We start from the raw sequence: 1,052,555 nt of genomic DNA on the forward strand, positions 1-1,052,555 counted from the left end.
ACCAGGAGCCGCCAGCACCCCTGCTGGTTGTGACCAGAACTGCACCCACAGGTGAGTGCCTGCAGCCAAGAGAAGGCTGGGGCTGGGTTTGTGCTTTCTTTGTTTTTGCTGCCATTGTTTGTTTGCTGACGAGGTCTCTGGTGTTGAGATGACACCAAGATGTTAGTAAGTCTTTTTTTCCCAGCCCCAAGACAGAAGAAGAAGAGGGGATTCCTTGGCTCTCATTCTCAAGGTTGTTTATTTGCTCTTATCTAATACATTGTCTTTCTGACCTGCTGAGGTCTGTCTGGCAGGTCGGGTTGAGGCACACTGACTGGCACACTGACAGGGTGGTGTTATCTTTTTATGCTAAAAACTATGTGTACTTTATTTACAATAATTTTCCAATACCTATCACCTATATTAGATAGTTTGTCTCTACTCTAAATCAATCCAAAAGTGCCACCATCACAGCAGAAGATGGAGGCTAAGAAGAAGAAGACAGAATACTCCCAGATTCCTCCATCTTGCTCTTGAACCTCCATTCTAAAAACCCCAAAATTCTACATTTCCACCCTGTGCTAAATTCACTATCATTCTATTCAAACCCTTGTGGCTTGTAACTCTTCACACAAATTTGGTAATTGTTTCCATGGGCTAAGATTGAAGGCACAGATGTTTTTGACTCTGTGCCAAGGTCTCTGAGACCCCTGCCAGGGTCTCAAGTCCTCCAGGGCAGTCAGAACAATGTCCTGGGTTCCTTTAGTTTTCCATGTATAGATACTAGTAAAGGACTGTTATTCGTTTTTCCATAGTCTTTTCTGGAAAACCTCCTAATTTTAAAGTTATAATGATGTGGAGGGAGGGGGGTGACATGTCGATTCCAAGGGAGATTCACACCTTCCTTGACAGACCTCTGTCCTTCAAATCAAGACATATATACAGGCTTTTGTTTTTTTTTTGAGAAATATATAGAATCCAAGCCATTACAACATGTAGATATATTGTTTACAGTAGATTATAAGTCCACTAGTAGCTTGCTATTCTAATTTTCACAAAGTATTGTTCCCATTTCAGTCACATTTTACTACATGACTAATTTTCCCTCTTTGGTACTTAAAATAATTACTTCAGAGAGAAAATACCAGAAGGAGGTGGTTGTAAAAAGCTAGATGAAAACACAACAATACTTTATCACCTCTGTTCTTAAAAAAAAATTCAGAGACAGGATCTTCAGAGTTAGACTGAAGATTGAAAGTAAGTATTCTAAGCCTCTTCAGGCCTGTGATAGCATTCAGTAACTGAGAAATATCAATATTTTGCTTACAATACTCCATTGTGCCTCACAGTTTTGGTAGGCAGGTGAGGTACTTAGGTAAAGAACTGGAGCCTTAAGAAAAGTAGTCAGGATTTTAAATGAAATACAACTGTACAAATATCAATTCCATTGATAATTTTGCTTTGAAATGATACCTGAATAATTTGTTCTTATGTATATTTCAAACTTAAACAATAAAAACTCTGCATAAGGTGCCTGAAATTTTCCTTCTGAGAAATATGCAGACTCATAAATTAATCATTATTTCTCTTTTTTCTTGACTTACATAGTCTAATCATTGAAACATGAAAATAGTGGAAATAGAACATCTCTCAGCTGTTACAATAGAGAATAGCTAATCAGAACTTAATATGTTGTTGTTAGCAAAGAGATGGAAAAAAATGTAAATATTTGTTCAGTAAATCACTGCACTTGACATAATGAGACATTCAAGACATTGCAGCAGAGATAATTGTGCAAAAGCTGTTATTTTTTAAATGTTTTGTCTAGTCTGCACTTCCTCTCCCTAAAAAAGTGTCTGTTTCCTTTTCTAGTACTGTCACAAAAAGTTGTAAAGTACCTCAGGACAAAATTCTTAAGATCTCATGCATGAGTTTCTTCACGAAAATGTAGTATTTCTATCTTAGTTACTACTGCATACCCAAATGTTCTCAATAGTAAAACAAATTATTTCCTGAGAGCTGGGTTTGATATAATGCAAGTCAGTAATGGAGTACATTATCAGAAGTACATGATCAAAAGAATATTCATATTGCAGTAAATTATTTACTTGATATAAGACATGACTGTTTCTTACTATTCATAACTGACAGAGTTCTTTACTTTCATCATCATTCTTGAAGCATAAGGCCCTACAAAAGCTCTGTTCACACATTTTTTTCAAAAAAAAGCAGGTAAAAGCATTCTATGTAAACTAAGGTTTGTATATAGTAAATAGAGTAGTGAAGAATAAATTCAGCTGATGTAAAACTATAAGGAGCTTGTGGAGACTAATATTATGAGTGCATCTTGAAGAAAACCATAATATTTTTACCCAGCACAGATATTGTAGTTTGTTTTTATTACATCTTACTGTTACTAAAACTAAAATTTGCAGGTTTTAAATATTTATATTAAATATTCAATGCATTCATCTTAGATGAATACTCCCCCTAAAACTCTGTCTCTTTTTCCATTATTGAGACTAAAAATCTTCACAAATCACACAATTTATCAAATAGGCAAATCCTTTCCTAATGTCAAATCTTCAAAGTTCTTCCTTTTAAGAATAATGTTGTTTGTAATTTACATCAACTAAACCTCTGAAATGTAACATTTATCCAAGAAAGGAAATGGGATTAGAATCTCACAGATTGGAAGGGAATTCCTGTTGTCCAAGACATTGCTAAAAGTCAGACCAGTCAGAGCATGTGGTTCAGGGCTATGTTCAGTGGAATTTTAAAGATCTCACAACCTCCTGAGGTACTTGTTCCAGTGTTTGAAAACATCCTCATGGTAAAAAGTGCCTTACATCAAGCAGGTATAGCTTCTTTCTGCAACATGTATTTTTGGTATCTCGTCCTTCTACTGTGAAAATCCACAGAAAATCTGACCCTGTATTCAACATGGTCTCTCAACAAAGAGAGTTGGAGAGTTGTAGTTAGATTTAAAATTTCCTCCTCACTTTCACTTCTTTAAATTGGACAAATCCATTTTTCTTAGTCTCCAATTTCATGTCATACTACAGCCCACTACCATATTTGTGGCCCTCTTCTTGACCAGCCCCAGAACATCGCTGTATTTCTTGCACTGAGAAGTCCAAATCAAACAGATGAGAAATGCTGAACTCCTCATGGCCATCCTTTTCAGACTGTTCTGTGAGCAGGACTCCAGAAAGAGCAGGGCCAGAGCCTGCCTCTGAAGTGTAGTGTCAGAACTGCAGGCTTCAGAATTATTCAAATATCAGTCATTCAGCATGGAAGATTGCCAGGACAAGATACCAAGACATGAGACACTGATGTAATTAACTTCTACGAGGAACACCAGGTGAAAGATGTCCATCCTGTGTTTAATTTCAGTAAACCTGGACACTGCCTGCCTCTACCTTCTTTCTTTCCTGTTTCAAAATTCTTCTTAACCAAAATTTCACCCTATAAATTCTGTATGCATTCAAAAAATTAGCTATCACTTTTGGTCTGAGTTTCAAAAATTCACTGTTTAGCATTGACTTTGAATAAGCATTTTATCCTCCATGCATGGAGTATCTAAAAGGACCTTATCAGAGGGTATGAGACTCCTACACTGCCTCTCACTTCAATTTGTGGCTATCTGCCAGGTGCAGTGCTGTACCACTCTAATGGTAAGTTATTCACAGGAGGAGCAGTATGTGCATCATAAAGCTCTAACTGGTCACAGACTGTTGCCAATGCCTTTTCCTGCTTCTGGTGTTGACTTTCATGAGCTTTAGCTAATGATTTCGTTGCAGAGGTGGGTGCTGGGGATCTGGTTTTGGTAACTTCTGTTAGAGGGCTGCAAGAGTGAGGTTGCATTTCAAAGAATCACAAGGCAGGAGCCAACTCTGACAGCACAGGCAATACCCTCCCTGCCAGGGCATCATCTTGCAGCCCTTGAGAAGGATAAGTAATGTCAGGTGGCAAAAACAACAGGTTCCAACAACAGTCCTGTGATCTTCAACCAAAGGCAAGCTCAACAATTCAGGACTGAGGTTAATCCATTAAAGTTCAGTGACTCCTCAGGGAGAGCTTGAGACAGGATAAGACCATGGCACAACTAGAGTGTAATTCAGGCCATGCCTGATTACTCTGACCTCAACTGAGATGGAGTCTTTTAATGGATTATTTTTTTTTAAAGAGACCAGGAATCCATCCTCTTAAAGCCTGATCCTTATCCCTGAGCAGAAATCAAATGGATGGAGGAATAGGCTTTGCATGATATGAATAGTTATGATAACATCTTTATTTGTATTGATGCTTTCTGGTAATAAATTGTTCATATTACTTTTATTTTCATTTTAGGTTATGTTGTCTTTTAACAGACTTGTGGATGTTTGTAAACACATTCTGTAAATCCATACTATGGCACAAGCTAAGTCCACCACAGAAGATAGAAACAACTAACCATTGCATAACATGGGGAATAAGATGCTGGAAAGTAGTGCTGTGGAAAGGGACCTGGGGGTCCTGGTCAACACAAAGTTGAACATGGGTTAGCATTTCCCTGGCAGCCCGGAATGCCAGCCCTGTCCTGGGGGGCATCAGGCACAGCATGGCCAGCCAGGCAAGGGAGGGGATTGTCCTGCTCTGCTCTGCACTGGGGCAGCCTCAGCTCCAGTGCTGGGGGCAGTTCTGGGTGACACAGTATAAGAAAGGCATTGAGCTGTTAGAGAATGTCAAAAGGAGGGCAACAAAGATGGTGAAGAGTGTAGAAGGGAAGCTGTATGGGGAGCAGCTGAGGTCACTTGGTCTGTTCAACCTGGAGAAGAGAAGACTGAGGGGAGATCTTTCTGCACTCAATAATTTCCTTATGAGGGGGAGAGGAGGGCAGACTCTGAACTCCTCTCTATGTTGACCAGGACCTGAAGGAATGGCCTGAAGTTGTTCCAGGGAAGGTTTAGGTTGGATATTAAGAAGTTCTTCACCCCAGAGGGTGGTTGGGCACCGGAACCGGCTGTCTAGGGAAGTGGTCACAGCACCAAACCTGGCAGAGCTCAAGGAGCATTTGGACAATGCTATCAGGCACATGATGTTATATTTGGGTTGCCTTGTAAAGGTCCAGAAGTTGGACTCAATGATCCTTGCAAGTCTCTTGCAAGCCAGCATATTCTGTGATTCTGTAATAGAGCTGCCCATCTCCCAAACAGGTAATTTCTTGTCATAGTAAGGCACATTATATTTGACCTTACTGTCCTTGGCATTTCTTACAACATGACTCCACCAACAAATTAAACTGTAACACAGTTTTTAGATATAATTAGTGACAGAATATTGAATTCATATCTAAGAGGACTTGAAATCAGCTAATAGCAGTAAGAGCATCTCTGTGAAGGGTACTGAATGGAGCCTCTCCTTGACCTGAGATTTCAGTTCTATAAAACATTTTTATAAAGACAGATTCTCAGTATTGCACAAAGTCCCTCTAAAACAGATGAGACTCAGCCCTCCAATCCATGCAGAACTCAAGTCTTTTCCTTTTGCCAGAGGGAACAAAAGCAGTCACACAAGACTGAGAAATTGTACACTGATAGTGTGAGTAAATACAAAAGGTATAATTGTTTTTTATTTATAGATGTTAAACCTTTCATTTTCACATCTCTTTTTAATCAAACTTTTTTATATTTTTTCCCTTTTTTCCTTTTTTTTTGTTGAAGAGAAATGGATGAAGAGGAAAATGTTTTCCTGTTAACAGCCAAAAGTCAAACTCAGCTTGAAAAACCATACCTGCTGCTCTACTAAAGAAAATAAATTTTCAGCTCACAGAGAACAAATATCAACAGACAATACAGCATCCTATTAGGGAGCAAGCAATACAAGACAAGACATGAAAGTGAAATACACAGCACCTACAAAAGTTTAGGTTTAGTAATAAACTTAGAACAAGTTGGAGCTTCATAACTGAGCCAACCCACCAAAAAATCATGACAGAGCTTGTGGAACTAGGTTCATCACTTATAACTGAAAAAAACCCCAAACTTTTAAAAATGTACATCTCCATTCTTATCAGACAGAAAAAAATAATGGAATTGAAAATTACCCTGCTGTGACCTCATTTGCTACATCATATCTTTTATCCTCACAGACCACTGGATTTCCTGAATATTCTCCTTTCTTTTCATAGCCTGACTATGCCAAGATCCTACTCTTCAGAGCAAACTCTCTCCCACAACAAGTTACATTGTGGGCTATTCATCAGATCTTCCAGCCCTCTCTGCACAAAACCTATGCACAGTTAAAGTAGTCTGTCCTCATCAACTCACCCAACAGCAGAATAGTCTTTGCTCATATCTGCAAGCAGAACTTAAATATTAGGCAATAACATTATGGAGAAGGAAGAGGGAGAAATCTCAGCCACAGACTTTTAGCAGAATATAATATTGTAAGCTATAAGGCATGTTGTCTCTGCTCTCTTAGCAACAAGTTAAAAGAAACATTTTTGGTTGGCTTTTTTTAGCTAAAAAATAAATTTATAATTTGAAGTTACTTTTAATAGGAAATGCAGGCTAAGTCTACAGCTAATAAGTTTCTTTGCAGTTTTTCCTTCAAATAAGTAATTTTTAATATTAGTTATATTATTCTGGATTATCTCTAAAGAAAAACATGAAACAATAGTGTCCTTAAGCATTAGGCAGTCTAAGCAGGCATGTTCATTCTTTTAACACATGTTTTATAGAAACTGAGTAAGCCTATTTTACAGGAGTGAAAGTCATTTCAACTCAAAGTAGAACTTACTCTATCTAAGGAATTAATTTCCTAGCGTATTTATAATAAGTATGATTAAAAAAATAGATTTTGTAGTTACAATAATTGAGCAGTAACAATAGCAATTAACATGTACGTGTGATAGTCAACCATCACAGAACAATGAGTGAATTAAACAAAAAAATTGCCAGGAAGAAGCTACTGTCTCCCTGATGTATTTAACAGCCATTAAAGATACAGGTTCACATCAGGAAATTTTACATATTTTTATATCTATCCCTTACTCTCAGAAATTTTATAAATATATAATATATATATCTTATTTCAGAATATCTGTTGAACAACATTTTTTCAAAATAAATAAGCAATTCTGTAGATCAATAGAATGCAATAGAAGAAAAACCATGAAAATCTAAGTAGGAGGGTTAGATGTTGGTTAATAGAACTGCTACCTTGGACTTCAAGAGGGCAAACTGTTTAGGAGAAAATGCCCATTGAGAAGCATTCCTGAAGAGCAAAGGAGTCAAGAAAAGCTGAATATCCTTCATGGAGGAAATCTTAATGTCACAGGAGCAGGTATTCTCCCTGTGCTGAGAAACAAGCTGGCAGGGAAGAAAACCATCCTGGATCCACAAAGAGTTTTGGCTGGAACGTCACAATTGAAGACAGTTTACCACCTTTGGAATAAGGGGCAAGCAAAGACTACAAAGACAGCAAGGATTTTATGAAAGGATCCTTCTGACTTGCCTCACATAGTTCAGTTTAGGGGATTACTTTACTTTTTCTTATTTTGCCCTGTGGTTTCCACAAACCACTTCTAAGATAACCAGCCTCAGTAATCACTTATATTGTTCTTAATTTCTAATTTCTGAGAAAGATCATTCCATTCCTTTCATGAACTATAACATAATGAAGAGCATAAAAAAATTATTAATTTAGAATATATGATACAAGTTTAGCTGAAATGAATTTAGTGAGAATTTGTCTTATCACAAACTGGCACCAGTATACTTTACCACACGCACACACACACACACACACACATACATAGACAAAGTTTTCAGGATATTATAAATATATAGATTGCGATACTAAGATTAACAGGGAACACAGAAAAGAAAAACTAAACCCCAGTTAGATGTCATTGAACACAATAACTTTCAAATCAGCTTTTAAAATAAATGATTGTTTCATTATTAGAATACATTTGAAACAAAACTTAAATTTTCACTCCCACATAACATGACAGAAATGTTTTACACAGAAATTACAATGCATCTTTTTGCCTAATTTTGATTCAGACAAGAATATAACATTTTCTCCCACCACCTATTGTAAGACATAGTGTCAGACTGCAAAGAGGAAAGTAAAAAAAAAAAAGTGGAAGATTGATGCTTTGCTAAATTTATCTGTATTTCACACTATCCTCCTGTATATTTGCTGCACAGGAACATGCTCAAGGACATGACCACTTAGAATCTCCTTTTAAGCACTGAAATGATACATTTTGTGAACAGTCTGAATACTTCAAAAACACTAAGAAGACTTTCCTCTCTCAGGACTAAGGAAGATGCCAAAGAAGGTATCTGGAATAACTACTGTGAATAAAAAGAGGGCAAGGGTAAATTGATGAAAAGGTCTTAGGCTACATCAGAGCACATCACTGGGAAAAAGAAGTTAGTGCTGGGAGCTGGATTGGACTGGCTGTACAAAAAACCTGGGTATTAAGACATGCAGAAAGCAAAAAAAAATATTTGTTTGATGAGACCAGAATAAGGAGGATAGAAACTATATCAATTAACAATTACATGAGAAATTTAAAGGAAAGTTTACATGGATTATGGGAGAAGGAAAATATGTCAAATATGCTCAAACTAGCCTATGTGAGTAAAAAAAAACAGACAAGAAGTTGGAGGAAGCAAAATGAGATATCCAGTCTGAAAATTACTGAGGCAAGGAGTATGACCCTGAGGTAAGAACTATAGCTGAAAAGAGACCAGATGGAAACCATCTGGAAAAGGAGCATATCAAGGTAACATAGGAGGAATCTTACATTCATCGGCACACATTTTCTTTCCCACGCTTTAAGTAAAAAACAAAAAAACAAACCAACAAACAAAAAACCACAAAAAACAAACAAACAAACCCACAAAAGCCAAAAACTCAACAAACTAAAAGTCTCTGTGACTTCATGAATACAAATTGCAGCATTTTGCAGAGTTAATCCCCTATTTCAGCAGTAGGGTTCCACATGATGAAGTTTTCAGGTAAGATAAAGGGAAGGACATTAGGAGAAAGGGAAAACTGGAAACCAAATGCTTTCTAAAGACTTTATTATAAATGAAAATATAGAATTATAGCCTTATTTCATTACTTTTTAAATACCATCTATATTTATAACCACAAATACAGACCTCTGTGTCATGTTTTAAACCCAGCTAGCAATCAAGCTTCTCATTCACTTCCCCTCCACTGGTTCAATGTAGAAGGGAATTGGAGAAGAAAAAGTGGAAAAACTCGTGGATTGAGATTAAGATAGTTTAATAGGGAAAAAAAAGCCATGCACACAAATAAAGTAAAACAAGGGATTCATTCCCTACTTCCCACTGGCAGGCAGGTATTCAGCCATCACCCAAGGACTCGGTCACAAGTAACAGTTACTTGAGAAGACAAATGCCATCATGCCAAATAATTCCCTATTGCTCTTTCTTCCCTCAGGCTTACATGCAGAGTATGATTCCATATGGTGTGGAATATCCTTTTGATCCTTTGGAGCCAGCTGTACCAGCTGTGTCCTCTTCCATCTTTCTATGCTCCACCAGCCTCTACACTGGGAGGGCAACACAAGAAGCAAAAGGCTGTGGCTCTATGTAAGCCATGTTCAGCAGTAACAAAAACATCTCTGTATTATACATGGTTTTCCAGTACAATTTCACAACATAGTCTAATATTAGTTTCCATGAAGAATATTAAGTCTACCACAACACTATCATGTTTTGTCTTGATTTACTGTGAAAGGCATACCAGAAAGTAAAATAATTCACCTTGGCTTTCAGATCTCTAGACTAAAGAATTTAGTCTTATCATTTTTTCATCCATTTCTAGGTATATAGTCTAAACATTTTCCATCTTTCTTTCTGATTTACTGTCACAGTTATTTTGGAGGTAAGTGTATTAGTTCAGAAACACATAATCACAAAAATGATTATATGTCGGTGCTTTTATTAAGAGCTCTGGGTGTCAGGGGTATTCAACCCAAATCTGACTCCAACCATACATCCGAGATGAACATGTTTTTATATTCTATCGTTATATAACTTTCATGTTAATTATTAAACTTATATTGTTCTATTGTATACATAGATTCCAGCCAAGCATGGCTCCTTGTGGCTCCCCCTTAAATTTCTAACATAGTTTCTCATGATTCTTCTTATGATTATACAATAATTATATTTAATTACTGAACAATCATCACATCTAACAATTATATCATTTATCATACTGCTTACGCAGGTGCAATGATCTGGCAAAACACAAAGCCTAACATTTTCAGAGTCTATCTTTTTCCAGGGCCCCACTATCAAGTGGATGAGTTCATCTGTGCCATTTTTCCCTTCCAACTGCTCCTCTCAATGTTCTCATTAAACTTGATGCTTAGTCAGCTGCTCACTATCTTCAGATGACTCTTCTTTGCATTCATTCTCTTCACCCGGCAAGGTGGCAAAACATGGCACAAGTACAGCTGATGTACAAACTGCTGATAGAGGCAGCTCCCTTCCTGAACATCCTAACTGTGAACATATGGTTCACAGTTTATGGTTTAACATTACTATCTTGCTACCAAAGTGATTGGAGATAAAAATGATTACAGCTTAATTAGACTATATTTAAATTTTTGTCCTGGAGAATGAACAGAAGCTATATCTTGATTTCTCCTAGTAACAGTAACAGAAGTTGCAGCTTCTTCTATTTTTACAGCCAAAGAAACTATTATGATAATTTAATAGGATATTCCACATAACACAGAAAATGTTCAGCTAGTAATAGTCGAACTATTGCAACTTCTAATTAAGATAGGATATATTGTTTATATAAAAACTACTGACAGTTTAAAGGAGATGTCAGCTTAATTATGTTCATTCATGTTTTAATTAGCATCTATGGATGCCTGCTCTGTGTGAACTAGAACTTCGATCCATGCTGTAAAAACTAGTCCTCCTAACTGAGAAGTTGAATAGGACCATGCAGAGACTATCTGTATTAAAAAGATCTTTACAACTGGAACAGTGGGGCTTCTTTGCCTTTTATCAATGTTTAATCTCAGAAATCTATTAGGGGCTAGCTGGGTAAAATATAATGCTTCTGATACACTATGAAAACAGGTTAATGATTTTTCTCAGCTTTAAAATTTGTTTCCTCAGACAATAACTCAGTGTTTCCTGAAGAGCACCCTATACGCTCCAGTTTAAATCTCACAGTCATTAGTGCACTGTGGATCAAGGGGATGATTCAAAAAGAAAAATGCCTCAAACACTCACAGGCACTCACCTGGGGACAAACCTTCCCTGAAGGGGAAGGATGATTTTGCAAGTTTCTTTGGAGAGATGATAGCATAGTAGGCATGTAGGATAGAGGTGGCAACTTCATACAGGCCTGAGCTGGTGCACTCAGAGAAGGTTAATGGCCTTGACAGGATGCAGATTTCTCAGATGTATCTAAGTCCATAGAGTTTTTTTAAGGTTTTATTTGGACTACTGTTGTTAACAATATCTTCAGAAAGCTATTTTTCCCCATTCTAATGTAAATTTATAATTACTCTTCAGTGCTCAAAAACTTCATGTTTGTATTACAAAAAAAACCCCATCAGAACAGTTTATGACTTTGTGACTGTGTGACTCCAACCTGCTGTCAAAAACCAAAAAAATAAAAACCATTAACAAAGCAAAACAAACCAAAAAACAAACCAACCAACCAACCAACCAAACAGACAAAAGAAACCCACACCACTGAAAACCAAAAGACCAAACATAATTTTTTGTTGAAAAACTCAACATTTTCATCCAAAATAGCCATATGAAATTAATATGGAATTAACTTCAAAACTACTCTATTTTTGTGGAGTCCTGAGAAATAGAATGCCGAAAAATTTGGAAAGGAAATCATCTTGTGACATCAGTGGAGCATATGAAAAAAACACGTCATAAAACAAGAAAAGATCAAACCATATATGGCAAAGCTTTAGTCTTACCATTTAATGCATTGTATAAAATGACTCAAAGGTTATAGCAGTGAAAACGGGATAAGACTATGTCTGGACCAAAAGTAAGAATTAAAAATATATGCTTCTGTCTTGTTTGAAACAATCAGATGTTTGAAAAAATCAGCAGAGCTACTTTGGCTTCACAGTACCTAACTTCAAAAGACACAGTTTTTTTTTCCTGTGTAACTTTTGGGTTCACAACCATGGAAAATAAAGAAAGGATTTAGCTATAATTAGTTTCACTGAGTAATAAATATGGATTCTTGTGCCATTTTATGAGAGTTTGAGTCACCATTTTTTATCTCCTATGAGGAAAGAAAAAAATATATACTGCATTTTCATAGCTGGTGTATTGCTTTGCAGAAATATTTTTATTTCAATTACTGTATATTTATTTGAAGGGATTTTATTCTCAGAACTGACCATTATCTGTTCAGTTTGGTTTTGAGATCGGTTTGCATTCCTAGCTACACTGGGTTTTCCTCTGGATGCCATTTAGTATAAGCTCCCTCCAGTTCCAATCCAAGAAAAGATTTTAATATTTGTCTCCTAGGACAGGCTTTGCATTCAACTTCTTTTAACAAGTTGCATTAATGCAGAAAACAGTAGTAAGGTGAAAAGTAAATATTTATGACTGAAATTCTACAATTTTTTCTCCCCCAAAATTTTGAAAAAAGTACATAAAAGCATAAAAGAAGCAATACCTGTTTCCAGTCCTGTAGAAGAGAATAACATGGAGTGGGATGGAATGGAATGGAATGGAATGGAATGGAATGGAATGGAATGGAATGGAATATAATAGAAAAGGATAGGATAGGATAGTTTCATTTGGAAGGAACCTAAAATGATCATTTAGTCCAATTTCCTGACCATTTTAGGGCTGACCAAAATCTAGAGCATGTTATAAAGGGCATTATCCAAATGCCAGTTCAACACTGACACGTCTGGGGCATTGACCACCACCACGTCTGGGGCATTACCCTCTTAGTAAAAAAATGCTTTCTAAGGTTCAGTCAAAACCATGCCTGGTGCACCTTTGAACCATTTCTATTTCCACACATCCTGTCTCTGGATATGAGGGAGAAGAGATCAGAGCCTCCATCTCTACATCCCATCCTCAGTAAGATGCAATAAGGTGATGCCTGAGCCTCCTTTTCTCCAAACTGAGTGAATCCAAAGTCCTCAACTGCTTCCTGCAGGACATTCTGTTCAGCCCTATCACCAGCTTTGCTGCTCTTTGTTCCAAACCTTTACATCTGCCTGAAATGCTGGAGCCCAGAACTATATACAGTACTCTAGATGTCTCCTCCCATGTTTCCACACAACCCCAGCCTCCTCACCAGTGTGGCAGCATGGGAAAGAAAAAGGGACTTGCTATTGTGCAAGCACTGTTAAGCAGTATCTAAAACATCCTTGAATTATCATGACTGTTCCCAGCAAAAATCCAAAACATGGCCCCATACCAGCTACTCTGAAGAAAATGAGCTCTAGTGTCAAAACCAGCACACAATGTCATGAATTTCATCTGTGTTTTGGCTTTGCCCAACATGTTTTTTAAGAGTAATTTGCCTCCTTTCCTTCAGTGTTTCAGAAAAACAAAATCAATGTAAGCAAAAGTAGAAAAAAAAAACAACAAAAGAAACCCCCTGATGAATAGCATTTCTTTTCCCCAGTTTTCACCATGGCATTTAATTGCCTCCCCAACCTGCATTTCTTTTTTCATTTTAACCCCATCATAAAAAATAAAATAAAGAAAAAAACCAGAAAACATAGAACCTAGAAACAAAGCAAAACTGTGATTAAAAGATTCTATAAAGAAAGGAACCATCTGTTACACATGCAGTTCACTCTGATCATTAGAACATATCTTGCCTCCCAAGACTTGAATGACCTTATCAAGCATTTACATCCTCCATGGAGTGATAAGAAAATAAGAATTCTATGCCTCAGAGAGATCTTATAAAAAGCACAATCACAGACTAAACAAATAAACAAGGAAAAAGCTTATTTTCCCAATCTACTGCCCATTGGTAAAAGAGATTTTGATTTTGGCATTGGTTTCTATTTTTTATTCCCTTCAACTCATATATAAATATATAACTGACATATAGATTCTGCTCCACTGAATGATATCCATATGAAAAGAGATATACAAGCAAATAAAATTATTTTACACATGGGGATGGATAGACTTCAAATGCATTGCAACTTTCAACAGAAGCAATACATTCTGTTGCTAAAAATATTTGGGCATGTTATTTTCTTTAAAAAATTATCACCTCTATTGTGACTACAATTCACTGCAAAATGCCTACAGCTACTGGGGAATATACTGTTATCTAAATGTTGCATTACAGTGAAGTTTCTTTCAAATTCTGGTGCTCTTGGGTTTCACACTAGCCAGAAGGCAATTTCAGTGCAGAGCAGCAGATCACAAAATGTGATTCTACTTCTATCTTATATCACCTGGTAATAAAAGCCCACACCATACAGTTTCTTTACAAGATTCTTAACTGAAAGATACTAAACCTTCTCATACAGCAAAATGATCCATGGAATGTAGTTTGTATGACTATTTGATCCAATGTCAAGCTAGTAAAATTGATAAAATTTTCTGTTATTTCCAAAGGCCAGTCTATTTAATGTAAATGTAGATGGTCTAGGTTTCCCTAATGGAAACTTTTATGTGAAAACGAACGTATTAAATGCAACCCTTAAATTCTAAATTAGGGGTACCAGCTCTGACAAAAAACACCTCTCTGTGGCCTTAGCAGGCAATTATTACCACATTTAATGGTAAAGTCCTTCTGAGGTTTAGTATCAGTGTCAAAAGTGGCAGTGTTAACTTATAAGGAAACCACATTGCTAAAATATAAGGTAGTCTGAGCGCAGTAAAATAATTATAGCTTACTCTATAAGGGAATGTGGCAAGTTTCATGCATCTGTTATTTCTCAAAGTGATAATGTGGAAGAGGACCTTGTTATATATGTTCTTTCTTCCATGCCTCTGCTTATTTCACTCTCTGTGAACTGGCAAAGCAAATGATGAGGAATGATATTGCTCTGCATACTGGCATATAAAACCTCTGACCCCTATCCTTTGCTCATGCCTACCCTATCCTTCATTCTTCAGCTATCAAACGGGTATTATTTTTCCATGTTTACTGTCACTTTCTGACAGATTCAAAGATACAGCTTTTACTACAACCAGGACAATTGCTTTATTAGGGAGTGGTAATAACTTTTAAGAACAGTAAAATGACAGTGATGTGTTATCCAGGAAAAACAATGCAGGCAGAGTGATTGGCCAAAACTAAAGACCTATTTCTTGCAGCAGTTATCAATAAGTAGTAAAACAATGTTTTGGAATATATGATGTCTTCATGGATTATTCTAGGGAAAAAACCTAACAAAGTGAGTACAAAAGCATACTGAAGCTAGAGGGAAGTCATTAAAGAACACGTCATTTTTTAATTTTGAGCTTTGTTCTCTGAACTGGTATGGCTTTCTTAATACACAACATATTTAAAGCTTTTATTATTTATTCATGCTATAGGATGATCCTTCAGAGTCTTCCTAGGATTCACAAAAGCCTGCTTGTTAAACAAGAAGCAATAACCTACTGATCTCTAAAGAGGGAGAGGATACACAGACTGTCATTAAACACATCAAAAAGAAACTAAATCCACAAGCTAATTAAATAAGTGTCTACAAATAAACAGAGGCAGACTAAACTAGGTTTCAGAAGAAAATCTCTATGTAGTGCATTCATTACTTCAACACATTTGTTACGTGAATAAATACAACATTCTTCAGACTCCATTCATCTTCTGTCTGACTAATGAAATTGCATGCTACAAACTGAGTTAATTACCCTTGCTCCATACTAACCCTGGGAACAGCCCCAGGAAAGTAACTGAGGTTTTCATTCAGTACCATAGAACCACAAAAAAAAGAGGATTGGTAGAATAGCTGGTTTTGGGTTGCTGTCAGAAATACTTTGACAAATCAAAGCATTAATCCTGCTTATTGCTTTTCACTTTTGGGCACCACATTTCACCTCTGGATGAAGATTTGATCCATAGGTTTTTAAAAATCCATTAATTCAAACTTATTTAATGTGCAGTCAAAGTTTTTCTGTCTGACCGTTTGTTCTTTTAGTAGAAACTTTTTCTATTAGAGAAAGTCTGGAACACAAGGTTGCCATTGCATCAAAGGCTTCGGGTCATGACTCTGTCTGCTAGCAAAAAGATATTTAGATTGTATTTTTCCTCAGAAAAGATAAAACTTACACATACTTAAAGGAGTCCAAAAGCTAAACCTTCAAAGAAAATATAGTGCATCTTTGAAGGAGTGGTGGTAATGTTACAAAAATCTTCAGATTTAATATGAAAATACTTCAAGAAGAGTTACTGTGATTTACTTTCAGCACACTTCCTAATTTTTTTCAGAGAAACAGGCACTTCAAAAGAGAAGGAAAAATCCTATACATGCCAGTAGCTCTTTTTTGTTGGTGTTGGTATTTCTTTTTTTGGTTTTTTGCTTGTTTTTTTGTTTTTCTTCTTCATCACTTATTGACCATTTCCTTTAAGACCACTTATTCCCATTTGTGAAAACTCCAAAACAGCATTCAGAGATAAATTCAAATTTGTCAATTCTCCATTCCATGGCATAAATTCATAAACCTGATATTTATCAGGAATACAAATATTTTCATTTATACTGAATACAGCTTCAGTACATTTGAAGGTAAACAGAAGGCATGGAATGACTAAAAATGTAGCCTATATTCAGACATGAACAAGGCTAACAAAGCATTTATAGATTTGAAGAAGCTGAAGGAAAGTGTAGCCTATATTCAGAGATGAGCAAGGCTAACAAAATATTTATAGATTCGAAGAAGCTTAAGGAAAAAAGCTTTGAAATAAAAAGTAAAGAAGCACTCTTAAACAACTATATAAATTATACTGTATTTGACAAAAAAATTGATCTTTAAAGCTAAGAACAGTAGAATAGAAGAGCAACCCAGTAACAAATAGGGTATGAAAGCTAAAGCGGTGTTGCCAGGTTTGGAAATTGCTGCGATTTAATGACATTCCAGCAGAACCTCAATAGATCTAGGGAAGCCTGCTCTGCTGAGGTGTACCAGCAGAAGAAATAGAAACTCTATGCATGTTTTGCAGTAGTTAGGCAATATATTCCCAAGAACCTGCTCTGAATATTACTCTGACTGAAATGTAATTCTTCATCCCATATTACTGTGGGTTTCATCCAGCTTCTTCTTAACTATTGATATGTTGTTGGTTCCGTAGTGGGCATTTTGAAAGGTTAATCACTGATTGCTCTGTACATATTACAGCAGAAAATGAAGGCTGGGTAGCACATATATTTGTATATCAACCCTCTATTTTTTTCCCTAGTTATGTTAATATACTGATGTGTACTTTGGTGAATAAACTTTATGAATTACTAATACAGTGTTTCTTCAGTCACATATCCTACTGCTTTTCACTTAAATTAATAGTGCTATCTAAAATTACTCCAGTTTACTGTTTTATAATACCAACTGTACTATTTTCCCATTTGTCTCTATTGTGTTGAAATGTCTCTGTTGTCTTTCCAGGCTGATAATCATTCATACAGTTGTATTGAGAAAACAAGAAAGTCAACAGACATCCACACTTCTATAATCATGATGTGCTGATGACACAGAGAAGCCATGCAATGAAAGCAACTCAGTTAATTCAGCAAACTAGAGACTGTAAAAAGTATATAGTAAAAGATTTTAGTCAAGTAAATTAGGAAAGTACTCATAAAGTACATGAAAATACCTGATATTGGAATAAAATTATGGTTATTTCATCACTGGAAGAGCATGAAAAGTATCATAATTTACACAGGAATGTTTTTCAGTGAATAATACCATTACCTAATCAACACACAAGAAAGAAAATAAAAGCAAAAATGTTTAGCATGTTGTATCAAAACCTGGAAAGAGAAATTCTAATCCCTCTCCCCAGATGGTTAAAATAAATTGCCTTAAATAAAATTCATTTTTATTGAAAAAATATGTCAAAATGGGATATCATAAATTGCATTGACTGCAAAATTCACACTCTCAGCCCATCAAGACTTCTAAAAAATTCTCACTGTTGATATAGTTGGGATGAAATCTCTCCTACAAAAAGCAGCACAGGAAGGACAGAAAAAGAACCCAAATGCAATTTTGTTGAAATATATGAGAAATCCTTCCTTATTCACTTTGATAAGTCCATGATTAAGGACAACATTCTGTCAGACCCAAAGGGGAAAAAATATCTGTAATACTGCTGTGATAAAGTATACTGCCACTGTTTCCCCATTAAATATGTTGCAAACATAACTCTTCCTCTGTGATATGAAGTTGAAAATTAGCTTTCATGTCAGTGGTACTAAATCAGAGTAGATTTGTAGCAAGCATAGAATGTCCAAAAACTTAATTAGTTCACTCACTATTAATTGAAAATACCAAAGGAAATGGGTTTCCAGTGACAGAACTCTAAATTTCCAAAGTCTCTGCAGTTCTACTGTATCAACAAGTTCTGCCGAGTTCTGCAGTGCCCCCAGTTCAAAAAGCTCAAGATAGAGAGTTTGTTAATGGGCATTTTGGAAGATTTGTCACTGCTTTGTACATATTACAACAGAAAATGAAGGCACATGGAAAACAAGGAAGTGACTGAGGACAGTCAGTGTGGCTTCAGCAAGGAAAAGTCACACCTGATAAATTTGGTGGCTTTCTACAATGGGACTGGAACACTGGTGGATGAGAAAAGAGAAATTGACCTAATTTATCTGGTCTCAAGCAAAGCATTTGATGCTGTCCTGCTTGCCATCCTTGTCCCTAAAGTGAAGACACATGGATTTGACAGATGGGACACACGGTAGATAAGAAATTGGTTGCCTCAAAGATTTGCAGTCAATGGCTTGATATCCAAGTAGAGACCAACAATAAGTGACATTCCTTGGGCATTGATATTAGGATCAGCACCATTTAACATCTTTGTCAGTGACATATACAGTGGGATCGAGTTCATTCTCAGCAAATTTACTGATGACACCAAGTTGTGTGGTGCAGTCCACACAGTGGAATGAAGGGACGCAAAATCCAGAGGGACCTTAACAGGTTTGAGAGGCTAACCTGTGAAAATCTCACAAAGTTCAATGAGGTCAAGTGTAAGGCCATGATCCTGGGTCAGGACAACCCCAAGCACAGATCCTTCCTGGGCAGAAAGTGGATGGGGAGCAGCCCTGAGGAGAAGGACTTTGGAATGTTCATGGATGAGAAGCTCAACATGACATAGCAATGTGCACCTGCAGCCCATAGAGCCAACTGCATCCTGGGCTGCATCAAGAGCAGAGTGCCCAGCAGGGCAAGGGGGGGGAATGGCCCCTCTACTCTGCAGTTGTGAGACCCTACCTGGAGTGCTGCATCCAGCTCTGGGGTCCCCAACAGGGGAGGGACATAGATCTGTTTGACTGACTCCAGAAGAGTGTGGCAAAGATGACCAACAGGCTGGACCACCTCTCCTTTGAGGAGAGGCAGAGAGAATTGAAGTTATTCAGCCTGGAGAATAGAAGGTTCTGGGGAAACCTCATATCACCTTCCAGTAACTGAAGAGACATTACAAAACAAGATGGAAACTTCGCAAAGGTGTCCTATAGCAATAGGACAAAGGGTAGATTCAAAAGAGGGTAGATTCACATGGTGTGGTGGTTTGACAGGAAATATGTTTTCTGGGATGCTGGAGTTAGGCCAATGGATGTTCAGATTTTAACATTGGCACCTAATGTGGCCATTGAGACATTGGCTCCGCCTCTGAGCACACGGGGTTAAAGCAGGGCTCTCCCCTGGGAGGCTCTCTTGGGTTCCAGTCAGGGAAAGGCTCAGAGCTCCCCTGCCCGGCTGCGGGCTGGGCAGGGCAGGGGCAGCCATGGGGCCGGGTGAGGTAGGCCCAGGGGCAGCCATGGGGCCGGGTGAGGTAGGCCGGGGCCTGGACAGAAGGGAGGGGAAGGCCCCTGCAGGATGGAAGGGTGGAGGAGGAGCACTGAGAGGCATCGGGCAGCCACCCCCCACCCAGGAGAGACAGAGAGAGAGCCTGTGCCTGTGCTTGGCCGCCGAGAAGGAGAAGGGGGGGTGCGAGAAGGTGCCAGGCTGGGCAGCCGTGGGAGTTCGGGACAGACAGAGCCTCAGATTTTTAACCCTTTTCTTGGATGATGGAAACCTTACAAATGCTAATCCTCCTGGAGCTGAATGAGAAGAGAGATATAGAGGAGATAAGAGGGAATGGGCCACGAGAGAAATAGAGAAGAACTCAGGTGGAAGAGATGATGGAGTAGCTTATGCTGGACTCTTTGTGTAGCCATGGACAGAGCCATGTTTCCTTGTGATACAGGGACTGCATTCTAGGGGGAGGCAATGCCTCAGAACCAAGAGGGTTCAGTGTGGGTACCCCTCGGCCCCAGGGGGTGAAAAATATGGGGGGGGACAGATGTGCCAAAGGAGAGACTGTGCCTTTTTAGAGTGGGACAAAGAATCCTTAAAAGTCAACCCTAGAATCAGCTCTGGTCCGTGTTCAGTGGTGAGAGCACTGGACATGAAAGGAAGAGGAGGTCACCATTGGCACAAGAAGGACTCCTTCTCCTCTTGATGAACTGAGGATTGAGTATTCTGAAGGGTGGTGCCGGACCGAGAGTCGATGATTTGGGGGATGCATTGTATTGGGAATTTGGTGGGGAGGAGGAGGAGATTTTCATTTTCCTTGTGTGTTTCTTTTTTTTTTTTTCCTTTCCCTTGTAGTTTAGTTACTAATTTTTTTTTTTCTTTCCAAAGTGGGAGCCTGCTTGCTTATTCCTGGTCACATCTCACAGCAGAAACCAGGGAGAGAGTATTCTCATGGGGGCACTGGCATTGTCCAGCGTCAAACCATGACACATGGGATATCAGGAAGAAATTCTTCACTTGGATGGTGAAGCAGAAGTTGCCTAGAAAAGCTGTGGATGCCCCATCCATGGAAGCATTAAAGGACAGGTTAGATGGAGCTTTGAGCAAACAGGTCTAATGGGAGGAGTCCCTGCCCATAGCAGGGATGTTGAAACTAAACAATCTTTATAGTCTCTTTCAAACCAAAACATTAAATGATTCTGTGATAGAGGACCTTCTTCAGGAGGAAACATAAAAATATGACAAACATTGGCTATTTAAGCATAGGAAGGTTACTGACAATTATGTGAGGTCCTTTAACAAAAATGAGAATTGAGAAAATGGAAAAGATTCAGAGAAAGTTGAAAATATGTTTAAAAGAGACAAAGTAGGAAATTTCTTCACTTGTTTACAGCACAGCAATTCATAAGGAGAATGCTTATTTTCCTGAAGCAGCTACCAGTTTGCTGGTAATAATTCCCAGGTGAGTAGGAAGCAGACTGATTTCTACATTAAGAGAAAGCAGTGATGCCATGGTGAAATGGTTTCTACACAAGAACAGTATTCACATGAGATAATAAAGCACTGTGTGATCAAAATAGAGCTGAATGCATTTAAACCTGGTTAAGCCATAATTAGTGTGTATTAAGACAATTTGTATTCTTTTTGAATGTCAGTCTTTCTGTATTATAAATTCAAACTGAATGGAAGCAATAAAACCAGGTTTTTTCAGATGATAGATATTGACACATAATTTAAAATTAAACAAGAAATTTTAATAGTGTTTCAGAACACTATTAGGAATGCCCCTTCCCCATGCTGTACCCTCCTCAGCATGCTGTAAATTTTAAGATTCTTATTTAAGTCTTTTAATTCTTATAAAAAAATCTGGAGAGGCCTTTAATATTTATCTGTTCTAACAGATATATATATAGTTCTAACAGACTAAATGTGAACCTTAATTATATATCATAGAATCATAGAATCATAGAATGTCCTGCATTGGAAGAGACCAAGGCAGGACAAAAATCATCTAGTTCCAAAATCTAGCAACCAAAAATCATCTAGTTCCAAATCCCCTGCCACAGACAGAAAGCCTTCCATTAGACCACATTACTGAGAACCCCATCCAGCCTGGTCTTGAATGCCTCCAGGGATGAGGAGTCCACAACTTCCCTGGTAATCTGTTTCAGTGCATCATCACCCTTACAGTAAAAAAATAATTAATAATATCTAATCTCAAACTATCTTCCTTCATCTTAAAGTCATTGCCTCCTGTTCTATGACTACATGCCCTTGTGAAAAATTCCCTCTACACATTTCTTGGAGGGCTGCTATAAAGTCACTCTGAAGCCTTTGAAGCCTCTTTTCCTGAACAACCCCAATGTTTTCAGCCTGTCTTTAGAGGAGGGGTGCTTGCACCCCTAGGATCAACTTGGTGGGCCTCCTCTGGACTCATTCCAATAGGTACAAGTCTTGTGTTGACCCTACTGGATAATTTAATTTAATCTCACACTTGTTATTAATCTTCCAGTATCTGCTTAAATCACTCTGTAGATCAAGGAGATGCAACAAGTGCTTTTAGATAAACATAACGTAAACAATACGGACTTCGATGGGATATCAGACATATGAATTAGGTTCTGAGACAGGAAGAAAAGATGTCATGTGATGCTTAAAACAACTAAGGCAGCTAAAAGGCCAAATTAAAAATACAAGTGTGAGGCTTATTTTCAATGATCAATTCTTTATAAGACATTTATATTTGCTCTGGAATTATACAATATATGGACCCAGATTAAAGTATCATAATTATGTATCATTCAAAGGCAGCTTATAAAAAAGTATCATACATGAAAGTGTCATTCACAGGTAGTTTATAAAAAAGCATTCATCTCAGCATATTCACTGACTAGTACTTGAGCACCATTTCCCACATACACTATTCAAGTGCACTATTATGTGTTTCGTAGTATTTTCACAGCATTGTTGCATTCCTTCCAAAGAGAAAACTGTTTTAGAATTCCAGCTATGTAGCACTAACATGTATTCAGTTTATTTTGAAAAAGCATGAAGTTATCCATCCTTATTATTACAATCTATTATGTTCCATCAGGTCATCACACAGGTATTTTATTTTTATGAACCATGAATATGAACCAGGAATTGTATTACTCAGAAATGTTTTCAGCACCATATATTCTATTTTATCAATTTAACAATGATCACACTTTTGGAAATAAAGTGTATTGTTTGTTTCATGTAAAGCTTAACATCTCAAGTCAGCAATGCTCTAAGAGCTACAGCACCAATTCAATGGCAACAAATGAGAAACTCTCATTTGGGAATATGTAGGGATAAGCAAAGTCCAATTAAACTATAAAAGGGAGTAATCATATTTAAAATGAAAGTTTGAAACAAAAAAAAACCAGAAAATAAAACAATCCTTAATAACAAAATCAGATTATTATTATTTACATTTTTAGGCAAATATACATTTTGACTTACAGGGACTTTTAGCACAAGACAGTCAAAAAGAATGCAATTATTTTTATGATTGTTTATTTCATAAAGTTGAGCCGTAGCTCTAAGGAATGCTTAGCACTTGGCTGTTAACTTGGCTGTTATGTCTGAAGGGCAGTTTGGGCCACCTTGGATTATATTATGATTCTGAACCTCTTATTTTGGTTTGCAACTCTTTCCCTTGCTGCAAGGCTGGGAAACTTACATACTAAAAAGATCTTTAGCTTGGTAGAAATTATGAAAGTACTTTTGCAAATGTATTGAACATAACACCCACAAGCAATTCACTTTCAATATTTTCAGTGCCTTAATTGAACTGAAGAATCTCCTAGAATTTTAAAATTCTACCAGCCATGTTATATATGGTGAAAGTAATTTGCCTTCTTCCACTAATTCTCCATGTTAATCTCATTTTCAGTAGTGTTAATCTAATTAATTTTCGGTAGTATTCATCTTCTTACTGGTTTTGTAAGACTAGGTGCTTTGAGGGGTTTCCCATACAGTTTATATTTAACATGGAATCACACAGGTGTTTAGCTTCTACTTCAGGTATTATACAGCTTGAATGCAAACAAGAAAAGCACAGTTGGAGCCAGCAAGAGCAGTCAAGTAGTTCCGATTCACACAAATTACTCAAGATGAAACAGCCCTGAGGTGATGTTGTTTGAATTCTTTATGGGGGTCTCAAAAGTGGCAGATGCCTGCAGGCCTACAAATTAGAAAACCTGGATCTGCTTCTACAAAAATCACAATTTGTGCCTTCTTGTAGTCTAGTCTCAAGAAAAAAATAATGCATTCAGCTACTCAGATGGAAGGTTGTAGGTCTTTGAAAGGACCAAATCACTGGCTGCAGTGACCACCACGTTTCTTAAAGCTTCTCCACTCTATAATGACCTCTTATGTTTGCTATTCTCTTTTTCTGGTCATTCTATATATTGAATTAGGTGAAACAGGTAAAATTCCAAAACCGCTTTCTTTGAATTTGAACTATGCTTAAATAAGACTGATGTGTACACCTGGTGTATGCAATGTTTTACCTTATAGGAGATATGCATGGAAATATATTAAAGTGATTCTACTTTAGTGTTTTTAAGACTGTATGAGGCATAGTATCCCGCTGCAGTTTCTGAAAGTTTGCTTAGACCAAGTACAAGGAACTCTTATTTGTCCTAGCTGTAAGACTAAATCACCAGATTTGTGTCTGTAAGACACAGAATATCAATAGATGATACTTAAACTTCATTTTTGAATGCTGCAACAAAAAGTGGCTTTGGCCCTGCCCCAGCCACACCAGCCAAAATGTCTCCTACTGGTTTAAGTCAGCATCAACCTGCTTGAAGCCTCACCTGGACATCCCTATTCCACAGGATTCTAAAAGCTTTTAACTTCCATGCCCCCATGTTTGTTTTTTTTTTATCCTGAGAAAAAGTACTTTAGCACATCTTTCTTAACTTTATTTGTGTTTGATGGGTAAACCTAATGGGCAGCTCAGTAATAATAGAATTTTAGCACCTGTTGCCACAGTTTAGCAATTCTAGATAGCTTCATATAAATGTAGATAAAAAGCCCCTCATAATAAAATATCATTAAAGTAGAGTTCTTCTACAGTAAGCCAAAAGTCCTAACACATTTAGTAATGTTTTACACCCTTTTTTTGTTGTTGTTTGTGAGCAAATTGGAGCAAATGAGTGTGCCTACCCTTGCTCAAAAGTCAACATCTTCAGAAGAAATTTTGTCTGAAAAATTGAGAAAAAGTGCTTTAACTATCTCATATAAGCTAATATTGAATGTTGGTCAATAAAAATATTTTTTTGAATGAAAGGGCAAGTCTATTCTTCTAAGCTAAGCATAACATGGAAATAACATGGAAACAATTCTGGGCATAAATATTTCAAAACTTCTATGTGTATGGAAGGAATTTCCAAATTGTCATTTCAAAAGCTGAAATACTAGCATGAATTAAAAATCTAAAAGGAAAAGAAAGAAGAGGATCTATGGGATACACACTCTTTGGAACTAATTCAATAATTCTAAAGTAATTAGAATGTCTCCTCTACTGGAAAGCAAAGCATGGTAAGCTACCTTGGCACTCTATTAGTGATGAGCAGATAATCAGGTACAATAAAACTGAAAAAAACTTTATTAAGAATTCCAAATATGAAATATTGAAATAGACTGGAGTGTAATTTGCAGGGATGTACCAAAAAAAAGTCTGCTTCTTCTACTACAGACATTTTCATCATGATTAAATATTTCTTTTCTTAATTGAAAATTTCCAAGGAATCTTTCCTGTCTTTCTTCAATATGGTGGAAAATACCTAGTTTGATTTTTGTTAGTGTTTCAAAACACGTTAGTGGGACTTTTCTGTTCTGACCATATGGAATAAGTATGAACATTTCTAAATTCTTTTTACAACTGAATTCCCATAAGTTGAATAGATGGGTACAAGACTAGTAATCTTTTTTTTTTTAAACAAAGGTCAATGCTAGCCTTTTATTTGTCTTTCTTTCCTTTTACATCTGTAAAATAGTTTCAGCTTCTCAGAAAACATGGGTATTTAAGGAAGCATTTTTTGCTTGACTTAATTATGAAGCTGCTGTGACTACAAAAAAAAGTTACAAAACTGCCAAACACAAAAGAGAGCATGTGGTAAAGATCATGGTGAGGAGGGCTGTCCCATGCAGGTTAATGGTGGAGCAGGTATCCAGCTGCAGCCCCTGGAGGAACCCATGTTGGAGCAGGTAGATGAATGAAGGAAGCCATGGGAAGTCCATGATGGAGCAGATTCCTGACAGGACCTGTGGCCCGGTGGAGAGATAGAATCTCAAACTGGAGCAAGTTTGCTGTCAGGAGTTGTGACCCTGTGGGAACCCACACTGGATCAGTTTGTGAAGAACTGCAGCCAGTGGGAAGGATCCCCATTAGGGAAGCTCAGGTAGAAACGTGTCCCACGAGAGGGACCTCATGCTGGAGCATGGAGAGAGTATGCAGAAGGGGGAGTGCATTAGAGAGCATGTAATGAACTGACCACAACCTCAATTTCCCATGCACATGTGCCACTTGGGGGATAATGGTGGAGAAGTCAGACATGAAGCTGAGCCCAGGAAGAAGGGAAGGGTGGGAGGAAAGCGTTTTAAGATTTGATTTTACTCCTTATTTTTCTGCTTTGATTTGCTTGATAATAAACTAAATTAATTTCCTTGAGTTTGTTTTGCCCATGACAGTAATTGCTGAGTGATCTCTCCTTGTCCTTATCTCAACCACTGAGCTTTTAATTGTATTTTCTCTTCCCTGTGGAATTTAGAGTATACTTTAGAGTGGCTTTGGTGGGCACATGATGTCCAACCAGATCAAACCATGACACTTTTTAGAAGATTTCTGTAGGGTAATGGTGGCTTAATTAGATCCCATAACAATTTGTGGTGTTTGAGAGATGTAAATTATTACTGTAGGTTGGTGAACAGTTAATCTTGTTTCTACAGATGAAAAGTCTTTTAAAATAAATATTTTACCACTAGAGGATTGTGTGCAACCATTCAAGGTGTTCCTCAAAGTATGTTTGTAAACTATTGATAAATATTTGTGTAACAGCCTGTGTCTATCTATATACAGTTTGCATATAGAGAATATACCAATGTACGGATAAATAATCAGTAGGCAGTTTTTTTTTTCAGAGATCAGTGTAAAGAAGTGACATCAAGCAGGGAACAAGGACAAATTTTAAGGAAGCTGAGAACAAACCTTAATTTCTTGTCAAATATATTTATTTTTCCACTTTTTTGTTTGTTTGTTTGGTTGGTTTGGTTTTATTTTGGGGGTTTTTTTAAATTATTTTTATTTTTTAAGAATGTAGAGACAGTTATTTTCTGGGGTTTTTTTTTGTCACTGCTGTTTGGCTGTAGGCTTCAATTTAGCACTGCGCCACTACTTCATATTAGCCCTCCAGCAGACCTAGCTGAACAGAAATACCAATCTCAACAAATCTAGCTGAAACAGTAGAGAAAAAGAAGAGAGAAACTTCCAGACCAATGTGATCCCTGTCTCCAAGACTATAAACAACAAGCTAGCTCAACAAGCTAGCTTCAAGAGCCAAAGAAGAGTAACAAGAAGGAAATAAAAGGCAAATGAGGACCAAAATACTGTATTGCACCCAGTATGATACCTTTTCAACAAGGTTGCCCATGGACTATGGCAGATTGGGAAATACTGCTTATTCTACTGCGAGAAGTAAGGGACATAAAACTTGTTCAGTATCTTATTATTTACCAGGTGTTATGATAGCTCACGAGGATCACAAGAAACTTGAAAGTTGTTGTAAATGTAAATGTCATAATTTACATTTAAGGGAACAGCTTGAAGATAGTTTATTCAGCTTATTCATTCAGCTCCTTCCTAATACCCTCATATATATCACCTGCTACTCCTCTGTAGCAAAGGTGAGAGCTTCTCTGTTATATCCTCCTTGATGCTGGAACTGAAATACATGGATAACAAGATGTCCAGTATTTTGGTGGTGACAAGCCTTGCTACCTTCCATTCAAAAGGCAGATGTTCTCTAAGAATATTTTACTTTTGAAACAGTTCTTTTTCCATGTGCATATCAGTCAGCAAAAGCCATGGTATTGCTGCATTCAAACATGTCCTCATGTTGAAGCTTTCAATTCACCTGAAGAATTAGGCAACTAACACTAATATTCCATAACAATAACAATTTTTAAGAATCTACAAGTCAGTGGTGTGAATAAAACAAAATTGTTTTCCCACACCTCTTTCCCCAGTACATTATAAATAATTTCTTAGTTTAAAGCACTAAAACAGAAAGAAGAAAGAATTATCCTGTAATTACAAGAAAATTACTAGTTTAAATTAGCAAATTTAATTGTTTAAACTTTATTGTATTCCATTCTTACCCTCACATATTTCATCTCAGAAAGGACAGAGACCCTGTTCAAGCCTCAGAAACACAGATATGAATTGTAATAATTCTTTGTATATTGATGATGCACAGGTTTGTGTTCCATTTGGGTTAGCCTGTCTGTCACTGTTTTCCTGATATTAATATCCAGTTAGCATTTCTTCTTGTATACTGCAACCATAAACTCTCTGACAGACAGAAATAGTGGTATATAGTATATATAGTGGTATACTGGGGGAAAAGAAAGATAAAAAAAGCTCAGCTGACACTGAGAAAACCTCTATGTATTGGTGCAGCTTTTATCATAACAGATTACCTCTGGAAGCATTTTCCAAACCCTTTAATTCTGTGAGCTATGATTTCATACTTCTGTTTTAGAATATTTCAAAATTGACTCACATTCTTTCAAAGGCTTAAGAATACTGGAAAAGGAAGGAAAATTGAAAAGGTAAAGATACTATTCAGGTTTGGTTATAGGCAAATTATATGAATTAGTCACAACTGCATGTTTTAGTCCTCAGCATTAAATTTGTCACAATTTCTTTCCCTGGAGTTCCTTGGATCTTATAGTGAGTGCACCACAGAAATATCAAACATCCAAAAAAACCTGCAAAAATATTTCTCTTTCTTTCTTCTATTCACTGAGTGAGCACTTGATGAGATGGAGACAAAAGGGCCAAATATAAATCTGTGATGATGGAAAAGATAAAAGCTCATTACGGACATAATGCCCTGAAATAAGGTTTCCAATAATATTTCCACAGCAAGTGATGTACCTTACACACATATAACAAAAGAAAATATTTTATCTTTAGTACTCTTTCCACTCACTTTCTCCTTTGTCAGCAAGCTCTTGCTTTTTGTCTGTTTGCTGCTGGGTTTTGACAGTGAATTAATCACCAGCTGTGACGCAGTCATCTGCAGTCTGTGGTGCAGACTCAGATGGCCTAATTTCCACTTGGGGATTTTTCCAGCAGTCTTCTACTCGTTTAGTACTTCTAAAAGTCTGGAGCAAGTCAATAGAAGGGCATTGCAGCTGGAGTGGAATCTGGACCTCAGTGCACTTCTGCTTAGAGATTTAATATCTATTTGATTTCCTTGAAAGCTGTGTTAACATCATTGCACCCACAGTTCCTATGAAGCAATTTCAAGAAACCTGAGCTCACCAGAAGCAGCTCCTTCTCTAAAGGATGTTTTCAGAGGGTATTTTCAAGGCCAAATTCTCTCCAATATGCAGCAGAGTCTGTCTTCTACTTTTACTAGAGGCAATTAAAACAGACATAAAGATGCCTTTTTTTTTCATTTTATCCCATTCCTCTTTGTCTGCAATAAGACAGAAGGTGTATTTAATCATATCTAAGAAGCAAGTTTGTCTTAGGTAAAAATTCCAATTTTTTCCAAAGCTTTCAGCATTTGATTTCTACTAGTTGAACTGGATCCCTTACATTTCTCTCGACTCCAGAGTTTATTGAATTGGTACTTCTTTTTGTGCAACATTTGTAAAGATGAAAAAAAAGAAAGAAAAAAAGAAAGAAAAAATAACAACCGAACACCAGAAAACTACAAAACTCCACAAACCAACCCCAAAAAATTGCAGAACAGAATTATTGTACTATGTATACTTCACTGTTTGCAGAATTCCATAACTAAATCCAGTTTCTGAATTCCCAGGGTCTAAACACCAGAGCACAAAATATAGAGAGACATTTGGTGAGGCTGCGACTCATATTCCTTCCTCAGTTACTAGAGGATATATTTGAATTACCATACCCAAAAGTTTTCTGAGAACCTTGGAATCCAGGTGCTTGGTCCCCTTTCTGTAACAGACATGACACAGCTATTTTTTTTGCTTCAGGCTTAAAAAGTAAACCTGAATACACAAAACAGATGCAGGCTGTTACATGCGTTAATTTCATTTGGCTTCCAGTTATGATTTCCAAGAATTTCCTGGCAATATGATTACAGCCATACCATAATCTAATGCCTTGAGTGGTTTCTCAGCTACTTCTTTACATAAGGAAGAAAATACATTTTTCTCCTTGTTCTTTGTCTTCCTTGCCTATGTGAACCCATATCTTGTAAGTGCAAATATGTCTGATTGCAATGACACCAAGTGCAAAATGAGAAGAGCAATGGCACCACACAGACACTTGCAGCTAATCTCCCACATGAGTGTTTCTGGGATGTAGGTCTTAGACTGTAAACAGTTCAAGGCAAGAATGCTCTCTTGATAAGGTGCACATTTGCCTAAGGTAGAGGATTTAATTCAGACTAAACGTCACTACTACCAGTCTCTAGTAACAATGAATCTTATATTTATAATTACATGGAATTCAAAACTGTGCACCTGTGTTTGGAAAAATCTAATTTATTTGATAATCATCTCTGCTGATATTATTAAGAGTTTTTTGTAAAGGTCAGGCAGGACATAAACTCATTTAAAACCCCTATTCACTTTAGTTTCTTTTATTTCCCCAGAGGCATGAATGAATTGCTTACAATTTTTGGCTTTTCATTTTGCCTGAGTAATAGAGAGAACACATGACAGAATGTTTTATTGCTTTTAGACATGAGTCTTACATTCTTGCTAATTTTTTTTTCAAACATATAAAGTTCTATTAAAGTAAAATGCATGTTTTCATTCTTTGATGTGTGGACTGTATCAGCTAATTACTACTTTGTAGTCAAAGTAAATTTCTAAGAATGTCATAGGTTATACTTCATTCATCTGTAACCTTGGAACTCATTTTCTGCTGAAACAGAGAACAAGTGAGGCCTTTTTTTGCCATCACAGTCATTGTTCTGTTGGTTAAATTGTGTGCGTGAAGCAAAGTAATGTTCCTTGTTTCAAAATTCCTGCAAAAGTCAGATTTTAGTAGGTGTTCTATGTACTACATTGTTCCACATTTTAAGCTCTTTTTCTTTCTATACAGAAGATAATTATTTCTCTTTTTTGTCAAAACACATATTTTGGAAATCTTTTTAATTAACTTTCACTTTTCTCTTTGACTAAATTACAATGATGTTTTTCACGTTTATATAGAATTTTATCTGTTAAAATTAAATAAAACTTCCTTAAAACCTATGAAAACCAGCAGATTTACAGTGAATGTAAAGCAGTTGAATTTATGAGTTTGATCAATATTTTAAAGACAGGAATATATCTTCTCCCTCAGGCTACATCAACTCTGTACCCTTTGCACTTACTTTCTTTTACATACTATTATCAAAACAAAGTAGGGTTATCAGTGGTCAGAGAAATTACTCCTGTTGTTTTCTTACAGTCTTCTGATTTCACATGCTTTAATCATTAATTGATATACACTATTTTGTTAACCTTCCAGCAGTCTTAGTAACTGGATCTTTTTTCTATTGTCTGAGTCACTTTAATGCTTCTTTTCTGAGTTTCTATTTTCACACCTCTTCTGCCATTACCTTTTGTGTTTGCTTTTGTTCAAGCCCTGAGTTGTAACAGTTTGACAGACACTTTATCATTTTTGCCCCATCTGTGATGAATGGAGCCCCGATAAACATATCAATTTATTGATATAGAACAATATAGGCTTTCATTTTAAACCAGTGGTGCATTTTATAGTTGACATGTACTCTCTGTGGAAGCACTACCCCTGTCAGTTGTCTTCAGTTTCCCTTAGTAGTGCAGATAAAACAGGTTTCAACGTAAAGTGCTTTGAAAAGCAGTGGACTGCTGCTTTGACCTATGGATGCCCTGCAGTCCCTAGATACTGGAAGACACAAAGACCTACAAAAGGTTTGTTTCAGTTTATAATAGTAGCAGAGAGCACTCACTTTGTTTAGGCTTGATAGTCCATCATCCCTGCTTATATTTTTTCATTGTTGTCAGTTTAGGTCTCCAACTTCATACTCAACAGAGCTTAAGTAAAGCTCAAGGTTTAGAAGATTGTATGCTATGAGGAAGCATTTTCCCTGTGTAGGTTAATGTGCCCTTAAACCCTTCCATGAAGAACTCTGATTTGCATTTCTGCAGGAGAAGGAAAGGCAGAAAAATATAGGTGCAGCTTTCCCTTTGGGTTTCAGCTATGTCCCCTGATTCAAAAAACAAAGCCTGCATCTACAGACTCTCAGCCAGTTCCAAGGGATGGTTCTTACTTTCTGAGTCCATTAGTCTTCATTACATCTGTCCCTCTATGATGCCTCCACAGCTCTGCACCACTTTTCCAAGTTAACCTACAGTTTTCTCTGTTTCTCTATTGTTGGAAGGAAAGGGTTAAAACCAGAAAATTTCTGGGGGGAGGGAGGGGGGATGAATACTTTTAGCTCATAGTGACCTTGCAGCTGGCAATGCTAATAATATTGGTGTGGGAAAATTCTATTTATTATGCCCAATGTTGCTCATCCTCTGCCTATTTTGAGAGGTAGAATTCTTCTGTAGAGACAACACACTCTCTCAGACATGTGTGAGCCTTCTGCTGGGAGAGAGGAATCACAAAAGCACAGCCTTGTGTTTAGCTGCAGATGCCTTTTGTTGTATTGGGGCAGGCAGTGGACTTTCCTGCCCCAGACTTTAGGATGAACTAAACCTAATGGAGCCTGTGACCCCACGTGTCTCTGATGCCCAGTGTTGCTGGCAAGGTAATGAAATAAATCTGCTCTTTGCAGCTGTGGCTTGGTGGTTGTCCTGGCTACCTGAATGTGTCAATTCACACACCTACTCATTATATCTAGGCTGCAGATATTTCAGAACAGGTGTTTCCCATTACAAAATGGGAAATACTCAGCTCCTTCATTGATATAATTGAAATCAACTTGGATCTGCTCATTCATTTTGTTTGGGTAACACTTATTTTCCCTGTACCTGTCCATCATACCCATTTGTTTTTGGTTGTTTTCTTTTTCCAAATAGAATAAAAAATTTCCCAAAATACTGAGTAAAAAAAATCAGGAAATTACATATATATTACCTAAATATTCAGGTATTTTAATATCTGTTTTGACCATTATGCAGGATTGAAAGACAAATACTGTCATTTTATACCAGGTAAAAGAAGTGAATTTACACGTTTGTAAGGAAAAATTATGATATTAGCTATGCCAACAACTTGAAATTGGGATGTCCACTTTAAACTACCAGGTTACTTTCAGATTATATTTAAAGTTGTAAATTTGAAATTAAATATCTAGTTCAAACCAGAAACTTCTTAGAAGACCTGTGATCAACAGAAGCATAACCTCAGAATATCCCATAGAAAAGTGTAGTGTTTTAGTACAGAGGATGAAAGAAACTGTAATAAAATTGCAAAATTTGGGAAGAATAATATTTTGGTGCATTTTTCTGATCATCAAGACATTTCTTCAGCAATGTCATGGCTTCTATATGAACAAAACTGGACTGTGTAAAGCATGCTGTGTTTATTCTTGTATGAACACTGTTGAACTCATGTATTAGTAGGGAATTCACAGAAATTCAAGGTACCCAACACAATTAGACCAGGATTTCATGATAATGAATAGGAAGAATTTACTTTACAGGCAAATGGCACCAAAATCCCCAAAGAACTTTGCAAACCCCATATGACATGGCAATTTCTTTTTTACAGACCTATTTAGGAAACTTATATATGTGATGATTATGTAACTAAAGAATGAAAATGTAAAGAAATATTATGCAAATCTATGGAATGATGATTCTTTCAAAGGGAAAAAGAATAGGCAGATTATTTATCAAACTAGAAATATTACCAGATTTAAGATTCTAATTTTCAAGAATTTGGGATTCTGCAAATGGAAACATTTTCATTAGCAGAAAGCATGGAAGGTTATTGGACATCAGGTTTCAATTTAAATTTTTTATGAAAATTCACAGTATCTACTGTTCTCAGGCCTGTCAAAGAATCAGGATTGAATCATATACCTATAAATCCATCTGTTACCTTTGAAAATTTGAGAAATACCAACCATTCTAGTAACTAAGTAAACTGCTAAAAAAATCTTATTCAGCCCTAAATAAAACAAAAATCAGTTAACAACAACAGGATTACAGAAATATGCTCTGGCAAACAGCTTGCAGAATTCTCGTTCTACTTGGACTGATTCAACAAAAAACAAAACCAAATGAAAACAAATCAAAACATAAAAGAAACACTGCAAAATACTAAAAAGCAGTTGTATTTCTTATACTTGTATATCTTTAGAAAAAAAAAATTCTAGACAGAATGTCTTCTACATCAAGCCTGCAGCCAAATTCCACCTAAAATATTGTTATTAGACACCGTACTTGCAGAATCTACATGATTACCCAAGCCTGCTACCTTCTGAAAAGTTGTTGAAGATCTCTGTGTTTCTCAAAATTTGCTAGCAGCTACAGGATTATATTAAGTGAGTCACTGGAAACACTTTGAGACCTGTATCTCAACAGGTATATGGAGACATACCTGATGACATGAAGAAATCCAAGCTGAAAGTGAAAATGGAAAAAAAGAAAAAACACCAAAAGGATGGAAGATAATCCACCTAGATTTCTGCATGTTACAGCAAACTTCATTATCAGATTGCCAGTGGTAGGGATCAAGGGTAAAATTTGATAATGTGGAAGACAGTCATAGAAGGGTCTGAATCCACATTAAGCAGGACCATTCTTCAAAAATGTGTCCCAGAGGTAATGAAGGTGAAGAAATGTGTCATTTCAGTGTATCTAGTACTCAGGTTGGTGATATAGTTGGTAGTAATATGGTATTTCAAACTCTTATGGAAATAAGATGCAGTGATTAGAAAAAAAAGGAAATAAAATTTCTGAATGCTAAAACCAGGATCTTGGGTCAATAAAACAGTTAGAGTTACTGATGAAGTGTATCAGTAAATAAAAAATCACCAATCATTCACCAGATCAAATAATAAAATCATAATTGAATCATAAATATAAAATAAAATATTGACTTTCAGAAGGAAAAAAAACAAACAACAACGTTATGTTTTTAAGTTAGAATTGGGCCATGAATTTAAAAGGCAACCATAGTAAAACGATATGTTGATCCTCAATAAGACTGAAAACAATGTAATTTTCTAAATCTCTATAAACTCAGATGAATATATGGGAAGAAATACTTATAATAACAATAGGGTCAAATATTAAACATGATTACCTACATTACTTGACCAGACAATAAAATTCAACAATATTGATGCTATTTTATTTATGGTTGTTTTGGTAAGCCATGAAAGTTCAAGAAATTAAGGCCATGGAATACAGGAGCCTTGAGTAAATGGAGCTGATTTGGAGTGAACTAAAATTAATATTAATTGACTTATACATAAGGTGTTTTTATTAATCTCATATCAAATGGAAGACTGTGAAACTAAGGTAAACTCATAGGCTCACCAGCCCTAGGACAAAATATCTCTCTGTCTCAAATAAGATAAGTTTTCATACTGCTATCAAAGGAGAAGAAAATCCAGGGACAAGGCTCCCAATTAACTATAATCAGATTGCACAAATGTAGCAGGAAAAGATCAGAGGCAAAACCTGTATTTAAAGGGTTAATCTATCATCACAACAGAGTAGTCTCATGATGAGTTAATGGCCACAGAGACAGGCAACCTTTCTCTCTTGTACTCGGAAAGTGCCTTCTTTTGTTTTTTGAAAGAACAAGTTTATTTTAGGAACCATTTAGCTGTACTACTTCTTACATCCAAATTAGTGCATTTAGAACTAGATTACACATCTTAGCTGGTACTAGCCAGATATTCTTGACATTTCTGTCTCTACAGTACCACCAATACATTATTTTTTTCTGAAAAAATCCCACAGGAAATAGGTTTTTAACCTCTGAAAACTGGACTTATCCTAAGATCTGCAGAGCCCTTTGGTAACCCATACTGGTCAGAATCATTCTGGGGAAGTCCAAGGGCCCACTCATCTTCCACAAGCAGTTAGGTTCCCTCAAAAGTTGTGTTACTATTAGATAACACAGAGCACTGGAATGTCTTTGTTGGAATCATCCACACAGGTGCAATCACAAAAGAACACTAAAACAAAAAAACACCAACCAAACAAAAAACCCACAACATTTTGCTTCAACCAACAGCTTTTTGTAATGATACTAGAATTATCTTCACCAAAATCGAAAAGGAACAAACATGAAATTGATGCTGTCCATACTAACTCTACCATGTAGTTCATGCAAACCTCAAAACAGAAAGTGCATTTCTTATCTGGAAGTAAAAGAATCATGTGTAGTACTGCTTCACAGTCTCCCACCTTTTGTACTGTGCAGATTTCAATTTAACTTTGAAATGACAACACTTTACACACTGTCTTTCAGAAGATGAATTAACCCAATTATTTCACTTCTAAATAAGAAATCATCCACTTAGTAAACAAAATATATTTAGGTATTGTTCCTAGCTGTATATGTCATAAATGGTCATTTCTGTTAAGGAAATGCTGGGTCATGTGGTATCCCTGAAAGGAGAGGAAAATCATCATTCCCTGCTTTGAAATTTATCTATTTCAAGCAAAGAAATTTCTAGGAGTCCTAAGGTCTGCTAGTTAAAGGAAGGGAGTCAGATGCCTCAAGTTCAGTCAAATGCACTTGGCCAGAAATCTGGTAAAAAGACGAAAGTCTCAGAAGATCTGAGAGTTTCCATACAAGCACAATCTTCTGCAGGCACAGTCTTCTGAGGGCAGCAGATGGCCAGGCTTGGCTAACATTCCTCCTAGCCACCAGAGAAGCTTCTACAGGTTTAGATGGAATTTAGGAAGCCATTGAATTGACTGAAGAAAAACCTGGAAATAAAGGACCACCCCACAAAGAATCCTACATTAAATCCCTTAACTCCCCTATAATCCATCAAATTTTGGTGAATCATCATCATATGAGAGGAGTAAGAATCAATCTTAGCAACAGTGAACATCTTCCTATACTGCACAAGGAACCATTTTGAAAGGTTTAAAATAATACATTTAAAACATTCTTCTTAAAAGTTTTGTATTTCATGTAGATGAAACTTGTCTGTAAGAGAGCAAGGCTTTCATTTTTGTGTGGACACTGTCCAAGGCATTGCATGTATTTCTAAGATGTTGAAGGAAAAAAAGAAAACAATGTATGTTTGATTTGCACCAAAAGGAATTTGATTTCAGAAGTTGCATCAACAATATACAGTTAGGCAAAAGTTACATATTTAGAAAAAATATTTAAATGATGAAATGTTCAGGAGTTCTATGCTAATTCATTGATTTGTTACTGTGTGAACTTAGACAAATCATTTAAGCTATATCTTCATCAATCCAAAGATAGTGAAATGCTTCTGACCTTGTACGTTCAACTGAAATTCTTGTCTGCAGAATGCCTCTGTACAGGGTTAAAAATCTATATAGCCACTTATGTAATTTGTCAGAATATAATGTCTTTCTTCATTCTGAGATCTATGAAAAACTCTCTTTTTATATTTACAATGAAAATCTGTTTCTTGCCAGAGAGTGTCTTTTGCCCCAATTATAAACATCTGAAACAGGGAGAATTTAATTTGATTTATTTTATGCCATTACAAAAAATAATTATCATTTCTTTTTATGCTTATACTTGTGTATGTTATGAAGGGAGGAAATTTTCCATTAATTATTTATCCTTTAAAGTATATTTTGTCATCATGCTACTTTTATAGCCAAATATTTATAGCCAAGTAGATAAAAAGTAAAATATAATTTTTCCTTTCCTAGCAAGGCTTTCATTTATATAGATTCAGAAAAGGCAGAATTGAACATCTGTAATTTTCCCTTAAGCTGGTGAAAGTAAATATTCTTTCTGAAAACAATTTGTTACAAATATCTTTGAAATACTCAGCATTTGAGAAGATATTTGACTTGTAGTTTCTTCTACTGGGGGAAGCGCAGGGTCTTAGTAGTAAATTATTTGCCACTTGAGAGGAAGCCAGATGTTCAGAAATATTCTCTGCTGCTGGAGTTTTTAAGAAATATTTTATCTATGTAACAGAATTAGCAATTAGTATTCAGTAAGCTAGTCTTCAAACACCAGTGGTATAAACCTATTTGCTTTAAAAATTATTCATATATGAGAGAGGTGGAAAAAATCATAAAATCCCTAGTGTTATGGGAAAAAACCTTAGTTAGACTTTAATTAGTGCTTAGCAGTCATTTAATGAATGTGTCCTCAAAGCCTAATCCATCAAACTGTAACTAGCATCATGACTGGATTAAAAACTATGTATTAACAAAAAGTTTTACACAAATTGTGCAGAAGAGCACCAGGGAACTGTGGCACTATGAATTCCAAGTCTGTGAACCAGGTCTGATTCCCTTTGGGAATCAAATTCTGTGAATTTGGCTGGAGTCTGACTTATTGTAAGCAAGCTGGGGACTGGTCTAGTGCTTTTGATTCTTAGAAGTGTAAGATGATATCACAAGATTATCACAAATAGATTATGACAGTAAAATTAACTACCTGCTGAAGTTTATAGAATAATTATGAAAATTACCTGTTAATTTTTAAAAATATTCCAATAATTGATAATTGGCACTCAGAGCCTTAGTAAAATCATAACACTGAAATCCAAGTACTGGAGTCACTGCTGCTTTTGAGAGCAACTGCAATTAAAGCATAAAACCATGAAAAACATACATATATATATATATATATATATATATATATATATATATAAGCTGGATTTTGCAGAGGAAAATCCATGTTTTTCTGAACTTATTAGGATCATTAGAAAAGTCTTTAAAGAGAAGCATTACAGAAAAATCTATACTGATCAGAATTTTAGGAAAAGAATTAGTGTATTTGCAAGAGAGGACAGAGATAATGTGTGTAAATTGTAGAGAATGCATTGATCTGTTGTACCCATGAAATAGAAACTTACTAAGCATAATGTAATTAATATTACCTTGCCTTGGACATGAGCAATCAAAGTGTGGCTGCGTCTCAGAAGGCTAATTGAATCCTGAACTGCATCACACAAAGAAGTGTGACCAACAGGTGGGGGAGGTTATTCTGCCCTTCTGCCCTAAGGAAGCCCCAGGTGGAGTGCTGTATCCAGGACTGCAGCCCTCAACATAACTGCAGGAACCTGCTGGAGGGAGCTCAGAGGAGGACCATGGAGATGATCAGAGTGCTGGAGGACCTTTCCTATGAGGAAAAGCTGAGAGAGTCAGGATATTTTACCCTAGAGAAGAGAATGCTCTGGGGAGACATTATAGCTTCCTTTCAGTTCCTGAATGGGGCCTACAAGAAAGAGAGGAACTCTTCGAAAGGACATGTATTTCTAAAACAAGTGGTAATGTCTTTAAGCTGAAAGATGGTAGGTTTAGATTGGTTGTTAGGAAGGAATTTTTTACTGTGAGGGTGGTGAGGCACAGGAACATGATGTCCTAGAGAAGCTGTGGATGCCTGATCCCCAAGTGTTCAAGGCGAGGCTGGATGGAGCTCTGAGCAACCTGGTGTAGTGAAAAGCATCCCTTTCTATGTCATTTCCAAACCAAACCATTCTATGATTCCATGATTAAATAGTTAACTCCCAAAACAATTAACATAACCAAAACTGTCGTAATTATCTGAAACATAGTAAAGATAACGTAGGAAGAATTCATCTCTTTTTTTATGACTAAAATTATCTCTTTTTTTATGACTAAATTAGTAATAGTCTACAGAGTTATTTGGGTTTAGCGGAATTTTTTTGTACATAATACAGGCAAGGCCCTTGGAAAGATTCTGAAAGGCTAATACTAGAATCCTTCAAGGGCTGAGGAATGTGCTTGCCAGCCTGCATTAAGTCTTCCCTTCATACCTTTCTCCTGTGGTATTTTAGCTTCACTGTACAGCCAAACATTATGACTTCAGAAGGCTTTGTATTATTCTATGGGTTTAGCTGTTATGTTACCAGCAAGATGTGGCATGTATTATAACAAGATTTGAGGCCATGTAAGTAACTATTTTCAAGAAAGTGATTCATTGTATATCAAGCTCAAGAAATAAGCCTCCAGCTTAGATCTTATTGATAAATGTTGATACAGTGCTTGCTCCTGATAGTTATCTTTTGTTATTTTCCTGGGCCTATGAATGTAATGTCTTTTTTGTCCTACACTCTTTCTTCTATTTCTTTGCAAATCCAAAATATAATAACAATAAAAATATCCACAAATGAGCACTATTTATGTTTGTTGTGCTTTTGGTGCATGCTGGTAAAGTTCCACTATGGCTGATAGAATACTTAGGTTCAAGACATTTCAATTATTAACTGTATCATTCTGTCCGTAATTTTCTTTTCATATAATAATGGATTTTGTTTTGTCAAAACAAAATCCATTATGACACACAAATCCATGAAGACCAACAGATAAGTGTAGTGTTTGAACTGGAAGTGCTGAGAACTGACATGTGGAATAGTTGTAATGTAAAAGATTATATATACCTCATTGTGCATTATTTGTTATGTCAATCATCCTCAAACAGAACCACAACACCTAAAAGCATAAAGCAAGAAAACAAAGGATGCCTGCACAGGTATTTGTCTCTGAGAAATCACTGGGAGTGTATTGTGTTTTTTAGATTTTTTAGAAAAAATTAAGTGATAAATGTTTTCACATTGCCAGTTTGTGCTGAGATATGTTTGAGATATACTATGTTACCTCTGAAAATTCATTGCCTGCATATATTTGTCCACATAGTTCAGCAAATTGAGAATCACTCTTCTGTCCATGGCAAAATCTCCAGGAAGTGCTGCATAACATTGCTTTATAGGAAATATCATAATTAGATTTTTTTTTATAAGAAACTTCATAGGAGTACTCCTAGCTGTCCAGTAAAATCTACCACTCTGTTAATCATGCATATGTGACTCCCATATTTATTAACTAGAATTTAAGCATATGAACCAGATTAGGCTTAAAGTATGGTATCTTTTCAATGCAGGCTGCTCATGTTCAGTAGCAACAGACTGCATTTCAGATGTTAAGTATTGCACTTCTAACAACACCACTGCCACTTCAAGTTTCAGGTTACAACCCTTATACATAATACCGTAATGGGTTGACATTATATGAAATGGAATTTTAGAATGGAATTTAGGATGATGGAGGGGGGGAAACAAAACAAAACCAAAGAAGCCCAACACTTCAGATGTCAACTTAGATTGGAGTTGGCCATAAAGAAGTAGCAAATATGATTTAACATTTGTTAGCAGACTGTTAAGGAAAACATGATGAAGCCAAAATATTATTCCCCTGGAAACTCTTCTCTAACTTACAACACTGCATTCAGGCGCAGATTTCTGTAAAACTGAAAACAAACTACTGCTGATTGCAAGTCTGGTAGAATTAAAATGAATCTATTGTACACAGAGTAACTGGGATGATGACACACTTAGTAGATAGTGACTTCTCCTGTGACTGTCATTTTCTCCAAATTCTTATTAAGCAGATGGAAACTTTATACTTGTGAACTAAGAAAAGTCTATCTCAGAGTTTTTGATCAAAGCTAATTGAAAATGAAACAATTTGTTGCACATGTGTGGCAGCTTTCTTCCTTTATAGCTGCTGACACAACAGATTGCTATTTGAAAAAGCTTGCTTCTCCATGAATTACAAGCAGAAAAGCAATATTATCTAGGGGAGAAATTATGGTTGCAAAACCAGTTAAATTTGCTGTCAATTAATTCCTTCTTTGTGCCTAGGTCAAATCAAAACTTGATTGATCACAGAATGGCATGAATTGGAAGGGACTTTAATGATTATATACTTCCACCACCTCTGCCATGGACAGGGACACCTTTCACTACACCAGGTTGTTCAGAGGTCATCCAACCTGGCCTTGAAAACTTCCATTGTAGAGCATCCACAGTTTCACTGGGCAACACCTTCCAGTGCCTCATCACCCTCACAGTGAAGAATTTCTTCCTAATATATAATCTAAATTGACCATCTTTCAGTTTAAAGCAATTTCCCCTTATCAGAAGACCACATGCTTTTGTAAATAGTCTGTCTCCAGCTTTCTTGTAGGCCCCCTTCAGGAAACTGAAAGCTGCTACAAAGGTCTCCTTGAAGCTTTCTCTTCTCCAGGATGAAAAACCCCAACTGTCTCAGCCTGTCCTTATAATAGAGGTGCTTCAGCCTTTTGATCATCTTTGTGGTCCTCCTCTGCATGCACTCCAAAAGGTCCACATCCTTCTTTTGTTGGGACCACCAGACATCAATGCTGTATTCCAGGTGGGATTTCATGAGAGAATAGTAGATGGGGAGAATCACCTCACTCGACCTCCTGGTGACACTTCTTTTGTGCAGTCCAGCATGCAGTTGGTTATTTTACATATGTCTGAGCATAATTTATGGGAGGGTCTGCTCCATTACCTTGCCAGGAAGAGATGAGACTTACAGACCTGTAGTTCCATGGGTCTTTCTCCTTTCCCTTTTAAAAAACTGGGTTATGTTTTCCTTTTCCACAGGATGGGAACTTCACTCAACTGCCACAGCTTCTCAAATATGATGAATAGTAGCTTAGCCAGTTTCTCCAGTAGTTCCCTCAGGACCTGTGGGTACATCTCATGAGGTTCCGTGGACTTGCACACCTTCTGTTTCCTTAGAGGGTCCCAAAACTGGTCTCCTACAGCAGGTGCTTCTTCATTCTCTCAGTCCCTGCCTTTGCCTTCTTGGGCTTGGGTGGCGTGGCTGGAGCCATGGAAGACAGAGACAAAGAAGTTCTTGATTGCCTCAAGTAATCAAGTTTTCTGTTTCCATCAGGAGAGGGGTCACATTTCCCTGGTCTTCTTGTTATCACCAATGTATCTATAGTTGTTTATCCTTTATGTCCTTGAACAAATCTAATTCTAGCAGGGCTTCAGCTTTTCTAACAAGGTCCTGGCTGTTCATTTTCCTGCCAGCCTACCTGTCCTTGCTTCTACCCCTATAGGCTTTCCTCTTGAGGGTTTGTCTAGGAGCTCCTTACATATCCGTGCAGGCCTCCTGGATATGACTTCTTCATCATGAGCTTGGAGGAGGTGACCGTTAAATATTAAATGCCTTTAGTGCACTCTTCTTCCCTCCAGGGTTCTATCCCATGGCACTCTGGCAAGCAGAGACCTGAAGAGGCCACAGTCTACACTCCCAAGTCCAGCATAATGAGTTTACAGTGAACCCTCCTTGTTGCCCTAAGGATATTAGTGCCATTCCATGGTCACTGCAGCCCTTGAGCTGTCCTTGAGCTTTGCATTCTTCACCAGTCTCTTCTTGTGTTCCAGCACCTCTCCTCATTGGTTTCTTTATCATCTGGAGAAGGAATTTATCCTCAATGCATTCCAGGAACGTTCTGGATTGCTTAAGCCCTGCTGTATTGCACCTCCAACAGATAATTTGGGTAGTGCAAGTCCCCCATGTGGACTAGAAGGACCATGTGAACACAAGGCTGTTCTTATCACTCGATAGAGGGCCCATCCACTTAGCCATCCTGACAGGGAGCCTGTAGTTCTCCCCCACCATAATGTCACCTGTCCCTGTTCTTGCTTTAATCCTGACCCATAAGATCTAGGCTGGCTCCTTATCTACATCCAAGCAAAGCTCCATGCATTTCAGCTGGTCATTGATAGAGAGGGCAACGCAACCTCCTCATCTTCCCTGCCTGTCCTTTCTGAAAAGCTGGTGTTCTTCCATTCCAGCATTCCAGTAACAGGAGCCACCCAACCATGTCCCTGTGATGCCAGTAAGATCACAACCCTGTAGGTGTGTGCACATCTCTAACTGGTTTTACTTGTACCTTATGCTGCATGCTTTTGCATAGAGGCCTTGAGTTGTGGCCCCAGTGAAGTGACTTTACTGGATGAAACAAAAGGAATTCCTTTGTGTTACAGACAAACACCAAGTGTTGGCCACTTGCTGTGAGAAATCAGTGGTTGCAGGTAAATTTAAGGAAGGTTCCATATCAACCTTGACATGCTTGTGCTGTCTGTAGGCTTTAAATTCTATGAACAGAGCTGGTCAGGACAGCTGACAAATAAGGTGTAGCACAGTCATGAGAGAAACTTCACAATACACCATTGCATACTGTAATGCTGCCTAGAATATTACTAATTCAACTCATAAATCACAAAGACTGGTCTTTGCAGGCATGATTAAATCAGAACTTCAGAAGAAAAGAAAAAGATAAAAATTGAAATGTACAGACCAATATGTAATTATTCATTCCATAATGTACAACAGAAAAATTTACTTAGAATTGTTTAAAAAATATTTAAATACTTTTGCCCAGCAGCAAAATCTTCATGCCGCAGGAAGAACAGCTACTTCTGCTCCACTACCGGCTCTGCCTAATCACCACAAATCACTGGCTGCTACTTGTGGTTACTTTTGGGTTTTAGTAACAGTAAACAGAATAGAAAACATTGTTGCCCGTCATGTTTTGGGGTTTTTTTTAAATTGTCTTTTTTAATGGCTCATCTCCTCTGCCCTCAAAATCATAGAATCAATGGCTTTGCCTCCTTTTTATACTAATTCCTATGATTTGGGTACCTTTCAGGTCAGACATGCTTAGATATATTTTCCCCAGTTTTGTGTACTGTCTGAGCTAGATATTGTTCTGTACTTTATGGCAGAACTACTTTTTAAATATAAATTTATGATGCATAATTACAAATGTCCAGTGTTAATTGAGCAGGTTTAAGGTCTATACTCTTGTTCACTTCTTTATTTCTCAGCCAGGTTTGAAAAACATTCCTTCTTAGCAGTCAAGGGATTAATTTTTAAAGACTCCACCACCAGGCTTATTAATACCAAGCAAATATGCACTGTGAGTTTGCAGTGAGCATTCAAGTCAATGCTGCTAATTGTCTTGTGGTTATGGAGAACATGAAGCTGCTAATCAGATCTGAAGTATATTTAGGTCCCTAGCCAGCTTTGATTCTTTGAAGGGAAAAAAAAAAGAAATGAAAAAACAAAACCCACTGCCAAAAAAAATCCCAAACCAGACCAAAAAAAAAAAAAAACCAGCAAAAAAACCCCTACCAAAACCAATAAAAACCACCAAAAACAAAACAAAACAAAACAAAACAAAACAAACCAAAAACAAACAAAAAAACCCCAAAAAAACCAAAAAAACCACACAAAACCAAAAAAACCCAAAAAATACCAAGTGAAGATTTGGCTGTTTGTTTAGTAGAGAAAACTTTTGGAAGTCTTCATTTCTTTGCATCTTGTGTCCTCTTTTGCTCCATATCACTGTGACTTATTTCTTAAAATTGTACAGATTTTGAGAATTGTTTCATAAATGCTGCAAATAAATTGAAGTGCAATGAAATGAGAGCAGTATAAATATCTTAAAGGATTAGAGACTAGTACAAACTCATTAATGAATCTTCTGCTTAAACTAGTAGCGCCTTGGTTTGTAGCCCATTAATGCCACACCTTTAAGAAATAAAATAATAGTGTATGTCTTAAAAATCAATGTCAAGTTACCAGAAGAAAGTAGTAGTGCCTTGAAATACTGCAGGGCAATCCTATTATGTAAAAGATTGGCTTTGACAGTTCTGTGGGTTCAGGAACAGAACCTTAAACAGTCTTCCTCTGCTAAACGTCTTTAGCATTCGGCACTATATGCATGAGTGTGCAAAGCTGAATTATGTGTCATGCTATATTTTCTCTAAAAAATTCAACCAGAGGAAGTGGATTTAGATATCTTGTAAGCAGTTCTCTCTAACAAAATCATTATTAAACTAGAGAAAATATATCTATTTACTGAAATACTTTTGAAATATTTTTCTGTTGTTTAAATAATTTGAATGCTAAAAATCTCGAGACAACTTGTCTAAGAAAAATGCATGATAAAACTAGAAAATCATGTACTACAGCAGAGCTTACCTTAAACAGTATTTTGTATAATTCCAGTCTGAATGCAAGCAGGGCAGTTCAGGCCTATGTCCGATTTCACATATCAAGAACAATCTTCTGCGTATACCCTTCTACTAGTTTTGTTGCTCTTTCTATTTTTTTCTCTCTTTTACCATGAACAAAACCCCAGAGTTTATCTTCACCCATTGCTGTAGTTTCACCACTTTCTCAAGAATTTGACTTGGACTTCCAGAATATCCATGTTGACCAAAAAAAAAGAAAAAAAAGTCTGATTGAATCAAGAAAACTTTTGGGGAAGGTTTTAAGACAGATTAAATTTCTCATGATAAAGCTGAAATGTATTCTGAAAATGTGAAAAAGGAACAATATGTTAGTATTTCAATTTTTTTGGTATTAATTTAAAGCATGTTAGCTCTATCTTAAATATATATATTACTCTCTTTAAAATTACTATGACTGCTTTATTTTTATTATATGCACAGTGAGGAGGGAGACAGAAAGGCCACAAGGAATCAAGGACATATTGTGTTGCTACAAAAAACCCAAAGAAAACAAAGAATTTCTAATTTAAAAAAAAATACTGATTACATTTTTATCAGGAAATGCAAGAAAAATCTATAAATATAAACTCTTTTCAGCTATTCCAGTTAGGCTATATTTACCCTGTGAAATAATGCAAGACACTGGCAACAGCCACAATGCACAAAGTAAAAGCAAAGACTGTGAGAAAGTAGCATTAAGAGATTTTGAAAATGGCAGCTGTCTGTCCGAAGAAGAACACAATGTATGAATGTCCATTTATCATTTATAGAAACTGAAACACCTGGGAAATGAAATCCTACTTGAGATGTGTACAAATAGTTGCAACGAAAATTATTTCTCAAAGTAACACAGTACAATGATTATCTTAAAGACTACAAAATTAACAGTATGCCAAAAATGATGAAGGTAAATTTGAGGAGCAATAGCTATTGGAAGCTGATGACAAATACAAGATTTATGTATATGCAAACCTTATTTTGGAAGGTTATGTTATATGCCGGAATGTCAAAAATGACAAAACACAGATCTGAATTTGCTGAGAGCCTGCCATTTAATTTTAGGGAGTAAGATGATGGGGTATGGTGTTTCAACACTGTGGATCTATAGGGATTAATCTTAAAATCTGGTTTTGCATGGTTTTCCTTCTGTAATGCCATTATCAGAATGCTGGGAAAAAAAAGCAGATTCATTTTTCTTTTTAGTAAAACATAAAGCTTTGAGGAACAAACATTTCCTTTTGCAACTTCTCTGCAGTGTGATGAGCATTTTAAATAAGCATCAAAAAGCAAACAGGGAAAAACATCCAGACACATCTGAAATTAAACCTTGCATGAGGCTTAATTTCAGACATCATTATTTACTGTGAGAAAAAGAAAAAGATGAAATAAGAATCAAGCCTAGAATATGAAACATGCACCAATTGTTATTTCTGTTTATCAAAATCCAAGCTTTCTATAAATATAATTTTGCTAACTAATACCATTAAGAAAGATATGTTCATGTGCTTTTGGGATCCTTAATTGAACTAAGAATATAGTTTTGAAATTTAATGAAAAAAATTGTTGTACCAATAAAAGTTAATGTAGGCACATTTCCTGTCTTCATTACAAAGGGACTTTGAATGATGACTTTTGGCTTAGTCAAAAGAAATGAGTATTACGTTAGCAATCTTTTTAGAAAGAAAAGAAGCACAGAATAATAATTAAAGCATCATTCTAGTTTCGATTCTCTTGAAGAACTTTGAAAATCTAAAGGAAAAAATTTGTGTCAGTAGTTACAGATAAAATTTTCTCTTGTTTTTGGATAGCAATGACCCTGCTCATATATTGAAGCAAAAGTCGTCAATAAAAATGCATTAGAACATACATAGATGAAGAAATTTACTGTCTTAACATTTCAGGAAAATCAGAACCAATTCTAGAGGAAACACAATTGTTAAAAGAATGATATTTACTTATGAATGTGCTGACTTCAACGGAAGTTGATTTGAAACAGAAATTAACATTCTGAGTACAAGGAAGATAAGCAGGAGGTAGATGAAAATGCAATAAATTATCCAAATCAGGAAATGAATTAGAAAATGAGACATTAATGATTTCCCATCTAGTAGATAATCAGTTGTTGCAGTGACACCTGCAAAAATAAAGTCTGATGGGAACTAGATGTAGCAAACGTATTCCACATAGTCCTAATATTTCACTTTTGGTTTGAGAAACATAGTGGTTATTTAATGCTTATGTGCATTTTTACTTAGTTCTACAGAAAATATGTATTTTTACATCAGCAGCAAGGAGAACCTGTAATTAAACCTGTAATTAAAAATATTAAGCTTAAATATCAAAAAGTACAGAGCAGGAAAGTGATGTCAACTACTTTCAGTTTTTGTCCTTTGTTCTTGACTCCTCTTAGAGGACAAGTGAAAAAAAAAAAAAAAAGAAAAAAAAAGAGGACAAATCCCTCCTTGCACTGTACATACCTCTGAGAAAATTGGTATCACTTGATATTATTTAGAATGCATTTCCCTTTTATTTTAAATTTTCTCAATGTTTCTTTTGCTTTTAATTTTACTTTGGTATTTAATTAAGTTTTCTGTGTTCATGGTGTTTCAACATATCATCACAGAATATAAAACAGTTGCCTCATAAAGCACAGCTGAATGTAAACTTCTTATTTATTTATTTAGACATTGTACCAAAGAAAAACACACAGCCTTTCATTTTAATAGTTGACATTTAACGTGTACTTTATCAGGCTGCAGTTACTAGTGAGTACCCAAGAGTAACCGCAGAATCAATTTTTTTTGATTGTTTAACTTTTAAAAAATATTGTGTATAACATATCCATGTAAAGAAAGATAAAGAAATTTCATAGATTTTGAGGCTGAATGCTCCTCCCTTTAATGACTCAAGGCCGACTGTAGAGCCACTGTTCTGCAGGACTGCAAAGCTGAAGGTTCTCCCATATATCTTTACCTCAATAATATGTGGTGTCATTGAAATTTTTCCCCTATATTTTCTTGCTGCTGGAAACATTGATATCAGCTGAATATTGTAGAATACAAATAATCTGATAAGTTCCAATAAAACCAGGAATATTTGTAAAGTATTGTGTAAACCATTATTGTTTTGAATACTTTATTTTGACCTGAAATAAGGTTATTAAATGCCATAAGCATGCATTTAAAATTCAATAGCACACTGTATCTCCTACTATAGGAATTTTACTTGGGAATAGAATTTAGGAGATTGCAGTACTCTTTGGAAACAGATGAAGTCATGAGTAATGCTCAGGACAACAAAGGATAATGCAGTGGCCTTTCACAAGACATATACTTCTGCAACATATTGGAGAAATCGTGCCATCTTTTAAATTGTAGAGGCATTTGACATAGATTTTAATGCAGTTAGGATTTCAACGCAGCTGTCAGACTCCTAATCAGTTGATGCTCTTAAAACATGAAAAAAGACCACGTGTTCTTGAACTCAAAAGTCAGTATAAAAGACAAAGAATCAGAGGGTATGAAAACAGTTTTTATCCTGCCAATATTCAGTGTAAGGTAATTGGCTTTCCCCCATGAAAAACTGAATGGTAGGTAGAAAGAAAGAGATCTGTAGAGAGAAGAAGGAAATAAATTTAATGAGGTGTGCAACTAAAGAGAAGGTATTTTAATCCACTAAGAGAAACATGACTTCCAAATAGCAGGCATAAAAAAGGAGCTGAAAACAAAGAACACTTGGACATACTTATCCTCCAAAACAAACCATGAGAAAGTGTGAGCATCATTTAATGGAACTTGTAAACACTTTTTAGTCACTATTCTGCTGCATTAAGAACAGACTAACCCCTGTTCAAGAGGAAGAGAAACTAAAAGAGAAAACAAATGTTTATATAATAAGTAATTATACTAAATTTTATACTAAATTTGCTGATGATACTATATTTCTAAAAACTCCCTTGAGGGTGGAGAGATTGTGTAGAGGGACCTGGACAAACTAGAGGGCTGAGCAATCATCAACTATAGGAAGTTCAATAAAAACAAGTACTGGATTCTGAACCTGGGATGGTGCAACTCTGGATGTACGTACTGACTGGGGAATGAGAAGCTGGGGAAATCAGTGCCATGGAAAGGGACCTGGGGGTCCTGGTCCATGGAAAGTTGAATATGAGTCAGCAGGGCCCTGGCAGCCAGGAGGGCCAACCCTGTTCTGGGGGGCATTAGGCACAGAATGACCAGCTGGGCAAGAGACAGGATTGTCCTGCTCTGCTCTGCACTGGGGCAGAGTGCTGGGGGCAGTTTTGGGTTGCACAATATGAAAATGACATTAAAGTATTAGCGAGTGTCCAAAGGAAGACAATGAGAAAGGTGAGAGGCCTTGAGGAGAAGTTGTATGAGGAGCAACTGAGGTCACTTGGTCTGTTGAGCCTGGAGAAGAGGAGACTGAGGGCAGACCCCATTGAAGTTACAATTTCCTTGTGAAGGGAAGAGGAAAGGCAGCTACAAAGGTACAAATCTCTTCTCTGTGGTTACCAAGGGAAGGGCCTGACATTGTATCAGGGGAGGTTTAGGTCAGATATCAGGAAAAGGTTTTTCACCCAGAGAGTGACAGGGAGCTGGAACATGCTTCCCAGGGAAGTGTCACAGCACCAGCCTTGGCAGATACTCCTCCAGAAGTTTCTCAGCACACTGCTGGCTGCCTTCAGCATGGGGACAAAAATTTCTTAGTTTGCTGGCAAGCAGAGAACCTGAGTTTTGTAATTATCATGTGTTCAAGACTTTTTTTCATGATGATAGTTGATAACAACAACAAAAATTTCTAATTCATCTACAATGAAATAACTCTGCGAACTTGAACACAGAGCATGATGCTACACTACATGACCAGATTTTTTAATCTGTTGTTGGTGAAATTGATGTCTTATAAATGTTTTCCACAAATGAATAAGATGGCCTTGCCCATCTCCCCTTTTAAATTTAGACAGTAATTTAATCCATTGCAATTTTTGTAGAAAAGGCTATTGACCAAATTTCAAAATATAGTCCTCAAATCTGAAAGCATATTTTTAACATTTTAGGGCGTCTTCCTCTGTCTAAAAAATTACTATAGATTTTCAGATTGTAACTAGAAAATGGATGATGGCTGGTATTTTTTTCTCTCAGTTGAAAAAATGACTCATTTCCAATCCTATGATGCTCATCTTGTCTGATAAAAAGTAAATTTAAAAAAAAAGTTTTATATTTATTACTATTTTTTTCCAATAAAACCTCCTATATTTTATAGTCATAACTTTGGAAGTACTCTTAAGTTTGGTGATTTCTTTAAAATCTACTTAAAAGTTGTTTTTATTAATCACTCTGGTTATTGTGTTGATATTCTGATGTTCGTTAAAATTCAAAAATGTTCATTCAATTACCAGAAACAGAGAAAAACAGAGAGAAATTCAGATTGAATTTATGCTATCATTCTGACATATGCTCACTGTTAAGCAGAAAAAGTTTACATTGAGAAAGATATTAAGAGTATTGAAGGATTCTAGTCTGAACTGAAAGTCTAAGAAAAGTAAATAATATACTTAGGTTTGCATCACTATAAAAAATACTAGACTCAGATTTTTCAGGTTGTGAATGTGGCAATTTTTTGGTCCCTTTTCCTCTTCAGGCCATGTCTTTTGCCATCATACCATATTGGCAAGTAGATCATCAACAATATTTAAACTCAGTTCTGTCAAGAACATGGAAAGAATAATCAGGAGTCATATCTATGCAACTAAATACCTTTTCTATTATTCCTAAAAGTCTTTAAGTTATCTGGATATATCTGGTATAGAGATGCCAAATTGCTGCAAGTTTTTCTGATTAAAATGAAGAATTATGACTAACTTTAAAAATTTTTCACGTTTTAATAAAACCCTCAAAAACAATTACATAAAACCCCCTTTAAAATCTATTAGTATGAGTAATTTAGTCTTTTGGAAGGCCTACTGCTGTACAAATTAATTGCTGTTTCAAAGACATTTCCTTTAAAGTGCATACTACTCTGATTTGTGGGGTGTAGCAACTTGAAATCCAGACAGATAGAGAGGGAAGTAGTAAAAAATTAAAGTACTATTAACATACAGAAATTTTAATTTTCTATTTTTCTATTCTGGTCTTGTAAAAAAACTCTGATAAATAGCAAACTAAATTTGCACCAATACTACAAGGTAACATAAAAAGGAATTAATAATTATTTGAGAAAAAAACCCAAGTGTGTCTTTTTAATTGATGTCTTCTTGAAAATGTGTCTTTCCACTGTTCTATCAGAAATTTTTATCACGCAACAGATGAAGAGACTACACACACTCACTCAGTGGATTTTTTTTTTTATCAGGAAAAAGGGGTTCCAGGGCCATTCTTTCATTCCAGTGTTTGGGAATCCAGACAAAAGCAAATAGTAAAAAATGCTAAATAGTACTAATGACTTAGTATACAAATATGAAAATAACACTTGTAATCAAAGTCAATGTTTTTCATTTGACAGGAAAAGAGCTTTTAGTTGTCTCAATGGGTTCTGATCATATTTTGTCTCAGGAGGATGTACTAATTATGCATTTTACCACCATTCATTTGAGCTAGAAAAGAATTTATCTAAATTGCTGTATTTCCATCTCTGGCCTTCCAAATAACTTGCAAAGGCATGTGATGTTGCTAGACATTCCTCTTTTGAACAGCTTCAAGGCAAAGGTTATATCTGCCACATAAAATTTGCTGTCATCTTTAGAGCACTCATCGGTTTAGGCTTCACATGTGTTTATTTTTACAGGCTCTGCAGTTGCTGCACTCCTCTCTGCAGTGCAGCAGCTGTACCCAGGGGTTCAGCCAGCATTATACTGCAGAACCTCTGCCTGGCTCCTTTCAAGGACAAATATGTTATGAATGCTTAAAACTTGTATTGCCTCCATTTTCTACTTCATATACCTTTCCTGAAACACTTGAACAAAGAATGTGAGAAACTGTTCCAGCGTCTGTTTATGAAAATAGGTCAACTGCTTCTCTCTTCAGCTCCACTGTTCTATCAATCAACATCAAAATATTTTTATCAATACATTCTTGTGTCAGTGCTGTCCCATCAAAGAACTGTGAGAAGTCTAATCCAATTGAAATGAGCCAAAAAATGATACAGTGTATCTAGAAAGTACGCAATATATTTAAAAGGCTTTGAAAATCCCTCCTCTTTGCCAAGCTCCTGAAGCAAGTTCTACGAGAGAGTATGAAGTGAAAGATGTTTCCTGTGTTCAGAGCCACTAAAAGAATTAATTTAAAAGTAAAAAGGTTCAAACACAACTGTAATTCAGAGAGAGATGGTCAGTTCCAGTGTCACATTAAAGCAATTTATACTGCATAGTTCACATAAGCCTGCATTTAATATTACCCTCAGAACAGGTTACACAGTGTTAATCCAATTTCTAAGTCAGATTTTTATTGGATGGGCTTTGCTGCACAACCTGTAACAAACCCACTTCTATAACTGAGTTACTTTTTGCTTGCTGAAAAAAACACGATGAAGTAATGACTCTTGAATTTGTGCAGTCCGAGATTTCCACAGTTCAGTTACCTGGAGTGGAACTATGTATAAGAGGGTGCCTAAGAGATCAATCATGAAAGTGTGTTTTGTTTCTAACAGTTAGTATTTAAGCTAATGGTCAAGAAGAACTGGACAATAAAAACTCATTCCAATGAAGAGGTGATAGTTCAGGAAATGAAAGTGTAATATGCTCCAGAATAGATAAATTAAATAAACCCACCCTGTTAGGTGACTAAGAATTTATCTCACATTTTTCTGGGGAGTTATGACATTTGATTTTTTTATATGTTTCTGAGGGAGAGTTTGAATTTAGCATAGAATCCAGAATCACCAGAAACACAGAGTGACCATATGGCAACAAAATAGTAAATGTGTTTATATGGTAATTCTTGCAAACATTCACTTTGAACTGAAAATTTGTACTTTTATCCTTTACTCTTTTTTTCTTTTTTTTTTTTTTTTTTTCTCTTGGAAGAATGAAGGGTGATTTCTCTATTCTCCTTGATACAGAAGAATGCTCTTTTCAAATATCAAGTGCCTCTTCCTTTTCAGACTGGAAGACATCAGCATTGCTCTAGTGTTCATCATTCTCTCAGAGAAGCCATTAGGAAAACTTCAACATGCTGAAGTTTTTCTTAAACAAGAACAATCACAACAAAAACCATTCTCGTTCTTTTTCTTATAAACCTGTGAACACTTCTAATTCTCCAGTTGTTGATCCTGATGGTGCTGTTACTTTTGAGGATATGTACAATTTCTACAGTGTCTGGTCCTTTGACAATTTACTCCAGTGAGGAATGTCAGCAGCACTCTGCCCTCTATGTCTATTATTTTCAGAGCAAATTCTTGATATCCTCAAGGTCTTTTCATTACAGACTCTCTGCTGCTCCCTCTTCCTGCAGTAGATAGTGCAAAAAATTGCCTGATAAAAACATGTGAACTATGACCATCCAATAACTCCTCAAGAAACTTAAAAAAACCTTAGAAATTCTCGCTATCCTAACCACACCTTAGGGAGATTCTGCAAAATTTTTTTCAATTCTCAGAGTGTCTTTCACTGCTGTTCTTTTCCACCTTTCTTTCTTTCCTCATACCACTCATGTAGACACATTTTTTCAAGAGTCCTTGTCAATATTCCACGTCACACATTTTTCAGAAAATAAAAAGGATAGATTCCTATCACTACTTCCGTGCCATTTGCCAGAGAAACACATTAAAATGCATTAACCTTTTTTTCTATAAGAATAGAATTCTGCAGTTGCGTTTGTGCATTGCTGCTGTCTCATCTCCATCTCCTCTGAAAACTGGGACAATATTATTGCCTTATGTGTAAAGAACTTAGTAAACATTTAACAGGGCTCAGGTCTAAGACTGCTATTCTGATCCAATTTTAAGATGAACTCTCTACAGATTTATTTTTTTTCCTGAGAATACAGGAAATATTAAGTAATTTCAAAGACACACAGTCACAGAAATAGTTCAAATATCCTTACAAGTATGTTATTATTTCTATCCTTCCCAACCTGAACAACATGTGGTTCTTTCACATGGTACTAGAAGCACCATCTGCCTAACCATAATCAAATTATTGTAAACTATCATTAATGTAATACTATACAAAATTCTCATAATCTCAATAGCAGAAACTTTTACTTTCTTTCTGATTATTTTTCCCATTCATTGTATAAATTAAAGACAGAGAATTCTTTTCTTGTTCTTAAATTAACTGCTCTCTCCCTCCCTCTTCCTCACTTAGTCTCTTGTTCCAGTAAAGAACTGGTATCTTCCTAATGTGTGAAGGTTATTTTAGATTTAAAAAAAATCTAATCTTTATTTCTAACAGGTTTTGATATTTTCAATAATCCTTGAAAGACAGTGTTCAAAGATAAAGTATTCTTGATTTTTCTAAGCAAAAACTAAATCACAGTTTTTTCTCATCTCTTCTAATACATTTTGGCACTTTATACTTTTGTTGCTTTCTTTGATTTCAGAAATAGGATTTTTTTAAACTGTAGATTGGAGAATATAAATTTTCTTATATGAAGTGTTTGCATATATTTGCGAAATACAGATGGCAGTGACAACACATGGAAAGATCCCGCAAAAAAGCCTCCTGTTTATTCTTTAAAATACACTGTTCAGCAATTAAAACACAATGGTAAGGCAGAGTAATGTTCACGAATGCAATGTAATAAATAAAGAAAGAAACAACATTTGGGATGTTGTTATATGCATGCTTTATGTTGTCAGCAATATGACATGACTCTAAAGTAAATGACCCAAAGGGGAAAGCAATTATTGCAGTAAAGAACAATAAGGAAGACAAGTTTTGACTAGCCTAAACTGAACTGAGAAAATGCTGATCTAATGATACCAGCATAAAAATAGTTGTATGAACACTGGAGCATGAAAGCCAGTGAAGGATTTTCAATAGTACTGTGGTGCTATTTTTGTCAAATGTATAGAGAGAGAGTACCATAATTTGTAAATATACAGTAAATTCTTGTTTCCTCTTCATTTATGGTAAACAGCAACAGAATCCTTTCTCTAACAATCTTGTTTAAATACATTTAAATAGTGGAAAGACTTTGAGAAATTGTCTTGAAAGATGCAGCTCTCTTTTAAGACATACACTCAAGAGAAATAGTAGTGTAGATTTTACAATATTGGAGTTTTCACAGGTTCTCAAGTAAATAGGCATTTTCCTTAAGAGATGAAAATATTGCCATTTTTCCAATAATTCTCAGGATTCTGGAGGTTACTTTGAAAGTTAGAACGCGTGCATATTGCATCCAATACTTAGACAAGAAGCAGCTGCTGGTAGAATTTCTTTATCTAAAGTGTATCCTTAAGAAAAACCAAAAAACAAAAAAAAAAAAAACAAAACCCCAAAAAGCCAAAACCAAGATGCCAAAATTACTTAAATATAAAAAAGGTGAAATTCATACATCTTTCTCACCCAAACCCCAAGATGTAGCCTTGGTGGAAGATCGTGTCAGGGAATATTTAGGCAAATTTCATATACATAAGTCCATGTACCCTGATGGGGTGCAGTTATGAGTGCTGAGGAAGCTGGCTGGTGACATTGCAAGACCACTGTCACTCACCTGTGATGTCCACCAGCTTTCTCTGCAGTCGTGTATGCATCCCCTCAAGGCCTATGAACTTGTGGCTGTCAACTTTGTCTATGTGTTTGTTTTGGGGTGATTTATGATGTTTAGTCTATTACCTGGTCCTCTGCTTTATGCCTGAAAATGACTGCTGTATCTTTTAGGTGTGGCTGGGGGAGAGGGGAGATTTAAGCTCTTTGGCGGCTTTCCCAAAACCTCACTTGCCAGTCTTCAGGGATGTGGTGCGGTCTGGATTTTCCTTGGTTTTGTTAGCCCAGGCAAGAAGCTTTATTCCTTTCCTGTTTTTTTGGTTTTTTGGTTTTTTTTTTCCCTTTCCAGCAGTAATTCTTCTGCAATTTTTTGAGGTAAGAGCTTGTTAGTCCAGAGAAAACAGGACCTGCAGGTGAGGAGTCAGTCAGGATCAGCAGGAGAGGGACCACTCCATTCCACCCCCAAACCTCAGGAAAGACAAGCCAGGGAGCAAAAGCACACCCAGAGGTTCTAGCCCATCTGCTTCATCTGCTGTGGAGAAGAGGTTGATGCCAGAGACCCACCAGATTTTCATCTGTTGCCCGAACTGCTGCGTGAAACTCCTGTTTGGCTTTTTTTTCCTGAAAGAGACACTGGTGCCATCTTCCACCACATGGCATGAGCCAGTCTTAATCCCTGGAATTCTGGGGTTTTGTTCCGGTGTGCATGGCTATTAGGTTTAATATCTGACAGTTTAATATCTAGCATTTAATTACTTTTTCGCCCCTTGCCTTGTGGGCGTTCTGTTAATAAACTATTTTGGGTGGGGTTTTTTTTTCACTTTCACTATTAGTATTCATTTCCTATTGGTGGAAAGGGATTGTGGAACCCTTTTAGAGGACACAACTCCTTCCAGAGTGTCTTCTCCTAAATGTGTTTCTAAACTGAGACAGTGTTCTCTAATTTTGAGGTTCAGTATTAAATGACCTGATACAACACAGGGAAACATTTGATAGAAATGGTACAAGGAACTCCAGGACACAATCAGAGAACAATACAGTGTAGCCATCAGGCATACTGTGTCTGATAATTCTTTCACAGTGCAGACCTATTGCCAATTTTTGTATGTCACAACTGTATCTGCATTAAACCATAATAGTCATTGCAGAGTATCACCACTTTAGCTAAAAGAAGAAACCAATTAGTTTTGAAGTGTCATGTTTACTTTCTTTTGGCAATGCTTCATATTTTATTAAAATATTATGAAGAAACATGTCCCTTACAAAACAAAAATGTACTGTCATGGACCTCACATAGGAGACATTTTGTGTATCATCTTGAAAAAGTAGAGAGCTAGGAGAAGGGCAAGAAATGTGTTGTTTGTTTCCTACAGTAAGACAAGAAAAAGGGAAATCATTAAGTTGCCTTTGGCAATAAAGAAAAGGGACTATTCTGTGAGACTGAGCATATATCAGATAAAGATGTGTCCTTTCCTTCCCTAACAGACCAGGTTATCAGTCAGAGTGACTTAACAGCCCTTTTCTATGCAGTCCTGCAGAACCACAATTTAGAAAAGGAGATGTTCTTGCAAGTGAACCTCAAGCATTCTTTCCCCCATTCCCCCTGAAGCTTGCTAAGCCTTTTTTAATGTTAAGGCACTGACTTTTTATCTCCAAACTCCAGGCAAAGTAGTAAATTAATGTTTTGCACTATATCCTTCTCAATGAATTCCAAATAACTACTACATTGCTTCTTGCCCAGGGATCAACTGCTTCACCCTAGGATAAAATGCATTTCAGCACTGTCAAATACCCCTCTCCTATAAGTACCATCTCCATCAGAGGAGACACGAAAAATAAACACAAGACACAATTGGCAGGCCAAGATTTTACCTTCACAATCATATAAACAATATGTCTATGTTTACAAACAAGGGGGTCTCAACAAGACACAAATGTAAAAATTAAGCATATATGGAGGCAGGGACGTGAGTTAGGATAAATATAAAGACATTTTCAAAGCTTGCAGGGATTAGGTTAGAAGAGACAGTGTGGCTCAGGGACTAATAAAGGGGACAATAAGTTAAAGATCTTTATTCATGACCTGGGTGATGATCAAGTCTATGGATGATTCAAAACTTTAGGGAGCTCTTCATGCACCATGGTTGTGCTGCCATTCAGGCGGGCAATTCAGACCCTGAAGCAGTACGTGCTGGAAGACAATAGGCTGGAAATCAGCCTTGAGAAAATAACATCGGGATCCAGGAAGATGATAAATTTAACATGTTCCAGTGATGTTTCCAGTAGCAAGAAGGTCAACAGCATTTGGAACTGTACTACAGGAGTACTGTCAGCTGGTCAAGGGGAGGTGACTGTTCCAGTTTACTGATAAGGTCACACCTAGAGTTCTGGGTCCATTCCTGGACTTCACAGCATGAAAGAAAATATGGACACACTGGAGTGTGTCTGGTAAGGGACCATAAAAATTGTTAAAGGGCTGCATGAGAGGCTGAAAGAGATGGGACAACTCTGCCTGCAGAGGATGAGCCTTGGAGAGCTGGAGAGGGAGAAGAATGAAATAAAGAGATGATAAGGCTATTACAGTAATTTTATTCCTTGCTTTTCTGCTTTTCTCATTTTGGGAGCAAAACCTAAAACCCTAACGCAACAAACCAAAGTAACAAACCAAAATAAACCTCACCAAGGATGGAACCTTAATACCTTTAAATGACCTTGACTAGGAGAACAGAAAAAACCTTTTACCAGTCTCCATGAAGAAAAAGAAATAAAAAATCAGATAGCAAACAACACGCCCTTTGTAACTGTAAGGAAAGTTGAAAATAAAAAAAATAAATTTGGGGAAAAAAAGAAAGAAACTTAAAAATAATCTTAAACAGAGTATTTGTTTGCTACTGTCTCCAGTGAAAAGATGGGGTAACATACTGCCAGGTCCAGAAGTGCACTTTCCCCTTCAGCAAGATTACCTTGCTGGACTCAGGGTCAGCTTGATTATTAAAGTTATTGCAAAAAGCCAGAACAAACCTCAATTGAGGCTCAGCTCTGCTGTTTTTAGGCTGATGTCTTTGCTCCTGTCTCCCACCTGAACTATCTGTCACAGAGCAATAGGAAGGGACTGATCTTCAAAGCAATGTGAGCCAGGCACAGAGAACCCTCTCACAACCAGCAGGACAGTGACCACACCAACAGTCCACAGTCCACAGTGCCCAAGCAAGGAAAATGATTCTGAGACAATATGCAGGATTAGCAATCACTCAGTAAGATCAAAGTAAGAAGAAGAGCTCAAGATTTAAAAGTAAATCAAGCCTTCAGAATAGGATCAGGGAGGCATAAAAGCATCTGAAGCAGAGAAGGCACAGTGCAGCTTACAGGAGATCTTGCAGCAGGTCCCAGGCAAAGGTGGTGGAAGGGAACATCTGCTGAGGCTTCTTCCAGAGCTCCACAGCAGCTCTTTCTACATGTCAGCCCGGCAGTCAGCTAAATTCCTAGAAGGAGGGAAGTGAACTCCAGATCCTGACACATAACATAGGAATTCCCATTAAGGTAATGATTCTTCAGTCAAGGAGAGAACTCTCCAAGAAAACATATTCTAACCTTCTGAGAGCAAAATGTAGACAGCTGAGCAGAATTTGATGAGACAGACTCAAAACCAAATACAAGCAAGTTTAGTTGTTTTCTTTGTCTCCAAGGAAGAAATAGAGAACTTGACATATTTTACGCTGCTCTTCCATTTTTATTTATTTCCTATTACTCATTTGGGTTAATTGCTAGTCTGCCCCTCACTGCACAAGAAGAAGCATTTGTATCTCTCTTTATATCAAAATCTAAATCCATCATAACTGAGTAGGGTTAAGATCCTGGAGAGACATCCAGGCAGCCCAGAAACTCTACCAAACTTCAATCAACTTTCTTGATGGGCAGTTGTTAATCTTGTGCTGAATATTCCTGATTATGTAAAAATAGGTATTTTTGACAATAAATATACATGATGACTAATTAAGATTGAAAATTATTCTGTTAATCAAAATCCTGTTAACCTTGTTCTCACTACTCTTAATTGTATTTCAGGTTCAATGACAGCAATCACTGGATGTGGTTTAGATGTATTTGCAACCTTACATTTGTAAGCTTCTCTGTATTAAGTACATTAAAATAAGTATTTGCAAATATATTGAAATATATTATCATGGGACCTCTTTGCTAGGTAATTTCTACTCTATTTGGCAGGCAGTTCTATTTTAAAGATGACTGGCATGCTATGGTTTTTTGGAGTTTTTCCTGTTTTTTTAATTTGTTTTGGTTATGTTTTTTTATTTGCTTTAGTTTTGGTGTTTTTTTGCCTATGAACTTCTGAGGAAAACTTAAACTGCCTTAAATCTGAAAGATTATGAATATGACTCCAAGAAGTAAAAAAATCAGTGAGTACTTGCAATGAAGCATGACAGAGGATAAGTTTCTCTTGTGCCATTTAGAGCCTTCTCTGCTAAACAGGACACATAATTTTCTGCACTAGGAAATACACTGAGACTCGGTGCACATTATCTTTTTTCTTCACTACTAGTGTGGCATTCACATGTTGAACCCTGACTTCAACAGTAAGCAATTCAGGGTAATGTTTCCCTGGGCTTTCTCTGTGCAAGCAAGAGAAATAAACTCAAAATCTGTTTTAAAGAATTAAATTGGTTTATAGTTTCTATTTAGCTCCTCTAAATTTTATTTGACATACACTGGAAAAATAATATATCCTATTCAAATTGATGACATAATACGGAGCTCAGTTCTGAGTATTAGCTGTGTTTTATCAGCTTCTCTTGCTCTTTGTGCCTGGAGCATTTTCTATTGTCTGCATTGTTCAATAGATAAATATTTGGATATTGTGAGTTTAAATATTGGATGACAGGAATATCACAGGCTAAAGTTAAATCTTTTTGATAGGCCTGTTTGCCAGAATTTGAAAGTGCAACAAAAAAAAACTTTTAGGGCATCTGTTTTTTTGATGTACATAGGCAACATTCTGTGGGCCTAATTCAATGACAAATTGTAATAAATACTTCACAGAAGCATAGGGAGAGATATTATTTGTGCTATAACACTAATTACATTTTGGTCCTCCTTGTGCAGTAAGTACATTTTCAACTTAAAATCATCATTTAGACTGTTCTATGCATTGTACAGTGCATAGCATTTTGACTACCATTACTGCAGAGCCACTAATGATAATAAAAGATAAGGAAATTTAAATAATTTTCCTCCATAGAGATTTTCTTCTGAAATTTAATGTCTATACATTACCAAGAAGAAACTATGATATACTTTTTAAAAACATAAAAAGTTGAACACTGACAGCCGCGCAGTCTATAAACACATTGCTTTTAAGAATTTGTTGTGAAAAGGTATGAAAATGTACATAATACACTACTCAAAACAAAATAATAGTTCTTATCAAGCTCCAAATAACAAGAATTTAATAATTAAAAATACATAAATCTTCTTTGACAACACAGCCCATAATAGGGGAGAATTGAGTGTGTGCAGGCAAACGTCGTCAATGACTCAAGACGACATAGGACACAGTCCAATAGTGAATACTACTGCAGGAAAAGTAGTATACTTCAGTATCAAGAACAATAAAACTACAGAATATGGGTTGTGAGAAAAATTATGTAATTGGCAGTCCCATCATATACTATGGCTATTGCTAGAGGCAGGTCTCAGATTTTATATCAACCTGTTCTCCTCAGAACTTAGGTTTGTGTGACTTTGAACCTCAGCTTTGTTTTAATTAGGTTAACTACTGCAGAATTTTTTCCTTCCCCAGATAACTCCTTTGACTTACCTTTTTATAGGGCAAGCTTAGTTTTATAGGCACAGTAGCCTCAAATAGTTATTTTGTTTAGACTTAGGTATTTTTGATCAAGTCAGGATGATGCAAGATAGCTCAAGAGAGCCTAGAGAAGTGGACACCTAGGAGGCTCCAAAATATGGGCATGGGACACCAAGAGATGGGATAAAGACTGACGTGAAGAGAGAGCATTTAATTCTTGCCCTTTAACAACATTCTGAACTTGAAAAAAAAGCAACAAACAAAAATCAATTGTCATGCTGAAAACTTCAGTCAGTGGCTGAAGATTGTGCTGGGAGATTTAATGTATCCTAGTAATTTATAAAGGTCACTCTCTCTATATATAAGTCACTTTCCGACTTCACTATTATCAGTGTTTTAGGGAACAGAAACAACTTCCAATGAGAATTAGGTCTCCATGCAAATATTTAATTTCTGAAGCTACAGGCCCTACAGCAACTGTAAATTTTCATGAAGATCCGTTTATTTTTAAATACAGTAATTATTTTTTCTGTGTTTTACTGTAAAGCTCAGAGAAATTTAATTCTATTGTGCTGGGACTCAGGAGTTTTTACATAGGTGAATTCAACAATTGCCTGTATTTTAAATGTCTAAGAAAGTCTTGACCTAGGCTAACTCTTCCAAACAATGCTTATGCAACATTCAGAAATTATTACAAACATTCCAAGAAGTAGATTAGATATGGACATGATGTTCAGAGGAAGAAAAAAATTTAGATGTTTGCTGAGGAAGAAAAACCCCTAGGTGTTTGGTTATGGGCTTTTCCATTTCATCAGGCTTTGAGAATAGCACAGCCCATTTCATTCACTAACATCAGTGAGGCCCTTTGAAGATTCTGAATTCTGTGAAAAAGATCAATTTCTGTTGTCTTAAATAGATCATAGAGAGACATCAATTTAAAGTAGGTCTGGTAAATTCCCAGAGAAGTGTTCAAAAATATGGAGTGGATGACCTTTACACAGAGAAGGCAAATATAGTCCTAGAAATGTTACATACTTAGTTTTGCATCATATTTTAGTGAATTATTTGTCTGACCAAGAAAACAATGATATTATAAATATTAACAGTGATGACTACAAAAAATTTCATTTAAATTGGTTTGCACTTTTATAACAATGCTCACCCTGAAGTTCACTAAAGCATTCAGATAGAAAATAAGGTATATTGTGATTTATGGACATGCATTACATTATATCATGTTGATATACATAACTTTCATGGCTGAAGTAAAAGTCTTTAATAAATGGATATTTACCTTCTCTAATTCACCAGCACATTTACCAAAACCGAATTGAGTATCTCTAAAACTTAAATACTAGCTTCTATATCTTAAAATAGAAAAAAATACTCTAATTAAATTGTAACAGTTTCCTATTCTATGAAGAAAAGGACCACAGTAGGTCATCTGGTCCAACCTCCCTGCTCAGGCAAGGTTGTCCTAGAGCACATGGCACAGGATTGTGTCCGGAGAGTTCTTGAATATCTCTACTTTGAGAGAGTCTACAACCTCTCAGGGCAACCTGTTCCAGTGCTCGATCACTCTCACAATAAAGTTTTCCTCATATTCAGGTTTCATTAGTTTCTGCCCATTGTCTCTTGTCCTATTGCTTGGCATCACTGAGGAATAATGACAAATACTATAAAGAACACAAAGAATCATTATCTCATTTGTCTTTCAGCACTTGTACCTTTACATTTGAGAATTTGAAACAAGTATTTTTTCCCTCTACTGTCAGAAAAAGACTTTTCTTAAGCATCAGTAAAAATGAATAATACTTTAGGTTTCTACATTGAATAGCTGAATATGCAGTGCCTAATTTCCAGCCTGTGAGTAGCCTGAGAACTTTAAGAATGTGTTAAAGCTTGGCAGAACTTGAAACCTGAATGCTGCACTCAGCAATAGAATCAATAGAATCAGTGTTTATGTGCAATCTAGGAAGCCCGTTTAATTCTTTCCTGTGAAAGGTGCAAAATATTGAATCCTGACTTTTTATTTTCTTTGAGGGAATTTATCAAAGGCATCTCTATTTATAGGTAAATCTGCTACTTGTTATTAGATGTTCACAAGAGGCAGTCTCGTGAAGCTGCATATTCAATATTCTGACTCTCCTTTGATCATTGGATAGAGAAGAACTACCTTGATTATTTTTGGAGTCATTCTGTAGGAACCACATTTATTTCCTCTTGCTAGTTGAATCTGAAATAGTGAAAAAACAATTTCTCATACAGAATTATACTTGATAAGATGGTGATTGCAAATAGAAGTGTTCTATGACATAATTGCTTCTTACTTTTCCCCAGAACAAGCAAAATAAAATGAAAACCAGATGGATGCCCAGAGCTTCTTAATAAAGTTTATAAAGTGTGCCTTTTTTTCTAGGCTACTTTGACATTATTTAGCTCAATGTTTCACACGCTTCTCAACATGAATTCCTTCAGTATTAAACATATATTAACTAGATAACCACCATTTCTTTTATCCACTGAAAATAAATAAGTGCAGTTCTAGAATTATCATGATGTGATATGTTGAATCAATTCATTCTTGAAACAATTTATCATACTTCACAACATACATGAAGGCCAAAGAGGTATTTCCACATACATTTAGTATAAATGAAAGTTCCACAGAGCTATGTAGAATCTAAAGCTACCTTTGGACAACTCTGTGATAACATTTGTATTCTTAAAATGCAATTATTATTTCAGTAAATAGTTTTTAAATCATTAATTTATAATTTATATAAAAGTCCAGTTGCTGAGATTCCCAGTCATCCTCTAAAAATGTGACCCTGACAATCCTGCCTTTGCCTGAAAACAAAAACCAGACACTAAAATATCAAACTGCACAATGCACAATTTTGCAGTAGTACCTAGCTCACGTATAATTCTGTTTGGTTTGCATGCAGTAGATTTGATTAGCTGCAGAAAGGAGTCAGAAAGAATATCAGCTCACTTGGAAAGTGAGCTCCTACTCCAATACATGCAACAGTGCTCCTCCCATCTGTATTGGGAGCCCTGTGGATAACACTGCATTGTACACAGTGGCTCTGGATAATCCATGCCTGCTCTGTTGGGCCCCAGGCTCAGAGCTTGAGCAGCCCTAATGCTAATGTGAGCAGCTGTTTTAAGGGATTGTCCCCTGTTGGCATCTCCCCCACCAGTTTTTGCTGTGCAGGTGAGTGTTAGGACAGACAGAGATATCACTACAAAATATCAGGAGATGGTATGTGGCTGTCTTTGTTATGCAAAATAAAGGGTTCTCCAACATGGAAGGGAAAAAAGGACCTCTCAATGAATGGAATTGGCACATGGTGCTGTAGGAAAGTCTGCCCTTGGTCTGTGCTGTATGAAGGAAGGGTTGTCAGGACTCAAGGAATGCAAGGATCTATAGTCTTCTTCATAATCTCCTATTTAAACAGCTATTTCATTACACCATGTGTTATTGGACCTTTTTCTCTGAGACCCACAAAAAACTAAGTCCTGTCCTACACCTCCCTGTTCCCACCCTCCCTTCAAGGGCAGAACACCCTATTTGTCCCTTTTCCATCCTGCAGGCCTGTACAGACTCTCACACTTCCACCACCACATCTACATTCATACAATTCTATTGATCTTCATTTTATTTTCTCATGTCAATCTTTTTCTCTATCCATGAAAATCACTTAGCTGATCCAGAGCACTCAAAACACTTGAGACATCTGTTAAATGTGTTTTGTAGGCTGCAATTAATGAGGTATTCCATATGCATCTGGGAAATCAGAGATTGTTAGTTGATACTGTGATATTTCACATGAAGAATAGATGAGTTGAACTTGCTGTGAATAATACGACTTCATTGGTTGTTTCCTTTTTTTTTTTTTTTTTTTGGTATGTGCTTTGAAAGAGATTCAAGTGCATAAATGTATTGATATTTTCTGTCATCACATTACCCTACACACACTCTTGTGTAAACACTCAGAATAAATGGAATTTTTTCCTGGTAGCTCCATTTCTCTGAATGGGCTTAGAGATACCTCTTATTGTTTATAAGCACCATATATTCCCTTCATGTATTGCAAACTCCAGTTTAATAGCTGGTCTCCTTCTTGCTGTTTTTCCTCTTCAGTCTTTGACTAGTAATTCAAGACACTTACAGAAAATTGATGACTTAATAGCACCAGTTTTTGTTTATCAAAGAAGTCTGGATAGTCTGCTAGGTAGGTTATATAAGGCAGAAACTACCTGATATGAGTTTAGTAAGAGATTTTTTGATAAAGGGACTGGAAAGGAGAAACCCTTTTTGACCGTTCCTGAAAGATTGTACAAGAAATCCCATGAGTTAAGTGGAAATGACTATCAACAAGGTTGTCACAAGAAAATCTTATTTAATTATGAGTACATTTACCTCCTTATGCTTATGCCAGACTCTGATGTTAGGCTACAGTGTTCATACTTCGGTAAAAGGTTTGACGTATGCTAGCTCTCTAAGGAGGCAATTTTAGCCACGGAATAAACATCAGGATTGCAAGTTTCTGTTCTCAGGACAGGACCAGAGTGACAAAGTCCTAATGCAATAAAACTATTGAGAGATCCTAAGACTGATGGATAATCCAAACACTGAAAAGTTAGAAAATCAAAGCTGTCATTTTGTTTCCACATTCAGATGAATTTCTGCAAGAATCATATATGAGGGAACCAGCAAAGATGGGACAGTATGTTCTCTGGAAAATCACTGAATGCATTGAATTCATGTTTTTGTGACACAATAGTGTCAATGTTCTGCCATGCAGAAACACCTGTGACTGATGTAACCTACCTTCTGGACTTCAGAGGATGGTTGGTACTCTCCCACAGTTTGCTTGAGCATGAGATTTGGTTCATAATATTCACCTGCAACCTGAGTGAGTGGGCCTTAAATCAAGTCCTGATGATTTAGTGTCCCTGAATTATGAAATAAAATTAAATTTTGAAAAATGGAAAAAGCATGCAAGTCTATTGCATAAAAATACTTACTTTGCACAATATCCTTCCTGAATTATTTTGATAGTATACTTCTTGCATATGTAGGGAGTAAAATGCAGAGTAAGATAAGGCGTGCTTGTAGCATACTGCAGATATTTGCTGCTATCAGTTAACTCTGACCACTATTCTAGCAGTCCCATGTGAATCTGCTGAATAGATACTGTATCTTCACCTCCTGTATCTGAATTTATGATGTTTCCATACAAATTCTTAAAAAAAAGACCCCAAACAACAACAAACCTCCAAGCAAACAAAGAAATAAACAAAACCCCCAAACAAACAAAGAACAAAACCCACATAACCTCCTACAAGACACACAAGGTGAAACACAGATAGTGTAGGGATGAAGTTAGTTCAAGCTGACAGGGGTTAGGAACACAGTCTGTGAAGCCCAATTCTCCTGATTCTTAGTTTATGTTAAATTTCCACAATTGCCATAAACAATTCCAGTTACAAAACACACAACTGGGTTTTTCAGACCACAAAGCCTGAGGCTCGGCATGCAGATTCATTTCTAGACTGCACCGTGGGGGGAGTGTGTGTTTATTTTCTTTCTTTTTAAATATGCATTCTAAAACATGTAAAATGGGTAAAAATTTTAAAGTGTTCAGAATGCTACTGCATGCAATGTGCATGTTTATATAACTATCATGAAAAACACAGAGAAAGATAGCTTTGGATCTGGGCTCTCCTAAACAATTTTTCTTTAACAGAGATAAAATAAAGAAAAAATACTTAGTTAAACTGCTGGCCAAACTCTTATTGTTTGTACTGCTCCTGGTAAAGACCCTGGGGAGCAGCAGCGGAATCTGTGCTATTGATTGGCTGGTTAAAGAGAGGCCTATTAGATTGAGACAGGCTAGATTGATTATACAGCAGCAGAAGGAGCTCAGATTCAGAGCTGAGTGAACGTCAGGGTGAGAGAGAGGGAGAGCAAGCGAGAGAAAGCGTGCAATAGAGGGAGACCGTACCCACTGTAGCATCAGCGTGTGACAGCTGGTGCCTGATAACACTGATATTGAGCTCCTTCAGTGGAGAACTTGCTGAGCTACCCTTTTTTCATTTGCAAGAGGATGCCAGCTCTAAGCCAGTGCAACTGATGACAGACTGGATCTTGGAATAGTTCGTTTCACTTACAATTACATCTCTCATGTTCTGCTTCTCTGAAGAAAGGCTTATTACGGAAGACAAAAATTCATTCTCTCCCCTTACCTCACATATTATTGATGATATACAGAGTTTGATCTTCCAGGTAAGGATAATATCATTTGCTTTTCTGAGCAGATAAGAAAGGAATTATTCTTTTTGTATCTTGCATGTTAAATACAAGCTTTGGCATTTATTCTCAGAATGCATTTTTGCACTTGTATTTCTTTCACTTGCAGACTGTATGTAACAATTGTTATGTACCCCTAAAGACAATTCACAGGACATGGTTTGTGCATTGCATTTATCGTGCTTAACCCTTAAGGTGAATGGAATGAAACAGAAAAGATCATTTCTAACTACTTGGATGATGTTTTAATGTAACTTGTCCCACACATGCTTAACAGTCTGGAGTAATAATGGCACACAAGCTCTCCCATATTATTGATCCATTAGTGTACATATTGTGATGCCAGGTAGAAAGAATTTACCTGAAGGATTTCTCAGTGCTTGTCAGCAGTTTGAAATAGTATCTGTCTTTTCACTGCAAACATGCCACTGCTGAGCAAATATGGTCAGCCTTAAATAATTTATCATTAGACTGCCATTTTTTATCTATATAGTACTCATTGCTATCATTCTGCCTGCAAAGCAAAGATCAAGGCTTATGACTTGAAATATGAAACCTAGGATGTTCTGTTACACTGTACTGTATGTTTGAAGCAGCCATCCCATGGACTGATTGCCTGTTTTGCTATGACATTGACTCTACTGTCTCCTAACTGCAGAGCTCCACATAAAGTTTCTATTTATTTCCTTCAGCTGTGTTTTAAGTGGTTTTGCTGTCATAGGTGATAGGTTCTGATAGATTGCTGTGATTTTAAAGGTGATAGACTATATCTGAAATAACCCAGCTTTTGGATTTGAAGTATGTCAGGAAGTTGATTGACTGGGTGTTTACAGGCCACAGGAGCATAACGCTAAGACAGCTCCTTCATTAGCAGCACATTGCTTCCAGCTGTGACAACGTGCACCACCTTCCTCATCAGTTTGTGCACTCTGCTCCTTGTTCCATACTGCAGAGATTTTCATATGCCACATATTGTGATTATTCCCTCTGGGTGAAGTAGAGGCATCAATCTATTTATGCAAGCATTTAAGTAAACTTTGACCCAGCCAAGTACAGTGTTCCAATGCTTTGGCCAGTTAGGAAACTGCCTATAGCAAGGTCTTGCTGCTAGGAGGTGGACCTACATGTAATCCAATTTATCCAATGACTAAAGAATCACAACTACACAAAAACACTTTCTTCACTTCCTTTACCAAGAAATTTTTAATAAATTTCCATAAAACACCATACTGAAATAATTAATGTCTTCTCAAAAACCCAAATGAGAAGTGGAATTGTCAAAATGATTATTTATCATTCTTAAAAGATATATAAGAATTGAGGACCTTCGGTATGTAAAGATTTTTTACAAACTAAAAATTATTTCAAGGGGTATCTAAGTGACCACAAGGATAAAAATACACAATGCTTAAGAGAAAGTTTTGTCTGCTATAATGTATCATATGAATAAGCATTGGCAAAACAGGAACTAAACTGATGACCCCAAACTAAAGGCTTACTTAAACTATAGCACTGGTGCTATTTTAATACCTTGTATCATCTATAATGAATAGGGTTTATGTTATTTCTTATATACACAAATGTCAGCAATTTTGATGTTTCCTTCTGAAACTCTTTCCAGGTAGCCAGACATTCTCTTGGGGGCACATTTTGCCACCATAGCTTTATTGTGTGGTATTTTACTCCATAAAATACTGACAAAGGTGAGCACTCCCTACATTGACTATGGAGTCAGAGTGCAGAATCTGACCATAAATAATGGAAGGAAACCCTTTATATTTTAATTATCTGACTGCAAATCGTAACACTGAGACAAAGACATGGGTATTGAAAGCTAGATTTACCAAGCATAGACAGTATTTTATAAAGAGCTAAGATAATTGAATGTCTAATTCACTTTGTATTCTTACAAAGCTCAAGGCCTGCCTCGGTATATTTCATGTGCAGTTTTACTAGCAAAAGAAGTCCTTTATGCTCAAAAGCTTTCCTACAGCTCTTATAATATCTCTCTTTTCTCTCTGAAAAGTTTTGTTCACTATACTGTTCTCTTTAAATATACCTTAGAATTTTCTGATTAGAAAAAAAAATCATGGTAATTCTGTGATTTCCAAGACAGCAATTTTTTTCCCTCAAGATTAATGTCTGTTATTATTCAGGTTACATCTAAGCCATGAAACTCCAAATAACACTAAAAAGTCAGGTTTTTTTGCAACGGTAATGGTAATATTTCATTTGAACCTTAAATTTATTTATTTAAAGCTCAAAAGAGAATCAGAAACCAAAACAATTAGTTAAGCTTACCTTCATATTTTTCTTCTCACAAGATACGTTATTCATTTCCACATTAAATATTTTAATCATCTTCTTTTGTCAGATCCAGAAAAACTACATGAAAAATACACAAATGAGAAGGAGTTAAGAGTTTGTATATTACAAACTGTGCATTTTCTTTCAGGTCTTTGATGTTGTTAGTGTTAATCTGGACTTTTTGCAACACTTTAAACTGATTCAGTTATGTCACCTTTTTCTCAAAAGATTAATTTGACCTTTTGGAAATTAATGTTGTATTCCTTTCCAGCTTGAAGTCACAGAATGCAAAATTTGTTTTTCCTAGCTAACTTAAAGCCATTAGGGGGCTCTTTCCTCCTATGCTATCACACAGCAAGCTGCAACACAAAGATACTAGCTAGTTCCTAGATTTTTTTACCAAAAGAAATTATTCTTGAAATAATTTATTTTGAGTGTAGATTATTTTAATAATACAGAGCAACTAACAATCTCTCTAGTTTTTTGTTCATTTGTTAGAGAGTGTTCTGTTTGTTTTGTGTATTTTTATTGCACATAATTGAAAACTTTTACTATCAATTAATGGTTATGTGTAGAAGTTACTTTATGTCCCATAAAGGAGAAGCAGGAAACACATTCAGCAAAAATTTTGAAGTAATCCCTGGGATTACTAATATGAATATGAATCATCGCTTATGTCCAAGAAGCCAAAGTCTATTTATCCAAATAACTGTGAATAATGGTGCAAGTAGCTTAAAAAAAAATAAAATTCAGTTGGGCGCTGTTATATTGGACCAAAAAGAACCTAGAGTACATAGATTCTTATAAATATATAGAGTATCTAGAAGTGACAAAATCTTCCCTTACACAGCTTGTTTTGTGACCAGTGTTTTTGAATCACTCTTTATTTCGCAAAGTGAAAAAGTTTCCAATTCTGAAAACATTTACTCATATGAGCAACTACACTGAAGTTACTGTGGGCCAAATTCGACATCTTTGTTCTGCCTATTACCCTTCAGTTTCTGTAAATTCATTGCATCACTGGACATGAAACCAGTGGAGAAGTTTGTACTATTTCTTGTGGGTTGTAAACTTTGTACAATTACTTGTGAAACTTGGGGTTCTTCAGAAAGGACCACAGAATAGTCTACTGCAGGCTAAGGAAAATAATTTAATTTGTTCTAAAGTACAGAAAGGTAGTTTCTGTACTAAAGACATTTACATTTAAAAAGACATTTACACTGCAATGTCATGCTGAGGTGAGGCCAGGAGAAACATGAATGTTAAAAGGCAAGCAAAATAATTGTCCCCCTGTTCCAGTTTTGGAGAATTTTCTTACTCCTGCCATTCTTGAATGAAAAAAATCCCACATTGGTAAATTTTTTTACCACCCTAAACCAACTTGCTACTTTAAATTGTTTAGCTTAGGGAGATTCCAATACTACCAACTCCATTCAAGAAAAAAATAAAATAAAATAAAAAGGACTGACACACTTTGTGATGTTTGATATTCACAATGAAGAAGTATGATCCAGCCAAGTTGAAATGAAAAAAAAGTTATTTCTGGGTTTTACCTAGTTTTGCATCCTCTTATAGCAACTATCTTATGACATATCAATGAAGAACTTTGTTCTACTAAACAGCATTTAGAAATTCCAACCAGAACCTCAAGATACTTTGTTTATTGCTGTACTGTGGTGGTTTGACAGGAAATATGTTTTCTGGGATGCTGTGGTTAGGCCAATGGATGCTCAGATTTCAATATTGGCACCTAATGTGGCCATTGGGACATTGGCTCCGCCTCTGAGCACACAGGGCTAAAGCAGGGCTCTCGCCTGGGAGGCTCTCTTGGGTTCTGGTCAGGGAAAGGGTCAGAGCTCCCCTGCCCGGCTGCGGGCTGGGCGGGGCAGGGGCAGCCATGGGGCCGGGTGAGGTAGGCCGGGCCCTGGACAGAAGGGAGGGGAAGGCCCCTGCAGGATGGAAGGGTGGAGAAGGAGCACTGAGAGGCATCGGGCAGCCACCCCCCACCCAGGAGAGACAGAGAGAGAGCCTGTGCCTGTGCTTGGCCGGCCGAGAAGGAGAAGGGGGGGTGCGAGAAGGTGCCAGGCTGGGCAGCCGTGGGAGTTCGGGACAGACAGAGCCTCAGATTTTTAACCCTTTTCTTGGATGATGGAAACCTTGCAAATGCTAATCCTCCTGGAGTTGAATGAGAAGAGAGATATAGAGGAGATAAGAGGAAATGGGCCACAAGAGAAATAGAGAAGAACTCTATCTTTTCTTTTTGATGGCGTAGCTTGTGCTGGACTCTTTTTGTGTAGCCATGGACAGAGCCATGTTTCCTTGTGATACAGGGACTGCATTCTAGGGGGAGGCAATGCCTCAGGACCAAGAGGGTTCAGTGTGGGTACCCCTCGGCCCCAGGGGGTGAAAAATATGGGGGGGACAGATGTTCCAAAGGAGAGACTGTGCCTTTTTGGAGTGGGACGAAGCATCTTTAAAAGTCGACCCTAGAAGCAGCTCTGGTCCATGTTCAGTGGTGAGAGCACTGGACATGAAAGGAAGAGGTCACCATTGGCACAAGAAGGACTCCTCCTCCTCTTGATGAACTGAGGATTGAGTATTCTGAAGGGTGGTGCCGGACCAAGAGTTGATGATTTGGGGGATGCATTGTATTGGGAATTTGATAGGGAGGAGGAGGAGATGTATTTGTGAAGTTTTCATTTTCCTTGCGTGTTTTTTTTTTTCCTCTCCTTTTCCTTGTAGTTTAGTTAATAAATTCTTTTTTTTTTCCCTAAGTGGGAGCCTGCTTTGCTTATTCCTGGTCACATCTCACAGCAGAAACCAGGGAGAGGGTATTCTCATGGAGGCCCTGGCATTGTGACATGTACATAAACAGGAGTTCATCCAATATAATGAAATTGCTAACAATATGGAATAAATCAAGCATTATTTCTTAGATAGATAATTGATGCTTCAAACTCTAAGATGATCTTCATTAGATATATTATTAGCACATTGCAAATTCAGCATCGTACAAATTATATTTCTGTTTGTAGAAGAGGGCTTATTCATTACTAAAAGGTGGCTAAAGTTAACTATGATTTGCTTGCATTTCAAGTAATTAATTATGTACACATGAACAGTCATCAAAGCTGAGATGGCATTATTATTAATAGTAATTCCTCAGGCACAACATTGCCAGTCAGTCAAAGGAGGTGATTGTTCCACTCTATTCTGCACTGGGGTGGTCTTACCTGGAGTATTGTGTGCATTTTTGGGTACCATAATGTAAAAAAAGTTATAAAGTCACTAGGGAGCATCCAAAGGAGAGCCACAAAGATGGTGAAAGGTGGATGGGTGGGGAGGGCACACAAAGAGTGGCTAAGGTCACTTGGTCTGTTCAGCCTGGAGAAGAGGAGACTGAGGGGACACCTTACTGAAGATGGAACTTGTGAGAGGAGGAGGAGAGGCAGACTCTGAACTCTTCTTTGTGGTCACCAGTGACAGGACTTGAGGGAATGACATGAAGTCTTCTCAAGGGAGGTTTAGGTTGGATATTAGGAAAAAGTTTTTGACCTAGAGGGTGGTTGGAGACCAGAACAGGCTCCCCAGGGAAGTGGTCACAGCACCAAGCCTGACAGAGCTCAAGAAGCATTTGGGCAATGCTCTCAGGCACATGGTGTGATTCTTAAGTTGTCCTGTGCAGGACCAGGAGTTGAACTTTGATGATTCTTCTGGTTCTCTTCCAACTCAAGCCATTCTATGATCATGTGACATTTTAAAGGCTCAAATGATACCTAACAAATTGCTGGAGGAATGACAGGATGTGTATAGCAGAAGCAAGGAGCAGAGACCACTTCTTGGCTGGAGCCAAGCACCCTAGTAGCAAGACTCTTTTCTCCTCTATAAAACACAGTTTAATTTAATTGTATGCTTTGCTTCCTTGAAATCAGTGAAATTTTATGTAAAAGATAAAAAATTAAACCCATGTAAGAGTCTTGCACAAAGTTTCTGCAGAGCTTCACTACAGAGGTAACTCTAATTTACTGGTTGGTTAATTTATCCCTTATATAAACACACTAAGCAAAGCAGTTTGAAATACTTTTGAATGAAAACTGTTATATAAATGTAAAGTATTATCATGGCAAACAGAAGTTACTCAAAGTTGACAGAAGTCACCTCAGCTAATGAAAACTGCAAGAGTCTGGTGTGCTTTATTAAGCATGAACAAATAATTAATCTCTGATGAAAGTTTAAAGACAGAAACAACAGTTCTTCAGACATGTAGTCAAATAAGAAATACTTAGGTGTTTTTCCTATTTTATGTTTTCTATAATATATGAAGCAGTAATTCAAATTACTAGATTTTAGAAGTAGAGAAGTTTGCAAAAACAATTATTACATGTACTGTCAAAATATTTCAAAGAGAAGCAATAACAATGTAATTTAAAATACACTTCATAATACAATGAAAAGCAGAATCTTTTGTTTGTTTTTAATTTTTTTACTGGAAAAAAAAATGACAGAGCAAATGAAATTGCACTGAAACAGCACCTGCAGCTTCCTCAAATTTATATACAATCCTATATACATATATTTATTTATATATAGATGATGGCATCCCTGCCTATGGCAGGGGTGCTGGAACTAGATGATCTTTAGGGTCACTTCCAACCTAAGTCATTAAATTAAATGAGTCTATTATATATTTGCATACATGTGTGCATGTACCTGTATTTAATCCTATCTTTTACTGTCTGTATTCCACACAGAAATATATAGTTTATATAAGTATGTACAGAAGTATATAGTTTCCCTGTTAGAGAAAATTTGTAATTTTTAGGAATACAGTCATGTAAAACCCAAACATATTCCTTTAGTACCATAAAAGAAAAGGGTTTGTTGGTTGGGAAGCCACTTGAAAGTAGAAGTTATAAGACAGGTGTCACCAAGAAATGCAGATCATCAGATACCAGGATCCTAACAAAATACTGTTTTCCCTGATATTGAAAACACTTTGTTTCACATAATCTGCTTGAATGCTGTGATGTGATAACAGAATGGCTTTGCTGAGCAGCATGCAACAAACTATCATTAAAACACATGGTACAGTTTTGACAAAAACTCTAAATTTTTTGGTTTGTTTGAATTTCAAAATATTTTGAAGTGAACAAAAAATGTTGTTGCTTTGCAAAACACTGATTACGTTTGGCTCTGGAAAAAGACATGAATAAATCCTGGTCTGATCAGTGACTATTAACAATGGTCTGTGGATCATCAAGTGAGTGAACAAAGTTCTGCAGAGCAGCTGATAGAGAGAAGTAATTCATTGTCCTCTGGTGGATCTGTAACACTGAGAATTATTGTGCTTACAGCATATTACAGCAGAGACAAAGCTATGGTAACACCTTGATATTTATACACCTTTTTTACCCTCAGAACGTTTTGTGACTGATTTAGATGTACAACTGAAGGTTTTGTTCCTTCCCTCCAATTATCAGATATTAAACAGAAAAACAAACCAAACCAAACAAACAAACAAACTAAACAACCACAACAAAAAAACACCAAAAAATATCCCATATCAAAACCCCTGTCAAATTCACTTTTGGACAAGCTGTTAGGGTAAACAAAATGAACTGTCAAAAATTAGTATATGATAATATTTTATTTTTTTTTGTTGAACATAGTGAAACAATAGTTTTGTTCTTAATACTATGTAATGATCAGAAGGTAGAAACTCTTTGTGTCCCAGAATACTTAACAATGATAGTATAAATATTTTGCAGCATATGGAAATTATCTATACCAGAAAGTAAAAATATATAATATTCTTTAAATTCTGTAAATTTCAGTTCTAGAAGTCTACTTCATAGGGGTACATGGACTTCTCCAACTTCTAAAAACTTCTGAAAATAAATTGTAGTGTTTAGCTCTTCCAAGCTTCTTAAGATGCATTAATAATTCCTAATTCTATGCATCAGAGCTCTACTGATGTGTAAGGGCAGTTCTGAAATTAATGTGTAAATAAGAACAAGCTCATCTGAAAAATCCTGCTGCTGATGCATTTTATTGAACTGGATTAAATAATATAAACACATTGGGGCTTTTTAAAATTAACCTATAACAGACTATAACATTTTAATACTGTGTGTCAAACCAGAATTTGAACCTATCTTCTTAAATAAAATCATGAGTAACTTCTGAAGGGGAAACATACTTTCAAGTTCCCTGCCCTATTTGGAGACACAGGAAATATGAGGCAGCTTCAGGTGAGCTTGGATGATATTCAAGGGACTGAGTCTTGGATGTTTGCCCATTAATTCTAGGCACTGTCATACATCTGTCTATATGTACAGAATCTAACCAGCAAAATTACAGCAATGTCATCAGTACGTGCTCTTTATTACCTTATGCCAATAAAACAAATATCAATGCCTGGGATTACAGCTATTATGAGGTGGTTTATTACCAGCAAAGCTGGAGCAAAGTATGAAAGCTCTACAGTGTCCATCAAAAATGGAAAATTGTCCCTGAATTGCATGATCAGGAGCATGATCAAGCAGATGTGTTAGACATCTGACATTATTCTGAAGATCAGGGAGAACAATTTGGGAAAAGATGTTTCTTTTGCACTCTGTATCCATATACTGTTTGGCTGCCACAATATCTTTAAGACCTTGGTAAAAAGCTTACAGATCTTTGGGATGGATGGGATCAGGAAGACAACATTATTGAATTGATACAGATATACAATTATACAATAGTTCCTGTCACAATTTTTGTACTGTTTAGGAAAATTGTTCAAAATGGAGTTGTACCTTACTCTGAAATCACACACTTTAGTGGGTTTCTTTCCAGGGGACCAACTAAATAATTATACATCCCTGCCTCCAATGTGAGGTTCAATCTCAACCTCACTCTAGCTCATCTTTTCAATAACTTGCCCAAGTGCAGCAAATGCAGCATGCCTGGGACATATCAAACTTCTTAGTAACTTTAAAGAATGAAATGAAATTATACTACACAGAGAAAAAAACATGCATAAAACCTGTCCAACAATATTACATATCAATCTAAACCAAAATCCTGTCTGATGATTCTATAATTCTCTTAGGCATCTAGATTTCTACTTTTTTTTGTTGTTGTACATGTATATATATATATATATATACATGTATCTGAAACTCATTAACTTCTTCACCTGTTTTTATAACTAAGTATTCCTGCCTAAAAGTTTTATAGAAGCCTACTGCAAGAACTGCTGTCACTTTGTGTGGTTGATCTACACTAGAGTGTTGGAGGAATGAATGTCAAGATTTACAGGACGTCAAGATTAACTCATCCACAAGCTTTTATCATGCAAAACAGTTCAAATTCTTTTCATCAAGGAGAGGTATCTTTCATTACTTTGAATAAATCTTGGCATAAGAGAATGCCAATAGATATTTACTAAGAAATAAATTATATACTGTGAATCTCCATTCTGGCTTACCATCATGTATTTTCTTTGACTCTGTCATAGATTAACATTCTCAAGAGGAACCAAAATTACTTTAGCCATGAACATTTTTCAGACAGTGATTCGTGGACCAATCTTTCTATCTATGCATATATCAGGAATATCAGTTTTTCCAACTTCTATAACTATTCATCATCTTCACTTCCATAAGATAGCTGCAGATGTTTTAGATTTATGCTAAAATCCAGAGAGAAATTCTGTACAGTATGTGAAAGTATTCCCTGTAGAAAATGGGAATGTAAAGTAAAAAAACCCCTACCTGACACTGACAGCACCAACTCTTTCAGCCTGACCTCTTCTAACCCAGCTGCAGCAGGATGCGGTGCTGGGTCCATATAGGAGGGATGTGCCAGCACTGCACCTTTGTATTTGGAGAGGTTATGGGTCCCTAATACTTTTGCCATTGATTTTACACAATTTTGCAAGTGGAGAACTTGTGCTAAAAAGAATTGGCATTTTCTTGGATGGCACTTTCAAATGTTCCGTGCCAAAGATGCCTATTGTAAAACTAAAACTTCTTTGCAAGTCTCCTGTATCCAGGACTAGAAAGCTGTATAACATTCCCTTCCCTTCCCTTCCCTTCCCTTCCCTTCCCTTCCCTTCCCTTCCCTTCCCTTCCCTTCCCTTCCCTTCCCTTCCCTTCCCTTCCCTTCCCTTCCCTTCCCTTCCCTTCCCTTCCCTTCCCTTCCCTTCCCTTCCCTTCCCTAACTTCCTTCCCTGAACTTCCCTTCCCTGAACTTCCCTGAACTTCCCTTCCCTGAACTTCCCTTCCCTGAACTTCCCTGAACTTCCCTGAACTTCCCTGAACTTCCCTGAACTTCCCTGAACTTCCCTTCCCGTCCCTTCCCATCCCTTCCCTGGGAAATTTGTTTATCAAAGTCTGCATCACTTTTCTCTAGTTTTTCCAGTTTTCCCCTCTTTTGAGAGGATTTTTTTTTCCTTTCTCTTTTTGGGGGAACAAGGTGGGCCAAAGTGGGCAGGGCAGGAAACACTATCTTTTATTAGGAAAAGTACATAAGGTCAGCCATTGCAGTCTGTAGCTATTTGGAATTTCTAATTTTGGGAGGATAAGAATGTTGAAAGAATATGAGGGGTTTGGTTATATTTGTTTGTGGTGGGTTTTTTTTTTTTGTTTTTTTTTTTAATTGCTTTTTTAGCTGATGAGTCTCTAGTCACTAAAATGATAGGTGCTCTACACTTAGGTAAATATTTCATGAGGGCAGAATATGCTGTTCTGCCTTTTGAATAAGCTTTATTTTATTAATGAGTTTGTTTAATTTCCACACCCTTCAATAAATTATCAACTTGGGTATAAAATGAAATATAATTAGGTCACCCTGTAGCATGCTTTTATTGTAGATGATGTGCGAACCACTCTGGATCGAGCTGCACTTTTGTGCTTTCTCATTATGTGTCAGCAATGAAAATTCAACATGACCAATGCGCTCTACTCTCAGTAATGATAACATTTGGAAATACAGTATGTGAAGTCTTAAAAACATTAAGGTATAATCTTTTGGGAATAAAAAAACACAACTATGTTCAAAACTATAGCTAGTGGATGAACTGGGACACTATAATGTCTACTTAAAAAATTAAAATTAAGTTACCTTTTAATAAAGACAATAGTAAGCAAAATTATAACACATTTCACAAATAATGTCTTGGTAGTATTATCTTGAACCTAAATAAGATATAGAGCTGTTTTATATGACATTTTTAAAATCTCTCTTTTTATTTTAGATGCATATGTTTGCACGGAGTCACTACAAAATTTTCTTTTGAGATGTCAAACAATCATTAGATCCACCACTCTTAGTTTTATTTCAGATAAAATGCAGAGTACACTGGAAATTTCATCCATATCCTCCAAAAATTAGCATGAATAATCAAAGTAATTGATTAAATTACCTAAATAAGTCCCTAATTCTCAGAGACAATCTACTTCTCTTGAAATCAGATCCTAAAAATCATTTGTTTAAGTGTTCCAAGAATCAGAATGGTTGATTCCTCTGAGCTAGGAAAACATTTCTGGCATAAAGTGGCATAGAAATTTTGGCTAGTGTACTATATGTCAGATGATATTTTGTCATAATAATTTCCATGACTTTTAATTATTCTAAGTTCATAATATTTTAAAGTATTGAAGCCAGCAATAATTTAATTTTGTGATTTTGTACCACACTGAGGTGTTTGCACTGTCTTTTTATAATCATGAGCACAAGTGCTGTACCTTGTGCCTAATACTGTGCACTATTCACACTATTAGATATAAAAAGATATATATTTTTAACAATTTTGTACACAGTTTTAAGAAATAATTTTAAAAAATATCTCTCTATAAAGCTCCTTGTTTAGGAAATGGAAAGGAAGATGTAAAGAAGGCCCTAGTTTTTATTGTTGTTTGACCTTACAATTGTTTCTCAAACAATAAATCAATTCTTTAATACATAGGATTGTTAATCTTGACAAGGACCACAGAAATAATGCCACCATCCCTATTACATTTTCTTACAAGTCTGCATGCTATCCTTTTGTATTAATGGACATTTCTACTCTCTTTCTCCCATTCTCTTCTCTGGTAGAAAACAGTGCTAGAGGTATTATGCTTTTAGAGAATAGATGTAAATATAATTCTTCTAGATACAACTCATGAAATTCAGGAAGCCCCTGTTAAAAAATGTTCTGTTCTGTTCTAAAAAAGCCCACTCTTAAAAATGTTCTACAACAGCATAAAACTTTCAGGATGTGAAATAATATTTAATGTCTCCATGTCATCAGAGATGTAAGATTTTTGCCATACTACAAAGTATGGAGTAAATCAACCAACAAAAAATTCAAGGCCTAAATTTGAGCTTTGGAATGCTCCTTTTTTATCATACAGCGTTGGTTTCTCAAGATAGTGACATACATTAAAAATTACTTAGAGCAAAACCTAAAGACTCATTTTAAATTTCCTTTGAATGTTGGTGATTTTGCCAATTACAGAATGAATGATTCAGGGATAGTTTTAAAATTACCTAGGTAATACTGCCCTTAATGTATTGAAAAAATAAAATCTTAATCAAATTCCATTAAGTTTTTTAGATGCCTCAATTTAAACTTTGCCTATTTTCCTATGTATTGTCTAGCCTGAAAATTGCATTTGACATGCAAAGATATAACTTCCGTGGGAATTACAGCTACAATTTATTTACAAGTAATCACACAAGTGTATATAGATGTCTACAGTTGTAGATGTCAGAAGACAGAACCATGTCTCAGAAGCTTCTGTTTGAAAATTGAAAAGTCCCAATGCCCCAGGACTCTAAAAATTAAAATTTATCCACCAAGAAAACTGAAATGGAAACAAACTCTGCATTTGGATAAAACAGTTTGCCTGTCCAGCAGTAACATTTTGCTGCAAATGACCCCCTTACCTCATTTAGCATGTTGATTACTCAGACCACTGAAGCACACAGGGTGCTGTGCAGAGCCATCAGTCAATAAGGTAATTTATAAAGATGACCCTTCTGGGCAAACCAGGGGAGGAACTAGTCTATACTGTTTTCTTCTAGCTGAGGAAATCTGTTCCCCTGTTGGTAAATATTCACCAAAGAGAAAATCCACCAGTCTCTCTAACATTTTCTATTCACAGAGAAGTGAGAGGCTGTAGTTGAAACTGATTTTGCTTGAATAGAGCTTAATAACTAGAAGCATCTCTTTTTAACCTACGAGACTCTGATAGATGTGTTCATCAATAACATAATTGGTTTAATGATACAAGAAGCTGCTGGTAGGATGGCTTCCAGTTAGGGAAAACTACTTCCCTTAAATGTGTTGGAAGCAATGCACAAACTGAGGGCCAGCATTCTACTGAAGCAGAGAGCAAAATACAGCTTTGTCTCCCATGCTTATCTCATCTCACTGACTGTAGCTGAACGTCCCCTGCAGGTGTGCAAAGGGTTGCTTTGTTTCAGCCTTCTGCGAAGGCTCTCTGTGGGGAGAGTAACACCCTGACATGGCTGAGGGACAGAGGTCGAGGCTGGGGCTGCCTCTAGAACCTTCTGGAACATTGCTGCTGGTGTGGGAAGGAGCTACTCATGCCATGCACAGGGCAGCTGAGCAGGGGCCAGGGTGATGGAGGGCAGTCTTGTGCCACAGCATGGCTGTGGGAGCAATCTCCTGTCCTGTGAGGGAAAGGAGTGGCAAAGAGGGGGCTGTGAGGAGGTGGGGAGAGCCCTGTGAGTCGCCTGTTTTGCTTTCCAGTCTCTTGTGGGGCCCTCCCTTGAGAGGACTGTGCTGTGGCCATGTACCTTGCTGTTTGTATCCCCTGCCCTGGCGCCGGGGTGGGGGTCTTGGTTTGCTGATGGGTTTTCTGTAGGAAGAGTATTTTGGTGGTCCTGGCTGCACTTGCTGAGGGGACATCCAGCCTTGGATGGGCAAAGAGTGAGGTTTTTGCAGTTTCTCAGGGAAACTTTCCTGAGAAACTGCAACCATCACCTGTTTGTGGTGGATGAGATGCCAGTCACTAAGGTTAACTTATTTTAGATAAGAACTAATTTAGGAGAAAAGGGGAAGAGGTAGGGGCAGACCCTGGAGGTGGTGAATGCAGGAGTGCTAGAGGACCAGACTTGTAGCATAAGAGTTGCAAGTACCAATACTATTTGCTAAATAAGGCCATGTTGTGCATTCTTGGCTTGAGGCCTGTGCTGTATCTTGGACACTTCTGGGTGATGATAAGGAAGTAAAAAGTATCCAGCTCTGAAGGCTGGAGTTGTGGTGATTCTGTTCCATTTCCCTTTCCTCTTTTTACCAAAATACTAAATCACGTTGAATGGCACTCCTATGCTGCTGGTAAACCTGTCTAATCTGAGTGTTTCAGGCTTGGAGTGCTATTTGTTCAGTGTGCAAATCCAAAGGAAACAACATCAAGAGAGCCTCCGAGAGATGTGCAGCTGATGTATGTTTCACAGACTCATGTGCTGAGTTAATTCAGCAAGGCTTCTGGCAGATGTAGGGAGTCTCTGGCCTTTGCCTTACTTAATCTTGCCATCCCGTTGACAGTGGCCAGAGTAGCCTTGGACAAGCTGTCATTCCTCATTGCTGCCAGACCTGGTGCCAGCAATTCCCATTGCACTTTGGTAACTATCCATGACCTCCTTGTTTCAGAAGTCTTTGGTTTTCCAAAATTGTTTGTATTTTTTATTCAAGCTGTCAGTCTCTTACAAAAATGTAGAAAAATGATGGGCAATTCATGAAATGACAATGACTTTATGGCATAGGCGCACATTCAGAGATTAATTTTGCCCCATCTCTCAAGCACAATATGTCATATTGATTGAAAAAAAGGTTATCCTATACTAGAGAAAGAGCTTTCCTGCAATTCCCAGGTTCAGGGGGAAGGATCCAGGAAAGTTGATAATGAATTAATGGACTCAACTGATGCCATTTGAACTGTTTTGAAAATACTGTTTACAAAATTGTATAATGGGAGTGAAAACATTATTCTTTGTTCTCCCTCCCTAAATCTAGTGCCTAAGACTCACATTTAAGTGATTAATTAAATTCTGTGTTTTGTTCAAATGATTGTTTAGTAATACTGAGTGACATCAGCTGTGATAACTGGAAAAAAAAAGAACAAACCTATATTAGACATAAGCTTTACACATGGTACAAACTTACCCTCTTCTTTATTGAATATTAAACTGAAAAAAAGAAATAGCCAGGGTTAAATCTCAGTGGATTATTTAGGATTATTTGATTGGGAAAATACAGTTTTGTCATGTTTTCCTCTAACTGGAGATTTGTGGACAGGCGATGAAACCACTTAAAAGGCACTCAAAATATATGCTGGTTCTCCTTGATTTCTGTCTTTATTGAGTCACCTACAAATATATATAAGACTTTAAATCCCTAAATATTTTTCTGGTTCACTAAAGTACTCAATTTTTTTTTCAACAGAGCCTTATAAAGCAATCTGTAAAAAAAAATATTATCTGTGGTGGGACAGTGAAACAAGATTTCTAGAAAAAAAAACTCAATCTCTTTGCTCTGCTGCCATTAAAATGTATGTTTTGTATGTTTCTTCAAGTATACATGCAAATGGATAACTTTCTATAATTGTTGTATCACAGATGGACTCAATATTAGTAGAAAGCACCTGATTTAGGTAAATCAAAGAAGATAAATTCCTTTCTTTGTTCTAAAGACAAAAAATCCAAACCTAATCGAAGAAACAATACCCCACACCAAAAACCAACTGAAATTTCAGACTTTGTGTCATCTCTTACCTTGGGCCAAATGAAAAGTCAGCTATCTGAAGATCAACTTCTTCAGTTTTTCATATTTCTTCATTTCAACTTCATATAGCAAAGGGTCCATAACTTAAATATAAATTGTGACTCTTAGGTTTTTATTTGACAAGTGAGAGCAGAGCTTTTACTTCATTGTGGTGTTGTTTACAGGCTGTCAAAATATTTATATGGATTTGGATTTTTTTTTCACTAACAAGTGCTATTATTCACTGAATTCAAAAAGCCAGCAGTCTAGGAGGTTTTTGTGAGCTAAATGATAAAGGACTTTATTCTTAAGAGCATTTAATTTTCCTACTGGATTTTAATATAATTACCAAGCACTCAAATGATAATTTTTTAAATTACCTTGTGAATTATTTCCAAATGCTGGTGGAATAAATAGAGCTCTGCCATCAAAATGGCAAGTGGGCCATGGTCAGTGTAGGAGCTGTTACTTACCCATATTATGTCTTATTTTATACAGCTGCCTGTTGTTATAATTTTCTTCTGGACTGAAGTCTTGCCCATATATTTGTGTTGTTGTAGAATACTTTTTTCTTTCCAGCTAAATCTCTGCATATTTTGGTAACAGTGCAACCCAGGTGTTGTTTTCCAGTCTGGGATACACGTGGCAGCCTACAAGAGAGAATCCTGAATTGTATGCATAGCAAAATTTATGGATTATGAACAAAGGGTTTCTTTGCAAGTTAGTAGGACATATGAATGCGTATAAGGAAGAGCAGTTGCTATTAGAAAAATTCCCACAGTGAATCTGACTTTTTTTTTTTTACATGCTCTTAAAACTTTCTGTCTGTGCCTGGGAATATTCTATTGGACATGCATAAGATAATAGCCTACAATTTCCTACAACTAGTGGAGTTATTCTGATATAGTACAAACTCCAAAATGGTGTAGACCTAGTATTTAAATTCTAATCTATATCAGAGTGTAATATAATTTATGAATTATGCTACATGAATGAGGGGATCTTGAGGAGATGCTGGTTTTTAATTATTTTGATATGTTAAGCTTTTAACATTTGCCAGTTTGCATTGCCAAATTTCCCTTTATCAGGAGGATTGAAAATTTGACAAAGTAACAGCAGATTCTGAGGCAAAACTGCACTATTGTATCACTGGTATCAGCATTAGTGACATTACAGTCACATTAATCCTTAGGCTCAAACCTTGTCTGAGTTATGTGTAGAATACAAATATGGAAGCAAGTACTGATACTGAAATTATAACACTAATTACAATTAGTTAAAATTAAGTCACTTTTCTATGGTGAAGGATTATTCATCACATGGCAATTTTATATAAAGACTGAGTACCTTTCGAGTTTAATATTACAGTTTATATAAATATTGGGAGATATGTGCAGAAATAATAGATTAAATTCTCTGATTTTTTTGTTTGGTTCTTTGGTTGGTTTGGGATTTTTGGTTCTATGCTATGCAAGAGGATCAGTCAAGTTAATCATGATGATCTTCTCTGTCTTACTCTTAACTCACAAATTTTTTTACTAAAATATAGTTACTCTCATGTCTTCATAGATCAGATCCTGTGATTTTTTAATATTTTTTTATGCTCAGCCCTGTGTCAGTCAGGAGTTTTTTTAAAAGCATCATTGGATCAGATAAAAAATTTCACTGTTATTTTGCTACTGTTCAGCTGCTTGTATCAGTGCTTTATGGCAAAACAAGATATATTATCAGCAAATGAAGTGCATATTTCAAAATCAGGAAGCTGGAGTGGGGACTCTGAATTGGTAGCTCAGAGTCTCTGTCAAATGTTGATTTTTCTTTATCATGTCTGCTTTTCTGTGTGAGGAAAATAAACATAAGTCTACACTGTGCCTTTAACACTCCAAAATGTTGGGGTATGGGGTATGAAGATAAATATTCTAGCTTATTAAAGCCTTAAAATACTTTCCTAGAATAGACTGTGGACAGTAAAAACACAACTGTTATTCAGTTTCCCATGAGTTCTGTTTTCATAGAAGGTAGGTAATGCAATGTACTTGCAATATTATTATGTCATACCATTTTCTTGAAGGTGGAAGGCAATTGAAGACATGTGCAAAAGTACCTTCACAGAATCACAGAATATTCTGATTTGGAAGGGTATCACAAGGAACATTGAGTCCTTTCTGAAGGCAGACTTCTTTGTATTTTAAATGAATTCTTTAATCTGATTTGCAAAATTTTTATTCAGATTTTCTTCTAAATAATGAGAATATTTGAGAAATACTGTCTCCTGGTGTTTGAAGGACTTCTTGTGAAAATTGTAATCTAAAAAGATACTTTTATGGAGTTTAACATCATCAGACATCAAGTATTTGACAGGAAAAGAAATGCATAATTTACCAGGGGGAAAAAAGTGTTTTACCCAGAAAAAAATATATTGAGCTGCTTTGTCTTTCAGGAGTTTTTCAAATCTAGACAAATTCTGAGAGTGCACCATAAAATAACTATTTTTCTCTTTGACATGTACCATTGAAGAAACTGGTTTATATATGTTTTCAATGAGAAAATATGGGGGTTTTCAGCTATTAAACTAGACGTGAATTTTACTGGTGGCAAATTTAAGGTGATCATTAAGAGGCAGGCAAAAAAATATTTATAATCATATAGAAGGAACACAGGATGATGTCCTATATTAATTTTTAGGGCGAAGGAGAACCTCAGTTGTAACAGATGCCCTTGGTAGACTCAACAGGCTTTCTTTGAAGTACTTTTCACTTTCAGGCCTGTTTATGCCACCAGAAATGACAACACATGGAGGAAAACTTGCAAGATGCATTCGAGTGCAGCAGCCCAATAAATGTGATATTGTGCGTTTCATGCCTGATATTTTTTATGGTTGTGAACACTTGCACCATCAGAAGTAATTAAGAGCAAACAGAAGAGCTGTGCACAAAGAAACAAAAGCTTAAAATTATCTGTTTGGCTTTGTGCTGTAACTACTGTAAGAGTATAACCAAGCATTTTTATATCTTAGGAATGTAACAGGTATGCTACAGCAACTGCTGCAAGGAAAAAGGTTTCTTTTCAGGTTATGTTGTCAGTTCTCAACAAAATGAATCATGCACGGTGGGTGAGTAAAGCTGTCCCTGTGTTTATGATCCCTGACTCATTCCACAGGTTTTATTTGCTTCCATTTCAAAGACATTTTACTACTTTTGTACAGCAAATTGTGTCTACACCATAAAGTAACAGTTGCAGCTTTTACAAGTCTGGGATTACATATTCCCTGGACAGTTTTCTTTTCATAGGGACAAATCTTGAGATATCAAAATTCTGGAAATGTACAAAATTGTTAGAGGAAAGCTGGCCCCAGTTGACAAAAGGAAATTGGAAGACAAAAGAAGAAATAGAAAATAAATAGAGTCCTATTGCTGCAGAGGGCCAGCTGCAATAGTTGTTTCTCTACCCCCATGTGTTTGTGAATCTTGACCTCTCTTGTTTAAGGTGGAATTTTTACTAGAAATGGCTTGATAAATGCTTCATGCACATGTACATGTATATAAAGATGACTTGTGGTGTCAGGGCAACATCTAGCATGGCTAGGAGATGAGAATTACAGGGAGGGGGTATGAAAAGTGCTGCGTACCTGTACCTTATAGCCTACTTTTTCAGCTTTCACTTGCAGACCCTGTGCAGTTGCTTCCTCTCATTCTACATATTAAGGAAAGCAGAAGATGGACAGTAAAATAAGAACTGTAATTTCCTGAAACTGAATACAATTTCCTATTTGTGTTTAATTAAAATGTTTGCTGAAACTAATTTCATTGTTGCAAAATCAGTATTAAGGTGGAAGGGTTTCATTTTTCAGAGCAAGTCATTCTGAACCCCATGGATGGTGCCTGAAGTGTTGAAAGTGGCTAATGTGAATATCAATTAATTGTGTTCTAGTGACAAGGAGCTTTGCAATAATTTATTGTTTACACTTCTGCCTTAATAAGTAGATAAACATGAAAAATTACAAGGCATTGTTTCAGTTTTTCTCAAAAAATGTATCACTTAGAGCTTGACATAGATCCAACATAGAAGGATAGAGAAGACAGAAAACTGGGAGATCCTCAGATGGCTTGTTTCCTTGTTATGAACTAGTCCTCTGGAGCTTCTGATCACATCTTAGCTGTCATATGGACCTTGCTGTCTCATCCTGTCCTGTGGTACCACAAGCAAGAAGGCAAGAGATGCTCAATCTAACAGAGTTTACGAATGATCCAAGAATACTTTGGAATCCTCTGCAGCAAATTAGAAGTCAAAAGAGAGATACTGTAAAAGGCAGCTGTTGTACTTTGCAGCAGAGCTCAAACATAGCATGTGCCTGTCTTGGGTGAAAATCTTCAATAACTGCAGGAAATTTGTGGTACAGAAGAAAACTAAAAATGCTTATAACATGCTGTTAGATTTTGGGAGATTATTTCTTCCTAATGATAAATCTGATGACAAGTCTAATCATAAACATTTATCTTTTTATGCATAAACTTAGATAGCAGTTTAATATTTCTTTGGCAATTGCGTGCTCTTACATTGTCCTCATCTGGTCTCTAGTTACTGTAATCTGGAAAATGTTGGGAAATGGTTTGGAAAAGCATTTAGTGCCCAAATTATTGATGTGTTGTGCATTGGACCCACATCTATGCCCTACCTTTCCAAATGTCCAGTGGTACTGTGTAGGTTTAAGATAATTTCAAAGAAACAGAAAGTCTGGTCAATTTTGAATCTTTTGAGAAAGAATATGATTAATAATCACGATATTGTTTTCGGGAATTGCTTTGTAACACACGCAGTTAGTGAAAAGTCCTAAGAAACCCATTGCAGAATTCTTTTTTTTTTTTTTTGCAGGTTCTGTGATATCTTGATGTCACTTTTAAATTTGAAATAAAGTGCAAAAAAATTCTTTTAAGCTCGTGTTTACCTGTTGCTCAGTAGAATGTTCAACTGACAAATATTTCCATGTGGGAAACTTAAATATGCATTTTTAAATAATATAAAATTTCCTATTTCTGATAAAGTCCTTCACAATTGGAAACAGATATCATTGACATCTCAAACAGCCTGCATTTCATCTTCCTTTAATCATGTATGTCCTTTTTTATCCTCTGTATATGCTTTACACATTAATTAGACTAAGATTTCAGTGATGTAGCAGGAATTCCAAATTTTTTATTTGTTTTTCTTTCCCCCACATATCTTCCTTTCTCCACTCCCCAGCTGAGACTGAAACAGTCTCAAAATGGAGCAGCATAACTCAGCATTGAGGAAAAGATGTTAAATATTTTTTAAAGTTTACGAAGGAAAAAAAAATTAGAAATTTAAATAACCATTAAGGAACTGGAGGAAACAGTTTAAAATCATCTGATTTTTATTCTGAGTATTTAGTGAAAAATTAGCCACAGGAGTAACATGTTTTCAAAATTGTAATCTCTCTTCAAACCTCACATAAACATTGAAAAAAACTAAATATATCGAAGATGTCATAATTAATGCATGACTTTTGATACTAAGAGGTGTAAATCTTTATTGATTTATATGATGGCTCCAACTTCATAGAAACTATAGATCTGAGAAGTGTTTTGTCCTTCCTCTGTTTATAGTTGACCTTTAAGAAAGGTCTAACAAAGAGAGGAGGGCTGCAGTCATCTTAGTATTGCAGTATATTGAACCAATTCATGAATGACCATTATGTACTGGGAGAAGAAAAGTGCTGTCTAGTGCCAAAAGTCTGTTAAACCATATTAAAGAAGTAGTAATGAGTGCCTGCAGTTTACTTTCCTAAAAGGCAAAAGCTTTAGGTCCACTTTCGAACATCTAAACAAAGGAGTTTTTTCTTCCTAGCTAGTTATCAACAGAAGAACCAGTGCTTAAATTCACCTTGAAAAATTATTTTGAATCCTCCTTCAGCTATTGTCTTAAGGATGCTGCTAAGTAAGAAAACAATAGTCAGACCAAGTTGATCTACTAAGAAAGTGTGCCGTAACTTTAGGAACATAGAGACAGAGGGCTTTATCAAGACAAGTGGAATTTGGGAGTGAAATATTTGTGACACTTTGAGATGAAGAAAAGTGATCTAATTGGTACTGCAGTATCTCATTCTTCGCTTAAAAAGATCAGTGCTGCTGATTCCTAGGCTTGGCCTGAAATTCATTTATTTATCTGAAACACAGGCACACTGGTGGACTGAGGACATGCTTCTTGGCAAAGCCATTACCAAGCATATTTTCTTAGCTTATAAAATGTATCTAGATGGTTATTTGGTTATTTGTCTCTCTGCATTGTCTGGGAAAACCCCCCCACAAACCCAACAATTAACACACCACATAATCCCTGCACGCACACACCCACAGCCCTTTTCTGAAGGTGTTCACAGCCCATCTGAAGCTTGCAGCTACCACCATTCATGCAATGCAATTAACAATCCTAGTTATTTGTAAAAGAAAATAAATCTCCCCTTCTGTTTTATAACTGCGTGCTGCACAAAATAGAAACTTTTAAAGTTTAAATTAAAAGGGAACATATTTTTAAAACTGCATAGTCATTACAATATTGCATTATCTTTTTTTAATTAGTTATGCAAAGACAGCTCTTATTACTACTTAGAATTATGCATATTTTTCTTTTTTTCCAAGTAAATTTTTGGTTTAAGAGGTTATTGGCAGAGATGAGAAATTGCAAATTTGGGTTGGGTTTTTTTTTTCCATGCAAAGATAGCATGCAGTTGATTCCTTTCGTTATTCAGAAAACAGGATAGCAAGATTAATGACAATTTAGTGTCTCTGTACAGTCAGTTCACCTCTGTCAAGGAGAATGTTGAGGCTTCCATTTTTATTCTTCCTTGTCCTCTGCTGCTGATTGTAAGAATACTAAGCAAGTTAAAGGATGTGTTTGTCAACTAGAACATCTTTCTGTTATGACCTGGATATTCATCACCAGTCTTACTTTAGAAGTGTGGAATAATGATAAATTTGGTGCTAGCTGGTCTAATCTGACTGTCAACCAGCAACCTTGAGTTGAGATGCTCTTTTATCTTGTGAAACAGATTTGTGAGACATTCACTCTTTAAGAAAAATCAACTATTTAGCTTTTCTTCCCCCATCACCAGCAAGGTGTGATGGTATTTTGAATTTAATTTATGCAGTAAACAAACAATGAAATCTGTTTCTGTCAGCACTTCCATCTTGGAAGACAGAAAACAAAAAAGAATGTGGTACAGTGATTAATGATTGTGATTAACTGTCTAGAGGTTATGGCTTCATGCCCCAATGATTCTTCTGTCATTACTCTGGATAAGATGCTACATTAAGCACATATGCCTTCATCCATATGGCTTGCTAAAAACCTAGAGGTTGACCTTTAGCTTTTTATTTTTTCACAAATGCACTTCAAATGCCGAATGTGTAACTTGTGCGTCCTGGGCTGAAGTAAGAGGAGTACTGTCCCTGGATTAAAGGAGGTGATCTTTCCCCTCTACTCAGCACTGGGGGGACTGCACCTGGAGTTCTTTGTTCACTTCAGTGCTCCCGAGAACAGCAAGGACATGAACTAATTGGAAAGGTTCACAAGGTTGATGAAAGGACTGGAGCATCTTGCCTACAAAGAAAGGTTGAGAGGGCTGAGATTGTTGAGGATGAAGAAGAGAAAACTCCATGAGACCTCATCAATGTGCATAAAACACCTGAAGTGAGGCTACAAAGGCAGCAGAGGCCAGTTCCCTCTTCAGTGTTGACCAGAGGCAATGTTCAAAATATACAACACAGAAGGTTTCTTCTGAACATCAGGAAACACTTTTCACTGTGAGGATGAGTGAGCACAGGTTTCCCAGGGAGGCTGTGTGGCATCGACCACTGGACATTTTCAATGCTGCCTGGACATTATCCTGAGCAACCAGCAATGTGTGTCCCTGTCTGAGAAGAGTAGGGCTGTACCAAATGATCTCAGGAGGTCCCTTCCAGCTTCAGTCATCCAGGTTTTTCCCAATCCTTGTTGGGGAAAATGAGAGAAGGAGGACAAAATGTGGTTTAGTTTTTGTTTTGTTTCTCAGCATTCTGCTTTATTTTTAGTTGCTAGTAAATTAAATTATTTTCCCTCAAGTTTCCTTGATTTTGGGTGTTATGGTGATTTTTTTTGTTTTTATTGTGAACCACAAGATTTTTTTTATTTTTTCCCCTCCTCTGCTGAAGTGGAAGAATAAGAGAGTAGTTGGGTTGGGCCTAGTGGTCTGCCAAAGTCAATCCACCACAGACATAAATAGAAATAAAACCTTTTAGCTTGATTATAGTTTATTACATTTCTAATTTTTAAAAATCAATTAGTGTATATTGACAGGGAAAACAGAACTGTGATTCACATACCAATTGCCACAGAATATGTCTAGAAAAATGATTATGATTTTTTTAAATTAATCATGTTTTAAGACTAAAGAAGGAAAAAAATCTTGAAAGTTATGAAGTCCTGTGTGTAACCCTATATATGTTACAAATTTCCTTGATGCTTCCTTAATAGGGAACTCATTAAAAGACTATCTGTTTAAGTTACTCTGTTGAAGAAAGCTCATTTTTCATATTCTTTCAGTCTTTAGCTGTGAAAATCAAATAAATCACTTCTTTAGTACAAGAAGTCATAGTATGGTTGAATGATTTGAGTGAGAACGGACCTGTAAAGTTCCAACTCCCTGCCATGGGCAAGGACACTTTCTGCTAGACCAGTTTGCTCAAAGCCCCATCCACCCTGGTCTTGAACACAGTTTCTCTGCGCATCCCTCCATAGGTTACCAGCACCTTTATCCTAAAAGATTTTCTTCCTCATGTTCAATATAAATGGATTAAAACTGTTTCTTTTTGTACTGTCACTAAAGTCTTTGATAAAATGTGTCTGTGCCTTTATCATAAGCCCAACTTATATGTACTGAAAGGTCACAATAAGGTTTCCCTGAGGCCTTCTCTTTTCTGAACTGACTTTTTCCACTTCTCTCAGCCTTTCTTCATAGGAGAGTTGCCCCAACCAACAACAAAATACCTTGGTTTCTTTGGCAGAGCATTTTTCTTCCTGCAAGTACATTTTATATGCTAATTTAATTTACTTACACAATCAAATTATGGGGAAAATTTATTCTTGCCCTTCTCTGCGATGTTATTACAATTATTACATTATTTTATTTTATTAATACACTGGTTATTTTTGCAGCTTTTATTACAAAACAAAGTGTGCTTTTAATTATACAAATAATAACCATTTAAATACCTGGATACATTTTTGGAAATAAACAATTTGCAATTCCATTAAAAATGTATTGTCTATTACAGATACTGCTTCACAAAATTTGGGTTTATGCTGATACAGACTCTTTCCTTGAAAAACAAACATTGATTTCTGCACTTGAAAAAGATGATTTCACCTTACTTTTAATAAGGTTACCAATATCTTCCTTGAACCTTAAGGATACATTGAATTATCCTTATTTCCAACATATTGCTGCCACCATTTTTCAGGAGCAAATGGGGTTTAGGAGAGGTAATGTTTTGCTACAGCCTTGTCTCTTATCCTGAAGACAATACTTTTTAATTTATTTTTTTTCTTCATATAGTATTGATCAAGACTTTTAATATTTAAATGAATTGCATAAAGATATTATCCAACTGTATAATTATTATTATAATTCCTACTTTTTTAATACATGCACTTTCAGAAGACATTTTATAAAAACTATTATAACAGTGAATGCAGATTTAATCCTCCAGAAGAAATTTGTTTTTGAAATATGTCCTTAGAGCATCAGAGCTTCCTTTAATCAGCATTATTGTATGTAGCATGCTTCAGAGAAACTTAAATTAATTTTTATAAAGAAAACTTTTTTTATTGTATTGACTTTTGTTATTGTTTCCTTTTTCTCTGTAGTATAACGGAAACCTTTTTTCTCCTACTACCTCCCCCAGTTATTTTATGTTAGTAAATTCTACCACATCTTGCTAATATTTTGAAAATATTTTTTGAGCAATTCTGAATCCCCTTTCTTTCTTCTTGGAAGTTAGAAACACCATTCAGTGTTTGCAGAGCCTTATGTGTCAGAAAATTATTCCGGCTTTGTTACCCAGAAGGAAAATGAGGTTGTTGCCAATGCTGGCATCCTTAGTAAAAGATCTGGGAGCACAGATAAACTTTTGAAAAGATAAAGTCTATTTCTAAAATTCCATTTCTTTTCATTACCTGATGACCTGCAAACTTGAGTAGGCCCAACATGATGTTGCATGCAAATGAGGATGTTTCAAAGCAACATTCCAAAAGTTAACATTCAAGTTCAATTGTTTAAAGAAGCTATCTGATTGCACAAGTCATCATCTTCTAGGGACTCTCAATAAAAATTAGATCACTTAGTTTCCTAAAACACAAGCCTGTAGATATATATCCATCCAAGTGAATTTAGTTAAGTAGCGCCACTTACAGGGAACATCACTTAATTTGCTATACAAGATTGACCTTTTTGACAATAATTTGTTAACATGCATTTGGCACAGGATTAGACAATCAATGCAACTTGATGTGTGACATAACTTATGCATGTTTCACATTGCTGTGATGATTAGGATATAATATGAACTCTATTGAACCCTGCCTGGTTCTATTAAATGCACTTGGTGGTTACAATATAACATGGTAGTGCCCATGGAGTTCATCTGGATTACCTGTGTCAATGAAGACTGGGACAATTTACAGTAAATGCTATGGCTCTGGAAATAGTAAAATCAAATTAATTACTTTCTGAGGGAATAGTCTAGATATATCACAACTTGGTCACTAGCTAATTTGGAGAAATCTTACTTATCTGCAATATATAGCAAGTTGATAAAATGATAGGTGCTTTGAAAATGTTGCCATGTACCTTGTGAATGATGCTTAGGAAGGATGCCTCTAGTGACAATAAATGAAAAAGTTAATGCACACAAACTCTATATGAAGGTTTATATATGCAACATTCACTTGCAAGTTCAATAAATTTTATCCATAGCTCAATAAATTAGGTTTTGAGAATGTGGTGACATTCTTTATTATGCATTGTGGACAATTTCATGAACATAAACTGGATATAAGTTTATTCTAGTCTATTCTAGTCACAGATACTTTTAAAAACTTGCAGTGATTACTTGCAGAAATTCTTTTAGCTTTCTGAAGAAAGTATGGTTAAATATATATATATATATATTTGATTGATATTATGCCAGAGAATGTTGTGGAAAAGTTGACTTTGAAGGCTGAAAATTTGTAATTACAATTTCGATATTATTCAGTCAATAGATATATGACATGAGGAAGTTCAGACAAAATTGGATGAAATATGGAAGTGATTGTCCTAGATTTTCTTGCCCCTACAGCTGAAGGTAGTTGTAGGAAGTAACATATTCTGGAAATATGTTCTGGGAACTTCCCACATTCATCAATTTCAGTGTTTCTAGAAGTTGATATGTTAGTCATGATAATGACTTCATTTATGAAATCATCCTTTTGGTTGTTGGCTCTATTTTATAAGTGCATTAAAAAGTCTATACTATTTCTATTAATATTGCAATCCATATCAAATATTTCTTTTTGTCTCTCACATTTAAATGATATAATAATCTAGAAAGTGGATTGAAGGCAACATTATAATCCTGATATCTGAAGGATGTGACTTTGAGAAAGTAATTTTAGTTCTAGCCAATTGTTATGCTATCATTTAGTAGATATTTTTGACCTGTGTGTAGAGTGTTATTTGTCCCATGCTTGAATCTTAGTTTATTTTAGCAATTTGATGTTACTATTTTATTCAACTTTGATTAAAACAAAAAATAATCAGTTGAATCAAGTCCTTATAGCTCACCAAAGAAACCTTCATCAAAGAAATTGTAGTCATAGGAATATTTAGAAAACAACTCTGTTGGTCTGTTTGTTTTAATTGCTGGGGATTTTTTTTCTTTGTAGTCTTGCATCACTAAGCTTAAGTTAGATAGTTCTTTTACTCAATAGCACTTCTCATGTAATAATAACCTGGAGATGAGGTTAGAAAGGACTTGTGAAGGTCAAAGAAGTCTGTTTTATTTAAGATTTATGTGCATTAGACTTATGAGGAAAGAAGTCTCCAAGTGAGAGTTATAAGGTTTGCTTGCTCCTTGCAGTCAAGTACCCTGCGAATGGTCTTTAGTGATCCTGTAAAAGGGATAGTAACAGAAGCTCTTAACCTTGACAGAAATGTGAGAAATGTCACTGGGAAGCTTGTGTTCGATGCTAAAAATATTGGAAGGACAACCTTTTTCATCTCTGACTTAGTAAGATTCCTGTGCAGTACACATACTCTAGATTTTTAATGTTTTGGGGGCTTAATTTTTATTTTCTTTTCCTTGAAAGAAAGGGTATATGCAGAACAATGTTTTACAACTCAGTTTTAGCTAGCAGCGGTATCCTTGCAAAGCATCCTAAGGCGAACTTTGGAATTTCTTGATGCTTCTTGAAATAACAGGATGCTCTCTTTAAAGGAGCAGATTTTTGTCTGAAATACCTTAATCAAAATGCTAGAAAGTAGGCATAGCCACCCAATCTTTCTCAGCTTATTTTTATGGGCACTGGACAAAAAATGAGGAATGAGCTCTGCAGAAATAATGCAAAATATTGCCAAGCTGATCAAGATAGGTGTTAATGGAATTAATAAGTCATGGTGTTTAAGTTTGAATTGGTCTTACTTAACCTTTGCAGTCCAGCCTAACTTGAGTCTTAAGAAAGGAGAGCAAGTCCTCAAAATTAATGTAGTGTGTTTCTTTGTTTTAGTAGTTGTAGAATTTTGAATTTCTTCCTGTGCCATTTAAATAGGACTTCAAACTTTTAATTCAATTGGGTATTTTTACTGGTATATGGGATCCCTCAGAATGCTGTGTGTTAATAGCTAGAAATGTTTTGATGAATGGCACTGTTTTGGCTTCTGTTGAGTAGTCTGGCACAGCACCAGCACTGTTTCTTCACCAGTCAGTTCAGATAGTGGACAAGATTTTGGGAAAGGACACAGCCAGGTCAGCTGACCCAGTCAGACCAGAGAGGATATTCCACATTACATGATGTCAGCTCAAATACAAAAGTTAAGAAAAAGGAGGCAGAAGTGGGGCATTCAATACTTACAATATTTTCCTTCCAGACCAACTGCTACACATCCTGAAGCTGTGCTTGCCAGCAAAAAGACAAGCATTCCTTGCTGGTGGGAAATGGAGATTTATTTTTTTATTTTCTTGCATACATGTAACCATTGCTTTTGTTTAGTAAACTGTCTTTATCTTAATCCACAAGAGGTTTTCTCTTAAAAGAGGAAAAGTTGGGGAATTCTTCTAAAATTCTCAGGTTTTTCCAGTTCAAGATCTTTGGTGTTACTTTGATGAAGGCAAAAAATTAACTTGGAAGATTGGCTGCAGGAGTGTTACAGATACTAATAAGCATGTATGAAAATTTGAAATGTTTTGGAGAAAAAATTTTCTTGGTTTGGGGTTTCTAGTGTGAAACATGAATGTAACTCCCACGTAAAGAGTGAGTGTAACATGTAAAAATTATTCTTAACAGTTTTCTAAGAGAGATTTTTGCATGGTTATGGAAGCTTATCTGTGCTAGAAAGGAAAATTTTCACACTGCCAAAGGTAGTGATTTTTCCTCTGTATGATATGCCTGTATTTAGAAAAAAGTTACTAAGTGACTGGGCACTACAGTGGGTGAATTTCAAGAATTTTCTCCTTTAACATTTAACAATTCCCAGAGGAAACAATTTGCTATGGGTTTGTTTGTGGTTTGGTTTGTTTTTGTTTTGTTTTTTTTTTTAATTGCTAAAAAAGCCCCATTAAACTGTCAGAAAGTAGGGCCTATATTGAAACATACCTTGTGATAGCTTTTGGATTAAGAATAGAGATTGGAATTGAATATAGTTGATTCCAAAAACTGAATTTCGAGACTAAGTAACTGTTTGGTTTTTTTACCACATCATTAAATAGCTGTTCTAAGCATTAGGAGGGAGGGAGTTATTTGTGTGTCTGAGTCAATGCTGAAACAGTAGGAGTACCTTTATGTTCAGAATTAACCACAGATTTGAAATTATTCAGTGAACATGAGATTCTCTGTGGATTTTGACTAATAATTATTTCTAAAAAGCATAGGTACTTCAACTTTCTGAACCACCTGTCAGCTAGATTAATGGCATCTTGGCAGCTGATTACAACCACCGTTATGTAGAGGCTACCAGACGAGCATTAATTTAGTTTTACATTAAGCATGCAAAGCAAGTAGAGAAAATATAATCATTTATTATTATAATAGTTCTAAGTTATAACCAGCTGCATGATTTATGCTTCAATTAAACTATGCAGCTTGTACAAAGTCCTCTTCCTGTATTAATCATGCGAACTGGCTCATTATTTATGACTAAAAAAAGCAGATGAGCCAGGGTTTTCAGTGATGATTGGGAAAGGTTTCATTTTTGCAACACCCCACATATTAAGCATGGCAGAAATGATAAAGTATTTAATATGAACTAAAAATTGGGTAGTGTAGAATTTTCCAGTTTTGAATTGTAATACTAGCAATCTGCTGTTCCTCTGGAAAATGAAGTTAAATGATACTATCATTTATACCCCTCAAAGCCTGTAGACTGCTCAAAGTCAATGTCTACCAGTGAAAGTAGTTTGATTTTTTCTTTTTTTTCCCAAATTTGGTTGTGTTTGATAAACTATTCACTAAGAAAAGCGTAGTGAATGTCAGCAGACATGACAAAGCAAAGAGAGCTAGGGATAAAGATATGGCTTTACTTTCCAAGTCCATTTGCATCTCTTAGGTGTACTTGATTGAGTTGGTCTTGAGGAATAAAAACATTTCAAGACTGAGAATTTTTCTTCCACTTTACAGAAGTGCCATGAATTTCCAGATATTGTGTAAACTATTAGGATGGTACAACTTCTCATGTTTTTCAAGGAGGAAAGGTAAACTGTTGGATTACTGGACTTTGTTGGCTCAAAATTATTAATTGGCACCTGTCCTAATTTTGGCTTGAGACAACACCAGTTCTATCAACTGTGTCAATACCCTGGGTGCTTGGTGAGTGGCTGTTTGCTGAAATATTTATTTCTCCTGCTTTGTTCCTCTTGAATTTATGCTAACTATAGCAAAACTTTCCCTGAAACATTCATGTTGTGCCAAAAAACCCAAACCAAAACAAATAAAACAAAACAAACATAAAACAAACAAAGCAAACAAACAAGCAAACAAAACCCCCCAAAAACATAAATCAACCAAATTTGAGGTTCACATTGGGTTACTTTACATGTAATAGATGGAGCAAATTGATCCAACCTATATATTTTTATAAAATATATAACTAAAAGTTTAAAAGGTAAAGATATGAATGAATATCAGAAATGAGCATAGCCGTATTTCTTCTTCCCCCCACACTGTTTTTATTCCTTCCTCTTCCTGATCCTAATTTTTTTCTTCTTTGCCCACGTTCAACTTTCATTTTCTCTATCTCCCAGTCTTCTGTCTGTCTGGGCCATGTTAAGCCCAATCTATTGATTTCTATGATAGTAAGAAAAGGTTGTGAAATTGACTAAAAAGAACAAATTTCATGTCACCAAGCTGTAGTAATTTATTATTAAAGAAATGTAACATGTGCTCAGAGTTATGGTGACACAAAATGCCTAATTTAAAAGTCTAAATCTTTGTTACTGCATTGCACAAACTCCACAACTGAAAGTTCTGAAGCTTTTTTTTGTTCGGTAAAAAGAGATTGTTTTCCTTATTACAAGTAATTGAATAAATATAATTAGGAATGCAAAATTTTTAGTAAAAGACAGTCATCTTTTGTTTTTCCAACATGTAGATATCAATAACTACCACATTTGGTGTCAAATGTTATAGGCACTGATATTAAAACTAAACTGAAGTTTAACTTGATTCTATTACAAAAGATCTTTCTAGGGGAGTTAAAAGAAGGAGTACTGTGGAAACAGTGGATTACTTGTCTAGAACATTAAGCACTGCAACATTTACACTGTAAAATTTTACTGTAGGAGTCTGGGTTAATTTCTGTTTTATCCAACACCAAATTTACTTAGACAAGAAATACCAAAACTTATAGGTCACCTACACTCCTAGCATAATGTAAGGGAGCAGGTTTTTCTATTGCTGAAAAGAGAAACACCAAACCCAGGAATGCCAGCCTGCACCTTATAAAGGTGTCTAGAAAGCAAATAAGGAATCAAAGTCTATGGTGTTTGAACATGTAGTTTTGGAGTGACATGGAGTAGAGGAAATACCATGCCCTGTACTCAGAAGAAAATGTGATGCCAACTAAGGTGTTTTATATATATATATGTGTGTGTGTGTGTGTGTACATATATATATATATGTGTGTGTGTGTGTGTGTGTGTATATATGTGTGTGTGTATATATATATATATATATATATATATATGTGATTGTTTCACTGACTTCTGAAGCCTGTTATGAGATGAAAACATGAAAGTTATAAAGTCTAAATAATTGTATGTTAGTGTTGGTGAAAATCAGTTGCCTTAGTCAATATGAGTAGAACTGTGAACTCAAATTGTTTTATAAGAGATTCACTTAGGTAGACTTCTATGTAAGAATATATTCTTAACTCATGTACAAATTAGGATTTTTCATGTTTCAGGTCTGTGAAATAAAAGGTGCAGTGCTTCAATACAAAAGGTCCAATGAATCTCAAATAAATAGTTTAAATTCTTTTAGTATTAAGTTGAATATGGGAAATATTAGAACAGGTATTTTCACCAGTAGCATCTGAAATACAGCTGCTGTAACTGCTGTGCATTATGTCTCAGAAAGAAGTAGCCTAAAGTTTCCTTTAGGAAACAGTAAAAGATACTACACAAAAGAAAATACTGCCTTTCACAAGATTGCATGCATTTTGTAAACACTTGAACCATACCTGGACCTTACCTAGATCATGAATAGCAATCTGTTTCTTTGAGCTCATTCCTAATCAAGAAGTTGGGAAAGAAAAAGCTCAGAAGTCACTCAGGTAGGTAGAGGTAATAGCAAAAGAGTTTTTGATAAAATATTTAGGAAATTGTGTGAAGATGTTGACTCTGACCATACCTAGAAATAAGTTGCTGTTTTCAAAAATGGCAGCAGTGCATATTTCTGGGTTTAAAGCATATACAATCCAAAGAGACCTTTTTGATAGTGTGTGTGTGCATGTCTGTGTGTCTGTGAGTGTGTATGCATACATATGTGTACGTCTCTGATAAAATAATCTGTTGTCTCAAAGTATAGGTACAAATAGATTAAACAATTGTTTGGATTAATTAATTGCAAGTTCCTCATATAAAACCTGATGCGTTTTAGGATAGGGTATGTGAAAAATAGGATCCTTGCAATACTGGCATTAAAAAAAGTAACATACATGATCTTGGTTTCTCTGTCTTTCCATTTCAAGTAGATTAAAGAAAACTTGTAAAGAACAACAATTCTTAAGAGAAACTATTAAGGATTACTATTTTATAATGTAGTGTTAAATCTTTTTTCTTCCTGTATAGCCATATGTTTTATTCATTAAATTTAACCATTAACAGAAATAATGAATTGCAATACTCTCAGGTGATAAAGGTATTAAATCATAGTTCAAGTTAAAACAAGCAAAAAACCTGACAAAATAGCACCAAAAAGGAAAGACAGCCCAAAACCCAAGCAAACAGGAATTTTCTTTTGTCTTTTCTACGTTTCTTATAGTTTTCAGGGGTTTTTGATAGAATTTTGTTTTCTGGTTTGTTCCTGTTCATGTTTTTAATGTGTTTTCTTTAATAGTCATTATTTGGCTAATGAAGTCAGCTAAATGTATTTGGAGTTAGAAATGAGTCTTTCCAAAGGTCTTTTTTTAAAAATTCTGAAATCTATCAAAATGATCAAAGAGCTGGAGGAAACAGAACACTGGTTCTTTCTGATGCATTTTCTTAGCACAGTATGCAGTTTCTGTTATCCTGTGATCAAAGACCACATGCGAATGCCATAGTTATATGACCACCCCTGAGGTGAAAAAATAAAAAAAAGAGTGCTCATAAATTCTGATTTTCATTGTAGCTTTAGATTACAGAAATTTTTGGTATTAAAACAGAGTAAAATTTGCCTAAGTGTTTCCTGAATTGTGAAGGAATCTCTTCGGGAAAGAAGTCTTCCATGTTAAGAGCCTATGACTTTGTTTAACAAGCAACTTCAGGGACATCATTGTATCTATTAAGATCATGTCAAATTACTTACATAAATTGCATACCATGATCAATTTTTCTTTTTTGTGTTTCAAATCTTAAAGGAAAAGGATGAAATGTGAAAACAATGAATCTAAACAACTCTCTATGAGGCACTAGGAGAGTATTCTTTCTGCTGCAGACATGGAAGCTCTTGGCTAGTCATAGATTGGGAAATGACAGCACCTTTTCACAAGATTAAGGACTGTAAGAAGAATGTATCCTCAAAAATGTATCAACTCTGTCTTGCTGTCTGCATCTGGAATACCTGATGTGTTTTTAGACAAGACAAGCTATTCTGAGCAAAATAGCAAGTCACTTGTAGTTAGAAACAAGATTAATACCGGTCGGGTTTTTTCCATTTTTTGGCAGCTTATACTACATTTGAAGCTTATCTGCCATTTAATACAAGTTTTTTGTACATAATCAAGACATAAATATCTGCAATTGCATGAAAATCTATTAAACATATTTATAATGTAGTTAATGCTTATTTTACTTCTAAATATTAAGATATTTATTATGCTTTTCAGTAGTCTTAAAGTTATTAGGCATAATTATTACATGTTGCTCAAACCCCTTCCAAATTTTTGCAGAGGACGTATGGATGTGTATAAGTAATGAAGAAGAAAGACACCTAACATTTCTATTGAGTGAGAGGCTATCCCATAGAAACTGGGTAGAAGGCTGACTGGCCACTAAAAGATAAGGTGGTTGAAAAGAGATCTCTGGCGAGTGTTTTGATAGTTTTGATGTCCCTGGAAAGTTTTAGTCTTGGCCTCTCAGAGCAGAAGTCCTCTGCTTCTTCCATGATGGTGATTCTGAATTTGAAACTCCTGTAGAAAATATTTGCTGCTTATTTTCAGTACCAGTTAACATTTGAAGTTAAGACCTTGGGAAGTCCATTCAGCTTATCTTTGTGGTGAGATGTTCCAATTCCTTTGTCATCTGTGAACCTTAATTTGATTCTTTCCAGTTTGTCCAAGTCCTTGCTGCACTGGGAGACCCTGGAGGTCCCTTGTAACCCAGAACATTCTATGATTCTATTAAATGGACAGAGTACTCCAGGCGCATCCTCATCAGTGCAGAGTAGAAGTGAAGCATCAACTTCCTTAACCTAGGAACAACATTCGTCCTGATGCAGCCCAGGATACTACTGGCCTGCTTAGCTAAAAGAACATACTGCTAGCTCTTGTTCGTTTTGTATGTCTGAAAACATTTTCAGGTCCTTCCTTCCAAGCTACTTTCCAGTTTGATGTCCCTCAGCTTGGGCTGGTCTTCTCCAGATGAATGTCTTCTTGAACTTTCTTTTGTTGAACTCCATTTGGTTCCTGTCAGCCCAGTTCTCTAGCCTGTCCAAGTCCCTTAGGATAGCGACACAACCTCTGGTCTATCAGTCACACCTCTCTGTTTTGGGTGATTACCAGCCATCTGGAAATTCATGTGACAGTGGGTCTTCATTTGTATGTTGGAAATGATGTTAAGAAAATTAGAGACATTATTGTGAGTAGATTATAAACATTGCTTAAATAAAAAGCCTGGTTACAATTGAATTGACAGAGTAGTTGTAATATGCCAGATTCGGGTCTCAAAATTTGTAATGCTCACTTTCTTAATCTATTTTCTGGTTGGTCATCTTGAGCAGATTTTGATGTGTCAATTTTAAGAGCAGGGTTTTAAAATAACTTATAAAATGTCAGAATTTTAAACTCTGTGCTTACCAAATGGTTTTCTGTGCAACTTCAGTTTATTATCTTTCCCAAGAATACCCATAATCTAATTGTGTATGTAAATGGTTAGTTACTAACTAACATTCTAAGTAAATGTATTAAAGCAGACAATGCCATCAGAAGAGTCAGCCATGTCTCACCCCTTGTGTCTCCATTTTCTTATTTTCTTTCTAAACCAAATTATGCCATCCAGCTGAGATGCCACCCTGAGCTACCATGGCAGTGGCGTTGGAACAAGACAATCTTTAAGATCCCTTCCAACCCAAGACTTTCTATGATTCTACAATACTGTGAAACCTGCAAATGTATTCAGTTATGGTTAGTTCCTTTTACTTTTGAATTTGTGTTGTGGAGATGGGACATGATGCTCACAATGTGTGTTCTCATAAGTATTACACCTTTTTTTCAAACTGTATAACAGATCGATGTGTTAAAATTCACCAATATCTTCTAGTATATCCTCCATCTCCATGATGAAATCAGCAGCTAAAAAGGGTGCTTATATCATTTTGGTTTTAACATACTTCGAATGGTGTAACTGATTTAGGAAGGGGGAGAAGAGTGCTTGCCCCTCCAGAACTACATGAAATCATTTGTTCCTCATTATACTATGTATTATCACCTTGCTCAGAACCACTTGGAAAGATGTCTTTTCATAGAAAATTGCAGATCAATTTTGCCTGTGTAGTGCGACACTTCTGTAAACTACCAAATAATGGTTACAAAATGAAGTTTCTCTTTCTTTTGCTTCCAATTATAAATCATTCAGGCAGAGAAAATATTATGCTTATTCTACTCTTTCATGTAATTGAATTGTTAGAGGACATGCTGTTTAATCATTAGCTTTCTTATGTTTACATGATATAATAGGCTGATGTGTGGCACTGCTTCCCTGGGCTTGATGCACTCAGGGATGCATGCTTCAGGGGAAAATGAGTGGTGAGAGCATAAAGAAAGGCTGTAACTTCACTCTTTTTATGGTTGGCTGTAACTGGTTGCTTCGGTCAAGAATCCTTTGTGGGAAAATATTTAGTCAAAAAAATGCATTTGAAAGTATAATTTTGTGGAGATGTGTTTTCATGTCGACATTTTTGTGATGATATTTATGATGAAATAATGACTAAGCTATTCTTTCAAGTGTTAATTCTGTTTCATTCGTACTCGGTTCTTCAATGCTAAGTAGGAGCTCAGTAATAGAAATGATGAAGGACAAGTCACTCCAAGTGATATCTTCCTGAAATATTCTTTTTCCTTTTGGAGCCTGCTTGATGTCAGTTTTCAAAGCGGTCTGATTTTTAGTGGACTATGCTGTGTATTCTTTGGATGCTCAAATTATATACTGGGGAACTGAACAATAGTTTATGTTCCGCTGGCCCAGTTGCCAAGGATTTTCACTCTGGGAGAGAAAAATATTAAATCAGGAATCATTTGGAGCTAACATCCTCATCCTGCTGTATTAAAGATGAAATTAATGTATTTACTTAAAAGCAGAAATGAAGGAGTTACATAAATATAAAACATTTTAGAATTCCTTTTGCAGTTTACTATAAATGTAAGTTTTGATAACATGAGGACAATTTTTCCATATATTTTCATTAGCTGGACTATCTTTGCTCAGTAAGAAGGGTAAGAGGGTAAGAGGATAAAATTAAACTTCAGTGTTGTCATAAAATAGAATTCAACAATCTGGTTTATGTTTTAGTTGCTGTGATTGGACACCATATGATAGCATGTGGGAAGGGAAGTAAATATCCTTTATTTGTTTCCATCTACCTAATGAATATTTTTTTAAATAAATGCCTTAATTAGCACATCCCTGACCTCAGACACCTTTTCCGCTACAACCTTGTTAAAGATTCAGTACGTAGTTTTGCATTTATATGTTGCTTTAACCGGATTATACCACACTCCCTCATTTATCTTTTCGTTAGCACATAGATTCTTTCCTGAAAAATGCCAGAAAAATGGCCAGTGCATATTCACTTTAATGTAGTTCTGCAAGCATGTTGTGAGCCCAAACTGCTGGGACCAAGAAAGGTTGCACATGCAGAAAATGTATCATCCGATATTTCATTTTTTGTGACTTGACAGTGTTGGGAAATCTGTGAATATTGCATTTATTTCCTTTTGTAGGCTTCTCTCAGATTAACAAACAAAACCAAACAGAATGGACAGGATGGAGGAAACACAGAAGTCCTGTTCTGAAAGTTTTTTGCTTGTTTATGTCTTTCCATTCCTTGGATATGGGGAGATGCATCAGGTCATGATTGCATTATCATTTTCTCATCCATATAAATGAATACATAGCAAGACCTAAGAGAAATTTCCAAACCAGTAAATTAGTTTTGAATCATAGAACCGTAGATTTGTTGAGGTGGAAAAGACCTCTATGATTATTAAGTCCAACCATTAGCCCAGAACAGTCTTGTTAACCAATAAACCATATCCCCAAGTGCCATGTACACACATTTTTTGAATGGTCTTAGGGATGGTGATTCCAGAACGGGGCATGTTTTCTACTTTTTTGTCTGTTTATCAAAGATAAAGTTCATGGTGACATGACTGTATATGCCAACATGTACATTTTGCCAATGCTCCCAAGGGAATTTTTATATTCTGCTGCTTCTGAAGCATACAATCTTGTGGTGAAGTGAATCACAATTAATCTATAAGAAAACTTAGTTTTCTAGAGTAGGGTAAATTATACTTTCATTAGGGGCTGTCTGAATGCATGGAGTGAAGTGTAAAGAGCCAGTCTGAACAAGAAACATCAATGGCAACATGGAAGTAGGTGAACACTGGGGAGTAGGAAAAAGAAAACAAAGATAGTGTATTATATATTTTGTTGTGTAAGTAGACATTATTTTACAGGCAGCTACAGGGCCTTATTTATTGAGAAGAGCCTTCTCCTGGGGTAATTACTGTTCTAAGAGGGAGGTTTGATTCTAGTATTAATTCTGTAAATAAGGTGAAATTGCTGTATGCAGGAGCGAATGTTCTCATTTAGTATTCCTTTAAAGACTAGCATTCTTTCATCAATGATTCAGTTTTACAAATCATTATTATGCTGTAAATTATTAAGTTGCATAAATTATTCTTTGTATGTAATGTGTAAGTTTGAAGACAAATAGAATTTTATACTTTTCTCTAGATGACAAAATCCATTCTGCTCTTGTTATTCATTCATTTGGAAAGACTGCTGTTCTTATTTTTTTAATTTGCTTTACATAACTGAATTAAGCTTTGACCTCAGAGTCATTTTACAATGTGGAACTTACATCAATGAGTAGCAGAACTTCTCAAAGAAGCAATTTTCTGCATATTGGAGGGAAAAATATATAGGTCATTAAATATGTATATGTCCTTAAATATACATGTAAATAGTAAAAAAACCTGTTGTGCTAGTAATGGTACTTGATAATCACCACCGCCAGCACCCTCTCCCCCCCTCCAACCAAAAACCCTTTATGCCCAACTGAAAACCCTTTAAAAATAAAACAGAATCCCACAACAAAGAAAATTGAACCCTTGGGCTGAGTTTACCCCTATACAGATAAATCACAGGTGGTACTGTTAATTGGGTTGGAGGCAGGAAGCATACAAATACAGTTGACATTTTTACAAGAACCAAGGAGATTTTTTGGCTGTTGAAGCTTGTCAGCAAATATCTAAAGGACAATTTGTCAATGTTAGAGTCTTTCTCACTGTTATCTCTATTTTCTTACAATTTCTTAAATTCAGCTAATTTAATGCTTAATTGTAAGACCGTCTTTGGTTTCTAATGTATCTGTGAGGTGGTTTTCTGTGACTTAGCTGGCCAATGCTATCTTGGGGAGCAAAGCAAGCAATCCATTTATTTTTTTCATTGTTATATTTTTAAGAGCATATTAATGCATATGCCAAAATAGAAAAAATAATCTCCTGACCAATCATTCTGCTCAAAGATGCTATTTTTGTCTTACAACATTTTACAAATAGTTAGTTGCCTATTTTCAAAATTATTGTGAAGTATTTTCCAATGATATGAAACTAGCAACCTAGCAGTCTTCTGAGGTAAAGCATGTCTGTCATCTTTGTAATTTATGAAAACTAATTTCTCCATTTATTTCATCAAATTTTTAAACTTCTGCATGGTTCATTCCTCTGCATCTCATTTTCCATAGTGAGTTCATTAACTTGAACAAAGGAAAAGTTGTAAAAAAACTTGACTTGTAAAAAAGTGATTGCAGTTGTTTGTGCATCCTGAAGTTTCCAGACACCATTTCATTATAGTTATTTTCATTGTAAGCAGCAGCAATAGAATGAAAGAAGAGATGAGAGAAATGTGGACCATATCACACTGGAAGAATTCACTGTTTTTTGTTATTATACCTAGGAAGAAAAGCAACAAAATGGTAATTCTATCAATTTTCACATTTGAAATAAGACAAAATTATTTATCCAGATTATTTTCCAGGAATGTGAATACTTTGAAGACCCTGCCTTATATAATTGCACACTGAGCAATGAGTTTACCATGTGAGGTGGGGCACAGCTCCAAAATTAAGATACCATTACTGGGAGTTGGATTTTAGTTTAAGTTTTGCTGGCAATAAGGCCAAAAAGCTGTAATAACAGTTCAGCACAAAACTGATGTCCCTTTCCAAGGGTTTAATTCTAGGAAGAAAGAAAAGTCTTCAAAGATGTTTTGTTCTAATTAGAGGTAGTCAAAAAACATGAAGTTCACCCCTGGTTTGTACTTGTTTGTCTCTGAGTGATTTGCCTTCTTCCAACCCTTTTTCCCCATTGGTCACCTTCCTGTCTCTTCAGAGGCAGGAAAATAGAAGACCCAGTATAAATTTATTTTGCCCATTAAAGATCAAATACTATTCCTGTATAGAGCTGTTTTGGAAGCCCTAGCAATCTCCTGCTAGTGAATAAGAACTTCTTCTGCATATGTTGTTCTCTTTCGGAACTCCCTGGTAAATTGTGTACATCCTGTTAATACAGCTTATTAAATCAAAGAAATGCTGAGGTATTTGGTATCCATTGTGGTCTCTAGGTAGTGCATTGCTTTGTTTATCTATTCTTTATTTTTGGAGCATAATATATTACAAAATGCTTTTAATAATGAAAATATCCATTATGCAAATATTAGGAAGTAGATTTTGTTAGTTGTTTGATATTGGATATATATTTGTTGACATTAACTGAATTATGATGGCTTAGAGACTTTGACAAATGACAATAGATATCTTTGACATAGATCCAGCTGCTACATAACCTGTTACCAGTTCTTAATATTGTACATGACAGTAACCCATATGTCATGATCTTTCAGAATTCTGAGAGTGTTGTACAAAAAGCTGTTTCTTCCAGTTCACATGGAATTTGAAACCCTTTTTTTTCCTAAACTTTCCTGCTTTATGAATAGATTGTGTAGTCGAACAATGATGTTTCAATGTCCAACATTGAAACATCCATTTCAATGATTTGAAATGATAATTTCAAATGTTTTTGGAACTCTTGAAAAATAAAGATTTTTTAATGAAATGTCAATTCAAAAGAAATTACTTATACAATTGATATGCAGTGCAATTTTCTGCATAATAAAAAATATTCTCTACTTCTTGTGGGCACTTCCTAAATCACTACACCAGAAGGCAGAAATATGACTCCTTGCATATGTAGATGTGTGCTTTAAGAATATCTGTATTTTTAATGACCATAAAGGATAAATTCTCAAGTTCACTATAAAAGGATTTTTGTAATGGTCTAATAATGTGAAAAAGAAAAAAAATCTGTAAAATTTGAAGGAATACAAATAAAGGTTTGATGTATTAGGACAGAAAAGGTCAAGCGCAACATTACCCAGTGAAAACAACTTAGGGAAGGCTTACTTCAGCCCCTGCTGCATTAAAATATCATCATGTCCTCTAATGTGTTTGGAAACCATTAACAGCCACCATTAACTCAGCCCAAGGATTGGGGTTTGCTTGTTTGTGTTGAGAGGTTTCACTAATGCTGTCAAGTATCAATTCTCTGAATAGAGAAAAAAGTTTAGACGTATCAAGTCATCATTGCGTGACTTTTTTTCCCTAAATGTTTTCAAGTGAAATCTGCTTAAAAAGAAACAGATGAAGTATATAAATCTATTTAAGCCTGGAAGATTTAGCTGAAGGGTGGAAATATTTACTTTAATTCTATCAATTCTAAGGGCATAATTGAATATTTATATTTACTGTTATGTGATAACCACTGTGACTGTTTGTAAAAGTGAAGTTTTAAGAGCAAATAATATAGTCCAGAGTTCAAAGGAATAATCTTCAGTATAGACTGTAAAAGGTTGGCAGTATTTTAGATGGAATGGACAATTACTATACTATATTTATGAAATAAGGATATGGAAACCTGTTTTCTAAATAAAAATATGTGTTATGCTTTGCAGTCTAAAGCTGGAGCAGCCTTTTCTTCCTCCTATCCCTTACATTGTCTCCGTACAGAATTTTAAAAATTAGACAAAAAGATTCAAGGAAATGAGAAATAAGAAATCAGCTTAACTGTTTTAAATTATTGACTATGAAGACGTATTATACTCTTGATCTTCTGCCACCACAGTGTGCCATTAGACCTGTCAGTATAATATTACATCTTTGAGTAATTTAAACTAACAAGCTTTCGTTTTTTTTTTATTTTCTTTTTTTTTAAACCAACAATAAAATGTATATTTTTATATTTGAAGGGTTGTTTTTTTTTCTTTTGAATAGCTGTGGTGTAATTAGATAAAAAGTAGTTTTGCTTTTGTTTGAGAAAAAAGTTGGAAAAACACTTGAAACTTAAATTTATGGGTTAAAACCCAGAAATGTAAGAAATGTAAAAAAGAAATTTCTTTTCCACTTATGTTTTCTTTATGTTTTAAATATTTATTTATTTTTGAAATTAATTTTTTTTGTTACTTGATGTATAAAGAATGTGAGAAACTATGTAAAGAATAACTGATTTTAAAGAAGAATGTCTTTTGATTAACTTCCACAAATGGTTGTCAGGGTTTCTGGGTTCTCTCCCATCACTCAGATGATGGATTTTGAATGCATCAGGTGGATGGGAATAACTAAATTCTCTGTTTCACGTGGGCATCAGTAATGAGGGCCTTGGATGAAAGATGCTGGATGGTTGTCACATGCTAATGTGTTTGATGTATCTCCAGAGGGGCTTGTTTCTGAACGTATTGGTGTTTTTGTAACCAAAAAGAGTTAAGAAAGATCTTTATTAAGATGAAGGATGAAGTACATTATGGTATGTTCCATTATTTTACTGCAGAAAACCTCTCCTTATTTATATTGTAGGTCTGTGCATAGTTCCCAAAAGGATACAGTAGTTTTCACCACATTATGATAAAGAACAATGCAGTTTATCATTATGTTGTTTTCTGTTAAAAGAGTCTGATTAATCAAAAAATTTGTATCTTTTTGTTGATTTGTTCCTTTGTTTTTGAGGTTTCTTTGGGTTTTTTTTTTTTGTTTCGTTGGCTTTTTTTTTAAGTTAGTTGAGGCTTCCCTGGGCAAGAAAAGGCCTATTTTTGCGCAGAGCTACAAATGTACAAGAAAGGTTAGCTACAAAAGTGTGAGGTCATAGCTATCAGATTCAATGGATTTAGATTTCCTATTCTCAAATTTTATATGTGTTAAATTTTACATGTGACTTTCAGGGGAAAAACAGCCCTGTTCAACTCAAGGTAAATATTGCACTGAGACCTTTAATAAATAATGAAGCAATTGATCAGTTATCATGATTTAACCCCAGACAGCAACTAAGCACCACTCAGCTGCTTGCTTACTCCCCCATGAGCAGGATCAGGGAGAGAATCAGAACAGTAACTCAACCCACAGGTTTTTCCACTTCTAAAGCCAGTTTAATAAATAAGTGAAAAGCCATGGGCTACCATTTCCATGGGCAGGCAAGTGTTCAGCCACTTCCAGGGGATCAGGGCCCTGTCACAGGTAGAAGCTACTTGGCAAGACAGCATCATGCTAAATGTCCCCCTTCCTCCTTCTTTTCTCCAGCTTTTCATACTCAGCATGACACCCGTGTACTCAGAAATATCCCTTTTGTCATTTGGGGTCAGCTGTCCACGCTGTGTCCCTCTCCCAAGTTCTTGTGGTCCCCCAGTCTCCCTGATGGTGGAATGGTGTGAGGGGCAGAAAAGCTTTGTGTAAGCTCAGCTCAGAAATAACAAAAACACCTCTGTAATATCAACCCTGTGTTCAGTACAATGGGACCCCATACAAGCTACTGTGAAGAAAATTAACCTCAGCAAAAAAAAAAAGCACATCAGGAGCTTTTCTAAGTTTAATTGGTTTTGGGTTTGTTTTTTTTTTTTTTGTCTTTGCTTCTTTTATAAACTGCTGGGAGTTTTTGTTTGGTCAGGTTTTTTTAATATCCAAATGACAAGTTTGTTTTCAGGAAGACTGAAATTTGATGTTGTAATACTGAAACTCCTTTAGCAAGTGTGTTCACCTTCCAGCATGCTTGCTGCTGCCTAAAGCAGATAAAAACGGCCTCCCAATTTAACTTCCAAATGTTTGTCAATCATTCAGTCATTCATTGCTGATTTTGGAAGTCATATCTCTAGTGACTTTTAAGTCACTTACGTAGAAGTAAAAAGGGCTTCTTAAGGACAATTTTACTTAAGATAAACTCCAAATAAGAACTAAAATTCATAGAAAGCTTTTGTATTCTTGAAGTATAATGTCTTGCATTATTTTTGAGTTTATCAGAGATAAATAATTAAACAGGAAAATCTAAATTCTTGTTAAAATATTTCAGACCTTTTACAATAATGTAATAATTGAAGTCTTTACAAGAGCTGTCAGTGGTGATACAGGAGGAGTAGGACACTCTAAATAGCTTGAAATAAACCATGGGGGAAGAAAAGGATAAAGAGTTGTAAAGAAGATGTGAGAGAAATGTGTAAGAGGAGACAACAGCAGGAGGGCAGAATAAATCATAACAAGAACAGAAGCACATTTTTTACCATCTTATAAAAAATTAATTACATCAGAATTCTCTGATATTTTTGCAAAACTGCTGGAACCTGATGCCTTTTTTTTAGCTATGAAGTGTGCCATTTGTTTTGTTTCTTTCTTGAATATATAATGTCAGCCATTGTAGTACATTTAAAATATGATTACATACATAATCTCTAAGAATACATAATTTCTAAATATCATTTGAAAATTTATTAGTTAATTTTGTTTCACTGGATAAATTAAGCTAGTTCTTCAGGTGGGAGGTGACTATGCAGTTGAGACCATGGTACTATTTGACCTGTGTTGTTGGCTTTCAGGTCACCTACACAGCTGAGGGAAGAAATCTTTTTTTCTGGAAACAGGAGATACGGAAGATTATTTCTTTATTTGTGAGTGGAAATATGTGTACAGCTCCTATAAAACCATTTGATCTATGGAGACTTGTAAATTCTGTGCAGGATTCTGCATAACGAAACTGAACACTTTGTTACAATTATCACAGTTCACGTCTAGATCCATCTGCTTGTTCTGGGAATAAAAGATCTTCCAGGAAGTGTTTTTTTTTCAGATTTCCCCTCTTTCTGGACAGTAGAGATAGGATATTGTGGTTGAGGAAAGCAGATATAGTAACAGAGAGGTACAGTTAGCCAGTATTACAATGAGATGGAGAGTGTGCACAGATTTCAGAGGCAGAAGGGGCCTGTGAAGCTAACCAGCCCTAGGCCAATGTTATGGCCTATATTTTGGTAGCTCATGCAGGGTTTTGCTGAACTAAAATCAGATGAATTAAAATTGAGAAGTTGAAGGTATTAAAGTTTACTTCAGATTAAGTTTCTGTCTGTGAGCATGCCTGTCGAGTCTGATACAGTTCTGAGGGCTGAGAGTCGGGGTAAATGAAAGCTGTCATAGTCTGTTCTGCTTGAAATCTTCCACAGTGGCCCATGATCATAGCAGGATTTTCTGTGGATCTGGCACTTTTAGACAAACATACTCTTCCTTTGGAGAAGAAGCTAAGGATAAATAAAAAAATTCTTTGTGTCTGCTTCCTTCACTCTGTCCTGCAGAAGAATATATGGAGCAGTGATTTAAGGGAGCAAAGGATATTTACTCTCTATTGTGTGATAATGATGATGCTATAGAAACTCTAGTGTGAGGATGAACATTTTTGAAAGACAGGAATAAAACCTGCAAATTCTGGCCAATGCCTATTGTCTCAGCTACAAATACTAGATATATTTACTCTGACTTTCCTAAACTTTGAAGTCATTGTACTGTTTCTCAAATAGTTGGAAACACATGCAAAATTGTTCTTATTGATGTCTTGCTAGTGGGCAGCTTTTGCAGAGTCTCTGCAATTATGATGTGCTTTATATGTGGAAATTCTTGAAGGAATGTAAATTTAAAAGGTTGAAAAGGAGCATCTTGAAATTATGATACCTTAAGATAAACTGCTGCATTGGTGATTACCTAATTAGATAACTGGTTTCTAACTCTTGGAACCATATATACATTGGAGGAATAGTTCAGTAGGACACTTTCACTTGCACAGATATGTATTTTTTTTGGCCTTTGCATCACTATTTAATTATTGAAGATAGAGGCCTTCAGAAGGCACTCTGAAATGGATTCAGTTTTCAATTTGTTTGAATTTTATCCATACAGACCAAAACATGTAGAAAAAGGAAACCTGTAGAAACCTGTAGTTGGCGTTTAAGTTAATTATTTACAGTTGAAGTCTCACAATAAAAGCAGTGATCAATTGGACCATAAACTGAGATGTTAGTTTTGTATTAGTGAATGTTTTACTTGTCAAAGGTAATTCCTAAAGTTTTGACACAAAGTTTGAGATTAGCAGGGACACCTTCTTGTTTTAGTGAACAGCCAACACTGAATGCATAATAATTTTTGAGTGGCTTTTTTTTTTCCCATTTAAAGCTGTGAACATCACTTTCCTAAGCAGCATTTTAAAAATAATTAGGGCATACATAACCAAATGCATTTACAGTCATAAAAGAACATAATCTTTTACTAGTTCTTTTATAGAAATTATCCCATAAGCAGTGACTACAGAATCACTCTTACTGTTGTTTGCTTCAGAAAATGACAGGGAAAATACTGTATCTTGGGTGTCAGTACACAACTATTGTTGGAACAATTTTTCATGTTCTAGCATGTTTTTTATTAATAAAAAATGATGTAGCAGACTAAGGATATAGTAATTCATCAAAAAAAAAAGAATGTATTCAAGGACATTAGGAGGCTATTCTTCCATGTTTATTTAAGCTACTTTTTACAAGAAATTACCCTTATTTTTTTAATACTCAGTATTCAGTCTCACAGTGATAGGAATGGACAATTTTGTACCATAATTTTCAGTCTTCCACATTGGAGAAACAAGTGAGGCTTTTCTACTCTGAAACCAGCTTTTTCTTAACACTTACCTGACAAATGGCCAGAGTGCTTTGGTGTGAGGGAGTGTATTGGGAAGAGGATAGTGAGGATAATTGAGCCATTATCCTGGGAGACCCTTCTGTCCCCCTTGTATGTGTAAAAGGTGAATCTTTGGACTTAATCTTTTGCTGATTGCAGACGGGTTTTCAGAGCCTTGGCATCTGGTGAGTCATTCTCTGATGGGTGAGAAGTTTCAATGACATTTGAAACTGCATTTGATTGAGCTGGGGCAGTCCCTGTATATTGCAGGGATTAGCAACAAATCCAATATTTGAACTTGTGATAGAGTGTTCTGTCCTATCAGTCACCTCCACAGAAGATGGGAGATCTTATTTCTTTGCTTCAGCATTTATGCCCCTTTAGAAACTAGGACAGGCAAGACTCAACTTTTTTTTTAAAAATTTGCTTTGAATCATTGCTTGTGTAAAAATGGTTGTCTCTGGATTATGCTTTAATTTACAGCAAATGAATATTATATAATATTTATATATTATTTATATAAAATAAATAATTTTGTGCAACTGAATACTAGCAATACTGTAAGACCTCTGTTTAGAGAGTACTACTCAAAAAATTCTACCTCTGTCACATAGAAATGAAGCAGGAGTAAAAAGAATTCTCACCATAGCAAATATCATACTCCCTTAGATATGGGGGTAGAATATCTACTTGGTTAAAATCTCTTTGAAGAATGGATCCAAATCCAGAATTTTTACCATTTGAATAAGCATCTGAACCTCTGTGTGACAGCTTCTGAATGAATTTTAAAATATCTTTTTAAAATGGAGGATTTAAGTCTTTGTTTGGAGGCAACAAGATTCTGAAGATGAGACTTTTAGGACTCACATGTTTTCTTCATGCTTTTCATGCTTTACTAGTTATGTGAAAGTAGGATCCCCCTTTTTTTTGTTTGTTTGTTTTTTGGATTGGTCTTCTGAGGAATTTAGTTATTTTCACACCAAGAAGGTAATCAATCAAAATTAGCCATTTTTTTGTCAATTTTTAAAAAGTATGCTGCATTTTTGGTATAAATGATTTGTATTAGATTTTTTCATTGAGGTGGCTTAACTAGAGACTGTCTGGGAATTTTTTCCTTATCTCTGAGAAACATCATCAAAGACTTATAATGTAAAGTGGCTTCTAACATCAAACATCACATGAACTTAAGAGAAGCAGCAAGCATCTAAGGTATCCTGGGAGTGCAGGGACGATAAAACATGTCAAATTGGTAAATATTAGTAATGTTTGATGTTCTGAGCTCAACTATACTGTTTTGGGGAGTTAAAGTCCCATTAGAAGTGGAGGGATAGATTGGAAAAAGTAAATAAGCATTTTATGCATCTAATGTGTAATGCTGAAGTGTTGAAAAATAAAATTGTTGAGAAGAACTACGAATAGCCGCAGTGTTTTTGTTATCCAAGTTTGTATTCATGCTACATATTGCAGTCTATTCATTCAAGAAATTTAAAGCCCTGATAAAACTATAATCATATCCTCACACATATTTATGTTTTTGTCTGAAAGACCAAGGGAGACTTTAGGCCTCAGTAGCAGAAGTAGTTTTAGAATTATGTAAGAATGGAAATAGCAATTAATGAAACTTTAGAAATACTTCCAGACAAAGGCATGTTTTTTTTCATGCACAATCATTATTGCAATTGGATGCGGCCTGAATTTGCTAAGAAAATCATAAATTCTGAGCTGTATGAATGAATGGTGTACATTGTCAAGATTATGCACACGGGTGTGTACAGGAAGGTGTATGCTGACCAAAGATCTCTGTTTTGGCATGCTAAGATAATATTATGTTTGGAGCTCAACCTTTCTGTTCAAGCAGTCACAGGCACAGCAGTTCACAACCACAGAATATGTGACAAGCTGGCTATTGCATATGTGGGTCTCATGGATCTCAGAGAGTAAGCATATATTCTATTTTTGCAATGCCACTTTTAATAACTTTCTGCAAAGTATTTAGTAATATTATGCAAAGAAAACCAAGAAAGATTGTTGGCTTTCTTCCAATTGTGCAAGAATGACACTGTATAGGGCAGTATAGAACATTTCAGTTCATAGAATCTTATGTATTAAACAACAGAAAATATCTTTTCTTTCCCCACAGAAAAGCAAAGAAGGAATGGCATGTGGGTTTTTTTACTTCAGAATGTTGGTGGCACATTTTCTATTCATAGTACTCTGTGTCTAGCATTAGTATCCATGAGGCAGACACTTGAAAATTGAACAGAATTTTTGTGTGCTGTAAATTTCCTTATTTTTGTGACCTTGCAATATGATGATGTGGTAGCAGAATTCTTCAATAATAAGCACGTGTTGTTGTGCAGTGGAAATGATGCCTCAGCACTGCAGCAGAATTTAAAATGGGAGCATCTTGTGGTTTCCATGGTGACCAGGGAGTGCCAGGCTGTTTGCACTGTGGAAGGCAGTGGGTAGCATGCACTTCAACACATGCCAGTATTTATTAAGACTGTTACGACTGCAATTTCTGCCTACTGCATTGCAATTTATGCCTAATTTAAAGATTCAGTCTTTTGCAGTGTCAGCTGCTTTCAACTCCCATTCCCTCTAGTGGAAATGAAGATAATTGGCAATGGTTAACAATGTGTCCTAACACCAGCAGCTCCGAGTGCATCCATTATTCTGAGAGGATGCATGATGCATACAGGGAAGGCAAAAAAAGCTATCTGTTCTGCTGAGGCTACAGTGGCTTTCTTTTTTGTTTGTGTTTTGGCTTTCATTTTTTGTTTGCTTATTTGGGATTGTGATTTTTAATAGTTTGGTTTATGGTTTGTTTTTTTTTAGGTAATAGGAGTGTTATGTAAGTAACTTTTGACACTTCAGAAAGAAACACAGTTAAAACCTATACAGTTTACCCAACATACCCAGAGGTTGCTCTCTGTAGGAATTCCAATTTAATGAGCTGCAGAAGACCTGCTTACATGGTGAAAAGTTCAACAGATTTGTGTTTAGCTATTAGGAGATCATGAAGTTTCCTTCTGTGTAGGGCAAGCTTGCCTTTGGTGGTGAGGAATTTTCACATTATAATCAAATCAGTTTTCAAAATCCCAGTCTGCCACACAGTTTGCAATAAAGAATTTGTACTGGCTTAGGAAAGGGATACATAATGAGATATCAGCTACATCACAGTCTATTCATATATACTTGGAATTTGAGCCCACTGGCTTAACAGAAGCAGCTATCATGTTTGCTTAGATTTATCTGATGTGAAAGATTACTGGAGCTATGCCACTGTGCTTGTAAGAGAAACTGTATTTTCTGTGTCTTGATGTCTCAGTAGCTTTGTGTACATCTTTTTTAGAGGAGGATTGGCTGGTGTCCTTCCTGCTAGTTTGGAATGTGAGCAGAGAAAAATATACTTATCTTCCTAAGAGTCTGAGAAGACAGCTCTGCAGCCCTCCTGAAGGGTCTCAAAGGGATGCTGGTTTTTCTTTGTTGTTTTCTTACTCAGTGGTCACTCAGATTTCATTCACTAAACTGAGACAAGTCTAGAGCTTCTTTGGCTCTTTGAACCACTTCTACATCTCTAGAAAATCATGTCTCAGCTGTTTATATAACTATTTTTAAAAATTTACATACATAAAGATCTTAGCAAAGTGATTTTTTTCTGCTGTTTAATTATCTTCATCAAAATGTTTCACTTTAATTTTGCTAAGTGAATTGAAACCTTATATATTTAGTCAGATATTATGAGATATCTGTATTTTGAGGTTTAAAGTGATAAAAAAAAGATTTAAAAGACTCACCTTTCTTTGACATCAATGGGCTTTGAATCTGGCCCCTAGTGTCAGTTATTTTACATTGATTCTAGAGCAACCTTACTTTTCATTAAAGACTATACTATTTTCTTGAGTGACTTTTAAAATATCTGTCCATCTTTTAGAATTCCTGAAATGTAAATAAAAATGTAAATTATGTTGTAGTGAAGTGCTGAGTGTGAAAAGTCAGCAAATAAGTGAGATTGTGGCAGAAGTCCTAAGCTGATTTTTAGAAGGTAGATTTATTCAGGAAATGTACTGAAAAAAAGTTGCACTTAAGAGTGAATTCCTTATGGGCCAAACAAGGATTTCCATAATAGTAATCTCTCTGTTTCCGTGTGTTTTGAACCAGTCCTGCTTCTTTGTGTATAGATTATTTTTTTTCATATCTTTATTTTATTTCAGTATCAGTGCACAGCAAGCCATTAGGATCAATTCCTTGGTTCCATATTTTGGTCATTGTTTTTCTGACCGAGTAGCCTGTATTTTTAGTGCTCATCTAATATAATGTATTAAATTAAAAGCATTTGTATTAATTTAGAGTTGGATGAAAAACTCTATAGGCTTAGATCAGATCAGTTTATTCCAAAGGTTTTGATTCTGCATGTAGATAGTAATGTGAAAACTTTTTACTTCACTTGATTTTCCAAATTCCTAGAAACCGAACATGCACATTTTAAATATAGGTCAATTTTCTCCCCCAGCACATTATGTACATATCAGTATATCCTCCTTTTCAGTAATGCATTTAACTGTCAGTTCTTATGCGGAATTGTACAAAGTATCAACATTTTATAAATCATTATAATAGTTTCACCTATTGTAATATTGATTTATTCTACTCTCTTTCTCTAGGGAAAAAAAAATTTACTTTCCTCTCCATACATGTCCATCAAGTAAAAAATAACCTCTCTGTTATCTTAAGGTACCCTCTAGAAAAAAAAAAGTGTCTTTATGATAAAATTCAGTATGAGATACTCATTAGTTGCCATCTTAGCAGACATTTTCAGGCAAGAAAACAAGCATGAAATTAATATGGGAATTGGATTTCATTGTCTTGATTTTGCTGAATCTGAAGTTCAACACCAGATTGGTCATATGGAATTGATAGGGTTATTTTATTTTGATTGCCATTCTCATGCCAAGAAAGAAGCAGATATTATCTGATGGAGTCAAAATGCAGAAGAATACTTTTGCCTTGTTTTTAGAAATGTAATAGCAGTGTAATGTGCAGGGTGATAGAGGGTTTTCTGATTTGTTTTTTTTGCTTTTGTTTGGTTTTGCAGGTTTTGTTTCTTTGCTTCTGTTTTTAACTTGTTGAAGCCCATCAATGAAAAAAGAAGGTGGTGTTGGTTGTGAGAAGCCATACCTGAATTCTATTAGGACTGTATGTCCTACAAAGCTGACAAAAAAGCCAAACCCTCTAGATGTCAGAAAGGTGCTGACTATGGCTTCTCTATTGCTTTATTGAAGTACTTGTTATATTTTGTACTAACTGTCTTCTTGGAAATAGCAGCTGCCACTGCTTTTCAGTTGGACAAGCCAGAAGATCTTTTTCTGTCTACTTTTTTTATTCCATGCAACTTCATTTATACATGCCTGGTGTTTGTATAAATCCCAGTAATGATAATCAGCAGCTTTTCTTGAAAGCTTTTGAGTGACAGTTTTAATGGTTCACACAATTGTCAAAGGAAAGTACAGAAGAATCAAGAGTTGTGGTTTTATTATATATGTTGTTGTATTTAAAACCATTCCCTTTGTTTCTATTAAGAAATAATCCCAGTGGAATAGAATAAAATTTTGTTCCAAAGTGAGTTTTAATTATATTTTTTAAAATATTTTTTCTTCTATTGGGATTTGCAGTCCTGACTCTAGGTTTCATAATACAGAGCAAAATAGATCATTGTGAAGTACATCTGGTTGCTCATTTCTCATGTCTCCTTTTTTTTTGTTGTGAACCACTCCCATGGCACATAAGATGTTACTGCTTGTGCATTTAGAAGAACTATTAAGAAAAATGGTTATTTTTGAAACTATATAAAGAAAAAGTACTAATCCTTCTGAATTCTATCATCATTTACATTCAGCTTTTATAACACTAAAAATTCTTGCTTTATCTATACATATATTTAGTGGATGACCTGCTCATATGATGACAATGTGAGCTTGCCAGTCTTCTCTTCCTGTATTCTATTAGTGTGTGTCTAGAGCAATTTATACAACAATTTTGGAACTTCTTTTTGACATTAAATTGACTCTATTGACTGTGTGATTTTTCTAGATACCAAGCTGTCATTTTGTGAATAAGCTATGATTTGATAAGAAGTAACTTAGTATGAATACTGCCGCTGTGCATGTGGACAGCTGAGAGACCTATTAGCATTTTCCAGAGGCAATATTGTGACTGGTAGCATGGGTAGTGATTTGGGGGCTTGTTTTCTTTTATGATTCTTTACTTGGAGATACTTCAATTTACCTTCCTTTTCCTAAACAAATTGAAAAGAAGGCCAGGAACTCAAGCAGGATATATGTATGGAGCCTGTGTTGATCCATGTGTGCCTCTGCTCTGTGCATTCAGAGATTACTAACTTGTGGTAATCTCTCTAAAACAATATTTAGAGTGGCATCTCATTACAGAGGTGTTTTAGCTGAAAAATTAGCAGCTCTAGATGTTTGGAAGTTAAGCTATTACAGGCAAGTATACCTTTTCACAATGGTAATAGGGAAATGAAGAAATGAAAATATAGTATGTTAATATGATGATTATATGATATGGAATAATAACAAACTTTTATTTGTGTCAAAGCTAATTGAGATTTCCCCACATTCTGAATTTGGTAAATTAATCTTTTCAAACTTCTGCTTTTCAACAGAAAGATACTTTCAAGTGGAATTTTATCATGGGTATCCACACTGTCAGTTGATTTTCAGTTTCTCTTGAATTAAGTAATACTGGAATTTTTAAAATCTGTGGTGGGAGAAAGAGAACAGAAATTACTAGCAACGTGATGGCAAGTATAAGCAAAGGCTAAACTCAGCTTTTCTGTTTGTTTACTGGAAGCACCACAGATGTTCCTTTCTGGGAAGTGTTTGCTACAAAATCTGCTGATAGGAAGTTCACTTCAGAGCATTTGCACCACCAGATTTGAGACACTTCCTAGAAATGTTTGAATTTAGGGAGCAGCAAATACTTAAAAGATCCTTTGTCCTCATTTGTTTGGTTGGTTTGTTGGTTGGGTTTTTTTTGTTTTGGGGGGTGTTGTGGGGTTTTTGGGTTTTTTAAGATCTAGTGCCATTAACATTTCATTCTTTACAAAACTTTTAAGAGAATGTAAATGCGCTACTCCACTAGACAAAATTGTATGTAATTTCTAGAATACTGATACACATTTTATATGGTATCAGGCTACCAAAATTTTCTCATTTTGATAGATTGCATATTCTTATTGGTTCTGTGAAAAAGCAACTACAGGTGTTGAGTAACAATGGGAATCATATAGTGAGTGGTGTAGAAGTCATAGAATAATATTTCAGCTTACTTTCCAGTAATTACCTGTGGACTTTCAAATTATCACTTTGCTTTTAGATGTTCATTAGTCACTGGAAGCGAAAATGGCAAGGAAACCAATAGTGCATCATCTGGAACATTTTGAATGTTTATGGATTTCTTAGCATGGTTAGAAAATGTAAGTGGTATTACTCTTTCAGATCAGTAAAGGCACATATTAATTACTACAATAATTGTCTTCCTGAGGACAATGATTTAACACAGTTGGAAATGATGCTGAGACTACTGATTTCTTATGTCTCCATTAGTGTAAGATGAAAACTGTAGGTTAAAAAGAACAAAAACCAAGCCTTTTATTAAGCTACTCTTGACAAGGTAATTGTAAATTTAATAGAGTTTTTGAATGATATTTCATGATGTTACTTTGAGTTTTCAACTGTCCCTGAACTTCAGTTATTGTCATGTCACTAGTAGTGAAAAATATCAAATAAGAGCAGTACATAAAACATCTTTGATAGAAGTCCTTTCCCTCTAAAACTGAAATTTCATAAATAAATGTTGGTTCACTCTGCCTGAGTAAACATACCATGTCCTTGGCTTGACATATCAATCTGCAGAAATGCATTAAAATGCAAATTCATGTATTTCAGCCCTTGAACTGTTTCATTCCATCCCTAAAATAAATAATAATAATAATCATAATCAAATCTTAATAGTCTACCAGATATGAAAACTGTTCCTCCATCATCTAAGAATAATCTGATTATCTTGCTTGATTTTCAAGTTTAACAGTGCTTAAAATGTAATTCTTTTAATGTATATTTCAGAGATTAAACCATGATTTTATTTAAGTAAATGTAATGGGAAAAATAATTTAATTGTGGGCTTAACTTCAATTTTTAATAGGACAGGTCTTTCATCTTTTATTTTTAATTTTATCTTTTTGTGCATGCACTTTTAAAATACAAGTAGACTACTGCAAATGTACTGACACAAAAATAAGGTGAGGCTGCTAGATGAGGATAAACTGCTAGGATCTTTCTGTTTCATTTACCAAGGGTATTAAAGGTGCAAGGCTATAGATAATGTAGGTTCCAGAAATGTCCATCAGAATAAAACAAATGACATTTGTGTTCTCACAAGCTTAATATTAGATATCCTTTTATGAGATTGCAAACAAAAAGAGAGTAGGCTAAGGGGGAAGAAGTCATAACTTTCAAAAAAGTACACTGATTTCACTAAATTTGGAAAAGATTAAGGGAAAAGATGATCCAGGAAAGAGAACAAGCTGGTGATGGTAGTGTACATGATTGACAGTAGTATGCAGTTTGCTCCAGAAAAAATAATTTCAGTTAATTATATTTGTATTTAAATTGTTACTTAAATTTAATTGCAGTAATTCTGCAAAAGAGCTGTATGTCAAAGCAGACAGTTCATTAATTAATAAATACTGAAGACAACATTTTGGAAAGCAGTTGTGAAAGTAAATGTCATGGAGCTGATTACAGGACTTCACCTTGAATATCATGTTAATGTTGAAACCCATTTTGAGATATAAAATGAGTGCACTTTGTAACAGAGATAAGTTATAAGACATGAAAAAGATCATTATGTGAAAGAATAAAATGCACACAGGCACTCACTGCAATGTTTAGCTTGGAAAAGAAAGACCAAAGTACATTTCCAGCTTGGCACAATTCTTCATGGAGTTCTGTGATATTGACGTTGTTGAGCCAAAACATTAGGAAAGGAGCAAGTGAAGACATTTCACATCTGCATGTGCACTATCTAGATTTGCCACATTGGTTTGATTTCAACAGATCTTGGAAATGAAACAATTTTGGATCTGTCTAGCAGAGTACTGGGAGACCACCTGTAAATCCCAGGTAACTGACAAACAAGCCAAGAACCATAACGTGGGAGGGAATACCAAAAGCAAAGGAGGTAAAAGGCTCCACTGGGCTTTGTTGTCACTCCTGAGCTGACAGAAAGGTAGGATGGAGTGTGCTGGTTCATATGGATAGAGAGTGTGCCCTGCTGTCGTACCCAGTACCGCCGTGGTCCCCACCCAGGGGTGGGGAATTCCCGTATGGTTACTCTTAGGAGCAATTGTGCTTCTCTGCCATCGTCCAGCTTTACCATGGAAGGAGAAAAAGTAGGTAGAAAAGAAGGCATGCTAGTTCTTTTTTGTTTGAATTTTCCATGCATGTATGATTAATGATAAAGATTACTTGAACATTTTTTATGGAGTTTTAATCTGTTAAAAAAAAAAGCATGGAACACTGAGATTTACCATTTTAGATCCTGTGTTGTGTACCTTTTAAATACAACTCCAGAAGAACCCCATGATTTGTTATAGACTGCGGTTATGTAATAGAAAACTGAATCCAAAATAACATTTAAATTAATATAAACCATCAGAAAAAATTAATAATCAGTAAGTATTTAGATGTGATTCACTCAGAAGGAATTCAGCCATCTCTTTTAACTTGATCTGTTTATGTATTACAAATATAAACCAATGTGAGTGAAAGACCTGCATACTGCTAAAATAAGAATTCCAATATCTGGACTACTCTATTCCACACCCTCTGAGGTTATTCCTATTTCTTCTTAAAATAAAACCAATTTTTTTCTCTTAAGATAAAATTTCAGATAAAGTTTCTGACATATTACCTCAAACTTTTAATTGGATTCCAAGTCTTATGACTAAACCTTCAAGTTGTGTGAATATTCATTTCTTTTCAGTGGCCAACATTTAATGCTTTGAATATTCTTCACGTGAGGATTTTGTTTTCACATAAGTCAGTATACCTGCTATGTTCTTGTAAAACACGACTGCTTCTGCTAGAACAGATGTCACCTGCATTGTATAATAACAGTGTTTTATGGGAAGCTTTTATGCAAAACCGCCATAATTTAGTTTGCCTAATGTCAGACATGAGCCCACACTACAACAGAAGTGCTCTAAATGTCAAAACAAATCAATTTTGCAAATGTCAGACCGACATTAACGAAAGCTCAGCTCTTTCACTAAGAATACTCTTCTAATTCATAATAAATACTACAATTTATACCATGGTCATTTTTAACAGAAGCTGTTCATACAGTTACCAGAACTCTTATGGATTTCCTTTCAGAGTTTGGATGTATACTTTAAAGCCCTGTGCATTATAATGACAGAAATTTCTAATCACAGAATAATCTAGGTAGGAAGGAACCTCAAAAGGCTAGCTAGCTTGCTCAACTTTTTTCTTTACACTATACCAGAACTCAGTGTTCTGGTATAGTGTCCTGAGGGATGCGAGGAATATGGATCTTTGAACACTGGGCTAAAGAAAGCATTGAGTACCTCAGCCTCATGTGGTTACCCTCCTCCAGTAGTAACAGGGTCACCTTTTTGGGATCTTCCTTCTTCTCATGTCAGTATAATATATATAAAAAAATGCACAATCATACATTTTATATTGCATCAAAAGCTGGATATTTAGCAGTTAACAACTTGACTACTTTAAGCAAATGAGTCTTGTCATTGAAGTGAAAACTCTAAGTGCCTTGATGAATTAGGAAAGAGAACCAGTACCATGTGACTCAGTAAACCAAATGCAGCTAAATACCACAGCTGCTGTTTAAAATAACTGTGGCTAATCTTTCAAAAAGATTGTACTTGAAGAACTTTGAGATAGTGAAAAATTTCAGACTACCAATAAAAATTCTCCAACATAGATATTAAAAAGTCATGTTTTTTTGCTGTTTAATCACTCATCTGCAATAAACTATATGGAACAAATGCCTGTTATATGGTTAGACAAGGAGTACCCCTGTCACTTGTTAATGAAAGATGATTATACTCCTTGCAAGAAGAATGCACAGTTGTGCTTAGGCACTGTCTATGTACATTCCCTCTTGGCCCATTGTCTGATACTGAATGAAAGATAAGTAGTTAGAGAAAGTGTGCTCTGTACTCTGTATACACATGATATTCATACGATTTGGAGACCTCAGCAAAATCATAAGGACCAGATTTGCTTCATCCAAGCCCTTAGTAAAATATTATCAACACAACAATAAAAAAAAATAATGACAGGTTTAGGTATGGTGTTTGGTGATTACACTTCTTTCCTATAAATATATAATGAATACCTCACTAACCTTACAGTTACCTCATGAAAATGACACCTATTTTTTAGATAAGTTTGTAGAAAAAGGCAACATGATGGTTTTCCAGAAGTCATTAGCAGCTTTCTGTGTTGCAGTCTCAGACTGTTTCTGTATCTGGACTCAGACTGGGGAGTACACTCCAGCTGCCAAGTTTGACTTTGTCGCAGCACATTGGGAAAAGAGCTGAAAAGCATTCACATCCTGCCCCTGTTCCCCACCATCTGTGTTTGGAAAAATTGTGAGCATGAAAACTGGAGAGCATCATGAAGAGCATCAAGACCTCACTGCAGAGTCTACAGGATACGTGTGTTCTCAAGGACATCTAAAGCAGTATGTTTACTTGGTCTTCTCTGCTACATCCGCCACATTCATGCAGGTTGTCACCCATATTGAAGAATAAATAATGCAAAGGTGAAGCGGTCCAGCTGGAGAAAGATTGTCCTTCTCGGACATCCCAGCCAGCTATCCAGCACCACTAGCAGTAGTGGGGCACTATCCCGATCTCTGTGGTTCGGGACAGCCCCTAAGGCAAACGCTCTGTGCTGTGACAGCAGCGTGACCTTGTGGTAGGACGTGGCTTGGCTTATGGCTACAGTCAGCAGAAATAAGAGAGCGCTCTCCAGCTGTGGTGAATCCAGGTTTATTGGGCCCCAGGGGAAACGACAGCCAAAGAGAGAGATCAGAGAGGTTGCAACAGCTTATAAGGAGGGAGGGAGACAGGGGAGGAGTCAGTCCTTGGACGAATAGAGTTTTAGAGGGGAGTGGGGTACAAAAGATTGACTTAGGGAGAACACCAATGGGGGTAACTTGAGGGTGGGGCCCTGGCCCCTGAGCCAATCACTCGATGCTCTAGCTGGAAGTTTCTAGAGAGTTCTAGAGAGAAGGGTGGGAGCACTGAGTGACAGACAGGGCACTGGGGAGGGATTTGAGAAAGGATATATTAGTCTCCTAGCCAACTAGGAGGAGTTGGGATAACTGGCAGCACAAGGGAGGGAGAAGATAACCAGGGCAGAACCATGACATGATACGGAGAACAGAACAGTCTGACTTGTACAGACACAACACAAAGGCTCAAGAAATGAAGCAAGTTTTTAGGGAATATTAATTCATCTTTCATACTAATTTACAAATGAGAGCGAACAGCAGGAAGTAGAGCTTCTGCAATTTTGACTAAAACTAATTTGGCTGTTAGTCTGGATGAGAATGTTGTTCAATTTATGCTTAATTGAATGAAATTATTTCCAAGGAAGGATGATGCAACATTCAGCAAAACTTAAACAGGATAATGATTGGTAGAAACCTCTAGTTCTGACTGAGCAAGATGTTCTCTCAAGTGAAAAGTTTCAAAAGGACTATTTTGGACCAGGTGAGGACTATTCAGTGAGCTTCCTTAAAGGCAGTTCAAAGTCTAACAGGGATTTACCTCACTAATCTGTGCTTGGGCCCCTCCACCCCACTTCTGACTTCTCCAGTTTTTAGTGAACACTTTAAAAAATATCTGTGAAACAGGAAAAGAGACATTTCACAATATTTTATATTTTAAGAAGTACTTAGCCTTGAGAGTTGGAGAACTCTTCTGAAAATTAGCAATCATTTCTGGAGGAGACTCATCTTTCATAATGTGTTTATCAGCATGAATAGCTGCCATATCTCAGTAATAGTAAGGGAAAAATCCTGCCTTGCAAAACAGAGGAATTTGCTCAAACATGATCCAACTGGTAAAAAATTACATGACATAATGTTTTAATTTTATCTTGTTGATCTATTTCAAAGTTATTACATCTTTAAAATGCAAAGGATGCAAATTATCAAAATGTTTAGTCCTGGAGCAACCTCAGCTCACCACTAGAAGGCTTTAAATCATTGTTGGTGTTACCGTTTCAACATCTCATGCACTCATGCCACTGTAATGACTTCAGAGTAATTTTAACTGAAATAATTTGTTCCTAACATTTTATTTTACCTCTGCCACCCAAAATTGCATCCATAAGCAAGAAGTACCTGAAATATATATATTCTTCCAAAATAATATATTTATTTCCAAACTTTTAATATGTATTGTATTATTAAGTGGCAATCTAAAATATCCCCCCTGACCTAGTGATAATGCTTTTGTTTCCTTGTCATTCACAAGGATTGGGAAGGAGTTTAAAAATCTACTGAAATTATTTATAATGATTTCTTCCAAGCAGGAATTTCACCCAAAGTGAAGTCTGGCAGTACAATTTTACAGCTCTGGGATTTACCTCTTGCAAGATATTGCAAAGGACATATTTCATCCTACTGGGCACAAAACAAGGGTATCACTCACTTTTAGTGTGCTTATACTACTCCTAGTAAGGCGTGCATGTTGTAGGCAGTGTAATACATGTTCTGCTCAGAATTGCTAGTATGTCTAGCAATGTTTGTCTCATTTTTATGCCCCTTATTTCACTGGTCCTAGAGTACAAAGAGGATTAATTTGGTCAGAAAACACCAGAACTTTAAAATGGATATATTATTCCTACCTAATAAGTAGAATGCATGACAGTAATTTTAACATTATTATTGAATTGACTTCCCTTTCTTATTCAGTGACAGAGCTGTATGTGGCAACATGGGCAAAATAAATTTTGTACTGAATGCCAGAAGGTTTTCCTTTGTTATTCTAATCCATTTCTGGTTCCACACTGGTGGTATCTTGAGCATCAGGGCTCACTTGGTATTCAGTCCATGCAGTCTGCAAAAATCACACTGCTGTGGGGAACTAACATGATTACAGCAGAATGGTCTCTGCTCTCTCTTTGACATAATTGTCTCTGTGTAGCCAGAAAGGTATCCACACTTGAGACAGAATTGCTAGCTGAATTTTACTGGCCTTGAAATAAATGCTTTTATATTACATAAAACACTGTTTTTTCAATTTTGATTAAATGATAATCAGTACACCCTTTGGGTTATTGCTGGGTTTTCATTGTTTGTTTGTTTTTATGTGTGGAGGAATTGTTTTGTTTTTTTTTTCTGGAAATCTCAAGCAAAGTTTGTACCCTTACTGTTACACAAAAATCATGGAATATCCTTGAGCTTTTATTGGTGACTACTTAGAAAATTGAGTGTGACACCAAGGAGGTAGCTTTTCCTGGGTTAAAAAGAAATTCTGACCATAAAATCCTGGCTGTAGGATTTTTCCCTTAGACTTTAGTGAGTGTTAGGGAAATTTTCCTGTCTGACCATCCAGGAGCCCCTCTGGCAGACACACTCACACCAGCTGAGTTGGGACTGAGGTCCCTTCACAGCTGCACAGCCCACACTCAGTGGCACACCAGGTCTCCTCACTGGCTCAGCCCCACGTGTCCAAGAGCAGAGTCTCAGACATCCAGATCCTTCAGATGATTTAATCTTGGTCCAAACACTAAATAACAAAATAGCAAATAACAGCTTGATCTGGTGTCTCTGAGGAAGGACCTAGAACAAAGGATCTCCTGGGCTTTTCTACCCTTATACTTCAAGGGTAGAAAATTCTTTGGGGTCTTCAGCTCCTGATATCTCTCAGTGTCCAGTGCCCTGGCTGGGCCAAGGGTCCCCAGGCCCAGGGTCAGCCCTTCTCTGCTTCTTGCCTGGGGCTCCCACCCAGAGCTCAGCTTGCTGCTCCCACTGCAGCTGTACTCCAAGCTATCTGCACTGAAGGTGCAGAGGTCATGCGTGCTCCTCACAGAATTTTCTCTCTGTATAAAACATATATAGATTTCCTTTGGCTGACTAATTTCTTCTGGTTTTGGTAGCTGCACAGTTAGGTAAATTCAATGGTTCTGCCAACTTACTGCAACGTTTTCATATTTTTACAAATGAGAAAATTTGTTTTGTTTTTTATTAAATTAATATTTAAAGGCAGTTTAAATATCTGAACTTTCAGATTTTTAATGCATTTACAATATATTACGAGTATAATTTTTTTAATACACACATACTATAATTAATAACAGATAACTTTTTACCTTTTTTTTAATAGCTGATACAAAGAGGAATCAAGAGCAGAAACTATTTGAATGAATCCTGCAGATCTTTTATAGAACTTGAAAGTGTTTATGCATGTGCCCTTTTGGGTTTTGTTGCTTTTTTGTTTTGCTTTGTTTTGTTTTTTTAAAATTTTCCTTTGCATGTGGTGTATTTATCAGTTTTCTAAATACAGAAGTACTGACAGATATGTTTAAAAATTTTTGTAGTGCTTTAAAAAACTGCATAGCTGGATAGCTGGATTTTTAAATTTTAAGTAGTATGGATATGAGTTATAGTACATATTATGCAAAAGAACTTCAAAACCACTGGAGAAGATGACTGTAAAACAGAGAGTGAAATATAATATAAAGAATGTAATTTACTTTCTGTAATACCAGTTAAAGATGGGGAGGGCCACAAAACACAGAACATTCAATGAAGACATTGGCACCAGGAGTATAGCAATATGTTTTAGATACAGTAGGCTCTCAATAGCAAGAGAAATTTACTCATAGGTTTTTATTTTCTAAATATTTAGGGTTTATTCCAAACTAGCCTAGATCTCCAAACACAATTCTGACTATTCAATTTGATCAGTTGGAACATTTCTATCTGCACATTTGCACATATGGTAATTCAATCTCATGTATTTTAATCAACAAAATATTAAATAATTAGACAGAAGGAGTTATCTTTCTTAGTTTTAATAGGTGTTTGGAGAGAGACAAAATGAGAGAAAAATCTCCCTCTCTCCATATTTATCCTGTGTAAGTTATGTCATTTATATGTTTTTGTCAAAGTGTGTGAAACAGTAAGCTGTGTCTTGAAATTAAGCAAGGTTCTCTTACAAATGTGATAGAAACATCAGAAATGAGTCTTCTTTACAGAGCATGGTCTGCTGCTTACTGTACTCATTTGAGCATAACATACCACCCACCATTTGACAGGGTGCCTTGCTCGTGCTCTTCCGTGTGCCACATATCTTTTCCTCCTTGCTGAGCTCAGTCGTGTGCTATCGTGCTGAAATTTCACCTTGACATTTGCCAAAATGCTCTGTTTCAGGTCACTATGCAGCTGTTCTCTTCCTCATGCACAGACATCCTCCCTTGCTGCCTGCAGCACCCACATATGGCCTGAGCTGCTAATCTCCCCTTGCTGCTACAGGATCTGATTTTCAATATATCCCTGCTGTGTTTTTAAGGAGGTCTTCTCAGTCTGCTCTGGGGGTGGTGTGCCCAAGACATGGTGTTCAGGCTTGAAGTTGCTTTACAATTTTAGCTTGAGTTATGCTGCTTCTGTCCCTCTCTGTGAACTGTAATGGATTTCTTTGGTACTGCCTAGTAATTGTTTTGTTTTCTGTCTGCGCTACAACATCCATCAAAATAACACAGTGCAACAGGCAGTCCTAAGCCTGTATACAGGTAACTGGCAAGATCAGTCCAACCTCATGTAAGTCTCTTTCACTTAGAAAAATACAGGAAATAGAAGATGACACTTTTTTTTCTCCTGGGAAAGATGAAAAGAAGAACTAAGTTGCTGTACTACCCCATGAATTATTATACTGGCAACAGGTCCTATTCTTTAGTTGAGTGTTCATTGAACAATTTTGGTTACAAAGAGGTTCCAAGGGACTGAGACTGGACAAAAAGCAATGTGCAAATGGAACTCCTTTGAAATTGAATGTCAATGAAGAATGTTTTCTTGCAAAATCTAGGACTTCCTTCAACTTAAAAATATAGCAGTTTTAGGACATTACCAAATGTTAATATTTTCAGAACATGGTCATTTGATTTGATGAAAGGCATCACTTACAAATTGCTGGCTGTGTGAGGATGATTTTTTGCCTTCTGTTCTGAGCTTTAATGTAACCTGCAGCTTTGACTGAAACTTTTCTATATTCCCTGGTTAACTTTTCTCTTTAATGCTTCAAATTTCTAAGCAACATTATTTTTCTTCTATTGTGCACTTTCATTTCATCTTTCTGCCCATACAGCATCTGTGATTAATTACAATATAGCATAATAGGGGTAAGTTTGTGTCAATAAATAGAACAGATACCACTGTCTTGTTGTGTGCCCTGATGTAGCTTCTGCTTTGGGTGAATTGGCACTATGAGTACTAAGGGCTTGTCTGGAAAAGGCCAGCTAGGGAGATATAATATGTAGGACATAATGTGGATCATGTCTCAGGCCTCTTGAGAGAGAGCTTAACATGGTGAGAGAAATGCCACAAAACTACAAATTGCATTGCTATAATTGTGTGCTATAAATCCACGCAGAACAAAGTAACTTATGAGGTGATTTGGATTTCCCGTAGGTCTGTTAGACTCAGTGCCACAACAGCTGAAAACACTTAACATCTATCACCTAATAAATTTCAGAGGAATAATTCACAATTTCTTTTTATTTCTGTACTGAATTATATTTCAGTATATGTGTACTTCATAAAACACAGCAAAATGCTTCAAAGTCTTATTCCCAAAATATACAAGCCGTACCAAAGAACTCTCACTAGCTAGAAGAGGATGCCTTATTAGGTACCTTAAGATCTTGCAAAACATGATCAACAGAACCTCTTCAAATGCTGCTTAAACCAGCACTTTTTAAAACCACAATTTGGTATAATACAGCTTCAGGACATGTAACTGCAGAACTGTAATAAATTGTACTATTTCAAATGTCTTTGTTTTCCTGAATAATTCTGTGTGGGGCCATATTTTACCCTAGAGTGTCTCAACTTGGTGTACTTAGAGAAAATACACTGATTTGTTTCTTTACAGCAAACTTTGTGCTTAAGCTTCTACATTTCATTATAAATTGGCAGTTTAAACAGGAAAAGGAAATTTGCTGAAGAGATCTAGATCTCATTTCATCATTGTAACCAAAAGAGACAGGGCATGCACTCAAGCAAATATTACATATTCTAATCCTGATTTTCCTGAATAAACCAAGTGCTGTACTGTGAAATGTGTTGTTGGGTTTTTTAAAACCTAGATCATATCAGATAATGAATTTTATACTTCATGACAGCAAGCCCTTTTTTCTTTTTCCAGGTGATAAAAGGAAAATTAAAGTTTGATTTCTTTAGTGTTTAGACATTCCAGACAATGCATTTTTTATTGTGCCAGCTACATAAGTGAATTTTTTGTGTCACCTTGTCTATATCTCAGTACAAATACAGAGAAGAAACAACTGTATTTGTAATGGTGAGAAGTAATTTTATTTTCCTCTACCCTTTCTGTAGCTGAAGGCAAAGAGGCAATAATGCTACAACAGAAAAAGGCCTTTGTAGATCTACACAGATGGGTTATATGGTTGAATTGGTCTCAGAATGTTGGAGGCTGAGTAATAATGAAGTTGATGGAAATGGATCTTATGTTGTCTTTTATTAATTTGTCGTGGATAATCTACTCAATAACTTACACTGAGTGATTTAACCACTTACAAACAAATTCCATCCTACTTCCCAAGCTAAAACAAACAAACCCTCGAGATAAATGTGCAAAGGAAGAAGTATTTTGGGGGGTTTTATTTTTTATTTTCCTTTGTGGTTTGGTTTATTGAGGTTTTTTGGTTGGGATTTTTTTTTGTTTTGATTTTGTGCTGGTTTTTGTGGGTTTTGGGGTTTTTTTCCTTGTATGTTTTTTTTGTTGTTGTTGTTTGTTTGTTTGTTTGCTTTTTGTTTGGCCTTTTCTCAGTATGATTGTTAACTATAAATGAATTCCATGATCTCCAAAGTTAGTGGAACTTCTTTGGGTATAAATTGGCTTCCTTTTACCTCTATCCTTTGCTGTATCAACTCCAAAATCGCCCATGTGTCTTTTGATGTTCTCACAAGGGAAAAGATACAAGCTGAGACTTCTGGGGAGCTAAGGTATTTTATGACAGGTTGACTGTTAGCCACAGGTTAACTCAATAGCCAGATACTAAGAGTATTAAACAGTTGTGGTTTTCCTACCTTTCCTCAGTAAGGACAGTGATTTGTATCTCTCTTCAATATGTAACTACTAAGCAGTTTTTCAAACAAATTCTGGGATTTGAATTATCTACCCACCCTTAAAGTTGACTGATAATAACCTGAAGGATCAAAAACTATTGATTAACTTAAAAATCCTGTATATTCAATTTATTTGCGAATCTAGACTAAGAGCAAGATAACATTCTGCCTTCTCACACAGCTGCACAATAGAAATAACAGATTTTTTTTCATCTTTCATTACACCTGTCCTGGCACTGACAATGATTTATCATATCAGTAAAGCAAGGTTTGACAAAGCAGTAGACTGCACCTTTCATTTGCATGTTTGGTGTAAAGCAGAAGTATTCTGTTTTACTCTCATAAGTGAAACTTAATTGATTCCCACAGATTTGGACTTTATTGATATGTATATCACTACCATTTTTTTGTCAGAAAAACTTTGTAATACATAATCTTGTAGTGATATTTATAGTGCAAGTCTGACTCCATGAAGATGAATAACTTAGTCTGTTGAAGATAACATAAGGATATGGGATTTATCAGTACATAGTTGATAGCTCATCAGTGTAAGAGGCAAGGACAAGAGACAGAATAAGTAATAAATAAGATACCCAGACAGGTAAGCCAAAAGGGAGATGAGATAACAGAGAAAGTAACAAAGATCATATCTCTGGTCACTGATCAAGGGAAAACTGAAGAAACCTCTTAGGCCTTTGAAGAAGTTCAATCAGAACTTTGTAGTTGAGAAGTAACTAGGGAAACAAGATAATTATTGGGGAAGAGTTTGTTTTAATTGGAATTTTGAGGATGTTTGAGGGATTTTATAAAACTTCTATAGATATTCTGAGGGCATTGTGTACATGTGGAGAACTATTACAGGATCTTTAGGAGAAGGTAAAGGGAAAAGGCAGGGAAAGGTAGAAACTGAGTTGGATCAGAGAGGAATGAGCAAAAAAGAGGTGATGAGAGAAAAAGTTGCAGCTGCATATAAGCTGCTGATCAGTCTGCTTGTGAGGCCAAGTCTTGTGCCTGACTACTGTAGTCTGTCCTCCCTTCTTACTAATTTTTTTCCTGTCTATGTTCTATGTGCCCTTGTTCTCCATTCTGTATCTAGCACAGATAGGACCTGCTAACAAATTTCAGGCCAGGCTAGCTAGAGAGGAAGAGGGCATCTTCAAAGACCCAAGATCTGAACTGGTGAATGGATACAGCATGTAGGATCCTGACAAGAATATTTGATTAACTTAGGCCATTCCAATATTCAGTGGTTGTATGAATATCAGTATGCTTGTGAGGTGAAAAATATGCGTCCTGCTAAATAGCCTTTGTGCACATATTTACATTCATCTTGAATTTAAATATATTTGGAAGAATTAATTTTTATTCAGGTATTTCAATTCTTGAATAAAAATAATAATTTACTTGATGGTTTTGTACTTGCCATTGCCTTGTTTGCAAATGTGTGCTGGGTTTTGTAAAAGAGAAAACACATGTAAATAGTTTTCCAAAACTGATGATAAAACTTTGTCAGCTTTATGAAATACCAGAAAATTATAAATTATAATTTATAATATTTTTTAGCAATATAATAGCTAATAAATCCCTTGGAACACTAATATCGACAACACACATTGAAGTCTTGTTGATAACACTTTCTTAGCAGACATTCATGTTGGGTTTTGGGGTTGTTTTGCATTTTAATCCTAATTTTCCATTCAGTCTATGAACTGTAGTATCTGAGACTTATGAATAACATTATATCAGAGGTCATTGGTGTTAGTCACTAAAAATCAATTCTGAACAGCCGGGTTACCTGGTGAAAGCCTGGGGGCAATGAGGTCTGCTCTCAGGGCTGCCTGTAATAGCCTTATGTCACACTGCATAGCGGAGAAAGGAGCAGTGGTCATTCCAGCCCCTGGGAAAGGCACTTGGATTAGGCTTTCTGTTGAAAAATGGTAATGAGGAATCAGCTATTGGAGGGAAGAGGGAGTTTGTGTGACATAAACAGCAATAGGAATTTTGCTGACAAATTCAATCTCATATATCAAAGTTCGGAGGAGGAGATGTTTGTTGGTGCATTTTCCCCCTGTTGCTGCTGTTATTAAAGAATCTGAAACTGCAATCATATTTGTCTTCACTGTCCCATCCTTAGTGATCATTAATTTCATGGTAACATGTGATTTCTTCCTTTTTTTTAAGCCTCATTATACTGTTAGTATGACTGTATCTTTTATCATTCTGACTTCTCTCATGTGACTTTTTCCCAGATGCCTCCAAAAATAGAAACAACCTGGCCCATACATGAAGCTGTCATACTTAGAGTTTTCTTGTTCTAAATGAAGAGAAAGAATAAAAAGGACTCTTAGCCCTTCTTTTCCCTCCTTCATACCATGTCTAGTACCATTAGCACACAGACATTTGATGAGATCTCCCTCTCTGGAGACATTGAAAACCCACCTGGATGCTTCTCTCTGTAACCTGCTGTTAGTGACCCTGCCTTGGCAAAGGGATTGAACTAGATAATCTCGAGAGATCATCCAAGTGAGAAAGACATTCAGACTCTGTAAAGTATTGCTAAAATGCCATTTATTAGAGATAAAACTATAAAGACAGAATAGTATCAATAACATTACATTCCTTCTGATGCTGGTAACCCTAATGTGTACTGCCTTGAAAGGGCTTCCCTTCTGGAAATGGGATCACTGGTACTAACAAGGAGCTAAAGTTTATATTGTGCCCATGAGATATCACCTCAATGCCAGGCTGTGCATGTGGCACAGAATGAGCCAGGGATGACTCAAATGGTATCTTGATCATGACTCCTTGGTGCACAACAGTCTTCCAGCCATGGTCACTGTGCTACTCAAAAAGAAAGATGCTCAGGATGACTGCAGCATTCCCACTTACCTAGAAGCTGTTGTCCTGGGGGAGCATTTACGCACTATTAATGTAATAAATAACAAAATGAGCTTTCTTCTCCACAACCCTATCTAAATAAATATAATTAAAACAAATTAAATATAAGATATTCTTTTTATAAGAGAACCCAATAGTGGTTACTTGAGTGATAATCCAAATTATCTATTTTAGGCAGTTTTTAAAATTAGGAGGAGAATCTAAATTAATAATGAAGTAGACTTGAGACAGTGGGTTCTGACTTCATATCAAAATTTCAAAAGATACTTATGCTTGTTGACAGATAAAAATATTTGTTCTTACAGTTCACTGTTGCCATATAGTAGTGCTCCAGCAAAAAATGATAACTCTCACTCTGACCTCACATTCCTGAGAATTGTGCTTGTTCAGAGGTTATCTGCTTTCTTTTTTTTTCTTCATTCCTTACTTTCTCTGGAGACCCAACTAAGTCCATGCTGAGAGCTGAGGGTCACAGCTTGTTAATTATTACAATTAACCAACTTCTGCTGACTCAGTTCAAGAAGTCTATTACAAAAGAGATGAATTCAGCAGGATTCCAAAGTTAAACTTTCATTGTATTAACATTGTACTGACAATGTCCAGGTATCTTATAAGTAATACTGATTTGTGAGCAACATGCAATGGGGATTCTCAAAGTTGCAAATACTTTTGAATGAAAGAGAAAAGTCAAAATTTTTTAAATACTTATGCAAATATTTATGGTCATTCAGCATATATGATTTTTTTTAAATGGTTAAGACTGCGATAAAACTGCTCTCTGCAAAATATCAATCATAAAATTAAACAGTTATCTTAAAAGAGAAAGATTTTTTGCTTGTTTTGGGTTTTGGTGTGTTTGTTGGTTTTTTTTTGTTTTGTTTTTTTGTTTGTTTTGGCTTTTTAGTTTTTTGCTTGTTGGAAGAAGTGGAAAATATAATAGAGGACTTTTTTCCCCAAAAGTCAAATTTTAAAGTCAGTAACACCTCTATACAGGGGAAATCCCAATTCTTATAATTCAAAAATAAGTCTGCAAAAGATAAAGTAGAAATAGTAAAGCTTATATTTCTCAAAATGGTTGGACTTTTCATGTGAATATTTAGGAAGAACAGAAAGGATGTTATGATGTTTTACAAAGGGTTGAAATGCAGCTGATTTTTAATCTGTGCTCCTTTAAGCATCATTGATCCTAAAGGTTAGCAAATACTTTCTAAAAATGTTTCACTAGTTACAAGGATGAAAATTACAAAAAGCAGCACATCCCTCCATAGTGAATTCAATGTCACAAGACAAAACCATGCCCAGTGTTATTGATACTGAACCTGGATGAAATGTTTGGCTTTAAAAGGGTAAGTCTACAAGATTTTCCATGATAACAGAAAAGAACCCTTCATTAGGAAAGAAATATATAGCATACAGTGCTGTAGTAAATACCAGTTTGATATCATTACTTGCAATGGAGGAGAATGCAAGGAATAGGCATTCATTCAATTTTCATTCTGATAGAACATTTAAAATCTAAGTCTAAGAGCACTTGTGATTTTGAGCAGAAATAAAGAAGATTTCTGTTGGAAATTCAGATTAGTTTATTCTCCCTCAGGTGATATTACAGAATACTTAACTGGTCCAGTTTTATGGACAGGAGAGTAAAAAAAACTAAAACAGAAGACAAAGCATTATTCTTTTTGCCTTCTATTCAAGTGTATACCAGGCGTAAATTTAGTACTTGACATAAAATCCAAGCAGAGCCTGAAAAGCTAATTGTATTTCTTCTGTCACAGTAACAGACTGGTAGATGGTTCTGCTCTGAACTGCCTGAAGGGAGAAATCTCTTCTCCTCTATGTTCTTTTCTATCTGATTTCCTTTTACTATGAAAAAGTTAACATTGATTTTTCTTGTTGAAGATAAATTGTGGCCATTCCCATCAAAAAGTAAATATCATATCCAGTGTTAATATTGAGATGGGCAAAAAATCCAAACTTCCAAAAAGTCTGGAAGCTGTAATAATGTTTTTAGGGTGTTGTTTGTTCCTTGGGATAAAATGAGCATTTTTTTCTGTTGCGGGATAATTTAGTTTAGTTTTGATTTTTGTATTTTCTAAGTAAATTACCATAATGTACAGCTATATCCGGAATGCAAACTATGTCAAAGAAGTATTTTCCCATGTGTGTGCAAAAACTGACATCTGGAAAAAGTTCTGATGAGACTGGGTAAGATTGGAAGGGACTCCTCTGGGTCATCTGATCCAACCTCCCTGCTCAAGCAGGTTCATCCTAGAGCACATGGCACAGGACTGTGTCCAGACGGCTCTTGAATATCTCCAGTGAGAGAGACTCCACAACCTCTCTGGGCAATCTGCTCCAGCACACAGGTACCTGCACAGTAACGAAGATCTTTTTCTTATTCCAGTAGAATCTCCTCCTCATCAGTTTCTGCCTGTTGATTCTCATGCTATTGCTTGTCTGCACCAAGAAGAGGCTGGCTTCATCCTCTTGACACTGTCTCTTCAGATTCTTATAGTAATTTATAAGCTCTTCTCTCTATTGTGGCTCCTCAGGGCTGAACAGGCTCCCTCAACCTTTCATTATACCAGAGATGTTGCAATCTCTCAAATGTCTTTGTCACCCTACACTGGACCTGTTAGAGGAGTTCCATGTCTCTCTTGTATTGAGCTCATTGGGACACATCCTTTTGAGTCTGGAGGAAGTCATCCTTGAATATCAACCAACTTTCTTGGATCCCTCTTCCCCGCAGGGCCTGTTACCATGGGATTCTTCCAAGAAGAGCCTTGAAGGGCTTAAATTTAGCTCTGCTGAAACCCAGACATGTTATGGGCGTACAAGATATTATATTGCTGCTCCTAAGAACCTCACAGATTTTTTTCCTCCACGGAAATGTCTGCCACATAAAATTAAGTAGTTCTAGTAGCTGCAGTTAAGTGAATCTAGTATTTCTTCTAAGAAGACAGAAATATGCCTATGAGAAATTTCTGTGCTGTATAAAATGAAGGCACATTGAAATGTATTATAGTCTTTGTTATGCCTTCATATCTTCACCCTGAAAGACATCACACACTTTGAGGACAGATAAAATGCAACAAAAAATTATTGATTCTGGAGTGGAATAAAGAGGAAAATGCATAGAACAAGAATGAAAGGTCACACTAATCTAGAAAATCTCCTAAATTCTTAGACAGGTGTTAACTTCTGTCATTTTTTCCTATTTTCAGGAAAATGTTAGCAAGGTATTGTCTCTTTCCACTCTTTCAAATTACAAGAGAAACTGAGGAATAGGCTTGCATCTTTGAAACATGTAAGATGGTAATTTTTCAAAAAAACTATGATAATTGCATTATTTTAAGGACTGTACAACTGTAGTTTCCACAGATCTGACTCAAGAAATCCTTGCAAACCAACCAACTGACAAACCAACCAAAAAATCCCTAAAACATATCTAATCTAGCCAAGGTGGAAAGAATCATGTGTGATAAGAACACTAAATAGTTGTGTGCATGGGATTCAAAAAGTAGAATATCCTGATTTGAAGTTTACCTGTAAAATGTCAGTGTTAGATTTGAAATAAATGGAATGGAAGCCAGTCAAGGGATCAATTGAGAAGACTGAAACATGAACACTTTTGCTCCCACTGCACTTTAATGAGGTAGCTGCTCATACACAGTGTCAAAGTATCTTGACTTAAAACCAATCAGGGAGTCTTCAGGTGAAACAGGAAAAATATTTTAAAGGAATTACGTGATTATTTAGTTGAATTGAAAAAATATATTCCTAGTATTATATTATATTTTACTTCACCACTTAATTTGCTTTGCAGTGTATCTTTGTACATGAATTGTTAGTCTGAAACTAAGAAATTACATGTTAAGTAGCTGTTCTTTGTGGCTTTTTCTAAGCTGACAGTAAAAGTATTGATTATTTTTACGTGAATCAGGCTTTTTATGTGTTAACAGTGAAACCAAAATTGAGAAATTATCTTTCTATAAAAAGGGGAAAAATATTCCATTTTTCCCTAAGATTTATTTAGTTATTTATTTTAACCAAACAGTAGTGTATAGTTCAGAAATTAGAAAAATGCTGTGAATCCAAGCCAAAGGCTTGGAATCCGCAAGAGTATTTCTATTGACCTCAGCTGGATTTCACTGTAACTTAAATGGACTAATAGATATTTTAAAATTTAGTCTTCTTGTAAGAATATTCCTAACCTAGAGTGTTTGCCAATTCTGTCTCTCTCAATCCAAATCAAATCTTTTTTAATTCCTACTATGTAATGCAGCTCCTTCTCAGAGCTATCAGGAAAAAAAATACATCATTTCCATGCTTTTGTATGAAGTTGAGTCTGAGGATTATAAAGCAGAGACACTTCAGTAGGGTAACAGGGACCCTAAAACACTTGAGAATGTGGTTTAATATACTGAGAATTTGTAGTAGGATGATAGGGGCAGAATAGGTCCATGGAAAATATCTCCCTAGCTTTTTCGCTGTTTCCCAGTACCTGGAGAAGACTTCAAAGCAGGCATAGCTTCATTGCTCTTAAAAAAAAAAAATACAGGATGAATTTGTTAAATATTTGTTAAACATTTTTGGCCAGTGTTGAAATTTACTGACATGCAACGATGACACACTATCTATCTTCTGAATAATGAAGCCAAGACTGATGTTTTAACAGTGATTCTCAAGTAATCTCTTGTATCCCAGGGTCCTACTGGAGGTACCCTCACGTAGGGTGAATTTGTGTATTAGAATCTATTGGTTCATGATCAGAAAGCTTTATCATCTCTTTCTCAAAAGTCCTTGAAATGTTGCTTTCTTTTTTGTTCTCTATGTGCTTCTGATTTATGGGACTTTTTTTTGCACAGTACAAATAAATTGCTGCTGAAGACTCTGGTTTTGATCTGGCTTTGCTTTCACTGAAGTCAAGAAGAAATTGTCACTAGATTTAAACAATAAATGTGAATCAGTTCCGTGTGTCTTTCCTGTGTATATACTTCATAGTTGAATGTTAGACTGCTTCATATTAAGTGTTTCTAACTCTGTCTTTCTACCAGTGCCTCTGGAATATTTTAAATTTGCTTTCTCAAAGTGATGTTGAATTGCTGTCAAAAATAATTTTTGAGAATGATGCCCTTGTCACTATAGATAGTTCTAGTGAAAATACTTTTATATTAGTTGAAGAGAATGTAATTACCTGCAAGTCATTTTGCATAAAAGATAAATGGAAAGTGTCTCTGACATGCTTGATGGAGGTTAGAAGCCCTTTCAGATCTAATGAAATGTTTTGGATATTTTCATTCTTGATGGAATTTTCTTTACTTCTAATTAGAAGGAAACAGATGTTTAAATGAAGGTAGTACAGTTAAATTGGCTGTGGATGGAACACACGTGCCATTGTTCCATGCTTGGAGGCTTGCTCTGTGTATGCTTGGTGGAAGTATAGAGATGTGTCTAACCTGTATGCCAGCTGGAATGAAAGGAAATAAGATTTGGGTTTTCTCAGGGGATTGTGACTGTGTTAAGGCCTTTTCAAGTACATGAAGCATAGGATCAGATTGATAGTGACTACAGGTCATTGACACTTTAGACTAGCTTTTAAATATTTATTCACTTAGAGGTGTGTCTCTAGCAATATACAGAGGATGGGTGACCTACTGATCAGCCTGTTATGTGGCATTTAGAGGTCAGCTCTCCTTTCTGCCTGCATAGAGTCTGTAGGAATTTGCATAAACCACAATTTTCAAATTGTGAAACACAGTTACTAGTACTGCCACATTTATATCACTTTTGTGCATGCTTAATTATTGCTATGAGGTGCTCAAGTACCAAAGAATTGGTCATGTAAATGGCTAAAATACATAAAACCAGATAATCCTGTTTAAAGGGCAGAAATAAACTGGACAACAGAGATTTGATCCTATTCAGTCTCTAGTTTATCCCTTAATACAGGGAATGAGTATCTTCCTTTGGCTTATTTTTTGGAACATATTGCTTCTATTAATTTTATTTAGCCTGTGGCTAACTGGAAAATTTAGCAAAGCTACTAGTTTTGTCTTCTCCCTGCTTCCCTTTTGCCCTGTCCTCCACCTCTCACTCTGTGCCATGAGTGAGACAATTCAACAAGGGATCCTGAACCCAGAATGAGGTAACCAATGGGACACATATATAGACTAGGGAATGAGCGGTTGGAGAGCAGTACTGCAGAAAGGGACCTGAGGGTCCTGGTCAATCACAAGTTAAATGTGTGTCACCATGCCCTGGCAACCAGGAGGGCCAACTCTGTCCTGAGGCTCATCAGGCACAGCATCACAGCCAGGCAAGGCAGGGGATTGTCCTGCTCTGCTCTGAGCTGGGGCAGCCTCATCTCAAGTGCTGGCGGCAGTTTTGGGTCCCACAATGTAAGAAAAACATTAAACTATTAGAGACTGTACCAAGGAAGGCAATAAGGATGGTGAAGGGCATTGACAGGAAGCCATAAGGGGAGCAGTGAGGTCACTTGATCTGTTCAGCCTGGAGAAGAGGAGACTGAGGGGCAACCTCAATACAGTCAACAATTTTCTTATGAGGGGAAGGGGATGAGCAGACATTGATTTCTTCTCTGTAGTGGCTGGTGACAGGACCCAAGGGAGTGACCTGAAGTTGTGTCACAGGAGGTTTAGGCTGTATATTAGGAAAGGGTTCTTTACCCAGAGGGTGGTTGGGCACCAGAGCAAGCTCCCCAGGGTCAGGGCACCAGAACAAACTCCTTGGTCAGAGCACCAAGCCTGGCAGAGCTCAAGAAGCATTTGGACAATGCTCTCAGCACTTGAGGTGAGGCTGCCCCAGTGCAGAGCAGAGCAGGACAATCCCCTCCCTTGCCTGGCTGGCCATGTAGTGCCTGATGCACCCCAGGACAGGGTTGACCCTCCTGGCTGCCAGGGCACTGCTGACCCACATTCAGCTTGTGATTAACCAGGACCCTCAGCTCCCTTCCTGCAGTACTGCTGTCCAGCCACTACCCTGCAGAATTTATCAGTCATTGGCTAACTACCTTTCCAGAATATATTTCCAGAAAGGCTTTTCCATCCAAATATCTAGGAACCTATTCATAGGACATTCACACCAATGATGCCTTTTGGCATCACCACTGCTCATCCTTATCAAAGTTCATTTTACATTTTTTTCCCTTTACTTGACCACTAGGGCTTGATTAGATCTGTAATTATTACATTAACTCATAAGTTTTTACGCTACACTTTGATTATCATGAATAATAAAGCACTACATGCAAATGTAATTAAACATAGTGAAAAGTACACTAAGAGGGGTAAATAAAATTCCCTGTTGGGTTCCATTCCTTAAAAGCACAAAGCTGATATCTCCCCATGAAATACTATTAATGGTAATATATTTTCAAGCCTTTATGCAAGTGTTCTTTTATCCAGTATGTTCTCTTTTCTCTATTAATTTGCAGAATATTAATACATGCACAATAGGTATCCAGTTCTTTTATACAAGTACGGATATTAAATAACACGGTATCATTGTCCTGTAACTTAGTTCATGGAAATTACTGGCCATTACTGACCATTATATCATACATATGACAATGTTTACCAAAGCATCCTCATGCCAGTCTCATTTTTCAGTACTGATGACTTGATCTGACTGAAATGTCTCAGCTAAGCAAAACTGTTTTCAAAGTTATATCTGCTTTAAATACCTTTCAGGAAACATTACCAGGTCATTTTGTACCAAGCTCCAGGAACCAACACATTTGCCAACAAAAGAATAACAGTTTTTTGTTTTTTAAAGTAACACATTTTCAAATTAAACTGTATTTTGCAAGAATTGCATACTATATTCAATTACTGTAGCTGTTTTGTATATTACACAATGACCTAAACCAAACATTTTCCTTCAGAGGAAAAAGACTTGTCCTCTATGGAAACAGATAGGGTCATACCCATCTCCTCTATCCTAAGGCTGGCGGTGGCTAAATTTTTCAGTCACTGGTGCCAAAATTACATAAGGAACACTGTAATTTAATGCTTTTTGTGCCAGTCTAAATCTATGTCAATGCCAAAGCCAGTGCTACTATGGAGGAATCACCATTGCTACTACAGTAATTTATGAGGTGCTTGACTCAGAATTCTAACTACCCTATATGCATAGCAGTAGTTTCTTCCTTCCTGTGTTGTTTTCAGGAGATTGACTACCTTTGACTGTATAAAGACCTCACTTTATTTAGTATGAAAACAATTATTTAAAAAATCATATGGAAACATCTCCAATTTGTTTACACATGTGCTCTTAAAAATTGAAAATAAGATTTTTTTTCCCTGTGATTGCATGATCAAATAACTTCTTGGTGAAAATATTCTATTGTATTACTTTACACAGCATAAGCCAATTTTAACTCTAATTATGAAGAATAGTTTAGCTGGTATTACCTCAAGGCAATGCTTTTCATTTTTCATGAGTATTGTCCTGAGGTAGGAAATGTATTTTGTATGAGTTTGGTTAGTAGCTAATGAAGCTGAAAATTTAATGTGTAGGTAGCACTATCATGCAAACACCTGACAAAACAATTCTGAGAAAATTCAACAGTACAGGAAAAAACAAAAAGAATGTGTCTGGCTTTTTTTTCTTTCCTGGCAAAGGAGAAGACAAGGATATCAACAATTAATCAATCAACAGTTCCAGCAAGGGGTCCCTCCCACAGAAGGCAGTCCTCTATTTACTTCTCCAGCATGAGTCCTTCCCGTGAGCTGCAGTTCCTCCCAAACTGCTCCAGCATTTGTCTCTTCCACAGGGTGCAGTCCTTCAGGAAGAGACTGCTTCTGCATGGGAATCCATGGAGAAATATTGCCAGCAAAGCTTCTTCAGTGTGGGCTCCTTTTTCCATTGGTCTGCAGCTCCTGCCAGGAGCCTGCTCTAACACTGGCTGCTCACAGGATCACAGCTGCCTTTGGGCATCCATCTGTGCCAGTGTGGGCTCCTCCAGGGTCTGTAGGATCTCTGCTCTACTGTGGACCTCCGTGGGCTGCAGGAGCACAGCGGATCCCACCACAGTCTTCACTACAAGATTCACGGAAATCTGCTCCAACACATGGAGAGCCTTCTCCCCCTCATTCCCCCCTGACCCTGGTGTCTGCAGAGGTCCTTCTCCCAAATGTTCTCACTCCACTCTTTGGCTGGAACTGCTTCTGCCCAGTAACTTCCTTCCCTTTCTTAAATATGTTTTGCCAGTACCACTGTCACTGATGAGCTCAGCCTTGGCCAGTGGCAGACCCATCTTGGAGCTGGCTGGCACTGGCCCTTCCGGACGTGGGAGAAGGTCCCACCTATCAGGTGTTGGCTGTGGGGCAGAGGTATGCTCCCATCACAAAAGCACATTAATTCCTCCCTCATTCATGGATCCCATCTACTAGTGTTCACCTGCTTTTCCCTTATTAGATTAATTCAATGTGTTAGCTGTTCGTTAGCAAAGGATATTTTGTAGCATCATTTCAACTGTAGTTTTAATGGGCTATATAGATATGGGTGATTCACGAAGTTCAGTGTGAACTTGAACTGTATTTTTAGAGCAACATACAATGCAGGGATGAAAAATATATGTTAAAAAAATCTAGTCTCTGTGCAGAGAGTTGATGGGCAGAAAAATAGGAATTTTTCCAAGAGTCTTGAGGTTGTTTTTTTTTTTGTTTTGTTTTGTTTTCTTTTCTTTTTTTTTGTTTGTTTGTTTTGTTTTGTTTTTTTTTTTTTTTGTACTGCTTTAGATTTGTAGCATTCACAGTATAGGGCTGAAGTACCTTAATAAATTATTGACTGTTTGCATCCAACTGAATTTTTTCCCAAGGTATTCTGAAGCTGTAGACTTTAGGAAGTTGTTTTCATTAGGAAAAGCTAAAGAAACAAAATAAGACACAGTGTATGTTCCAGACACATGCTCTAAAAATTAGAATGTGCTATGCACATTAACTTATTTTGGGTGTCCTTTTTTGTTTGTTTTGGATTTTTGGTTTTGTTTTATTTGGGTTGTTTTTAAACACAGTGAATAAAGAAAAGTAATTCAATGTTTTCTCACAAATTATCTTCTCATTCTCAATTGGAGTAGTCACGCTGGGATTGCAATTCTCAGAGCTACTGTGATTCAGTCAGAGAACAGACCTCCCATGTGGACTTCTATCCAGACAAAAACCCCTTGAATTAAAGTCAGTGTTCCAAATGAGTTTTAGTCACGGAATTATTGCAGAGAGAAGTCACTAACAAAAATTATGGCTGTAGATAATTTTTAGCAGATAAAAAGAAAGATTTGTTCCATAACATATAATTAATAAATTTTAGCCTTCTGTATTAACACAAGCTTAATTTTACTTTGCTCAATATGAGTAATAACTAAGGTCTATTTAAAGAATCAAATAAGTTTCAACTCAGTGCAGGCCAGTTACTCTTCTTTGCCATGTCTGCTGAATTGAAGGAAAAGCAAGCTGAACTAATTTTTTCCATTCCTAATTTAAGAGTTTTATTGAAAGGAAACAGGGTGAAGAGTTATGTTTGTATACTACCTGTGAGAATGGGAAGGAAGGAGTTTTGGTTTGTTGTTTTGGTTGGTTGGGGTTTTTTTCCTATTGTCGCTTTTTATTTAATTTTCAGATTTAGAATCTTAGTAAGTAGTGAAAACTAGTTTATTTTTTGTCCCTAATAGGCTTTAAATCCACACCCAACTCATCAAATCTGAGATGCTGTAACTGCTTGTTCTGTCCTGGTCCCTTAGGAAGGACCAAGAAAAGGGGTTGGACTCAGCCCTGCACCTCACTGCCACTGGTCTCTAGAATCTAACATTCGGTCATCTCTCTCTCTCTGTATATGGCATTGCACACAATCTGAGCTACAAAATGGTATTTCTTGTAGCCTGTATTTATTTTTTTGCATCTCTAGACACATAAATATCTCTATACTCTTCCTTTATGGTATACAAAGATATAATGCCAAACAGGAAGAGCTTCTATATGAAATCTTTTAATCTGATGACCCTGAAATTACTTGTAATAAATTGATTAGAGAATGCTAGTCTGAGATGTAAATTTGGTTCCCTTTAAGAAAATAAGGAAGCCTATCTCATTTATTACTATTTGTCACAACTCACTGGTAGAGGATGTGATGTTTGTTATGGATTCTTCTCAGGCTGAACAAAGACACCAGACATGTGTCAGTCTTTTAGTGTACAGTCTCCATAACCCCATCAGCCAGCCCACTGCTGTAGACTCACAGAGTATTGGCTAATGAGCCCTTAAATGTATACAGTACACTTAAATAAGTTCTTAACTCTCACAACACACAACCATAAGTTCTCACAAGCCACAAACACTTCAAAACAGAGTATGGAGTAGAATGTAGTATCTATTTCTTTTTTGTTTTTCTTTTTGTCCATTCATTTTTTAAAATTTTCTCTTAAACTAGCTTGTATCACAAAAGAAACCAAAACCAACCCCCAAAACCAACCCCCAAATCTAAACCAAAAACCCCACAACATTAGGGTCTTCTGGAAAAGGTTTTGAGGCTAGAAAGCCTCAAAAATTCTTTATCTTTACCAAACCTCTCAGAATGACCCCAAAATTAACTGTGTTTAAGCTAAACACACTAAAATTAGTAATTAAGCTTGAATACTTTCTATATTAAGAACCTGAATCTTTGAAGTTCTGTAAAAATGTAAGTGCTGAAGTGCACAATTTCTCAGTGTGGTTAGTAATGAAAATACAATGCACAGTCTCATAACTGTTACAGAGGTTGAATTCCTTCCAAGTCATTGAAGACCTGGGATGCTCTTGATTTGGAACTTCAAAAAGCAGACTAAGTGTGCTAACTGGTCTTTTTCTGGGATGCCTGTAAGGCTGCCTGATATTATCCCCCACTTTCTGTGCTTCTATGGTATTGTGCTCCCACACATGTAAAACGAGAATGGGCAGCAAGTATTATTGTGAAACAACATTTGAGTGAACCAGACCAGGAATTTTGCAAAGTGCCTGGATGATGGATTCAGGCATTGTCTTGGCTCACCAGCATCTTCAGTGTCAAAAAAAAATGTAGGAATGGCTGACACAAGGAGAGAACTAGCACCTGACTGCATTCACACTTGTCTGCTATCATTTATGATTTATTGAGACAGTGATCAGTACATTTACAACACACCTACTGCATTTAGTATGCCCACAGGATGAGTGAATATAATGAAATTCATATGAGAGTTTGCTAGAGGTTGGAATATATGACTGCTAAAATGGCAATGGGTGATATTTATGCAAAGGTATGGAATTTACTGTGACCTGTTTAAATTGTAATAGGTGAGAACGCATTATCTTGAAGTTATGTATGTTAAACAGTAAAGTCTTATGCTGTTTTATAGGAATTACAAGTGTCTCACTCCTGTCTGAAGAGATACTGTATCTGTTCTACAGGGTCTGAGGAATAAAAGGGAAGACCAGATAGTTGGGAAGATGGGCAACAATTCTTTTTATATATAAATAGGTAGTAATTTATTTTTTTTATGTGCATAATGGGGTGTTTCCTGTGCCTTTTCAATATAGGATTTTAATTTCTTCAGCCCATCATTAACAATGTTTTCTCCTTATTGTCACTTATTGGAGTAGGTTTATGGTATGTACCTACTTGCCGGTATTTATAAAACTAAAATTATGTTGATTCCTGTAGGTTCATATATGGGGGACACAGCACAACTTCATGACATTTAAGATCATCATTGAAAAAAGTATACATAAATGTCACCAATTATGTCTGTAGCCAGGAAACAGATGCATACATACATTATTTTTCCACTTAATTCCCATCTTTATATTTTAAACTCACTGTGAACATAGAGGCTTTTCAATACATCATATGGGTAACATAAATTGAACAGTCCCCAGAGAACAAGGCAGTTTAAATAAGGATGCATATGAAGAGTAGTTTTATGTTGTGTTTTGCAGCTGAGGCTGAGTAAACAGCTATAAACTGAAATAGGGACTTAAAGTACCTTTGATAGCTGTGGTATGATAGTTCTAGTTCCTAATTTGAAAATGAAAAGTAGACCCTTTTGTAGTTGAATAATAATACATTTTAGGAAAACTCACACAGTATCTACAAAGTAACTACAGTGAAAATCTATCCCTATATCCATTCAAGCACAATGATTTTTATTTTTGTGTATTTTTGTACATTTATCCTAAACTTTCTACTTCACTCAACTTCCTGTTTAAATCATCAAAGACTTGCATTTACTTCAGAGGAGCTGGATCAGGACCACAGTTAATTACTAACAGCACTTGATATACTGTAATTTGACCTTAATGTAATAATATAGATATGCAGATATACACATAAAGCTATTAGTACTAGTTCTAGTTTAAATGGGCTGTGATACCTCAGGGGCAATGCACAAATTTGCTAAAGAATAAAGAATTATTTTATTCGGGACCTAAATCTTGAATTAATGTTTAATGAGAAATTTAACCTTGTTCTTCCCTATTAGGGATCAGCTCTTAAGAGAACTTGTAATACAGCAGGAAACTAGGGAAAAAAATTTATATTTCTTATTCTTTGAAAAGCTAGAACTCAGTTCAGTACATGGATTACAGCTCTATGTCTGGTAATTGATATGTCCTCATTAAAAATAGAAACTTTAGAAAAAATTCTTACACATGAAGCATGAATGAAAATTCATTTTCTTCTTAAAATGGGAGACATGGTTGTTTTTATGTGTAAGAAAAACGCCAAATCCTGCAAAACAAGCTCTGAAATTCACTGCTACCAGTAAAAGATAAATTTCCTACATCCTCATAGACTAGAGGAACACTGGATTTAGATGACTAAATTTAAAAACTAGTTTGACACTGACTAACTTGAAAACTGCATTTTCCCTTGCATGTAAATGGTGTCCTCATAGCGGTGTTGCAAAGAGTTCCTTTATCTCTGCAGCTATTTGACAGCCCTAAATATATGTACTCATTTATACTGGTCGTATGGCAACATTTCCCTCTACTCTGGAAAAGTAAATGTAACAATGACATTTTGTTCTTATTATTATCAAAAATTAAATTAAGTATTTGTGCATTAGACATCAAAAAAAGAGAAGGTGTTGAGAAGACAGCTGCAGTCATTCAGTCTATGGAGTATATTTATGAATTAAAATAACATGCTGGTTTAAAGATTCTGGATTAGCTGTGTGGCAGTACATTGCATACACAGCTTTCTGTGTGACACAGTGAAAGCAGAAGAGAAAATGCCACCCTGAGGTTAAGTTATTAAATACCAAAAAATGTATGTCTGTATGTTCTGATTCCTGATGAAGACAATCTGAACACATGCTCACACTGTCTTTGATGTTAAAGATGGAAAGGTGAGAAAGAAATGCTTCATGTATGACTTAATTAGAATTATTTATATAAGTTGGGACTCATACATCTGTAAGCAACCTTTATTCATTTACATTTAAAGGTTAAAGCCCACACTTGATTTTCAGGGTTTTTGGATGCTGAGGTAAAACTGATGAAGACCAATAACCATTACTGAACAGTATTCTTTCCATGCATGGTGGTAGGATAGTTAAGCAAAGTATGGGTAGGTTAATCTAGTCCTGGCAAAGTCCTCTGCATGAAATCATAACTTTACTGAAGAGATGTCCTTCCATTTTGTCTGGTTTCTGCTTCACATAGCCGTGCATTTCTGGTTATTTCTGGAATCATGAGCTGAAATCCTCCACTTCTATGTTACAGATTAGGCTGGAGATGAGACAGTGGGCTCTTAGGTCTGTACAGCTACTCATGGCAAAAGCAATTTTGATGATTTTAGTACAAAATATCCAACTTAAACTCATCTCTAACTCAGCACAGTGAGCTGTTTGCCATTCAGTACAGACAAAAAGTAGAAGCTGTCCTTGTACACCAGCATGTCAGTGTTAATCTCTAACCTTTCTTCACTTAGTAGTGTGCAACAGTCATATTACTTGGTGAGAAATTCTAAGAGAAATATTGTTAGGGTTAGTAGTGTTTTTAACCACTCTGGAAAGTTATACCAAAACATACCTGACTTTGCCATGAAGTCAACCCACCCCAAAATAAAAATGCCTTACACACTTAGATTTATGTGGCAGCTGCATGTTTTCTTGTAGTTTGGAGAAATATGAAACAATTTTTACACAAATATTTGAAAAGAAAACATTTTTTCCACTGTTAAAAATGGTTTTAAGTCCTCAACCCAAAATGTGTGTTTTCCTCCTAAGATACTCTGGAATGTCAAAATTGGAGAGCAGCCTAATTCTCAATATTTTTAGTGAGATATATGAATTTTTTTTTCCTGTTTTCTATGTAGCTTCAATCTTATCACCAAAAATTATGCTCATTTTTAACTTTTAGGTAGGAAAAACATATTCAGTCATTTGTGTTCTATTGAGTGCTAGTTCAAGGGACATTTTCTTGTTTTGCAGAATCTGATCTAAAGGTAATGCATTTTCTTTGTAACCACATTGGATGTGTACCTCACCTAGGAACTGGTCCTTTACTCATGTGTCAATGCCTCTTTTTATAGGCTTTGCCCTGCTTTTCGTTGGCAATCCAAGACAGAATTTCTGCCCAAGTATCTCAGCATGTATTTAAATGCCTTCATAACTGTCAGCGCAATGTGCTCTGTTTGCACAAGCATGTTCTGTATAATGATTCACCTGATGTGAATTTTGCTTCAATCATAAGAACCCTGTCTTTTCTGTTTGCTTATACTGGATGTTTGTTGGAGGTTTAAGCTTTGAATGCATATCTAAATTTCAATTCAGTAAGTTCTTTTTTGTCAGAATGATTTTTTAAAGATCTTGAAAACTCAGGCTTTGCCTTAGCTTTGTGCTAATGTATTCAGAAAGATCATGAAAATGTGCAGCACTTCTGACATCTCCAAGTCTATTTTGCTTCTAGAAATCAAGTAGAAAAAATGTATTGCAGCCTTCCAGTTCCACCACTCTATATTAATAAGTGAAATCATTCAAAAAATTCAAAGCAACTTTCCATGAAGAAAAACATTCTTAAATGAATGTCATTACTGACTTGTCACCTTGTTTTTCTGTAGGCATCAGTCTTCAGGGTGTTTCAGAATCTCCCCAAGAAAGGGAGAACCAAATGTGGCTTGTTTGTTTTCACTGGTGGGTTATTCTAAATAGAGAAGGTAACATTTGCTCAGGATGGGTTCAAAGCAGCTAAACAGCTGGGCTAAGACCTTAACTGTGGGCTAGGTATGGTACACAGATATTGAAAATGTGGAGCTCAATTTCAATTTAAGAATGCATGAATCAAAACATGTCTCATGTTACAGCCCAACTGAGTAGCAGAGACTATCTGGAACACAGCCACACAACTAAAGTGATCAATAATGGCAATTAACAACAAGCGGTTTATGACAATTTGAAATGTTGCTTCACTTTGTGGAAATGAAATTAAATGAAATTGATCTTGCTCTGCCTTTTACTTCACCTTGCTTAGTTTTAAATTTCTTGTAAAGGGTTCACAGCAAGAGGGAATTATCTCTAAGCTAGATTGTCCTCTGAAAAAGTTTATTGCCTTATTTATTTTAGTGTTCGAACTGTTCCAGTGTTTCATAAACTGTCTGTTATTTTCTACTCTATTTGGTGCCCCTTATTTATCCAGAGATTTACATAATGCTTCTTCTTTGGTCCCCACATATAATCTGATGGTTCAATTTTTTGTGTTCACTATGCCTGCAATTAAATGTGCCTTTCTTGTACCTTATGTCTTATTTCAAATCTCTACAAGAATTATTATGTCAGGTTTATCTACATCCTACAGAATAAAAGAAAATAAATTGGAAAAAAGATAGTGATTTAGACTAATTCATACCTCCAAGAAGAAACATAATTAAGGTCTTTGCAATGAAAATGGCCTGCAATATTTCAAACTTGACACTTCAGATTATGAACTCTTTAGCTCATCTCAATGCCAAGATCAGTAAAGGAAATAGTCTTTCAGGCAGGTACAAGGCTTTCCTAACAGCTCTCCTTGGCTCAAAGGCAGACCAGGAGAGCAGGCTGAAGTAAAAAGAAAGAAGACTGTTCACACTCTCAATCTGTCACAGATTCTATTGTTTGTTGTGTTGTAAAACCAGGCGTTTTTAGGTTTCTGTAGAAGGCTCTTATAGCATGCTTCTGGTAGTATACAGGTAAATGGGGAGATAGGTACAAGAACTACAACTGTTTTTCAGTTCAGCTGTTAATAAATTTATCTGACACAGTTGCTTTTTGGTTTTCCAAACTCAATGAATTGAGTCGTGGGTACATCTCTGAGATTTGTTTCATTTCATATTGTCTTCAGAGAATACCTATCCTTAGGATATACCTCCAGTTTGTTCCCAAAATCATTTCTCATTATCTTGGTTATGGATTTCATGACAAGTTAGTTGTAGCTGACAAGTCACAGATTCAAAAGATGAATTGATTATATCCTGTGATATTTGGTTTTGTTGATGGGGAATTTATTCAGATTTGGGAGCACTAGGAATCGCTGTGAAATTTAGTCTCTTTTCAGAGGTCTGTGCAACATACAATCTGTAACAGCAGAAGAATTTTTCATTCTCTTTCCTTCTGCATATGGAAGATGTCTCATTGTGTAAGACGATCCAAACTTAGCTGAGCTTTGTGTGTATGTTTGTTCTTCACAAAGAAAGGGTGACTGGGCATTGGAATGGGTTGCTTGGGGAGGTGGTAGAGTCGCTGTCCCTGGAGCTATTTAAGAAAAGACTTGATGCAGCCAGTGCCATGGTCTATTTGACAAAGTGGTGTTAGTTCATGGGTGGAATTCAATTATCTCAAAGGTATTTTCCAACCTATTCAGTTTTGTGATTCTGTGAAAGAATAGGCTCTTCACTTTGTCTGATGTAACTAGAATCAGTCTTCTGTAACTATCAAGTTTAATAGGAAAGTAGATTTATTTGATTAGGGAAGTTGTGCTGTGTTCTTTCCTGACATTTATGTGTTGCTTTTGTGTAGGTGTTTAGGTTTGGGTTGGGTTTTTTGTTAGGTTTGGTTTGGTTTATTTTAGTAATAACTCATCAACAGTCTGTCAGGTCAAAGAGATTGCACAGATTTGTTATGTTGGCAAAATTGGAAAGGTCTCCAGTAAGTGCTTGAAATATTTTACTTCATGTTTGCTAGCTGATGCAGCTTAACACTCTCTGGCTGTTAGTATATTATCATACATCAGTATCACACAACAAGATTTTTATAACAATTAGGACTTCATTGCTCAAGTTCCAAGTTTTTAATTTTTTTTTTAATTTTTTTTTAATTTTAAATTTTTTTGTGATGATTTAATTTCAATTTAGTGCAGTCTTTAATGTGCTTAGCTTCAAAGTATGTTATCAACAGACTTCTACAGGTATTTTTACTCTACATGTATGATTTTATTTCATGAACTAAATGCAGTCTTCTTCATATTTTCCTGTATACATGTTCAAAGTATAATTAAAATTCATTTTTATAACCACTAATTGTCTCTTTTAATTTGTGCCAGGGCTTAGTATTCTCCTTTCTGTACTAATATTTTACCTAAACATTAAAAGTTTTGAAGGCCTGTAAATTTTTCCTTTTTTATTTTTAAATTAAGTCAGGTTTTATACTATTAATTCTGGAAATCGACCTGGCAATTCAACTCATTTTCCATTCTCACATTTTCAGGGAAAAATTGGGATAAACTTGTTCATTTGTAATCTTTGAAATTTTCCATTGTATATACAAGTCTAAATTGTTGTTGTGATAGCATTATTCCAGTCTGCATTTTACCCAGTGATGATACCTTGTTGCAGTTGAGACGGATAAGACACCTTTCCTTCATGCAACGATAGCCCATCTTTCTTGTTCACAGCTCATATTTATCTGTTTTCTAAATGTGTTATGTTTCATTCTAATTAGTTCCTTGTTGCTACTGAGTTCATTGGGTAGCTGTTGCTAGAATACATGCTCACCAAAAACTTTTTTCCCTTAAGATGTTTGCATTATTTTTGCATGGGTAAAGAATGATTCCCACAGGTACAAATTCCTTTTCTCCTAGGTACTTGTCAGGCCAGCTGTTAGCTGTTCTTAGCCAAAGTAGCAGGCCTGACCCACGATTTTAAAGACCTTTTTCTGTAAGGTTTTACAAAACCTTTTTTTGTAAGGTTTTACATATTTGCAACAATACCATGAGACGTTCCTGTTCTTTAATCTCTTCTGATGATTTCTTTATTTCTTCTCTGTTTTGTGAGCCAATCTACTCATTCACATTACTGCTCAATGAACTAAATTGGAATTAACATAGGAGTTAAGATAAACTGTTTTTTTCCCTTCACTTAATAGGAAGATTAGAGAAAACATTTCCATATCAATTTTAAAACAAATTTTGTCTAAAACCTGCCCAATCTGATTTATCATGTGTATTACACACGCTTCCATTACTTTAGCTTAAATGATAGAGCACCATAGGCAGCACTCTAAAATCCAGATTGAGACAGGAAAAAGAAAGGCAGTCATACTGCCTGATCTAAACATCAGTTTAAACTAATCAAATACTTGTGATAAAGTACATTTCAATAAAGTATTTTCCTGATACTGCAGGTCTCTAGGTAGTACCTTTCATAACAATGGATCCCAAAACTGTCACATAAAGGTGTTACTTTATGTGCTTCCTCTAATATAAGGCAGAAAAGCAGATGGAAAATAAAATGATGTAGTTTGTTAGAACACTAAGTAATGTATAATAATAAATAATAATTCAGGAGCTGATTATGATTTTCATGTCTAATTAAAAGTTTAGTCATTTTATTCCAGAGATATTTTGAGTCCAAACACTAATATTCGTATTGAGTATCTTACTGTAAGGTGGCATGATGGTTACTTGAAAGAGAAGTGAACAGGCAATGACTTCACAGCCCCTTATATAATAAGGAATTGCAGAGTTTAGACATAAACCTTTTACTATCCAGTTTAGAAACAGGCACTGCATCTAGACTTAGACTTTGCTGTCACATTGGTATGACACTTGTAGAGACCACAGATGGTAAATACATAGGTTATTCTCAGCAGAAGATTGCCAGTATGGATTTTTAGCTGAGCTCTATAAGAATCCCAGGCAAGAATGACAAAGGTGGTTTTGAGGAGGAAGAGAAGTCTAAAGGATGCTGGGTGGTGGATGAGAGTTTCACATATTGGAAAGAAATCAGGCATCATAAAGACTTTACCTGCTGCAAAGAGGTAAAGAATGAGAATTATTTTGTAAGTGGTTTCTTTATATTTATTAATGGAAAAGAAAATTATTAAATGTAGTATATGCATTCACTTTGTTTGTTTAACTGAATGAAAATTAAGGGGTTAATACTGGGAAATGATGGCTTACATGTGAGCATCCTGGCATTTGGGAAGGTTTCCAGTGCAGCTTAGTTCACTTGGCTTCCTGTCCCAGACCTGAACCTCCCATTAGCAGTGGTTATTTGGAATACCATATATAACATATGGCCTCCTTAGGCAAGTAAGAGCCATGCAGTGAAAAAACCTGAGGATACAGATGTGTTTCCTGGTGTGATATAATAGGTAGGAAATGCAGCCAGCATGTACACTAAAACCTATCCCCTATATGTATGTGTGTCAATAAATTGCTTCTGTTTTCTTTTTCCTTTTTTGATTTGGAAAATACATTTGATAAACTTGTTATCAAGGCATAGGCACTCAAGATACCTCATATTTTAAAGTTAATGTTGATGCAGGGAGGAGAATAAATGGTGCAATTTCAGGAGGATTGCTAGCAGGATGCAAGCCTTGTTATCAGCAGATTATGGCCTCAGCAGTCAAAAGGCTTCTTTACAGCTGTGTAGCAGAAAGGCCCAGGAGGTTTTCCATTCTGATCACCGTAATGGAAAGAAGAAGCCAAGACAGTCTGAAAACACTCTGTGGGTGACATAGAGTTTGGTGCGAACAGCATTCTCCCTAGGCTCTAAAATAGAACATGCCACACATTAGACCAGGTGAAGACCTCTGGGGACCTTGTGTGTGCTGATGAAGCTGCTGCCTCAGCAGCTGTGAAGCAGCTGCAGCTCTATATAAGGAAAGATCAGGCAGTAGATGTGCAGTAGATGTGCATGCTTACAGCACGAACACGATCTTCCAGATGGCTCTGCAGTTGTTGTAGAGATGCGTTAGCATTTTTCTCTGTGAAAGTGCAACACATATTTTCTGAAGTATTTTAAAATTTGTAGTATTAAAATTGAGGCCACGTTTAAATTTAATTTGTCTAATTGCACATGGAACTCAATGATGGTAGCTCCCACTGAAGTCAGCTTGAGTCACACCCCCCTTCTAACATGAGGAGAGTATCAGTACTGCGAGACAATCTTCTTAATCAAATTTTCAAATAATTTTCATAGTTACAGTTTAGTTGTTTAATTCTTTTGCTTATAATACTCTATGCTGATAGATTTGACTGCTTGCTACACAAAGGGACTGTTTTCTGTGTAGCAGTGAATTGATCATTTGCAAAGTAAGATAATGAAACATTACCAATTAGATAAAGAAATATATAAATTACAAAGGATGTTACAGGTTAACATACAATTTTAACAAATCCAGTAAAACTGTAAATTTACCTGAAACTCCTTAAGATAATTGTCATAGCCAGCATGGGAACAAATGAGGAAAAGCAAGATCTCGCATTACTGTCAGTGCAGTTTAAATGAAATATTTTGTTATTAAATGATAATTTGTAAAAATCTAGTTAACTACACAGTTTTGATTTTACATAAAGTGTTTCTCTTAAAAACGTGCATGGTTTTATCATGTATTCTTATAAAGATAGCACTGGCGCACAAAAAATGCAATTGCTTTTGTTTTCTGCTAAACCTGAGTCTTCAAAAGCAGAGAAGATAGTCTAGGTATGACGTGCTTGCTTTTCTTCTTATCAACACTTTTGTTTTGTGCAAAAGAAAGGTAATGAGACCCTTCTCCGGGGCACCAAGGAGGTGATAACTTGGAAAAGAATGGTGGGGTATCTTCTCTTTGCATTTTATGTAAATTCAGTGTAGAATTACTTAGGTCACTTTTTGCTCTGTGAGTTTTTAAATAAAATTTAGTGTCATTTTGTTTTACTGAGTCTTTATATCTAAACAGTACTATTTTTGATTTACCTAAACAGGTTTGTGTCATGTGACATAACAATTATATGCATTCTCATTTAAGAAGTGAACCCTTGTCCATATTCTTTCAGGATTACTCATGTATGCATGCTTCAGACAATAGGACTGTAATCTTTCAGCTACACTTACTAACTATGTGTAATATAATAATACTAAAGCAGCATTGCAAGTACCCTTTTGTCTGGGAAAGGTTAGTTCACCAAGGGTTACAGGACTTTTTTTTTTTTTCCAGTTAATAATATTTTATGAAAGTTTAATAAATGATAAATAAACTTTCTCATTAAAAGTATTTGATAGTGCAGTAATAACAGTGTGGAAAACTACTGATTTGATTTGTTTTTTCATCTCTGTGGTATGGAAAAATATAGTACATACCAAACAATATGATTCCTGAACGTACAGCATTCTCTTTTGGCATGCTTGTAGCACTGAAATCAGTGTTAAGAATCTCGTTAAACTGAAAGAAAGGAGACCTTACTGAAGAACTCAGTTTTCAACCCATACTGCCAAAATGAAGCTTTTTCCATTCTTCATTTGAGCCATTACACTGCAATAACACCTCTTCATGTTTTGGTTTTGCTGGGTTTTCTTCTGTATACCATTCTAATGAGTTGTTCTACCTAGTGTTTTGATTAATCCATGACAATTCTTTTTGGTGCTCCAAAGAATTTGTAAGAGCTATAAAGTAAATGGTTGCACCTAGGGAACTGAAAATGAAGCCATATTTTTATGGCCATGAAGCCCTATTACAGTGCAAACTTGAAATTTCCTTGACACTCAGCAAGGATATATACTGGTAATTTAATTTCAAAGATATTTTTTCTTTTTCTTTTGGAACAATTGGTAATTGCTTAGTCAGAAAATACTACTTGATATGTTAAAATATGGAGGGCAGCCAGTTTCTGTTTTTCAATTCACAGGCACAAAACTATTTTCCTTGCGTGGTAAATCAAAGGAAAGATCATACTCTTTCCAGTAGAAAGGACTCTCTAATCTTCCATAGTCTTCAGCAGTTTAGGTGACTTCAGCTTCACTATATTATTACATAAGTGAATTACGTAAGTAATTTATTCACAAGGCACTCAAGCATACTCATTTGCCTAATTTCTTATAAGGCCTGCTGGCATTATGATTAAAATGAGCATTGTCTGAACAAGGAGTCTCCACTCAGATTCTCATTACTACAATTTACTCCTTACAAAAAAGTATTATAGTTTATCCACCTGCCTATTAGAAACAGCAGCTTCTCCTGAGTACTTGTACAAAGCAGAATTTTCTGGTAATTGTATCAACTCACTTTCTATTCTTTCTTGTTTTTGCATAGAAATATACAGTGATCACAACACCAAGAAAGAAGGAGAAACAGAGATAGGGAGAAAGAGAAAACCAATCTCTTGGCACTCTTCTGTAAATAAGCTGGTGTTTCATATAGGAATCAATATTAATGCTTTGTTTCTATAAAATAACAGCTTGGAAAGCACTTACTCTCTCATATGTTACTATATAGTCATTGCAGCAAACAACAATCTAGTTATACAATGAAAAATGTTCTTGGAGAACAGTGCTTTTGTTTTTAAATAACACAAAGCCTCATCACATTTTTAACTATTCCTTTCCTTCTGTATACAGTCCAAATAATGAGATTCCTGTCTTTTGCTCTTAAGAGCTTTTCATGGGGAAGAGGTTAGGTTAAATGACCAAAGAAATAAAATACTGTGTTGTTCAGATACTCTGGGGTGGATGTTTGGTTTTGTTTTGGTTTTTTTGTCTGTTGTTTGTTCAATAAGGAGGCTAAATCTTTGATCGTTCAGGACACAATTCTTCTTGGTACTTTCTAAAACCTAAATATTTCCATGCACATAGAAATACATAGATTTAGATGATGTAGGCCTACATAAATATATTTTTCATCTTAAATTATGACCTTTTGTTGGCTACTGAAAGTCTTTATATAACAGTGTGAGCCCTTATTACCAAAATTTGTAAAAACTCCAAATTGTATTAGATTTTTAAGAAGGCTCTCCTGTACTTGTTCAGAGGATGTGTTTGCCTGTAAGATATATTGATGCTGCTTTCTGATACAAATTGAGTCTGAATCATGTTAAAAGAAATAAGTTTGATTTGCCTCATTTGTCCTTGAGCAACTGCTGCAGGTGTTTATTGCTTTTCCTTTCTAGTTGAGATGAATATTGATTTTAGATATAAAATTAGGTACAATTTTTTGCAGCATACAGCTAAATAATATGGTAATGAAAATTAATCATAAACCGGCTTTGCCATTACTCATAACTAAAAATTTTAGCAGGAACATTTCATTGCCATATTAAAATAAAAGCATCATGACTGACCAAATGTTTGGTTTCCCCAAGTAATTTAAACCTGCAATTGGTGCCGTTTGTTTTTTGCCTCTTTTTCCTTTTATATGTTCTCTGTATCATTCACACATATATTTGTAGCTCTGTAGCGTTTTGTATAAGTGCCTAGTTTTCCCAGTAATTTTCCATGGCCTTTCCCTAAGCAGAAAGAGAAAATTTCCAGAGCTCCAAGCCCCAGAGGGTACAAGGCCCGAGCGCTATCTTTGTTCTTCCTGGGAACCAAGGCCAAGAACAACTCTTCGAGACACATTTCATGGACAAAGTACAGCTAGTGCTGAGGGGGGGCTCCAGAGAAGGAGCTTGATCTGGGAGGGAATTGCATCACTGCTTGTCCTCCTAATTGGTGCTTTTTATCAATTATGATAATTTCCTAAAACCGATAAGAATGTACTCACCCTTGTAGGGGTGGCCTTTTGTGGACATCTTTTCATAACTGCCCCTGAAGGCCTTCAAATAAAGATCTGCTCTTGTATTATTACCTCTTTGCTAAAATTGTCTCGAGTTTCATTTCCAGGCTGGCAAAAAGGCAACACAATGGCAGAAGATTTTGCATAGAAGAGTGATGTCATGTTTTTATATTATCCCTTTTGAAGAGTTTTGCTCAAGTTTGTTTAGTGTAGCAACAGCAGTGAAATGAAGAGAAAAATGCCATTGACAGGTCTCCCCAAGAAAACATACCTGAAATATTAACTATCTATTAACTATTAACAAACCTCTGCAGTTTGTGTAGTTTTGTGGATAAAGTGTCATAACTCTCAAGTCATTTAATTGCTGGACAAAACCCAGCACAGTTCTGGCATATAGATACTACAAAATGCAAATAACCTCTGGGGGATATATGCCAGAAATGGAGATAGGATTTGTAGACACATTGTAAGGCAGTTCTTCAGATTTTTCTCTGTTCTGAAGCAGGAATGTAAAACTGCATCAGAACAAATAAAAACTGTAAATAAAATATAAGTGTAACTGTAAAAACAAATATAAACTGTTGTAAAACAATGAAAGAAACTAGAAAGTCTGTAGAAGAAAGAAGGCAAATGTCTTTTTCAGGATGAAAAATATCTTTTTAAATTGTAAAATTCTCCAGTTATGATATTCCAGTCATCTGACAGTAAATCCTAAATATGTTGCTTGCACTTTTCTTTAAACTGCATTTTATTCAAAAATCCTGATTTTTCAGGCAAGGTTAATGAAAAAGACAAGTCCCATTAGAAGCCCTTTAGGTAGCAGAGTAGGAATTCTTCTCTAACCTTAATTTTAACCACTAACCTAATATTCTCTGTTTACCATCTTCTTAGTATTCTTTCACTGATACACATATTCTTAGATTTAGGTAGCAACTCCTAACAACATTTTATCACTCTAATCACCAAAATCTAGATAGGTGAGACCAATTGTATTTTTTCCAATTAAAAAATCAATTGCCTTATCAAAGGAAACTATTGAGATAAAATAATCGAGTCTAATTTGGGTTTATTAATATAGTATTTCTTTCAGAATTCTGAAACGAGAAAAGGAGAACCTTGATAATTTTAGTACTCATTTCATCTTGCAAAGTTTCTGCTGCTTCCTGCTACTTATAGTAGTCTGCTTCATTAATTGCATTCAAACAGACCAGGTGCAATCTAGTTTTCAGAACACATAGATGGCTTTTAATTGGTACTCCACTGTCATTATAGATGACGCTCAAGTTTTTGCTCTGAATCTTTTTGCCTTTATTTCAGCTGCAAAATTTATCGCTGGTTTTGAAAGTGCTTTCATTAGACCTATGGTTTCTGATGCCAGAGATGATTTTTATTTTCAATTTTGATATACAGTTAAGCTGTAGTTCATTCAGTCTCTCTCTCTCTGTTGCTTGAGATCACAAAATCACAGAATCATTAGTGTTGGAAGGTACCTAATGTTGGAAGTCATCTAGTCCAAACCATCTAGTCCAAAGCATATGCCAAGGCAGGTTCACTTTGAGCAGGTGACACAGGAATGGGTAACCTGGCAGGTTTGGAATATCTCAGGAGAGGGAGACTCCTCAACCTCTCTGGGCTACCTGGCAGTACTTTGCCACCCCTCAATGTAATGTTCCTCCTTGTGTTTAGGGGGAACTATTTGTGGTTTAGTTTATGGTCATTACTCCTTTTCCTGTCACTGGGCACCACTGAAAATGTCTGGAACCATCCTTCTGACACATACTCTTGATGGATATTTTATATGTTGATGAGATGTAAGGATGTTTGACTTGACACTGAGACTATGTCCTTGACAACATCCTTCACAGTGCAAGTCCCTTCAAGCTTTCAAGGCAGCTGTGGAAGTATTTTCTATAATCAAGTCTTCCTTAGTGTCCTCTTCAAAACCATTTATGAAAAAATTTCCTACTGATTCAGTGATTTACAGGTAAATAAAATGTTAGCTGGTGTTTTCAGAGTTGAAGGAACTTTGTGATGTATTTCAAGAAATTCCATTTCCTGGGAAAGGTTAGTGTCAACTTACTGGAAAAATTTCAACTGTGTTGATTTTCAGAGTAACCATTTAAGCTGCAATAAAGTCTAAAGCCATCCTTGTGAGCTAATGAGTGCTGGGTCCAATGCTTGAGCCCTGCTTGCTTTGGCAAGATGACTTTGTGCAGTTGTCTCAGCCTCCAGAGTGTGTGGGGCTGCATCTCTGTGGAGTTACACTGCTTCCTACACAATGCAGGAGGAAGGCATGGGGAGAACACTCAGTCATCCAAAGCAAAAGTGTGACAGGGAAGGTTTCAACAATACAGCTGTCGGTAAAACCCTGTGTTTTCCTTCTGAAGTTACTTTGATTCACTTGATTCTTCTGTCCATATGAACTGTTCTGAATTTCATAATCCATATTTTGACATGATCTCTTCTTATTTTATAGTAATTATTTATATTTGGTTTTCATTTTTTAAAGTTATTTATTATTCAATAACAATTCTCTAGTAACATTGCCATTGCACCATGGTTTTTTATATTCTTGCTTTCTTTCCTTCTTTCCTTCTTTTCTGGCCCTTTGTGTGTTTGTTTTGCACTAATATTTAAAGTGTTTATGTTACATTGTCTAGGTTTCTGGTATAAACAACTCTTGACATTATGTGCTATTTTTCTTGACAATATCTTTTTTCTTAGAGAGATCACTTCAATGTTTTCCCTAAGTGTACCAGTGGCCTAAATCCCTCTTTCTGTAATACTAATTTGCTCTTCACTGCTGGCAGTTAATCCAGTTCTAGATCCATTTATTTTCTCATTAAGCTTCCTAAACTCCCCTTCTCCTTCTAGTGATTAAAATTTGATGTTGATATAATTTTAGACTCCAGAAAAATTTTTACCTCTATTTGTTGATTTAATATTTTTACTACTCATACCTGTTTCAATCTTTGCTAGAATCTGTCTGGAAAAGTACCCTTTTTGTGATAACTTTCTGTTTTTGTGATGAATTTTAGATATTCTCCTATAGATGACATTTTGCTTCTTTATTATATAGTGTGCCTCATGTTTCTAGAAAGTACTAGAATGCCATCAAAGTTCACTTTTATTTCTTTAGCTCTTTCTTTAGGTAGATAAATTGATTTTTGATTTCAGTGTTGTACAGAATCATTAAGGCTGGAAAGGCATGCCAAGATCATCAAATCCAACCTTTGGCTGATCTGCAGTTTGTCAACTAGACCAAAGTACTATGTGCTGTGTCCAATCATTTCTTTAACACTCCCAGGGTGGTGACTCCACCACCTCCCTCCTGGGCAGTCCATTCCAATGCTTAACAACCCATTCCAAGCAGAAATTCCTCCTAATTCCTAAACTGTACCTCCCCTCCCAGAGCAACTTGCATGAATGCCCTCTCATCCTGTCATTAGTTCTGTGGGAGAAAAGGCCAATCCCCACCTTGCCAGACAGCAGTAAGGTCTCTTGTGACCCTCCTTTTTTCCAGGATAAACAACCCCAACTCCCTTAGCTTCTCCTCCTAATTTGTGTAAGTAATTGTTAGTAAGTTACTCTCTACACAAATTAGTCACTTAAGCAAAATGCTTGCCCATTCTGTGGTTGTGCTATCACAGTGTTGAAACATATAAACACGCTGTTGTTTGTATTGTTCAACTATGTCTATATTCCAGTTTACAGCAGTTTTTTTTGCTTGTTTAATACACTTACAATTAAAAGGACAATTTAAAGGACAATTTAAAGGACAATTTAAAGCTGCTAGACTTTTTTTCCCCACACATTCCTAGTAGATCAAGTGCCCTTCTGCTCTCTGGATTTACTCTGCAGATTGTCCAATTGCGACCTTTTAAACAGGACTTACTTTTTTTGGAACTGCTGGGAATCTGTCAACATCACCTTTCTGAATCTGTGTAAATGATTGTAAGTGATGTTCTTTTACACTATTCTGGTCCTGTGTTGGAGCCATTTTTTCCCAGCCTTTTTTGAGATAAGTTCTTCCTTTCTTCTCCTCAGTTCTCAGACCCCTATCTGAAATAACACCATGAAAAAGCTGTTATAATCATATCCAGTATGTAAGCTCAGGTTTAATTCCATTCCTAAAAAATATTCATCAGGTTTCTACTGAAGGAGAATTGTATGTATTGTAGACATATAGAAAGCCTGTTCTAACTTTTGCCATTGCCTCCATTTTAGGGCCATTTTTTCTGTCAATCAGTCTTTTTTCTCTGTTCTGATAAGACATCTCGAACAATACTAAAAACAAACAAAACAACAACAACACATTCAGATATTTCAGCGGGCTTTCTGAGCACTACTGTTTTGACCTGTTTTGATTGTTGAGTTGTCAAATGCTCTCCACTGCACCATTTCTTCAATGTTCCATTTCTTCTGTCAAGCAGACAGTAGTTCCCACACAAAAGAAGAGTTAAAATGTAATGTGTATAAAAATCCATTACGGTTTTTATTTTAGGAAACCTTTAGCACTGAAGATTTGTAAGATGTCAGTAGATGCTTTGTAAGAAATGTTAATGCTAAAGACATACTAAGAATTCCTTCTGATGCCCTGCAGATAGAGCAGCTTATACTGCCCTGTTCAGATTTCGAGTCTTAAAGAAAGGCAGATACAAATGAGATCTGAGTTCTAATGTTGACTTAATAGATGACTCACTTTTGAGACAGTAGAAACAAAAGCTTAAGCAAAGAAATACTAGATACAGCTGTCAATAACTTCTCTTTTTTTGTCTGCACTGACTTTTTCATAGTTTCACATTAAATAGAATTGAAATCAGAAGCATTTGAAATCTTTTGTTGTATTAGTCAGAAGGTGACGCCTCTGCTTTCTATCAGATCTCCTAATATGAACTTTATTTAAACATAAAACTTCTGAATCATCTGCTGTTGAATCCAAGTTCATCCCAAAGCTAATGCTGAGCATGTTAACACCCTCTCTTGTATTAGGCATCCACACAGAATCATAGAGTTATTAAGGTTGGAAAATACCCTTAGGATCTGGCACTACTTTGTGCACCATTAAACCATCTCCCCAAATGCCACAGCCACACATCATTTGAACACTTCCTGGGATGGTGATTCTACCTTCCTGGGTAGCCTATTCCTGCCAGGCCTTGTCCTGACCAATCTTTCAGAGAATAATTTTTTCCTAATATCTAATCTAAACCTCCCCTGGTGCAACTTGAGGCCATTTTCTCCAGATCCATCTACAAAGCTTTCCTACCCTCAAGCAGATCAACATTCCTGTCCAACTTGTTGTCATCTGCATACTGAGGGTGCACTCAATCTCCTTGTTCAGATCATCAATAAAGGTATTAAACAGAACTGGTCTGAGTACAGAGCCCTTGTGATCAACTACCAGCTGGATGCAACTCCATTCACCACCTCTCTCTGCTCCCAGTCATTCAGCCAGCTTTTTACCCAGGGATGAGTGCCTCTGTCAGAGCCACAAGTATCCAGTTTTTCAGAAGCACAAAATGAGACAGGTTGGAAGAGACCACAGTGGGTCCTATGGGATACAACCTCCCTGCTCAAGCAGTGTGATCCTAGAGCACATTGCACAAGGTTGCATCCAGACTGTTCTTGAGAATCTCCAGTGAGGGAGACTCCACCACCTCTCTAGGCCATCTGCTCCTGTGCAGTCATCTGTACAATAAAGAAGTTTTTCCTCTTATTCCAGTGGAACTTCCTGTGCATCTATTTCTGCCTCTTTCCCTATTGCTTGGCCCCACAGAGCAGAGCCTGGCTTCATTCTCTCAGCACCCTCCCTTCAGATACTTACAGACATGTATACGGTCCCATCTGTTTTTTCTTCTTGAGGCTGAACTGGCCTGATACCCTCAGCCTTTCCTCACAATAGAGATATTCCCATCTCTTACTCATCTTCATAGCCTTCTGCTGGACCTGCTCCAGGAGCCCCATGTCTCACTGGTACTGGGCAGCTCAGAATAGGGCACAGCACTCCAGAGGTGGCTTCACCAGGGCTGAGTAGAGATTCAGGATCATCTCCCTTGACCCATAATGCTATTCCTAATGCACCCCAGGATACCATTGGCCTTCTTGGCCATAAAGACACACTGCTGGCTCATGGACAGTTTGTTATTTATCAGCAATCAGGTCCTTCTCCAGAGAGCTGCTTTCCAGCAGGTCAGGTCCCAGCCTGTCCTGGTCCACGTGTCCTCCAAGTGAGGGACCCTGCAATTTTTGTTGAACTTCAGATAGTTCTTCTCTGCCCATGTCTCCAACTTGCAAGCTACGTCTGAAAAGCTCCACAGGACTCTGGAGTATTGGCCATTCCTCACAGATTTGTATTGAAGGGGAATGTTGTGGGAGATAATTTTAAAGGCCTTACTAAAGTTCAGGTACGCAGCGTGCTTCAGTTTAGGCATGCCTGTACATGCCTTAGTGCATATGGAAACATTTGCTTCAAATCACAGTGGCAATCACATGAACTTATATGATCAAAACCTAAAAATCCTGATTTCAACTTGTGCTTTGTCTAATGCAAACAGGATAAAAATTCTTCACATGAAATTCACTGGGAATTTGCCCATCCAGTTTCATGGAATTCAGAATTCAGCCAAAAAAATTCATAAAACAAGGAAAAGGAAAATATTTACCACTTCATTATTATCATCCCTTATAAGGAAATATAGACAGAGAGACAATATATGGCCTGGTGTGCGTGTACATTTTATTTGTATTAATATCAATGAAATTTGGAGGTCATGTAGACCAATGGGTTTCTCAAATCACTTGGTTGACAGCAGATGGCTGAGCCCCTCAAAAAAAACAGGGTTTTGAAAAATTCTAGGGATGGAGATTGCACAGGCTCTGTGGAGAGGTAATGGCTTGTTATTTGCTTAGTGGCAATGACAGCACTGCATTACAGGGCCATGTACTTAGACGTGAAATTCACTGAGTGTAAATAAACTTTATAGACTGAAGTGTGCAACTGAAATTTACTACATAATTTTTTGTTACCTTAGTTAATTAACAATTTTGAGCATATCATATGGTGTTGCTTGATGAGGAATTTCACAAAACAATGAGGATTGCTTTGCTTCTGAGAGGTAAGAGTTGAGGTAATTTTTCTTTGAAAGTCTGGTAGGTGTTTTGCAGAACTAAAAAAAAACCTATTGTGTGTTCCTTAGTATTAATCTCACTTACTTTGAGAATAATGTTGAATAATCCTGGAATATGAATTCTCTGTAATTAAGCTGTCTTCTCTAGATAAGTACCCCCTTTAATATTAAGAACTCTAGAAGAAAAAGTATCTTCAAATATATAGCACTTCAAAGCAAATGAAGAGGGAGGAGTTACAAAGTCTATGGTTGTATACATCCTCTCAGGTCACCAGTTGTTTTGTGTATGCTGCCAAACTCTGACATATCTAAGATTATCTTTTTGTATCCCATGCTCTAAAGGGCAGGAACATCTCACCCTGAAGCTGGAGATTTGCATTCTTCACCAGGTTTGGGCGGCAGAGTGCAGAGCTAGCAGTAGGGCTCAGCATATTATTCAGTTGAGTAATCAAGGGAAAATTAGTCTGGGAAAGCACGCTTGCTGTGTTAATAATGTCCCTTAGTTGTTTTTTGGTGGTGGTGGTTTGGTTTTGGTTTTTTTTGAGTTTTGGGGTTATTTATTCCTGTTTTTTCTTTTTTTTTTTTTCTATTGTCTCAAAATCACAAGCATTTCACTGCCAGTTTTTAATCTCCTCTTGAGAATCTGTGACACTCCACCTCCTGGAGTTGTCCTCTAAAAGGGACAGATATTTTTTCTAGTGATTTCATTTCACTGCTGTTGGCATACTCAGGACTCATCTCAAATCTGGTTTCAAAACATCACGGCATAGCTGAGTGGGATTTAGCTGCCTTAATGTCATGTTAGATGTCTTGTGATATTTAGTCATGGCCAGATGACCACCTCAAAAGGTCAGCTAGTAGAATCCACTTTTATATCTGACTGTCCCATTTGGATATCATTAGGCATCCATATTTAGCCAGTCTCACCTATAATGTGTTCTCACTCTGAATGTTTGTCTAAAAGACGTTGGTAGCTGACCACTAATGTCCACTTGCCCTTTGAACCAAAACTTTGTCATTTCCAATATACCAAGAGCTTTTTTTTTTCCCTATTGTGATACATTTCAGTATTTATAATGCATATTAGGCTTATTTATTATGCCATTGAGCAGAACATTTGCAAACCCAGAAAAAAAAAAATAGAATTTTGCATATCATTACCAGTCTAATACCAGATAGTTAATTACACGTCACATCAAAAGGAAAAAAAATTGGTTGTGAATTCCCAGAAATAGTGTAGAGCAGGAAGAAAAACTCTTGGAAAAATTTGGGATCTTAAGAAAGCACACTAATAGAAGTAAAAAAATAAATACATCACAATGGCTTAATGTATTGGGTTCCAGTCACTGTGAATACTGTAGCTTAGAGGAAAAAAGCTCTAAAACTAATTAATAATGACAACAGCAATTGATGATTAGTATTGACAATAAAATTAATGTTAATAATATTAATATTAATAATAACTACAATGTATTATTTGCTTGAAATCACAATGGCAATCACATGAACTTAATATATCATTAATAATGATATGATGAATTATACATATCCCAGTGTTTCAACAGAACCTTAATAGTCATAGGAAACACATCAGGATCAAAGAACAACTCAGCGGTCATTCTTAATAGAATTATAATTCATAAAGATATCGATAACAGTTCCTGTAAGATTAACCCTAGCCAGAGATCAATTATCCCAGTGAAATATTGAAAGAAATATTAAGGGAGAGATCAGTGGAAGTAAGGCAGAAAACGACAGCAAAGGTTAAAAACGAATTTAGCAATGAACGAATTTACAAATTCTGAAGAGAATATGGAAAAAACCCAGATAGGACTGCAAATTTTATAATACTTTAAAAGGAAAAACTATTCCAAACTGATACTTTTTCTCTTGTATCAAAGAATTACAGGGTCTCGTGCAATTAAGCCATGTCACTGGTAACACATTTCAGTTATAACCAAGTATCAGCAGTCTTTTTCTGGGACAGTTGGCACTTTATCTATAAATGGTTTACACTGTGCAATGTAAGTGCTGCTGGTTTTCTAGCTGTTACGATTCGTAGTTTCTCTGGGGTAACTACAGATTTCTGATACTTACCAGTTATATTACAAGGAGGCAAATGAGAGGCAGTAAAAGTGACATTATTGTGGAGTCATTTTTGCAATTTCTGATGATACCTTGACCTGAACATTTGTTCACAGACTTTAGGGTATATTTGAAAACTTGTTTGTCAGTAGCAAGGTTTCTTGACTTGAAAAATGATACCTTGTTGGGGGGCAAAACAAAACACCTGCATATGAAACCAAGGGTTAGGCTTGCCTGTAGTTTTCCTATTTCTTATGAATGATTCATGAGAATTTTAAAGCAAGCACTGCATTTTAATAAAGCTAACAAAGCTTCCTGGTAAAGGAAGTTCACATATTTTACTGGTAGAATTGACAGTACAGTGAGTAATTCTCTGTCTCACATGCTTTTTTAAAACTGACTTGTCCTCCATGTGAAGCAGATTGTTTCAGTGTCATACATCCATAGACACTAAAGCTTATCAAGTGAAAAAAAAAAAAGGTAAGTTTATTTCAGTTCTTATATTGTATAACTAGATTCCAGTTATGGATTCACATTAACTAGGAATGTACATACATATCATTGGATATTCTGATAGGGTCCTTACAGAAACAATGCCAAATAATTTCTTGGTGATTTAATAGATCTTTATTTATCTTTTTCTTGGATGATGTATTCATTATTATTCGCATAATGTACTGTGAGATTAGTTAAGTGACAATAACTAAGAAAAATGTTTAATGAGATTACATTGATATAGGGCATATTCGAGGAGGCCTGGTAAGCAACATATATAAATGAAGAAAAAGAATCTCTATAACAGATTTAGTTCTAAATTTTTCCAAAATCAGGACTAGATTATTTTTATTGTTTGAGTACTTTTAGTGGTTTCTGAAGTTTCAGAAGCAATTCCTCTTTATTTCTCTAAGACAGTAATTAATTTGATGTATTCAAAAGGTTTTCAAATTAACTCATTTTCTGTTATTTGGCATGAAATATGAATTTGTGTATTACTCTCAAGCTACTTACAAACCTTGAAAATACCGTTGCTGTACATTTAATTATTTCAATTAGAGTTCCAGTTTTGAACACCTGCTTAAGAATAAAAATCCATGCATTACTGTAATTCAGACTCTATGGGTTTACCAGGATAAACATCTTAACATCTATATGTTCTTCTGCAAAGGAAAGTCCAATGTCTATATTGTTTTCTGTTTGCTACAGTATCATGCCAAGAAAAACAATATTTTCTGACCATGTTTAAAACTTTGTTGTTCTGTTTCAGTGAAAGCTCCTGAATTATCAGGATTTTAGTGTCTTCAGTGGAGGCTTGCAAGACTGTTCGGTGGAAAACATATTTCTAAGGTCTTGGTTAGTCATCAAGTAAGTATCTTGTATTTTCCTATATGTATTTTGTTCATTCAGGTCCAATGAAGTGTTTGTGCTGTCTTAGGTAAATAACAAAAATTATTTCACCATAATTTTGACTTTCTTTTCTATAAAAACCATTTTTCTCTAATGCCTGATGCTCCTTTGCAGTCCATAACCATTTAAGTCAGTGTTTATAAGTATTTTAGCAAAAAAAACCAAAACCCAAAGGAACATTTTCTTGGTATTCTTTTCAGTATCTCTCAGAATGCTATTCAGTGATCTGTATTACTCCAGACTATGAAGCATAAGGAGAACTAAGAATTGGTTGGATTATCTAAATATGTTGTGCTATTAGCCTGGTAAAAGTGCTCAAGAATGGTGTCTGGCAATCAATTACTAAAGTAGATAAAGCCAGTTAAATGGTATTCAAACAGTCAGGTTTTATTATTATCATCCACCTGACTGACTTTTTGATTGTCTCATTATTCTTACTATATTACATACTTTGTTCTTCATACATATAGTCTTAAGTATTTTTAATTCAATTAGATGAAGAGTAAGAGACTCAGTTAAAGCAGATCCTCTTACATCTTCTTATTCCTGTTGTCTGGCATAATGGTTTTTCATATCTATTCTTTCACTTCATTTCTAAACCAAAAGAAAAAAATTGAGTTGGTGGGAAAGCATTTTAAATAGGAAAGCTATAATAAAAACCACAAACTGTAAAACTGCAAAATAGGGGGAAGCTAAGTGTAACATTTAAATTATACTTTCATATTGTACTCAGATTACAGACTTAACATTTTAAAAATTATACTGATGGAGATTAGAGAATTAATGTACTCTTTATGTCACTTCTCACCAGAATGTAGTGATTTTGATTTTGATTTTTCTCAAAGAATGCATAAATGTTATTTTAATTTTCAGTTAAAAATTGCTTCAGTCTGAGTGGCAATGCTTGAACTTGTCTCAAAATTATGCATTTGAATCCATTTACAAAATATTCTGCGCTTTAAAAAAAATCATAGTCTATGAAAACCAGCAATGCTTCTTTATTTATTTGCTCTTTGATGAAACAGAAAATTAAATTTTTGTGATGGAAATAATTTCCAATTAGTCAGTCCAAAAACATAATCTTATTTTACCACTTGGCTGTATCAAAAATAAAGAAGTATTCCTCTATAAGGAACAAGTACCAAGTTTATTTATTTTAGAATTTGATAGCTCTGACTGACTGTGTCATTCATTGCTGCCTAACTTATAAAATACAAGAGTGAGAATTATGTCCTCATTTTAATGCTCTTTTATGAATTTAACCTAACAAAAATAGATGTTGATTGAACTGGTTGAATTATGAGGAAGGATGATGAAACTCAGATGTTTAATTTGGTTAGCACTCATTGAAGGCAGTATCTAACCTAAAGTTGGAAGCAAAATTTACCTTAAACTCAGTGAAAAAATAAAACGGGATTCAAGTACTAGAAACCACAGAAATAGAATTTAAGTTTTTTAACCAGCTGACCTATCTAGAAAATTTTGCACAGCTAGTCTTGCCCTGGATTAATTTGGGATTCTTGGGATTTTTTATGCCTCTAAGGCTTTAAATGCAGTCTGAATGTATAGATTTAAAAGTTACATATTTTTTCTTGCTTTGTAACAAGTTAAATCAAGTTTACAAGTTCAGAATTATTATATTAGAGTGCACATCTGTGTCATTCAAAAGGTTGCACAAAATGCTTACATATGCCCCATCTTCAAACGTACAAAAAAAGGAACACATTCAGTCACACACCTGCTTATAGACTGAGAAATCTAATATAGATAATATTAATTTTTTCTTACTATATCCCATTATTTTGTTTATACTGTGTCTAAATAGTGGCAGTGTTCATTGTGTCAGTTATGTATAGCCAAATTAGAGAAGACTGTTTTAAGGATCTGAATGTTACAGGTGTCTTTTTCAATGTCATTGAATGTCAAGAAGTTTTTTTATACTCTTTTAAATGTTGAATAATTTTCGTTTACTTTTGTATTTTCTTTTATCACATTAACATAAAAGTGAAAAATCTCTTATAGGGAACAAAGCCAGTTGGTTTTTTTTCTGGTGTGCTAAAAAACAAGAGTGATTGATGTCAGTGACTCATGGTTAAAGATGTTGCTGCTTGAGTGGTGTGACACTGGCATGATCTCTTTGAGTAGGTTAAAGTGTAACACAGAGAGGTGGAATAAAGCATTCAGATATGAGGGACTCATCAGATGACACATTCCCAAATTCACGATCTCTTTGACTACTATTACAATGCTGTACATCTTCAAAACCTTTGAAGAGCTTTAGCTGGGCAGTTCCCTTTCATGTCAGCAGGAGACAAGCTTTGCTTAATAAGATTTAGCTGGCTTCCTTTCACATACTTTTTTTACTGAGCAAAACAGACCCTGATCACTTTTATTATGATGTGCTATGTATTCTGAAAGTATGTTTAGGCAAGTAGTAGATTAATTAAGTAATGAAGCATGTAATAAGTAATCAGTATAAGCTTTCATATTGTCTTGGCAGTCTCATTTTCATCTATAAATTTCTTTCTCCATTTGAGTCCCTGAACACTTAATAAAAGTTTTCAATATATCTTTGATACTACTTTGTCTGTGGTCCATATTTTCTGTTCCTTTTACTTAGAAGAAAATAAGAAAATTTGGATTTGTGACCTTGAATTACTAGTTGCAAAAGCAAAAAAAAAAAAACAACTTCCATCTGAGTTAGTACTAAAATTTCTATTGATTTTATTAATTTTAGTACATAATTTTACAGATATGATACTCAGTGAACCAAAAATTGGTTGTAAATGCTCGGTAAATACCTGTGATAGTGTTTTTAGGAAAGAAATAAATAATCCATCTCTCACAAATATTTGCTTTTTTAGTAAAAACGTTCTTACATTTAAATAAAAGATTATACTAAAATATGAGAAAATAAAGCATTAGCTGCACTACCGTAGTACTTTAAATTCCTGAACTTAAAGGAAAAGTAGTTGTTGGCCACCATTCACTCATTTTAGTTTGAAGGCAAATGGGCCATGAATGAAATGAAGACAACTTTTTATGGTGTAGGTTTCTCGTACCTTCAGAAGAATTGTTATGGTTATAAAAAATGTTATATCACCTCTGTTTGAAGGACCTTTGGCCAGGAAGGTTGAGTTAGTCTGTGGACAGCTATTTTGGCTTTTTGGTATTGATTCAGATAATTTGAGATTCTTTAGGACATCTTGCCATGAACTGGTGTGTAGCTCAGCTGCTCTGATGCATCCTGAAGAAATGTGAATGGTCTAAAAAGCAAGATGCATTTAAAAAATGCAATGGGTGAATTTTGAATGCATGGAAGCACTTTTAATATGTGTTTTCAATTCAATTGAATTGTCACAGGAGTGTCATAGGATGCTACATTAGGAACTAGTACCTTGTTGTATATGAAAGCAAATGAGGCGAAGAATCTTATGTCTAGAAATAAATATGTCTTTAAAGACATAGAAGTTCCACAGAAACATAGTGAATACTTAATTGAATGATATATGTAACAGAGACAGAAGACAATTGTTCCTATCCAGACTGCATCACCAGTTTGCATTAAAGGAATGCAGGCAGAGATTTTCTAATTTCCTTCTTTCTGATGATGAACTGCAAGAGCCAGGAACAGTCCAAAACTCTTCAGTTGACTTTACAAAGTATATTCAGCAAATGAACTTATGAAGAAAAGTAGTTAGTAGAAATGTATTTAAGCTTTGAAGAAATATACCCATTAACCTCTTTTTCAGTTGGTTAAAAAAATAAGAAGACTTAACATAGTTTCTGATCAACATTAGGACCCTATGCTCTACATTTTGGATATAATCTCCTCCACAGAAATAATGGATAGCAACTCTCATGCTTGGCATCCATGAAACTTTTCCACTTTCTTAGGAGTCATAATGAGAAATAATTTTGTACAATTTTGGATTTTGTCCATAAGCATTTATAAAGCAACTGACTAGGATGCTAAATATTATCATTTGCAAACGTCTAGGCATAAAAAATGACAGAGTGAATTTTTCTTCTCACTAATCCTAAGATACAACAAGCAGGAGATGCCTCTGCTCAAATTAAGGTGCAAACGAGACCATATGCCAAAATCAACCATATGGAGTTTTTTTAACAATAAATGTGAGATAGAGAGTCAGAAAGAACTAGAAAAGGGAGAGGGAGAGGCAGAAGACCTGGCAGGGTGTGGGGGAGGGAGAGAGAGCAGAGGGAGAGCTGGAGATGAGGCACAGAAATGGGGAAAAGAGGGATGGGGAGAGAGAGGTGAGTGGTGTTCTCCATTCCTTTGGGGTTCTTGGTGGTGAGACAAGGGACTCAGCTCAGTCTTCTGCTGGTACGTTCTCTGCAGAAAGAGGTGCTGAGTCCACAGAATCCACCACTATCAAATCTTTTTACTATTTATAAATTTTAGCAAACAGAGAAAGTAATGTTTGTTGGCTACATGTTACACAGTTTCCTTATTAACTAGTATTCTATCTTCTATTGGTTAAATTATTCCCTCATTCCTTATGTAATTAATCTGCATGCTCAGTCTTGCTCTTCTTTTGAGTCAGTGGGTTTCTTGGGTCGGTGGTCCCTGACTCAGCGGTTGCAATCTTCCCCTGCTGGAATTACCTTTTACCCAGCTGGAATTGATTTCAGCACAGTTGCTGAGATGGTTTTATTAGTTTCTTTCTTATCTTGGGAGTTATGCCAAATATCCTTGTGATCCTTCAATTTTGCATTCTCTGTACCCATTATCAGTCACGTATCCCTCTTTCCAAGCTTTGTTAACCTCTCCCTGGGTCTGAGATAATTTAATTTTTCTTCTGAGCCCTTGGACAACAGTACCACCTTTATACAGCCCAAGTTCCATGTATCCACAGAGGCCAGTCTGGGGGTCTGTTGTGGTCATTGGTGGTCACAGATGCCATCTCTCCCATAATTCGGGGGACCTTTGTTTGACCAATGACATGCATATGAGCAGTCGCTTCTTCTCACAGTCTGTCAATGGGGGAATTTTGTCTGATTTCCTTGAACAGGATGAGCTAGCCAGGTCTCTGCCAAGCTTCTGCCAGGCCTGGAATTGGTACTTTCCTATCATAAATTCCTCCCTTCTGTGGCCTTAACAGTGTTTGAGACAGGCAACTCTACCTTTTAGCGCCTAAGAATTATCAGTTAATAATTTTTTAAAAAGTAAATAACATTGTATTTCTCCACCATAAGGTGCACTCTTCAGAAATTGCAATCTTTTTTGACCACTAAGGATGTGTTGTTTAGATTAGGGGTTGGCTTGTTCAGGGTTAGCTTTTTTGGCTTGAACAGAAAAAAATAAAAGTCTGTATTTAGGAAAACACTTTTATGCTTCGAGTTTACACATTCTGTAATACTGTAATGTACAAGGACTGTTAGAATTGTAAACTGCAATAATATGTACAATAGTATTCTCTTTGACAGCATCATTCCTTCTTCCTTTAGAATGTATTGTGTTTAAGCTTAAACTCAAGGGCAGCCTCACCTTGAATAATACATGCAGTTTATATTGAACTATTAGAGAATGTCCAATGGAGGGCAACAAGGATGTTGAAAGGCCTTTAGAGGAAGCCCTCTGAGGGGTAGCTGAGGTCACTTGGTCTGTTCAACTGGAAATGAGGAGACTGAGGGGAGACCTCATTGCAGTCTGCAATTTTCTTTTGAGGGGAAGTTAAAGAGAAGTCTTCACTCTAGTGACCAGTGATAGTACCCAAGGGAATGGCCTGAACTTTGTGTCAGGGGAGGTTCCCGTTGGATATTAGAAGAGGTTTCTTCACCCCAGAGGGGGTTTGGGCACTGGAACAGGCTGCCCAGGGAAGTGGTCACAGCACCAGCCTGGCAGAGCTCAAGAAGCATTTGGACAATTCTCTCAGGAACATGGTGTGACTCTTGGGGCTGCTGCTGTGCAGGGCCAGGAGATGAACTCACCTGGGGGTTCCTTCCAACCTAGCTTACTCTGTCATTCTGTGATATATGATTCTTTATATATGGAAAAGGAAAGGGATTTGAGGTACACATGTATAAGAACTAGAGAAGATTTTGGGTGCAATATGAAGACAAACTGTGTGAGTGATTAATATTCAGTGAGGGCAATGAAAATTTAATTCAACTAATTTAGGTAACAGAGCATCTCATTTTCTTTTACACTCCCAGTATAAATGCTATTTTCATCTATATGGTGGTTCATATCAGCTAATTCCTGCATAACTATGGTTGCTGACAGTGAGTAAAACATTGTCTTTGCTCTTACAAGAACTCTTTGAAGCCTACAGAGCGACACTGGCACAGATTGTTAGTAATAATTGAAATTACTTTTCTGAAAATAACTTATCTCTTCCTAACACACCTTATATTTCTGTCTGCTGTAATTTTCAGTCGTGTGTCCCTTTCTGGATGCACAAAGAAAGCCATAGTGAATAAGTATAGAGTACAGGATTCATTAAAGATTGTTTGAACACTGTGCAGAGGATGTGCTGGGAAAAACACACAGAATGAATATTGATTTGCAATGTGTGTTGGGAGTGGGAAAATAATGCATTTCAGAAGAAGCTTAGTTTTGATTATTTAAAACATTCCCTCTGTCTTTACTGACAAAAAATCTGTCTGAGCTATGTATTCCTACAGGAATGTGAAGAATACTCTATATTTTTAAACAATTGTTAGAAATGGATTAGTGGGAATCTGTGTGCTTCTTAAAGCATGATAACTCTATTGGCTTTTCAGCTAGAGTTACAGAAAGCAAATTTCTAGGGTTTTTGGGGGAGTTGTTTTGTTTGGTTTTTAAATGAGGTTAAAAATGGAATGTTCTTGTTAGAATGTATAATCAGGAGAGGAGGAATAACAGCAGTTAGAAAAAATAGAGGAGCAAAGTAAGCGAATATGATAGAAAGTCAGGTCCTGTAGTTTTTGTGTTTCTAAGGAATATCTGCCTCTTTTGATCTTACTTTTTCTAATGCCATGAGAAACATTAAAAAAAATCACAGAAGGATAAAATTCAATTTATTACCCCAAATTTAAGTCAGGATATTTTTCATGTCATTTTTGCTCTTTCATGCTTTTTCTGGCCTTGTGAGTCTTTGTATTCCAGGCAGAGTTTAACAGAATTTCAGGCAAAGAAGGGCCACTGTTTTCCCTCCTAGCACTGATCCTGGCTCAGTCTTTTGGACAATCAGGAAGAGTCCAATGAGAGGAATGGAAGTGAGCTAGGGTACTCTACCTGCCTGCTATTGAAAGAGGGCTATCCATTTCCACTATCATATCATCATGGATTTTTTTTCAATGTTTATTGCTTCTGAAGGAGTACTTAACACAAGATATCATTGTAAAATTCTGTTATTTCCTCAGGCTCTTCACACAATCTTTATGTAGATGATACAGATGATTTGCACAGTACTGATTAATGGGAGACAGCTGACTATTTGCAGATTTTGTTTGTTATTAATCATGCACAGTCTTTATGATTAGATAATTATTTCAGACCAATTAAGTATCCCTTGATGGACTCCTGAGTTGAATCTAGTTATGATAATTGCTGAAAATATTCTTGTGAGATTGTTACAGCTCACTGTGATATGTGCTTAGCCTTGTCTAAACATTGTGACAAGAAAATAATTAATCCTTAGTCATATAAATATACATAAGTTCCAGTTTAGGACAAATTTGGAAGGAAACCTCCAAAGGGGTCCCTCTAGAAAGCAGATTCAAGCAGCCCATCCTCCAGTTGGTTCAGGAAAATATTTCCTTGGAGAAAAAGTGGAAAAAACCTGTTTATTTAACAAGCAAAGTACTCACAAGAATAAAAAATGAATCGTATTAAACAATAAAACCTCTTGCTGTTCTGCAGAGATGGCAAACTCAGAAAGTCCTTTTAATGGGGTGTAGCTCAGCTCACCCAATCTCTTATCAGTTCCTACTGTGCTGGAAAATGCCGTGTCCCAGGCCCCAGTGGGCCACAGCCATGAGCTCACGGTGATTTTTTTGGGTTTGGGTGCAGAACAGGACTGACCAGTTCCAAGCAAAAAGAAAAGCCACAGTCCAGAGAACTTCTCTGCCTCATCTAGCTGAAAAAAATAACTAAAAGCAAAGGAGAGCTCTTTCCTGCTGTCCATGCTGCAGGCAACACAGACTGTAAGAAGGAAAGCTAAAGCTCTTATTTTTATGTTTTTGAATACAGCCGCCTCAGACAATCCACTGCTTCTCCTTCTCTCTCCCTTCACGCTCAGATCTAGTTTTAAAGGTGCAAAACTTATTTCTGGGCTAAACAGATGAATGGGGATACAATTCAGCATCTTAAAGTCACCCCAGGACAACATAATAAAGATATTATGCTTCCAAAAGGTAAATTGGTACCATCCAACATCTAGATACTGGATGAAGATTTGAATAAATAATCTAACTTTTCTCTGTGGAAAATAATTGCAACATATATCGGATGAAATCACTTTTCTGATTTAGAATAAGAAGCATTCTGGTTCTTGAAAAGTTCTGTGACAGAGAAAAAAGGGACAGAAGTTCCAGAATTATTTCATTATGTTGGTATGCTTTTGCTTAGAGATGTATACCTTATGCAAAATGTTTTTTAAATGAGATGAGATTTACTGAGAGAGACTCACTCCAGGCTGCATGCACAAGCCTATGTGTATGAACAGTTCCTAAGCAGAGCCTTCTTGAAAAAGTCATTGGATATATATTTTTCTATAGAGCCCTGTTTCTCGGCAGAGACTGCCTTTTGAACACAACATTAAGGCTGTGACCTAATTTCAAACATATTTTCATTAGCCTTCTATATTTGGTTTCTCCCAAATGCATGTTAAAATGGTTTTTTTTTCTGTGTTTTCAGTAGTATGCTTTAAGAGATACTGTATGGTAATGAGCAGCAGGCAGTGGAGCATTTCAGCCAGTAGGGGAAGGGAGAACCCAAGACTTGCAGATGTCCATAGTCAAAAAGCAATGGCAAAAGTCAGAGGGTCCACAAATACTTAAAAAATTTTATTAAAACATATACACACAATATGGAAATTGGTATAAACCAGTCCCTTTTCTTATAGTATCAACCCAAAGCAGTGGAATCTAAAAAAGGGGTAGGGTGAAAGAAAGAGGAGAGGGAGGGAGGGAGGGAGGGAGGAAGGAAGGAAGGAAGGAAGGAAGGAAGGAAGGAAGGAAGGAAGGAAGGAAGGAAGGAAGGAAGGAAGGAAGGAAGGAAGGAAGGAAGGAAGGAAGGAAGGAAGGAAGGAAGGAAGGAAGGAAGGAAGGAAGGAAGGAAGGAAGGAAGGAAGGAAGGAAGGGAAATTATAGCATTTTGTTTTCCATTTGCATGGTTGCATTTCATAAGGTGCTGTGTGGGGTAGTTCATTTTGGAAATGTAGAACTTCCCAAAACCTGTGAGCCCATTCTGACTCCCAGAAGCAGAAATTGATTTAAATAATCTGTCACAGTATTAACATTAGTAATGCTTTCTTCTTCAGTGCTCTGAGAATAAGTTGCTTGGCTTTTGAATATAAAATGCAATAAAGTAGAACAGTGTTGAAGGCAGTATGTATTCTTAGGCAATGAAAATGTTATGGCATCAAATCATGGTTGGAGAACCAATTCCCACAACACCATTTTAGAAGATTTATTCATGTTTTTTTCCTAGCCATCACTGCTTTTATAATTTGGTTTTGCCTCAGTTGTGTATTCCTTCATTATCAAAAGGTAATTTAACTTCTTTTTGTTCTTTACAAAAAAAGAAGATTCAGTTTTGCCCCCTTAAGTTAATCACAGTTACACTAATTCACATCATTCTCTGTTTTGCCTGGAAGATATCAAGACAAAAGCTGTGGAAATAGTTTAGAAGATTTGTCATCATCACCCTCTTACAGAATCAAATAGTTCACAGCAAAGAAAATTTTATATGTGAGGAAGAAAGGTACATGGCTCTCCCATAAGCTCCTTTTTTTACCATATACTCACTGAAACTTCAACTTTCCTCCTTGTAACTTCACTGGTGAATTCAGACCTATTGGTTTGTTAGCACTGTAACCAAAATCTTCACAAGCAGATCCCTGCTCATTTTGTTTTCCATAGTTTTATTTTACTCAGCTTAGTTTGAGACCCTGCATTCAAAGGTGTTTGGGAATCTATTTGCTGGTCTAATTACACAGTATCTAATTACACTGATGTCTAATTACACAGATATGAAGTTCAGAATAGCAAATTCATTTATGGAAACACTGGTACTCATAGAGTGTTTCCATAAATGAAGAATGTCCCTTATCTCTAGAAGAACGTCCCTTATCTCTAGAATAAAGCTTATTTTCCAATGATTTCCTGCCATAGAATTTTATTTGTGAAGAATGTCCTATCATATTGATACTTTCTTATTTATATCTTTTCTCACCATAACTGGTTATTGTTATTCCCTACAGTGGAATTGCAACAAAACCTTCTGGTAGCAGGACTTTTGGTTCTCATTACATGCTTTTCTACTTTTCAGAAATTGTTTTCTGAGACATACTTTCTCAGTCTGCTGAGGCCTTTATGACAGTGGTTTATAAACAGGAAAAAAAGTGATTCTGGTAGAAGGGGAAAGCCTTGGCTTATTATTCCTGTTTCTTGCCATGAATACTCCAAGGAAAATTTCCAATTCACTTGTGAATGGGAACAGTGCCCATCTAGCAGATGGCTATGAGTGAAAGCATAGAGAAGACCATGACCACACATTAAATACATTTACTGAGGGCAGACTTCCCAGGCTAAAATTTCATGTATATGCAACTCTTGTGCCAGGGATTGAGAGGATATGCTACTGTTAGTCATTTCCTAAAGAAGTCTAACTTGGAGAAATTACAACATTTTTCTGCATAAAGATCTGCATAAGAAGTCTTCCATGAAGACAAAGGAAACATTTTATTTTTCATATGGGATTAACAACAATTTTAAAATTTTCTTTTTAAAACTGTATGTGAAAATTTTAAATAAAATCAAAGACAATTAAATGTATATTGTTGAACAGAAGATGAATTATTAAATAAAATTAACACAGCTGTTTATCCCAAATTATCATAGCATTAATAGCTTAGAGTGAGATACATTGGTTCCCCAGATTTTTAAATTTTTTTCTGTTGAAAAACTATTTTATTATCAGATTCTACAAAGCTTATCTGTATCATTATATTACTGTAGAGGAACTTCCTCACATAGATACAATTGTTGAATGTCACCACTGATTTTCTTCTTAAACTTTATTCATCTGTTGCTTCTTATGGGACACACTTATCGTTGTCATTTATTTCATAATACCGCTGTGTCTATTGATAAAATCAGCAAACAACTCCAGGGAAATCTCTTCTAGATACTTGTCCTTGAATCACATTTTTTGTACCAGCTACACATGATTGTATGATTCAGAATAAATACAGATAAAAAATCTACTTATGATCCTGGTGAAGTGAAATAATCAATAGGTAGTCTTAAACAACTTCAGTATAAGAAAAATGATGGAAAATGTCTATAATGTTTGAATGAGTACAGGATATTGCTTTTCGGGTTTGGGGCTTTTTCTCTTTTTTTAATGAGTAGACCCATTACACTTTAAACTACATGGTAAGTACAGCTAGGATGATTAACTGAAATTTAATATCAGGTTATTACTGCAGTCAAGGATACACACTATTTGACTAGCTGCATTATTGAAAGCATTATTAACATATTTTTAGTATTAGCACACACAATAGAAATAAATATTTCTTAACAATTTGATTTCTGTTAATCACCTGTTCTGTGTTTCAGGGCTATTTCATCTTGGATTGTGGCAATTTTTAAATGTATACTTAAATATATTTAATATTGTTATTCAAAAGATTAGATATTGAAGGCTGCAAGCCTCTGTTTGATCGGTTATAGTCTAAAGAAAAAATGAAAATATGATGCTCATTTATTCCTTTGGGAAGAGGAGGCAGTGTCAGCTACTTTCTTATATACTATTATCCATCTTCACTCTTCTTTATACAGGTGTGAATGTAATCTTTTGGGGAAATGGGAGTTTCATTGCTTCTTTAAGTCTTATATTCTTGCAAAAGACTCGAGTAGTAATATGGACAGTCAAAAAAAGCTTGGTATCTTCCAGGAGATTACTCTATTGTATAAATAATGATAATCTGTGGGAGGCATTTTTTGAAAACCCCATTCAAATCACAGACCGATTTTATTTTGAATTACAGAAAGATCTGCAAATGTTCCATCAAGCAAAACATTTAATTAAAGCTGGGGTTTGGGTCTGTTAAAACAACAGCAGAAATTGGGAGACTTCAGAAGCCAGGTATCTGGGCATAAGGTACTGCCATCTGAGTAAATATAGTAAAATCCAAAGCTTAGATAACTTAAACTACCTTAAGAAATGAATTATTTTCTTCAAGATAGGGTTTTCCATAACCTTAATTAAGCTTTGATAGTAAAAAACATCCTCATTGTTTGAATTTTGCAGAAAAGTCCATGGCATCTTGAAGGGTAGGAGGGGTATGACTTCAGATATGTAGAAATTCCATTTTAGGCAGGATACAGAACCCCTGACTTAATTTTCAAATTTCTTCCCTTCTTCTGCTTGCAATAACTGGTTCCATCCTCCTCTCCCCTACAGAAACTATTTGTTTTAAAAGGATTTTGCCAGTTACTTTTTTTGTTGTTTTTAGCATCACTAAAAACACTAATCACTAGCATCTAATTATATTATACAATGTGTGGTCTGGACTACAAAAGAATTATTTCACTTCAAGTAGGACTTTAGCAGTTTAGCAAGCCATGTATATTATTTGTCCAATAAATTAGCTGTATCTTCTTGTTTACTTTATTATATTTACTCACAAATCTTTGTCTAGGCAGTGAATTATTGCTGTTTAGATGTTAACAGTGTTCAACATTAATAAAATGAACAATGCTTAGTACAATTAATATAGCCTAAAGTAATTTGAATAATGGAATACCACTTTGTCTAGAGCAAACCCTTCGTAGCAGCACTTGTTTTTTCAAATGAAAGCAGAGTGAAAACTCCAAATGTTATGTTGATAAATGTTTTGTAAAACCTGCTGATCCCATTGCATATGTGTGAATAAGACACCTCGACACTGATATTCTCTTAGTATTATTTATAGCTGCAGCAAAAAGCAAATGGTAAGTGCACTCAAGTGCACAGAATGTTAAGTGTATAAAATGGCAGCTTAAAAAGAGATCTATGTACTCAGAGGAGAAATAGCCTTTAGGGTGTTCACAGCAGGAAGAACCTGAGAGAGCAGATGAAAGCAGGTGTGGAAATGACAGAGCATTCCTTCTTTCCACTGAAGATGTTGAGAATTTAGCTCAAGGGATTACAGTTTCAATCTACTAATTTTTCAGCTTTCTTTCTTTGACCTTTCTGTGATTAGAAAAGATTATGATAAAATATTTAGTTTAAAGAAGATGCAGATTCGGTAACCTGCCATAGTGATCTTGAAGGTCTGATGAAAACTTCAGAAGAAAATACTCAACAGAGGGGGGAAAAAAGAGAGCCAAGTATAAACTGGGGGGTAAGGGGAATTCAAACCAGACAGAAACCTAGAGTGTCTCTTAAAATAGCACATTTAAACTAGGACATGACACTTTAATGAAAGGTTAGTAAAATGTTAAAAATAGATGGAAAAACCCCCATTTGTATACCATGCTTACTGTTTTATACAATGACAAACAATAGCTATCACAATTATTTGCCTGTAGAAAACCAAGCTGAATGACCCCAAGCTGAGTGGGGAATATTAGATACCTGAAGAAAGGGCTATCCAGAGGGGACTGGACAAGCCTGAGAAGTGGGAAATCTCATAATATTCAAGAAGGCCAAGTACAAGGCGCTGCACCCAGGTCAGGGCAAACTGCACAACTGATGCAGGCTGGGGATGAACAGATTGAGAGCAGCCCTGCAGACACAGGCTTGGAGTGGTTGGTGGGTGAGAAGCTGAACATGAGCTGGCCATGTGCACTCTCAGCCCAGAGAGCCAACAGCATCCTGGGCTGTAGAGAACAAAGTGTGACCAGCAGGTCTAGGGAGGAGATTGTTCCTGTCTACTTTGCCCTCATAAGATTCCACATGGACTACTGCATCCAGCTGTGGGGCCCCCAGCAAGAGGAAGATATGCACCTGTTGGAGTGGGGCCAGAGGAGGGCCACAAAAATGATCACAGAGAATGAAGCACCTCTGCTGTGAGGATAGGCTGAGAGATCTGAGTTTGTTCAGCCTTGAGAAAACTTCAGACAGAATTTGTTGCAGCCTTTCTGTACCTAAAGGGATCTTATAAGGAAGACAGAGATTAACTTTTCAGCAGAGCTGGTTGTGAAAGAACAAGGGTTAATTGTTTTAAATTAAATAATACTAGATTCAGACTAGATGTAAGGAAGACATTTTTTTATGATGAGGGTGGTGAAGGACGTGAACAGGCTATCCAGAAACACGGTAGAGTCTTCATCCGAGCAAACATTCAAGGTCAACCTCATCTAATTGCAGATGTCCCTGACCATGGTAGGAGGGTTGGCCTAGACAACTTTTAAAGCTCTCTTTCAGCCCAAACCATTCCATGATTTTATTCTATGATAAAAGTAATCTCACATACTCAATCAGCTTCTTTAACCATCTCACTTTAATCACCATGTGGCTTAGAAGTTGAACTTTATCTAATCTACCACTTCAGCTGCTTGGATGCGTTATGCTAGTTGTAGTAAATTCTAGCTACTGTCACAAGACTTACATCAGAACTACTTTAGGGGAATAAAGAGAAGAAAACTTCTCAGAATGGTTCTGTTCTAAATGTTTAAATGTATTCAAAGTAAAATTAGACCATTTAAGTGAATTTTTCCAGGGGACATGTAAATTTTAGCATGATAATTGAAATGCCAGTATTTACAGTAGTGTGCCAACAGAAATTCTCCTAGGCATTTTCAGAGATGCTTAAACATCATCATATCCCTTGTCTCGCCTTAGTCTTCATTTCAAAAAATATGTGTTTAGATAATATTATGCACATATTTATTTACTAATTTCACTACTAAATGGAAAAAACACATGCATAAGAGAGATGGTTTTCATGTGAGAGGAAAGATTGATGTTATGAAAAGAACACTTAAAGTTATTTTAATTATTTTCTTCTACTGACTAATGAAAAATTTGTGGAGAATAATCTGATCTTGCTGCTGCATTATCATTTCAGAGGTGTTAATGCAAACATGTAATACTGCTTTGTATCTGTTGTAAAGAAAGAGATAAGTTATTGTCCAGTGAATGAATTGTTCTTCCAATAGAGTGTAATAATCACATTATTTGAAGTGTCCCAGAGTCCCATTCGATCTCCTCATGTGTGTTTACTGTAAATTGGAAATTTTGTTATAGTTGGCATCTCAGATTTCCTATAGCAATCTGTTCCACAGTGGCTAAATCCCATTTCTGTCTGTTTTCAACCACACTAACAAATTTAATATAAACTCTATTGAAAAAGAGCTTGCATTTCCTATGATTTCCCTCAATGTTTCTCTACATCATACATTGTAATAGCACACAGAGAGTAATCACCCACACTGCAGGGATCATGCAACTTAGCAGCAGCAGGAGGAGGATATAATTTACTGTAAGGCAAGGAACAAAGTTACCTGACAATTACTACGGTTATATCTTACAAGTACAAAAAGAAGAAAGGACTGTGGTTTGGTTTTGTTTTGGTTTGTTTTTTTAATATAATTTTATATAATGAAGAAGAGCAGGCTACTGTAAGACTAGGTTGGTAATGTTAACAATTAGACTAAATCTTAAGGGTCTTTTTCAACGTAAATGATTCTATAATTCTAATCAATTGCTAAAAATATAATTTTGTCCTAGAGCTTAATAAAGGAAGTAAAGCTCTAATGTTAAGCTTTGGATCTCTCTGCTTACAAAGGTGATCAGATCTTGGTGTTCTATTTAGTATGCACCCAGAGAAGAAGACTGATCAGTAAAAGAATCCTCAGACAAGCTAGTGGAGAAAGTTGTCTCTATTTGCCATACAACTGCTGCAAGGTCTTAAAAGGCAGCATGCATGCTGTAACAATTTCTTGGATGCTTTATTTATTATTATTATCTTTACTATTATAATTATTATTATTTCACTGTCAAAACATTGGAGGTTATGCATATGAAGATTAGTGCAGTAAATTCTGAACTGCAGGTGTCAGACCTTTGCCCTTGAGGAAATAGCAGCAAGTCTTCTCCCTCCAGAAGTAACTCTGATCATGCTCAGCTTGGTTATAGCTTAAAGTTCAGGCACTGTTTTACAGGGAATCTGTGTTATATGTACATAGACAGAGCATTATTGCTGAAGGCATGAGAAATATGTGCTGATCTTGTTTACCACTGCCAGTGGGAAGAGTCAGGGCAAAAGCCTTAAAAATATAAGAAGTAACAGCTCTCAAGTCCAAGTAATAAAGGAGGACATTTGCATTTTAGACTGCAAAAAAGGAAGGGCAAGAAGAAGAAAGAGAGGGAGACTACTTACTACTTTAAAAGACAGAATGTAGGAAAATATGTTAGTGGTTATTGACTGGAAACAATGAATTAAATGTGAAAATCTCTAAAAACTGCATTGTTCCTTAAATTTGCTCAACAACCTATGTAGAAGAGCAGAACTTGGGAGGGAAGGAATAAAAGAACAATGACAGTGGTAAGATAAATGGAAACAGAGCAACAACAAGTATGTAGCAACAGAACAGACAGGTGAGCTTCTGGCAAATGACAGAAGTAGAACACAGGACTAAAATATTCATACCTGAATAGGTAAATGTATGGAGTTATGTAACAGAAGGTTTTGTTTTTGGTTTCTTTTTTCTGAACATGAATGGTAGCAGAGCATAGTCAGAAAACTGCATGAGTTGCTTTTGAGAAAGAGGATATGGAACCAGGTTGTTTCCTTCATTTCAGGTGTTTTGGATAATAGAAAAACATGCCTCCACATTACCATGACATATATTTGTGTCTGTGTCTGTGTACATTTATGCATATATGTGTACATACACATATATGCACATTTTTGCATGCATATGAAGAGTTGGAGATTGGTCCAACTCTGCTGTAAATTTTCATTCTTTAGATATATATTTTGGCACTTTTAAATTGAACACATTTGTTAATTGGCCATGATTTTATTTCATTCATTTACTTCTCTTCTCTGTGTCCTTACTTTGATTAAGCTTTTAGAATAATGAGGGACACAAAACCTGGTTGTTTACAGTGAAGATCAAATCATTCTTTTGTGGAAATTATGTGATGTAATGCTGAAACAAATAGAAGTGCATCCTGGAAGATCTTTTTTCTATCTCAGATGTTTCTTCAATTCCAAAATAAGACTCTCCTGCTTCCTACAGCCTTGTTTCCAACATTAAACTGGCAGAAACTTAGGCAAATTTTTGCCCTGCTTTCTTTAAGAAAATTAACCAACATCTCTGGGAATACACATGTAGTTTGTGTGAGTTAATAGCTCTGAGATTTATAAACTATGCCTGATTGTGAATCTTTTACAGATAGACAGTTTTACAAATTAATAATAAGTCTAATGTCAAAAACCGTGCAGCTACTGCTTGATGGAGTTCTGTTGTGTGGAAGATATCTCCACATGTCTGTGGAACTCAAATAAAGATCTTGTATACTTTATCCATATAGCAGTGGTGACATTTCTAAATTGGTCAAGTTTTAGCTCTTCAGACAAAAAAGTTGTGTTGGGAGATTTTCTTTTGTTTTGTATCCTAAGGTGAATCATAAAGGGAGCACAATGACCTTCATTCATATTCATTAACAAATTATGTCAGAAAAGATGGATTTTTGGGACTAGTGTAATAATTGTAATCGTTTTCTGCCTCTTGGTTCCTTATTGTAGGTTGCTGAGAAATAACAAATAACTCATATATGCAGATGTGTGTCATAGCTTTCAACATTATTTGTTTTAGGTTACTTGTCTGTTGAATATGTTGCCTTTTCAGAACTTCATACTATCTGCCCAGTCTATGTAAGGTAATAGTCTTCTTCTACCTTTGCTGTTACCTTAACTGTCTTACCACTGCTATGCTTTGTTCTTGTCTTGATTTTCTTGACTTTTTTTTTGCCTCTGTTTTTGAAGAATTCAGGGGGGACTGATAACATTTTAATACAGATTTAACAACAACCTTTACCACTATGTTGTTAGAACATAATTCAGTGGTTTGTTTTTTGTTTTTTGGGGTTTTTTCTGCAGAATGACTTTCAAATCTTGCATATAAAACACTACTTTTTCCCGGTGAAAGAATTTATAGGGAATATATGGTCTGCATAAAATGCTGTTTTGTCCACAAGAAAATTACTTTTGTGTCCTGTAGAGCAGTCAGGATGATTTCTGGCAACGTTTTGTTTCTCCTTTGTGACTTCTTGCTGACTAGCTGCATTCCGCCATAAATGCATTCTCCTCAGAGTCTGTTTATGCATAGCAGTGTTGGAAGTAATAAGCACTTGGGTTTTCTAGCATATGAGTCAGTAAATACATAAACAGGTACAGATTTATGACTCTGCACTTCAGAGTATCACAGTGCTTGATGTATAGTGCAGTCAACTTTATCTGAATGTCACAGAGGATAGTGAATAAATCTTTAATACCAAGGTCATTCTTGATGTAATTAATGAGTTGGGATTTCTTTTGTAACACAGTTTCAAATAAGTTAATTTCTCCTAATCAGTGTTATTGGCTATGGAATGAGTGTCCTTGAAATATGTAAATTATCCTGTAAAATACAGGCATACAGATATTAAGTGTAGGCTAATGGTATTTTACCAGTGTGAATATTTTAGTGGATAGCAATTCTTTTGGAGATATATTCACTCTTTAACAGGTAACACCCATTTCAAAGTGTTTATTTGCATTATGAGCCTTAGTAAAGCCTTCTTTGGTGCAGTTAATGGAGGGACTGCTCTTAGTGGATTAAATATTTCAGCCTGTAAAACTACCTGCTCTCACTGTTCACAAGGTAACTATATTTTATCTCACCTTCACCACTCTTCATCTTACAGTTCTGCTGAGCATACATGAGGTACACATCATTATTTTGCAGTGCTTTGTTTTGTGCTGAAGAAATACACCATGACTGTAACAGCTACAGTAGAAGACCAACATTTTTTCTTCCTTTGCAAATGGGAGTGATAAACTTAAATCATATTCCAAGAGCCTTATCTACATATCTACATTGTTTTAAATGTAAAAGCAATCTTCTCAAAAGTTATGTCTTACTTCTAGAATTAGAAAAAAAAGTGACTTAATAGTGTTTCTGATCAGTAAGCAAACCTTTTTCTGTTGCATATGTCTAGCTAAGACATTGGAAGAGAGGCCTTTAATAACCAAGAATTATTTTTAGTATTCAATTTAAGCTGGCAGGAAACCTAAATAGCAACTGTGGCTATATAACAAATGTGGAAGAGAAGACAAGATCCATCCTGGGACAGTGTGTTCTACATTCTGCACGATTCTATTAGACGCATAGGAAAAGCTTGATAACAGCCCTTGCTCTCCAGAATTTTACTTAGTGCTACTCTTTGTGATAAGTCTTTAGCTGCTTATGTGTCAAATGAGTTCTTGCAAGTTATTTTAGTTATGAACTCTTACTGTTCAATGTTTGGATATGTTGTGGTAGTCTGAGCTTGATTTGGAAATTTCAACAGAAATAAATCTTACTCAAGAGAATATTATTTCTTTTAAACCTTAAGTAAACCTTGGATTGTGTATAGTTAATTAGATTTCATTATTGTTGAATACACACAAGGGAAGCTTTAGTGAATAACATAAGTGTAGATTATCATCTCCTCTGGCCATCATGCTTATATCTCCTGGGGGAAATTCCTTAATGATAGGTAATTTGCAAATTGTTTAACTTCCAGTGTCTTTTTCTTTTTTCTTTTATAGCAAATAATTCAAATTAATCTATGAAAATATATTACCATATCATTATTTTTCTATTCACTGGGGATTCTATCTGAACACAAGGAAAAGCTTATTTATTGTGAAGGTGACCAAGTACTGGCAAATGTTGACCAGAGACATTGTAGATTCTCCATCCTTGGAAACAACCAAAAACTGACTGGACACAATGCCAAGCAATCTTCTCCAAGTGTGTCAAATTGAGAAGAGAGTTGGATCAGATGACCTCCAGAGGTTCCTTCCAACCTAAACCATTCTCTGATTCCATAATACTGGAACTGTATAAGAAAGGGAATTGATTATCATGTTTGCATTACTTCAATTTCTCAGTGGAAAATGGTTATGTTTTCATCATCACTACACAAGAAATTTCATGATTTAGCTTTTGAAGTCGCTAGTAGAACTGCTTTTCAAGAGCTTTGCATAACTTAACTATATTAGCAAGTGATTTGGCTACAAATTAATAGAAGAAATTATGTATGGTGGCAGAGTTTGAACTGTCTAATAACAAAGTCTTTTCTGAAAGAATTTTTCATTATATATTCTTTTGTTTTCTACATTTTAAATAGTAAACAGCTGTCTTAGCAGAGACTGTCCTCTTCCAGCAGCCTGCTTGTTTGCAAACCACACATATTTAACAGCTTTGTTTCCATTCTCTCTCCCACTCTTAAGCTGTAATGCAGACTAGAATTTAGTAAGGGGATTTGTGCTCATTGTTATTCCCACTGGCACAGGAATAGTGTGAGTGGGCCTGTAACTCCTGGTTAGGAGGGTGCAGAAGTGTAGCAGAAACAACAAATCCCTGTCTATAGCAGGCAGTTTGGGTTACAAGCAACTATGGAAACATCCATTCTTATACTTTGACTTCCCTCAGATTATCTATGGATCATACCCAGCAAGAGGGAATATTGTGGCTGCTGGTCAGTCTTAACAGAGGAAGCACATAGAAAGAAGGATGTCACTGTGTAAATTTGTTAGCAATATAGGGTGGCTCCAGGTGGGTGCTGCAGCATGAGTGAGCTATCTTCTGTGGAGACACAAAAGGCACTGAAGAACATGTAATTTCTTGCCCCTTTGCCAGAGAGCCTGAACACTGGTGCTGTATCTGAAGTAATGAGATGCAGCAGAAATACTGTGAGGGCTTAGATTAGTTCCATTCTCCTTTTGATTGAAAAGACTTCTTGAATTTTGGACATGGTGTTAAGAAGAGCTGGAAGACAAATAATCCTTGATTAAATTGAAAGGCTCCACAGTCAATAGTTGTAATGTGTACCACAAATCATGATTTCACAGACAGATTTGTATTTAAATAAATTATTATGAATGAGACACTTAACTTACATAAGGCTGCAAGTTCTCTGGCTTATTACAGAAGTAGTGTCTAGTGCTTGCTTCCTCATTGGAGTATAAGACAGCCAATCAACTGCTGTAAGAATGTATCACTAGAATTAAACTTACTTGGGGGCAGAAAAATCACAAGGTTGAATATTAGGATATGTTGTTATTAGTTTGGACCACTTATTACTACACTGACAGTTCCTGAGAACAGCTGTGACCGTGAAGTTGTAGATTAGACAAACCCAAAGATTGACACATTATAGGTACTAGCATCACTTTTAACAGCAACCAGAGATTATGGCATGGATCAGATTAAGGGGAATTAAATGTTCTGAAAATCTTGTGTAGGAAAATTGCAGCATCTCACTTTTGTCTCCACTTTTTCTTCTGCTACCTCCTTTCACTCTTTTTTCCTCATGCAATGGAGCAAAATGGGCGTCTTTTTTTTTTGCAATGACATCTGTTTTCTCTCACTTAGTTTTCTGACTTTATTGTTTACCATTAAGATTCTTCAAAGTTGTTTTCTTGTGTATGCTGGCATTATATTGTATGTGAATTGTTTTCATATTTTCATTATTTTGATTTATTTCTTTATTTTATTTATAATGAGTAACTAAAGTTAAGACCTTCTGAAAGTGGGTGTAGATACAGAAAAGACCAAACTATACAACCACTTGAAAATTTTCAAGATGGGTCTGACTAGTGACGTAAAAACTAGGAAAAAACTAGTTGAGAATGCAAAGATAAAATTAGGACAGTATATTACCAAACTTAAAATAAACAAAGTAAATTGAATCAAAATTACATAGATTAGTAACAGCATTAGGCTGCACTTGAATAAATTCCAGTAGACCAGATAATCAAATTTTAAGGGCTGAATTGCATATGGAGATTTTGCTAAATAACTTCATACATCATGGTTTTTATTCCCAAAATAGGAACGTTCTTTTTTTCAATCTTGATGCCATTGGACATTCTACCTTTATGTCATCTGTATAAAGAATGATCCAGACAGAGCTAAAAAACTACTGTAAAAAGAGAATAATTCAGGTAGCTTTCTGTTGATTGTAATCACAATTAAGTGAATCATCCAGGTAAATGAAAAATGTAAATTAGAACTGGTGGTACATATTAAAATAGTTTGAGTGAATAATTTAGCATTTGATATCAGTCATAACTTAATATAGAGCATATTTGGAATTTCAGAGTTATAACAAAAATATTCAGAAAAAAAAAACCTAATTTTTTTAATTGTAGATTTTATTAAGGCTTTCTGGAAAGATTTTACTATATACACAACAATTACAGAAGAGATTGTATCTTTTTAGGATATGAAAGTGCATAATACTCTTGTGTACGAACACTTTGTTATAGTAATTAAGGCAAAGCAAATATACATACATATGAAAAAGTGAAAAAATTCAAGCCATCCAATAAGTAAATTTCTCATGAGTTGAACCTAAATGTTTTTTTTTCATTGAGTTGAGAGACCTTGAGAAGAGAAGGTTCTTATCTTTCATCTATATACCAATTGCTACTTAATTTATCAGGCTTTTTTTAAATTAATCTCTTTCCAAAGGGGAAAAAAATCAGTGTCTCTTCATATAAGCATTTTACATTTTGGTAGGGGCACATTCCTGGTTTTTTATATTAATTTCCATTTTCTATGCACATTGGTTGCAGAACAAGCAAGACATTAGGCAGTCACTCTCCAAATCACTGAAGTCAATAGAAGTCAATATTCTTGGACCATATTTCACTGTTTTGTTTTAGTTTTTCCAACATAAAAAGTATTATTTTGCTTCACACCTTTAATGGCTTTTGATTAAATGCAAGTAAGATTTAATGCACATACGTATGTTGAAAAGGAAGTAAATAAAATTCATCATCTGTCAATTCAATCTTATCTATACAGCAATCATGCTAAAATTATTTAATGAGGATGCTTTTTGTGGCATTATATTTACTCAATTTAGGTCAGTTATTTCTTTTTAGAAATTCAGTAAACAATTTCAGGTAAAGGACAGCCACCTGGAATTTGTTGTAATTTTTTTGTTTATTTTATTCTCCTAATATTTTTCTTCTTTCCTCAATGAAGGACCTGTTTGGTATAGTTATTTCAGGATCTATAAGATTTCATTTGGGTATATTTTTCTCCAAGAATACACAGCAAGGATTTCTAGTAACCTTTGTCTCCTCACATGACTTCCTGTGTTCAAGTAGTTGGGTTCTGGTGATCCCATGTTTCAGTGCTGGGAACAGTCTCAAAAATAAAGGAGAATGTGGAAGAATTCTTTTTCATTAAGTAGCAGAGAATATTGCCTTGAAATTTTATTATTCTCATTTTGTAAATGGATTTTTTTTTATTGTAAATGGAAAATAACATGAAGGTCTTTTTCTTTTCTTTAGTTAATTCTCTCCACTTTGTTTTCTTGATAGGTGGGCTATTTCTCTTTGATAACAAAGTAGTACTCAATTAAATCAAAGAATTCTAACCAAAGGCTTGGTTTAATTTAAATTTTTGGATTTCTAAGATTAATTACTCTGCATTCCTACAAAAGAACACCACATTCACTCAAAAGTTTCTGTTGGCATAGCCGCTTCATTTGTAACCTGTGGGGATCATTAGTGTGATGCTGGTTGGATTGCTGAGAATGGTGATTTTTTAGATAAAATGTCCAGAAGCATATTGCATGATTTGTCACTTTTAAACACTTTGACTAAAAAAATTCTTGTAACACTTGAATGACTCCTCAAAGAGTAATAACGAATGAAAGCCTTAATTATTGTACCATTTTAACAAACAGTGCATGCAGTGCTACCTATAACTTTAAAAGCCTCCTACTAATTTTTGTTACTGGATGAGGAAGAAGGCAGGATTCTTAAAGTGCGATGAACCATTAGTTCGGGTATTGTGAATAACTCAGATATAGATTTTTTTTTTTTAGCAGATTTGACATGAGCTTGATACTCTGGCTCTAGTTTACACAATATATTTTGATCATGATATTTCTAGTAATTCTGGAATTCATCCATGAAGTATTTTTCGCTGAGACAGATATGTTGATAGATCTATCTAGATAGATAGGTAGATACTGATTCTTCTCAACATTAAATGTTGTTCATGGACAGTTCTGCACAGTTACAGAGTCAAGTCACTTGCAGTAATGAATGAAAACAGGTTTTTTTGCAGATCTCTTAAGAACAGTTATATGTATAGCTGTGACTACAATAAATCTGATCTCAAAATTAATCCCATATATATAAATAAATGAAAAAAAAATGCATTGTGGCAGTATACCTGTAATCACCTGGGTGGTGTGGGGTTTTTCTTCATCTGATTGATTGTTTTTAAACCTATATTTAATAATAGTAGATTTGAGAATCCTGAGAGGTTATTTATTTTCTTTACTTCCTATTGGAATACCTGGTGATAAGGAGTTGGCACAGAGAATAGAGGTGTTAGATATGTATTCTATGAGTGTGAGCAACTTTGTAATACTTTAAATTTTTTTCCCCTGAAAATTAGGAACGGAGAATAATACCGCCTTTCCCTTGTAAAACTGTGCATTGTCTTTCTTTATTCTTCACAGAACGAAAGGTGTCTCTTTCTAGGCTCAGTTACTTTCCAAAACTGGAAAGTAACTTTTACTTGTAGCTCCAACAGTACATAAAGTGTCAATGCCATAGAAAATTGTGGAGTACTTTATCAAGGCTAGCACTGCAGCATTACCACTCTAGCTGATCTTGTACTGTTGTTGACCCAGAGCATGACATGCTTCTCCCAGAAAAATGTCAAAAAAAGTACTTTACTTGAGATTTAGGGCTTTCAGATTTGAATTTTGAGATTGACTGGGAGCCTCACAGTTCATGGAGAGGCTAGCGTTCCTCACATTCCATCTTTTATAGTCTTTCAAGCATTTTCTGGTTTTATTCTGCCTCCATTGTGTCTTGACTAGGTCCACTGATCAAGATCCAAAGAAAAAGACAACTCTGCTTTCTCCACTCTCATTTCAGAAGATCAGTCTTTGCAACTGTACTCTCAAGCCTTGTCCTGTCACTACATGCCTGTGTTAGAAGTCCATTTCCAGCTTTCTTGTAGGCTCTCTTCAGGTACTGTAGGGCTGCAATTAGGTAACCCCAAAGTCTTCTCTTTTCCAGACAGAACAATCCCAGTTCTTTCAGCCTTTCATTGTAGGAGAGGTTCTCCATCCCTCTTACCATCTTGGTGTCCCTCTTCAGGACTTGCTCGGACAGGTTGATGCCTTCCTGTGCTGGGACCCCAGAGCTGGATGCAGCACTGCAGTGGGGTCTCACCAGAGCAGAACAGAGGGGCAGAGTCCCCTCCCTGGCCCTGCTGCCCACGCTGCTTTGGATGCAGCCCAGGACTTGTTTGGCTTTCTGGGCTAAGGGAGTACCCATGGCTGGGTCATGTCGAGCCTCTCACCCACCAGCACCCCAAAGTCCTTCTCAGTAGAACTGGTCTCCAGCTGCTCATCTCCCAGTCTGGACTGATACTGGGAGGTTGCCCCAAGCCATGTTAATCACCTCACACTTAGTCTTGCTAAACTTCATGAGATTCCCATGTTCTCAGTGAACATGAGCTTGTTCAGCTCCCTCTGGATGCCATCTTGTCCTTCAGGTGGGTCAACTGCACCACTCAGCTTGGTGTCATCTGCCAATTTGCTGAGGGTGCACCTGATGCCATTGGTTTGTCATTGATTAGGCTATTAAATTACACTGGTCCCACTATGGGCCCCTGTGTTGTCACTGGTGGCAGCTGGGACTCTGAGCCATTGACGACTACCCTCTGGATGTGACTGTCCTACAAATTCCTTATCCACCAAACAAAACGTATCCACCCATCAAACCCATTTCTTTCCAAGTTAGAGAGAAGGATATTATTGACTTTACAGAAGTCCAGGTAAATGACATCTGTAAACTGTTCCTTGTCCACTGAGGTAGTCAACTCCATCACAGATGGCCACTGGGTTGGTCAGGCAAGACTTGCCCTGGATGAAGACATGCTGGCTGTCCTGAATCACCTCTCTGTTCTCCATGTGTCATAGCAAAGCTCCTAGGAGGATCTGTTCCATGATCTTCCCAGGCACAGTGGTGGTGCTGCTGGCTTCCCAGGGTTCTCCTTTCTACTCTTTTTAAAGATGGGTGCAAATCTTCCCTTTTTCCAGTCCCCTGGGACTCCACCTGACTGCCATGACTTTTCAAATATCATGGAGAGTGGCTTGGCAGCTACATCAACCAATTTCATCAGGACTCTGAGAGGCATCTCATCATAGACTTATGTATGTTCAGGTTCCTCAGGTGGTCATAAACCTGATCATTGCTTACAGTGGGATCACTTTGCTCTCTTTGGGACTAACACAATTTTCCTTGAATGAGTCTACTTTTCCTCTTAATAAACAAGTCAATTAGTAAGATTTCTAATTAGAATTCTGGATACAAATTTATTTTAACTTTAAATTCAATAGTAATATTTTAAGACTGTTTGAAAATTAAGGATGGGTGATTAAAATGTGGTACCTGCTTCTTCAGCCCTACCATCTACTATAAAATCTGTCCCTAAAGAGCAGTCTGCAAGAGTAGCTTTTGTTATTCTTAGTATGATACATACTTGCTTTTACCCCTCCTTTGACAGTGAAAGAATTAACAAGGTTAATGATATTGACATTTTAAGTATCATAATTAAAATCTGATTTAGTGTCCATTAACAAGAATGAGTCCTATTACCTGAAGTTATTCAGTCATTTACTTTGCAAACCTAGATAAATTACCATAGTTATAAACTAAGCATGTTTAGTTTTTTGCTATTTGTTTAAAATCCTAATTTATATAGATTATGTGAGAATCAGACGCTAAAAATGATGTGTGAATATTTCAGATGCCCACATTAGCATCCCTCCCAATAAAGGTTTTTTTAACACATATGCAATGATTCATACACTTAATGAAAATTAGTGGTACAACACTTACCATTCTGCTTTCATAGGTATATTTTGTAATTTTTGGGGGGTTTTGGTGTACTTGAGTCTCATTTTACCTCAGTTTTCTAAAAATACTTATGAAATCGCAGTAATACTGATTTTCAAACTTTTCTCCCCACTCTTGTACCTTCCAGAATGAACTCAAAACCCCAGTATGACAGACGAATGTAATGAAGCCAGGGCCTGCAGTCAAGGAATTCTTATGTAGAGGAATGGCTAATGGAGAAAGAACAGTCTGAAGGGAGTCTGAAAACCAGTTGATCTTGGAAATGTAAGGGACTGTGGAGATGTAGAACACACATTTATAGATAATAGGTCAGAAAACCAGTTGATCTTGGAAATTTAAGGGACTGTGGAGATGTAGAACACACATTTATAGATAATTAAGCTTTATTAATTCATAAAATAACGTCTGTTTTCTTCTGAAGTACTTTGTTATATAATGTTCTGAGTTAATTAAAACCTCAGGTGTCTGATTTAGTTTGAAACAGTTATAAAGTGAGAGGTCTCACAAGAGAAAAGTCTATGTACTGAAATGGGTTTTCAATAGATTAAAATTCAGGTAAATTAGTTTTTGTTTGTCCCTCTTGCATGAACTACAGCTGCCAAGGATCCACATTTTCCTCTTGTTTAAAAATGAAGGCTGAGATACCTATTCAGAATTTCAGACTAAACATATTTATGTAGCAAAAATGTATTTGCCTGTGAAAACCAGCAAAATGTTTCTCTGTGGCAAGTAGAGTTTTGCATGTAAATGGCTGTTGGTTTCAAATAAAAATTTATGCTTATCATACAAACCAGGAAATCAGTGTTGTTTTAAACAAATATATATACTATATCTCTCATAACTTACTCTGACTTCTCTTTTATTAAAAACTCTGAATGCTCATCCATTGTTAAATTTTAGACTTTCTTGGAAAGAAGTTTGCAAGAAAAAAAGAGGAGCAGCAATAAAATGCTTTCATCTAATACTATGCAATATTAAGAAATGAAAAGGAAAGACTATTGCTTTGCACAGAATAGATTTGAATATTAAGAATGCAAAAATGTTTCTATATTTCATTTCATTTCATCTAACTGCCATATTGCATTCTAGTTTCTCTGTAAAATATGAAGTAATTATATTTCATGAGCACTTCAACTCTTAAGTGTAGGGGGTTTTTGGAAAAAAAAGAAAAAGGTATTATCGTAATCTTATTTATGAAAAAGATTACAATGAATACGGTTCAGAACATGCCTCTTTGCAAAAAGATATAATGAAAATCTTTAATGAAAATGACTTAACATATTCACTGAGACAGAGGAAGAGCCAGACCAATATTGTTCAATCATCATCTTCTGCTAATGGAAACCCAAATAAAGAAATTTTGTGCCAGTCAGATAATGGCTCATGTTATATAATGCATTAACACAGAGTGAAAAAAAAATAGGAATGCATAACAGGCTTTAGAAAGTTTTATTTTAATGATTTTGAACTGTGTGATTCAGACCTTTGATTTTCATTCTCCATCTTCCAAGCACTGACTCATGGGATAAAAGCTATGAAGATCAGGTAAAATGTTATCAAGGAACTGCCATTATATGCTCCTAGAATCTCTCTTGCAGCTGTGCTAAGCCAGGTGGGGAGAGTGTGACTGTGCGCACGTATCCCACAGTGTGAGTGAGTACATGTGTCCCACAGTGTATGTGAGTGTGTGTACACGTGTCCCACAGTGTGTGTGAGTGTGTACATGTATCCCACAGAGTGTGTGAGTGTGCACATGTGTCCCACAGGGTGTACATGTATCCCACAGTGTGTATGAGTGTGCATGTGTCCCACAGTGTGCACACGTATCTCACAATGTATGTGAGTGTGCACATGCATCCCACAGAGTGTGTGAGTGTGTACATGTATCCCACAGAGCGTGTGTGAGTGTGTATGTGTCCCACAGTGTGTGTGAGTGTGTACAGGTATCCCACAGTGTGTGTGTGTGTACATGTATCCCACAGAGTGTGTGAGTGTGCACATGCATCCCACAGGGTGAGTGTGTATGTGTCCCACAGTGTGTGTGAGTGTGTACATGCATGCCACATTGTGTCTGTGAGTGTGTACATGCATTCCAGGGAAAAGCGAAGGAGTCCTGTTAAGTACAACCATCTCAGTAACAGCTTAATGCTGTATCCTTTTCCTGCCAGATAGGAGTGATTGGTGGAGGTGCATCAAATGGAACTACCAGACATGTCATGGTGAGAGTAATAGACTGTGACAGGAACCATTATGCTGAAAATGTGGTTCTTTCTGGGGAACACCTGTAAGTCTCTGCAAAAGAAAAAAAGTGGCTGTGATTTGCAAACAAGTATGAAGAAAATAATTTTCCCTGATTACACACAGTGGAACATTTCTAAAAATATCATCAGTGCTTGTGCCTCAGTAACACAGGTATTGTTCTAATTGCAATATTAATATTCTAATTATAAATTAATATTATCATATTTTTTGTTTGTTTTACAGTCATTCTTAAAAGACTTCTACTCCACCTTATGCATCGACCAGAGCCTCCATTTGCACCATAGCACTTTCTTTGCATGTAGTATTATTTTCCAACCCAAGCTACAATATCTATGATCTTTTATACTTTAAATTTCCTTAGAGTCAATTTGTTTCCCTCATGTGTACTATATATCACATACAAGACAATATTTTAAAAAGAGGAGGTTTAGCTACAGTTTCCTAACCATGACTCATCAGCCATTCCTATGAAAAGAATTAGTTCTATTTGTTTTTCAGTTATGGGATGCATGGAAAAGTCTTGTTTGGGAAAATTTGTGGGGAGAGAGTTTGTAGCTGATAGAATAGCTCATGAAGTTGTACACTTGAATTACATTGGGTAGATTCTAATCTATAATTAAAGACATTAATGAAATTAAAATCTCTTCTGTCAATATAGATACATTTAAAGTTAGCATGATTATTAAGGGATGTGTGTTTTTGATAGCTTCTTTTGGGCTTTTTTTTTGTTTTGTTCTAAAGGAAATAAAAAAGAGGCCTAGTATGTTTTGTGTAGGGCCTGTTAGACTTTTAAATATATTACTGTGTCCTTGACAGTGTTAATAATTTTTATAGTAAAGGATACCATATGTTTTCAAGGCCATTGTGATATATGTAGAGTCACTAAAAGTGGCTGAATATTATCTGTTGAAAAATATAGTAAATGAATAGGGCTAAGTGCCTGATGTTAACTTTTACTCGAGTATTCTTTCTTCAGAAATTTTTCCTTGAACAGTTCAAATTGCTTCCATGTTAGAAGTGTATATTACACTGTGTATGTTATATAAAATTATGACTATGAAGTATTCAATGTAATCTAACTATGGCACCATGATGAAAGTGTAAGCTGACTTTTTAGGCTGGGTGCCATCTATGAAAAGATACATAATTCCAGTGGCAACCAATTTTTCATCTAATCCACTTTCTCCTATTGAGAAACTTTTGATTTTACTCTAGATTGGTTTGTTTTGGTTTTATTACCTCTTATATATTATTGAATTAAAAACATCAAGCCTTATTTTTTCAAAGTGACTAGATCCAAGTATAAATGATGGAAGTCTGTACTTTTACAAAAATGGCCTGGAATAAGTTTCTATAGCAGAGAACCACAAAACCTCTTATCTTAGTTAGCAAATATTAAGAAATGTTAGGTATGTCTATGAGGGTCTATTTTTAATAGCATAAAGGCTTTTCATATTCTGACCAAAGTACTGTGCAAAAAGTTAAGAAAGAAATGAGACTGGGCAAATATTAATTTTATATTTATTTTCAGTATTTATGTGACTTTCAATTGATCATGTTAGTCTATAGTATCTTACAACAATTTAATTATGTATTGCAAAGTATTTATCCAACCACGTAGGTAATAGCTTGAGAAAGGTCAGGACAAAAATTCCTGGCTATTTATAATGATTAACAACTCATTCTACAAAGTTAAAATGCTCTGTGGAAATATATTGACTGCATCAATGTATTTCTGTTGTATCTTGGCTTAAGACCAGAAAATCTGGTACTTGATAACATAAAACAAAAACTAGGCTGAGAAATCAGTAATTTCTCACATGTAGTAAGTTAAGACTTTGCAGAACATCATCGTTCTTGATGTCTGAGAATTTTTGCAGAGCTAATGAATAAAAATGCTTTGATACAGTGAAATTTAGAGTCAATTTAAGGTTTTACAGCAGACACCTGTTTTCCTGACATTTCTTATTAATACCTTGTGGTTTTTTATCTGATTTCATTTTCTATTCAAATAATTTAAGAAAGTTATTACAATTACTGAGGAGAAAACAATGATTACCAACTTTTTCATATAACTTCTGAACTAAGTAGACCCAAAGCAGAATATATTTTTTCCAACGCTGGCCTTGGCCACATAGTCAAAGAAGGTAATAATTGTAAGTATGTTTAGAGTTCAGCAGATGCTATTTTTTTCAACATGAAAAAAAAAATTCTTGTAGTTTTTACTTCTGACAACACCTCAAAGTTCCAAGAGCTCAATGTTCTGTGTCTAAAACTGCCTGTAAACAAATGTGTAAGGAGGGAATACGTAAATATTTGGCCTATATTAATTTTTTCTATTATTATCTCATCATTAAGATGTTATCAGTTACTAGACGTGGTATCTAGGTACCTTGTTACCATCAGTGTAAGTCTCTGCTATTTCCTCTATTGAATCCATGTAAATTTTATGTATCTAGAGCAATTTTTTTACTTTTTTTTTAAAGTCAACTCCGTGTAGCATCTACTTTTATATTTTTGGAGTATGGTCCTTAAAAGCCTCATTTCATAAACCTTCATTCCTGAAAGACTGCGTAATCAGTCATTTTCTATCCCCTAAAAGCCATACATTTATTACATAGTGTGACATATCTGTCTAAACTAATTCTTTCTGTATAAAGTTTTATATAATTTGATAATCTTTTTCATTTTTCTCTCTTGTTATACTACATTCTTTTAAGATAGGGACCACAACTGAACAGCATAGTTTTACGAAATCCACAATTCCCATGCATGAAGGAATCATATTATTCTTGTTTTTTTTTTTTCTTTTTTCCCTCTCCTATAACATCCTTGTATTTCTTGATATTTGAGTAGAATTGTGAATTATTGTTAAAAAGAAAACTTTTTCCTGGGAAGTTTTCTATTAAAAACTCATGAACTTGGTATTAAATTTTTAATGAGTAACTCAGCATAGATTATTTTATTTGTGAAGCTGGGATTGATTTTTTTTTTAAACTTACATTTTAAATTTATCTTCATTCACTTTTGGTTCTATGATAATCATGTGGATTTTTACAGTCTTTCTGCACTTCTCTGCAGTCAATTTTAGTCCTAATTATGTGGGTAACAGTGTCAACAGCAGACTTTCACACTTTGTGTATTTTCTTTTCTGTCTCATTTACCAGTTCATGTAATTTAGTGATACAGTTTATATTTTCATTATTATAAAACAATACATTTTGGATATTTTTCTTTAAACATTGATTGAAGAACAAGTGCTTAGTGTTCTTTTTAAGGTAAAATACATTCTGAACAGACCTTGCATTCCCAAATTCATTACTAAAATTACTGGCAATTACACATGACAAATTCTAAGTGAAAAAAAGTACATCCTTCTGCAATGAATAAGCCTTTTCCCCCCATGCTTTTCTCTATTAAATCTATAGTAGCAGGATCTGAACACTGTAGTATTGAATACTTTAAAAAGTGTTGTTGAGCACAGATGTAAAACAGTTAAGATATTAAAATTACTTTTATTATTGCAAGTGGCTATTCCCTGTTCCAGCCAAGGAAGACTGGTGGAAGAGACTGTGATTCTGGTTATGTACCATGCAACGTGTAATTACTTTTCAGTTGTCAGTCACTGATTTTATAGCATGTGAAAACATTTCTTTGTTACATTATTTGTCTTCAATTGACACGTTTTCCCTCACATTCCTGTTGCAACTGTTGCACTGGGAAAGCAAACAAAAAAAAATTTTGAGAGAGTACACCAGTCCTATGGGAAAATATTTGACTTTTACAAGCCTGCCATATGCAGCTTCATCAGACTTTTCTTTATTGCATTTAAAATTGAATGACAGATTAATTAATCATGCATTAATATTTATTATTTAGAAGCATGACTTTTAGCCATGTAACTCTTGTAGATTTTCTTGATTTTCTCACAAACATGCAATTTATATGAAATGTTGGACAAGTCTTACTAGTTCTAGGTTTCCATGGGAAGGAAAATAATTTTTTTGCCCTCTTCTGTGCCATATGTGCAATGTCAGTGAACTTGGTAACAATTGCTACAGAGATACTCATATTTTTATGCAATTAATTTTAAAGCACTTTGATTCTTCAGAGTTACATGTGCATGGGGATTTTTTTGTTTTGTTTTTATCATAAGGTGTTACATAAAACTGCAAAACAGTTTTGGTTTGTTTGGGTATTTCTGTTCATTGCAAAGTAAATACACATCTTAGTACTGCAGTTTTGATCTTCCATTCAACTTTCAAGAGTAATCATGAGTCCCTCAACATGACATTTTTAAATTTCAGATCCTAGGCCCATTTTACTTATATCTAAGATAAAAGGTCTTAGATTCTGGCTGACTGAAAATATGAACTAATACTAGTTAATAAAAAACAGAGTTCAAGAGAAATTAGGTGCCTTTGTCTAAAATCTTATATTTTAACTTAAAGCTGTCCTGTATTTCTGGAACCTCATAGCTGTCAATATTGAATGCTGAATAAAATTATGACTGCAATTAAAAAATAGCAAAAATAGTAATAGGTTATTTGCAAGAAATACTTTCTTTTTGCTACAAAATCATGCTAGTTTTATGAAATCAATGTATCTGCTGAGGAACTTCAAAATGGATCATATATGTCCTGTAAAGATAGCTTCTAAAATCACTTTGAATCTTTCTGAAGTGTTTGCCATTAATCAAGCAAAATCAATTAAGCATTTCAGTCTAAAATTTTTTAAAATTATTTTCTCTGATAACTCTTTGGCAAACTTCTGCATCACTCCAAAGGTTTCCCATCCTGACATTTACAAGACAATTGTTTAAATAATAGCAATGAGCAATCAATAATGACATCCTGGATACAGCAGAATTTGGACTCCCTTTTAACTGCCTAAAAATAAATCATTTTCTGTAAGTTTCTATGTCTAGTTTAAATTTTAAGATAAACATAACCTAGAGGGATATTCCCTGCTCTCAACTGCTATTCTGCCTCCTTCCTGACCAGCACTACTGCCACTGTACAGCTGAATGAGAGGGGCTGCCATTCCCAAAAACTGATCCTTTATTTTGATAGTGGTTGAAGAAGGAGGTGGAGGAGAGACTGGCTGAATAACATCCTGAACTTAACATAGCTCAGAGAAATAGTGGCCTTTCAAAAGTTGTTCTTTTCTAAAACATCAGCATGTGAATAGCCAGCTGACAGTAAGTGCCCTAATTCTTGTTCCAGATGTCCAGGGACTTGGTTTCAGAACCTGATGTAATTATTATACTTCCCAAGGTTTCTGATTTAAAATTGATGAGTGCAAAATTGGCTTCTCTATATCAAATACATGAAAAGAAATGTGAATGGTGGAGTAACTGTGTGCTTCAGATCTTTATAACACTGTGCATTATGGTCTTCCCTAGCAAATAGATTTTTGTGGTGCAGTAGAAATTTTTAAGAATCAAAATTCTTTCAAGTAGGTTTTCATTGTTGATGTTTATTTGATTTGAACTTTTATATATATTTTTTTTTATTCAGAAAAGGTTTTTTTTTGGTTCTGCTGCCACAGTGTCCTCTGCATTAGGGACAGTTAAGAACTAACAAAGTAAAGGGCAGAACTCCTCATTCTTTTGATTCCCAGAAAAATGTAAGACTGATTGTGAAACTGTGCATTCATGTCCCTGTGGTATTCATTATATTGGAAGCCAGGAACAACCAGCCTTCGGCAGCCATTTCAATTTTCTTTTGTGTTTAAGGAAATATTCTTATTTTATTTAATTTTTATGGCTAGTTTTCTCCAAGCATCTTAGTTGTGCAAGAATAATTACTGCAGGATTGTCACATGGCTTAATGGACAATACTAGGCATTCCTCTTAGTCTTTGGAAATTATTAAACTGTTTAGTGGACCTTTTTTTGCTTGCACTTTCCTGAATACTCACACCACTAAAGGGTCACTTATAAAAGAAAAATGACATATTTTCTGAGTCAGTTATTGTTTTCTATATTGCAACAACCTTACCTAGCATAGAACCACCACTCTATTGTAATAGTGTTTCTGAAGTTGCAAATAGTTTGCTAAAGAAAAAAACCTTTATGCTTCTTAATTTATATTTTTAAATGCCTCTTTGACCTTTGTCTTCCAAGTAATGATTCCAGTCAGACAATAGATTATAGTAACTGCTGCTATGATCCTCATTATTGTCTACAGTAGAAAATATAACATCTTCCTTTGGGCAATCCAATTCCTTGTTTTAAATTGTTTTCCAATACACTGACAGTTGGATTGAAAGAACTATGACATGTTATATTGTAAGGAATAAAACAGCTATGATTAAGTGTGGGGGTATAGAATGTAAGAAAATAAAGATAATGCAGAAGGCAATCTCACCCCTGAAGAGTTGCTGCTGTACTAATCACCAAAGATTAGGAACAGGTCTGCCTTTAACAGGCCTCAGCTATGTCCAATGAGGATGAGAGCTATAAAAGAGTGGGTTAGGCAGTTTATAAGGGAGTTGGAATTTGTTACTGTGAGGAAGAAGGAGTTGGTGCTGCAAGGAGGTGCCAATGAGAAATCGCCAAGAAGGTATGGGAGCTTTGCAATAAGATGACAACAATTAAAGATCTACATAAGTATATTTTGACTTGGGTTTATTTTGTTTGGTTTCTTTTAAGGTGAGAGGATTATGCATAATGATTCTAATAGTGTTTTGGAATGTTCTCTCAGCTATTATTCTGAAAATATTAAAGAAAACTCTATAAAAGTTATTTAAAGGAAGATGTGAAAGTGGAGATGAAGTATCAAGTCCTTTTAGTACAATTTTGTCAGTCTCAAAAAGCCACCTGGGATTAATTCAGATATGTCTTTCTATACCTAAATAAGACTGTTTAACCTCATAAGTGTCTTAATTTATTTGCTGCTTTAAATGCTGGTTACTTCAAATGCTTATTATAATTTTAAAGAAGACCTATACCCTGAGAAAAGTCAAAATAAGTGCTATCTTTACCTCTCTTATGCATTGTAAAAAGTCAAAACTTAGGGTCTGAAAAAGCACAAACTGCAAATGGAAGCAGTTTAGAGTTTTGCCTGACAAACCCACAGGGGCATGTTGATCTGCTGTGAAAGCAGATGACAGTGTAGGGTTGTGAAGTGTGTATCTACGAGCTTGTGTGTGATGCTGTAGTGTGTTCTCTCTGCACTCAAGAGAACTCACCTAACTTCTCATGATGACATAAAGAGCACTCTCTTCCAAAGCCTCATGACAGAGGGATGCAGGATTTTAATCAAGAGAGAAACAGTCACCAGCTTCAGTGTGCTGCCTACTCCTCTTTGGTAACTTGCATACCAGGTACAATTCCAGCAGAGTGGCAGACTGCAACCAGGGGCATAAATGTGGTCAGGGGTCCCAAAGGCTTGTACAGTGATGTGCTCGCTATTCATGTGTTCATTTATGAGAATTCATTGGAGGGAACTTTGAATTATAATATAGTTTCATTACTGATTCATGATCAGTTAATACTGTTGATTGTATGACACAAAGATGCATGTATATATATATAAACCCTTTTCTTAATTTTACATCTGAAACACTTTCTACAGTTGTAATGATGCTTTTGAAAAAAAAAAGAATGTGATTTCATTATTATTTTCAAGTTTCTGTTGTAAAAAACTACAGGGTGTGAAGGGAGCACAGAGAAATAATGTCTGAACTTTCACCTCAGGATTTGGGTCTTTCTACACTGCCATAATATTTTAGTGCCTTGCATCGTATAATAGCCTACATTGAAGATGTGATGTTAGTACTGGTTTGAATCATGTTTGGAATTATAGGTGTGTAAATTGTCTTACAGAATAAAAGTATCAGCCTCTGTGGCCTTCTAAAATTAGGTTTTGACTCTTTGCTAAGATAAACCTGCCCAGAATATTCTACTAAAGGCAGATTTATTTTAATTTTTTAGTTGTTTTAAAATTAATCATCTCAATTTTTATTGTGCAGTTGAGTTTTGTGTTGACAATTTTTAACTTGTTTGTAGGAACTGCAGAGAAAGGGAAAATTAAAAGCTGGCAAATATAGAGTTTTAGTATCCAGTGAAGTCTAAAGAATGAAAGCTCCATAGAAATGGGTATATTTATGTTCAAATCAGTACCAATTAGTACATTCAAGAATTAAAATAATAAATAAATACAAAACAAATATTAGGATGCATGGAATAGACCACTGGTGACATCATTCTAGGCCATCTGCAGAATGAAATAACTGGCTATCCAGAATTTCCTTCTATTTCCTAGCATGGCTTTTAAAATATGCCTGAAAAATAATATTTCTGGTGTCTGGTTTCTGCACAGAAGAGGTGATGCTCCAGTAAATGGAGTGTTAGTGGTTGTTTTGTTCAGGATTGTTTGATTCATTGATTGTTTTTTGGGGGGTTTTAGGTTGTTATTTTTTGTTTGGTGTTTTGTTTGTTTTGTTTGTTTGTTACTTTTTTTGTTTTGGGTGGGTTTTTTGTTTTTAAACATGGCTTCAACCTTGTCTATATGGATCAAGGAGGAGCTAAGTTTCTCAAAGGTTTGGGGCTGCTGTAATTCTGAATATGCCCACAAATTTTGTTGTGTTGAGCAGAAAGCAAGTTTCCATTCTAAAATATGTGCACAGATGTGTGCATGCAGCTCCTTCCCTCAACAAAAAAGATGGGAATAACAGAGATAAAAAGTTGTTGTTCTTTTATCTAGAAGGTCTCTGGTTGTATTTAAAAATGAAGATTTTTGTCAGACCCTTTTCCTTTAAAAAAAAATTAAAGATTCAAATTTTGGCTATTGCAAGGTTAAATGTGAGGGGAAACAGTTCAGAGAATACTGACAGTAGCTTTAAAAATATTTGGGTTTAAAAATAAAACACATTTAAAGCTACTGATGTCAGGAGCATCTATGTTACTGCATCATACTGTGGTGAAAAATACATACACGTTTATGGAGTAATTAAATACATGGGGGTTTTTTGGTTTCTTTTACCTCAGGGCAGAAAGAAAGGAATTAATGGGATCTCACCTTCTATAAATTATTAAAGTCACCATATTTTCTCCATATGGGAAATGACAGATGAACATTTACTTTCATCCCAGTAGCAACATGAAAATTTAAGTATTTTTGGTTAAATCTATAGGAAACAAAGGAAAGTATATACTTTCAGAATTTAAATGCTGTAATTTACCACCACAAAAATAAAGATAAAATATATGTAAGACTAGTAATGATTATGATTTATTAGGGTTGTTATGTAGAAAATAACACTTTGGCCAAAACTGCTTTTACTAGATTTTTATGAATACTTTGAAGTACTTAGTAGAGAGAAAATACATCTAGAATATTATCCTTAATCAAGTAGAAATGAAGGAAACAAAATCTGGGACATCATCAAGGAAGATAACAGAAGCATGAGGTAGGAGCATGTCTGGGAGCAAGGCAACGTCATTTCACATCTATTTCAGATTTTGGCAGTTTAAAGCTATAACTATTGTGTGCTGTTCTGGTCTGTGTCTGAAAATCAAGTGGAGTAGATAGAGCACTATAAAATGTTACAGCAGAACCTGCACCAGAGCCAGAGTGGGGATGAGGGTGAAGGAAGAGAGAGGAGAAAGAGCATCAGAGACCCATTGTCCTACCTGAAAGAAAGATGAACATCTTTTACTTTCTGGAGATGAAGGAAAATGTGATGGGCAGAGGAGATGAGGAGGAAAGGGGAAAAGTTCATACTCTTTACAAACTTGAAGAAAGAGAGAATAATCTCTTTGCTGGAATAGGAAGTATCTCCCAGGTGTGAAAGAGTAAGTTCTTTAAGGCTAAAAACCTATAATACAGTGCAAATGCTTCTTCTGCATGTTGTGATACTAGAATAGTCATAGTGGGTAGGTTAACATGGAATTTCTTTTTTTGATTAGTTCACACAACCATAGCTCTTCATGGCTAAATGGTATAATTCACTATTCATGATTATATACTGTGGATTCATAGTTACACATGACAGCATTTTGTGAGTATTTATAATCAGCTGGTTCTTAGCAGAGATATTTGGAATTAATAGTGTTTCATTCATATGAGAAACACAAAAAATATTAAGAAATTTTATATATTGGTACTCCAGAATCTTACAGTCTTCTTCAGTTTGCCATTCAAAGTAAAACCTTTTTTTATATATTTTTCACAGTATCCATAATTTATGACTTTTCTTAAAATTATGAAGGTTGAGCAGTTTTCTGTTGAGAAAACTGAGAAGCATGTTGTCAAATATAATCTCAGATATAAATGAAAAAATACCCTTCTCTATCCTTTTTGTTCTGCACCTAATCTAAAGAAGTGAGAATTTCTACCAGTTTTTATATCATTTGTCTCATTTTGCTATTCCATTATTAATACTATTTGAGGGAAGAAACACATTTGATCTACAAATATCCACAATCTGAATGGATTTGTATGGCTACAAATGTCCAATATTTAGTAAAGGATGAAATTAAGGGCTCTTCATTTCTTGTGGTGCTTTTTAAATTATCTGTACTGGGATTGTTTTTGGGAACTGTGAATGTAACACAATCACAATGTGGGTATGTCTAGCTGAGCATAACTAACATAAGATAATGTTGAGCTCTATGGTCTATGACAAGCTTAATACACTCAAGAGTCTTAATGTTTTTCTACTTTGTAGTTGGCCTTTAAGATTTATTACTGTGTGATATTTAAGTAGCAAACACTACTGAACATGCAGAATCAAACAGGAGTATTGAAGGAATTTAATAAAGTAAATAATTACCAAAATTAATGAAGTGCTTAGAGTAAAATATAACTTCATTTGGATATTTAATTCAGGAGGAAAAAGTAAATCTTCTTGTAATGTTTTGCTAAGTAAAGTAATTACATTATTGTATCACAAATGTACTACATTCATCATTTTGTTTTTCCTGAATGTTTTGTCCCTGTTGAAAACAATTATTATTTCCAGTGAAACACATGCTGCAATTCAGTTATTTTTCTGAGAAGGTTATGCTGTCTGTTCCATAACAGTAAACAATTTTAATTAACATGCTTAGTACTTAATTGATAATTAGAAGAATTAATAAAGAGGACAATGAATGATCCACTGGTAGTCAGTTTACGTACAGAATATCAGTCAAGTATTGTAGCAGAAAAAAATGAAAATCACACAGCTCTAATAAAATAATTTATCTTCTCTACAGGTGAATGTTCATTGGAAATGTAATATGGTTTCCTTAAACCACTTATTTTGTTTTAATTGTCACATACAACACAGAAGTGTAGCTCATATTAATGTTTTGCTGAGTATTTTCTTTATGACTGCCCATTGAGATGATGAATTGTGTGCATTGCTTTAGGACTTTTATTCCTTTGAAAAAAAACTCTTACTAGATAACCAAGAATTGTGGGGGGGCCATAAAGATGACAAGAAAATGCTTCTCTCTGCCAGATTTTTAACAGTTTACTTTTAAATAAAGGACATATAAATGCTAACTAAATTTGCTATTGATGTCTGTGCTGTCTTCCAACACTTACTGATCATGGGAAAAATTTTTACACACTCTGTGATTTCAATTTCATCGTTGTGATAAAAGTTTACTGGTATCAAGTGATGAAAAGTCACACATAGCTCCGTTCTTCCTGGTCCTGCTTTCCAAAAGCACTTCATCCCCCATGTATCTGAGCCCATTTGGCTCTGAGTAACACAACATGTAAAGTGTCAAAGGCCTTGGGACTTGCATCGCACCCCAGGATTTTTGTGAATCCCCAAAGTCTCCATTGCTTAGGGAAGGATGACTCTTCTTCCTTTTGGTAATTAGTCAGTAGACTGTCTTTTCCCTGCTGTGTCAACTAGTCTGTGATTATTCATAAAATATATTTTTCTTCAAGGTGTTTTGTTTTGGTTTTATTTGGATAAAAATAACACTTTACCCATTGCTTTCCTTTAAATGAGTAGTTTTCCTTTTATCTTCTAAACATGCTTTTGAATTCAAACTATGTTTATGTAGAGAGCAGCCATGTTGGATTTTTTAGCCCCTTTAGGTATATGCCTCTCAAAGAGGAGTACCAAGCAGCACTAGTTTTTAAACTTCAACTTATATTTCAGGTTATTACAGTTAGGTTATTATAGCTCAGTCCTGTGTGTTTTAACAGTGAAAAATCTGTTAATTCCATACAGTTTATGAGGCAGATTTGAACCCATAATGCTCCATTGTTTAAAAAACAATTAAACATTAAATTTATGTTTACTTAGTAATAATATAAGTAAAATTTACTTGACATAAAGCAATATGATTTTTAATATATGCAGTTACCTGGAACTTCTGCCAAAAATGATCATAGAATTGTAGAGTTGGAAAGGACCCATCAGGATTGAGTCCAACTCCTGGTCCAACACAGAACACCCCCAAGAGTCACACCATGTGACTGAGAGAGTTGTTCAAACACTAGATAGAGCTAGGTACAGATAGAGCTCTGTCAGGCTTGGTGCTGGGACCACTTCCCTGGGGAGCCTGATCTACCACCCTCTGCAGGACAAACTTTTTCCTGGTATCCAGCTTAAACCTGCCCTGACTCATTCTCATGCCATGATGAAGGAATAGCAGCTCTCAGGAAGATGCTAGAAAAAAAAAGCATCTGACTACATGCAAAATGCAGCTGTAGAGAGGACAGAAGTTAGCCTGAGGATGCAGGTTATCCATTACCTAGCTCGGCTCTACTGGTTATTAATAATTTAATGGTTTGTTAATGGTTGGACTTGATGATTTTAGTGGTCTTTTCCAACCTTAATGACTCTCTGATTCTATAATTTGGCAGTATTGGGTAAAACCTAGGGTAAAATCTAATAAAGGCATTGTAGATCTTTTACCCTTTTTCTTGTACATAAAGGTAGCAAACACTTTTTACTAATGCAAATATTTACAGGTTATTTTTATTTGTTTGCCACTCTTTATTTGCCAAGTGTCCAAATTTTTTTTTACTTGGTTTTTTGGTTTCTTTTTCTCCATATTGCCCTGAGTCTGGACTTTGTGCAGCATTTATAGCTTCTTTAAAGCAATATGAATTTTAGTAGCATAAACAGATATAAATTTTAAAAGTGCATAGATAATTCTGAAATAATTCTTAATAATATTTTCAATAAACTTAAAATCTGGCACTAGATTTTCCTATGGTAGCTGGCTTCTATTTATATGTGTTATTTGTTTAGTTTTTTTATTTCATTATTTATTTAAGGACAGCATTTAAATAAGCATAAATTATGTTTGTGTTAAGTAATTTGGGCTTAAAATGTAAAAATAAGGCCAGAAGTATCTGTAAATAATATGAGAAACTTAATAACTGAATGGCCTTTTAAGTCCAATCTTCAGCAGACACACATTAAGGGTTTAACTCAGCAAAGTTACTAGGTCACTTGAACACCATCCACAGAACATAAAATACACTCTAATGATAGCACTATGGAATTTTGTTAGCCACATAAGACCTGTAATAAAACAACAAAAGTCATGGGTATTTTGTGGTACAGAAAGAAAGCAGCAAGGGCTGAAGAGATCATGAATGGACCTGAATGCACAAACATCATGCACTGCTAGATTTGTTAAATGTAAGACAAAGTAAAAGTCATCCACACATTTTTACAAATTGCATCTGCAAGATAAATACTTTTCTAACATCCAGTTGTCAGAGTTGATGTTTAACTTTAGGAGGAAAGAAATGTGGGAACAAAACACTATTTATTTGTTGTTAACAGTACCGTTAGGAGCTAAATTGACTCATTAGAGAGTAAAATTCATTCTAGATTAAAAGATAGAGTGATAGAAGCTTGGCATTTTTCTTTAATACAGAATATTTTTTACAACATTAAATTCAACAATTGGACAATTTTTTCCCCCTTAAGTTTTTGGTAGGTGAATAATACAATTTGAACCTCATTAAGATAGTGTTCACCTGTTTATTTTCATTCTAATGATCAGATACAATTTACCTGAAATTCACATCTACGTTTATTTAGGCATATTGGTGAAGATAAAAAAATAAGCAAACAAATTTCAGGTGGGGTTTTATATGCTTTTGGCAGGGGAGGGCAACTGCTTGTGACTTTTTTTTTCCACAATGGTGAGAATCCCTAGTTAAAAGATCTCTCAATGATAATCCTAAAAGTACTCGGTGAGAAATTCTATCCTTATTGAAAGTTATACCCGCATTTTTGGCATATTTTTTGCATGAGAAGATTGTTGTAGCCAGTGTGTGATGCACTTTTTTCTAGCATATATATTACTTAAACCTAATGTCGTTCCTTTCTAAAGGTGAGACTTCTCCTTTATGAGTTATGAATTCTAGGGAGGAGTAATTTACATCATTGTGGGTTAAAAACTCTCAGATTGACAGTGAGTGTCACTCATTAGTGATTCTCTTCTTTAATACAATGTGATAGTTATTTCATATACCTAAGTGATGATCATTTGACTTTTCTTATTTCTAATAATATTTTATGTGGAGTGTTATGAAGACAGCAGGGATTACTCTTGCTAATAGTTGGATTACAGCCTTTTATGTTCAGTCTGCAAGGTCTCTAGGCTAGGAATTGCAGGCTTGCTTTGCCTAGACTTGCTGTAGGCTTGCCTGAATATTGGTTTACTATGTTAGATATTGTCTAATAGTCAGGAAACTGTACTAATTTTTTCACTTTTAACTAAGCCCTAAATGATCATATGGTGTAAAATGTACTGCTAATAATGTAGTATGTACTGTAAATAAAGTAGTTAGATTTCTATAGTTGATAGGTAATAGTAACAAAAGTTACTTCATGACAAAGATTTTTTCTATAACCTGTGAATAAAAATTCAGGATAAGGGAATATAGATATGAAATTGAGTGTCCAAAGCTATGAAACACTCACCCGTGGGCCATTAAGGACCATTTAAGAAATGTAGCCTTGGAAAAAACAGGTTTGGAAACCAGAAATGTAATGTGGGGAAGTAATGAGTGTATGTAAAATATGCTTTAAAGTGTACATTTGGATGTCATAGAGAAATGTGGATCAGTGAATAAATCAAGGTGTATAGAATTAGGAGTTATACAGAAATAATCCCTAGAGAGTCCTACAGTGGGGAGGAAGAAGCCATTTTCATAATTTCAAAAGGGCCAGAGGAAGAATGATCTTAATGTCAAAGACTAAGGGATAGAATGCAAGGCAGTATCTGCATATGAAGTTTCACTGTGTCACTATTTCATTATTTAGGGGTCTTTTTATGTAACACCAGTCTTTTCTGCATAATAATAAAATCTGGGGTAATCATAGTTACTTGGTCAGTCTTAAGGTTTAAGTTCATCCGCTATTAAATTCTTCCTTTCACAGGAAGTGGATTTCTTTGGCCCACATACACTGCAAAATTCAGTGTAATAAATCTGCAGAAAGCAGGAAAGTTAGACCATAAAATTTATATAAAACAAAACATCGTACTTTAAAGAGCTGGAAGCAATTTAGACATTATACACCTGAACACAGTGAGAAAGTTTTTAAATACCAATCAGTTGATAAGAAAAAGTTGGATGACCTGCATTTGTTCAATGTAAAGCAAAAAAGCCTTTAAAACTGAACATAGTAGGGATGTTTAGAAATGTAGGTATGAAATTAATATTTCCACTGTTGGTGTTTCTGGTAGTCACAGCATGTTGGTGCACAGCAACCTACTGAGAACTGCTGGTACAAAAAAATTAATTATCAGTAATCTACATATTTACTGATAACAGAACAAGAGAAAATGAACTAAAATTTCAAGGGAAAAAATTATTTTTCAGTGTGATAATAATGAACATTCACTCACATTATCTAGAAGCTGGCTTTCCAGCTCCTCTTTGCTGGAGATCAAAATCTACCCAGTAGGTCGTCTTGTCCTAAGTAGCATGGCAGCTGCTTAAATTCACTTCTGATAATGTTTTTTAAGTTTAATGGATGCATCTCTTTTGTATCAGTTTCATTAAATTTTATAGTTGATTACAAGTAATGTTAGGGCTATATATGGGCACTTTGCTTTTAAAAAGTATTTTAAATATTAGACTTGTTTTTTGTTGTTATTCAAGATGTTGCTTTTACAGACAGTATCTAGGTCTTCTTGGGAAAGAAATTTAAAACTCAAATCAGATGAGCATTTAGGTAACCAGTAAAAATGTTTCTTTTTCTTTTTATTATTTGATTATTAATTTTTGGTGTGTACTAGTTTGAAAGCAAACAAGTGGGAGATCTCAAATCAGAAATACAATTTAATAGGGAAATTAAAATAAGTGCAGTAATGCAGAAACACTGACAGGGTCAGAATACACCCTGATACCCTGTTGGTCAGGGTCAGTAGCAGTCTGACTAAATGGTGGCTGAAGCCCTCCTGGAGTTACAGATGTGGTTCTGTTGAAACAGTGAGCCTGTAGAAGGTTTTGATCTTCCTCTGAAGATCCAGTGGTGGTTATAGAGCTCTTGTCCTCTACGAATTCAGTGGATAAGGTTGCTTGTGGTGTTCTAAACCTCAGACTATATCCAGGTAGGAAGTCTTTGTTCCTCCCCTGAGTAGCACATCTCACAATGGGATGATGTAATTTTGGAGTCATGCAGTGAGGCTTCATTAAGAGCCCATTAACAGAAGATACTCTTTTGGAGTGAGTTATGAGTGATGGGTCATAGAAGAGACAAAGAACACTGCACCACCTGGTTTTAAGAGCCAGTGGGATGATACATACTTTTGGTTGCATCTTACATTGTAACCCAAGAGATGGTGGCAGATGTTCATATGCTTTAACTTGTAATTTGCAGACCTGTAGAACCTCAAAAAATAAAATTTATCTTTCCCCTATAACCTTGTCTTTCAATAAGTCAACTTATAAACACAGATAATACTGCCTGAGGCAGTAATATTTTCAAAACAGTCCACTGTTGAGCTCTGCTTACCTGAGAAAAAAAGGAAGGAAAATCATTATTTTTTCTACCGTCTTCAATGTGATTCGAAGTCAAGCTAGTTAATTCTGTTCATGAATTCAGAGCTTTCAGACTGTTCTATAATCCACTCCTGAAGTCTGTTCAAGAATTTCCTGTTGGTACATAAGTTTTCAAAAGAGCTTATTACACAACTACATGGAACATTATGCAATTCAATATCTATCAGGTGAAAAACTTCAGAATCATGTGAAATACTGCCATATATATGCATGTTTGAGGATTTGGGCTTCACTTTCCCCACTAATATGCCTCCAAAGAACTTTTGTTGTCTTCTTAGGCAGTTTTTTCCTTTTTCTATATTTGCCAGAATTATTTATTTCTGCTGACAGAAGTTCAACTTAACTTTTTCTTAATGTAGATGATGTTTTTTTAATTTCTATTGAAAACCAAAGGTACTATGCAGCATAAGTAGTCTGTTATGTTCTGATCTGTTTAAACACAGTAGTTTTTAAAATGTAAGCAAAAAGAAATACAACATCAGAACATGAAAAATTTACCAGTGGCGTCCAGTGGTCTCATTCAATGACACAATAAAATTACAGTGGCAAAATTCACATGGACAGAGTTGAGTTGTTCTGATGCTTTAAAAGGTTTTCTTATTTTGGGATTTGTTTTGGGGTTTTTTTTGGTGGGATTTTTTGTTTGTTTGTTTTGGTTTTTTTTTCATAAAAATGGGGAGTGACTCATAGTATTCATACTATCAGAGAGGTTTGTGCAGTTACAAGACAAATTACAGAGAAATACACATCATAAGTAGAATAGGTTAGTTCAAGTGTGGGAGAATGAAGTGGTCACTGTCTAACTCTTTTATACATATGATTATATTGTGTGTCAGTAAACCTAGTTTATGCTTTGCTTCCTTTCTTGCTGTGTATGTGGTTTGAATAATTTATGCATATTTGAATAAAATTTTGAACTAAAAGTTATCACCCATTCTTTTACAAAAAGTAAAAATATTTCTTTCACAGCTTTGGCTTCTCACATAGCTGTCTGTGGCAGACAGACCTACATAGAGTTTGCACCAGAGGCATGCATCAACTCCCACACAGTAGTTTTTTAGACTTGCTTGTGTTGCTTTTTAAAAAAAAAAAACCTGCTACATAGAAATGTCAGAATTCATGTCACGTTGAATTGTCACTTTTTTATTAAGATTGTGTTCTGAGACAGGGAGAAAACTGTGTGCAATATATATATATAAAAACATTTCTCTTTTTAGTCCCTAAAAGTTCCCTCTTTTAATTATTTATCTGAACTTTTGTTCCCCTTCATAAGTATTAATGTTGTTCCTGATAGTGTTACCTCTTGAGACATGCTGTGGTGGATCCAGATTCTTTGATACTGTGAAGTCTTCCATGTGTGTTTCTGAAATGGCTGAAAACCTTCCTGTGAGATGTGGGTGGGGGGAGACTTTATCCAAAATAAAAGCTGATTATTCCCAGCACTTAGGGTCCAACTGTGATATATACCAAGGATCTATTTCTACAAATGAAAGCACCAAGTTCAAATAAACTTTGTTGGGTAAAAAATGAGAAATTTATGCATAGGGATAAATATATATAGAGGATATGAATGAATGTTTAAATTATATGTTGTTTTTATGCTTGTTCTTGAACAAATTATAAAGAGGCTGTTTCTTCAGAAACTCTGTAAGATTCCAGTAAAAAAGTATTCCAGTAACTAATCATTGATTGATCTCTGATTGATACATATGGACAATGTATCTTGCCCAGAAAGAAATACATTTTGTTGAAAACAAAATTAAACCCACATAAACTGACACTATCACCATCCTTGAAAATCAACCACACCATTAATTCAAAATTTTCTCATTTTGTTTAAATTAAAACTGTAGTCTAAATTCATATTTTGTTGCGTGTTTTTACCAATATGCTATGGGGAGATGGTAGATGAGAATCAGATCAACAGAATAGATAAATTCCTTATTAACTAAATCTAGGAAAAATATAAATGGGTGTGTATTATAGAATTACAGAGTAATTTTTTTAAGGATGGCTGATTTTTTTTTAATATAAAGTTATTTCTGTAAAAATTATTATGAGATATATGAAGAATTTAAAAATAAAATATGCTTTTGGTACATCTCTCCTTTCAGGGATTCTTACCCCCTTTAGTTTTGTATTCTGTGGCGATAGAACATTGCCAGATATGGTTATTATTTACGTCAGAAGCGTATCTTTCAATCCAATTCTGAAATGTCAGGCAGATCAAAAAAAAACCCTAAGTATTCTTTGGGGTCTCCATTTATATGCATGCATTCATTAATATTAAATTTGTAGTGGTTGCAGGTGTATAACAAAAAAAAAGTGACTTTGTCTTTAAGAAAACTTTAAGAAAAAGATTAATGATACTCCTTTTTAATCTGTAAACATGCGCCCAACAATATCAATTGGCCTTTTCTGAGTATTGAGACTGGTGTGTAATCATAAGAAAATAAGGAGTGAAAATGATGCTGTTCCCATAGTGAGTAGGATGGCAATATGACTGGAAAGAGTCAATTCCACACATTTCATTTCAATGTGCGATTGCAACATACAGAAGAAAGTTGGTTGCAGTGGGTCAGTGACTGTATAAAAGCTGTAAAATTGTTAAAACTGTCTGGTCTTTAAAATCAAGTGCAGACACAACTACACTTTTTTCAAACGGATAAGAATATCTGTGGTTATATAGAAGCAGTAGTAGATCCTACAAATAGGAGAAAGTGAAGTGATTGGGACCACTAATTTATTAAAAATACATTGGGAGTACTAAAGACAGATTTTCATGACCACACGAAATAAATACTAATAAATACCACAAGCAACAAGACCATTTTGCAATCACTGCAGTCTTCATGACTCCAGGCATTATTTGACAACAGACATTCAGATCCCATTTAGGGGTAATTCAGATAATGTGCCTGGTTTCTGGAATGCTGCCTTGATATACCAGGTCCATGATAGGAAAAAAAGTTTATTTACAGTCTCTCCTGTAGTTAAATCTCTCTGTCATGAAGATCATATTTTGCAAATACTACAGGAAGTCAGTAACAGCAGATGAACTTTCTTGCATTATTACAGTTTCCATTGCTTCAGACTGTGGAATTCCTGTTCACTGAAGTTTTTTTTTTTTCCCTTGTTTCATTTATATGGACAAATTTGTAATTAATTACTGGAAAGGTAATTTATTATCATAAAGACATCAGTACATACTTTCAAGATGTATCCACTCAATATTGATGAATTTTATATTTTGTTTTATTTGAGTCAAGTATTTATCTTCACTTATTCAAAATTCATGGGTTTTATGCTGTTTTACAGTGATTTGTAGCTCTAGATAGTAATAACAGTTGCACTTGAATTATATACATGGAATTAATTTTGTTCTAGCTTTTATACCATTTTACTGTTTGGTCTTTCCCTTGGAAGACAAAGATTAGCTATACTCCTCTACTGTTGCTAGAAGTAATTGAATATTTTTTCAAGTCTTAGATGGAGTTTGCCTTGGCAAAATTGAGAGAAAATTACATCTTGTTCTGATTTTAAAGACCTCCAACACTGTCAGGTGCTGAATGAATGCTTCTTTTCTGAATGGTCATTAGTTAGCAGGGGTTTGATTGTTAGTTTTAATGTTGAGTCTATTTTTCTTTTGAAATATTTATAATGCTGATCTTAGATCTTGTGTATCAGTTCTGTCAATGCTACATTCTCTGAATGGCAATAGTTTGTCTGCTGGATCTGGTATTTTCTGATAATTTCTTTGCTTTTTTGATTTTTCAAGTGCTTCTGAGACAATGGGGTGAAATCAAGCAAAAATATCTCACTACATCAACTCATTGTATTTATTTCAGCATACATTGTCAAAGATATCAATTACAAAACTCAAAGTGCTGTTTGAAGTATTTTACCAATTATCTTTTGGTAAGTTGATCATTTTAGACCTTTTTGCTCTGGACACTTTGTTAGGCCATTTCACAACTTATTGTAGAAATTTTGGTTATTTGTTTGAATGTTTTGACTTAAAAATAAATGAGTAAGCCATTCCTCTGCAAGGAAGTGAGATTTTGTTTTCTTTTTTTCTGATTTATAGACCTATGATTATTTTGTCAGCTTCTCTGATGATGGTGGGATCACTGTCAAAAAAGGTATCATCTACTTACCTGTTCCTTCATCATTTTGTTTCTTTGGTTGGATTTTTTAAAGAAAGCAATAACTTAATTAGTATTGACTCAGAATTATGCCAAAGCTTATTCAAACCTTTTCTCAGAATTGAGAAAAATTAGCCAAATTCATTCATAATTTAAAAGTAACTATTTTTTAATGCAAATTAGTTTTTGTTTTGAAATAAATATTTCGCTCTAATTCTAGTACAAGATTATTTTAACGCTGTCTATTCCAGAAAATCCCATCAAAACAAAACATATTTTTGCTGTTCAGTAATGTCTGTAAAGGATAACAAGAATGAAAAACAAAAGCAGCTGAAGACAACACTTTGATCCATCAGCTTACATTTGCTTACTTTCATCTTCGAGTTTAAGTGATGTTGGTTTTGAACTCAATGGTTTTGCTATCAGCTGTGGACATTCTAAGGGAAACCAAATGGATACATAATCCTGCAAATTACCTATTACTTCTTCAGACTCTTTCTGAGCAACTTGTGTCTGTGCCAAGTTTTAATGCAATTCCCAACTGATATCTAATAATCGCTATTGGACAGTCCTTAGTCAAGCCCAAATATGCTTTTATGTGACACAGACAAAGTTAACTTACAGATCTAAATTTATGCTCTTAAACATTTTACCTCTAAGTTGGACTCGAATTTGATACTTTCATTTGCAAAACAATCACGCTCATTAAGAGAAAAAAAAATTAAGGCCTTGTTAGACCAAATAATGAAAGAACTGAATGCAATTTTAGCTCTTGTCATGAAATTTATTACTATAAATGTCAGATTCTCAATATGAAAACATTTTAATTTCTATTTAGTAGTCCACTGTCCTTCTGTGACAAAATTTAAAAGGTAATGGGAAGAAAATATTATTTTCCAACTGTTCACAAAGACGTGCTTCATAAAGTTAAAAATTTTCACATTTCCCTAAATATTAATATACTCTGAAACATCAGATATAACTGGGAGCAATAAAATGAACTATTGGTTGGCAAGTTGGCATAAATCCTATTTCAGGTTAAATGCAGCAAGGATTTACATTATGTTGACTTCTTTTCTGATACCTAAAAGGAAATTCTAGAGATTTATGTCTCTACGTCAGCAATGCACTTGATACAATGTACTGTGGGAAACAATTAGTAGGAAAAAAAATCATAATGTTATAAAATAGATAGAAGTGGATAACAGTGAGGCAAAATGCTTTAAGAATAACTACTCTGGAATGAAGTTAATAGTACTGTTCCTTTTTAGGAGATCATTAATATTTAATGACTGCCTCCAAAACAAGAAGTGTGAACAAATGTTTGTAAAGTATTTTCAGATATTTTGCCTATAAGTGTGGCCTGGGATATAATTTGAAAAGTGATAGCCCAGCCCTGGAGTTTGAAACAACTCCAGTGTAATGAATAGGAGAAAAAAAGTTCTGCTTTTTATAAGCAGAAACAATCACATTTTTAAAAAGTCAGCCATATCAGCAGAAAAGGTAGAGAAAGATGATGCTTACCTTCCTGTCCAAGTTAGGTGTTACTACCTGTATATTCCATTGTAAAATGATTGTCAGATTAATTGAACTTCTGTCTTTCCATTTGAGTCTTATATTATTCAGCATAGAAAAATGATGGCAAAGGGTCAAAATATTTGCTCTCCTTTGATACCTTGAGTGTAACCAACTATTTCTCATGTTTATTTTTTCTCCCTGTTCTGTTGAGCAGGGGGAGTGAGAGAGTGACTGGGTGAGTGTCTGGTAGCTAGCCAAGGCCAATCTATCACAGGCCATCAAGCTAGAAAAATACTGATTTTGATTGCAACTTTGGCAATACATTCAAATACGATTAAATTCAGTAATATATATATTGCATAAATCTAAGTATTCAGGAGAAAGTTAAATACTTGGCACTGTGATATCTTTAATGAACACCAAAGTTAGAATTTGTTCCTCTTTGTTAAATTGAAGGAAGCACAACAGTTGTTTTAGTTGTTTCTCCCAGCTACCTTTTTCTCTGAAACTCAGCCTCTTAAATCTTTATCTATACTAATGATGACAGAGTATATTAAATCTTCCTGCCTTTTACAACATATTTGTCTGTGAATAGCACATAACTTCAGAAGTTACCCTTTCTAAAGAAAGTAGAGTGAATAACTAGGGTTGATTGTGAACCCCTGGAAAGTCTGCTGAGTGAAGCAGTGCTGCACAGCTGTCTATGTGACAACTGCCAGTTTGTAATATCTGCTGGTTTTTCTAATTTATCTGAATGGTCTATTGTAACTTTGCAACCAAGGAGAAAAGTATGTGGGAATCTGCTAATTAGAAATGGCGTTTATACATAAATAACAAAAGACTACATAAGTTCACATAAGAGGGAACAAGCAACAGTTATGACCTCTGATATGTCCTAGGTAATTCTCTTTGAGTAGAAATGAATTCAGACTAACTTTTACAGAGGACGGAAGCTAATCCTGAAGATGACAAGTTTATGAGCTGTGACAAATGAGAATAGAGATACTATTCTTTGCTTTAAGTAAGCCGTACTCATGACTTGCTATGTGATTTTACTCCTGTTTTATGAAAATGCTTTAGTCAAAGGCTGAAAGAACTTTGCAAGCAATATGTCCACATTGATTGAGATGTATCATAACCTACTGTTACACAAGAAGGGCATGGACCTATTGGAGTGAGTGCAGAGGGGGGCCATGAAGATAAGCAGAGGACTGGAGCACCCCTCCTATGAGGACAGGCTGAGAGAGCTGGGCTTGTACAGCCTGGAGAAGAGAAGGCTCCAAGGAAACCTTACAGCACCCTTCCAGTACTTATAGGAACTCTGCAGGAGAGCTGAGGAGGGACTTTTGACAATGGTGTGTATGCTAGGACAAAGGACAATGTCTTTAAACTGAAACAGGATAGATTTAAATTAAATATCAGAAATAGATTCTTTCATGTGAAAGTGGTGAGGCACTGGAACAGGTTACACTGGAGAAGCTGTGGATCCCCCACCCCTGGAAGTGTTCAATGCCAGCTTGGATGGGTCTCTGAGTGACCTGGTCTAGTGGAAGGTGTCCCTGTCTGTGGTAGGGCCATTGGATGGAACTAGATAATCTTTAAGGTTCCTTCCAGTCCAAACCATTGCCTAATTCTATGATTGCTTTAATTACTATTTAATGAATATTTTAACACATAAATTCCCTTTTTATTCAAAAAGAGTTACTTTGCATACCAAATCCTATAGCAGACTTGCCCTGTAAACACCCAACGCACTACATCTCTACAAGCATATCCTTACAAGGATAGTGTAACAAAACTGGTTTTGGGGCATTTTTCACTTTAAAATAATGTAAACACTTTTTAAAAAGTCCACATTTTCCTTTTCTATTCATATTTCTTTGTATTGTAGCAAGCAGCAAAAAAATATCTCTTGCCATAATTTCAACTCTGAAAGAGTTACATTTTATTTAGCTGTCAGCTCTAATTGTTGAGGAGAAAGAATATTCTGAAAGAATCTGGTCAAATCCCAATTCACACAAAAGAATACAAAATCAATAAAAGAAAATATGGGCATAAATAAGACATGCCATAGTGAGGTGAGAATATCTGGCCTGTTGGCTTTTGGAAAAGAAGAAATAATTTATATTGGACAAGACTGTCATCAGAAAAGGAGTTGCATCTGATGTATTTGGGAAATGATACAGAACTCTAAATGCCATCAATAAGTTGGGTGAACTGGGAAGAAGAAAAACTGAGAACTTAAGTATATTTTTGTAAATGAGAACACCAGTGTAAGGCTTTATACATGAGAAGACAGAAAAAAATGAAGAGCTGAGTAATTTTTTTTGTTTTCTTCTATTAGTGAACTGAGGAACACGTTCTTATATTTTCCTTTTATGCCAGATCTAAGATCTGCTGAAAGAATACTTTTTTTTTCTGGTATCTGGGATGGGTGCTAAATTCTTCAGTTCTGTTAGGCATCTTTCATTTTAGAAAAAAAACTTACTTCATCCATTTCAAAAATAAGGGAAAGCTGTATTGATTATCAAATCTTTGAAGAGTGACAGTGAACACTGTAATTGTTGACTGAAAAAGGTTTTCTGCATGTAATTATGTCTGAAGTAACTGCTTTTTAACAAAACATACAATTCACAAAGTGCAAAGAGGGAAAAAAAGGGAGAGAATGTTCTCATTTAATATTCCCAAAACCAAATAATTTTTATATTGCAAATAAAATTGTGGCAGTGGCTTCATGTTTTATTCTTTGTCTCTTAATATGTGTTTTCCTCTGAGTACCTTATTTTGCTTGAGAAGCACGTGGCATGTCAAAAAAATTCTTTTTTAAAATTAATTAATTTGTAATCAATTAATACTTTTCTACATAAGGACACTAAGCTAAGTGAATAGAGTGCTCATGAGTGGAATTTTTAATGTGGGTAGCAACTCAACTTTTCATAGCAGACCCTGGAATTTTCCAGGTGAAGGTCTTATCAGAGTTCTTTGTGAAATTTCTTTCAGGTTCAGCAGAATATCAATGCAGAAGGATGTTACTCTGTATCACTCTTACGTGATCTGAATGTTTTCTGGGTTCTTTACGTAGGAGGGGGTTAAAGCCACAGAGTAGAACTGGGAAAATAAGTTACCTTGCTTTCAGCTTAAGAATTGCTTAAAACATGAAAGAATGAGTTGAAGGACGCTCTCAAAGACTGGTAGAGATTGATTCATGCTCTAAATAGGACACATTGCTTGTAAACTGAAAAAAGCTATATTGTGATGTAAAGAAATAGGAATACTGAAGAAAAATGCTGCAATTTTTTACCACTTCTGGAGGACTTTTGAATAAATGAGTATGAGACACTTTGCTCTTTTCCAAGAACTTCTTGCTGATGTTTAGATCACCTTCTGTCTTAGACCTCAAACAGTGATTACAAAGTAGTTTTAAAACCAAAAATTCCTTTGTATCATCAGAAACTTCAAGAGGAAGTGTTTTCAATCTTTAAATGAAATGAAAAATTAATTTGAAGTGAATTTTCCAGTAAATTTATTCCATCTAGAAGAATAGTAATTAGCATTGCTTTTTATGATCAGGCTTTTTATTTTATACTGCATGTTTTTCACAGATAAGTATTTGTGTGGTGGAATGCAAACAAATAAAATGCTTTGTATTATCCTCCTACATGAAAGATGTTTAGTGCTGTGATCCTAAGCTGAAGTTGAGACTAAAATTTATTCATTTTTAGTTGGTTAAGTTGCATTTCCACGTGAAACATTTCACCCTCATCTTCCTTTCCACCTGTTTTCCCACTCTTTCATCTACTTCTATCGCCTAAAATGTAGCAATGGGAAACTTTCTTTTAAAAAAAGGAAAAAAATCCCAAAACTGAACCATAAAAAAAATGGAAAAGTAGATCAGTTAAGAAAACAATAGTTTCTTTAAGGCTTTTTTCTGTGCTTTGTCCTGAAGAAGTCAACATTTTGGACTCTAAGATGGCATTACGTAATAAAAATAATTCTGGTGTATCTTTAAAATTGAACAATGGTAAAAGCTACAGTTGTTTCAAAGAAATGTGAAAATGAAGAAAATGTGTCTTCTGCAGACACAATTAAACCATACAACAGTGTGATCCATGGTCACAGAGCCACACAAGTTGTTTGATTAAGGTGGAAAGACAACTAGGTTTTTTTGCTGATATTTACCTATGAAAAATGGTCGTGCTGGTTGTGAAAGAAATGGCTTTGTGTATTACCAACAGAATCTTAGCACCTCTTTTAGTGACAAAAAAGTATGACAGATCTGACTGAAAAAGGGCATAATTTTGTTTCATGTCACTGATGTTTCCTAAAAACCTATCAAAATGTTAGAGACTGTTTTATGTTGAAATACAGGTTAAAAATTTCAAACCAGCAATGAGAACATAGAGAGAATATGAATAAGATTTGTGATAATAGCCTAAAACTGATATGTTTGACTTTCCGAGAAATTACTCCATATATAAATTACCAGAGAACTATAATGAATATTTGCTTACAGTTAATTGCTCAATTTCTATAATACACAATAGAGGGAAGTACAAGAGATTCATCATTTGATCTTGAAGGTTGTGTAATCAAAGTTTTCAATCATTTTTCCCCTCCTGATTAAACAGTTACAAACTTACAGGAGATATTTCATTTTGAAAGCATTGAATGCCACAAAATAATGAGACATGCCCCTACACGATGGTTGTACTTTAGAGATGAAGATATCTTAAACTATAACTCATGTAATAGAAGTTGTATTCTTTCATGGAAAGGTACTTGCACATAAACTCTTTTGGCAATTAAATACTTTTCTTCTTTTTATTTTCTTTATTTTCCTGACTTTTAAAATTAGGAAAATTTTACTTTTGCAGTTATTACTGAAATATTAAATACTGTGGGTTTCATACAGAGGTTATAGTCATGTTTCAAAAGGTCACTTGTTACCAAAAACACCCTCCACAAAGCAAGCCCTCTTTTTATGCTTTATTGGCAGGCTACTTTCCAAGAAATATATTTCAAGTAAATGAAAGTGTTTAATTAGGCAGCATATAAACTGGTCCATGTGGGTGGGTCACTGTCACAGGTGATAACACCTAGTAGATTTCTAAGTAGATATGAGGACCTTTGTGAGTGAAATCAAAAAAAAAGCTCTGCTAGTCTTTGTGTGGAGAGTGATAAATTTGTGCATCACTGATAGCTGGAAGAGATTACAGCCGTAGAACTATGTGTGGTTGTCGAATGCATTATGGGCTCCTTCCTGGAATTACCTTCTGAAACTATTCTGTATTATTAATTTTTTCAGTACTATATGCATTATTGATTTTTCCCATATTGCACGTCTCACATCCCAGCTTTTATGGAAATTATGGAAATAAGTTTTAGGATTGGTGTAACTACTGACTGAGTTAGATGATATCATATATGAAATGGGTTGTTGCTCTGTTGGTTTATTAATAGATTGATATTCTTATAAATAGAACAGAAAATGCCTCCTAAACCAGACTTTGCACATCTGATGCTCGTTTTTCCTTGCCCTATTGTTCCTCAGATGTAAAACATAATGATATTTTTTAGAGGATTATCTAATTTTTGCTTTGTAACTGATAATTTGATGGTCACAACAGAAAATTTAAGAATGAGAGTTCAACACAATATGATACATAAAATATTGGAGTATATATTTTGTATTTTAAGAATTCTATATCATATTTTCATCTTTTTCCTTGTTTTGAAGTTTGTCAGATACAGAAACTCAAAAAGATGCAGAATTTACTTCATCCCATATGGTTGTAAATTACCAAAATGGATGACTTTTTCAATATTGGATTGATATTTAGTGAATTTGAGGTCTACACTTGATTAAAAGAGATATATTTACCAAATAGGTCTGTATAGTTAATTTGTTTTGGAAAGATTTGCTCCCTGCCTATCATTAATTTATCTAACTGAAAGATGTATAGGACACCTGATTAGTTGATTTCATTTAATGGTTGAGGTTGCACTGGAGAGGACATAAATAGTTTGTTAGATAAAATTTTGCACTCTCCAGCTTTTGAGGCATCCTTTTTTTTTTTTTTTGGTCTGCAGCTATGTGAAATGTAGGGACTATCTGGCAGTACTGAGTACAAAAGGCTTGATTGCAGTTCTCCTTATAGCTCCTATAGGAAGTAGGATTCTCAAATCTCCTCTGAATATTCATAGACTAGAGATTGTGAGACATTACCAGTTTATGGATAAAAATGTGGTCTGCTTCAATCCTATTACTATTTCAGTTGAAAATTTGTGAAAAGTCTTGTTTCTTCTAGATTCAACACTATGATGTATAGCTTGATTTTCATGTCTGTGGTCCTTCTCTTTCATTCAGTAATAGAGTGGTAGACAAATAAAAAAAACTCTTAAAAAATGGAAGAAAGTTAATCTCTAGGTGTTTATCGTGGAAGTTCAGTGTGTACCTGACTGTCTTCTGGTGAAACAGCTCTCCCAACAGTTCAGTTTTCACTGCTGTGGGATTTGTCTGCTCTTCCAGAGCAGACAAATGTTGGCCTTATGATGTCTCTAGATGAACATTTCCATTTGCTGTTGCCCTCATTCTCCAGCACTGCCTGCCCGCCTGTCTGCAGCTGGACATGGTTTTCCTCACTTATGCAGTTAGCTGCTCTCACTTTACAAAGAGTACTGTCTCTATGGACCATGACCTGATTGCACCATACATGCCATTTGGCCAAGGAAAAATTTTTATGGATATGAACATTTGGAAATATTATCGTTACTAATTTTTCGGAGATCTTTGAGAGTGTGCTATGTTCTGAATTAATTTTTGAAACATAAACTGAGTAATGAATGTATTTCTCAATATCACAATGCAATATTATTCCAACATATTCTTTTCATAACTGCATTTTATTACATTTAACAAAAAAAAGTTAAATTTTCACTTATTTTGCTTAATAAAAGTAATACCAAAATTTTCACTTATTTTGCTTAATAAAAGTAATACCAAAATTAATACCAGAATAGTAATACCAGAAGTTTATTTTATTAGACTTCAAAGGACTTTGCTCAGAGCTTCAAATACTTATAATTTAAAATATGAATGTAAGACTTTAAAACAATTTGTGATGTTAGTATTTTTTATTATGAAATTATGAAATCATTTTGTTCGCCATTATTATAGAGTAGTAATAAAGAGAGCACTTCACAGTGAGCATGTCAAGCCTGAAAGTCATCGTGAAGCTTTTGATAGACAGAAAAGCAATTTCTTTTTTTTAATTAGAGGGTTGGTATTGGTGTCATAACTGTATATTGTTCTGTCTGATTATTAACATTTTTACAGCCTTGTTTAAAATGATAATAATAGTGTTAAAAGGAAAACCTCTCAAGTGATTGTGTGGAGGGCCGGGACAAAGCCACCTTTAAAACAGAAGTACTGAAACACAAGTTCAGTTGACTTACCCTTCAGCTAAAATAAGAAAGTAGCTCTAGATTTGATATTAAGTCCTGTGTAAAATACATGATAAAACTTAATATAGAGACAGAATTCTTATTTACATAATCTGTGTTCATGTTCCTTTTTCTTTCCTATATACCAATAGAAAGAGAATGTAATATAGTCAAAATTTTTTTCTATATTACTATTTCTGCAGTATAGATATTACCTTTCAATTCAGTGTAATGTTTAAAGTCATTTGAAACTTGGTTGATTGGGTGGGGTTTTAAAATTTTTTAGATGAACAATTAGATATTTAGAATTATAACCTGTATCTTATTGCAAGAATTCTTCTTTAAAATTTGTCTTTAAAAAAACCTAAAAGTATTTTGTTTTACATTATTCCTAACATTGTGGGTTTGACATTTGTATCTTTGTTTGTTTGTTTTTGTTTTCTTTTTCCTTTTCTCCTTTCTTCAGTAGGAAAATTTTGGGGGGGGGGAAAGGCAGATAAAATAAATAGATGTAAAAAGATATTTAAAAGTATGAAAAAGCAGAGAGATAAAAATGGTTTTGTTGGGCATAACCTTTCAGGTTGCAGATGGAAGGCACAGAGACACAAAACCAGTCAGTAATCAAGGCAGGAATCTGAGAGAGAGTCTCAAGTTCTGTACTGAGTCAGTGAGAATGAGGATCAGAACCCGAGTTTTTTTCAACTTCTTATCAATTTTGGTTTTCATAGTCTTGTTTTCATACAAGACTATGTGTGCTCTTTCCATCAAAGTTGTTCTTGCTTCTGGTCTTTTCATTTTGTTATGCATTATAATAATTATACTGAGCAATAGTCAGGAAAAAGACACAACTTTATGTTCCAGTGATTAAGAAATTCCCAAAGTAATCAAGATGCCTACTGAATTTGGCATACCAAAAGAGGCAAGCAACTGTTTGAAATCAGAGTCCTTTGCAGGACACTTGACTGCCTCAACCCCTGCCAGTTTCTGGAATTGCTTCACTTTTGTACTTATTGCAAATATAAAATTCAGAAGTTTCTTGGGTTTTTTGTTTGTTTTGTGTTTTATTTCCCCTTTTTTGAAAAAAAAAAAAGTTTGAATTTTAGAGCTACCTCAGGACATGGCCAACAATTGGATGTACTAGTTGCTTGCTGTGGTCATAAGCTTTATGTTACAACATATTGTACTTTAAACAGAAAAAAAGCACCAAACCCTGTATGTCTATTTTGAGTCGTCTTCCTGTCTAGCAAAAATTGCTCTTGCTACATGGAAGGTTTTCTGTATTATAATGGAAATATGTCTAAAACTGTAATCTGAGTCACTAGGAACCCTTCCTTCCCAATATTTTTATCTTCTCATACTTTTCTTTAAAAGAACTTCTTCTCTGACTTGCACAATATACTTGACAAAGACTGTGAAAACAAAACCATTGTAGGAGCAATCACAGCTTCCATGTGGTTCTGCTGTAACTTGACAGTTGTGCCACGCTTACCACCTATATGTTTCTAACTACTGAATTATTTTATTCATCCCTAAAGAGCAAAGAACAATAAATTAGCTACTTTACTAATCATGACTATGACCTGTGAATGAGGCCTCAGTGAAATAAGTCTCTGCTAATAATCAGCTCATCTCAAGGTTTTAGACATTTCCTTTTTTTTATTATGACCCTTCAATAATGAGAACAACAAATATTAGAATTTTTTTACCTTAATCCTCATTAAGTTACATCATTGTGCCTGCCCTCCAGTGAAGTAAGAAAACAAGCATATGAGGAACATGAAAACCAGCTTCCAGCACAACAGACACTGAAAAGAGAATGGTTTACACTGCCAGGGGGAATTGTTTGGATTGCTTGGTTCTTCACTGTGAAGAGCTGGGGATTTTTTGCTTGAGTTTTGTTTTGTTTTGCTTTTACGGAAAGTACTTGTGCTTGAGAATGAACAAATTGTATGACTATAGAACCTGCTGGCAAGCTGACAATGGGTAGTAGCTCTACAGGCAGAGCTCAGATAAGTAGAAAAAAATTCAATAAGGCTTTCTATTGAGATGTTTATGTTTTCTTGGAATTCTGTGCATGTCTGGCTTTGTTTCAGTTTCCAGGAGGCTTATTTTATGTAACAGAACTTCTGCCTGAGGATTCAAAGATCATAGAGTAATGAAACTTATAGATCATTTGTGATAGGAAGAAAAATCACTGAGTTCAGAGTCTCAAATTGCCTTGTTTTCCAAGCTGTGGGTGGAAAACAATAGGCATTTCTACTCTTTCTTTATCAGTAAAATGAAGAGATGAAAATCAGCTTCTGCCAACATTGGGAAAAGCCAATTTAGTGTTTCATCTCTCCAGTTCCTGTAGGGTGTTTCATTTTGCTGTTCCTGTAAAGCCCCAGTCTTTCTGTAAAATCATAAATGGTTTTGTAGTTGTTGATTTTAAGCTACTGAATTAATTTTTTTTTAATTTTTACTTTCTGCAATGCTTGATCTGCTACTAAAACTAATATAAAACCATTTTATGTCATTGTCTTGCATCCTGCCTCATCTGCACTGCTCTTTGCTTTTTTTAATTCAAATAGCTCAAAGTAGCTTTTAAGTGTTCGTTTTGTACCTGTTCACTCAGAGCAGCAAAACATTTAATCTCTAAATGGAATTTACTATCAGAACAGAGATCAAAGATTGGGATGGTTGAAATCATCATCATCATCATTAATATGCAGAACTAGCTGGGCACACTGAGGGGATCTCTGCTCTGAGTGGAACATGTCAGTAACATGGAGGGCTGTGATAGCAAATAACTCTGCAAGGAAATTGAGATGTTTCCTGTAAGCTGCTCCAGTGCAGCCTCCTGAGGGTGGGTTCCTGCTGCATGAAATGAGGGCAGATTTTGCACAATTCTGGGGCTGAGTGATCAGTCAGGGTCACCAGGGTACGTGTTGTAGAGCTGAAAGAAGATAGCTGCTTGTATAACTAATTTCAGCTTCCTGTTCGTAGTAATGGAATTAAAAGCCAATGAAGGCCATTCAGGAGGCTGTTGTAGAGTGATGGTGTGTTGTAGCAGTATGCAGGATTACTTCTATAAAGGGAAGTATTGTGAAATTCAGGGCTTCATGAAAATAATAGTATCATGTTTAAACATATCAGTGTTCCCTTGAGTTAGCGTTGACGCAGTTTGCTAGCTATTAGAAACACTCAAGCTCACATAAGTAGACTTTCAAAGCAACACAGATCCCTGAAATGCTGAAAGAATCCATATATAAACCAGGCAGAAGATACTCTCTATAGTGCACTTGGATTTAGAACAAAAGCTTGTACATTCTCTGAAATTTAATGAAAAATACCGAGAGTGTTCACCGTTCCTTGTCCAAAAAAAAAAAGAAAAAAAGGTATATATGTATTTAATGGATTTGTTTTGCTGGATTTTTGCTGTCGTCTATGTTTTCTACACCAGCCAAGGTAACTAAAGAAAAGAAGTGGGGAGGGGAAAAAAGGCAATGTTTTTGACATAAATGTTGTTTTTATCCATGTTTGGAAAAAGCATTTACACTTTTTAGGAACCACTGAAATAGTAATACTGGAGGTTTTTCCTTCAGAAGAAAAACTTTCCATTCAGTTTTGCAATCTCCTTTTCTTCCAGTAGACTGCCAATACCTTTCATGACCTTTGCTTAGAAAACAAAGCTGGTTTTTAGACAGAGCTAATTAATTTCATTTGATTATGTTGTCTCCTGGCCCTTTCTCATGATATAATACTGGATCTTGACACATAACTTCTTTAGCTTGAACTGTAGATATTTAGTGTTTTGTGACAATGACTGACTTATTCCCAGTGATCATTTGTGGAGTAAGTGGTAGTAAAAACAGACACAGTATTCTGAAAGTTTGCCGAAGCAAATCTTACTCGTGTTCCTCATATGATTCAGCTTGTACTTTATGTTCTTTTCTTGAGGAAACAAAAGGGAAACAAAAAGAATGTGTTATGAGATACAGGTATTTTTTTAGACATTGCATTACACTTTTAAGTTACCACACTTCTGGGAGTTTGTACTGACTAACAATGAGGTGGCAACAACTTTTGTTATGCCTTTATAATTAATGCAATATGTATTTTTGTAATGTATCAATACATTGCTCCAGAGTTCTTGTTCCATTTTTCTGAATCATATGTCTCTTAAAAGAACTTTTCTCTTAGGAAATGCTCTTTCTCCAAAAGGGTGATTGTCCTTGCCAATCTTTGAGGTTTTACTGTCTACAATAAGGGTTGTTTGGCATATAATCAAGCTTTGGTATTTCCATACTGCAATGAGAGAGTTTTAGATGTAGATGGTCAACCTTTGTGTGTAGCTCTTCACAATATTAAGCACTGAATGTGTATAACTGTTAATTAAGTTTTTGTTCTTTAAAAAAATTGACAGTAATCTAGACATTTTCCTCCCCCTGCTCTATCAGTAACATGACACAGTTATTGCAGTGTATATTAAGCAAAAGCCACAGCATTTAAACAGCACAGTGAAAATGCTTCATCTGAGCAAACAATATGTTCATGATGCTAATACATTGTTTTCTGTGTTTCAGACTGTTAATTACATTAATTACCCAAAATGAGTTTGCAGTTGAAATCCTGATTGTCAAATCTAATTTGATTTTAATTGCTAACTGCTCTGACAGGATAGACTAGAAACTTCAAATAATATTGTTATTTTCTCTCTGTAATGGGAAGTTTTAGAAGCTTCTTTAGATATCCATTTTAAAGTATATGGATTGAGTATTTCAGAAGTAATATTAACTTTTCTGTTCTGCTGACAAAATCTGTGGCTTTATTCCAGAAACTTTAGTTACTTTAATAATGAGGACACCTACTGATCACAAAACATCTAAGGCTGACAATTTTTATAGACTGAAAATCCTATTTTTATAGTTTGATTATGATTAACTTTTCAATATTGTTGATGAGTACTGAAGAGGGTTTTTCAGGGAAAAAACATGTATTTCTTGATTGAATCATAGTCTGACTCCCTGTAAATGTGTCCTTCTGCAAAGTTAAAATATGATTTTGGCATGTCCATCCTGAGCTTCCTTTGAAGAGCTCTGAAATGCTGGTGATACACAAACTTACTAACCTGGGGAGGAGCTAAACTGGTTTATATTGAAATGTGGCTGTGTTGGTCTCCCATTTGAAAAGTTAAAAGTGTGTGAGGCTGTGATTTTGCTGAATAACATTTGTAAGAAAGTGACATGACATGAGCACAGGAGTAGAAATGCAGCTTACTATTTGTCAGACACTGTCAAACTAATACTACATGTGAGCAGCTATCATATCTCTGGCAGCGACAAGTTCCTAGTGATTATGGAATATAAGAAAAGAACATGGATTAAGGGATCTTCCTCATATATTCTTCTACTAATTAGCTTCTACTAACTTCTTTAGTTCATACATTCTTAGGCTTAGGCTTGTATGAAAAAGATCTACCCCTTTAGGATAATCTTGTCCTTATGAAGCTGCACACATCTGTGCTTTTGACCTCCTAAATATCTTGTGGCAATGATAACCTATATTAGCAATCTCAGATTTAATCTGTTTCTTCTGGAGCTGCTTCGTTGTTTCAGTGCCTTCTGTTGCAGCTTGATAACTAGAATAAACCCAGTATGAGATTGTCAAATATATTTGGTAAATTCCAGGATTTGACATGTATGTTTTAGAATATGGGTTATAAAATATCACAATAATTTGGGATGATTTCATACTTAATGAAACAGAGGCATAAAATAAATAAATATTCTGAGGTTGAAAAATCATTAAAACAACAAGGGAATAGTTTTCAAACAGTTGTAGGACTTAGGATTTTAGATTCTCATAAAGTGCTGCTTCTAGTTCTTGACATAAATATGTGTTCTATGAGCACCTTACATAATTTGTATATACTTTCAGTTTTAGATAAATAGTTCTAAGGAATGAAGATTTAATGAGCATGAAAAAAAAAAGGGAGGAAAATTGGTAGAGTATTGCATAACTTCCATGCTGTATGACTGGAAAGGTGTTACTGAATGAAAACAAATCGGAGGAAAAGAATGTCTTACATCTTAAAGTAAATATTGGTTAAAAGAGAGACAAGAAATCTAGATGAATTTAGATGAATCCATCTAAATTCTTTCATTCAAGCTTTCATACTGAAAAGAAAAAAAATATTTTTCATTGTCTTTTAATTAAGAATTTGTAAAATTGCATTGCTTTTGTCATACAGCAACTGTATGCTGTATACGTGCCCTTGCAGGGAGTAAATAAATCCAGAATATGTGGACACATCCTTAAGGGTCTGGCACATGTATTTTAGGTTAAATTGACTCTCTTGATTATGTGGTTAGTTTTATTTCACAGTGAGTTTAATGGGACAGCAGGGCACCTACCCCAATTTTTGAGTTATCTGCTTTCATTGTGAACAGAAGAAATGCAGTTCAGCTTGTCAAATGTGTACCTGGCTCTGCACAAGGGAACATTTTCATAAAACATCAATGTGTATGTGTGTAACACTATCTTACTCTGAATTTCAAACAAAGCATATAAAATACATCAGCTCTAGTACTTGGTCTTTCTCTTATAATTAGTGTGTTTTCTACCAAACACCTTTCTTGGATATTGAATCATAATAGATGAATAAAGAAAGTGTTTAGAGAGCTTCTTACGGACTCATACAATGAAAGCATAAAACTTCATCTGTCAGTTCAGGGAGGAATTTACCAAAAAAGTGTTTAGGACCTCATGCTCATGCCTATGTTCATTTACTCCTCCCTGAGTGTTTCACAGATCAGTGCTGTGTTTTGTGTTCCTGGAATGTATCACCATAGTTTTTATTACACTTAGATTGTGATTATAGTTAGAGCTTGCAACAAGAGAAGAATTGGAACAATTCCTGATTTTATTGCTTTTAGGACAGATTATCAGACTTTTAAATGGAAAGCCATTTAAATGAGTGAGTGGTTCAAAGAGAGACAAAATATTAATTTCAACACAGAATGGGTGTTTTTTTGTTTTCCCAGTAAAGACAAGATCTTTTAAAATTAGTATTTAACTTTAAATAGCTTTCAAAATACATGTAAAATATTCTGTCATATAAAGGACATGATTGCTGTCATAGAAAAAATATTTTGTCCACCTCTCATCAGGCTCTTTGGTATCCTATCAATTTAGACTGAAAACCATCTTGGCACAGGCTCAAAAGAATACTTAAGCTCAGTGAAATGTGAGTTTTGATTTCATGTCTTATGTACTGTCTTATTTCATGTCTTACTGTACTTATGTACTGGCACTGCATATTGGATAGGAATTCTTGTGGAGCGTGAGTCAGTGTGTAGGAAAACAAAACAAGCACAGCAGAAGCACAATTGAGCTGTGCTTCACTTTCCATTTTTTTAAACATCATATATAAGCCATTAAATGGCTGCAATGCCACTCTGTGGATGCTATTTTCAACAATTAGGGATTTTTTTTTTCTGCATTTTATGTGTTCTTTATCTTTTACTTTTTACTCTTGCTTTTACTCTTACTTTTTACATACTTTTAATGTGGAGAGTTGTTGATTGAATACTTTCCTATCAAAAAACCCAATAAAATTCTAATACTAAATTATCCTAAAATGAAACCACTATAAAGAAAAGAACTTTCATCTGAACTAGCTCATATCACAGAATGGCTCTTCTCTGGAGCAGAGAAAATGTAATAAGCACTATTGTTTTCCAGTACAGAAAACAACCCAAAGACTATTTCAATGGAACCATAAATGGAGAACAATGGGAATATCGTTAACCATAAAAGTACCTATTACTGATGACACTTCGAGCAGGATAGGCCATTTTAAAGATTAATTCCCAAAACTGCATGCATTCCTTTTTAACTAACTCCATTAGGGCATTCAAACATATTCCTGAGAGTTTGGAACAAGGAATAAAACTAAAATAGTTATGGCATGTTGCAAAAAAAAAATACTGAAAAGTTTTTTAAGGAATTTTACTGAAAACAACCTCTCTAAATAAATAAGGTTTGCAATTATTTTCTAAAAGCTAAATTTAATTGTAGAAGCAATTGTTTTATACTAAACATGTAGGTTTTAAAGTACTTATTTTAAATGTATCTACACATAATTTACTGGAAATCGGGTTTTTAAAAAAAATAATATTTTTATTGCTAAATTTATTTTTGTTTTTTCCTACAAATTGTGAACTTCTGTGCCGAAAACTTATTTGTTCTCTTTATAAGAGTTATGGAGCAAATCTGACTTTATAATTGTAATGAAAATATTAATACATTAAAAAGGCAAAATAAACTGCCATCTGTTTTGATCAATAATACAATCTCCCTTTATATCATGTATACTTCAAAAGTAAAAAAAACAAAAAGAAACTTTGGATTTGAGCACACTCAATTTAGCTTTGTACGTTTCACACACACAGTCAAGGAAGAGTCAAAATCTAAACTTTAGAACCCAATTATTTAAATCTGTTAAAGGAATTTCACAGGGCAGAAGTACATCCCTGAAGAAAAGAAATCACACAACGCTTAAATGAGAAACATATTTCTATTGGGATAGGGGAAAACCAACATTGCAATCCAAACTTCTTCTAAATATTATGCCTACATGTGCATATAATAAAATATTATTGCCTTGTTCAACAGATGTGTCACAGTTCTTCAGAGGCACTGATCATTTCTTTAGTTGCAGATTTATTGAAGTTTCTGATGAGAGGCCAATCTTAAGTGGAAAAAGAAGCATTATGGTGTACTAGTTTTGAAGATGCTTAGACATATAAGGTTTCATTGAGTAGAATATGTAAGAAAATATTAGTTGTTTTTCACGTTGGGGTTTTTTAGGGTTGTTTTCAATCCATAACAGGAAACCAGCAAATTTTATTCCACTATGAAAAAGTCTGATTTTCTGAGTTCACAGCAGCCAAACTCCTTATCATGTTATTATTTCAAGGGGCTGCAGCATTTGCTGCCAAAGAAGCAGGTTGCACAATCTTCATTGTGTCCCTGTTCATACAGAGTGCAACCATTACAAATTCTATTTGAAGATAACCTTTAATACTGCCTTGCAAACCTAAAACTCAGTGTTGCCTTGGTGCGATGGTTTTCTGTTGCTTAAATAGTTTTCCTTTTAAATTTTAAAAGTAGTTTTAGAGGATTTGAGATAAACACCTGGTTAACATCTGGGTCTTTCAACATAGAGATAGGGACTAAGGGTGGAAAACCTATATCCTCAGTAGAGTCTCTCAATAACTGCTGGTAGTGAAGGATTAACTACTGACATGACACGTCCATTGGCTTCAACTGCCTTTGTTAGTGATCTCAGAGGGGTACCTTTCTGTAATTTGAACAGCCCAGTTCTCACATTAAAGTTCCTTACTTTGCAGCACTGAATTAACCTCTTGTGTTTTAGTAAAGAGGAGCTATTTCTAAAAGTTAATCATGTCTTCAGGCTGTGAAATTTTATGAACTTTTATCCCTTGACACTGAAATTTGCCTGAATTATTCATGAGCATTTCCATAATTTCATTTGAAACAATGTGTTTGGTGTTTTTGCTGTTAGATATTGCTAAGTTAGTTTGGGGTTTTTTAATTAGTATGAAGATACAGGAATCTCCCCCAGTGAAAAATTATGACATTTATTGAGAAAAAATTGTCTCTTTACAGTAGTCTTATTGTTTCTGAATATAAAAAAAACAAAGAGAGATTTTTTGCTTATATGGAGTTATGAGGTAAATGAAACAAGATATACCAGATGCCAGATAAAAAGTTCAATCTCAGTGAACTCTCATTCTTGACTTTTTAAAATATAATAACAACAGATGAAAAGAAAGTTGACTATATATGTAGTATATATGTGTTCATCCTTACAGTATTTGAACTTTGGCCACATCATCTTTCTTCCCAAGTTTTTGCTTTGTGTGTGTTTGTTTTCTAGTTTTGGGGTTTGATTTCTTTGTTTTGGTGGGGGGCTTTTTTTGAGGTTTTTTGAATTTTTTTTTTTGTTCTGACAATGACTGGAAAGTGGTTGTGTGTGATTTTATTCCTTTCCACAATGGAAAATTGTTCAGTCATTGTGACCATGAAAAATTTGAAGTGTTGCTTCCACAAAGTTCCTGAAAATGCAGTCACCTCACTAAGAATTTCTTGCATCTGTCAGGAAGTGGTCCTTGGCAGCACATTGCCCCGATGATTTCTGAATACAGAAATGTTTGGATGCCTCTACCCCATTTTCAAGCTTTTGCTTCAATTTCTATCATTCAGCTTATTAGTGGTATCCTTCCCCTATGAGAACGAGTTTTGAAATGGAACCCTGACTTTCTCCACCTCCCAGCATAACCAGATATTTAGTTCCCTAAGCGATTGGAGCAGCATAGGAACAAATATGCAGGAGTGACTGTATGATAAGACAGTTAGTAATGATCAACATTTTAGAAGTATTTAAATTAATTGCTTATTTCAAGCTATTACAAATCAACTATGTCCTTAGCTTATCAGTAGGAAAGTGTCTTCATTAGAATAGCATTGATATAGGGCAGTAATGTAAGACAAAAAGAGAAGTTATCAGATATAGATAAAGCATTTCAGTATCATCATGTTATTACTTAGTTTAATTATTTTTTTATCTCTGTAAGAAGACAATTGAGTGGGAAGTGAAAATGATGAGTATAAAATTGTTGCCAATCCAAGCTTCAATTTCCATCAATTGGAGACAGTATTGTTGAGTATTATAATTTTTAATCTAACAATAATATTATTATTATTCCAGTTATGAAAATGCTAAAACTTGTGGTTCAGTATATTCTGTTAAAATGAGATACATACAAAATTTGCAAGAATATATCCCTTTTTCTGATGTTCTCATTGTCCTTGCCCTGCCCTTTGGTGTCCCAAGGCTCACTCTGCAGGGCTGAAGAAGGACTGCAGATCAAGAGGACACCCTTTGTGATTTCTCCCAGGCATGAGATTGGGGTTCATGAACTCATAGTTTTCAAGGATTGTTCTTTTTGACATTTTTTGAACATGATTGCAAGACCTATCTCTCTTTTGTCTTTTCTGCTGATCTGTGTCCAGGGCTCTTGTGGGCAGCCTTGGAGAGGCTTAAGGCCTTGCCTTAAGCACACTGGGTGGATTCCACAGTTATCCCAGTGCACTTCATGCACGGCAAGGCAGGGCAGGTGTTTGATTGTGGGGCTGGAGGCAGCACACAGCAATCTTTGTATGCCAAGGCCGGTGGGAAAAGAAGGAAGAGAGAGCAGAAATGCCAAGGAAAAGTGTTTTTCATTATTGTACAGACATGGGCAAGTTGCCAATGGGTGAGCAACACACAGTGAGAACTGTGAAGTCAATACTCAAGTCTGAACTAGATGTGGCTTCAGGTGGATATGGGAATATATCAGTTTAATCAAGAACACTAATAAGTTGTCTGTAGGTGTCCAAGGAGTTTACCTAGTCAGTGGATTACTGGAGGTGTATTTTAATGGTGGCATCCCTAGCATTATGGACTATGGCTGCTGGCCAGAAATGGAAGATCCTGTTTGTGAGAGATTGGGAGTTTTAAAATCTATATTTAAAGTTAACTTTAACTATCTTTAATTTCTTTTACTTTGAGTAATTTTCTGCTGTCCCAAATCTGTAACATTTAACAAATTTCTGGAGAGCAATAAGGCAATTCTGGAGAGCAATCAAGGCCTCTTGGCCTTGATTTTGTTAAGTTCTTTTAGTTTTCTTCTATGAAAATTCCCTGCAATTCCATCAATATGTTACTAGTTTTTCTAGGCTTTTCCTTGAGTTCAAATGCATTGGACAGCTAGACCAACATTTTATAGGTTATTCTAGACAAAACACTGGTGAAAGATCAACAGTGTTTTGCATAGAGAAAAAAGAATTTTCACCCTTTTTTCTTTTTGCTGGTATGCTTTGTTCTTTCTTTAAGGAAAAGTATCTTTGAATAAAATAAAGCAAATTTCTTCTAAAAAAAGCTGTACATAAGATGAGAACTGATCATGAGCCCAGTAGAATGATATTGCAAACTGACTAGTGAGAGTACTGTCAGATTATGCTCAAGTAGAATAATATGTTATTCCTTTATACACAGTGAAAATGATACATTTTTGCTTTTCTTCCAAATCATTACTAAAATATGTCTTGAAATAATTCTAGATATTCAGTGGTGTTTTTTCATTTATATCAGTAAAGAATGACCTTCACTGGAATAGCTGGTTTTGGCTTAATTTTCTGTCTCTCTGCTTTTGTGTATCCAGCTCATTTCTGCAGAACTTCAGCTTATTCATCAGGGCAAGCAATGTGATTTCTGATTTGATGCTCTGCTGATACACAGCTCTGTGTTGTCATTACAACAGCTTTGCATATGTGAATCTCAAATGAGTAGATTTCAAGAGACAGTTTGTTGTGAATCAAAATAATGTGTATCAGCTTGAGAGAAGATTAATCATTTCAGCAAAGGATTTGTTTTCTACAGTCAGACCACTAGGTTACTTTATACATACACTTAAATATTCAGAAGTGTTTGAATAATTATGTCTGAAAGTCTGCATATAGAAGGAAGTGGAAAGCTTTAAGCTCTATTTTCATGATTTTTGCTCTTTTCTCAGAAATTTCTAGACTACTTTGTCTGACTGTATATGAACTGCAAAAACCTCTGTATTTGGTTAAGGAGAGTCATGCAAGTCAATTTTTTTTTTTCTGTCTAAATAACAGACCTATAAATTTATTCAAAGTCTTGGTCCTGGCTCTGTTATGTAACCTTTTGTTTCAATTTGGCAGTTTTGTGGAGTTTTTGAACAAAATAGAGACCCTTCCTTCTCTTTCAATAGTGGCATTTCTTTTAAGAAAAGAAATCTGGATCCTTTGAAATCCATGCCAATCTGTTCTATGAACCTTGTAAAGTTTAACTGTAGCTCCTCTCTTTCTGTTAATAGTTGCTTACTTGTAATGTGACAGGAAAAAATGGAGGAGGAGGAATGCTTGTCCCACCAGAAACTTGTGTGGTACAACACTGTAGATTTAAAAGAACTTCAGTGTCACTGCCTTCAGAAAATGAAGCAGCTGCAATAAGCAAACAGCTATTTGAAGAGAAATGGGAACTAATGAGTTGAACAGATTGCTTAGGGCATCTTCAAAAAGTCTACAGGTGGTAAATTTAGAATTAATTAAAGTATGAACTAATATCTAAAGAAATTATTTGGATTTTTTTTCTAATCAAATGATAACTAATCTAATTCTGTTCTGGTTCACAAGTTACTTTTACCAGCTTTAAAATTTTGGTCCCTAAAATACTTAGAAAAAGACCTTTAGGTGTAATTAACTGTCAAGTGAGAGTAACTCGAAGATTGGGAGGAGATGTCATGTTTATTTTGGCTATAGTAATAATTTTTTTCACACTCATGTTGTCTTCAAATATCTATGAATGTGTAAAATGGATATTTTACTAATTTACTTGGCAGGGAATTAATTTAGGTTCATGAAATGGGTCGTATTATAGTTTTTTCTTAGTTTTATCTTTCTTTACATTTTAAAATTATTGTCTAGGTTATTTCAAAGATTGTTTACCAGCCATGTAAATTAACCCGTAATTTAAAATGCATTAGGTTTGGGGTTCATAAAGTCACAAAGCCTACAGATCCAGGGATGCTAGGGCAAAAGCCTTCAGCCCTGGAGTCCCTGGAGCTGTAGAGTTGGTGGATTCTTAACTGCAATGGCAGCTTGGATGCAAGATTGAGGTGCGTTTGAGGCCGAGTTCCTGTGGGTGGCCCAGATGAGAAAGGTTTGGAGAGAGCAATGTTGGTACAGTGGCACGCTCCCCTTGGCCTGCCTTCCACAGCCCCAGTGTCCTGTGATAGCAAAACAAGCTGCTACAGCATCCCCTCCCTTTCATCCCACACAGAAAGCATCAAAAAGTGCAGTTCAGGAGTGTTTCTTGTTTTGGAGATGCCCTGGCTTCTGGGAGAATTCTGTGTTTGCTTTCTGCTTGCTGGATGGGGTTAAGGATATTTATTAAAATAACTGTTGGTATCTATGACGAGCAGGAAAAAATATACTGTCTTCAAATTAGCCTGGACAGGTAGACTCCCAGTATCTTTGAATTTGTGTAAGAAATTTTGATATTAAACACAGGCTGTTCTATAATGCCAAGTTTGAGGGTATACAATTTTATAACTAGAGAAAAATTAATGACAAAAAAGATATGAATTTGAGACCACATAACAGTGTCAAGCACATGTTGTTTCTTCAAACCTTGAGATTTTAGCTGGAGAGGTAAGAATTTTCTTAGGTAAGTAGAATGTTAAGCTAAGCTTCAGTTAGAAAACAGCTATTAAGAAATTGAAGTCATAGCTCCAAAAACAGGTTTAGGATTATATGTTTTTTAAAAATCCATCTTGGGTATAAAGGATTTCAGTAAGCTACATGGGATTGTTTGTTTATTTCTTAGTTTTCTAAGAGGACAAATAAATTAGTAAAAATTAAAATTATAAATTAATTTAACTGTGCAATAGCCAGTATTTTTTACATAAGATTATATGAAGAATTTTTACCCATCTAAGTCTTGCGTCTGAGGAGCTTTTGAGTGACAATAATCAGCTGTGTGTACAAACTAGTTCTATGTTTAGTCAAGTAGCTAAAACCTGCCAGTGAAACCTGTTAATTGGAAGTTAAGAATAGAAATACTCACCAAAACATGGCATTTGGGGTTTTCCCCCCTTGTCTCAAAACTGGGAATAAAATACAAGAATAAGTATAAATTACTAATTCTCAAAAAATATTCTTCAGTGATATGTCACTAAATTTAAAAGTGATCAAAACTGAGCAGAGCAACAGCAAGAAATGCAAAAGCAATTTTTGCTGTTATTGAGGAAAAAGGGAGAGTTTGATGCTATTCCATTTAATTTCTTAAGAAGTTTTTGGGTTTTCTTTGTTTTATATATTTTTTTTAATTGTGTTTTCTAATGAAGAACATGTTTTATAAAAAAGTATCTTGTCTGGCACACTACCTTTTTACCAAGTAATGATCCATGGAAAGTAATCCATTAGTACTGCTCTGACTCAGCCTTATATTTAACAGATAAACCATAGGTATTGATGAGAATGTTTTTCTTTTTCAAAGGCCATGATGTTATTTGAGTTCCAATCATTCACTAACTACAATCATTAATGTTTCCTTCATGAGACTACGAATGTAGAATGCAAGCTATTGATGTTAATGCCCTGGCTTCATTCACTTAATTATTGTTGTATTTTATGCTGATAAATTTCAGCCAAGCATACAGGAACACGTACTCTTAACTAAAAACTTTAGAAACTGAGATTTAGGTGGTATTACAAAATAAGGAATCTAACTGTGCAGCTGGTTAGACTATCAGTATGATTCATTTGGAAGATAAAATAAAATCATCATCTGTACCAGTTTGGTTGCAGCTGTTACTAATCCTATTGCCAGCTGTGTATCGTTTGTAGCATAATTGAGGGTGTGCTTTCCACACCTTGAATGAAGTTATTTACCTAAGCCATAGATTTGAAGTTCAGTCTAGACTTGAATTGACACGTGTATCACATCTTAGAAAATGGAGTATTTGCCTGGAAAATGAATTGGTTTAAATTGTATTCATTATCCTATTCATAGTTTGTCTCTGGGGAAAGCACTACTCAGTTTTCTGGATTGGTTTCAAGACACAAGTGAGTTTTCTTTGTGTGTTTGTGTTTGGTGGGGTTGCTTTGATCTTCTCTCATTCTTAATGGCTGTGCTCCTTCTTTTACTTAATTTTCCCTTCACCACTGTGAATTGCTTATTTATTTTAAGGTTGTGAGATAATGGTGTATGAAGTACTCCTCCCAACAGAAAAGGTAATTATCTTTGACCAAGAAGCACCTGAAGTTTGAAGGATGCTGCAGTAGTGATGTCTAACAAGTTGATATAAGTGTGTTTGGAAATGGAAGAGAAAATCTGCTTAGCTTATAAAGTCAAGAATATCAAGACTGGCAAACTGTATTTTTCTTCTTATAGCATCAGAAGGCTACCTAGGATGTTTTGTTTGTTTCAATGAATTGATTAATCAGTTTAGAAAGGTAAACAGCTATCTTTCAGAAGCGCTGTAAACTCAAAGAAGAAGAAAATAAGTCAGTATTTCACCTTTGGTCTAATGACAAGATGTTGGAGACAGTTTGGAGAAATTTCCTCTTACAAGAAGAGATCAAGAAGAAGCAAATGCAGAGCTGCCTTATTTTTCCAGAGTAGGACTGCTGCCATCATACAGAAATGCAATCTATGTTCTTAGTGTTTGCTGAAACAAGCTGATTACTCAGTGGTTTTGAAGAGTAATTTTCATTATCTGTTATAAATTTTTTATTTATATAAACTCTTTAAGGAAAGAAACCAGTATATTTTTAATTGCATATAGTTTTTAATATATTTTGCTAGGATGTTCCCACAGTCTGCAAATGATATTGACAATTAATTGGAATTTATTTGATTGCTATAAATTGATATATTTGTATTGATCTCAAAAGTAGTATTTTTTAATTCATAAATATATTAAAAAAGCATGTTGTTTTAAAGTTTCTAATACATGTTAGAAATGTATTTTTGCATTTATACATCTTATACTCTGGTATGCTGTTCAAGATATTTCTTCCTATATTTCTATTTTTTTTCAGTGAGTCAGTTCTTTAATTTCAGTGTTATTATTGTAAGCTTGTGATGATAATTATCTTCTCTGAATAAATTAGCATATTATCAAATATTATTAGCATATTTTTGTTTATTAATTTTTAATTAAAAGCTCAACTTCCAACTCCATTATTTAGATTTTGCCCAGTTTTTTGCAAGGATGGGTCAAATATATAAAAAACTTTTTTATTGCTAGAAAAAAAAAGTGATATATATTAATTATTGAAGAATTCAGAACAGGTATACCTGCAATCAGTTAAAAATGTGCACTTCATATTGGCTTCAATAGGAAAATAATTTGTAAACTCTTCAAGTGAAAGAAAATCATTTCAGTTACTAATTGATATACTTTTATTACCTTGGACATTAAATTATAAAATGAGAATGCTGATCTAAAAAATTCATCTTAGATTATTTGAAATAACTTATTTTGCCTTAAATGTTTATGACAGAATAAAATTCAGCTTCAGTTGGTGGTGGGAAAAAATAAATTTTACAGAGATGATCTAAGAAGAATTGTAATGAGTTCTTAAGTAGAAAAGTGAAGTTTTTTTCATTTAAACTTTTGTGATTTATTAGATTTTCTTTGAGCAATGCTGAGATCTGTAGTTGTTGGTTTTTTTTAGTTTTTTTCTCTGTTACTTAAGACACACTGTATTGATTTTTTTGTGTTACTCATATGCCATTTCATTAAAAAGACACTGAATGATAAAAATTAAAGTGAGACATTATTAAGCTTATTTTTTTTAAACTTATGTCAGAGTTCTGGGAAAAATTTTGAATTACCTATTGCATTCACCCCCTATAAATTCTATAGTTGTGGCCATATGGTCATACGGATGCAATCGTAGGCTTTGAATTTTCATTCTGTTTTCAAGTGTGCTAAAATTGTACTGACACCTCATATAGCTTATTTAAGCAAAAGGCATGCACATATGGCAAGCATAGTGTGAAGAACAATTTTGTAACTGTTTCTCATGCACAGTGCTGTGCTGGGCTCAGTCAATCAACACCATCTCGGCAAAGTGGCAGAACAGGATCTGCATAGCGATTATACGCCATCAGTGTGCATTGTCCTACAGTTTGTGACGACTATTTTACAACTTCTGTAGAAAATGAATTCTTCATCCACACTTCCACTGCATGCTTTGTTCGCTCCTGGCCTGTTTTCCTTCCCTAATGTGGCTTAGTAAGGCTGCCTGCTTCTGCCTGCCAGTCCCTGGTGAATTGATTTGCCAGTATGTAGTGAAGGTCAAAGTAAGGAAGTCTCGAGGGTCATTAGGTTTGTACATGGTTTGTGGGGAAACTCATTAATGGGTTGAATGTGGGAGTAGTTTTGCTGTTCCCTTGAGGGGAGGACAGACAGGACAGGACCTGAGCATCACACTTTGTATTTGTAGCAGCTAATCAACCGGTCACTGTAGTTTTTCTAACTACCCTTTCAGTGCACAAATAGCTGCAGGCACAGCATATGCAATCTTTTGTTTAGAAGGGATGTAGTAGGGATGTTGGGGAGCTGATGGCATTGTCGTAAAAATTAGAACAAATACAAATCTGAAGGGAGAATAATTTAGATGTTTTTCTCTGTGAAACAACTTGTTCATGCTGTGTTTTTAGTGATGACTGCTAATGTACAGGTATCAAAAAGCTCTTCTGCTTTCACTGGATGGACCACATAATTTTTAAAGAAAACAGACCTACTGAATTGGCATGCTATAACAAATTTTTATTTCTATCCTAAATAATGGGCAGGTGACCTAAATTTTCTTCTGAAAGATCTTTTAAGTCTGCATGCAGAGTTTTAGAATGAGATGTGTTTTGTAAAAAACCCGAAAATGTACATAACACAATATAATTCTAGGGAAAGAAAAATTAAAAATAGGGGAATCACTACCTAGTGAAAACCTCTATAAATATGTGTCATTCAGAGGCAGGGAAAGATATGTGATATTAGGGGAGGAATTTGTCTATGTATGGTTTGCCTTCCAAGACTGAATTCAGCTGCAGTAAAGCACATTTGAGAGAATATGCCTCAGCTATTCAGTTCTGGAACCTTTCCACCTGTTGTGAGGCAATACAGAATATCAGAACTGTAGGGGTAACATTCTTCTGAAATTCCTGGGAGGCAGAGCTAGAACTTCAGCTTCACAAGTTAAAAAGGTGCTCAGGGTCCACTATGAGGATGTTTAGAATGTTTACCTAAAAACCATTTTTGCTGGAGAGGCTGAGCTTTTATATTTGATGGAAAGATGTAAACAGTTTTTCTGACCTGTTAGAGATATCTGTTTCCCTCTGCTGAACATAAAGGGGGGGGTCTAAATGACTAGCTGCTTAAGGCATTTTAAAGATCTAAATTTTGTCAGATTAATCCATCTTTAATCTATTCAGCTACTTCAGGGAGACTGAAAGAGTGTGTGTAAACATAACCCTTATCAGATTCTATTTTCCATATTTTCCAAACCCTTTTTGAGTGTGCTAGTAATTATAAGAATGTTATGAGTAAATGCAGGTACTTAGTAAGGTTATATTTAAGAAGTGCCTTACCAAGATTAACACAGTACAAAATGTAGGAGCTATAATGGCAAGAAAATCAATCACTAGAAAAATTCACTCTAATTTTTTTGTTAAGATTTGTATAGATATTTTTCATTGTTTCAGTGCCAGTGAGAATTTTGAGACGTTGACTCTAATAAATCTTTATGGTGCTGAGTTATGTGAACAGGGGATACTGTAATGTAGCCTGGGAGTTCTACACCCTTAGTAAAACCAGAATGAATTTAGACTTTGATCTTGCTTTTTTTTAACAGAAACACAATATTTTTTGAGTTCTCATGTACTTTTTGTTTGCATTCTCCTTTGATAGTTCTCACATTCTCTTTTGATAGTTTTCAGTGTCATGGGGTAAGAGAAGGACTTATGTTACTGGTTTTCATATGGTGTTCACTATCTTGACAGTCCTTAAGATGAAAAGCATCCCATTTACCATGCAGATGAAAGTTATACTGCATGGCTGTATTTTTCTCAATAAGTTCTTACTCCATTATAAAAAAACCCAGCAAAACAGTAGCAAGTTCTTGGCCTACAATTTTTGCATTCTTCCATAGAAAATTAAGAAGTTTTCAGCAAGAATATTGTGCTTAATAACTAACCTAATCTTTATTCCTACTTGCTAGGGGTATTCCAGAAGCACAAGTGTAGAAATACAGGAGATATCCTAAATAGCAGTTCTTACAATAACTCAGACTGCTAATTAAAAAAAAACAACAAAAAAAACCTAAATATATTCTCTCTCTACAGTCATCATACCTGCAGAATTATTTGGAATCATTGTGCTTGGAATTTGTAAGATCTTAGAAAAGATAAGACCAGCTTCCAGAGTGCATAAGGATTTTAGGGAGACTTTGCAAAAATGGCCTTTGGGATGTTTATATGCTATACAAATAGCATATAAATTTGGAACTAGATAGAAAAGTTGTAATATTCATTTAAATGTCTGTTTGAAGGCATCATTTTTTAAGTGGGAGAGTTCAATGCAGCAGGTGATGGTGATGAATTTTTTTGCCATGCTTTTTCCCAAGCTTAAATGATTTTTATTTTATAAAATATTTTTAATGAAAATGGATGCCAGACCCATGCTACCTACAGAAATGAAAAGATGCTAAGAACATAACTGTTTCATTCAAAATTATCAGCATGCTGTCTATGTAGTGTGGGAGTATATGTTTTAAAATGTGTGTGGATGCAAACAGAAAACAGTTTGTTTGGATTTTTCATGTTTGTAATGTGATTTCAAGAGAGGAAATAGTAAAATGAGAAAAGTTTCCTCTGTCAGAAAACAATCACTGGCACTATTCTGTGCCCCTCTTGTACACATCTTTCACAAATCAGACTAAGTACTCTGGCTGGGGTAATAATTCATTGCTCTACTGCTATATTGAATATCCCTGACGAGGGGGTCACAAACTCTGCTCACAACTGAATAATATTATGGGTAACTGCAGTTGTTGCAAAACTTATTACATAATCAAAAATACTACATGAGTACTGAAGCTTTGGTGGTTTATTTCTTCCTTACATTGTTCAGTTCTCACAGTTTTGAAAAATATGAGTAAAATGTCACAGTAATTGAAAAGTGTCAGAAGCTTGCTGGGTACAGAAAAAGTTTTTTATGCTTTGAAGTTCCCTGAGTGCTGGTGCAGCACTTTGAAAAATTCCTTAATGACTGAGTAGTAGTTCTTGAACTAGTGATTTGGGAGTCCCCTGCAAGCACACTAATGATTCAGACAGCAGCATTAAATCACTTGCTTTAGTTTAAGTACTTCTTGAATGTACATAAAGTCTCACTTTATCGGGAATTGAAGTAACTACCTGCAGTCTGAAAAGCAATAAGTTGTGCTCTTAAGCAAAGGTGAATTACTAATAAGAGAGTTTTTTCAGTATGTGTTTTTTGAAAGCTCTTAGCTGTTTGGGTAGAAGGATTGTACAGCAGTTGTGGAAGCTTCAAAATTTGGACTCTACCAGTCCTTGGAGAGATCTTTTTAAGAATTTTCAGGAAAAAAAGTGACAGAGAAATACCATGATAAAGGTGTTTGGAAGACACAAGAGGAAACACTTCAATAGTATTTCACAGAACATTAAATTTCCCTAATCTCTTCAGCAGCTGCACTCCTTTTTTAAAATTTTTTTTTATTTTGTTTTTTTGCTCTGACAGTGACTTGAGAATAAAATTAAGATGGTGCTACTGGTAGAGTCTACCTTCTGCCTATGTTGATTTCCTGCATGTTTTACTTAAATAATATTAAAAGGTGTCTGCATAGTTTTGTGAATTTATCACCTATGGGTTACACTGCTGAGTGTAACCCATAGGTGATAAATGCTTTATCTGTTTTAGATTTCATTGTTCTCACTCCAGACCTAAATCAGAAGGTCAGCCAGAAATATCAGCAACAGTTCATAAATGAGCTAGGATCTCCTGAGCAAACTCAAACACAAAAAGAAGCATACAGAAGGTAGAAGCAGGGGCAGATGATCTGGGAAGAGTATAGAGGCAACATTTGAGCAGAAATGCAGTTAGGAGGGACAAAGCCTGGACTGAACAGAATCTGGTCAGGGATATCAAAAGACAATAAGAAGGATTGCAATGTGCACATAGGTGATGAAATGAAGAATAGGGAATATGTGGGCCCACTGCTGAATGAACCTGCTGACACAGGACATAGAAAAGGCTGAGGTTCTGAATTCCTCTTAATTTTAACTGGCAAAATCATTCTCCAGAAATCTTAATTACTGAAGTCAAGGAAAACCCTGGTGCAAGGAAAATGTACTCATGGAAGATGATCAGGTCAGGGAATGATTAAGCAAATGGACATACATAAGTCCATGGGCTGTGATGGGAGGTCCTGTTTGACCAAACTGATAACCTTACATGAGAAAATGAGCGTAGAGCACTGGTGGTCATTAAGGCTACCTAGGTGTCAACAAGGTTTTTTACACTCTTTCCTGTAAGATCCTCATAGGGAAGCTGACAAAGAATGGATTGGATGAACAGACATTGAGATGGACTGTAAACTGGCTAAAGGCCCAGACTGTAGTGGCCAGTGGTATTAAGTCTAGCTGGGGGTCAGTAGCTGGCAGTGGACCCCAGAGGTCAACACTGGTTTCAGCTGTTCTTACAGTTTTCATTAAAGATCTGGATGATGGGGCAAAGTGCAACCTCAGCTGGTTTGTTGATGTCACAACACAGGGAGCAGTGGATGACCAGAGGCAGTGATGACTCCCGGAGGAACCTGGAGAAACGGCCTGACAGGAACCTCATTAAGTTCAACAAGGGAAAATGTGAGGTCATGCACAGGGGAAGGAATAAACCAAGGCAGTTTAGTGAGGAAGACTATGTGAGGGGGCTGATTAGCTGGAAAGCAGGTTGGAAGGAACTACAGGTGGATATAAAGTGAAACACAAAGGCCGAAGGTGCCCTGGGCTGTTTTAGGAGGGTTGTTATAGATAAATGGTGTAACCTGCTCAGCAGAGTTGGACAACCCAAATAAACAGATCAATAAAAAGAACTGTGTGCAAATAGATAAAAAGCAATACAAAGCCAACAGATGAAAGGATTCAGAGCTAACAGATAGAACCTATCTCGGAGAAAGGAGCACACAGAAGATTCCACTGGTGACAGAAGCATAGAATAATGGAATGTTTCATTAGGAGTAAATACAAAACTGTCTTAAATATAAAATTAAGAATTCTTTCTCTTAAAAGTATTTAATAGTTTGGGAGTGTTTTTTTTTTTTTACATTGATTTAAGTGACTTTGTTTTAATAGTTTACTTGTATAGACATACCTTTTTCTATTGGTATAAAACTAGTAGTCTCCTAAACATTAAATCTTTCTTCTTATATTTCTGACTGCTCTAAAATGTTCATAGTGGTATTGAGAGCACTCTCTTGACAATCAATGTAATTTTTTTTTGACAAGAACTCAGGACAAAGTCTGATTTTGTGTGTATAGATACTTATATGTACTGTCCCAAACTAAAAAGAGAAATAATAGGCTAGAACATGCAGAGCTTTAGTATCTTTTCCATTTTCTTGGTCAGTTGGAGAAATAACAACGTTCAATAATATTATCATAAAATGGAGAAATCTTTCTTCTCAGGTGTGTGTTCTTCAGTGAGAAAGTTCCAGGTTTATTGAAGGATGCATTTGTAAACTTTAGAAATCAGAAACAATCCAAGACCGTTCAGATTTTCTGAATAGTGTATGTCTCATTTGCTGTAGAGGAGAGAAAATTCCAAGCAAAATAAGTGAAGCGAGTTTGTACTTTCTTAGAGGATATTTTGTCTTTCATCTGATTTTTTTTTTTTCCAAATAAGACAAGAGCACTTCCCAATATAGGTGGGATGGCATGCTTATTATATAATACAAGAATCTCTGTGTCTGATTCTATTTCTCACATTTTTAGGCATTATGCGATGTCTCTAATGGAACAATGTCTTGCCTCAGGCTTGCAGTTCTTTTCTTCTTTGAATATGTCAGATTGAAGGAGAACATTACTTTTAACCAATTTTCATATTTGACTTAATAAACATTTAAGCCTTGAGTACAGTCTTTTTATCTGCCACAATAAGCAATCATCTTTTGTTTGTTACATTTCTGACTGTGGTATGCTGAAATCCCAAGGACAGTCTTTTAGTGTCATCCTATGCAAGCCCCAGCAAGAGTCTGAGCACCTCATGAGCCAAAAAAAGGGAATACAAGACAAGGGAAAAAGAAATTTCTATTCACATGTGATAGGTTAGAAAACTGAAGCAAAGTCTACCAAAACTACTAATGATCATACAGCAGTAAATTATTAATAGGCTACTCATCCTTGAGTTTTCTCACCTCAAAATTTTGTTCCAGCTGACAGAGAAGTCTAGATTTTTTCTTTACAGTTTTAATTTTTGCTCTACTATATTTTTGAAATTTAAAAAACCTGCCTGAGGAAAACAAAACTTTTTTTTAATGTTCTCCTAGTACAAGGATTGCTGTATTTGAATCTTTTTGCTTTTGCTCCTAAGACAGGCACAGGCTGCTATGCTCTCCTGATATGCAGACAACTACAGTCAGCACCATACACTAAATAAAGTCTTCAGCTGTTTCAAGTTCAAAGTTCAAAGCTGTTTCCTTTCCTTCAAGTCACAGATTGTTTTCAGCCTCAAGTCAATTTGAGGGAAATCAAAAATTGTTTTTTAACCTCACTGAACAGACCAAGACCCAATTACACTTTATGAAAATGAAATGTATGTCAGTGTGTAATTTAAAATATGCTGTGAGACCTCCTGTGAGCTCAGAAATTATCTTCTAAGTCATGGCTTAAAAAAAGTGTTTTCTTCCTTTATCTTGGGATGTTTCTTTCTATGCAATGAACATTATCAGACTTCAAGCAGTGTGAAGGAAAGAAGAGCTTTTGCCTCTATATATCCAAGGGAAATTATATGCTATAAGTCTTGATTGTTTGACACGAATATAAGCCCATACCAGTTTTTGCTTTCATTACCATTATCTGAAGAAAATTTATGGTGCTGATATGGTGAACCTAAAGCTGCTCCTTTGCTTTCTATTTTGTTGTATTTCTGCATAATACAAGTATATTCCACTTTCTTGTGTATTTGACTTTTAGTAAGTCTGGTTTTCTGTTCACGCTAGATATTTAGTTGTATCCTTTTGGTACTGTAAATTAAAATGTCACTGCAGACAGAAGTCTTAGACTGAACTGGGAGTAAGCAAATCTTGAATTTTAACAACAGAGTATATTTGTTTGTGCATTTGAGAAAATGTAATTTTCTGTATGTAAGCTTCACTGAATTTGATCAAATTTTGTTTTGGGAAGCTGTTCAATGTTCTGATAATAGCACTATTGAATGTTTTTACTTTGATCTGATTTTGTTATAAAGGACTTAAGGTATGTAAAAATGATGGTGGTTATCTGTACATGTGTGAGTGAAATTAGATTTAAATTAGTAAAATCTGTTTTCTTTTTTCTCTTTTCCATCTCATTAAGGGAAGAATTTTTTTTAAATGAATTGAGATCACTAGTTGAGTTGTACTGAATATTTGAGAACACTTTCCATTTACAATGAGCTGGAAACAAAATTGTTCAAAATCACTTGGGGTTTTGTACATTGAAAGGTTAATTGGTAAGACACAGCTATGATCTATTTCAGCCAGAGATTTAGATAACTAATTTAGTATGGCTTCCTTGTAAATTAGATGTAAAGCTTTAGTAAGTGAAGGGTCACATTTTCCAATGGAATTCTAATGTGATCTCTAAATGCTGTTTTTCAGTTTATATATATGAGTAAGTACTAGTGAAAATGACCTTGTTCTAGTAAATTTTGTCATCGTTACAGACACCAGAACCCTGGTGTCTATGCCCACATTATGCTTCTAGTTTTTCACTTCCAGGGCATGTTTGCATAGACCATGAGGAGTTGTTTTTGATAGTATGGACTTCAATGGTTAATTGCTTTTCTAAGCAAAGTGTTTAAGTGAAAATTGGATATTTCATTAAGGTCTTGAAATCATATCAAATGATGAACAAAGCATAATACAGATGTATTTAAATCTGTAGGTGGCATTTTACATTCAATGTTGAGAATTAATGTGTAAACAGTAAAATGCTACTAAGCACTAAAAATTTAAGCAGATGTTTGCTTAGAAGGAAAAACATTGTAACAGTCATGTTTAATTTCTATCTTCATAGAGTAATAGAATCATTAGGAGAATCAAATGCACCTCTGAGTATCATATCTACATATCCCTGAGTATCATATCTACACATCTCTTAAATATCTCCAGGGACGGTGACTCAACAATTCATTTGCAATTACTGCCTTCACCTTTCAATTCCTTTCTCCTTTGCACACCTCTGAATATAAATTTGAGTTTATGCATGGGAACAAAATAGAAAAATCAATGCTGCTGTCCTCCCCACAGTGGTGGCAGAGAGAGAATTCTGGCAGGAATCTGTTCTCCTTTTACTAAATAACTGAATTGCTCTTTAGTCAAGGAAGATTTTCTGATGCTACACTGGTTCCAAATAAGTGAGATCATATATTAATACAATATGAAGAGAAATAATTATATCAAAAATTTGAGAAAAAGCAAGGCTATGTTCTTGACAAGAAAAGATCTGGGTTCTAAAAATTTAGCTGAAAAGAACACCTTAGTATTGTAGCACTTCTCTAATTTCTGTGAATCAATATGTACGGCTGTAGAGCCTTAAACTCAATACATTAAAATTAATACTTTTAATACTTTCAGGATCTAATTTCTACTCAAAATGCTTTTATTTTATTGGTCCACTTGACTTCCACACAGCTTTTCTCTTGAACTGCTCTACACATGATTTTCAAGAACCTCTTATGCTCACATATCCATTTCAGTGATACAGTTGCATTTATATCTATCAACATTTTGTCCCTGATCTCATATAGTAAAACTTAATTGGTGAAATGGTAGAGTTAATTTCCATATTTTATGAGTATTTCTATGGATCTTTAGAGAAGTAGACATATGAGAAAAAATTTTCAAGAATGCTTTTTCAGAAGTGAATACAAAGATTAGATACCGTAAAACAAGAGTACTCCTTTGCTTCATTTGTTTTTCTTAATGATGAGAAGCCTGCTAAATGTTCAATGATTGATTAGAAGTTCTAAGTAAAAATTCTGAATGCCTCATTCCTTTTCAGTAAAGAAATAAAATTAATGTCAGTATTCCGTTGTAGATGCTTCCATACCCACACAGATGTTAATGCCTTATGGATATCAAATGATAGACAGGTAGGATTTTCCCTATTAAATGCATGTCCTTAATTATAAAATCTAAATAACATGTTATTAATAGAAAGGAAGTTTATATTTATAACATAAACATTATATTGTCAATTATATAATAGTTATAATATTTTTTTAATAATTTCTATTTAATAAAATTTTCTAAAATAAGAGGGAAATTTAAAAAAAATACATCATAGGTTATTTAACTTGCAGCAAGAGAGGAACTTTCATCAGGAAAGATAAGTATAAAATAAGCTTATGTTTTATAGTTAGTAATGCTCTGTGGAACTAGCATTGTAAGAACTAATTGTAAATGTGTTCTTAGATCAAAAGAAGTGATTAGTTCATTGTATTCAGCATTGGTGCAGTCTCCCCTTGAGTAATGCGTGCAGTTCTGGGCCCCACAATTTAGGAAATTTTTGAAGGGCCTTGAATGTATTCAGAAGAATGCAAAAAAGCTGGTGAAGGGGATGGAAGAAAGGAACTGCTGAGGACTTTGGACTTGTCCAGTTTGGAGAAAAGAAGGCTGAGTGGCTCTTTCCAGCTTCCTGAGGTGGGAAATAGAAGAAGGAAGTGCTGATCTCTTCTCCCTGGGACTCATGGGAAGGTCAGGGTAGGTTTGCTCTGGACATTGGGAAACATTTCTTTACTTAGATGGTGGTCAACCACAGGAACAGGCTTCATAGAAAAGTGGTTGATACCCCAAGACTGTCAGTGATGAAGAAATGTTTGGGCAATGCCCTTGTTAATATGCTTTAACATTTGGCCAGCTATAAAGTGGTCAGGTAGTTGGACTTGATCATTGCTGGTCCCTTCCAACTCAAATACTCTATACTGTGTTCTGTTGTTTTGGTTTTTTTTTCTAAATTTGTGTTCATTAGTTCTTTTATTGTCAAGCAGATTAGTAAAATAAAGTTTAAAATCTGGCAAGTTTTTATCTTAGGTATGTTTAGATGTTTCATTATAGTGGGAATTAAACTGAACATACCTGCTGAAAAGTGGCAAGCAAAGCTCAGAACTCACTGTTCAGGATCTCAGGTACCTGCCACCTCATTGTGCATTTGAGTGTAAAAAAGTGTTCATTAGGTTGGCTGAAAATATGCATCTAGAGTGAAAATTGAAATATTCTTGAAGTCCTTCTAACAGCATCAAATTACTCTTTGCAATAAGTGGAAACAAATGGAAAGAATCAGTTGCACCTCCCTGAACTTTGGAAAATGAAGGATTTTAAGTTGCTTCACACTCATTTGTATCTAATTCAGCTCTGCATTTAGTGAAAAGCAAATTATAAGGGAAAATAAGAGAAGGAAAATTATGCTGATAGCAGTAAAAATATAGGTATGAAGAACCTTTATCCTCATTTTCACAGGGAACATTTTCATATGAACTTTGCTTTCTCTGGCATTAATAAAAGAATTTAAGAGTTCAACTAGAAATCTATCTATTTAACAGATGTAAAGGAAAAATAATGTCAGAAACTAAGAAAAACCCCATATACATAGTCAACCATTGCATATTTCACATCACTTCAGCTTAAAATCCTTTACAGATCTGTGAGGGTACTGTTTTGAACATAGGCTATAGTTCAGGAGATTATCCTGTAAATGCATTTAGATTGATAAAGTGTGCAAACTATCTCTACCTGTCATTGTCTTGGTTAGCACATGTTACTGATCAAGAGTTATTTGAAGGGATTTTCATTCTTTTTTTTTATTATTTTGCCTTTAATGACATCAAACTGTTTTTTTAAGATATTTGCCCTTTTTTTGGTTAGTTTAGTTTTGTTTTGTTATATAGACATCTAAGTGATGTCAATGCCACCATGTAAACATAGTTCTTCTGTGTTGGTGCTTAAGGTCTTCTTCTCTTTCCTTTGCCAGGTGATAATAAACCAAATATTTGGCAGAAAAATTATTTAGCTTCTTGCCTCAAGAAAGTGAATTTTCTTGTGGTTTTAATTGTACCTTGAATTGTTTGAGAAGAAGTAATTGATTATTGATTTTAGTTTATAGATAAGCAATAGCTGAAGACTTTAGTTATTGTCTCTGTTATTTCCAAGTTTGCTTTTTTCTGTAGGTAAAGATATGCCAAGATATTTATGACTTTTGATCTCTTTAGGAGATCAAGATAAAAATGAGATTTTAAAGCTGTCTTTCCTAGTTTTTGTTGGCTTGAGGATATCCTTTTCATCTGTGTACTGCAATGCTACACATTCACAGTGGTTAAACAACCTGAGCTTTAATGAAAGGGTGGATGACACTACTAGCTAGTAAGATCTCACAATCTGGACAATAAAAGAAATAGTAAATTGTACTCCCATAGTCTGATTAACATTGTTACCTTCTGGCTGGTTTTTTTGGAGGGTTTTTTTTTTTTGCTTTGTAGACATAAATTCATTGTGAGTTTAATCAGTCTGTTTTTACTCACAGTGTTTTTTCTAACTTAGAAGCCATAACTTGACATTTCACATGATTCAAGACATTGGAGAATTTGTAAAGGAAAGTATTTCATTTTTCTTTTTACTGAAACCAATAAATGATGTTTTCCAAGAACATAGTACCACAATGATGCTTGAAATTATGTTTCTGTACTTCATAACACAACTGACCCAGTTCTGTATTTTTGTTAGTTTTTTCCTTTTTTTTCCTTTTTTTTTTTTTTTAATCATTTCACTTAGTTTTCTAAATGTTAGGGTACAAATTGATCAGTAATTCTTTATTTTAACCTTGCACACAATTGTGCATTACAACAATAAAATGACTAGAGAAAGGAAACCAAAAGCTTTTGTAAGGGTAAAACCTTTCTGACAATAAATATGGATCTTCAAATGTCAAGAGTGACTAGATTAAATCCATGGGTTTCTTCATGGGTTTCTTAAAATCTAATATCATTAATAATTACTTTATATTTTTCTTTAAATGTTTGGCTAATACAGATGCATGTAGTACTGAAGTTGTATCTCTGAAAGCACAGCAGGTACAAAATATCAGCTTTTAAAATTTTGACCGAATGCAGTGATTTGACACTGGCCAAATGCCAGGCACCCACGAAAGCTAGTCATTCACCCTCCCCTTCCACAGCTGGACAGAGGAGAAAAAAAGTTTCATGAAGGGTTCATGAGTTAAGGACTAGGAGCAAACACTTCAAGGGTAAAACAGTGTAATAGTTGCCTCCTCGAGCCAGGTCTCATAAGCTCTTGGAGGTCTATAACACACTCAAGATAGCTCAGCTACCCTTGGAGGCATAAAAATCAGCAGGATGGCTTCTGTTGCAGTGTTAGAAACAAAAGGGTTTAATAAAAGGCAAAGTAACAAACAGGAAAACTGAGCCAGGTGCAAGAGGTTCTTGCTCCTGGTAACACCTCAGAAAAGCAATTAGTTTCTTTGTTCTCTTCTTTTTCTAGTAAATTGCCCAGGTGAGACTTTTTGGCTCCTTTCCAATTAGCTATCCTTAAGTTTGAGGTGAAGGCCCTATGGGATGTCGTCTCACCTAATTGAGGAGGGAAACTTCTGGGCTTCTTTCCTTTTTGAGGGGACAAAGGATAGTTTTGTCACTCTGTCAACAGAGGGCACATTTCCTATAAAACAGGCTTAACTTAAAGGTACAAAGTGAATTTATTACTAACAGAATCAGAGGATGAAAATGAGAAGTGAAATAAGTCCTTAAAACCCATGTTTTTTCCCCAAACCTTCCCTCCTTCCTGCCAGGGAGACAGAGCTTGGGGGCTTTTGTCAGTTCATTACCTGAGGTTTTCTTTCACTGCCCAGGAAGAGGAGTCCGTCCCCTGTGAGACCGTGGTGTCCCTCTCATGGGAGATGGTTCTTCTTCTCCCACATGGCTCCAACCTCATGAGCAGCAGTACTGCCAAAATTGCTGTAATGTGAGTCCCTCCCACAGGCACAGAGTCTTCCCAAAGCTGCTGTGGTGTGGGTCACTCTTCCACAGAGTGCAGTCCTCCAAGGATGTGCTGCTCCAGCCTGGAAGCAGGGCCCCCTCTCTCCACTGGGTCTCCCACTGGATCACAGCCTCCTCCAGACATCCACCCGCTCTGGCATGGACAACTCCCCCACGGGCTGTGGGTGGATCTCTGCATCCCCCATGGATCCCCAGGGGCTGTGGGTGGATCTCTGCATCCCCCATGGATCCCTGCGGGCTGTGGGTGGATCTCTGCATCCCCCATGGATCCCCACAGGCTGTGGGTGGATCTCTGCATCCCCCATGGATCCCCAGGGGGTGCAGGGGCACAGCTGCTTCACCATGGTCTCACCACAGCCTGCAGAGAAATCTCAGCTCTGGTGCCTGGAACACCTCCACCCTCTCATTCTTCACTGACCTTGGTGTCTCCATGTGGTTTCCCTCATATGCTCTCACCTCCTCCTCCTCTTCTCTGACTAATAGAACAAAAACTGTATGCATTTGGTTTGATTTTCTTCTTAAATATGTATTCACAGAGGCATTACAAACATCAAATCTCAGCAAACACCATAAAACATATAAATCTGATGAAAATGCTCCAACTACTGTAACAATACAAAGATAGAAGGATTTTTATGAGACTAGAAACTGCTTTAAAATAGGTGCTCTTGTTCCATGAAACAACTCTTTTGAATCCTTTTAGTATTTAAAAAATAAAGATATAAGTATGAAGAGATCTGCTTTGTTGACATTTTTCACCTAAATATTGATTAAAAGCAATATTCAGGCAATATTCGTCCTTCAAGCAAGCATTATTTTTCCCACTGTCCCTCCATTATCTTGTTTTCAATGTATCATAGAAATGTTCTAGCACTCAGATGAAAATAGACTTTGATTGAAGAGACATCAGTTAATCTTGAAAGTTGCAAAATTCAAAAATTGTCATCAAAGGAGGAATAAGAAAAAATGTATGAGACCCCATTATATTACCACTGAAAAAGTAATACAAAAACCCTCAAGTCATGGCCACTCTGACAAAAAATATTTATAAATCAAGATTTGCTTTAATGGTAACAGTGTGATTATTTAATTTTGAAAACTATAAGTACATAGTTCCTAGCCCTTAGAGAATCTTGAATTACAGCATAATATACACTATTTCTATTATTGTGAATGCTGGATACCTTGTTTTACCTTCTGTATCATGCACTGGCTTTCATGCATTCAAATGAATGTGTGACTACATATTTTGTTCTTAAGAAATACTGAAGTAAAAGACTTTGAAGCAGCTATTGACAGAAAATAGTTTCCTGACTTCTTTCTGCCTAACTTCATTGCTGGCTTGTGGGTACAAATGAAAGCCTTATTAACCCTTTTTAGTTGTTTTTCATTTCTGTCTTGGCTTTTGTTTTATCTTTTATTACTTTCATTTAAATACTTTCTTCATTCGTTTCTTCCACATATACCACAATCAACCTCCACAGCTGAGTTCACTTAGATTTGTTATATACACATTTCCTTCAAGCAAGCTGTGTTCTGTGTTGTTTTTATTTAACATAACTTGTTTGTATTAGTACAGATAAATGAAATCATTTGAAGAAAGGAGTAACTCTCAGGATGATCAAGATAAGAGCAGTATTTTAAAGTGAAACTGAGAAGTTCAATACAAATTAAGCTAAAAATGCAAATGGCAATTTTATTTTATTAATGTCTGTTGTTTTCTTTTAACTTAGTAATAAAGCAATCACAAACTGGTTTCTTCTTAATGAAAAATTTATTTTGTAATGGTATTGATGTTTTTTCTTAGGACTACGATAACCCATGATTTCTATTTCTGACTTAAATATATCAAAAATACCTTAAAATTGGTAATTTTTTTCTGAGAATACTTAAAACTTTCTAACAATGACAATGACTTCAGTAGTTTGATTTCTCTTGATAGTGTCTGCTGCTTCTTTGCTGCTTATATACTCCATGTGCATTTCTAAAAATGTGTAATGAGTATTAAGATGCACCTAGTGGCTACGCTTCCTGAATTTTACATGGCTCTTGAAATAAAGTAAAAACATAACAACCCTGCTTGTTATTTGAGTTTTTTATAATTCTCCTCAGTAAATCAGAAATTATAATTGTGTGCAGGAGTGGGAAGTGTGACAGTTAAATAGCTGTTCTTGCTATGTTTTGCATAGAATCATAGATTGTTAAAGGGTTGGGAGGCGCCTTAAAGATCATCAAGTCCCAATAACTCCCACTACACCAGGCTGCTCCAGGCCTTGTCCAACCTGACTTTGAATGTTGCCAGTGTTGGGATATCCACAACCTCCCTGGGCAACATGTTCCAGTGTCTCACCAGCCTCACAGTAAAAAATTTCTTCCTAATATCTAATCTAAATTTCACCTCTTTCATTTTGTACCTATTACCCCTTATCCCATCACTACAGTTCCTGATGAAGAGTCCCTCTCCAGCTTCACTGTAAGGGAAGATATTGGAATGTTGCTATGAGGTTTCCACATAATTTTCTGTTCTCCAGGCTGAACAGCCCCAGCTTTCTCATCCTAGCATCATAGAGGAGGTTCTCCAGTCCTCTTGGTGGCCCTCCTCTAGACTGGATCCAACAGTTGCATGTCCTTCCTAATTTGGGAACACCAGAACTGTACACATGGTGTCCCAAGAAATGTCCCAAGAGCAGAGATGGGGGTGAGAATCACCTGCTTCGGTCCACTGGCAACACTCCCTTTGATGCAGTCAAAGATTCCATTGGGTTTGTGGGCTGTAAGCACAAATCTGACTGCCACTTTTTTTCAGAAATAATGGATAATGGCTTAGCAGCTTTGTCTGCCAGCTCCCTCAGGACCTGAAAATTAATCTCATTGTATCTCATGGACTTGTGAACATTGAGGTCCCTTGGTCTTGAATCTGATCCTCTTCTACAGTGGGTTTAGGATTTTCATTCTCCCAGTCAGTCCCTGCATTTACCATTCTTGACATGGGTGGAGCGGCAAGAGCACTTGCAGTTGAAGATACATAAAGAACATATCTTTATGATATTGTTCTTTCTCTAGAATCTAAATGAGTACATTTTTTTTAGCCTCTTGAATGTTTGTGGTAAACGATGTCGACACATTTTATTTTAGGAATTTGTGAAATCATAGTTACATACACATCTGTTGAAAATCTGCTAAGGATTGCCTGATATGAGTATTTTTATATAGTGGCCTATTTATGAGCTTCCTTGCTGATTGCATTTTAAAAGAATGTCTCCCTGCACAGATGACATTCAGTTTTCTAATTTGCTTTTAAAAAGGTAATCCTTTTTAGAGATTTATTTGCTTAAGATAATGAGGTAGGATTACAGCAGAATTAACTGCAATGCTATTAAGTGTTGTTTTTTTTTTCCTTGGGTCTAGCCTTATGCTTTCAGTTTGAAAATAAGCTGAGATTTTTTTTTTCTAGGCTACAAAACAAATTCAAGGCAAGAAGACAAAAAGGCAGCTGAGGTAGTAATTCTCCTGAAGAATTAAGACACTGGTGTCTTTGAGGTATGTTTATTTTGGAAAAGTTGCTAATTATTTATTAATCTTGACTCTATGTATGAGAATAATGGTGAGTGCTTTTGAACATTAGTGACTATTTCACATCTTCCAATGTAGTTCATTTGAAAGGAAACTCCAAAATACATAAATATATATATATATATATATATAGTTTTTTTAAATAAGTATGGGAAATTAGTTGTAAATGTGCTTCTGTTTTACCTGACACTATCTTTCTGTCGTGAAAATTAGATATACCTACCTGCAAAGTTAAAAATCTAGAAGCTTTCTACGTTCTTTCTGACTTAACAATTGCTGCTTTCTTTATGTGCCATAGGTATTGAAAAAAATTTCCAAATAAGAATGTTCAGGAAAAAGTTGTAAAAATTTTATATGCAAAACATATTACTCTGTTTTAAATAGCTACAATAAACATTTCCATCAGTTAGATGTTAAAGAGATTGTAGAGAAAGAAATTATGAGTAACTCTATAAGGGAGGCAATAGACAGTCATCCGTAAGTGGACAGATTAATGGAAGATAAACTGAAGAAATTCATCACTGCCTTTTCACAAGTTTAAAAATAGCCTATTTAACACTGTTTTTCAGTTGCAAAATGTTTGAACTCAGTAAATTGGATTCCAGTTTTGTAAATGTACCAGCAAAGCTTGCAGGGAACTAAGGAAATGGAGCTGATGCTAATTTCATTTTAGGTTTAGTTATCACTTAGCATGTTCAGGAGCTTAAACAGAGAAAATTGCAGTCTTCATACATTCAGAAAGTACTAGGGCCTGGAAAGCATTACTTCTATTACATTTGGGAAATATTCTTTTGTAGTTTATTTTTTTGGACTGCCTTCCATCCCTAGTTTTCTCTTTCATTCAATATATTACATTTTAAAGGATTTTTTTTTTGTCCAAGAGGGGTATTTTCTCATAACAGTAAAACCACAATTCCTCTAACTTTTGTTACTTCAATCCTCATCTGAAGCTTCTTTGTTTTGCAGGAGATATATTTCACCAGCATAGACTCTTGTCTCTTCTACATTCCCACCAGATCTGTGTAATTTTGTTCACATTCGACCTCTTAGAAGGAGCATGTAGAAGTTTGGCTAGTGAGACAAACATCTCATGGTTGTTAAGTTCTGCAAGCCTATAGTGTGATGCACAGATTTTGTACAAAAATAATTTTCTACTAAAGAAAACCCAAAAGAAAACCCAAAAAAACAAACACGAACTCAGTTTCCTCTTCCCTCAAAGACAATATTTATTTCAGCTCCCTTTAAAACCACATGCCTGCTGGAATATTGACCTCTAGGATTATTTTCTTTTTCTTTGCTTTAGATGTTTAGATGTTCAATAACAGGTTTGAAGCCTTTGGAATTGAGAAGTTGAGTTCTGTACACTATCTTTCTGTAACATCATTCACAGTGAATAGATTCCGTTTTTTTTGCCTCCTAGCATTTGTAACCACAAATACCTCACTTTTATTGTCAGGTTTTTTTCCTGGAGAAACAATATTTGAAGTACAGTAATATACGGCAGGAGGGAAATCAGCAAATATTCACGTATTTTACCCTACTATTCTTTTATCTCTCAGCACACCTAAATTGTGTATTGGAGAAAGAAATTTAAAACTGTTGTTAAAATTTGATGAGACTCTACACATGTGCCAGTGACATCTAAGAAAAGTGTTTTTTAATAAATGAAAAATCTCCTTGGCCTTTTCCTGACTCCCATTGAGATACATACTTGTTCCTCAGGGCAAAATTTGTCTTGCAGATAGTATTTGATTTGTAGTCTAAGGATAGGAGCTCATCATATCTGTGTTAAATACTTGTAGCTTTCAGAAGCATGGTAAGGCAATATTTTTGTATTGAGTCATGAGGAAAAATGTGTAAAAAAAAATTGATCTCACTTCACTAGGTCTGTCTGAAACAAGATACCAAGAAAAATATTTAATAATTTTTAATCAGTCTACTTTAGCTTCAGATCTATTTGTGATATTTATGTTTTTGTCTAGTCTGATCCCTGAGTGTTCCCATGCATACAGTGTTTGTTATCATATGTTTGTTAAGCCTTTATAGAATCTTCACTTTCTCTCAGTTATAGAGAAATAATTGTAAAACAACAGACAAAAAATAGTACAGTATGAGCGAAAACAAAAGAAGCAAATCATGTCTGCCCTTTCTCATTCCATCTGCCAGATTATTTAATCTTACTCAGTTTAGTATTTCTGTCATTTTAGATATTATGTGATGGACAGGTTACCATCTGATTTCAAATGGATTTTGAGTGGATTATTTAATCTGCAGTTCAATATTTCTGACTCTTTATAGAAGCGTAAACATTATCCTCAGTGGCAGAGAAGTCTCTGACTTTCCCATATGAGAGTCTTTCTGTGTATAATATTCAGAATAAAGGAGAGGTAGTTTTAGTAGCAAACAATTGGTGTACATATGTGTGTGTGTATATATATATGTAAGTATATATATAAAATCTTTCTCTGAGACACCATGTTAGAGTTTAAAAAATGAGTTTATGGTTATCTGAAGCTATAATTTCAAATCTTCTCCTGGTGATACAGGCCTTGAACAAGAAGTGTAAGGAACTGGTAACAAAGTTCATACTGGAGCTTTTGGAAGTGTCAGCCTTACTGATTTAATAAACCTTAATGATCTCAGTAAATAGAAACTTGCAAATGCCACAGAGGCTCTCTACCAGGCGACTGATATTTCTGTTTGTAGCTTATACATATCAGTTATGTTGCTCCATGCCTAATAGTCCAACTTAGATTTGTCTTTTCCAAACCCAGATATCTAATTTTACTTCTCTGATTTAGAACGAAGTTACCTGATCTTCCCATTGCTCTTATGCATATGTTGCCTTTTTATATGGTTATAAACACATGTACAATTTTGCTAAAGTACTGAATGCCTACTGTATTCTTTTGATATATTTACCTTTCAAAATTACTACATGAAAGTAGTTTATACATGGAGCAGCCTATATTTTCATGTCTGTTTAAAAGCCTGACTTGATAAATGCAAACGAAAGTTTCAGAGCTACCTTGTGACAGATGTGTAATTATGATGGGGCTAAAGGAACTCAGCCTTCTTGCAGGTGTTGCTAGATGTTTGCCTTCCTTTTCAAGATATAAATGAAGAAATTAATTGCCTAGAGTAATGTACTTTGCGTCAACCTTGGATTTTAGCTTACTGCAAGACTGATTGGTATATTACTTCCCAGAAAATTCATAAATATTGCAAAATGTTTTGAGTCTTTTGTGAAATGCAGTTGAAAAATATTTTAAATAAGAAGTTTACTGAAAAAACTGCCAACCTCAATTTTGACTATATGAGCTTTTCAAGGTTTTCCACTCTGAAAGTAATTTAAAAACTGAAATTGTGTTGCAAAAAAATTTCTGTCTCTCTTCAAAATCTTCTTTTTGGCTTCAAAATCAGTATAAATTGATCCATATTATTCTCAGGTTTAAAAGGACTTGATTTCATTTGAGATAATAATGTAAAAGGCAGAGGAATTATTAAAAAACATTTCACGGTGTATGTCTTGAGAAAAGAAAAAATATTTTGAGACCATTTCATATTGCTTATGTGTGTCAGAAAATATTATTAATTTGGTTGTGTAACAACCACAATATGCAAGTGCTCTTGAAAAATCATTAAAATAGTAGATATTCAACTATCTCATCCAAATATGTGAGAAGGATTTCAAGGCAAATTTCTAAACACTAGATCACAACTTAGTGAAAAGTCAGTCATTACTATGACTGGTCTGAACAAGAAGCTGGATTATTTGGAACCTGTCTGCAGTTTTCTTTTTTGCAACCATTCTTGTTTAAAAGTAGAAAAGCTAGGTATTTTGTGAAATCAGTCACAGCTCAAAGTTGCCTGTGTGCTCCCTTTTGGAGTCATAAAGAAAATCATTATATACTCATCAGATAGCTTTCCTCTGTAAATGTAGTGCCAGGTACTTCCACTCTAGGACTAAAGAAGCAGAAGTGCAGGTGAGAATTGCGCGTGAAGTGTTAACAGCAGGAGGAATCAGGAAGAAGAGGAAGAATTAATTGTATTATTTCTTCAGTTAATGTAAGTAGCATATGATTCCCACCTGAAATGGCCAGGATGTCAACCTGCCTATGTAGAAGAGGTGTATCTTCCAGCAGAGGCAGAGGGTGCAGCTCCACCACACTGGGGCTGAAGTAGCTGCCAAGGGCAGCCAGTGGTGATCCAGGGTCCCATCCTGGCCCTTGGTAATGGCTTTGGCTGGGCTCTGCTGCAGAAGCTGTACCCTTGGGAGCAGCTTGAGACTGAAAGGCAGGCTTGTTTCTCACCTGCAAAGTGTGCACTGGGTGTGATCTGATCTGATCAGCAGGGGTCAGTTTGTATACAGGAGTTTGATTCTAATTGGCTACCACTGCCACATGCTGATCTGCTGTCTGTGCTTTCACAGTCTTTGGTTTAAAGAATTTATTTAAAATCTATTTTTTTATTAATTTAATTTATTTAAAATTTATTTAAACAAATCCAAAAAGACACAGACATTCAGATTTCTATTACCAGTTTTTTCTTGACCTATATAACTCAAAGTGTTTATTGGTTTTCAGCTGCTCCAGGGAAATTGCAGGGAGAGAAAAAACTGCAGATATGGGATTTTTTTCTTTCAGAATATATAAGAGCTGCTTAGCAAGTGCCACTAACAGCACTTGAATTCTAGTATATACAAAACCACAAACATCCATTTTTACCCAAAATTTTTATTACTTCTGTGTTCTAGTTTTATGGATTTACTAGCAATATGATTTTTTCCCCAGCAAATAATTGCTTGTGGTTTTTGATGCTTTCTTCTTACAGTTATGGTTGGGGTTTCTTACACTATTTTCTTACAAAACAGCTAAATAGTGTAGTATAACTCTATCAAAATCTGAAATTCTTTTAGAAAGAATGTCTCTTCTGATGGAAAGAGTAGTTTGTCCTTCTCTTACAGTGAAGCGAATTTAATTCTTAAAGACATTCAAGTTCAAACAAAACTGTTTAAATTAAGTTGTAAGGTTGCCTGAAAAGAAATATGGACTAGCTTTATTTTTTTCTAATACTCTAAAATCATGGCCCATGCTCTGGGGAATTTTTTCTATTTATTTTTAATGGATCAATTTTGAATGCTGAAGCTGATCAGTCCCTGCTCTTGAGATTATGTTCCAGCCATCTATAGATAGCACACAATTAACTTGAGGCAAAAGAGGGAAAACCAGAAAGGAAATATATACTAGACACAGAGCATCTCTTTATGTTCTGTATTCTATGTCAGTTTTAATGGGTCTGTAATTAGGTCACAGGACTGATTGATATCAGAACTTAGCTTCCTAGGTTACATCACCCTCAGCTTCATTACTTAATGGAGATTAAGATGTTGACACATAGAAAATTCTGCTTCCTGGACTGGGAAAAGTAACTAATTAAACAAGCTGTAGACTTGACACTGTCTGAATTATTTACCAATATACCCACATAAATATATCTCCAACTGGAGACTAATAGGAAGGAAGAACAGAGAGCACATAAGGAAACAGACATGCTTGCAGTCCATGTGTCTAATTTAAAGAAACTATTTTAGAAATAGTCTGGAACAGGACCCGTTGTGAGTAAAATGATGGTGCATTTAAAATTTTTAGGCAGAAAAACTAAGTCTAAATACTGACAAGATGCTTTGAGATTAAGCAAGAAGAGAGATGTTATAATGCATGGTCAAATGGACAGAGATCTTGGCATGATCCTAAGAGCATGTGATTCAAAGACATCAACAGAAAGAAATAATGAGATAAGTTCCTTATATATCTATACATAGAAAGCTCAAAAATCCAGCAAAGGACACAGCTTAGAATGGTCCTTTATTTAAAAATATCTGCTGTGATTTAAACTGAACATACAAGGCTACCTCTGTGTAACACTGCAAAACGCAGCAAGAACCTTTCACTCATCCTTATAAAATCTATTATGATTGAGGTGCTGTATGTTGCAGCTGAAAGAGATTGATGCAATCATTAATGATTTTTATTATTTTGTTGCTAGGGAGTCTCTTCCTTTTTTTTTTATTTCCTTTTACTTTTTGGAGACAGTAATTACTCAAAATTGATTTAAATTTAAATGATGAAACATTTAAAACATGACTTTTGAGATTTAAGGAATTTTGTTGTTAAGAATGAAAAAACAAGGAAGTATACTTTTCTTAGCATTATGTCTTAAGATATATTTGTGTTTGAGAGAGACCGCTGAGTGATATAAGATTACCTTTACTCTTGAGAGGACTACAAGGAGTAAGGTTAAACAAGGCTGTAAGAACTCATACCTGATCATAGCAGCAGGCTGCAGCATGAAAATAAATACCTAGGTGTGAGAATAGAATAAAGATTTGTAAAATTTTTTGGTGATACTTATGAATGAGATTAATCCCAGAGATTTATATTACAATTGTGAGTAAGAACTTAGTTCATGTGTGCCACATATAAAAATTTGCTTATCCTTTTGATATCCTGCAAGAGTCCTCAGACATACATATGCAAGAAGTAAAAATTGACTGTTATATATATATACACACACATATATATAAATACACACATACATACACATATATATATATATTTGCTTTCAAATAAATTAGGAAACACTGTGTAAATAACATTTTGATGCTGTTCCATACATAGAGGTTTTCATCTCCTATTTGCCATTTGTAAGTTCTGAGTATCATAAAATGCACTGACAAATTAATGCCTGTGTAAGTTTTGAAGTTGTTTCTGTTGAGAGGTCTTAGTGTCATGTTTGATGACATGTAAAAAATAGTAGGGATGCCCTATGGAATTCTGCTACAGTATTGCTCCTGACAAAAAGAAAATCAAATACACTGATTTAGAAGCACTAAGAATAGGCTTAATCCAAGTCTAAAAGCTCTAATCCAAAATTATACAGAAGCTGTAATGAGCAAGATGAATGGCTTACTGGCACCGGATCTGACAGGGGAAGAAGCAGAAATTAGATACAATGCATGTCTCAAAGTTTTGGGGTTTCTTTTAATACCTGCATCCATTTGATTTTTAAGGCTAGAATGATTGGAATATTTTTTTTTTCCTAAGTGCCTTCTTTTGTGCTCAACTCTAATGTAAGACTGAATTCTTTGTTAGTTTGTGGCTCAGTTATAGATCTGAATTAATCAAATCTCGTGAGCTGCCATTTTCATCAAGTAGAGGGAGAGAAAGAAGAAATTAATTTAGGTAAACACCCATGCTTCAAAAAATAGTCTCTTCTAAAATTGCTTGTGTTTCTTTGCAACTTGTGTCTCTAGAAATGAGTTGTAATTTAAAAAAGAAAACTACTGTATGCTAACAACCCTTCAAAGATTATCTGAATAGTCATTAGCCAGGGGTTTTATCTCATTTTCTTCCAGAGTTAAAATTGTGAGCAAAAATTGAGAGGTGAGTGAAAACACAGCTGCTGTCCAAAATTTCCAGCCATACATTAGTTTGAATGGATAAAAGAGAGATAAGCTTGATACTTCATGCAGTGTAATGAGATGAATATAAATATTTGGACGTTTCTATTTTATGCTGTGAAGACATATTCACATGAGAGCTAGATAAGTCTATGTCATCATTAGTTCTGTTCCTGTGGCTTTCAGAAGTATGTAGGATCACCTTAACAAAAATAAAAAAAAACCCCAACCAACTAACCAACAATAAAAAAAAATCTAAGAACAAAACCACCTCACCACCTTCAAAAACAAAACAAAACAAATAAAAAAAAGAAATTTCCATGGTTTTCCTCAATTTTTTAAACATGTGGACAGGAGATTTCTCACTCTCCTTTCTCACCTTACTCCACTCCTGAAGCACATGTGTCAGCTAAGAGAAAATCATTGGTCTTTGAAAATTACCAATAAATTTCTGCTGGTCATCTACTGCAAGCTTTTATTTGTCTATTTAAAACCTTTTATTCAGGACAACTTGTACCAACATTTCAGAAATAAATTAAGCAGTTACTTTTAGGTTTGCTGCAGTCTCATATAGGTGGGTCTTTGTCTGTATAGGCTTGATATTTTTAAACCCACTTTCTATAGCAGTGCGTAAAGTTTTGTTAAAGGGATCCCAATATCTTTTCATCACTAACTTTGGCTGGTATCAGTACAGCTCTCCAAAGAGCAAGTCCCAGGAGAGTTTTATTTTCTTAGAAATCTTTAGCTTTTCTAGACTATCCTTGACTGGCAGACTGCTTTGCAATGGTTGTGACTATTTCTTCATGCTGGTTTTGTTTTCTTTTTTTTTACTTGTAAGGGTTTATCTTGAAATAATTACGTGACTCCTCAGGACTTGTTTCTATTGAGTTTCTGCTATAGGTTAATCCATTTCTCCTTGATGCAATGAAGAATTTTAAGTTGAAAAAATTACATGCCAAACTTTTCACTGAATATTTTAGTAATTTTTCTAATTGAATTAAACCAGTGATCTATTCATGAACAGTTTGGTTTACATTTTGTGCACATAGTTGCAGTAATGAGCTTTTTATTTTCATTTATATCAAACTTTTTCAGAATATATGGAGGATTTTAGTTCTCCATGATTTAGATCCCAAAATTCCTCATGGTGTCTGAATTAAGAGGCTTTGTGCATCCCTGCAATGTGCTATATTACACTAGTGAAATAATTATTGATACCTGGAAAATAGAACAGAACTGCATAGATTTTAGCCCCTCTTAGTCCCACTGAATTCAACTGGTGCTCATGTTTCAATATACACAAATAAGTGGATACACAGAAGTAACTTTTTCAAAAGCAGGCTTATACATCATCCAAATTTGAAAAGAAATGCATTATACATTAAGGGTTTAATAATTGATAGATATGAATAATCCCTAGTAAAAAAAATTATACTGAACATCGGCAGTGGATATGATCCTTTAGTGTAAATTGCTAAGTTTCTGAATTGCCAAATTTCACAATACATAATTATTCTTAGGATCTTTCCTAATGTGATGCAATTTTTTTTTACACTGAATGTTTGCAGTAAATTAAAAAAATAAAATTAATGCAATTTATTAATGAGTAAAGCAGATGTGTTTTATTTATTGTCCAAGGTGGTTCACATATCATCTTACAATTGTAACCATTGTGGGACAAAGGTTGAGTGACTATTTTTGGTGAGACTGGCTAATCTTAATTTTAAAAGGTAATAAAGGAGTAAGTTTCTAAAATAAAAAGTACCGATAATAGCAACGCTTTACTAGAGGTTTGAAAAATAGACAGACAGGAATTGAGAAAGAGAAGGTCACTGGTGCAGATGAGGGTAGAATGTAAACATTTTCAGACAAGCACCCACTCAAGGCTCTGTATGCCCATGACTTTGCTATTGAAATATACCTAAACTCTTTCTGCAATCAAGCTAGCTTATGTTTTTAATAATATATAATTGACAGAGGACTGAACGTTGTAGCTAAAGCATGTAAAGGGGGGAAAACCCATCCATCCCAGAAATCTTTCACTAATATATTAATTCCTGTTTCCAACCAACATTGAACTAACTCTTTTAAAGTGACAATATATTATAGGTAAGTTTCCTTCCAGTGAGTGATGGTTGAGAAGAGAGGGTCATTTATATCTCCATTGGCTTTTGTTGGTTTTTTGGTTTTTCTTGGTTTTTTTTTTTTCCTTTAGTTTGAGAACGTGTGGTTTGGTAATATTCCAGGCATGACACAAAGTCCTTCCTAGTCCCATTTCCCCAAAAATTGCAGAATGATATTTCATTTAGAAAGGATCAGAATTTGAAGGAAACATGTTGCCATATGTTTTTCTATATTAAATTGGAAGTGTGTGGAATGTTATGTGTATAAATAACTTCTACTTGAGAAATACAACAGATATATTGTACTGAAACCTTTTTGTTAGTGTTTGTGTATTTCAGGAAGTTTTTCTTTAAAAGGTCATTTGGTTTAGAATTTGACAGTGAGTATGATGTTTCATTGAATGAGATTTGACTTTTTTTTGTGTAACAAGTCAGGGGTGTCTGATTTGATCTTTGCTTTTTTTTTGTTTGTGGCTTTTTGTTTTTTGTTTGTTTTTTTTTTGTTTGTTTGTTTTGTTTGAAGACTGGAATGCCTATAAATTGCAATCAGAACATGATACAGAACTAAATAAATATCTTAAAGAAGATAAAACAAATCAAATAATGAAAACCCTGGTATTGAGCAGCATTGTTTCATTCTGCCTTTTCTGGGATACATTGAATTTCTTAAATTCTGTCTTTTGCTATATTTACTGCTAAGGCAAGTAAAAGAGGAAATGCATGTGTACTAAGGACAGCCTCTGAAGGTTAAATCAACTTAGTGAAATCACATCTTAAAAATTCTGTGTTATTCTCTTGATGGAGAGTTTTCTAATTAGCATATAATGTCCAGGCTTCCATTTCATGGATCAAATTAAAATTATCCTTCCACAAGGTCTTCCTCAGGTGATCTGAAAATTCTCTGATGTGATACTTCTCAATTGCCTCTATAATTTACACTTTGTTACATTACATGATCAATGATCTATGGAACAAGAAGTAACTTGGTCATAGCTGCATAGTCTGCCAAATCCTCACAGTCTAATTGTGTTTCTTCTTGATAGAGTGACTCTAGCAGTTACAGAGGAAGAAGGTTTAAGCTTTGAACACTTATTATTCATCTTTGACATCTATGGTTTTCAAGTGGTGTTAAGGTTAAATGAGAGTTCATTTATCCTCTATTTCAATTAGTAAGTGTTCTCATAATTAAATGCAGATCCATGTAATTTAGTGATAGAAAGAGGAATTCATTAAGGTTCCTGAGTAAGAAAAAGTGTTAACAGAACTGCAAAGGTTATAGGAATTTGGCCTCTGCTTAAGGTAAATTAAGCACAAACCACATTCCTGTAACATGAATCAGATTGCTTTAACTGTAACTGACAAGAAAATTCAAAATTCATTTTCATCATCTGTGCACACCAATAGCAAAAGAAAGATTTAATAAATCAATACAGTTTATATAACTTTCATGCATTTTGTTAAGTATTTTCTTTTATTTGGTATAACAGTTAATATTATTTCAAACACTTATGAAACTGTCATGGACTTTGATTCAAATTTTATTTTTTGAAGGAAAATTCTAAAAGTGAACTAAATTTAAAGATAATTGCTCAGTATTTCAGGAAAAAATGGTGGCCTTTTATTACTTCTAGTGCCAAATTTTGCATTTCATCCAAACTGTCACTTTCAAAAAGTTTTAAAAATCAAAGGGCCAGTAAGCTTTGCCCTCAACTTCAGTAGACATGAAATTCAACAAAAGTGTTAGTAATATTTGGGTAATATAATGATATTATAATAAGGAAACATGGAAGTTCTGTTTTCTTCCATAAAATTAAAAATATTTTTATTTTTGTTTATATATTTACTTAGATGCATCTCTGCATGAGAGAAACATGTTTTTCACCTAACCCTTGAAAGTATTTTCTTACTATTCCCATAACATTTTTGTCATTAAGGCATTCAAACACATATTGACAAGAATTAATTCCTAAAATATCTGATGTAAGTGAAAAAGTATGTTGAAAATCTGTAATAGAATTCCTCTTGGAGTGCTATAAACTTTCTTAGTTCAATAATCCCAGTTTAAATCTAGGATACTTTTTTTATGCTCTTCATACATCTCAATTATCTATCAATTCAATTACTGTTTTTCCTTGGTCATTTTCACATTGGTTCAAAAAAAACCCCAAAAAACCCCATTGAGTTAAAATTTTATTTCTGCTCTTGATTTTTCAAATTTCTCCCAGAAAATGGAAAATATTCCAAATCAACAAGATATTTTCCTTTGCAGCATTCCACACTCTCCTGTGTTGCTTGGTCCATAAGGTACCTTCCATTTTGGAGCTGTTAATCTCATTAGCATGGTCTTTATACTTTTTTTTTCACATTGTTAATGAGGAATTTAATTAAAACATGACCTAGCACTCATCCCAGCAGCACTCAACAGACACATCCTTTTGACATGATACATTATTGTTTTCACAGATCCAGGAAGAAAGTTCTACCTTTCTTTGAGCCATAGCCTTTGTAACAAACCTTAGTAACTCGGGTTCAAAACAATGACATTTGACTTTTTGTATTAAGGACAAAAAGAAGAATAAAGGCAATTATTAAGTGACAAGCACTTTTCATATTTTTCAAAGAATTTTGTCAGCAGGTCTAAATGTAAAGCTCTTCAATCTGAAGGACATTATGTGGTAGCAGTGTTGGAAGATTTGTGCAGAAGTGCTAAAGTATTTTTTCACTAGTTTGACCAGGTCCTTTGGTAATGTAACTACACTGGCTAATGTTAACCTACTGCTTCAGGCGTTGTTATTATGCAAGGAATTTCCTCCCTATAATTTTTTTTATATTTACTGGTGCCCAAATCTCTTGAGATATTTGGATTTCTATAAAGAATAGATAGAATAAGGAGGAGAAAAAAGTCTAGTAGAAAGTGTAGAGCTGGATTACCTAAGTCAGGTTTTTCTGGGGCTATGTCTACTCAGGTCCTGAATATCTCCAAGGATATTGATATTTTCAGAATCTGTAACAGTGTTTAATAACCTCCATAGGGAAAAGTTTTGTTATTTCTTAGATTTAAATATATTTTTTTGCAATTTAATTTGTGCCCATTATCTGCTGGCCTGTCACTGGGCAACACAGAGATGAGCAGGCTTCTTCACTGCCCTCTTCACCAATATTTAAGTGCATTGGCCCCTTGGGACTCCATTCAGCTACTGATATGTGTTGTTCAGGGCACCCTTGATTGTCCACCTCCACAAAGGGGAGGAAGATACCAAGAACCCCAAGGTTCAGTGTGTGATTGTGCCTCTGTTGGTACAGCTGCTGTAAGACACACTGCATAGTTCAAATGGTGATAAAGCCTGTGTTTTCAAAATTTAACTAATCCTGAAATACTGGTATGAAAGATTCCATTAAATATTCAGAAATTTAGTTCATAAAATTGATCAGTGTGCTTATACTCTGATTATTACACCTAAACATATATGTATAGTAAAGGATGAGTTACATCAGAACATGTCTGAGGAGTTTATTTTTTAATCTTCTGGAGAAGCCGTCTTCATCATATTTGGTGGATTTTGTATTCTGTTACATAGTGAGAGACTTCAGGGAATTTTAAAATTGACTTTCAGGGATCCTAATGAATGGGTGACCTGTTTTATCATGTCTCATTAAAGCTCTACCTACTATGTGTTTCCAGTGACAGCCGTCAATTGTCTTAAGCATGAATGATATAAATAGGGATGATTTTAGGCATTTATATTCGGATAACAGACTGTTAACAAACACGAATTTGAATAAAAGATGTAACATTCAGGACTCCTGAAATGATAAATTGTCATTAACTACTGAGGCACACTGCAGAAATAGGAGACACAAAGCTAAATACCAAGAAATACTTCCCCAAAGCAGGGGTTGCTATAGTGTGTAAGATAATTGAAGCCCTTTTACTTGGGAAGTAGAACAGTTGGACCGATAATTTGTTTTATGGCACATTTGAAGCTCTTCAATATGTTTTTAGAACTTGAATTTTATGGTATATTAAAAGCCTATATTATTAACATTATCCACTAAAATACACAGGAAAAAAATCCTATGTGAAGATGATAAAGTGAGATGAACAAGACATTGGAACCTTTACAAAAATGGGAATGATAACACTGCATGAATCCCATTTTAGAGGTGCACTTGAACATCAGCTAGAGCTCCAATTTGCTTTCCTTTAGTGAATAAAATTGTATAATAGGAGAGTAGTTTAAATACATCACTGGGAAGAACATTTAGCTCTTTACATCTTTTGTTACAGTCTATAGTTTGGAGCTTCCAGTCTCTTTTATTCTAATGTAAAATTTGAATCACTTCGCCCCCCCCCTTAATACCTTGCTTAAGGTTTTGTCGTTCACATTTCTGTCTTTCCATTAAAAAATACCTTTTGAGAAGATACTCCTCTGGTACTGTTCTTCAAGAAATGTGCTGTGATGAGTGATGAGGCTAGAATTAAGTTTGAATTCTCTGCTTGTAGAGAAACAAATTTCATGAGATTAGAGAAACTGGATCAGTTTCATAATTGCACAAGATATAGCTTAGGCAGTAAGAGTAGAAATTCTTTGGGTTTAGTTCAGTTATATTTATATGAGACAAAAAAAAATTGTGTTCACAAATGTATTTAGAGATGCTATGGTTTCTCCCTCTTCATCCTGTTTCTAAAATAAGTAGGTCATTATCTTAATTCTAAGATCTAAACAGCAATTTCCTTATGAAATACAAAATTAATGATAGTAACTATGATATACTGTTTCTATATATATTCAGTGACATAACACACAAGTCTGGGTTGAAGATATTTCAAGTCAACAGCAATGCTGGTCTTAGTGTTTATGTTTTCTATTTCCTGTGCCATGAATATTTTAAATATTTAATTGCCTAGAGTTTTATTTCTTTTTTTTTTCCAGATGTTCTTCCAATAATCAGCATATTTGTCCTAATTGTATGTGTTTGTTATGAGAACTAATTTGATCTCAAGTATTTCACTTATGTGTGTAGTGCTGTGCAATCTTAGCACATGATATGTAGTGAATGGTAGATGAGGAGATTGGAAATACAGGCTCAGTTATGTTTATCATCTGCAGTGTCTAAGCTTTATTGCATCTCATTAGAATCTCCTTAAAATGCCAGATCAAACGCACCATAGCAATGGCTGATAATTGTGTTATCAAAACACAGATAAAAAGAGAAAATTAGGTTGACATACATATTCTTCAGCATTTTGAAAGATATTTATGTGGAAAACTCGCTAATAGATATAAGAGGAGTTTGACATTATCGTAAACTCAGTGTTGTCCTCTTCACCAAACTGTAGTGGACTACTTGAGGTGAGTGCTCTTTAGGAAGGCTGTGAAGGTCCAGTCGTGTCCCTGCACCAGCAAAGCTCTGCAAGTGCTACCAGTCTTTCCCTCTTGCCCTCCAGAAATCACAATGATTGATCATTCTTCAAGTGGGGCTTCCCGGTATTTAGGTGTCGTGTTCACTTGGCTTTCACACATTTAGTCTTCATTGACAAGTAACATAGTGAGAACAGACAGCTTATTGCATATTTTACTTTGATAAAAAAATGTTTATGCTGGTTTATACTGGAGTTGTGACAACAATTTGATCATTATTCCTGAGGGAAAATATTAAATGAAAGAGCACAAAATCTGAGGGCTGAACTTTCATTCGAACCAGAATATCTCTGTTTGGTTTCTTAGAATTTTGTTTTCTTTGGAATGTATGTTTGTTTGTTTGTTTGTTTTGGGTACTTCTGTAGGTGAATTATTACTGTCCTGTACAATTTTTCCCAACTCAAGCAGAGTTCTTAGGAACCATTTCTGAGAAGAGAACTACCTAATACTGGTCCCTCTCTGCTCTGCTCTGCACTGGAGCAGCCTCACATTGAGTTCTGTGCGCAGTTTTGGGTGCCACAATACAAAATGACATTAAGCTGCTAAGGAGCTTCCAAAGGAGGGCAGTGAGGATAGTGAAGAGCTTGCAGGGGAAGATGTACAAGGAGTGGCTGAGGACACTTGGTCTGTTCAGCCTGGAGAAGAGGAGACTGAGGGGAGACCTCACTCTGGTCTTCAACAGCCTGACTGAGGGAAGAAGAGGAGCAGGTACTGATCTTTTCACTCTTGTGACCTGTGACAGAACTCGAAGAAACACCATGAAACTGAGTTGAAGGAGGTTTAGGTTTGATGTCAGGGAAAAGTTTTTCACCTAGAGATGGCTGGGTACTGGAACAGGCCCCTAGGGAAGTGGTCGCAGCACCAAGCCTCACAGAATTCAAGCAGTATTTGGACGGTGCTCTCAGGTGTGATTTTTGGGGTGTCCTGTGCAGAGCCAGGAGTTGGACTTGGTGATCCTTGTGGATCCCTTCCAACTCATCTGATTCTGTTATTAATTAAAAAACAAAACACATTAATTCTGAATGATGAGCTAAATTTAAAGGTGTTATGGTCTGATTTTTTGTGAGATGGTGACACATTTTAAGGTTGGGTAATGAAATGGGGGAAAATGATATAATCTGGTGCAGCAGCATCATTACTGAGTCAACAGTATTAGTTCACATAAGGTTCTCATGCAAGAGTTTAATTCTTTCTTGCTGCTTTATGATACGTAAGGGGGGAAAAAGGTAAATATTGAAGAAACATATATGAGAAGCTAGATTCCAGTTCTATTGCCATTTTAGAAGTCCTCTCAATGGTTATTTTATCTGACAAAATATTGAAATAATAAATGAGCATATTCATTAGATGTGCATTATTTATTACAAGTATGTGAGTTGCTCTCATTTTACATGCTACAAAATAGTTTTAAGACATGGTTTATACACAATATTGGTAAATAATATAATTAGAAAAGTTATTAGTAAATAATTAACCAAATCTACAAGTTAAAGCTGAAGCTTACTAATCAGTCACACTAGGATATGACCCACTTCTTTATCTACTGGCAGGTGAGATTACAGGCAATATCTCCCTCCTCTAAATCTAATGGGTTTCAATGTTATTATGCCTTTTCCTCTGAAGTGTGTGGCTCATTGACAGCCTGCACTGAAATCTGTTTTCACAAAATCTGCAGTATTATTTTGTTAACCAAGCTCTTACCTGCTGTGACTGAAAGACTACATTTCCATTACATGGAAAAATTATTTTACCATTCCCTCTTAAAAGCCTCCTGCCCAAACCTGACTTTTAAAAAATTTGTTTTTACTGGAGATTAGACTTAGAAAATGTGTGAAAGAGCATCTGTCTGCCTTAGGCAATGAACACAGTGGAGGTATGTAGATAGTAAATTAGTTGGAAGTAAAGAATTTCTCCTGATAGTTCTCATACTTAAACTGTATTTTTCCAATAATTTACTACTCAAGAAAAAGGATATAATCTATTAGCTGATAAAGCCTCATTTGCTTCTCTATTGCCACAATCTTACCTTAGTATCATAGAATCATGGAATTGTTTAGATTGGAAAAGATCTCTAAGATCAAGTCCAGCCATTAACCCAGCACTACCAAGTTCATCACTAAACCAAGTCCTGAGTGCCACATCTACACTGTTTTTAAATACTTCCAGGGACAGTGACTCCACCACTTCCCTGGGTGGCCTGTTCCAGTGCTTGAAAACATTTTTGGGAAGAATTTTTTCCTAACGTCCAGTCCAAACCACCCTTGGTGCAATCTAAGACCATTTCCTCTTGTCTTATAATTTTTTACTTTTGAAAAGAGACAGATGTCCTTGTTATTACAAGTTATTTGCAAGTTGCCTGAATTTTCAGGCCATAGATGTAAAAAGAAGTAAAATAAAGCTAAAGAAAAGTAAAGAAATAATCAGCAATGTTTTGAAAACTCTTTGAAAATCAACTCTATCTTCTTAGACAAAATTGATTTTTTGTGACTAGTAGGCAGATATGTGAATGATTTACCTAGGAATTTTTAATAAGTCATCCTTGGTAATGCAAGAATATACAAATTCCTCTAACTGCAAAATTAATTTATACGGTCAGAAATCTTTACTATATGAGACACAAACATAAAAGGAAAATAATATAATTATAAAGGTAAAACCAGCTCTTGAGCTTCCTAATAGTCCCTGTACATCCATTTTAAAAATTTTACTTAAGAGGTTGCCTGTCACTGCAAATATCCCAGGTACACAACCACTAGGCTGAATATGATTTATGCAAATATTAGAATTTCGTGTTTTGAGGTTGTAGTAACACTTTCATGCTTCTTAAAGCTTAAAATATAGTTTACTGCTTATTATCGTGATGGGTTCTTATTTGGTAGCTGATGCAGAAAACATGGTGTGTTATAATAATAACATGGAGCTCTCACTTTCTCGTGAGCTTGATTGAAATCTGAATGCAGTCACTATATGCTTATGGAGTTACACCTATTTTCTTTCTAAAGTATGCCTGTTGTGTGTCATGTTAGTCATCACAGATAATCAGATAATTGAATTACTCTTATTTCTGCAACTTCCAAACAGTAATATGCAAACTACACAAGATATTTTAATAATATATTTTAAATGCAATTTAATATTGAACGTATATACATGACCAAAATGGTTTTTAATGCTGAGTGACTGTAAAGTTTAGGGTTTGTTGTTTTTTTTTTATTCTATGCAAAGAAGCTAGAGTATATCAGCATGTAGCGACCTCTAGTACATGCAGTACAGCTAGAAAAATCTATATTGTTTACCTATATTATAGTTGACTTTTGATCCTTAAAGATCTATTTTTGTATTTCAACAACAAAATGACCTGTGTGGAAATTACTGGAATGTGATTTAAAAGCAAAATCAAACTTATAGGTGTGCTTTGGCTTTCTTTTAATGGATACTTTTTTTAGTGACCACTTTTTGATTTGGTCTAGTGATATCCTAAGTAACTTAAAACTGCATCTTTTTAAATCATAAACTTTATATGGACTTGTAAGCCTATTTCTACTTTTGAAAAATAGAGGCACTGGTAGGACAGGGGTGTGGTAAAGTACTGAACAAGTTGATCAAAATACTTTGGACCCTAAGATCTGTGGCTCTCTGCCTAAATGGATTACCTCTGCTTGAAAAAGAAAAGTCTTTAACTTGTAACATTTTTACATTATGACCTAATATGCATACACAGAAGACACACATATATGTATGTGTGTGCGTGTACATGCATTTGCATATGTAGAAATATATAGTGGGTATGTCAATTGTAGTGATAAAAATTTAGCAAAAATGAGAACTAAGCCCATGGGTCTAGAGTTTTCACCTAGAGACACTTGCTTTCATCATCACCTCCATGCAGAGCAATTTTATTCACCTACAGCAAGCACTCTCCCCTGTTAACTGCAACTGCTGCTCATTTCAGTGTTACTCTACTTCAGTACCTTTTACCCCTTGTGTCAAGCTATGCCCAGAGAAGATTAAGTTAGTTGGTGTAATACTTGAAATCTCATCTCTGTGTCAGGGCTCTTCTGCAGTTCTGGGGCTTGGAACTCCCATCACCAGGATTGCTTCTAGGAGCTCAGTGACATATTTAATATTTGGAAATGTGTTAATATCAGTTTGAACCTTTTGAGAGCTTACTTTCCTTAGTGAGATGCTAGATTTCTTTTCTGAAAATTTTAGAATATCTTAAGGGTTGTGATTTGCAAGTAAAGTGTGAACAGAAAATGAGTCTTGATTACCTTAGTTTCATTGGTTTGGAAATGTGTCTATTATGCAGTGCATGGGAAACAGAGAGAAGACATAAAGGTTTCTATTCTTTTATTTAATCTCAGTAAACTCCTTGATATGCAATGTGTCAAATTATATTTGGTCTTTGAACATAAATTTTTCTAGAGTTACATTTCTAGCAGTTTCAGCACAGCAAGTTAGAAGTGTGACATGGAGTACTCCAGAGATTGTGCCTGTGATAGACAGTTTTTATTTCCTAATCTAAACATGATTCAGTTCATAATTACCTTTAGGGTACATTTCAACTCATGACATTCAATCTTTCCATTTGCCTATTGTTTTATTCCCCGGAAATCTTCCTTTCAGACAATAATTGTTTTTATTTGAAGTATGGATAATGCAGTGTGTTTGTCTGTGATTACAAAACTGTTTATGTTTTGAAAGTTTTCTAATATTTGTTTCAATTTACAAGATGTTTAGGAAATACTGAAATTTAAAAAAAGCATTGAATTGTCAACTGTTAAGACTACCCAAATTATAGACAGTACATGTCACCACAAAAATTAAAAATTATGAAAGCATTCCTCAAGAGCTGCTCTAGAATTATTTAATATTCTGAATCCATATTAATATTTTTAAACAGAGTTTTCTTAATGGGCTTGTTTGTGAGGTTCAGGTTTTTTTTTACATTCAAAGGAATGCAAATGTGAAACATTAATTAAAATTATTACTTGCCCATTTTTATATGATATATGAATGTTATAATATTTCCAGTTATATACAACAATAAGAGTTTAGGATAGTACCCATAAACTGAAAATAAGATTTTTTTTTTTGGCTAGCTTTGTCATTTAAATGATCGCCAGGAATACTTTCAAAATTGCATGATAAGGAGTTACATAGGTACTTAGGGACATCAAATAAATGGAGATACATCTGATATAAATTAAAGTTAAAAGTTGTTAATTAAAAGTGAATCTCAACTATTATGCAGGGAGACTGCAGTCTAAGAAAATTGCATGTTTAAAATATGTTTGTGAAGAATTGAATCTAACTTCCATGTGGTGTTTCATTTGAAAACTGGTTTTCATTTTACTTGCTTCAATGGAAGATATTTTAATATGGCTTGCTGAACAACTCGAACTATTATTTTCATAAGTAAACTTCAAAATTTATCTACGGGACTTGGTATCATTCTCAGGGGAAAATAAAAAAATATATGAATGTCCCTTGGGAAAAATATTTATTTGACAAGCAAAAAAGTCCACAATACACAAGATGGCACTGTTTCACTTGTGAAAATGCCTATTTTTCACAAATAACTGCAAAAAACCTGATATAAGTGCAGTAGGTTTTATATTTTTGTATAATTGCAGTGAAAACAAATTTGCATAGTTGGATAGTTTTGGGGGTTTTTTTTAATTATTGACCAGCTAAGATATACAGATGCAAGACTGCATAAATTTGTGACAAGTGAAAATGCCTCTGAAATTACTGTAGACAAAACTGAGTGATTCAGGAACTAGAAACCAGATATGAGCTGAAATTCTCTGTGACTTATTCTTCTCCTAAGAATTCTGGAGAATTTGGAATTTAGCTTTCAAATGGTTGTGTTCCCCTGGATCTTCTTTGGACTCCTCTGACATGCATAATAAGCATATCATCTCAGTTTCTAGATTCTTCTTTTAAGGTTAGCTCATAAAGAGCAAAAGGTATGTGCTAAAGTAAATGAGAATTTCCTGTTGTGTAGGGGACTTAATTTTTTAATTGAGTATTGAATTCTAATGTAGTTTTAAACTTTTCATCAAAAAAAAAAAAAAACAAACCAAAACAAAACATAAAATTATATAGAATAGTTTCAATTTTTTTTTCCTATTGTAGACATTTTTGATCTTAGGTCACATTCAAATTATCAGTTTTTGTGAAAACCCAGATACATCTCTTAATGTACCTAAGCACAATACAGGAAGATAATTCTTAATATTTCATAATCTTTCTCTAGGATTTATTAAATAAATTGACAGCTTTTACTTCTTATGTTATTATTCTCAGCGTAGACTAGAAAATCTGCAAACCTTCCACCCGGTTAGATGCAGTAGTTGAAATAACATTTCATCATTTCACTGTCAGATGTCTAAATTTAAGTACATATATACTGATAGGTTGGTAATCCTTGATCTGCTCTAGAGAGGAAGTCTTTTGTTCTTAAGTAAATATCAGAACTCAGTTGTCTAATTTTAGATAAATTTTTCAATGTAGACATCAGTTTACATTTCAAAAATTTGAGCTCTATTTAAAGACATTCAGAATTTAGTCAATGAAGGTGATATTCTTACCCACCTATACCTTTTTACAAGGGTTCAAGAAGTTCTGAAATTTAAGAGGTTTGCATACATATATTTACATTCAAATTTAACAATTTGAAATTTAACCTGTTGTTTATTTGCAAAATATCTGTGGGAGTATGTTTCAAGCAGGTTTGTCTTTAACAACTGTCACTTTTTGTTTAGCATCACCTGAGCACTTTCAACATTATTCCATTTTAGAGAAGAATAAACTGAAAGGTGTTCCCTGGAAGCACCTGGCCCCATATTTTGTGGCTGTTTTGTGGTGCTTCATCACAGGATGAAATCAGAAGCAGATGCCATGAAAAATGTACATTGTGGTTATAGAGTCCACAACACTAATAGCTTCTCTTTGTAATCTGTTTCTACTACACTTCCTAATGTAGCCAGTATCTGTAGTTCTTGCTAGTGTGCCATGCAAGCAGGAGGGCTTAGAACTTAAGAACACAGTATGCAGTCTGTAAATAAAGCTGCAAACTCTCAAAAGCTGGCTATTTCCTTCTCATAACACTTGTGGATTTTCATTGGCCTCAACATTCACATTGTTTCCTTGCCATAGCCACCTTATCTCCAAATTGCTGTAGAAAACTATTCGGATTTATAGACCTCAAAGTGCTCTATAATCACAATGTATGTGCAGTTTGAGATAGTTTTATTCCTGTTTCCTGGATACAGGAATTTGAGCATGATAAGACATTGAGCTTCAAGCAACAAGATAGTAATGTTGTTTTGTAAAAGGACCACTTGTGGTAACTACATTTTTTAGACCTTGACCATCTCCTAATGACAAGGGGCATTGTGCAAGTGCATCATAGTAAATTGGTCCAGACCAAATTTCTCTGGATTTGCTTATTTATTTAACATTTCATACAAAAATCTAAAAGGCTTGTGTACTTCTTCACGTAAATATCTTTGGAGTGATTAATTTTATTTTGATACTTCTTCCCTATCAAAAATTAGTTGTGATCCTCAGCTAGAGATGCTTATGTCTGTGCTACAGTAAAAGTGACCCTCTGCTACGTAATTACTTGAGGAATATTTTTATCAAGAATATTTACAAGTAGATCTGGTTAGTCTTCTGCATTAAATAGCAAAAAGATCTTCAACCATTTTTATGTTGAAACATTGTCTAGAGACTAACTTCAAACTAAAGTGACATGTTCTATTAATTTTAATTTGCTTGCAAATATTGTTTGTCTGTTTTTCTCTTCAAAGCATAATTTTTATATTAATTTGCACCCATGAAGTTTATACTGTAAGTGATAATTTTTCATTTGCTGGAGACTAATAATGTATTTTAAATTTTATATTTTGAATTTCTCCTGTTGCTAACACACAATTAAATTTTCAAAGTGCTCTTGGGTGAGGTTTTTTTGTTGGTTGTGGTTGGGGATCTTACCTCTTATTTTCTCAAATAATGTTTGGGCCACCAGGAATGGTCAATATTCCAATTTTACTCTGTTGTTGCATGCAGTTGGGATTGGATATATTTTCAAGAAACAAATCTGTGGAAAAAAAATCTGTGTCCTGATTATACTGAGGAATGCAAATAGTGCTTGATGAAAGTTTGCAATCTTAAATATTTTTCTAAAAAACCTTATTTTTTTTCCCTGAACTTCTTCAATATTTTGCATTAAAAAATGGAATTTTAATTTACTTTTGATACTGTTTTAAGGTGCATTATCAAGTAACAGAAGGCAATTCTTCAGTAAGTGAAATGAGATTGGAGGGATACCAGCAAGGGAACCAGTGTCTTACCCCTTGCCATGTTTCAGAAATCTAATGAATGATGAAGAAATATGAACATAATGAAGAAACTGAAGCACCAGCTCCCTCAAAACCTCCAATTAAGACTGGAGTGTCCTTTAAATGTCCCCAGGTCCTTTTCCACTGGGCTGTTTTTCAGCTACTCTGCACCCAGCCTGCAGTGCTGCCTGGAGGTGTGCCCCAAGTGCAGCACTTGGCCTTGTTGAAGCCTCAACCCATCAATCCAGCCTGTGTAAAGCCTTCCTATTCTCCAACACATCGACACTCCAGCCCAGCTTGGTGTCATCTGCAAATTGATTTGGGATGAACTCAATTCCTTCATCCAGATCATTGGTAGAGATATTAAAACTGCCTATCCCCTTACCTGAACCCCGAGGAAAAATAATTTTGACCAGCTGCCAATTGGACTTAATTACAGTCACCACCACACTTTAGGCCCGGCCATTCAGTATTTTTTTTTCCCAGTGAAGTGTAATGAGCCATGAGAACCCAGTTTCTCCAGAACATTGCAGGAAACAGTGTCAGAAGTTTTGCTTAAATTCAGGTAAAGAACATCCACTAATCCATTCACTTTGTCACAGAAAGAGATCAGGTTGGTCAAGCACAACCTGCTTTTCATAAATCCATGCTGGCTAGGCCTTGTTCCCTGGTTGTCCGGTGCATGCTATGCTGATGACATTCTAGATGATGCTCGTAATCTTTCCCGGCACTGAGGTCAGGCTGAAAGGCCTGTAGCTCTCCAGATCCTGTTTTTGACCCTTCTTATGGATGGGCATCACACTGGCAAGTCTCAAGTCCACTGGAATGTCCCCATTTAGACAAGAGGGAGGATAAATTATTGCAAGTGTCCCTGTGAGCAGTTCCACCATCTTCCTGAGTACCTTTGGGTGAATTCCACCCAGCCCTTTAGACTTATTTGTGTCTGAGTGGTGTAGCTGATCATTTCCCCTTGGATTATGGAGGCTTCATTTTGCTCCCTGTTCCTGTCTTTCAGTTTAGGGGACTGGGTACTCCAAGAACAACTATTTTATATTTAAAGACTGAGGGAAAGAAGGTGGCCTTTTCCTCATTCTTTGTCATTATGGTTCGCTCTGCATCCATTAAAGAACGAAGATTGTCCTTAACTCTCCTTTTTGTTGCTGATGTATTTACAGAATTTACAGATTTTTTTTTTTAATTTTATTTAGGGCCTCTAGGTATTTATGTATTTAGTTTTATCCCTACATGTTTTGTCCCCTTCATGACATCCCTGTAGTTCTCATTTTCCTACTCTTTCTTTCAAAGCTCAGCAACTCTTTTTTTTTGACCTGAGTTCCAGTAAAAACTCTCTATTCAAAGGTTCAGTTACCTTTTGTGTCTTCATGCAGAATTACGGTTTGATGTTTTTTAAGCATGAAAATATGGCATGACCTGAGAAAGGATAATCTGTTTACTCAGGCACTTTTGACCATCTCATTTTCTCTCATTTTTAGTTGAGATTCCAAACAAATTATTATTGAAATTCTGATTGAAGAGCAATAAAGCTACTAGAATGTGATAGGATGGTAATAGATATCACTTTGAATTTTTTAGCCTAGCATGGTGATGTTCTTTTTTTAGTTTCCTAGCATACTCCTCATATCTACAAAGGCAATAAATAGGAACTAGGTACCTAGTTGCTGTCTATGCTTTCAGAGATGTTCCTTACCATTACTGTAAAATTTGGTTCAAATAACTCTCTGGTTGTTTTTAAATGCTAATTAAATCTTATCAGATTTTTACAACTCCTGGCATTCTAAGCAAGCATGTTTATAAAAAAAGCCTTAAGGTATTTAGAACATCTGTGAAAACATAAGTAGACCATAAACCATCATATTTTCCTACAGTCTTAAATGTATTCCTTCATTAGTTGATAAAAATAGGGAATATGCTTCACTCCCATCCTCCCAAGAAATGTAAGCATCAAAGGGCATTCATATTTTATATGATCTTTCTTTTGCCTACTCAGCCCAAGCTCTTTTTTCTACAGATATGAAAACTTTACAGATATTGTCTGTCTGTCCCTAATCACAGTGGGAAGTTTACTGTGATTCTGATTGCATTGAGAAACTGCCCTGTGAAGACAGCATCATCTAAAGATTGTTCCTAGCTTTCTGCTTTCAATAAAAGTACCCAGACAACCATAGAGTGGTTTTAGGAGTATTTGTACAGAGTACAATGACATCAGTCTTCAGCAATTTTATCTGTATTTTCCCTTCTCCTTCAGTTTCTGGTAAACTGTATACAATTAGTGGGTTTTCTTAAAAGTTAAATTTGATTCATTCTGAATCTTTACATGGACTGTATTGTCTTTCTAAGTTTTGGAAGGTAACATTAAATACTTGCAATAACGGAAAGTAGGACATGAACAGTTTTCAAGTCTAGCAAATATTAATAGCATTTTCTTTCTTTCCCTAGAACTCTATTAATGAAAAGATTCATTTGGAAGGTAGACTATAGATGTTCCTAAGCTATCCATAAACATGCCCACATAAAAAAAAAGTTCCAAGATTATATATTTCTTTGTAATATCTATGCCAATTGCATGAAAATCTTTTAATGCAGATTTGCACAAGGTCACTAATGACTTACAATACCTTTTCATTTTGGATTTATGTAAAAATAACTTAAAATATCTTTTGCAATTTCAAAGGACTTAAATATGATATTTTTTTGTCATATAATGTCATCAGTATTTTATATAAAGTGAGGATAAAAAGCATATTTTAACAAATTAAAGACTTTGAAAATTATATATATTTTCCTTTCTTTTCCTCAATTTTTTTTTTTTTTTTACATGTAAAGGTGAATAAGGATCTGAAAATCAAGAAAGATCACATTCACAATGAGATGGGTGATAAGACTATATTTACTGGAGGAACAGCCCTCTTCATGTTGCTCCAAAATGGGTTTTGAGACTGGTCCACAAGACTGGGGAATCCAGGAGTGAATCCCCTCTGGTGGACAGGCAAGACCATCTAGCAGTCAGCAATCCAAAAAGGCTGAGTTAGCAAGTCAGGCCTGAAGCCAGCCTGGAAAATCCTAATGAGAGTGAAGGAACAAGCAGGAGCAGGACTGTGAAAAGGTGTACCTCTGAGAAGTGCACCTGGCTCAGTTCTGGTCTAGATGCCCCAGACCCATGTGCATGGATGCATTAATGAGGGTCCCTGCTGAAATGGGTCCGGGCAATTAAGGCCTGTTGGTGCCTGCAGGTATCTGCGCTGGTTGCAATGAAATATTTCAATCCTCTGATGGAGAATGCCACTCCATAGAGACCCCCATGGCAAGAGGATGATGGGGAAATGTAAACCAATCAGACAGATCATTCAGCCCTAGATTTACAGGTGAAATTTAAGCACAGGATGTGAACCAAAAGAGCTTTGTGAATTGGAAGGTGGCAATGAAGGCATGGATTGCTCCTGGCATCAAACTGCTTTACATTCAAGCATGCAGGATACTGTTTTCTGTGATATTCATATAATTTCATGGGAGAAAGACTGTCATTGCAGCAGATTGCATTTTAGCAATCATCTCTTAGAAATCAGTTTTGTGATTTGGGCAGGAGAAGTGGAAGAAAATGGACAGTAATGGACACCTCAGTCCTTTCAGATGGTATTAGATTTATGCTTATTGCTTTGTGTAGGATATTTTTTTGTGAAAGACAGCTGGTGTGATCATATCCCCAAGGATATATTAATCCTGTTACATCAATACAAGTTTAAAGAAATGCCACTGACAGTAGTTTTTCTGATCTCCTTTAGCGTGGTTTAAATTTCTTTGGTAGTCAGAATCCCTGTATTGATGGAAATCAAATACTTGCCTTTAGAGCTCAGCAAAAACAGACTTTGGTTGGTACATCAGAAGTCAGTGCTCCTAGTTTTATTGAAAGATTTAGAAAAATGTTATAAAATTTTGAACACATTTATTTTTATGCCATTAACTGTGTCAGATTACTAGCATGTATCTAGTTAGTTATTTAGAAGGAACCAGAAGTCTGCAGGGGTTTGAGGCAATTTTGTTGGTATTTTGTTAATAAAAAGCTCTTTTTTATTTTGATGTTAATATCTAAATCTTTTTGGACATCTTTAAGCATAGTTATTAAAGAGTGAGAGTGGTGGTAATTAAACCTGTTTTCTGTAATTTCTTTAAACATGTGGGATTATAATTGAGTATCTTTTGGCAATTTTATTTTTTAATCTTGTTTAAAACCAGTGCAGTCAAATCAGTGCATCTGCTCTATAGTCAGTCATGTTGCTGAGCTTGCTAGTAAATTTTTGTTTCATTTTTTTTTCTTTATATTGTTCTGTGTTGTGTGTTGCTCCCTCCTTTCCCTCTCCATTTCCTCCTTTCCCTTCCCACCATCCCCCTCTCCTGGAGGTGCAAGACAGATACGAATGCCTCCATTTCTACTATACAGCTATTGATGTTGTTGTTGTTGTTGTCATGGGACATAGGGCAAGGGGGACATTTTTTTCTATATGGGATAACCTTATGTAGAAGAATATAGTCTGCTTCAATTATATTTTCTAAACTTTATCTTTGGGCTTCATGGTTTCCCAGCTTATCTTCTTGAGTACTACAATTCACTGCAGAACAAAGACGGGGGAAAAGAAAATATGTACAGAAAGCAAGTTCAAATGTTCAGCTATCATTTATGGTGATGACATCCATCTCATGAGTTCTATTTATGACACAGTTTGTCAGAGTTTCTATGGTTTCATAGAAATTTGCATGCTGCAATTCATGCAAGTGTACTCTCTAAAACAGTGTCAAGAATTAACTACAGAAATAATTCTTAACCTATGGCAGAGTCCTTGAGTCATGCAGATTTGGAAATAGATAGTCCTTAGAAATACCACTGGGAAATAAGGAAGGGGAAAAACACAGCTTTCAGTGGTCATATTGTATAGAAACTTCAGAAAGCACAGAAACTATATTCTTGTAGTTCCTCCTCTTCTACTGGATTTCCTCCTCTTCTGGTTAGTTTGTCTAGTCTATATTCCTATTGCTGAGCCAAATACTCCTTATGAAATTGCATTAAAGATTTCAATTATTTTCAAAGGAGTCAATTGTGGCACAAAAATGCAATCATTCTATTGTTGTGATGAATGTAAATCGTATTTCAGAATATTTACTTTTGTAATATATCTTAAATTGAAAAGTATGCAGACAATCGATGTGCAGTACTCCTTTTAGGAAACAAAAATTCACCCATGTTCTCCTGGGCCAGATATTTTAGGCTCTGGGGCTTAGAGGAAAGCATGATTAAAAAAACTCTTTCACCTTTGCTTGTCTTTTTTTGTCAGAATTAAACACATTTATCGGTGCGACTTCTGCAGAACAGCACCCTGTTTCAATCACTATGGTCAGCTCCTGCAGTTGCTAAGAATTTCATAGATAAAATAAGTGGAACAATTATATTAGAATCATTCTAAGAAGATTTCCAAGTGCTTTTTTGTAGCACTTTAAATTTTCCATATTCTGTTTAGCTTTGACAAGTACCTGTCTTTAAAAAATAAAATCAATTTAACTGAGAAAAAAAATAAACATGCCTATAGAAAACAGTGTTCACTTTTCTGAGTATTTGTGGGAGACCAGAAAAGTATCCTATGGAAAGAAGATTTGACACCTCCACGTTTGTAGATGGAAGGAATTTGGAAGAATATGTTTGGATCAGAATGGGATCTTACACATTATCTTTGTATGCTTATTGAATCACTCCTAGGACAAAAATTAGAAGGAGAAAATACCTCCTTTTTAAAAACTAGAATTACCTACCAATTCGTCCAGGAGTTTTACCAAACCAATTCCTTCAAAGGCAATTCAGATTTTAAATTTAGTAGTGAACAGGTATCTGTAACTTTAAAGTACCCCACTCTGGAATGTAACAGCCTATGCTGTCCCACAAAAAAAATGCAGCTAATTTTCCATTAAAAAGTGCCACATATATAAATAAGCAGATAATTCTGTAAACGTGGAAATATTTTACATCGTATCATGGTCTAAGAGAAAACCACTAGTGAATGAATAGTACTGTACAAGAATATGTATCAACTTTGAAAAATAAGCAAATTATATCTGTCTGAAAACAGTAAAGGTATTCTAGGTTTGCATTTTAGAAGGAGCTATCTTATCTAAAAGCAGTGGAAAAGAATATCGGTTTGGGGCATGGCACTGCAGTGAAAAACACAAAGGTATAACAGTCCATAATTTATCAGTCTGTATGATTGTCTTACCAATGAATGAAAGCAAAAAACCATTTAAATTAATGCAAATAGGAAACATGTCATGCAGATGTGTTCTTAACTTCACAATGAAAAGTTTAGATTTTCTCTTCTACTTAAAAATAATTGAAGCAATCTTTGCCTTTCCTCTGTCACATCTAAAAAATTCAAGTATTATGAAAAACTAACAATTAAAGAGTAATTCAGTGCTGTGGCAAGCACTGCAGAACAAGATGAGAAGGCAGGATTTCTGGGATTTGTCTGAGCAGTGCTCTTTTCATTCAGAGCTTTGTCTTCTGAGGATGGGACCGTGACAAGCTGGAAGTGCCTAAATGTTCTCCTGCATTTGCATCACTGCTCTTCTAGTGGTCGTAAGAGAAGATATTTGAAAGGGAAGAGGGGGAAAGCAGGTGACTTTGGCCATCTCTTGTGGACCAGTCCCCTCTCAGTGTTAACACTTTTTGACTTCCTGTGCCGGTTCTGTCAGATCTGCTTTTGAGCATGCCAATACAGCTCTCTCTCAGAGCCTTCCACAGCTCCACATTTCAGCCATTCTGTGTTTGCTGTGTAGAGTGGCACATTCTTCCCTTTCTTTATGCAATCTCCAAACAGTTTGTCAGGCACCATGTACTTTGGTTTTGTCAGGATAGGATAAGTAAGAGCTGCATGTTCTTCGTACCACTGTAAGAGTTAGTAAACCCTGGTTGTGCCCCTCTCAAGTCCCTGCAAGCTGAACAGTCATAGCTTGTTAACTCTTTTCTTACAAGGCAGTTTCTTCATCTTATTTACCATGAAATTTTTCTTCTTTGTATGTCATATCAATCAATTAGTAGGGAAAATGAAGTATTGACATATCTAGTTTCATATAAAGCTCTGTAATACAAGATCTTCAAGCCAGTTATACTTGTGTCTTGGTACTCAGAGTATTTAAAATTTACTTAGCATGAAGTAATTAAACAGTAATATAGATAATTTTATGGTTTTAATACTGTGATTATTTAAAATTAAATTACCAATGCAAAGATATGGCATTCTGGTGATTAAAATTTAAAGAAATATGCAACATAATATGGCAAAATGAAATACTGAGAGCAAGGGAATTAAGATGAAAGAGTTCTTCACACTTACTCTTTATGTGCCTCTTGGTACTTGAACATTCTCTGGTGTACTTTTACAGTACAACTGAGAGCGAAATGTGGGATGTTGCTGAAAAAGCGTGGTTTATTATTCTCCTTGTCTCACTCTTGCGTTCCTTTCCTCATTGCTGGCATTGGTAGTGGCACCACAATGGGATAGTTTAAAAAGCTGAACAGAAAACAGATGAAAACCTATCACCCATCCCTCACCCTTCCCCACACCCTTTTATTCTTTCTTCCTTGATATTTTCTGTTAACTAGGTCAAAATACTTCATGTAGTGGCTGTTGGGTGTTATACAAAAATAGAGAGAGAACTGGATAGTAGGAACCACCCAACAGCAGCAGAAACAGCCCAAAGATAAGAATTTCCTTGCCAGCAAAAAAAATTCCCCTGTGTGATTATGGACTGCCAGGAAAGGACTTTACTAAATCTTGACCATTTATGTTAAGCTGACAAATGGCATCTTAGAGTAATAATCAGTATATTTTAGCTCAATTACAAAATTGCTGCTTTGAATTTATTTCAGTATTTTCTTAGATTGGAGCAGGCATTTAGTTTTCTGAGTTGAAAATTGATAGACCGTGGTGCTGCTTTAGAGCTCTAAGCAATGAAATGGCTCAACTCCTATTTGAAGTTCAAATTTTGCTGGGCACAGCTTCATAGTGTGATATCTCTGAAGAACATTCCATAGGTTTTATATGTGGAAATTTAAAAGCATATTTCATGTCTACTGCTTAATTTTTTAGTTGTGGCACTGCATCCAGAATACAGAATGCTGCTGTTTATTGAATCAATGTCTATGAAAATTCATGCCAATATCATTGCTTTATTTGATACTGGAAATTATTGCTGTATCTTAAAGGGCATACACTGTTTTTTAACATTTTTTATTATTATTCAATTTTTACACATCAAAAATGTTTTATTGGGTTAAATAAACATACAAGCAAGAAAAATGTAATGGACAATTAATTAATTGATTGTGTAATATCTTCATTATCCACTACAGAATTCATATTGCACAGAAGATAATCACTCCACACTCTAAAAATAGATATTTTGCAAAATTGTGCTTTTGAAATACATAATTGCCTGGATTTGGTTGTTTCTTGTTTCTTGTAATTCTTTCTGACTCTTTTTATAGAAACACTGACTTATGGTCAAAATCTCATTAATTTATTTAAATATGTTTAAAATAGCTAAACTGATCCACTGGACGGGGATTCAGTTACACTGTAATTTTATCATGTAACATGCCAACTTTTTCATCTTCATTTAATATGATTTTTCAGGTTGTCAGTGTATATCTAATGCTAATACCACAGAAGGTTCAGGGAATCATTTGTATTATATTAATTGTTTTTGTTAATAATTCCTTCACTTCCAATTGCTGATGGCTAATTTTCAGATTTTCTGCTATTTGACAATTGAGAGGAATTAAACTTTTTAATCCATTGTACAAATTGTGTGGTAAAGCACTATTTCTTTTTTGGAGGGCTTCTTGAGCAGATTTCTTAGGATAATGCTTGCTATTACAGATTTCATTTTCTACTGATGTCTGACATGAGTAATGCTAAATTTTGTTTTCTATGTTGTAGACACACCTTTCCTAGGTAAAGAGTTATAGCTGTCACAGTAATGCAGTACAAATGAATAGCAAAGGTAGTGCTGCGGATGGGGAGGGAGCTAGCAATAATTAACTCTTTCTACTAAGCTTAAAATATTTAAAAATTTAAAAAGTCAAAGGCAACTGCCATGATGTTGTTTTTCTCAGGGGTTTCAGTAGCACTGCACTGGGGGTTTGATTTATCACAAGCAAGTGATAGGAATTATCACTAAACTTGGGTTTTTACAATGGGCAGTGCAGGGCTCTGTATCTAGAGTGGAGAGGGCAGGCAATGTGTGGCCCACGTGGCAACTGATGGACTGGTGGTATGTGTATTCATACATTCACAATTACTAAAGAATCAGTAAATGCAGTTGAATTATTTTGTACTGTATTGGGTTATATAATGGACCTCATATCAGAGCATGGTGTGGTGTGCTGGAGACAATCCCATTGAAGTAGTAGTATTCAGACTGAGGATAGCTGCTAGAAGTGAAATTAAGCAAGACAACCATGCTCTCCTCTGAAATGGAGAAGAAAATCAGCAAGCATGATTTGCTTAATTAAACTGGTAGATAGGGTTCATTTTTAACTTGATATTCTCATTAATCTTGGAAGTAGACTGCTGATATCTAAACCCTATTGTGAATCAATATTGCTTTTTCAAACTGAAAAACACCTGTAAAGTTACTCATGTTCAGCAAGACACTCTTAGTAGCAATGAATAATAGCATTTGCATTTCTATAATGATATCAGAAGAGTATAATAGTAATGCTATTTGTGAAAAGATTGTTAACCTTGCCTGAAAAAAGCACAATTGTCTTGGTGTTTTAGAAACCTACAGGACTGCAGGGGGTAGAAGGAAGGAACTTTGGATTAGAATAAATGAGCAATAGAGACATGCAAAGATGTTGATTCCTGCTGCAGTCAGCTTCTCACAAACAAAAATTCAGAATATGGGTAATCAGAAGCTTCATTAACAGCTACAGTGTCTGGATGAAAATTTCATGGACTACTGTAGCCTCTAGCTCTAACAGTAATTGTACTTTTGGATACTCCATCACTTTACAGCTGCAGTTCTAATTAAGCACAGTGACACCGTTTGCCTGCATCTGGAGCATAAATGTGAAAATGGTGGTAGAGATGTGTGCCTAATGACATAAAAGTGCTCATCACAAAAAAAAAATAAATAAAAGGAAGCATATTTTTCACTCTTATTGAGATAAGACTAGATCCTGTGTAAATATTACAATTTGTATGCCTATTTTTAGGAGCTATTACATATACTTTGTTGGTCAAGTGTTATTTATTTGTCTGTTGAAAATAAATTTCTTCAATTTGATCTACAGGATCGGAAAATGTGATGCTGTCCTCTGTAGAGGAATTAAACAGGGTATAAATAATTACAATTTGCCTAAATGAAAAATCACTTCATATCAATATTTTTTTTTATTTACTATTTGTGCACACATACTACATGTTAGCCAATTAAATATAACCTCGTGATATTGTTTTACTCCTATAAAATTGGCAAGCTGTCATAAAGCTGAGATGCTTTCATCTTCAAGTGTGAAGGTTGTTGGGTTTTTCCAAAGCTCTATATATTTCTGGTTTATCAACATGAAAAGAAATCCCACAATTCTGCTTTCCTCCTACCCTCAGAAGAAACAAAATCTCCCTCCCAGCAAAATGCCAGATAATGTCTTGGTGTTTATAAGGGGGCAGAAGTGTGGGAGAAGAGTGTTGCATCTCTTTGGGTAAAAAAATTAAAAAGAGGAAATTCTAATTCTTTTGCCACCTCTTAACAATTAATTCTAGTAGAGATTTCTTTGATTCCAATAACAATATGCTAAGAAATTTCAAATTTTATTCTCATCATATTAAGAGGAACAAAACATTAAAGCTAGGGTTCTTGCAATGGGAGCAAAATATGTGGCTCTTCTAAATGGCAAAGCAAGATAATGTGGCTTCAGTCATAAAAACTTCATGTCTTCAAGAAAAATTTCTTCATCCGTGAAGTAGGGGCTGGGGGTTGGCCTTAGAGAGATTTGTAGAGCTTCAGAGGAGCAGGTAGGTTACAAGGTACATTTTTTACCCACTCTGAAGAACTGGCTCTGTCCCATTAATAAGGATGTTTAGAAGTGCTGCAGATGATGGAAGAAAGCCATGTAGAAGCCCAAAAAAAGAAAGAAAGACAAAACCTCTGAAGGCACATTCGTCAGGCCCTGGTCTTCCTTCCTCTGCTCTTTTTTCTTTCAGCCTTTAAGGCCTTTTCTTTAAAATGTGCTGAGGAAAACAGAGCTGTGTAATCTGTCAACTTTACACTGAATATTAAGTTCACATTTATGCTCTTCACATACATTTTTCATATATAGAATAACTTTATCTTGAAATTTGTATGGGAAGAATGTATGGGTGTATGCATACCCTTTAAAGCTGGAACTTGCTCTTAGGAATCTCAAAACTTAATTTCAAACTGGCTGCCTTTTTTCACCATCTGCATTAAACATCAAAAATCAATTTATTTCTTAAAGACATTAGAAAACAGGTGAATGATCTGAGGTCATAATTTTGCTTTCCAACAGATGAGGTGGCAAAAGACCAACAGGAGAAAAATAGATTTCAGCAAAGGAAGGCAGTGTCAGTCCTCCTGGGTGCCCCCACTAATTGAATTAGTGGGCTTCCCTTCTTTCTTTTTCTCTTCCCAGCTGATCCCAGCATGTCAACTCTGCAGGGACAGGGAGTTCTCTCTGGAAAAACAAGTCTACTTACATGACAGCAAGACAAAAGTAATCTCAGAGAAGTTAAAACCAGCAATAAACATTTATGTTAATTTTCTTACTAACAGCAAGAACAGTACTTATCTCATGGAGGGGTTTTTACATCAAAACAATTTGTGGCTTAGTGCATTGTGCCAGCCTCACATTTTCTTGAATGTTGTCACTGTCAGAGTTAATAGTATTTAGTGTGAAACCTATAGCTTTGCAGGAGTTGTTCCCCTGAAGTTTCTTTTTTTGTCTTGGAGTAGGACTATCATTTGATTTTGAGAATTGGATAGAATAAGGATTTGGGATAAATGCTGAACCTCATCCTTCAGCACATAACCATTTATCAATGAGACAATCAATACATGATGCCCACAAAGTGTTTGGGAGCTCTTTTCTCAAGTGTCTATAAGGTAGGACTTGCAAAACCTGGATCTTGTTGGAATAAACACACTAGTTTCCACTCATAAAAGAGCAGTTGAAGGATGTCTGTAAAAATTATCCTGTGGACAGCATTGAACAGAAAAAGGAAGAAAATAATTAAAATTATCCTCTCCTTATAATATAATGATGGCAAACTGAATCTATTTAAATTCTGGCAGATTTCAGTGCTCAGAGAGACCATTTAATAAATTATGCATTTAATTCACTTAACACTGACAGTGACCCAGTCACACAGGAAGAAAAAGATCATTGCTTCTGGTTTGATTCAGACAGTTTGCATCTTAAAATGTATTTGATGTTCACCTTAAAAAAACTAAAGTAGTCCTCTCCAGTACTTGGCACAGGTTAAATTTCAGCTCTCTCTAGAGATAGCAGGAACAGGCTTAGTCCAGTAAAGAAGTTTCTGTGCAAGCAGAGACATCACATCTTGCACATACCATTCTTTATTATTTGATACAAATCTTCTGGCAGTGGTAATTCTAAGTGTTAGTTGTACCCAAGTGTACTGAGTGTGAACTTCACAATGAATACATCAAGTGGGTTGTTTCTACCAACTTCAGGACTACAAAAATAGCAAGAAAATAGCAAGAAGATGGAAAAACATTCTTGTAATTTTTCAGATTAAGATTCTTAGAAATTTCTATTAATTTTTTTGAAATCTTACAAAAATCACTTTATTCAGGCATTGTTTATGGCTTTCATTCACTTTAAGAAAAAAAAATGTGGGAAAGGAACAGGGATTTAAGTTGTACGTGATAGGTTTGCTGAAGTCTGCTACTCTTTTGGGAAAGGATATGGCAGTTGTCTGGTGTTGATCCCAGGAGTGTTTAGGAGCAAACCTAGGTAATATGATATTAATTTAGTCTTCATTTTCTCATGTTTGATCTTGTATGCAGATGTACCTTTACTGGACAAGGTAATTTAGGAAGGAGTTATAGGGATTTAACCTCCTGCTTCTACCTCTGAGCTATATATTATCAGCCCATTTATTCCCAACACAGTTCAGCTGCCTTCTTTAAATTCCTCAATCCCAAACGTCATATTCAGCCTGTCTCAGCTGCACCATAACTGTATCAAGGCATAGGGACTGCATCTTCCTCACGTGAACGGGTGAATTTTGTGCTCGACATTGACATCACTGAGTGGCACAGATCAGCATCCACTGATATTTCATTTACTGAATGTGCTGTACATATGGCAACTTGTCATCCTTGTATTTTAATACAATAAAACCATTAGGATTGAAAGTCGCATCCTAACTTAGTGGTATGAAATAATCTACATAACTATCAATCACTCAATCACATTTGATTTGGGTAGTTTTTTGGGGGTTTTTTTTGGATTTTGGTTTTTTTTTTTTTTTTACTTCTCAAGAAAAAATCAAAAGTTATCATTCAGACGGAGCAAGGGAGGCTTAAGGTTAAATCGATTCTGGATAGTAGCAGAGGAACACTAAAGCCCTGGCTTTTCTTCAGGAGGGGAAAAACATTTGCTTGCAGAATTCTGTTCTTTAACAGGAGCCTGCTTTTTTTGAAACATGGAGGACATTTACCAAACTTAACAGAAAGTTAGTGCTTGGGATGATTATACTGTGAAGGAATAACATTTCTGCAGCCATCTGCCTTAGGAGGTGCCAAACAGTCTCAGCTCAAAACTGGACAGCTGGTGACTCGTGGGCTTGCTGGGGGATTGATAGAACAGTATCTCCTTAGGTTTCATTTTTGACCTTTGGGCTTTGCTTTCCTTCGCTCCTCTGCCATCTAGTTCCCTCCAAACCAAATTGAACAGGCAAAGCTTTGTAGGCTGAAGGAGTCTTGTACAAATGGGGTACACAGAGTACTCTAAGGATAGTAGATAGCACATGGAAATAGGGATCATGTGCAGGTCAGTGTGTTTGACGTGAGTGGGTACCTGACGCATCTGGAAATCTAATTGTAGTGAATCAGTTATGGTAGTAGTGATCGCCAGGAATGGAATTTCAGTTCCACCGGAGTCTGTGTCAGAAAAAGCATCAATTCAAATAACACTATAATTTTGGCTGTAATTTGTTGTCACCCTCTTGCTTTCCTAAACTCTCTCATTTCCTGACCTCTTCAAATTCCTAATTTCCCAATTGTTAGGAATCTGTAGGAAGAAAATTGGGTTTTTCTGTTTAGTCCAGAACATAAGACTGGACTAGTCAGACATGACCATAGAGGAGTTTACGAACTTGAGTCATTACATCAGAATTTGATCCTCTTTACGAGGCATGCATTCCAGAGTCAAACGCAATTTCCTTCACTGAGCCTTGGCAAAAAAGCAGGAGAGGCTGTTAACAAGTTTGGACTCTGTGTTTGGGATCAGGGAATTTATAGGCCTTCTAGCAGACTTCTCTAATTATCTAAAGTTTTCTTATTATGTCTTTTCAGATGTCTGGATAATTGGGGTAATATGCAGGATTGTTTTATTTAATTGTGAACTAGTGCTGTTTAGCTGAGCTTTAGTGCTTGGTTTAATTTTTATTTTTTGACGCCTCTACCAGTGCAGTGTCTCTTTAGCCAGAACTTAAGGAAATCGTACAGTTGCTCTGCCTATAAGTAGTACAAACATTGTTTTTTGATTAAATGAATGTCTAAAAGAATTTTCTGTTTGGATTCATTTCTAAACTCCTATTCACTTTGGATGTGCTTTGATTTTGACTGTTTCCAAGGGAGTATCTGCTGAGATTTTGGAAATTAGAAAAATCTTGCTTATAATAAAAAAGTGGGAGTAACAATTGTAATGTGCTATTAAAATCCTTTTCAAACAAAACACTTCCTTTGTCATTTTAGTAATTAACTGATCAAAACCAAAGAACCTATTCATTTTTCAGCAGGTTTTTGACAGAGAATAAAATCCAAATCAATCCAGAGTAGTATAATCAAAAACAGCAGATGCCAGTCAGTCTTCTTCCAAATTACCATGTGTTTGCTGCTGTTATATTAGCAGCAATTCTTGCTTTGAGACTACATGTTATACTCTTTCCTCACTTCTTGCTACATTTTCAAGATAATAGAAGGAAGAGCATCCAGGAATTTGGAAGAAAAAGAGAAGAAATAAACTTATATTAAGAATGTTAGTAAGCCTGTTCCTTTGTAGTATAGAGATTCATGTGTGAGATATGATGAACATCCATTGGTATTATGACAACTCTGCAATATGTGCAATATTTCATTGTTTGGATCCTTATCCTTTTACAATATATTTCTCTTTGGCAAGTTACAAAAAATGCAAAAGTGGTAACAGCCATATTTTTAAATGCAGAGTGTAGAATTGGGAAGACTGTGTTATGTTGGTAAGAATTTAACCTTTCCCTGTCTCTGTCTCTTTCTTCTTTTTTTTTTCTTTTTCTGTTTTTTTCTTTTTATTCTTAATCCTGATGTCATTATCCAGAAAGATATCCCTATCTCCTTCTGCTTGGGTCAGAACAGTTTAGTAAAAAGCATTCTGCAGATCTTATGGACATTTCATCATATCTTTTCCCTTTTCTGCCTAAATGGGAAAGTTGGAATCGTAGTGTTATTTCTTGTCTGAAGGTAGACAGTGCAGTGATAGACAGTCCTTGTGCTGCCTAGTGAACCAGTCCTGCTAATAACTTCTCACTTGGCTACAAACATAAATGTCATCTACCATCTGGTGCTTAACAATACATAACAACCACCCTTACCTGTGCTGAGAGGTAATTAGCCTGCCCTCTATTGCTTTTCCACATTAATAATAATAATAAACATTCAGCCACTAGATTGGTACAATGAAAAAGTACAGGGTTTAAAGAGCTCTAAAAAGTCATCTAGTAAAGCTGTGTTTTCTGTTCTTCACTAGAAATAAAAATGCTGGCACCCAAGAGGCATTAAAGGTAAAGACAATTCAGATCATACAAATCAAAGCTGAATCTACCAAAAGAAATCTCACAAGCTACTGGAGAGTTAGTATTAGGAACTGACACCCTTCTTCCAGTTAATGGTACACCTTACCAAGTGGAATAAAACAAATTAGCCTGAAAGTACCTATTCCTTACAACACAGAGAATATCAAAATTATTGTGAAGGTAAAATATAAGGTAAGATATTATCAAGAAAATAAATTATGGGAAGAGACTAATAGGTCTTAAGAATTGCTGTAATAAAATAGATCTGTAGCTAAAATCCAAGTTCATACTTTTTTTTTTTTTTTAAGTCTAATTTTCTATAAGAACTGAGTCTGTACTTAGGAATATGTAAGCCAGCATTCTTTTTGAGATCTCTGCCATGTGTCACTATTTGAATTTGGTTGCTTTATATTTTGCAGGCAGAAATTGGCCTAATGGGGGTTGAATAGGGAGAAGACCAACTCTGAGAGTTTGATCTGTCACATTCAATTTTTGTAGTATTTCTGTAGCTATAGGACGAATATCAATACTTCATTTCTTTCAAAATTGGTGCATACAGTCTTTATTAGGTGGAACTTAATTATAATTTTTAAATTACTGCATAGCCTGCCTTTAAACATAATTTGATTGACTGAAGACTGAATTGAATTCTCCTTCAAAAAATGACAGAACTCTTCATATTAAAAATATTTTGTTTTCTGTTATTGGCATGGGGGAAGACTTTTGACATCAGTAAATTTTATTTCAGTTTCTTACATCTTGTGCATTACTTCCGGCACCTATGAAAGAAACACTTTATACAGTGAATTCTGGATTGAAGTATATTTTTCCTAAATGTAAATTTTTATACATATGGGTAATTCAATTTTGTAATTTGTACGTGCAAAGTGTCAACATATTTTGAAAACAAATGCAACATTCATAAAATTTATCCTAAATGTGTATGCTAATTACATTATTTTCTTGCCTACCTAAATTTGTAAAAAACTGTTCTCAATTTCATATGATGACTCTTCTTAAAATTTATGCCATATATTCTTGGAACAGAAATATATTTGACTAGGATATTTTTATAGCAGCCTTCTTCAGGCAGAAGAGGAACTGATTCCCGCTTAGAAATGCTTATTCCATCTCTGTACTGACAGCTGGTCTTCTTCCTTGCCTTAAGGCCAGAATTAATTTTTGCTTTACTACACTGATACTGGACAGACCTAGGGAAACCCAGAGTCTGTTCTGGTTTTGCAATTCTTTTGCAGATTCTGTAGTCAGATGTAGACTACTCCCCAGATGTAGACTACTCCCCAGATGTAGACTACTTTTAGGCAGAAACCCCTGTAAACAGAAGAACAGATGCCCTCTTTCTCAAGTGACTGAAGAGTTTCATCTGTAGTAAAGGAGGACATAACATCAGCTGAAATTAAAGGTATTCAAACAGGAACCCTTGAGAAACTTGAGGTGACATCTTTCAAGAGTGTTTTGAATTATTTTAAACTGCTACTATTACTTTTTAAAGAAGTTTAATTCTTAGAAGATGGGATAGTATAGAAAAAGATAAAGCTTTGGGATCTGTATAGACTAGTAACTCTGATGTAGATCCCCGGAAATCATTTAAGTGTCATAATAGAGTTTAGGAAGTACTGTCTGTCATCAACGTGAACCCACCTTAGTTGCATAAATTATGTGTTTATAAACAAGATATTCTGGTATCTGTGTCAAACATCGAATTGATACATGTGTTTGAGTTCATACAGCCTACTCAAATTCCCTAAATTATCTGCTTTATCAGCAGTACTTTGATTCAAGAAAACTTGTTTTATGTATCATCTCATATTAGGCAGATTCAAAAATGAAATTTTTAAATTGTTCATTAAACTTCAGGATTACCTGAGGGAAAAGAAAAATATCTACCTAGGAATTGAGGCAACTTTTTCATGTTTAGTAGAAGTCTGAGTAATTAAGATTTGTCCATAATCTTGTATTGGTAAATTGCAGGTCAAATAAATACTGGGAGATCATGCAGGTGAAAATATATATTGGTTATATAGTAAATTATGAGTAAGGCAAGACACAGCTAGTAGAATGATCCTCTAATTTATCTCCTAATGAAAGTAGAGCAATTCAACAGAAGGAAATTTAATACTCCAAAATTAAGTTCTTTCATGATCCAGTATTCTCTTATGATGGCACACTTTTTTCTGAAAATTGCTCTCTCTGGAAACTGCTAATGAACCATCACATAAAATTGCCTCAAAAATAAGTTTCAATACCCTAATATGACAAAGGAAAAAAACCTGAATTGGCCCTTGAATGTGAAGGAATGGGACCAAAAAAAAGAAAGGAAAAAGTGATATTATTTCTGTGCATACATAGAAAGGCCACTATTAAAATATAATGTATATCTCAGGTCAACTTATTGCCAAAAACAATGTGAAGAGAGCTATGCAACACTTCTAAAAAGAACGTAAAAGAATTATCCAAGATGAGAAAAATAAGTCCCTTGAAATGAGAGTTGAAGAGTTCAATTTAGTCCAGCATGATCTTTAGATATAGGAACAGTGTCAATAGACAAGATAGCTCAAAATTACAGGTTTTACCAGCCTTAGTGTCAATGTGCGTGATTGAAAGTTGTCCAAAATTACCATTTTACTTCTATGCACATTCTAGCTGTCAGGATAATTAATAAAACGGAATTAATAAAGGCAAGGAAAATAGAAAGCATATCACTATTGTAAAGATGAAGTAGATTTCAAAAAGAGAATTTTAAATCCTTTTTTTGGTGTGTTTTTTAGTTTGGGGCATTGGGGGAGAGTTCTAGGTGTTTTTTTGTTTGTTGGTATCTTGTATTTTTCCTTTTTTTCCCTTAAAATACTTATCTCATTAGCTTTGTTCTACACTCACAGGCCTGTAGTTTACAGCAGAGAATCAGATCTAATGATTCCTGCTGGACTTTGTTAATGCAAATCTACAGAGCAGCCATAGCATGCTCAGAGCCTGCATATCTATGTGCACTTTCCTGTCTGCACCAGTCATCACTTGTTTATTTTTTTCCCACTGTATTTATTTTTTTCCTTTACTGCCTTGAGCCCATGGGTTGCAGCTTTTGCACTTTATAGTCACTACATCAGCATTGCTAAAATACAGAATACTGGTGACTTCTGTAGTGATGAAAATACTGTGTTCTTTTAAATTTTCTGTGCTTTCTCTGCACTAAGGGCTTTTTGATTGGTAAAGTATCTGCTAGAAGACAGGGTAGCTTTCCTAAAGATCCAGTGCTATCTTTCAGGTTACCTTTCAGATTGTGTGAACTTCCACAACATGTGAATTGTTCAAGAACTGGATGAGAGGGAATGTTTGCAACTGAATATTTGTTGACTAAACAATCCCTTTTAAATCTTTTGTCCTAAATCTTGTTTATTTTTGGTATAGTATATTTGTTCTATCATAGTGTAGAACATATAGAACTATATTTAAAATACCTGAAATTTCAAAAATTGGATGGATAAAGTATGAAAAAGGTCATGGATTATATTTAAATATGGAAAGATAATTGACAGCTTCAATTGTCTGTAGCAATCCTGAGAGTCTGGGAAATGTCTGCTCCTTGAAACAAATTTAAACTTTAAGAACACATCTCTTTCTCAGAAACTTTTACCAGAGTTTCTTAACATCAGGTCAGTAGGACAGAATATGGGGAAAAAGCTCACAGTTAGGGTTTCACCTCTAACATTTGGGTTCAAACTTTTGCTTGACTTACTCAGACTTAAAATGAAGAGCCTTGTTTTTTTGTGCCCTCCTTGCCCCAGTGCAGTAACTAGTGCACTAGTTGATAGATTCCCCCTGTAAAATAACTTCTGTATTGGCATTTCACTTACAGTATGGGAACAGATACATGGACTTGATTTAATTTCTGGTTTTCCTCTTATTTTTAAATGACTTGAGAAGAGGCATTTTACAGGGAAACTGATGGGTAATTACTGATGGAAATTTAACAAGGAAAAAAAGGAAAATAATAAATACTGAAAAAAGAGCAGTGGTGTACAAACATAGTGATTGGAATGACAGGAAGTAGTAGCAGTTACCAATTTCTAGTGGAATACTTTCTGAAGGTTTGCCTCACACTTTGGGGAGGGAGATAATATCAGAACAAGGAGGGGAATCAGGCACACACCACACACCACAGAGGCTGCAACTGTCCAAGATGAGGATAGCTTTTTACGTGCTAATGGCTGAAATCTGATAAAATGATATAACATGAAAACTGATTAGATGTGACACACAGAAACAACTTTAAATCAAAGCAACAGAATCACAGAATCCTAGGAGAGCTCAAGCTTGCTGAGACCTCTGAAGGTCACCCAATCCAAAACCCATGTTCAAGCAGGAACACCTAGACCCTGTTCTCCAAGACCATGTCCAGACAACTTTTGCGTATTAGCAGGGATGGCTACTTCACATCTCTCTGGCAAAACTTTGCCACTGTTTGGCCATTCTCAAAGTGGGAGCTTGTCCTGGAGGGGACGGGCTGGAGACTGGCCATACAGCCACACCACAGCTGACCAACAGCAAGCCTCAAGAAATAAGAAGCCTCAACCAATGACATCCAGGCAACTTATAGTGAGGAGCAAAGGACTCACAAATGACTCTGTGACCATTTGGGGGTGGCCATGAAGATCAATAGCCTGTGGTTGGCCAGAAGGCTTCTAGAACTTTCTGTGAGAGACTGTGTATATATATCTATCTATATCTATCTATATCTATATCATCTATATCTATATCTATATCTACATCTATATCTATATCTATATCTATCTGTATATACATATATATATATATATGTATTTATATGTGTGTGTGTGTCAGCTCCACTTCAGGGTCTTCTGAAGCAGCCTCTTTATGTTTTGTTTTGCACCCACATTTGTACTCTTTTTATTTATTTAATAAGTACCTTCACTTTTGGCACTTCAGCTGTACCCATCCCTTCCTTGTGGCTGTGCCACACAACCACACCACCGCTGTGTTCCCAAGACCAGAGGGTTTCCCTGTGTGCCCCACAGATCCCTTGGGGCGTTGTTGCCAGCCCATCTCTGGCCACTCTGCTGCTAGCTGTGTCACAGAGATCACCGGTGGTTGGACATGCACTGCAGCACTCACAGCTGACAAACTGTTTCCTGATATTCAGAGGGAACCTTCTGCATTTCAGTTTGTGACCATTGCCTCTGATCCTGCCACCAGGCACCACCGGGCTCCCTCCCCTTTGCACCCTCCCTTCAAGACTGTATATGTATATTAGTGAGACAACCTTGTGCTCCAGTGCTTTGGAAGCATAGAAAATGGGATCTACTTACAAAAGTACAACTGTATCATCATCACTGTATAATTTTGCTGTTTCATCAGCTCCTATTGTGTCCAACTAGTTGGGAATTAACACTCATATTTATGAAGGAGCTTCTGGTAAATTACTTTTCCTTACCTGCTTTTTTCCCCCCTTAGGTTTATTTTTTAAAAAGAAGATATGCATTTTCATCAAACAATTTAAAGAAATATTTAAATCCCCTTTTTTTTCAAGGAATGAGCTTTAGTATTAAATACGGGGATAAGAGATAATAAATATCCCAAACATCTGATTTGCATCATTTCATCTGAAGAACATGGTATATCACAGTATCACAAGTCAAATTTCTCAGTTATTCAATTTAAATTAGAATGATTTGTTATATTGTAAGCTTTTTATCCTTTTTGTTGTACCTCTGCAAATTGGGCAACAGATAGTCAAGTCTGAGGGGTCAGTCAGGCTCAGTAAAAATGGATGCACTAAAAAAGTATTTGAGGAGGCTGAGATCTTTGTTTCTCTAGTTTTTTTTAGAGAATGTTTCATATGAGATGACTTCATCTGTTTCTGTCTCTTCAGATCATCCTAAACAAACTTTCTTTCCTTCTTGCGAGACAAAGAAATTCCATTCTTGCCTCATCAGTCAGTCATTTCCCTAGAGAATTTTTATTTAATGTGTTTTGAATTCATGGAAATTTTCTATGCCTTCCTGCTAGGTCATTTCCCAAAGACCAGTCACCCTAAGCCAATTTCAGAAGCATTTATGTTGGCATTAGCCTTCACTTATGCCAAAAAGAGCACTCATTCTTGCTGTTTTGTCACTCATTATCTTGCAACCATTTGTGTGACGTACTACTTTGTGTAGAATTGCACAAGTAAATTTAGGTTTGTATTTATATCAGAGAAGATGGGGCTGAAGCTGCTTTCATTTGAAGTGCAATGTAATGAAAGCAGTAGCTCACTTTATGGTCCCCATCAATTCTCAAGAAAGCTCTGTAGAGACCACAAAGAACTTGCTGTACTTTGGCAATAGAATGGGCCATTGTGTTTGGGGATTAAAGTTGTCAATCACATTCTCCTCCTCTTCAGTACAGCCAACTTTAAAGAATCTTGGTATTCAGCAACAATTGTTTGAAGTGACAATTACAAAGAGGGAAAAGGGATGGAACTTTTTTCTTTTAACTTTTTAATCTAACCATTCCTTTGAAAACAAAGAGCAAAGGTAAGGAGCCCAAAATATGAATTTTATTCCAACACAGCTTTTATTGCTAAAAGAGGTCTTTTCTTGGTCTTCAAGGAATAAAATAACGCTGTAGCAACCTAAATCAGCCAGAAAAAAAAAAAAGGTGCCAGTAGTACAAATGCATGTAGGAAGTTGTGTAAATTTCAAAATCTTAGAGCAAATGAAAGAAATATCCACAGGAAAAAAAAAAAACAACAAAACAACAAAACCCAGTAAATATTTTCAAGTTTGCATTTCCTATACTGAGAACAAAGGGAAAAAATGCAAAGAGGGAAGAATGAAAAACAGTGATTGAGAAGAATTTTTACATTGATACTAAAAATAGGCAAAGAGGATATAGTATGAATAACAATAATATCTGAAAGTTCTGAACCTAACTTTATTTAACACCTATTAAAAATATCAATACTGAAAGATAAAGATGAAATTCTAATATTAAGTGCACATGGAGTTCACTGAAATTGTGCAAGAGCTGGTGGCAGACAAAAAGGCTTAACAATAAGGTTTTACTATTTCTGTCAAAAAGTAGCCTGTATAGGAAAGACTAGGAAATTGAATGGGATAATTTTTCAAGGGAATAAAATAAAAATACATCTCTGTTTCAACCCTAGCAATAAGACAGAAATAATGAAATAAACCTTAAATACTTTTTATTGCGTAAGATCCTTTGGCAGATATAGAGAGAAGTTACCTTAAATCATTTCAGTGAGTCACTTTTTTGAGTGCATCTCAGTATCTTCATTTTATCATGATGTGATCCCAAGTATTTTTTTCTTGATTTGGCCATCAGATGTATACACATGTATCCATGTAGAGCAACATTGTCTGACAGTTGTTTGCTTCTAGAACACTGTAATACTTTTCACATACAGAAAATAAGTCCCCACAGTATGACTATTTTATCTCTAATTTGTATGCTGAAGATATAAGTGTTATTTTGTCTCTCTTTAATCTGCTGACACATTTCCATCTTTCTATAGTCACCCAACTGCTAGATGGACATCAATGATAATGTAAATTTTTAAATGGCATGTGGAAACAACAGTGAAATTTGTTAACAGTAGCAGAATTTAATTCCCAATTCCCATTCCATTAATCTCTGTATTTTTAAGAGGTCCCACTAATGAGTTCTTTCTGTAATTAATCATGTTGACACACTTCAAAGTAGATGATTTAAATCTTAGCTGAGAAGTAAAGAGTCGGCAAACTCTCACTTATTGTAGATTCAGTGACGTTAATAGTGAATTGAATGTGCTATGGGGTTTCTCAGTGTAATACCATACTAGACTTGATCTTGAATTTGTAAAATATTTAACATAAATTATTTTAGTGTATCTCTACTGTTCACTACAAAATGATCTCCAGTTTGTTTCTGGGGATTTTTCTTTTAGCATAGTTGGAAATACACAGATTCCAACAAAAAGGTTATTTGTCACAAGTGATTCCTGCAAAATATGAAAACATTATTTTACCTAATTAGGAAATAGTGATATATGTCTGAAAGTTGAAGTTTTTGATAACATTTGTAAAATGTAAACTATATAAATGTTCTAAAAGTGTACTATTGCAAGCAGATCAGCAGAAACCTTTTAGAGGTCCTGCAAGCACATGGAAAGTCACTGCAGTCATAGAAGCTGCTCACTCAAATAATTAGGTCATCTACATGAAAGTTTTTAGAATCCAGGGGCTAATCTGGTATAATGATGACAAAAACTAAAACTGTATAAAGCACCAGTGTCTCTTTTGTGGCTTATGATAGCCCTGAAATCAGTGGATTTTAAATAAAAAAAATTTAAAATTTCACAAAGTGATAAAAATAATGACCACATGTTCCATTGAAAAAATTGATATTGAAGCTCTCATTTGCTATTAGCAATGGAATACAGGAGATACCAAAGATACTCTGAAAAGGGATTTCCTCAAACCTTCTGTGTTGATAAAGACAGTCAGCATCCCAAGAAAGCCTAGATCCTGTGCCCAACCAGTCTGTCAGCACGCAGTTGTGGGGACCCTTCACTGAACAGTCTTCTGGATCAGGGAGTGATTGGACTGATTTGATCAGGGTCACAAGCCAACAGAGAGACCCCCTCCCAGGTCTCCACATCTTTATTTGAGTATGTTAACTGCTGACATTGACTGCCAGCACCCATGAAGCACCCTCACCAACAGTTTACAGAACACTCTTTATTAATGAGATTGTGACAAGTTAAGGCTCGCGAGTTGCCATTGGTAGTGTCTGACTGAAAAATGTATTCAAAGTAATATAATGAGAAGCTCTAATCCCTAACACAAGCTGGCTTGACATAATAATTCAGCACACATAAGAGTACAGTTCTTACGTGATAGAAGGGGAAGAAGACAGGTTCAGCCCATCAACTGATTCCAAAAATTACAATGGAGTCTTCCCTAATTTTGTCCCATTCTTAACTTACTTTTATACTATTTTTTTAAGTCTTGGTGGAGCTGGAGTAACTCCAGTAGTACATATGTTTGTCACTGATTGGTGTAAAATTCTAAGATATAGTCAATAAAATATAGAATGCTTCTCTGTGAGGGGTGGTGGTAACCTTGGAGACAGGTAGCTTTGGTATAGAAGTGTGCATCAGTATGACATCTGTGATCTCACCATGGTTGCTGGTTCAACAGCAAGGCATCTTTTTTCTCCCTTGATTAACACCTCATAGTGTTATTAACAGTATCCTTGACTAACATATCCTCATACAGGGATTATCAGCTACAAGGTGCTACCAAGATCCCTCCCTTGAAAGGATTTTAACAAAGTCTGGCTGCATTGTATCCTCTCTACTCCACCCTCCATTTCATTTCCCTTATCATGATTTGTGGGGGTAAGTCAGGCATGATGACTGCGTCCCATCCAGGAGTGCAACTGCATTTCACCTGAAAATTTCTACACTAACTCCTGTTAGAGTGTGAATATAACTTCTCAGTTTTCTCTGAACCCCCCAGCCATTTTCCCACATTCTGATACTCAGAAAACAAATGGTGGGAAAAGGCAAAACAAGGAGAGGGTCATAATGAAGCTAAAGATTCTATAGAAATAAGAATTTCATAATTGGAGGCTTTACAGTCTGTTTTGACTGCTTCTTAAATCAGAGGAAAGAAATAAACTGATTTCAGAATTTGTCTGAAGACAATCTCAATAGGAAGAAGCAAAAGTGTATTGTTGATGATCATGCATCTTTCATCTGGCAGCTATGAAACGTGGGGGAGAGTGTCTAGAGAGTCTTCAATTTTCAGGATGTCATCATTGACACTGACTAAACTTTATTATACTGGCAGTAATATCCAACTTATCAGGCAAGCCAGGAGTATAATCTCTGAAATCATCAACAAAATTTTGTTCTTTAAGAGATTGTGAATGAAGAGCATTTTATTCATTTTTTCTCTAGAGCCTCTCACTCAAAACATCGGTTCAACATGCTAGTCTTCAAGAAAATGTGATAGCTGAAAAGACAGACCAGTGCTTAAAGCATATTGATACCTTCCATGTTATAAAGACACTTTATCTACTTTAAGGTACGACAGAAATGTCTTCAGGAAATGTTTTATGTTTACCTGAGAAGTGCATGGGAAGAAACTTCCATGTGCACAAAAATGGTGGTATCTCTGAGCCACTAATAAGATTTGAATCTCTAAAAATAATCAGTCATGACTGGTTCTTGGTATTTCCTTGACATTATGAAATAGTATCTGTTTTACAAGTCAATTAACATTTTTTAGTCACAGTAGACTGACATGAGTCACCAATTTAACAGTCCTAAGTTTTGGCATATTATGCATCAATAGACATCATTTCTTGCTCATTCTTTTCATAGCTAGGTTTATTAGATTTTTTTTTGAAAACTCACAAAATCACATCAGCAATGAAGACATGGGATCCTATTTTGATAAACCATATAACATAGGAGACATTCCAAACTAGAACCAATTTCAGTATACAGATGATTGACTTTCTTTCCATTGCAGAATACAACCAAGATTTGTCTTAGGTATAGCTAAGAAGAAAACCTGGTTTTCAGGAATTACTGTGAATTTTTGTTGAAAAACAAGTAATTTTTTAAAACTATTCAGTGGCGGTTTTTATTTTCACATTTTCCTGTATGTGTGTGATTATTATACAGTTATTACTTTGTTTTAGTTGCATTTGTTTAAAATGCAAAAATGATGGCAGCTTTATAAATAAAATGGTTCTCTTACCTGTATCAGGCACTAGTGTTTGGTTTTATCTAACAAGTTTTTGCATTATATATCATTGGTTTTGTTTGGGGGAAGAGTATAGTGAAAGAAATGCGACTTTTTTGAGAAAAAAAATTTCCCTTTTCCTAGCTCTTGTCAAAGTTCTACCAAGGCTTTTTAAGTTGACTGTATACTTTTTAAATTCATGCATTTATATGAATGCTTCTCCCTGCTATCAGCAGTTTAAAGCTATCACATCTATCAGTTCTGGAGCTGGCTTTTGCTGGCCTGAAAGCCAGATGGTTTTGTCTTCTGATGTGTTCTCCTTTCCAGATCTTTCCCCAGTGCTTGCTCACCCTTTAAAGAAGCTAAGGGCAGTGTGTTTCCCTGTTCTGTTGTACTGCTGAACTCACTGCTCAGCAGGAGGTTTTAAGAGTTGTTTTCCACTGTAGAAACAAGGAGCAAACCCTACTCATGGGAAGTAGAAGGGTGGCCAGGTTAAAAAAAAAAGAGAGAAAAAGTAGAAGAAAATTTCTGTGTATCAATTACTGTCTTGCAAGTAAAAGCCCTTGACATGGTCTATAGGTATTCAAGCACCTTTCCCCCGTGTGCCTACCCCTGGGTTGGCTTGTGGTGGTTGGTGTAATGCATGCAGTGCCAGCAGTTTTTGTGATTGCTGCATGCCTTGCTGCCCTCAGGTGTGCAGCTCCCCTCAGGATCACATCAGTGCAGATGGCTGGTGCACTTTGTACATCATCTGGCTTCCCCCTCTAGGCATGGGAAAGGTTTTGGACAACCTTGAAGGGCAGATGCTCTCAAGGAGTGTTTCTGCTTCTGGATCTTTCTTCTTTCCCCTTAGTAATATGAGGACTTCAGAAAAGTTTAACACTTTCCAGGCAGAAAACTCTGAGTTATCCCCTGACTAGTTTTGAAAATGTATGTTCTGTAACAGGTTCTTTGAATGTAGGTTTCCATAAAATTAACAAAGGCACATTAATAACTAGCATTAGATAAAGAGTGGTTTATCTCCCAACTTTGGTGATACTTAAGAGTCTTTTTACAGTAGATGGGCTTAAAAAAAACTACAGCAGAAACAAAGAAATTAGAAAACACATTATTAATTAAAAGGCATATTAAAGGACTTAGGTCTTGAACATGGAAGTAAAACTTTAAATTTAATAATGTCTGTGTTGGAATTTAATAATGTCTGCTTATTAATACTGATATTGCATTGGGACAAAAAAGAATAGTGCTGGAGATCGATTTTTCCTACTCATTTAGGTGCTTATGGTGATGTACTGATTCCATTAAATGCCACTGATGAAAATATTTTTAGATGTGGTACAACATCAAAAAAATTTTGTGGTCAAATAAAGGTCAAAATCAAATTATTATTAAATGAAATTAATATTACCTAGTATAAGCTTAAAACATCTGAATATACAATAGTCCACATACAGTAAGTGTTAAAACACAGGCAGTAAAATGTTATATGCATAAATTTATGCATAGGGTACACTGAGTTTTCATTTACAGCAATAAAGCTCCACTTCTATTGAGTCATTCAGAAGAATTAGAAAGGATCAGGGATCTATAGCCCTATATTATAAAGGGCTAGAAAGAGAGAATAAATAAACTTTAAGCTTTGAAAAATGTGTTAAGTATTTTTATCTTAAAAATTCTTTAAGGAACAACTAGTTAACTCTTCCTTGCCAATCATGATTTTAAATAGTGTTATGGGATTAGATCATGCTTTTCTGTTGCACTAAAAATGAATATTGTAAACCCAGTAGTTTTCTTATTGCATAGTCTGTTATTTGCATCCATACAGATAAGTCTAGCCCTTTTAGTAATACATAAAAATTTCTGCTTTTTTTTCTCATTGCAGATCCTATAAATATAAGAATTTGACTTGATGGTCTTTAGCACAGCCGACTGAGACAATAATTTCTTACCACGCTGAGAAATAAGACTGGCTGGTTCATTGGGTGACTGGCATGCAAAGCTATTATAGGTGACTAATGTACAAAATACTTTTGCTATTGTCAATATAGGAAAGGAAAAAGGAACTACTGGTCTGTTTTTAAAATATGTAGCTTAGTTTTGCAGTTTCAAAGAAACTTCCAATACAGGTTCATCTGTCAGCTTGCATACTATCCTATTGCTCATGTTGTTGACAAAGGTGCTAAATAGTGTCTAGACCAATCTTGACTCTTGATCCATGTGATTCTGAGAGTCTTGCAGTCCAGCCAGACTTTCACTACCTTATGTTCTATGCAACCAATAAAGTCCTTAGTATGACTATGGGGATATTGGGAGAGAATGTGTCAAAAGATTGACTCGGGTTGAAGGAAAGTATTTGGCCTGCTGTCTACATCCACTTGTTTCATCAGACAGGACAAGTTTATCAGGCAAGATTTCCTCTTGGTAAATCCATACTTGCCAGTCCAAGTCAGGCTGCTGTCCTGAAAAGCTTTTTGGGGACTTGCTTTATAAATTATATAGGGATGCAAGTAACGTTGACCAGCCTTGTGGTTCTGTGGATATTCCTTCATACTGTTTTTGGAAATGAAGATGATCAAAGGGCTGAAACACCTCCCCTGTGAAGATTGGCTGAGAGAGTTTTGGTTGTTCAGCCAGGAGAGGAGTCTCTGGAGAGACTTTACTGCAATCTTCCAGTATGTAAAGATGCCTGCAGATTATGGCAAGGGCGTGTAGTACTAAGACAAGGGACAGTGCCTTTAAGAGAAAAGAGGGTAGGTTTAAATTGGATTTTTCTTTACTGGGAGGGTGGTGAGGCACTGGCATAAGTTCCTCAGAGAAGTTGAGGATGCTCACTTCTGGGATTGTTCAAGTCTATCTTGGATGGTGCTTTGAGGAGCATGATCTAGCAGAAAGTGTGCCTGCCCATGGCAGGAGGGTTTAAACTAGATGACCTTTAAAGGTCTCTTCCAAACCAAACCTTTCAGTTATTCTGTAGCAGGGAGTATCTCCCCAATGACAACAGTCACTCCATTCAACACTGCTGGATGTATCCTGTCCCATTTTGCATTTCTCCCATTTACCTCCACACCTCTAAAATGATTGAAAGAATGAGGCATTTTATCAGCAGATGGAACATATTTTCTTAAAAACTCCTGAAGCCAGTAAATTGAGTTACCAAATACAGGAGCTGTTAACCATTAGAATTAGAAAAGAAGAATACCAAGAGAAGTGGCTGATAATTCAGTTCTTCAGTTTCTTAAAGCAAAATTAGAACCTTCCTGCACTATATGCATCAATCAAACCTCAGTTGTTAGGCTTACTACCAGAGAAAGTGAGTGGAGTCTTTTGTCTTGTCTTGCATGTGACTGCCTACTTAATGGTTCCTTCTTGGCTAGAATCTATAGAATTGCCATTGCAATCATTTCCTCAAGGGGAGCCACTCTCCATGAGCTTTGATTTAATGGTAGGAAGAATCAGAAGAATAAAACAATGACAACAGCTTATCTAATGTTATATCAAAACAGAATTGACGAATTCTACTTTTTCAAAAACTTTTTTTCATTTTGGAAGATATGGGATCAAAACCAAAGTATTTTAGTAAGCCTTTTTATGGGAATAACACTTTATATGATGTGCCTTTCCTACACCTTTAGTGAACAGATGGGTAGTAATCGGTTATGAGTGCAGTTGGAGCACTAAAGAAAATGTTGTCATTTTTTCTCCTGCTAGCCATTTATCTATTTAATTCTTTGACAGAATGGAGGAAATGTAACTAAATGTTCTGTTTTAATTAAAATGAAAGTAAATCTATTAGTCAGGGAAACTCTGTGTTCTGTTTATGCTTGGGGAATAGAAAAAACATATGTCTCTGCTTCATTGTTTGTCACCATCTAACACGAGGTTATTTCTTGTTGCTTATTTAGCCTATTAAACAGATCATACTATTCATAAACTTGATTTTTCTTAATTCTAACTAATTACAGTGGGCACTAATAAGTAAATGGCAAAAGAAAAGCACATCCTGAGAAGCATTCCAGTAGATGGTGGTTCTATTAAATAAATGGCAGCCATGACATTACCTACATGGAAGCAAGTAGTTGGCTTGTGGAACTGCAGTATTTCTTTACATAAAAATAAGGAGAGTCAGAATCAAATTGCTTCTTGACTCTCATTTCCATTTCTTCAGTTGTCATACTGCCTGGCTAGGGAAATGAAATGGAGGGGCAGCAGGGAGGGGCTTTTACTTTGGTGATACTAGAGACTTAACCCCACTGGACTTTTTAAACCTTCAATAAAATCTTATGATCTACCACTTGTACTAAGCACACTGGAGAGGGATAGACACACAAGGCTAGGCACTGCAAAAGAGGAAGGATGCTGTACCTACACATTAGCCTTTATGGGGAAGAATCTCCATCAGACACAGTGCTGAAGGGTGCTGATGTGGACAGCATTATATGGCTTTTAATCTTATTTTCTCATTTGACACTTCTAAATAAAAATGTTGTCAACCCAAGCTTTCAGAATTTGGAAGTGACCAAGAAGTTTATCCTTTGTTTCACTTCCACTGCTTCTTCCTCTTTCAGAAACACAGATGAATCTTTTTTCCTACTCTAATTGGAAATTAGTTTAATCCAGTTAAGAGAACCACTGGGATTAGACATTAATTGACTCTACAGCCCTGCACTAAACACTGTTGTTCCACAAATTATAGGTGATTCAACAACTAGGAGCTCTGCTACAAAGCTCAGCAAATTTCAAAATTCAACTTTGTCCTATGTTAGTGTTCAGTATAATTACAAAACATGGCTACTAAAATATAGTGCAAATTTTTCCCCTTGTGATAAAGAAGGCCAACAGAATCCTGAGCTGTACTAGAAAAGCATTACCAGCAGCTTAAGGGGAGTTGTCCATTGCCCTGGTGCTGGTGAGACCATTTGGAGTGCTGAGTCCCATTCTTAACCCCTCAGTACCCAACTCATGATCATGTACTAGAGCAAGTGCAGCAAACAGTCATGTACCTTATTCATGGATCAGAATATCCACCATATCAGGTGAAGCAGAGAGGTAGTGCTGTTTGGCCAGGAGACAAGAAGGCTCTGGGGAGGTATTACCAAAATGTAAAAAATACCTGATGAAGCAGGGGAGGTAAGGAAGAGGAAACCAGACTCCTCTCAGTGGCGCCCACTGACTGGGCATGAAACTATTAGCATATATTGCTATATTTAAGCATGTTGTTGGTCATGCACCTTTTTGGAAGGAGCAAAACGACATCTGTACACATCTTCATACTGGAAGAAGTGCTAAAAAAGAATGACTGGAAAAACATACAGCTATTGTACAGGAAAATAGAGTACAGTACAGAAGGACTGCTAAGTTTCAGTGAAGATTCTATATCAAAAATTACCCAATTTTTCTTTCACATATCTTCAGCATCATTCAGCATTATGGTTTCAATGGAAAGGATATTCCAACTTCAGTAGAAGTCGCATCATCATCTTGTAACATATTCCATTTCCCCTTTTTTTGATCTGCCTTTAGCATACTGTGTGCTGAGTCTAAGAGAAGCAATTTCTCTATCTTAATAAAGATAAAAAATACATAATATGCCCCAGAAATAATGTCCTTTTGGATTATATTATGAAAATCTGTCTTTATATTGTCGCAGAAACCTTTGCTTGTTAGTATTTTCCTACCACTAAGCAATACTTTATTAAAGCTATCGTTACAGTGGGAAAGAAGGTTGTATCACACTACCAGCTGTAAAAGCCAAACTCCACCAAATATAATGTTCATAATTTGAAATAGGGCATATTTGTATCTGATGTTTTGTAAAGAGTACCTGAATAACCATTCACAAGAATTCAGAGGGAATCTTGACTTGAGAGGATTTAATACTGGTCTGTGTATGAAAAAGGTTTATTTTTGACTACATTAATTTCAAAGCCATCAAGATAATTTCATTGACAGATTTAAACTTACAAAAATGTCACCCATTACACATGAACATTATACAGTTACCAAGACGTATCCCATTTTACACTGGTCAGTGCATGATCCACAATTACACAATTGTATTAGTTTCCCAGGAAACAGCCCAATTAAGCAAGTTTCTTGATTGAATAATGTCTATTATAAACATTAGTGAGAAATTCCACAGGATGGGCAGAAAGGTCTACTAATGTCTAAGTTAAGTACTTCACTGCCTTCAGCTGAGCCTTCTTTCTTGTCTGTTTCCATGCAGACACTGAGAGATTGACACACTATGCTCTTCTTTTGTGGCCCTTTATTTTGTTTTCCATCTTTCCTGCATTCAGAAAGGGACTGATTAGCTCAGAGTTTTATGGTAACAGGTAGCAAAATGCCAGGCATTATGTTGTTTTCTCCAAGTCCTGTCAGTATATTTTGCCTGCTGTTTCATGGAATACTAAAGGCAAGTGACTATATTATCACAAGTTTTTGTGACTGGCAACTGTTATTGGCATCATATATCTAGGAACAGCTGTTGTTGTTTTATTAGAAAATACTCCAGTGATGCTTAGTGTAGAAAGGAGCCAAGGCAGTATCAGCAGTGTCATTCCCTCTGCAATTAGTATAGTGTAGAATTTGCTAACCTGTATTAAAAATTTACTTTTTCTAATCAACTATTTAAATTTTCTAGAGGAAATGCATGCCTTACAGAATATTCAGAGACCATATGCAAAATAAATTGTCTTAATCCTATTTCCTCTGAATATTGTGCACATTACCAAATTAAAACTAAAAATATGGAGGCATGATATGAGAAACCTCCAGAGAGTCTTCATTAGGAGCATGAAGATAGCTCATTTGTATGTTCATTTACTAGACAAGTTAAAAATTTCTGTCCCACTGTTATGTATCATAATATGAAAATTTTTACTGCCATGATGTATTTTGGTATGATTTTCTGTTAGCTATCTAGAGATGGGAATGTAACAATATTGTAACAATGTAACAATTTGATATCAAAATTATTTTTGCATTTTTCTATTGTACTACATTTAAGTCCTCTTCGAAATTGAAATAGCAGTAGTGTGGTGAGTCAATTATGTCTCATTGTGATTCATCATCAAACTCTATACATTATATTTATATTCAACTTGACATATGACATATTAACGCTTTTTAACTTGAGGCCCCATATTAATTCCACTTGGTGATATATTTTTGGATGACCATTTCTAAAGAACTGTCATTAGTAAACCACACACAAATTTTAAGAAAATTCATTTCTGCATAAATTAGTAGCTGTAAGAATATTTATTAATAAAAACAAATTAAAATGTTCATCTACTAAGACAAGAAACAGATATTGCTGGAGAGTGTCAAATATGTTCTTAGACGTATGTTTGGGACCAGCTCTAATGTGCTGCAGCTGAGAAGAGAAATAATGATTAGTGAATGTGAAATTTGTGGCAGGAAATGGTAGAATCCTTTGTTTTCACTCTTTCAAAATTAGGAAAAAGGGAAGGGGTTTGTAATTTTGTGCAGACTGAGAAGACGCTGCTGGAAGTAAGGGTTACTATGTTATTCCCTGATGCTTTTGAACAAGAATATGAAAATTCCCAGAGCAATTGCTCTCAGTGTGTGAGCAGAGGTACCTGGCAGCAACTGAGCAAATTTCCTTCAGCTGCAGCTATTAGAGTACACAAGTTTAAGAAAGAGTTGGACTTAAACTTGGCAACATCATTATCCCAATGTGATCTTAGCCATTCCTCATCTATCTGTCTTGTGTACAGAAACTTTGTAATCTATAAATGAGCTGGAATTTTCATTACTTTTTGTATAAATGAACCACTTAGTGTTTTTCTAATTGGTTGACTGTTAGCTGGATGATTAGTTCTCTAGCAGTTACCTGCAAGACAATCAATTCATGTTTAGCATATTAAACACCCCCAAAGAGAGACTGATTTTATGAGCATATTCTATTACTTATTAACTGGAGCTGCAAAACAATATTTTTTTTAATCTGCAGAAACTAGTTTTCTTTTGGTACAGCTGTATATTTCCTTCATAACTAGTCTATGTCCTTTTCAGTACTGCTTTTAAATATAGCAAGTCCCGAAGTTAGAAGGGACAAAAAGAGCCTCTTCTTCTCTTCTACACCTGCAATCGTTGTCAGGAGCTCTTCAGTCTGGGAAGGGAACTTATTTCACGTGATTGATGAAGTTCTGTATTTTGATATATTGGTAGAATTGTGTAAGTTTGCTGGATTCCTTAGGCAAGACCCATGCATACAAGAACTTCCAGGGTTATATCCAATTTTCCCTGGGATCCCTTTGGGAATAGTGCTGGAGTCCCAGACAGTAACTTCATTTTGAGGTTCTTTTCATCAGACTTTTTTTCCCCATGATAAATTCAAAATCTTTTAGCATTGAAACTGATGAAAGGATTGACCTAACATCAGTAACACCAAATCTCAGTATTTAGTCTTAAAATGTAGGCTTAAAAGAAATGTCAGAGTACATTGAGGCTAGTTTTTTCAAACTGTCAGCTTTTTCCTTGAAATGGCATAATTTTGAATTCTTAAGAAAACTTTGATCATTGTCTATCATTGCAATTAGCCTGCAACAGTGGATATAATCCCTTTAAACAGATATTCTTTACTCCTGCCTCTGAGAAGTCTCTAAAATATGTCAATACAAGTGCGTGTGCATGTATTTATTTTATATGTATATATGAAGAAAGAATTGCAGATTTTCACCTTCTAAATGCTTTTCGAAGCATCAAGACTTCCCTCTGCTTGTCAAACATCTTATTGCAGAAACAAATTATTTGATGACACATGTTCTGAGTATCTGGTGAATATTCATAATTTTGTCTTATTCACTGGAAATTACCTTTAAATAAAATGTTTTGCTTCTAGCCATATCCCTGGGTTGTTACACCTAAGCAGTGTGTCATCTAAGGGTAGGTAGGCTGAAAGGTAACCCTGTATTTTATCCCTTTCAGTTTATGCACTGAGGTGGGAATCTTTGGAGGGTGGTTTGACATGAATTCGTTTTCATGTTATATTGTCTGGAGTTTAAGAGAATGAAAGGAAATGTGTCTTTTCACTCCTTTTTTGACTCCTTTTTTCCCCTCCTTGTTACTAATACAACTACTTCCCTGGCAAAGAGATTAAAAATTTGCTTCTGCCATAGTGCAGTAAAATAGTGAAAGCATCTGGGTAGAAGCAGCCCATCCCCCAGATCATGAGATCTGTCTGAATCTGGAGCTATGCACAACCTAACAGAAGTTGCATGAGAGAGAACACTCTGAAGACTGTGTATTAAAGCATTGATTCATATGTGCTGCAGCTGCAAGCCAGAGGAGATATAAATTGCAAATTGAAACAGCTTCCATTTCATTCCCTCCAAGAGCTTACATCCCCCAAATTCAAACAACTAGCTGCTTCTTGCCTTCAATTCCCTATCCTGCTAGCAAAATCATTTTTAATGTATGTCACTGAGCAGCTCAGAGCGATTTTGTTTGAAAAGTTCTCAAAATCCAGCAGCCCAAGTGATCTCAGTGAGCAGTGTTGTTCTTTCCATCTAATCTGGTGTAACAGCTTTCCTTCTGGTTATGTTAAATTGTAGAATTACTCTTTTCAGCTCTGCTTTTCAAATCTAGATCATTTTTACATGGGGTACCTCTCATTTATACTTCAGATGCTGCTTCTGACTGTAAAACATTAAAAAAAAAAAAAAAAAGGCAGTAGCTTTCTTTTCTTTCATCCTGTCATTTCCTGCTGGAGCTTTGGGACTCAGGCACACTGGTTTCATGGCTCACTCCAGGATACATGTCCTGCTGGCTGGAAGCAAAGCTCCTTTGCACCAGCAGGGAATGTGCCATGGCTTTCACTTATATGTTAATTACATTTTTAATATGCTGCTTTAGCGGGTTGAGTAAGCAGAGTATGACACGGTTGCCCCGTTCCTGAAACCCTGAATCAGGAGAATGCCATTAATCTTAATTCCGAATAAGGTGTGTTTGGAGTAAAGATGTTATACAAGGTCCAGATTTTTGAATTACTTTTGCACCAACCAGCCTGCCTTGATCCAGACCAGCCTGAAAGGGCACAAATTATCCACCAGCTTACAGTCACTGGTGTAGTGATATGAATATAGGCATGTCAGAGGGCAGGAAATCTTTAAAGGAGTGGGACTGATCTGGTAGGGGACGGGTTGCTAACGTGGCACCTCCTGTGCCCCACCAGTATTGGAAGGAGGCATTAAAGGGAATCATTCAGTCTGAATCTTACAGCCGGACCGTGTGGACGGCTGATGAACGAGCCAGCAGTGGAATGTTTAGCAGGCTGTGACGACTTTGCACAGAAATAGGAAAATTTATCGCCGGTTTGCCACAGCAGTACCGTACTGCCCGCTTTCGGTGGTGCGCCCTTTCTGTGCACTCCCGCCCCGCTCGGCAGCCCAACCCTCCCGGCTCCCGGCCCCCCTTCCCGGCACCGAATTTAGGGGCTCGCTGTCACCAAGCTGGAGCCGTCCTTCTTCTGCACCTCAAGCACGAACAGGGGGGTTTCGCAGCCGCCGCGCAGTTACCGGACAAAGATATCCCTGTGCCCGAACACACCGGTTATATCGGTACGGGAGGACGGACGGACGGACGGACGGACGGATGGATGGATGGATGGATGGATGGATGCATGCATGGATGGATGGATGCATGCATGCATGGATCGGTATGTAGATGGCTGAATCGCGCATCTGCCCGAGAGCCGGGGCTAGCCCGGCTCTGCCATTGCGCGCAGGAGGCTGCTTGCATCCCCAAAGAGCTGGGAAGGGAGAAAACAAGGCGGGGAGGGGAGAAGAGCGGGGGCGGGCAGGGAGGGGAGGCGGGCGGGCGGGCGCGGAGCGGGGCGGGGGCGGGCGGGCGGCGCGGCCAATCGCCCGGGCTGCCGGCGCTGCAGGAGCGGCGGCGCGGGGCTCGGGGCTCCGAGGGATGCGGAGCCGGGGCCCGGTACCTCTCTGAGGACGGCGAGCAGCTGTGCCGCCAGCACTGCGAAAAGTCCCCATTTGCTTCTTATAAATTAAAGTGCCTTGTCACCAGTTAGGGCAAGTCAGCCAAGGTAAGGCTTAAATAAAATGACACTTTAATATGTGGCAACATGGATATTTCTGTACAGCGGTGCCGCTAACACAGACTTCTAAGTAGCGCAAAATATTTTGTGCAATAATGCTGTCGTAGTGGGTGCACAACCTGTAATTTGTCTGTGTTAAAGTTGCCGCTGGTACGTAAGCCTTACCCTTGTGGTGCTGTAGGAACGTGTTTGCTTATCCGAGGCAGTTGCAAAGGGACCTGCAAAATACAGGCGTAGAAAGGTAGCGGCGCTCTGTGTATGTGTTTGTGTGTGACCGTGTTCGTAATACCTACAGTTCTGCTCCTTAACTTATGGGGATAATGTGCAGATGCATTTTAATGGTGACGGCAGACAGATTATTCTTTGGCTCAACTCACATATGTGAGCCTTTTTATACAATAAAACCGCATGCCATGTTGAACTATATGTGAAGAACATTAGGCTTGGTATTTGAAGAGCAATTTCAGGGGTTTGGGTTCCCCCTCCTTCCCCCCGCCCCCCCCATGTTTGTAACATTATGTGTGATAACTGAGGATTGAAATTGCAGCAAAAGAAGACCTCCTGCGGATTTGCCTTTAGCTGCTTGTTAAAGCTTAAGCAGTCACCTAACTTTACTTTGGGTAAAGGGCACTGTAAATAATGCACAGGCAGAAATAAATCCTCTCTTCATCTCCTCCTAGCACACCCCAATAGTACCTCACCTAATGAACCAAAACTACCATGTACCTTTAGTTCACACCACATTTTGACTGATGGAACTGTCAGTGGTCTGGAACTGAGTGTTTTGGCAAGCAAGGAGTTCCCTAGGATGACTTTGCTAATGTGTATCTCTGAAAACAGCATAGTCCTGAACCTGTGTGTGTGTGTGTATGCGTCTGTGTGTGCCTGTGAGTCTGTTTTGTGTACATGAGTGACAAGATACAAGGAGGACAGGGTACAGAAGCCAATGAAATGTGGCAAACGCAGATGCCTGCATGTATTTCTCTGACCAGATCTCTGTAAAACAGTATGAGCATTTCTTATATTTCAATGTAGTTTATCATTCAGATTAGGGGTTGGGATAAATTCAATTTCATGTGCATTAATGCCCCATTTGTTTTTCACAATCAAAGGAAATACAATGGAAAACACAGGTAAAATTATGACTTCAGTTAGTACAGGTGATAAAATCACTTCCTATATTCAAGGTACAGAATGTATTTTTCATTCCGAGACACTAGGCATAGCTCCTTCCTTTCCAAATCTTTACTTCTGTGCTGCAGTCAACCATACACAGTTGTGTGAAAACACTGAAGCCTTCCTTCTGCATAAATTGTCCTTCTACTGAATAATAGTAAATGTTAGTTTTCAGGGCAAATATAAAATTAATTTAAAAGTTTGCCATGTTTGGCATTTTACCTAACTGTAAAAGTAAGAAGATTTAGAGAAATAACCAAAAGACTTCTTTAACCTACTTCAACTGCCTTTGACAGAATATTTCATTTTATTTCATTTCATATTTTTCTGAAGAAGACATAGTATGGTACAGTTACCTAATGCAAATTATGGTATGACTCTTTTTTGTTATGTATACCTATGGAAACAATGTAATATTTTACTTTTGTAGTTAAAGTTACTAATCATCCTACTTAAGAACTACAATAAATAACTTTTTTCATTTCTGCTTAGAAAATGTCAATCAAACAGAAAGCAAATAATCCAATAAAAAACCTACAAAATGAATCAAGAAAACAACCAAACCAACACATTCACATTTACCTGCTTTTTTCTAAAAATTGACTGGAGAAATAGTGTGTCAGACAGCACTTTCCTTTAAATAGGAGCAAATTCAGTGCACAAGCATGTCTTAGGGGGCACTGTGCTGCTGACTGAACCATTTACAGATGAGATCCAAAACTAAATGCCTTCAACTTGCAGGTACTGAAGATCCTGAAAGACTTTCTAGGATAGCATTGTTGACTCTGCTATTAGGACGAAATGCCAGTCAAAATTTTTTATACTTTGCCTAGTTTAATTCCTCAAGTAGCTTAATTTGAGAGCATTGTTCTTTACTACCTACATTAAAAAATGTTGTTTAGTGTTTTTGTCCTGCAATGCAGAGACTGTAACTCAGCCACTTTGTTGGTGCATGCTTTGCTAATTCATGGTAGTAGCTCTGGTGAACATATGCAAAGTTATAAAACAACTGGGGATAAATGTCTTCAACATCCAAAATTAGTGTATGAGGGTGCATGTGTGCACGCCAGAGAGGCACAGTTGTTACTGCACCAGAGCTGACATTCCTGTGGTGCGTAAAATTTACATAATACCCTTCAGGGAATAATCTGTACTTAAAAGTGACTTTAATTTTTTTCTTTTTGTAATTTTGTCTCTGAACTCTTAAGCTCTATGAGCTCTAAACATTAAAAATACGAGCAATTGAATTACTAGTTCTCAATATGGTCATATGGAAGATTTCAACCTTTATCTCTGGCTGATAAATGAAACTTGAAAGGTATGAAAAATTCTGTTAACTATAGCTCCTGCTCCTGGTTAAGAGCTGCATTTCTGTTAATACAATTAGTGCTAAAAATTATCAGTCTTATCAGATTGAATAAAACCAGCTAAATACCAGTGAGTCATCTGTTCCATGCAGATGAACTGAGTTCCTGTTTGGACAGCTAAGAGCTAGTTAGCCCTGGCAGACCTGTCCTTCAAAGGGGCCTAAATCAGCCATCATGGCACCATGGAGCACAGTTTCATTGCTGATAGGCAAAGCAAAATAAAGGTGGCAGCTGATAGGGCAGGAAGCAGACAAAGTACGTAGCAAAACCCCCCCAACAACATAAAGTGATTGCATTCATAGAAGAGATTCTATGCATCTTCTCTTAGAAGATGATAATACATGTGCAAAGGTCATGAGAAGAAACTCCATGTGAAAACCCCAGCATAACCTGCACAGGTCTATGTAAGCCAGCACATATATCTCACTAGCATAATTATGGTGGAAAACTTATTTTCCATTATCAGTAGAGCTGCAGTTTAAATAGTATGTGTATAATCTGGTGATAAATCAGGGCAAAGTGCTTAAACTTCATCATATACTTGATTGGCAGACTTGGACAAGTCCCTAAAGCACTCTATAACTTCATGTATGACATGAGCATTGCATAATAACTGTAGAATGAACAATGAATATTACATGATCCTGTTTAAAAAAAAAAATTGCAGAACCTAATACTGCGTGTATTGTCTCCATTACTCTGTTCCTTCTGTTTTGAATTATACACAATTTTGCCATCCATTTCCAGCAAATGAAGCTACATGGAATTTGGAAAGTCAAAGAAAGGAAGTGGAATTTTTAAGAAACTTCTAAATTGAGGGCTAAACAAATCATGTATCATATAAGGGACAACAAAGATTGGCATGATAAGATTTTTTTTTTTCCCTTCAAAACCAGGTTTTATCCAGAAAACAGTTAATGCTGAAATGTTTTAAAAGATGGTTTTAATAATGTACCATTACTTTTTTTTTTGACTGGTTTTAAGAATCAACAGAATTTAAAATAAAAAATTTTGAGGTTGAAAGGAGTGAATAAGGCTGATCTCCTGTTTAGGGGTTGTGCTTATGTGGAGGAAGTTGTTGTTTCAGGGGTTTCTTTTGGGGACTGGGGTTTTTTTTTAAGTAATGTCTTTGTGGATTGAACACAATTGGAATAACATAATCATGAAGCTTTATAAGTAATCGACAGGCAACTTGGTAGCATTTGCACATCTGCAGTCCTTATATAATGAAAATACATTCAGCAGTTTCTTGAGGCCTGTAAGAAATACAGTTTTGCTTGATGGCAATTGTCATTTATATTTTTATGGAATTTATTCAAACCTGAGTAGAGGTAAAGCTGGGTTTGTTATCATAGAAAAGACAAAGCATTACTTTACTCCCTACTCCTAGTGAAATTGTTTGCTTCTTTTAAGCAGATCTTCTTGCAAAAGGTAGTATATTTAGGTCACAGACAAATTATTCCATTCTCACTTCACCTTACCTAGGTTTCAGTACAATTTATCCAGTGCTTACAAGGCCAAATTTTCAAGGCTGCTTGTGAAGTGGGGTGTAAAAATACACAAGCTAGCTGAGGCACCAGCTGCATTTCTACGCTAGGACTGTAGCAAGGATCTGTGAGATTTTTTGTTCTTTTCTCCTTGTATGGTAGTACTGCACAGTCTACTGTAATATTGAACCCTGAAAGTACTTTACAAGAGGGATCAGCCACATTGTCTTGACTTAGCAGATGGGATGAGTGATGTGGTAGGACCAGCAGGCTTTTCCTTATCAGATATCTTCAAGGTTTTCATGTACATCAATTGCTTTGAACCATTCTTTGGAGAAATCTGCCTCTCCCTGCTAGTTATATAGAAGTACATGCTTCAGTATAGGTGGTCTAAATGCTTCCTAGCACATCTTCTCCCTGTGCAGTATTCCTGTTGAAAACAACCAACTCTATTTGATTGACTCCTCATTTTGGTATTTCCAGGTGTATCATAGAATCATGATATGGTTTGGGTTGCAAGAGACCTTTGAAGAACATCTAGTCCAACCTGCTCTGCCCTGCCATGGGTTTAGCCATCTTTCACTAGACCAGGTTACTCAAAGCCTTGAACATTGCAAGGGGTGGGACATTGACACCTTCCTTGGGCAGCCTGTTCCAGTGTCTCCATCATGCACTGTGTTGTTTAGTAATTAATTGCCATTAAGCTCTTACAGCACAATTATGGGTGTATATATGGTAAGTGTATACACATATTCTTTGAGAAGGTACAAAGAAATGAATATCAACTTTAAAAAAGTACAATGTTTGATACTCAAAAGGCATGTAAAAATTATGAGTAACATTGTGTGGCACTAGACTGAGCAATCTTTTGGCGCAAGATGTCTTATGGTCACAGATAGGAATGTGCATTTTCATTATTATATGAAATGATTTATTTGAATTCTATGATTAGTCAACATAACCAAATCAGTAATATATTGTCCTACAAAAGTCATACATTTGGATTTGAATTCTGTTTATTTTACATCTTGTTCTTGCTGAGTGGTATGAAAGCTGTAAAGGAAAACCTTTTGGTTCAAGACACTATGGTTGCTTTCATTTTCAGTAATTATACTTTGCCTGGAGAAAATAATCTTGTTTTGTCTTTGACTTGTAAACTTTTATGTATTGGGCAGCTCTTTGAAGGAGATTTAAGATGATGCTTCATGTTGGGGTGAATTAAATACTGAAGCCCATATCTCAAGCTTCAATATTCAAACTTTCTGCTTTGTTGAATTCAAAAGTCCTGCTTTGCTGTTGATGATATGACAAGTGATAGAACAAATAATTTTGAAAAATAGCAACATGAATACAATCTCTATAATTGCAGGGCAAGTATTTGAGATATTCAGAGGCAAGTTTCAGACTGTCTCTGTGAGTCCTGTTCTAGGTGTAAAATACAAGTGTTCTTTCAGAAGAGAATCTTCCTATTATTAGTGAAAAATTCGGTAGGTTAGCGATGGTGTCAGGCCAATAATACTGCTATTATTTTTTGGGGTGTTGGAGTGCATATGCATGTGTTTGTGCATATTTGAAGAAAACAGTAGTTCCTATAAGGGAGGTAGCTCCTTTAGCTCATTCAGTGGTGAGAAAGATTTAATTTGACTGTAAAAAGGTATTTTTAACACTGATGTATTGTATTAGCACCTGGGAAGTGCTGACTGCTCTAAAAGTAAAATCTTGGCTTTCAGGAGAGGTGAAATAAAACTAGGGCATATGAACACTGTAGCATGTTAGCCATTAACTGCTCATGGCAACTGCCAATATATAAAAATACTGGAAAAGTCATTGATGCCTGAACTACAGTCTTCAATCACTATTTCTTGTATCCTTTACATTTTGTCTTTCTATAAATAATAAGCTTTCTTACTGGAGTAATAAAATCAAGAAAAAAGCTACGCATCATTTATTACACACAATTTCCACACACTTTGCTGATGAAGAAAATTTGTTATATATTTGCTGTTCATTAAAGCATGAATTCTTGCATTCATATTAGTGAATTTGAGCTCAGAGTTATTATCTTGACTATTCAGGCTAGAGAGATCTTAAATATTTTTCTATTTGCAGGTGGGAAGGTGTAAAATAATCAGTCCATTTATCATTGCATGTTTAGTTGGTTTTTTGTATTTTTTTTTACGTTATGAATAATCTAAGAAATTTCTTCTAGAAAACTTGTGGAAAAGTATAATGTTTGTTCTTATATTCATTCATTTTCAATGAATGTGTAACTAACACTTTTAAATCCTGTGTAGCTTTGTACTAGAAACCCTTCTAAGCGATTTTGGAAAATGTCAAGACAACCAGCAAGCTAACATGTTTTCAAATGGAACTCAACATTTCTAGCTGGTTGGGCTTCTTCCAGTGTTATGTTGTGTACTCTCAGGACAGCTATCCAGGCATACAATTCCCTGTGCATTGACAGAGTGGGTGCACCAGAATTGTGCCAAGAGGCAGCAGAGTGGGAAGCTGGCTGCTGATCCTGGCACAGGTGATGTGACCTGCTGCCATAAGTCCCTTCAAGCAGCAGCTACCTTTTCCCAGGTGTTTAGCAGGCCCATTATGGGCATGCAGACTGTGCACAGCTTTTAGATAGGGAGTGGGTTCCACAGTGGCCAAGTGCTGTGGTTCAGTCCCCAATTTTCTGCTGGGACTGCAGAAATGCATTGGCTTGACAGTGCATGCCATTTGTGTGCTATAAATTGGACATTAGGTTTAGAGGACTTAGGGGGAGTGATCATGTTACATGAATATTTTCCTGGAGGAGGTCTTTATATTTCTGAGATCCCACTCAATCAACAGAATCGTTCTAATACCATGCTTTTAACTATTAGGGAAAAACCTAATGTTGGATACCTCTTGCTCTATTAAGGAGGAGTTAGTAGATGGATATGTGTTACCAGAGAATTGATCCTCAGAGAGCATAAAGGAGCTTACGGAGAATGTATGCAAAATTATTCAGCAAACAAGCTGCTGTTTTTCCCTAGTATTTTTTTCTTTCCTGAGTTAATTTTCTGCTAGATTAGAGAGCTATGTCATTTTATAGGAAGGTTTGTCACGTTCTGGATCTAAAGCAGAGAAAGCTAGGGGAACAACAGCCTGGATGCAGGGAAAGAAAAATAGGGCACCATTATTTTGATAATCTTTCTTTAGCCATGAGGCAGAATGGAAAAGATGACCAGAGGGATGTTCCTTTGTAAGAACCTTTGAAAAGTAGCCTCCTAGATGAAAACCTTTTCAGGAGGTTTATCAATACCTCACAAGGAAAGCCAGCAGGAAGACAACTGACTATGTAGCCTTGCATTGTGACCTGAAGGCTAATGAACTTGAGCTCTTTCAGACTATATAGGTCAGGTGATGACTGATTTCCTAAAGCTATTAATACCTACTGTGCTACTGAAGCCAGTTGGATTATATTGTTACGCTATTGTAGTGTGTTTGCTATGCTATGTCATGGCTATACCTGTAAGTTTTCTAGTCTGAACTGAGACAGAAGATGTCCCCAATTGTGATTGTTTGGATTTTTCTTTGTTTGATTGTTTGGGGTTTTTTTTGTTTTTTAAATTTTTTTAAATTAAAAAGAGGTATAACATTCTTGAAATGCAGTGAGTTTCCTCCACAGGACCATTGTGTGATAATTTGCTCATTATATTATAATGAGCACTTGCTCTATTTATTGTGGAGCTTAATATATTTTAATGACTGTTATGACTCCCCCACAAAGCAAAACTCGAAGAGTGTCCCCATGCACATGGTTCATTTAAGTGGATTTGTCAAAAGTTTTGGGACTTGTGAGCACATACTTTTTTGCAACATACAGCTATAATTTTGCTTTTAAAAACAGAACATTACTTTCCTTAACTTTGGAGAAGTCCCAAAATATAGGTGCTTATATATTTAGCATTCACATTTTATATCAGGTGAAAGATGAGTGTTTTCATTAAAACATTTTGTATTAAATTGCAGCTTGTAAACTTGGTAAATTTTTAGATTCAGGCTTATGTTTTTTGGAAAATATTAGTTAATATTTAAGTAGGTTTATGGCATCTGCAAACTAATTAGAGGCACATCAATGTAGAATTGTTTTTTGTGTTCTGAAGATTGTCAACATTGTGTTTAGGAAAATAAGAACTGGAAAAAGAATGTCATACAAATTGACTTGTAGACAAGTCAATTAGCCTGTCAGTCTGTCTAGTCAATCTTTGTAGATTGCTGGTGATCTTGTTGTGGCAGCAAAACTTTTTATAATGACATTTCTGTAATATCTATATGCAGTGTTAGCCCTAAAGGAAACACTTTGCTCTTCTCTATGCTTTTGTGACGTTGCCACAAAAGACAGATTCAAAATGAGGTGGCTGTTTGAAAAATATTGTTTTATCAACATTGAGACTTAAAAATATCAACTGATTTTCTGAATCGGCAAAGTTGTTTATCTTTTGCAAACCTGAAGGCCAACTTCATTTTCTTATTCTAAAAACTGCAGTGTTAGTAAATTCAAACTGATAGATAAATCTTTAATCAAACCATTCTTTTCTTTTCTATACTCTTTCTCTACTGTGACACGTTTATTTGAACAACTCTTATCATCCCCAAAGACTTGCAAGCAGAAATTTACTAAATTTATGAGTACACAGCAATTATTTATTTTCTGATAGAAACATTAGATAGGTAAGCTACTCCCAGGTAGTATGGGAGTAGCTTATAATGCCTGTTATAATGCCTGATTACTTCTGAGTGAGGTCCTGCTGAGTCCCTGAACACCAGACAGCTACCACTTAGTAAGGTAATGGTGAACCTCCATGGCATCTGAGGATGGGGCATTTGTTATTCCTGCTGAGTTCTTATCGTCCCCCTTCCCCACTTTTTCCATTATGTGTTTACACTTTTTAATGACTTTTTCATTACTGCCCACTCTATGTTTTTACTTCTGCCTTTATTTTAGCTGTAGCTACATTAAAGGTACAAGTTCTTATGCTCCTTTTTTGTAGAATCTGGACATTAGAGAACATTATATTTGGAACAAAGATGGACTTTGAATAATTGCAGAAAAAAGGAACTTCAAATGGATAGTTTAAATCAAATTTGGCCTCATTCCTGCTATAACTGTGAACATACATTGTCTGCAGGAAATGATAGCTTCTGGACTGCACATAATGACTGGCCTTTTCAGCTCCGGTCTCCCATGTATCTCATGCCAATAAAAGGAAGTGTTGTGTACCTGATGTGTAATTCTGCTGACCAATTTTAGCAATTGATTAAAAAAAGTAAAGGATAAAAGAGATGAAATAAAGAATTCAATAAGGAAGTAAAGTATGTCATTAAAGAAAGAGATTGAAGCCTTTTTTTGGCATATGATACAAAAAAAGAAGGGCATGACTAAACCTGTTTTTTGCTCTTCTTGAAGTATTGTTCCAGATTATTGTAGGAAAGGTGTCAATTAGAGTCAGCTCCTTTATGCCTTCTTATCTCTTCTTTTTCCACAAGAAGATGTAGTTAGTTTTACAGTTTGCCTCATAAAGGAGTTCATTTTTTTCCCCCTCAAGAAGGTATTTATGCAGTAGATATCTTACTCCTAAAGAGGATTACAGGCTTAGACCAAATAATCAGGGTTTGTAAATACTTTTTTATGATATTATAAGCAATATACTAGATATTGAAAATTATACCTATCTTCTGCCTAATTTTGGTTCACCCACCAGGGCAAAATATATTTGCATACTGAGCTGAATCTTAACCTTGAGATGTACTGAGATCCTCAGCCAAGGGCTTCAGCTTTTTATTGATACTTCTGCTTAACAGCACAGAAAGAAATTCTGCAATGGAGATGGACTCTGTTGGTATTAACCTTCCCATCACAGAGACCGAAGGGCTTCTGCACAGCTGCCACCATTCTTGTAGCCTGAGTAAACTGCACCAAAAATTTGTCTTCAGGAAGGAAGGTCTTTGCAACAAGGCCGACTGGAGGACTTACTCAAAAAGCCTTCTTCAGACATATATATATATGTATCTACAACTCCATATCATCTGTAACAGTAGTGCTGTATAAAAATTTACAGATTTAGGAAACTGTTCCTCATCCAGTTGCTAGTGTCTGCTTTATTTATGATAAGGAAATTTCTTCTTGCTATAAGGACTAAATGAATTCTGCATGTCAAATCTTTACATAAACTGGGGGAAAGAGCCCTACTAACCAGACCAACTTTTCAACACTTGAAATAGATTAATGTTTTTCCATGTAGTATTTCTTATAGCCTAGCCCAGTTGAAAGGTACCAGTTTGGTGTGGGTTTTTTTTGGGTGGTTTGTGTTTTTTTTCCTTGCCTGTTTGTTTTGCCTTCTTTCTTTAAAACTTACCTTAAAATGATGGGTCTTTTTATATGTGTTACATGTTCCCATGCAGATATTTCCTTTGTCTTTGACTCTATTCCTTGTTGCATACACATCCTTTCATTTTTATTTGGTTACTCTGCAAGTTGTATATAACTACAACAAATACACCATTCCTGTGTGTGACATCTCAAAAATATTGTTATTGCATAGATTCCCAAAGGCCCTGTGAGACTGGTATCTTAACATTTATTCAGTCTGATCCTCTACAGTTTGCACTTTTTCAGCTCAAAAGACCACATAATTCTGTACTGCCTAAAGGCATGAGAGATTGGTTTTTCTCACAAGCAAAATGAATAGGTATTTTCAGCTCTCTCCATTTTGTTTAAAGTTTGTCTTTGAAAGCTTAGGATGATGAATTTGAGATTTCCTTTCAGGCACATGCTTATTTCTTTCCATCACTTATATTTTAAGGTCATACTTTTCACTCCTCATTGTTCAAGTGCAGTAGAGGCTTATTGAACTCTTCCTTGACAGATAGTACAGACACACTGCAGTACTACTTTTCCTTTGAAGACCTTTTTGTACCTCAAGTGCCTTGTGGTATCTTTGATGTTGCCTAATTGGAATCTCAGAAGTGAAAAAAATAAATAGCTGAATGAAGACATGAGTGGCAGGCCTAAGGTTGTACATAATCTTATTTTGCTTTCAATCTTTCTTTTATTCTTATGCCTTACAGTCAGGTAGCCCTCTAATATTATTGCTTTATTTATTTCTATCACCCATTTTTGCATTTGAGTTTCTCAGTTATCTGTCTCCCACACTTTGAACAGAAGATCGTGAATTTTCATTTGTCTTCATGGTCCCTCAGAATCCATCTCAGAACTTTTAACCGGCCTTCTTTTTAATGAGTAGTCTTTCTTGAACAGGTAATTTTTATCCTGTCTCACCTAGTTTAGGCTTAAGTTTCTTAGGACAGGAATATTTCCTTAAAACTGTATAAATATGCTTCACAAAGACAGCTCAGCAGAAGTTCTGCATCTAATTTGGGATTTCCCTGTGCAGTGGTAGAGCCTAGCTGCCAATAGTTACATGGAAAGAGGCACGGGAATCTGGTGGGATATGGGTTACAGGTGGAAAGTGCCCTTACACCAAGGAAGGGCAGGCGCAGCAGTAGAGTTGAGGCACAGAATTCTCCTCTTCTATTGCATTGGAGCAACTGTGCCAAATTTGTAGGGCTCCAAAAGAAGAAGAAGGTCAAGAAAATACAGTGATGAGTGGGAGGCCTTGAGTTTCTGGAGGTTATATTGCCAGGAGACAAGAGAAAGGGCACTGCAGGGGGCTAGTTGCAGCAGTAGAGGAGTCAGAGCCAGGCTCCTCTGGCAGGTGCACAGCAATAGGGCAGAGGACAGTGGGCACAAGTATCAATGAAGGAGATTCCTGTTGAATTTGAAGAGGTAACTTTTCGCAGGGAGCAAGGTTAAGCTCTGGGACAAGTTGCTCAGAGAGAGACCTTCAGACTTGGAGGTTTTTAAAATTCATCTTGACATGGCCCAAAAGCAACCCAATCAAACTTAGAAGGTAGCCATGCCTTGGGGAGGAATCTGGACTTTTTGATCTCCAAAAGTCCTTTCTACCTACATTTTTACTCTTATTGCTCACTCTGCAGTCTTATTTGCAGTAAGTGTTGACTTTATCATTTGCTATTTTTTAGAAATAGCAATCTTTAGAGGTCTGTGGAGCTATTGGTGATTTCACAGGGATAAATTCAGTTCTAAGTCTTCAGGACTATATTTGCCTGACTTGGAAATGTATTGAATCTATTAAGTACTCATTTCTAGTCACTTTGGATGTGAACCTCCACTTCAAACTTCAGTAATTGGAGAAACCAGGTTAGAGAAATAGACCCATTTTTTAAAGGATATTTTTTTATGTGCACTGATTATTAAATCAAGTACCCCTCTTCCAAAAAAATATAGTTTTGAGAAAGGCAAGAGTATTTGTAGAGAGGCAAGAGCATAAGTGAATGGAAGAATTCAAGACTTGGAGCAAAAGAAGGGTAAGTATCTTGTTTGTCATAATGGCAAGAGTAGAATTGATTTATAGAGTTTTACATCATTAAGGCTAAAGGAAAAGATGAACCTGTGAAGGTGAAACAAAATATTTATATCATCTTGGGGTAAGATACAGAAAAAAAAAGTGATGACCAGGACAATCAAAGACTTGTTTGACACTGGAGTATTATCTGAAGGAATGAAGTTTAAGCTCTTAAAACAAAATTGCTCAGATGGACACCAGATCATTCTAGAAAATAATGATGACAGGAACATTCTTTGTGTGCTTAAAATATTTCCTTATCTAAGATAACCCTCTTGCTTAGTAGAGCAGAATTAAAGTCCTTCTTCTGATTTCTCTGAGTTTAGAATTAGTTTTCCCCCTCGAGCACCATGCCAGTACAATTAAGAGAGTTAATTTACAGCATGGCCTGGCAGAAAATACTAATCTGTAGTGCTTTTTTTAGTGGGTTGGGGCCTAGCTGGCATTAAGCATAAGGAAGCATCAACTGCCCTAAAGGACCAACTCTAGTGCTCCATTTCTTTATACATTTAATAATTTCCTAATTTTCACTGTAGCTTTTGATAATCCTAAATAAATGTTACATGTGTACTACATTGTGCAAACTTTGGAGAAATCTCAAACAACCTTATTATTATATCTTCCCAGCATATGCTAAATAGTGTAGAGAAAATAGGTCTCACAGATGGACACAGAAAACAATCCAGACATTACATTAATATAATCTTTTTAACTACTTGTGACCTTTTACAAAAAGAATGATAGTATGTTATATGTTTTTCTGCTTTAAGTTCTGCAGGAGTGTGTTTTTGAAACAAAGGACTTTTAAATAATTCTGCTAAGTTGATTTTATCCTTTAGTTTTAATGCATTAGATTTTTTTAATCTGGAATGTTTGACCTATTCATGGACAAGGTGCCGCTCAGTGTCAGCTTAGTGAGAGGCCTTTCCATTCTGATTTGTGTGGACTACTATATTTCATCTTCTCTCAAATAATATTGAATGTATTAGCTGGCACCTGATAGAATCATAATTGAGTTCAACTGCCAGCTCTGGCCAGCTACTTCAAAATAATAAAATGTTTCTATTTCTTGGAAGGACCACATACCTTCAGGAGTATATAATTTTTGGTGTTGTGCCTCTAAGTGCCTCTTAGAGACACCTTTCTTCTTTTCTACTTTTTTGAGTGAGAATGGTAATTTAGAGTTTTGTTTTCTTCCCAGCATAAAAATCAGAGGGTATTCAATCCAGACAGAAATTATAAAAGTAAAAGCTTCACTCTTGCCTTTTTCTTTCTTTTCCATGGAAGCAGTGTGTTTTATTTTTGAACATATTACAGACTGCAGACCATGGAGAAAGGAAACATGGTATTTCTCTGGTGTTAATTAATGACAGCCTGTCTTTTATCTAACTTGAAGGGTTAAAACTAGTGAGCTAACATTTGCAAGTGCCTTTGATATTCCCATCTGAAATTTATGATCTCTTGTACAGAACTAGGACTACAAACAACTCCTAATCCAGTTTCTGGAAAGTGACTATGTTAAATGAATATTTCCAGTGCTATCTCAGTAAGATCTTTTTTATTTTTAGGTGTTGTGAAATTATCAGAGAATAAATTTTATTTGAAGTAAGCAGAGAGGAAGCACATAGTTTTGGCTAAACCATGGGTCTGGAGCCCAAGAAGAAAGTGAATTTGCTGTTTCCTTACTTGCAAGAGAGAGATTTTTAGCTTGTGTTGTAGTCAACATTTGCTTGTGTTTAATGATTGGTCTTTGTTAGATAAATGTCCAAAGGGGCTGAACCACTGCCTAACTTTTACCCAGGGTCTGTGGGACTTTGCCACACCTGGGTTCCCAGAGACAGGGTTTGTGTTACCCAACGCATAAGCTCTGGAGCTGGCTTTTGTAACCATAAGATGACCAAGGGAAGGGAAGAATTGCAAAGTGAATTTTATATGCTCTTGGGTCCAGTAAATGCTTCACATCAGCTACTTCCTGTAGCATTGTATTATTGTAGCCAGTCCTGGAAAAAATCTTATCTTGTAAGGATATAGGTTTTACATGCTGCTACATGCCTTGTGAGAATTCTCATGGTTCCATATTTTTACTGGTTTTGATTATTCCATAAATGCAAGCTCACATAGAAAACTGAGGATTTTTGTTCTCATTTTTTAGTTTCATAAGACAGAGATTTTTCTTAAGTCATAGCCAATCTCTAAAAGGGTTTAGGGTTCTGTCTGTGATAATCTGCCACTTCTTCCTCTCATCTGTCTTCAAAACTTTGAGGTTGTGGTCTGAAATGCTGACTTGGTTGCTACTGAGGTTGGTGGAAAGATTACAGCTCTGAGCATACCTCAGCTGCTCTTCACTACATCCTGCCAGAAATTATTATAGCCACCTGTCTGACAGTAGAATTGTATTTGTAGCCTCTCTTACTGTGTTTCTGTCAAATATCTTGAACTGAAAAGCCAAGTTTAATTTGACACTAAACATTTTGATCAGTACCAGCTCTGACTGTGCATGAAGTTAAGCTAGTAGACCTGAGGGTCCATGAGAAGAGAGATGCTAATGAGCAACTGGGGCATGTTGTGAATGGTAACTTTTTGCTTTTTGACTTTGTCAGCCAAAAAAGAAAGCTAGCAACAACTGTGTAGTTCTAGAAGTGTGAAAAGATGGGTGGAAAATGAGCAAAATATGTCATAGATTTGATGATAAAAATATTTCTTTCTAGATTTTCTTTTTTGCTTTTTGTCTTGCTGTGATTGGATCCAAATGAAAGTTTTCTTCCTTGTAACATTATATTTTTACCCTGTGAGCAAGTGAGCAGTGATGCCTCAATAGAAGATTAGGTTTTATTTTAAATAAATTTAGAGAACTAAGGAAAGAACCCTGCTTAATGAACAGGTCTCCCAAAAATTAACTCTGAAGATAATGAGCCAGAAATTTTGCTGATTAATTCCTGATGCAACATCAGTGAGGTCAAAACAGTTGCATAGAATGTAACTTGGAAATTGCTTGAAAACATGGCCAGAAATCTCTCTTCAGATTTTTTTTAAATTACTTTTGGGTACTTCCTGGTGTTACCTGAAATTCTGCATAATTGTTTTCAAAAGTCATTGTTGAATCTGTAGGTCACAGGGCAGTTGAAATAATTTTGAGTCTGAAGATTTATTTTTTTTTTCTCCTCAAAAAATATTTAGTCAGATATTACCCTAGAAGTTATTGAGGCACTGGTCATGGTTTGCTTCCACTGATGTTGTGGTGGCAATATAGTTAAATGTTCATTGGCATGTCTTCCAGAAATGCATGCTTACTGAAGATAAAAGAGGGTATAAACCTTGGTGGACAAATGCTTGTATGTGCTCATATGAAGGCTGACTTTCTGATAAACTCTCACAAAAAAAATACATGGAAAGACACAGGTGCTGTGTGTCTTTATCTCACCAAATGATTGTTTTTTTTAAATAAATACAACAATCCTTTAAATTAAATTCACTAAATCTGTATGTATAGTTTCCATGTTCTAATGGGTCTAGAGCTGACCCATTAAATAATGAAAAAGTTTTTGTAGCTACATGTACCAGTCTAGTTATTAAAGGAAAGGAAAAAAAAGGTTATAGCTCAAAAAAGTACACTTTTGCGAGACTGTAACATTTTCATTTATTTTAACAGTAGATACAGGTAACTGGTTGAAGCTGATAAAATCATAAGAGATTTCTTTCCTGGCTCCGATCTGTTTTATGCCTTAGTTAGATACAGCAATGTTTATGTTTGCACTCAGGTCACAGTTTTTCAGAACACAAATGTTTGACAATCCCTGTAATCACAGAAAGTTTACCATACAGATCAAGTTTAGTTTCGTACCAGAGTTCTGAAAGATTCCCTTTGTAAAAGTGATTACTGATCATACTTGATAAGTGTTATAGACTTACTGAAAATCATAAAGAGAGAAAGATCTAGGCATTGATCTCTACTTTCACGGATTCTTAACTTTATGTAGTGTGTCTAATTGTGTTCCAGTGGTGGAATAAGTCAGTCTCTAGTGCTGGACATCCAGACAAACCTGCAGAGAATCAGAACTGGGTAACCTGCTGGCAAGTAGGTGACAAAGGCTAAAAGAGCATCTAAGACTCAATGTTGTAGCTTCTTTCCTTACAATATATGTGACACAGCTGACATGAAATGGAAAGGTTCAGTTGTTAGATCTATAAAAATACCTACAAAGCATGACCAAGATAAAAGGCACAGAGTGGAAGGTCATATTTTCTTCTCAAATGGATGGTTCCTTGACTATAGGTGGTTTAGCAACTAAAACTTGTGAAAGAAGTATTTATTTTTTAAATCTTGCTTTTTTTTTCTTCCATGGAAGATCTTTTTGTTGTTATATCTTTTAGAAGAAAGGCTTTTCTTTTTCCTTTTTTATTATCACAAATCCCGAAGTAGCTGATTATTGTTGTAGGATAACCTTGTCAAACAAAGTCACATCTGAAGAGGTGAAACAATGATAAAGGAATGCCAAAGAGTGAAAAATGTCAAAATGTCAAGCATGTCTTCTGGATAGGTTAGAAGCTATTTTCAAGAGTACATATTGAAAGGAAAAGAAATTGAGTTCTTTGGACCTAAGTCCAAAGTACAGTTTGGCTGTGAAAACCAGCAGTGCTTATACAGTGACAAGGTTTTGTCTGAGAAAAACAACCAGCAATGTAAGAAGAGCCTAAAGCAAGTCAGCTGTAGTTCAGATTTAACCTTGCCATAAAGAGGTTAAGCATTTTTTCTTTTACAAGTACAGTTTTATAATTAGATTTATTGTTACTGGTTTCTTGGTTTTGTTGTCTTTAAGTTTTATTTAAAAAAGTAAAACCAAAAAAGAAGAAACTGGATTTATTGAGTGTGTTGTCCTGGCTCAGGATTGCAGATTACCACAAGAAGAGATCTCTCTACAGCTTTCAAAGGTAAAAAACTTCACGTAGACTGCTTTCAGAACTTGTATGAAAACCTCACCAGCAGAAAAGAGTCTTGCAGTGATTGTTAAGTCTACCTAAATATGTGCAAATCATGCAACAACCTGTGTGAGTATTCAGGATATAGGAAAAAGTTCAAATGTTTAAACAACTATCCACTTCCATTGTCTTAATTTTTGGTCAAAGTGGTCAAGAAAAAGGAATGTGACTCACTACATTAGCACATAGGTTGTGTCAGGGACACTTTACTTGTTTTGTGATATAGGATATTTTGAAGGAAAACAAATGTCTTGATTAAGGTTAACACTGAAGGAAATTCAAACTACCCGAATTCTTGAAACTTAATATTGTGTAAGGAGCAAAAAAGGAGAAGTATGTCTCAAAATCTGAAAGTAACTAATAATGTAGAACATTTTTCTTGGTTAGGTCATTAATATAGTATGTATTAGACTGTGTCAGTAAGAGCAGCAAAGTAATCAAAAAAGAGAAAGGGAGAAAAATGAACCTTGTTGTATTCTCTCACTGCTGCAAAAAAGCAATTTAATACATGGAACAATATTTTTCGTAGTATTTTAAAATCAGTAATTATTTCAGGGTTTGGCTGCAGTATATTTCTGATTTATTTTTGTTTTATCATAAATACCCTATGTCAGAGGGATTAAAATTTTGGTATGAAATTGTAGTATTTTAGTTGCAGTCTTAGAGTAGGCCTTAGGACCTGCTGTGCAAGGCACTTCCAGGGGAAATACCAATGAATGATATGTTTTCTTGTAACTCTGTGAAGGACTTCTTGTGTTTAACAAAAGTAAAACCACAAAACAATCCCTCAAATAACTCTGAATTATTATTTTTTTAAAGTAATTAATATTTTATACTAATGATAAATGAAATTATTACACATTGGACTATTACAAGGATAATTCTTCATTGAAATATCTCTTCCTTTATTGTGCTGGTCAATCAGACCATTGCACTGTTTGAAATGTGTTAGAAAGGATCTAGAACTGGGAGACTTAGCCTAATCATTTGATTATTTTTTTCAAAAGTCTTCATAGTATATTTTTGAGTAACTAGCAGCCACCATTGTTTAAAAAAATAATAAATTTAACATTTCTCATTAGGATAATAAAGAAGGATAATTTAATACTAAATTTGTTAGATACATCTAAATAAGTGACTGCACCTTTTATGATTGATTGCAACATTTTGGTTTTCAAATCAGAGGTGCATTTTGTGTCACAGATATATTGTCAGCAGATCTTAAATTTGGGGTTAATAATGACTGATTATGAATTATCTTGGCTGTGGAAATTCTTGCAGATTTTTAAATTTTGTGTAGATTTTTTCCATTGCATAAAAGGACGGGTAAAGCTGATGGAGATATGTTTTTCAGATAAGCCTGAGATACAGGAGGCAAGCTCCTAGCTTAACACTCTCAGGTGTTGGTGTCATGTAGCTGTGATGCAATTCAGTAGCATATGTCAATGCTTCTGTAAACTTGTCTAGTGTTCACCTATTGCAGGGATTTACTCTATCAAATAAATGAACAGAATATTGAAAGAAAGGCAGTCAGCATTTATGTAATGAAGTTAATAAGATGTTCGACACATACTACTGTGAATTGTGATGATTTATGGTGTTTTTCACCTCTCTACTTGAATGTAGGTCATAAATACAGTTCTTTTGAATTACATGCTGTACAGCCAAAGACAGACATTTCAAAAGTGCACCTTGCTCTCATTTTCTGAGTGAGAAAAAATATTATATCCTGATGTGATTTACTAGTTGGCATTTGGAAAGGATGTCTATCTAAATTCAATTTGTTTCCTTTTAACCAATTATGTGGTTTGTTAATACATTCTTACCTAACTTGTAGAACACATTAACAGCTTCACAATTGACTATGTCTTCTCAAAAGTGCAATGATGTGCTCATATATCAGAAACCTGCATTTTGTTCCTTTTTTTCAAGTTGAAAAAAGTATGTTTCCTGAGTTTAGATAAACACTAAGATAAAAACAAAGTTGTATTCTAATGTACAAACTGAGATTAGATTTGTACAAACTTTGCTTTAAGGCCAGTTTGTGCAAAATGATTCAGTCTATACCAAATGTTCAAAGTCATCTCTACTAATCACTCTACTTTTGTTTACATGTTTTGGCTTTTGAAGTACATTTTATTATGCCTTAAAATTTTTAATTTTTTTAATACATCTTGCATTCTTCTCATTCCCTAATATCTTATATGTTGTCAGCAAGATCTTTTACTTACTACTGATTAGGATAGCAAGCACATGTAAAGTGAATAATTTTCTTAGCCCCATTGATTGCTGGTGCTGAAGAGCAATCTAGTCTGTGTATATGTGATATATTTTCCATATCTATAAAAGCATATCTTTTTTTGGTAAATACCATATGGAAAGGTGTCAACACTTCATGTCATCCTTTATCTGTTTTTGTCACAAAATGGTGTCTGAGATGTAGTGTTTGTGTACACATCAAAAGCCTGAAAATAAGTACATAACTTGCTCTACTCTGATAATTCAGTAAGTGGCCTTTTTGCAAGTGTGCATAGAAGTGGTAACCTAAGTAAGTTGTCTGTTTTACTTAATTCTCTTTCCCCACCAAAGAGGAAAACCTGCTAATGTTTGAAGTGGCTTTATAATAAAACTGCATAAACATACAGCTTTAATTATAGATTCACAAGATTGAAAGTGTAGTTATGGCAATTATGTGGATTTTTTTATCCCTCTTGTCTAGTAAAACTGTAATTGAAAAACAATGGGTATGTTCATGATCAGAAATGTCTGAGATGATTAGATTTATCCCGTTCAAGAGTAAAATATTTGCATAGAATCTTGAGTCAGCTTCTGAATCTCTTGTCTTTTTTGATTGGTATGACAAAAAGGGTGTTAAATTATGTCAACGACTGCATGGAATTTCATATACGGAAATGTCAATGTACATATATACAAATGAGATATATTTATGCTGAAAAAGTTTGTTTAGTCACAAAAGATCACAGACATATCGAGACCAACTCTAAACATCTTCACTGTTCACCCACTTTATTTTGAATGTTATTCTCTTTTGTTTTATCACTTACTGCTAAAACTATATATCAGATTTTATAGTCACCTGATCAAAATGAAATCTAGGTCTTCCTCTAGAGATATAGGAGTAGAGCTGCAAATGTGAGCCTGAAATCTAGCAGATTATACTGGGAGAATTTTATGTCTAACTCTCAAATGTACAGATTCTTTGGGGCTGCAGGCTTTATTTTACCTCAGGAATGTTTTTTGTCTGAAAAGTCAGGTTTATCAGAATGATTATTCCTGTTCTGTTAGGCAGGGATAGAATGCATTAGTCTTAGTGCAACTGCTCTATAATGTCTATCAGCCTAATTATACCAAAGGCACAATCTAATTAATTGCCTGGATCTCACAGTAAGGAGCTGTTGTTGATGTTTTATCTGTGGTACAGTTAAGTATTGTGCAGAAGTATATACTTCTAAACCGTGTTTGCATGGCTTGAAAGACTGCTGGCACATGCCAACCAAGCTTAGAGAAATTTCACCTGGATTCTGATAATACTGAAGAAATTTAAAGACTTTTTTCTTTCACTATACTACATGCTCGTAATCATTGGATCATTATTGCTAGAGTTTTATAGAGATATTCTTAAAAAATTAGAAAACTCAAACAATGTAAAAACTTACATTCACACACTTTTGCCTCTATACATGCACAGACAGATGGTAAGCTGACCAAGATTTTTTTTTTTTTTTTAATATTTCACCTTTTGGCCATTAACATTTTCTTTTATACATTGTTTGCATTATGATACCACCTACAGGCCCTTGTTAGTACAATACAAGGAGAGGGGTAATGTACTGCTGAAATTGAAATTAAAAGCCTTTGTTTGCTGCATCTCATACTTCTTTAGAGCATTTTTTATTTAAATATAATTCTTAGTGTGGTGCTGTGTGCATGGGTACCTGGAAATACCTTTAAGAGAAGACCTTTTAAATTTAGGGAGTCAAAGAATCATGTGGGTTGGAAAGGACCTCTTGAGATCAGCTAGTCTGCTCCCCCAGCTCAACCATGGTCAGCTACAGTATCTTGCCCAGAACATGTCCAGTTGGATGGTGAATATTTCCACAGAAGAAGATTTTTTACCTCACTGCACAGCCTGCCTTATTGTGATGAAGATGTGTTTTCTCATGTTCATTTGGAATTTCCTGTTTTCCAGTTTGTGCCTGTTGCCTCTTGCCCTGTCACCAGGCAGCACTCAGAATAGTGTTTCCCTCTTATTCATTCTTTTCCTTCAGATATTTATACTCCTTGGTAGGATCCAATCTGAGCATTTTCTTCTCTAAGCTGGCCTGTGCTGGTTCTCTCATCTTTTTCTTGTAGGAGAGATGCTCGAGTCCCTTCACAATCTTCTTGGTCATTTGTTGAACTCTCTCTATGTCTCTCAATATGTTGAACTCTCTCCAATATGTCCAGGTCTCTCTTGTACTGGGGAGCCCAGAATTGGACCCAGAAGTCCAGGTGTGGTCACTCCAGTTCTGTAGAGAGAAACGATCACCTTGTTCAACATTACTGGCAACACAACGACATTGTTGTAATAGGGATATGATATTGCAGGATTTTGTCTTTCCTTTTGCAGAGCCACTTTAAATATTATCAAGCTGGAAATGTCTGCCAACAGATGTCACCATGTTTTCAAAGTCAAGAGAAATCAATAGTTAGTAATTTTAACTCAATCAGTTAAATTTTTCATGCTGTGGAGTCAATAACTCAGTAAATATGTTTCAATGGAGTCAAGAAAGAAGATAATTTCTTTTATAAAGCTGTGAGAGACACCATTTAGAATTAATTCATACAAAATTCTTAGCAAAATTTTGCAGTCTAAGTAAGTTTATAGGTAATATGATCCCACACCCTCCTAGTTCTGAGACTAATGAACGGCTTATAATGTCAATATTCATAAACAGCCACATTACTGCTAATAAGAACTCTGAAACTTTCCAACATATCCTTTATTAAATGACTAATGGAAAGCCATATAGTGGCTTCTTGATAATTTAATTTCTGTGTGCCACATTGCATCATTTGCTAGTTTTCCTTTTGCTAGAAAGATAAAATGCTATTGGAAACTTAAAATTCCATTCATTTCCTCTTGCTAGTGCTTTCATTTGGACATGGTATTATTGTCATAATTACAGCACAGTGTTAAAATGAATCAAAACTCTAATTTTTCTGAGTTTGAAAGAAAATTTATGAGTGAGACCAAATCACCTGCATAGTTGGTGTGGAAAACAAATGTTTGTCAATAGAATCAGGAGTAACAGAAAATTGAATGTATTTGTCAGCATGATGCCTTAAGGTGCCACTCTTAGTAGCATGGAAATAATATGAAAATTTCAGTGAAAGGAAAGGAACAGGCTGCCTTTTACTGATCTAGGGATAGAAATGTCTCTGGAAGGGTTGGCCTTGGTCAGACAGACCTTAAAGAATTTTGTAATATGTGAATGGGAGAATTAGTTGAGAAGATTGTGGGAAAATGTTTTGGTTTAGTTTTTCTTTGTATTTAATAGAAAATATTTCTTCATTGTGTTGCCTCTGGTCACAGATGGTACATGTGTAACTTCTTAGAGAAAGGCTTGAGAGGTCAAAGTGTCATTTATGTTGGGAAAGACCTTCAAGATCATTGACTCAAAACATTACCCTGACACTGCCAGGGATGATGGGCAGACTGTTACAATGTCTGACTACCCTTTCAGTGAAAAACTTCTTCCCACTATCCAGTCTAAACCACCCCAGGTGCAACCTGAGCCCATTTCCTCTTGATCCATTGTTGGTTACCTTCAAAAAGAGACTGGTGAGTTTTGAAAAGACACTGAGTGAATGATATGCAGAATCTATGCTACTATTTAGTCCTGTGCTACTTCTGATAAGCAGATCTTAATGAAAACACTTAATTTGCACCTTTTCAAAGTTGCTATTCTCCATTTGCTGTGTCCCCTATGCTTGGGAAAAGGGTTTTGTGTTGTGTCCTGTGAGTCATCAGATCCAGGAAGGAAGTAATTTGCAGTTTTTTCACAAGAAATATCCTGCTATTTGTCACACAGACTGGAGTTTGGTTTTCGGTTTTTTTTTGGTTTTTTGTTTGTTTGTTTGTTTGTTTGTTTGTTTTTTGCCTGAAAAGCTTGTGATTGTGACAAATGCTGCTATATGAAAAGAGTTGGACCACAAGCTCCCTGGCAGAAAAAGTTTGCAAATTATGTCAGTTTTCAGAGGTGGAAAGTGAAAGTGTAAACTTAAAAATCATTTACAGGAACATCCAATTTATTAACTTAGCTCTGCTGTAGTTGCTATTTCTGCAAATTTCTTCTCTATGACCCTGTACAGTGTTTATTTCAAAGAATATTTTCTCACTGATAGTAGATAGAAAATATTGTTGAAATGGCACTTTAGAGGGAAATTTAATGCATTTTCCAGACACTAGTTAAAGTCAGTGTTCCTGACCTCTACAGAATCTTGGGACTCAACATATCTTTGTATGGAGAAATTTTGAAGGCTAGGCATATCCTGACACTTTTTAAAAACCTATTTTCTTTTATAACACTGCTTTTCCTTTTCCACAGCTCATAAAAAGTTTATTAGACTAAAGTTCTGTGTGTAAATCTGTATTGGGGTTATGCACCTGAGCTGTTGGACTAACCATACAGCATGGATTGTCTCTCTTCCTCTTTTTCTTGCTCTCTTGGTGCTAACTTCTGTTAGCATCTTCTTCAAGTCATTCAGTAGTACATCTTTATACAGACTTGAATTATGAGGAGCACCTTACATACTTAACCCTCCTTATTCCTTAATAACTTTTAAATTTTTCCATTTATACATTTTTGATATCTTTCTTAGGAAAAAAAAAAAAAAGAGGTACTGTCAGTAATATGGTGTCCCATATATACAACGTGTTTCTGTACGTTACTTCCAAGAAACAGAAAAATAATAATCGCCTTATACTTTGTTCTTACGTTTTGTCCTGGACATTAAAGAACAATAGAGTTTGTCTGAATGTATTTTGATGAAATTTTGTGAATCCTCACTATGAAAGAGAGCCAATATTATTCAACCAATTAAATTGGCTGGAACAGAGAAACTTTTAATATCTAGTGGGTAATTAGAACTTGAGATAGTGTGTACTGATTGCTCAAACAACTGTGTAAAATTTATGAGGTTTGTACTGGCTAATGAACAAAGTGAGGCAGATAGTATTACCATTTGTTTGACTATATTGCAGTATTGAAATACGATTTCAGGTGATATTTCTTCTACCAGCAGAACCTGTTTCTTGGCAAGGACCTGAATATATATTTCCTAGTTAATCCCACTTCCAAATGTCACTTACTAGAAGCAGCTTGTGCATAATAAAGATCATAATTACGTCCTTTACTGGATAGGGAACAGACTGCTTTGGGTACCAGATATCCTTGGTGCTCATTGAGTATTGCAGTTCTTAGCAATACTCTGATTATTTTGCAGTTGTAATGATCAGACAGTAGTTAGTTGCACACAGGAGCGTGTTTTATCAGTAAAGGGAATGCATCCAAAAGACCTAAACCTAATTTTGATTCAGCCAATGTGACTGCATGCTCCATATGTTTGGTTGATACCTGAGTTAATCTAATACAATTCAATTTCTTTTATGGATTTTATTTTGAGCTTCTTCTGTAAGGAGGGGAACCACACATACAATGACACTCAGATGCAAGAGATGCAAGCTGTATTTTAGTTAAAATTACATTTATTGGCATATGGAGATGATTTCTAACAGACATGGAAAATTCTCAAGTAATAAAACCATTGCTAACACCCATAGTCTAATTCAGGTATGGTCTAACACCTAATCTAATAATACATACTGTCTGTATGTCTATCTGTTATCCTGCCCTCCTCCACTGCTAACAACTTTTTAAACCATTGGCCAGTTCTTGCCAAGTTTCACAGATGGCTAGAAGGCTCAAAGATGTAAAATATCCTATCCAGTTTACAAAAATAAGTACTACTTCTAGGAGAAAAGATTGCTGTGTGATAACACCTTCTACTAAATATCTCACAATCGGGAAAAAACTTGAGTTATTTTGGTTTAGCTATATATTATGATATAGCTATGTAGTTCTGATTTTTCCAGGGCTGCTGTGAAAAAAGGTGTTAATTGCATCACAAAGAGACAGTCTTCAAAGTTAAGATGGTTGGGAATTAAAAAGGACTTCAAATGATGCATTTTTGCTATTCCTCCTGTAAAAGTATGATTTTATAAATATCTTCTATATCTGGGGTTGGTTTTTTTTTGTTTCTTTTTTTGGGGGGTTTTGGGGGTTTTTTTGTGGTTTTTTTTTGTTTGTTTGTTTTTTGGTTTTGGTTTTCTTTTCTTTTGTTGTTGTTGTTGTTGTTGTTGTTATTTTTAATTTGCCAGTGAAAAATTGTAAAAGGAATTTTCTTTCTTATTCATTCCTGGACTAGAAGCCATTCAATGTTATACCAGAGTGCTTCCACAAAATGGTAAAGTTATTCCTCAATTATGCTAGTACATATGGAAGGAGATTTTGTTATTGCCTTTATTGGACTTTGTTGAAACTTCTGGAGTATTATTGTGATTATTTTCTTCTTCTCTTACAGTATGTTTATACATTAGAAGTAGCGGAAAAGCTATGTAGCAAATTTTAGAATTGTAATTTGAATGAATTAGAATTTATCATCCAGAAGCTGAAGTAAAATATAATTCTGAATGGAATACTGATAACTGAAATCAAATTCTAGATATGGAAAGTGTTTAGAACCTTCTGATATGAGAACACAGTAAGAAAATGTGCTTTAAATACAGAAAACAAACCTCAAAATTGAGCAAAAGTAGAAAAGCTTTATTCTTTGACACCAGAGAATAGGGTGAAGGGAGTGAATGTGGACATAAGAGAAGGTATCTGCCAGAGGTATGAGAATTTATGGACTGTTAAAAAAAGAATTTTAATATCTTATGGAAAATGTTAGGGAAACATTATTTATATCATGTGAAACACAATTTTGCAGTCAAATACCTATTTAAACATATTATTTACAGAGGTATTGCTTAAAAATATTTTTTTCTTGGATACAAACAAAAGGTTCTGTTCAAGACAATGAATTATAAATATTCTGTCTTAACATAGGCAAGAGTTACTTAACAATGTCTTGATAGCATGCAAAACATACTAATGGAAAACTTTATCTGATAGCATTATGGCTGTTAGGGATTATTGTGTATGTGTGATTCCCCAGTCTTTCAGAATGATATCCAGCTATCATTAACCAAATTACACTTGCATTTAAATCTACTTATGAAATACTTTCTGGATCCTACAGTGTTGAGCTTAATGCCTCACAAAGTTTAAGCTCCTGTCATTGAGACTGTTGACACGGGTACCCTGCAAATTTGCAATGGACTGCAAGGTGTTACAGGAAAGGAGTTTAAGCAAGTGTTTCCCTTGCTCAAAAAATTGTTTCTGTATCTGCAGCTACAGTAGATCTTATGAGACTCTTCCTTGTTCTTCAGAAAGCAAGGTAATTTTTGTAAATCTTGGACTATTTCTTTCTCCTCATCATTTCAAAGTATTATAAAGCCCTCAGTTTCCTCTCCTTGCCATTATTAAAGAACTTATAGTTCTACTTGACCAGACTGAGTAGTATCATTGACTCCTTTTCAGGAAGTGAGAAATGGATGTTGGATTTGTACTTGCACAGTTAAAGATATGTTAAAGATAGATTGGTGAAAGCTACTGTGAAGTCTTAATAGGTAAGTAAAAGGGGATAAGGAGAACTTCTGATTTAGCAAGTGAGTATGATCAGAGGATATGTGTGAGAATAAGTCATGTTGGATATCACTTTCTAGAACACGACAATAATTATTATTCGGACAAATTAGTTTAAGAATAGTCCTGGATTTGCTGGGTTTTTTGGCCGGCATAACTAAATGGACATATTGGAACAAGGAAATAGGCAAATTCTATGTCAGCCAGAAGTTGTCACCACACAAAGAAAAAAAATAGCTTGCAGAGAGCGATTGTGATTTATGGCCAATTTTCCTATTAAGAAGAAAAAACAAAGAAGCAAACAATCAGAAAGGACTATGTAATAAGCCTGCCACTTAATTTTCATAGCAACCAATAAAAACAAGTGTTTACCTGCAGTATGTCTTACGTAATTGCAAATCATGAGTTTAACTTGTAAGGTCAAATTCAATATTTTCATTTAGTAAAAAAAATAAAGGTAAGAGAAATCCTCATATCCTAAATACTTACTATGAACATGGTTTTCTATAAAATGCACACATATAAAAAATGTATTTTTCTGTGTTTCAAAGCAGATTCATTTCCTGAGTGCTCTTTGTAATACTATCAGGATTGTAGAAAGAGAAAACTATTCCTACTTCTATGAGTTATTGTCCTTGATACTGAAAGTGAGAGAAGAGGATATTCTAGAGACAGGTCATGGTGCTAGTCCTGTATTACATGAAGTGTAATAGAAACAAACATAGAAAAATGAGGAGAATTAAGTACAAGGAGTGTTTCAGCTACATTTCTGAGATCCAATACTCTGCCTTTACTTGTAACACTTCAACCAAATTTTGAAAAGCCCCTGTCATCAATTTACTGTTCTTCTACTGAATAACAGGGTAGCCAAGCTAACACTAAGTCAAAAATGTAGTCTGCATGGTGTATCTTGTAGTGGCAATGGAAACTTTTAAGACAAGGATGGATATCGACAAGGGGATATTCTTCTTTGTGGATTTTTTTTTAATATTATATATCACATCTTTTCAGGAACATGAGGGGCTAACTTGTAGTTATCACTTCTACAACATTCTCTCAGGCTTTCATAAAGACTTCTCACCCACAACGTCTGCAGAGAGTAGCCAACATATCATGTGTGCCAAAATATCCAGTGGTTTACTTGCCTCATTTTCTACCTTTGTTTTGTTTTGGTTTGTTTTTGTTGTTTTGTTGTTGTTTTTATTTTGGTTTTTAAAATATATATGTATTTCTAAAGCCTTATGTTATCTCTGAGTCTTCTCAAGTTTAAACTAGGTTATAGTTTGGGCTATGCATTTAGTACTGTAAGTGAACTCTTCATTGTGTAACTCAATTTTATCCATAGCTGAGTTGATTAATTACTATGACTGTTAGTATATCATAGGAAATGCATGGTTCTCTACAGGTATGTTTCCTTCCAAAGCAAAATGGGGGAGCAGAAACAGGCATAATGCCTTTATAAAATTATTATTTGAGAAATTGTGAATTATTTCACAGCAGTAAAATTGATCTGCCTCCTCAATAAAGATAATAAATAATAAATAATAAATAATAAATAATAAATAATAAATAATAAATAATAAATAATAAATAATAAATAATAAATAATAAATAATAAATAATCTGTTCTGTTTTGGACAGTGGAAATTTTTCTGCAATTACCTATTTTCTACAAATGTCTTGTTCTGTTCTGCATCCTATGCATTAAATAACTCATAGTGACACTGACACACTTTATCTTCAGAACCATCACAGAATGTAGTAGTTCCATTCCTACAACATTGTGAAAGTTGATGCATTCATTTAAGCAAAGCTAAAGCTGTACCTTCTGCCAGATCATACATTTCACAATGTCAGCCAAGAAGATAATTTAGTAGGATGATTTTTGCATACTAAGAATCAGTCTGAGAACATTTTCACTCCTTTAAGTATTCAATTTATTCCTTGTCACTAATCATGAAGATAGAAATCAGATACCTTAAACTCTGGGCACTAATCCAGCCTGGGCCATTCGTTCTGGAGCATGGAGCACTGTGGGTTGTGGTAGGGTGCTCTGATCACCATCAAAATCCCAAGCTGCAGTAGAGGGACCTAACATCAGTGGAGTCACTTATGGAAAAAATAGGTGTTTTCCTGTAGCCTGACAGAAAACTACAGCAGCATTATTTTCATATGGAAGCCAATTTTCTCTCTTATCAGAACATCAATATAATTAGAACATTTCTTATAATGTTACATTCCTATTTTAGCACTCAATAGGAAAAATATTTGAACATAATTTCTTTTTCTAAGTTTATATATGTCCATAAAATATTTGCTTCGAATACAAACAACAAAGGAAGTAGATAGTATTTTTTTCTTTGATCATTCATCTCCTAATAATAGAGTTTTGTTTTGCAGGATTAGCTATTTCTACAATGGAGTACATTTTTCCCACCTTGTATTATTATGTTGCCTTTTTCTCTGACTTCCAATGGTCTAATAGAATACAACTATTTATTTTGAAAATTATTGCTCTTTCTCGTGCATTACTGAATAAATAAATATAACCTTGCTGCTAGTCTGTGACAAAAGAACTACTTGGTAATATAAGACTTCAATGAGGAAGGGCTTTCCAAGCACAAGAGATTTGAAATGTTATACAGAAGTAGATATTTCTTTTGTGGTTATTTAAAGTTTCTGATTTTACTTTTTATTATCAATTCCCAAATCTATACTCTGAGTTTCCATGTCTGGTACTAGACATGGTTTCTAGTCTGGTATTAGAAACATTGGATTTTTATTTTTTTTCTGTTTTTGGTGATCAAAATGGGAAAATGTTGGTTTTGAATGAAATGAAAACTGAAAAATGTAGCTTCTAGTAATTGAAACAATCAGATTATTGATTTTTGCTTAAAAATATATTTTCAAATATTTTGGAAAAAAAATTGAAAATAAGAAGGTAAAATTCTAATGTAGCAGCAATTTTCTACAGAATTCAATCATTCCACAGCAAAAACATTCTCACCTGGTGCAGTTGGTGGCTATGTGAGTGGAAAACAGAAAGACCTGGGACCCATTGTGACCAGGGACCCATTTTCTGTAGTAATTTTCTTTTGAAGATGGTGGATTTATCTTTATCCTTGGCAAAATACAGTGTTCTGATCATGAATTTACTTTGGCTATGACCCTTCATGGTTATTTAAGCTGTTGCTCCTCAATATCTTAAATTATAAAATGGAACAACATTTATTTAATTACTAGTAAAAAAACCTTAGAAATTAGAAGCTTATTTAAAAACTATTAAGGTTGATGGTATCCCCATGCAAATGCTTAGTTAAAAAAAACCAAAACAACACCAAAAACATTAAGGTGAAAAAATTGGGAATTCAGGCCAAATGAAGAGGAAACTAAAATCCTTTAATTTTATAATTTCACAGGCATAGAAGTAAATTTTTTTTTCAGACTCCACTTAATACAATTCTTTTTTTTTTAATATTAGAGAATATTACGGGGATCAATGGATAATGGAATGATAAAACTGCTACTGATATAAACACGTGCATTCCTAATTTTGGTTTTTTTTCCACTCTTTCTAAAAGACCATATTCTTTAATTTTAGAATAGGGTTAGTGTGTTAGTGAGAAATAAGGCAATTGTAAGGATGAATAGAAGTTTGAAATGAAACAGCTTTTTGTCTTGGAAGCTAGGTACTTTTTGCTGTTTTATGTAGTAATGCTTTGAGCTTCTCTTCTGGATTTTGTGTCCCTATAAACCAGATTGAATCAGAAATATTTCAAGGCAGATAAGAGTAAAAGAGAATGTACAATACAATTAAAAAGTAATGAATCATTGCTATATAATGTCTGTTAATGTGTGTGTGCAAAAATTCTATGCATGCTGCAGACTTGTGTTTTAAGGTACCTTCTTTGCAATTCAAGGAATCCCAAGATTAAATATTGTAGACTTACATTTGAAGAACACAGGATCATTGAATTGAAATGTTGTCTTCAGCCAGGAGCTGAAATTCCATCTGCTCAGCTCAGTTCTATGCAAGTTCTCTGAGCTCATTAAAGTAGGCTTCATTGAACATTTCCTCTTTTCTCTGAAATGACACACTGTGTGACAAAGCAGTTGCAGGACCTGTTACAGAAGAAAACATCTAAGCAGGTTGCCTTCTTAGTTAATATGAACAGAAATTTGGCTATAGTGGGGCTTGAGTTTTGCTCCTTCTTATCTGTCAGCCAAGAGTAATTTCCAAAATTCCTGGGACCAATGGATATTGAGCCAAGATTCCTGGCATCACAGGAACAGTTTCCTTTAACCTAGAACTCTGAAGAACCTTATAATACGTGGGGTTTTCTCAGATTTTACTCTTTTTCTTCCCTCCCATTCCTATACCCACATCACTCTACCTGGAAGTGTGAGCATGACTGAAAGACAAAGTGGAGATTTTACCTGTGCAAAATCTCAAAAATATTTCCTTTTATACCCATGAAATGTTTAGGACTTCACTGGCTATTTGCACTTATACTATATTTTCTGAGTTTCACATTAAATTTCTTTCACAGTCACTAGCACAAAGTAAGGGGTCCTCCTCATCTGCATGGCTTCTTTTTTTTCTTCAAGGAATCAAGGATTTTATTAACCAAGTAACCTATTTTGCTCTGATGTGTCTTTTGTCGTCCATTTTTTAAAAAGCTGTGAGCTATTTCTTCAGAATTTGTTTGAGGGAGGAAGACAACAAAACCTGCAAGAAACAGGGATGTTAAGTTAATGTTACAGAAGTCAATCATACCAATAAAACTGATTACAACATGACAAGCATTTACTCCTGGTTTTCTCCACCAGCTCATAAAATTCAAATTAATAGATTTTTTCTCTTTTTACAGCATGTTTATTATAATATTCATAGAAAAATTTCTCAAGTTCTTTGGAGTTACAGGCTATATAGAAAAAAGATGAAAGAAGATGCTTCCTAAATTATACCAATCACAATGATTAGGCATACAAATACCCTGTAAACTAATTGGCCCAAAACAACCTTTTTCCCCCTGTATTATAGGCATCAAAACCACAGCTGTCACCTCAGACTGTCTGTGATTGCTGTTCCCCTTCATTAAAGAAATGCTTTTCTCTTTTGGCAGCCCCATCACTGGAATTCTATTTACCCTATATTGACTTAATTGATTGTTCAGAGTTTGCAGTTCCATAATTCCATCCAAGAAACTATGGAAGTTATGGAGATATTCAAGAACTGTCTGAACACAATCCTGTGCCATGTGCTCTAGGATGACCGTGCTTGAGCAGTGGGGTTGCACCAGATGACCACTGTGGTACCTTCCAACCCAACCCACTCTGTGATTCTCTGACATTGAGGCATTAAGAGGCTTATTGATGTTGTGTAGAAATGTGATTCTCACAGACCCTTATTTATTACCATTTTCCATTCTTCTCTCTGCTACTTTTTACGTGTCTAACACACGTAAAAAGACAAACTGCAATGTATATTTGTAAACATGGCAAGCTGAAGGATTAGTTGCTGCCTGTGTGATTATCTCATTGTATTTTAGATTTGATACTTAAAGAAGCAAAAATCAAAAAACCCTAAACCTTCACCCCACAAAATCATCAAAGATGTTTTTATAGAATGTGATTTATATTGATCCTTTTTTCATAAGGACAGTGTCAGATACTTACTGATCCTATGTTTGAATTTGTTGATTCCATTTGCATTTCACACATGAAGAGTTTGCTTCAGTGGCCTGAGGAGAAGAAAGACCTTTTTCTACTGGACCTTGATGCATACATGTATAAAAGGGGTTCTAATTTTTTAATTCCCTGAAAATATTGTCACAGAAGGAAAAAAAAGAAAAAAAGGTAAAGTTGCAGTAATAATAAACTATTTCAAAGGCCATTCAGTTTTTAAGCCAGTGTGAAAACAGCTGGCTTTGTTTTCAGAGAGAAAAGAACATTGGAAAAGTCTTCTCTGCACTAAAGAGATCTGTGCTTCAGTCTGCTCACACTCTGCGGCCTTTGTAGTAGTGACTCCCACACCCTCATGGAAAGGGTCACTGCTGAAGCAGGCTAAGGATCTGTGTTGCTCATTCAGCTTCCTGAAATGACTAACAATGGACAGGTTTTAAATGACCTGAGGTGGATCTCAGTGGAAGGAACCCCTTTTGATCCATGATTCTGATTTTAAGACCCAACTCCCTGAGGAAGCAGGATGAACCCTGTCCTGAACTTTCTGTTGCCAAAAGTGCAGCAGGGTTCACTATGGATTAAATGCACTGCTTCAGTCCCAACTGAATCACTTTATCAGAATTAAGTGTAAAAAGTGTATCTTTAATTCAATTACATATTCCCGTAACTGAGCCCTCCAATTCAAATGCAGAGTGCCCCTATATTTTTTGCTCTATTTGAATGGAAGAAATGGGAGAGAGACCACTGAGAATAGTACTCTAAGGTACAGAAAAGCTATTTATATTCAGGAATATAAATACAGTCTGAAGGCAAAACCTGAATAAAATTGATGTAGAATATATAATGGATACCCATAGATGAATAGAAACTTGTGCATATTCAGATATAAATAAGTGGCTTATTAAAAAATGTACACTATTTCCTTCTCTTGTGACCTTTTCCCATTTCCTTGTTTTCCACTAATATGTGTGTGGACAACAAAGAGACAGGTGCTGTTGTACATAGAGAGATTCCAATTTTAGTTTGATTCAGTATTCTCTGTTCTGTACAGCCAAATCTGAAGGACTCTTTCAGCCTATTTAAGTTATTAACATTAATCCAAACAAATAGTTATTTATATCTATGTTTTGTAACTTTGATGAATTAGTATTACACACACAAGATACTTTGCTTTGTCCAAATAAGCAAAATACCACTCTGTTTTCTCTCAGCAAGTAGCATCACTTCTGAGAATATTTCTCTAATAACCTCATTTCACAGCAGCTGTCACCCAAATTAAAGTCATATATGATGAATGCACATAAGAAAAGCTGCAGAGAGGGGATGGATTCTCTGATGGAGGGTATTTTTGTCTTGAACTCGTTTTGTGAGCTAGATTTAATACATGAACAGAATCTTGTGTGCTGTTGTATTTTCAGGTGTTGTCCTGCAACATGACTATTTACTTTGCTGTTATGCAGACTTAGATGTTAAAGAGATATTATGATGACAAAACAAATATTTATTTCTGTTACAGGATACAATCTAGGGAAAATCTAAAGTTAAAGCAAAGAAAAATATCATTTATCTCTTGAAGGATTTTTTTTTTTTTTACATATACCTTGTTTCTGGAATTATGGCAGCAGCAGATTATGAAATTTGTCCTTAAAGAAAGACAAATGAACACTGTTGTTTCTAAAATTTGCCTTAATGGTGAGCCTTAAGAACAAGAGAAAATTTTCTTACTCGTATGGATGTGATTATGCCCAAGTCACTGTGGATCTTTTCTAAGTAGGGAAAACATGGTTAGCATTACCCTTTACTTATTGTGGAGTGTTCAAGTGAGTATATCAAAGACCTAAAAATAACACTGCTTTTTTTTTAAATTTTATTTTGATGCCTTTGTTAATATTTTATAAACGTTTTCAAAATAAAGCAAACCACAAGAAGTGTGTGCTAGCTTAGCTGAATGAGAACTTGTATTCCTGTATAGGTACAATAAATTATTAATTTTTATTTCTGTAATTTAGAGTGAGTCCAAAGAAGCAAACACACAGAAGGCTAAGCCTACATAATTTGACCTCTCTGCATGGTTGCTACACTTTGCATCTCACATTTGATGAGCTTTCTTATTATTTGAAAAAGTCAATGTATTTCATCAAGTAATGTATATGCAAGATAATTTTATTTTCTTCTGTGAGCTTATTATTGTGCACTGCTTTCTACTGAACATTTAAAGCCATGCAAGTTATGTTCATTATAAATAAGACTATCAAAAGACTAGTGGACTCAAAAGTGACTGTGAGGTGATTTGCTTATGGCTATGTCTTTGGCAGATACAGTAAAAAAGTGCACTGAAGAGCATGCAAAATAATTTTTCTTTCATCCTTGGTTACAGTTCTAGCTTTATTTGAGCTAACTTGTAATGATCCTTCTCTCCCTAGTTAACATTTTTGAGCTGAATCAATCCAGCTTCCTCAAATGTGATCTTCATGCTTCTTATCCACTAACCATGCCTCTGAAGATGCTGCAGAACCCCAGGGAGGATCTTAATGGGGTTCACCAATTCTGGATTTAGAGTTCAGAGTAGACTTGTCTGTTCTAAACATGTATTTTGGGTGCAGTTAAAACTGTGGCCATGGTCACTATCTCTTTAGTCCAGCTGCAAAGTCCAGTCCACAGACCAAATATTTATATGGCAGCAAGCTGCAGATCCATATGCAGGGGGTCTTGGTCATCCAAGAAAGAATGAAAGCAAACAGCAAAGACTGAGACTATGTGTTCCGGGCTGCACAGGTGAATGAACAGCAAGTTAAATATGGGGCAACCCTGAGAATAAAAGAGGAACTAATGTGTTTATACATTTTTTATAAACATTTTTTCACTTTTGTGGCCTTTTTCCATTTTGTCACTCTGTTCCTCTTATTTTTTATTTTAAAATATAATTTCTGGAAGAATCAGTTGGCCTATAGGCTAGTCAGCTCCTGAAAGCGTGAGAGAAAAACATTCCATCAATGCTTCCTTCCCCTGTTATGTGTGCTTTCTTAAGCTCCAGTTTCTGGCAACAAAAAATTTATTTTAGAATTCTAGCTTAAATTTAAAAATAACAGCTAGAGGATATTTCCTTTAGCATGCAAGAAAGATCTAAAACATTATTTCATTGTACTTTCCAGACTCGGAAACCAAAATAAAATATTCGTCTTTTTTTTTTTTTTTTTTTTGCTCCCAAAGCTGACCTCTGATAATTTAGTGCTCTGGGTTAGCTTAGCTTCTGTAAGAGTTACAAAAACATTCAGGCATCCAAAGTAACCATCTTGATAATCCATATTTCTATTCAAAAGGCATCAGTATTTTTAAATTACTGTGCAAAAGGGAATGAAAGAGAAGCTGGAAAAAAGTATCTATGTGCACTTCTCATGGGAGAATATCTGCACATGCAGTGTATGAGACAGTATAAAGATACAGAGGGGCATTTATTTATTGCCATTTACGTTGCCTTTTATTTATTCCCGTGTGTTATACAAATCCAAATTTTTCATCCCAATTATATTTATACTGAAAAATATTTTATTTGAAAAAAAAGAAAACCACCAAAACTAAACCTCCATCATCCTTTTTATTTCTCTAGCTGCCCATCTGCCTGCCACTTGAGGGGGTTGAGTGAATAAAATAAAATAAAGGGGTATAACAAATTTTAAAAAGACAGATGGTTTAGGTAAGTGATGTACCTGGTAGGATTTAACAAACCAGTTTAGATTAAATGAATGGTTCTGTATCTTTTAGTCATACATAGAAGCAGATACAAATGTCACTTGTGTTTAATCATATGACACTTCTGAGTAAAATTTTACCTGTCATATTCTATGTGAAATAGGTTTAAAAGTTTTGATGTTTTTAACCACTGAGAGACAAGAAAAAGATCTATGTGAATTCATGGTATTTAAGCTGTGGATCAAAAAGAAAGAAAAAACTCAGCACCTGAGGTTTCTATTCCCATAGAGTTGTAGAATTAAAATGAATTGTTTCAATTGCAGAAGTGTTTGGAAGCTAGAACAGTCTTTGAGGTTCAGGGAAGTTAATTAGTGCAGGAATAGTTCCTTTCATAACGAATGAGCACTGTGACATTTTATGTTAGCAGTAGCAGTAATATCTGTGCTAAGGAGTGGCTTGATTGCACAGAGCTTCATCTTGGTGCAGTCACAAGCCAGCAAAGAGCTGTGCCATGGCATCGGTAATGGTCATGGGACAGACCAGCCTTGGTTACGTAGTGGAAGGCATCTGCTACAAACCACATGCCCAAAAGGAGAGAGTAGATAAATTCTCTGACCAGCTTAAGGAACTCCCGTGACTAGGAAAATAATGGAAAATCTTACCAAATTTGGTATCTGCTAGAAGGGAAACATAGCATGACAGAGTGCAAGCCATTTAAAGATAGGAAGGGTCCTTAATTGCAGTGACCACAAGATTTCAAAGTTTAAAATTCTAAAAAAAACAAAATTACCAAGGCAAATAGAATTACATGGACATGGGGAGAAACACCTTTGGCTTGTTCAGGAATCTTCTTGGCAGGATCCTGTAAGAGTCTGAACTGGAGAACAGAAGCACCATGGGGAGCTGATTGACCTTTTAAAGACAATGTCATCAGTTAGAGTGGTCTATGCCAGCATGCAGAAAGAAGTCACACAGGTATTGCAGAAGACCTATAGGGGTGAACAGCAGAATCTTGACTGAAGATGAGCAAAACTAGAATGTACACAGAAGGTAGAATCTGGGATGGGCTTCCTGGTTATTTCCAACAGATGCGTTACCCAAGTGTATAGAGGTGAGTTTAGGAAAGCAGTAGCTAAGCTGGATCAAGAACTATAAAAGAAACAAGACTGACTTTTGTGACTACATTGGCAGCAAAAGGCATCCTAGAAAAATTGGGCCCATTGCTCAGTGGGGCAGAGGATTTAATGACGAAGGACATGAAAAAGGTCAAGCTGGCAAAAAGTTCATGAATTTCAACAAAGGTGAATGCTGAGTCTTGGATCTGGGTTGGAATAATCTGCCATGCAGCAGTATGGGCTCAGTGCCAGCAGGGCAGAAAACATCTTTGCAGAGAAGGTCATGGGCAGGTCTTGGTAAAGAAAGCCAAGAAAAGAAGACAATTGCATTCTGCAGAATATTAGTAAGAAAGAAGCCAGTAGGCTGAGGGGAGTAAACCTCTACCTCCATTAAGCACTTGTGGGACTGCATCTGGAGTACTGTGTGTGGTTTGAGCACCCCATTTACATAAAATACATTGATGTCTTGGAGCAAACTGAAGAAGCTACTGAGATGGTGGGGGTGACTGGAGTACAGAATGAATGAGAAGAGGTTAAGAGAGCTGGGTTTGTACAGTCCTAAGAAGATAAGCTGCAGGGAGGGTCTTATTGCTCTCTTCAGATACTAAATTACAGAGAAGTGTACAAAGATGGAGATAGATTCTTAATGGTGCATGACAAAATAGCAAAATACAATGGGTACAGCTGGTGCATGAGAAATTTTGGTCAGAAAAAACATAAATATAATGAGAACAGTCAAATAGTGGAATGGGATTCCTAGTGTGGTATAATCTCCACATTAAAGATATGCTAAACTTGACTGGACAAGTACCTGAATAACCTGATCTCCTTGTCCTTACTTTGAAAAGAGGTCCCATGAGACTACATAACTCTACTGCTCTTTGGACACTGCTTAAAATAAGATTGACTGTAAAAAAAACACAACCCAAAGCAAAGTGTCATGAATATAAAATAAATATTTAAACTACCTAACTTTTAATCTTAAAGTTTGCTTTATTGTTTGAATGTGAAACTGTACTGTATTTCTGAGAAACCAGATAGAAACTGAAGTGCAGCACTGCCACTTTGTTTTTAACAGAAGATGTATGGAAAAGCTCTTGTTAGGAGCTCCTGACTTTTACCTTCTCTTTTTCAGAAAAATGCTGTATGCAGAACTATCAAGATAAACACTGAAGATGCTTCTGACTTTATCTGAATTGCACTCTACTGTCAAAAAAATTCAATATTTGCTAATTATTTATGATGGGTCCACAAATTAATGGAATGAAAACTAATCATACAGTGCTCGGGTTTTGACCATATTTCGATTTTTCACAGTTGCTAAAAGATCAATACAGCATTTTGTATGACAAATATTTTTGTTACATCAGAACATCATTAAGTGAAAACCATTTCCTCCATTCTTATTAAAAAAAATTATGACTTTATTGGAAGTAGACCCAGGACTTTAATATCATTTTGTCATTTCACTGCACAATTTAAACAGAAAGAAATAACAAAAATATTTCTGGTTAACTTGAAAATGAATTTCCAGTAAGCATTCTTAGTCACTAATTTTTCTAGCAGTAAATTTTCTTTCTAGTAAAATATCTGAATATCTGAGGATATAAATAAATAAACTCCCAGTAGTAATTAAGGCTGACATGGATTTTAACAGAGGCATTAAGGTTTTTTTGTTGGTTTGGTTTGTTGTGGTTTTTTTTTTAATCCAGTGAACTGAATAATATACTCTTATCTGGACAAAATATTCCAGTGCTGCTAATTTGCCAGGAATTCTGGGCTCTAAGGAAATACATAAATAATAGCCAGAGGTTTATTTCTCTATGAAGAACAAAACAGTTTTTGTTTCTCTTTAACTCTACTGATTGTACTGTACTTAGTGTCCAGCCTTTAACAATTTTGTAGATAAAACTTAATTTCTTTCAATGTGCGTGAAGTACATGTATGTATTTATATTATGTCAGTAAAGGAGTATAAGCATTATTTATGCCAATTAAAAGAAAGAAGTATTTATAGAAATTTATTGATAATTCTTGATACTGAAGTAGAGGAGATACCAATTTTTATGTGTTGTTAACTGCAACTTCAACAGCATCTTGATAAACCTTAGAGGCTTGACTGTCAAAATTATAGCCAGGGACACATTAATGGCTGTGGTGTTGTTGTTTTCTACCTTGAGATGGACTGAGGGAGGTGACCTTACTGTGAGATTTATTGTAAGACTTTGTGCAGGACAGAGGATCAGACTGTAGCTATAATTTTACTTCCCATTAGCTGTCAGTTAAAAAATCTGCTGGGAAGATGTCCTATTTACAGATTTCTTTATAGTACAGCCTAAAATTACATATTTGAGCATATCCAGCTGACAGTTACATGAAAGTAATGATAGAGTTGGGAGGAAATAAATACTGTGAAGCCAATGAAATTTAGTTCCATAAGTGAATGGAAATTTTCTAAGAACATGCCCTCCGTGGAATGAATATAATTTAAAGATAGATGAAACAAGAAATAGTCTTAAAATTATACATATTGAAGGGCTATTCTAACATCAAGAAGCATGTGATAATTATTTTTTTACAGTTTTATTATGTATTCTGCAATTTTCAGTTTGCACTATTTTGCTCAAAACATTGCGGGCTAATGACTTTCAGACATGATAGTCAGGGTGTGGTGTACCTGAGAATCCTCTAATAACTTCTTACAAAATGGTAAACTTGATTGATTGACTCAACTACTTTGCAGTAATCATTGAGGGTGGAGTGAGGAGTTAGTTGATGGTTGGGAAGATTTTGAAATTGGCAGACGATTTTCTCATTGAGCTCAAGTCAGCTTCATGCTGTGTGAACGAGCAGCCTCTCTGGCTTTTGCAAAAGAATGTCAAAATCTTTTCCTGAACAATTTCAGTCACAGATGCAAAAACTTGGCTGTACAATTCAAGGGCATTTATCTTTGAGTTATACTGAGAGATGGGAATGTCCGGCTCTGACAAGGATGTAAGCTGAGGGCAAGGAATGGTTTTCTGGATCAGAGAGAATTAAATTTTTGGTAGATACAGGGAATGCCTTTAGAATCTGCCCTATGAGGGAAATTAAGATTGAAATTTTTTTCCTGTGTTGAGCTATAAGGCTCTGGGACCTGACATTAGAATATATGATGATTTTCAGTGATGGAGAATCACTTTATGGAGAGACCCAAACAGCAAGAGAAGCTGGAGCAAGCTTTGTGTGTTTTATTTTTTTCAGGCTTGGGGGTAAATTGTTGATGGAGTTAAAATACTCAAGAGAGGAATGGCAGTCCCTGTCTGTTACTTAAAAATCAACTAAACAATTGTGAATTGGTACATAATACAGAGGTAAATGAATATATTTTGCAGGGTAGTGTTTTGTTGGGTTTTTTTTTTTGTTTGTTTGTTTGGTTTGGTTTGGTTTTGGTTATTTGGGGTACCTATGCAGATATCTCTCTTCTAAGCACCACAGAAGTTGTATTGAAAAAAGGAACTATTTTCTTTTTTCTCTTTTTTTTTCCCCAGCATATTTTGTTACTGGCTATTCAAGTCTTTCGTCAACATTTTGTCCCTTCTTTTTGATCATAAATTATGGACATAATGTCTAAAGTTCCTTATTTGTGAAACTGTTTGAGCAAAAGCATTTGCTTTTTTTGAGGGCTATCTCTGTGTTAGAATATACACTAGGAGGGAGGGTAGGTTAACTTCCAAGGTGTGCATTCAAACCAATATCTTGTTTGCATCCCAACTGCAACTCTGTGTTCAGCTGAAAAGAAAACTCATTACCAGGTTCCTCCATCTGACTTGCACACTGTTTAAATAGGAACAGGTTGTGTCATAACTGTAGCAAAGAAAAGGGAAGCAATACAGTGAATATACAAGGAAACTCATCTGTTGTTTGAAATGGCAGTTTCCTAACACAAAAACAAGAGCTATTTCCACATCCTCAAGATTAGGATGGTGACTGCCATTGAAGAGCACCATGTCAAGTCACTGAATTATCTTCCTTGCAGATCTTTATTTTTCATGTGATTTTAGGACTGCATGGAAAACACTGGAAAATTAATGAAGATTACTGTTTGGTGGAAAAATGTGCAACAATATAAAATAATAAGGAAAAATAAGAAAGCAGGACTAAGAGAACTTAACCTCTTTAATGAATAATTGTGTTTAGTTAACTATCCCAGTTAGCCACCCTTGTGAGTTAATTATCCTTGCAGATGGTCTTTTCTAGCAACAGGAAAGCATTTTTTAGCTCTACCTTATATAATGTTATTTAGTTATTATCTAAGCGATCTTTATTAAAATAATCTTGAATTATTTTAGAGCCTGTCCCCTAATTATTCAAGCCTGAATTGATATGAGTAGTCCTTTCTTTCTGCATCACAGCACTTGTAAAAGTAGGATTTAAGAACTTTGAGATTGTAAGTATATGGTTTGCGGATTTACACAAAGATCTTTGAAAACTTTACACCACTGAAGAACATTTTTAAAAGATTTTTTTCCTGCTCTATACACAAAATTATAATATTTAATTTTTGTGTATCAGATTGACATTTTTTGTAGAAATGCTTCTGTCAACAGAACAATTGTGCATTTGAGATTGAAATTAGTTTAGAAAGCCAGCTTTGACTATGTTCATTAATAAGTTTTTGCTTACCTTTTTCTGAATTCTTTGAAGTAAATCCTGTTTTAGGGAAAGTAGAGATTAGTGTAAAAGAATAATATTTGCAGCCGATTTGAACCTTTACTGCCATTTATAATTCCATTATTTGCTCTAAAGCATCTAGATGTCAAACCTCAATGTAAAATCTATTACAGTAATACTTCTATAAAGGTAGAGGCTGAAGTGTTTACCAGAAAATCTTACTGTGTCCCAGAGATTCCTCAAGGTCAAGAGCAGTCACCAGGAGATGCTTCTGTTTCCATTGGGCCTGTAGTATCAACCTTCCTTACCCATCCTCCTCACTGCAGCCCCAGAGAAGGAGGAAGAAATCTGTGTCTGGAGTTCTTGTTAGGCTGTTCCAGGACCCAGTTCATAGACTTTAGACACATTGAAGCTACTGTTACTCGGTTGCCACTCATCAAACCCAACTAAAGCAAACTTAAGGTTAAATTCAAGTGCTTGCATCTGTCTATAGCATTCAAAACAGTCTAGACCACATAGTTTATTAGGCTAAGTTGAGAGGCATTGCAGTTATCCTGGCTGCACAAGCCTTGCCTCAAATTGTTTGTTCCTCACTCCTTGAGCTGAATTATATATATGATGTCAAAATGGCAGGCAATCTTACACTATTTCTGCTTGTATTAAACATCAAATTACACTTGCTCAAAAGGTTTTGTAAGGTAATTTACAAAGCACACTTGGTGGCCTCTTACATTTCTTTGCATATAAGTTAACACTGTATAATCTGTACTTTAAAACTGTGTGTTGCAAAGATCTCTGTAGAATAACTGAATGATAATATTTAATTGGGATCAGATGTATTATGTGCTGAGATCATCTCTATCTACATATAATGTGAATGTAAACTAACAGGAGCACAAGAAACAGCAGCAAATGTTCATGATATATGAAAATGTGCAAAAAAGTTGATAAAGAAATTACCAGTTTTGCTTATTTATTGGAAATACTGCTGAAAACGCCTGCCTGAACCGTGCTAGGTGTCTAATTCTGAAGAACTTACACAGAGAAACTGAAGCATTTTGATTGAATTACTGTCTAACTGTACTCTTAATATCAGAACTGTTCACCAATCCCTTTCTTGGTACAATATTTTCTTGAAGGTTTAAAATCTATGATATAGAGAAATCATTCAGTTCAGCCATATAGTCTATTTTTCACTAAGGCTTTGCATCATCAGAGCTATATAGAAGATTTTACCTGTGGATAAGTCCCTGGCATTCCCTGCAAGGCTGCACATTTAGTTTACAATTTCTGTATCAGGAGAATGCATATGTTTGGTCTGTAGATAGAGCAGCACTGGCTCTTGAAGGGTAAAGCTAAGTCATGTCATTACATGAATCATTATATTCATTAGCATTCATTTCCAGAGGGATTTTGGTCACTTGAAAGCTTTCGATATGTGACAAAAAAACCCTCATAGAACAGCAGAAACCAAGATTACTTTCCTGTGTTTGAATTCAAGCATAACAGTTGACTGTACAAGAGATGATCTAGCATATTTATAGCATATACCATACTTCTATACACAGACCTAAGGGAATTGGGCATTAAATATTTTTTTCTGTGAATGATCTGTCATTTGTGTGAACATATTCCTCCCCAGTTGCAGGACTTGGTGTTTTTTTCTTGCTGAAATTCCTGGCATTGCTCTCTATCAATTTCTCCTGCCTGTTGACATCCTACTGAGTGGCAGTACAACCATCTGGTTCATCTCGGCTCCCCACACCCACCACTGGTTTTATATCATCTGCAATCTCCAGAAGAGTGGACTATGTCCCATTTTTCAGGTCTTTTATGAAGATCTAAATAGTGCTGTGGCACCTGGGGTACAGCACTGGCTTCCAGCTGGACTTTGTGCTGCTCACCACAACCCTCTCTGCCTGGCCCATCAGCCAGGTTTCAATCCACCTCACTGCACTTACATAACCCATACTTCATCTGCTTGTCTGTGAAGATGTTACAGCAGTGTCAAAAGCCTCCCTGATGAGGATGAAGTAATCAACACCCACTGCTCCCCCCTCAGCCACCAAGCTGGTCTCCTCATTTATTGAAGGGAATCAGGATGGTTAACCACAATTTCCACTTCATAAATCCAGCTGACTGCTCCAGATAATTTTTTTGTCTTTCATGTTTCTGGAAATATTTTCCAGTATTAGATGCTCCGTCCCAGTGGTGGAAGTGAGGTTGATCAGCCTGTGGATTCCTGGATCTCTCCCCTCGTCCCTCTTGAATTTTGGAGTGACATTTGCTTACTTTCAGTCTTCAAGAACCTCTTTGGGTTGCTACACAATAACATCAGCCAGTTCCCACCATAGTTGTGGGTGCTTTCTATCAGACTTCATGGGCTTATGTATGTTCAGATTATTTAAAATTTCCCTAATATGGTTCTCTTCCACCAATGTCTTCCTTACTCCAGACTTTACCATTGGAAAAAGAGGCCTATGATTCCTGAAGACTAGTTTTCCAAAAAAGACAGAGCTGCAGAAGTCATATTTGCCTCAAGGCAAAATACTTAATCAGAAATATGTTTGGTTTGAGTCATTTCATAGAAAGTTTTTGTAGACCATTGCCTGAATTTCTATTAGAGTGTTGTAAATCACAGGTTTTCCAGGCCATGTGGGTGTTATATCCATGGAGTTAGAAGTCTGCCTATGCCATGTGTTCATGTCTCAGTGTCATAGCATAAGGCACCAAAGTGCCATTGGGTTTAAAGATTCCTGTGCATGGAATGCAAAAACAGCCTGGAGGTTTCAGAGGTTACTTTACATCAATGTACTTTGGTTTTTTCCCTTGCTCTGAGAATTTAAAAATACTGATGTCAGATGGTAGCTAATTTTATTTGTTCTGTTCTCACAGTGACTAAACTACACTGAAAAGAGAGTTAAGTGACTTACTTAGCTTGTAAGTGACTTGCTTATTTCCTGTACTTGAAATTTAATGGTTTTATGTGTTGAAAGCGTATAGTTAATGTTGATTATATGTAACCCTTAGATAATGGCTTTCTAAAACCTGCTGCACATTTGCATGGTAAATATATTCCCTGAAATGATTTATAGTTATTCTTTTATACTTCAAATCTTTTCTCCTTTCTCCCAGCCAGTGGAGGGAGAAAAGTTGTCACACTAAAAGCCTGACTTTGTTCCGCACTTGCACATGCAATCCATTTGCTCAGTGGGATTCCAGCTAAGTATAGAAACAAGAATATCACACTGGGGGATGTAAGCACCTAACAGAGACCTGAAAGCTTCCAACCTTAAGCTTTGCTAAAGGAAAATGATCTTAGTGATCTTACTCTGCTGTATCTCAGGCAAGAATTAGAGAAAAATGAGAAACCTTGTCTTGCTCACTTCAAACTTACTTGATAATATATGTCATATTATTTTAAATTGTTATCTGTATCTTGTATTGTCTTCAAGACACAGAAGGTAGTGTTGAACTTTACTTCTTTTCTTAATCTGCCAGGAGCTTTTTTTTTTTGGCACAACTGGAATATGAGTTAAATATAACTCCTTGCTCTGCTCAGGGGTGTGTAGCAGACCACAAAATTTAGTGCTGTGTGTTTTGCTCTGTACAATGAGCTTTAGCCTGTTTCTCCAGTAAGCCCGCTGCAATTACTGAAGCCACTCAAGGAATGAAGCCTCTCACAGTTCAAGTCAAGGCTTTGATTGCACCCTATTTTATCCAGCACTTGGTCAAAAGCTGTACTGAATTGTTTCAGACACTTGTTTTTTTCTTTAATCATAAGTGAAAGGAATAAGCGCATACAGTGTTTGTTTCTCCCTAGTAACAATAACTTCTGTATTTCTTTAGTCATGTTATGGGAGACATGACTTAAGAAATAATCTAAATAACCTTTTCAGAAACAACATTTCAGCAGTTAAATTTGGTCCCCAGAAGTTGTTTCCTAAAAGTTACTTTTGTCAGTCACTAGCAGGACTGATGAATATATAACCAGTCTTTCCTCAGCAAGCACTGAAAATATATGTTAGTTAAACTGTTTTCCTTTCTCCTGTGCCCAAATTTTATAAACATTTTAGACTTCCAGAGGATCATTTTGGATCATTCTGTCAGCAGAGATTATAATTAGGGGTATTGTAACTGGATTTGTGATGCTACACTGTAATTTTCAACAGAACAATTGAGAAAATATTAATAACGATACAAAGCAGATGGACAGTTCATACTAACTATATTCTTCATTAAGAATTACACAAATTGCAAGATTATGAAAGACATCTGTAGGAGTACAGAGCATTCAGCATCTTTTAAGAGATGTGACACATGGATGTTTTCAAATAAAGTAATTGGTATCTGAAATAATTTAATAAGATTTTTATTTCTGCCCAAGAATAAAATATACACTGGTAAAGCTAAGCCATTTCTGGAAGGCAAGTGTCTAGTCTTGATTAGTAAGTATATCAGTAACATCAGTAAACTCTTACACAAAAAAGAAAGGAGGCAGGATGAGGAAGGCAAGCTGGAGACCAGAGAGAAATAAGCAAAGTTAGTGGATTGTTCTAAAAACTAGACAGATGATGCTTGATGCTGCAATAGTGTCTCGTAGAAATTGTGGAGCCCATTCTCATTTTAGAACAAACAGATAAATCACTGACCTGAACCCAAAAAACCTGCAGGAATTACCCTACTGTTTGTAAACAAAGTTATAAACTCATACCTCTTGCTGTCACTGTGAGAAGGTGAATGTTTCTCTGTTTGATTGAAATAAGCATAGTTACATTAACTGATGGAATGGGCATGCTTTTTTTTTACTAGTCCCATCCAACCTGACCTTGAATCTTTCCAGAGGTAGGGCGTCCACAACCTCTCTGAACAACCTGTTCCAGTGTTTCACCACATCAATGTAAAAAGCTTCTTCCTTGCATCCAGTCTAAATTTACCTTCTTTTAGTTTAAAATCACCATCCCGTTTTTGATATCAACAGGCCCTAGTAAAAGATTTGTCACCACCTTTCTTTTAATCACCCAATGTTATCTACAGTAGAAGACAGGAGTCTTGCAGCATATCTCACTTGTGCTTTTCCCTGTGATCTAATGGCAAAACTGGTCAGTAACCCCATGGCCTTACTTTGCCTCTTCTGTTTTTCTGTTGGTGATTTGCAAATTCCTTTGCCTTTTTCTCTTTAGGGGTTCTGATAAAAAAGATACAAAAGTATTTCACCCTTTCTATTCCTTGACTTTTTTTTTCCAGGCCTCTTCTAAAATATTGTAGCAATAATATTTTATTTTCCCTGGATTAGCCTTGGGAATCAGAGCATGGAACAACTCCAATAATATCCTGGTTTGTGCCCCTCCATTTTGTCCCGACTCCAACTCTGTTTTCATTTTGCAGGAGCACACACAGAAATGCCAAGTAAAACACCTGTACTGGCAGGTGTCATTCTGGAGATGAGAATTATGACATTAAATTGAAATAGGTGAGGAAGGCAAATTAATTAAGCACTTGATTAAGTACTCTATCTTCAGAAAAGAGGCTTTTTTTTTTTTTTTACAGGATCTCTCATCTCTAAATTCAGGTTTCCTGCAGTGCAAGAATACAAATGTGAATAACAGAAAGTTGAAAAAAGTATTACTGTCAATAAAAAATAAATCAAAAATTATTTTCTTGATAAAAATTTAATTGTAGCTTTGCAAGGATATGAAGTTGATAGCAGCTCATCTGTGTTTCTGTCCTGTGCAAAGTTACTCAAGCAGAGTGAGTAGAGGTTCAGATCTCATTTTATCTGACTGCTGCTTGCATTTAGATTTTATCCCATGAAACTGGGCATTTTATCCCATGAAACTGGCCTCATTTTTTCTGCTTATAATATGGAAATAATAGCCATTTTCATGCAGGGCAGGTTTCTGTTCAAAAATACATATTTTAATACATTTTTAATACATTTCCACCTATGCAGTACAGAGGTTGTCTCTTTGCAGTGTGTAAGGAGTGATTGTGCAGTGCAACACATGAAGGGGTCTTCATGTTGTCTGTCAGTATTGCCACCAGCTGCTGTGAATAGAAAAACATTTTGTAGCTGGTGTGGTCTTGACAAGAGTGTGAGAATGATACTGACTTTTAGAAAGCAAATTGTTCCTATTTCATGTTTTAGTCATGATGCATTTTACATACCTCGTGAAACAGAATTGTGCTCAACGCAGTGGCATGTCTAATATATATTATGTTTGAAATGACTCTTTAAACTTTAATTTTTTAAGATGCTATCTGGTGTTTTGTAAATGAGGCTTACTGTAAATTGTAGGTCCTGCATCACACTAGTGTTATAGGAATAATACCAGCACAATTTATTTGTTCTAGAATCACAGCTATTAATAACTCTGTTGAATAGCCAATGTTTGCACTGCATTGCTTACTCAGACCTCTGGGGAATGCTAAGCAATCAGCAGCTTTCAGGTACTTCAGAAAATATGTTTCTTACAATTGCGTTTTTTTTTATTTGAATTTTCTCCAGTGGAAATTTTCAGGTTTTATATTAAAAAAAATAAAGCAAAAGTGTTTTCAAAGAAGCTTTATTTTGTATCCAGATGTAAACATTTGCATTTGCAAATAAAAAAAAAGATACTGATATGGTTGATGGTTGTAGACAAACCTTGGCTAATCCTTTAATACAGTTGACCAGTGGAGAATGCATTAGAAAAATATAATTAATTGTTGAGTTATTGATAGTTCACAGTTTGGTAAAAAGACAAACAATTAAGCTAGTTTTATGCTTCTTTTTTTATATTTTTAATACCATTTTTTGGTATTTTTTTGTTCTTTTTGCCTAAAAATGTTGACTGTGTCCCACCACAGCTCTCCTGAGAAAGGATCTTTTGTCCACATTCTTGTTAGCTGTTATGAGAAAAAGTTGGTGTTAATACCACTGTTACACTGCTCTTTCCTTTCCCTAAGAGATTTTTTTAGTAAAATGCCCTCTCCCTCAGTTCCTTGAATTCTGACGTGTGTGTGGGTTTTTTGTTTTTGTTTCCCAGCAGCTAAGGAGGCAGTAGGTTTGATTTGGCAAACCATTTGGAAAAGGAGGAGTGGAGAAGTGCCCTGTAACCATTGAACAGTAAGTGCCAGTTTTACCTGCTATTTTAGCCACAGAAGGAAACAGGATATGCAGATGGATTGGCATGAAACTTATAATACTGAGAGGCATACAAAAATGTGCACACCTATAAGTGTAACTACTCTGAAATACTTCAAAAAGAAGGCCAAGAGATCTGCTTGGATGTAATTATGGATCAGGTCATGAGCAGTGTTGAGGTATACAATGTAAATTATTGAAAGCCAAAACTGAAAAGTACCTTAAGTGGCATTCTGTTAAATTGATTTGGATACTAAGTAGTTTGAAATATTCAATATACAAAGCCTCTAAAATTAGAAAACGCAGTTTGGATGTGTGCACACTACTCTGCCCTTGGAAACTAGGAACTAATTGAATAAAGACATGCCTGTCAACAGTATTTGCATGCTATTAAAAACGCTGCTCTGCTATATACTAAAAATGACTGTCAGCTTTGTTTGCAGCATGCTTGTCTGTTAATTTTAATGCTTTTTTGATTCATGTCAAATTAAAATTTCAATTTCAAAATGCAGGTGTTAACTGCTTTCAGTTTCTCCACAGCAGAAACTATCTCTGTAGCAAAAAGCACTATATAATAATGAATATTACAGGATAGATTTGGATGTGAGAAGCTGAGCTATCCTAATGAACTCTAATCGGTGAGGCTCGGCCTTAGAAGCATTTAAACATATTTGTGAGTGTATTCTGCACTTAAACTGTTGTTTGAGGATAGTAACACGAGAAAAATATTTAAACCTTACACTTAGTCTAGAATACATTAAAAATTTGATTATTGAACAAATTAGTTTAAAATTAAATTCTTGCTTTTCTTGCAATTGAAAATATTACAGCAGCTGAGGCAGAAGTTCATAGCACTAGGTTGTACTTCTGTTAGCTGAGGAAATATGAACATGGCTTTAATATACTCTGGTGTATTTTGTTTATACACAAGTGCAGGGAAGGAGAATGCCATAAGACCTCCCTGACAGTGGAACAAACTGCTCCCTGAATATTTTTGAATACACAAAATATTTATCCTTGTACAGCAGCAAGCAGCATGTAGGAAATTAAAAGAACAGTGTCATGTTTTAGTGGAATAGGACTAGCTGGAAAGAGCATAGAGTATTTTCTTTTTTTTAATGTCGATGTACCTTGGATGCAGATTAGATCCAGTCAAATCAATCTTCTTGTTCACTGTTAGTATATTTATGGCTCTCATCTATGTTTCTCTCTCATTTTTGTACCATGTCTGGCGCTCATTTATTTCCTTGGGAAGTCATATGCAGCACAATAGCCAGAGAAATACTGATTCAGCTAAAAGACATGAAGGGTATTCTGTCCATTAAGTGAACTAGATTGAATTGAGATGGCAGGAAATGAGAGGAAAACCAGAGGAAGTGGACTACAAATTTGACCATTTCGGAGTGTTGAAAGAAATCCTCTGTCTTGTCTAGCTGCAAATTTTTTCCATCCACAAAATTTAGTTTCAATACTTCTGCCTTTGAGGGATTGCACACCTTCCTCTGCTGTCTCCTTGGGTTTTGGATGGAAGCTAACTTCAGCTCCTGAGTAATGAATACTGGTTTGCTAGAGAGGAAGGGCGGAACTGAAAAAGTGAGAAAATTGATAAATCACACAAGCTAGAAGGGTTGTGGGATTTTAATGGAACAATACGTGGCGTGTTTTGCCTTTTTTTTTTTTTAATAAATATTGCATATTTTAGGAATTACTGTGATATTATAGGACATCTCCTGTGGTTGGTAGAAATATGGCTTATAGAAATTATCTGAAAGCAAGTTGCCATGGGGATGTAGCTGCAATACTGTATTAGTAATCAATGTCAAGGCTGTGTTGTACACAGCAGTCAGTCACTGAATTGCAAGTATAGTAGAAGTGAAACCAAAAGATTTCAGTAAGATATTGGAGAGAATGATGACGATTGCAAGGCTTATAATCCCTTTACCAGAATTTTGTGAGCAGTAAATAGCTGATTTTCAGAAACAAAATTCTGATGCTAGGTTACTTGTAAAAATCTTGCCCTGCCTAGCAGGATCAGAGGAGTTGCTATCTAAGGGTTTTCCTACGCACTTGGCACTAATTATGCTTTTATTAAAGAATTTAATTGAAGAGATGCTACAAAGTACTTGTGTTATAGGCCTGTAGAATATTTTCTCCTGTATTTCCCTAAAGACTATTTTTCAGGACACAACACGTATGATGAGTTTGTGTCAGGGATAAAGACTGATTACTTTGACATTAGCTGTTTGAGGCCTTGTCTGTGCATATGAGGAGGTTCATGATTACTGAGAGTGTTCAGTCAGTGATGAACAGTTGTTCTGATGGTCTGTAATTGTGCAGAGTGGGAGTATATTGACATCAGTAGCACATAGTTGTTGCTGTGTTTATTTAAGAAATACTGATAAACTAAAATGAGCTGGATTTTTTGTGTGTTGATGTTATTCTGGTGATTCATGATATTTTGACATGTAAATTTTTGATGCATTGGATTTTATGATCGAATGTTAAAATAGATAGAAGTAGAGCCGTACCATAAATTGTTTGCTTTCAGTCATTTATTTTTTGTACATATCAAACGATCCGCATCTTGTAGGTTGTGTCTTACCACTAGCACGTGTAGTCAGCTTCCCTGGAGTCTCATTTCCTTTCTCCCTGGTGAAAATGCAGTAAAAAATGGATTAGAAAAAAGTATGGTCTCTAGTGTCTTACTTTCATAACACCATTGCTAAAAGCAGCTGTAGTAGATGAGATGGAACCCTTCCTGTCTATAACTTTATTCTAAAATATTGCTTATGAAGTGGAGGTGTTGTTTTGGTTTTTTTCTTTGCTATCAAGAGAAAATAGATGTGCATCAGAAAGTGAATTCTAGAAATGCAGAGAGATTTTTCCCTGTACTTAGAATGCCTGTATTTAGAATAAGATAGTGTATGTATATAACCAGATTGCATAAAAAATATTTTGATTTATTACAGTCCATATAATAAAAACAGTGAAGGGTAGAAGATGAAAGGGAGGAAAAAAACCTCACTACAATCCACAAGATGTTTAGCTATATAATTGAGTTTTTGGTAAAATTTAGTTACTGACAGTAGAAAATTTGTTTTCTTTCATGTATATATAAGGCAAAAGACTTGGAGGGTATGGTAAAAATTAATAGAATATTTACTAGAAGAAGTTGTGGCTAGGTAGTGTTCAGGACCAAATATTATTGACATATATGAGTACTTTGCATTTGTTTTTATCTGTTAGCTAAAATAAGTTAATTATTTCTTTCAGTAGTCTATGAACATGGCATATTTGAATGATTTTCTATCCAAGGTATGTTAAGGGCATCTTACAGTCTATATATAGCATATACTTATCCTTCAATAATCTCTTTTAAATGGGAAAACTACATACCAAATGTCCTTGTTCATGCAGTAAACTCTTGTTTCCTCATAGCAGGCTGTATTTCTCAGACATTTGTTTGAACACATGCTGAAATGAACAGGGTTGAACTCTGCCTCTTGATAATATATTGGTCTGTTCTTGACCTTTTTTTACAGAGGGAGATGTCCCTGACTGATAAAATCCCTGGTATAGTGCAAATACACTGGGATGAGTTCTTAGAAAATTGGCTTACACATGTATGAGCGTACATGTGGTGTCTGAGCACAATGCAGGCAGCACTGGCCTTTAACCCAAATGCCTGGTCATATTGTGGAGCTCAAGCTCTGTCCTTTGCTGTCAGAGCTGGAGAGAAGCTGTTCACAAAAAGAATTGCTCTGGTACATATTTCCCGTTTACAGACAGAATAACTGGAAATGTAAACGTCAAGAAGTGATGTTGGACGTATTTTGAATCCTGATTACATTTTTCCTGTTTATTTTTTGCCCTTTTTCTTTTAAATTATATATACATTATGTAATTCAACTGGGCTTTGTATGTTTCTAAAGAAAATAAGCTCAGATTTTGAAATACAAAATCTAAAAAAAACCCACACAACACACTTTTTATTAATTTAAAATTTGGAGTCCAAACTGATCAATATAATTGATTATGAAAACATTTGTAGAAGACAAGACTGCAGTTTAATGAATTTCAATCCTTTCCCCAGTGTTTTCTAAGAGTAATGTTTGTAGTGCAGTATAACATTGAACTCCTTTTTACTATTTTCTCTCTATTTATATAACTAATATAAATATAACTATATAACTATATAACTAATATAAATATAACTATATAACTAATGGAAGTCAAGAATATCTGTTTTCATGAAATGTAGTAGAAAGTGTTAAGTAAATTACTACAAAAACTAATGTAATCTAAAAAACTTAGAACTCACTCTTTTATAAATTTCATACCTTATAGAAATAGGTTCTCTAGATTACAAAGCCAGAATATTTAATTCTTTGGAATGGTAAAACAGATGACTTCCTTTTTTGCTTTCTGTTATTTAGGGGAAATACTACAAAATGTTATTACTCTAATAATTCATCAGTGTCAATTCAGAATTGTTTTAATTCTTCAGTATTATTTATTTTCATTGCCTTTGGATTAAGCACTGAATAGTCTTTACTGTAATATTCTTTACTGGATATTTTGTTCAGTGTGTATCTTTTCATGTGTCTCTTTTCCTTCTCATGTGTAAATCTGCATTATTGCAATAATCCTATAAGAGCCCTTCATTTTCATGCAAGGGGCAGGCACAAGTGCTTAACACCTGTCAGTGTTGCTTAAATCTGACACAGGTATCTTTTACAAACTGTTAAATATCAAGATGTGTACAAACCCAATAATGTCAGCACCTCACAATTCAGAGTTTTAGAAACAAAACTTATATTCAAGTTTTAAATTTACAGCAAGCTGCATGATGATGATGGTGAGGATGGTGTGTAGGAGGTGATTTCATAACTATGAAAAAAAATGCAGCTTTGTTCTGCTCCTTGAAAAGTGATGTTGCCGCAGAAAACAAACAAACAAAATATTTCATGGCTGTTTTTCCTGTATAGGATGGGGTTTGGGATGGAAGATAGTTGCTATTCAGGGTCTTATTCCATCAGCCATCACCTGGGGTTAAAGATCAGCTGGAGTTAAAGAGTGACCCCTTAGTCTCCTATTTGCTAAGTTGCCTTAGCCTCCTGTGCAAACAATTTCTCTATGAAGAAGAAAGAGGTTTAAAGCTTCCTTAATGCTATTCAATCTGCATCAGATCAGGATTATGAACTTTTATTAGCTTTTTAAGCTTTTCTAATCACTCTGGGTAGTTTTTGGTTTGCTTGGTTTTGGCTTTTTTTTTTTTTTATAATGATCTGTCTTCTGCTGAAGATTATTGCTTGTTGATAACTGAATCCTTTTTATTCTTAAAGGCTGGTAAGTTTTTGCTACTACTCTCACAAACAGCCCAATCCATATGTAGCAACAGTAGCTCTATGTTAGAATATGTGAAATTCATGTACTCTTAATAATGAAATATTTATTACCTTTAATCAAAAGTAGCAGGTTATAGATGAAATTATAGGTGCACAATTTTAGTTATTATTTGTCTTGATTGTTTTCATTCTATATATTCCAAGCCTAATTAAAAACAAAAAAAAAAAACCAACAAAAGACAAAAAATCAAAATCAAACCTGGAAGCTGTTTCACATTAAAATTTCTTTTTCATTGTCCTATCTCTCTTTAAATTATTCTCTCTCTAGTAACTCAGCTGAATGACTACTTTCATAAGTAGGATATAACTAATTACAACTTGCTCAAAGATAGTTTTCATGTTTATTTAGGTATCTTAGTCTACGATTTTCAGGACTTGCTTGAATAGAGTTCTATGAACACAGCATAAGAACTGGAAATGAGATACAAGTCCTTGCTCACATATGGATCCTTGCTGTGAAATGCTTTCCATCTTTAAGTGAGAGTGCAATTTTGCTAGTCCTTCAGTTCTTTTTCTGGTGCTCACTTAGTGATGCTCAACATTACTAAACCCTCATCCTGCTCACTTGCAGAAACAAAGCTAACTCCAGAAAACATGCAAGCTACAGTTTGAGGGTCTCTCTGAAAGCAAATTATTTCTTGAAAGTCTTCAATTCACAGTAGAAAGTCTTGTATAACATATCATGCCTTTATGAACAATTTCAAAATGATCTTACAAGGTTTCATTTGTTTTACTATTGTGACAATGGAAGACAAACATATTTTGAAATTTGAATTCTGCATTTTTAAGTTTTCCTGCTGAATTTATGCATATAGTCTTATGTTTATAAAAGCTGTTCTTCTAGCACCATAAAACACCAATAACGTGATTTTTAAAATGTTCCGTTTTAAGCTAAGTTTTAGTCAGACAAGCCAATTAATGTGAATGAGCTTTTCTTTAATAGGCCTAGATGTAAGTAACTCTTTTTTTGTTTACTCAATCAGAACCTAAGACATGATCCTACTGATTAACCTAGATTCTCCTTCCCCTTCTGTTTCTGAGGATTTGCTGGTGTTGTGGCTTGAACATTAAATCTCTATCTACCTGTTTATACATTCCTGTGAAGCAGTCAGGACAAGAATGAAAGCTAAAATTTTCACAAGCATGAAATAAAGTTGCATATACAAAGTATGTGGCCATCAGTGGGATTAGTATATTTAACACAGTTTGCTATTTAAGTCTTAAACTAGTTTGTGAAAATTGTCCACTGTGTGAAACTCAAATGAATCTTAAGACCATTAGTAAGGTCTGATTTTGTTTAAATTAAAAATAACTTTTCTAGAATAACAAAGAACTTTTTAAGGAAGAACTGAGGTGACGTATATCTAGAAAAAAAAAAGGAGAATCACAAAAGTTATAAAAGCCTACCTTGCTGGAATGAAGAACAGGCTCTCTGCCTCAGAAAAGAAGCTTAGGAAAAACAGTAAAAAACAATCTGAAATAAAAAAAAGTCTTTCTGCTCTGAAAAGATGAGGGAGAATGAACATGATTTTGTGTGTTTTAGTATTAGCACAAAGCTAATTTCTTAAAGATTACTATAACAGCATTCATTATTTAATATAATGAAATAGTACGTGTTCATAGACACTGTTACATTAATAAAAATTGAGAGTTGAATTTTTTGTTGTTGTTTTGATGTCATCTTGCTTTCCTGAGAATAAAAGTTGCGATGATATCCTTAGATGTTAGAAAAAACAAGGTATCAAATAGTCAGACAAACACAAGAAAATGTCACTGTCTTCCTCATGTCAATATTGACTTCCACTGATAACTGAACATTGTTATTTAACAAGTACACTGTCATTTTTATAGTTATTTTTACCTATTTTACAAATACCATGTTGTCTAATGCACAGTTTCTTAAGACAGAAAAGACATTCCATTCATCCTGCTTACGGATCCCCTCCACTTAAAGAAAAAAAATATGCATATATGTTTACAATGCAAACCAGCATGCATACAAGACAATTTTCACTTTCTGATAGAAAAAATGCAAGATTAAAGAACCACAGACTGGGCCAGGTTGGAATGAAGCACAGTGGGTCATCTGGTCCAGCCTCCCAGCTCAAGCAAGGTCATCCTGGAGAACATTGCACAGGATTTTCTCCAGATGGTTCTTGAATATCTCCAGGGAGGGAGAGTACACAGGCTCCTCAGCAATTCATTCCAGTGCTTGGTCACCCTCACAATAAAGAAGTTCTTCTTGATAGTGCCTATAAACAGTTTTTATGATTGAGGTTTTTGGTTGTGGAGTTTTCTTTTTTCTCTTTTTTCTTTTTTTTTCTATTTTTTTTTTTTCCTGTCCATAGCTTTGGGTACTGGAAATGGAAAACTGGACAAAAATTAATTAATCAGGGAAGATTTATTTCTAAAGTTAAACAGACCAGTGTGACTACTGAAAGATGGGAGCTTGTAGGAATTTTGTTCACATAGGTACAATATGCATATCTAGTGGAGACATCAGAGTAGTGAAGTTGTGTGGTTAACTCTAATTCTAGTATGTTTGGCCGAAGAAATTTCACAGGAGCAATCACAGACTTAAGGACATCTGAGTTAAAGTGTTATGTGATAATCAGGGCCTATAATTACCTTTTCCTTATTTGCCTTAGTTTTTCTACAAGTACACTGAAGCTCAGTATCTCTGGTAGCATCACCTAGGTAGTCTCAGCTTTAAAGAGTTGTACTCGGATAGTCATCTGGGCGGTGTGGACTTTGCAAGTCTTCACTGTCCAAAAGAGACCCCATATGCTTCTGGGATGATCTGTGGAATTCATCTGCTTCTCTCACAGGTCTCTGTGAAATTGAGCCATTCCTCTTGGCTCTGTCTTTAACTTCTCTGTTGCCTCTTGTTTTGCCATATTTGCCATTTTCTGAACATTTATTCAATTAGCCTAACCCAGACAACAAATTTCTCTGCAGTTAAACAGTTGTGTGCAGCCTAGAAAACCCTCCAAAAATACTGTATGTTATGTATTATTAAGATTTCTGTAACAAGATTATTATTAATAGTGTACATGATTTTAAGTTTAAAGTGCAGTGCCGAACTGCTAGCAAAGAACAAGAGGTAAATGCCTTTAACTGCTTCTGAAGCCTGAAACATCTGCATTAGATCTCTCTTCCATTTATTTTTTGCTAGTCAATGGGATGCTACCATGATCCTCAGAGGAGCTCTTGCTATTCATTTTTGAGAAATAATTTGTTAGGACAAACAGTACATGTGGACTATACACAAGTGGGTTATTGCAAGTTCTTTCTATTTAAACTAAGTAATTGCTCATCAGTGTCTCTTGTATTTGCTTTGTTCCCTGATTGGTGACCTGACCTTAATATATGGGAGGAATGAGTCAAGAAATCAGTGAGATCTTTTTCTGCTAGCAAGTTCCTTGGGAAGAGAAATAGCACAGAAGAAAAGCCTCTGCTGCTTTGGGAATATAAAGGGACCTTTGCACTACCTTGCATCCCTATATTACCCTTGACTAGTACATGGACCTTAGATATAAATGTAGAAAGTTTCCTCTCTGGTTGAGGAACAGAGAGAGACATGAGTCAGATTAATGAATCATCTCTCTGTGTTTCACAGTTGTTCCTTTCACAGCAGGTAATGGCTAGCATGACTGTGTGTGCAATTATATTTACAGAAACAGTGGTTGGATTTTATCTGACTAATTGTGTTGTTACTGTGTTGTGCTTCTGACAGTCACTCTCAGTGCAAATCACTTGGGTAGAGTTGCAAAAATATTTCTTCAGTCATTTGTTATGCCATTTCACTTCTTTTATCCTGTAGTTTCCATATCCCTGCTTATGATAGGCAAAATAGTTTTTTATGTCAGGTGAGGATGGCACTGAATGCCTTAATATTGTTTTAATGTCATGTTTAGATTATCTGTTCATTGTAGCCTGTGTACATGCAGTGCTCATTATCTGCCTGTGTACATGCAGTGCTGTTTGCAGATTAAGAACTTTTACAGTCTTGTTTGCAAACTTTTCAAATCCCTTTTTGTTCAAGAAAGATGTTTCATAACTCATTAACTCTCGTAAAATGTCTTTGGTCATCAAGGTACCAAATCCATTGATTTTTAGTACTGTTTAATAATTTCCTGTACCTATTTATGAATATAAGAATGCTTTCTAATAGCCATCTTCAATATTTTTTTTCAAAAATAAAGGAGTCTTAAATAATCTCTAGAGTTAACCATTCACATTTAGTGTAAAAGACAGCATAGCAGAACACAGCTCATCTCGCTCCAAAGCAAGTCATCATTGAACCAAAACATCAATTAGATAAACTTTTAAAAATCCTGCTGTGACAATACAACTTTGATTGCATAGTGGTTCTGATATATTTTCAGCAGGTGAGGATCTTACGTGACCCATCTATTTGGGTCTGGCAATGATAAACCCGCTTCTAATGAAAATTTCAAGGACTGATAGTGTTTTGTTATGGAGCATTGATTATTTGTATAAAAAATTAATATTTTTGTATACAAAAAACACTAGAACCCCCCCTCCCCGCAACTTTTAAAAAAATTTTATTACTGTTGTTGAATAAAACAAAACCATTTTTATTTGAATAACATTTTTTGAAATATTTAGAGGGTTTTGTGGTTTTTGTTTGTTGTTTTGTTTTGGTTTTTAATTTTTGTATTATATTGGGAGTCTGTGTGCCTAGTATCCTTTATTTGGACTATTTAGAATGAATCTCCTTGGCCATGTAAGGTGCTGGATTAGTCACCTAGTGTAATGTGGCTGGTTTTCCTTTTTGTGAGTGGTGCTTCAATTAATGCTACCCATTAAGAAATCCATTAAAGCTTATGTTTAGTGATAAGCTATGCACAGTCCCAGAAGAAAGTACCCTGATCATGACTCCACATTTATTGTTACAAATTCAGTGAACTCCTATTAAATCTGTTATTTTAAGACATTGGTAACAACAGTCTTGACTGTCTTATTTTTCAAAAAAACGAATGATAAATCAGATGCTAGCCCAGTAAATATTCAGGAGTTTCTTTTCCCAACATAAAAACCTTCCAAATATGGTTGGTTTTTTTTTTTGGTGACTATTTATCTTCTAAGCCTCTTTTGGCTTTTCACACTTCGTTCATCTTCATGATGAACTAGGTAGGTAGGATTCCAGTGGGTTTTCTTTCCCAGTGAAGCCCAACTAGATAAAACACATGACTAATCTCCTTTAATCCAGGTGGGAAGTGGTTTGGCCAGAACTGCTTGCACTGGCTCAGCATTTCTGTGCTCTTTTAATTGCAGGTGCTGCTAGGCTGTCCTTAAAATTCTCTTCATAACAAAATTGGAACTACAGTTCATGCCTCCTTCTGTAAGGAATGTGATACTTCTTCTACTAATAATTGTAGAATCATGGAGTATCTCGAGTTTGAGGGGACCGAAAAGGACCATCAAACTCCAACTCCTGGCACTGCACAGGACATCCCCAGGTGTCACACCATGTGCCTGAGAGCATGGTCCAAATATTTTTGGAACTCTGACAGGCTTGATGCTGTGACCACTTCTCTGGGGAGGCTGTTCCAGTGCCCAACCATCCCTCAAGTGAGTGCGACCTTCCTTGACACAAGCACACGTCATTTTCTCAGGTCACTGATCAGCAGAGAGAAGAGATCAGTGTCTGCCCCTCTGCTTCCTCTTGTGAGGAAGTTGTAGACAGTAATGAAGTTGCAAAAGCTCTTATTCATATGATGTCTATTTTCTTTTGTGACCCCAGCTTTAATTGGTGCAACCTGTTCCAGCCAACCAGGTAAGTTTTTAATGCTTACTAAGTTAACAGGCAGTCTAGACTCTGAATAGTGTAATTATTTCTTATACTTGAGATAAAAAAAAAAGAAAAAGAAAATTAACTTTTATCTAGGACTTGAATCAAACCAATGCTGATTGGTTGCTAGGGCTGCAGCTAGGATTTTAAAGTAAAGTTTGAAATTTTCTATTTCATCTTGATGAAGTAGAACTTAAAAAAAAATCCAACAAAAACACCCTAGAAAATTCAGGGTGTTAATGCTGAATGGAAAGTCATGTCTGGTCTTATCTTCTACATTTTTCAGTCTCAAGATATTATTAACACAATATAATATTTTTACAAAGGAAAACATCTGACTAACCTTATGTGCTAGAAATAAAGAAGAATCCGTACTTGTGCTGGGTTAAAGGTACAAGCTGTCTAAAACCAAACATATAGCGCAAATATGAACAAATCCACTATCTTTCAATTAAGCCTCTGAAAACTATTGAAATAATTAAAAGCTAATCACTTATTCAGCAGTTTCAGCAGTTGTTAATCCAAAAAGATGGCTAAGATTTATTTTCTGTGGTCTTTATAGAATAGTAATATATCAGTTTCTGTTACTTCAAAGGTACTGGAGCTGAGTCACTAAACAAGAAATATTAATTTAGAAAAAATTGTCAATAAACCTTATGTAATATGTAACTGAAGGTAAAATGAATAGTTGAAAACAGTATATGCCTCAAATGGAAGAAAAATTGGAAAGAGAAAAAGAGAAAGGCTTTACACTTTAAAAAATAGCCTGGATTGTGAACACTTTTGGAAGAAATCCTAGGTGCTACAACCTGTAGAATTAATGGAGTCTTCTGACATTGTCTCCTTGGAGCTCCAAGGCAGTAAGAGGAATGGAGTCTCACAAGTGTGGATAATTTGATGTGTGTATGTCAATCAGGATGGTGTTGAAAAATCCATCACACTTTGCTATCTGAAATAATTTAAAACAACTTAATGATAACTCTGCAGCTAAATGCTGCTGTTACCTTTGAAAAATCCCATGGGATTTTTACCTTTGCAATGACTATTTTTACCTTTGCAATGACTATTTTTTGGTATCTAATTACAACATTAGGGCATGTAAAACCCACATCTGTAATGCCAAATTGTCTTTCTGTTATGTAAACTTCTTTTCAGAGGACCAGTTAGCTTGCTTACCCATGAGAAAGATTTCTCTGTTGTTTTGTTTTTGCCGTTTTAGAATGCCCAAAAATATGTGATTTCCCTTTAACAGTATTCCAGAATACGTCTGCTGATTTTTGTTTCTTCCTGAGCTTTTGGTATAACTGTTTCTTTCCTTGTAGGTAGATAGGAGATAATGGGTAAGAAAATAAAAAAAAGAGGAGGGCATTTCTTTTCCTCTTCTTGATTTTCATTTGGGCAATGTCAGCAAGAGTGATGTACTCATCTAAGTAATTAATTTTGTATAATGTGTTTCTCTGATTGTAAATTGAATCTAAGAATATCCCAGCTTTTTTTCACATACTGCATAACAATTTGTAGTCATTAATTCTTATACTGTTTCATTTCTTTATATGGTATATATTTTTTAATTTTTTGATATCAAACGTGTTAGCAGTTGCCTTGATCTGTGAATTATATGTGAAAATGTGGAAGTTAAAGGAGCTTTTTGGGTATGCAATGTAAAAATGCTAGGGAAAAATATATTAGCTTTGTACTTCCCTTGCCATATTCAGCATACCAATTCCCAGAAATCCACATTCCTTTTGGAATTTTGTTCCATGATTTTTGTTCCCAATTCATATTTCCTTTATTCAACTGTCTTTCTCTTGAACTGCATTAAATATATTTCTTACATTTCATAAACATTGTACTGCTGGATTTTTTACATCTTCACTAACAGCTTCAGCTGTTTGCACTTGAACTTTCCAATCTGCTTCTCTGCCTTGATTTGTTTTCCAGTGATTTCTCAGTGTCTCTTTTATAGCTTAATTTTTCTCATGCTGTTTTCTTTTTTTTATAATGTCAGATTCTTTGTTGTTTTTTTTTTTTTTTATTCCCCTATCCACTCTTTTGTTCACACAAGAGAATTTGTGTTGGCATATATGAAAGAACAGTCTTTATTTTTCATGGAGGTGCCTTTATTTTTTTTTATTGTAGTTGTTGTTTTTATTTATTTTGTAAAGGGGAGTTTATGTAGAATAATTTAATAGGTAAATTAATAGTTGGTATTAGATTACTACAGACACTTTTTGGGTTTTTGCTAATAGATATACTCTTTATCAAATGCTGTGTATAAATGTGAAAGAGTGGTACAAGAAATAACCCCCCTTGACACCGTACAGCCATCAGCTAGATTTGCTGGCCTAAAGAGGTGAGGAGAGAGGCATTCAATGCTTTTTTCTCTATGCTTCTTTAGGAAACTGATCAATTTCCAGAGTGATAAAGTCTATGTTTTAGAATAGTGATATACCTACAAATAAATTTAGCAATAATTTAGGAGTTTGATATCTCATGCAATTATCTTACCAATTAATGGAAATTTCCTCATGCTATTGAAGTAAAAAAGGAGTCCAGTTTCCCATTTCTAGAAGGTCTGCCAATATAGAACTATAGTTAAAACATTTTTGGTTACTGGAATCACTATTTAACTATTTCAAGAGCATTTTCTTAATGCTTAATTAAGAGTTTTTTAATTCGAGTTTTTTAATTCTTAATTAGAGTTTTCTTAGTTTTCAATCTCATACACATAGGTACAACTAAAACAACAAAAAGGCAACATAGTCACATGCAATACAGTTTTAAATGTGTTCCAAGACAGTTTTGTCACTACTTCTGTCAGACTGACTAGCATGTGCAGAAGACAGACAATTATGGGTTGTCTCTCTATTACCTAGGCTGAGAAGAACTTGGTGCTTCCATTTATCGTGTAACTTCCCATAGCTCAGCTCTACCAGCCTTGGGAATAGAGAAGGAAGATCAACTACAGATGAACAACTTTCCTTCATCTACCTAGAAATGTCACTATTTTTTCTGCCAGTTACCTGAGATCTTCAGGAATACTGGATGCTCTCTTGGCAATCTGTCAAACTCTTATTCAAGGGATGTAACAAAAAATCACATTCAATTTTCCTTTCTGACCCTAGTGCATTATTCTGCCTTTGGTCTCCAGGTGAATACACAGTTTTTTCTTCCCTGCTGAAGAATATAATATTGGCAATAAACAATAAACAGAGGTAATCCAGGACGTAAGATTTTTTCAGGTGTTCATATATATAAATAAAAATGATAGTGATTTGAAACTGTTCAGATTTTGATTTTTTTTTTCTGATAGGAGGAGATTTACAGGGCAGAGGGCATAGAGAGAAGTCAGAAAGCATATAAACAATTTTAATTATTACAAGCTCCATAGCTAATTGTCACTCTGTCACCATGGAACTTAAAAGGGAGGTATAAAAGATATGTGGAATTGTGCTAAATGTGCATCTGCAAAACTCGATCGTTCAGAAGAATTCAAATGGGATTCAATTTGATGGAAGACAGAGGACACTGAGATTCAGGGCAAGATCCATTACAAAAGATGCATCTCCTCATGGTGGTGAAACATACACATTTTGCATCACTATGCTCCTGTTAGTTTCCTGGGAATTCATTATAGGCTCTTACACTAAGCAGTAACTACCGTGCTGTAATGATTTCCAGCAATGTTAGTGGAACTTTCCCACCTCACCTTATTTAATTATTTATTTTAATTTTAACTCACTCTGACAGTCTCTTTAGCTACACAACTCATTTTCATGAGGGCTCCCAGGAGAAGGCTATAACAGAAGTCTACTCTGCAGCTGCATGAGTCTTTATAACAAAAGCCATAAATCAAGACACTGACTCTGAAGCTGCAGACAAGAGCAATGAGCAGGCAGCATCTCAGTATGTTAGCTTCAATTCAAAGGATTTCAGAAAGTTCATTTCTGGTTTTTTTCTCCTCTGTTTTTCTTCTGTTTCTTGCCTAGTCTTTGTTTTACTGTCTCCTCTGTGTTAACTGTGTGAGCTGTTTCCATCTGAACTTTCCCCTGCAGACACACACTGCTGTCTTCAAGGTAGATTTGAGGTTTCTTTTGGTGGGGGTGCCAGGTCTTTATTAAATGTTTATTCTAGACCTTTAGTAGGAGAGTGCTGAATAAGGACCTTTGTACTGAGTATTAATTAGGCTTTGGCTTTAAAGATGTTTTCCAGAGGTGTAACACTTCAAAGAATCGACACTTACACCCCCTCCTCTTTTGATTGCTGAATTTTTCTTTTTGGAAATGATTCTTTAGGCTTCATGTACGATTCAGGAAGTCTTGAAGGCATCAACTTCTAAGTATAACAAGAAGTAGATATTGCAATGTTTTTTCCTGCTACTGTTATTGTTATTGTTATTATTGTTATTGTTATTGTTGCTGTTGTTGTTATTATTATTAAGTATATTTGTTCAGAATAAATTATTTTAAAACTTTAATTTTGGGTTCAGATGCTTAAAATTAAATCTCTTAATTAAATTTAATAAAATAGTGGTTTTACTAAATAAAAATGTATTGCCTCCTTGTTAATGTTAATGCTAAGATGACCAGACATCTTTTAGTCAAAAGATGAAAAAAGCCCTTCATATTTTGCAGTAGGATTTTATCTTATTTTTCCAATATATTTGAATAATATCTTTTATATTATAATACATAAATATATATTATTTACAATATATATTATACACATATACACATATATCTATATCTATATATCTATTAATATAATATGTCCTTAATATTTGTTCTGGCTCATATATGACTGTGGCATAACAGTTTGGAGGCTCCATCTTGATTGTTTTGGTTTGTTTGTTTTATTTTTTTCCTAAGGATGACTTCTGAGAGGGAAGAGAAACAAAGTTCTGTTTAGTAAATCTTGATTTGCTGGTAGCTTCTGTATTCATACACACAATTTATGAGGCAAGAATTTTCCATCTCAACTATTCCCACAGATTCTTGTAAAAGAAATTTTAGTAGTAATAATCTAAAATATATTTTAAATGTTCTATTTTGAGAAATCTCAATGCACTTTACATATCAATTGTAAGTTATTACCTGCTGCTTCTGGTCTTATGAATGGCTCCCAGGCATTTCTCAGGATGGAAACAAAGGGAAGAAAAATAATACTTGAATGGATAAAGCTAAAGAGTTAATATTTTGTGAGACACTTCTTAATTTTAATGTACATCTTAAGTATAATGATGGCTAATCTATTTAAATAGATCATCTGTATATATATAAATCTATACAAGCAAACTGCATGCCTCAAGGTAAAAAATTATTTCTAACATGAATCAGCAAAGAATGCAGAAAGGCAAGGAAACTAAGAAATATACCCAGAAACAAATGTGAGACCCAGAAAGGCTGGATTTTATCCCTGATCTAATTTAGACATCATACAACATTTAAGTGTAAAAAAAATCCTATTAAATCACATTTGAACTTACGAGAGATAATAATTATTCATGTTTCATAAACCTTTTCAGAGATGGAATGACAGAATTTTAAGGGAATGGTGTCTTGGACTTCATAAGGATTGAGGGGAGACTAAAGTGCTTTGGAAACAAGTAGGAGAATGCTAGATGTCTAAAAACTTATTTCTTCAGTTGAAAATGATGTATAGAGTTTCGAGTTCCTGCACAACCACAAGAGACTGAAATTCTTTCTTCACTTCAGCAATACCCACTATCCTGAACTGAGTACTAGCAATGGAAAATATGTCCTTTCTGTCTATTTCTAATGTACAGTGGTCTTGAAGTATTCTTCCATTGTTCTGATGAGGAATTGTTTTCAGCTAAGAGGTTTGGGATTCCATTATTATTATTATGGACTTGAGAGAAACAGAAGTTAAAAAAAAAATTGCAGCCAAAAGACACCTAATACATTTTCTTCCACTGCAGTATTTTTTCTGTCTGATTTCTAAATTCTTTTTTGGTTCTTCTTTAGGGATTTTGAATTTATTCTGCTGAGTTCCTGTGAAACCAAGAAAGAAAATTAGTTTAATTTTGTTTCTGTTTATGTAGTTTATGTTTGTGTTTATGTAGCTTTATGATACTCAAAGAAGACCAATATAGGAAGAGTCCAATTTTTGTAGTTTCAATTGCATGCTTTCAGACTCCTGATGGACTGACTGATATGGAGATAATCTTTGATATCATCAGATAACTGAACAAATGGTTAGTTTAATGTAACTGTTTCTCTAAGGTTGAAGATAAATTTTACTTTCAAGGTACTTGGCTTTAAGCATACATCAACTTCCACATATATTCACATTTTATTATTGTAATAAAATAGGTTACATTTTCCTTTTTGAGGCTGAGAAAATATTGCCAATATACTGAAAATACTGATATCAAAACAACACGAAATTCCAGTCAGTATGACATAATTTTATGATGTCCTAGATGATATTGGTTTGAATTTATATAGAGCACAAGGTGTGCTTTATATAAAATGTGTAAAAATGCACATTTTGACTGAAGCTTCCTGTCAGTATGCTCTAGCATTACTCAGAATTTTAAAAGCCCATTTTGGTGGCATTCTTTCAAAACCCATTATAGACTAGATATTTTTCATCAAGCTGGATATCTGTGTGGTGTATAGAACATGTGAAATATGAAATGTGAAACTCATGTGAAATGATTTAGCGATCACTATTTAATGACACTGTAGCAGTGATTTTGTTCTACTGCCAGACCAGGTCAATGATTTGTAGGTAAAAGCTAAAGGAACTGTTCTGAATCATCCAGGTTTTAATTATGAGTGTTTTCACAGCTTGTGGGAGCCATGCTGTCTTACTGTATTTTAACAAAAACAATCAGGAAATGCTTTTACAGGAAGCATTGAAATGAAATTTTAGTTCCAATGTCAGTCTTTGACTGAGTGCTTAGTACAACTTTGAGTGTAATCTAAGGTCAGAAACTGAAAATTGCTGGTTTTAGTGATGAGTAAGTGTCTTTCTTTCCTTTTCATATTAGATAGAAAATGGTCGGCCGTGGAACTCTATTGTGAAGACCTCAGAAGAAATATCAATTTTTCCAGTCAGCTTTTCATAATGTAAATATAATTTGAGCTTTCCCAAATGGGCAGCTAAACCATGAACAAGCAGAAAAACCTAATTTGGACTGTATTTCTGAAGCAGACTTCACCTTCTCTCTCGGGAACTTATTGAAGGATTACAGCTGAAAAGGACAAGAGAAAGAAAACCTTGAACAGGAATCCTATCCTACAATGAGAATTACAAGTACATCTTGTATCTGCCCAGTCCTAGTTTGTCTCTGTTTTGTACAGAGGTGTTATGGAGCTGCTCACCATGGCTCCATCAAGGTGACCAGAAACCAAACCAAACACATAGAAGGCGAAACAGAAGTGCATCATCGTCCAAAGCGTGGATGGGTGTGGAATCAGTTCTTTGTTTTAGAAGAACACATGGGACCAGATCCTCAGTATGTAGGAAAGGTAAGGTGGTTGTTCTCTTTTGGCTTTGGTTTGTTTTTTTCCATTCCTAGAAATGTGGCACCGATAAGAGGCAGATCATTTATGTCCTTAGATGGCACCTCTTCTTTTAAGGGAAGACAGCTCTTGGATTGCTACATAGATTTACAGTGAACTTGCCAGTTGCCTGTGAATACTTTGTTTATTATCAAAAGGATAAATAAAAGTATATAGGATGAAGAATCTAAAATATGATAAAATAGTTTTTATTCTGAGCTTAGCTAAACAGAGTGTGTGCAGTTGATCCTGTTACATCAATTTCCAGAATCCTAAATGCATGGGGTCACTGCTAATGGCTTTTCCAGACTATTTCAGAAGTATTTTCAGTTATGCTTCAGGGAACATGGCAAATGCAGTCTAAGCTCCAGAAGGTATTCATTCCACTCTGAGTGTAGGGTGGAAAAGGTCTCCAAAAAGAAATCCCCTGTGGCTTTTTTCATACTAGGAGATACAAGGTGTGTCACTTCTTAGAGTTCCTCAAAAGTCTGTAAGAACAAGCTCTGCATTTATATTCTGATATATAGAGTGAGCTTCAGACATAATGTTCGGACTATGTAATTCAATGTAATTGAACTGAAGCCTGAGCAGCTGAAGTCTGATTCATCAAATGTAATGTTGTCTGTAGAGCTTGGGTTTTAACTTGCATTAAATAACACACAACTCTCTATATGACTTTAACCCATGATATATGACAGAGGAAGTTTTGCTCTCCTTGAAGACTGTCTTGCTGCATTATGATAGAATTTTTTTATTAGACAATCTACATGAGTCTTAATGAAATCAGTGAAATACATAGAATATGAGGGGTAAAATAAGATGGTTAATGGGGAAGAGGGCATGGAAAAAAAAATTCATTTTAGTTTCCCTTGAAATTAGAATTCTGAAACTTATATTGTAGAAAGTGATGCAAGGGAACCAGTAGCCTCTGAAATCACACATGTCTGGTAGTGAGGGCTTCCAAATTTGAACAGTATCTTCTGAACTAAAAATAGGAAGTGGAACAACTTTATTTAAGAGACTGTTAACTCAAAGGCTGAAAAAAATGTTCTGTTATACCAAACTTTGTAAAATATTAAGTATTTCAGAATGCCAAAAATTATTGAGCTATGTGAAGAAAATGTAAACTGAGAAAGGACCTTTCTAAATGGAGATAATTATTTGCATTGAAAAAGAAGCTTTTAAAAGGGGTAAGGGGATGAGGAGATATGCCTTCAGACAGCTTTACACTGATTAACACTTTCATAAATTATTTTGGAATAGAAAAAAAATTTGCAAAAATATTGTTGATGCAAAGCTTTGCAGAAGAATGAAAACATTGTCTGGAAAGAGCTAGATATTATGAATATGGTTTGGATATAGAAATAAAGAGTAAAGCTTGGGAATAGAGAACAACATAATGAATTTCTGTTATACACTAATGATTTACTGTAATTGAGAGAGGAAGAGAAAGAGCTGGTGAATGAGAAAGAGAAGGTGAATGTAATATTAAGCTGCAAAAACTGATATATAGGAAAAAAGGGATAAAGGGCACTGAAGACATTGTGGAAAATAATGTTGACCTATTTGCTATTCTGGTTACTTTTAGCCAAGAAAAATGATTTATATGTGAAGCTGTACAGAAAAAATTGAACATTATGGCTGGGATAGTAATGGAGAACAAAATATGTTTGTTTAATTATTTCCATAAATAATAGAAGTGGGCACATGATAGTCTATAAATATGCCTCCGAATAAACCACAATGAAAAATGAAAGCTATTTAGGTTGATTACAATTTTACTTGAAAAAATAAGGTTTTGGTGGCTGTGAGTTAATTTAGAATTCACGTTTAGTAAATTTAGAATGAAAACAAGAATAGTCAGATTCTGAAAGAGGTTACTAACAGGAAAAGAAAAAAAATAAAAGCTGAAGGTGTTTCAAAGTACAGCATATTTGTCTTTATGAAAGCATTTATAGACATGATTGCATGCCAGAACAGAAGCCTGGATTCAGTGAGCTAAAGCATGGTCCCTTTCAATTTTTGTTCTTATGAAGCTATTATATATTTCCTTTCATCCGCTGACCACTCCATTAATGCCACATTTACAGAGATCAATGAGTAGAATTTCTTTCAATCCTTTGTGGTCAAAATGTGACTGCATGCCTTGTTTGAGAACATTTCTCCCTCTATACTTACCAGTTTTTCTCCCATTTTCCTCAAATAATTCCCTCTGGTGCTCATAATTTTCTACTGTGAGTACTTCACAACATTAGTAATTTTTTTGTCTTTGCAAAAGCTTTGTGGAACTTGAAAGCAACTGTACTCTATTTTTCATTTGGTTTGATTATTCTGATGATCTGATATGAAGAAAAGATCAATTATATTAGCTCAGGCATATACTTTCAATTAAAAAGAAAAAAAAAAAAAAAAGAAAAAGGGGGGGGTGTGAAAGCCTGAACTGAGACTGCCATAATATCAATAGTTACCAAAATTTCAGTAGTGGTCATTTAACACAAAAAACCAGACATTTTAGAAAAATATATTTTTTACTAATTTTGCATTAAATTGTACACACCTCATCAAGGTCTCATTTTACATGCCTTTAATTTGACAAGTAATTTTCACACAAAGCCCCTCAGTTATAAAGGAAGTCAGTGCTCCTCAATTCCAGATTTCTGTTGGGTGGTAGCATGCTGTCAATTCTGTCAATTATTAATTCTGTAGACTACTCCGCTTCACCGGTGACAGTTCTTCCATTTCAGATCTGTCCTTTCACATATTTCACACCCAATTTGGGAGTAACATCACAGAAAGCAGAGTCATTATGTACAATGGTGTTATAATGCTCACAGTCATTGTCATGGAAATGCACAGTGAGAACAAGAATAAGGTAGGCCAGCAGCAATGAAAATGGTAAGATTTCTCATTCTTACTGTGAAATGACTGTCAAGAGGATGGATTAATTCACTGCCATCATCATAAAAACAGTGTTAGGACAACAAATTATCATGATACTTTAATATCAAACATCCCCCCATTCCTCAGTCATTTTTCCTTTTCTCCGAGAAAATGTTATTTGGAGAATTCTGTATAGAATTAATCCCTATTAACCATACTCACCAGGTTTTTCTAGCAACATGGTGAGACACAGGTCCTGGTAAGATTAGCTTATTGTAGAAATGGAAAATGGTCCTTCTGTAGATACTGTCTGAGGTTCTCAGATTATTGAGCTGGTTCCCTGCTGTTGCACATGGGGTAAGTCTGCAGTGTTTCAAAGTATGTTCACTGATGAAAGAACCAAAAAAAAATAGTTTTGTATTTAAAAAGGTATCTTTAAAGTGTTTAAAACCACAGTGACTTCTTTTACCAAAATTTTTAATTATTTGTGGATGGTTTCTGGAAAACTTCTGAATGATCATGGTATCTGGAAGTGTTAGTTCAGAGAGACTATTCACCTGCAGGTGAAAGTGTGTGTGTGTGTGTGGGTGGGTGTGTTTGCAATGCAGAATCTGTGGAAATTTGAGTAAGGAAGATAAAATATCATTGCCTCGGATAAGTAACTTGAATGCACAGGCTGAGCTTTCAGTTATATGAGACTTCTTGTCTTTTGTGTGTCACTGATGTAAATTTCAAATGAAATTATAGCCATGAGTGCAGAAAGGGGCAAGGTTAGTGAATGCACTGGGGTCTGATGATGAGTCAGGTACCTACTGCACCAGATCAGAGGAATGAAGATTTTCCTGGAGAAATCTAGAAAAATTTATAGTACTGCAAGCTTTTACATCTCTCATTTGTCTTAGCTGATATAGTTTACATTTCTCTTGCATTTTCTGCATGTTTCTAGGTTAGATAACTCATGTCTCAACATTTGGAAAAAATAGTAAAAAAATAATTTTAGGAAATAAATGAAGAAGACTATGTGTTTCTGTCCATAACATTCTTCATTTTGAACCTTCACACCTCTGTCTCCAGAGGGTCTGCTCCTTCTTAAAAGGATATCTCTAAAAATCAGTTGTACTGGATGCAAGTCATAACCACACATTTGCTGTGCTTTTTCTTTGGAGAGGGAAGTAAATAAGCAGTGATAAAATGAAGGTCACTGTGGATTTGGAGCTGAGTGAGTCATGCTATTAGGACTGAATAGCAGAGGAATATGATGCACAAGACTGAAAATTTATCTGTGAACCCTCTGGATCTCTGAAATACCAAACCACCACCTCTTAATCCACTTCAGATGACTTCTGAAGAGTAAATAAGAATGACTGTTCAGGAATTCACATCTGCATTGGTTTTCAAGTGTTTTTTTCTTCCCTAGTTTGGGGGATGACACTTCACTTAGTTCTTACATGTTTACCTGTAATGCAAAAACAGTTTCAGATTAATATTGATAGAAAGAAGTATGGAACAGTTGGAAATGAGTGTGAATATAGGAAAGGGGAGAAGAAAATAACAATTTTTAATGTGTCTTGAAATGTTTCTACTGAAAGTTAGATTAGGAAAGGAATTCCAGGTGTTATATTGGATTTACAAGATAGCAATTCTTTTAATTAATCATTTTATTCTTGAAAACATAAATTCAGCATAACAGACTTGTCATTCAAAATTATTTTTTCAAAGTAATATGTGATGTGTTATTGCAATAAGTTGGTTCTGATACAAGACAGTGAATCTAATCTTCCCTGACTAGATCAAGAGATTTTCCCATCTCTGATTTAATGACAGTAAGGGGGCATCATGTATGTTTTAGAATAAGTGCCAAGAAAAAAATAAAATTGGAGTTTAACAATTAAAACATTTTTATTCCATTTTAAAGGTTTACATAAAAGAAATATATCAGACGCTTCAACATTTTTAGCACAAGCACATAGTTCCAAAATTTATTTTGATAAAAAGGACATTTATTTTATAGTAGAGAAAAATTGAAAGGTTATTTTGGATGACATAGTCTAAATATATGCACATGATTTTTTAGCCATTTTCATGCCTCTGTAAGGCAGACAAGTGTCATCAGCAACAAAAACAACTTCTCAAATAACATGCATCTCACTTTCTACCTTTTGGGTTGCTAGTTTCACAAATAATGTATTTATATAAAATAATTTTCCTCTATACCTAGGGAAAATGTAGTAGCAAGGACAACATGAATAAGAAATCTAATGTCAGTATAGCACAACATTATATGGCTTTACATCACATTAGCCATCTCCTTTTTTATTGTAATTTTTACAAAAAAGCTAACTTAATATTCTTTCCTAACCCAAAGCTTTCCCTAATAAAAAGGCATGAGTATGTACTTGTTTTGTCCTGAGTTCTGTTTGCACAGGCAACTTTGCTGCCTCCTACTTTCATTTGAGAAATCTAATTAGGTTTCACATTTAAAAGTTGAAGGCATACTACTTGAATTCTACAAGTCACAAAATGCTGTGGACCTTTACATTTTTGGGTTTGGGCTTTTTTTAAGTGGCATCTCTAAATATTTAAAGGTCATCTGGGGGAAAATCACATCCAAGAGAACAGACACATTTCATCAGCCAGATCAGTCTGACTTTCTTCCAGTGTGCCCAGCTATATCTGAGGTTTCCTGAAGCATGGCACTGACAGGGGCCTTTTGACTTGACAGACCAACCAAAGAAACAGAAAAGCATGAAAATATTGAAGTTCAGTCCTAGTCCAAAGACATAGGATAAAGTGTTTACCTTGTTTAACTTCATTTAAGTCAACATGAAATTGCACCAAAAAGAAACTGGCTCTTTTAAGTCAAAACAGCTACATTAAGTCTAATATGTCAAAGTAATAACTGTTTTTGCAAGAAAGCTTTATAGAGTCTGTCAGTTCTATATTGCAAAACATCAGCTCTCAATGTGAAGACTGTTATTTAAATTAATGGTTCAAAATAAATTTGTCAAGGTGATCTAATCTTCCCTGAAGTTATTATGGACTGAAGAACTTTTTTTTTTTTTTTCTTTTTTACTTCCTATTCTTTCATGAATTTGCCACACCAGCAGCCAATCTTTACACTGAACAACGGTGCTGATGAAACCAACATACTTTTTGTGGAACTGCCACTTCTCACTTAAACGGTTTAGCAGTAATTTTTTTGAGAGAAAATCCGGCCTTGTTCCCGCCTTTCTTTTTTTCCCTTACTTTGGTCATGAATTGGTTGAACATTTCGAAGCGCTGGCAGCGCCGGGTCTGTGCCGGGGCTGCCCGGGCCGGCCCCAGGCGGTGCCAGCGGCTGCAGCGGCCCCAGCGCAGGGCACGGCTGAGCCCCTCAGCCCCGGGGAAAGCCTGGGCAAGGGAGGGCAAAACGCTGCCCGGCAGCCAGGGCTGAGCCAGGGGAAGCGAGCGAGAAACAGCCCTGCGAGCCCTGAGGGGACAGCGGGAGCAGGGCCGGGGGCAGCAGAGACCCGGCAGGGACGGCCCTGCGGCCTGGGAGAGAGCCCGGCCGGAATGGGCTGGCCCTGCGGCCCCTGGGAATGGACTCAACGTTGGAACAGGGGTAATGTGAGGAGAGGGGATGCAGAGGGGAGCTGCTGTGAGCTGACCCCCATTCCCCAACTTCCTGTGCCCCCAGGGGAGATAGAGAGAGACCAGTCAGGACTGAACATAAACTTGGGAAGAAGTCGGGTGTGGGGGGAAGTTGTTTCAATTTTTTTGCATTTTTTTTCCTCAACATGCAACTCTATTTTAATTGCCGGGAAATTTAATTCAATTTTCCCGTGTTAAACGTGTTATAGGAACTAGTCAGTGATCTCTCAGTTTTTTTCCCCAGCCTATGAACTTTGCTACATCTCATTTTCTCCCTCTGTGATATTAAGAAAGAGGTCTGAGAGAGCAGCAGGGCTGGTGATTAGGAGTCAGCCAAGACTGACTCACCATGAAGTTGATGTGGTACAACATGCCTGCTCTGTAATTGCATCTTTAACTCATGCCATACTCTGAATGCATAGCCTCTTAACCTCTGACAGTCTTTATTTGAAAACTATGTAAAATAGCCATATAATTGGTGTCTGTTAAAAAAAACCAAAAAAACCAAAAAACAAACCAAATCCCAGAAACAGAAATACAAACAAATAAACAGAAACTTTAAAAAGAGGTTTTACACCAATTGGATCTATCAGATGTAGCAAGGATTTTTATATTAATTGTAGCAAGCAATTTTTATATTAATTATGATCTTAGTAACTTTGTTTTTAAAGGATATTTACCATCTAATTGTAAGTCAATAGATAATGAAGCTGAAAGTATGCTGATAAACTCCAGTGTTCATTAGCATGCCAGTTACTTCTCAAGTATCTTCTTGACCTTATTTTAAGAGAGGTGGTCATTCATGTTCATTGTCTGTGTAACTTTCAACACCCACATGCCTTGTTGTCTTTTAAAAAATTCTGCTACATCAATTTGCTATTCAATATAGTTTATCAACTCATTCAGGATATATTTGTAAAATTATATATTATATTATATCTTATATATTATACATATTATCTGGATGTGACTTGTTTAAACACTGACAGGAGTACTTCTGTTGAATGATTCAAACTGTAGTTTAAATAATTTCGTTTACTGTACAACAAGCTAAAAAAGTTTAAAAAGATGAAGTAAATTGAACATCAAAATTAGGTCTTTTTTCATCTAGACCTATGTGACAAATGAAACCATGCAGAACGTGCTTTTCTGGTCCTCTTTTCTAAGATGAAGATGCTGTAACAGGATAAGAATTTCAGGTCTAGTAGTTTATTACTTACTCTCAAAATGTCTGAGAAGCAGACAATTATGAGACTGCAATATTCCTAGACTCAGCGGAGGTAGCCAAGGGTGATTTGTATGCCATATTCTGTACAGCTGTAAAGATAATTACTCAGTTTTGTTGATTTTGAATGTGGTGCCTTCTCAGCAATTGCTTCTTTGCCTTAGAAGTTACACTGGCTAGATGTTATCCTTCAATTCTCATAGAAAATTTGTATCTAATGCCAAATTGTAATTTCTTTTGTTCTACAACACATGCACATTTTTTAATGGCAATAAAAATGTGTGAGACAATAACAAGTAAAGCAGGAGAACTAAGGTTTAAATCTAAAAGTTCTCTGTCATTTCTAATCATATAACACACAGTCTATGGAACTATGAACTAAAATCACAGTGACGAATATTGAGATCAAATGTTTTTGTAAATGTTTAGTTTCTAAAATACTCTAGGTTTTTATCTTTATTGTAGTGGAAAACTCCAGCCTGTAAAAAAATGAAAGCACTATTTCAGAGTGGTTTTTTTAAATTTTTTTTTGCCTAGCTGGATTAGCTCTGGTTGGTCCTTGGAAAGCAGTTGGTTCTCATTTAAATAGTTATTCCCTCAAGTTTATCATCTGCAATTTAAATATACTTTAAATAACAATAAGAAGAACTCAAGCCTCTTTGTTTGGAAAGAAAGTGCAGAGATGAGGTCTGCATTCAGATTATGCACAATGGTTTACAGTCAAGAACCTGAGCAGTGATAAATCTTTACATCTGAGATTAGAACAGAATAATTTTAAAGTCATCTTTGTATTCTCATGATCTTGGTACCATTTGCTAAAAAGTCTGTTCTCCAGAATTTTGTTGAGGTTTCTAAAAGATATGTTGCCTGTATGGAGCTATTCAAGACAGGAGATAGAACTGTTACAGAAATATCTTTGTATCAGGTCTTCATTTTAGCTCTTCTAATATTTTTTAATTTTTCATCAGATTACAAGCAAAAAAAATTCCAATCATCAGAGTTAATAGTTTGTATTCGTAAACTTACACTTTGGATTTAAGTCAGGCTTAGTGTACAATTAATTTGTGTGGCATGAGATCATTGCATGTCCTTGACTGTTTTGTTGTCAGATATGTGTAACCTTAACTGTTGCCAAAGTGTGGGGTTTTTTATTGTCTTCCTGTGAATTTTAATAATAGATACTTAAGCTATCAGTATAAAAAAGGAGAGCTTTTCAAGGTTTCATATGAAAGACATACTAGTAACTACAGTTCTACTGAAGAGATCTTTTCATAATATGCAAAGGTCCCGCTTGAGACATTCTTGTGATACTGATAAAAGAGGTGCTATCCAACAAACAAACACCCTCCTTTACATTAAGAAAGCCTGTTCAGGAAAGGGTTTCTGTGTACGGTTGCAAAGCAAATAGAAATGTTTATAACTAATATAAATTTCCATTAAATATAAATGCCCATAATAAAAATCCATTTTGAAATGTATGGTCGATTTTTACCTTTTTTTTAGTAAGCTTTTTTAATAAGTGTTTATATATATATTTTTAATATATTTTTATATATATATATATATATAGTATTAACTATAAATCTTTAGTATTAGTATTATATATAGTATTAACTATAAATCTATTAGTATTAACTATAAATCCTAATTGTAAAAGTCAATAGTGGCTTAAAGAAGTATAATTCTGAATTTGGAAATATTACAGAAGCAATGTTTGCACACTCTAGATATATGAACACTTTCTATCTGAATACCTTGGATGGAAATCACGGCAACATAACTGTCAACAAATTAAACAGCACCTGACATCTGTATGGTTGTTTCAGATGTTGTATTAAAACTGTGAGAACATCATCATTATCCTGCTGACTGAAATAACAAAGTTGCTGATGATGTGTTGAGTGTTCAGATAGATTCTAAGACAGGAAAATTGCAGCAATGATGGGAGACTTACTCCCTGGAACACAGGTTGAATTTTTCATTGAGCTTGAACCCTAATATCAAAAGGCTGTAGGCATAAAAAATATCTGCCTCAGAAATTATCAATCTAAAAAAGAGGAACTAAATCAAAATTTAAGCAATACATGAAGCTGATGCAAAATACCCATGACACAAAGACATGAAGGGCTAAAGGAGGTTGGGATGACCAAATCATACAGTAGTGAGGGCAAATAAAGGTGTAGCCTTTAAAAAAATCTGTTTCCAAATGAGAGAATTAGAAAGGATTGAGAAATGTTACATGTTAATTGTGAAGCAAAAAAATGCATTAAAGTGAGTTTGAGGAAAAACTGGCAATAAAAAAATTCTTCTTTAGAAATATGAGGATCTGGAAGTCTACCAGAGGCTACTGTAACAGAAGACACTTCTGAGACATAAAAAACCTAAAGAAAACAAAACAAGACTGTTGCAGAATAGCTAAAAGAATGCTTTTTAATCTCTTTAGGAGACCTTGAACAATTATTTTATGAGGAATGTATCAAAGGTGAAGTCTCAAACTGAGGCATTGTGGGAGAGACTCTGGAGAAAATCAACAAATGAACAGTAATTATCACACATACCTGCTGCAGTAACCCAAGAAGAAATACCTAACCAAATAATTTTGGAATATAGATATGTAAAATTACTTTGGTGCCTGAGGACCAAAGTGCGCAGTTATAGCAACACAGTAAACAAACAAAACAATCTCAAAATAATCCCCAAAACTTTCATGTGAGTAAAAGCAATACCACTTAACATTTTAAACTATTTGTGGGAAGCAGGTAGGTGACAAATAGCTAGGTGACAAATTTTATTAATTATTTGAAGCTGAGAAGAAAAAGGGAAAGACCAACCATAATGAAGTCTAGCAGAAAGACCTTCCAAGAATGACTGAAATTCAGTACAGATAAAGATAGAAGGAGGCACATGAGCAGCAACTGAGTTGAGTAGTTTTAACTGCATTAACAGTTACCACTCATTAAAAGGACTGTGAGGTTCTATGATCTCTCAGATAAAACTCCATCAGCTAAGTGCTTGGAAACAATCCAATGAACAAACTGAATATTAGAAATCATTGGGAAGGGAAAAATCCCCCACCAGTAACTCTTTAAAACCACAGTGCACCTGTACCCCAAATGCAAATCGTGGTTTTCATATTCTTATCTCTTTCCACAGCAAAAGAAATATTTCAGAGAAGAGATACCAGGCTGATGTAAAGTATAGAACAGTCTCTGTATGAGAAGAGACTAATTAAATTATTAGGCACATTATTTGATCAAATCCATATTTTCAATTAACAGCTTCCTTTCTGGAATTTTTATATTCTTTTATAGCTGTTGTTTTTCTGGGTACAGGATTTTTTATGGGAAATTATGGCTTTGGAAGTAGTATAATAAACACCTGAAGAAGGGAGAACTCTTCTGGCTGAAATAAAATGAAGTGGGTTGGGTAGTGACCTAGACAGTTTTAAGTAATATAGTAATATATGAATCAGGAATGGTTTTTTACTTTCTTTCCCTTCTCTCCAACAAGCAGTAGGAGTCGTACTAAGCTGCCAAAATCATAAAACCCAAAAAACAACACCAAAAAAGACCAACTAAAAAAAAGAAAGGTTGACAGCCTAAAAATAAAAGAAACAATGCAGTTGTTCATTAATGAAATTGGTGAAACTGCTTAGTATAGCATTATTTGATATTTAATGCCACATCAGTGCTCCTAATTAGTCTCTCAATAATGAATTGAGGCAATTCATCACGTAAAAATTATGGCACATTGACAGAAAGGCCATGCATTCAATAAATCAGAGCAGTATGTCCACAAATACAGATAGCTCAGATAAATGTTAACAAAAAGCACTTTTGCCTGTCACACACCTGTATCACAAGGGTTTGTTGTGATACTAAATATTATTCCAAGCTTGACTGTGTCAGAGAATATCAGTGATGAATTCAGAATTTCCAGTCCATCCTCCTTTCTTAGAAAACCTTTCCTCTACATGTCTAAAAGACTGCTAGCAAGTCTTGTTTTACATTTTACTTGGAAGAAATAGTTTCTCGATTTTCTATCTACATTGCATGAAAACATAGTCACATGATTCTTTCCAAGAACAAAGAATAGTTCTCATAGTTGAAGAAAACTGACAATTTACTCACTCAAAGTTTATTTAAATCATTAATCATAAAGATCATGTAAAATTTTAATGTAGGTTACAGGTAAAAGCTGAAATATGTGCAATATATGGTAGTCTTTCTTTAAATATTGGCAACAGGGTGTGGGGAAAAAAAAGTCCAATCCAAACCAAAAAAACTCTTCTGTCTCACAAGTGCTAGTGATACTCAGTAGCTCCAGTTTAGTGAATTGTTTAGGAATTAAATCATATTGTTATCTTGTTTGATTTGTTTCTTTCCAGTTTTGACTTTAGGGTATCGGTACTGTCAGAAAATCAGATGCCACTGAGAAGCCTCTGTATATGAACCTAAACCAGTGACACCCAGAGTCCACTTCCTTCTATATATTTATTCAAAATAAAAACACTTTTAGGAGAAAAATCTGTAATTTGTTCTTCGCTTTGGCTACCTTCTTACTTATAGAGCTATTAACTTTTACCTTAGACTATACTGTCTTTCATCTATTATGTATTACTTTTCTCTTGGTGAATCAACTGCAGAAAGTGATAGTTTTTATTAAAGTGACACCTCTGCATCCCTCAAGTATACTTCTCTAACTTCAGTAGGGATATTGATAATTATTACAGTGGTTAATAAAATCACAGAATCACAGAATATGCTGAGTTGGAAGGGACCCACTACGATCATCCAAGTCCAACTCCTGGTCCTGCACAGCAACATCCCAAGAGTCACACCATGTACCTGAGAGCATTGTTCAGACATTTCTTGAACTCTGTCAGGGTTGGTGCTGTGACCACTTCCCTGGGGAACAATTCCAGTGCCCAAACACCCTCTGAGTGAAGAACCTTTTCCTAATATCCAGCCTACACCTCCCCTGACACAATTTCAGGCCATTCCCTCAGGTCCTGATACTGATCACCACAGAGAAGAGATCACTCTCGGTCCCTCCTCTTCCCCTCAAGGAAGTTGTAACTGCAAAGAGGTCTCCCCTCAGTCTCCTGTTCTCCAGGCTGAACAGACCAGGTGATCTCAGCTGCTCCTCATACGGCTCCCCCTCAAGGCCCTTCACCATCTTTGTAAATTCCTTTGGACACTCTCTAACAGTTCAATGTTTTTCTTGCATTGCAGCACCCAAAACTGCCCCCAGCACTTGAGATGAGGTTGCCCCAGCTCAGAGCAGAGCAGGACAATCCCCTCCCTTGCCCAGCTGGCCATGCTGTGCCTGATGCCTCCCAGGACAGGGTTGGCCCTCCTGGCTGCCAGGACACTGCTGGCTCATGTCCGACTTGCCATCGACCAGGACCCCCAGGTCTCTTTCTGCAGCACTGATTTCCAGAATTTCATTCCCTAGTCTGTCTAAACATCCAGGGTTTCCCCGTTCCAGGTGCAGAAGGTATGCATAAGACCTAATTAGGCAGCATATACAAGTGTACTTGAGTGGAAATCAGATGGTTAGAGTAATGTTTCTGATTCCTTCACAAAAAAAAGTTATTAAGTGGAAATATTTTTCTCTGTCAGCCGTTTGTTGCAAACCATGATTTAAAAAGCCCTAGGTAGAATTGTGATGCAAGTATCAAGCCACACAGGCAACCCAGAGGGAATGTAGAAGTTTCCCTTCTGGCCCAGTAGGTAATGAGTAAGTTAAATTTCTTGAAAATTGATAGACCCATTTCTGATATCTATAATAAATATCCTTCCCATCCTCCTCCCCTCCTTCCCACCCCTGCAAAAAAAAAAGGAAACCAAAACCAAAACCAACAAAACACACCAAAAAAACTCCAGAACAAACCAAACCAAACAAAACAAAACAAAACAAAACACAACCAACAACCTGACAATTTACAACTATAATAAGACAATACTCTTATTCCAAAAAATTTATCTGTAATATTCCAGTTCTTGAATACCAAGTGCAGAAAAGGAATCTTCTCTGTGTGGGAGAGTGTTCCAGTTTTTCAGCCCTCCTGATTTACCTTGAATAAACTTCTTTTGAAATGCTTCTAATTTCTCATGGTATTCCCCTCTGTTGAATTGTTGCCAGTTACTTTATTTTCTAACACCTGCATACCTCCGCCATTGTCAGTACTATCAAGAAAGTGGAGGCAAAATTAAAAGTCTGTTCATAATCTGCAGAAATGCTTTGTCCTCAGCCTTCATTGTTCAGCTGGATTCCATTCACTTAAAACTTCTCCCATTGCAGTTTCCATTTTCCAGTTTCCTTCTTCTTATCTTTCTTTGCCTTGTTTCATGTGTAACTCCAAAAGATCACCTTGCTCTAACTTGGGGGCCCTTTGGAGGCTAAGAGGATTCAATCTTCACATTACTGCAGCTCCTGTGGCACTTTATGGAAGATTATATAAATATGTGAGCATTATGTATGTGGGCACTAGAAGCTGAAGGAAAGCTATTCAATGCACCTTTCTTCAAATCTTTTTCATTCTGAACAGTACTGAATAGGAAGATAATGTATGTTTCAAGACTATATATTGCATTAATATATTAAAGCTACATGTACTGCTAAAGGGGAGCAGGAATGGCTAAAGGAATAGGTAAAGGAATGATTTTGGTTTGTATTGCCTACAGTCTTGCATCCAAAGATTCATGGGAGATATCAATTAATTCACCTTCACAGCATTTTTCTGAAACTTAATTTTAAGATAAGTTCATCTATATCAAGAAACCCCTTCTCCCCATTTCAGCATCTATTAATTAAAAGGAAAAAAAATAAAAAAAATGTGTACATATGAAGTGGCTTCAGTTTTCCTGGATTTTGTCACCACAGCAGACAAATGTATTTTACATCAGACAGATGCAGACTTGCTACCTGTGTCTATTCTAATATATCTGAAGGCATAAACCAAGAACACAAAACAAGGGACTTTAACAAGCAGAGTTTTACCCTGAAGTGTTCATCACTCCACTGAAGCCTATAATTAATAGGTAGTCATGCAGTATAAAAGGGAGCTCTGCACCTCCCATTTCCTTGTTTTCTTCTTCTTTGTGAAGATTTTGTGCAGAGAGAAAGATGTATCTCTATTGTCTTGTTAAGAGAACATAAGCACTAAAGTATTGGAGATCTGCAGCTTTCTAGAGAGTAGGTGTAGCATCCCTTATGATAATTAATAACACCTAATGTAGCATTAACATATTATAGAATTTTATGCAGTTACACTGAGCTTCTGAGAACACTCTAGCAATCTACCCTAATGTGACAATAATCTGAATTTCACAGACTGGCTTCTCAGCTGATGTAAATCGTTGGATTTTTTTCGCTAAAGTGCATTGTATGATTTTGACATTGGAGCCAATGTAAATCATTGGATTTTTTTCACTAAATTGCATTGTATGATTTTGACACATTTGTAGGGAAATGTATACAATGTAATTGTATGTTGAAATTCCTCTCCTAACTGGTGTTTGTTTCATGCACCCTCTGAAGAATTTTTGACAGAAACCAGTTGTTAATTAAGTGTGTGAAGCTCTCCCAGAGCTGAAAACATGACTTAGCTTTGTATAGTAAGATGTCTTATGGAAGCATATGTGGTTATAAGGTGACATGTAGAGTTTGGTTTCTCTTCTGCTAGCCATTGAATAATATCACATGTGGAGCAAAAGTGCATTGGAAATACAGAACAGAGCTTACAGGAGTAAGACAAAGTGCAAGTGTAGAAAGACCCAAGGAGTCACTATGGAGTGTCTGTAGAGTGTAATCTCAGATCAGCCAGATTTCAGGCATGAAATGACAGTGAATTTGTTTGGTTAAGATATTCCATCACTTTTTTTGAATGCCTTCTGCTTTGGGTCAGTGCTTTAAGTTCTGTCTCTTTTGCCAGAAGATGTCTTTAGGCTTTGTATTAGTTATAGGAGATGTTTGAATTTTGAAACAGATTAAAATGTTTACCTATGAGAATAAAATGGATGGCCTGTATTTAACATCTCTGGAGAACAATTTTTGTAATTCTTTTGAAGTTCCCATATCTGTAGATCACTAAGATTTATTTTTTCCTTGTTTCTTTTCAAGTTAAAACAAAAGAATTGCAAATCTGAGATAATAGAGTTCTGAAATAATAAAATTTAAATATTAAAGTTTTGGGCTTCATCGTAATCAGTATTTCTGAGAATTTCACAGAACCCTGACTAACTTCAGAAAATTTCCTAAGCATCGAATCAATGCTTTATGGTTTTTGTTAACATTCAGCTGACAGTCAAAAGCTAAATTTGGAATTGACTTTTGTTCGATAGGTCTTTGTTATGTGGCAGTAGCAGGATCTGGATGAGGTAATGGATAAAAGAATCTGTGTTATTCATACACTTGGAATTTCAGAGTGTAAAGGAACAATTCTCACCCATTCTGCAGAGGTGGGATGCCCAGCAGATGACATGCTGAGAAGCTGTGTGGCTGGATTAATTGTGCATGTGATACATACAACAAATAGAACTTGATTAATTAATTAACTATCACGTTTGTTGATTAGGAGAGTTGCAAATGTCTTGATTTATGGCCTTTAATGGTGAATTTTGTTTCCTGACAAGGAGGTAAATTGAGAACCAAGGACATTTGTTCATACATGTTTATGAATCTCTACATGAGGGAGGAGAAATAAACCCTCATTCTACTCTGTATTTAATTATATGACTGCAAAATTAAATGCATATTTTAGGAGGAGAGTTTTTCTTTTCCTGCTGAAACTAAACAGACATGTATGACAAGAAGGCCAGTTTCACATTCTACATAGGTTTCACTGTTCCTTTTTGTTTCTCATTGTATCAAAGGTGTGAAGAATATTTTTATGGGTCAGATTCTGACATGACATTTTTACACTGGATTATCTTCTGTAGAGCTACTTTATTTTGTTGTTCAGTGTCTTTAAATTTTGGATGCTTACTATTATTGTTTCCTCCTTTGTTTTCACAAATGCTCATCGTGTTGAAATAAGTTAAACTACCTGTTAATACTTTTCCTCTTCCTCTGCCTTGAGGATTTGTACAGTATTCTGAGTACAGGGTGGCAGTGGAGGGGGGCAGAAACTGGAGTCAGAAGGTGGAACAGCAGATTGCACTGCTAAAGGGAACTGCTAAGTCTCTAAGCAGACTCCATGAGGAGCAGTGCAAAAGTGCATTCTCTCATAGCTCAGGGCAGCCAGAGCAACACCACACTGATCAATAGCGAGTCATTGCACAAGACAGGTAGAGAGAACAAGGAACAATTATGTGCAAAATAACTTGGCAAGTCGGAAATAAAAGCCAGAACTGGAAGCGTGAGGACTGTGAAAGGAGAGTAAGGCTTCAAGTCAATTTTAGCTTCACTATTTATTTACCATTAACTTACCCACTGCAATTTTGAACTATTATTTAACCATAATTGAACCATAATTTAAATTACACTGTCAGGCCTCTGAGATCTTTGGATTTCCAGAACAATGGAAAAGATTATTAATTAATTAAGTCTCGGTACTGTTACATCTTCAATTGTATCTATTAGTTGAGTAGTTCTACTGACTGGCATTACCTTTCACAGTTTTAATATTGTCTTTATTAAAAAATATTTGCCTATATTAAAAAAATATAAAATACTGGGCTTAGGGTATTAAGCAGTGTACAAAGATCCAAGAGCTTTAGATTTTTTCCTTTCTGTTCTGCTTTGTAGCTCTAAAGGGGAAAGAAGCTTTTGTTATGATTTGCTTAAAAATGAGAAAATATGAAACTCCTCAAAATGGGAGGATCCCCAAGCATTTAGGAAAGTTTCCCCACTTTGTTGAAATGATGATAAAATTACACATATAACAAGTATGTAACTCAATGAGTTCAAAATATACTATTTTATTTAAAAGTTCCTCCATAACTGTCACCTCAGTAAAAAATTTTTTTGTCTTTTCCACAAGTGATGAATTTCTTCTGATGACCTTGTATTGTGTGTTTGCAGACTACAGCAGAATATTGCCTGTTATATGTGTATGTATCTATATATATATGATTCAGAAAGACAAATAATTAACATGATAAATTCTCTAACTGAGAACTAACACATGATAATTCTCTAATATTAGTGGTATGATCACACATTATTTTTGTATTTAAGTCCTTTATTCATATGGGGCTAATCCTAAACTTAAATATTCTATTTATAAAAAAGCTGTTTCAACAACTATAAGAAAATGAGTAAGTCTGTTACTTTTCAAGCCTTACACATCTTTAGAAATTTGAAGTAGAAACTATCTGCCTTGTTTCTATGCTTGGGGTTTTTTTTGTTGGTTTGTGGTTTTTTTTGTTTTTTTTTTGCAGATTTTGTTTGATTCACAAAAATATGTTGTGGTAGTATTTCAGCACTGCTGTCTGCAAGATAAATTAAGTGTTGCTGATGTGTAATGAAATAATGATTCCCTGAAAAAAATAGACCCCTTTTCTACCCTTTATAAATGCTACCTTTAAAAGTTAGAGTCTAATTTATTCATAGAATTGAACCTTTACCTTTCCCTAATCAAGGAAGGATAACAGATTGAAAGGAGATGATTTATACATACAATAGCCAAAATGCTTTTTTAAAAATTAGAAAGCAACAGAAGTTTAGGTCAGGAAAAAACATCAAAAGACCATTCATTCCATAATGATAGCCTGTTATGGGACCAGCTAAGACCAAACCTTTCCTAACAGAGTTTTGTCTCATTTAATAAGTAATCTTTTCCATCATCTTGTTCATTTCTTTATTCATTTTTTCATTCATTTTTCTCTCATGTTTTCATTTTTGTGTGTGTTTTTGTGGGGATTTTTTTGGGGGGTGTGAGGTTCTACTGGGGTTTTTCTGCTTTTTCTTCTATTTTGGGGTCATTGTTTGGTGATTTTTTTTCTTCTTTTGGGTGGTTGTTTGGGTTTGGTTTTTTTGTTATTTATTTTTTGGTTGTCTTTTTTTGGTTTTTTACATCTGAGGCAATTGTCCATAAGCCAGAGTCACTTGTATATTAACTACTGAAACTATGTTATTAATTTGGGGATCTATTAGGGGAATAAGTAGAATATTTAGTAGAAACTAAAATGAAATCATATTCATAACTAATCAGATTGAAACTTTTGTCTATCTTAGCATGATTTTTAGGTGTGTAGTTATTATTAGGCCATCAGAAAATGTCACAAGATTCCCTGGTGTGGTAACATTAATGCTGGACATTCCAGGGCCCACTTGATTTTTTTTCTGGAGCCCCTGTGCCAATGCATCTTTTGCACAGAGAGGTGCCTCTTCCATGCAGAGGCTTCTTGGAGAAGTCCTTTATAAGAGTGTCCAAAAATAGTTCTTTTAAATACTTGGTTAGTAGGGAGTATTTCTGATAATCTAGCCTGGATACCTCACCAGCCAAGGTTTTGAAATATCACCTTTCTCCTTCTTTTGCTTGAGTCAGGGGAACAGAGCTGTGAAAAAAATTATTCCTCTACCATAAAGAATAGTATTTTTATTGTCAATATTGTCATTATTATTGGAGAGATTGTCCAGAATTGGTATTTTTCATGATCAGACTAGTCTGGAAAAAATCTTTTATTGCTTATTAAATACATACTGGAACTGACATTGAAGGCCAGCTGAGAAATCTTTTGTTAGATGCATTCATATACAGTAAGCTATGCTTGAAGTAGGTCAGGAGAAAGTGGGAAAAATTCACATTTACTAGAAAGAAATTTACTGATTTAATATCAGGTAGAATTGTGTTCCTATTTCACAGGCCTTCAATTTTCCCTGGAAAAAGTTTTAAGATCAAATGGAACTTGAAAAATAATTATTTGCATGAGAAGGAAAAGAATTTTAAAACTCACAAAACAAAGCATGAGTTTCGTGTAGTGTAAGAGGTAAAGCTACATAGACAGAAGTAGAGCAACAGCATTACTGCTGTAAGATATAAATGGAATTAATCAGAAACTAGGTGTACTAATCCCAACTGTGGGTTGTGAAACCACTTTCTGGATTGTTATCGTTAATTAAATTATGCTTTCACAAGACTTCACTTGTCCTTGAGCATTTTCAGAATTTGGCAAGCAACTATTCCCCTCACATGTTAATTTGAATAACAGCATGATACTGAAAGAACCGCTTCCAGAGAGAAAATAAATGGCAGGCAAACTCATGCCCTACTGAATGTGTCCTTGGTGTTTTTCTGCAGAGCTGTTATCACAGCCATATCAAATGCTTTAGGATGACTGCTGGAATCTGTCTTCTTTCTATTAGGAATTTATGTAGAATTGTGGAAAATGTCTTAATTCCCCTTTCAAAAAAAACCCCACAAAATGGGAGAGAATTATTCTAAAATGCTTGGATATCTAAGCTGTCTTTCTCAACTTCACAGAGATTGTATGTGTGCTGTATATATAAATATGCGTACACCTGTCTTCACAGATCTAAATGTGGATATTCTGGTGGGAGGGGGCAGGTTGTGTTTTTAAACTGAAAATGCATTTTTTGCCTGCCTGTGGAGCCTTTGGATTTGTTTAGGAAAGGCTGAAACCCAGATGATCCTGAAACAGAGGTCTCCCTAACTTTGAATTACTTACTCTAATGAAAATTCCACATTGGCTGCCCTAATTCTTAAACAAACAGCTTTAGTTTTGGACTTTTTTCTATTTGAAAACTTATGTATGTTTTATAACTCTCTATTCGCTGCAGAGTTTTGCACCCAATGATCCTTCCGAAATTCTCCATATCATTCAGCAAAAAATTTAAATGCCAAAATCTTATGTTTAAATTTTCATATGTCCTTGACACGACAGTCTATCAGTGCATTCAGTGTAAATGCTGCAGGAGGTGGGATTGTAGGAACTGCAGTGCACGTGGAGCATGCAAACAAGGGTGTTACAGGTTAGGATTCACAAAAGAACACAGCATAAAAAGGGAAAGTGAAGAGGCATGGTGGAACTTTTTAAAAAATAGAGGGGTGCAAGATAGCCTGAGGAAAAGAGCTTGATCAGATAAGGATGTGATATTCTGGGCTGAGGAGTGGCATTTCTCTTTTTGGAGTAAAGGTTCAATAAAAAAATCCACCTCCAGTTTATAAAATTAAAAAAAAAAAAACCCAAAAAGTAAATCTGGTCTGAAAAATTGGAAGTCTTCAAAAAGCTTCTCCCTTTGATGTCCTGTACCACTGAGTAATGTGCAGCTTGCCTGAGTGCTCACTGCTCCTGCCCTGACCTTACACAGACAGCTGAGCCTGAGTGAGCAATTCATTAAATAATAACCATTTTGAAAACCATCTTACCCTGCCATTCATGACCTGGTGTGAATTAGAACTTCGGAGACTTGTACTAGGTATGGCCTAAGTAGTATTTTAACTATGTAATGTCTGCAAATGTCATTGGAAGCTGAAGGAGTATCATTGGTTGGCTCAATAGGCCTCATCTTCAGAATAGAGTGTATTATCTCTTTTTGTTTATATTCACACAATTTGAATCTAAACTTGGGTCTAAAGAAGAAACAACTCTTCTCCTGTATGTAAGCCAAAAGGACCTTTGTAATTCAGACTACAGGATATTTGTATGAATAAGTTTTTAGTATGATTTTTTAGGTGCATCTTTTTGATGATTATATAGACAAAATATTTAAAACACATCATTTTTTTCTGATTTTATGTATTGTAAAAAAGTCAGGCATTAACTAATGAAAAAAATGTAGTTTTGAAGCCAATCTCCTGCCCATTATGACAAGCCATAGAAGACATATGCAGTATTTTTAGTATAATTTCTTTTGGAATTAGTTGTGAGCCAGATAGATGAAAAAGTTACTCCCAAGTAAAACCACTGCAGTGCTAGTATTACTAATCTCTAAGGGAAATGACAAGTGTCTGCTCTTCAGAATGAAGATTTTTTTTTCTCTCTACAAGTTAGATCAAGTCAGGAATTTATCCTTCTTAGGAAAGAAAAAGAATACTTCATTGGTGTTTACAGAGGAACTGTTTTGATACAATCTTTCTTGTTTTACTCCTACTGTCAGTATTGTTGTGATGTTGAATACTTATTCTGTAGTTTGCTCCTCTCACACATATGTGAAATTCTCCAAGATGTGAATTTATGTCTGAACAAAAATTTTATTTATATTAACAGAAGAGGTGGGAAGCAGGAGTCATTCCTGGTTTTACCCAGAGTTTTCTTGAGCATGCCTTCAGAGAAAGTGATATTTACTATGTTTCCAACATTTGTCTGGGTTTTCTTTAGTTCTAAGAGCACAACATTGTTTGGGTCAGAAGGAACATATTTCCAGTTGATTGTGTAATTTGAAAATTATATTTTGAGGGGGGGAAAAAAGTTGTACTCTTGTCAAAATAAGATTTTTATTTCTGCTGCCTAAATAGTAGTCATCTTTGTTGCCCTGAATTCTTACGTTAGGACTATATAGCACCACTGAACATAGCAACCTGCTAGATTATTCCTTACATGGAACACATAGGATTTTAGCAATATGAGTAATATTTACTCACTTTAGAATGACTAAGGGAAAACTTGTATTCAGTGGGTGTTTGAAATATCAAGCAATATGGTTTTATTATTTTCATTTTTTCCTGAAAAAGAATAAATATTTTTGGACCTCACAGTATTAGGTTAGGAAAAAAAAAGACACTGGAACATCACAATCATAGCCCTGGATCTTCTGCTGGGACATATGGGCACTTCCTCCTGAGGCACTTAAATGTAAAGAAAACAGTCTGTTATGGAAAATGTGTTAGTGAATAAACCATACATCCAAAGAAGACTATATGTGCTCTGAATTGGCACTCTCTTGTACTGGCAGCAAGAATGTGTAGTAATTGAATATGTAGTAAAAAATGTGTGGTGACATCTATAAATGGTCATTTTAATGGCCTCACAGAATGAACTATTTTTATATTACTTTCCCTGTCATTTTACATATTGTTTCAAAGAATCATTTGTACCTAAGAGTTGTTGGCAGCCAATAGCTTTAGGGATTGTAATCCTATTCTGCCTGAGCAGTTTTCTGAGAAGGGAGAAGGTGTCAGAGCATCTCTGAAAAGAGAAATCATCAAAATGTTCATGATAAATTACATCTATATTGATGTACCAGCATACCCATAAGAAACACTAAGGAGAGGAATATATTGCCTTGAAGTGTGAATAGTATGGTTCTGGCTTTTAATACAGTTTGAATACTGGTCCTGGAGAAAAATCAAATTTTAACAGATGTCTTTTCATTTCTTACTTTAGTAAGTGATAGCGGTGAATGAAACATCATGTCTGGGATTCTTTACATGTACAGAAAGAGAACATTGGTGCTACCTATTGGAATTAGATGATAGTGAGCATAGTTTAGTTCTTTCTTAATCAGAAACATGGATTTTGTGTTAAAAGTAATATGCAGATAGATTATATTGCTGTTCATTTTAGTAAAACAATAAACCTCTAACTTACTTTGTTGAAATGCTGTTAAACACTGTCAAAGGGTAACTGGAAGAAAGTAGTTCTCAACTAGATTTTTCTTGTGTTAAATTCAAGACAATTCCATGGTCCAGATATATCTGTCCTACAGAAAAAGGAAAACAAGTTCAAGCATGAAACATATGTGACTTTACAATAGACAGCAGAGAACATAAGTATTTTTTAGTGAGAAAAGTAGAACTTTGAGGAGAAGGTATTATTTCATTTTTAAATATCCATTTATCTAAAGCTATGTAAGATAAATTCTTCTGCACACTTTTCATGTTTTTTAACATATGGGACAATGTTAATGTAAATGTTATTGCTTTTACTAGAGCAATACTAGGATACCAAATGTTACACAATTTTACATCATGATGTCATCTGCAGATACTTCTTATACATTCCATTATAGAAAAATATACTACAGCTGTTTTTAAAAACATATATTTCATGGATTAAACACAGGACGAATTAAGTATATTCCAAATTAAACAGTGATTCTCTAGAAATTTGGGTGGCTTGGTCTCTTCGATTGCTATTTCAAAAGTCTAGCATATTTTCTTATTCTCATTGTTAAACTGTGTGTTGTCAGTCACAATGAAGAATGGCTGCTGTCCATGAAAAGATGGAAATTGTCCATACTGTGCTGAAAAAATTTTGTGCAGAACTTGCAAGTGTATTGTCAGGTGCAAAATGCAGCAAAACTTTACACATCATGCCACTCCTACACGAGTGCTGTTTCAAAATATTAGTCAGCCAATAATTGTAATATAAAACTGTTTTAAAACTTTTTAAGAACTTGTGTTTTACTAGTCTGAAAGTTGTACTGAAGTAAATGTGAAAATGAGGGGTTTGTTATATCTTAAAATCAAAAACTTGCATTAGTGGCAGTTTGAGTTTTTATGGACTGTGGTGGGTCATGGTAAATTTAGAAAGACAAAAGAAGCAGTAACACTTTGGAAAAATGTGCTAAAGTAAGAATTACCTGATTAAAAAAACATGAGCTCAGAAATTGTATTTATTCTTGGGAATGCTTGTGTGAAGTAGGGAAATACACAGAAAAGATTCTTAAATTTCCCCAGTTTACATACATATGGGATCCAAGAAGTTTTTGTAACAGCCCACAAAAAGCCTCGTAAAATTAAGGAAAGTTTTTTACATCCCCGTTCGCTGGCATTGATATGTTTCTTTTTTTTTTTATTCCTACTGGTGAAATTATAATCATCTTTGTAACAGTCAGGATCACTTTGTCACTTTGTTATTGCAGTCATTACATGACATATCTGTGGAGAGGGCTGGTGATAAGCTTCTGCTCTGATCATGAACCCTCTGACTTACACAACAAAGATATTCAAAGTAGCAGTGCTGGGATTTTTCATTATCAATGGGTTTTGAGGCACAGGTGATCTTTTAAATTTATGGAAACGTTGCATCAACATGATGTTTGGGATCTTTTTTTTTACTGTGTCATGTAGTACTTTTTGTTTCTAGCAAACAGGAAGTGTTCTACATTAGAGGAAGAAGAAAAGTGTCTGTAAACGGAAAAAAAAAAAAAAGCCTCTTCTAAGAGAGATGCAGAAGAGTGATCAGATATGAGAGTTGTAATGGAAACTCTAGACAGAAGCAGTTTATTTACAAATATAAATTTCACCCAACAAGAAGAAAAGCTGTAGACCACATGAAAGAGATGTGGTCTCTTTCATATTATGATTTTAAGGGTTTGATACTGCATGATTTTAAGGGTTTTAAGGGTTTGATTTTAAGGGTTTGATACTGCATAAGCAGTGAAATAAGTTAATATTCTGATACTACTTCCTAATAGTTCAACAGTATATAACAAAGAAGTCTTAACAAATAAAGTGATCAAAAGAAAAAAAAAATCTCAATAATAAAAACATGTATGTATTTTACCTGGAAATGCATTATTATGCTTTGATAGGGAGTTCACAAAACTGCCTATGGAGATTAATATGGAGATTAAATCCTTCTTAAACAGTGATATATGCAGTCCTTGATGACACATGGTAGTGCATTCTTTTCAGTTTCTTCACCTGAAATAGAAGCCATTGGACAGTAGCTAACCTGTTTTCTTTACACAATCTTAAAAATTTCTCAGCAAATTAGCTTCAAAGACATCAAACTCAAAAATGTGTGAACGTTTTGTGGAAGAATGGGATAAAAGGAAGCTGGTAAATTAATTATCTCTCCTTGATCTTTTCCACATAATATTTTTTTCCTAATCAAACTCTGTAATTGAGCAAGTAATCAGGTCCCTGGTAAAAAAATTTCTTCTAGCTGATTTTACATGGCTCACAAATACTACATCAGAAAATCACACATTTATTTTTTTTTCTCTTCTTATTAGTATTTCTTAGGAGGAGCAAAGTAAAAAGAAGTAATTTAGAATATCACATGAGTACACAGCAGAGTTGTTTTCCCACAGCTTAAAAATTAATGTGCTGTCTTCAGATCTTTCATAGAGTAAACAGTATTAGCTGTAGCACTGTCAAACAAACAAGCCAACAAATAAATGGTACTTTCAAAAAGAGTTTGAGTACTATTATACTTACACCTATGTGCTGCAGGGAGCTATTTCTGTCACTCTCAATATCAGGAGAATCTCTATGCAGGGAGATCACACACAGTACAAAATTCATTGATCAGGGTTTTAGAGAACTAATAGCTTTCTCACATATTGAAAAATCCTAAATAATCCTTAGGTTGGCATTCCTGTTCAGTAAAAGATATACATCTTTTCTTTTTGGAAGACCCTATTACAAGGCATTTTTTTCCCTTTTTGCCTTCTGTATTGGAAATAGAAAGAAAAATAAGAGTTTGATTTTCTTTACACATGAAAAAAAAAAGTGCGATGAGAGTAACTTGACAAAAGCACCAGAAATGAAGGTCAAAATCACCTAAAGAAAGTCTGCAGAAAGAGTGTGTGGAAGCACACTGCTTTTATACATGCATTTACTCCATTATTGTCACAAATGTACAATGTTTTTCAGTGAAGAATAGCTTTTCACTGCATCAGTGACATTCCAAGCCCCGAACTTGCATCTCTTGGGATTTTACAGTTTGTTGTTTGTTTTGTTTTTTTTTTTTTTTTTTTTTATGTACTTACTGTTTTTCTGACCTTGACCTCTTCAATGTCTTAGGCAAACATCCTTTCATGTGAAAGCAGGCTGACTTGAGCAGGTAATGCAAGTTATGAAATTGGTACCTAGGACTGCTTTTGGTATCTTTGAGGTTAAATGCATCTGTGACTGTGTAGATGAATGCTGAGGCACTTACAGACAAAGAGCTTCAGTGGTCTAAGTAAGTGAGAGGTTTGCAGGACCTGTGCCCAAGAGTACTTCCATGTACTGAAAAGCTTCTATTTCCCATTACTGCTTGTGCCCATCTGTAGGGATGGTGAGATTTTTAGAAGTGCTTTATGCTGGCCTATCATCACCTTATTATGATTTAGTAACACAAACAGAAGCTAAACATTCTTCTTACAATGATGATGATGATGTGTGGTCAAGGCCTATTTGAGTAGCAATGTATCATCAAGGCACTTGGATTCAAGCTGTCACATTTATGGTCCTCCTGAATGGATCTAGGAATCTAAGTTATCACCATGATTACAGATTTATTGATTTTAAAGTGAGATTTAGTGACAGTGATTGTGAAGGAGCACTGAAAAGTGAAGACCAAATATGATTTTTTTTTCTTATTTTTTGGTTATTTGCTTCTGTTCAAATCTTTGAAACTCTTAAAAAACTCTAAAATCCATATACTATGTAAATCATATTTCCTGGGGAAAAATAAATAGATTCTATGCCCATCACAGCATTTGCCTAAGTAAAAGATGTCTGAAATGAAAGCTTACTGCTGTGAAGAGAGCTCAGATAAAAACTTCACCAGAGTGTAATTATTTTTCTTCCATATGGAAGTTGCATAGTATGGACACATAGTACACTAAAAGAACAATTTGGGATTCTATTTTTCTTAAAAATATCTAGTGTTCTTTGAAAACAAAATGACAGGCTTTTTATATATAAAAAATTATTGTGTTGTTTTAGAATTACTTTTTTTTTCCTTTTTCATTCCCTGGAATTCTTTTGTTTAGAGAGAAAATAGAAGCTAATGTTGACCACTTGTGTCTGCTTTAGTATGCCTGATGTTGTTTCAGATGTGATTGCTTATGCACCTGCATACTTCTGCCATTGCAGTCTCCCTAATGGCTGCAGCAGAGGAGCAGACTTCAGAGAAGCCGCTTGCAAACAGAAACATCTTGAAATAACAGATGTTTGTGTGCTATAGTGTTATATTGTGAAGTTAATATTGTTTCAGTTGTGTTTTTCTTGGATGATTGCAATCCAATTATTTTTCTTCTATCTCAGAAAACTCATTCAGCAGATGGGGGAAATTGCGGTTTTCTATTTTCTTCCTCTGTTTGACAAGGGTTTGGAATAACTTTTTGTCAATTTTTGGACACTGCTACGGATAGTACACTTATCTCCTTGGCTAATGATTCCCTCTGAAAATTCCATCAAAATGTGTGACATTGCCCAGAGCAGTGTCTTTCATTAAAATATATATTATAGCTCATACCAAGGGAAGCAAGTCAGCAGCAAATCTGACAATGTTTTTACTGCATAGACACAATGAACATTTCAGTAGTATCAGCTAGACTCTGTTTTTGTATTGTGTACCATCAAGAAAAATTTTAAATGAAGTTTTTACTACTAATAAGTTACTGTAACATTTAAATTAAAAGTTTTGTCTATATAAACGTCAAAGGAAGTCAGTATGATTGTAGCTCTTATTAGAGGGAAGAATAAAATATTTTACTCAGTGTGTTAGTGCTCTGCCATTAATTCTTTATATATCTCTCTACATTTTGATGTTTAGTGAGGCAATAAACTGTTCTATGTAACAAAAGCAAAGTAACTTGATACAATCCTCTATGTTTTGTTAAAGCTCATACCTCATGTTGAGCTAATTTTGTCATTCCTCTGGGCTGGGCACTCACTGGTAGACATTACTGCAGTAGTGTTGTGCTGGATCCCTCTTGTCAAGTTAAACTATTGACAGGGACAATAAAATTAAGAAGGGGACATTCTGCTGCTTTCCTTGAAAGAATGTGGTGCTCTCTGAACAGAACACAATATTTATTCAAGGCATAATGGTAGTTATGGGAGTTACTACCATAACTCAGGCTTTGCTTTTGGAATCCTGTATAAATTATTTTATTTTTTGTTATTTTGCAACAATAATTTCAATTATCTGCAGTTGTTTCAAAATACTTTAAGTGTTTATGTAGATAACCACTTTTGCTCTGATTAAATTCATTACATTAGCGCAAGTTCTTGATTTTTTCAAATCAGCCTTGGATTTTAATTTAGTTCATATAAGGCAATCTCTTGATAATATTTTTTGCTTGTGGAACAAGATATATCCAGATCATATATCAGGAATTTATTGGTAGTCCAATTAAAGGCACTGTAAAAGTCATAAGCAGTCCACTTAAAATGCCACCCACATTACACTCCAAGAATGCACATTTTCAACTAAGCAAACAGGAGGAAGCAGTCATGCAGTTAAATCACTAAAAGACAACTTCTGCTTTACAATTGCCCCTCTTATCCAGGCTTTTTTTCTCTTCTGGTCATGCATGGTTTCCTGGTTGCAGCTTGTTTTCCTGAGGCAAGTGCAGGGGAGCATGGTGGTCACTGTGAATTGTTAACATTCCGCATTCCCAGGGGAAGTGGGATGTTGGCTTTCTCCTCAATTTTTGGATTGAGTTTTGGTTTTGTAGTACCTATTGGTGTGGTTTTTTCCCATCAGACCTCTTTCGTATTGTCCAATAGTTTCTGCCTATGTGTGGTCTGTTGCTTGACAAGTTTAAATATTTGGATGTATGAAATGGCTAAGCATCAGCCAATACAATGCAGATGTATGAATTGGATTGGTAGTGAATAAGGCCAGTGACTAAGCAGCAGTCACCTGACATTTGTGGTTGTGATTAGGCTTTAGCCACTTGATCATTTTTCAGTTACAAACAGTAACAACACTTTACTAGGTGGGTAATTAGCCTTCAATCTGTGAATTCATTTTACAGCAGTAAATATGCTAGTGCATCAAAAAAAGTATTTAACGATTCATAGTGTCAAAATTAATAGACGAATATAAAGAATATACTTATTAACTGAAATATTTGCATCTATCTGCAAATCATGAATTTGATTAATATAGCTCTTCTGCAGTTTCTGCAGGAATTCAAAAAGAAAATGAGCTTTTAAATGGACTGATGGAAGAAAAATGTTAAAGTCTTAGCAAAACAGGAACACCTTGGTTACTGTTCTGCAAAATCAGTCATACACTGCTGATATGGGATAGTTAAAGACCGAGGAACCATCATAAATCTTCCTGGAAGCAACTTGCTACTAAATATGTCACGAAGCGTAGGCCACCAGGTTGACAAAGGGGATATTTCAGATATGTCCATTTGCTCTCATTTTCAGCTTCTTCTTTCCCTAAAAAAAATCAGAGAAATAAAGACAGGAATAATGACTGAAGGGGATGAAAGTTGAATACTTTCTGGCAGCTTCTGGTTGTGGACAGATTCAGAATATTAAACAGATATATTCTTGTTGGAAGCATAACCAAATCAGTGCTAATATTTGCAGAATGTTTCCAGCCCATCACTTAGACTAGAGTTCACATTTCCACGGGGAATTCAGAATTCTGCACTGACTGCAGTTTGGAGAATTGGGGACATTGCTGTCAGAGATCAGCAGAGTCAGGAAGCTCCCTGGCACTGGGACACTGGAGACTCCCCCAGTGGTTCATAACTGGGCCACACCCTTTCTAGGGATCTGGTTTGAGAAGAATTCCCCAGGTCACACAAGTTAGGTCTGAACAAAACATGGGTTGGCTTGCATTTGTATTGCTTAGTGACATTCTCCTCTGTGCCAAATTAATCTGAAAGAGAAATAGCTATTGCAGTTCCAAGCAGAGAGAAAGGCCACTATTGTTCAGCTGGATTTTGCCCCCTCAATGTCTTTTAGAAACTATTATGGGCAGCACTGCAGAAATACACTCTCCCAAACCATGTATTTGTAACCTAAGAGGTGAATAACATTTCTTCTAATTGGAAATGTTTTTGTGGAGTAAACCTCTCGTTGTAGAGATGATTTCATAATACAGAAAGAAAAGAGAGAAGTGCACCATGCTCAGGGACATAAATCTCTAGTTAATCTAGTGAACATTGTCTGAAGCAGAGATTCCCAGGGGCTCTCTCAGCACAACACATATTGCAAATAAGCATTTGAGAGAAGTCTTGATATTTTTCCACTTGGACCAATTTGTACTAAGATGGAAGAATTAAAGAAGACAAACAGTTCTTTAATCTTTAATTTGCAGGAAAACTGAAATATAAACAACTGACAAAGAAAATACCATTTTGCTATGCAAAATCCTCCTTTGTGAGTTTAAAATTCAGCATTAAAAGTTAAAAGGCATAAATCAAAGTGTTATATTTCAAACAATATAAGACATATCTGGAAGTAAGGAAGCAGGAACTTCTTTTTGGCTTTTTTCCTTTTCAGTTGTTGCCTTACAACTGCAGTTTAAAATACCTAGTTGTAAATGGAAGGCTTTCAGTGATTATTAATATGCAGATAGTTTTCTTCTGATGAGACTCTTGCCTATATTTTTCAGTTGAAGTTTATTGAGTAACACAATGTTTGGCAGGATTAACATATAAATTGTTGACCATGAAAGCAGCTGAATATCTTTTGTGTTTCCTAACTTTTCTTTTAGATGCAAAAACCTTCTGACTCAAAATAAATCTGTATTTTCTTCACTGATGACAGGAGTTATTTCTTCACAATAAAAAAATAGCTAATGTTATTAATTTTTTAAATAGTCCATGCATTTTGTGCCATCATAATGAATTTTTGAATGTGCCTTTCTGCATATGGGATTGGAATGGCATGCCTATGTTCATATTTAGTGTTTTGAAGAACCTACTTTTTATATTGTACAGCAATTCCTTATTCTGTGTATTTCTTACCTAGCAATTTTTTAATTGATTCATGTGTTCATAATTCCAGTTATAGATGCAGTGATTTTTTCTGGGATCTATTTGGTATACCTGAATATACTTTTACATATATCCCTATAGAGGTAAAAGGAAAGAAGTATGATGGAAAACCTTCAGATCTTTTTCAGTTTGGATTAGTTTTGGGCTCCTTATAAACTTATCAAATTTGTCATTTTACTGTTGGCATTTGCAATCACTAGCATTGAGGGCTCATTTTATCCCAAAAGAATCCTACAATGCTAATTGTTTTTGAGAAATTAAAGTATCAGTAAAGCTATTCTAGAATACTAGAATACCCACTACTCTTGCTTTTAGAAATAAATCACTTCAAATAACATTTATACTGTAGGAAGTTTGGATTCTTGGTATTTTATATAGAGTGAATTATTCCTTTGTTAATGCAGCGTTATTATTCTAAAGCTAGGAAAAAATTAGTTTTGACAATGACTACAGTAAATGAAATGTGTAAGACTGTTCTGCTGCCCTACAAAAGCATGCCAAACAAATAGACCCTTTTTCTACTTCTTTCTTTTTTTGATTAAGAAAAGAATAAAAAGGGTCCACAGTCGTGACCCAGTTTTGTGTTGGTTATTCAGTCAGATCTTCATGTGACTCAGATAAGTATATAGTGCATTGACTGAAGTTGTGCTGAAATTTTTATGAGTTGAAAACCTTCAATTAATTAAATTTCCCTTTTCCAAGCCCCCTCCCATAAAATATATAAATTATATGCAACACAATAATTTCATGAATTTATTAGAAAATATTAAAAGTCTCATCAAGGACCTTATGCTTACTCCTTTTACAAAAGACAAGGAAGGTAGTTTCAAAGGCAAGACGAAGACTCAGAAAAAAGATACACCTTGTGTGTGAGAAAATACCATCACTTCTGTATCATGTGTTTTAAATTTAGAAAAAAAGATGTTTTCTACCAGAGAAATCTTATTTTCTTTCTATTCAACCCTCTATGGTTTTTGAACTGAGAATGAAAACAGGAAAGTAACACCTTGCATCTTGTGAATTAAAAATATCTGTTATTTTCTTTCTATTTTGCTCAAGTTCTATATCAAAATTTTGTAATGACACACTTCAGATATTAAAAAATATTCAGGGCAGTAGGATAAGAATAAAAATATCTTACTAAAATAAGAAAGTTTCCCTTCTGATTTCCCATCACAGTATAACTGCACAATACCTGAGGCTGTTCATTTCTGCATTATCACTTTGTTCTTATAATGCTCCTCAATAAATACATTATGTTCTTAAAGTTGTTTCCAAGGAAAAAAAAAACAAATTTGCAAAACTCAGTTTATGCAAAAATCACCTTTCTTATCAAAGAACACATGTTCATTTGGTTATAAACAGGAAATTCTTTAAAGTCAGGTTAGGAGCAGTGAGGCAGTGGGAAGCCATTTCACGTTATCTTTTAACATACCAATCTACTTATTGGGTTTTCCTTCCACCCACCCTCCATTCCCCCAACGAAATAAAACTTTACTATACCAAAAGAAGAGTATAATATATTTAATTTATATTTCATAGCACAAGGTGTTATGAACAACAAAAATGCTGAAAGTCCCTGTCAAACATCATCATTTAACAGTAATAATTTAAATACAAGCAAGTTAGATAACTTTCTAGCTAAAAATAAACAAAATCCAAAGAAAATACCAATATTTTCTTGTGGAATAGAGTAATTCTGGACTGACATCTGCCACTGGCACAGTGTGCAGTTTCCTTTCACAGTAAATTATGTTGTCCTTGGGGCCACAGAGGAAAATGTAGGTGGGACTGAATTACCATCATTGCAGTAGGCAATTCTCAGTGGAAATGCATCTGGTTTAGTGGTTAGGACAGGATTTCAAGCAATGAGTGCTGTAAAATAATGATCAGAAGGACTAAAACCAAATAAAACAAATCACAATTACTAGAATATTCTTGACTTAGGGAAGTTTTCTAGATTGGATACATAACCAAGAAATCCCAGTTTAAGAAATTAACTATGCTGGGTGGAAAATTACCCTCAACAAAGTGACTGTGTTGCCAGAAAGATCATAGGGAATTTATGGAAGAATTGGGAAAGGTAAAAACAAAATAGAAGTGTTCTGACTGTAATATTATCATTTTTATATCTTCTGAAATATTTAATTAATTTTATATGGTTTTATGTGTTTTTACTCTACAGCTGCATTCCAATTCTGACAAAGGTGATGGATCAGTCAAATACATTCTTACTGGAGAAGGGGCAGGGACTATATTTATTATTGATGACACAACTGGAGACATCCATTCAACCAAAAGCCTAGATCGAGAGCAGAAGACACACTACGTGCTTCATGCCCAAGCTATTGACAGACGGACAAACAAGCCACTCGAGCCCGAATCTGAGTTCATTATCAAAGTGCAGGATATCAACGACAATGCACCAAAATTTACAGATGGACCATACATTGTTACTGTGCCAGAGATGTCTGAAATGGGTAAGGAAAACAAACTGTACTATTCAACAGTCTTTTAACAAGTGCAAATGCCACGTACTGTTTGTCAAAGTTATCATCACATCATTGAGTGTATGTTAAATACATTGGAGTTAAGAGATGAGAAGAAGAGATGATAAGAAAACATGAAATACAACCCATATGTTACTTGTGACATTCACAGTAAGGAAACAGTATGCACACACACATGCTGGTTGTAAGAGAAGAGTCACTATTAATCTTGAATGTTTTAACATATATGTTTTAATGTATGTTTTAACATAAATTCTTTGGCAAATTGTAATTTCTATTCTAGAAAAAAGATGTATTCATATATCCTCATTCAACTGCAAACTTTAGGGCATTCTCTTAGGTTTACATAAGCATCTATATAATTCACAGGATTAAACACAAAGGAACAGTAGTTCCCTAGATTATTTTAGACATATGTTTACTTATCAAGTTTCTTATAAAGCGAACTGAAGTTCAAAAAGATACCAATCTTTGGTTTTCTCTGTTACATCATTCAGATATTCTTATTCTATGATATGCTGCCTTATGCAATCAGTTTTCTTTATTTAAGACTTCTCTGGTGTTGAAGTTAGTATAAAACTTTCCTCTAATAGAAGAATTGCCAACAGTATTTTTTACAAGGACAAAAGTGCAGCATTTCTGTGAGTAATATCATAAATCCAGGACAATGCAAACAATAAATGTTTGTGTGAATTACCACAGTGAATGCATAGAGCTTCCAGTAAGAATATTCTGGCTCTGTACAAAACCTCTTCAACTGTCTTTGATAATTCACTGTGGCACAAAGTTCACTGCTAGAGTTGCAGTTCATTTCAGTATCATCTAAGCTTTTATCTCAGTTATCTCCCATTACACCACAAGCTTTCTTAATGAGGAATTCATTTCCTTTACCAACTGTTTCCAAAAATGTGTAACTCCGTCTTTCTATTTCTTTGGTTTTCTTTGTCTTTAATGGAAACCATTTTAATTGATTATTTTCTTCACCTTTAGAGGCATTTTATTTTCTGAATTGGAGGAAAGATAATGGAAGAGAGATCAATATTATCTTCAAAATCAAAAGTAGCTGATGTAATAATTTTTTATTTGCATTATATTCATGAAAGTTTTATTTTTCTTTCATCTTCTCAATATTGAGAATTTTTCCATAAATGTAAGTCTTAATTCTGCAGTAATCAGAATTTAGTATTACTATTCAACTACATCATACATGGTACTGTTTTCCAAAGAATGATTTTAATTATCTGGGATGGTATTTTATGGTGTAAAACAGAGTGGATTATGGTAAACCAATGAAGTTTTACTAGTAAAATAGAAAATTGATGCTTCTGTTTTGCATAAAAGATTTTGATGTTGATGCTGAAAACCTCCACACTCATTAGTACATTAACCAGGAAACCTCAAAATTAATAAAATTTTAAATTAGCAAAGCAAAACCACTACAATGTTTTGTAAATAAAATACTTTACTGGTTGTACCTGAGGCAAATCATTAAAATATCTATTCCACAAGGCTTTTGTGTTGTGTGAATAAACCTGAATTTTCATATCCTAGCATACAGGCATTCTGTTCTAGGTATACAATATATTTTCATTGCGGATTTATTATATCAATTTTCTTTTTTCTCCTCTCTTAAAGCATTTTTATTGTCTGCAATTTCAGGAAGACTAATTCTATTACTACTTCCACAGGATACAGTCTTTGTGTCAAATGATGGAGATACCTCTGTCACTTTTATTCTTTCTATAATTAGCATACTTTTTGACATTTAGCTGTGGAGTCTATACATAACTGAACTTGTTGATGTTATTCTGTGAATTTCTAAGGAGGTCTCACTCTGAATATTTCTTCTGATTTTTATATTATCATTTAAAGAGACTGTCTCTCTGCAACAGTTCTCACGCTAAGTGGCATTATTTTTGATCTCCATTATTTTGCTTAGTTTCAGCAGCAGGTTCTTGTTTGTCTCCTCAGGATCCTAGCTGGTATTTTCCCCACAAATTGAACTGAATCTAGTTGTAAAAGCTGTAGGACCTTTATGGCTTTTCTTTTTCAAGTCATGGACAAGTGAGTAGAGAAAAGTTTTGTTAATTTTTTTGGCAAACATTAGACCACAGTTTTCACTGTGACACAAAATAAACATACTATTTGTGCTTTATGTGCAATTCTGGGAGAGATGAAAGAAAATGTCTATTCCTTTCCTTCAATGAATCTTTTCCGTAAAATTTGGCTCAAGAACCAAAATTTATATCTGAAATTATTTCTTCTATAGTATGAAAAACTCAGTTACACTGAGATCCCTGTAGTCTGCTTTAAGGTTTATGAAAGTCATCTTTATGTAAATTAAAAGAAAATAGGAATATTTTTCAGTCAGTAAAAGACTTGCAGATGTGCTAATTGTCAGCTGCAAAATGAGTGAAAATCTCCATGCAAAATTTTTAGTGCTGAGATAGTTTAGAAGTGAGACTAGATGACTTCCTCATGACCCTTCCAACCCTAACAATTCTGTGATTCTCTGATAAGAAGAGTATTCCAAATAAATTCTGCTTAAGAAATTAATAGGCACAGTAGACATTTCCAAACTTCTTTTGAGAGTATTCCAATGTGGTGTAGTCATAATTTCAGATAATCTGGAAGACAATGTTGTTCATAAATATGATTTTTATTAGAAGTGCCTATTTGACTTCCTGTATTACGAAAATAAATCACGTTTTGTTGACTTGTTAGTGTTTTGAGACATTACTAAGAATTCATTTAGTTAGGCAGACTATCCCTGCATTTATTAAAATTCATCTTTTTATAATTTCTTTTAATTTTTTTGTTAAATATTGATCCATTTGAGATTCAATAGTATAGACAACTATGAAAAGTAATGCATGAATATTTACATTCTCAACAGATGTATTTTATGGAACTGCCTCAATAAAAATTAAAAATTTGTCTTCAGAGAGAGCAATTGCAATATTCTCTTTCAGCTTTTCTTTGAGATATAGCTTCACAAATTTTTTCTTGCAAATTATATATATTAAAAAAAAAAAGAGAAAAACCAAATGGAGATATTTTGAAATAAAATACAATTTTGTTCCCCAATTGAATAATTTTTTTTTTTTTTAATACTAGGAAAAAAAAATGACAAAACATACAAAGTGATGTTCAAAGCATACAGACATCTTTTACAGCTCTTTATAAAGCATTAACTAAGAAAACAGAATGCTCAAAATGTAAGCTCTGAAATGTAGCTGGAGAGCATATGAAATGCTAGTTGTACTCTGAATAAGCAGACTCCAGTTGGGGGAATAATGCCATTTTTATTTCCTAACTGGAGTGACAAAATTCTTTCATAGCCAAACTTTCTTGACAGGAACTTTTTCAGTAAGTTAGTAAAGGAAGAATAGAAGGTATGGGTCTGATGTTCATATCTCTCCTGTGGCGTCCAGAGAAATTAGATCCTTATCATTTGTAGCTGATAACTTTTTTTTTTTTTTTTTTTTTTTTACTTTTTAACATTTAAAATAGCAAGAGAGCACTACTGTATAATTCTCTATCTAAATCCTTAATGACACTTAGCTCGACAACAAAAAATTATGCTGCATCTAAATGATACAAATGTATCCAGAATTGTGATATGAGAGTTTGAGAGATAGACTGGGGGGTTGAGTTCAAATTTGAGATTCTAATGGTTATTTTAGGTAGAAAGAGAACACTTTGCCACTATTTGATACTAAATTGCTATTATCAGGTGTTTCATGGGAGAGAAATACAGCTGTAGTAAAAAATCACCGTGGCAAATTTTTGGATACAATGGCATTCCATTCATGCTAAAAAGACCAGTCGGCTGCTTATGTGAGATGCTGCCTTTCACTTGTTTTGTTTCTTTTCTCTCACATCAATGAGTTATACAAGCACTAAGATTCTTTTAAAATAAGGAGAGAGAAGAAAGTCTTCAAAGAAGGAGAGAATTATGAAAACACAAGATTTCTGATTTTTTTTCTTCTGAAATAGCCAAAATACTTTTATCAAGTTCAAGACCTATCTTGATTTCCTAGAATTCTGGGGAAATCGCTAATGGAAACTCACACTGTTGGTAACTGTTTTCCTGGAAAAGGAAAAACTATAGACAAAAAGGTGCAGAAGTTGCCCAGCATTCTGGATAGTAAACTTTGGTAGGTGATTGACTATTCAAGTTGAATGGATATGCTTTTGTTTTACACGACTGCAAAATAAAATCGTTCTGCACCCATAACCTATTAATCTTCAGTGATTCCACAAGGTTGAACCATAGAAGTTCCTCTCAAGCTAGAAATTATTTGCAAACTGGGCTACAGAAATATATCATTACAGCATTCCAATGTAATGGACTAGCAGGGGGAAATATCTGTTCCTAGAAGTGACCTCTTCTTCTGTGTTTAGATAGCAAATAAATAGGCCTGAACTGATTTCTAGAACATTTTAAGAAAAAATACATGAACTTTCATTCAAATTTGTTTACCTTTCCACATGAACACAAACACAGTAGTTTAGTTACCTGTAACATTAACATCTGGATAATTGTGAACATACAACTAACTCCAGCTTGATTTTCTTACAATATTCCACTTCAAAGTCATCCAAGGATCCTTATACTTGGTTTTTTTGATACATTAATCTGTGAGACTGTATACACTTGGGCTTTTCAGAGACTAGAAGACACTGTATTTAAGTATGCAGAGCATATACATACAGTTTTACTAGGTCTGCAGTAGAGATACAAACAGCAGCTCTTGGTATTCACTTTTAACATGGTAAAAGTGAATTAAGAGTTTCTCAAAGAGGGTAGAAACCAAATCTGTGAAGGTTTGCATGGTTAGTTTGCTGCACCGGAAGTGAGACTCCATGACTTTACATCCTTCTAAGTAAAGAGCATACTGAGGGTGTGCACATTAACAAATGTTTCTGTGCAATGGAAATTGATCTAAGAGGCTGAACAACTGGAACAGAGAAACTGATGTCCATGCCACATATATTTGTGAAATCTTGTTTTAAATTAGCTCTTGCCTGGTCTCTGAGATTATGTGCCTTTTAGCAGTCAGAATAAATCAGATATGCTGCTGAAGCACATCTCCTGGTTTAGTTGCATCTGAAGAAATCTAGGTAGCATGCTCTGAAACAGTTCTATAAGGAAAATGAAAGTGCAACAAATGAAGGAGATCAAGGGTTTCAATTCAGAAACACACTTCTCCTCTCCACTAAATATGAAATTGAACACCTTAGAGTTTATGTGATACCTCAGTGGTTAATTTAGATGAGAATCTGCTTTCAGATGCAGAGTTATGTGAGAGCAGCCTGTTCTGTTATTATTACAGTATTTTAATGCTGGACCAAGGAGCCTGTATAAAGCTGTGTCTGCATAAAGATAAACAAATAGAATGAAGTCTGAGCTTTTATTAACTCACAATCTTACACTCACTGATTTCTTATGGGAAGTGTTTGGCAGTGATAGCAAAGATTCATCATTACATGCCTTGAAAAGTACACTAAAATGAAAAAAATCACTTGTCTCCATTCTATCTGTGCAGTATTTATGCATTTCATTTTCTCAAAAGGGTTACTCTTAACTTATCCCACCTAGTGATATGCTAGAAACTGTGATTTTATTCTTCTAGTGGTTTTTATTACTAGCATAAAAAATAATTGTCTTTTGAACTCATCTTTCTAATTTGCATCCCCAAATAGGTTCTAGAAGTTATTTCATTTTCAGATCTTTGATGCCTTCCAATAGCTAGATTTTTATATTCATTTAGCAACTTTTATTCATTTGGGAGCATTTATACAAGTTACTTTTCATACTTCAATGTTATTTGTATTGTGGATAAAGATAATCCTGAAGTCCATTAATCTGTGTTTTTTAGAAGTCAATATCCAAGTTTGGGATCTATGTGTACAGAACATATTTAAATATGCATGCTATGTACTTACTATTTATATTTACATCTCTGTAATTTCTGTTTAAGTTTGTATGTGTGTAAACAATTTACACATACACATATAAAGACAATTATTTTTCAAATTAGTGTAACTATTTTTCCTTAAAAATTATATTATGATAGCATGATATTAATCTCTCATTTTTTAGAATGTGAGGATTTTAGAGCTTTTTAAAATGTATTTGAAAATATTTGTTGTAAAATTTTATTTATTGCAAGTTAATGTTTATTTTCCTATATATACAGGTACATCTGTTCTACAGGTGACAGCCACAGATGCAGATGACCCCACATATGGAAACAGTGCCAGAGTAGTGTACAGTATTCTTCAGGGACAGCCATATTTCTCTGTTGACCCCAAAACAGGTGGGTATTTTATATTTCTGTTGAAATGATTTAGCTATTATGTTGCAGTTAATTAAGTCTGGTAGGTGAAATGCAATGTACACAATGGTGATATGTGGACTTTTTTTCTCAGTGTTTTTGTAGGCTGCTTCTTACTTTAGCACTATGAAATTTATAAGTTGCTATGTTTTGCTGAGTACTAAAATGAGCCTGCTGTGTACAGAATTAATTCTGCATCATGTCATGATGTGAACCATTCAGCCAAACTGCAATAGCACTCTTTCATCTTTTCAAGCCTCTGTTTAGGAAGTGACTCAAGTATGCCTAACACATAATTTTCAATGCTTTGTTTTGTCTGTAGGATAGGCTTGGGAGGATTATTGGATGTATGTTTCAACACATGTGCCAATATAAATTGTTACAATTTGTGTTTTTTATAAAACCTCAGGACTGCCATTTAACTGAAAATTCATTCTATGACTTGAGAAGTAGAATGAACTGAAATATTTATGCTTAAACTCTATGCATCACCCTTTTTTTTTTCTTTCCCACAAAGTGTAAGTCATGTATAACGTATCCAAACTGTTGTATTTAAAGAGAGGAAAAATCTCTTTTGGGGATGGGAATTGTTATTAGTTTGTGATTTTTTGAAGAGCATCATTATGATAATGATAATAACATGGTTATACATTTTAAGTGTGTATTTAATGTCCTCAATAGTTGATAAATAGAATTTAAGAGAGTATACTTTTATTTAAATTTTTTACCGTTTTTCCCTGTCTATATCAAAGCTTTAATACTGAAGGGAAAAAATAGAGCACACAGAACAGTGTAGTTTTCCCTAGTTAACTGTAGGGAATAATAAAGAGTGCTGGAGTGAATTAACTATAGTGTAAATGGTTTCCATTTTACTGTTTTCGTACTTAAGTTTCTTGGCTTGTGTACACTGGTCTCTGTGGTACCTGGAAATGTACCCTGGTTTTACTACAAGAGAAGTGTATCTGTGCCATCTCAGAGAGCTTTGAGGTTAGTGCTGCTTTGATCAGGAGACCAAACTCCATGATCCTCAGAGGAAGGTTTGTCTCAGCCTAAAATTTTCAATAAGTTTGGGGGGTCATGTAAGAAAGGCCTGGAATAGAAAATCTATGGTACAGTCCTCACGTTCTCCTTGCCCTTAGAAATATAACTAGTTCATATTTCTAAAACTGTTCAGGCACTCTGAAGCAATAGCCTGCATTTTTTATTTTTATAATGGTGTAGAACTTGTAGTCTGGAGCTGCTATTCAGTCAGTGAAGAATCATAATGGAAATTCTCTGTATCAAGTCTATATCACACAAGAAATAGTATTGTTGTATGTATAATGAAACAACAGATGGTAGTGTATTTTCACTCCTCAAGCCTTAGGCTTTGACAGGGATTTAATAACACTTTATGAAGTTAAAGTCTTTTTGATATTTGTGTAGAATATGAAAATTATTCTGAAACCATAGTCTATGAAAAAGTGAAAATGAGATAAATAGTGTGACAGTGAAAAAACAGGAGGAAGCTTTTTGATTTTATATGTTGCCTTTTTATAATTGCAGAACAGCAGTTAATTTAATTTGGCATGATGAAATGGGAAGAAGAATATTGGAAAAGATGGGAAAGTCTTGATGAATATCATTTTTCACTATAAAATTTCACTTTGAATTTTTGGGGTTTAAGACTCAGTTTTTAAAGCATCACTCTTCTGAATTTGCTAGCATTTCTTTGACTTTTTTCCTAACACCTCAATTGTTCAATTCCAGCTTAACTATACTTTATCTGGAAGTCTTCTGAATCTACATTTACATGCACAAACTTCCTTTAAAACAAAGGAGGTCCAAAAGTGGCAAAGAGAAAGGTCCCAACATTCATGACTGAATGTTTTTTATGCAGCCTAAGGATCTGGCATCATGATCAGTAAAGTTTCTTGAAGCTATCAGAAATAGATATCAAGCTCTAGTGTGAATACTCATCTTAAAAAGTCTGATACTTCTAGCTTAGTACTGCCTATACTTGGTTTTAAACAACTTAATATCTGAAGACTTTAAAGATATGGATTTTTAGAAGCTTAGGTTAGAATAGTTTAAATAGTTTAAATTTTTTTAATAGTTTAAATAGTTTAAATTTTTAAAATAGTTTAAATAGTTTAAATTTTATAGAATAAGGCTATAAAATTCCTACATTTAAAGTATAATAAGGCAACAGCACCAAATTACAAACTCTGAAGCAGGAAAAAAGTGTGTTCGTGGCAGAAGAACTTTGTCAACTTACCTGATAAAAGGCTCTTCACACAAAGTGGGGCAGAGGAGCAGTGCAGGGAGAGTAAAACCCCCTGCTCTAAATAGACTGGAGCCTGAGCTCCTCCTAGGGTTGACCCAGGACAGCCTCAGCCCTATGGGCCAGGGTTGAAACCCATCATGACAAATCAAAAGGCACTGCCCTGATCACCCTTTCAATTGAGAAAGCTACTGCTTACAGGGCTATGGGACACATTATGAGTTGCAGATAATGGGAATCATGCAGACTTACTCCTGGATATTTGGAGGAAGGACCATAGACAGGGAAAGGGATGATTGAGATGGAGTGGGGAGAGAAAAGCAAGAGAAAATGGAGAGGTAAGAGGATAAAAGGGACCAGCCATATGCAATATGGCTTTGCTCAGCACTATTATCTGGCCATGCCCTGCCCTGGATCAGCAGCCTGTTCTGTGTTTTCTTATGCTCCATTTCCAGCTCCATTTCCTGAGTAAAAGGTCTCTCTCTCGCATGCATGTGTGAGTGGAGATTTAATTGCTAGCAGCTGGAGCAGGACGAGTTAAAGGGGTCTGGTGTGTGTCTGGTGTCAGGAAACTGGAAAATGCAGACCATAAGTAAATTACACAGGTGTCTATGCCAGCATGGTATTACTACAGGGTCAGCAGTCTGGATGAGTGGTTTGGGTGATGGATATCCATTTGGTCCAATGTCCAGACCAGAAAGCTCAGGAGTCAGCTGTTGGAGAAGCCACAACCAGCCTAGAGTGACTGTGTGGTATGTGGTTTGGTAGTCCAGTTTGTAGTTGTGTATCTCTGTGCATGAGGCAAGGGGAGACCAGGGAGCCAGGAGCCAGCTGGATGGCATTGGGAAGTGAGGGCCCAAGGGGTCCAGGCACTGCTACTGGATGTACTCAGTGTGTAAGGCTGTGGGGGATCAATAAGTGTACTGGGCTGAGTGGAGATGTCGGACTATACCGAGGATAAAAAGGGAATCTGTACCTGGAGCTGGAGGGCAGTTGAAGGCCCCAGAGTTTTATGTCCAGATGGTGCCGAGTGCAAAGGTTACTGGATAGACCAAATATGACAAGTTACAGGAGCTATCCATGCTGAGTTGTGAGTATATTTCCAATCATAAATCATCCTTCCTTCTGGTCAGCTGGAGAAGAATGAGGCTGTTTGTGCTGTTTGTGTTTGAGTGCTGAGCCATCCCATTTGCGTGTCACCCGTTGCGTGTTGCATCTGTGAATGTGCCTTGTGGGAACAGCGCTTGACCTCACATTGCTTCTAATCATGGATTAAAAATAGGAAGGTGCAGCAACCTCATCTCCATCAGGCTGCCAACAATCTAGTTTATCAGTTGATTTGCTCTAAGACCTGTGTTTTGTTTTGTTTTCCTCTGGGGAAAAAATTGTGAATTCTCTGCATAGAAATTTGCTGCAACTATGTAATTTTGGCTGTGAATGTCAAAACTACTTTCCATGCATAACCTAAAGACTTTTAAGACTTTCAAAATCCTTTGATATTGAATGGCTTTCTATTAACTGCTCTGTATTTGTGTTTATTAATTACTTTTGGTAATTAGCTGTGGAGTGTAATAGTGACTAGTTATGTAATTAATAATTACCTGCAATAGCCTCTAGTGTTTACTATTTGTTTTCCTCCCCATCTGCAGCAAAAGCACTCCACTGAAATTTTATAACTAAGAATGTTCTAATAATTATGGCAAAAGAGAGGGAAGGAGTTAATGTCTAGATCTTATGTATATTTGCAAAGATTATACATATAGGATTGTATCTATTCTTAAATCAAAATATTTAGGGAACCCTGGAAGACATTAAATGCTTATACTTTTAGAGTATCATTAACTTCTCTGTAAATAAAAAATAAAAAGCAAAGTTTTTAGTTAACAGGGGAGCAAATAATTTATTCAGGTATTTAGTGTTTTAATATGGTTCTCCCTTCTCCTACTCCCACCTTTTCACATATGCAGCCCCTCCACTACCTGCCTTCAAACTTTGAGCATCTTTTGAAAAGCCGAAATACACATGAAGTCTTTTCTGGGGAGTTCGAACTGCAAATTCAATATTCAACCTTTCCCAAATCATGAGGTCTTTCTATCCATAAACTTGATCTAGGATCGATCCTTGCTTGTTCTTTGCTCATGTGAAGTGTGGCTCATCAAACAGCAGCAGCCAACATTTGACTGGTAACCCAGCCCCAGGAGCTCCTTTGTTTTCTGAGGAAACCTCAAGTTAGACTATGTGCTTTTAGTTGCAGCAATAGCAGCACACTTTCTATTGCTACATGCTTTGGGAATGAAAGAGAAACCTGTAGTCTAATTTGACTGCTTAAATGGTAAATCCTATTTGGAGTATGTTAGTTCCACCCAGCTCTTTGCAGGTACATGTGTCTTTCTGAACCACATATACAGAGTGAAGCAATGTGTAGGGCAGATGTCTTTTCAAATCAGCAGTTCTGCTGCAACTGTTATAAAATAAGGGATAAAACCGTCATTCATTGCAGTTTTGAATTTAAGTGTAGACATTGGCAGGACAGATAACTCATTTGTCATTGAATTGAATATGGAAAAAACCTCAGATATTTGTATTTATAATGTTCTGCTGTTGCATCAACAATATTACAAAGATCTTAGTCATGTATAAGATTGTTTGCCTGGTTTTTTGTTTTACTTTAAGATGTTAAATAGTAAAGAAATATGTATTTCTATTTATCAAAGAATGTCACTGCAAATTAGTCTGGGGTAATCATGAAGTGTGAGATGTCAATCTCCTTCTGCTTTCTGTCTTCACAAGATATGAACAATAGCTTCAAGGATCCCTACAAGAAATTACCTATTCACTGATTATCTAGTTTGGTTCCTGACTGAGAGCACAATACAAATGCAAATAAACACAGTCAATGGCTGAATAGATGCTATCAAACATAGAGATGAGCCTCATAAACACCAATTACTCATCCTGGAATTTCAAGATTTTTGTTCACATCTGTAACTATTCTTTTACATTTTTTTTAAAGGTCTTGGTCAAGGTTCATACGGGAATGGCAGGTTTTATGGCATTATAATAATTAGAGTGTAATTTTAAAGTTGCATGTTCACTCCTCTGAAAAACAAGAAAAATATATTGTTTATCAACTTATTCTCAAGCTCAATACTGCTAAATAAGCATGAATACTTAAAAATATAATTAATTATTCTATTGAAATAAATTTCTTTTAGTGGTGAGATATCAATAATTAATTTAATGAATTAAGGTCCACTGCATCTCCTTATAATAGACAAGATAATTTATATAAAGACAAATTGAATAAACTTTCCAGTTCAAAAAAGAAGAGCACTCTTTTTATGCTTTAGTAGAACAGCCTGTCATGGTATTCCAGATAAGAATCTACTGTCCTAATTGAAATAATGATATTTCATGACCCTATGTCCCTGCATACATAGAAAATCATAGCACAAGAAAATACTATAAAAAAATCAATTTCTGCCACATTCTTGAACAACCATCCCTATTTTTCTTGTGAAGAATTCTTATTTTTTTAGTTGAAATATCTTAGTGACATCTCTTTAATGAACATGTTTACTGGAGTTAGTGATTCCCTGCTGAAATGCAGGTTAGTTCATATTGGACTGCTAAGTGAATGTGAAAATGAATTTTGTTTAGCAATCTCATTGCTTTCAGCTCAGAGGCTCCAATAATTTTTAAATGACCTTACAGTGCTATAGCATTATCTTACATAAATTCAATGCTTCTGCTCTGAAGGAATATCTTATGACAACGCCCAAAATCCATGCCTAAGGCACCGCAGCCACTTCCCAGGCTCCTGTAGACATCTTATAGGGTACTCTGCCTCATCTAACAACAGTTTTTGCAGATGGGCTTTTAAACTGTAATTGGACACCATGTGTGTAAAGGACAATAAAGCAGGTGAAGGACCTGGAGCACAACTCTTGTGAGGAGTGGTTGATGGAGATTATGTTGTCCTGTCTGGAGAAAAGGAGAATCAAAAGAAATTTGATTGCTCTCTGCAACTGCCCAAAAGGAGGCAGAATGTACCATGGTGGAAGTCTGTCTCTCCTCACAAGTAACAAGTCATAGGACAAGAAAAAAGGCCACAAAGTGACCAGGCAAGGTTTAGGTTAGATATTAGGAAAAAATTCTTCACCACAAAGGTTGTCAAGCATAAAATTTTCTAATGACACATTCTGCTTGAGCTAGATAAAGAAATGCCTCTGATGAAATTTCTGAATTTTACATGTGCTTGCATTGCAGAACGCTTATTTATAGCTATTGATGAAAACTCTGTTATATGTGATTGGTTTCTACTCATATCAAGGGGAGGTCACAGTCAAGAATCAGTTTGAAAGTTTAGTTATTGTAATGAATTATACATTTTTCTAAAAGTGTGTAGGATTAAAATAACATGATTTTGTGCATAGGTACTGAAGTTTTTTTCTTGAAGTTCTAATAACTGTATTTCATATTCAGGTTTTCATAGGTTTGATTTCCCTCAAGGAATTTCTGAAATGTTCTAACAGAAATTACAACTCTAGTGTAGACCTTTTCCAATGTCTGCACTTTACTGACAAGAGGATCACTAGGAATTCAAACTCAGAATTTGAAAGAGTCTTACCTTGTTTTTCTAATTCCACCAGGTACTGTACAGTGCACTCCTCCATTCCTGAACGAACAGAAATATGTGCATCATCTAAAAATATTGTCATGAACACTTGTTTGAGAGTGTCATCTGTCAGCTCTCAGTTAAGAGTAAATATTTTAATGTCTTTTGCTTTCAGTTTAAAGTAAATATTGGATTTTCTACACCTACCGTTTTGACACTTTAAAAAAAACTTCTCTGAACAATGGACTTAATTCTCAGTTTTCTTTTATGTTCAAAATATTGATATACTCTTACTGTTTTTCCAAGAGTCATTTGGAGAATAACTCAGGCCATCAGACAGCAGAACGATCTACTGCTTCTTTTAGGTTTCTGGGGACAACATTTTGGTACAGTTGGAGACTTTGTGAGGGCATTGGTATGACTAAAAACCTTGTTGCTTAGACCTTGTTTTCCATTATCATGAAAACAATGCAGAAAGTCCTTTGCTAATCAAAGGTGTACAAAGAGGAGAGGCAGAATGTTCTGTTCAGTCTAGCTCAGTTTCTCTTAGGATTACTGATATTTGGTGGTATATCATCCCTCTTATATATCCTTATGCAATTTTTGGCATCCACCTCCAGAAAACTTTGTGCAGCAGGCTTTGCAGGGCACAAGATGGATCGGTCACTCATCAGGAGCAGTTTTCTGGCACTGTATTTTCTTTGTTTGATATCTACCAATACTTTCTCTCCCAGCATTCATCATATAGTTTAAAAGGATAGGCATAAGAGGCAGAAAACTGGGAAAAAAGATTGCCTGATGTTCTAACCTTGTTTTTCTTCTCCTGTGAGATGAACCATGTGTTTTGGAGATTGAGTTCGACTACTGTACTGTGGTAGTTGGTAGTTTTGTTGGTAGACATGCTTTTATTTACATGTGTATATATTTTTAATCTTTCATCTGTAAATACACAAACATATTTTTCCACTTAAAATATAATGATATCTTCATCTGGGCTAAGCCTAGTAGACAGCTCAGCCGCACATAGCCTCTTACTCTCTCCCCACACAATGCAATGGGAGAGAGAAAAGAAGTGATGTAACTGAGATAAAGACATTTTAATAGGGAAGGTAAAAGTAATGTACACAAGCAAAGGAAAGCAAGAAGTTGATTCACCACTTCCCATGGGCAGGCAGTAGTTCAGCTCTCTCCAGGAAAGCAGAGCTCTTTACATAACCACACATTACAGTGGCCAGGGACTACAAATGCCACAACTCTGAGTGCCCTTTCTTTCTCCTTCTTCTCCCCATTTTTCTTGCTGATTGTGATTTCATGTGATATGGGATGTCCCTTGGGTCAGCCCTTCCAGCTGTATTCCTTCTGAGCTCCTTGTGCACCCTGAGCCTTGTCAATGGTGGAATGGTGTGAGAAGCAGAAAAGTCCACGTTGCTGTAAGCACTCCTTAACAAGGCTAAAACATCCCTGTGTCATCAGCACTGTTTGTGTCACAAATCCAAAACAGCACCATATGACCTGCTATGGAGAAAATTATCTATCCCAATCAAGATCATCACACAGGTGAAGCACTGTTTTTATTTGTGTTACCAGACTGCAAGTCCGGAACTGAAAGCAGTGAGACATCCATAATCATGTAGGATAGATTCTGTTACCACATCTTTTACGGTCTTTCTCTTAGATATAAAATTGCTCTTTGTTCGCCATTTAAAATCTTGGCTTTTACTTTCTATTAGACATTGGAAAAGCTTCCTAATCTTAATGTTTGTTAGGCTTGGCTTTTCATACTTCCAGGCATTCACATATTTTCAGAGGCATTGAGGGATGTAAGGAGTTTGCTCTATTTTATAGGTCTAAAATACCATGCTGCATCTATTAGAAAAAGTTAAAGATATTGATATGAGGAAAACATTACATTTCAAGTGCCTGTAAAATGTCTGTTTTTCTAGAGTAGAGCTATTTTTATAAACATATGTTTAGCTCTGTGTCTTTGAACTTCACACACAGGAGATATTAGCCAATAATTTAAGTTCTCTGTTTTTAAACATAGAAAGCTTATTCATCCAAACAAAGTATGAAAATTACATGTGTGATAAAATGTGTTTAACTTTAGGGAAAGGGAATGAATAAAATTTCACCCTAAAGCAAATATACATTACTGTAATTTTTAGCTCAACTGGGATGAGAATCAGGACACTGACTGAGAAGATTAATGCAGTAGATTGTTAAAAGGTTCTGCCCCAGTCCACATGTTGACAATGCTTTCACAGATCAATCTTTTGTTGTGAAAAAAAGGCGGTGACTTTATTGTCTTTAATTCAGGTAACAGCTGTCCTTTTTCTAGACAAGGGGTTATTATTTACATATGTAGCTCTAGAAGAAAGAATCACCAAGGCATTGAAAAAAATTCTCCCCACACACACCCTTGAAATTTTGGCTAGGGAGATGAAATGAAGATATAGAACCAGGTATTAAGTTGAACTTCACACAGGCATCCTAATTCATACTTATCTCTCCTTCTTGATCCACATTTCCCTTTTCCAGCTTAGTTTTCCCTTTTGTAAACTGTTACAGATATTGCTATAGTTGAGGATAACAATTTCAGAAATGCAGTTAAAGGTGTCAATGGAACTTTGCAGTGGCAGTGAAAATGAGACAAAGTGTCATTGAGGTTCAATTGCAGGGGCTGTTATCTACTGATTTAGTAATGTCAAAATGTCTGCTTATGGTTGGTGATACACTGGTTAAATATATTTTTAAAGGACCTAATTTCTTGAAGTTCTGATTTATGTTGTTTTAGTTTTTTGGCTTATTAGTTGGGGTTTTTTCAGATATATTGTGTTAATAATGTTATTGTTTTAATAATAAGCTTCAGTGAGGTCACATTTTTGCTATTCATATTTGATATTTTATACTAATTCACATTAGAGTGGACAAGACCAGTGGTGGTAGACATGTGAAAAGGAAATTATAAATATATAACTGATTGAGGATATTGTTTTCTTGTATATAATTTTTATTAATAAGTTTATTTTATTTTTTAATTCTTACAAATCCTGTGATTTAAAAACATAATTACTCTCAGAATTCATGAATAATCTACATTAGGTCAATAAATATATATGCATCTGGTTTCCCATCAGTCTCATCTCTTAGAACAATGCATACATTTTCAGTGACAATTTGAATAAATGTGTTTGATAATACTTTGTCTTGTAATAAACCATACAGAACAAAAAACTAGTATGATAACAATGATTTGCCAAAGAATGTGTATAAAGAAAATGCTCCTCAAGAAATCTTAAACAGAAAAAAATAATCCCTCTGCAGTTGAGATGCCTCTCAAGAAAAACTGCACAAAAACTTGATAAAATTAACAAAACCTCCATATCTATTGGCCATATACATGAACAAAGAAGTACAATATGTATATAAACCAATTTTACACCAGTTTTACAGTGATAACCACCAAGATGACATTTAGGGACTGTTATAATTCAGTTCATATCTGACAAGTAAGGGAAAAAGAAATTACTTTCAGAAAACACCAAGAAACTTGTGATCTATCCAGGAAATTCAACATTTGCCAGTTGTGTCTTCTCTATTTGCATATTTTTCTCTTGAATATTCAACTTTGCTGCCTTCCCACCATCAGTGCCTGTTCAAGTGGGGAACGTGAAGTCTTGCAATAAATTTAGTCTGTTTCCCTTGGTGGTGTCCATCTTTTCTGAATGTGCTCTGAAGTGTGCTTTCATTCCCTTGCCAACTATGTCAAGCCCAGGAGCAGCAGCAGAAGTAGTAAAAATAGGCTTTCCCTGGTCTCTAAGACTGAAGATAGGCTCTGATCAAACTCAGTAACCAGCAAATTCACTCCTTTGTAACTGCCTTTATGAGTTGCCATCATATTTCTAAAATTAAAATTTAGGAGAGACTATAACCAGACTTCCTGTGACTCTGGGACTGTATTTCCAGTAGAGGATTCTGTTTATTTATTATTTTTTTAATTTTTTTTAACTTATCTTTGCTTACACCTACATACTGTAACTTGATTTGTAAATGATAGTAACAGTTAGTTGTTTGGTTTGGTTTTTTATAAGAATTAGATTAGTCATAATGTATCAGCCTGGCTGCGGTGGTCTGTGCCTGTCCCCAGGTCCTTGCCTCCAAGGAGGTGCCAAGGCCTGGGACTGGGGCTGCTCCAGTGCCCCTGTTTGGGCGTGGAACAGGCTGTGGCTGCCAGACCCTGCCACCACCATCCTAGGACCCTCTTGTCACCTGGCCCCTAGAAGCTGCCAGCCCCTCTGGTGCCCTGACAGTGTTGCAAGTGCTGCTTGTCAACAAACTTTTGTAAGGACAAACCTTTGTAAGGTAGATGTTTTTCTTCGCATTTTAAAAATAATTTTTAAAATCCATCCCTCAGTCAAAAAAGAAACCAAAAAAAAAAAAGACCCCAAAGCTTTTCAAATTTGCAGTCAGGACATTCCTTATGAAATATTTTAAGCATTAGGTAAAGCCCCTGAAAATTCTCATGCTAGAAGAGGCAGAAGCAGATCTGTGTTCACTACCCATTGCAGAGGAGTAAAGCTCTGTCTGCAGTCTATAATTTAGGTCCCTGAGGATGTATTTTTTTTCTTTTCACATAGTTTTGTCTTGTTTTTCTCTTGGTACACTCTTCAGGATTAAAGCATGAAATTTTTTATTATATTTATGACCATGATTCAATGTTAAAGTATTCTAAAGTTGCTGATCCGCTTTCTATTTCCTTAGCAGGCCCTTATTTCCTTCCTATTTCCTTTTCTAAGTCTCAATATTTCTGTTACATAGAATTTTCAAAACATGCTTATGATGTTTTCAAGGAAAGGTTCTCTATCTGCAACACTAGGAAAGGTGCAAGAGTAAAAACCTGTCTGGAATTTGGTGAAGCACTTGCAGTCCCAGAAGCAGATATAGCTATCATGGGAGCAATCCTAAGGGAAACGAGTAGATTAAATGAGATTTTATTCTCTTCCAAACTCTTCTTCCAAGAAATACATTTTAGATCAATAGATTGCATCTAAGTGTCCAAACAGAAAATGCAACAATTCCCTGTATATCTAACTACTATGTCAGTTAGACTTCACTTTACTTGAATTGAAGATGAAAATACAGTGAGGGACTTCAGAAGGTTAGGCTGTTTCTTCCTCAGAAATCTCTCTTATGATGAGGTTTTCTTTTTCTCTATTTTCTTTGTCTTCAACTTGAAATGGCAACAGCGGGTATCACAGCGTAGAACCTTTCACTTCAATGGATGTCCCAAGTCAATGCTTTAATCCAATTAATATCAGTGCTGATTAAAAGTTACTTTCATAGCAAAATGGATCTGTAAAAATCATCTATAAAAATAACTACATCAGTGAAATACATATAAGTGTGTTTATTTGTGTAATCCTTCACATTTGCTAAAATATTCTGTGCTTTAAAGAGGAATCCTTTATTTTCAAAGGGGACACCGTTATGGTAAATTTCTGGTTTACTTTGCCCTTTTGAAGAGAATACAAAAAAGAATACTGCTTTAAATTAGGCAAATTAAACAAAGTTTTAAGTTTTTCAACAGCACTTTGCACTCCTATATAATCATGCTTCTGGATTTTTCCTTATAATCCTCTCTTCTAGTAAATAGATTAGATTTGTTTCAGATCTGATACTGTCTCCAAGAGATTCTCAATAATCCTGATAATATATATTAACTATTGCATTTTCTGATTCTGAAAAAAAAATGATGTATTTTACATCAATTTTTTTTTAAAGTATTCAATTTTTTTCTTCTAACCTCATATTTATGTATTGCAGTCCATTGTCCAAGAGTTTCAAATGCTCCGGTAAACAGCAGTTACAATGTATGCTGAGCTATTAGAAATAATACAATTCATTAAAAAATGTAATAACACATATCACACCATCTTCTTGTTCAGCTAATATCCCATTAATTCAGGAAACTAAGAGTGAGTAAAATGTAATATGAAGCACTTGTAGTACAAATTAATTTGACTTGTGTAACAGTTTTTAAAATTCTTTTTCTTTACATAGGTTTTGGATAGTTATCATTCTTTTAAATTCTGTATTTCTGCTTTTCTTGAGGTAGAACCTTCTTTTTTGCTGATAGTTTTTCCATGCTAAAGGTCTTGCAAATGAATTTTTTATTTGGAGTGCTGAAAAAACATTAAGCAAATATACCTAAAATCAGCATCTGTTAATTTTAATAAATTTTGAAACATCCATTTCTGGTGTTGCTTCTTTTCAGAGAAGAGCAGATATAAAATAAGTTAAAAAAAAAAAAAAAAAGAAAATTTAAATATAGTTGCTTAGTCTGTGACTTTTTGCTACAGGGTGAAAAGAGGGTGATACATATTTACCATCCATGTGTTTATCTTAGGATGCATTGTTCTTTAAAGATATGAAGAGTTACAAATTCTGGCTTCTCATAGGAATGTCCTCCTGGTGTAGGAACTTGTTTGGGTTTATATGTTCCCTTGTTTGGGAACTTGGTAGTGTTTATATATCAGATACACGTTACCACCAAAACAAACACTGAGATACATGGAACTGACTATTTTTCTTGACCAGCTAACCACACAAGAGGTGAAATGCCCACAAATATATTTCATTTGAAAGTGGATTATTCTGGCTTCACAGGAATTTTGTCCACCTGGCAAGACTTTAGGAATGCCCTAACCTCCACAAACCTTTTTTTGTGGGTTATCTACTGTATTCATCAAGTACTGCATTAGGTTGCCTGTAAAATCTAGTAAGATTTTTTTCTTCTTGATTCATTTTCAATTAATAATACAACTAACAGATGATGCCAAATGACAGCCACAATGCTGTGGTATTTTAAATTTTTTCTTCTTTTCATTCTGAAGATCCTTTCTGATGGGAATCCTCAGGGTGAATTTCAAGGCCTTGAAATTAAAAATGATTCATGTAGCTGCTGACACATATTCCTAGGTAGAAGCAGAATAACAAATCAAAACGAAATGTCCTTTACATTTTCTCCTAAGTCAGCCATTTTACTTAAAAGATTCTAAATTATAACTAAAAATTTCATTTTCGACAGGGCTGTACTACATGGTAAGAACATAAAAATAGGTTAAGAAGTAGCAGTAGTTTTAAATTCATGTTAGGTTTAAGATTTTTTAATCTACCTTACATTTTCTCTGCATTACTATCTATCTTTTATCGATTGCTAGGAATCTTGTACCATTCATTTTATGACAAATAACGTCTCCTTGAAGAGCATGAGTTGAAATACTCATTGGTGCAAATATAGAGAGGAAAATATTTTTTTATTACAGGATGTAAGACTTGGAAGAATATCCAGACACATGCCTTTTGCAGTACTTGCAACTTTTGTGGTACTTTTAAAACCCAGCCAATGATGTTGGCTGTGCTGCAAGGTGCCTGTGGCTCAAAAGAATATCAGAGTACCTGTCTCCAAGGGTGCCATAGTTATCTTAATTCACTGTATAGCTGGGACTTTCTTTAGGGCTCACTTAATTTACATATGCATAAGGACAGTCCAGCACATGCTAACCAGTCAATGTCCCCTAACCACATCTGTACTTCCTGTCCTCAGGAGCAAGCAGGATCTGGGGGCAGAGGCTTGTGAAAGGACCAACCAGCCTTTGAACTGGTGTTCCCTGCAGCAGTTGCCTTTTGTGGACATTCTCTGCTTGCAGAACCCTGCCTGGTATAGTCAACAGAAGATCAGAAAAAGGCTTTGATGGCATTTTTCTTTTTGACCAGTCAAAGTGGAAAGAAGCAGGTCATGTTCAGATCATCAGTCTTAAAAGTCTTAAGATCATTAATCTTAAAGGTCTCCCAGCCTACATGATTCTTGCACTCCATGTTAGCACTTGTTTGTGCTGGCCAGTTTCATATAACATGGATACTGAAGCTTTCAGCATACATCTGCCTTTCAGCATACATCAAATGGCAAGGGAGTCTGTCTGAGGATCACTGGCCCTCATATCCATGGTAAAAAGGGTCTTCTCCCCAGTGATAATCATCACAGTGCCTGTGCAACACTGCAATGTCATCTGGTTCCATAGCAAGGTCTTCTGATTTCCAGCCCAAATCAGTTTCATATAGATTTAATTTCACAGCAATAGATAGATAGATAGATAGATAGATAATGATACTATTCTGACAGAATGGCTTAGCAAACTGTGGTGTAATCCAAAATATAATATGATGGCATTGCTACTTTTTCCTTGCCCATTGATGGCCTACTTCAATGACTTAACTGTAACAGAAGTCAGTGGTAGAAAATCTGATTAAACTCTGTTCATTTCAAAGGGATTTTCTTTTACTATTCAGTGAAATTTGTATTAAGCTCCTCAAATCTAACCTTTCAGTACCGAAGCAGAAATTTTTAAGACAAAAATGCAGGATCTAACTGTACTTTATTGTCTTTATGTGTAGTTTGGTTTGTTACAGTGTCTCCTTTCTGTCATTAGAAATACCAACAGATAGAAAAAAAAGTCTATTTGAAGAAGAAATATTTTTAAAAACCTTCCTTTTTTTCAATCTCTTTATAAATATCACATGATAACATATTTTAAGAAATATTATGGAGTGTTTTTTTTATCCCTATAATTTTAGCTGAAGATAACTGTTTATTGCTGAGGATAATTTGAATAGCTATCTTACAAGAAGTGTTAAAAAAAGATTTTTTTCTGAATCAAAATGGAATTGTTAGTGATGTGCTTAGTAGGGATAAATTTTCACTTATGAAATAATTAAATAAAATTTGTCTGATCCAACATCAAAACTCTGATTTGCACTAATTTCTGTTGAGATTGGCAGTCGCTATTTTTTAGATAGTTTAGTGTAAGGTGTTAAGTGGAAGGGATTCCTGTCTAGCAGAAAAGTGAGAAGGAAGTTTTTCTGCTCAACCACCTGCTTTCCTGCCCTAGAAAAAGCAGAAAAGCATCCTTGTGTATTAGAAGGTGCATTTATCTTTGAAAAATAATTTCTACAGAAAACCTTCAGATAACTCATAATTTGTCTTTTGAATATATTTCTTATGTTATTGGCCATTCTCATATATATTTTTAGTTTATGTTCCATGATTCAGTAACTGTTGATGAAGTAATACGTAATGATCTAATTTCGCTATTCTGCTTGTTGGAAATGTGGGTGTAATGCTGAGAACATAACATAAAAAGTAAGATGTTTAAAGTTAGAAATTGCTAGTGGCAGGTGGTAGGTTAGACTGCTGTTAACTCTGAATTAATTATGTAAGGTACAAATTCTCCTGACTGGAAAAAAGGATCAGCTTTCAGATGTTTGGGGTTTTTGTACTGTATTCTGAAAAGAGCTTATAACAATACCTATGACTGAGGTTAAGTAACAGTTCCACTATGAGGCATATAGCCTTTGATTTTGTTATTTAAGCTGAAATGGTCTATTATATAGCTGTTATGTCTGGTGATTGTGTTATTTCAGCAAAAGCTCTATAGGCTTACTATTAAGATCTATAAAAATCTATCCATGACTCAGAAACTGCAGTAGGTCAGCTCTAGAAATCAGAGATGAATCTGAAAAATTGACAAAATCCACCCAGTACAAACTTGCTCAAGTTGTAGAATGCTCAAAATAACTCTTCTGCCACTGTTAAAGAAAAAAAACAAACCAAAAAACAAAACTAAAACCAAAATCCAAATGGGAAAGACACTAGTATATGATTATAGAATTATTTAGAATCCTTTGGAATACATTTCTTTAAGTTGAAGAAGATCTATAAGAACATCTAGTCCAGCCATTAACATAACACCGCCAAGTCCACCACTAAACCATGACCTAAGTGACACATCTACACTTATTTTGGTGACTCAGCCATTTTCTTTAGCAGCCTGTTCTCAAGACTGAAAACCCTTTCCACAAAGAAATTTCCTAATATCTGACTTAAACCCCCCATGATGCATGGGCCATTTTCTTGAGGCCATTTATTCTTGTTTGTCACTGGTTTCCTGGGAGAAGAGACCAAAACCCACCTGGCTACAACCTCCTTTCAGATAGATGTAGAGATTGATAAGGTCTCCCCTCAGCCAACTTTTTTCCAGGCTAAAGAACCCCAGTTCCCTCAACTGTTCCATATATTACCTCCAGACTTTTGACCAACTTTATTGTCTTCTGGATATGCTCCAGCACCTCAGTGTCTTTCTTGTAGTGAGGGGGCCAGAACTGAACACAAGATTCAAAGTGCCAAGTACAGAGAAAAATCGCTGCCCTGGTCCTGCTGGCTACTATTGCTGATACAAGCCAGGATGCCATTGGCCTTCCTGGCCACCTGGGCACATGGTGGCTCATGTTCAGCTTGCTGGTCATTCTTGCAACCATGGTCATTCAGCTCAAGACACAGAAATGCTCTTGGTTGTCTTGGATCTGTGTTGAAGACAGGCAAAGAATGCCTTAGACACCTCTGCCCTGTCTATGTCCCTATTTGTGAGATATCCATCCTCATCCTGTAATGGGCAGATGTTATTTCTACACTGCCTTTCAGCCTTAATATATATGAAAAATTCTTCTTATTGTCCCTCACATTTGTGGCCAGCTTAATGTCCTATTTGAGCTCTGGCTGCATAAATTTTCTCCTTACAGTGACAAGCAGTATCTCTGTATTCTTCCCACACTTGACCTCGTTTTCACTGGACATACATCTTCCTTTTCTATCTAAATTACAAGAGAAGATTCCTGCTCAGCCAAGCCAGCCTTCTGCCTTGCCTGCTTGACTTCTGACATTTGGAAATAGCCTGATCCTGTGCCCCTAGAAGGAGATGTTTAAAAATTAACCACTGTTGATGAACCCTAGCAATTCCAGAAACATTATCCCAGGGACTTTACTCACTAGTTCCCTGATCAGCCTGAAGTTGGTTCTCCTCATGTCCAGAGCTGAACTTTTTCTGGCACTTTATCTCCATTCACCAAGGATTTTAAACTCGTTCACTTAATGGTCCTTGTGGCCAAGATGGCTGCTGACCACCATTTCACTCACAAAAGCCTCTCTGTTGACAAGCAGCAGATTGAGAAGGACATCTTTCCAAACTGGCTCCTTTAGGACCTTCTCCAAAAAAGCTGTAATCTAAGTTCTTTAAGCATTTTCTGGCCTGGGTTGCACCAGCCAGTGTGATGCTCCCAGTTGATGTCAAGTCACAGAATCACAGAATCACAGTATCACAGAATCACAGAATTTCTAGGTTGGAAGAGACCCTTAAGATCATCGAGTACAACCCATATTCTAACACCTCAACTAGATCATGGCACCAACTGCCACATCCAGTCTTTTTTTAAACACATCGAGGGATGGTGACTCCACCACCTCCCTGGGTAGATGATTCCAGTATTTGACCACTCTTTCTGTGAAAAACTTTGTCCTTAATTCTAGCCTGTTTCTCCCTTGGCGCAGTTTGAGACTGTGTCCTCTTGTTCTGTCTGTTCTTGCCCGGAGAAAGAGACCGACCCCCAGCTAACCAGAGTCACCCTTCAGGAAGCTAAAGAGCATGATAAGGTCACCTCTGAGTCTCCTTTTCTCCAGGCTGAACAACCCCAGCTCCCTTAGTTGCTCTTCATATGGCTTGTGTTCCAAGCCCCTCACCAGCCTCGTTGCTCTCCTCTGGACACGCTCAAACATCTCAACGTCCCTCCTAAATTGAGGGGCCCAGAACTGGACGCAATACTCAAGGTGTGGCCTCACCAGTGCCAAGTACAGGGGAAGAATGACCTCCTTGCTCCTGCTGGCCACACTATTCCTGATACAGGCCAGGAAGCCATTGGCCTTCTTGGCCACCTGGGCACACTGCTGGCTCATGTTCAGCCGACTGTCAACAACACACCCAGGTCCCTTTCCCCCTGAGCACTGTCCAGCCACACTGTCCCCAGCCTATAACGTTGCAGGGCGTTATTGTGGCCAAAGTGCAGGACTCAGCACTTGGACTTATTGAACTTCATCCCATTAGATTCTGCCCATCCATCCAACTGTTCCAAGTCCCTCTGCAAAGCCCTCCGTCCCTCTAACAGATTGACACACGCTCCCAGCTTAGTGTCATCTGCAAATTTGCTAATGAAAGACTCTAAACCCAAAGTCCAGCATAAGGACAAGGGTGGTTGACTTGGAAGTGTCCCTTAGTTCCTCAAAGGTTAATTTTTCAGTGTCATTGTTCTGGCTAGGAATTCTGTAGTAGGCTCCCACAAAGACATCCAAATTACTGGTTGTTTGTCCCTTGATTCTTACCTAGAGGCTCTCAACTGCGCCATTGCCAACTGTGAGCTCCCTATACTCTAACCCTTCTACCATACAATGCCACCCCTCCAGCTCTTCTGCCCTATCTCTCCTAAAGTGCCTGTAACCATCCAACAGGGAAATCTAGTCACTGGACTCATAAGTGAAAACCCACATGTTTCACTTATATCAGTGACATCAAATCTCAAGGACTGGGCCAAAGCTCTGAGCTCATCTTGTTTGTTCTTCATACTGTGTGCATTAGTGTAGAAACATTTCAGGTATGGTACTTTGTAGACAGCACCTTGTGCAGTGCTCATTTCCTCGGGATTTGGCACATCATCCTTTTCTTCACCACTAGCAAGCCTGGTATTTTCCCTTTCCCCCTCCCAAGCTCTGTCAATGAGCTCTGCCACTCTTGTGCTAGAACTCCTTTCCTCCTCTGAGAAAGCCACATGATGTCAGTGGACCGGTACTGAATAGATCATCCCATGGTCAAAAACCCCCAAATTTTTCTGCCTACATCAGCCTCAGAGCCACACATTGACCTGATGGATTTGCCTATTCCTATCAATATTATTCCTTGTTAAAGGATATCTGTGCTCCTGTTTCTTCAACCAATTGTCTCAGAGCCCTGAATTCTCTTTTGATTTCCTTCAGACTACTCTGTTATTTTGATGCTGCTGGCTTGAACAGCCAATAACAGATAGTAATCAGAGGGCCTTACTAGAGACTGTGCAATACAATATAATGTGATTATAATACCTACTATGAAATCTCTAGAACTACTCTCTCAAATGAGATTGTGTGTTTACATTTATACTCAGCATGATAGAATAAATCAACAAATATAATAAAAAATATCTCTGATTATCAGTGGTAAACAATCATAGTTCATGACTTTCATAATTCAGACCTATTTGAACTGGTAAATGTAGATTGTTTTTGTGCTGTTATTCCTTGTGTGTATTAATTTCTGCAAGTCCAAGATAAAACTGATCTTGTAAACAGTAGTATGCGTGCTTAGCTTTAATACTAACCTGTGTTTACATTGGCTAATGTCCTAATGTATATGAAATGGATTAAGATAATGCAAGTGGATTTTTTAACTGTTTCAATCTGTGGTCTTATATGTGTGAACCCCTACACTTCATGAAGTCTTGATGTCCTTCAAGTGAAAGATGATTTTTTTTTCATTAGACTTAGAAATTTCTTCCTTCTAAGCTATTAATAGGAGATAAACACTATGCATGGTTTTATAAAAAAAAGAAACCATGAGGTACAAAAGCATGCAAAAGCTCTTTCAAAAGGGTGGAATATCAGATATTGCCAGTAACAAGATGACTGTATTTAAGAACAAAATGGTGTTTGGCAAATACGAAAATAGGAAAAAACATCTAATACTTTTTGAGAAAGTTAGAAAGCTTTTATTTTCAGGATTGCAAGAGCTGAAACTATCTTTAATGAGATATTGAAGAAAAATAAGAATAATCTTGGGGGTAGATATGAACTGTGTGTCTTTCAAGAGTCTGCATTAAAAAAATGGGAATTTGCAAAAACCATTAGAGAAATTACTGTATTAGTCTAGGCAAGACAAAATGAAATAATGGGTGACAGTTGTTATCGGAAGTAGAATTGTAGTATTTCATTATAATGTCTATGATTTTTACATCTGTGAGTACTTTAGGACTGTATTTATATAAGCAATACATTTCTTTGAAATTAATATTCTCTGTTTTTGAAACCATGTGTCCTCACAAAATCTTTTCCTATCAGAACTGGTACAAAAGAAATATCTCACTGGCACGAAAAATGTTCTTGTTCCTGCTTCTGGGTGTCCTTATAGGGACATAAAGTGGATCATACTAAATGTTCTGGTATCTTATTTCCTGACATATTCTTATTCTCTGATGATAGGAAGTGTATTTAACACATAGCAAAAATCCAGATACCCCATTTTCATTCTTACTATGTGAGCAGACACTGTTATGTTGGCTGTGTAACATGGGAAGGCCCATGCAAGCATCCATTATTTTATTGCAGACATTTACCTTATGAGTTGCTGTTGACAATCCCAGCACATTTTTTGTTAAACGCGTTATAGAAATGTTCCCCTTTTCTGTTATTAATCATTCAAATGTCATTTCTTCAGAAATGATCTTAGTTGGAAAAGACATTCTTCTCTGTGGTAATGAGCAATTGCATACTCTTTTGCATCTTAGCGGGTCAGGAAAAATTTTAGTATGATTGGAACATACAGTATACCAATTATACCCAGGTAGTGATTTTGTCTGACATTTTAAGGAATCACTTATTGTTGATTTCTTAGAAAATGTGTTAGAACATCATCATTCTCATTCACCACCTTCTGTGGGTCTTTTTTTGTGTCAAGTACAAAATGGTCTAATTATTTTTGCATTAAAAAAAGTTGAATTATTTCCATTTTCACATGGACAAATAAGAAAAAAGCTCACAATACTAATAAAGCCAATAGTCATGCTAGTATATCCCAGGCATGATCTCACTACTCGGATTTCACAATATTTGCTCTTAATTCATAGTACATATGCTTCAGTAAAACCTTATGACAGCCATCATCTTTAACATTCATATTTTATGTTAATAGTAGGTGATTCCATCTTGTGACTCTTATTAACCAGACAGGTGAATGACTGGTAATTTTAATGAGACCATTGAAAAACAATAGCTTGGATTCTTTGTCAGGAGCTGTAGTGATAGGAACAAGGGGTAATGGGTACAAACTGAAAGAGGGAAAATTTAGCTTAGATATTAGGAAGGAAATTTGTTACTGTAAGGGTGGTGAGGCACTGGAACAGGCTCGCCAGGAAGGTTATGGCTGCCCCTTTTCTGGCAGTGTTAAAAGTCAGGTTGGAAAAGGGCTTGAGCAACCTGGACTAGTGAGAGGTGTCTCTGCCCAGGGCAGGGGGTTGGGACTGGATAATATTTAAGGCCCTTTCCAACACCTTAACACCCTATGATTCTATGATTCAGGGGCTTTTGTAGCTCAATATGAAGATACATACACCTTTAGCTTGCCACTTTGTTGATTCTTATTTCACTGATATAAAGATAATAAATGTTGTAGTGTTTGCACATTTGCCAAATTATCTAATAGAGAACAAATTTGGAATTGATACCACTAACATAATGAAAACCTTCTGCTCTGCTATGGAGCAGTGGTTTTGGCTGCTATCACTGTATGTTGATGAAGAAATCTCTTTATTTTGGGATGTGCATCCCAGGCAGTAGGAGTGGGATGTCATACTGATAAAACTCTAGCTTATGTGTTAAATGGTAAGTATTACAGCAATGCAAGTTGGAGCTGAATCAAACCTTTTTTCTCAGCTATGAAGTCATGACTTTGTGCTGTTATAGTTGTTGTCTTGACTTCTTTGTTAATACCAATATTGTATTATTTTCTTTCTTTCCTTTAGCTACACATTTGCTTAATTTTGAAAAAAATCTTGTGCAATTAGTTCTAAAAGAACATATTGAATACTTCTTACACTTGCATAGATCATGTGTCTTTGTTTAGCTTCTCCAAATTATATCAGCAGTGAGTGTAGCCAACACAGCAGGACATTGCAGTGAGCCTGAAAAAAGATTGGTCCTTCCAATGTTGATAATTTAACATTAAGGGAGTTATTTGTTTATTTTGTTTGATTGCAGAATTAGTTGGGAAAAGGATGGAAGAAATTAATGTAATACTGATTTTTTTTCAACGCCATTCTTCAGTGGAAATAAACCATCAAATATTTTTCTTCAGTCATTGGTTCAGAGCCTGTGACACCAAATATACAATTACTTTTAGTTCATTCATGATAAAGTTGAGAAATTTATGACTGGAATTACAATAGAGCCAATAGAAAGATGGTGATTTCATTGTCCATTCTATCTAGTAGGATTTAGGTAGGAGATGGAGTTTCATATTTTCCTTTGCTTAGGGTGTTTGAGCCTATGCTTTGCATACAAAGAATATCATTAAAAAGACCAGACTGTTATTGTTTAGCTGCACTTTCAGGTAAAAAATTGGAAGTGACAATGATTGTTTTTGCCCAAAATGAAGGAAAATATTCTACAGTGCAATTTTATTGTTTTGATACCTTTAGAAAGAAAATTTTTAACTACATTTTGAAATTAGTTTATCTAAAAGTTTGTTTAATAAAATATACCCATGTGATGGAAGTCCCAACTCAGATTCCCATTCCAATCTCTGTTCATGAAATATTTTATATTGAAAGGCAAATATGGGGTTGTTTTGTCCTCTCTGAAAAGCTCTTCTCTGAAAAGGACATTTGTGGCATTTATAAGAACCTGTCCTGATTCTAGAACCTTTTGTTATTATTGCGGTAGGTTTGTGCCATATTTTCTATATTCAGAAAGAGTGCCAAATATCTAATATTAATTAAATTGTTAATATTTACATTTAAAATTAACTGTTTAATGAAAATGTTTTAAATTATTGAAACAGCACTGAAACGAGTGGTGAGTTATTAATGATTTATTGGACACAACCACAATCAGACAGCAAATTGGAATTATTTTTTTTAATGCAATTAAAAAAAAATATTATGACAAGGGAGTGCAATTTTTTTATCATTTTAAAGCCCTCCCTCAGCCAAAGATCTGGTCTTCATTTAGTATGTTTGCTTTGTATCCTTAATGGAATTGTTTTCCAATGAGTAACACCTTTAACATTTCAAAGTACAGCTCCTTGAAAATATATCTCCAAAGAAAACATTTCCTCTGAAAAGTAGTACTCCTCAGATATTTGTGGAAGTGTGGTCACGAAAGGAAAAGAAAAGGAAAAATAGACTGGGCAGTCAAAGGAAGAATAGAGGGGCCCAAACAAGTGTGGGAACAGTGACTGTTCATTTGTGGACGCTGAAATTGTAAGGGATCAGCTGCATCAAATGAATGTTGACAAGTCCACGTGTCCATAGTAAGGCTTTTTATACTGTCCTTTACAGCATCCTTCTGGAGAAGTTCCCCAGCTGTGGGATGAGCAAGTTCACAGTTTGAGGAGGGAAGAACAGGCTGAAGGGCCAGAGCTCAAAGGGTTGCAGTAAATGGGGTTTCAGATGGCTGGTGATTCATTAATGGTCACCAATGATGTTTCTCAGGTGCAATTCTAGGGCCAATCTTATTTGATCTGTTTATCAATCATTTCCAATAAATGCACCTTTAGCAAGTTTGCTGATGATGCCCAAGTGAGAGGTGCTGCTTACTCTCTTGAGGGACAGGAAGGTTTACAGTGTCATCTAGATTGGTGCTTTTGGCTGTGGTTAATGGGATGAAATTTGACAAGTTCAAGTATCAGATTCTGCATCTAGGATGGAGTAATGTTGGACACGGGTACAAACTGGGAGAGTGTTTTCTAGAACAGTCCTGTAGGAAGAGACCTGAGGGTGCTGGTCAGCAGCAGCTCAATACGAGTCAGCAGTGTGTGCCCTGGCAGTCCAGAGGTGACTGATCCTGCATCCTGGGGTGCATCAGAAAGGGCATCTCCAGCCAGTAAAAGCAATGATTATCCCACCTTATTCAGTGTTGGTGTGGCCTCACCTTGAGTATGGTGTAAACTTCTGGGCCCCACCATTTAAGAAGGACGTGAAGGTCATTCAAGGTGCCCAGAGGTGGGAAACAAAGTTGGTGATAGAGCTGGAAGGGATGCCCTGTGAGGAGCGGCAGAGGAGTTTGATTCTATCTTGTTTGCAGAGAAGGAGGGTGAGTAGTGACCCCATTGCTCTCTACTGCTTCCTGAGGAGTTGAAAGAGAGAGGTAGGTGCTGAGCTCTTCTCCTTGGTAATCAGTGACAGGATGTGTGGGAATGGTTCAAAACTGGCCAAGGAAAGCTTTAGATTGGGAGAGGTGGTTGATGCCCCAAGCTTGTCAGTATTGAAGACACATTTAGATGATGACCTTAATAACATGTTTCAATTTAGTTGACCCTGAGCTGGTCAGGCAGTTAGACTGGATGACCATTAGAAGTCCCTTGCAACTGAAATAGTCCATTTTATTCTCTTGTATCCTCTATTCCTTCTGAATTTGTGAAAATGTTAAACTCCCATGGCTATGTGCTTATCTTACTGCTAAAAGTCTTGCTAAAATATGTGTTCCCACCCTTCTTCTAGGCCTCCTTCAAGAAAGGCCACAGTAAGGCCACAGTAAGGCTGAACAATCTCAATACTAGAAGCCTGCCCTCACAGGAGAGGTGCTTCAACCCTCTTGTAGTTTTTATGGTCTTCTTTTAGACCCACTCCAAAAGTTCCATGGCTTGTACTGAGATCTCCACCGCTGGGTGCAGTACTCCAGAAAAAAGTGATAATCATCATAATTTAGTAATTTACTGTAAAATAAATAATTATAAACTAATCCTTATTCTTTATAATACATTCAAAAACTGATAAATTTTCAGTATTTCTTAGCTTTTGTCATTAACTAATTTTCTGAACTGTAGAATATAAGAAATTCTAAGATTTTGTTTCATGATAGATGTACTGCTTCAAGTTATGAATTCAGTGGTCCCTAGGATCAAAATATTTTTTAGAAAACAAGGTCTTGAAATTTCAATTCCCAATAATAGGATTGTACTGCACTAAATCATGTAAATAGAAAAATGTAGGGAAAAGGAGAGAGTACAATTCATTTATATTTTGAATTCAATATCCTTTCACACTCTGATTTTCACCTCCAGCCAAATTAATTTCTTTCTGATTAAACTGGTGATGTCTTTTGCATTGATTATTGACTGACTGAAGACTTAAATACATGTGAACTAAACAAGCAAATCCATTCAACAAAATTAATAACTGCTTTCTGTGTTTAAGTCCTATATAATAACTCTGCCATGTTTACTGTAATTTTGTGCTGCATTTTTATTCTCAACTGCCTCTCTACCAGCTTCTGCTGCTTCTGGAAAACAAAGTTCCTGGGTTATCATTTCACACATAGTAGCTACCCAAGGGAAAGAGTTAGATAAAGTCTTCTTTCAGATTGTCCTCTGTTTCTATTATTCTAGTGTTCTTTATTTGCCCACTCGTGACATTTAAACCTTCAGTTATCGTCTCTTTGTGTGTATGTGTGCATTCCTTTATCTTGTATTGTGTTAGTATTTTTTAGATTACTATAAAACATCACAGAGTTTTTGATTCATGAGTGAGTGGAATTGAAAATCTATGTAAGTCTTGCCTTTGGCAGAAGTTGCCATAATCTCTTAGAACTGAACTTACCTCTCAGACCTAAGCCTGTACTTTATTAGATATATTTGATTTTATTTTGCTTGAACCATGAATGCATGAATAATTCAGTCTTGACTGAGAAGATGTAAAATAGAAAATCCTATTGAACAAAGCCATCTTAAATAATCAAGATATTATAAAAGCTTTCTGGGTTTGTGGTCCATCTAGCACAATATCCTGCCACTGACAGTAGGGATGACAGTGTCAGTGAGGTAACTTGGGCACCTTTTTCTCCTATAATACTTTCCCAGCATCCATAGCTGTTGCATTAGGGTTATAAGGGTTTGTCACATTGCCCTAGTCTTTACAATATCTTTTTATGAATTTATTGTCTGTAACTTTAGCATTTTCTAAACTTGCTACTACTCTTCTGTGGTAACAAGTTCCAAAAGTTCACTACCTGCATTTTAAAGAAGTAATTTCTACCTCTTTCAAACCAGCCTCTCTCAGGAGTTTCATTTGCTGTTTTCAATTATAATGTTGTTGAATTTGCTGAACAACAGTTCAGTGTTTATTTTCTTACATTTTATTACCCAGCAGAACTTAGTGCTGTCTTCTGACTTTGAGATTTCACTCCTTTGTCTTTGATGGAAATACTGAAAAATAGTACAGTAAAAAAAGCAAAAAAAATGATATAACAATCCTAGTTTTTTGCAGCAAAATGCATTACCTTTCCCATTCTTAAACCTTGAGTGTAGCTTCCTGCAATTCTCAGTCAATAGATCAAAGAAAAAAAGCCTCTCTAGTTCCTCCTTGTAAAGTACTTACACTGAACAATCAACCTACTGCTTCATTTCTGTTCCTGACTTTCCTTGGACTGTAAGATGTGTGTTTTTGTACTTGAAGGCCAGAACTTCTTCAGTACTTAAAATATGGATACATTAAGATGTAATGAGTGGCACAATGTCATCCTCTCTTCTATTTGCAATACATATCCAAATGTGTTGAAAATTTAATTCTTTTTCAGCTGCCATTATTCCTGTGATCTAAACCCACCAACATTAACTAACACCTTTGCTTTCCTCAGTTTTAACCACAAGTATACATAGGCAAAGTTTAGGTAATTTTTCTGTAGTTTATTACTGTACCTTTCTCTGCAGTAAAGCTCATCTTTCACCTTTCTGCCCAGGTTTTTATAAGTTTTTATAAAACTTCTTGCAGGAGTTGGTGTTCTGTGATCTTTTTAGTTTCCAGCTCCAGCAGCTTGGCTCCATTACTATTAAAGTATAGACACGGATGGTTTTCTTTAGGTTTCTCTTGTCTCAAAACGTTCCCTGCTTCCAGTTTGAAAAATTCTTCATATCTACACTACACTATCATCCACATAGAGAGATCATAAATCCTTACCTGCATCTCAGGTTTTGTACATCACCCTGGCAGTTTTCCATGGAGACCCAGGGCTTGAGTTTCCTTGCTGTGAAGCCATGAGCAATCTGCCAGAGCATCCCTTTTGCATTTTTCTACATCCCTGATAACAACATGAAGTACGCCTACTGAGTCCGCCCTTTCACCTCCCAGCTTTCTTGACATATTAGCAGACCAGTGTAACATTTACACCTAGCAGACTATTGCTGCTGTAGAATGCTCTTGCAAACCTCAGCTATTGACCTTTCAGATTTTCTTAGCTGTTTCTGGGAGGTACAATAGCAGCAGATGTTGTCGACTAGGTTTGAAAATGTGGTGTTGGATCTTGTTCAGGTGTTAGATCTTTATATGTATGATCCTTTTGCAGTAAATTAGCAAAAATTTATCGGTAGGTCGAATAAATTGAATATTGCTTAATACTAACAAACAGAGTGGGAAATGACAGAGAGAATGGACCCTGACAGAGTGATCTGGAGCAGCTGAGAAATTGCCATATGCTAAAATACCACAGAATGTAAATACTGTTCAAGTTCACCTTTCTTTGTCTGAGCTAGTCAGTCTCAAATCCTTTTATGTTTTGGAAAAATGGGAATTTTTGTGAGTTTTCATTTCATCAAAACATCTAAAGAATCCTATCTAGTTCTTTTAGTTTGATAGAAAATCTAAACAAACTAGCTCAAGCTTAACTATTGAAGGTATTTAAAGTTAAATCAGATGAGTACACAAATGCCCAGTGAACATGGAGAGGAGAATTACATTAGGCTTTAGCATGTACTGGTCCTAACCTAGTTTGGGTGACAGGTGTATTTTCACTTGAATGACTGAAGTATAATGTTTTTCACTTCAAAATTTGCTGCAGAAATTCAAACCCTATTTATAAAAAATACCTTGGAGATATCCAACAGCCCACAGTCTTTATCCTTTAACAGTCTTTAATGAGTTATTAAAAAAATTATTACTTCCTTATAGATTACAATTTACTGGAGCTCAAGGAATGAATGAGTAACAGTGATCTCCAGCCTGCTCTTGGTTAGCAAATCAAACTCATAGTTTCACTTTTTCCATGGCTTTTCTAGAACTTTACAGCTTAGCTTTCTACACTTTAAGAAATTTTAATATGACCTAGATGATAAACAAATTAAATTATTTAATTTAATAATTTAACTAGGAGAACTGCTTGCCTTTTCCATATTTACTTGTTATACTAGAAGAATGTACTATTTTGAAAGGCTTTAGAAAATTCCCATTAGAGATACCAAAGGAAAAAATATTTAAAAGCTTAAAATTGTTCTCTTTCATGCCCAAGTTGATGAATCTGGGGAACATTAAAATCCTCAAAAACATAAGCCTTTCAGCATAGCTTACCTTTTTTACTCTGATTCCATTTTTCCTTCTCCTATAGAAAGATTTTCTTCTGAAATTGTTATTTGTATATGTTCATCTAGTTAAATATGTCCTTCTGCATCTTTGTTACTCGGTCGTGACTTCCTTTATGGTTCTTTGAAGGAAATGGGTACTTCTGTCACTTTTTGTCCCATTGAAAAGTCTACAGCATCCCAGAGGCAAGGTTTCACTGAATCAGTTGAAAAGATATTTAATTGCTTAGAAGATAGCATGATTGCATATCTGAATGAGAGTGTAAAAGTTACCTCTCATCATACCTGTATAAATATCTTCCAAGATGCTATATTCTAGTTGAAATTTCCTGTTTGAAAAAAAAAATGTAATCAGTACTGTGTATAATACAGATGTTACAAAATATTAACTTAGTAGAAACTTAGAATATAGTGTTGACTGAAAGATGTGCGGGGCACTGTTTTAAGTGTTACATAGTAACACTCCCCTTAACAAAAGCTTTCATTAAATGACTAGAAGACCCATTATAATAATCTTTCAACTTTGTTTGACCTTGATGTATCCTCAGCTTGAGTCTTGCACAAAGTTCTTGCTACTCAAAAAATGATGGAGGCTAAAAGGGTCCAGTAAAGCTAACAAGCATGATAAAGATTTCAGGGAACATTTCCTGAAAAGACATATTGAGAGCCTTGTCCCTGTTTTCGCAGAAGGAAGTGACTGGAAAAATAAATCATAAGAGTCCTCAAATGTCCAAAAAAAGACTATAGTAAAAGGAAAATTGCTTTCTGTGTCTGTTGCGTATGGAAATGTTAGTTAATGTGGATGTCCAGATTCCATAAAATGTCATCTTTTGTTTAGATTGGCTATAAGAAAGTCTTTTTTATTGTGGGAGGTTTTTTGGGTTTTTTCTTTTTTTTCTTTTTTTTTCTTTTTTTTTTTATTGTTGTTGTTTTTTAGTTTTTGATTTTTTTTGCAGTGAAGTTGGTAGAACATTAACACAGTTTGCACAGAAGGGTGCTGGATGTCCCATCCCTGGAAACATTCAAGGTCAGGTTGGACAGTATCTGGATGAAGATGCCCCTGCTCATTGTGTAGGGTTTGGACTAGATGGCTTGCAAAAGTTCTCTTCCAACCCAAGCTGTTCTATGGCTCCATGAGTTTGAAAGAGGCAAAACCAACAAATAAACAAACAAAAACCAAAACGTGCAAGAAAAACAAAACAAAACTCAAATAAGCAAAAATCCAAAACCAACTGCTGCAACAACTTGGGTTTTACAGGGAAAAGAAAATCCTCTCAGCCAAACAGTATCCAAGTTATCCATGTTATTCAAAAGGGTTTGGAACCCAGATAAAAGCAGCACACAAGCTCAAAGTGATGCTAGTGGGGGAACTGCAGAGCAAGCTACCTTGCTGGAGTTGTTTATCCTGGAGAAAAGGAAGCTGATGGGTGACCTTGTCACTCAACAACTACCGGAAAGAAGGTTGTAGAAGGTGTGAGTCAGACTCTAACAAAAAAATAGAACAAAAGCACATGGCCTCAAGTTGCACAAGAGGAGGTTTAGATTGGACATTAGGAAAAATCTCCTCACTGAATAGAACACATCTCTTGATGTATTTTAGAAACATGTAGATATGGTACTTAGGAACATGATTTATTAGTGGACTTGGCAGTGCTGGCTTCATGGTTGAACATTATGTTCTTAGAGGTCTTCTCCAACCAAAATGATTCTATGATTTTAGTACTTGTAGAGTAAAGTATTAGCTAAGAGGCATTCTGCTACAAATGTTAAAAACCCCCACAGTTGCAATGGGGAAACAATGAAGGACTTTATATATATATATATGTGTATATATATGTAAATATATATATGCCTTGTTCCGAAAGTGGCATGCTCTTTACAGAAATATTTTAAACTGACATTTAGATAAACTTTTTAAAATTTATATTTAATATGACAATAATATCAGCATTGAGAGGAAAAACAGACTAACAACAACATTCATGAACAAATTTGAGAATGAGATATTAGAATTCTAAAAAAAGTTACAGAATATAGAATAGAAAGATTAGTAAATTAAATTAATTCAACAACTACATGATTTGTTTTATGCAGTTTACATAGCTTGTTAGTAGGGGTGCTTTTTGCAATTATCAGGCAACACATGAAATGACAGCATTAGAAATGAGAAGCAGGCTATTCACATGTAATGCCACAGTTGCTCCTGGTTTATCTGAGCTGTCATAAACAATACAGAAAAAGTTTACTTGGAATAAGTATTTAAACTTCTCACAGTATGAGTGATGTCTCTATACTGAGAGTTTTCTTGCAGAAGCCCAGTTCTGCTGCTGCACAGAAGCCTACAGTGTTACACACCTTACCCTATGCCAATAAAGGCAGGAGAGGAAGGGAAATTAAAAATATTTTATGTCTCTATCAAGCATATCTTTATTTCAGTTCTATGGTATGGCCTCATAAATATTTGAATAGATAGCTTTTAAGAAAAAAATGGTGTATTCTGTCAATAGGCATTTTAAAAATAGTTCATAAATCAATGTTTGTTTCTGTTTTCTCAGTGATGTTTTATGTTCACAGTAATAAGATACCATTTCCATCAGCATGGTGGAAAATGAAAGATCCATCAAGTAGTTTTACACCATGAGATTGTCAATTTGTTGATTGTTTACTAGAGACCAGACTTTCACTGGCAAAAAGAATAGGACCAGTAAGCTGCACTGTTCTCTTTAGCTAATCTATCCAAGATGTATGCATTTACCAGTAATAAAAAACACAAAAGTAAATACTTTACTTTTAATGTTTTAATACTGAGTTTTTACTTTCCCTTTATATCAAGGGAGAGCATTCAGATTTATTGCCTGTTTTTTCTAGTGTACATCCCTTGAGTAAAGAATTCATTCCTGGCTATGAATGTAACCAGTTTTTAAAAAGATGGAGCCTCATCTGACAAGGAAAAGTGTTTTCTTAAGATCAAGATTCCCACTGTGTCACTTCATATCTTATCACAGCATAAAAAATTAAAGGAAAAGAAATAAACAAATGGAAACAGCAACAACAAAAATCAAACAACTAACAACAAGCAAATTTTGGGGCATTAGGTCTGGGTAAACAAGATCAGCTCAGCACAGTGTTTGTCTACACAGGAAACAGCCCAACATAAATGTGACTTGCAAGCTATTTGTACTAAGAATAAATTGCCAACTGTTGATGTGGGTGGCATCCACTTCACAGTTAAGCAATCAATCACATAGACTTTTCATATCCCTTGTTTTTGCATTCCTGCAAATGTTCACATAGAAAACACAAAGATGTAAGGATTTTAATCCTAATATAGTTTTTCACAGTTACCATTTCACACTTCCATACTTATATAAAAGTTTATAGAGGGTACTTCTTAAAAGTATAAAAAGGAAGGAAAAGAAGTGTGTTGAGACTTGTGTCTAAATATGTATGTATGTATGTAAAGAATAGATACAATGGCTCAAAATAGGATGGAATGTAATTACAGGATTTTCATGCAGGAGTGATTGGGACTAAAATGAATGAACAGAGCTTGTGTATAAATTGAAATGCATTACTTGTTTGAGTGATTCATTCAGATTAGTGAACATCATTTTTGACATAATATAAAAAATCTTCAAAAACAAAAAAATGCATAGCAGTATTTCCCTCCTTGTTCAACTGCAGCAAATCCCCTTTGAACATTCACTACTGTGGAAAAATTGAATCTATCCTTGGAGCTTGGGAATATTCTTTTCTGGCAGATACCTGAAGTTATGTCAAAGCTCTTTTATCTAGGACGGTGGTCACAGTAATATGGGGCCTCTGGGATAGAAGAAAGGAGAATGAAGGAGGAATTACAGAGCTCCATAAACCATTGCTTATTTTTGAAGTAAGCAAAAAATTTCACTTTTACACTTCCTTTGGATAGGGTCTTCTTTTTTTCTCCCCTGTGACATTTTTCAAGACTATCTAATGTTGTCAGAATTTTTAAGTTGTTTTGACTCTGCTTATATTCCATTCCTGGGATAGTAATGTACTGTCTACACAAGGGGAAACTACACCAAATGCACAAATAACATATTCAAAATTTTTATGCAAAGGTTTCTGAAATCTACTGTCTTTTTTGTGTTTTTCTGTCTGCTAAATTTGTACTTATTTGGATGTATTTTTCATCTGTATCAGGATATTTAACATATTTATTATATTAGAAATAATTTTACTGTTCTTAGTTTAGATAATCCAAGTGAGGTAGCTGTCCCTTTAAAACTAATCAAAGGTGGACTGGTGTATTTCCTTATTTAGCAATGAATTTAGACATATACAATGTTAGTGGATCATATATTTAAGCTATCCCCAAAAGTGGCACTTAAGAAATGAATCCATATTCTGTTCCTTGCCCTGCCTACCAAGATAAGGTATGGAGCCGTGGTATTTTATTTCTCTTTATTTAAGAGAGAATGAACACTGAAGAACATCATGAAACCTGTCAATGGCGATCTCATCAGTGGTATTATACAGAAATGACTGCAAGAAAATGGGATCTGGCAAGAAGTAAAATTGTAGGGCCTGTTTAGAAGAAAGGAATGCAAAGAAGTCTGTGCTCAAATATTTTCTCTTTTGTACAACAGAATATTGGTCTTCACAGTGCCAATTAGATATCACTGTCTTAGATAAGTTAACACACAAGGTAAGTTTATTTCAAGTGGCTTTGCAGCACTTTATATGCATCAGCAAAACTACATTTGGTTTGTGTAGCTTTCAGTCAAGATCTCCTACTGAAAATTACCAGTTTTTAACTTCATATGTTTATTCAAGTCAGAAAATTCAGCAAACTAAAATGTTAAATAAAAACAGGTATTCTTTAGATAGTCTGTACCTTTGCTGTGAGGAGTTACAGCTAAAAATTATCTGCTTGAGTTCCATTTAGAAACAAGTGAAAAACAAAAAACCTTCCAACAATATTCAAAGTAAAATAGAAGTACAGTCATGTTCAAAATTTGCAGCTAAGTATCTAGGTGTCTAGCATAAGCCCCTCTGGGAGTCCAATAAAATTCTTTTCCTGGCTTTTAGACCATTTTTTTAAAAGACATAATAACAATCTGCTTCTGTTTACTCTAAAAACAACTATATTTACAAATCAATAGAGGAAAGGGACAAGGGATAATCCATACAATGTGTTTTGCACTGTGAAGCTTAGAGTCACTTTCAGGTAAATTTTGGCAAAGTGGTATGGAAAAGGAATCAGACATCTAATTGATACTAATATGATTGCTCATATCTGCAAAGCCAAAGCAGAAAAAACCCAGAGATACTTAATATGGTAATGAAATAACTGTGAAGATTTGTTTACTTGAAAAGACACTATGTGGGTGACTTTTTCTTTCAATCTGTTTACATGCGTGGTCAGTTCTACTGTTTCAAGTATATGTATTTCAATTATATTATATTTCCCTAATGCATCTAGGGAAAGCTACTTTACATAGAAATTACACCTCAGTTAAAAATTCCTTTGTGTGTTCCTGAATCAGAATTCCAATTATACCTTGGTTTCTCCTAGCATGCCATTTAAAAACCTTTTTGAAAGGCTTGCAGAAGAAAACTGACCTGTTTCCTTATGCTGTGAACATGTAGAGAATGGGTCAATTTACTTACATTCTAATCCTAAATGGAAGAAATTACTTCCATTGAAATCTAGTATAATTTGTTGCAGGCTTCCTGTTAGATAGCACTTTCTGAAGATGATAGAATACATTAATTGATTTTGTAGTTCAGTGACACTAGGTTAAGTGATTTTCTCAATCACACAGCTTGGCTTTGAGACTTGTTTCCATTTTTCTTCTTCTTCATTTGAAAGGTTTTTGTCAAATATGTGGGAGGCACTTGATGGGAGAAACATAGCATGCAAAACATAATTAGTATGATGAATGTATCTGCCAGTGCCTGCCTTTGGTTAACTTACTGGATTTTAGGGCAAAGACATTAGTGGCTTAGGAGAATAAGTAGAGGATAGATGAAAGAGAATAAAAAGAGTAAATAAAAATTATCTTCAGTACTAAGTGTTAGTTGGAAACTATCACTACAGTATTAAAAAATGAATGCCATTTCTTTCTAAGCAAATTCACTGTCAGCATTGTTTAGCAACCAGTGGCTGATATTGCATATTATCCAAATGATGCTTATGTAAGATCCAAGACCTGTTTAAGATGCTATGTTTTCTGTAAACAAATACCAAATTTTTCTTGTTCAAAAACTCGGTTCCAGTATCTTGTTGTCTAGTGGAGAATGAGTAAATTCATCCATCCCTCATCAATCCCTTTTCATTTCTCCTTTTCTCTGACAAACATACAATAGCTACACTGTACAGAGCAGAGTTCTGTGAACTGATCTTGCTAGTTTAAAAAATCATCTTCTCTTGCTGTGTATTTGACAGTTATCCAATACCTATGGTTTCTTCATCCCTGCCCTTATAATGGATGAAAAAGAAAACATAATCTGCAGATGCAGTTCTCATAGGTGGGGGTGGTGAGGGAGGGAAGAAGGATGGGGTGGAGGGCAACACATTCATTTTCTTGTTAGCATACCTCCAGATTCTAATAAATAACATGGGAGCATTGCTAATAACAGAAAAAGACAAAAAAACTTGATGGTTTTGACTAAGTACACATATATCACCAAGGAAAGTTAAAATGAAGCCAAATGTTGCTGAAATTAGACTTATATAATGGAATAAACAAGATTAAATGGCTTTGCAAGTCTGTACTCCCACTTGAAGCCTGTACATGGTTTAATTTCTACAGACTGTATTTAGGCTGATCAGAGAAGAGTCTTTTCTTTTGCATTTGTAAAGCACTTCATGTCCAGTTCTGCAGTGAGCAGTAAACTTATGCAGACCTTGAGTTTCCATTTGTTTATTTTTTTCCAGACTTATATAGCTGTACATCTATGAACTTATGCTGAAGTTATTCCTGATAGAATCACTTTGAAGGCTATTGCACCAGCTTGGTTCTAACTGTGTCTTGGACCTCTGGCTTTGAAGTGTATTGTTATCAAGGACAATAATAGGACCTAGCTGCAAAGCTAAGCTCTGGTTATAAATTTATATTTCTCCGATATTGCATGTTCCAGGGCAACTTCTATTATGTCTCACCTCTAGAAAAAAAAATATTTTGTACTGACAATGTATTCCTAACTGGGGGTGCTGGTGGATGAGCTGGCAGCATGCCCTTGCAGCCCAAAAAGCCAACCCTCCTTGTCCAGCAGGTGAAAGGAGGTGACAGTGCTCCTCTGCTCTGCTCTGGTGAGATTCCAGCTGCTGTATTGCATCCAGCTCTGGCATACCCAGCACAGGAAGGACATGGGCGTGTTAAGATGAGTCCAAAGGAGGACCATCAGGATGATCAGAGGACTGGGGCAACTCTCCTATAAAGGAAGACTTAGATAGGGCTGTTTAGGCTGGAAAGGAGAAGACTCTAAGACAACCTTACAGCAACCTTCCAGTATATAAACAAGGCTGATAAGAAAGAGAGAGAGAAACTTCTAAGCAGAAACTCTTTCAATCCAACAAGTGGCAATGATTTTAAATTGAAAGAGGGTACATATGGGCTGGATATAAGGGAGAAATTTTGTACAGTGAGAGTGCGGAAACACTGGAAAATGTTGCCCAGAGAGGTGGTGAGTGCTCTGCCTTTGGAAACATTTACGGTTAGTTTGGGCAGGACTCTGAACAGACTGATCTGTTTTAAAATCTCCAGCTCATTGCAGAGAGATTGGACTATATGATTTATAAATATCACTTCCAACCCAAATGTGTCAATGATTCTACTGTTTTAACAAACCGTTTAAAAGCTAAGCAAAACTCGCAATCAGCACACTTGAGTGTCAGAAATGGCTTATTAAAAAATACTATGGTTGGTAACAAAAATTATTATAATTATAAGATGGGGAAGGGTGAGTAGAAGTGGAAGTGATAGGAATGACAAATCTAAGCAAATGTGTCAGCACAGATAAAATCACCTGTTGTTATGCAGTAGGAGATTTAGCTGTGATCTGTAGAGAGCAAGTTTATATAAGCAGCTCCTGCTCAGGACACCACTCAAGAAGGAAGTATGACAGATTGCTAGGGGCTATGCTATCAAAGGCTTTTAACAAAAAATAACTTGAACAATATAAAGTTATTCTACCACATTCTAGGCAGTCAGCCTGAAAGACAGGCATGACAATTGAACAGTTTTTCAAGGCTGCATGCTATATTCTGTACTAGATATAAAAAAAACTGTACACTTTCCAACAGTCACCTCTGGCACAATATTGCAATAGTCAAGCATTTTAGTTACACTGACACTTCTTTTTTTTTTCCCCACAAAGTCATCAAGATGTAAAAATAAGAATTTTGTGAAAGAAAAAATCCCTTTCAAGCTTTTGGGTATATACAATTTTCCATCACAGTTGACAATGATTAGGTTAGAAGATATGTTTTTGGTTTTTTAATCCTGGATAACTGAAATCAAAACATTTCATACAGTTACAGAATCACAGAATCACAGAATTAACTATGTTTGAAAAAAACTTTGAGATGATTGAGTCCAGCCAATGACCTAACACTACCTTGTCCACTAGACCATGGCACCAAGTGCCATGTCTAGGCTTTTGGCACTAAGTGCCATGTCTAATCTTTTCTTAAACACCTCCAGAAGCAATGACTCCACCACCTCCCTGGGCAGCCCACTCCAATGTCCAATCACTCTTTCTGTGAATAATTTGGTTTATTTTTTAAATTTTTTTAAGGTCTTTGTAATATTTCATTTTTATGTTCGTAAGTGGGAATCCAATTTAATTTTTAAAAAGGACTTAATAGGAACATCTTCAATATTAGTCATCTTTGTTTTTTTTTTTTTCTTCTCATAAAGATTCATGGAGCTGTTTTATTTTTCATTCTGACTGTAAATGGGGAAATATTTTGCTGTTTCAAACTTTGACAGACATTGAAAAATATTTTTAAAATATACTTGATATATATCAGACAGGACATCAAGAATCTTAGCCAGACACTTTTTTTCCTATGTTTCTTCAATGTCCACAAAGGATCAGTTGTCAGTAACTGAAGTATGCATTACTGATGTTTTTGCAAATTCTGACATATCTACCTAATGGCTTCATGCAAACATATTTGCATAGCTGAGAAGTAATATAAAGGTTTTACAAGAAAGGAGGACTGAAAGTCCTCCGAATCTGGGAACAAACTTTTTTTTCCTACTGAGCAGAAAATAATGAAATTGAATAGAAGGCAGCTTCATTTGTAATTATGGTTTAAGGAAGAACCTGCTTTCAGGTAGTTGTAGATAGAGATGAGGGCTCCCCTTAGACTCCTTTTCTCCAGGCTGAACAAGCCCAGATGCCTCAGCTGCTCCTCCTATGACTCACACTCCAGACCCTTCACCAGCTCCATTGCCCTTCTCTGGATATGCTGCAACACTACAATGTCCTTCTTGCCGTGAGGGGCCCAGAGCTGGACAGAGGATTTGATGTGTGTATTCCCCAGTGATGAGTACAGAGGGACAATCACTGCCCTGGTGCTGCTGGCCATACTACTGCTTATACAGAGAAGGATGTCATTGGCCCTCTTGGCCACCTGGGCACACACTGGCTTATGTTCAGCTGGCTATCAACCAGCACCCCTGGTTCTTTTCCTACAGGCAGCAGAAACCATATTATGAAAAAAGGGAGTAAAGGCTACAGTCATTAAAAACCTTTTTTTTTTCATTCTTTAACTTTTAACAAATTGCTTTAGAAGGCATGAATTAAGATTTCTGCCTAAAATTTTGAGTGTTTCATCTGCTGTGATATCCCTTGCAAAATAATAATTAGGATGTTTTGCACATGATTTATTGGATCCTCAGAAATTTGGAGGAATCTGTAAATCCCCTAGTGTTAAAGAAGCTTAAGTAATTGTTGTCTCTGGGAAAGCTTCAGAGGAATCATGCCTTTGGGGATTTCTTACTACTTATTATTTTGGACATACACAAAGTTGAGTGCTACCGCTTTGTTTCTTCATAAGTGTATATGTCAAGATATTTCACTTCCATTTCATGTTTTAAATCACTGCAGAGATGAATGGAGATAATGGCACAAAGCCATAATTGTGCATGAAACAAATGATTTTCATTTCTAGTTGACTTTCTTATTCATTTATTCATACAAAATAGATTATGGTTTATACCTCTTGCATTAAGGGTCTAGAAATGTAGCAGAAAATAAAACCTTTGCATTTCAGCTGGTTCTCAGGGATGAGAGAGGCTGTATGAAGCTGCACTTAGTTTCTGATTACACCCAATCTCGTACTGTAAGTCTCCTGGAGATCAGTCAGAGCTTTCACAACCACGGATTCACAAATACCACAATTTTGTCACTATAGGTGTGGTTGTATACAATAGGAACTCGTGTATATAGGAACTTGTGCAATAACAGATTCACAAATAATGTAGTTTGCCAATCTGATGCCAAAGGTCTGTCCAGGTTCAATGAAAACTTACAGAATCCAGGTTCACAAATGCTGCAGTTTATTGAAGTAACAGAATGGCAGGTCGAGGATTGCTGGTGATGAATGCAGTAACTACAGAGTGTTATATGTTTTGAGACAAAATATAGTAACAGATCTATTAGCACTATACATATATATTTATATATATATATATGTATGTAACAACTATTCCTGTGTCTGTTCCAATGCAGTTGGAGGCATAAAGCTCACCTAAAGTTGTCATTTTAGAAAATGGGGAGAGATGGAGTTCATCAATTCATACTGATCCAGCAGAAATATTATTTTTCCCCTTCTCTGTCTTTTTACCCCAAATTCCTTCTTTTATATTATAATTTTTGGCCTTTCCCAATGGGATGGAATGATCGCATGCTGTAGGTGGGGTTTTGGTGACTGTGACTTATACATGTAAGGCATGTTCTCTTTTCTCTTCATTTGCATTCTTAGGAGTGTGAAAGTTAATTTCTAAATAGGGTTTAATGAGGGTCTTTATTACTTGCTTATTTACTTTCAGTCAGAATTTTCAGTTCATACAAAGGTAAAACAAACACACTGGTCCTCCTCCACCTGCTGAAGCAGCAGTAAAGGCTCTCTGACCTTCTCCAGCGTGTCTCTGTGAGCATCCTAATCTCCTTGAAGGACCAGATTTAGAAGTTTTCCTGTGCCCCATGAGGGGCAGTGAGGCTGATGGCTAGCACAGGTATGTGGGTGCTCTGCTGTGCCTCACTGAGAGGCTTTTAGGCCTCTTCTTCACCCCAGATATCCTTCCAACATTAGGCATGGCCCGAGCCTAGTGTAAGACCACCAAGGGGCCCAGCTCATGTTTTTTCCTGCAAAGACTCATCAGTTCTTCACTAACTTAAAGCAATTCCATAGCAACTCTGACAACTTTCCACAAAACCAGAGAAAACATATCATTTAGACTTGAAACATGTGATGACGCCTCCTTCGCTTCCCTTCAAAATTCCTTCTGAAGTCAGTTTATTTAACCAGAATCTGATTGCATTCTTTAGGCTTTGCAAATACTCTGTTGTTGTCAAGCAATATTATGTCAGCTGATCAGGAAATACATACACTAAACACAAACACTGCATTGAAGTAGAGGAATATAAGTGATGGCTGAAAACTCATTTTCCTTCCGGTGTTTTGCCATTTGACAGGTTTGCAGCTGTGTGTACTTGTTTGAATTATTTCTGCATTACTATAAGCATCTCAGTCTTTTAAGTGGGGAATGCACCTAATGGTCTGGAAAATTATTTCAATGTTGCTCAAAAGCTGTATGTGACACCGTAGTTAGTGTATGGTGCAGTAATTTCTTGGCAGCTAACACCACCATGAATGGGGTGAAATATAGTTATAGATAGTAAATTGTAAAAAAACATATAAAAATAGCTTTTCTTCTCATTAAATAACTTTTTAAAAAGAGGGTAATACTATCTAATGATAGTATGCTTATATATCGATTTTTTTAGCAAGGTATTTATCTTAAACTTAATTATCTTTCTGAATCTCACTTTAATAAAATTGAAAATAAAAAATTCAAAAAACATCACAAAAAATATATCTATAGTCAGTGATGTGTGTTTTAACCCATCTATATCTCACTGAATTTCAGTTTCAAGGAAAATAGAACAAGAGACAATGAACTTGTACTGTAACTTGTACTAGACATGTTAAGGCTAGTCATTAGGAAAAATTATAATGGGATTTTTAAAGCACTGGAATGCATTGGCTGTTAAGAAATGCCAATTTTCTTAAAAGATGTCTTTAAAACATGTTAGATCAACATGTGCCAATAATAGTTCAAACACAGCTGATCCTTCCTTAGGAGAGGAAGTCCTGTTTCTCTGTGATTGTTTTACTTTATATTTGGGCAGATACACTTATAGAAGTAAGATTTAATACTTCAAACTGGTATCCTTGTAGAGTGCATTCCTGTAGAAATTAAAGATTAATTCAGGCTGGTAATTATATTGGAGAGGGAATGTTATAGACTATAATAATTTCATTGCTTCCACAGTGATTTTCACAGTAAAATGATTATTTCTCATCTCAGAGGAAAAGTGAAACTTATTTTGTTTGGGGTTTCTTTTCTGGGAAAATGTAACTGTTTCATTAAAAATGTGAAATTCAAACTTTTCTTTTTTTTTTAAGTCTATAAAATATCAGAAGAAAATCAACCAAGAACAATTAAGGAGACTAATGAATATTCTCTCAAGATGCAAGAATTAGCCTAGCCTGGAAAGAAGCTACTTGCTCCTGAGCTATTATTAACGAATGGGCTGAATAGATTTCTGGAAAAAGCAGTTAAAGAACAAAACACAGATATACTAGGAGGCAGTAAACACAGATCTCACTCATTGGAGGGAGGAGTCTCCTGTTTCTATCTCGTACTTTCAGAAGTATATATTCATCTGTATTAGACACCTATGTGTATACAAACTGCAGTTGCTCTGTGCATTGTCAGTAAATTCTTCACTTTCAGGATGCACCAAACCGTGGAGCATCTAAAGACTTAATTTACAGTGGAAGATCTCTTTACTCCCTGGGTGTAGACACTGGCTGTGTAGGTGCTTATTACCTATTTATTACCTCAACAGTAAATCTAAACTGGAATATATTTTACTGAGACCATCAGCTAGTTAGATTTTCTGTGTATAGGAAAAATGCACAGAATTCTTAAAGCCTGTCAGGATAAAGTTTTGGACAGGTTATACAGAATGTACCTTGGAAAAAAAACCCAGGATGGATAAAAACACTGGTTAGAAATTGGCTTTTTTTTTGGTCTAAGTTTTAGTATAGTTTTACAACATTGTTTACAGTGTAAGATTCTAATTTATGTAAATCTGAACATTAGAGGCTAGGTTGTCACATGATAAATGTATTCTTTTCATAACCTTAGTTTCCCCAGTTCAAAAGGAGGGAGGAAAGGATTGAACACTACGCAGGTACACACACATGCATATACAGCATGAAAGGAGCATGAAATATCCTTCTTTTGTTTTCTTTCTTTCTTCCTTTTTATTTGAGTCCTTGTTGGATACGTCATTGACAACTCTTGCATTTCTATGCTATAGCCAATATTCTCTTTGATCATAAAAGCTTATTGTATTAAACTCATTTTATTGTCCATAAACAGAGAAGTGGGGCAGAGAAGTGGGGACATCACCACACTGCAAACTAAGGTAGCCACAGGGGAAAAAAAAAAAAACAAAAACAAAAAAATCCCCCCCCCCAAAAAAAAAACTAAAACAGAAAAAACAGAAAAACAGTCCTTTTAACAATACAGAAATACTCACAGCTGATGGTGAAGTGCAGTGTTTAAACTTTAATAAGAGTTCTTATGTGAAAAAGATCTAAACTAAAATGTTTAGAATATTTCAGGAGATTTATTGAAATGTGATGTGTTCCTAAACAAGCTCACTTCAATTGACAATCAAGAATTGTTCAGTGTAAAGCTGAAGGACACTGAAAATTTTTGGAAATTCATGTGCATTTTCATAAGCACCTTTAGAACATCAGGCATCATCATTTGGTTTGAATTGCTCATTAAAATATCTGTATAGTATATTATATTTGTTTGTTTTCCATTTTGCACGACGAAAAAGAGACCATATTTCCTCCAGAGAAAGTGTAGCCTTAATAATGCTACAATACAAAAAAGGCACAAATACAAAAAAGCATTGTGTAGCTTTCAGACTTCATAATTGCAGGGCTGGCATTTAAAAAAAAAATTAAACACATTTTAAAGTATGAGAAAAGGTTAAGTTCTTCATATATTTTCTCACTGTTTGCTCAATATGTCCCTTCGAATATAGTGTTCACTAAATTCAGTAAACAGATATATAATTATCAAGATATCCTTTGTGCCATTATTAAGTATGAATTTAATTCATACATCCTTGGTGTGACAAGTCAGTCTTTTCATATGCCTGTATAATAACTATAGTCTTAGAAAAGAAAAGAAAAAATTCCATTTTGACAGATTTATGAGAATTTATAGTGTTTATGCAGGACTGTCATACACAGACATATCTTCAGTCCTTTGCTAGAAATAGCTTTCAAAAATGTATTTAAAAAAACTTATGCGGAACTGAAATGACTTCAAAAAATGTTCCCTATGTGCTGGATTTGTAAAGCTCAAATAAATAGTGAGAACTTGTAAAAGGCACAGAGCTGCAACCATAGAGAGTGCAAGGGAATATATTGTGTGCCTCTGGACACTCAAGTACAGCATTTTTCCTGAAATCAAAATGGAACGGTAATCTGTGTTTGAATTATATACATACAATATGCAGTAGTCATAGTCTGAGCAGCACCTTTCTAAAACTTGAAAATATGAAGGGAATATTGCTACAGGTCAAAGATGCTGCTCTGGAGCCAGCTGGCCTGGACTGTTTGTTAGTCATCCTGAAATATTTGCTATGCATCATGATATGTATTGCACATAAAAATTGGAAGTGTGTGCCTAAGTAGTCAGTTCATTTACTGGTCTGTGAAGCACTGGGTTTGTTGTGGACATGCATTTATTTCCCTGGACATGGGAGTTCCTGGTTTTGATTGTCACCTGGCACTGATAGGGAAGATGAACTGACTGACAAATTGTAGACCAACATTGGACTGCTGGAACTTTGGCCTTAAATGTTCTGCTATTTGGTCAATATCACTTTGGCAGTCATAAATTTTCAGTAGTTTATAAGCAGCAGTATTAGACAGGACATAATCAATGATCAAACCTCTCTTTCTCCCTAACCTAATTGCTGTCCCCTTCTTTACAGAAAGACTGAATCTTTTTTATTCTTCTGCAAATCAGTTTTATAGATACAAGAAATTAAAGATGAAGAAAATTATTTGAAATTTCATTGTCCAGGGTTAGGGCTGATTTTTCAGAGACAAGTGGGCACACTTAATTGCAGGCCATGTTTTCAAATAACCATTTAAGGCATTTACAGCTGAAAATTGCACCTTTTATCTATATTATCTTGCTATTGTGTAAAAAAAATTATCTTGCTAAAGCTTTACTTTTTTCAGAATTAGAACAAAAATAGTAGATGTAATGCTCTGAGAAAACATTTAGAAACCTCAAATATCTTGTCCTGAAAAAAAAAGAATTTGTTACAGGCAGAGAAATATAGTAATGTCTTTTCCAAACTATGCATATATAGGGCATTAAATTATTTTAAGATCCTGAGGATATGTGTGTCATTTCCTTTGACAAATGAAATCTTTAGAAAAGGGTACTAAAAGTCTGTTCTTCAATCTTTCTGTAAATGACTTCTGTAACACATTTCACAAAAAACCCTGTGTGATATTGTATGACTGTTATGGATCACCATAAGAAAGTTTTCTGCATGCCAAAATATAATTTTAAATATAATTTTAAGGTTTACTTTTTTGTCTCCTGAAAATCAGAATGTGACTTTTTGTTATGTCTTTGGAAGTATTTAAAATAATTTGTTAGGATAGTATATCCTCTGGGGTCAAGCTTTTTTTTTTGTGACAAACATTCTCCCATATACAGGAGAATGTTTGTCACAAAAAAAAAAAAAAAAAAAAAAAAAAAAAAAAAAAAATATATATATATATATATATATATATATATATATATAAGCAAGAGTTTCTAAACAAAATTAAGGAATAATCGTTGACACAAATGCGCAATGACTACTTATGCTAAAACAGCTACCGTGTACCATTTTCACATAATGGACAATTATATATTAGAAGTTTTCTTACAGAAACAGTAGAGCTACTTAAATATAGCAGAAAAATATCTACAACATTTGTACAAATGTGAAATTCCTTAAAGTACTCATGCTCCATTGTAATTTTCAGTTTCCTGAGTTGCCACAACTAATTTTTGCAAATAACTGTCCTAGATTCAGGAAATACATGGTTCTCTGTAGTTGTCTCTTGACTTAGATTTATTTAATTTTCAATATTTGATTGAATTTAAAATAGCTGAGTTTCAGGAAGTCAGAATTTTATTTCACACTCACACTGTTTGTTTACTTAAATATTTTCTCAAAAGATACAGTTCTAAATTTTTCCATTTGTTCAATTTCATTGGTAGAAGTACACAAGTCACAAAGCTTCTTTCTGTAATTATTGCATGCTGTATTGGAGCATCACTGTGACCCTGTCCCAGTTCATGTGCTTCACTTGCATGCTGAACTTTCTCCAGTAAGACAAGATGGTAAAAGACTCTGGAGAGTCTAACGTAAGATGAAAAGTAAAGGTAGAGAGATTTTAATTTAATTGCCTGCTCCTAAGAGGAAGCAAATAGCCCAAATACTGCTGTCTCTGTATCCTGTTCTTGATCTCAAAACATTGATTCAAATAGGTATTTTGTTCTTTACCTGTGATTTTATTAATATTATGATAGAAATAACACATCATTATTATGCAGATTCTCTGGAACTGTAAGAGCAACCTTGCTCATAGAAGACACTCTTCCCTAATATGAGCTTCCATCACCAGTAACACCTGTAGAGCAAAAACTCATCAACTAGATTACTGGATTTACAGCTTAGTCCCAATCATATTAAGAAGCTTTTTTTGCCTAAAAATAACAGATAAGATTCTTTACTGGTGTCAATCAGCATAACTTCATTACCTTGTTATGAAGTATCTGGATTTATCAAAACTGACAATATGAGGTCCTGCTCACCCTCATTGGGTATGTACTTTAAGAAGGTCTTAAGGATGGACAGGAAAAGTATTTGGCAGTTCCAAACATGGCAGGTGCAATATCTGCAGTTGAAAACCTCCTGCCCACTCTGTTTGGGGCTCCCCATTCATCCTGGTACCCTGGATATTTACTTTTTATTCTAATACATGAAATAAATTTTTTTCAATTACATATCAGATATGTAGGTATCTTATGCTTATCTATGTAGATTTCTTATGCTGTTTTATATTATTTCAGGTTATTCTAGAGATTTAGGAAATAGAGCAACACCTACAGAGAAATGCTTATTATAGTAGATTCAGTTTAGAGGATAGACATACAGACATATATAAAGAAAACGCTGGGTAAAAATGTCCCTGTGTTTCACTCAATTAAATAAGAATGCTGGAAAGAATTCAGAATGAAAATTTGTATACTGCTCTGAATTGCTGTTTCATTTTGTCATAGAATTAGAAACAGGGTATTTTTATATATCCTCTGGAGTGGTGTTAAGAACAATTAGGCCAGGAATAATAATTTAGCTTGACAATAGGTAGTTAAAAACAGAGAGTGATTTGATATTAAATAAACAGCCTTCTTCAAGAACTTTAAAAAATAATCTTACTCCTCATAAATGTTAGTATGGGAATCAGGGTTTTTTTATTATTTTTCATTTATATTTAAAAAGAGTAATATATTAATTTAAGGTCAGCCACGCTAAGGAATATGGCTTTGCTTTTTGTAATTGAAAGTTTATTTCTTAATGAGTAGTTTACAAGTACATTTGAATAAGCTTCAATGAATCTTCATGCCATTATTTGGAACATGCACTTAGAGTAATCATTGACCTTTTGTACCAAACTGTAAATCAAGGTAGGCCTACTATCTGTGTTGTCCTACTCTGAATTTTTTATATGAAATGGAGAAATTGAAAATCATTTAATAAAGTTTTATTTGCTTTGGAAAGGACAGACTGAGGCTATTGAGGTCCACTTTTAAAAATTATTCCAGGTCCTCAGAAGGCAAGAAATTTCACAACATAGAACCCTAAGGGAGGAAGAAACCTGTCTGACACTGCTACTGATCTGTTTTCTTGCACTTTGTTTATTAAGCTTATTGATGACTGAGCAAGTAAGTTGAGTCTTAAGTTGGTAGGTTTTGTTCTTTTCTCATAGAGAAAATTAAACCTGAAGGTACAAAACAAAGACTGGTGTATTTTTTAGAAAATTTAAATGAGAATGGTAAGTAGGAACAAGAAAAGGAAAGAAGATTTTTTTTTTCCTTGCCTATTTTTTACAGAACCCAGCCTGGAAGTTTGCAATATATGGTGCTTGAAATTATGTTACTTGGAATTGGATTCATGAAATTGTATAACTTCTCTGTCTGGGTGACAAAGTCATGACTTTTCCAGGACAAATAAAAAAATATATGCAGAGTTATCCGTAAGTCTTGCTCCAGTAAGAGTTTCTCAGTCAGAGCTACTATTTACAATTTTTTTTTTATTTTTCTAAATTCAGAATAATTTGAAATGCAGACAATGCTTGTTTCAAGAGGTGTTCAATACTAATATGTACAGCAGAAGTTGAGCACTTTGTTGAATAATTAATTGACTCAAATTAGAAAGAGAAACAGCTGTATAAAACTGATTTGTGTCATATTTTATGTTCTGTGTGACCTTATTGTGAAATTTTTTAACTTATTGTGTGACAGTACCTCTTTTCGACGAGTTACACCAGTAATTCAGTAATCCAGTAATCATTTTCTTGATAGCAGTGTACTGTAACAAATGAACAACAAAGACTGCTGTTTTCAGCCAATTGTAAGATTTATTGTACTTCCAGGTAGAGATTTATCTTTTCTCTGACTAGATCGATCTGACTTCAGGTCAATAATTCCTGATTGAATCTCTACAGAAGTCAATAGCTACCTATTATGTCACCTAATACACAAAGATTTTGTGGATGTCAGGTCTGTGGAAGAAAATAACATTTGTGAACATGTTTCACATCCTTTATGAGATTCCTTTAAATTTTATTTATATATCACAATTACTTTTTATCCATAAGCAAATTCTGAAAATTGTGGTTCACCTAAGGCTACCACAGACACATTTTCAGCATTCAAAAATATCTGTGTGTTATCTGCCATGGTTCCTTGGTCAGCCTTCTGTTTATCCAGAGTACAGTTCTTAGATATTTTTTCTCTTATGCAGAGTTTGAACTAATATTTTTATTGCGTGAATAGATAAGGATTTTTATACAAGTATGGAAGCTTCAAATAATTTCTAAATTTTTTTGGTCGTTAATTTTGCTTTTCAAGAGAATATTATGACAATATTTTTTTCATAGATATAGAAAAAAAAATAGAATTTTTCTTTCAAGGACCTCTAAGGAAACCAATTACTCATATTTTAAGGCAGATATTGTATCATATATACATATTTACGCTCTGATGCACTAAATCTAGCACTTCCCACAATTAAGAATTGGTTTTTTATTAATGGAATTCTGCTGGTTATTGAATTTATTAAAGTTTTTCTTTGAAAAGGTATTAGCTTGCATGGCCACTGTCATAGGACATTAGCTGCAGGGTTTTCCTTGTATTCCAGGTACCTGGGGTAGATGGAAAAATTATTCACATTCGTGTATTGACACCAGTCTCAATGTAATTCATTCACACTCTGCAGATAAGCATGCTGAAGTGCTCAGTAAGGTTGCACCCTAAGTGACTTACAAAAATTATATGTTATGCCATACTGCTCTATTGCTGTCCTCAATATATTATGCAAAGGTCAGTGAAGCACTGCAGCTCAGTAGAATGCTCCGTGGGTATGTGAGGAGAGAGCATCACAGGGAGAAAAGAACACAACCTGTGTAAATGCTTGGTGTGTTGGCTAAGCAGGTTTCCTTACTAATAGATAATCTGAATTGTATGTCTTGACCTCATAGTCAGTTGTAATCAAATTATTCAACAGAAAAAAAATCCAGATGTGGAATCTTTTCAGGACTGTATGTTGAATTCAGGTTTTTTTTTTTATTAGCTGGACACTATTTTGAACCTCTTAGAAAGGGGGGATTTATGCTTATAGTCATTGTCTCTCTTCTTGACCTCTTATCAAGGTGATCTACTTTGAAAAAAAGCCAAAATATAATTTGAAATCATGGGCAATTATGTTAATGATCTCCAATTATTTAGATATATTATTATGTACTTATTAAAGACAAAAAATTTAATTTGCATTAAAGCAAATTAATTTACTAATGGTAGATGGGAAATATGAAGTAAAGTCTGTGGCTTCATCTTTATTTTGTTTCATTATGAAGGAAGTAATAAGGAGTTTTGGATTATTACTGGAATATTAGCAGCTTTAATCTTCATCTGCATCTTCCTTTGTAATTTTCATTCAAGCTGTAGATTAAATATATGTTTGTGTAAGCCAGAAGATGTGTGACATTACAGAAGAAATGCTCAATATTAGCAGTCTAACAGTCTATTCTATGTCAAGAGAGCAGGATTTCCATGTTTGTGAATATAAGTAGTTAGTTTTCTGGTTCTTTTAAGCTCTTTCTTGTCAAATGTGATTTCCTTTGAGAAGACTCATGTACTAATTCCAATCTGCTATGTTCAGAGGTTACAGAATGCATCCCCTTTTTACCTAATTGCTTTGTTCGTCACGTGTCATTAGGTTGTTCCTTCTCACAAAGGATTAAATATACCTATAAGAAGTTTATATCTGAGGAAATTGCACTGAATGAGTAATTTAATCTCTTCCAGCATTCTTTGCCCTTGCCTTCACAGTGATATCATTTGCTTGGTTCCTCTGCTTGCATATCTGAGAAGTAAACTGTTGTGGAGAATGCCTCGATATCTAAATGGAATTAAGATAAATGTTAATCATGTATATCTGTACCTAGGTAGGTTCCACAGCTATCTTGGCCTAACATTTCATTCTGTTATACAATCAACCATCACTTGTTACCATCTTTGAGCAAACAATTATTCTGTTCCCTGTCCCTTGAGGTTCAGGTTCTTCTTTGCTATTTTAAGTACATTCTTAATTTAATTCTCAAAAAAACCCATTTTCAACAGAGAAGTAGTATCATACTTTATGCAGGCTTTGTTTCAGACACATGCCTACTACATTAGCAGGAACACATCAGAGTTTGAGCATCATATTGGTTAAGGTGGAGGATCTGACCATTTGTCCCTTTTGGCTCCCAGCCACATTTCTTCAGAACTACAGAAATGCCAATAATTTGGGTTCTAATTCCAAAGAACTCATGAGTCTGTGCAAAATCACCAAGATGTTTCCTATGAAAATATAATTATTAAATCATGCACAATTATGCAGAGAATTAATATATAGTGTCAGGTTACCAAGACACATGAATGTTTTTATTCTAAGTCTGTCTTTAGGCTTTCTTCTGCTTCTCCATACCACATCTTCAGCAATTTTGTTGGAAAAAATGTCTGTTCAAAAATAGAAAAACAATTTTAAAAGAGGTCAAAACCACTCAGGTAGGAGATTTGCTTGAAAGAATGCTTAACTGTATTTTTGTATCTGAAAAATCATAGGAAATTATGTGCAATTTGTACTTCAAAAGAAACTACTTGCAAATTTTCAGGACTTAGCATATTGATAAATAGTTTCTGAGGAAATAAATATTTTTGGAGTCTTTTCAGAATCTGCACATGAAAAAACATGGCAGAATTTCCACTTTTCTTGACTCTGAATTGTTGACATTTTTAGGAACAGAATTAGATTAATGGGGGAACTATAATTGTTTTCCAGTTCAAAATCTAGAAAGGGAAGGAGATTCTCCCAGAGTAAAGTAAATAAACAATTTTCCAGAATTTAAATGTGTGTCAGTTTTCTGAAAGGCCAAGCAAAACCAATTTGCAATTTGAGGCTGGCAAATTTAGGCAAAGAGAAAAAAAAGAAAAACAGGTTAGAAGAATTTAGCCAGTTAAAAGGATTGGAATAGCAATAATGTCTTTCCATGTGTTTTTCTGGAAAATAGGCCATGCTAAACAAACCTTATTTCTTTGTTTTGTGAAATGACGGGTTATATTGAAAAGGTAATTGCCATGCCACACTCAATTCTATTTAAATAGATAGCAATTAGTAGTAGCAACAAGGCACATATTAAATGGCTATGAATTGGCTACCTGGGAGGTAGGAAAAAAGTTATCACCAAGACAGAATTGTCAGAATTGTCATTAAAGGAAGAGAGTCCTCCAGGACTCTACATTGTAAGATTCTTTCTGTGTGGACTAGAAGTAAACAAAAGACAAGCATTGGCAAAAATTTCGGATGACTATTTCTGTAATAGATATCCCTTTGATTACAGCACTTGCATATTGCACATCAGAGTTTATTGTCTTCTTTCTGGAGGTGTTGTGGCAGCAAATTTCAATTTAATTAATGTGATTATTCCATTATGAAAACTGAGAGGTGCTGTGATTACATTTGGTATCCATGCAATTGCCACATAAATTGGCGTATTTTTCACTCAGTTAGAGAAAATTTCTTCAGATTCCTTAATTTAGGAGGCATCAGCAAAATACTTTTTTTCATTTTTTAATTTCTGTCTGTTACTCATAAAGATGTTAGAGAAGGTTATTTTTACTAACAGTTATATAAAAAGATTTTTTTTCTTTTTGGGGGTATTCACTGTAGTACAATCAGTGTGGTCAACCCAATCCTTCTTTTAATACCAAATCAATGCTATTCTAGCCTATTTCTTTAAAATGTTTACTATTTTCCTTTTAAAGTATTCTTATTTTTTCAGTACTATTTTTTTTAGCAGTTGTCCTTAAATGTTGGATTCATGTATTTCATTTCAATGTTAATTTTCTTTAAGGAAGGATATGCCATCTTTCAGTACTATAGTCATGACCAGAGAAGAAAATTAGCCACTAATTGTCATTTCTATAGTGGTGTGACTCTCGTCCATTAAGTGTGTAGGTACGTCTTTGTAAAGGAACAAAGTGTTAGTTATATAAAGCAGTTTTGATTCAAAGGGCTTGATTAAAAAACGTCTTTGTTAAAGAAGAATTCAGAATGTGGAGTTGAACCATAAACTTTATATTGCAGATTTCTGTTTACAGTTATATTTTGAAGTAAATCACAAATTCAAGTCAATGTCTATTGAGAGTTCTAAATTTTAATTTTATTTTGAAATTTTAAGTAAAAAAATGTATTTTCTGACTTTTTCAATATCTGTCTTAAAATGGAAAAAATTGGTTTATCTTTCAAGGTAGAATAATATTAGAATTTGAAATGTGTTTTAATACATACAAGATGTTCAGAATATTAAGTTGCAATAAAATAGGCTAAATTCATACCCTAGAAAAAGCAGTGATAAAAATAGTGCTTTTATTCCAAAAGAAAGAATAATATTAGTAAAATTACCATCTGCAATACTTCAAATCTCTCAGTAAATTGTAAACTCCCACATTTAGTTGGCTGTTAAATAGATATTTAGAATTGCATTTGAATCATAATTGTCTATGATCATGACAAGACAGATATATAAGAAACTAGAAAATGGGGAATCAAATGTGACTTACTGGCTCTTCATCAAATATCTAGTGACCATGCTCATGTTTCAACAACAGAATGAAAATTTTCCAATCAAAAAAATACTTACTTCCCCATGACAAAACAGTTTGCCATTAAAGTGGAGTTGTGTGACTGTTTTCTTTTTGTTTTGCCCACTAGATAGAAAACCTCTAAGCTCAAAATATTAAAATAGACCATGTTTTATCTGGGGCAATTCAGACATCATGAAGAAGTAGGCTGTAAAATAAAGATGACTAAAATTCTGAGGTGGTTACTGAATGTAAATGACTTCTTATTTTGTGTAGGTAATAAGATAAATTCTTTAAAGTGTACCAGACTAATGGGTAAGAACATATTAAAATACTTTAGTGAAAGCATAGCTATGCAGCTGCCTGTGGCAGATATTTTCTTAGTATTTGTCTGCACTTGAATTAAAAAAGTCTTGATTTTTGCAGTCTCAGTTACAGATCCTTCTGTTGTAGCTTTTCTTTTATGTAAGTTAAATGGTTCTTCACAGAATGCTAAAAAAGACAACATAACACATTGTCAGATGCTGCAGAGCATATAAGTATCTTTAAGAAAATTTCGTATAAAAGAAAAGGCATTTACTGCAATTCAGTAATAAGAATAAATTCAGAGAGCCTGAGATGGAAGTAAAACTTGCCAAAAATGAAGTAATTTTCAGGGCTTTCTGAAATCCAGAGGTGTTGGGGAAAAGGAAAGAAAAGGAGCTGTCCACAATAGCTAGATAGTAGATATATCAATATTTCATCTCAGAGTTCTTTTTTCTCAGTTTTATCTGATACTTTGAGGATAAATACAGGACCATCATGAAGAAATTTCTTAACTACAATAGGTTGTGAAGAACTTTCAGCACTGAGAAGGAGGCTTATGTGGTTATGGGCAAGAGGAAGAAAAGCATAATCAAGTTTAAGAGCATTTGATAGTAAAAGTACTTACAAGACATATTGCTTCATTTTAGTTATTCCTGTGAGTAACAAGGGGTAGGACTTGATCCTTATTGGTCCTATTCACATTAAGAGATTCTATGGTTCTACAGTAATTCTGATCTCATTCATTTGGAAATGTCACTGGGGAAAAATACCATAGGTTTATTAGTCAATTAAAGATCAATCATCAATGTAATGTATTTCATATAAAAAATAAAAATGTTGCAATTAAAAAAGATAGTATTAAAATCTTAATTGGAAAGTAAGTAGGTTTCTCATCATACATGGTCAAGAAATATAAATTCAAATTGGAAAAAGTGCTTTCTAAAACTATTGAAATTGTCACACACAAGCAAAAAAAGAAAAGATTAAAATAAAAAACCCTAGCAAAACTGGTGTGCTTTAGAGGCAAAAAAGCTTATAAAGGAAGTTAGAAGAAAATGTGGTTTTTTGGGAGAGCCTTTCATGTGGGAAAAAAACCCATCTCTCATAATTTTAAGATGGAAATAGGTATGAGTATTTGTGAGGGCAGAAGTCCAAACCTGTGTGTTCTTCCCAGCTCCATTCCAATAGATTGACCCTTCCATATGTTGTATTTGATTTTTGACATAGCAGTTAAACTTTTGTAGAAATTCTTTACTTAATACCAGAAATAGTATGGAGTGTACCTGTAATGACGTCTACATTTTGGTTTTTTTAATTTTTTTTTTCCTTTCCTACCAAAGATGGATAAATACTGAAGGCATAGCTGAGAAGTACTTAACAGGGTCACAGTGCTGCCTAAAAAATATGAGGCAAAATTAGGGTTGTGTTTAAATTTAAAAAACCTGTGACAGCTTTCTTTTTCAGTTTCTTTGGTAAATGTTTTAGTCAGGAAAATATCTTAAGATTAACTTCCTGTCGTCTTGTGGGATGTACACCAACCCCTGCCAAGCATACAGAAGATAGGAGCAATTCCTGCTTTAAAGAAACTGCTGGATCATTTAATTTTATCTTAGTGGAAAAGGCAACTAAGTTCTCCTTACACATTTTTGGATCAATAGTGAAACTTGAGATTATGCATGATTTTAGTGCTGCACTGCCAGAAGTGTTGGAGCTGCTAGTGACAAGGACAGAGCATTAGAGTCCTCACATTAGTTACATACCTCATACTGATGATATGATTTCAGGATGTATAAATGGATCTGAAACCCAGGAAAAAGAGGAAACTAAATCTTCTCTCACCCCCTGCCTTCAGCCCATCAAAACTTTAGTTTTCTTACTCTGAACTTTGCATACAAGGTTTTGAAACTAAAAGCCAGCCCAATTTAATTTTCTCAGTTTTCAGAGAAGAGGAATCTTCTGCAAGTGACAGAGATGAAATGATTAGTCATGATTAGTCATCCACAAATCCTAATTAGCCATCTCCAAGCCTTGATTAAGTGTCATACCCCTTGAAGCAAACAACGAAAAGTAACCATAAATCAGGGTAATTTTTGTTTGTTTAAATTAAGTGGCTAGTACTAGGGAGGATAGTGTAGAAGGCATGTTCTACTATGTTACATTTGGTCTGTTACAAGTTGAAATGGAAGGTTCTTTTAAAAAGTCCCATATTTCTTACATGCATATGCGTAAGCATGATACGTTTGGTTGCAATGTAAAAAACCAAAACAATTCATTTGAAAAGTCAAAGCAGGGCATTCTCAGTTCTAAGACATTCCCATATTCCTATTTATCAGCAAAATATATTTTCAGAACAGTAGTACCAGATTTTGTAAACCATATTTATTTTTATGAAAATGCATATTTAAATTATAGCAGTTCCTTTTATCTAAATGACTCTGTAAATTTCCTTTTCTAAATTTATAATGTGTATAAGTTGTGGTTATTTTCAATATATCATGTTGCAATTTCTGAAAAAAATATCTGTTTCAAACAGTTTCATTTTGAGGAAAAAAACACTGATGTACTAAACCAGGCTTGTCTACTATTTTTAGCCAGCTTGTCCCAATCTATATTTCTGATGGAAAGAAACTTACAGTGCAAAACTGTGTTAAAATAATTTTAAAACTTTGTGGATGCTTAAAAAAATTCTTTGTGCACAGATCTCCTTGTTTTTGTATGATTTGCTTTCAGAAATGAATGGAAACAATGGTATAAACTACATTAAGTTTTCCATTTTGTATGTAGTAATGTTTAAGTGGTTTTATTGAAGAAATGCAAAGAATGTAATTTTAAAATACAAGAAAGATAATGCTCTGGAAAATACTTTTTTACATGATCTGAAACTTTGGGAGTCAAAAAAGCTTGAGAATTGTGCTGTACATAAAGTTGTCCTGAAGAGTAAGGCTCTACTTAAGATTCTTTGCATTAGCAATTATTATATGATTAAAATTTACCCAGAAGCAACATCTGATGGTGCTATGCTATGTACTCATTGGTGGCAAGACCTCACTTTCAGAGTTCAATAGAAGTTATGCTAAAATTTTAGCTCTTTAAAAATGTAATGTTAATAAATTGGGCATTTTACATATTTATTTATTTATTTCTATGAAACTCACTCCAGTCTATTACTATCTTTTATGTACTGGTGTGCTCAGAACTGCACCCAGCACTCCAGATTTGATGAGCAGAGGGGAAGGATCCCCTCCTTTGACTGGCTGACAATGCATTTCAAGATGCAGCCTGGGAAGATGCTGGCCTTGTTTGCTGCAAGGACGCATCACTGGCTCATTCAACTTGAGGACCACACCAGATTCTTTTATGAAAAGCTTCTTCCCAGCTGGTCTGTCCACAGAGTGTAGTAGTTCCCTACCACTGCACTTGACATTTCTCTTTACTGAATTCCATGACTTTTCTGTCAGTCTGTGATCAAAGAAATTAGCTGGGTTTAATTTACAGGTATCATCACAGGTGGAAAATGTCTCCTAATTGAAGCTGTGCCCATCAAGTTGTCTCTCCCTACTTTTATTTTAATCTTTGCTTCTACATGTATGGGAAACTAAATGTGAAAAGCAATTCTTATGATAATGGATAAAAAATAATACAATTTTAGGATCATTCCATTTTGGTTTTCTCTCTAACATAGTAATAACAATAAAAATCTTATCTTTTACTTTACAATTATTAATTAAGTCAAACATAAAAAAATCTACATGATTGTCATGTACCAAAACAAAAAAAAAATACTTCTTTTTGAAATTTGTCAAATAGGAAAATATAGCTTTTGGATAGTTTAAGAGATACGTGATATATTAATTAAGAAATTACCTTTGGTTAGAAAACACTCTTATTTTGCTAATGTAACTTTGGATCAGGAAAGTTATAAGTTATATTAATTATTTAATAATATAATAATTGATTTAGTAAATACTGTTTCAATTTTATCATATTATGCAGCAAGTTTATTGTCTAGAAGCATCTGGAGTTGTGTTTTATAAATGTATATATATGACACAAACAACTAACCACTTATCTCCACCTTTCCTTTAAAGAAAGGTTATGCCCAGCCTTTGCTCTTGCTTGAACAAGCTAATTCTGATCTTTTGTTTGTTTGTTTGTTTTCTTTCCCTCACAGGAGTCATCAGGACTGCCTTGCACAATATGGACAGGGAAGCCAGAGAGCATTATTCCGTTGTCATTCAAGCCAAAGATATGGCTGGGCAGGTCGGAGGGCTGTCAGGGTCAACAACTGTAAATATCACACTCACAGATGTCAACGACAATCCACCCAGGTTTCCTCAGAGTATGTACAATTTCAACATATAACTGATTTGAAAATCATGTTGATTTTCAGTGAAGTAAGAAGCTATTAGTGAAGTCCAGTTAGTAGTCAAATTCATGGCAAAAAGGCAGCTTGGAAAGCATTTGGATTCACCAATATTTTTTAATTTTCCAGCATTTCCGGATAAAACACAGAGATGGCATAGCTAAAATACTGAAACTAGTAAAGATTTCTTTCAGTCTAACCGCTGAATAATATTGAGATGGGTTACAAAGGTATACTGTTCTCATATGTGGGTTATTCTCCAGCCCTTGTTAAATGCATATTTCAATAATTGTGTGATTTTGATCTCATGAGGTAATTGTGATGTTCCTATGGTAGATAACAGTAAAAGGCAATTCATTAAAATATTTAACCCAACATGCCTTTGGCTGCTTCCATATGTATCCATCAAATTTTTTCTTCTGCTTTCTCTATACCAAACTAAACTTTTAAGGTCATTTATTACATTTCAGATGGTCAAAATCTAAGATATTTCTCACTATAGTTGAGCAATGGTGGAGCCTGACTTTATCATAGTTAAATGAATTGCTGATACTGATTTCAAACAATATTGTCACATGAATATATGAAGAGAAAATACCAGAATAGAATATCTTAATGTGACCACTAATAGGAAGTTAATTTCTATTCAGCTCATTGGATGCACATTGATCTGGCACAGTAGCTGGGATCTTGTAGGAATTCTGAATTCAGTGGACAATTTATGTAAAAATCTTCTGGAACATAAATGCATTTTCTCTGCATATTGGCTCAAGGCCAACAAGAATGTTGTAATCTGGTCTCAGACATTGCATGAGCTGTTGTAGAACATAATGGGCTAGTAGGTAAGGTACATCCACAAGGAAGTGCTTTAAGCTGTTTGAATTGAAAGATTTATAAACAATAGTAGAGATCTCAAGGTTCCAAGGAAAAACAAAGCTCCCTGGCAATACACATTGTGTAAAATCTGGCCAAACAGCAAGCAGGATTATTAGGAGTGTTGCAGAAATGAGTATCTTCTCTGTGCCTCACAAAGACTTGAAAACATAAAGCTTTTGAAATATACCCTTAAGTAAAATATTTTTGATATGTGTTCCACAAATTCTTCATTGCATCCATCATTATATTTAAAACTTCCTAACTATTGGAAAGGCAAAAGGAAAAGCTTATCTTTGAACAAGAACTAAATTAAAAAGAAAGAATGTCCTAAGTTTTCTGCAAACTCAATGGATGCAGGAATGGATCCCTATCTATTATGTTTCAAGAACTGGCCTCTTTTATTTTGAATGGAAGGACTTAGATGGCAAATTGATTGGCAGGCAGAAATGTACATTGCCATATCTATTTATCTGTATTATTATTTTTTCAGAAATCATAGAAATACAAAATGTTCATGTTACAATTTATACATTCTAAAGGATTCTAATATCATTGAAAATGACAAAACATTTCAGATTTAAAGAAAATTTATTAAGACAGAATAAAATTGCATTTTAATATTTATTCTTTTTAACATAAAATATTATTTCTAAGACTTTCTTTTCTCACAGAAGATTCCTATAAACAGCTATGAGTGACATTATTTCTTTACCTCTTTTCAAGAACACCCCTTGCAATGAGCAGTAGCTACATGTTAATAATAAAGAATGAAAATGCAGTTGATCTTAAAAAGGTCGTTTTATCATTGTGAACTATATACGAGTCTTACCCTAAAAGGAATAACTTCTTTGTTTATTTTTCCTCTGTTTCCTTTGTGTGCCATGATTTTCAGTTAAATTTCTCTTCAATTTCCTTATTAGACGGAATGCTAAATGAGACTTACTGAGGCTTGTCACATTCAGAATTGAATTCAAGGGAAGTGCTAACCAAAACTGCCTATATCGAGTGTAAAACCCTTGGGACAGGCTGAGCCTCAGCTAAACCACAGACTTTCTTTTGGTTAGTTTCCTTTTCTCCGTTACCATACTTGTGAGTTTTGAATCTGATTCTAACTGTATGAGTACCTTACTTGAGAACGTGCTGGGAAGTAAATCTGATTGATGCTGTTATTATTTGTTTTATTTATAAATATACTTTGTTGTATATATTTAAAAGATATACCTTTCTGACTTTGGTAGATCAGGGTTCATTAGACATACAAAATGCAGTAATATATGCAGGAATTGTCCCCTAAAGAAACACTTTAAATCCCTACTTAAAACTTAGAAATAAAGGTTATAAATATATCTGCTTGAAAGGGTTTGTTGTGGTTTTCTCTGCATTCATTTTAAAAGTCCTGACTTTCTTTCAAAGAAAGTCCTAACAGAAGAGCAACAGTTTTCCAATTTATGAAAAAAATCTTGCAGGAATAATATGAAACAGGACTGGATAATTTTATCAGTCTGACTGATTTCTGGTATAGGAAACACAGCTGAAAAATTCTGATTGCAAAACAGTACTATGTCTCCAAAATAGGAAGGGGGTTGTGAATTCAGCAGAATAGTTGGAAACCTCACATATTTTTTGTTTATCAATTACTTCCTGTGCCTCTTGTATAATACTGATTTGTTTTTCCTACATTATCATAAATTTCCTTTCTTTTGAGAGACAAGTAATAAATGAACTATCTATTCAATGTAAGCTGACAGTGCTCTGCATAGGAAGATTTTTGCATCTCTCAGTTCTTGTTAGTTTCATCACTGATGGATCCGTGTGGTTGATTACTGAGGGCCCTAATTTCATAGTCATAAATTTATTTCCTAATTTGGTAGAAGATATTCCATCTTCTAATGGCACTGTTATCAGCCTTGAGCTACATCAGAATATTCTGTATATTTTCTTTCATAAATTCTCTCTGGTGTTGCTTAAGATGAATAAATTATCGGTGTTTTGTTTAATATGAAGAGATTGTGATAGCATCAAGACCATCACACTAAGCAAAGGCTTCTATTGACATGCTTTGTACATCAAGGGCTAATGATTACATTCTGGCCAGTGTGTAGAAGATCTAGAGTTGCTGTGCCTACACTCTAATTTGTAGGTTTTGGTTTTTGATACAAATAGCTCAGTTCCTTAGGATAAAGCAGAATTTAAATGAAATTCATGACTTAAAACAATTTTTACAAAGCTTGATTTTTGAAGCTTGATAGTTTCATGGCAATAGTAAACATAACGTGAAATTATGTATATGCATAATTAGTTTGGCCTCTCTTTTTACAATATCATTGTATGAAAAGGGCACAGCCATGTTTAAGTAGGAATGTGATATGAAGACGCTCCTGTTAGTTCTGAAAAAGTAAACTCACATCCTAGAAGGAGACATCAACTCTGTTCAGTGCTATTGAGGTATCCACTATCTGGCCTTGTTAATATAACTCATTAGTTAACTTAGTGTAAAAGTATCTGCTAATCATTTTCTTTTGAAAGTCATACTCCAGTGTGGTCCCTTCTGTGTGTCCAGTTCCATGTAATACATCTAGTCCTCATTATTTCCTGTCATGAGAACTGTCATGATTTCCTGTCATGAAAAGTCAGCATCCTCTCACTCTTCACTGCCATGTGCTGCAGCCTGTCCTGTCCTACCTGGTGATGGGTCCATGGCTATCTGCCTTCTCTTTTACAACTTGGCTCCTGCCCAATGTACTGAGGAAAGAAAAATTTCTCTGATTATTTTTAGCAGGTCTTTCTCCTTTTTTCAGCCAGTAGCTGCTAAGAGGCTTTTAGAATCAAAATGAGTTTTAGGTCTCTGTCCTACTAGATTTGCCTGATATTGGACAAGGGTTAAAAATTACTGAAGAGTATTGAGTTAAAAGGATTGCAAAAGTTTTGTTTCCCCAGGAACTCAGATATTAAATAAAATAAGGACACGATAACTGGTTTCTCGTAAGATGGTTGACATCTGATCAACTGTACCTTTTTAAATTATATTTTTTGCATATCCAGTATAATCTAGATCCTGTTCATTGTTCCATTTATGGGCTTGAGAAGTGGCAACATATGAACCTAATGCAGCTCAAGAAGTCCAAGTACAAGGTCTCCACCTGGGTCAGGGCGATCCCAGGCATGAAAACAGAGTAGAAGAGCTCAGTGAGAGCACTCCTGAGGGGAAGAACTTGGAGATTCCGGTGGGTGAAAAGTTGGGCATGAACAGTCAATGTGCACTTGTAGCCCAGAAAGCCAGCTGCATCCTGGGCTACATCAAAAGACTTGCACCCAGCAGATCAAGGGAGGTGATTGCCCCCATCCACTCTGCCCTTGTGAAGCCCCACTTGAAGTGCTGTGTCCAGATCTGGAATCCTCAGTACAAGAAGGATGTGGACCTGCTAGAATGGGTCCAGAGGAGGGCCATGAAGGTGAAGAGAGGTCTGGAACACCTCACTGGTGAAGACAATCTGAAAGAGCTCAGATTGTCGGCCTGGAAAAGAGAAGGCTCCAGAGAGACCTCATTGCAGCCATCCAGTACATAGGAAGGACTTATAAAAAAGATGGAGAACAACTTTTTACATAGGCAGGTAATGATATCAGAAGGGAGGACAATTTAGTAAGTTTAGACTAGATATCAGAAGGCACTGGACCAGGTTGCCCAGAAAAGCTTTGGATGTCCCATACCTGGAAGTGTTCAAGGCCAGCTTGGATGGGGCTCTGAGCACCCAGGTGTCCCTGTCCATTGTGGAGGAGTTAAACACAGATTGTCTTTAAGCTGCCTTCCAACCAAAGCCATTGTATGAGTCTATGATTCTGTATGTGGATGAGTCCAGCAATGATCCAGTATCCAGTGATTATTAGGAAGAATTTCAGCCCAGAAATTATTCTACTTTTAAACGTTGCTTATATATTAAGATTTTTTCATTATAATTAGACTGATATATTTTCCTTATTTCATGCTCATCACTTCTTATTTGTGTGACTATTACATTTTGATGCACAACGTAATTGTGATGCTGAAAAGTATTTTTCTTCTTACATCTTTTTAAAGGTAGATATATGTTGAATTGATTGATGTTTCAAAGTCCATGCTCAGGTTTCAAAGTGGATGCCTAGTGAGTGACACTTCCTTTGTGAGTACAGTTGGTGCTCAGTATACTGATTTTCTGACTTTACAGGGAATTATCCCAAGGCCCCTGACTTTTTTTTTTTTTAGTAGCTAATGTGTTACATTAGAAACAGAATGAGGTGCAGGTATCAGGTTTTTATTTCTGTCAGTTTTCAGAAGCTTCCTCCTGACTGAGACAGCCAAGAGCAAAGGTAACAGGGGAAAGCTGCCATTGTGTGCCTATATTACCTGGTGAATGTGTTAATTTTAAACAGACAAGTATGTTTGGGCTTGATTTTCTAGAAGTATTTAAAATCACTTGCTTAGCAAGACTGCTGCACAATGACAACAAGTTGTTTTAGGGAGTGGTAAAAGAGACAAGCCTGGCTGAGTGATTTTTTAAAATTTTTCTCTTTGTAAGAGATACTGTATCTCTGTAATGTGCTAGAATCAATCATTCATCTATGGGATGCCTTGGAAATATGAGAAATACATTACTTGAGATGAGTTCATTAGGTTCAAAAGGGAGTTAGGGAGTTAAGACATATAAAATAAAAGTATATGTACACATATGAGTGTATGCTTCCATAGACTGGAAAATGTTATCTAAAGTGATTTGTTTAATTGTCTTTTTTTTTTTTTTTTTTTTTTTTTTTTTTTTTTTGTGAGAAGAATGGTATGCTCTGGTATTTGCACAATATTTGAAGTTAAAGCTACCAAATTATTTCATATGTCACTGAAATCTGACATGAGGTATGTAATGGCATTTGATCACATAGGAAATCTCGTGATGTTCCCTTTCCTGAGCAGAATAAGTCTGATTTCCGTAATCAGTTTTTACTATAAAATGTAATTAACTAAATATAATACTTTTCAAGAGTATTGAATACCTTGTAGTAAAAGTCTCCTTTAATGAAAATTAATGACAATGATATTTGGCTACAGAAATGTTTATGGAATTTCAATATTACAGGAAGTTTGATGGGGGAAAAATATATTTATGTCAAAGTCAGATTAAATACTTGTAATAAATATGTGGTCTACATACTAAGTTTTAGCACCACCTAGGTGCATCAACTTTATTCATAACAGTACCATGGAGTGTTATTTCATTTTATTGAATATTGTCCATAAGAATTTCTGTGTATCATATCCATTATTAATTGCATATATCATATATATAAAAATAATTTCAAAACACTCTAGACAGAAAAAAAAAGTGCAAGTTTTGTTGGTTTGTTTGTTTGTTTTTCTATGGGTTTTTTAATAAGACTGTAATGGTTTTGGGAATGAGGGAATATTGTTTGTTTTTCTCTCAGAGTAGAGAACTGGTAGCAGGACCACTCAATTTTGAGGAGTATTCTTTGGAAAGCCTTAATTTTCATGTCCTTTATGAAGTTAAACCACAGTGTGATCACGATCCTTGCTATGCTAGTGCCAGGGAAAAGCAAGCATACAAACAACAAAACAAACACAGACCAAATGGAGTTTAACCCTTTTACAGGTATTGCTATTGCTCTCTGCTTTTCCAAGCTGCCTGATGCAGTCATGGTTCCCCTTTAAATAGCATAAAATATGCTGAACAGAGCACAGCCTCTAGAGACTGCTACAGATCACACCCAACAATTAAGTTCCTCATTAGTGATTATTATGGAGTACATATGTTGCTTTTCCCATGTCATTTGCATAGAAAATATGTATTTGGGGATTCAATACCTAAAGGCAAGTAGTAAATCTGAAAATCCAGCAGAAACTCAGTTTTCTTTATGTTTCTGCTTTTAGCTATAAGCAGCATAAACATTACAATTTTTATAAGAAGACAGAATACTTTTGTTCTCCAAGATTGAAAGTTCAGTATTCTGAAGTCAGAAAGTTATCAAGAACTTTCACTTATTGTCTCTAAAGGCAAAGTGTCATGGAACATAAACTCATCACTGATTAAAACCTTAATCACAATCATAACTTCTGTTTTATACTGAGATGTAAAAATCAGAGACATTGAGATGTACAAGTCTTGTTTCAGCCAAAGAAGTCTCTTGCATCAAAGAAGAATGTTTGGGTTTTTTTTCCTAAACTGACCCAAGGTTTCTATGTTCTTCAGACTTTCAAGGCAAGCAAAAGTTTGAAGGGTTTGAGTTTTGAAGTTTTTTGATTGTCATATTTGCAAATAAGAAGTAATGTCACTTATCATTCAAATACATTTAGAAAGTGCAATAGCATTGGGGATTTTGGCAGGGAAGAAGAGTAAGCCAAACATACCTCTTGAAAATTTCTTAGTTTAGTTTCATTAAAGAGAAGTTGTCACCAAAAAGAATATTCAGACCAAAATTAGTAGATATAAAATTGACTGAACTTCTGCAATCATAAAGGTTTCTGTACTTCTAATGATGATGGATTAAAATTGGATTTATTACATTAAAAATAAGTATAGTAAAAGAACATGTGACATATGCCCAAGATATACTGTGACAAATAGGCTTCTAAAAAGACTGCAGTTGCTAAAGAGAAATCCAGAATAAACTATTATATGTAATGAAAACAAGCAGCTCTGTGAATGAAGAATAGCTTTCTCAAAGATAGCTACCAAGGAGGATTGAGCATAGTCCACATTTGAATCTCTGCTTTAGTTTTATCAAAGATGGCAGGCAGTGAAACATGAGATATACCTTTGTAAACGACAGGATCATAGGTTCACGTGAGACTTGAAAAATTACCTAAAGCCCAGCTTAACGCAGGTTCAGTTAGATCAAGTCACTTAGAGTCTTGTCTAGTAAAGCCTTGAAAGGTCCTTTTTAGATCCCTTTCTGCAAAACTACTTTACAACTGGCTGGCCCCAGCATGTACTGGTGAATGGCACTACTCCTCCCCTGGTGCCGTTTCTGAATGTCATGAGGTTTGTTTTGGCACATTTCTCCAACATGTCCAGGTCCTTCTGAGAAGCAGCCCTGCCCTCCAGTGTGATAAAGGTTTTTTTTCCCAAGTTGGTGTTCCGTAAGGTCTTTTCTCCCTCCCATTGTTAAATATGGTAATGTCTGCTGTTCAAGAAGACATGGTAATCTATAAAAATAAATCAAAATTATCAAGAGAATAGAATAGATTAACAAATACAATAATTTCAATAGTATAGTAATTGATTTTGATTACATACTGTTACACTTCTTTTTTGAGAGGTTCAGACAGAGAGAACTCCCTTTTCTGAGAGTAAGATACAGCATTGGAGGTTGCCTGTAGGCTGAAATTAAAGTATATTGTTCTAAAGATAAATAAACTATTTCTCTAGTGTAATGACGGATAAGCCATAAAGTTTATTGAAAGATGAAGATCATATACTTGAATTTGGAAAATGTTTCAATTAGCATAGATTAAAGTCCTGCAAAGTGGTATCCTATACAGTACATTACCTGGAAAAGAGTATTAAAATCCTCATATCATGATCAAAGGGAAAGCATGTGAGTGAATGTGATAAAAGCTGAGAACTGAATCAGCCGAGATTCTTGATCTGTAAGAAACAGGCTAGCTCCTCTAGAAAAATTAGACCATCCCCAAAAGATTTCTGCTTCACAACAGCTCCTGGAAGTCTGCAATGCTGGAAGAATAAGAAAAATCTGTTCAACATGGTCAGATTTGGTGGAAAAGTTTTGCTATAAACTAATAATAGCTGATTCACAGGGCTCCTATCTTCCCAATCAATTGTTTTAGAGGGTTGAGACAGACTCATAGTTTGCAATACAGAACTGTAAATTCACAGTATACACATCCCATATTTTACAGTGTCCTATCAAATTTTCTTTATCCAATGCTCAAGGAAAACTACACAGAATCAGAATCACAGATTATGCTGAGTTTAAAAGGACACATGTGAGTCATTAAGTCCCAATGGAGAGCATCCAAGGAGTTACAATGTGTGCCAGAGAGCATTGTCCAAATCCATCTTGGACTCAGACAAGCTTGGTGCTGTGATCTTTTCTCTGGGAAGTCTGTTCCAGTGTTTGATTGAGCCTTTTGTCAGTTCCTCTTGCTAGCAATAGCTTACAACTAAATAACTAAATAATGTTATTTAGTGTTTAACATTTCCAGTTTCATTGATAGTGGGGACCTGGGAAAATGTTAAAATAGACTCTGAAATGTTAGGCTTTGTGTTGCACCTGCGTAAGCAGTATGATAAATGATATAATTGTTAGATGTGATGATTGTTTAGTAACTAAATATAATTATTGTATAATCATAAGTATAATCATGAGAAACTATGTTAGAAATTTAAGGGGGAACCATGAAAAGCCATGCTTGACTGAAATCTATGTATACAATAGAACAATATAAGTTTAATAATTAACATGAAAGTTATATAATGATAGAATATAAAAACATGTTCATCTCAGATGTATATTTGGAGTCAGATTTGAGTTGAATACCCCTGACACCCAGAGCTCTTAATAAAAGCACTGACATATAATCATTTTTGTGGTTATATGTTTGGTTTTTTTAGATAGTATTTTTTGTATTTATCTATTTGGGTCATGTCTGTATGAGATATTGTCAGCCTGTCTCTATGAAGCAGTGGTTAAATACCTGTTGGGAGGTATTTCTGACCTAAGAGTTTTTTATTTTTTCAACAATTTTCTTTTAATTCTATCTATATTTTTTTAAATTTCAGTTCTACAAAAACTGACATAATTCATGAGTCATTTCAAATATTTGTTTTGCTTGAAGTTTTTAGTATTTCAGAATCTTTGAGCAGGTATCAGTAAAAAAATTTCTGAAGCAGATGGCTAACACTTGGGGTGTGATTATAAAGCAGAGCATAGTGTCATGTAGATAAATATATTTGAACAAGCTCAACTCTTTGAAAGTCTCAAGTAGTTCACCCTATAATTTGAATTATAGTACATTCAGTTCCTGATGTGGCTTGATTATGTAACATTCTTAATATTCTTAATATTCTTAATATTCTTATATTCCGAACCTTTTCCTTTTTGGAAGAGTAAAAGTGTTAAAAAACCATATTTTGCATTTATTTTAACACTAAGTAAATTTTGAAATTAATCTCGTCCCATTATTATAATTTTATGTATGAAATAAAGCAACCAGCAATCCAAAAGTGTCAGGTGACATCATCTGTAAGCACTAAATTTTGCAGGGCATTTATTTGGAAATTTGTATAGGTGGCTTTTACATGCATGTCAAAGAATTGCATCAAAGTAATAACTATGAGTTTTTATTGAATTAAGTAATTGTCCTGTTACATCAGTGTTGATATTTTTATTTTTTACATGTTAAGTTCTAATTTTTCCCTTGTTCTGTTGGACATTTCTTATTTTCCTTCAGATTTCCAAATGAATAATGACTAATTTTTTTTTCCTATGAAATCTCCTTTCCATTAGATTAATATAAATAAGTGCACTTGTCACACCACTAGATGTTTACTAGTACTATAGGCTAGTATGAAAAAATTAATTCAAAACAACAAATACATTTAGGAACCGTTGTGCAAGAAATTATATAAATGTGTAATTGATCTTCAGTTTTCTAGCAGGTGATGATAAAGGCAGTTATATTTTAGTGATGATATCTATTCCCTTTCCAATTGCAGCTTCTGTAGGTTGATAGTTTCTTCAATCCATCCAACCGGTAGTGGGTTTCTGCCACACCTCAGGTTTAATCTCTGAATTCAATTTAAATTTTGCCTTTCTTTTTATACATGCTTAACAAGGGCACCTCTGCAGTCATGCTACCTGGATTCAACCCAGAAAAACATAACAATATGTTAACTTTTACATGTCCCCTTTCAAATCTGCTGATCCACTGTCCTGACACTCAGTTTTGCATTATTGCACAGACTGCCACAGAATACCTTCAAAGAACATAAAAGGAACCTGGTAGAGTTTCAGAAGATCTGTAATGACAGAAGTTTTTTTTCTTTTTTTACTATGTTGGTGGTTGTGCTGTGATGTAAACTCTGCAGACTGTTAGGGAGGCATTTGGACTGGGTTTTTTTAGATGGGAAATTAGCATGTTGTTGGTATGTGCATGTCTTCTATTGGATGTGAATTATTCTTTTCAGTTCTGGTAGATTTCATCATCCCTGCTGTATTATAAGGGTAGCACTATTGGAGAAATCTTCTTGAAGCTGTTTTTCTGGCCTAGTTGCAGATGGAGATTGAGGTTTACGTAATTACATTATGTTTCTTGGCTGCTTTTATTTTCATGTGGCAGCTTCTTGTCCACCAGAAAACTTTGTACCTTTTAGAAAATTTCACAAAAAAGCATAGAGACAGTTAAAAAATTGTTTTTCAAAAAATATTTCACTAACTAGTTATTAACCTAACAGGTTACAAATACACTGAAAGGAGGCCAGAGTTGTAAAGAAAAATTTTTCTGGGCACAAATGTGTAGTACTTCTTTGTACCCATTGTGTTTATTTTTATTTACTGTGGATGGCAGTGGACATTTTTGTGCAAATGATAAAACATTAAGATTTATTACATTTTTCTTTACTAAAAATCATGTGTTGAAAATTTTGATGCAATCTTGCAAAAATGTTTGGATTTTGGGAAAAAATGCAACATATTTTTCAATTCAAAAGTACTCACTTGACCATGCATTTAATTGTAACTTGGTGAAATAAATATATTTTGGTTATGGAGAATATAAACTTCTAAAATGCTATTATGAAGTGATTTCTGTATTATGCAATGTACAGCAATAGCTGTGAAAACTAAAATCCAACATTAGGTAATTTGAATCTTGAGTAGGGAATGAAGGCATCCCAAGTAAAATATAATTCAGTTTTGAACTCTTCCAGGGTTCTAAATAAATGCATAGGTTTAGTTGTCACTTTATGAAATACATAAATACTCTTCCAGAGTCAGACATCTATCAAGTAGGTAATGGTTCTCTAATTTAGTTTGACTAGAAAATGTCCAAGCTATTATGTTGCCTTTTTTTCCCCCTCAGAACATTATCAACTGTATGTTCCTGAGTCGGCTCAAGTTGGATCAGCAGTTGGCAAAATCAAAGCAAATGATGCAGACACTGGTTCAAATGCAGACATGAAGTACACGATTATAAATGGTGATGGCGCTGGGGTATTCTCCATATCTACTGACAAAGAAACCAGGGAAGGAATTCTCTCTCTGAAGAAGGTAAGCCATAGAAGATGTAAAATTTGGGTGAAAATTCTACTTTTGTCCCCAGCCTGATTAAATCTTGCCATAGAAATTTTATCTGTGGCAATGAATGTGTAATTCAGTTCTCATAGATTGTTATTCTTTGATTTACTTTCCAGTTGGTATCTAAATGATCCAGTATTCTGCTAAAGACTTAACATGTTACTTGGCAAGCTATTGCAGGGTTATCATTTATATGTAGTTCCTATATTTGTCCCAGTCAGCTGAGAGTTCTTATGTGGGTTTGTTGTTATTGAGTCTTGTAGATATAAATTATATGTAACCATACACCCTAAAAATTAAAAGTGAGTATATGTTCAAAATTACTAATATGAATTCTGGTCTTGATTAATGGTTGGATAAATGAAATCCTGAGAAAATATGAAAGAAAAGAATAAATAAAAAACTATCTAAACCATGATTTTTTTTTTTTGCTTCCACATAGATTTATATGTATTTAAGATATCAAAAATAGTTTCTAACTCAAGGAAATATTATTTTTATAATTCATAAATATTTAAAAGATCTCTTTCAGTATCTTAAAAAGCTTTAACTCAGTGTCTTTTGTAAAGATTATGTAATACCCACCTTTTTCAACCACATAAATGTAAACTGTCATTTTTATACCACTGAATTTATTTCATGATGGCCTTGTTATAGCTAAAAACATAATCTGGTATTTCTTCTTTAAATGAGCATTATACCCTCACCATGGCTGCTGTTCATTAACTACAACATTTATTAATACACAAAACATGAAGCAGAAAGGAAGAATTTCCAACAAAATAAAAGACATAGAAAACTTTGTTAAATCACATTTCTTACTGGTTTTGGCAAAGTAGCTTCAAAAAATTTTTCATTATTATTTAGAATATGACAATAGCATGCGTTGCCTGTTCTTTTATGTACACATGACAATAATTTAGGTCATTTTTACATCAAGACAAGAGGAGGTAAGTTTTGCTTAAGAAATGTTATATTCCAGTTGAGCAGAACTTTGACACTTGAAAGTTAAGTAAATTTGTGTACAATACCTCCATTATTTCCTTGTATACCTTATCCCTTTCTACAGTATTAAAAAAAGATCTTGTTTTTTTTTACTTTTATTTTCTTATTTTTTACTCAGATCTTTTATGCAGTTAAATAAGTATATTATATGCTGTGTGCTGTAATTGCTTTTAATTTAGATTGGGTTTCAAGCTGAATTTTTTGAGACCCCACCCAAAATAAATAACCTAAACTGAGGACAGAAGTGTTTTGGTTTTGCATATCAGATACCAGTGCCTTCTAAAACAGTAAAATAGAATGACTTATCTTCTGGTACTTCTCCAGAAGAATTTACAGTAGGCACATCAGAAAAGCCAGAAGTAAATATATTATTGTGTCTAATGACCTGAAATCCTCATCCAAATATTAAAGATTTCCTTACCTAAGATTCTGATGGATAAATAAAATTTTTCAGTGCCTCTATTTGTATGCAAAGGCTAGGAGTGTTACAATCTTTTTTAGTCTCATTCTGGGCTGACCCAAAACATCCAGTACTTTCATTATCTTTCTTATTGACAAACCTGTGGAGCCATTTTTCAGTCTCAAAGATCCTTCCACAAAGGGTTGATTACAAACTGTCATGAAGTATTTCCACTTTACCTCATGCATTTCCTCATTTGAGTAAGAAACTGGAGGAAACCCAAACAAATAGCCCAGTAAAAGCTACTATTCTCTGTATCCTTCAAAAAAAGAATGGTCATCATGCGCCCCCTTTGTCATGATTTTCAGAAAAATGTGTTAGAACTTTCCTGACCTCAAGTCAGCAAGTATCATTCAAGTTTCCCAGAAAAAGTGTCTAACAGCCCATGTCTCATCAATTTTGCATAATGAAACTGGAAATGTTCAAGAAACAGATAGTTATTTCCCATAAAATTCTGTAACTCTTTTTGGGAGTTGCAGTTACCCTAATATGAGATTCCTTTTGGGAGTCTCATATTAGAAACTCAAACTGCAGTATAGTGCAGTGCAGCATTTTCCAGTTAACCCTATAACTGGTCACTTGAGCTACATTTGGCATTTTCAGTTTGGCATGAAAATCATAATAGCCAATGACTACATGCTGAAGTTATGTTGGTAATTGTAATGAAAGGATATTATTAATTGGGAAAATAGAAAATATGAACAAAAATTCTGTTTAATTCATCTAAAATATAAATGTTTTGCTTTCTTTCTGGGGAAGACAATGATCTTCAGACAATGATAATTTTAAGTAAATACAGAATTTTTTTCCATATTTAGAGACACAAGACAAGTCTGTCTCCCATCTTATATCTACTAACTATCTACTAATCATCTAATGATTGAGATGTTATAGGAAGAAAAAAAAACAAATGAAAGCAAAAAACTACTCTGACTATATTTAAATGTCAGCTTTTTCCGATTATCTGCATAGATTTTTCCCTTTAAAAAGTGTTTGATTATTGTCTAATCAAAGAACTAGATAAAAGAGTTTGTGTAACTACAAGACTTTGTGTCATTCCTTACATATTTTCTGAGAGAAATGAGTCTTCCTGTACAAGTTAATTCAGTCATTGTCAATATAAACTGAGTTTTCCAAAAAGACATCAAAGATAAAAGTTGCAATCCTATTTTAAACCTGTTTATTCTTAGAATATGCATGCTGCAGAGAAATGAAAATCACTAGTCAATACTTGGCTGCTCATAACAAAAAAAAAATTAATGGACATCTGAGTTAGAATTTATTAAATGCATATTTCTTTTTGAATTGACTTGAGTAGCATACTTAGCTGTTTTTTCTTGTGTAGTAATAGATTTACCAGGCTATGGTAAATTTCCATGCCTTTAGAACTTTTTATTTTTACGTTTAGGAAAGGGAAACAGAGAATATGAGGGTCACAAAAGACTTATACTATTAGAGTTCAGAGAATGAATTAATTGTCCTTAAGTATACAAAGGAGAAATCAAACAAATATATAAAGTGTATATAAATTCTGACCATTTTTTCTTATACACCATTAGTCAAATTTTTTGTAGATTTCATCTACAAAATGCACACTGACACTGAAAAGCCATAAATATTGAGTTCCTTGTATGTCTTGCCTAACATATTACTTTGCCACTCCTTGGAGTGACAGGAAATACCATTTTAAACTTGGATGAAGAGTTTTTGATAGATAGACTATCATGTCCTCACAGAATGATACTGGTATCAGTGGAATTCTGCCATGCCATAAATGAAATAAAAATTATTGTTCTAAAAATAAATATGCGCATATGCAACTTCTTTCAATGATATGACTATGTTTTTAAACTGTTGGAAATAGACAGTCTACATCTGCTCTCTTACATTGAGTGAGTGTTTTCCTGTGAGAAGTTGCTTTTATTCATTTGAGGATAAAAGAGATGCCCAAAAGAATTTTAATGTCCCTGTCGCTATCTATGACACTTTTTTATTTAAGATGTGAAGTTATTTTAATTCAGGATACATCAGTCTCTACCTTTTTCAGGACTTAGAATTTACTGATTAAAACCAAAAGGTGACAAAATTCAGACACTACATTATCAGAAAAATAGAATCTGAGGCTCATTCCAAACCATGGGCTATTTCCAAAACTAGTATCTTTTTCAATATTCTGTTGCAGAGAAAAATTGAAACCATCCTGCTTTATTTATATCCTTCTATATACAAGCTATGACAGTGGCTGCCAGAATATCAGAGAATATCATCCCTTTCCAGTGACATGAAGAAATGTTTAATTTAAACAGAAAAGATGTTGTTAAATTGCTAGCAGGCTAACCTGGAGAACAGAATGTCTCTGAGAAATGTTTTTTTCTTCCAACAGCCACTCAACTATGAAAAAAAGAAATCATATACACTTAATATAGAAGGAGCAAATACTCACCTGGATTTTCGTTTTTCGCACTTGGGACCATTCAAAGATGTAACGATGCTGAAGGTCATCGTTGGTGATGTGGATGAACCCCCGCTCTTCACTATGCCTTCCTATGTCATGGAAGTTTATGAAAATGCAAAGATTGGGACTCCTGTTGGCACAGTAACAGCACATGATCCTGATGCTGCAAACAGTTTAGTGAGGTATAGTAAATCCAAATTATAGGGATTAATTATTCAATTGTGACATTGAATTTCACAAGCTTAATGGTTAATGAGATCTGGAATGTAGGGACATGGTTTATTTTCGTACATAATGGGAAACATAGGTCAGAACAGTGTCATGATTAGGCTGTATAGATTAAATTTAGTAACATAACCTTCATCCTTTATTTGGTTGGCACTATAATTCCCATGATTGGTCTGAGCAAAGGCCTGATTTTCCAATGGTGTCCTACTGTAAATTTTTAAAATATCATAGCATGGTTTTCCCCCTGCTGTCAAAATTGCACTGGCCCTCTGCACACTTATTTCACTGTAGTTGTCCCAGATGCTTGTGCAAGACAGCAATAGGTTTAGATACGTCTTCCTTTTAGAGACAAGTAGGATCATTTTTGTAAAAGTTGGTTAAGGATGAGCCCAATATTTTGTTACATGCTTCAGCTTCAGTAGAGCATCAAAAGAATCAAATATGTGCAATAATGAATTTTGTGGAACAATATATGAACTTTATGTGTCAAAGGTGGCAGTAGATCTAAAAAGTTTCCAAAAAATATCTGCAAAAACATTTTTGATGCTTTTCCTTTCCAAGACATAATAATATAGCCTTTGTAAAAATCATTTTATTATATCTTTGGAAAGCAGTTTTTCTTCAGGTAGTTAAGAAGATTTAGTCTCCTGACTGAGTTGAAGTCTGCTGGGTATGTGTAATAGTCTTATTAAGGTGAAACAATCTTTTCAGAGCAATGAAGACATCAGATTTTATGGTTCTTTTGTGATAATAGTCTAAGATTCAAAATGTTTTGTGTCAGATAATCAATATATGCAATTTCTTAGTGGCAAGTTATTGCCCTTGAAAAATTTCCACTATGGTATTTGTGCCTAAATTGTAACATACATAATAAAATTTTGCTAAAATAGCTGCCAAATTCCTGTAGCTCTAATACTATGATTCTGAAGCTATTAACAGAGTCAGACCAATTATTGTCATGGAAATTTGGAGTAAGAAGGGTAAGTGCATATTTGACTAACTGGTCCATAATTCATCTATCTGTTGCCCATAACAATTTTGTCTAGAAGGAGATAAATCTGGCAAAAGGGAAAAAGCAGCAGTTTGTACAAAGCCTGGGAAGGCGAGAAGTAGATTTTCTGGGTGAAACAGGCAGTTATTTGGAGACAGAGGGATCAGAAGGAAAAATATTTTCAAATATTAAACTTTTTGTATTTGCCCTTTTGTTTTCCAAACTTGTATTTGTAACCAGTGATTGAGGACAGAATATTAAGTATCCATATTATTAATATAATTGAGAGAAAAAATTGTTCTTACTTTTGTCAATCATGTTTTTACCTCAATTGACATATATTTTGAGTTGTTTCTTCCATATCTTTATGTCTCAGAGGAGAAAAATTTATAGTGCTAACGTAACATACCAAACCATGAAGACCCGAAGGGAGCCAGTTCTCACTTAGTTACATGTTGGTGGGGTTTGGCAAGGGCTTTTCATAGAAAGCAGAGACCACAATCTCCAGGGAAGATAGATAGAGATAGGACTTGACCTGCTGATCTCTGTGTAGCAGGGGAGTAACAGAACAGCACTTCTTATCCAAATGGCTCTGATACATCTCCAAATACTGTGAGGCTACAGGGCAAGATACAGAGCAGTGATTTGCTTATCAGCCTTTCCTAATCCACTTGTGCATCCTTTCCACTTTATGAGGACACTCGCTGCCGTGTATGAGATTGATGAAGCATTTAGGCACACACTGTAGAAACCATCTCACTTTGCTATTCAGCTGCTGAAAGAGATACAGTGCTCTGATTTGTTCACTGCCTAATTAAGTAACAGTCTAATTTGATGGCAGGAACAATTCTTGTGTACAGAATAATGGTTGAAGTATAGTTGAGGTAATTAATAGTGCTGAAATCTTTTTAGGTTATTTGAACTGAACACAAAAATAAATAGCATCATCTACTGCTATCAGTAGAGGGAGACAAAGTGGGTTTTGTCCTTATTTCCTCACTGCAATTTCATCACAGTGATTTAATCTTGTTCCTGAGCTGAGCAGTCTTCAGAAGGCACTGACTTTTTGCCAGGGCTTGTACTAGTGTTTTAGTCTTTAAACCCCAGCAGAACTGTAATAACAAATGTAGCTAATAGCAGTGGGGTCTTTTTATTCAGTACTTTTCTGACTGGCCATTTGGACTGTTCAAAAGGATTTTTCTTTTCAAACTGATTGATGGTTTTTTTTCTTTAAAAATATAGAAATGTATTTTCAGGGAAACTTTTTAAAATGCTCTGTTTTAGAATAAGATTATTATTCTACTGAAATATGAAAAGCAAGATATAATAGAAAGCATAAGAAATAAATATAGTAAAACTTCATAATGTATTAATTTTAAATATAAAGGGGTTTTGAGTAGTTTGAAAATCACTTTAAAATTTACCTAAAATTTATTGTCTAAATCAACAGAAAACATCTTTATTTGTCATTCATTCACAGGTATTACAGCTCTGTTGGAACATTTATGAGAAACTAATCCGCTTTCATTGCTTTGTGTCAAGTATTCTGCCTCCATACTCATATCTTTTGTTGCTTGAAAAGGTCAGCGTTAAGTCACATCTTATAATAATATCTGATGTGCAAGTGGATCTTGAAAAGTATCTTCCCACACAATGCGGAAGAAAGCATGACTATTAAATGCTCTAATTACAATATTTTCTTAGTCCATTATTCATTTTAAATCCCTGTATATCTACTTAGAAATTTTCTTTCTTTCTTTCTGTAATCATACATAGAAAACCTGTGTGGTGATTAGGGGTGCAAACAGCTTTTAATTGGCAAGGCACCTGTCTGTTAGTGCTGCCTCAGGGCAGGGCAGCGCCTCCTGAAACCCTGACATCCTCCTGTAGGTGGTGATCCTTGGGTGCTGAGTCCGCCCAGGCACAGCTCATACTCCACATGATCCTTGGAGCTTTCCAACTGCCTCTGGTCTGCTGCCAGTGGAATGTTTTTTGGGAACGTGATGCTGTAGCTGTTCCCCAAGCCACCTCCAAGGCAGTGATTCAGAAAAGAGCTCAGATGTAGTTTTAAGACCATAACACTTTCTGCAGCTCTGATGTAATAGTGAAAGTAGTTCCATGATATAGACCAGCTCCCCCAGAATAACTTCCGGGCTTGATAACGTACTATGAAGAACTGAAAGCCTTTGCTTTTGCTAACTTTATACACTTAAGAGTAGTGTTTGAGAAATAAGACATCCCATTATAGAAATACAGTAACATCAGACCACTCCTTTGAGTGCTACTTTGTCATGCAGTGATACAGGAGGTAAATCACTGTTTTGAGCATTAACGATAAGACCTCTGCACCCTCCAGTAGTAATTTTTTTACACCCACTTATTATGTTTAACTTAGGTTGCTTGCATTTCTGGGAAGAATTTTTCTTTTCCTGGTATCTAACAGAAAACTTCTGGTGAATAGATCCTGATCAGGACTCTGCCTGTGACAGCAGTGTCAAACAATAAGAAAGATAAACATCTTCCCTTTTCAGAAGGTCTACAATTGCTTGGCTAAAACCAGCTTTATATTTTTTTTTTTTTTGTCCCTGGAAGACTGATTTGTTATATTAATATTTTGGAATTCAAGTAAATTTTCTGTTGGACCCTAATCAGGTTGTAATATGTCTTGCTATAATGCATTTTATTCACAAAGATTGATCAGCTATAGGAAACAGAAATCAGAAAATAAATAAACCTGTTGCTTTGGTTTTGGTTTTGGTTTTATTTTTTTTCTTTTTTAAATTTTGTACTAAAAATTAATTTTAATATATATAATTTTTTTGTCCTAAAAATTGACTTTTAATTTTGTGCTAGTTTGGTGAAGAATAAGAGTACAATCTCAGCTAGGATCCTGCTTCCCACTTTTCTAACGGTCTTATGTTGTTTCCTTAAAATGGATGATATATCATAATGGTTATAATACATGCATATACTAATGAGTGCAAAAACTTTCCAACACCACACCTGGTGTGTAGAGGCTCCAATAAATTCATAGTTCCCTTCTACTACTTTGATTTAAATTGACAAACTTCTCTTTCCTTCTTTCAGTAAGAATACTAAAAAATTAATGAATTACTGGTGCATATGATTATAACAATTAATGTGGCGTAGGAATTTTGTCTTCAATTCCTGTATTCAGTAGAGAAACTTATTTCAACTTTTGCTGTAGTGATTGTAAAACATAGTCATCTTTTAGATTCATCTGAAGGTGAATATTTTAGAAAGTAATCTTAATTTTCAGTAAACAGTATTTTAAGAGGCATGCTTATATGTAGATGAAAGAAAAAAACCAATAAGTTTTATGCTTTCCCATTATTATTTCTCAAAGTCTTAAAGATATAAAGTATTGGGAAAAAATCTTTTCTAATGTAAAGTTTAAATTTGCTAGAGGTAGAGTAAAACCTCAACTTGTGATTCAAATTGAAGGGATGTGCAAGACAACTTCATGAAAGGATCTAAGGGAGGGGCTGAAAATTAAATTATATTTTTAAGGTTCCCTCCTACCTCCCCCTTCTCTGAGATCAATTCAGTCTCTATGCTCTCAGCAGAGAGAAGGGATAAGGCTGCTCCCCTTCTGAAAAATACAGAAGTCCCTTCTCCTAGGTTTTTTAATTTGCCTTACTTGCTCTTTGAATGTCATATAAGAGGAATAAAATCAGTTTGTTTCCTGCTGTCTTGTGCACAGCCAGCATGGCTTCCCTAAGGACAAGTCCTGCTTGACTGGTCTAGTGGCCCTGATGGAGTGACTGTACCAGTGGACAAGGGAAGGGTTACAGATGTCATTTATTTGGACTTCTGTAAAGCCTTTGACACAGTCCCCCACAACATAATTTTCTCTAAACTGGGATGAGATGAATGGAATGGGTGGACTGTTAGACTGCTTGGGGTGACATAATTGCATCTTCCCAATACCTGAAGGGAGCCTACACGAAAGATAGGGAGGGACTATTTACAAAAGCATGTAGTGACAGAACAAGAGGGAATGGCTTCAAACTGAAAGAGCTTAGATATTAGCAAAAAATTCTGCACTGTGAGAGTAGTAAGACATTGAAAAAGGTTTCCCAGAAAGTTGTGGATGCCACATACCTGGAAATGTATAAGGTCTGGTTGGATGGGGCTCTGAGCAATCTGGTCTAGGAGAAGGTCTCACTGCCCATGTCAGAGAGGTCGGAACTGGATGACATCCAAGATCCCTTCCCACCCAGGCTATGATTAAATGAGTCTATGACTCTCTCTTGGCTGTACTTAGGGCAGCTTGCTGAGATCAGTGCCATCATGTAGAGTGATAATCTCTCCTTCATATGCCTGGGGGAGAATATATGAGATTTTCCAGATTCTGCCAGGCCTGTGCTGGTAAAGACAAAGGAAGAAATCTGCCCTCCTCAAAGGAGACCTCAAAGCACAACACCATCATGATCTTCCAGTGTTCTCTCTAAAATTGTCATTAAACTGAGACAGAAGAAGAGCACCCTATTTTGAATGGCTGGAGAGAGATGGGAATTTTTCTTCAATTTCTTCACTAATGCTTCACCTGATTACAGAGTGAGAAAACATTATAAAACCTTTCTTTGCAGTGTTGAGGTGCGAGCTGTCTTGCTATTTTGTCCCCTGAGGCCTCAAATTAGTTTTGATTCTTGTCAAATTATGTGTCTTAGGTCTCCCAGTAACAAGCATGTTCATGTCCTCAAGCAGGAACTGGTAAAATGTTCTGACAGCTCTTCTGACTAGGAAAATCCAGCTTAGGATAGTGGTCAGAATCCCACATCAACCAGAGCCACCTCCATCCTTCCCTGAGAGCTGAGAGTAGAAACGCCATCAGATCAACTTTTTGACAATGAGAACCAGATTTTTCATACCAGAACATCATCTTTATGTTTCTAGAATTTTTACTGACTTCAGAATGTCTCAGACATTTAGTCTTTTATGGTTTTAGAGTCAGCCTTCATATGTCTCTAGAGTATAGTCATTTTGATAAGGTCATGCCTACGCCTAAATAGGCATAAATCTATCAGTCTTGGTTTTATTTGGTTTAGTGTATAATATGTAGAGGGAAAAAAAAGATAGTATGTAAGTAGAATACCATTTTTTAGCTGGTAGGTAAAAAAATAGGCATAGGTTTAAAGAAGTAGCTGTAGCTATGGCTTGCTTGTAGGGGAAAATAAAAGTGTTTCTCATGTAACACTGCACCTTTTTGCTTATCAGCATCTGAATGTTAATTTTGAATAAAAAGCAACTCAGATATTCTAAAATATAGTTCTGCCATCAACACATTTACCTGAAATTATTTTGGACAGTAATAATCCTATGAAGAAATTCATAAAGTCATGAAAAGAAGACAAACCTTTATTTTGCTTTGAATGCTGAATTATGTCTTGAAGGGTGTGGCCTGTTCTTAGCCTACTCTGACTGGCACGATTAGCTGGAAAAATGATCACTGATTAACACATGCAGATAGAAACTGCTAGCTAGAAATGATGAGTGTCTAGAAATAACTAGACATTTATTTCCTTCAAATGAACAGTGTTTCAAATTTCCTGTGTTCAAGGTGAGCTAGAGGATAGGAATAAGAACTGGAGCAGGAAGCTGACTTCTGCATAAAATTCAAACCAGCAGTGGCTGCCTCTCAGGGACTTTCCTAGGAGACAGTGTTTCACTGCTGTGAATTCCCCTGTGTCCCCTGGGATCCTGCAACTCACATCTCTAGGACCAGGACATGGAACACTGCCACTCTGGCTGAGCTGAGATTTCAGCATGAGAGCCAGGAGTCCTGTATGGAAACAACAAGGTACTGCTGATCAGCTGGTGGATGTCAGCTGGCAGCCAGCACCAGAGAGAACTCAGCAGGAACAGCATATTGAATCAGCTTCCTTTAAATGCTGTGAGAGGAACAGTATCTTTCTCAAAGTTACGCTACATCTGTTTGAAAAGAAAGCAAAGGAATAGTAAACAGAGGGGATACCTTCTCCAAGCTATCTTCAAATGTATTCAATTTTCACACCTGGCAAGCACAGCTGAAGGCTGTAATTCTCAGTAGCAGTCTTCTGCCAAGGAGGTCTGGAACATCTAATGTCTCCGTAATGTACCAGACATGCTGCAGGGAGAAAATTGGTTACCTGCTGATTGGCATGACTTCTGACTCATACTTCACAATTGCTTTTCTCTCCTGGCTGAATTTGTTTGAACTATGGGGAAATAAATTGGCCCCGGAATGGATCTACTGTAGTGCAAGACAGTCATGGCAACAGAATGTCTCCCCACCACCTCATTTGGCTTCAAGGCTTTGCTGCTGGTTCCCAGGCTCATGTGTGCTTCTCTCAGGAGGCAGAGAGAAGATAAAAGGCACACACTCAAGTTATGTCCCAGCATGGGCCATTTCTTGTTGTTCACCAGCTGGTCAAAGACAGAGTGTCAGCTGGTTGGTTCTCTCAGTCTTTGTCATGGTATACCTCCTTCTCTCACTCTATGGAGTTGCTTACTCTTCCTTTTCTAAGACATTTTATAAAATGAAATAAAAATTTCTGTACTTTATCTCTTTCTGGTAAAGTTTCTTGCTGAAATCTTTAACTGAACAGGTTTCCATACAGTGGCACTTGACTTTTAACTGATAAGTCTTTAAAGATATAATTGGTTGTACAAGGTTCTGTTCCATTCCCATGGACTTTTTCAGTAATTCTTTGTAAGCAGCTTCACTTGTTATTTGAGATCTGACTATTTTCTTATATCTCCAAAGTCCAAGGAAGTACTGTGATCTTTGAAATCTGGCTAAAATTTGTCTTTGGAAGTTTATTATCAATATGAGATTGGCAACCAAGGTATAAATATATAACAGAGTTCATTTTTGCAGTTGATAAATAGGGTAATAAATTAAAAATAACATAAAAAAAAGATAAGTACGTTAAAGATTTGATTAAAAAAAGAAAGAAACAGCTTAAAATCTCAAAACTATTTTAAAAGGTTCATCCTTAGATGAAGGTTCATCCTTAAAAACACAGTAACTAGAGAGAGCCATACTAGAACAGTAACAACCTGTTACTGTTGTCTATCCAGTGATAGACCGGTGTTAATAATAAGACAATCATTTAGGTAGAGAGATTCTGAAAATGCTTATGCCTTTTAGCTTCAGAAGCCCTCCTAAAAGGTTTGGAGATCATTAATATTTCTATACTACTTTAGGACCCTTGAAATTCTCCATTTTAAACAGTCTTTGCATTATTGGAGTCTGACAGGTTGAATACTGAAAGCAGATTTGTATGTTCCATAGTGACCTTCTGCCAAAGGGTCATCATTCATATATATTTCTCTTTATACCCTAATTGATGCAAATGCTTTTAGTTTTCAGCAAAAATGGGAGAATATCTGTCATCACTGACTCACTGCTTCACTAAAAGGCAGGAGGTGAGGAACGAAGCCAGAAGAGTCAGTGGCTTGCTTTGGTCAGAAGGATATGGATGGAGCTGGGAATGCACTTCCATTCACTGAGATTGCCTAATAAAAACATGGCATATGTTGCATTTCCCAGTGTTAGCAGGATTCAGTTTTGGTATTTAATTTCTTTCAGATTATCTTCAGATAGTGTGACTATTAAGTTTTATATATTCATGATTGTTTTTAATTAAGTTTATTTTAGATTGGTTTCTGTTGCTGCTTTGCATGTAAACAGTTTTTGGAGAACTGTCTATCTAGGCATGTCTCTTCATTAAGTCTCTTTATTAACATGTGCCATGCAGCTCTGATGTGCAGATTTAATGTGCAGTGGTTATAAACATGCTATGACATGGCATTGTCATGAGCAAATGTCTATAAATAAATATCTCAAATGGATATTTTAAATTAATTTTTGAATTAATGCATTCTAAGTGAGCAGAAGCTATCAACTGACTTAAGGTGGAAAATCTCTCTTGAAATCACTCTTTGAAATTCAAAACTTGCACTATATCTTCTTGTGGTCTAGAAAAAGCATCGAAAAGCAGATCAGTAGATGTGGAGGGAAGGGTAGGAGCAGAAGGGAATGACTGTCTGTTGCCACTATGATCCAGATGAAAGTAATTTTTTTAAATCAGATGAAGTAAATTCAGAAGCTTAAGTTAAGCATCCTTGGCTCAAGAATGTGCTCTATTTATGTATATATCCGGTCTTTATTCTCAACATGTAGATAAATGAGTGACTAATATTTATAAAGGACTAAATTGTTCATCACTTTGTAAAAGCATTGAAACTTGTTCTAAATGTCCTCTTACAGGACAAAAATGAGTTGCCCTACCAAGAGAGTTCTTGTACAAAATATTTTTAAAGCTGTTGGAAGCAGAACTAGCATTTCTAGGTTTTCTACTGTGTGGGAATATCTTCTGTAACTTGTTTTACTGACATGTTAATGAAAGTTGGGGAACAGAAGTGCAAATAGCTACTTTAGATGTGATGCACAAAACAGTTTTAAGGAGTGGAGTGGAGAAGAGTGGAATCTGGAGTGGAGGAGAAGAGCTGAATATTTTAATCATGGGAAAACCTAAGAAAGTACACCCCCTTATTCATTAATGATGAAGAAAATAATTGTTAATCTGTGAATATTTCAAACTGTATGTAAAAGTTAGCGCATGAAAGGGAAGTGCTACTTCCCTTTCATGGAAAAATTAAAAAAAAAATTCATTATTTTAGCAAAATTTGAAGTAAGAGTGTTAGTAAAATGAGTTACTACAGGTATATTTTGTTCTCATTAATGACACAGAAAATAAAATTGAAGTTATTAATTCAATCCTAAATTCTTTAAATGGGGATTTGAGTTTCTGTGGAACACACTTAAATAACTGATATAGGAAAAAGATGTTCCTATTAAAAAAAAGGAAAAAATACCATCTTTTACAATATGTCTATGAAAATGAATTGTTAGATGATCACAATTTATCAGAAAATCAAGCATAAATTTTCTACACAAGTTTAATTTTTGGGACAGATTTTTTTTTTCTGTACTTTGCTCAGAGGAAGAGGTAACATTTTTTCATAAGTTGTATACACACAACAGCAGCTGGACATTCATATAGATTTAAGTTTCTTTCTCATTGAAGTCCAATATGAAATTCTGTCTATTTTTAAGCAACTGTCTACAAAAAATACATAGCCTTATTTTTATGGCCCTGTGGTCAGCACAGTAATGACTAACAAAATAGTCACTGTAGTCACTGCCTGATGTTGATAATAAACAAAGAGTGTCCAGAGTAATTAATGTCTGCAGGATGAGACTCTTGCATTATAAGATTTGGATTTGCAGTACATATTCCATAAGAACAGGTCAGGAAAGAATATTTGATTTCTTTTTTTCAGCAAATAATCCTTGTTGTTATCAGGAGGCTCCTAGAGTCAAGAAAAACAAAGCTATACTAAGAGAGAAGTAATTAAATTTTATATTTGCATAACTGATTGTACACTCTACCAGTAAAAGGTCTCCAAGAAAACTGAAGGACAGTTATGCTTCCCACACTTTCTCTTTTAACCTTCTAGTTCATCATGTACAAGATGCTTGTGTATCTGTGTATCTATACTGACCAACACAACCAAACATTCATTATTTCTGTGTTAATAGTAGAATGATCAAAACATTCCAACTATTTTTCCTAGTTCAGTTTTCCTATGCTGCCAAGCATGAGGTGTAAGGCATGGGGGCATTTCTCTTCCTTAAGCATGTATCTTCTGGACAAAGTTCAGATGTCAACATGACTCTGTAGCAAATATGGCAGCTTTGTGGATTTTTAGAGGTTGATACCACTCTGTCTTGAAGTTTTTATAAATAGTTAAAGGCAATGCTATCTGTGGACATGGGAGATACAAGTTTTCCACTGAGACTGGCACAGTCTTAAAGAGGTGATTATAGCTTGCACAAATAGGACCACATACAATAATGCTAAGAGGATAATTGTGTGGTTAATTTTAGTTCTTTTTTTTTGATGTGTCCTCAGAGGATTCCAATATTCCTCAAAGTAAAATCAATTTCTTTGGATGTCTGCACCATCTAGCATTTCATGATCAGTGACTGATGAATTTTCATCAGGAGTTTTCTTTTAATTCCTCTCCTGAGTTTACCAAACATGGAGAGCCACACCAACTTTCAGAAGTGTGTCTGCAATGACCTGTGTTTAAATTCACTAGCTTTTTTGGTTTTTTTTCTGGCAACATCACTGTTTTGGTTTTTGCTTTTCTCCCATTCAGTTAGCGATACAGTGAATAATGTCCTTTGAAAAAATTTTCCTGACTTAAACTCTTAAAAAAAAACTCCATCACCTACATAATCATGATCTTCTTAGTCCACTTGTTTGAAGCAACTTGAGCTGCCATCTTGCATATCCAAAGTGTCTTATTGGGTACTTCTGGTAAATTTTGGAATGAGGTATTCTCAAATGTTGGTAATAATGAACTGCAAAATAGTTTCTGACTTAGCTTATGGGAAACAGCAAGGACAATCCTTGCTCCAGAAAAACGTAAAATGGGTAGGAACTGAGGTCTGCTGTCTTTCCAACAACTCCAGCAGGTATTCAGCAGGGCTTTCACTCCTCATGTTGTTGAAAGGAAAGATGGAGAACAGGCGAAAAGAAAGATATTCTATCCTAGGTTTGTATACTTTGATTTCTAGTGACTGATCTGTGGTTCTTCAGCTGCTGAAAATACTTGAGACATGGCAAGAAAATCGGGAGTTCCAAAAGGCAAGTCAGCACTTTGTAAGGCAGATGTAAATACTTCTTGCAAGTAGGAGAGGGGGATTCAGGTTCTCTCCAGTAAGGAAGATCTACCCTAAGTCACCAAATCCTATCTGGCTTTTCCACTGAGTCTCCAATCCTTTGACCAGTTAAGGTGACTCACTCAGACTTCTGCTTTCCCTAAGTGCTTTCTTTCTTTTACTTTTTCACATCACTTCTGCCTTTAACATATCATTCAATTAAGTACTTGTTTGTTTGCTTGCTTTTTGTTTACACAACTGGTATAAATAAGTACATTGAGAGAAAAATAAAACTTATTTTTGATTGTTTTGTGCTTCGCAAATTTTATGCGTGCCACTCTTTTTATTAGCTAGGAATTACATTCTGGTAATGTAAAATAAGAGCAATTGGATGGGACAAATAAATCATTTTGACCTTTATATGCCTTCCATATATTAGATATATATGGAATTTCACAGAATGAAAAGAGGAATGAAAAATTATCAGGAAAAGTAGTTATGGTATATAAAATAATATTTTTCCTTTTTTAAAGGAAATTATTTTTTCTGGAGTTAGTCAAGAAGGCTTGGAAGGGTTGAGTAATTGTTTCATTCGTTAAAAGCCATTGTAAATAATTCCAGCTTTGAGAAAAGTCTTGTCAATCTTTTCTTTTGTGTTCTTTCCCTCTCCTTCCATTACCCACTTCAAGGTTTTTAGCTTCCCTGCTAGGCAAAGTGCCCAGAAGCCAAGGGAGCAATGCAGGGGAGTTTAGTTTTGCTTCTAGGGTAGTGTCAATGGCTGCTCTGGGAACCAGATGTTTCTGATTCTCTGTAAGGGTGATGTTCCAAATGGCTTATGTGTCACCTTGTCATCAAGTTAATGTCAGCGAGGCATGCTTTGAAACAGGAACCAAGGCTGATCACACTGCTTTGCAGTGACAGGCAAATAAGCTGAATAATAATATCCTAGTTTCTGCTTTCTTCTCTGCTTTTCCATTTCATGATTTTTAGTCAAAATACATGTGTATCTTACCTTTGACAGGGTTGTATACTACTGTGCAAAATACCACCTGTTAGCAATTTATATCTTTGTCACTCAAGGTGGAAATATTGTTATATATCAAAAGAAATAAAAGATTATGAAAGAACTTAAATACAGTATTACTTTGGGTTTCTCCAAATTATAGATTTTTTTCAGGTTGTTTTTTTAAATGTCTGTGATTTTAAAAGCTTGAAAGTAATATTCTTATATAGCTTTCTGTTACTTTGGATTATATATACTAAAACAAATATATATTTATTGTTGTATTTCTTCATAGATATTTCATTGATCATAACACAGAAGAAGATAGGTATTTCACCATTGATGCTAGTACTGGAACCATTAAGACTGCCAAGATCTTTGACAGAGAGGAGACACCTTGGTACAACATCACAGTGGCTGCTTCTGAGATAGGTAAATAATTTATTTGGCACATGGTATGAAAAATAAAAATTAGAAAGGAAAATAATCACTCTCAGATTTTGAGAAAGACTACATTAATATATTATGTTCTTTTTAACAGCAATGGGTTTTTAGCTAGTCCAGATAAAGGAGAGTTTTCTGTGTATTTGTGAATACTCTAACTCCAGAGAACAATTAAACAAAATCACATGCCTATGTGAGTCCACCTGTGTAAATTTACCAGATTTCTCTGCATGGGACAGAAGGCTGCCAACTTACCCAGCAACATTTCTAAGCATTCATTCTCCTAAAATCAACAGTTTGTGCCATTTATGTTTCACAATTCATATGTCTTAGAAGTTAACACTATTTAGTACTTCTGAGAAATTAATCTTTCCTTCTTGTATCTGCCATCTACTATTTTAGCAAATTGCATGCCAATTGTATGCCCATGTTAATTTATATTTCACAGATGCCTAGTAGTTTCTGATTATGTTTCTGGCCTTTTAATAGGCAAATTACCAAGATATAATAAATACTTACTGTGCATTTGAAAGTCCTCTAACTTTGGTGAATCTCCATTGCCTCAGACAAGCCCCGCAATGATCAAAAGCCATTTGGCTGAGGAGTATGAGACAAATATTTATTTCTTCTTGAGGCAAGGAGAGTTTAAAGAACTTTTCATTTTAGCTTTTTTATTGCAGGGTCTTTATTTTTCCATGGTCAAAGTTTTAAATCTAAAAAATTCAACAAGGCAAATGAAGAAAAAAAAAGTCCCATTCTGGATTGATAGATTCAATCCTCCTAAGCAGTGTTCATGATACCAACTTTCAGTGGCAGTGATTTTGATCAAAACTGTGAAATGCTTTCATGTATATTCATTTTCTTCTTTTTTTTTTTTTTTTTTTTTTTGTTTTAATAATGATAAAACACAGGTTTTACCTCTAACAGGTCCGACTGACATTATTTAGCCTGGTCTGCTTTCATCTGTTTCCTCTCTTGGTTAAAATTTAATCTCTTCTGCCACTACAGCACTTGCACATGCTACACAATAAACAGCATGAATTTATTTCATAAAGACAACAAATTGTTTCCTATTATTGTACCAACATTCACAAATAAATTGACATTTTGGGCTAAGTACTTCCCTATAGTAAATAATGGGATCTAGAATTTTATGATTAGCTCCTTGAAAAAGCAAACACTAACACTCCTGTGTGCTTGACAGTGTTGACATATATAGAATGTCATTTCAGTTCAGCATAAAACTGAATTCAGCATGAAATAAAATATAATTAAAGCTTAATCATAACCAGGTGCATACTGTTAATTAAAAAAAAAAAACCCAACAAAATTTAAAAGCTACACAGGGACACTGAAAAAAAGAGTATTCATGAGTCCCTTTTTTGGAAACCATTGAAATATAATTTTCCAGAAAGAAATCTCAATAGCATAAAACTTAAACATAGCTTTCTCCACATTATTTCGTTCACATAATCAAAAGAGTGCTGGTACATGTATCATACTGAGAATAGTATGAAGAAGGAGGATTATGTTTATAACTAAAACAGAATGGAATAAATTTTAAGAATTATACTTTTTTTCTTTTTTTTTTCTCTTTTTATTGTTAATTTTAGGTGCTCTGCTTAGAAGTCTCTGTTTCAGGTGCAAATTTTGACAGGAAGACACAAATCTGATTTTTTTGTCCCTTGCACTGCCTTTGTTACAGTTAAAGTTGGGGTTGAAAAAATAAGTAAATCTATGGAGTCAGTTGGAAAAACAATTCATTTATGAAAAAAAGGAAGATATAGTAGTGAGGAAGAGATGGATAACAGACAGACTGACAGGCAGCCTAAATGACAGACAGCCTTTCCTTGTGTCTACTTCCTCAAACATTTTGGTTTTTTGCAGTATTTTGGAAATTAAAACACTGTTCTCTTCCAAATCCATTGTGAACTTAGTAATGAATTTATGGTGGAGCAAGGAGCATATGTTGTGTATGGCCAAAACTCTTCCTTTAAGTGCTATCTGTCCCATATCTGGTCTTATGGTTTTTGCTTTTAAGCTCGAGCACAAGGTATTGCAAAACTAAGACTAAAGCTGAAATATCAGTCAAAGGCTATGACAAAAATGTTATTTAGCTGTGGGGCTGGTATTCCTCAAATTTATCTGACACAGCAGAAGGCATTTGCAGTTTCTGATATCATGTGCTTGGCCAAGAACACAGCAGAACCTCCAAGGCCCATAAAGATTATATTCCTTCAACAACAAGAGGTGCTCTGTGGGTATAAAGTGTTGATTTTAGTTAGTTTCTTGAAGTGTTTTCCTCTCTGCACTTTGTGCTACATATCAGTGATGGAATTCAGTTTCCACCTATCATCCTTTTGGCCACTATTTGTAACCGGGTTTATTTTACATAAATGAAATTTAGAATCGACATTATATTTCTACCCCCAATTGTGTGATATCTTCATGCTTCAATCTTATTCTTTCTCAACCTTTCATAAGATATTTAATTTCACTTTTCCTCTCTGTATGTGATATATACTGGCTACATTGGTCAAGTGTCCTCTGAAATCTGAGGAAGTCCTACCACTTTGCTCTGTAGGAGTAATGCTGATGTAATAATCCACAGGCTTTTTTCTGTTTGTGCTCTTATTTCTTAAAGCACACCATTACTATAAAAATTAATGGGCAATCCTTTTCTTTCTTTAACATGCATTGTTCTTAAACAGCAGCATTTTTGTGTCCAGAAGCATTTGCTTTGATTGTCTCAATAGTGGTGCTTCCTGAAATCTCTTTGTAGTGTTAGGGAAATAAGGTGAAAAAGTAGTACTATAGTTTATGTTGAAGGATCTAGAGACTAAATCTGAGGCAGGGGGAAGGAGCAGTCATACTAACAGTAGTACTAATACTTTAAAATACAGATTCACATAGAATTATTACCATTTAATTGACTTAGAATTCTTTGAAAAAAGATTAGAAAAGTCTATTTGAAAGAGGGAGAAGATATAGTTTGATTGATTCTAGTAAAGGTTTTTAAAGAAGTCTTTGACAGGAGCAATGAGAATAGAAAAGTACAGAGCAAATGCACAATGTTTTATAACACATGAAAGACTGATTTAGAGGAAAGAAATACAGTCATAGCATAGTAATACCAAGAACACAGTCTGTCCCTCTGGAAGTAGAAAAACTTAAGGCTGAGCTATTTTAAGGACTAACAGAATCTGTCAATTAGAATTCATTATAATGATAGCACTCAATGATAGGAGTGATTCAAATTCCAAAATTACCTCCCTAGCTGTAAAGAATTAAGGAAGATTGAGAGAAATTCATGTAAGAACAAGACACATAGAAGAATGAGCTAGATAACTGAAGGGTGAAGTGGATGGAAAACTGCCTGAAATGGCAGGTTCAAAGGGCTGCAACCAGCAGCCCAGATAGCAGATGGGGTCCAATCACTAGGAAGTATTCCTGGTGGCTTACGCAGGATACAACAGCCTCTTCATTAATTACGTGATATGTGGAATAGAGTGCTTTCTCAACCACTCTCACTCTCTTTGCAAATGACACAAAACTGGAATAAAAGCTGGTACATCAGACTGTCATGTTGACAACCAGAAAGCTCTCAACAGGCTAGAGAAATGGCTGAACAGGAAATGAAGAGAGATTGATGAGAGGAAAATTAAATCTTGAAGAGATATTTAATAACAGGAAATGCAAAGTTGAGCACTTGGAGAGGAATAATCCAATGCACCAGTTCACATGCACAGCCAACTGGCAGGTAAGCAGCTTTTGAAAGAAGGTTATTGTGGAGGTCCCAGTGGATGAAATCTGGATGTGAGCCAGTGATGAGATCTTGTGGCCAATGGAGGCCAATGCCATTCTGCACTGGTTGAGAAAACCTGCTGTCAGCAGGCTGAGAGAAGTGATCCTTCCCCTCCATACAGCCCTGGTGAGGCTGCACGAGGATCTGAGCTCCTCAATACAAAAAAGACATGGACCTACTGGGCTAAGTCCAGTGCAGGAGCATGAAATCATGAAGACTGGAGTATCTCATATGAGGAGAGGCTGAAAAAGCTCAGATTGCTCAGCCTGGAGATGTGAAGGCTCAACAGGAGCTTATCAATGTGTTTAAATAATTGTTGGGGGAGTCTAAGAGGTGACTAAAGAGGATCAACATCAGGAAAGACTCATCTGAGTAGTATCTGGTAAAATGACAGGAGGCAATGTCATAAATTGAAGCACAGAAAATTCCATTTAAACCAAATAAGAAAAATTGTTTTACTGTGAGATTGATCAAAAATTGGAACAGGTCACATTGAGAGGTTGTGGATTCTCTGTCTTAGAGACATTCAGAACCCACTGGACATGGCCAAGAGCAATGTACACTCTGGACCCAGCTTTGAGAAAAGGAGTTGGACTTGCAGATCTATGGAGGCACCTTCAAAATCAATGATTCTGTGATTTTTTGATACTGGGAACTGCGTTTTTAATATGGAGAAGAAAATAAAAGAAGAAAATTGAGCAAACCAGCTTCTTGATGTTTTTCAGGTGATGTTAACATCAAAAGGTTATTGGAGTTCATAAAATACTGACATGTAAATGGATAATAATTGTGCTTCTAATTAGAAATGTGATTTTTTAAAAGCAAGATAAGTGCTTATATTTTAAAGATTTTAAAGGTACCTTTTAACTGGGAAGTTGTCACATATTTCTCTTATGCAGCTGGTTATTTTATCAGTGTGTAGAATGTATTTCTGGATTTATTAGATCATCAGCAGTTTGGGGATCAAGTTGTGGTGCTGTTGAATGTCTCCAAAATGCTTTGAAGTGGCTGAAAATAGAAAATGAGACAATTTTCCTCTATTTGCTTAAAGGACCAACTTTGAATGCAATGGGTGCAAAAACTTGTGATTGAAGGGACAATAAAGAGTTCCTAATTTGTAAAGCTGTGGAGAGGCTGTATAGAAGAGGAGAACTGAAATAATGATGTTTCAAGCCAGGTTCTGTCAGATCCCCCAGACTTGATGAAATCCAATCAAGAGTCAGCAAAAAATTACCACGTTAAAGGATCCTATATATATATATATATATAGCTTTGACACCATAATGGATTAGAAATCAAAATACTGAAGAGACATCATTATGCAGTCAATTTTACAGAAAAAAAAAAAAGCCCATAAATCTCCAAGGTGTTAAAAAATTCAGATATTGGAAAAAAAAACAACCCAACCAAACAAATATATTTGTCTTTGTTAATACATCTTCTGTATTTACTTTGCCATGCATATTCCTTATGAACTTCAGGGGAAAATGTGCCAAGGTGTTGAGTTAGGGCAGTACTTAATTGACAAACTATGCAATACCCTATGTGCTATGGAAAGGATATCAGGAAAAAGTAATTGCAAAAAACTACTCAAAGAAATAACTTTTAAATGCACTTAAATAGAGTGCCAACAAACCCTGCTCACAATTTAAATATGTGAAAAGTTGGGATAATTCACCAGAATAAAAGTTTGGAGCAGTCATTTTACAAGACTTAAAGTAACAAAACATTAAATTGTCTTTTCTAATTGTAACATAAGTAGGTTTTTTTTAATAAGTGTTGGTAAAAACAATAACAGAAACACACAGTTACATAATTCAGAGGAAAACGGGATCCACAGAGACAACTAATAATATGTAGCAGTGAAATATAAACCCCCTTGAGTTGCTGAATAATGCAAGTCCTATAATTGCAAAAAATAAACAGATAAAGTGTATTCTTATAGTGAGGTGTGGTTATATCTGTTCTTTAGAATCACAGGGCTATTGCTACCCATATTACCATCATTAAGTAGCAAAGTTATGAGAATAATTTGACAGTTCTTTTTCACATTTTATATTTGCAGAAAAGAAATTACTAAGATTTGGGTAGGGTATTAAAATATATTACTGCTGGTAGCTCTACATGAGGCTGTCATATGGAGAAGGATAACTGAAGCTAGAGGGGAGACATAAAGTATGTACTTCTGTTAATACTATTATGAGGCAAGCGGATTTATTTTACAAAAAGTGAAATCAAAAGACAAAAATACACAATTATTTTTTGCTTATTTTGAAACACATGAAAGAAACATATGCATTGCCTGAAGGAAATAAGTCTTTGGAGGGATACCTTCCTGGCATACAACACTAAAAATAAAAGAACAAGAATTTATGTCACTTTGTTTTCTCATTTTTAATTTTCCCACATAACCAAGAATGACTCTAATAGCTTGTGTCAAATAATCAGTTTTTAGAAAATGTTTCCTTTACAATATCTTTAAGAAAGTCATCTAAATCAGAACAAAATGCTGTTGCAGTTTTATAAACTCCAAAACATTTGTCTGGTGGACAGCAGGATGATTTTTTAATACCAGTGAGTTTGTTGCTAGATTCCTACCTCAGTTTTTCTTTGAAATGAATTTTTTTTTACAATAAATATAAAATGACCTCATAGTGATTTTGGTCTCAGTTTTTTTTTTTTTTTTTCCAAAACTAGTAAATTTTAGTAGCAATAGAGAGTGGACTTAAAGAATGAAATTCACTATTTTTATTTTTTTTTAGTATCATTAGAGGGAAATACTGTGTTTTGTATTGTTTTTTTATATATATGATTATCTCTATAGTACCATATAGAAACAGAAAAAAATTTTTACCATAAACCCTGACTTCACCAAAGGAAAAAAAAATCACATTCATTCTTTATCTTTGACCTCACTTGTATTCTGCCTTCTAGTTTAGTTTCAGAAAGAGTTTTGGTATTGGCAACTTTTTTTTTTTTCCAGAAAATAGAATCTGCTACAAAAGTCTTTCCCTCAATCTGTAAGAGGTTAAAGTAGATTTTAAAAACAAAACTATGGGGTTTTGAGACTGTATTGGTCATGGTGTAGTGACAATGACCTGGATATCTGCTACTTTTTTACTGGTGAGAGCTGGACACAGTACAGGTACCCAGTCCAAACTTAGCAATGATACACAGTTTACTTGCAGGCTTGGCAAGCTGCCTACTAATGCATCACAGCAATATGAACTTATAGTATCATAAAACCATTAAGGGTGGAAATGACTTCTAGGATCATTGAATCCAACCATTTAGCCAGGAGAAGAGAAGGCTTGGGGAAAATGCTATTGCTTTCTACCACTGCCTGAGAGGAGGTTCCAGCGAGGTGGGGGTTGGCTTCTTCTACCAAGTAACCAGTGAGAGGACAAGAGGAAATGGTTTAAAGTTGTACCAGGGAAGATTCCATCTTGATACTAGGAAAAATTTCTTCATTGACAGAGTGGCCAGGCACTGGAACAAGCTGCCCAGAGAAGCGGTGGAATAACAATTTCTGGATGTTTTCAAAAATCATGTGGATGTAGCAGCATCTGCTGTTTTTTTTCAAATGTGCTTACCAATGCAATACAGAAAGCCTACCAAAAAGCTATTTTAAAAATCTAACAGTTGTTGAAAGGCAGTTAGTTCTCTAGCCTGCTCAAGGAATTATGCTTCTAATTCCAATTTCAATGCTTATTCCCTGTTTATATTGGCTTAGTCATTGGCTTCTAGGCATGCTAGAGTTTCTTCTCCTGTTTCTTTGGGAAAAGCAACAATGAAGATATTCCTATGTTATCATCTGAAAGTGGGATAGGGCATGGCTCTTCTTAGCTACCAAGGTGAGGCTCTAGAGAAGGGATAGAGTTTGGAATCATATGGCATTTATTTCCCTTTGAAGCTTTGTGACAGAAATGTCAAAAAGGACATTTCTGGCCACAGAACCAGTATGTTTTGTGGTGCCCTGTTCTAATCAGGCAGTCAACACCAACATCGTCTGAGAATTTGGCTTGAATTACAGCAATTGAGGGTTTCCAGCTTGAAAACTCTAAATGTTTTTGATCTACTGCAGCGCTATGATTATCATTATTTCTTCTGTAGTTGCTGCTGCTATCACTACTGCTGTGATAGAAGAGAAGTGAGCAGTGTCTTCAGCTTTATATTTATTAGTAAAAAGTTAAATTTTGCTACAAGAAAAAAATAAAAGCATTTGCTATCCATCTTCAGGTAACACTATTTGGAAGTACTCACTTCCTTAAAATGAAGACTGGAACATTAAACTTATTCTTAGATATAATTTTCTCCTTGCCAGGATATTAAGTTTATCACATATACATCATCCTGAATTAAACCCTGTATTTTATTGGTATTGCCATTCCTACTTGTGTGTTGGACATTCTTCCATCACTTAGGCTTTTTTGTGGTAGTATATTTTATCTTTCCTAGATCTATGTTTATTGTTCTCATGTTTTAAAACTAACTACCTTTATTAGAGGAATGTGATGAATCTTTTGTACTTCTCTTTAAGAAATAATGGTATAGAGAGCTAGCTGAATTTCCTAAGTATTGGTTTGCATTGTATGGTCTTGAAAATATGTCAAATAGGCTTATATAGTAAACACTATGAACACAATGAAGTCTACAGTTAGCTAACTTACTAAAAAAAAAATAAAATTCAAAACCAAGAAAACAAAACAAGCAAAAAGCAAATAAACAAACCCACAAAATATTGTTAATGTCAGGACTTCTATTCTGAAAATTATTCAGGTAGAATATTTTTTTATGAAGTCTCTTGGAATTTTGTTAGTGTGAAAAGAAACTCTCAGTCATAAGTAACTATATTAAAAATCTTGCTTCCTAAATAGGGATTTAAAAGTTTGCCCACAGAAACTAATAGAAGATTCAAGGCTTCACATTGGCTGTTAATTGGGTCTTCTGTGTGTTTAGAGTGGACTTGCCAATGGAGGATCTGAATATGAGAATCTGGACAATGAAATTTATTTACTTTACAGATGTTTAGTATTCTGGAAGAAGAACTATTTATTCTGGGAAAAGTCTCGAGTATAAGAAAATAAGTCTCTAGCATAGGTGAATCAGAGCAGTGTTTCTGCTTCAGTTGCCCCTTAAAACAGAGAGCATTCATTTCCAAAAATATACTCTTGAGGCAAATGCTAATAGGACACAGAATATTTTGTGATGCACAGGCCTGAAATGTATGTCAGCAATGATTATCTTAAAACTGGAAATCTGCCATATTTCTGCAAGAAATTTGTCTTATTAAGAAAAATTTACTATTAAAAGTGCCAGTTATTAGATTGGTTTGGAGATTGCAGGTAAATTGTATTCTTGAAAAAGACTGGAGTATATGTTGATTCCCAAAATCAAAACTTAAATAAAGAAAGAGAAAAAAAAACTTATTTCCTTCAATTCCTTCTCATTCTCTTCCCCTATTATAAATTGTTCTGTCGCCTTGCATGCAAATTTAGGCATGCACACTGTTCAAGACTGTTTTGGTAAGTAGTGTTAATCCTGTACCATTAGCATTTTGTAGTGAGTATCCTGTCAGTATGGAAATTTGCCTACAAATGTCAGTGATTCCATGAGGTACTGGCTTCCAGGGAGTTACTAATATTACCTTGTGCATAAAGAGTTCTTTTAAACTGATGAGGTATTTATAAATTCTTCATACTCTAAAACAGCTGCAAAAGAAATAAACTTTCTGAATCTCCATAAAACATCTCTGCAAAACTACTCAAATCTAACTGACTGAGTAAGATTGCTCTGGGTAGTAGTGACAGGCATACAAGAGGACACTTTCAAGGTGAGGCAAAGAGGTCTGCAGCACTGTACTGAAACAAAACTATTTAACTCTTTTTATCATGCACTGGACTAAAAAGTTTGATTTTTTCTTCCCCAGTAACTATATGCCAGGCCTACAGAGCAGTCCTTTATCTGTGGTACCCACTACTCTGTGCCCTCTCTAATTTTTTCTGCATCCTCTTGAATGTTTTTTGCCCCCTCATACCTTTGAAGATGGTCCTGCTTTGAGCTGGAAACTGGACCAGTGACTTCCAGAAATCCCCTTCAACTAAGATTTTTCAGTAATCCTATGATTATCTGATGAGCACAACTTCTGTTGCCTTCTTGCTAAAACTCTTCCAGATTTCCTGTAGTATTAAAATGTTCAAATTCTTCATTATAGTTTATGAATCTTGTCTCTTTGTGTGTATTGTGTCCTTCCTTCATGTATACCACTTTATAGTTCATATACCTTACAAATTATGTTCAAGAACCTCCCCAACAAAGTCTCAAAACCAAATTTTCTTTCCGCCATGGATATCATATTCTGTCATTGTAATTACAGGATTTTTTACTTTCATTGTCTGATTACATTAACAGAGGGCATTGCCTAAATGAGTTGCAAGCTAAATTTAAGTGAGCAGTAAGTAATGTTAAATCTGTACTGCCTGTGCTCTTCTGCACAATCTTTTGATCTACCTTCAATAAAGGAACAAACATCTTTTTGTATTACTATTCATACTGTGAATGTTCTCCTGGAGAGAAGATTGCTTCCTTCAGAAAAAAACAGCAAAGGTAGATAAATAGCTCCCTTCTCCCAAATACTTAGTGGACAGCCAAGTGTAATTCTTCCCTCACTTATATATATATCCCCAGCATTTAAACTTTCCTCAAAGTTTTCTACTAAAGGTGTTTTATAGATGGCAATAGACAGCCTCATTCTTGCATAAAAATAGTGGAGATAGTCCAGTTTGTCTCTTAGTTCACCTCTTACAAAGATATTTATAGATTCAAGATAAAACTGGAAAGAACAGTAAAGGAAAATTTCAGCAAGATAACGGCATTTGCAAGCCTATACATGTCTTCTGAGCATGTTCTTCTAACTTCTAATGCTAATGGTAATTGGGAATAGCATTCCTCTGTTAGTTAAGTCTTCTGTTGACTTTTTTATCTCCTTTCTATTAGGTTTCAAAACTATTAAAATCATTGTGTGAATATGCACATATTAGTTAAAAAAGAGAATATGAAAAATCTGAGGGAATTTCTAAGACCTAGATCCTTTGCCTAGTATCCCATGTGATGAAAGAAAAAGAGAGATCTCTTAATTTTTCAAAAAAACCTTAACATTCTCAAATATTTCTTCACTGGGAGCCTACATCACTGGTGGTTTTAAAGCCAAGTATGTGTCAAGTCAATGCTTTCCAGAATTCTGAGCAGAGATCATTAAATGTGTGACAAATATTAGGCATTTTCTAAATGACCATTTTTAACAGAAACATGGTAGGGATTAATTATAATCAAAATAACCATGGTGAATGAAGTTTCACCGTGAATGAAGCTTTGACTACTAATTTTTCTCTCTCTTTTATTTTTCTTTTTTCTCCTCATGAGCACACACATGAACTTTTAAAATGTCAGTCTATAATACCTCATTCTTCCATTTTATTCCATTTGAATGATTGACTTTACAGTTTTCTACTGATAATTTCATTTAGTTGGTGAATGCAAGATAAAGTTTGTCATCTAACTGATTGATACTTGTACAGACTCCAGAAGGCATGTATTAGATAACCATAAAAAGTTTAAATACATAATTCTTTCAACAAAATAAAATTACCTTAGCACTTAAAAGTAATAACAAGGGTGTTATGGACTGAAAGAAATTATAGGGTGGTGGTTTTTTCCATTTTCTCATGGAAAGTGTATTCTTGTTGAAAGGATTCTTCTTGTTGTGCTTTTTTGAGGGTGTAATATTTCTGAGGGTGAGCTGCCATGAAAGTACGGATCATAGCCTTAGGCATTGGTACTTAAATATTGTTTTCTTTGTGCAAAAACCAGACTCACTTCTGCTGAACTTTCTTTCTTTTTTTCTGCTAAAGCCATACTTACTAACTACTGTGTGAAATGCCATAGCAACTTGTGAGAAACCAGAACTCAATTTTGGGGAAAGTTTATATATGCCTATGTGTTTTTTTATTATATTTGCATTTTACTTTCTAAACCCTTTAAGGAACTGTGAAAAAGAAAGATGCTTTCATATTTTTTGCATTAGATTTAATTCAATACTATGATGACAGTTTAACATTAATTACCAAGAAATTGGTCATTTTTCACCATACAGTGCAACAGTATAAGTACAACAGCTTCCTCCCACTTCATTTCCAGAGTAGCTTGTATTTGATTTAAGTGACTTGACTCATGCCATACTTCCCACTCAGTTTAATTGCTATTTTTTCAAAACAGTTAATGAAGCACAACAAACATGCTTTATTATGTTGTTACCTAAATTTCTGTAGATGCATCCAGTTTTCATTTAGTTATTGTTTTAATAAACCACTTTTAAATTGAGGATTACATGCAATTCTGAGTATTTTAAAAGGCTTAATACCATCCTATGTGTTTTGCAGACAATCCTGATCTAGTGAGCCATGTTCCAGTTGGTGTTAGAATCCTGGATGTGAATGACAATCCTCCCGAGCTTGCCAGAGATTATGATGTAGTCGTCTGTGAAAATTCAAAGCCTGGTCAGGTAACTCTCACAGCTATATTTCTTCCAGTGATGAAGAAGAATTGCTTTGTTAATGTCACATATGTCAGAAGTTTGGAAAATATCATAACTCTTTCTGATTTTACTTTAACATTTTGTACTTGATTGAAATTTTAATTGTATGAGGCAAAAGGAAGAAAATTTTGGCATTTGTTCAATATCTCTTTCTTGTTGCTGCAAAAAAAAATGCTCAAGCTATCTTCTGTAAAGACAGGTAAAACTTTAATCCTGTCAGATAAGGGATAGAATTTGACAAGCCACTATCCTGAACAAAGTGAATAAAGTAGATTTAACATCTCTCATCCAAGTGCCACATAGTAGTAATGTTTCAAATACGGCTCACTGAAGTGTCTGGTGAGCATGGCTCACACCCTCACTCTTTGCTTGTTGGTTGCCCTTGCCTATAAAGGGTTGTTACACAAAAGATCTTGAATGGGTTTTCACAACTATGAGGATGGGGAGTGCCAGAACTGCCACTGAATAGCTGAATCATACTCCAGCCACTGCTCCTCTGATTGATGCACGTCATTGCAGCCAGGGGTTTGACAGTTTTGCAAAGTGCTTTTCCTTTTCTGCATACACTGAGTTTTACCCACAGCACTGTGCTTGTTTTGCATTATTGCACAGGTTGCATGTTTCAATTATGAGCTGATATGTTTCCTGAGGAATGTATTACTAGTAATAACATTATTTTCATCAAATCCTTAAAATGAGTGTACACAAATGCATAGTGACATATTTCTGTTTTTAAAGCTGAGACTATAAAAATGGCATACATCATCTGACTGTAGACTGATCAAAGTTATCTTCACTCCACCAGCAGCCAAAAACTGGCACCTAAAACACAGTATAAGAAAAGACCAAGTGTGTATGATACTTACCACAAATTCTTCCCTGGTATGAGACAATTTGCAGGGCATTTCCTGATCTAAATATGGTTTGTGTATTTTTAATAATTCTTTAATAACCATCTCATATGAACCTGTCAAACTTTTCCTACAAAAAACATAAATTTTTGGAATCTACTACTTCATGCACCTAGAAATATTGTAGTTTAATTGCATGCTTCAATAAGACCTTTTTTTTTTAATCTTTCCATACTGTCTTCAATCAATATTTACCAGTTCTCTTGGGAGAGAAAGAGAGAGTGCAGTTGATCTCTATTTATTATCACTGTGACATGCATAAATCTCTACTACATTGTCCCTTAGCTGTCTATTGTCCTGACTGAGTCAGTCCTACTTAACTGGGGCAAACAGTGATAAAGCCCTTCCAGACTTTTGATCATTAATCTTTTCTGCCTTTAAACTTTCTCCAATTCCTCTCTATTCACCTTAAGATAGAATCAAGATTCAAGATGCAGGTATGCAGTGATTTAAAATTCTTATAATATTTCATGCTTCATAGTATATGATAATCTTTGCTTTGATCTTTAGTATTTTCATAGCAATTTCTCAGAATGACTTTGCTTTTTAACTAGTGAGCATGGAATGCACAAAACTGTGCATGCCATAACACCAATATCATTAAAGGTAACAGTCAGATCAGAGATCACCATCATGTGTGTGAAGTTAAGACTTTATGTTATGTATAATGAATATCCTCTCTCTTTGTATTGCCTGGCTACTGAGTATTGAAAGGTCTTTAATGTCAACCCTTCCTCTTTTCTTCTTTGAACAATTCAATATCACGAGTAGATTTGGTGGGCTGATAATCATACTCTTTATAAAATCACATTTATTATTGATCACTGATCAACAAGTGGCCCAGCATAAGCAGGAAGTCACTGTGGCTTTCTCTCCTTGTGTAATATGCAATTTACAGAGGAGATCCTATTTCCTGTCTTTAGAGCAATTATGTGTGCAAGAACCCTCCCTCTTATCTAATGATTGTATAGTGTTCTTTAGTGCTCTTATTGAGACACTGGAAAATCCAAGTATGTCTGTCTGTCAACTGAATATCTCTTATTAAATTCTTAATAAATTAAAAATAATGCTCTGAAAACATCAAATAAATGCAAATATAGAATAATCAGAACTTGCAAAAAAACTAATGTAAGAAAAAAATCTCTTTTAAGCATTAGTTGCAACTGATTCAACTTTTCCTGATATTTTAAAAAATATATTATTAAACAATAAATATTAAATTCTTTTAATAAATAATAAGGTAAATTATGCAAATCTGAAGCTGTCTCAGAAATGTTTTTTGCTGGGGCTGCTGGGGCTGTTGTTGCTGGTAAGTAGCTAATGTTTTGTAGAAAAATTTTAATTCTCCAATAGTATTTTTACAAATGATAATTTATGGGCAAGATCTTTAAGAGATACAATAACATTTGCTCACTGTTTGGGCCAGCCTTGTGCTTTTCCCTGAGCTAGTATTGCATGTCTGAATGACCCCTGACCTCAGCCACACCGCAGTTTAACACCTGAGATTAGTGCTGCTATGAGGGACTCTACAAGCTGTAGTTTAATACCAAAGGCTGGACCAGCTTGATGTTGTATTCTTCAACTAACAGGGCTCCTTTACATATGTTTAATGAAAGATTTTTTATTTGCATTTCACAACAAGGTTTCAGAAAAATTGTAACACTAAACAGAAGCCAAAACCAAACACAAAAGGACGTGTCTTGCTCAGATGTTACAATCTAGTCTAAGGAAAAAACAAAAAAATAAAATGGTGTTCAAAAATATTAGGGAGGGGCAAATTGATTGCAGAAGAAGACAAATGTTCCATATGCTATAAAGAGTTCCCAGCTGGGTGGTTCTGAATCACTGAAAAGACAGTATAACTTTGAGTTATCCATCATCCTATGAGAATGTTTCATAAGATTTATTCCTAAATAACAAATTCAGTACTTCTAGGGACATCTGCTTGACTTGGGCTTCCATGTTGCACTGTCCTATAAGATCCACTATTTCTTTCCTCAGCACATCTATTTCGAATTTTTTTTGTGTGAGATAAGCTAACCTGTAAATAGTCATTGAAGGACTTTTTTGTTTTGCTTATTTGTTATCAAAATACCTTTTTATGGAGTGAATTCACAATATCATTTAATCGCAGAGCCTGTCTCCTGCTTTTTCCTGTCCACTGCTCTGTTTTTTGGGGGAAAAAAAAAAAAAAAAAAGCTTCAACTTTTTAATGCTTAAGCCTTAAATCTAAATGACCAAACCTAAGGCATGTCAAAAAGAAAATGCTTATGAGGAGACAATCATTTCCAGGCTGCCAGGCTGAAGTGACAGCTTTGGTCACTTTGTAACCATATAGTTGGGAAGATAGGCTAAGCATCTGCAACAGATTCCAAGTGAAGCTTGGTTGATATTGGTTGATATTATATATTAAGGTAGACAAAGTAGCTGTGATTTGATCTTAGATGACATTTAGACTTGGAGAATACTGACTTCTCAACATTTACTGATTTTGTGATTGACTGTGAAATTTAGCCAATGTAGGAAAATGACATTTTGCCATCTTCTAAAAAGGAAATCAATGTCAGTTGGCAAGGAATGCCTCTGCTATGTGTTTGTCATGTGTATATTTGCTTGTTTATTGATTCAATTTTAAAATGATTCTGAGTAGAATTTAACACCTGCTCTCTGTCTTCTTCAATTAGTTCTCCTCAGTTCTTGAAATTCTCTTTTCTCATCATGTCTTGCCTTTAAAAAAAATATAATGACCCTTCAGTTTCATCCTATCAGTGTTGTCAGCTGGGCTTTACTGAAGCTGAGATTATGTCTTTTATTTTAATCAGGCTTGTCATGGTACATGTTAAGGTCTGCTAATAGGCTATTAAGTACTTGGCCAATTAATTAGAAAAGGGTTAATAGTACATTTGGGTGTCAAGATGACGTGTACTTTTGTTTCTCACTGGTGAATGAATGTCTTGGATATATTTTCTGAAAATGTGTGAAGTTCTTGTTTAAAAACAGGCCTCTAAAAATGCTTTGACCTATCCTAGTAAACATAAAATATTTATTTTCTAGGTGAAAAAGCAAAACTTTTATGCCATGTGGTGCTATACTTTTTACATATATGCATGAATTCAGGGAATACTTGTATTTACATGTGTGAAATCAGGGAATATAGACAGTATATTTTGAGTTTTAAAGTTAGCCTTAAAACCAAATAATTTTTACACAAGTCATGTGTCACGGACTCCTTGATCAAAGATATTTTTGTTGCAGAATGGCATGCTCTTGAAGCAGCATTCTGTAAAATGTCACTGAATGTTTTATGTAGCATAGGGCAACAGGATTAAAATTTATCCACCATGCTGTCAAATAAAAGCTGAAGCTGCATGGAAAATTGACTTATATTTCACTGAGAAACAACACTGGGTTTTCCAAAAAATATTTAATAAAATAATATTTTTTTCTTATGGTCTTACCTGAAGTTTTTACAGATGTGTATGGCATTTAATGACATGTTTAGTATTTGAATAATAACAAAAATCGATTATTTTGAACATAGTGTTCCATCACCCCTTTTTTTGTCTTACTGTGCCAAATATCATTCCAACATTATGAACTAAATATATACGGTTAAGAAAATCCTATCTTTCTGGTTTTACATGATAATGTTACTAACAGTTGTGCCACCTTTGAAAAATTCAGTAGTGAAAAATTAGCTTTTGCAAAAATTTTCAACCAGTATTGCCATGACTTAGGTAAAAGTCATATGCATGATTATAGATATTTCAGGTTTCTTTCAAATTGATTTTACTCTGCTCTACTTCAGCAAAAAGTATTATGACAAACTAGTAAAATATTATTGTCAACTATGATAAGTACAGTAAGTTGTCTCAGATGTGAATAGTCAATGCAATGTACTTTATTCTATATAGTAAATGGAATAGGCATTATACCCTATTGAGTTGTCATGGTTTAACCCCAGCTGAAATCTCATCTCCACAGAGCCACTCACTGACTCCCCCACCAGTGGGATGAGGAAGAGAATCAGGAAAGTAAAAGTGAGATGGCTTGTGGGTTGAGATAAAGCCAGTGTAATGGGTAGAGCCAAAGATGCACATGCAAGCAAAGAAAAACAAGGAAATGACCACTTCCCATGGCCAGGCAGGTGTTCCAGGAGAGCAGAGCAACATCATGTGTAGCAACGCTGACTTTGGAAGGCAAATAACATCACTCCAAACATCCCCTCCTTCCTTCTTCTTCCCCCAGCTTTATAAGTCAGCATGACATCATATGGTATGGAAAATCCATCTGTTCACTTGGGGTCAGCTGTCCTGGCTGTGCCCCCTCACAACTTTTCCTGCACCCCCACCGCCTGCTGGTGAGGCCGTACAAGAAACAGAAAAGACCTTGACACTGTGCAAGCCCTGCTCAGCAATGACAGAAACATCTCTGTGTTATCAACACTTTTTCCAGCACAAATTAAAACCACAGCCTCATACCAGCTACTGTGAAGAAAATTGGCTCTACCCCAGCCCAAACCAGAGCATGGTTTAAAAAAATAAATTTGTTTTGCTTCTCTTCTGTGAATGGAGGTAGAGATTTCTGTGGTGTCTTTCAGTTTTAAAACAGACCAAGCCACTGGAGTCTGTGCTGTGTATGTTTCAGGTTCAGTCCAGACTATAGCTGAACATTGAACAGAAAAATTCTTATGAAAAGAGCACTTTCCCTCCCCACTTTTATGTTTCCCTCAGGATATCTATCAGCTCTGTGCAGCAGTCTGTGTGGGCTCTGCTGCCTATATCACAGGAAGAACTTTTATTGGATTCCACTTTAGCACTTGAGTTTCAAGACACAGCATGAAAATGAAAGCAGAGGTAGAAATACTATTTGGTCCCACATTCCAAGAACTTAGATCAATTTTAGTTGAAAGTAAATTTAAAACACTGCCAGGGCTTTCGAAGGCAAAGGTCCTACCTTTCAAAAATACCTCTCTCAGACATGGTTCTGGCTACATCCAGTTCTGTTACTTTTGGGCAAACTAAACTAAACTAAAACCAGGAGTGGCTTCTGTTCTTCCTGTTCTGTTCTCTGGCAATTTAAAACTGATTCTTAACAGGAAATTTTAAGCAGAGATATGGTTAGCAGAAATATTTTAGTTGTTTTTCCTCACCAATATTGAAGTATATTCACTTATTAGGACAGCAGGCAGATGACATTTCACATAGACCATCCCAGTTCAGCCTCTATTTTGGCTCCATAAAAACAGACATTTAGCTAAAACTGTAATTCAAGAAGTCAGCAGGATACAATGCAGATGGTGATAATCTCTACACTGGGTCTTGACTGTATCAAAAGATCAGAAAATATAGATCCTTTAGATGCTTTTACCTGGCTCTGAAGTGTGGTTTCTGAAATATTTCCTGCTAGAGAAATCAAGTTAATGACCCAGTCACTTCATCTGTTGAATTCAGCAGCAGCCAAGTAGAAAATTAAAATAAGGTAAACTTGAGCATCCTGCTGAAGTCAGGCACTATGTGGGTCAAGTTCAAATTTCAACACATTCACTGCTAATTTTTATTTCAGGTAATTCAGACTATCGCTGCTACTGACAAAGATAACTCTGCAAATGGCGCAAGATTCCATTTTTCTCTTGATGAAGGGCTTTCTTTGAATCCCAACTTTACTCTAAGGAACAATGAAGGTAAATCAAATACATAAATCTCAAAGAAATGGGCTTCTGTTTTGTCTGGGCTGTCTGAATCGAACAGAATAATTTCCTTGCATTTCCTTACAGAAACAGAAAACTGTAACATGTCATCACTGAGCTGTTGGATATCAAGGACATGTGTACACAATATTTTGCAAACTATGAATAATAATATATTGCATTTTGTATTTATATTCTACTTTATTTTAGCATTTATACTTCATACTTTCTGGAATGTTTTTGAAAAGTAGATTAATGAAAAATGGGTAAATTTGTTCTGCTTTTAGGTGAATAGCACTGATTGGGTACTGTCAAGGTTATTGCCAATTATTGCTTAAAGGAGAAAAAAAATTAAGGGACATAAAAATTGGAATCCATGCTTACTTTTACAGATATGACATCAAGATCAGGTCCTTCTGTGGTCCCTGGATGATAGTCTATTTCTTCATGCCTTCCTAAGAAACTGTTCCTAAACATTGCAATCAGACATTCATAGCAGGTAGTCCCAGATGGAAAACAGCCCTCAGAGTCTCCCAAACAAGTGTTTCTGAACATTTCTTGAGTGAAAAACTGTCTAACCTCCAAAACCCAAACCTAATTCAGCCTTGCTCTTGATCAAGTATTACCTTGTGGTCTCCACTTTGCAACCTGATAAAAATAAGAGTAAACTTTAAATGTTTGTATAATTATCCTCCTGATATTTTGTGTATGTGTATTGTGGGGCTTTCTTTGTATGCCTATGTGGAAGTGAATGGGATTTGCCTTGTTTTACATTTATGTATTTGTAGTACTGCTGTGGAATACATTCTGAGATCTTACAGATCACTAGTCCTCTGTAATGCATTAGCTCCATCATTGTTATATTTGGTACATACAGTGATATTGAAACAACTCTTTACAGAATTTTTTATGTTTGTAAAACCAATCAGGGAAGGAGATTGACTAATCTTCCCAAAGAATTTGTTCCAATGTTTAACTATACTTACAGAAGAAAAAGAATCATGCTATTTATTTGGCATATAAAAATGGATTTCATATTCAAGTTCCAAAAGAGATCAATAAATATATATCAATATTAATAAATAATCATAAATATTGAAGGGCTAAATAATATATTCAAACTTTTCCCTAAGTGAGACACCAGCACTTTCCCAGATTAATAAATCAATCCCATTCAGATTGTGATGGAACATAATAGAAAAAGCTAGACTCTTGTTCCTCAAATGAAGGAGGGGTCCTAAAATATTTCTGTATTTTAGTCTGTGTTTCCAATAAACTCCTTGAGTATTAGACTGTGATCTCATGCAAAAGACCATGTGCATGTTCATTTCAATACAAGATATTTATATCAAGAATTTTTTTAATAGCTCTTCTAAAGCTGTGGTTTGTGACAAAGTAGATGTTTTATAGTTTTGAGTATATTTAAAGCTGGGTCTATATTATGTCTGTTCATTGCTACATAAATTATTTAACTACACAGATTTAGAAGAGGGCATGAACTTCTAACAAACATTTGATGCAGCAATGTCATATTTTGGATAGAAATATTCAACTTTGGATAAAAGCACTTAAGCACTTGCTGCTTTTCTTTTTTTTTTTTTTTACTTTTCCAAGATCAGTGAGAAATTACTTAGCAATCAACAGAAAGCAGTGTCTGGACTACCCTAAATTGGATTTTATGGGGCGGGGGGGGGGGGTGGGTAGAGGAAGGAACTGAAAAAGGTGTCTTTTAAGACAAAAGCCTGTTGTGCATTGTGTTTTTATTTCACCAAAGAACATATAAAATTACGCACTTTCTACAGTACCTTGCATAAACATTCTTATACATACAGAGACTCCAAAAATGCAACTTCCAAATTGGCCATATAATTAAAAAATTACTATTTAACTCAAAACATAGCAAGAAATTTATCTTAAACGTAAATACATAGTTATGTTTTGCTTGGTACAAGGCAATTTGAATCTATTGTTTAAACATTGTCTTTTATTGGGATCTTTCTTTGTGACACAATCTATTCATAAAATAGTAGTGAAATGCCTATGAAGTACATGCAGCTATCTACATTTACAGCTTCTATATTTCTCATCTACTTCTATTCACAAACAGAATTTCTTTTGCTTTCTACTATAGGAAAAGCAAAAGAATAGCAGAAAGAAGGTGGGCAGGAAAGGCTTTTCTTATGTCTGTGACAAGTTTGCACTTTTGAAAACTCATGTTTTTGAGCATCAGGCATTAAAAATAATCAGAATACTCTGAACAGAAGACAGCTGCTCTGGATTTCCAAATTATATAAAGGCTGGTATTTTGGAAGGGTTTTATTTTTTGATTATTATGTTTCTTAAAGAAAAAAACTACAAAAATTGCTTTAAGAGAATTTTTATAATGTTTTGTAGAATGATAAAATCCAAATTCTTGATTTCACATGGAAAATGGTAGTTAATAGTAGCTGTATCTGTCTCTACAAAACTATATTTCTCTTGCAGTTACCTTCTAATTCAGTCATCCTCTTTTATTTCTTCAGAAAAAGGGTTCCATTTCATAAAAATATCAATAGACATTTTTTCCCCTTTGTTTTCATAACCTAAAACAACAGTTTTGTTCTTGAACCCTAAATACACTTTTGCATGAATGTACCCCTATTCATTTATTATCAGTATACTCAACAGCAATGCACTGGATCTTAAAATATTTATGCTTATATCTATGCACTTGGACTGAAATCTAGGGCTTGTACAAGCAAAAGATTCTGTAGTTTGTTCCTATCTACCTGTATAGACTGCAGCAATATACAATCCCAGCATGTTTATGATTCAGCTCAATAATCTTCTATGCCTTCAGCAAATTTAATAGGTATTAAAGTCTCAGTCCCTGTAATTGATCATTTGACCAGTTAAGCTTTTATCTCTTGGGCCTGAACTTGTGCATTTTCTAAATGAAAATCTCCACAATATGAAATCTCTATTTGTGGAGTATTCACCCTCATAATGCAGGGCTTAAAACCCTCAGGGAAATGTAGGTCAGGATAGAGTGACAAGGCTATACCAAATATAACATCCAGCAAATTTAAGAGTTCCTCGGATCCCCTTCTGTATTCTGTTTGCACTACAATTTTAATTTGAAAGAAAAAAAAAGGAAAATACAGAATATGATAGTTTTTCTCTACTGTATTCTTAAGGTACAAGAGATTCTTTGTTGCTATTTAACTTTTATTACATACTTGAAAAGTACTGTTCAGAGAAAGTAAAGGCTTACAAGTATGAACTAGAGGACAGACAACAAAATGATGCAGTATCTCTGCTCATGTAAGCAAGGTAGAACAAGAGCTGGAAAAGAATTTCTTTTTTATACTAAGAAAATGCATTAAGTTGTAATAATTTTCTGCAGCTTTAGAGAGCAAACCCAGAGAAGAAGCCTTTCTTTTTTGTTTGAGAATTGTACTTATGAAGTTCTTTTAATGAAAACAGGTTTGTTTGCAATTTATTTTGCCTACAAAATTGTTACAATTTCTATTAAAACCTGAAAAGCCAAGTACTTTTTCTGCTGTGCTTTTATATTGCAAATCAAAGTCTACATAACTCATTTAATTGTTGTCTCTGTTGTCCTCACTTTTTTTTTAGGATATTGTTGTTGACAATTTTGCAATCCTTTTTCTAATATCATAAACTTATACTTTTTGCGTAATCAGAAATATCTACTTTTGCATATCCCATTAAAATCTTAGCATAATTATATAGGGCTAAAACCATCTTCTGTTTGGAAATCAGAATAAAGAAATGAGAAGTTCTTCCCAGTAGATCCATTTCTATGAATTTTAGAATTGTACTTTTTTTCTCTTACCCTAAAAATAATAATATTTTTCCAGATGCCTAAGGAATTGTGGATATATTTCTTTTTTCTTTTTTTTTTGTCTCATGGAACATGCATCTGAATGTGTCATTATTATCATATTTCCAAGCATTAATATGGAGAGTCACTTCTCTTTCAGAACTTACATAATATTTTTCAAGAGATGAAAAAAGATTGAATCCTCAGAGAACAGTTCACTTTGAGCACTTGAGAAATTTCTGGCTGTAAAGCACTGTTTTGCTGGTGCTATTTTTTAATCACAAGATATACAATTTTCCATGGATGCTTAGTGATATTGTAAATTTCCTAGACAAGAAGGGTTTATGCAGATAATGGACACATTCACCCAACATTGTCAGTGAGATCTGTGCATTCTCTTACTTCAATAAATTGAGATTGCTGACTTCTGATAGCAGTCTAAGTTTAGCTTACTTTCAATGAAGAACACCTCCCTAGAGAATGCTTAGCATTTGTTTTTCCTCTTCTTTTATTTCTTCAGGACAAAGGTTTCATATCACAAAAGCATTTGCAATTTATTTTTCCCCTCTGCCCACTTATCTCAAAGATCTGGCCCTTTGATTATTGCCCAGTGATGGAGAATATTCTGGAATTGGAATAAAGGTATGCCATTTTTCTGATACTATAATTCTGGAGATTCAATTTTCTTAATTTTATGTCAGAAGATTCATTAACACCCACAGAAGTGGAGATGTGTTTTTCTGTAAAATTTAGAGCATGATGAGTTCAATGGCATCTGTATAAAATGAAGTTTTTAATGTATTCATCCACCCATGCCTGTGATATATATTAACCTTTCTCCCTGTGTCACAGATCAAAAAATAGCAAAACAAAAAAGATCAATTTTACTCATCATTGCTGTTATTTAGAAAGAGAACAGCCTCCAGAGAGTAACTGATTCCATCCCAGTGTGAATTTCTCACAGAATCTTCTCTTTATCACTCTGCCCTTCTTATTTCCTACCATATTGGACAATGTGCCTGTGAATTAACTTCAGAGCTTTGCAAGTTGCAAATGAATATGCCAGATACCAGACCATGACTTAGTTGTTCTAGAACACCTAAAGTGGCCTTTAAAATGGTTGGATTGAAGCCCCCACATTGCAACCCATCACAAGAGGAAAACGCCCGCATAGTTCCGGCTTTCATTTACATCACAGAGTCGTGCTTGTTCTGGTTGTGTGATACTGTGAATTACTGCTGACCTTCTGTAAAATAACATCCTGCGAAGAGGACAAGTTGTAACTGGAGAGAAATGATATCTGAGAAAGTCCAAAGTTAACATCACACAGGGTGACTGAAGTACAGTCCACAGAAGTACTGTTACTGTAAATGGATTGAATGTCTGAGTAGGTATTATCACAGAATCAACATATGGAAGTTAAAAAGGAATTCTACCATGATTATAACAGAAAACCAGGAGCAGCTACTGTAAACAGGAGACATTTTCCCTCTTCAGGCCTCTGAACGTCTTTGAAATTTTTTTTATTTTAAAAAATTTAGCTCTAAGATTGATCGTAAAGTTATTTTAGTGCATAGTGTAGAGGTTCTGCATTTCTTTTCTGGACTGCAACTTGTTGGTGATTCAAAAACCAACTATAAGCAAATAACTATATTTCAGACCAAAAATGAGTTCTATGTTACTTTTCGTTTTTGCTACCCACTGAACTAGAAACTTACAATAGCTTCTTGCCCATTGGCAATGCTTTGAAGACAGCAAAAGAGAAAAAATATTTACAAGAGCTATCAATAAAGAAATGAAACAGAAATGCATATAATGTAGTTCACATAAACAAATTAACAGCTCCAACTTTAGAAATGTAAGAAATGCAAGAAATGCAAATCATTCCAATATATCTTCTTTGGTTTTAATTAGTTTATGACTTCTCAGAAAATTTATAGTAGTTGAACTGCTGACACAAGCAGAACTGAAAATTGAAACATGCCTTAAGATATAAACAGGATTTTACTTTTTTTCTTTTTCTTCCATTTCTCTTGTGTCTGCATTTAATGCGTAATGTGTCAAAGGAATTCTCAAATTGTGAATAATAAATGAGCATCCTCCAATGCACTCCAGCAGTCAGCTTCCATGGCCTTACCATTGTATCTCTGTTTCCTTGATTTTCCTATGCCCTCATTTCTTTATTTAGCTTAGAAGCTCAATGTAAAAAGGCAGAGATGATGGAAAAAAGACTGTGATAACAGCCTTGTATACGGTGTACAGCCTGGATTAGTAAACTATGACATCTTCAGAGTGTGAAGAGTTGCTGTGTTACAGCCTTGTAGCATTTCCCATGGGTAACCTCAAACTCACTGAAGAAAAAGCTTAACTTCTAGTTGATATATTTGCAAATAGCAGCCCAAACAGGAGTAAGTTTAGATCATTAGAAAGTTTAGATCATTAAATGGAGAAATGTATAACACAAGCTATCAGATAAATATTTTTTCCCTATGTGGGAGTTGTTAATTTTCCTTAGCAGTCAATCCTGTAATCTCCAGTGAGTCCTAGTTCTTACCATACTCCTCAGGGGTGAAGTTCACCATTTAAATCTATTGAGATAAAAAAATCTTTCCTTCCAGGTCTAGAAGAATGAGATCTGTGGTGCTCCTCATCCTATTTCTATTGCTGCTATCCTATATGCTTGCCTTCCCCAACTATTTGCTGTATCTTTTTTCAGATACCAAAGAAATTTCTCACTGCATAACCCCCTGGCTCCCTTTCAAACTACTGCTGTTGATATAACTTTTTTCCCCTTTTCAATAAACTCTTTTCTAGGTCATCAGTGTCAGACTCTATACTTGGCTTCCTATAGCTTTTACAGATGGAGAGATTTTTTTGCTCTGTGCAAAGCTCTTAAAAGTTACTGTCTTTCTAGCTCTTCTCTCAACACATTTCTATAATGGTTTTTGACAAGGAACAAAAGCAATTAAAATTTGAAAGCTCAGAACACCAGCATGTTGGATGGTTTTCAGGATGCAGTCAATATTGCAGTTTGGCTGCAAGAAACTTTTTTTCTCTCCATTCATTATGTTGGCATACCTTTGCATATGATTGTCCTCAAGAATGGAGTTCTGAATAGAGCATCAGAGATGTAATCGCTGAGTTATGGCAATATGATTTGCTTTGGTAATTATCTGCTATACTTGATTCTCAGTGACATTTTGAAAATCAGACACAGTTTCCTTTTTTGAAAAAATGTTAGATATCTTCTTTGTAAAATGTTTTAAGAAATTTAATGAGACAAAAATAGTATGTGAGAGTTCAGATACTTTCCAGTATTTTACTTATATACTTTATTTGAGTCAAAATTTTTAAAATTTCATTGAAGGAAAAACTTTACACTGTTTCTTTGAGAACGTTTATCATGGGGTATGTTATTACAGAAACTTCTGGGTATGTCATGCAACATCTGTTTCTACAGAAATCTATTTACTACCCAAGAGAATATAAAAAACAAAAATTCACCATGGCAGTTCTTTGAAATTAAAAATTTTGTACTGGTTCCCTTTTTCCTTAATTTTGTCTTCTACCAATATTTCATTGTATCTTATAGTTAGTTGTATAATGTTAAAAGTACAAGAAAAACAATTTAATATTGAGTGAAAAAAATACAATACTGAAAGAAGAAAAGTCTATTTTTTAAATGTGTATTTATTCTTTACAGTATAAAAATATCAGTTCTTTGTTTGATAAGTCCTTCCTCCCAGATAAGCAAGGTTTAATTATAGCTTTTTTCACATTTTTTTCACTGTAACATTGAATTGTATAATTTTCCCATTCCTTCATTTTTTTTCTCTTCTTTCCTTTTTCTCTTAACTTTAATATTTTTTCCTCTAATTTTCCTCCCATCTGTCCACATTTACCCTTGTAGCATACATTCTCACATCTCAATGTTCTTTCCTTCATATCTTTGCCAATAGCCTCTGCGCTAAAATTACTGCAAGATCCCTGATCAGGAATCTTCAGTTTTTCTTCATTATGCTCAGTCTCCGATGTTTTTGTTGCCAGCAAGCATTTTCATCACTGATACTGGAGGTCTGCACTGGATCATTCACTCTTTTTAAATTTTTAGTCAAGGGCAACAAGCACAGAGCTCAGCCATGCACCTCCTCTTGACTCTGTGTAGAACCCAATGGACCCCAGACTTCATTATCAATGGGTTTTTCTCTTCTCTTTTGAATTTACAAAATAATGTGAAAGTTGTATTGCAGCTCAACAGCATACTGTTATCATATTGCAAAAGGAATTTACATGCCACAGTGTGTCATGGTGCCTGCATGAGGCTATTTAGGAATGCTTAAGGATCTGCAGACTGTTGGAATAATGTTGAGGCAGGAAAAAAAATCCTGGTGCACTCTTGTCCATACTGCCTCAGAAGGGTTGTTGGTGTATGTTAATAACAGTGACTGTGCTTGAGTGTTATGTGAGAGTTCTAGTTGGCCCAGAACAACAAAACACAAAATATTTTGGGGGCAGGATGTATATGTAACAAACAACTTTGCAAAGTATGTTATATCATGGACATTTTATAGTCTTCCACAGCATTATGGTCTTATGTTCTCTCAAAATTTTTCAGATTAAAGAATTATCACCTCATTCTGGTTCCAGTAAGGTTCTGTAACTTGAATGAATAAAGTATAACAGTATATATAACAGTGTAATAAGTGACTGGTGTCATCAGTCATCAAAATACAACATTGTAGAAGTAGACTTGATGTAAACAACTAAACTTGATATAAACAAGTAGAAGCAGGACTCCAAGGCCTACAGCAAATAAGTAAATAAATAAATACCTTATATTGCACCCACTCCAAGTGAAAAGAACAACACTTAATGAATTTATAACAAACTCACCATGCTGGATATTCCATATTTCAAAAATAGGGGGGAGTGTGGAGGTGTGTTGTGGGTGTTGCTTATGTACAGAAGTAAAGCTAAAGAACTTCAGTGCTGAGTTCTTGGTTTATCAGCAATTGTATCACTTCCCAGCTAATATATGTATTTCTTGTGTGAAGCCTGTTACCAAATATATTGTGATATTATGCTGATGTGGGATGATATTGGCAGTTTTTCTAAATGTCACTGTCAAATGCCATGCAAAATAAAATGTTGGCAAAAGTTAAAATAAATGTTTTAAAATTTTGCACAGAGCTTGACAGAAAGTATACCATGAAGAGTAACCACCTGAAACAGATCTTGTATCCAGTTTAAAAAAAACCTAACTCTTTCACTCAAATGTGCGTGCAGCAGTCTAATGGACAAATATATGCCACACTGGATGTTTTTTTGCACTAGATTTTCACAGAGTTACATGGATTTCATTTTTCCATAGATTATGATAAAGACATTTAATAGTGTAACTACACTGGTAAGGAAAAATAAGAAATTTTCTTGTTTGTTGGTTCGTAATAGGGAGATGAACCTGGCAGAGGTATTCAATACTTATCACCCTTCTATTTTTTGCTAAAATACTCCAATCTCATAACCCCACAATTTGGAAACCATGTGACAAGGAATACAAGAAGAAAGCTCTTTTCTTCTAAAGTCTCTTTGCATCTATCAGGCTCCATCTCTCTCTCTCTACAACTGCTTGTGCTTCAAATTCTCACTGTTTCCATTTATTTTTTTTTATTTATTTTGGACTTTTTTTCAGAGGCTAGTAATTAAATAGTGGTGGCAACAAACTGAAAATAAATTTTACACATATGAATATATATAATATATATATTATTATATACACATATAACTATTTATTGCTGCAACATTCCTTCCCCTGCATGCTCTTTATGCCTTTTAATTTCTTGGACCTGAAGGAATATGTGTGGCAACTTCCTACTCTCCTTAGTGCCTACAAATGCTCTTGCAATATGTGTGTAATAAAGCGCAAGGTTTTCCTTGTCTATGCCAAATGGACCCATAGTTAACGGAAGGGTGAAAATGTCTTATGTCACTATCTCCCCCTTTCTTATTTATCTTTAAACTCTAATAGTTTAGAACATGTAATATCCACTCTTTTCCTCTTCCTTTGCCTTCCTTTGCCTTCCTCTTCCTCCAGACCTCTTCAAATCACGTGTCTTTGGTTACTGTCCTTTCAGATGTTTTCTGAAAGCTCACTAAAACTTTAAAACCTTTAATAAACACTAAAACATGAAAGTCTCATTTTAGTTTTTGCTAAATGAGTTTTAATATTCTACTGAGTGTCAAGAGGATTTTGGATTTTGCGTTGTGCAAAAATTTTACAATAGTTATCCTCATAATTCCAGATATTCAAGTTGACAAGGGTTCATATGCTACCAACAGCATAGCATAGGATGAAAAGACTTGCAAATTGGGCCCAAAATGTTTGTCAAAATTCTCTTGATTCCAATAAAAATACAAGAGTTTTAAGTACTCTTATTTATATAATGTTAGTTACTATTCAACTCCTCCCATTTTTCATCTACTGACCAGAAAGGCTTCCTGGAAAATTTTAATTCTAGACTGTGCATTTTCATAGATTAGGGCTTGCTAGTTTTTGGAAGCCCCATGCTTCCATTTGATGGGAAACAAACAGTAAATAACTTTTGTTTTTTTCATGTTTTACTTCACTGAATTGTTATTCTTGTTCTGATATTGTAGATAATACGGCCAGTATTCTGACAAGACGAAGGAGATACAGTCGAACCACTCAAGATATCTATTACCTTCCCGTTTTGATTTCTGATGGTGGCGTGCCCCCTCTCAGCAGCAGCAGCACCCTCACCATCCGGGTTTGTGCCTGCGAGAGGGACGGACGAGTGAGAACTTGCCATGCTGAAGCTTTCCTCTCCTCGGCTGGCTTGAGCACGGGAGCTTTAATTGCCATCCTGCTCTGCATTGTCATCCTTCTTGGTGAGCCATTTGCAATACTAAATAGTGCTGTCCCTCCAATGCCTCTCGGAATCTGGCAGGGCACAAGGTTTCAGTATGGCATGCTTTTGAAACAGTGGTTGCCCTGTAGTAGAAGGCAATTAGACACACAAAGCTGTGATTAGAAGGTAAAGGTTTAGCTAGAGTTCATAGGGGAAAAGTGCCTTTAAAGTACATTTTAGAATATCTGGAATCCAGTAGAAAATTTTTTCAGAGGCCATCAAGTAATTAGCACTGGAGATCTTTTTTTTTTCCATAATTTGGAAAGATTTCAAAAAGAGAGGACTCTAATACCATGTCTTGAACAGAGTGAAAAATTATAGAAAATAGATGGGCAAAGGTTTTTGAAATGCATTATGCTGTAAGAAGCATCATTAGCACTCTACAAAAGCCATTTCTTAATTACCTTTGTGGGATAAACTAATAGCAATGCACAACACAATCCACAGGGACAAGGGACATAGGAGACTATAAGCAGACTCTTAAGATTAATGCCATTACAAGTGTGTTTCCTCTTGACTCTTTTTAGGTTTTTTATTTTTCCAGGTCAATTCCAATGTTACCATTAGTTAATATTGTGGTTGGTTTTGGTTTTTTTTTTTCCCTGTCAGAGACACAACTTGCTGCGTGCATGACTGTGCTACTCATGTGATTTTCTGCACAGAGATGGCAAGAGATAATAGCAATTGCAGTGTAACCGAGAGGATATTTTGAGGACTTTTTCCCCAAAGACTACATTTTCTAAGACCTACTTTCTTTACAGCTTGCTTCAGTATTTTCTTGTCAGAAGGCTATTTTAAAATATATAGTTATACATTTATCTTGTAATTTTGTATTTTATTACAAAATTGAATATTCATAAGAAAAAAAGAAATGTTTTCCATAATAATTAAATTTATATGCTAAACATTGGTTTTAACGAAGCACTGAAAGCCCTGGATTATGCTTCTGAAAAATGCTAACTTTAGTTGCTCATTTTTCATTTACCTGAAAGAATGTTATCTCCATTTATCTCCTTTATGAGATCCCTAATAAACTAAGTAGCAGATGATCCCAAATACCAGTACTGAAAATACCAGCCTGAAAATATTACACCTCTGTATTTTTGACTTAGTGTCTGCTATTTCTGTAACATACTCAGATGTAAACTTTAAACCTACTCTAATATCTGCAGTTTTCTCTTTAGCAATTGTGGTCCTTTTCATCACCCTAAGACGTAGCAAGAAGGAGCCTTTGATCATTTCAGAAGAAGATGTCCGGGAAAATGTTGTGACATACGATGATGAGGGAGGTGGAGAGGAAGACACAGAAGCATTTGACATCACAGCACTGCGGAATCCATCTGCTGCTGAAGAGCTAAAATACCGGAGGGATGTTCGGCCTGAAGTGAAGCCTCTGTCCAGGCATCATCCCTCCTCAAGCCTTGACAGTATAGATGTTCAGGAGTTCCTTAATCAAAGACTGGCAGAGGCTGATCTGGACCCCAGTGTGCCCCCATATGACTCCCTGCAGACATATGCCTATGAGGGTCATAGATCAGAAGCTGGGTCTATCAGCTCTCTGGATTCAGCAACGACACACTCTGACCAGGATTATAATTACCTTGGAGACTGGGGACCTGAGTTCAAGAAGCTAGCTGAACTCTATGGGGAAATAGAACCAGAAGGAACAACTTAGTTGTAATTCCCAGAACAGAGAAGTTCCTAAACTACTGGACAGATAATGACAGCAATGGTAACAAAAAAAAAAAAGTGAATACAGTACTTGGAACTGAGTAAGTTGTATGCAGTTACTGTAGAACAAGTGCCCTTTTCATATTTGAAACTGGGTTCTCCAATTGAAAGAAAGTCAAATTTTGGAAAATACAGAAAAAAGAATCTATTGTCCCTTGTGTATTTCTTTTTAATTGCTCATTAAAGTGTCTGGTACCTTATCTGCAACAATACCTAAAGTAAAGCCAAGAAATGACATTTTTATTGCAATATGCATAACAGCTCCAAGCTGCAGTAAGTTTATGGTCATGTCTGTTTGAGAAGAGAGCTGAAAAAGGATCAAATGTCTTGCAGGTGGTTGTGATGTTGCATTTCTAGCTGTGCTCTAGGCCTTGTGATCCCAACACGAGGTAGACAATGACGTTTACTATCAGTGTGAGAAGTGCTACCAGTCTGTTTCCTTTACAGAGGTGATAAGCCACACCTGTCCTCTTAAATAAATGGTCCTTTGACGATTTAATCTTATTGGCTTAGCAGGTTGCATTGAGAAGCTGTCATTTCATTATGTCCTTCATAATCTTGTCATCCATAACCAGCTAACAGATGGAGGGCATCATTATCTGTAGCTCAAACACAGCTCTAGCCCATAACCCCAGACCTGCTCTGTTACTGAGTGCTAGAGGAACTGTTGTTTCCAGTATTGTGCTTTTTCTTTTTGTCTTTTCATGGGAACATCATTCATCTAAATGGAATAGGCCCAAAGTACTCTTTATGCAGCAAAGCAGATGAAGCATAGGCTTTTTCAATAAAAACAACAATGGCAGCACCATTAAACTACATGGTTTTTTGGTTCACTGTGCTTCACTTATGTCAAGAGCTGAAGATTTTTAAATCTTTTGCTGGTCTGAAGCTACAACAGTCTGTTTAAAACCCAGAGTTCTTAATCACAATGTTTTTCTATTTCTGTGTGTGACTAAAAGCAAAATAGAGCTGCTGGTAAGACATTGGGATTGTGAAAATTGAAGCAAGGAGAATAAGATGATGATGCATTTTTCTTTTAAATTCAATCTCTTGATATTTATTTCTCTTAGAGCATTTGCCACCTCAGCAGAACAAGATGGTTTTTCCCTATTTCAAGCATCATGGAAACAAGAGCATTTTAAGTCAGTGAAAGAAATATACCATTACTGTGGTTCCTATGGATTAAGTAAATTGATTTCTTACATTAGTAACTTTGGAGCATTGCAGAAATGATAGTTCTCCTTAACATAGCAAGCTGCTTAACACCTAATCCAGCAATTTTTTTTTTTTTTCTTTTTTTAGCATTGCAGCAGCAGAACTGCTAAATAGTTCTGCTTAACATAGCAGCCTGATTAGCACCTCCTCTTGCAGACTTGGATTTTTCTTTTCCTTTTGGAATTTTAACCTTTTCTTTGTCTTTCTGGTGATAATACTGTGAGAGGACCAGGAACTCATAATATCTCATGAGAGATTATGACCTATAATACTCACAATCATTATCAACAGTCCTCTGCTCCATTTTAATAATTCTAGCTCCATTTTAGGCAAGTTGACTTCTTTCAGTATGCATTTGATTGGAAAACCATCCAGAGTATAAGCTGTGTACTTTTTTTCTTACTCTGCGGTTTGGAGTGCAGAGTGATACAGATTTGTATGCTGCACTAGATTCCTCCCTCTGCATTTTAGGTGCCACTTATATTCAGCTTAGTAAAGAAGAGTCTATATTGCTGATCTACTGTGAGCCACACAGGTGAACTAGATAATTAAGCCTTCTTTTCTTTACTCTATGGTTGGATAGGTCCTAGACATGACTGAAATTTCTGATCAGTTTACTTTGAAGAGATTTTTTTTTCTCCTGAGATGTAGTTGACTGCTTATGGTTTAAACAGCCTTCTGGAAAAAATAGCAAGCAGCTCTGTAAGCAACTTTTACACTCTGAAAAGTATTAGTTTTACTGTAGTTCCAGGATTTTTTTTCCTACACTATTTTGTTTAAAATTTGTAATTACTCTTCTTTCTTTCAGAATCTGAACCCACATGAAAATTTAGTAGGGAAAAATACCTGAACCCTAAGATATTCTGCTGATGATTTGAAAGTAGTATAATAATTTGTGTTAATTTTTTTATATGCTTTTTATGAAATACAGAATCTTTTAGAAAAGCATTTAAGGAGGCATTCTTACTGTAGAGTGAAGTTAGATGCAGTAAGAGTTACATGCAAGCTGAGAATGGTTGTCTTTTATTGTCTTTTTTGGGGGTAGAACTAGGATATGTTTCAGTTTTGTCCCAAATAAAGCAACTAGTATTGTGTGATTTTATTAGGAGCAATTTTCTTTTTATTTAAGTCACACTTGCTTTATGCCAACATCTAAATTTTTATACTGTATGAGTAGCGTGTTAAAAGCAAAATGTTTCAGCATTAGTACTACCATAATACTTTGTATCACAGCTGCATGAAAATTGCATTCATTGTTGTATTATAGTTTTGAGAACTGGGTATTAGTTATCTTTATGTCTATTCCCTCTGGCCCTACACCAAAGCAGGGAAAATCAATTGTATTTTGTGTTTAAAGCAGTGTTTGTGCCATTGTTTTTTTTAATTTACATCACAGAACGTTCAGGCTTACAGGCAACAGAAGTGCAGTGACACAAGCAAATAGTCATTCCTTATGCTAATGGTCAGTTTAAGTTAATAATAACTCAGAGAAATAATATTTCCCTTTCTGCCATTCCTGGTGCTGTCTTTGCTGCTATACAGCACATGCATCATACCCCAGGAGACCTGAATCCTTTGAAACTCTGCAGGGTTGTTGAGACGCTGCTTCTGTGATGCTGCGGTGTGTCCTGTTTGGTGCGTCCTACCCACAGTGATCACCAGATGTGCTTTTCTATCATGATATGTCTGCATGCTTGCTATGCTTACTGTGTTCTATTCAAATACACATCACAGTGTCGTGTTGTTTGCATGACAAATAACAGAATGTTAAATCTTCAGGGCCACAGAAGAAGGCCTCACAGTGCAGAAATAACAAGTTTAAAATTTTATTAACCCAATATCTTTTTTTTTTCCTTTAGTTCTTTATATCCTCAAACCAAATTTAAACTATTTTTGAGAAATTTTCTGTTGACCTAGATTCTATGTTGAAGTAAAAGAAAATTAACACTGGATGGCACAATCATTTTTGTAGCATTGCTGATTTAAACACACCATATATTCAGTGAAAGTATTGTGGGAAACTTTTTCTCAGTTTATGGTTAAGTCTGATTATATATACTATGCTTAAAGCTTTCATGGATCTTTTATGTACTCATATTCTCAAATATTTTCCTATTAGCCTAAATAGTAATCCTGTTGCTGCTTAACAACTAAATGCTGAAAACTGCCAGTTTGACTTAAACTGAAAATACTGAGTAAAGTTAAATGGCACATGCAAAGTGATACTTAAGGGCTTTTCTATTTACAATTTGATTTCTACAGCAACCATTCAACTAATAGTACATTTCCACCAAAATAATTACCTGCATTCCTTCAAAAAAACTGTCTTGCTTGTAATGGTGAGGGCACTTGGTATGCTGTAATCTTAACAAGTCAAAATAATCTGAAAAAATGGTCAGTATAAGAATTGAAAAATGTGAAACTTAATTGTCAAACTAAAACCTGTCAAAAATGTAGTTTAACGCACTTTAAAGACAAGAGCTTGAATTCAGCTGGCGTTAGATTAAGATTCATACATTGAAAACAAATTAATTTGTTTATCAGTGTTACCTTTTATTGCATACACATAGAATACTGTAAAATTTGAAAGTAACTTCACTCTGTTATGCACTTTATTTTTTTGCATTTTTTTAGAAAACTAAAATAACTGCAAACATTTTTGAGTTTTAATTCTAATTGATGCAATTGTTTAAATTGTGAATACTGAAAGAAAATATCTATGGGAGAGTATTATTTATGGTATTTAAGAGGAATTACAAAATTTTTGTGGTCTAAAAATTTTTTTAAATCATCCTTTAAAAAATATAAGTATTAGACCTGTCTGGAATTAACCAAACTCATAAACTCACACAAGGATAACTAAGGGAATATTCTGAATGCAAAGAAGGATATGAAATGATGCTGCCTAGCGTTACTTTGTGGATTATAAAGTGCTAAGATCTTGTACTTGCAGTACATATAAATGGCACAGTGCATTCTAAGGAACATTAGAAGTGTGTTACAAGTTTTGGGCCATTCTTATTTTTCCAAAGTCTCCAAAAATATATATATTTTTTTTAACAAAAGAGTAATGTAAAGTATACCTCCTTATGCAAGTGTTACTGATAGAAAATTGTTACATTTTCTTTTAATAAACAAAAGGGACAAAATCTTTTATTCGTATTTTTCAAATAAAATGTGCTCTTTGCTATGGTGATGGGTTATTGTATTCCTCATCACAACCAGAATGTGTTATTTTGCCTTCACTCCTGTATTTTATGCCCACCAAGGAACCAGAACATCTGCGGACACTCCATCTTTATGACCCAGGTGTGACACAGTTGTATTAATGAGGCCAGTGTCAGAAACAGTGTGGGAACTTGAACTGGATCTAAAATGCCTGCTATTGTCCCTTGGTGTGCCACTATTTCAAAGACTGTCTCACATGATTATTGCTACAGATGGATGGGGATGGAGAGAGACACCATAAGATACTTTACAACAGGATGCAGTATAGCTGGTAAATGGTTCATTACTTTTACTTGTGGCAACTGTTCCTCTCCAACCATCACTGTCCTGAAACTGAAATACAGTGTTGTAGGACAAATACATTAACCACATGAGTGAGTTGGGGAATTGCACATCTATGAATCCAAATTGGTGGTAAAAGCCATGGTTGTTATCCCAAGTTGACACAGAAGGCAAAAGTAGACAAGGACATTTACAATGCTCAAGCTCAGGCACATGTAATGAAAGCGCACAGGAGTCAATCATTCTTTCTCAAAGGAATTAATAGGCTTTATCAACAAATGACATCTCAGAAAATAATGACACCAAAGCTCACAACAAACTTGCTGCAAACAAGTCTGTCTTTCCCAGACTGTCATAAAATTCAAACATGAAGTGAGGGTGGACAGGAAAAAAAAGTAGAATTTTCTTGTTGAACCCTACTTACTCTACTTTATTGTCCATGACTCAATTCAGATTGTATACCACTATACTATGCAATTTTCACATGTGCCTCACCACAAACAGAGAAAAAAAAAATATGGTAAGATATGGTATTTACAAGATAAATATTGTCAGCCTGAATCTGAAAGCAAGTTCAGGGAGGTTTTGTGGTATTTGTTTGAGTCCTCAGTTGAAGTGTTAAAACATTCAAAAATTTTTTGATAATTATTTTAGATAATATTTTATATTCAAGATTGATTTTTTTTTGTCTTAACAATGCTTTCTATCATCTTATATTGTTCTGAAATTGATTTTTAGTTGATTGATTTAGTTTTTTGTTTGGAGTCTATACTACTTCTATATATGTGGCAAATGTATCATTTATACTTAGGTGGAGAGAGTCTTCAAAAGCTAGAACATTTGGCTTGTGAGTTTGGCAGACTTCTTCTGTGGGTTTCACAATTCCATATAGCATTTTGTATTCTTGAAACTCCTCACAGGTCCACCAAGGAAGTTCCAAAGATCCAACAGAATTTCCACACTATCTATCTCGTATCTGGTCTGTTCTGGAAGTACATGCAACAGAGCTGATAGGCATTTAGTACCTGCAGAAATATACTCATCCAGCTGAGATACCCTCAAAGCAAAAATGGACATTGGGATTTGCACTCCTAGAGGATCATAGGGCACAAAGACCTTGGAAGGTGATAGATTCCTAGCCAAAGCTGAATAAAATCAGGGTCCACAGGAACTCCCACCATAGTGGACTTTGTCATCATGCATGTTCAATGCCTGAATATCTGGTGATCTCAATGGAAAGCTCTTTACAGGTACACGTAAATAAGTGAACTGCTCATATATCAGAACTGCTACATTTTCTGCTAGAATTCTGGGCAGGAATGGCTCTGTCTTAATACATTTGTCAGGCTAACAATGTCAACATAATTATGAGATATTCTGCAGTTCTTACACACAACTTTACCTACCAAATTAACTGTCTTGAAACAAATTGGATTGCTCTCTACTTTATTCTTAAGATTATGCATTGTTTCTTTAAATCTGAATTATATCCTTGATTTAAAAGCAATTCTTCCCTTTATTTTCTGGAACCGATCTGGGTACAAAGCACCTACAATTAAAATTCAGTCCTGTTTTGAAGTCTCAAGCACAAACATCTAACAGTCAGCTTCATTATTGGATTTGAGTTGGGCAAAAATCAAATATTGCTTGTGTTTGAAAAATAAAGCTCACTCTTATTAAAACTATTTTGTTTCTGCTAGTGTAGGTCTATTGATCAAAAGCAATGCTTGAAGTGAAAAAGTGTATGATCCTGATTATGTCATATAAACCACATTTGGATTTCTCAAAAAGAAGTAAACATAGCTCATAACCTGTACTACTTGCAAATCATATTACCTTTTCTAAAAATCAAACTTGTATTTTCCAGATAGTTTCAAATTTTCATCTGAGAAATGGTAACATGGAGAATAGTAATTGAGATCAAAATCTTTTAAATCTCTGGCTGCTCCAACTATTTAAAAGAAGAAAACTTGAAAATATATTTCTTTATGATAAAAATGAATTATCAGCTCTGAAAAACAAGTCTCTTGCATATGATATTGGTAACAGTAAAAATAATTATGTTACTGTTCTTTCTGACTTGTTTTTAGCAGGTTTTTTAATGCAGGATGCCAAAGTATACCTTAAGTTTTGGCTAAATGGGTTATATAACTGCAAGTATAGCAGGTGATTTTCTGAGATAAGGAAACTAAATATAAAGTAAAACTCTCAAATCTTGTATGTGAAACAGAAACTCAGGCTATATAAGTGTATCAGAGACCAACACCACATAAACATATTCAATCCCATTTACTGCTAAAAGAAAAAGGCCTCTAATGCTTATTTGATATTTTGTCCTTTACAAATGACTATTTCATATGTTTTTATCAATAGGGTTTTTTTTACTTTTTCTGTAAGACTCATTGCATTTTTTGACAAAATTTTTTTAGTGATTTCCTCAGAATATTGTGAAATCAATTTTGTTGAGTTTGATGGAAACAGTATCAGAAGGACAGTTCTTTGATAGAACTTCTCACCAAAATCTGCAAGGATTAATCAATAACTAACTGATCAAAGCATTTTATCATGGATATGCAAAATAGACTTCAGAGCAGGATGTTACATGGGGATCTCCCACTTCAGCTATTTCTTGATCATAATCCCACTAGAAATTCTAATACCATTAGAAGTTTCAATGAATTTTTACTATTTGTTTAATGATTATTTTTTAATAAAACAGCATTCCTGTTTTCAGTCAAGATTTGTGGGGATGAGGGGTCCTGAAAACATGACTTATACATTTTTTCACTTTGTATCCTGCTTTATTGATCCTTTTTTTTTTTCCCTACCCTCAAAGGCCCTCTTTTTGCACTGAATACTTGGAGCACTGAAATATAATAACTCAGTTAAGAATATCCAGGGAATTTAAGAATTTCTCTCTCTGAAAAAATGGAAATACTTTTCAGTGGTATCTGATGCCAGATGTACTAATCTTCATTTTTGTACCCTGGGGCAAACATTTAGATTGGACTTTATCACAGCTGAATTCTTACCTTTTTTTTTCCTGCATGATATTCCAAAATTCAAATAACTTTTTATTATAACTTAAAAAATCTTGCTGGTTTTAGCATTTATATTGTCCAAGACCCTAGTGTCTGAGTTCACAGAGAAAATGATATTTCCCTAAGTAATTGCTTACTTTAAAAGCAAGATTTCTGATTTCAGTGTTACAAAGTAAAGACTTATAAGGGAGGAAAGAGAATTATAGGAGGCATGAAGAGCAATGGAAGGGTAGTAAAGTAGACAATAAATACCACAGGACAGATGTGATTACACAGAAATTTTTAGAAATGCATCACAAAATGAAGTACATAGTGATACAGGTCAGATTTTTCAGTGGGGTATTACAATCTTTATTGTAAATTTCATGAACTAAAATTGCAGTATTTTATGACTAGCCCCTAAAGTTAATACAAACATAAGCTATATGTGATATGAAATTGGGGTAGGTTAGGAAATACAGAAAAAAAATCCAGTGGAAAATGGACATAACTAAAAGTTATTTATATGGTTCTTATTGTGTTTCTTTATATTATTCAGGTTATGCTAATTTTTTTTTTTTTTTTGCTGATATTGTGAATAACAATACTGGATCACTCATACAAAAGCATTTTCCCACTGGTATGCCTAGGTTTTTGTCTTGTCAATTCGACATGAATTTTTGAAAGTATTTCATTTGTTTTGCAGGAAGTTTTGGACTGTACTTTTCTAATGAAAAGCTGCTACAACTTCCTCACTTCTGGAGCAGGATTTTAATTTTTCTGATATAGATTATAGATTGCAGGAAGAGTGCAAATGGCTGCAGTTATGTGCCTACTTACAGGAATCAATTACTTTTTGCCTGATTTGCCTGTACCCACACAAAATATTGTCAGAGCTCAGAAGGCATTGGAGAAAGCTGTGGTCATGATGTACCTAAGAAAACCTTTGCTGACTCTGTTCTATTTCTTTCAAATCTAACCAAATTTAAGGTTAGGTGACTCTAATATTACTTCATTGCTCACACTTTATTTAGCTTGCGTGAAAAGGAAGTTCCAAAGATCTAGGTGTGAAAAAATAAACCCACAAAAAATATAGACATTACATGAAACACAGAACATAAATCCACCGTACATGACCTTATGCTATCCAAGCTTTATCCCTAAAAGAAAAAGGGGCAAAATCTTAGGCTATCTTGAATGTTCAACCTCCACACTGGATTCTCAACTGTCAGGTCAATGAAATAATAGTTTTAATGTGTACATGCTAAGATGCAGTGTGTCAATTGAAAGGTGAGTGACTTTAGACAGCAGTTTACACTTGAACTCAAACTGTCTGTTGTCAAGTTATATTTTAGAAAGGAAGAATATCTTTTGATAAAATGGATCAGATGACAGAAACATCTTGATTTAAGTGAGTGGCAAGAGTACTTGGTATATGGTAGAGTTCCACATGATTCTGACAGCCAGGAAGATGCTCCTATGATGTGTTTCTGTGGAAAAGAAAACTTTTGGCCTCTGAAAGTGAAAAGACTCTCCTTATTTTTGAGGCATTTTATGACAGACATTATCACTGCTTGAAAGGATTTATCCTGAATGTGAGGGGTTGTGATGGTCAATCTGTCTTTTTGCACCTTGTGCAGTTCCTGTTGATGGTGCAGGCTGCATGGTCCCTGGTACTGATCAGAAGCACCCCATTCTTGGCAGACCTTTTAATAAGAGTATGGTGGTAAATGTCCTTGGTTCAAGGAATTAACATGAAAGTCTGAGCATTTCATTTCAAGGTCACAAGTTCATATTTGACATGGAAATGTGAAATGTAAACAGGGGTAGCAGTAAATGACTACTTTACAGGAAATTTGCTTCTAATCTCACTTTGGTGTTGGTACAGAAAACCTCCATGATGGCAGTGCCAAAGAAGTAGTAACTCAGTATGATCACCATATGCCTGTCTGCTCCTAGTTATTTTGAATCTCTTGTTTGACTAAGGGGATTTGACAAGTAGTCCTGTAACAGACACATCCAAATTTTAGGTAAAAGAGTTATGTCTGTATTCAGCTCAACATTTCATTTCCAGCTTCCACCCTTGCTATATCACTGCTCTTGTTCCCAGATTACAGTGGAACTAAAGAATTTATGGGTGATAAGGATCTGAACTTCTTGCTGCTGAACAAACACCAGCTGAAATTTGCTGCCTCAGGAACCTTAACGTCTACAAGAGGTGATAAACACCCTCATCCAAATGTTGACAGAAACAATGTGAATAAAAATAAAATAGATGATGTTTTGGAATTGAAGTCCAAGAGACAGATGAACTAAAGAAAAGATAAGATTAAAACATTTTTGAGAGAAGTGGAATAAATAACTTGATGCTTCTGGGTGGCTTGATATATCTAGTTATTCACAATGGAAAATTTATGGATGAGTAAAAGTCTGTCTTACACTTTTTTGAAATTGATAAAGGATAAGTACACAATGAACACAGGAAAGAGGAATAGCCATATGGATCCAGTAATAATGGACATGAAACTGCAGTTCATTTATTGATAAGAAAGCTCTTTGTATATGCACTGATATAGAGTCAAAGCCAAATATTTTGTATATAAGAACAGTACAGTAGAAGAATACCTGTTTCTTGAGCTTAGTATACTAAAAGCAAAATTCTGTTCCATGAGAAAGAAATGATGATGCATCCATAAACAAATATACTTTCCTGTCTCTGTAATTGATTCCCTATCTGTCCCTAAGAAAATACCTTAATATTAGTAAAGCATTGATTTTTTTTCCAGTCCAGAAGTTGTTAGACCTCATTGTTCATATATGCTTTCTTGAAATCAATCCTCTCCATATATAAATGTACTCTAAACAGAAGATGCTAAAATAAAAGCTGCAGAAGCTTCCAAGTCATAATTTCTCAATAACCTGGAACCTTAAATCTAAGTGATTTAGAATCTCAACTTTAATATTCAGCTTTGAAAATCCTGTTTTGCTAAGTACTTTAAGAACCTGGGGTCCAAAACCTACACATTCTATTTTGAAAATATTCTTAGAAAACATCTAGAAGCTGCCACAAACAGCAAAATCAAGTGGGCAATTCCTAGGTATGCAAGTTAAGAGTAAACCTAATTATATAGGAGGTTAATCTAGGTTTTCTTGAAGGACTCAATAAGCCTTTGAATAAAGGTAATATGATTTTGTCATTTGGATTTCTAATAAGATTTTGATAAAAATCAAAAATATTTCATCAAACTTATAACTACATGATCTTAAAGATAGATTTGAGAATAGGAAAAAAGTACAGGGCTACTTTATAAGGTTTCTCAGTGTAAAGAGTACTGCTAGGCATTTTTTAGGGGGGAAATTGTCTGATATAGCCAAAGATAATCTAGAAAACCAAATTGTGACTACTTGAAAAGCAATCAGTGGATCGTTACTGCATGAATTGCAGCTGTGGTTGAAATGGAAAAAATACAAGGTAATGGGCAAAAGCAAAACCTACCCAAAAGGCACCTGCTCCTTGAACTCAGAATAAATTTATTCCTCATGGAGAATATTTTTGAGTTGCTATTTCTAACTAAACATCTGCTAGGTAGGGACCAAAACCAATATAAACAAATATGGCATGTTTTAAAATGTATTAGGTAATAAGAGAAAAAACAATTAAAAGTGTCATTATGCTATTTCAAAAATTCAGTGATCCCATATTTCAACCACTCAGTAAAACAGGCTAATGCCATTCAAAAAACAAGAGAAACCAAACAGAAATCAAGAAAATGGTTAATAATTGCAAAACAGCATGCATATCAGGATTTTCTAAAAGTTAGGACTCTTCAATATGGAAAAGAAATGAGTGATGGGAATAATATCTAACAAGTTAAAAATTTCAAAATTACAACTGATATGTGGGAAATAAATGAAAAACTACTATTTTTTTTTACAATAGAAAAGTGAAAAGAAAAAACTAGGACCTATAAAATAAGCTTTTAGTTAACAGATTTGAAATAAACAAAATGAGATAGCTTTTCACATGGCATACAACCAAGTGGTAAAATCAAGTGATGATACAGTCTTTTTTCCATCACAGATGTGGCTTTGGAAGTCACACAGCTGCATTTTTTTCTTTAGCTACAGTTTTGTTGACCTGAACTATTGTCCTGCCTAGCAGTTTGGAATACAAAGAAACCATCACTTAATTTCCAGCCCTGTAATACTTATCTGCATCCTCTTCTGCATCTTTTGAATCTGCCAGTCACCCAGTGACAAGAAGTAGTTCATGAACCTTCTTCAGCTGACTTGGCTCATCCGTAGATAAAACTAGTCAGGAAAATGAATCCACAAGTTCATTTAAAGTCCAATGAGTTATGAAATGGAAGTCAATGAACTGCTGGCCTCCACTCACCCTGTACAGTCCAATGGCTTCTATTATCCCATTAAAAATGCTCTGAAGTGAGTCATTACTTAATTAAATTACTGAGAGCTGAGATTACAGACAAACCACATCAAATATTCAGAGAATCATTTTTAAAGAGAGCAGAAATGTGAACCACTCTGTTCCTCAACTATTAATCACATCACCTGTGACGCTCAGGGGGTTTTTCCCTTTTATGCATGAGACTGTAGCTGACAAAATACCTGTTGAGAAAATAATTCAGTTCTGTGGTTTTTTGGTATTAGGATACCTCAAAGCCAACTCTGAAATTAATTATTCCAATTATATATGCTAAAACTTGAGAAATTCAGAGTAAACCAAACTAACCATTTAAATCCATCCATTGTTGAAAGTGGTAATTTAGAAGAAAACTTTGAACTATCACATCTTCTTCTTCAAATATGACAAATTGATAGAAAGGAAATTAATATTTGAAGCATATGAACTTATAAATTTTACATTGTCCATGTAATAAGCAAATAAATTATTCATATTATGCAGAAGGAAAAGACACGTGTGGCCAAAGCACATTTACTTACCTGCGAATTAGTGAGGGATTTTATTATAATTACTTATCTTTTTTTCCAGTGCCTAATCTTTTTTAAAAAATCACTCTTGGTTAAATTCACTGATAAAATTTTATAGGACTTATGTAAAAAATAGACTGTTTTGTAGACAAAGAAACCCTGTTGCTTACTGAGAAAAAAAAAGGCATGCATTTAATTTAACAAAAGACAGTATAATCATATTGATTATGGTAAAATAGATGTATGGGACTGGGACTATAAATGGCTCTATGGAGGCCTTCCTGTATGTAAACATATCAAGTAAATACATTAAAACTTATAATTCTGACTATCTCTTAAAGAATGAAGATTGCATTCTTTGCTTACAAAGAGTTTACTGCTAATACACAAAAATTATTTGGGGTATTGATTGTTTTGCAGTGATCTATTTCTTCTTTCCTTCTTGATCAGTAAAACATTTATTTGTTGTCTTTAAAGTTCATCATTCTACCCAGGCTTGTATCTAGCTTACAGCATTTTATTAGCTCTGTCAATGTCATTTGCAAATGTGACAGCTATCACCCATGGTTAACAGCTTATTTATTTATACAGAACTCACACTAATATCCTGGCCAAAACAGTCATAAAACCCAGTTAGACATAAGGTATGTAATATGCTTCACACAAAATGCAAACGAAAATATTGATCATATAAATAAATAACTCTGTCTATTTCATTTAGAATAGCTTGAGTATCCTAAGGTAAGAGCCTTATATTAGAGTTCTGCTTACAGATCCAGTTTTACTCAGTAAATCAAATCCCCCCCTCCCACAGAGTCACACCACACATACTTTCCCCTGATATACTGTTTAATTTTAAACATATTAAATATATGGCAAAATTACAAATTTGCTTTGAATAAATAGTAAGAAACAGTCACCTGAGGAGAGAAGCAGACTGATAGCAGAGCAACAAATTTCGTGCACTCACGTCAAACCAGACAGGTTTTATTCTTGTACTAAAAAGTTTCAATACATCATCTTTACTATTCTGTTTATTTGATAGAAGTAAGGTTGTTTTCTTTTTTTTTCGATCAGGTGTAAAAAAAAAATCTTTCTGATTGGTGATACATACTAACTGACTGGGATATTCTTTCTTATCCATTGGGGATAACATTGGAGCTAGACTATTTCTGTGTGATGTATTTATATTTATGTGTCTGTTTTTTAGGATGAATCACAAGACTGAAGGGAGCACTTAGTCCTGGGATGCCTCCCTTGCTCTACTGTTTCCATTTGAAGTAGACTCAATTTTTTATTTTTTTTTTTCGGTTCAAAGATGCTATCCCGATAGCCTTCCTCTTGGAGAAAAATTGTTTTGCATTACAAGATTTTGGGGGCATATTGGGGTAGAAATGGCAGTGGGTGGTGTGTGCTCAGAGGCACAAAATAACTGAGGTGGCCATAGTTCTGATCTATGTTTTAGTCATGAATCATGTCTCTACATTACCTAAGAGCCTTATAGAGCATACAAAATATTATATATGCAAGAAATATGACTGATGTGTGAGATTTAAACATTTTTTTGTTCAACAATTTTCTATTTTAACCACTCTATATGAGACAAAATGTAGATAATTGCCTATAAGTCAAGGCTCTCCTGTGAAAAGAGATAATGATGTGTTCTGTCCTTCTGTCCTGCAGAAGCACGGGGGTAGCCTGACCTACATCAGAATTGTTCTTCTTTTAAAGTCTAAATTTTGTGCAGCTCAGCATGATGAGCTACCTTTTGTATATTGTTGGATGGAGTGAAACTGCTTCCCAGCAGGGCAGGCCTTCTAAATGAATTTTTGCTGTAAGTCACACATCCAAGTGCAGTGTATTCACACTGTTGTTAGAGAGACAGCACTGAGAAAGAGGTTTCTGTGTGAAGAAGCCACACAGTTCAGCACTTGGGAGTCATGGCTGTTGATGTCTTATCATGGAATATAAGCATGAGGGAATAAGAAGGTCTGCTTTCCTGTGCTCCTGCAGCTGAAGTATTTGTTTATGTTGCTTGGCACTTAGACCTCTGCTTAACAGAAGACTTGATTTCATTTGTTAGTTTCAAGACTGGATGGAAAAGGTCCAGACTCCACTAATACAATTCCGCTGGCTAGTTTTTTTTTTTTTTATTTGTAATAAACTTGATTTTAACTTACTGTATGCTTTGACTGTCAGGTATGGCAGAAATATGAGCAAATAGGAAATCTAGAGCAGAAAAACACTTCCTGAAATTCTCTGTTTGTCTTATATTCTTCAGTTTGTGGAAAATAAACCATTAGCAACTCAAAGGCTTTCAAAAATTTAATGATTAATTTTTTCTATCAAGTTTGGGCAGAAAATTGCATAATGATTCATGTTAACGTGTTCTTGTGCATTTAACTTGACAAGCCCGGTCAGCCCTGTCCCAGCAATGCTGCAGCAGGGATGGTCTCCATCTCCCCACAGCCCCGCACTTCCTGGCTACAGGCACCACTAAGCAGCCACTCTCAGGCCCAAATCCTGGCCAGCTCACCCAGGGATCAACCCTGCAGCCCACCCTTGCTGTCAAAGTCTGGACATCTGGGCCAGAATCATCACAGCCATGATTCATCCATGATTCTAATATCCCTTGCATTCCTTTTGCAGAGTGATTTCCAAAAGACTGTCTCATCTCATATTGTCCAGGCTAACTTCTATAAAAGCCAATAAGAATGTTGCTGCTTTTTGGACTGTCCTTTTAATTAAATGTGCCTACAATTTGCATTCTGTAAACTACCTCCTGTTTACTGATCAGACAAGAAATGGCTTAAGATGATGCAACATTTGCCCAGCATACTGGGTTTGTGTGGGCAGGTTTTGGTTGCAGGGAGGCTACAGTGGTGGCTTCTGTGAGAAGCTTCTAGAAGTTTCCTCCATGTCCAACAGAGCCAATACCAGACAGTCCCAGAATAGAGCCACTGCCAGCCAAGGCTGGGCTAATCAGAAATGATGGTAAACCCTCTGTGATAACATACTTAAGAAGAAGAAAAAAAAATATTGTGCAGTTGTAATTGCAGCTGGAGCAGAGCAGGGTGAGAACATGTAAGGTGAATATCTCTGCAGATACCGAGGTCAGTGGAGAAGGAAAGAGAGGAAGTGCTTCAGGCACCAGAGCTGAGATTCCCCTGTGGTCTGTGGTGCAGACCATGGTAAAGAAGCTGTCCCCCTGCAGCCCATGGAGGAGCACATGGATGCAGAAATACACCTGCAGTTCATGGAGGAAACCCAGACCAGAGCAGCAGAATGCCTGAGAGGAGTCTATGAACGTGTGTGACACTTGTGCTGGAGCAGGATCCTGGCAGGGACCTGTGGACAGTGGAGGCCATACTGGAGAAGGTTTCCAGGTAGAACTTATGACCTACTGGTCCTGATGGACCTGAAGAACTGTGCCTTAAGGACTGCATTCCATGGAAGTGTGACCCTTATTGCAGCAGTTTGTGGAGAACTGTTGCCTGTGGTATGGACTCATTGGAAAAGTTTGTGAAGAACCACCAGAGCAGGGGAAGGACTCCCCTCCATCAGCAGCAGAAAGACACAACATGCAATGAACTGTCTGTAACCACTACTCCACTACTACTCTGTCACTGAGAAAGGGATAGAGGGGAGGGTGGGAGGGGGAAAGTTCTTTAAGGTCTTATTTTGCTTTTTATTATCCTGATTGCTTCTAGTAATAAATTCAATTAATATCTGTAATTCAAGTCTGTTGTTTTCTGTGACAGTATATGATGAGTGATCTTTCTCTGTCCTTATTTCAACTTATGAATCCTTCCTTATATTTTGTCTCCCCTGTCCAGATGCAGAGGGGAGTGATAGAGATGCTTTGGTGGGTGTCTGGCATCCAACACCTAGCTATTCTTATTTTGTTGTTTTTCATAGCTTGAGGGCAGCAGATGTGATTTAATACATCTCGCTCAGAGAATATATTCATGGTTTTCTGCTTGGCAGGAAAGCCAAAGAGAACTGCAGAGAGGAAAAGTCATTCTCTCCTTGCCATTAGATTTTGCCACTCCTATAAACTTCAGTAGCACAAACAGAAGTGTGATCAATTTCTCAGTGTGCATGAAGATAGAGGAGCCTCTAAGCATAACATGATAAAAATTATGACCCACAAGAAAAAAACCTTCTGTATTGAAAAATTTCTTTGTAGTCTTCCACAGCATGTGCAGGACAAAATCATGAATATTACATAATATGTATTTGGAACATAATACATGGTGTAATTCCTGAGAAAGTTGTTACTGTACATCACCATTTGTAATGGTGTTTGCCATAAGACAATATAAATTTTATTTCAGGCAGAGAAAGAGATATATTTTCTTGTGCCTTTAAATCTAATTGCTTAGAATATTGTACAAAATCACATGTAGTTTTGCTCAGAGAACAAGACATCAAAAATTTCTTTCTTTGGTCTATTTTAAACATTGCCTCCTTTACCTCATATTTTCCACAGAAGTGATTAAGGCTCAAAGAAGCTCTTGCAACACTTTTCAGATAGTTTCAGTCATTTTTGCTTTGCTTGATGGATATTACTATTCCCATGTGTTGTGTTAGCAAAGTAGTCATGCAACACATTTGAAGCTCGAATTAAAAGTCCATGTTTTCCCCCTGAACAAGATTCATAAATAAAAAATAGCTTCTCTGAATAGAATTCAGGTATTGCACTGAAGGGAAAAGGCTTTATATGTTAACACTGTCAAGAGTCAACGATGCATAGTAAAGTGGCTCCACGAGTGATGAAATTCAGATTTCAAGCTAAATTCTCTAACTTTCATTTAAAAAAAAACTGCTCCAGCTCACTCAAATTTTTTAGTATTTTTGTCAGGATCAGTTCAATTTCATTATGCAAGTGTGCTAAATAAAAGCCTCAGATATATAGGCTGCTTTTCTGTACCTTAAATCATCATTTAATAGGGTTGACCCACTGCCACAGAGGAAATGACTTGCAGAACATTATATCTGAGAGACAGTATTAGGTGACATCCAGATGCATCCATTTATCACTCACATACTTTCCCTCCCCCTAACTCTAAAGTTCATTCAGCAGGTTGTATCCTGCTTCATCCTAGTACCCTTAGCTGACTGTGATAATGTGAAGACTGTTACCCGTCTTTGGGTTCTCATTAAAATGACCTGTTGAATGTTGTCAAATCACATTTATTCCTGCAGCGGACAAAGGAATGCAGTTGTTCAGATTACAGTCATTCCAAGGACTGGTAGTTCTGTTAGTTCCCATGAAAAAACACTGACAGTTGTACACGTTCAGCTCACATCATTTTAAGGAAGGTGTCCATACTCAGTGCTCATTCTTTGTGCATGAACACTGTCTCTGAGTAGCAGGTATCTAAGGCTGTTTATAGGCATTATTAGGATAACTATGTGAGACATTCAGCTGGGACAACTGAAATTCTTTACCAGTCAAGTGTTCAAGTTGCATACTGAGGTAATATTCAGAATTTAAAAGTGTTAAATATTCACCTACAGTTTGAATGGGAGCAAGTTCATTTTTAAGTTGTGCTTTTAGAGTGTAATTAATTTTGAGTTAATTTAACTGGGATTTTTTTGCTTCACTGTTGAAAAGACTACTGTAATAAAACTAAACTTGAAGACAAAAGTAGACTTGAAGGGAAAAGTAGGGTAGAAAGAATTGTCTTGGTTGTATGTACAGACCTGTTAAAAATTTTAAAAATAAACTTCTATAAAAGTTCAAAACTTGCTTTATATTTCTTAGACAATTTTCCTAAGTCATAATTAATTTTCTGGAAAATATAGCCACTTTCTTAAATTAACTGACTTAAAGAGTACAAATATGTCAAATGCACCTTTTTAAATAATTAATTGTACAGATTTGCGCAGACCAAATTGAAAAAAACCCTCTGTCCTGCTATATTCTTCTTTGGCATTGTGAATTGATTACATGTCAGATAGACACACAGAACAGTCATGAAAAGTTACAGCTCCTTAAGTATTTTTCTGTGCTGAAGCATCAGTTGATTTCCTTGCTGTTTTACTAATGTGTTCGCCAAAGGGAGACACAGTGTTTTTGCTCATTATGTCAATAGAGTTGAAACTCTGTTTCTGAGTAGTTGGTGGCCTCTCATGTTTTTGAAAGTAGCTGAAAGCTTTAAAATCCTGTAGTTGGCTTGATTAGACAGTGACCCTTTGCCTGCCATTGATTTCAGGATCTAGAGTTTATTAGCAGGTCATCAGGGTACTTTTTCCCCCCCTGTTTTCTTGGCCATTACCCAATTTGAACAACTAAATACTAAACCAAATCAGAACACATGTTGTTCTCTTTTAAAAGGTTTCAGGTTTTTTTCCCTTTGTATAGTTACAGAATTTTCATGTATATACAGGTACTTTAATATATTTGACATGCTTATGTGCTAATTCTAGAATTTTTATTGATTTTTTAAATATAGGAATGCAAGTGAAAAATAAATAGTGACTCAGTATGGATTTCAGTTAAAGGTTAATCCATATAAAGGCTTTTAATGAAAAAAAACCCAAACCCCAAAACAAACTAAAAACAAACCAGATGGAAAAAGCCCAACAAGCTATTACTCAAGTAAAAGCTCATTAAGTGATTTGCATCATACCTTATCCCTCCTTTCTGGAAACAGAAGCAGAATGATAGGTTTTCTGTATAGTGCTTACATGGAAAGAGCATTCAGTGAGTAAAATGCAGAGGAAAAAGAAGGGTTACAGTCTGCAGATCGGTGGCTGTGGCATGGCTGTGGATAAAGCATCGATGGAAGACATTGTAAGCAGAGCATCTAACAACTGTATAATCAACAGAACAAAATGGATACTGTCCAACACAGCTTTCAATACCTCCTGTTTTGGTGCAGTTTGCTTACTTGCTAAGTGTACCTGCTATTCCATCATTATGGAGCTTGCAAATAGTGAATAATAAAGGATTATGGTCCAATTTCTGTATAAAAGCACTCAACCCATTATTTGTACTTTTGACTGTGATGTTCAGCTAGCTATTCTCTGAACAGTTTCCTGATAAGTTCTGCATGCATTTGATTGAGGCTGCAGTCAGGTTATGCTCCCCTAACCTGCCAACAAATATCACATGAAAGAGCATCCCAGTGTTTACTTATTCATCAAACTCAATGCATTGTAGAAGGTGTAATATTGGATAGACAGAGAAACTGAGTTTTGGCTGATACAAATAAGTTGTAGGACTATTTTCTTAAAAGTTCTGCTATGAATTGGACCTCAACTGATTGATACATAGTATTTTGAGTATTTTTGTTTGATTGTTTCAGACAGGCAAAATCATCAAATCATAGAATGTTTTGGGTTGAATGGGACCTTAAAAAGTCATCTAGTTCCAGTGCTCTTCCAAAGGGCAGGGACATCCTCCACTAGATCAGGTTGCTTAGAGCCCAGTCCACTCTGCCTGTGAACATTACCAGGGATAGGGCATCTACCACATATGGTCTCCCTATACCACATATGCCACTGTCTCACCACCCTCAATATCTAGTTCAAATTGATCCTATTTCAGTTTAAAACCACTACATCTTATCCTATCACAGGAAGCCCTGCTAAAATTTTGTCTCTTTGTTTCTTTAAAGCCCACTCCCACGTCTGAAGGGCCACAAAAAGGTCTCCCAGGTGCCTCCCCTTCTCCAGGATGAGAAACCCCAACTGCCCCAGCCTATCCTCCTAGGAAGTTTTCCATTCCCTTAATAATTTTTTTCACTCTCCTCTAGACCTGCCCCAACAGGTCCTCATCTTCCCTTGCTCAGAGGACCCCAGAGCTGGATGCAGTGTTCCAGGTGAGGACACAGGAGAATGGAGCAGAGGAGCAGAATCCTCCCTCACCCTGCTGGCCACACTGCTTTGGATGCAGCCCAAGACACCAGTGGTTTAGTGGTTTTCTGGGCTGCAAAAAGACATAACTGACTCACGTCCATCCTTTCACCCACCAGCACCCTCAAATCCCTCTCAACAGGACTGCGGTGAATTTGTTCATGCCCCAGCTGAACTATTTCTAGTTTTCTGAGATATTGCTTATCGTCTATTCATTTCAAAATAAAAATTAATGTTTAGAACCATTAGCTGTGGAAGAGCTTTATCTCATAAAAGTAGTCAGTGAATTTCCTAATAAATATTCTGACAAATGAAGGGAACAAAGAGGTTACCTTGATTTTTGGTCCTGATGTGCATGCTATCCTGCAGATTTTTTCTTAGTTGATGTGATTATCCACTTTGTAAGTTGTCCATAGTCATCTGCAGTTCATGAAAAAAACATCCAATCTCTCATTACGGCTCCCATATTTTTTAAAAAACTTTTAATATAGTTTCTTTTTTAGCAATTCTTGATTTTTTCTGATAATTTTTTATTCTAGAGTAGTTTTATTTACTCTGAGGAACTTTTCAAAAATCTCGTTTCTTTATTCTGGACTTTCCTGCAAAAGGGTGTATACCTGAGCAGCTCTGACCACCACCCCTGTAGCATATCTTGAACTACAAAAATCTTGCAACACAGATAAATACACTGATTCTTGTCTGTTGCTTTTGATGAATAAGCTGACAACACTGTTTTCTGTGGTTTTTTAAATTTCTGGTTTAAAGTTTCCATGTCTAAATGGGAAAAAACAATAATATAATTTGATTTTTACAACAATTTATGTAATATTTGCATTATGTTATGAATATGATTTTAATTTGGCATCAATAATGAAAAAAGGTTTTAACAGTTACAGTTTTTCTTAGTTTTTCTATATCGTAATTGTTTTTCTTTCTTGTCCTAGGGAAATATAGATTGTATTTTCCTCCACTCATTTCTCCAACTCATTTCAAAGCATACATTCATTTTCATATATTGAGGGAAATGTAAAAAACTCAGTAATTTTTTTGACACATACCTTAAATTATGAGGTAAGAAGTGCAGTTTTAAAACATACTTCTCTTTTTTTTCCATTTGTTAAATGACCTGGGACAAGAGGGGAAATTAATTACTTTATCAAAAAAAAACCTATGTTTTTTTATAATTCCTCTGGTAAAACAGCATTCATCATACCTCCCTATTCTCCCCCATCTTTTCATCCTGAGCTATAATCCCCTCATTTGCTTGACTGACTTTCTTGAACTTTGACTTTTGTTTTAGTCAGGCAATGTGAAAAGTATTAATCTGGCACATGCACTCAGGTGTGATCTGCTTGACTGTGCAGTCATAGCTTCTCTGCCTCTCATTTGTCTTAATAATACAGCCAGAAACATGAAGAAGCCTAGTCTAGTAATGTCAGCTAATGGACTGTTCTTGTCACAGACCAAATTTTCTTATTAGAGGAAATCATTTCAATGTTAGATCTCTTCTGGATATTATCTATCTGTATACTTTCCCCCTCCCTGGCAGCTCTCCTGTCTAAACCATCACTGGTTTTAATTAATATCACCTCTTTCTTTCTTTGAGTCAGTGAGCCAGCAATAACCATAATGTGTCATTTTCTGTTATGTTATACTATTTGTATGCTAGTATTTGAGCATGGCATTAGATCTCATTCTGCAGTTGAAGACCTATTGTTCAATATTATAGATCATTGAAAAGAAAGTCAGAGTATTACCTTTTAATTTTTTTTCTTAACTGTGGGATATTTTTTGAAGAAAACACCAAGTAAATTACTAAGGAAGTTATTATTCATATTAGCACCGAATTCACAATATAATATGATAATACATAAAAATCCCACTAGCAACAGGACACAATCCCTAATTTCACTTCAAAAAGCTGAATTTCAGCTGATTTTTTTTCATTAACTTAGTAGAATGGGGATACATTCTTTAATTTTATTAAGATTCACATTAAAACATAAGGTGCATTGGAAAGAAACATGATAACATGATTGGAAGTGGATAAGACATCTGTTCCAACACTGATCACTCTTTTTATAATTTAAATGGTGTTTTATTTTTTTTTTCCCTGCATTTTTCAAAGCTCATAGCCTGCTTCCAAATTTGCTTTTGGAAGACAAAACCTTGTCTCTTGTCCTGGTTTCGGCCCACATCAGCAGGAGGGGGGCTGGCTAAGACTGTAATGCTATTCAGTAGAGAGGATGTTCAGAACGATGTAGAGTCCTTGCTTCATCAAATACTTATGATGGGACACTAAATCTAAAAAATTCAGCACTGAAAACCTTAGCCATGGCTGATTTCAAGACAAATTATAAAGCTTCTTTATAACTGATTAAAATTAAAAACTGATATTTACTTGATAAACTCAAGAGAGTTAACAAATTAGTTGTCATATTGTAAGTAAAATGCTCAAATTTTGAATTATTCATTCTGTAACTCCCGAATCATAAAGTCAAGAATTATTTTCTAAGCCTTTGCTGGTTTCCAGATATATCTCTGACATATGACTGGTTTTGTTTAGCTAATTCTATCATTTGCTGTTTAAAATAACATGAATGCGTCTATTCTACTAAAGGATGCCTTCCCATATCAGATTAAGCATCTGTGTAAAAGCATTATACAGTCATAAATCTATCCATAATATTAGTGCTATTTTATTTCTTAGGATGAAGAAAGTAGTGTAAGTTCAGAAAACAATGAACTTCACTGAACACAGGCAAACTTCTGATTGATGCAGTCTCATCATCACTGCATAGCTGGAACTTTTGCTTGCATCCAAAAGAACAATATGCAGCTGTGTGGCAACACAGTAGCAAATTCTGTCTAAAATATCACTTTAAAAGGTCACCACTCCCAAAAGCAGTCAGACTTCTGCAGATTAGATTATTATCTGAAGACAAAACTTTTCATGCAGGTAGGCAGAGAATTCTCATTTCACCTTCAATGCTGAAAAATTAATGGATCATTGTTTTTTGAAAATGCAAAAATTTTGGGCTTGTGAACTTAAAAATGGATGAATAAATAATATAATTTTAAAAACTGATTTATATGTTTTATAGGAACTTAGGACTTACATTTAATAAGCTATAATGCATGACTAATCAAACTACTTGTAGGACTGGACTATTATATTTTGAGTACACTTCTGGAAATTCTTTATGTTGCACAGCCTGAATAATTTAAAATTTACATAAATGTAATGCAACCAAAAATGCTTGTGATTGACAGCATTACAAAAACTCATTAATCCTAGCATCTTTTTTTTGTTTATTTATTAAATTAATTGCCAAAACATTTTTTCTCTTTTTTTTTCTGCTGGTAATGATAGTCATCTGTTCATTTTGTGTTACAAAAAAAATCAAAATTCATGGAGTTCTTCTTTTCAACTGTGATTTCAGGTATCTTCATATTCAGAATTCATATTAAAGCAAACCCAGCTAAAACAGCAGGACTCTCTCTATATTAGTGTTCTGTTAATCCTATTTATCATACTAATTTCTATTTTAACATCAACTAAGGAGAAAAAAAAATGATGTGCAAGTGATATTTTGCACAATGTTATACAAAACAGTCATAAACAAATCAGACAGAAGCCTCAGTGGATGAGCAAACACCCAACCAAACCCCTGCTGGTTGTTATTTAAAGCAGACCCCCCAGTGGAGTGGGAGGTTGTGGGGGAACAGACACAGATAACTCTCATTTCCTTCACAGCTAGACAATTAATTCACTTAACCTCCTGAGTGGCCAGCTGATCTTGAAAGATTTGTTGCATAAATAAAATTTGTTTGATTTGTAGAAAATAACTACAGCCTTTATGTATTTTCCATCAACAGCTTGCAGCATCTGTAATCACCCACCACTCCCCTCAGATCTGTGATGAGAAACTAGAGCTCCAGGTCACAAGAAAGAAACTGCCCACATTGTGGGGAAAATCCTTCCAGAGTAATTTAAGAATGTTATTAAAAACGAGCTTTTTATAAGATTGGTTGAAGCATTTGATATCTAGGTGATGCAAATTCTTCTTCAGTGGGTGAGAGCCAGGATAAAAAATACAGTGATATTTAAAGAACACTAAATATCCTTGGATATAGAGGTGCAAAAAATTGTTTATAATCTTGGTGGGAATTATGATTTCAGCAAAAGGAAGAAGAATACCTAATATATAGAATTTTCTATAGCAATCAATTTGACTGCTGCATAATAATTAGAAACGTTTGCTGCTCTGTTTCTTCAATAAACTGCACTGTTCATGAATCTAGATTGTGTAAGCTCTCATGGAACTTGGCCAGACCTTATGTATTGGATTTGTAAACTGCATGATTCATGAATCAGTGATAGTGAAGGTTTTATTAAACTCAACAAGACTGGTAGTAATGAATTGGCTATAATCAGAAATTAGGCCCAGCCACACCCTGGCTGATCTGATCCCTGAGAACCATCTGTAAGGCAAAAGGATATAGTTTCTGCCAAATCTCTATACCCTTATTGCAAGATAAGGTAAAGTAAAATGAAGCAGAAGTATTTTTTGTAAAATAATTTGAATATAAAGGATATAAGTTTGACATTGGGTTAAGTTGAAAAAGTCTGTAGAAATATTGATGACTATCAACTCTTTTCAGAAGATCTTTATAACTAATTCATAACAACAAAATTCATAAAACAAAACCAAAAAACACTCCACCTAGGTCTCCTATATCCCACTTCGCTGTCCCCTCCGAAACAAATATATGTGGAATTTTTCGCTTGGGTTCAGAGGTTACCTGAAACAAAGTAGTAGAGAGACTCAGTAGAGGATGATCATTAGCCTTTAACTTCTTAGACAGTACAATGAAATCAGTAGCATATTCCTTTAAAGAAGCTCCCTATATCTTATACCTAATCAAATCACAAAGAGCTCAGTATATTATGTGGATAAAACTGATATATGTACACTCTTGTCCTTCTGACATACCCACATTTTGGTAAGCTTCAGTTTTTAAGCTGTCACTGATTGAATTTTGACTGAGTTATTTAAAATACTTGCTTTAGGACTATCTATCATTACTCTGTGTACTATTTCTGCTACAGTGATTTGCCACTGAAAACCAGGCGGCAAGATAGTTTTTAAAAATTGATCAATTGAACCATTTTTTTGTTCAGCTTCCAGCACAGCTAGTTAAACAAAAAGAAGTAAAAATAAAATTTTTAAAGCATCTTTTGTAATGTGAACAGTTATTAAATCTCTGACACAGCCAATAGAGACATTAATTTAATTGAAATGGAAAGTGGGTGGTAATGATGGAGAGGATAAAACAATATGAAGAGATAAAATCTGCAACCATACCTCTGTCACACAAAGATGATGAAGACTCCTCCACTAGGAAGAAAGGGGAGCTGATGTGCTGAACAGGAAAGATAAAGCAAGACTCTTCTCCCTCAGACCAAAGCATTCGCCCCTCTTGCTTCTCACCCTACGTTGTGGTCTACCAGCAAGCTTCCCTCTTGCCTTTTCGGACTACCACAAACAGTTTGACATGTTTTTGGGCACATCTGTTGCTTCAGTTGTCACTGGCCATGGATTGGTCTGCTGTCATCTATTTCCTCAAAATTAATGTTAAATAGTAAGCATGGTTCTATAGTAAGACCAACTGTACATGCCAAAGCTGCCACATTTTCTGTTTCTTATTTAACATAGCAAATTGAATCTTTTCCTAGGGAGCCAGATAGGAGCACTGGCTTACCTCTGCAGGATATGCATCTGATCTAACCTAGAGTCTGTGTCAGGGGTGAGAGCTGAGCAGTTTTACTCAGATAAAATTTAGTATCACACTTGCCTTTTTTTCTAAACTCCAGAAATTTGCACTAATTGCTAATGAATAAGTTATTCTGCAACAGGAACACTATGTCATGCTTTCTATATTATGCTAAGTGCATTTATTTAAATGTCAGCTCAAGTGAAACTGTATGTGTGACAGATATACTGAATTGATGATCAGAGATGCTTTCCTGGAATAATGTCAAATTAATGATGCAAGTGTAAAAAATGCCTCATAAGGCTGGTTTAGAGATGATGTAGACATTACATCTATGCTATAAATTGTGTAAAGAGAATTATCAGAAAATAAATTCATGGTACTTGTAAAAGTTTCTGAAGCACTGTAGAAACACTATAGTGTTTTCCTAAAAATTCATAAAATGTTCACTTGGCTATCCAAATCAAGTCTAAAATTGGTTACTTTTTTTCAAAAGTAAGGAACAAACAAGCCAGCTGAATAGATGAATATTTCAATGTAAATATGTAACCACAGAAGCTCTTTTTAAACATGATATTTGTGAATGTTTTGCTGGTTGTTCTTCTTCATTATAGTGAAGCACTTTTCGTACAGTTTTCTAAAGCTACAAAAATCACATGTGAAATACAGGCATATATATACCCATACAGGCTATACTGGCATGTCATTCTTTTCACTTAAAGAACTGAAAGTGAATAAAAGCATTACAGTTTTATACACTTATAATTTTATACACAGAAGCATACTTCTGAAGGGTTAAAGTTCTTAATTTGCAAGTAATCTGTTCTTTTCTAGGAATGCACTTCTGGGCGAAATATATTAGCTTAAATACTTTGCCATAGCCCAGAAATCATAATAAAATAGTAATAAATCCAGCAATTTACACATATTCACTAGAGATTAGTGTTCTAATCTATGAGACCATGCGATTTTTGGTATTATTGACTGGAGTAATGACCTGAACCTGTGGGCAAAGAGAATTTAGATATAGAACTGCAGACATTGCTGGCACCATTCCTTCCGTAATAATTCATTTCAATGCAAAAATACTTGAAAAGGGTCTGGTCGTAGAAAAAGGATTTTACCCTTCTGTAGTTCTCACTCTCACTACTGATTCTTCATTACTCATGGCTTTACAAATTCTCTGCCTCCAGTGCAGTTGCTCTTGGATGCCTGGTGCTTTGTGTCTTATTAGTTTTCTGTCATCTTATATTTCACAAAACCATTTTCCAAAAACCCAGATAGATTTTGTCACATGAACTGTTTTTACCAAACTTGTTTGGGTTAAGACCTCCATTAAAACCACAAAGCAGTTAAGCAGCATCTTAAGATTTTTGGAAATGTTTCCTGTTCTTATTTTGTCCTCCATCTTTTCACTGCTCTTTGAACTAAAGATACAACCATCAATATTTCAAAACAAACAAAAAAAAAACCACCCAAAACAAAACAGACAAACATATCAGAAAAAAAAACCCCAAACCAAACCTGTGGAAATTCCATGTATTTACAGATTTAAGAAATTTAACAAATTACGAAATGCATATCTCAACAATGGCTTCTTTCTAGAAGCCAGAAAGTCAGAGAAAGAACCTATTTAGAGAGTTCATATTGAAATTATTCCAGAGCTGCAATATGTACAGATAAACCCAAAGGATAGACAAACTTTTCATTTAGTCCTTCCAATCTTTTCTTCTCTTGGAGACAGATCTGTTTTTATGAGATTCTCGGATACCATGTTATGTCTACATTAGTCTCTAAGAAAGATTTCTGGATGTGTACAGGCAAAAGAGATGAGCAAATGGTCTTGGCGCTTTGGTTGTCACTATTAATTTTCCTGAACTTGTTTGCTTACTATTAATTATGCATGCACTGGCAAGGATGTTAGGAATGTCAGACCAGCTTTGCTAAAATGGTAAGTAAAGTTGCAACAAACTCAATGGAATGAAAACACTGAATAAGTAAAAGGTTGTTATTTATAATAGATGGGCTTTCTTAAGTGTTATTGATTTAGAAAAGGCTCACTTGACAAGAAATATCACTGTGCTTTGAATAGGCATTAATCACCAGATGGCAGTGGCCTTTTAGAAAAGAATGTTTATTTGATTATATTATTACTAAAGTCCAGATGATGATACACTATATCATACTCAAACAAAATATTTGCAGAAACTTTCCATAACATTAATGCTTCCCGTATAATGGTAATTCCCACCAAAGACTATGGGTAAATCTTGATTTCTTTAGACAGTTTCATCCACTTGTTTTTAATTTTTAGGACAGAATATCGCATATTACTAGCAAAACACAACTCTGAGTGAATTCAAATGAATCTCCTCCCTGAAATTCTGTACTCTCATGGGAAGGTGCCAAACATATTAAAGTAAAATTGAAGTCTGGAATTGTCTTGATTTGTTTTAATATTTTATTGCACTAGCTATGAAACACTTGTGTGGCTAAAGTCGACTCAAAAAAAACAAAATGGTGATTGTTGTTAAACTACAGACCTTGTTCACTATTATTACTCTCTGCATTTATTCAAACTTGTTTTATTAAATGGCTTTATCCAATGCTTAATTGTTTGAGCTAATGCTTACCAAGAGCATATATGACAGTACTTTCCTGTACCATTTCTCACAAAGGTCCAGCAAGCAATGATAGGTAAAGCATGTTTACACTATAGAATTCCAGACCAAATGGAAAAGATGCATATTGACAAACGCCAACATAAAAAAGAAGAAAAACATAAAAAATTTTGAAGATGACCCGAATAAGTTTCCTCTGTAAACATGTAGTTAACAGACAATTATGGATTCCATTCACCTGCACTTGCCTGAGGGATCACAAAACCATTTGCAACCAAAAAGTGAGAAAGAAGTTCAGGTAATAGTGACTTCTGTAAAGTACACTACTAATCATTTAACTGTGTGATTAATTTCCCCTCTTATTTTGGTTGAGTGATTTGGTTACTGGTGTGTTGTGTAGGTATAACTTTGCCTCAGAAAGTAATGGCTTCTGCCATATGGCAATATGAGCCATAATAATGCCACTGGTATCACTGGTAAATGCATGGTTCTGTATATGAGATATGCTCTGGTTTTGCTCATAACACACTTTTGAACATAAATCCAGGGAGCATGGAGGAAGCACCTGGCATTTTGAAGGTCTGGAATACCTCAGCGGACTAGGAGGAGGAAGAGGTTGTAAGATGTTTTCTCTAAGCTACCTTGCAGAATTGACCTTAACCCCCTTAACTGTTTGAACCTTCAGAAATCAGACATGAATATGTCACTACATATTTTTACCTATGTGTGCTAATGTGCAACAATCTCATTCTGATCTTACTGTTTTTATCCTGCTGAGAGAAAGATCTAAAATTTGGCACTCAGCAAAATCCAATAAATTTGAAAAAGTGATTTTTTTTCCACATGAAGAAACATACAATATCTTTGAATGTTCTCCTTTTCAAGACTTTTAATAACAAAAATGTTATTAGGATTTTAGCCTCCTTGAGGCTGAGGTTTCATTGTTTAGCTTTTGTCCTAAAAATCATCTCATCCAAGGTTTATGCACAGATTCTAAGTCTATGTAAATAGAGCTGGAAGATGATTGTTCATTCTCTTCTTTCTCCTTTCTCTATCTTATTTTTTATTCTTTTATCAATTCTTTATTGCACTAGGAGTCATCTGAACAAGTCCTAGTCTCCCCTGCTTTCTCTAATTATTAAAATTTCTTCCATGTGTTGCTTCTTACATTATTCTGCCCAACTTTTACAAACAGACTTTTCCTTTTTCAGATTATTCTACTACACACTTGCATACACACAAGATATATATAGTATACATGTATACGCACATACACACACACACATATGTATATATATGTGTGTGTGCAGAAAATCACAAATGCTTCAAGGCAAAGGTCACCCATAATGATGCAGAGTCATAAGCTGTGTCTGGCAATGAAAAAACAAATGGGCTGGTTTCCTAATGATGAACACCAATGCAGCTCAGAATTTAGTTTCACTCAGTTGTCACTGCTTTTTCATACTTGAGCAGAGGAACTTCAGCTGAGAGGTGGCTGTGTCATCCAAGACAGTAATGTTGTTCTAGGATAACGTTTCTGCACTGTAAGTTAATAGGTTTGACTCACCTTTTTGCTGGCTGGCAGGGAGGGTTTTATCTTGCCTTTCCTTCTGGACTGGCTTTCTGCTAGACCACAGCCTTTGGCTTGTGGGCATATTGGAAGTGAAAGCAGTGAAATTCCCATCACTATCCATGTGCACCTACTGTGTACTTCTAGTAGACTCTCAAGCCCTAAGCTTTAAGTAAGACAGAAGGATAAAACAAAACTCCTTCTCTTGATTTCAGTCATATGTTCACTGGTTGAAAGATACAAACTAACACAAAATTCTTTACAGCTACATCTATATCTGCATCATGTAGCAGATGTACCTGCAAGTTAATGCTCTAATAGGAACAGATCAAACAGGATAAAAGAAAAAAATATGCTTATGGGATTGTCTGACCCTAAAATACTTCTGTGTTTCAATTTTTTCATGATTACCAAGTATAAAAATTGAACATTTATTTTCTTTTTAAAGACATATGGCTTCTTAAGAAAGTACTAGGTTTGGGAAACTAAATATTTATGATGTCATACTACATCTAAATTCATGCAGAGTGTTGTTCCAATACTATGATGTGGTAAGAAGCTCCTGAAAGGTAAACTACTACATAAACCTTTCAAAAATCTCTCTAGAGTTGTAGCTGCAAGCACTTGCATTTCTGTGTCCCAGAATTCAGTTTATTATGCAACTCAGTTTCATCTCAGAAATTGGATGCATTATACAGACTTTTTGAGAATATTTACAAATAGAAAGAACTCTACTACAATTTACTTATTTTCTTTCTGGCAGTTAAATTTCTTGTTTTCATCTGGCTTTTGTTTGCATGTTTCATAATAATCTTGTAGGATCCTATATTAAATATAAAAAACTGTGTGACATACCTATGTATCCCATTGCTTTTCCCAACAAAGGAAAATTTGATATTTTGAACAGAAAAAAAACAGTGAGGCTTTTATAGCACCATAAAAACTCTTTCATTTAGGAGAGTCCCTAAAAGCTCAGTGTGAAGATTGAAATAATGATAGGGGATGATACACTACTATATTATTTTTTCTTAATTTTAATGAGTAAATGACATTCATGCTTGTCAGGATATAGTCAGCAGCCATAACAAAAAGTAATTATATAGAACCTATGTTAGCACAGTGACACATATGAAATACAGAAAATATCAGCAATTACTGATTAAGCTGTATCTATGTAAAGTAATGAATATATAGAATTCTAATAAACTGTTTGTAATTTAAAGTTCAGTATTCTTTCAACATGTCTGTATAAATATATTGAAATACTAATGAAGAAGGTAAAAAAAAAAATATATACTTTATAAAAGCTGCACACTGTTTCTAGGCAAAAGATTTAAAAATATTTAGGACAAATTAAACAGCAACATGTAATTGACACAGGAGTCCAAATCTCATTTTCAAATGCCTAAGTAGCTGAGAGCACCTAGATATTCAGATTTCACTTATCTGGAATTGCAAATCTTGGCCTGTGACATGTTTACTAATTAATCACTTGGACTATTCATAATTAGCTATGCAGAGCATAAAGGATTCAATTGAGCTGCATGTCATGTTCCTGGAGAGATATCATCCCACTTAAAAGAAATAGAAGTAAATATATTGTACATTTTCAATGAGCTTTCTGCTTTAGAGCAGCATGAGCTAAGTTATGAACTCTTATAGTTAAAACATGGATGTACACGTGACAATGTATTTTTCAGAAATCAGTGAAGAGACACAAAAGGTCTCTTTCCTTTCTTAAAAGATTAACAATACAATATTAACAATCTCAGAATGCATTTCTTGAAAACTACTTTTATATCCAAGTTATACCTACATTTTTTTTAGCCTGACTTGATGTTTTCTAGAAAAACTAAATGAGGCATAGACTCAACAGTTTTGCTTGACTAAATATGTGAAAGAGAAAGACAATATATAGTAAATGAAACTTAGGCTGACAGACCTAGTCAGTCCAAAATATTTTAAATCTTAAATTTTAAGATCCTTGAATTTTTCTTAAAAATGAAAACTAAAAAAACAAACAAATCCCCAATATCTACCACTCATATAAAGAATTCAAACCTATTTTTTTCCCCATTCTGCAACATTTCTATGGACAGACTCTTGAAGCTGAGAGGGTAAATATGACAAACATTTATGCATGGCTTATGCACTACTGGAGGCACTCAGACATTAAAATGATTTTCATGTGATAGCACCACATGTATAAACAATTGATCTGACCCACAATTACACTGCACTATCTTTGTTTTCTTTACCTATTCTTGAAAATACCAAAACACTTGCATCTGAAATAAGCCATATCCACAATCAGTGGCAGAGATGGAATAATGCTTTCTTTCAGTCAAACAAAACATGTTTTAGAAATAAGTAGGCTGGCAAGGACCTTAATTTTTCAAAGTGTTCTTTCTGGTTTGGAAGGCCAGACACTTGGAATGTTTGACAGAAACTTCACTGTGTGTAGAGACGCTTGCAGAGATTCTGGGAATAAAATACATTTGCCTGTGGAGCATTAAATGTGAGCAGAGGTGAAACTTTACAGGACCCAGAAAATTAAAATGCATTTATCTCCTTTCTTCCAAGATTTCTTTTCCTTGTCTTACTGCTAGTCCAAGCATCCCTGAGCAGTACTTGTTGGTACTATTTGGCCAGTACTAAAGGCTGTAGGAAAAAGGAAATTTAAAAAAAAAAAAAAACAACTAAAAGACTTTTTAGTATTTTGAAAGAAAACAATAAAAATAAAGAGCATCTAAATGGAAAAGCAGGAAATGAGGATACATTGGAATTATGTGATATCATAAAATCAATTATTCAGAAGAAACAAGAGATTGAGCCAAAAATGTAGATAGAAAACAATGACAGCAACAGCAAGAAAAAGGAATAAAAGATCAGTACTGTGTCTGCATAATGATTTTTTCACGGCTTGTGTAAAAACTCCTATGCACCTTTTCATTTTCTGTATGAAGTCTCAGTATGACTGAAGTGTATCAAGGGAAAAGGCAGCATTTCTCCGTCAATGAACAAAACAGTTCTTCAATAATTAAATATATGTGATCTGAAGCTCACCAGGCATTTAGAGTCTTAGAAGTAACTACAGGAATGAGAGGTTAGATGTTTGTGCATGAGTGATGACCTCACAAAACCAGGTTAAAGTGCAATTTTCCTTTGAAATTGGTTCTTTAGATACTGACAGCAGAAATGCAGGGTTTGCTTCTAGGGTTTTTTTGCAACATATCATGTGGAGGTAATAGACTGATACCATTTGGCTACTCTTGGCCTAGCAGCATTAGGCAACCACCAGGTCATATTTCAGCAGTTGTTGGATAAAATTCCCCGAAATAACTCCCCTGCCCCATATTTAAACCTAGGCAGCCACTAATCAAAAATCAGAAAAAACAGTTTTGAAACTGAAATGCAGAGTTAAGATTGCAGAAGTTTTTTCCTTCATGCATTGCTTTAAAACATAGGGACTTTCATCCGAGCTCACTTTAATCACTGTGAGATTGGAACCTGGCAGGCACAGATATTGCTGAAAGGCAGAGAGGCTCCTCTATGGAGTAATTTTAGATAGGAGCCGAAGTTATGTGTCCCAAATCATTCACTAGATGATGCTCTTTCTCTTATTTATACATAGGTCCTAGACAGACTAGCCACTAGGCATATTAATTGGTTGGGTTGTTATGCTTTCCTGATGCCTTTATTTATGAGGTAGGATGAGCTACTGCTACAAAGAAAGCAGAAAATATATTAATACAAAGAAAATGAGCATGTCCACTGCAATGGTGAATGAATAGAGAAAAAACTCTAACAAAACCCCAGCAGATATTCTTAATATTTCTAGTGGTTTTTAATCAATTTAAAATGGATTTTTATGGTGGTGTTAAATTTCTTTTTTTTTTTAATCAATTGATATTAGTGAGTTATAGACAAAGGAGTTCAAGTATTTTTAGACAAGATATCTTGAAGATAGCTGGCCCTAAAGCCAACCGTCATGACCCAGGGCATACACAACTTTTGATTCAAGAACTTGACCCTTTTTATATTAGGTTCCACACGCTGAACCCTTCTCTGCTCAAAGACAACTGTACACTGTGCTGCCTACTAGTATAAGGTTTCTTTTCTTCCACCTCCATGCCTACAGGTGGGTGAGTAATTGCTGTTCAGTTTCTGGCTGCCACAGCACAGGAATCATGATCAGGCATAAGGAACAGGACAAGTCTGTGCACAGCAACAAAATAGAACTGAAGACTCTAGATTTTTAGGACTGTATATATGACAGCCTTGGGATATACAATAGCTCAAACAATAAAGCAGCAAAAAACTTACTTTTTAATACAACTGGATGAAGAGGAAGATTCAGGGCTCTGCTACTGCAAGGGCATAAGGGGGAAGCAAGTATTTTCAAAGTAATCAAACAAAAAAATCAGGTTGATGAAATTTTATGTACTGTGTGTGTATGTGGGAAATATTATTTTGTACATTTTTTTTTTCATCATGGTATATTATTTTATTCAGCCCTTAGATCCTGAAATTCTACCTTTCATGTAGAAAATTTCTTAATCTGCTTAGAAAATGTTAATAATTCTGTTGCAAAAGTAGCTTTCTTTCTCCAAGATAGTTGAATGATTGTATATTCAGAAGATATTTAAAGATGGCAAAAGTTTAGGTTGCATAGGAAAATCTTCAGTTTAATACAAATGTAGCTCTTTGCTCTGCTTGTATTTGAGTTTATTGATCTTTTAGAATGTTCCTGTCAAATGGCATTTTGCAGAGTTTGCAGGGAACTGCAGTAGCATATCAGCAGATGTATTGTAGGTCCTTCCTGAGTGGCTCACAGAGGATTCTGTTTGGTGACAAAGAGTCCAAATTGAAGTCTCTGAAGTAATTAGGGGGTCTTACCTGGGACTATAGAATAGAAAACAACGATGCATGAGTTATTTAATGGAAAGTAAAATTATTGAGATGCTATTTTTTTGTGCATTATTTTTGTAGCTGATAAAATATACAGCATGTTTTGTTGGGTGATTGCATCTCATTCTTCTCAGCTGCAGCAAATACTGTCTACCAGAGGAAAAAACAGAATTTGTTTTGCAGTCAATGACTATATGTATCCCTCACTCAGATTTCTCTGGTGAGTCTAAATCTAAATTTTCCAACTTGTCTAGCTCACTATTTTACAGCTTACTATTTTGCAACTCCCACTGGAATTTGGAAGCCAATGGCCCTGCTGTAAAAATGTAGCTATTAGTAGGTAATGCATTTTGTATCTGCCATATCTCATTAGATAAATAAGGGCATAGTTCAGGGAACTAAAAATATTTTTTTAAAAAAGTCTTCATGAAATTAAAGTACTTTCTTATGCTAGCTTCTTGTTCTTATACAGAACTCAATTAACCTCTTGGGACCATGACAAATCTATTCTTCATCTGCAGTTCCTGTTTTAACTTTTTTGTGCTACATGATCTTGCTTGTAAAACATTTCCTCAAAAAAGTCACTAGGGGAAATCAACTAGTCAGACAACTCAATTCATCTTTTAAAATTAAACTATACAATCAAGAACTGCTGCATTTCTGCTACAAGTAATTGTGACAAGCAATTAGTCAGAACTTCCAATTTTGTGTCTGTTTTATCTCAGCATTAGTCCTCTGAGTTCAAGAGAGATAGACTAATGGCAAAATTTTTAAATATGGTGCAAGAAGGCAAAGAATCCATTTGTAATATTTTGTAAATTCTGAAAAGAGATGTCTTCTCTAAATACATGTGTCATGAAGTCTTGGCAGCTGATTTTGAGTTAGAAGAAAAAGACTAAGAATGTCTGCTTTTACTGAGGTGGATCACAGAGCAATCAGAACTAAATGCTCTAGTGGGAACACATTAAAGCTGCTTTCTGTCTCAACTAGTGATTGCTTAAGAGATAATTGCTGAGACCTGAAAAGAGCTACCAAAAATAATAATTTTTCTCTTCTATTTATTGTCTTCAAAAGTGAACTTGGTAGCTGAGGATGACATGTCTGGAGCTGAAAGAAATAATGTATTTATATACAACCTGTTGCTGTTTTAAAATGTAATCCAAAATTACAAGCAGAAATTCTGTGCATATGTTTTTTTTAAACCAACTCTGCAGAATTTCTGGTTGTTCTTTGATATTGTTATACTAGTAAAAAAGGCACCTTTTATTAATTAATGTGCTTATACTGCTAGTACTGTACATATAAAATGGTGCTATTCTCTTGGCTTTTGTGGGTTTTTTTTTTGGTTTTGGTTGCTTTCTTCTTTTTTTAAATTATGTAAATCATATGATCATTGCAAGATCAAAAGAAGATGAAGTTCTGTCAAAAAAATAGGTTATTTGTATACTTCCACTGCTAGGAGGGTCAGTAGTTATTCTGATGTACAATGATATTAGCACAGAATACAAAAATACTGTCATGCATCACTCAAATCCTCAAAAACTGCAGAAAATCTTACTATTGTATCTTATGAATCAAAAGTATTTTGTTGGATAGGATAAATGTGGGTTTGGATAACTTTTTTTGGGAAAACATTAAGCAGCATATAAAACATATTAACAAAAAAAGTAGGGTTCCATTATATGTATAAATTTTGCAGAACTTAAAAATCGCATGCTCATTCATTTATTCTTCATATCAATCTGGAAAAAGCAGTCAATAGCTGAAAGAAAGCCTTCTCTGAAAGATAAGATGCTTTTTTGCCTTGCAACACTGATGTTTTTCCTCCCAGGATTTCAAAGTGTGGTGCTCTCAGATGTACCTAATGAAAGCAGAAAGGATGCTTCTCTCCTGTCATGATTATGCTTTGTAAGGGTGAATATCAGTGAAGAAAAAGTCATCACCTAGAAACAGACAAGTTTGGAATATTTGGTCATAATGTTAAGATTGGGGAAAAATAAGAAGCAACATATTATCATTAAGTAATTAATATTATTAATTTCCATGTCTTGCAGTGCTTAGAGGCACAGGGATAACACTAGCAGAAACAGAAAAGATAGATGCATAAAAGACTGAAAAATTTTGCACCAAGCAGTTCAAACTAAGTGGTTAAACTAAAAAGTCCTGTTGAAACACTGTTTTTTAAAGGCTTTGGCAAATTTTTATGGTACGCTTAGATCTGTACAATATATGAAACAGTAGGTGGAGGCTCATTTTTGTGATATAATTTAAACTGGAAAAAAAAGGAAGTCTCATTCAAAACCCTTGTTTTGTTCAAAAGATTTGAACAACAGAGTAAATACAGGTTTATTGATCCTCTCTATTTATCGGGTAGAGTGTAAAACTTCTAAAGCATGGATTAACTATTTTTAAATTAACGTGTGGAAGGCAACATAATATTGACACTACAAATGTAAGCTTGCCTGTTCTTTTGTCAGTAGCTCTTCGTTCCTTTGTCTGAAGGCAATGTCTTCCAAATACCCCTGTGCTGCCTCATAAGCTGTGAACTTGAACAAATTTTCTTCACTCCATCTGGGGAACCAAGTGTTCTGAGTGATCTTCTTGCTGTTTCTCTCCTGTTTTATCAATATTCTTCCTCATAATATTGATAAAACTCCATATAGCTCAATTTCAAACTGCATGATATCTTATTTTGGCTGTTGTAATGAAGCTATTTCTAACTCTGTAGGAAGATCTATGATGCAATTAAGCTCCTTCTGTGTTATTTTCCTGCATAAATTTGTAAATTTTCTTATAATCTGAATTTTTAAAGGGGACCTAGATGCAATGACAAAATAAAAATAATAATATAGAATAGAATAGGAGAATGACTTCATGGTATGTATTGCACAATACTGAATAAGTAAGAAGGCAAGAGTGAGAAAACACTCTCAAATTTGTTAAACTGAGAAATGCAGGGAGAATTCAAAAATTTCATATTTACTTTATTTTTGGGGTTTTTTTATATAATCTGAAAAAAAATATAAGCTTGGAATGTCTTCTAAATCTTAGAGCCTTTACATTGCAGTATAGTAGCAGAGTACCAATTTCAGATTAAGTTCCACTCATCCAATTGCATCCTGAAGGACTAGTTGAGTTTTATTAAAAACTCCCAAAAATCTCTGCTTTGGTGGTCTCTGGCAGATAGGGCCTTTGACAGATTTCCAAAAGCAAGCAAACTGTTATGTTCTGGTGTGCTTTCGGTACCCATTAATAGCAAACAGGACAAGTAGATTTTAATGGCTTTTCCTACTATACTAACATTTATCAGTATTTCAATTATATCACATTCTCCAAATTTTTTGCCAGTCATTCTAGGTATTTTTTTTTCCACCTGGCTGCAGCACTCATTCCTTTACCTTAAGAAACATGGTGTCCCAAAGTACCACTGTTCCCAGATCATGTCTGGCCTACTGTGTGCACAACAGAAACACTGTGCTACTGACATATTGAGGGGAAGAGGAAAAGGCTTATGCAGGAGCAAGAGCACATACAAGATGTGTACTGCTCATCTCTTGACACAGGGTTCTGCCAGGACCCAGGGATAAGAGCAAAGCTTTCTCTCTGTTTATCCCTGCCTGAAAGAAATTCCTTTAAGGTATGTCTGATTTCCTATATGTAATATTATTTTTAAAGAAATTTCCAAATATTAATGAAAAGATCCACACAGACCTTGTAAACTGACACTTTACCACCAGCAAATGGGCAAGTATTCCTCCTCTGGCCTTGATGCCTTGAGAGGCTACCTATAACAGAGACTAGATAGAGTTAAAGAACAAAGCAGGCATTTATTAAAAGGCCTTCAAAGGACACCTTGGGCAGTACAAGAGTCCAGTCGAGGCTTAGTTCAATGCAACATCTACGCCCAATATGGATGACAGGTCACACGTTTTCACACTTTAATAAGTTTTGGTCAGTTTACATGTTGGGCTTAAATGCTCAGTTACAGCTTCAGGTATGATATGAAGTCCCATCCTCCCAGTTTTCTCTCCTCAATTTGCCATTGTTTATACTTTTTGGGCCTGAAGCTGCAATGATGTCTTTGGTTGTCAGGCTGGAAAAGGATTGTTTTGTCTAACGAAACTGTGAAGAGAACTTGCTAACATTTTATATGAAGTTCAGAGCTATATAATAATGCAGTACAGAATTTGGAAAATATGAAAGCTAAAACTTAAGGCATGAGCCTGCCTATAGTGTCTACCTCGGTACTTTCCTCTGTACCATTGTTTCTCTCCCCTACTGGAAACTCAATCTCAGTGTAATCCTATTAGAATTTTCTCTGTTATGTCTGGTATTTTGTTGCTGTCTTACCAAGAATGTTACCTTCCTTATTTCTTCCCTTTGATTGTTTTACCATAGCCATCTCCTTGCTTGGACTGCTCTTTTTGCTTTGAAGACTACCCATGAGAAAGGCATTAAGGATATGTCCAAATGTTGTATTACAAAAATGCCTGAACAAACTCTGTGTGAGTTTCAAAATCCAGATAGAGTGGCATTAAATCTAAGGCAATCTTGCTGAAAGGCAAGGTATGTTACCATGAGTGTCTTATCATATTCAGAAACTGAATGTTTTGTGTCCCATCATTTTCCAACATGAGCATAAAGAGTTCAAGTTGCCTGTAGTATATTGAACTGATATATTTTTACTGTAGCCTCTGAAAGATGTAATTATTGTTGATAAGATTACATTTATCAACACTTCAATTCTCAATCTGTACTGGCAGTTTTTCTTGATTTTTGAAATATTTTTCTTTTTTTTTTTTGTCTAATCAAAAGCCTCTAGGAACTTTTGTTCTGAGATAGTTGCTATTCTCACTACGCCATGCTGTCTGTCTGCATACAGTATTTGACAGTCTCAGTGTTTTGTGGTTTTTACACATAATGTTGGTCTGATGAAATCCTGTATGCCCCTTAAAGGTTTTGTCACAGGTTGAAGCAGCAGCTATAATGTGCTGAACAACTTCAAGGGTGTCTGGCATTTTAGCCTTTATTTGACAGCTGAATATAAATGTTATACTCCAAAAACACAGTTGGAAACTGAAATGAAAGAAATCATTCTTTAAACTCTTTATACCAAGACTAGATCTGAAAGATCTTTCCCAAATGTTTTTGATTTGTGTAGATTGATTTGTGTCCCAATCCACTGGTGCAGGGACTCTGTACCCTATATCTTCTGTGTTATTTCTCCATGTAAACAACCTAGTTTTAGGAGAAAACTTTCAGTGGACACAGAACATACGATACTGCTCTCTATCTCACATACAGATATGCAGATGCAGTTTCCTATATGCAGGCTCTCTAATTCAGTTGATGAACTGTGAGAAGCATTTAACTAAACTAACAGCTTCCCATCTTCTTTGGGAGTTGCTAGAAAACCAATTTTGTAAAGGGAGGTTTGACAGAACAGTTGTCCTCCTACAGTGTCACAAAACTATTTACCTTGATCTCTGTTCCAAATCCCATTCAAAGCAAGGGCAGCCTTAAAGTTGAGCAACCATTTAACAGCCCCTAAGAAACTTCCTAGTGAGAAAATGAGGCATCCTTTAATGTATAGTCTTATGAAACATTTCTATTTAGTGAATCAATATCATAGGCTATTTTTCAATAAGGTCATAAATAGATGTTATAAAAAGGGCTAAACTTTATAAGTCTGTAGCTTATTCTGACCCTAGAGAACAAACACAAGAATCATAAGCTTCTCCGAGTTGACAGCCTCTTTAAGACAATTAATGATCTCTTTCCATATTTTTTTCTATAAGCACTATTGAACTTTCCTTCACATCATCCACTACACAGGAAGAAACCCAGACTGTGAGATACAAGTGTTTATGCTTTTTGTATTCATCCATTGGCTCACTCGTATGCCTTTCTATTGACATGATGCTCACAGAACAGAAAAAGCATTTAAGGAGCAATTGACTTCTACCATTTCTTTATGATGATCACAACTGACTTCAGAGTGATTTTAACTCTGGTTATCAACTCTGACATCAAGGTGTTAGCTTTGAGTTAGTTGTTTCAGCCCCTGTTTATTTTGGGTACAGGTCATGGACAGCTCCATTTTGTGGATGGGTCCAGCTCATTTCAGCTTTTGATTTTGCCTCCAGGTCATTCACAGCTCCCATGTTTCTGCTCTGATTTGTTACATGTCTAGCACATAGATGGCTCCACCAATTATGTCTCAGTTTGTCCACAGGTCCTCTTCAGTTCCAGTTAACTTCAGCACCCATTTCATTTAATTTCATTTCATTTCATTTCGTTTCGTTTCGTTTCATTTCATTATTTCTCTTTGTTCCAACAACTGTGGCTTTTGACAAAATCTTAAATCACTGGGCCAGGAGAACCAGGTCCAGCCTTCTGGGCTGGCTGTCATGGCAGAATGGGTCAATTCTGCCCATTGGAGGAGAGCAGTGGATTTTGTCTACCTTGACTTCAGCAAGGCTTTTGACACTGTCTCCTATAACATCTTCATAGACAAGGCCAGGAAATGTGGGTTACATGAATGAACGGTGTGGTGGGTCAAGAACTAATAGAATACAGAGCTCAAAGGAGTAGAATCCAGTTTAAGGTCCTTGTGGCCAGGAGGCCACTGCTTTGTCCAGTTCTGAGCTCCTCAGTATTAGAAGGACAAGGAGCAACTCGAGAGGGTTGAATGAAGGGCTCCCTTGAGGATGAGGGTTCTGAAATACTTTTATGATGAGGAGAGACTGAGGGAGGTGGGCCTGTGTCGTTTGGAGAAGACTGAGAGCATATAAATATCTCCAAGTCAGGTGCCGAGAGAATGGTGCCAGATCCTTGTCTGTGGTGCCCAGTGACAAGACAAGAAATAATGGCCATAAACTAAAACACAAGCTGCACCTCAACATGAGGAAGAACTTCTTTACTGTAAGGGTGGCAGAGCACTGGAACAGGCTGCCCAGGGAGATTGTGGAGTGTCCCTCTTTACAGACATGCAAAACCAACCTGAGCACATTCTGTTTTAACCTGCCCTAAGTGATTTAGCCTTGACAGGGGGATTGGATTAGATAATCTCCAGAGGTCCCTTCCAACCCTAATGATTCTGTGATTTTATCTTACTGATGATGTGCATGACAATTCCCTGCTCATATGTATTGATTTCAATTATGCATGGAAAAAGGAAGTAGCAACAAAATTAATAATTTTTTAATGAACATTTCTTGAGGAAAGTCTGCACTGGCTAAGCATCTTCAGCATGGAAGGTGGATGTGGAATATTTGTTAGATATAAGAAACGGCAACATCATAGAGAGGATCAGTAAGGAATAATTTATGAGCATATTAAAAAAATCTGTAAGGTTTGTTTCCCCACTTTCAGCTTAGTCTAAACTGATTTGAAAAAGTACTAAACACATACATGGAGGAGAGACCAAAAGGTGACTTTTGCAAATAAAACTCTAGGTGAAATTCAAAGCTCTAGGAGACCCCAAACTAGAAGTTAGAAAGATAAAGCAGGAGAAGGGTATTTCCTTAACTAACTCTAGTTGTTCACTCTCACATGTATGAAACTGGGTAAGATGCAACTTTTAGTCTGATCATGAAGACTTTTAATCTGTCACATACTGTTTATTACAGTGAGACCAAATAATTCGTCTTATATAATACATACTCAGAAAGCATAAAGTTAAAAAGAAAAACACTGGGGAAACATACTTGTTTTCTTCTTTTATGTTTTAGCACCTTCATTCTATATTTACAGTGTCACTGACCAAAAAAATTGCAGTTAAACAAGCAGTGAAGTTATTTCAGATACAGCTAACAATTTCCATTAATCAGACATTTTTGATAAAATTTTCCTAAATTTTATGTTGGAATGAAACTGGAGGATTTTAGTATTTTTTAAGAGTACATTCTGTTAGTTGAGTGACTGTATAACAGAGAGTAGTACTTACTCAACAGTTTGTAATTATAAGTTGAAATAAAATAACAAGGACTTGCTGAGTTTGGCTTTCTAAGCCCTCCTGAGGAAATACAGATTAGAACAGATATAATATATAAAAACTGAAATAATTCTTAAGCTTTATGTCAGACGTTTTTGGGAAATGAAGCACAACTTTCATAATATTTTTATAAGCAAATTATCTTAAAAATTGCTTAAAACAAGTTCTAGCATTCTAAAAAAATTCTGCATTGGTATTTGTAGTAATAATAATGTTTCAAGTTAGAAGAATAAGTCTGATACACTTATCCCACTTTATTAGGGCATCATGAGGAAGAGGAAATAAAAGTTGTAGGAAAATTCACCCAACCATTGTTTTTCCCCTCACTCATTTTTCCTGTGCAACCTTCTTCCCACATAAAAAATTGACACCCTCCATCTTAAAGACATGGTAATTTACTGATTTTTCCTCATGAGTGTGGTTAATCCATTTCAGGATACATTTATAGTCCTGAACTTAACAGCCTTTGTTAGGAGGCAAAAGTGGTTAAGGGACATGGAGATATAGTGACTGCATTTAAAATTTAAATGAACTATATATTCCCGCTCTTGACTACTTAATGGATGGAATGGGAAGCAGAACCTTTATGCACATGCAAAAATGTATTGCCGAAAGTATTAGTTGGCCAAAGAGCTTAGCATTTCCAGAATCACTTTTCTTATACTGTGTCTGTAGAACAGATATGGTGGTGTGAACCTCTTATTCCCCAGTCTAATGTTTTCATTATGGTTTGTCACAATAAAACTTAAAATTGTGTTTTGCAACATTTCTTGTGGGCTGTAGTATTTTTTATAAAATGTTAAGTTCAATTGCTTCAAATAATCTGTCTGCACACTCCCCTCTAATGAAAGCCTGAGAAGCTTTTGAAAAAAAAAGTAAGCTGAGGATGTGAAATTGTGTCTACTGTTGTAAAATGTATTATTTAAAGAAATAAGGATAATTGCTGACATTCATGCAGACAACTGCTTATAAGGAAAGAAAAATGCAGAACCTAAGAACAGAATATAAAGAAAAAAAAATAAGAAAGTAAGGATTTAAATGGATTGCTCTTTCTGCAGACTACTCTTGAATAATAACAACATTCCAAGCAAGTTAGTCAAAGGAATGTTGGAAATACTCCTGTTTTGGAATTTGAATTTCTAGTTCTAAGTTTATATCTTTTGTTTCAAAATCAGTTTGGATTGTGGGGATTTTTTGTTTGGTTTGGTTTGGTTTGTTTGTAATTTTGGGACAGAAATTGCCAGAGCAATTCATACTGTCTAGTCAGACACATGTTTCTTAAAATGCTTGATGCAATGTTTTTTTTTTTTTACTTGCAACTTTTATTTCTTAGACAAGATGAGAAGGTGGGGAAAAAGGATTAGAGTTGATACATTTAATCAAATAGTGGCTGGATTATGAAGATCTATGGTGAAACAAATGGTAATTATGGTGTAAAGCAATATTCTCCATAATAATACTTTGTTTTACATAGTAAGATGACTTGGACAGAAACTGACAGCTGAGATCTAACAAACTGAAAATGAAGAATAGCCTAAACAACTAACAACAGATAGCTCTAAACATTTGGTTAAAAAATTGGCATTTCCTTATTTTTTCTATCTCTGAGGGTGTCTTGCAGATGAAATCTTAAGGATGTACACACTGCAAAATTTCTAGTTAAATTTGTAATTAAGTTAGCGAAACCGGACAACAGTGTCTATGTATTCCATATTTTTATAGAACTGAAAATTAGTATTTTGCAACATAATGGAAATGAGGAACAAGGTACAGGAGACTCAATATATTTGCTTTTTTCTGTGAATGCCACGATAAGGAAATTAGAGCTTAGATTGTAAGATATGATATTTAGTATTAATTTTAGCTTAATGAGTTACTTGCTTGATCCATTTAACTGTGCAAAAAACTTTGACTCAGGGATTTGGAGGATTTGTTATTCCAGGAAATAGAATGGAATTGAATGAGAACTCAAAAGAAAATTTTAAAAATGAAGCATTATATATTTGTTAAAATTCAATTTAATGGTAAGGAAATGTTTGAAGATTATTCTAGAAAGTTAATTTTTTTGCATCCCATTAGATGCTTTGTCATTGCTAGGTGGTTAAAGCTGGAGTCTCTAAGAAAGAGAGAAAGCAAGTCTCTAGCGAGACTGTATCCCTCGTTGAGATAAATGTTTATGCACATTTCCCTGCCTCACAACCACTTTCATGCCAGGTATCAGAGATATGAGATGATGATTTTTACCCAAATTTGACAAGTGAACAAGCGGAGTTAAAAGTTCCTTTATCAAACTGTATGCCTGGATACAAGAGGGTACCCTAAATAGAGCTAAGCTCTCCCTGTTTGGGAAATAATCCATCCCAACTCACCAAAGAGTAACACTGGTGCATAAGGATGCATTACATTTTGTAACACACAATAGAGACTCTTCTTGTGAGTGTAAGAAAATCCTTTGAACCATAAATTTAAATCAAGTCAGGCTTCATTATTCCTGCGGTTCATAGAAATGCTTGTTTTGCCGGCACACACCACTTGTTTGTGCCAGCAAAAACATTCCAGCACACTGACCAGCACTGATAAGGGATCCTTATCAATCAATCAAGCCTGATAAGAGCCTGGCACACATCATTTCTTCCCTGGAGAAAAATTAAAAAGTCAGGAAGTTGAACTCTGACATGACACTTTCTTCAAATTTAGCAACTCTGCCTGAAGCAAATATATTAATGATGAGGAGACGGTTAATAGAGTCTATCTCATTAACAGACATCAGGCACTGAACTCTGAATGAATTTCTAAGCCTAATTAAAAAAATGAAAGGATAGAGATACTATGGGGTTATTTCTTTGTCCACATAATTGTGGTTTATAAGGTTCCTCAACACTTTCTCTTCCAATAACTGCCCATGGACATTAAGCAAGATCCTATTTAAGAGAAATTTGGCCAATTATTATCATTACCAAACCACTCGTTATGTATGCTTGCAGAACAGAATCCAAACCCCAATAAAGATGTAACCCTTTCTGTTAAAACATCCTATCTGCATTTCTAGCACCCATGTTATGTTAATAAAAGCAAATGTCCTGATTTACACTGAAGAAATACAGTGCAAAAGAGAAGGCAATAGTGTCTAGTCAGTACTCCACATTACGATGTGTGATGTCTTTTGCAGCACATAATATTTTAATTAATTATATCTTGAACTGTTGAAACAATTCTGTCTGTGGGATCTCAGCACATCGTTCCCGATGTCCAGAGATGCCAGGAGAACCCTTGGGGGTCTCGAAAACACTGGAATGTTGCCAAGAGTGCTTGGTGGCTTGATTTTGATCCATCCACAGAAGTAACAAGAGTCTGAGGACAAGAGAATCACTTTAGAGTACAAGGTGTAAAAGAGACACATTTAGAGGGTGAGATATAGACTTTAAGGTTTTTGGTACAGGGGGGTTATGGAGACAAGATGGAGAGATCGGGGCGTGTCTTGTCCTTCTTCTTTCTTCTTCTTGTCCTCCATCTCCTGTGATGATGTTGGCACTTAGAGATTGGTTTCTGGTGAAGGTGCACTTGCCAACATGGGCGAAAAGCATTGGGAAATAAAGGTAAATATTGTATACGTAGGTTTTAGTATAAAAAGACATGACCGCCCCGTGGGTGGTCAGAGAGTGCCTGTGACTGCCTGCAGATCAGACCTCTGTTGGGCAGACAGAAAAATTTTGTAGATAAGAAATAATAAACAACCTGAAGACCGAAAGCTGAAGAGTCCAGACTCGTCCTTTGCATCGCGCCCACCAAAGAACCACTCTACCCGTGTCGGGGCAGAGACAGACAGCCGGACCCGACATTTGGCGTCCCTGGGTGGGCACCCCGTGGGCACCGGCACCGGTGGGCACCCGGCGGCGACTCGGGGAGCAGCTCGGCAGCGACCGGCGATCCAGCAGCATCCAGCAGCCTTCGCTGAGCCACGGTGAGCTCTGCTGTGCACCTCTTGCACAGGGGCAGCCTTGAAGCACCGAGTGGGCAGCTCCCGAGTTGGACTCATTCCCAGGAGAGCCTGATAACTCCTTGGGAAAACAGCCAGAAAGCAGCCAGGAGACTCTGAAAACGCAGCAGCCGCAGAAAACATCGCACTCCACCTCAGCCGAAGAAAGTTCGTAGCAGGACAGCCCGGATCGGATCGGAAAGGCGCCTCCGGATCCATCTCCTGTGACCTGCAGGCCAGAGACCAGGAGCCTCCGGACTGCTCTGACGACAGGAATTCGGTGAGAAGGTCAAGAATTAAGAACATGGGGGGTACACTTTCCCAGGAACAAATAGAAATTCTGTCCGACCTACAAGGTGTGGCAGACACACACACTAAGGGGATCCCAAAGAAAAAGCTTAGAGAATTATTGCTGTGGGTGCGGTGTAATTACCCGTACTCCGAAACAAGGTTGTTATTTGAAGTAGGCTTTTGGCAAGAAGTTAACAGACACCTATATTTTCTAGCCATCAATGAGGATAAAACAGCCTTAAAGTTGCTGTCCTCAGCAAGAATTATGTTAGAGGCGACCTCAACTCAATTTAGGGGGTCAGCCAGGCAACAAGTTGTTGCAGGTCCCAGAGGGGCGGAGGGAGCAGAGCAAGGTTCCAAGCAGAAATTGGCTCTGATCTCAATTAGCCCGGGGGAAAAGGTGCCCGAGAAAAGGGTACAAGGGAAAATGTCATTGCCCTCAGTCCCACCATCCCGAAAACCCAAGGGAACACTAAAGTACCCTGAAACCACAGAGAATACAGGGATTTCAGACTCCGACTCAGACACTGATGATACCATTCCTCTTCCTGATGAAATAAAGTTTTCTCCCAGCGACATCGAGGAGACAGGCCACCCTTCCGGAGTGTACTGTCCCGATTCGCAGGAATCAGGGGGGGAGGAGGTGGAAAACGTGGCGGAGTCGGGGAGGGGGGTTCAAAGGGAACAAGCGGGGAGGGGGGATGCGCTCTCTCGCGGCAGGCGCGGCGGCGCGGAAGCGGCGGCGGCCGGCGGGGGGGGCGGGGAGGCAATGGGAGACACGGGTTTCCATGCGACTCTTGCGAGCGCAACGCCGAAAGCGACAGTCGCCTTTGGAGCGGTGCCAAAGACGCGCGGGTCGAGCAAGGCTCAGGAGACAGCCGGGGAGAGCTCTCAAACCGGCGCGGGAGCGTCAGACACGGGCAGCAAGGACGGAGCAGCTGCAGAGCTCCGGAGAGCTGCTGTGAAGGGACGCAGGAGACGCGCGGTGGTGACGTCAGACCCGGAAGTCTGGACCCGGAGATCGGCTCGAATCGCTGCGAGAAAGGGGGCACCCGCGGGGAGGGGGCTGCGCGCTTCGGCGGGGGGTGTGGATACAGCGTCAGAGGAGGAGGAGAGAGGGGCAGGAACAGACGATAGGGAGGAGACTTCGGAGGTGGAGCGGGACGGAGACAGTGACGTCAGTACAGGGGAGGCAGAGGGCGTCCCCGAAGGCACGCATGCGCAGGAAGTGCCGGCAGAGCGAGGTCGGGGGCGGGTCCGATCCTCTGTGACGTCCGGGGAGAAAAGGAGGGGCCACGCTCGGGGTTCAGCATCCCGGGGCTCCATCCCCTCTCCGAGACCGATGCCTTTAGCCTCAATCCCTATGGTTCAAACCCTTTCCACTCAAAAGAAACGCTCAAGTACTCAACCCTCAATGCCAGCTCAGTCAGTCAGCCGAAACAAAATGTTTGGGAAACGTTAGCCCAGGCAGCAAATTTAGAAAGTATCTGCCTGACACATTCGAAACCAGGGAAACCATTCACGGCATGCATGGTTGGGTTGCCAGTGGGAGAATGGCCAATTCCAGGACATTCTCCAATGGAGATTTCGCAGGTCATCAAAGATCCTGTGAATGAATGGTGTGCGTGGACACATCTTTTACCTGTGGCTTCTACTGAACCGCAGGAATTGGAGATTTTTGGGTCCACAACAATGGAGCTATGCATGAAATTTGAAAATTCGAATGTGTCAAGGACAAACAATAGCATTGATGTCACACCAAATCATGAATATTATAGAAATGCATCAGCTTGGTGTAATCACACTGTGACGACAGCCAAAGGATCAATCCAGGTCCCAGTGCAATTGCCACGTGGGTTGTTTTTAATTTGTGGGGACAGAATTTGGCACGGCATTCCTGCAAATGCCAAGGGAGGTCCATGCAGCATTGGGAGGATTTCAATGTTGTCACCAGATTTAAAAGTGTTGAGAGAACAAAAACACAAAGAGAAAAGGTCCTTGCAACATTACAGTGCAGACTGTGATGATGAAGTGTACACCTGGGACAAGGCAAGGAGAATTGCGACAGCAATTTTCTCACCTCAGACAGCGTCGGGGGTGGCCTTGACTCAACTGGACCACATGGGTTGTTGGTTGAGCAAGCATGCTCAATCAGTTTCTCTCGCTTTGAGTGACATGTTAAAAGATGTAAGCAGTGTGAGAGAGGCAACTCTTCAAAATAGGGCAGCAATCGATTATCTGTTGCTCGCTCATGGACATGGGTGTGAAGAGTTTGAGGGGATGTGCTGCATGAATCTCTCAGATCATTCGAGATCAATTCATGAAAGCATTCAAAATATAAAAGACAGTATAAAGAAATTGGGCGAAATCACTGGGTCATGGATTGATGATGTGGCGGGATTTTTTGATCTTTCTCCCTTATGGAGAGGGTTTTTAAAAATGGGATTTTATATTTTAATAATACTCTTAGTCCTCATGCTCATTGTCCCATGCATCTTTATGTGTGTGAGACGTGTCATGAGTCAAGTTGCCAAAGAAGTCTTCTTGGTGCAAACAGAAGGGGGAGATGTGGGATCTCAGCACATCGTTCCCGATGTCCAGAGATGCCAGGAGAACCCTTGGGGGTCTCGAAAACACTGGAATGTTGCCAAGAGTGCTTGGTGGCTTGATTTTGATCCATCCACAGAAGTAACAAGAGTCTGAGGACAAGAGAATCACTTTAGAGTACAAGGTGTAAAAGAGACACATTTAGAGGGTGAGATATAGACTTTAAGGTTTTTGGTACAGGGGGGTTATGGAGACAAGATGGAGAGATCGGGGCGTGTCTTGTCCTTCTTCTTTCTTCTTCTTGTCCTCCATCTCCTGTGATGATGTTGGCACTTAGAGATTGGTTTCTGGTGAAGGTGCACTTGCCAACATGGGCGAAAAGCATTGGGAAATAAAGGTAAATATTGTATACGTAGGTTTTAGTATAAAAAGACATGACCGCCCCGTGGGTGGTCAGAGAGTGCCTGTGACTGCCTGCAGATCAGACCTCTGTTGGGCAGACAGAAAAATTTTGTAGATAAGAAATAATAAACAACCTGAAGACCGAAAGCTGAAGAGTCCAGACTCGTCCTTTGCATCGCGCCCACCAAAGAACCACTCTACCCGTGTCGGGGCAGAGACAGACAGCCGGACCCGACACTGTCTCTCTTGGTCTTTTGACTGAAAAAAAAGATTGTTTTATGCTCCAGCTAGTGCTAGTTGTATATAGCACTGCTGGAGTTTCCTGAGGAAATTGAAAAGAAATTTGTAGGATGGAGGCTTTTCTTACTGTTGATCTGGTATATGTGGACAAGTGGGGTCTTTTACACTCCTATCTTTATGCTTTCATTTTTTTCACCAGTTTTGGAAAATAGGAACTCCCAGTGGTACGTACCTGGCTTCAAACATGTATCCAGAAAGAATGTAAATTATGTAAAACTAGATCTGATGTGAAACAACCAGTATCAGGGTGAATTCAGATTCAATAGTTTCAAGACTGAAAAACCTGTGGTTCTTGTTAAGATTGCCAAATATGACTCAAACCACCAGGAATTACTTTCAATTTCCAATATTGTAGGGGTGGAAAAATAAGTGTAAACACTTATCTTTGAGAAAAGCAAGGTGTCAGAAACATCACCAGTGTTTTAACTGAAACTTAACTTGATATATTTTTTTACATGCATAGGGAAATTAGGTGGTTTTTTTTAATTTTGCTTTCCTTTGTAACCCAAAATAATAAACCACCAAGAGCTCTTCTAATTGCAAATCTGGTTATAAAAATGAAAATTATATCAGTTTGGGTTCCAGAAAGATTCACAATCTGGCCTTTTGGTCAGTGCCATTTTAAGAGCTTTGTTTAAGCTCTGGGAGTCTGCAGTGGTTGAATTGTTCTGATTTTTCTAATATTTTGAAGTCTATTCATTACTTCACTAAAGAGAGTAAAGTAAAAGTATTTGTGCAGAGGAGCAGTGAGACGGGGATTAAAAATCTGATTTTAGATATTTAACTTGTGTATCTAAATTAAAATTTTTTGCTGTAAACTCAACATAAATAATGAAGTTAAACAGAAATCTACTCCTGTCTCTTTTCTGAGGAAGTCTGCAGTGTTCAAAAAACTCAGTTGAAGTATCTGGTTTACACGCAACTAAGCAGTTAAATCTTGGGTTTGGTACTGTTATCTTCCAGCTCTTACTGTCACCTCCTATGGCCAAGCATAATGAAAATTCACCCTGTTGCTGGTGGCTGACCTTCTGAGCTACCTGCACTGAAGCACATAGTAGGGTTTTGAACATGAGGTGAAGTGCATCTTACTGTGAAAAGCTGTCAAAGACCTCTGTAGTACAGGAATCCAGACAGATCTGATCTGAGGCTCCCAGCAGTAACTGTCTGTATGCTTGATGATGAAAAGGCTCCTGGCTTGTATCCCTCTGGAAAAGGCTTGGATGGAAATAGTCAAGAATTCTGTAAAAAAAAAGAAAAAACAACAAAAAATCCAACAACCCCCACCCCAAAACAAAAAAACACACCAAAATCAAATAAATGAGTAAATTCCAAACTATATCAAAATACATTTATTCAAATGCGCCAAATTAATTGATCTGATGTAAGAGAGAAGAGACTGTCTTTAAGGCATACAGATTTGTTAGTCATTGTTATTGGAGACCTAAGTTCTGCCTCAGATCTTCTCAGATGACAGAGGTTGCTTTCATTATTTTGGTGGGGTTTTTTTTTTACTTTTTTTTTCCTAGCATCAAAGATTGAGAATGACCTTATTCTGACTGATCAATAGATAAAAGACAAAATGTGAGAAAACTTCAAAATATGATCTTCCCTCAGGGTCTTCCACACTGCCAACTAGGACTCCTTGTTGTACAGATATTGTCTTTCTACTTCTAGGGAAAAAAAGGGAAAAGGAACAGCTTAGTGTTGTCTATCAATTTTTTTTATCAGGTCAGTGGAAAAAGTTTCTTAGAGCACAAGAGGATGATCCACAGTGAAAAACCTGGCCAGTGTTGCTGCAAACTGAGCAGACAGCTGATAGGCAGTGTCTTAGGCTGCAGAGGAGATACTTTGAGGGTGTTGTGAGAGCACAGTGTCCAGTCTGGGATGTGCTGCCCCAGGGCTAAAGCTGCTGTCACTGACCTCATGACTGCAGCTTTGTTAGCACTGGGTTTTACTCTAGAAAAGGCACAGGAATTGCAATCCATCAGCTGTTTCTGAAGTGAAATAAGTGAGAAGACTGCAGCATAAACTAAGTTAACTGCATAATATCAGAAGAAATTCAGTCTCCCGGCATGAGCTGAATGTTCCTTGAAGTGTCTACTAAAATAATTTTGTATTATAAGGAGTCTTTACCAGTAAGTAAAATATTCTTGCAAATAAAAATATTCTCACACAGGTCTTGAAAAAACAGCTTTGGAAATGCATACACCAAAATACTTAAGGGTTTAATTCTTTAGGTACAGCAAGAAGTAAATTCTCACAATACACCTTCTTCCCGATCTCTGTGTACTGACACTTGAAATTTCTCATAGCTTCGGAGTCTGAGCTATGGGAAATTTTTATCGGAGAGCCTATTGTCTTTACTGGTGTTCAGAGTGAAAAGAAGAAAGCCAAGGACGGAGGTAGTTTGCATTCTGCATTTAAACAACAGCTGATTAGGTGATAACAGCATTAATTACTCATTGGCAGACAAACAGCCTAGGTAATCAAAATTGTATTTCTGCAGTGAGATTTGTATTGTCATGAGAAAATAGATGCCAGACACAGCATTTTGGAGAAGGAACCTGGACAAACTGGGGCTCCTCTCTAGGTGTAATAGCAGTACTGCCAGCTGGTAGATTGACTGTTGCACAACATCACTGAGCATTGGGGTAAGGCTGCACCCTCCTCCTAGAGGAAATGGCATTACTGTATAAGTACTAATAAAACATTTGCACAGAAAAATGATATAATAATAGATACTACTTCCTAAAAAAATTAGGAAAAAAGTATTATATTAAAGCTACTATTAAATGATAATTCCCAGATTTTATTTTTGGGGCAATAATATGGTTTCCTGTTTTCTTTTAAATACATAAGAAATTCTGTCTCTTCTGGCATTGATACAGTTTGAAAATGAAGTAAAGTTTTACAATGAAGCAAAATCAAGCACCAAAGTAAAATTATAGTTGAATATTGCAAATATTTACTAGGAAATCCATGACCAACAATAATTAATATTAAGAATTAGGTACATCCTAGATGTTGTCTCTGGAGGGACACTCCAGCTCATTCATTTTCACTGATACTTTTTTGTTGGCATTTCACTGAATCCCTCTTTATTTGCATTTTATTGAATCCCTCTTTTCTTTTATGTTAAGGAAATGCAGTTCCAATTATGATCAAGTAAAAAACTGTATTCCTTTAGAAAAATAATCTGAAAATCAGACAATATACCTCTATAAACAGTATGTTTAGTTAATTTTTCTTATATTTCAGTTACTACTTTCAGAACTTTTATTCAAAATAAACCTAAACTGTCATTATAACAAAGCTGTCAAGAAAATTGATAACAGCCTTCTGAAAGTTATCTATAATGTACATTTTTTGTAAGGAGCTATTGATTGCTTTACATTAAGATGGGCGAGGTTAGGTGAACCGACATAACTAGGACTTGACTTGTCCTCTTCTGAAACAGTTTCAGAACACAGAGTTCTACTTAAGATTTTCAGAAATTTGAAGAACACTCACTCAAAATGATGGGAGGGTACTCTAAATCTCAGGAGACTGAAGAAAATTCTAATCTTTTGTGATGCTGCTAGCACAAACTTGGTTTTGTTTTTGTTTTTCTTTTTGTTTTTTTAAATACTGCCTTCATGTGGTATTTCTCTTTTGTTTGGTGTGTTATTTAATTGCAGTTTTTGTTTCAGTTTGTCCTGCCAATGGGAACTCCTCGTTTTGGTTTTATTGGTGTGTCCAGTTATTAGAATCATTGCATTAATGCCAGGGTCTTGTCACAAATTCAATTACAACAGCTGTTGCATACAAGCAATTAGACATCTGCGCAGCCACTCCCTCCTTGCCATTGCCTTTTATCATTCTGTTGCTGCAGCTAGACTCATAATTTATATCTGTACTGTGCCTTCCGTGCATGGGATCTTGAACAATTAACTTCTCATAACCTCTTCCAAGGCAGGTAAAATGCCAATATTTTCATCTTCCCTTGGGGAGCAGCTGGCAGAACACCTGATGCCTGATTTGCCTGTAGAAGGACAAAGGACAGAACGCAAATAGCCAGGACCAGTAGCACCAAACTTTGTTTTAAATTGAAAAGAACAGAGGGTCAAAAATTGACACTCTGAAGCACATCCTTGCTAACCAAGGGGGCATAAAAATTAGTTGAGAGAAAGATGAAAGGACTGTTGGATTTGTTGTTGGAAAGTTGAACAGAATTGTATTACAAGTGATATATTCTTTCCCTGCAGAAATATAGTGATATAAAAAACCCCTTTGTAATGGTATTTTTTTTCTGTGCCAAAAAAAAGAAAAAAAGAAATTCACTGTTCGTCATGGTTTCATGGCCTTACTGTACACATATGGGGGTTTATTAGTGTAGATGTTTGTCTGAAAAGAAATCACAGTTTAGATTGAGGTAGCTCTTCTTAAAACTGTTCATCTATTTAGCTGAGGGTTGTTTAAAATGGAATAAGGAAATGAAGCATTCTTTTTTCTCATAAAATTCTAATTTGTCTAAATAGTGTATAATCCCCGCTCCATCTCCTATTTGTGCCATCAGTCACTTCAGGATGGGATGAACAGGTGTTTTACACAACCATACTGTGAATGATAGTGAACTTCAGCAGTGTTGCCCTAGATCAATTCTTCGGAAACTGCAAAGTGAGTGTCCCGTGACTCTCACCTCAAGGTGCAGATCCATGAGCCAAGAGACTCAACAGCAGCACCAAATAAAGAAATTCTTATCACTTCTCAGTGCTGACTCTGTGCTGGAGTTTGCATCCCCTTTACTCTTTCTTGTCAGAAGCCAAATGGATACCTAGGGAATGTTAATATTTTAGTGCGAATTCCACAATAATACTAACCCTCCTCAATCCCTGGTTCTTCACAGTTTGTTTTTTAACCAAGATCAATTCAGGTGTCTGGATTACAGCTATTTTAACAAAACAAGTGGAACTGTAAAGGTAAGTACTGGCAAGTAGAGGAAGGAAGTGAAACTCTTAAGGTGAATGTGCTGCCAAACTACAGTACTACAGTCACGTGTTATAAATTACTGTCAGACACTCTGTTTGTTTTGATAACGAATTTTGAGAAATGACTTGGATATTTGTCTTGTCAGATAGAGAGGGAGAGTACTGCAGCATGACATAATCAATTATTCCTGATGCCTCTATGGGAGAGAAACAAGATTAGCATTTACACTAACTCTTTCCTCTGAAGAGGAAGTGATTTTTATATTCCTGTCACTTAATCTTCTAAACATATCAGGGATAGGTGCCTATTGAAGTTCATGGGTTTAGAACTATACCAGAATTCTGCAGAAAATTTTCATACACATTTCCATAAATTGAATGTACTACAGCTCTGCATCTCTGGACATAAAGATTTATTGCAACAAAGGATTTCACTTTTCTAAACACAGAGACCTAGATGAATTAGTGGGAAGATAAACAGTAAAATGACTTGAGAATAACTATTCCATCTCCTCACTTCATTCTTTATATTTTAACTAGTCCTATATTCAGTTAACCATTTTTCAGCAAAAATCCCACCCTTTGTTTAGTTCCCTAGCAGTTTTTCCATCCTGTCACTTCTGACATTTTCCTATTTATTTGTCCCATTGTTCTCCAAAGTCTTTCTTTAGGTCCTACAGTTTCTTCTGCTCATTTTCTGTTGCTGCCTGTCCCCTGTATGTATAGGAGAGTCACCCACTTTAGCAGTGTGAGGCATGCTCTGCAGAGGTATTACTCACCCTTGCTCTCTAGAGGATTTTGCTGGATGCAGAGGTTAGCAGGCAGAGCAAGGAAAACAGGAGCTCTTCTGCCCAGCCATGCTCTTTATTAGAAAAAATTAACTGTGAGCAGATCAGATACCACCCATCACAGAGAGCAACATTTCCAACTGGTTTTTGAAGGGAAATTAAGTGTGTTGTATACAAAACCATACTTGTTCTTTGCACTTAGAATTGTGGCCATTCACTGAGATAGCTCGTTCTGCGGTGAATTCTGTTTTTCAGGAGTAGGAGGAAAATGCATCTATCTTCTGTTGGATTTAAAACTGCAGTACAGTCTGATTGCAGCAATTTCAAATCTAAATATATGATTTCTATTGCAGCCGTCTGTGAAACATTCATTTTATGAATAGTGTAATCATGTTTAACATAGGAGATATTTGTGCTGCTTAGTAGGCAATGTTTTAAAGTAAAGAAAGTTTAAACAAGAAGAAAAAGCATTGGGAAACAAGACCTGTTATAGAGCTTCTTCAATTTGTGTGGAGTTGATGGGAAGGAGCTTCATCACATCATATGATGGTTCATTACTTGATAAATGAGCCATAAATGTGCTCACTTGTACAGCCAGGTCACACTGCTCTCAAAATCACAGCAAGATTTTCTCTTGATGAGCCTTATGGACAGTTATTTTATCTTCCTTGACCTAACTCTAGTTTCATGCATTGTAGGATTTTTCTTGCCACATACTTTGTGATAAAAATGAGAGCCAGCTGGAAGCAATAGCAATTCTGGCACCAGAGTTCAAGCACCAAGGTTCTCTTCTCCAAATATCCTGTGATTTCTCTCGTTTTGCCAGAGTGACTCCATTTATAATGGGCAAATGGACAAAACATTGTTCTTTGCTATGGAGTAGGTAACTTCAAATATGCAATGCTTTACACAGGAACATGAAACAAACTGCCTCCGTGTCAGGCTTGCTCTCCTTTGCCTGCTGGATCTCCACACTTCTAAGCACCATTTGCAGCAGGTTTTTTATCCATATTGGCAGATTCCAATAGCTGCCAGTAGTTTTCATGATAGGACAATGCCTACCAGCTGCTTTGTAAAGAACTCTGTCAATATGGAGCAACATGTCTACATATTCTGGTACCTCTACAGTAATATCTGGGGGTGGTTTTTGCTTTTCTTTTGTTTTCTCTGTTAGCTGTTGTTTGTTTGGTTTTGTTTGGGTTTTTTTACAGTAGCTGCTGATAAGAGAAGTAACTAATCAGTGCTTATAGGACAATCTTTCAGATGTTTTCAGAATGTTACAAGTAGGGCAAACACATTCTTCTTAAAACGACCATGCCCATAGTGATGAACACTGAATGCCATGTGTTTCTGCAGCAAAAATAAGAGCCCTTGCAAATTTTCTTAATTCACATGATGTGAAATATCTATAGTCACATTTCATGTCATTTTGTCAGAACTTCAAGGAATACATCAGAATTATTTATGTAAAAATTGAAAATAAGTATGTCCTAGATTCCTTCTGTTGGTATGTTTAAATATGTGCAATTTAATTCCATGTTTACCTACTTTAAAAAGTCTACAGTTTATTTTATTTGTATTTTTTTGAAATTTAAAAAATATATTTGATTTTATATTTTATACATTCTTTGCTATTGCTGAAAAGGCCTATTGCTTAACTTTCTCCTCAAATCCAAATGCAAGTGGATATAAATATATTTATGTGTTAATATTTAACTAAAATTCAAAACTAGAGCAAACAAATATAAAACAACTGGAATATACAATTTCAGATCATATTCTGTTGGAAGCCCTTACTTGGAGAATACCACCCACACAGCAGAAAACAAAAATAGACACAAACTGCACTTTTTAGGAGGGATGGCATAATTTCTTAGAAACAAAAGCAGAACTGCCTGATATTGAATGACCTGCAAGACAATTTTCTGCCTGTAACTTTAAAAAAAGGATGATCACATGAACTACCTAATACTTTTATACTTTCTTCAACGTACCTATCAAAATTAAACTAGCAGATTCTTTCAATTACTTACAACTACTGAGCCTTAATTGAGCCCTTATTACAGTTCATACCAGTGACTTTTACTGTCTCAATTTTTCATATTTTGCTCCCTTTTGCAAATGCTTCAAACACCTCTGTTGTAAAAAAGAGGGATTTTTCTGTTTGTTTTTTTGTCCTTTTTTTCCTTTCTCACAGTGATCTCCTAGGCTGACAAGGACATTGAAAATCCTTCAATGGCTTCAACAGGATGTATTTGGTCTGGAATTGCATCACAGTGTCATACAGATATGGACTTTAGATGAATAAAACAATCAGCCAACCAAATCTGAGGGAGAACAGACCAAGTGAACATGATTTCACACCATGAATGAACACTTAAACAAAAGTCCTGATAAAATGCTTCTCTAAATCTGTGTTACGTGCAAAAGAGCATAAGATTGCAAGTAGGCAGTGGTCCAAGAAGCATTCTTCCATCTGTTGCCAAAGCTACACTAGGTTAGCACTCACTGAAGAGGGAGTCCAGAATCTGCACTGTCTTGTCAGGGACTATTAGTGCAAGTCATTCCTATGTGTAGAAACTAAACTGACTCCTGCAAGTCAAGAACAAGACCTTCCAGAGCAAAGGAAAGAAGCAGGTGAAAATTAAAAGAGGCTTTTTAAAATGGCCTAAGAAACACTACGCTTTCTTGAGTAGGAAATGCCAGTCTAACAGTAGCAGCTCTGCTTCCAAAATTTCAACCTGCAGCAGGATTTCCTGGGAAATAATTGTTTACTACTAAATTAAAAAAAAGAAAAAAACAAAAAAACTGCTATTTGGTAGAGGACTGTTTCCTTAGGTCTTGCTCCAGGTCTTTGAAAGCCCCATGACGCCTTCAGTGCTGATTGCCTTTTCCTTCCATTTCTGTCACTACAAGACTGAACAGAGGAAATACTGTTCAATACTGTTCCTTGGGACTCAGTCTCTCATACTCATAAACTTTGAAAAATCATACAAACATGTTAATGCATCATAATGAATTTAACACAAATATAATTTGCAACTTAATGGAGGGGCAGAAAGTCAGGCACATTATTTAGAAGCATTTATTTCTCATTTGTCAGTATTGGTGTAGATACTAATTAACCTTTTTATCATTCACTCTTGGAATAGAGGGTGAAGATGTTAGATTTTTGTTATACTAATTTAGTTATCTTTACAACAAATTTGGAAGTTAATATTTAGAACTCAAGATTGACACTAAAATTGCCTGGATGTCAAATATCTCTGGGTGAGGTCTTACTTGTTTGACACTCCCAAATGGGCCTCATCCATAAGATTTCAAGCAAGTATTGGATTGTACTGCTTCACCACAAATTCTCTTTTTGATACCTTTTTGTCTAGGGAGTTTCTGCTTTATTCTTTTGTCCTTCAGAATTTCAACTTTAATAAAAACCCCCAGTATGTGATATCAACTGGGAAAATGACAGATTAATTTGTGTCACAATAAATACCTTGATGTGAGATATTATTAGAAACATATCTGACTTTTTCTTCCTAAAGTCAGTGTCTTCAATGTTTTCATGTCCTCTGATATTCTCTTTATCCGGACAAATCCAGAAAAATAATCACTGTTCCCTGTCTTCAAGAATATTTCATGAAAAACAATTTTGTGTTAGCTATCTCATCTCCAAAAGACATCTAAAAATGCATGAAATAAATAAATTATGTCTGTATTAAGAAAGACACTCATCTGAGTCCTTGAGCAGCCCACACACTGAACGATTTGTAGAAGTTTGTGTCCAGGCAGTTCATTCTTCTCCCTCTTGTAGAGTTGTGTTCCTGACACCTTGTGTAGCGCCTGCCTCATGCTCATGACTAGAATGCCTGTAGAACAGACCATGGGAGTTGTACACATTCATCCTTGAGTCTTCTTTGGCTCATGACTTTATGCACTCTGTAAAGAGAGTACTGAGGAAATCCAAAATTAGAGCATTTGCTGTCCAGTGACAACACATCCCTCTACTAGATACTGAGGTTGCCATGGTGTGTTGGAAACAAAGACAGAATTATGAGCATGCTTTACTATCTCATTCAGTGAACATCTGGTTTATTTTGGGGTTTTGTCAAGGATTACTTTTTTTTCCTAGCTGTTATTTTATTCTGCTTAGGCTGGCGGAATACTAAATGTTACTATCTTTAAAAAAATCTGCTCTGATACTGTTCTGAGGGAGTTAAACAAGACTGAAAGCCTTAGGTAATCATACTTAAAATCTTAAAATATATCAGTGTAGGTTCAGTGTGGAACAACCGCAAGTAAATTCCACCAGTGTGAACTTACCAATGCAGATGATGTTTGAATTTAGCACAGAAATATTCCTGATAGGCTTGTAAGGAATGGTTGAGAATGTGACAAGTATGTGTCTAAGGTTGATTCTTATTAGGAAACCTCCCCTGAAATTTTATACATTGATAATCCAAACCAGTCCAGTGAATAGGAGCTTTAAATTAAATCCTGTGGTCCATTATGTCATCTGAATATATCTCCTACCCTTTCATATAGACTGCCTCAAACATTAGTTTTGAGAACTAATTCAAACCAGTAAAAGTTAAATTTTTAGATTGGAGAAAGCTGAAAATGTTTTAATGAGAGACAATCAAACATTCTGCTATGTCCGATCATATACTCATCTGTTATTTCACTTAACATTTTCTTGTCACAAGCTGTGGTGACCTCATCAGCCAAGATGCTACTAAATACCTAGGGAGAAGGGTAGCGGCTCAAACCCTCTAGTACTAAATTAAGAAATGGCCTTGATATTTATTTTTTTGAAACAAAGCCTTAAGGAATTGAGGATCTTCATTCTGGGTTCCTTCTTCAAAGACTCTAATTCCATCTTGCTCAATTTACATGTCCCCAGACCTTTCTGAAAACATCTGCTTCTCCCATCTTGTGAGCTGCAGTGTTTCTAACATGGAATAATAAGCATGCTTCATTACGGGTGCAGAAAATGGATAGACATTTGCCAGAATGAAGATGCAGATGCAGCTTTAACCCTGCAATTGCCCACTGAACCAAGAATGCCATTTTAAAAAAATCCAGATGAATCTCCTCATGAACAATAATTAAATTACCAGGGAGGAAGGACGAGAACTGGCAGAGCTAAAAAACTTCAATGATTTTCTTGAATCAAGCTGTACTTTCATTTCACCAGAAAAGGTGTCTGATACTTGCAGTACATTTTCATAGCTGCTATGTCATTTCTGGTAGACCACAAAGAGGAAAGTTTTCTGTCATCAGAATAAAGAACTGAAACATGCGAAGGAAAATGATGTATGTAAAGGATTAAAAATCTATGCTGATGTGTGCTGGAAAGATAACAAGGGATTTCAAATTTCAGAATTCTGAATACTGTTTTATTTTTTAACTTTTTTTAAATTTATTTTTATGGGTAGCATCTTGGAAAAGTAGAATCCAATGCATCAGGTATACATTCTATTCCTTTCACAGATTATAATTTCACTCTTTAAAGAGGAGAAATACCATATTTAAATCAAAAGCTCTGCAGTTCTGAAGATTTCCATTATAAGAGGTTGGCAGAGGTAATATTGGCTGATTCAAAGGTCAGTAATAACTTCTCAAAGCTACCGACATTTTAATTGTATAAGTGTTGCCACTTTCATTTCACACAATTTTGTCATACTAAGCCCCTGTAGTAACATCAATTATTTATTCTTCCAATAAATTTTCCAGGATTGGGATTGTTCAGTCATCACACATTGCAAGTTTGCCCAGAGGGTGGTTGGGCACTGGAACAGGCTCCCCAGGGAAGTGGTCACAGCACCAACCTTGACAGACCTCAAGAAGTGTTTGGACAACACTCTCAAGCACATGGTGTGACTCTTGGGGTCTTCTGCACAGAGTCAGGGGTTGGACTGATGATCCTTGAGGGTCCTTTCCAACTCCCCATATTCTGTGATTCTGTGAAATATCAGGATTCATACCCAATCTATGACAGCTCCTTTGTACTTTTTTCTTTGTGGATGGGGGAGAATACTTTGTTTCTTCTTTGTCAATTATTTAGATTTTCTGTAAGCTTAGTCTGTGTCTGTTCTTTTCCTCACTTTGTGCTACAAGTTTTCAAACTTCCAACTCCAAGATATTTCATGAGGAGCAGAACTGATTAAATCCAATCTCATATGAATGTATTACACAGGCTTTTTAGCTGTTTCTCTAACTGTTACTACTTTGTCTCCAATCTTGCTTTCTAGTACCTTAGCTTTTGTCCTCAACTCTTTTTCTCCTCCATGAAAGCTTTTATGTTCTGTGTGCCTGGCAACCCTGCTGAGCTGAAACAGAACTTTTTTCTTGTATTAGGGGCAATAATCTTTATATTCCTGTGCCTGTCTTCATGAGACTTATTGGAACTTAATAGTTGTGAGCTCTCAACTTCTGTGCTAAATGTGGTAGAAATTAGACAAATGCTTCACAATTATTGGGAAAAGTATTAGCAGATCACATAATCTATATCTCACAGAAATAAAATGGGTTTCTTTATGAGGATAATTATGGTCAGGACACAAAGAATAATAGTTTTCAGAATTTTATTATGCTAAAGAAAAATCAAATTGGTAATGATAAAACTAAAAATATCTTTGATTGTGTGATGTACATTCAACCCTCAGCTTCCAAGAGCTTTCTGCACAACAGCCCTATTTTTCAGCATATCATTCACTACTCTCAACTTGGATTTACCTTTGTAGTTCCAGAGGTTGTTTTCTTCTCCATCAGACTATTAATTCTAATAGTAAACAGTCCCAGTATCAGCACCAGATGAATACCAGCCATAATGATCTTAAAACATTTTGAGATCACTAGTTGAGGCAATTTTCCTATAGCTCCACTATCCACTTAGTATTTTACAAATCTAGACATGATAATTGACCTACAGTTCTGGTAACTAAGTTTATTTAGCCTGGATACAAGTATTTATATGGAAATCTATGGTTTTGCTGACCTGTGAGACAAAGCTGCTGCTGCAATGTGTGACTATGTCCCAGAGTATTTTTCCCTGTACTAAGCTGAGGCACTTTATATGGTATCTTTTCCAGTCCAAGTGTAAGAATTTTCTTTTAGGTTCATGGATCATGGTGATGAGTTCTTGCAGGTCTATGAGACCCATGGTGACTGGCTTGTGTTCCCACTGCAAAATTAGCAGGCAATAAGCATAAATGAGTTTTGTCCTGCTTGGAAAGATCACATGGGATTCATCAGACACTTTTGAGGAATCTGGCTCTCCCTGAGGGTAAGAAGCAGTAAGTGATTCTCTGTGACAAAGCTGGCAGAATCTTTGTTTTGTAGCAGAATTATTTCCTCTGCGCTTTTTGTGACTGGAGTTGGAATAATGATATGACACTGCTAGTGATGAGCCACAGAATATAAGTAAATACCTCATCTCTCATGAATTATAGGCGCTACTCTTTACCTTGAACACTGTCAAAATGTTTTTCTGGAAAGATGGACAAATCTATTTTTTTTTAAGTATCTTATCTCACAACAAATATAAGTAAGACCTAATCGTTCCAACTGAAATACCTGTTTATAGTGATAAAACAAGTCCTACAAAAAATACTTTTGTTAAAATGAAAGTATAGAAATTGAAGCAATATTTCTATTTTTTTCTATACAGCGTCTTTACTGCCTAACTGCAGCTGCATTGCAACTGATGCATTTTCCTAGATCCAACACCTGCAGGAGAGGATTGAGCTTTTAGAAGCTCATTTAATATAAATAGGATAATTATTACATTTTTTCTGGTATTCTTGGTTCAGAAAGTACACAAAAATTTAGAAAAAAAAAAGGTTAAGAAAATGTAGGAAGAGTGGTGGATGTTCAGCAAGGAAAATTCACCTTATAACTTCAATAAATGCCAGAAGTGTGTACATATATATTTTTGTAAATGGGGAAGAAATTCAATTTCCTTTGGGTGTGATTAGTTTGGCCTCCTCTTACAAAATTAGCTTATTAGCTCTAGAGGTGATTATAAGAGACAAAAAAAAAAAAAGACTGATATTCTGAATTTAAAAAAAAAATCTAATTAATAAATTTTTTTAAAAATCCATACTTTAGTCAAAGAATAAAGTTATCACTGGATATGAGAAGCTCTTTTGTTGTATATACAAGGAAAACAGACAGCAAACCAAAACCAATTGAATAAAAACATTTTAGGGAAAATTAAAACCTTTAAGGTTTTCTCATTTTTTCTCCATGGAAATAAATTATCTGCATAGATCCCTGTTTGAGTATGTTGCAAAATTTCTTCCTACAGAAGGAATAAAAATATAAAAAAAATATCAGTTTCTATTGGAGTGCATAACATTTTGAAATACAGAAGCCCTGTGTAAGACCTGCATTTGCAGATGACATAGATGAACACTGATGTCAGCCCATATTCATTATTTTGACTGAGATGCCTAGCATGATGCAATTATTTTTTTAATAATATTTCAGAATCTGTTGACATTTAAGGTTTTATTTGAACTCAGCAAACATCTGTTGATAGAATTGCTACTCACAACCTTGCATACATCATGCCTGATCACAGAAACTTCATCTAGACTATGGCTCAGTTCTAAGGGCACATCAACTTGTCTCCACAAAAACCTCTCATTTATCCTTGTCCCCAAGGAGGTCTCAGGACATGAACATGTACCTGGTGTCTTTGATACCTTTTTTCATGCTTCTTTAAAGAGGATACAGTGGTGTTTAACATATAGGGATTCTGATAGCATGACCCCATATAAAGCTACTTTTCAGCTAATTGCTTTCTTTATTTATACCCTCAAAAAAAAATATTTCCAAGAGAAGACAGGGTAGGTTTTGTTCTCAATGCTTTTGCATCCATTCTTTGCATTCTTTGCATCCATTTTCCAAAATTTTGGGTCATGAAGAAATAGCACTTAATGAACTTCACCAGAACAGTGATTCTGCCTTCCTCAGTGCCCTACCTCTACCTCTAGATTCCCATCTGATACTTCAAGAGAGGGTGAAAAGCCACTCTCTCTTTACCTTCTCTGTTAAGGTTCTGTGGATGAAACATTTTTTTTTCAATCTTTTCAGAAAAGTGCCTGGACCTCTAAAGTGTGAGATTTTATTCTTTATCCTTGAAGTCAGGACCTCAGGAACAACTTCAGTCTTTACTTCTCTGTAAGGGAGGAATACAAAGATGTTGCTTATTCTCTCTCACTTTCTCTGTATTTCTAGGTGCTTTTCATTTTTACAGACACTGACTGCAAATAGTTTCTAGATTGTAGAGACCTATGGAAACCTGTTTTGAGCTTTAAGACAAAGGGATAGAGGAGAAGAGTAGGAAAATACCATCTCCACTGTCAGTTCCATTGATTCCATCTGAACTACATCTGAATGATAGAACAGATCCTATAGGAAGTTCCTTAGAGTTATCCTCCTTTAATTCCACACTTCAGGTCTATTTGTAGCTTCAAGAGATCAAACACATTTTATTTCAATTCTAACCAAAATACAACTTTTTCTGGATGACCTGAATAACATACTGAAGCCTTTTTAATGTCCTATGGAAACAGAGGCAATTTTGCCTGCATTTAGGAAATGATTGGGAAATATCTTCTACTCCTTTCTGACCACCTTTACTCCTTACTAGAAAAGTAACTTGATTTGCTGAATGAAGGACCCCTGGTTTATATACCATACAGTTTTTTATGGGTACTTACCAAACAAATTAATGATCTTGTAGAAAAGGAAGGGAACACCCAGCAAGACTCAAAATCTTTATGTCACATCCAGTTAAGATTATCACTGGAAACCACTCAAGCAACTGTCAGAGCAGAAAGAGCATCTGCTTCTTCTTCTTCTTCTGATAGTTTTGGATGCTGAAAGACTGAGACACACCCTGACAGAACAAAATGTGTAGAATAGGAGATGAAACTGCCATACAACCATTCAAGTCCAGCATTACTATGAACCAAAACCTCCCTTCCTGCCAGCATAAAGATCATGCTGCTTTTTCAAACAATTTTTAAATTATGTCCTTAAGTAATGAGGTGCTTTATCTAGATTTATAGCTTTTACTATTCATTCTGATGCTTCTCTTCTGTGAGGATCAAGTTACATCTCACTGTCTGGTTCACTATTCAAAAATATATTAGAAAAAAACAGAACTAAAGCATGTCTGAAAAGTGTTGGATGTAGTTTTCTTGTAAAATTGCATGTCACTTCCTCAGGAAGCACTCTCCTATGCTTCTGTTAGTAAGGATTTGTATTGTAGATTCAGCTTCTCTCCTCCTTTCTATGCTAAACACTAATCAAACTAATTTATCTATTGGGTAGATAATTTAAGCACAGGTAATTTCTCATTTACTTTAACCAATCAACAATGGAAAAATATTGCAGAGAATCATGGAATCATAGAATATGTGGAGATGGAAGGGACTCATCAAGATCACTCAGTCCAGCTCCTGACCTTGTGCAGGACACCCCTAAAATCACCCCATATGCAAAAGCAATGTCCTATGTAAAAGCATTGTCCCCAGTTCCCCGGGGAGCCTGTTCCCTTCTACAGAGCATTATGTTATCAACATGGAATCCTCATTATCTCATTCTGACAACAGTTTTAAACATTTAAACTGATGATATTAAGCTGAGAATCCTAGAGTCTGAACCAACCCAGGCTTTCCTAAGGCAGTTTTAGGATTTCAGTGCATGAAAAAGAATTGCAGCATACAGTATAATCTGCTCAGTTTTTACATGATGGTAAGAAATTGAGGAACTGCTTGATACAGATGTAGATTTTTTTAGTATGGAAAGGCATGCTTATAATGCAACCACTATGCCATCCATACTTTTCTATGTCCTCCATTCTTTTCTATGTCCTCCGTATCCAAAAAGTGATGCCTTGTTTACAGTCCTTCAGGAATGAAGAATCCAAAAGATAACACAGGTTTGTCTGACAACTTCAGTCACCAGAACACCTTAAAACAAAATGCTCTCAGTGACTGAGGACATAAGATTTATTTAAAGAAAAGTTTGCTTTAAGTTCTTTATTGAATTTTTTACTTTTGTCTTATTATCATTTTTTAATGTACTCATACTAATTTAGTAGTAGGTTGCTAAGATCTAAAATTTAAGCTTTAGTAGGAATAAGGGTTTGTTTTCCAAAGTAACGGCCTTTGTAATTTTGGGGTTTTTTTCCCTCAAAGATAATTTCTTGCTTGCACATGTAAAAATAAAATAAGAAATTTACTGTACCAATGTTTATATTGTAAGCTATTATCTATACTGAATTGAAAATATTAATCAGAATTATATACGTGTGTAACTTCTAATAATCTTCCCCAGATCAAATTGGACAGAAAAAAAAAGAGCACAATTTCATGTATATTTTTCGTATTAGAAAGATCTTATCAATCTCTACAACTACCTGAAACAAGATTGTACTGAGGTGTTTTGGTTTATCCAAAACACAAGCAATAGGACAAAAGGAAACAGACTGTATTTATGCCAGTGGATGTTTAGGTTGGATACTAGGAAAAAATCAACCTAAAAGCTTAATCTTCAGAATGGACTGTCCAGGGAAGTGGTTGAGTCACCAATTGTGAAGGTATTTAAAAGTTAAGATTGTAGATGTAGTGGTTAGGGATATGGCCTAGTGGTAAACTTGGCAGTGCTGGGTTAACATTAGACTTGGTGCTCGTAGAAATCTTTACCAACCTGAATGATCCTATGAGTCTGTGATTGAAAGGTTTGACACACAAAAGATTCCTTTGATACTAAAAGGTACAGCCTCATTAACAAAATACTCGTCATGCAGGTAAACCTCATACTAATCCTTAGAGAGATCACCTTTCTAAAAAGTCTGTTTTTTCCTGTCAATTTTCATTTTTAAACAATTGTCTTTTTTTTTTGTATCTCTGACAGAAACTTGATTAGCGACCTTGAGATAACAAAGCTACACATATGTTATTAATTGGAAGAAAAAAAATATTTTTCTTTTTATCTCTTTAGTGACATTCATTAGTGTAAGCAGCTTTTTGTGTCCTTTGTAAAGTTAATGGATTGCTGCAAAGGAAATCCTTTACTTTGTTAAAATCCACTTCTCAGCACTATTTGTGAGGGAAAGACCAAACACAGTACAGACTTTAAATGAAGGTCACCATTAGATGTTAGATATAAAGCAGAGAACAAAAAGATGAAGAAGAAAAGATAAACTGTACAAAAGGGTAAGATTTGTTAGGAAGTTAAGCCACTGAAGGGAAGGAAAAAATAAGCAGGTTTTCTAACTTTTAAGAAAAGAAAATTAAGAATGTTCTCAGTGAGTTTTAAGGCAAGTGATTATTTCATTATTGCATAAATAATTATATGCTCTTCCTCTATTCCTTATAAAACGAGCTATTATGATATATCCGCTGAAATAAGAAAGGTACTGGACAAAAGTAGAATAGTGGTATGCATTTCTACACCCATGTCAAGGACATACTTGAGAGATACAAGGAATTTTTTACCTCTTGTAGACATACAGGGAATTATTTACCTCTTCTGCCTAAAATTGGTGTAAATGAATTTTCTGAAATAAGAATAAAAGAATCCTATATCTCATGTTCTTCCATACTTCTAATTTCACTGAATAGAAATCTCTTATAATGGGGCCTCTTACCACTATTGTTGTTCCTGATCTGTTGTAGTTGACCAGGATTTTCTTGAAGTTCTTTCTTCACCTCAATAATTTCTTCCTTCATTTTGAAGCTACCAGATCTGAAAGATACATGTATGGGTACTGGAGGTATTGCAGGGAAGAGAACATCTGCTTCTTGAAAGAAGCCTCATGTGTGATTTATTCAATGTCAAAAATTGTACAGAAGGAGCAAAGGCAACCACAGGTTACTTATGAATATATGTATTTTTAAAAAGCTTTTATAATATGGTTTTATTCAATATATAATATTCAATGTATAATAAAAACATGGGATGATGCAGTGGCTGATACTTAATAAATGAAAAAGGGAAACAGAAGAAAAGGCTACAGAGAAAAACAAAGTCATGGCAACATAATGTACATGGAGATGCCGACATAATTACAAGGATTTCAAAATTAGCAATATCCAAACCAATAGTCAGCCAGGCACACCATCAGAGTTGTGGCTAATACTCTCTTATCTACTATTTGCACATTTTGAGATGAAAATGAGAAAATACACTCTCTGTCACTAGTATTAGTCTGACAGAATATAAAATATCAAAACTGGAGGCTTGATAGAAAGTTTCAAGAAAGAACAATGGGCTGTAAAATGTACTGGTTAACAATCAGAATGAACCACTTGGCTAAAATTGAAAAAGATTAAGCTCTTCATATTTTCTAGCAAAGATAATGGATTCTCTTGTTTCCCTTAGCAATAAGAAGTCAATTTTTCCGATTGGAGATTGAAATGCAAACCCTAGGGACCCCTAGAACTTAAAGGGAAAAGTAATTTTCCTTCTTTTTATTCCTTTTTCCCCCACCTTTTTTGTACAGTTCTCATTATTTAAATAAACCATATAGAGAAGATAAAATAGTAGCTATATTTTATTAAAAAAATAAATCATAACAGAAAAGTACTGGTCACAGAGAAAAATCAGCTGATTTTATGGAAGTTTTATATAGTTAACTTGCAGAAGTGAAGGCAAATTTGTTGAAGTTTGTCTCTATTTTCACCTCTTCGGCACATGAACCACGCTGAATGCTAATATTTAGGAAACTGTAGGCTAACACTGCAGGGTCCAAAATAAAGGTCATTTATCCACTCGGGTTTTCTTCTACCACTTGGACTTTCACTTAATTAAGTTTTAGAAAACTCTGCATGATTTCAGTCTCAAGGTACGTTTATCTTATAATCATGCACCTTTGGGAAAATGCTTTCATTTGCTCTGCTTTTTGTACTGTTAGATTTTAAATTACAGTTTTTCCTTCTCAGCAGCAGTAATGAATCTTGTATACTAATCACAGACTATAAATTAATGAGTCCTAGTTCCTCTGAAATAGATTGCAGTAATATTCTCTGGCTCCATGTAATGAGAGAATGGTTGAGATTGAAAAGGATGTCTGGACGTCATCTAGTAAATTCCTTGCTAAAGGAGGTTCACCCAGAACAGGTTGCACAGGATCACATCCTGGCCGGTTTTGAGTATCTCCAGAGAACACTCCATGACTCCACAACCTCTTTGAGAAGCCTGTTCCAATTCTCTGTAACCTCACAATAAAGAAGTTTTTCATCATATTTAGTTGGAACTTCCTGCGTTTCACTTTGTGCATGTTGCCCCTTGTCCTGTCACTGAGTACCACAAAAATGAGTCTCACCCAATCCTTTTGACATATGCCTTAGGATCTGTTGTTAAAAGCTTCTCTCATTCATCTCTTTTTAAGGCTAGAATGTATTTGTAATCAAGGATTAAATCATGCATCAGACCTTGGTGAACTTTTAAGTGTTTGGTATTCCACAGATAAACAGCTAGTGTATTCCATTTCAAACTCAGAAGTCTGAAAACTAGACTGAGCAGTTTACAATGAGCTGTTAAAGGTGCAACATCCAAGAGCAGTGCATGTTTTATCTAATCACTCTTAGAATACATTTCTTTCAGATCGCAAATTTGTGTATCTGGTAACAGAACCTGCATGTAATGAAATGGCTCTGGCCTGAAGTATTTTAAAAGTAAAATCTGAGCTTAGCCTTCCCACTGAATGCTTTTAAGTCTCTGGTATCCTACAGAGTATTTTGGGCTGAGGTGCCCTGGAAGATCACGACACCTTTTCCAAAATAGACTTTTACCATATTTTCCTGCTTGCCATAACACCTGCCCATCACTGATCCCAGCACTGCTGATGCCACCACAGAACTGTATACAGGACAGTGTGTGACTCGTGCTGTTATCTCCCAGAATGCTACAGAAAAAGGCAAGCAAAAAGAGGCAATTTTGACTGAGAAGCAGCTTTAAAAAATGCCTTCAATACTGAGCTGTGAGACCTCTTTGCTTGAGGGATTATCAATTCCCATATGTTGGAGCTCGTTTCACTGAGATACAAAGACCTGACCCAACTAAATAGAAAGCAGAACGGGCTACCTCTCCCTTACACTGTAAACACTTGAGTACACACATGTCAGAGGCTCCATGCATTGTCTCTTTAGCATTTGACAGTGTTTGTTTGGATACTATTAACAGTAATAAGTTCATGCAGTCTGGGAAATGGTTTTTAAGCAGAGAATAGAAGTTCTGCCTGTGTTTTCCGCTTGTTTGTGTATATGTTAGTTGTACATTTTCCTGTCCAAAACCACCACAGCTAGTTGAGATGGTCACTCTAATTGAAGGGTCATGGGGGTCATGGGGGTTATGGAGGCAGGGAGCTTATGCAGAGCTAGGCCTGTGAGCAGTGAGTGCTGAAACATAAAATTACGTCAGGCATGTGTGCAAACTGCCCATCTAGGTGGTGAGTATGCTGCTTATTCATGTGTCCATGGTGGCAAGGCTGTAGTGGCTCAGGTTGCTCAGGTTGCAGGTTTCCCTAATAGCAGAAGCTGAAGACAGATTTCCCACTAACAAGCAAAAAGCTCAGTTCTGTCAAGTGTAAGCTGACAACAAGAGATGCAGAGGTTGTTTTATGCACTCACTGCAAGGCCAAAATGTATTTCTCCCATCCTGTGGGCTTAAGAGAAGGATAATACAAGACTGTAGCATAAACAGGTCCTGTGAAGATGTCAGAGTGGAGACTATCTCACCAGATGGAAAGTTTTTTCTCTGCTTTTCAACTGCAGGGGTTTTGGATTGCTGCTCAGGGCCTTGGAAATAAAGAGTTTGTACCTGGGCAGAAGGCAGGGCAAGTGTACCTCAAAGAAGGTTGTCAAAAGGTAATATAGATGCAAGATTTTATTTTCCATGGCTCGCTCTTCTATTTTCAGTGCAGACTTATGGTTTTGATGTTCAAAACAGGCAAGGAAAAACAAAGTTACAGCGTAATGCTTCACCAGTAAGTTTTGCTTCTCTAGATCTGCACATCCTGACCCTTGCCAACTCAGATTCCTGTCTTGACCCAAAGCTGCCCCATTGGGATGGACATGCCTGGTGATGTAGACTCTTGGATACACCTGACTACTATGAGCAGACTGGATCTGCTCACCCTGTTCATGTACTATGAGACTGCTGCAGATAACTCTGTGAGCAATGAGTCCTATACCAACTCCATTCCTATACAAATTGTGCTTCTGCTCCCTACAGTAATGGGTCTACAGTGGACAGTCCTTGTGTGAAGTGTGGCATTTGTCCAGATTCACACTAAAGTAATATCTATGCAATATTCCAGCCAGTAGACCACATAGGCAGAGGAAAAGAACTAGTCAGAAGGATAATGATTCGAATGTGAGCAGAAGTGAAGACCTTTATGTCAAACATTACTGCAAGAATATTCATTGTCTTGAGACATCAGGAAATCTCTGCCTATTACTGTAACTACTTTATCTTTCAATCCACTTGACTATGTTTGGATCAATGCTACTCCCTGAGGACAATGTAGTGAATTAACTAACTTTGCTAATGTCAGTCTTACTTTGTCAGCAGATTTCTCATTGGCTCAGAGAATGCATGGAGCATTAGTTCATGTGCATGCTATTTCAATGATATTTACTTATTTTGGATACACCCCAATGTCATTTCCAAAACAGAAGCCTTAAGAAAGGCTGTTTTGTCAAAAGTGTCACGGAAGGTAGACCCAAGCTGTCAAGCACATATCATGCAGGTTTTTTCATAAACATCAATGTATCATTCAAACCCTGGAAACATCAGAAGTGCTGATACTGTTAAACTATGCCATATATCTCTAAGTGTGAACAATCTTCAATCGAATGCTAAAAATGGGGAAATCATAGAAACTATGATTTTTTCTCCAAAATGAATTTTAACAAAAACAAAAGAGAACTTCAAACAACATCAAAATCACATCACCTTCATGTGAACAATAACCATTAATACTATTATTGTAATTAATCAATTCCAAAGCGTCTGTGTAAATTAATAGTTGATAACAAAGTACATTGACTAAGAAATTAAACACTCAGAGTCCATTCAAATAGAATACCAACTTAGTTTCTTCACCAGTAATGTCATGGATTGAATATAACTCTAGAAAATAAAGAAAAACTTAGATTCTAAGTCTAGTTGAAGGTTTAGCATTTTTCATTTTCTTAAATTTAATTGGGGAAATAGATTGAGAAGGAATGTTTTTATGGACTAAAATGGTGCATCCTAATGGCTCATTGGTTCAGCAGTAGGAATTTTTTTTTACTAAGCAGTTGTCTATATACAAATCTTTCTAACTTTTGGCAATGATATAATTTCCAAAAGTTCAAAGTACTTTTCTTTTTATAGGTAGGCCAGATTACTTGCTCAATGCAATCCAGGAAGCGTGCAGAAAAGTCTTGACACCTGTCATGTCTTAATCACTACGTAGTTTCTTTTTAATGCTGTTAAATGATTTTATTTAATATATCAGTGCAGACCCACTTAAGTCAGTAAGATCATGTGTTAATGCATCTGCATTAGAGGCTCCTAATCTCTCTAGCCATTGTGAAGTCTGACTGATATAAGTTCTTCTAAGTAATGTAGAACTAAAATTTTTAAGGATTCTTCTTCCTACTGTTCCACGTGCTCCACTGCAGATATTATTTGACCTCATCTCTCTTAAATGTTATGGTAGCAACAGAAACATTATGGAACATTATGCCAGGTTCTTTCTTTCTTTTAGCCTCTCTGGTACAGTTACCTTTTTACCTTTTTTTTTGGTTTTTTTTTTTTTTTTTTTTTTGTTTTTTTTGGTTTTTTTTTTGGTTTTTTTTTTGTTTTGTTTTGTTTTTGTTTTTTTGTTTTTTTTTTTTTTTGTTTTTGAAAATGGCTAAACAATATCAAGCATTTTATTGCAAATATTTGGGTACAATATATAGAAGATATGGACATGTAAATTGGACAGTGTACAGTGTTTTCCTGGGATCTATTTACTATTGCTTAAAATTTTGTGTCAAGGTTTCTGTGAAGCACCAAATAATGCAGACAAACAAATGTACAAAAATAGTTAAACCTTTGGGTGAAACAAGTCAGTTTTATTCCTAACAGAGACAGAAATAAGCAAGTGATGTCCTACCTTCATACTGAGCTGCAAGATCAAGACTGTTACAAGGATAGGATCATAAAAAGACAGAAATTCAGACTCTGTCTCTGTAGGGAGAGACTCCACTTAATCAGGATGCATATTAGTATGAAATCCATTTAACTGAGAGATCTTTCAGATTTAAACCTAATAATACTGACAGCAATGGTGATTTAATGTCAGACATGTTACTGCTTGGTAGGTTGTCTAGGGGTATGATAGTGAACATTACACCTTTTGGCAGTCTCATGTTTGTTCTCACCTTTTTGCCAACTTATTAGCTCTGAAGCCTTCCTTTGAAAGCACACACTATGGGTAGGGTTTATATTCCAGCTGCTGAGCTTGCAACCAGAAAATCAGCTGTTATCTGTATGCGTACAGTCAGCTGTATGAAAGTGTTAAAAAAGACAAATCAAGGAAGGAGGAGGAATATTTACTTGCTATTTCCTGCACATGACTAATAAGAAAATTTTAAATATCTTAATTTTTTTTTTCCATTCATCAACACTGGTAGTAGAATTTGTCAGGGTATTGGTAAGTGCACACATCACTGACATGCATTATTAATAACAGAGATATTCTTGGCGCTGAGCAGGCTTTAGCTCCATGGCAGCTGCTGAAAGTGTTTCATCACACTTTTATTTCACAGCTGCCTTCCTTACTCTCCAGAGGCAAAGAACAAGCTATGCTTCTGTTCAAGTGCATACCCTTGCCTATTCTGTTAGAATGTTTATGACCTGAGACTGTCCAGCTGATCAGTAATCCAAGCCTTGAGCCTGAGCACTGCTCCACTTACCGCCTGTATGCAGGTCATGCAGGGCACTGTGTGCAGAAACACATCCAATGGACTTGCTAACTCAAAAAAATCCTCCCTTGTCAGAGATACACCTGAACAGTCAACACACTGATCAGGTGTAGCTCTGCAGATGAATCACAGTTATCAGGCAGGAGACTCCAGAACCCATTTTATCAATGTATATACACTCCTCACCATTGGAGTCTCCCTGGCTTCTTGTCAAGTCATAGTGAAACTTTCTTACTACTGGTAAAAAGGAATTGGAGTGGAAGAGTGTAAAAGGGGTTTACAGACCTCTCTAATTCAGAAATTTCTAGAGGATGAAAATGTTTCATAAAATGGATGCAATAATTAACATCAATGTTAATTATGATTCTAAGGTATTCATTAAAATTGTCTAATTCTGATTCACTTTCAACTTGTTCACCACCACAGGCCATGAAAAAGGGCATGAATGAGGCTTTAGTTGTACAGCTTTATTGGTTGACTGAATTCTCCGATGTTAGATTATTTAAATCTGATATCAATATATTTCAAAGTATTATTCTTTTTCTTTAATGAATACTAAATGTGTATTTAATTTTTATTGTTATAATCTCTGCCTTTTATCAGTAGAGAAATATCAAGTCACAGTAGTGTCTGCCATTCCCAAACAGGCTACAGGTAGCTGCAAAAAAGAAAAAATAATTGAATGGCTGAACTATGAATATATGTATGCAATATAAACAAATCCATTCCATTTCAGGAAATGCTACTCTTTATGTCTTTGTTGGGCTGATTTTTATTTTTTTTTGATCCTGCTATATATATTTTCTCAATAAAAAGAAGATATAATAGGAAGATGAGGTAAGAAAAATCAAAGAATTTAAAAATGCCAGAAACTAAAAGATAACCCATTTTTCATAGAAATAGGTAATTAACATGTCAACTACAGTATTTTTGATGTAAAATCTAAAGCATTCTTTAGATGTTGCAAGTATATATTTGTCTTTAGTACTTCCTATAATGATTATTTGGTGCTGCCATTAATATAGATGCTCTTACAACAACATACACTGGAAGCCAGATATCTGCTTTTGAGGCTATTTGTATACGGAATATGTTTTATACAAATATTGCTAGTTGAGCAATTTCTTTCACAAGTGTATTTAAAGGCTGCGATATAGGTCTTAAACAAAGAAGGGAAGTTATTGTATCTCACTATTAATCTGTAATCTGTGGATAAAGATGTTTATCTCTTTAGTAATATGTGTACAGATCTACTAAAAAGAAGGTCACTATATATCTGAGTACAAGTAGTTTTCATAAAGGGATGCAAGATAGTTTTTTGTTGAGATGTCAGATAACCAATCTCACAGGGAAAAAAATATTTCAAGAATGTCAAATAAAATGTCCACTTCTGATTTTATTATTTTTATTTCCTTTTTAAACCAGTGTATTTCCATATTACAGGTTTGTTTTTTTTTTATGTTGTCTCAGTTGCACACATTATTGTGTTCTCTGAAATTTTTAGCATCTTTAAGGTATCTGGGTTCGAAGCAATTATCCTTATGTTAACTAGGGCTAGTAAAATAATCAGAAAATGCTGAGAAATTTTTGAAAGTTAATGTATTTTCCAAAACTTGACCATGAATATTGTCTGCAAATGCAGTGCCTGTCATGAATCAAGTGTTGTTGTGCTTCTTTAATTTGCCAGTGTCAGGACTGTGCTGAGATTCCTGTGTTACCATGTGTATTTGGTATGCACACAGTTCCACTGAAGTGTCTGCTGGTGATAGGAGGAAAAAACAGAGCTCTGTAACTGCAGGGCATACTGAGAGAAAGGATATGGGATCACACTGTCACATCAAACACACTAGGACCGTTTCATCATGGCATACACATTCTGTAGGCAAATACACTCGTGAAAAGGGTGAAGAAAACTCCATCATTGTCTTTTGACAGGTTTTTGTAATGAGCACACGAGTATGTGTCACACACAGTAGTAAACCTATGGAGACTGCAACATCAAGATTTAAGACTTTTTCTGGTATGTAAAGAACTACTAGAAAAAAACCTGCCTGAAATGCAGCAGAACCAGTTTCATACATCCTGTAAGCCCTGTGAAACATTCTGGCATCTTACACTGTATCTAAAAATTCATCTTGCAAAATATCTATGACAGGAAAAGTTGTTTGGATTTTGACTTGAGACAGCAGGCATATTTAAGACAACGATTCTTAAAAAAAATGACCAGGTCTAAATGCACTTTTCCACATGTTCAACTTGAATTACTGGTAATATTCTACAAATGCCATTATTGCAATTAGAATGTTAGTCTAAGATTCAGTGACTTCAAGTGTTTAACTCAGGTGCTGGCCATATTGTCAGCAATTAAAAACAGTAAATATCTAGCTATAAATGTTTATCCTTATGAAGTTTGCCAAATCTTGTGTAATAAAGTAAAATACATATTTTTTAAAAGTTTGAATAAACTCAAAACCTTGTTACTATTGAGTTTTTTTCACACAAATGACAAATGTATATGTAATTTTGTGAATTGTTTAGGGCTGTTTGTCTTTATCAACCAATTAAGTACTTTTGCAGTAAGATTATATCTGATGCACAACACAGTGCATCAGATATCATTCAATCTTTGCAGGAAAAAAAATAGCAAAAGACAGCAGAGTAGATGTATATTTACTCTGTTGATTCATTTGTTAGAGAAACAAAACCATCTAATATAGATAATGAGAGGTTTTAATGGATGAAATTAATTGTACTTCCTCATAGATGTAAGCATGAAAAATATCAGATTATTTTAGAGTTCCCTAACTCAAGAATACTAATACAGAAATTAAGGAGAAGGGCAACAAAAATTACACAAAGGGGGGAGGGAAAGATATATGACTACATGAGATTTTTATATTTTAATAAAATAAAAACCCACAACCAACAAAAGCCTGGGAGTTAGGGATGGCAAGGAACTAGGGGTATAGCTCCTGTAGAAGTCATCTACTGAGGGGATCAGCAGGGTGTTTGACATATGGCCAGGTCAGTGGGGTTATGCTTTGAACATGTAAAGTGCTGTGAAAAGGAAGAGTACTTTGGAAGACCATGTGCAAAGTGTCTCAGACAGGTCTCCAGGAAAAAGCAGACTTTTTTATTTTAAGTTGTCTGTCCCCATCTGTAACAATGGCATAATAAATACAGCCCTTCATCTCACAGGGATATTGTGAAAATGTTTCATACCTGCGAAACACTTAAATATAGTGCAATGATTAGTTTTATGCAAAACCCCAGAGGTAAATAAATATTTCTGAGTTTATAAAGAGGTTGAAAACTGTGCAATAAATACAGTATAGATCAACAAAATATACAAGACCAAAATAAAATATTGAACAGCTGTTTGCTAACTAACCATTATCCTGCCAGTGCACAGAACTAAACACAGGGGAAAAGACCATTGCTACCATATAATTAAGACTGAATCAAGATGCAAATCTAATAAGCCTCTGAATTAAGAATATATAGGATCTTAAATCTTTCATTTCTTTTCCCCTGGGTGGTGAATGCTCCAGCACAAAGAATTTGTGTGCCATTTCCTAAACTTTTTCCTAAAAACCTCACTGAGACAACAGTTTTCTTAGTTTTCTTTTTTGTAACATTACATTGATACTTGAAGGATACTAGCAATACTATAGTCCTTGGCTCCATGCAGAATGTTGCTACTTGGTCTAATAAAGAACCTGATGTTATAAATGATCAAATCAGAAGCCAAATTTATAAGAAAATTTTAGCAAAGATTTATTAGATTGTCAACAAAATAGAATTTTGAGATAGAAAAAAAAACCCCCCACAGCCAAGGCAGCGTCAATCCCGGGATCGGGGCTGGGTGAACCTGGATCAGACCTGGATCAGACCAACAAATTGCAGGGTCTCCCCTGTGATTCAGCCTGACTGTTTCTCAGTGAGTTTATATACAGTTTATTCTGCCTGGGGCAGAAATGACCGAATGTTCCTTTGTGTCCCTTCACATGCAGAACCGGGGCCATACATGTGCAGGGGTAGACAAAAGTCCAGTTCCAGGTGTCCAGATGATGTCAGAGCACTCAGGAGAAGTCAGTATTCACATGTAAAGGGTGGTGCCAGGTAGTAGATGCAATCTCCGATGAGCAGATCACTCTTGAGTGGCCTGGACATTCCAGGGAAGTCAGTGATCATGGCCCAGGAAGGTTCCATTCCTACATTAACAGGCCTGATATTATCTTAACATTTTCCGGGAGCTAATTGAATAAAAATAAGGCTCTGGTCCCGGCTGGGGTGGTCAGAGACATAGCTTGGATTTTACAATATTTTATACATAAATAGCATGAATTATCTCTACCATATACTACACTGATAACAAGTGTTCATGGAGATCAGAAGAAGAGCTTTATGAAAAGCAATGCTCTGCTGGCAGGTTTCACAGAATTTGATCAGGACAAGAGCAGGGTTTGGAGCAGAGCATTTTCTGAACAGAGCTGTACTCTGCTAGACACAAATGCTTCTTCCCTATCTCTTCAAGTATGCTCCCATTTTGTCCTAGGGTCTGGGAAAGGCTGCTGGAAACTCATGTGTCCTTTCCTTGGCTTCTCCAGCCAGCCAAGCAGGGCTGAGGCCAAACCCAGGGCCCAGTGTCTGAGCCACATGCATGGCCACTGGCCAGATCAGTAAGACCCTAATGAAGCCCAACAAATCCTTGACTTGCTCCTGTAGGTACTGAAGAATAGCCAGTGCTGGATATTTTAAAAGAGTACAACAAACAAATGGGTTTATTAAGGTGATCTGTCTTATTGTCTATGTTTCTGTCAGTCCCAGCTCCTCAGGAATTTCCTGAGCTAGAGAAAGCATGTTTTACAGACAGATAATGTCCCCATGAAACAATCCTGTCCTTCTTTGCCCTTCAAACCCATACCCATATCCAAACCTAATTTGTATTTCTCTGCTTCTTTCCTTTCTAATACTGCATTTGTTCTGCTTTAGCCTCCAAAGCTATCTTCATCAGCACAGGACAGATGGATGCCTGCTCTCAGATAAGCATCCTGGAACCACCATAAACTGCAGCATCATCTCAAAATGACATTAAATATAAATAAATCTAGTTGTTGAGTTTAAGTGGGCCCAAGACTGAGAAGAAAATTTAAGTTTATAATTTCAAAAGTCCTTTTTTATGTTTACTGAGGTTATGATTTTTAATGCAAACAGATGTCAATAGAGTTTTCTCCTTCAAAAAATTTCAAAAAACTTATTTAATAAAAAAAGATCTTTTGATTTCCTTTAGCATTGCTCTCTGCAACAAGTAATCAATTCACACTAATATTAAATTAAAAAAAAAAAAAAGCCAGCCAGTCAGATGTACTCCCAAGCAATTAAAATTTGCTAGGCTTTTAACAAAATGTCTTTCAGCCTTTCTGACATGGTGATGAGGAGCAACAAATCTTGAGGTGGAAGATGCACTCTGAGGAAGAAGAGTCCTTGGGTGAAGTCCCTGATGAAGGTTGCAGCATGCTTTGGAAATTTTTATCACACGAATCCTTGTGTTTATGCATGTTTTTTGTATGGCAAATCCAGCTTAAATGTCCTAAAGTGTGAGTTCGATGCATTGTTTTTCTAAATTTCCAGGTCTATTTACAATGCAAGGTAAATTAAATGTAAGATGGGCTATTCTGGGATGATCACTAAAACTTAAAAAATAAAAATGTCTTTCAGGTCTAATTAAAAGAATAAACCTTTAATTAATGGTAGACAATTGATGAGGATTTATGCTGTACTATAGTGAATGCATATTTTTCTATGGAAGATGCTTGAATTTCTAAGAAAGCAACAAGAAGACAGTGCTCATTCAACATTTACTTCTATTCACTACCTGACACAAGTCAGGTGTCACCTTTTTGCTCTTAGGAATGCCACAATTAGCAGATGTGTGAACAATCAGTGAAAGGCCATGCTACAAAGGTGAAAGAAAAAGATTAACTTGCATAATGTCTTCTCTGGAGACTTTGTAGCTATTTAGTAGCCTAAACAATCAAGAGTGATATAGAGCAGAAATTACTAAATCAAAGTTCTCCTGACTTTGAAAAGAATTTATAGTTTAGAGTTTGAATTGTATAATTGGGTATTGTTGGAATCTTGCAAGTAAAGGTTTTATATTTTTATTGAAAACTCTAGGGAAAATACATTATTGAAAGAAACCAATGATTTCCATGACCTAATTAAAAATAATAAATATTAAAGAAATGGAACTGACAAGTTTTTTATAAAAGAACTGAACAAATAGCAAAAACAATGTAACAGTACAAAGAATTGCTGTTGAGTTAATCTCACATTAAAAACCTGTCAGGAACATGATAACTGGCCCAGATTTGCATAAACTATTTTAACATGCAAATACATTTTGCATATGTTATTTTAAATGGAAGTCTCAACATTTTTCTGTTTTTTAAAACTTTATTTTTACAGAAAGCACTTTAGTTCTGTCTCCCACTTCTTTAATGTTATGCTTTATCTGATTTCCCAGGAATCTTCTTTGGTGCTTTACTCCAAATTAAAAGATAACCAAACAACCAAAAGTGCTATTTTCATGTTCCCTGCTGCTAAAATAAGTATTTGCATGGTACAATGCTTTAGGTTACATAGGAGCTCATCTGTGTGTGTGAGAGAACACCTGTGAGTCTCTAAGGCTGAGAGCAGAGGGGCTCAGGTGTGGTACCAGGGAGTCCCTGGCAGGTCTAGGTGAGTGTTTATGTGTGCCTGTGTGTGTACAAGAATCCATATCAGCAACAGGGTGGGACCTTTAATGCCCAGGGCCAGCACAGCTTGGGAGACTGGGGTGCAGGACCCAGGAACTGGACAGACTCAGCCCAGCTGCTGGAGAGATTCTCATTGTACGTCAATGGATTTTCACCAGTGAACTTTTTTCATGTTTGCACAGAGATGAGAGCAGAATGAAACATTGTTTATATCTGTATTCATGTAAGCCGTGCTAATAGTTGAACCTGTGGACATGGAGCGGCAGCAGCCTTGCTTCTCTCATGCCTCGGACTGAGACATGATTTATCTTCCTTGAAGATGATGTTTCTTCTCTCTCCCTCTTTGGTCAAATAGAGTTTAAAAGCAAACTACTTATGATGATGTGTGATATTCACATTAACAGATATCTCCCATTTTTCGTTCTATACCCACAGTCATATTGTATCAAAAATACAAAGAAAATATAGGAACTAGATGTTAAAAATGCACAGCAGTTTTTTCTTTCTTTATATAATTTTGTGTGAATGCATTTTTTTCTAGATTCTCAGTTGAGGCAGTGGTCTCATCTGTGTTTTTTAAGTAAAGTGTGTTTCTCTGTGTCATGATTTACGTTTGCTCCAATGAGTTCACCACAGAAAAAGTGATGAAAATGTTTGCTATCTTATCTGCCCGAGGTATGGTTAGCTCTTTGTCTCAAATGAAATTATGACTCTTCTTCTGGTACAGTGTTCTGCACAGAAACAGTGGTGACGTTTTTACAGGAGTGCTGACTAGAGGCTGCTTATCTACTCTTCTACAACTTGCATGATGTCTCATCAGTAACAATATTTCCACCACTCCTCGTTTTGAAGTTAAAAAGTTCCATTCATAAAAAGTTTTATTTGAAAAGTAAATGTTTCAGAATCAATGCTATCATTAATCACTTCACTATCCACAGCTTCATCATATGATGATGACACACTTCTGTATTCAGATTTTCAAATCATGTGTGCTAAAAGGTAAGAAGCCTTTGTGAGAATTCTAGTTCTCATATTGACCCACCTGAGGATGTGACTTGTGCAGTGGCCCTTGTCAGTAGAGTTCTGCTACTGCTGTTCTTGGTGTTTCTCACATTACAAAGAGAAAGAAGAGAAAATGTAACATTCAGTGAGTTAAATTCCATATATTTGATTGGGCTAAGTTGTGATCACAGAATCACAGAATTAACTAAGTTGGAAAAGATCTTTGAGATTATCAAGTCCAACCTATAACCTAACACCTATCAACTAAACCATGGCACTGAATGCCACGTCCAGTCATTTTTTAAACACTTCCATGGGCGGGACTCCACCACCTTCCTGGGCAGCCCAGTCCAATTCCTCTTACTGTGAAGGAATTTTTTCCTAATCTCCAGCCTAAACCTCCCCTGGTGCAGCTTAAGTCTGTAATCTCTTGTTCTGTCACTGGTTACCTGGGAGAAGAGACTGATGGCAACCTGGGCTAAAACCTCTGTTTAGGTAGTTTTAGAGAGTAATAAGGTCTCCCTGAGCCCTTACAACCCCAGCTCCCTCAGCAGTTTTTCATAGGGCTTGTGCTCCATGCTCTTCACTACCCTTGTTGCCCTTCTCTGGATGTGTTCAAGCATCTCAACATATTTCCCAAACTGGGAAGCCAAGAACTGGACACCAAGTGATCTTGATCTACTTGGTGTTTGTTTAATGTGCCTGTGAATGAAGAACTATAGTATTGCAATATCTGTGCAAGTAATCCATCAGTTTGGTTGTGTGAACATCTTTACAGATCTTTCCAATCCTTTCTAAATCCCACTAGCTAGTGCTGAAAAATAAGCAACAGATTGTTCCACATGCCCCGAAGTGATATGATTAGGACTGAAAATCCAGGCAGTTTTGTTTCTTTTGGGACAATAAAAATTTTGAAACAGCTGTCATGGAAAGAGGAAAATATACATTCTGAAAAGACTTCCAAGATCTGAGCCTTCAAAATAAACTAGAAGATGATTAGGTGTACTCTTAATGGTTTATAAGAACTATGGACTTTCAGAAAATTTTAATCTTCGGCAAATGGATGGGATACAAGAGAGTTCATTGGTCTCTCAAATTAAGTATACATGTTGTTTAAGAAAAAAAAATTCCCTTGCCTTTGATAACTAGAAAGATTTGTAAATAATGCAGATCATTATTTCCAGTACAATGTCAAAAAACATGAAACAAATAATCTTGGTACAACTATCTTAAATACCCCAAAATTGTAAGCTTTTCTGTGTTATCATTTCAATAATCTATATTTGTAGCTGCTCAGATACAAATTATTAAGGTATACTTTATGAAATATGAAAGACATGGCAATAGTAGCTCTCAGCAATTTTTACTAAAATTGCTGAGTGGGGCTCAAAAAAACTAATTTTTTGAGCCCCACTGAGAGCTCAAAAATACTAAATTTTTGAGCTCTCAGTGGGGCTCAAAAAAAAAAGTCAAACATCTAGGGTACTACCACTTTCTAGAAATGGATCTAAATCTTTAAATGGATCAGCTGGTGGGAGGAAGCAGACAGGCCAGACTCTGTGAACTAGTACTTGTCTAACTGACATTTTAAGTTGACATTGGAGGTGAGAAAGACTTGCCAGTCATTTTTATTTGTATCAGTAAAAGGAAATAGTGATATTCAGTGTTATTATCTCAGCAAAGACCATAATTAATAAAAAAGATTTGTGTGCAGAAGTGTCTGTCAGGCCCTTCTTCTGATCAGCAGAAGGCTAACTGGGAGGACAAGTGTGGCTGCCTTCTATAGGCTGGATAAGAGGGTTTAAGGCTTTTTTTTTTCCCATAGTTTCACTGCATTTTTTAAAATATCCTTCAACAGAAGAGACAAAAAATCCCAGCTGAAAAATTGCATCAATCCACAGTATAATGCTGTCGCATGCCAATGTTGGGGACTGTGAGGATAATGATGGATTATAATAAAGCCTCTATTCTGGCCTTATTATCAAGCAGTGCAAGATAGCCTGGGAGCCCAGTCCTCAGGGAGACAGGGTGCCCAAAAGCTAGGCTAGCTCGAGGCCGACCCCACGGCCTAACCCCCTTAGCAAGCTTGGTGATTATCAGCTCTTTAGTGATTGCAAGCTCTCTTAGGATCTCAGCTCTTGCTTGCTAGGTAGGGTGCCCTTGGCTGAGGCTGCAGAAGATGCAAGAGAGGAGAAGGAGAGGTCCTGGCATTCCACAGCGATGGTTTTATTGGGGGAGTCTGTGAAGGGTCCCAGCGACACTCTTCTTCTGTTGAATGGGCTAAAGTAGGCCCCTTTTATAGGGTTAAGGGGGATCCAAACTTGACAAATAGTAAGGGTTAGGTAACATAGCCTATAGGTTTACAGAGATAAGCTTTGGGGTGGGGGTCAGAAAAACAGGAACTTATGTTGCTGTCTCAGCAGTTCCTACTATTCAATTCTCCATGGGGCCTTGCCCAGGTCCATGGGGTTTACTACAATGGATGGTTGGGAACAAAATTAAGTCAAATGAGGGAAACATTGTATCTGAGAACCAATTATTGGTAGCAAAAAAGGACAAAATAAAAGGAGTTACTCTACTAAATAGGGCTAGTGAAGACAGAGCAAGAGAAATAAAAATGTAAGGGAGAGAGGGAGAGGGGAGACAGAACGTTAACCCCGGATGTCAGAGAGTGCTGTTGATGTCCCAAGGCTGTGCACAGTGCCTGCCTGGGCACTGCTCCTGCAGCAGCTGGACATGAGGTGAGGGGGGATCAGGCAGGAGGGCCAGGAGCCTGGAGGATGGGCTGTGGTCAGGCTAGGAGGAGGGCAGGGTTGGATGCAGGAACAGGGATACTGGGATGAAGGAGGTAGGGCACTGGTCAGGGATGCAAGGGCAAGCAGGAGGCAGCAAGGGCAGGAGAGCCAAAAGGCAGGACTCCAAAAGCAAGTTTGAAAAGCTCCACAAAGAGTCAAAAGGCAAAGGACAGACCAGCCCCTGGAGCTTGAGGTGCAGTTACTTTTTATGCCCCTGGCTCCTCCCAAAGTGTGCCTGCTGACAGGAGATGTCCAAGCACAGTCCATGCGCAGAGAACTTCTGCCGTCTGACTGGAGGGTGTCTCTGGAGTACAGTGCCTTCAGTGTTCCCCTGCCGACTGCCTGTCCCATGTGGGACATGAACTGGTGGCCAGGCAAAGTCCCCCAGAGATAAGGCTTTCCTCCATCTTCTCCTGGCTGCCTCCTGGACATGGCACATGTGCAACACTCCCTGATGTGCCTCTGACAACTGTTGTTGAGGATAACGAAATTGAATTGGCTCCTCACAAGTGTCCTTTAGAGTTGTCATATTTGTAGTCATGTGACCTTCTTTAATTTGCAAGAAGGTGTCTGAGAAATAAACTTTCACAACTACTTATCTAATAAATAAATAAATAATTTCTAACCTATTTTTGAAAAGACCTCTGGTAGTCCCTTACAATAATTTATTTTCTTAAAGCACTAGAAAGCTATAAATCTTTTTCCAAATATTCTCAATATTTGGAAAAAACTCTGATATTTGGAATATTCTCAATATTTGGAAACCAACTCTGACCACAGCAGAGTTGGTTCAGTGTTAAGGCGTAGTGTTTGATATATTTTCTGAATTGAGACATCCATCAAGCCTCTTATTATGAAAGAATTTAACCTTCCCAGAGGCTCAATCATTAATGTCCAGACAGATTTTGGGTGGTTTGTATTACTGGTTGGCAAACTTTTGATATTACGGGGAGAAAAGCAAGCAGAGAATATATCATTTAGAAACATTTCACCTGTTGGTGCAGATGCTTTATAATTAATGCTGGATCACTTTCCAGGAGCCCAGCAAGCAACATGAAAAACTAATATACTAGTATATGAATACCAAAATAAATGCAATTGCAGAAATCAATATATTATGTGCTTCTATGATTCTTCATACATGTTTATGAATAAGGAAATGAGATTAAAATGCTCACCAAGTATTGAAAAATCTTGCTCTGGTTCAGATCAGATAAGCCACCTAATTTTGATTTCTTATGTAAGCCTTTTTTTATTAGTGCATTATTAGTCATAATCTTAAATTCTGCTATTCTCTATGATACTAAATGAAATCTCAGTTGTATCAGTAATAAAAGAGGATAGTTACACTGTAGCCATTGGATTGCTTCAGACTGCTCAGTGTCTAGAATACAGATTATGAATCAATAATTTTTCAATAGCAGTGATTAACCATCAAAAGTGTTTAGCCATCAAAATATTTTGAAAAGTGTCTCTTCATGAAATCAAGAAAAACTTAGAATAGAAGGAAACATATTACATGAAGAAAATATATTCATATTGCTGAGAACACCTATGAAGCCATGTTAAACTGAAGACATTTAATTATGGACTAGATCTGGTGACTCTGTCATTGGGTTAAATGTAACTTAAATTCCACTGCATCCTGTGAAGAAAGAACTTCTACACAGTAAGTATTGTCTTATTTTACTCTTTTAGGAACAAGAGGAAACCAAACAGATTACTCCTCTACTGCTTTCAAGGGCAAACAGCCATGTTCTCTTCCTTGCTGAGTATAATTTGGGATTTACAAAATGTAAAGACTGCTGCTCTAAAGCAACCAGATCATCTTCCCATTATTCTACTCCCTGCAGAGGATATTAGGGAGAGAAGCACCAGCCTTACTCATCCCCAGAAACTCTCAGAACAAAGTGTGCTGAACAAAGTGCTGCACTGAAAGAGGTAGTGAAGAATAATCACAGATCCATACACCAGCTGGATATTGTCTATGTAAAATGAATTGTGGGATACAGTATTTGTATTAGTATTTAAACAGTATCAGTGTTTAAACAATGATGGCATTACCTTGAACAGTAGTACTTAAAGTGTGTTAAAAGTTTACTAAGAATTAGAAAAATACATTATACATTGCTAGGTTCAGCCATTTCAGAAGAAAGGATTTTTTTTCAGAAAAAAATCAAATTACTTTTCTTTGCAGGATGAAGTTTATTTACACTTGAACTTTATTCTAAGGCATTTCAGGCAGCATATTTGGATAGCAACTACCAGCGGATGGTATTCAAAATTGTCAACATCCATTTTCAGGGTTCTGCATTGGGCATTTCAGGAAGAATTATATAAAGACAGAATCACATTCTCAGGAAATAATATACTTTCAGACAAATTACAAGCAAGCCCCTTGACAGGTTCATTATAAGCCTTTTTGTACCTTAGATTTATTAAAGTCTTTTAACTCATACTGTGAAAATTATATGAGAAAAAGGAAGAAAAAAAATGAGTCTCCGAGAATTCTATTACTGATCTGACAAACAAGTGACTCAGTTTTTAGAAATAGATCTTGATCTGGGTGTCTTGGCCTCCAGTAAAGGAGCTTCTATCTATTTCTTCACAGGAGTTAGAGCTGATTTTTTTTTCTTCTGCTAAAGAGATAAAAGACAAAAATGTGTCATGATTTCTGTGTAATGAAAAGTGGTTTTTTTTAAAAAATGGAATTGAAGTAACAGGGGCATTGAGAATTCTGGACATGTTACGTGTCAGACCTTCAACATTGCAAAGACTTATGAAAAGTGATGCTTTTTTCCTTTTCTTTTATCTATTACTTCTGGGTGGCCTATGGCATTTTTATGGTATTCTAGGATTCTTTTGTAAAAGTCCTGGTTCATTATTCTGAGCAGTCCAAGTTTAACCCAGGGAAATAGAACGCAGTATCTCCTGCTAAGGCCAAACTGAATTCAGAAGACATCATAAAAGACTGTATAAAAGACATCATCTGGACTATCATATATGAAGCTATTGATACTGTGTTGGAATTTAAAAAAGAGGATGTCTATAGTTCTAAAATCTCCTTTCTTCTCCTTCCTTGTCCAATAGATCACCAGTGATTATCAATGAGGTTGTAGAGTTGTAGAAACTACTCTTGTCTCCCTCTGCCACAGGCAACATTTATTTTATAAAGTCCATTTTGATCTAAAACCCCAAATAACAGCTACTGCTAGCTAGCTGAAGAAAAGAGCAAAGCATATATGCCAATTCCTCATGCAACATTGTGGTATCTTTATTTTCAGTAAGAATGCATTATTTTATCAGATTTCCGAATGTTCAAAAACGTTGTGGCCTAACTGAAGAGCTGAAGAAAATTAGTTCTGAAAATTAGAATCCCAGTTATTTGAAGAAAATTAGAATCCCAGTTATTTGAATTACTTTCTAATATTTATTATATTATTGGGTTGTTTTGGGGGTGGGGTTACATGCACAAACACATGGATAAATATATATATATATATATATATGTATATATAATATATATGTATATATAATATATATATGTATATATAATATATATATATATATATATGTATATATATGCATATGAAGTGAGCAGCAGCAGGGGTTTCTTACTGGCACTCCATAATTTTTGCAGGCAGATATTACATGTTTAAGCCAAACTATTGGAAGGAAGCATTTCTCGTAGAGCTGAAGAAAGGTTTTACAATGACATCTTCATAAATGAATCTTACAGGAAAAAAATATGATTACAAAGTCACAGATTGGTATCTGGGATGATATTTATTTGTACACAGAGTTTTTGATATTGATTAAGAGGATAAAAACATAAATCTGCTAATAAAAATTATTAATGACAAAGATTCAGATCACAGATATGTGTACTGTAATGGAACTTAAAACATAGAGAAGAAATTAATGGACTTCTTAAGAAAATAAAAAGGTATATATTACTTATTTTCTATATGGTTGGCACAGAGCACTAATATGTTTGGGTTTTTTCTCCCTTTTTTGTGCAAGTAGGTAACCAAGTCCTTTTGTAGATGAGGGTAATATTTAAAATTTAAACTCTGGAGAGTACAATAACTGTATACCACTATATCCCCTATTTAAATAATTAATTTCAATAAATTGATTTCAAATCATTATTTGATCTGTGGTAATCCTAAAATATACTTATCAGGACTTTAGGAATGAGATTTCCAGTGTGCTAGGAAATGTGTATAGAAAAAATTTCTGAGATGAACAACAAAGTACTTAAGAGCAGTACTGATTGTTAAATGAATACCACAGAAAAACATAGAGAGTTTAATGTAGTAAATACACAAGTTAAGTGGGTGGGTTATTGGACAAATGCTTTTTAAATCAATGGAGCGTTTACTACCATATTTTTCAGGTGTGGCATGAGATGAATTTTAAGGCGGAACTGAAAGGAAGTAATGTTATTGCTTTTTAATCTTTATTTTACTCATGAAGGTCAGTGGTACAAGTGAAAAACATGTGGAGATACTTGATGCATTAGTAGCAAGGGCAAGAGCAATTTCACAGATCCTTTTTTTACCAAAAAAATGCTGCATATGCATTTCAAGACAATGCCACAGAAAGTTTATATGTAAATACAAGATTGCAATAATTGAAGGATTTTAGATTTTCAGTCAGGCATAAGTCCAAAAATAGACAATAATATGTGTTCTCATTCACATGTGAATTAAGTGCTAGCTGAATTTGCATAATCATAGAAATAAATGATTAATTTTAACCTTTTTGCTCTTATCCAAAGTCTGATATATTCGTCTAGCATTCTTCAAGGTAAATATTCTACTTTTCATTACCAAAAAGATGCATACGTATTTAATTGCTTGTTGATAAGTTGTTTGATTTTGTGAAGATTGCTAGGTGCTTTTGTGAACTTTGGACTCTGCTGACATGATCCAGAAAGACCAAGACACTTCTGCAAATTGCATCCTCTCTTGCTGATCATAAAGGACACAAAATGTGGTAAACTGCTGTGGCAGTACTTTATCATGAGACTGAAATGTTATCACCTTCAGAAAGAAGTATGGATAGAAAGAAAATAACAGCACACCTTTTGTTAAGCTTCAGCTCACATAGGAATATCTCCAAAAACAAATATGGCAAATCTTCCAGCAATTTGACTCTCACAGATATGTAGTGCAGCCTAATTTATGTGTGTCATCTCTTTACAGTGAAGCACAGGAATTTAAAAGAGGAGAAATCACATGCATGATTCTTAATGGTTTTGTTGGTAAGCCTTAGCTCTTCTGAATATTCTTATATTTCCCATAAGATAGAAAAAGATTGAAGAAACAATTAGGTAGAGAAAGTTTTGCTTTCTCCTTAACAATTTCTGTATTTTTATCAGATATCAGAGTGTTTACAATATTAATAGGTTTGAGTTATTGTCAGGATATCTTAAATTTACTATTTGAATAGCACAGAAAGGAATTTATAAGTAATGTAATTCTAGTTCCTTCAGGAAAAAATTTAAAAAAAATCTGATAAATTATTAGCTGAACTTCACCTACTAAAATTCTTACTAGATGATTTATACTTAAAAATAAAATCCATGCTTTCTGGGATATATCTTATTTCTGACAGTGTTCTATTTCTTTCTAAAGGAATGATAATCAAATTTTATTAACTATATTTGTAACAAAACTCTAAATCTCATTTTGCTTATATGCTAGATTTCTACATATGACTATATTAATTTAACTTTAAGCAGTTTTGTATTATTTATTCAGTATGCGCATGCTTTCAAAAAATAAAGATAAATTATGCTCTTCAGTGCCTTACAAATGCAGCATCCAGATCTATGTCTGTGCCAGGAATACTCTGAGGAAAAAAAGAAGAAAGACTTTAGTTAAATAAATTTATCTTGGCACAACGCTGTGCAAGTTCATAAACCTAGGTGACTATGATTTGTAAGCAGTCAATTTCTCTTGACATTGAGAAGAGCCACAAGAAGAAAAGTACAAATAAACACACACAAAAAAGCCAACATAACTATAGCATTGACTGTCTTATTTTCAGGGTTATAGGAAGATCAAGATTTAAATCCCTGTTGTGAACCTTTGGGTCACAAATCATAAGGGATGGCTCACAGTTGGAGACTGGGGCTCTCCTTATCCCTACAGCTGCCTGCAGAAGAAAATACAGAATTGCTGCTTTGATTGCAGACCTCAAAGAAGAAAGGATGCAAGAGTGGAAAGAAGGTGTACTGACAAAGTGGTGAGAAGAAACTTAAGTCTCCAGAAACAAGTCTTTAGTTAGCGATCAAATTTAAACATAAACGCTGACATATTTCACAAGCAGTAGAGGGGAAGGTGGGTCAGGCAGATGAAATTGTAACTGTTGTCCCTGAGAGGGCTCCGAAGTGCTGTGCTGCCCAGGGATACGCCCTTGTCCTGGCATCATCTCAGAACAACTTCACAGCTGCCCTTCAGCCCCATTTTGGTTGCTCTCTGGAAGTGCAGCTGTCTGCACAGGCCAGTGTTCCCCCTGCCACAGCCATACTGGGGGATGACAAGGAGCTAAAGCACTGTGGGGCTCTGCACAGGTTTGGTTCATGCACACAGCATATGTTCTCATGCATTAATTGTTTCTTTAGCACACCAACTGCTTCAGTCAGTTTCAGCCAACAGGAAAGGAAAGCAACCAAGAGAGCAAGAGAACCGTAAAATCTGAATGAGGCCTCAGGAAAGCAAAGCAATCCTCAGCTGTAATTGTCAGCTGTTCTCTCATTCTGGAAGGGATCTTACAGTTTTCTTAACCCACTTTGAAAGACCAGGCTTTGCAACTCTAGAAAGAGGAGAATTGCTATCACAGAACATCATATTGAGTTGACTGTCCTCCATTAACTACCTACTTTTAAGTGATTTACTGTGGCTATAGTTAGTTAACAACTATACACCTAAATCTGGAGAATTTTCATGTGTAAAGCTTTACAAATGGCTTATCCCATTGTCTATGGTTTTATTTGCTTTTATACTGCTACTTTTAAAAGAAAATGCTGTGAGAGCACAGATAATGTAAATTTTCTAAGTCAGACACCACAGTATAATCAATTCCTTTCCCAGTCATGTCTCCATAGTGATGAGGTAGAAAGCTCAGAATCATTATTAAATAGGACCATATATATAAATTAATTGATGCATCATAAACAGTAAACAAGTGTATAACATAGAAAGATTATGTTTAAAGTTTAGACTTAAATTTATGTAAACATCTTTGGACTTGCCCATGGGCAAGATTTTCATGTTATGACTTGAAAAAGGAATTAGGATCTAAGTACCGCATAGAAGCACCATCTCCTAAAAACCCATTTATTGCAGAAACAGAATGTTCCTCAGAACAGTCATGCTGCTTACTTCCTATTAAATATATATCTCAAGAAAAACATTTTAATACTGTTATCTGTGAGCTTCAGAAAGTTATTCTGAGTTAACTGGCGATATTCTCCACTTTTCAGTTCCGCGAAGAACAAGGTTTGACATAAAATACCATGCAGCATGTGTTGTCAAACTGAGCTTTCTCAGGCAATTATTTTCTGAAACCAACAGATTGGATGTTGAGGAATGTTCTAATGATGCTCACTGCTGTCAAAAAGTACAATAATAAATTTCTAATTTTAGCATTTCAATTAGAAGTTACCGCCAAAAATCCCCATGATCTAGTCAAACATGCCTTTCTGGATGATTTTGCTTCATTCTTTTTTTGGGGTTTCTCCAATGAGGAGTTCTGCCATTCAAAACCAGTTAGAAATAGTAGGTGAAATTCAAAACTCACTTTCAAATTCATAAAATATGGTTGTACCTTAGTATTACAAAAAATTGGTATAAACAGAACTAGAAAGTGGTGTAACATTTGATAGTCAAAATTTGTCCAAATATTTCCAGGTTTTTTTTCCCATTCAGGGTACCTCTGCTACCTTCCAGATACATTATGGTCTTAAGTTTCTCAAATTTTATCTAAGAACATTTTAGAATGAAGGTCATTCTATTGTTCAAAATGCTTTGCAAATAAGCTATTTCTATTTTTAGCCATTTCAGGGCATAGAATCGATTTTTAGACAAATCTTTCCTTTGAAAAAGGGTAATAACCTCATATATTTCATGGTATGCTCTAACAAGGGCTAATATTTAGATAAAAGAGAGGCTTTGCCTGCTCCTTTTTTTCATCTGCTTTTAAAAGTTCTGGTATGATAATAATTATGATTAACAATAATAATTTTTTATTTTTTATATCAGGAATCTCTTTTTTCCTGTTGTGCATTAGCTTAAAAGCTCCACTTTCATGTTCTGTCCAGTTTCTATAATTATTAAACCTTTAGTTAGTACTGAATCAGTGTTAATACCACTGATTTGAATCCCAAATATAGCCTACTGGGTCCTTAGAAGGGAGGTAGAGTTGCTATCATGCTGCCTAGGAAACCAGGAAGGTAAACAGAAAAGGCCTGCATCTTATACCAAGGTTTAAAACCAAAAACCTTGAATAATATAGATATACCTGAATTTTATAAAGAGAATAGACAAACAGATAAAGAGTTCATGTGCAATTCATCTGCAGATTTTTTTATAACTTTAATATTTTTATCTATGTTAAAGATGTTTTAGGTAAAAAACCTAGAAGCAAGCATATTAGCAAAGCTGTCTAGAAGCATTGTGCAGAGAATAATGGTCTGAAATGTGTTGCATTTTATTTTTTTTTCATTCTTTCATGACTTAGGTTTTGCTATTTTCACAGTAACCAATGCATTAACAACAAATTCAGGAAGATTATTAGTTTTACAGAATTACAAAGATGCTGGTTTTATACGATATCGTGTCTGATTAAAAAACAGATTTCCAAAATACACAGGAAGCTCTCACAAGACTGAAAGCTACAGTTACTTAGAGAAGAGAAATATTCCTTCACTTTCAAATTATTCACCCAAATATAAGCTTTCATTTCATATGTAAGACACTAGTGTGCTTCCTTAAAGAAGGAGGAAAAATATTGGAGAACACACCAAGAAATGTGTGAAATGAGTTTTCAAAACATTGCTTTGATATAAGCGAAAATGAAAAGTCCTTCTAATGTTCACTCAACACAGGTGAAAAAAAAATAGAAAACAGTAAGGTACCTTTTGTATAATTCTTAATTTTCAATGGTTGGTTTGATAAATTTTCTTCATATGTATTCAGGATTTTTAATGAAAAATTGTGTCTGACAAGTTTATGGTGGAAATAACTAATGTTGACTGTATATATATGGTGCAATGCTGCAATAATATAAACTTTTAGAGAATACAATAACTCCCCTAATGTGTAATGATCTTGATGCCTCTTTACCATGAAGAGCCACAGTTAGATAAGAAAGGCCATTAATTTTAAACAGTGGCAACAGATATATTTGTCCTATTAAAAAACATCTTCAGCATTGTTATGAAGTTATATCTACAATGAGAGCTACTGTATAATTTTAGAGAAGATAGCAGATAAAAATAGAGATTATAGTTTTAAGATAAGAATCTTTTATTAATGAAGCATATTTTTGATGTAACAGTGTACATTCCCGTCAGATTTTTTTTTAAGATAAAAATAGTCATATACAGAGATAGCTCTTGTAATTATAGAATTTGATGCCCAGAGGTATAAAGTGAGGATTTTGTATTTTTTTTGTAACTCAGATTACTGATATTATCAGGAATAGGTGTTGTAGATTTAGAAGAGCAAATACTGGTTTAAGAGTTACAGGAAATATCTTGAAATGGATCAGAGTATAGGAAAATAAAGTTCTGTTTAAAGCATTAATTTCCTTCAAATACATTTCTTCTCAGTAGAAAATGAATGATGATATTAAAAATGCAACTACTAACACCCCTTTTTTACAAAGACATTAATAAATATATTTGATGGCATAGTTGAGGTGTATTAAAAATATGCAAATTCTTTAAGATATTGTGTGATTGTTGTGTATTCTTTGTACACAGATAATGTATAAATGAGCAAAAAAAAAATTTCTGTAGGGTGTACTCTCAGGAAAACAAATTTTAAGTCACTAATACAAATGATGAAAATTTCCTTAAAATTTGGAAAAGTAATTTTGCTGATCAATTGCCTGTATCAGTATCATGTCATGTTGATTTTGGTGTGTCAAAAATTTAACTAACAAGAAGTAAGAAATCTCAGTTACTCAAGTGAGTATATTTGAATTCTATAATCTTTATTCACTCTCTTTAGCTGTTGAATATTATAGGCAAAGAAAGGATGCAGCAAAACCAGATAAAATCCTATTAAAATGCAAATGACATGAATTTCTAGATAATGAAGTATGCATTAAGCTTGGAACACTAATGACGATAATAGTAAAAAGTATTTGGAATATTTTATGTACCTCTACTTTGTATTCAACTTAGATGACTGCATTGACATAATTATAGAGATTTTATATTCTCTTTGCCACAAAACTAATTGAGAGTTTTAGACTCCCATTTTCTTATCTGCATATTTGTTTTATTTTTCTGCTTATACAAAAAAAATATTTCTGACTAACATAAAGATTCTCAGATACCAGCAGTCACTTTTGGGAATTTTGGGGAATCCTAAAAAAAGATTATTTCCTTACAGAGTCAAATGCAAATAACTCCATTTGTACTAGAAACATAGTCCGACTCTGTATTTGACTCACGCTTCAAGTGATGACTGCTGTTACTTTTTTCAAAAAAAAGGAGGGAACCATTAAGGCACTACAGAAACATCTTTTCCTCTCTATCAGCTTTTCTGAATTGGTTTTGATCCTTAGTTAATCTGAACTATCCTACCTCCAACCACTTCCTCAATAATGAGCTTGTTCTTTACAAAAGAGATTTTTCCTTCCATTTCAGTCCATTAGTAAAGTGTCAGGCAAGGCAAAATTTCTCTTTGTTAAGCTGGCATTTTTTTTAAAATGGAAGTATAAAGCTACTCTCAGGAATATGTATTAGGAAACCTGAAAAATTCTCTTCATACAGCATTTATGATGAATGTCACACAAATCACACCCAAAGTGAATCAAATCATCATAAATTTAATGGATTTAACTGTAAAGTATTTACTGATAACAAAACCTTGCACAGCCATTGCCTGTAAGGGCACCTTGTGAAATGCAAAGTTGAAGGGCCAGTCTTAGGGGTCTGTCACAGGTATGGGAGAGTAAGATGAAGGAAAACACATTCTGATCATACCTGTTGTGGGATCATCTTGAGGCTGAGGAAGATCTGTCAAGAAGAACAAAGGTAGGAGAGCAGCATGAGAATTTAGTTTAACAAATACCTTTTTTAACAAGCAGCTTGGGACCTAACCTTGGAGCTGCCAATTCTTTTAAATTTTGTTGAGTTACTGTTGGCAAAGTCCTATATATCTCTAAGTAGTCATATTTTAAAAAACCCCACAACTTTGAAGCTTTTATATTGGCTATGTCACACTGATTTTCATAAGTCACTAAAACTACTTTGAAATATTCCATAACTACTTTCTTCTTTTATTAAGCATAATTTATAATTATAACAATTAGAGGAATAAAAAGATACTTAACTATACCCTGCTTGGGATGATTCAAAGAGACAAAAGATGGCTACCTTCAATACTACAAAGAACCAAAGAATGGTTTGTGTTAGAAGGGACCTTGAAGATCACCTATTCCCCACTTGCCTTCTATTGATGCCTTGTGAAGGCTCACCTAGAACAGAGGCAAGACAGAGTTAAAGAATAAAATAGGTATTTATTAAAAGGCATCAATGGTTACACCTTGGGCAGCACGAGAGCCCAATGAGGGCTACACCCAAGATGAACCCAAAATGGTCACAAAATGGATGACCGGTCACAGGGTCTCACAATTTTATAGGTTCTGGTCCATTTGCATATTGGGGTTAATTGTCCAATTACAGCTGTAGGTTATGAAGTCCCATCCTTCTTGTTTTCTGTCTTCATTCTGCCATTGTTTATGCTCTTAGCCCTGAGATTTGGATAATTTGTCTTTGGTCCCCAGCTAGAGAAGGAATTGTTTTGTCTACCTATTCTGTGAAGAGAGCCTACTATCCCCTAAAGTGAAGGTCAGAATTGCACACTAAAGCAGCACAGAGTCTGAAAAATGTATAAGCTAAAACATGAGGCATCACTATGGGTAGGGGACACCTTCTACCAGGCCAAGAAGTTCAAAGACCTATCCAGCTTCCAGGGACAGGGTATGCACAGTATCTCTGGGTAAACTGTTCCAGGGCCTCAGCACCCTCTCAGTAAAGAATTTTTCCCTAAAATCTAATCTAAGTAAAAAACTGGAACTGGGGACACTAATTTGCTTAGCAGTTAGGAATGGTAGTTTCTTAATAAACGGGAGAAGCGCTTGGCCCAAACTGCTCTTTGAAAATAGTATCATGTCATTTAGTTAACTTGATGCTCGGAACACTAAAAGAGTAATTGTGAGGTAACAATTCCAAATAATTGAAGAATTTTGAATATATTTCATGTGGCCAGTAAACTCAATCTTAAAAATAATATTAAGACAACAAATGTGGGTGTAAATACTTGCTAGACAGTGCTCTCTTTGCAGAGAACTGAATCCATATATCAAACAGCATTAATTTTTCCAGTAATCTGCTTCCTTATCTAAGTTATCCTTTGCTGTAACTTAGAGCCCAGTGATGCAGAGTTTGTCTCCTACATCTGGTAAGTTGATCTTTTTTTAACTGAATTAGTGGTTTATTTTCTGTCAAATACTCTATCTCTTGTTAACTAAAAATTATTTTGCTTGTCTTATCATGAAATGCTTGACCTATTCATGTTTTAAGTTCACAAGTTCTGTATGAAAGATATTAAGACGAAACAGCAGATGTAAATTATTGCATTTAAAACTATATTGTTTTATGTAAAAGATCATGAAAGAGTAATAATTAAATAATTCTTGGCAAATAGCAACTAACTCTTTATTTTAAATTATTTACTCTGTTTTGCATCAAATAAACAAAAAGAAAGTCAAATCAATAAATCAAACTTATTTTGCAATGTTAGGCAGCAACCTTTGATTACGTCTCCTTTGTTTCCATATACATTTCAGCACAGTGTTTAACAAAAAACAGAAATCCAAACATAAAACTTTAAAAGGGTGGGAGTACAGGTGTTTTTTTTGTGTTATTCCAGCATCTTCCCTAAAAGGACATCCATTGATGCAGCTACATATTTGTGACTTTACATTTTAAAAATAAGATTCTCCAGGTGAAGCATGAAAATTACAAGGAAAGAAAACAACCTGTAAGAAAACTTGTTAATGGCTGGGCAAACAGAAAATAAACTTGTATATTACTGTGTTCTATTGCAAAAGTCCAGGGAAGTCTATATAGAGGTTAGGTCTTTGAAACAAGATAATCATCCAGCACCCACTGTGAGCATCTGGCCTTTTCTAGATAGGGGGCATGACTGGAGTTCCTCAGAAATTTGTCTCAGCTGCTTATAAATAGAAAAAGTCTCCATCCTGTAATTGGCTACATTATTATCTGTTGTATGTTCTGAGCTACTGGGGAGACTGAAGGAGATTTGGAAGTTATTTGGTAGAAACCTGAAAGATAAATTGAGTTTAGGACAAAAATAGGGTTGAGAAATTCAGAGAAAAACTCTAAACTTTGTGTTACTGAGAAAACTGGGGCAGGGACTTTCAGTGAGTCACTTGCTCCATCTGTCAGATTGCTCCTATCTTCAACTAACATATCTAATTTGATAGTAACATTTCATACTTAATTGTGTTAATTTGTTTCTGGAAACAGGAGAATCAGAAACAATTTAGCCAAGGAATGGCGAGGGCAGATGTTTATGATGTCAACAAGGATAGCAAAATATTAATTAGAAAATACTGATTAAGACTAAATCCAGTAAGAGGTATTTAATCCTCTGACTACTGTTTTCACAGCTTTCCCTATTTATCTTTACACCAGATGTACTAAAAGCTTAAATGTGAAAGGGGAAATACAGAACTGCAAGGAGAACTATGTAAAAAAGACAAGCATTCATTTCATAACCTTTCAGGTCAGAAGTCCCCTGAACCACATAGCACTAAGGTGAACTGTTTGAATGTCTTCAAAATACTTTTTTGCTACTTTTTTTAATGGATTTCTGTTATTTTTTATTTACAGAGCTCATGAACTAGTTAAATAGTTTGTGAATCTTTTAATTAAACATTCCCTTGTGTTGCAAAATTCAAACACAGCTTTCAAATGTATTTTTTGTTCTTTATTATTAATTTAATTTTCAGAGACCCATTTTAATTGTATGATCATTTATATAATTTTCACAGTAGCCAGGAAAATATGAAGTATTTCTGTGAATCTTAAACATCACTGTCCTGCTATTCTCGCTATCACATTCAGATATTGAAAATATAAAGGGGAACAGAAGGCAATTAGGGTCTCCTTCAGAAGAAGAGTAGGCTGACAGTTTCTGGTGGTAACAAGTCAAGATGTTGTCCCTAGAGTCGATCTGGAATGAACAGAGAGCGGTGCTTGAGCTTGTGGAGGCTAATGCTTTTTTGCTTGTGTTTCATCTTTTCCTCTGAACTTTTCTCACAGGTTAAAACATTTTCTCCTTGTGTTCAATAGAAAAAATTCTATTCCAGGACAGATACTATAAAGGAACAGGGGTCTATTGGAGAAGGTGAGATAGGTTTCCTCCAACAGTAGAAAGCAAATGTGATTTCCATTTTTGAATTCATGTAGATATGTATGAATACCATACACAGACACACACACACACACACACACACACACACATATGTATATGGATGCCTCCAAAATTTTTGTCCTAATGTGGACTTGTAATCCTGTCTACTTTCACTTTTATCCTCTCAGAGTCACTGAAAACACACAATGTCCTTCTTAACCAATGGAGTTATATTATAATAAACAATTCTATTCTTTCAATTATTTTTACAGGGTTATGGCTATATGTTGGGTTCAAAGGCTTCAAACTCTTTGATTTGTAGATGAGTTGTAGGTCCATAATTGGAACCTTGCAGAAATTACAGTTAATATGAGCTTCATACTCTCAATGATCTGGTTTTCTTTTGTGCATACAATTTGATACATAAATAAATTACATTGTCTGTGGATAAATATACAGAAATATAGTTTCTACTGCAAGATAATTTTTTCTTTCACTGCTTTTGATGTATTTTTGTTTTTAGAAGTCCAAATGTATTAAATCGCTTCAGCTTTATGTGATATTACTATCATTTGAATTTTTAAGATTCATAACAGGGAGAATGTTCACAGATGTTTGTCTCTCACAAGAAGTATAAAGAAATGCAAAAGCTCCTGTCTAATCCAATGATCATCATTTTGCTTACTGAAAGAGATTCATGATATTTTTTCATGATATTAAGATTTTGTTAAACCCAAACTTGTGCATGAACAGTCAGGACTAGAAAATAATTTCATTCTAAATTTCTTCCTGTTCACTGGAATAAGTTGAAGAAAAATGTCTTTTTGAAAGATCTGTGGAGTCTTGATCAAATTATTTTGGTGGAATGAGTGAGTCAAAGCAAAAATTGAGATAGCTGGTAAAATTCTCAACTGATGTTCTCCATTGTCATTGAGGTGGTTTTTGTTGGTTTTTTTTCTCTTTCTGTTCTGTGAATTATCAATATTTCCACTGATTCTTAAACAACAGTGAAAAGTACACTTTGATGTAAAGGTCCAGAGTGCATATTAATGTGAAATATGATATTTAAAACGTCTCGTATCTTTTAATATCAAATTCATTTATTTTGTTGTTAGTAGAGATGAGCTGAAGCATTGACATTTCAATCTGTGTGATGTTTGGGCTTCTGATTTTAGCTCTGACACATGGCTGAGTGCACAAAAAGGATTTACATTGAGAAATTTTAATTTACCCTCCACTTAAAGTTCTGAGTCTCTAGATTTGCTGCCCTGGATTTATGCTTTTTCTAGTTCTGAATGAGATAATATATTATTAACTATCATGTCAGTTAATCTGACGAGCAGATTTCATCACATTTTAGTCATTCTATAATGAAAAAGTTAAAAAAAATATACACTTTTAATCTAATTGCACTTTGTGTAACTTACCTGGCTTTAGCTCTTGTCAGTTTTCTTGCACATAGCAGTTTTATTTTTGAAAACAAATATTATAGTAAATTGTCCCAGCTATGCTGTATTTGAAACAAATTATAGCTTTTATTGGATGCACATGAATGATAACTAGATCTGGATTTTCTACTTGAAAACAGAAATTAATTGTAATACTGTGTCTAATTTACAACCATATCTATTTCTATATGCAAGCCCCATAAATAAGAATTTCTGCCAAACAGCAATCTCTTTTTGCTATTTGAAAGCACAAAGGACTAGGAAACTAGAAGCCATCAAAAGGATCTTCCTGTATTCATTAGGGTATTAAACCAGAACTGAAGCCAGATTGTGAAGTATTTTACCTCAAAGAAAAAGCATTATTTCATCAGAGCATAATAAAACAATTAGGGGGTGCTAGCTTACATGCACTCAGTTTTCAGGTGTGTAGCCATTGGTGTATCAGGTCCTGCTGCTGCGATGGAAGCCTCTGTTGGAAACAGCAGCTGTATTTTGTCTTCGTAGTGTTTAACTCCATAGGTATAGGTACCTTGGACTTGATACCTAGCAAGAGAATGAGAAAATTCCCACTGAACATTCCCACTGAACATCACACTGAACAATCTGAACACCATCAATTAACTGATCCATCTCCAGCAGATGAGATGCTGGATTTGTGGTTAAGTTTTCCAATGCTGAACAATTTCACAAGGAAGAAACAAATCATTCCACATTGCTAGGCTATTCAAACACTTGTTTTTCCAATAACAAATCTGAGAGTGAAGTTGGTACCCATGAAGGCCTGCAGTTATTTATTTTCTCAAGGCTAGAACAGCATATCAGATTTCTCATTTAAAGTGTTTTTAGAGAAAAAAGTCTGTACAATGGTTTTTATGTTATGACTACCATAGCTGTCTCTAAAGACATAGAAGAAAAAAGACATTTTTTTCAGAATTCAAAGCTATTTCACTTGTTCACGTGTCACTTATGTACTTGTACAAGGAAAAGAAATAGCGAGTTTAATGTCAATCAGTTAGGAAACAAATAGTCAGTTCCATGTATTTTAATTCATGTGTGGAAGTACACAGGGATGAGAAGAGGTGGTCTTTTTAAGGAAGATGCTGTGATATCAGATCTGTTCTCCTTTTGCCATAAATGTTCTACATTATATCTGAGGTATGGCTTTCAAAGCATTGTCTACCTGTCTCTGGGGTTTTGTGAGGATAAATGCATTGGTGTCTGAGTCATCAAGATGCTCTGATGGTAAGACTCAAAATAACTGTGAAGATAAAATTAATAGGCTTTTTCTTCATTCTTGAACACAAAGCTTGTCTTGTTTCCTACTGAATTAATCTGGTATTAATCAGTCCTATCTTTGCTTCTGTACATTGATCTGTGGCTTTTCTTTTCCTCTCTACAATCTCCTTGTAGGACTCCACAACAGCAGCATGTCAGGTAAAATATTCCTGCCTGTATTACTGAATAATTTATACAATGTTGGTAATTCTAATGTTCTGTCAGACTCTCCGTCATGTAAATAATTACATATGCACACTGTGCCTGCAAGCAGCCCAAAGAAAAAGTGAGATTTTTAGTGAGATATAGGTGCATTATGAGGGAAAATCACTGTGAGAGTCAGTGCTTAAGTATTTTAAGCTTTCTTCAATGATAATACTTCTCAAAAATTAGGTCTGAGAAAATATCACCAACACCATTATCTTCTCCTTATTGCAAGTTTTTCTTCTTAATAGCATGTGAAAACGCTCTTGATTTAAGACTACTATTTACAGATAAGTAGGATTACTCTTCCTTATTTATCACAGCTGTAACAAGCTAACAGTGCTTGATGACCCCGTTCCAAAGAGAAGTGATCATCACCTAAGAGAAAAATTCCAAAAGAAAGAAAAAAAACCTGACAACAACACTTTTGTTGACCCATGTTTTTGTAACTGTTCCATGAAATTGAAAGACAAACACCTTGGAATATATCAGGGAAATGTCTGAATTGCCAGCAGCATTTACTGAGAAAGGAAAAGTGGTAGACATGAAAAACTATAAAGGAGCTTGGATTTGGTAGCAACAATATATTTTCCTCTTTCTAGATTCTAGGATTCTAGATACTCCTTTTGTTTAAAAGGAGACATATAAGTTATACCAAATCCTTTCATTTTCTCTGTAGAAAAACAACATGTAGGGCTCTTAATTTTGGGTAATTGCTTGCTTTAGAAGACAATGATAACTCTTAAGCACATTGATTTACTTCACCAACACCAACTTTGAATATTTGTTTTAACTTTTATCATGGTACCCCTGTGTGTTTTTCTTGGGTGATAAATGGTGTTAATTGCTTCAAACAAGGTTCACAATAATTCAATTTCTAATGATAGTAAAACATAATGCCTACTTAAGTGCTCTCCTCTGGTAGATCTACACTCTGCAACACAACAGGTTCTGTGGGTTTAGGCATACTCTTCTAACCCTACCACCATGGTACGTGAGGGTTTTAAAAGGTCATGTGTTTTAGAAAAACCAGAATGAATTATTGACTACATAATTCCTATACAGACAAGTGTTGAGGAATACATATAGCACAGGTAGTTCAGGGTGCAGCTACAGTGGAGCTGCAGGTTGAGCTCTTGGTGGGAGCCCCAAGCAAGGGGCCATGAACTGCCATGCCAGGGACCTGTGGCCTTGCCAAGTGACTGGACACTCAAAGGCAGGCAGGAGCCAATAACCCCCAGCATTTCCCAAGCTTAGACTGTAAGAGAATAAACTCCCAGGAGTTCCTTCATTCGGGTTCCGTCCTTGGAGTCATTCAGTTTGAGCTGTTATTTTGTTATTTGGCCAAGATTAAATCATCTGGAGGATCTGGATGTCTGAGACTCTGCTCTCGGACACCTGGGGTCTAGCCATTAAGGAGACCTGGTGTGCCACTGAGTGTGGGCTGTGCAGCTGTGAAGGGCCCTTGGTCCCAGCTGAGCTGGTGTGACTGTGTGTGACTGTGGAAAATTCTACCTGCCTTGTTGGTAGTAGTTCAATTCCTCCAGAGTACACATAAACTTCTGTGGATTGAGTTTATGCTAACTTGGGGTTTTGAAAACCAGATCAGAAAAATAAGGTAATATTCTCAGAAATTTGAAGATACATTCCTTCATGAAAATATAAAAAAAGTCTATGTCAATGTTGATATCACTCTTACACATTTTTCCAATTCTATTGCAAATTTACAAAGCATATCCAGTTTCTGAATATGCACACTACATATCCAGTAATGTCTGATGAAATAAATGGAGTATGGCCTTTTATGTAAGCAGTTACCCTGGGAGCTCTTAGTGTAAAACATAACCTAAATATTAATAAGGACAAGAATTCAAACTCAGAACAGGTGTTAATGCAGGCACCTTGCAGATAAAGCCTGTAGAAACTGTTAAGCTAAATCCTCTTAAACATCTCTGAAATACTACCTCTTACCTGATATGTTTGACTGCTCAAGAAGATGCCAAGAATTTAGTGCCAAGTTTCTCTGACCACTGTTGACTTTCCTTGAAAAGAGCAAGAAAATTATATTGGAAAATTGTGACGAATTTTATAACATTGATAGCGGAGGAAAAAAAAAAAAAAAAACAAAAACTCGAAGTTTATATTAATAGCAGTTAATATTTTAGTGTCAGAATGATGCAAGGGCTGGGTGTTCCTTATAGGCTGCTTGCCACAAAGCAATCCTGGGCTGGCACTGCAGGGGCCTTATCAGACAGGGCCTGTCCCACTGTCCCTAGTGAGGTCATTCATTCAGCTATAGAACTGATGGTATGAAACTGCTAAATCTGCATAATTTTGAGATACTATTGTGCAAAACTTTGAACTAAAAATCAATCTCTTTGAAGGTCTTTGTTATATTTACAATCTGTACCCAATTACTCTGAAGAGGATTTGCTAGTCATATAAGCAATTATATTCTTTGGGGTTGAAATAAAAGCACTGGGTGTACAGTCAAATTATGTTAATTACTCGTAAAAAACCCTCTGTTTTTCTTTTTCCCTTGCATGCTTCAAGGAAAATAGGAAAATCTTTCCTTATTGACAGATGTAGTTTCTCATAAACAGAGGCATTTATTGAGATTACTACAACTGGGAGAACCAGTTATTGATCAATCCTGTCTATGTCAACAGGAGGCAAGTTTTCACAACTAATTCTCACTTTCAGGGTCTTTAGAATCTGGAAAAGTATAGTGCATAAGGAGTGAAGCAGAGAAAGAAGAGGGGGAAGGGAAGGGGAAGAAAGGAAAGGGAAGTTAAAGTGTGTTGGTTATTTTTTTTTCCAAATTGGTATATAGTGGGGCTTGATGGTATTACACCATACTTTAATTTCAATCAAGTCTTAATTTTTATAAATTTAGTAGCTGTGTAAAACCAAATAGAGGGCTGACAAGGCAATATGATGTTAAACTTGAATACATTCTATAAATAATATTCAAAAATATGAAATATTAATTGTACATTTTCCTGGAGCTGTTAGCAATACAAGAACTTTCAAACTTGACTTTCTTGTAATAAAAGCAGACAGAAAAATCTTGCCCTAATATCCCTAATTCAACCTTTCTCTACTTTCCATGTAATTTCTTTTTTTTTCATAATTTAATTAATGTAATTTCTTTCTTTCTTTTCATATACTCCTTTTCTGTTCTGTATCCTGCATGCCACTTGAAACCATGCACAAAAACACAGTAATATTGTACACTGGAGGAAAAAGATCTTTTGGTATTCTTAACAAACTCAGAAATACTCACAGTGTAGATAGCATTTATTTATAAAAACACACAAAGTATTTGAGTCAATAAATCATCTGGAAGGTACAAATAAAATTGCCAGTCAGTTTACTGGTGGCTAAATTGGCTGACATGGCAGGAAGGAACAAAACATTGTGTCTTACTGGACTATGAAGTCACTGAGAATACTTATTGAAAGTAGCTTTTTTGAAAGGTCTCCTACAGATGCAAAGGAGGATAAAAATCCTCCTCTTTAAATAGCTACTGCTCATATAAGCTTTCTTCTCTGCTTTCAGGCATTGACCAAGGGAAATCTTTAACAGTTCCTGAATGAGCACAGTTTTTATCTCAGTGCACAATCTTTATTTAAACTTCATAATCTAGAAGAAAACCATGATGACTCAGGAGCTGCTTCATGATTTATTCAGACTTCCTTTTATGAACAGCCATAAGAGGTGAGAGGCAGTGGCCTGGGTGAGGCCAGGACATGCAGTTTCTGATAGAACTGTAAGTGAAGCAGAACTTGCTGCTGTAGATTAAGTGCTCTGTCAGTCAGGCATTCCTTCACACACAGGTGAATGCTGCAGTCTGGAGAGTTAGACTTTCAGAACATCTTTGTGACAGCAAGATAGATGAAAGAGATGGAGGTCCTTTGTAACCAATAACTTTCCACACATTACAAAAGGAGTGGAAATTAATCCATTGTCTTCTCAGTTTCACTGTGGAAACTCTCTCTTTAGAGTTAGAATGCTCAGAAGCTGTCGCCAGGTTATGTACTTTTGTTTTTGCAGAAAAAAAGAGAAGTGAAAAGAACTTCTATTGGTGAAAAAAACTTCTATTTCATGAAACAATTTTTGAAGTTTAGCATGAAATTCAAATTATGAATCCGAGTATTTTTCTACCAACATTTGAAGGAGTATTCATTTTGCTTTTAAAGATTTCACCTTGAAAATGCTTCTGGATGCTTATATCCAACTAGAATTTCAGGTGCTATAACAATTCTATTAAGACTGTATAAGTCTTTCAACAAAAATAAAAGAAGTCCTAGATTATATATCATGTTGCAAGGTCCTGAAATTTCTTTCTTTGAAATAAGTCCAATATTGTTCTGATGAACAATAAGAGATCTTTATCTTAAAATTCTTCCAGATTTGACCTTCAAAGAATATTCTCTTTCTCCTTCTCTGTTTACCATCTTTTACAGAAACTTCTTCCTTTCTCTGCTTGAGGTCTTTAGTAAAATCACCAGTAAGGGTACAACATTCTGCCTTTAGTACAGTTTCTTTGTAGTTGTGATAGTAGTTCATTGTAGCCAATTGTGTAAAACTACATAATAATAATAATGATTTATTAACAATATGGTGAAAGCTCTGAGGACCCTAGTGTTACTTACAGTGTTTCCTACTTTATGCACCCTTTCTTGATAATCTCACGCTCTCTAAAGCAAATAGTCTTATTTAGCAAAACTTTCTTTTCTCAAAGCCAAGTTCCTTTCATTAAAAACTCAGTAGGAAAATTGAATGTTATTATTTGGAAGTCCTGCCTTGATATGTTGAAGGAATTTTCAAGCAGATATGCTCCCATTTCCCTTCTATGGGATGAGGTTTTATTGAAATCAGATCAAAGCAGCATCATCTCTTTCCTTGATAGAAGAGTTTATTGTGGCAGTCATGACATACAGTGTTTTGTTCTCTCCGAGAGTATAAATTGCAATAATAAGGTATCTAAGGAGTATTTTCAATTGAAAAGACTTGACTTTGCAGTGGAAAAGCTAAGCTTTTATCAGAAAGAAGATTTTTTGGGAAAATCTTGTTTAGTTGAAAACTCGAGTTGCCATTAAAAATAAGCCTGGTATGCTTTTCCAATCTGTTTTATTCTCCATTGCTTTTCACTTTATTACTTCTCTTCCAAGATATATTACTTCTTATTAAGTTGCACTATTTGATGTCTGTTTGATAGCATCCTGTCTTTATCTCTCTTTTCATGTTTTGGTTTTATTTTTGGTTTTTTGGTTTTTTTTTTTTTGTTTTTTTTTTTTTTAATTTAGTTTGGTTTGTTTGGTTTGGTTTTCTTTTTTTGTTTTTTGGGTTTTTTTGTCTTTTCTGGCTTCTTAGCAGTTCTGAATTTAAAAGGCATGATGGAGGGGATTAAACAATTAGAAAACTTATTCCCTTTTCCTTTAAAATAGTCTTGAAATATCCACATAGTTGATCAAATGTCTAGTTAGGGTATCTGATGGTATAATATTGTTGCAAGTGCTCTCAGTTCAGTCTTCTGAACTTTCACAAAGGCTCTGCAAGACCTCTAATGAAATCCTTTCATTACAGCAGACATAATATGTGCAGTGCTTCTTTCTTACTGTCATCTTTTACTTAACAAGTAGCAATTAAGTATATTCTTCTCAGTTCCCTAAGAATATAACAACCTATGAGATAGCTGTTGCATTCTGTGCCTTTTAAAGCAGTAAAATGTTCATAACTAGTATTTCTATTGCTAAGAAAATAAATAGTGACAGATTGTCTCTTTCTCCGTTTTCATCCCTGGAATTCAACACTCTTAGATGTGTCCCAGCTACTGTGTTCCTTTCTGGCTTGAAATATTCAGTTTTATAGATACCATGTATCATTAGAGTCTTGGTGAACCTGTGTGTTATTATGCATTGTCATGGTTTGACATTGGGACAATGCCAGTGCCCCCATGAGAATACCCTCTCCCTGGTTTCTGCTGTGAGATGTGACCAAGAATAAGCAAAGCAGGCTCCCACTTAGGAAAGAAAAAAAATTTATTAACTAAATTACAAGGGAAAGGAAAAAAAAAAAAAAGGAACACACAAGGAAAATGAAAACTTCACAGATACATCTCCTCCTCCTCCCCACCAAATTCCCAATACAATACATCCCCCAAATCATCGACTCTCAGTCCGGCACCACCCTTCAGAATACTCAATCCTCAGTTCATCAAGAGGAGAAGGAGTCCTTCTTGTGCCAATGGTGACCTCTTCCTTTCATGTCCAGCGCTCTCACCACTGAACACAGATCAGAGCTGCTTCTAGGGTCAACTTTTAAGGATGCTTCATCCCACTCCAAAAAGGCACAGTCTCAACTTTGGGACATCTGTCCCCCCCATATTTTTCACCCCCTGGGGCTGAGGGGTACCCACACCAAACCCTCTTGGTCCTGAGGCATTGCCTCCCCTTAGAATGCAGTCCCTGTATCACAAGGAAACACAACTCTGTCCATGACTACACAAAAAGAGTCCAGCATAAGCTACTCCATCATCTCTTCTACATGAGTTCTCTATTTCTCTCCTTGCCCATTTCCTCTTATCTCCTCTATATCGGTCTTCTCATTCAGCTCCAGGAGGATTAGCATTTGTAAGGTTTCCACCATCCAAGAAAAGGGTTAAAAATCTGAGGCTCTGTCTGTCCAGAACTCCCACGGCTGCCCTGCCTGGCACCTTCTCGCACCCCCCTTCTCCTTCTCGGCCGGCCAAGCACAGGCACAGGCTCTCTCTCTGTCTCTCCTGGGGTGGGGGGTGGCTGCCCAATGCCTCTCAGTGCTCCTTCTCCACCCTTCCATCCTGCAGGGGCCTTCCCCTCCCTTCTGTCCAGGGCCCGGCCTACCTCACCCAGCCCCATGGCTGCCCCTGCCCCGCCCAGCCTGCAGCCGGGCAGGGGAGCTCTGAGCCTTTCCCTGACCGGAACCCAAGAGAGCCTCCCAGGGGAGAGCCCTGCTTTAACCCCGTGTGCTCAGAGGCGGAGCCAATGTCCCAATGGCCACATTAGGTGCCAATATTAAAATCTGAACATCCATTGGCCTGACCCCAGCATCCCAGAAAACATATTTCCTGTCAAACCACCACATGCATGCAGAACATATAAAGGACCAATGCTTTGAACTTTTAGTATTTAATGTGTTGCCATGGATGTTTTGAAATGTGGAGGTAATTTATTACAGATAATGTAAATACCAAAGCAACTCTGATTACTTTATTTTCACGCTTGCTTGTCTTTAAGGTCAAGCAGCAAAAGTGTGCTTTTAAAAGAGACTTCCATGACAACAAAAGGGAGTGAGAGAAAGAAGAGATTGTTGATTCACATACGCCTTTTCAGCCAAGAGAGATCCTGAGATTCTCTTACTTCATTTGTGTACGTGACAAGAAAGCAAATAAAAATCAAGGGTAATTTTTCACTATTATGCATGATGGGACCCTGCTCTCCTGGAGATGGCTGAACATCTGCCTGCCCATGGGAAGGGGCAGGTGTATGTATGAATTAACACCCCATTTGGCTTTGCTTGCCTGCATGGCTTTTGGTTTCCCTATGAAACTGTTTTTGTATCAATCCATGGATTTTCTACCTTTCACCCTTCCAATCCTCTCCCACTGATAGGGGAGTGAGCAAGTGACTGTGTGGTGCTTGCCAGCTGGCTGGGATTAAATCACAACACCAAATAAGACTTCTGGTCAGGTTACACATGCCAGAAATTCTGCTGGGCTGTTGCAAAACCTGTTGGAACCTCCTGATCAAATCCTGGGACTGTGCAAAGTGCAGAAGATGTCTCTGCTAGACTTCTGGTGTGGCTCTACTGGATAGGAATACACTCACCATAGGTTTATATTGCATGAAGGAAATGAAAAGTAATAAAAGATAAATCCTAGCATTTCAACAGCATTTTAACATTCATCATACTACTAACAGACACTGTTAGTAGCACTGGAGATTGGTGGAGTTTCTTTATGCCATAGCTTCATGCTAAATAAAATCTGCACCAAAAGTATGCTAACAGTTAAAGAGAGCAAGTGCGGGCCTGGGTGGGAGGAAGGAAAGAAAAGGACAACCTCTATCTTCACACTGAAGCAATCTTATTCAGCAGAACCATCACAGTGCAGCTGCCTAAACTGCTACTGTAAGCACTATATTTTGCCAAAAAGGGTATCAGCAAATAAGTTTTAACTATGGTATAAGACACCTTAGGCTGTATGTATACATATAACCATATAAAAGTGTCACCGTTAGGTCGGACGTGACATACACACATGATCAGGTCCAAGAAGAAAAAGTTTTTATTCTGCGTGTTCTCCAGCTCATGTACTCTTAACAAAGTATGATCTCCAGTCATTAATTATATCAAATAACTTATCATATTCATTGGTGCAAAGAAATTAGTGTCAATAAAATTGGCAAAAGTTTTACAGAAATTTAATAAGGCACATATACTCATCTATTTATGCACGTAGTCTAACTTACAAAAATTTTCATGTATCTTTTCTGGTCTGTTCCCAAGCTGACAGGCTTGTCTTCTTCCTTGCTATGGATACACTCGAAATTCATCAATTGTTACTTCTTCTATTAACTCAGCTTTGCTGCAGGCCAGCTGTCAAGACTCTCCATATGAAAGTAAATTCAACAGATGTTTAGTTGGATCCATTTAATTCTATGAATATTGAAGAAAATCACAAAAAGGCTGGCAAAACTTTATTCAACAAAGAGTGTGCTTACTGCAAAGAAAGGAATTTGAATGTAACGCATTTCTGTGTGGGTTTTTTTTATAACTAAGACACAGAATATTCTTTGGTTTTGATCTCACTATTTTCTGTCAAGGATTTCAACGATTGAATTCAAATGGAGATAGATATATAGATACACATAGAAGTAGTGTATGAGTCTCTTACTTCAAATGACAGGACTAGTGGAAACATGAACTTTTGTGGTATCTGGAGACAAATATCAATAGCATATTCAAAAAGATTTGATCTATTTAGAAATTCAGCCTATGGATACCGGTCTTTAATATATTACATATAGTCTCCAAACTTCAGATTCTGTACTTTGCACTATACCTCATGTACGCTGTCTCAAAATCCAGGCCATCATTTCCTCACCAAATAATTTCAATGCAACACACTGCTTGTAACTGCAAGAGATAGGCTAAAGGAGGTAAATCTGCCAAATGTATTTCAGTTTTCTTCCCTCTCTAATACACTTCTGTGTGTATGCTGAGTCAAGAACACAATTTTTCAGCTCTTATCTCAGTGAAGGTAAGCCATACATCAGTCAAGGAAGGGAAAAAAAAACAACCTTGCTGAAGTGCTGAACTTGCTTTTACTTTAAGTAGAGCTACTTGCCTGGTTGCCACAAACATAGAAAAGGTTTTTTAAACTAGGGCAGGTTTTGTATACAGGCACTAGCTGTTCCTTCTTGCAGATTTTCATCATCTCTGGCACTGTGATTTCTTGGTTATAAATGTGTCTTGCTAACCAAGATGCTGCAGGAAATTGTGGAAAGATTGAAGACATAGTTGGTTGCAACATGCAAATGTATGCATTGAGTAATAATTCATTACAGGAAAGTGATGTTAAGAACAGAGAAAAAAGTAAGTTTTTTTAATTATGTGGTTTTCTTCTTAGCAGAAAATAATATAAACCAAAAGCCAACCAGGCTCTCTACTCTAAGAATGTTTGAGCAACTTAAAACTAATTTTTCTAGGAAATTATAATAAATAATCATATAAATATAACATATCTAATATAAATTTTTCTGATTTCTATATTTTTATAAGGTTTTTACCATATCTAGCAGTGGACAGGTGTAAGAGCAGAATCAAGAAGTTTCCAGTTGGAAGACACGTCATTTAAAGAAGTACCTGTATAGGACAACTGAATCAAAATTCCTGATAAATCAGAATAGCCACAAGTGATGGTTATGTTTACTGTGTTTTTTTACCAAAATTATTTTAAAGATGTTAAGTAAGCATCAGCAAATAGATTAATAAATGCCAGTTGGCATTGTTGCTCTGGGATGTGATTTGCCTAGCTGTAGACTATTTGTTGAGTATTAATTAAATTAAGTAAAAACTTGCTGAAAGTTTAAGGGCCTAATAGAAACTGAATTAGTTTATTAACTGCCTGCAGGCAGACAATTATTTCCATGTCATCACCGTTTATTTTGTCCTGTTCTTTTGTGCATTAAGGAACACTCTGCTGAATATTAAATATATGATGATATTCCCATCTACATCATTTAGGAAATTGTTTCACTCAGCTCTGTGGCTGTCAATACATGCCAACATGTCTGAGAAAGAATTCAGATCTGAATCTTTTTTTTTTTTTTTTTGCTATATTCAATGCAGTATGTGATTTATACCAGAAACCTGTGTTAAGAAAGGGAAAGGTCCATCTGCCTGGAGTGGCAGCTACAAGGAGAGTGTAGCCTTGTTTCCCTCTTCCCTGTAGAAGCAGTGCCTTTACTTGTCTCTGCCTCACTATTTCCACTTTTCTTTACCTCTCCAAGGCATGTGACGCAAAGGAGCTAAAATGCTGCTTTGAGGCAGAAAGGAGAACAATTCAGTGAAAAAGGAGGTTACACTAAAACTCATCAGCCAAGTTTTATGCATGTGAAAGAAGAAAAATAAATGTGTACATAGATATCTATTTACAGCACAGTCTACCACTGGGCAGAAACCATTTTGAAACCATTTGAAACTCCAATAGTTTCAAAAAAGGCTTTCAAGACCCAGCTGCGAGCAGCAAGGCCAGGTTTTCCAACCAAAGCCTGAATTAAAGATGTAGCTGCTATCTCTCTCATATTTTCCATTTTTAAAAGAAGTTTAATTCAAGTTTATTTTAGATCACTGAGTCATGAACTATTTTACATTGAACAGGAGATATAACTGAGATTTTCAGCAATCTATTGGAGCCCTAGTAAAAGAGCCTGAGGTTTTGTACTGAAGTGTTGTCAGAACTGGTTTGAAGCTCAGAGAACAAGCTCCTTGATTTTTACTGCTTTTTACACAGATGTTGAAAACAATGTAGCTTTAATCTGAGAGGAGATTGTGAGTCAAGTCAAGGCATTTGTTTAGTGCATCTGAAGTCTGTGATGTTTTCTGATTTACAAGTGAGTATTCATGGGAGTGGTGTGGAAGTGCTAGTGGATTATGTGAAAAAGAAAATGGAGAGAATACCTGAAACACTGAATCACTTCAGTAAGTAGTGGCTGTACCTACAGTTAGGACTGGGAGAAATCAATATTCTAGGTACCCCTGTGAACCATACTTTGGACACAATAATAAAATAAACTTCAAGAACATGGACTTATTTCCCATCTGGAAAAAATAAACTGGCAGATGAATCACAGGAATGCACCTGGTTTTGTCCCCTGGGCATTTTTTTCCTCAGGGCATTTTGTCCCCAGACCTAGGCTGATCTGAGTTAGGTTTAAATCATTTAAATCATGGGAAATGTCAAGTTCTGAGTGCCAGTTGTTCAGGTCACAGATGCACACATATTCCTCCATATTACTTCATAACATAGACTTCATGGATATGGTCCCTTCTAGGAGTGTAAGAGGTCAAGTTTCCATAGAATTACTATGGTTTACTAACAATAATGAATTCTTTTTAAGTCATATCTGGTTAAATTACAAAATGCCTCAAATTATTAGTTTGCTCAGCTCTATTTTAGAAAAAGAAAAAGTGCTTCTCAGATTGTTTAGAAGTTCAGATTAAATTCCTCTAATCTGTCAAGTTTTTGCAAATAAAATATGCCACATCCAATTTAGCCAGTGCTGCACTATAGAAAATTATTAGTTTTGTTCTAAGTAAATTATTCTTATCTTCAGACAAGGGATTTTTCTTCATGTAGAAGGTAGTACATGATTAGATGATTTAAGTTCAAAGAAACGTTTTAGGTTCAGCTATTAGTCTAGGTAGAAAAGCTCAAAATGGGTTTTGGTTCCAGATGACTTCTTGGTTTGATGAAGGGTCTCTTCTGCTAAAAGCCCCAAAGAAAGTAAAAGATTAGAGTATCTTTGTCTTATGTAAGGAGGCAGTGCTCTCCACAAAAGCATAACAAAAACACCCAAACAACTCACCCTGTCTGTTACTACCAAGCAGGCTGTGGTTTCAGTAGCTTCCGTGACTCAGTCAGGCTGTCACTTCTAAAGAGCGGCTGCAGCAGATGAGGAGCCTGTTGTCTTCCCATAATCCTGATGAGTCACACTGTGACACCCTGTGAACCTGATATGCAAAATCCTGCAGTCCTGCATGGTAAGAGTCCATGCAAATCCTTTGTCAAATTGTATCTATATGAATTTGTAGACTGAGAGTTCTGCTCTGATTGGAATATAATCATAGGCTTACAGGCAAAACAATCCCTTTAACAACAGTATTCTTTTTGTTCCATGTTTAAGCCTTGCAAAGTTGAAATTTGCCGGTTGTTTTGATGATGATATACAAATAGGATTGCATTTGATTCTGGGTTGTTTTAAAAGATCACTGAGTCATGAACTATTTTACATTGAACAGGAGATATAACTGAGATTTTCAACAATCTATTGGAGCCCTAGTAAAAGGGACTGAGGTTTTGTACTGAAGTGTTGTCAGAACTGGTTTGAAGCTCAGAGAACAAGCTCCTTGATTTTTACTGCTTTTTACACAGATGTTGAAAACAATGTAGCTTTAATCTGAGAGGAGATTGTGAGTCAAGTCAAGGCATTTATTTAGTGCCTCTGTTTTGAATCCAATGCCTGAAGCTAATAGTATTGCTAGACTCATTAATGAGAACAGGTGGGAAGCAGTGAGAGTATGTTTAATATTTCTCTGTAAAAGGAGGAAAAATCTGAAAAAGAATTTTCTTGTGGCTGGGTGAACTTCTAACCTAGTTTCTAGAAAGAAAACCTTTGTATTTCTAAGCATGTATAAAAATGGTGCTAAGAAACAGGAGGGAGTTTGTTTGCCTTCTTTAATGTATTCAGCAATACAGAAATCTCAGTAGTTGAGCTATAGCATAAATCAGCAATGAAATATCTGGCATGAAACCATTATGTATATTAAACAACATCTGATTGGCTCGTATTTCCAGGCATGCTCTTGCACAAAGTAGAATCTGAGGTCAGATTTGTTGTTTATTTGCAAATTAAACCCTGACTTCTGCTCTAGCCCTCCCAAAAGTGCCTAAAGCTCTTGCAGGACAAGGTGTGCGATGACTCAGGCTGGAAGGACTGAGAAAAAGGATGTGGGTAGCTGCAACTTTTGAAGGGGATGGTATTGACTGTGAGAATACTTGTGTTTCAGAGCTTAGTCAAGCAAAAGATCTTTAACAATTCAAGGGCTCTGCAATGGGGCAACCTACTGGAAAAGAGCTTGTGCTATTTTCATTTGGGATGTGGCAACAAGGATCAGTGTTTTATGATGAGTCTGGTGTGTGCATGGAGGAACATGCCAAACTGGAACTTGTTTTTTCAGATCAATACTAGCCCACAAGGTTATTAGGAAAAGGCAAATGATCATCCTGAGAAAAGACATGTGATGAAACCATATATAGTTGCAATCGGATGGCTTTATGAAACTTTTTTGGGAAATACTAGAAATGTCTGAAATAATCATACTTTAGATATTAACACAACGAAATCTGAAGGCGTATCTGAAGGTTGTATAGGTATGTGGGATTTAATGTTAAGCTAAGTGCATGAAGGAATTTTAAAAACAGTTTTTCGCAGTAGGGGATTCCGAGTAATATGTAAAATCTGTCCAATGTCCTGCATAAACCCTCAAGAAGTAAGGCTATATTCTAATATTCCTTTGTCTGACTTGTTAGGAAGACCCAAGATTGCTTTATTAAATTTAGCTGAGACAAATCTTTCTTTCTTTAAGCTGGCATAACCAGAATGTGCTTTATTTTTTCTAGCTTTATATTCAATTTGCTATAATTTAAATGTTATAAATGATGAGAATTTGGGTTATCTAAATTTCCTTATCTTATTGCAAATAATTTAGTAATAGGGCAAAGGCTTCCCTTTTCTTCTTTTTACCAGGTACATGTCCAATTGCAGTTCTTCATTTGAACAAAAAACCAATAATAATGAATAATACCATTACCTCGACTATAGTGAAAAATGCAATTATTCAGATCCTGGTTCATGTCTGAATAGATGAACAGTTTAAAAAACAGGGAGCAGAGTAATATGGATGACATAACATGTCATGCTCAGGAGAGAATTAATTTCCACCATGATACTGAAGTTGAATATTTTCTCTTTATCACAGAATTATCACTCTTAAATACATAGTGTTAATCAAATTAAGTATCATGTAAGGTCAGGGACTCTTTAATCTGTGTAAATTATAAAGCAAATGGTTATAGTCTATATTTCCATTGTCTTTTGCAGGCTAATGATATTTGCTCTTTTTTGGCATGTAAATGAGCATGTTTTAACTCCGGAATTTTAGAAGTTCTAGAGTAGTATATTTTTCTCATTTAGATTTTGTAAGAATTGCTACGAATGTTGGGGATTTTGGTGACCAAATGCATTGATTCCTGGAACTGACAATGCTCTCAGTCTAGAGTAATGGTGCCTGCTTTGCCTTCCTTCATTCCTTCTCCTTTTCCTCACTTTCCCTCAGAACATAAATAGATAAACAAGTAAAGTATAACCATGATTTGTGTTTAGGCTCCCTTTCTTTCTTTGTCTTCTCTTTTGTGTTGTGAGAGCACACAAAAAATGGAGCTATAACTAAAGCAGGCTAATGATGTCTGATTTGCCATTCATTTTTTTTATAGGCTATAAGTTACATCTTTGACACATCAGCATAGAATTATTAAGGATGTAAAAGACTTCCAAGATCAAGTCCAGCCTCTGAGTGAACACCATCACCAACTAAATCATAGTACTAAGTGCCAAGTCCAGTTGTGTCTTGAACACTTCAAGGGATGTTGACTCCATCATCTACCTGGGCAGCTCATTCCAATGCTTAACAACCCTTTCCATAGAAATAATTCTTCCTGATCTCCAACCTGAAATTTCCCTGATGTAGCCTGAGGATATATACTCCTGTCCTGTTGCTAATTGCCTGGGAAGTTGACTCTCACCCTGCTACAACCTCCTTTCAAGTGGTTGTAGAGAGTGATAAGGTCATCCTTGAGCATCCTTTTTTCCAGCCTCAACAACCCCAGCTCCCTCAGCTGTTTCTCATATAATTCATTCTCCAGGTCCTTCACCAGCTTTGTTGCCCTTCTCTGTGCATGCTGCAGCACTGTATCTTCCTTGAACTGAGGGTCCCAAAACTTAACATAGGATCTGAGATGTGGCCTCACCAGTGGCAAATACAGGGGAAAATCACTTTCCGCCACTCAGCCGGCCACACTATTCCTGATATAGGCCAGGATGCCGTTGGCTTTCTCGGCCACCTGACTACAGCTGGCTCATGTTCAGCCACTGTTGACCAGTACTTCCAGGTCCTTTTCCACTTGGCTGCTTCCCAGCCTGTGGCACTGCATGATGATTTTCGCAAAGCAAGGGCAGGACCTGTCATCTCACTTTATTGAACAGCACACTACCTCAGCCCATTGATCCAACCTGTCCTGATCCTTCAGCAGAACCTTCAGCAGATCAACCCTCCTGCCCAGCTTAGTGTCATCTGTGGACTTACTAAGGTTACACTTGTTCCCCTCATCCAGATAATCCATAAGTATATTGAGCAGCACTGGGTGGAATATAGAGCCTTGGGGAATAGTACTAGTGACTGCATACCAGCTGGGTGGAATTCCTTTCACCACCACTGAGCCTGGCCATCCAGCCAGTTTTTACCCCAGGGAACAGTGCACCTATTCAAGCCATGGGCTGACAGCTTTTCCTGTGAAAAACAACGTCAAGGGCTTTGCTGAAGTCCAGGCAGGCAGCATCCACAGCCTTTTTCTCATTCCTTAGGCAGGTCACCTGTTCATGAAAGGAGATCAGGCTGGTCAAGCAGGACCTGACTTTCTGAAACACATGCTGGCCAGGTCTGATCCCTTGGTTGTCCTGTATGTGCCATGTGATTGCACTCAAGATGATCTGTTCTGTAACCTTCCTTGGCACCAAGGCCAATCTGGCAGATCTGTAGTTCCCCATATCCTTCTTCTGGCCCTTATTGTAGATGGACATCACAGTGACCAGTGATCTGGGACCTCCAGTGATCTGGGACCTCCCTGCTTAACCAGGACTATTATAAATGATGGAGAATGGATTGATGAGCTCTTCTGACAGCTCCTTAAGTACCCTTAGGTGAATCCCATCCAGTCCCACAGATTTGTGAGTACCTAAGTGGCACAGCAGGTCACTTACAACTTCCTCCTGCATTGGTGCAGATGCACTTTGGGTGGGCTATTGGTTTCATCACCAAAATGTTTGGATGAACTTCCAGGAAAATTGTAATTAGTGTACCTTGTTTTCCAAATTGGTGGAAATCCGGCAACATTGCGCTGTTGGCATAGTAGATGCGGTATACAAGCGAAACAATTATCTTATTTAGTGGCAGGCAGGAAGTAAAATGATTTCTGCAAAAATTCTTGGGATAAACTCTAACCCCGGCACTGGAAGAGCTCAGATCTGATGATTGTCAAGGCACGGTTCTGAGCACAACTGTTTGATTACTGAGGGTACTGTAAAGGATGATTATGAATTAGAAAACTGTACATGGAACTTAGAGAGCTGGTGACTATTTGTTTTCATTTCTCTTGTAATATAAGTTATGTGTCTTTTAAAAACTTGCTTATTAAAAAGTCATATTAATATATTGCTGAAATGCAACAGTTCTGTTTCTTGTCATGATTTTTCAATTAACTCTCAGCATTTTATGAAGTACATTATGGTGCTCTATGTTGGTGTTGACCTTACTGCTTGTAATTTTCTATATTTGCAAATGTGTTGAAATCAGAATAATTTTTACTAATTATTTTTAGTGTACTGAATAAATAGTGACATAGTGTTTGATTTTTTTCAAGTGGTGTTTTGAGTTTGTTTTATTGCTGATCCAGTTTGACTTGTTTCATCTTTTATTAAAAAATGGTTTTGGTACACTTTGCTACCATTTATTCATTAAATGCAATTTAAATATTAATATTAATAGTTTAGTAGACAGGTTACATTAGTTATTAATTTCCTTTAATTCTTTTAATTCATGTTTTCTTATCAAATCAGCAGCTATGTTACCTCTTAATGAGGGTTACTGTGCAATTGCAGGACAGAAAATTGCATTACTCACTCTACTGGAAAAACAAGTACATTCTCATACTGGCAGAAATTTTCAGCTGCCCCTCATCTTTCTGTCTCTCTCCAAAAAAACACTGAATATGAAGAATTTGATTTATTTATTTGGTGCCATGGTTTAAGAATGGTGTTCCCCAAGTTAGTGATCCTACTGCAATGTTCCAAACCATAATCTGCTCGCTTACTCTCCCCTTCTCCTCCTCCCTGTGCATGAATGGAGAAGAGAACTGGAGGCACAAAAGGAAAAGGTCTTAGATTAAGATAAGAATAATTTACATATTAGGATAAATAATACTTAAGTGTAATACTTAAGAGTAAGAGATAAGAAAAGGAATATTAACATCAGCAATATGAATGACAGAGGGTACAAGAAAGAGGAAAATGATTCCCACAGAAACAGCCAGCTCCCTCCACAACACCGCATGACCCCAAAGGGACCGCTTGCCCCCACCACCATCAAATGAGGTAAGGAAGTATAGAATAACCTCAGGGTCCTGGCCATGCAAAAATTAACTCTGTCCTTCCTAGAACCAGGACAATTGTCCTATATTTATTTACCACAGATAAGGTAAGGAATTAAAAATGAAAATCAGTATATACCTTTGTTTTCAACTCTATGAAATATTTCAGTGTACTACAGACAACTGAAAAGTTATTTAAGTATTTATTACAGAGATGTAAGTTATATTGGTCAGATGTGATTGATCTACTGAAATCACCACTGATTCGTACACCATATGGAAAGATGTATTAGATTTTTTTAATATGTTTGAAATTGTACATTTACCAAAATTTTGAAATTAATCTTTCACAAGCATTCCAGATGTTTTGAACTCAAAACTTGACCAAAAAAGGACAAAATTAAATCATCAAAAGAATACTTGTAAAATCTTACAATTAGAAAATAATTATTTAAAGCATTTATCAATCTCAAGCTGAAATTAGAAAGCCATATTAGTGTTTTAGATTTTTTTGAAACTTACCTAATGTTTGTAGAGGCCAAGACAAATAGGCAAAATATTTTTAATGTAATTTTTTTTTCAGTTTTAAGGAAAAACTTGAGCATCCTCCTTACCCTTCTGAGAGATGTTTAGTGGGTTTGAGAGCCATTCTTAAAGACAGCAGTAACTTCTGCAGCTTAAATGTTTTCAGTCACCTTTAATGTTCATTACGTTGTGTTAGGTGACCTCTAATAAAAGTGATCTGCAGAATACTGTAATCAATGGCCTATCAGGACTCCATCCAAAGGGTTCCTCTAGTGTTACACTTTTACACAAAACAAAGCACCGTAGTGCATTTGAAACCATGAATGCTGTATGAATAATAGCACTATCACTAATTTCTTTAAATTTAAAAAGACAAATTAATACCATAGATATCAAGATGAAAGCATATTCACATTGCTACATCATAGCAATTTACTGAGTAGAAAACTATGCTAATAATTCTCATTCTTCCCATACTTTAGCTAAAATATATGTGAGATCCTTTAGTACGAAATACTTTCAAACTTATGAGACAAACCCAGAATACGATTTCTTTGCATTTATTTTATTTTATCTTTGCATTTTATTTTCTTAGCATTTATAATTGCAATCTACTGGAGAAGAGTAGCTTTCTCACCTATATTCAGCTATTCACTGTTGGTTTACAATAAACCAACAAACAAATCAGAGAACAAGGGCCTGCTATGACAAAGTCTTAACTGAAAGAAGCAAGAAAACCTTCCCTCAAATTAGACTGTTTTCCAATGAAATGCTATATTCCATTACAAAATGTCTAAAAGCCTCCTTTTAAATGCTCAGTATGGAAAGTTTAAGCCTAGAAGAACTTATGCTAATGTTTGAACCTGCTGAAAATAACTGTTCAGACATGCAGGTTGTAAGAGACTGAACAGGACCAACTCTCCCAGCCTGTCCTCACAAAAGAGGTGCTCCAATCCTTTAATTGTCTTTGTCACCTTCTGCTGGACCCACTGTAGGAAATCCATCTCTCTTGTGCTGAGGAGCCCAGAACTGCCCACAATATTCTAAATGAGGCTTCACCAGGGCTGAGTAGAGGGACTGGGTAATCTTCCTCAGTCTGCTGGCAATGCTCTTCCTAATGCACCCCAGGATACTTTTGGGCTTCTTGGCCGCACTTCTGGCTCTTGGCACCCAGGTCCATCTCCACAGAGCTGCTTTCTAGCAGGTCAGCCCTAGCCAGTCATGGTGCATGGGGATATCCTTCACTAGGTGCAGGACCCTGCATTTTCACTTGTTGGATTTCAGATAATTCTTCTCTGCCCACCTTTCTAGCCTGTCAAAGTCCTTCTGAAGTTTTGCAGCTGTTTTCCACTCTACTTAAATATGTTATGCCTGAGGCACTATCACTGTGACTGAAGGGCTTAGTCTTGAGCAGCAGTGGGTCCATCTTAGAGATGGCTGGCATTGGCTCTGTGGGACATGCTGAAAGCTTCTATCATCTTCTTGCAGAAGTCACTCCCACAGCCCCTTCCCTGGATACCAAAACCTTGACACACAAATCCAATTATGAAAATGTATGGAAAGAAAATATTACTTGAATTATTGCGTGAGTGCTGAAAATGAGGATCAAGTTCAGAAACTGGAGCATTTTTTCTCTTAAGTTGTAATTACTCTTTTTTCCAAAGCTAAAATCAATACTATTTGAGACTGAGATACAATATTAGCTATTACAACTTGATTGAGTTTTGGGATTTCAAGGGACTGAACCATTTCTTTTGTATTTCTGAGGCCTGGGTAGTTGCTAAACTAGAAGCTAAGTGTATGAGTGACTGGGGCAGATATTTTGTGAATATTTTAGGGCAATATATCCAGTTCTAAGTAACAATTAAGGTATAGAAATCTTGTTGTGTGACTGGGTTAAGGGAATCTTAGACTGGGATTGATGTGTAGCTTGGCTGAATATTTTTAACCTTTTTAGTTCAGAATGTAACTGAATTATCTGAAATAACTCCATAACAAATGAAGATAGAGTTCCTTTTTCTTAGCTTTACAAAGAATTTTTCTTTCATTGGTTCTGCATAGCACAGCCATTTTTTCACTGCATGACAGTGTCAAACCTTTCAAGACAGTTCCCAACAATTGTGTAGGCATTTCAGGAGATTTTTTGATGGGTATTCCTGATATTTCAGGACATATTTGGAAGAATAGTATGACTTATACAGAAGCAAGAAAAGATTACTGAAATGCTCCTATGCCAGATAATTGTTTTAGTTTTTTAGTTGCTTCTTTCTTGGACAAGGTTGAAGAGTGTTGGGAGAAGTGAACCTGTATTCATAGGGTCAGCTTCAGGCTTCTAAAATGTTTGCTCCTTATCTTTCCTGGGACCATGTGTTTCTGCTGACAACTTAAAATCATAGCCTTTATACCCTGAATGATATTCTAACATGACTTCATAATTAATATCTCCTCTCCACTGAAAATAGATCAGCCACCGTTGTCTTTGCCTTCTCTCTAAAATAAAAATATTAGTAATTTTCTTCCTTTCATGCTCCTCTATGACTGGGGTATTAAAAGGAGGACTGTCAATTTTGAATGTAAACCTCCCTAATAACAGAGTTTTTAACCCATGTTCCTATTCTTTTACAGTGAAAACTAAGTGAATTTGTTTGGGGTTTTCACAGAATATAGACACCCTAATTTTTTGCTTTAAAGAATATTGATTTTTACTTAATTCACTGCAGTAGCTCAGAAGTGGGCACTTTGTTTCTCCTTTAAAGGTTAAAAAACAGATGGATTTTTAGAGGTGCTGCAGGATTGAAGCTCCTACTGAAATTGAAAGCAATTTTCATAATATCATGCTGGGACAGAAGCATGTGTTATTAAGATCACAGAATGGATGTTTTTGTTCAGAAATAGCTTCTGTTTCCAAAAAGGGAAGAATTTGGAAGAGGAAAATTAAACTGTTATTTCTTTGTGGATTATTGTGTGGTGTCTCTTCCTAGCACAATAACAGTTCATAAAGAAATGAAAAATTGCAGATAGATAGTTTGCTTTTCTAACTTTCCTGAGATTTATAATTGATGCAATTTTCTTTTACTTTTCTAGGCTAAATCATAAAATTTAAGTGAAATGTATGTCATAGAAACACTATTTTCCCATTCTGCCCCCAACACGAGGGACCCTATCTCACTCCCAAAGGCTCCCAGTTCAAATTACCCTCAGGAACTTGCATCATTAGAAATTCAGATATCTTCTGTGATTATTGTTTCAAGACAACTAATCACTTTGCATAAATTTCTCTCTGACTTGAAAACAAGGCTGTGCCCTGCATCTATTTTTACTACCAATGCCAAAATCCAGGAATCTTCAATCCAGCATAAGATACCCATGTGGGCAGTGTGAGCTAATAGAAAGAGTGGACCATTACTGTATAACCTGCTGCCAACATCTTGTCTGTGCCCACCCTTCCTTCATGCACCTCACTCTCTTTGCTCTGTGTAGACAATAACTGAGTGGTCCTCTGAAAATGTATTTCCCTCCCTAAATGATCAGAACAACCACTCTCAATAGTAAAATTCCTTCAAATTTTTGATTTTATCACCAGCTGCTTTTTTTGGAACATGTAAAATGTTGAGAAAGCCTTGTGAAGATATAAGTATCTATAATGCTGCAAAGCCCCCAGGGGCTATTTGAGATGAACTTGTCCAATGATGGTGAGTGAAACACCAATGAGGTGAAGCCTCAGAACAGCACTTACTAGGAGCAGAAAATACAAAAAGGACACTGCTTCTGTGGGAGTTCTCTAGCCTCCCCTCCTATTTTGATAGACAAGGAGACATGTCTAATTTTTGGTCATTAGAGATGGTACCATAATTATTCTTTACATAGAGATTGTGTCTTTCTTTTACACTATTATTTTTTTCTCTACTACATAACTTGCTAAATTTCAATTTTTTTTTTTTATTCAGGTTTCCTTTCCTTTCTTCTATTATCCCAGCATCTATTTTTTTCAATCAGTTTTGTTTTACCTTCAGTGGAAATAAACACAGTAGGAAGTAAATTCTCTGAGACAATCACTATCCTTTCTACTTGTGTAAAAAGCCTAGCACTTATTGCGTGTTATGTAACTTAGCAAGACTGATTTTCTGCAAGTACAAGTGAAAGGTAAGGTGAATTATATTAAGGAAGCAATGGCAATCTTACTTCATGTACTATTACTGCATCGCGTGACAAAAGTAAAAAATATGCTGCTACAAAGCTCTTCTTTCTTCTTTCCCACTACTTCCCTCACTACTGAAAATGGAACTGACATTGCAAATAGTATTTTGAATTATTATTATACCTATTTTCACCACTAGGACTACCTTCAGATATTAAATATTAATGTCTACTTAAAAATACAAGAAATCCTCAATATTTTTTGTAAATATGAATCCCTCTTCTGTTCCAAATACCTTAATGGAATATTAAAAATACATCATATTTAGACAATGATATTTAGCTAAGAATTTGAATGAACATCAAAAAGGCTTCCTAATCTATCCACTTGATAATCAATAATCAAGCTTACATGAAAAGAGCAAAACAGAATCTGACTCTTGAAAATATTAATTCTGAATGTAATTAACAACACTGAGGTATGTTCAGCTGTAACAGATAGTAAAGATTGTTGTTTTTCAAGGCTAATCCAAAAATAACCCCTTCCTCTGATATCAAATATTTTAATCCTAATGTTATTGTCATTCAAAAAAGTTGAATATCTGGACCTTCAAATAAGTATTTTGAAATATTCATACCAATGCTCTCAAAGTCAATACACATTTTTCTATTTGCTTCAATAATGTGAAACCTGGGCCTTAATTTTCTTATTAAATGTTTGCAGGTGATAGAAAAAGCCTGAGATTTTCATGGGCTTGTAGCTAACTTTATGGGACTAATACAATACACTGAACAGATGTTTTAGTATGTTAGATTCTGTGTTATCATAATCTGTATTGCTTTCCTAATACTGAATATAATGTACATCTATATTTACATGTGCTAAATAGCATCGTATAGTTTTAAGAATAACTTGAAAGTGTGTACTGTTGCTGGATACAAGCCATCTCAGCAACAACACCCTGTTGTTTTGCTCTCACACATTGTTCTATTTCTGACTTTTTTTCATAATCATCCTTCACATATGCAAAAATAGATGTGAATGATATCTTTCTGAGGGCTGTTGTTACAATTGGGTGCAATTAAATCTGTGCAAGCAGTCTACTGTATTACTGCCCTAACAGCAAACAAAGTCTAACTTTATATAAAGTTCAGCTATATGAATCACACTGTATTATTTGACCCTCCACTGTAATAAACCAAAAAGGACAGTCTGTTTTATAGTTTCTCATTCATATTGTCTCATCTTCCAGACAATATAATTTAAGCAGTTAGCAGGAAACCTTAGTGAAAAGAGCTGATGCATATATTGCCCCTGAGTTTTGAAACAGCAAATAAAGAAAGATGTTTTTGTGTAACCTACAGAGTTACATCTTGTCCACATCTTCGGGAAACTTGCTACAGACATGCAGAGGGAAGAACATTTATCCACATTGGCCCCCAAGAAGACAGGAAGAACCACCAGGCTGAATAAATACCTCTCATTGCTGCTGTTCTTTGATTTATTCTGTCTTGAAGGACTTTGCAGATGCAATACAACAGTTGTCTCTCCTCCTCCTCTGTGTAGGTTGCTCATGAGAAAATGAAGTTACGTTTCTGTTTACAGGTACATGGCTTTAATAAAAAGTTATTTCAAACTTGAATGACAGATATTTTTATTGAGTTTATGCAGAAAGCTTTTAGTAGCAAGAGACTGTAGAGGTGGATCTTGTGGGAAGAAACAGCTGCCCCTGTGTTGTACAGAGCCAATTCCATCTGGCTCCAAAACAGACCTGCTGGTAGCCAAAGCTGAGGCCATCAGCAAGGCTGGTGACACCTTGGTCATAATACATATAAGAAAGGGTGAAAAACTCTGTGCAGCAATTGTGAGAGAGAGGAGTTTAGGTACTGTTTTGGAGTCCATAATTTACTCTTGCTCCAGGATGTGTGCAAATCCCTATATCCTTTATTTCCCTAAGAAAATACATTTCTGATGTTGAATTTTTTTGTAAAATTTTTAGGTTTCTTCAAATCAGATTTTACTTAGAGGAACTGTGTCTTTTGGTACCTATGCAGCTATTTCCAAGTGCATTCTAATTGCCCTTCTATTTCTCCTGAGAATACCTTAAATTTCACTCATTTCACTCAAGTATTAAAAGGAAAATAGTAGCTTGGGATACAGACTGAAGTTTTTGTTTAATCTTCTTGGAAGAGCAATGTTAAATTAATTTTATTGCTGTATAGACTGCACTTTACAAATTAAGACTATGATGTTTGCACATGACTTTCTTTTCTCCATCTGGCATGCTTGCTTTCTGGAATATTTTCAGAAAATACTGAGATTTCAAGAGCAAATTATAATTACCATGAACCTTTCTATCAACATGAAAATTATCCCTGCATAGCATGTGAGTAATGAACTATTATCATAACAGTCTAACTAGGCCCATGAAAATCAAATTCCTTGAGATTGTAGTTTTTATAATACCTTGAAATGTCTCTGTCTGAAAGTTTGCTCTTACTAGCTGGGATGATCCTGGAAATGTATTTCCTTTGATTGATGCTTCCACAAAGATTCTACATTGTTATAATTTTCCTTGTACTGCATCAATATCACTAACTTCACTAGGAGGAGATCTGTGTACCAAGAAGCTGCAGGAAAAAAATTTTCCTTCCTTCCTTCCTTCCTTCCTTCCTTCCTTCCTTCCTTCCTTCCTTCCTTCCTTCCTTCCTTCCTTCCTTCCTTCCTTCCTTCCTTCCTTCCTTCCTTCCTTCCTTCCTTCCTTCCTTCCTTCCTTCCTTCCTCACACTTGTCCTTTCTTTCATTATAAAACCTTGTTTTTTATATGTAATGAAATTATTTTCCACTATACCTAGCATTTAGCATGATTAGCAGAGTTAAATACAAACCCAAGGAAACTCTGCTATAATGTTAAATAACTAACATCAAAAAGTAAAATAGGATTAGGTTTAGGTTGTGTTTTAGTGAGTATTTCAGCCTGAAGCCAGAAATCACTCCTTTTGTCAGCACATACTGCAAAGATAAGTGTGTGTACCTTTATTTAGAATGGCCAACTATTCTCAAACAGCAACATGAATTTGAGTGCAGAAAGGGAACTGAAGATAAATATAAACAGAGGATCCCAAATTGAGCAATGCTTTTGAAAGTCATGGAAGTGATTTTAAAATCAATTTGTTATTTGATCAAATTCCCTTTAGGTTTTAGAAGATGGAATTGAAATGCTGAGACCACTTGGTGAGATAAAGTCCTTGTAACAAAAGCTATGCAATTTGAAGCTACATTACTTTGTCTTCAGAACATAAAAAAAAAAGTCATATGGCTTTGACATGCAGGCTGTGCACCACAGTGCTTTGGCTGAACCTGCTAAATAATTTGTGATGATTACCTTTTTAAATTTCTCTGGTGGATTTGTTTTTGTTTGATTTGTTTTGTATTTCATATTTGAAGTTCTTTATTGTGGCTTTAGTTATTTAAATATGGGTTTCAGCCTGCTATGACAAATGGGTGAACACAGACCATTATTGCCACAGGACCCTCCCCTGGTAGCAGAAGTGTGACTGTGAATCCTATATGTGGGTGCTGGTCCTGCATTTGGCGGTTGAGAATTCTCACATCTTATACTTGCTTAAGTGGCACAGTTAATGAAATACATAAAAAATGCATTCTCTATCATTTACACAAGAGAAGGAATCATGGTTGGTTAGTAATGGTTGTCCTGTTAATATTGATCAGAGGTGTAGCTTCTCCAGGGCATTAAAGTCTTACTGTATGTTGCCTGTCCATTTTCCAGTTTCAAAGACCACCCTGGTCCCAGATATTATTTAGCATTTTGCAGTTCTTTTTAGGAGTAAAACCGCAGTGAAGATGGTGAGCAAAATATGGACAGAGACACAGCAGAGCAGAGTGTAACTTGCTCAGTCAAGAGGTAGGAAGAAATACAGGGCCTGTTGAACCCAATTTCCTTGTCACCGCTGAACCCATAGAAGATTAAGGTGAGGTATGTACGCTGTAGGGTGCATTAATTCCATTCCTTTCTCTCTGGCAGAAGAGTCAAACTAGGACTTCATCTCTCCCTGCAGTAACTGCAGCTCTACTCTGTGACTAATGTTTATGAGCTCAGAATTCTATTTATGTTTGAAATGGCTTTTCCAGTTGCCAAGTGTGGCTGAACTCTGATCAATAAATTAAATAAAGAGTAGGCATCAGGGATAGGGAGATAGATAGACAGATGAATAAACTATGCAAATGTGTAAGTTTAATTTCCTCAGAAAACCAAAGTTCAAGAATGTCTACAGATATTTAAGGAGCATACTAACCAAGAGTTTTAGTAGCAGCATGAGCATTTGTTCATGTTAAGAGAGTATGTGTGTCTGTGGAACAACCTACTTGACAAGGGCCATTAAATTTCTATGAAATGTTCTTCTGAGCTAGTATTATCCGGAGGACACAGAAAACATATGCAAAAGAGAAAAAAATGAAAAAGCCCAGTGCTTGGGCAAATGGCAAGGCATGTGGGAAGGCTTTGCCTTAAGGCTCTCACCTGAACATAGATTGAATTTACTATTGACTGTTTTGGAGCAGTACAACAACAGAATTAAATAATCAAATCTTGAATTTTCAGAGAGAGAAATCACTAACTTCAGATGAAGTTGCTGTGTTTTGGGGAAATCAGACTCTATAAAAGTCCTTTACTTTTTTGACACATTTTCATGTACAAAATAAATTACAGGCAAATAGATCTCCAGATCTTTTCCATGTTTTAACAGCTTTTCTACATATGCAGCATATATAATAATTGTCACAATCTGACATCTTTAAAGATGTGCACAGATGTTAAATCAAAATGTTCATTGGAAATTGGAAAATAATTTTATGTCATCTTAATAGGCTGAAGGTTATTAGTCAGGTTGACTGAAGCTCAACCATACCATTTACCTACTAGTATGTAAATGTGATTCCTCATTGGACAATCAAGTTGTTAAAGGAGGCAGACCTGCCTTTCTGTTTCAGTCAAAGAGGTCATATAATTAGAATGAAGTATCTGGTTTAAAACCCTAACTTCATGCCTACCAGACTAAGAACTGCATTTGATATCTCTTGTCTGAGGACACAGACAAGGGCTGAGAAGTGCCTTCTGTAGTTAGCAATCTCCTGCTGCATGGCTGCAAAATGAGAGTGTAGACCACTGAATGTCTGTCCACTGATGGCTAAACCTTGACTCATCCAGAGCAAGAAACAGAGAATTACATTAAAAAATGAGGTTGAGGGATGATAGAAACTATGGAAGTGGGCCTCAGTCCAGGACAATAGGTTTCACATCTGTACAGTCAGAGTAACTACATCACTAGACAGATAAGACAATTCTATGTCTTGTCTTGGATAGGGTTAAACAGCTGTCACAGGTACTACTTCACTAGTAGCCCAGTGGGAATGCTGCTCTCTGCTGAATTTCTGCTTGGGTGTTTCCTACACGGCTCTCATCTGAGCACTGAGTCAGCCTGTTGTCACATATTTTTTGAGATGTGCACTCACAGCTTGAGGTGACAGAGGAACAAGTTTAGCAGTTTGTGGTTAAGATATTATTTCCATTTTAAGTGCTTAATTTCTGCTGCTTATATCTTTCCAAGCCATTTACTCTTAGAAGGAAATTTCTCACACTGGTGTCCAATACAGAGGTGAAGTGCCTCAAAAGTTTGATAAAAACCCATTTGGTTGTTACTGAGGTATCTGAATGTAGTAAAGCTAGAGGGGGAGTGAGGAAGCACTTCCCTGTACTGGATACTTGCTTTGTTTCTGGAAATTATCAGTGTAATTAATTTCCATGTTGACACATTTCAAGCTGTCACAAAGCTGTCACTTCTCTATCTGGTAATATTCACCCCATACACATTTTGTCTTACCATTAGGCACATGTTTTGTGGTTTCATATCCCCCTTGTCTCTTTTTATAGGGCTCCATTGGAAAGAAGAGAGAACATCTACTTTGGTATAGTAGATAAAAATAAGTTTAGAACATACAAAGGTACTCTGGATTAAAAAAAGGACATCGGGAAGATATTTTAGTCCATCCCTTAGAGAAATAGTAAAATCTATTTTGCACTAAGCTTTAGCATTTTCTTGCCTTTTTCCAGCTAAACATGAACCCAACACATTTTGGAATCTCACACCAAATTTCAAAAAGCCTCCAAGATTTTTCTTAAACTGTTCTGAAATAAAAATGAATGTGCAAAATCTTATTTTTACTTCCAAATTTCTGAAAACAAGTTATTTACCCAAAATTCAACACAGCAGACCAAATCCAAGTTTGAAAAAATTAATCATTTCCCAGGTTTGAAGAGATGACTCGTTCTTATGCACTAGTTCACTATCTGTATAGATGCTCCCATGTAATTCATTGTATATTCTGCACTCCATCCTGCCCTTGTTTTTCTACACCTGTTGTTCTACATGTCTCTCCTGCTCCTTTCATGCTTTTTCTCTCTCTCTCATTGCACTGTAAACTGACAAGTTTTTACCTGCCAGAATTGTGATGGTACCTTTAAAACATCCAGAATATGTTTTTTAACCCCAAAAAAATGTACATGGAGGAGTCACAACTTCCTACTTCTTAGGAAGGTACTTTCAAGCATACAGGTAACATTTTAAATTTTTCTGGGGAGGAGAAGCTCACAACTTTATCACAGATGAATACAATGGAGAAGTTCTTTTTTGGGCTACACTGCTCCAGATTAGCTGGCAGAAGGGAAAAAAAGGTGAGACAAGTCAAAGACATATTTTCTGCTAACGTCTGTAAGGAAGAAGAGTACAGAAGTAAATTAGAGACTCAGAGGAATATCAATTTCCTTCCTGGATCCTGTCTGTGCACTCCATTACTTCATTATGACTAGTCTTATTGATATGCAATGGAGAGGGAAAACAATTCATAAAGGATGATAAAAAATTGATGTAGAGGGAGTTTCCAGGAACTCGCAAGAGAAAACAGAGTGGGAGGCTAAAGCTAATGAAAAGAAAAAATCTATTAAAAGTCCTGGGTTTAGTGGTTTTCTTGGTTTAGGAGTTACCCTAGGACATTGGTTTAGTAGTAGCGGGCATTGGAGGACGTTTTCATGCTGTGTAATATCAAAACTACTTGTATAGGAATATTATGACTTAGTTTCTTATCCTGCTACATGGAGAAATGGGAAAATTATACTTGACTGTGCTTGGACTCTCAATTCTTCTGTAGACTAAGTGGCAGACCGAATGAAAATGTCAAGAAATTTTTTTCTTGACTGCAGAATTCTTTTACCATTCTAATGATAGAATCAGCCTTGAGATGCAACTTATCTCACTGGTATACAGATTGAGAAATATTGATTTACACTTTCTGCATTATTAATTTTATTTTTTTTTGGTGTACATTTCTGTTAGGTGAAAGACTGAAACAGATCTTCCCTTCTCATACTCATGTGAAGTTTAGCATGGTAATACCTTCTTGGCTCTTTTTACTATTTCTCTTTTTCTACTCTAGCTGCCATATGCACAAGAAATCATTTGCTATCTCTTAAAAGGCAGCAGATTTCATATTTTGACAATAAGGCTGGCCCATAGAGGTTGCTTAGTTAGACTTTAAGGATCTAAATGCAAATAGATTTATTCCCCTATGACTTGATTTTGTTCTTCCATTGCCGCTCTCTGCCTCACCAACAAACCAAGATAAGAAACTATTAGTTTACTTTCTCTTCAGGAAGACATGCCTGAACTTAGCAAGTTTTGGGGTTTTTTTTTCTCAGCAATCATATTGCCCCTGTTGATTCTTATAATTATGAATAGTTCCTGTTTTCCTTTTTCTCAGTTATCCTCCCTACAATGTCTAGGAAAAAAATATCTTCTGAGAATTTTTGCTGGAAAATGTTCTTTCCTATTGTTAAACTCTCATTTATGACTTCTATTCTTATTCCTTGGCAACCTACACATATCATTAAACTAAAAGAAAAAAAAAAATACAGCTTTTAATGGTTTTGAAAAACTGAGGTTTACATACAAGGCATTCTGAAGCCATGATTTAATCAACAAGTAAAACAGAAAAAAACCCACTTTGCTGTGCTTTCAAAAGTCTTTAATTTGCATCCATAAAAGGATGATTGAATATTTTCCTATTACTACTGACGCACCTGATTTATCCCATGTGTATTTAAAATGTCATAGAAAAAATCAGACATACTAATTTATTGCTTTCTTAAATTCTTCATTATGTTATTTGAAATTACTCCTATTAAAAAAGAGACCAAAACCCAAACAAAAAGATGATGAATACACTAGCCACTGTGTAATTTTCTTTTCCTGTTATTAGAACTGAAAAAGGAACACATATGTTGTCAATAAAATGTTACAATGTATTTTAGTCTACTTATTTTTGTGAAGGGATAAAAAAGTTCTTCATAAACAGGGAAGAATGAAAATGTTCAGAACACATGATGATTGAAAAAACTACAGACTTTCCCTTTTTTTATAAAATACCCTAAATTTAACAATAAAATACACTAAATCTAACAATATTACATTCAGAATAAACATGCTGTGAAATATGGGTACAAGTTTCAGTCCCTTTCTGCTGAAGGGAGGATATTAACATAAATATCATTATAGGGAATATATACATCAGTTTTAGAATGTGAATGCAAAATCCATAGCAATTTGAATGGGAGACTCTATTACAAGCTCTTTTTAAAATTTGCATTATCCTTTTTTATAATAATTCTTTGGAGTATATGATAGGATGAGCTAAGTATGGCGCTAGGTACAGCCTTCTGAAGGAATGTAATTAGATTTTGGTTACCCCTTAAGGCCTCATGATCCTCCAGATGTATTTGCAAGCTGAATAAGCTATTCTGACAGATAACAATCCCTGACCTCCTCTCTTCCTGAAGTCCTGTGATTTCAACCCAGCATGTGACAGAAAATATGAGTTTTTACATGAGTGAGTCCTGCTACCATACTATGCAGCAGCTCAACATATGTCATTTTTGTCCCTTGCCTTGATCTTTCTCTGTCACTTGTGTTTATTTCCCTTCTTTTCCTTCCTAATTTAGCCTCCCTAAACATGCATAAAGAGTCACTCATTTTTAATAGACAGTGAAGTCAAGAGGGCTATAGTTATAGTAGTGCATAGCAGGGAGTAGGTAGAGCAGCTCTGTGTTTTTGAAGATAATTATGATGGCCTATACCAATAGGATCTCCATGAACTAAATTATATTGTCCTTATCTTATATAGCTGACTCATAGAGAGTGGCTATGGTGGTGTAAGAACTGAGTACAAAAATAATTTACTTATATTTCATATTCTTACATCAATTGCTATTTCCATGTGGAGGTAGCACTGTTGGAGAAAGAGTTGAGGAGATAAACCCAGAATGAATATTTTGGAATCTGGAAGACTTCCATGGTGAATAGCCATAGTTGAAATGAAATGTTCTTGACTGTTAAGCACCCTGTTCCTGAAATATAGGGAGATAAACTAAAGCTTTTTTGGCTCTAGGTAACATTTAAGAAAGAGTTTCCTCCTTGGGATACATTCCTGGTGTTTGGAAAATTCCACAACTAATTTTTTTCTGATGGAAATATGTTTATGTTTGAGTTATGGTACTTAATATATAAAAGATTTATTTAGTTATTTGAAGGTGATAGGACAAAGTTGCACACCAAAAAGGTATTAAAATATAACAGTATTGAAAATGGGAAAAGAGAAAGGTTATTTCAATAGTGTCAAACTCGTTTAAAAATAGTTTGCACTTTTATCAAAGTCTCTGTTTCCCCTTGACACTTTTTAAGGTATTATTTCTTGCTGTTAATTGCCAGAGAAAAGCATGCTGGCAGTGTGAAGCTGTGGAAATTGTGGAACGTCTCTCTTTCTGCACTAATTGCTGCTTCAGATACATATACCAAATATACTGTAACAGAGCTTTTCTCTGTGTGCCACAGGGAAATTTCAACATGATGTTAAAAATCGGCTTGTTTTTCTGTTTGTATTTTTGATCAAAACTACAAAGTTGTCTCTTGCTTTGCTTACAAAGATGCTTAGAAGGCATCCCTGGTGTGTAGTCTGTCATATCAAAACTCTTTCAAACTCATGCTCTTGGGCTCTGTAGTAACAATAATAGACATTAAAGTCTATACTTATGGCTAAAGGGTATTTATATGCGCTGCATGAAGTAGTTAACTAAATCTCTGTACTATTTGCTTTGCTTTGTACAAAAGTACTTTTTGGAAGATAACTACCCCAAGGTTACTTAGAAATTACTCTTACATGAGAGAATTTTATTTTCTCCCTTGGTCTTTCTATGCTGTTAATAAACAGTAGCACAAATGAAGTTAAAACTCTAATGGAAAGCTTAAGAAATTACTGTGATAACAGGCTAATATTAATTAAATGTAAAATAATGGTCCTCAGCTACTAGGCCTATTCTATATGTTATCTCCTGTTTTAAGGCCAGATTCCAATACAGTTTTCAAGTTCATTGCTTTTCCAATTATTATCTTAAGGAAATAAATTGTTTCATCTTCTTCCATAGGTTTTCTGGACCATTGGTATATGCATCATCACTTACTGAACTTGCTGTTAAGAATTTTGTATTGTTAGGAGAATATCTAGAACTCTTGATGCAAAATTCTCTGGGAAGTTTTTGTTAGTTATTCGGTGGCTTACATACATTCCTGGCTACTTTCCTAGATTCCAGTTTCCTGAATGATAGTCATTTTTTTCATCCACTTGGAAACAACTCTTTCTTGGAAATGCTATGCAAATTAGGTTCCACGTAATTCAAATTAATTTTGGAATGGAGATGACTACTTAGAACATGAGTAAGTTCTAATAAAGTTCTTAAATGACAGGGTTTATGTTGCATACTGGTACCAATTAACAGCATTAATTGATAGCTGAATTCCAAAAAGTGGCAAAAGATATAGAGCATCCATCTAGCATTTATCTAAATTATCATCTTTTCTATAGAACTTGATTAGCATGAATGGCTGAGTGAGCTTAAATTATATTGTTTGGAGCACACTGCAAAACTGTATGTTCAAATGTACTTTTTGGATTTAAGAAAAAAAGTTCAGGAGTCAAATTTTAGCAAACTCTTTGCTACACCAAGCCATATGTTTTGACAAGAAGCTGAAAAGTGATTTTCCTATATTTTCCTGCTGCAGGATACCATTTGTATCAGTCACGGCACCAGTTTTCAGGAGATGGATTTATGGCAAACTGGTTTATGAGTCGTCCCTTACACTTATTCTTTTTCTCTTACATCCTACTCACATTCTAGTCCTGTGCTGGAAAATCAGCTTATTCTATTCCAATGGATTAAAATCTTCCTCATGTACCAAATGCATCCTCAGTAGGAAAAACAAGTTCTCAAATTGAATGTGAGGTTCCCATTTGCCACATTAATAGATGCCTTTCTAAAGTAATTAAATAAACAAACACAAATAAGTACTATACATGAATAATTAATAAGCAAAATGTAATGTTTCATTTCAACTTAAAGCTAATTAAATGTCTTGCAGTCAGTGTTCTTAGAATGGCATAACACTGGAGGAAAAATTATATTAATTATATTAATCATTCAGCAGTTACTTCTTTTATAAAGTAATTAATTTGTTTTCTGTCTTTGTGCAATTGGTAAAAGCATCTAGAAACTATAGTCTTAACTAAAAACATTCAGAGTTTAAAGCTTGTAAGACAGTTCACAGAAAAGGTATTTTTGTACTCTTTTCGATAAAAAAAACCCCTTTTATCTAGACAAAGGTAAACAATTTCTTCACCCAATATAAAAGAACAATTAAAACCTTGTGATACCAGCTGAAAAATAAATCTGTGTAAGCTTGTACAGCTGTTTTGAGCTATCCATAATAACTTTATATGTGGGTGGAACATGACTAATCAGTTTCTGGGATTTCAGCTTTGGTTTAGGATTTAATTTGATTTTAGGATTTCTAGGCAAGATCATGAGACTTTGCACCCAGGCCAATTGTTCCATGGAAAATCTCTCATTTACTTCACCAGTATATGCCTGTATCCATTAATATTTCTTATATATAATAAGAAGAATAGTTGATTACACTGGCAGACAAATACTGGGCTCTGATCATGAGTGATCTTACATATTATATATTCCTGATGCCTGAACAGAGTCCATTAATCAAATGAGTGGTAGAAAAGGTGATTATTCATATGAAATTGACAGAGACCTTATATACAGAGCCAATAAACAGTCCCCATGCTTTCAACAAGGTGGGTTGAGTTTATGTGGAAAAACTAAATAGTAGATAAAAATCTCTTGCTTAAAAATTCATATTCAATTTTATTCAATTCATCTTATTGTGATAAACACAGAATAATTTAAGAAACAACTTGGAAACTTGCTCATTATGTATATGCTATGTTTAAAAACAAATACCAACCATTTTGTGAGAAATCATTAAAGAGTCATTGTTAACATGGTGTACTCTCAATGCAGGGTATGAAAGTTGACTTTCAGCAGTTTATAGTGGCAATGTTATCTTAGAAGCATAGAACAGTTTGGGTTGAAAGGGACCTCAAAGATCATCTCATTTCAATCCCTCCACAATGGACAGGAACACCTTCCGCTGGACCAGGTTGTTCAAACACCCATCAAACCAGCCTTGAACACTTCCAAGCAGGGCTTTCTCTGAGCAACTTCTTCCAGTGTCTCACAGTAAAAAATTAGTTACCACCCTCACAGTAAAAAATTTCTTCCTTATATTAAATTTAAGCACGGCTTCTTTAAATTTAAAACCACTGCCCCTTCTCCTACCACTACATGCCCTTGTAAAAAGTCCCTCTCTAGCTGTCTAGTAAGGTCCCCTTTAGGTACTGGAAAGTTGCTATAATGTTCTTCAAGAAGCTCTTTTTTCTGCAGGCTGGACAGCCCCAACCCACTCAACCTGTCTTCAAAAGAAGAGGTGCTGCAGCTGTCTCATCAGCTTGGTGGCTCTGCTCTGGATCTGCTCCAACAGGTCCATGTTTTTCCTGTGCTTGGCACTCCAGAGCTGAATGCAGATGGGGCCTCCTGAGAGTAGACTGGAGTAGAGTAGAGCAGGTGAATCACCTCCTTAGACCTGCTGGCCACTCCTCTTTTGGTGCAGCCCAGGATATGGTTGGCTTTCTGCACTGTGAATGTGCACTGCCAGATCATGTCAATCTTCTCATCTACTAACACACCCCAGCCCTTCTTCTCATAGCCCTTCTCCTCTGTTCTCTTCTGAACCTGTATTTGTATTTGGGATTGCCCAGACCCATGTGCAGGACCCCACACTTGAATTTGTTGAAGTTCATGAGGGTTCACGGGCCCACCTCTCAAGCCTGTCAAGGTCCCTCTGGATGGCATCCCTTCCTTCCAGTGCATCAACTGTGTTACTCAGCTTGATGATGATCAAAAATTTGCAGACGGTGCACTTGATACCACTGCCTGTGTCACTGACAAAGAACTTAAAAAGTGGGAGTCCCAAGAATGACCCCTGAGGAATCCCTTTTGTCACTGCTTTCCACTTTGACCACAATTCTTTGAGTGTGACCATCCAGACAACTCCTTAATCCACTGAATTGCCCATTTGTTAAATCCATGTCTCTCCAATTTAGAGATAAGGACGTTGTGTGCAACAGTATCATCTCCTTTGCACAAGTCCAGATAGATTATGTCAGTCTCTCTTCCCTTGTCCAACACTGCTGTTACTCCATCATCGAGGGCCAATAAGTTTTCAGGTAAAATTTCCCCTTAGTGAAATCATTCTGGGTGTGACCAACCACCACCTTGTTTTCCATGTGCCTCAGCATAGTTTTCAGAAGAATCTGCTCCATGATCATGCCAGGCACAGAGACTAGACTTGCTGGCTTATATTTCCCCACATCTTCCATTTTTCCCTTTTTAAAAAGGGGGGTTATGTTTCCTCTTTTCCAGTCAGTGGGAGCTTCACCAGAATGCCAAATGTCTTAAATATGATTGAAAATGGTTCATCCACCTCTTTCAACAACTCCCTCAAGATCTGTGAGTGTATATGACCAGGACCCATGGAATTGTGGACCTCCAGCTTCCTTAAATGGTCTCAAACATGATTTTCTCCTACAATGTGCAGTTCTTCATTCTCCCAGTGCCTGTCTTTCTGAAACTTGAGTAGTGTGGTTGGAGCACTTGATAGTGGAGATTGAGGAGAAAAAATCATTGAGTACTTCAGCCTTCTCCATGTCACCGGTAAACAGGTCTCATATTTCTTTCTGAAGGGATCCCACTTTTTCCCTAATCTTCCTTGTATCACCAAGTTACCTATCGAAATCTTTCTTGTTGACCTTAATATCCCTGGCCAAGTTTGATTCTTTCAGGGCATGCCGGATCCCTGCCTGTTCAGACAATCTCTCTCCCTTCCTCCCTGGTGTAAAGACTTAAAAGATCAGAGTTTTCTGTCTCAAATTACAGTTGCCTGTCTCATTGTTTCCACCAAAGAACTCCCACTGTGGAAAACTGTGTAAAGAAGCAACTGCTCATCTGTGACCAGTGAAACCCTCACTGCCTGCTGAATTTTTCTCTAAGGATACCTGAAACTTGTAAATTAAGCCACTGTGATATGATAAAGGTGGTACTATTGTCCAAGTGTTATCTCAATCCTATGGGGAGGTAAACAAAGCTGGGAGAGAAGAATATATCACTGATCATGGACACAAAGAATCCACAAGGAAAACCAACTCAACAACTGTGCTGAAATCATTTTAGGTAAAAAGTGATTATGTCAGGGGGACATTGAGGCCCACTGACTCAAGAAAACCCCTTGACTCAAAAGGACTAATTAGCATTAGAAGAAACAGAATCATTTAACCAATAGAATAAGAGAAGTGTGTAGCCAACATACATTAATTCCTTTCTGTGCAAAAATATATAAATACTGAAAAGATTTGAATTACTTTGGGACCTATAGCACCAAGAAGACCGGAGTGAAAAAGGGTCAACAGGATGCTACTTGATCCATGGGTGGAAGCTATCTGTGGTATTTATGAGGCCCCCAGGATGAAGTGAGAGATGGGAATTTGACTCCATGTTCTCAGAAGGCTGATTTATTATTTTATTATATTATACTATATTAAAGAATGCTATACTAAAACTATACTAAAGAAAGAGAAAGGATACATCAGAAGGCTTGACAAGAATAGATAATATAAACCTGTGACTCCTCAGATCCTTGACAAAGCTGGACCATGATTGGTCATGAAATGAAAACAATTCACATGAAACCAATCAAACATTCACCTGTTGGTAAACAATGTCCAAGCCACTTTCCAAAGCAGCAAACACAGGAGCGGCAATCAGATAATTATTGTTTTCATTCCTCTCTGAGGCTTCTCAGCTTCCCAGGAGAGAATCCTGGGCAAAGAGGGTTTTTCAGAAAACATCATGGTGACAGCTATCTTCTGCTTAATCTGTCTCTCCACCCCCCTCTTTTTTTTTTTCTTTCTATCTCTCTACCTGATATTTTCCTGTTAAATAAGATCCGTACTATTGACTTTGGCATATGGTCTCATTTGCAACTTAATTTGGGTAGAATCATCTCTCAGTAGTCAGATTTTAACACCAGACTACCTGTCTCTGCCAGTCTATAGGCTTCCTCTTTGCTTGGATTTTTCCAGGATTTCCTTGTTCATATATGCTGGCCTGCTGGTGTTTTTGCCTGACTTCCTCTTTCCCAGGTGAAGCTGGAGGGGATGACTCTAGAATATCAACTGGCTTTCTCAAACCTCTCTTCCTTCCAGGACTTTATTTCATGGCACTCTACCAAGGAGACTCCTGAAGATGCCAAAGTCTGCTTTTCTGAAGTCCAGGACAGGGAGTTTACTGTGAGACCTTCTTTCTCCTTAAGAATCGTGGACACCACCATTTTGTTGTCACTTCAGCCAAGACTGCCCTTAAGCTTCACATTACCCATAAATCCCTCCTCATTGCTGAGGGCAAGCTCCAGCATAGTGTCATAGAATCCTCATGGGATTCTCTATCACTTGGAAGGAATTTGTTTTCCATGCATTCCAGAAATGGGTTACATCACTAGTGTCCTGATGTATTCTTCCTTCAGTAGATATTGGTGTGGTTGAAATTCCACATGAAGTCAGGGCTTATGAACATGAGGCTGCTCGTATCTCTCTATAGAGGGCTGCATATACTCAGTGTTCCTGACTGGGCAACCCATAGGAGACCCCCACTACAGTGTCACATGTCCCTGCCCTCCCTTTAATGCTGACCCATTAGCTCTGGCTCAACTCCTCACCCATCCTCAGGCAGAGCTCTATGAACTCCATCTAGTCATTGACATAGAGAGTGACAATTCCTCCTCATCTTCCCTGCCTGACCTTCCTAGGGTCTATATCTTTCTGTTTCAATACTCCATCCATAGGAGGTATCCCGCTATGTCTCAGTGATGACAGTAAGATCGTTGCCCTGCAGATGTGTTCATGTCTCTACTTGTTTAATTCCAGCCAGTCAATTTTGTTGTTTTTTTGGTTTTTATATATTTTTCATAAATTCCTTTCATTGGATAAAGCAACTGCAATGTACTTTTCAACAGTATTTTTTTAACTTACAAGCACCCAGCATTAAGAGTGGGAGTAGTAACTCATCCAAATCCCTAGGTAGCAGTCATGGTACTCACAGTCTGGATTTTTGTGGCCAGATGGCCATAAAATTAACTGATTTTGAACACCTGTATTTCAGTTTATTAACTGAGCCCTGTTCATAACAATATCAAACCAAAATTGCTCCCCAAACAGCAGAACTGATGAAGCTTTGTTTTCTACAGATGTTCTTAAGTACCAAAGACACAGTGCAATGTCACTGATATTGGACCAGTCTTCCCACCCTTTGTGGAAAGCATCCCTTCTTGTGGTCCCTAAACGGGACCTAGTAACCTCTGCTCACTTCCACAAGTCCAGCAATCTCGGTGCCACTCCCCAGCTGTTTTCCTACTCTATATGTCTTTCTTTGCATGTCAAGTAAATGCCATATCCTTGATGTAAAGCTACTTTACAATTACCTGGCCTGGTAAATATATCCTGGCTGCCTACGTACTAGCACTCAAATGAATAAGGATTACAAAGCACCTCACAATTCAGCAGTTCCCACATAGAAGCATTACCATGATGTCTCTTTTTGGCACCAGTTTTTATTCAGCTTGTAGAGAGGGATAATATTTTGTAGGCTTTTACCCCTTTTTTTATTCTCCTGTGATTAGGTATTGGGTTCAAACATAGTACAATAAATTTAGTAGACAAATACATATTTTTTATTAATTTGGAAGTTACTTTTCCTTAACAACATGGATGGCAAATGCCAATGGTTAACATTTTAAAATTTCTTGAACTTTATATCCTCCACTTCAAATTTGTTATACTGATCTGTCACTTGAAAACAGTGACATCATTTTTGTAACATTTTTTATTTCTTTGACTCACAGTTAGAAACTGTAGCATATTCAATTCCAAAGACAAAGCAGCTTCATTTTACTTTTAAGTAAAGACTAAGAGTTATTGACTCAAAGCCCTTCATTCTGTTAGGTTTTTTTAGTTTTGGTTTTGCTTTGATTTTGTTACTTTGGGTTTTTTTTTTTAAATTCATTAACACATTACTGATTTCCTTTAGCATATCATACATAAAATCTGTTCTGTTATGGAGGGCCAGTATATCATTTATGGTCTAAGTATGATATCTAGGTTCTATGTGACTGTCTGTACTAGGAAGGTAATTTTTCATTTATTAAAAGGGATTGCTGTAACAAAATCTATCAAAATCTAAAAAAAAACCTCCCAGTATATATAATTTGTTAACCATTGCTGCATATGAATATTGTTGTTATACTAAAAACCTGTTTCTGAAATAGGCATCAATACAACTCTAAATCATTAAAAAACTTATACATTCTCACCTCCCTGTTGCAGTGTGATGTAATACCCTGTTTCAGCTATCCCAGTTCCTTTCCCAGGTGTGCCAATACCCTCTCCTTTCCCCTCCCCTTGCCTCCTGCTGAGAGCTGTGGTCAATCTCAGTATGCCAGCAAGGGCGTCGAATGATTGGCAAAGTTCAAAAGATGCTTCTCAGCCCTGGGGACATTGGGCATCCAGGTGTCAGTTGTCCCCTGAGACTTCCCCCCTCCTACCTGGTTGGTGGCACACCTGCCCCTTCCCTCCCCCTCTCCCCGGGGTTAAAAGACACGGCGACCATGCGGTTTGAGGTTTTGTTGGAGCTGTTGCAGTATTCAAAGGTCTGTGGGCTATGAATAAAACTCTGGATCAAAACCCTCCAGCAGGACCTGTCTCCTTTTCCTTCACCATCGCCTAAAGCCTTTCCACCAGAGGTAAACCTGAGCTCCTGCATGCCTGGACTTGTCCCAAGCACCAGCTGCAACACCCAGCCAGCCAAAGGTGTCTCTGAGGTGAAACACCACAGCTGCCGCCCTTGATCAAGCCGCAAGTGTCAGACGAGCCCAGGCACATTCCATCCGGCAATATTGGGATTTAATTCCAATACCCTCCCTCATTTTCAATTCTTATATGTAGAAGATTTACAGTATCACTCAAAGTAGTCAGATTTTAGCTATTTTGAATCAAAAGAGACACATGATGACTCAAGAAAGCATAATGGCTGCTTATTACTGTTTATTCAAAGTAATTTTTTTTCTGCCATTCTGAATTGGGAAAAATGATGGTGAGTAAAAAGCTGCTCCTCACATGATTATCTCATGAGCCCATAGAGTCACAGAGGTCAAACCAGTGTCCTGATCCATGCATAGATAGATACACAACAAAATGACCCATGTCTATACTATTAAAAAAAAAGAGTGGCTGCAAACATGTTGCTAATGACTTTTTTTTAGGCTTTTATTTCTAAAAGTTGCACTTCTGAGAAGGTGTAATACTGGGCATCATCTTTATATTGCACCCCCCCTTCTTTCTTAAATCATTATTCCACTCTCCTTAAGAGGATAAAAAATATGGTTAAAGCAAACATCCTTCACTCCAAAGATATCCACTAGAAGAGATTGGCAGAGATAATATTGGCTCATCCAAAGGTCAGTAATAATTTCCCAAAGCTACTGCCATTTTAATTTCATAAGTATTGCCACTTTCATTTTACACAATTCTGTCAAACAGGCACCCCATAATGATTTCTTCTTCCAACAAGTTTTCCAGTGTTGGGATCCTTCAGTCATCATATATTTCAAGACTGTTCTATTTTAATCTACTGGGGAAGTGTTGTAGTGCATATCCAGACATATAATGGATAGGTAACGCATATCCAGAAACAATCATATCACTGGAGTTTGTATTTTTTGAATTCTTTGAGAGAATACTTCATTTCTATTTTGACAGTTACTTTTTAAGAGACATACACTCACAGAATATTTTGAATTGGAAGTGGCCTTTAAAAGTCATCTAGTCCAACCCCCCCACAGTGAGCAGGGACATCTTCAACCAGATGAGGTTGTTCAGAGTCCTGTCCAACCTGCCCTTGAGTGTTTCCATAGATGGAGCATCTATGGGTCTGGGACACCCATTCCAGTGTTTCATTACCCTCATTGCACAAAAATTTTCTTGCTTATACCTGGTCTAAATCTGCCTTTTTCTAGTTCAAAACCAAACCCCCTTGCTCCATTGCAGGAGACTCTACTAAAAAAGCCTGTTCTCAACTACTTATACCCTTTGTTGACTCCCCAGATACAATCAGGAATTTTTTGCAAGGATGCAAATCACAATCAGCCAGAGTAATTCCGTGGGCCATTTTGATAACTTCAAAACATAGAAACAACAGATTTCCTTTACTTGGGAACAGAGCCTGGTATTATTTAATTTACTAGAATAGATACACCAATATCCAATCAGAATTTTCAGCTACTGATCTCACCAATCAATTGTACATAAGTTTTCGAAAGAACATATTTTCCACCATGTGCTCTGCTTCCCTTCATACAGTTTAATATTTTCTTTAATCTGAACAAGGCTTTGGTCAACTACCCTTCATTAATAACTCAGTATAAATTAACATAAGTAGAAGAGTATAAACAAATATTTCAAAAAACATGCAGAAGATATTTTTCATCCTTTTATCCCTTTCTGGAGAGTTTTAGTGCTCTCAGAAATAAGTCTCCTAGGCATATTTCTAAATTGGAATTCATAGATCTGTATGGGTATATAAATTTTACATTTCATTGTTGCTCTGATCTACTATTTTCAGTAAGGTTTTTACCAGAGAACCCCATGAATAGGATTTGGAGAAAAGTTTTGTAAACCATCTGCAGTATCAAACTGTTTTAACACAGCATTTTCACCCTAGTTTCTTGAAGAAATCAGATGCATGCAGCCAAATTGTCTCTCCCTCTGTATATTTGTAAATATCTCCTTAGCATCTGTTGGTCATTTCAGTTAAATCTTCCTGAGAGTAGACTTGTCAAGGATATTCTATTACTATTAATCTAGTAAAAAATTGAGTGAGTAGACATACATTAGTAAAGAAAAAGTAAATGTAAATCTTGCCTGTATTCCCTCCAGAATGTAATAAATAGCTACCTAATCAATAAACTTGAAACTTTGAACACAGCATTTTTTCTGTTCAATGAGAAATGGAAGTGAATCTTGTGCAACGGAGAAACAAAAGGGTTTTAAGGACATGACAGGAAATAGGAGAACTGAAGAAATTATTAGAAAATACAGAACACAATCAAATAAATATTTGAATTTAATTATCTCTGCTTTTCTTGCAACAACTTCCTTTACTTAGCCGTGTCTTTATAATAGTACCAGTGGATCTGAAAGAGGTAACAATAAGAGAAAGGTGCTAATACAAAGTTGATTGTTTAAGTGCCTTTAAATATAAGGATGAGAAAGTTTTCAAGCAGCTGACATAGCAGGGGCTGTTAACAGCCAGTCTAGGTGCCAAAGACAGCACAGAGGGGTTTGTCTGAGGCAGATTTTTTAACGAAAACAGGAGGTAGAACACTGAAGCATAATATCTGGAGAGTGACATCTATGAGAAATAGTTGGTTTTTTTTCTGATTTCCAGGAGGTCCAAACTCAGCAAAAAAACTCTGGGATCTGCTGCTTCACCCAGAGACAAAATACAGAAATTAAGATACTTCGACTCCTTTTTCTCTGAGAGGAGGCATCCTCAGGATGCCACTGCATTCAATCTCCAATTTGAGGATGAAAAAATCCAGCCTGACACAGCAATCTTGAAAGATTATTGATTCTCTGTTGTAGCTTTTACACTGGATGCAATCTAAATTAAAAGCTGCTTTTGCTCTTTTCTGAGTGGTTTTAACTTTTCAGAAAGAAACATGCATTTCTTAATTTTCTGTAAGAGAATAGAAAATCTGAAGGGAAAATATAAGCCTATGATATGGGCTTTTTTTAATTTTTCTTGTTGGGTTTTACTTTGGTGTTTGGGGGGTGGGTTTCAGGTCACCATTGTAATGAAAACCAGTGAAATGGAATCTAAACAAGGCTTAGATTTTGATTCATCCTGAAACCTAATCTGCTACTTGATGCCATTAATTTTGCATAGTTATACTCAAGAAACTTAAAAAACTGCCTGGCACCTTAGCTTTGAAACCTTGTGGTAAGTCAAGGGAATAATAACTGTAAGTACCCTTGAATATATGAGAGCTACAGCAGATAGTTAAATGGATTGATAGACAGAGAGAGGGAGCATTAGCTATCACCAAAATAGCTTGTGAAGAAGGGAAGCTGTGAAACACTATGCCTCTCTTCAACAAATAAGCTTTATAGAAGAATACATGTTTCTTCTTTCCCTGCCTTTAATACCTAAGAGTAGAAACTATTAGCAGAGATTATAGCTGTGGACATGTGCCAAAGTAATCACACTTTTTATTTTTAGAGGTGTAGATAAAATAAAAAATACTCTATTTATGTGAAAGATGCTCTCTTTGCAAGGAGGCATGTAAGTAATGCATAAACATGCATCAACATATATATATATATATACATATATATATATATATAGTAAACGTAGGCAGAATTTCCTTCCTCTGATCTGCATTGCAGATATCCTATCTACATCAGGAAATTGTGCTGCATATTCTGTAGTCATTTTGCATACAGAGTAGCCTGAAAAAAATTGCATTTGAGTTCCACAATTCATATGATGAGAGTATTTTTTTCTAGATATCTAGAGTGACAGCTTTTTGCTTGTATAGGAACACGGGGTTTTATGCAGCTTATTTATTTATTCATGCATTTATTCTTTCATTTCTTAATTGTAGCATTTATAAGATATGGGGTCTCATTAGTTAAAACTCTCAGGATTTGATCATCCAAACAAACCTATTCATTCTAACTCATTAAAAATGTAAAATAAAAGTAATTTTTGCCATGTACCTCAATGATGATTTACTCTATATCTGAGTTTGCAGAATCATGACCTTAGATTCTAATGCATCTTTTATCCCATTACCACTTTTTGAAGATAAAGAAAAAATACAAAAGTGAGATCTTTGTTTCCTTGTGTTGTTGTTAATAGGACATTATATTTTCATACAGAATTTAATTACATTACTGAGGATTAATAATCTTTATTTACACAGCAACAGTTTAAATATCTAAATGAATGGTTACACATTAGCATGTTCATTAACAAAGATATGGTAATGTCAATTGATTTCAGAGAAAGGTTATTGATTATTTAAACATAAAGTGTTTCAGTGAAATATTGGTGTAACCCTCCTGTATAGAAAAAACTAATGATGCCTTTGACTTTGCACCAGTTATGAAAAATCTTAGTGCAGGCAGAAGATTTGACACTTTTAATATTTTGATATCTTCCAGAATCACCAGGCAAATAATCCTTTTTCCTTCAAGGCAAATTGCAACACAATCCAATCCAATAAGAAATTAAGGTCTCAATTTTAAGAGACCTTTAAAATATTGGTGTGAATCCTTATTGTCTTAGAGTCACTTTGAAAAATCTAGAAAGCCACAACTTAGAATGAATGCAGAAGTCTGTATTCCACCTCTCATAAGAAATTACTTATTTGTTTTGTTGTTTTTAGTTCTTAAAAGAAAAAATATTATGTAACTCTATTATAAGACCTACTCTTCTGACATGGATATCAGTCATACATATGTGCATCAATAAACATATTGCAATAGCATCAACTGTTGCCTGCCTGAAAAGAGTTTTTTTTTGCTCTGCTGAAATATTTTTGAGTATGTTGTGGTTTGGTTTGGTGTTGGCTTTTTCTTCAATACAAATTTCTTGACTGTGTACTGTGCCATTTCCTTGTATTTTGATTTAGCATTACAACATGAATCTGTCAACTTCAGTTACCAATACTTTGTAGGTTCTTTGCTACAAGAAGCTGCTCAACATAAAGTTATTGTAGAAATTAGTATTGAAGATTGACATAGCTCTCCTTCACATCATGTTGTAAAAAAATATGCTGCCTTTAATATACAGTATCACAAGCACTTTATTTTGAAGAAAAAGACAATAGGGAATATATTGGAGATAAAATATTTTTCTCCGTAACAATGAAATATTGTTCCAAAGAGGTGAAACATTTCTTGCATAAACTGCTGCCTAAGTCATACACCTAAATGAGAGTACATACACATTTTAAAGAACAGAAATTAAATTCAAATTTCGCAGCCCTTCACTTGATTTATGCTGTTAATTGGAGTTTTCTTGATGAACTTTTTACAAAGTTTCTCTGCCCTTAATGAATTTTTAATTTTTCACATTAGGCTACAAAGGCAGAAAACATTAGAAGTCAGTATCATAATATTATAAATAACAATATATAACAAATAATGATGACAAAAATTACTTTCAAGATAGAATATCAGAAAACATGAGATATTTGGATTCTTCATCTATTGGAGACAGTGAAGATCATGGAGCATGGCCTTCAGCTCCCTCTCTACTGTATTCTCCTGAAACATCGCTTGGGAGTGCTGCACCCAGCTGTGGGGACCTCAGCATAAAAAGGACATGGATCTGCTTGAGTAGGTCCAGAGGAGAGCTATGAACATGAGCGAAGGCTGGAGTATGTCTCCTTTGAATAAAGGCTAAGAGTGTTGGGGTAGATCAGCCTGGCAAAGAGGACGCTATGCAGGGCCCTTATCACATCCTTTCAGTACTTAAAAGGGTTCTTACAAAAAAGGTCTTACACTCCTTTTATCAGGGAGTGTAGTGACAGGATGAAGGGCAATAGTTTTCAACTGATAGATTTACTTTAAATATAACCCTTCTCTGTGAGTCTATAGAGACACTGGAACAGGTTGTTGGGAGAAATTGTGTATACCCCATTCCTGAAATGTTCAAGACCAGGTCAGATGGGACTTCAAGTAACCTGGTCTAGTTGAATACATCCCATGACACAAGGATTGGAAGAAAATTATATTTAAAGTCCCTTCCAACCCAAGTCACTCTATGGTTGTACACATTATTGTTGATAAATCTGTTACCAGAGAAATATTAGTAAACATAGCTCAATCCCTTTTTTTATTGCACTTAACTTTTCCATCGTTGTTCAAAGAAGAAACCATCTTGCCCATCGCCACAAGTCAACATCCAGCACTTCCTTCCCAACATCAAAGATGTACATCAACTTTTTTAGAGTAATAATTCAAACTCCAGGTTTGACTTGTGACTTTTTCAGGCAGAAAATCACTGGGACCATTTGTAATTGACCTGGCCTGGCCTGCAGCAAATTTAAACTAAGTGCAGGGTTTTCTCCAATAAGGTAGATGTCAATCAAATCTAACTAGGTTAAATACAAGGCAGAACACAAATGGAGCACAGCTGAGAAAAATATACTTTGCCTTCAGCTCAGGAGTGGAAGACAGCTGATACCACATCATAATATAAGGTCATATGACTTGTGAAAGAATGGGAACTGTGCCTTTTATACCAGTTCTTCCTAAATGTTCAAAATGTCATAACCTACATTGTCTGCTAAAGGGTATTTCTTTTGTCAGATGAATTCTGACACTTCAGGTGGAGGTTTTAGGGAACACTCCTAACTAGCAAAGGACAATAATCTTACATTTGGAAAAAGTACATTACAGTACAAATGTATCTTGAAGAGAAGTGGAAAATAAAAAACAACAGCAGTGACTAATAGTGGAGTGTAGTGAGCTTGGTAGTCTCATGGTGATATCTCTGATACAAGACCCTGGCAAGAAGAACACCTCTCCAGAAATTGCATCAGGTGCCTCTGTACCTCTCAGAAGAGTTGCCTGCTACTATTAACTGTCACCATTCCTTAGTTGCATTGGCTGTTACCTGGGGGAGAAAATTGAGCTGCCTTATTCAGCTCCAGTGGCTCTCCTGATGTGACAGGTCTTTAATTTTCCATCTGCAGAGTGGTGAAGAGGTTCTTCCCTCCTGCAGCTCCTTGCTATTACAAGCTACAATTCTTCTGTGTTATTGGCTTCCTCCTGTCTGTGTTTTGATGGAAGAGGTTTTGGCTGTTTGGCCATGGGCTGTGAGTCCACGTGCAGTCCAGCAGACTGCTCTTGGAACCAGCTATCCAACTCCCTCTCAGCCTCCCTGGTCCTGCACAGCCCTCTTCTCACTGCCTCTTGATGCTCAGCCATTTGTGAGAGAAGGTACCTCACTTGCGCACACCTTTTGGAGGCAGATATGGTCTCCACTGCAGCCTCTCCCTTCAGCACCTCCCTCTGGGTGGAGTCTTCAGCCACCAGGGTAGATGGTACAGGCCCTCCCAGAGGAGTTGGAGAGCCTTGGCTCTCAGACAAGTGTGAAATTCTGAGTGAAAATTCACCGCTGTTGATAGACAGCCTCCCAGCTGAGACTGAGGCTATTCAATCCCTACCAAAGAAGTTAACATGATTTACTCTTTCTTATACCAGGCTCTAGATTTCAAATCATATACACAATACCTATAAATATCAATATCTCCACCAAATTGATTTAGTGTTGAAGGCACAATTCAAATTTTATAAAACACAAAAATATTTCCAAAGCAACTTGGTCCACGAACACTGGAATAAACAGAACTTGGTTTTGTCTTGACTCAAAAATTTACAGAAACTTTCCAAGGAATTTTTGAAAATCTGGCAATCTTTGAGAGCTGTATGTCTAACAAATATAGTGGAAATGGATTGACTAGAAGCTTAACAGTGGCATCAGGGGTGATGCCGTTTTGATTTTTGTCTTTTTTCTTTTATGTATTCTCTGTATTCTTTACACATATATTTGGAGTCCTGTAGCCTATTATAGTATTCCAGCTAGTTTTCCCATGTCCTTTCCCTGGGCAGAAAGACAAAACATTCCAAGGGCCCCTATTCCATCTTGGATGTCTTTCCCTGGCTATCAGGGCTGCAATACAACTCTCCACATTTTCATCAACAAAGTATAGTCCCATCCAAGAGGGGGAAGACTTAGAAGGTGCTTGACCTGAGGAGGGGGGAATTCCATCACCACTTGTGTTCAAAATTGGTGCTTTTTGTAATTTATGCTAATTTACCAAACTTATAAAACTGTATACACCTCTGTGGTGGATGGGCTTCTGTGGACATCTTTCCATAACTGCCCCTGGAGGCCTTCAATAAAAATCCACTTTTATATTACCTCCTATATTAATATTAGTATTTTGTCAAAAGTGTGTGTTGTTTCATTTCCAAGTTGAAAACGGAATCAGGGGGATAATCCATGCACACACACATGCACATATATGCTAGGGGAACTCTTTTCTCCTCATTAATTCAGTTTGATTTCATTGTTAAAATAATGAAAATTATTATATTCCTGACTATCTAATCAGTAGTTTATATACAGAGAACATATAGATTCTAAGACATCAGCTTTTCCTTCTTCAGTATTCTTTCCTTGTCAGAACTTGACTGTTCTTATCTTTCATTGTTATATCAAATAATTTAGAAAATGTCACTTTTTTTTTCTCATAATCCCACTTTTGACTGAGCAAATTTTCTATCATGCTGGAGACAAGCACATTAAATTGACTTTGCAGTAATTCCTTTGCATCTTTTAAATTAAATGCCACTGTTAGTTTTATTCATTTATCCTTTCAAATTTGATTATGAAAATTCAAATATTATGAACTTGGTTGCACAGGAAAATCATCCAAAGTACCTCAGGTTCTCCTAAGAAAGCCTGGGTGACTACAGACTTTAAATCATTGCATTGTTTTTCCTTCACTTGGCTGTGGCAGTTTCCCTAAGTATTCTGACACTGGCCTTGCCTGTCATATTTTTTACTACTGGCAACTCAAGCTGCCATAGGGTGCAAAGAATGGTGATGCTCATATAAAGTTTTTAGTAAATTCAACATTAAAGTGCATTTAAGATGCATTCATTCAGGCACTGCAGCAAACATCTAAGCATAGTGCATTAAAAAGCAACATGCTGGGCATTAGCTAGCTACCATCAATATGTAAGGACTGCAATCTATAAAGTCTTTCACACATATAATATTGCACAGCTGTGAATATAATTCCTGTTTGCCTCACTGGAGTATTCTTGATTTGAAGATTGCAAATAATGATTTGAAAAGAGGTACCATGGAGAGCTTTGTGAATTTCCCACATCACATTCACTAGGCAGACCTAATGACATTAGCACAGTTTGTCATTTAGCTCAGTACAAGATTTATACTTGTTTTTATTGTACAAGCTTACAGTCATGTAGATCTAAATGGTTCCACTACAGGTTTTCTTCTTCCCTTTGGTTTATTACTGTTTGTGCACATGAAACAATTCCTACAAAAGTCTGTAAGGCTTTGTTTTTTTAAATTTCTTCTTCACAGACTCTGAAAGTGTTCCAAGGAGACTACACTGCTAGCAAAATCTATAAAACCTACTTGATAATGGGGCAAGTGTAAAAATTCTGGTAAGTGGATGATATATGTTTTACTTTGACAAAACAACTTCTCAATTTGATGAAAGCAAGACAGTGCACCTCCAATTGCTCTATGAGTCGTGAATAACCAAATAAATATGAAATGTCACCTCTATTCTTGGTTTCATTTTTATTTAAATACTAATTTTGCTTTATTAAAAATAAGAGTATCTACAGATACATACACAAAAGCAGTATTTCAAAAACTATTTATTTTATAAATACCTTTGTGTTGCGTAAATCTTCCCATGCTGTAGGACAATTGGTGAGTGCAATAAAATGTTCTCTATTGATCTGTGTCATAGCCCACTGCTTGTTGCCTTGAGTATAGTGTATAAGCCAGCCAGAACACAATATTTTTTTCCCTGAGAAAGACAACAGCAGTGATCCAAACTTTCTATTGCAGCTGTCAAGTTCAAGTAAAATATGGACAGAAGATGTCACCCACAATGCTTTGGGAGAAGGTAGAAAGTGCTTTTTAGTCATTTGTACTTTCCATGTCAATTTTCAAGATTTTAAAACTATCTAAAGACAAATGTACAAGTCAATTTTTTTCATTCAACATTGTACATGCATATTCCTGTTGTCATATATCTATGACCCATTTGCATAATTTTATGACAATATATTTGGATCTATAATGATTATATCCTATTTGCAATTTATATTCTTTTTTTTCTCCCCTATATATTCTTTTTTCTCCCATTATATGATTTTTCCTCCCATACTTCAAGCTTGATAAGGCAAGCCAATAATGCACTGGATATTTAAAATTTTATGAGCAAAAATAAATACTTTTGTTAATAACAATAAAGGAAATGGCTGAATTATTTGCATTTATGTCTCATGTTAAAAAATGTGTAGAACAGTAGATACACTGCTGTCAAGAAGACCATTTCATTTGTCAGTTTATAGAATTTGATTTAGTGGGCTAAGACACACAAGTAGAACTTTATTGAGGTAAACTCTGTGTCTCCATAAAAAGCCCAATTCCTGTTTGTAAAAGAGACACACAGGAATTAAAAGTAAATGCACATACAGCTAAAGAAGTAGTTTTGATTACAGTTCAGAGAAATAAGTTATATTCTGTCGCAGACATCTTTCATGAAAAATCCTTTCTTAGGATTTTTCCTTGTGAGAAGCTGCAGTTTTCAGCAACCAAAGTAAACAATGGTTATCTGCTGCTGTGGAATGCAACAGGTGATTGGTCTCCTGTGGGTGTTTGGATTTCTTGACCACTCATGGCAGAGCTGGCTCTTGCTCTGTCTGGGACACAGATCTTTGTTATTCATTCCTTTTCTATTCTTAGCTTAGCTAGCTGCTGAAGAAACCTTTCCTTTCTATTGCTTTTTAGTATAGTCTAATGTAACCTATATCATAAAATAATAAATTAAGCCTTCTGATCATGGAGTCAACATTCTCGTCTCTTCTTCACCCTGAAAACCCTTGTGACCACAGTCACAATTGGTGACCCTCGACTGAGGAGGACACTCATCACTTGGTGAGACCACCAGAGGAGCATTGCTGCACTGGGTAATCCCTGAATGTGTGGCATTGATGGTTGCTTCACAAGTGACCACAGAAGTGGATTCTAGCCAGGAGCTGAAGAACTGAAGATCCGAATTTGGACAGAGTTCACAGCAAAGCTGACCACGAAGAGAACCTTCTGAAAAGCCTCCAGGAAGATGTTCAGAAAGCTCAGCAGCACCGTGCAGATAGCCAGAGAGTCCTGGACACTGTCACAAGGTACTGTTGGGTTTTGCCCTCCTGAAGATGAGGCCATTCGAAGTTTGTGGCTGCTCATCTGGAGGACTCCTCCCCTAGAGGATGAGGTTCCGTTCTCCCCTTCAGAGGAGAAACTTATTGCCCTCTGGCAAAAATGGGGTGCAGAGGACAGAATTCTCCTGTCAGAGACAGATTTTTATGAGTTCTTTCGATGGGCAAAGCTCTTTGGGTTTTTTACGAATGTGCTATATGCCCTTGATGTGTTTGTCTGGGAGTGTATGGGCTCCATTTTCCATTTCTTTTTATACCGGGGGTTCGGATGCCCCTCGATTTATCCAACCTTTTTGAAGCTCTTTCTAGTCTTGAAACGGAGAGCAGCTGTTTTTCCCTGGATTGCTAACTGCAAGGGCAAAGCCCCGTTCCCCCCGATTCCGGGGGAGGACCCTTTGGAGGGGGACGCTCTGCTGTTTTCCAGCCCCCCTGAACCGCAGTGGGGGGGCGAAGTTTCGCCCGCAGCCAAAGTTTTTTTTACTGCGTCTTCGGAGCATGCTCAGACGGAGCCGGTTTCTCCCCCCTCCCGTTGCTCTCAGGGGGGATGGGAGTGGGCGGCACTGCCCCGGGCAGCGCCACGGGCACCGCCCCGGCCAGCGCCGCGAGCACCGCCCCGGCCAGCGCCGCGAGCACCGCCCCGGCCAGCGCCGCCAGCGCCGCCCCAACCCGCCCCGCGGGTGCGGGCGCTTCCCCGCACGGCCCCTCCCGCGGCCGCCCCTGCCGTGGAGCCTGTGTGCGCTCCGGCCGCGATTCCGCCGTCTTCCCTGCCTGCATCTGAGGTCTCAGAGACACCGCTTCCCGCGGCAGCGCCGATGTTGCTGGGCAACAGCGATCCACCGCTCCCCCCGGCCGTCCCGCCGCCTTCTGCGACTGCGGGTCCGCGGCCGATGTCAGAGCCCGGCGCAGAAGATGCTGCCGACCCCGTGCCGCCCCCGCCGCCCCCGCCGCCTCCCCAGGCGGCCCCGCTGCCCTCCCCGGCAGTTCTGCCGCCTGTGGGGACTTCGTCCCCGGTGTCTGCGTCAGAGGCTGCCCTGGAGCCGGCGGCGGCAACTGCAGCGGCGCCTCCTGCATCTAGCGTGACTTCCTCCCCGAGTTTTTCGGGTTGTCCCGGGGCTGCCCCTACAGCGGGAGCTGGGACAGAGGAAGAGGGCGTCAGCCTGTCCTTCCGTGGAGGAGGCATGGCCCGACAGCTGGCTGTGGGCGCAGCCCGGCTGCGTGTTTTCAAGATCAGCATTTTTGGCGGGTTGGGGGGTGTTTGGTCCGGGGTTTCCCCCTGGGGGATGCGAATCTCTCTGCCGCCCCTCGCGCGCCCCAGCGGCGAGGGGGAGGTGGGTCCCGAAAGTTCTGCCCCTGGTCCCCAGCCCAGAGGGGGTGGCGGTGGTGCCGTGAGGCAGATGGGAGGAACACCTGGTGCATTTGCATCGCAGAGGCAGAGGGCACAGCAGGAAGCGAGCATCGCTTGTCTGCTGTGGGGAAAGGACATCCCCAGACCCGAGACGAAGTTTCTCGGGACAGTTTCTGTCTTCCCATTGCCGGCATGCCTCGGTGATTTTGGGGAAAGGAAGCGTTTGGTCACCCCTTCTGCCATTGTACTGGCAGCAGGGTGCGGGTCTGTGCCAATGCAGAGCCTGCCTCGGGGGCTGGGCCTGGGCTGTCTGGCTTGGTTGCTTGGGCCAGGGCCACCTCCCGGCCTCCTGTTGGGTTTGGGGGCTTTGCTTCCCCCTTCTGGTCCTGGGCCACCTTTCTGTGGGCCAGGTCTGGGGTTCCTGATCCTTCCACATGGGCCAGGGCCCCCAAGGGCCTCTCTCTGGCTCCTCTGCTGCTGCTGCTGCTCTTTCCGACAAGACAAAAAAAAAAAAAAAAAAAAAAAAAAAAAAAAAAAAAAAAAAAAAAAAAAAAAAAAAAAAAAAAAAATTAATTGAATAAAAAAGGGTGAAAGAGCTGGCAGCAGCTCAGAGGCATTGAGCAGAGGCATTGAGGAGCCAGGGATTGGCTTCAGCCCAAGTTGTTCAATAAAGGGCTGTGGCAAGACATTTCAGAAATTTTCTCGAAATTCTTTGAAGACTGTCAATGGACATTTGATAACTATTGATGGACCTTTTCTGTAGCAAGCCTGTTTCAGGACCAAAAGAAACTTTCAGATATGGCAAAGAGGAACATCTTCAAGCCATGGACTTTTCCTGAAACTCAGCTGCTTGGACTTGAATTTTCTTTGCATTGTTTTTTCATTTTCTTATGTTATAAAATTGTTTTAGTGATATGATAGAATTTATGTTCTACGGGTGAAGAAATTCCCAGTGCATTCCACAGGAGCACTTGAGTGGAGTTTGATTGGCAACAGATAACCTGTCAAGTGTTTGTCTTTTTCTTCGGCATGAGTACAGCAGAGAAAATTACAAACACTTTTCCTTTTAATTTAATTAAATAAAAAAAGGTGACATGTCGCAGACATCTTTCATGAAAAATCCTTTCTTAGGATTTTTCCTTGTGAGAAGCTGCAGTTTTCAGCAACCAAAGTAAACAATGGTTATCTGCTGCTGTGGAATGCAACAGGTGATTGGTCTCCTGTGGGTGTTTGGATTTCTTGACCACTCATGGCAGAGCTGGCTCTTGCTCTGTCTGGGACACAGATCTTTGTTATTCATTCCTTTTCTATTCTTAGCTTAGCTAGCTGCTGAAGAAACCTTTCCTTTCTATTGCTTTTTAGTATAGTCTAATGTAACCTATATCATAAAATAATAAATTAAGCCTTCTGATCATGGAGTCAACATTCTCGTCTCTTCTTCACCCTGAAAACCCTTGTGACCACAGTCACAATATTCTAGTAAAATTAAGGTGTTCAGAGCATGCTTTAGTGGAAGAAAAGTAGAATAACCTTAAAATTTGAAGGCTGTAAATAAAAATTTCAAATTACAATATTTAGTATGACTCTCATTACTTGGATTATATAAGATAGGAGACAAAAAAGATAAAAAGAGAACAGAGGCTTTGCTATTTGGTGAATTTTACCAAGGTATTCTTTGTTATCTAGCTGCAGTATGCAACCTTCAAAGAGACCTGAAAGGATATTTATTCATATAACAATTTTAGACAGAGGTACATTGTACCTCAACAATTACACAGATCAGATGACTTGCTCCTTGTCATTCAAAATATCTGCACAGGAAAAGTAGCTGAGCAACCATATATTAGCAGTCCCAAGTTACCCTAAAATGCTAAAGATAGATGAGTTTATCAGACCGGTGAAATCAATAAGATCTTTGAATGCTGCGAGTGACTTGATTGGAGTTTGTTTAGCTAGCAGCCCAGAAAAGTGTCTGAGGATGACAATTTCATCAAGGTCAACTGAACACTTTTGAATATGCCTAACTGGAGCCCTAAAAGGCTTCATCCCAGCACTGAATTGTCCAGGTTCTGCAGGCAATGCTTTTAATCAGAATGTTTTTGAACTCTTTCTAAGGAATTCCTTTCCATTTACCTTTCTGTTTACTTTTCATCTAGGGCTTGACATGACACTTAGAACACACCATGCATAAACACTACAGAGGCTTGGTTAAATGCAATTCTACCTTTTGCTCTGTGACAGAAATACCAAGCAGATTGACTATACTTTTCTATTAACTTGAAAGCCATTCTGTTGACACCACTCTGAGAGGCTTCTGTACTCCTCAGGCAAGAAAGTATAAGCAAAGCATAACAACATTTTTCCCAGTAGCTGCTGCTGAACTGTGCATCTAGTGCTTCCACAGACACAGAAAAACCTTTTGCAAAGGCCAAAGCCTATTCTTCATTTGCAGGCTGTACTGACACTATTTAAAATTAGCAATAAACCTAAGAGTGCAGTAATATTAAGTCTTTACTTACCGTCTGTCAAGAAGCCAACTATGTTTTATATACAATGTATATAGAAATACATATATATGCATATTTATATGTATGTACTTTGGGAAGCTGCATTCAATTGAAGCCTGAATATACATTATGTTTTTAAGTACAAATTTTAATGTATTGTTTCCAGTTATGTACCTTTGAAACATGATAATTTTTGCAGAATCAAAGCAGGAGAGATGTATGAATTCATATCAGAAGATGTGTTTCCAGAAAGGTGTAATCATGGTGTTTGTTACATATTTAACATGTTTAGCAAACAGCATAGGACTTGTGTGCTATCACTCTTTACTGGTTAGTAATTGCTCTGATGGAATTCTTAAGGATGAATTAAGTTGAAGGGTCATGGCTAATGGAGATAGGTTTGCATTCTTGTTTATTAGGAATTATATACTTATCACATAAGAATTATGTTCCCATCAAAATTCAAGCATCCAGGAAGACAGCAAACATTTCCTGACAATTCCTGCTTATTACATGGTCATTCATACCACCATTTAAAAATAATTCAATAGACACAACATGCTATAACACCACTGGCCCGATGCCAGAAAAATCATGACAGAAGGTGAGTATGACATTGATTCCAGATTCCTTCCACCAGCAATGGGGAATTTGTGAATGCATGAGGCTACAGAACTCTCCTCTTACTAGAAGCTCTACATACTGAATATGAGCAATTTTCAATTCATTTTTAATAGAATTTTGCATCAGCATAATTTTACAATTTTATCTCTCAAACATCTTTTTAAGGTTAATATTTTCTGCCTTTACACTACAGATATTTTCTTTGCTATTTTCTGACAAATTGTAAGTATTTCTCTTGTTACACTCTTCAAAGTGACAGATTGAAATGGAATAAATACTATTAAAACAGTTAAAGTCATTAGTTACATAAGCTTCGTTATTTTCATACTGTATGTACTATAGGGACAGAAGTAAGAAAGAGGTATGAATATATGAAATATATTTAAGCTTTGACACTTAGCTTACTTTAAACTTACTTCATAACTAACATAATTCTCTTTAAATACTGATTGATTACTTCTAATTTCGGTCAATGGGATTACAATATATTTTATGAGTAAATAAACGTCTCAGTTACATTAACTTCAAATTTCTGCTCTGAATGGAGAGGGAGGTACATACAGAGACCTGCTGCTTGCTCAGCAAAGGTATCACCAGTATTCTGCCTGTGTTGACTTCCCTGGGCTGTTTCCTCCCTAGATAAACAGGCTGCTTTTAGGATGATAAAGCTTTCTTGGCTGCACTTGTTATGTGATAATGCAAATGTCAACCTGTTCTTGCATGAAAAGTTTTCAGTCAAAACCTCAGTCAGTCTCTGCAAAGGCTTTATAAGCAGTATATTTCCCTACCTGCCCATCCTCTACAACAGACCATGTTAGCCAAAGAGTTAAAACATCCATCTGCAGCAGACACAAATGACAGCCCAGAACAGAATATCAGTTTGCACTGGCACTCATTCCATATTACCTTGAGATGCGTAACTGTGAGCTGTGGCAACTGAGAAAACAGCCATGCCTCCCATCCTGCAGCTTGTGGTGAAATTGTGTCAGTGAGAGCTGGGATTACCTAGCATGTGTCATGAATATTGCAGGAGTGTGAATCAGAACACTTACATTAATGATATCTATGTTTTGTTCAGCTGAATTAATTGTGGCTTATTAAAATCAGCTCATATTTTTCTGAAACAGTCCATTCAGCTCTAATTTTCTGATTTCAACCTCTGTCCTAAAATTACATCTTTGGATCATTAAAGCCCAAGAAGCTAAAAAAGCTCTCGAAATAATTGAACAAGATGAAATTCCCTTTGTGAAATTGAGAACTACCTTTTTCACTAGTTAATTTGTTGCAGTACTAACAACAATTACAGCAGGAACAAAATAGTCAGGAAAATGGTTTTGTGAAAGCAAACCTCCATGGTCACCAGCTACCTTTTTCTCTTTATCTTTTTCAAAGTAGCTTGAATTTTGCTAAAATTAGAGTGCGCAGAGAAGCACAACTTCAGTTTTCACAAAACATAATAATATAACCTTCATAGCCCTGGACAGCTTCCTTCCTTTAATACATCTCCTTACTTACTGCAAAGTTTCTAATCCTACTAGTTGAGAATAAAATCAGGCCCTGAAAGGAAAGAAGCATATAACTTGTAAGTGGAACTCTTCACTGTGTACAGTTAAGCTTCAAATTTCTTCCTAAGAATACCAAGTAAATAAAGTTTTATTAAGAATAATGAGCCAAGGTCTTCTGGTGTATAACATAGGTATTTAAAGAATTTGAAGAAATTTCTAATTTTTATTAACAAGAGCAAACTAACCATTTTACAAGAAGAGACAAGTCCCTGTCATTATTCAGAATTTGAACATCTGACAACAAATGGGGAAATAAAATCACAGATTCACTAGGAGACAATGAAAAACACTTGTCAATATATGACACAATACAGAATGCATTGAGAACTTGCTTATAGTTTGAGAAGACACCATAATAACTTGATATTCAAGTACATAACTGTGAAAGCTGTGGACAAAATATGTGTTTTGGTTTTGTTTTTTTTTTTTTTTTTTCCAAACAAACAGAACTTTTTATTTTCCAGAAACCTTAGCAAAGAAAACAATATTATATCCCTATGAGTATTACACAGACATAGCTCCTTGTTTACCTGTTTAAGTAGAAAACTTTCCTAAAATTCACAAGTGCCAAAAAAAAACCAAAAAACAAAAAAACCACTGAAGAAAGTTCCTTACTACCATCTTGAACAGATCATGAATACAGAAATAAGTTAGTTAGAGAGGTATAAAAATAATATATAATTCTTGAATTATTAGGCAAGATATAGCTGTGGTGGATGAGTTTGTGAGAAGCTAATTGGCAAAGTGGAGTTCTCTCAGTTTGTTCTGTTTTTCTGTAAGATAAATAGTTAAAGTATCAAGGTTGTATATATAGAGATTTTTTCATTTATTCTTTATAGACAGCAATGTGCTAAATACAAAACTTATTGAGCATAGCTTACAGGTGTTGTAGAAACTGATAATAGATTTTCAACTAAAAGTGACAGGTTTGTTTCAGATGATGCATTTTATTATCTTTTTCAGATACTCCAGGGAGCTAGGGAAGTGTGCTTTTGGTGAAAAATGTATAGGAAAACAAAAGAACAATATTTCAATAAAAGAACAGAATTAAAAAAAATACAACAAACCATGGGCTGCTCCATAAAATTATTGGTTTTGTGTATATTTTAGTGTCATGTCTGTTCTGTTCCCAGGTATTACCAGAAATTATGCTTACCTTTAAAATTTATGTCAGTAATAAACTGTCAACAATAGAGATAATTTGCAATTATATTTTGCATTTCAATTTTTCCTTCTAATGTCACCTTTTTTTTTCCCCTCCTTTTAATCCCATAGGAATCAAAACCAGAAATAGATAGGCTACATATTTGAAGCATCTAGAATGCAGGTCTTCAAGAAGAATCTGGATTTACAATGTGCAGGACAACATCTTGTCCTGGTTCCAGCCAGGACAGGGTGAATATTTGAAGTAGCCAGAAGGATCTATCCTATACAATCTTATATCACTGGTGGGAGAAGGGGAAAGGGTCTCTTTGGTCATGAAGAGTTGCAGCAGTTTGCACATTATCCTTCTGCACATTACCCATTTCTGCGTGGGGAGCCTTTCTGGTAAACACTTTTATTGACATTGCTGCCATTACCCTCAGCGCCTTATCTCATTGCTGTTTCCAGTAAATTGTTCTCACTTCCACCTGTAACCTTCACCTTTCATGCCTCCAGTTCTCCTTTCCATCCCGCCACAGGGCAAGAGAAGGGGTAGGGTGAGTGAGTGAACAGAGCATGGTTTGAAGGGTTTCAATCAGAATGCTAAACTGGGGAACACCGATCCACAGACCTGGTGGAAACCACAATGAATTGTTGACACCCTGATTTTGGTGCACAAAATAAAACCTGTGAAAACTCATTATTTCTTTTATAAATACATTATGGATTTTTTTTACCTTAGTTTCCATGCTGCAGGAAAAAACATGGCTTTTTAACTATATGTCCTGAATAGCTTCAGCATATTTTTAAAAACCTCAAAAATGGTTTCACTCTGCCTATATTCATCTACATGGAATAGTGCTCTAGTGCTCAAAATCAATTTTCCAAAAGCCAATAGACAAAAATGGTGTTCAAGATTCAACTCTTGAAATAAAATACACAGTGTTCATTTTAACACTTTTTACAGTTCAATATTCAAATGATGAGCAAGAGAAGAAACATCCTCTTTGCGACAATTTCTGTATGTTCGAGTCAGTTCAGGACATAGCAGTTACTATGCTGATTTTCACTTGCAGTAAGTTAAAATAGGGACAGAAAACACCTCCACTGCAGTAGTCTTTCCTCCCTCCTGAGCACAGGGTGTAGGCAGTGAAGAAAGATGCTTTTCTTGCCAGTTTCACTCCTGTTTGAAGAGACTGTACTGACTCTAAGTCTTATTTTCTTAAGCTTTTTATTTAGCAACAATCTGTTTTTCTGATCCTTCTTCTACTTTAAAGGGACTGCCCAGTAGATTTATGAATAATTTATTATATAGACAGAAGAGAAAGAAATACACATTAGATAACTCCTGTTAATGCTCCCTGGGCTGCAGTCCAGACAGTAATAAGAAAGGTTTGGAAGCAGTCTGTGGTACTTGATCTCAGATATAGAGCACAGTACCCTTGCACCTACATTTATGCAGACTTAGCCTACCCAGGGCGTGTGAATTTCTCTGCCTTTGAGCTCCTTCCAGAAACTTTATTAATTGATGAAATTTTTGGGGAAAAACAGCATATAAAAGAAAGATATGGAGTTTAGATTTTTTCTGAAAATAAGAATTAGGCAGAGGAGAAAGACTTCATGTGTCTAGTTGATTGTAGAGCTGCTGCATGAGCTCATTATTAGCCACAGAGACTCCTACAGAAAGCCTGGATATGTACTGCAATGCAGAGAAACATTTTATATAAAGTATACTTCAATTTCTGATTAGTTTTGCTTATAATGTTGCATTGCTTTAGGGAAAAAAATTCATTTAGTTTTGGGAATAGGAAATGATAGTGTATATTTCCATAGATGAAGATTTTAACTGTTCTTTATCTATGGAGTACACCAGAGAGAAATAGGCAAAGATGGAGGTTATATGTAACCCATGATAAGAAAGGCATATCTCCTTTATGCATAGATCTTTAAAATAGAAAGATTTAGTCATGCTTAAGTACCAGAAACAGTCCAGTTGTAGTAGCACAGAACTTGATGAAGACCTTCACTTTTATTCCAGTAGCCTCATGCTGCATCACCCCAAATAACTTCTGACTCCATTTAGTCATGATGTGATGGGAAGTAAAAGCATTTTGCTGTATCTCCTTGCACATATTTCTCTGGGAAACTATGAGAACATCCAGGGATGGCTTTGTTTTTCTAAATATTCTTCAAAGGTTGAAAGTTGGTGTGAGTCTCCTGCACAGCTGCATGAAAATGACTGATTCAGAAAATGCACAGAAATCACAAAGAGGTGGCAAATCTGAAAAGGCAATGAGATGCACAGCTCTCTTTTTTTTCAAGTTTACTTCTACTTACACAATAAAGCTTGAAATTTAATTGTAGGGCTGTACAAACTGAAAAAGCAATAGTTCTGAAATATTTTGTCTTAAAAAATAATCACTAATTTAGTTAAGATAAATTAGTTGGTTCATAGTCATTGAAAGCATAAGCTCATTGCCATTCAGATAGAGATAATTTTTTTTAGACAGAAAATGTAGTCTGTAATATAGCTCTACTGGGCTTATAAAATATTTTCCTTCAAATTGTGTTGCAATTATAGTTTAAGGATGGTAACAATAATTTAGGTTTCTTATAAAAAAGAGCTGTAGTTTTTTTATTCATTAATAACCCAAGAATCAATCTTGATAATTTTGTTCAAATTTATTATCTTTATTTATTTCATTAATTTCTTGAAATAGATGACTACTAATTTGTAAATTTTTTTTACTGTTTGAACTCTTCATGGATTTTGGTTGAGATTTTGGGGCAGACACATATATAACACATATTTTTCTACTGCTTAACAAAATGGTGGCAATATTTTAATGAAGAATTATTATTAAATATTATCCCAACATGGAATAGGCTGGGGGTGCATAAGAGGTTGGAGAAGGACACAGCTAAGACAGGTGACCCCAACTGACCAAAGGTTTATTTCATACCCAGTGTTCAACAATACAAAGCTGGGAAAATAAGAACAGGGAGACATTTGTAGAGATGGCATTTGCCTTCCCTACTAACCATAATGTACCCTTGTGGGATCCTGGGGATGGCTGAACACTTGCCTATCCATGAGAAGTAGTGAACAAATTCCATATTTTGATTTTTTTGTGTGCATGTTTGGGGTTTTTTCTCCATAAACTGTCCTTTTCTCAATTTATGGGGTTTTCTTACTTTTATACTTTGGATTCTCTCCCCTGTCTTAAAATGGTAAGAGTGAGAGAGAGACTGGACACCATTAGACTGCAACAATGTACTTGAACTATTTCAATAATGTCTATTCGTTTGTTAAATGAGATTGATTCTCAGTTCTTGCTGCACAGCCCAGCATCTAAACTTATAGGAGGACAAGTAAAATTCAGTACCTTTTCACAGACAAACCAAAATAGCAGGAAAAATTAGGGATGTCTGTTGCAGTAAGGTAGAAAAATTATAATGAAAGGTCTTATAAAATCAGGCCTGCCCTGTCATATCAGTGGCTAGCCTTGTCACGCTACCACTGCAAGATCCCATGTGAAAGCAATCCTGGTGTAAACAGTTCATTAACATAAAAATCTATTTCTGGGTGAAAAACAACTTGCACCTGCATAAACATTAAATCTATCCCATGAGAACCAGTGAAGAAAATATGCAACAATTCAAGAGTAGAGAGATTTGATAGACAAGTAAAATACAATTTACTAACCAATAAAGTAATTGTCAAGAAAGCTACTAACCAATTGGAGTCACATGCAAGGTCTCTAAAACTGTATAAAAACAAGTTATGTAAATAAAGAATGAGCTTTTTCCACCATGAAGAAAATGGAGTTTCATGTGATTTATTCTGATAGATGTCAGCTGGCCTTGTGACTTCATAGTGTCCATGTTTAGATTTTGTTTTGGATGGAAGAGGCTATACAATACCCACAAAAATTATTTAAAAGTGTCTTTTTTAGAAGCTTCTGAGCAGAACACATTCCTCCACAAAAAACACATAATCAAAAAAACCACATAGATGTAATAAGACATAAAACCACTATGGACAGTCACAAAAAAGAAGAGGCGACAATACTGTAGTACAAAGCAGATCTATATGGGATATATACATAAATAAAAAAAGATACACATCTTTTTAAAACCTGAAAAGTAAATGAGTACTCTCTGTTCCATTGAGCACAGGTGAAGTTGTGCATTGATGGAGAAGAATAACTGGGAAAATATTGATGCAATCTACTGTGTATGACAGGTCAGTAAGCTATCTTGTCTCTTCTCCTACCACGACATGTTGCATGTTTTAGTCTTTTGAGATTTGTACTGAAATGTAGTTTTAAAACAGAGTGTGAAGAAAATTCTGAGTGTTTAGGGCAACTTGGCATTAAAATAGGTGCCTTCTTTGTTCTTTTTTTGTTCAATTTAATAATCATTGATTACATCTACTGTATGGGGAAAGAAAAGTCCTTACTGACATCATGATCTAATTTTAACTTGAAAAGCTAAGAGTTACCAAGTCTCCTCTCAGTAAAATTTTATGATGCTTTTTCAGCGTATCATCAAGTATGTCTTTTGAAATTGATGTAAAAAGGAAATTTCATATTTATATATATTTTGATTTTAACATTTATCCAAAGCAAATGAGCTATTTACATTAAAACCTACTACTGATGTGATATTAAACAGAAATAAATGAAACAAAATAATTTGAAGCTCAAAAATTCCTCCATCTATAGAAAAATCAGCCTTTGGAAGAGCTCTTCATTTGGACCAGTAAGTTTAAATCATCTGACTAAGTTAGAAGTGGAGGTAACAAAACTAGTGTACAAAAGTACATCGGATAAACTAGGAAGGAACTGGGTGTCTGGGGTTGTCCACCTTTCATCATATCACATTCAATAATACAACATAGGATAGAGACATCAAATATTTCAAGTTCACACAACTGCCATCAAATCTAAACTATTTTCAGTATGATTCTACCTGGAGTACTCATGTTTCTGCTGTAAAGGACTACAGCACAGATTGCTTCAGAAATAATACTTTTTATCAGAAAAAGACTGAAACACAAAGAAATGGGCACAGGTTTTCAAGAGAGTAACCTGTCACTGAGTAAATGGATCTGTGATGAATTTCAGACTTCTCTGATTGATGGAGTAAGAACTGTATAAATCATCCTTGTTGCCTGAGGGCGTGTCCATCATCTCAGAATAATTTTAGTCTGTTCTTGGACCTCTCTTAGTGCTGTCTGTGGACTACCTCTCTTAAGAGGTGGGAGCAGCTATCCCAACACTGAAGACTGACACTTTAAAGTAAAATCACACATTATTGACCAGTTACTTAATGTATTATTTCATAAGCAACAAACAGAATTTCCATTAAAATTATCCCATCATCCACTGAAAATAAGGCAGCATTTAAGGTAGTTTGTTTAAGTGCAGGTTCTTGCCATTCTTTGTTGCTATGTCAAGACTTTCTCAGTTTTGCTTACCACAATGCTCTCCTGCCCTCGCCAGTCACTTCCTGATTCGCAGATGAGATCTAGGAATAATCTTTTCCAGATGAACAAAAGAATTATTTTGCTGCCGTGGGCAGCCAAGTTTGTCTTTCACATTTTTACCCTCTTGTTGCAGTTTTTAAGTGGGTTTGCTCTAGTTTAAGATATCACTGAGTTAGATTAAATTCAGATGCCACATCCTCATTTACAAAGTTGCCATCTTTCTTGTGACTTGTTTTCCAAAGCCTAGAACCCAAGCTGAAAAATAGTGCTACCTGCTGGCTCTGCAAAATATGTTTCAATTCAGAGTGCACTGAAAAGCCCCACCAAAATCTAGGGTTTCTCAGACAGCAAACAGAAGCTGGAAACATCTTAGAAGGCTGGATCTTTTGATAAATATTGACAGTCATTGCAGGAATAATTGCAGCAAAACATATATCATTGCATCTGCATAAATCCTACAAATTATCCAGTCTTAAAAAACATTAAACAGTATGACATTTATACATTCAGATGGGAACCAGGCCAAGCATTTAATTTTTTAATTTTAATTTTTTTCTAATTTTATATTCTATTTTTATAAGCCTTAAGTTTCTATTATTCTTGTTTCTGCTTCTGTCATCACATTAAGAACAAGTCTGGATTTCATTTTTATTTAGTAGCCTTGATGGACCCAAGGTGGACCCAAGACTGCTGCACAGTAAGAAGCTGTAAAATGCTGGTTTAAATGTGACATTTCAAATAATGATGCAAGAAAAAAAGTTGTTGAAATGTCTCTGTATTATAGAAAGTTTTGACAAATTAAAGAGTTAAGATTAGTTAAAGAAATATGGAGCAGACAAAGAGTTTGATGCCTTAAGACAAGATAAATCCAAGCATCTTTGAACTGCAGAACATCACAGCAAGATTCAAGCCCCATAATGATGCCAGAGATTCTACTCAGAAGCTTAGAATTCTGTGTTTCATTTCTGATACTTCCATCTGGTTTTTATATTACGTTTGGTCATTTAAATGATTTTGCATAATTTCAATTATTGTGAAACAGGCTAATGCTGTGATTTGCTAAATTGTCGTGAAGTTGGATTAAGGATATATTAGAAAAGTCACATTTAGTATATTTTTCAAAGGCTGGATGCATCTCAGTATTTCTCAGTGTCTTTGCTCTTTGTTTTGGAGAATCAAGTAAGGTTTTTTATATAGCAATCAGATCTCTAGAGAACCAAGTCTTTGAGATGTTTTCAGCAAATTGAAAAACTCTACTTCACACAAAATAAAAATTGGATTCAGTTTCACTTTTCATGTGATTGACACTAGCATAAATAGAAAATAATTAATTTGATGATTGAATTAATATCTTGCAAAACTAGATAAGGTTAATGATCTGGTTTAGCCTCATATTTAATGTGCCTACTGAGACTACTTTTCACAGAAATTTGTTGTATGTTTCCTGTGTATAGAGTAATACATAAACCAAATTCATTAATAACATATAAGAAAAATAAGTTTTCTTTTGAGCCTTAAATATATAGCTACATATAGACACAGAAAATGCAAAAAGATTTTGAATGAAAGTGAGATCTCAAGTTTGTTTAAATAATACATTATTACTTATTTGCATAGATCATACTTATAGGTTCTTGTTTGCATTTTAACAAATGTGGTCACCAATAGAGCAATAAATACTGACAATTTTATTCACAAAGTGCAGCTAAATTATGCTTATTATGGATTTTTTAATTTCTCCTTGGAAATATGGTTTATAAAACTGAAATATATATATTTTCAACAGGCAGCCTCCTTTTATTGCTGCTTATATCACACAGTACATCTTTATATATTTTAATGGATTTCATAAATATTTTATAGATTATTTTTTGAAGTAAATGTACTAGAATAATGCACAGCAGTTAACATAATTCACTAAGTTTTACAGACTTTCTTTTTCTTAGTTGTTACTGATGACATATTTATACTGTGATCATTTAACTATAATTAAAATAGCTTAAATAAATTGTATAGTCCAATAAAAAGATTCATTTACCAATAAAAAGATGCAGTTACCAATGACTTTTTCTTACCTCCCTGCTAACAAGAATCTAGGATTTTAAAGAATTTTCATCTACTTAAAAGTTTTTCACCTGACTCTAATACCATCAAATATTTTTAAACTGCCCTGGCACCCTTAGAAATGAATTGTCAAAAAATCTGTGTGGGTACCCAGGAATTTATATAAAAACCTTTTCCTTCAAAATCTAATACCAGTATCTCAGTCTTCAGTTCACCCCTTCACATTAGCCTCACGCTGTTGTGAACCTTTTGAGTCATGTATAAATTTGTAAATATGTGATGTATGCATGCATCCTATATATACACTAATATACATATATATATATATACATATATATATATGCATGCACACGTACACATATAGGTGCAATATTATATACACATATATACTGATATTTGTGTGTTTGTGTATATATGTGTGTTATATATGTTGATCAAAGATATCTGAGGAAAATTTTATTATAAAGGGGAGTAAATTCCTGAGTGTTTGTGATTGGTACTTCTCCAGGCACATTTATGATTGGAACTTTCAAGGATGAAAAACTGAATTGTGGGGGACCCCTGATGAAGAATAAGGAACACTTTTTTTACTGTGGGGGTGACTGAGCACTGACACTGGTTGCCTGAAGAGGTTGTGGAGGTACCATCCTTATATGTATTAAAAAAGCCCATCTGGATGTGGTCGTGAGCAAATGCCTCTAGGTGTAAGGGAGGTCAGATCAGATGAATTCCAGAGCTCCCTTCTAACTCAACCATTTTGTGCTTATGTGATAAAACTCCATTTGATAGCCAGTCTTTGTCTTCCCAACTTCTTGATTTCACAGTTCTCTTACTTAATGAGTTGTGGTGTAATGTCATCATTCATAGAGCTTCAGATCAAAAGGAACAGTGGAGACTTACTAGTGCCAGTCTTCTCCCGTGGTTCTTCCACCAGAAAGGCCAATGGTTCGATTAGGAATCAGTACTTAAAAAAAAAAAGAATTCCAGCTGGGCTGGTTAAAAGCATTAACAGTTTGGAAACTATTCAGAAATCCTTTCTGTCCTTTGGCTAGTTTTCTTCTACCTCACTTTCACTGTACTAATCCAGTTTACAAAAATAGAGTTCATTTAAGGAATTATTTAAGAACGTGCATTTACTGTACCTTATATCTGGAACAAAACACAGCCCAAAAAATACCTCTCCTTACATAGAAAGAGAAAAATATTGCAAACAAGCACGTATTAACTCTGTAGAAATATGTGTCAAGCAGCTAAGCAAGATGAAGAAGGTTGTAACTCCAGGAAGCTTCAATTTATTGGCAAAGTAAGACGAGGAGGATAAATGATCAAATTATGCATTCTGCAGTGTCTCAGTTGCCTAGAAATCATGTTTATTTCCTGGTCTTTTTAACTTAATTTGTTTCATGATGATGCTTATGAAAGACAAAACAAGTTTAATAAAATGGCCATAGAAGAACTAATGTTTGAAACTTTGTTAGTCTTCTCAGGCAGGTTACTTTTATATCAATTTATATTTTTTGCACTGCTCAGATATTACAAGCTCCATGTCACAAGAGTGTTTAAATAAACACGACCCAAATGGAAAATGTTTGGGTTTTCTTAAATTAAAATATGCATCAGCTCAATACCTATCAACAAATGAAACATAAGAGATCTCTGCTTCTCCACAGAATTCTCTGTACAATTCTCTCAGCAAGTGTTTATCAGTTTTAAATACTTCACCACGCATAGCCTGTTTTCTTACCACTATTTTTCCTAATATACCCATGAAACATTATTCTTAAGCATTAGTTCTTCTGAAGAGTGTATTCACAGACATGCAGTATATTATCTGATGCTTATATACCTGTGGTTCTTAATAGCACAGTATTTCTTTGTGTTTATAGACAACATCTAGCTTTGACTTGTGAATTTTGCAGCATTTGAACCAAGCTTTTGTCTCAGTTGTAGGATGTTGTGTACACTTTACATAAGTTAAAAGCAAAATGGCTTTAAACTTCTTGGAATGTAATCCTCCCCCCCAGCTTCATACCAGTTACCAGTTTTGTTACATTTTTCCATGAAATGATACGTTAAATTAGCATTTTCAACTTTTCAACATAAATACAGCCTGTCAATTTGAAGGGAACACTACGCACCTATAAAGAATGCTCATTTTGGAGGCTTCTAAAGATAACCAAGTACCACTTCAATCATCGAGAATTTTTCTGTATTGTCTTTGATTCCAAGGGAGTGCACATGTGAGCTTTAGGAGCTTTTCTGAATGCTGATGTCAGGTTGCCTGGAATGTATGGTGTTATCTTACTGCACAGAACACATTAAATGGAACCTATTTATAGCTATTGAGGTATGTCATACTTTTTACTGTAAATAAATAGGATAAATCACACAAAAGTCATGACGAAAAGTGGAAACAAATTCCTTTGTTAATAAATAAAAAATAATCTGCACCAAATTCAGGATCACGACTGCAGATTTGCTTAGAGTAATGCATATCACAGTATACTGCAGCCAGCAATATCTGACACTTCATGATCATTGCTTTATGAGCAACCCAGTTAGGCAGACTTGTCATACGAAACACAAAAGAAATTGTGGAGGATTTTCAAAACCTCATAACTTGCTGTAAGGTAACTATTGTTTCGTGTCAGTTCTATTACAGAATTCCAAGGACATATTAAACTAAAATAACTATTTTTCCAAAGATTTTTCATAGACATTATTCAATGGATACATGTTATCACAGTATACTTTGCAAAATGGAAACCATTTACCATCCCTCTTTACATCTTCATGATTTAACAGTAACAGTGGGAATAAATGAGAGAAGAACCTTTGGAAATCTTCCCCTGAAAATAAAAAGGTTTAAATATTCACAAAGGAAACCTTGAGGAGTGTTAACTGGAGGTCATCATGTCATATTTAGACTTGTTCTAAATTAGGACTAATTTCTAAATCTAGCTCTTACAATTGGTAAAGCTCAAATTAATTTCTTAAATTAATTTTTAACATATCCTTGATATTTTTTATTTGTCTTTCATTCTTTTCCCTAATTTTTTCATCAAAATTGTTTACAAAGGAATGCAAAACTATAGGTTCTTTTTTTTTTAAGTATAGAAGACTAACATAGAAATGTGAAAATAAATGCAAAAATAAATATTTTATGTGAAATTTTTCTCAGGGCAAATAAAGTGTATTTCATTATGCCAGAGTAGTCCCTACCAAAGAAAACATAAAAGTCAACATAAACTGGATCAATTGGTGATCAAATATTGCAGGATCAGGGCAGAGCTCTCCTCTGCAGTAAATATTTGCAAACATATAGCCTGACTATGGTGATTCCGTGTGGTAAGTACATTTTACACATGCTCTGTGATACGTTTTATGATGTCTGCTTTTTTTCAAATGCCTTATCTTGTAAATTGTACAAAATAATAAATGTTTTGTTATGGCAGAGTAAAAAATAAACAGAGACTGGTTCTAAAGAGACTGTATTAGCTGGAATCCTCTAACTGAGCACAATAAAGGCTTATACAAGTGGAACAGTATGATGAAGAATTCCCATACAGGGTCACAGGCATTCAGTCTGTGTTGCAAGTGACAAATCTAAGTTATTTGGAAAAGGAAGCTTCTTTCACATTTTTTGTTTGGTGAGATTAACTTTAGAAAGAAAAATTCTATGAAAAGTGAATATCTGTTCAAATAGAGTCCTGACAGATTTCAGTCCTGATACCTTTTCTTCCAGTTCTTTAAATGACTTGTCAGTTCCTGACTTTTGGCAGCTGGGTGCTCATACACTCATCAGCTAGCCTGTGTCATCCCAGTCCTCCCTGCCCCTGTCAATAATCACTCCCAAGCTTGGCAGATACTGCTGATTTCTCCTTCACTCCTTTACTGGTATTTGCTTGCTTTAAAATAGCTGTTCCCATTTCTGTGTCACCAAATTTTCTTCAGTGATCTTGTAGCACAGGAATCCTCTCCACTCATATCATTCACTGCTAATGTCCCTCCTCTACTGTCCTTCTCTAATGGGCTGTTTGATTTCCTGAGGTGTGATGACTGTTGCTATCATGTTTTCCATGCTTATTAGTTTGTCACATCCAAAGATTCATGTGAACATGAGAACTCACTTTGAAATATCTATGTTTGGCTAATTGCAGATGTGGATATTTACTGTCTGCTTAAATGGGTTGTTGTTTGCTGTAAAAATTTAGTATTAGACACTTTATTCTATAAGCTAAAGGTAGTAATGATCTTTGAAACAGACATTTACAAATTTCAGAAAGGTTTGTACCTCTCAAGACACATAGAAAAAAGAGATTTTATTAGGGATCCCTGTAATTTATTAGTAGTAATTTACCCTGTAATTTATCCCAGTAATTTATTAGCTTTTAAATTATTATTTGCAGGCTGTTCTAATGTTGGATTTCTAATGTATCAAATGCTATATTTATTAATTGAGTTGGGGATTGATGTGATGCTTGCAAAAACAGATTGGGGAATCTAAACTCAGTATGTAAAGTGGATGTTTTTCACATTGAGAAAAAGATTGGACATGGGTCTACAGTCACAGTGATTGTCCTGGGCCTTCTTATTAGGTTTTCTTTTACAGATAATTTAGAAACATACATTTCCCATAAGGCATAATTACTAGCAAGAAGCAGTGTTTCCTTGTCATCAAGTCAGAGAACTATTTTCTAAATTATCGTTCAACTTCAGCAAGGCACAGTAGGTCAGAGTTCTCTACATGCAAGCTGTTAATAGAAATCAGAAGCATGTAGCTGGCGCAGCACTTGTTCCATGAAAAAACAGTCAGGTAAGAGGGCTGTAAATAGTGAAATATCAAGAAAATAACTCAGTAGTTATTTTCATTGAGTGTTGTCCAGTTAACCTGTGTTACTGAATTTCTCTCTGTAACTTGAAATGAAATCATTTGTATTTTAAGAGGGGAAAATTAAGTAACTCTCTGCCCAAAGGTTTAGAACCATTTTCTCCTTTTTTTCTGTGGTATATGAGGCCAGTGTATTATTGTGGTTCCAGTAAAATGAAAACTGGCCTACCTATCATCAGGTAAATAGCTTGCTACGTTAGTTATCTTACCGTGACTCAACCACTTCCCTGGGCAACCTGTTTCAATGTCTGACCACTATTTCAGTGAAGGAATTTTTCCTAATATCCAAGCTAAATCTGCCCTGGTGCAACTTGAAGATATTTTCTCTTGGCATTTTGCTTGCTACTTGGAAGAAGAGACTGGCCCCCTACTTCACTATATCCTCCTTTCCAGGCAGATTTAGAGAGCTCTAAGATCTCCCCTGAGCCTTCTTTTCTCCAAGCCAAACACCCCCAGCTCCCTCAGCTGCTCCTCCTCAGACTTGAACTTCAGACCCTTCACCGGGTCTATTGCCCTTTCCTGGACTTGTTCTTGTAGTCCCTCCTTCTCGTAGTGAGGGACCCAAAACTGAACACAGGATTTGAGGTGTGGCTTCACCAGTGCTGAGTACAGGGGGACAATCACACCCTGGTCCTGCTGGCCACACTATTGCTGATGCAGGTCAGGGGGGCATTAACTTTCTTGGCCATCTAGGCACATGCTGTTCAGCCACTGTCAACCAGCACCTCCAGGTCTTTTCTATCTCAACCCATTGATCCAGTCTGTCTAGATCCCTCTGTGGAACCTTCCTACCCTCAAGCAGATCAATACTCCCAAACAACAAGATTGCACCTGCAAACTTAAAAAGGGTCCACTCAGTCCCCTCATCAAGATCATTAATTATGACTGTATTCAGCAAAACATGTGACCAAATGCTTCAGTTCAACCAACAAACATTATTTTGAATTAAACAAAAAAAAGCAAAAAAAAAAAAAAAAAACCTCCATGCAAAAAAACAAACAAACAAAAAAACAAACAACCTCCCCCAAAAGCATAAATACAATCTGAGCATAAGGAGAGCCTTATGCTCATATTGTATTTAGAAGACCTGTTAAAGACAGTATTTAAGTTTGCAGGATTATATTTATCATCAGTGTAAATCTGTACCCTTTTTAATTTTCATCCAAGATAAAAAATAGTGAGCTCTTAAGGCATGCCAGACCAGTGTCATTATTGAAGTGTTGGAAACTATGATAACACAAAAAATAAGACTTCAAGGTGAAAGGAAAACTGATTTGCCCTCTCTATTCTGTAAAATACCAGAGCATTTTCAACACTGAGTCTGTATTCAGCAAGGAATCACATATTTCGGTCATTAAAAAAGACCTAATAAGGGCAACCTGCTATAGAAAATGTAATTTTCAGGGTTTTGGTCATGTCCCAGTGAGAAAATGCAGAGAGACCTATTTATTAACTGGGGGAAAATATTTCTGGACTAGTTTGACCTGTGGGTTATCTGAATGTCTCTTTTTATAAATTGCCAGAGAAGAACACTGGTAAGTTGACAACTTAAAAAAGATATTTAAGAACTTACAGTACCAGCTCATAGCTACTTAATGCAATAAGGATAATTTTGAGAATAAAAGATATAATCATATTTTACTTTGGGAATCAGAAGACAGAGAAGGTGATAAATGTAAAAACATTATTCTTAAAAAGCTATATCCCTGGGCTCATAAAAACTATGAAACCAATTTTAGGTTAAATTGCTCTTAATTGTTTAATAATATCTCCAAGACACCTTGATACATTGTTTATACATTTTTAATACATCTTTAACTTTCAGGTCCCTTTTAATTTCAAATATATTTTATAAAAAATATTTTGCTGTGTGTTTCTTGGTATTGTTATATCTGTAGGAAAAGTAGCATGAGCGGAAACCAAGACCTTTGTACTCTACTATGGCTGCCTCCATGAGGGCTGCAAGCCAGACTTCATAATTAATGAAAAAGATGTCTTACATACAGCATAGTTCTGGGAAATATTGACTCATCTATGCAGACCAGCTAGGGACAGGTGTGAGCTTCTGCTTGCTTGAATGTGAATCTGTTATAGCCAAGAAGTCATTAAATTTGTCTGGTACACTGCCTAAACTAACATTGTTTTCCTCTAAAAAGAAAAAGAAAAAGATATAAATAAATCATGCAGCCAAAAATTGACTCCAATTTTAACTGAAAATACTAGTTCAGAAAAAATTATATACATAATTTCCTAAATTGTTTCAAAAAGAATCAGTATTTTGATTCATGCAGAGTCAATATATTTGAAAATATTACTTTAATAGAACTTTTCAGGTTCCACACAAAACAGCTTAAGCTTTCTCTATATTCTTTCATTAGAATCTAACAAAATGAATGCTGCTCACAGGAATCATTCTCTAAAATTCATTATCCTCTCTGCATTCTTTCCACAGCCCAGAGTTTTTATCATGTGTTGAATGTCTGCTGGCATTTAATACTCATTATCTGAAAGCAAATATCCTGAAGGATTTCGGAAGTTATCCTAATGACGTCCTTAGACTTTAATGGAAGACAATGAATGAATGTTCTAGCAACTTTATTGTGAAAGGCAATCATATGAGAAATATGTAGAGATTCTAAAATGCATTGACAGATTGATTGATGAGATATGGTGAAATTGCTCTGGAGAACTGCAGAGAGTACAGTGCCATTACCTGCTAATAAATTGACTGGAAATACTAAAGGAGCTGCAAGCCAAGCCTGCAATATTAGTCTAGTCAATGCCCAGATTTCTACTTTTATTGATTTTTAGAAATGATCATCTGTTCCAGCTTGGGAATGACTGTCAGCATAGGACTGAAACTCTTATCTGTGATAACCTTTTGCTGAGGAAAACAATGAACTGAAAAATGTCTCAGTCATCTTTAATCACCATTTACTCTTCAGCTCCTACACAGCAATGCATTAAGCCACAACAAGAAATAGTTCAAGAACAGCTTTGGCGATCAAAACAGCCTGCTTTTGAAATTGAATTGCAAAATATTTTATTTCTCAGCCTTTAATGAGATGCCATGTTTCCCTTTTTTTTAATGATTTAATTAATCTAAACTTTAATCAGTGTAATAGAAAACAGTTCTGTATATTTTCTTTAGGCAATCCGTCAAACAAGTTCACCACCTCAAATTTGCATGCTGCAATATTTTAACCTGTACAAATTTACCAAATGTCATACAAGTTTTGATTCTGCAATTCTGCATTAACATGAGAGTGTTTTTCAAAACAAGATCTCTGTGTCTTTCTTGATATTTCCTATTATTTTTATGACTTATTATTGTCATGGTTTCACCCCAGCCAGCAGCCGAGCACTACATCATCACTCACATACTTTCCCCACCAGTAGGATCAGGGACAGAATTAATTGGAAAGGTAAAAGTTAGAAAAGTTATGGTTTGAGATAAAGTCAATTTAATAGGTAAAGCAAGTGTCAAACAAGCAGTTAATTCACTGTTTCCCTGGGTGGGCAGGTGTTCAGCCATCTCTGGGAAAGCAGGACTCCATCACGTGTAACAGTTATTTGGGGAGACAAACACCATTACTCCAAACATTCCCCCTTCCTCCTTCTTCCTCCACTTTATATACTGAATGTAATGTCACATGGTCTGAAATATCCCTTTGGTCACTTTGGGTCACCTGTCCTGGCTGTTTCTCCTCCCAACCTCCCAAGTACCCCCAACATCCTTGACATGTATGTCTGTGGCATGTATGGGAGGCAGAAAAGGCCTTGGCTCTGTATGAGCCCTGCTCAGCAACAACACAAAAATCTCTGTGTTATTACCCCTGTGTTCATCACAAATTCAAGACTCAGACCCAGAGCAGCCACTGTGAAGAAAATTAACTCTACCCCAGCCCAAACCAGCACGTTTGTTTATATTTTTCCTACTGATTCTGCTGAGATAACTGACTTACTTCACTGTAATCAGCTTTAATCTTTGCAAAGGTTCAGGAAGCAGGAGATCCATTCTGGAAGCAGAGCATCTTAACAGCCTCTTGACAATATTCTTTCCTCTGCACTTTGCTGTTTTATCAGAAGTTCACTGAAGCGAAGTCTGACCTGATATCTGCAAACAAAAGATTGGGTTTAGATCAGTTAGAGTCAAGCAACAATTGCATGTCACTCTGTGTAGATTTTTCACTTTGTTTTTTGAGGTTGTTCTGAGTCCCACCTGGATACCTTTCACTTCCTAAAAGGTCCTTCCTAAATGTTTTCTTTTGTTCTGGAGCATGACAGGCTCACATACCAAAATTTTCTACAGGCAAATAGAATGGATCTTTGGAGAAAAACCTAACCTATATCCTAGAAAAGAAGACAGAAAAATATCTCTCTGGGAAGTGTTTAGGGCCCAGGAATAGACACCCAAGAGCTAAAGCAATTGCTGTGGAGCAGGTCTGGCAGCCTGATTCCAAGACTTCTCTATAATATTAATTTCCCATTTTCATCTTACTGAGGATTTGGATAAAAAAGCATTTCCAACACAGTGCAGACCATGATTTTCAATGCATGCCATAACCCACATAAATTAGCCCCTCTTAGAGCTCACAAAATGCAAGAAAAGACTAAATAAGCTGTCTTTCCCAGTCTATCCTCTTCATCAGCCCAAGAAGGACACTACTTTTCAAATGTAAAAGCATGGGCTAGAATTTTGTCACATTTATGAGCAATACATAATTTTTATTTAATTTGTAAATTAATTATGGCTTTAAATATTGACCCTGTTATTGCAGCACAGAGTAGAATTGTTTATGTATTCCCATAATAAGACCTTATTTTAAGGTTTTATATCTCAGGCATTGAAATGCAATTTAGATGTAACCTGACATATTGGGCAGAATGCTTAACATTTGTTGTGACTGGTATGATTTTTATGTTTTTCTAATTATTTATAGGTTGATTAACTGTTTCTTCCTCATTTGCACAACAGACATGCACAAGAAATTGTAACATGCTGTTTCATTAGAAATATAACCTTTTCAGTACAGAATCCTACTTTGTGTTCTTCACAGAAAGGAATTAACTCCCCAATTTAATATATATTTTAATTAGTTTTCCTTAGAATAAGAATTATTATTTTATTAGGCATTATCAGATATTAATTTTAAAACCAAAACCAAATCAATTTATGTGTCTTTTTGACAAATGGAAATGCTGTCAAGATAGTCTTTTCCATACAGTTATGGTAGTTTGACCTCGACTGGACACCAAGTGCTCACCAAGCTGCTCTATCACTTACCTTCCCAGCTAGACAGGGGAGAGATGGAAAATGACTCATAGGTTAGGATAAAGCAGTTTATGAAAGAGAAAACAAAATTTGCATTAACACAAACAAAAAGAGAAAAAATGGTTTATTATGGTTTATTCTCTACCCACCATACAGATTTATACATTGTCATTAACTACTACCATGCATCCTTATACAGATAAATACTATTTTCCCATTTCATGGGCTTCCTCCACATCACCAGATATTCAGAAACAGGTCATGACTTTCATTTCATCAAGATGGGTAGTCAGGGCAGGAAAAAAGCACACTTGAGCCTTGGGCAACAACACTGGCCGAGCTGGGGTCATCATCATGTTCTCTTTGCTCCTTACAAAATTCGTTCTTTGTTGGGTTCATGTCATTCCTGCTACTTTACTTTGTGCCACGTCGAGATGGGCTTGTGATCAAGAGATGGGCCTGACCATGGAGACCATCACACAGATTATCCATGAAAGTGAAACATGCTGCAATTGAGAGAGCCATGAAAGTGAAATCTCCTTGAAATAGACAGTGGTGGATGGGTTAGATGGAGCTTGGATAGAACAGCTTGGTGGGCAACTGGCATGCAGCTAAAGTTGAACCACCACAGCAATGAAATCCCCTTTTTCCACACTGCAGTGTTTGCTTGAATGAGTGAACAACAAATTACAATTAATAAATGTTATACTGTAATTACTCACATGGATCATCATTAAATTCGCAAGTTGTGAAACCAACCAGTCCTCAATGTACTTTTGATCCCAACTTAAAAAGGAAAACTTACTAAAAAAAAGAAAAAATATAGATTGTGTATGAACAAAGAATATCATTACACTGACAACAGAATGTGCCTTACTGAATGTGATCTTGGAACATAAGAATTGATCTTGGAAGGCAAAAGGACACATACATATTTATTTTTTTTAATCTTCCTTCCTATTTATTTTTCCCACTGAAAAATTTGAGAGGTAGATTTTGTTGCGGAAAATAAAAACCAGAAGCACAACACCCTCCCAAATAAAATGAAACCAAACTTACCAAAACCCAGCACTCACATCTTATTTTTATTTTTGATAATTGCAGTTGGGCTTCTTTTTGGTGAGCATTTTCATGATCCAACTTTCAACATGATTGCCACTGATGGTAGATGGTGTTTATTTATGAACACTAAGCACACTGCAGAGTCCATGATTTTTCCATGTAAAGTGGAATATGCTGACAGAAAAAAGAATCCTCAAAGTTAGACACCCAGAAATAAAGTCTTGGAATTTTTAAAATGCAAAAATGTGTCCTGCCTGTTAAACATTATCAACCTTTGCATTTTCTTTTAAAGCAAAAAACATCTCCCACATGCCTGAATGTGGTACACTCAGGTAAGAATTTTGTGGCTGTATAGAGAATTTTGTGTCTGTATTGTGTTCAGCTGAGATAGAGTTTATTTTTTTCACAGTGGCTTGTGTGGGGCTGTGTTTTGGATTGGTGCTGAAAACAGTGATGATAACACAAAGGTGTTTCAGGTATTGTCAATCAGGGCTTACACAGAGTCAAGGCCTTTTCTGCTCCTCACACCACCCATCATTGAGGGAGCCAGGAATGCACAAGATGGTGGGAGGGGACACTGCCAGAGCAGCTGACCCCAAATGCCCCAAGAGATATTCACAGAACCACAGAATCAAAGAGGGTGGAAAAGACCTTTGAGATCATTGAGTCCAATGTATAACCTAACACTGCCTTTTCAACTAGACCGTAGCACATTCCAGACTACAGAGCATCATGCTCAGCATATAAAGCTGGTGGAAGAAGGAAGGGAGGTATGTTCAAAGTGATGACATTTGTCTTCATAAGTCATCATAATGAGTGATTAGGTCCTGCTTTCCTGGGTAAGGCTGAGCACTTACCTGCCCATGAGAAGTGATGAATGAACTCCTTCATTTGCTTTGTCTGCATGTGAAGCTTTTGCTTTCCCTATTAAACTGCTTTTTTTTCAACATTTTCTCTGTTTTACCTTGTCTTTCTGTTCCCCATCCCACTGTGGGGACACTGAGCAAAGAGATCATGGGACTGAGCTGTCAGTCAGAGCTAAAGCATGAGAGTGGTACACTGCCATTTCCATAGCCTTAAAAGGATTTTCAATATAAACATTTTCTCTGGAAAATTTTAGTGCTGCACATCATTTTCTAAGGGGGAAAGGAGTTACCAAAATAAATTTTTGTACATGCTCAGTTAAATTAGACATGATAAATGTAAACCTGATTAATTAAATGGTACTTTGTTCACTTATATGTGTATATATATATATGTATTGGTTTTTACACTCAGCCTTTGAAATACAATTCTGAGAAAACATCTAGAAAGAACAAAATGGCAAAGTGGGTGTAGACATTACTGATATATGGTTTTGGAAATAGTCAATATTATGTTGAGATAGATAGATAGGTAGATAGATAGATAGATAGATAGATAGATAGATATAGATAGATATAGATAGATAGATAGATACGCAGAGAATTGCAAAGTACAAGTGCAAATATTTATACATTCTTGAACACAGATGAGGATAGGGTATGAATAACTGTACTATGCGTGTATGAAAGGTTTTATATGTCTATCATGTATAATTTTAGACTTAAGAGTGAAAGTTACATTAGCAGAGTACAACTGACAAATGTTTATCCTTCCTTTATGCTTTGCATTTCTTCTATCAAAGAACTCCTATTGCTAGCAAGCAGGATATATTACATGCATACACAAATTCCATCAAAATAGTAAAATGAGAATTTGGCTGTCAAAATAAAGTAGAACTGTTCTGGAACAGAAGCAGGGTTCAGAAACAGTCAGTGTTTGTGTACCAACTTGTCCCTCACAAGCACTCTTGCAATTCTCATTTTTCAGCTCTTGGGGGAAAAAAAAAACAACCAAAACCCAGAGCATCATAAACAGTTAGAGTTAGAAAGCAAGCACTTGAAGAAAGTGTAGAGTTGGATGCTTGTAAAAACAATTAAAAATGAGAACTGACACTTATCAGTGCAGCATTGTTTTGGTGTTCTAAGCGAACCAGGGCAATGATCATCGTGAAAGAAGCCCTGTGGTCTCACTCGAGCTCCACAGCCACCTACCAGTAGCAAACCCTGAAGAGATATGTGAAGCTGTGCCCTGGACATGACGGCTTTGCATAGTCTACAGTGGGCAGCTCCTGATTCTGCCTGTCAGGTCACTGACTACTTTCATTTTGGTCAAAATTTAACGAACGTCTCATTCTACGATATTAAATTTTAGGATGGAAAGGTTTTAAACAATTTCCTAGTTATTTTTAAATGTTTTATTCATTAAGAAATAATATAATGTCAAAGAAAATATTTAAGCTTAGTCTGCTAATTGTTGCTCATCTGTTGTGATAAATAAAAGGGGCTCCCACTTACCTTATTGCAGGAATACAGACCTTTCTGTCACTGAGTGACCTTCTTAGATCTACTTAAACAGCAACCTTTGCATAAAAATTTAATAAATCCTAAAAGATGAGGAAAAAAGTGCACCACCCAGTGGCAAGACAAATTTGATAGGAACTTCTATAAAAATTGTCTGGTAGAAGTTTATAATGTGCTTCAAGAGGCAATCAAAATACATCCTAACCACAGGAAAAGTTATTATTCCCATGAATACCTGTACTTGTTGAGTATGTTATTTTTAAATGTGATGATTAAGTTTCTGCAAATATTTTTTCTGATATGTTCAGCTGTGGCCTGTGGTGGGGCCACTGGAGCCACTGGAATCAACTTGGTAAGGCATTGGGCAGCTCCAGCTGCTCCACACAGGGGCTGACCCTGCACCCCTCAGTGCTGCTGCTGCCTTGGATACCTGAAAGTGGTATAGTACTGCTTTCCCAAATTTGGTAACTTGTCAATATTTGAGATGCTGGAATTCAGGCACTGCCAGAACTCCTGCAACAGATTTTTCTTTTACTGAAACATGAGAGCACACCCAGCAAGCTGAACCCACAACACTGATTGGTACTCAGTTTTTCATCGCGCTGTATCTCTTTCTGACCATGAGAGTAAGTGGATGTACTGAAATGTGAGGAAAAAATTCTTTGCTGTTGCCCTTGACCCATATAGGAGGGTTGTATATAATTTTCCTCTTTCTCCCACTCTTCTCTTATTCTTGTCTGAAGACTAATCTGAATTTGGGGAGATTTCTAAACCAAATTTCTGGTCTCAGGTGTCTAATGAGGAGGATTAATATCTGAAGATAAATGTGACAATCCAGCCAATTATTTAATTAAATCACAGTTGTTTAATTGTCACAACTATTTAATATTTCTACTTACTTTTTAAATGATTGTCAATAAATCATAGCTCAAAAGATTTTGGTCTTGTGTAATTTATCATGCTCTGTATTTTTACTGAAGTGGAAAGATAGTCACTCAACAGATGAACTGGCTATGCCTTTACTGATAATGACAGTTGCAGAAGAAAAATATTACTAATAAACATAGAACAGGGAGGTTAATTAACCTAATATTCATTATAATTATCACATTTCAATGTAGTTTTAAAAAACATGCAGATTTATGTTACAGCAAGATTTCTTATATTACAGTTCATTGTCTTTTGAGGGGCTATAAATCAGTATGAACAGGTGTCTAAAACTGCCCCAAGAAAAATAAAGAAATGAAAATACAAAAGAATCCCCCAAAATACAAGCATCACAAGCTCATATTCACCACTTTATACACATTGCTAACTTCAAACATGAAACATTTTATGCAAATATTAAAAAAATCATTTAGAAATAAATCAGTCTGGTAATAAAAATGTTTATTGAACCTTGTTGTAGACAATCTTTATTTTTTCTCCACAAACATCATGTGGCTTATTGCATTTTATATGGAAATCCAATGGACAATAGTATTTACTAAAAGTAACTCTGAGTTACTACCTAAATGAAAAACAAGTTAAATTTCAGTACCATCACTGACTTCTTGTTATTCACAAGGGTGCCCAAGCAATCTGATGCATGAAGATGATAATAATGCCATAGGATAACCTGAAATTTGATGCCCTGTGGTTATCTTGTGATCAGACATGAAAAACGGAGGTTAATTTTCTTTCTCTTTTTGACAATTTCCTTGATTAAAATGACTGGAATTTTGTCTCCTGATCACTTTAAAGATGAACAGCCTTTGCTAACTGAAATTATCAATGATCATAAATCACATAAGAGGAAAATGCTGTGAAGTTCAGCCTCTGGAATTGTGTCTGTATAATTATCAAGTCAGCAACTAATGCCAATGAAAGCTTTATTACAAAAAAGCACAATCACAGTGGATAACATGTACTAAATGCTTAAAAAAGAATTCTCAGGATGTCTTTGATTATTCTTTCTAAGGAAGATTAACTTCACATACAACTACCAGTATCTTTATTTTTTTATGGAAAGGCTGGAGCAAAGGATAACTGGTAAGTGGATTTGAACAGTTGTTGCACATAATGAGACTTTCAAACACTAGCTCTAGGATGGATGGATAGAAAAACCTGTGCTTATGCTGAAATATAACAGCAGCTCCAGATTTAGTGGTCAGTTACTTCAACTACTGTTGAGGAAGTAGGGAGGCAAGGAACTTCAGAACTCGTATTTAAACTGCAGCTATGGGGTAAATCTTCAGTCCTCTGCTAGAATATGTAAATAATGTCAGAAATAAATCTTTTAAGTATTGGAGATGGGAGGATTTTAACCACTAACCACTCCACTACTACCATTTCAGTGTTAAAATAAAATTAAAATTGGATGCTGTCCATACTTCTACTTAGCAAAAGCCAACTTAATCTAGAATGGTTACCAAAATTACTTGTGATGCTTCTCTCAGCATAGAATAGCATCCCTTCTATGTCCGCATATCATAACCCATATCTCTACACTCACCTTTCTGCTCCAGCTCTCAGGTTTGGAAGGCTGTTGTTAGAGCCATTCGTTCATTCATTCACAGAGCTGGCTCCTGTCCAGTAGCAAGGATTTGACTTGTATACAGAGAATAATTCAGGAGCCACATAGCAGTCTTGCAGAAAGGCCTCTTCAGCACAGATTGTACCTGACACCAAATAACGGAGACAGCCCAAAATCCAGAGTTTTTCTTTAAAATATTCAGCTATTTGTGGTTGGAATGCAGGCCAGTTCTGAGAGCCAGATGGTCACAGATATCATGGTGATGACACTATAACTTTCTTTCTGTGAAAAGTTTGTTTCAGATTTTTAGATTACAACATTACAAAGTATTTGATGAGGTTCCCCAGATATTTTCTTGTTCTCCTTTTCATATTTGAAGCATCAGCTTGCCATGATTCCATGAGATCCAGCAGCAGTGAGCTAACAAACATTTCCTACTTAAAAACATCTCAGCATACTGGTAGCTGATTCTGTGCCACTGTAGCATCTTCCTTTTCTTTTAAGGAATCTTCTTAGGCTATGAGGAATGCTATGAAGTGGATGGAAGTGTCTGCTCAGGAAGGCAGGGAAACCACATCTGATTGAGAAAGGTTCCCACAAGCAGGAGGATCCTGCATACACCACAGTGTTGTCTGCTATGGAAATGAATCACCTGGAGGGGTTGTGAGATTCAGACATGTAGAGCACCAAGGACTGCACCCTAAAATGACTGTGAACATTCCCATACTTTTTCTATGCCCAACAAGAGTATGTTCATCTGTGTTTCAGAATGTTTCACTAAGAAGAAATGGAAACTGTATGAAGACTTTAAAATTTATTTTACCTACTAACTATGATGCTTGTCTATTTTATTGTTCTGTTATGATTATGAGACAGTAGAAGCAAATGAACACAAGAAAAATAAACTCTTCCTATGCACAAATACTTTGCAATGACCAGAAACAATGAAACATACAGAAAATGTCGTATTGAATGAACACCCATTTCAAATATAACGATCTCCAAAGAAAAAATATTAATAAGATGCCAGCATTCTTTATGGAAGCAAATATTCATTTTTGATGCTGCTAGTTCTTATCCATCCCTTGATATAAATAGCTTAATGATGCAGAGAAGTTTACACAAGCCTTTTGCAATAGGCTATATTGGATCAAGAGCACAAATGTTGACACATATATAGGAACACATGGGTGAGGAAACAAATTACTACAGGTTAGAGTCACCACAACATGTCTTTTCCAATTTTTCACCTTAGATACTTTCTGATTCTTTCCCTATTTCACACTTGACACTTTCTTGCTCCCACTAGTTAAGGATTACTTCCTTAAGCCTTTTGGTGACTAGTGGGGCAGACTTCTGTGAGGGCAAGAAGGGAGGATACAGACAGAAAAGAAACTGGTAGTTTCGTAAGAAACCCTCTGGTAGTACCCCACTCTTGACTATTTCTTCTGTAGCTGGGGCTGTAGAGCTTTCTAAGGAGACCTTAGACAGGCTCTGGAACATAGTCCCTGAGCTAAAACATGGGAGATTTCTGAGAATATATAGCTTAGCTTAGGCTGTGTGATGAAGGCTGCATTTGCTATAAACACAGATGTTGTTTACATTGCTTCTTCTAGGAATGCAAATCCAGTCTATGTGATTAGATACTATCATCTGTTGTAAAAGCATATCTGTGATATGCTTCATGACAGAGGGCTGCAATTCTCTTGCCCAAACAGAGAGATCCAGTGCCAATTAAGGTGCTCTAAGTTGTCTGAAAAATCCTCACAGGGCTGTCAGACACAGGCAAGAGAATACCCACATCATTGTGGAGAAGCAGCTGGTTGTACACTAAGGGTGCAGAGAATCGCAGTGGCACTATGTTTAGGCACTTGAGCTAGCTAAATGCTTCCTAATGATCCCTGATCTGTGGGCTATTGTTTGCACTGTAGAGAAGAGTCTGATGTAATCATTGAGGAATAAATTGTATTTTGTGTATTTTTGCTTTTATTACATCTGTTATCTGTTTAGTTTGCCTCTTGCAATAAATGTTATCCAAAATCTTTGTGTTCTGTAGTTGTTCAGGCTTTCCTTTGCAATTTAAATTTCCAAGTGGTTTTTTTTCCTATATTGATAAAATCTTTAAATAAATAAAAATATCTATTCATTTCTTTGCAAATCCTAGACAGGATTTTATTTTCTTTTAAAGAAACAGGTATCTCTAGAGATTAAACAGAGAACTTTTTTGCAAACAGACCAGTTACAATACAAACTGAATATGTTAAAATGTAGTGCAATGAAATGTGACAGGAATAAGAATAGGGAAAATGCAGTATGATGCAAAAGGAATAAAATTACCCAACAGGACTTAAGATAATCTTGCATGCATCTTCACTAATTTCATAAATTTTCTATAGTGACCCTATTAATGATTGTACACATATGGGTGTGTTGACTACATAAAATCATGCTACGGTTACAAATAGGAAGGAATTTGGATCTTAAAACTGTTTTTCCATGTAAGTTTCTACTTTAGTGTTAGTTTAAACAACCACTGTCTTTGTCAAGTACTCATCAACTGCTGTCAACACAAGTACTGGTATGATGAAACAGTCTGGGGATTTCACACTGCATCACAAGGCTGGAAGAGACCTACAAGATCATTGAGTCTAACCCAGCCCTAACACCTCAAGTAAACCATGGCACTGAGTGCCACATCCAGTCTTTTTTAAACACATCCAGGGATGGCGGCCGCACCACCTCCCAGGCAGACCATTCCAGAACTTTATCACTCTTTCTGTAAAACTCTGTCCTCTGGTTCTGTCAGGTGCTGCCTGGCAAAAGACACCAACTCCCATCTGACTACAACCACCTTTCAGGACGTTGTAGAGAGTGAGAAGGTTGCCTCTGAGTCTCCTTTTCTCCAGGCTAAACAACCCCAGATTCCTCAGTCGTTCCTCACAGGGCTTGTGTTCCAAGCCCCTCACCAGCCTTGCTGCCCTCTGGATGCATCCAGCATCTCAATGTTCTTCCTAAACTGAGGAGCCCAGAACTGGACACAGCATTCAAGGTGAGGCCTCATCTCACACAGGCGCAAATAGAGGTGTTATTTTCCAGCTAGTCTAGTTACTCCTTGTCCAGTAGCACTCAGAGCATCACCACATAAAAAAATGTTCCCACATTTTTTTCTGTTCTTAGTGGGCCAAACCAACAAACAAACAAAAACAAACAAACAAACAAACACAACAACAAAAAGACTAAACAGAAATAAAACAAACAAACAAAAACCAACCCCAAACCACCAACCACAAAAAAGCACCTTTTGATGATTTCCCTTTAATGTACTGTAGGTTACAATAGGTCTGGTTTTGTAAAAACCTATAAATTTTAATACTAATTATTTAGGTATTTCATCCTTTTGACCCTATTGAATATGGGAATACGAAGTTATGTACATTGATGATTCATCAATGAGATAATCCAGTCAGATATTGTGAGATACAAATAAATAAGTAGGCACACCAGGAAGATTTTGTCCCCAAAAAACCATATTTGAAGAGGGGTTGGTCCACTTCTCCTTTTCTTTCCCATTTGATTATATATTTGCATTTCGTTTTACTGTATATCTTTTATGCTTGCTGTATTTTTTTGTATTACTCCTCTTCTATTATATTTCTACAGCTCAGCCATCTGCATCTCTCTTTGATTCCCCTCTCTGCTATCTTTCCACATGCTAAGCCTTTTGTGCATGAATTAGTTTTTCTAATATAAAAATTCCTGTCAAGATTATGAAAAAAAGAAGTCTGGTTTTAAGGAAAAAGACAAGCAATTTACCTCAGTTTAGGGCAAAGATTTCATTTGTCATCATCTTCATATGACTATTTTTCATATGTGACATCTGATAAGCAGAAGATGGAGCTGAAAAAGTAGGCAGAGGAAAGATACTCTGTGTGATAACTTTTCTTTTAAAAACATCACCTTTTTTAAAGCAGCTCTTTAAGCTATTAAGAAGCTGGAAAGTGAAGTTCTGGCCCTGTGAAATCTCCTGTTAAGCTTTTCTTATTTAGGGCAAGTAAAGAATATATTGCTGGATCTTTACCTAGTACTCTGGCCTCATGAATGAGTTTCTTAAGAGAATTTGATTTGCTCTCGTCATTGGATACCTTTTGATCCAACTAACGAGCAGATTTAGGGAGCCATGGTAATGACATAAACTATTGGAACTGTTTTTAAATAGTGCACCTGGGAACACTCTTCCTAGGGAAAAATTATGTGCAGTTAGCAGTTGTACCAAATTGCAAGGACAGTCTAAACTCTAAGCATATTTTTAGATTCGTGTTTCATCCTGTGTGACTAAGGAAACTATTAATTCCATTGCACTGCAAGAATGGAATATGCAGGTAGAACAGGGCAATACTATAGAGGAGATGACTGCTCTAACGCCTGATAAGAATAGAATCTTCTTGATTCCTGTGAGCATTACTGTGCAGTTTAAGTAGCTAGGTGGTTAATTAAGGTTTTTGAAAGTTCAAAATACATGTTTTTGCTTTTAGTAAGTTGCTTCAGTTAAAAAACTGTATTTTAAAGAGGAAAATATATTTGGCAGTGTGCTAGTTTGATAGCAAACCAGTGAAAGACTTCAAGTCAGAACTACAGTTTAATACGAAAATTAAAATAAATGCAATAGTATAAAAAGCACTGACAGGGTCAGAAAACAACCTGACAGCCTGTTGGTCAGGGTTGGTAGCAGTCCAATTAAATGGTGGCTGCAGTCCTTCTGGAGTGATAGATGTGGCTCTGTTGAAGCAATGGTCCTGTAGAAAGGTCTGGTCTTCCTCTGGGAATCCAGCGGAAAAGGCTGCCTGTGATGTTCCAGCTCTCAGATTATATCCAGGTAGGGATGCTTTTTCCTCTCCATGGGCAGAGCATCTCACAAAGGGATGATGTAATTTCGAGTCATCCAGTGAGACTCAATGGCCCATTAACAGAAGATATCTCCCTGGAGTTATCAAAGATAATTCATGAAGGAGATGAGGAACACTGCTCTACTTGGTTTTAACAGTTTATGAAGATGGTGATAGAATACATGCTTTTGGGTACAGCTTACATTGTGACCTAAGACAGGTAGTGTCTTTAAGAGCAGGCAACACTCTGGGGAAAATGCTATATTCTCTCTGGGTTGTCTTTCCAAATTCTGTCTTATTTCATTAATCTGATTCCAAGAAGTTTTATAGATAACAGATGCAAAAATGTCCATGAATACTGATTTCAGTTTGGAAAATAAAATTACAATACATTCTGGATTGGTTTTGAAAATAATCTGATATATTTGTTGCCAAGTATTTCTACCTTCAAATAAAATTGTGTTTTCATTTTCCTCTGTTATGGTATGCAAAATACTTTAAAACATCTTTCCTCTTTGAAGTTGTAAGGGGAAGAAAAAAGTCTCTAGCATAAATTGTGGCTTCAAAGCTAAATGACAGTCCTTACACCAAAGCTCCACCTGAAAACCAGGAGCACACCTTAAAATAGATGAGGTTAAGACTTGTAGCACACACCAGTGAGAGCAAGTGTGACTTCACATCCACATACCATTCATTATCATTTATCACTGATTTCATTCATGAAACAATAATATCAGTTTGCTGTGGGAATCCACAAAATCAGAGGGTTTTGGGAAAGCTGCAAAAGGCAAGCCTCAGAGACAGTAGAACTGTGATTAGAGCTAGGCAGCAGCCATGAGATATGTCAGCAGAAAAATTATTTAAAAAGTAGAGAAGCAAGGACAAATAGAACAATGATCTGTGTATTAACGCTTGTCTAGGATAACTCCATAAGCTACAGAAAAGTTTATCTAGCAAGATATTAGGAAGTTTGAAGCTTAATAATGGAGCTCTGTGCACTGTGTTTTAAGGCTTACAAACAGGTATTGTATTTGAAATAAGCAAGCATTGTTTTAACCAAAGGTAGGTGTGCTTATAGTGGTTGGATAGAACTACTGTCAACTGTTGTTTTGTATGATTGGTCAAAAAACTTATAAAGTAAGTTGTAACATTAGGTTCTTTGTCTGCTGCCTGGGATGTGAGCTGGTGGCACTTCCCATTGTCATAACCATGTAATGACACTGATGCTGAAAAATAAAACAGCTCAAGGCACATTCCTCAGCAGTCCCATCCCGTTTGTGATTTGTACAGAAACCCCGGCCACCGATATTTGTAATCCAAACTGCCATTTTTAACCTGTGTATCTCTTTTCTTAGTTCTCTCATGCTGTAATATGTTGGAGAAGAGGTCTAGCCTGTTATTCTATTTATGACACAAAGAATGAGCACCTTTTGGAAGAAAAAGGAAACTGGGAAACCTCTGGTGACAATTGTCCAGTGTACTTTGCTGGTCTCTAGTGATTTATGGCTGAGACTGCCTGAATCCTATCCACATTTTAGTGATCTAATAATTCTTTCTCCCCACACTCCCTGTTGTATATTTTGTTGTTGCTGGTGGTTGTTTGTGCTATGTGTGCATATGATTTGGTTTCATTTAATTTGTTTATCTTTTTGTTGACTTGGTTTTTGGGTTTGGTTCACCTTTTGAACCTTCATGCAATTTTAGCACTTTAAACATCTTTTTGCCTGACTGTGGCTACTTACTAGGTGAAGGGTACCTTGTTTTTTAGAAGCCTTGCCTCCCACACATCTTTGTTGTATCAATCGATGGCAAGGATAATGAACACATGCTTAAAAAAAAACTATTGCATTTTTTCAGGACTCAGCATGAAAAATATACTGTGAAAAGATCTGTGAGCTGTGTGAGTGGATAATTGAATGACTGCTCAGGTTCAGGTTGGTTTTCTGATTTTTTTTTACCTTATTCCACACAATTGCCATAGGCTTGGGCATGGACACTGAGACATCATGGTGTGAGTTTGTGCATTACCTGTCTGGGACACAGGGGATCATAGGCAGCTTGGCATGAACTGGATTTTCAACCTATATTAAAGCATTTTACCTGCTCTGGGGACCAACACAATACAAGAAGAATAGGAGCAGCCTTTGGGCAAAATAAAGGGCTATTTTAACTCTTAGTAGCAGCTTGTATTTCCATTTCCTCAAAAAGAAAACCTTTTTCTCCAGGAGTTATTTTGTCTTTTCCTTTCTCTACCAATGTGCCAGCTAAGATGAAATGCATTAATGCCTGTGGAGTATTATTTTATAAGTATCAAATGAATCATGGTTTTTTATCAGATTGTATATATGACTATAAGTTCACAGGTAGCTCTCTTTTAGTTTGGCTTTTTTTGGTGGTTTGTTGTTTTTTTGTTTTTTTTTTTTTAGTTGTTTTTTGCCTTTAATGTTCTATTCTGGAAAACTTATAAAAAGCTGGGATTTCAAAGGAGTCTGACTTATGTTTCCAGCTTGTGTTTAGAGATACAAATGTGGTTTAAGTCCTTTGGGATTCCATGGAGAGACAGAAGATGATTTTCCCAGATGTATTCAAAGGGATCATAAATGACAGGTTAATTTGCAGAATATCTGATTTAGAAATTCAAAGGCACTATTTATCCCCAGATCTAGCTTCAAAAGGAGGTAAATATGGTATAGGGAAAAATTCAAGGGTGTATAGAAAAGTTGTTTTTCTATTTATCTATTAAAAATGCTTAAGGTGAGATCTCTAGTGAAAAGTGTACTAATGAAATTGTATGAAAGAGTTTTTTTAAGTACAGAATTCCCGGGGGATGAATGCTAGGAGTATGTGAGGACAGAAAGTCCTAGAAATAGGTTGGCTCATCCAAACAAATCATGAATGGATTATTACCAACAAGCTAAAAGTATCACAGCTTGTGTTTACTGCAAATACATATAGTGGGGGGAAAAAAGAAACAAAAAAAAATAAATAAAAAGAAGGAAAAATAAAGAAAAAAACCCAAAATCAGCATTTGTAACCTCACTGCTTTTTGGTGGTGTTGATGAAAATAAAAATTTTAAGGGAAAAATTCACCACTATTATTAAAGAAATAATCAATTTGCTGCAGTCAGGGAAGGGGGGGGGAAAGAGCTGCTTTTGTTTTGAAGGATTTTACTCCTGCCTGTCAAAGAAATGTCAAAATGGGCTGAATGTGTCTGCTGGCATGTCAGTGACAGTGAAGTGATAGCACAGACACCTGCAGCCTTTCTGTATGAGCAAGAAAGGGCTGGTGCAACAAAGTCTTCTGAGGGATTTCTGAAAGCAAGCTCTGTTCCAGACAGAGCCAGGAACAAGTCCAGATTAAAGAAATACAGAACAAGAAAAGGATTCCTTGGCATACTATAGGAGATAATAATCCTGTAATACAGCAAATTCGGAAAAAAAATGCAAAATGCAAGCTTCCATGTTTAGATTTCTAAATAATGTCATAAACAACGAGCACAGAAAGAGGACAAGGATACATCTTTTTGCCAGTTGGTGTATTTTTAGGTATGCTAACGGTGTGCTGTGGAGGTTGCCCAAGTGCATTGCACCCTGAGCAATGCACATTATGCAACTAAGCAAGAGAAGAGTTGAATGTGACTCCCCACATTGTTACCAGTCAGCAGCCCTAAATACAGGCCAAAATTACATTAAATGGCATATACCCTCTGCAAATGTTATAAGACAATAAATAGGAAACTGTTGTGCAGTGTGTTGACTGGAATGTTTTCTGGCCCTATTGCCAGCATTTTGCAGGTATATGTGAGATTAAGCTATTTTTTTTTCTTTTGAGTATTGTCAAAATTTAATCTGTGGAAATCCTATGCCCATTGTAAACCATTTGGACTTAATTATGGATGTTTGTTGGTCCTGTGGCATGCTATTTTTTTTTTTTAATAGCAAGAGTTGGAGTTAAGAAATAAACCTTTAAACAAAGGCCATATATGCTGGAGTGAGTTCCATTTTGCTACTTTTCCCATCTTCTAAGCTGGGAGATTCAAAACAGAGTGTGTCATGCAACAGCTGCTAAAAAGACATTTTCTCTGTCCAAATAACCTTGAGGTTTCAGTTGGGGAGTTTAATCTAAAGTGTTTGTCCTTCTAGAGTAATAAAGGGTGTGTATGAAGTCTGTTTAGAACAGCAAACACTAACTGTGTCCTTAAACTCCTAAGGCAAGCACTGACTACAGGCAATGGGTAGGAAGACACAGCCTTGCCATGGGTAAGGTGTCAGCTCGGCAGCTCACTGACGGGTACCGAGAGAGCTGCCTGGGCTCGTACAGGGGAGTTATCACACCTGCTCTCTGCCTCGTGTACATCTCACCTGTCCACAGGGAACACGTCCCACACTGCCACCTGAAAATTCACAGCAGGAGAGATGATTTCAGTGTAGATCAAGTGGGGAAATAAAAGTAGTCTTGTATCAGTTTGTTTTAGTTTTGCTGGGTGTTGCTTCTGTTGGGGGATTGAAGCAAACTACTGGTGAGCTGTCAGGTGTGGCTGTGCAAAGCATTCCTGTGGTTGTGATTTTCTCTGCCTTGGCAGAGAAATGAAGGACAGACACAAGAGCTGATGAAGTGTCTGTGAGATCAGGCTAGGAAAGTAGGAATTGCACTGGTAATCAAATCTAACACTGAAAATCTGATTTAAAAATTATTTTTTTATGTGAAAATAATTCCTGTGATCACAAACAGCACTATGGAAGAGCAGAGAAGGCAATTTTCAGAGAAATTGACCAAGTAGACCATTTATTGTAGTTGAGTGGATTTCAAAATAATTATACAAAAATAGATTGAGCTGAATTGAAACTGATTGAAATCTGATTGAAATGGTAATAATTTTTGGTTTGTTTGTCTCCTCATAGTTATGCATGCAAGACTGTTCATGAACAGTTGTTTACAGTAAATGTTTCAGAGGTCACATTTCTGTAAGATTTTTATTTGTAGGTACACCTCCCCCTTTTCTTCTCACCTACACTATAAATCATCATAATGACCACAATACTGACAACCTGGAATCAATTTTTTTCTAATGTCAGTAGCCATTTTCTTCGTATACATTCATAATTTTGTAGGCTATTATTTAATTTTTGTTCACACAATCCATGATAATAAAGGAAGACAGGGAGGAATTTCTTAACTTCTGAGAAATCCAGAATATTTTGCTGAGCATTAGGGGCTGGTATTTTTCAGTGACACCCATCAGGTGACTTGATGGCTGTAGCCCACCCACAAGGTATAAGCATCCACCTGGCTGCTGGTTTTCTGGGGAAAAAAAATTGGAGCAGGTGTTTGGAATGCAGATTTCACACTAAAAGCCAAATCTCTTTCCTTGTGAATGGCTTGGCAATGAGCAAGTTGCAGATGTAACAGGAGTGGGCAACACAGGTCTGCAGGCACAACTCCTCCCGAGTCTGCACAGCCCGGCACAGATTCAAGTACTGCCTCTCCTCTCAGGCAGGGGAGGGGAGTCCAAAATTGAGATTCATCTCTCCCTGCTGTTGAGGTTGGACCAGTTTGCAAAAACAGTGGTGAGGTGCTTCACTGCAGTTAGCCAGGATTATTGTGCTGAACAAAATCATATCTCCTGATAATACTACAGCTCAGATGACTCAGAGACACTGTGACTGACGAAAATGTGAGACCATAATACAGCAAATAATTCTGGTCAGCACACAGCACACCATATGCCAACAGATGCTACCTAGTACACAGTCTCTCCATCCATATATATATATGGAGAAAGACAGCTCAAGAAGCACAGGTTTTTGGTGCAAACATGAGATCATTGAATAATCACCTCTTCCAGATAAGTCCTGTCACATTAAGAAGTAATGAGCTGGCGTTGAATGCCTGTCCACTAAATGTACAAGGCAAATAGTTCATACCCTCATATTTGCAGAATGAATTATGCACATGTATATATATACATATGTATATATACATATATATATATGTGTGTGCTTATATTTATTACTCACAAGCCCATTATGCAGTCAAAACCACAGACACTTGGAAAAAGAATTTTGAAACTAAAGATGTCAATGCTTTCCTTAAAAATAAATATTTTTGTCACATGAAATAGGATGAGGCTTTATTTGACTGAAATTAAGGTTGGGCCAAACAGAGGGGTTTCTAAGACCTCAGGAAGGCACTTTAGGAGTAGATCTCAAATGCTTATATCTCAAACATGTTAGTAATTGACAAAGTAGGTAAGATGTGAAATGTAACTAAGCGGGTAAGTTCACAACAGCTTGGCATGTCTAAAGAGGAAGCAGACCTTTCTGATTTTGACCTAGAAAAGAAAATGAACATTTCTTAAATGACCTTCTCCTTTGCAGTTAATATTTTCAAGCTCTCCAGAGACACTCTGACTTCCTCCTGGATCTTCATGTTGCATTCAGTCAAGGAATAAAAGCTACACACGAATGAACAGACATCATTAGCCAACACTATTCCCATATTATCTTTCTGAAATATTTAAAATGCTTAAATTAAATAATTTAAAATGCTAAATGCTCTCACTGTTTATAATCAATGTACATGTTAACAACTCCACAAATATGCCCATATCAAATAAGTCAAATAAACTGAGATCCATTTGCAAAGAAGTGTACATCCATATATTGGTGGAACAATTACTTGATTATGCAAACTGCTTTCATCACTTTTGTTAAATGAGTTATCTCTTTATGTAGATCTGAGTCATCTGGGTTTATTTTGTTTGTTTGGGTTTTTTCTTATGTAGAAGCAAAATATATTACAGTGCTTTCAAGACAAGCTGAACCTTGCAGACTTAAGTCAAAACCATGGATCCTGCTGGTTTTGTAATGTAATTGTAATATCTTGTGTGAAACTTGAGAATTGGATCCTAGTATAGATACAAATTAAAAACGACTCACTATAACCCATTTGAAACAAGCCTGCTACACTTTTCCCAAATGTTGCTGCAAATAATTTTTTTAACACAGTAAACCTTGTACTGGCATGATTGCTGTATTTCTGCTTTCCAGCCTTGCTAGCATCTCATTTGGAAGGGTGATATAAGCATTTGTTTTCCTCTTTTCTTAGGGACAGGAACACAATTATTTCTTCTTTTCTTGCCAGATTAAGAAAATAATCAGAACTCTTTCTAGCTAAGAGTGATAAGAAGAAAAAAAGAGAGATGTTGCTTGGGTTTTTTTAAACTACAATTATTAATCTTGGACTGACAGTGTGCTTTTTGACATTTCCCTCACTGTCTACACACTATAATTATCTTTCCCTCCTACATTTTCTCCCTACCTTTCTCCTTCCATCCCCATCTCCACTCCCATAATACAGAAAATACCTTTTACACTTAGCTTTTCAGGTTTTCATTTGTCATTTTGTACAATAAGATTAGATTTCATAGTCTACACAGGGTAAGCCTACAAGTACATACTGATAAAGAATGGTTCAACTAGGGAGTGTGTATTTGCTCTCTTCCTTCCTCTCTGATTGCAACAAGCAAGCTAAGTATACAATTTAGCCCTATAATAAAGATAATGTTTACTTATTTTGGGAAACATGAAGGTACTGTAATATGCATATATGTATTTAGAATATATATGTATTCTAAATTATAATTAAATACTTAATTTTAAGAATTCTTAAATATTTAAACTGTTTTAAAATATCCCAATAATTAAAAAAAAAGCAGCCTACAGTTCTTTAAGGATTGTATACATGTCTCCTGGCCAGATGTCCTAAGAAATAAATAACATAGTAATTCAAATCCTTATTGGTCATACAGTCCTAGTGAAGGAAACAGAGCTGTAATAGCTAAAGAGAAATAGAACTTTTCAAAATAGACCATGGCTGAAATTTTTCAATATGCTGGCAAAAGGACATTAAGAAGGGCTAAGATTCCCATTTTGTCTGTCAGAGTAGATTTTTTGTAAGTTATGCTTCCCACTACAGTCAAGACATCACTGTTTCATTTTACATGCCTTCAGCCTGCATAATATCACCTTATATGGGTTAATTTTTCAGTTTGTATATAATAAAACAAATTTACTTCTTTTTTTTCTATAAAATAAAAGGTTACTAACGGTTTTGTGTGTCTCTCTGATAGTCTATCTCCTTCAAAAAGTTTTTGAGTGTTTTATATAATTGCCATATATGAAGGAACATTGGCGCAAGCATGATGATTTAATTTAATTTAATACCAAAAATCCTGAATAGTCTTTTACCAAAAAGCCTGAACCATTATCCTCATGAAAATAGGAACATTTAACTTCCACTCACTTCATAACACTATCACATTTCTTTCTAATTATGCAACACATCCTTCAATCTGTGTCTCCTTCCCTGTAACAAATGAGTCTTTCATGCTGTCTTCTACATACAGTAAAATTTTTTTAGCTCTTTGAAACATCAGATGCTGAGACCATTTCAAAGCATGAAACTTTGATACTGTATATAGACTTACAATCTTATACTACCTTAATAAACTAATTTTTAATGCTATAAATCTACTGAAAATGTCAGATTATGTGTCCCTGGGGTGAAAATTTAGTGTTGATCTACATAAGTACTAACTATAACCTTGTATGACTTTTACATGCACACCATGCAATTTAAAGGAAACGAGTTGATTTAGATGAATGCTCTTGTCAAAGATACCAGAACAAAAGTGACTAAGGACAACTTAATCATATTCCTTAATATCATTTAGAATACAATAAAGTATTTCAGTTGAAATAGAACAATGACCATCTAGTCCAACTGTCTTAGCACTTCATGGTTATCCAAAAGTTAAAGCATGTAATTTAACTATTATCCAAATGATTTTTCAACACTGGCAAACTTGGGGTATTCACCACCTCTCTAACAAACTTGCTTCACAGTTTGACCACCCTCTCAGTAAAGAAATGTTTCCTTGTGTCCAGCCTAACCTCCACTGGCACACTTTGAACCATATCCACACATCCTCTCACTGGATACTAGGGAGAATAGCTCAGCACCTCCCTCTCGCCTCTACCTCCTCAAGAAGCTGCAGAGATCAATCAAGTCATCCCTTAGCTCCTTTCTTCCAAACTAGACCAGCCCAGAGTCCTTATTTGCTCCTCATAAGGAATTATTTTCAAATTTTTTACCAGCCTTGTTGCATTTCTCTGGACAAATTCAAGAATTCCACAACTTTCTTAAATTGTGGGGCCCAGACTTGCATACATTACTCAAATGAGGATGCACCACTGCTGGATAGAAAGGGATAATCAACTTTGTTGACCAGCTGATTACACTGAATTTCATGCATCCCACGATGCAGTTTTCTATCTCTTTCAGAACCACTGGCTGGTATCTTTCAACTGAGAAAGAGGCTGTGTACTCTAGAAAGAGGTATATATAGAGGTTTAAGTGTTTGTGTTGTTGCTATTATAATCAGTACATTTGAATTTCTTACAAGTTGCATGTCAGCATTGAAAAGAGTCTAGGCAGAATTACGCCTTGTGGAGTTATAATTCATAACTGGGATCTTGTCTTAAAAGAACAATAGAATCCACTCCTTATTCTGAAAATGTAAATTTTATTTCACAAGTGCAAACAAATTACAGAGCACTCCCATTGGCATTCAGTGACAATAGACATGCTTTAACCACTGAAGGCTCTGCTGCTGGTTCAAGCAGATAGGAAATATTTTACAGCATTTGCATTTTTCTCAATTTTTCACTTCACCAGCATTCAGCAATTTTCCCACGAAAGAAGTTGAGATCAGTCAGTTTGCATGTCTTTTGCCCACATAGCTCCCAGACATAACTTTGTTTACAAATATATTTTCATAAGTGCTAAAAATAAAGGCACACTTATCACTTTGTGGCACCTAACACCTAGAGCAAGGATATGATTTTAACTATGTTCTTAAAGGGGCTAGCTGGTGCTCAATTTTGGTATACACTGAAAATTTTGATGTATGGCCAGAAACAATGCAAAATCTATGGATCCATAAACAATATTAAATTGGGACTAACAAAAGAAAAAAAAATTATTAATGTTCTGCTGCCTGTGTCATTGAAATATGTTTGTTAATTATTGATAATATCCTTTGCGGTCCACTTCTTCCCCTTCTTTCCTGATTTATGTATAGGCTTTTTAATCTGGCTTTTTTTCCCCCAGATAGCTTGAGTATCTCATTTCCAGATTACTTGGTTGGCTTTCAGCTCTGTGCCTATGCCACTTGAAGTACATCTTTCACTTTTATAGGTGTGAAAGCTGATGCTTTGGTAAAGAGAGCTTGTGAGTTTGGCTGTGCTGTCCTGAGAGTGGATTTAAGAGCAGAGTAGTATATTTGCCCTTCATGTGCTCCACACAGCACATGGCGAAGGGCAATCCAAGTGCTGCTGAGCTACCCTCTGCTCCCGAGGGAACACCAGCTCTCTGAGCATACCCACCAAGCCAGTCACTGCCAGGCACCTGGGGTGCTGCCACACACCTCGAGACAGACTGCTTAGAAGCACCATGGAAGATTTTTTGAAGACTTAACTGTAGACCTTTTAGCAGTTCCTAGGATTTCTAGTCTTGCATTGAGACTCCATCGTGCTAGTAACCAATGCAGTTAGAAAATAAATTAAGGGGTCTGTCCTGAGGTTAGCTCCTCTAATAATAAATTTAAGTTAATTTTGAAATTTTCACTGGGACATGTGAGAAGGTTTTCAAGTCATCACAACTCAACGCTTAAAACTTGAATGAGATTCATCTCTTCCAGGCTGGCCATGTCAAAGTTTAAAATTCACTAAGAATTTAACTGTTGCTATTTTTACACCTAAGTCAATACAAGAAAAAAAAATTAAAAGCAGACACTCTGTTTTTATTTCTTTCATTAAATATTCTGTGTTTATATATATTATTTTTATTTACTTGTTTTGTTCTGTTACAGCAAAATAATCTTTTTGAATAAAACATTGTGCATTTCTGCATTTTGTATTTTTCTCATTTGATTCCCATCTCATTCCTGTGATCAAGAGTGTTCAAGGTATCATGGGATTTCACAGTGGAGATTAAGTACTGGAATACACCATACTATTAGCCACTGAAAATGTTCCAACAGTGCCTACAGATTTCTAGAACAAACTCCCTGGAAGATAAAGCTTTTAGTTGGGTGGAGAGGAGTTTAACATGGTTCACAGGCCCCTCTTCCTGAACTGTTTCCTGTCATGCTGGCAAGAATTGAAATGAAAAAAGACGTTTCTAGCCCTCATGGTTATAGGAAAAGCTTGAAAATATGGATTCGAAAAGAATGAACTTTTGGGAGCACGTGATAAAGAGGCTGACAATTATTTTGAAAAGATTCCTCTATAGTTTGATGTGGCCATGCCTCTGTTTACCTAATGAATACATGCAATTAATTCATTTAATCATAGAATATCTCATTGGAACAGAGCCATAATATATCAAATTTCATCAGTTTCAAGGCCAAACATTGAAGTCCTGTCTTCCTCTAGACCAACCAAAAAGCCCACTCTGTTTAATGTGATGTTTTCCTGGGAATAAAGAAACATTGCATATACTTCAGCATATATTATATTGTGTTTGGCTACAGGTTTCTTTCATGCTTAGCTTCCTCCACAGTCACTCACAAATTACATATGTTAAATATTTATTTAAAATTTCAATAAATTCACTCAATACCAGCAGTGTCTATAAAAGATCTTATGTTTTAGCAATGATACTCATGTTGTTAAAAAAATATAAAATTAGAAGAAATAATTATTAAAATGAAAATATAAGAGCAGAGTAGTAGCAATGTACAAGTATGATATTCGAATGCCTCAGGACTTTTTGATTCTCTTTATATTTTATTCTTTTTTCTTTCCATTTTGATAAATGGAAAGAAACCTCAACTGTAAATATGTTTTTCTTTCTTTTTGTTTTTGGGGTTATTTGTCTTTTGTGATTTGCTTGAGTTTCGGGATTTTTTGCATTACTGAGAAAAGATTTTGGGGAAGATAATATGTTCTGCTCTTCTATGTATTCCTAACAGATGGGCTAATTGTGGTGGCTGCTTGTATATGTATATGCTTGGTAAACCAAGCATATACATCTGAAAGATCACAGTTAACAGAAGGAAAAAAGTTGTTAAAGTATGCGTCATCTGACTGACTTTAGACATTTCCTTTAGTGTGAGATGAACTTGCCTTATAAATGTCTATCTCTCTATACTGGCAATAAGAAAGCTTCAGATCATGAACATGGATAAAAACCCTTAGACTGAGAAAATGGTCATGTTTAAATAAGGAGATATTTCATCCCATTGTAGGATTCTATTTTTGAGATTCTTGCCCTTTCTGCCTGTGGAGCACAATACTTATATTAGTGTAAGTGCTATTAAGAAAGATGGGAGTGTTCATTAAAAGGGATATATACATAAAAATTAAATTCAAATTATACTGACTTTAAAATATTTTTTCATTAATATGCTGTTTTAAAATTGTCTGTATATCCCTTTGAGATTTTTAAATATGAACTATGTTTAATTATATTTTTGAATGTATGCTGAATCTATATAAACTTATAGTTGATAAATTATTAACTATACAGTTTTAGTTTAATAACGGAAATCATGTAAGTGCTTTGTCTTCTTGAAGACAGAGAGAGATATTTCAATCTTTTCTTATGCTCGTCAGTTGACAAAATTTCTTTTGTTATGATAATTGGATTGATGCTTAATTGTGATATGTATAATTTATATTACTTTAATTTTACTAATCAGTTTCTAATATTTTTTCTTTTTTTTCTTTTTTTTTTTCAATTTAAATAGCTATTGAGTTATGTAAATTTACCTAAATCAGTGTTTGCAAATTACTCTGGGTACTGGTCTCTTTGTTGACAATTGATTAAATGCATATATCAGATTCTGTATCTCAGCCTCTCCTTTTTCACTATGACTTTCTATTCCTTCTTCCATATGTTCTCCTCAGGGGATGATTTTGTTTATAATATTTATTAATTTTTTGCTTAGTTATAAATATTCAACACTCACAAACCACAATCAGCAGTTTCTTTCATTTTTTTCTCATTTGCATCTTCATATAGATTTAGTTAACAAATTTCTGCTTTTAGTCCTCTCACACTGAGAGGTAAAAACATTTCAAGGTTGAAAGTACTTGTGAAAACCCAAAGGTATATTCATATCAGAGAAATAACATCTGCTTATCTCCTTTTTATTTTGCTGAATATCAGTGGAAATTATAGTGCTAATTCTGCATCATGAAGAAATTCACCCTTCATTTTTTTATTGTATCAGGTGCCATCAACTAAAGATCTTACAGAAATTTTGCCTGTTTCTTAGCCAAGCATTCTGTTTTCCCAGGAGATTGTAGCAGGTATTTCCAAATGTAGGGCACTGGCTAGGCAGAGGATGAGTAGGCTGATGCCACTCCCCTACATTATTCCCTGGAATTAAGTGGATTAAAGCTGTTGGAAATATATCTTTGGGTGCAGCAGTTATATAGGACATTTCTGGAAACAGAAGTTGTTAGATTCCCACAATATTTTCCTACCAATTGTTTGCATTTGAAATCAAGAAATCAGTCAGGTCAGTAAAGTTAATAAGGGATATCTGCAGGGGAAAAAAAATCCTGGTTACCTGTGTTGATATGGACTACACCTAAACTCAGGAGTTTTTTCTATGATTATGGAGTTAAAGTAAGTATGGAGTTGCAATTGCTTTAAAAGAAAACATAAACAAATTTCTGCTATTGCAACTGTATGTGAAACTCTGGTGTTTAGATAAAAAACTGACATCTTTGCACCTGAAAAAATAAACTGGTACATTATTGACCCAGCCATGCTTGAGGAAGGGGCAAGAGATCCAGGCGGCCAAAAACCCAGGGCACTGTTGGGATTGCATTTTAGTAGAATTAGTAGAATTTTCATTCTACTAGCAGTGTGGAATGCACTTCATAAGCCTTCTTGGGCTACACATCAGCAGAGCAGGCATGTACAACACTGCATATTTATATGTAGGATCAGAAACCTGGATCCTAGTATTCCATAAACGTAACCACACAGCAAGTCTTTTTTTACAATCTAATAATCTCAGAAATAGGAACATGAACACGGAAAAGCAACCAAAAAAAAAAAAAAAAAAAGCTTCTATATGAGTTAGTAACAACTACTAACAGATCTCTGAAAACCTAGGAATATAATAATTTTCAGATTTCTTATTGCTAATGCTAACATGGATAACATCCCACAGGTTTCATAGCTTGACTGAAAGGTTCTTATGAAGTTTGAACGACCTAGGAATATCTGTAGGATACAAAATATACATTCCACAGATCTTTGCTTAGTTTCTTCTTCATTTTGTTTTTACATGGTGTAATGATGCCTTCTTGGGCATCTGATAGAATTTGTTAATATGAGATAATATTTCAATTAACCAATACATTAAGCTCTCTAAACCAATTAGGATATTTCATGAAAAAGCAAATAATTGGGTTGAAATCACACAGTTTATTTTTGAAATTAAAACCAGACAAATGAGCAAATGTTATTAAAAACTTTCAGCTGTGTGCTTATCAGTGTTTAACTGCCTGTAGAGCAGCAGTGCAATCTACACTGCAATCTGTTACTGAACATGGTGCTATTAAAAAAAAAAGTTAAACATTAAATGTTACAGAGAGCTGCAATTATGAAAGTTACATCAGAATGATGCTATTCTAAAGAGTAATCTTTTAAATGGATATAATTTTAGGGGATTGTGTATTATACAACAAATATCTGCAAAAGGCTTCAATGTAAACATTTAAATACATTTTCAAGTCAAAAATGCACCCATGTGAACATATTTTCCCTCTGTTTTTGTTTCAAGGATGAACTCTGTGTACTGCTTGACATATAATCAAGAGGAAATTCCTGAAGCAAACTTTTCTGCAGCATCTGACTTTCCATTTCCCCTTGCCTGTTCACACAAACCTAATAGAAAATTAATGCCTTTCCTCCTCTCTCTAGGGTTTGTTTGCAATTAGGCAGCATACCTAAAAAAGTAATAGAGAGCTAGCAGATAGTAAAATGGACAGCATAAATGAATATAACATAAAATCCCTTAAACTTTATTCACATTTGGTCTTTGAATCTAACTACATACATGGGTTTTTTTCATTTGAAATATATTGAATGAATTTTTTTTTTAAAGAAAACCCAGTAAACTCAATCCATCAGATTTTGCTTTATTCTCCAACTTAGGAGGGATATTTTGTCAAATCATTCCTTAATTTTATACTTCAGCAGACTGAGAGAGCACAATGATTTGAAATATTTTCTTCAGAGGGAACATAGAAATGGTATATTGACAACATATTATTTTTTCTTTTTAGTGGTGCTAGAAATTTATTTGGGTTAAGAGAACAGAGACAAAGTAAATTTTATCTTCCTAGAAACCATTATGTATATTTATTTTCTTCTGAATGAGCAGACTGACAATTTCAATATGTAATGGAAAATGCACAGACATATTTAAGTTAGTTTTCCACTAACTGGCCCAATAACCCAGAGCAGTATGGACATGACAGCATAAACTTGATGGGGACAAGATACTCAGGCACTGTTCAGCATCCTAAAGATGGTTTTTCATCTCATGTTGAGTTTTCTGATATTTCAGCTACTTTGCTATTGTCGACCATACTAGACTATTGAAAGGCAATCTGCAATTTGACAATAAAAGTTAAAATCATGCTATGACAGGGAGGTAGATTTACCCTCCACCATGCTGTCCAGTGTATAGCTGCAATGACCAAGCTGTACACAAGCAGTGGACAATATTTGGACCTTCATGAAATAAAGTGGATTATTTTTACGGCTTAGTCTTCCTCTCTTCTTTTTTTTTCTTTTTTCTTTTTTTTTTTTTTTCCTAATTTAAATAGACTATCATCACACAATGGGAACTTCTGATGTTTGGTTACAGGGCAGACCTCCAGTGAAATTACTTCAGGTGAGAGGTACTGTAATCCAAGAAAGTCCAGCTCACCTTCTGATGAAAAATGTTACAGTGCTTATTTATGGCATAAAATCAGCATGTTCTCTGCTAAGGTTGACCACAAATTCTGTTCATGTCCTGGGTTACCATAATAAAATAATAGATAAGAAAGCTTGAAATGCAGTTGGACCCTCTTTGTGTCACAAAGCCTCTCTTCTGATAACTGTCTTTCTTTCTGAGTTGTTTTACTGTAAGCAACAGAAGGGCTTAGGTTTTTTCAAAAATAATTTTTGTGCTCACAATTTTGTTTTCTCTCTTCACACTGGATTCCCCCAACCACTTCCCTTAATACTATTTCCAGGTAAAGAAAGACACAAGAAGGTAAGGTTTATGAGGGAAGTCTGCATCCTTTCTTATAGCATGAACATATTCTTCAGGAAATCATCAGATTCTTCTGAAATATTAGGTATTTCCTATTTGATGCTGAATTATTCTCACAATATAATGGCTCCATTCTTTGAGACACTTAAATATGAAAGGATTGGAGTGTAGCATCCAGATGCTTACTTTAATCCCCTGGGTCACAGGAAGACCAACTGCTTTGCTTCAGATATTAACAGGATCAAGGAAGAAACTGAAACCTCAATTCCCAAACCCCAGACTAATCCCCCAAACACTGAAATGTTCCATCTTCATGTGTAAGAGCCTAGCATAAGTAGATTGCATCAATGGACAAAAAAGGACTGAAATACTCTTTGAGGATTTTGTAAGGGAAAACCTGTTAATAGATTGACATGTAGGCTCCTAGATGCCCAGGAGCCTTCTCATGGGTATCTAGCTCATGAACTCAGCAGGAATTAGATGCAATGTAAAAGAGCAAATAAAAATTAAACAAACGTACAAACAAATAAAATAAAATACAATTTGAAAACTTGAGACAAGGGGATACAAGCCAAAATGGAGTTTGTACAGAATTAGAAACTGTTTCTCTTCTATCTGCACACAGAAACTTGAAATTTCTGCTATTCATATAATTTATTTCCAAGTTAGTTTTGTGGGTACATTGTTATAGGAACCTAAGTTCATCAGATCTTAGCTGCTATAGAAATGAAAGGCAATGATTTTATGGTTTTAGGTTTTTAACAGTTTAAAATTACCTCAAAAAATAATTTAGTTCGCTGGGATATATCACCCAGAGAACTAAATTATTTGACCTGCACAAACCGTTCTGAATCCTTAAACTGTACTCATCTCTGTCAGTCTTTAGATAAAGTTTTTAACTTACCGCTTTTTGATAGCTGTATTTTTAATAAATATTACTTACTCTATTCTTTTTAATTTTCAACAACTGACTTTGCAAGCAATTCCTATGTCATTCTTGTCATTCTATTCCTTATATTCTCAATAACCCTCAGATGTATACAGATTTGCATTTGGATTCAGATGGTGGCTGAATTTGCTTGTTGATTAAATTTCAGCTGCTCACTCACTCAGAATTACTTTCAGTTTTTCAGTCAGGTTTGGAGCCAAACCATTGTGTTTGTTTATTATACCATTCCAGACTAGCAGAAGACTTTTATTGTTTTGGAAACTCACTTAAAACAATAAAAGCACAATCTGGACATCATTCTGCTATTTTCTTCTTGAGAATACCTGTTGCTTCAATAAAAATCAGTGAGTGAAATACAGGCATATAACTTAAGCTGCCTTCTCTGAATATTTATTCAAAATTGGCTTGCTGCTATGGCATGAATAAGTGAACATTCTCAGAAACTGTTGTTACTTGAGGCAGATGGTAGTAGTATCAAAGCCCAGAAGACTTCCAACTGCTGTCATGACTATAATCACCTCTCAGCCAAACAAATATTTAGGAAGAGTTTGAAAGATGTGCATGTTTACTACAGTGTGAGGAAGAGAGTGAGAAAGTAGGTTATAGGAAACTCAATCTCATTGAAACCCTGGGGAGTAGGTTAACAGAGCTTTGACTGGAAGTGTTAACTGTTTCCAATGAGGTATGCAGGGCACTAATCCAAAGAGATAAGATAGAGGAGCAATTTGTTATTCCCTTCCAGATTGGAAAAGACCAAACATTGGTTTTGTTACTCTGAAAATGGCTTTGCAGCAGATGAACATTTCAATTCTAAAGTGTCAAAGATGCTACTGAGTGAAATGTTGCTATTCATAGCAAGAATTTAGTTTTGCTTGCTACCATGTTTACATCAATTTACATCAGGTTGTTCTCAGTTTTGCTCTGCACTTAATGAACTGGGGAGGTGGTAGGACAGTGGTGGTATTAAAATGCCTAACACTAGAATGCTTAAAAGTTTATACTCTCATATTCAGTGAAATAAACCTCTCTAGGGAGAGATTCACAGCACCTGATTTACACAGCAGTTGTGATATACTAAAGAATCCCAGATTCAACTCTGTGTATTACCATAATCTTCTAAAGAAAAATGTTTTGTTGTCATTAAAGGAAAAAGTTGGAAGTATGCAGAAAACCCTCCTCTTGACCCTTTCCACATGACCCTTTCCACGTTTGAATTCTATGGGGATAATTCTTTGTCCTTTTCCAGGACAGCAGTTGAGTATCAGTTTTTCAGATAGCAGAAAAAGTGTTTGAGCAGAATTAAGATTACTGTTAGAAATTTACAACTGTGATAGGCCAGAAGTTACATGGAGGATACTAATGGAGGAGTTGAAATTTAAAACTTATATATTACTTTTAATATATTTGTTCACGCAGAGACCTGAACAAATTCAGATACACTTTAAAAAAATGTTATTAATAATAATCCTCTAGAGGGTTAGACATTAGGCAGACAGAAAAGCAACTTGCTTTTTGCTAAGACTGGCTGAGTGAAGTAATCAGTTTGCAAATCTCTGTGCAAAAGGCCTCATAAGACTTTTCTTTTTTTTTTATTGTGACATTTATCTGTGAGTAATTGTGCAGCTAAGCTCAAACCAGAATGGCTTAGCTGCATTTTGGATTTCTTATTCCTGCTTCATGGCAGCAGATCTGAATAGTCCTTCCATAAGCTAATTTTCCAGACCTTTATTCCCTATTTCAGTATTTTAATCTTTAATACTCCAAATATCACATCCCTGGATATCTTTGATAAAAAATTTATGTCCAGATTCCTTCATACTCCTCTGCTTCAAAAATCATAGCAATTGATAACAATTAAAATGATAAAATGGAAAACTGACAACTCCTGCACATTCTGTAACCATCTGATCCCCATTTATTCTTCCCCCCCACTACATATATTCTGCCATGACCACTCCAACATATTTTTTAGTGTAATTGGGAAAATAATAGTTCACCTCAATGTTCCCAGAGAACGAGGACTTTTGGAGAGAGGAACAAATTTGTACTCAAATATTTGACAAAGGTTTTTATATCAAAACTTTCAGAGGTAATAGGAAGGAGCGGACTGTCACACTTCTAGGATTGAACCTCCTGACACATTCTCATTTCCCTCTACTTAAAAGGGCATTTCACTTAACTTCCTTGGGAGAGCACAATAGGCAAAATTCTGGTGCATCCCTGGTGCTGATACAATCATTCTCCTCATTTCCCAAGGAATAAGCCTTGCACCACAAATTCTTATCATCACAGGAAATGCAGCAAGCTGTTTTAAAACCAAAGTCATCATCCACAACTCAACTATCACAGATTTTATAGCATTGGATTGCCCATTATAAGCCATGGCTGAAATGAGTTCTCTCTCTGTTGCTGTTTTGCGCAAAGTATGAGATCCATTCCCATCAGCCATTACTCTCTCCACCCATCCAGATCATATTCTACATCTTCCACTCATCCATCATCAGCTAAAAGCTCAGAGGTTTTACCAGTCACTAACCCTATCTCAAGTCTTCTCAGGATGTCTTCTTTTATGCAGACTTAAAGGGTATGGAACTCTGAGTTTCATACAGTGTGAGGAAATTTCAGAAGCTGCATTACCATAGTCTTTTGGGATATGACAATGCCAACAGTTTGTGGTCTAGGCTGTATCCATGTGCACATGGAATGTGTACTTTATTTCTTGTAGTGGTGGTGGTATTAGAGTGCAGGGGAATGAGGTGGTGGGTCTGCTTTCCAGTGAAAGTTTACCCTCAGAAGTGAAAGCACTTCTCAGGGACATTTCACAGTCCAGTAGGACTGGCTTTCTACAAAGCAATGGAAAAAAAACAGTTAAGAACGGGAAGAAATGAGATGTAGACTCCATGCTTGGCCATTCAATCAGTTCCTCAGGTTCAACAAATATTGTGTAAATATATTTACATACCATTGATTGATTCAGATGTCTTGTCTTTGGTTATGTACCAATGCATATGTCCTTAGTGAGTCCAGGAAAATGGAAAGGAGCAAAAAACCCCACTTTCTTCTCTTTTCCCTTTTGTTCTTCTTTATATTTTATAACCTTTCTGTGGTCAAGGCTAGGCAAGTATTCCTAGCTTTCTGAGCTTTCTGCAAAAGTAGATTTAGAAAACTTGCAGAGTGCTCATATGTTGTTTTGCTTTTTTAAAAAGCATTGTTATTTCCTACAAAGTTTATGGCAAATAGTAAACATGATTGCATACCACATAGATGAATATTTTTCTGCTACATAAAATTCACATTTCATATATGGAACACAGGGACTATAAATTCATGATTACTAGTACTTCTGAACACTACTGTGGTTGCAGAAAGCACTTTATTATCAACTTTTACTTTAATGTTTGGAGACCTTCACCATTCTAGTAAAGTAAAACTAAAGTAATACAAACCCTTCTCTTTAAATTGAAGTGGTTTCTGTTGAAATGTTCATAAATAGCAGAACTAAAAAAGGATCAGCAAGCATCATTTATTGAAGCCTTGATATTTCCTGATTCTTGCAGTTGAAACATTTCTATTTTCAAGAATTATTTCACTAGGAGTTTATCACTGGATTCAAAGTGCTTCATTATTAAATTTTCTCTGATTCTTCAAAAACATCTTCAACAACAGCTACATAAATTTGAGACACTGAGCATGGATGAATTGCTATTTTTGTTTAATGATTGTTTTATTTAATGATTATGTTGTTTTTACTTTAAATAACAGTATATTCCTTAATAGCAAATATTTTGCTTTATTAATTACCCTTGCCTTTTCTTTTAATTAATTCAATTTGTAAAGGTTGGCTTCAGTTTTATAGAAAAGTTTTCATGCTTTCTCTTTTTGACCAAAGAATATCAAATGACCAAATATGTCAATGTTCAATAATAGTACAGAGATGGTATCTTTGGTTATGTTTTCTGTTGCTAACTTGGTGAAAGTTTGGAGTTGCATAAAAGCAGTTATGCTGCAAGGATACCTGTAATCAGTCTTATTTCTCTCATCTTTATTTCACTTTCCTAATCCTCCCACATTCCTGAAGTTCTTCAAATTCAGTGAAAATATAATATTCTTATTTATGCACTTGAAGGTTATATTTCTGAGGCATAATTTCTAAGGCTATATCCCATATTTTTTTCTTGGATAGGAAACTATATCCTGATGGCACAGCCTCCTTCCTTTCCTTTCATCTTCTTGCTGATCCATGTGTCTTCTAGCATCACCTCTGCTATACAGATGCAATCATTCTTTTTCTCTCTTAGAAATCCAGTCCTATATTGCAGATGACACAAAGTGAAAATTGGAGCATTAATCCTGGATGGATTTAGTATTATGCTTTCTGTATTGAAATGTGAGCTAGATATATGTACAGCTACATCTCCCCCTCACATATTTAAATAATTAAATTACACCTACAAAACTAGCAAAGAAACCTCTGTTTTAGTTTCATCTGTGTGTAAGTTGGCAGCTTACTGTTATATGTCTTCATGTTCCCAAGTTAGTAAGTAAAGTATTGAATCCTATGTGAAAACAGTATTTAATATTTATTTTTACATGATGGTATGTGGCAGAAATATTGATTTTTCAACAGGAGGGAAAGGGCACATAAGAAATCAAAATGAGGATCATTACTTCTAATTCAATTGACATAGGCAAAGGAGTATTTCTACAACAGTTGAACTCTACATATTTAATTTTTTAAAGACTCTTAACTTTCATTTTTAGTGTGTAGTCAACAGAGCTCAAGTGAGTGGCAAACACTGAGGACCTCTCTTAAATAAGCCAGTATTGATTTTGTATGAGATTAAAGAAAATTCTGATTTAAAAAACAAGGCAAAGCAAACAAAGACAAAGGCTATATGTTCAGGTGGTCTCAAATTGTCTCATAACCTTAGAAAGGTTTGATTTGCTTTTTTTTTTGTTGTTTTATTTGGGGTGGTTTTTTTTTTGGGGGGAGGGGAGGTTTCAAACAGGATAGAAAGGCTTTGGCCCTCAAAAGTTTAACATTCAGCTCTCAGTCAAAATAACAATCATGATTTTTGTCTAAAGATATTGTTTCACTATAAGCTGAAAATATCAGAAGTTTGGGTTCTTAAGAGGGATTTATAACATCCCTACTATCTTCAGGGACACTTGGTGAAGTCAGCCTGAATTAAATTGGAGGGTGAATTTAAAATTCATTGGTTAACTGCACTAAACTTTTGTGAGGACACAGATTTGATTTATCTTTATTAACTCCCTAAATTTTGAAATAAGGGATTAAAACTGTTAAACTAATCAAGTGTGCCATTCTGATTGACTTTCCTAAGTGTTCAGGAAAGAAAAGTGCTCACTTAGAGAGGAGGAAAGGTTCTTTTACATTTTTAAATTTCTTCTTTGTCTGGAACACAAAAGATTTAAACATATGCAAAAATTTGTTTCCTTTAAATGACTGAGTTTTAGTTCAATTTAGAATGGCCACAGACTGGGGAGATCTTGTTCTGTCCACAGCAATTTACTCTGTTCTGTCCACAGTAATTTACAATTCTTGTCTATCTCTTAATAAGTGCGTACCCCTCTCTATGGACCCTGTCATTCATTACTTGAATTCTACAGACTCAGGAAGACCAACAGGCGTAGAATAATTCTCACTTTTCAGGTAGAGAGAATTAAGAATGGATTATTCAGTCAACTAAATACCTGAGAAGTGAAAATCATCCTGGCCTCACTCTCCACAAATCCTGATTGAAAAGTGTCAACGTCACTCTGCATCTTGAACCTCATATATATACAGCTATGCTTTGCTCTTTTTTTACAGGTAATGAACATGTGATGTTACAAAACCTTTTACCTCTGATTCTAAATGGAGAAAGCTATGAAACTGTGCTTTTAATACAGTTCATGAACAAAAACTGTGCTTTTTTTGTGTATTTACGCCCAGCACATAAGCAAAATCTGAACCTTATTGAGTTTTTAAAGATAAAAAGGTAGAAAGATTCTGTGACAGTGTTCACAGGGGTTCGTGGATGAGGGAAGAGACAAGAATGTTGACTCCATGTTCAGAAGGTTTGATTAATTATTTTATGATATATATATTACATTATAACTATACTAAAAAGAAATAGAAGGACAGGTTTCTTCAGAAGGCTAGCTAAGAATAGAATAGAAAAGAATGATAACAAAAGGCATCTAGCTCGGACTCTGTCTGAGATAACTTGGCCTTGATTGGCCATTAATTATAAACATCTAAAATGGGCCAATCAAAAATCTACCTGATGCATTCCACAGCAGCAGATAATCATTATTTACATTTTGTTTCTGAGGCTTCAGCTCCTCAGAAGGGAAAAAATCTTAAGAAAGAACTTTTAGTGAAAAGATGTCTGCGACATGATTCCAAGATTTAGCTGAGGTATTTCTTTTTTGCAGGTCTTTGTAAATCAAATCACTTATTTTGCATGCTGTGTTGTCAGCTACTAAGCTGCCACCTGAAATATCCTGTGACACACAGTGAAATTTATTACAATTTTTTAACTATGTTTCTGTTCCTTCTTTTTTTTTTTTTTTTCAAATCTGCTCTTTTGGTTTAACAAATCTATTGGGGGTTATCTCCTTAGTAACATGATATTTTGTACCACAGAATTATAGAGAGAACTGCTATGCAGTCAAAAATATTCTGAGGCATCAAAAATCCCTTAGAGTTGACTGCTCTTTGATCAGGTCTAAATTGTAAATGTATTTCCCTTGTAAAGGGAAATAACATGTTAAATTGTATTAAGAGACTCAAATCAAACTATGTGAAAATGATTCATTCTTGTCAGGCACTATCTACAGACAGCTAGTCAATTAGCCTAAGCAAATAAGACAGGTTCTTCCAAACTGGCACATGATTGCTGCAAACTGACAAAATTACTAAATGAAAATAAAAACTAGTCTAAATATACCATTAGGTTAAACTTTTGCTTTTTTTTCTAACTTTTTACAGTTTGTGATTTTTACCAAATGCTAACGTTCTCCTACCAGTTGCATATATACTGTAAAGTTCATGTTTTTGATTAAAAAACTTTTTTTTCATGAATTCTCTGAAAAACAAGGTTTATTACACAGTATTCATTTTGCTTCTAGTGCACGAGGTCTAAAGGATTTTGTAGATAATTTCTGTCATTATTAGACTTCCCACAGAAATAATCACCAGTTATCAGAATTACTGGAGAGACAGGGAAGAAGGGAACAAGAAGGTGTAGAATTATTAATAATTTGACAGAGCAAGTCCAACACACATCTAAGAAAATTTTTGTCTTTACTGGTTTCTTTGTCTCTTTTTTTTTTTCTTCTTCTTACCTATCAACTTAGTTTTATGAGACTGAAGACAAATGATAATGAGCTTATAATTGGCCTAAACTCCAGAAAATTACTCTGGGGAATTTTTATTTCAAACACATGAGTTTTACAATTTTTGCAGATAATTAGCAGATCAGTTAAAGTAAATAATTTCCTGTTTCTGCTAGTCATATGCAGTCAAATGTAAACGCATTTTACTCCTACATACACCCACTTCAAAATTATTTGTAAAAAGGTTAAGATTTAAAAAGATGGTGTGTATGGAGGAGGAAGTTTACTTATGCTCGGTAATGATTTTTTATAACTAATTAGTTTTATAAAATTTTGGGGGTTTTGCTTTGTTATATATGTATATATTTTTCTTCAGGAAAATTTTTTGCTCATCTCAAGTCTTTCATTTCTCCAACTCATGCTGGCAGTGCAAAAAGGATAGAAGCATACCTGGTTGTTATAACACAAAAAAAAAATTGCATGCTTTTCATAAAGTTGATGTTACATAATACTTCATGTCCTCCAATTTAAATTTAGAATGCTTTAGAAAGGAAAGGTACTGTCACAAAATTCTCTCCAGGATTCAGCTCTTTAAGGATATAAAAAAGTGAGGGAAGGGACAGAAATTAACAAATCTTTATTCAAACATCTCTGCTTCAATCACAGCTCATTACAAAATGAGGATTAAAAGCAGACTTAAAAAAAAAAAAAAAGAAGCTTGTCTATCATAATGACTTAGTATGGACACAAACTTACTTGAAACAATCCCAAACTCAGACATTTCTTTTTCCCTCTTTCTAGATCATGATGTAGCCCTTGTAAAATGTGTCTAGGTTGAAGTCCTGTTTCCCAAGTGTGGCTATAAACATTATAAAGGTTTATAGGAGGAAGGTTCCTATGAGTGAATTTGTACTTGACACTTCTCTGTCATCTGAAATTCCAGTCACAAGCCACGAGTCCTTTCAAAGCTGTGGAATGTTCTTGGCATCATGAAGGAACTGGGAATACAGCAGGAGAGGTTTTGGTCCCACCAGGGCTTCTGGGATGGAGGTCAAAGGAAAGTTAATACATCCAGCACTGTCACAGACACGACTGTCAGGCTTCCTGCTGTGGAAGCAAAACCATGTATAGTAAGCTTCCAGTATTTCAGATTCCCATAGCTCTCCTTTTCTAGCATCCACTGCAAAGTGACATTTCTCAGCTAGAAAAGCTGGCATAAGATAGTAGGATGTGCTATTTCTGCAAGCACGTGATGATCACACAGAATTTCTGTGTAAAGAAACAGATCCATCAAACCAAAAGGCTCACACAGATCTTCCAATCTTTCCCAGTGTTAATCAGCAATAAAGGAATGGCTGCAGAGTCAAAAGCCCAGGTTTCTACTAGGCTATATCCAATCAAGTCACTAGCAGACAACTCTTGGGATGATGCTGTTGGAGAATTATGCAGCCACACTGTCTGAAACATGTCTGCTGAGATTTGAGTATTTGAAATTTAATATGAGTCTAAAGGAGAAGGTGATTCCTGGTTTTGGTCTCAGTTTTGGAACCTCAGATGGTGTACATGAAGTTTGAACTCCTAAGCAAAGAGGAAACATGCTACCCTCCAGGCATAGCACTCTCTGCTTCAACAGGACCTGGTCAACTACAAGAGAAGGTTCACAGCAATCAGGGAAAAAAGGATTAAACTCTCCAACTGTTTATCTTTGAATACCCTTGAGTTGTTTCCAATTATTTTGGTTTTGTATGGACTTTTGTAATAGTTTGCCCTAATGTATCATTAATGCACAGACTGTGTGTCTGTATTTCTTATTTCATCTTTCTATTCCTTTAGTAGGACCTATAGTTTACTAGGCCAGAGTTTCTTGTCAAAATTGGACAGTAAACATATACTTCTAACAGTTATTAAGTTGGATAAATTTATAATTCAAGCATGGATAGCAAAGAGAAAAATTCCTAACAAATTAAAAGAATTTGTAGAACAAATAAAACTGAAACAAAAAGGTTCCACTTAAAAAAATTGTTATAGGTTTGTTCCTCAAAAGCCAGAAAAAAAAATTAGGACATCTGCTAAACAATTAATTATGTGTAAGGGAATCAAAATAAAGCAGCTTTGTGGAAAAAGCAATATTCCCAGTTTCTACCACTTCCATTCTACTTGGGGATACAGATGTGAAATATTGTGAACAGCATTTTAAAGGCATCTCTTAAGACTTAGGGCAGTAATGCCTTCTGAGCGACTTCCCATTCCTTTTTTTCCTTTTATATCTCCTTCCTGTGGGTATTTGTGCTGTGACATAAGGTCAAGATGGGAAGCTAATCCTCATTTATTTGAGTAAACAAGCAGTAAGATAATTGTGTAGGGAATCCCCCTTTTTTAACTCTACCATTCCTCATATTTATTCTGCTGCTGATGTACTTTGGTAAATTTCTTCATCTGTCAGACAGCAAAAATACCTGATGCTGAAAATATTGATGGCATGCTGCTGGTTACAGAAGCTGACTTGCTTTAGCCATGTGGATCTGATGAGCAGCCTAATCAAAAGGATGTTTGAAGGTACTGAGCACATCACTAAGCTGGATCCTGAGACTGCAGATGGAAACCCAGTCTATTTTACTGGAAAAGAGTATGCATGTGATTTTATTTTCCCATGATTTGGCACTCAACAAAGCTTAAATCTGAACCTGAATTTCTGTCATGTCCACAGCATTTTTATGTGTTATTCTAAAATACTGAACTGCTAGGCCTTCTTCTGCAGTTCTGCAGTTGTACAGAAGCCCTTTTTATGGCCATGTCTGCTGGCAAAGGGTAACAGATCAAATCTTTTTGTAAATCAAACGCAGAAGAGAAGATGCTCTGGGACGGGGCACTATTCTTGCCCTTCTCCTCCCTATTTAAAGGCAGAAATCACACTATAGCATCTTTGCAACTTTTCACACACTTGCTTTTTAACAATATTAGAAACCAGGGATGGATTCCTAAAATACTTTTTCCCCTTCTGGTTAAAATATGTGTATTTTAAAAAGCCATAGATAAGTATGTCAGCTTTGGAGAACTGAAGCAAAGGCTGCAGGCATGGGAAGCAGTTGAGCAAAGACAAGTCAGGCACAAATAAATAATGAAACCTCACAGTTAACTTGATGTGCAAGCTCATCTCTAGGGTATGCCCAATTTACTCAGATATTTCCAAGCCTGGGGCATATGCACACTGGCAACCTTGTAGCTGTAATTTGAAGGGATCTAGCACCTGAAAATTATGTGGTGTCAGGAGAGAAATCATGTTGAAAGTCTTTCCTGCCTCAATGAATTCTATAAATTAAAAATGTGTGCCTTGGGCTTACTCTTTTCAGAGTATAAAATAAACTTTCCAAGTTTGTTAATTTCAAGTTATTCTTTTAGATTCCTTTGGATGCATGTCTTCATTCTGTCCCCTTTATTTAATCAAAAATACTTGGTATAGCTATATTTTACCTAGTGATTATAATCATGACAGATTGCCAGTTGTGCTCAAGGTGCAATAGTAGCAATACAAAAATAAAAGACATGGAAAATGGAATAGCTTTAAGGAATGTCGGTCTTTCTGGTATGCAAATGAACTTCACAAACAATTGCCTCTTGCAAAATGTATGAATTACTAACAGAAAAACACTGCTGAATTTGATCCTCAATGGTAGGATCTTTTTAAAAATAGTTTTGGTTATGCTATGCAGTTCTGTTACATACTTTAAAATAATAAAAGCCAAGTGTAGTAGTTTTGAAGGAGGCAAGAGGAAAGGAAGACTTTGCTCTTGGGACTTTCACTGAGCAAACTGTTATAAAAAATCTTGAAAGTTAATGCTAAGATCAAAAAACTTCCAACATCAATACACTACAAAGCATATACATCATTATACTTCGATACATTATACCTTGATTCAGCACTTCTGGTAGCCACAAAGCTTTGTAATTCCTAGCATTCTCTCTGCAGTAAGGGATCTCTACTATTTTGCTCCTCTTTGACACAGAAAAAAGAGTTTTCACTCTCACTAGCTATAATAGCAGGGTGAAGGAGGGGAGTTTGAGGAGTGGGTTGGTTGGTTGGTTGGTTGGTTGGTTGGTTGGTTGATTGGTTGGTTGGTGCTGCTTTTTTCTTGTGACATTCAAATGTTTTTTCTTTCATTCCTGCGACATATGTAGGAACAAGAGACCAAGTGCATTGCAAACATTGTACAAACACTTTATGGAACAAATAGATGCAGCAGAGATAAAGCATATATCACATTTTGTTATGCAGCGCTTAAATTCTAAATTAAGTAAGTATGAACTATGTAACTGCACTGATGTGACTGTGCAGTTCTGTTTGAGCATGGCAGCCTTATATCTTGGGAAGAAAAGAGCTAAGCAGCTTATAGAAAGGTTGATTTTCCACAAGAAAGACAACAAGCAATTGATGGTTGGTTATCTGGTAACTGTCATAGGCTACTGAAGATTAACAGCACTCTGGTGATGGTAACTGCTGGACCACAGCATCCACTTATTCACAAATAAGATGTAAACAAAATAGAAAAGCTCTGACTTCTCTTCACTAAACCTGATTTGGAAGTAAACAGGAATTTGAAGAGAAATCTTCCATGTTTTTTATTCTAATGCTAATCTTTAAAGAAATTTTTCAAATTAATGGAAAATAAAGAAGTGCTCCATAATCAGTTTCAAGGTATATTTTTCAGGTTGTCTGATTTAGATTGGACATGTATTTATTCAAGTTGTGATAGTTCTAAAATATAGGTGCTTAATTTTATTTATTAAAATTATATATGATGGTTCAGTATTCTGCTTAGTGATTGTACCAAATCTTAAGTGAGGTACTATTATTTTCATACCTAATAAGCAATTAAGGAAAATAAGTAAAATATTTATTAATATAACACACCTTGTAAATTTGACATCACCACCAAGAGAACTGCTAGTGCTGCAAGTCTATAAAAATAGGCCACAGACTAAAAGTGGGAAAATATAAGATCTTCATCTGAAATACTAAATAATTCATTCAAACAACTCATTTTCCTCTAAGATTGGATAAATAAAAAGTTTAAAAAACATTGTCTGAATGCAGCAGCAATCCATTTGTATTTATTTTCTCCTTCTGAAAGAATTCAGTAGGATTTCCCAATTCATAGAGCTGAATTCATATGATGGTTAAGCAGATTAAAAAGAGAACACAAGGATCAATAAAAATAGAGAAGCAAAGTCATGTACGCAAAATTCATATTCATTCTACACGTTTACATGGTGCAAAGCAGGCAGTAATTTCCAATTTTGGCAAGTTAATCTACTATTTAATGTTGCAGTATACATAATCATGCAAAAACTTAGAAAGAGGTCATGTGATTAACATCATGAGTTAAATCCAATGGTCTGTCATGATGGAAAGAGCCAAGAGAGACTGCACTGACTGCTAGCTCATAAAGGTAATAGTAAAGGGGGGAGACCAACTAAGCACCTGAAAGTGTGATTCATTAGAAGTGAGTTGAGTTGCAATGAAGTCTACCAAATAGTATTTGTGTTCAAAAAAACTTCACTTGGAAAGTCTTGTTGAGAAGTTAGATTTTTTCTATATTATATATATAGTCCATTATTACACACTATATCTAAGCACTTCATCCAGCCAGTATTTGAATTTTGAATTGATTAAAAAGGTATTTTTATTTATGCTCTACAATATAAATTTCTAGTGTTTTGTTGTTCTTTCTCTACTTCTATTTTAATTTGATAATGTTACAGTTGATCTTGGAAAAGTCAACAACCTGAAAACTGGCACTGAAAATGAGAGAATGTTACTATTATTTGATGATCTCAAAGCCACACAAATCTAATCATTTTTACCATATGAAGATCTCTCAATGGCACTCTCATCACATTGAGCTTAAATCTTTGTGCAACTATCAGAGTGAAAACAAATTTCTCAGTAGGTAGTTTCCCTCAATAAACAATGCTTATCTTATGTCTACCTTAATAAAGTGATCCCCTTCTCTCCACTATGAAGTAGAAGGGTTTTTTTTAATTTAAGTAACTGTGTTACTGTTTGGCATACAAATATTTTTCCAAAGATTTTTTAAAATATTCCAATTTCTCTATGCTTTATGAGTCAAGCAGCATAGTTATTTATTGAAAAAGCCAAAACTAGCTGTAATGAAAAAATAGAAAAAATGCAGAATTCAAACTACTAGTACTTGCTCTTTTCTGTAAATTCAGAAATGTCACCTATTTCACAGACTTAGCTCTTGCATATGTATGCATTCATTTGCTTTCAAAAAATGCTCATGTCAAACATATCAAGAAATGCTCATACTTTTTTCAATAGATCAGGAATTTTATATAATCCTAGGGGTTGATCCTCCTTATTTTTCAATATTGATAAAGTTATTTTAGCTATTTTAGTTATTTTATTAGTAAAAATTACAAAGCTGTAATCCTTTTGCTTATTAATACTTCAGGTTTGAGATGAAAAGCACAAAGTCATCACTTTCTTCATTAACATAAATGAGAGAAAATGAAGTCTGAAGATATTTGTTAAGCATGTATTGGTTCTTTTTTTCAATTATTTTATTAAATAAAAGTTACACAACTTCATACATTTAATAAACCTGAGCCAACAGGTGTTTATACTATAAGACTCTCTTCTCAATATCATGTTATAGAGAAGTCACAAATCCTCTGACTCTATCAGATCAATTGAGAAAATCCAGACTGAGGCTCTTCCAGGGTAGAACCAAGGTATCTACAACTACCTCTCATCATTCTCTCTACATATGACTGTTACCCACAGATCAATTTTTTCATAGGATTTTGCTGGGCATACCAATTTCATCTAAATATACTGTAAAATGGATCATTGGATGTACCATATGTCTAAGTAAATCCTCAAATGCTGAAGTTACCTCCAAGTATATTGTACAGGTGTGTTGTTTCTGGCTGGCACAGAGTCAATTTTTTTCACAGTGACTGGTATTGGGCTGTGCTTTTGATTTGAACAGAGTAATCAGAATAAAGATAGATTTGTTTTTGTTATTGTTGAGCAGGGCTTACACAGAGCCAAGGTCTTTTTTGCTTTTCTTACTGCCACATTGGCAAGGAAGTTGTGGGTGCCTAGGAGGAGAGACAGCTGGCACAGGTGACCCAGGCATATTCCTGAACAAAGGCATATTCCAGACCATGTGACATCATAGTCAATATATAAATTGGAGGGAAGGAGGAAGGGGGCAGCATTTAGACTGCTGGCATTTTTCTTCTCAAGTCACTGTTGCACCTGATAGAGCCCTGCTCTCCTGGAGATAACTGGACACCTGCCTGACCATGGGAAGCAGTTAATTAATTCCTTGTTTTACTTTGCTTTTGTGCAGTATTTGCTTTCCCTATTAAATTGCTTTTTATCACAATCCACAATTTTTCTACCTTTTTCCTTTCCAGTTCTCTCCCTGATCCCACTGGTGGGACAGTGAGAGAGCGACTGTGTCGGGCTTGGCAGCTGGCTAGGGTTAAACCACAACAAAGGGTCAGACTCCTGGTCAGATTAAACTTGAAGTGAGTCCAGCTGAGCTGTTGCTGGTTCAGATGTCCAGAAAAAAAAAATCAAGAATAGCATAAAAAGTATGTAGGTTTTATGTTACTGACATTTCTGGACAAGAAAAATCGGAAAAATCCATGCAAACTTTGACCTGCCATATATCTGAACCTTGGCCTATTTTGTCTGCTTCTCTTGGTGTGCCCAAAAAACAGTGCTTCCATGAAAGAAAGAAAGAGAGAAAGAGAGAAAGAGAGAAAGTGAGAAAGAAAGAAAGAAAGAAAGAAAGAAAGAAAGAAAGAAAGAAAGAAAGAAAGAAAGAAAGAAAGAAAGAAAGAAAGAAAGAAAGAAAGAAAGAAAGAAAGAAAGAAAGAAAGAAAGGGTTAGAAGGCACAGAATATTTTTCTGAGGGAGAATTAAAATATACCTACTCAATTGTGCATTATGAAAAAATAGTACTCATTTAGTAGCTATTAAAATCTCAAAGTCCAATATTTTGTTGCAATGGAAAATAAAATTATACATGTAACATGACACAAGAGTTAACTGGAAAAACCCCTTGGAAATCTTGCTAATTCTTTCTATTTCAGATCATTTTATATCAAGGACTCATGATTTCTTTCCAGTTTAATAAGGATTACTTTTATGTTAATTCAGGCCATTATGACAGTGGCACTATTTCTAAGAGGCTTACATTAAAGCTATTTGCAACTACATATTCCATGTTTCAAAAGGTAATGTTACAAAGACCATAAAGAGAAAATGAAAAAAAAAATTATATGTGCTAACCTCTAAATCTAGTAAAAAGTCAACCAACTAAACAAGAAAAACGCTAGTTTAAAAAAAAAGCTGCAATAGCTTCAGTTGTTCTGTTATGAATACTGCAAGCTTTATTTCACTAGTAATTTAAGATTCACTTTAAATCAAAGAACCAGAGGGAACAGCTCATGTTAGGACTCTTCAATGAAAGCAGATAGTAAAGTTTTCTGTGTTTATTAACTGCCAAAATCTAGTCTAAACCAATCTCAAGTGAAGATTATTTGATAAATTGTTCTATGTCTACAGGCAAAATGATACCAATTATCACAATTTTAGTTATTTGCAAGGTCTTTTGGATGTACATTTCATAAAATCATAGAATCATTAAAGCTGGAAAAAACCCCTGAGATTGTTGAGTTCAACCATTAGCCACCATATTCACTACTAAACCACATCCCTGAGTGCCACATCCACAGGTTTTTTGAACACTTTCAAGGATAGTGATTCTACCACTTCCCAGGGAAGCTTGTTCCAATGCTTAATCACCTTTTCTGTGAAGATTTCTCTCCTAATATGATTTTCTATTGTTGTAGAATCTTTCTATGCACCCCCAACTGGATTTCTTATTTATTTCAATTTCATCATAATTTATTTAAAAAAATCCTGCAAAATAAAATAAAAAAAATATGATTTTGTAATCTAATCTTTATTTGTGTGGTGAAAAGTTTCTGTTGAAACAGGTCTGGTGTAACTGCATGCATTAGCATTCTTCTCAAGTCTTATAAATGCAGAGTATAATTAGATTGCAATTTATAGTTGTTACTAGAAGATACAAATATTTACTTAGTTCACTATTACTATTGGATCTGAAATCAAAAGTGGCAATGGCACACAAGATAATCAGGAAAAAAAAACAAAACATGTCATTAATAGGACTCAACTCAAATAAATAATTTGGGTTTTCCTCTTGGTATCTACCAACCAAATGCTTAATAAAGCTAGTTATTTCCTTAGTACAGAAAGATCCTTAGGGAAACATGAAGAAGAAATATTTAGTTACAATCTAAGCTGCAACATGATACAGATGCCAATATTGATCTTATGCAACCAGTTTAATAATGCTATGAGAAAATTATGTACACAACATGCCTAATTTATTTTTACAGATAAATGGTGACATTCAGATTGGAAAAAAAGTTACTGACATACATAATAGATGCTAGATAAAAAATTTAAAATAACTTGCAAAAGGGCACTGCTTCTTTAGTAGCCTTACTTGCAATGAAGAAGCTTAGTGAGATAGAATTCAATTTAATTTACCATGGCATGAAACAGAATAAATCTACTGAAATCAGCATGGAATACCACTGTAAAACAACATCAAGTCAAGTGAGGACACTAAAACTAATGCTGTGGAAGATAAGCACTCAACAAAGGGATTAAATAGACCTCCTCCTTAAATTTTTTAAATACATAATCAATTTTTGTAATCATTTACATAAATCCTGAAACCATTTTGAGCTCCTTTCATGTGTTTAGTGTACTCTTTTTTAAGCTCTGGTCTTCTTCATTTCGTACTATTTTAGCTCTGCCTATAATTTTCTTGAAAAAAAAAAGATTTTCAGTTCCTTTTGTGTTCTAGTTTTTAACATTATTTTATTAAATTTAAATTATTATTAAATTTAATTAAAGTTCAAACTTTTCTTTTTAAAGGTGCAGATATTTCTCTTTCACTGCTTTGATATGCAACTTTGGGTCATACTGTAAGCCCTATGACATATTCTGACAGAATTCATACATTTAAAATCTCTTCACTATTTTGATGTACAGGCCACTTCCCAAGACAAGTTGTGGAAAGTCAAAGAGCTGCTTAAAATGGAACTGTTAAGCATTTGTACTATGAAAAGTAAAAGTCTAAAAGTTACTTTAATACAGTTCATCTAGTAGATTATTTGAATCATAATTTATACTGTCAAAATTAAACATCTGTACTTCTTTAAAGTTTATTTTTTATGTAGACATCTGCATGTGCTTCAATGAAAACTGTTCATCTTTAAAGGCTGAGTCATACTGATGCTGATATATTTCAGAAATTACAGTTTATTTTCATGTTTTGAGCAAATTTTGATATTGCTTATAGAAAAAAAAAGTAATACAAGTTAGAGTAAATAAATAAATAAATCTCATAAATCAGATAAATCTCATAAATTCAACAAATACCATTAATATCTCCATTGGAAAGCTGTGGAAATCAGTGCAGCTCTTCTAGGAATGAATTTTTTTCTTCTGTGGCATACGACTTTAGTTACATCATGAAATTTGAAAAACCAATAAAAATAAAATGGAGAAATTATGCTAAAGGGAAAAAAATGCCAAAAATAGACATTTTGATGTATTCTTTTTCACCTGTAACAGTGGAGTTTCCTTGTGGATAGGTATGCTGAGACACTGTATCATTGTTCAACAATCTTTAGACACTTACTAAAAAGCAGGACAACATATTGCGGGATAAAGGCAAATTTTATTTAATTTCATTGAATTGGACTCCTTGGAAACAATAGTGTGAGCCATTAAACGACCTAATTAAGAGATGGTTCCCTTTTGTTATGTAACATAGTTTTTAGTACTGACAGAAAACAAGTTATGTGTTTCATTAAGAATAAAATGGAGCTAAGAACTGGGAAATGCCATGACATTCAGAGGCAGTTGTCTTGCCCTTACTTGTAGCTGTTTCCTGTGAAGTTGGTAGATTTTAAATCTCAATGGTAAAATTGTTGCACACAATTAATTTTACTTCACATGTAGGAGTTGGTAGATTTTAAATCTCAATGGTAAAATTGTTACACACAATTAATTTTACTTCACATGTAGGATGCTATCTATACCTTAGGAAAACATACAAGTTAATTTATAATCTCGTAAAATAATTTAAAAATCAAATAATTTTGTAGATCTTTCAAACACTCCAATAGATCTGTTTGCATGGAGGAGATTCAGTAAAAATTATGATTTCTGTGAGCAGGAAGTTATAACCTACCAAAATTTACCTTTTGATTTATTTCTCTAGAACCTCAGTTCCACAATTATAAAATTGTTTCAGCTGCCTGAAATTTTCTTATTTATTTATTTTATTAGTGTCAACAAAATATCTCAGTTTCATTGGAGCAGTTTGCAGTATTAACAGTAAAAAAATCTGTCAGGAGATATTCAAGCATGTCTACATATGAACTAAAAATCATAAAGAGGGGAGATAATATGAGGTTTCAAGGCTCAATGGAATGTGAATTTCAAAAAATATGCTTCTGCAGGTCAAGGGCAGGAGGAAGAACTTTTGATTCTGTGAAAATAAAATTTGTCTTGAAGCCGTAGATCTCTCCTGAGCAAAACAAAAAATGCTATGTTGTCTAAGGTTTGTATAAGTATAGGAGCTCTTCAGCCACTGAATTGGGGTTAAGCATTACTCACATGAAAAACAGGTCAACAGATCAAGAAGTTTTAGAACTTAAGGTGTTCTTAAGTGCCAGTTAGGAAAGGTCAAAAAAGTAATAACATAGAGTGTCAGACATCAGCATCCAGTGCCATGACCACCTGGCAGTTTTTTTATGTTGACCTGTTTGGATGTTTTCTCAAAGAAATTGCTAATCTCTGTGGACTATAGATGCATCTCTGTTGCAGACAGCATTTGCTGCTGCTATGCTCTGCTCTGTTAACATTTGCCAGTTACCAGGTACTCATGTATAAATGAACATAAATCATACTAAAATCCCAGGGTTTTGTTTTTGTTTTTTTTTTTTTTTTAGTACGACAATTATAATGAGATGTTCCATAATTTAATATATGAAAATCTTCTTCCTGGAAAAACTTCCACTGCTCAATGACAATTAGCTAGTAAGTATTAAGAGAAGGCCTTTAGTTGTTTCTTTGGAAACACTAGGCAAAGAAGCTCTTAAATAGACACAGAAATTGTGCAAGTTTCAATGAATTAAATGAGAAACAAGGCAAAATTCATCTGTTTTTTTCAGTTCCTTTTTAGGGAAGGAATTTCTCTATATTACTTCATATAGTAAGAGGCAGAGTTTTCATTTGTCTCCAGCAAGGCCTTTGAAGATAAGGGTAAGTATGCTCAAGCAGTACAGGGCTTTTCTCCAGCAGCTGCAGGTAATGGCACCATGGAATGTATGCCATAGGTAAATCCCAGTAACATATTTTATCATTTCCTCATGATAGCAAGATGAAAAAATCCTTATTCTTGATATCTTTCCATATCCATGTGAGAACTATAGATTATGTGTCTCTTAGAAAAAGTAAGGAAGCTATTAAAAGCCTCACAAGAATATATAGTATTCATTATTAAAGCCTGATTATCATGTCTTAACACTCCTAGAATATACCTTGGAAGAAAAGACACCAAGAGGTATTTTGGGCATTTTTTTCCTTATATGGAAAACAGTCTGGAGCGGTGGTGCAGTATAATAGATCTAGGACAATGAAGTTGGAGAGAGATAGGAAAAAAGAACACCTTAAATACCTCAAAGCAGAAGCATTTTGTCAGTGAAAGTGACCTGAAGGAGGAACATGTTTACAAGTGTAGTACCAAAAGAGTATTAAAGATAGTATCTGTTCAGCTTCGATCTCATGACTTGAAAAAAGAACTCAGTAGTGAGAAAATCTTCCAATGATGGAAAATGGATGACATCACTAGGAGAGAATAGTAGAACTCAACTTTGAAAGAACAAGAACTAAGCATGGAAAAGAACATGCTTATGTTTCTGGAAAAGAACATATTATTTTGGTGGAAATAATATTATATACCTCTTATAGTCATTGTATAGTTACAACAGAGATTTAGAAATAGATTAGTGAATTTCTGTCTATACCTTCCATCTTTTTTAAACTATTGGGGTCTTTGAATTAAAACTTTCTTAAAAGCCTTTCTTTTTTTTTGTTATCTGTAAAATTCATGAGGAAACAAAACAAAATAACTAAAGGCAAAATGTGTGGTCACTGTACTTGTAGCTAAGCACTGTACAAAGTCAATGAGTCATAAGTTTTCATGCAGAGTTAGAAAAATAGCCTAAAATCATTCCTCTACAAAAAACAAATATTTCATTTCAAATTTCTTTTTTGCATGGATAGGTCTCTTGATTATTTACCTGTGAACATACGACATGAAAAAGAAATACCTTAAATTTATCCAAATGTGTTTGGACTCTCTCATATAGTTCTGCCTTAAAACATCAGAAAAGAAAGAAAACCTTCTGTTTGTTAATTAATTTATCTTTTTGGTTTCGGTAGTGTCTAGTGCTGGCTGCAGCAGCTTCATTTTCATCACACTGCATTGACAGACTGTACCTGAAAAGTAATTTATCTTCAAATTAATCAATAGGAAAGAAAGAAAGGAGTGAAGAAAAATATATTCCCATTAAAAAAAAAAAAATCTTTAGGATGCAGGTCTGGGCATATTACACAGCTGGACATCTCAGACACTGACAGCAATTTAATCTTGCTGAGAACTTTGCAATTTTATTTTCAGTTAACAAATAAACATGAGCAAAAGAGGCACACCTAAACCCTTTGAAATGTCCCATATGACAGCACTAACTTCACTGAAACCCACTAAATCATAGATGCAGCAACTACACTTCAAAAAAGATACTGGGGAAACAAAAGACAACAGCTGGATTTCCTGACTTTCACCTATTTGTTATGAGTTGTGAGACACCTCCCATTAGTCTGATACCATAAATTAATAGTCTGCAGTAAAACCAGTTTCTGAAATCACTTGTCACACTTACCAGAGAAGACACTGGTCCTTGATAATGTGAATGTTCTCTGACCCATAAAGTTAACTTTATTAATAAACCCACTTCTGGTTCAGTGATTCTGTGCTGAAAAAATAGAAGCTGTTGGCAAAGACACTGAACAAAAAAGATTCCAGTGTAGACCACCATAGTATTCCATTTGCCAAAGGTGTTTAGTATGACCTATTAAGCAGTACTCTTGGGGACCAAACATCCACCCAGACTTTTATTCACCTAATTGTCTAATTCTCCAGACTGCAACAGCCCTGCTAAAGACAATATAAATCTGAGAACACAATAAACCACATATGATTAACCCTTAGTAAATCCACGCTGACTCTTCCCAGTCACTTTTCCCTTCTGCATGTGCCCTGAAATGACCTCCAAGGGGGCTTCCTCCAAGATTTTCCCAAGAGCTGAAGTGAGGCTGGTGGCCTAAAAATCCTCAGATCATCCTTTTGGCTGTGGGCAATATTGTCCTTCCTCCACACATTGAGAAGTCCCTGGATCTCCACAATCTGTCAAAGATTGTAGACAACAATCTTGCCAACATATTAGTTCTCTCCACAGCCATAGATGCAGTTTTACCCACCTGAGTTTCCTGTGGAAGCTCAACATGTACTAGAAATAAAACAGAAGTTTGACAGCAGTAGATTGAATAGATAGAAGTGCAACAGAACATTAGTACTACACAGGGTTATATTATCAAACCCATTAGACTTACATGTCATATAACTGGTTCATTTTCATAGTTGTCATAAGAATCCAAGAAAAACCTCAACTGGAAAACGATAGCAATGCAAGTCACAATTCTCTCTCATGATAACAAATCAGGCAAGTAGGTATGTTTGACATTTGCTGCCTTCTAATTTCAGAACAAACTGCCAGAGGAAAAAAATATATTAAACTAAAAATTAAACTTTCCTTCAGTCACCAAGGCATTGAATCACTCACTAGCATAGAAATCCCATGTTCTTGAAAAAAATTTTTGTTATACAGTAGTAGCTTGTCCAAATACTATCAATAGGTATGAAAGAGACCACAGAATAGCTTGGCTTGGATGGGACCTTAAAGATCATCTTGTTCCAACACCCCTGTTGTGGGCAAGAACACCTTCTATTAGATCAGGTTTCTCACTGACCAATCCAAACTGGCCTTGAACAATTCAGTGATGAGGCATCCACAACTGCTCTGGGCAACTAGTTCCGGTGTTTTTTTTTCAAATCCTCACAGCGAAGAATTTCTTCTTAATATCTAATCTAAACCTACTCCCTTTCAGTTTGGAGCCATTCTTCCTTGTCCTGTCACTACACACCCTTGCCAAAAGTCCCTCTCCTGCTTTCTTGTAGGATTCCCTCAGGTACAGAAGGGTGTGACTGTGGTCACAAGGGTTTTCAGGGTGAAGAAGAGATGAGAATGTTGACTCTATGATCAGAAGGCTTGATTTATTATTTTATATGTTACATTAGACTATACTAAAAAGCAATAGAAAGGAAAAGGTTTCTTGAGAAGCTAGCTAAGCTAAGAATAGAAAAGGAATGAATAACAAAGATCTGTGTCTCAGACAGAGCAAGAGCTAGCTCTGCTATGAGTGGTCAAGAAATCTAAACACTCACAGGAGATCAATCACGGGTCCACCTGTTGCATTCCACAGCAGCAGATAACCATTGTTTACTTTGGTTACTGAAAACTGCAGCTTCTCACAAGGAAAAATCCTAAGAAAGGATTTTTCATGAAAGATGTCTGCGACAGAAGGGCAGCAATTTGGTTATCTCCAAAACTTCCCCTTTCCAGGCTGAACAATCCCAGCTCTCTCAGCTTTACTTGCAGGAGAAATTTTCCATTCTTCTAATCATCTCTGTATCTCTCCTCTGGACTCACTCCAACATGTCCATGTCCCTCCTGTGCTGAGGCCCTAGAGATGCATGCAGCACTCAAGGTGAGGTCTCACCAGAGCAGAGGAACATGATCACCTCCCTCAACCTACTGGCCACACTTCTTTTGATGGATCCCAGAACAGGGTTGTCTTTCAAGGCTGGAAGCTCTCATTGATGGCTAACATTCAGCTTCACAACCACCCCAAGTCCTTCTTGTAAGGAACCCCAAGTCCTTCTTGTAAGGGCTGCTCTTGATCATTTCATGCCCCATCATTTGTTGATACTGGGGTTTACCCCAACTCAGGTCCTCCATCCTACCCTTTGTTAAAATGGGTACAAAGCTTCCCTTTTTCCAGCCACCTGGGACTTCACCTGATGACTGGAACTTTTCAAATATTATAGAAGTGGCTTGGCAACTAAATCAACCAATTCCCTCAGAACTCTGGGTCCCAAACATTTATGTACCTTCAGGGTCTTCAGGTGGTCATGAGCCTGATCTTTATTTTCAGTGGAAAGCACCTTGCTTCCCCAACCCCCACCCTGCTCTTCATCCACTCAAGAAGTGTGGGGAGAGAGGTTGCCATTGAATACTGAGGCAAAATATTTTTGAGCACCTCAGCCATGTGATATTCAGATATTATTATAATATACGTAACATTAACTGTTTGGGGCTTTTTCTCTCTGTTTCTTTTTTTTTTTTTTTTCATTTTTCCGTTTTTTAACTATGGAAAGAAACGACTGCATCAAATAAGGATCACGCTGAAAAATCATCATGGGTTGATTGACTACTGAATGACTTACCTTTTAAAGAAAAAAGATAAAAATTGCACACTAGTAAAGTAGTTTACTTTCTTTGGCATCATATGATTGTATTTTCTTTTTTGCTAAGTCTAAGCTGCAGAAAACTATCAGGATACAACCAAAGTTTCAATCCTGACATATAATGCTGTCATGTTCTGCTATGTCTTGTAAATACAAAGTAGCAGCAGTGCTTCAGCAAATTTACACTGGAGTTGCATTGAGTCAACTTAGAATTTGACTCAGATCTCATTAGATCAATGAATCAATAAGATGGCCAGCTTTTCAGATTTAAAATCTTGTCTAGCTGGGAGGCAGAAAATAGATACTCCCTACCTCAGAGATAGAAATGAAGGAGACTCTCCAAGACACAGCTTGGCGATAAGATGCTTAGCCGGATAGGGAACTAGATTACAGAGTGACACCGTCCTGTAAGTCTTACCAGCCATGTGGCCACATTTCATTTCTTTACGGAGGCAAAGATTTATCAGCAGATTATCTTTTTGTGTAGCCTCACTATCAATCATGATTTAACAGCACTTACATGTGACCTACTTTTTCATCATCACACAAACCACTATGATCACTACATGTGAATAGTGGCTTAAAGTATGTGTTCATAGTGACATAAAGTATATACTCAGCCTGTCAACATTTCTTCTGTTTGCTGGGCTAAGCAGAATTATTGCAAAGATTTAGGACTCTACTCACCTTCCCTCATCTTAACAAAAAAACAAAACAAAAGAAAAACACCAAAAAAACCCAATGAACTTGGAACAGATTTTTCAGAGGAAACATCAAACTCCTTGTCATAAGCATAAAAGAATTTTTAAGCATACTAAAAAGTTATGCACCACAACCATTCTTTGAGTGCTAAATCTAGAAGTTCTCCTGTGGCTTTCTGGTCCTCTGCCAAACATTCTTTCATTTCAGGGATGTCTTGCAGAGTGCAATAGACAATGTTCTAAGCTTTGGGACTATGGAGTATATGCCAGATACACCATACTACCCCAGGAGGAATTAATTCAATTTGCCTTCATTTGATTCTAATCACACATTCATCTGTTAGTTGTGGCACTGAGTACCTGCAGCTTACATTTTTTAATTAACAGCACTGTTATAGCTGCAACTAGGGGAATATCAAAAGTGCATTCACAATTCAGTTGAACTTTATACGCTTTTTTAATTTTACAGAACACACTGTGCCATTCAATTTTTATAGTACATGAATCGTATTCTCTACATTTGCATCTTCACCAAGTATAAACTACAGCACTAATATAAAACTTATATACTCAATAATAATAGGGATATACTATATAAAGCTTAACAAGGGTAATTTCTAGATTCTGCACCTGGAATTGGGCAACCCTGGTTGTATGTACAGACTAGAGAATGAGAGGCTGGAAAGCAGCACCACGTGAAGGGACCTGAGGATCCTGGTCAGTGGCAAGTTGAACATGATTCAGCAGTGCCCTGGCAACCAGGAGGGTCAATCCTGCCCTGGGGGACATCAGGCACAGCATGGTCAGCCGGGCAAAGGAGGGAATTGTCCTGCTCTGATCTGCACTGGGATTCCCTCACTTTCAGTGCTGGGGGTAGTTGTCATAAATAAAAAATGATTGCAATGGATCTACTGTTATACAATAATTATGTATATATTGCTAATAGATATTTCTCTTGGCTATTAAATAGATAATCAACCAGTCTGAAATTCTCTGGAATTCTATTCACTTATTTCCTACTATCATAATTAAAATTTAAATGAATGTATGCTGCATGCAGGTGTTATACAGTTTGCTAAGTTTTGGGTTCCACAATAAAAAAAATACAAAACCATTAGCGAGCGTCCAAAGGAGAGCAACAAAGATGGTGAAAGGTGTAGAGGGGAAGCTTTATGAGGAGCTACTGAGGTCACTTGATCTGTTCAGGCTGGAGAAGAGGAGACTGAGGGGAGACCTCATCAAGTCTACAACTTCCTCACAAGGGGAAGAGGAGAGGCAGACACTGATCTCTTCTGTGGTTACCAGTGACAGAACCCAGGGGAATGGCCTGAAGTTGTGCTGGGGAACATTTAGGCAGGATATTAGAAAAATGTTCTTCCCCAAGGGGGTGTCTGAGCTGTGCAACAGGTTCCCCAGAGAAATGGTCACAGCACCAAGCTGGACAGATTTCAGGAAGCATTTTGACAGTGTTCTCAGGCACATGGCATGATTCTCAGGTGTCCTGCAGAGAGTCAGGAACTGGACTAGATCCTAATGGGTCCCTTCCAACTCAGCATATTCTACGATTCTATGAATTTTACCAAAATAAGATATACAAAATAAACATAAAGTTTTAGATATGCCACAATACAGACTTAGTTGCATCTCTACTTTGAAAAAAGCAGAATTGTAAAACTATTTTGAATATGCAAAACTTCTGTGTTTCCTCAAAAGACTATGCCTTCTGAAGTAATCATTCTTCCTCCTTTTAAGTCTGTTGTTTAGTTACTCACCTCAAATTCTGCAGCAGAAGATATCTTTGGGCAAAGTCAGAGCAAACTAGGAGGAAAGTAGAAGAACACTATTTTATAGACGAAGAAAAGAAAATGTTGTTCTGTTTCTATTCTACCCATAAAATAAATTTTCCTTTGTTATGTAACTGAAATAAGGGTCTCACTGATAAACTCACTGATAAAATGTAATGTGTATTCATAATAAACAACTTCTTGCTAATGAAAATGGTAAGTTTTTACTTATAATGTAATCAACTATGAGTGATTATGTCTCACGAGCAAATATTACCACTTGCATATTTTATGTATAAATATCTGTTACCATGGATTCTGAATACTGCTTCAGAATATTTTTTTTATTAATAAAGAACAAAGTTCTTAAAACTGTTCTAAAAGCTTTAAAATGAGTGATGCAACACAACTGCAGGCAACATACATTCCATTATGATACTCCAAAAAAAACAGTAAGAGTTCATTTCTGACCCAGAACAACAAAGAAACAATAACGTTTGTTAAGACAAGAAGGTAAGAAAAATTACCTTAGTCTGGGAATTAAACTAGTGAAAAAAAAATTAGTGATTGAGGTCAGAAGTCATAGGTCAGGAAGTCACCTTTGTGGTATCATAAACATGTACTGTCTGTCTTTCAACTTCTCTGACTAATTCAACTACATCCATGGAAATGCTATGTGGATTTTTCATCAAGTACATTATTGCCAGAAAATTAGTGTTTCTGTCTCTGCAGCTGTGGAGCACTCACATTTGCTGAGGCTTCAGGTTGGTTAGCCTAAGATGCAGAAGCCTGCCTGTAACTGGGATTAGTGCGGAGAACTGCACTGCAGCTGGGCTCAGGAACCTTTAGCAATCCTCTCTGAAGTCACAGTTGCCTTGAGTCATTCAGACTTTGTGGAGAACAACTGGAGTTTGGAGCTGAGAGGTCCCAAGAAAGTTGTCCTGTTACCAGATCCCAGAGGTCCTTAACAACATTGACAGATTCCCAGAGGTCCTTAACAACATTAGAAGGTCCACATTGAGATACGGACCTTCTAATACAACTGCTGATATTTAAGTATACTACACCTTAAAGGACAAACAACATTACTTAATGGTTAACTGAAGTGGTGAACCCCTTAAAAAAATTACTTTCGTAATTTTGTATTGAATGTGGAGGCAGTCTAGTTCCACCAGAGGGGCTCCTGCTGGAAGAACTTTTGATCTATCTTTATATGGCATATCCAAAATTACACAGAAAACTTGTAGCAGGAGAAAGAAATTGAAACAAAAATAATGCAAGAGTTGCTTAGCACCAACAAAATTTCCCTCTCTAAAAGAGTATGGTACTTTTCTGGGAAGGAAAAACCATTATTTTGCACCTTTACCACATACATTTCTTCAAAGGCATTTGGAAAGTGAATGAACATGAAAATGTGTGCTTCACTACAACTTCATCAACTTAACAGAACAAAATTGCCTAATTTGTGTCTACTGTGTAAACACTAAAGTGTTTAAATATTGAAAAGGCATACCTTGGAAGGCTAATTCAAATTCTATAGTACTTAAAATTAAAATGTCATTTCAGCTTTTCCATGTTTTGAAAAAAATTGTTATGAAAAAAATTCATTACAGAACATATGGTAAAAACATCCTAGATATAGTCCTTCATGTTGTTTCATTAGAAAATATTAATCTTCTTTGCTCTCTGCTGGTATGCTGTCCTTCTCCCTGTCAATGAGCTTAAGACAGATGCAAGCATTAATGGGGCAATTCTAAGAATTCAAGGGACACTAGGAAGGGAACAGATTTGTACAACGATATTTCTCTGCCATAAGTGCATAATTTAAAGAAATATTAGTGTATCTGCTGAAGTTTACGGTCTATGAAAAGGGAAAATATGTATATGTATATATAAAGGGAAAGTAGCTGCCTCTTCTTCTGGTCAACAGTACCCAACAAAGTCTGAGTCAGCACTTGTACTTCTCATGCTTATTTATAGTCTAACTCTACTTAAAAAGAACACCAAAACTAAAAAACCACAATTTTCTCCTGGCCTCTTTATCCCAATCTCTTTTATGCAGAAAGAAATACAGTAACAGTCAAATCCTTACATGTTTGAAATAGAATCAGAGATTCATAAAATACAAGAATACGCTGTGTCGGAATGGACTGATCAGGATCATCAGGCCCAACTCCTGATCCTGTGCAGGACCCCATAATAATCGTACCAGGGTCCTGAGAGCATAGTCCAAACACTTCTTGAACTCTGTCAGAGTTGGTGCTGTGACCACTTCCCTGGAGACCCTGTTCCAGTGCCCAAACACCCCAGAGGGGTGAAGAACTTTTTTCTGATAGCAAACCTAAACGTCTCCTGAATCAGCTTCATGCTGTTTTGTCCTATCATGGGCCACAAGGTTGAAGAGATCAGTGTCTACCCCTCTGATTCCTTTTGTAGGATGTCGAAGACCACAATGAGGTCTCCTCTTAGTGTCCTCCAGGCTGAACCTCAACTCACCTCAGCCATTCCCCACAGAGTTTCCACTCTAGACCCTTCATCATCCTTTTTTCCCTTCCTTGGAGACCCTCAAATAGTTTAATGTCTTTCTTATATTGTGGCACCCAAACCTGCCTCAGACTTGAGGAGATGCCGTCCCAGCTCAGAGCAGAGCAGGACAATCCCCTCCCTTGCCCACCTGGTGATGCTGTGCCTGATGCCCCCCAGGACAGGGTTGGCCATCCTGGCTGCAAGGGCTATTATATATAATATAATTGCTAATTATAGTTGAAGTAATTTTCAAATGAGATGGAATGGAGTCTAAAAATCTGAGTACTAAATGGGAAAGGAACTTCTTTGGTTTATATTATACATATATCTATGGGACAGTCATGCTTTAAAAAGTGATGCATTTCTACTTCTGATCATTTTGGGTTGATTTAGTTTTTTTTACAGTTTTACTGTAGATTAGATATTTTCAGAGAAGTATAAGTCAAAAGGTAAACTAGGTTACCATTATTATATACTCAATGTTTTGCAAAATTCATGGTTGGGTGTTCTATTGATTTAAAGTTTCATGAGTTAAAAGCAAAAAAAAATCAATTCACAAAGGACAGTCCCACAGACAGAAAAGAAACTATTATAAGCCCTTCTTTATCTTCTGACTTAGATTTCAACTAAATAATTCTAAATCCTCTGTATTTGAGGTTAACTTCAAGAGGAATTCTTCTATATAATGTGGCCATTTGCTTAATCTACATCTTTAAATAAGATCTTGGTTTCTGTTGTCCTTGGTTTCTATGCTATGAGTCAGAAAGATCATATTTTTTCCCAAAGGTAGTGTCAGTCCAGAGCAGCTTTAACCCATCACTGACTGTATTGAAGAGACCCCACTCATGAGTCTGTGAGCTGAAACAGAAAGCCAAGCTCATGGGAAAAGCTGCTTGCTATATGCAAAAATTATATGGCTGCTGTTGAGTATCAAAGTCTTCTAAAAATGTGTGAGTCCAAAAATTATGTTAAAAAGATCTGTGGGTGCTTCTGTCAACCTGTGATTGCTACCAGAGTTCCTAGTACCCATTTGCTGAGGCAGCTATTCATGTTTTTGGCATACATCTCTTCATCTGAAGCCTTCTGGCATCTCTGTTTCTCATCCACATGCTAAGAGAGATGGGAGAAACGGTTTATAATAGGAAGAATTCATCTATAAGGGAAGGTACTTTAGAAATTCAGCTGGGTATCACAGAAATCATGAGAAGCTGCAGGCATTTAAAAACTGGCAAGAAGAACAAAAAGAAAACAGCACTGTTGGAGAAAGACTAGGAGATGACATTGATGTTGAGATGACCTCATGAGCTTGCCAGATTCCCAGGTCCATTAGAACTGCAGTACCTCTCTATGGTGTAGAGTGTGGCAGCCAGCATAGGTGCTGTGGAGAGGGAATGCACTGCCAGTATACCTGCAGTGAGAGCTAAAGCCTTGATGTATTTATATTGCTGCTTCGCGTGCCTGATGTGAGCTCACAGCCTTTGTGCTGAAGAAACTGTAACTGTTGTTGATTTGATTTTAAACTCAACAGCAGCATCTAAACCCAATATTTTCTGTGGCAGGGTAGATCAATTATTCAAAAGAAGTGACTGTTGCTGCTTGAGAAAAAGATTACAGCTGGCTCACAGGCCAGTTGGAAGGATACACTGATGAAGGCATGAAGCAGCAATGTAATCTTGCCTTTTCTTCTAATCCCTAGTATATGACATAGCATAATAAATATGTTTTAAAACAAATCAAGAGACAGACACAAACCAGTAACTTAGCAAACTGTATAACACCTGCATGCAGCATACATTCATTTAAATTTTAATTATCATGGCAGGAAGTAAGTGAATAGAATCCCAGAGAATTTCAGACTGGTTGATTATCTATTTAATAGCCAAGAGAAATATCTATTAGCAATATATACATAATTATTGTGTAACAGTAGATCCATTGCAATCATTTTTTATTTATGACAACTGCCCCCAGCACTCAAAATGAGAGCGTCACAGTGCAGAGCAGAGCAGGACAATCCCCTCCCTTGCCTGGCTGGCCATGCTGTGCCTGATGCATCCCAGGACACAGCTGGCCCTCCTGGCTGCCAGGACACTGCTGAATCGTGTTCAACTTGCCATCGACCAGGATTTCCAGGTCCCTTTCTGCAGCACTCATCAGCCTCTGCTTTCCCAATCAGTCCAAATATTCATGATTCCCTGTTCCAGGTGTGGAATCTGGCACTTACCCTTGTTAAACTTCATGCGGTTGGTGGTTGCTGAGCCCTCTAATTTGATGAGGTCTCTGAAGGACCTCTCTGACTTTAAGGGAATCAACAGCTCCTCTGATTTATTATTTTCAGCAAATTTTCTTGGTATTCCTTTGAGTTTTGCATCCAAATAATTTATGAAGATATTAAAGAGCACAGGGCCTAAAACAGAGCTCTGAAGAACCCCACTGATGACTGCCTGCCAGACCTTATAGAACCCTATTCAGTATAGCCTTTTGTGTTTCACCCATGAGCCAGTTCCATGCCTACCTGATGTGTTTTTACAGCTGTTTGCTGGACATTTCTCCTGAAGGATCCTGTGAGAGACAACATCAAAAGCTTTGGTTAAATCTGAAAAGATTACATCTCTCTTCTTTCTATCTATCCATCTACAGATGTAGCAATCATCCAGTTATGGTCTTTGAGAGGACCTCAGTACAACTGCAATTTCCCACTTAGGCAATTCTTTTTAGACATCAGACTTCTTTTGAAAGAGATAGAAGCTGTTATCTTTTTAGAAAGTATACTTAATGAACACCTAACAAGACAATAAACAGAAAGGAAAAATAATTAGTCAATACAAGTTGCAAGTTAGCATATCTGTAGAAGATTTTTAACAGAATTTCCATCCCTAGTAGTGATGAAGGTGACAATTTTCAGATCTTATCTAATTAGGTTTGATCTCTATGGGGTTTTCTGCTGTTTTGTGAAGTGCACTCAACACTACCACATGCTCCTTTTTCAATGTGCTCGCCACTATCAGCACCCTGAAGATAAGAACCATACTTTAAAAAATAATAATGAAAATTATTAATGTTAATGTATATGTTACTATATATATTTATAATTTTTATTTTCATTCTCTACATGATAATCCTTTAAAGGATAGTGCAGAAATTGTGGGTTCTCAGATACTATAATGAAAGCTCAGATAATGGGAGAATTTAACTGACTCGAAGTCATTGTTCCTCCACTTTTCTTTTGGATGGCAGGGTCCTCTATGACACACCTTAAACCATGAAGTAACATCCATTTCTTTTGTCTTTCTTTGAATTAAAATGAAAACAGAGTAATGTTATATTTTATGTCTGAACTACACTGGGAAAGTGGAAGAGATGAATAATTGGTCTATCCTAAATAAGGAAAAAAGTCCGAGAAGCAACAGACAGTTTTGGCAGTTTTGTGTTTTCAAAGCAGTCATGGTAACATGGGCAGATGCTTTGCTGAGTTTTCCTACAAGAGCAACAGAGGTAGCAGGATTTCACTGTGCATTTCTTTTTCTCTATAAGATTGGAATTGATGTTGGCTTTAAAACAAAATTAGTTCTCTTTTTCAGACTTGATGATATTATCACAAACATCTAATGAAATACTGGGAACATCTATGCACATTGAAATAAAGGCTGTGATTTTTTCAAGGAATTCTCCAGAGATAGATTTCAAGGAAACAATAGGAAACTCACCATTTGAGGTGTTTTGCAAATTCTGCTGATCTTCATGTTAGCTGTAGAACTAGTTAGGTCCTCTAGAACAAAAAAGGAATTTCAAATTTTTTTAACAGAACTGGCAGCTTTCACTCCCAGGTGGTAGGTACTTTGCTGTACAGATGAAAGCATGCTATTAAAGACAATTCTTAGAGATTTCACTTTCTTAAAACTTCAATAGAGGACTGAAAAAAAAAGTGTTTTAGCTCACTGAAAAATATTTATTTTGTTCATCAAGGACATTTGTCCTGGGTAACCCAAAAAAATGTGTATAGTATTCTATATGTTTCCTATGCTGACCTTACCAAGATCATCGCTGTCTCTTTCAGACCCAGGGGCTGGAAGCAGAACTGGGATGTGTTACCCCAGGTTCATGAAGGTGGTTGGCCCAGGACAGCTTTAAAAGAGGGGCAAGAGACACCCAGGGGGATGAGGGAGACACTCTGAGCTCTCTCCAGGGCTTCAGAGTGGAGGCTGCATTACATGCATGAGTGCTGCATTAAAATAATTACAAAAGAGCCCACCTTTCCACTTAGAATCATTGTCAAAAACATCAATTTCTGTACATGATTCTGTATAGGTTAATCTTTATCTTAGGGATGTACTTTCTATACACAATGGCAGTTCACATTACTTCAGAACAACCAACAGTTGCTCAGTTCAGTTCTACACTTCAATGTCAGTTTACCTCTACTCAATCATTGTTTTTAGAAAATGAAATCAGTGCAACAGCCTTAGGAGGACAAATTAAAAACAAGGGTTGATTTGTAATTAATTGGTTTTTGTTAAACATAATATAATTAACCTTAAAAGGATTCAATTAAGATCAAAGATAAAAATCGTAATGATTAACAGTTCTTCTAGTACTGGCAGAAGAACTGAAATTTATTAATTTATTTATTTTTGTTAGCAGTATCTGCCTTATTTTGCTTATAACTTATATGAGATATGAGCTTGAAAGAACTATGTAAAATCTCACTCTGTAGAGTGGGCTTTCCTTAGCTTGTTCTAAATTTCCAAATGTTTTGAAAAAAAAAAAAACAAAGTTTCCCAAAAGTAACCTAGAACTGTTTGTAATAATACAAAATCAGAGCTTCAAATCCCTTAAACAACGTTGTGTGATAAAGAGAACTGATTTCTTTTTTAAAGACATCATGAATTCCAATCTTAAAGAGAAAAAGAAATGTGTCAGCATGGGTTTTTATGTCACAATTTTGCTGTACTTTGACTTGCTCAGCACAGAGACAACTTAATATCCTTTAATATTTTTCCTACTGCACCTTGACATCACTATTACCTTCTCTATTTCACTGTTCTATTTATAATCAGGAAGGGAGAGCAACTCAAATGAACTCTTCTTGTCTTTAATTTATATTGTTCAAATATTAATCACTTGGTAAGAAAACCACATTTACTTGTGTTTGGATGATAGAGTTTTCCTCCTTGAAGCTTCATTATTCCCATACATATTAATAGCACTTCTGGTTTTACTCCTTTTTATCATGCAGAAGAAATAAAAAGGGGAAGTAGTTCAGCCCACATTATGTTTCGATATCAGCTTTGTTTCATACAAAAATCTTTCAGTTGGATCCAGTCACACTAGCTAGCTCACTAGTCTCTTGAAATGGTCTAAAAAAAAGCTAAAGGACTTGGAAATTAGGCACCCCATGGAGTGTTAGTAATTCCCATGGTCTTATAAATATTGATAATTACAAAACTCTTCAGTAAATGCATCTCTTGTGCAAAACATACCATGGGGAGTACTGAAGGAGATTTTCCCCATTAAAAAAAAAAAAGAAGAAAGAAAAGGAAAAAAAAAAAGAATTCTAAAGAGATTATGGTACATTGCTGTGAAATCAAGAAATTTCACTGAATAGCTCATTGCCTCCTTCAGGGAAAAAAATATTGTAGAAATGTGTCAGGCACAGCTGGGTATTGGATGATAAAGAAAATTTAAAGACTGAAATTATAGCTATATCTGTCTTTCAAAATGAAAATGAAAACACAGATTTTCAGGAAGAAATTTAGCTGGTCTATGATTGGGTATCAATGACAGGAGTTATACTAGGTAACATTTTGATCGCCTACAGCCCCATTTCCAGCTTTCATGATGTACCCAGGGAAACTTTTGCATTTGTACGGTAAAACTAGGCCTAGGACCCCCAGGATGGGGCTCAACGGGGACAGTCTGGGCTGGGGGTGTTTTTGCAGCCATGATAGAAGGTGTCTGAACCAGTTTAATTGGATTTTCAAAGCAAGTGACATTCAGCATTTGATTCTGTACCCAATGCCAACGCTCAGGTGCTGGCTGTGCCGGGGCTGTGCCGGGGCTGTGCCGGGGCTGTGCCGGGGCTGTGCCAGGGCTGTGCCGGGGCTGCCCGGGCCGGCCTCAGGCGGTGCCAGCGGCTGCAGCGGCCCCAGCGCAGGGCACGGCTGAGCCCCTCAGCCCCGGGGAAAGCCTGGGCAAGGGAGGGCAAAACGCTGCCCGGCAGCCAGGGCTGAGCCAGGGGAAGCGAGCGAGAAACAGCCCTGCGAGCCCCGAGGGGACAGCGGGAGCAGGGATGGAGATGTCCCCGCAGACGTGTTTCTGGGAGAGAAACTGCTCCTTTTGGAAAGATATTAATCTTCTAATGGTCTGTAATCACCTAATCTAGTCTTTGAACCTTATTCAATGAGTAACAAGGAAGTTCTAGGACTGCATAAGATTTATGCAATTTATGCAAGATCTGCAAGATACCATCAAACTACTGAAGCAGAGTTTTTAAAAGGTGCTGATACTCACATGACCCTTGGGGAAGATCTACAAGTTCATCTACACTTAAAACAAAAATATAATCAGGGGTTGCTACTTCTTGTGACAATTAAATGCATTGCTTTTACTAGAAGACAAAGGTAAATTGATGTAGAGTAATATTTATTTCATTCTCATGAAATATAGAATTTGCAAAATGGTATCTCTAATGCATGTGTGATCCAATTTAAGGAATTTGAAAATATGTAAAGGTCCTTTTACTACTAACATATCTAACTTGTTCTAAAACATGGAATTCTGGTTTTTGCTTCAAGTATAGCCTAATTCAATATCCTTTGCTATGAAAAATTATTTGTAGAAAGAATTAAAATGGGTATTCAAAGCCCTTGAAACATAGCAGCCTAAGCCATATTAAAGCCAGCGATATGCTTTCCTTGGAGAACGGTACTTTCATTTCATGCATTTCTAAATGAAACACAGCTCCACACTAGCTATTAGTTGAAATGTAGATTAATGTGATTTATAAAACATTACTTCACTAAAAATGTTTATTGCAACACAAGTCGCATTTTTCTAGAGGAAAAATTCTCTCAGTATCAACAAGAAAAAGAAATGTGGGGTTAAAACTACTCAGGAATCCTTTATATTTCACTATGAAAATCTTCTATGAGTCTCTAAACAAAGACATTGCACAACTGCGTCTAAAAATAATAAACCCCCAAGGTTTCTCAGGTTCTCCTTGATTTTGGATTCCCTCCACAGCCTCTCCCCTTTTAGTGTCCTCTTTAATTTTCTAAGTTATGGGGTTGAGTTGAGAATATTTTGGTTGATTGAGTCACTGAACACTGGCAGTCCAGGCTCTCACATGACCAGTGTTTTCAGCTCGTGCTGTTGTGTCCTCATGTGCTGTTTCCATTGTCAGTACCATCATCAAGATGATCAGGACACTCCTGGTCATGTTTAGACTTGAGGATCACCAGGTTGTTTTTACAGCTCAGATTTCTATTTCACTGAATACACAAAATCTATTCAAGGCTCATTCTGATGTTTGGGAAAAGGTGTTGGTCACATTTTGTCTTTCCTGCTTAAGAAAGTGTTGGTTAGAGCTCTGAGGTTCATGCTAACAGCTGTGCTAACTTGGCTCATGCAAAGGGCTACACAGTCGCCCACCTCACCCCTCCTCTGCCCAGCTGGATGTTGTCTCATCCTGTCCCAACAAGGCCTCCTGAGCTAGAACGGCCACAGGCCAGGAGAAGCAATGTGAATGAGGCAAGTCTCATTGTAGGTGGTCAGGGCAGTAAATGGGAAAGCAAGGCTCACAATCACAGCCCAGCTCAGTTCAAGAAAAAGATCAGAGCCCTTGATTCCATACAGACCCCATGAGATGGGGACAAATATTTTACTCTCAGAGCTCTTTCACAGAAGTCAGAGTCCAATAGCTGCTCCAAGTCAGAGCTAGCCTAGAGCACAGGTGGCTAAATCCACAGTAGAGAATGTCTGCAGAGCCTGTTGGCACTCTCAGGGCCCTGCCACTAGCTTTACTGGGGAGATAGAGGAAATTTCACCCATGAGAGAGAGTTTTCCAAATCTCACACAGGAGAACAGAAACAGCTGTAGGTATCCTGTATGCTATATTGCCTAAAGTACTATGATGCATGGTGAATCTGGTTTATGCTTCAACATATTAGACCAAAAAATTTTGGATATGAAGGAAACTATAATTGGAAATGTAGTTAATATATAAAAATGATTACTCATTTCAGGAAACTTCATATACAAAAGCAAAATAATTCAACATAAGATAGCAGGAAATACAGTTTTCCAGAATTAGTGGTGAAGAAATTCCTACAGTGGTGCTTTTAAAAGTTCAGTAATGTCATGCAAATGTTTGGAGCACTTGTGGAAATGCTACTTTTTGAGAATGAAGTTGCATCTAAAAAATTCTAGCTGATAACATATTTTTTGAAAAGGAAATGGTTTTGTTGTTGATGACTGTAAAGATGGAAGACATTTCCCATGTCGGATCAGCACTGAGAAGCATTCAGCTCCCAGATGGAATCAAAACAGGTATATAAGTCTTAAACAAAAAGATTTTGTTTTACATTTTCATTTACCATTGGGACAAATCTTTTCTTATATTATCAACAAATCTGCTCTTCTATTCTCTATATGCAAAAAGTAATATAAAGAAATGGTAAAGATTCACTAGAACAATGCAGTAATATTTCCTTTAGAGAAATAATTTACTGTGATGATGCCATCAGGGTCCTTCCCTCACCTACACCACCATGGCTGAGGAATGAATCACTATAAAGCTCAACATACCACCCGGTAATTCCAACTTAATGTGTTGAGTGTAAGGCTGAAGGTCAACAGCTACGACAGTATATAGGCATAAATTATTACTCCATAAATTCCCATCTCAGAGAATCTTATTGTATGGCATAAGACTGGGACATGGAAATAAAAAGACCTTTATTGGCACAAATTAGAATGACCACATTTCTTATAAATTAATGGAGAATTCTGACCTTTTAAAACCTCTGTGAGAGCATGGTGAAGCATTTTTTTGCTCTAAATTATGATGGCATGACACTGGATTAACTTCAGAGATATCCTGATGGAGTAGCACAGTGTTCAGTATAAATTCTACATGCTGAACAGATCTGAAGAAACATAAAGACCAGGAAACCAGATAAAATATTCAGATCTGAAAATACTGCTGCCTACATAGCAATTGACATGTTTGGCCTTTCTCTAGAATACTCCTACAAAACGAAAAGTAAAATGAGATTTTATATTGTTATAAAAATAGGATGATTAAAACCTCTTGACTTGTGTAAAGAGATTCAATTCAGTAGTTTCAATTCATTTTAATATTTCCTGTGCTCATATTGATAATATATACTACAGAATAATCTGTTGTATTTTTATATCTATTTAAGGTTTTAGTGAGTGTTGTGGCCTCTTCTTTTTCTATTCCACCCCTTAGTATTAATATATCAATGGGATTTGATTGTATTCACTTTCATGTTTTTAACTGTATTGCACTGAAAGCTGTTAGATAATAAAAAAAAAAATTATGTACCAACTTGGTTTTGACCAGTAGGATTTACATTCCCTTTCTTTGAAGAAGGAACAGAATATTTGTAACAAAATGCTGATCTTTGGCAACAGATCATGCTTCAGTATTGACTGCATCTGGGCTAAAAATGGCTGAAAAGTGCAGATGTCTGCTGTCTTGGTCTCCTAGGAAAGGAAGAAACACTACGTATGAGAAGGGACACAGGTATATTCAGTATTTTCTTGGACTTCTGAAGACAGTCTACAGCATTCAAATCCGGCCACTGTCTGAAAAAGTCACCCAAGACCTGAGTCCTGATAGACCAATGAACTTCTGCTATCAAACAATGTGATGTCCTTAGGCCTGGACTTGTTAGAGACTTGCTTTACTTTTCTAATACTACAACAGTAACATTTCATGTAAAACTTCCAAAAGTGACTAACACCTGGAATTTTGCTTCCTCTGGCAGTGAATCAGCTGGCCAATGGGCTAAGATGGCTACAAATGAACAACAGACTGAAGTATGCACCACTAGAAGAATCTTTGCCCCCTGGTAACTATGATCTCCTAGAGCAGTATTCAGCTCTATATCCAGACACACACAAGTTTAGGTACATACAGTATAGGTTTTATAGCAAGCAGGCTAGCTGCTCGTTACAGATGCAGACCTTGTCAGCTGTGGACAATGGGGAACTGCTTATCTCACCATAACTTTGATGTCTATATTTGAATAGTTCTCTTTGCTTCATTGACTGTGTTAACTCTCTATTGCTGTTGGACTGCAGCAGGAGCTTAGGCACAATTAGCTAGCATGCAATTGCCTGCACTGCAGACACATAAACATGGGCGATGGAATCTCAATCTCAACCTCCTTGTTTCAGTCAATATTGGCCACCTCCTACAAAAAAGGGCAGAATTAATTGAATTATGTCCCAGGCAAGATAGACTAGGGAGCAGAGCAAATATTGAACTACTCTCTGCTTTAAATATGACAAGTTTTTTCTCTTTTGTGTGAACAAAAATTGTTTCCTGAACACTGAGGTGGTATAGTTTTAATGACATAAGCAAGAGACTATCATACACAAGAAGAACTGACAATATATTTTCTATTCTGTAACAATGTTTGAACTAAGAATTGTTCTATTGTAATGTCTTCTTTCTAAGATGCTTAAGTTGTTCCCTAAACAAGCAATATTGACCCCCAAAAAACTTGTATCAATGAAACTGAGGATATCCTTTAAGTACGAGAAACACAAATTTATAGTTTAACTTGGTAACATTTACTGCAAATTTGCAATTCAGAAAGTGATCTTAGTTGTTCCTTTTGAGACAATGAAGGATCTAAGTAGCTGCCTGACACATTTCTCATGGGACAAATTTTGACTTTATTGTCTAAATGGATTAAAATGCTATATCCCTCAGCATTCATGTATAAGGTTTCAACAGGGAACTTTCAGTTAAGTGGTGCCATAGTTTAAAAAGCATAGGTTTCAAAAGTGGGACAGTAGGACAAGAGATTAGGTTCCTCTGTATTAAATAAAGAGCATGGAATATCTCTGTTACACTTAACTTTTGACTTTTTGAATTTTTGCTTAACAATATTAAACAGCACATAAATCCTTCCAGAGGTCCTGTCTGTATGTGCACAAGGATTTGTGTGTAAACGTCTGAACCTATTCCAATATTATACTGTACAATGTTAAGAAAAGAATAGCCATATTGGGACATTTAATTATCTCCTGTAGCACAGATTTCCTCTGCAGCTTTGGTCAAGACACTTATATCTGTACTTTTATGTGCTACCTGTAAAATGGAAATAATATTTCTTTCTTGCAGCATAATTATGAGGCATCAAAACTGTGAGACTTTTACACTGAAGGTATTTTATTTATGTCTAATCTATAGCTACCTGAAACTTCTCAGAGTAGAATACACTTTACAAGGAAGAAAAAGCAAAAGTTATAATGCACAGGTAGCTTTATATCTCATCTTTAGAGTGCTTAAGTTCATCATCTCAAAATTCATTCATGACAGATTTGTAATGTGATTTCTTGTGTTCAAAAATACATTTCAAAAAAAAAAACCACCAAAAAGCCCAGACTTTTTCTGTTTTTTTTTTTTATTTTTTATTTTCTGGTTGTCATTAAGGTTAAGAATTTAAGTGCAACAATGAAGACTTTTATGATTAAAAACCTTAATACCTCCAGACATTGAAAGACTCTCTAAGCAACTGGACCTCTAAAGGGTGTGCAAGTGGAATGCTTTTATAAAAGGATTTCACAGCTATTTCCTCAATACAAGCAAAATAACATGAAAATGTATTCCAGGTACTGGAATAGATTCAAATCTGCAAATATATTTCACATTCAGGACTGCAAACAGATATACTACAGCAATCTGTACAAATAGCCACTTAGGAATGAGGAAAGACATACTGTAAGAAAATTAATTCCTGGTGAATCTTCCTAAGCTGTTTCTTGTTGTCATACCAACACACAGAGCTATCTTTTTAACTTCTGTACATCAAGACCACACAACTACTTTTTCCTTTCATATCAAATGAAATTCCCTCTTCTTGCTCCTCATCCTGTCTCTGCCAGTGGCATCCCACAGTTTTTCTATAGTTCTGCCTTCCTTCTCTTTATTTTTACTTTTAGCTGTTGCATTTATTATTTTATTCTCATCCCACCCCACATTTGAGATGAGTTTATTTTTTTGTGCTTCTCCAGCACATTCCGTTGGCACAATCAAAAACAAGACTGAACTTAAGCAAAGTTCAGCAGGGAATCATCCGTGTCAATAGAGGAGAAGTTTTGCTCAATTCTTGCATCCTTGAAATGTTCAATTTCTCTGTAAATCTGGAGCTCCTGTTCAGGAAGACATTGCTTTGGTGAATTAATTTACCAAGTTCTTAGAAATGTGATTATCCATGCACTCACCTGATGCTTAATTTATCTAAGCAATTGAAAATTATATTTTACAATGAAAAATGTCAAACAGACTTTGAAAGAAACTTTATTTGCTAGACTTTCTTCTAAGATAAAGCAGTATGCAACATGCACTTCATACATGTAGGAAATTATGCCCTATTTGGCAAATGGAGGTAGGAGTGTCAGCTCACTGAGGACTGAATAAGGCCGTAAGCATGTGTTGTTGAATGAAGCACCATGACTGCATGTAGGCACAAAGCAGCCTGAAAACTGCTTCTGTTTTGAAAGAGAGAGAAGAAAAAGCAACCAGAAGATGCTACTGACAATAAAGATAAAAAAGAATAGAATGTATGCATTTGTTTGTTTACAGTTTTTTTTTAATTTCTATGTATATTAACACAATTTAGTTTTTAATTGTTGATCAAAAAGCAAGAACTTGAAAGTTTTGTGTGGAGAAATATTATCAAGTTTGTGATACTTCACCAAGGAAAAGTATTTCCAGATTCCAATATCATATTTTATAGTACATTTTTATTGCCAAAAGACAGCTATACAGTTGCTCAAAATTTATGAAAATCTGTTGAGTAAAAATCTGTATGTGGCTTCTTGAAAATACTTGTGGGAAATCTATCAGAAAGTCATTCTTTGTCTGGAAGATTGTATTTAATAGATTTTTTTTCAGTTCCTCAGGAGTAATGAAACTTTTTTTTCTGTTTGACATAGTGTTGTCATCACTCAGATTCTAATACAAAAATATTTTCAAGGTACTTCATTCAATCAAGACAAACTATTCTTGCCATGCTTTCATCACAAGCAATTGATTTCTCTTTATTCCAAACTTCCTTCTAATGACTTTCATTATATAAGGTCCAGCATTCATGCATCAGACAGTCTGTTTGTCAAGATTTTTTTTCTTCTCCTTTTTCACTGCCAAGCTGTCAATCCATTAGTTTTCAGGTTTGAAACTTTGCTTACTGAGGTTAATGCATCCCCTTAGTCATCAGATTTACTTCTCACTCGCACATTATCTCAGTCTCAGTTTTATGTTCCCTCTCTGTTATTTCCTCCAGGTCCTTTTCTTCTGAGTCTAATCAGAGATTTCTGGTACCTGAAATTTTGGAAATTTTCTTTTCCTGCAATATTGTGTGAAGTTACTTAATTGAGTAAGATCTCCTCAGAGGCATGTAGATGACCCACACAGAGGTAATGAAGCCATATCATGTATACCAGAAGGCAGAATCTATCTCCCAATTTTGACCTCAGTTTTACTTAATATTTAATATACTTTGCCTATACTGTATACTGAAGCAAGTATACAGTATAGGCAAGTATTTAGAACTATATAGAATAAATAGTTTTTAATATAAGTACTGAGACAAGTGTAAAGGGAAATAGTGCTTAGAACGGCATTTGCAAAGGATTCAGGAAATGTACTTTCAGGACATGCATCTTTCATGACGTGAGGCTGCACATGCAGACAAATTTATAACAGAAATTCAATTTACTTCCAATATTTTAACTTCAATTGCAAAATCCAAATTACTGTACTAATTTTTTCCCCCAGAACAAAACAATAATACCATATGTGTTTAAGTAAATAATTTTTCTATAGGGAAGTCACTTATTTGAACATTTGCCAACATATAAATGTACACCTTGAGTTTCAATAAATTGCAAACACTGATAAAAATATCCTTCACAGAACTAATGTCTCTAGTACTTAAGGAATGATATTGGTATAGTGAAGGAATCTGACACTCAAAGGCATCTGACAAATGTTTTTTTCACTTAAAGAGAAGGAGTCTGCACATATGGAAAATATGGTATTTAAAGGGCTATATATAAGACAGAAGCTGGTCTGCAAAAAATATTATGTCTGAAATTGTTAATGTCCTTGTACAGGAGGGTGAAATTGTTGGTGGATAAGTGAAGAGCAACTGATCATATCTACTTGCACTAGTGCATAGTATTTGACATTGTCCTGCATGACATCCTTGTCTGTAAACTGGAGAGACATGGATAATCCACTTGGTGGATATCAAATTGGCTGTATGGTCACATTTAAAGAATTGCAGTCAAATCTCAGTCTCCAGGTGGAGAGTAGTGAAGAGTGGTGTTCCACCCATACTGGGATCAGTGCTGTTTAATATCCATGTTGTTGACATGGAAAATGAAATTGAGTGCATCCTCAGCAGATTTATTGACAGTCCCAAAATCTGTTCACCGACAGGCTGGAAGGAAGGGATGCCATCCAGAGGGACTTTGACAGTCTTCAGAGACGGGCCTGTGTGAACTTCATGAAATTCAACAAGGCAAGTGCAATAGCCTGCATATGGGTCAGGGTAATCCCAATCACAAATCCCAAACTGGTCAGAAAATTGATCGAGAGCAGTTCTGCAGAGAAAGACTTGGATGTGTGATTTGAAAAGAAGCTCAACATGACCAGGTAATGTAGGATTTCAGACCAGAAAGCCAACCATATCTTGGGGTGCATCAAAAGAAACCTGACTAACAGGTCAAGGGAAGTGATTCTCCCTCTCTACTCTGCAGTACTGTGTTCAGCTCTGGGATTACCAGCATGACAAGGACATGGATACCTTGGAATGAGTCCAAAGGAAGGCCACAGAGATGATCAGAGAGCTATGAAGACAGACTGAGAGAGTTGGGGAAGCTCAGCTTGGAAAAGACAGGGCTCTGGGAAGACCTTAAAGCAGCTATCCAGTACCCGAAAATGGCCCAAAAGAAAGTTGGAGAGTTTTGACAAGGGCATGTAGTGACAAAATAAAGAGGAATGGCTTCAAACTGAAAGAGAATAGGCTTGCAATGGATAGAGTGAAGAAATTTTTAATGTAAGGATGATGAAATACTGGACTAGGTTGCCTAGAGAAGCTGTGGATGTCCCATCCTTGGAAGTGTTTAGGGTCAGTTTGGATGGGTCACTGAACAACCTGTTGTAGTTGAAGGTGTCCCTGAACAGAGCAGTGGGGTTGGAACTATATGGCCTTTAAGGTCCCTTCCAACACAAACCATTCTACAATTCCATGTTTCTGTGATACTGAGCCCCGACATCAGACTAGGAAATTCTGCTCAGTTTTGTTTTATGTCTGTTAACATATATGTGTGTTCTTCCTATGGTTTTAATCAGGGTTAAAGTCTGTCTTTTCTTGCCATACCATACAAAGGACATTTAATGTTAATCTTTATGAAACCACAGTATTGAATTCATTTCAGGGCATTCCCTCATAAGATTGAATAAATTTTTAAACTATAAAAACTGATTCTCTTTGTAAGAAGTGTAAGGATTTATAGTACAGCTGCAATGGTGTGCCAGGAAAAGCGAGTTCAATCCTAATTTGCAACAATAACAATGTCAAAATGATTATCAGGGGACCATTATTCTTCTACTTTTTCTGCCTATTGCAGTCAGAGGTTACATTTTATTTGCTGCTCAGTAACTTCTTCAATCATTATTAGAAAAGATTATGTTATAAACTATTAATTTTGACCAGCTGAAAGAGTTTCTTTTTAACAACTTCCAATTACTCTTTATTCCACTCTCTACTTGTAGAAGATAATGTATTAATTTCCTTTTATCCCCAGTGATAGCAAGACTCTATTTTACAGTGCTTAGCAGTTAGATTAAATCATAGTAAAAATAGTGGAGATTAATTAAATTCCTCAATTTATTTCAACACAAAAATATAATTTTTAGGAATAGTATAAAATGACAGAATGGTTTGAGTTGAAAACAGCCTTTAAAGATCATCTAGTTCAACCATTTGCTATAGCCAGGAACATCACTCTCTAGATCAAGTTTCTCAAAGCCCCATCCAGCCTGACTTTGAACTCTTTTGGTGACCTGGAAATCACAGCTTCTCTACTGTCTCACCACCTGCATTGTAAAAAATTTTGCCTTTATGTGAAATCTAAACCTACTCTTAGTTTGAAGCTTGTCTCTAATCATCTCTCTATCGTTCATATATTTCAATATATCTTCCAGAAAGATATGTTCCATTGTGTTATTGGGCATGGAGGTGAGGATTATTGGTCAATACTTCCTGGAGTCTTCCTCCTTTTTTATTCTTTTTACCCTTTTTTATGTTTTTTAGAAACAGGTATAATGATAGATATGTTCAAAATGTCTGAACAAAACCTGTTCATAATACACTCATCAACAACCTTGAATTATTCTCTGATACTCAATTTCAAAATCCATTTTTGGATGTCTAATTAGGGTAATACATTTAGAAAACAAAACCAAAAAAAAAATCAAATTAAGCATCTGGCTACAGAAACCTTCAATGATCAATGTCTTCATTATGTCAACTTAACTTAGTTATGCTTTGCATGCTTATTCACTGTCATGTAAGAAAGATGTAAATTATTAGACATGCTCTTTATGTCTCTGAGATTTCTTTAAATAGTAATCATATTTCTAAATGCAGTTTTGCTGCTTACTGCTAAAGATCCCATCAACAGAATAGATTTTGCACCATAGGAGACATACTCTGATTGAACTTTACATGTAGAGTAGCTAGCATACTTGATGAAAATTATTTTAAGTGCAAATGCTCATCATAAAATGTAATGCAATGTGTCCAGTGAAACACAAAAAAACCCATTCCACTCTGCCCATACTATACATGGAAGTCAAAATCAGGAGGAAGCTGATCTTAGAAAATAAATTGACTGATATCCAAATATTTTAACACAATCTGTTTAAATAAAATAACTGTTCTTCATATTAACCAAAGCCAGTCAGTTATGCCTCAAAACACTGAGAAATTAATTGTTTCCAACCGTCATCCATATTCTATTTTTTCAGCCAAAAGTCTCACCACTGTTCAAAAGTATGTCTGAACATTTCAACAGTCTTGTTACTCATGATTTTGGCTAACCTGTACTACATTTTTGACCTGCTTTGGAGAATATTCCCTGTTCTTCCAACCAGGTAGCTTATTTTCATCATACTTATTTTCACCAGCTGTCACTAATGCAGACTGCCCACAAACAACAATAGACAGAGCAATGGTTGGGTCAGAATCCATTTTGCAGGACTCTGTGTCTATTCACACATGTATTGGGCTTTCAGTCATGCCAAAAAATCTAGATATGACACTTGTATTCTTCCCACACAAACGTTACATGACCATATTTCTTAAAAATGTCTTTGATATTACAAATCCTACATGATACTTTTTTAGACATAATTGAAGACCCATCAATTTCAGAAGAGTTCAGATTCAAGTTATCATCTTATCTGGAAAATGGATTTAAGAGGACAAACATTTGAAAATCTAAAGTCTACCTCCTAAGTTATATCCTGAAAAATAGTTGTCAAGATGACACCTGTGTCTATGGAATATAAATATATATGATAATAAATTACTAAAATTCTGAAAAGTATAGTTGCCAAAACATGGGGTAAAACATACTACTTATCATCATAGTGTATTAGTCAAAAAAGAAAGAAACACTGACAGGTGAGTAAAAGGAATACTACAACTGATTAACAGTGATCTAGAATGCTTTTTAAATTAATCTTGCTGAATTGAGCTCTTTTAATGACAGTAAAGAACTTGAAATTGAAGACTGGCAGGTCATCTAGGGGCTTGTCTGCTAGGTATTTGATTTTTTTTAGAAACTAATGACCCTTTGACTGTTTCTATAGTTTATTAAGTGGTAGTGAAGCACTGTCATGCATGGGTATTATGCAGTCATGTCATGTTTTCTCTGTCTGCTGAGCTTTTTTCCTTTCTTGAACCCTTTCCTTAATAAACAAGCCCATATAGTGTTACAATTTTCAAGTCAAGCAATCATAGTGATGACTGCATGCAAAAGAACTGCATTTATAGTATATAATTTAAGACTTCCTGTTTTAAGTATTTTATTCCCACAAAATGGGGAAATGGAAAAGAAATCCCATTATTTTTAGAGGTTTTGATGAATTACTACGTAAGTTCATGAAGGTCAACTGCTGTGCACAATCTACGCCAGTCTTTTTGTAAGCTGAGATCTTAATATTTCTACTTCCATTCAAGTGATTAGAAGCAATCAATCTTATTGTAGAACTCAGTGATAAACTGCATTGTCACATTCATTACATTATTGCAATTGAATAGACATTCACAAATTATGCTATGGTGAACAGGTAAAGAAATCCATACATTTTTTCCTTTGTTACAATATCACAAATGGGACCATCAAAGTTACTTTGTAGCCAAATAATGAGCTGTAAGAAAATGTGTGCTTAAAAACATGACTGTGGCATGAGAATGTCATCAGGAATTATTAAACAGACTTGATTTTCCCTTATTCTGAGACCTTTATAAGCAAATAAGTAAAATTAATATGAAACAGGAATGATGATCACATAATATGCTGAGCTGGAAGGGATCACTAAGAATCATCATTTGAGAGAGGCCTTTCAACAGCATCAGCTAGGTCTTTGAGCATTCTTGGATGAATCCTATCAGGGCCCATAGATTTGTAAGGATCCATCAGGAACAGCAGATCCCCTGCAAACTCAGGAACAACTGGGAATTCATCATTCTCATAGCCATGGATCTGCCAGCTCAGGGCACTGAGACATCCTTGGTCTGTCATCTGTGCTGAAGACAGAGGCAAAGAAAGCATTACACAGCTCTCCCTTGCCTATGTCCCTGTTTGTGAGGTACCAATATTCCTCCTGTAATGGCCAAATGTTATTTCTACACAAACTTTTGCAGTTAATATATTTGAGAAAAACCCTTTTTACTGACTCCACTTTTCTGGCCAGCTTCATCTCCAACTGAGCTTTGGTTGCACAAATTTTTGCCCTATGCTTTACCTCATACCCTATGCAGAACCCTGTGGGGTTGTTTTCTTTCCCTGATAATCATTACAGCTGTGCATTGCTGTCCTCAGAAATACAGGATCTGCATAAATACAGATAAGCCATTTTCAAAACTAAATTAAGATAACTCATTTTTTGAAAATAAAATGTAAACATAATAGTACTGAAAACCAATATCAACATGGGCAAAATATTCCATATGTTCCTGAAATTCTTTTTAAGCAATTACCTTATCTCAAGACGGACCATACCTTTTGGTGAAAAAGTATTAATAGAAACATTATATAATGAAGAAGGGAAGCCTACATTTAATTCAAGTAATTATTCATCTAATCCAATGAAGATTAAAGTCTTCTTGGCTTTTGGGCCAAATAGCATCAAAATCGAAGTATTTCATAACATAACAAAGAATTTTGGAGCCATCCAGTCATATCGATATGTTAATTTTTATAACATAAACAAAAGTTGTAATTTCTTAGAATTAAAAAGATATTCTGTAGATAATCTTTACAGATACTATGTATGATGATATTCAGATGTTTTACAGGGTCTGTTGTAGATCCCACAAATCTTTGATGTTTTGCCAGTATACCAATATACTTTAGCCAGGAAATCAATCCCTGCATAGCACAACTCACTGTGTGAAAGTCATTATTTTTAATGAGTTTATGCATTTTACATTGTGCTAGCTATTCTTTGTCATGCTATTGGATTATTAATGCTATGGGAAAGAGGCTATTAATCTTGGTAATAAAATGTTTGAATACAGAATGAACAAACTTATGTGTAGCAGAAGCCATGCAGAAGTTAATGGGCCAAATTTAGCATTGGCTAAATTCCACTCAAATCGCTGGAAATAAGCCAGGTCTCAGTGTGAGTTAATGACTTTTGTATTATGTTAGTGAATTTCTGTCATACCTCTGACTTGGCATAATTTATTGTCTTTTAAACAAGAAATGGCATTCCCTGCTGAGTGCACTACTGGTTGTTAACTCAGCTATTCATGTAAAAGTCATTGAGATGATACTGAAGTGCTTTTCATCCATATACACAGTGACAAAGCAAATACCTAGCAAGATAGGAAAGCATATCTTATTGAATTATCAACTATGGTGAATAGGAACAAACATGAACCAAGAGTAACCACAGATTCTGTGAAAAACGAATTTGTTAATGAAGTTTAAAAACCTACACACAACTAAACCCCAGAGAAATGGAACACAACTTTTAACCACTTTATAAAGAATTAGGCCACTTTATTACATGCTCAACTTTACCTATGGGAAACAGTAACACATTACTGGAGCAATTTGCATTAAATTAACAGTTAATAAATGGCTAAGAAGTAAAACTTCTGCTTAATTACTTAATAAACAGTCATGAAAACATTTTAAGTGGACTAAACACTTAGTGAACCATCACCTTTTGTGACAAGAGCTGTCTAGATTCTATCGAGGGTAAAAGAAATTCCCTGTCTATTCTGTTAGAGGAAAAAGCAATTATGTATTTTTTCCCAAATAACTTTTTATTTTTTTCTCTGGACAATCTATTCCAGTGGCTCATCACTCTCATAACAAAAAATTTCTTCCTTATATTTATTTTACATTTACTCTCTTTCCATTTAAAAACATCGCCCTTTATCTTGTCATTAGATGTCCTAGCAAAAAGTCTTTATCCATATTTTTTGTAATCTCCCTGTAAGTATTCAAAGACCACAATAAGGTCTTCCTGGAGTCTTCTCTTCTCCAGGCTGAACAACTATAATTCTCCCAGCCTTTCTTCATAGGAGTTTCTCCACCCCCCTGATAATTTTTGTATCCTTCCTTTGGAACTACTCCAACAGGTCTATGTCTCTTCTGTATTGAGGATCCCAGAGCTAGACTTGTTACTCCAGGTGACATTTCATGAGGTGTACAAAAGAGGGAGAATTGTGCTCCATGACTTGCTGGCTACATTTCTTTTATGCAGCCCAGGGTATGATGGCTTTCTGAGCTTCAAGGGCACTTTGACAATTCATACATAATTTTTCACCTCTCAATATCTCCAACTCCTTCCCCGCAGGCCCATTCTCAATCAGTTATTCACCCAGTGTGTGTAAATATTTGGGATTGCCTGACCCAGGTTTAGGACTTTGAAATTTGCCTTGCTGAATTTCATGAGGTTTACATCAGCCCACTCTTCAAACCAGTCAAGATTCTTCTGGACATCATCCTTTCACTCAAGAGAATCAATTGTGCCATTCAACTTGTGTGATCTGCAAACTTGCAGAGTGCACTCCATTTCGTTATCCATGTCACTGATGAAAATATTTAATAGTGTTGGTCCTGGTATACACATCTGAGGGACACCATTCACTACTGGTTTGAAGTTCGACATTGAGGCATTGACTATAATACTTTGAGGAGGAACATCCAGCCAATTTCTTATCTAACAGTTCTTCAGAGCCAATTTAGAGGCAAGTATTTTTTGTGGGACTGTATGAGTGGCCTTACAGAAGTCTGAGTAAATGGTGTTACTAGCTCTTCCTTTGTCCACGGATGTAGTCACTCCATTGCTGAAGACCATCATTACTCAGGCGTGATTTGCCCTTGATGAAACCATCTTGGCTCTCTCTAATCACTTCCCTGTTTTCCATATGCTTCAGCATGTCTTCCAGGATGACTTGTTTCTTGGGTCCAAAGATGAGCCTTTCTGATCAGTAGTTCCCAGGGCTCTCCTTATCATCCTTTTTGAAAATGTGTGCAGTATTCCATTTTCTTCAGTCATTGGGGGTACCACCTGACTGCCGTGACTTTTAAAAGTCATTCAGCATACTTTTATGCATCCTGGAGTTTTGTAAATACGTATATTCAAAAGATGCTCATGGAATTTGAAGCTGAAAATGTGGAACCATTGTTCTTTTACATTGTCTGGCAAATTCTATCTCCAGTTATCTCCAGCAATATTTTTATTTATTTTATTTATAGATAAAAAAAACTTGCGAAAAAAGTTTTTACATATGAAAGGAATTCATGTGTTGTATGCTCTTTATTGGCATGCTTGTAGACAATGCTGCCAAATATGCAGACACACTCATAAACAAAGCTATTTCTTTGCTTCATAGAACAAAACAATTATGTTTGCAATAAATACAGCCAATGACCCTTTACATTGTGAACAGGCAGCTGTGTTTTTTTCAAGGCTGTCAATCTAAATCTTCTTATTAATCTTGCTTTTGTATATTCAATTACTAACTCAGCTTCACATCATTTCACCTGCTCTTAAATTCAATATAATGGAATTTTTATGAATATATTTTTTTTCTTTCAAAAAATAAATGTTATTTTCTATTTATCTATTCAAAAATAAATTACATGTAAGTTGAAAGTGCATTTCAGGGAAGATGCAGCTTCCATCAGGCATCAGATAAGGCAATGTTAAATTGCAGACAAAATTACACCACAGAGTTGCAGGTTTGCAATCCACTACTATCTTTAATGCCATTTTTTAGGACATTATTAAATACATTAGGTTAGTCAGTCTCTTTTATAAGGTCTATTGCTCACTGCTTCTGCTTTATTTCAGGCAACTGGTCAGCTATACATTTTTTTTTAATATATAACCAGCTTCATTACTCAAGGGAACATCCTCCAGTGGCACTCTGAGTTTTCTTTGAACTGCAATATGTTACACAGCCATCTGCTTTTGCTGGAAAAGTGTGAGAGTTAATGCATTTTTTAAATAGAATTCCTGCCCAACACATATACTTGTCTATACCATCTCTCTCCCATCCATCAGTGACTCTCTGAAGTGTGGCACAAATTATTTCCCAGCTTCTGCCTATGTTAAACATATTAGCAGATATAGTTCTCTTGGGAGATCCCTTTCATGATATTTCATCTGTGTCCTTTGGTTTCCTTAAGCAAACACATCAGGCTGTTTTTATGGCATACGTACAGCATCCTGCCACACATCACTGTGTCTTCAGCATCACACATCTTGGTACAACAAGCAAAGGATTTATTCCAGAAGACTTAATATCAACTACAAGACTAGATCTGAAGGCTTATATATATACATTTTCAAAAAAGGCTTATAAATATACATTAAAAAAAATAGTTCTGAAGTAGTCACCTTTATTTTTCTGGTGAGAAATTCAAACATGTAATTCAGTAAGGGTTCATGGTGGGATATGAAATCTTCCTTTGCTTATGACCTAAGATAACAAGTTTCTTTCTCTCCACACAGTAGGGCGGTCCTACTCATAAAACTATTCACAGTTCTATTCAGATTCTCTCTCCAGAAAATCCTTAAATGCTACTCTTTAATCCAGTTTTGGGTGCCACAATATAAAAATGACATTCTGCTAGACAAGGTTGCTCCAGGATTTATCCAGCCTGGCTTTTAATGCTACCAGTGTTGGGGCTTCAAAAATTTAGGTCAAGATTAACAGTTTCACATGCAACCTTCCCCCATGCTGAGCTACCACTACCACATTTATAATGGATATTCCATAAGCTAACATTATACAAATGTTATCTGCTTTCTTTGGAGTATCAAAAAGTTTTACACAGAAAACACACATTACTGATCAGTTTCAAAATCTGTAAATTACATGCTTATGAATGACTGTTTTTCTCAATTATTTCCATGTTACAATGTCTTTCTTAAAATGCTAGGAAGACGCACTTAAAATACATTTGACGTTAAAATCCTTGGTTTACTTCTGCATGTGTGCTGAACTTCCCTGTTTCTGTATTTCAGCTGAATCCAGTGGCCCTGACAAACGGCACACTTGTCTCATAGGCAAGAAATTATACATCTGTTCACAAAAGAGATAAAAGGAATGGTAGAACATTGTAAGTCTTGCCAATTCATCTGAGGTATTAGTGGAATCATCTTTAAAGAGCAAGTGATCATACTAGCTTAACATTATTTAATCCCTGGAAAAGTCAGGATTTGGAAATACTCACATTCAAGTCCTTTGACTAAAGTCTGATCACAGACAGCAGATATTTTAGTCATTAATGACCTGGCTGGGTTTTAAAACAAATTCTAGATAACAAAATCACTTCAAAGCTATATGGTAAAAGTATGTATCCCAATACAAAGATGAAGCCTATATTTAGATATCTTTGTGCTTTTTTAAACTCCTATTAATTATTCAGAAACTTAACAGAAATTCCCATAAATGTCAAAATAATTCTTTCATTTATCAGTGTCTACAGTTCTTTGATAATATTTATTAAATAGATAAATGCTGATGCCATTTGAAGAAACAGGCTCATTGATGCAATTGAAGTAAATAATGAGTGTTTTACAAGGATTTTAGTTAATCTACCTTACTACAGGTATTTACATTAAAAATAGAATTCGGGATTGCAAGTTTCAAAACCTGAATTTTTTTAACTAAAAAATGAACCATTTTTAAACATATCTATTTGTAATCCATGTCTCTTGATTTGATTTTATTGTTTGTTTGTTGTTGTTGTTGTATACAGTGAATATTTTAAAATTATCTGCATGCTTACTTCTGCATTGAATATGATCTTTCAAGTTAGATAATGTTAGCACTATCCAGTCTTACTTGACCACAAAACTATGATAAACATATTAAAACACAAACATAAAAATTGCTTATCTAAAAATTAATGGCAAAGTAGTTTTCTGTTTAGTGCTAATGTCCTCACATTCGTGTAAATGGAAGACAGAGCTCTCCCAGAAGGCTGTGAACTCACTGAACTTCTCTGTAATGCAATACACACACAGATACAAGGCACAGATAGCTGTCAAATTACGTGCATTAATTTAAAAGATGTTGGCTTCCAGTCATTAATTTAACAATTATGTCAATTATTTTCTCTAAAGTACTTAATCCAGCAATACCTAGTCAATTGAAAGGGCAGCAAAGGCTTAATTTCCTAACTATTGTGGCTTTTAACTAAGTGAGCAAATTTTAACATCATACAATACAGTCTTTTGTTTCGGTGAGACACTCTTTTTTCTGCTATGGGCACAACAGTCTCATCTTTTTTTCCTTACTTTTACCTTTTTACCTTTTTTCCTTACTTTTATTTTTGTTTGTATGTTTCATACTTCTACCAGCAATAAAACCATCCTATATAGACTTTACTCAACTCCTTCAAAATCAGTGAAAAGTCTGCCCTTGATCTGAGGAGATTGACTCACCTTGTTGAGCTGGATATTCCTTCTAAGACAATCATGCATTGCCTAGTTTCTAGTAGTTTTACATTATTTTGAATTATTGCTATTTTTTATGATTTTGTCTCATCCTCCTTGGTGCTGCAGAAGATAAGCCAGTGCCCCACAGAATTCAGCTACCTGATGTTTATGCCTTATATTGGATAGCTCTTGTCTGTACAACTACCATTAGAATGGGCATATCATTTCAGGCACAAGCAGGAATGAAATTGACGTTCTGTTTTTTGTGGTCGTAGTTACACGTGAAGAACTATGCGGAGAACGATGTCACAGAAAAATAATGATCCTCATCTTTGACCTTGTCTCTTTCCTGCAAACTTCTCATAAAGACAAATGTATTACTTGACAATTCTCACATTATAGACCATAGACTTGCATTTTTATGTAGAGGCACCACAGAGAGATGTCAGTATGTTCTCTGAAATTATTGCAGTTAATTAGTTGGGTATTGTTTTGTATTACTTCATTAAGAAAGAAAAGAATTTGATACATTTCTGTCCTGGTTTGGGACAAATTTGGGAGGAAACCTCCAAAGGGGTCCCTCTAGAAAGCAAATTCAAGAAGCCCCTCCACCCACTAGTTCGGGTGACATAAATCTCCTGAGAAAAGTGAGAAAAGTGGAAAAGCTGTTTATTTAACAAGAAAAGTATGCACAAACATAAAAAAATGTATAATATTAATCAATGAAATTTCTCACTGCAAATTCAGAAAGTCCTGTAGTTCAGAGAGAGTCCTCTCAGGGTGTTTCTCAGCTCACTGTGTATCTCTCAATCCTACTGGCACTAGAATGCAGTGTCTTGGGCCCCAGTGGGCCACAGGTGTGAGCTCCCAGTGTTTTTTCTGGGTTTTCAGTCCAGAGCAGGTTTGAGTAGTTCCAGGAAAAGAAAAAGCTACAGTCCAGGGAACTTCTCTGCCTCAGCTAGCTAAAAAATCTAAATTAAAGCAAAGGAGAACTCTCTCCCACCCCCTGACTATGCTGCAGACAACACACACCAAGGAAGAGAGAGCTGAAGCTCTTATCTCTATGTTTCTTAATACAGCCGTGAAAAAATTCCACTGTTTTTCCTTCCCCCCCCAACTTCGCTCTCAGATCTAGTCTTAAAAGCACAGAACTCAATATCCAGCATAAACAGAACAGATGACTGGGGATGCAAGCTTCATAAAATCTCCCTGGGACAGTTTCTTGACTAAAATTCAGAGAGAAGAAAACTTTTTATTAGAAACACATGTGAAAGGTATAAACAGACATTTCTCTTTTCCCTGTGGATACTAACAATACTTTCACAATCAGAAAGCTGTATACTTCATGTAGTTAAAAAAAATCTGTCAAAATAAAAAATTTAAAAATGTGAAAGTTTTCAAGTGCTTCTATCAATTATCAAGCTCATAATATATGTAATTTTAAAGTCTACCGTAATGCTTGTAAAGTTTTACTGTATAGCAAACATATTTATATTCTAAATGGTTCATCCTCTATCTGAAATAGTAATCAAACCTCTTCTGTGTTGGCAGATACTAGTGGTCTCCCTCTGGCTTATGAAATATCCTTGAATCAGAGCTGTAGGAAAAGTTAATGGGAAATCACTGTTTTTTCCCAAGGAAATTCAGGACTGGTGCAAAGGAGATGTGATTGAAACTTTCCAGGAAAAAAAATTGTTATTTGTATTTTAGGTGGAAAGAAGTCTCATTCTCTATACAGTCTTCTACAGTGGCAATTTGAACTCTTATTTCTCCCAAGGTGTTTTCTTTCTACAATTGATAACTGGAAATGGACATTAGGTAAAAATGAAAGAAAAAAATCTTTTCATGCAAGCTCATATTAATGACAGTAGCATTCTGACACAGATATAAATTATATTTAAGATGTTATAATTGATATTCAGGAACAACTTCAGAAACTATCAAAGAAAATGGTAAATGTTAAATGACAAATGAAAGGGTATATTCATTTATGTGCATCATAGTTTAAATAATGTCAATGAAGGTTGCTGTTAATTCAATTCATGTATTTCTTACTGATGAGCTATCAAGACAAGCAAGCTATTAAGTGAATTCTTGTCCTCTTTTAATACATGCATAAAGAAATAATTGAAATGAATACAGCAAGAAGGCATATGGCTTTAGATACCTTTAGTAAATACACGATCTACAAAGTCTTAGGTTTTCGTTTGAGAATTAACATTAGTTCACACATCAAACAACCATGTATCCCAATCATAATTTACCCCAAATGGTAGCCACTCTTCATGCCTGAATCACTTCCATGCAACTGGGCAAACCATTACATGACACAGAACTTCTCTGATTGTCAGCTGGAGATACAAATCATTATCAGAAGCCATGTATCTTGCAGATCATTTATGGCATAAACTACAGGAAAAAAAAATTCTTTTTCATTTTAGACCAAAAAGAAGAAGAAACTCTTAAAAGGGGGGTCAGTTCCATGGCCCAAATAGATTCTTAGTATGGGTCACTACTGAATTAATTCAGTGGTGATTTTTAGTTTTGTTATGTTTATTGTTTGGTTTTGTTATGCTCACTCTGTTTTTAGTCTAGTTTTATTCTAATAAATTAACTGTATGTTTTCAAAATATACAAATTGTTAGCTGGTTAGAGTAGCAGGTTAGAGGCAAGTCTACAGAGTTGTGTAAAATGCCAGAAGTTGTTGGTTTGGTTTTTTTTCAATACTGTATGTGTTTATCTATAGTAGACATGCAGTCATATTAAGCACTGCTGCAGAAAAAAAGTGTTAGCATGTTAACAAAGAAATTAATTTAATTAATTTTTATCTATGGAAACATATATGTTTTAGTGGGTTTTGGTTTTCTTTTTTTCTTTCAAATAAACTATTATTTCCTGGTGTTTTTGAGGGTTTGTTTTTGTTTTTAGGTTCGTTTTTTTTCAAGGGTTGGTGGTGGATTTGGCTTTTTGTTTTGGTTTTTTTTTGGTTTTTTGTGACAGTTGGAATGGAATAGCTCAACTCTCTGTGGGGTTCTTTTTAGTAGAGAATATCTGTTGAAGAGAGCTCTCCATTCTGCAGAGGACTCATTCAACTTCATTGGCGGGTTAACTGGCAAACTAAACTCTGAAGGTTCTGTTTGCCAGTTAAATTTGATAACACTATAAGACAGTATAACTTGGCGTAATAAAGTCTTTAAAATTCTGATTGCTTTTCAAGTTTCAAAATATTTAGAAATAAACAGGAGAAAAGAAATAAAATATATATTTTCCACATCCAGGGAAATAAAGCCTTGAGCAACCTGGCCCAAGTTCATCAGCTTTTAGCAGCAGTTTGGACTCTCTGGCTTCAAGTTCCCTTTTGGTGCCTCCTTTTCAATGACTGGGTTCCAAATGTTCAAGAACTCATTCTTTCCTAACCTTGAAGATTGCAAACATTTTCCAATAAATTATATTTTCTGGAAAATCCAAAATTTTAAATAACGTTCTGAACTCATGATTACTTTGTATAAAGAAAATAGTTTGAAAAAGAAGAAAAGGTAAAATTGAGTCCCATTTTACTTTGACAGCATAATTTGATCTAATTTAGTTCCATTTAGAGCAATAGTGTGGACATTCTGACATTATGCCGTGATTGTGGAATGCCTTTATCTTCCTCCCAAAGCACTTTTTCTCACCCTCCTGCACAGCCTAATGAGTAAGTTAAACACATGAGCTGCTCTGGGTGCTCACACTGCAAAAGCTTTTCATTGAATAAAAAGCTCTTGAAGTGCTAGTTTTAATGGTTCAAGAGAAACTGCAAAAGATGTATTGCTCTTTTACCCCTTTAGGCAGTAAAAAATATGTGGTCATCACAATTGCATAAAGTTTGCTGCTTTTTTTTCTGTCTACTTTTGCTTCAAAGAGACAGGACACTTTAAAGAATTTATGTTTGTGGAGAAATGCATTCTGAGTTTAAATAGTGTAGCATGTCTCACTGGAGTCCAAAATAAGAGGGAAAAAATCTGTGATGACCTTATGCACAGGAGGAAGCCACAAACCTGTTAGGCTTCCTTATCAGATGGCATGATCCAGAATGCAGGTTATTTCTTGATTCATGGTTCTGGTTCCAAATGGAATGCTCTCAGTAACTCAGCAGGTGCCTGTTTCTGAGTCCTTGGAAGGGTCAGAGAGCAAAGTCGTTGTTAGAGTTACAGCAGCAGGGCCTTGAGGTACCACCAATATGTTCAAAGCTGTTTTCATCTGGTGAATAGGTGAGAGTGGCATGACCTAGAGCCCATAAGATTATGGAACATCTCATGATTTCTGTACTCCCTAAATTCTGCTGGTTTGCAACAGCTACAGTTCTTGAGAGCAAGGTAAGAGTTTCTCTGAATGATACATTCATCCTGTTGAGCTCAGATTTCGGTATTGTGGTGATCTGTGACCCTTCACAGCTTGTGTCCACGACTGGCAGAGGCTCCCAGGTAAGATGGAAATCCTCTTTTATGGAACAATGAAAAATAGTGTTTTCTTATTATTACATTTCATAGCAGATCATACCCTTTTTCTCCTAAAAGAAAAGAGTAGTTACACAAAGAAATTTTAGGTGCTTTCTTCATAGACTTACTTGTCTACTAGTTTGATTTCTATATGTAATGAGCATACTTCATCAACTGAGCTTATTTTTATAACTCTCTCTATTGTATAAGACCAGGAAGCAATACAATTAGTCTTTTCTTATTGCAGTAAGTGGTGACTTCTGGAGAGACTCTAGGTGATGTTCAAGTGAACAAAACATGTGAAATGTATCTAACTTTCACTTTATATTTCTGAACTGTTTTACTGAAATGTCTTGTTCTACTGTACAGTCCCATTATAGAAGTTTAAGGGGGAAGTGCTATAAAAACTGAATCACAGAATCACACATTAGTACTTTTCTCTGTTGTCCTGGGTAGAGACGAAAAAGGTTGTGGAGTTTCCTAGCACTGTTTAATTCCATACCACTCACATCACCATGGCAGAGGACATGGTTTCAGGAGAAAACGCCAATTCCTCAGAAGCCAGAAGTAGAGTCAGTCTTACCTCCATTATGGGAAAAAAGAGAGTGTTCCTTTTGACATGAATCAAGCTGCAATTGCTGCTACTCTTGCTGAAGTCATGGAAGAAAGGGCAACAGCAGCTGCTGCTGCTGGTGCTGCTGCTGCTGCTACTGTTGAAAGCCACAGTGCCTGCAGGGACCACTGCCACCCCAAGGGGAAAGGAGCCCTTCTACCATTGGCTACTTCTTTGCTCATTGAGAATACATATAAAAATCAGGTTCTAACATTTCATTTGGGAAATAAGATGTGTACAAAACTAAGCTTCTCAGAGCACTTGAAACTAACTTGTCTTGCTGGAGATATCTATGACAACTAATTCTCTTGACACAGAATTCTGCAAGAAGGATTAAACTACCTGTGAACATAGAAACCCTGTGTCTCCCTAGAACAAAAGAGCACTATTCAATTCAATTCTGACAGGAAACATAGAAAATTTTCTTCAGAGATATAACTGAAATGACACTTGGAGTATATTACTTTCAACAACTGATATATTTTTCAGCACGGTTAGGAGAACCTACTCAATATAAAAAAAATATGCTTATTCCATTCTTTGAAGCCATAGCCTACATACTTTTCCTGACATAGCAGTCCTTGCACCAAACTAAGCAAGTTACCCCAGTACAAAATCTTGGATAATATAAGGCAAACTAAAGATACAGTATTGTGGCTTTTATCACTATATGTAAAGATATCATGTATATTCAGGTTTGAAGAATATGTCTTAGTGATACAGTCAGGCATCCAGTATGACAATTTTAAAGAAAATTTGAACAGGATTTCAAAACAATGATCATAGTAGGAGATGAACTCTTCAGGTGCTGTTTGTGATTGGCTCCGTCTCAAATTCTGGAAGCTGCCATGGACTCACTCTACCAGTGTTTTCAAGCTCTCCTTTGTTTTCAGTGGAATGAAAGCAAAACCAGCCTGGGACACTAGGGCCAAAAGCTTGGCAATTCTGATTTCTCCTTTTACAGAAGTTTATGCATTTGTACTTTAGTTAAATCTATGCTCATTGACTCAGCATCTCTACTACTCATATGTTTTTGGATGGCCCCCTATTTTGTCCCCTGTCATGCTAAGGGCATATTTTTCCTGCTGTTGACAGGTGGAATTTTTTAATATGTGTGTTTTAAGTGTGTTTTGACACTTAATAACTTTACATCTTGGTGATTGTCTGTAAAATCAAATGTCACAGCACGGACTTTATATTTTACCATTACTAGATCTCTTTACTTCCATTTCTTAAGATCTTCTGATACTATTTAAACCATTCAAAACCCTTTAGAAATTTTTTGGCAATTCAGAAATTTTTCAATTCCTAAGCAACAAGTGCTTTCCTTCTAAAGATTTTTGCCACTGTTCAAATCCCTTCTAACAGTGCTTTTACAATGCTGTTCTAGTTCCACTTTATATTTTCCTTTGTATATTTTGGTTCAATTTTTCTCATTTTTTATTCATTACTAACTCAACTTGTAAAAAATTCCTTGACTATAGTCACATCATCATTTTTACTTTTAATTCATTTATTTTCAGGTCAGACAGGCATTGTTTTCTGCACAATCACAAAAGTTCCTCATCCTCTGCCATGTTTATAATACTGTTGCCTCAAATCAAGACCTCAGTTTTAATTGTAAAAGACTCTTGATGAAATTTGATTTTTCAAACACTGTCCTGTAATTATTTTTTTTTTTTTGTATGGGCAGTTTTTTGTTTAGTTTTGAATGCTAACTTTACTTTTTCCATTTTTTGTATCAACATCATTGCTACTACCTGAGATTGCTGGACATAATCCCACATTTCTCAGGTACTCTTAGATGCCTCTGACAGTTAGTTTCAACTGTGGCAAATCTCTCTTTTCTACTGAGTACTGTCCCTAATCTAGTCATCCAAGATGCAAAAAATTATCCATTATTTTTTGCAGATCTTGAGCACTGCAAGAATCAATGCATATAAGATCAGTCTGGTTAACAGCAAGGGAAGTACAAAGCAATATTCTGAGAATATTGCTATGTGGAAGAATGGTGATATAGCACAGTAACATTCAGCTATTCATTGTGTTATGAATATACAATCCTTTTATGTTCGATAGTGCAGTCTCCAAGTGTATCTGCAATCATGATGGAGAAACTGTTTAAAGTATCTGAATTTTATATCTATAAATGTCATGCATAAAAAAAGGTTCATCAACTCACCCTTTATCATTCTTTCAGATGCAAAGTTTAAACAGCAGTTCTCTGATTTGTTTATGAAACAGCAAATGTACACTCCCTATGACACACTAAAATAAGACTGGGTTGTACCTCTGAGTCACTGAATTTCACAGCATATTTTATTTCCATGCGTGGGTTTGTGATAGAATAGACTAAGAAAAACCCCAAACATTTGGAACTCATAATCAAAATAAAATAGCCCTTCATTTAAACTCTGGCCTGTAATGTTTTCATCTCTACAAAGCAGTTGGCACTCTACTTCTAGCATTAAATACATAATTTCCAACAAAAGTTACACAAAAATCAGTGAGAACTACTGATTCATCCACCAATCTGCCATCTGATTCTCCTGGACACCTCTTCTCTTTACAAATTTATACAATGAAATTCTCCAAAAAGGCCTAAACCTACTTGCAAAAAAGCTTAAAGCTGTGATCTTGCTTTTGTTACCTTCATTTTCCACTCCCATCTCCCCATCCTATCCCAGAATTTTGAATTTCACCATCTCCTAAACATCCCAGCCAAGGCTGACCCAACCTTCTGATTTCCCACCAGAACTTCCTTTTTTTTTTAATATCAAGTTCAGAAGAGCATCTTTTACCATCTGATCCTAAATAATCTCTGCCAGATGAAATAATAAACATTGGTGTACCCACTGCAAGACTACCCATTTTGGTCTGCCCACTAATCCTGAACTCTGAAGTGGCTCATCATCCAATCCAAAGTAGAGCTCCATTAATTCCTACTGCTCTTTTCCAAAAGGGCGACTGACTCCCTATTCTCACTTCTTCATCATGTTCTTTCTAAAAAATCTTATATCCACTCAGGGTAGCATTCCAGTTGTGTGACCTATCCCACCACATCTCTTTCACCTCAAAGCAAATATAACATGCAGAACTCAAATTTCTCTCATTTGTTCCCCATGCTGTATGCTTCACTGTATGGTATTTCAGAGACAAAATCAATCATGTGCCCATCTCCAACAGATTTCAACTCCTCCTCCTCCAGGCCAAAGACTTCTTAGAAAAACTACTGCAGTGCTGCCTTAATTGAAATTATTTTGTAGATGTAATGATAACATTGGTGACAGAGAAGCACTGACAGGAAATCATATTCAACCTTTTGAAGCAAGCCATTCATACCTAAACACTATTGTAAGCAAGGTTGTTGTTGTTTTTAAGTTGATTTGTTTTTGGGTTTTCTTCCTAGAATAGGGCAGGATATCATCCCTGTGGATATGTGAATGGACCATTTGTGACAAGGTTGTCCATATGGGCAGAAGTGCTTATATTCAGCACTGTGAGAAGAAAAGACTCTTTTTGCCTCTTAACCCTCCATAAGAAAAAGGAAGCAGGTTTATCAGAGGAATGATTAGATTCATGTTCTCAGAGGAAAGAGACCAATTTTAGCAAAAGTGATGGCAAAGAGGGAATATTTTTTTCATAAAGTTCTGAAACATGTTTTTACCTCCAAAATTTTTCAGTGTGCAAGAATTTACCCAGTACAGTGGGAAATTTCTCAATATCTGACTTACTGAAGGAAAAAAAAATTTCTAAAAACTAAAAATAAAATATATCAAAGACAAATGAGATGTGAAATTCTAAAAATTCCAAATAAGCTTTACTTCCTTAGTGTTTTTATTCAAGACTTCATATTTATGTATGTTTTGATGAGATTAGTTTCAGTCAGTCATTTGCTTAGAACATTTTTTATTTTCTGACTTAATTTCATCTCCCTTTTTTCCTTTTCATTGCTATTCTTATTTGCACTGAATTTCCACATCAAAGGTCTAAAATACTTGCATTTGTAGAAATATTTATTCATTATAAAAAATAATTAATTTGAGGGATATTTCATATGTTTCCTAACGCTTATTATGTTTTTTCTTGTCTTCATATTCCAATCATTTATATATCCTATGCAACTGTCTGTCAAAAAGTTTGGTTTTCTGTTGGTTAAAATGCAGATTTAAACCAATATTTTAATATGCGTCAACAAGAGAAATAATAGACATTGTAGGTTTTTTTCCTATCCAAACATAATTGGAATACCTTACTGCTATGCTGCAGAAATTGACTATAAAGTACCAGAGTTAAAGATTGTTTATTTGGCAAAACATCCCACATCTGAGACCTTCTCTTAAAATCCATATATTTTGAGTGTGACAAAAAAGTTTTGACAAATTACTCTAACATTTATTCCATGACATATCCACCACCTTCTAGACCTTGCTTCATCTCTTTGTAGAGCTTGATGTTCTCTGGCATGTCTAGCATAAATTTCCAGTCATAAGGGGCAAAAGCTGATTATTTATGCTTACCTGCAAGGTATCGTATCAACCTGAATACTGAGAAAGGATATAATTTGGAAACTTTATTTGGACTAAAAAAGTTTTACTCTGTACATTTATTTAGAGCTGACAGAGCTGTTCAGGTATACAGTTCAATACAAACAAGTTGGGGGAGAAAGAAAAATGTAAAATAAAATTTTACTTTCTAAAATGGGACATATTTTGTACAGATATATATCTATGTACTCTTATCCAGATTAAAATAAACAACATATTAAATATGTAAAACTATGGATTTAAAATTCTTCCTTCTCCTTCAGAAAAACAGCAAGATGCGTATTAGAAATACTCTTCCTTTCTTTCCACAAACGTGTGAAGGCTTATGGCTCATCATTATTCCCAATATGATAATGCTGTAAAAAAAATATTGCATTCAATAACAAACCACACTCCACCTCTCAAATATCCACGTATTCCTATCAACACCTATGTCCTTATACAGCTACAATACGCTTATGAATCTTCTGAATTAACATTCAAGACATTGACTATTCAATTACATCCCTAATCAAAAATATCTTTTTAAGTTTCCTAAAATACAACACATGGGTTTATATTAATCATCATTTCTTTCTTGCATTACCACTTCAATTCTCAGTGTTAATTCTGCCAGTATGTTATCCTAAAGAAACACTACAGAGAAAGGAAATAGCAAGCTCTTCATGATTTTAATTCTGAACAGTTGTTCATCAAACAGCCAATCAATTAATCTTGACTGAGGCAACACACTGCTAATGAAAACTTTATTTACATTTCCTTGAATTTAGAAAGTTTCTGATTTAAATAAAGGCAATTTGGCTGATGCTGTAGAAGGTAATTCTGTTCATCATTTACCGTACTGTTCTGTGGGTTACTTCTGTTCACAGAAGCACAATTTATGAATGTATATTAAGCTTTAGTTTCTTCATTAGCTTCTCATTACTTTTTACTCCCAGTTCCCAAATTTCTTATTCCATATGTCATTGTTACAATGTAGTATTTGCTCTCAATTTTTTCTAACAGCATGCTTCCAATAATGATGGTGGAATTTACCTAAATATTCAAGAAATTCTATTTTAGTCGTGGTACTCTGCTAAGATTATTGCTCTGGTAATAATTCTAATATTGTCTCTGGTGATATTATCGACCATTGAGGTGCCCTACTAGCATCAGTTTTGTTTTCTTAAGATAACTAGTAACAATCGAGTAGATTGCAATATCTCCTAGATTTTGCCATTTTTTCAATAAATAACTTTAAGGTGGCTTTGAAAAACTTAGGCTACTAGCATTTTTTTTCTTCATCTGAAGAAAAAGTATTAGATATAAGTTTGAACTCTATCCTTAGTGCAATGATGAATTTACTCTTTTGGGAAATTGTGTTGGACATTTTTATCAACCTTGGAGAATAGTTAGACTTACAGAACAAATTGTTCTAACTTGACAGAAAGTAAATGGTCTCCTGAGATAATTTCCATTAATGAAAAGGCCTAATTTTCCTTGATTCTTTAGATCTCTTGCAGGAAACACCACTGAAAAATTTGGAAAGTCTTGTATAAAAGAATGAAGTATGGATTTGCTTTACTACTTTCACTTCAGAGATCAGATTTTATAAAATTCCTTCTCCTTTCCAAGAAGGAAGAAGGGGGATGGGAAAATGTGCAGTCAAAACACATGTAAACAAATGTTTGCAAAGTCTATGGTATTTACAATATACTGAATAACAAAAGGTGACTGGCTAGAAGTAATGTCATCTTGTTTTATTCCTTCTTTGTTTCTGTCTTTATAGATTTTGGCAGCTTGTATTATTAAGAATACATTTTCTCTTCATTTAATTGAAGTAATTTAAACATAACATATATACACAATCCCTCCTCCCAAAATGCATAATCAGGATAATGCTAGCATTGCTATCCAGAATAATTAAAGATCAAGTTGGCTTGGCAATAGTTCAAACATATCAACTCAGTGAGAGGGAAAATCAGATTCCATGAGGCTGGCCAGGGTGAGATAAGGTCCTTAGTGCTCAGTTTGGTGCAAAAACCCCACAAACAAATAAGAAAAACAAATCAGGGATAAATACACAACCGCCCAAAAATTATGTGACCACAAATGAAAAAAATGCCAATCCCTAGAGATCCTGATAATTATTAAAAGGTAGTAAATAAAATTACTGTAATAGGATTACAAATCTGATAAAACTTTACCATTTGTTCTTTTTAGAGACTTCTCATAGATTTATTGAATGTCCTTGCCACCCAAAAAGTATTTAGCCCATAGAAGTTTCAGCTTTCTCACTGCACTCAGGAAAAAAATAGCATAGACTATAGTCTGGCAGTTTCCATGGAATATATTTGCTATTGCATACATAGAGAATATTTATTTATTTAATTTCTTTTTTATCTGCTATGCAAATAGAAAAATTTCTATTCAGCAAGACCCTGAAAGAAACATTTAATCTCAATACCAGAAAAAAATGTTGTTAGATGAATCCAGGATGATGTTTCTTGGCCCTGACATTTTATCACATGATAATTAAATTGCTTTATGTTTTGCAGTGGTAGAATGTATCCTAAAAGACGTTGCAAATAGCATTTTTTGACCCTACAATATTCAAAGAAAGTAAATGGTATTCTCCTTTATATTGATCTGCTCTTTTCAGAGAAAATTAAAATCCATGCGTTGGGGAAACAAAAGACAGAAATAAGTTCATTCCTTTTCTTTTTCTAAGGGAAAACATTATTTTATCTTCATCTGTTCATGCTTAGCACATACATTTTTCTTCTAGAAGCTTTAAATCATTGTCTGAAGTACTTAATATTCCACTACACTTCAGATTACTATATACATTTTCTTCTTTTTGAAAATCAGAATGGTTTAAGTTGGGAGGAATTGTGAAGATCCCCTAGTCTCAACTTTCCTGCCAGAGGCAGGGACACCTTCCACTAGGCCAGGTTGCTCAGAGCTCCATTCAGCCTGGTCTTAAACATGGAGAGCAATAGGGCAACCACAGCTTCTCTGGGCAATCTTTTTCTGTGCCTCACCACCTTCAAGTATTTAATTTATTCTTAATATCCAATCTAAATCTACCCTCTTTCAGTCTGAAGCCATTTCCCCGTGTCCTATCACTGCATGCCCTTCCTGCATGTCCCTTTTTGGTACTGGAAGTCTGCAAAAAGGTGTCCAAATGCACAGAATTATCAAGAAAGCACTAACATGCTGACAGCACCTTTTGGTATCTTCTGCAGCTTATGGTGCATTAGCATGTTACTGGAAGCCCAAAGAAAAGACTTAACACTTTTCTGTGTCTAGGTCTATCAGATAATAGGTTGCATAATATGGAACAACCTGGATCCTGATCAAATTTTCCAATGCATTATCTTTTTTGCTCTAAAAGTGTACAAAACTTAGGACTTCCAAAGCAGAAACCCAAGGGGCCATCATTTCAGCTGTCCTAACAGAAAAAATATAGCATTGCTATTTTTTGATTCGAAAATGAATAATATATATTGTGTAACCATATAATTCTAACAGATTATTCCTGGCTAATTCTCTCTGAGATGCTATAGTTATATTCCTGTTATGAGAGACATTTGTGAAAAAAGGTGATGAAAAAGAGAGCAGTTAAGTTTTATCATGTGAAGCTTATGTGCAACAGGGAAATCTTTGACTGACCATAAAACTGTCACCATTGAACTACCTAATTCTCTTTTAAGAGTCAAGGACTCGACCCATAAACTGCAAAAAATTTAACAAATGACACTTTTCTTTTAAAACAACTGGTGCTATTTTAAAAATATGAGTAAGGTTAGGTCTCACCTGATAGTCTTGTCTGCCTGGTTTTACTTTTTCAGTTGAGACTCATGGAAACTGAAAAATCATCTCTAGAGGTAAAAAATGGCATAATCTGCACAAAGGAACCTTCTTCCTGATTACACCAGTTAATGAATGCCTTGTATTCTGCAGCCTGTTTGTACCTTTACAATAATTAATTTAACTTTTCTGCCCTACTTATGGTTGGTTTTGCTGCTTTACTAGAATCCTAACCTTTACCCTTTCAGTGTAAACTGCACTACACATGCACTATTTGAATATAGTATTTCGCCCATTTCCCTTCTGTATTTTTGTTTATAAAGAGTTACTACGAGCACAACTACCACATTCCATGTTGCTTAAAGGTAAAGAAGTAGTCTTATATTACAGCTCATAAAGAGGAAAGCTCATTCCTGCTTGCTGTTCAATTTTATTTTTGAGAGGGACAGATTTTTGGAAGACAATTGATATAGTGTTTCTGGCTCCAAATATTTGCTGAAATTTGAATATTTCATTTTAATTTAATCTCACTATAAAATAATTTCCATCTTTTGCACAACTAGTTATCCTATGAGACCTATCCTCAGCAGTTGTGTCTGGTCTCACCCTTATGGAGATATGATGTGAGGTTTGAGACACTTTGTCCATTAGCACCTTGCAGAAGTGCATTTAGTATAACCATAGGGGGAAGAGAAATGACATATTTTGAGATCTTGCTTGTTCCTGTTCTTAAAAGCATTTCCAAAGGGAATGTAAAAGTCAGTGCATATGGCACAAAAGTAATTCTGAACAGAGATTGTTTATGAATTACAGCTCAGACACAACATCACCATCTGTCCAAAAAGTCCTTTCTGATCTCCTTGCTCAAAACGCAAGAGAATCAGAGAAAGCATATGACACCATGAGAGAGCCAGAGCAAAGCAGCTGGGTCTCCATTATAATAAAAAATGAAGTTAAAAAAGGTGCTTGATAAGCCCTCTAATCTAATATTATTACTCCTTGATGGTCTATCACCTAGTCATTGACTGAATTTTTTAACACTCTATAATGACTACTAAAGCTTTTTTTGTGGTGAGAAATTTTGGCTCAGCCTGAAGCTTTGTATTAGAACATCTTATTCCACAAAAAATGACAATGCAGTCAATGAGCTGCTGATGCATTAAGGCAATTTATTGATAAAATATTTATTTATTTATTTTAAAAAAGCCAATTGCAATTTCTTGAACTAAAAAGCTTTTTGATAAATATTATTTCAGTCTAGTAGCGAACTAATTGGTACGTGAATATACTTTGTATAAAATATTGTTCAAATTATTGGAAATTTAACAATATAACTAGAAGAAAAATATCTGGGTCCTATTTCTTCCTTAAATAGACTGTTTCTATGCTTGTATTAGTATTTGCTTAGCTTAAACCTGTATACGTATTTAGGGTAAAAATACAATTTTTATTGATACATTTTGGTTGACAACAAATATGGACAAGAGTTTAAGTACCTTTTAGACTATTTTCCTAGCAAAGTATGAAAAACACCTCCAGTATTTCCAAACTGAAATTTTAAGTAGAAAATAAATTCATATACCTTCATATTCCTTATAATTTTTTAATCAGTTTGCCAATGCAGTGAAAACTCCAAATAGAGTACATCATAGCAAGGCCACTACAACCCAAATAAAACTGCAATTATAAATTATATGTAACAAGTGCAGCTGCATTACATTTAATGGAATGAGTAATAGAAGTAGATGGAAAAACAAGATAAATGGTCACTTAACCTGAAATTTACAGTTCAATAACCTGAAATTTACAGTTCAATATCACTCCTCCATATAAATATCCCTTTCAAATGAAATTGCCCATTCTAGATGCAAGGGAGGATACTTGGTCTTTTTTTTGTGTTTACATTCAAGAGCTTAAAGGATCAACTATTTATTGGGAAAAGTTCACCTTAAGACCTTAAATTGGGAGTAGGAACATAGTAAATAAGGAAAAAAATTTAAATCTAAATATTAAAAAACACTGGAAAAGTGTGTGGACATAACAGTTATAGACAGCCATTTCATCATATGTGAGGTTTTGTGTTGACTGGGATTCTGAACCTTATGGTAGCCAAGGAAAGTTAAAAGCACCCTTCCAGAGAAAACCATCTTCTTACTTAAAAATCAAATACTTGGAGACTACCCTGCCTTCCCTACAAATCTTCTGGAGTTTATACTATTCTGAATTCAGAAGTATTAAAGTATTTGGAAAAAGCTGATGTGTTCTGTTGCTATAAGGACTCATTAAACTATGGGTATCTGTGGCCTGAGCTGACAGTGCGAGGAGCAGACCTAGGGCTGTAGGACAGTAGATGTGCTGGTTCAGTCCTTGCTAGTGAAGCAATGCCCTAACAAAAAGGCACCAGAAAATGTGACTGAATATTGCATCTCCTTGAAAATATCACTGAAAGATGATGCACATGCTGGAAAGAGACAAAGTTCAAATACTGCAAAATATGAAGAACATTTCAGTTCTAAATATCCATCTTTGTTTTTATTGTAAAGTAATCAGCTAGTGGTAAGCATACATATTTTCAGAAGTATTACTGAAGAATGCTGTCATGGTTTGACACTGGCACAATGCCAGTGCCCCCATGAAGATACCTTCTCCCTGGTTTCTGCTGTGAGATGTGACCAGGAATAAGCAAAGCAGGCTCCTACTTAGAAAAGGAAAAAAACCCAGAACTTTATTAACTACTCTACAACTATAGATAAAAGGAACACACACAGGGAAAATGAAAACCTTACAAATGCATTTCCTCCTCCCCCCACCAAATTCCCAACACAATACACCTATTCCTCAAATCACCAACTCTCGGTCCAGCACCGCCCTTCAGGCAATCAATCCTCAGTTCATCAAGAGGAGAGGAGTCCTTCTTGTACCATGGGCTTCCCCTGGAAACACAGCTGAAGCCTCGTGTGTTTCCGTGTCACTCGTGGCACTGCCCGGAGTACATCTGCCGTCGTGACCTCTTCCTTTCATGTCCAGTGCTCTCACCACTGAACACGGACCAGAGCTGCTTCTAGGGGTGTCTTTTTTAAGGATGCTCTGTCCCGATCCAAAAAAGGCACAGTCTCTCCTTTGGGACACCTGTCCCCACAATCTCTCCTTTGGGACACCTGTCCCCCCCATATTTTTTCACCCCCTGGGGCCGAGGGGCATCAACACTGAACCCTCTTGGTTCTGTGGCCATTGCCTCCCCCTAGAATGCAGTCTCTGTATCACAAGGAACATGGTTCTGTCCATGGCTATACAAAAAGAGTCCAGCAAAAGCCACTCCATCATCTCTTCTCACTAGGATTCTTCTCTATTCTTCCACTATTTCTCACTCACCCAGACCTCTCTCACAATTGCACATTCCTTCCTCATCTTCCACTCTATCTTCTAGGAGTGGTCAATGATCTGTAAAGGTCTCATTCTCCAAAAAGGGGTTAAAAGCTCCTACAAGAGGCCGGCTGAATCCCCCCTTCTTCTCCATCCCAGCCGTGCTGCCGGCACAGGCCCATGTTTATCCAGTCTCAAGGTTACAGTCCCAGGCAGCGGCTCTCTCTCTCTCTCTCTCTCTCTCTCTCTCTCTCTCTCGGCTCCCGGTGTCTCTCTCTCTTCCACCCTTCCACCCCGGGGCTCAGGCCTACCTCTCCCGGCCTCATGGCTTTCCCCTCCCCCTGCCCAGCCAGCAGCTGGGCCGGGGCAGAGACCCGAACTCTTTCCCGCCGGAAACCCAAAAAGACCCTCCCAGGGGAGAGCTCTGCTTTTAACCCCGTGTTCTCAGAGGCGTGTCCATGTCCCAATGGCCAGGTTAAATGCCAATATTAAAGTCTGAATATCCATTGGCCCAAACACAGCATCCCAAAAAACGCATTTCCTGTCAAACCACCACAAATGCACAATAGAAGTCTTGACATACTCTGAGAAGGTTCTATATCTAGGAGAAGTACAGTGAGTTTTATTATAAATTAATCCAGGAGCAAGGTAAAATTGTCTCTTTTCTGTCAGTGAGCAAGTGTGTGACTATGGACTCAGTGCATTCATCCCTACATTACATGCATTCCACTCTTTCTTACTGGCTTAAGAACAAAGAATGACATCTGTCATTATAAGTCTTGGAAAATGGTTTCATTCATAGTGTGCTTTATAATAAGAGATAAAATTCAGTAATTTTGATACAGATGAAATGGATTCAGAAAAAGTTGCACATAACACTGTACAATTCTGATTTCAATTCAAATGTGTTATCCACCAAGCATGCAATATATCTGAACACTGGATAGCACACAGGATTTTTATTCTTGATGAGAGTTCTACAGGGAAATGAATATATAATCAAGAATAGAAAACCAAAACATATAAATTAAATAGTTAAAAACTCAAACTGGCAATAGTTTCTCACCATATGCTGTGCTAAAAACTTGATGGTTAAACATGCGAAGACATCAGGGCATTTTCTGAAAATAAGAACCTGGGCCTCGGTTAGTTGACCAACTGTGTTGCCAGCACATATAAATGATTTACGCTACTGGAAATGCAGAGGGCTCTGCAGAGCAACAGCATGTGACATTCTATTACAAAGCTAATGTTGAATTAGCTGCCTGGAACTTGACTGATGAGTGAAATATGCTTATAGATTTAGCATTCATTCAACATAAAAACCCTGCAGAATTTTAGTCAAGAAGGTGGTATTGTTATTGCAAAATCATTTTGCTTTATAACCAATTGAGGCCATGGAAGGTAATCTCAATGTTAAGTATTTTTACAATACTTGATAGCCATTAAACTAGTCTTGACTATACATGGCATCATACAACAGAAATGCATTTTTAAAATAATTTTTAAATTTTATTTCATTTAATTCCTGTGTGAGGGATTTGAATGGATTACAGATGTGATACAAAACTGCAGAATTAATTTTTCAGTATTCTAAAACAAAATTTGTTTTTCTAAATTGCAAAATGAGTCTTTACAGAATCTCAAATCTTGTTATTACTTGCCTTTATTTACTTCTTAACTTCTCTTACTTGGTGTTTATCTTTTTTTTGGGGGGGGGGGGGGGAAGGAGATTGTTTCCCACCAAGTAGGTCACCTTGAGCATTCCCTTAGTTGCAAAGATATACCCATACATATATTTTTCAGTCCCAAGAGATATGCAATTAACCTGTTCTACAAGACTTGTACATTGAACTCCATTAAAAATTAAGTTAGGGATACTTAAAATTTTAAACATCATACATAATTATATATCTTCACTGAACTTAAAAAATTCAAAGCAAACAGGCACCAAAAAAAACACCAAACCCCAAAACAAACAAATAAACCACCAGAAAGATCAAAATTAAAAAATACTCTCAAGAATTTTACTAATTTTTGCCAAGACAGCTAATTTAAATTGTTTAATTAAATAAGAATAGATTTACAGCATTACCTTATCTGAAATATTTGGGGTTCAGCAGCAACTGAAATGTGACCCTCTTGGAAAAAGTCCACAGGATATCAAATCTTCAAATATATCTCTACACTTTGAAAGGATTTCAAACCCTCAGGTATGATCCTGGCTGGAGGATTAAAATTTAATCAAGATGATAGCTATCATGAGACACACTGTGTACCTGGTTCAGAGCCACAAAAGAAACCTTGCATTGCAGAATCAGACCTTGCTCCTCATGTTGGACTACAGCTCCTGTTACTGCAAAATTTGAGGAAAAAAAGTGAATTACAGAATAAATAAATCAACAGAAAATAAGCCCATATGAAATGCTTAATTGGGAACAGCTGGCATTTTTATCATCCTTTCCATCCTGCTGCCAGTTATTTATGAAATATAATGATGAATTATTATGCTTCTCACAATATTTTCATACACGAATCTGTTGTGAGCTGTTTTCTAAAATAAGTGCACTTCCCACAAAAATTATATATCTCTATTTTTAAATTCCATCAATAATATTGATGTCAAAGATGTCTTATAGGAAAATAAATATCAAAATTAAAAATGAATTCTCAATTTATGACATAGTAATATTTTCTACATAATTTAGGAAAAAGAAATAATGAATTGCAATTGAATTAGATAATTCTGTTATCCAATGTTGCTTACTCAACATGTTGATTAGAACTCTAGAAAACTGCCAAAGGAAGTAAGAAAAGAAGTAAATAGTTGCATACATTCTCAGAGCTTTGGAAGAGACCATCAGGGAACTTAAAGCTTGAAATATTAACAGCAGTTAATGCATAGATGAATCCTAGGGATTTTTTCCTATGGAAGTGAAGTACTTTTTTGCTACTTAAGAGCAAAAGTATTCTGTTAAATTTTGGCAGAAAATTATCTTCCTGCCTGGAAGGTGGGCAAGGGAAATGTCAGAAGTGGTATCATCCCTACAAACAATTTTGTCTCCCATCCCAACTGCAGGTTTCGAAGACCGAGAGGATCATCTTTGCGCAGGTATTCCATATCTGAGAGGTGGGAGGAACAGAGTCTCACGGAAAGGGCTGAACCTAAGGAAAAGTAAGACAGATGACCTGAGAGTTGATGAATCAGTGGGAAAACAAAAAAAATGGAAAGCAAAAATTCATAGCTCTGCTCTCCACAGCAGAGCTAAATGAACACATAACCTTGTGGCCCAGCAAATTTGCTGTTACTTGGAACAGACAAACTTTTATGAGATGTTTCCAGTGATGTCTGGGCTGGGCTGGGTCTGCCAGAAGGGTTCTTATAGCCCATAACTTGTCTAATAATGAGTTATCCTATATTTTTCTGAGTACATAAAGGCAGTGCACCCTTTGCTTTGGCACTTCAAAATTATATTTTTCAAAAGTAGATGTAAACCCCACAGGAGTAACCCACTACTAAAATATTAATATCTCATATTTTGTGTGCCTTTCCCCTCACTCCTGCTCTCCCCTCCAGAAGGCATGCCCTTGCTTTGCTGGAGGCACAATCTTGTCAAGACACTAGAAAGCACCAAACCAAGAACTGCATAAATTCTTCAAGCACCATCAGCAGGACATCTCCTTGGGCCTCTTGTGCACAGGAAAGAACATTTTGATTTTGTCCATAAAAAAGCAGAAGAATCTGCATATGAATTCTGACTGCTTTTTGATATATATGTTGAAATAAAATATGATAAATGCTATTTCTATTTAAGTCAACACATTCAATGATCATATAAATAAATTAAGAGTACTCTCAGTATCAAGTGATATAAGCTAGAAAAGCCAACATTAAGTGTTAGTTGTTTAGTAGTTAAATGTCTTTCTCAAGATCATCACAGCCAGTGCCAAACTTGAAGCAATAATCTTCTGGATCATTGAGACCATGGCTTTTCTCAATTACCTCTATCTATATTTGGAAGAATTCTGATGTAGTTTTCTTAATGACTTCCCATTTCCACTGTATTATTGAAGAAATCAAGAGTTCTGAGTTCAGATTTATTAAGATTTAAAGCACTGCAATTCTTGATCAAAGGTAATTGCCTTTCTTTTCCTTTTTCTTCCCTTTTTTATTTTCAAACTCCTGTGACAACAAAAAATATTAGGTTGCTATGCTACCTTAAAAGCCTGCTTTATACACAATAATGAAATGAAATTTATTGAACTCTAAAATGGGAATGATGAAAAAATCCATTCTCAGTCATCACTGTCACTATTTGAAATAATTAGTTCCAATACCACAATTTTGGTCTAATTTACCTTATGGCATTGTAAGTCCTAGAAAAATTTATCTTCTGATGAACTTCTTACATATAAATCACTTAGAAGTAATTTTGTATTTATTATAATTAGCAATTAAATCAGATGCAATAAGCAACAAGCAGAAGTTTCTATTGTACTCAGTGGGTTGCTTTGGTTTGTTTTTTTTCCTAATGTGGTCTGCATCTATTCAGAACCTTTTTATTGATTCTTACATCATTATTCTGAGTTCATAAACAGCAGTTGATCTAACATAATGATTGTGTCAGAATATCTTATTGCAGTTACAATGAAGTATTAATTCATATGACATTATTTTCCCCTGGTTTCCAATAAAATTTTTAATTTAATTTATTTTTAATTTATGTCTAGTACAGGTGAGTATAGCAGAGAAATAATTAGCAGTGTTCTATGTTGGATTGTTCACTCAAGACAAAAATAATTTCATGAGCTGAAACATCAACTTTTTGGTGCAAACACTCACTAAGATATTTCAGTTACTTCAGCTGTGGATAGTTCAGCTGTAGGTATAAAAGTAGATAATTCTTTCTCTGCCTCTAGGATCTGTGAAAGTGCTTCTTCCAGACCATACTTCAGTCCACATCTCTTTCCAGGCAAATATGGAAATTTGTATTTGGTATTGTGAGTGTGATCTCCATTTATTATTGTCATAGAATGCATTTATTGCCCAGAATTTTCTGAAGTTTGGAATTTTTATATTCTGTGGTATTCTGTGGAAAAAAAAATTCTGCAACTACCTAAATTGTTTTGTTATTGCTATGGATCCTCTTATTCTCATTTTCATGCTTACCAACAACTTTATGTATTCTAACTAATGAACACTGCCTTTATGAGAGATGCTCTAGGAAGAAAAAAGAGGTTTTGAGAATTTCTATTTCCTTTGCTGTACCCTGGTCACAAGATATTTTTGCTTTCCTTTGAGAAAACTTAGTAAACTATGCTTTTTCTTACTTATTCATATTTCTATTCATTTTTCTAATATTTCTATAATATTTTTGTAACTATTGATGTTTATTCATTGAACTAAATAATTATTGCAGTGTCCTAGTTACATCCTCTAACTTTTTGCTAATCATAATAAGAAAACTATAATTTTCCTTTGTTTTTTTTTTGTTAAATATTGTCAAATAGACTTTTTAGGTCCACGGGCAAAAAGATCTATTTCTAGAACACTGCACAATGAAACTGCATAAATTAAAAATTATTTCTATAATGTCTTAAAATATTTTGGAAGTGTAGAAATCCTATAGAGATGTGAAGAAAATGGATTAATGCAAAAAACCCCAAAAACAAATGGAAGCCAGAGATGGCTGAATCCCTGCAAGTGTTTAATCAACTAATGTTGAAATATTTGCTATAGTTTTGCAGAATAAATGAAAGGAAGCTATTTCAAGACAGAGACTTCTTAGCCAAGGTAATTCATTAACTAAAATTATCCATTGAAAATAGAAATTTGTATAATACTTTGGAGATACAAAAATTTTTATAAAATGTAGAATTATAGAGGAGACCTAGTTGGGTCCTAATGTCTCTCAGTGCAAAATATCTTTTATAAAATATTGATTCATTCGTAATTTAATGTTGTCCTTAGAAAAAGTGGTTTTCTTATTTGATGCCCATCAGAAAACGACTGAATGAAGATAATGATAGCGATAATGATAATAATAAGCTGATCCTTACAATCTGTGTAGAAGAAAAAAAATCCAAATCATACAAATTATAACGATAAAATGAGAAATATTTATTCACTTCTGGTTTAAGATATTATCAATGCAAAGTTTGATATTTAGGTTGTGCTATTCATATATGTTTTCTAATTCAACACTGTATTTCCTTGATTTTTCGTCTTTGAAATTCAGGTTCACTTGCATGGGGGGATTTTTTTGTGACAAAGAAGTTTGAGGGAGAGATCTGTGATCTCTTCTGCCTCATCAAACCTGCCCTTCTTCTTGTATGAGTTTTGCCTGGAGCACACACTTCATCTTCCACAGTAGCACGACAGGGTTTTTATATTTGATTCTGTCATCACCCACTCAATTTCACAGACAAATGAGCTGGTTATATTTTTTGTCTTTTAGGAGCAGAAAGTGCTCTCTAGGTTTCTCTGGACACTTTGCATTGTCTCAACAGCACTCATCTCGCCTTCTTCATTTCTTTTATTCCTATTAATTAGCTGCCCAGTAATATGTAAATTCCTGAAATTTCAGCATTATGCCACCATTACACTTTTATTCCCACATTTATTTTCTTTATTAAAACCACAAGCAAACAAAAACTATCAATCTATGTTGCAAGCAAATAGAAATAAGATTTTCTCCTGCAGTCACAAAGCCTTCTATGCTATTGGTGATGTCATATACATCTACACTCCTTAATGCCTACGGTATTAGTCTCACAGTCTATTAAATACTCATTCTATATATCAGGGGTAGATCTGCGTTGTCATTTCTTACTTCTTATATATCCATATTTTTCTATTTCTACCCCAAGATGGAAAGGAAAGAAAATATCATTTTTTTTTAATTGAACCTAAACATGGCAGTGTGCTCTTCTTCACAATTTGCATAAGAAGCTCTTAAATGAATTCAGCTGTTGACAATGATATTCCTAACTGGTTTGCCAAATTTACAGCATGAAAAATAAGGAACATGAAGGCCCAGTACAGAATTAAATAATCATGACTTCATTAATAATTATTAAAAAAAAGAATAAAATAAAATAAAATAAAATAAAATAAAATAAAATAAAATAAAATAAAATAAAATAAAATAAAATGTGGCAGTACCAGTCATTGGTTTCCCTGGGTCTGGATTGAAGGCACTTGAGATAGTAGTTCATGTTCGGACTCAGGTGTTTATTATTTCTTATCAGTAAAACAGTCTCACTACTGTGAGTTTGGCAGCTTTTCATTGGAAGGCACAAAATGGCCAACAATCTCTTGTTACAAGGTCTTTTAAGACTAAACTATCTAATTAAGAACTGACACCTAGATTATTTTCCCTTTTAACTCAATAACTGATACCACAGAGCCCACAATGCAGACTTTTCTGCCCAATTACAAAATGCCACCCAAATCCAAGAAGAAGAAGGAAGAGCCAGGAAGAAGAAACCCAGGACAACACCCTGTGCCCTCCATCTTGCTTCCATCCACAACATACTAAAAATCCCAAAACCTAAATTTCTCACCAAGTGATGCACCTACGCTACTCCCTCTAATCTATTTCACACTTTTGTGGATTATGGTCTACCTTGAAGTCTAGGAAACTTTCTCCATGAATGAGGGTCAAAGTCAGTGCTCCCCTGGGGGTCAGGGCACCCCAGACAGAGAAATATTCCAGGTGCCCTGGGTTTCCACAAATAAAATAAAATAAAATAAAATAAAATAAAATAAAATAAAATAAAATAAAATAAAATAAATAGATTAAAAGAACTGCACAAATCCCTGTTAAAAGCTTGCAGTGGTTTAACTCCAGTAAGTAACTAAACCCCATGCAGGTGTTCATTCTTACTGACTCCTTCAGTAAGATGGGGAAGAGAACCAGAAGAGTAAAAGTGGGCAAACTCGTGGGTTGAGGTAAAGACAGTATAACAGGGAAACAAAAACCCATGCACAAGCAAAGTGAAACAAGGAATCCATTCATCAATTCCCATGGGCAGGCAGGTGTTCCGCCATTCCTGGGAAAGAGAGCTCCATCTCACAAAATGCTGACTTGAGAAGGCAAATATCGTCACTCTGAATTTCCTTCCTCCTTTTCCCCTACCTCTGCATGCAGAGCACGGTGCCCTGTGGTCTGGAATATGCCTTTGCTCAGCTGGGGTCAGCTGTCCTGGCTGTCCCAGCTCCTCTGCACCTCCAGCCTTCTGGCTGATGGGGTTCTGTGAGGAGCCAAAAAGGCCTTGACACTGTGCAAACACTGCTCAGCAGGAACTGAAACATTCTTGTTATCAACGCTCTTTTCAACACAAACACAGAACATGGCCCCATAACAACTGCTGGGAAGAAAATTAACTCCACCTTAGCCAAAGCCAGTACAACAAAAATATATTGCTAGATGTAAGAAACCTAGAATCAGAAGATGAGCTGTAAGGCTTCTGCAACCTTTTTTCTAGTAAATTTAGATATAAAGGAAAAAAAGTTAATAAGCAACTTGGGAGTAGTTACAGAGTTCATTTTTACTTTTTGAGCAAAAAAAACAAAACCCAAAAATCTGAAGTAAATTTCTCTCTAGCAAACAACTTCTATTGTTAAATTTTCTGGATATATAACATGGCTTGGCAACCATCATTTTTTAACTGAGGTCCTAGCAAAACCAGAATTTTTTAATAAAAAGGAAAAAAAATGTTTTCAATATAGTAAAATGAGTAGATGGTCACCTGAAGAGAAGGACTAACTGATTGACTAACATATATTACTATAAATTAAAAATCTCACATGCAAGTTATATGATGGGTTCTGTCATAGAGAACATCTGACTGTTATTTTGATTTTACTACTAGATTACTAGGATCTGAAAGGAAGACTTTAGTTTTCTATCTCTACTCCGTATTACCACATAACCTTGTACATTTTAACATGGATTTTTTTACTCTCAGTTGTTTATTTTCAGAGGTTGATCATTTCTCCATCTTACTGCATGATATGATGAGCTGCTTGTAGTGGTAAATTGTATTATTACTTATACCTCAACAGTTTTTTGGAAAACATGTTATTAGGACCTTAGGAGTCTTTAGGTAATGACAGTCCATTATATTTTTATTGTTTATTATTTTTAATTACTATTGCTTTTCTTCTTATGTAAATATTTTATCAGACCGTTTTGTGTGCATAATTCATCCTGTTCAAAACCAATTCCTTTTTAGCAATCTCCTTTTTTATTGTTCAAAATGCATGGAGTAATCATCTAGATAACAGAGAATTCTCCATGGCTGGATGGTTGACTTTTCCAAAATGGTGACAAATACTAATGTGATTTCAGGAAATCGGGAGATATCCCTTTGTGCCAAATTGTTTTACAAACAAACAAACTAATGAACTAACCAAACCCCAGAATCCTAAAATTCTAAGCATTATTGTGTAGTGTACTGAAATATATGAGTAATTTTTTTTTTTCATAAAAATATGTATTTTATTAAAACAATTGGTTTTGGGTTTTTTTTTTGGTGTTTTTTAAATCTTTCCAGTCCTTACTGGAATAAAGGGAATGCCAAATTTAAATGCATACAGTTTATGATGGAAATTATGATCTTTCTTCAGTTTGCTTTTGAGGTATTTATCTCAGAGAGAAGTATCAGTAATTGCTTCATATGATATATACACATAGTGAAATTTAATTAGTAATTTAAATTTAAAATTTAAATGTACACCAAATAGGAACATTTTGAATCCCAATTAAAATTAATGGCTACAATTAATTCAGGATTATTAGTCACCATCTTGTTCCCTGTTCCAGCTGCTGACATTTTCAAGTAAATGAGACAGTGTTTGGCAAATCTATGTCACAAACAACACCATCAGGGGATGCTGTCAGCTGTTTGCTTGTCAGAAGGATGTTAAAACCTTTCTATCTGCCTTACAGTTTCCTTTGCGAGGGATCTCCCAATCACAAAAGCTGCCAGATCACCACCTGCATAATGTGAAAAAGCTTCCATGAGTCCTGAGATAAGCACAGAGCTGCTCAACTCCTCATGTCTATCAATCTTTCTCATTCCTCACATGTAAGGAAAGAGAAATTCAGATTTGTTTGTAAATATTTGTCAAGAGGATTAATATTTCCTTTTTATATAAGTCACAACCATATTCTTGAGAGTACAGGACCTTACAATAAGCAGTTTAGGGGTCATCTTTATTTTGTCCTTATGTCAAGAAGCAATTTGTTCAGAGTTTTTGCACATATTTGTTAAGCTACGCATTCTAACCCAAAACTAATTCAAATCCAGACAAGTGTAAAATTCTTATTTGTCTGGGGAAACATTTCATTAAATATGCATTAAGTCTCACCCTTACTTTTACATGTGATTATTACACTACTTTCATTTTGAAACTCATGAAATGCAAATCACAAACAAAATTTCACCTGAAGTCAATGGGGGAGTCTATCACTGGACCCTTAGTACTCATTGCCCACACCCAGTGTTACAGTGAATAAATGACATCTTCTTTCCAAATTGAACAAAAGTGTATGTTTAATTTCTCATATTTTCTTGGTAGTAAGATGTCTTTGGATTGTGCTATGCTACATGATAAAACCTTGTAAGCATTGCAAAATAAAGCTGTATTTTGCCACCTTAGGTTATTACACAATAGCCTAAGGTGACAAAATACAGCTTTACACAAGCTAAGATCTTACAAAAACTTTACATGTCAAAAATAGCTCTTTTATTGAGGCCACTTGCAAACCCATCTGTCTTTAATTTCCAAAATGATCTATGTAAATAAAATTTCTCCATGTGAAAAAGGTAAGAGTGAAATATTAGTTTGGAAAACTTCAGTAGATATGTCATGTAACAAATACATTTAGGGTGCACAAGGTTAAGTGCTACTAATTTTTTAAGCATGCAAGTAGAAAATAACACTAAACAATAAATTGGTTTTTGGTGTTTTCAGACAGGCCTGAAACCGTGCTTGGCATTTCTTTTCAATTGGCAACATTACAAACAGCAAAGTCTGCAAAATCTCTGGTATTTAGGATAATTTTATCTGTATTCCCCACAACTGTCAATAGATAAAAAGTATCTTTTTGCACAGGAGATATCTAGGTTCAGACATTTTATTTATTAAATTCAGTTTCCCCTGAACATCACCACTTTTCTATCTTAATTTCATTCTGTGTCACAACTACAGCTACAAATTACTTCTCTGGGTTTAGGCTGTGCTCTGTAATCAGCAAAGTTAAATCATACATCACAAGAAATTGAACCAAGGCAGGCCCTTTTCTAGTCCTGCCATCTATTAAAACTTCTGTTTTCTGTCAAAGGCTTCTTAATGCTTTGTGGGTGTTTGCTGTTAAGTCTATGTTTCTGATGCTTTACAGAAACTCAGACCTGCAAAACACCTGTAAATCCCTTAACAAATGTGCAATCTTGCTACCATCACTGCTTTCTGCCTGAATGCTTTTGAAAGTTATGGACCCCTTCTAACTTGTGATAAGTCCAGTAGTTGATATGATAAAAGATGTTATCTTTACTTATCCACTTTAGCTTGCCAAAAATCTGTGTGAGAGAAATTATTGTCATAGATCATGTTATATTTCTGTAATGGATGTGTTTTCTCTGTTCCACAGTCTGAAAAAATCAGAAAGCAATTTTACCTATCTTGTAGATTAGCAAGAGAAATTTCCAGGTTTAGTGAGCCAGCTCAATGGGGCTTAATATTCTTTCTTTGGCATGTAGGTCAGAGTTTTTCCCAAGACATATTTTTGTTCAAGGCTATTACAATGTACTATGTGAAGGAGTACATATGATGGCTACAGTATGGCAATATATGATGCAGAGTATTGGGATTTCTGACAATTGTTATTTCTTGATTTACTTTATGTTTGAAATTTTGAGATGCAACCTTGGAAACAGAGAGCTGAAAGGGTAAGAGGAGGCAACCATGTGAAGAACAAATTATCAGGGGGATAGGGAGACCTCCCTGATGGACAGCCTCAGAAAAAGAAAGAATTTGTTCATGTGATAATGAACTGTAAGTTTTCAATGTGAGATGATGGAAAAGGAAAGCCAATTCTTTCCAGTTCAGGGCTGAATATGCAGAGATTTCTTGAGAGAAAGAAAACAGGCAGCACTTTTCTCTGGGCATTTCTAGTGGAGTAATACTTGGAATATGGAATTCAGTTCAAGAAACTATCTTCCAGATAAATATTTGTAAACTGTGGGGACTTCAGAAACAACCATGACAATTCTAGAAAATTACACATCTCTGGCTTGTCTAATGCCTGGAATGAAACAAGAAATCAATAAGCGTTTGAAGGATGAAAGCCCAAAAGACAAAATTGTTATTTTAAAGAATGCAAGAAAGTGTAACAAGAAATAGTGTTGTTTTGATGTTGAATAACAATCAAGAGAGTTGAACTGGCTATTTCAAACATATCCCAAGTTCTATTTAAGTAGCAATACTACTTTTCTGAGGGCAATGACAAGAATCTCTTGCTAAATTAAAAAAAAAATATTTAAAGCTACTTTTTTTATACCTTACATAGTAAAATAAAGAAATACAGCTCCTGGAGATCTGAGCTGATAGATTTGTTTGTCCTTTCTGTTTTATAGACAAAAACTCTGTTTTCCTCTATATTATACCATCTATCCTTCTACTGTTACTGGAATACATTTTATATTTCAGTATTTGCATGTATTCAAATTTTAAAGTAATTAAAAAAATTTTTAGTTATATTTCCTTAATACATGTGTATCCATGACCAAGAAAATTAAATCATTCCGTTCTGAAAATTTAGGGAAAAATCCTATTTTAACACTTTTAGAATAAAATTTGGGATTTGTCGGAAACATTTCACTCCTCTTCAGAAATGGCTCCCCTAGAACTGATTTGCTGATTTCATTTTACATAGACATCAGAGATCATGTCTTATTTGTGATTACATCTTCATGAATGCTTGAAAAATTATTGTGTTAACATGGCTCTCTTTTGACCCATGAGAGGTCAACTTCCTTGCAACCCAGAACAGTCACTGTATACGTGTCTGAGTCTGAATACACAAACTTCACTTTACAGTTAGACACTTTGAACCACTTCAATAACTGTCTTCAAAAAATGAATGAAAATAAAAGAAACACAGTACTAAAAATTACTATATTTTATTGTAATTACTTACAACTAAATAATTTTTCTTTCAATTTTATTACTTATATAGTTTTCTATCTTCTATTATATGAACTGAATAATTGGAAATTTTATGAAGTTTGCAATTATTCTCTATTGGTCTAAATTTCTGATACACTAAAATAATTCCAACATACAGTGCTCAAATATTGCAAAAACCACCCCAAACTCAATTAAAATATTTGAGCTCATCTAACTACTGAAAAAAAAATTTTCCTTCTCAGTGATGATTGAGATCAACTTCCCAGTGTTAGTTTTTTCTAGGAGAATTCCACTGTTTGACTAATTCTAGAAACAGCAAAAATATCACCAGTGTTTAATTGGTCTGAAGTTCAATGATAAAATATGCAGCAATTGGTCGGGGGTTTGAGTATTAGAAAACCTTTACTGGCACCAGCTGAAGATTTATTGCAATGGCTTTATCAAAATAAAAGACAGAAAGTTTCTGTACAAGTATCTCTTCCCACGTAGGAATGTTTTAAAACATAAAGCAGATGACATTAAAGTAAAATCTTTGCCTGGTATATATCAGAAAAAGAAAACGTTATTTCTATCCACAAAAATCTGTCTTTCCCTTTCATATTGAGTTCTCATTAAAATAAGATGACAGATTTCTTTCTTAAAAGAAAACACAACTCCATTTTGTATAGTTCCAACGCTCATGAAAATACTACTGATGTGATGTGGTATAAATTACATCTCAAAAAGACAACAGCAATATACCCAGAAGCAATAAAAACCAAATATGAGCAGTGCAGAATTCTCCAAACTAGTTACTATAAAGTAATTCCAAACTATAAAATTATAAAACTAGTAACTGGGTGCCTATGCTTGTAGATATTGAGCTTAAGACAGAGTAAAAATCTTCCTATTGAAAAAACAAGATGCTTTTTTTTTCCCAAAATCAGACAAGGCCCAGGTTGCTACTCGTGTATGGCATTTTACTCATGCAATCCAGAACACATATTTCTTAAGAAAAATAACTAGCAAGAAGTTATTCTGTAAATTGTATTAATATTTAAGAGAAGGGCTATTGCTAATTGTGTGTCCAATGTAGAGCAAACTCAAGTGCTACCATGTCAGTCTTGACCCAGAATTCATACTGAACTGGCTAAAACCTGCTTTTCTAGGTAAAACACATTTCCCACATTTAATTTCAGGGTTTATCAAGGTAGAGTCCTTTGTGCAAATCAGCAGCTGATTTGCTACAACACCCAGCTAACAACATAGACATATATTACTGCACAAGCAATAAAATTTCTGAAATCATTGTGATAGTAAGCAGAAATGCAGAACTTTCCTAAATTTCTTAATAGGCTAATTGGAAACCCTTCACATAACTATTATAAAATATTTCTTGCCAATGGTTATATTGCTCTGGAAGACTGTAATTATTCAGATGGATCTGGGGAATAGTTCTTAGGCAGGTTATTTTTAGTTTGTTACCCCTGCTCCTGTACTTGATTAATTTGTTCTCCTAAATCCTGTGTTGCTCAAACCATTCATTGTTCAGTGGCAGTGTTGTCTCATGAGCAGCAAATTACATTGAGAGCAACCACAAAGAGATATATTTTGTACAACGACTGCAAAAACTTTGCTTGCTACATCACAGAAAAAGAAAATGACCATAACTGGTCAGGTCAGGGGAATGGAAGAGTTTAAAAGAGAAATTCAGAGAGGAAAACCAGAAATAAAAGCAGAACGAGTATAATTATTTGTCATGCCATTATTTTCTTGCAAAACCACGAAACACGTTTGTCATACATAGCACATGAAATAAAGGTACAAAGACAAATGCAATTTTTTCACTTGCTTCTTCTTCTTCTTTCTATTCTGATACAATATTTCAAAGAGTTTTAAGATACTTAAGATATGTAAAATCAAAAACTTCTGCTGTTGAATGCAGCTATCTTAATAACTATATAAATTTATATGTTTAAGTGTTATGCCTTTGGACTGTAACAAGGACACTCAATACTAAAACCACTAAGATAGTCTAGCAGAATTGTCTTGATTGGTAAATCTGCACTTATTTTAATAAAGAAACAATAAAATTGAAGCAAGCTAAGTCAGTATGTAAACATTTAATCATATTTGCTAAAAATTACAGGAAACAAAATTATCTAAGGAATCAATTAGAAAAAAGTTATTATTTTGTGATAATTAAGTTTTTTCTTGTTTAAAATAGCATGAGAACTCTTCTCAATTTTGATTGCTTTTTATTTGCTTCAAGATTCAGTTGGGACAGGGAGGTTGTGATTTCCCCAATGTTAGTAAGCATAAAAAGCTGATGTAATATGATGAATTGTAGTAGAAGAAGAATTTAGGAATGACCAGAAATTACTAATCATATTTCTCTAATTTCCCATTTAAAAATTGTTTCAAGTTTGGAATAGTAGGTTTGATTAGAATCATTCTGCAAATTCACAGTGAAATTACCAGCAACAACACACATGGTGCTCATAGGAATATCTGCCCTCTAAATAATATTCCTCCTTAGCCAAAAGTAGAGTACCATGCATGGGATTCTTTAGTGAGTACACCTGCAGCTTTGTATATGAAATGAAAAGATTCACTGTAGATAAAGGCATGCTCTGGACCATCCCTGCTCTTGGAATTTAAATTGGATGATATTCTGGAGAATCATCTGGTAGAATAAGTCAACAGAGTACAAAGGGTGTACAACAAGCTTGGGGGATGAACTGCACAGTCTAGGACCATTCTCTAGAGCCAACTAAATAACAACAATTTTCTGTACTAATATAAAATTACATAATTTTGTAATATAATCTTGATAACAATTATGTGAGGAACTGCCTCTAAAAGTACCAGGAAAGTTAGAAAAGCTATGTATTCTCATAAGCTGCAATCACATACATCAAAACACAACTAAAAAATTGTTCATTTTATTTTATTTATTTAATTATTCATTTTATTTTATTATTTACAGTTCATATAACAGATCACTCTCCATTTCCATACCCTTTCTAAAGGCCTGTATGTTTCTTTGAACTCCACAAAATCTTACAAGAGGATATTGCAGTAAATAACAGTAATTCAGAGTCAGAGTAATCATTCATGCTGTAAACTCCTTTTGTGCTTTATGTGATCTCAGATAAATAACATCCATGCACATATCTCAACCACCCTCATATCACATCATAATTGTGCATCAGACTGTACTGCTTCTAGGTAGAGGTTCTGGAGCTGAATTAGTTGTTTTTTTTTTTTTTCTTGTGACTACAAAACCTGTGATAGCAATTGTTTACAGTAAAAAGTCTTTATATTGCTAGACTAATTAACATTAGCCAGAGTTCAATTTTGTTGTAAGCCACTTGAGAGTCAATTTCAGAATAAAAAGAAATTTTTTGAAAATGTCCAAACAACAGCAGACAAGAACTGTTTCTGATTTTAAATGCTCATTACTATATTTTGTATAGGTAGAAGCAGATATTCTGGTGGGGAAAGCAGCACCACTTGCTTTTTTTAGTAAAAGGAGGTATGCACATTGCTTCTCTCACTCTGGACACACTTTCTGGATTGGTCTGTGTGAAATGCCTATGCAGATGTTTCCAGCTGAAGGCAAATATTCAGGATGCATTAAGCTCCTCAGTGCTACCAAATAGGGAAAGATTTGGAAGCAAATTGTCTGGACACTACCTCACTGACAAAATTTCAAGTGCCTACAGGTAGGTATTAGATATGTAAAGATTTCCATTGTGGTTTTGAAGATTGTGTCTGATATTTAAATCTTTAAGAACTTTTTTAATTGTGCATTTTACAACCAAATATTTAGGAAGCTTTTTTATCTTTTTTCCAACTTTGATTAAATGACCTGTAACAGCCAAAGGGCAGAATTTCCTCCTTACTTTCTCCTTTCCCTTTCTTTTTTCAGAGCAATCAAATTTCATTCCCCTCGACCCTTTCTTTCCTACCACAACTTTCCTACACAGTTTAAAATCGGGTCTGTGTATTACAACTATTGTTATCCTTCCCAGTTCCCAAAAATCACTAACTAAAATCTGAAGATAGTTTAGCTTCAGATAAGAAGGACATAAAAAAATAAATCCAAAAAAGAAAGTGCCTTGCATGGGAAAACCAGCAGGCCCTGCTTCAAGGAGTTATTAAAATGGAGATCGTGTCATTTACTTCTGTCATAATCCCCCATACCCTCCACAGATATCACATTTTTGCACTGGGAGGTGAAAGAGGCAAGGCAGAAAAAAGGTCTTATCTCTCTGTAGACTGCTCTTTTATTGAGAGAAAGCTGTTGTCAGTTAAAAAAGGCAGAAATACTGCATTTCATCAGGTGTAAGTCAGAGAGTGGTTTTGGTCCAGTCAATACCTCAGCACCAAATATTTAAATACTCAAATATAATCACAGAATAAAAGAGGAAGCATTCTTCTGTGATGACAAACTCAGGAAATTCTGCACAAATGTAGAAAACCATTGACTTAGTTTATCCCATTTTGGTTTTGGAGAACACACAGGAAGCATTTTTAGACCCCCTAAATACAAAATATAAGTGTACTAATACCAGATAACCTTTTTATTAGGGTAGAAATCTGTTATGAATAAATTCCTCTCATGTATAAGGAACTTCAGTGCACCTTTACTGTTGTGATAAATATTAAATTGGAGCCATCAGAACCTGATATAATCCCCTGAAATTCAGAAAATTAACTGATAATGAAGAGGAAAAAAAAATCACACAGTACTGTATGCCATGATCTTCCCTTAATATGGCAGATTGCAATTTATGGCCAGAAAAATGTCTCCAAAATTTAAAATGTGACCTTCCAAGAACACAGGTTTGTGTCAAAAAATTAGTAGCAGTAAGATGCTGCAATGAAAGAGGCTTTAAAATCAGATAAAGGAAAGAGAAAGAAAGAAAATAAAAATGAAACAAAATGAGGTGCCAGCATACAATTGCAATTGTCTACTTAAGATTTTTATATAGAAGTGGCTAAAAATAATGAAATCTTAGGATAATTACTACCTGTGATGCAATTTAGATGTTTTCATAACTCAAGAAAACAGTTATGATAGTTCTTAGGGAAAAATATACACAGAATTTAATGACTTTATCACTTATCCAGGCATCCAGAGTAATAATAATTTTCTAAATACCTTTGGCTTTTAAATGTAGGGAAAAATTTTTGGGATGAAAAAGCAGGTACACAATGTCTTTAAATTTCTTTGATCAAAAAAATTGTATATAAACCCAAAAAAAAATTTCATAATTTTGTACACCGCAAGATATATCAGTGCCTCATACCTGCAATTAACCAATCCATGCCTTTAGTGCCTACACATTGGATTTCAGCAGAGAGCTGTTAGAAAGTCAATAGTAACTCTGTGCAACTTTTTCACTAGAGACTCTTGGATCAAAAGTGAGAACAAATTGTAATTTTCAAACTTTAAAGGTTCTCACATTTCCCATGTCCATTGTGCGTTCATTTGAAATTGGTAAATATTATTTCCAAAATGTGTTGTGCTATCTGCAGAAACAAATTCAGTGGAAGAGAATAGATGCTGTGGACTTGAAGAAATCACTGAAAATAAGAAAAAGATTTACAGCCAAATATGAGAAAAGAAAAAAGACCTTGATGTAGGTTTATGAGGAAGCTGTCATAGTAATTTCACCTGTGCTCTGAGCCAGTGGGGCACAAACCATTTCTGATCTGAATCATGCAGGTCCATTTGTAAATGCAGATCCAATGCTAGTAAGTCCACCTGAAAAATAAACTTTTAATCATGGCCATTCCTACATTTTTCTATGTTCCTGTCACTTTGAAACTTGGAAATGGAACTGCTTGAAAATCAAAGGGGTGATTTTCAAGCTATGGGAAGAGAAATGACTCTCAGCAGAGCAGAGCAATCTGACCAGCAGTTACAGCCTAAAAAAAAAGGTATCATTATATATATATATAAAGCTGGTGACTATCTGGCTTCTATCTGTCTTGGCTAATGCAGTTCAGCTCTGGAGTCAGGAAAACAGGTATTTGGAGATAAGAAAAAACTGCTTCAATTGCAAAGAAATCTTAATCATTTGCAAGATGTCACCAGGATTCTGTCATTCCCTGTACAGATACACATTGGTTTTTTTATTAACTGGTAGCTAAAAAACCGTAAAGACACATTAAAGATACAGTTACTGTAAGTGTTGCATTTCCAATGCTCATTTATATGTGCATGTGACTACTGAATACACAGAATCAGAATGCTAATATAGAAATAGTTCTAAGTAGAAATTTAATATCTAACTAAAGGTCAGTGACCAACACATTACCTACTTAATTTTATTTCAGAAGAAATGCAACGTTAAAACACTAAGAAAGCTTTATTTACTTATCATAGACATTTCCAAAAGGCTGGGCAAAATTTACCTTTTTATACACATTGCAATTTTAAATTTTTACATTTGACACAATTGCACAAAGATCACAGTTAATTAATAAACACCTTTATTAATTCTTTTTCCATGTTTCTGCATAATTATCATCATACATAAGCGATATAGATCAATTTTTTTCAAAAACATATAATCCCATGTATTTAATTTCAACAAAATTATTTGTGACTTCAAGGAAGGAGAAAATACTAGTGATATCACACAGCACACACACACATTTAAAAATCTCTGATGTTTTAATAAGATTCATGAGCAAGATAATTCAGAAAATACAATACTACACTTAAGAGTTCAGATTTTGACCTGACTTAAAATATACTCCCCCAAAAACTTCAAACTGCAATTATGACAACTGGAATTATGTTCAACTTGCTTTATTAAAAAAAAAAAAAAAGAAAAAAAGAAAAAGCAAACACAAAAAAGCCTCAGACAAATAAACACAAAAAAAACCCCAAAAAAACCCACAAAACAAAACAAAAAATAAATATAAATCCAAAGTAGATTAACTGAGACTTTTAACAAATTTTTTAGGAAAGTTTTGGATCAGGCTCTAAGTAATTGAATAAGCTAATGTTATTTAGCATTTGAACACTGATATGCTTTCTTTGACACTACTGTTAAACAGCAATTTTTAATTTGTGCGATTTCAAATAATTATTTCAGCATAAAGGTAGCTGCAACATCAATCTTATATTGAAATTAGTTTTAAAACCTCAATTCTAATTAGGGGTGCTTTTAGTTTGGGATATTTACTAGTTAGAAATAGGCAAAATAGCCAGATATACATGGAGGGGATACTTGTGTGTGTACATTTTTGGTTGTGTCAGACAATGAGAAAAAAATATAATCAATTTTAGGAGGAACATTATTGATTTACAGAAAATAGTGCACACAGTTTGAATGGCAATATGTAATTAGGATGAGTCTTTTAGAAGTGATATAATATTAAATATAGTGTACCAATAGAGGTTCAAGGTTGAATTGCTTTAAACACAAATTTCTACCCCACATCAGTAATCATCACTGGACTTGCACACTGGAGATCAGATTTCATGTCTTTATATATTTTGGTAGAAATTCTTTACTCAGAGGATGGTGAAACACCAGAACTGTTTGTCCAGAGAAGTTGTGGATGCCCCATCCTTGGAAGTATTCAAGGGAGTGTTGGGTGGAGTCCTTAGCAGCCTGATCTAGAGAGTGGCATCCCTGCCCATGGGGAGATGGGGGTTGGAATGAGATGATCTTTAAGGGTCCTTCAAACCCTAACAATTCTACCATTCTATGAAATTTATTTTCTAATTAGATTTGAAAATTTTATCTTAATTATTTTGCTGATTCCTTGTTCTAGATTCATGTGACATTTTTTACAACAAAGAAAAAAATGTACCACTAAAATGTCACTTTATTAATTAGTTTACATGGCTAAAATATAATCTGAGTTCAAAATATACTGACTTTATGTGCTGCCTAATTTAACAGCAAAGACAGCAGAGCCTGAGTATTGAAGTCACTAACTGAACTCTAACTGCCAGGTCTTCAAAAAAGTAAAGGGGATGTTAGGATTACAGTTCCCAATAGGAGGTAATGGAATAGATTACCAAACTCCTCTTTAATCAACATCTCTTTCTTTTGAATATTTATGTGAGTACTTTCCATGTTTGAAAATCAGCTTTGCCTCATTAACCAAAAGGTGGTTTAGATTGTGGCAACCTGCCACAAAGTAAAAAACTGAACAGGAAAATTAACGGGATACAAATTTCTTGGCAATTGTAAAAAACATTTGAAGATTCTTTTTGAAGATGAATCCTTCAGTAACCCAGTAGGCAGATGTGTTGCTTTTTGAAGGTTTTTCTTCTTAAATGCAGTTGCACAAAGCAGGCTGATGATCAGAACTAGGCCACAAACCACTTTCTTTTAAAGAAGGAGAGAGTGTACACATGTGCCTATGCAAGACAGAAATTTTCTGAGAACAGTTAAATACTAATCTAGAATAATAAGAAAAAATACTGGGTGTTATTAGCTCGGGAAGATACAGTAATATCTCCTTTCATTCTCTGGAATTGGTTCCTCTGCAAAAAGAAACCCCAAAAAAATCAAAAAAACCCAGTAGGTTATATGTTTCATCTAATCACCACAGAAAATTTTACTCTTCTTCTAGCAGTATTCAGAATTCACCCTTCTCTGTAATTTTCTTGGGGTAATTTTTACATATGCTTTTATTTCCTTATGCTGAGAACATGGAGAAACTGCTTTAATTTCAAGAAGTTGCTAATTAAAACAGCTATTTATTGAAGTTGGTAAATTTTGCACTCATAAATTAAAGTCCATGACACCAGTTTTTTAACACATTTCTCACTGGTCTATATGAACACAATGCCTATCAACAATAGCCATTAGAAGGAAAAAATAGATTCATATTTGAAAAGGTATCATGTATATGTAGTGTTCACTATTTTCTAGTATTTTGCCTTTGCTAATTCACTTTGAAGGTCTGTCTTTGAATGTGGATAAATAAATTTTGCTTCATATTGCTGTACTAATGACAAGTTATCACCACCACCACAAAACAAGGTTGTGTCACCTTCCATATATCAATAAAACAGCTATGTAGCTCTAAATAAAGAATAAAATTTAAAAGTTTGTAGATATGTAACACACTATATGCTCATAATTTTTTTAATATGAGTCATTCAAAAACAGTAGGAAGAAAAAATAGCTTCCTAACATTTGACATTTTTCCATTGCTATTAAACTAAAATACTTTACTATGAAAACCAAAGAAAAATAAGTTTCTGAGGTATGTAAATCAAATAAACCAAAACTTTATAGCATTTAACTAGACCTGAAAATACAATTCTGTGTAATCTGTGACTTTATAATGTAGCAAACATATCCTGCTAGCAGAAAACCTTAATTAGAGCTGAACAAAAAAATCACAATGAATTGTTTACTCAAAGACCACCTTTAGCCTGAAGTGTGTCTGTGGAAAGATAATGATTTCTTTTGTTGCATTTTGGTTTTCCAAACTTCTGACCTATTAAAATTATCTCCTATAACATAACTAGGAAAAACTAATGGTCATACTTCATACTGAAATAAATTTTTAGGTTTATAAAATATGGTTTCTTGCATGTCTGAACTACACAGAATGGTAGGTTTTGCCAACAGATTCATGGACCAGAGATAAGAATTCTGGAAAATTCTTTATAAGTTTATGGGGTCATTGAGTCTACATGTAACAGTACCACTTGAAAGTCCAAGAACTCTAAAAGTGATTGGATAGCGATAAAAGTAACAAGAAAACTTCAGACACTTCAAAGTAAAAGTGTAAATATAAGGCAAAGTAACATTCTTTTGTCCTTTTGAAGATTGTGAAGAAAAATCATTTTGTTAGACAAGACCTGACCTGTGTCACTTAAAAGAGAATACACAGTTTGGCACATGATGATCCAATTCCTGAAGAATTCCCAGCAAAGTGGCCTTTAATGTACTAAGACATTTTGGATACTACTGCTACCAAAGTCTAGGGAGCCTGTATATTATGCTCAAACAGCCATTTTAACAATGTTGTTCAGAAATGTTCAAACATTTCTGGGAGTCCATGTTTGAGAACTTGCCCCTAGCTGGCTTTTACTTTTATTTTTCTAAATCATAGAGAAAAAATATGTATGCTCAGATTCCATTCTCACAAAAGTCAGTATATAGAGTGCACATCTGGGTCTTGGATGTGCTTGTGGTTTATGCAGCTAAATACATCCTAACAGTATCATCTCACCACACTTTACAGTGTTCTTCATGCCTACTGCCCAGGAGAGAAATATTAGACGGATGAAAAGAATTTTTCTAATATAAATAATTCTTGAAAATATTAAGAATTTTCCAGCTCACTAAATACTTTCTCAATTGATTTCCAGTGGAAGTCAATGCAGTATATTTTATATCTAAGCATAATTATATTTAAATTTAAATATATATTGCTCGGAAATTGTTCTATTTATTTCTAGAAGTTGTTTTTTATCTTGACTTCTCTCAAGCCTATATATTCTTCGGGCACTATATAATCAGATTTCTCTAATTTGCCTCTTTCTGTGGTAATTTGCTTCTTCTCTCTGAAGTTTTATCTCATAATATTCATTCATTAATTCCTTAGTTGCTGCTGTCCAATAAATATCAGCACGTGACTACTTTTTCCTCGAGGCTCTCTCCCCATGAGTTTTCTGGTATGTTTTTTTTCTTTGAGCAATGAGACTACCTATAACCCATGTGAATCAGTTAAAACAATTTAAAAGAATTTGTTTTACCTAAGAACATTTCCTTTGATCAAATTTTAAAGCATAGGAGTTTTACATTTGTGCATCCATGGCAAGAACACCCATCAAATAATCCATATCAGACTTTGTAAAGAAAGGTTTTAACTTTAACAGGTTATAGATGCTTGTTTCTTTAATACCAGAGTCAATGAGTATCAAATTCACAGGCAACCCTGACAAGGGGAGAGAAATGATGCATCTGACTCCATCTTATCAGAAGGCTAATTAATTACTTTACTATACTATATTATTCTATTCAATATTACACTATATTACATTACATGTAAACTGAATCTGCCAAGCACTCAACTCTCTACATCACTGCACAGAATCCTGTGACTGTCAGCTGAGAGTCCCGATATGTCACAGACATCTTTTCACTAAAAATCTTTTCTTTAGGATTTTTCTTTCTGAGAAGCTAAGAGGCTTCAGAGACAGAATGTAAACAATGGTTATCTGCTGCTGTGGAATGCAAAAGGTCTACCTGTGATTGTCCCATCTTAGATGTTTATAATTAATGGCCAATCAAAGACTGAGCTATCTTGGACAGAGTCCGAGAGAGTTGCCTTTGTTATTATTCTTTTCTATTCTTAGCTCAGTTAGCATCTGAGAAAACCTGTCCTTCATTTTCTTTTTAGTATAGTTAGAATCTAATATATATATATCATAAAATAATAAATCAAGCCTTCTAAACATAAAGTCAACATTCTCGTCTCCTCCTTCACCTGAAAACGCCTGTGACCACGGTCACACCGATACACACACACTTGGCCCTGATAGGCCAAGGAAACAAAACACCATCACTTTGGGTAAACAATCTCCATGTTGCATTCTGCTTTGGCACAAACACAAGCACAGCAAATGATAAGAATTTTTTTTCCTTTCTCTGACATTCAGAGAATGTGAAACCCAGAAATATTCTTGGGAAGAATTGTGCCTTGCTTTTCTCTGGGAAGAGAAATGTGGCGACAAATTAGCATTTCAATAGTTCTACAGCACAAAGTCTTAGTAAAGTGGAGGTTTCCAAGTAGTGATTCTTTCAAAGAGTTTCCAACATGTCCATGCTTTCTTTACCTCAACTGCAAAGTCTTAAGAGTGACTGTTCACACTGGAAAAAAATTATGGTCATACTTCACACTGAAATCTTCGTATACAGCCTAGGCCTGTCTGTCAGGGTAGAAGGGGGAAGAAGAGAAGCCTCTGGGGTGACCTTAATGTGTCTTTTCAATGTTTAGAGGAGCCCTGTAAGAAGGATTAAGTCTGTTAGCAAGACCTGTTGTGACTGGACAAAGGGTAACAGCTTTAAACTAGAAGAGGGTAGATTCAGATTTGATACAATGAAGATATTTTTGTGATAAGGATGGTGAATTATTTCAACAGGTAGTCCAGAGAGGTGATGGATGTGCCACCCTTGAAAACAATGAGAAGACAGAAGCAAGGAAACCCTCTTCTTTAAAGGGTGGACTTCTTTTTTAACATGAGGACGAAGGAATACACAGGGCACAGGGATTATCTTTTCAAACAGATTAAAATCTATTGTGGGACAAAAAAGATAAACTCTAAAATGTATTGCTCAAAGGAATTTATCAATGTTTCCACAAAAGCTGAAAATTATCGTACTGAGTACAACAGGTCAGCAACTGTTCTCTGCCTGTAAAGCCAAATAATGAAATTGAGCTTGTCTTCATATAGTTACATACCTTTCTCTCCTACAACAGACAGACATAAGTAATTCATGTTACAAGCTGGGGATAGCCCCTGTCCTATGCTGGTCACTGAAATCATGCCTGGGCACCATTTCAGAGTGCACCAATTTGACAGAGACTAAAATCACCCCAGGGTGAGTGCAAGCAGAGCAGCCATGGAGGGGCATGCAAAGTAGTGCCCCCAGAGTGTTAGCCCTGTTTCCTTGGTTTAGTCATACCTGAAATGTCTGAATCTGGGGTCATTAGTCTGGAAAGGAATGAGCCACTGAAAAAATGTAATAACCTGATGCAAGTAGCTCATGCTGGATTCTTAAAGCTCTGTTTTCCAGAATACCTATTATAGGGCTGTATCTCAAAGTAATGGAGCAGGAGGAATGAGATAGTAAATATAAGCACCAGAAAGTATTCATGGTTATATGTTTCTCTGAAATATTTAAGAGTGTGTTAGATTTCAGCTTAACATATGTTCTTATGTTTTATACTGTGATTCATCTATAATCTGAGCACTCTTGAGTCAAACATGATGAATCTTCAAATTTGAGACCAATTTTTTGCTCAGGCCTTTTTTTGCTCAGGACAGAATGATTGTGATCTACACTATAGAGGTGGTAGCTAATTTTTCAAAATGTTAGATATGGTTCCAGTGACATATTCACTCCAAATTGTATTATTTTCTAACATTAGTCTACATGTTAAACAAACAAAACAACCACAAAGGGCTGTCACTCTGTTGTCTATCATCTTCCAAATGAATTGCTTTTATACACTTATTATCTTCACTCCAGTAGGATTTTTTTGTTGTTGTTGTTGTTTATGAGATTTAAATTAATTGAAACCTGAGCCTTAGCTTCATTTTTCTTGTAGCTGTGGAATCCACGAGACTCTGTGAACTGATGAAATAGCTCTTTAAAAAGCATAGATAGCTTTAGAAAAGGTAGACACTAAACCCATGGACATGAATGGGACGTCAGTGAGAAACCAGCTTTGAAGTATGGGTATAAAACGTTCACAAGAACTCATATTGCTAATTAACCTGAGTCCTGAAATAAGTATGAAAATATATGATCAGCCATTTCATATTTCACTGAAGTGGAGTGAACTCATTCTGTGAATAAACAGACTTGAAATTATACTGATTATATTGACTTGGAATTATACTTATTATACACCTATAAGAGCACTACATTTAGAACAGTGAGCACTACATTTAGAACAGTGGTTCTAAATGGAAACTCTAAACTGGAGTCTATTTTCTGGGAATAAGCAATAATAACTGGAAAGTGAGCAACAGGTACGTCATGTAAAGCTAAGATTACAATTATGGATGTTCTTATGAGTTGCTAAATGTTGATTCTTTCATTTTTGCTCACTGTAAGAGAAAATGAATTTAGAATTGTCACACTGAAGAAATAAGTTATTTTATTAACTGCTGCTCCATAGGCTCACTGACAAACTACAAGTGAAGCTTAATAATGACAATGGAAAATGCTGCATGCATAAAGATAAATGTCCTCCAGTCAGTGCACAGTTTGTTCAGAAGACTGAAAGCCATGAGGTGATACATGAAAATGAACATTCATATTTTACTCAACAAAAATATTCTAGTTTTTGGTAAAGTGTCACATTCAACAACATGACAGAACATACTCAAATGTGGGAATAAAAGTGCTAATTAAAACTTCTCTTCCTTCAGTCTTACTGTTATTTCATTAGTTTTCCCTCAATCCCTTAAAACATCAAATGCCTTTCAACACAGCTGAACAATTAAAACATTCACACTAGGAACTCCTGAACAAAATATATTTCAACTCACAGTACCACACTAAATTAATAACCGAGAGAGCTTTTTCTCACAAAGCACTTTAAAGGTTGTCACCACATTATAATTTGGGGCACTAAAACAGGGAAACATGAAAATTTGTAACAAAACTAAAAATTGCAATTCATAGGTTTCTGGAGATCTGTAACCATAAATATTGTCAATTGTATGCAACTCTATTCCAGAGAGTGAGAGAATCTCATGGGTCTTTTTGGATGTGAAAAATACTCATCTGCAGACTCGGTAACTCATCCCATCTCCACCTTTTATTTCACAATGATCTAGATGCTCTTTGAAATGCGAGAATGTGAAAACTTAAAAATCTGTTTAATTGGAAAAATTACTTGTCCATGTAATCACCTGTAGAGCTTTAGAAATAATTAATAGTAGCAAAATATTTTGGCTAATGTAGCCCAGTTCTCCCACAGCAGAAAAATACTGATCAAAAATAATAGAAGAAAAAAATCTTCATTACCGTAAGGGCTTGGTTTAGTTTGGTTTGGTTTGGTGTGGTTTTTTTACCACATTTAAGTGATTTTTCAATAATACTAAAACCAATGTGCAAGAGCTTTTTGCAAAGAATTTACCTCATCTTTCCAGCTGGTATAACTGATATTCAAAATACATGTATTGTAAATACTTCATTGCTTATCAGTGTTTTTAATTTATTCCTTTTTGCGTCATTGGATTCACTGCTTTTAGTATTTCTCATAGTAGCATAGTCCACTTCCCAACAAAGAACAGGAGAGATGAGGAAAACTAACTTTTGATCACTTTTGACTCTCCAAAGGGAGCATTTATTTTCATAGTATTGAAACAGATTTTACTCATGGTTGAGTAATATCAGTGTTGTAGGCATAATCCACCTTTTTCTGCACAAACATGATTAACAGGATATATAGAAAGAAGAAACCTCCAGGAAGATTCTGTAAGGAGTTCAATTTTGCACAATTGGATTAATAATGATTTCTATATTTAAAAAATATAGTGGAAGAAAAGTGCTTGCAACAGAAATTGCATGTTAGATATTTGTTCACTGCCTCCAAATTTGTTCAACCAGCAGAAGTAAAGTAGGTAGTAATTCACTTTATAAAGTACACGAACATTTTCAGAAATGAAGCCATCAATAACTGACAAGATCCAGAAAAAAAAAATAGTTACAGCTGTAGGAGGAGAATTTTTTTTATAATAAAGCTTTCATTTTGCATCTAAAGTATGGGTCAAAAAACATGAGATAGATAGAGTTCTACCTCACACATGTACCAATTTTAAAATCTAAAAAGGTGGATATTCTACTCTAACCCAAAGTGGTTTGTGTTATATAACATAAAAAAACCTTCAAGAAAGTGGATTTTCAGTATCAACAAAGTAATTGATAAGGAGAAAGATAAGGAAAACTTGAAATGATTTCAAATTCAAAGGAGTTTGAAGATGGAGTAAAATGGTAAATTTTTGAAATTCTAGCCATTGTTGCAAAATTCTAATTGAATACTATGTGACATATCTTTTTTACAAACTATCTTCTTGGACATTTCTTAATGCTGAAAATGCTTTTTAAAGAATTTTCTATTGGGATGCTTTGCAGTCAACACCAAAAATCAAAGAATGAAAGATGTGCTAGAAGCAACAGGTTCTGCTCAAAGTCTGAAAGAATGTAAAACATTACCTATCTCACTTTGTCCCCAGAAAAGTCTACATAGAACTTCTAATAAAAAAGAAGTAAAAAAAAAGTTAAAAAAAACACAGAACAAAAAGAAACCCCAAAAAAATCCCCTAAAACCAACAAAAAACAAACAAAACAAAAAACCCCTCAACACACACACCAAAAAAAACCAAACCAACCAACCAAACAAAAAAACTAACTAAACCAAACCAAAAACAAAGGGAAAAAAACCAGAAAAAACCAAAAAAAACAACTCAATTATTACAACAATAACTTTGTCTCAACTTTCAGGAATATAATTTTACAGTCGGAACAGTGCTCTTTTCTAGGAAAATTCTAAATTTTACAGAACTTATTGATTCCTGCACTAGGAAACAAATGACAAGTCTTAAATACAAAGAGAAATTTATTCTTCAACACAGGAAAAAAACTCCCTGATGTTATATAGCTTTTTTAATTGCATATTTTGCGTATATATATATGACTTTCCCTATAATAAGAGAGTAGGAAGAGATGAAGTCCTTTGAAACTTGTCATCTGTCAAATAATTAAATATTTGCTTTCAATGAACGTTAATATTGCTTCTCTTGTTGACACTACATTATTTTATATTCATTATTTTTCACTACCAAATATAGTAAATGAGAAAAAAAATGTTTTCTTATGAGAAAAGATACTTCTTCCAGAAAAATTTGGTATGGTCTTTGGTATTTTGGTTAGAAAAAGAGTTGTTCTTTGAAAGCTACAGCATTAGAAATAAGAAGTTTCATGAAACTACTGCAACTTTGTTCTTCCTCATGACCATTCGCTTAAAAATTTCTTTGTAAGTTTTACATGGACCCACAAATGTCACTGAATATGTCAAACCCCCATATTCCTTTCATTTCCTTCTTCATTTCAGTTAAAATTAAGATGTGGCCCTCTTCAAAGCTGTGTGTTGAGTTTCTTGATGGCCTATGACCTAGCAACTGGTGACTTTAATATCCGACCATGTATCCTTTGTCCCTGATTTACTGATCTTATGTCTCCATACGATTTTGTTTATCATCTCCCTCTTTACTTGTTGCCTTTGGCACTGCAAAAGGTCCTTGATTGGATGGACTTAATGAATAAGCAGCTTACACTCACATCATGGTCTTCACTCTATGAATAAAATACTAACAGAAGTACAGATTTATTTTTCTTTCATTTTTTTTTTCAGAACTTTGCTTTGCATTCTGTTCATATATCATTGGGAACATTACAGATAAAACAGAAAAGTAGTTTGATGAATGACCCTTAAATATGATTTTAATCAATATTCACACTTGAGTACCTATTGGAGAAGCCTCTGGATCGCACTCTCAAGTGGTCTCCCAGCTCTTAACTGTGAGCAGGTTAAGTAATTTTGGTCATACGTTTTTAAATACATGCACACATAGCTGTGTAAACATTCACACAAAAACCTTTAGAGTCAGTTCTGCAGTAGAGGTGTAGTAGAGGCGTGCCATTGGCACCAATTTGCAACACATCAATACATTGACAGCAAAAGGTGGAGAGTTGTTTGAGAGAGGTTACCTGCCCTCCAGGAAGAATGGATGTCTAAGCCTTCTTATTCTGACAGGAACTTTTTTCATTTTTCATTTTTCTTCTTCGCCTTTTCTTTCTTGAAATAAACAAAAGGTAAAAAATTAGATAAACAAGAATGAGTCCCAAAGGTGGCCATCTAAACACCCAAAATTCTGAGAACTTGAAATAATTCAAACCAAATACATGAGTAGACAGATCTAGGTACATTTCTAGTATGTGAAAATGTAAATACTATGGAATTCTGAGGGTTTGTCTTAACAAACCTAACTATGAAAAATACTCAAATTATTATCTTAAATATTTTAAATACTATACAGAATTAATGACAACATCACTTCTTTAGAAATGTTTTGGAAATCACCTTCAATAAAAATAAAAGACATAAATTCTGTTATCTTTAGTATCTTTGTAAATGTAAGAAGTGTACAGAAATTTAAGTCTCTAAGTCTTCATGACTCAGAATGAGGGTTGGTGTATAAATGCAAGCAACTATTGTCATTAAATTTCACAGTAGACCTCACTGCTCACATGCAATATATGCTTTTGCTTCAAGAAAGAAAACATACTTTTCCATTTTTCAATAGATACTTTTCCAAGTTTAAGATATTGCCATATATCAAACGAACCTCATCAACAGTCTGAATTATTTGATCTCTTAGACCATCACAACTTAGGATCAACATAATTTGGCACATTTTTATGTAAGTTTCTATTAAAAATTTAAAGAAATAATACACTAGAGAAATTCACCCCTTATTCACTAGGTTGCAGTTTGACTGATAGTCAGATATTCCATTTTCTCTGAAGTTCTGAACTTCTCTTTTAAGTAGGATGGAAAACCTCTCACACAAATTTATCTATTAAAAATTAGGAGCCTTCCAAGGGACACCTCATAACTGATCCAGGAATCAAGCTGGTGAATAAATGGGCAAATTTCAGAGTCCAAATGAAGAGAAAATGAAGCATTTTTCTTAAATTATAGATTGTGATATAAATGGCCCAGAGAAAGACAGATTAGATATAAAATGTATATAGAAATGTCTAAGATTAGAATAGGAATTGGAAGGGGTTACAATTTCATGATTTTAAGTAAGTTTAGAAAAAGAAGTAGCTAGCACCAAGGAACTAGGCATTCGCTTTCTTTTTTTTTTCCTATTCCACTGAAGAAATACTATTAGATTTCAGGTTCACAAACCAGGTCTGAAATCACCAATTTTTTCTTTTCCTCTGACTGTAGCAAAATTGCCTCCAGAGCTCTGTAATGTTAGGTGTTAATTATGTGCTGCAATGCAGTACATACTCTGAAAAGCAATATTGCCTTTGTCATCTGTGACTGATTACCCAATTCTGCCTGTGTTTGAAAGAAGTTATTTCCTGAAATTTGCTTTGTAATTCAGTTCGTGTGTCTGCTCATTAGTTTCTTTCAAGCTGTATCATTTTGCATACTTTATCACACAGACACCAGAAATGTAATGCTAGGAAATGTTTCACTGAAATACACTTGGTCGGCCCTGCTTTTGATCAACAAGCTTTTCCTTGGCCACAGCAGATGTGAAGTAGTGAGCACTGTATCATGAGTCCTGAACAGTGAGCAAAGCATACCTCAATTTAGCTTCAGAATTAATAATTTTTTGCCACTTCTTCAAGAGAAATTAGCCTACTAGCCCTGCACCCCAGTGTAGGTGTCTGCCTCGAGTACCTGCAGTGAGTTTGGTGCGGTGATTTTTCAAGCTCAGCTGTCAAAAGTAACTGATACTCTGTCTGTAAGTAAATGTGTGTATGTTTTACTTCTGCACTGAGTCTTCAGCTCTTGATCATGAATCACTTCAAGTCTAGTGATTGTTTTGTACCTGTTTACTCTTTCAGGCTTGTCTTAGGAAGAAAACCCTAGAGGCATTATTTGATCTTAAAGGTTACATTTCCCGCCATGAAACCCAAAGATGAGCTCTTTCAGATTACATTACTACTCCTGTTTGTAGTCCTTTAGTATAGCAAGCTGGGGGCTAAACAGCTAATAGGCAGGAACAAACAATTAATTTAGGGAACCAGTTTGAGAATACTTGTACTACTGGATATGCTAAAAAAAACAGTTCAGGATTTTTGCTAAGAAAATAGCAGGGACTTGAAATTTAATTCAGGGAAATAAGTGCATCATGCCACAGAGGCCTCACTACAAGACAGGATGAATTACTTTCTCTTGGAATATCATTTTCATTCCATTACCGGAGAGCCAAAGGTGGTATCTATATGTAGGCTGCAGACACTTAATTCTGGGAAAATTAACCTACTTATGAAATCAAGAGCTAAAACTAGTTTCCTAACTGAAGTTTTTTCCTTCAGGACTGGACAATAAACTTCTTGAGTAATGATCAAAATCTTCAATTACCTCTAGTTTAAAGTTTAGATTTAATAAACAATCAGCGTAGCACAGATTTTGGTCTTTTTTTCCTATCTATTCCTCTTTGAATAACTACTATATTTAAACCAAAGGTGTGACTTACACCAAAACAGATGTACCCTTAGCAACTAAAGCTAGGAATTTAGCAATGTCTCACAGTACCTGAATACTCAGTAATACACTCTAACACAATGGCTTCTAGACTATTTTGCATTGCAAGGTATTTTGTTTGTTTATTCTGAGGTCTAACTGTAAATGTCACCCCAATACAAAAGACTTCTATTGTGTCTATCTCTAGCATTATTTTCCATTTAACTATGCTACCAACTCCAACAATATAATGATGTACTCCATAGCTCCTGGGAGGGAAACACAGAGAACATACAAATGTTCTATGCAAATGAGTTACATACCTAAAGATAAAGGAACTTTAACATGAGGATGGTTAGTGTCAATTGTTAGAGCATAGGCTACTAAACAGCAGGATTTCTGCAAAATTTGAAGTAACACCCAGTAGCTGTGATCAAATCTTGGCACTGAACAAGAAGTTCAGGGTGCTTATTTGCTCTGTTTCCACTGACAGTTTTACAGTGTGGTCCACAGCCGCAAACAGACAAAATAAACTTCACGGTTATTATGATCAGACATATTTCTAATTAAGTCTGGGGACCCATGAACTTAACACTGGCCTGCAGCCCACAATTGTGAAAGGAAGAACTACCTGCCTACATTTGTGATGGACTAAATATAGGCTGAATAAGAATTCTGCCTACATATATAAAGAACATTATACTAAGAATATTGCATATGGATTTTACAACACTGATTTGTCCATAAACACAAACCCTGTTCACAAGCAAAGTATTTCAAGAGTTCCACCTCAGCCTAATGCACTTACCTTTTATATCTGCCAATAAGCTCTTAAACACAATCATTCAATACATCAAGAACTTTCAACTCAAAAGATCATGAATATCATCAATTACTGAAGATTTCTGAAGGCTGATAACTTCAAAATGTCTTTTTTCAATATAGCAGAATATTCAAATGCATTTGTGAAGCTATAGTCAACATACATGTATTTATGAATTTAGGTAGGCTCCTATGTGAGTGTCTAATACCAGGTCTTTCTCCCATTCAGCTGATTGATTGATTATTGTGTGAATCAATGCATAAAGGTAACCAGGGTGACCACCAAGGCACAACTGAATCAGAGAGCAAATTTCTTTCATTACCTTGCTAAAAGCGCTGGACAGCAGAGACACTCGGGGACACAAGCTCCCTTAGGCTCATTTCATCCTAGCCCTGAGCAGAGGCTGGGGGGGGAGGGACTCACTGCTTGCCCCATTGTATCAAAAAACTTCTGTGCTTTTTACAAGCTCTGGGCTTTTGTGCTTTCTCTCCCAGCAGGAGGCTCAAGCCTGTCTGTGAAAATGCCTCTCAAGTATCTGATAACATTTATGTTATCTCTGCAGAAATTCTACTTCTCAAAACAGACAGAGGATAATCAGCAATAGGCACAATACGTGTTTTCTCACACTGATATTCTTAGCCCTCCTAGCTGCAAGGCCCCTTTGAATGAAACCTCCTCACCAAATCTTTCCATTTTAACGCTTTCCTCCCAACAGCTGTATCAGCAGTAATCTGGTTACTATTGCGGCACAGCTGATTCCACTACAATGGCACACAGGCCATTGTAGTGGAATACTACAATGAATGAATACCTAGCCTTTAATAGCTCTCCAGGTACAGATCTTAATAGTAGTTGTGTGTATTTAATTCTAGTTCTGTAAATCCAGCAAACTGAAAAGCTGAAACTGTGAAAAGCTGAAATCTGCATATAAAAATCACCTGTTCTTGCTTCTGAACAGTCCCTGAAGAAAGAATGTTTTTACTTAAAGCAGCACCCCAAAATAGTGCAAAAGTTCAAATGTATGCACAGAAATAGGAAAAAATTCCAGTTTACCAAAAATTACATAATGCTACTACGTGCAAAACACTTTTGAGAACTAGTAGATATAATGACTTTATTATCAAGCTATGAATATTCATTGAACTTTACTCTCAGGTATTTTACATGGATTTTAATTACTTCATTCTATAGTGACTGAAGAGAATATAAAAGTCTTATTCAAATCTAAAACCACATATTTTGCAGACAATTGCTAGAATTCCATGCATATTCCAACAGATATTGTTCTATATGCAAATTTTAAGGATATAACTTTGATTTTGGCTAAAAATACAAGGTTTAATAACAATATTTTCTGTAAATACTGTTCTAGTTCTGTTCTTTAAGACAGTAGATACAGAAGTCACAAAAAGTACAGGTTGGAAATTACTTCAGGAGGTGTCTTGTCCAACCTCCTTCTCATAGCATCATCAGGTCTGAGGGCAGAACAGATTGCTCAGCACTTATCCAGCTTCATATTGACATCTCCAAGGACAGAGTCTCAAGTACAAAATCTCTGGAACACTTGTTTTCCTGCTTGATATCCTTGAGCAGAAAAGGTTTTCTCTTCCATTCAGTCTAAGATTTACCTGTTTCTTCTAGTGCCTACTGCTTACCATTCTCCCACCATGTACCACAGTAAAGAGCCTGACTTTGTCTCTGATTAACTCCTTACAGCTGCTGAGAAGCTGCTGTTGGCTTCATCTTGGTGTTACCTCTTTCCAGAATGAGCAAGTCCCAGTGCCTCTGCCTCTTCTCCCAGGGAAACTTCTCCATCCCTGACCAGTTTAAGGTCTCTCTGCCAAGCCTGATTCAGTTTGTCAGTGGCTTTCCTGGGAGGGACAGGGATGGGGGCATCAAGACGGGATGCAGTACCTAGATGTTATCTCATAGGTGCCAAGTAGAGCAAAAAAGTTCTCAGTGTCCTGGCTGTACCCCTGCGAATACTGCCCAGGATGCAGTTTGTTGTCCATTTTGGTAGCCAGGGCACACTGCTGGCTCATATTCACTTTCTGTTGGTCAAGGCCTCCAGGTCCCTTCCAGCAGAACAGCTCCCAGACAAGTAGGCATGAGCCTGTGCTGTCGCACTGGTGCTCCACAGGGGCAGAGCTTCTCATTTTTCACCTACTTGGTAACTGTGCTATCCGGAACCCCCTCCAAGTCCCTGGTAACACTGTGAAACTGGATATGTCATTTTTGTACTCTATGTGTCACCAGCATCACCTGTTTATCACTGTCCTCTGAGGCCAATAATCTATAACAAATTTTACCCCTCTTTCTGTCTAGCAATCCAGACCCTACAATGAAAACCTAGATTAAAGAATAATTGTTGAGATGGTGTTGAAAGCCCAGCTAAAGTAAAGGAAAATTGTACCTCATGCTCCCCCCTCACCCACTTATGAGCTTATGCTGACAGTGCAGTCAGGTACACATCACAGCTTCTGCAAAGTGATGAAACACTCATCCAGTCATCACCCAGGTGAAAAATATGATCAATTTGATGTTTAGATAGTACTTGCAAAATTTGGGGAAGAGAAGAAGCAAATTTACAGCTCACAATGCCCTGAAGTAGACAATGAATTATAAAATAGCCCAAGTCTGTGGGGGTTTTGTTAGGTAGTTTGTTTTGTTGTTCTGTTTTGTTTTGATGGTGTTTTTTGACATTGCTTGTAACAGGACACAGGCAATGTGATAGGCTAACAGAAAGGACTTGGGACTCGTCAAGTTTCACCCAGACTTTTCAGTGTGTGTCAGAAGATTTATTTTTGGCTGCACTAGCAGTTATCTAATGACCAGCTCACTGTTATTTTTCTTTAGCTTTTGTTTAGATTTGTACAGTTGTGTGATGTCGAGCCTATTTGTTGTCAGCAGTTATTCTGAGAACAGATATCTACGATGCTGATAAAATAGAATATGGAAGAAAACCAGCATGAGATCTGAATTTACAGCAGGGGATCTGAATTTACAGGCACACAGTGTCTACAGGGTTTTAAACAATTCACCAGGAGCTAATCAATGGTAAAAGGAAGGCACCCTTGGGAGACTTGCAGCACCAGTCTCCATAAAAAAACCACATCACAGATGGTATATTTGAATATAATGTGGACTTACACACCAATAAATATCAAGACATCTTGTGCTAGCAAAAATAAAGTGCCCTCCAATATGTCCTGCAGTGAGGAGATCTAACAGCATCATCATACTCCACTCATGAAGAACGTAGGATGATGAAAAAGCCTCCCCAAACTGATGGCTCACACCCAAGTGAGATGGAATTGAAAAGAGAGAAAGAAAAATTCACTAGAAACTTCATGTACATCTGTTTTTAACGTTACATAATTTGACCATGAAATACTGTTATCACTGTTAGCAAACTATTAATAATCCTTTTTTATACTAAACTAATTTTAATTCTTTTTTATAGAGATAAGATTTTAATTATAATTATAAATTCTTGTGTTTGCATTGGTGCAAACAGTGTTTTTTAAAAAAGATTTTGAATATAAAAAATTTATGAGAATTCCAACAACCTATTCTACAAGTTGAATGGACTGAATTGACAACACTTGTTTTTGTTATTATTTTCCCCCCAGCAAGGATCTTTTACACCATGATGTTCTTCTTTTTAACTGAAAAAACTAAGCACACATCTGTGTCTGTAATTGCAGTGGTTTTGCATTCAAATGCAAAACAAAAGGAGGCAAACAAATCTGTTTTTTTCCTTGACTGGGATACAGAATGCTATGGTTGTATACAATTGTAGGATCAATGTAGAATGTTGACCAGTTGGAGAAGAAAATAAATGAAACATATTCACTATTTGGTCCTTTAGATGGCTATAATTTTCTACTTTTCTCCTCACTTTAATCTAGAGTATATCTGCAGCATAACAATTAAATTCAAAATCAATTTTTCAGCATATGCAAAATCCAAGCAAAAATGATAAACCAAATTATCCAAAGCTTTATGGAAGATATACCCAGCTTTGGGAAAGAGGACTGTTGACTTCTTTGTGCAATTTATTAAATAATACAACCCATTCCAATTTAGAGTCAGTAGGCAGGATGATAAGAAGCAGCAGCTCTTGTAGTTTTCTTTTATGCTGGATATCAGAAGAATGTGCTGGCTAATGTTAATGGAGGATAACTGTCCTGCACAACCAATTAGAGCTACAGATTCTAATCACCAAACAAAGTAGCTGAATGTGAAACTATCTGTATTAATGCTGAAGTGTCTTTCATTAGACAGGCACAACCTCATTAAAGAAAAATATTTTTTGTTTGTGTTCCAATCTTTTCTGCAGCACTGGCTACAGTTTCACCAGTCAAAAGAGAATATTTACTGAGCTGTTACCAAATTCATAGTCAAGTGATACAGAAAAATATATCTATAGTCTGTGTATCAGATGTGTAACTACATAATTTGTTTTTAATTGGTTTAGAAGTATGATTACAATTATACTTCTTGAAGAATACTTACAGAGATATTTCAAAATATGCCTGCTCTTCTCATGTTTTAATTTGTTCTACATGTCCTTGTCAAAAAGAAATTAATTTTCTCCAGCGTGTCTGCATATACCCACTTCAGTTAGTGATAAATCAAAGTGTTATCTTTAAGAACACAAAAAAGTTACCCAGATATCAACCATTCATCAGAACAACTTGACACAGCTTAAGAAAATTATTCCCTATACTAAGTCATATATATTGATAACAAGACATAAATAGGTACTAAATCCAGCATCCTAGGTGGAAAATCCTTTTAATGACAAAAAGCACAGCAAATCCTTTAAAGACAAGTACTATAAATGATTGTAGCTGTTTCTCCATTGTAAGTTAGACACATGAACTGTATAGAATTATTTGTGCTTGATTTTTGCACACATGTGAATCCAGTCACACAGAGCTTTTCTGTAAATTTTAGTGCCCATGTTCTCTTGCATTTAGATTTTTATACTGCCCTGTAAAGACACTTTTACTTGAAAGATTCTTCTAGTCTCTTCCTTTTTATTCAGTGTTTACCTTGTCTAGGTTAAAAACTTTCTGGATTGCTTGGGCAGAGAGTGGTGGTGAATGTATTTCCATACAGTTGGGGCTGGGCATTAGTAGTGCTCCCCAGGGCTCAGCGTTTAGGTGAGTCCTGTTAAGTATCTTTATCAATGATCTGGATGAGGAGATCGAGTGCACCCTCAGTAAGTTCAGAGATGACATAAGCAGGGCAGAAGTGTTGATCTGGTAGAGGGTAGGAAGGTTTTGCAGAGGGATCTGGACAGGCTGGATCAATAGGCCAAGGCCTATGAGGTTCAACAAGGTGAAGTGCTGGGTCCTGGATTTGGGTCACAACAATTCTTTCAGTACTACAGGCTAGGGGAAGACTGACTGGGAAGTGGCCCAGTGGAAAAGGACCTGGGGCTGCTTGTTGACAGCAGGTGAACATGATTCAGCATGTGCCCAAGTGGCCAAGAAGGCCAAAGGCACCCTGGCCTGTATCAGCAATGATGTGGCCAGCAGGACCAGGGCAGTGATTGTCCCCCCTGTACTTGGCACTGGTGGGGCCACATCTCAAATCCTGTGTCCAGTTCTGGGCCCCTCACAGCAAGACAGACCTTGAGGTGCTGGAGCATGTCCAGAGTATGGCAACAGAGCTGGCAAAGGGTCTAGTGAATAAGCTTCAGAGACTGGAAAATGTGATCTGTTTCAAGACATCTTGGGGTCTTGGAATGTTAGCAGAGGGTGAGTCAGATCTTGCTCTGGTGAAGTGGTACCCAGCCCCCAATACCCCCCAGACTCACAGCATCTGTCAATCATGGCACACTGGGGGCAGCCCCAGATTTGCATAACCCAGTGCCTGAATGGACAAGAGACTGAAAGCCCCTCCTGGGAGGAAGGCACAGGATGGGCCAGAAAGGTTTAAGAAGGGTCACCACAAGGTGAGCATGTTGTCCTTTATCCCTACCTTCATCTTGGAGTTTTACAATGCTCCTAAACCAGGAGTTAATAGCTATGTATCTGTTTTTCTATAGCCTTCCCATCTGTCTGGTTTTGCCCCTTTCTTCTCTCTTCTCACAGAACATTAACATTGACTAGGTTAATGGAGGATAACTGTCCTCCATTAAGATAGATTTTATAATAAGATTTTTCTATATTCAAGATAAGATTTTCTATATTCAATGGGCTCAGTCTATGCTGTAATAAGGGATGTTATGCAGTATTTATTCTTTTCCCAAAGTTCCTTAATTTTCTATAATATGCCAGTAAATTTTTGTGTATTTTTGCTTCTTGAGAATATCTGGTTGGATTTTTCTCCTTTGCACCTATCCAAAGCAAAAGAACCTTGGTTTAGCCCTAGATTTGAGTGATGGGGGTGTAACAGTAAGTCCTATGAAGAGCAGCTGAGGGAGCTGGTTTATTTAGTTTGGAGAAAATCCAAGGCTCAGAGGGTACTTTATCTCTCTCTACAACTACCTGAAAGGAGGTTTGTAGAGAGCTGAGTTTCGGCATCTTCTTCCTGACAGCAAGCAACAGGATAAGAGAACACAATCTCAAGTTGCACCAAGGGAGGTTCAGGTTGGGCATCAACTTCACTGAAAGGGATGGTTCAGCATTGGAATGGATTACCCAGGGAGGTGGTCATCATCCCTGGAGGTGTTCAAGAAATGACTGTACATGGCACTGAGTGTATCATCTAAACCTAATGATTCTACAATTCTATGATTCTACACTTTCACGAAATCAATGATGTGGACTTGGCAAGACTTACACAGACAATGCATAAACTTACAAGCCCTGCATCAGTCCCCCTTAGGAAATTTGCCATTGGCTGCAAATTACAATGAAAAGTGGAGAGAGAAATCTTACAACATTCTCAAAAAGGCTTTTTAGTCTGTCAAAACTTTACACACAGATTACCAAATGCATAATTTCTGTGAAGACTATGGTTGAAATTTGGGACAGTATCTAAGAAAAATAATAAAGCAAAACTACAAAATTAAGGCAATGGGAAGGGAGAAAGGGTAGATGAGAAAGAGTCTGAAAGGAGAACAAGAGAGAATCTGAGGTTAGAAGAAGTTGTGAAAACACATGAGCAAAGCAGAAAGCAGGACACAGGACCAAATTACAAAGGGGCAGTTGAAGATTAAATAAACCACAGAAATGTGACATCAGTAAGATTCTGTGATTCAAGACCATGTCATGAAAGTGTCAGAAGATAAAATATTATGGAATAATAAGCAAATAAGGATTTGCATTGAGAAGGAGTTGAGAAAATATGAGGGGACTTAAATGCTATCTTTATTTAAGTAAAAATAAATAAGTACATAAATATAAATGGTAGAAATGGTCAGATATGAGAATGGTGCAGAGACAGAAACATTTATTTAAGAAAATGAGTGGCAAATAAAAACAAGTAGCAAATAAAATTGTATACTCTTAAAGGTTCTTAATCTTCATTTTTCCCACATCCTAATAACATGGTTAGCTGTGGTAGGAATTTGCGTCAGAAAACATCCTTGTTTTTGTTGAAAATGTATTTATAAAAGTCACCCATCAAAGTAAGTACCATTCTATTTCAATTATTTATTTACCATATGGTAAAGATTGGATTTCTTTCATAAATATTAAAAACAAACAAACCCAACCAACCAATCAAACCCCAAGAACCTTGATGTGTCAGTTGTCTAGGCAGTCTAGGTCACATTGCAGATTATATTGATTCAGTGCTACAGTCTATTATTTAGATTACTAGACTTCTATGAAGATCATAAAGTGATCATTGAGTTATTAGGTCAGTATATCCCTCCCTAGCACAAATGCTAATCTGAAAGATAGCAGCTGACTTCAGTTCCTTTTTTCCCTTTTGCACCATGCCTTTCCTCAGTTACTCATGCTTAATTGCCAAATTTAATAGAGTCTACTTCATTCATAGTAATTTCCTCAAGTTTAATGGTTTTTATGCAGAGCTACCTGTGCAAGGTATAAAAGAAAAGGATTCCTAGTTACATCTGCTGCTTACAAAGTGATAACAATAACCATAAGTTCTAGGAAACTTATAACACCTAAGGAAAGTCATACTTACTCCATACCTGAAATCTTCCTCCCAAGAATAGGTAAGATGATATTGATGATATGTCCATGGAAGAGGAATGAATCATAGATGCTGAATTCCCAGACTGTATCACTAAAAGGGAAAATGAGCTCACAGTTGCAGAATCGGAGACATCCAGTTTCCACCTTGTCTGGGAGAGAAAGGATAAAAAAGCAATCAGTTCCAAAAAAAATCTTAGATCTGCAAGAACATTTTTTATCTGGCCCATCTAAAAGCTACTCCAAAATATAGGATCAAAAATGCACATATCAGAATGAGGGTCTAAGATACAGTGTTTCTCTCCATACTATCAGCTATGCTATCACACATGCACTATGTTATTTCCAGCTTCCGTGCAATTCTTTTCTTGTTTGTTCCATCTCGAGTTAAGGCTCTAACCCTTTTCCTTCCCCTTATTAGGCATCTCTGTTTATCTCTACCCACAAGTCATCTCTACTATCATCATTCTAATGCTTAATATTAAAATCATACCTATAATATGAGTTCATTTTTTTCTACATATTTTTGCCTTTTTTTTTTTTTGCAAGCAATAGTAGCAAATTCTCAATGGTTAATTGTGCAGAAACTGTCCATGGTACTGCTTTTCTGCTAGAATGTACATGAATGCTGTGAGAAATGAAGATATTTGAAAAAAAGTTATTTGCCATTTAAGCTATCTTGCATCATCTACATGCATTTATATGAACAGAAATCTTGTGATCTTTATCAAGTATTTTTTTAATATATAAAATTCCTCACCAATGCACCAGTAGTAATTGGCCTAACACAGAACCAATACAAAGGAGGAATAGAAAAAAATCTCAGTGATGCACGATATTTTTTAGCAAGCCATTTAATTAAAGCTTTGAGCTGAGCAGAGTATGAAATCTGTAGTTAAGGCTGATTAGTCTTCAGATTATAAGACCCTCTTATAATGTCAGAAAATAAGAAACAAATTTCACACCAGAGAGTGACTAACAACCTTCTGCTGTCAAATGGAAATGCAAAGATGTCTGAAAGCATAGCCACAAGGCTGAGATGCTAGTTAGTTATGAGGAGGGCAAAATAAGTGTAAATCATGTTTGCCCTTTCAAGTTTAATAATTAAAATTGGCAATGGTGTTAGTATTCTCATTAAATTTTGAATAAACAAAAATCATCTAAACTCCTGTAGAAACCTAATCAAAAAAAAAAAAAATCAGAGCTAACAATACCACCAATGAAAACAGGATTTTAAGGAAAATTCTTCAAAATGGGAGGTTTTTTTGGAGATGATCTTGAGGAATTAATAAAATGAAAAATGAACTGAGAAAGAACTATAGTGGATAAATTCTCATATTATAGCCATTCATAAATATGGCTAAACCCTCAACAAAATCTAAAAAAAATTTTTCATTATTAAATTTCTTGTCCTGTAAATACCCCTTTTCTATAACCTGTATACTCCTGTACCGTTAACATAATGCCTTATGCAAAAAAGATAATATTGATCTATTGCTAGGCTAAGTTTTTACTCAAAACAAAAAAAATCCACCTTGAAAAGTTTAAAACTAATGTGGGAAATTATTGTCATGCCATCAGAGCATACATTAAATGAAGGTATTACACCTACATTAATAAGCCCAGTATGTTGAAAAGTGACAACTGTTTCAGTGACAGAGGAAGGTTAATTTATTTATGCAAGTTTCAGACCAGATCTATCCTGGGATGCATTATTTGAATATGCATGTGGAAGCACAGATTTACTTACCTGCTTTTATATTCACACAGTGGAAAATCTCCTCTGAATTGTTCAGTGTTGAATTTTTGTTATGTTTTTATGGAGGTTTAAGTCTGTCTGATAAAATATGACCAGGCTAGCAATCTACATATAAATGGATTAAACATTTAAATGGATAAATATGGTGGAAGGCTGCTCAGAAACCCTGTCTTTGCACTGGCACATCACCTAGCATTGAGATATGCTGAGAACTTGAGTAATTTTGAGCAGTTCAGTTGACAGCAAATCAACTACCAGAGCAGGTTAAATCAAAAAGAGCATTTATTATCTTTTTTGTGCATTTCAAACCCAATCAACCAACCAAACAACTAACCAAGCAGAAAAAATAGAGCGTTCCTAAGACACCAAAGTTTCTGTTCTGAGCCAGAGATGTATTATCTCTTTGCTTGGTACAGTATAGCTTTCCTACAGAAAAAGGAGAGACAGCTCATCTTTTGATTAATTCATAAAAGGATTTCCTTCCAGACCTCCAAATATTTCACTTATATACATGAAACAATAGCACTCATACAAAAATAGCTATTTTAAACTCTCCAAAACCTCCTGTGGTCATTGCACAGAAGTTCACTGAAGGTATAGAATAAAGTGAGATGAAATATTCCCTCCAAAACTGAAAAAGTAAAGTATTAATTAGAATTTCTGTGTTATAGCATGATAAGTTTTCATTACAATTCTCTTGGAATGGTCTGTATTACTCAGAAGTAAAACATACTGAATTGTATGACTTCTTCAGACTAAGACAGAAATCATAGTGATATTCTTTACTGCGGCAATGCATGCAATTTTTGTATGCTGTAATATATTTCACGCTGTCTTAAAATTCTGATGCACTTATTAATTTAATCCACTTTGCTTTAACTGATATTTCCTGTCTGTAAATGGGCTGGAGGCTAAGCTTGTGTTTTCTCTATATGTGCTGTTTATCAAACCATGTCTGTCTATCCATCCATTTACCATAGTATTCATGTCTGCTGATTTTAACAACACTGGAAGAACACATAGGAAACTCAAAAAAAGCATCACACATTTTTTTAATGAAAATAGACTACTGGACATAAAAGTGTCCATTATGGTGTTCTGTGGTGTGGAATATCCCTTTTGATAAGTTTGGGTCCCCTGTGCCCAATCAGCAATGGTGCCTTACAGTTTCTTTTGTACACCTCTTCAATGGCAGAGCACAAGACAAGAGGGGAAAAAAGTCCTTCACTGTGGACTACCACAGCTTTTCAAATATCAAGGTGACTGGTTCAACCACTTCCTCAGCTTGCTCCCTCAGGACCATGAGGTACATCTCATTGCACCTATGGGTGCATCGCAGCAGGTGCAATGGACTTGTGCAGCTTTAGTTCCTTAGATAGTAAAGAGCATGATCTTCTGCAACATGTGGTTTTTCATTCTTCCAATCCTTGCCTTTGCTTTCTGTGATTTGGGTAGTGTGGCTAGAGAACTTACTGGTGAAGATTGAGGCAAAAAAGTCATTGAGTACCTCAGCCTTGCCTATGTCTCAGGTCACCAGATCTTATGTTTTCTTTCAAAGAGGGCCTATATTTTCCGCAGTTTTCCTTTTATCACCAGCTCAACTATAGAAGTTTATCCTTTTTTCTTTTACCTGAATGGCCAGGTTAAGTGCTATAGGACTTTTGCTTTCCTAACCTGATCCTTGATGGCTCACACTACCTCTTTGTAGTCCTCCCAGACTACTTGTCCTTCCTTCCACTGTAGACTTTTAGTGTTTATATTTGTCCAGGATATATATATAGTGTTTATATTTGTCCAGGAGCTCCTTGTTAATCCATGCAAGCTTCCCAGTCTTTTTGCCTTTCTTCCTCTTTTCTGGAATTCATCACTCCTGAGATTGGAGAAGGTGATCCTCGAATAGCAACCAGATTCCTTGGAGCCCTCTTCCTTGCAGGGCTTTAGTCCATTGTACTCTACCAAACAGACCCCAAAGAGGTAAAGGCCTTCTCTTCTGAAGTCCAGGGAATGAGCTTGCTGTGCACTTCCTCCCAGTCCTAAGAATCTTGAATGTCACCATTCTGTGATCAGCTGCCCTTGAGCTCCACATTCCTCATCATCATGTCCATGGATGAGAACAAGGTCCAGCATAGCACCTCTCCTTGCTGGGTCCTCTGTCACTTGGAGAAAGAATTTATCCTCAGTGCATTCCAAGAAACCCCTGGATTTCTTATGCCCTGCTGTGTTGTCCTTCCAATGGATATTTTAGTGTTTGGAGTCCCTATGAGGATCAGGGCTTGTGAATGTGAAGTTGATTCTATTTCTCTATAGAGGGCTTTATCCACTTAATATACCTGGTCATGTGGCCCCTTGCAGATCTCCACCATAGTGTCACCTGTCCATGTCCTCCACTTAATCCTGACTCAGAAACTCTTGGTCAGCTCCTCATCTATCCTCAGGCAGCACTCCATGCTCTTCTGCTGGTCATGGACAGAGATGTCAATGCTGCCTCCTCATCTCCCTGCCCATCCTTCCTAAAGAATCTGTATCCTTCCAACCCAACACTCCAGTCACAAGAACCATTCCATGATGTCTCTATGATGCCAGTAAGATCACAGCCCTATACACATCTCTAACTTTTCTTGGGTTTTTTTTTTTTTTCCCCATGATACAAGTTTGCATAGAGGAATTTAAGTTGAGCTCCCAGTGAAATGACTTATTGGATGGGGTGGCTGGAATTTTTTTTGCTACTGCCCTTCAGGTGTTGTCCTCCTGATCTGTGATCCCTTTCCAGGCTCAGGGTATCACTTTCTGGCTGTAACATCAAACTGGTAGGAGTGGGATGGATAAAGCCCACTTCACCAACTTGGCAAGCCCATGGCTGAAGACGCTTCTTCTCTGGCAGATGAAACCTGACCAGCCTGCTGTAGACCAGTCCTCTCAAAGCAAGTCCTGGTTAATTAGTCAAACTCCTGGCTGTGGCTTTTTTAGCCATTTGTTAATTGTTAACAAACAAAAGGTTAATGCTTAATTTGGCTGGCCTTTTCAAACCCTTTCCCTCTGACCAGGATGATTGATGCAGACATTCAGCTTATATACAACACTAAAAAAGTTCAGAACACAAAAGTGTTTCAGAGGAAGAGGGATGTAAAGCAAACACTCAAAAGAAATGCCATTTAGAAGGTGACAGAGTTATGGCTCCACTGCAACTTCATTGCAGCTACAGCTACAGTTTAAAAGGTCGTGTGTCATTTTTCCCCACAAGTGAATGATTGTTCAAAATTCCTATTCAAAGTCAATCAACACACAACTTAAGTGTGTTGCTGTACAAAGCATGAATTGATAGCAGCATCTCAATTTCATGGCCTGGGAATGGATTCATGAACATTGTGACTAAAACTGCTTATTAATATATGGATTGCTAAATAAAAATACCAAGGACAATAATTCTTCAGTTGCTTTGTGTGGTACAATGCATTTCTGTGAAGGATATTTACTTTATATTTATGGAGCTGTGTTTGGCATTTGGGTTTGCACTTTTCTGGAAAACTAACATGAAAAGTGAGGCATATAATCACATCTGTGGTTTCTGTTGGAGAGCCAGTGTCTTTCTCATGGACAGATAGCATCTTGGGTTAGATGAAAACAAAGGACCTAGACAATGTTAGAGATTCGGTGACTCAGATTGGTATTCAAACTTATCTGCATTATCACTAAACTGAAAGTATAAGTATTCTGTATGTATAAGTATTCTGTATGAAAGAGTGTCTTATAACTGTGTGTTTCTAACCTTCTGATCCAATATACCTTTTCAATAGACGACAATGTAATCTCAAATTAAGGTAAAATTTCAAAAGAAATAGTATTCCATCATATCATTAGAGGTTCCTATGTAATAAGCACCTTGTGGGTTACATCCGAGGAAATAGAAGTTAATATCTTTAGAGCTACCAGACACAACTTCAGTGCTTTATACCTTTCAGGAAACCATACTCACTTCAGGTGATCTATAACTGCATTTTTTAATTTTCTACATGTTTTTACTTCCTCTATAATAATATTTTTAATAAAAGTAAATGATCTTTCAAATTAAAACTTATAAAATGCAAAAAAAGTTATTTGAGGCAAAAGTATTTAAAATAATTTGTCTATGCATAAAAGCCAATTTCTCAAGAAAATATAATTTTGATGTACAAGCACTTAAATTATTTGAACAAAATGGGCATTTGTATAAAAGAGATTTCTGTTACTCTTATAAATTAATTTAAACGAAGACAGAGTCAAAGAAGGCAATCCAAACACAAGAAAATAACAGTAATATATTTTCAAATACTTCATCCATAACTAAATCATTCCAAACACTCATACTTTGCAAATGAAAAATTGTTTCAATGGCTTAAGAATTTTGTAAATAAAGCTGTCAATGTGTTATCTAAATTATCTAAATGAAGATGGAAGAAAGAATAAGAAAAATGCAGAACAACCTTACTCCTGAAATAGATCTCCTAATGTTTTGTTTTAATAATAATAATAATAATAATAATAATAATAATAATAATAATAATAATGTGTCTTTCTGTTGAACTCATCTAAAAATTTCAAAAAAGACCCTAGAATAAAAACCTCATCTTTATAATGCGAGGCTCTGTTGAAAAAAAAACCCTTTTATGTTACATCAATATTTTCACTGGAGTTGAAATAAATAAACATGGAGAATATATCCCAAGTATCTAAAATGTACAAAAAAGAAAAAAAAGAGTAAAAGAATTTAAGAAAACGCTGAATACCACTCCTGAATGAAACAAAAATTCTTTAAAAAAACTTAATAATATAAATATTTTTGTTTATGCTTCAAACAAGTGTCAGCAAGTTCCAGTAAATTACATGAAAAATTGCAAGTGGACTTCATTACTCTTTCCTCCCATTCTAATGAGACAGCATTTCTCCCTTCCCCATACCCGATGAGGCATCATCAGTACTCGCAGATCCTTTCCCATCCTTTTCTTAGGATGACTAGTGATGGAGATGTGACTGCCTCTTCACCAGGCACTTTCAGTGTTTCATTAATATTTTTTTTCCCTAATATTTTACTTGACTTGGTTTTGTTGCAACAGAAGTCCATTATTTCATGTTTCTAGGTATGGCAGATAGGGAAGATAGACCTTTCCCTTCCCTTTTGCATCAACTTCTAACATTCTTGAAGAGTGCTTCATCCCTTCTGTAATCCCTTTTTTCTTGTAACAAATTTAATTTTTCTTAATGTGCTCTCAAGCCCTGATACTTTTTAGTGAAATCATTGGACATTTTCCAAGGAATGTTCAAATCTCTTCCTTCTCAATGGGCAGTCCCCAGTATTTTCAGTAGTGTTTTCAGGAAAGCATTACCAATCCAGAGCAGGCCAAAGACAATGTACTCAAGAGTAAATGTTGCTCTGCTATGTATGGCCCCCATGCACAGTCAGTTCAGGATGAGAGACCTGCTAAAGGGAGGCTTTCTAGGCCTTTTTGAAGCTAGACAGTGTCGGTGGAAGGGCTCTACATACATCTCTTTTTCATAGGAGTTTTATTTCAAATTTCTTGTTGCATATCTTTTAATTTATTTTTTTCATAATACAATCTTTGTGCCTCTTTCAATATAGCTGTCATTTATTCACCTCCTTATGACATCCTAATTTTCTGATTTTTTTTTCAAATAACAGTTGCTCAAGCTTTTGCTTCTGTTTCTGTATATGTGCTATTAATTATTCCTGTGCAAAGTACTTTGTACATTCATCCAGTTTTTCAGGCCATTTCCCAAACTATCCAGATGGCTTTGAATTCTAATCTTCTTATCCTCCACATCTGCACCTTTCTCCAGGTTTGTTTCAACTTAAAATTTAGTAAGCATATTTTATATTTCATTTATATTTCAACATGGCCAACTAATACTAATGAAGCAAATTCATGCTCTGAACTACATGTGCAGAGTATGAATTTGACATAGCCTTCTCTTTTAACAGTGACACCTATTATCTCTCTGAAATGACATTTTCCAACAAGTGCTGCCTCCATGCTATAAAGCCAACAAATAGAAAACGTCCTTTCTTTAACATCCTCTGAAACACTCAGGAGCTCTATTTAAGGTCAAGATTTGATAGATTTATGATGGTGTAAACAACAGAAAAGGACATCCTACAAGAAAAACTGATGAACACCTATCTGAATTCCATTCAACCATTCCTTTGGAGACTTACCTTGGCATAAGGGAAACAGATGCTAACAATAATGATTTTACATATAATTTGACACAAGGTTCATTTCTGTCACCTAACTAAATTATGAGGCCTTTCAAATAAATTCAAATAAGGGGAAAATATGTTTCCTTGAAATCATGGTTAAACAAAAGCCTGAAAAGAGGAATGATCCTGAATTCTTCTGCTACTCATGTGACACTACTTCAGTAACACAAATTTTATTCCAGTTTAGTCATGTGAAATGTTACAATAACTCCTTGTGTACTTAAAAAAATAATATAAAAGACCCTTTTATGCCTCTGGTCTAAATATTGTCATTACATTTAATTATTCAAATATTCATTGTTACCCTAAACTGAGAAACAACCTAATCTGCTGAGAGAAAATCATAATAAAAATATCATATATTGCCTTTTATTCATGTGAAACACAGTCCATTTTAAATGATGATAGAATAAACAATTTGAGTGACTTGCAACATTCTGACTACTAATAGATTATTTTTTAATTGTCAAATAAATTTACTGTTTACTTTTCAATGATTGGAAAAGTTTCAGAGAAAAATAAGTGCCAGGGTATAAAAAATTCTGTGCTTTTATTCTCTATGTTTTGTGTTGGTTTCAGAACAGTTACATCTTATGCCATAAGCTCTTTAGGTTGCAAAGGAAGGAACAGATAATTTCATAATTAATGATAAAGTCACATCTAAAGACTCAAGACCTATTGAATTTGTCAATGCAGAAACACTTAAGAAAGTTAATCTGAAGTAACTTTTAAAGTGGAGTAATTAAATGAATTAAAGCCACATATTGATCCTTTTATTCAGATTTTCAATGCCTTTAATTCCATATAGTCTACTTCAGACTTCAAACTGAATTAAGCTTAATTAAATTAGGGACATTTTAATTTTGAATATGGGTCTACACTGAGGCTAATACATTTTAACACATTTAGCATTTAACATGCACGGCACTGCAGAAACTGTAAAAAAAACCTACAGTGAATGACTTATTTAATAGCAGCTACCAGTGCTCACATACTTTCTCCAGAGATGGTTCAATGTAAGATATTGTCTTGCAATGAAATGGAACATGTTGATCATTTATTCATATCTTACTTTGACATGTTGGGTAAATCCCTTTATTTCCACACTCAATTGATTTGGATAAGCTTTCTCAAGCATGCAAGGCAAATACTTTTTTGATGCAATTAAGTCTGAAAAAGTTCAATGAGAAACTGACTTCCAAACACAAAAAAAATGTTATTTTGGATTTTTTTTTCCTTTATGTGTGTATATAAGCTATTATTCTGTTTCACACAAGCAGTTCATTTTTTGAAGACCTTAGAAAGACAGTTTTGATGGAAAATTGTTCACCACCCCTGACCATGGTAATGACAATGCTTGTTCTCTTTTGTGAGAATGAAAAGCATCTCAGAAATGCATTACTGAACTGACCTTATCGGACTTGTTTTGGGGAGAAATTGCTCTGTTAGGCAAGAAAGATGAAATCTGAGTGTTCTTAAGTGTGTCCATTTATGTCGTGATTTAGGAATGCTAGTCCCCAATTTAGCATTTGCTCTGAAACACACTTAAAACCAGGCACCATTTTCTCGTTCTCTGTTCTCCCATCCCCCTCCCCCAGTGGTGGACTGGAAGGGAGGATGGGACTCAGAAAAGGGGAATATAATGGGTTGAGATAACAACAATTTACTGGAAACAGCAATGAGTTCAGAAAATCACAAGTAACAGCAATGACACTAATGACAGTGTACAAGAAAAGAGGTGAATGATTCACATGTGATGGCTCTTCTCCCCAGAAATTCCCTGATTGTTCCCTCCTCCATGGAAATTCCCTGACTGTTCCCTCTTCCACAGTACTTGACTCAGAAGGGAAGGAATTCAGCCTTTCCCTGTCCCCTGAAAATTTTGCAAGGTGGCATAAAATAGCCTCTGGTTCCTGATCATTCCCCTTACTGGATTCTGCAAAAATTAACCCTGTTGCAGCTTGAGCCAGGATGACTCTTTAGAGAAAACAGCAGACCTTCAGTTACTAATATTTTTGCACATAGTTTAGGAGGGGATTCAGCAAATGATGATGGAGAATTTAGGAGGAAGAAGAAGAAGAAGAAGAAAGAAGAAGAAGAAAGAAGAAGAAGAAAGAAGAAAGAAGAAAGAAGAAGAAGAAAGAAGAAGAAGAAAGAAGAAAGAAGAAGAAGAAGAAGAAGAAGAAGAAGAAGAGACCTTTTTTTAATCACGTTTTTACTCTGTACCTTAAATTTTACTTCCTACATCTGATATGTAAAAAGTTTATTTCTAAACTTGATAAAATAAGTTACTCTGCAGTTGAGATACAATATTACTCTCACTAAAATGGAAGACAAATATGTCAGATTTTGATTTGCATACAAAGCATTAATTAATAGAATCAGTTCAGAAATATAAACATAGCCTCAGAACCAGGCAAGAGAAATTGGGCAGGGAAAAATGTCAAGAACAGTTATTAACAAGTATCAGTTGCCATTCAGGTTTTCATATATTCATATGTAATTTCCATTAGCAGTTGTCTTCAGCAAGTACTTTATGAAATTTACGAAGCAGAAATTGTTAATTGCCAGTGCTATTGAACAAAAACTGACAAGAGAGGTATCCTATTATAATATGTACATTCTCTCAGCTACAAGACCTCCTTTATATATCTATTTATTAGATGCACGACTAAGAGTAGGCTTAAAGCATATATCTATTTGTGACCTTAATCCACTAGTTAATGCAGCTTCTCCACTGCTTGTTCCTTTTCTTCAAGTCCCTCAAAAATGTAGGAAAACTTTTTTCAAAAAAATATGTTCAACTAATAATTGTCCTTTTATTTCAAAAGCCATTATTATATTTTCATTTCGTCCATATAATTATGCTTTTCTGCTGTCCATCACCTCCACCTATGGATTGTTTTGCCTCATAGTGACTGATTATTTGAAGAGTTGTCATGTGCAGTAATGGAATGATTTTCCTGTGAATAGAATTGTTCAGACAGCTGATTTGGTCAGTCAGCTTTAGATCTCTAAATAGAAGCTGTCATTTGCCCTGTCAGGATGATAGTCATAAAATGTCTTTTAATGTGACAAAAGCAGACCTTCGCATTTCAGACAAAATTTTTGTGTAGAGGAAAGAAGCTTATTACTGTAAATATTTTCTCTGTGCAGTTATTTGATTTTCAAAAAACTAAGATATAATTTGTGATTTTTAATTTAAAAACTGTTATCTTGTAAACTAAGAATAAAAATAGGACAGGAGTAATATTTCTCCTTCCATACTTTGAAGGCATAATAAATTAGTGAAATATAATATTCAAAATACACATGAGTTTGTGTTTTAATAGCTTTTCTTTCCTTGGTACTGCAGGAATTTTTTTGGAAACCAAAAGTAATACTTAATATAAAGGAGATAGTGCAACAGCTACTGTCTTGGCTAACATACTCCATGAAGAATTTCTGGAATTCAAGAGTAGATGTATCTCAGATTCAAACCCCAATACTTCCTTACAATTATAGTTTTTGATTGAGACTTCAAGCAAGTACAGCCATAATGGATCCCAGAACACAAAGCAACAGGGGGCTGGTACGGTTTTGTCCAAATTTTTGTGCTGCTGAGGGTCAAGTCATGTCTGAATGGATTCTTAGTCAAAAGGATTTGAAAATTACATGTATAGCTCATTTGTATTGATGTTTTTACCTAGAGATTATTGCCACTTCTTTTTTTGTTGGTTGCTTTTTGGCCCTACATAGAAGATGGTGTTTGCAGTTACATGAAAGAAAACGAAAACACACAGGGTCATAGAAAGGTGAGGGGATTCGTTTTCATTCATAAAAATTCAACATTGAAAGGCAATAGAGAGACATAGTCCAAAGAAAGAGAAAAATCTATAAGGTGAATTTTTATCTTAGATTGGCTATTCAATGGGCAAAACAAGAAAGACAGTTCAGTGCTCTTCTATTGCAATTCTATTACAGACAGAGGAGGAAAACAAAGTTTTCTCAAAGTGAACAAAAGACTACTCAAGGCAAGAAAGAACCAAGGAATTGTTTTTTTCTGGCATTAGTGTTGAAACCTTTACTAATAAAATAAAAATATTGACACACAAAAGCTGTAAATACTCTAAAGATTCAAGTGAGAAAGTGGATTTCTAAATGTGATCTCAGGGAAAAAAAAAAGTTAAAAACTCTTTAATATTGGCATTTAGTTTAGATAGGATTATTAAAATTAGAGAAAATTAACTCCAGCTCAGCCAGACCCAATGCACTGATGTATTCTACACCTAAGAGCAGCAGGAGTTCCCCCCTTTCCAGCTTTGGTGCTACAATTATTGGTGTCTGTCCTGAATCACCAGAGCACATCAATGAAAACAAACACATGAGAATAGGTTGAAAATAATGTCTAGCACCCAATATCTGCTTTACCGTCTGCTGTCACTGTCATTCATGTCAGTGACATTATTAATATAATTAATATAATTCGTACTAATGGAAACATTATATTTTATGACAAAGCAAGTAATTCTGCTACATAAAGCATATTAATACATTTTTGCTTTCTCTAAACTGGAATAATCTTGCTTTTTAACTACCTCATATGTAATTCCACTTCATCCTGTTTCTGTGAAAAAATCTTTAAGTAAAAATAGAAAAAGAAAACAAAGACTATCTTGCCTAGTGTCATGGTTTAACACTGGCACAATGCCAGTGCCCCCATGAAGATACCTTCTCCCTGGTTTCTGCTGTGAGATGTGACCAGGAATAAGCAAAGCAGGCTCCTACTTAGGGAAAAAAGAACCAGAACTTTATTAACTACTCTACAACTACAGATAAAATGAAACACACACACAGGGAAAACGAAAACCTCACAAATGCATTTCCTCCTCCCCCCACCAAATTTCCAACACAATACATTTGATCCTCAAATCACCAACTCTCGGTCCAGCAGCACCTTTTAGACAATCAATCCTCAGTTCATCAAGAGGAGAGGAGTCCTTCTTGTGCCATGGGCTTCCCCTGGAAACACAGTCGAAGCCTCGTGTGTTTCCGTGTCACTCGTGGCACTGCCCGGAGTACATCTGCCGTCGTGACTTCTTCCTTTTCATGTCCAGTGCTCTCACCACTGAACACGGACCAGAGCTGCTTCTAGGGGTGTCTTTTTTAAGGATGCTCTGTCCCGATCCAAAAAAGGCACAGTCTCTCCTTTGGGACACCTGTCCCCACAGTCTCTCCTTTGGGACACCTGTCCCCCCCATATTTTTTCACCCCCTGGGGTCAAGGGGCATCAACACTGAACCCTCTTGGCTCTGAGGCCATTGCCTCCCCCTAGAATGCAGTCTCTGTATCACAAGGAACATGGGTCTGTCCATCTCTCTTTTGGGACACCTGTCCCCACAATCTCTCCTTTGGGACACCTGTCCCCCCCATATTTTTTCACCCCCTGGGGCCGAGGGGCATCAACACTGAACCCTCTTGGTTCTGTCCATGGCTATACAAAAAGAGTCCAGCAAAAGCTACTCCATCATCTCTTCCCACTAGGATTCTTCTCTACTCTTCTACTATCTCTCGCTTGCCCAGACCTCTCTCACACTGGCCCATTTTCTTCCTCATCTTCCACTCTATCTTCTAGGAAAGGTCAATGTTCTGTAAAGTTCTCATTTTCCAAAAAGGGGTTAAAAGCTCCTACAAGCGGCCGGCTGAACCCCCCCCTCTTCTCCGTCCCAGCCGTGCTGCCGGCACAGGCCCATGTTTATCAAGCTTCAAGGTTACAGTCTCAGGCAGCGGCTCTCTCTCTCTCTCTCTCTCTCTGTGTCTCTCAGGGGGGGCTGCCCGATGGCTCCCGGTGTCTCTCTCTCTCTCTCTCTCTCTCTTCCACCCTTCCACCCCGGGGCTCAGGCCTACCTCTCCCGGCCACATGGCTTTCCCCTCCCCCTGCCCAGCCAGCAGCTGGGCCGGGGGAGAGACCCGAACTCTTTCCCGCCGGAAACCCAAGAGGGCCCTCCCAGGGGAGAGCTCTGCTTTTAACCCCGTGTTCTCAGAGGCGTGTCCATGTCCCAGTGGCCAGGTTAAATGCCAATATTAAAGCCTGAATATCCATTGGCCAAAAACACAGCATCCCAAAAAACACATTTCCTGTCAAACCACCACACCTAGTTAAAAAAAAAGTGTTATCAAAAAACTGTGGGGACATTAATCTTCAATATTTAATATTGTATTTACCTTAACAAGTACTGTGGACAACTTCAAGTTCGTACTCTATATTTAATTTGAAAACCACTTGAGACATAATCAAATTTTTAGCTGTTTTTTTGTTACCAACCTACTTTGGTAAATGCTTCTAGAAAAAAAATAAATGCAAATTATATATCCCACTGCACCACATTCTCTTCCATTTCTTAATAATTTTATTTTATAAACAAAGCCAATATAAAAACTCTTGGAAGGTTTTATTTTCTCTGTAACTGCTCAAAATTACTTTGAATGAGGCTTACAAAGTCTCCAGATGTATTCTGTGCATACTAAACATTAATTCAAAGACTCATTTGCTGATTACATTCCATTCCTTTAAAAATCTACAAACCTGAATAAATGAAAACCCTACCATTTTTATTTACATTCTCAAACACAAGTGAACACGTGAAATGACCTACTGTTAATAAATAATAAAGTCTGTTAATCCTTGTCAGGTCTCCTTTATATTTTTCCTTAATCCTGCAAATTTTTTCCTTGGTAATTTCCCTCTTTTTTGGAAGACTTTTGAAAAGAAGACCACCTAATCTGTTCTGAATGTCAGATGTAAGAATGACAATGCTTTCCATGGTGAGGGATTAAACTTGAAAACACTCCCTCAGCAACTACATGCTACCTCGTGGGAATACAGGCTTAAAAAATAACACCTTTGAACAGAATTGTTATAGCACCTGGAGAGAGACCATGACCACAAAGACTTTAGAAAGGTATTTTCACTAACTCTCATCAGTTGCCCAGTAGTACTGACTTTTAAATTCACAGTCCAGTTCACAGACTTGAATAGAAACATCAAAGACAAGGAACTGCTGGATATCTGATATATAAGGACTTATTCAAACACCAACATCTTCAGATATCTAGATAATTATTGAACAGGTAGCACACAACTTGCAGGATAGCTTTACTGTTTTATCTGTGGAAAATGTAATTGCAGAGGAAGAGTCTTCTTTCACTGTTAAAAATCAACATATGCATCACAGCGGTTAAATTAAAGTTGCACAGTGTTGCAAGAGAGAATTTAACTATGAAATATGCCAGGGACCAGAAAAGAGGGTATAGCATCTTAGCAAAGTGCAAGTGACCATACATACTTGTTTCTTTGAAGCTGAGTTAAGCAGTTGCATTCATATTTTTTCCAAATTTGGAAGTGTCATAAACTGTACGCAGATGTCATCTATGGGAATAAATAGATTAGCTTTTGCTCTATCTTCCAATCACCTTCTCAGTCTATAATCAATATATTTCCTTTATTTATTTAAGGCAAGCTTAATATGTCAGGAGTTCCAGTTCCTTAATTTTTACAACAAAAAAAAAAAAAAAAAAAAAAAAAAAAAAAAAAAAAAAAAAGCATCTTTTCTATGTATGATCCACTACAGTTCTGACAGGATTACAAATCTCCATGCCATGCCCTGTTGTCAAACTACCACAGCCCATATACCATTAATTCACATGAGGTAGTCAAGAGTTTTTCCAAAGATTTCCATGACCTTCCATCTGCTGATGAAGGTGAAAATATTAATAATTCTGGTCCAGGGAATCTTGTCTGGCTGCTCCTGATCAACGGGTGTCATGGCAGAAACAAGTGCCTCTCCCAGAAGAGAGACACCATGCTTAAGCAGAGATCCCACTGCACCAGAGGAGAGTATACAGGGGCTTCCAGGAACACTGGAAGAGTTTTTAGGCCTGGGAATAAACAGAGGAGTATAAGAATCATAGCTGAAATTTTGCACAGCAAGGAAGCTGCTATATCTATCTTATTTTAAACCATCTTTCTGAAATTGAGCAATGAATATCTTTGATGCTTTGTTAGAATCCTGTGTTAATGTTGCATGCTAGGATACAGCACCTTAAAATTGTCTTGGATAGTGTGAATACACCAGAAGAAGAATTGTTACTATTTTTCAAATTAAATATAATATTATTACTTTCATATTTTTTGCTTTCAATAACATTTATTGGCAGATACATGTGTCTGATTCTGGAACACAGTCTATATCACCCTGATGAACTCAACATGGTGTTGAGACTGTGTCATTTTCCACTTTGGTTTGGCAACAAACCAAATTATCTCCTTGAAAAGAACCACACAGCAAGCCTTCTTTATCCCAGGTTTTCTCTCAAAAGCAACAACAATAAACTCCACAGAACTACCAGGAGCTGCACTGGTTCCAGAGAAAGTAAAGCAAAGATAGAGATATTGCAGAGTTATTAATAATACACACACATACCCACATACACACCCCTCCCAAACTTCAGTTAGGAAGGGTTTTGTTAAGTGCTGTTTAAGCTTTCTCACAGAATAACCTTCAATGTCTCTGATTTACCACCACATTCCAGACACTACAGGACAGGTAAGGGTCTTGTCCTTATCAAGTGTATCAAAATATACCAGAGGAAATTATAATGAACTATCACTGGCAACAACTAAAGAATTTAATTTTTTTCTACCAAACACTTTTCATTTAATCATTTTTTGGGGTTTATTAGAGGTTTTTCAATATTTTTCCAACAGATCTCAAAATATTAGTGACCTCTAGCCTCTAGCCCCACCTTCCCTACCAAAAGAAGACATACTCTAGGATATTTCACAGCCCCATCACATACTCAATATGAGAGCTCCAAGTCTCAAATATTTAGACATCCAAGTCTGAGTATTTGAGACTTATAAAAAAATAATAAATAATAAGAAATAACGATAATAATAAATAACGAATAATCAAGAAAAGTAAATATTAAATGGCTCAATATGACAAACAAAGCTCCTGGATGACTGAAATTAATTTAATTGAAAGCTTTTTGTACAAACTCTAATGGAATTAAAAAAGTTTTTGCGTCCAAATCTGAAGAAAGAAAATCCTAGGGAGTTTAATGAGGCAAGATTTTATTGAAATTCAGGAAAGTAAAAAGATTTTGATTGGTTGTCGAAAAGGAGAAACTTACTAGTTTGGTTTATATTTTAGTCAATAATTTTCCAGTTCTACACAAATATATTGTTACTAAATAACTTCAGAATTATATATCTAAATATTAAATCACAAAATAAGGAATATAAGGAAGGATTACTATATATATATGCATAGTGCATTGCAAAATAAATAATAATCACACTAACATAGTTGTAATTTCAAAAGATCTTAATCTGACAATCTTTCATATGCTAGTCATGTCTCTCTGCAATCCCTAAAAGGAGTATTAGAAATCTGTAGCCATTTCTGCTAAAACTATACTATTTTAAATACAAAAGTTAAGTCATAAGTAAAAACTTCAGCTTATTTTACATGAGCTCAGTTCAATTTTTGTCCATTTTAAGTTCCAAAACATCATTTAACCCCCAATCCCTAAGGCAAAAATTAAATTGGTCAGCTGGAGAAATTGTTTAAATATTTAATTCAAATTTAAATGATGAGATGATCCCAATACTAGTGACAGTTTAAATTAAAAGAAATGTATAAGTTCTGTTCAATAAAAAGTTAGGTAAACGAAGATAAGCTTTCATAGTCTGTGAGTCCCTGTGATCTAAAAACTGACTAAAGCACAATTTCCCAAATTTAATAAAATGTGAATATACTGTTATACAGAGTGCTTAAAAAAGCTAAGTTGTACTAAAGCATGATGGACTGCAAACTAAAACAAGGGATATGCATTGGAGTAAACATCTCCTATATCACTGAGTATCAGTCCCCCCTTGATCTCATTGCTGTGCACTCCAGCCCTGCCTGAGCCACTCCAGTGATCAGAAAGGAGGGTGCTGGGTGTCAATACACCCACTTTGTTCAGTGTTCCTTACTTCCCACACTATCTTCTTAAAGGCTGTCAAGGTGATCGATGTCTGGGAGCACAGACAGGCTGCAACAAGGTCTCATAATCAGCAAACTGTTTATGTGGACTTTGATTAATAGAAATTGGTTTACAGAATGGAAAAAAAAATGGTTCTGGGGACTGCAGAATCTAACTGTAATTTAACACATATTTCCACACATCAGGTTTCCTTACCTCTTTACCCTTTTCCAGACATATGCACAACTACAGTTGCCTTCAGTCAGGTTAAGTCTGCCTTAGGACAGCATAACTGATTATTTAACTAAGGATGGATGCTATAACATATATTTTATCTGATTTGGGCTTTATGCAATTTATCCATTTCTCACTGCCCTGACATTAAAAATGGGAGAGTTTACATATATTTTGCACTCATGTTAGGATGTAAGCTTTGACTGAAATACTGCGCCTTTTGTATCAGTGTCTCAGGAGTGGAACCAAATGCAGGTCTTGCTTTCTATTTTCCTCCAGAAACATGTACTGAGGAATAGTACCCCAAGTTCTGACTAAATCAATCAGCAGACCAGAGTCATAAAATGTTTAAACTACTGTAATCACTTCTTGTCAAGGTTTTTATGCACTTGCTGCCGGACACTAAATTGTAAAATCAATTTAGATTTCAGAGCATGGTTTCGGTTCTATCCATATTTTGTGGGGTTTTTTTCAGTGGCCAGACATACTCCAGAGGAATTTGTACTGCAATTTAACATATCTCAGGATAAAACTGATCAAGTTAGAAATTCTCTGAAGAAGAAGAACAAAAAAATCAGTCTTCATTAAAGTGTCCATAAAGAGGGTTTTAGAATTCAACAATAGTTGAAACGATTCAGAGCTAAAAATATATATATTATATGGGGGTGTCTAGAAAGCAGATCCACACCTGCAGTCTGTACCACCCAATACCAATTAATGCAAGACAAGCTTTTTCATGTCAGAGGACAGTATGACTCCCATAGCCATCTGGACCACATCCCCAGGTAAATTTCAGGCAGCTACATCCTCTGTGGATGTGATATTTTTCTATGTTTCATTTCTTCCCAAGATTTTATTGGTGCTATGGTGCATAACTAACACATCTTTTCAAAATACACTGCCAAATATCAAGATTGAATACAACTTAAAAAGTCTCCAAGTGGCGAAGGGTTTTCCTTAGTCACAACTATCCATATGCATGAGAAAGCATTAGTTGTTTGTCTTTCCAAAGCACATTACTATGTCTTACATAGGTGTTTCTGTAATTTCTGCCCATCAGAATGTAATAAAACCTCTGAATTTCTTGTAGGCAGCAATTCAAAGCCAGAACAAAAGTTCTGTAAGAAATAACATCATATTTTTTGTAGCTTTTAAAAATACCTATGCAGCATTAGCATGCCTGTATGGTTGCAGTCCTCAAAGTCAGTTTAAGAAAAGTGGGTGGTGCCCAATCAAGGCTAATTTTCCTGTGGGAAAGATGGTACTTGTTCTGATTTGAGTTTTCTTTAAATGTATTTATTGAAATAACTTTCTCATGAGCAGAAAAAAATTGTTCTCAGAAGTATTTCCTGCAAATAATATTTTGTGAGTTGGCTGTAACAACTCTCTCTGTCAGAAAGAAAATAGATTTTTTTATGGGAAAAGACAAGGATTAAGGAGCTATTCATACAGCTAACTTTGTTTTTCTTAACAAAATGGTAGGACTGGGGATCGTATTAGTGAGTAGCAAGTAAGTACAGGTAGACTTTTACTCCAGCACTGTCCAGCCTGGCTCTAGGGCCAGACTTCCTCAGAATACTAACATCGAGAAATATAGACAGCTCTTAAGTCACCAGACATCACAGTCAATATAGATGGGTGGAAAGGGGAAAATGGATGTACACATCAGGCCGAATACCATGGCTATAAATTATTTCAACAGTTAACAGACAGAAAGTCTTCAGAAGAGAGGTACTTCAGTGGCACTTAATCCACTACCACAATATTACACATAGACCTTTCTGGTGACAGCTGCTGCTTAGCAACAACCCTTCTATCTCCCCTGCTCCCAAAAGAAGAGTAGAGGTATGCTAGGAATACAATCCAGAAAGCAATACTCCTTGTCTTGCTTAGAATGAGCACATTTTCAGAAGACCACACAAGGTTTAGTTTACTTGAGTTTATGTTTGAGCAAAACAGAATACATGCATGTTAACTCTCACACACATACCCAATATTAAGTAGCAAGACTATTGCCATTTGGAAACCTATTTAGTTCTGCCGAAGGTAATATATGAATTGAAAAGAAACTAGTGTAAAAACTTCCTGTCTTGTAGTCTCTTTGCCCATCCTCTTGGCCTGTCTTGAAGAGGGTGAGATGTTTGCTTTTGGCCAGCCATCACAAACTTCCCTTCATTACACGTAACCTTTTGAGTAGCAGGAGCCTCACATCAACCTTGGTGAGCTCTGCCAGCGCCACATTTGCACCCATAGGTGTATGTTCAACTTGCTTGGGTACTCTATCCCTTTGTCCTGCTGCTCTGGGGAGTGTTTCATTCCCACAGCTTCTGTCAAAAGGCTCTGACCAGCCAGCCTGAGAGTACAATTTTCCTCTGAAAATGAAGGCAAAGAAGTCAAAAGACATCTAAGCCCTTTCCATTTCCCTTGTCCCAGGGTCCCTGCCCTCATGAGCAGAGGGTACAAATTTTAGCTATATTTTGCTAAATGCACTGGGTAATATAATACCTAAGATATCCAAGTCTGGCACTGAGTTAGGAGTCTTATTAACTCTTACTTTGGCTGTTAAGCATCAAATGGTCCACGATAACTCATTAACTTCTTAACAAAATAAAGTACACTCTTTGATAGCGTGATAATTTTTTTACCAAAGTAAAGTAATGACAAAGACAGAACTGTGCTATTTCTTTTGTTCACCCATCCATTCCAGCCCAGGAAAAGAAAACTGAACATCTTGGTATATAAAAGGAAATTGTATTTTCATGTCACACTTCAAGATTTCAGCTGCTTCTACAAAGATAAGGAAGGGTATTCTCCTTCCCATCTTCTACATTTGAAGCTGTCATGTCAATTTATTCAAATGAGTTGGGGAAGATTAGAAAAATCAGTTCTCATCTTCTTGTGAAGGAAAGGGTGTTCAGCACGGTTGGATAAAGGACCAGGAAATGACATGCAGGTGCTCTGATATATGAACAGGTCTGAGACATAGGACTTGTAGTAATATCTCTCACAGTATCCTTTTGAGTGAGAACCTGATCAATAGTTTTGGGGACAGGGAAGAATTTTTCTCCAGCTTAAACCTAAGTCAGTCAGAGCCATGAAGACTTTTCAGCTTTCATAGAGTAGGATGGTCTGAATTTGAACAGACTTCAAAGATCATGTAATTCCATCCCCCTCTGCTGTGGGCAGGGACACCTACTTCTACACCCAGTTCCTCAGAGCCTCATCCAGCCTGACCTTGAACACTTCCAGAGATGGGGATTCCACAACTTCTCTCAGAAACCTGTTCCAGTGCCTCATGACCCTCACAGAAAAAATAACAAACTGCTTCCTAATCCCTAATCTCAATTGACCCTCCCTCAGCTAAAGCCCATTTCCTCTTGTCCTATCACTACATGCCCTTGTGGAAAGTCCCTATTCAGCCAATTGTAAGCCTCTTTCACTGCAAGATCATGCTGGAGCTGCTCAGTATTTCTTCTTGGGTCTGTCTCATTTAACATATTTGTTACTCTTGCTGACACTGGTGATGTCTGTCTGTCCTCTGCTTTATCTATCATCACAAGCATAAGGCTTCTGAACTGCTCTGGAACATGGAGTTTCATGCTAGCCTGGACACCAGCATTACTTAGGTCAATGAAACACATCCCTAACTGAGTGAACTGTGATTTTCTGTCATCAGCAGGGAGACATATTCACAGCTGTCAAATACCTTTCAACTCTCCCTGGGTATGAAAGTTTCTGCACAAGAGAGAATAAACTGATAATTTTAAAAAAGAACTGGAAGACATGCTGAGCAAGTGTAAAATGGAAGATAGAAGGATGGTACATGTCATTGAGAGCACTATCATTTTGAAGTAGTAGCAGAGAAACATGAAATTTGGCTTATGACTCAGACATGTGTATCCAAAAACATAACAGTAAGACCAGCAGGAAATAAATATTACTTTGTTTCGCCAGCAGGAAAGCAAAATTTGGAAAGTACTCAGTTCTTTGTCAAAGATCAACTCAACACACAGTTCAAGAAAGATGCTTCTTACTAAAAAATATCAAAATAATATAAATAATATAAAACATAAAATATAATATAAAATACTCCTTAAAAGGAGTTCAGCAGGAAATAGACACCTTTTCAAAGCAATGTTTAGGTCTGAATATTTTGTAAATCAAACATGGGCCACTTCTTCAACCTGAATAGTGCCTCTACACTCTCCACATTTTACTGCTGTGTCTCACTCTCCCTCAGAGCTGGTATAGTTAGCTTTGGCTAAGACTTCACAGAGTGTAGATGAGGTGTCCCTGGTATCTCATTGGGTAACCAAATGGAAAACCAGCATAAATGCAAAAAAAAGAAAAAAAAAAAGAAAATAGTTGTTAACTTGAGCCTGAAATAAAACCTAAAATGAAACCCACAATGTCTTAATTCAGATCCCAATCAGTAAGAAAATGTCAATTTCTCTTCCTTCTACTGCAGTGAAATAAAATGACATAATGACATCTACTAAGGTGCATATTATATACATACCTCATATAATGCACCCTGCCTTATTACTTCTTATGAAGTGCCCATTTACTATGAAAGGCATCACAGGAAAGAAAAATTCAAGGTTTGAAATACGAATTTGATATTCTAGTGAGGGAAATGTTCCTTTTGGCTTCTAAGTTATTATCCACAGAAGAGTAGAAAAACTATTAATATGGATGGTTCCTTTCCAACAGTTTTGTACTAAAATACTTATTCTTGAAGAACACTTTAGTAAAGTCTGGGTAAATGACATCCGCAGCCTTACTCTCATCCACTATGTGGGAGATGTAGGTCATCCAAGGGTGACTGTGGTAGTGCTAGGTTGATGGTCAGATTAGACAATCTTGAAGGTCTCTTCCAATCTTTATTATTCTGTGATTCTGTGACTGAAAAAGGTCAGGATAGCCAAGCAGCAGCTGCTTCTCATAAACCCATGCTGAGTGGACTTTATCACCTGGTTATCCTATATGTGCCATGTGATGCCATGGAAGATCATCTGCCACATGGCCCTCCCCAACACCAAGGTCACACTGGCAAACCTGTGGGTCCCCTTTTGTTCCAAGCCCCCTGCTGTGGCCAAGGATGTCTTTCACTATGTCAGATTGCTTACAGCTCCATCCAGACTGACCCAGAAAACCTCCAAAGTAAGAAAATCCCCAATATATCTGGACAAACTCTTCCAGTGTCTCTTCACTCTCATAGCAAAAAACATTCTTCATTATATTCAATTTAAATCTATTTTTGTGGACTTCCTCTGGATCCATTCCATCAGGTTGGTGTCTTTCCTGTGCTGCAGAACTGGATACATCACTTGAGGTCGAGGTGGGGTCTCACATGAGAGCAAAGGGGGAAAATCACCTCCCTTGACCTGCTGTCAACTTTTTGAGATGCAGCCCAGGATACATTTGGCTTTGTGGGCTGCAAGTCCACATTGCAAGCTGATGTCTAATTTTTCATCTACAAATATCCTCAAGTCTTTCTTCTGCACTCATCTTTCCTACTGAATCTCAATATAAGGTGAATTTTTATAGCTAGCAGAAAAATAAGCTCCAAGAAATATAATACCTTCTAGTCCTTCATTACTTGACAATTCAAAATCACTTAAACTAATTGTCTGTGCATCCTGGAGGAAGACTTACAAGAAAGGATTACCTTTGAGGCAAAGCTGAATAACATATGCCTGCCTGCAAGCCAGGATTACTGACATTTTCTTTAATGTATAACCTTTTGAGAAGAAAGAAAAGAAAAATTCATGCACCAGCTTTATTGGAATTAAAAAAGATGAATAAATCAGTTCCTTGTTTATACATCACCTATCATTGAGAAAGATGACACAAAGTACATAGATTTGGTTACATAATAAGATTATTATGTGAATCTGAATAAATACTATTCTGTCTTTCATTCTATATGTAAAACAGTCAGTGATAAAATTACTCTTTCCTCTCTTCTTCAAGTAACATGACTGTCATACCACATCAGGATCTGGAGAAGCTTCTTTTGAGTCACAAGACTCAACAAAAGGTCATAAGACACTCAGATACCGTGATATGATCCACAAACACAAAAATGCAGTACTGATATTTATTTATTTATTTATTTTTACACTGTCAAATTAAATAAAATGAGCAGTATATCTGGAATGAGACAAACCAAATACAATGAATTCTAGTTATATAGAGAATATCTATATCAAAAATATATATATATAGGCTTTGTTTTTACCTTTCTTAATTTGTTTTATCTCTCTTGTTTATTTCATAACTTAAAAACATCAATAATGAATATAAATATTTATATGTATTCACATGTATTATACATATATTCACATGACAAAGAATTTTTTGGCTCCATGAGATGGTATTCATAAAAAAGCCTTCTGCTTCCTTGCTGCTTGAATTGCTTTATTATCCAACAAAAGATTAATGAAAATAATTTGCTTAAGCCCTTGTTGCTTAATTTTTTTCTCTTTGATCTTACAAAAGATGAGATGAAATATCAATTAATAAATCAGAGACTAGAAAAATAAGATTTTACTATTAATTTTAGAATGGTATCATGCATATTTTAGCACATGTTTTACATTTTATGATCAATCTTTATTGTTGAAGAAGTTCTACTAAAAAATGCATACAGATGGCTGCAGCTTTAACAACAAAACATGCCTAATTTAGAACAAATTTGTATCAAATACTTGAACTTACAGAAAAATATTTGAATGGTGAAACCTTTTATAGGCTCTTTTGGTGAGAATTTGTAATAAATTCAAATAGAGAAATAAAAAATTTTGCACTGACAGATGAGACAACACAAGAAGAAAAAGCAATTTAAGTCCCTTAACAGTGATAAAACACAGTTGTAGTGACAATGTTCCAATGTGAGGAACAAACTAGATATGAGGCACTGTATTAATAATCCTGGGTGTTAACAAGTACCTAAAGTTATGAGATGAGAATAAGTTTGTGATTGCATTTTTTTTAATATAACGAAAGATAAGCACTCATGTCAATGAGATTTCTTTGTATTGGTTTGTTCACATAGTGTGTAGTAACAACTAAATATGAGCATCTTAAATACCATATTTTTAGAATAATAAATTACATAATATTTTCCATTTGATATAAAATAGCAATGGAACAATGAAACAGAAGTATTTTTTTTTCTAGAGAAAAAAACCCCTGAAAAATATAAACCTAAATAACTCAAATTGAGAGGAGTTACATGGATAGGTTGGATGAAAAAAAGGCATAATCAGTCATATTTTTGAAAATGTAGAAATACCCCCATCTTTTCATTATTTGCAAGCCAATTTCCTGTCTTTTTCTGCCTGGCTAGTTACAAGAAACTGTTAGTATTGCTACTCCTGGGAGAAGTTAGTCAATATTTGACACCTTCCTGGAATAGTTTATAAAATAAGTGAGAAGGTACTAATACATGGAGATAATCTCTTTGCAAGTGGCAGTTTTGGGTATTAAGGAGGAGTGAAGTAAAGGCAGCACAAAGAAATGATTCCCTGAGTACTGACAAACACTAAACAGAACCAGTTTTCCTACTCAGAAATCCCCAGGTTTCATGCTGCATAATCCTCCAAACTCAGAAAATTTTCTCATGGTGATGCCTATAGCTGCATATCCTGGCTTTCTGGTGGATTTTATTGCTATTAACATTAACTCTTAGGCTTTAAGTTAAAATTAACTAGTATCTATTTTACCTTTTAACGTCTTAGTATGAAGTCTGCAAATTTATGTTAGAGAAAGCAAAGGCTTTGTGACAACTCAAAGTAAACTTCCAGGTTATGGAATGAAATGCATGAGAAAAATCCCACTGCCTTTTCACTCTCCACCTACCAGGAAGAGGGCTGTGCAAGCAACTAGAAACTGATAATGTAATAAGCCTGCAAAGTATTTATGTGATCATGCCTGTAAACCACCACAGATAAAGCTTTTATTGATGCTGAACTTTGCAGTGACAGAAAAATGTCTAATTGCTCTTCTTCCTTATAACCTGGAAATATGTGCCTGGCAATATTTCCTCCTGTCTTTAACAAGGTATTAACATACTTTCACATCCAAGACAGGATTTTCAATATGAGCACTAAAACAAGCAAGCAGTAAGTATTCATTCTGTGGCAATTAGCCATGATTTGCCATAATATTCTGTGCACTTGCTGAAGGAAGGTTGGCAGCAGAGGTTCCAGTGAAGCAAGGTGTTACAGCTCAGGGACTCTGAAGAAATTTGCAGAGGAAAATATTGGCTGTACTTTAAAGATCACAAATGCCCAGAGCTATTCTGTACCCTTGCAGTTAAGAGCCTTCCCTGTCCATCTGCCACTTCACCTACTCTTTTGATTGCAGGAGGCAGATTAATATGTGGATAAAGTAAACAAACCCTTATTACAAGATAATTTTACCTTTTCTCAGCTGGCACATGATATGGAAAACAGTCACATAAGGATGTTGCTGTTGAAAGCAGGCATATTAAAACTCAGGATGTGCTGCACTGTCCAGATTTATGGTCCAGAGAGTGTTTACAGCTGCACTCAGTGCTTCAGCTGCACTCAAAGCAAAACGAATTGGATGGAGCTGTGAAAGACTCAGCTGTACTTGAGCAAGGCATGCCTCATGCCAGTGTAGGTCAGTTCACCAGAGATATGTTGTGTGTGTGCTGGAGGGACTGCCAGGAACCTAATGAGTAACATGACAGTAATGTTTCAGGGAAAATCAAAGACTGTACATCACAAAGAATTCCCCATTTGAGAACAGAGCTTCAGCTCTGCAAATATGTAGTGAGAAATAGGGGCACAGAAGGAGTGTAGGACAGGTACACTTAGACATATTCTACAGTAGTTGCTTGTCTATGGAGCTCTTGAAATGAGCAAGAGGTAGGTGGTGAAGCCAAGATACTGTTACTGATAAGCTAGGGAATCCTTTAATGTGTAATCAAAACAAGTTCACCAAAGAAAAATGCATTTAGGATTACAAATATTGCAAGTACATTTTCCACACCTTTCTGAGTTGCTAATATCAGCCTGGGCTGAAAGAAATAACTGAAGTCTTAAGAGACTCCTGAAACAACATCTTAGAGCTATTTGGAACAAGAAAGAGCTGGTTTATATTATGTCAGAGATTATCTCTTCTTGCAGAATGTCTAAAATAACATCCAGACCAGTCCTAAATGAAATCAAAACAATGTTAAATTCTTAACCAATGAAATGGAGGATTAAGCTTAGTTTAGCTGTTGAGCTTTTGTACTTCTAAGGAATGTCCAAATGCTTGCTCCCATTTTCTGTAGGTAAAACAACACAGATGAACAGGAACTGTAATAATTTCAAATATACAAAGACTCTTAAAACATAATGCATTCTTCTTACACCTTGCTTCATGATATCCATATTAATATATTTCTGTAGTTTATCCTTTCAGGCTAAGGGACAAATATCAAATCTAAGCAGTTTGTGTGTGGCACACTCAAAACCAAATCTGTGAGAAAGAAGCAAAGATGGCTTGCTGCAGTCTATTCTGAAAAGAAGTTCAGAATTCAGATTTCCAGTTTCTTTCTGTGAAAGTGATGGAAAACATAGCCATATACTTCTGTAATGTTTCTTCCATCAATCTATCACAACCACAAATCTGTTATAAAAAGCAAGGAGAAATTCACAGTTTACGGGCAGCTTCCTCTTCCAGTGAAAGGAACTAATTCCACTAGTGAAGGCTTAAGCCATTTGCTCAGGAAGCATACTGGGTTTAATGTTGTTATTCTGATGCCTTACAGTCCATTAAGGCATGAATGATACAGCTTTTTATAGTTCTTGTGTGGTTTGTCAGGGGTGAGGTTCTGTATACTGGAAGACTTGCCACTACATAGAAAATGTGAGCTCAGATTTTTAAACTCATTGCTGTTCTCACCAACTCTAAATATCTGACATGCAACCTAAAGTTATGAATCACAGTTGAGAAGGCTGAAGCACTAAGGAAGATCAATAAAATAATAGGTACCACAGCTTTTTCAGAACAGTTAACACAATAGATCATTAGAGTATGATTTTAAGTACCAACTTGAAGAACACTTTATTTGTTCACATCCTATAACAACACCTTTCAGCTGCTATGCCACCTGTCCAGCTAACTGCTTTCAAAGCTGTATTTATAAGGCCTTAAATATATACAAGGCTTTATTAACACAATAGTTTGAAAACACGTGAACAGACAGCAGGCACACATGAATGTGTCTGGAATACTCTCACACATGTTGTATTTATAAACACACAGGTGACAAACAAAAACACACATAGGCATGCATTTTATTTCTAGAAATATTTTTTCAAACCCATGCAAAAAAAAAAAGTCCTATTATTTTGTACATCTGGCATATGCATTGTCCCTCATGAATAAATATGCAATTATAGAAAAATCCAAGTGTCACATCATATGTTATTAAGGTTTTTTTATTTTAATGAGCAAAAATGAATAGCTATTGTTGTTGAAATGGATTTATAATTGAAATACTGTCTGCTCATCTGTATACCAGTAAAGATGACAATGCAAACAAACAATGCAAACATTCTTTCATTTATTTCTTTTAAATGCAGGAATTGTACAATGCTTTCCACTAGATTTCAGATTTGACAGCTGCATGGCTGAAGAGCTTCAGATATTTTATCTTCTTTTCTAATCAATTTTAATTTTCAGCACAACTACTTGGCATTCAATCAATGAAAAATGCTAATTCTATGAAAGAGAAAGAGTGAAAGTAATTAATTATGGACAGTGAAAGTTTTATGTGCTGTGTCCCCAAAAGGAATTTTTAAGAAATTTTTAAGTCAAGTTTGCCATTGTGAGAAGTGCACAATGTGGAGAGTTCACTTTTTGTATATTTATGTACATGAACTCAGTGACAACTAATGGAAAAAAATAGTGCATTACTCTTAAATTCTAAATACAAAACAACAAAAAATCCCATAACAATAACTCAAAAAAGTTTACAAGAAATTTCAAAAGTTGGTTAACTAATGGGATCTCATAGATGATCTTTGTCACACTATTTAATCCTTTTCTCACAACTTTTATGTCATTTGTCATTGAAAAGAATAACTGAGACTTTTTTTTTACCCTAAAACATGATGTCAGACTTCTGCAAAAGTTATGCAGAAAAACATGTTCAAAACATAGGCTCACTATTTGTACACACAATACTTTCTAGTATCTTGTTGTCACTCCTAATAAAGCATAAGCCTTAACCTTCTCCTTGACAGATTTTAAATTTAAAACCTCCAGCTTCACATCAAGGCTATCAGTCAGCCTTAAAATTCTACTGCTCATCATAAACCATACTAATAGCTGTGTTCTCATTTCTTATGTCAACAGAAACCTTCCCTTGAATCTCAAGCCTTGAACCAAATCTGAGAACAACATTTATTTTGCTTCTTATGCCCACTCTCTCACAATCATTTCTCTAGTCGATAGGCTTCTGAACAGTGTTTTGGCAGTAATATCTGTAATAGACCAGCCAGAAGTGTCCCTTCTAAAAAATGCCTCCTGATCTGATCACCAGTATTAATCAAGACTACTTGCAATAAATCCTGCTATCCACATTAAAATCAAGAATTGCATAGACCTTATATTCCTAAGAAAATTTAACAGTTTTTAAAATGTGCAAGTACAAATGCACATTTGACATACAAGGACTCATTTCAGCCCTACCTGAAATGTGATCCTGATTTTCTTCTGTACTTAATTGCATAAGCTATTCCTGGGAAGATTCCTTGATAACCTTGATACCCTTGAAAACCTTTCTTCTGGATAATGAATTCCAAGATCAGTGAATTCTTTCTTCCAGTATTCTAAGGCATTAGCAAAATTTCTCCTAGTACTTCATGTATATAAAATTCCAAGGAGGTCTGTATTAAATGTAGTCATTTGCCATTAATTTAAGAGGACTGGCCTGTCTTAAATAATAAAAAATAACATAAGTTCAGTGGGAACAGACAACAAGGAAGGTGCCCATTCCCACTGGTTTCACCATGTCAAATTCTAGTCTAAATTAAATAATCAAAAATTTATACAGAAATAGAAGACAGGTGAGAAAAGACCACACTTTCAACTAAATCTTCTAGTTGCATAGTTTGATGCAGCAACTTTGCTCAGCAGAAGGAGGGGAGGTAAGACGAGATGAGCAAATGAATTGCTTTTCACTTTCTTTAGTCACCCTTATTTGATGCTGCTTGCAACATGGCAGATGGTGCTGCCACTTCCTCTCTCCATTTTCTGTCTGATGATTTGCACAGAGAATAGCACATTTCAGAAAGCTTTAATTTTATTAATCACAGTGGAAGCAGCTCTTAAACTTCTTGTGATATATCCATGTTGACTCAAGCATTTCAAAACAGAGATTCAGCTTTTCAATAGTGGAGTCAGACAATGCACCCTTTGAAAAAGATTAAGCTTTATTCAGAAGAAGGGAAATTTATTGTTAGGGGGATAGGAATATCAACTAGGAAAAAAAAGAAAGGCAAGGCAACATGTATCTATAGCTTTATGTGTATCCAATCTAGAGTATCCTCATTCTATTATTTCAGCTGTGCAAGAAACCTGAAAGTAGAGCAGGCTTAAAAAACTGAAGTAAATTTTAATCTAAAATATATCATTTTACAAAGTCCTTCTGATGCAGCTTCCAACAAAATCATCACAGAAATTTTGTCTTTACTTTCTTTTTAAACTTGATTTTAAAATGCCCAATGAAATACATCTGCTTGCTGATTTGCCAGAGGATTCACACTTGCTGTCTGCATATTTTTTTTCATTTCCTTCTATGTAAAATGGAAAAAAAAATAAAAGGGAAAGAAACATTACAGATATAAAAAGACAATATGCTTCACAGAGGAAATATATTATTGTTCCCTTTGTTGTGTTCCAAAACCAAGTTTTATTCTTGCTTTATCTAATCTGAGCTTTGGTTTAGTGAATGACTTTTCTATTCTGTGCCCCTGACCCTCCCTTGTAAGAATAGGAATTCTTACTGCAGCAAACCAACTTTCATGACAAGAAAAAAAAAATCCAGTAAAGTTTGTGAGTTATAACTCACAAACTGAGTCAACCAAATTAGGTTTTTGCACTACCATACAGAGCTAAATGCACTGCTACTATATTTGGAATACACAATAAAAAAAATATATAGCAAAAGTAAGACAGAGAAACTTTTCATTATCATCTACCTGGAAGAACTATATTGCATGCCAAGATCAACAAGTAGAATTATCATGTTGACTAAAACAAGAAGATTGTTAACTATTAAGAAGTCAATAAATCTGCAGTCCTGCAATGTGAGGGAAACAATGATTTTTGTGTTCAATTTATTAGGGCTTCAGGGATATTAATCTGAATTATTGCTATATGTACTTTTGTAGGGCAAGAGAATTACATTTTCAGTCTATTGTGAGACCTCCTAGGTCTTTTTCCTGGGAACAAAAGCCAGTGTTTTTCAGATTTTCTTATCCTGTGCATCCTAAAAGAAACATTAAAGTCTAATTACCTTAACATTTTTGAAAGATAGCATATGATATAGAACTATCTGATATAAAACTATATACACCTAAATAAATCTTTATCACTTCTCATAAGAAAGGCAGACTGTCATGTCTTGATGATGAATCCCATATTTAATTAAAAATATTAATGTTGCAAAAATCTAAACCACAAGCTAAAAATTCCAGCTGTATGCTATTGAAAAAAAAAGATAATAAGCTAAAAAGGGAAAGTATGCTAGTCATAGAAAAATATGGGGTTTTTAGCTTTCTAAAATTTAGAGTGCACTTAATTGATAAAAAAAAAAAGAAGTCTTCACTTTCATCCCATTTGCAGTAACTCCTAACAGGCTATTTTTTCCTCAGAACTGAAAATGGTGGTAGTTGTTTTAGAACTATATCAGAACTCAACACAAAATTTAGGAAGCAGACACCCACTAGCTACGTCTAACAAATATTAGAGATAAGGACAATTTTTAAACTTTTTTTTAATTTACTTAAGACTGAAGATTTTATGAAGAAATCTCCATGCCATTGATTCCAATCTCTTTTTTTTTAAATTTAATAATTTTATGATTTTTCGTTTTCCCATGGTAATGATTTAATGTACATAATGAAATAGCCAGCTGAAAAGAAAATTCAATGTCTGCTTAAACATCTTTAAGAGGTGGAGTGGATCACACCACAATTCACTTAGACATTTAAAAGTTAGGCTAAGACAGATTGTCCCAGTGCTTTCTTTAATGACACCTGAGAGGAAAGCTTTCTCCACAGCATTTCTTCTTATATATCTTAGATGCTTAAAATAAGACAAGCCAGGATTAAGAACAGCTCAATTTCACACTACTGAAAACATTGAGAGGCAAAAGCTACTTGCTGAGACTCAGGACAACTTACTTTAGAAACCTAAATACAGTGACCAATGTCTCATTTCTTCATTATATCAGTTTTTCTAAGTATAGAAATTAAGTTGCTAACAATTTCTATCTCGTTTCAAGGCTGTGTTCCTTTTTACTGCATTTATTTTGATTAAAAATGAAAATCTATAAACCTAATTAGAGAAAAGTTATTCTGGTCTTATGCTTAAAGAAAATAGCAAGTTATGTGTCTCACACTCACCACAGTTTTAATTCAGTGTGTTTGCTCTACCCTAGACAATTCAACCTTCATATATCAAATATACTCCATACCTTTGCTTTCCTATGTCTCTGCTTCTGTGTCTTTGTTCATTTATCCTCCTTCTCCTCAAACCTGCAGTATGGCACAGGCAGCGCTGTGGTTCCTCATCTCTGTTTTTGAGATGTGGGAAAAAAGAAAGTAAGGAACTGAGAAACTGACTCATCAATTTAAAATGAGCCAACTTGCTTAAAAAAAAAACCCAAAACAAAGAGGACTGATGATGAGACTAGTCTCTTTCTTTCTGTTCTGTGCAAGATCCTCCTGAGAAACAGAGAAGAAACATTCTCCTTCCAGTAGTCTTGATTGATTGATTCCCCATTTGCAGGTTGCCCTAGGGAGGTTATCTTTCATAATTGCTTTCTCCACTAGTAATATAAATCAGCAACCTCATTACACTTGCTGAAAATTTAGCTTTCAAATGTAGAAAATGTGGTAACTTAACGCAGTGTACTTACTCCAGTCCAGATGAATGTTTCCCATTTTAATTGTATGACACCCACTGCAAAAAGGGAAAAAGAGTTCTCCTTTGAGAATAAAACCCAGAAAGTTACTGGACAGTGAGAAAGGTGAATAAAACCTGAGATTAGAGAGAAAATTAATTTAAGCTGTCCGTTCCCTTCTCCCAAGTTTTGATCTAGGAGTTAAGTGGAGGTTGTGACAGGGAAATTCTAGCTACTTGTACTTGTAAAATCGATAATGAATGAAAATCCAGACATATCTTTGACACTATCATACATGAGAATACATTCAGACATTGTATCTTTTTATGTGTTTTGGGAGAAGAGCTGCAAGTAATGGTGAGCCATGCTTTCCATAGCATTCAGCAGGAATATTAGAACTAAGCATAAAGTACAACTCTTAAGCAACTAGTTGTGAGAAATGTTCATTGACAATTTCAGCAACTTTGTCACAAACAATTATTCAAGGAAATTTCCCCCATACCTGATAACCTCTAAAATGGATGACCTAAATATAACTAATCTTTGCTCATTCACCTGGATGAATATTATGCAGGAGAATTTTTACATACAAGACTTGGAAAATTCAGCTATAATTGAGAAGTCCTTGAAAACACTTGAGATTATAAAAAAGGTTCAGTTTGTATACAGGCAGTTTATATATAGTTAGCATAGTCAAAAATCATTATAAAATTATTTGGAAACATGCCAAAAAAAGAAAAAAAGTTATGCATTCAATGCCAAGAAAACAATCTACAAACACTTAGCATGAAACCAATATTGATAAAGGACTAGGTTTCTTGAGGAGATAACAACATGAATGATATGTCACGGCAGTGGATGAGTAAAGAATAGACAAAATATATTGTTAACAAGAAATGATGAAACTATGTGTAGTGGAACCAACCATCCAAATGGATTTGTTGGTGAAAAAATAATTACTATTACTAAAGCATGGCAACATTAATCTGAATTGTGTTCTTTTCTCATTTCATGTATTCTATTGGCTCCAGTTACAGACATATTAATTATATCAGATGAGGGAAAGTGGAACAGTAAGATATCTCCTTGCTTTGGTCACTTCACAGTACTCATGTTTTTATGGTGAAAGGGACTGCATGGGGATGACTTGTTATATCACAGTGCACAGAATTTGGTATGAAATCTTTTTTTCTAACCACTGACAGCTGACTCCCAGCATGGCTTGAGACTGGAGAGTCAGCAGTGTGCCAGCTGTATCCCTGAGAACCAGAGGGCTTGAGATCAACTTCTTCCTGAGCATCAGGATGATGTTGTCCCAGAAATATTTCATTATGAAAGCCAAGAGCTTTTGACTTCCCAGTTCTGCTTTTCTCCAATATATCTGCAAAACATGACTATTCAGATTTAGGTGTGCTACTTGTTTATCATTCAGTTACATGATATTTCACTGTCTTTCCACCTTTCTGCTCTCAGTTTCTCCTTTTTTCATACTGCAGTGATGGCTAAGCCTCTAATAATTCAGCTTAGAAGAAAATCTCTTGGGTGGATACTGTAAAAACTCAGTGTCTTATTCCAGATGGCAATATACAGAGCAAAGCAGATCTCCTGCAAGAACTGTAAGCACTGTGTGGTTGCTGAAGTCAGCATGGTGCTAGGACAATACAAGCAGAAAAAAATGGCAAATAGAAGAACAGAGCTGTTAATATTTTCAGAATACCACCCCTCCCTTTCAACCATCCCCCCAAAACCCATCCCACAAATACAACCCCACTCCCAAAACACCCCCAATCAAGCAGGAATAACTCACACCCTCCCCACAGCTGTTTATGTTCTGTTTTGGTCTCTTTTTATGACTCACAAGCACCAAATATTGATTCAGTAATTGGTTGCCTTTTTCCACTTTTTTGTGGCATATTAAGTTAAAGGATCTCCAAAGGTTCCTTCCAGCCTCAACTATCCCTCTGTGTTGTTTTGGGAGAAAAAGGTAGAGGAATTGGAAATGAAGAAATGAAGCTCAGCATGGAAAAAAAATGGAGGGTGGGGGAAAAGGTGTTTTGCACCATCTGACTCTATTTTAGTTGTCAATAAATTAAATCAATTTTGTTCAAGTAAATCAAATTTTACCAAGTTGACCCTGTTTTCCCCATGACAGTTGCTAAATGATCTTCCTGTGTTCATTTTGTTTCCTGCATGTGCTCCTCTGAGGGGGAGAGTGAGGAAGTGACCAGGTGGGCATTTGGCTGTTAGCCAGGACTGAACCACCCCACTAGAATGACCCATACCCATGTTCAGCACACAGGAAGAGGTGAAAGATGCTGAGTTCCATCAACCTGAAAGACTTCAAAGGAAGCAGCAATGTTGGCAGCCCTAATAAAGACATCAATAAGAGCTTTGGCAACTCAGATGAATCTCGTAGAAATGCAATGCACAACTCTGAAATAAAAAAGAACTTTTTTCTCATTCCATACCACAAACCAGGTTACTAATTAAATTGAAAAATAGACTTGAATTAATCAGTTCCAATACAATCAACAAGAGCCACCACCAGTTATTTTCTTCTATGGATTAGCACTCTTTACTCTGACCTCTTTGCTTCTCCTCCTGGTGAAACTCTTCTGTGTGCATCTTGCTTTCTGCACCTATGAAGTTATAGCTTCTCTTTTTTTGAAATGTTTAATCCCATATTTGAAACCTTTCAAAAAAAAATGCTTTAAATACTTTTCTTCCTTTTGTTACTTCTCTATAAGTTATAAGTCTTCTGAATCTAGCCATTTGGGCAGCATTTGTGAAACAATTATTTACTTAAAAATAAATAATATGTATTATCATTTATTTAAAAAGCGCACATTAAATCCAAACACAATTTTTTTTTTTTTTAATAAGAGGAATTTCAAGCCTCTGGCTTCATTGGAACAGACCAATGTAAATGAAAAAGTTGCTGAGAATATCTGCTGAAAACATACGTCTCACTCTAAAAGATAAAAAGGCTTAGAAAAAGGCCACCCATGAAAGGGTTTAATGGCTTTTAAGAAATAGATGAATGAAAACAGGAGAACCACATTTCCCTGGAAACAGAAGCTTGTTTGTTTCTCTCTTAGAAGAAAAGCATTGGAAACACACATGAGTCACAGATATGAAAAAATGGATGAAAAATGTATGAAAGTGCCAAGGACACATCACTATCTAGCAGCAGAACACTCTGAAATCGCAGCATACTGTTTCTCATATAAATCATATGTAACAGAGGACTATAAAAGATACAATAAATTTGAGAAAGAGGAAGAAATATGGAAAATGTATATATAGAGAAAACATAGCTGCCTCATTTAAGTTCTGAATAATTAATTATCTTTTGGCTAAAGATGACATTTTTTCTATTCCTCTGAAATGCTGAGAGGGTTTTTAAAGAGTCATAATCAAACATATTACATTTGGAACTAAATTACTATTCAAATATTTAATATCATAATCAGAGAGCATTGTTTATATATTTCTTTTTTGTGTGTGTTCTACAATATTAAGTTTCTTACAAAAATTCATATACTTGTGTGAATCTCTTATGAGTAGCATCTTGGGAATTTAGGGTTGATAATATATTATTATATGATATATAAAACACATATAAAAATGTATCTAAGAATAATTTATCACTGCCATATTATGATTTTTACAAAACATAATAAATATTACAATACCTTTTCTATAATGATTCATATTATTTTATTTTACATAATATGTAATAATTATATTAAATATATATGTTATATATATTAGTGTATGCATTAAAAATATAATTATCTTAACTTTGATCTGAAAATGAATCATGGTCCTCTTTAAAGTCTTGAAGTATTTTGACTACTTTTCAGATAACGAACTCAGAGCAATAAAAACTATTTATAAACATGACAGGGTAGTACTATACAGGGTAGTACATTTCCTCAAATGAACACCATAATAGTGATTTCTATAAGGGATAAAATCTTTGTCTGATAGAGAAAGACACTAGAAAACATGAAGAAACAGTTGTAAACAAGAAGAGAAGCAGAAGACAGAGACGACATTATTAACAGCTGATCAAAGTCAGTAACTGCCTAGTGCCTTCTCATTCTTCTGGCATTCCTGGAAATAAAAGGCATTTTTACTTCTCATACATAAGCAGGATCACACAACAGAGTATGACAACTGTTTTTCACCCTCATAAAAGAGCTGTTCAAACTGTTGGGCAAACAATATTAACAGCGGAGCTCTACTACTATACTTGTATTTTTATGCAAACTACTGAAAAAAAAACAGAGATGGGAATAATCTGCTTGTAACTGGTGAATTCAATTACATTTTATATTGAGCTTGTGTTTACTTTATTGACAGCATACTAGACTGCAACATTTTGTTCTGTGAACATTTGTATAAACTAGAAGATTACATTAGAACTGGTAATGGAATTTTAACTACAGGAATATAAAACAGCTACAAGGGTGCATCTGTAGAATTGCAATACATTAAACATCCATTGCTTTATTTCATAAGCAGGAACACAAACACTAAAATGCAAATATGGTCATGAAAAAGAGTTTAATTAAGACACACTTCTTTAATATCTGTTAAGGATATACTGCAAGTCAATGACTCTGCACATACTTGCAAAATGCCTTGTTAAAACAATTTGCCTCCTTGAGATCTAGTTTTATAAAGTGCCCTCTATGGATACATATGCTATAAAGGTACAGTTTTCCACACATGATCTTTCAGGCTTTTTAAGTTTGCTTATTACAGTCAGCTGTCAGTTGTGTATTCATTGTTAACATACAGCTAGAAGTTGTGACTAGCTGCATGCAGGAAATCACAGCAAAAATGCATTGAAGTGATGATTTTGCATGGTCAGGCCTACAGAATAAAGGAAAAAATTCACTCACTGAGTAGCACTCAATCACTCTAGAACCCCATTTACATTACCAGCTTGTCTTTCAGGGTCCCTAACTGCTCTTACAACCAGTTCTGCTGCCTTTCCATAAGCCACTGCACAGCCAAGAGAAACTCCCATTTTGAATACATCCAGTGTTTGAGCATAAGATGAGTATGCTGGCAATTTTGGTTTTGACAGATTTGTAGGATCAGGCTGTCTAAAACCTTCAGTACAGGAGTATTGTATTACTGCACATGAGAATTATAGCTTTTGAAATCTGAAGATTTTCTTTTTCCTCAAAATTTTCTCCCAAGTGACTGGTATTTTGCTGATTTGCCTACACGGATCAAAGAAAAAGTTAATATTATAGAAAATTTGGATCATATGGGGGAGATATGTTTATAGTTAACATGTACCCACCGATCTTCAAACAAAAATGATATTAAATGAGATAAATCTTAAAAGAAGATTTGGCATTTCCTGTTGTTGAGCACATCAGGACAGGAAGAGAGACAAAAGAAATATTTAGGAAATCATGCACATTTGCATATCAACCTAGTATATATTACAGTCACAGAGACTGGGAAAATAAATGGGTTTGTATTTAAAAGATTTATTTAGGTGTCTAGAATTTTATGGATATTTCTAATTAATTGCTTAGCCACAAGAAACAGTAAAGTAAGATTAATTTTCTTTTGTCTGTTTTTATAAGGAAACATGGAAAGAAATTTAGCTAGAATGGGCCATAAAAAGAATCATGTTTTGATTATGTTGGCATTTTCAATCACTGTTGCATTTACAATATTTCTGTGATCTTTTTGTTAATGTGATAAAAAATAATGCCATAACAGGAAACAGTTTGACCTGTAAGAACCATATTTTAATAGGTTAGATTAATTCTATTTGCACCTGGCATCCCTAGGACTTTTATAAGAAAAAAAAAATTAGATTTAAAAAATTTACCATTTAAAAATATCATATCAGTAAAATTCCATTAATCCTTTTTAATTGCAGCTGGGAAGTTTTTCAGCCATACGGAGCTATTTTAACAAAAACTTATTTTTGGAGATCTTTGCAAAAAATCAATGACACAGCATATCACATTGTCAATAATAATTAAGACAACGCCCTATTTTCCTAACAAAATTATTGGTAGTATAATCTCACAATTGAATGTTGTTTAAACAAGAAAAAAAAGCAGACAGTAGCATATCACATCTTAGCTTATCAGCTATAGAAGTGCTGGATCAGATTCACTGAAGTAAATACTTGTGACCATAAACTGTGTGTTTCTGGTCCTTCCAGGAGTTCAGAAGTGTCAACACTGGATTTCCTGCCTCAATCCATCAGAAAGAATGAGTCCTATTTTCTCAAAGACTATTTGTGCAATGTGCTCTTTGCAGTATAAAATTTTGATGATATGAAACTCAGCTACTGCAGATGTGAGAAGTTCATGCATGCTAATTCTGGAAAACATGTGTAAAGAGATAAGCTTACAAGTGAGGCAGATTGTTTGTTTAATGTATATCACTGTGGAAGCTGGTATAAACCACACTGGCAGAGTGACATTGATTGGTGCATTCCACCTGTGTCTAAAGGGATTTACCAACACAGCAAGGATGGCACAGCCATGGCAAAAGCAGCACTAATCACAGACTTCAGTGTGGGAGTAAAGCGTGGCCAATTTCAAAATATCCATCACATTGCAGTAACTTGCAGATCATTTGCAAATCTTCTTTCTGAAAATCGGTAAGGCAATTACCAGTTTATACAAGTGGAGAATAAAATTGCAAAGTGTTGGGAAGAAATGTTGCCACCATCCAAAAAAGAGAAGACAGGAAATAAATCAATTTCCTTGAAACTGATTTCCTTCCCCCACTTTCCCCCAAAGAAGACAATCAGTTTGAGTCTGAAAAGAACACTTGATTTACAGCAATAGAGATGACTGGTCATTAAGTTACAATATATATCTATGTATAGCCAGTGTATACCAGGCTGTCTCCAGTAAAAAGCCTGAATGCTCTATACATTTTTTTTTTTTACTTTAAAACATCATTCAATGCATAATTGTCATTTTCTTTAGAGTTCATACCCTTTTCCGTGGCTCCACAGGAAAAAAAAAAACAGCAGGTGTGTGAGATTTTACTGAGTAATCAACAAATCTTCTCTCCCTTGCATATGTTTTTTACTCTCTTTTGTTATGCTCTTCTTCATAACTCATGATTTGCACTGTTTGACACACCGAGTGTTAGTACTGCTAAAGAATAACCTGCCTTTCAGATTCCATCTGATTTAATACCACCCTTCTGAGCAGAAAGAGAACATCAGTAACAGGGAGAGATAGTTTATCACATCTCAGATCATGCACAAAATTATTTTGGAGGTTGCCTAACAGTCAGTGAGATGTGCTGTCAAGGAGAAAGGCTAATAAAAGCTGTGACAACCCAGTTTGTTCTTGTCAGTTTGTAGTGTGCAGAGTATTTCTTTACTTCAAAGACACTGTTACAAACTTTAAAAACTGTTACTCGATTTTCTACAAAAATGTACAAGTCCCAGAAATCTATAAACAGCTTCTGGAAACCTACCAGCATATTTAGGAAAGGAAAAACTTTCAGCATATTTCAGTTTTCTAGGTATTATTGCAGGAATACAAGATTATGTGTCATAGGTGCCAAAATCTTATTCTTGTTTTTAAAAGAATGCTGCATTTTTCACGAGCCACCATTTTTAAGGACAGAAGTAAAGGAACTTTATCTTCAAAAATGTGAGTATAGTATATCATTTTGATAGGGTAGAGAAGTGTAAATTTTGACCAAAGTTTACTATCTGCCTTTTACCTTACAAATTCTCACTTTATTTTCAATAGAAGTTTCTGTTCATCATTGATTTGCAACTTCATACGGAAAATACTTGTAAAGTAATACCCTAGACCTGGACATCTCCTGGTGAAGCATAATGCAGAAGACAAGTGTTAAGTGGACAAGCTTAATCCAGTTTTCTCCTCCTCCAATGATATCTAAATTTTTGACAATACGTGTTCAACTCAGAACTAGTGGTCACATATTCCTCATTCCCTTATTTGTTTCTTGTACAGGAGAGCTACCCACCTTACCTCAACCCAGGTTAAATCATTTTCCAGTGCAAAAAAAGAGATAGGCTAGCCAGCTCCCACTTAGATTCACTGACAACTTATACTGTCTTGACAGGCAAAGCAGAGAGAAAATGAATGGTGGGTGTGTGGGGTAGTGCTGTATCTGACTCTGTCATGGCCTTTTCCAAGAAGCATGTTGACCAAGGGCATACAAATGCCACAGCATATCCTGGAGGCTTTGGCTCCAGACATCCAGGCTGTGGTCCTGATCAGAATAAGTACAGCTCTTTTACAACCTCTGAAACTCTGGTTCAAATTGCATAATTGCATCTGTGTTTTTGTGTCTGTGTCTGTGTGTGTGTGTGTGGACAAGGGCAGACTGCTGAAAATGAAAAGTCCAGTTTCGCTTCAGTAAAGATTCAGGGTAAAATATATAACTGAAAGGAGCACCAGTGAAAATTTATGAAAACCTTTTCCTAGTGAAGAAGGACTGGACAGGCTAACCTTTCAAAGTTGGTTTTGATTACTTTGTCTGGGGCTCCATAATAGTTAGATTTTTGCTTTCACCAATAATGATTTTAATGAAAAACACAGACTATTTGGAAATGGCAACTGCATAGTTCTAGCAGTCAAGGAAGAGTTTGAAATGAGAAAGCATAGGAAAAGTACTCTGTTTTTAAGAAATGTAATAAATTAAAATGCAGTCTAGGTTATGGAGAAGCATAAAGATCTCTGATGTATGAAATTCAGAAAGCAGATATATCTGAACACTTTTAAATATAACATTGTTCCTTTGGCATAATAAGAAACTGGCTGATATGCTATTTATTTATTGATGAAGCCCATTCTAATGGGTTTCAAAATGACTGCTGTTGGATAAAATTTCAGAGGAGTGAATTATTTAATGTTCCTAAATGGCACACTTGACTGCCTGCCACATTTTTGCAGTAAAACATCCAAAGACAAATATACTACTTAATTATACCAAAATCAGCAGATGAGAAAGAATTTCTCATTTCCCTTATTTGATTAAAAAACATTAACTCCATGATGACAGAAACTGTATATTGAGCAGCAATATAATGAAAAAAGTCATTACCTGAGCATTAAAATAATGAAGTCTTAATATCAATAATGATAACAATAGAGGTATGAGTTATGGGAAGACTTCTCTTGTTGCTCAGATGTTGAGCACAGCAGGAGCTGAATGCTTCTTAGACATTATGCAGCTCAGCTACAAGATATATCAAGGTTGAGATTCATGCCCATAGAGTTATGATTAGATCCCATAATCCTCACTATTATGAGGGGACATGAATGATATTACACAGGAGGATTTAAGCAATAAAGACTTTTAACAGTTCTGATTCCCTTTCAAAGCACAAGTACATAAACAGCTTGGTTACTACAGCCACTTCTTAGCAACAGGATTCAAAGAGAATAATGGCTCACAAAGACAAAGCAGTAAGCTCAGCAGTAACAAATACAGCACAAATAGGTTGTCAGCAGGGCAGATGAGATTTTTAATATGTGAGCACCTCCTGTCACATATGGGGAGCTGGCATGTAGGCACACAGGGAAAATGTCATAGTGTCCATAGAAATTAGTCAATATTGACTAAAAAACCAGAAAGTTTACTTTGTTCTATGTCATCAAAGATGGCCAGGTTCAAGAATACTCAGGAAACATTGGAAAATGTGAAAAATATTTAAATGCCCTCTCAAGAAATGAAGATATTAAGGGGAAATTGAGAAGGCAAGGGAGGGGAGAGGAGGGCAGCGGGATGACCAGAACTGAGAAGATTTGAGAACAGAATGGATGAAGGAAGCAGTGCCCAGGTCTTGCCCAGTATTGCTGTCCACGGCTCATGGAGACATTCAGTTTCCATGGAACTCCATAACATCATTTCCTGTATTTGTTCTTTAAGGGTTACCTTCCTCTCTTTCACCAACTCACTGATTTTCAGTAGGTGATTTGGTGATATATTTAAAGGAAATGTTTATGAGTGAACATGAGCTACAATTGTACAGGTGAGAAGTGGCAGACTATACTAGTCCATTCTTGAGTTTTTTAACCATTTTATTTAACTGGCACAACTGGAAATCCAGATGCAGCACAGACTGCAAGCGTATGTCTGTAGGCTGACTCTGAAGTCTACATTCTTCAGCTGATTTCCATCATGCTTTACTCTTTTTAGGTTTGACCTTGATTTTATCAAAATCTAGCTTTCCAACAATCTCCACTATTTCTTTGGGCCCCAGATCTTACTTTGAACTTTACTGTCTCTTCTCAAATGTGTTTGGTATAATGCAATCCCTAGGACATTGCGCAAAAAATATAGATAATGTAAATCCTTGTAATTTTCAGATAAAACCAGCAAAGTCTAAGGAATCCATAACAGGATAATTGAAAGAATAAATACAGTGGAAAGCTACTGATGCCTTCAGAGGCTACCTAGAACAGAGGCTAGACAGTGTTAAAGTAGGCGTGTATTAAAAAAGGCCTTCAAAAGATACACTTTGGGCAGTACAAGAGCCTGGCCAAGGCTACACCCAAGATGGACACTGCCTCACAAGTTTTCACACTTCTATAAGTTTTGGTCCATTTACTTATTGGGGTTAATCGTCCAATTACAGCTTCAGATTTTGAAGTCCCATCCTCCCAGATTGCTTTCCTCAATTTGCTGTTGTTTATATTTTTTTTGAGATCAAAGCTGCAATGGTGTCCTTGATTACTGGGCTGGAAAATGATTTTTTGGTCTAATTAAATTGTGAAGAGAACTTCCTGACTTACTTTATATGAAGTTCAGAGTTATATACTAATGCAGTACAGACTCTGGAAAATATGAAAGCTAAAACTTAAGGCATCACTACAATGAGGCTAGTGCAATCTTACATGACTGTTTTACTTTTTTCTCCCCCCAGTGGGATCAGATGGAAAACTAGGAAGCATCTGGCACAGTCAGCACTAAGACAGAGGTAGTTTTGTTCATACAACTACACTTCTCATAATTCATAAGCAAAAAGAGAGGGGAGAAGGAAGGAAGGAAGGAAGGAAGGAAGGAAGGAAGGAAGGAAGGAAGGAAGGAAGGAAGGAAGGAAGGAAGGAAGGAACCCAACTTACACAAATAATTTACTCCATTCTCTCAATGTGTTGTTACTCCTATGCTGAAGCTTAAATGCAGTGAATGGTGTCCTACTTCTTAGGAGAGGCAATTTGTGTGGTGTTGCTTATGCATTAAAATACTCTTGCACATTAATAAGTATGGCACATAGTAGAACTGAATGATTTTATCCACTGCCACTGGAATGTTACACATCCTGCAGTTTCTTCAGAAAGTAGCATATACATAAAAATGACTCACAGAAAGATAGTAGCAGACAAGATAAATCTGTGTCCTTTTTAGTACTACACTTGTAGTACTTTGTGATGGAAGGAGAAAGGATTTGTCAGCAGGTGAGAGAAAAATAAACCCAGTCAGATACTACATATTTTAGATGTAGCCAGGCACTACCTTAGATCAGTAAGGACATTTCTCTCTGCAATTCAATATGGATTCACAAATTCTGTCTCATTCTTCTCTTGTCTGGCTTTAAACAGGGGATTCTGGGCACAGCTACAACAGGATACTGGAAGAGATGAAGCCAGTAAGCTGATGCCAAGTACCTGTGATTATTAGTGTTTACCTTGAGGATAGCTGAGAATACTTGCTCTGACTTTCTATTGAAAATTGGCAGCCAGGTCACACAGGTGAATTCACTGCAGCTGCTTCCCTCCCACAGTGCTCTCAGTACTAAGAATAGAAGGGGTTTACTAGGATTAGTTAGGACAACACCAGTCAACCAATTTCATTCCATTGCAGAAGCCTCAGAGATCAGTGAAATTTTTTTTTCCTAGTTTTCTAATTGTGGCTGCAACCAGGCACCTCCAACTTCTTAGGCTTTTAAGAGATGTGCATCCATACCCCTTCTTAAGCAGTCCTAGGTCAATAAAATTAACATGGAGAAAAAATGAATTTAGAAGTGATTTTTATGTCTGATCTCATTCTGTCTACTATAGACATTTCAGGGATAAAAACATACATGTTAAAGACAGAACTGAACTGGAATTGATGCATTTAATTGCTTCTTCCAAATATTTTTGGTGAAACTGTTCTCCTCAAGCAGGTAAATGTACAATGAACAGTTTCAATACATTTGCATGGAGTAAGTTTGTGCTGAGGACACTGTAAATTGAGTAAAGCATGCAGTGACTCAGGGGTGCTTTACAAAATGCATGAAAGTAGATTGTAAAGGTTCTGGGAGAGGAATGCGGTGCTCAGATGCTCAAGAGTTAGAAGGTGGCAATTGTGGGAATCATAGGGCAGGACTAGGTGGATAAATAATATCATAGGTCACTGCTTGGTCTCTAATAATTAAAAAGAGAGAATAAATTGTTTGTATGTGTAAGAATTCTCCAGGATGTAGATGCAGGATTGACTGGGAAGGAACAGGAGGATTTTAGGAGTCTCTTATCAATTCTAGCTGCAATTATCATGAAAAGGTTACTTTTTGGGAGGATATTCTTGTTCTGCAGTATTTAACTTATCCTGTCTTACATTACCAATAAGGTAAATGAAAGCAAAGGGTTTATTTTTTTTCCTAAACATACTAGAAATCTTTAGCACTAATGAGGTTTGCCAGATTGGAAGCTTGGAAGAATAATTTCTGCACTAGTAAATCCAGAGAATGAATACTAGATTAGAAACAATAATGCAAACACTCTTAGACTAACCCATCCATGTGTCTAAGTCCTGACCTGAAGAGGAATACCTCCAGAGATGGGAAAAGTTCAGTCTCATTAAGCATGCATCTCTCAGCTTTTTTGTTAGAACTGCCAATCTTAGTTATCAAAGTAAAGTGATGACATTCAGGATCACTGAGAACAGCATTAGTAACAGAATTTAGATAAAGTAAGCTCCAAAACTGAGATTACAAAGTATCTTTGTTGCATCATCTCATTTTCTGTCTCCCAATTGTTTAAATAGTGTTTGTGGGATATATTTATATCTATTAAATAGATATACAGGACAATTTCTGTGGTGTTTTTCACTTCCCATATTACTGCAATAATAAAAAAATCTCTGATAAAAAGAGATTAATTAGCCAAATAGTTTTTTGAGAAAATTAAGTTTTAGTATTCCAGAACACCTGAGTCCTTGAAATCTGCTCCAGCAAGACTGATTTATAAAATTACTTTGGGGAATTAGTAGACCTCAAGCTCAAATTTTAAGGCTATCCAGGCTTCCCAGTACTACTTTTCCTACTGGAAAGATCTACCCCAGGCTGTCATTGCTCTTATAGCAAGGGATTAGCAAACATTTGGGCAAAACCATTGCCAGTTTCCTCCCTCATTTTTCTTTTCACATCACCATTCTTCAGGTTCATGAACAGTAGCCCTCATTTCCCTAATGTATTTATAATTAGGTTTGTATGGCAATATAGATAAGACCTGTTATCACAGCTTTTGTCACAAGATATTCTATTACTCAGAAATTATACAGAAAGAACTGATTTTTTTTCTAATCTAAACCAAAAAAGCAAAAGTAGTTTTTTAAGAAATAGCCAAGGTAATGTAATGTCACTCTGAACAGAGGACCCAATCACTCAGTCACTTAGATATAAAATCCAATATACAGGGCAATTAAAGTAATAACAAAAAATACTTGATTTATCTCAAAAACTACAGCAAAAAGAAAATAATTCTGTGCACTACTAATAGGAATCAACCTACATTGCTCAGAAGGATTTATTACATCAATGTACCCCTCTACTTCTAGTATTTAGTTATCACTATAGTGTTCTCATGACTGTCACCAATCTGACATAGAATACAGAAAACTTGACATATCTTTTTTGAAAAACTATCTGTTTTATTTTGGGATTTTTGTTCATATTCACTACAATTTTATGTAATCACTCTCAAGACCCATGGTTCATTTTCTCCCAAGTTAATGAGTTCAAGAAAAAAGGTTCTGAACTAGAAATCAATTCTAACACAATTTAAAATGATCTTTGAAATCTCAGGAAAATTTTCCACTATTCTTTTTTGTCATAATTTCTTCCCTGATTCTATTTAGCTACAGTGTATTCATGATTCATTTTTATCTTGCAGATCAGCCTTTAGGACAAAGCTTTTCTTAGAGGCTTGAGAATTGATCTGTAAAGAACATTAGAGAAAGTCAAAGTGTCACAGTAGTTATTCACTCCTCAATTTTCCCAGTGTTCCTAAGTCAGTTGAGAGTAACTCCCAAATTTGTGTATGTCGATCAAATTTAGAATTAATCTTCAGTTTTAACCTGTTTCTCTAAACTATCTAGGCCAAACTAAAGAATTTCTGCATTACATTCACTAGCTTTTGTTAATAGGGTGAGGCCACACCTTGAATCCTGAAATGTTCATTTTGGGTCCCTGACTGAAAGAAAGGTGTTGATGTGCTGGAACTTTTCTGGACAGAGCTGGTGAAGGATCAGGAGTACAAGTCTTATGAGGAGCAATGAAGGAGCTGTTTAGCCTAGAGGAAAGAAGGATATTATTATTATTATTATTATTATTATTATTATTATTATTATTATTATTATTATTATTATTATTATTTTTACTCTTTACAACTACCTGAAAGAAGGCTGTCAAAAGGTGAGGTTTGGTCTCTTCTCTCAGATAACAAGTTAGAGGACAAGAGGAAATGACGTATAGCTGCTCAAGGGAAGGTTTAGATTGAGTAGTAGGAAAAAATTCCACATGGAAATGATTGCTGAGCATTGGAACAGGATGCCCAGGGAAGTGGTGGAGTCACCATTCCTGAAAGTATTAAAAAGACACATAGATGTGGCTATTGCGATGCAGTTTAGTGGTGGACTTGGCAGTGCTGGATTAATGATTAGATCTGATAATCACAAACTTCTTTTTCTACCCAAATGACTCTATGATTATCGGTTATTTGTGGAGATCAAACCAGGGAAAATAAAATTAAGACAGACTGGACTTCAATATGTACATGTTTTCTAAATGGGAGAATTGATTAAGTCCTCTGATAGCTAAATAAAATATGAACATGGCTAGTGATGATGTAATGAAAGAATTACTGTTGCTATTATATATTCATCAAATTTTTGACTTTTTGAAAATGTCACCTGCTTGATTTTTCCAATACATTCAGAGTGCAAATAAGGAAGCAAAGAAGAGCATGAATAAATGGACAGATGGAAGAAAATCCAAGGTGTCATTCACCTTGCAGTGAAATGGGTGGAGCTATATTACTTTATATTTTCTACAAAAATGGGTCCAGGTTGTTGCACAGAACAGTCATAAGAACAAAGTAAGAACTGACACCAATGTGCAAACAAAGATATAATATCAGGATACAGGTTGAAAAAAAAATGGAGACCAAGGACTGAGCTCTGATAATTCAGAAAAACTCCCATAGATGGCTTCCTATAATATACTTCATTTTTCCAAGTGTGTAAACTGAGCTTTTTATTTCAAACTGACTATTCATCTTGGCAGAGATGGGTAAACAATCTACAAAAAAATGTTTTCAAGATGTATTTCAAATTGGTTTGATTAGGAAATACTAAATATTTTCAAAGAAAAAAAATTGAAAGTGTTATGCAAAATAAGACTTTAGTGTCTCAGAAGTAATTTTATATTTTTAAATGCAAATGTTTCCATTCTGAATTCTCAAGGAATCAGGAAAATGAAATAAAATGCCAAAAAATCCACAGACTTTGAACTTTACTTCTTTAACTCTTAAAAATTTTATAGATGTTTTTGATAATGTGTTAATGATACAGTGTATTCACTGTCAAAAAAATGCCATGTTAAAAATATGCTTTTTACCCTAACCCAAGAACAGTTTTCAGAAGAAGCAAAAGATGCTGAAAAGGGAAAAAAAATAGTCCTAGTTTCATAATATTTTTGCTGTTTGAAGAAAAAAAGATATATAAATGCCTTATGTAAAATTATTTTAAACAATTTTCAAAATCCAATTTGTTCCTAAGATTTGACAAGAGCAAAATTAGTTCTACAATAAGATCTACAATATTGCAGAACAATGAATTATATGGAAAAAGACAAAAACGTCATAGTTTCTAAAGTTATTAAAAATAATTTTAATTAATTGCAATTTTTTTTTTTAAATCATAAAGATGTTTAAATCACTTTAGATAGAAATCATCTTTGTGTCCTGATTTTTTATATATATATATTTGATATATAGCCACTGCTTTTGAACATTCTGGAACATTGTTGAAATAGAAAATATTGACTGACCTTTCATTATGACAGTGTCATCTGGTTTTTTTGAAATCAAAATTTATTGAAAAATCTTTCCCTTTTTTGATTGTATTGTTCAACGCAGTCAAGAAATGAATCTACAGCAGTCTTAGGATTCTTTCAAACTTTATTATCAACTTGATAAAAAGCTAACAGAGTTAAGAAATACCTAACAGAAAATTTAAAAACAAGAGATAGTCTTATAATTTGTTCCTCTTTATTGTTCTGATCATTTTATAACTGTTCCCCTGCTCTTCTCAATCATGCTGATTATTTTTTAATTTCTGCTTTTCCTTTGCCTTCAAATTCTTCAGAATTTTTGGAGTTGAATGCACAAGAGAGTGTTTAACCACTCTTACTGTCATACCTCAGAATGCAGATTTTTGACATTTACTAGGTAAATATTCTTTTAAAAGGTATCATTATTCCAGACAGCTTCAGATTCTAGATGGCTACCCATAATTATTTTCAGTTCTGCAAAATTAGGACTTAAAAGAATCCAGCCTGTGTAGCATTAATTTGGTTGTATTTGTTTCTCTATTCTTATATAGAATTACAATCAGAAATGAAAGAGACAGTTTAAAAACATTCCTGATCTATAAGCATTTGTCCTACTAACATGAAAAAGAAGCAATAGAATAGAGTATTCAAAAATTTAAGAATAGTGCTGATCCATCTTTAACTTACAAGGAATAAGGATGGAGGGAACAATGTTTCGATCAAGTCAGACTCATAAAGGACAAATGGACAGAGAATCGTAGACAATTATTAGTACTGAAAATTGAAAACAAACAGAAATCTAAGTGCATAAAGTTTTGTTTCTTTGTTGTCTCCTCAGGGCAAAAGGAAGTGGATTGCACATATGAGGGAGTCTCTGATTTTGATACAGATTTAGCAAAGCATTAAAGCATAGACTTGCCAATTTTCTGTGTGGTTCTTAAATGTACATTTTCTTAAATGAAAAAAAATCTAGCAATAAGGATTTTCTTTCAGGGCAAGAATATTTAATATTTTCCTGTTAATTTTTATTCTTAATATGGCTGTACTCAGACTCAGTCATACATATTTTTTGAGAATGCATTCCTCTTTTTTCTGTTTTATCATAGTGTGTAAAAAGTATTCTTAGAATTATATGAGTCATGCAGAAATGGTGTCTTAATCTCTGAGACCTTGAGACTTTAAATGGAACACTGTAGTTCACTGGATGTTGAAATGTACCTTTCATTTTCAACAATTTGAGAAAAATTTGGGACAATGAAGGTGGTAATTCATTATGGAAACCCTAGAAGATGACACAAAATAAAACAGATTCTGTTCTATCTTGATGCAGCTATGAGCTGCCCTTTACATTTATGTTTTGATTTGATGTACTCTGGAAATTTGGTTGGTCTGTCATTAGTCTGAAAAGCACAAGAATATATGTATGCATCTATGTGTCTATGCATCTTTAAATGTTTGGAAAAACTTTGCCTTTAGGAGGTCACAGTTTGTGATTTCCCATTCAGATGAGAAAATTCAAGTTTTAAAGGTAATCAATCAGTTGAGGAGGATCCCATTAAATGTAGGACAGAGGTGAGCCAAAGACTAGGCACGGATGCCAGCAAATCCTCACTTTGGAAGTGTAAAAATAAGACCTTCATGGGGTTCATTGCTTCTTACCATCTCTTTCACGTGCAGAGGCCGATGGCAGCCTTCATCACTAGAGTGAGGACAAAGTGCAGGAAGTCAAAAGGAGAGTGAGAGATTAAACAGAATAGATTGTGATCTGTAGTAAGGCAGAGAAATGCCAGGAAGGCCATAAGTCGTATTTCTACCACAAAGAAAAAATTATGTCCGAGGACACACTCAGCAATACATTATCACAAAGACATTCCCCAGCAGTGGTTGTGAGTATGTAGGTGATGGAAGCAAGATGACCATGACCATGCCTCCCTGCTCCTGGGGTTAGAAGTAGAAACTCATTCAAAATGAAGCAGTGTAATTTTCATGCAGCACTACATAGCCCAGCATTAATATGTGCCAGGTGAACACTTGAAGACAGATCAGCTCACAGATCTTCATATTGTTCTTCGTATTACTATTGCCCACAATTTTTGATGTGTAGAAATATTTATCTTATCTCAGTATCTAAAGACTAATCCAGAAACTTTAACATGGAAAAAAGCTTTAAAGTCCCTCCCTTTAGCTTTCCTCTAACTTCAAGGATAGTTACTTTTGTAAGAACACATGATTCACATCTAATGCATGTTTTTATTCTTACTCTCTTCCTGAGGTTTTTAAAAATAGTTTGGGTTTTTCCATTCACGCTGTGATGAAGAAAAAATAATGTTAAAGCAGTGCTGTAGTATCACAGTGGTTGTACACACAGCAGAGCACCAAATTAATTCACAGCATCTGTAATGTTTGATCACCCAAGGGGAGAGATGCACAAAGAAAATCACTACCATCTAAAAGCAATTTCTGAAGCAATTTCTTCTGCAGAGATTGTCATGTAAGAGACAATGAATTTGATAAACATCAACACATTATCATTGGACCATTCAGGGTAGAGTATGAATAAAGTTTTAAATTAGAGGAGGACGAGAAGAGAACACTAGAAATGTGTGTACAGAAGAATATGAGAGATGTCTGGCACAGATACAGGACAGAAAAAAGTGTTCTAGGTTCTACTACATCAGCTATTTCTATGAAATTATTGGTGCAAGACAAGGAAAAGTCCACCTCAAGATCACATCATGACACTTTTGTCCCTCTGTGAAAAAACTAATAGAATGGCACTTTTCTTTTAGCATAAATTTTGTTTTCTAAACAGCAAAAACTATGCATTAAAATTCAGAACCATCAAATTTATTATATTGTGTAAAAGAAAAAATGTCATAATTACTATTTGCATTATATTCTAGTAATAAACAAATACGTGCATTTGTATGGTGCATTCATTTGCTAAATGAGCAAGCGAAGCACAATAAGTTAGGTTTTCAAAAATACAACAGGAAATTGGAGGCTAAACTTGAATTTAATTGATGATGATAGGAAAAATTTTCAACAGATATTAATAGGGAGTTTAGACGAAGTCTAAAGGGAAAACAAACAAACAAGCAAACACAAAATCCCCTCTTGGAATCTTAGGTGCTTTAGAAACTATTGCTGCCTCTATTTGTGTCAATTATGTAAGCAAGTAAAGCTTCGCTACTGGAAATATCAAAAGCAATGTTACTTTGGCTGTTCTGAGCATATTAGGCATAAGTAAAATCATTCAAAATGCACAAAACAAGCCTCCACTTAGATAAGTCCCCCACAGGGCCCTATTTAGAAAATGTATTCAGAGCAAAATTAGTGTATAAAGACAACACAGATTATGGTATCATGCATAAGAAAAGCGGCCCCAGTCATTTCAAAGCACAGCAAGGAAAGAGAAGCAAAAAGCAGAGAACCTGACTCCGTGGCACACTGATGACAGGATCTCTGCTGTAAATAGAAAAATTTGTTTGCTTCAGGGAGTGCTTATGCATCTTGTTCTTACCAGCCATGGGGTAAAGTGCACTGTATGTAAGCAAGCACTGGACCCGAATGCTGTAATTAGGGCTTTTGCTGGCTAAATGCTCTGAAAAAACATCACTCAATCACAAATCTTATTTTGGGTCCATCAGACTGATAGTCTTAATAGCACAGCTTCATCAACAAAATAAGCCTACTTTCACCAAAAAAGTAAACCCACCTTTGCTTCAAGACTTTGTCTTAGGTGATAGGGGCTACTGGAGAACAAGGTGAGGGTTTTCTGTGACAAGGAATGCTTGTTTTCCAATTCTCTGCAATAAGTGTGATGACTGAATTGTTATATTGTAAAGACAGTAGAAGCAATAATCATCAGAAAATCCATTGTTTTCTTCTTTACTAAGCCCACAGACTGTTGATCTGAACAAATGTCCCGCTTAAAGACGTAAGGGCTAGTGTGTTAAACTATATGTCTAAACAGAGTCTAGAAATACATTCAGTATTTGATTGTTGCATTTTAAAACAGAGATTAAAATCAAGTTCGTGAGCAGACTAACAACTCAACAAGCAAGTTAGAATCCACATGAATGAAAATTCTTAGCTTAAATGGGAAAGGTGCAATACTGAAAGGTGCAATAGTCTTCTTTACTGCCCAACTGAAAAGGGCAAGAGTTTCTACTGTAGGCAGATCAAAGAGACTTCAATTATAAAGAAGAAACCTTAACTGTATAAAAGAACCTTAATCATCCTATTTGAACTGAATGAGTGTAATAAACATAGTGAGACGATCAGAGTATTAGAAAACAGCAATGACTTTTTTTGGAAATATTTAGGTTAAAGAGACGAAATGAAGCCCTAGATTTAGACATGAGAGACATGTAACAACTGGCTTGACATCTTTTACAGGTGCTATGAAAATGGCCATAAAGGAAACATCAGGACTTTCAGACCTACTAGAATTCTCTGAGGGGGTCTAACAGATACAGGAACAGAGATCATCCATTTCATGCCATCTACCTGTTTTTTCTAAAATGCCTTTACAAAAGGTTTTGAAAGGAATGAAACAGCCCTCTCATAAAAACAATGTCACTGCACTGATAAATAATTGCTTAGGAGATAGGGAAGTAAAGTGCAGGAGTGGAGAAGGGCCACTGGGCAATTTTCACTTTCGTTTGTTGTGCTTAACATTTGGAAAAACAGGGTGAGGAACAGGAGAAGTGTTCTACTAAAGTTGTTTTTTTTTCAGAACAGAATGGACAAGAACAAATGAGAACAACTTAAGGTGAGAAACTTATGAAGTGAATGACTGCACAATAAAACTTCAAGTAAAAGTCATCATATATGAAGAAATTCTGTCTGGGGAAAAAAAGTATTTACTTCATGAAGCAAAAGCCAGCTCTGAGACCACCTTTGAAATGTGATTATAAAATAGAACTCTATGAGAAATGTCAATTTACTGTTTAACATCAATCAAAACACCCAAATCAAATCCTATTAAGTATTTCAAAAGACAGAGGGAAAAAAAGAATGTAATTATGCTTTATAATAAATCCCTCATTTACCTGCCTCCTTAAAACTTTGTGTAGCTTGGTTCCATCTGAAAACTTGTGCAAAAGCTCAGAGAGGTAAATTCAGGGCAAGAAGAAAGATCAAAGTTATAAAATATTTTCTCATTGGGAATGGCTAAGTGGACTGTACTTTTCTACCTGTAAAAGAGCTGAATCCTAAATAAACAATAGACTGAAGAGAATTGGTTTTCTGTCTCTCATCTAATAGTAGAATTTATTGTATTAAGCTAGTAAGATCTAAACTGAAGGGAAATAAAAGGAAATTATTCTGCAGGCAACATGTGGATGAAGCAAAATTCCCCAGCACAGACTTTTTGAGTGTCATCTGTTTGGGTTTACAAACAATCTGGATCTCTTTCTGCATGCAGTGAGAGTTACTTCATGAATACCTTACTCGGAAATGCAGATATGGGTTCAACATATGTAAGTGCATTTGCATATATAGGATATATATGTCAGGGAAAGGGTTGAGAGGAAGCAAGTGGAAGAGGGAAGCTTATAGATATGTTTTGGAATGAGCTACAATTTTGCAAAAAGCTCACATGCATAGAAGCAACAAGATGTAGGTAGCTCCTAAAAGAATCTGCCTCATTCATCCCATGTTAATATCTCTGAAGGAATGCATTTCCATTTTTCCTTTAACTTTATCAATTTTGAAAGTTGCAAATTCACCAAATGAAACAAAAATCCTGTCAATCAGTGTCAGCCCACATACTATTCTAAATTTTGAACAAGCAGCAGAACTTTATATCTCCAAATTCCACCTTCTTTAAAATTCTTACTCTTTTCATTTTTTCAAATCAGGAAAGGAAATAATTTCCTTTCTGAGGAAGTCAGCTATTTTTCTCCTCAAAAAAAAAAAGGCTGGGCACAAGGGAATGTACAATACCCCTTTCTAAAAAATCAGTGGCGGGGCAGGAAGTTTATCATCTTCGGCTTTCGCTTAATCTAGACTGATTATTATTTTATATTGATCTCTGTATAAAATATTTACATATTTTGAATGTGTGAGGAGTCTTCTCCCTTTTTTTATCTGACAGTTAAAATCTGTTTGGTGTGGGGCAGAAGAAAGACAGATATTTAGCAATCAAGGGTGAGGCACACAGTAAGGGTTTACTGAAATGAACATTAAAAAAAAATTAAAAGTGCCAAATAGAACAAAGCTTAATTCCCTATTGACAAGCTAGTTTTTATAAGCTCATCAAGCACAGCCTCTATGCTTAGGTTCTTTCATTTGTCCAGTGACTTTTTTGTGGTGCTGCACAGTACTCAGACCTCTCTAAATCCGTGGCCTTAAGGGCAACTTAGGCAACCTCAAGAACAAGAGTTGTTTGCTTCTGCTTCACAGAAAAATATAGTCTCTTCTCAAGGTATGATGTTTTCATCTTGTCATTTCTGCTCACATAGAAATTTTGGTGTGCAGTAGATACGAAGTGTTAACCAATTCCATCCCAGGTTATTTTTTGATTCAAAGGAAAAATTAAGTCAGTTTGCAAATACTGAGCTTCCATTAACTGAAAACATATTATTAATTTATTGCAGGTCCTGCCAGACATCATGGAGGAATGGAAGAGAACAAATAGAAACAATTGAAGTTAAAGGTTAACCTTTTAATAGAACACTTCTTTTTTTTTTTCAAGTTTACTTTAAAGTACCTAGAACGGTCCTATTTTGCATCAGATTCCCATAATAATTAAACTCAAATATTACAGAAAAACAGCCTGGTCACATTTCATTATAATAAAGCCAGAGAGTTAAGGTCAAAATTTAAACTGCTATAAAGTCATGAAGAAAACTGTCTTGATCAATTTTTCCATTATAGTTCTGAGTTATTTAAGTTGCATAAAAAAGGCCAAATACCAAAGCATCCCAATTAACACTGTAACATTTTTCTTATTGCAATTAGGCATTCTAGTTCTGAAATAGAAGGTACGTACGTGTTTCATTTTTCATTTTTTCCCAACATGATCAGTCTGAGGCTATGGCAGCAAACCTATTATAAATTGTCTGCAAGTAGCACTGCTGTCCTGAAAAGAGAGTAGGAAAATAATTGTCTCTGAAATTTATTTCTCTGATTTCCTTTTGCTCTGGGCAGGTAGTAAGTTTGCTGTGACCTCTAGTGGCACAAATTATGATGTTAGTTTAGCTGTGCTTGTTTTGCGATTTGGGTCAGAGGGGCATTGTGTCTCAACTCCATTTTCTCTGCCTCTCCTGTTGACTGCAGTGTGTGGATAGCAGCCACTCTTTTATGCACCCTGTTCATGAGCTGTAAAGAATTCAGCCTCTACCCAGGTTACTTTAAGGGCATGTAAAATAAATGACAGAAGACATGCTAAGAATTGTGTTGCAGCTAACGAGACAGTGTACATATTCACAACACTGACACACCAATGTCTGTTTTTACTGTCACTGTCAGAGCAATGCACTTTTCAGTAGGGGTGAAGACAAAAAGTATTAGCTACAATGAAGACATGAAAGCAATAAAAGTGCAATAGGACTCTTCAGTATTGCCTGAAAGATTATAAAACATTACTTCAAGGACTAAATCCAAATATATCATAACTCTGACAGGGTCAGCTATGACAAGCCATCGGAACACATGAGAAAAACTGGAACACTTTCCTGACATGTAAATAAAAAGGGTTCCTGCAGAAGTACCTTCTGAACCATGCAAAGTAATACCAGTTCTTTATTAATGAAAAATGTACTTATTTAAATATAATTTGCAAGATATGAACAGCATTTTTAGAGACAATTCTTTTGTTTAGGGAAGGAAGCTTAAAAATATCAATTCACTGCATGACTGAAGAATCAGAAGTTATTGTTGAATATTGACTACTTGTGGGATGAGGAATTGGTTGGATGGTCTCATCCAGGGCATAGTGGTCAATATTGCAATATCCCAATGTGACAAGTGGTGTCTGTACAGGGACTGGAACAGATAATGCCTTCATCAGTGGCATTGGCAGTGGGATAGAGCACAGCCTCAGCATGTTTGCAGGTGACACCGAGCTGAGTGCTTCAGGTAACAAGCTTGAAGGATGGAATGGCATCCAGAAGGACCTGGACAAGCTTGAGAAGTGGGCACATGGGAATCTCTTGAGGTTTATCAAGGTGCTGCTCCTGGGCTGGGGTAATCCCTGGTATCAATAGGGACTGTGGAATGAAGAGATGAAGAGCAGCCCTGCCAAGAAGAACTTGAGGGTGAAAATGGAGGAGAGACTGATCATGACTTGGCAATGTGCACTCACAGCCCAGAAAGCCAAAAGTGTCCTGGGCTGCATCCAAAGCAGTGTGGCCAGCCAGGCCAGCCAGATAGGGGATTCTGTCCCTCTGCTCTGCTCTGCTCTGCTCTGGTGAGACCCCACCTGCAGTGCTGCACCCAGCTCTGGGGGGCCCTAGCAGTGGAAGGACACACATCTGTAGGAGCAAGTCCAGAGGAGGGCTGTAAAACAATCAGGAGGCTGAAGCACCTCTCCTACAAGGAAATGTTAAGAGAATTGGGATTGCTTAGCCTTGAGAAGGCTTCAGTGTAACATAATTGCAGCCTTTCAGTACTTAAAGGGGCCTACAAGAAAGATGGGCACAGACATTTTAGCAGGGCCTGTTGTGACAGCACTAGAGGTAATGGTTTTGAACTAGAAGATAGTTAGATATAAGGAAGTTGGGTTTTTTTTTTTTATGGAGAGGGTGTTAAAACACCAGAACACTTTGCACAGAGAAATAGTGGATGCCCTGTCCCTGCTCATTGCAGGGCAGTTGGACTAGATGACTTCTAAGGTTCTCTTTCTGCCCAGACTATTCTAAGATTCAAGGATTTTTAGAACTATTCATGAATATAACTCAGAATTTTAAAAGACCATTCAAATTTACTGATTTATATTAGTGACCTTTCCTTTTTTTTCCTGCTATATCAAACACTTTGAAGTGTCTGTGACATCCATAATGCCATTGTTTATTGCATTTTTACCTATTTCTTTTAATCAAGAGTTTCATGTTACTCAATTTTATGTACCTTACTGAACCACCCAGACTTTTCAGGCTCCCCACACAGACAGTAAAAAAAGATTAGTCTTACCTATAAAATTATATGGAGCAAAACTCTGGGACTGCTCTTCTGAGTAACTTCTCTTAGCTCTCTGCTGTGGTAAATATTTCAGATTGAGGTTTTTCTACATGTATTTATTCTTCTAGCAAGTATTTACAATCAAGCAGATTTTGTGGGACAAAATACCATGGTAACAATTATTACCCTTTTTGGTAGGAGTAAGGTCCCGTTTTTATCAGCTTCAGAAGCTCAATTTAATAAGGATTGACAGCTTTAAAGTCTCTTGTGATGCCATCATTCCAGGAATTTTTTGGTTTAAAATTTGAGTTTAAGAAAGTTTTATCTGAGAATATGGCATTCTTCTGAAGAAATTTTTTTCACATCCAGTATCAGAATTAGTTCCAGAGGAGACAAGTATTTTTACTATGTCTGAAATAATAAAACATGATGTTTTTAAAAGATGTACAAGTAAAATACTTGGATAAACTTTGGTATCATAATATAAAGCAATAGATGCATCTTATACAAAAAAACTATTGCTTACAGTTAGTTATACTAGAAAAATGAATGAAATTAATAAACCCATTTCCACTGTTGACAACTACAGAAAACCAGTGTATTCCAATAGCACTTAATATACAATTATCAAGAAACTGAGTATCTTTCGATTTTTAGATGGGAAAAACAGATGCAATTATTAATAATAAGTTCATCTGAATCAGATATTGGTCTTGAGACACAGATAGACTTTTCAAAATGTCCCATTCTGATACCTGTGATAACTGCAATCTCTCTTCCAACAAATTCTTCCTGGGGTAGTTTGTTTCTTGTTTTTTTTTTTTTTTAAAGAAATGGTCACTGAATTTTGGAGCGAGCTTTTGCAAAGCTGATAGATATCAGGATCTGTGAAGCCTGTATTGTGAGTCAGCTGGCTGTCCCTGCTGTGACGGGAAAAGCTCTCTGCAGCTGAGGAGCAAACCTCCCGAGCAGCTGCCAGCGGCGTGGCAGGGCTGCCTCACCCGTTGTCCAGAGCCTGCCCACAAAACAAGCGCTCCCCCCCACCCCTTTCCTTCAGCACTTGCTTTCAGTGACAGTGACAGATGCAGTGTGGCTTCTCACACGTTTACTGGACGATCTATACATCCTGTTAACACTTCATCTGAGTCACCAAAGGAGTGAGGATGCTAAGATGAAGGTACAGCAACATAACAAACACATTTTTCTCACTGCTATATCATGTTGTAGACTGTCAGTTGTTGAAGTATTTGAACTTTTCCAGTACTCTGCTCTCTCATCAACTTCCTTTAACTTTTAGCAGCAATCAAAAACTGTTCAGCTCTAGGCTGAACAGAAATATTAACACATTGCTGCATTTTTCCCATCTCTATATGATTTTATAGGCTAATAATTGCTTTGTTTCTCATGTCATTTCCTTGAGTCTAATATAATCTGATAGTGATGGAAAAACATGCACATTTCTTCCACTTTTATAGGTGCTGATCGCTCAATTTTATTACCTGCTACCTGGTTTCCACATTACGACCAACATATTTCGTTTTTTTCCTGTTCAGTTTCTTTATTCCAGACTTCATTCATGGTGAAGCAAAAAAATCTATAACTACAAAACGCAGATAAAAAAAAGCCTACACAGTTCCTAGCCAAAGAAGGAAGCTTAGAAAACCTAAAGAAAACTAAGAAACTTCTCTGACTTCACTGAAATTTGTAACAGATACCCATTGGCATAATAGAAAAGTCTGAAAATTCCTTCTCCATTACTTCTTTTGGGTAAGAAGTCTAATATTTTCTAGTCTACTAGTAAAAGTGGAAATAAAAATCATTTCCTTAGTCACAACTTTTAATGTCCATAATCATATCACCAGCTGACTTTTACTACTTGCTTGCGGCTCCTTAAACTCTATGTAACTTTGTAACATATGCAAAAATTTGACCAAAAAATTTGTTTGGAGTCTACCCTTTGAGTGACTCAATGAGTATTAATGAATAATTGGGGAAAATTTTCAAAAGGCACCACAATACATTAAATGCATCACCCTCTTTAAATGTCTGTAGAAGCATTACTGAAATATTCCAAGTAATGCTAGATTCAGTAATATAGTAAAACTCAGAAAATCTCATGACATGATCAGAAAAAATCAGAAAATTTCATGCTGCATAGTGGAGATGCAAAGTAATTCATCCTAAGAGTAAGGATATTAGTAACTATCAAAGATTACCAACCTAAAACATATCCAGTTCTGTTAGTACGTCTTCTAGACCAAAAAGAAATCAAGCTTTAATACATTGCAAATATAATCAGCATTTAATGTGCTGTAGCAATTCTGAGTCCTCATGAAAATTTTTAAGTCTGAGAAGGTGATAATTTGAAGTCATTCACCAAAGCAATTATAAAACATTTGCCTAAACTATTCCCTCAGTACTTTTTTCCTCTGCCTTCTCCATGTCATTTTTAAAAGGAACGACAGAAGAGTCAGGTTGCCCATTTAAACATTGATCAATATAGTCCATTGTAAGAAAACTGTAGATAACCAAAATTTCAACTTTAAAAACTGTCGAATTCTTGTAACCTGGGGAAAAATTATGAAAAAAGAAAACAAAAACTAAAAACCTCATAATATTGTTGTATCAACCTAAAGGCAGTTTTTCAATTCTAAGCAAAAAAAAAAAGTATAGTTTAAAGTGCCTGAGATGTCCTGGCTTTCTCCTTTGGTCTTGGCTATTTTAGACTGTCTCACCATTTTATGCCTCTCTGGATCAGCATGAGAGTTGAATCTTTCTGATTTTCCCTCATAGCTTTCTCTCCACCCCAGCTGAAAATACTCAGCTAATGAGTGGGAAATTACTTTAAGAATGAAATAGAAAGCACAAGGAAGGTAAAAGATGGAAGTAAGAATGGAAGCAATAATTACAAGTTGATTTTACATAAACCAGACACAGACACTGTAGTTTTAAAGAACAGGCCTAGATGTTGATAGTTACCACTGCAGGAAGGAGGTGCAGAACCTCTTGGAAGAGGAATAATTGTTCAATTGCTCAAGGAGGTGAACCAACTTACCTTTTAGAGTTAACTTTTAGGAGCTTACATCTACTGTAAATTAGCATGACAGCTGCCATTAATTGGTTAAGAGGGAGAATCACTAAATAGTTTACAGTGGCAAAATGCCAAGGGAAAGTCATTATAGGCAATGCTGTGTAAATGCTGCTAATGCACAAAAGACAACTTTAAATAGACAGCAGTTTACAAGGGGTTTGATAATTTAAAACAAGTATGCTTCTTCATGCCAAAGCTGAGCAGTTGCTTATCTTACAGTAGACAACGTGCAATGTTACCACTCTGTACTACAAATCAGAAGTTAGAGAATTCCCGTGAAAAATGGAAATATTTCTGTGCTCAGAGAGTTTCTCATTTATATGAAAAATAACCTATCTGTGTCAGCTTGCATGAATGGACTGCCAAAATGAAACTCAGTGTTTCCTGAGTATTTCATCTAGATACCTTCAGCTGAGATTACACAGACAGCTATGTTCAAATTACATTTTTCAACAAGGAAAGAAATAAAAAGAGACTTTAAACAACACCGTTTTTTCTTCTTTTCCCCTAAGTTCAGCTGTGCATTGGATTGGTGCTTCTCATGATATTCACTAATAAAAAAGCTACAGCCAAAATAAGCACCAAAGTTGTTACCTTTTCCTATGTGTCAAGAAGAAAAGCCAATACATTTTGTTTTAATATAAATGCAGTCTACATCACAATAGGTAATAATAATGTTTAATACTAAATGTCCAGGTTCAATATGACTGATTGATTACCTATTTAGTATTCGAGCTTCCTAAAAGCTTTTTTATCTCTTCAAAATATTCTGAAAGGTCTCTTGCTTCAGTTAAGATTCTAAAGATGCAAAGGTAAATACAATGAAAGAAAGTGTGTCCAAATACATTTATATATGCATCAGTAGGCATTTGTGAAAAAGAGAATAGTATAGATTCAACAGCAGCAGAGAATATATGGATACAGCTAAGAATGAGGGTTTGATTTTTAACAATCTTTTGCTTATATGAAAGAGTGCTATTTTCTCCTTTTAGGATTTACGTTTATGCTATAGTCTCATGGATTATTTTAATGGGGAGGCAAAAAAAGCCTGTAATGAAAATTTCAGACTTCCTGTCCTTGAATTTCTTCCATAAGGTAGCAGAAAATGTAAGTTCCCTGTACTTACTGTGAAGCCTTATGAGTGCATATGGAGCAAACAATCGAGAATTGTCAGTTCCTGACTGCAGTACAAGGAAAAAGTAATAGAACAACTAATTAGAATAATACTGCTTCACTACAATTTTTCTCTTGGGAAAACAGCTACTGCAGAAGAGCAGTGGAGTCACAGACTATGCATCACCTTGTTTACACTTTTTCTTTTTTGCAATCTCTTTGCTACTACACCTTCATAGTGTAAGCTTTGCTTCTCAATTTTTAGATATTAAAGTGCCTAAATAAAAAGGACACAGAATCTCTAAATCTCAGCAAAAAAACCCACAGATGCATAAATCTATTCTCTTGATTCAAGGATATGTTCCTGCTTTTGTTTTTTAGGATTTGACTGTTTGTTTTTGCCCACCACCACTATTTTCTGGTAAAGAAACCATATAATCAAAACATTCAAATTTTGAAGTACTAATAGAATATTGGTAATTTATTCAGAATTGTGCCATGAATATTCAAATCTGGGGGGGAAAGCACTCCTAGGAGACATTTGCTTTTCCTCTAAAATTCATAAATTTTAATTTTCCTTGAAGTCCTTTATATAAGTCAAATCAAATTATTCTGAGAATCAGGCACTATGTAGGAAAAAAAATAGCCAAATCAGGCTTCAATTACATGGTTACTTCTATCTCAAAATACCTATTACACGTCCAAGGAGAAAATGCAAAACCAATAAAAACCACTTATATGGAGAGAACAAAGGTGTGGAAATGAATAAAAAGTTTAAATTCAGAAGTTTAAAAACTTTCTCAGAAGAATAGGATGACAGCTTTACAGAAGAAAGATATTGCAGGCTACGATGATACACAATACACCTTGCATGTGGAACAAATCCTATTTTTGTTGGGATTTTTGTTAGACATCACCTGGATCAAATTGAGATTAAGGATGACACATATAGTCATGCAATATTTCTTTTTTCAGGGGAAGACTGTCAGATTAAAACTCTGTGTTGTTAAGTAGATGATAAGGTTCCTGCCTGTAAACTCCTGTTCACACATTTTAATTTTTTCACAGATACTCTGATTAACAAATATAAGAGGCACGGTCTTGTGTGAAATTTCAAGAGTACTTCGTCTTTTGAAAGAATCAAATATATAGGCATTATATGAATCCTCAATATAGGTGTTATCCATGAGTTTCCAAACCATGAAACATTATAGAAATGTATGTTTAATCTTTTTTTTTTTTTTTTAGTAAAAGATAGAAGTAGACAACATGAGTCTGACTATAATTTCAGGGATTCATAATTTTCTTCCCAATTGCAAAGACATTAGGATTCTCTGGAGTTCTCTAAATCCAAAAGAAATTTGAAGAGTCATATCAGGCAATAAAAGGTGGAAAGGCCACGAGCAATAATGCCTGAGTATTAAGGCTGGAATAGTTAATAGAATTATGTTGGGAACCATTTCCAGCAAAAGTTTCTGACTAGATGAAAAATATTCTTTGAAGTATTTAAGAGCAAGCTGCTCAATATGTAATTTATTTCTATTACCTTTTCTATAGATTGGACTTTCTCTCTGGATTTCAGTATAAAACATTCAGAGAACTAACAGGCACAAATAAACCAAACAGCCCTGTGAGGCTTTCCCAAAACCCGCTGAAAATGTAACAATAATAAACTGTACAGGATGACTGAAAGAGGATAAACTAAATACTAAACTGAAAGAGGATGGATTTAGGTTGAATATTAGAAAGAAATTCTTTGCTGTGAGGAATTTGTGACACTGGAACAGGTTGCTCAAAAGAGCTGTGGATGTCCCGTCCCCAGAAGAGTTCAAAATCAGGTTGGATGGGAGTTTGAGCAACCTAGTGGAAATGCCCCTTCATGTGGCAGAAAATTTGGAACGAAATGATCTTTAATTCCCTTTTCAACCCAAAGCACTCTATGATTCCATGTCCCTCAAGATGAACAAAATTTAAATGATGTGTCAGTGACAGTTTCCATTAAAAGGTATTTATTCAACATTCTTTTATGAACAGTTGCAATATTTTTCTCTTAATTTGAATATTACATCCAACAACATACAATACCTTTACAATTGCATTTTGCCTCCTGATGTAAACCATCACATTTTTTAAAATTATGAGTTTTCCACTGAGTTTCTGATAGTTCAGAAAGACTGTATGATGCTTGTAGCATGCATATTACAAGCATTTTCCTCAATATTGAGATAATGGTAATGGAGTAAGAACACAAAGAAGATAACACAATCCAACCTGTAGATAGCAAGGGCAGTATATTGGATCCCTATTTAAAACTGAGCCTTGCATATCCACTAAACTTTCACCAATCCTATAATGATGCATGCAAATTCACACCAGCCTTCTGATATAATTTCAGATACATGCCAATTATTTGCAAAAAATGTAATACATACCTAAATATCCTGAGTCAGAAATCTCCATTGAGAAACATATATTATTAAAAATATCTATTTCTTCTGTGCAAATAGAAATTACTGATTCTGAGGAAAATGGAGTAAATCTTGAATCATTTGTTGTCTGATACATCCAATATATTGAACACATTTCAAACTGTGCTGATCTCTAAATCAGATCAGCTCAACAGCTGACAGATACAGTTTTTGTAAAAGAGATACCTTTTAAAAATTTTTCTTATTATGGTACTTTTAAAATTGTTATAAACAGTACTGAAACTGTAGTATAACTGTAGTAAAACTGTAATATAACTGTAATATAATTTTTAAAGGAAATAAATTAATATAGTATCCCTATGGACAGATTAAGAATGAAGTTTATGTCCAATGATTTTCTTTACCTTAAAGGCATTATCTTATAAAGAAACTGCAAATAAATTCAACTGAGTGAGACTGAAAATGTTACTGAAATATACCTAAGTAATTTCATATAGAATTCCACAGAGAAACTATTTTAAAGGGGGAAGGCATTACTTTTGGCAGTAGTTAAGAAACAAAACCTAAGAGATTTGGACTTTGAACAGAGGTTTCTGCTCCACAGAAAAATAGAATTTAGAAACAGTCAGAATTCAAATGAACCAAGCAAGTATATGATTGTATCAAAGGTTCTAGTAATATTTTTGTTAATGTCATTTTCAGCAATAAACTGTATTAAATAAAAGAGAATCAAATATGTAAAGAAAATTATTTGAAAACACAACACTTTTTCTAACTATAAAGGTATGTTTCTGAAAAACTCACCTCCCTGATTTCAAAGAAATTTTATGAAACTTTGCTAGCTGTTATGTGTTACAGTGCATACTTTTTGATGTTTATTCATTAAAAGAGGGGGAAAAGCACTACAGACAATTATACAAAGCCTGATGTTTTAACAAAAACAGTATTAGACATACTTCAATGAAAATATGGTTATCTACTATATATCCTAGGATGTTTTCCTGACTTGACATCAATGGCATCCATTTCTTCCACTATTATATCTCATCCAATAATACAAATTTCAATGCTTGTTTGTTTGTTTGCTTTTCCTGATTTAAAATCTTACCAAACACACCAAATGTTATCTTTACTCCTTAGGCTCATACATAATGCAAGTATATGTTGTATGGAATTGTATTTGAGAAAAAAGTGTACCTGAAATTACAGTTAACAGTTAATAATTTTAGGGTTCTCAGTATCATCTATTTGTTTCCTTTTGAAGATGGAGTATGAAAGACCATTTAAGATCTCACTTTAAGACCTAGGAAGATCTAGAATTTTGCATTCATTCAGAATATATAGACTTTTAAAAAGATTAGTTACTTTTTACATGTTCATTAGTTTACATGTATATTAGTTACTTTTTACATGTTCATGTCATAAAAAAAATGAAGCATTAAGCATACAGTGCCCATTTTCTAAACTCCTTTATATCATTTTGCATTTTCCATTTAGTAATATCAGGAGAAAACAAATATGAGCAATGAGCTATCAGCAGAAATGTGACAAATCTGTGCTGTTGCAATTAAAACTGATGGTTAACTCTGTCCTGTCTCACCATTGAATAACACATCCCACTGCATAACCAGTGAAATGCTGGGTGAAGACTTGGAAAGACAACAGTAGAAAGTGCATACTTTGAGATTAAAATAATCCCAACTGAACATGTCTCCCTCATTATTTAGGGTATTTCTGTAGATATTCCAGATGAGAATACTTCTGAACAGAGATGAGGAAAAGAAGCTATACTTTTCTGGATTAGTCTCATAGATAATTATGGACATAAATGTTTTTTAAGTATATACATTGTGATGTTATCTTTAGAAATACACAACCACTGCCTCTTCAACAATGGTAGCTCCAATTCTGTTTCTTTAAGAGAAGAATAATAGATTATGATAACATACAATAATTATGATTACTATTTCATCTAAAAAGCCTGTTTCTGTTTCTTCTGGGTAACAAGAAACAGTAGATAAAACTAAGAATAAAACCAGCAAAAAGGTGGGGATGTCATTAAAGTACACAATCGGTTACAATGCAGCTAAAGGACTGAATGATCAATCTTTAACAATCAGTTTGAAAAAGAATTTCTCCATATAATCCTTTACAATTCTAGGTAATGGGAAATAAAGCCCTCTTGGATTTTATCCTTAGTCTTTATATTTTAATCAGCTAGATTTTAATTTATAAAACCTATCTCTTTTTTATTTTAATTTTTAGCTTTATCAAACATTATTGATCACCTCTGAAATTTGTGCATTTTCATAGGAGAATGGAAAAAATTCCAGGCTGCATGGAAAATTTCAGTATACTTGAATTTTAATTAATTCATACTCCCAAGTTTCAGTTTTAAAAGTGAACTACTTACAGCATCTTGGAATTTAAAGCTAGAAACCACTTTAATTATGCTTTGAAAAATTCAGATAACATTCTGACACATTAATTTCACTGTCTGCCAAAACCAATAATGAACCGTTTCCAAATGACAACACAGGTAAAGTTGTTTTTTTTTTTCTTTTTTTTTTCCTTTCCATGTTTAAATTTCATCCAGATGATTGGACAACAGTATGCATGATGCAAAATTGTTACTTGAAACAGAAGACAAACAGGAATGCCCTAAGCGCCGAAGCATTGATGGGTTAAACCCATCCTTTCCCAGCTTGGGATAAACCAAAGCATATCACTGTCAGCTAACCTGATTATAATAGACGATTCCTCACAAAATCTTCCACAGAGGTTAATATTGTTGACTTCTTATTCTCCAGGCTTTTTACTTAGCATTTACTGTGTATAACATACCTGAAAAAGCCTTGAAACCTGTCTATTTTGAAAAAGGCAGTTTCACTTTCTGTTTATCTAGAGCACTGTAACTCCTGGCATTCCTTCCCATTAGCCAATCTACTATGTCTATCCATGTGCCTTTCTGTAGAATGTTAGTGTAACCTTAAATGAACATCACCACAATATGCATACCAACAACACTGGATTCCAAAGGCTGAATCACCTAAAACATTTTCTCTAATGTTCACTCATGAAATAATAATCAGCTGCTAGAAACACAAGTGACACTGGCGGTCTTTAAAATCCACAGCAAAATTCTGGCAGTGAGTAGCACCATAGCAAGTTAAAAACATAGAAAAGTAAAGTTCTGGCAACATGTAGCACTAGAGAAGCAACGCTCCTATTTTACAGAGGAGATGGAACCATGGAAGCAAAAATTATCCATCACACATTTCTCTTTGTAGGAGTCAGACAGTTCCAAAGGACCCGATTAGACTGGAAGAAATTCAAGCAGACTTTCAAAAAGTTGGCCTTATATAAAAAGCTTTTTATGCTTTCTTGAGTGAAGAAAACTATATCAGTATTTAATCAGTCTAATATCCTTTAAATCAAGATAATTATTTCATGTCTCTACTGTAAAAGGTTCTTTATTGTAGTGTATTCATTCCTAAATTCTTCCATAATCTTTCTCAGACACTAACCACAGATACTGCTCATTAAAGAGGAAACATAGCTACCATTAATACCAGTAGTAGTAGACTACTTAAATAGGAAATGTATTTTGAGGGAGGAATATCTTATATATCTCTATTGGATCTATTTGCAACTTTCTTCAAATGCCACATAAGACATTAAAATACCGGGGGGATACATAAGTACAAAAACAAAATTGAGAAGAAAAAGCATGGAAGTAGATATGTGTGTGAAGGCCAAAAAATCTTTCTTTCTACTGAAATTATGTAGGAGGAATTCTTGTCCTGTTTCTAAATCTGTGGATGATTTTGAGCATATTAATTTCATTACTGAATGAAAGTTTCCTCTGTTTCAACATTCAGAGTAGCCATGACCTTGGAGAGATGGGACAAGGTCAGCACAGCATACTGGGCACATCAGTAGTCCCTGGTTGTCCTTGGCACAGAGAATGAGCTCCAGGAGCTCCATAAAGCAAGTGCAGAAAAATCAGGGTGTTGGTGCCCCTCTAAGCAGATGTTGATTAGGCAAGTTCATAGTAACTCGTATTAAAAAGCATTACAGCTACACAAGCAGAGCACAGAAAAATGTGTACGCTGCAAAATGTGCAATTTAAGAACTGAAGAGTTGGAAGAAGCAAGAAAGACATCTGGCAAAAGCAAAAAAAGGCCTGGAACAGGTGGATCTTCCTCTATTCTTTTGAGGATGCAAGAAGTACAAAAACCCCAACCAACCAAAAAACCCAACAAAAAAACCAAAATGAAAACAAACAAAAATACACCCCCAAAAAATCAACCAAAAAAAGGAAAAACCCAACCAAATAAGAACCTTACACTGGCTGAGGGAAGGAAATGAAGGAAAATTATGTGCATTTTGTTTCCAGTTCTCAGGCCTGATGACCTCAACCTTCATGGCTAAGACCTATGAGGACCAAAGACAACAGTCAGCATTGAGAGCCAGCATCAATCCTGGTGAGCTTTACTTAGTACTGATCAAAGCAAGATAGTTAAGGACTGGTTCTCTGAGAATCTAATGACTGATGGTCATTAAAAACAAACCACTGCTCATGTGTATCCTTAATGAACATCAATCCAGTTTTAACTTTTTTAAATGGTTTGATTTGTCAGTCTTGCAGGCACCCCATCAAGGCAATCCCACAATCTCTGATGTATATATACATAGACACACACAAATATATATATATATATACACATATAAATATAAAAATACATACACACACACATTCAGTTACTGTGCACACCACATTCTTAAGTGCTGAAAACATTCAACATTTCTGTCACAGTGTTGTTATTTATTCAAAAACCTTTCAAGCATACAGTTACAGATATATTCACGCTTGCTTTGTTTCCTGCTGAGATGCTGGTTTATGATGTGCAGATGACCATTTATTCAGAATGAGCTCAAATAGGAATATCTTCTAGTTGTCAGTTGTGCAGTTGTTAAATATGCTTGGCCATGACTTGACATTTAGGCATTTTATATTGACATTAAATTTTAAATCAGATGAAATAAAGATGTTATAAGTTGTTACAGAAGATTTAAAGAGAATCTTAACTCAAAGGAAAAAACTTATGGACATACTCATCATTTCTTTTTTCTCCTCTACTCATTTCTAAATAGTCAAGGGATAAGACATTTTACCCCATCTTTGATAAGCCTTATTTCTAAATTAACTTATTTAATATGTCTAGTGATGATACACATGAGTACTTTAATAGGATGTGGAACTGAGTTTTAGAATGTCATAATTCAGGAATGTCAGGAGGAGACCACTGATGCTGGTTACTGAAGAATGTTTCAATTAAAAATTAAGAAAACATCAATTAACCAAGTTTTCACTTTGCATATGATACATGCTTCAGGAACAAACATTGACAAAATAATCTGGAAAGAATACAACTTGTCACCATACTTAATTTTTTTTGGAGAAGAAATATTAAGGACAGTAGGAGAAAACTGAAGACAATTACTATTTTCAAACATATTCTGAAAACGATAATATACAAATATTTAGAAAGCAACATAATTTGTGAAGGCTTTACATATAACATGCTAAATTAATCTGTCAGAGCTCTTGAATTAAGCATTGGCAGAAAAAAACCAAACCTTTATCAGCAAACCATGGTAGGTCTAGAGCATAAAACTGTCAGTGGTCAACGCTGCCCAGCAGCCTGAACTTGGAGAATTAATGCTTGTTTCTGAAAATACTTTTTTTGTCAGCACCAAATAAACTCTTCTAGATTATTTACTCCCTTCATATCCAAAGAAGAACTCAGGGTCCAGACTTGAGCATTGTTGGACCATTTAATTCTACATATATATTTATATAAAGATATAGGATATTATAAGAGCATGTTTCAGTTTTTAAATCTTCATCTCTAATCAGATATAGCTATTTTGTTTATTGTTCTATCACAACAGCATTAAATGTAAAACTTAATATTACTTCACTAGTAACAATTAAATGTATTTAGACTTTGTGTTGAACATTTCTTCCTTTGCTTGGGGAAAATGTCAAGCCACAAAATTTCTTGTATCCCCTTCTTTCAGGATCTGTAATAATAATAAAGAAAAACCTACTACAATAAATTTAAACTCACTTTTCTGGTTAACACAAAACCCTTCAGTTATGAAGCTCTAGAGTTGAAAATTACAGAAAAGCACGAACATGGTACATGGCATAGGATGACTGTAAATTAGTGTTCTGGTGCAGTTGCAAAGACGAATATAATCCTAATGTTAGGATAAATATTTTCATCAGAGAGCAAGAATTACTTAGTGCAGGAGGTCTTAGAGAGTTTTATTTGGGATATCAGGTCCAGCTGTGGGTATGCATGTTCATCAAAGAGAAATATGAAAAATGGAAATCTTATCCTGTAAGTGAAGACCAGAAGAATAGGACTGTTTTCACCTGGAGACACAAAAGGTGACAGGAAAGAATTGCTACACAGAAATATGGCAGAAATGGGTCTAAGCACAGAAGGAATATACGCAACCTTTAACCTAGAAAGGCAAGTGTAAATGACATGCAGAAAGCTGACTGCTCCTTGGAATTTGCTAAGTTTAAGAAGAGGGCTAAATGACATATTGCTGGAAAACTAGAATCAAAAGATCACTTCCACTTCATATGCACTAATAATCCCTATTCTGACCTGCCAGAGAGATAGAGTAGAATAATAATTTTAAAAGAAATAAAAATCATAAGCTGTCTTCTGTAAGTGGCATGCAAAGGCTTAGAAAGACTGACTAACTTAGGATTATAGAGGAATTAAATCTATTTTGATCACAAAATGCTACATATTAAATATTTATTTAATATACAATGACTGAGAACTTTCCTGACCTTTACATCAAAATGTCTGCTAAGCAGTCCCAGTGGTACCCAAAAAATACAGAATTCTGCAGAACAGCTTCTCAGTAATTTCTTGCAGGTCAGGGGTAAGAAAATTTAGTATATTTCTTTCACTCAGTTTAACAATACCTATGTGTTGATTTCAGGTATATATCCTTAAAAGAAAGAAAAAAGAAAAATCAGGACCTGAATAACCTCAAATATTTTTTGTCCTTTTTTTTTTCACATGCAGTGATGTCAAAGCACAATAAATTAGCATAGATCTATATGTGGCTTTATAAGAAAAATCTAAGAAAGTCTAAAATACTTCAATTCTTTACAATTCTTTTAAATATTTTCTCTAATCTTCATCTGAATACATATTCTGAATGGAATTCAGACCCCAAACTACTTATAAAATATATTTTTGCAATAGCATAAAATAATTTATTTTTTTCTCATCTGTTTTTATTCTTTCTATTGCAATAGTATTATCTTTTCTGTACTAATTTCTTACAATTAAAATGTATATGATTAAATGTATATACTTCACCACCACTTTTCCTACTGTGCCCCTCTAACTATTAAAGGTTTAATATTAGCCATAAATGCTTCTCCAGATACGAGAAGTAGATTTATATGCTAAGGATTTATTATTTGTCAGAAAAATGACACATCTTGTCTAAGTGAACCTTAAGATTTCTATTATTCATATTAATAAATTAAAAGTGTGCTAAATCACTGTCATTCCTTAAAAATATACTTTTTTTTTCCTTCTGGTATTTCTGATAGAAATGTATGCATTTCTCTGCTGATGCTGTATTTGAGAGAATTAATTAAAGGCAAGTATGTTTACAATATTTTGATACTCACTGCACTCTACAGTAAAAATCTAAAGTCTACTGATTAAAATCTACTAAAAAATGTCTAAATCTACTTAAAATGTCTAAAATCTAGTGATTATACTTAAAACTAAAAATATTTTCAAACAGTTCTGGGTATAATTCTTCTTAATTCCACGTAAACAAAACTTCATGTCACTTGTTTGGTAGCATTTGTCTAGAAATTTTAATTAGGAAAGAGCAAGTGGTTCATCTGATGTTCAATCCTGATTTCCAGCATTAATGGATAGATGACTAGCTATTCATGCATTATCAAAGAACATAAAATTTGTATGAGGTTTTTACTAAAAATAATGTGTCATTTTGATGATTTCTTTTGTGCAGAAACCCAGGGCACCAGGAATATTTCTCTCTCTGCTGTGGGGTACCCTGATCCCCAGGGGAGCACTAACTTTGACCCTCATTCATGGAGAAAGTTTCCTAGACTTCAAGGTAGACTGGACTCCACAAAAGTGTGAAATAGATTATAGAGAGTTGTGTAGGTGCATCACTTGGTGAGAAATTTAGGTTTTGGGATTCTTAGTATGTTGTGGATGGAAGCAAGATGGCGGGCACAGGGTCTTGTCCTGGGTTTCTTCTTCATGCTTCTTCTTCCTTCTTCATGGGTTTGGGTGGCATTTTGTAATTGGGCAGAAAAGTCTGCATTGGGGGCTCTTTGGGATCAGTTATTGGGTTAAAAGGGAAAATAATCTAGGTGTCAGTTCTTAATTGGATAGTTTAGTCTTAAAAGACCTTGTAAAACGAGATTGTTGGCCATTTTGTGCCTTCCAATAAAAAGCTGTGGAACTCACAGTAGTGAGACTGTTTTACTGATAAGAAATAATAAACACCTGAGTCTGAACATGAACTACTGTCTCAAGTGCCTTCAATCCAGACCCAGGGAAACCAATGACTGGTGCCACTACACTTTTGCTTAGAGGTAGAGATCAAAATAGCCTACTTTTAATCGGAGGTCAAACAGAAAAAGAAAAGGAAAAACAAACTGTTTTCCAAGACAGAGCCAGTAAGGAGCTTCAGGGGCAAACTTAAGTGAAGGGAGAGACATGTTTCCAACAAAAGGACCTAACAAATGAATCAAGAGATAGCAAAGGCAGATTTAAATAGTTATGTTAACCTCTTCTCATAAAATCCTGAATCTGGCAGTGACTGTTAAAAATTTTTCTACTGCTGCAGACTTTTGAAATAAGTCTAGAAATTTAAACTTTTCAAATATGTTCAGCTTCAAACAGGAATTAGTATTTGACATTTTTATATCATGCATTATGTGGGAGGTAAAACCAGATCACTGATATTGTTCTTTCTGACTTCACAAGCTCCAAATTCCTTGCTGGGCACAGAAAGCATCCTGGGAAAGAGAACATTCTTCATTTTGCAGAGATATTCTGCCATCTCTCTGTATGATTCTTAATCCATGGCAGTTCTCCATTTGTATTTAAGGCACTTTCACTGTCAAGATTTTTATTTTTGCTAATTAGTCTTGTGATTAGGAGACCACGATTCAATACTATCATGAAAAAGTATTTTCAGTTTATGGTTTTTCTCATTTTTTTCAGTGGTCTTCATTGTCCTCTTCACGCAACCTGACAAGCAGCATGTATCACACAGTAATGGCACTGCAGAGCCCACTTTTACCAGCAATAGAGAATTTTCAGCACATATTGCAAGACTGTTATTTACTGAATAGCTCCAACATTACACTTTGTCAGCACATCACATATCTGGGGGTGTATCATGACTATAAATCCTGAAGAAAAATTTTGTTGCTGAGGACACCAACATGTACCAGGGAATGTAGATTTCAAGTGGCAGCTGGGAAAGGCCACATTACATTTCACTGCTTGAAGTCCAAGTTTTCCTGGTGAAGAATTGGTATTCAGCAAGACCAAATATCTTTTGCATGGCTACCCTCCATGCACACATTTGCTTACATAAAATCATTAGACTCTAACTAGTTGTGTGATTTATTAAAATATTGTGGACAAATATACTTCACAGAATGTCTGCTTTGGGGAAATGTATGTATTGAATAATTTTAAAGAATGATGCTATGTTATTAGCCACTCTTTGGGAGAGCATTATCTGATACAATAGTCACAATCAATGTTCAGAAACTCTTGATCCAGTTTTAAAGTAAAATCCATTCTGAATGCTCAGTTTTAATAGATTTTTACTAAATTAGTAATGCAAAATAAAATTTTAACTTGAGAACCATTATCTTTGCAAGAAATCTAAGATCCCTCAGTGACTAATCTATTTTTGCTATGTTGATGTAATTATAATCAAATTTTAAAAATTCTTCTGGCACAAATTTTTGAAAAAACATTTTTTTTTCCAAACTAATTTCTACTTGAGGAATTGGGATCTGTTTCTGCTTTACCAGACATCAATGTCACAGTGCAAGTGTTTCAATGCGGTATTTTCCTTCAAATCAGCTGTTAGTCAAAAGGATATCTAACTGACTAAACATTGTTCTCTTTATTCCTCTCATCTTTAAATTTTTGTATTCTATATTGATGTGGAATGTTAACTAGCATTAGCTTCATTACTGACTCTCTTATGTTCTTTCCTGATAGAATGGGAAGTTCTTAAATGATTTTTTTTCCTCCATGGAAGTACTGACTATCATCAAATAACCCACTAATCATAGTAAATATATCCACATAATTTTTAAAGACTGAATTATAAGACAAATTTTCTAAGTCTTTAGCTGTTTTCGTGAACTTTCCATAATGAACTTATTTTTCAGCCATCCTTCCAAGACAGAAAAATTAAATAAATCCCAAATGCAAAAAGTTGTTATTCCATCCATTTCATGCATTGAATAAGCTAGAAGTGTTTTTGTTTAAAAGTACATATTTTACAACAGATGACTTTCCACCAAAAATACTGCCTATATTCAATGACCAAATTCCTACTTCTCAGGAATGGAAAGGCAAATACTCTCTTCATAGAGCTACAAGAACTATATAAGAGAAAGCTTAAACAGTAATTTTCCCAGCAGGAGCTTAAAAACTTGAGTCTTGTTTTGGTTTTTATTTATTGTCTGGCCATGGTTTGGTATTTGGTGGTTTTGGGGTTTTTTGGTTTTGGGGTACTTTTTCCCATAAAATTTAACATATGACACCCTCTTCCCCTGGGATTCCAGCCTCACTGAAGCAAATGTGATTTCCTTGGTGTATTTGTATTAAGAGAAAGCCACCTGTGAAAGCACTGAGTACACTTTCTTCGGTACAGAAAATGTTCTACTTTCTTCCAGGGTGAAGGTTACAATTTAATTGTTTCTTAAAAAGCTGCTTAATTTGAAAAGAATCCATTAATTCATCACTAGTCATAACCATCCCACAAGAGAGACAGTAAGGCAAATGATTCAATTGACATAATAAGCAAGAAATGTGTTATCTTTAACTTTTACCAGTGCAACGTGCAGCAGAAAAGCATTACAGAATGGAATATTGACACTGGGAGCATGTTGCCTTGAAACAGAGAGTTGGATACAGCTGCTGCTGAAATGGTCATCAAACACCCCAAGATGTTATTTTGACGTTTCATTTAATGTATTTTCTGCCCCTCATTGGTCTTTATCCTCCCTTCCTCAGAAAACACGTATTTCTGAAGAAGGGTCTTTGCTTTACTTTTATGTTACTTTACTGTTCCCTGAGTTTAGGTCAACAGAACTCTGTGCACATAGCTTCCAAACAGCCAGAAGCACATCATGAATATCACTGTGTGTTCAGAATTCCCCCAACAAGGCTGCCAGCAGCAGCTTCACCGGGGACACGCTCGGTCCCAGGGGCCGCAGGGCCAGCCCAGCCCGGCCGGGCTCTCTTCCAGGCCGCAGGGCCGTCCCTGCCGGGTCTCTCCTGCCCCCGGCCCTGCTCCCGCTGTCCCCTCAGGGCTCGCAGGGCTGTTTCTCGCTCGCTTCCCCTGGCTCAGCCCTGGCTGCCGGGCAGCGTTTTGCCCTCCCTTGCCCAGGCTTTCCCCGGGGCTGAGGGGCTCAGCCGTGCCCTGCGCTGGGGCCGCTGCAGCCGCTGGCACCGCCTGGGGCCGGCCCGGGCAGGCCCGGCAGAGCTCAACCTGCTGCCAAAACTTGTGCCTAATATACGGGAAAATGCCGACTTCCAAAGATTTTATGATTACTTGAGTACACTGCTACCCTGCCTGCAACTAACAGGAAATATCAAAGCACCTGTGATTTTGACTGTGTTTGTTCTTTGCATTACTTCATCTCAGACAATTTTTACATGGTTCTAAAGTGAAGTTTGAACTTTTCCAAGATATGTCAAGGTAAACTCAAGAATTAGGTAAAATTCAGTTAAGGATTGAGACTGTAAAGAAATACTCTTAAATAAAAATCTATTATGTATGTGACAGTAAACATCTTCTAAGGCTCTTTTAAAAATAAAGGTCTGTTGGTCCTGAACTGGCAGCCAAGCCAACATCCTGTCCATCTTAATATATTAAACAGCCTGCCATAAAAAAATGAAAATCACTTCTAGAAAAACATAGATTTGTGGGTTTGTTCCTTCACCAAATTTCTTGTATCAAGTGAGTTTGCTTTACCAACAGGATACTCAAGGGAAGCACTCAGGAAGTATACACTAAATATTCCCCTGGATACCAGATGCCCTCTTCCCTGCTTCCTAGCCCAGGGAAAGGATCACTGATGTGTTCTCTTCTTTCATTTCACATCTTTTCTACTACCTTGCAGCAAACAAGAGTTTGCCCACAAGAGTCTGTCTAAAGAACAGAAATGGCAAATGGAGAGAATGTTAGAACTTGACTTCAAACATTTTAGTTTAATATTTCCTGATCTTTATTTTTAAACAAATCACCATCAGCTGAGTTCTGATGTTAATATGATGAGAATACAGATGAATAAGATATTTTTCCACATCAGAGAATTCAAAATTTCATATTTTAATCTACTTCACTCCTACACATTAATTGTCATACATTTAATATACACTTAACACCTACCATTTTATCATTATAGACACCTACTCAGCTAATCAAGGAGTTCAAAAATTTCCCATTGCTTGGGGAAAAAAGTGAAGCATATCACCATTATCTAAAGCAAAACTACAGAAACCACTCAAATGTGCTCTGCTTACTATGGTAACAAATCAAATTCCGTAGTTCAATTGGAATTTAAATTATTTAAGTTTAGAGCCCTTGCCTAATATTTATGGCCAAAGTGGTTTAAATTATAAATGACAAGATTTCAAATTTTTATTCTTCTGATTTGAATTTTGAACATCTCTTAGGAGAAGCATTCATTATCACTGTAACAGAAGTATCATGACTGCAAAAGAAGAAAATGGTTCCTGCCATGCCATTAGAACTTGACAGTTCTCAAAGCTTTTAATTCAATACTTCAGCTTGTGTAAGGGCAGAGGGCACACATAAAGCACCAATTGCATAGCAAAGTGCATTTCAGACACTACAACAGAAGAAAAAAAAAGCATCCAGCATCAGTTATGACCAAGATTGATAAAAAAAAAGTCTGTAAACCTAAAAAAATTAAAATCTCAATTTTTCCACTGTTTTCATTATAGACTTTTATTTTATTTCAACTTTTTATTTTATTTTATTTCATGGTAGTTCCCTTGCCTTGTTCCTTATACTTTCAAAAACAGCACAACATTAAAGAAAAACTACCATTCATCATTACTAATCCACTTAGCCTTCCTTCTTAGAGGCACTTTTCTCCTTTCCTCCTCTTAAAAAACCCCGCAAATCCAGATTTGGTAGAAAGGCACATTAAAATACAAACTGTCCATGGTGATTTATTGAGGTGAAAAAAGATAAGGGAAAAATAATTTTAAAGCCTCCATTGATTAAATAAATCTTAAATAAATATTTGAAGCAAACTTTCAGGTCTCTCGAAGGCAGAAAATAACACCAGGATCTATACTTCCATACCAAAATAAACTACATGCATAAAAACACTAAACTGAAAGCTTTTGCCCAAAACTATAATATTATTTACAGTATTTGAAATAAAATATTAAACATGAATTCTCCATGATTTAGGTCAAAATCATATTATATTTTAGATTTCAAAATTTGATTAATAATGGATTTGCTGTAAGCTCTCTCAGACTTCTCATTTTCAGGAAATATATTCTCTTGATAAGACATTCAATTGTATATCCTCTTCTTAATTAATTCTGAAACTGAGTCCCTATAACAGGAATCAGACAAACAACACAATGTAAGAAATGTAATCTCACTTTCTGCTACAGAAACACACAATGGTTGAGGTTGTAAGGGATTTCTGGAGATCATCCAGTCCAGTCCTGCTACTGAGAAGTTGATCATCCAGAGCAGGTTGACCAGCACCATGTTCACTCAGGCTATGAATATGTCCAAGGATGAAGATCCCAAAATCTTCCTGAGAAAGCTGTACCAGTATTTGACCAGGTTTGTTTGGGGTTTTTTTTCTTCTTATATTTTAATAGGATTTCCTGCAAGATGATAAAGCTTCTGTTAGTTAATACTGTCACCTCTGTTAGCTTCCTATTTTTTTTTAAACTTAAAATATTTTTCCCAAGAATTCCTTATGCAGACATACTCCAAGTCATACACACAAGGAATAATTTATTTACATTGTTAAACACATATAAAATATAATCAAAAGAGCTTCAATAAAAACACTATTTGAAACTCTTATTTTGTCTTGCTATTATTATTGCTTCTCCTGATTTTGATATTTTTATTGTTGAACTTATGTGTTTTACCTTTTTCTGAGTCTCTTCCCCATCCCAGCATGGGTGAGGATGGGGGAAGTGAACAAGCAGCTGAGGGGTACTTAGCTTCCAGCTAGAGTTCAACCACAACACATGCAAAATAAACTTCTCAGACCTCTATATAGGATCTTATTTTGTACCTTAAATCAGTTTTAGTTTTATGGAGAGTGGAGAGATTAGAGTTGTGTATTGGTCGTGGTTCTTACACCTTCCTGGAATAAAATGTCAGAGGCTGTTTAAAGTTTCTTTTTTTTCTGGGTAAGTTTACACATTTTCCAGTTGCCAGGTGGGACAAAAAATGAGTAATTGCTAGGGAAACATACCAAATAACCTGGAAGAGTAGTAAAAAGTCCCAATATAAAAGCTGATGTGTAAGAGGAAAATACATACCAGCCATGTACTTTCTGTATTTGTTCTTGTTGAGCTTTTCCTTATGTGCAGGGGCAGAATAGAAGATGAAGTGGTGGCAGGAGAGGTTGTGGAAGAAATCAATAAAAGGAAACAAACTGCCAAGGCCAGGTGGTAATCACCTAGGGATCTTAAAAATGAAATAGCTTAACAGCTAACCTCTTCCCTTTCAGAGCACAGAACTGGAAAATAGTCAGAGACTCAAGAAACACTAGGTTTCTAAGCTTGACATTCTCAGTGGGAAAATCCTAATAGAAGGTATGAGCGAAAAGACCAGAAGTCTGGTCACCTGACTAAAAATTATATTTTGGGATGAGAACATGAGTTTTAGTAAAAAAGGATAATAACAATAATTTGTCACAGAATCACTGGATTCCTCTGCAAATTTCAGCAAGTCTAGGAATAATGAAGATCAAAATTATTAGAGGCAGACTGAATTTATGAGACTGTACTTGAAAGCTTTCATTGAATGCTCTTTAGGAAGTAAAGGGCCTCTGGCCTGCGAAGAAAGGATCCTGCATGGATAAGTAATTGGTTAAAAGACAGAAAGTGAGAGTTAACTGTCTATTTCACCATAGAGAGAGTCACCAGTAGAGTTATGAATTTTTGCTAGGATCAGGGCTGTCGTACACACTGTAAAAAAACTGAGAAAGAGGAAGATCATGACTGCTGATAAAGTAGTTCAAAAGAGGGACAATACAAGTCATCCCTGAAGAACTGCAAAGAACTTCTGTAGGATTCAGTAGAACACTAAATACCTAAATGTGAAAGAAACATGCACACCCCAAAACACCAAGTCATGTTACCCTTAAATAAGATTATGATCTCTTAGATAGCCCTTGATATTCATGGAAATATCAACTCTGGATCCTGCAGTGGTCTAAGAAGCAAATCAGGTTTTAGGGACAATTAGGAAGGAACTTTGTGAGAGATAGAACATCATTATGGGCTTGCTCAAGTTTCCAGTGGCTGCAATCTCTAAACTGTGAATAGTCTCTTCCCGGCCTTCAAAAGGATGCAGTAGAGTGGATAAATCTTAGAGAAGAGTGGAAAAGGACAGCCAAAGTTGGAAGAGATTCTGTTGATGCCTAAAGATTTCTGCTTTTATATGTTTTTCATATATTTGTAGCTTTGTAGATTATTAATACGGGGTTACATAGCTGCTGGTATTTTTCCTATCCTTTCTCTTAGATTTTAGAGTAATAAGTTAACCTTCTAACACATTCCTGAATTACTGTTTAGTCTTATTTTCAAGAAGACAACCTACAAGGAGAACATGCTGTTTCCTAGTCAGAGTCTAAGACACAAGAAATGGGGCAAAGAAGCCCTGGATCAACTCCAGTGGGGCAGGCAAATTACATAACCAAGTGCTGTGCTAATTGGATAATATTTGTAAAATATACAGATTTGTTAAACTTATAAAGACTGTAGAAATCCAGTGTCATGTGTGCCCACAAACCATAACTAGGGAGGCACCTGCAGGCTTCCAATAAATAACTGGTTTTTTATCTTACCTTTTTAATACTGTTGCAAGAGTTTTTGTCTTTTGATATCAGGCAACACTGTACATTCAAAAATAGAATCATCAAAGCTTCTTCAGCCCAGAAAAAGACAGCTGACTGAGGAGATAGGACAGATATTCACATTCAGGCACCATAATTTAATTGCTTCATACATTGTTTATTCAACGGTATCCTAATGTTACAGTCAAATATTTAAATGTGACTCTTGCTAGAAGATGAGTGGAAGATATATTTCCAAATAATAATTGTGTGGAAAAGCATTCCCTTGTTACCTGTAGTCACCACCAAATATAAAAGGTTTGTTTTTGAACATGCAATTGTCAAAAACATCAATGAACAGCTCAAAATAAACTTCTGCCTTAAAACCAGGTTGGTTGGCTGGTCAGTTACTAGTCTAAATGGTGTATTACAGATGTCCAAATAGAGTGATTCTCAGTTTAATTTAAAATAAAAATTAAAAAACAAAATTGAAAACACCTAGAATTATGTGGAACCATCAAAATATCCTGTTATATTCCATTCAACCTAATAATAAATAAATAATAAATGAATGAATAAATAAATAAAAAGAACTTAGCAGCAATGTTCTTTCCAGAAATAAGTTTCATGAAATTCACTCTTCCCCTCAGTTCCCTCAGTTTATAAAACCTCACTTAGAAGCAGGTGTTTGCAGTTTAAGAGGAAACACTAGAAACATGGGGAAAATAAAAGCTGTTCCTCACTTCATGTACACTAATAGGAATCAACATGAGTTGAAACTCTGGAAGAAAGGTGTCTTAGATCTATCTGAAGAAGTCTTTAGTGTTTCTAAATACAACAGACATCAGTACAACAAAAAACCTAATGGCCACTGTAGTTCTCACAAATGGAATCAGCCTGGTAATTGTGCACATCAAGCAGACAAGCGGTTAATTAGATTTATAAAGGTAGTATACTAAGTTGATTCCACCCCCAGATACTAGAAAACCAGCTTCTAGACAAGCATAACAAAAGATAGACTTCCCTACAACATGAAAGTTTTTAAGTGCACAGGACTCAAATGAAATAAAATGAAAAAGCCCCCAAAATAAATATAAAGAAAACATTGCTAACATTGGAAACATCAGTTCCAGTACTGAAAAGTGACATACAGCATCAGGGCTATAATAAACAGAATTACTTCTTGTCAGTTTAAAAATTAGAGTCTCTAACTATCTTCAAGCTTCTTTATTTTTCTGAGACAAACATAATTTAAGAGCAGTCAGTCAACTCCAGAAAGTATGGTAAACATGCAGATAATAAACAAAACTATTCAGAAAAAAAACCCTATACAGTAAAAAAAAACCATGATACATTAAACAGGCTGTACAGTCAATGTCATAAGCAATACATCTCCCTTTATCTGCAACTTACCTTTAAAAAGCCAGCACCCGTCCCAGCTTTCTGAGCATCCACAGACTGGCCTTTACACACCTTGAAATAGAAGCAGTTTCCCACTAATACAGCTATGGAATATTTAGAAAAAAAATCTTCTACAAAGAGCAAAAGAGAAGCTGTCAAATGGTGGAAATCTGAAATGACTTAATCAAATGCCACTGATTTCATAATTAAATGTGAATGCATGTGAATGTAAAGCCTCTCAAAAGAACCGCAAAAAATGGGATGATTAACAAATAGCATTTTATAGAGAGATTTGAGTAAAACACAACATTGTTTTTTGTTTATTTTTTTTAATTTGTTTTTTTGGGTTTTTTTTTTCACTTTTTTTCTTAATTATTTCACATAGCCTGGGCTTTATTTTCAGTTTGTTCCAAGCAGTATTATGCAAAATCAAGGTCATGAAAATTCTTCAGTCTTTGATGCAAATTACTGCCTTAATGCTCAGCTTGTCATCTCTTAATGGCCTCACACAGTAATGTTAACTGTAGCACAGAAATACCAGTGTTTGCTGTAAACCAGATGGCTTGAAAGAGAGAAGTAGTTTATCCATGGCTGTCTGAACATACTTCCTGGGCAATTTAACCACAGATTTTGTGCACAGAATGCAGCTTCTCATTCTTGAGCTGGCTTCTTAGAAATTAAGGGAGGTACCTCCAACACTGCACTGCCAGCAGTTGCATGGAGAATTTCATAATGACAGAAAGGGCCTGGCACACATTGGTTCCGTGTAGGTTCAGATTGGCATAAATTATTTAACACTGGCAGGTGCACTCCCAGAGTTCCCTGCAGTGTTCAGAGACCAAAACATGGATGGCACCTTGCACTGGAAAATTTCATCTGCCTTCATTTAGACTGCACAAGTAATTTACAGTCTCAGTAACCTGGTCACTTAATATTACTATGTTGAAGGCCAATATTGAAGTGGTTTGATTAGAGTGCTGTTCTAGTTTTAATTTATTCTGTGACCCAACAATGTGACCTCTCTTGGGGCATTCAAAATATGTACTGCCAAAACATTAATTACTACAGACTATTTAGTATGTAATTTCATTATACTAAAAAAGATTTTGCCATTAAGTAGTGTGGCTAAAACATAGAATAAGATAAAAAAGATAGGCTTATTTCCCAGTAGATAGGTTTCCTGTCAGCCAGTAGCAAATTATATTCAGTTAGGGAACAAAATAACATTTTTTTTCCTATGTGAAACTCAAAACTTTTAGGTAGAAAAATAAAGCATCAGTTTTTAAGTGATTTTGTATCTCTTGTGGTGAAAAAAAATTCACTTGCTGTTCAGTGTCCAGTTATTCATCCTGTCTGTTGATAACACTACAATTTTTGAGCACACCCAAAATAACACCAAGTGCATGAGTGGGTAGAGAGGACTGTGGGAAGCTAAGGGAAATAACTAGCCAAAAAGACAATTCAGGTCTGAAAACATACCAGCAATAGGAGTTAAATGGACTTCACAATCCTTCTTAAAAATACTAGACTAGATACTTGCCTTATTTGTCCTAGCATGACAAATAAACCCTTTGGGACAGCTAACATGAAATGAAAGCTCGATGCTGTAGAGTTTCTAGTCCTTTCACTTTAACAACCTAGGAAAAAATTATTTATAATACCCTCCCACATGGCACTTTTTCTTTGAAAACTGACATATATCAGAGACATCCTGAAAAATAATATAATTCTTACTGGGTTTACTACAAAGATGTGCACTTATTCTCCTGTTAGAGTAACATATTATTGTACTAACAAATTATAACTTGCAATTCTGATGGAACTTTTGTCTTTATTGTTCTCATTAAATTCTTACTTTTGCATTTGTGCCATTTTTTGAAAATTTAAAATCTTAAGCAGTTATTCCTCTGGAACAATAATTTTACTTTTAAGTAATATGTGTAAACAGCCATTCCCACTAAGAGAAGGAGGGACCTTTAACATAATTTTAAAACATTTATTGAAAGAGAGAGGCAGCAAACAATGCTCAATTATGGAATGATCACTTTTGGGCTGAATTTAGTAGTCCATAACACATTTTCAAAGTCATGCAAAAGGTGTGTTGGAAAGAAGTATTTTTTTTTTAACAGGAAAAAATGGCAGTTTATAAGGATGAGTAAGTTGATAAGGAAGTTCAGCAATCACTCCATTAAGCCAATAGCCCCTTCCATGAAGTATCAAATTTTCTACATCTTAATGAAGTATAATGTTCCAGGCATCTTAATGAGTTTTTACTAGTCAGCTGAAATGTAATGCTTAAAATAAACGTGTTTTATTTTGTGTTGGTGAAGACCATATAAAACAGCTCAGCTATTGTGTGTAAGCCAAAGCAAATAAATGGTTGTCACATAAATATCACTTCATGTTTGAAAGACTTATGAAATATTTTGGAATTACTGTGACTATTTTTCTCATTTCTAATACACATATACACATATAATACATCTGGAATATAGACAAGATTATACTTCAACCCTCCCACTTGAGTAGGAAAAACATCAGGCATGACCCTAGATCATTTTATCTTCCAGAGTTTATACTACCAAGTAGCAGACAAATTGCTGTAGAGACCACTCAAGTAAAAGCAATTTCAAATTTCTATTCCACAAGGCAGAGTAAAAAGACAGGTATATAAAAGCACTTCCTATATATGGAATTTGTATGCAAAATTAAACAATTCCTCCTATTGTTCTTTCTGACCCAGACCCACCAGCTGCTGCAGCATCCTTATTCGAAACAGTGCAAGTGACTGAAAATTTCAATCAAGCCACACATTTCCATTTTATTCTTCCATTCACTGCACGTCTGAGAACATTGACAGCTATACCTTGAAGGCCTATAAACATCCTTATAAAAGTTAGGAAAAAGAGAATTAGGTTGAATGATATCTGAAACTTAATGTGCTAAGAATATGAGACACTTCATCATGTACAGGTTAATACTGGGAACAGAGCTTCTGGATGATAGTCAACTTTCTTCAGTGACACAGGCAGTCCTTTATAAATTAACCGCTCAATGTACATTCTAAACTAATTCATCTGTGCTGGCAGGTAAGATATGACTCCTTAAATGTCACTTTGCTTAAAATATTATAGCAAAAGATGAATAAGACAAAGTGAATTTATGAGATCGTTTAGCATAGACTAAGTCTTTTTTATAAGAACAAAAAAACCCCAAAAACTTACTTACATCTCAAAATAGATAAAGTACTCTCTTTGTCATTTTGATGTCAGTTTTGTCAATTGAACTTGAAAGACCTGAAGTTAAATGCAATGAAGGCTACAACCATCACTCTGAAGCAGGTAACAGAGGAAGTTTGTTTCACTGAAGTAAACTTTAATGATAGCTGCTTTGAGCATAAGTCTCAGTTTTTTCTTCTGAAAATATATTCTACTCAAACAAGGAAAGACAGTTCATAATTGCTACTTGCAACTCAATAAGGACATATTCATTCCTTAGCCTCTTCAGATAATATTTCAATTTCAATCACAGCAAGTAGGATCAATATGACAGATTTTTCTTTGGAATTAGTATAAGATAACTGTCTGTGACCAGAAAAGTGCTTACATTCTGATGCAAGAGGCTTGATGTTTGGAAATACATAACTTGTTGACATAAATTGTTTTTAAAGTAGTGAACTGACAGAACTGGACATAGAATTATACACATTTACTCCCATGGGGAAAAAAAAGATAAAAAGAAGTCATAACAGAATGGTGAAGAATGTGATGTGGCTATAAGACAGCAGTTCAAATATAGATTTTCAAATAGATTTCCAAAAGCAGGAGAAAAAAAAGAAGCTAGACCATGTTTTAGTATTGTCTAATGTTTTTCATTACAGGGTTTTATTTGTGTTTGGTAATGACTTTGACATGTTTTGGCCCTTCCGTTTATATTGACTAAGCTAAATTGGGGCAGCCAGGGGAAGAGGGGTCAGGTGTAGGTCTATGAAGGAAAGAGGGGCACTCATCTTCATTCATTTGTTAGAGTTCAGGTTTTTAAGAACAAGGTTGAGTGGGGGTGAACAAGAAGGAAGATTGATAAATACTTGAAGACCTCCATTAGAATAAATCTGGCTTTTGGTATAGGGACTGCAGTTTAGCCTTTGAACTTGAGTTCATGTCATCTGAAATCCCCATTTTCATTACAAATGCATACATTTGGAAATCATTAAGACATGCTTTAGTTGAGAAACAAAGAATTGCTGAAAACTTTCTCTTCCTGAGCCTGTCCTGCTTTATCAGGTGGCAGTACAGACCAGTGGTTTATGGACTGACTATGTAACTCCATACATTTCAGCCCCAGAGAGCAGGAAGGAGTGTTGCAGACCTGTAGAGTTGAAACTGAGACCCAAGGTGCAGACTTGTCTTTGCCTTAATGTCCATTAATTATAACTCAGGCTGATTTAGAGGGAACTGTTTTACAATAGAAGTGCTTTGAGCATTCTGATAGTGTAGATAAATAATAATAAAACATTGTATGAGAAACTAAATGGTGACATTCCCAAGCAAAGAACTCACAGAACAGAACAGAACTTAATAATTCCAGAGAAGACCTACAAACATTAAATAGTCTAACTGCCTGACACTTCAGGGCTGACCAGCATACATTACTTAGGGGTACCTCTTCAACAAGTTCCTCTTCAACGGGCTTCCTGGAGAGGTGGCTGACAGTCTTGGGGTATCAGTCACCTCTCCAGGATGCCTGTTCCAGTGGTTGACCACCCCCTAGGTAAAGAAATGTTTCCTATACTCTAATCTGAACCTCTGATCTCAACCTCCCCTTTTTGAGCCATTGCCATGTGTCCTGCCACTGGATACCAAGGAGGAGAGCTAAGCACTTCTGTCTCCCCTTCCCCTCATCTTGAAGCTACAAAGAGCAAAGTGCTCCCCTCAGCCTCCTTCTCCTCACACTAGACAAGCTCAGAGTCATCAGCTGCTCCTCACGGACATTTTTTTCAGCCCTTTCACCAGCTTTGTTGCCCTCCTCTGTATGCAATTTTTCAGGCATAATTGGTAGAAATTTTGGGAATGTTATGCTGAGTTAAGCAAGCACTTTACTTGCAAGACATTAAATACAATATTATGGGCAGGATTGTACTGGTTTTGGCTGGGATAGAGTTAGTTTTCTTCATACAGCTGATATAGTAGTGGTTTGGCTTTGCTAGCCATTTTGTTGCCACATTGATATTTTAGCTGTTACTGAGCTGTGTTTACAGACCATCCACATCTTTTTTTGATTTTTCATGTTACCCCATCATAGAGTAGGCTGGGGGATGCAAGAAGTTAGAAGAGTACACAGCTGGGACAGGTGGTCCTTTGTTCCATCTGCCTGTGCAGCTGGGCACACATTGCAGCTTAGTTGGTACAGGGAAGCCCAGCAGGGACCTGGGCCAAGGACTCTGACTGAGCCTGTGCAGTGATGCTGGGGGTTAAGGAGTTCATCTCCATGGAGCCTCTGTTGTTGGTCCTGAGCCTTCATCCTCCATGAGGCTCAATACCTGCTCCTGCAGCCCTGGTGTGCCAGCCCACACCTCCTGCAAGCATGGATACTGTCACACTCTGCCCCCACCCCGGGACATGCCCAACACTCAGCCCAACACTTTGTACCTCAGATGCCCACCTGGCTCCACCTGGTTTGCTGAGGAGACTAAAAATGTGACCTTTCTTTCCCTTAGGAGAATTACATTGTTTTGGGATCGTGCTTCAGTACTTCCATTTACACAGACAAGCTTTATTCCAGGGATATCACACACCAAATGGCATCATGCTCAGCAATAAAAGCTGGAAAAAGAAGGGGGGTATATTAAGAGTTACGGCGTATGCCTCCTTAATTAACTCTTATGGATGATAAAGCCCTGCTATTTTGGGGTTATATGATGATGTGAAGTAGTGAATAAATTCCTTATTTTGCTTTGATGCACACACAGCTTTTGCTTTCCTTATTAAATACTATCTTTACCTTAACCAAAAATTCTCCCATTTATCCTTCCCATTCTCTCCCACATCCTACAGCAGGAGTGAGCAAGCAGCTGTGTGGGTTTTAATTGCCAGAGGGATTAACCCACAACACATATTAACATTTCAAAAATGCTATTGCTACTTTCTCTAGTCCAGTCCCCTTTTCAGTTTCATTAGAATACCAGATAAATGCTCATACATTCTAGACTTACATAAAATCAATAATGAAAAGGAAGCTGGAAAGCTATAAATTTATAGATCAAATCTAAGTATTTCAAGATGCTAGCTCTTACCTTAATTAATATGTATTCCACATGTAACATTCAAACTCAACTCTACGTTGCAAAAAAAAAAAAAAAAGAATGATAGTAATTGCTATGCATGGAATCAGTATCAAATCTAAGGATTTTTGCAGTGCTAGAGACAAATTTGGAATATTGCTCTTCCCTCATTTTTCTTAAGTGATTTTAAAACCAAAACAAAAGCAATCAAGTTCTGGAGGATTTAAAGTAAATATTCTATTTGATGGATTATCCTCCGTTGGATTATTTTATTTTAGGAACATTTGAGTCACATAGCTTGCATTTTGTCAATCAGAGAGCCTCACTGCAAGTCAATAAAAACAATATTCGATGGTGACTCAGGCAATATAAGTAGTTTGTTGCCCACTGGTATACTCCATTGCCAGTACATCACTCATTCTTATGTGAATCCACATAAAGAAGCACATTACATGAACACACAGAGAGGAGATATATGAAGAACGATGATTTAGAGTGCCTCTTCATTATGGAAAGTCACCTAGATTTAGAAAGGTAAAGAGTGTGGAGTGTTGCCTACATTTCATGCTACAGACAATCCAATATAATGTCTTTCAAATCCTATCAATAAAAAAAAAAAAAATCAAAAAAAAAAAAAATCTGGGAGTAAAATCTCAAGGAAGAGGAAATTAAATCGAATTTAACCTCACTTATAAGTTATACACTCACAATGGTCATATGAATATCTGAGAATAAAAATATCTGCTTCAGAGATTTACTCAGGAAAGTTATCAGTTATAGGGTTTTACCTTGGAGAAAACTACTTCTTTTTCCTTCTTGGGAAAAGAAAGATCAGGAGAAGGAGATGATCTTTTCATGATGTAATCACAAGAATAACTGAAAGTGCAAGGATTTAAAAAGCCATCATAACCAATAAGAATTCCTCATTTGTCTCCAGAAAGTTTTAGAACACACATCACTGTCGACACAAAATCATGAGAATGCCAATGAGAATGCCATGGATGCTGTGAAAGCAAAATATGCATGCACTGTTTTTTCTTCATTGCCTTTGGCCAATCTTAAATAAAATCTTTTGCCTCACCTTTACTCCCTGCTGTCTAGAAAGCAGTTTAGGGATCAGACTGCTTTACTCTTTTATTGGGATGTATCCTAAAGCAAAATCTAGGTACTTCAAAGAAAGAAAGCTCTCATAAATGTGTCACAGAATGAACTACCTGAATAAAGAGGAAAATGAAGAAAGAGAAAATAAATACAATTTGCTGTGCTGGAAACTGAAGTAGTTTAGACAACATCACAATGGCATTTTCTGCAATCAATGTGCAGAAAACCCTTTTTCACATCATGCAGTCACTTAATGCCATGAAAACAAAAAATCTAGCATGCCATTTATTGATCCAGCTTGAAAACATTCTAGCTATGGCTAGATTGATATGACTTCTGGAACTACACAGTTTTGCCAGTTTGCTGATTGCAGTGAATGCTCAGTCTGTACCTTTCCTAAAGTTTAAAGCTTCAGGGCACAGGATTTCCCCACGGACTAGCTGAGCACTAAGGGGAAGATTTAGAATTCACACCTTAAACTTTGCAACCAAAGAGTTACTTTGTACCCTCCTTCAGATATACTGGAGGACATAAGTAATTTCAGCACTGCTAACGAAGCAACAAATTGATAAAAGGTTAGCCCCAGCTGGTTTTGATATTCCGGGAAACAATTCAACTTTCAAACTAAGAAGGATGGTGGGAAATAGTTTTCACAGTCTATTTTTTGGCCAAGTATGAGACTGGTCATAAACTGTCACTTAAAATGTTGGAGGTTTGTTGCAAGTTTGGCATTTCTCTTCTTTCCCAGCATTCTTGACTAATTCAACATTGCAATAGCAAACAGCAGGGACTGCCAAAAGCTGAACTCAGTGTATAAAAAATTAGCAAATAAATAACCTTAAAGCCTTTTGGCTATGATAGTGTAACAATAAGGATGAAGCAGATTTTAAAGGTTTCGTGTGCAGCCATAGAATAAATATTTTATTCACAAGTGAGCTGCTGGATCATTTCTATTAAATGTTTATGGACTAGAAAGTCTCAATCTAGCAGATTTACTCCAGCATTCTGTTCATCTTTTGAGGGAGTAGAGCTCCTGCTTCATGTCCCTTCACTGGACCTGCTTCAACAGGTCCATGTCTTTCCTCTACTGAAGACCCCAGATTTGGATGCAGCACTTCTGGTGGGGAGTCACCAGAGTGGCTTAGAGGGGGAGAATCCCCTCCTTCACCCTGATGGTCATGCCCAGTGTACCACTGGCTCTCCTGGGCTGTGGGCAAATCTTGACGGGTTGAAACTGTCCAGCTGGAGAAAGATTGTCCTTCTCAGATGTCCCGGCTAGCTATCCAGCACCGCTAGCAGTATGGGGGCACTATCCCCATCTCTGTGGTTTGGGACAGCACCTAAGGCAAACGCTCTGTGCTGTGACAGCAGCGTGACCTCGTGGTAGGACATGGCTTGGCTTATGGCTACAGTCAGCAGAAATAAGAGAGCGTTCTCCAGCTGTGGTGAATCCAGGTTTACTGGGTCCCAGGGGAACCCGACAGCGAAACAGCGAGAGGGAAGTTGCAGCAGCTTATAAGGAGGGAGGGAAACAAGGGAGGAGTCAGTCCTTGGACGAATAGGGTTTCAGAGGGGAGGGGGATACAAGAGATTGATTTAGGGAGAACACCAATGGGGATAACTTGAGGGTGGGGCCCCGGCCCCTGAGCCAATCACTCGACGCTCTAGCTGGAAGTTTCTAGAGAGTTCTAGAGAGAAGGGTGGGAGCGCCGAGTGATGGACAGGGCACCGGGGAGGGATTTGAGAAAGGGCGCATTAGTCTCCAAGGCAACTGGGGAGGAGTTGGGATAACTGGCAGCACAAGGGAGGGAAGGGAGAACCAGGGCAGAACCATTGCATGATAGGGGGAACAGAACAGTCCAACTTATACAGACACAACACAACAATGGGTCATGTTGAGCTTTTGTCAACAAATACCCTCAACTCTTTCTCCTCAGGTTTGCTCCCAATATATTTGCTCTCTGTGAAGAAATGTGCTTAATAAGGGGAAAAGAACAACATTTTTCAACTTTAATTAAAATATTTATGGGCTTCTTTGATCATTAAAGTTGTTTAGAAATGTTTTAAATGCCTTCATGACTTATCTGTTTTTCACAAACAGGAAAAATTATGGCTATTTATTAAAAACTATAGCACATTTTAAATGCTGCTTATGGCTCTTTATTCAATTCTAGGAGAATCTAATTGATTCTTTGGCTTATTTTCTTATAGATCCTCTTCAAAGGCCTGTATTTCTATTAAGGAATGAAGTCTATCCATGATAATTGAACTTGCCACATACTAAACAGTTTTATCTCTGCCTTAATACAGTTTTTCCTTCCTAAAAGCTGTAGGAGATAAGCACCTCTGAAGTTTATGTGTAATTCAAATAAAATATAAGGTAGATAAATGAAATGAGCTGAATAAATGGAAAGAAATCTACTATGAAATTAAGATATAAATTGTAGCTATGGAAACAGCCTTTGTAATTAAGAATGATTTAGAGAGGCATAGAAGATGTTTAATCAGTAGGTAAATTAACTGATTATTTTTTTAGAAAGGTAATGGAAGTTAATCCAATAAAATCCTTTAAAACTTTCTTAGTGGCCTACGATCAAACAAACAAACAAACAAATGACCCCCAGAACTATTTGCAATTTTTCACCAGTACAGGGTTAAAAACCGCCCTTATTTTTACAATATTTTTAGCATATGTCTTAAACCCATATTACAAATTGAAGCACAATTCTCTTTTGATATTTATGTCAGCATTAATACATGGATACTCACACACTTTTCAGTGATTCTCGTAAATTTCACTGAGGTGTGGTAAATCATTTCATAAAGGAAAACAGTAATACAGGAAAGTAATATTGCTTTCCAAAATGGGATGAGAGGGAAAACATAAAATATTTCAGCTCAACCAGCATGTGAGAGGCACAGTTGAGAAAGGTATTTTGTTTCTAGACTAGTCACGTGGTCTAGGTCATTAATTGGGATGCAAAATGATATGAAATAACACTTAATGCAGAGTGCCTATTTGAATTTATTCTGCAAGAAGCAGCAGAACTCCAAAGTGAAGCACAGGCGTGAGTTGGAGCTGGACTGGGCTTTACACCACAGTAATGGTAAAACAGTGACTTCTCAATAAATTTGTTTTAACTACTTGCTTTTAACACACTTTCTTGTACTCTGTGTGTGTTCTGCTGTTTTTTTCAATAATACTTCAGCACACTCCAACCAACAATGCATCCTTGCAACTTAAAATAAGCTGCCTGAGGTGCCAGAGCCAGTGTAGCCTAATAACCTTTAAGACCATACTACTAAATCTTTACTCAGTACAAGAGATCCTCTCTTCTTTGCATGTGTTTTGTAATGTGTAGGCTTGTAAATTACAGACTAAGTTTTAGCTCATCCTTTAAGGCTTTATTTCAGATATGTTTTAATGACCTATTGGAAAAACAGCAGATTTCTGTGCCACTACAAAGTTGTGCGAGGAAAACCAAAATGGAAAACCTACATTTTGCTAATACATAATTAATTATCTATTGTGTATAAAGCAATTGACCTATGCCTGATTTTCACAAATATATCAGATGTAGTCAAAGAAGTACAGACCTCCTATGCACATCTGTTATATCTCTGTACTAGTATTTCATGCATCTATTAAAAATGTCATTATCAGTAAAACTGCAACCATCCTAAAGAGTTTAATTTCATACTGTAGTTTTACAGCATTTCTAAAACTTTATTTTGATAAGGTCTGATATGAACCTTACAAATACATAGGGGTAAGTTACAGATAGAAAGCATATCTTAAAAAAATCACAGTTAAAATTAGAGAACAGGTACCTTGTAAACATGAAGTGCATTCTACCTGTTTTCTTCATCATATTACCAGTTACTTCAAAATGCCAACATTAACTGTTTCTGTGGCAGAGAAAAAAACTCACCTTTGTTGTTCGGCTTTTATTCTTTCTCTCAAGGTTGAACTTCAGCTGTCACTATCAGAAAAAAATCTCCAAAACAAACAGATAATGCTTAACTAAGCCTCAAAGATCTTTATTCTGTCGTATTTTAATACTGCTATATGTTACATTGTATTTAATTTCCTCTTCTACTGAACTTAAAAAAAAAAACCTATTAAAGTTCAAAGTTTGATCAAGTTAACAAAGGTTTAAGTTATTTGTGCAGCTTTTGAGGGTTCTTTTTTATTTTTTTCTTTAAGACGCGCATCTTCCAGAAACTACTTAAAGAGTAATTATGTGACGCAGAGTGGCAAAGAACCTTTCCTGTGTATTCACAAGTCATTTTATCTATTATTCAGCTGCTGCAATTGCGGAAATTAGCAGAGGCACTAAAACATCTGAGGACTAAAAGTCTATGTTTAAGCTTTAAAAGCCCATAAGCAAAATACTTAAGTTTGGTAAATAGTAGCCCCTTTTGGCTCAGCCATCCCTCAAGAGCACTGGTAGTATGCAATGACCACTGTCACAGTCAGAAGAGGGAAAGGCTGCCCAAAAAATGTCCTTAGCTCTTTATCCAGACTGCCAGTATAGGGAAGATAACAATGTTAAAGTACATCTTGGTTTCCTACCCAAAATCACCTGGAAGTTTTTAGAAGGGACTACATGGGAAGTCAAGGTAAATATGGTGTTAAAAAAACTGCTGCTATTCCAGATAAAGGTACCCTGACTGCTGGAAATTAGGGTTAGTCCTAGTGAATGAAAAGCATGTGAGGGATACTGCTGATGTTTTTCCCAAATCAAGTTTGGGAAAGTGGAAATCCATTTTTATCCAATCCAGTTTACCATCAGCCAAGATGGTAAAAACATCCACAGTGGTTTCAAAGCAAACACTGTGGAGTTCAATATCTTATTATTTGCTTAGCTACTTCTTCATTGTTTTCAACAACTGGACAGATACTATAACAACTTTTTAAACTATAACAACTTTGTAAACTAAGTGGCAGACAATATTTTTCAACATTATTGAAGACAGCTTAACTATTATGGTCTAACTTCTTGTAAATTTCAGACCTAGCCACAAAGAGTAGCAAGGTCGAGAACTCCGCAACATGAAAACAGAAATAAGACAAATTATTATTAAAAAAATTTATTAGAAGTCTGATGAAATAATAAATCAGTTAACAAAATCCCACAAGCACTATGTGTATGGAAAGACTGATTAGACAAGAAAAAGTAGAGTTGTGAAATTCTGTTTCTTTTATGAAGAGTCGAAGAAGGATTTTCTCCACTTCTCCCTGAAGCTTTTCCCCAAGCTAAAGATGATGCTACCCTTTCTTCTACTCTTCTAAAGTGCATACTGCTGTCTGTGACAGACACCGAACAATTCTTTAATATGTTTGCAAACAGCAACATAAATAAAAATATTCCTCCGTTGTTTTTGAGATATTTATTAATTTGCTCCAAGCCATTCTGGATGATTTGACTAACAGACCTAGCAATACAGACTCACAGATTCAGGGCCTGAGCAGCAATTGTCTGAGCCTTTCTTTAAAACTTCCAGGACACTTCACAAGAAGTGAGGTTTAGAGGTGAGATAATTTTCAAAGATAATGGATTTTCAGCGCAAGTAATTAAACAGCTAAGACCGAGACTACCAAAACCTAATGAGAGTGAAAAAGACTGAATAGAAAACCTGAAAATCAAGTCTACCCTTTGATAACTGTGTAGAAAAACAGTGGGTTTTTTACCCAGTCCCTGCTGCTTGCCGTCTGGTTACCACAGATAATATGTTACTTACTAAAAAAACCATTTCCTTCACTCCTTCTGCAGGCTCCAAATTAGTCTGTTTGTCCATCTGAGATGAGATTGCTCAGTTACTGTCAGGGAAAGGCACAAACACCTTTTCCAAAAGCTTTTTCTGTAATGAAACATGTCTGACACTGACTTTTTTTTTTGTCTTTTCCACCACTTTGCATAATTTAAGAGGGATGACACTTCAAACAGTCAACCAGAGCTAAATGATGTTTTTCATACTCTCCATCCTCATTTCTTTTCAACATGAATAGATCTAAACATCAATAAGATTTTTGCAGTCTTCAAGGAAATGTTTGTGTTCAGTTCCAGATTTAAAATCTGTTACTCAGAGCTTCAGAAATGTGTGCTTTACTGCATAAAATTTTTGATGCAGTAAAATATTTAAGGAAGAGCAGCACTGTCAATTTAGGTTGTACTTTGCTAGGTACCATTAGTTTTGTGATATTTCTTATGCCATTCTGCAACTGAGAGTTTTAGACTAACTTTAGAGTCAGTCTAACTCTAACTCCACATAAGCACATAAATGTTCATAAAGATTTCTGCAAAGAGATGTGCTCCTAGTCACTTTAATTGTCTATTCTATAGGCTTGCATGAATCGGATTTAATTCCCACAGACACTTTGAGTATCCACATTGAAATCTGAAACCCATCTAGACTGTATTTTTACATTATTTGTCATTTACTCTCTTAAAGTATTTCCTTCAGCCATTTACTTAAAAAATAAAAAAATGCTAGCTCAAAATAAATTATTTTATAGTGATGGTTTCCAATTTGGCAGTAACCTACACATCAAAAAGTAATATTTCTGCATTATCCATTAAACCTTTTGCACTGGTAATATTCATAACAGATGTAAAATCATGTTTTTCTCTTTTATCCACACAAATTCCTTTTTCTCCCTACTTATTACAGTTTTGGCTTTTTTCCAACTTAAAACCTCAAAACCAAAAATATCTTCCACAAATATTTATTTTCTGTGCAAACACATTATTGCATGATCAAATTTTTCTGTATTAAGTAAAATAACACCACCAGAAGTGTTTTTGTTGAGCTTCTCTTGTCAATGATCATAAGCAGGAGGAAAACCTAGCTACCATCTACCTCCCTCTTTACACAGCTTTCATGAAAACTGGGGAGTAAAACAGGTAGCGAAAATATGAAACATCTGTCTGGAGACCAGGTCCTGCACTTCAGACTGAATATAGTGACATGCTTTATTCCCATTTTATCTCTTATATAACATATACTAACAACATGCCAGATAGTTTGACACCTGTTCTGTCTTCTGGGAGTGTATGAGATCCTAGATGTTCCCTTTTCCAGAAGGACCATGACAGGCTTGAGAGGTAGACCCATATGAACCTCATGAAGTTCAGCCAGACCGAGTGTGAGGTGCTGCACTCGGATCAAGGTAATCCAGGCTTAAATACAGGCTGGGCATGACCAGCAGGGTGAAGGAGCTGTTTTTCCCAACTCTACTCCTATCTCATGAGACCCCACCTGGAGTAATGTGTCCAGCTCTGGGAACCACAACATAGGTATGATGTGGGCTGGTTGGAGTGAGTCCAGAGGAGCGTGACAAAGATGATCAAACTGTTGGAGCACTTCCTCTATGAATACAAGCTGTCAGAGCTGGGCTTATTCAGCTTATTATATGGAGAAGAGAAGGCTCTGGGGAGACTTTATTGTGGTCTCCCATCCCAGTACCTAAAGGGGGCCTGCAGGAAGGCTGGAGATAGAATTTTCACAAGGATGCATAGTAATAGGGCAAGGTTAGTAGCTTAAAATTGAACGAGGACAGGTTTAGAGTGGGTATTAGAAAGAAATTCTTCACTGTAAGGATGGTCAGGCAGTGGAACTGGTTGCTTAGAGAGGCTGTAAATGCCCCATCTCTGTAAATGTTCCAGGTCAGGTTAAAAGTTTTGAGTGACGTTGTCTAGTGAATGCTGCTATTGCCCAAAGTAGGGGATTGGAGCTAGATGGTCTTTAAGGTCTATTTCAACCCAAGTAATTTTATAATTCTATGATCAATTTGGTTTAATTTTCTTGAAAACTTCATTGCAAGTATGCATATGAATCAGTGAAAACCTCAAGAGCTGTTCATACTTTCTTCCAAGAGCATGCATACTTTCAGATAATTAAATTTACTACTTTTGTAAATTCAATTTTAACTCTCCAATGACTTTTTTTCATTAATTTTTAATCTTTGAAAGCAGTGTAAAGAAGTTATTTGAGAGTAAAAAATAGTTTCATGTCTGGTAGAATTAAACATTTTCTTTAGCAAATAATCAGACATCTAAATATTACGTTCCACACATTTAAATATTATGATGAGGAGGAATACCTCAGCTTCTGCATTCTTTTTCACCATAACTCTAGGGTTTATGGCAATATCTACAAATCTAGAAGGACACTTTTTTTTTTACTTGAATGCATGTAAAGAAAGTATGGCCACAGAGGGATTTTTCATCACTATTTTTAGTTGTATCTCTGAATTAGAATTCATTAATGCATAGCACTCTCAGAAGAAGACTGGGTTTTTTCATCAGAACCACGGAAATGGAGAGGTGGGGTACTAGTCATCACTTATAACCAGGGTATAGGCCTTATTGTTCACAAATACTGCATACTAACTCTAAAGCAACCAAAAAACCTCCACAGAGGTTTTCCTCTAAAAACCTCTTTTTTCTCTAATATGCAAACAGCTTTGTTCTTGACTAGAGCTTGTTAAAAATTAGTAAGAGCCATTCCTGAGCCTTATGCCCACTAATCAATAAATTTTCAGTCTTCTCAGCTAAATTAATATTTTACAAAGTTCCTACAGTGAAGTCCATTACCTTAGGACACATAGTTTGTCTAAGAGTTGAATGTATGTGTAAGTCAGTATTTCACCACTTCTGGAGATGTTCAGAAAGGATTATATTCCCAAGAGCGCAATAAGGAAGTCTATCTGAGCATTTTCATATGCTATTCTAAACTGAAAGAAGGAATGTCCATGTTAGTCTACTACCTCTCTCACTCTAAAACCTCATTAAAATATAAAAAGGAGATTAGATTAGCATAGTCAGTATTTTGTCGATCACAAAATAGGAAAATATTTCAAAGGTAGTAGTCTTTCAATATGCTAATCAAAGAGGATAGGAGTAGAATAATATTAAAAAATATTTCTAAACATAATTGATGTAGTCCTTTTATCTATGAAAGAGAACTTCTGGCTGCTTCTATAAAACGATTGCGTACATGTTGAAAAAAAGAAAACTTACAAATGTTTACTGTGTTCCTTGACAGTTTAAATCATATGTGCAGCAACCAAATGCTTATGAGATGCAATTAATCAGCAGTGAATGTTCTCACATTTATGGATGGATTAAGCACAGTAAGATCTAATTAGCTCATGCTTAAACAACATGAAATTATAAATAGTTGTCACGTTTCTTAATTTACCTCTCCTACCATTTTCATTCTACTTTCAGAAAAAAATTTAACATTATAACATATTAGTTAGGATAAACACAACAGAATGTTACATAGGGAATGAAATTTGAATACATTTGCCAAATGTACCATGCAAACTTATTTCAGCAAAAACATTGGTATGTCTCCAGCTTTTAAATAGCTTTTCCTCCATGTAGAAAGCAATTGAAATGGGAGAGAAAAAGGATGTAGCCCTTCATGTTGAAGACAACAGAAACACAAAGCAATTTTCAATTTTTTTTCTCTGTTTTCATATTTAAAGAAAAGCTTAGAAACAAATATCCATCTCTCCAGATGTATCATTTCACTATCAGCTAAAGAGGCTGAAAGGACAATAATGTGAGAGATTCCCTAAATCCATGAGAAAGTATTTGATGAAGTGCAATTTCTTCCCCTGACAGGGATAACTATACTATAGTCACTGAGACATTTTCCTTTGTTTAAAACTCTTTAACATTATATAAAAAAACCCAACATATATAACAATAAGATCTAAAGAGAAAACACTGTTCACTTCCTGTGCTTTGCTTTCTCACTTCTAATAACACCAATATTCACAAGACAAGAGAAAATACTCTGCTTTGCAAATAACTGTGAAAGATAAGAAAAGTATTTGTTCAGTGCCTTAATCTTAAGTGGAAAGGGTTAAGGGATGTTGACTAGTTTGTCCAGTAACAGTTTATTTCAATTTTTAGTTTCCTATAAAGAAAAATTCTATTGACTCCTTTTCTGCCTCATCTGACATTTCTGTTGTTTGTGGAGGCAATTACCAATTGCAAAGCAGCCATCCAATGAGATAATATTCACTGATATAAGCTTCAGGAACCTTCAAATGGGAAGTGATGTTTGTTTTCAAAACTATGCAGCTGGTCTCTGAGACTACTTTGGTAGATACTGTGCTTCTCTGAAAGATGGGTAAACCACTTAACACTTGATTTTCAAAAGTTCTGACACATGCACTTCTCAGGGACTTTAAACCAGGAACAGTAGTTGAACAAAACATAGCAGAGGAGGCAGGGGAAATAGTCTTGTGAATGAAGTAGTAAATGAGCTGGAGATGTAATAGAAGAAGGATCTATGTCCTTATTTTCTCTCTGGTATAGCTAGTTTCCACAGCTAAATTAGAATGAAGAAAATGGAGGACACAGCTGAAATTTGGAAAGCTCCATTGGAAACTGATTAGATCTCAGGAAGCAGTTTGCTTAAACTCTTTTACTCCTTAAAGTTCACAGATAAGACAGCCAGCTTCTACAGATAACAAATGTTGAATCCAGTGATGGATGATTCCAATTTGCATTCAGATAATTCTCAACTCACTGCTATGAAATATTTACAAAACCACCAATTTTCTAAGCTGAAGACAAAATAATTTAGTATAGCTACAGATAACAGAAAGCATACAGATAGCATTAGAGGGATATTTTCATGTTTTAATGTTATAAAGCATTACACTCTATAGAAAAGTGATAAGAAACACCTCACAATTGAGGCTCAGCAACTACAGCAAAATTTTTTCATTAACCCATGGGAGCAAGGCACATGTGAGACATTAGAAGCAAAGTAAGAGACTTCTGACATAGCAGAGGTTGTCTTTATAATGTATTCAATTAGCAGTGACCCTCATTTTTCCCTTCCCAGCTGGAAGATTGAACTTGCCTAACTTAGAGGAAAACTGCAAAACAACAGTCCACCATAGCCATTTGCTTTCTTGAAGAGTATTTAATTGGGTGATAGAAATGGAAAATGAAACTCAGGAACTTGGAAAACTCAGAAAATTCAACCTCTAAGTATTAGAATGAAAACACGTAGATCTTCATCAATGGAAGTATATTTGTATTCCAGCCTAACAGTTAGCACATGATCCATAACTGGCAGTGCTACTGTTCCCTGAGAACCATTCTTCCACTCTCCACTCATGAAAAATTTCAAAAACAAGAATAAAAAACACTGTCACTGGTAATGATGACCTTCTGACAACACAGTTTAGTTTTAGCATACCTCATTCCTACACACGCTTTCTTATCCTATTTGGCAGTGGCAAACAGCATATAAAAATTGGTAACTTCTATTATACACTGGTTGCTTATTCTAGTCCCCTTGCCTCCATGATGTGAAAACTATTTAAAATTACCTCATTTATTACCTTTGGCCATACCAAGGCAAAACACAGCAGCCTGTACATAAAGGGAATTCTTCACATTCACTTCCATGAATACCCTCCTAAACATCAAGTTGACTTTTTCTGGATCATCTGTGGCAACTTAAAGGAGGGACATAGATAAAAAAAGTGATACTAATGGATATCCTGGTTGTTGTGGAGGAAAGAGTTAGGGGTCTGCCCACCCTGCCTACCTACCCTCTGGATACAAGGAAAGCAGGTGGCATTATCCTAGCAAATATGCATAAATCATCAGGAAATACCTTGGAGGGAAAAGTGCTGCCCACGGATGAATAACTTAGCATCTGTTCACAAAGGATTCACCATGGAGTAGGGCAATTGGCACAGAATATTTTCACATAGGCTATTCTCAGAGAAGGATTTAGTTATGTTGGTCCAGAAAGGCAGAAGTACACTCAGAGCAAGCTGAGATAGATGTACAGGAGTGTTTTGCCATGAAATAAATATTCTTTTTTGCTCCAGGAGTTGCTTGTGGGGGACATTATGACTAAAACCAGTGCAATTCCTTTACACTAGATAAATGCACTCCTATAATAAGCAAACATTTAGTTGAACCACTAGATAGGTGTCTACAGTAGCAGAATGGGGCACTGACCACTTTTAACAAAATGCAGAAAATATAGGCCAATATACCTACAAAATTACTGCAGCATGACATCTTATATTGCTAAGGACTCTTTCATGGTTCAAAGATCTGTTCTTTTTCTCTGTTGAGCACTGGAATTCCTTAGAAAACTTGGCTTAGCTGGCTGTTCATCCTTGGCCTATTAATATAAAATGTGGTAAGTCCCTTTACTTCTCTGTCAGTCAGAAGCTCCCTTGTAAAATGAGAATAGTTTTGGTTTATTTCCAGAGTTTTAAAGGAGTAACTCTTATCAGGAATGCTCAGATGTTTTGGTACCATAAAAGAACTTATATCAGCTGGGTATTTCACATGAATTTGTAGTAAATTCTACAATTAAATAGCAAAAGTTGTATAGAGTACATTTTTGTAGGAAATTAATGATATACAAGTTATTTAAGCCACAACAGTAATCCTCAATATATAACAGAGAATCTGTTACAGCTTAGTATAAGCTAACACTGCAGAAAGAAACTTAACTTTGCCCTCAATTTGTCTACATTGCTGGAAGGTGTTGAACTGATTCAAGTGGCCATGAAGCTAGTTTAGTTACATACTATTCCCTGATCCCATTATATCCATTATAATGAATAATTTCCCAAACCTTTCTATTCTGATAATTTTATGGTTTTAATTTTGTATAACAGGAAAGCAAATTACTCATAATGAACATCTCATCCAGCGCAGGGGGGGGTGGGAACCAGGTGATCTTCAAGTCCATTCCAACCTCTTAGCATTCTATGATCTGTGACTCACTGTTTTATGTAGGAGATTGTTTCCTGCTTTGACACATTAATAAAATTGGAGTGAGGGATGAACCAGACCCATTTATGAGTCTATTTAACAGCGCTTATCTTTTTTAATGGCCTCCCCATGTATCATTAACAATGTCAAGCATGCTTTACCTGCCACACAAAGCAATTTATTTGAGAGCCAGGTCGCACAATCTCAAGGAGACATGATTTAAGGATGATACAGGACTGTAGAAGCCAGAGACCCCCTGCATTGAAACAGCACATGCATACAGTTATGAGCCTTACTACTTCATTCTTGAAAAGCTGGAGAAAGATGAGGAAATTTACATCAGCTACAAGAAATATTCATCTAGTGTCCTCCATCAATTAAAAAAAAACCCTAACAAAAACCCCAACAAAAAAAACAACAACAAAAACAAAACAAAACAAAAAAAAACCATCACAAGCCAAATAAAAAATAATAAACCCACAAGGGTACATCTTGATTCCAGTCATCTTGTCATTTTGTCATTTTTTTCTATTTTCTACAAATGAATAAACATTCCCCAAAAATAAGTTAATATTGAGCTGTGCAGGAGATACTCTTCAGTATATTCCTTCTGTTATGAGTACAAATTTTAAAAGCACAAAGGTCATCAACTATGATGAGCTCCAGCTTAAAGTTGAATAATGATACCGTGAGGTTGCAGCAATCTGTGGCAGCCTTGGCCATAGTGAGCATGAAGAATTGATATGAAGATCCCAAGGGCAAAGAAGAAATAAAACAGAAGATCCCAGACCTCAGGCATCAAGGAAACAGCCTGAGGCTTGTTCAGGAACCAGGCAGGTGGAATCAAACAGGAGCAGCACTGAAGAGTAAAGAAGACAAGGGAACATGGAAGGTCTTAAGTGCAGCATTCCCCAAAACTTCCAAAATAGCCAGTCCAGTCTCAGGAAAACATATCCAATCTGTTTTTCTGCCCAGTCTGAACCTACTACTTTAAATTTACTAATGTAGTCTCATATTTTTTGTTGAAAATGCACCATAGTAGAAAGCTTAGATTGTTTCTTTCAATATGTGCCTCTGTAGCCATCTCTTCTTGAAGCTGAACAGTGCTTTTGTGCCCCACTAAATTGCAGGTTACTCCAATTTATTAACATATTTCTTCTTTTGGGGTACCTGAAACCAGATACAATATTCCAGAAACACTTTAAAAAGTGCTAAAAATGTGCATTAAAACTTCCTCCAACATACTATCTGTGTTATTGTCATACAGGTCATATGTTAAGGTATTGTGTTTTGGGGGGTTTGTTTATGTTACAAGTGAATTATTGCCTCACACAGTATCTGTGAAATAATGCATTCCATCTTTCAGGGAGTGTTTATTATGATTGCTAGAAATAGCAGCACCAGAGGACTGTAATAATATCAAAGGACTATTAGAATTCAAAATTATCTAAAGCTTGAAATAGAGTATGCAAAATTAAATGGAATTGATTTTTGGGGGGATGAAAATGAGATTTCTGTCACATTCTAGAAGTAGTATCAATCACAAGAAAAAAAACATAGATCTTTCAGGGATGCTGAAACCTATGAATCAGCATGGCATAGTGCCTCCTAATTAAAATTAGCTCATATATTAAGTCATAAACAGGAGGCTCCTACACCCTCCTGAGTTGAAGAAAAAAGCCACTTTCAGCACTGAACTAACAACATTAGGATAACAAGGTGGGAGTATTGCAAATGAAACTGAGAGAAGTTAATACACTTAGAACAGTCAAGTTTGCTAATACAGAGCAGGGAAAAGAAAAAGAATACATGTATTGTAGGGGGTCCCCAACTTCACCTAATGCTGAACAAAAAAAACAAACAAAGCAAATATGATATGGGATATATAACAGGAATATGGATACAAGATGTTGAACATTCCAGTGTTCTCACTGAGACTAGAAGATTGCAGAATAATTAGCTGCAAATATTCTGAAATTTCTGCTGTTGGTGAGAAGGCCCAACAAACATCTGTTAGAAACAAGGACTAATGAAGTGAAAAAAACAAACAAACAAACAAAACAAAACCTCAAAACCTGAAATGTGAAAAAAACAGAAAGAAAAACCAAAAACAACCAGATGAGCTTTTGAACCCAAAAACTCCTTTCACTCCTTTCCTTCTTATGAAAGGAATAAAAGATATATTAGTTAATTTCTTGAACAAGAAAAGGCTGCATTGCCACTCTACCTTCATCCCTATCTAATGTCTCCTTGATCTAGGCTTGATTTTTTGGTTTGACCTTTGGCCTACCTCATTGGTATGGACTTGTTGGGTGCTTGTTTTTAACAGATTTAATATGGTTTAGCCTATTCTCCATGAAACTTCTGCCATATCTTCCTTCCACATACTACTTTGTTAACTCTCTAAAGACCTCTATCAGCACATCTCCCACAAAATAACTGTGGAAAAGCAAAGGTAATTTGAAGATCAATTTCTTTCTTTTTTTTTTTCCTGAGAATTTAGAAAATGTTAAGAACCTTGGACTTTCCCCTTTTAACAGCAGACCTGTACCTACCCAGGTACAATGTTCCAATGTTTCCTGTAATTAAGCCAGCTCATTCCAAGCTACATTGAGTATCCCTGCATTATATTGCAGCCTGAGTTGTAAATATGGTCCTAGTGAATTCACTTATCTATGAAAAGTTTGTGTACAATTTTTCCAGTAAGAAATAGTTAAGAGTACATAGGGAAATGGCACATGGTAGCCAGATCACAGTACATTTGCACCATCCATGTAGTGTCCCAATGGATGAGTCCTTAATAAGGATAATAGCATTGACCTTGGGGTTTCTGCTGGTCATTGTGCCTATTTACATCTTCCCTGCTGCGTTACTGCCTAAAGCAATTTCGTTAGCCTCAGAATAAAACTAAATTTACTGCATTTTACCCCATCCATTCAATGGATTTTTTTTTCTCCTAACATGACCTATAATATTGGACCAAGCTTTTGGAGCCTATCCTTTGAATTTTCTTTATAAGTCTTACTGTATAAGGGGAGAATATTACCATTCAGCCCATTAAACAATTCTACTTGAGGGCCCAAGTTAACTCTTTTGGTAACATATTTAACAGAAATAGACTTAAAATTAGTAAAAGATTGATTTTCTAATAATCCATTATGCATTTTCTTTGTCTTATTTTTATGTGATTGTGTTTGTGCTACTCAGATAGTTCTGAAGATTATTTATTTGGGCTCATTATCCATTACCAAAGATCAAAAAAAACTGTTATATTGGACTGAAAGTAATTTATTACTAAAAGCTCAATTGCACCAGCTTGTGCAATAGAACAGTTCTTAGCTCTCTGATGTTAACATTAAATGGAAAAGTTGTCCAGCATATGCAAACTCCATCCCTCATTACCCAAAAAAATTTCAGAGCCTTTTGACTTACAAATGTGTTAACTAAATGAATTAATATATTACAACTAAGCAAATACATTTTTGCACTTGTAAGAGCTAAATTTGTAAGGCACAAAAAGATATCCTCCCTTGTCAAACATTATGCATTAAATAAATTATATTAAATGTTCCCAGAATCAAAATTATTTATATTGCATTAAGACACAAGGTTCCATAATCATGAGTTATTGAATTCAATATTGTTCTCCAATTTATATAACAAAGAATTATCCTCCTTGTATAAGTCAGGAATTGTCATTCTTTAGCTACAGAAGATCAAACACAATGAAAATAACTTTATCCTTTTGGTGTCTAGTTCTATAAATCTATGAATAAATTTTCAAGTTAATCTAAGTGCCTGATTTTTAAATGTTTGCTTTCAGTTTAGCCACAGTGCAAATTATTTTAGAAATTCTCCATCTGCTGTTGGACTTCTTATCAGATCACAGAATGGCCTAAAGGGACCCACAAGGATCATCAAGTCCAACTCTTCAGTGAATGGCCCATTACAGGATTGAACCCACAAACTTAGTGTCATAAGCACCATGCTCAGACCAAATGAGCTGATCTCAGGGTTTAATGTTAGCTTCCATACTTTTATATTCTGCTCTGAATTTGTAAGAGTTTTAAGTTCATTGGGTTTTTTTGAGGGGGAGAGTTGGGGTTATTTGTTGGTTTTGTTGTTGTTGTTGTTGGGATTTTTTGGTTGGTTGTTGATTTTTTTTTAAGAGTTCTAAATGAAAATTTCTGAGAATAGTGTTTCATATTTTATCACTGAATTCCAAGACAGTCAAAAATTTAAGCACTGTCTTCAAGCATGCAAAGTACATTTTGAAATTGTTTTCTAAGAATGAACCTATACACCTTGTAAGAGCTGCTGAGCTGTTCCATATGAGTTGACCTTGGCTGGATGCCAGGTGTCCACTAATCCCCTCTATCACTCCCCTTCTGAGGAAGACAGGAGACAGAAATGAAGATGAAAAGCCTTGTTTGTTTAGACTCAAGAAGTGAAGAAAATAAAAGTAAGAAAAAGGTCTAAAGCCATTTCCTTTAGATAAACAAACAGACTACACTGAAGAACTGCTAATTCTTTGTCTTTATCAGCTAATTCATCTCATTTTCAGCAACCTGCACCATTATACAGTGATTGCGTAGCCTGACACTACTTGTTCACTCTATCATCTTCTCTCTATCTCTAACAACTGGTTCTTTAATTCTAATGAGGTCATAAGTGTAGTACTAAGGACAAACCTGGAAGGGTTGAGGAAAATGAATTTCACAGTTGTCATTGGCTCAAATTCCTTGCTGGAGGCCTGAGTAGGCTATCCTGGATTCATTCAGATATTGTGAAATGTTGTCCTCTTGCTTTCTAAAACAAAGATCTTGGCTGGATATTTAATATAACAATGATTCTGTTTTAATAGATCACTCCATTTTGGTTAATCCCTGGCATGGTATGATAAAACAAAAAAATATGGCTTAATTGATAGTACTCTAATTTTTGGCCAAATAAGGGTTTTGACCATCTTGTGTGAGAAACACAACAGGAACTGCGCTGCAAGAGTTGTCTCTGTTCCTTCCCTTAGGGAGGAAGAGCTCTCAGGCAAGAGATATTCTGGGTAGGAAGATTAAACTTGAATGAGGAATAGCTCATTTGGTTTCCAGAGTAGAAAGTTGATAGAATTTAACAATACTTGATATAATGACATCCCACATTAAATATCTTTTGTATTCATTAACAGGGCATGAACATTTGAAAGCAATGTAACTTTATTGCAGTTACAATAGATCATCCTCTATTTGTGCGTGTTGTGAAAGATTTATTGTCTTCTGCTAAGCAGGGATATTTTGAAGATCTATGTGTTGCTTCCATAAGTTTAAAATTTTACATAGCTTAAAATGCTCCATTCCTATACCTTTTAGACATTAGATATATATATATGTAATCAAGGTATCAGATCTCCCTCTTTTCTGTATGTGAATATCTTAATCAGGGGGGTTTCTCTTTCCACCCAGTTAACTTTGGATTACTCTCTGCAGAATTTGGTCAAGAATTTGTGCCCATGTATTTCTGTTCTAGAACCAGGCATCTACTCTGCTTAATTAAAAGACAGGCATGTGTTTTGATCTGCCTTAGATTTGGATGAAATCACTATTGTAAAGTTTTGCTGTATTCATTTGCTGTATGAAACAGGAGATATAGAGGTTTAACAGCAGTTCATTTTCATTCTTGCTGCTTCCATGGTTTATAAATGGGAAGAAGGGGCTGTCTTTGGAAGATAAAGATGATGTCTAGTTCTAGGAGGAAGCAATGTGGAAGAGACCTACAGCAGTGAATGAGCATCTTTTCTGTCCTCAGGGCTGGATGCTCCTCTCTTCAGGATTTCTTTTTTCAATGAAAAGATACTTGATACCTCTGCCTTATTGACAAAGTTCTTTGAGGAAATCTCTTGGCTGCAAGGTTCAGTTTGGGATCAAGTGACACTTAAGTTCAGTGCCATTTTACCATGTCCCTATTAATAAATTAAACTCTGCCAGAATAGGCACAATTTTTTTTTTGTTACTTTTATGTGCATGTGTATGTTCAGAGTGTTTCAAGAGTCCCTGTCATGATTTCATCCTAAACAAGCTTGCACTCTCTCAAACCATTTCTGGTTGTGCCTCAAGAGCTGTCACAGATAAGGACCATTCCCAACAGAGAGCTTGGCAGCATGGCTGACAGCCATTCCACACCAGACGACAGCAGCACAGGATAACAATCCTGAGAATGGTCAGTTTAGCATTATAGACCTAGAGACAGTGATTTGATCCCTGGCCAATTAAACAGTTTAATGCAAATGGGAAAAGAAAGAGAGCAATGTTATGGGAATGGCTAAAATCAAAATAACAGCTGGTGTGAATGAAACTGACTAGAGATGCTTTTGTCTTGTGTGAAAGGAATCAAGAGTTTTGTGATAACACGCCTCTTTTTTCTTTCAAAAATAAATAAATAGCTTTCTCCGGATGTTTTCCAACTTAACGAATCAGTCTGTTAATACAAATGACTTGTTGAAGCAAGTCCTGTTCAACATTAAAACATGTAAAATATCCACCAATGCAGATAGAAAAAAACACTGCCAGTCACCTGAACTTTGCAGGGAAGGTGCATGGAAACAATATATATATATGTGTGTATATATATTCACCAATGACTATTAGGATGACCCATTTCACTCATACACTGGTCAATTGGAAGAATTTTGGGACTTTTGTGGATTTACTGTCTAGAAAAGTAAAAGGAATTTAAAAAATAATCAATTTTGTAATATTTTACTGGGCACCTTAAAATGTGAAATACTAGGGCAGTTTAAGGCTCTTTACTATATCGCATTTTCATCAAGTCTAACAGTATTCTGATTGCTACAGGAAAACAATGTAATGAAAATGCGAACTGCTCAACCCACCTCCTATGAATTTTAATGGTAATGGAGGTAGTCATCTCTGTACTTTTACATTCACAGCTGTTGGTATCATAACTGGAATCAGTCCTCCTTCAAATTAAATTAGTAATATGCAGGTTGTAATGAATGCAGTGTTTAGCAGGTACACTTGAGTTCTAAAGAATATTGTAAGTCAGATCTCAATAGCGTCTGTGATAATAAGGATGTAGTATGGATGAATTCCATCTTTTATTATAATCAAACTCTTTCAGTTACTGCTTCATTATCATGCAACAACTTTCCAGGTGATATGTTCCAGATCTGATCTCAGTCCAAAAACATTTAAAAGTGCAATCAAAATCAGTGCAAATGTTGCTGAGAGTTTTGAGTGCGTGGAAGAAATGGATGGTGTTTTTCAACAGATATTTTTTACAAATACTACCAAATTGTTACCCCTTCTCATAAGCTTCCTGAAGAATAGTTAGATATATGGATATGTTTTTAATCCCACACATTCCCAAGGAAACAAACTGACATAACCTGAAATGGAGTGATAATTTTAACCATATTTTAATTTTATACAATATTATAGGCCAATGGCTTTTCAGACAGTAAAGTCCCCAAAATAAGCAATCACATCTTTGTAATAAAACTAAATATATTCAGCAGTGATTTGATTTTTACATATTTTACTACAATACTTATGTTACTAACAACAAGCTCAGAAAACTAGGAAATTAAGATGAAAAGTAAAAAATGTGAAAAAAATCAGCATAAAATTTTATGCCAAAATTGAAAATTAGGATCACAAATTGCTTTCTAAAAATAAATTAATAGCTATACAAAACTGGCCTCTCCTTATGATCAAAGAGCTCATAACCATGGCTTCAAAAAATTACAGACTTCAGGAAATAATTTGATAAGAAGATGCTAACCCTTCACACACTACTGACAATATGGCCACAAAAATTCTACAGAACAAATGTCATCATGAAGGCATCTTAAACATTAATTGTAAGATGCCCTGTTTTGGAAGCATTCTTAATTTGCAGCTATACTTAAATTAAACATTCTTGTATATTTCTCAAAAATTTGCCTTTCTCTAGATGCTTTTAGGCAAGATGCATTAAAAGCCTTGTAAAATGTGTGAAAAATGTGCTTCTATACTTTTACAAAATTTCAGACATTATTGATGGGATGAACTGAAGAGGCATTATAAATTACATATATCTTATCCTTCTGGCTTGCTAAAAAATTTCATTATATCTATAGCATGTCGAAACACTGACTTGTTTCAGGATTAAATCTTCCAAAAGTTTTAAATTTCCACGAGAAAACCTCTACGTGAGAAAAATTTTGCTATTAAACATAAAACTATTTTTTCTTTTCAAAAAATATTTCTGACTCCTGAGCAGGGACAGGATTTTCTACAGAGCCATGTGATCACATAGTATTCCACCAAGAAAATAGATAGAAACATATCATTCTATAGTCCCACTGTATAAAATGCATTTGTACTTGAATATTACAAATATATTCTGTTTAATACATCTTTTCCCAATACAGCTATGTAAAATCCTATTCATTAAAATGGCCAGGTGTTTTAATTTTCAAACATTCCTACTGTATACACTAATTTCCACTTTGCTACATTTTCTCATACATAATGTATTAAACTGCTTCTTTTTGAGGGCAGGTTCTTTCACATGCATTGCAGAACTGGAGAGAAGCAGAATCCCATGCCTTGACTGCTTGAATTTTAAGTACCTTTGAAGCAATTACAAGAAAAAAATGTTTCAGAAAGTAAAAAGTGTTTTAAAAGACAGTCACATCTACTGAAACTTTTTCTGAATGACCATGACAGTTCTTCGAAAGGTCAGCCTTTCTGGAAATTGTGCTTTCATCATAATTTCTCATTTATTTAATGTCTCATCTTTTGGACATGTTCAAGATGGATGGATGTAAGAATCAGAATGCTGCTGAAGAACATGGAAAGAAATTAAGCATTACTGAGAACAGACATAGAAAGCTAGGACAGGGATGCAGTATAAAGAAAAATTGCAACAGGAATGCTGATGAATAAAACCAACTTCACAGTGACTGTCTCAAGCCAGTGGCACAGCCCAGCAGCTGTTATGAGCTGCCATGGCATCCATTCTAGTAGTCTGATCATTCTAGCATCAGAATCATTCTTGCTGAGCTCTCACTAAGTGCTGTAAAGCTACCCAAGGAAATCGTATAATGATTCAATAAACACAATACCAAGTGCTGAAATACTATGTCAAGGAAGATGCTAGAAAATGTCATGCATTGCGTAAAATTAAATTTTCACCTGCAAGGAAATTCCTCATAATGTTGCATTGTGCATAATCTGTGAAAACTAAAATGAGCTACTTGCCAGTATTTTAAATTTCAGTTCAGATTTCATGATAGTTTTCATGCTGCAAGACATTATGTTTTCTTTGAAAATAATATATTCAAAGTAGTTTGCCTTGGGCAGATTGTGCATGCAACACAATATTATCATCAGATAACAAAGAAATTACACTTCTCACTTTATTTCTTGCTTTCTCTTCAAAATATTTATGGTTTGCTTCTGCATTACAAAACTGAAGTAACACCCAATATTAAAGCTCTGACATCATTATGAGTTTGATATGAAAGAAAATATAAACAGGAAGGCAGTGATTGGTGAGATTCTATAGAGACAAATTTCCCAGTTCTGCCTCAACCCAAAATTTCAGGTAAATTCTGTTTTTTGGTGCCTCTTTTGTTTTAAGTAACAATACATACAAGTATTTATCCCTGTCTTTAATCTTTTAGGTCAGGGCATAATATTTTACACAATGTGCCCACAACAATGACTTTTGGGTGCAAAGGATATAAAAGTTAAAAATATAAACTTAGCAGTAACTGTTTTGGAAGGGATAGCAATAATCAGCATGAGGAAGAAAAATAATGATTAAGGGAGCCTTTACCTTTCCCATTCTTTCTCCTTAGAAAAAAAATAAAAGAAAAATAAATACAAAAGAGGAAACCATCCTAAAACCTGCAGGAAAATAATGTAGGCTTTATTTTCTTGTCATGTGTTACTATTTACCTGCTAATAACATATGAATTGGTTTTAAGTTAAACTTTAGTTATAAAGGTTATCATGTGGTTCATTTTTGAAATCTCAACTTATTAAATAATCTTAAAGGAATCAAGTATGCATAAGCCTCCTGCAAAATAGGCAGTCATGTCAAAATAGCAAAAGTGTTCAACTGGGAGAAATAATCTGTAAAAAGAAAGGAACCAGTCTTAGGAATAAGTAGCCTTTTCTTTCAGTGGATGAAGTCACTATTGGCCTTCCCAGAGACATGTGGTCAAATAACTTTGATATATCAAATAACTTTTAGATAACCTGAAAAAAATGAGTCACTAGCAATGTCAAAAAAAGTATTGATGAATGAATTATGCAGGGTATGAAGAATGAAAACCAGGCATGAAAAATTGCAGGAAGAGCCTAAAAGATGTATTATTCAGAAGCAAAGAGGCAGATGAAATTCCTAAGAGTTGCACACTGATGCACAAGATTTAAAAAAATTAAAATCTTAATTTCATAGAATCATAGAATGGCTTAGGTTGGAAAGCACCTTAAATAACATCAGGTTCACCTTCACTATACCAGCTCGTTGAAAGCCTCATCCAACATGACCATGAACACTTCCAGGGATAGGACATCCACTACTTCTCCAGACAACCTGTTCCACTCTCACCTCTCTTGCAGTAAATAATTTCTTTCAAATATCTAATTTAAACCTACCCTCTTTCAAGTTTAAATATTCTCCCTAGTTGTGTCACTACATGTCCTTCTAAAAGATCTGTTTCCAGCTTCCTTGTAGGCCCTTTTAGGTACTGGAAGGCTGAAAAGAGGCCTCCCCAGGGCCTTGTCTTCTGCAAGCTGAACAACTTCAGTTTTTCAGGCTTTCCTCACAGAAGCAGGGCTCCAGCCCTCTGATCATCTTTTTGGCCCCCCCACTGCACTCACTCCAACAGGTCCAAGTCCTTACATTGGGAGTCCCAGAGCTGAACACAGACTCCATATGGGTTCTCCTGAGAATGGAGCAGAAGGATAGAATCACTTCCCTGACATTTGGTCATGGTTCTTCTGATGCAGCTCAGAATACATTTGGCTCTCTGGGGTGCAAGTGCACATTGCTGGGTCACATCAATCTTCTCCTCAGGCCTGCTCTCAGTTCATTCTCTGCACAGCCTATATTTGTGCTTGGGACTGTCCCAGACCAGCTGCAGGACCTCACACTTCATGAAGTTCCCATGGGACCACCTCTCAAGCTTGAGAAGATCCACATATAATGTACTTTTAGCAAGCCACTACCAGTTAGGATACATAGGGAGTTTAACAGCTTAGGTTCAATGAAAATACCAGTTTCATATTCCATAGCTATCCAAAAACAAATTAGATATCAAGCTTTCGCAGTGAATTGACCTTGACTGGCTGCTAGATGCCCACCCAGCCACTCTCTCACTCCCTCTCCTTTCCAGGATGGAGGACGGTGAGAGAAATCCACTGGAAAAGTTTGTGGATTTAAATAAACAGAGGGAGATCTCTTATTAATTATTGTCATGAGCAAAATAGACTAGACAACTTTTCAGGTAAAAAAGGGGAGGCTATGTTATTTTCTGTTGTCCTCCATTTTTTCAGTTTTCATCTCAGTATCAGGGAAGAAATGGGACTAAAGTTGCTTCCCTTGGGTAGTGAAGAAGTGCTGAAAATTTGCTGCTCCTGTAATTCCTCTGAGAAGATTAATTGAGAACTAATCAGTAATTAAATAATAAGTATGGTTGCAAACACTGTAAACAATCATATATGCAGTCAAATTTCATCTTCAGAGGTCAAAACATCAAGATCTACTCTCTACAGAAACAAAGACCTCAGCTTAAAATAGGCTATTTAATGAGTAACTTCTGGTTGTGCAACTGTGACTATAATGCATAAAAGATAATGCAAACCCAGCAACAAGGCCTATGGGAGAAAATAATATTCGTTCACATTAATATATATACTTCATGCTGTTCTTCTGCTGAGCTTTGATTTACTCTAGATGATAAATCAGCAGCAGTCTGACCTTCTTCCTGAGCACAGCTTCATTCTAATTCCATAATTTTTATTTTCTTTTAGTATCATAAGGTAGATGGTAATTATCAGTTTCATTTTGATGACCCAGCCACTTGTTTTTTGTGATAGACATCATATTATTTAAACCTACTAGCTTCTGCTTTTTTTCTTAATGTGAGTGTACACCAGTATCTTACATCATGTTAGTCAAGCTTGGCTTACTACTTGTAGTTTTTGCTGGAAAAATTATTCCAAACATTACTTACATTCCTCTTTTTACCTATACACATCAGTGAGCTCTACGGTCCAGTGTCTGATACCCAGCTAATAAAGATTAATGAATTCATTTGCCACATTGTTAGAATGTTATTAAAATGCAAATGGTTGGTTTCTGTTAATTGTTCAATATCACATACAATTAATATGGGGACTTGTACACTTTCTTCTGATTTCGGTACAGTTCATCTGAAAAGCTTGAGGAACAGAAGAAAAATCTGGGCTTTTTATCCCAAATAGATTAATATTGCATTTAAAAGGTAGCAATTGTGAGCTGGAAATGAATTGGAGAATTGTGATGTTTAGACCCACTAGATGCATGAATATATACAAGATGAACAGAATAATTATTAGATAGAATTGTTAAGAGAAGGATATTTCTGTAAATGGAAGATAAAAAGAAATAAACAACTTCTAATTAATAACATCTGGTTATCAAAATTTTTATTTTGAATTTGTGAAACTCAACGTGAACACGTTAATCTTTTGCCTGAACCTTTTGCATAGTCTGGCAAAGACTTTGGAAGACTAAGTCCCAGATAAGTCAGCTAAGTTGCTGCAGCTGTGAACTCTGGAGCCAAAGGCCAGAGGGTTTATTGTATCTAGCAGCTATTGAGCTGTAGTCTGAATGTATCTTATTTCCCTTCCACACTTCTGTTTTTATACCTCAAGTACTTCAGACTCCTCTCTTCTCCCCTCCTGAAGGCACAAGGAGAACCCTTCCACTAAAACTCTGATGGCAGAATACATAGGAATTTGTAAATTTGCTGAATACAATGTATAATATTACCATCATATGTAACCTTGCTAACAGAGAATGAAATGGGAATATTTGCCCTTTTTTATGAATATGTTCTCACTCTATGTAAAAGGAATCAACAGTGTGCTAGTTCTATTTCTTTTAAGACTGCAGTTGATGAGGAGTTAGGATGCTTTTTAATTTGAAATGCCTTTGAATCAAATTCCAAATCTGCACGTTGTAATTTATCTAAAGACAACAACATTTCAAACATCATCATCTCCACTGAAAAATAATAACTTATGTTTTGTCACTATCATTTTTAAAACCTATATTTAGCATTACCTTTAAAAAATACTATATTTTTTATGTGGTTTGATATTTGCTAAGTATACTCTTCTAAATATGATAATGTAAATTCACAATCTATTTACAGTCTTATAATTCCTTTTAGAAATCCCATTTTATTTTTCAGGTACTTTGTACAGACAAAAATCCCTCTATCTAGGCTTTTAGTGGTTAGGTTTTCTTCGCTATTATTACCATGGTTTATTTCAGAGAGGAGTATGTGGATTAAAAATGTTTTTCACTTTTGTGTGCCTTTCACTTCTTGAAACTGCAGGCAACTCAATAAAGCTTCTTTCACCTGTTTAATTACCCATGTCTTCTTCTTCTCTGCATAGCAGTCTTATCAACAAAAGCCAATTATGAAACCCAAGTTTGACTGTCAGGTGAATATTAAGAATTATGAAACAGTGCTGCTGGATGACTGTTTTATTATGACTTCCTGATTTTTTTTCTAGTGGTTTAAGTACGCTTCCCCCACTTCACATGGTGATATTTGTAAAGGTTAAATTCCCATGGGAATCTGAACACAGTGGAAGAGAGGTTCAAAAATTATTCTACTGTTTCAACTGAAGTAATTTCAACATTAAAATGACTCAGATTTAAAATAAAAATGTATTTAGTATAATCTGTGGATTAATTCAAACAGAAAGTGACAGTTTCATTACAGCCTCCACTAAGAATTTAAGTCTGAGAATTTTTGAAAGCAAAGCTGTGTAAACCCAGATTTAAGAGACCTGCATCCCAAAACATAATGGCAGCAAATATTACATTGACAGTGAGTTCCTTGCTGCTTTATAGCTGTTAAACTAATGGTGTGAAATGGAAATATACCACTTTTGTTGAATTACTCCTAAGTGACGGCTACATCTCCTATATCTCCTACATACTTCTATTTCTTAATGAATACATCCTATCTACTAATTTTAGGTAGGTTTAATATTTAATGGCTTTTTGCTTCTCTTACTTACAAAAATTACTTAAATCCCTTATAACACAGCTCAAAATTATCCTTTAACTTCAACCCATCCACTGCACAAGAAGGTACATACTCTAAGGTGGCTGATATTACCAGCAAATCTATCTGGATGGTTTTAAAGAGCTGTGATTAACAACTAGATCACTCCTACTTAGCCGCAAGCCCAGTCCTTCATATCCCCTCCATTAAAATCATTATATCAGCATCTGAAAGGGTCTGGTATATACTATTACTGATTAAATCTAATATTATTTTCTGTCACAGTAGATCCACTTTGTCAATTTTCCGATACTTGTTTTGACATTTCTTTGATCTGCCTCCTCTTCACATGACATCAAAAAGAAAGAGAGACAAAGACTCTCAAAGATCAAAGAAGTAGGTAAACAGAACACTGGAAAGGAAGAAGAATATTTTCTCTCAAGACCTCACCATTAAGCTTTGTCAACAGAGTATGCATGACACAGCAAGCTCACTAAATCAGAGGCTTGCCTTAGAAATAAAAGCAAAGGAGATCATGTAATCAAGGTTCATAATTCTCATACCAATCTGAGCCACTGAAAGAAATAACCAAACACATGCAGAATTAACTTCTAAGTAATTAATTTTATCTGTCCCACCTTCATCTTTCCCTTTAATAAGACAAAATGCTTTACTGAACCCAATGTAGAATACTAAATATCTCCAGAACACAAGTCGCAAAAATATTTCAGGTAATGGCAATACCATCAAACATATCCATCACATCCTAAGCCTGGCACTGCAGCACTGTGATGGTTGTCATGGCTCAGGTCTGGCTGGCACTGTGGTAGGATATAAAGCACATCATCTCTTGCTAACCCTATAGCCTAGGGAAGGCAATTCGGTACAAGAGAGGAGCTCCTGCAGCATACACATCCCACCACTTTCTGGGGTAGTTGCAAAGCTGTGGAGAGTCTTGGAGCAGCTACAGCCTGGTTGGTGTCCAGTGCCTGGAGAACTTGTAACCCAACTGGGAGTTGTGTATTCCCTATCCAATCCCATAGCCAACTTCATCAGTCAGCAGAGGGAGGCTCCAGGGTATCAAAGACAGAAACGCTCAGGACAGAGCATGGGGAGAGGGCCAGAGAGTTCTGCACATACCCAGCATCCAGGTCCCAGCTGCATACTGCCTTCTGGGCAGACCCACCTTGCTGTTCTCTTTCTGCCTCATGCCATCTTCCTTAAAGAACATGGAAGTTATTGACTCCCAAAACTCCTTATATAACACTCATTGAACTGTTTTGGTGTCTGAGTCCATTCAGTCACTGCTCATAAATAGTGACAAACATTTTATCATTAAGGGCATAATCCCGCCAAATCAGGTTTCTTCCCTCATGGATTATCCACCAACAATAAAACAAACTAGTCTTTAATATGTAGTAAAAAACAGAGGGAAATATTTTGTCGTAGAAAAGTGGGAAGAAGGAAGGAAGCAAGCAAGCTGACTTTCCTTTAATCTTGCATCCTTTAATGAATATCAGTAGGACAAAAAATTCTATTTTTAATGTGGCCCCATACAAATTCTTTTTTATTATTGAAAACAAAAAGGGTTGACTATCATTTTAGCTGTCAGCTAGATGCTAAATAACTGATCATCTGGAAGCAGAAGAGCTGGATTCATATTTTTATAAGTGCTAACACAGGAAGATAAATTAGAAGGAATATTGAATTACACAAAAAGAAAATATTACTCTTAATAATTCTGTCATCCTAATTTAATAATTTATTACCAAGCACAGAAAAGAAAGGAATATACAGGAATTTCCATCAGAGATGAAGATTCTAGTGAAAGGAATCTTTATTATACGTATATCATTAAATGAAACTCAATAGAGCCGCATAGTGATAGCAAACTTGAATTAAATAAACAAGCTGCAGTAGTCAGAGAGGTGTTAGCTACAACTACTTTTACAATTTTGCTTCAGTCCTGTATACTTCAAATGTGCTTGGAAAAGAAAGTTTTATTCTCAAAGTTGTTCAGAGTTGTGCTCTTGTAGTATAAGTCATCAGGAAAATAATGGATCATGCCTTACCCTAGACAAGGAGAATTCTTACTGATGTCATATTTTTGGCACTCTATGTAAACTTAGCAAATGAGATATCTAAAACACATATAAGATACACTGTCATCTTATCTTCTATGTCTTTCAGAAAATATAGCAATTTAAATGGAAGTCATAATATTTTGGTGAAAGTCATTTTCCTCATTTTTTATCTTATCTTCGACTTCTTTCTCTACTTGACTTAGTTGATTGCTACTGTTTTTTTCTTTCTTTCCAAGGAGCATCATATTCACAGAAATGTAGGTATCAATTATCTTGCATCTTTTCTTATTGCACTATAAATATCTAATAAAGAAAAAATAAAATTGTGACAGATACCAAAATTAAAAAGGGAAAAGGATTTCAGAACAACATACTGTCAGATTAAGGAAAGAGTTAAACTTAGGCAAAAGAGAGAGACTTTTAGGATATAGAATGTTTTAGTTAAATTACGGGTTTATTCTAAAAAGGTAGTACTTCAAAGTTCAGATTTTATTTAAATGTGTTTGAATTGTTTTTTCCTTTTTTATTATTTTTTACAACTGATTTTAAATTAATTTTCTCTGTGTTATCCTGTGGTGAGAATGATAGGAACAAGACAATTTTACAGCTCAGACTTTCTTAATCCCTTCTGCCCAATGCTACAGCAGTCACATTTTAAAAGTTTTTACAGCAAAGGCCCCCAGGGGTGGATTTTATTCAGATAGTTTCATTTCTCATCTCTTTTCTCCATGGCTGAGGGGCACAGGATATACTATGGAAGGTACCAATACAAAATAGATGACCAGGTGTGAGTAGAAAAAAGGATGCACACAATAAAATATCTGTGTGAATTCTTAAATTTTAGATCTCTTTCTGTCTGTATGAGGGGAACACCTACTGCTTGACATAAACCTATTTCTGGTACTTGGACTTTGATCAAGTATCAATATTGAGTGTCAGTTAATGCGAAGTAAGATGTCACAAGAGGCAAGATGGAATAGTCCCTATAAGCAGATTTACTTGTGATTGCATACTCTATCATCTGCATTTACAAATTCCAACATGCAACATAAAACAATTTAAGAAAACTTGTTTATGTCTCTTTTTGTCCAGATTGGAACTTGTGAACATTTCTGCCTGAGTCCAACAACAATTCCTCTCTTTGGCTCAGGCCTGTATCTCGTTTATTCCAATGTCTGAGTCAGATGTTGGAAACAGAGGGACACATCTTGAGTTTTTATTAATGGCCAATAAAAACTAAACAGAAAAAAAAAAAAAAGAAACAGAAAAATTAGCTATGTATATAGCTTCTGTTCACTGGATTTTCTCTTTATTTTCTCCTAAATATATAACTAGCCCTAGTATTTTGCTGGGCAAAGCCACCATATTCAGTGAAAAAAAACCCCAAACTTTGAAATAGACATTAAAAATGTTGGCAGGGAAAGTTAAAGATGGGACTGACAAATTAGGCATAAGAGTAAATGTGGAGTTAAACCTTCACCTGTGTTTTGTACCAAGCTGTGCTTTTGAAAGAAATGACACATATGTACACAGAAGGGCACTTAATATCAGTGATCATAATGGTATTTCAGAATTGGTTTTACCTTTCTTTCCTGCCAGTGTTTACCATAATGCTGGGACATCACATGGAACAGCCATATGGAGGTAAAAATGTTGATTTGAAAAATATATATTAGAATCTACTAATATAGGACTGTGCAAAATCAAGTTTACTTACAAAACTGTGTTTGCCTTGCTTTTTGTTTCAAATACAAATCCTACTTCTACAAGAAATTGGATCTTAAGAATTTTTCACATTAATGATTAAGGAAAAATACATTTGTGATTAGTTTCTCCTAATGCATTTAAATTACAGACTCATTTTATCTAAAAACTCACCAGTTCTATTAATTTTACAATTGTTTAAAAATGTTTTCAATTTTGCTGAAAATATGATTTGCCTAGTTTATGCCTTCATATCTGAAGACTGCATTAGATATGAAAGAAGTTAGCATATCTTCTTTTTAAATCCCATATTATAATAGAAAAAACAGACTTTTTTCTTTGTTCACACTGATCAGAGATATTCAAATTGCATATTACCTAACCACCTAATAAAATCGATGTTCTTTCCCATTTTACACCCTGAGTATCTCCCACTTGCAATATTAACTCCTCTTGTTTCTTTCTATGAACAAAGCAGCCAAATTTGTATCTGCAGGACAATTCCTCATCATTCATCAATTATATGGTGCACTACACACAAAGTTGATGATTATGACTTAATTGAATTTTAGCTTTGTTTTTTGACAACCCAACCTCACTTCATCAATTTACATCCTGTAGAAGAATCTTTCAATAAAAATTTTCAAAAACACTTTCTTGATAAATTACTGCATCTTCAGTAGCAAAAATGAAGTGACAAGCACTTCAATCTGGCATGGAAGCTTGATAGCCTTTTTAATGTGAAGCTACCCTTTTTTAATGTTTTTCAGGTGTCTTTTAATCCCTGTTTGACTGGCTGCAGATCAAAAACTGTAGATTTGATTATGTGGGACATATAATTAGATTTTTACTTCCTTATTAAAGTTGTGTTTTCATGCTGTTGAATTACTGTTCAACAGCCTATGTTCTCAGCCTATATTATAGACAAAGTAGTCAGGGTACCATAGTGAATAACAATAAATATATTTGTAATTATGCAGGCACTTCATGAAGCCAGCAATTTGATTTTCAATTTGAAATTAAATCAGCTTAAGGGTAATGGGTTACATTTGAATTAATTCACTTAATACTTTCCCAACCCACAAGCACATTCTGAAAAAAATCATTAACAAGTAAGAAGAAACACCTTTATCACTTAAGACTGCTCATTCTCTAGCCTAAGAATTCCTTAAAATCACTCAGTCTGTTAAAAAGACATCCCAACATAAAAAGACAAAATAAAGCCTTCCTGTAGAAAAAAAAAGAAAAAATCACAAACTTATTTTAGCCATGCAGTCTTCCATACAGCAAGTAACTAAAACAAGATCTTGAGGCTATCATAAAGAACTTTGTCTGGTAAATTTAACCTGTTACTTATTTATGAAAAATTCTTACATAATATCTTTATAAATCCATGGTGACAGATCTCCCTAACAGAATTGGAAGAAGACAAGTAGCCTATTAATGAAACTCAGTCCTTGGTGTCTTCATTCATTAGGAGAAAAATTGATTCACAGTAAGTCCTGTCAGACATTACTAGAATTTAACCTGGCTCAATATTTACTTCTGTGTAATTCAGGATAACATTCTAACTTCAAATCTAACTATTTAATGAGAATCCACTGAGTTTATGATCTCCCACACTGTCTAAAGTACTTCTAGCTCTAGCACCAGCTGGGAATTGCCTTCAAGCACAAATAGATGTAATTCCCAGCTGTTAGTAGTGCTAGATATAAATCATTCAAAGTTTATGTTGATAAAAGTGGCCAAGTTATATACAATGCACAACTTCATGCCCTAATTATCATACAGTGCCAATTTGCAGAGCCAGTGTTTCAAATATCTCTGAGATCAGGAATGACTAGGTGATTTTCATATAATTTATGCAAAAGTCACTTTTCAAATTATCACAAGATAGAAAGGACCTCAGAGGATAATCTTTAGAAGAAGAAATATGGATAAATTATCTTTCTTGAATACATCAGAAACTCAGAACTAAACAGATTTAAAGGGAAACACATGCAGATCAAAATTAACTCATTTGAAGGCTGAAAAGAAATATGAACACTTTTAGGAGCAAATGGTATTAGGAGCCAGTTATTCAAAATAAATAGGAGGCTAAAAAATCCAGAGGAATGCTAAGAAAAGTTTCTTCTTACTCTGTTCTTCTTACAATGTTTATGGCTTGCCAAGAATAGAACAAGAATTCCTATATGCTTACATATCATCAAGTAAAATTTTCTCACTAAAGAGATATTGAAGCTTCTTTGTAATATGAACAAATTTTGGGTTGGTTAGTTTCTTCAAACAAAATATTCTTTTTCTCTTATCCTTGGAAGGATTTTTCTCATGTGCTGTTAATCTGAAAATGTATTTAATTCAAAGAAGATTATGCAACCAGGTAGAGCATAAAACTATCAATTTGCCAATCTTATCTTCTTTCATACTTTTCAAGCTTTCCTTTTTTATTAATAATCACTATGGTTCAAAGTACACAGATCTCTGTTTCTGTAATACAGACGGGATATATTAATTTTTGGTTTGTGTCCAGTACAACAAAACATACACATTTTTTATATATGTAGGTAACTCTTCATCTGGATGTTTGCTTCTTAGCTAGTGAAACGTTTGCAAAACTGTCTTCAAGGAGCTGTGCATACCAGTTTCATTTCATGTTCTGAAATGAGAAAGGTAAAGTTTAGTTAAAAAAAAAGAAAAAAGAAAAAAGAAAAAAGAAGTAAGTGTTGTTCTTGTCAGTGTTGGCCTACTTTCTCCGAAGGGGTTTTTACGTGCCCAGGTGTTGCTGCCGGGGCTGTGCCGGCGCTGCCCGGGCCGGCCCCAGGCGGTGCCAGCGGCTGCAGCGGCCCCAACGCAGGGCATGGCTGAGCCCCTCAGCCCCGGGGAAAGCCTGGGCAAGGGAGGGCAAAACGCTGCCCGGCAGCCAGGGCTGAGCCAGGGGAAGCGAGCGAGAAACAGCCCTGCGAGCCCTGAGGGGACAGCGGGAGCAGGGCCGGGGGCAGGAGAGACCCGGCAGGGACGGCCCTGCGGCCTGGGAGAGAGCCCGGCCGGGCTGGGCTGGCCCTGCGGCCCCAGCAAGGAGGTCATTGCGGCAGGGGTTTCGCTGCAGCCCCTGGAATGGCCCACGCTGGAAGAAAAAGCGTCAGGAGGAAGGATCGGGGGAGATGAGCTGTTACAGAGCGAACACAACCCCTCGTCCTCTGACCCTTCATGGGAGAGAAGGTAGAGAAGTCAAGACTGAAGGGTGAAGCTGAGCCTGGGAATGGGATGAAGTAATGTGGTTTTATATGTCAGATGTTTAATATCTGTCTTTTGTTTACCACTACATGTACATATTTATTTTAATTGGTAATAAATTCATTTTCCTCAAGTTGAGTTCATTAGTTGCAGTAAGGAATCCTGTCCTTATCTTGACCCAGGAGCTTTGTGATCCACTTCAAAGTATTTCATTCCCTCTTCCTGCTGAGGGCAGAGAACGGAGTGAGCAACCAGGTAGGAGCTCAGCTTTTAGCCAAGCTTAACCCACCATACTTTCCTTCTTTGAATTAGCTGTAGTTCCTTTCAGATACCACAGATTTGCCATTAATATTACTACTAAAAATGATTTATAATGTAATAATTAAGCTGGTGCAGTATGAATTCTGTTGGCAATGTGAGTCAACTACCAATATAAAATGAAAAATGAGGGTCATAAATAGTTAATTATTTTTTAGCTTTGCAGATCACATAGCTTTCTTTTCCACTTATGACTTATTAACAGTTGTCCAGGTAAAATGCAAGGTGATTTGTACACTGGAGTATAAAATCTCCATTATGAGCTTTGATTTAGTTAGGACTGAGAGCACTTGAGTTTAAAATAGGTGTTTTGCAATGGTATACAGTAATATATTTTATTGTCTACTAAGGGAACAAAAAAGATGTTTAAGGTTATAGTGAATCATGTCAAAACAACTAAGAGAATATTTTTTATGTGATCACAGCTTTTGAAGCAAAAGGTTCAAATGTCAGAAGAAATTAAAGATTACATTTGATTGAAGAAGGACAAGGAGAGGGGCTGGAGTTAAAAATTTCTGGAAGGTAGAGGAAAGTGAAATCTGACATCTGAATAGAAAAAAAAAATTGTTCCAAATGGATGCACTGCTATCCTCAAAGAACTGACAAACCACTATCTGAGAATGGGCAAATCTTTCTGGAGTTATCAAGAGAGTAAAGCAGTTTCTATGATTTCTGTAATGCCAGACCTTTACTGTTTAAAACATAGAACAAGTTAAGCATGCATGAGAAAGGAAAAAAAGTGGTTAATTTGATTAATTCATTTTGCCTCTGTATATGAAACCATCTTGTAGCTCAACATTATTTAAATAAATGGAACAGCATTTGGTGCTGTGGAAATGCAATGCAATCTTATTGGAACTTACACTGACAACAGACAAGGACAATGTACTATCAATCTTATTTTCTCCTATGTCTCATTATATTATAACTGGCAAAAAGAGTTACGAGTTCACACAATACAAAAGAATGTGATATTCTATCAGTTGGTATCACAAAACTATCCTTTTCTTAAATAGGGAGAGAGTAAATAAAGAATAGTAGCCAGAAGCAATTATGTAAAACTCTGAGCAGTATTCTCTAGAGAGAAAGATATGTACATTTTCCTGTCTAGTTTCATTACGTGCATTCATTTCAAAACTAGACACTTCCCAATACAAACAGAGCAAATTCAATTTTGCTCAAACAATTTTTCCTTCTAACACTTCATGTGCCAAGTGAGAAAGACAACACACCACTTGAACAAATTAAACATCTCTTTTAAGAACAATGTAAATGTTACTAATTTACTTTCAGTAATGGGAGTTTTTCTGATTCGTTGCATGACTGCATTTGGGTGTTGCAAAGAATAAGCTGTTTGCTTCAACCTTAAATCTTGTTTGTGTACAAAAAGATTTTGTCAAACTCATGAATGTCAAATAATACATTGTAAATACAGCCTTTGTTAAGTGTTTTCACAAAGATTTATGCAGGCTTCAATAAAAAGGGAAAAGATAGGACTAGGTGAATCCATCATATGTGCCTTTGCTGAGATGGAGCATTTTATTCAATTTATGAAATCAACTGGACAAATACCCTCAACAAAACTCTGCAAGATACACATACACTTTTCACCTAACTGTTACATGAGTGGTGGTTGCATCCCTGCTTGATTGAAAATGAGCTACATGATGAAATTACTGACCACTGTAAAGAGGGCATTGAATGAATGAAGGAAGAGTTAAATAAAGCATTAGAATTTTTATATTCATATATTTGGAAGTTTATTATTTGATAAAGAGGAAAAACCTTGGAGGAATTATCAATGAGAAGGTGAACTTGAAAGGAACAGGGGAGAAAGATAGCATGACAATAGAGACAAAGGTGTCAGAGCTTGATATCGAGCTTGTCTTTTATAAATTAGGATTTTCCACTGCAATCCAAGGAAGGGAAAAACCACGAGTGTTAAGTAACCAAAATGGGTGAATATGTGTCATGGGTACAATATGGAACTGAAAATTTTTATTGATCCTGAAGTATGTCAAGTATACAGACATCTACAGGGCTGTTAATGTGAAAAAAATACAAGGTGCTGCTATGACCTAAAACGGACACCAAACAATTTTGATACACTGGGTTCAAGAAGATGAATTTAAACAGGAGGGGAGGAAGAGAAAATAGCTCTCAGCATGATGAGATTAGAGGATTTTGTCCATGGAATGAAATGAAGAAAATTCAATTTATTCATCTTGGCACAATTAAATGAAGAGGGAATGCACCTCTGCCTAAAAACATGAGAATATAGCTACTGGAAAGGACAGCAAATATTCAAATCCAAGAACCTACTGTCATGGAAAGAACAGTCATAGAGCAGTCTGCCTGTGTGAGTGTCAGAGGTAGCAGAGTAGTCTAGCTCAAACATGGATATGGTTTTCTTTAGAACAAAAGAAAGGACAAAACCCTGTCATCTGATTCTAGTTTCAAATGCTTCCAAGATTCCTATAATTCATGTTAAGAATTAACTAATTAGTATTGCACCGAAGTGTGTATCAATTAAAAATATGTAAAGGAACTGACAGGGTATTCAACCTGATGGTTCACAAAGAAAGGGGGAATATTTCTTTTGTTATCTCTGCCCTCTAACAGGCAAGAGAATAAACAGAGACACCCTGTGAAAGTAAGATATTAATCCTAGAGGCAATAAGGCTGCAGGGACATATCAGTCAAAGAAACAAAAGAACCTAACAGCATCTGCAGAGAGTCAGGCCAAGACTGTGATTAAGAGCCCAAGTCTGTGGAGTATAAGAATACTTGCATGAGAATTAGGATACTCTTCATGTTTATATTGCATTGATACATACACTGTTATAACCTTCAGGCATTTGTTCCCCAGATTGTTCCTAAGCACTGAGTAACTTTGAATAGATTTTTTTTTGTTCATAAATTTATTCAGGATCCTCCTTTTAAACTCCGTGAAGGTTACCAATATTGATAGCATCCTATGTCTATTATTTCCATGACAGACTTAAAATTTGTGGTAAAGACTACTTCTTTTCCCTTGTTCTGAATTTGCTACTTTTTAAATTCCTTAAATTCTCCCTGGTTTTTCTATTTAAAAGGTAAAAAGAAATTAAACCCTATACATTTTATCCCTATTTCTCAATATATCCATAGATGCTTCCAATATTCCTCTCATTTATTTGTTTTCCAGGCTGAAGTGTTCTTTCCTTAATTCTCTCTTGCATAGAAGTCTCTTGCCCTGATCATTAATCACTGTGCTTCCTCTGATCCCAGGGAAACTGTGTCACACATAGATCCTATGCTGGAGTTCAGAGATACAGTCCATAAGATATTTCGAACATGACTCTAAAGCAAAAGAGAAGAATCTAGAAGAATCATATTTTGAAGCTTGATGACAGTGTAAATTTTTGAGGAGTTTGTAATTTTCAGACTTCAATAAAATCTCTTAAATACAGAGCAAGGATTTGGGGACATAATGCAAAATCAACATTTCAGAAAATAAAGAGTATTTTGTAAGGATCTTTCTCTTCCATGCTGTTGTGTGTTTTCCATACTGGAAAGGAAGGCTACTCAGACCCTTAGCATAAAGACAGAAGCATTCTTTTCTGACTGAATATTTGGCCCTAATACATCATAATGACACAAGTAGAACACACCTCTACCAATATTTTGCTACATCAAGACCATCACTTCTTAACCCTGATAGCTCTTATTGCACTAAATTAAATATCGGGGAAGCTCTGGACACCATCAAAACCAGTAGTGAAATGCAATATGACACTAATAACCACAAACACATAATCCATTAAATTATCCCATGATCCTTCTTTCAACAAATCCTGGCATAGTTAGAAAATTCAGTACTTTAAGAACTAGCCCAAAGAATATCTATAAGTGCCAAAATATTTAATAGATGGCTTTAGCTTTGTACAGTTTGTAATAGTATTTGGTAAGTATAAGCAATAAAACAATGAATTAGATCCTGGCCTTTACTATTCATCTGCTGCTGGTTAAGCAGGAAATTCATAAATATATCTGGTATAGTTGGGTCCAAATCCCTATCTGAGATAGTGTACAATTTTAGCAGATCTTTTAAACAAATAGACACTGCATTAGTGTATTAATCTCTAGCAAAAACAGCTGATCTGAGTCACTGAAAGCTAGAAGTGAAGTGTTGTGTGATACTGTAGAGTGATGAGCTTAGTGGGATTTGAAATACCTCAGTATTTCAGCTGTTGGTTATGAACATGTATTATTATTTCAGCAAAGAATAAGGTGCATCCCATGATAAAATATCAAAAGAAGCCTCAGTGATGTGAATAGAGGAAAGCTCGCTCTATTGATATACATAAATTTAGGCAATTTTTTGGCGCTTCTCAAGAGCACCGTTAAAGCTACAGACTTGAATTTCTCCATCTCACCAAACATCTCTCTGAACTGAAGTAATTTGTTCATGAGCAGTATTGATATTCTGGGGGTTTTTACAATAAAGGTCTGCCCTCCAGACTCAAGCAAAAGCAGTTGATTTAAAACCTCTCTATGAGCATGACAAGAGACACAGACAGAGAGAGACTACAGCATGTTCCCATGCATCAGATGAGATTTCTCTTATTCTAGTCAGCTTGTGTCGGGATTAGAAGGGTATCTTCTTAAAACAGCACATCTCTTTGGTCACAGCATGACACAAATGTGTTTCTGAGCTTCTAAAACAAAGTGATTTAAATAGCAAGTTAGCAGAAGGGACTTCAGCAAGGCAGCACCCACCTCCTTCCCTGAGTACTTAGATGAAAGGTATGTATTTTTTAAAGATAAAGTTAAAAGGGATTTTATATCCATCAAAAGCTGCTAAATGCAGTAGCCCAATAGGTGGGAGGCTGCCAGTTCCCTGTTCCCAGGTCCTTACAAACATGCATTCCCAGACACACCCTCACAGCCACAACCAACCACGCCACAAGTACATATACATATACATATACATATACATATACATATACATATACATATATATGCATGGACATCAGCACTAACACAAAACACAGCACTCACTCAACCACAAACAGCACAAATGACCTCATCCTGTTCTGCTCTCAGGCTGGTCAAAATGAAGCCTCTCAGTGGAAAATATACACATGTGTAGCTTATAGGTCCCTCTAGTAGCTGGTCTTTCCAATAATTGCATCCTCTGGTGGCATTTGGGTACGCAAACTCTAGAGCCCACACCCCAGTCCAGCTCCTGGTACTCAGACAGACCTCCTCTCTGACAAGGTTATTAGAACATGAAACTTCCTTTGCGTATGTGTGGATGGACCTTTTATAGCAACCTATCAATACTTTGTTCTTGGTTTTTTTTTTCCTGTCTGCCTTGGGCATCCTGCTACTTTATCAGCCCTGCTACTGGCCCTGGGCTGATAAAGCATCAGACATTGCAGAGCTGTGTGGTTGCCCCTTAACTAAATAAATTGATGATGAGTGTCTTCCCAGCTCTAGGATCTTCATGGGTTTAGACTTATCCTAGGGTCAGTCCTGTAATGAATAAATCTAGACAGTCTAGCTGAAGGCAAAAAGTAAATGCACCAGCTATTAGTTCTTTACACTGCCTCTGTAAGGCTTAATAACCCTCTCATTATTTCCTCTTTTTAGCTTTTCTTGAACAAACTCCTTTGATTTAATATTAATCAGGCAAGTAGTTACATTACACAGTTTAAAGCAAGGCACATAAAGCATCTCCAAGCTCATTATTGCCCTCTTTCTCCAATAAACATTGCCTTCTTGAAGTCAGATTGTAAAAGAATAAAAGAGCATTCTCGTTTCTAAATACAGAATACCTTGGGTTTTGGGTTGTTTTTGGTTTTTGTTGGGTTTTTTTCTGTGTTTTGGTTGTTGTTGTTGTTGGTTTTGGGTGGAGTTTTCTTGTGATTTTTTGGGGTTTTTTTTTTGTTATTGTTTGTTTTGGTTTGGTTTTTTTTTTATTATTGTCTTATTTTTAAGAAACTAGGAAATTCAAGAAGAACTGCATTTTATTAATATCCAAGCCAAGTGAGTTCTCCCTTTGCCAATGATGGGGTTTTAATCATCTAATTAGGCCAACTTTCCTGAAAGGAATAACCTTTATACCTGCTGTAAGGATAACCAGAGTTCATATAAAATTTATAAGAAAGGTATTGCTCCATGTCTCTCTCCTTTACATTTTTTAAGAGGCATTAGCCACTGAGGTTTATTTATCTTTTTCACTTCAGCTCTTGTTTCTTGAAGAGTTCCTCAGAGAAAATCTGCCAGTGGAGGACTAAACACTTATTTGGAAAATAGCAACAGGATAGAATTGCACAAGTCTCCACAACAAGTCCTAAAGTTCCAGCCCAAGACTGACCTGATGTATATGAAAGAAGACATGCCTTGAGGGAAGGAGTAGCAGCAACACCACAGGACTTCTCCTCCTTATGTTAGGCTAGTCCACAAGGTAACAGTAGTCATATACTCCAAATATCAGATGCAGCCTCACAGTACCCTCACTCTAACCTGCAGACAGTATCACTACTGCTAATAGAATGCATGTTTACAGAATCGACACCAATGTTTTTTCCCATTATTTAAGGCACAAGCATGAAGATGACCAAATCATCTTTGTGAAAATCTTTGGTGAAAAGATAATAAATTATTCCTTACTTGAAACTTCATGTGCGTGATTCCAGAATCATAGGAGGATTTGGATTGGAGGGGACTGGTAGGGTTCATCTGATTCAAACCTCCAGTCAAATCAAGGCCAAGTTTTTACTTACTATGTTTGAAAACATATAATTTTCCTTCTGGAGGGATAATTTGATTTCCTACCTTATTACTTACATAATGCCATTTATGACTAGCAATGAAATCTATGTTTTGCTATTAAATACTTTAATGAGGAATACTGTATAATCTCTCAATATAAGAAGGGAATTGTGTTCAGTGGGTGAAGAGGAATTTTATTCCATGGTAAGAATCTGGACTTTTGGAAAGCAAACTTTCAGATCTTTAAAGAGTTACTCAGAGAACTCTCTGGGAAACTATTCTTAGGGACAAGGGAGCAGAAGAGAGCTGGCAGATCTTTAAGGACTCTTTCCATAGAACACAACAGCTAGGGATGCCCAGGCACAAGAAACGGGGCAAAGAAGACAAGACACTGGCATGAGTGGATGAGGCCTGCTGGTCAAACTAAGAGGCAAGAAGTAAAAGTATGGGCAGTGAAAGTAAGAATAGGTATTTGGGGACGAGTTGTAGGGGTGCAGTCTGTTTGTGTGGGGATGAAGTGAGGAAGGCCAAGGCACAGCTGGAGCTGAATTTGACAAAGGTAAGGAAACAAAACAAGAAGGGCTTCTAAAGTAATGTTGGCCAGAAAAGGAAGGTCAAAGGCATATTCCCAATGATAAAGAAGGCAGGCAAATTGGTAGCTACAGATGAGAAGGCTCAAAGATTTCTGAGTGGAGTACTCAAGTTTTTTGCCTCATTCCTTAAGAGCAGCCTCTCTTCCCATACCTCCTGAGTGAGTGGACTGCAAGATGATGATTGGGAGAGCAAAGTGCTTAACTGCTACAGCAGTAAAGCAGACAGGACTCAGTTTCTTCATGCAGGAAAGCCAATTGTTTATTCACAAAGCTCGTATTTATAGGAAAAATCAGAAGGCACTGTGTTAGACCTAATTGGCTAACAATACAGACACTCAGTTTATTGGCTGGTAAATGACCAGGGTGCACATCTGTCAAATCTCTCTATTTTTGGTTAGTTTACATATTTTGTTCACTGATTTCATGGGACAGACTTCCCAGAATAGTTTGTTGTACTAACTGCTTTCATTCCTGTGGGAAGTCACAAGCTGACTGCTACATTAGCTAGAGTAGCAGGGCCTAAACCATATTTTATAATGTCTTCATTTTGTGATATCTCTACTTGTATGCAACACTTAACTCTGAAGGAGAATCACAGAATTATTTAGGCTGCAAAAGACCTCTGAGATCATGTATTTTAATCCTTGGACTGATCACCACCTTGGACTGATCACCACCTTCTTGGACTGATCACCACCTGACACCACCTTCTCAGCTTGATGATGTCATTAATTGCCATGTCCTGTCATTTCCTGAACACTTCCAGTGTTCCACTCCACCAATCTGGGCAGTTCATTCCAGTGTTTAACAACCTTTTCCATGAAGAAATTCCTCCTGTTGTCCAGCCTGAATCTCCTCTAATGCAGCTTGAAGCTATGTCTTCTTCTTCTGTCACTAATTGACTGACTCCCACCTTGCTACAACCTTCTGTCAAGTAGTTGTAGAGATTACCCCCAAGCCTGTTTTTTTCCAAGCTGAGCAACCCCAGTCTGGGGTTGCTCAGTCCTCATAGGACTAACCTTTTAGACCCTTCCCCAGCTTTGGTGCCCTTCTCTGGATTCTCCAGCACTTCACTGTCTTTCTTTTAGTGAGAGGTCCAAAAACAGATGTTGGATTTGAGGTGTGACCTCACCAGTGCCAAATACAGGGGGCAAATCACTGCCCTGATCGTGTGGCCTGATGCTGGCCATGCTATTTCTTATACAGGCCGGGATACCCTTGGCCTTATTGGCTACCTGGGCACACACTGGCTCATGTTCAACTGGCTGTTGACCAATACCCCCAGGTCCTTTTTAACTGGCTGTCTTTCCAGCCACTCTGCCACCAGTTTATAGCATTGCATGGGATTGTTGTGACCCAAAGGTAGGACCTGGCATTTTGTCTTGTGGCACCTCATACAGCTGGCCTCAGCCCAGTAATCTAGCCTGTCCATATCCCTCTGTAGCGCCTTCCTACTTTCTGGCAGATCCACACCCCACCCAACATCATGTTGTCTGCAAATGTACTGAGGCTGCACTCAATCTCCCCATCCAGATCATCAATAAGGACACTTAACAAGGCTGGCCCCAATTCTGAGCCCTGGGAACCCCACTAGTGATCAGCTGCCAGCTGGATTCAAGTCCATTCACCACCCCTGTCTGTGCCTGGCCACCCAGCCAGTATTTACACCAGTGAACAACAGCGCATCTGTCCAAGCCGTGGGCTGACAGCTTTTCCAGAGAATCCTGTGAGAGAAAATGTCAAGGGCTTTGCTGAAGTCCAGGTAGGCAACATCCCCAGCCTTTCTTCTATCCACTATGTGGGTCACCTGGTCATAAACAGAGATGGAGTTGGTCAAACAGGACCTGACTTTTATGAACCCATGCTGGCTGGGTCTGATCCCTTGGTTCAGACCTGCATGTGTTGTGTGGCATCACTCGGGAGGATCTGTTACACAATTTTGCCAGTCACCAAGGTCAAGCTGACAGACTGGCAGGCTCCTCAGACCCTCATCCCAGCTTGTCTTGTGGATGGGTGTTACATTAGCCAGCCTCTGGTCATCTGGGACCTCCCTCTTCAGCCAGGACCAATAATAAATTGCAACAAAACTAATATGTCAAGTAAACTAAAGACAAGCCTTTCTCAGTTCACAAAGCCTCAATTTCTAAAAACTTTTCTGTTCAGGGGGACTTGTTGATCAGAAATTACAATCCAGAATATTTATCCATCAGAAATATTTAAAATTTTTAATTTAACCCTTGAAGTAGAATGATATGAATTAAGTTTTGTAGTTAAATGAAGTTAATTATTTAAATAATAAGCATACAATAGTGCTGCAGTGACATCTTGACAAAAATGTCCCTGAGCAAGTTCTAAGTCATATTGACATACTCCTCTGTGAACAGACAGATCTGTCCACAGGCTGTCTGGGTTGGCTACTTAAAAGCCAGCTCCAAACACTAAATCAATATAGGGTTATAAACTGAAGCCCACCTCTTGTGCCTCAGTTACAGACACAGTGACAGAGTGTCCTGTCTGAAAAGTTAAATGACTGTGAGACACACATAGAGGTGTTGTACAGAGGTTGCATATTTTTCTGAAGATTCATACATTATCTGAGAAGTTGTCCCAAATGCTAAGAGTGAGAAGAGTTAATATAAATTATCTCATCACAACCCAGGAATATCTGTTTCTGCTGAAACCTTCTTAAAGATCTTTTTTAATTACTAAAAAGATCATATTTGCAAGTGATTTCAGGTTGCAAACAAAACTGTATATCTATATGAAAGTACTATCAATTTCATATCAATTTCATAGTTCAGTATGAAATATGTCTCCCTGAGGTCTTAATAAGATTAAATTAGGATACTTGATTAAGATGTCTAAGTTTCTACAAATAACCATAATTATTTGAACTCCACATATTCTGGAATAAGCAGAATAATTTTATAAAAATCTTAAGATAAAATAATCACTTTTTCAATGTTATGTACATATCAAAATCTTCAAGTAGCACCAATTATTTAGATGACATACATGTAAACCAAAGCTAAAAGAAAAATTTTTTTTTTTTTCTCATTGGGTTTTTTCTGGTTCTTTGGCAGCACTCTCCTCCATCATCCCAAAGATATTGAACAAGAATAAATCCTGTATTGAGTCCTGTGGTATACTGCTATTTCTTGCCCTTCAACTAGACTTTGTACACTGATCACCACATTGTGAACCCAGCTCTTAAACAGTTCACAATCCACCTCTTTCTTTGTCTGCTCATGCTGCCCATACTTCATCATTCTTCTTTATTAAGGTCTTATGGGAGACAGTGTCCAAGTCTTACTTAAGTCCAGGTAAAAAATACTCACTTCTCTCCCATTATCTACCAAACCAGTGTTTTCATCCTGGAAATCTCCCAATTTGATTGAGCATGGCTTCTCCTTGATGAATCTATGCTGCCTACTCCCAGTAAATTTATTGTCCTTCATATGCCCAGAAATGTTTTTTAGGATTAGCTTCTTCATCATATCATATAATTAAGGTTATTTTATCTACTTAGTTAATTTAGGTTTTTCTAAAGGTATGTTTATTTTATGTAGAAATGGCTTGTGTGTAATTTTTTAATACTTAGTTATTATTTAAATATCATTATCATATATTTTCTTCAAATAGCCATGTAATTAATAAAAACATGTATCATTTTTATACATTATATATGTGAATGGAACCCCACTCCTCTCACAGAGTTTTCTTTATGTACAACTGCTGAAAAAAACCCCAATCATTGGAGAATCACTTATTGTACAAAGTAAAAAAAAATAAGTGGCTGCATTTCAGACTTGGCTAAAACAGAATGCATGTGAAAGTGAACATAAATAAGATCCTTATCTTTCTTGATGTATCTTGGAGGGAGAATGTGAAATGTCTGAAATTGCAGGGATTTGTCTGACAGGGTTTATTATCTGCACCTCTAATGTGCCAGACAGAAAATGCATACAGGAAGCCCTTCACTGTCCAGCCAGTCCCTAAGACACTATGCACAGCATCCATCACGTCCTTTGCTGGCAACTTGAATTAATCTTATCTGCTGCTTCCTCACACCTCTGCTATGGCCAGTGTCAAAACCAGCACCTGCAGTAAGTGTCTCCAGTTGTCATCTCTACACAAAATCATCATGGCAAGGGCAGAGGGGAAAGCTGCAGGCTGCATGAATTTTTCAGCCCCTCTAAAACACTTAAACACTTGCAATTGTGTCAGTTCATGAATAGGTCATACCTGTGTGTCCCTGAACTGTTGCCACAGGCACTGCTGCAAGTAATACTATGACAGGTGGATAATCAGACCTTGAACCTTGTCCACGGGCTCACTCTAGATGGAGTGTAGAGGCAGTCTTTGTTCTGTCATTGGCCTGGCCCTCGGGGATTAGCAACTCGAATCTGTTTTAAGAACTGCAGCTCATGAGGGTGGAAAGTCATCCCAGGTTTACATTTTTATAAAGTTACCTTTGTAACTTAACTCTTTGAAAGAGTGTGAAAGTCTGGGCTAAATACAGTTGGAGACCAGTCCTTAAGGCCAGAAAAGGAAAAAAAAAATCAGCAAACCAATCATGAATCATTCTGTACTGTAAAGCTTCTTTTGAAATAGGCTCTGACCAGGAAACATGAGAAGATAAGAAAGAACTGCATGGTATTAATATGCTGTGTCTCAGGATATAACAGTAATCAGTTACAAATCAATTCCTTAGAAAAAACCATAATTCACTAACTACTCAAGCTAATAAACTAGGAAGGCTGTCACTATACCTTTAAGGAATATTAAATATAGTTTTCAGGAGATTTTCCAGTACTGAATCTGAACATATGCATAAGGACTTTCACCCACAGAGATTAAAAAAAAAACCAAGATTACTTAATTATGCTGTGTAGTAAAAATGAGTGAAGTCTTGTATTTATTCTGACCTCAGACAGAGTTGTTTGGCATAAAAGTTTCTGGCTGCAATACAGGAAAGTTCTTACCCCCTGTAAGAGAAACGGTGCGAGAAATCATGTTTCAAATTCACTGATGCAAAGACAGGTTCAGATAAAATTTAGCACCCATAATAGCAACCAGGACAAAGACTAAACATGATCTTTTAAATCCATGTTCATGCAGACATGGTAAATATTTGTTATGAAACAGCTCCTTCCCTAAATACAACAAACTTTCTTTGAACATATAAATTGTATTGATGTTTCACTACTCACCTGGTCTAGTCATAACTCTGTGCTATTACAGCGCTGTTTTTGAAAACAAAATAATTGTGTGGCTTTGCATCTGGTAAATAAAGCAGAAATTAATGGAATATAAATTTTGGGATGTCTTTGAGCCCATTAGAATCACAGCAGTTGCCACAATCCTGCTTTGCTAATAGAATCTGTGTGATTCTCTACTTGTATCAAATACTCTGTGAAATCTGTATTTTCATAAGTCTCAAAAACTGTTGTATTCAAAGTATCTCCATCTCCTTTTTTGATATTTTTGACTCATGAACATAGGATCATAGAACAGAATCACAGAATCCCACTATGGATAGAATCTTGCTTGGGTTGCAAGAGAATGGTTACCAAAGTGCCCTTCTTCAAGACAATAAAAATTTCTTACCACAAAGCATGCAAATCCACTTAGTAGCGGTTAGGTTGACAATACAATATATTTGGTTTTTATCAGGCAGACTAATGTTGTCTCTTTGGACTTATGTGTCAATGTTTATTCAGGGTTCATCCATTTTCCCCTACAAAGTAAGAGAAGTGTAGTCTCACTGGCCTTTGAAACAATGATTTTCTGATTCATAAGAATAAAACCTGATAAATTGTCTTTAATATCCACCTGCCTGTGAGTTACTCATTACACTTTTCAGCAAAAGGAAGAGAAAGCAGATGCAAAGCAAGTTCATTGTTCTGGAAAAATCAACCAATATTTTGGTAGTTCAGTGACTCTGGCATATGCAAACCTCTCTGTATTTGTACTATAACTTGCTAATCTGTTGCTGGCAGTCTGTTTAAGACAGATTCTTCACTAAAATTATCTGTGGATTTCCAGCTCTTGAGTAATTTTTGAAGTCCAAGCTAGCATGCTAATATGCAGGAAAATAAGAAGTTATAGAAGAAACTGGTCTGTATATATTGCCTTTGTGACAGTTTCCTGGCAATTTTTCTGATTGAAAACCAGAATATTGTATCAATTCATAAGCACATAGCAACAGAGTTTCTGAAATTAAAAATTTAACCTATTTCTCTCTTTCCTTACATGTCTGTAGGATTTTGTGAGAGAAACATATAAACATGGCGTATAACCTGATATTTATCCCATGTAAACAAAAGGTTTCTAAAATTTCCAGTGACGGGGTAAATCCCTTCAAAATATAAGTTTTCACACAACTTCATGCTGGTGTCAAACATTCTTAAAACCATCATGCAATTAATGTTTTCTTAAAACAGTCACACGATTACTGTTTTCTTCATGCTGGTGTCAAACATTCTCAAAACAGTCATGCAATTACTGTTTTCTGTCATGTAGTGGCAAAAACCCCAAATCTTTTTACATCAGTCTAGCGGGGTTTATCTTTGCTTTGAAATAATTGTAAGGCAATGTTATAAATTATCAAATCGAGAGCCAAACTTATAAGAAGATTTAGCAAAGATTTATTAATTTGCCTGTGAGACCGAAGTTTGGTCATCTAAACCACCACAGCCAAAGAGTTCAGCGTCGAGCCCGGGATCAGCGCTGGGTGAACACGGATCTGACCTCCAGAATGTCAGAGTCTTTCCCTCGGTTCACAAATGCTGCCTCGCGCAGCGAGTTCTTATACAGTTTATTCTGCCCAAGGCAGAGATGACTGAATGTTTTTTGTGTCTCTTCACATGCAGAACCGTGGCTTTACATGTGCAGAGGTGGACAAAGATTCAGTCCAGATGTCTCGATGTTGTCAGTCGACTCTGGGGAAGTCAGTATTCACATTTATCAGGGTGGCGCTGTCGATTATCTTGGTAGATGTAATCGTCGAGGCGATAATCGCTCTTGAGTGGACCCGGCGGGCGGACCGAGAGAAGCCAACGATTATCGACCTGGAAACTTCTATTCTTACGTTAAAAACCCCGATGTTTATCTCAACGAAGTCTAGGAACTAGATGTGTATGAATAAGACTGCTCCCGGCCAGGATGGTCAAAAGACATAGTTTGGATCTTACAATATTTTATACATTAATAGCATGAATTATCTCTACCATATACTACAGCAATATAAGCTAAGTTTTTATTTCACTTCTGACTAAAGTATTTATGAAATATTTTAGATTTATTTCACTGTATCAGGAAAGAGTAAGTACATACTTTACTAACTCCATCAGTAATTCATTTATTTACGTCTAATTACTAAGAATATTTGGACATCATTACTCTCTCACTGATCCCTTTGTGCTGTACATTATAACAAAGTTGCTGATATCTAATGCACTGAGTGCACACAGGTAGCTACAATCAGATGAACTGTGATAGTGCACTGCCATCCATTGTCCAGTGAAACATTCTAGACTAAAACCACACAAAACTCCTGAGAATTATTATCAAGCCACAACTCAATATCTGTTATGGTGGTCCCAAATCCCTTGATTCTAATATATATGGTGTGACTACTTTAAAAGCTCACAGAAAGAAGGATTCAGTGGAAAAAAAAGACTAGACTGAAAATAGTGAGACATGAACTCTTAACTCCTTTTGCTGACCTCTTGTTTAAATCTGACAAGTCACTTGATAGATTTAACGTCCCTTTGTGAAGCAGTGGAAAGATCCTTTCTTTTGAAGGCTTATGGTAACCTTCCATAAAGAAACTGTGAGGTGCTTGCATAATCAGATGGTTTAAACTGTGTGATTCTGGAGAATAACGGGACAACAGTTTTAGGGGGGGGAAAAAGGTCCGTGTGGTAGTTATTTGTAGCACACAAAAGTACCTGTTAAAGTCACTGATGACAACACAGGTCAGAGTGATTAAACAAAGGAAGATTTGCAGCCTGACTGGCATTCAGCTGTCTTCCCTTGCCTAATTTCTCTTTTTCTCACTGGGCATACTGCATTTCTCCTTCCAGGAGATCAATGCAAGCTCACACAGATCATTAGCCCAGATGAAAAATAGTTTGACAAGCAATGAAATACTTCCAGTGATATGACAATGGCCTATTTGTGCGTGCTGAGCCTGAAAATATACAGGCAGGACAGAAGTGGGAAGGAAAATGATTCAGCCGGTGATGCTCACAGCTTGCAGAAAGTTGTCAACTTGATCCATATAGCATGTCTGAGCTCTGTGAGTAAGCATCATGCAAGCAATGATAATCCTTCACTTAACAGTTGGATGACTCACAGAGGAGAATTTTTCAATAGATTCTTCTCTGACAGTTACTAATTTGCTTGCTGCACTTCTCTGGCACAAAGGTATTAAGTCAACTCTGCAGCACTTAAAGGGCACATTAAATGAACAAGAGCAGACAACTCTGCATCTATTGGCAGTGCCAGTATCACAGTATGGAATGAGTAGTTTTTGTAGCATAGCTATGAGACCAACATATTTCCAAACTGTAATGTGTATGGAGGACATATATAATGGTAGACATTGACTTTCAGGAGCAGATCCCAAACTACTGAAAAGCACAGTTAGAGAATATGGTTAGACATGCCTACAGAAAACAGAATACTTCTGTTCTCTTGGACTTGTGATTTCAGAAGAAAAGTCTTATTTTTTTCCAGCAAAGAAAGTTGATTCTGAGATTGAAAGATTGAAAGGAACTCCGTTCTGGGTTGTTTTATAGACATATTCTATTCTAATTAAAGAGAGTGTGCTTCTATCATCGCTGATTAACTTTTAAAATTTTTATTTTTTTTCTCACTGAGCATTCAGAAAATAAACAGTAAAAGTTAAAAAACAAGCAATGGCCATTTCAGGAACTCACGATGTTTTTCATTCTGCTTTTACTGCCTATAGTTAGAAGGACACTCCCTAGTCATTAAAGAATGCACGAGTTCAGTTTCAAGATAAAATGTTGAGGAACTCTACTAGTAATTCCTTTCTTTTCAACAATTTTTCCTTTTCATATACATACTTTTTTCAGTCCATGTGATAATTTTTACAGTTCTTGTTCTATTTTCCACCTTTTAATTTTTAGATTTATTATTTAACATGTAGTACCAAATCAAATGTTTTACTTAGGCCCTTACACTGTCCTATAGCATGTCTGTGAGGGGTGTCCTCTTCTTGGGGCTGGGATGGCACCTGAGGAGGGAGACTTCCTGGGATGAAGTTCCCTCACCCCACCCCTCCAACTCTCTGGGTATTTTACTGCTGGACATCCATTGACTCTGAGGGTGAACCCATCTCCTGAGTACCCATGGGTGAGAATCTCCCCCATGGTCTGTGTTTGTCATCATTCTGGTCTGTGCAGTTACAATATCCCCCCAAGTGGGTACACCTAACCTATCACCTCTCAGAAGTCTCTGGCATGTCATCATCACCCTTGTTGTTGGTTAGTTTTGGTTTTGTTTGCAAATTGAAGTTTGTCAGAGGTTTTGGTCTGGTTCCATGCACCTGACTGCCAGCTTACCATGGGATCACAGCCTCGCTCAGGCACATGCACTTGCTTTGGGATGAAGTCCCTCCCGGGCTGCAGGTGGATCACTGTTTCCCCATGGTCCTTCACAGATAGAAGGGGCCCAGCTGCCTCACCTCAGTCTGCTCCATGGGCTGCAGGGGAACCTCTGCTCTGGCATGAGCACCTTCTCCCCTCCTTCCTCACTGATCTGGGTATGGGCAGGGATGTTTCTTTGACATATTCTCATTCCTCTCTCCAGCAGCAGCTGTGGAGTTGGGGTGGGGTTTATTACCACTTAAATCCATTATCCCAAAGGTGCCATCACTGTTGCTGGGCTTGGCCTCTGCCAGTGGTGGGTCCAGCTTGGAGCAAGCTGGCATTAGCTCTGTGAGACATGGGGGAAGCTTCTGGCAGCTTCTCACAGAAGCCAACCCTGTATCTCCCCAACTACCATGAGGGAATTTTCATGTCAGACCAGTACAAACTGAAATTTATTTTTCAAGGGGCACAGAAATTTACTTTTCCTTTTGCTTAATGTGGTTGTTCTTTTAAAACTGAGCGCTGATTACTACTTTCAGTTTCTTGAGCATTCTTTAATCCTTCTTAATCATTTTGCTAACTATAGAATGATAAAGTCATTCAGTATAGGAAAAGAAATAAATACTGAGGCTCATTATAGGAATAATGTACTTATCATCCAAATGACAGCAATGGCTATATTTTTTCTCTCTTGTATTAGTCAGCCTGGTTCATTGCTACTTCATGTGAAAATGTATTTCAGATAATACTACAGCATACAATCAGATACAAGGCTCCAGACAGCTATATCTGCTTAGAAATTAACTCAGATTAATGTGGCGATAATTGTAGGAGCTCAGTTACATGGTTTTGCTAATTAAGGATTGAGAGAAATGCTGTAGAAGAGACAGTACATTTGTTAACAAGAATACACTAGTGACTTGGCTGTTCACATTGACCTCTGAAAAGGTTAAAATGCTAGAGCTTTTGGTGGTAAATATGCCAAAAGGGTTATTCTTTATCTTGTCTAAAAGAAAGAAACTATATTTCATCTCACTTAAAATATGAGGAAAAAAGTAATTGATTATTCCATATATTTCCCAAAATTAATCATAATTTTTATATTTTAAATCATATTTTTATAATCATATTTTATATAATTTATAATTTTTATATAATCATAATTTATAAAATGTAAGAACAAGTTGGTAATCCTTGTTCTTACATTTTATTATCTAGTTTAAGAAACTAAAAAACATGAACTCATTTTCTTGTGTGATTCCACCTTATGGTTCTCTTCATAATTTTTGAGCCCTACTAAAACAATATATACAAATTTAACAGAGAGGGAGCAGTCTTGAGCCTACATTCAATATTGTGTCAGGTATATAATTTGCATATATCAGTTACGACTTCTGCACATAATGAGTTGGTGATCTCTATCAAAGATAAATGCAAATGTAATATAAACATAAAATACATAATAAATTAAAATTTATTCTTTTAAAATTTGAATTAAGGTCATAATTTGCCTACAATTCATTTAAGTAGCATATCCTTGAACTCCCTGTCTTATCTTGTCCACATGATCAAGCTCTGTGAGACATGGATGGTAATCTTTCCTTCTTAAAGCTCAATTAAATCTTATTAGATTTAGCTAACACAAGACTCCAAGTCACTAATTATTCTGAACACTGTCTTATAAACAGACTAAGCTTTAAAGTAATGATTATTTTACTCTGAAAGTAGCTCGGTGGTTTAGAGCATGGCACTAATAATATCAAAGTGGCTGGTTAAATCCCAGTACAGGCCATTCAGTTAAGAGCTGGGCTTGATGATGCTTGTGGGTCCCTTTTAACTCAGAATATTCTGTGATTCCGACTAGCATGACCTTGATCTGGCTACTATGACTATTTCGTCTGGCCAGTCTTTAGAATGGATATTTTGGTGAAATTTCTAGAACCATGTTCTGGCTGTGAAATGTCCCTACTGGTCTTGTGATCAAACATTATCTTTTACTGAAGAGTTTTGCAGGTTTTTTTGGTCTATTAAAATCAATTGATTTGGCTTCACATCATTATTTTAATAAATAAGTATGAAAAAATCATAAAGTCTGTGAGCCATTCTGTCTATCAAATCAAATAAATTCTGTCTATCATGTTTGCAGACCTCTTTAATAATGACCATGGCCTTTCAGAAGGAATATACTGGAAAAATGAAACACTATCCATATGACTTCCTAAGTACTGATCCCCCTATAAAAATGTTGGAAATTTGACTTGGAAGAATGTGAGACATGAATGAATGCCATATTTGTATACTTTTTCTGAAGTGGAAGGATGGTAAAATTAGGATAGTAAAGCAGAGAGTCAGAAGATGCCATTCTTTTGCACAGATTACCAGCCATACAAGTAATGCGACTATTTGGACCTACTTTTCCAGTAGATAAAATAGGGATTTCAGTTTCATTCAAAAGGTTATTTAAAATATCAACTCTCTGTGAACTTTAAAGCATTTTCTTGATGAACATTACATAAGTTTACAGAAGACATTATCTAAAAATTAAGATAGTTCAGACATCTGACATTTCAGAATGTGTGTTTGCATTCAGAAGCAAATGTTAGGTTATCTCTGAAGAAAAAAAACATTTTAGAGCAAAAGGGAAAATAAGCCAGTGTGGGCAAAAGAAGATCTAAATTTCCAAGGTAAAACCAACAGCAAGATAGCAGAAAAAGTAAATTCTGCAAGAAAAAAGGAACTACACTTTCTATTATGAAGATGATTCCACTGCTAGTACAGAAAATTTCAGTCACTCTACTGAAATGAGTCTCATTTTACTTCAGAGTTTGATTTGTTTTAAAGTAGAACACTCCACACTTTGGTAAAAAAATACCAGTTAAAATACATCTTCCTGCCATGACTGTCTACAGTGCATGCTATCCATTTTGTCAAAGCCTGCAGAAAAACTGTATCCTTATCCTGTATAATAGAAAACAATTTTTAAAAGAGCACTGAACCTTCTTGTTATATGTGACTTGCTCCTAGCAAATCACTAATTCAGTCCTAGGCTCCACAGAACTCTGATCTTATGTTCTGGCCTCTGTCTTATATTGTAATTCCTCTTAGACACATTGTGAAAACTTCTACAGTACACATGTAACTAAATGAGTTTACAATTGAAGATCATCTTCAATGATTTTTTCATAGTGCCATAATGTTACTGCTACTTAAATATGGTGAAAGTTATATATTTACCAAATATAAATTTCTGACTATATTCTCAACACTTCAAAAGTTTTCCGGTAGTAATCTTCTTTACCTTCTTTTATCAGAAAAATAAGATCTTTTCACCTGTGCAGATGAAAAGACCACATCCTGTTTAGAGAAGAAATAACACAACTTTTCTTCTGTCTGCAGAAATGGCCCAAGCATCAATCTCTGGCTTGTAAATAATAGAGATTATGAAAAAGGCTGGATATGTTTACCTTAAACTAAAATTTTATTTCTAATGAATGCCCTTTATCTAAATTTCAGGCATACAGAGATTGAAAAGAAGCTGTTCTGAATATTCCCCCTTATGGATCTGTTTCTGGATATCCTTTTCTAGGTACTAAAGTCCTCCATTTGAGTAAACTCAAAAAACATAATGCACCAGCAGACCACAGATAAATTTAAAACATTCTTCATAGCCCTTAACTATTAATTCCATAGTTCTTACTACTCAAAATAATTTCTTTGTGTTCAGAGTATACAGTTCAGCTTGTCAATATATCATTAACTTCTAGAAGACAACACAGACAAAAGGTCATTCATTAACACAATATTATCTCATCTGATTCTGTTCAAGTATTGAGTACATCAATGGTAAACAAGTTAAACTCACAGCCATTGGTCCTCCAGGCCTATAAGCAGTGTGCTTTCATATACTTGGCATTTTACAAAAGGAAATATTTGTATTCCTAATCATTCTCAGAAATACAGTATTTCAGTCATGAAGTTATAATTTCTTGTTTATGCATGCTAATTATGTAAATATTATGTAAGCTGATGTATAACTGCAAATGAAATAATTGCTTCAGAACTGGTTGCCACAATAGATGCACTGAAACAAAGATCTTGAAATTATAAATTAAATTATTAGATATCTGTGAAGTAGCTTTAAAAACCTTGTTTGTTTATGGAAAATTATAAGAAATTATGCTCAAGCAGCAAGACAGAAAATGAAACAAAATGAAAGGAATGCAAGAACACCAATCAGCAATAGAGTTTCTTTTACTATCAGGCTTATATTTTGTATTCTGCAGCTACTAAACAACTACTATGCTCTAGTGAGATCCAATTAAAATTTAATAACTGGAAATATGTTCAATTACTTATATTTACTTTTGCCTGGGTCTATATGATTTTTGGGAGCAAAACCTAGAAGGTAATATTGCACAGGTTAAAAACACTGCACTGTGTGATAACTTGCCTTTTTAAATTGGTAAGGGACTTTTTAAAAAAGCTCAGAATTTCTCAGAACGTGTCATGATGTTTAATAGCTTATTTTCTTATTTTTGCTAATATTTTGATCTCTTGCTTACATCAAGATCCTGGATAATATCAGGATCTGCTTGAAAAAAGTAAATCCAGAGGATAATGTCAGGGAAAAACTATTCAGGATAATTCATTTCTTATCAGGTAACTTACTAAGCACAATACCAGAACATATGCTGTACATAATTTTTACTTTTCATTAAATAGGAATGCTCAAATATGTGGACTACCAAGGGGCAAATTACTAGGTAAAATCATGTGTCTTCAACTATAACTTTAGTTTAATCCTCATGTATTTTTTCAGTCTTTCACTAGATTGCCACATATTCTTCAGTATGTGTAATAAACCTCAAAAAGGAAACAAATTTACAGGCTGAGGTATCCATAGAGACATATTTTTAAAAAATTGTGCATTTTGATTGAGGTATAGAGATTGCTTATTTCTATAGAATTATTTTCATTATGTAGCTCAAGCTGTTATTTTCCCAGCTTTTGTATATTCTAAACAAAATTTTTTCTCACAGAATTATTTTTCTTGATACAATCTGAAGGGAAGTAATTTGTCCAATTCTACTTTCCTTGACGAAGCAGCACTACCTGCTTTTACTGATGTATAACAGAATAGTTCACAAGCTGAACGTCTCATCTGTTCAAGAGGACAGAAAATAAGTTTTTCACTCCCCATTTTTTACAGTTGTCATTTGTATTTAATTTTCTTCTGTCCTCTGTGAATTTGTTCCTTTGGTCAATTTTTCATCCTACTTTTCCTTTCAGCTTTTGTTATGTTCCTTCCCTTTTTAAATTCCTACTGATGTTTTTCTTTTGCTATGGTATTATTTAACTTGACATAAAAGCATGATCATGTGGATTTGGTGCTTCCAGTCCTTCAAATCTTGAGCTGTTGTCCTGAATCTTTTGTTATATAAGTGAAACGTGGTTTAGGCTGTTTTTTTCAACTCAGCAAGACTTTGGTTCCTCTGTGTGTAACTCTGTAAGAAAAAGAGCATCTGTATGAACTAAAATTTTCATCCTGCAATGTGTGATGAGTGTGTCCCTGTTTGCTTCCCTGTATCTTTTTAGTATACAATTTAGCAATCATTGACGGTGGTTTTCTAGCTGTTTGATCACTTTTTATTATTATCCTAATTATTTTGTTCACAAGAGAATGATATCTTGAGGAAGCTGATCAGGAATTTGACTGGGATTTAATTGAAGAATTCCTGGAATAATATTTCCTCAGCATCTGCTCTGCTGACTCTTTGGTATTTGCCCCTGTGGCCTGAGCAGAGCTTATTATCCTCCCTGAAATTCATCTAGTGTGAACCCACCTCAGAACACCAGAGTCTAGTCTCACCAGGATTTGAATTCAGGAGTACCTGCTTCTCTTGCTATCTGAGAGGACTTTGTTCAAAATGTCGACTTCGTATCAATAGCTGTACTTTGGATGATTCAGATATTGACCTTCACTTTTTCATTCTTAACATTACTTTGAGTGGAAAGGAGGCATAATCAATCACTTAGAAATGACAATGTCAGTTACATGAAAATTTGAAAGAAGCAGGTAGTAGCTGATCATATATTTAATATCCTTATTCACACTTATCTGTTCAATTTAACTGTGATATAAAAAAGAAAAGGTCACAACAGGTTAATATGTAAATATATACTACATTAAGAGAAATTCAGACATGGTATTATCAATAATTATGCTTACGTTTTCCTTCACCACATATCTTACATTGCAATAAAGATTTTGTGCTAAATTCTCACATTTTCTTTATAAGAAGTGTCCATTCAAAGTTGCTTATTTTCCCAGTTATATTTAATCTCTATTCTTGGAGATTAAGCAACTTTTTTTTTGTTATCCTGATGATAACAGTTCTTTGATGTTAAAGTGGTTTGGTTGCTTCTTTGTTTTGAACATTAAGTTATTAAATTTAATTCTGTGAACAAAATTTTGTCTGTTACTGCTCATAGAAAACAAGTGCTAAAGTTTGCAAATATTCACAAAGAATTCTGTGGCATGCCTATAGGTAAATTTTAATTACTATATTCTTTGGAAATGTCAAAATGAGGTCATAATCAATTTTTTAATTAATTCAGACTTTTAATATATATTAGACTCTTATCAAAATTTTATCAAGCAATTAGATTTGGTATGTGTTTTAGAAAATTTGTCTGAAGAAAGATTCAGAAGAAAATGAAAGAGTAGAAAATTTAGTTCTATTCACTCCCTTTTCCCCAGCTGATAGTAGGGACTTGAAACCAACGCTTCAATAAACACTGTCTCCAGTGTAGAGATTAATATAAGAACTTATATCTTGTATTAATCAAGCTAGTTAAAATTTATGCTCTTTATAGCTTTTGTTTATGCATTTTATAGCCTTTCTGTTCAAATTTATTAGGTACTAGAGACAAAAACCCAAACCTCTCTTGAGAAATTGTGACAGCAGAAATACGTTTCTGTCATATCACTCTTTTAGCAACTAATTTTCTTTAAAGAAATATTCCTAAAGGGCATAGAACTCTCAAGAAAAAGTATACACTCTACCCCCAGATGAAACTGAGTCTCAATAAATATAATTTAACATCACAGACAACCCAATGTTTGCTAATTGTTGTAGAACTGCCAGCCTGAGAATGAGTGCATGCTGCAGTATGTGCTGTACTGACACTGAAGAATTGTTCAATGAGATGGTAGGAAATACTTCAGATACAGTTTGTTTGCATCTGTCAGATTCACATTATTATAATAAATGAATTTCCTAGTTCAACAAACCTTTCTGTTATTTCTCAGGGACGGGTTTTAACAGTCATGTAAAAATTCTACCTGTTATCAGTGCTTTCTGTAAATTCTTTATTAGTAATTGGCATATAAAGCCATCTTTTATTTCTTCAGTATATGAATATAAATGTTCATCTCATCATAATAAATAATTCAAGCTGAACAGCACTTACAAATTATGCACATTTAAAATTAAATTTATCAAGCACTACTGAAGAGTTTAATCTAGGAATCTCATTTGTTTTACAAGCTCCACAACCACAATCCACACAGGATTATAGTTATTTTAAAGAATATTTTAAATTGCACTGGCATTTTCAGAAGAAATTCTGCAGGCAGGAGAAGCTCAGAAGACTTTTTTTATTCTAAGAGGAAGTTTTTTAAAAATTAGTTGTCTGTGTAAAGTGTTCACACAGTACATAATATTATAAATGAAGCAGTTTGAAAACAGAAAAACCCAAGGATGAATTATGTTTTTATCCTGAAATTACAAGCTCTATGCCTGGATTAGTTACAGTACATGTAACCTACAGATAGAGTAACTCAGAGCTTATTAGCACTAATATTCATTTGCCTTCTAATTCCTGTCACAGAATCTTAACAGGATAATTATGTTCTTCTTCACTCGTTCCTCAAAGCTGAATAATATCTTTAAGGAGAAGAAATTGTGGTTTTCATTCCACCCGAGAAAGCACTATACTGTCACAATATTGGAATAAAATATATGGGTTGTCTGATTAAGAAACAATTAATTTGGTGCCATGGAGCAGCACAATTCAAAGAACACAGAACTACAGCATTTCCCTCCCCTTCCTCCTCCCCTACAAGCAATTAAAAGACTGAAACAGAAGGTATAATGTAGAAATCATAATGGCTGTATTTGCTATGATTTTGAAGTGAGGGCAGATCATGTTCTTTCAGAGGAATGCAATGGCCAGGAAAATATAAGATTCCTCCCTATTCATCAGTGACTTCATTAGCATCTGTAGGGCATAGGAGCTGCAATTGCCAGTACTGGTACTACACAGCAGAGTCCTTAACTGAGCTGAGTCATACTCTCAGTTCAAATGTAACATAGTCACCTGAGAGGTGCCTAAAGGAAGGTAACTGATTGTTCTATATCTAGGTTTCATCTTTTGTGTATCACTGCACTGCTCTTGTCCATGTTTTACACTGCTCACCATGAACAACCAGAGAATTTGAGCCTCCCACCCACTCCTCTATCTACTTCGCTTCAGCAGCTTGTGAGTTTAAGGAAAGAAAGGGAGTAGCTCTCCACAGTAGCAAATTTACAAAGGCTCAGTACTCACAAGGTCATGAAAGATTAATAATTTTTTGAGCATAACTCTGTTGTAAAACAGAAAAGTAGTCTTGATTTTTTTTTTTTTTTTTTTTGTTCTTCACATTTATCACTTCTTGGTTTATATGCCTTGACACTCAATTCCTCCTTTACTTCCCCCCTACTCTGTCCCCATCCATTTTACTTTACAGTACTTCAAAATTTTATTTTTTTGCTCAACAGAGTACAACTTGAGCTTGCTCTTGGCTCTTGGTGCACATTTCACTTGATGCTAAATCTTAGCTGCACAGCTGACTAAACTGTATGCTTTTGCAATCAATGCAAAGCTGCATGACAGATTACAGTCCTAAACTGAATAATGCCTATAATTATTTCTATTAAGAGTCTAGTAAATAAAATGGACTAGAGAAAGAACACAGCGAACAACGCCAAAGTGCAATAAATCTCAAATTTATTTTTTTCTAATTTAAAGAAAACAACTGAAACAGTTGGCACTCCTAACAACTGCAGGGTACCTGTGGCGCTGCTTAGTCATGGATTGCATTAGAAGCCGCTTCTCCTAAACAGCCTGATGTTGTGAAGTTTTAGGAGCAATAGGAAGCCTTTGAGAAGGCAGCAGAAATCTTCCCCTTAGGGAAAGCAGGTAGCAAAACGGATCAGGGAAGCACAAAACAAATTTCATACCAAGGACTGGATTTGAAAGCCTTCAACTCTATTAAAGCGCAGCAAGGTGCATCAGCCTTGTGAAGACTTTGTAGTGAAATGGAAAGGATTCTGCCATTGTGCAACCCATCAACCTCTGCTTCGTTATCCATATAGTACTCCTTTTTGTATAAGGCTTTATAATCAAGTGTCATGGTTTGACACTGGCAAAACACCAGGTACTGACAAAAGCTGCTCACTCACCTTCCTCTGCCACAGCTGGGCAGAAGGGAGAAAAATTTAATGAAGGGTTCATGAGCTGCAATAACGAGCAGGAGAAAACACTTCAAGGGCAAAATAGGCTCAGCTCAGAAATGCTTAACACTTAAAGTGAATTTATTACTAACAAAATCAGAGCAGAATAATGAGAAATAAAATACGCCCTTAAAAACACCTTTTTACTCCCAAACCTCCCTCCTTCCCATCTACAGCACAGGGAGACAGGGCTTGGGGATTTTGGTCAGTTCATCACCTAAGGTTTTCTTTCACTGCCCAGGGAGAGGAGTCCTTCGCCTGCTGCACCATGGGGTCCCTCCCATGGGAGACAGCTCTGTCAGCTTCTCCAATGGGGTTCCAATCTCACAAGCAGCAGTCCTGCCAAAACTGCTGCAACATGAGTCCCTCCCACAGGTACACAGCCCTCCCAAAACTGCTGTTGTGTGTGTCACTCTTCTACAGTGTGCAGTCCTCCAAGGCCAGGAGGACTCCAGGCTGGAAGCAGGGCCCCCTCTCTCCACTGGGTCTCCCATTGGATCACAGCCTCTTCCAGGCATCCTCGCGCTCTGGCATGGACACCTCCCCCACGGGCTGTGGGTGGATCTCAGCATCTTCCGTGGATCCCCACGGGCTGTGGGTGGTTCTCTGCATCCCCCATGGATCCCCACGGGCTGCAGGGGCACAGCTGCTTCACCATGGTCTCACCACAGCCTGCAGAGGAACCTCAGTTCTGGCACCTGGGGCACCTCCTCCCCCTCCTTCTAGACCGACCTTGGTGTCTCCATCTGGTTTCCCTCACATGTTCTCACTTCCTTCTTTTCCCTGGCAAGGGACATATGTTTTATGAGAACCTCTTGTTATCACAGAGGCATTACCATCATATCTAATTGGCCCAGCCTTGTCCAGCAGCATGTCCATCTTCAGAGCCATCAGGAATTGGGTCTGCCAGACATGCTGGAAACTTCCAGCAGCTTCTCACAGAAGTCACCTCCTTGGCCCCCTGCTGCCAAAAACTAGGCTGTGCAAAACCAACACACCAAGTCTGATTAATTAGTAGATATTCCATGCAGCTCAAGAGCAACTGTTTTTGTTTATCTACAAAACATACTTTAACTACATATGTTTATCTACAAAACATATTAGCTACATCTCAATTGCAACAGAAAAGTGCCACTGAACTTTTATAAGATGACATGTTGACACCCTTATAACAACAAAAACAAAATATTTTTGAATCACTGAAACGTCTCCCTTTCCATCCCTGAACTCAGCCTAGATCCAACCAGGCCAGAGTAAAACATAAACTAGGCAACCAAGTATTTCTCACACACAAAAATGAAGCAAAGCTACCAGTGGCAATAATCCAAGACAGGATCAAAATTATCTTGTAAAAACAACTCCACTCAAAATCAGGTGAGGAATAGTGGCATCTCTTTTGAGACTTGCCATTCATGTGCAGACTTTGGGAACTGTCTGCCCTTGGGTCCTAATGAGATATTACACACTGGCAGCATTTCTGCATCCTTCCCTCAAGTTCATTCATCTCTTAACACATCATTCTTACTTTTTATGTTAATACAACTGCAGTCCCTTAATATAATAGTGGGTAGCATACATGATTACCTTAAGAAATGTTAATTTGTTGAGTTTTAGAACTTTTATGGAAATTAAATTTAACTAACTACTGAAAATGGAAGTGAAAAAGAAGAATTGCACAAAGACAAAAAAAAAAAGGAAAAAAATTGAAACAGAGGAACATTTTAGTTTATCTTCATATGAAAACACTTACTAAGACATGGTTTGCTAAGATCATTTTTGGCTTGCTGATCTATTATATGCAGACTGCCACAACTTAAGTCTATGGTGAAAGTAATGCTTTTATTGGCAAATAGGTATACTATTGGACAGTTCTACAAAGAATGAGGTAAGAAAGATATTTACATTTTTTTTTAGTCCCTTTTTCCCAAAACTTGAAATTTTGCTTGGTTGGTTGGTTGGTTTAGTTTGTTTGGTGGGGTTTTTTTGGTTTATTTTACAAAATCTGTTCTGGCAGAAGTCAAATGTAATGTGGAGTCTACAACAATGAAAATTCAGGAGGCAATCGTGAGTTTACTTAAATATCGATGCAAGGCGACCCCCAGCCAGGGAATATCATGCAATGACTCCATGATTCAGAAGGCTACAAAAATGCCTTATCACCGCTGTCCAATTAACAAATCACTCTTCAGTAAACAATCTCCATAACACATTCCATGTGCCAAACAACAGGAGCAGCAAATACAGATAAGAATTGTTTTCTCTTCTCTCTCTGAGCTTTTTCACTGCCTTCCCCAGGAAAAATCCTGGGAGAGAGAATTATTTCTCTCTCTATTCAAAGAGTATGTGAATACCACACGTAAATATCTTTTCCATGTCTCAAATATGAAAATGAGCATATTAAAAAAGGGAACATATCTGCAGAATGAGCAGTTTTGTCTTTCTCTGAATTTTTAACAGTGCATGCAAAAACCAATAAATGAACCAATAACCTACAGCTTAGATAAACAAAAAATAATCCTTTATTTGCAATAGTCATTTTATATCTGCCTATAAGAAAAGACTATTCATGTTCACTGACACTTAATTACAGCTTATCTGACTACATGAACTGATATTTATGACATACAGAATGGAAATTATTTTAGTACAGTTATACTATTTGCATTGTTGACAAAATTTCATGCCTGTTACAAGTTTCTCTCAAGCCATATAAATATTTTGGCAACACAATGAATTTTCTAGGGTCTAGTAAAGCGATTAGTTTATGAACATTCCTAAATTAATAAACAACAGTAATTTATTATTAATAGAAAACAAACACCAAACTCTTCCTTAATTTTTAATAGAACAGAAAATCTATTTACACACTACAATTGCGCTGCTGATTGAAAAGCTATAAATTGAAAGTCTATGTAAATGTCTTCTTTCTCATTTAGTCAACAGAAAATATTCTCTCTTTTCCCACAAGAATGGATGCATTTCTTTTAGAGATTGCAGCTTGAAAATATGCAGGTTTTGTTTGTAAGTTTTTCTTACAATAATAAACAATATTTGACTTTTAGATATTCTTACTTTTTTATAGTGTTTTTGGTAGATGTCTAAATTTACTGTTACATAAAATTATCATAGGCATTTAATTCATTACTTAGTTCAGTATCAGTAATTTTTCTCATAAAGAAGCATGAATAGAAGTTTCTTACCAAAGGTCTTCTCCCTGAGATATTTCAAAGAAAGAAGTGACACACAGAAACAGATTTGTGAAGTTGGGAATTTCAGTTTACCATCATCTTCTATTCCTATTTTCCCAAGGCACTTTTTCTTTAGAAACACAAACTTGGGGTTTTATTCATAGGAAGGATTCAATCATTATTAATTTTTGATTTTTTTTTTTGTGGTCTTAACCACAGTTTTTAATGCAATTTTCAGGATAATGAAGTTTGTTGTGAATCACTGGACACAAAATTAATGCCTGAAAAAAGATTACATTTATTTGATATTTGTTACAGATAAGAGAGAAAACAATAATTGGAAGTCTTTTCTCTTAATCCATTTTAAAAAGGGAAAGGTGATCTATGCCAGAACACAACCTAACCATGAATATTATTGTTTTTCACTAATTTAGGAAAGCATACATAGTATTTTAGAGATAATCAGTAATTTCCTGGTGTTTCAGCAATATCCTTACAAATTCATTAAGACAAGAGTTATCACTCCAAAATATCGAGCAAAAAGAACCTAGTTAGATTATTTACTTTTCAGCTTTGAGATCTGTGAAAAATTTAGGTTTTAAGAGCTTTGATTTTGGTAGGTAGCAAGGCTCGTTCACATATTTTCTTATAGAAAATTGTTTGATAAAAATAAAGCTTCATAAAAATAATTATGTTTAAGCATGAATCATTAATTGGCCCAATAACAGGAAACTTCATTAAGTCAAATACAGAGACATTCTCAATTAACATCGTGCAATGTAATGAAGGAAGGTATTCCTATGTACTTTAATACAACCTTAGGAAAAACTGCAGTAAAATGGCCTTGATGCTAACAATGGTAACTGCCAAAATGGCACTAACATCACTAACATCAGTAACAAAGCTGCCCAAAGCATAGATGTACATGAAAAATAGTCTACTATCAGAGGTACTGTGAAACAAAATGAGGAAAAATAAAACACAGTACAGATTATCTCACATCTGTCAGTCCTAGGCTAGTTTTTTGCTTGGGACAATGGTTACTAGTCACTCCAGAACCTTACAGACAGACATGCATACAATTGGACCTAAGAATTGTATGCTAATTTTTTTTAGCATTTAATTTCTTTTACCTTCTACCCAGCGCAAGACAGGAATTTAAGTGGGAATGCAAAAAAAAGAACACACCTTGGGTTTTTATACAGTTGTGTCAGTGTCCTGGTTTGGAACAAATTTGGGAGGAAACTTCTGAAGTGGTCTCCTCCAGAAAGCAAATTCAAGTGGCCCCTCCCCCAGCTGGTTTGGGAAGGATTTCCTTGGAGAAAAGCAGAAAGAAATGTTTATTTAACAAGCAAAGTACTCACAAACATGAGAAAAAAAGAATAATATTAAACAACAAAACCTCTCGCTGTTCTGAAGAGATGGCAAATTCCAAAAGTCCTTCTGTGGATGTGGCTCAGTCTCTCATGCTCTCTGGGGCTTGGGCCCAGTGTGCCAGGCCCAGAGTGCAGCTTGGGGGTCCCCAGGAGATTCTCCTGAAGTCCTGGCCCAGAAAAAGAAGGTACAAAACCCCTTCTTGCCGTAGCTAATGAGGAAAACCAGTGCAAAAAGAAAGAAAAACCTCCCTCTCTCTCTCTCTCTCTCTCTCTGCAAAAGGCCAAGAATTCCGAGAGAGCAGAGAGCAGTGAGAGCCTTGTCTCTGTCCCACTGTCCGAGCGGGCAGCACAGGCTGTGAGAAGGAACGCAAGGCAGCAAGTGCAGGTTCGACGGACAAACTGCACGCTTCCTCTCTTCCCCTTGGCTCTTGGAACCAGGCTTAAAAGCACAGAACTCAATATCCTACATAAGCAGAACAGATGACTGGGGATACAAACATCATAAAGTCACCCTAGGACAGATAGGCAGCAGTCAGAAAATTCAGGAAGTTTTCTGGCAATGCTTTTCTTGAACCATTGCCTTGGCCATTCTACAAAGGAAGTAATATTTCCTTCTTTTTTTTTTTTGTTAAACATAAAGCTTAATGCACGGAATGATGTTTTATTAATGTAACCAGTAAGAGAGAAGGCATGTGGAAAGTGACTGAGATGGTTTTCCGAGAGAACTGTCCTCTTATGTTTTCCTGAGTTGCCTCAGTTTTCAGTATTAATATTTTATCAGTGAGAAAAACACTTCTGCTCTCATTATACCTTTGAAATATGTGGTGGGATATAAATCTGGCATATTTGCTTTAAACGACATAGGCAATATTTTATAATAGCTAGTACTGGTCCCTGAGAGTTACAAATAATGGGTTGTGGTGCTGGATTTCTCATAGATTGCCCCACTGATATTGGAGAGAGCAATCATGGTGCATAAGTTTTCTTGTCTTTAAGATATGAAGGATAATATCCTCCATTCCTCATTTTTACTAATTTTTAATAAACAGATGGAAATATGATATAGGATTGAACAGGTTTGAAGTACATTTAAGATTATAAACTATTTGAGATCCGGGTAAATGGAAGAAATTTAAAACCAGGCAAACAGAATTCATCTGTGACTGCCTTGTAGTCCTTTTTTTCAGGCAATATCTGTATAAATTATTGGATTACATTAGGTAGGATGCGGCTTAATGGTGAAAGACCATTAATGTCTCATCAACTGTAAATTGTGATTAAACAATTTTCTTGTGCTGACAACACACAAAGTACTTGGACACATGCAGTCATTCTTACTACCTAATTATAGTTTGACTTTGACCATAGAAGTCTTACTTGCTTAGCCATAAAAATCTAAGTTCTATCACAGCAATTTGTTTTATACCCTGAAAATTTATCAGGAATTTTAGATACAAGCCAGCAATAGAAAATACAAAAAACCCACCAATGACAAATTATTTCAATTATTTTATCACAGATGATGCAGTTAATGGGGGAGCAAAGAAACGTGATGGAATACTTTGTAACATATTTAGAGGAAAATAAGCCGACATCATGGAAGAAAATTGTTTTGAGAGAAGACTTCACAGATACAAAATAGGAGGAATAAAGTGGTTGGGTTTTTCATCAGAATATAATCAATATTGATATCACTTAAATGTCAACACCAATGCTGTTCTACATAGAAGTGATTTGGATAATAAGAGAGAACTGAAAAGTAACAAAATTTGCTGATATTACAAAGATTACTTGACATCCAAAGAGAAAACAATTGTGAAAAATTAGTGGTTTCTATAAGCAACATTCAGGTATTAAATACATTGGTGGCAAAAAAAATGTAAAATAGAGAAGAGAAAAAAATTAATCTCCTTCTCCTTGAATAATATTGTGAAGTATAGCTCTCTAAACTGAAAAAATACCAGATTTCTTCTGAGGCGTTTTGAAATTGGCCTATTCAAACCTGTTTTTAGAAACTTTAGAAAACATTGTTAAGGAGTACAGTAATTTTTTGAGAGAATTTCCATTATCAATAAATTAGAAAGTCTTTGCAAACCTTCCAGAATTTTGGTGTTAACTGTGAAATAAGTGGATTAGCCCTAATGAGGACAGGTGGAAGGATCTGGTAAGACAGTGAAAGCAATCACAGCACCACAAAGGGTACAATGGAAGCCACTTGGCAATAAAACTGACAGTGAAATTTAGTGCCAAGAAGTACAGTCATTTAGCTAACTGCAGAGAGTTATATAGCAAAAACTGAAAGCCTGGAGAAATACCTCAGGCCCAATCGGCTGTAAATTTTGTGATTTGAACTCTACTCTCATCTTCAATCCATGTATCTTTCCTTTTTACCTGATAAGCAGAATGAAACATCAGACATTCTGGCATGCTACAAATCAATTTCTATTGCTCCATTGATCAAGATAATTTATCTTTGTCATACTTCAAGCCATTCAATCTCAGTGACATAGTTTAGTTCTAATTTTTATTTTTCTCTACAGCAAGTGGTTTTGTTTTGAAATGATGTCCAAAATTCCCATGTTTAATCAAATAAACATTACAATTCTAACAATTAGAAAAGAATAGTATGACTCACTACCAATAAAATAGTCATTCCCCTACATTCAATATATTGTTTACCATAGGATTGATATTTGCTTTGTATAAATGGTTGCTGCAATATTGACTCACTTTATGTCAATCTACATTATTTCACATCCTTGAACAGCTTGCCTTTTTTTTTCCTGAACTCTAGAAGTGCTGTCAGTCTTATTTACTTTCCATTGAAAGCACCATCTCTCTATAATAAAATTCAGAAATGGTAAAACAAAAGCTTATTTTAAATGCTTCCATGAACATTATCAAATAATACATATTTGAAATTTTAAATATCTCTCATTTCAAATATATCGCTATTTCTTCTGTAGGCAACCGAAATTGAGGACTTGCTTCTAAGGGTGCAGGTACACACAGCCTGTTGAAAGCAATTGACCTGTTAATTAATATTTTTTGTCATAAGAAAATGAAGAGTTAAACATTTAGTCCTTCCATTTAAAAATCCCACTGTCCACAGCTTAGTGGAAAAGAGCAAAAACCTTACAGATGTCTCTAGCCATCCCTCAAAGGATATCCAACAGCAAAGAGCAGTGGTAGTTCTGAAGGCTGGTGGTAAATTTATCTTGATAAGAGATCAAGGAGGGATGAAAATCCTGCCCTTTACTCAAGAGCAGCATTACTTCTGATGTTTTGGCACATACTCCAAATTAATATATTCATGCTGGGAACTGCAGATTCTTCCTTTAGCAGAAAAATCAGAACAGGAGAAGTACTGAAAACAGAAAAATATTCCTGCCTACACACAGTTCGGGGCAACTGTTCTTTCATTTCTGAGACAGGAAAATCTGAAATTGAACACAATTAAGTTGACTTCCAAATTTGAGCATTCCCAAAGATTCTTGTCTTCAGTCTATCTTCACTACAAACAGAGCAGCATCCAACACAGCACAAGTTAAGGCTACCTATTCATGAGTTTTATTTATTAAGTAAAAATTACCCCAAATGTAGACATGTGTCCTCTGATTTACAGAGTCAGAGAATAGACATCTAATAGAGGAAGTTATTATTAAAAATTTTAGGGCAAATCTCTTTGAATACAAAACAGAGATACAGGATCCTAAATGAGTCCAGAAAGCCATCTAGTCATACTGAAAAATTAAAACTGATATCCATATAATTTTAAATGACTGCTTTTATCTTTCAAAATGCCTTTCTTGTCTATTCTAGGTAGGTTCTATAGATTATACCTCTATATCTGTAAGACATTGTTAAGAATATATTTTCAGTGCATGTATTACAGAAAACTTTGTTCTGTCTGTATGTACTTGATACCCACGCTTAGCAATAATAAATCAAAAATCAAAGATGTTTTTCTAAATTATCAGATACATTGATTTGTACTCTCATATATTTATGAGACTTCAAGCACACCTTTAGCATCAAAATAAATTGCCATAGAGCATTTTCAGAGAAAAAACAGGTTTGGGAGGGAGTAATGCTAATTATTTTTAGATAAACCTGCCTTTCATGTTTCTCAGATTACTCCAGTCAATGTCCTCAGGCCCCTTTTAAACAAAGGAGCTACATGAGACATGCCAAGGATGGAGGCAACCTGCCAAGCCTGAGGCAGCTCCTTCCCTACCCTAGGCTCTCAATCTGCAGACATTCATTCAAAAGGCTGAAGGAGAAACAGGAAAGTTCCCCTTTTTTGCTCATAAATGCATAAACCACTACCAACTAAAATTTTATGATCTGTTAAATAACTGTCAGCAATAATTCAAACCAAAATATAACAAACTATTATCCCAAATTAAATTCAGAAACAGTTTACATGTTAGATATTGATGTTTTTTCTTATGTTCTACAGGCTTTCATCCATAGTACAAGATATGACTTGAGATATGCCTTTCAGTGGAAGAATAGGAGGGCATGGACTACCTTTTCAGGTAAGAAGAAAGTGTCTCTTCTCTTTTTATTCACTCAATAAATACTGAGCAGGATCTATAGCCAGGGTATTAAAGTCTCCAGCTGAATGCTCTCCTCTGACAAAGTTTGAAGTCACAGTGCTGACTCCTAGAAAAATGCACTACCTGCCAGGGTATCATTAAACCTTAATATTGATATATTCAATCAGGAAATACTACTTGGAACAAGATCTGGAACTCAGGCATATCATGTACCTGCTGAGAGTGTTAACTATCCAGAAAACAGATTTTAGGAGATTAAAATGTCATCCTAAAACAACCTGTTTCTAGAGAAAGGTTTGGCAGGACACACTCATTCAATCTGATTTAATTCACCCATGGTTCTGACATAGGGATTTTCCTCTGGAGCAACCTTTCCAGGAGCTTGATAGAGTCCCTGTCACTGAAAATTTTCAGAGTTGAATTGCTGGATAATCTCATCCAGGCTGTCATTCTCATCAAAGTTTGGACTGGATGATCTTTAGGCTTACATTCCAGCCTGGATTGTTGCATGTGTTTCTATGATTGCAAGTTCAGAAGTGCTGTTCCTGGATGGGAGGATGGGATCTGACACAGGCTCTACCAGATTTTATGTGACTGCTGTGTTAGGCCTAAATCCATGCTTCTCTATAGTTTGTAATTCCAAGTCAGCTCTTTACAGATCTCCCATTCCCAGAATATTTTACATCATGGTAGCCATTATATTGAATATGTGCATTAGGTAGATTAGGAACATGCAGATGTCTTCATATTCTGGATTCTTGCCTTAAACATTAATTAATATAAGCATAATGGTATTTCTTTAATAATGTTGTAAGTATTTTCTTTAAAAAGTGAAATAAATTTGAGTTGCACTGAGAAAGATGAATACATAGTCCTAATGATTAGCCACACAAGTTTTTTTAATACACTGCAGTATATAAATTATGGTGTAATTTATTTACTTCTGTTTTTGCAACCTAACCCTGAAGGACTTTTTTTTTTTCCCAGTAGACATTCCATTATACAGGAACAGTAGTATACAATTTCTTTATTCATGTCTTTTTCAAGTACTCATATGAAGCATAAGTACTCACCAGTTTATCACATTCATGTGCATTTATTAAAAAAAAAAAATAGAAGATACAGGTGTCAGTACAAATCCTGATACATGGACTTCTACTGTAATAAAGTCCAGACAAAACACTGAAATAACAGATGGTCTAGGAAAATCAGTGAAAAATAGGTCTGACTTGTAAAACTTTGGAATTATTTTACCTGAGGTCATATGTTATAAACCATTTTATATTTAAAAGACTGCAAAGACAAAAAAAAAGAAATTAAAAAAAAAACACCAGAATCACCAGAATATTTCATTATAGTTCAGCTGCTTGTCTTTATTTCAAAAAAAGCAGCCGAGGCCTGTTCATTGTGTCCAGAGCCAGTCAACAAAAAATGATAGAAATTATTCTGGAGTTGCATACCTGTAAGATAAATAAAATTTACACCAAAATGGCTAATTATTGCAAACTGTAGCAAACTGTCAAAAATAAATCTGCAGAAATAATTTATCAACCCCTTGAATATAAAAAATCATCTCGTTTCATTAAATACTTCACCAAGAAGACAGTGTGAATTTTCAAGCTAATTCAAGTTTTCAAAATTATTTTTCAGTTTTTAAAAGAATTCTAAGACTGCTTTTTCTGAGTAAGATGCTTTTTTTGTACTAACAATCGTTAATATATGTAATACATGTTAGTCTCAGACTTCTGAGACCAGCAAATATTCAAATAATGTTACATTCACCTAATGAGGATAATCTTGCCAAATGAGACCAGGCATTCTTCAGTGCCACACAGGGTAGTTCTAAAACTGTCTTTGTGGCAAGAGTAATTTTCCCGTTTTTCTTCAGCAGACTTGTATCAAGAAGTGTAGGCTGTTTGGAGGAGCCAGTGACAGAAGTATTCTCCACGTCCATTCCATCTTTCTCAAGCCTTGTTTGATCATTATTCTCAGCCGCATCTGATACGTGATACCGTTCCACCACCATTTTATCTGCTCATCTTCTGATTGCTTTCCTGACACTTTGCCCTCCAGTAACACTAGCTTTGATTGTTATCCAATCTTCTGCTAAGATAGAAAAAGAGTTTCAGTGTTGTATCTCGGATGTGTATATTGAATGTCAATTACACACCAACTGTTCACGTATCTACCCACTAGCAGCTCCAAACATTGGCTATTACAGATGAACAGGTATTAAAAGGAAAATACATAAATATGATTATTTGAGCATAGTCTGTTTATCAAGCATAAGAAATGTACATGAAATAGTTCTACACCTTTGGTAGAGTTTTGTAATATGGAATCTCTGTCAAGGGGTTTCAAAAGCAAGATGAAAACAAAGAACGAAATCTGAAGGTTGCATATATTCAAAGTGAGGAAAAAAATTCTCTTAATAACAATGGTATTCTATTGACAATTTAAATCAGTTATCTGCCTAGCCCACTGAGAAAGAAAACACTCAGAAACTCACAGAGATGAGGGATTGCTCTAAAAGTGTGAATAAGTTTGAATAAACCAGAAGTTCCTCAATGTGGAACAGATTCAACTCACTGCCTGTGGCAGGGTAGATATGAGCACTGTGCAGACAGTGCTGGCTACAATTTTGACACTCTGTTTACCACACAGGAACTGTGTGTTGCTGGGGTGAAATCACTGTCAGAATGTGCAGCTGGATGAATTTCCCTTATCTATTGACACATGTGGAGCTATACTGTCTCTTGGGTTGGATTTCTTGTTGAAATGCTCAATAAGTACTTGAAAAGAAAGATCCATGCTACCTGTCCAACACTGCTTTACCCTGTTATGAAGATAAACAGAATGCTCAAAACATGGATTTTAATTTCAATGAAAAAAAAAAAACCTGAAACCAGAACCAAAACAACAAATTTCCTTTCTCCCTCATAAATGAGAAAGGCTGACATCATCAACTCTGACAAGCTGCCCATAGATTTATTTTTTTCTTTGAAGTTTCAGACAGAAATTGAAATTTTAGTGCAATGTCATGAAGACAGGTAAAAGTTTACTGAGAGCAGCTTTATGAAATAATAAGGTCAAAAATGACAGATGGAGCTTAATAAGTCATCATATTTCAGGAAAATGCAAATTATGAATTCTATCAAGACAATTAAGATCTTGCAGAAATAAATACAACAATTAATTTTTCCAGAATGTTTGATCTTTCTTGTGAAAATCTACTACCTGTCCAAATATGAAACTCTAATTTTTTTTTTCATTCTGTCCTTCTCAGAACAACAGAATGACAGAATGCTTGTTTCCAAACTGAAAACAAAATCACTTGCCTTTATGCTAAAAATCTCTATATTAATAAATTAAACACTATCCAAAGCACTGCCTTTGATGTAATTTGTAATTAGAGGCCTTTTATGTTTATTATTTCAAAATATGTTGTTTCAGAACAATGTCTGAGTAAGGCAATCTGTGATAATTAGAACAAGTTAACAGCTTTCCCACAAGATTTGTATGGAAAATACTGCTTCGATTAAGTCCGTTTCTACTGAGAAAATATTTAGTAAGATTTCCGTATTTTAATTTACCCAAAATTAACATTTTATTTCAGGCCATAGTGTTCATTTAGGACACTAATTAATACTTACTTCCTTTTGTAGTTCGGTTCAGGTCTGATGACTCACTTTCTCCAGAGGGATTCCTATGATGTGCCTTAGAAATTTTGTTCAAACAGGGATTTCTAGCAGATAAAGAGAACAGGGATATATGACACCTTGAATGGTATTTCTTAAAGCAAACAAGCAGTACAAGAGAGATAAAGTTAACCTGAATGCAATATTGTCTTCATAAGAATCTCTTCCCCTCTACATTGGGGAAAGAATTAGGAATAAAAAGCAAATAAAATATTTTAGCAGTCTAAAATTAGATTTTAATGTAATCTATTTTATAAACAGTTATTTTTTTCCTTAGAGATAATACAGAAAAAAATCATTGCTTATCTTCTGTTGATTCTAATTTTGTATGAAAATTTACTTTTAGAAACAGAAATACAAGGGACTATTATAAATGAAAGTAAAACTTCAAAATTTTTATTCCACTCACGGGTAGAAAACTGAAATATAAAACTACTCCATAAAGACTACTGGAAAGATGACTCCAGATAAGAGATCAAACCTTTTCCATCAAGGCCAAAGAAATACCATTTTATCCTTTATTAAATTTCTTTTACATAATCCATGGAAAGATTATATATTGGGTTTGCATGGCCAAGTTTTGATAGCAGGCTGTCCTCCTGCGGCTCAGCAATGACCGTGGGGATGCAGAGATCCACCTGCAGCCCATGGAGGAAACCCACTCTGGAGCAGGTGGATATGCCTGAGAGGAAGACTGTGACCCTGTGGGAGGCCCAGGTTGGAGGAGGCTCCTGGCAGGACCTGTAGACCCAGGGATAGAGGAGCCCAGGCTGGACCAGGTTTCCTGGTAGGACTTGAGACCCTCTGGGGCACTCATGGTGTAAGCAGGTTGTCCTTGAAGGACTGTACTCTGTGGAAGAGTGAACCACATTGCAGCAGTCCATGGAGAACTGTTGCCCATGGGATGGACTCACACTGGAGTTGTTCATGGAGAACCATCCCCTGTGGGAGAGATCCCGCACTGAAGAAGGAGGAAGACGCTTCTCCCTGAGCAGCAGCAGGAACAATTACCATAACACCCACCCATCCCCTGTCTCCCTGGGCCACTGCAGGGGAAGAGGTAGTGTTGGGAAGGAGGTGGAGGAGGAGGAAGTTTTGAATATTTATTTCACTTTTTGTTATCCTGCTCTGCTTTTGACACAAAATGTGTGAATTTCTTCAGCCTAATTTTAAAGTATTCCTGTGGAACAATGTATCTTCTCTGGTCATTCGTTAAATTATCTCTAGTCTTTTAAAAGAATGGAGATGAAACAGGTCTCAGTCTTGTAATACATGATTTTAAGGTATCTTCATGAATATCCAATATAATGTCTTCTATCTGACAATTTCAAAGTTTATTATAACAAGAGGAGAACATTACCAGTATTGCAATTTAACCCCAGGTGGAAAATAAGCACCACACAGCCAATCACTCACCTTTCCCCAATGGGGTGTGAGAGAAAATCAGGAAAGTGAGCAAATCGATGGGTGGAGATGCAGATCATTTAATACGCAAAGCAAAAGCCATGTACACAAGCAAAGCAAAAGAAAGAATTAATTCACTACTTCCCATGTCCAGTCATCCCCAGGAAAGCAGGGCTCCATCACATATAACAGCAACTTTGGGCGACAAATACCATCATTCAAAATGTCCCTTTCTTTCTTCCTTCCTCACAGATTTTTGTGCTGAGCATGACATCACATGATATTGAACGTCCCTTTGGTCAGCTGGGGTCAGCTGTCCCAGCTGTGTCCCCTCCCAACAGATGGTGGACTCTCAGCCTTCTCACTGTCAGGGCAGTATGAGGAGCAGAAAAGCCTTGACTCCATAAGCCCTGCTCAACAATAATGTGTTATCAACACTGTTGCCAGCACAAATACAAAACATGGCCCCATACTACCTACTGTGAAGGAAATGCCTACAGCCAAATACAGCACAACCAAAACAAACACGGATATCAGCAAAAAAGGATTATTCCATCTTGGGTCTGTACAGAGTATAAAGTCAGGAATGCAAGCTCATGCTGAGGATAATAGAGATTTACTAGTCATCAACTACTTGTAGTGCAAATACTTCGTTCATCTTTTATAATTGGCTGTCATTTCAGTTGTTTGATTCAGCCATGTCTTGAATTTGACTTTCACAAATTTAGCGGAATTAAACATTTAAAAGCTTCATAAACAGAGTTTTTTGTTAAACTGAGAAACAGATGGAAGCCAGAAAGCAGTAAGTGTCAATACATCAACAAATTATAGGCTGTCTCTTGAGACAATCCCAATGGGCTCAAATTCGTTACCTTTACTTAAACTGAATAATTATACAGATTTAATTTCACCAAAGGCTACATACAAAGTAGGATATTAAATGCCACTAATGGATGTAGAATCAGGCCCACTGACAGAAATAGGAGTGCAATCACTGCTCTATGTTAGATTTGCTGAAACAAGCCAAATACTACTGTTTTAAACATACAGTCTCAGGTCATACATTTGAACCTTACTTGCAGCCATTTTCTAAATCTCACTTGCATCCTGACTATTCAGCTCATTTACTTTGTGAATTATGCATGTTGCTTAAATCCACTTAAAACTGTGAAATCTTTGTGACATGATGAAGTAAAGGGGAACATATGTGAGTATAATATTTATAATAAATTTTCCACATCTGTCTTTTATTAACAAAACACAAATATCATTATATGTACAAAGTCTACATGATTAGATGACTCATTTAAGAGATCCTTGGCTTTGATTCATCAAAAATAATCAACAATAATATCATCAGTTTGTAATAGAAGTTTTCTTGAGTAAGTATAAAATATATTTGAGTTCTTTACAAATGATACATTCTTGGAATAGCTGCACACAAACTAACATGTTTGTAATGATCCAGGCTCTACCAAGAATACAGAAACATCACCCAGGCATGAAGAGAAGGAATAACAAACAGCAAAGCTTAACTGGAGTTGAATTTGTCAGTGGAAGGGAAGGACGAGGAGGACCTTTACTGTCCTTTTGCCTGTCACAGACAGACTGAAATAGTATGTTCCTATACTTAAAGAACTTTATTTGACGACAGACACAGAAATGGAAAAGGTTCTTGCTAGGTTCTTTGTCTCTGTCTGGTGATAAATCTGCCCTCAAGCCTTCCAAATCTCAGCCTCAAGGCAGTGTGGCATCGGGGAAACAACCCACAGCAGAAAAATTAAATAAAAGACACTTAAGCTAACTGGAGTTCTACAAACCCACGAAATCAGCTCGATGGTGAGAAGGAACCCAGGATGGTTAGAAATGCTGTGAGGTCTTGGTTAAAAGCATAGTTCCCTTAGGGCTAGGAGATATGAATTATGTCTACATTCAAGAAAATCAAGAAGGATCTGAGCAACTATTGGTAATTGTCCTGACCTTATTACTAGAGAAAAAAATTCATCAACTTTTCTTGGCAACAATGCACAAGGATAACCAGGACAAGAAGGTGGTAGAGAGCACCTACCAAGTGTAGACCCTTGCCCAAAAGAGAAGTCCAAGTCCCAAATGCAACACCCGCTCTATCCTAACTCAAACCCCACATTTTTTTCCCGCTGGTTATGAGTATTGCTTTCTCTTAATAAATATCCTTTTTTTCTTTCCTCTAAAAGCTAGGATGTGCTGAATTTATAAACTGATGCTGCTATCTCTAAAGTCTACATAGTCCAGTTTATACCATTGTAACTAAATGACTTTGGGTTTTTATGGTGATAGATCTTTGTTTACAGTTCAAAAGGGAAAATATAACCTAATTTTCAGGGTTTTAAATGATTTATGCAGCATTTTCTGGCTGCTGTAATCAAAATTGAAGAACTTATACTCTATGCACAGTGATCTAAGATTCCATTTATAAGCCTAATATAACATATAATAAAATATTGAACTATCAATCAAGAAATTGAGACACTGATGACTAAATTATACAAAATGCGAAAGATTCATGACTCAACTGCTGAGTTTGAGATTTCAGGGTACTGTAAATATGAGAGATTTCAGCCTGCATTGATGAAAGTTCATAAATTCAGTTTACAAATATGGAGTCATGCAGAAAGGAGAAATATAAATACCAAGAGTAAAACATTTCTCCCCTCAGAAACAGGATTTTCCTATTCCATATTTCAACCAAGAATGCATTCCAAGACCGAAATGCTGAAATACACAGCGCACAACTAAAAACATATTTGAATAGAAGATATTTTCCATTGGCACTAATAAATTAAAAAATACCCATGATGTTACACACTCTGAACATCAGCTTTGCCTTCTGGTACATTATGGACAAATCAGAAGCCAAATCATACCTGAAACCCATTTCTTAAAAACTGTACTTCAAAGAAATTCTGACTGGTAGACCTAACTTGTCTTTAAGTAATTTATGAGCATTGCTAACATCTATTGCTTTCCATGGACTGAAATATTAAAAATAGTTCTTTATGGAGCAGAATAATGAGGAATACTGCACTATTTCAGTGCATAATAGTATGACTTCATGGTCACTTATTCTTCATTTTTTATACCTTTCCTCTGAAAGTTTGATCTGTAGGGCAAGTGCTGTTTCTTCCTATGTTTTGGCACAGAGAAGCTTGGCATTGAAGCAGAACTTCTGCATGGTTCTGTAAGACAGCGAATGATTAAGGGTTACTGAACCTAACAGAAAATATAACTGAACCATAAAAAACTTGTGTGAAACATTTACTGGAAGTTCTGTTATGGGGCTGAGTGGGATTTTAGGGGCTGGCATTGACATTCAGTGGGGTCATCATATTAACTTGTCTACAAATTTAGCTTGACTTCTGCCATGCAGAAAACTATGAGAATGGACATCACCCTTCTTCTATGCCCATCTGATCATGGACAATCCCTTTGTAATGGAAAAACATTAATTAGATAAGCCTCGGACTCTTTTGTTTAATTCTTTCTTTAGTGTGTCAATCCCAAATTCTCAAATTGCAAAACATCAGAAAAATGTTAAATAAGCATAAGAGAATTTAAATGATAGATTGCCTTCTATGCCTTCTATTGCCTTCTGCCTTAAGGTAATTTGCTTCAGTGACATTGTGCTTGATCTGTTTTGACATTAACAACTTTCAGCAGTGGAAGTGGAGGCTGAGGCTTTGAGCAGCAGAGAGCCATATGGTATCATCATTTTTTTTAAGTAGAACTCTGCACTGAGCTACATAAGCTGCTCTCTGTAAAACATTGACACACTTTGTATACAGCATGAGCTGAATATGTTTTCCAGCATGTTATCAATGGTTCTCAGCACAAATCAATAAGGACACGTTGAAAACAGTTAATGAAATAATTTTGATTACCATATTTTGAATCAGTGTTACGTTTTATGGTATTTGGCCCTTTATTAACCTCATTTTTTCTAAGAAAATTAACATTAGGAATCTATCAGGGTTTAAGTTTGTTTTCTCTGAATTAAGAATATATTAACAGATATATTCTTAAGTGAAAAGGAAATGTTACATGCTATGTTCCTGTAAAGTAATGAAGAATCAGAATAAAGGAATAAATATATATTTAGAATCAGAATAAAGGAATAAATAAATAAATAAATATTCTTTTACTGTAGATTTTTATTTGACAGTTCTCCAATAACAGAGTCCCTACCTGACCTGTTATACCATGCACTCCTATTATAAAAGGCAAATAAGGAACTGCAACCCCAAGGTTAAATGAAAGCAATTTCTAATACAATATCATATTTATTTGATTTATTTTATAAAGTGATGGTATAACCCTATCCCAAATAATATTAATATTTTATGATTTCTAATAGAACATGAAAAGTTCTGCAGTATTAGGGAGAATTTCTTTATACATTTAATGTATAAAAATGTTTTTCAATTTAAATTACTCATGTATGATGCTTGAGTAGACTAAGTTGTGTCCCCACTAATAAATGTGCAACATGATTTTAATGACAACATTTTAATATTGTTACAAAAATTAATTGGATTATGCAACTTGCCAGTCACTGCTGGCAAATATCTACTTGTTCAGAAACCACAAAAATAAAATACTAATATAATTAGTATTATGTTAATAATATAATACTAATATATTATTTTTGATTATTTATTTGGAAAATATTTATTCATTTCTGATGGCATCACTCTGAAAGTCAAAGACCCTGCAGATGTTCCCTCTTAAGCTAAATACTAAATATTTACATTCCTTGATTCTCTCAAACCTTTATTTTCACACACTAACATAATAAATTAGTTTCAAGACATAGACAGAATGAAAAATATGAAACTTGTTGAATCAATAATACCTGTCAGCTTTTCGTAGGGTAATCCAGGTGCTCTTGTGATAACAAAGCAAGATTTAGGATATATTTCAGATTGCCTGCTCTTCCAGAGCTATCACACATTGTGTTCCATTCCTAGAAAATTGCCCTGCCTACATTTATGACAAACCATGATACTGAATGACAAATAAAAATATGTTTTCTGTAGTATATTTGGCACACATGAAAACATAATGCAAAGCCATTCTACAATTTCAACTCCATCCTGTGAAAATAAATAAAACCCAAGCCAATTAATTATTTGACCAGGATGTCCAATCATGATGGAAAATTTCCTGGTTACTAATTAGTGGAAAAGAATTTTTCCTTTGGAGTTTATTGATATAATACATTATTTTGGTTTCTCAATATAATTCTTACATGTGCAAAGTTATGTAGTACAGTGGCATTTCTCACTAACATGTACAGTGAGACAGTCATAGTCATCAGGTATGGTATGTAACAAGCTTATCCTTCCTCTTTCAGCTTGATAAGAGCAACATTATAATCAGCTATATAAACATATAGTTATGTTCTATTATCTGCAATTTTGTTGTTGGCACCTTCTTACATCTCTTTGTTAACATGATAAAATATCTGTGTTAAACCACAGCTAGAGAGAAAAAAATACCACTTTAACTATAACCTGATTTTTGCTTTAAAAATGCTCTTTTTTTCTTACCAGGAAAGACAATCAAATGTTTTTAGAGGTGCTTTTATTTTAACTTAAAAAAATACTTGGGTTAAATAAAACAAGCATATCCGTACAACTTCTTCAATAGATGCTGAGGAATTCTAAAGGTCTTTCACTGACCACAGGTCAAAGATAATGCTGGCATTCCTGAGATATAAAACTAAAACTGCAAGACACAGGAAGAAGTAGGGGAAACTAATAATCAATGTTTTCAGAAATCCTATATATTAAAAACTCCCTAGCTGAATTAACACATGTCAAATATTTACCTCTGGAAGGAAAATAGAGGATTAAAGATGTAGCATGCTGCAAAAAATATGTGCAGAATATGAAAGGTAACAGCACCAACCTTGAATATAATGTCAGTTTTAAGATTTAACAATCTGACTCAAAAGCAGTGAATAACTGTGAGATTTATACTTTTCAAATTATTAACTGTTTAAATACAAACACTGGCATTTCATTCTTTTATAGAATCCCTAAGAATAATTGAGAACATAAAAGTTATTGTACAAAAATGCCATGTCATTTCCTTAAAGAAAGGAATGCCTTAAAATCAAAATCTTTCTGAATAAACAAGTCCCTATATAGAAGATGGTGAAGGGCCTTGAGGGGAAGCTGTATGAGGTCACTTGGTCTGTTCAGCCTGGAGAAGAGAAGGCTGAGGGGAGCCCTCATTGCAGTTACAATTGCAAAGGGAAAGAGGAGAGACGGACACCAATGTCTTCCCTGTGGTCACCAGTGACAGGACCCAAGAGAATGGCCTGAACTTGTGTCAGGGAGGTTTAGGTTAGGTATTGGAAAAAGGTTCGTTTTCCCAGGTGGTGGTTGGGAATTGGAACGGGCTCCCCAGGGACATGGTTACAACACCAGCCTGTCGGAGTTCAAGAGTGTTTAGGCATTGCTCTTGGGCACATGGTGTGGCTTTTGGGGATGATCCTGTGAAGGGTCAGGGGCTGGATTTGATGACCCTTGTGAGTTTCTGCCAACTCAGCATATTCTATGAATCTGTGATAATTGAAGGATGCACTGCGAAGTTAATTTTGTTAAACCTTGGTAAGGCTCAAGTATTTATTTATCTAAACTGTGGAGAAAAATCTCAGATATGCCATTTCAGCAAAAAAGACTAGTTATCAGGGTTTCAAAGAAAGACCAGTTTTTCCAGTCATATTCAACTCCATGTCTGAAAAACATTTAAGAGCATGTACATACCTCCCTACCAATACATGGGTCTACTGTAGGTGCAACCAGTGAAGCACACAAAACAAAAGTTTCAAATAAACCTCATAGAAAGAATTGCAAGTAAAAAAAAAAGTGCTTTAGGATAAATGTCTTTTAACCATAGCCAGACCCTAAGGAAATATGTTTCAGATTATA

The 1,052,555-nt window shown here is 35.6% G+C and overlaps 1 protein-coding gene and 2 long non-coding RNA genes across 13 annotated transcripts; 1 reads left to right on the forward strand and 2 right to left on the reverse strand.

Moving 5' to 3' along the window:
* The first annotated feature begins 68,678 nt into the window (after window positions 1-68,678).
* On the forward strand, window positions 68,679-561,542 carry CDH18 (cadherin 18). 11 transcript variants are annotated; one of them, XM_077181943.1, is made up of 15 exons: window positions 68,679-69,034; window positions 174,403-174,500; window positions 268,610-268,695; window positions 379,497-379,576; window positions 397,836-398,316; window positions 431,874-432,168; window positions 438,405-438,524; window positions 495,952-496,119; window positions 508,106-508,293; window positions 512,169-512,422; window positions 525,499-525,635; window positions 537,891-538,012; window positions 544,522-544,639; window positions 555,129-555,380; window positions 556,573-561,542. In XM_077181943.1, exons 5-15 carry the CDS (start codon window positions 398,089-398,091, stop codon window positions 557,073-557,075), a joined length of 2,385 nt encoding a protein of 794 aa, XP_077038058.1. In that variant the 5' UTR covers window positions 68,679-69,034; window positions 174,403-174,500; window positions 268,610-268,695; window positions 379,497-379,576; window positions 397,836-398,088; the 3' UTR covers window positions 557,076-561,542. The 11 variants fall into 11 exon arrangements, with proteins under 11 accessions (XP_077038058.1, XP_077038057.1, XP_054497137.2 ...); XM_077181942.1 differs by having other exon boundaries at window positions 379,500-379,576; XM_054641162.2 differs by having other exon boundaries at window positions 379,500-379,576; window positions 556,585-561,542.
* On the reverse strand, window positions 324,821-329,571 carry LOC143694624 (uncharacterized). The gene is made up of 2 exons (XR_013183198.1): window positions 329,437-329,571; window positions 324,821-325,251 (listed from the first exon to the last, which is right to left on the reverse strand). It is a non-coding gene; the product is annotated as an uncharacterized LOC143694624 (long non-coding RNA).
* A 295,581-nt stretch (window positions 561,543-857,123) lies between the features above and the next one.
* On the reverse strand, window positions 857,124-879,851 carry LOC143695809 (uncharacterized). The gene is made up of 3 exons (XR_013185345.1): window positions 879,707-879,851; window positions 868,265-868,352; window positions 857,124-859,278 (listed from the first exon to the last, which is right to left on the reverse strand). It is a non-coding gene; the product is annotated as an uncharacterized LOC143695809 (long non-coding RNA).
* Between the last annotated feature and the right edge of the window lie 172,704 nt (window positions 879,852-1,052,555).

Source organism: Agelaius phoeniceus, chromosome 1, assembly GCF_051311805.1.
Source record: "Agelaius phoeniceus isolate bAgePho1 chromosome 1, bAgePho1.hap1, whole genome shotgun sequence".
In the NCBI taxonomy this organism is placed as follows: domain Eukaryota; kingdom Metazoa; phylum Chordata; class Aves; order Passeriformes; family Icteridae; genus Agelaius; species Agelaius phoeniceus.

Excerpts from the sequence above, each read along its gene's own strand:
- CDH18 (XM_077181943.1), top strand. The coding sequence starts at position 398,089 with ATGAGAATTACAAGTACATCTTGTATCTGCCCAGTCCTAGTTTGTCTC. Across the intron at positions 438,525-495,951 it reads CTCTGTTGACCCCAAAACAG|GAGTCATCAGGACTGCCTTG; the intron begins GTGGGTATTTTA and ends TTTCCCTCACAG. Across the intron at positions 525,636-537,890 it reads AGTGGCTGCTTCTGAGATAG|ACAATCCTGATCTAGTGAGC; the intron begins GTAAATAATTTA and ends TGTGTTTTGCAG.